The following is a 1,153,433-nucleotide window of genomic DNA, read 5'->3' on the forward strand; positions in this document are numbered from 1 at the left end:
CAATTGGAACTGACAAAGGAGTGAGCTGGCTGCTATAGGAAATATTCAGTGAGGGGTGATGAAGATCTATCATAGTAATGAAGATTCCTTGATTTGGAGAGAATCATGTGTCTCTCAGATTCTTATCAGCTCAATAATTCCAGTATGTCAGATGCAAGTTGGTTAGGGTTTCCTTGCTTATGTACTGGTCTTTTTAAAATGGCTCATATTCACATTTCAACTAGGAAAAGAGCATAAAAATCCATAGCGTCAAAGGTGGCAGTTTATGTTTGGCTTAGGCATTATTGCTAAATTGCTGAGACTTTGTAATTCCATTTTTTTCTAGACTACTGATACAGTAATTTCTTATTTAGTAAACTTTCAGGATCAGACCTATCAAAAGCCATTATAAAATGCATTTAATATGTGTTAAATCTTTTTAAATTAAAATGCACTATGTTTTAGGAGCTTACAAAACAAATTTCATAGTTAATTCATGAGAAGGTTTGTTGAGCACCTATGCAGCATAGGAACAATGATAAGCACATTGTCTGTGCCTTTATGCTGCTCACTGGAAAACTTTACATCTGAATGAGTAATCATCATACTGTCTGGTAGTCTAAGGAGGGATGAGTTAATGGTCCAGAGAAGACTTCCCAGAGGAAATGATAACTTACATGTGTTGAAGAATGAGAAGTTATCCACAAGAATTAGTAGAGATATAGTCATTCAGGTAAAAGGAACATCATGGTCAATATAATTATTATGACATATTTTGAGGGCAGTATGCAATTTGATAATGTTTAAGTAAAAATGTGAAAGGGGAACAGTAGAGATGAGGCAGATAGGAGCCAGATCATGAAGAGCTTTTATGCTATTTTAACAAGATTAAATTTTGTTTTTTAAGTCTATGGGGAACCAAAGGATTACTGATGTTTATGTTACTATCAAGGTTGTTAACAATCAAAAACAAGGAGCTTAGGTAGTTAGGTAACAATGAAGAAGCTCTGTGAAAAGCACACAGGTACTATTGAGAATAAGAAAAGGATGGTGACTTAAAAAAGGGAGGAAGACAGATCCCAAACTGCTGTGTATTGAGGTCAGAGAATATAATTTGCCTATTATAACTTAAAATGTTAACTACCATGGATAATGTCAGAATAGAGCATAACCCACTTCCTTAACTATCCTCAGGTTGGGTTAAAAACAATTTAAGTATAGAATAGGGAAGTATGCCATACAGAGGAATATATTGGAGAATGAATGTTACAGAGAGCCCATATTACAGATTTTTCATGCTAAAAGGAAAGAGATATTTCATTCATGCTGTGAAAAGGGAAGCAAACAATTTTGTTATGGTTTCTATTTAATGAATTTATAGTCTAGAGGGAAAATTAGAGAGATTACTACCAAAATAATTGAATCTTTATATTAAGTTTAAACTTCATAGGAATTATGAAAAAAACTGAAAAAATTGTAATAGGAAATTGGAATTGGCTCTATTTAGAATGTATGTTTGTAAGGCTAGATATGTGTTTTACATTGCATTATGTGAAGTATCAATCCATCAAAAGATAATAGTCAAAATCAGTGATTATTTTGATGGTAGAAATAAAACAGAATATTTTATACAGTTAGTTAATAGGTTATAGAAATAGTGAGCTAGAAATATGGGTCTGTTTTCTTAGGCTAAACATTTACTAAATTTATTAATTAAAATTTTAAAAATCAAGTATGATTATTAGTGGGACAAAAATTCTTAAATAATGTCATTTAAAGATTATTCAATTGAAATAAAATAGCCTCAGAGTTATGATTTTGCATTTGACTGCTCCCAATTTATCAAAAAATCAAACTCTCTTTGTTGTGAACAATTAGAAATTGTGCTTTCATCACTGCTGGAAGATGTGCTTTCATTACTAGCAGCAGGGAATAAAATGGAAAGCTAATTTAGTTGAAAAGTATTTTTACACTGACTCCATTTTAAGCCCAGTGAAAGAATAGTTTATCTTTTAAAAAGAGAAAATAATATTAATAAATTATATATTATTCTTAATTGCAACATGTCAAAGAAATAAAAAATATTTATGTGTCATTTTTTGTAATAACAGAAAGTATTTTGATTGGAAAAACCAACCATGGATTATTTTAAAACGATAATGGCTAACACAAAAGGGAATATGTGAACTAGGGGAGGTATGTGCTAGGTATTTATAGACTCTCAGGTTTTTCTCTTTTTCTTCTAACAAATACCCAACGACATGTTTTTTTTCCTCCTTACCCAGGGTTCTGTGCCAGTCCTGAGTTAGTTTGACCCAGACCCATTCTTCCCGGTTCCTCTGTTCTGCTCCCTGTGTCAGGCAGGCTGAATCATGTAGGCTGTGTACCTCAAGCTCCCTTGTTGAAGGGTTTATGGTCAGTTTGCACATTGGCCAGAAATTGGAAGGCAGCAGGAAGGAGAAGAAAAGGAGGAAAAGCCTCAGGTGTACATATATGTCTGGAGCATAAATGGCTCCAACTCCTTATGGAAAGGAGTGATATAGTTCCAACTTCTGCCAGGTGACACTATCCCTGGGCTTCTCCCACACGTCTCACTCATTTGTCTCTTCTATTTAGGGATTAATAGTGGCACCCTGCTGTTGACAATCTCTGAGTTTCTTTACTGTTCCCTCTATAACCTGTGTAACCAATTTTATGTATTAAATACTTTCTGTTATAATTAGACTCTTTTCTTAGATCCCAACTGAATCAGATACTCAGTTCTTTCCTAAATTTCTTTCCCTTCCCCCAAAGTACATAATGAAGTAAAAGCAAGAGATGATGTCTTTGGAATGGAAAGATAGCATCTCAGCATGTGAGATGAATAGAATTATGATGAGATGGCATTTAAATATTTGAGTATTGTATAACGTTTGACCTAGGAATAGTCTCGTCCTGCACCAAGGAGGTTACAGGTGATCAGAGTACTCCTTTTCATATAGAATGACGGTGGCTCCCAAGCTTCCTCCCTCAGACTGGGGGCCTTTCAGAATTTTATCAGGGCAGAAACCATGTCTTTTTTGGTAACTTTTGCCAGTGAAAGGGGCCTTTGATGCTATTACAGTGGAGGAAGATTTAACTTCTCTTCATCCCTGGGATAATGTTAAAGATAATGATCCATCCTGAGCAATGTTACAGGGGCCAAATGAGGGCAACATATGCCCAAAGCCAAGCTGGGATTAGCACTGTGATTTTACTGAAAGAATGCTGGAGGCTGGGTCACAAAAGGAGATCACCACTGACTTTAAATGAGAGCAAATTATTATATTTCCACATATAAGATCTGTCTCTGAAACAAGACAAAGAAAAGAAAGCAACTCAGGCTACCTTTATTATAACTGAAGTTGATGACAGTGTTTCTGAAAATATGACGGTAATTCTGAAAACATGGAAATACTGTATAAACGTGTTAAGTATGAACAAGATGGGAAGAGGACTCTCTATGAACAAAAGCAGGTAAAATCCAGTTCAGCAGTTTTATTTTTTGTCTGTCTGTGGCTTTTTTGTAAATAAGAAAAGCTGAGCTAAGCAAGACATATGCACAGTGAAACTTTCCATCCCTTAGACAGAGAATCCACACCTTACGCTTGAAATTTGTGGGACTTTTCAGTTTCTAAATGCCATGAAGGGCAAAATGAGAGTGAAGTGGATGGAATTTTGAGGACCAATGGGAAGAAATCAGATTTAGGCATCATCAGATATCATTTAGGGACGATGTTTACATCATATGCGAAAACTTTAACAATTCACACACACAAAATTATATGTACTGAGAAAGTAGATGATTAATGAATATTTTGTACCTCTATTGATGTACTTGTAAAATTAGGCTAAGAATGGACATAATATGAACCAGGGTTAATAACACAGATATAACACAAATAGTAAAACAAGATATATTTGGTTGAGACTTTTAATAAAACATCTTTTTGTAATATTTTAGGTGTACTTTGTGGTGATGATTTCAAATACTGAATCACCTGAGAGTGATTTGTACTTTGATTCATCTGGGTAAGAAGTTCTTAGATATTCATTAGCTATTCTTTCTAAAGCATTGCTTTGCCATATTCTTTCATTTGTCCAATTCCTAAAATAGCATATTCTCTTCTTGTAGTATCATAATATTGTGTTGGAGACTTATGAGGTACTTTATCATACTACCCTATATGCTACCCTATAACACCATAGAGTAAAAAAAATAAATACATAAAGGTAAGATATTGCTATGATTGGTTTAAAACACTCTGAAAGCTTTGGGTCATAGCTGTGTAACTTCAAAACATGAATATTTTATTAATTCTAAATTCACAGTTGTGATTTCACAGTTGCTTAAAAATTTAAGGTACATTATTATTCCACTCAATGAACTACCTATGTAGACATATGAGCTATGATTTGTTGGTTGGAAGGTTTCAATTATAGTAAAGGTAATTATATTTCTTTCTGAAATAAATTTTCATTCTCTGGGTAATTACATTGTGAATGAAAAGAAAATATCAAAACCTTGGGTTACCCTGCAGATCTATTTTTCTCAGTACTTTGTCGTTTTGGCCTCATGATGGCACCAAAGGGTAGGAAATTACTTTCTGAATTCCCATTTACTTACTGAATTGCAATAAAAAAATGAATAAAATTAGCAAACGACAGGCGAGTTTGCTAAACCTTGCATATAAGGAAGGTTGGGGGAACTGGTCTCAGTTTTGGGTATGCCCGCTTTGGTATAGCTGTATATAGTTACTTTCCTACTTTTCTCTACACAAGATGTTTTCTCTCGTTTTTCTCAAATTATTTTGTCCCCTTCCCGTTATCCCTTCTTCCAATTCATATCCTCAGTTGCAGCCAGGAAAAGGTGCTGATGAAAAAAATTTGCTAGATCTTATCATAACAATAGACTTGTGTCTGAATAACTTTGAAAGATACATGATTCGCAAATGGCCAATAAGAAGACTACTGTAAAGGAAATATACATCATAAAATAGAAAAAAAAGTACCCTTTGAGTTGATATCTCACTCATTTTCCAATTTCTTAGATAATCAAAATTTAGAATCTAATTTGACACCATAATAAATCTTACTTAAGATTAATGGCAGCAGTCTCAGCTGTTGTCTTACATTTCTCATTGGTGGATGAGACATATTTAATGTGTGCATTCAAATGAATGCCCTGCTATGTGTGCACCTCCATAGATCAAACCTGTACTCTAGGTTCTGTTACACACTGAGAGGGGATAAAATAAATGTAAGATATGTTTCTTTTCCTTTCAAAGAAACTTGTAACCCAGCTAAAGTGAAGATACCAGTATATCTAAAAATAACTAATGTTAACGGTAGGTAACAACTTGAAGGCCTTGAATATTAGGAAATAAAAATAGTACAAAATGACTTTTGGTTAAGCAAAAACTTAAAGTGTTATATAAGGAATTCTTCTTACTAAATGTAAAACAAAAACACGTTTTAAGATGAGCAAATTATTTAAAAAATGAGCAAATTATGTTTTGTTACACAACATTTATAACCTGCAATTGACTCTTTCAATCTATGGAATATAAAGATTTTTACATGTTAACTCTATTTCCTCAGTTTTCATAATCTTTTGGGTTAGTGCAAAGCATCACAAAAATAGATTATAACACAGCACCCAATCTTTTCTTTCTAGTTCCGGTGGGATTTGGGACCCTCTTGCAGTGTTTTTTTTACCTTCCATCTATAGCATCTCTGTCTTCTGCCCACAGCCAAACTTAGTAAAATGAGGTATTTCCATGCTTCCCCAAAGACCTCTGAGTCTGCTTGCTCAGACAATTCCCTCTGCTTTTATGTAAGGAGTATTGTTCTTCCTTTTTTTACTCCTATAGTCCCCACAGTAAATAGAACATTGATTACTGAAATTAGTGAAAAACAATAGTTCTTTGCTCCTGGCTTCTTATCAAATCTTGCATTTGTAAATTTACATATTCTCTCACTTCCTAAAATCCCTGAGATCCTTGAGTTTGGGTTACAGGATAATCTGAGAAGCATTACCTTGGGTCACTGTTCTGGATGAAGACTATCCCGTAACTAGGTTTTCCTTTTAAGTAAAGTTCCTTCTCTATTCACTGTAGTGACTGGGTAGCTAAGAGAGTAGCTTTGTCCCTCAACAGCCTCAATGAATAACTTCATTTTAGGGGGTTGTGTGGGTTAGCTCTTAGCCTGTAAATCACCATATACATGAGGCTTATAGCAATTCTCTTTAAAATTAATCTTTAGTAGGATCAGCTTGCCCAAGTGTATGTATGTGTGTGTGTGTGTATATATATATATATGCATATATCTGGTTGTTTGAACCCTCTCTCTCTATACACACACACACACACACACACACACACACACAAATCTTCCTCGACTTAGAATGGGGTTACATCCTGATAAACCCATTGTTAAGTTGAAAATATTGTAAGGTGAAAATACATTTAATACACCTAACCTACTGGCCATCAAAGCTTAGCCTAGCCTACCTTTAAGGTGCTCAGAACACTTAACATTAGCCTACGCTTGGGCAAACTCACCTAACACAAAGCCTATTTTATAATAAATTGTTAAGTATCTCATGTAATTTACTGACTAGTGTACTGAAAGTGAAAAATAGAATGGTTGTATGGGTACAGAATGTTTTTAAGTGTATTGGTTGTTTAACCTTGTGATCGCCTCGCTGACTGACAGCTGCGGTTCCCTGTGGCAGCCCAGCATTAGAAGAAGAATATCATATTGCATGATAGCTGAGAAAAGATCAAAATTCAAAATTCAAATTATGGTTTCTAATGAATGTGTATTTCTTTTGTACCATAGTAGTCAAAAAATTTTAAGTTGAATCATCATTAAGTCTGGGGGTGTCTGTGTGTGTGTGTATATATATATATATGTATATATATATATATATTCAAAATTCTAAGAATATAATATATAATGAAATATAATATATCCTACTATATATATTACACTAAGAATATATATGTATGTGCATACATATGTATGTATTTATGTATGCATTATATATATATATATATATATTCTTAGAGTGTTCATCTAGCTTAGACCCTCACTCTGGATTTTCTGTTTCATTGGAAATAATCTATAGTTCCAGATGATTAGTTAATAACACAACACAGAACATTACTAATTTAAAAAATTAGTTCCTTTTTCATAAGTCACTGTTATTTTAACAAAAAATGTAAAAAAGAAAAATGAGTTTGAAGACTTCTTTGCTGTGGGCTGACTTTTGATATAGGCATGGAGATATGTTCTTGCCATCTATTTGTTTCATAACATGTTTTTAACAAATATCTTTCAAATTCAAAGCCACATAATCCAGAAGCATGGAATAATAGCAGTATAAGTATGATTGTATTTGACTGAACTGCACAGAAAGCAATATGTTCACTGTCGGATGTTGAAAAGGCACCTAAAAAAGGTAGAGTATCCATTAGTCCAGAATAAATGTGGGATTTTTCCAAGGATATACTTAGCACCGAGGCAAGCACTTTAAAAGACATTTTCCTGCTTGTCTGCTCTAAATAATTTGCATTATCTTCAGCATGATGTCAATTCAGGAAATATTTACACCTACAAAAGGGTAATGTAGGTATAGATAGATTCCTATAATTTTATTTTAATCACTTCATCTTTATCAGCTTCTGGAAATGGAAATTTTTGATTGGATTACATTAAGTTGTATAACTGTAGAAACTAATGATAGATATGGTTTAAAATCCTTTTGAATAGACTGTCTTCTATATGGACAAAATCATACATGGATTTTGAAATTTGAAATGGAGATAATACTGTTAATTGAACTGGTGCCCCTCACCTCCAGATGAAGAAACCAAGGAACAGAAAGGTTAATACTTAGAGCTAGTTGATGGTGATGCTGGACTAGAATCTAGGAGGACTCTTAGGTAATTGTCAAGTAGTTTTTGTTTGTGTACACATTTTTTTCCTTCAGAGAAATAAAACCAACATGTTTTGTCTGCTGAATAAAAATAAGAGGGTCCTCATTTCAGAAACAAAATCCAATTTTGTATTACTCTAAATATAATATATGGGGTTTTTCCCCTTCTAAAATTTTCATCAAAGATGGAAAATACTAAGATATACTGTGTTTCTTGTTGTTTATCAGTCTGTACCTTTATCTATTATAGAAATGAGAAAAATAACATAAATTCAATAATAAATTTGTAATTATTAACAATTTATTGATGTCTTTTAATAAACTCCTGAATAAATATTGTTTTATTTCAATTTTACAATATGATATTCACATGAGAAAAACAAGATTTAATATGTGTATGTATAAGTATACACACATACATATATACATATATAATCACACATATACATATATAGTACATACATATATGCACATACATATATACATATACCTCACACATATACATACATATATTGTACTTGGGTACACACAAAAATACATATATGCACGTAAAATATCTATTATTAGCTATGTAATATTCGTAAAGTAGTTAGAGCTTTTAATATCTCTAAAGCTCTCAAAACAGTATCTGGCATACTGTAAGCATTACAGATGTGCTTCCTTTTAGTTATGTTGATGTAGTCTATATAAAAGGATAAAAAAAGTCTCTACAATAGCTGCAACAATTCAGAAAATATTACATCTCTACCAGGCAGTAAATAATAAGTAATGAATGAGTGGTATGGAAAATAAGTCTTGTGGAAGTTTAGAAGAAGGAAAAATTGCTTCCAGATGAAATTGTCAGGGAATACTTTACAAGAGAAGCAGGATTTGAGCTGCACTTTGAAAAATGGTCAGGATTTGGATAAACAGAGCAAGAAGGGTTGGGTTGAGAAGTGTTGTAACAGAAGTAAAGTGTAAAGGCAGAGCTTAATTTTCATTCTTCTCTGCCTCAGGGTTGATGAGAGGAGATAAATATATTTAAGCATGAAGCCAACGGGGAAATCTCCTTTCTCTCCTTCCCTGACTTTTGAACTCTCTCCCAGTATCACTATATTTTTCAAAACAAAGAACGCTGGAAAATTCTCCTTTCTATTATACTCCCTGGGACAATGATATGTTCACATCTGTTGCTTTTAAAATAACATATTCCCATTGTTATGATACAATTTTATATTTACATTGTTGAAATGAAAGCAAGTGTGTGTGTGTATGTTCTTTATAACCTGGGTTTCTCTAGTGCATAAAGAAACAAGGAAGCTGTACTTCTTTTTTCTGTCAGAGTAGAGTGAAATGTATCCTCCTTACTCAAGCAAAATAGCAAAGTATAGCTGGGCATCAGAAGCTGCAGAGCATACCGTGTTTAATAAACTTCATGGAAGAGTAATATTCCGTTGTCTATATGTGCCACATCTTCTTTATCCATTCATCTGTCGATGGACACTTAGGTTGCTTCCATGTCCTGGCTATTGTAAATAGAGGAGTGGGAGGGAGATGCAAGAGGGAGGAGATATGGGGATATATGTATATGTATAGCTGACTCACTTTGTTATAAAGCAGAAACTAACACACCATTGTAAAGCAATTATACTCCCATAAAGATATTAAAAAAATAAAATAAAATAAACTTCATGGAAATCTGGCCACAAGAGAGTGGCTACAGAGATATTTCTCTCATCGGAAAACAATATTCTATTCTCCATCTTCAAACAGCTCTGTTACCTATATCATCTTCACTGGCAAGGGACACACTCTTGTATATATTGACTAATGAAAGGTATGTGACAATTTAATCATTAGTAAGGTGTATAATTCACAGAACCTTAATCTAAGGAACATGAAATTAAGAATGGATGTCTGCTGATAAAAATTCTTAAATGCATATCCAAGCTGAAAATAAATGATTCGGGGATTTTCTGCTGTTTAGGATTATCTGCACCAGTGAGCCCCTCTATTACTGTTTGTAACAGAGTGTTGACTTAGTTCGTCTGCTAGAACTACTCCAGCTGCAAGGATATGTAGTAGTTATAGTAGATTGGAGTTATCTGTCAATGTAAATCCCTGAATCAGTTATGTATACAAATAAAAGTACTTTATTTCCTATTATATTTGGTCGAAGTTGCTTTGAAACACACTCAAGGTGAATTTGGGGTTCATACAGGAAAAGAATGCTTTAGAAAATACCAGATTGGTGAAAATCAGCTGGATTTCATTTTCTCTAAATAATGCAGCCTCATCTGTTAATATACACCAGTTCAATCTACAATATTTATTACACCCTTTTTGTGAGCAAAATCTTGTGATTGCATCACCTGAGGAGTTATTTAGATGTGATTAAGTCTAGAATTTCAGCTGGACAGGCCCACAACATTTGTGGCTCCACTTTGCACCTTAAAACTTGCATTTGCACCTGCAAAAGGCTGAAACGAATCACAAGTTGGCACATGTGTGTTCCATTATTCATTTTTTATGAGCAGTTGGGGGTGATGTGGGCAAAGAGCTAAATGCATATTTAAATGAGAAAACCTGTGGAAAAGTTATCCCTAAATCTCTTCTAGGGAATTGACTTAGAACACGACACACCATGATTTGGAAGCTACAAGCCAGACCTAAATGTTGACCAGACAACCTAAACTTGAACGTAGGCTGTCAGAAATGAATATTAAGGACCTTAATCCTCAGATTTTCTTCCTTTCAAAATTTCTCTTTGAATAATGCTGTATCCATTAGGTTTTTCTGTTTTTGTTGTTTTAATGTTCACTTTAAAATAATATAAACCACCAAGATTAAAGACATAAGACCTAGTGGCATTCATTTGTAGAAAAGTATATTGGGTCCCAAACTGATTTTTCCATGCTTCATTAAGTTGTGTAATTTAAAGTTATTTTGCTGCCTTTACACTTAATTAACACATCTGAATATTTATTCTATAGAAGACACTCCTCTAGTTGCTAACAATGAGGAATGGAAGTAAAAATGAATGAGACACAGACCCTGACATAAAGAAAAAAGTATTATAGAAAGCACAGTTTATAAAGCTTGAATATTCTGGAAATAATAATAATGATGAATAATGATGTAGTTCCTGATCAGATCAATTTGCATATGCAATTGAAAATTACATGGATTGCTCCCCAAAACTGCTATACCTATATAAGCCACTGGAAGTGTTAGGTATTAGGGGAATAAGCCCTTAAGGAATTTATAAGTCAATGAAGGAGAACAGAGTGATTAGTACTAGGATAAAGTATGTAAGGGAGTGGTGGAAACCAAAAGGAAAAGCATTTAACTCAGCACTAGGGAATTGGAGACAGAAAATGACATCAACAATGAGACCTGAAAGATGAGGTGGTATTAGACAGTTTGGAGGAGGCTTGGAAAGGAGATCTAGGTAGAGAAAGAAGCATATGAAAGACACATAGATGAGAAAATACGGTGACTCAGAGGAACAGGGAGGAGATTTGTCATATACAAGCATAGAAAGGGAATTAGTAGTGAAGATGAAATTGGACAGACAATAATTACAGCTAGTATTCTTTTCTATTACTATGTGCCAGGAGGTATCCTAAGAACATTAGAGGATTTACCTTATTTAGTCTTCACCATAATCATATGAAGAGATATCCCCATTTCAAAAGTGAGAATTTGGAGACTTAGAGAAATTATGTATCTGCTTAAGACCCCCATCTATTAGATGACAGAATTCAAACTGAAGCTCTAGATTCCATGTTCTTCATCACTATACTGTGTGTCTTCAAAGGAATAGGTTGAGACACGTTGAGAGGTTTGAAATTTACAGGGCATTTGACAACCACTGAGGAGTTTTAGGTCTTGAATTTTAGCAAAGTAAAACCAATAATAAAGAGTGAGTATAAGGGGCTTCCCTGGTGGCGCGGTGGTTGAGAGTCCTCCTGCCGATGCAGGGGACACGGGTTCGTGCTCCGGAATGGGAAGATCCCACATGCCGCGGAGCGGCTGGGCCCGTGAGCCATGGCCGCTGAGCCTGCGCGTCCGGAGTCTGTGCTCCGCAACGGGAGAGGCCACAGCAGTGAGAGGCCCGAGAGGCCCGCATACCGCAAAAAATAGTGAGTACAAGATTGGAGAGAAATGGTTCTGCAATCAGGATGCTATTTTAAGATTCTAGAGAATGACAGGAGTATAACTAAGATAGTGGCAGAGATTCCAGAGAAAGATTGGAGTGTAACTAAGATAGGGAGAAAATTGGAAAATTTTGAATGATATTAAGGAGGCAAGAGGTAGCGTCAAGAGAACTCGTTAAGGGAAATGTTGAGGAAAAAGTTGGAGTGGCTGAGTTCTTGGCTTCCAGTTTAAACACTTTGATAGGTGATAGTACTACCAATTGCAATAGTGGTAGCTCAAGTCTTAAGTACTCTTGGAGGCCTTTTCTCTATCTGCTTCCGCCACACACGTCTTCCACTACAGAATTGAGAAGTAGATGCCTGTTCTGCAGGCATCTACTTTATAGCAACCCAAGGACAACATTATCCACACTAGTCATCATACTTCATGGCCTTTCCCACTTAGGTTCATTGAGATTATCTTTTATATTCAGTATTTCCAGAATACTGGACTATCAAAGACTTGTTTATATACTTGTTGAATGAATACAATGACATATAAAAGTGTAAGGTGAGTAAGGGATCAGGAGATACTAAAGTCTATGTTATATCTGTTACTTCAGGAAATAAGGAAGGAATTGGAAATTGGGGAGGCATTTTTCTCCATTCTTTCTCATTAAGCGTGGGGTTTTGGAAGAGAAGGGAGAATGTGGGAAAAGATGACTGGTTATATATACTTTATTGAAGTATAAATTTTGCCTCTTTTTGATCGTGGCTTAAAATATTGCAAGAGGGGTTTTTTTGTTTGTTTGTTTGTTTTCCTGAGGATGAACTGCATCTTTATCAAGAGATATTTATCCAGACCTTTTCAAAATGAAACTTCAAAATCTGGATGGGGGAAATCTGTAAAATATTTTTATGGAAAACATTGGGAATGACCTGATAAGAGGATTAAAATGGAGGAAGTAGTGAGGATGAGATAGTTACAAAAGGGACCTGGAATAGTGAGACTGGACACGGTATGGGAGCAAAGCGTGGATTTGAGACCAAGAGAGATTGTGCTGGGTACTACAGTGGAACACAAGGAACACCTTACAGGTGAGCTTGATGGTGCAAGACTCAGCATTGTCTCCTTCCATTAGGCATGCTCTTTGAGCTTAAGACCTCAAATATTATTTCTACCTAGAATTGGGGCAACTTCATTGACCAAACTTTCAGTTTGGAACTCTGTAGCTGACTGGCATCTTATTTGAACCCTCATCTCTCATCTTTTAAATCTTAATTATCTCTTTGTATCACTTGAATATATGTCCTTCTACGTCCTATTCACCTGGTTATACATTTATCTGTAAGTGCATTTATAGGTGGAAAGCAACTTTTTAGTGACTGTATGTTAGTTCTTTCTATCTCCCTAATGCTTCACATGAAGTCTTGCACATAAAAGGCATTTGAAAAGTGTTAAATATGTAATAGAAAAAAATGTGATGCAATAATTTTATAGTCATTTTTTAAGGAGGATGGATCAAGATAAATTGGAGGATCTTTTATTTGCTGCCCTTTTGTCGACTTGAAGACAGTATAAATTATGACTGTGGGATGTGATAGATTGGAGGAGATAAATTAATCCACATCTGAAAAAAAAAGTTGTAAAGGGGCCAAGGTAGAACTGGAACATGTTGGAAGATGGGGCAAGAGAAGTATCAAGGGGAGACTTTAAAAGAGAGAGCAACTGGATGCTGTGGACCTAACTTGAAAACAGGAACTTGGAAGTAAAGGTTTATGCCCTGAGTTATGAAAGCCCTTCGACTAATACCTTTAATAATCTTTAATAAAATACCTATATCTGAGAAGAATTTATTAGAGATTTTTTAGAATGGTAGTGAATGAGGAGAAGAACTGAGTCCTGGTCAAGGAGGCAAGAATAGAAACTTCCCATAGGGAAGTGAATCAGTATATTCAAAATGTGAAATTTGAGGTACTGAAAGATTAAATATGTTAACATGTGAAAATATAAAACATAGGTACTTAGACCATAGCAAATACTCAAATAATGTTTACTTCTTTTCCTGAAAATTCAACTTTTCAGATAGCTGCTGCAATTCCTATTCATGTTTAAACAGGGAGAAGTAGAATGATGGGACCCACTGTCAAAATAACTTTTAAAACAAAGGAAAAAAAGTATACATTTTAAAATAAATTGATGTATTTATTTATTTAGTTTTGGCTGTGTTGGGTTTTCATTGCTGCGCGTGGGCTTTTTCTAGTTGCGTCAAGTGGGAGCTACTGTTCGTTGTGGTGTGCAGGCTTCTCATTGCGGTGGCTTCTCTTGTTGTGGAGCACAGGCTCTAGGCATGTGGGCTTCAGTAGTTGTGGCATGTGGGCTCAGTAGTTGTGGCTCACAGTCTCTAGAGCGTAGGATCAGTAGTTGTGGCACATGGGCTCCACAGCATGTGGGATCTTCCCTGACTAAGGCTCGAACCCAGTGTCCCCTGCATTGGCAGGAGGATTCTTAACCACTGCACCACCAGGGAAGTCCGAGAAAATTGTTTTTTAGTATGAGAATAATGGAGACCTTGTGGGAAGGGCTGTGTCACCTTAAAATTTCCAATTGTTAGTGAATGGAAATGCTCGTCATAGTGAGACATGTGCCCAAAATACTATAAAAGGCAAGTTTAAAATATTCGGTGGGAAGTAGTTCCCAGACAACATAAGCCTGGGTAAATGGTCCTGGTACTAGATAATCATTATCATCATCATCATCATCATCATCATCCCATTGCTCTTTGGCAGTATCTTTAAAATGACTACTTCTGGCACCTCTGACTTACCTTTTAGCTTCCAAGGTGGAAGAAGGTTGTTCCAATTCCCTCTAACCTATTTCAATAACACTCGGTGACACTCAGCTACAATTTAAGAAATATACAAAGTGCAGTGCTGTTCCCTTCATCTTTGCTACCACCGCTGAAACTCCCTGACACTAGTTGTTTCTTCACTGACCATAAGGAGGTAGGCATTGTCAGAGGTTGGTGTGCAATCACAATCACAGAACACATCTGTACCACTTTAATGGTCCTTTTTATGTGTATCCCCTGGGACTAATAGGATTAGAAACTAGATTGAACTCTATAGAGCTCATCCTATCTACACAGTCCCTTCCAGGAAACTGTTTTATTTACATTTCCAGACAGCTGGGTTTGTATAAGTTGATTGGACTTAAGTCATATCATCTCCAAGCTTCCACCATAACAGATTTGATCCCACTGCTTGACCCTCTAAAAGGGAGGATGAGTTAAGAAACCTAGGAGCCTCCAAAAAGGAACATCAGACTCCACAATTGCAAATGATTCAAATGAAAAAGAAAATGAAATTTTCTGTGATCTCCAAAGATTCAGGGAAACTAAAAAAAAAAAGAAGAAAAAAGAAGATGCAAGAAGACAAGAGACAGGCACCTACTGTCCCCATTTTTATCGAGGCAAAACTGGAGGCTGGAATGTAAATCAGTAAGTATGCCTTCAGCACTGGGCAAAATTCTACAATGGCTTATCATATAGCTGATTTGCAAGAATATTTAAGATTTAGAACAATGCTAGCCTAAATTCATCATATACTATATTCTAGGTTAGGCTCAATATTTCAATAAATTAGATCAATGGTATTCAAGAAATGTATAGATATAGTTTTCAAATGTTAGTCAGGAATCCGAATGAGTTTTCCATGGCATCCTTTGGAAGAAAATGGAGAAATGAGATCTCTGTGCTAGAAAAGTACATACTTTTGTAAATCTGTACCTTTTTGAAAAATTTACATAGAATGGACTAGGTCACAAGTGTCTTGAAGAAAATGAGTATATTTTATTAATATTGATATACCAGAATGGAGCATATTGTAGATAATCAAAAAAAAAGAGTTAATATTTTACTGAGTGCAAGGTTGAATATTGAATAGATCCATTCAATTTTAGTTGGTTGTCTAAGCACTTCTGAGCAGGGACTGTACTAAAAGAAACATTACAAGGTAGCCTTGGTTAAGGTTCCATGGATACTTCCGGACTGAATACTTGCTGGCAGTGATAAGTGAATCTATTTTTTATTTACAAATATACTCATGATTATTATCAGTTAGACTGAGACATTTGTGTCAAGTTTGTAATTAATTATACCTATAAGGCACAGAAAGTAGAAGCTCAAAGATTGATACTCTCTTAAAATTTTTTGAATGTGCCCAGATCTTTTGCAGAACTACCTTACATCATAAAAAGCTGGAAGTATTGGAGGCATTGTCTCTAGAACCGTAGTTATTTTCTGTATGTGATATGGTGTCTAACTTGAGGTTGTATATTTAACAAGCTCGAAATACTTTTACTTAATACCTAGTTTCATTTGCAATGAGCAAGGAAACTTTGACCTTACAATGAATGGATCAGAGTTGGCAAGAATTGTACATGGGACTTTAGTAATGCAGATTTCAACTAATGGACCATGTAATTAAAATGACCAATTGCAAATGCAGTTGGAGAAATTCCAAGAACTCTGATATGAAGCTTACCAATTACATTGCATTTCCCACTACTATCTAAGGGGATTAATAATTCTTTTCATTGGCTTTATTGAAATTCTTCAACAAATTAAGAATATTTCAATTCATAATGGAAGAAATAGTATTATATCTACTTGTACAGTAAAGTACAGGAAATGAGAGAGGCATAGCTCATCTCTAAGGATCTATAATAGTTCTATCTGGTACTTCTTTGTGCAATAGTACTTTCATCATTGTATTTTATCTCACTAATATTGAATGTATATAAATGAATTCACAATATATTGATTTTTTTTGTCAAGGATTAATAAATAATCCAGATAGAGGTAAAAGACAGGGAATAGCATATATAGATGAATTAATTTTTTTAGACAGTGTCAGTAAGGAATAAAGAAGTTTTCTCATAATTAGAGCATTTTCTTCCCCTTCTTTAATTTCACTGCTAGATTTTTCCTAGGTGTTCAATAAATGTTTATGGAACAAGACTGAATCATCAATAACACAGCCACAGTAAAATTTTATTTTGAAAGGCATACTTCCATTATTGACCTAAACATAAGTGATTTAAATCTCCGTGCTAAGCATTGTATGTGATATTTAATTTTGAGTCAATGTATGTTAATTGAAAGAATGCATAAATAAATCCTCTACTCTTCAGTTAGCTCTAACTGGAAGTTATTTGTTTTGGCAACATTGTATTACTCTAAAAGAAATTGAAGCATGTATACAAGAATATCAACATTTATAATATCCAGGTTGTCAGAACTTGGCTGTTTGTTTTATATCATTCTCTTTATTTTTCTATATGTTTAAAGCATTTAGAAATTTAAAAAATACTTAGTTTGTCCTATTTTTGTTGGTTTTTTGCTTCTATCTGAGCAATTCTATAACATTTATTAAATAAATAGTTTTGTGTTCATGCAGTACAAAATGGTGGGAATATGGCTGTATGTAAAAACATAGTACATAGTTTTATGTCTTTTAAGTTCCTCCTTTGAAAAATGTATAGGCATGAACTAGGCTAAAATATTTTTAAATTCATAGCTGAGTTCTCAAGAAACTAAAGGAAACATTTAAGTATAATACCTCCTTTTTTCCCAATAACACAGAAGGATTTAAAAGCTGAAATCAAAATTGCAAGCCAGTATGAAATCTGGGGCATTTCTTGGGACATAGAGAGGGAAAACATGATAAACAGCAAGCTGGAATTTTAGGGAATAGCTAAATTGGGATGAGGATATTAGGTTTGGGCCTATGGAAGTAGAGAAAGTCAGGCAGAAGAATTTTCTTAAAATTGTTTCTCCAAAGAGATATACCCTTAATGAAAGAGCATGATGAAAAAAAACTACTGACCAGAAATGGAAAAGGTTGTGAAAATCTGTCTGTTTTGGCCACAGCTGCTGACCAGGGGATAAAGTGGATCTTTAGAATGTGTGTCTTTTGCTCACCTTACACCAGTGTAGAGTTCTACTTTATACTACCTGTTTTATACTACCGGTCAGGGAAACCGGAAGAGGCTGAGAGATTAAATCACACTAATCCTAGTTTGTTGAGATGACTTGCAGCAGAAGTCTGTAAAAATCCTCTCTGTAGGGAATCATCCTTATATCAGGTCCCTAATATTCCTCCACAGACTAATTCAATCAAATATGAACATACAACCAAAAACCCCCACAAAATTTCAAATATATACAGGAGAAAAAAAACAACCAACAAATTTAAATCCCAAGAACATCAGGCATTGAAATTATTGCTTACAGAACATAAAATAAGACAGGATAAAATATATATATTTTAAAAAGTTTCCAAAGGATAAGAGGATATAAAAAATAAACAAATACAATTGAAAAAGAATTAATTCAAAATTTGTATTAGGATAAGCCAGGCTGTGTCATGGCAAAATTCAACAGTGACAACTAAGATAACTTTCAAAATTTATTTTATTTTTATTAATTTTTTCTTCTAGTTCATTGAGATATAATTGACATATAGCACTTTATAAGCTTAGGTGTACAGAAAAATTGTTTAACTTACATACATCATGAAATAATTACCACAATAAGTTTAGTGAACATCCATCATCTTATATAGATACAAAATTAAAGAAATAGAAAAAAAATTATTTTTCCTTGTGATGAGAACTCTTAGGATTTACTATCTTAACAACTTTCATATATAACATACAGCAGTATTAAGTATATTTATCATGTTGTACATTACACCCCTAGTACTTATTTATGGTATAAATGGAAGTTTGCACTTTTTGACTGCCTTCTTCCAATTCCCCCTCTCCCCATCCCCTGACTCTGGTAAGCACAGATCTGATCTATTTTTCTATGAGTTTTGTTTGTTTGTTTGTTTGTTTTGAAGTATAATTTACCTACAATAGTATGTTAGTTCCTGTTACATAACACAGTAATTCAATATTTGTGTACATTACAAAATGATCACCAGGACTAGTCTAGTTACCATCTATCACCATACAAAGATATTACATAATTATTAAATATATTTCCCACACTGTAATTTTCAGAGGAGAGGGATTTGGGGGGAAAATACAAACAAGTGAGGGAGATTAAGAGGTACAAACTTTCTTTTGCAAAGTAAATGAGTCACAGGTAACAACTGTTACTTTTAGTCCTTCAAGGTTGACCAAGCACCAGGGACTCTCTGTGGTAACTGTCTTCTATGCAGCAACTTAGATATCCAGGTGGATTAAAGGTCATGGTTCTGTCATCACAATATATGGTCCTCTTTTTGGCTAAGGCTGAGGAACAGCTGAAGGGTAGCAAACAAACTTATCTGATATTCTTCTAGGAAGTGACTTACACCATGGGGATTGGGAAATGTGTGGGAACATAGAGCATAATTTTCTAGAACTGAAAAATTTAATAATTTAAATGAATACCTCAGTTGATGGGTTAAATATAAGATATAGCATAAAAGCTAAATCATAAGCTAAAAGATAGATTATAACTGATGATAATAAATTATTATGCATAAATTAATAATAAAATAAGTAAATGCAGCACAGAGATGCTAGGATATAGGAACCTAGAAAAACAGCTTAAGTGACATACAAAAAGAGAACAAGAAGACTGAACACATGCATAATTGGAGCTCTAAAAGGAGACTAGAGAAAAAGGGGAAGAAACAATGATAACATTTTTTTGTGAGTTCATGAAAGGTACAAATTCAAATTCAAAAACCATCTTATGAGCTAAACAGTTTAAATACATAGAAATCCGTAGTCACAACACAGTGAAAGCACAGAACAGCAAAGACAAGGACTCACTATAAGAGTCGCCAAAAATAAAAGAAACGTCATTTATAAAGGAGTGACAATCAGGCTGAAATTGAACATTAAAAGCCAGTAGAGGAACTTCCCTGGTGGTCCAGTGGTTGGACTTCACCTTCCAATCCATGGGGTGCAGGCTCAATCCCTGGTCGGGGAGCTAAGATCCCACATGACCTATAACCAAAACATAAAACAAAAGCAGTATTGTAACAAATTCAATAAAGACATTAAAAATGGTCCACATCAAAAAAATCTTTTTATAAAAAAATGCCAGTAGAAACTGTATGTTATGGAGAAGTGTTTTCGTCAGAATTCTCTAGTGAAACAGAATCAATAGGACATATAGACATGTATATAAAAGGATGTATTATAGGAATTGACTAACACAGTGACGGAAGTTTAGAAGTCCCATGATCTGCTTGCTGTCTGCAAGCTGGAACCAGAGAAATCAGTGGTGTGATTCAGTCCGAGTCAGAAGACCTGAGAATTGGGACTTCTATGGTATAAGCCCCCATCTGAGTCTGGAAACACGAGAACCAGAAACACATACGTCTGACGGCAGAAGAAGCTGGATGTCCCAGATCAAGCAGAGAGCAAAGTCACCCTTCCCCCACCTTTTTGTTCTATTTAGGCCCTCAAAGGATTGGATTATGCTTGCTCACATTCACGAGAGGGATCTTTACTCAGTCTACTGATTCAAATGCTAAACTCACAAACACAGCCAGAAATAATGTTTTACCAGTTATTTAGGCATCTAGGTCCAGTCAAGTTGACACATAAAATTGACCATCACCAGAGGTTATTGTCAACAAAAATTGTGTACGTTAGGCAACAAACTTTCTAAAAGAAGATCAAAGAAAGATATTTGCAAATAAATAAATTGCTAGCAGAACTTACCTTACCAAAAATCATCTAATTTATGCAATAGGAAAACAAAACAAAATGATACAGGGTAGAGATAAAACAGTGGGAAAAAATAGCACATAAACACTCATGAAATATTGAACATATGAAACATGTGAACCAGTAAACATAAGAAAAGACCCTCAACCTCATTAATAACCGTGGAAACACATATTAAAACTACAATGAGATACTATTTTATCCCTAACCTTGTGACAAAAATTAAGAAGTCTAATAAAACTAAGTATTGGTGGAAAAAGGTCAAGTTTTATACACTTCTGATGAGAATTTGTTTCTTTAAGACTACTTCTGGGAAACAATTTGGCATTGTTTAGTAATGTTAAACATGTGAAATTCATTTGCTAGCTATAATCCTAGGAGAAATTCTTGCACATGTAGCACATGTATGCCAGAAGATATGAATGAGTACATCTGTATTATTTATAAGAGCAAAAAGCCTGGAAACAATCTAAATATCCAAATAGCCATTGACAGAGGAACACATAAAATTATATGTATGAGACTTCATATACATCTACACAAATACTAGTATGCTATGCAGTGTTAAAAATGAGTGATTTCTCTTTGACATAAATCACAGCAAGATCCTTTTTGCTCCTAGAGAAGTGGAAATAAAAACAACAATAAACAAATGGGACCTAATGAAACTTAAAAGCTTTTGCACAGCAAAGGAAACCATAAACAAGCTGAAAAGACAACCCTCAGGATGGGAGAAAATATTTACAAACGAAGCAACTGACAAAGGATTAATCTCCAAAATATACAAACAGCTCATGTAGCTCAATACCAAAAAATCAAACAACCCAGTCCAAAAATGGGCAGAAGACCTAAATAGACATTTCTCTAAAGAAGATATACAGATTGCCAAGAAACACATGAAAGGACGCTCAACATCACTAATCATTAGAGAAATGCAAATCAAAACTGCAATGAGGTATCACCTCACACCAGTCAGAATCGCCATCATCAAAAAATCTAGAAACAATAAATGCTGGAGAGGGTGTGGAGAAAAGGGAACACTCTTGCACTGTTGGTGGGAATGTAAATTGGTACAGCCACTATGGAGAACAGTATGGAGGTTCCTTAAAAAACTACAAATAGAACTACCATACAACCCAGCAATGCCACTACTGGGCATATACCCTGAGAAAACCATAATTCAAAAAGAGTCATGTACCAAAATGTTCATTGCAGCTCTATTTACAATAGCCAGGACACGGCAGCAACCTAAGTGTCCCTTGACAGATGAATGGATACAGAAGATGTGGCACATATATACAATGGAATATTACTCAGCCATAGAAAGAAACGAAATTGAGTTGTTTGTAGTGAGGTGGATGGACCTAGAGTCTGTCATACAGAGTGAAGTAAGTCAGAAAGAGAAAGACAAATACCGTATGCTAACCCATATATATGGAATCTAAAAAGAAAAAGAAAAAAAAAAAAGGTTTTGACGAGCCTAGGGGCAGTACAGGAATAAAGACGCAGAAGTAGAGAATGGACTTGAGGACACGGGGTGGGTGTAGGGTAAGCTGGGACGAAGTGAGAGAGTAGCATGGACATATATACACTACCAAATGTAAAATAGATAGCTAGTGGGAAGCAGCCGCATAGCACAGGGAGATCAGCTCCCTGCTTTGTGACCACCTAGAGGGTTGGGATAGGGAGGGTAGGAGGGAAACGAAAGAGGGAGGAGATATGGGGATATATGTGTATGTATAGCTGATTCACTTTGTTATAAAGCAGAAACTAACACACCATTGTAAAGCAATTATACTCCAATAAAGATGTTAAAAAAATGAGTAGTTTATGTAAAGTCCAATAACATAAAACTAAATACTATTTATTTGCCAATACATGTGTATGTCCTAAAATCACAATGGTAGAAAATAATACCTGTGAACAATAAGTGGTGGGAGAAAGAGGACGCACTGAGTGAGAGGTGTGCATAGGGCTTCAATAAACTAGTAATGTTGTATTTCTTAAGCAGAGTGATAAGATTATTTATTTTTCATATAATATATTCAAATATATATCCTCTTCATGTATAAAATATTTATACTCAAAGAAGTGCAAAAATTGCAGGCAACCTCTGCTCTCTGTGTAGAAACCCACACAAAGTAATGTAAAGTTTCAGCCTTAATAAATACTATTAAGATAGGTACCTGGTGCTACTATTTAAAATAGAGATGTGTGAATTTTGGAGCATAAAGAGACACAGAAGAAATCACCTACATATGGAACGCTTGAAGACTTTCTCCTGCTCTAAAAATCAGCTCTTCTATTCGTTGTTTTATTCTTCCTGCACTGCTCCTGAAACTTCCCTGGTGTTTAGAGTACTTTTTTCAAGGCCCAGGTAAATTCCATCACTATCGTAATCCTAAAGATAAAACAAGTGCCATTTTGCACTTCCCAAATATTAATTCCAAACTTTCCTAGAGCCTCTATCCTTATCATTAGGGAAACTTTTCTACTACTTTGGAGAAGTTTTGAGATACAAATATCTTCCAATACTCAATTAAGTATATATTAATGTATTTATATTTGCATCCACCAATATCCTATACTTTAATCTAAAGGTGAGAAAAAATTTGACATTTCTTTCTGCTATTTGGCTGCTGTGTCAATTCATTGTATTGATGGCCCCAGATAACGGTAACCTATATCCATGCATTGTTTGTAATGTGATTCAGCAGTTTCTCCCATCTAACAGTGGTTGTTCTATTTCTCCACTCCTTGAGCTTGGTTTCATCCTGTGGCTTGTTTTCGGTCCTGTCTCTGCCACAGAACAAGCCCATAGAACAAGGATAGCCTGCAAGAGATTGTGGAGGAGAGCTGAGATACCCAGCTGACAACCAAATAACCAGCTGAAGCAGAGACAACTAGCTGATGTGTAGTTGATTGCAGAAGCACGAATGAAAGAACTACCTCTGAAGATTCCAAGGTAGGGAGAAGCATGAACTCTAGAGAAAATGATGAGAATGCAAATGCTGAGCAGAGTAGAAAAAATTAAGCTGGTAATGTAGGCAAGAGTTCAATCATGTACAACCTCATAGGCCATGTTTATTATTTTGTTCCAGTGTTTTGAAAAAGAGAGTGACATGATTAAATCTACATTTAAACATATTATTCTTATCACTGTATGGAGAATGGATTGTACAGGGCTTAGGCATGAGTATGAGGAGAGAAGTTAATCAAGTATTGCACAAGTCCAGGCTACATAGTGATTGCTCTACTAGATGTTAGCAAAGGAGGTGGAAAGAAGAGTACAGAGCCAAGAGATATGCAATTGCAAAGTCTGTAGATTTGGTGAGGATTGGTTAGGGGAAATGAATAAGATGAGCTTATAAAAGACTCCAAACTGGTTAGAACAACAGATGGATTCATTGAGCTAGAGGGCTGTGGAGAAGAAACAATGGAGACGTGGAAGTAGGGTTCTTGAATTTAGTTTGGGTCATGTCTAATTTAAGAGGAGATATTCAAGGGGAACTATCAAGCAGGTAGCTTGAAACACAAAAGCAAAGTTTTAGCTAAAGATACAAATTTGATAGGCAGTTAGGCAAAGCAGTTTGGTGACTTCGGGAAGAGGTCACTGAAGGCAGGGACATGTTCATTAATTCATTCACTCAATATTCAAGAAACAATCAAGTTTCAAGGTCCCAGGGATACAGCAATGGACAAAACAGATAATGTTCTTTTCCTCATGGGACGTATATCTAGTAAGTGACATTCTATTTATTGCTTATAAGATGTCAAGTCAAAGAGTAAGGAGGTGGTGAGAGAAGGGGACTATATGAAGTAGGAAGGCCGAAAGAGTAGAGTTCACAAGTGAAATGCTGCAGAACTGCTGTTGTAATAAGAGTATGAATAGAGGTGGAGATTGAAAAGGTGTGGGGCAAGACTAAAAGATTAGAACTGCAGAGGTAGCTTATAAGAGATGAAAGAACAATGGGCATGTAATAGACAAAAAAATGGAAAAGAATTGGTAAACCTTGGATACTGGGAGAATAGAAAGTGTCTAATGTAAAAGTCTAACAATTGACCAAGCTAGAGAAAGACAAAAGTTTAGGGGGAAAAGCATAACAGAATAAGGAACAAACAAGGTGAGAGACCATTTGGTATTAGAAGCAAGGGAGAAGAGATATTGAGTGCCTACTAAATACCAGGCATTATATTAAAATTGTATACATGCTTGGGGCTTCCCTGGTGGCGCAGTGGTTGAGAGTCCGCCTGCCGATGCAGGGGACACGGGTTTGTGCCCCGGTCTGGGAAGATCCCACATGCCGCGGAGCGGCTGGGCCCGTGAGCCATGGCCGCTGAGCCTGCGCGTCCGGAGCCTGGGCTCCACAACGGGAGAGGCCACACAGTGAGAGGCCCGCGTACCGCAAAAAAAAAAAAAAAAAAAAAATTGTATACATGCTTATCTTATTTAATCTACATTAACATAGTGAGTTTTTGCTTCCACTTTACAATGAAAGGAACTGAGGTACAGAGGAGCTAATAATTATTCAAGATCATGGTAAGAAGGCAAGTAGGGCACTGATTCAAACCACAAGTAAGACAAGTATTCTGGTATGGGAAGGTTTATCACTTGCATTGTGTTAGCAAGGCAGAAGGTAAGGCATTTTGGGGGTTGAGATGTGGGAGGGAGGTTATCCTGAGAAGTTGAGAAAGTTCCTACCTGACGGTTCCTATATGTTGCATGAAGTGGTTGAGCTTCTTTGTTGAGCATGACGGGGTAATGAAATAAAATTCATATTTTAAAGGAAAACAAGAAAAAGTTAAACATAAAATTTTTCTCTGCCCATTTAGGCCTCATACCTCCCCTCTAGTGTGCATTGTGCATCTGCATTGAGCGTTAACCAGACCTCCCCAATGGCAGAAATACCTGCTCAACCATAAAGATAAATTTTTCTTCTTCTGACAGCAGCCATGTAACTCCTTAGAAGATAACATTCCTTTCTCAATCCTGTAAGGGGGCATGATGACCCACCACTCACCTTGTACATGCAGGTATGTATGGTGAACTTTATGCATGATTCCAACATATCATGTCTCTTAAAGATAGTGATCGGTGCAGAGCAGACTGGATTAGATGATCTGGGGAGATACTGGGCCGCACTCAATGGAAGATTTTCCCTTGAATACTTAACTTATGACCTTATTAATGTTACTAGGTATATTACTTGTAGTCTGCTTATTTTACAGGATTATTGCTTCTTGCATTACCAAATGTGTGACTAAGCCTCTGATAAAAAGAATGATGACTAGGCAAATTGAGACCATTGACCAAATATACAGTTCAATAATATCAATGATTATAACAGTGTAACTCTAGATTTGGGAAGAAGCAATAAGTGGGAACCATTTCCTGGATCATAATAGACTAGTAAGACAGACCGTCCAAGGGCTTTTGGCTACTGTTAACAGAGCCTAGTCCTGTAATAGCACATTGAGTGGCTTACTAATGAAATCCTCTCCTGACCTGGGAATAAGCATTCCTAGTGCCATGGGACAAATCACTCACAAAATGCTTGTCAGACCTCGGTTGAAATTAAGACCAAAAGGGAAGGGATTATAAAATAAAGAATGTTGCCTACCATCCAGTTCTACAAGAATCAAGTCATTAGCCACTGAAGTTGCTGACCTACAATACACCCTAAAAGGAATTCAGAGCAAAGATCAGGATGAAGCACTTTGTGCTCTGAGAAAACTGGCAGAACTGGCCCTCAGATAGATATTTTCCAGAGAAAATCTTGTGAACCCCGTTTCTTGCATCTTCCTATACTTAGAAAACACTAAAACCTTTCACTAATATATCTGTCCCTTGCAAATAGCAGTAACCTTCTACCAATATGTGTGCTCAATTGCATGGACTCCTTCTCTAAAATCACATATATATTGGCTTTCCCCTTTACCTCTTCAGAACAGGCCTCAGAGCTTTCTGAAAGACTGTCTCCCAGGTCATAATTCTCAGGTCAGCTCAGATAAAATTTTCCATTTCTTTCTTAGATGGACTATTGATTAATTTTTTCATCAACAGGGGTAAGGTAGAAAGGATAGGGGCATGAAAAGAAGGAAAGGGATTGAAATAGCTGTGGTAAGGAACGAGTGAAGAACAGTAAAATAAACACATGCACAACCCAAATTCCCCTTTACGTCAAGCCTTTTCCCCAAGTTATGGCTCATCTTTCTTTTTTACTTCAAAATTAAGCTTCTGGAAAGAATAGACCATGCTTTCTCATTGCATTCTCTCCCTTCTCATTCTTTCCTCTTTCATTTCTCCTTCAAACTACTACATTTTGCTCTCTTCCTCAATACCTCACCTTCCTTACTGAGTCACCACTGACCTCTTTATCCAATAATGTTATGGACTCATCAGTTTTTACATTACATGCTATTGTCCCTGCATTTGAAACTGTTAATGACTCTGTCCTTCAAAGTCCTCCTCCACTTTTGTTTGCAAGACTGTGCTCTTCTCTATTTCTCTTGTGTCTTTAGTCACTGATTCTTATTTCTCTTCAGTTACTTGTTTCTTAAATACTGATAGGTGCCAATGTTCTGCTGAGACCTCTCTCTTCCCTTCCATCTTCTGGACCCCACCCTACCCTTCTTCCCCCCTCCCTTCCTCCTCTCCTCTATTCTATTTCTTCCCACTTAAGTTAATTCCATCAACTACCAAGACTTCAAAATACCTGCAACATTTATAATGGCTATAATAAAATAAGTGCTTACTATGTGCTAGGCACTGTAATATCCAGGAACTAGACACACAGTCATACATATTTGATCCTCAGCATAACTTTTAGGAAGAGATTTTGATTTCCCATTTTTCATATGAAGAAACTGTGGCACAGAGATTCTCGGTGAATATCCCCTAAGGTTACTCAGTTAATAAGTGACAGTAAAATTTCCAACTTGATTCCATGTCTTTTTTTTTAATAATCTATTTTTGTTTGTTTGTTTGCTTTTATACACTTATTTACTTATTTATTTATATTTGGCTGTTTTGGGTCTTTTTTGCTGTGCGCGGGCTTTCTCTAGTTGCAGTGAGTGGGGGCTACTTGTTGCGGTGCGCGGGCTTCTCATTGTGGTGACTTCTCTTGTTGCAGAGCACGGGCTCCAGGTGCGCGGGCTTCAGTAGTTGTGACATGCGGGCTCAGTAGCTGTGGCTCGCGGGTTCTAGAGCGCAGGCTCAGTAGTTGTTGCACAGGGGTTAGTTGCTCTGTGGCATGTGGGATCTTCCTGGACCAGGGTACGAACCTGTGTCCCCTGCATTGACAGGCAGATTCCCAACCACTGCGCCACCAGGGAAGTCCTGATTCCATGTCTTCCTAAAGTGAAAGTCTGTGCTTTTTTAAACCACTGTCCCATAGATACACTCAAGGCTCCTAAATGTTTGACTCAAGGTTAGAACATTCTACTTAATCCTAGACCCACCGATTCATTCATTCATTCGCTCACTCATTCTTTCTTTAATTCAAGAAATATTTATTGAGCAATTGTTATGTGTCTGGCAAGCATGTCAGACATTGGTAAACAGCAATGATAAAAGAGATAGGGCCTTTGCTCATGCAACTAGCACTCTAACAGGATAGATGGTAATTGTGGTATGTTGAATAATGCCTCCCTCCAAAGATGTCTATGCCGTAATCCCTGAAACCTATGACAATGTTATGTTACATGGCAAAGGGACTTTGCAGACGTGATAAGGTTACTGACCTTGACAGGGGGACATTACCTTAGACTATATGAGTAAGAACATCTAATCTCATGAAACTTTAAAAGCCAGAGGATATTTCCTGGCTTAAGTGAGAGAGATGAGGAGCAGAAGAAAAGACAGGAGAGATGAAGCATGAAAAGGACTTGATCTGCACTTACTAGATTTAAAGGCAAAGGTGGCATGAGTCAAGGAGTGCAGTGGACTTTAGAAGCTGAGAGTAACAGCCAACAGTCATCAAGAAAATGGGGACCACAGTCCTATAACTGCATGGAACTCAATTCAGCTAACATGAGCCTAGAAGCAGATTCTCCCTTACAGACTCTCCTTAGAGATTTTATAAAGGAACACAGTCCTGTAGACATCTTGATTTCAGCCTTGTGCCACTCTAAGCAGAGACCCAGCCAAGCCCATCTGACTGCTAACCTGTGGAAACTGTGAGATCAAAACATGTATTGCTCTGAGCCACTACGTTTATGGTAATTTATCACATCAGTGACAGAAATTAATATAGTAATAAACATGAAAACTCACAAATAAATACATTATTAACTATTGTGGTAACTGCTTAATGGGAAAGAACAGGACAGTATGAAAGATAATAATATGTTATCTGCTTAAAGACATTTTGAGGAGGTAGACAAAAGGGTGAACTTGCTTTACATTTTGTTTTTATTCACTGCCACTTGTCTCTATAATGCTAGTATTCACTTTGACAGGTACTTACAGAAGCACTCATTAAGTACTGCAGGGGTGGTAAAGATGAGTTTAGGAGATACCTTTTGTTACAAAACCCATAATCTAGAACACAGGTTGGCAAGCCACGGTTTGTGGGCCAAATCTGGTCTGCCACCTGTTTTTGTATGGTCGGTGAGTAAAGGATTTTTACATTTTTATACGATTGAGAATGAAATTAAAAGAAGAATAATACTTGTGGCATGTGAAAATTATATGAAATTCAGATTTCAGTGTCCATAAATAAAGTTTTATTGGAACACAGCCATGCTCCTTCATTTGTGTATTGTCTATGGTTGCTTTCACCTTAAAATAACAGAGTAACTGTGAAAGAGACCAAACGGCCAGTGAAGCCTAAAATATTTAGCCTTCATAGAAAAACTATGCCAACTCCTGATCTAGAATGTAGATAAGTCAAGCATTTAAGTGATCTTGGAGATGAAGTACAAATGGAAAAATACCATCTAGAGAGCGTGTATTTCCTCATGGAGATCAGGAAAGACCACACAAAAGTTTAAAACATTTTAGATGATCTTTAAAGAAAATGGAGTTAGGATTGAGCTGCTCAGAAAGTAGGAAGAGGTTCACTAACAGGCCAGGTGCCAAAAGAAATTTTGCTGAATTTGTTCTTTGTTAGGTATTTTAAGAACTGAATTTACTTATTAAAATGGGAGAAAAGTCCTTTTTTACTTTTCTTGACTCAAAGTCTTCAGGACAAAAAGTTTGATAATAATTTTATGATTTAAATTTTTTATATAAAATGAATTTCTGCTGAAAGTGAATCTCTTGCTGTCTAGAGCTCTTAAGTTGTTCTATATTTCCAGTGTCCTTGTTTTTATCTTGTCTTCTTTTAGTTTTACAAATACCTAATTTAAATTATTAGAATGAATTACTTATCACCTCCATTTTGCTAAACACATTTGACTGTTCCCCTGTCCCCTCCCTTTATTGAAATTATTATGGCCACTTGACTCCACCTCCCCCCAAATATATCTGGCTAGAGGCTGCTTTGCTTAAAGCAACAGTATCCAGCAAGCCTTATGGGCAGCCCAGCTCCTTGCCTTGCAAATGCCCTCTTTAGACTCTAAGCATTTCCTTCTTTGTGTTAGCAAATATCTTTACTAATGTTTTAGCTGTTTATTGATGTAATTGAATCTCAAATTGGTTTTACTGTGCTCTGTAATACTGTGGGGATATTCTGAATACTATAATAGTTATTAATATTAATAACTGGTGCTGTTTCACAGGTCAGTTGCTGAATTAAACTCAGTTATGGGTTCACAAATGTAAAATCATCAAAGCTTGCACAGTGGGAGACTCTGGTTTATTTTCTCTGCCCCTGGTTTAGCAAGTTAACTCATCCTTACATTGTTCCTTGCTAATTGTGAAACAGATGCTTTGCATTTTTTTTAGATCTCAGCTACATCTAAGAAATTGGGTTTCTTGATCAGATTCTCTAAAATTAGACAGGTGTAGAATGATCTAGTAATATATGTCTTAATAATTCAACTTGTCATGGAGACATGCAATTAACATTTTCCTTTGGGACTAAAATGAAAAATTCCAGTTATGTCTAAAGAAATTTAGCCAATACATAATGAGAACAATAATTCAAGTAAATGTGACTGAGTTTCATAGAGAAAAGGAAAATAAAAGCAAAATGTTTAAACAAGGAAATTATTACTGCATTTGATTTTACAGTTTTTATCTCACTTATTAGACCCTCTTTATATTATTCTCAATTAAAGCAGTACAATTATTTTTTATTTGCTAGAAAAAGGAGCATTACATTTCTTTCATGAAGCCACCACCCCAAATTATCCTTTCTTTGTAGAATAAGCATAACTGATACCAAATATTACATTGATTTAAAGGGAATATATAATACCACAATCCTACATTCCACTAATCTAGTGGAAGTATTTTGAACAAAGTTAATCAAAGAACAGGTTTATTTTTATATATTTATATCTATATCCATATCCATTTGGATATTTTTATATCCTTTGTAGCTTATTATCTTATATAAACTTTAAAAATTCCTGTAGTAAGACAAGTCATTTTGTTTTATATAAGCTAGAATGTAAAATATTGAATTATAGCTCATGTAAACAATTTCTTTTCTGTGTTTACTGTTATAACTAAATTGTCTATAGAACATTTACTATATTTCATTGATTCTAAGATGCCCATTTTTTTTTTCATATTTAACATCTCTGAAATAAGGATGCACCTTATAGTAGGTGACTTATCATAGTTAAATTGCTAGCATTTTTTATTTCTAAGTAGTTCAAAATATAATGTAATAATATACCTTTCACAATTAATAGTGACAGATTCAATGACATGCTGAGACCACCTCTCAGAGTGTTGCATAGTTTGGCAGAGACTGCCTGTTGTCCTACAATAATCATTTTCTTTTTTTCAAAATTTTAACTAAACATAGCACAAAAAAACTAAATTTTTCCATACCAACTTAAAGGTTACTGTATTGGTTTGCTAGGGCTACCTTAATAAAATACTACAAACTGAGTGGCTTAAACAACAGAAATATATTGTCTCACAGTTCTAGAGGCTAGCAGTCCAAGATGAAGGTGTCAGCTGAGCCATGCTCCTACTGAAGTTGCCAGGAAAAGATCTGTTCCAGGCCTCTCTCCTAGCATCTGGTACTTCCTCAGCTTATGCAGCTTAATTCCAGTCTTCACATGGTGCCCTTCCTGTGTTCATGCCTGGCTCTGTGCATGGCATTCTTTTTATAAAGACACCAGTCATATTGGACCAGGGGCCCACTCTACTCCAGTATGACCTCATCTTAACTAATTACATCTTCAATGGCTCTAGTTTTAAATGAAGTCATATTCTGAGGTACCGAGGATTAGGACTTGGACATGAATTTTGAAGGACACAATTCAACTCATAATAGTGACTAACTTCTGGTCAAGGAGATTTAAGAAAATGTGTCAATTTCCAGGAGTCTTCCTTAAGACATGGTTGTCAGGTATTCCTTACTACTCTTTTTGATTCTTCCTCCATTTTGCTCCCTGGAAGAGAGATATTGCTTTAGTATCTGAGGATAAAAGACACAGCCCAGGTATGTTAGAGCAGTAATGTGATTGGAATCTTGGTTCCTAAAAATTTTGTAGAGAACAGCTGCCAAACCAGCCTTGGATTCTTTTAATCTCAGCCAAACTTAATTTGACTTGATATTTGAGCTTTTCCAGCAGTGGTTAGAATTTTGGCTTTACCACTGGCTAGCTGTGGGCCATTCACATGTGTCTTAAACTTTATATACCTCATTTCCCCATTTGTAAAAGGAAAATAATTGTATCTACCTCCTCAATACTGGTATTAAAAGTTCTAAATGGGAAAGAAATCCAAAAAAGAGGGTATATATATATATATATATATATATATATATATATATATATATCTGATTCACTTTACTGTACAGCAGAAACTAACATATTGTAAAGCAACTATACTCCAGTAAAAATTAATTTAAAAATATTTCTACTGTATGCATAGCAATTAGCATAGTACTGACACAAAAGAGGTTGCTGTTGCTGTTGTTATGGAGTTTTTCATCTGAGTGAAAAATTGGAATAAATGTTTAGTACGGGGCTTTCAGTTTCTGTTTTTTATTATTTTATTGAAACAATATTATAAGTATTTGAAAGGAATTAGATGTTATCAACTTGTAATAGTATTCACTCATTCATCTGACCATTCAACAAATATTTATTCAGCACCTGCCCTGTACCAAGCACTGTATTAGGTAATGGACATGGAACAGGGAGCCTCTACAAAATAGTCCCTGTTCCTGCCTGCAGGAGGCCTACACTCAAGTTGAGTATAAAAGCTGCAGAAGAAAAATCATGTGGGTGATGGTGGTGATGTTACTCATGTGTCATATGATCTCGTCTACCTTGGAATGTGTTAAATTGTGGAAATGTGGAGCTGTGAGAGAAAAACACCGTGCTTGACAGAATCAACCTGGGCCATGAATGCGGTAGCATGAGAAAGCATCAGATCTGCTGTCAGTCATAATGGAAGTAGCTTGCCAACACACGTGACATTTAACCTAGTGCATTTAAGTTTATATTTGCTCTAATTATTTCTTGATCATATTGATAACACTTATAACAAAGAAACATCCAGTGAAACACAACATGACATCCATATCAGTAAACAGATGTTCCAAGATTTTATTTTGGAAAAGAAGGCTTTTTTATTATCACTGACAATAAATACAGTAATTATGATTTTTCTTGAGTGTTTTATTCTGAATTCTTTTCCACCAATTCTGTGCATACATAGTTGTCTATATCATCTTTTTTTTAAAAACTGATTTTTTAAAAAAATTTATTTATTTTATTTATTTATTTTTGGCTGTGTTGGGTCTTCATTGCTGTGCGTGGGCTTTCACTAGTTGTGGCTAGCGGGGGCTACTCTTCGTTGTGGTGCGCAGACTTCTCATTGTGGTGGTTTCCGTTGTTGCGGAGCATGGGCTCTAGGCACATGGGCTTTGGTAGTTGTGGCACGCAGGTTCAGGAGTTGTGGCTTGCGGGCTCTAGAGTGCAAGTTCAGTAGTTGTGGCGCACGGGCTTAGTTGCTCCACCGCATGTGGGATCTTCCCGGACCAGGGCTCGAACCCGTGTCCCCTGCACTGGAAGGCAGATTCTTAACCACTGTACCACCAGGGAAGCCCTCTATGTCATGTTTGAAGAGAGTTTTTCTCTGTCTCTAACTTTAAAGTTCATTATTTTTGCTATTTGCCTTTTCCTTCCAGTAGAGATTTTTTCTTATGTTCTTGTGTTTTCCCAGCAGTAGTACTGCTTTAAACAGATGGCTCTGTTCATATATTCTGCCTCTGGAATTGGCAGGATTATGTTTGTATCTTAATGGGAGAATTATTGGGAGTAAGGAAGGCTTCAGCTTGATACAGGTAGAACTTGCATTTGAACATTTTGCAATGAGTAATAATGGTTTAGATTGTCACGTATCAGACCCTAACACTTTAAGCAACGTATTTGTCATAAAAGATATATTTTCATAAAGAATTATTCAAATCGTCCATATTAAGTTACTTCCTAGTTAATAAAAATGAAATACGTTTATCTTTTGAATAATGTTATTGTAGAAACAGAAGAGCCAGAAAGACATACTCTCCAGTGAAAGCATAGTGGGAGACGGGACACCTGTGGCTTTATTCATACCTAGTGTCTAAAAGTAAATAAAACATAATGCAATAAAGAAACTGCCTTGCTTATGTTTATGTCTTCCTCAGTTTATTCAGTTCATCAACAGGACTGGGTTTTGCTCTTCTCAGTTACATACTTCGAATGTCAGAGCCTAAATATTTATAGAATGAATGTCTGTCCATACCAATAACAATAGTTAAGCTTGTCTTTCTACCAAGATAGAGGAGGTTTAGTTACTATAAAAGTATATATTTATCTATTGTGCCAAAGGATATTTATGATTCATACCTCTTGTAATAAATATACTTTCAAAATTAACTGATCTTTAATGTAGATCATGGGTTAGAACTATTGCATACTGTTTTTATTATTGTTTATTTGAAATTATATGGTCTGTGATCAACAACAGAAAAAAATCTGTAGGCTAATTTTTAGCCCACAGATATGTTCAGATGTGTTTACTTTTTTTTTCAGTATAAGGAATGTCTAAAATATCTTCTGACACTCTATGCCTTGGGGGAAAAAAGTAAAAGAATTTTAGAGTTGTAGTTTGTGTTGGGTACTAAAGCATTTGCCAGATCTGACTTATAATGACAATGTCCTATCGAATTTCAGCACCTCTTGATCGTCACTCAAAACAGAAGCTGTTTCTGAATCTACATGCAGGTTGTGTAACCACTCACGGGTGCACTTGAACCATTGAAGTGTTCCTTGCTATTGGCCATTGGGATGACTGCATTAATGTGGTATGCAGACTAATTCGTTTCAAACATTTATCATCGTCACGACTGGAAAGAATTTCATGCTTTAATCACATGCTTTACTTCATACAAATTAAAGTTTTCTCTTCATAGTTCAAAAGAAAATTGCATAGGTTTGATGTTCTCCCAGATTGACTATAAACTGCTGATAGAGACGGAATTTGGAGAGAAGGAAATAGCCAGCATCCTCCTATAGCATCGTTCCTTTCTTGAACATTGTCACGTATAGCCCACAAGGCATTTAACAAAGTCTCTAATTGTAGTCCGTGATCAACAATATGTTGGAAGATGGAGTGTTTGTGGGGCTCTCCATCTCATCTTAGGGGCCAGAGAGTCCAAGGGCAGAAGAGGGACAGCAAGGTGGATTCAGAGTAACCTGGGTTCAGGGTCAACTTATAATTTTACTAGAATTGCAAACTTGAGAAATTTATCTACCCTCTCTAAGCCAAAGATTCTTTGCACGGCAATGATGATAGAGACAAGAGACAACAGAGCCTTTTTGTTTGTTTGTTTAATGTGGAAATAGCAAGACACTGTAGAGTGTGGTCTTTAAGAAATGATAATTATTTGATGTCAAAGGGGTGCTAGCTAAAGCTACAATGGCAATCATACTGCAGTATACAAATGTATCAAATCAACATGTCATGCACCTTGACATTACACAGTGTTATATGTCAAATATATTTCAATTTAAAAAATGTTTTTAACAAGAATGTGAGTTCTGGAGGCAGACTAGCCTGGGTTTGAATCCTGGTTCCCTTAACCAGTGTGGGAAAATTACTTAACCTCTCTAGGCTTTACTTTATCCCTTTTAAAATTTATTTTAATGATAATACTTTCTTCTTAGTGTGTTATTATAAGAAATAGATGAGATTATTCAGGTAGAATATTTAGAATGCCACGTGGAACAGAGTAAATCCTCAATAAAATTGATGTTTTAGTTATAATTACCATATTCTCTATATGGCAAAGTTGAGAGTTCACTTTAGAAGGAAGGCGAGGGCTAGATCCTTAAGGAATTATTTTCTTGTTATATGTAGAAGTAGCCTGAAAATTGGCATTTCAGCAAGATCATACTAGCTGTTTGGAGAAGGAGTTGTGTGGAAGAGGGCTTAACTCACTGGCAAAGTTCAACGTCCTCAACTAAGAATGAAGAAGTAGAAATGTAAATAAGAAAAACATGGATGGATTTCATGTTATTTTTTGGGTACGACTGACAGCACTTGGTGACTAAATATGTAGGCAGTGAAAGAAGTTGATAACATTTTTGTGCCTTGAGCAACAAAGCCATATCATGATGGTCATTTATATCATCAAGATAGATGATGGTCCCATTAATAAAGATGAGAAAAGCAGGAGAAGAATAAGGTTTGGAAGGGTAAAGATGATGAAAGTAGTTTTAGAAAATTTAGTACCTATTCTCCAAACCAATACTACATGATAGTGGAAGAAGCAGTAAAAGTTGTTTGAGGAACAGTTACACAGATTTCTCTGGGAATTAGTGAAGATGTTTGGAGAACCAGACAGAGCCTGATTTCCTGCCAACCACAAAATGATTGCTCCTTTACATAACTTAAGATGTACTTGGAAAATCAGGCAGGGAAGAAAATACAAATCTTAATTTCTGCTTCATTATGAATTAATTAAATAACATTCTCTAAAGTACATGGACTACTTGAGTTGAGTAATTATTGAAATAAGTGATTAATTTGGAGAATAAAGTCTGTCTAAAGGGCAAAATACTGGGTAGAATATTACACTAAAAAGCAAGAGGGTATAAGGTATTTATAAGAAAGAAGGGAGGAAGGATAGAGAAATGCAAGTGGCAACAAGACATTTTGCCTCTTTTGCACAGTTACTTAGGGTTGACTGTTAATTCTTCTAAAGGAAGTGGTATAGGTCTTTCATTCATTCTATACACACATATTAGGTAACCACTATGTTCTGAGCTTTGTTAGGAGTTTAAGATATAGGGATGAACAAGAGAGTTAAAGGATCTGCCTCAAAGAGTCGACATGCTCCTTTGAGGAGAAAGATTAAATGAACAAGTTATAAAATGATTATAATATGTTCAGATAGTAATTGGTAAAATAAAGGAAATTAACAATGAGGCATGATAGAAAAGAATGGAGGGTTCTTACTTTGGATACTCAAGGAAAACCTCATCTAAGGAGATATGAAATTGTTTTCTTGTATCCCACAGTGATTGTTAGAAGAGACATTGATTTTATGGACAGAGATTTTAAACAAAGGAAACTTTTTTGGCAGAATGAAAGTTACTAATATATGCTTTAAAAATCAATAAAATGAGAGATATTAGGATATACTTAGGTATTTTGGAGAATAATCAAGCATAAAGGAAGAAATTGATGATGCAGGACAAAACGAGCTAGTTTCAAAAGTGGAATCTTGAGTGGTGAAATGGGATGGGACCCTGAGCACAAAGAGAGCAATAGCCTTTGGTAGGAAATGGACATTTCTTCCCTTTCAGAGAAGGGGAGCTGAGTATACTGGTACAGCTGCAGATAAGTTAATAGCTTTGTTGGTAGGCAAAAGAAGGACCTTCCTCCTGGGTTGAGTATTTTTTTTTCCCCATTTCTTATTTTATTCCAAACCAAGTAGGGAGAGAAACATTTAAATTGTTCACAGTGATGGACATCCTGCTGACTTCCAAACTTTTAAATACACTTAATTAAAGCTTTTCCCATGAGTAAAAAAATCATTTTAATGTAAATGCTGACATACTGAGTAGAGTTTATATTTTGATTTCAACGTTTGAAGAAAAATGTCTCATATAAACTATTAGTTCTATAAGAAGGATTATGCCCAACACTGAGCAATTTCATGAATCATTGGTCTCTGCTATTGCACATAAGGACAATTTTTAGATTATATCTAAAGCACTGCTATATAGCATTCTAGTCATGTTCGTCATGCCTACAGGGAAACTTTACATATTCTTTACAAATAAAATATCAGTATATAAAAAGAAAATATTAGAAAATCACTTTAAGAACACAAAATGTAAAATAAGCAAAAGTTTTCTGTACTGAGGAAACAGTTCTCCAAAATGTCAATCTCATCTTTACCTAAGTACAAAATTTTGTTATAGTGGAAAAGTAAACTCGAATTTCAGTGTAATTCTTCATTTGATTAACATGGTAAATATTCTGAGAGGGCTGCATCTCATATGTCATTTGAATGAATTATGATTAGTCTAGGAATCATAATAATTCAGTATACTGATAAATTCTTAAGTTCTGTTTCTTAAATACTTAAATAGAGAATATAAATTTCTTTTGGTTCTCACTTTTCCTAGGACTCAGGTAACTTGAAATCTACATCTTCAGCTCCCTCTGACATCACTTTTCTCTAATTTTTCTCTAACTAATTTTTGTTAACTCTATTGTATATAACAGTTTGCATGCCAAATTTTAAACAAATTATCACTATATAAAAATTGTGGAAATTCAATTCAAATTTTCCAACTTCCATTCTCTAGTTCAGTTGTCAGCCTGAGAAAGTAGGCTTCTCCATTCATTTATCATTAATTAACTCAGTCATTCAACAAATATTCTTTGGCACCTAATATGATAGTGTAGACCTACAGAAGAAAATAAGACAGCAGAGGTCCCTGGCCTAATGAACCTATTGTTTATTGGAGAAAATAGATATTTAACTAATAATTTCAAGTGTGATAAGTGCTAATAAATGGGGAAACACAGGCCTTGTGGAAGTACAAGCCTAGTCTGTGTTTCATAGAACAGAATAAAGATGGAAACAATCAGATGATAGAAACAGAAGCATCATCCAACCAATCCTTAACCTTGATTTTCAAACATTATTTTTTACATTTTTGGCTGAGAAATACACTTGTATAATTTTGAAGAATGGTGTTTCCTGATGCTTGGTCTGAGTACATTAATAAGTTCACAGAGCAGAAATCATTCTGATTTATTCATAACTACAGCATATTTAGTTCAGTCTGATAATGAAACTTTATCTACAGTTGTCCAAACATCTTGAATTTAGAAATAGCCTTAGGTCTCCAAAGAAATCATTTGTAATTTTTATGTGGTAAATGTGATGACAATTTGAGAACTAGCTTCTAAATGAATGTCAGATACAGATACACTGAATGTATCAGTGTTTCTAATTTGTACTGTTCTTTTTCATTTGGCAGATAAACATTTTCAATGGTAATGATGGAATCAGTGCAGACAACGCCTTTATTTTTTTTTTATTTTATTTTATTTTATTTTTTTTTGCAGTATGCGGGCCTCTCACTGTTACGGCCTCTCCCGTCGCGGAGCACAGGCTCCAGACGCGCAGGCTCAGCGGCCATGGCTTACGGGCCCAGCTGCTCCGCGGCATGTGGGATCCTCACGGACCGGGACACGAACCCGTGTCCCCTGCATAGGCAGGCGGACTCTCAACCACTGCGCCACCAGGGAAGCCCCAGCTTCTCTCTTTTTAACTCTCCTCTTGCCAGAGACTTCAGATTCCGGCATACTACAATTCAGGAAAAAAAAAAAAAAAAAAAAAGCACACGAATTTACCCTAATAAGACGAATTATCCTCTATATAGCACATGTTAATATATGCCTAAACTGCCCCTGAAAAATATAAAAGGAACTGGTAAAAATGATTACCTTTAGGAGGGGGAAATGGGTGGCTTCAGGAAAACTGTATAAAATAATTACTTTTCATTCACAACTGTTACGCGGTACGCGGGCCTTTCACTGTTGTTGCCTCTCCCGTTGCAGATCACAGGCTTTGGACGCGCAGGCTCAGCGGCCATGGCTCACAGGCCCAGCCGCTCCGCAGCATGTTGGCTCTTCCCGGACCGGAGCACGAGCCCGTGTCCCCTGCATCCGAAGGCGGACTCTCAACCACTGTGCCACCAGGGAAGCCCACCACTGTTACTTTTGAATTTTGCACCAAAAGCATGAATTATCTAGACATATGGTGAAATTAAATGATGGCAATAAAATACATTCTCTCTCCAGAAACTTCAGTCTTGTTAAATGTCTCTTTGAGATGTTTAGAAGCTCACCAGTTCCACATATTCCACATAAATAGGGTGATGCTAGGCCCTGCCTAGTCCAGCATGCCAGAACCTAAACTTCCTGGGAGTCAGAAACAGCATCTATGCCTTATTTCTTTGTTACCAGGAAATGAGTTCAGAAGAGGAGGCCTAAACATACCTAAATATAATAAGTGACTAAAGAAAAAATATCACTTAATCAATTTAACTGGGAAAAATGGGGGTGTAGGTAGAGAAAATTATGTGTGCACTGAAACCATTTAAAAGGCTAGAATAGTAATTATTTAGATGATTATCCAAAGCATGCATAATGTTTTATAGATTAGATAACTTATGTAGAAATAAGGCTGAAATTCTCAGAAGTGTGTGTTTTCTTAGTTTTTCAGAAGATGAGCAAACCAAAATTCACTATAAATTTTCTAAATAACATGTATATTGGTACTACATGAAGGAAATAAATATTTCTAAATAGTGTTGTTGTTTTTTTTATTAAATAGAAGGCTAGAATAGCTTCCTGAACATACAATTTGTAAAACATTCATGAATTTTTCAGGGGGTGGGCCAGATTTATTTTTCACAGGAAACACACAGCTCTGTTAATGGACTTTCATCTTCAAAAGTTCTGTTTTGGGTCAGGAATTAATGCAAAACTTACCGTCCTTTCATTTCACTTATGCTAAGTTAAAAGCTAACTAAAAAATACAGGAAAAAATGTGACAGCTGATAATTAACCTTAACCTTATATTATCAGGAAAAAATATCATGACTTGAGGTTCATCTATTTTATCTTGCTACATGGTAGCACTGAATTTGAAATGCCAATATTAGCATTGCCCAAATATGCTCTTGAAATGGTCTCTAAACAAGTAAACCTGTGTCTATAGCTTCATAATCTTTAACACTTTAAATTTTGTACCATATAAGAGTAGACACTAAATGCTCACTTCAGCAACATATCTACTAGAGTTGGTATGATGCCGAGATTACCATGGCTATTGCAGAAGGATGACATGAAAATTTCAATACTTTTATTAAAAACTTAAGAGAATTTTTTCCTATCAGACTTGTGCTACAAGAACTACTAAAGTGAGCCCTTCAGACAAAAATAAAAGCATAAGTCAGTAACTTAAATCCATATGAAGAAATAAAGAACATCAAGAAAGGTAACTGCAGAGGTAAATATAAAAAATAATATAAATGTATTTTATTCTAACTTTTTTTCTATCTGATTTAAAAGGCACCAACATAAAGTAATAATTATAACTGTTTATAGACATATAAGGTATAAAGATGTAATTTTTATATCAGTAACAGCACAAAGGAGGGCAATGTAAAGGAGGAGAAAAGTTTTTTATACTATTGAAATTAAGTTGGTATTAATTAATCAAGCATAGATGCTTATACTTAAGATGCTATTTGTAATCCTTAGAGCAAGCATTAAGAATATAATTCAAAAATATAGTAAAAGATAAGGGGATTGAAATTTTACACTAAAAAAATCTCTTTAACAACAGCAACAACAAATGAGTCAGTAATAGAGGAAGAGGAATTAGGGAAAAAAATGTGACTCTTGGAAAATAAATCTCAAATGTTGGACATAAATCCTACATGAATTACATTTAATATAAAAATTACAAAATTAAATATTAATTACATTTAATATAAAAATGTTAAACATTCCATCTAAAGACAGAAATTTCAGACTGGATAAAAAAATGAAAAACATGATCCAAACATATGCTGCCTACAAGTGACCCACTTTAGAGTCAAGAAAATATATAGGTGAAGTGTAAAAGGGTTGGAATAGATATACCATAACAGTAACAAAAAAACAAAACAACAACAACAAAGCTGGACTGGCTAAGAAAATATCAGAAAAAAATATATTTTAAGACGAAAATTTTTACTAGAGACAAAGACATTTTAAAATGATAAAATGATTATTCCATCTAGAATGCATAATAATTATAAACTTATATGCACCTAAGAACAGAACTTCAAAATATAATGAAGCAAAATCGACACAACGGAAAAGAGAAACAGACAGTTCTACAATAATAGTTGGATACTTGAATACCCTTCTTTCAATAGCAGAACAGACAGAAAATCAACAAGAAAATAAAAACCTAGAACAACACTATCAATCAAGTAGACGTAACAGCCATCTATAAAACATTCCACCCAACAGCATCACAATATACATTCTTTTCAAATGCACATGGATATACTATATGCTAGGCCATAAAACAAATTTCAGTACATTTTAAAGGATATAAACAATACAAAGAGTGCTCTCAAATGACAACAGAATGCAATAAGAAATCGTTAACAGAAAGAAATTTGTTGAAAATCACAAATGGAAATTAAAGAATATATTCCTAAATAATTCATGGGTCAAGTAAGAACTCATAAGGGGAATTAGAAATAATTTGAGATGAATTAAAATGAAAGTATAACATATTAATACTTGATTGGTCCCACATACTCTTCTGAAAAGCAGAGGGGTTAGACAAAGAGATCTAAATTAATTAAAAAATCATTTATTATTCTGGGAATAAAAAGAACTGGGCTTAGTCTCAGTTTTGCCTTTATCTTTGTGTCTGTTGATTATCTTGGAATAGTCATTACATAGTCAAAATACAGTTGCCAGCTCAGGAATCAAATACTGTCATCTCTAGGGCTACCATAACAAGATACCACAAACTTGTTAGCTTAAAAGAACAGAAATTTATTTTATCACAGCTCTAGAGGCCAGAAGTTCAAACTCAAAGTGTTGAGAGGGCCATGTTCTTTCTGACGCCTCAAGGGGAGGATCCTTCTTTGTCTTAACCAGATTCTGGTGGTGGCCATCAATCACTGGTGTTGGCAGTTTTTTGATTTGCAGCTGCATCACTCTGGTCTCTTTCACTGTTGTCACATGGAATTGTCTCTGTGTGTTTCTGTCTCTGGAAACAATTTGAATAGAAATTTCTATTTTTAAAAAACAAACTGTTGATTATTATGCTCTATTTAGATAGTTCCTCTAACCCACACCCACCTCCATTTCCCCATATGTATTTGAGAAGGAAAGAGGAACTCCTCTGAGCTATCATATTGGAAAGAATCAATAATACAATGTTTTACTAGAGATCCCTCTTATCTAAAATATTTGAATTAAATATAAAATCTGGGGAAATTATCGCCCAGTTTCCCTCTTCTAGAGGCATGTTCTAAATGACAGGCAGCAGAATATTTTATACCCATGAGGTTTGCTGACATTATTGATTTGGTCCAGGTTCTGTATTTTCTCTCTAAAGAAAACAGTATTCTCTCTTTACTTTCTTTAATATATAATGTTGGTGTCTTAAGTTTGTCAGAGAGGATGCTTTTAGTTCAAATGATTTGGCTGTATTTCACCAGTATTATTACAAAATAGTCAAACAATGGCTAGGCTCCAGGATAGACCTCGGTCCCTTTGTTCCACTGGGATACTGATCTGAAAGCCACTGTTTTCTTATATTCCAAAGACCAAATAAATAAAACAAATAAATAAACAAAAAAAAACAAGTCAATGAAACTATTTTAAAACCAACTCTCTTTTCTTCCTCATCCATGTTAATTCTCTTCTACCTAAAATTGCTTCCTGGAAGTGATTTTTATGTTTCTTAGACCTTCTTTATGTATATATCCACACTAATGCATATAAAACTGCCTTGTAGATCTTATACTTTTTCCATTTGAATAACTATTTTCACATGTCATATAGAGTTTATCCATTGTCCTAGATATGCATTTTTCCTGTGTATTTGAGCATCATAGGAAGATAAATTCTACTCTTGAAAATGTTAACTGGTCACTGAGACACAGAAAGCTATTATTCTTACCAGTTTTCAATAGTGAGTAGATTCTGTAGGGGTGGAATTTTAAGATGTAAGTATACTGTTTTTCTACACTCAAATTCCGTTCCCCTTATCATAGAAATTGACCAGTGAAGTGTGCTGCTGACTTTTCAGAATCCATGTACATATAATCCATTAGGGTATTAGATATAACATTGGTCAGAAAAGCATACTGTGAAATGTTGCTTTTATTTAAACTCCCACTATTTTCACTACATGGTTTCAAGATTTTACTTCATTATTGTCCTCTGGTGGTGGGCTCTGTGAACTGCATATTTACGGGTCTGGAGCACATATCTTCCCGGAGGTATACAACTCCTCAGGTACCAGCTAAAGAGTAGATGATAAGAAGCATTCAGATTTATTAAAACTCATTAAGAATATCAGTAGCCTGACTGTTGTTTCTAAAAATATAAAATATTTATCCTTCTGTTGTCAAACAACCATATTTCATGAAAAGAAGTATAAATCCTTTTTTGCTTGCAATAGAAGAACAATAATCGAAGATATTCTTCATTTGGACCAAATACCTTCTCTGAAAATATAAGTTAAAATAGGAGTTGAAATTTCCAAAATATTCTTTAGGAAATAAAACTCCACATATAATTTCAAATTATAATTTAATCTTACCTTAAATTTAAATATCTATATTGAATTTAATTTAAGGAAGGAAGGAAGGAAGGAAGGAAGAAAGAAAGAAGAAAAGAAGGAAAGAAGGAAAGGAAGAAAGAAAGAAAGGAGGGAGGGAGGGAGGGAGGGACGGGAGGGATGGTGGGAGGAAGGAAGGAAGGAGGGAAGGAAGGAAAAAAGAAATAAAGAAAGAAGATAAAGTAAAATAAATATAATAAAGTTATTAAATTAAAAAATAATTATTAAGAAAAAAATTAAGAAAAAAACGGACGGATAGAACGTTAGGACAAATGGTGGAAGCAAAGCTATGCAGACAAAATCTCATACAGAAGCATACACATACACACTCACAAAAAGAGGAAAAGGGGAAAAAATCATAAATCTTGCTCTCAAAGTCCACCTCCTCAATTTGGGATGATTCTTTGTCTAAATGAGGGAAGGCAGGGAGGGAGGGAGGGAGGGAGGGAGGGAGGAAGGAAGGAAGGAAGGAAGGAAGGAAGGAAGGAAGGAAGGAAAGAAAGAAAGAAAGAAGATAAGGTAAAATAAAATAAAGTTATTAAAATAAAAAATAATTATTAAGGAAAAAAAAAACGGACAGATAGAACCCTAGGACAAATGGTGGAAGCAAAGCTATACAGGCAAAATCTCACACAGAATCATACACATACACACTCACAAAAAGAGGTAAAGGGGAAAAAAATCATAAATCTTGCTCTCAAAGTCCACCTCCTCAATTTGGGATGATTCACTGTCTATTCATGTATTCCACAGATGCAGGGTACATCAAGTTGATTGTGGAGCTTTAATCCGCTGCTTCTGAGGCTGCTGGGAGAGATTTCCCTTTTTCTTCTTTGTTCTCACAGCTCCCAGGGGCTCAGCTTTGGATTTGGCCCCGCCTCTGCGTGTAGGTCGCTGGAGGGCGTCTGTTTTTCACTCAAACAAGATGGGGTTAAAGGAGCCGCTGATTCGGGGGCTCTGGCTCACTCAGGCCGCGGCGGGGGAGGGGCACGGAGTGCGGGTCAAGCCTGCGGCGGCAAAGGCCGGCGTGACTTTGCACCAGCCTGAGGCTCACCGTGCGTTCTCCCGGGGAAGTTGTCCCTGGATCCCGGGAACCTGGCAGTGGTGGGCTGCACAGGCTCCCCGGAAGTGGGGTGTGGATAGTGACCTGTGCTCGCACACAGGCTTCTTGGTTGAGGCAGCAGCAGCCTTAGCGTCTCATGCCCGTCTCTGGGGTCCACGCTTTCAGCCGCGCCTCGCGCCCGTCTCTGGAGCTCCTTTAAGCAGCGCTCTTAATTCCCTCTCCTCGCGCAGCAGGAAACAAAGAGGGAAGAAAAAGTCTCTAGCCTCTTCGGCAGCTCCAGACATTTTCCCGGTCTCCCTCCCGGCTAGCCGTGGTGCACTAACCCCTTCAGGAGGTGTTCACGCCGCCAGCCCCAGTCCTTTCCCTGTGCTCTGACCGAACCCCGAGCCTCAGCTCGCAGCCCCGCCCGCCCCGGCGGGTGAGCAGACAAGCCTCTCGTGCTGGTGAGTTCCGGTCGGCACCGATCCTCTTTGCGGGAATCTCCCCGCTTTGCCCTCCGCACCCCTGTGGCTCCGCTCTCCTCCGCGGCTCCGAAGCTTCCCCCTCCGCCACCCCCAGTCTCCGCCCGCGAAGGGGCTTCCTAGTGTGGAAACCTTTCCTCCTTCACAGCTCCCTCCCACTGGTGCAGGTCCCCTCCCTATTCTTTTGTCTGTTTTTTCTTTTTTTCTTTTGCCCTACCCAGGTATGTGGGGAGTTTCTTGCCTTTTGGGAGGTCTGAGGTCTTCTGCCAGCGTTGAGTAGGTGTTCTGTAGGAGTTGTTCCACGTGTAGATGTATTTCTGGTGTATCTGTGGGGAGGAATGTGATCTCCACGTGTTACCCTTCCGCCATCTTCCCCTCCCAGGTATCCGTTTTTTCTAGACTTTTCTTTCTTCAGCTCACAAAGGGGCCCTTGAGGATTAAGCAGAGGAACGTCAGGGTTTCTTCCAGGCCAGCTTCAGCCCTGGGATGTTCAGGGCAGACTCTCATTACAAACCTCAGTTTCTGAGGCTCCTGGCTTATGGCCATTTAGTATAGAAGGAGGCTCCTGGCTGGGGAAGGCTCAGACAAAAAGATGCAGGTTCTAATCTGTGGCAGTGGGCAGTGGTGGTGGGGAGTGGCGGTCAGTGCAGGAAGAGGCATTCGCTGCCTCAGGCATTTAAACCATTGCCTTCTCTTCAGGATGGATCACCTGCAAGATTCTGTGGGGTCCGCCTCCTGGCACCATGCTACAATCGCCGGATTTTGGGTCCGCAGCAACCCAGGTCTTCGTCCGACATTTCCGGACAGTGCTTTCTCTTCGGAGCACGTCTGGGGACTGGCTTCTCTGCTTCCACCTTAGCTGGCGTGGCCAAAGGAACATCCCCGTAGGCCCGGAAGCCACCAACCAGGCAGTATGTCTCCCCATGCCGGCCCAACTGCGTTTCTCCACACCCGCGGTAGACGACATGGTAGTGACCAGGTGTAGGACGAGAAACGGGAGCCACTGCTGCTGCTAAGAAAATCAGAACTGATCAGTCACTTCTGCTGTGCACAGCCTCCTGCCAGAATTTCCCTCTCTCAGGTCTCTCCCAGTTTCTGGCTGAAGACCTTTAATCTACTTGACGTCCAAAACACAGCCTTGGCCCATCACCTCTATGAGTCCCTAGAGAAGGGACACTGGCTGCAAAAGCAATCCCTAGAGCCTAGGGCTGCAGCACATGAGGAAGTCTCTTCACCGTTTCCAGGGAAAACAGTAGAACCCGAAAGTAATTGCAATCATGATCCTCTCCATCTCTCCCTTCCACAACAGAGAAAACATTTCTTGCAGTCTGTCACTTCTGAGGCTTTCATGGAAATGTCTTTCAAGTTTTGGAAAAATATAATCTAATAAAATTGGTTAAGAACACCGCCCACCTTGGCAACTCCTCTTGGGCCCAATTTATACTGCCTGTTTCAAACACACTGAACTCTAGCCTTCTGATGCTTTTTTTTTTTTTTTGTGGTACGCGGGCCTCTCACTGTTTTGGCCTCTCCTGTTGCGGAGCACAGGCTCCGGACGCACAGGCTTAGCGGCCATGTCTCACGGGCCTAGCCGCTCCACGGCATGTGGGATCTTCCCGGACCAGGGCACGAACCCGTGTCCCCTGCATCGGCAGGCGGACTCTCAACCACTGCGCCACCAGGGAAGCCCCGTCTGATACTTTTATGTTGATTAGAACAAGGCCAAATACTGAGGCAGACTGATCAGGAGACTCAGAACCAGGTTCTGGGTACCAAGTCTAGGCTCACATCAACACAGGCTCCTGGGACACCATCTTCTCAGCCCTCTAGTCTCATTAGCACTTCATCACCCCCGCTTTATTCTTCCGGTCTTCCCATCAATACGGCACCACCCTCTCCCCTAGTACTCAGCAAGTCAGTAAGGGATGTGTCTGAGGGGACCGATAGAGACGCCTACATGATAGCACAGTGGTGCCTGGGTTTGAAGGTGTGGTTCAAGAGTGGCCCTCTTCCTCAAACTGCTCCATTTACCATTTGCCAACAAAAATGCACTTGTCATTTGCTAAGAGGCCAATCAGGAAAGGGTCTGAATGGAATCATCCTGTAGCCCAAAGGGGAAGGCTATATTTATAAAGCTCATAACCGTCCTGCACACTAATCCAGGAATGACCTTTCACTTGTCTTCAGCAGTGAGCACTGTGGGTCACTGAAGGTGTCCCAGGTCAATGGTATTACTTAGAGCTGGGAAAGTGCTCATGTGTGTGTGGTGGCAAGCCCCATAGGAACATGTGGCAGCCAGGGGAGGTTGTGTGTACACCATGCCTCTTGTACAGATGCCCGGTCTCAGTGTACCTGCTGCACTGCCCTCCCAGGGAACAGAGGACAGGTTAGAGTAAATAGAGAAGATCTGGTCAAACATTTTCTCTCAAACAACCAAGGAGATTGGTATCTCGTGGAGAACTTTCTCCAGGGAAAGAAGTTTCCTCCAGGGTAGGGAAGTTTCTCTGAGGGTAGCACATTTGCATAGTTACCCTGCTATGGAAACTCTGAGAAGACCTGTGAGGTCATCACTACCCAGTGAGGTCATATAAGGAACCTGTGATTTGCGGGGCAGTCTTCAGGAGGAGGGGCAGTTTTGTGGAGGAGAGCAGGGTGGAGGAGGAGGTACTCTGCCTGGCCCCTCACATATGGGCTTTCCCACACATGCCCTAGTATAGTAGATACTCCACGTGGGGCGTGCCGGTGGGCTGGCACAGCCCCAGGGGCCCCAGGAGGGAAAGAGAGACAAACATTCTGAGATTGGCTTGAGAGGCAAGATTAACGTAAAGGACAGCTAGGTTGTATAGCACTGACCGTAAGAGGCAGAGATTTGTGTGGACTGGGTAATCAGGGAAGGCTCCTTGCCAGTGGGCCTGAAGGACAAGTGAGATTTGGACCCATGGGGAAGAGAGGGAAGACATTCTGGTTTGGAAGAATAAAAGCAAAGACACACTCTCCTCAAACCTGTCCTGCCCCAAATATAAATTCATAGCACCTTCATATTTTTACAGCTGAGAACTTAAAAATACCAAGAGGTTAAGGGGCCTACCCAGTGTTACACAGGTAGTGGAGAGGTGTTCTGTTCAATGGTTAGGTTCGTGTTCGGGCTCCAGATTTATAGCTGATAGGGATGTGAGGACAAGCTCATGCCATTTCAAACATTTCCAAGTGATACTAAGAGAGATGTTAAAGGTGCAAAATGAGGGTGCTGAATGACCTCACAAAGTGGGAATGGTGGGCCCATTTTAACATGAAATTGAAAACAAATTCATGACAAAAGGACATAATACAAAATGATAACATAATTATTACACTCCCCTCTCCCCTGGAAGTAAAATTCATTAGAATCCGCTCTCTCTCTGCCATGAAAGGATGAGATAAAGGCTCAGCAGCAGCCCCAGTGAAAAACATGGTCAACAGGGTGAAGAGGTGTTACTAAGACGATTTGGTGCTACTCAGGGGAGCAAAGAGAGAACTCTGCCCTTAGCCTGATCAGGCTACGGGAAGGAACCACATCTGGGGCAGCCTTGGATAGTGTGGCAATGTGAGAGAAACTTCTTTAGGAGGGGACTCCCTGCTGCCGACCTTGAGAAAGAAAATATGGGACATTCGTTTACTGTGGCTCTTGCAGAGGCGATGTGCCCAGAGGTTGGGCCACACTGCTTGAGAATCAAAGCACCTTGTATTCCTGTGCTGCTTGAAAGCTCCAATCGCCGGATTTTGGGTCTGGGGCAACACAGGTCTTCGTCCGACCATTCCGGTGAGTGCTTTCTCTTCAGAGCACGTCTGGGCACTGGCTTCTCTGCTTCCACCTTAGCTGGCGTGGCCAAAGGAACATCCCCGTAGAGCCGGTAGCCACCAACCAGGCAGTATGTCTCCCCATGCCAGCCCAACTGCGTTTCTCCACACCCACGGTACAGGACATGGTAGTGACCAGGTGTAGGACGAGAAACGGGAGCCACTGCTGCTGCTAAGAAAATCAGAACTGATCAGTCACTTCTGCTGTGCACAGTCTCCTGCCAGAATTTCCCTCTCTAATGCCTCTCCCAGTTTCTGGCTGAAGACCTTTAATCTACTTGACGTCCAAAACACAGCCTTGGCCCATCATCTCTATGATTCCCTAGAGAAGGGACACTGGGTGAGAAAGCAATCCCGAGAGCCTAGGGCTGCAGCACATGAGGAAGTCTCTTCACCGTTTCCAGGGAAAACAGTAGAACCCGAAAGTAACTGCAATCATGATCCTCTCCATCTCTCCCTTCCACAACAGAGAAAACATTTCTTGCAGTCTGTCACTTCTGAGGCTTTCATGGAAATGTCTTTCAAGTTTTGGAAAAAAATAATCTAATATAAATTGGTTAAGAACCCCGCCCACCTTGGCAACCCTTTTTGGGCCCCATTTATACTGCCTGTTTCAACCACACTGAACTCTAGCTGTCTAATTCTTTTATGTAGATTAGAACAAGGCCAAATACTGAGGCAGAGTGATCAGGAGACTCAGAACCGGGTTCTGGGTCCCAAGTCTAGGCTCATATCAACCCAGCCTCCAATGACACCATCTCCTCAGCCCTCCAGGCTCATTAGCGCTTCATCACCCCCTGTTCGTTCTTCCGGTCTTCCCATCAATATGGCAACACCCTCTCCCTTAGTACTCAGCAACTCTGTAAGGGATGTGTCTGAGGGGACCGATATAGACGTCTACATGACAGCACAGTGGTGCCTGGGTTTGAAGGTGTGTTTCAAGAGTGACCTTTCACTTTTTCTCAGCAGTGAGAACTGTGCGTCCCTGAAGGCGTCGCAGGTCACTGGTATTACTTACATCTGGGAAAGTGCTCAGCTGTTCGTAGTTGGCAACCCCCACAGGAACATGTGCCAGCCAGGTGAGGTTGTGTGTATATCATACCTCCTGTAGAGTTGCCCGGTCTGGGTGTACCTGCTGCACTGCCCACCCAGGAAACAGAGCACAGGTTAGAGTACATATACAGTATCCGGTCACACATTGTCACACAGACATCCAAAGAGATTGGTATCTGGTGGAGAACTGGTAGGGAAGTTTCTCTGAGTGCAGCCCGTTTCTACAGTTATGCTACCATGGAAACGCTGAGAACTCCTGTGAGGGCATCACTACCCAGTGAGGTCATATATGGAATCTTTGACTTGAGGGGCAGGCTTGAGGAGGAGGGGCAGTTTTGTGGAGGAGAACAGGGTAGAGGCAGAGGTACTCTGCTTCGCCCCTCACCCCTGGGCCTCCTCACCCATGCCCTAGTGTAGTAGACACCCCAGATGGGGCATGCCGGTGGGCTGGCACAGCACCAGGGGCCACAGGAGGGCAAGAGAGACCCATATTCTGAGTTTGGCTTGAGAGGCAAGATTAACGTAAGAGACAGCTAGGTTGTATGCCACTGACCCTAAGAGGCAGAGATTTGTGTGGACTGGGGAGTCAGGGAAGGCTCCTTGGCAGTGGGCCTGAAGGACAAGTGAGATTTGGACCCATGGGGAAGAGAGGGAAGAGATTCCAGTTTAAAAGAATAAAAGAAAAGACACATTCTTCTCGACCTTATCCTGCCCCAAATATAAATTCATAGCACCCTAACATTTTTACAACTGTGGACTTACAAAATCCAAGAAGTTAAGGGGCCTACCCAGTGTTACACAGGTAGTGGAGAGGTGTTCTGCTCAATGGTTAGGTTCATGTCGGGGCTCCGGATTTACAGCTGATAGGAATGTGAGAACAACCTCATGCCATTTCAAACATTTCCAAGTGATACTGAGAGAGATGTTAAAGGTGCAGAATGAGGGTACTGAAAGACCTCACAAAGTGGGAATGGTGGGCTCATTTTAACACGAAATTGAAAAATTCATGACAAAAGGACATAATACAAAATGACAACATAATCATTACACTCCCCTCACCCCTAGAAGTAAAAATCATTAGAATCCTCTCTCTCTCCATAATGAAAGGACGAGATGAAGGCTCAGCAGCAGCCCCCGTGAACAACATGGTCAATAGTGTGAAGATGTGTTACTAAGACGATTTGGTACGACTCAGAGAAGGAAAGAGACAACTCTGCCCTTAGCCTGATGAGGCCAACAGGAATGAACCACATTTGGGGCAGCCTTTGATAATGTGGCAATGAGAGAGAACCTTCTTTAAGAGGGGACTCCCTGTTGCCAACCTTGAAAACATAAAGATGGGACATTCGTTTACTGGGGCTGTTGCAGAGGGCATGTGCCCAGAGGTTGGGCCACCCTGCTTGAGAATTAAAGCACCTTGTTCTCCTGAGCTGTTTGAATGCTCCAATCACCGGATTTGGGCTCTGGGGCAACGCAGGTCTCTGTCTGACCTTTCCGGAGAGCGCTTTCTTTTGGGGGCACGTCTGGGGACTGGCTTCTCTGCTTCCACTACTGGCATGACCAAAGGAACATACCCATAGGCCCGGAAGCCATCAACCAGGTAGTATGTCTCTCCATGCCAGCCCAACTGCGTTTCTCCACGCCATCGGTAGAGGACATGGTAGTGACCAGGTGTAGGACGAGAAACGGGAGCCACTGCTGCTGCAAAGAAAATCAGAACTGATCAGTCACTTCTGCTGTGCACAGTCTCCTGCCAGTATTTCCCTCTCTAATGCCTCTCCCAGTTTCTGGCTGAAGACCTTTAGTCTACTTGACGTCCAAAACACAGCCTTGGCCCATCACCTCTATGAGTCCCTAGAAGAGGGACACTGGCTGCAAAAGCAATTCCTAGAGCCTAGGGCTGCAGCAGATGAGGAAGTCTCTTCACCGTTTCCAGGGAAAACAGTAGAACCCGAAAGTAATTTCAATCATGATCTTCTCCATCTCTCCCTTCCACAACAGAGAAGACATTTCTTGCAGTCTGTCACTTCTGAGGCTTTCATGGAAATGTCTTTCAAGATTTGGAAAAAAATAATCTAATATAAATTGGTTAAGAACCCCGCCCACCTTGGAAACCCCTCTTGGGCTCAATTTATACTGCCTGTTTCAACCACACTGAACTCTAGCCCTCTGATACTTTTATGTTGATTAGAACAAGGCCAAATCCTGAGGCAGAGTGATCAGGAGACTTAGAACCGGGTTCTGGGTCCCAAGTCTAGGCTCACATCAACCCAGCCTCCTGGGACAGCATCTCCTCAGCCCTCCAGTCTCATTAGTACTGCATCAACCCCCCTTCGTTCTTTTGGTCTTCCCATCAATATGGCAACACCCTCTCCCCTAGTACTCAGCAACTCAGTATGGGATGTGTCTGAGGGGACCGATAGAGATGCCTACATGACAGCACAGATGTGCCTGCATTGGCAGGTGCGGTTCAAGGTGGCCCTCTTCCTCAAACTGCTCCTTTTACCATTTGCCAACAAAAATGCACTTGTCTTTTGCTAAGAGGCCAATCAGGAAAGGGTCTGAATGGAAGCATCCTTTAGCCCAAAGGAGAAGGCTACATTTATAAAACTCAGAACCATCCTGCACACTTGCCCAGGGATGACATTTCACTTCTCCTCAGCAGTGAACACTGTGGGTCAGTGAAGGTGTCCCAGGTCACTGGTATTACTTAGTGCTGGGAAAATGCTCAGGGGTACGTAGTTGGCTAGCACCACAGGAATATGTGCCAGCCAGGTGAGGTTGTGTGTACACCTTACCTCCTGTAGAGATGCCCGGTCTGAGTGTACCTGCTGCACTGTCTACCCAGGGAACAGAGCAGAGGTTAGAGTACATAACGACTATCCATTCAGACATTCTCTCTCACACAACCAAAGAGATTGGTATCTGGTGGAGAACTGGTAGGGAAGATTCTCTGAGGGCACCCCTTTCCACAGTTACCCTGCCATGGAAACTGTGATAAGGCTTGTGAGGGCATCACTACCCAGTGAGGTCATATGAGGAACCTGTGACTTGCAGGGCAGGCTTCAGGAGGAGGGGCAATTTTGTGGAGGAGAGCAGGGTGGAGGCAGAGGTACTCTGCCTCGCCCCTCACACCTGGGCATTCTCCCCCATGCCCTAATCTAGTAGACACCCCAGATGCGGGGTGCCGGTGGTCTGGCACAGCCACTGGGGCCCCAGGGTGGGCAAGAGAGACCCACATTCTGAAATTGGCTTCAGAGGCAAGATTAATATAAGAGACAGCTAGGTTGTATGGCACTGACGCTAAGAGGCAGAGATTTGTGTGGACTGGGGAATCAGGGAAAGCTCCTTGCCAGTGGGCCTGAAGGACAAGTAAGATTTTGACCCATGGGGAAGAGAGGAAAGACATTCCAGTTTAGAAGAATAAAAGCAAAAACACATTCTTCTCGACCTTGTCCTGCCCCAAATATAATTCATAGCACCCTCACATTTTTACAATTGAGGACTGAAAAAAAAACAGGAGGTTAAGTGGCCTACCCAGTGTTACACAGGAAGTGCAGAGGTGTTCTGCTCAATGGTTAGGTTCATGTTGGGGCTCTGAATTTACAGCTGACAGGAATGTGAGAACAACCTCATGCCATTTCAAACATTTCCACGTGATACTGAGAGAGATGTCTAAGGTGCAAAATGAGGGTGCTGAATGGTCTCACAAAGTGGGAATTGTGGGACCATTTTAACATGAAATCGAAAATAAATTCATGACTAAAGGACATAATACAAAACGACAACATCATCATTACACTCCCCTCTCCCCTAGAAGTAAAAATCATTAGAATCCTCTATCTCTCCACCATGAAAGGATGAGATAAAGGCTCAGCAGCAGCCCCCGTGAAAAACATGGTCAACAGGGTGAAGAGGTGTTACTAAGACGACTTGGTGCGACTCAGACAAGGTAAGAGACAACTCTGCCGTTAGCCTGATCAGACCCACAGGAAGGAACTACATTTGGGGCAGCCTTTGATAATGTGGCAATGAGAGAGAACTTACTTTAGGAGGGGACTCCCTGTTGCCGACCTTGAAAAAGTAGAGATGGGACATTTGTTTACTGGGGCTGTTGCAGAGGGCATGTGCCCAGAGGTTGGGCCACCCTGCTTGACAATCAAAGCACCTTGTATTTCTGAGCTGCTTGAATGCTGCAATCGCCGGATTTTGGGTCTGGGGCAACACAGGTCTTTGTCCGACCTTTCTGGACAGCGCTTTCTCTTGGGAGCACGTCTGGGGACTGGCTTCTCTGTTTCCACCTTTGCTGGCGTGGCCAAAGGAACATCTCCGTAGGCCCGGTAGCCATCAACCAAGCAGTATGTCTACCCATGCCGGCCCAAGAGTGTTTATGCACACCCTCGGTAGACGACATGGTAGTGACCAGGTGTAGGACGAGAAACGGGAGCCACTGCTGCTGCAAAGAAAATCAGAACTGATCAGTCACTTCTGCTGTGCACAGTCTCCTGCCAGAATTTCCCTCTCTCATGTCTCTCCCAGTTTCTGGCTGAAAACATTTAAGCTACTTGACATCCAAAACACAGCCTTGGCCCATCACCTCTATGATTCCCTAGAGAAGGGACACTGGGTGAGAAAGCAATCCCGAGAGCCTAGGGCTGCAGCACATGAGGAAGTCTCTTCACCATTTCCAGGGAAAACAGTAGAACCCAAAAGTAATTGCAATCATGATCCTCTCCATCTCTCCCTTCCACCACAGAGAAAACATTTCTTGCAGTCTGTCACTTCTGAGGCTTTCATGGAAATGTCTTTCAAGTTTTGGAAAAGAATAATCAAATATAAATTGCTTAAGAACCCCGGCCACCTTGGCAACCCTTTTTGGGTCCCATTTATACTGCCTGTTTCAAACACACTGAACTCTAGGCCTCTCATACTTTTACGTCGATTAGAACAAGGCAAAATCCTGAGGCAGAGTGATCAGGAGACTCAGAACCGGGTTCTGGGTACCAAGTCTCGGCTCACATCAACCCAGCCTCCTGGGACACAATCTCTTCAGCCCTCCAATCTCATTAGCACTTCATCAACCCCCCTTCGTTCTTTTGGTCTTCCCATCAATATGGCATCACCCTCTCCCCTAGTACTCTGCATCTCTTTATGGGATGTTTCTGAGGGCACCGATATAGACATCTACATGACAGCACAGAGGTGCCTGCGTTTGAAGGTGAGGTTCAAGAGTGGCCCCCTTCCTCAAACTGCTCCATTTACCATTTGCCAACAAAAATGCACTTGTCTTTTTCTAAGAGGCCAATCAGGAAAGGGTCTGAATGGAAGCATCCTGTAGCCCAAAGGGGAAGGCTACATTTATAAAGCTCAGAACCGTCCTGCACACTTGTCCAGGGATGACCTTTCACTTCTCCTCAACAGTGAGCACTGTGGGTCACTGAAAGTGTCCCAGGTCACTGGTATTACTTAGAGCTGGGAAAGTGTTCAGGTGTATGTGCCACAGGAACATGTGGCAGCCAAGGGAGTTTGTGTGTACACCATGCCTCTTGTACACATGCCCGGTCTCAGTGTACCTGCTTCCCTGCCCTCCCAGGGAATAGAGGACAGGTTAGAGTAAATATAGAAGATGTGGTCAGATATTCTCTCTCAGACAAAAAAAGAGATTGGTATCTGGTGGAGAACTTTCTCCAAGGAAAGAAGTACCCACCAAGGTAGGGAAGTTTCTCTGAGGGAAGCACGTTTGCATAGTTACCTTGCCATGGAAACTGTAAAAAGGCCTGTGACGGCATCACTACCCAGTGAGTTCATATGAGGAAACTGTGACTTGAGGGGCAGGCTTCAGGAGGAGGTGCACTTTTGTGGAGGAGAGCAGGGTGGAGGGAGATGTACTCTAACTGGCCCCTCACATCTGGGCCTACCCACCCATGCTCTCGTCTAGTAGACACACTAGGTGTCGTGCGGCAGTGGGGCTGGCACAACCCCAGGGGTGCCAGGAGGGTAAGAGAGTCCCACATTCTGAGTTTGGCTTGAGAGGCAAGATTAACGTAAGAGATAGCTAGGTTGTATGCCACTGACCCTAAGAGGCAGAGATTTGTGTGGCCTGGGGAATCAGGGAAGGCTCCTTGGCAGTGGGCCTGAAGGACAAGTGAGATTTGGACCCATGGGGAAGAGAGGGAAGAGATTCCAGTTTAAAAGAATAAAAGAAAAGACACACTCTTCTCGACCATGTCCTTTCCCAAATATAAATTCATAGCACCCTCACATTTTTACAACTGAGGACTTAAAAATACCAAGAGGTTAAGGGGCCTACCCAGTGTTACACAGGTAGTGGAGAGGTGTTCTGTTCAATGGTTAGGTTCATGTCGGGGCTCCAGATTTACAGCTGATAGGAATGTGAGGACAAGCTCATGCCATTTCAAACATTTCCAAGTGATACTAAGAGAGATGTTAAAGGTGCAAAATGAGGGTGCTGAATGACCTCACAAAGTGGAAATGGTGGGCCCATTTTAACATGAAATTGAAAACAAATTCATGACAAAAGGACATAATACAAAATGACAACATAATCATTACAGTCCCCTCACCCCTAGAAGTAAAAATCATTAGATTTCTCTCTCTCTCCACCATGAAAGGATGAGATAAAGGCTCAGCAGCAGCCCCTGTGAAAAACATGGTCAACACTGTGAAGAGGTGTTACTAAGATGATTTGGTCCAACTCAGAGAAGGAAAGAGACAACTCTGCCCTTAGCCTGATCAGGCCCACAGGAAGGAACATTTGGGGCAGCCTTTGATAGTGTGGCAATGAGAGACAACCTTCTTTAGGAGGGGACTCCTTGTTGCTGACCTTGAAAAAGCAAAGATGGGACATTCGTTTAATGGCAGTGTTGCAAAGGCGATGTGCCCAGGAGGTAGAGACTGCTTCAACTACCATTTTAGAGGTTGGACCACCCTGGTTGAAAACCACAGCACCTTCTATTCCTAAACTGCTTGAATCAGCGGGTGCACGTTAGGACACGCGAAGTCAGGCCCCATTGGAGCAGACTGCCTTTGGGAGTGGTAGAATGTAAACTGTGAAGGGGAATGCTCTGGAGGAGCTTTGTCATGGCAGGTGGGCCAGCATGAGACCATTCAGATGCTCCAAGGCTCCAGAGATTACTTGGCTGGGAGCATCCCTCTGATGTGGTGGGGGGACTTCTACCTTAATAGGACCTGGCTGGGCATCTGGCGGAGGCAGAATAAATGGTTTATTAACTTACAAGAGTGAGAGACTCACCTGTGGGGTTCCACAAAAGCACTTAAAAAGACTTGTACCTGGATTCTTGGGCCAACCCTAAGAAAACTTATCTAGATGTGGAGTAGGGCTCAGGAAGCTGCACTTTTAATAAGCTTCCTGGGCAGTCCCACCATAGTGGTCCATGGATAGAGTGACCAAATTATTGTGTATTCTCAGTTGCTTTTGGGAATCAAAGTGGGCGATATGAGAAACTGCAGCAGCCCTATGTATAAACAGGGAACATTCAAGGCAAACAGAGGTGTTTAGTTATTCTATGCATGAATCAGATTTCAGAAAAGCTAGCCTGGGTGTTAAAGAGCACAACCCTTATGACAGTCAGACCAGATTCTGTCCTACTTACGTGTGTGATTTTGACCAAGTTCTTTTATCCTTCTGACTGTTTCTTCATATGGAAAAGAGCTATGGCTGTACATTTAGCACAATATTCTCTTTTGGCAAAAGTTGCTCTGGGTCCATTTGTGTTCTCTGCAACTTAATCCTTTCCAGTGTGCAAGTATTTTTAAGTTGTTTGGTGAAGTATTACATTTGACTTTCAACTGTTCATTACTTTGGGCAAAGCTTATGTGGTGCTGCAGAGACTAGAACCTATGCAGAGATAGTGAGAGGATATTATAAGCTTATTCTGCCAGTTTATAAGAAAAGTTTAACTTTTTCTCCTCTTCCTCCACCTGCCACCAAGAGATGAGAAAGCAGGCAGAGCCTGGAAATGCACACCAAGCAATACTTCTGGGGAGCTAGTTGGAGCGCGAGGGCTGCCGCCTGAGCGCAGCTCCGCTGAGCGGGGCGGGTCGGCGGCATGTCCAGCAGCTACTGGCGGAGCCCGAGGGTGTGGGGCGCGGCCCCGGGTGGCGGCTGCACTGGAGCGGCGAGTGAGGGCCAGGGGCCGTTCTGGCGCGGCCGCCCCATTACCAGACTGGCCGAAAGCCCTCCTGGTTCCTTCGCCATTCCCCGCTGCCGGGAGCCGGGAGCAGCCCGGAACCGGGCACCTGCGGCCGCAGCCCGGAGATACACCAGAAATACATCTACACGTGGAACAACTCCTACAGAACACCTACTGAACGCTGGCAGAAGACCTCAGACCTTCCAAAAGACAAGAAAGTCCCCACGTACCTGGACGTGTGGATGAAAGGCTCTTGGTGCTGCAGCCAAGAGTCAGTTCTGTGCCTCTGAGGTGGGAGGGCCAACTTCAGGACACTGGTCCACAAGAGACCTCCCAGGTCCACATAATATCAAATGGCGAAAATCTCCCAGAGATCTCCATCTCAACACCAGTACCCAGCTTCACTCAATGACCAGCAAGCTAGAGTGCTGGACACGCTATGCCAAACAACAAGCAAGACAGAAACACAAACCCACTCATTTTAGGAGAGAGACTGCCCTAAAATCATAATAACTCCACAGACACCCCAAAACACACCACCAGACGTGGACCTGCCTACCAGAAAGACAAGATCCAGCCTCATCCACCAGAACACAGGCACTAGTCCCCTCCACCAGGAAGTCTACACAACCCTCTGAAACAACTTTAGCCACTGGGGACAGACACCAAAAACAACGGGAACTATGAACCGGCAGCCTGCAAAAAGGAGACCCCAAACACAGTAAGATAAGCAAAATGAGAAGACAGAAAAATACACATCAGATGAAGGAGCAAGATAAAAACACACCAGACCTAACAAATGAAGAGGAAATAGGCAGTGTTACTGAAAAAGAATTCAGAATAATGATAGTAAAGATGATCCAAAATCTTGTAAATAGAATAAACTAAATGCAAGAAACATTTAACAAGGACCTAGAAGAACTAAAGATGAAACAAACAATGATGAACAACACCATAAATGAAATGAAAAATACTCTAGATGGGATCAATAGCAGAATAACAGGCAGAAGAACGAATAAGTGACCTGGAAGATAAAATAGTGGAAATAACTACTGCAGAGAAGAATAAAGAAAAAAGAATGAAAAGAACTGAGGACACTCTCAGAGACCTCTGGGACAACATTAAACGCACCAACATTCGAATGATAGGGGTTCCAGAAGAAGAAGAGAAAAAGAAAGGGAATGAGAAAATATTTGAAGAGATTATAGTTGAAAACTTCCCTAATATGGGAAAGGAAATAGTTAATCAACTCCAGGAAGCACAGAGAGTCCCATACAGGATAAATCCAAGGAGAAATATGCCAAGACACATATTAATCAAACTGTCAAAAATTAAATACAAAGAAAACATATTAAAAGCAGTAAGGGAAAAACAACAAATGACACACAAGGGAATCCCCATAAGGTTAACAGCTGATCTTTCAGCAGAAACTCTGCAAGCCAGAAGGGACTGGCAGGACATATTTAAAGTGATGAAGGAGAAAAACCTGCAACAAGGATTACTCTACCCAGCAAGGATCTCATTCAGATTTGGTGGAGAAATTAAAACCTTTACAGACAAGCAAAAGCTGAGAGAGTTCAGCACCACCAAACCAGCTTTACAACAAATGCTAAAGGAACTTCTCTAGGCAAGAAACACAAGAGATGGAAAAGACCTACAATAACGAACCTAAAAAAATTAAGAAACTGGGAATAGGAACATACATATCGATGATTACCTTAAATGTAAATGGACTAAATGCTCCCCCCAAAAGACACAGATTGGCTGAATGGATACGAAAACAAGACCCATATATATGCTGTCTACAATAGACCCACTTCAGACCTAGAGACACATACAGACTAAAAGTAAGGGGATGGAAAAAGTTATTCCATGCAAATGGAAACCAAAAGAAAGCTGGAGTAGCACTTCTCATATCAGACAAAATAGACGTTAAAATAAAGACTATTAGAAGAGACAAAGAAGGACACTACATAATGATCAAGGGATCGAATCAAGACGAAGATATAACAATTGTAAATATTTATGCACCCAACATAGGAGCACCTCAATACATAAGGCAAATACTAACAGCCATAAAAGGGGAAATCGACAGTAACACATTCATAGTAGGGGACTTTAACACCCCACTTTCACCAATGAACAGATCATCCAAAATGAAAATAAATAAGGAAACACAAGCTTTAAATGATACATTAAATAAGATGGACTTAATTGATATTTATAGGACACTCCATCCAAAAACAACAGAATACACCTTTTTCTCAAGTGCTCATGGAACATTCTCCAGGATAGATCATATCTTGGGTCACAAATCAAGCCTTGGTAAATTTAAGAAAATTGAAATTGTATCAGCTATCTTTTCCGACCACAATGCTAGGAGACTAGACATAAATTACAGGAAACGATCTGTAAAAAATACAAACACATGGAGGCTAAACAATACACTATTTAATAACGAAGTGATCACTGAAGAAATCAAAGAGGAAATAAAAAAATACCTACAAAAAAATTACAATGGAGACACGACGACCAAAAACCTATGGGATGCAGTTTTAAGAGGGAAGTTTATAGCAATACAATCCTACCTTAAGAAACAGGAAACATCTCGAATAAACAACCTAAACCTGCAACTAAAGCAATTAGAGAAAGAAGAAGCACAACAACAAAAAAAAACCCAAAATTAGCAGAAGGAAAGAAATCCTAAAGATCAGATCAGAAGTAAATGAAAAAGAAATGAAGGAAACGAGAGCAAAGATCAATAAAACTAAAAGCTGGTTCTTTGAGAACATAAACAAAATTTATAAACTATTAGCCAGACTCACGAAGAAAAAAAGGGAGAAGACTCAAATCAATAGAATTAGAAATGAAAAAGGAGAAGTAACAACAGACACTGCAGAAATACAAAAGATCATGAGAGATTACTACAAGCAGCTCTATGCCAATAAAATGGACAACCTAGAAGAAATGGGCAAATTCTAGGAAACGCACAACCTGCCAAGACTGAATTAGGAAGAAATAGAAAATATGAACAGACCAATCACAAGCACTGAAATTGAAACTGTGATTTAAAATCTTCCAACAAACAAAAGCCCAGGACCAGGTGGCTTCAGAGGCGGATTCTATCAAACATTTAGAGAAGAGCTAACACCTATCCTTCTCAAACTCTTCCAAAATATAGCAGAGGGAGGAACACTCCCAAATTCATTCTACGAGGCCACCATCAACTTGATACCAAAACCAGACAAGGATGTCACAAAGAAAGAAAACTACAGGCCAATATCACTGTTGAACACAGATGCAAAAAACCTCAACAAAATACTAGCAAACAGAATCCAACAGCACATTTAAAGGATCATACACCATGATCAAGTGGGGTTTATTCCAGGAATGCAAGGATTCTTCAATATACACAAATCAATCAATGTGATAAACCATATTAACAAATTGAAGGAGAAAAACCATATGATTATCTCAATAGATGCAGAGAAAGTTTTGACAAAATTCAACACCCATTTATGACAAAAACCTTGCAGAAAGTAGGCATAGAGGGAACTTTCCTCAACATAATAAAGGCCATATATGACAAACCCACAGCCAACACCATCCTCAATGGTGAAAAACTGAAAGCATTTCCACTAAGATCAAGAACAAGACAAGGCTGCCCACTCTCACCACTCTTATTCAACATAGTTTTGGAAGTTTTAGCCACAGAAATCAGAGAAGAAAAGGAAATAAAAGGAATCCAAATCGGAAAAGAAGAAGTAAAGCTGTCACTGTTTGCAGATGACATGATACTATACATAGAGAAACCTAAAGATGCTATCAGAAAACTACTAGAGCTAATCAATGAATTTGGTAAAGTTGCAGGGTACAAAATTAATGCACAGAAATCTCTGGCATTCCTATACACTAATGATGAAAAATCTGAAAGTGAAATCAAGAAAACACTCCCATTTACCATTGCAACAAAAAGAATAAAATACCTAGGAATAAACCTACCTAAGGAGACAAAAGACCTGTATGCAGAAAATTATAGGATACTGATGAAAGTAATTAAAGATGATACAAATAGATGGAGAGATATACCATGTTCTTGGATTGGAAGAATCAACATTGTGAAAATGACTCTACTACCCAAAGCAATCTACTGATTCAATGCAATCCCTATCAAACTACCACTGGCATTTTTCACAGAACTAGAACAAAAAATTTCACAATTTGTATGGAAACACAAAAGACCCCGAATACCCGAAGCAATCTTGAGAACGAAAAACGGAGCTGGAGGAATCAGGCTCCCTGACTTCAGACTATATTACAAAGCCACAGTAATCAAGACAGTATGGTACTGGCACAAAAACAGAAAGAGAGGTCAATGGAACAGGATAGAAAGCCCAGAGATAAACCCACGCACATATGGTCACCTTATCTTTGATAAAGGAGGCAGGAATGTACAGTGGAAAAAGGACAGCCTCTTCAATAAGTGGTGCTGGGAAAACTGGACAGGTACATGTCGAAGTATGAGATGAGATCACTCCCTAACATCATCTACAAAAATAAGCTCAGAATGGATTAAAGACCTAAATGTAAGGTCAGAAATTATCAAACTCTTAGAGTAAAACATAGGCAGAATACTCTATGACATAAATCACAGCAAGATCCTTTTTGACCCACCTCCTACAGAAATGGAAATAAAAACAAAAATAAACAAATGGGACCTAATGAAACTTAAAAGCTTTTGCACAACAAAGGAAACCATAAACAAGACCAAAAGACAACCCTCAGAATGGGAGAAAATATTTGCAAATGAAGCAACTGACAAAGAATTAATCTCCAAAATTTACAAGCAGCTCATGCAGCTCAATAACAAAAAAACAAACAACCCAATCCAAAAATGGGCAGAAGACCTAAACAGACATTTCTCCAAAGAAAATATACAGACTGCCAACAAACACATGAAAGAATGCTCAACATCATTAATCATTAGAGAAATGCAAATCAAAACTGCAATGAGATATCATCTCACACCAGTCAGAATGGCCATCATCAAAAAATCTAGAAACAATAAATGCTGGACAGGGTGTGGAGAAAAGGGAACACTCCTGCATTGCTGGTGGGAATGTGAGTTGGTACAGCCACTATGGAGAACAGTATGGAGGTTCCTTAAAAAACTACAAATAGAACTACCATATGACCCAGCAATCCCACTACTGGGCATATACCCTGAAAAAACCATAATTCAAAGAGAGTCAAACCATAACTCAAAAACAGTCATGTACCAAAATGTTCATTGCAGCTCTATTTACAATAGCCCAGAGGTGGAAACAACCTAAGTGCCCATCATCAGATGAATGGATAAAGAAGATGTGGCACATATATACAATGGAATATTACTCAGCCATATAAAGAAATGAAATTGAGCTATTTGTAATGAGGTGGATAGACCTAGAGTCTGTCATACAGAGTGAAGTAAGTCACAAAGAGAAAGACAAATACCATATGCTAACACATATATATGGAATTTAAGAAAAAAAATGTCATGAAGAACCTAGGAGTAAGACAGGAATAAAGACAAAGAACTACTGGAGAATGGACTTGAGGATATGGGGAGGGGGAAGGGTGAGCTGTGACAAAATGAGAGAGAGGCATGGACATATATACACTACCAAACGTAAGTTAGATTGCTAGTGAGAAGCAGCCGCATAGCACAGGGATATCAGCTTGGGCCTTTGTGACCACCTGGAGGGATGGGATAGGGAGAGTGGGAGGGAGGGAGTTGCAAGAGGGAAGAGATATGGGAACATATGTATATATATAACTGATTCACTTTGTTATAAAGCAGAAACTAACACACCATTGTAAAGCAATTATACCCCAATAAAGATGTAAAAGAAAAAAAAATAACAATACTTCTGTGTCAGTTTGCCTTTTATTCCTCTCCCAGTACTTCACAGAGAGATTTCACCAAAAGTGCCTAAGCTTGCCATGGCCATTGTTGTGAAGAAAGTTTCTCTCTATTGCTAGTTACATCCCCTTTTCCTTCTCCTGGGTGCTTAATGGATGTTTGTGGGCAGGGAATAAAATTTAAACTAAAACATCAAAACAAAAAACAAGAAAACAATTGTTCAAGTGTTATTATTTTTTTTACATCTTTATTGGATTTCCTCCTTTACCTGATTCCTTTTAGATGTAAACATTTATACGGTGATCCTATGGTAAAGTTTTTTGTGAGTCACCAGTTTGTTCTATATGTCAAACAACCTAGTGCCTTCCACATATTCTTCTCCTGTAACTCAGAGCAGAACAAGACAGGAAACCTGTACTCTCTCAGAGACAAGACTCTGCCAACATAGGCCAACTTCCTGAGAAGATGAGGGTTCCCATATTTTTAATTTGCTGGTAACTTATTGTAAAGGCAGACTTATTTTGTTCTTTGTTTGTTTTGACGGGACACCTAAGTTAGCTTGAAATTACCTTTGATTTCAAACTCAAGACTAAACTTTATCAGACAGAACAGGAATCTGCCCAGTTCTGCCACTTGCTAACCAGGTAACATTGGGAAAGTAACAGTAACTGAGTGTTTGCTACTAAAGCACCCTTCAAACTGCTTTACTTAGATTCATCCATTTAATCCTCAGAAAAAACCTTTGAGGTGAGACCCAAGGAGACAAAGTAACTGTGTGAGAGAACAAGTAACCCACTCAAGATCACAGAGCTGGTAAGACAAAGAACTAGGATTAAACCAAGTAACCTTTTTGCCAGACCCTGTACTCTTAACCACTTTACTGGTGGGTTTAAAATTTTTTTAATGTAACCCACTATAAGAAATATGTTCTACAGGGCTTCCCTGGTGGCACAGTGGTTGAGAGTCCGCCTGCCGATGCAGGGGACACGGGTCTGGGAAGATCCCACATGCTGCACAGCAGCTGGGCCCGTGAGCCATGGCCGCTGAGCCTGCGCGTCCAGAGCCTGTGCTCCGCAACGGGCAACGGGAGAGGCCACAAGGGGGAGAGGCCCGCGTACCGCAAAAAAAAAAAAAAAAGAAATATGTTCTACAACACAACCCAATACATATATATTTTATCAATGAAGACTCACCTATAACTTGAGAGTCTTTGTTATATGTATAATTGAAACCAAATTTTATGAAAATATACTTATTCATTTCATGCAGTACACTGGTATTTTTCTACTGTATTTTATTGTTTACAATTGCTTGTCAATCCTCACCAAACTGATTTCAATTTCCACTGAGACTCATGACCTGAACTTTGAAAAACAAGGTACTACATTTCTTTTTACCACCATGGGAATTTTGTGAGGATTAAATATGATAATGTGTACAAAACCTTTAGCACAATGCCTGACACAGACTGTGCACCCAGTGCATGATAGTGATTATTACTGATCTTGTAAATTAGCAGTAAGTAAGGGAGGCAAGGACACTTAGGGGGAAAACCTGACTGGAGTATAGGTGAATTTATGGCCTGTTGGCATCTTTCCCGGGCAGTGAGATAGGGAATTTCCCCGGTATTTTAAATTAATATTGTAATGGAAATCCACATTTAGAAAGAGACCTGGCTTGTAGCTAACTCTGATTTCCTCTTCTTCACTATAAAGGGCAATTTACAAGTTGCTATGCCTCTCTGCTGGAACCCTCAGTAAACCCAATTTTTTCATTTATGTTCCCATCCCACACTACTCTGGACACTATGAGCTTTACGAAATTGGTCTTCAGCTGGGGAGGTACACTCATTTCCTATTGATGCTTTATTAATTACCACTACCTTAGTGGCTTAAAACAACACAAACTTATTATCTTACAATTCTAGGGCTCACAAATCTGAACCAGATCTTACTGGGCTAAAAGCCTTTCTGCTGGCTCTGGGAGACAATCCCTTTATGTTTTCCAGCTTCTTTTTAGATGCCAGTATTCCTTGGCTCTTCTTCCATCTTCATAGCCTGAACAGCACATTGACTCCTTCTCACATCAAATCACTCTAACTCTGACACGGATTCTTCTTCCCTGAATCTTCTGCCTTCGTCTTCCATCTATAAAGGATCCTTGTGATTATACTGGGTCTACCTGATAATCCAGAATAAGTTCCCTATTTTAATATCTTTGATTTAATCACATCGGCAAAGTCCCTTTTGCCATGTAAGGTAACATTCAGAGGCTCTGGTGATTAGGATGTGGACATTTGGAGGGGCAAGAGGGTCAACTATTCTGCCCAGCACAGGAGACAAACCTTACAAAATAGCAAATAAGATTTAACAACAACAACAATAACACATAACATTTATTGAACATTTACCATACAGTAGGCGTTGTGCTGAGTGCTTTACTTGCTAACTCATTTCCTTGTTGAGAAACCAAGGTTCCAAAAGATCAGAGAGTGTCAAACCTAGGTGTGCCTGACTTCAAAGGTCATGCTCTCAACCACTTGACTACATAGTTAGGTACTAGATGTGTGTACAGTTAGTGGTTTGCAACTTCTCCCCAGCAAGTACTCCTTTTTGTCTTTCCCCACAAGAACCATATTTTGAAAAATTCTGTATGTTAATTTTTTTCCTTAACCAAAGATAATTGTAACAGCTGATAGCTTTGAGCTAACCTCTTTGCCTCTTTGGATTTATATAGTTCCAGCCAAATAATGCAACTTAATATTTTATTTAACATATTTTGGCATCATTTTGGGATACTGAAGCATAACCCACTTTGTAGATGCCTAGGAGTTCAGAGAAGAAGGAGATCAATGGGGGTGGGTGGAGCAGTCAGAAGAAATAGGGTCTGACTTCAGTCTCAAAGAAGCAGAAATTTCAGATAGACTAGAGAAGAGAGAAGATCATGAATGAGAAGTGAGAACAAGTACATGTAGGAATGAGACATAGGGAGCTTGTTAGGAGAACTGGAAAAAAGAAATTAAAGAAGAATAAATAAAACATTGAGGCTTTGAAAGATAGGTAAATAAAGTTAAATTTAACCAGACAGGAAAATGCAGAAGCTGGAAAATTTCTGAGCAGGAGCCCTTGGGCTTGGGGAGATTAATCGGCTAGAACAAAGAGCATGAAAGGAGGAAGTGAGAGACTGGCAATTGTAATTCACCTTCCAGGAGGGAAATTGGTGGCTGGGAGGCATAGAGAGGGGTAGAGACTAACTTTTCACTATACCCCTTTTGATTCTCCTAAATTTTATACAATCTACATGTATGAACTAATGTAATATATAGATACACATGTAATACATACACACATGTAATATATATAATGTATAAGTAACATATAGAAGCAGACATGTATGTAAGACTATCATTACTGACCCAAAATACCATATAATAAAACTACACATCTACTTTTAGCACACTTAAGAATTAAGGATAAACCACTCCTCAGTTGTACTCTGCACCCCGCAACGCCTGCCCTGAGTAGAGCAACTTCAGCGATTTTCTCATTGGTTTAAAAAATTGATCCTTTAGTCTCTGTCTACCTACCTCATCCTAAGCATCAACTCCAGGTTGGGCTGCTGCCCAAGCAATTATATATTGCTCTTACATGTTTGCCCAACTTGAACGAGAACCTACTTCAGAACTGACTCAGAAATCTCACAGGATGTTGTCATTCACCCCCAGGATCAATGATCAATAAGAGAGTTATAAGGTCTATTCCTCCTGACCCAGCTCAACGTCCTGACTCAGACAATGCCTGCTAGCTGGCCTCATCCCCACACCCTAGGCTCCACTTCATCACCAGTGTATTGGCATCAATATTTATCTTTTCAAAGGAAATTTTTTATCTCATAAATCAATAGGTATGCTGTTGTTATCAGTTGTTTTGTTTTTAAGAGCTAATTAATGAAATAACTTCATCAACGATTTTGTGGGAAGATGTTGAACCTTTGTACTTTCTGAATAATCTATGTTTTATTCGTAGTGTTAGAAAGCTCAGCAGTGAAAGCAAGTACCCCATAATGCCCAGGCACACAACCTGCTGCATTAGTGCTCTGAGCAGTAACTGAGACAAATGGAGGACTATAGAATTATTCTAATGTTTTGAGGTTTAGGGAGAGTTGCATTAGAAAACAATTCCTTAGTCATACTGTGACTTCATTACATTCAAAGCCATAGTGGCTAGCTCTTATAGTTTAGAAGTTATACATTAAGATTACATAAATAAATACAAGATACAGCAGGCAGAGGAGAGAGATAATAAACCAAAACTGACTGACACAGCTAGATCCTAAAAGCCAGTTTGGTTACTCTTTGAACATTTTTTTGCAATTTTCATGTGTAAGATAACATGCTATATTGTACGAATGAAAGTGTTACATCTAATTATTTGATCTGCCTGTCTTATGTTAGTCAGTGGAGAAATATTTATTGAGCTCCACACAGATGAGTAATTTTAGAAACCATGTTAGTAGGGAAACATCCAAGGGTGGAATAAGTGCTAAGCCTCTAAAAACTGTTCTCTCTTTTCTTAAAACTCCTGGGAGGCAGGAAATACCCTGTGTTTTTCTATATGTGCCTTGTCCAGTGTTCACCCTCAAATGACACTAAACTAGAACAAAGAAAACCTTAAAGAAGAGCCATGATTCAAAACTAAAATTAATTAGTATGTCACAGTTCATAAAGTACTTCCCTTACGGATGAGGAAAGCAAGTTTCAGTAAGGATAAGCAATGCAGGTACTAAAATACAGACTGGGGTTAAAACCAAACATGATCCTGTTAACGTGTTTTTATATGTGTGATTAAGGCCAAGCCTTTGCCCATCTACCCACAAATTATAGATAAGATGTTACAAACTCATATTATGGAACCTGACTCTTAAAACATTTTATTGCCCAGAGTGTAGTGAGGTACAGACTTCATTCACCATGCTATTGCTTCTTTGCAACATACACACCCACCAGTTGTCCTGGTGGGACATGGTTCTCATTCTTGGATTTTGTAGCCCTCTCTAAAATGTAACAAAAACTCTCTGGAAACAGCTAAAAATGATTCTCTCCTTTGAACTGACCTTCAGGTCACCTCTTTCTGTAAGTTTTTCTCAATCATTTACACTCTACAAAATAATAGTGATTAAATTCCTCATTCACTAACTCTCTGGTAACCTCCATACTGCAGCATGAATATAATTGAACCTCTTTACTGTGTTTCTGTTAAATATTTGTGTGCATAAACATATGTACACTCTGCTACGTTTCCAATGATAGCTTCTTAATAACAGATATTTCAGGCATTTAATTCAGATGTATGCACCATTTGAGTACTCACTAAATAAAAATATATACAATGCTTTTATTCTAATAAGTTCATTACCTCATCACAAAGCAAATATAAAGAAAGCTGCAAATTTATGATAGTCGGCTCTGACTTTTACATGTATAGGTCCTGGTTTTACTGTGATTCTAGGATACTATATCGTGTACCTCATTAATAAGGGCCCTCTGATAAACCTGAAATAAACCATCTGGTTTACTCCCAGTTCTATCACCTTTTACTTGTAATACTTGAAGCTAGTCAATCTACTCTTAGACTTAGTTTTCCCATCTTTAAAATGGGAATTGTTGGGGAGAACACTTACCACCATCCCCTCATTCCAGGTATTTTCTTCCAGGAGGAGTTCTTTCACTGGAATAACGTACCCAGGCTCTCGCTGTACCATCCATTCCCCTTCCCTCATCAGGCCAGTACTCCTTCCTAGGGGAAGAGAAGTATCTTACCTGACTTGTAGGTTTGGTAACATAGTACCTCATCTTTTTTTCTTTGGAATCTTCCTGCCTTTATAATAGCATTTATTAGCCCCATCATATCTTTGGAATCTTCCTGCCTTTATAATAGCATTTATTAGCCCCATCATATCTCAATAGGGGTAATAGTTACAACACAAGCTTGTCTTAATGATATTGTATTTGGTAGAATGTAAAACATTTTTATGTGTGAGAAGTTAGTATTTCAATTTTAATACTTCTTTCATCTATTTCATAATAAGTTTTTAAAGAAGATTGATATATTCATTCAATCAGATGACTAAGTTTTCACTAAATCTACTAAAAGGAATAAACTTAATACCTAATTATGCTTGAAATAAAATATCTTCCATCCAACATATTCAGTTGTACATGGTTTCTTTAATAATATTTTAATTTTCTAAATAGGTGAAAGAAAATACTACTGCTACTTAGACTACAGTCTAAGAGTTTAGAGATACAGTTTTAGATTTAGAGAGTTATCAGAATATTGGCTGCAAAGATTTTTAAAAATCTGGTACTTTTGTCATAATTTTACCTTTGTGTTGGTGTATTAAGTGAGTTACTCTATGGAAATTGCTTAGAAGAGTCCCTGACACGTAGCAAGCATTATATAAGTGTTAGGTTGTTGTTTGTTTTTTTTTAATTAATTAATTTATTTATTTATTGGCTGCATTGTGTCTTCGTTGCTGTGCGCGGTCTTTCTCTAGTTGCGGTGAGAGGCAGCTACTCTTTGTTGCGGTGTGTGGGCTTCTCATTGCGGTGGCTTCTCTTTGCTGTGGAGCACAGGTACTAGGCACGTGGGCTGCAGTAGTTGTGACTTGCAGGCTCTAGAGAGCTGGCTCAGTAGTTGTAGTGCACGAGCTTAGTTGCTCCACAGCATATGGGATCTTCCCACACCAGGGCTTGAACCCGTACCCCCTGCATTCGCAGGCGGATTCTTAACCTATAAGTCTTAGTTATTATTGCTGTTGTCGATATTGTTGTTGTTGTTGCTGTTTTAGAAATTCAGTACCTCATGTCCATATCCCCATAATCCACAAAGGACTTGAAGGGTGATATTATGGTCAACCAGAATCTCTTCCTCAGGAGTTCTGGGCTATGAAAAAGAAACTACACCATAGCTAAGTCCCTAGAGAAGTTAGAGGAGCCAGTTCTTTAACTGAAATGCAGACAGTGAGGGCTCCAGGCTGGGTAATAACTGCTCTATGAATCTGCCAATGTCTTCCATCCAAAGATCACCAGGAACACATCTGCAGTTCTATAAATCTGGGTTTACTGACTCATTGCAAGCAGGAGTTATGTGTACCATGAGGAATCAGGACATCTCAGTAAGAGGATGTTAGAAATAATTTATTATAGGATTTGGACTTCTTGTAGGTGATTCTGAGGAGCATTCAAGGAAACGGGTATCTTCCCTGCATTGGATGCTGTCTGGAAGCAGGAGTGATCCTCTGATCAGGTATCTCAATAATTTATATCTAGACAGTGAGAATAATGAAATTGAGATAAAGCTATAATTGGTAAAGAAGAAGCAGGCACTTATTATTAGCCAGGAAAGGGCAATGTTTGCTCATTTTTGTGGTTTGAACAATGTTTTTACCTCTGTCTGTTCAAACATGATAATGAAGTGGTCTTATTTTTTCTTGCTCCACTACAGTGACAAAATAGTCCTATCTGAGGTTGGTGTTCTATGAAAGTGTTTATATTGAACAGGAGAATGCCACAGATTCACTGGGAGTGCCAGGCCAGCTCCCAGCTAATAAGGGCTGCTTTTCTCTTTCTTAAACTAGGTAAGAATGTTGCTTGAAGGGCAGAGATGGCCAGGATAATAACTATTATTATTATTATTTACATAGATTGACAGGTTTATAACTTATAAAGTTCTTTTATATTCATTGTATAACTTGAGTCTCTCAGAACAATCCTGGGAGACAGGTAGGCTATAGGGCCTCCACATCGCACAACTCTCGGGGGCCCATTCATAATGTATTCCACGTGAATGGCACCTCCCCAGTGTGAACAGTGTCCTTGGCAGGAGTTGTGCAACAAGGTTTCCCTGGCAGGGCAGACATTTCTATTCCTTTTTACAATTATAAAAATTAAGTCAAAGAAGCTTCCTGAGTGTTCCTTAGTTCCCAATAAACCTTAGAGTTCTCTCTGGCAACCTGTTCAGCTGCTGACATTGGATCCCTGCTTCAGTCATGTTTCTGATTCCAAATTGCACCAGCTGGCGCTGTTATGACCTAGACCAGTGGTCCCCAACCTTTTTGGCACCAGGGACCGGTTTTGTGAAACACAATTTTTCCCCGGACTGGGTGGGGGGGATGGCGAGCAATGGGGAGCAGCAGATGAAGCTCCGCTCGCTTGCCAGCCGCTCACCTCCTGCTGCGCGGCCCAGGTCCTAACAGGCCTGTGCTCCTGTACCAGTCTGCGGCCCGGGGGTTGGGGACTCCTGAACTAGACTACTGGCTACTACAATAAGAAAAGCTCTGCCTTCTTCCACAACTTTGTCTATGCTTGCCCAAAAAAGGATACTAAAAATGGTACTGAACTTATTATCTCTTTCATATAGCCACTGCCTAAAGCAGAAAAAAAAAAGTGTGTCTTTGTCTGTGTGTGTGTGTGTGTGTGTGTGTGTGTGTGTGTGTGTGTGTATTGCCTAAAAACTATATCTTAGTATATTTTGCCTACAAGCTAGGAGTGACAGATGGAGAAAATGATTTTGAGTTCTGAAGACATTTGAAAAAGCAATATCCTGTTTAATTCAGGAGCTAAAATTTTTAAATGCAGACTGAGCTACTGGTAACACATCTTTCCACACTCTTGGAAACCTGCCAAGTAAAATGTCAAAAGAAAATGGAATTTCCCACAAAATGTCCATTAATAATAAATTTTTGTCCATCACTGTCTTTTTGTAGCTGGGAAATTCCCTCTTGCTACTAAATTCCTCTCCTGAGACATCATATAAAGTGAAACTGAAAATGTAATACCCTAGTGATACAGCAAGCACTTCCCGGAAAGAATATGAGCTTTAATTCAAATAGATTTGTGCAGGAATCATGTCTCTGTAGTTCAAAAACTCTATGACTTTGGGCAGTTTGCCTTACCTCTCTTCATTAAATTACCATGCAGTCTTCTTTCCCCTAATTTCTGAGTGTGCCCTGGACTTCTCTATCAGAACATTTATCACACTCTACTGTAATTGTATGCTTAGGTTCTCTCTCCCTTAGAACATTAAAAGCATTTTAAGGACAGAGACCATGTGTCTTTTGTTATCCCTGTATTTCCAGCACCTAGCATTATGGCACATAATATTTGTTAAATTTATTTATTGTCTTAGGGAAGGTGAACTGGAGATCTGAAGAATCAGGAAGCCTTACTTCTCATTTACATACCTTTTTATAATTCTTGTGGTTCTTTGTTATGGCAGTCCCTGGAAACTAATACACCCAGGTACAGCTTTTTAAAACTTTTTATTTGGAGATAATAATAGACTCACAGGAAGTTGTAAAAATAATACAGAGAGGTCCCACATATCCTTCACCCATTTTCCCCCAATGGTTACCAGATGCTTTCAGACCAAAGAATAGAAAAAACTAGAATATGAGATGTTTTAAATTCTTGCATTTGTACTTTTTTAAGTGGTTTATTTTTCAACTTTTCTGTCTTGTTTCTAATTTAAAAGACTATGAGATATATCCCTTCTTTTTTTGGATTTCCTTCCCATTTAGGTCACCACAGAGCATTGAGTAGAGTTCCTTGAGCTATATACAGTAGGTTCTCATTAGTTATCTATTTTATACATAGTAGTAATAGTGTATATATGTCAATCCCAATCTCCCAATTCATCCCACCCCCCCCACTTCCTCCCTTGGTGTCAATACATTTGTCCTCTACATCTGTGTCTCTATTTCTGCTTTGCAAATAAGATCATCTATACCATTTTTCTAGATTCCACATATAAACGTTAATATATGATATCTGTTTTTCTCTTTCTGACTTACTTCACTCTTTATGACAGTCTCTGGCTCCATCCACGTCTCTACAAATGACCCAATTTCATTCCTTTTTATGGCTGAATAATATTCCATTGTATATATATACCACATCTGTTTTATCCATTCCTCTGTCCATGGACATTATATGTATACATATATCTGATTCACTTTGCTGTACAGTAGAAATTAACACAACATTGTAAAGCAACTATACTCCAATAAAAATTAATTTTTTAAAAATTAGAAAAATAAATAAATAAAAAGAACTTACAGGAATAAAAGGCATTGAAGTTAAAAAAAACAAGCAAAACAAAAAAACAGACTATGAGAGATTTCAAGCATGCCATTTCAAGCTACCATGTCCCTAAAACAGCACATGCAGATATAAATAACCTTTATTCTCAGTAAATGGAAAATATGACTTAATATGATTCTACAGAATTTTGAATAGATGAATTCAACATATAGGTGTGAGGCTTGTTTTTTAGCCTGATTTGCATAATTATTCTCATGGTTTTTGTTTCTCATTTAGTTGATGTAGTTTAGCATCAGTAATCTTTAGGTTTCCTGTCATTAGCCATTCATTATGGGCATTAATTAAACAATGTACATATCACTAAGAATACATATTTTTTAAGCTGTATAATGGTGAAACTATCATGAAAGCTAAAGTTTGAGGTTGTGATAAAAAAATTGAAGCCAGATATTTAGAAGGTCTGCAATAAAAAGAATCTTAGCATTTAAATGAGTTTAGAAGCACTGAAATACAGGAATCAGCAGATCAATATTATACTATCTATCTCGAAAAGAAATGAAAGAAGGTGTGTGGAAAAACAGCACTCTCATTTGTCTGCAGAAAAAGAAAACTGGAACAACCTCAGTGAAGGTCAATTCAACAATACAAACCAAAATTACAAATGAACATAACTCTTTTGTCCAGCAGTTCAGCTTCTAGGGCATATATATGGATACACTTACACATGTATGAAATGACATATGTAATGATTACTTATTGCAGCATAATTTGTAACAGTAAATATGTGGAAACCAGCTAAGTGTCCACCAATGAGGGGTAAATTATGGCATATCCATCATTTAAAAAAAAAAAAGTTGAGAAAGCTTTTTATGCATTTGTATGGAAAGATATCTGAAATAGATTACTAAGTGAAAGACAAGCAAGGTGAACAGGTATATACTGTAATACTAATTAAATAAAAGTAAGAGACATAATATACACCCACATGTATTATTTATTTTGTATTTAAACCTATTAACCTTTTATTGAAGTATAACATATATATATATATACAGAAAAGTGCACATTGTGTAACCTCAAAGAAGTTTCATAACTGAACATACCCATGCAACTGGCACCAAGAGTCTAGGTCCTAGATCAAGAAACAGAACATTTCTATCACCCCAGAGGCCTCATCCTGTCCCTTCTAGTCACTATGACCACTCTACAAGAGTAGACATTATCCGGATTTCTAAAAGCATAGGCTAGTTTTGCTTGTTTTTGTACTTAATAGGAATTGACTCATAAAATGTATACTCTTCTGTGTCTAGCTTTTTCATCCAGTATTGTATTTGTGCAATTCATCAATATTGCACACTGCTCAATATCATTGCTGTTTAGTATCCCACTGTGTAAAAAAATGGGCCACAAATCATTTACCCATTCTACTATTTATGGATATTTGGGTAATTTCCAGTTTGAAGCTATTATAAATAGCACTACTATGAACTTTCTAGTATATGCATATGCATGTCCATATACCTAGGCAAGGAATTGCTGAGGATCTGCATATCTGCAATTTTAATAGTACTGCCATACAGTTTGCAAAATTGATTGTACCAATTGACACTCCCACCAGCAATGTGCAAGAGCTCCAATTGTTACAAAACCTCACCCACACTTGCTATATTCTGTCTTTTTAATTTTAATTATTCTTGTATTTGTGTAGTGATATTGCACTGTGGTTTTAACTTGCAGTTCTCTAATGACTGATGAGGTCGAGCACCTTTGCACATTCATTTACTATTTGCTATTTAGATATACCCTTGTGTGAAGTATCTAGGTGTTTTGCCTAATTTTCTATTGAATTATCTGTCTGTTACACTTTTAAATTTTGAACCATGTGAATACTAATTTTCAAAAATTTTAAAGTAATGTAATTAAAAATATATATAAATTTTATAGTGCTCTATGCTGCATGTTCTCTCCTTCGAGATTTATAATATACTAGTATTTCAGAAGCTCTAAAAAGTCTTAAAATTTTCACCACACAACAGTCGGAGAAATGCTGTTTCCATTCTTGTCTAATTTTTAGTTTTCATGGAATTAATAATTGCTTCCTTTTTTTACTTGCTTATATTTTTAAGTTCTCTCGAATTTTATCACGTATTTCATTAGATCTATCAAACATCTATCAATATAACTACCCAAATACTCAAAATTAGTAATCTAAATAAATTCAATTACACTAACCAGTCTTTCTTCTTGGAGTCTGCCATCTTCCTTCTCTGGTGAAAACGACTGCTCTCTAATTCTGCCACATATCTTTCACCCTGGAATTTCCCTTCACATTCTCCTGGTCCTTTTTTCTGGGTCCCACGTCTTTCTCTTTCTTGTCTTGCTCTCATGTTTCGTTGGAGCACATCCTCTAGTAACTTTCCCTTAAAAAAAAAAAAAAGGTGGATGGATGGATGGAAAATAAATGTTTTCATCCTTGTATATGTGAAAATGTTTTTATTCTACTCTTACTCTTGATGGATAGTTTGACTATAGGATTCTAGGTTGGAAGTTATTGTCTTACAAAACTTGAAATTTCACTGTAGTGTTTTAGCATAAAAGTGTTATTGTTGAGAAACCCAATGCCATTCTAATTCTCATCCGTTTATTCCTGCTTCTTCCCTCTGAAAACTTTTAGAATCTTCTCTTTATTCTTAGTGTTCTGATCTTTTTAATGGTGTGCTTTAACATAGGTCCTTTTTCAGTCACTGTGGGTAGCTGGTGGGTCCTTTAAATATGAACATCTTTGTCTTTTGGTCCTGGAAGAAATTCTTGAATTATTATTTTGATCATTTCCTCCCTTCTTAATTTTTGTTCTCTTTCTCTAGAATTCTGTTTGTAAACTGACTGGATGAATGAATGAATGAATGGGAAAAGTTTTCTGAGCACTCTTTGTAGCAAAAAGCTTATTAAGGAATGAACCACAGATTATCAGACTATATCTTTAAAGCTAAGTATTTTATTTTAAATTATCAAATTTTAAAACACACTCTTTCATTACAGCTTCCATTTATTGTAAAATGTAACACTGCTACTCTCATTTCAGGCAATACAAAAATACAGGAAGCACTGATTTTCTGTAGGCAGAAATCCCTGATTGAAGTCAGGCATTCCCTATTACTTTTGCTTTAGAATTCATTAAATGCCTAGCATGGACTTGGTATTGTGTATAATATTTGCACCACACTTTGCAAAATAGCCATTTCAGGTGTAGAAAAGTGTTTGTTTAAGGTAAAAAGATCTTTGCAGTCTTTTTTGGTTGGCATTAAACACCGCATTCTTCCCAGATCTATAAGAAAGAAATGTTTGCAGTCTTACCTGGAATCAAGGGAGGGACTCTCTCAAGGTTACTTTTCAATCTCTGTCTGTAATTATGGACGTCAGGAGAGAAAAAAAAAAGTCAGAAAAATAGGTCCCTAGTAGAGAAGCACTCAACAGGAACTAAACATCTGAACGTTTAGACAGGATTAAACTCTGACAGGGCTTATCAGCCACCCCCACACGACTGAAGTAGTTGGAAGTGAGGTTAGACTGGAGTCCAGATAAGCAAGTGAATCTACACCCCTACCTGACTCACCGGGCTGAGAAGCGCGGAGCCCTAGTAAGTCACCACCGCACGTCCTCAAAGGGCTTTCCGCGCAGGAAATGGCAGCTGCCACACCCACCCCGCTACCTCTGTCTGGTGTTCGGCGACTCCCGGAAGACGCGCCGATGGGACCAGGGGAGATTCCTCCTGGGTGGGAGGGTCCGCTGACTGGGTGTGAAGCTGCGGAGAGGAAATTTCCCCACAAGAAAACCTTTCCAACCTTGTGGGTTGGGGGGAGAGAAGACAAATTGAGCGCCCCTGGCTCACTTCCCCACTCCCAAGCCCCCGCCCGAGCCCCGCCGGTGTGGCACACGTCGTCTGGTCGCCACAAGGCGGAGATCTCGGGCCTCAGGCCGAGGCCGGAGCCTTGCTGGGAGGATCGCGGGCCAGTGGCCCTCATCCCCGCCTCGGCATCCGCCGCTGACGTCGCGTGAGAAGTCTGGGGAGGGAGGAGCTCCGAAAGGCGGGCTCGGGTGGCTGGCAGCGCCTGGGAGGGCCAGGTCGGAGAGAGGAAGCTCCTCCCCTGTGCGCCCCGCCGCCGCAGAGTTGACCAGTCTCTAGAAGAGAAGAGTCCGCTCCGGCTCCGGATAAGCAGCGGTTTGGCGTGGGCTGCGCGGAGAATGGACGGCCTCGTGACCTCATGTCCAGCAGGCTGTAGGGCCTGCCGAGCCGGCTCGCGCAGGGGGTGGAGCCGCGGGAGCGGCGCCGCGGGAGCGGCGGGCACTTCCGGAATCGATCGGCTGCTTGAGTGCCCGCGCCACCCGCTACCATGAACGAGGAGGCCATCTGCAGCGTCCTGCCCACCATCTCGTACCACAAGCTCGCCGACTTGCGCTACCTGAGCCGCGGCGCGTCCGGCACCGTGTCTTCTGCCCGCCACGCAGACTGGCGCGTTCGGGTGGCCGTGAAACACCTGCACATTCACACCCCGCTGCTCGACAGGTAGGGCGCCCTGGCGGCTCCACCGCGGAGCCCCGAAATCTGCGTTCCCCACCCCACTGGCTCTAACCCCCGGCAAGCGGGCTCTGAAGCCCAAGCGACGGTGACCACTTGGGATCGGCCGCACACCTCGTCACCTCTAGGCAGCCGTTCAACGCTTGAGCTAACATGGTGGGGAGAGCAGGCTTCTCTGGAGATGCAGCAATCACGCTTCTTTTCACTGCCCTCTCCTTTTTTTCTTACTCCTGGGTCTCCTTTCTCCAGACACCAAAAATCAGCAATCACAGCCCAACTGTAAACGTCCTCTTTATTGAAGTTGGGTTCTGTTTGCTTTGTTTTTCCCTTTTTTTTTTTTTCTTTTTTGAAGTCGAATTCTAGGGCTGCACTGCCCAATAGGTAGCTCTTAGCCATAGGTGGCTATTAACTTTTTTTTAAAGTGGCTATTAGAAAATTTCAAATTGTATATGTGGTTCCCATTATATTTTTATTGAACAGCACTGCTGTAGAGTCTGGGACGTTTTGGTTTGGGCTTTTTGTTGTTTTTGGTTTACACATGTAGGCATGAAAGTTTAGATATCAAACTCAATTTAGTTTCTCCTCTTACCGTCACAGGGAAGGAAGCCTGTCTCTAGAGGAAACTTGTATTATTTTTGCTAACAATAAACTGAAATCAGAAAGCTGTTAAATGACCAAAACTTTTGAATGTCTCTCCCATCCTGGAACAAGTTTAGTGCAATGTCCAGATTTCAAGGGAAGGCTAGATTAGTTCCTGTTTCCAGAAAAACCTTTCAACCATATATATTAATCAGTGAGTCTAGTCACTAGTCTTGTGTATTTTCATTCCAATAGGAATTTAACTAGGCCCTGCATTCAATTCTTAGTGAGTTAACATCCATGACTGCAACATTCTCCTCTCCTCCGCCTATATCTAAAGTGAAAATACATCATGCTAGATGCCTGATTAGCCAGAGGCTGTCAGTATCCAACAGCAGATAAATTCCTCAGCTTCAGCCCTGCTGATGGTATTGACTTTCATCTGCCTGTGGCTTTTACTTGCTCTCTTGCTATCAGGCTTGGATGGGCTAGATCTCACAGTAAGTTTGAGACACCTCTAGAAATTGTTCCCGCTTCTTGTGTACCATAATCCTGATTTAGTGATATACAGGGTATATTTACCCTGGGTCTTGAATTCTGTGGAGCAATCACTGGGAAATTATGTGTATGTAGTCAACTTTGAAGGGTGGTGGTTGATTAGAGAGGGTAGATGTATTTTAGAATCAACTATTAAAATATGTGGAAATCTAGCACTGATGGACTCCTTAGGTATTTTAAAGGAGATTGATCCTCCCATTTTGGATGCTGCTTCTCAAGATTTTAATTTATCTAGTTTTGTGCCATTTGGGGCCAAGAAATGAAGGGAGTTCCCTCTCGTGCTCATTAACAATTTCATCATCTAAAATTCTTCACTAAATCGGGTAGGAAATTAATTCTGCTGTCAAAGACGCCATAAGGACCAGTGCAACACTCTGGCATTACTGCATCACATTTTTTCTTCCACTTGTTTCCTAGAATGTTAACATTAGCTGTATTTATGTAGTCTGAGCATAGGACTGGGCTCTGCAGTTGACTCACAGGGTGTCTTATGTCCTCACTTAATGAAGTGGGAATAACAGATACATGTATTTCTTGGGCTCTGGTGTGGATAATGTTTGCATTGTTCTTTGAGATCACAAAAGAAAACTAAGTTTATGTGCTGTAACATGTTCTTATTTTAGTGATTGGTGAATTATTCTCTGTAACCTGACTTCTGCCCATGAGAGGACCTTCCCCAGCAATCTCCCAACGCCTCATGAATAGGTGAGTCTGATAGGTTGTTCAAATACCTTGTGTAAACAGTGTAACTGTTTTGTAACTGAAATTTGTTATGGGTAATTTTGGTAATATGTCTGTAAAAGCTGTTTTACATTTTTATTTTTTTAATATAAAAACCTAGTTTTAAAGTGTTCTGGCTTTTTCTGTTTTCCCACTCATTCTTCCTGAAATCTGACTTCAAGAATTTTCCTTCTCTGATTAAGCAGTGAGTGGAAAAAACAAAGGCTTTAGCAGCCCACAATTGCAATTCAAATCTGACTCCAAATCTGCCACTTATTGTTGGCATGACCAATAGAAATTATTAATTTATGTGAGCCTTCGTGCTCTCATATATAAAGTAGGGATAATGAAACCAACTGTAGTAAAGTGGCCAACAAATAATAGGATCACAAGAGAAGGAAGAATGCATCATACTCTTCATGGGAGGGGGAATTAGTACATTAAGTATCAATAAGATATCCCCTAGCATGCCCTCTCTATAATTCTTTCTCAGAGTATCCAGGAACCTTCCCAGCAAAGGTGCTACTCAATAACTGTCTTGTTGACCTACATTTCATGAGGCAAATACAGACCTGTTTCAGCTTAGGAAATATAAATTTAATTAAAGCAGGTCTCACAAACTGGTAAAATGGGATATATATATACAGTTGGGATATTAAGTGGCTGAAGAGCAGGGAGAAGAAGAGAAACTCTTTATGCATTCTTGAAATTCTTGAATTTTGAAACATGTAAGTATATTACCTCTTCAAAACATAGATGACTAAGATGTTTTTGCTTTATTTTGCTTATTGTTTGTTTTTAAAGGAGGCTTCATAGTCTGGTCTGGAATGTCTGTTGCTTTTCTTATTTCAGCAGCCATTCATCAAGAGCTTGGGTGGTTTAAGCACCAACTAATCATCATTGTTTACCTAATAAGCTTCTCCTAGAGACAGTTCTCTTTCTATCACTGCTGCTACCAATACCAAATCATCCATGGAAAAAAATTGGTGACAAATGCAGTTCCCTTCATATATATGTACACACACACATACATACACACACACATACATACACACACATATACACATATATATATGTATATACCTCCCTTAGTCAATCAGGTCAATCAGTCAGCCACCAGAGCCTGGGTATTCTATTCAGCTAGTGTTTTTCTTTCTATTTACACTGCAACCTTTATAGTTTCAGACTCTCATTGCTTCACATCTTAACTAGTATTATAATCTTCTAATACCTGGCTTTCAAACTCTACCTCCTTCTGCTGATCCTACACCTTGCTGCCAAGTTAATCATCCTAAAAGTTTGTTCCACTCCTGTCACTCCTGTGCTCAATAACCTGTAGTCACAACTCAGTGACTACCAAATCAAGTGTAAATGCTCTCACCTGGCTTTAAGGCTCTGAGATGAGGCCCTACCCTACCCTATTCACCTTCACTCCCTTTACACACGCTGTTACACATCCTGATTCATATTAAACAATTTGTCATTTTCCAGATATAGCCTGTACTTTAACTTCCTTGAGTTCATTTGATACACATCTATTAGACAAATTCTGTGTGCCAGGTACTGTTCCAGATCCTGGGGAGACACAGATGAAAAAGAAAGGCAAAATCTCTCCCATCTTGGAGAGGGACCACATATCTTGGATGCCCTTTTTCCAGTGGTTGAAATTCTATCCATCCTTAAGGTACTGTTGACATCTCTCTCTAAAGGCTGTAGCAACTCCCTTAGCCCAGATTTACTAGTTCTCTGAGCTCCCTATATTTATTTATTTATTTGCTTGCTTATTTACTTGTTTTTGATGGCGCTTATCATATTCTGCCTTATATTTTAAGTATTTGGTTTTCTTTTTTTATTTGCTTTTCTTATTTTTTAACTTTATTGAGGAATAATTGACAAATATAATCGTATATATTTAAAGTGCAAAACATGATTATTTGCTATACATATACATCATCATGGAATAATTACCAATATCAATATAATTAACACATCCAAAGACATACAAGTGACCAATAGGTATATGAAAAGGTGCTCAACATCACTAATCATTGGAGAAGTGTAAATCAAGACCACAGTGAGTACTTATTTTTCTTAAAACGATTTCTGGACAGTTTGAGGTCACAGACTATGTGTTTTGTTTTTTGGTTTTTTTAAACTTACTAGTCTCCATAATGCTGAGCACAGTTCTTTATTCATAATAAATGTTCAATATTTATTTGTTTTATGAATGAAAAATCAAATGAACCTGGGATCCAGAGTTAGCCCAGGGATCCATTCTAAGCATTTACCTGTTCCCAGTGTCCTTTTCCTGTGTTCCAGTATATAATTTCTAAGCATTATTGACCCTTATGCAACTATTATCATCTAGTCATTAAAATCTACAACATTTAAGTGTTTTAATATTCAGGATATTTAGAAAATTTTTACATGGTATGCAACCATAAAATTTAATATAATAGTCTAATCAAATGTGATCATTTTAATACAACATAAACTTAATGTAATTAGTTCAAGCACCTATCATTCTAATATAGACTTTATAAACTTAAACATGGTATTCTTTCCCTTTCCTGAGAAGAGTACAATAATAATCTGTATGTAGCACTTTTTTCTGTCAGTGGCTTATACAGGTATTTTGGTCTCTAAACAGACCTATGGAATATATAGGGTAGATATTATCCCAACTTTAAACACGAAGAAACTAAGAGAAGCTGCATAATTTACATGAGGTCAAAAGCTAATGAATGAAAAAATCCAGGATTAACTAATATTTATGGGCTTGATAATTGTGTATTTTTCCTTACTTTGAAATAATTACACATTTTCTTTCTTTAGTGAAAGAAATGATGTCTTAAGAGAAGCTGAAATTTTACACAAAGCTAGATTTAGTTACATTCTTCCAATTTTGGGAATTTGCAATGAGCCTGAATTTTGGGGAATAGTTACTGAATACATGCCAAATGGGTCATTAAATGAACTCCTACATAGGGTAAGTATTATACATTTTCAGTCGTTATAATTCTGTTATTCAACCTATATAGTACTTTCGTTTTACAAATGATCAGATTATTTGGGGATATATAGATGAATCAAAATAAGAATAATGAAAAACTTCACCATTTATGGCTTCTTTTGTGTTGTTAAAAATACTGTGGGGCTTCCCTGGTGGCACAGTGGTTGAGAGTCCGCCTGCGGATGCAGGGGACATGGGTTTGTGCCCCGGTCCGGGAGGATCCCACATGCCGCGGAGCGGCTGGGCCCGTGAGCCATGGCCGCTGAGCCTGCGCGTCCGGAGCCTGTGCTCCGCAACGGGAGAGGCCGCAACGGTGAAAGGCCCGGGTACCGCAAAAAAAAAACAAAAAAAAAAATACTGTGGAGTCAGACCCTGCATTCTAAGTGACCTAGATTATTTTGCTTAGGTTACTGTTCCTGAGGTTTACATTGAATTCGAATATCCACATGTATATATATGTAAGAGAGGAACAGGAGAGAGAAAAGATAAACTCTGCACACCATACAATTTATTGTTAGTTTAAGCCAGATTTCATTTTATGTTAAAGACAATGTAGGGTTCAAATTAAATGTTAATAATACCAGTTCATAAAGTTCTGAATTAATAGACCAAATAAATCTGAGTATCAAATACATGAGCTTTTCCAATAATAGACAATGGCATGAGCCATGTACCTTTTTCCCAAGGTATCAGTTATCTGGCTTTAATTGTGAATCCCATCAGTAAACAGATATGGCCCGGTTGTGGGGGGTGTCCTCATTCTCAAAATATGTGTATCCATCTATTGTTGTTTGCTTGCTCTCATATTACTAAGATTATCTCTAGCCTGCAGTTTCTGTCAAGAAATATTTTTAAAGAACTCGGTCTCTTTTGTGAGGGGTGCTTTAGTTAAAACTGAGTAGTAACATAATCTGTAAAATCTAGTCACTGAACACTCCTAAATTCTGATACATCACAGTGATCTATAAGCAAACAAGAGAGAATGGGTGCCACTGTCACCACTCATGGAGTGACTTCCTCTGTATTTCGGGATACAACACATTCTGTTTGTGACAGGACCATCTGAAACAAGGGCAGAGTAAAGTAACTAGTGTCAGTGTATAAGATTTGTGTAACCAACACAGCAAGTAAGATACAAATACTAATTAAACACAGTTTCCTTTTGTTAAATGAGTATAAGCATAAATTCTAATGTTGTCTTCCCATACCCCAGCACCACAGTAGATGCTCTGGTACCCAAATTTGGAGCCCATTAGAAATTCTAGAGCCTCCTACAGGGGGATTGCTGACTCCTGGAAGGAATCATAAAATACATAGAGAGCACTCATCTACCTTCCTCTCCATGATCAAAAGCTTCCATATAGCACTATACTGCAGAGAGGCCTTGTTACTTCTTTAAACTATATAATTTTCAGAAAAAGTTACCTTTTTAAAGATTAAAAGATTCAGTTACTCAAGGGGATGGGAATCTGTGTATACAAGAGGAAGTAATGTTGAACATTTGTGTTTTGTGTTTCTTTCGGTGTCCTGTATTATTAGGTCAGGATTTATCTTGAAGCACGTTCCCCCAACCTCACAAAAGATTGTTGAAAAAAATCAAAATACTATGTAAAGACAAGTATTTTGAGCCACTCCCCTGCCAAGTTAGTTAATCAATGAACTATAAGCTGACCCATTTGCAGAAAAAAAATTCTTAACAACAGTTTTGAGCTCAGTGGAAGCATACTTTTTCATATTATTTAGTAAAATGTACCCAGTGGCATGGTCCCTGATGATTCATAGTTGGATATTCCCAAATTATCTAATTTTTCTGAGTATGTTCATTCTCCTGGGAAGCTGTATTAACTTTTATGTTCAGAAAACATTTAAGAAAGTTCAGATGACTGTCACTTGTAAGTACCAGGAAATAGAAAACATTACATTTTTAATGTTTCTATGTTATATATACTTAGAAATGAAGATGATTTTTGTCTCCTTCACAAAAGCAAAACTCCCAAATGCTAATTTTTCAAGCTGAAATGCAAGTAAATATATGATTTAAAAATATGAAGTATTAATGCTTAGTAAGTAAATATATTATGGTCATAATTTTAATTGATGCAGTGGTTATCATCGTAATCAAGTATGGTTTTATATTAATAGGAAACTTAAAATATAAATTTTGAATAGAAACAAATTGTGTGTGTGTGTGTGTGTGTGTGTGTGTACACATTCATGGGCACAAGTTATTTGATAAGAAGCCATAGAATGGGAAGATGGGTATGAGTATAAATATATGTCTGGGTATTATACAGATAAAAAATAATTTAAAACTGTCTCAACTGAAGAAAGACCCCATACCATGTAGTTGCATTACCAGTATAAACTAAAAGGAAATATCAGTACTGTAAAGTCATTATTTTCTCTAATAATTGAGGAAAGTAAGATACAAGGATGTTAAATAACGTCAAATTGATAATATAACAAAATGAGTATTTTTTGCCCTGAATTTAATTATACCAGATATTTAGTTTAATACTATATTTCCTCATGGAATATTTCATTTTCTAAGTGGAAATAAATTTGGCCACTAATTTTAGTTTTGTTTCTTTCCACATATATGAAGAAAAATGAATATCCTGATGTTCCTTGGCCATTAAGATTTCGTATTCTGCATGAAATTGCACTAGGTGTAAATGACCTGCACAATATGAATCCTCCTCTACTTCATCATGACCTGAAGACTCAGAATATCTTATTGGATAATGAATTTCACGTTAAGGTAGTTACTTTTTTTTTAAAAAAAAGCTTATCTGCATCCTTGTGTTTAATAGTTTTAAAGACTTTTTAGTTATTTCTTCTATTTTACCAATTTAATATCTCTGCCTTTTCCATAGCCCCTAATTCAGTGCCACTTCTTCCTGCTGCAGTGAGTTAGTTATTCCTAGACTACAGACATTGGTAAAATTATGGTTCAAAATACAGTCATTCTATTCTTAATTTAAATTGTCGATTATACCTTTGTTAACTTTTTATTTTGAAATTATTATAGATTCATAGATGGTTGCAAAGATAATACAAAGGAGTCCCATGTACCCTTCACCCAATTTCTGCCAGTGGTTACATCACATATAATTATAGTACTATTTCAGGACCAGGAATTTGGCATTGGTACAATGCATGTATATAGTTCTGTATCACTTTATCATGTGTAAATTTGTGTAACCACCACAGCAATCAAGATATAGCACTACTCTGTCACAAGAAAGATATCACTTATGCTACCCCTTTATAGTCATACCTTCTCCCCTCCATCATACCTAACTACTGTCAACCACTAACCTGTCTTCCATCTCTATAATTTTGTCATTTCGAGAATACTACATGAATGGAATCATACAGTGTGTGATATTGTGAGACTGCTTTGTTCACTTAGCATAATGCCTTTGAGATCCATTTAAGTTGTTGCTTGTGTCAACAGTTGGTTCCTTTTTCATTGGTGAATAGTATTCCATGGTATGGGTGTACAAAAGTTGTTTAACCATTCAGCTGTTGAGAGATATTTTGGTTATTTTTAGTCTTTGGCAATTACAATAAAGCTCCTATGAACAGTCCTGTGCAACTTTTTGAACAAACGTAAGTTTTCATTCCTCCTAGATGAATGCCCAAGAGTGTAACTGCTTGGTCATATGGTAAGCATATGTTTAGCTTTTTAAGAAACTACCTAGCTACTTTCCACAGTGGCTGTACCGTTGTATATTCCACCAGCAATGTATGAAAGACCCAGCTTTTCTGCACCCTCACCAGCATTTGGTATTATCATAGTTTTTTATTCTAGCATTCTAATAGATGTATAGTGATATAGCACCATGGTCTTAATTTTCATTTTCCTATAATGTTGAATATTGTTATTTATTTATTTGCCATCTCTATATCCTTTTCAGTGAAACATCTCTTCATATCTTAAGACCATTTTCTACTTGGATTCTTTGCTTTTATACTATTGGGTTTTAAGAGTTCTGTATATTTTTTAGATATAAGTCCTTAATCAGATATGTAGTTTGCAAAAATTTTCTGCCAATCCAAAGTTTGTTCTTTTCATCCTTTTAACAGGGTCTTTCACAGAGCAAAAGTTGTAATTTATTTCTTTTATGATCATGCTTCTGCTGTTGTGTCTAAGCACTCTTCACGAAGCCACAGGTATTGCAGATTTACTTCTATGTTATCTTCTAAAAGTTCCATAGATTTATGTTTTACATTTAAATCTGTGATCTGTTTTGAATTAATTTTTTGCATAAAGCATAAGATTTAGATACCTAAAGGCACCAGAGCAGTAGTGATTTCAGTTACCCTATATGTAACTGATGACAGCAAATAAAAAGTAGTTGCTGAGAAATTAATACTAAATGTAACTCACTTTATTTTTACATAGTATTTTGCTACACTTTAAATAATATACATAATTGAAGATTATTATAAGTATCCAAAAATGTTCAAATAAGTAATAAGGAAGTTGGAACAATAGAAAAATAAATATAAAAAGTGTGAGAAAAGTTAAGTGAAAAAATAAACCTTTATTGAAGGCACTCCCTCTGCCTAGAATAAAATGGAAGGTAAAGGAAGAGAGAAGCAAGCTGCTGCCTCAATACTACTTAAAAAAAAGAGACAAATCTATTACATCAGTTATAGAACCATACAGGTAGAAGTGACCTATTCTAGTCCCCTAATCAGCTGGTCCTCTGAATCCTCACTACAACAATCCCTCATCTCCCAAGGCAGTTACCCTGTGACAAGAGAGTGTTTAAGCTCCGTAACTGAATGACTGTGACATTTTTTTATGCGATCAGTCAAAACTCCTTCTCTGTTGCTTCCACTCATCGGTCCTAGTGATAAAGTGAGTTCAAAGTCCAATTTTATTTCCACCTGACAGTCCTTCTGAGATTTGAAGTTAGCTATAATCCCCTTACTTCTCACATACACTTTTCCCTTATACACATCTTTAGTTTCTTCAGCCAATTTCCTTATTACATAGGTTTTAATCCCAGGTGCTATCTAGATGCATCTGTGTTTAAATCTCTCTTAAATTTTGATCCTCAAAACTAATCAAAGTACCCATATATACCTAACACAAGTTTGTGTGGCCAACACATTAGTGAGGTCAAACAAACCAAAATGTCAGAGTTTGGAGCAGAGAAAGGTTTATTGCAGGGCCAAGCAAGGAGAAGAGGTAGCTCATGCTGAAAAAACCCTAACTACCCAAAGGGTTTCAGCAAAGCATTTTTAAAGGCAAGGTGAGGAAGGGACACACCTTGGGTATGTGGTCAGCTCTTGCACAAATTCTCTGATTGGTTGATGGTGGTCAATCCTTAGGTGCTAGAAGGTCTGGGGATTACGTGCCCATGATCATCAAGTAGTTAATTTCTTCCATTTGTTGGTGGTTTTAGCATCTGAAAAACTCAGGAAATATGCATCAGATACTATTATCTAGGTACTTTAGAGAGGAGCTAAAGCAGTAGATATGTGGGGGGAGGTCTGTCCCAGGAAGGCCTCATAGGGTCCTGGTCAGTTACACCCTTGATGTGGTGTGATAAATGTAGAATCGTCCTTAAATACTTTACTTCGTATTCATAGTTCCTTACTAATTCGTCTTTTGGGGGGCAGTCCTATAACAACATTCAAGTTGGGCTCAGTGTCAACAAGAAACACTGAGAGGTTTTCTTTCTTTTTTTTTTTTTAATGTATTGTTAATTAAGTCATGTCTCCTTGTCATGTACTTCACAGGATATTTTCTGGACATCATCAAAGTTTATCTTGTTAGATTTGGGTGATAACTTCAGCTCTTAAGACCTCTTTGAACGTTTTTTCTGTAGCCCAAGGATTTTTAACTTTGTCCTCCAGCTTTGTGTCATCTTCAAATTTAATTAGCTGCTTTTTTGTATCTTCAAGTCATGATTAACTATTAAGCAGTACAGAGCTCAAATCAGAGCTACACAACATGGTCTGAAAACCTCCTTTCAGGTCAATATCAATCCTTTTATTAATTAGGGCTTTTGGAGAATAAGCATTCATTTTGTTTGGAATATTCCTAAAAGAGCTGTTATACAGCCCATATTTCTCCATTTTTTCCCATTAGAATAGTACAAAAGTCCTTGCTTGACTGCTTTCCCAGGTGTCCTTGTTACCAAGTCCAAGTTCATACTGCTCACTGCAGGACAGGGCCAGTAAATCAACAGACGAGGTGTTGGGGCAAGGAATAGCAACTTTATTCAGAAAGCCGGTAGACCAAGAAGATGGTGGACTAGTGTCCCAAAGAACCACCTTACCCCAGCTAGAATTCAGACTAAAAGGGGAGAGGGTGTGGTTGGTTGTTGCAAATTTCTTGGACTCCTTTGTTTTTGCAGCAGTCCATATAGGTCAGATCTTGATGTTCCTGTAAACGTCCAACAAGACAAATGTAATTGTCTGTTCTGAAACTTTTTATCTCTGTATGAATAGAAAAGTGTTATACCCTTAAAGGTCAGAGCCTTGAGAATGGGCTGTCTTGTATATTTCAGGCTGTAGGCAACATTCTTAACTTGTAGCAAAAGCAATAGAATACGAAGGTTAAAGTAAAAGAAACAGATCCAATATGGAGTCAGAATTATTCTTCCTTGTTACATACTCATGACTTACTCCCTTTCCTTTTCTTCCTCATTATCAGAGTGGCTTTCCCTGACAACCTGCCTAGTTCCTCTGTATCCTCATACCTTGATTAATGCTTCTCCATAGTATTTTTCACCATCTTACAGAACATTTTTTATTAATATGTTTATTGACCATCTTCCCCAATTATAATATAATAAGCTTCACAAAGACTAAAATGTAGTCTGTTTTATTCACTGCCACCTGCTTAGCATATGCCGTATAGAAGCATTCAATAAGTAGTTGTTGAATGAACAAATGAATGAATTCCAGATCTTCTATATATACCCGATAGGTCTGATAATTTAATAGTCAAGGATATTATTAAAGTACCTCAGAATGTTTTATAATATACAAACTGTTTTAACGTTTACTCTTTGACAGTAGTACTACTGACAAAAAAGGAAATGAAGTCTGTCATTCCTTTATTAAGTATTTGTGGAGCAACAGTGTTGTGCTAGACATCCCAAGTACTTGGGATATGTCGCATGAGGTCTGAAATTGATCACTGGGCTAATATAATTTTTCATTAGTTCTTTCTGGCTCTTTTATCAATTACTCATAAAGTAACCCTTTCATTAAATTTTTAAACCTGGGATTAAGGGTAGTCTCTGCCAATATATAGATTTGCAAAATCAATATTATTTTCCCTTTTTAAAAATCAGAATGACATTTGCTTTTCTCGTATCCTGTAATACCTTTCCATCACCATGGAGGTATTTGCGAGTATTCTAACTAAACCTGAAATATATGTAAAATGACCTGAGATTTGTACTTTATAAACTTTTCAACCTCCTTGGACTTTATTTTCTTCATCTCAGTCCAGAAACTATTCTTGATACAGAAAACAGAAGCAAAGTAATAGGTGATGATGATCCCTACTTTCTCTTTTTCATTGATCAGTAGGGTACCCATGGTCTTTCTTTGAAATAAATAGAATTTAAAATAGTTTGGCTTTGTGTGTTTTTTTTTAACTTTTATTAGCTTTAACACATACAAAACTGTGACCTTTCTAATACTATTCTTACAAATTATGATACTCTTTTATATGCATCTTGTGTGTCTCTACTTTTTATTTTATAAATGTCCCTTAAAAGTCAAAGTTTATCAGTGATTCATGAAAAAGTAACAGTTACCTGATCTACCTATCTTCTTGGAAGGGCCTTTAAATGAAGTGCAAAAAATCTTTTAAAATACTTAATGAAATTAAATGGAAACACACCTTGCTACAGTTTTTTGAAGTAAATTTTTATACTGGAATGCTAACCAGAAACATAGTATCTAAAAGAAAAACATATACTACCAATTAAGATCAACCAGGACTTTTCTACTTTAAAAAGAATACATTCAATTTGTTTATCTGCTGGTCAGTATCAATTAGTGCACCTTAAATACAAATGAACCTGTGGTAGGCTTATTTGAAATAAATGTTTATATGTACCATGTTTGATTTCTCAGCTATTCTGTCCATCATGTGTGGAACTTCTAAGAATACTTAAAGTTATTCCTCATAGCTTCTTACTGATAACTTTATAAATTTACAGACATGGATAGCATTATATAAATGAAAATAGCTATTCTGGTAGGGTAATAAGATTATGGATGAGTTTTATGAATAGTGTGTTTTAATTTCCTCTAGTTTTTTAATCTTTTTTTAAATTGAAGTATAGTTGATTTACAATATTATGTTAGTTTCAGGTGTACAGCAAAGTGATTCAGTTTTATATTTTTTTCAGATTATTTTCCTTTATAGGTTATTTTGAGATACTAAATATAGTTTCCTGTGCTAATACAGTAAATTCTTGTTGCTTTTATCATCTTTTTTAGCTAAAAAGAACCTTTACCTTTGAAATGCATGTTAATATCTTGTATAGAATAGAAAAGTTCCTATCCTCTGTCTTCATTGCTGAATGATACCAGGACCCTCAAGAAATCGTGGAACTTGTATTCCTCTCATCATATTCTTCACTTTTTTTTCTTCTCTGGAAGATCCAGATTTAATGAATCGTGTCTTTGGTATATGGTGTTTGTAATAGAGAAGGGGGACAAATATGGTTCCATGTGAAAGCCAAACTAAATTAGCTGATAAAGGGAATTCTGATTAAGTTTTCTAGGTGAGATTTAAGAACATAGATGAAGACCTTAGGTGAAGTGAAAGGAGCACATAAGGAAGCAAGCTCAGAATACATTTTCTCCAGCACTGTATTCAAACCAGTATTTAGCCCAGTAGTTTGCAATTTGTGGGTCAGGTATAAGATGGACCACATCCCAGTTTTTTTTTTTTTTTTTAACATTTCTCACTGTGGCACAGAAATAAACTTTGCTTCTCATAGTAATGCTTATTATCCTAGCAGATGTGCAGCTGGAGGACTGTTTTTGCTTTTAGAGAATGAGTGGGAGGAATAAGAGTTTGTAGTGGCAAGTAGAAGTAAGTAGGATATACGGTTCCCCAGAGTCTTAATACCACCTCAAAGTGTATTAAAGGCCCTGAAACTATGTACTGTGCTTATTAGTATTGTATGAATAAGAGCAATCTTTAGAGGCTTATTCCCATGTACAAAACATTAATAATACTAACACACAGGGGTCATTTACTATGTGTCAGATACTGTTCTGAGTGCTTCACTTAGAATAACTAGTTTAATATCCTCAGTACAACCCTGTGTTATGTTATTATCCCCAGTTTAAAGATGGGTAATCTGAGGCACAGAGAAATTAGAAAACTTGTCCAAGGTTGCACAGCTAATTAAGGGGTAGAAGTGGAATGTAAATCTAAGTAATCAAGGCTCTAGAACCCATGTTCCAGAACACATATTATATTGCCTTTAGAAATCAATCCAGCTTATCTTCATGTAGTGGCACCATGTTTCCTCTTGGTCTTTTCTAATTATTTTTCTTAGACTTACCCTTTTATTATGATAATGTATGAAAGATTCATATAGGCTACCACCTCCCTTTTTGGAGTGGGGCCATAATTTTTTTTAATCTCAAATTCATCTAAACACTAAATAACTTATTTCTTCTCTTAAAGCTAGTGAACATTTTAAGAGTTAAATGATTGAACCACAAATGGTGTGCTGGATAGAGCTCGAGCTATTCCACTCTGTTGACTCCTAAATTGTGCCGTGTGAAGGTCTAAGTGATTTAAATGTCTTCAGAGTTTTCCTATACTCTTTTGTTCACTAAATATTGTTTCTGTTCTTACATTTTTGTCTCCCTTTTAAAAAAAATATTGGAACGTTTTAGATACTTAGTTATAAGATATTGTGTATTGATAGCATCTGCACAAAATTTACAAGTGAAGTAAAACTGTAAAGGACATATCAAAAGTACAGAATGTTTGTCACTGATAATGCTTTAGGCACTCCTTGTCATGGACATAAATATGTTTTTTTACTTTTTTTTTTTTTTTTTTTTTTTTTTTGGTGGTACGCCCGCCTCTCACTGTCGTGGCCTCTCCCCTTGCAGAGCACAGGCTCCGGACGCGCAGGCCCAGCAGCCATGGCTCACGTGCCCAGCCGCTCTGCGGCACGTGGGATCCTCCCGGACCGGGGCACAAACCCGCGTCCCCCGCATCAGCAGGAGGACTCTCAACCACTGCGCCACCAGGGAAGCCCATAAATATGTTTTATATGCTAACTATACTATTGTTAACAGATATTCTTTTAGTGGTAGGCATAAATCATATAATAATGAGTTATACTATATTGGAATTTTACTTATTTCAAAATTTAAGGATACTATTTTTAGCACATTATAAATAAGAACATATAAACCTGAGTTGTAAACAATACCCAGTGACAATCGTATTAGATATGACTAGTTTAGCAGTTTTGTGAGGTATAGGTAAATTTTGAAAGCACATGATATAAAGCTACTTGTCACAAAAAGTGAAGTGTATATACTCATTCAGAATAAAAGGCAAAAATACTCCTGTTTAAGTTTTCAAAACTTAGTCTCTTTTAAAATTTGTAATATTATGCTGAACTTCAAGTCAGTTTATATTGCTTTTAGAGTTGTTGGGTTCAGCACTATGGAATCCAATTTGTTAAGAAACTAATAGACTATTATAGAAATAAAATGTTAATATATATAACATTTACTCTGGTCTCATGTCTAAATATAATAAATATAAACAAAAACAATTCTTGAATTTTTTTAAAGAGAAAATTTAAAAATTCAATTACTCTTTTCCCTTCCAGATTGCAGATCTTGGCTTATCAAAATGGCGCATGATGTCCCTCTCACAATCACGAAGTAGTAAATCTGCACCAGAAGGAGGGACAATTATCTATATGCCACCTGAAAACTATGAACCTGGACAAAAATCAAGGGCTACTATCAAGCATGATATATACAGGTACAGCATGTTACTTTTGCTCAGAGTTAACCTTGTCTAAAAAACAAGATTAATCAATCCGAATTTTGAAGTTACATTTTAAAAGTATGATTTTTATGCTTCTCTCATAAGTGTGGTGAAAATAAATTAGAGACAGTGGTTAATGTTTTTCATATTAAAGATGCCTTGCTTTGGGAGTTCCCTGGTGGCCTAGTGGTTAGGATCCCGGTTTTCACTGCCGTGGCCCAGGTTCAGTCCCTGGTCAGGGAACTGAGATCCCACAAGCTGTGTGGTGCAGCCAAAAAAAAAAATTAAAAATTAAAAATGTGAAAATAAAGATGCCTTACTTTTTTTTTTAATATTTATTTACTTATTTATTTGGTTGCGGCGGTGGGCTCCTTAGTTGCAGCACATGGGCTCCTGGGTTGCAGCATGCAGGCTCCTCAGTTGCAGAATGCATGTGGGATCTGGTTCTCTGACCAGGGATCAAACCCGTACCCCCTGCATTGGGAGCATGGAGTCTTAACCACTGCGCCACCAGGGAAGTCCTGATGCCTCGCCTTAAGCTACTTTTACATCCTTAAAAATTATTAAAGCATATCTTGTTGTCCTATCAATTTATAATATTCAAGGGTTTTTATCATATGTGACCTTGATAGGGGGAGGGAAACAGTGCAGTTAACATTTAACACTACCAAAAGAGACAGTACTTACACCAGAAAAATAGTCAATAGAATAGGGCTACATGAGACAGCCTTTTTTATTGCTCTTTATTTTGTGTGAATAATAGAATCATGTAATTAAAGGGCATAGCTTATCTAGGTGTTAAAGAATCATCCACAAGTTATCCTTGCCTATAACTTCAAGTTCTTATTACAGTAATTTCCTAATTTTTCAAATTGAATTAATTCCCTTTCAAAACAAAACTGTATATGAATATTCATCATCTTGGTTCTATATAGTGATTCTTTAAGCAGCATTTCACTACATTATTACTTTAAAAAATGGTATCTCACAGTCAGCTTTTAAAATCAGTACCATTTTAGTTTATTATGAGTAGTTTATAAAGTACTATATGTATATTTTTATCTTAAACAGCTATGCAGTTATCACATGGGAAGTCTTATCTAGAAAACAGCCTTTTGAAGGTAAGTGTACTTTGACTTCCTTATTCTAGGTGACATCATATTGGTAAGTCATACTCAGAACTATCTGAATAAAGATCACTTATTTTAAATCTGCCTAACAGTCATTTTGTGGAAAACACACTAGAAAAACAACAATTTGTCATTGTGAATCCACTGTATGATGGAAAGTACTGGATTAAGGATCAGAAAAATGTGTAGATTCTTCTTGTTCTGATAGTAATTAACTCTATTATAAGCCACTAAATCTCTTAAGTCCTCATTTTTTTTTATCTGCAAAATAAGAATTTTGAATTCTTATTTCTAAGATTCATTCCAGCTATAAAATCGTTTGTATGAAAATTTAACTAGTGCTTCTTCTAAAGACCAGCAAATACTGAAGAATACTTTTAAAATTTTCTGATAATATTGTCTCTTTCTTTATTTTGAGGTTCATTTAGGTCAGTTTGCTGTGTAACAACCTCAGAATCTCAGTAGTTTACAAACTAAATATTTATTTTTCATTCACGTTGGGTTATTAGTTGCTATGGCCCTTCTTGGCTCTGCTAGGTTCTGCTCAGCTCTGCTGAGCTCTGTTTTACTCTGCTCTCTTCATACTCCATTGGCCAAATCAAATCACATGGCCAAGCCCAGAATTAAAGAGGTAAAGATATAAACTCCTCCCACGAGAGGCAGCAAGTCTGGCAATAGCTGGGATCTAAATATTCCTTTGACAGAAAGGGAAGTAATGAATTATTCCTAAGATTTTAAGATTCCCTCATGTTCATTTGGTTGGCTTTAGAATGTATTTAATATATTAAATCATAATATATTTCTAATGAATGAAATATATTTGTTTTGACAGAAGTCACCAATCCTTTGCAGATTATGTATAGTGTGTCACAAGGACATCGACCTGACACTAATGAAGAAAGTTTGCCATTTGATATACCTCATCGAGCACTTATGATCTCTCTAATAGAAAGTGGATGGGCACAAAATCCAGATAAAAGACCGTCTTTCTTAAGTTAGTGTACAGTTTTAATCTGGGCCTTTTGAATTACAAAAATAACAAATACACTGTAAATAAAATATTCCTTGAACAACTACAAAAGTTAGCTGACAAGCTCAAAGTTTTTTTTTTCTAATTCAAAGTTGTTTTTATTTTATGAGATGAGATTGAAGTGGTAAGGAGAGGCTGTTGACTATCATCATAAAAAGGTTAGAAATTTATTCCAAGTACAATGGAAAGCCATTAAAGTGAGTTTTTCAGGGAAATAACATGATTAAATTTAAGTTTAGGAGATATCATTCACTGCTATGTATAAAATTGATTGGAGAAGGGCAAGAGTAGAATTTCCAGACCAATCCTGGAGATCGAAAAATCAGATAGAATTAAGATTTATTTCAGAAGTAGAATGAATCATCACCTAAATGTAAACATAGAAGAAAATCTTCATGATCTTGGGTTAAGCAAAGAGCTCTTATATATGACATCAGAAACAAGACCTATTAAAAAAATTCTTTGATAATTGAACTTCAAAAAAATTGAAAAATTTTACACTTCAGAAGATGCTATAGAAAATGAAAAGACAAGCTGTAGACTGGGAATCTTCTTTCCAACTAAAAAAAGAAAACCAAATATATTTTCCATTCAAAACTTATGTCTAGTGCTCATCAGCATTGTATTTAAAAAAAATCAAAAGTTGCTATAATAATGGATTAACATCTTATCTCTTATCTCCCAGAACCATGTAATAGGGTGTGTGTGTGTGTGTGTGTGTGTGTGTGTGTGTATGTGTATATATATGTACATATATGTGTGTATGTATTGGCTTGGCCAAAAAGTTTGTTTGGCTTCTTCTATAAGATCTTACAAAAACCTGTACGAACTTTTTGGCCATCCCAATACATATCTCCTTTGTCCCCAGTGCCACTTCCAAACTATAATTTCTTCTCCATTCCCTAAAGACTCTAGCTCTTCTGAAGATCATGCCATTAGGCAGTACTTCTCTACAAACTTCCTGGTTTTTCCCTATTGTTCATTGCAGAACAATGGCTTTTGGCTTACTTACTTCTACATCCTGCATTGATCAGTGCTGCTGAATATTTGAGAGGAGCGCTCTGCGGATCTCTGGAGTTCTCTGTCTGTGTACTTCTCCTCTTTGGTGCTCTGTCCTATAAACTCTATCTGCCTCCGTCTACCCTAACTCCCAGCCCTGTCTCTTCAACTCTGAGCTTCCTCTGGGCCCCACCTTACTTCTCTACCCTGTAGTATAGCTGGAAACTCTCCCAAGGCAGTAAGCTTGGGTAGTCAGGCTGTCGTAAGGCTGACCTCAGTTGTTTCCTATCACTTAGAGATCACTGTCCTTTGTTGCCTGATATCTAGTGTCTTGAAAACCACTGTTTCATGCATTTTGTCTGGCTAATGGTTGCTTAAGGCAGGAGGGTGAATTGGTCCTTGTTTCTTCATCTTGGCCAGAAATGGAATTCATTGGTTTCTCTTTAAATTAATGGCTAAAACTAGGCACTAAACTCTACTTAGCAATTCTGTTATGTTTCTCAAATACATCTACTATTCCATTCTCATATATCACCTGTTGTTAAGTTGTGGTGCAGGGACCTCTGGAGGTGGGGTTGGTTCCTGAGACTTTTCTAAGTGGTTCACAAAATCAAAACTTTTCAAAATAATAAATATTAAGGTATTATTTTCCCTTTTTACTCTCATCCTCTGGAAAAATCTTTCCAGAGACTAAATTAAGTATGATGATATCATTGCTCCAACGGATAATGGAATGTGTTTTCATTTACTCTGATGTGTTAAAATTTTCTGTTTTAATCTAATGTAGTAAATATCAATAGATATGACCAACGTATACAACAGCTGTTAATAATTTTGAAGAGTTCTGAGACCCAGAAGTTTGCGAATTACAGACTTAGATGATCATCTTGTACTACTGTAGGAGATGCATAAGTCCCATACTTCATGTTTCCAAAGTGAAGATGAAATTCCATTTCAATCCCTAAGAAGGAAAGCATGGGAGGAACATTTCTAGTCCTATCTGCCCCTCAGCACTCCTCCTCCTCATTTGTTAGTTTTAGAGAAAAAGCAAGCGTACTTATCTAGTCCCTTCTCAGTTTTCTCCTCCTTTTAGAAGTAAGCTTGTCTAAAGGATGCACACATTTTGTGCTTCCCCATATGGAAGCAGGTGAGGCCTGTAGCTGAGTGAGTAAAACTGTCAACTGAAGGGACAAAGTGTTACTAAGCCCATATGCTACAGATCTAAAAAGGGACAGATTCCAATTAGCTTTATCAGTAATAAAGGTGATGTTTTGATCATCATCTCTCATTATTGTGTGGCTTTTCTTAATAGATTCTGAACTTAGGAAGACAAGACAGGGGTAATGCATATTGTACCTTATCTTCCCTTCTTAAACCTCCTACACCCTATGTTCTGTATTTCTTTTGAGCATTGAGAAAGTAGAAACCATGAGAGAGAACTCCCTCGTAGTTCCACTACCAGATCTATAAACTTAGTTGTACTTGACCTGTCTTTCCTGCTTTATCTCTTTTACAGTGGGAAAAAAGTGTTCTTACACAATTGTAAACAGTATTACTTGTGCTCTGGATGCCATTCCCCTACTCTCTTCAGCATTCTGTTCTTTATATTCTCTCTCTGCTCTTGCATTGCCAATCTCTGCCTGTCTACTGGATCGTTCATCTGTCATACAGATCTATGCTATTATTATATCCTGTCTTTATATAGGAAAAAAATTCTTGACCCCATATCATCCTTCAGCTACCACCTCATTTTTCTACTCCCATTTAGATCTAAACACCTTGTAGGAATTGTCCATACTTATTGTCTCTACTTCTTCACCTCTAATTCAATTTTTAACAAACTTACATCAGTCTTCTGTTTTCATATCTCCACTAAAGCTGCATTTGTTCAAGTTACCAAGGATGGCAATTTTGGAAAATACTGCTTATCTTACTTGGCCTCTCAGCAGATTAGATATGGCTGACTCTTCCCTCCTTGAAACGTTCCCTCTGATACCTTCCAAGACACAAGAGACCATACTCCCTATTATCCTCTCTTCCTCTACCTCTTTTTTTCTTCCTCTGCTCAATTTCTAACTGTTGGAATGCCTCAGAGCTCTAATATGGGTCCTTTACTGTTTGCCATCTGTACTTTCCCCCTAGATGATCCAGACCAGATCATGGCTTTTATACCATCTATATGTTAGTGATGCTCAGTTTTATATCTAGAGCCCTGGCCTCTCCCTTAAGCAACAGGTCCATATATTATTGTAGTAATAGTGGTAATTATGATTGTTTCTACTCATTGGCTATTATGAATCATGCTGCTATGACTGTTCATGTGCAAGTCTGTGTGTGAACATATATGTTTTCATTTCTCTCAGGTAACTACCTGAGTGGAATTGCTTGGTTGTATGGTTGTATGGGGACTAGTGCCTGTGTTCTGGTGGATGAGGCTGGATCTTGTCTTTCTGGTGGGCAGGTCCACGTCTGGTGGTGTGTTTTGGCGTGTCTGTGGACTCATTATTATTTGAGGCAGCCTCTGTGCTAATGGGTGGGGTTGTGTTCCTGTCTTGCTAGTTGTTTGGCATAGAATGTCCAGCACTGTAGCTTGGTAGTCATTGAGTGAAGCTGGGTGCTGGTGTTCAGATGGAGATCTCTGGGAGATTTTTGCCATTTGATATTATGTGGAGCTGGGAGGTCCCTTGTGGACCAGTGTCCTGAAGTTGGCTCTCCCACCTCAGAGGCACAGCACTGACTCCTGGCTGCAGCACCAAGAGCCTTTCATCCACACAGCTCACAAGAAAAGGGAGAAAAATTAGAAAGAAAGAATTAGTAGCAGTACAAAGAAAGGAGGGAGGGAGGGAGGGAGGGAGGAAGGAAGGAAGAAAGGAAGAAAAAAGAAAGAAGATAAAGTAAAATGAAATAAAATAAGATAAAATGTAATAAAGTTATTAAAATAAAAAAAATTATTAAGAGAAAAAAAAACGGACGGATACAACCCTAGGACAAATGGTGGAAGCAAAGCTATACAGACAAAATCTCACACAGAAGCATACACATACACACTCACAAAAAGAGGAAAAGTGGAAAAAATCATAAATCATGCTCTCAAAGTCCACCTCCTGAATTTGGGATGATTGGTTGTCTAAAGGAGGGAAGGAAGGAAACAAAGAATGAAGATAAAGTAAAATAAAATAAAGTTATTAAAATAAAAAGTAATTATTAAGAATAAAATTAAAAAAAAAACGGATAGAACCCTAGGACAAATGGTGGAAGCAAAGCTATACAGGCAAAATCTCACAGAGAAGCATACACATACACACTCACAAAAAGAGGTAAAGGGGAAAAAAATGATAAATCTTGCTCTCAAAGTCCACCTCCTCAATTTGGAATGATTCGTTTTCCATTCATGTATTCCACAGATGCAGGGTACATCAAGTTGATTGTGGAGCTTTAATCCGCTGCTTCTGAGGCTGCTGGGAGAGATTTCCATTTCTCTTCTTTGTTCTCACAGCTCCCAGGTGCTCATGTTTGGATTTGGCCCCGCATCTACATGTAGGTCGCCGGAGGACATCTGTTCTTCGCTCAGACAGGACGGGGTTAAAGGAGGAGCTGATTCGGGGGCTCTGGCTCTCTCAGGCCGGGGGGAGGGAGGGGCACCGAGGGCAGGGCGAGCCTGTGGCGCCACAGGCCGACGTGACGTTGCACCAGCCTGAGGCGCGCCGTGCGTTCTCCTGGGAAGTTGTCCCTGGATCCCGGGAACCTGGCAGTGGCGGGCTGCACAGGCTCCCCGGAAGAGGGGTGTGGATAGTGACCTGTGCTTACACACAGGCTTCTTGGTGGCAGCAGCAACAGCCTTAGCGTCTCATGCCCGTCTCTGGGTTCTGCGCTTTCATCTGCGGCTCGCGCCCGTCTCTGGAGCTCCTTTAAGCAGCGCTCTTAATCCCCGCACCAGGAAACAAAGAGGGAAGAAAAAGTCTCTTGCCTCTTCAGCAGCTCCAGACTTTGCCCCAAACTCCCTCCAGGCCAGCCGTGGCATGCTAAATCCCTGCAGGCTGTGTTCACGCAGCCAAACCCAGTCCTCTCCCTGCGCTCCAACCAAAGCCCGAGCCTCAGCTCCCAGCCCCACCCACCCCGGCCGGGGAGAAGAGAAACCTCTCGGGCTGGTTAGTGCCAGTCGGCACCGATCTTCTGTGCGGGAATCTCTCCACTTTGCCCCCCGCACCCCTGTTGCTGTGCTCTCCTCCGTGGCTCCGAAGGTTTCCCCCTCCGCCACCCACAGTCTCTGCCCTCGAAGGGGCTTCCTAGTGTGTGGAAACCTTTCCTCCTTCACAGCTCCCTCCCACTGGTGCAGGTCCCGTTCCTATCCTTTTGTCTCTGTTTATTCTTTTTTCTTGTGCCCTACCCAGGTACGTGGGGGGGTTTCTTGCCTTTTGGGAGGTCTGAGGTCTTCTGCCAGCGTTCAGTAGGTGTTCTGTAGGAGTTGTTCCACGTGTAGATGTATTTCTGGTGTATCTGTGGGGAGGAAGGTGATCTCCCCATCTTACCATTCCACCATATTCCCGGAAGCCCTTTGGCAACTTTTAAAAGTGAAAAAGACAACTGCGGTTGAACACAAAAGGAAAAAATGGGACTTCCCTGTTGGCGCAGTGGTTGAGAGTCCGCCTGCTGATGCAGGGGACATGGGTTCGTGCCCCGGTCTGGGTAGATCCCACATGCCATGGAGTGGCTGGTCCTGTGAGGCATGGCCACTGAGCCTGCGCATTCGATGCCTGTGCTCCACAATGGGAGAGGTCACAACAGTGAGAGGCCCACGTACTGCAAAAAAAAAACAAAAAACAAAAAACTCTAGAATGGATGAATAGCAGAATAACTGAGGCAGAAGAATGGATAAGTGACCTGGAAGATAAAGTAGTGGAAATAACTACTACAGAGCAGAATAAACAATGAAAATAACTTAGGACAGTCTCAGACACCTCTGGGACAACATTAAATTCACTAACATTCGAATTATAGGGGTTCAAGAAGTAGAAGAGAAAAAGAAAGGGACTGAGAAAGTATTTGAAGAGATTATAGTTGAAAACTTCCCTAATGTGGGAAAGGAAATAGTTAATCAACTCTAGGAAGCACAGAGAGTCTCATACAGGATAAATCCAAGGAGAAATACGCCAAGACACGTATTAATCAAACTGCCAAAAATTAAATATAAAGAAAAATTATTGAAAGCAGCAAGGGAAAAGCAAAAATAACATACAAGGGAATCCCAATAAGGTTAACAGCTGATCTTTCAGCAGAAACTCTGCAAGCCAGAAGGGACTGGCAGGACATATTTAAAGTGATGAAGGAGAAAAACCTGCAACCAAGATTACTCTACCCTGCAAGGATCTCATTCAGGTTTGATGGAGAAATGAAAACATTTACAGACAAGCAAAAGCTGAGAGAGTTCAGCACTACCAAACCAGCTTTACAACAAATGCTAAAGGAACTTCTCTAGGCAAGAGAAGGAAAAGACCTATAATACCCAACGCAAAACAATTAAGTAAATGGGAATAGGAACATGCATATCGATAACTACCTTAAATGTAAATGGATTAAATCCTCCAACCAAAAGACACAGACTGGATGAATGGATACAAAAATAAGACCCATATATATGCTGTCTACAAGAGACCCGCTTCAGACCTAGAGACTCACACATACTGAAAGTGAACGGATGAAAAAAGATATTCCATGCAAATGGAAATCCAAAAAAAGCTGGAGTAGCAATTGTCATATCAGACAAAATAGACTTTAAAATAAAGACTATTAGAAGAGACAAAGAAGGACACTACATAATGATCAAGGGATCGATCCAAGAAGAAGATATAACAATTGTAAATATTTATGCACCCAACATAGGAGCACCTCAATACATAAGGCAAATACTAACAGCCATAAAAGGGGAAATCGACAGTAACACATTGATAGTAGGGGACTTCAACACCCCAGTTTCACTAATGGACAGATCATCCAAAATGAAAATAAATAAGGAAACACAAGCTTTAAATGATACATTAAACAAGATGGACTGAATTGATATTTATAGGACATTCCATCCAAAACAACAGAATACACATTTTTCTCAAGTGCTCATGGAACATTCTCCAGGATAGATCATATCTTGGGTCACAAATCAAGCCTAGGTAAATTTAAGGAAATTGAAATTGTGTCAAGTATCTTTTCCGACCACAACGCTATGAGAATAGATATCAATTACAGGAAAAGATCTGTAAAAAATACAAGCACATGGAGGCTAAACAATACACTAATTAATAACGAAGTGATCAATGAAGAAATCAAAGAGGAAATCAAAAAATACTGGAAACAAATGACAATGGAGACACTGTGATCTAAAACCTATGGGATGCAGCAAAGGCAGTTTTAAGAGGGAGAGGGAAGTTTATAGCAATACAATCCTACCTTAAGAAACAGGAAACATCTCGAATAAACAACCTAACCTTGCACCTAATGCAATTAGAGAAAGAAGGACAAAAAATACCCCAAAGTTAGCAGAAGGACAGAAATCATAAAAATCAGATCAGAAATAAATGATAAAGAAATGAAGGAAATGAGAGCAAAGATCAATAAAACTAAAAGCTGGTCCTTTGAGACGATAGACAAAATTGATAAACCATTAGCCAGACTCATCAAGAAAAAAAGGGAGAAGACTCAATAGAATTAGAAATGAAAAAGGAGAAGTAACAACTGACACTGCAGCAATACAAAAGATCATGAGAGATTACTACAAGCAACTCTATGCCAATAAAATGGACAACCTGGAAGACATGGACAAATTCTTAGAAATGCACAACCTGCCAAGAGTGAATCAGGAAGAAATAGAAAATATGAATAGACCAATCACAAGCACTGAAATTGAAACTGTGATTAACAATCTTCCAACAAACCAAAGCCCAGGACCAGATGGCTTCACAGGCGAATTCTATCAAACATTTAGAGAAGAGCTAACACCTATCCTTCTCAAACTCTTCCAAAATATAGCAGAGGGAGGAGCACTCCCAAATTCATTCTACGAGGCCACCATCACCTTGATTCCAATACCAGACAAGGATGTCACAAAGAAAGAAAACTACAGGCCAATATCACTGATGATCATAGATGCACAAATCCTCAACAAAATACTAGCAAACACAATCCGACAGCACATTCAAAGGATCATACACCATGATCAAGTGGGGTTTATTCCAGGAATGCAAGGATTCTTCAATATACACAAATCTATCAATGTGATTAACCATAATAACAAATTGAAGGAGATAAACCATATGATCATTTCAATACATGCAGAGAAAGCTTTTGACAAAATTCAACACACATTTATGATAAAAACCCTGCAGAAAGTAGGCATAGAGGGAACTTTCCTCAACATAATAAAGGCCATATATGACAAACCCACAGCCAACATCATCCTCAATGGTGAAAAATTGAAACCGTTTCCACTAAGATCAGGAACAAGACAAGGTTGCGCACTGTCACCACTCTTACTCAATATAGTTTTGGAAGTTTTAGCCACAGCAATCAGAGAAGAAAAGGAAATAAAAGGAATCCAAATCGGAAAAAAAGAAGTAAAGCTGTCACTGTTTGCAGAGGACATGATACTATACATAGAGAATCCTAAAGATGCTACCAGAAAACTACTAGAACTAATCAATGAATTTGGTAAAGTTGCAGGATACAAAATTAATGCACAGAAATCTCTTGCATACCTATACACTAATGATGAAAAATCTGAAAGTGAAATCAAGAAAACACTCCCATTTACCATTGCAACAAAAAGAATAAAATATCTAGGAATAAACCTACCTAAGGAGACAAAAGACCTGTATGCAGAAAATTATAAGACACTGATGAAAGAAATTAGAGATGATACAAATAGATGGAGAGATATACCATGTTCTTGGATTGGAAAAATCAACATTGTGAAAATGATTCTACTACCCAAAGCAATCTACTGATTCAATGCAATCCCTATCAAACTACCACTGGCATTTTTCACAGAACTAGAACAAAACATTTCACAATTTGTATGGAAACACAAAAGACCCCGAATACCCAAAGCAATCTTGAGAATGAAACACGGAGCTGGAGGAATCAGGCTCCTTGACTTCAGACTATACTACACAGCTACAGTAATCAAGACAGTATGGTACTGGCACAAAAACAGAAAGATAGATGAATGGAACAGGATAGAAAGCCCAGAGATAAACCCACGCACATATGGTCACCTTATCTTTGATAAAGGAGGCAGGAATGTACAGTGGAGAAAGGACAGCCTCTTCAGTAAGTGGTGCTGGGAAAACTGGACAGGTACATGTAAAAGTATGAGATTAGATCACTCCCTAACACCTTACACAAAAATAAGCTTAAAATGGATTAAAGACCTACGTGTAAGCCCAGAAACTATGAAACTCTTAGAGGAAAACATAGGCAGAACACTCTATGACATAAATCACAACAAGATCCTTTTTGACCCACCTCCTAGAGAAATGGAAATAAAAACAAAAATAAACAAATGGGACCTAATGAAACTTCAAAGCTTTTGCACAACAAAGGAAACCATAAACAAGACCAAAAGACAACCCTCAGAATGGGAGAAAATATTTGCAAATGAAGCAACTGACAAAGGATTAATTTCCAAAATTTACAAGCAGCTCATGCAGCTCAATAACAAAAAAAGAAAACAAGCCAATCCAAAAATGGGCAGAAGACCTAAATAGACATTTCTCCAAAGAAAATATACAGACTGCCAACAAACACATGAAAGGATGCTCAACATCATTAATCATTAGAGAAATGCAAATCAAAACTACAATGAGATATTATCTCACACCAGTCAGAATGGCCATCATCAAAAATGTAGAAACAATAAATGCTGGAGAGGGTGTGGAGAAAAGGGAACACTCTTGCACTGCTGGTGGGAATGTGAATTGGTTCAGCCACTATGGAGAACAGTATGGAGGTTCCTTAAAAAACTACAAATAGAACTACTGTACGACCCAGCAATCCCACTACTGGGCATATACCCTGAGAAAACCATAATTTAAAAAGAGTCATGTACCAAAATGTTCATTGCAGCTCTATTTACAATAGCCCGGAGATGGAAACAACCTAAGTGCCCATCGTTGGATGAATGGATAAAGAAGATGTGGCACATATATACAATGGAATATTACTCAGCCATAAAAAGAAACGAAACTGAGCTATTTGTAATGAAGTGGATAGACCTAGAGTCTGTCATACAGAGTGAAGTAAGTCAGAAAGAAAAAGACAAATACCGTATGCTAACACATATATATGGAATTTAAGGGAAAAAAATGTCATGAAGAACCTAGGGGTAAGGCAGGAATAAAGACGCAGACCTCCTAGAGAACGGACTTGAGGTTATGGGGAGGGGGAAGGGTGAGCTGTGACAGGGCAAGAGAGAGTCATGGGCATATACCACTAACAAACGTAGTAAGGTAGCTAGTGGGAAGCAGCCGCATGGCACAGGGATATTGACTCGGTGCTTTGTGACAGCCTGGAGGGGTGGGATAGGGAGGGTGGGAGGGAGGGAGACGCAAGAGGGAAGACATATGGGAACATATGTTTATGTATGACTGATTCACTTTGTTATAAAGCAGAAACTAACACACCATTGTAAAGCAATTATACCCCAATAAAGCTGTTAAAAAAAAAAAAACCTACCAAAAAAAAAAGGCAACAAAAATGTACTGGCTTTAAAATAGAAAGAAAATTGCAAAGTAGGAATTAATAAATGATATTATTATATCTAAAAAAAAAACAAAACAAACAAACCAAAAAACAACAACAACAAAAAAAACTACAAATAGAACTACCATATGACCCAGCAATCCCACTACTGGGCATATACCCTGAGAAAACCAAAATTCAAAAAGAGTCATGTACCAAAATGTTCATTGCAGGCCTATTTACAATAGGCCGAAGATGGAAACAACCTAAGTGCCCATCGTCGGATGAATGGATAAAGAAGATGTGACACATATATACAATGGAATATTACTCAGACATAAAAAGAAACGAAATTGAGCTATTTGTAATGAGGTGGATAGACCTAGAGCCTGTCATAGAGTGAAGTAAGTCAGAAAGAGAAAGACAAATACCGTATGCTAACACATATGTATGGAATTTAAGAAAAAGAAATGTCATGAAGAACCTAGGGGTAAGACAGGAATAAAGACACAGACCTACGGGTGAACGGACTTGAGGATATGGGGAGGGGGAAGGGTGATTTGTGACAAAGCGGGAGAGAGGCATAGACATATATACACTAACACATGTAAGGTAGATAACTAGGGGGAAGCAGCCGCATAGCACAGGGATATCAGCTCGGTGCTTTGTGACCACCTAGAGGGGTGGGATAGGGAGGGTGGGAGGGAGGGAGACGCAAGCGGGAAGAGATATGGGAACATATGTATGTATGTAACTGATTCACTTTGTTATAAAGCGGAAACTAACACACCTTTGTAAAGCAATTATACCCCAATAAAGACGTTACCGAAAAAAAAAAAGAAAATATATAGGTGAAGTGTAAAAGGGTTGGAATAGATATACCATAACAGTAAAAACAAAACAAAACAACAACAACAAAACTGGAGTGGCTAAGAAAATATCAGAAAAAAAATACATTTTAAGACGAAAGTTTTTACTAGCGACAAAGACATTTTAAAATGATAAAATGATTATTCCATTCCACGCTCAGAAAAAGAGGTAAAGGGGAAAAAATGATAAATCTTGCTCTCAAAGTCCACCTCCTCAATTTGGGATGATTCGTTGCCTATTCATGTATTCCACAGATGCAGCGTACATCAAGTTGATTGTGGAGCTTTAATCCGCTGCTTCTGAGGCTGCTGGGAGAGATTTCCCTTTCTCTTCTTTGTTTTCACAGCTCCCAGGGGCTCAGCTTTGGATTTGGCCCCGCCTCTGCATGTAGGTCGCTGGAGGGCGTCTGTTTTTCACTCAGACAAGACGGGGTTAAAGAAGCCGCTGATTCGGGGGCTCTGGCTCACTCAGGCCGGGGGGAGGGAGGGGCACGGAGTGCGGGGCGAGCCTGCGGCGCCAGAGGCTGGTGTGACTTTGCACCAGCCTGTGGCTCACCATGCGTTCTCCCGGGGAAGTTGTCCCTGGATCCCGGGAACCTGGCTGTGGCGGGCTGCACAGGCTCCCCGGAGGCGGGGTGTGGATAGTGACCTGTGCTCGCACACAGGCTTCTTGGTGGCGGCAGCAGCAGCCTTAGCGTCTCATGCCCGTCTCTGGGGTCCGCGCTTTTAGCCACGACTCGCGCCCGTCTCTGGAGCTCCTTTAAGCAGCGCTCTTAATCCCCTCTCCTCGCGCAGCAGGAAACAAAGAGGGAAGTAAAAGTCTCTTGCCTCTTCGGGAGCTCCAGATCTTTTCCCGGATTCCCCCCCCCCCCCCCCCCCCCCCCCCCCGCTAGCCGTGGTGTACTAACCCCTTCAGGCTATGTTCACGCCACCAACCCTAGTCCTCTCCCTGCGCTCCGACTAAAGCCCGATCCTCAGCTTGCAGACCCGCCCGCCCCCGCGGCTGAGCAGACAAACCTCTCGGGCTGGTGAGTGCCACTTGGCACCTATCCTCACGGGCTTAGTTGCTCCACGGCATGTGGGATCTTCCCGGACCAGGGCTCGAACCCGTGTTCCCTGCACTGGCAGGAAGATTCTTAACCACTGCACCACCAGGGAAGTCCCTAAAGCAATTATTTTTTTAACTCTATGGCTTTAAATAATCCTTGGCTCTGAAATTCCCTGTACCCCTCAGCTACGTAACCACAGGCCCCTCTGCCCTAAATCCTTTTCTTACACTTTGTAGCTTTTTAAGCAACGCCCCTCTTTAGGAAGGCATAATCCCTTCTCTGTAGAAAACATGAAAGACTTGAACAAATCAAGATTTCTCCATGGAGAATTCAGCTAGTCCTGTGCTTAGCTCCAAACAAGGAAATCCATGTCTACACCAAGCACGCCATTACCCGGACTAATGCCTGACTTGAATAACAAGCAAATTATTGTGCTTTTAATTGTACCCTGCTCGGTCACAAAGCACGTGTGAGAGAGGAATGTGCCCAGCTTCTCCAGGAGAAACAGGTCAGGCCTCTAATCCTCCTTTTCTGTCACCTTCCCCTCCCCCTTTCCAATCCTTTCTCTTCTCAACAGAGCAGAGGGAAAAAAAAGAGACAGCTAAATTATGTTTAAAATGGAAGAGTCTAAAAGAAGAAAAACGGCGGTCAGTACTGACTTGGGAGAGGATGCATTATCTATCCACAGCCTCTGCAGTGTGGGCCATTTGAGGACAATCAGTGTTCCAACCGGTTTGCTGGAGGGTGATATCTGCGAGCCTAAACCAGGCTTTCTCAGCCTCAGCACGACTGCTGGGTGGGGTTGGATGCTTCTTTGCTGTGGGCCTGTCCTGTGATGGAAGGACTTTTAGCCTCGCGTAAGCTGTGACCATCCAAAGTGTCCCAAGACACTTTCAAATGTCTCCTGGGTGCAAAATTGCCCCTGGTGGAGAACCACGGCCCCAAGCCCTTCCATATTGGGATGTACTTGCTCTCTCTCCCATTCTCTCCCCCCCCCCCACATACACAAAACCCAAGAAAATCATGGTTCCTGTGTTAAAACTGGGGAGATCAACGTGCTCTTCATGTAGGTAGAATGAGCGGAAAGGAAAAAGACACTGACTTGTGTGTAGTCAGGGGACAGAGTGGGAACCCTCTCAACGCCAAGACTGAAAAGAGTCTTAGGATGTGGGTGTGTTTCTGGTTCCCTCTGGGAAGTGGCAATGCCCCTGGTTGAACAAGCCAACTTTCGAACGCCTCTACCCTGTGCACTTTGGAATCGGGCTTGCTGTGGGCGAGATGAGGAGTGATGGCGAGGCTGCAGAGATGAAGGCGTCTGTGAAGGTGCTGACTGTCTCCTCCCACACTACTTGGGACAGGGGAGAACTACCCAGCTTCGGAGAGATACCCATTGCTCAGACAATGACGATCCTGTCTTGGACCTAAACATCGGGATGAAAGAGGGCTACTGACAAGACAGACGTTGTGCAAGCATGGGGTTGCACTTTCATTACAGACATTGAGGCAAACATTTCACTCCTGGTGATATAAGACCTCCCCTATTTTTAGGAACTTACAAGAAGCGTTATTGCTTGTTCTTACCGGCCAGAAGGAAAGGCGGGAGAGCGAGCACACTGCAGTGAGCCCCCATATCCACTAGATGGCGGTGTACATCTTCCTCAGAAGCCAGGCGGGCAGCGCTCTGGGCAGCTCGTTGGCCTAAGCAAGACAAGGGCCACTTTTCTTTCCGGAGACAGGCGTCTCTTCTCATTGTCGGCACAAACAGCCCCAAACAATTGCACTGACCACACAGCTCTAAGCCACGTTCCAGGGCACTGCCGTCTGTTCAGGAGTGAAGGCTGGGAAAATGAACCACGCTGCTAATTTGCTTGATTGGGGGGAAAATAAGATCTCAAGTGACAGTGGGTGTAATTTATTTTTCCAACAAGAATAGGGGCAAAGCCATTTCATCCACCACCCCCCCACACAACTGCTACCATAAATGAAAGCAATCACCTAATTAGTCCTGAATTACTAACTGGCAGGGTAAAGATCTGCTGGAAGTCAAGCTGAAGTGGGGAGTCTGGAGAAAGGGATGTGATTTCTGCAGGGGAAGAGGGGAGGGGTAGGGCGGGGTGGGAGGGGCGGGAGGGGAGGGGAAGGCCTGAAGCCCATTGTGAGGTCCTGCGCCCCTGTGGTCTGAGGGCCGTGCTGGCCCTGACCCTTGGAGAAAAAGAGGCTCGGTGATGTCTTCAGGCCGTTCATTTTGTGCAGGAGAATGACTTTATAAAGTGAAGGAAAAAGAACCTGTTGGAGAAAACCTATCCGAGAGTTTCTCTGAAAATGCTACAGATGGAGATGAACTGGCTTGGGAAGGAGAGCACAGCCCTGTGGCGCCTGGCCACCCCGCTGCTGGTGGACCCCCCCCCCCCCGGGAAGGTTCTGTCACGGAAACGACAGGCAGATCTGAAACCAAGTTGGGCTTTACGTCATTAAGAAATCCTCCAAAGGAATGGAATAAAGGCCTCCTTTCACACTTTGGGTTTTGCATGTGTCCTGAGGAAGCGCCTCTTCCCCAGCTGAGACAGCGCGCTGTCCCCGCGACCCAGTGAGCGGCCCTCGTCCTGCGGGGAAAGCAAAACAGCAGCGGGGTGGGGGCGCGCCCAGAGCTGCCCCTCTGGCAATTGATTTGTTCAGGGATGACTTCTTGCGTTCTAGTTAGATGTGACTTTAATCGAAGTGCTTTCCTAAGGCGATTTATCACAACTGTGAACTGTCAGTTTGCACAGCTGCTGCTCTTTCAGGGAAACGCACAGGCTCGGGAGGCGGAGGGGTCGGCGCGGGCTCCCTTCTTTCAAACGGACCGGCCCGCGTGCCCCTCGCCCACCAGAAATATGTGCGCCGCGTCCTCAGAGGCCGCCGCTTCTGTGCTCTGGCTCCTCTGCTGTTTCTGGCTGCTGAACAGCCATCTCCTCTCTCCTGCGAGGGGCAGCTGGTTTCCTTTTGGGGCGCTCCCCTTCTCCCCGTCTCAGCTCCTGCAGCGGAGACGAAGCTGCCCCTCTCTCCCTGCACGCTGTGGGCTAGGTGTGCAACCCGGCTCGGGCCACAGTCCCCCACCGTCCCCGCCGACCGAGCGCGGCGCCCACCACAGCCGGCAAAGCCCACACGGGGCGCCCAGTTAAAGCTGAACCGCAGATGAAAACCACGACTTTTTAGGGTGTCTTCAACATTGCATGCAACATACTTCTACTAAAAAAATTACTGTTTATCTGAAGTTCAGCTTTAACGAGGCGGGCATCCTGTATTTTGTCTGGCAGCCTTCTTGGTTCTAAAGAAAATGTTTGTCCAGAGCAGGTCAAATTGGAATCAGCCTAGGACTTTTAACTGGAGCTTTGGGGAAAAAATACTTAAAAGGTATCTTTCGGGACTGCTAGGCTGGTAGGATTCATGCTTGCAACTGCTGGGAGCCAGCTTTGCTATCATGTGGGGAGAGCTGCTTGAACTAGAAGCCAACACCACAGAGAGCAGACCTGTTTCATTTGAACACGTGGATCCAGCTGTTCTTGAAGCTGGCCCGGTGGGTGGTAGAGGTCAGGGTGCTGATGGCCAGGAGGGATAATAATTTCCTACCCCTCAAATCTGGGAAGTGAAAACAGCAGGGCTGAATGTGCCCACGGGGCATGGCTTCTGTTCAACTGGAAGAGTGGTGAATGGCTATTGGGTGACCAAAACAGTCGGTCTACTATATTCTTACTTTGTTTGCTAATTGTTTTGCTGCATGTAAACTCTTTGTTGCATTAGCTCTTGTTCATGACATCATGTCTGGAGACAGGGTCTGATAGACTTACATGTGGAATTGGAGACTTCAATTTCAAATCTGCCTCTGCCTGGTTGAGTGGCTTTAGGGTCCTCGTAACCTCTACAAAGTTGAGTTTCTGGGTCTGAAACCTAAGGACAGAGGTGATCGTAATCCATTTGGGCTGCTATAACAAAATACCAGAGCCTGGGTAGCTTATGAACAACAGAAATTTATTTCTCATAGTTCTGGAGGTTGGAAGTCTAAGATCAGGGTGCGAGCAGATTCACAGTCCGGTGAGTATCCTCTTCCTGGGTCACAGTTGGCGTGTTTTCTCTGTAACGTCCCATGGCAGAAAGGTCGAGGGACCTCTGCGGGGTCTCTTTTATGAGGGCACTAATTTTGTTCATGAGGGCTCTACCCTCATGACCTTATCACCTCCCAAATGCCACACCTCCTGATACCATCACTTTGGGGGTTAGGATTTCAACATATGAATTTTGGGGGAGGCAAATGTTAAATCTATAGCAGAGGTACTTTCCCCATAGGATGGGGGAGAGGGAAAGTATGTAAGCACCTGTCATAGGGCCTGGTGTGGAGCAGGTGCCCCATACAGATGTTATTACAAAATATTGAGTATAGTTCCCTGTGCCATAGAGGAGCTCCTTCTATCTATTCTATGCCTTCTTTGAATGACCGTAGCACTTGTTGTCTGTATCATTTTTATGTCTGTTGTTGCTTTGTGACTGAAAATGAAAAATTTCTATTTGTCCATGTCCTGGCCCTTACATAAAAATGTGTTCATTTATCTATTTCATATTTATTGACTACATCTTAGACACCGTGTTAACTGCTGGTTCTAGATGTTAGTAAAATATAGACCTTCCTGCTCAAAGGGTCACGGTATTTGTGGGAAAGCAAAAAATGAACAACCTATGTCTCTAAGAGCTTTGTACTTCCCAAAGAGAACACACCTCGTAGGTACAATAAATCCATGTATCATACGTAAATGTATAAATAGTTAATGGGATTATACACCTGAGATAACTGCTTTTTGATTCTGAGGAAATGATGATTATATTTCACCAGGAGCTCAATACCACTCTGAGAATGAGGGCTTAACCCCCGACTTGACTCACTGCATCGCTTTCCTATATAAAAATACACAAGTCTGTACATGCGCTCTAGAAAAAGGCTTATCTGGCATGAATTTCAGATAGCAAGAAGAAAATTTCAAGAGGTTCAGAGAAGCATCCAGAAGCTCAGATGACTCTGTGGCACTAATACAACTTCCTTGACAGGAAAATAGAGCTGTAAATCTCACAAAATTCGATGATCTTTTAAGAATTTCAAAACCTCCTGCTATTAATTGGAAATCCTAGAAGAATAGCTTCTTCTAAAATGTACCGATAATATGCTTTACAGCTTAATATTCAGAAGCCTATGTTTTGGCTAAGTGAGCTTCAGGAAGGAAGGAAATTTGCGGTTTACCTCCACTTACTTTGGAACCGCTGGTTCCAAACATCTACTTCTATGCACAGTCATCTTATCATCTGTAAAACGGAGGCAACTCTAAGACAACAGAGTTACAGAAATGTTGCACAGCTCCATGTGTCATTGTCTTCATTTGTTTCAGAATACCAATAACATCTAAGCTACTACTGAAAGAGGGCTATATTATTTGGGGTCATCTAGTGCAGCTCTGTCAAAGTAAAGAAAAGGGACCTAGAATGACTATAATTTTCCCAAGAGAACACAATTATTTTATGGTAAATCTGGGACAAGAACCCTGATCTCTTTGATCCCATTCCATTGTTCTTTCATTGCGTTCTGAACAACCCAGAGAAATAAAGAGAAATAAAACTCCTGTGTGCTGTGTCACTGGTACAGGACATGGAAAGATTGGAATTGGAGCACTACATATTAAGAGGTATCTGAGAAATTCTTCAAACTAATTGAGATATATACCAGGTACATAGAAAACAGTATGTTTTATGAAGATGATTCTGTGCAATGAACAGAACTGGTAACACACACTGGAAGGTGAATTCTCATTTTCTGGCACCTTGAAAACGCCACCTCAACATACACATTAAAATAAACATTTGAACTGGGTCATATTTAATTCTGCATGCTCTTGTAAGTCAGCAAAATATTCTGTATATCATTTAAGTTGTCACTCACTTTTTAACTTGACTTTCAATTTCTAAAAGTCTTTCCAAACATAAAACAGAGGTGGGAAAATGGCATATGGGAAGCTGCAGAGATGAAATAAGCTTATTTCATTAGGCATAAAGACGAATATCCAAACAACTTCTTCATGGCTGAAAGTGTCCAAATCTACTGTCTTCATTTTGTAGTCAAGGCTTCCGGAAAAATATGCTAATGGATTCCTTATTACCCAAATGCCCCATATCAGTTTCAGTAGGTATCATTATATATTATGGAAATTTTTCTCAGTGACAGTGAAAGACATCCTGGCTGAACATCCCCCTGCCCATGACACAGAGATGATGGTCTCAAGCTATCTTGAAGGCATTGGAGCCCACACTATCCGTTACTAATATTAACGGAGGATAAAACTTCATAGGCTGTTTGCTCTATATTTGTTCAATCACTTCTTCCCTTCATTAAACTGGATGGCCCATAATTGAGTCTGTAGTGTCTATCATTGGAAACTGAACAAAGTTTTGTTCGTTTTATTAATGCCATACGTTTCTAGGGAGGGTCTACTCAATAACTAAGTCTAGTTTCACAGTTACAAATAAATTATGATGTAACTTTGAATAAATTAAGCTCATCATAAAGGAAGGATACTGAGAGTTGCTACTACCCCTTCCTTGAGGGGCTCTCGTAAAGCACTAAGTAAAGTAACAGAGGTGTATATGTATGCATATATTTTCAATGATATTTGTACAGACTTAAAAAGAACTCTACAGAATGCATTATAAAAACCTTAATGCTGTGTGTCCCTAGTTCCCAGCTCTCTCATTAGAACTACTTAAATGAACACAATCTTATCTGTTAGGATAGCTATCAGAGTACTCCAAATACTACTTCTTGCAGTACCCTGTCCCAACCATTTGCCATCCTCTTCCCATTAGTCCTCAAGTCAGAAGCCCCGAAGATCTGTTCATTAATTTATGAACACATTTCTTCATCCAGCCAAGAAAACTGATTGATCCCTTACCAAATTTCAGGCACCATTCTTCAGTATGATGTATAGGCATGTTCAGGAAACACAGCAGTGATTAACACAGATGAATATAGTCTCTCTTGAGCTGAGGGGGGAGACAAAAGTAAATAAGCAAATATAAAATCATAAGTATAGGGCTTCCCTGGTGGCGCAGTGGTTGAAAGTCCCCCTGCCGATGCAGGGGACACGGGTTCGTGCCCCAGTCCGGGAAGATGCCACATGCCGCGGAGCGGCTGGGCCCGTGAGCCATGGCCGCTGAGCCTGCGCGTCCGGAGCCTGTTCTCCGCATTGGGAGAGGCCACAACAGTGAGAGGCCCGCGTACCGCCAAAAAAAAAAAAAAGGCTATGAAAACAAAACCTATGGATGGAGACCTACATGAAAGATGGAAGAGTATAATAATGGCCAGAGTACATTACTGTGGCAGAAGCAGCAGCCCTTAAGGAGGACAACTTTATAAATTACAAATTGGATTTAAATAGACAGGGAATTGAAAGTGGAGACATTATTTTCTGCAGAAGATGATGGACAGGGGAGAACAAAGAAAATAAAACTGAGATTGTTAGCAAAATACAATGCTAAGCATATAAGTTAGGACTGAGTCCTTAACTTTCATTTTTATTAATGAGTGGGTGAGTACAGATTACTGACTACACAGAACCAAACCTGGGAACACATTTTATATTTATGATCTTTGTGCCTAAAACTAGATTCTCCTGCAATTTAATATGACACTAGGACAATGACTGGCCAAGTTTTAGATTAATCACTCTTACACAAAGATTTTTCATTCATATAATCTCAAACAAATACTGCGTCACCAATTAAGTTCCAGATCCTATGCACTCTGGCTGAAGATATAAATATCTTGCAAGCCCAGCGTCACTTTCCTCTTTCTCTGGTAACAAATCACACTTTCTATTATGACAATGGCCCCAGTTATCGGCCCAGGAATAAACACTTGACTCAGGAAGAGCCAATTAAAGCCCTCCTTTAGAGTCGATCGAGAGCTTTAAGGTTAGAGTATTTCAATCTTACGAAATTTTTGTAAAACAAAATTATTTCAAAATCGACTAATTATTCTTTAAGTTCTAGACACTGCATTCTGTGACTAAGAGGACAATTTATTTGCCGTCGTTTCTGCTCTGCCCACTTTATGTTTCTGTTATTGTGATAAAGGCAGTGGGGAATGGCAAACCAATTCTGATTCATTCAACACATGAGTGCTTCTTAGGTACAAAACACCATTCTGAACATTGTCCGAGGTAAAAAGATAAATAATACCTAGCCCCTTACCCTCAAGTTACCTCCACGTGTATTTTATGTATGTATACCCATACAATTAAGAAGTCTTTGGATGTTTTATCTTCAAGAATAATTCAGATAATGGATTACTTGAATATCAAACATTTAGGGTTTAACAGATTTGTTACTTATAGACGTTGTATCATGGATTTAAAAGACCATAGCAAGCGGGCAGCGGCGGGCGGAGCGACCGAGGGGGCGGCGCGGGCTGGGCGGCGGGTGCGGGGTCCGTGCTTCCTCGCGGTGGAGGGCTGGGGTTCGCCGGGAACGCCGGGTTGCTCCGCGTTGCCAGGTTACCGAGCGCGTGCCCCGCGCCCGCTCTTCCGCCCGGGCCGCCCTCGGCGCCGCCTGAGCCGCGGTGCGGGCTGCGCGGGGCGCCGGTTCCGCGGAAGCCTGGGTCGCGCGCTGCGTGCGGGACTCTCGTCGCTCGTGGACGGGGCGCGAGCGCGCGGGGGACGTAGGGCGACGACCTGGGCCTCCCCGGCGCTCCGGCTCCGCTCAGGGCGCCCGCTCAGGGGCCTCTGGCGCGAGGCCCCCTTCGTGGTCAAGATGGCGGCGCCCAGGCGGGCCGCGGCGAGGTGAGCTGGAGCCGGGCCCGGAGAGGGGCGAGTCTGCCACGCCCAGGACTTGGACCCCGGGCTGGTCTCCCGTCTCTCGGGGAGCGGCGGGTGAGTGGGCGCGGCCGCGCGTAGGTCCCTCTCGTGGGGTGGTCAGCTCTCCGTGCGTCCGCAGACTTCTGTCGTCTGATAGTCAGATCTGGGGTGGCCCAGGTTGGAGGCGAGGGTGCTTGATTGGGGAAACCTGAGGGGTTTAAGGACTCTATTGGGATCGTTTCAGACCCCAGCAAGAAGCTGAGCAAGTTTCCTCCTGACTCTCTTCCCGGCTAAGTTTTCTGCCTTCTCTGAAGGCGCCAGCTTTTCTGAATCACCTTGTTCCCCGGGGGGGATACAGTTGGTGGTTCTGACCGTGGAACGTAGGACCCGGCGCGGGGAAGCCTGAGCTGGTTCTAGTTACTTTGTTTGCAAAGCACTTGTCTTGTCTTTGGAATCTTTGTGTATGTAACCAACGTTGGGAAGAGCCAGCGTTTTCTCCTCCAAAACACTGCGAGGGGTAACTTTATACGTAAGAAACAAGTGGGCGTTCACATCCATCTCTTTTCCAACCACTGAGTTTTGGTTGTGTTTCCTTTAAGTTTGTCTCGTTCTGAAGTTATAACAAAACAAAAACAAAAACAAAAAAAAGGCCATAGCCAATTACACAAAGTATACTCTAGTCTCAGTCCTGCCATTAATTAGCTTAAGTCATTTAATTTTTCTAGGCCTCATTTTTCTCATGTGATGTTTTTTCTTTGAAAAAGTATAGTTTCTGGAAGTCTCTAATCTCTGTGTCATAGTTCAGCTTGGAGAAAACCTGTTCTTATCCAAACTCCATGACATTGTATTTCCAGCTCCAACTTTGGACTTTGAGTGAGTTGGGGGCAACTTTTTAAGGATATTTTCACACCGCTTTTTTAGTTAATATCAGTCTAGCTGACTTGTCATACTCAGACTTTCTCCCATATTCTTTTACCAGTGAGTTCCTTAGTCATATATATAAAGACTGTTGTGGGAAAAATGACCTCCTGGGTCAGCTTACTGCATGGTCATCGACACAGGGCAGGGAGTAAGATTCTGTGGATTTTACAGAAGCAGATACAGGTTTCATTATCCATGTCCTCTCCCCTTTCATCTTACAAAAACAGCAGGCTTTTCTTGGAGCACTGCCAGATAATGCCATCCTGCCTCCTCAAGAGCCCCGGGGATGAGTCGCCCAGGGACTGAACTCCAGTAAAGCAGGTGATTGGCTCATGGGTAGGCATCTGACCTCGGCTAAGTCTGTCAGACTGCTCCCCAGGACTTTTGTCTCAGAGCAAAATGGAAGAATTGTCTTTTCTCTCTGGAATTTCTAAGCTGGGGAGATATGACTCTGGGACTCCCAGTGACCATCCAGCACAAGAAGAGACTTTCTGTAAAATAAAGTCTTGCAGAGGTAAGCAGGGCTAAGCAATGGAGAGAGAGCTGGAACCCTGCTGATACTCTGGAACTTCCAGATCCAGCTGTATCTGAATATGGCTGCATCCCTGAATTTCTAGTACTTGTTTGTTGAGGTTGTTGTTGTTGTTGTTTGGTTTTTGTTTTTAAATTTCCTTTGACTATTTTGAATTTGTTTTCAGCCATGTGCATTTGAAAGCATCATAGCTAAAAGAGCTAATTTCCTACATTAATGTCAGGTTTGCTGACTGGCATTCCTTAAGTGAAAAATAATATCCGCTATTTTCTTTAAATAAAATCCTTCTAGCTCAGGTTTGAGATATTCAAAACTCTGCCTCCTACCCCCCTTTTTCCAACATTTACTGTATCACCTTGAAGCATTTGTGACCACATCTTTCCCATCTAGATGCAGTTGAGAGAGAGAGCATAGACTTCTCATATAAACTGCAACCTATACGCCTCCTACCTGGAAGCTTTAGAACATACTTGATTCTTGTCATTAAAGCAAATCTTTTGTTGTTGTCTCCAGGGCACAGAAGCATTTTCATGGCATAATGGAGTACAAAGTACATTAAGCCTAACTCTACTTCTCATCCTCTTTTACTTTAAATAGGCAGAAAAGAACAACCTCAAACACATTTTCCCAACAAATAAAATACATATACGATTATGTTTAGAAGACGTTTATGCAACATATAGTTAGACTGATTAATTAATGGACCTTTCGCCAATTGGCACAGTAAATATATATGTTCAATGTGCTCAATTAAAAAGAAGACAATAACATATTTTTACAGGTTAATTATCTGAGAAGAGTATTGTGCCAGCACACTTGATACTACAGTATTTCATGCTTGACAGGTAATCTTCTTTCAATTATATTTACTGCTAAATGTTTCTTGGATCAAGCTATTAAATTATAAGGTCAAAAGTAAAATGACATGAAATTACAATGATAAAGGGACACATATCCCACTTTATGAGAATAGAAGTTCTAATTTCTTTTCAGTACTACTAGTCGTGACCACAGTACTAATTTGAGCCCTTACTATGAGCCACTGTGCCCATATACATTTAGTTCTTACAGTAGTTCTGCAAAGGGCATATAATAATCCACAGTGTAAAGCTGAAGAAAGTGATTCTCATAGCTGAAAGTCACATAGCTGGTGAGTGGCAAAGTCTAGATTCAAACTTAGAGTCGTCTGACAATGCCCAGGTTGTTGACCACTATGTACACTGCTCAATTGTTGCACCAATAAAGAAGTGCTTGAAATAATTATAGATTTGCCTACCCTGAAACTGCAGTGATTCAAAGACATCAAAGTTGCCAGTTGCTTAACCACATCTACTTACAGTAAGAAATTACATTTTATTTCATTTCTAAAACAAGATTAATTCTGCAGGCCCATCGAAACTTGAGCCCACAAATCCTACCTCCAAATGAAAGATGCTTGTTTTCCATTATTCAACACATGGCCCTGTACAGAGGCAATAAATATATAGTAGAATTTTCATTCAAATAAATGAGAGGAGAGGTTTCTTCTTGTCCTGATTCAGTGCCCATCATTATGGATTATGATGGCTCTTCCCAAACTTTACTTCATTCACTCCACTCTTTCTACAAAACTCCAGTAATGGAATTCATCATTCAGATATACGTGCAAAGCGAAAGGACTGTATTAATACAGTTGCTGAAAGTCAAGTTGATAGAGCACAGGAAATACATCCTAATAAATGCAACATTAATGTTTGTGTGGGCCTTGGAGTGAGGGGTAGAAGAATTTTCAGTTTAATGGAATATTTTGCCTCTTGCTATGAAAGTGTGGCTTAATAGTCTTGTAATTGGTCATTTACAGAATCCTCCATCTCTGGGTTTCATGCTTTCTTTACTCTGCAGCTGTTGATTCCTTCTCTTGTTCTGGATGGAAGATAGCAACGAAGCCACTTCAAAGGGCTCAGCCTGCCTTTTTGTGTTATTGTTTAGATGGAGATATTTCCATTTATTAAAGCACACTATTTAAACATTTTTATCATGTTTCAAACTTGACTGTGTCCTGAAGGTATGAGCACAGGCAGACATAATGGGGGATGTTTTCCAGGAGAGAACATACCCTTATCAAAGGAATTATCAGAATTTTCATGTATGGATTGAGAATCAAATTCTGGAGTTAGACCTGAATTTAAATTCATACTCACAACTTATTACCAGTCTCATCTTGATCAAACGGTTACCACACTTCTCATCAATTTCCTTATCTTTGAAAGCGGAATAAGAGAAGTATGCCTGGTGGAGTTATACATAAAGCTCATTTGATAGAATATTCATAAGGATTTTGCACAAAATATACATGGAAATATTTTAGCACCGAGTTTAGCATGCGATTCGTCTTCAGTACATTTAAGAGCTATTATTTTATTATTATGCTATCATCAAATATCACTATTACTTAAATGTCATTATTGCTAACATTGCTGTAAAACTACCGCAATAACCCATGATGAATTCCCCTCTTCTGTTTCTTTTGTTTAAATGGAAAATATATATATAAATGTAGACAGAGAAGACTTTAGTGATCCTATTCAGTGGCGTGAGAATTTCCATGGCACTGATTAAAACAAATCCTGAATTGCATGGACTTAAGATAGCAGAGAGGGGCTTCCCTGGTGGCGCAGTGGTTGAGAGTTCGTGACCCGATCCGGGAAGATCCCACATGCCGCGGAGCAGCTGGGCCTGTGAGCCATGGCTGCTGAGCTTGCGCGTCCGGAGCCTATGCTCCACAACGGGAGAGGCTGCAACAGTGAGAAGCCCGCGTACCGCAAAGAAGAAAAAAAAAAAAAAAAAGATAGCAGAGAGGCTAAGAGATTTGAAGTTAGACATCCCCAAGTGTGAATTCTACTGTGACCCTCTTCTAGCTCTACAACCTTGAGGAAGTTACTTAAACTTTCTGAGCTTTACTACTAGTTTCCTCATCTGTATCTTTTTCAGGACTATTTATCAAGCATCTTCCTGTTCTCTATGCTTGGACGTATCAATGAATAAATCAGACAAGAGCCTTTGCCTGCGTGCTCCTTCTTGCATGCTTTCTCCCTCCTTACACTCTCGTGTGGAAACGGATGTTATAAATAAATTCTATGCTTTGTCACAGGTTGATGGGCGCTACGGGATAAGGAAAAGGATGTGAAGCTCACTGAAGAGGCTTGGGTTGGGAGTGCTGGAGGAGTGTACAGGTAGGTTCTGATTTTAAATAGGGTAGTTAGGGTGGATTTTATAAGTTGACATTTGAGCAAAGACTTGAAGTGAGGGAGTTGTCAGAATGTATGATGGGGAGACCACTCCCTGGGAGCAAGAATAACCAGTCCCAAAACTCTAAGGCAGAAATATGCCAGGCAGCTTGGAGGAATATCAAGGAGGCCACCCTGGCTGACTTAGTCAGTGGGGAGGAAGAGACAGCAGGAGGGCTGGAGGTCGGATATGTGATGGGATGGATTGGGTAAGTCCTGGGAGGCCATCACATGCATTGTGTCTTTTACTCTAAATGTAGGCAGTCAGGGGCAGGATTTTAGCCGAGGTGTGGCATGAACTGTCTCTTGTTTGAAAAGCATAACTCTATCTGTGGTCTTGAGGATGTGGGGAGAGAGTGGAGTCAGGGAGAATCTCGGGAGGCGACTACAAGATCCTCGAGGTCTATGTTGGTGGCCTGCACCAGGCTGCTAGCGGCTGGTAATTCTCAGAATTGGCACATTGGGAAGGTTGTGACAGCATTTCGTGGTAGATTGAATGCAAGAATGGAAAGGAAGAGGGGGTCAAGGGTGAATTCGAGATGTAGGGCCTGGGGAACTGGAAAGGTGTGGTTACTGTCACCTAAGATGGAAAAAGTTTGGGGTAGAGCATGTTTGGGGGATTAAAGACCAGTTTTGGAGGTATAAGATTTGAGATGTTTTCGTGACGTCCAAGTAGAGATGCTGAGTACACAGTTGGATACACAAGTCTGCAGTTCTGAAGAAAGGTCTAAACTAGAGATACACTTTAATACAATGGAGATACTAAGAATAATTACATGGAAGTGCTATTTTAAAGATAAAATGAAGTAATGCAATTAGCACTCTGTCTTCTCAAAACATTTAATAACTGTTAGCTAAAATAATTACCTGAAATGAAAAAATACCTATAGTTTGTTTTGTTGTTTGCAGTAAAAGTGAATAAAATGTCACAATTATTTTAATAGTATTTGTGACACAGTAGTTTTAGTTAAGATACCATGACTACAAAACATTTACAATAAACCTTTCAGTCTCCTGCTTTTCACTCTGATAGGGTACTTGGAACCATATTTTGTAAGGTTTAAGTAAGTTGTCATAGGGTACCTCTTTAATTAGAAGTAATTCTGAACTGCCTAGTTCCATGCAGTTTTATATACATATATGTATAATTATTATTTTATGATTTATCAAACTCAGTTGAAAATTTGCATCACTGATATACATTAGAATTTAAGCATTTACCCAGGTATTCAAGGAAAAAAATGTACTTGTCTTGTAATTTCCATAGGGGTACTTACTTTCACATCTCCCCTTCACTTTGCAATTGCAAACATGGCAGGGGAAATATTATCTTACTGGTCTTTGAGTTCCCCTTAGCTATCTGCAAGTCCTTAAACAGCCTTTGTGGCTTAACCAAAATTCTCTTCCATCTTCATTCCGCTAACAGATATTGGTCTAAGCATGTACTTATACTAAAAAATGCATGACCACGTTGTCTCTACACATCTATAATTTTATGTTAACACTATCATTATGTAAGCTATACTTTAATTGTAATTATAACAGATTTTATGTCAACACACATCCATTTCTAGTGTTCATCTGGTGTTCAAGGGGAGAGCAGCATGTCGTAAATTTTATCAAAATATAACATCTGAAGACTAGAACAGAGGGTAATTGTGTAATTCTGTGTTCACTCTAATTAAGTTCAGTGGAGTTGGCATAATAGAATTAAGATGAAAAAAAAAAAAGACATTGAGGTACCATGGCTCCCTCTCCTAACACACCCTTTTCGTATCTGAGAGCAGAGACTCAGCACCTTTCTGTACAGAAATGGAGACAGGAAGAGGCCAGAGGATGAATGACAGGCACGAATGAGGTGGAACTTTGAAGAACAACATGGAAATGAAATACTTCTTTTGTATTTGGTAGGTGGGGAAAATGTACCAGCGTGTATGCCTACTGGGACCACGTTTTCCAGAACAGTTAAGCCCAGTGTCAACTGTGCTGTCCCACCTTCCTCGTAAGTAGGAACATACTGTTACTTGAATCTTTGCTTCCTGTTTCTTGATAGCTGGTTGAGAAGATTATCACAGGAACTGCATCTTGTTGGCAAATACACTGTTTTGAAATGATTGACACTCACTGAAGAGTGGCAACTCCAAGCTTGCTCTCTCTTGATCTTGGACTATTTAAGTCTGGAGTGCAGGAGTGGGTTATGGGGAAAGACCATTGGAATTCTTATGTCTTCAGCATAATGGTTATAGCATAATGGTTAGGAATGTAGGTGCTGGTTCAAATCTCTGCTTTCCACTTGCTAACCATATGAGCTTGGGCAATTTACCTGATTACCTGAACCTCAATACTCCTGCCTATAAAATGATGTTAATAATATTTCATCCCCATAGACTTGTTTTCAATGTTAAAATGAAGTCACTTACACCAAGCACTTAATACAATGCCTAGAGCATAGTAAAGTCTATTATTATTACTATTACTACTACTACTACTATTATTATTATTACTATCACGATGCCAGGTGCTGTTTTTCGTATGTGCCTTATTCCATTATCTTCTGCCCTGTCCCCCCATTTCTGTCTTGTTTCTGTACAAGGGTAGGTTTGTCACAAAGCATTTTCTTTCCCTAGTGTCTGACTCTTAGTCATCAAGGTGACTGATCCACGACCCGGCATTCATTGCTGCTCGTTGAAGCAACCCATTTTGAGAAGGGGAGTTGGATATTGATGCCAAGTTGGGTCAAGGAGAGAGAATTTTCTCTCTTCTGCACTCAGCTAAGTGAAATATTCAGGCCTCAGAAGGAGAATCAGGCAAAGGGCAACATGCTTAATTTCATACCTTAGTGATTAAGAACAAGTCAGACTGGCTGGATTTGAACTCATTTCCGTCATGTACTGACAAGGGGATCTTAGGTGCTTTTGTAACCCGTCTGAGGCTCAGTCAACATCTGAAAGAGACGAATAACATTATCAGGACCTAGCGTATAGCCTCGTTGTAATAAGTGAGTAAATCCTTTTAAAACGTTCAGCACGTTGTTTCGCATATAAACACTTAATAAAATTTAGCTTCTTTGACTACTACCGCTGCTAATATTATTAAGTAGCTGAGCAGATCCAAGGCCCATTTTTTTCTTAGATTGCACATAATCGTTTGGACAACCAGCTCACATTGATCAACCGTTGCTTATATATAAACCCCCATGAACCCAAAGGTGCTTTAACTCTCTCCCAGTCAGAGCCTGTTCTGGGGGCAGAAGCAACACCGGCACTACCCCCGTCATCTTTGCCTTTATTGTCACTACACTCGCCTGCCGTACTGAGCACTTTCTGTGTGCCAGGCACCAAATTTAGCCCTGCGTATGCACTATATCATGTAGTTCTCACACTCAGGTGGGAGACATTATCATCATCCCCAATTTTCAGATAAAGACGCCGAGGTGTTGGAAAGGTAAGAAACTTGACCCACAGCAAGAGATGGAGCCGGAGTATTCAAACCCTTCTCTCTGACCTCAAGAACCCTTAAATATTAGCATACTACTACATCCTGGTAAGAAAATCTGCTTCCAGCCACTCTGGTGAGAGTAGAAATGATTCTCAGTCCCCACATTCCTCTATTGCCCATGCCACCCTAGCCTCAGGACTAGGGGGGAAAGGAAGTGATCTCTTCAAAGAGCAGCCAAAGGGAACCTACTCCCTTCTGCCTTTTCGTAATCAACTAACCAATATTTTATTTCCTTCTTAAGAGTTCCCACGTGTTCCTTTTGGTACTTAGCTTGGCCTTTTAGAATTCTGACATTCTGTACATGACTCATCCACTGTATTTCATGTTAATTTATTGAGGTCAAGTATAGGGTCTTACTCATCCTGAAGTCCAGTTATCCCCTGTCACATCTAACTCTGTTCTTTTCTTCTTGTAGGACATCTGCAGATATTTATTTGAATTTTGTTGAATTGTTCTCATCAATAGTACATTAAAAGTTATACAGAAAGTGCTTTCTTATAAGGAAAACCATCTAAATAGATTTCTAGCTCTTTACTTTTTATAGCACTATTGTAGAGATTATAGATCTCCAGGTAATATTTTTTAGATTGAGTTCTTCATATCATCTTATTTTTACATATAATGATAAATCTGAATTTTCTCTATCAAAGCTCCGAGACTTCACTGGCTTGTAACTTAGCTTGTTGATTATGTGTGGTTGACTTTTCCATTTACAATGATGTTTGATCCTGGTAAGGATGGGGCTGGATAGGAAGGTACATCTTAGGGCCATCAATTGGTTTTGTAGAGAACTAACATAAAGATCTAAAGTCTCATCATATTTCTGCAGAACTCATGAATCATTTTATTATAATTCCATTCATTCAGGGAGTATAAAACCATTTTCAAATTGTTGTTCCTAATTTGTTCATCTTCTCTTCCTTAGTCTTAGTGAGAAGAGAGCAGGCTGAATGGAAGAAAGTCATTATGACCACTGGGGCCACTAGGGTAGGCATCAGTCCCAGAGTTTTGTTTTCATCTCTCCGCTATGAATATTGGCTAATGTCTTGAGTGCTTACTTGGTGCAAATTACTTAGCCGACCACGGCAAATGGATTGTGTCATTTCATCCCCTGATAGTCATACAAGTAATGTATGTATTATTATGATATCCCATAATGCATACATGGAACAGAGCCTCAGAAGTAGTTATTTGCTCACCAAAATATGGTAGATGTGGAATTTGGACTGAGGTCTGATAGACTCCTAAATCACTCCTAGTGATTTTTACCACGAAATTAAAGTTGTATACCTCTGGAGAGTAGATAGTTTCTAAAATTTCCTCAGCTCTAACGTTTTATAATTAAATTTTTGTCTGATGGCAAGCTTAACAGTTAAGATGGGTAGGAAGGAATGCCAGCCTGTTGAATGGAATTTCCCTGAAATAAACCTGTTTTATGACACCAGTTCACTCATTCATTGACTCAACATGTATTGAATGTTTGCTCTGTGCAAAGGCATTTTAGGCATCACAGTGGAGTGAGTGCCCCTTCCATAGACTCTCCTGCAGCACTCAGAGAAGTCTTGGACTGGTTTGCCTGTTATGGAATGGGGCTTGGTGATAGAAGCCTGGTTTGTCCTCCACTGATAAAACTAAGACATACTCATATGAGTTTATAGGCATCTTGAAGCCGTGGGATAGTAACACACATGAATCTTACCATTTTTGCCTGGGATTAATGATATAAAGGCTTTGGATTTGGGTATGGAAATTCGGTGCAATTATGGGTGTGTTGGTTCTACATATATATGGACATCACATGTCATCAACCTGCAGCTACCTGCCATTCTCACTACTCTTTCTTTTCACAAACCAAACAAGTACCTTCTTATCTCTCCTGTGGATAAGCTCTTGACAGTGGCACTAGGGCCTCCCTCAATAAGTACATCATTGGCTAAACCAGTGGTTTCTCAGATATGCTCATTGAACAACCCTTAAGGTGGATTGACATTCCACTGCCTAGAATAGAATATGGTGTTCTTTAGAAATCGGGGGGGGAAAATAGGCCACCAGATGTACTTTCTTTAATTTAAATTGTTTATATATATATGTATGAACAATTGTTATATATGTGTATGTATACTTGTTCATATATATGAATGATTTAAAATTGAAGAGGTAGATATATACACACATATATATATGTATATTTAAATTTTGGCTTCTGTTAGCAAGTAGTAAATTAAATTATTAGCAGATCCATACTGCAGGGAAATAACCAATCAGATTTCATTCAATAGCTTGCTTTTTTGTAGATTTATGGTTGTGATTTTATATCTGCAGGTATGTTTGCTGAAGAAAATATTTCTACCACTTTACACAAAATTAAATTCATTTAATACCATTGCGTCATGTCTCAAATGTCTTAATACAGTTTTAATCTTGAATTGCATCAGAAGTATGAAATTAGAAACATACCCCAAAATCATTTGAAGATACCATTACTTTCATTTCCCTTATACTTTTGAGACTTTTGAAAAATAAGTATTTAGTTGTACTTATCTGTTTCTGTCTCTCTAAGGATAGCAAACACTGAAACACAATTCTTTTTAAAAGTCAATATTAAAACTGTATTGTCCAAGATGATCAAAACTAAGGAAGTGGCAAAGAAATTCAAAAATTTAAACTTTCAAAGGGTGCTTTTTTTGTGAATGTGTAGTACTTGTTCTTCTGAAGGAATTAATCTTTTTAAAAATTTAATTAACTTATTTTTTATTGAAGTATACTTGGTTTACAGCATTGTTAATTACTGCTGTACAGCAAAGTGACTCTGTTATACATATGTATATACATTCTTTTTCATATTCTTTTCCATTATGGTTTATCACAGGATATTGAATATAGTTCCCTGTGCTATATAATAGGACCTTGTTGTTTAGCCAATCTATATATACCAGTTTGCATCTGCTAATCCCAAACTCCCAGTTCATCCCTCTCCCACCTGCTTCCCCCTTGGCAGCCACCAGTCTATTCTCTATGTCTCTGATTCTGTTTCTGTTTCATAGATAGGTTCATTTGTGTCATATTTTAGATTCCACATATAAGTGGTATCATGGTATTTGTCTTTCTCTTTCTGACTTACTTTGCTTAGTATGATAATCTCCAGTTGCATCCATGTTGCTGCTGCAAATGGCATTATTTCATTCTTTTTTTTATGGCTGAGTAGTATTTCATTGTATATATGTACCACATCGTCTTTATCCATTCATCTGTTGATGGACATTTAGGTTGTTTCCATGTCTTGGCTATTGTGAATATTGCTGCTGTGAAGATCAGGGTGAACGTGTCTTTTTGAATTATAGTTTGGTCTGGATATACGCCCAGGAGTGGGATTGCTGGATCATATGGTAGGTCTATTTTTAGTTTTCTGAGGAACCTCCATAGTGTTTCCCACAGTGGCTGCACCAACTTACATTCCCACCAACAGTGTTGTAGGAGGGTTCCCTTTTCTCCACACCCTCTCCAGCATATGTTATTTGTAGACTTTTTAATGATGGCCATTCTGACTGGTGTGAGGTGGTACCTCATGGTAGTTTTGATTTGCATTTCTTTAATAATTGGCAGTGTTGAGCCTCTTTTCATGTGCCTATTGGCCATCTGTATTTCTTCTTTGGAGAAATGTCTCTTTAAGTCTTCTGCCTATTTTTTTTGATTGGGTTGTTTGCTTTTATTGTCATCAAGTTGTATGAGCCGTTTGTATATTTTGGAAATTAAGCCCTTGCTGGTCGCATCATTTGCAAATATTTTCTCCCATTCTGTAGGTTGTCTTTTCATTTTGTTTATGGTTTCCTTTGCTGTGCAAAAGCTTGTAAGTTTGATTTGGTCCCCTATGTTTATTTTCATTTTTATTTCTATTGCCTTGGGAGACTGACCTAAGAAAACATTGGTATGATTTATGTCAGAGAATATTTTACCTATGTTCTCTTCTAGAAGTTTTATGGTGTCATGTCTTATGTTTAAGTCTTTAAGACATTTTGAGTTTATTTTCGTGTATGGTGAAAGGATGTGTTCTAACTTCACTGGTTTATATAAGGCTGTCCAACTTTACCAACACCACTTGCGGAAGAGACTGTCTTTTTTCCATTATATATTCTTGCCTCCTTTGTCAAAGATTAATTGTCAAAGATTAACTGAGGTGTGTGGATTTATTTCTAGGCTCTGTATTCTGTTCCATTGATCCATATGTCTGTTTTTGTGCCAATACCACGCTGTTTTGATTACTGTGACTTTGGAGTACTGTCTGAGTCTGGGGTGGCTATGCCTCCAACGTTGTTCTTTTTCTTCAGGATTGCTTTGGCAATTCTGGGTCTTTTATGGTTCTGTATGAATCTTAGGATTATTTGTTCTAATTGCGTGAAAAATGTCATGGGTAATTTGATAGGGATCGCATTAAATCTGTAGATTGCTTTGGGTAGTATGAGCATTTTAACAATATTAATTCCTCCAACCCAAGAACATGAGATGTCTTTCCATTTCTTTGAATCATCTTCACTTTCCTTTATTAATGTCTTACAGTTCTCAGCATATAAGTCTTTTGCCTTCTTGGTGAGGTTTATTCCTAAGTATTTTATTTTTGGGGTTGTGATTTTAAAAGGCATTGTTTTTTTACATTCCCTTTCCGATATTTCATTGTTGGTATAAAGAAATGCAACCAATTTCTGTATGTTAATCTTGTATTCTGCTACCTTGCTGAATTCGTTTATCAGTTGTAGTAGTTTTCATGTAGAGTCTTTAGAGTTTTCTCTATATAGTATCATATCATCTGCATCTAATGACAATTTTACCTCTTCCTGAAGGAATTAATCTTGAAGTTCTACTAAGACTTTTGGGATACCTGTTTTAATGAGCCACTACTTCCTGCCTGAGATTGCACTATGCACCAGAGATTCTAGAATTAGCATAATAAAACTAATAATGCAAACAACAGCAACAAATCTTCACAAACCTTCCTTGCAAGGAAGTAAAGTCCACTGGAAAAACAGACAAGTGAAACACACATTCAAAATGGCAGTGATTCTCAAACATTTATGTGCTGAAAAATCATGACAAGCATGATAACCAGGGCAATTACTAGACCCCTTCTCCAGCTGGTCAGGTGTAAGGTCCTGTAACTCTATTTTTGGTGAATGCCTCCAGGAGAGTCTGAGACAGATGTTCTCAGTTGTCGTCAACCTTTAGTGTGCATCAGATTTGCCTGAGAATACTGTTAAAACACAGATTGCTGGGCTCCAGTGCCAGAGTTCTAACCAGTTCCCAGGTGTGGCTGATATTGCTGGCCCAGGGACCACATTTTGAGAACAGCCTTTCAAAACTCTGCAGTATGCGGTAATGTGTGTTGTGAATGCAGTATGCAGTTGTGTGTGTTGTGAATGAGACGGGCCCAGAGAACCAAAGGAGGGCAAAGGGACTCTGCCCTAAATTAGCCAAAGGTAACAATAGCAGCTAGAATTGATTGACCCAAGAAAAAATTATAAGAACTTTACCTGCATTTGCTCATTTAATCCTTTCAGTAAGGTACATAGGTGCTACTTAGTGTTCCTCTTTTACAGGGGTGTCCAGAGAAGGTAACTACTTTGCCCACGTCCTAAACTGGTAAGTAACAGATTAAGAATTCAAGTCTAGGAAGTCTGATTCCAGAGCCCACAGCTCTATCCTTTCTGCTTGTAGAGAGGAGTAAAGGGTTGTCAGTGAAGCCTTCCTGGGGGCCCTGGCCTCTGAGTGTAGATAGAAGGATGAGTGGACATAAAGATCATTATTTGTGTGTGGTGGGGGTAGGGGAGGAAGTATGAGGGCTTCCAGAAGAGCCCGCCCTCCCCATACATCTGCTGTAAGCAAGTCTGATGATCAGGAGTCCGGAACATGAGTATGACTATGGGATACTGAGAAGGGTTCTAGAACCCTGAGGTTAGAGTTCTGGATCAGTTAGTAGGTAACAGAAAGTGAATGAGTGATTTACCTTACTTTCCACGGGTAGCAGGAAGTTTGGAGATAGTCCCTCTAGCGTTAGTCCAGCTGCTGAAGGGCATCACCAGGGGACTGGGTTGCTTCGCTCTTCCAGCTTCCACATCTCTAGCACGTCCACATAGCTTCAAAGTGACCCCAGAATCTCCAATAGTGTTCCAACAATTTGGGCAGGAAGAAAGAAAAGGAAAAAAAAAAAAGAAATTAAGTAAGAAAAAAAAGGCAGTGTCTAACTCAGAGAGCAAATTTTTTACCACAGGTGGTCAGCAGACTTGCACTTAGATCTCATCAGCTCGGATTTTAAACTGGCCACCTTAGCCTTAAGGATAATGGGGTCTCCTAAACCAGGGCTCTGATAGTAAGGAATAAGGAGAGAGTGGTACTGATTAGCAGTGCCTGCTGTCCCAAACAAGTATTATCCCCAAACTATTTTTTTTATCCTATATTTTACTTTAAAGAATGGAGGGGAAACATTATGTATCTGTAAATAGCCTTTTAGAAAGGGTACAATTATATAGTTATACAACCCCCTGGAGGGCTCCTTTCTTCTAAAATCTCTTTAAAAACTGTTCAAGGTTAAGGACATTTTTATCTTAATTTAGTCACTTGCAGTCGATTATCTTGGAATGACATCCTCTCTCTGCAGATGTTCTGTAAAGAAAATTCTAGAAATGGACAGAGAAGTGTTATGGTACATGTATTTGCAATATGCACGTCTTTGAAATGAAATCCATTTAGGGACCAAAAGGCATTTCATGTCTTTGCTATACATTTTCACATATTTACCTTTCCAGAATTCATTTGAGCAAATCTGTTAGATGTAACCCATCCGTTTCTCCCATCTGAATTCTTTATTACTAAACATTCTTCAGTATGCTCTCACTCCCCTCTGTCAAAGGCGTTTCTCTGGGTCCTCACCCTTCTCATCTCATACGTGAATGCGTATCTTAAACTGAAGCAACAGTCTGCTATGACTTCTCCATAACTTGAAGAACCCGTCTTTGTGGGAAAAAAAGTAGACTTACTAACTTAAAAGGTAAAATGCGCGCAATGTTTCTGAGAATTAAAAACTAAGATAAAAACATAAGCAATGGAAAAAGCTTACAGTGGATCCTTTTCAAAGACTTTATTTTACAGAGAAGGCAACTGAGGTTTAAAGAAAAAATGCGTTAGTTAAACACTAAATAATAAACCTTAAACCTCAGTGGAGCAACACATGGACAGTTCATTTCTCACTCACTCAGGAGTGTAGTATGGACTTTGGTGGTCTGAGGGTCAGTTTTCTGCTCAGTTATTCAGGGACCCACCACCTTCATCAAGTGGCTCTACGTTTGTCCTAAAAAGGAAAGGAGAGAGGAAGCTGCAAGCTACAATTATCAACTCGTTATCCTTCAGACATAAACTCTTCAGGTCACCTCTGGTCACATTCTTTGGGATAGAACCATACCCAGATGCAAGTGGAGATGGAGAATGTTGTTCCTATCTTGATCCTAGTGATGCCTCTACAGGCTGGAGGAGCTAATTAAAGTGTAGTCAACAGCTCGTTGTTTCTGCCACAATGAGTGATTAGCCTAAGGCTGTGGATTAATTATGTGTGTGTCACATATACATATAATACACACAAACATATATATGTGTGTGTATATATACATTTTTTAGCATGAGTTGACACATGGAGCTTCTGCTGTATCAAAAGAGTACAAACTGCCTCTTGTTGCTTTTTCTTAATTGAAGTTGACTACTACTATCTATTTCCCTTCATTTTGCTACCTCCCCCCCGCCTTTCAGTATTATATGAAAATTCTGAAAGAAATAATTTCAAAGTTTCCAGTGCTTTTAAAGGTAATAGAATACTCAGACCTTAACAATTTTCCTGTGTGAAACTTTTGCCAGACTAAAATAGTTAACTTATGAAAAGTAAATTTAGATTGATACAAAAGAGAAAATAAGCTGATTTTTTTTCTTTTACACAAATACCCTGAGCCAGGGTAGAAAATAAATGGAAAACTGGAGGAATTTAGATCCTTTTGTTGTAAATTTAAATATTTTTAATTGTAAAAATAATACAGGCTCATTGCAGAAACTCCAAAATTGAAAGGATTTAAAGAAAAAAGGAAAAATAACTCAAAATCCCATTTCTGATAAATCATCTCTGTAACATTTTTGAGGGTATCTTTTGAAACTTTTTTGTGACGGGGTGCATATAAATACAATGCAAGTATAAAATACCTTTAATTATTATATCAAACTACAAAACAGTTCTATAACATTTTTATTTAGTAATATAAGTATGATTACTCATCACCTAATAAAAATCTGCAGCATCATTTTTAATGGTTGAACAGCATTCTGTTATTTATTTAACCAGTCCCTACTGTTCAACATTTAGATTATTCCTGTTTTGCTTTGCTAAACAATGAGACAAGCATCCTTGTTCATATGTCTTTGAGCATTTGTTTATTTCCTTAGAATGGACTTCTAGAACTTGAATGGCTGTTTGTCAGTTCTGGTACATACTGACATATTTTCTTCCAGAAAGGTTACCGTGCTTTTTATTTCTACCAAGAATTTAACATCCAGTGTGGTTTCTTACACACACTCATCAGTACCAGTATTATCAATATCAATACCAGTATTATCAAGTTTTTTAAAACTTTGTCATTCTAGCTCAGTAAAATATGACACCTGAATTATTTTATTTGTATTTCTTTGATTAATAATAGCAAGGTTGAACATATTTTCATATCTTTATTGGCTGTTAATACTTTTTAGTTTGTGACTTTATGACATCCATTTTTCATCGATGTATAACAACCTTTTATATATCAATGTGTTTATTTTGTTGTTTGTTGTAAATGCAATTTTTCCTCTTCATTTATTAATTTTTATTTTCTGTGTGTTGAACTTCTTTAATACTGTCAAGTCTATTCAAAAACCCTTTAATGAACACAACAAATGTGGAAAATCAGTCATTCTCCTGCATTTTGTAATCAATGTATTTCCTTTTGGGCAGTATGGAAATGTAGGTTCTTATTTCATCTTATGGTTGGAAAGAATCTATTCCCTTGGAAAGGGATTATAGTCTCCATGATGCAGTAATGGGAGATTTTATAGGGTAGACAGGGTCTACAGAAGAAAAAACCCTAAATCACACTCCATTGGTGGTTGCCTTATTTATAAAAATGGCATTTGAGGTTGTGTGACTGCCATCAGGTAAGCAAAATTAATTTTTAGCATGAAATACTCCTATCAGCAAGAACAGCCTAGGATAGGCTAGCAGTAAGAAGTGAGGGGTTATGGGATTGGGGCATAGCCTCTGTTTCCTCCAATGCAGCTGGAAATTTAAACTCTGGGGCTCCTGCTTGATCCAGTCAGCCCAGCTAGTGTGTGTTGCCAGGTAGGGTGAATAGACTCAGAAGTACAAGAGCTCATCCTTGGTCCCCTCTGGAAATGAGCAGAGAATACTGTGTCAAGCAGAGGTGATCAGTCCATGGTCTGGAGACTTGGATCTCCCCACATAGTCCTTAAAGTCAGGGTGAGACAAAGTGCCAATACAAATTATATTGATGACAGTATCAATGAGGTGACATTGAGTCCTTTGACCCAACGTGTGTCTGCAGTGTGCCATCCATTAGTAAATGGGCAAAGCCATTTGACAGATCTATCTGATACAATGAATGAATCTGACACATTTTGAAAACTGAAACTGTATCCATTTGTCAAGAACAGTGGCTACTTGTTCTGCTTTATTCTCCCTGGTAGATCTAGGTAACATTGCAGGCAGTAAGACGTTCCGGCATTTCACCCTGGAGTAGCCCCAAAACTGAAGAAGCTGTCTTATCAGTAGTTAGCTCCTTGTCACCAAGAATATTAAAGTAGATTTGTATGATTAGCAAATTAAAGAGACTATAGTGCCTACCACTACTGTATTCACTAAGGCACCCAAGTTATTCTAAAGAAATCCTAATAATACATTAGGACCGTTTTGAATATTTTTATTTGATTAGCCATAATCTTCTAGTTATAACATCCATCACCATTTTGACCACTGAAACTTGGCCTTCTTTTCTTACAGCCTAGCCCTGTGGTCTTGGGCTAATCACTAATCTGCTTAGATACAATTTTCTTCTCTATGAAATAGAAACAATATTATATGCTTTGAAGGACTGCAGGAAGATGAGCTGTAATGTTTATCAAGTGCCTAGTAAGTAGCCTGACCCATAATAAATACTTGGCTAATTGTAGATGTTTCATTTTTAGTTTTATTTCCAAACATTGCTCTTTACTTTTGGAACTCTAAAATTTGTTTTGAGAGTGGAGGACTTGTTGTTTGGATTCCTCCAACACACTCTGTATATTCTGTACTTCTATCCCTACATCATTTATATTAATGGAATAAATGATCTTTGGTCTGGTGATTCCAAGGTGACGAGGAGCTAAGTGGAGGTTCAGTATACACCTGGAAGTATGGATTTTCATGCCCAGTGCAAATGTGGGAAAGGCATTATTCCCACATTATAAATGGGGTAAAGACCTCCAACTTGAGGAGACTCTGGGTTGAGAGATGAGAGATTTACAGGTACTGTGTTTATCCTACAGGGTACCACAGGGGCTTTTATGTTCTGTAGCAAGAATTTGCACCTTATACCCTTGTAATTAGAAGTAAAGCATACCACATAAGTAATATCTAGTAAGCATTAGAGTTAGAATAAATACCATTTATTTAACGTTTCCTTTGTGTTAAGCATTTTACAGTTACAACATATGGATGGATACTATATTGTAATGGTTAAGAGTGTAGTTTTTTGAGCTAGATAATCCTGGATTGGAATCTCATCTTTATTACCTCTTTTTTTCCTGTTTTATCGAGGTATAATTGACAAAATTGTAAGATAGTCAAAGAGTATATCATGATGATTTGATATACATATGCGTTGCAAAAGGATCCTTCCCATCTCGTTAATTAATACATCTAACAGCTCATGACACCTTTTTCCTTTTTTTCTTTTTTTGGTGAGAACACTTAAGTTCTATTCTCTCAGAAAATGTTATACAATACAGTGTTATTGACTGTAGTAACTATGTTACACAGTAGATCCTCAGACCTTATTCATCCTGCAGCTGAAAGTTTGTACCCTTTTACCAGTCTTCCCCTCTTTTCCCCACCCACACCCCAGCCCCTGGCAACCAGTTTTCTACTCTCTGTTTCTATGAGTGTGGCTTTTTTTCTTTTTAGATTCCATATATAAATGATATCATTTGTATTTATCTTGTCTGGCTTATTCCATTAGCATAATGCACTCCTGTTTCATCTATATTGTCACAAATGAAAGGATCTCCTTCATTTTTTAAGGCTGAATAATGTTCCATTACCTCTTAAATGAGTGACTTTTGGTACATTGTTTACACTTTCTAAGCCTCACGGTTTCTTTTCTTCTGTAAAAAAAAATATATATATACTAACAGGTTATTTTCTGATATGTGGAATGTTTGTTGAATCAACAAATATTTAGCTGAGATCATAAATGTGACACTTAGCACTGTATTAACATTTATTAATACTCTCCCTGTTAATTTCTACAATAAATTGTATAATAAGTAACAATAATAATGGTACTAGTAGCAGTTTTAGAAAATGCATAGGATGTGCCAGGCATCATATCCTGTACTACCCTCCTTCATTTGTACCACAAGTTACATGTGGACATCATCTTCCATGTTGTTTCCTTTAGAGAAAATTGAAGCTCAGCAAGATTGAGTAGCTTGCTCCAGATGTGAACTCAGGTCTGAATCACTCCACATATAGGTTCTTAATAATTCCATGTCTTTAATTCCACATCTGCATTTGTTTGTTGTTGTTGTTTTTAACTTTCCAAGCATCTGATCTGAAATTCCTTTCTCTTTGGGGAATTTTCCACTTTGTGGGTCTTGGTGAGAAACAGAGCCTTCCTCTCGTTATACAAGCTGAACATGTCAGATACACTGTTTACTCACATGCTCAGTCTCCCTTACAGATGGAAAACAGTCGGGCGACCTCGGGTTGGCCAACTGCACCCCCTCTTGGTTTTTTTTTTTGTTTTTTTTTTTGCGGTACACGGGCCTCACTGTTGCGGCGTCTCCCGTTGCGGAGCACAGGCTCCGGACGCGCAGGCTCAGCAGCCATGGCACATGGGCCTAGCCGCTCCGCGGCATGTGGGATCTTCCTGGACTGGGGCACGAACCCGTGTCCCCTGCATCGGCAGGCGGACTCTCAACCACTGTGCCACCAGGGAAGCCCCTCTCTTGGATTTTGAATTACAAATAAATGATGTAAAGAAGCAAGGCCAGCAGTGTTGGGTCAATCTTCTGTTTCCTGTTCCTGCTTGGTAGCAAGGCCAGCTAGGACTTATAACATCACTTTGGCCTGATCCTATAATTGCAATAGCATAGGCTTGGCTTTCGGTTGTTTAGTCTGCTTCTAGTTACTGAGACCTAACCATAAACTTCCAAAAGTTTCCTTTTCTGCTCAAATTAGCCATATCTGGTTCCTGATGATTACAAATAAGACCTTTCCTGATATACAATGGTGACCTACTTATCCAGGTAGATGTAACATCGTCCTGGCAGGAACAGAGGGCAGGCAAGTTCCTTGAACAGCTGAACAAGAAGAAAAAGACCTAAGAAGGAAGAATTGAAGCCAGTTCTGCTTGTGTTATAATTCTACCAGCAGCTACCTCTGTTTCACAGACCACGTGCTAAGGACTAGACGAGCAAAGTAGACCCAGGCCTTCCAACCCAGAGACCAGCTGAGCTGTACACTGGACAATCTAGGATGTGAAAGACTTCACTCAATGTCTTTGTCACTTGACACATTGTTCCTCTCTTTGGGAAGTAGCTTCTTTGTGTGACAAGAATATGCTAAACCGACACTTAAGTGGACAGAGTTGAAAGATGCCAAAATTAGCTACAGAAAAAAAGGCGTAAAGACTTGTATTTTCTGTTATTTGAAGGTGTTAAGACCCCACATAGAATATGAGTCCTTCAAAGGAAGGTTGTGAATGGCCCAGGCAATGTTGAATTTCCATGTGGCAATATGTCCTTGATCGGTCATGATGATGATGGTAGCATCAGTAGCATTTATCAGTGTTTCCTGGGTGAGAGGCACTTTATCCTAATGACCTTTTATCCCCATGACGACCCTGTGAAGTAGGAAATACTGTTTCAGCATCTTCAGGGTTTTTTGTTTTTTTTTTAAATCAGGAATTTACCCTAGATCACAGTTGGGTGGTAGAACGATCAGAACTGGACACTAGCCTTTCCTGAATTCCCAGGGTGTGATCTTAGCAGTTGTATTGCCTGATGCAGAGCCATGTAAATGTTGCCAAAGCAATGAAACGTGTACCTATTTCTAAGAGATTCTAACTCAGAAGCTCTGGGGTTAAGTGCAGAGCAGTTGAGTGTGATTGTCTTTACAGACAGTAGATAACTTAAGAGAAGGTGTTTAAAAGTATATTTGCATATTACACTACACTGTCATATCTGTGATTGGTTAGCTACTGAGTAACTAACACAAATCCCAGTCCCAACTCTAATCTCATTCATCTCTTGTATGATATTTGACCTAACTGAGGCAGGTTTTTTTTTGTTCTTCCCCACAAACACACATCGAACATCCAAAACATGCTTACCATTTGTGAGCATATTCTCGTAGTTATTTAGGAGTTGAGTAAGAGTGAGAGAGAAGGGCTTCCCTGGTGGTGCAGTGGTTGAGTGTCTGCCTGCCAAGGCAGGGGACGGGGGTTCGTGCCCCGGTCCGGGAAGATCCCACATGGCACGGAGTGGCTGGGCCCGTGAGCCATGGCCGCTGAGCCTGCGCGTCCGGAGCCTGTGCTCCGCAACGGGAGAGGCCACAACAGTGAGAGGCCTGCGTACCGAAAAAAAAAAAGAGTGAGAGAGAAAAAGACACATAAATATGAAATACAGTCATCATTTTTTTAATATCCTTTATGTGTGTTTTTAATATCCTTTATGTTGTTAATCCCTCTTAGTATTTACTGCCATTCACTCATTTGTATTATTTGGGGTGTAGCAGTTTATTCGCACAGCAAGTTTACATATGGCTTATCATTTGTATTCTATTTTAATAACACTAATAATTATTGACAAACTCATCAGACCCTACATATTAATTTCAAAATCATGAAAATAAGGTGTAAAATGAGGTGTAAAGTGGAAAATCTATGTGTACATTTTCATTGGTGGAATGAGGAGCTACCTGAATATCACTCCTTTAGCTTTTCCTTCAAATGGTGCACTTTTTCCTCCATGCATAGGAGTCACTTCCATTAGGTAAACAGTCGTCTTGAGGGCAAACCTCAGAAGTAGAAATGGGAGAACTTTTCAGTTATGGTAAAATCAAACATAGTTTTCTTCAGTAGTGAAAAAAAAATTCATGAGACGTTCAACCACCGTGAGTTCCATGGTGAAAAACTTTCCGCTTATAGATGCAACTTGCCCCAGAATTCTGAGAAATGTCGGTAGTAGAAAGAGGTGTTGCATACACCTGTTTCATTTCCCTCTGACTTTTCCTTCTCCTTTCTCTATTGACATTAAAATCTATAGTGAAAGCACATAGTAAGCAGTCTAGGACAATTGATATGACATTTGATCTAAATCTCCAAAGTCTGTTTTAGATGGGGATGCTGTGAGAGTCACAGGAGGGGGAAAATCTAGAATTATTCTTATGTGATCACATGCACTAAAATAACAAAAGCAAATCTTATTTCTAGCTAATAACATAGCATTCCTTATGTGATGTCATATTATGGCAGAAAAGAAATATATGCGTCTATTTTCTTCTATGTTAAAACTGCTAAGGAGTGGGGACCAATGAACTAAATCAATTGTTTTGGGTTCAAGTTGTAGTTTTTAGTAGCCATCCTTTTTAGCAAGTTTTCAGAAGCAAGTGTAGTTCGTTTACTATCACCACTAAATGTGCAGTTGTGTAGATTTGTGGAAAAAAGTATTATCAAATATATATACTTTAAAATGATTTGTGTAAATTTATCTATTCATATTATTATTCTCCCCAAGTAAATCAAAATATACTATATACTATGTTTTTCTTCTATAGCTTAAAAGGGGAATGTATGTTGAAACTTATTCAAATATTTATTAGGTGTCTACTAAGTGCCAGGCACTCTACTAGGCAGTAGAGATGTTGTATTAGAGGTGGAAAATGTCCTTGACCTCCAGAACTGATACGCTTGTAAGAGAAATACCGGGTCAAACTAAGTCAACAGTTTCTTTGCTACAGGGCTTTTCACGAGTCTTGTGAATTACAAGTCTCTGATAAGGAGATGTAGTGGACAACAGATCCCAAATTTATTTGAAATCTTTTCCTTCATGGACTGTCTCACAGGATTTATGATCCACTGAACACACCTTGAGAGACACTAGTATTCTGCAGTGGTTAGTTAATTGTTTTCTATTAAACAACTATATACTGAATCCATGATATTATTCTGGATGTTTTGGAGGATACAATGATGTACATGGCCACTGTGATGATAAGGGGTCCAGTTTAGTTAAGAAGAGAAACCACAGGAGTTATAACTTAATGTAACAAAGAAATACACACACATATACATATATTTATATGTCAATTACTATTTATATAGTATACAATGTCTTCTGAAGAAGATAGAGTTGTTTGTAACTTGGGATCTCACAGGAGGTTTCACAGAGAAGGTAGACCCTGAGCTGGGCAGAATTTCAGTAAGTTAATTTGGTTCTGACCGTACGATAAAATCAGGTATTTGCACTGGTCAATCTGACCTTGATGGAACAGCATTCCATTTGCAGGGAATGGTGTGATCAAACATGCAGTGCTGGTGATGGCCAGATTGTAATATTCCAATTCCTGGAAAGTGTTGAAACATCTGCTTTCACCACGGTCTAGAAAAGTGAATCTCAAGAGAAATGCACGTATAATGGAGGCCAGTGCTCTTTGCTTTGTACACTGCTTTGATTCTACAGCATGCAACAATGTAGTGATCTGTTTCAGATTGTCATTATTCGAGAGGGTTCTTAGTAACAGGAGTGGAAAAGGAAGACCTCTCTTCCTGTGTTTCTGCCCTATGCTCTTAAGCCAGAAAAGGTACCAACATCACTGACCTGACCTTGTCTCAGGTATCTATCAGGATCTACTAGAATCATTCTAGTGAAAGGTAACTAGACATCCAAAGGACTCAAAAGATACACTATAACCTTTGTATACTTTATATACCTGGTGAAACAAAAATGTCACCTGAGTGGTCCCCTTCCCTAGAAATACCAGTATGTTTTTCCAGTGCATGGCAGAACTTTGCAGGTAAAACTGGGATAAAGGTGAAGAACAGTCTTAAAATTCTAGTCCTTGAACAGCACCTAACACAAAACAGGTTTTCAATAATCTTAGCAACAATATTCACAAATAATGACCATCAGCGTAACTGCTCTTTTGTGCCAAAATACATTACCATATTACTTTTTTTCCTTCAGCTTTACAACTTGGGTTCTATTATTGTTTCCATTTTACAGATTAGGAAGGTGAGGCTCAGAGATGCTAAGTCACTTGGGCAAGGTCACAGAGCTTGTAGGAGATAAACCTGCAGCCTTACTGTTGGATCCTACAAACCAGACCATAATTTAAGTCCTTCAAAATATACCTCAGAACATTTGAGTAAATTAATGAATAAATCCTCCTAGTCAGACTGACCAGATCATTATATTAGGTTCAGCTATAAGTGGAGGAAAGTCATAATCATAGTTGGACAGTTAATACAGTAATTTACTTGCTTTGAATTTTCTAAATGACGTTTAGCTGCTAATTTCATGATGATAACCATCGAATAAAAACAGGTATATTTTGATGTTTGGAATAAGATCTCATATTGAGTAAAATACATATTGATTCCTAGACCTATATGATGTGAGTAACAGATGACATTGAGATGTCATCTAGAAGTACTCCTGTGCAGTTCATCATGTCAACCCAGCTAATAATTTTAGAATCTTCAGAGTGAATAATATATGCAGCCATAAAGCATATTTATAATCAATGCAAATAATGTTTTTCCTATGCTAAACCCAGAGTTAAGTTATAACACACATCGTAAGATTAATGGGCCATTTTTTCTTCATCACTTTGCTAAATTATTTAGTCTGGAAACCATTCAGAAGGTTGCGAATTGGAGCTGAGCAGTAGTAGTGAGACTGTGCCTCTGATGATGAAACTATTTCCACCCCGACCCCTACTGCTCCCTTCTTGGGAAAGAAGGCAACATTTCTCCTAGAAAAAGTCACAGGTTTATAAGCTGGCTTGTATAATACGTTTGGAGGAATATTGTGTCTTTTAAGCAGAGTCTATCTCAGCATATAAAATATTTTTTACCTACCATTTAATGAAATTAACACTCACTTTGAGGCTAGGTCTTTTGCCATTTGACTCCTGGATCACGTCTATGGATATATTTTTTTCTTGAGACGAAGTGTGAACCCAATATAGTATCCATCATTCAGTCTATCTAGCTGATGTACATCCTCTGAAACACAAGCTCCCTGAGGCCAAGCACTTTATCTGCTCTATCAGTGTAGCCCTGATGCCTAGTGTCTAGCTTTTGGAGATTCTTAATAAACATTTGTACTGAATAAGGTATGTACATGGTGAGCAAAAGTTGGCTTCCCATTTTACAGTCAAGAGTATCCCACTCATGTTCTGTGAACACTAGATAGCAGAATCTTACTATGTTATTTTTCTGTTCCCTTTGCAAGTTTCCTGAAAGGGCATTCCTGTCCTTAGAATGTCCATCTCCTCCCATCTTCCTGGAGAATAACTCTTCTTTCTTAAATACTTAGTCCCATTATTGACTCTTTAAGATTGAATTTATTACCTCCTTACAAACAGAAAAATGCAGTGCTGTTTTTTTTTTTTGGACATTTATCACCAGAAAATTATTCTAACACCTGAAATTCTGGACCTAAAATGCCTGGACTAGTGGTTCTCAAAGTCTGGTATCCAGACCAGCACATCAGCTGCACATAGGAATTTTTGGAAATGAAAGTCTTGGGCCCTGCTCCAGACCTACAGACTCAGACACTCTGGGGGTGGGGCCCACTACCTGTTTCAGCAAGCTCTCTTGGTGATGCTGATGCATACTCAAGTTTGAGAGCCACTGCTTAGACCTAGAACTTAAGGTTTAGGCTTTGGACAGATCTGAGTCCTAAACTACTGAGACACTGGAGTGACCATGAGCAAGTTACTTCTGGGAACCTCTTAGCATCTGTGTGCCTTGCTTAGCTAATAGTGATTTTAATTAATTAGAATAATGCACACAGTGTACTCAAGAGAGTAACCAAAGCATACTTTATGTTCCATAAATTCTAGCTGTTTACGATTATCATCAATCAGAGCTTACTGACACATCCTGAAGACATTCTTCTAATAAGTGTAATAATATGATTTGTAAAATTAACAGCTTAGAAGAGCATATTACAAAGTTCATCAGACAGGGTCTCAGCAGGAAATCAGGGGTACATCAATAAGGATAAATTGAGCCCAATGTAGAGAATCAAGAGATAGTGTAGTGCCCTGGGTTCAGTAAAAGTGTGGCTACTTTATAGGAGATGAAAGAGAAAGGAAGCCTTGCTGGAGAGAGAGTCCTCCCCAAAGATGCTGTGATGCCCCACAGAGAAGCACTATATGTTAGTTGGGGGATGCAGCCAACTCCCAGCAATTTGGCAAGAATTAATACCCTAACTTCACTCCCGTCCTTCGTTCCCTACAATCTTCTATTGGTACTCTTCATTGGTGAGCCAAACGGAAGCCAGAGCAAGGACACTTACTAAGATAGGCCATGCAAGCCATCCATATAGAGTTGGGTGGAGAAAGGATGTGGAAGGGCAAATAGGACATATTTCCCACAGGTGGTGAGCGAGCTGTAAAATCACTCGCCCTTCTAACATCATTGCCATTGCAGGAGCACGGAGGAGCAAGTGGTTAGTTCTGACTTGGCAGATCCAGGAGACTGCAGGACAGAACTGGTATATGAGTTGGGCTTTAAAGGTAGATTTGAATTTTAATGGAGAGTATGGAGTAAGAAATGGTGAAGAACCAAGGGAAAGGGAGATTCATTGCAAATGGAGAAAAGAAAAGTGGCATAAAGACAGGAAAAGTCAAGACTTACGGAAGAGATAGCAAATACTCTGCGTGTGACTGGAGCAGAGAATGGGTAGACGAAGGCTGGAAGTTAAGATGAAGTCATCCTTGAATAACGTTAAAGTTTCCTCCTTTAACCTCAATTTCCACCTTCTACTCCCTTCACTAACATTGGAAAATTAAAAGTGAATTTGACTGAGTTGGTGACAATGGCAGTATGAAGCAAAGAGAGGAGAATAAGAGTAAAAAAAATTAGTAGTACCTTGGTGAAGCTGGGTAAATGATGGGTGGTGGTGTCACGTCAAAGCATGGGCAAGTGATTGTGACAAATATAGGCTTATTTCTTGACTATATGACTTCAGTTAAGGTACTTAAGCCCTCTAGGCTGCAGTCTCCCAACCTGTAAAATGGGGATAAAACCTCGCTTCCTCCAAGGTTTCTGTGAGGATCTAGTGAGAAATGGAAGTAAGAGTTGAGTCCAGTAATCAGTTTTTAATACATATAAACTAATGTGAGGATAAGGGTAAGAATACTTGCTATCATTTATTGAATACTTACTATGTGTCCAATATTGTGCTAGTCTATTTACATATCTTTTCTCACTTAGCTTTCTTTTCTCTTATCTGCCTTTCTATAGGCAAGAGATAACTGATGGCTCAGTTATGAGGAAACGCAGTTGTGAGGAAAATGTCAGAGGGAAAATGTACCAGAAAGTTAATTCCTAATGGATCTGTCAGCCTTAAACAGAGCATGTCTGTGCTAAAATGTGTAAAATATCTGTGCTAAACCTACTCAATTGGACAAGTTTTGATAAAGTATTAACTTAATGAATAGGCATAAACAGCTTGGAGCTTTTTGGAGGGTATGTGGTAATATTAGTATTGGTGTGATGACTTTTGAAAGTTCTATGGCGTATAGAAGTCAAAAAGAAGACCCGGAAAGGGGGAAAACTCTCTCTTAAAGTTATTGGGGAAGTCTGGCTAGTAAGACTCCAAAAGGGAGAATCAGTAAGAGGCCAGGTTATTCATAGGCCTTCTAAGAATGTGTCCATGAGAAATATTTACAATGATTGGATGCCGGAATAAAGGAGAACACTGGCTCCACAAATGGTAACTTATTTTACACAAACAGGCTAATGATAAAAATAATGGAAATCTGATGGATTTTTGAGAGTTTCATTGACCAAACTGAGACAAAAGTGCATAACAGCTAGATGCTCATAGTTTTAATCAGTTCCCTTTGGAGTCAAGCAAAGATAGCACCTGAAATGGTAAGGGACGTTTATGCAAGGTCACAAAGATATTTGGTGGTGCATTTGGGATATAAACCCATTTCCGTAAGAATTCTTTCAGAAGTCAAATGTTTTCTTGTCAAAAATAGCATGAACTTACTTCCAAGAAAAGTTCCTAAGAAAAAATAATTTGAGTAATGAAGAACACTGATGTAAGAGTTAATTTAAGAACCCAGAAATAGAGGTAAAGAGTAAAGCAATTATGGGTTAAGAGTCTGCATAGGCAGAAGGAGCGGAGCGGCTGCTGCTCAATGGCAGAAAAGCCGCCGGTGTTCTGACCAATTCGTCCCCCTAGCAGTTGCGGGGGAGTTTCCTGCCGGCGCGGCTGGAGTCTGTTTCTCAGGGTTCGGTGGCTGGAAGATGCTCCAGAGAGACGAGGCTGCGGCGGAGGAGGTGGCGGCGGCCGAATCGGCAACGGCGCTAGGGTGGAGAGAAGGCGGCGGCGGCGGCGGCGGCGTGCGGGGCCCAACGGTGTAAACAGCCCCGGAGGCGGCGGAGGCGGTGGCCAAGACCCCGAGGGGGAAGCGGCGGCTGAGCCAGGGTCGCGCCTCCGTTGGAAGCCTGGGCTGAGTGCAGCAGAGGGGTTCTGCGGCGGGCGCGAGCGGACGTCCTAGACCTCGCCTCCCTCCCTCGCCCCAGGTAAGGCCGCTGGGCGCCCCGCCGCAGGGGGAACGGCCGCGAAGCCCCGGACCGTTTTCGGGGTGCCACCGAGCTGCGGCCGGGACCTCTCCCCGCTTAATCCTCGCCTCTTTCCCTCGGCCGCGGAGCCCAGAGGAGCCCAGAGGAGCGGGACGCCGGGCCTGGCTCCTGGCTACGCCCCTAACCCAGCCGCCGCTTCCGCGCTCGGCCGAGGCTGGGAGAGGCTCGGGGCAGGAAATTTTAGTTTGCTCCAAAGCCTGGAAGTAAACTGCTTGTCCCTGTTCTCTGCGAGCATCTCTTTCACCTGAAAGCACTGGGGCTACTCCAGGCCGTAACTCGTCCCTTCCTGGTGCATGCCTGTTTGAAAACACTACCTTTCCCATTTGTTTCCCCATTAGCTTCTGCCTTCCTCTGCGCTCCATTTCACTTCCTCGTTAAATCTTCTTTCTCGCTCTTCTGTCTACGCCTCTCACCACCTCCTTCCTCCTTAGCGACTTTATTTAAATCGTTTCTCTTTTTCTTCTCAGGAGACTCCGGTCTTCTCTTCCCTGTCTTCCCCAGCAGTCCTTTTCGGATGTCATTCTTTTTACTAGTGAAGTTCTTAAATGAAACTGCTATCGTCAGTATCCCAAATCTACCAGAGGCCCATTAAGAATAGACTCACCAGCTTTAAGTGGCAGATCAGTTTCTGATTTCACCGAGCCTAGCATCCTTTGTAAAAAATTGTATTATTAAATGTAGAGTGTGGAAATAGCCCTGAAGTTATTTTTAAAATGAAGGGCTCAATGAGTGTTGGAAATAGTTATTTCATTTTTCAAGTTGCATGACCTCTAATGTCAGATTGAGCAGATCTAGAACATTTTTGCCCATCCTGTTTGGCAGAATGCTTCTTAAGCGTTTTGATAGCGGCTCACATTCATCACTATTCAAGTTGGCTTAAAAACAGTTTGAAAACTTTAGAAAAAAGACATTATGAGAACAACTAGGAAGCTGTTTTGATGAAGTCACTGTTAAATACCTTTTAAAATAGGCTTCACATGTTTAATGTATCAAAATAAAGTTGGCGGGAGTCTTGTAAAAAGGATTATTTAGGAATTTGAGTAGTCTTAAGAGTTATGTAGCTATTTTGGGAAAAACATTCTTTTTCTGTTAACAAACGTTTACAACTCCTGCGATGTGAGAATTACCGAGGTTTACTGTGGGATTAACACAGGAACTCATTTTATTTGAGCTACTACATGGATGTAGAAGTGGTAAATTGTTCAGGTTAGCGTATATCAGTATGTAGAAGAAAAAAAAAAAAGTCTGCATAAATTCCCCTGGAAGGGGGATATGGTCAGAGATGGCAATTTGAAAACAGTGAGTCACCAAAAGTAAAAGTAAATTACAAGCTGTTTTGGGGGTCTTCAAGAGAGATTTTATAGATTGAACAACAACAGCAGCAAGGATAAAATATAACGCTGTCATGTAGACTGCAGCCTGAAAAGAAAGCATTGCAGAAAAGCCACATCATCCTGAATTTATATTTCCGTGCATTTGAACAGATTGGAGAGCAGTAAAGTTGTTTTAAGAGTGAGTGATTTAAGTCAGCCAGCTTGTGAATAATACGAGATATTTTTGCATTTACATTAACTTATGTCCATAAATAACAAACTTTAACAATGAACAAAATCCATAATCCTGATAATGCTAAGAAAACTGGAAAGATACCTTTACCTTGAAAAGACAGGATAAAGAAGACAGCATAGAAATTTAGGGAGATTGCAGTTTTGGAAAACTTACATTAACATTTATTAGCTGCTACAGCTTTGAAATGTGATGATTTAAAGAAAGAAGTAGACTGTTGATTTCTAAAAGGTAATGTGTTGGCTGAAAGAGAAGAGAATCTTGTTGAGACCTAAAGTGTTCTTTTAAGGATACATTTCAATGTCATTTCAAAAAATAAACACATTTCCCATAACAAAACAGTGAGGTTAATGGAATAATGCAGGTGAAAGCTTTTTGGCCCGAAGGAGTTCCATCCTTTGGAACAAAGTTTTATTGTTGAACACACCATGACCCAGGCCTGTGAGTGCCAGCACAGTGGCTGTTTTTACAAGATCTGGTACAATATTCACAGTAGTTCTGGCCTTAGCACTAGGCAAGGATCATTCTTTTTGTATCTTCCTGATTGCTTCCTCTACAGAAATGGGATAATCCCTCCTCTTCTAAACTGGAAAGTAGTTTCTTCCCTCAATAAAACTAGTTTCTTCTCCAGGTTGAGCCTTTCCAACTCTTAGAGGTCTAAAATGAATGATATGAAACATACTGTATTTGCATCTATTTTTATTTAAGAGTTATCTAAGGAGATTTATCTAATTAAATAGGAATTTCCTAAGAGATGCCAAAATAAACAATCAACAAGTTTTCTTTAAAGATCATATATATTATATAACAAGATCCACCTAAGAGTTAAAATATAAGTAGGTATACAATTTAACTATTTGAAGATAATTTTTCTTCTTACCACTGAAGCAATAAGCAGGTAGTAGTACAATTTGGGGAAAACAATATTTCTGGCTTTTGTTTGTTTTATTTTAATTTGTGATATTCATGAGATCTTTTGTGAAGCCTTTGGGTATATAGTAAAATTCATGGGTTTTTAACTTTGTATTGACTCGTATTTTTGTAGATTTTAAATTTTTCTTCTGGCTTTAATTTATACTATCTCCTTTTACTTTTTCATTTAGAAATAATGTATTTTTCTCAGGATTGCAATCTCAGTGCAGTCCTCTACTTTTCTATTTGTTGGACGTTCTCTTAGACGTCTACATTTTTGTCTAGTTAGTACATTTCTAGTTTTTTATACAATTGATAAGAACTCTTTAATCTTATGAATTCTTTATATTTACTCTTTGGAGACAAGACTTATAGGGATTTCCTTGGGCTTAAACTAGAAAGAAAAACGAATTTGCATATGAAATGTTGAAGGCTTTGTTACAAAGTGGGTTAACATTATATGTATGTTTGAAATAAACTACTTCAACCAGAGCACCTAGCTGTTAACCTCCAGATTAATATCTCTCATAAAATATGTGCATGCTTCCAACACATTGGCATTGCCTCCTATTACTGCATGTCCAGGAGAAATGGTTTTGTCTTGTAGCAAAAGGCATTAGCTCTTTGCACTTTTTTTTTTTTTTTTAATGACAGCTATCCAAAAATCAAGCTGAACCCTTGTATATGAGGACAATTTTTAGACAGGTCTAATATCCAGTTGTACCTTTCAGTCACTTAGAGAGAAGGCTTAGACTCCTGAAGCCCAAAGTCACAGGTTTTTAAGGATTATGGTGGTATATACCTCCAGTTTATAGGAAAAAAATGCGTTGTAGAAAATCCAAGTTAAATTAGGACTAAAATCCAAGTTAAATCTAGAACTAAAGTTTTACTGCCCCCAATACTTGTAAACTCTAGGTTACTGCTCTGTTGTCCATTTCATCAGTTGCAGAATATTCAAGTTAGTCTTTCAGTGCTAACAAGAACATAAAAATGCATTATGTCTAAAAGCAGAACATGATTGCCAAGCCAGATCTGCTCATTACCTGAGAGTTTGGGGGGCCACCCAAGCGGCATCTACTTGTTTGCTACTGACCTTCAGTTAGACTTGCTCAAGAATTCTTACAATGTAATAACATACACCCTTATGTACTCTTGAGTTTATTGAAAAGACACAGCAAATGTGCACACACACACACATACACACCAGCACACCAGCACGCACCTACTCTAGAGCCTAGAATTTTAAGAGTCAGAACTTTTTATTTGCTTCTGGATTAAGATGGACCCTGTATTTCCTCAGCATGCTAATTAGAAACTCTATAAACAATTCAAAACCAGCTTCTTAAAATTCTGTTTTACAAAAATTGATGTTAAATGTTGTCCTCAGAGAGTTCTACTCTGACTTTTCAAATTGTTTTTTTCTCCCTTCATGGGATAAACAGGGTTTTTTTTTGTTTGTTTTTTTATCTCACATGTAAAAAATTCTATCTTAAAAGCTGATTTATTATTTCTTCCTTAGCATGGATGACATGGGAACAAAGATGATATTTCATCAGTCTTGTTTTTATTTAAGTTGAAAGGTTATATATTTCTACTATCTACTGCAATAATGCTAAATATTTTTATAGTGCTTGTAAATCTTATGACATTATTTTTTTAGTTTGTATTTAAGGCATTTACTCAAAAGGGACCATATGCCTCAGTTCATGTCACTCTATCATCAGTGTGTATGGTCACTCTGTTTTCTAATACTTTTAAGATTGGTTTTGGCCCCGACGTTCCTCTGCCAGATTTATTTCCTTTATTTTCCCCTATATAGCACCATTTGGGCCATTTAATAAATAATTTCCCAACTCACCTTTCATAGTTATTTTAAACATGTGTATCTATTTGAAATACCGAATTGTTTTGTATTTTCTAATTTTTGCAAAAGTAGTATCGACTAAAAATCACATCCTATTCTTTTATTTTTTCTACACAAAATTATTGTTTTAAAATTTGTCTGTGTTGCTCCATAGAAATTATTGCTTCTGGCCACTGTCTAATATTCCACTATATGTTAATACCATATTTTGCTTATCCATTACCCTGGTGATACATACTTAGGCTATTTTCAACACTTTATGTCCACCATAGGCATTAATACACTCTTTCCACATGTCCCCTTGAGTAACAGTGCAGAGTAACAGTGCAGCTGTGGAATGGCTGAGGTAGAAGTCATATATATGCCTTATTTCACAGATTTCTCCCTGGAATAGCTGTACCATTTTCCCCTCACCAGCAATACTTGGAATTTCTCTCTTGCCATATCCTTTGTCACCACACGCTGTTAATCTGCATTTTTAAAAATTAATTAATTAATTTTTGGCTGCATTGGGTCTTCGCTGCTACACTCAGGCTCTCTCTAGTTGCAGCGAGCGGGGTCTACTCTTTGTTGTGGTGCGCAGGCTTCTCATTGCAGTGGCTTCTCTTGTTGCGGAGCACAGGCTCTAGGCGCGCGGGCTCAGTAGTGTGGCTCCCAGGCTCTAGAGCGCAGGCTCAGTAGTTGTGGTGCGCAGCCGTAGTTGCTCCACAGCATAATTTGCATTTTAACTTCTGGAAATTTGGCATGTGTGGATTCATATGAAGTAAGGTGTTTTAATTCTGCATTGCTCTGATTCTAGACAAGTTAGGTCTTCATATACTTTCTTGCTATTCATGTTTTCCATTCTGTGAATTGCCTATCATGACTTTGCTCATTTTTCTATTGAGTATTCTGTGTCTTTAGAGATGTAGAAGTTTTTGTATTCAGATGTTGAGTCCTTTGTTGGGTTTTAGATAATGTATATGTCTTCTACCCATCAACTGTTTTTCAGTCTGACTTTGGTATCCTTTATTGTACATAAAATTCTAATTTTTTATTAAAGTATAATTGATTTACAATATTATGTTAATTTCAGGTGTACAACATGGTGATTCAATATTTTTATAGATTATGCTCCATTGAAAGTTACTATAAAATATTGGCTATATTCCCCATGCCCTACAATATATCCTTGTATCTCATTTATTTTATACATAGTTGTCTGTACTTCCTAATTCCCAGTCTGTATCTTGCCCCTCTCGCTTCCCTCTCCCCACTGGTAACCACTAGATTGTTTTCTATATCTGTGAATCTGTTTCTGTTTTGTTGTATTCATTCATCTTATTTTTTAGATTCTACTTATAAGTGATATCATTACAGTATTTGTCTTTGTCTGACTTATTTCACTAAGCATAATACCCTCCAGGTCCATCTATGTTGTTGCAAATGGCACAATTTAACATTTTTTATGGCTGAGCAGTGTTCCATTGTGTACATATGGCACGTACTCTTTGTTCATTCATCTGTTGATGGACACTTAGGTTGCTTCCATATCTTGGCTATTGTAAACAATGCTGTTACAAACACTGGATGTGGGTGCATGCATCTTTTCAAATCAGTGTTTCTGTTTTCTTCAGATATATACCTAGGAGCGGAATTACTGGATTATATGGTTGTTCTGTTTTGTTTTTGTTTTTATTAACATCTTTATTGGAGTATAGTTGCTTTACAATGATGTGTTAGTATCTGCTTTATAACAAAGTGAGTCAGCTATACATATACATATGTCCCCATATCTTCTTCCTCTTGTGTCTCCCTTCCACCCTCCCTATCCCACCCCTCTAGTGGCTACATCAGTTAACATTCCCACCAACAGTGTACCAGGGTTCCCTTTTCTCCACATCCTCGCCAAGGCTTGTTAGTTTTGTTCTTTTTTATGATAGCCATTCTGACATGTGTGAGGTGATCTCTCATTGTGGTTTTGATTTGCATTTCCCTGATGGCTAGTGATGTTGAGCATCTTTTCATGTGCCTGTTGGCCATCTGTATGTTTTCTTTGGAAAAATGTCTATTCAGCTCTTCTGCCTATTCTTTTAAATCAGATTTTTTATATTAATAAATTTATAATTTTAATATAGTTAAATTCATCACTTTTGCTTCATACACTGTATGCTTCTTTATTTTTCAAAGATCTATTTCATCTCTTACCCTGAAATCACAAATATATTACCTTGCAATTTCTTTTATTCTCTCTAGATTTTATTTTTCACATTTAAATATTAAAACTATTGTATTTTAGTTTTGTACATTAGGTGGAATTATATAACATAATGGTTAATAGAATGATTTCTGTGGGGTTTAAGTTCCAGCTCCACCATGTACTTCTTAGGCTAGTCATTTTATCTCTCATACTTCAGTTTTTCCACCTGTAAAATGAGGATAATAGTTTATGCCTTGTGGATTTTTTTGTGAAGATTAGGTGAGCTATATAGGACTGGGTACAACATAAGTGATATCACTAGGTTAAGATCCAGTCTCATCTCTCTTTTGAAAATGAGACTGTTTCCCCAAAAGCTGTAATTCAACTTCCTCCATTGGACTATGATTCCATCTCTTTCATGTGCCAACTTTCTATCTGTATATAGCTCTATTTCTAGGCCACCTGTTTGATTTGTTTTCTTATTTGCTGTTTCTTCCAAGGGCATCACACAGTTCTTATCTATCATGACTTCCCAATATATCTTAATGTGTAGGGCACATTCTCCATTTTGAGCTTATTTTTCAAAACTACCTTAGCTGTATGGAGAACTTTATTCTTCCAGATACACTTTATTTTACTTTATTTTATTTTAATTTTTTTATAGGAGATAGAGCAATCTGCTCTTTTTTTTTCTTTTTTTCTTTTTTTTTGGCTGCATTGGATCTTCATTGCTGCGTGTGAGCTTTGTCTAGTTGCAGCGAGCCGTGGGGCAGGAGGCTACTCTTTGTTGTGGTGCACAGGCTTGTCATTGCAGTGTCTTCCCTTGTTGCAGAGCACAGGCTCCAGGCTCGTGGGCTTCAGTAGTTGTGGCTCGTGGGCTCTAGAGTGCAGGCTCAGCAGTTGTGGTGCACCAGCTTAGTTGCTCTGTGGCATGTGGGATCTTCCTGGACCAGGGATTGAACCCATGTTCCCTCCATTGGCAGGCGGATTCTCAACCACTGCGCCACCAGGGAAGTCCCCCAGATACATTTTAGAATCACTTTTTTATGCTGTCCCTCAAAAAAAAAAAAAAAGAGCTTGGCCTTTTATTACAGTTGCATTTAATTTTATAGATTAATATAAGGACATTTATATTATTATAGTAAGTCATCTCATCCATACCTGTGATATAAATTTCTTTTACTCATGTGTCCTCTAATAAAGTTTTCATTATGAAGATTTTCTGCATAATTTATTAGGTGAAACCCCATACTCTATAGGTTTTGTTACTATGGTAAATTCATCTTGTATTGTATCTAGATACTGATGCTATGGAGGAACACAATTGATCTTGGTGTATTAATTTTTTTCCAGCCCCTATGTTGAGCTCTTTTCTTAGATTTAATAGTTTATTGATTTTCCTGTGTTTCCAATAAAATACATAATCAAAACAATCTATAAATATGACATTTTTATCTATATTCTTCTAAACCTTCTCTCTTTCTATTTCTCTCAATACACAGCTCCAAAAAGGTCGGTTCCAATAGACCAGTAATGTTAGAAATCTTCATCTCAATTCTCTCCTTAAAGGAAATGCTAATTTTTTAAAAAAATTAGTAGTATAATAATTTTTGTTAGTGTATACATGTGCCATGTATTTTTGGTATATAGCCTTTATCAAGGAAAGATAGTTATTATTTGGATCTAGTTTTATAAAATTTACCCAATAGATTTTGAACCTCATGGGATGCTTTTTATCTCTTCTATCTAAAAAGAATGATGATATGATTTTCTCCTTTTATTTAACTAATACAGTGAATCACTTGATTGGCTGATACTGAACCAACCTTGCATTCTCAAGGATAAACCCACTTGACCAAATTGTATTATAGTATAGATTAGCTTTTGCTGTATTACAAACCACCTCAAAACTGAGTGGCTTAGGGAGATCAGCTTGGTGCTTTGTGACCGCCTAGAGGAGTGGGATAGGGAGGGTGGGAGGGAGGGAGACACAAGAGGGAAGAGATATGGGAACATATGTATAACTGATTCACTTTGTTATAAAGCAGAAACTAACAAACCATTGTAAAGAAATTATACTCCAATAAAGATATAAAAAACAAAAAAACAACAAAAAACTTAGTGGCTTAAAATAGCAATTACTTGGCCATTTGGGACTGGATTCATCTGGGTAGTGTTTTACTTTTGGTTTTATCTGGGCTCCTTCATGCAGTTTTAGTCAACTGATGGATCAGCTGAGTGAGAGCTGGTCTGAGACAGCCTCACTCACAGGTTCGGTGGTTGGCTTGGACAGTGGGAGCACCTGGTCCACTTGTCTTCAGAACCTAGTGGGCTAGTCCTCGGCAACTGAGCCATCAAGCTCTTTTGCTATTGTCTCATCATGTGGGTTGAGTATGCCAAAGCCCAGTCCTGCTGAAGTGGTGACTTAGAAATGAGGGTGTCAGAAGGGGATTGTACCATAATTTTTGAAACATCCTATCACAATGTTTTTAATATACCTTAAAACTCTGTGGAATAATAGTGTATTTAGGTTTTTGACTTATATTTTTAATAAGGAAAATTTGATTGTAATGTTTTTTTATATTGCCCCTGTTTGGTATAATATTCTTCTTGCACCTCTAGCCCCATTATTCTAGCTTGGGGTACTTAAAATGTATTGAAGAGGATAGAAATGAGTACTGCATCTTAAATAAAAGTCTTGGACAAGTGGTTCCCACTTATCACTGAGGTTGTTCAAAAGGCTGCACTCTCACGGTGGACTATTGAACCCTTATGTACACCAAGCATTACATCTCACTTATACAATATTTATATCACAGCGCCTATGTATAGCACAATACCCATTGCTAATTCAGATTGTGTTTTAAGATATGAGACAAAATGTAAGACTTTTATTATAGTCATAAACATCTAGCAAACCAACCAGAAAATAAAAGCTAATTTTCAGTTGGTTGGCCGAGAACAAAAAAGCGAAGAATACCTCGTGCAAAACCATATCTCTGCTAGCTACTGTTGGATTTAGAGCACACACATGCTAAAAAATATCTTCTTATCAAAGATTTGAGGTTGGACCTGAAAAAATTATATCAGAAGTGAAAATAATCATGTGGTCTGACCAGCGTGGATCACACAAAGTAAGTGTATACTATATATAAAGTAGATAGACTACGAGGGCCTACTGTATAGCACAGGCAACTATATTCAATACCTTGTAATAACCTATAATGGAAAAGGATCTGAAGAAGAAATACATATATCGGAATCACTTGGCTGTACACCTGAAACACAACATTGTCAATCAACTATACTTCAAGTAAAACAAAACAAAACAAAAAACTAAGTGTAAAGGGAAGTATAGTTTTATAAATTCACCTCTGATATCCAATGGACCAACTGAAAGACAACAGAAACTACAACTATCTAGGAGACAGGACATGGCCAGCAAACCAGCCCGTTACCCTCGGTAACGGTCATACCTGCCAAAAAATATACAGAGTAGCCTGCATTCATGAATACATAGGAATTCTTCATTTATCTGGCATTGTTAGGCAATGAGGTATTGTATGTTAGGAGAAGTTTTTTTAAAATGACAAATTGAAGAGGAGTTATTTTAACCTTCACTCGGTAATTTTTTTCTAAAATTAAGAAATGTATCTACTGGTGTATCTAATGTTTCCTTGATAACTCGGGGTCATCAGTTCAATCAACGTTTGCATGAATAATGCAAATGGAAACAAGACAGGCATGCTTACTGAAACTGAAAATGACATAGCAATGGCTGGAATAACTGATGAGAGAGCAAGAAAAAAGCAAAACTTAAAACAAACCATGATTGGAAACAATCAGTCAAGTTCTGACTTTCTGTACTTAGTTTCAAAAAGAGATACCACAAATCCCAGCAAGAGACTCCAGCATCATTAGCTGTCTTTCTCCTTTGTTTCCACCTTCCTTTCCTTTTCCTTCTACCCTAGATTGTTCCAGGAAGTGTTTATAGCTCCTTCCAAGACAAATTCTAATACTTGCTTTCTCTCACACAAACTTCACAATATGTCCATGTGATAAATAGTGTGGAGGTAAAAGACAATTCATCACAGGCACATCTCCTATGAAAATAAAATTAGAAACTAGCTTCTAAACATGCAGAGAGAAGGGCGTGGTGTCAGGCACTAATTTCCTTGCGAATTCCTCTCCATTTCTAATAGACGTTCTTCTTTACCAAGATCCCTTTTTATTGGTGTCCTATTCCAGACTGCTCCACTCCGCCCATCCTCATCCTGTAAAATACATTCACACTCTTTTGTGACCCTACTTATTTGCCCATTAAATAATCAATCATAGAACTGTCGGAATTAAATACAGAGTGAAATTAAAATACTGGAGTCACTTGGAGGGTTTAAGCAGCTCCACCAGAAAATACTGGGCATGGATTTAAAAGAGGCTGCGTGGGACTTGCTCTTGTCCAACTTCTTTCTCAAGAAGTATCTGAAATAAGCCTAAATTCAGAGTTAATCAGACTGGCCTGCTTTCTCAGGTGGACTGGAATTCTGCTCTTTCCCCTCAACTCCCTGATGTCAGTGGTACTTTCCGGAGAGGACGTGGACTTCTCTGCCTACTGCAGAAGCTCAGTTCCCCCCGGGTCCACTCCCTGTCTGAATCCCACACTTGAGGCCAGATGCCAGCCTTCCCAGAACATTCGTGGCCTCCTTTCAGTTTTTGACCTCAGATTGAGTCCCTCTAGACTCTTTCTGGAAACCTGATCTTCAACCCCTTTCCCTGACCTCGATGGTTACCTGCCTACTTTAGGCCTCAGGTGCTTTAGCTATAAAATGATATAGTTGCCCTTAATTCTAAAGTCTTCTTTCTAAAGCGCTACAATGTGCTGGCTCCTTGAAAATGTTTCTCTTTGCTGGTTTTAATTTTGTAGAGAATTAAAACCCCAGCCACTCTAAAAGACAGTAAGTTACATTGGATAAGGAAAGTGTGCTTTTGTAGTTAGATTAACAGGGATGGAAGACGACTTAGTATGTTTTAAGATACTCATGATCCGTTCTCGTGAGAGTCGGGGAAGAAGGGGAAGAGAGTTAATAAAATACCAAACAATTGTGACAAATTAAGTTCACCAAGATGTAGGTGATTAGTTACTACTTGAATAAGCCACACAAATCCAATTCAAGTTGTCCTTTATTTTTCTAAGAAGGATCCCAGTGAACTGAGTCCCATGTTCAGTGACTCCACGTTCAATGGCTTAGTCTTTAAAAACTGTTATGTTGCTGGAAGCAGAAATATTGCCCATCAGTCCTAATTGATGTTTAGCTATCACGCACATTTGAAATAAATTTATTACTTTGCCTGATCTCAGTGTAATACATTCCAAAGGGGCAAAGAGCACACGAAAAGTTATGGAGTCTCCATCTTCTACACTAAAGTGTGCAATAAATTACATATTATTTGGCCGAGAAATTCACAAGCCATAGAAACCACACCATTAGCAATGTATACAGTGGTAAACAGCAGGTAATGAGAATGATATAAAACCAAACAGACTGTGTAGGTTGGCACTGCTGCCAATAAAGCAATTATTAAATGCATTCGTATCCATCTACGCTAGGTAAGCTCTTTAGGGCAATTGCTATGAGTTCTACATACCTGTCAGGATATTATATATAGCCCAGTTTCTATGCCCTTTATTCAAAGATGCTGAGAAAGGGTTACTCTGGGTAAATTCAGACCTTTTCTCAATATAGAATTTGGTCAACATGCATTCTGAACAGCAAAATTTCACAGTATTTTCATACACTAATTGCCACCTCAGCAAATGCAGGATTAAGTATAATGGATTATAAGAAGTTAGAAAGGAAAGATGGAAGAAAAGAAGGAAGGTAGAAAAAAGGTGGATATGGAGTACTTCAACATTTATGTAGAGTGGACCTAAAACTAACCTGAGGTTTCCCTGAATTATTAGCATACGCTATAGAAACTTAAATGAAAAAATAACAAAACCCAGCAAGGGAAACTCAAAGATTCTTTGCTTTTTCACTTTACTGCATATACACGTCCATCTTAATCTATATGCTTATATCCAACAAGAGAGCATTGTTTTGCAAGGCTATTTGGGTTCTATCAGCATGTAAAGGTCAGACAACTCAACTTTAGCAGAGTCAGCTTTCAGGTGAATAATTGTTTCTTTAAGGTTGCGAGCATTTGAATTCTCCAGAAATGTTTCCCAAAACATGAAAATTAAAAGAGTCCTAGGACAGCGTCCTTTAGTAGTTTTATAGTATCAAGGTTTTTGGAGGAGGAGTATCCTTGTCCATTATCAACACAATGATTCCAAGCAGATCAATTTATGCTGAGAATATTATATAACAGAACCCACTTCACATCCATTATACTGACAATGATCTTCCTTACTTCAACCCTGTGCTTCTTATAAAGTTGAAAATACTGAGCCAAGAACAGACAGTGACAATGCCAGAGACTCAGATGTACCTATAGGTGCCTTCAGACAACATCAGCCACCCAGGCTAAAGTCCTGGTTTAAAACATCCCAACATGAATGAATCTCAAAAACTATATGCTGAGCAAGTGAAGCCAGATCAAAAGGGCACCCACTGTATTATTCAACTTACATGAAATTCTAAACTCGACAAAAGTCATCTCTAAAGATAAAAAACAGATCCGTGGTTGCCTTGGGGTGGGAGATGGGGATACTTTTGCAAAAGCCTGGGAGGAAACTTTCTAGGGTTTTAGAATTGTTATCTATCTTTATGGGGGTGGTAGTTATACAAATGTATACATTAATTAAAAGTCACTGAGCCGTTGACTAAAAATGTCTGCATTTTATTGTATGTAAATGATACCTTAATAAGGTTGATTACAAAATGAACCAAAACAAAGCAGAAGAAAAACCTCTCAAGACCTTAAAGAAAATACACTGTTTTCTTCCAGGGTACCAGATTGGAAATGAGGCATTGGTCTGTTCTACCCTCAGATTATCCCTAGATAGATTATCTAGTCTATTTTAAAGCACTAGAGTCCCCTATCAGGAAAACTCACCCTATGTTTAATTTCTTTGATTTCTTCTGTGCCTCTTCTCCCAACACAGTGAAGCCATTCACGGAAGAAAAACCAGCTTTTTCCAACTTTGCATCACCATATATTCTTTGCAAAGCTATTATTTATAGAATAAAATTTGGCGACACTTTGTAAAAATCTAGCTTTTTGAGCCTTACAAATCTTAACAGTTAACCTATTGCCTCCACTGGAATTTGGAAAAAAAATTATTTTGAAAATGAATAGCTGAGAATTGACATTTTTGCTTTTTGTGATTTTCTCTTCCTCTAAGATAGAAGTGAGTAGGAATGAGAAACACATACATAAAGAAAAAAAATTATCTTGCTGCCTTTGCATGGTTATAATTTAGAGGAGGCCCTTTTCAACAATAATCTATTATCAGAATCAATAAAATACAATCTCCATGAAGGCCAGGCCAGGATATTTGTCTCTTTTTCAGCAGATTGCAATACAAACCACATTCATGGATATGCTTCTTGATGATCTTTGTAATACTGTAACAGTTGACCATTTCCTCATGCCTCTTCACCTTAACTTAAACCTGGTTTTTCACTGATGACCTCACATTTCCTTCTCTATCACTTGGTTGTGGGCCTCTTTTCCAACTCCAACTCCAACTCGCATTTCACTCTGGAACCAAAGGAAGACTCACACCTTCCTGTTTTTTAGTGATACCTCAAGGTCATTTCCATATTGTGATCACCCTGAAGAATAGCCAGACAATTGTTATTTCAGAGCCATCTGACAGTTTGTAGCTCTAAAAATTAACTAAGGACCGCGTTTGTCAAAAATATCCTAGTTTAAGATTTTGGTAATACAGCAACAGTAATCGCGAAGTCACTTATGACAATCAGTGTGGGAAGCACCCTCCTTCAGGAAGATCCTTTGCCATACAATACTCTTTCCCTGTCAGGTAATAAGGAAGCACGGCCGAGGAAAGTAACCTTTTGTGGAAAGAAATACTTGGCTTTGAGAAGGCTTGCAGTTCATACATTTTTCTTGAATTAGATTCCCCATTAATTACTTTATCCACAAAGAGGTAATTATCAGAATTATGTAAGCAATTAAGGAGATGCTACTCCACATTCTTTCAGCTTGTTGACCTTTCTCACTTTATTTCATGTGGCCATCTGAAACATCAGTGATTTACATGCCTTTTTTTTTTAACAGATTTCTGTGTGTGTGTGTGTGTCCCCATGATGAAGACATCATTAAAGTAAAATATCATGAATAGACTCTTAAGAAGCAGAGTCTACTGAAAGTCCTGGAAAATATGAAAGCACTAATATTCATGGACAGCTCTATACTCTGAAAGTTACTCCAAATGTTGTTGATCTCTCTTTTGTCTAGGAGTTTTTCAAATTTTCTACCATGATCATTTGTTAGTTTTATAATTACATAATAAAGGCATTACATCATACAATCTTTTGTTATCCATTGCAGTTTTAAAACTATTCCTTTCCTTGTCCTCAGCAGGTATGTCATAGATTATTAGTACACAAGCAAAGACTTTCAACGTAACAGTACTTTATAGTGAGAAGAACTATACTGAGCTATCTCTATCCTAAGACAATGCACTAGGAAAGCACTAGGAATTCTTAAGCACTAGGAATACAGAGACGATCAAGGGGCAAGTTCCTTGCCTTCGAGTATATATGGTCATTATACCAAATGCTTAAATAGCACTTAGTATATAACTCACCACAGCAGTCTTATTATCCTCCTTTTTAATAGGTGAGCAGAGGAAGCCACAGGGAAGTCATAGGGTAAAGCCAGAATTTGAACCTAGGTAGACTAGTACACTCTCCACGGCTTTAACTACTACATTAAAAAAATATATATATATATGTTATATATATATATATATATATATAAAAAAAACTCCAAGCATTCCAAAGTTACAAAACACTTATCTACCAAAACTCAAAAAGGAGCACACAAACTTGCATAGAAAATAAACATGTGGGCTTCCCTTGTGGCGCAGTGGTTGAGAGTCTGCCTGCCGATGCAGGGGACACGGGTTCGTGCCCCAGTCCGGGAAGATCCCACATGCCGCGGAGTGGCTAGGCCCGTGAGCCATGGCCGCTGAGCCTGCGCGTCCGGAGCCTGTGCTCCTCAACGGGAGAGGCCGCAACAGTGAGAGGCCCGCATACCGCAAAGAAGAAAATAAACATGTAAAAGTTCATAAATAAACCACAATATAACCTGCTCCACATAATATACTGACTGCAGTGTCCTGGGCCTCTCCCATCCTTAGGTAGCTGGAAATTACAACAAAATAATACTTTTCACCTTTGGAAGCCACACCGTCTCTCATACCAACCAACCAATTACTTCCTTAGAGGGAATAGGAAATTAACCTGAATATCATAAAAAAATATATATATATAGCATTACTGATGTAGAATCTTTGTTTAAAGACAATAACTTCAATAGCAGAGGGAACGTTACCATTGCAGGCTTCAGATAACATCTATATTTCTCAGATTTCATGCTAAATCATATAATGCCATATTGTGTCTGAAGCTATTTTTTCAATAGTCCATTTTCTTAAATGGACTAGCAATGCCATAAATACTGAGGAACATTTTGGCTCCCAAATCCTAAAGCCATTCTGATTATGCCTGGGTGATCATGGGGACGTCATCGGAACTACCAGAGGACTGGCTGAAATACCAGTGTTCTGGCCAGCTTACAAATCCGAAATTATAGAGAATCCAATTTTATTTTTTTGTTAAGTAATTCCTATGAGGCTTTTGGGATGTCAATGTAAAGTCCTTTCATGTGTAATCTTTATCCATTAGATAGGGAACAATGCCAATCCCCGTCATAAATACTTTCACAACCTGACACTGAAAATCCATTGCAGGGCATAGGACCTGCAAATAGGATATGAATCACAAACACCCACTCATTCAGACAATCCACAAATATTCATTTTTAAGTCTACTATATGCCAATAATGTACCAGCCTCTCAGATGCTAAACCATGCTAAATGCTGAAACAGATATACTCAGTTCGGGCCCTCCTGGAACTTATTACCTATAGAAGTGCCTTCATTGTAAATGGTCAGGTCTCAGCCAATGCTATTATCATCAGCAGGTGACCAAAGGATAGAGCTTGCTTTCTAAACAAGCTCCACACTCTTTGCTTTCAACATTTTTGTTTTCCTTCAAGGCACATAATCCACTGGTCAGTTTCTCCCAGTTAGTGAGGTTTGGGGAAAAGGTACCCAGTGAACAATTCCTTGTGGCCTCACTCTTTCCTCACACTCTCCTCTGTGCTTTTGAGCTAAAGAGACCTGGATTAAAGTCACTTGTTCTAACCTTATTATTTTAAAATACGGCTGCTCCTGCTTTGAGGATTTCCACTGGACCAACACAGCAGCAAAGCAGCACTGAATCAGAAGCAGGTAAATTTCAAAATGACAGCTCTAAACATATCCACTCTTCTTTTGTTCTCCTCCTATCCCTTTGCTCTGAACACCTCTGCCCTGAGCTTTGCCTTTACCCTTCTCTGATTACTGCTCCAAAAGGGTTTCCAAGAGCAGGGAGTATTTATGGTTTCATTTGCTCCCAAGTCCTTGGTGGAAAAGGATGCTTGCTTCCTGATTCTTACTAATTCCACACTCACATCATCAACACAAAAATCATCATTAAAAAAAAATTGGGCTTCCCCGGTGGCGCAGTGTGTTGAGAGTCCGCCTGCCGATGCAGGGGACGCGGGTTCGAGCCCCGGTCTGGGAAGATCCCACATGCCGCGGAGCGGCTGGGCCCGTGAGCCGTGGCCGCTGAGCTTGCGCGTCCGGAGCCTGTGCTCCGCAATGAAAGAGGCCACAACGGTGAGAGGCCCGCGTACCACAAAAAAAAAAAAAAAAAAAAAAAAATTTCCTCAGCTTCATATTTCTTCTGGGCCAAAACTAAAAGAATATTTTCAAAGAAACAATATCCTCTCTCCTTTGCTCTTCTGAGTTTCACGTTCTTACCTCCCGTCTCATTTTCAACCCTTATTACGGGATGCATCACAAAAACAGAAGAAAGTTCTTTGTGCTTTCCTGTACCAGCTAATTATTCTAATTTGTTCTGTCTCTACCGAACAGAATGCGAAATCAACACAAAGGCTGATTATGCGACCTCTTCCAAGGCAATGGTCTGAGAGTTGTCTATTTACTAATGAAGCTCAGTGTGTATTAAGGGTTGACTGAAGCAATCATCAGGAATTTTCATCCCTTAAATTAGTCTTTTCTACCAGATGCACATCTTTCATTTCGGATAATATAACTTTTAAGTTCAGGATACAACTGGACAAAAGAAAAGAAAAAAAGGTAACCAACACAACATTTGCAGTAATAACACAGTAACAGCTATCATCCTTCCCTGAGGAATTCAGCCTACTTTATGGACACAATTTAGTACAAACTCATAAAAAAGCTAACAAAGCCCCAAACCACTTCACAAGAGCGTAGAGAGGTAAAGGTCAGAAATTATTACTGCCAGACCCAGCAGACAATGGCACCTACCGGAAAGAGCACAGGACAGGAAAACCTGGAAGCCTGTGTTCCAGTTTCGGTTATTCCTGTAAGCATTAGTACGATCTGAGTGAACTCAGCCTGCCCTGCTTTTTCCGTTTATAAAAACCTACATCATCCTCTCAGTAGAATGAAATGCCACATCTGAAAAGTTGCAGATCTCTTTAGGAAAGAAACAAAACTCATGCTTTCCAACCAAAATGGAATAATTCTGTCAATGGAGACTTAATAAAACTCTGCCATAAAGCAATTGTTTACTTGAAATCTATCTTTTGTGGTATATTTATTGGGGTAAGGAGTGTAAGCAAATCATAATTAGAGTTACCGATTATTCCAGAAATCAAGGTCATTGAGTTCAGATTCCAACTTTGACCCTGACCCAGGCTTACAGAGATGTAAGATGTCCCAATACCTCATATCCAGCATACATGGGAGAAACTAGGTATGCAGACAGATCCTCTTATAAATATCCCATATGTCGTGGTTTTAATACAGGGTCTCAGATTCATTGCCATTCTTCGCATCCAGATGTGGGCATTTTCCCTTGAATTTAGGCAGGCTTTCCATGGCTTCAAACAATAGAGCAGGGGTCAGTAAATTATGGCTGGTGGGCCAAGTCTAGGCCTCTACCAGCTTTTATAAATGAAGTTTTATTGGAACACAGCCATGTTCCTTAGTATATGTATTGTTTGTGTCTGTTTTCACATCACAGCAGCAGAGCTAAGTAGTTGCAAAAGAGACTGTATGGCTTGTAAAGCCTAAAATATTGACTGTCTGACACTTTATGGAAAAAGGTCTCCAACGCCTGCAATAGTATATAATGAAAGTGATGCTATGTAACATCTAAGACTAGGTCATAAAAGGTCATGCAGCTTTTGCATGATTCTCGTGGAATGCTTCAACCCTGGACACTCATTCTCTTGGAATACTCTATCTTGTATCCTAACTACCACGTTATGAGAAGTCCAAGCCACCTGGGCAGCCATCTATAGGCACTCCAGTCAACAGTCCTTGTTGGGCCCAGTCTTCAAGGGCCAGACATGTGAATTAAAATTATCTAGATGATTCCAGCCCCAGCCATCTGAATCCTCATGAGCTGAGGTTTCAGATATCAGTCATGGAGTAGAGACAAGCCATCTCCTCTGTGTACTGTTTGAATTGCTGACCCACAGAATCTGGGCACATATTAAAATTTTTGTTTATTTCACCACTAAGTTTGGACTTCTTTATTATGTAGCAATAGATAACTATAGCACTGTGTCTGTACACAGGATATCTACATTTCACAGAGCACAGATTTTTAGATGTGAATGTTGACTGCTCAATTTCTAAGAAGAACGTATACACACACATAGGTACAAAATGTTTATGTATATGTAAATATTAGACCTATATAAACTAATCTGTATTATCCATAAAATGAGGGGGCCTTGATAATGGCTAACATCATTTTTCGGTACTTATTGTGTTCCAAGAACTGATAAATTCTTGCATTGTATGAATTTTCTCTTTCACCCTCATAGCAACTCCCTGAGAGAAGTAATGGTATCTCTATTTTATAGATGAGAAAACTGAGGCAAAAACAGATAACATGCTCAAGAGTACTCAACAAGTAAATTTTAGAGTCAAGATTTGAACCCAGGTTCTCAAGTTTTAGATCCCTTACTCATGCTCACCAAGCTATATACTGAGGAAGGGGATGAAAGCTGACGCCATTACCTCATGCTCAAGAAGTTAGACAGAAACTTAGCAGGTATGGTTGAAAGAAGACAGGACTTGGAGTCGTAAGTCCAGAGCCTGAGTTATGAGATGAATTCTCCTCTCATCTAGATATAGGTTTGTTTTTAGAAAATGAAGAAGATCACTGCATATTTTGATTGTTAATTTCTGTACTTAATGATTACCAAAGAATGGAATTTTAGCAGGGAGCTATTTTGCAATGACATAAATTATTGATTCAAACTCAAACCTTTATTATAAATTATTGATTCAAAATCAAATCTTTATTAAGTCTCCCTTGCATCAGAAGTTTTTCCCACTCTTCATTTCTTTGAAACCCTTTCCTGTCTACTCTTGGCCAAAGCTTGAAGCCTAATTTAACACTTGGAAATAAAATAATGAAATAGTCATAACACAGCAATTCCAATGCCTACTGAAATGGAAGCTCTAAATAATTTTTCAGATAATTTAGGAAGTTAAAAATATTTACATCATAGATGCAAAGACAGAAGTTACTTGTGTAATAAATGGTGAGACATAAAGTTTCTGGTCAAGTAGATTTGTTTACATATGATCACTAATCTGAGTTCTACCCCTGTGCTAAAACCCAGTGACAGGTTGCGTACAGCTTCTAAAGGGATAGTTCAGTGCATTGGGTCAAATTCATGCCATAAAATGTGGTATTAGTAGTAGTACTAGAAGACAGAGTGACTGTCTTCTTTGGGACATAGATGAAGACCCCAAGATAGACAATATCAAGGACAAATTGTGTAGAATAAGATATTATCTCAGTCCTTGGAACATGTCATCCAGGATAGAACAAGAAGTAGATTTATTATCAAGTACATGAAGCCAGAGACAGTAAGCAATGAGTGGTAGTTGCTTAAAATAGACAGGTTTTAGAAGTAGAGGCACGGATGTAGAAAACAAACAGGGTTACCAGGGGATTGTGGCAGGGAGGCTAAATTGGGAGATTGGGACTGAAATATACACACTACTATACATAAAATAGATAACTAATAAGAACCTGCTCTTCTTATTAGCCCAGGGAACTCCATTCAGTACTCTGTAATGGGCTATTTGGAAAAGACTCCAAAAAAAAAAAAATAAAAGTGGGGCTTCCCTGGTGGCACAGTGGTTGAGAGTCTGCCTGCTGATGCAGGGGACACGGGTTCGTGCCCCGGTCCGCGAAGATCCCACGTGCCGCGGAGCGGCTGGGCCCGTGAGCCATGGCTGCTGAGCCTGCGCGTCTGGAGCCTGTGCTCCACAACGGGAAAGGCCACAACAGTGAGAGGCCCGTGTACTGAAAAAAGAAAAAAAAAAAAGTGGATATATGTACATGTATAACTGATTCACTTTGCTGTACACCTGAAACTAACACAACACTGTAAATCAACTATGCTCCAATAAAAATTTAAAAAAAAAAAATAGGTTTTAAGAACCATAGTCAGGGAGCAGTGTGGATTGGAAAGACCTGGCAAGAAAAATTTCTGCATCCTCAGACAATGCTCCCCAAGCTGGCTATTGCAAGGGTAAGCATTTAAGAGATCTTTGACCTAAGGAGGACATGAGATTAACAATCTATCCCAATGTGCATGAATTATTCTCCTCGGTGCTATCAGAAATCAGATGGCATCCTAGAGCAGGGGTCAGCAGATCTTTTTTGTAAAGGGTCAGATAGTAAATATTTTGGATTTTCTGTACCATACGTCTCCATTGCAACTGCCCATCTGCTGCTGTAGCACAGGAACAGCCATGCACAATATTAAGGAATGGATGCGGCTGTGTTCAAGCAAAACGTTATGTACAAAACCAGGAGTCAAGCGAGATCTGATCAGTGGGCCAGAGTGTGCGGACACCAGTTCTGGGTCAGTGTTCACAGCTGAATGAGTCATGAGGCCTTAAGTTCCAGTTCTCATTGTACTACTTTCTACCTGGGTGAACTTGGGTTCGTCCTTTTATTTATATGGGCCACTGTATTAGTCAAGGTTCTCCAGAAAAACAGAACCAACAGCATGTGTATACAATGTGCCCATATATACTGACAGATATAGATCTAGATATCCATATCTATATAAAGATAGAGAAAGAGAGAGAGATTTTAAACAACTGGTTCACACAATAATAGAGCCTTGGTAAATTCAAAATCTGCAGGTTAGGCTGTCTAGAGACTCTCGGAAGAGTCGCAGTTCAATTTCTGTAAGTCTTCTGGCAGAATTCCTTTTTGCGACAGGGAGGTCAGTCTTTATTAAGAGCTTCACCTGATTGGATGAGGCCCATGCATATTATGGAGGATAATCTGCTTTACTCAAAGTCCACCTCAAATTTAATTATGAATTTCATCCAAAAACACCATCACAGGGACTACCCTGGTGGCACAGTGGTTAAGAATCCGCCTGCCAATGCAGGGGACACGGGTTTGAGCCCTGGTCTGGGAAGATCTCACATGCCGTGGAGCAACTAAGCCCATGCACCACAGCTACTGAGCCCGTGCACCTAGCGCCCATGCTCTGCAACAAGAGAAGCCACCGCAATGAGAAGCCCGCACACCACAACAAAGAGTAGCCCTCGCTTGCTGCAAATAGAGAAAGCCCACGTGCAGCAACGAAGACCCAATGCAGCCAAAAATTATAAATAAATAAAACATAAAAATTTTAAAAAACACAAAAACACAATCACAGAAATATCCAGAATAATATTTGACCAAATAACTGGGCATGGTGGCCCAGACAAATTGACATGGAAAATTCACCACCTAAGCCATAGTTGTGTCACCTTTTACTGAGAAATATGACTTATCTGAACTATTTTGATACCTAGAAGATACCTTCTAGAGGTAACACCCTCAGTATTTTACATGGTAGGCAGTAGAGGGAATGAGCCCATTTGCCCAGTCATATGACACCTGAAGGATAAAATTCTGTCTTCACTCTCCAACCCACAAGGATGAATGCCAAAAATACATCACTTATATCTGCTTTAGCTAACATAGGATAGGTCTGGAACAGACCTATGCTCCCAGTAAGTCTCATGAAATGCTGTTTCATTAAGGAGAGACTTTACTTGCTAAGATTAGAAGCAAAAGAGGGTGGTGGATAAAAAACTGTCCAAGGATATAAGCTCATGCAAGGAAGCAGGCGAGAGAATGGGTATCCGAAGATGTGCGCTCTGAGCCAACACTAATTCAACAGCATCAGGTTACAATTCAGGGAGCCCAACCGCTGGGTTTTTTTTCCCCCTTCTTCTTTTCCCCCAAAGAGGGACAAGCATACTGACAAAGGAAGAGCATTAGTCACCACAGATAAATTCCTTTTTAGAGGTGATCTCGCAAATGGTTTGGCTCAGTGTAGACTATGATTTGGCTCCCCAAACCATAAGCTAGAGCATTTCATTCCAGGTCCCTCCTCAAATATCCATGATAGGTAAAACTCTGGCATCAAGTAGGTCTTGAAATCTCCCCAGGTGATTATAATATGCAACCAGGGCTGAGAATCTGGAGATGTAGAGCAAACTTAAATTGAACTTTAGTTAAACAGTAAAACAAGCTCTGACTCTACTGGCTGGAGCTAGACAAGGGATATGGATTTAGTGGGATGAGAAGATAGAGGACACCAGGGAGTAAATCAAATGCTTTACACCTGTGCTTAGCTAATTGTTACTCAGATAATTCAGACAATCTTACAGCACCTGAACCCTGAAATTCCTTAGTTCTGTTTAAAAAAAAGTAACTCTTCAAGTAACTGAACTCTGAGAATCATGCCAATCATAAAAAGAAGAACTCTTATTTTTTGAATTAGTTGATTTCATATATACTGTTTCACTTTCATGATATTAATTAGTTATCTTTCTTTCCATTTTATGTTTGAGGAAAGTAAGGCTTTAAAGTCTCAGTAATTTTCTCAAGGTCACTTGTTAAGGGTGTGGTAGGCAGCATAATGGCTCCTAAAAATGCCCTCACCCTAATCCCTAGAACCCAATAATATGTTACCTTACATGGTAAAGAGGACTTTGCAGATATGACTGAAGTTATAGGCCTTGAGATAGAAAGATTATCCTGGATTACCTCATGGAACAAATCTAATTGCATGAGTCCTTAAAAGCAGAAAACCATTCCCAACTGTAGAAAGAGAAAGAGAGAGATGTCCTAATAGAAGCAGAATCAGAGAGATGCAACATTTTGGGGTTTGTAGGTGGAGAAAGGGGACTCTGAATCAAGGACTACAAGTGACCGCTGGAAGCGGATAAAGTCCAGGGAACAGAAACACCCCTAAGAGCCTCCAGAAAAGAATGTAGCTCTGCCAACACTTTTTTTTCTTTTTTAACCATCTTTATTGGAGTATAATTGCTTTACAATGGTGTGTTAGTTTCTGCTTCATAACAAAGTGAATCAGCTATACATATACATATATCTCCATATCTCCTCCCTCTTGCATCTCCCTACCACCCTCCCTTCCCTATCCCACACATCTAGGTGGACATAAAGCACAGAGATGATCTCCCTGTGCTTTGTGGCTGCTTCCCACTAGCTAGCTATTTTACATTTGGTAGTGTATATATGTCCATGCCACTCTCTCACTTCATCCCAGATTACACTTCCCCGTCCCTGTGTCCTCAAGTCCACTCTCTATGGCTGCGTCTTTATTCCTGCCCTGCCCCTAGGTTCTTCATAACCATTTTTTCTTTTTTTTTAGATTCCATATATATGTGTTAGTATATGGTATTTGTTTTTCTCTTTCTGATTTACTTCACTCTGTATGACAGTCTCTAGATCAATCCACCTCACTACAAATAACTCAATTTCATTTCTTTTTATGGCTGAGTAATATTCCATTGTATATATGTGCCACATCTTTATCCATTCATCTGTCGATCCTGCCAACACTTTTACTTTACTCAATTGAGACCAATGTCAGACTTGTAAGGTCATAAATTTACGTTGCTTTGAGTCACTAAATTTGGGATAATTTGTATGAAAGCAATAAAAAAAAATACAGAGGTCCTACAAGAGCCAGGCTATATATTTATACTTAAGTATTTCTGAAATGAATTTAACCTTGTGATTGACAGCAGCAGCAGCAGCAGCTTCCAAGGGATCCCACCACACACCTGAGGCAAAAGGAGCCTAATACAAAGCAGTGACAGCAGCAGGTCACTGCCCCACACTTGGGGTAGAGGGGGACTTGATCTACTGTAGCAGCAGCATAGCCTGAATGGGAACCCATCCTCCTGTGGCACTAGTCCCATCAACATTAGTCTAATCTGCTAGCATCTGCTGTGCCAACAGGCCCAACATATACAAACCCCCCAACTCAGTAGCATTAAGTGAGCCAGGCTCAGTGTTTCCTGAAACTCATATCCAGTTGCACTGGAAATCCAAGATATCACCTACTGTTATGAAAACATAAACAATAACAGAAGACTGGGAACTTCAGAAAGAAAAGGGGAACAATGGAATGGGTGAAAACAAATGGGGTAAATATAAGAGACTATCATTAGCCTCATGAGTTTCTTAAATTCTATATGATGGTCAAAGCAAAAGTGATGACACCATCTGATGGGGTTCTCAATGTAGAGAAAGGAAATACTACAGAAAATCATACTTTAAAACTGGGGAATATTAAGAGACCTAAATGGAAGTAAAATTTTGAAACTTCACTTGAAGTAATGGAACACTGATTCCAGTAGGCTATGATAAATTACATATGTATACTGTAATGCCAAAAGCAACCAGTAAGAAAACTATACAAACAGTATACACAAATGATTATAAATGAATTAAATTAAAATGGACTTATTAAAAAATGTTTAAGTAACCCACAAGAAGGAAAAATAAGGGAAACACAGGATTGAGAAACTAAGGTAAAAGACAAAACAAAAAATAACATGGTAGATGAAATCTTTGACATGGTAATAATTACATTAACAGTAAATGGTCTAAATAACCAAGTCAAAGACAGAGATTGGAAGAGTAGATTAAAAAATCGCAAGCATGATCCAACTATATACTGTCTATAAGAAGCTTACTTTAAACATCATGATATAGGTAGTTCAAAGTAAAAGGATGAAAATGATATATCATGTGAACATTAATCAGAAAAAGCAGGAATGGCTATATTAATATCAGATAAAGTACACTTCAGAGCAAAGGAAATTATTAGGGGCAAAGAGGGTCATTACATAAAGATAATAGGAATAATCCACCTAGATGACCTAGTGATACTAAATGTGTGTGCACCAAACAACAGAACTTCAAAATACATGAAGCAAACACTGAAAAAGGTAAAAGGAGAAAGTTTTAAATCCACAATTATTATTTGAGACTTCAACACAGCAATTTATACAACTACCAGAGAGAAAAATCAGCAAGGATATGGAAGAACTGAAAACATCATCAATCAACAGGATATAACTGACATTTAAAGAACACACTCAGTAAGAGCAGAATACATATTCAAGTGTCCATGGAACATTCACTCATATACCATATACTGGGCGATAAAAAAACATTAGGAGATTTAAAAGAATTAAAATCATAGAGAGTATGTTCTCTAGCCATAATGGAATCAGACTAGAAATCAATAAGAGAAAGACAACAGGAAAATCTTCAATCACATGAAAACTAAACATCACACTTCCAAATAACTCATGGGTAAAAAAGACAGCATCAAGGAAAAAATTTTAAATGCATAGAATAAAAGAAAATGGAGATACAACAGATCAAAGTTTGTGGAATGAAGTGAAAGCAATGCTGAAAGGGAAGTTTATAGCACTAAATTGGGAAAGAAAATATTTCAAAGCAATAATCTAATTTTCTATATTAAAATAGTAAAAAAAGGAAGAAGAAAAAACACTAAACAAGCAGAAAGAAGGAAATAATAAAGATGAAACATAAATCCATGAAACTGAAAACAGGAAAATGGGGGGGAAATCAATGAAACAAAAGGCTGGTTCTTTGAAATAAACAATCTAACCAATAAAGATCTAGCAATACTGATAAAGATAAACAGAGAGATGGCACAAATCACAGATATCAGAAATGCAACCAGGGATACCATGACATATCCTGCAGGTTAATGAGGGACAAGTTACTATGAACAAGTCTACATTATAAATTCAAAAATGTAGATGAAATGGGCCAATGTTTCTACACCCAAAACTACCAAAACTCAGCCAAGATGAAATAGATAATCTCAATTTTCCTGTAACCATTAGAAACACTGGTTTTTCATTTAAAAACTCCCAAAAGAAATGTTCAGGCTTAGATGTTTCACTTTTACCCAAGACTTAAAGAATTAACACCAATTTTACATGATTTGATAAGAAATAGAAGTAGAGGGAACAGTTTCTAATTAATTTTATGAAGCCAGTATTACCTTGATATCAAAACCAGACAGGGATAGTATAGAAAGAAACCTACAGACCAATATTTTTTATGAAATTGGCTGAAAAACCCTCAGCCAAATATTAGCAAATTAAATCCAGAAATATACGAAAAGAATAATATACCATGACCAAGTGGGATTTATTCCAGTTATGCAAAGTTGGTTAAATATTGGAAAATTAAACAGTGTAATCCACCATATCCAATAGATTAAGGGGGAAAAGTCATGTGATCCTATCCATTAATGCAGAGAAAGCATTTGACAAAATCCAATCCCATTCATGATTTTAAAAAAAGAAGAAAAAAAACTCCAAGCAAACTAGGAATAGAAAAGGAGCATACTGAAACTCATAAAGATGATCTACAAACAACCTATACCGACATGATATTTAACTGTGAAAGACTGGATGCTTTCTCTGTAAGATCAGAAAAAAGGCACTGATATCTGCTCTCACCACTTTTATTAAATATATCACTGGAGGTTCTAGTAAGAAAATAAAGCAAAAATAAATAAATACATAAATTTAAAAGTTAAATTTTTAAAAAGTTTATTTAAAAGATAAAAGGACTATTCCTACTACGTTGCATAGGAAGGAACATATCCTACTGAATGTTGAATAGTAATATATCCTATTATACTGAATAAGGAAAAGTAAAACTGTCTGTATCTGAAGATGAGATGATAATCTAAATGGAGAAAATACCAAGGAATCCACAAAAAGCTTGAGAAATAATATTAGTTTGTAAATGATTTAGAGTACAAGATCACCACAATTTTATCAAATTATATATTAATAACAAATGTGTAGAAGCTTAAATAAAAATATGTGATGCCATTTACAACTGACCTAAACAAATACTTAAATATAAGCCCAATAAGACATTTATAGGACCTCTATACTGAAAATTACAAAATGCTGATGAAGAAAAATTTTTAAGTCGCAAACAAATAGGGAGACATACCTTGTTCATGGATTAGAAAACACAACATGATAAAGATGTCAATTCTCCCCAAGTTAAGAGGCTTAACACAATTACTCTTAAAATGCCCTCAAGGTTTTTGTGGATCTAGACAAGCTTATTCTAAGATTTATATGGTAAGAAGAGGCTGAAGAATAGCTAAAACAACTTGTAAAGGAAGATGAAAATGGGAGGAATTAATCTACCCAATTTCAAGATTTTGCAGTAATGATGGAGGGTAGATACATAGATCAATGGAATGGAATAGAGAACCCAGAAATAGACTGACATAAATACATATAACTTGTTTTTGACAGCAGTGCAAAAGCTATCAAGGAAGAATAGACTTTTCAAAAAATGGTACTGAAACAGTTGGACATCCCTCGACAAAAACAAACAAACAAAAAATGAACCTTAACCTCCACACCTTACACAAAAATTAAATCAAAGTGGATCATAATCTTAAATGTAAAAGCAGGACATTTTTAGAAAAAAAAATAGGAGAAAATGTTTGGCATCTAGAACTAGGGGAATAATTCTTAGATTTGACACCAAAAGTATGATCAATAAAGGCAAAAGCTGATAAATTGGATCTCATCAAAATGAATTAAAAATGCTTCATAGAAGAGCCTTTTAAGTGGATGAAAACTCAAATTACACAGTAGGAAAACATATTTGAAAATCCCATATGAGACAAATGACTTGTATCTATAATATACAAAGAACTCTCCAAACAACTTAAAAAAATCCAACTAGAAAATAGGCAGAAGACAGGAACAGACATTTCATGGAAGAGAATATACACACGGCAAACGAGCACATGAAAAGATGCTCAGCATCATTAGCCATTAGGGAAATGCCAATTAAGACCATAATGAGATGTCAGAGAGTAACTAAAATTAAAGTATAGTGACAACATCAAATGCTGGCGAGTACATAGAAAAATTATATCACATCACTGGTGGGAAAATAAAATGGTTTAGCCACTCTGATCAACAGCTTGACAGTCTCTTTTAATCCTAAAAGTAGATTCACCCTACAATGCAGTAATTGTACTCTTGAGCATTTATCCAAAAGAAACAAAAACTTAATTAAGTTCCCACAGAAACTTACACATAAATGTTCATAGCAGTTTTATTTATAATAGCCAAAAACTGGCAACTACCCAAATATCTTTCAGTGGATGAATGTTGAAACAAATTGTGATAAAATCTTATGATAGAATACTACCGAGCAACAAAAAGGAACAAATTATTAATATACGCAAAAATTGAAATGAACTTCAGGGGAATGATGCCGAGGGAAAAATTTTGAAAAGCCGATCTCCGAAGATTAAGTAATTCATGATTATGTTTACATATTATTCTTAAAATAACAAAACCGTGGAGATGGAGAACAGATTAGAAGTTGCCAAGGGTTAGAGATGGGGGTAGAAGGTACAGCGGGGGAACTCTGTGAGGTTTTTGTGGTTCCAGTACAAATAATACAGCAATCTTGGTTTTAATTCCTAAAGATTTCTAAAAGCAATTCCTAATAAGAGGTGTCCAGATATTTAGCAATGGCAGATTAGAGGTATAGCTCCCCAACATAACAACTTCAAAAGAGAACATACTAATTCAATGCATATGTTAATTTCAAAAAGGCCAGTCACAATACTTAAATGGTATATATCTTAACGATATTATTCTAAGTATCCAGCTATACCAGATGGACTAGCAAGATTTTCTGTACATTCAACCTTATTTAAGACAGTAAATCTTATAATAAGACAGTTAAAAAAAGAAAAAGAAAAAAAAAACAAACCTCAACTACAGTTGGATATTCTCATAGGAAGATGAGGTGAAAATATGCAGCAGCGGTTCAAAAGCTTAAGCAGTGGCACCTAAATTTGGTTGTGCATTAGAATCATCTGAAGCACTTTTTAAAAACCCTCACACTGACGGTTGGTCATCGTAGACCAATAAAATCATTTTAAATCTCCTCAGACGATGCCAATGTCTAGCCAGAACTGAGAACCAGCGGACTAAGCAGAAGGGGATGTTTCTACAAAGATCTCTTAACAGTAAGTCCTTTCACCCAATCAGATTTACCTCCCCGCAAAGGGCTAAAGAACGCTAGTGTTGTCCATACTTGCTTAGCTTTAATTAGCACTTGTGACTTGCCCAAAACCTAGATCATGTTTCCCCTAAATTTCATGTTATTCCCTATGTTTTTCAAACCCAGGGCTAAGGGGTTTGCCAGGATGAGATTTTAAGTGCTCACACAGGGGAAGTCCCTGGCAAACCAGGACAGCGGTCCCTCTACATTGAAATGTAAAGCATCCTAAATAACCCTGCCACTGCTCCCAGATCCTAGTCTGTGCCAACCAGTGGAGAAAAGGCATTCTCCATTACTACCACGGCAAATGCTGCTGTACTTGCCTTGGCTGGTCCCTATCTTTTCCAGGCACCACTCCCCTTCACCTGCTGGTGGACGCTTTGGCCAGCTGACAATGCAGATATTTTCAAACTTTAAGGTGAATAAAAATCATCTGGAGGGCCTGTTATAACAGAGATCACTGAGCCCCACCAGAGCTGCTGATTCCATAGGGCTGGGACAGGGCCCTAAAACTTGAATATCTGACACATTATCAGGGGACGCTGGTAAAACTGGTCAGGTTGTTACCGAATGCAGGTTCGTGTGTCTGAAGCACAGTGAGGCCAAACAAACCTAAAGGTTGGAGTCTGGAGCAGAGAAAGGTTTATTGCAGGATCGAGCAAGGAGAGGGGTGGCCCGAGTTCCAAAACACCCTGAAATCTCCAAAGGATTTCAGCAAAGCATTTTTAAAGGCCAGGTGAGGGAGGGACGTCCCAGGGAATGTGATCAGCTCGTGCACAATCCTCTGATTGGTTATGTTGAGGCCACAGGGCAGGTAACATTATCCATCCTTAGGTGCCAGAAGGTCTGGGGGCTACGTGCTCATGATCATCAAGGAGTTAATTTCTTCCACTGGGTGGTGGTTTTGAGCATCTGAAAACTCAAGAAATATGCCTGAGATACTATTATCTGAGTACTTCAGAGAGGAACTACAGCAGAGGTTATGGGGGATGGGTCTGTCCTAGGAAGGCCCCATAGGGTACTGCTTGGTTACAAGGTGACCATACTTTGAGAACCACTGCTCTAGTGGCCTGGAATGTTCAGAAAGTAATGGAAGAATCCCTTCCCAGGTCTAGATTCTAGTATCGCCAGCTATTTTGGTGGGGGGAAGGGTAAGTTTTGTCCTTGCTTGGACTTCTTGTTCATTTATATCAAAGCCTATTTGAGGCAGTGCGCTCGGCAGTCCTGCAGTTCTGTCTTTTGCTTCAACAGTGTTTGGAATGAACAGACCCAGGGACGCTCCTTGCTCCAGCCCCCGACCACCCTCCAACCTTTCTTCCTGTCGCAGCCTTTGGAATCAGCCACTCAGCTATCCTCAGCCTCCAGGACAGGCCAGCACCGTTTTTTGAGCTTAGCTCCTTATCACTGATCAACCACGAGTTCCCAGGTTCGTCAGAATTATTCCATCGAGGTGGAGGCCGCCGTCCACCGCCTGTTCAACATGCATCTGGGGACACTTACCTCTCTCTGAGCTTCTATTTCGACAGCAACAATGGGACTCTGGACAGTGTGGGCCACATTTTTCGCCAACTGGCTGAGGAGAAGTGTGAGGGCGCCCAGCATCTCTTGAAAATGCAAAACCAGTGCTGTGGCCGCGCCCTCTTCCAGGATGTGAGGAAGCCTTCTCAAGATGAGTGGGGTAAAACCCAGGACGCGGTGGAAGCCGCCATTCTTAGGGACAAGAGCCTGCACCAGGCACTATCAGATCTGCGCGCCCTGGGTTCCGCCCGCGCAGACTCCCACCTCTGTGACTTCCTGGAGAGCCGCTTCCTGGAGGAGCAGGTGAAACTCATCAAGAAGATGGGCGACCACCTGACCAACCTCCGCAGGCTGGCTGGTCCGCAGGCTGTGCTGGGCGAGTATCTCTTTGAAAGGCTCACCCTCGAGCACAAACAGGAGTCTCTGAAGTCCAGCGGCCTCCGAGGAGGCCCTCTGGCATCAGAGCTTCTGCCTGAAGCCCTGCTCTGCAGCTACTAGGCAGCTTTGTAACCGCCCTGGAGCCCTCTCCCAAGCCTTGGACCAAATGGAAACAATAACGCTTTTTGCAGAAGGAAAAAAAAAAAAAAGCCTATTTGAAACACAAACAGAATAAAGAGGAAAAAAAGAAATATATGTATATATATATATTCATGTTCTTTTTTTTCCTTTTTTTAAAAATTTATTTTACTGAAGTATAGTTGATATACAATGTTGTGTTTATGCTGTACAACAAAGTGATTCAGTTATACGTATATATAATTTTTCATATTCTTTTCCATTATGGTTAATTACAGGACATTGAATATAGTTCCCTGTACTATGCAGTAGGACCTTGTTGTTTATCCATCATATATATAATAGGTTACCTCTGCTAATCCCAAACTCCTAATCCATCACTCCCCCACCTCCCCCTTCCCCTCGGGAACCACAAGTTTGTGTGCTATGTCTGTGAGTCTGTTTGTTTCATGGATAAGTTCATTTGTATCATATTCTAGATTCCACATATAAGTGATATCATATGGTATTTGTCTTTCTCCTTCTCACTTACTTCATTTAGTATAATAGTCTCTAGGTCCAGCCATGTTGCTGCAAATGGCATTATTTCATTCTTTTTTATAGCTGAGTAGTATTCCATTTTATATATATCACATCTTCTTTATCCATTCATCTGTGAGTGGACATTTAGGTTGTTTTCATGTCTTGGCTATTATAAATAGTGCTGCTGTGAACATAGGGGTGCATGTATGTTTTCGAATTATAGTTTTGTCCAGATATATGCCCAGGAGTAAGATTGCTGGATCACATGGTAGCTCTATTTTTAGCTTTTTGAGGAACTGCCATAGTGTTTTCCATAGTGGTTGCACCAATTTACATCCCCACCAACAGTGTAGAAGTAAGTCAGAAAGAGAGAGACAAATACCGTATGCTAACACATATATATAGAATTTGAGAAAAAAAATGTCATGAAGAACCTAGGGGTAAAACAGGAATAAAGACACAGACTTACTAGAGAACGGACTTGAGGATATGGGGAGGGGGAAGGGTAAACTGTGACAAAGCGTGAGAGAGGCATGGACATATATTCATGTTCTTTTAACATATGAATTGCCCCACTTTATCTGTGTGAAGTAAGTTTGTTCCCGTTATTGGGCTGCTTCTCAAGCTTTGCTGCTCATTTGAATGACCTAAAGAGCTTTTAAGAAAAACATTGGTGTCTGGGTCCCAGCCCCAGAGATTTTGATTCAGTAGGTCTAGGGAGGAGCCTGGGCACAGGGAGGGCTCAGAGTTCCCCAGGTGATTCTAATGTGCAGCAACTTTGGGAACCACCTCTTGGCTTCAATCCAGCTAGTGATCAGATATTAAATCTAAGACACATGGGCTAGTGCGTGAGCTCTAGGAAGATTCGTGCCAGGGAAAATGATCGATAGTTGTGTTACTTCTCTGAAATGGATTGAAATTTCCAATTAGCATGAACAGGGGAGGGTGAATGGGTGAATGCAATAAGGTGTATCATTTACGTATTGCCCTATGTGTATGGCTAGAAGCTTTTGCAACTGAGGTCTGCCCTGCTTTTCATGCTAATGGTAATGCTTGTCCTCCTAATGCAGCTGTAAACTTTATAAGCCCATAGGTAGACAGCATCACAAAATATTTACCCCTCCCCACTGGCCCACTCTCAAGCTTCTCTCCCCTTCCCCAATACACAAATGTACATCAATGCTCTTGAGACCAATATCAACATATTGACCTTCAATTCTTCTACTTTGCAGCTTCCCTCTTATCAGGAGATGTCAGCATTTAGTGCAAGGACAAGTGCTTGCCTCTTGGTGAGTAATGTAGGCAATGCCTCCAAGAGACAAATAGCCCTTAGGGAGGGGGAAAAAGTCTTTCAAAAAGGTTGATGCCCAGAGGAGGCATTTTCAGTCATCTCAGCTTAGAGGTCAAATATCCAAAATTAAAAAGGTTAAAAAAAAGAAAAAGAAGCAAGGAAGAAAAGAAGGAAACAATTTTCTTATCTCATAGTAATAAGGCAGTTTTCCTTAAAAAAAAAAAAGACTTAAGCCATAAATTCTCTTTCCTAATCAAAATGTGCTTTTCCGTCTTTAGACTATTCCTCTTATATCCTGTATTATTCATGACGTTTAATTCTTGAAATAGCACATGGCTGAAAACAGAAGCTAACCTCTTGTCCACTATGAATTAAATCTTCTTTTCCTAGGACCTGTCTACAATGTACAATTTGGGGTTTGCCAACATAATTATTTTCTCTGAAATAAGTTACAGCATTTTGCCTTTTCAATATATAGTTATACAATATATTCTTAACACAGCATAGTTAATATAGTCAATATAGTAAATACAACTATAACACACGTGATATGATGCCACTTTGGTGATTTTCTTCATCCATGTAATTCTGAAATTTGACAGTATAGTTTTCATATTCTAATGAGCTGAGTATTACCTTTGCAAGGATAGAAAAATACAATAAATTCATAATATTCTTGTGTGGTTTGCCCCTGGGGTGGATTACCATAATGGGGGGATATTTGAGCCTTTCCCCAAGTCATTAAAAAACCTCCAGCGAGCAGCCAGCCCCTTGTCCTCTCCAGGGAGTGGGGGAAAGGATCTTTAATCATAATAATCCTGGGGGGAGAAATCTCAGAAATAAGACATCTGCTTCTGTGCCTTGTTGTTTTGCAGAATAGCAATGATTGCTTTAGCAGCTTCTATTGCCATGTGTGTACAATAAGCAAATGAACATAAAATTGAATGAACGCATAAAAGAAGGATAAACCCACCCAGCTTAACAAATCCACTCTCTCACCTGCTGTGCCCTGAAACATGAAAGAAAGAATCATGGGATCATAAGGATTAATAAAATAACAGTCTCTGTTAACAATATTGACAGAAGGTATAGGAAAATTTGTCTGATGTGGGACCAACAGCTTAACTGCTTAATCCTTTTTTTTTTTTAAGGGCAACTCATTCATTTATTGTTTAAAGATTGCAAGACAACTTCTGAATTTCTGTAGCACAATTTAAATGTTTTACTTTTTTGATAAATCAGAGTATAATAGAAAAAACAATTAGTTTCCAGTAATATCTATATCTCTATTCAGAATTAAGTCTTCCACAGACATGTAACCTGGAAACAAAAGCCTGTTACAATAAGCAAAGCTTCAACAGAGCTGCTACTTTTCGGGCCAGGGAAAGGTTCATCCCTATAGGAGGAGGATGTGCTATGTAAAATGGCTGCAAGGTCGCAGTCTTGAGGGCGCTGGAAGTCTATTATCCTATCCCACATTAAGTAGTTTGGTGAACTTCAAACGTCCGTTCATCTGCAACCAAGCTGGCAAACTTTAACTGATATTTCAAGCAGGTAAAAAATAAATTAAAAGAAATCCTTACACTGATGTTCCTTGATTCACACTGTTAAATGGTTCATTAACATGTAATTCTGGCTAAGAATTACTTTTGAGACTCCTTGCTCAGATTTTGGTTAACAGTACAAATCTTTGAGAAATTCAAGTTCTTATTAATCAATAATTTGTCAGCTAGGCTACATTCAGGCATCAGCTGCAACTACAGAATAGGTGCACTGCCTCAGCGCTTTGGAAAGACATAATCTAGAACACTACTAGCAGACAAAATATCTGTTACTAGACAGCACAGGTGCAGTACAGCAAGACAAAAACATATATTCATGTGTGCCGCGGACCAGCCGGAGAAAGAGGATCTCACCGCCCAGGGTCAGAAGGGAAGGGGTAAGGAACTGAAGTGGCACCGACGAATGGGGTCAGAAGGACCAAGACAACTGATGGTTGCAAGGCAAATTTTATTGCGCTACAGTTGCAGATTATCTAGACTAGAAAAAGGAAGGTTGCCAGATGGTGGTTTACATTATCTACAGACTGTCTCGGCTCAAGGTTAACTTCCCTGGGAGGAAACCCATAAACCCAGAAGCATCAAAAATAACCTGCTGGGCTTCCCTGGTGGTGCAGTGGTTGAGAGTCCGCCTGCCGATGCAGGGGACACGGGTTCGTGCCCCGGTCCGGGAAGATCCCACATGCGGCAGAGTGGCTGGGCCCGTGAGCCATGGCCGCTGAGCCTGCGTGTCCGGAGCCTGTGCTCCGCAACGGGAGAGGCCACAACAGTGAGAGGCCCGCGTACCGCAAAAAAAAATAAATAAATAAAAAATAACCTGCATGTGCAGGGGGGAGACAGCTTTGCTTGTCTCATTTTACATTCTTTCTGATCTCTGGGCCCTGGTGATTTATCTCCCATGGAATGGAACAAGGAAGGGAACAAGTAGGGACAGTCCCTTCGAGCAGCGGCGGCATGCCTAGCATGTCCTTACCTGCTCTCAAGGCTGACTGCTTCCCACAGGTCCCCCATTTTTATTTTTTAACTTTTGCTGCAAAATAATTCCATGAAGTTTAGTGCCGAGAGTAGTGTACTGTTGCATGAGGATACGAAACAGACATGAGAAGATTATCATCAATAATAGGCAAATTATGGCCAGGGTAATAAATCCTGACAACCTTCCAGTAATCCAAGACTGAGGGTTTAACCACTTTAAATGATCCAGTAAAGTTTGAATTACATCTTCTGGCGAAACATCATCAAGATGTGTATTTTGTATATCCTGAATTTCAGCATTTAATTTCTTAAGATCAAGACTAATATTATTATCTGACCAAACACTCAGCAGATGCATTTTTACTTTTTCCCATTCCCAAATACAGTCACTGTACTTTTAAGGAGTAACACACATCCATGTATACGTTGCATGACAAGCTAAACACATCCTCAATTTTAATGCTGCCATCTGATCTCCAATCCCCAAAATTGCGTTTTTAAATTCATCTAACTTGTTATTAATCCGTAAATATATGTGACTTTGTAAAGATAAAGCAAGACTGCTATGTTGAGATAACTGATTAGCAAAGTGAGCATGATGAATACTCTGTGAAAGAGCAAGACCGGCAGTAGCCACGGTAGCAGACACAGCAGCTGAGGCAAGTAAGCTTACTATTAGCCACCCAAGAAAACGTCTCCTTCTCTGCAAGGCTTTAGAGAGTTCCATCCATGCCTGTACTGCAGTATCTTCATACCAAGGTTCTCTCAGATGTACAGGCACCATAACATACATGGGTTGCTTTAGTATAAGCACAGATTGTGTTCCTGCAGAAGGGAACATACAACTGCTAAAAATACAATTAACACAGCTAATATTATATCCTCCTTTGGAAGAATTACCAATGTTAATAGAGCCACACAAACGTGTATATGGAGGAGCAACACAAGTTATAACAGGTGTATTGGAATAAGTTAGAGCTAGTTTCCATATATCGCAGTTCTTTTGAAATGTGATAAACCTATCTATGATGGGAAAAGAAGAGATAAGAATTGACACCTTGGTATAATCTATAGTACACCATATTTGGTTATTATTCCAAGATGCATTGCAACGTTCAAAAGTGGATGCAGGAAAGTTAACGGTCATAAGGAGAGGCAATTGATTTTTTGATTTTCTGTTAAGCATAGTAACCTTATGTCCAGCTATAAGTATCCCTTGTCCTCCAAGTAAACGCTTCATACAGAAATAATTTCCTGAATCTTCACCTGTAACCTTGGCTATAGTAATAGCGGAATCCCTAAGTGGTGAGGCGTATGAGATTTGACCTCTAATATTAATAGCTTGCCCATTTTATACCAAATGATGGTATCCTTAAGATCCTCTCGTCGGCTGGTAGCCGGGCATGTAAGAGTAATGTTGGTTCCTGTAAAACGAAGGATGCCTAGAGAGCCTGACAAACTGATTGATCCGTTCCCTCATAAACATCTGTATGCTCATAACTAATAGCCTTTACACATCCAGTTTCCAGATTCAGTGGGCTAAGACAGACAGGATGGGTACTAAACCAGTTAGTATAATTTACAGACATATTGATTTGTTTTATATTCCCAATAAGAGGCCCATAAACACTTATCATTGTAAAATACAGGAAACTCTGCTTCAGACCAAGATATGGGTTGTAATAGTGGAGGATCAGGTACATAGGCCCAGTAAGTTGCTGCATTAACAGAGGGAACACATGAAATGGTTGCCAACATAGCCAAAAATAAAGTTACAGGTGTAACAGGATTATTCTGTTGTTTCACTGACTCTTGAGCTCATGAAACCAGTTGTTTAATTTTTCCCCAAGTTGGAACATCACTCCTTTGAGTCATCCTGGCAAGTGGTCTCCTCTTCTTCTTCTTTTTCTCAATCAACACTGTCAAATTTTCCGGAGAGGTGCAGAGCTTCTTCATCTTCTGAACTAGGTGAGCTGTGGCGAGCCATCTATTTGCTTGACTAAGCGCTCAGGAAGCCAGCAAGGTCCAGGCGCTGATCTGGGAAAGATACACACGTGACCACGTCCCCAAATCAACACAGGATCAGGACCACGCCAAGTGCTGGTTAACGGATCTTTCCAGAGGACCTCCGGAGATTGAGAGGCCAGTCTTGGCTCAGCCACCAACCTTCCCCCTGCAGAGCAGCCAAATTTGTCAACAGTGAGAACATTTAAAATAAACAGAGCATCATTTATAAGGTTATGTGGCGTTGTTCTATACAATTCCCCCCTTTTTATTTTTTCAATAGTTAGCTTTAAAGATCTATTTGCACGTTCTATAATACCTTGTCCTTGAGGGTTATATGGAATGCCTGTAATATGGGTAATTTTGTAATGAATTACAAAATGTTGCAAAAGCAGCGGGCCCATTATCTGTTTTAATAATTTTGGGAAGGTTCATGAAAGCAAAACAGTGTAATAAATGAGTGATAACATGTTTAGTCGCTTCTCCGGTCTGTGCTGTAGCACAGAGGAAACCAGAATAAGTATCGATAGTGACATGAACAAACTGTAATTTCCCAAAAGATGGGATATGAGTAACATCCATTTGCCATAAATGTCTAGGTAATAATCCACGAGGATTAACAACATAATGTGGAACAGGAAGGTGAGGTAAGCATTGTGGGCACTGCTTAACAATTTGTGGGGCGGCTTCACCAGTAAGGGAAAATTGTGTGTGTAATGTAGCCGCTGACTGACGGTGTAAAGCGTGCAACTGCTGTGCTGCTTGTGAAGCAGTTTGATCATAACTTACCATAATATGAGGGTGCCTAGGACATGGACCATGAGTATCAAGAGTATGAAGATAATGAATGCAGTATATTAGCCATTCTTGAGAGCATGACGAACGGAAAGGAGGAGTACGGTAAATTGGGACATGTCCTGCTTTAGGGAAAAGAGATTGAGGAGGAGGAGTAACTTCAACTCTATTCTTGGGAGGAAAATGTACAGGATAAAGATCACGTTTAGATCGAGTTAAAACATCTGCAGTCGCATTAAGTTTAGTCAATGGACCAGGCAAGTTAGAATGAGCACGGATATACAGACCTGCAACAGGACCATCATGGGAACGAATAAGCTGTTGGAGCAAACGAAAAGAGGATGATAATTCAGGGTCATTAGTATGTCCTATGCTCGCAGTCTCCAGAAGAAATCACAAGCTAATAAGATATTTACTATCAGAAAACAAATTAAAAGATATAGAAGGCAAATGTTTAAAAGACATAATGACAGCATACAGTTCAACACGTTGAGCTGAAGTCAAGGAAGTTTCTTTAACGAGGTTTGTTCCGTCGTCAATGATTACAGTAGCCACTCCTGAAGAAGAACCGTCCGTAAAAACCAAAGGTACATGAGGAACAGGCTGTTGCCTAATTATAGAAGGAAAGATATGAGTTAAGTTTGCCGAATTGGATCAATTTATCAGCAGGGTAATGGCATTCCAAGGTACCTGAAAATCCTGCAAGAGCAAGACCCCATTCATTACTATGTTGAAAAAGCCAATTTTGTTGACTAACTGAATAAGGGATAATAATTTGAGAAGGTTCTATACTTATAGGTTGTAAGCATCTAGTTCTACCTTGCATTATTAAATTACTAATGAGTTCATAATAAGGATTAATAACTTTAGAGGGTGTAGATTTCATATGAATCTATTCAATAATTCCAACAGTTTGCCATAAGACGGCAGTAGGCACATGAGGAGTTGGACAAATTATTAAGAAAATTGGAAGGTGAGTATGAATTCTAGTTAATTGTGTAGAACTGATAGATCTATTGACTATTTGTAAAGCTTGAAATCCTTCTGGAGTCATAGAGCGTGAAGAAGAAGGATCTGAGTCACCTTTAAGAATATCAAACAAAGGCTGTAATTGAGCAGTAGTAAGTTTTAAGGCAGGCCTTAGCCAATTAATATCTCCAAGTAATTTTTGAAAAGCATTTAATGTTTTTAAATTATCAACTCGAATTTGCAGTTTTTGAGGCCTAATAGTAGTGTTATCAATATATTTTCCCAAATATAAAAATGGAGATTGTCTTTGAATTTTTCTTGAGGCAATGACCAAGCCAAATGATTGTAAGGACTGTTGTAAAAATTGAAAAGCAGTCTCTAATAAAGAAATATTATCAGTGGCTAAAAGTATATCATCCATATAATGTATGCGATATAACGATGGAAACCTTTTTCTCACAGGAGTCAAGGCCTGAGCCACATATTTTTGGCATAATGTAGGACTATTTGCCATGCCCTGAGGCAATACTTTCCATTGAAATCTCCTCATGGGTTCCTTAAAAATTAAGGCAGGCAAGCTAAAAGCAAAATGTTTTCTATCTTCAGGAAACAAAGGAATAGTGAAAAAACAATCTTTTAAATCTACAACTAAAAGATGATAATTGTGTGGTATGGCTGTTGGAGAGGGTAGGCCTGGTTGAAGAGCTCCCATTATTAGCATAGTTTTATTAACAGCTCTTAGATCCTGTAATAACCTATATTTTCCAGATTTTTTCTTGATAATAAAAATAGGAGTATTCCAAGGACTACTGGAAATTTCTAAATGCCCTAATTGTTCCAGTACTAATTGTTCTGCAGCTTCTCATTTCTCCTTTGTGAGGGGCCATCGGTCCACCCATACAGGGTCATCAGTCAGCCAAGTAATTGGATCAGCAGTGAGTGGAGAATCCAAGGCCCCTAAGAAAAACCCAAACCTTGTCTATCATTTTTTATTTTCACATCAATAGGATAGACAGTTCCTTGTTGATTTGTTCCCAGCCCTTTTGTGGGAAGAAATCCTTGATCCAACATCATATTAGAGACTTGAGAGTTTGGACTATAAAGTAATACTCCCATTTCTTTTAATATATCTCGGCCCCAGAGGTTTAAAGGCAGCCCAGGCAAAACATAAGGCTGGAAATATCCTGAATGGCCCTCACTATCTTGCCATAAAAAAAACTGACTACTTTGCATAGGAGAAGAACTTTGTCCTATTCCATGAAGTTCTGTAATAGTAGGACTAATGGGCCAACGTTTAGGCCAGTGTATCTGCGTCATAACAGAGACATCAGCTCCAGTGTCTAACAAACCTGAAAAAACCTTTCCATTAATGGTTCATTTCATTTCTGGACGTTCTTTCCCTATCTTCTGAATCCAGTAGGCAGCATTAGACGATCCAAAAGCCTTTGTTTCTCTCTTTTGATGTTGTAAAATTTGTCCATGAGGTAGAAAGGGCAAAAGTAGCAATTGTACAATTTTATCACCAGGAGAAATAGTTATTATATTTTTAATAGTTTGTGCCATGACTTTTATTTCTCCTTCGTAGTCAGAATCTATGACTCCTGGCATAACAGTTAAACCTTTCATGGTGACACTACTTCTTCCCAATAATAGTCCCATCAAACCCTTGGGTAAAGGTCCACAGATGCCCGTAGAGAGGGCCTGAGGACCCATTTCAGGAGTTAATACATATCGGGCGGAGGTACTGAGCTCCAGTCCTGCGCTTCCTGGTGTTGCTCTGGAGAGCGAGGATATTGTATGTTTTTGTTTTTGGTTAATGTCTGATTGATAATTTGAGGAGGATACACAGACATTGCCCTTATTATTTGTTGGGGCCGGGGAAGGCCCTGGGAAGAGTTTCCCGACAGTGGTGGCCCATCCTTGTGGGCCACTGAGCAACAATCTTGTGCCCAATGTTTTCCCCTATTGCATTTAGGGCATAAACCAGGGATTTTCTGACCATCTGGAGGTTTCTGAGTAGGGAAGGAAGGACTAGGGTTAGAATTAAAAGACCTACATTCTCTAGCAAAAGGACCTGCCTTTCCGCATTTAAAACAAGTCTTTGTTTTCTTTTGATTGTTTTTAAACCCCACTTTAGTTAATGCTGCAGCCACAGCAGCACCCTGTATATAAGTAGGCCCAATGTCTGCACAAAGGTGAATATAATCCTCCAATGTTCCCCGTTTTCTCCAAGGTCGAATCGCAGCCTGACACTCATTATTAGCATTTTCAAAAGCAAGTTGCTTAACTACAATCGTACCAGTGAGTCCGTCCACAATGAGTCTCCCCACCGCCTGTGACAACCTATCTACAAAATCAGCATATGGTTCATCAGGTCCCTGTCTAAGTTTTGAAAGATCTTCAGTTTTGTGTGTAGAAGGTCATTTCCTCCAGGCTTGTAATGCCAAATGATTTATTTGAGGATAAGCAACAAAGGGATAAGTTAATTGATCTTGTAAAGAAAGATATTGTCCTTCCCCAATCAGCATATGATAATCAACTGGAATATTATGGGCAGCATTCTTTTCTGCTTGTTCAGCAGCCCGTTCATAAAAATCAAACTTCCATATTAAATAATCTCCACCATTTAAACAAGCTGGTGCAATAGACTTCCAATCAGCGGGGGGAAGAGCTTCTCCTGTCAACCATAGCAGTAGTAAAAGGAGCAGTGGGCCCGTATTGAGCACAGGCAGATTTTCAATCTTTCAAAACTTTCAAAGGGAGAGCCTGATGCTCCCTAGTAGCTTGTTGAGGATTATTAGGATCAGGTCTTTCTATGACGGGACAACAGAAAATAGGATCTTCTCCTCGTTTTATTGCTCCTTGTACAGCGCGCTGCAAGGGACTGAGCATTTTTACAGATGTGGATTTTTGAGGAAGACAGTCCTTATTAACCTGCAGCTTTTTCACTGACTTACCTATCACAGCCATTAGAAAATCATCCTCAGGATATTTCTCTCTTTTATGTTTACAAGCCTCATCTGTTAAGTCAAAATGTTCCTCTTCATCTAAACTATTTAAATTAATTAGCTCTTTCGGTTTAGGAAGTGGCGACACAGTAGCTGATAATACAGTCTCTCCTTCTGTCAGAGGCTTATGTTTTTCTGACTTTACATTCAAATCAACACTATCATGAGAAGAATCTAAACATATTTTTATCAGATTCCACAAACTATATGTAACAACAGGAGTATGAGTAGGCCCTCGAGACTCGTAATAATTTTTTAAATCTTCTCCAACTTTCTGCCAGATTTCTATGTCAACAGAGCCGCCATCAGGAAACCAGGGAGATACACCATGGATATGCTGTAAAAATTCAGTCAACAATAAAGTTCAGAAACTTTATTACCCCGAGCTCTAAGCATCAAAAGTAAAACCTGAGCAAATAATTCATACATCTTTGAGCCCTTTTGCCCCATCTTATTTTACTTCTGACTATTGCCTTATGCCTCTATTCGTTTCACTTTTACTGGTGGCCACACATATTTTGCATAAGGGTTCTCTTACCTGCACTTTCTTTTTCTTTCAATTGCCTTCACGCTTCAGGTCCCTGTTCGAGTGCCACTTGCCGCGGACCAGCCGGAGAAAGAGGATCTCACCGCCCAGGGTCAGAAGGGAAGGGGTAAGGAACTGAAGTAGCACCGACGGATGGGGTCAGAAGGACCAAGACAACTGATGGTTGCAAGGCAAATTTTATTATGCTACAGTTGCAGATTATATAGACTAGAAATCGGAAGGTTGCCAGATGGTGGTTTACATTATCTACAGACTGTCTCGGCTCAAGGTTAACTTCCCTGGGAGGAAACCCATAAACCCAGAAGCATCAAAAATAACCTGCATGTGCAGGGGGGAGACAGCTTTGCTTGTCTCATTTTACATTCTTTCTGATCTCTGGGCCCTGGTGATTTATCTCCCATGGAATGGAACAAGGAGGGGAACAAGTAGGGACAGTCCCTTCGAGCAGCGGCCGCATGCCTGGCATGTCCTTACCTGCCCTCAAGGCTGACTGCTTCCCACACGTATGTTGCCTTGTTTAAGCCTCAAGCCCTCGATCCTTTGTTGAAATACAATAATTTCATTCCTATGGTTTTCAATACCAAAAACTCAACCTCCAGGAGGGCTAAAGTCTAATTTGTACTCCAAACCAAGTAGCAGTGCAGTTCGCTACTACTGAGACTGAATCCATAAAGACTTCAAGACCACGTCCAGAAGACAAGTTATTATATATAATACCCTAGAAGGTCTGAAACATAATTATCATATACATAGCTGGTCCTTCAGAGCTTTTTACCTATAACATGTTTTTTGATGAAAGTTATTTAATGTACTGGAGATAACTGTGACTTACTGATCAAATATTTGAATACTTATACTTACCTGGGATTTCATTTCTGCTGAAAGAAAAAGGTAGAACAGGACTCACTAAAAAAAACAAACAAACATTAGAAATGAAAGTAAAAATCTTAACACACACTATGACTTTTGGAAGCAGCATAGAGGGGCAGCCAACGGTAAAACACTGGTGAAATAGGTCAAAACTCTAGGCCAAAAATCCATTATTATTATCATCAGTGACAGTACCACAACTGTGCCCTTCAGAATTAATAATCACTCCTAAGAATCTTCATTTGGCACCAGATGATGCGGTTAAGAGAAACACTCTGGGAGGTTTTGAATCAGACTTGGTTTTTTGTTAGCCAAGTTACAGGAGAATTTTTAAAGTGGGGGGAAGGGAAGAAGGAAACGGACCAGGAAAAGAATTTAAGCCATCATCTATAAACCAACAAAGCACTGATAGTTCCGAACATTATGTCAGACACTAAAATGACTGATATAGGCTCAAGTGGTTTACAAAACTATAAAAAGACTATACCAGCAAAGTCCCCATTTATCTGTCGAGTTCAGAAACTAAAACAAGGAATATTTTAGCTTAAAAGCTTATCTCAAGAGAATCGTACACACTTCACATGAATAAAAATACCTGAAACCAAACATTTTTAAAAGCTCCAATACCCAAAATATAAAGAAAAATATTAATTCAGAAGACTCAATCAATCCATGATAATCACAAAACGGCTGGGCAATCTCTATCTCCCTTCCACACTAACCATCCATCCCATGGAAGACCAAGGGAGATCAGACCTTCCAGACTTACCTTCCAGACACCTGGCTGCTGCACAATTCTATGGAGACTCCTTGTGGAACAGCAGTTTCCCATCTCTTGTGTCTCTCCCTATCGTGATCATGATCATGCAGGAAGCAAGTCTGGCTGTGCTATTTCTTATCATTGTCTGTCACCCATCTGCAGCATGGTATTGTACAGATAAGGAAAAAGTAGTTCCCTTTCCCCCAGAAGGTTGAGGCTCAGGTACAGGGTAATTCTCCTGTGCACACAGTCATTATTTAGGCCGACTCAGTGACTTCAACAGGCTTAATCATGTGATCAGGTTTGTTGCCAGCTGCGTAATGCTCCCACATCTGTAGATAGAGCCGCTCTAGGTCCATTGTGTATTGTTTGGTGTTGAACAGAGGGCTAGATGTTCTCTGCTTCCAGACTTTGCCACGAATTTTCTTCAGGTATTCTAGATCAGTTCCCAGTTTCACAGCTATGTCTTCATATTCTTGTCTATTTTGAGCAATAAGCTCAAGACAGCCTAAACAAGTGAGCTGGGAAGCTGCAACTCGGGAAGCAAGAGTCTCTCCTGGCATAGTCACCACGGGTGTCCCTGACCAAAGGACATCCATCCCTGTGGTGTGTCCATTACAGAGTGGAGTGTCCAAGCAGACATCAGCCAGCTGGCCTCTCCGAACATGTTCCTCTTTAGGAGCAACAGGTGAAAAAATGATACGCTTCTGGGGAAGGCCCATATTTTGTGCATACTGTTGAATATTAGGTTCTCCTACTGCTGGAAAACGCAACAGCCACAGTACACTATTGGGAACACGCTTCAGAATATTTGCCCACATCTGCAAAGTAGATGGGTCAATTTTATATAACTGATTGAAGTTACAGTACACAATGGCATCTTCCGGTAACCCGTACTGAGAACGTGTGGTTACAATAATGGTACGGGGAACCTCCTCTCCAGCGGCAGCCTTAATGTTGATCTGGGTAGTTGCCAGTCCATTGCTAAGACTGAATCCATTAATTGTTATCTGAATTTGTCCTCTGTTAATCATTTCAATAACTGCCTCTGCAATAGCATTCATAGGAATGACAGGCATATTAAGAGCCGTATTACTGCTGTCTGCGTTGTCTCCTCCATCAGGACATTTCATCTTGACAATCTGCACATCTGGGAGACTATCAAGAAATGCTTTGAGGTCGATGCCATTCAGCACAACCCGATTGTCATAAATGTGCCCATTGGACTTAAAATCGATGACTGCCTTCTTCTTCAGGTGAGGGAACATATTAGCATGATCACCAATAAAGAAAGTATGGGGCATATAAGCCAGTTTCTCAGAATACTGCTCAGCAACTTCAGCAGGTGAAGTTTCCTGATCAGTGATGATATAATCCATGAAAAGCATGCCACTGGTCCCAGGGTAGCCCAGCCACATTGCCTGAATAGGAGCTGGCCTGAGAGCAAAGAGTTCATTTCGAGCACCCCTGGTATAACCATTCATATTTACAAGGATGTGTATACCATCTTGATGGATGCGATCAGCTGCTTTCCCATTGCATGGAATCTGAGAAAGATCAATGAAATGATGGGCTTCTGCCATCACCTTTGCTCGGAAGTTTGTGCCATCATCTGGGCTCAGGGCATAACAGAATACCTCAAATTTATCAGGATTGTGCATGCCTGGAATAGACTGCATAAGATGAGAAGTAGGATGATTCCCAAAGTCAGAACTCACGTATCCTACACGCAGTCGACCATCACTGAGCTTCAAGTCTTCTGGATGTTCGTACGGTGGTTTATGAAGGACACTGATCTCATCCAAGCAGAGGTTCCCATGGCTCTCAGCAATAGCCTTCCTGAAGCCATGAGAAAGAGGATAGAGCATACTATGATGAGGCTGCACAGAAGGCAACCTATTCTTCTCCAGCTGGTCAGCCACAATGCTGACCAACTTCTTCATTCGCTCATCATAGTCTGTCCAATCACAGACAATCTGCAGGCAATGAGCCAAATCACAATAAGCGTCAGGAAAATCAGGTTCAAGCTTCAGAGCAGTGCGATAAGAAGCAATTGCTTCTGGAATATTCCCTGAATACTTGTGAATGGAAGCCAGATTGCTGTGGGCATCCGCAAGTGCAGGGTTAATCTGAATGGCACGAGTATAACACTGCAAGGCTCCCTGAACATGCTGCATCTCCTTTAGAGTGTCTCCCATGTTACAGTAGGCATCAGCAAAGGTAGGACTGATTCGAACAGCCTCCTTATAATGCATCAGAGCTTCCTGCAGTTTTCCCTGCTGCTGCAATACACTTGCTAAATTTGAATGAGCAACAGCAAACTCTGGGAAGACTTCTAATGCTTTACAATACAAGCGAACTGCCTCTTCAAAGTTTCCCTGGTCTCCTTTGATATTGGCTAGGTTATTCAGAGAGTCTGCATGGGTGGGACACAGCCGCAGAGCTGTATTATAACACTCTTCTGCTTCGGCAACACTGCCCTTCTCTTCCAGAGCGTTGGCTAGGTTGCAGTAAGCATCAGGGAAATGTGGTTGCAATTCAATAGCTCGCCTGTAGGTGTCTAGTGCCAGATCCATCAGGCCTTGCTCATAGTATACACAAGCCAGGTTGGCATGTACCACTGCATGATTTGGGCTCAAGCTTAGGGCACAAAGGTAAGCTGCCACAGCTCTGTCAAAAATCCGTGCCTCTTTCAAGACATTTCCTAAATTGATATAAGCATCCAGAAAATTGGGGTCAAGCGTGACAGCCTTTTCAAAGTGATGAATGGCAAGCCAAATCTCCCCTTGTGCATTGAAAACACAGCCAAGATTACTCCAAGCTACTGCAAAGTTCGGTTGCGTCTCCATTGCTTTCAAATAACATGCCTTGGCTCCTTCCAAGCGACCCAGGGCTTTGAGCAGGTTCCCCAGGTCACTGCGAACACAGTACAAATCAGGATTGCACTGAAGAGCAGAGACGTAAGCTTGTACTGCCCCTTCCATGTCGCCTGCTGCTACCAAAGCGGCTGCCAGGTTAATATAACCATCGATGAAATCTGGTTTGAGATGCAATGCATGCCGGTAATGCTCAATTGCTTCCTGCAACTGCCCTCTTTCCTTGTACACATTCCCCAAATTCGAATAGGCTTCTGCCAGAAGAGGGTTCTGTTTAATTGCCAGAGTACTAAAGTGGGCAGATCTGTCCAGCCTTTGACACTGGAAGTGTAGAGATGAAAGTAATAAAAGTACTCCAGTATTGTCTGGCTCTTGTCTCCACAGCTGCATGCAGTGTCTCTCAGCTGCCTCAAAATCTCCTGCCTGATACTCTCGATGTACCAACTCAGCTAACCCTTGGAAGGAAAGCATACGTTTCGTTGGTTCTGTGCTGTTGGCCACGTTGCCCACAGAAGACGCCATCTGGAGCTTCTGGAGAGAGTGAGAAAAGGGGGTAATTGAGTCCCGCTGCTGCCACTACTGGCAAGAATGTTTCTAGAGGTAGCAAATACGAGGGCAGCAGCCATACCACTGCTTTGGCAGGCTTAAGCGGCAGCAACAGTTACACGCACTGAAACTTAGGAACTCTGGTTGGCCATCTACCTCTCACGCTCTTGAAATCTTAATTCTTAACCCTGCCCTCTTCCACCATTTTTCTCCTAATCAGGGAATAAAAATTACCTATACACTTGCCTTAGAAGAAATCAAAAGTCAGTAGTCCAAACACTTTTTAAAATTTTGTTTTCTGTCCAGTTGGAAAGGAAATACATGATTGACTTTACTTCATCATTCACATAGTCAATGTGGAAAACATTAGGGCCGTGAATTTCAATACAGTAAGATCAGAAAATTTTAAATTGGCCTTCCCAAACCACTAATAAGTAACCAATGTTGTATATAATGCTAAAATCTTAGAGACTGAGTTTGATATTTTAAAAGTTCTGAAAGGATTAGCTAATTTCTCCTCATCATACTTCTCATGCCTCAAACCTGAGTATTACTTTTTTAAAATTAAATTTATCTTTATTTATTTATTTTTATTTTGGCTGCGTTGGGTTTTCAATGCTGCGTGCAGACTTTCTCTAGTTGTGGCGAGCGGGGGCTACTCTTTGTTGCGGTGCCTGGGCTTCTCATCACAGCAGCTTCTATTGTTGTTCCACAACTCTATGGGTTCCTTTTTAGGTCCTATGAAGAACCCTAGAAATTAGTTCATGGAATTATAAGTTTTTGCAAAATTGTCAAAAGTGAGACATTTTAACTTCCATCAGGTAAGACCAGCGTCTCTTTCTTTGCCAATTTTCCTTCTATCATATTCCGCTATGTTGGATCATATTGGAATGGCCACAGGCTTTTTTGAAATCTGGCTAAGGAGATTTTCTTTTTTCTGTGGTACGCGGGCCTCTCACTGTTGTGGCCTCTCCCGTTGTGGAGCACAGGCTCTGGACGCACAGGCTCAGCGGCCATGGCTCACGGGCCTAGCCGCTCCGCGGCATGTGGGATCTTCCCGGACCGGGACACGAACCTGTGTCCCCTGCGTCGGCAGGTGGACTCTCAACAACTGCGCCACCAGGGAAGCCCTAAGGAGATGTTTTAAGTGAGGCTATTATGTGATTTTCAGACACCGCCATATGTAATTGACTATATACTATCGCATTACAGGAATAACTTCCAGTACTCATACTGACTACTCTACTGACTTAACCTAGCACAAGACACAGAAGCATAAGGACAAAAACCACCTTACAATATAGCCATGTCTTGCACTTCACAGCTCGCAAAGCATGTGCGTTTGAAGAAGAAAAAAAGAACTGAAAAGTACAAAACCAGAAGCTAATCTGTGGAAAATTATTTCAATCATCAGGCATGTGAAAGATAAGTCAAAGATTCAGTTCTCATCAATGCTTAGTCAAAACGGAAATTTTCTTCTGTCAAGAATATACTCCAGGGGCTTCCCTGATGGCGCAGTGGTTAAGAAGCCACCTGCCAATGCAGGGGACAAGGGTTCGAATCCTGGTCCGGGAAGATCCCACATGTCACGGAGCAACTAAGCCGGTGTGCCACAACTACGGAACCTGCGCTCTAGAGCCCGTGAGCCACGACTATTGAGCCTGCGAGCCACAACTACTGAAGCCTCCGTGCCTAGCGCCCGTGCTCTGCAACAAGAGAAGCCACCGCAATGAGAAGTCTGTGCACCGCAACAAAGAGTAGCCCCCAGTCCCTGCAAGTAGAGAAAGCCTGCGCACAGCAACGAAGACCCAACACAGCCAAAAATAAATAAATAAATGAATGAATGAATGAATGAATATACTCCATCAACAATGTGTGTAATGGAATGGTATGAATGAGTATTTTATCAGAATCCCTGTAATGCACAAACCTATAGCAGTACTGAAATCAGTAATGCATTTATAATAGTAAATACTTATGAGGAAGTAATCCATAGAGGTTTTCTCAAAGTTAACAATGAAAATTAATGTGACATTATCAATAATAAATTGTGAAGCTGAAATAAACTTTTCTAAACTATTAATAACTAGAAGCAAATTCTAATCAACCATGCTACAAGAAATCTATGTCTAAAAACTACAAAGTTTATTTCTTAAAATTTTATTTCGAAAATACATAAACTGTCATATGAGGAGGCAGTCAAAGAATATATAGCTAAAAGAGTGGGGGAAAAGGTTTATAGAGACACATCTGGCAGTAGTTCATTTTTAAATGTCATTTTTCTAGATTTTGTGACACCTATAGTATTGATATTTGAAAGCATTTAAAAAATTGTAATTTGAAGATTTGCTACTTCCAGGTAGAATAAAATATTTTGAAGCAAAACAACATTTGCACTGAGAAAAACAAAAAAAGCCAAATAAAATAGCCAGCATCCAATCAAAAAGTTCTAGACAAACCAAGAGATAGAATCATATGGCTAAAATTCTAAGAAAAGAACAGATAATACAAAAATATTTATATAAGATATTGTGTGTCTTTATCAGGAAAAGTCTTTATCAAGAAAAGACTTTAAAATCATCAGAATTAATATTATATTTTATTTATTTGTATATTATATTTATATAGAGATATTTATATATTTATATAAAGAACTTAAAGATAAAGCCCTAGTTAAGGCAGTGACAATAGCAGTAGCAGTGGGAGTGAAAAGAAATGGTTATATTCAAGCATATTTTGTCAGGAAAAGTCCAAGATCAAATGTCTGACTGCATACATGGGATGGATAGACGGAGTGGGAAAAATCAAAGTTAACTATAGAGGTTCTAGTGAAGATGGGGTTGCCGTCACCCAACCCAGGGGCTGCGATCATCCCCAAGGTCTAGGAGACTCAAAGGGAAGGTCATGGTCAGAGGCAAAGTTAATTGGTGGGAAAATAAGACTCCCAGTCTCTCCATCTCCTTATACCAGTTTTTTTGGTAACATCTTTATCGGAGTATAATTGCTTTACAATGGTGTGTTAGTTTCTGCTTTATAACAAAGTAAATCAGTTATACATATGTCCCCATATCTCCTCCCTCTTGCATCTCCCTCCCTCCCACCCTCCCTATCCCACCCCTCTAGGTGGTCACAAAGCACCGAGCGCATCTCCCTGTGCTATGCGGAAGCTTCCCACTAGCTATCTATTCCTTATACCAGTTTTGTTTTTCTGCTCATATACGTAGCAGCATTTCATTCAAGGGGAAAGTCATTGATCTGACTGGTCAAATTAAACAACATAGTTCAAGGCACATTTACAGTGGTTAGTTCCTCCACAATTTAGAAAGTCACATTCATAATTTCCCTCTTCCTACGCCGCGGAACACATTGGCCATTCCTCCAAAGTTTCCACTCCACAGAGTGGACAAGAGATGACGTTAGCCCAGAACTGAGAGCTTGGCATGAGATGGTGTCAGCCCCACGTAGAGCTCTGGCATAAGTTATAACCCAACCCAGCTCTACAGAGAGCTCTGCATGGAATCCTGGGAGTAAACTCAGCCATAATAATGGGATTCTGTTTTTCATTTGCTTTTCTTCCTTGCTTAACTTTCCCTGGCCACTCTGACAAACAAACTTTCAGGCATTCCTGGGCCACTCACTAACTTTATTCCATTTTATGTCATCCAGATTCCCAAGAAAATTACTAACTATAAGGAGGGAAATTTGGAACATGGTGAGTTTTAGATGCCTGAAATATACAGGTCATTGAAACCAGTGAAGTAGCAAATTATCTGGATCTCAAATATGCCAGTAGAATAGCAGACTAAGCTCAATTTAATGTACTCTTACTGGAGACACACGTAAATTCTGGGTCAATTTTGAAAAAGTTAAAAGCACATAGCAGAGATTAAAAGAAAGAAAGGAACACCTGCATGTTTCAGAAAGTAACAGAGAAATTAAATCCAGAGAAAGAAGAGCGGACTGATGTCTGTGGGTTCCGTTCCTTAGTATAGGCCTTATGTAAATAGGGGCTGGAGCTAGAAATCTAACATTACCTTGAGGCCAGGAATTTATAGACTCAGGATGGAACAATATTGAGAAGTTGGTACAGATATCCTACAGAAATTTCACGAGGAACTGCTTAGTCCATTAAGAGGGCCAAGGGCGGTGGTGAGGAAGATTGATATCTCTTGAAAACCTTCAGGTACAGAAAACATCAACACCTCTGAAAAGTAGGCCTCTCCTTCCCAGCGTTGTGATGGCCAGGTTGTCACTAACCTGTAAGGCCCTGTATGAATCAGAAACTGCAAGGAGAGTAATTCAAAGAAAAACAGATGCAGGATGGGTGTGGCAATAAATCCTAGGACCCTATCAGAAACAAAATTAAAACCACTCTAAAGGGAAATTTTAACAAACCAGAGCAGATAGTATCCTAACCAGAATAGAATAATAATTCTGAGGAAGTTACTTTAGTTATTTAAGTAATATTCAACATCCAGAGCAAAATTCACTTAAGTACTGTACTGGTGGAAACTAGGCAGCACTATGGAGACAATAAAAAGGTGTTTACCATCAAAAAACATCAAGGTAAGAAAGATAATGTCTAATTTTTAATTATCCTGTGGTTTATTGAAATCTTTTGGAAACCCAAAATAGAGAAAACCTAGCAGGCAATGAAGACTTAAATCTTTAGAGATTTATCAACTCATCTATAAAAGCTTTATTAATCTCTTCTTTTAATACCACTCCTGAGAGGTATAAATGTGTCCAGTGATAGGGTTGAAGAAGCCTGAGAGAATTTCAATTGTTTACTATTCTTGGTCAGCTATTAAGACCTTTCAGGAGCATCTTGATTTTCATGGCATCATCCAACAAAAAGCAGGATATTTTACAGAAAGTCCTGGTCCACTTTTTGGCTTGCCTTTGTGTTTATGTTTTTGGTTTTCTCACATTGGGCGGTACATTAGGCTACCTATTGCACACTCCCTCATTCATGCATGCATTCATTCAAACAATATTTACTGAGTTGAGATATTTAATTAACACCCAATAAATGATGTTTAGATGAATGAATGCGCTTTTTATCAAAGTAAGTGTAAGTACTGAGAAAAATTACAGAATGTATGATCCCAGCCCCACAAAAGCGTATAATTGTGTTGAGGATATAACATATGCTGGTGAAATAACTAATATATCATATTGGACAGTTTCTAAGTTCAAAAATGAGTTTTTGTAAATAATCAGAGCCTAAGGAGGACAAAGAAGGGACAGTTCATTATGGGTTGAATCTATCAATAAATGTACATTTCAGATGAGATTTGAGATTGACCTTAAAGAAAGAAGAGGACTTAGATATATGAACAGAGAACAAAAAAGGCATGGTGATAGCATGTGCATAGATAGTGTGGCCAACATTTATGTTCTTCATTAAAGACAGTCAGAGATAACCCAAATGTAACTGTTTCCATGGGTCCATTCTCAGTATCCAAACAAAACGGCAAATCCTATCTTAGTAAAACTAATGAAAAACACAGTCTTTAACAAAGACATTGTGAAGGAAAGGGGGAGAGAAAGGCTTGCGTCCCACACCACACAACAAAACTTATTTAATTATTTGTTTCATTTTCTCCCTCTGAAAATTTCCTCTCCCCCTCTCTGTACGTCTCTCTTCTCCCACATCTGGCCACACACTACCAGCCACCTTTCCAGATCTTTCCAGAACTCTCCATCCTAGTTTCATTATGCCACAAGTTGAACATCTCACAGGTCTCCAGGATGCATCCTCATCACTTATTCCACAAAGACAAACAAAGGACACTTCTCAGGATCACGTTTCTTGGAAGGAAGAGGTCACGAGGAGTGATTATAAATAACATAAGGTGGAGAGCAGTGACTTAAAATACCATTTTTCCTCTTAGAATGTGAATACAGGGAACTTTGGGAAACTAGAAAATCTAGAAAGGATTCATTGATAATTATTTATTTTCAATGAATAAAATAAAATGTAATAATACGGCTAAACTCTGACAGATTAACTTTTTCAAAAGTTGCTTTCACACACCTTCACTATTGGGATGTTTGATAAACACATCTTTCTTCTTTCTTTGCAGATACTGGCACCAAACTTTCAAACAATAAGAACCTTCCCATAAGTCCCTTGCCAGGCAAGATTAAGGTATAACAATCCAAACAGATTTTTGAAGAAGATGACTGGTTGAAAGCACAGGAAAAGAGCTGGGTTTCTCTTTTTCAACAGTCACATAATGAGTCATGTGGGAATTGGTTTACAAAGTCTCTCTCCATGAGGGGCTAAGGTTACGATTAGAACTTCTGAGGCCAGAAGAGCAAAATAACTACAACAACACACATATTTTCAAGAGCCGCCCTTTGGATGTGAGGGATTGATTTTTCCCACGCTTTTTTCAGCAACCCAACTGGTGTCTTTAGTAAATGACATAAGGGAATACAGTGTGGCCAAGAAGGCTTAGATTTCCTTAGCCCCAAGTCAGATATTCTCAAGTGACTGTCCACTGAAATTAAAAAGAGAGATTTACAAGAGGAAACTGGATACAACTGAGTGTACTTTTATTTCAACCCTTTATCTGAATGTTTTGTTTTGATTTCAGTTCTCCACTGAAGTTGCCTACATTAATATATTTTTAAGAACATTTCCTTAAGTTGAAGTATTCATTCAGTATATTCATTTACTATAATTGAGAAAAGCCAAATGACTTAGGCAAATTCATTTCTATATTGCCACAGCAGTGTATTGTGAACTAAATGACACCTGGCAGTTCTTTACTCAGATACTAACTCAATTAGAAGGCAGAACAAGGATACCTACCCATTCAGGGTAGGAAAGGTCACTTAGCCTCTGTAGCTGTCTTAGGTCTCTTATCATCACAGTAACAAACTGAAGACTAAAAACCATACGATCATCTCAATAGATGCAGAAAAAGTTTTGAAAAACTTCACTATCCATTCATGGTAAAAACTCTCCAGAAAGTGGGCATACAGGGATATACCTCAACATAATAAAGGCCATATATGACAAGCCCATAGCTAACATACTCAATGGTGAAAAGCTGAAAGCATTTCCCCTAAGATCAGGAACAAGACAAGGATGCCCACTCTCACCACTTTTATTGAACAGAGTTTTGGAAGTCCTAGCCACAGCAATCAGACAAGAAAAAATAAATAAATAAAAGGACTCCAAAATGGAAAGGAAAAAGTAAAACTGTCACTGTTTGCAGATGGCATGATACATAGAAAATCTGAAAGACACCATCAAAAAACTATTCGAGCTCAAACATGAACTTGGTAAATTTGCAGGATACAATAGATTTCTATATATAAATTTTGTATTTCTATACACTCACAGTGAACTATCAGAAAGAGAAATTAAGGAAACAATCCCATTTACAATCGCATAAAAAAGAATAAAATACATAAGAATAAACCTGCCTAAGGAGGTAAAAGACCTGTACCCAGGAAACTATATGACTCTCATAAAAGAAATGAAAGATGACACAAACAGCTGGAAAGATATACCATGGTCACGGATTGGAAGAATTAATATTGTTAAAATGACCATCATACCCAAGGACATCTACGCATTCAATGCAGTCTGTATCAACATATCAAGGACATTTTCCACAGACCTAGAACAAATAATTTTAAACTCTGTATGGAAACACAAAAGATCCTGAATAGCTAAAACAGTCTTGAGAAAGAAGAACACAACTGGAGGAATCATGCTCCCTGGCTTCAGACTGTGCTACAAACCTACAGTAATCAAAACAGTATGGTACCGGCACAAAAACATCCATCACTGGAACAGAATAGAGAGCCCAGAAAGAAACCCATGCACTTATGGTCAATGAATCTATGACAAAGGAGGCAAGAATATGCAATGGAGAAAAGTCTGGGCTTCCTTAGGGATGGTTTCATCAATTAATTTGTTTTCTTAAATGGACCATACTTTTCCATGTCTTTGTATACCTTGTGAGTTTTTTGGTTGAACATTTGGCTTTCAAATATTATAATGTGGTGTCTATGGAAATCAGATTCTCCCACTTTCCCAGGGTTTTCTGGGCTTTGGATTGTTGAAGGCTGTAGTAGTCTGTTTGTTTAGGGACCTTTCCAAACTAGTTTTGCAATGAGTGTACTCCTTATCATATGTAGGCACTGAAGTCTCTGTTCCTTTAGTTCATGTTTAGCTAATGTTTTGACAGAGATGTCCTTGAATTCCCGCACCTAAGACAAACAAAAACAAATATACACAAGCACATCCACATGCACACTCAAAACCACACACCTCTCCCCATTGTGCAGATTGCTGGATCACTCCTTCAACATTTAGCTGACCTGCACTGAGTTCAGGGCTCAGCCCATGGTAAAAGCTTAGAGACTCCTCTGGTGTTTTCAGAGCATGCATCTTATCTTGAGTATGCATGTGGCTTTCTTAATTTCTCTGGACACATGTGTACTTTTTGTATGTTCTAAGTTCCCAAAGAATCTCCCCCAACTTTTGCTCCTGCATCTTATGTGGTCTATTGTATTTCAATGCACAGTCTTCTGCCCCAGCCATCTGTGCTTTGTCAGTTCACCTTGCACTTTTTTTGAGCAATGACCGCTGCTTTTCCAGACTGTGTTCCAGGTTAGCTAAGACAGAGATAAGCATCTTGTGTCAGTCCTTCAGGTAGCTCCCAGACAGGTTAGAACAGATACACATAATAATCCGAGAGTATGGTCTCTTCTGCTCCCTCCTGAAGCAGGATTGAGGGCCCCATACTAGGAATGGTCTGCTGCTACTTTAAGACTATCACTGCATTAAGACCCCACCACTTTAAGACCATCACTACACTAAGAGTAGATGGGGCAAGGGCAAGTAAAAATGCCACAAAGCTTTCCTGCCATTTTCAAATTGCCTCTTCCCTGGTTCAGTATGTGTTTGCTTGCTGTAAATCTTTGCCTGATTTCAGGACTAAGAGAAACTCAAGGAACACCACAACAAGAAACAGTATAATCAAACTCTCAGATGCCAAAAGACAGAGAAAGAATCTTTACTCCCAAAGGAGAAAGAAAAAACAAATTTGTTACAAAGCAGGGATCCTCAAAAAGGTTCATAGCTAATTTCCTATCTGAAACCACGGAAGCAAGAGGCCAGACATATTTAAAGTGCTGAAAGAAAAAAACTGTCCACCAAGAATTCTATATTTGGCCAAACTGGTTTCAAAACTTAGGGAGAAATTAACACATTCCCAGATGAACAAAGGCTGAGGGCGTTTGTTTTACAACTTCCTAACACTGCCCTATGACAAATGCTAAATTGAACCTTCAGGTTGAAATGAAAGGACACTAGACAGCAACTCGAAGCTGTATAAAGAAATAGAAATCTCCAGTAAAGAGAAATACATGGGCAGATACTAAAGCCAGTATTGTGCTACTGGCTTGTAACTCTACTTTTTATTTCTTACATGATTGAAAAAACAAATGCATAAAATAATCATAAATCCATGTTATTGGGCTCACAAAGTATAAAGGTGTAATTTGTGACAACAATGATGTAAGGAGGAGGAATGGAACTGTAGAGGAACAGAGTTTCTGTGTGCTATTGAAGTTGGTTTCAATTCAAATGATACTGGTTGAACTTTAGAAGGGTAAATGTAATCTTCTTGATAACCACAAAGAAAATATCAATAGACTATATGCAAAAAGAAATGAAAAAGGAATCAAGAGTTCACTACAACAAAATCGACTGAGCACAGAAGAAGTCAGTAATGGAGTAAATGAGGGGCAAAAAATGCATAAGACATACAGAAAACAACCAGGAAACAGACAGAATTAAGTTCTTCCTCATCAGTAATTTTTGAAAAAGTAAGTGGATTAAGCTCTCCAATAAAAAGATAAAAATTGGCGGGCTTCCCTGGTGGCGCAGTGGTTGAGAGTCCGCCTGCTGATGCAGGGGACACGGGTTCGTGGAGGATCCCACATGCCGCGGAGCGGCTGGGCCCGTGAGCCATGGCCGCTGAGCCTGCGCTTCCGGAGCCTGTGCTCCGCAACGGGAGAGGCCACAACAGTGAGAGGCCCGCGTACCACAAAAAAAAAAAAAAAGATAAATATTGGCAGAATGGACTTTAAAAACATCCATAATCCAAGTATATGCTGCCCGCAAAAAACTCACTTGATTTCAAGAGACACAAGTTAGTTGAAAGTTAAAGCACAGAATAAAATATCCCATGCAAATAGTAACAAAAAGAAAGAAAGAGAGAGAGAGAAAAAGAAAGGAAGGAAGGCAGGAAGATAGATCTGGGATGGCTACGTTAATATCACACAAAATAAACTTTAAATCAAAAACTATCGCAAGAGGAAAAGGAGGCCACTATATGTTGATAACAAGTTCAATCTATCAAGAAGATATAACAACTATAAACATATATGTACCAAACATCCCCCAAATATGTGAAGCAGACATTGACAGAATTGAAGGAAGAAATAGATAGTTCTAAAATAATAGTTGGAGATCAATACCTTGCTTTCAATAATGGATAACACATCTAGACAGAAGATCAGTAGAGAGGCAGGGGGACTGAATAACACATTTAACCAACTAAACCTAACAGCCATATATAGATCACTCCACTCAACAACAGCAGAATACACATTTTTCTCAAGTACACATGGAACATTCTCCAGGAAAGACCATATGTTACGCCACAATACAAGTACCAATACATTTTTAAGAAACTGAAATCATACAAAGTATCTTCTTTAGCCACAGTGAAAGGAAGGTAGAAATCAATAACAGAACCATTGGTAGCCATCTCCCATCATGCCTGCCACACATGATATAAAGCAATGAAGGGAAAAACATAATTGACCATTTAGAAAAGTGGGAAAGAGGACATACCATTGACACAGAGTGTGTGCTGTTTCCCGTTCTCAGGGATAGAAATAAATTAGCATCATTTATTCATTAGTATGTTAATTTCTTGGTCAATCATTGCACAGCCAGTGTTTCTGCCTGATGGGAAGATTTCCTATACTCAGTGTTGAGTGGAGACAACCTTGAAAGGGACATTTAAAAGGATTATACTGTGATGGGCTTAGCAGTACCCTTCCTCCTATGCCAGTATTTAGGCTGGGGTATTTCCATGCAGTGTGTACAACCGTAGGCCCCAGGTCACCAGAATTTAGTTGGATTCGTTTTCTTAATACATTCCCTCAGTACTTTGTCTTTTATTTGACTGTTGCATTTACTTCATTCTTTATTATCACTGCGAAACAACTTTGTTTCCTGTTCAGATGCCAAAAAGTGGATATCAATACCTCCTGAGTTTTACACATCACAGGTCTGTTTTACATATCAGAGACAGAGACAGCAACTATTTCCAATGACTTTGAGACATGCTTTGAACATGTGATTAACATGTGGAGTGTTGAAATGTGTGTCGAGCTCATTATACTTGCTCTAAAAGGTTTCAAACTGCAAAGATTTAAAAATCTTTATCTTTGAATAGTTTTCCTGTGCTGTCCCTTTGTGTCAGACTGTTAATGTGCAGTCTGGCACCTTCAAATAATGTGGCTTTGTAACCAATTATTTACATGTTGTTTTATCCACAGAGAATCTTTTCTTTTTAAAAATAAATTTATTTATTTTTGGCTGTGTTGGGTCTTTGTTGCTGCACATGGGCTTTCTCTAGTTGGGGCGAGTGGGGGCTACTCTATATTGTGGTGTGCGGGCTCCTCATTGCTGTGGCTTCTCTCGTTGCAGAGCACGGGCTCTAGGCGCTGGGGTTTCAGTAGTTGTGGCACGCGGCTTCAGTAGTTGTGGCTCATTGGCCCTAGAGCACAGGCTCAGTAGTTGTGGCGCACGGGCTTAGTTGCTCCGCGGCATGTGGGATCTTCCCAGACCAGGGCCCGAACCCATGTCCCCTGCACTGGCAGGAGGATTCCCAACCACTGTGCCACCAGGGAAGTCCCCACACAGAGAATCTTAAGGTCAAAACATACAACTCGATTAACTACACTTCCTCCTGTTCACATTTCCCTCATCTTTTCTTCATCTTCTGTCTATGTTTCCTTGGCCCTGTTTATATTAAGTGCTTTTGCCATTATATTTGATTGTCTGTATTCAGGTGAGTTACCACAATGCTTTATGAGACACAGTAGGATATAAATGCATTTAAGATATATATATATATATATGTAGTTTGCTTGAGTGCAGTGTTTTTTGTTTTCTGTACTGAATTCATTAGCATGGGTCGGTATAAAATTTAGCATAGGTCAATATGTAATTTGTAAACTAATAAGGTCTTAAAAGTGAGGAATTAAGTCTTTTAAATTTAATTATTTATTGTAAAGAGCAGAATAGCATACATAAACAGGTGCCTAAGGAAAACTTGTATTCTAATATGGAACTCTCATGAACACTTTTTTTTTCTTCTAATGGTATGATAGTAGGCCATTTGATTATTTCTATTTTTATGGCTTTAACTTTAGAACAATGAAATATTCATATATTTTAAAAAAGTATTTTTCTTTATTTGATGCGGGTGGGATACTGGAGAAATGAAAGGTCAAACACCTATTGAGGAATCCATACTTGTCTATATATTGTGTACTTTTATTTCAAGAACTGATTTAAAATTCCTAAAAGGATGCTATAATAAGTTATTATGCCATTTTACAGACTGAATTAAGTGAATTTCAGGGAGGTATGAAACCTGCCTAAGGCTATCCAGCTACCAAGCAGTAGAAGTGAGAATTAAATCCAGGTATACCTATCGCCAAAGTTTCTGCTCATCTCTTTACATCATCCACTTTTAATAGCCAATGCTTTCCTGCTTACAAATATGACTGAGGTTTCCAGACAGTCAACAGTCCTCTTTAATCAGATAGAAAAATTACTGTTGACTCTCTAAAGACATATTCCTTTTCCATTAAGTGACTTTAGTTGTTCAAATGATACTTCCAGACAGTAGTAATCATACAGCTGGGGACTAAGAACAGAACTCAGGGATGTGTCTAGCAGTCAGTAAAGACCAACTGGGCTCACTGATGATATGTACGGTCATTTCCTCTAGACTAACATAATCTTATTAATAAGACCCTAATAATTCACAGTACTGCCCTTGCCTGATTGTTTGTTCTTCTCCCTCTATCACTCTCTCTTTCCCCATATTATTATTATTTTTGGCAATTTTTGGTGAATTAAATTCAGGGATTAGTATTCAGGAGTACTCGTCACAAAAGCAGAGAATCTTAGCTCACCCCAAATGAAGAAAATAGAGAAAAAGTATAAATTACATGAATACACACACATACACACATGTGCCAACTATATGCTGCACTTCTCCAAAATCTATTCGGTATCTGCACATTTACTGTATATTAGCAGTAAGAGCAGAAATGAGCGTAACGCTCTGTTTACAAGGCACGGAAAACAGACCCAAATATGGAAATTACTAGCAATGAGAATGGGGAAGAAAGACTACAACAAGGAATGTAGATGATATTTTGGTTTCCTAGCTATGATGCCAAATATTGAACTTTCAACTTGAGACAAGGAGGCCATAAAAAGTTGTATTAGTTTCCTAGAGCTGCCATGACAAAGTACCAGAGACTGAGGAGGTTAAACAACAGAAATTTACTCACTCACAGGTCTAGAGGCTAGAAATCTGAGATAAGGTGTCAGCAGGATTGATTTCTTCTCAAGTATCCCTTCTTGGTTTGTAGATGCCATGTTTTCCTTTTGTCTTCACATGGTCTTCTCTCTGTGCATGTCTGTGTCCTAATATTTTCTTTTTATAAGGACACCAGTCATAGTGGATTAGAGCCCACCCATTTGACCTCATTTGACCTCAGTTACCTACTTAAGGGCCTTATCTCCAAATACAGTCATATTACGAGGTATTGGGGGTTAAGACTTCCACATATTAACTTGAGCAGGACACAATTCAGCTGATAATAGAAGATAAGAGTAATTTAAGCAAGTAAGTAACTATTGTTTACAGTGAGTTGCTTAAGGATATGAATTTACTCAAGAAAAACAAAAAATTACATAACACTGTGCGTTATACAAAGATATTAAATTAATCATCATAACATCCTGTGAGATGGGCATTAAATTAGACTAAGCAAGATGAAGCAACTTATCCAGAATTGTATAGTTGGTACTTTCCAGAATTTAAACCAGGTATTTTCCCAGTTCCACTCTACGTTATATATTCATTTCATTATTTGAAATGAATTTTGAGTCTTCATTTTGCTTAGTTTCTGAAGTTACATGGGGATAGAATGGAGTTGGATCTTTTCAGTGACATTCACACATGGGGAAGGAAATTGAGTCCAGAAGCTTCAGCAATGTTTCCATGGAGAACACTAACAACAGAACCAGAAACACCGTTATCCTTTTGGTTCAGTGATCTTTCCCGAAGCACTACAAGAATCAATCTTAAGAAGCCCAGTGCTTTCCAAACTTTCACCAATGGGCTCTGTAGGGTCCTCTAACAGTATCTAAGAGACTAACTAGTTTCACATCCCAAGCCACTTAAGACAAGGAGTTCTGATTGTTCTCTGTGAGGAAATCAAGTGACAATCATAACTGGTGATTTAGGATAGTTTCTTCAGGGCCCAGGCAAAACCTAATACACAGTAATAATCATTGTTAACTGCATCTTTGACAAGGATTAATCAGGTATCAGAGAGGTCTATAAACTGGGAGAAATTATGATCAAAGAGAAACATAGACCACAGATATTTAATTAATGCTCAATTATTTATGAGTTTAACTTTGGTTAACCTAATTTTCCTTCTTCTAGACAATTTCCAATTCGTCTCCACAAAGAGACCAGAATAAGCACCTTCCAATACAAGATTTATTGTGTTGCTTTAATTTAAAGCATACAGTGACTTCTACATTCACTCCACCAAGTTTTGCCAGGAGAGAAAAGGAGACGTGATATTTTGTCTTGAATTAGATATGCCACCATACGTGACTTAGCTCATCCTACTGGAAGCACTTTGAGGGCAGGTTCTACAGTCTTGTCTTACATCCTCTACGGAATCAAGCCAAGGGAATCACACACAGTTACAGCTGGGAAAACATTTGTTCTGGGTTAATACTTTTAGCCTTTACCACCAAGACTTTATCACCAAGACCTACCTTTACAGTCTCGAAACAGGAGACCTTCTTGCCTTCCCTTTTCATATTGACTAGGAAGGTAAAGGGAAGAACTGAGAAGTACCCAAAGTCAGCTAGCAGCCAGCACAGATAAATCATCTGTGGAGATAGTGTTTCTTTCAAAAGATATAAACATAAGAGGAAGTCCTAGTGTTTGAAGCAACTGTGCATAATAAAATTGCATGAAAACCTAGAAATCCAGATGCAGATCAGTAACATATTGGTTCAATAAGCTGTTATGTTCATGCAATGGACAAGTGTACATACATTAAGAAGAACGAGATACTCTTTTCTATGAGATTCTCTTTTCACTGAACTCATCAGTGCTGCAAACACAATGTTACATAATACTTTTTCTTTAACATTATATCAGGCATCCTCATCTTGTCCTGCATTTATTGCCAGTGTTACTAAAGTCTATCACTTACCTCTTTCTCTTTTAGACATATAATTTCTTCTTATTTTGGAAGCATTCATCAATCCTATTTTACTCTTTCTTTTAAATTACAACTGAATATTGAATTTTATAAAATATCTTTTGGGGGATATTTCAAGTGATTGTATACTTTTGCTCTCCTTTGACCTTGTTATATGGTAAATTATATTTTGTTATTTTATATTATGCTATTTATTATATACTGTATTATGTTTACTAATGACATTTATTATATTATAATTACATTATTTTTAAGGTAGCATTTTGTTTTAGATAGACAAAACAACCAGTGGAATAGGAAGCATCTTAAAATTAGATGCAAGAGCATAAGGGAATTGAGATTAAAATAAAATTCACGTTTTGGATCAGCAGCAAAAATTATTCAACAAAAGTGGGAAAATATGGCTATCATAGAATTACTAAATTCTAGACACAGCAACTAGTTAAAAGTGAAAAAATAATGAAAGTGTAAAAGTATCAGAAACCTGGGAGACTTGAAATAAATTATTCATGAGGAATATCTTTCTAAGATACAAAGAAAAAAGGATACATTTAATTATGTAAGAATTAAAATCTTCCTCATGGCAAAATGCACTACAAAGGTCAGAAAACAAGCAAAAGAAATTGGGAAATATATTTAGAAATGGATATGCCTCCTTTACAACTTTTGAGGGAAGCACATGTTTCTTTTTCCTTTAACCTGTTATGTGGGTATTAATCTATAATGTAAGTGCGTGGTTCCTTTCCTTTAACCTGTAATGTGAGATTTAATCTATATGGTAAGTGCATGGTTCCTTTCCTTTCATCTGTAATGTGAGCATCAACATGGGGCACTGTTTCCAAGCATAGACTTTGGATGTTCCTGTACTGGTCCCGTCACTGACCATCCACAAAAACTTACAAATGCTGCTTTACTTTCCTGGGGGTTAGAGTCTTAGCTAAGAAATGGAAGCAAAATAGAACTTTCCCCCAGGGATGATAGAAGGTTTAAAGGAGTAAATATGTAAGTGACTTAGCACAGTGCCTAGTACAAGAGAGATCAATATAAGTACATAGCAATTTTTTAAAGAGACACATGAAAGAAATAAAATGTGGTGATTTCAATCTATTGATATATATTCTTGACATTAAACTACATTGGATGACCTAACTTGCTCGTGCTTTTTCTTACTCTAGTGAACTTGGGTAGCTAATATCATAGTTTAAAATTTTTCCTTTTATATTTACAAGTAAATTTGACCTGTAAATTTCTTTTTCCTTACAGTCCTAATCTATTTTCAGTATTAGGATTATATAGACTTCGTAAGATGAATAAAGGAGCATTCTTCCTTTGCTACTCCCTAGAAGTTTTTCTTTGTTAATATTGATGTTATCTGTTTAACAGAAGTTGGATAGAATTCACCTCCCAAATGATCTGGCCGGGTCTGGTATTTTCTTGGTGAAAGATTGTAAACTATTGACTTAATTCCTTTACTGGTGCAAGAACTCCAGCTACAAATTTCCTCTTGTGTCAGTTTTGGTAAACTTTAGGAGCTAGGAAATTGTCCACTTTACAGAAATGTTCAAATTTACTGGCATTTCATATATTCTCTGTTTGTACTCTCTGCTATAACACTGTCCTGATTCTTTCTGTATATTGTTTACTTACATTTTTGTTTTGCTTAATCAAAGTTTGTTTTTTTAAATCTTTTCAAAGAATATTCTTTTGACTTACTAAATCACCTCAATTTTATACTTTTTTCTGTTTTATTAAGTTCTGCTCATATCTTTATTGTCTATTTTTCTATGTTCTCAGGGTTTATTGTTTTACTCTTCTGATGTCAATTAAAACACTTGGTTATTAATTTTAATAAATCTTTTTACTTATAAACAGTTGAACTTTTTGAAGGTTCCAGCTTAGTTGTACGTATCTAAGGGTCAGCTCCTCCTCACAGTTGCTGGCCTAAGGCTTAGCTCACCCTATAGCAATGTATATACTGACATTTTTTCCCCTCGACTTTCTGTGTTTTGCTACTTCTCACTTCTCTTTGCAGAGAAGCCCTTTGAAATACCCTTAACTTATTTTACAGCCAATAAGTCTTTAAAATACTGTGTATTTTTTAAGATAAATCAACTTATATAATTAGGCAGGAAATCTGATCTGCCACATTTTTAAAAACAGCATAATTTCACTCTTCTCCACGATTAATCTGCTGTATTACACGACCTTCGAGTTTTTAGCTTTATCAATGACATGTACTTTAAAAATGTTTGAAAGATCCTACCCAGTCTTTTAAAACATCCTCGCTCCTTGTTTCAGTTCTAGTTTTATGTATATTTTCTGCCTGGCACCTGATTATTCCAACATCTGATGGATGGCCTTGGGAATCTAATTCTGGTATTGATTGTTTTTGCTGATTCTCTCCACTTGTAGCTGATTTCTTCATTATTGTGTAAATTTAGATCATGAGCTCACGTTTAGCTAAACTTTATCTGTGGGAACGCTATAGGCCTGTGTTGAAGGTCTACCTCTCCAGAAAGGGTTTAGTTTTGTGTTTGGAATACCACCGATTTGGGAGCATTTTAAGTTAATTTCTTAGCTTCTGTTTGCAAGACCGCAAATAAATTTGCAACCCAAACACTGTGAACACAGATCTGCGGTTCAGAATTCTCAAGATTTCCTACCTGTTTCCTACCCAGAGCAGAGGCCAAGAGAATTTGCTCTTAGTCTCCCTTTGCCAGCAGATATTTTTTTCTCCTGGCACACCCTTTCATTAAAGGTGAAGCCAGGGATAGGTAGGTTTAGTTCTAACTTCCCATCTAGTAGGGATGGAGTCTTACCTCCTGCCTCCCATGTGGTCATGGCCATTTAAAAACAAGTCTCTATACCAGGTGTGTCATTCAACTACGGCCTGTATTCCAAATCCAGACAGCTGCCTATTTTTTATGGCCTATGAGCTATGAATAATTTTCACGTTTTAACTGGTAGCATTTTAAATGGTTACCTAAGTACCTAAATAATATCCTCAATTTTGCCTCTTTGGTCTACAAAGCCTAAAATATTTGCCATTTGGCTCCATAAAAACAGGATTTCCAGCTTCTGTTCTAAGCTAGCAAGATCTTCAATCCACTCTTAATAGAGCTATCACTCTCACACATGGACCACCCTTCCTTCATGGGTCCTGGAAATTTCGACTGCACACTTCCAAAATCAACCACGCACTTAAAAATAAGTTGTGTACATTTAACCTAGCATACCTAACCCTTTTCTTTTAGGAGAGTTTTTCAAGTAATCTTGCCCGCCGTATTCTTCAGAACTTCATTAATAATGGCAAAAAACTGGGCTTACCTGGTGGCACGGTGGTTGAGAGTCCGCCTGCCGATGCAGGGGACACGGGTTCGTGCCCCGGTCCGGGAAGGTCCCATATGCCGCGGAGCGGCTCGGCCTGTGAGCCATGGCCGCTGAGCCTGTGCGTCCGGAGCCTGTGCTCCGCAACGGGAGAGGCCGCAACAGCGAGAGGCCTACGTACCAAAAAAAAAACAAACAAAAAACAAACAAAGGCAAAAAATTAAAACAACATTCAACAAAAATGCGAAATGTTCATAACAATTATAGAAGCACATACAGTAGAAAACTATAAACTGTTACTGAAACAGTGAGACATAACTGTTTATTCTTAAAGAACTATATTTAGGTCCCTTTTGTTTAAATAAGTATATTTCTGTGTATGTATGTATACAGTCATGTATTTATATACACATACATTATTTGTATATTTATACAAACATATGAAATACATACCTATACACATACCTTTGATTTATATTTGTATACATACACAGGAATATAATTAGATATTATATATTTATATACATTCAACTGAAAACTGGTAGTATACATATATATCGTGTATAAATGTGTGTCTACGTGCATGTGTAGAAAAGCGGGTTGAGAGATATGGAAGCATGAGTTAGACAGGGTTCAAGATTTTAAAAGTACTTATGTGTAGGTAGTGAGGTTAAGGCCCATTTGATTGAAAATATTGCATATTTTTACATCAATTGTTATGATGACCAGATTCCTATGTCAATAAAATTATAAATAGCTATACATACTCGTATGTGTAATGTATAACTAAAAGATATATAGTTTTATATATGTATTATATTTATATTATATAATACAATTATACTAATACATTATATATTGTTATATAGAATATATTAACTATAGTGTATTATATCCGATAATAATAATTATATATTTATATATTATGATATAATTGTTTTATAATCAATATTACAGGATATATCATATTAATATTATGAACATATTAACCATAGAAATACATTTCATTACTCATATATTTTGTATATAATATATGCCAGGCAAAAATATATATTAATATAATACATAATTGTTATACACTAATATAAATATTAGTATATTACACTTATACATCAATATAATATTTAATATTGGTATATTTATATTATTTTTAATATATACATAGCTAATACTCTTTAAAGCCATCTGCTACAAGTAGAATAAGACCAGGAGTATGGCCAAAGCAAATTGTAAAAATATTAGATTACTTATATTCATTTATATGTCATTTTCCTGGAATCTGCATCTGGCTACTAGAGAGGACACACAGCAAAATCAACAAAAAGTGCCCAGGACATAGGATCCTTTATTCATTGGAACCTCAAAGGAAACACAGTGCTATTCAGTCCCCCTTCAAAGAGCCAAGAGCAAACCTTGAAGCACCCAGTAAAAGCCAATTCAAACAAAAAAGCTTTTCCACTTAAACTGGAAAAAGTTAAGTTCCCAAGAGACCCCCTACATCAACCCCTGAAGCTCATTTGGCAGTAAAAACAATAATGTTCACCGAACAACAAGAAACGCAAAACAATAGGTGTTTTGCCAAAAACACAAAAAAGCAGCTAATTAGTGTCTTTCCTGTTTGAAAGAAGGGGGTGGGAAGTGGGCAGAAGACCTGATAGGAAAGATAAAAAGAAAAGGAAAAGGAAAATAACAGTTTCCAGTTTGACACTCAAGCTGTCTTCTGCATCCATTTCGTCAAGACCACCAAGTCAATGTGGAGGCGTTTTCCTCCTTCCCTTTTCTTTTCATGAGACCGATCACAACCAGCACTGCAGATTCCATCGAATTAAGGAATGCTGTTGCCTACATGTGTGAATGAGCTGTGAGTAAAGTACTGAAGTAGAGGACACCTAAAGTGAAACGTCTTCATGAATGTCCACGTGGCTGAGCAGCAAGTTAACCTTTCATAGATGTGCTAAAGAAGAAGAGTTGGGTTTTATTTTATTTACTTTTCCCTGGACTGTGTTGAATGACTATCATCGACAAGTTCAGGCTACTTTTTGCTGAGGATCAATGCACTGGGAGAGCTGAGAGAACACTGAACAGTAGAGCTGTCTTTTTCTTGACCAGTTCACCTTAGTTTCCCAAACTCTAAGTCTTTCCCTAATTCTTTCTCCTTTTTATTGTAGTAAAATGAACATAACACAAAATTCACCATTTTGATCATTTTACAACTCACTGTACCATTCAGTGGAATTTACTACTGTCACAATGTTGTGCAACTATCACCACTGTCCAACTACAAAACATTTTCATCACCCCAAGAGGAAACATACACCCACTTTGAGGAGTCATTCCCTATTTCCCTCTCTTCCAAACCCCTGGAAACCACTAATGTATAGTATTTTCCGTGTGTATGGATTTGCCACTGCTGGACATTTCATATAAATGGAACCATACAATATAGAGCCTTTCGCGCCTGACTTCTTTCACCTAGTTGCATCCATGATGTAGCATGTGTCAGTAATCCATTCACTTCTATGGCTGAATTCCCTGATCCTGTTTTCTTCATACCGTTTGAATACAAAATTTAAAATAAGTTGAGAGTGAAGCTCTGTTTTAAGGGCACATCTACGAGGCCAATTCTTTTAAAAAAGGTGAAAAGGGAGATATTGTTGAGAAATTGATAATCGTTGAGAAGCCTCAGCCAATTTGATAATGAAAAGTTTGGGAAATGTTGCAAAAAATTATCTGCTTTATATTAAAAGCCTTTTAAGCAAGGATTCAGGAGATTGTCTTTTTCTTGCAGGTAACTTAAATGAGTCAGAAGGAAATAACTGCGCTTTAAAACAGATTTTGAAAGGATTCTATTTATTCTTAATAGACGAATGGGAGTACAAGTAGTTCACATCCAGTATGGACTCCCTGTCCAAACACTGTTTATTGTTTTAGCCACCACTATCGAATTATATTTCTTGAGAGTAAGGCAGCTCAATTCCTGCATATTACTATTTTTTTTCCTGCATATTACTTTTTAAAATTCATCTATCAAATCCATTAATACAGTATAAACAAGAGATGTTCATGTTTCAGTGCAGTTCAAATATCAGGTATAAAGAACCACCAGCAAGAAAAAGAATCCTATATCTCTTGCCAGAATGTGGTCAGCTCTGGGGTGCTTTGCTAGCTGAAACACACTTTCATTGTTAAGAGGATAGAGGCTGTTTAAGAGGGATGAGAGCCAAAAAATGTTAACTACGTGTATGTGTTAAGAACAGTGCTAGGTTATCTCATATTCTATATCAGCCAAGGCTCACCATTTTACATATGTGAAAAGTGAAGTTAAAAGTGTTTTAGTAGGGCTTCCCTGGTGGCGCAGTGGTTAAGAATCTGCCTGCCAGTGCAGGGGACGCGGGTTTGAGCCCTGGTCTGGGAAGCTCCCACATGCCACGGAGCAACTAAGAGCATGCGCCACAACTACTGAGCCTGCACTCTAGAGCCCGTGAACCACAACTACTGAAGCCCACACACCTAGACCCCGCGCTCAGCAACAAAGAGAAGCCACCACAATGAGAAGCCCGCGCACCGTAACAAAGAGTAGCCCCCGCTCACCGCAACTAGACAAAGCCCGCGCATAGCAAGGAAGAGCCAACGCAGCCAAAAATAAATAAATAAATCTTTTTTTTTAAAAGTGTTTTAGTAACTTACTAAAAGGCACGCAATCAGTAAATCTGAGCAAGAATTCAATCCCAAATCTGTCACACTGAAGTTTAAGCTAATACATGAGATTAATAAAAACAGCACTAAATTAAAAGTTCAGAGATATTTTTAATTTCATACTCTTTCACTAACGCTCTTTGGAGATAAATCATTTCTTTTATATGGGCCTTAGTTTTCACAACTATAATAGTTGGAAGCTTGACTAGATGATCTGTATGTAGTCTTCCAATTCTAAAATGTTCCACTCATTTGGATTCCTACAATAATTGCCCTTGCAATACATGCATGCTGCCACCAAGCAGCCGCAGAGACTGTTAGTTCCTTTTAGATCCCTAGTGGGGAGTGCATTTTGACATCAGACTTACCGGTCAATAGTACAAACTGTTAATATAACTATAAAATAACAAAATAATAAAAAGTATTATTTCCTGTAAAGCAGAAGCTTTACATTGTCTGTGAATCATATCAGAATCACCTGTAGGTTTGTTTGGTTGTGTTTTAACATATTTATTGGAGTATAATTGCTTTACAATGGTGTGTTAGTTTCTGCTTTATAACACCTGTAGGTTTTTAAACATAAGAGGAAATCCATAACCCATTGAATGAGAATCTTCAGAGACAGGACATGGGCATCTGGATTTTTGGGCTCCCATCATCCGTATATTTTATTTTATTTTATTTTTTGCCTATGTACAATATTTGTCACATCCTCTTGAATCTTTAAATGTTTCTTTTTGTTTTAAAATTTTAGCATATTCCATAATCTTCACCTACTTTTCATAAGGTGTTATCTGTTATGTTTATTCGATCTTGTGCTTCTCCTGGTTGTCTTCTTTTTTTTCTTTTTTATTTGGGAGGTGGGGGCGCTGCCTCATGGCTTGCAGGATCTTAGTTCCCTGACCAGGAATTGGACCCTAGGGCCCCAGCAGTGAAAGCGCCAAGTTCTAACCACTGGACCACCAGGGAAGTCCCAAGACTTCTGTTTTAAATGACTTTTTTCCCCACTCTAATTCATTCCTGGGATCAGTTTCATGTTTGAACATTAAACCAACCTTGCACTACTAGAATAAAGCTACTTTGATTGTGATATATGATTGTTTTACATACCATGGATACAGTTTGTGCTTCTGTTTACACATTTTGCATGCATGTTCAAAAGAGAAACTGGCCTGTGATTCTATTCTTGTAATATTCTTTTTAGTTTTGATCTGAAGCTTATGTTGGCCTTATAAATATTTTGAGCAATATATACTTTTCTGTTTCCTGGAAGATTTTTATGTAAGATTACCAATATTTCTTCCCTAAATATTTGGAACAATTTACTTGGAAAGCCATTTATCCCTGGAAATCATTTTCTGTAAAGGTACTTAATTATACAAACAACTTTTGCAGTAGATATAGGTTTTTGAGATATGTTTTCTTTCTTGGGTTAGTCTTGTTAGCTTGCATTTTTAAAGAACTTGTCATTTTCGATGAATTTTCAAATTTATAAATATAAAATTATCATAATTTTAACAGCTTTATTGGGATGTAATTTACATACCGTAATTTCAACACTTTAATGTATACAATTCAGTGGTTCTCAGTGTAACCACTAAAAGACTTGTGTAAGCATCACAACAATCCAATTTTAGATTCCTGTCCCCCCACAAAAAACCCATTACACATTAACAAGCTTTTTTCAATCTCCTCAACCCTCTCAGCCCTAGGCAACCACTCATCTACTTCCTGTATCTACAGATTTGCTATTCTGGGCATTTCATATAAATGGGACCGTACAATATGTGATGTTTTGTGAGTGGCTGCTTTTACTTTACATAATGCTTTCATGGTTCATCCATGTTGTAACATGGATCAATAGATCATTCCTTTCTATAGCTGAATGCTATTCTATTGTATGGATATTCCACATTTTGTTTATTCATTTATCCAGTTGTCATTCGAATTATTTCCACCTTTTGTTTTTAGAAATACGCTTCTATGAACATGCACGTACAAGCTTTTGTGCAGACATAAGTTTTTATTTCTCTTAGGTATATATTTAGTAGTGGAACTGCTGGGTCATAGGGTAACTCTATGTTTAACACTTGCAGGAACTCTCAAGCTGTTTTGTAAAATGGCCGCACCATTTTACATTCCCACCAGCAATGTATGTGGGGTTCAATCTCTTCTCTTACAGCCTAGCATGTCATCTATGCTGGAAAACGTTTCACATGTAGTTGAGCAGGATGAGTATTTTACTGTTTGGCTGAGTGTTCTGTAAACATTTATTAGGTCTTGTTAATTCATAGTCTTGTCCAAGTCTTCTATATCGTTGTTGATCTTCTGCCTAACTGTTCTATCCATTATTGACTGTGGAGTACTGAAGCCTCTACCCAATGTTGTGCAATTATCTATTTCTTCCTTCAATTCTTCATGGATTTTGGTATTTTCTGCTTCGTGTACTTTGGTTTTACCTTTTTCAGGGCAAATAGGGTAAAGATTTTTGTATCTTCCTTTTTTTTTTTTTTTTTTTTTTGCGGTACGCGGGCCTCTCACTGTTGTGGCCTCTCCGGTTGCAGAGCACAGGCTCCGGACACGCAGGCTCAGCGACCATGGCTCACAGGCCTAGCCGCTCCACGGCATGTCGGATCTTCCCGGACTGGGGCACGAACCCGTGTCCCCTGCATTGGCAGGCAGACTCCCAACCACTGCGCCACCAGGGAAGCCCTATCTTCCCTTTCTTTATCATAAAATGTCCCTTTTCATATCTAGTAACTTTTTTGTTTGTTTTAAAGTCTATCTTTTCTGGTATTAGTATAGCCACTTCAGCAATGCTTACGGTTGCTATTTGCATGAGGTATATTTTTTCATCCTTTTACTTTGTACACATTAGACTTTTGAATCCAAGCAGTGTCTCCTATAGAAAACATTTTTTAATACGCAGTTCGACAATATCTGCCTTTTGATTGTACTGTTTAATTCATTTACATTTAGTTTTTATTATTGATATGGTAGGATTTATTTATGTCTATCATTTTACCTTTCGTTTTCTACATGTCTCATGTTTTTGCTTTTTTGTTATTGTTCCTCCAGTTTCCTTTTATAGTAAGTAGATATTTTCTACTGTAACATGTAATTCCTTTAATGATTTTTAACATTGTTTGAGTAATGGCTGCACTAGGGCTTATGTAATACATCTAAGAATCTCTTCAGATTTTTACTAGGTTCATTCCAGATAGAAACAGAAACTGTACTTTTATAGAGCTGTATGCTTTCCCCTCTTTTTTGTTTTTATTACATTTATATATGTTACATACTTAACAACATATTATTATAATAATTACTTCTCAGAAGGTTATTTTTTCAAAGAGCTTAGAGAAGAAAGTTGAGCAAATAAATATTTTTGAGTTTGTCGGGTTAATCTATTTACCATTTCTGGTTCTCTTCCTTTCTTCCTGCGGATTCAGCTTATGGTGTACTGTCATTTTTATTCTAACACAGCTTTGTTCTCACTGCCTTCATTGTGCCATATCATCAAATATATGATATTTTTTATGTTATATAGAGAACAATCCAAATATAGTCATATTGTTTAGGTACTTTTTAAATTAGTTAAGAGAAGAAAGGAGAAGAAATTTGAAATTACAGTATCTTTTATAATTCCCTACACAACTGCTCTAGTCAGCATTCTTTGTTTTGTTTGTATGGCTTGAGTTACTGTCTGCTATCATTTGAAGAACTTCCACTAGTATTGCTTGTGAAGCCCGTCTGCTAACAATGAACTCACTCAGTTTCTGTTTCTGAGTTATGGTAAAGTATTGATGATAAGTTCTGGAGTGGTAGGAAAAACTGAAATGCGATGTGCTGTATGATGTATGCTTCACTGAAGTGTCTTGGTCAAATTCTAATGATTTATGATAGAAATCACATAAAGCAAGCATCACAATTCTCCAGGAATGTTCTATAGAATGGTAATGTTAATGATGAACATGTGATCCTAAATCTTTCACTTGTATTGACTTTATCTCAATAATTCTTCTCCCAACAATGCCATAACTAGAGTTGAGTTCTAAAGTGTACCTTCCTCTTTTCCAATAGAAATAGTCCCACAATTTCAGAAAGTTCTCGAAGGTGAAAAAGTGCACACGGTGTTTATCACGTTTGCAAATGCCAATGAAAATGCTAAGGTAACACTGTCCAAAATGCAATATTCTTCTGTGAGGGCACCCAACTTTAAACAAATACACATATTCTAAATACAGCTTAGATCTGTGACATGTTTTGGCCAATGAAGTGTGAGCAGACATGATGGCCTTCAATGAGCAGCAGAGGCCTTAAATGGGCTTGTGCAGTTGGGCTCACCTCTTATGTTTCAGTGAACTTTGTGAGAAGACAGGGCCTGGGAGCTGCGGCCTCATAGTTGGGCTCCAGAGGAACATGTGTGTTACAGACCTCAAACTGACCCAAAACACGGAGCAAAACCAGCCATCTAGAGGACTAAAAGAGAGCCACTGCAGCTAGCCAAGAGGTCCAAGAAAAATAAATTCTTGTTTATGGAACTGAGTTTTGGGTCGATTTGTTCCAAAGCATTATCACAGCAAGAGCTGACTAACACAACATCCTCCGAATCATTGTTATGTAAATGGTGCCACCATGCCTACAAGTAAGGCAATTGTGTACTCAAATTGTGAGAGTCCTTGAACTCTTGGTGCCTCTCCAACACAATGTACATGGCTAAATTTCCACAAATAAGTTCACTAATATACCACAAAGATCTCCCTAAGCTTTTATTAAATGTAATGCAAAGTTATTTCTTTTCATTTTCTGCTTCTACATAGTTAAACTGCTTTTTATCAATGTAAAATGGCTCTTACCTTTTGGCTTCTGTCGTGAGAGTCTTTTGAACTCTGAACCACTGTAGGATATCACCTATAAATGGAATCTAAAACATACAACAATTGAACGAATATAACAAAAAAGAAGGAGAGTCACTGATATAGAGAACAAACTAATGGTTGCCAGTGCGGAGGGGGAGGAGGGGGCAATACAGGGGTGGGGAAGTGAGAGATGTAAACTACTGGGTGTACGACAGGCTCAAGGATGTATTGTACAACACAGGGAATATAGCCAATATTTTGTAATAACTGTAAATGTAAAGTAACCTTTAAAAAGGATATAAAATTTTTTTAAAAAAGAAATCATACTTAAAATTCGAAACAATTTAAATGTCCATCAACAGGAAAATGCACATATAAATTATTGGATTTCCCTACATGGGAATCCTACGTAGCGAGGAAAGTACATGAACTAGACAGATCTTTACGTGTCAGCATGGATGAACCTAGCAAAGATAACACTAAATAAAGCAAGTAACAAGAGAAAACAAAATAGAATACGATATGCAGTTTAAGAATACTTAAACATGTAGCCTACATAGAAAGACATCCATGCCAGTGATGGAGACCAAGTTCAGAGGAGTGGTTACCCAGGGTCAGCTGGGGAGTGGCTGTGCTTGGGAAAGTGGTCACACCAGAGACTCTTCAACAGGAATGGTAATGTTTCACTTCACACGCTGGCTGGAGGACGGAGGAGTGTCTGCGATGTTATAATGTGAGCACGCTGCATGTAAAAGCCATTGCTGACCACACCTAGGGGAACTGATGCGTGGGAGCTCGTAGTGGGTGGAGCCATCCAGAAGGTGGTGGTAGAAGAGGAACGTTGTACACGTAACGCCTAAGGCCTGACCAGAGGACGACCACTGCTCTAGAAACCGGACACAAATCCAACTTCTACGGCCAATCTTAGAAGACAAACTCAGGCATATTTAAAATTTTAACACTTTATGTGCGCAAAAATACATTCAATTCAGGCAGCACAAAGCGGAAGAGGTGAGGAGCACTCCAGCCACAGGAGCTGCAGAGATGTTTATTTTAAAAGGGCAGAAGCAAAGCAAGGAAACGAGTGATTTGCTATGGCTTTAACGCCTAGTTGGTGGTTTGTGACTGGGTGTCTTCAGCAGTGTTCGTCACCCTGAGGCGCTGACAGGCTTAGAATTTGGTTGGTTTAAGTAGGCGGCCGCATCGCTAGAGACACCGCAGGCTAACGGCCTCTTTGCAGGGTTAATTTACTAACACCAATTGTCTGAGTCCTTCCTCTTACTCAGTCACTTCACTTCCTACGCCTCAGTTTCTCTTCTCTAAAGTGGATATTCAGTAGTAAATTCTCTGTGGAGGTGTCAGGACAAAACAAAGTGATTATTCGGAACCACAATCATGTCCTGAATGCACGGAACACGTCACCGCTTGCCAACCACCGTGTCAAGTCAGCAGAAACGACAGAAATTAAGAGCTCTCCGCAGAAATTCACACACCTGTGCACCAGGTAAGGGACCACAGGCAGACGTTCACTCAGCCTTTCCTGCGTCCCTCACGGAGTTCACGCTCTCTCCTGGGCGGGGCGAGCATAGACACTTTGAGGTAGTTTAACTACTTTTAAAATGCGCTGATACAACCATGTCTCACTTTTGTTTGGATCACTCAGCAAACGCTTTTTGGAAACCCCAAATTCTCCACAACTCCTACCTTTCGCGCTGCCGTAGTCTCGAAGCTGCCGACACCGCTCCTCAGGCCGCGTCGTCAGGGGAGGCGGGTCTGCGTGCGGACGCACAGCGAGCGCGCAGAAGTCTTCGAGCCCCGCCCTCACGGGCCCGCCCGGAGGCTTAAACCGCAACCCCGCGGCTCGGGAGGGCGTTAATGCCCGCGGCAACACCAGGCCGCGCGTGGGCTCCGGAGCGCGGCATGGAGGCCCCGGCTTAGCTGGGGCCCGTGGCCCTATGTCTTCTGGCTGCGACGCCGGTCCTGCGCACGATGCGGGGCCACAGCCGCCGGGCGGTGGGCGCCCGAGGGGCCGGGAGGCGAGCCGGGACCCACAGGAGGGTGTGGGCATCCTGTCTGCAGCCAGCGTCCCCGAGGCCGCGCTCAGGCCATGATCACTCGGTGAAGCTGCGCCCGGACAGCGCGGCCGACTCCTTCTCGCGCTCTGAGGACCTGTGCGCGCTGCAGGACTCGGTGCCTCTGCCCTCCGTGCGGGCTTCCCTGAGGGAGGGCCTGCTGGAGTTAACGCCAACCGCCTCCGCGGGGTAGACTGGGCGCCGCTCCTGAGCACCCTCTGCCCCTGATATGTATCCAGAGCTTCTTCCAGCCACGGCTTGTCGAGACAGGTTTGTACTTCCCGCTTCCAGGGGCCCTCGTGTGGGCGCTGAGAAGCGGGGTATTAAATGGTTAAAGGTGGAGGGTGGGCACTAGAACCGGTGCGCAGTGCCCGGGTGTGCGTGCACTAGATGGGGCGTGCGGCCTAGGACTCCTGCCAGCTCGGTGACCCCGGCCGAGTGCCTTAAGGCCTCAAGGTCTCAGTGTTCTCATCTGTAACATGGGCTTAACAGGACCCAGCCTCCGTGGCGGTTACAAGGATGCACTGTGTTAATGCTTCTAGACTCTACAAAGTAGAACACTTAGCACCGTTTGGAGCATCGTTAATTGTTGCATAGATGTTACCTGGTCTGTTGAATGACTTTGCCTGGTACACACCAAAGCGATTAGGAAATGGATATATCCCAGCTTCATTTCCTTTCCATTCAAACAGGGCTCAGGAAAAAAAAAATTTTTTTCAATAGGTGTATCATATATAGTGGAAAGAGCACCGGTGTCAAGGCAGCTTAGGGTTTGAATTCCAGGGCTGATGCTTTCTGTGGCCTGGACAGGTTTCTTTTGCACTATAATCCCCACACTTGTAAAATGACATTAAAAATCACTCTTTCTGTGGGTTCTTAGAATTAATTAAGCAGGTTATGTGTGTGAAGTATCCTGGCACATGAATGAGTTGTCAGAACCAAGGGCTGCTGGAGACCATGCTTCTGCCCTAGGTAATCTTCCCTTCTACTGGGCAGCAAGTAAACACAAGCACAGGAGTCAGTGCTCTGGAAGAACTGAGTTCTGCTGCTACAGAGCACAGAATCTCTCTTTTTCTTTAATTTAATTTTTATTCTATATTGGTGTATAGTTGATTTACAATACTGTGTTGGTTTCAGGTGTACAGTAAAGTGATTCAGTTATACATATATCCATTCCTTTTCAGATTCTTTTCCCGTACACTTTGTTACAGGATATGGAGTAGAGGTCCCTGTGCTATGCAGTAGGTCCTTGTTGATTATTTTATATATAGTCGTGTGTATATGTTAATGCCAAACTCCTAATGTATCCCTCCCCGCCATCTTTCCCCTTTGCAGAGCACAGAAACTTGGAAGGGCAAGTTCAGGGTAGGATTCTTGGAGGAAGTGCCGTCCTTTCTAAGGATATGTAGAAGCTCCTGGGGTGGCAGGAGAGAGCAGTGTGTGTTGAAGTTTGAGAAATGTAGGAAAATATGGCAAAACTAATGTACAGGACTGGAACTCAGGGTTTGGGAAAGAAATGAGAGTTGATACTGAAAACTTAGTGGGGCCCAACAGAAAAGCACTTTGTTTGTCCTGTCAGAAGTTTGGATGTTTATCCTGAAGGCTGCGGGAAACACCAAAGAACAGTGAAATGGAATTCTGGTTTAGAGGCTCACTTGGACCTCCATGTGGAAGGCAGTTGATTGGGTGCAGGGTGAATTGTAATCTAAGGGTCCCACTTAAGTTATAAAAGGTGGGACCGGGTTTTGCAGATCTGAGAGAGATTGGATGAGGCCTGGTGACCAGTTAGAAAAGGGAGGGCAGCAAGCGTGGGTGACAGTTTACAGCTGCATCTTTTTGAGAGATACAGAGCACAGTAGAAAGGGATTGGGGGTGGCGAGAGGATCTTACTTCATCTTCAGTGCTTTAGAGGGGCCTGGTAGACAGGTCTGGGCCCAAGGTACAGATGTGGGCTTTTGGGAGGACAGGTGTTTGAAGGCATGGTAGAGACTTAGGTTATCCACAAGAATATCCAAAGAATCATAGGTCTGAGAGTTTTTTTAAGTGGGTATATTTGAGGATGTTTATAAGCTGAGAGAAAGTAGCCAACAGAGGAAGGGTTTAAAGATCTAGGAGAGGAAGTGATTGTTCATTTGTTTTTGAAAGCTGAACACTTATCGTGTGCCTGGCCCGTTTCTAGGATCTGGGGTTCACACCTTATGTTATCTCTTCTGCAAGGACAGTTCAATTCATCCCCTGGTGAAAAGAAGTCAGATGATTCTTTGCATCCCATTCAGGTGTAAGAACTGTTTTGTACCTCTGAAGGGAAGCAAGCTCTATCCTTTGGTCACCTGCTGATGATAATAGCATTGGCTGAGACCTGACCATTTACAACGAAGGCACTTCTGTAGGTAATAAGTTCCAGGAGGGCCCGAACTGAGTATGTCTGTTTCAGCATTTAGCATGGTTTAGCATCTGAGAGGCCGGTACATTATTGGCATATAGTAGACTTAAAAATGAGTATTTGTGGATTGTCTGAATGAGTGGATGTGTGTGATTCACATCCTATTTGCAGGTCCTATGCCCTGCAATGGATTTTCAGTGTCAGGTTGTGAAAGTATTTATGACGGGGATTGGCATTGTTCCCTATCTAATGGATAAAGATTATACATGAAAGGACTTTACACTGACATCCTAAAAGCCTCATAGGAATTACTTAACAAAAAAATAAAATTGGATTCTGTATAATTTCTAATTTGTAAGCTGACCAGAACACTGGTATTTCAGCCAGTCCTCTGGTAGTTCCGATGACGTCCCCATGATCACCCAGGCATAATGAGGATGGCTTTAGGATTTGGAAGCCAAAATATTCCTCAGTATTTACTGCTTTGCTAGTGCATTTAAGAAAATTGGACTATTGAAAAAATAGCTTCAGACACAATATGGCATTTTATGATTTAGCTTGAAATCTGAGAAATATAGAGGTTATCTGAAGCCTGCAATGGTAAAGTTCCCTCTGCTATTGAAGTTATTGTCTTTAAACAAGGATTCTACATCACTAATGCTATATACATATATTTTATGATATTCAGGTTAGTTTCCTGTTCTCTCTAAGGAAGTAATTGGTTGGTTGGTATGAGAGATGGTGTGGCTTCCAAAGGTGAAAAGTATTATTTTGTTGTAATTTCCAGCTACCTAAGGATGGGAGAGGCCCAGGACACTGCAGTCAGTATATTATGTGGAACAGGTTATATTGTGGTTTATTTATGAACTTTTACTTGTTTATTTTCTTTTTTGCGGTACACGGGCCTCTCACTGTTGCGGACTCTCCCGTTGAGGAGCACAGGCTCCGGACGCGCAGACTCAGCGGCCATGGCTCACGGGCCTAGCCACTCCGCGGCATGTGGGATCTTCCCGGAGTGGGGCACGAACCCATGTCCCCTGCATCGGCAGGCAGACTCTCAACCACTGCGCCACAAGGTAAGCCCACATGTTTATTTTCTATGCAAGTTTGTGTGCTCCTTTTTGAGTTTTGGTAGATAAGTGTTTTGTAACTTTGGAATACTTGGAGTCTTATATATATATATATATATATTTTAATGTAGTAGTTAAAGCCGTGGAGAGTGTACTAGTCTACCTAGGTTCAAATTCTGGCTTTACCCTATGACTTCCCTGTGGCTTCCTCTGCTCACCTATTAAAAAGGAGGATAATAAGACTGCTGTGGTGAGTTATATACTAAGTGCTATTTAAGCATTTGCTATAATGATCATGTATACTCGAAGGCAAGGCACTTGCCCCTTGATCGTCTCTGTATTCCTAGTGCTTAAGAATTCCTAGTGCTTTCCTAGTGCATTGTCTTAGGATAGAGATAGCTCAGTATAGTTCTTCTCACTATAAAGTACTGTTACGTTGAAAGTCTTTGCTTATGTACTAATAATCTATGACATATCTGCTGAGGACAAGGAAAGGAATGGTTTTAAAACTGCAATGGATAACAAAAGATTGTATGATGTAATGCCTTTATTATGTAATTATAAAACTAACAAATGATCATGGTAGAAAATTTGAAAAACTCCTAGACAAAAGAGAGATCAACAACATTTGGAGTAACTTTCAGAGTGTAGAGTTGTCCATGAATATTAGTGCTTTCATATTTTCCAGGACTTTCAGTAGACTCTGCTTCTTAAGAGTCTATTCATGATATTTTACTGTAATGATGTTTTCATCATGGGGACACACACACAGAAATCTGTTAAAAAAAAAAAGAAAGACAGACATGTAAATCACTGATGTTTCAGATGGCCACATGAAATAAAGTGAGAAAGGTCAACAAGCTGAAAGAATGAGAAGTAGCATCTCCTTAATTGATTACATAACTCTGATAATTACCTCTTTGTGGATAAAGTAATTAATGAGGAATCTAATTCAAGAAAAATGTATGAACTTCAAGCCTTCTCAAAGCCAAGTATTTCTTTCCACAAAAGGTTACTTTCCTCGGCCATTCTTCCTTATTACCAGACAGGGAAAGAGTATTGTATGGCAAAGGATCTTCCTGAAGGAGGGTGCTTCCCACACTGGTTGTCATAAATGACTTCGGAATTACTGTTGCTGTATTACCAAAATCTTAAACTAGGATATTTTTGACAAATTTGGTCCTTAGTTAATTTTTAGAACTACAAACTGTCAGATGGCTCTGAAATAACAATTGTCTGGCTATTCTTCAGGGTGATCACAATATGGTAATGACCTCGAGGTATCACTAAAAAGCAGGAAGGTGTGAGTCTTCCTTTGGTGCCAGAGTGAAATGCGAGTTGGAGTTGGAGTTGGAAAAGAGGCCCACAACCAAGTGATAGAGAAGGAAATGTGAGGTCATTGGTGAAAATCCAGGTTGAAGTTAAGGTGAAGAGGCATGAGGAAATGGTCAACTGTTCCAGTATTACAAAGATCATCAAGAAGCATATCCATGAATGTGGTTTGTATTGCAATCTGCTGAAAAAGAGACAAATATCCTGGCCTGGCCTTCATGGAGATTATATTTTATTGATTCTGATAATAGATTATTGTTGAAAAGGGCCTCCTATAAATTATAACCATGCAAAGGCAGCAAGATAATTTATTTTTCTTTATGTATGTGTTTCTCATTCCTAGTCACTTCTCTCTTAGGGGAAGAGAAAATCACACACACAAAAAATGTCAAATCTCAGCTATTCATTTTCAAAATAATTTTTTTCCAAATTCCAGGTGAGACAATAGGTTAACTGTTAAGATTTGTAAGGCTCAAAAAGCTAGATTTTTACAAAGTGTAGCCAAATTTTATTCCATACATAATAGCTTTGGAAAGAATATATGATGATGCAAATTTGGCAAAAGCTGGTTTTCCTTCCGTGCATGACTTCACTGTTTTGGGAGAAGAGGCAGAGAAGAAATCAAAGTAATTAAACATGGGGTGAGTTTTCCTGATAGGGGACTCTAGTGCTTTAAAATAGACTAGATAATCCTAGGGAAAATCTGAGGGTAGAACAGACCAATGCCTCATTTCCAATCTGGTACCCTGGAAGAAAACAGTGTATTTCCTTTGAGGTCTTAAGAGGTTTTTCTTCTGTTTTGTTTTGGTTTTGGTTCATTTTGTAATCAACCTTATTAAGGTATCATTTACATACAATAAAATGCAGACATTTTTAGTCAACGGTTCAGTGACTTTTAATTAATGTATACATTTGTATAACTACCACCCCCATAAAGATAGATAACAATTCTAAAACCCTAGAAAGTTTCCTCCTAGGCTTTTGCAAAAGTATCCCCATCTCCCACCCCAAGGCAACCACGGATCTGTTTTTTATCTTTAGAGATGACTTTTGCCCAGTTTAGAATTTCATGTAAGTTGAATAATACAGTGGGTGCCCTTTGGATCTGGCTTCACTTGCTCAGTATATGATTTTTGAGATGCATTCATGTTGGGATGTTTTAAACCAGGACTTTAGCCTGGGTGGCTGATGTTGTCTGAAGGCTCCTATAGGTACATCTGAGTCTCTGGCATTGTCACTGTCTGTTCTTGGCTCCGTATTTTCAACTTTACTAAGAAGCACAAGGTTGAAGTAAGGAAGATCATTGTCAGTATAATGGAAGTGAAGTGGGTTCTGTTATATAATATTCTCAGCATAAATTGACCTGCTTGGAATCATTGTGTTGATAATCGACAAGGATACTCTTCCTCCAAAAGCCTTGATACTATAAAACTTCTAAAGGACGCTGTCCTAGGACTCTTTTAGTTTTCATATTTTGGGAAACATTTCTGGAGAATTCAAATGCTCACAACCTGAAAGAAGCAATTATTCACCTGAAGGCTGACTCTGCTAAAGTTGAGTTGTCCGACCTTTACATGCTGATAGAACCCAAATAGCCTTGCAAAACAATGCTCTCTTATTGGATATAAGCATATAGATTGTTTAAGATGGACGTGTATATGCAGTAAAGTGAAGAAACAAAGAATCTTTGAGTTTCCCTTGCTGGTTTTGTTTTTATTTTTTCATTTAAGTTTCTATAGCGTATGCTAATAGTTCAGGGAAACCTCAGTTTAGTTTTAGGTCCACTCTACGTAAATGATGAAGTACTCCATACCCACCTTTTTTCTACCTTCCTTCTTTTCTTCCATCTTTTCTTTCTAACTTCTTATAATCCATTATACTTAATCCTGCATTTGTTGAGGTGGCAATTAGTGTAGGAAAATTGAAAGCACTGTGAAATTTTGCTGTTCAGAATGCATGTTGACCAAATTCTATATTGAGAAAAGGTCTGAATTTACCAAGAGTAACCCTTTCTCAGTGTCTTTGAATAAACGCCATAGAAATTGGGCTATATATAATATCCTGACAGGTATATAGAACTCATAGCAATTGCCCTAAAGAGCTTACCTAGCGTAGATGCATATGAATGCATTTAATGATTGTTTTATTGGCAGCAGTGCCAACATACACAGTCTATTTTGTTTTATATCATTCTCGTTACCTGCTGTTTACCACTGTATACATTGCTAATGGTGTGGTTTCTATGGCTTGTGAATTTCACGGCCAAATAATATGTAATTTATTGCACACTTCAGTGTAGAAGATGGAAACTCCATAACTTTTCATGTGCTCTTGGCCCCTTTGGAATGTATTACACTGAGATCAGGCAATGTAATAAATTTATTTGAAATGTGCATGATAGCTAAACATCAATTAGGACTGATGGGCAATGTTTCTTCTTCCAGCCACATAACAGTTTTTAAAGACTAAGCCATTGAACGTGGTGTTACTGAACATGGGACTTAGTTCACTGGGATCCTTCTTAGAAAAATAAAGGACAACTTGAATTGGATTTGTGTGGCTTATTCAAGTAGTAACTAATCACCTACCTCTTGGTGAACTTAGTTTGTCACAATCATTTAGTATTTTATTAACTCTCTTCCCCTTCTTCCCCGACTCTCACGAGAACGGATCATGAGTATCTTAAAACATACTAAGTCGTATTCCATCCCTGTTAATCTAACTACAAAAGCACACTTTCCTTATCCAATGCAACTTACTGTCTTTTAGAGTAGCTGTGGTTTTAATTCTGTACAAAATTAAAACCAGCAAAGAGAAACATTTTCAAGGAGCCACCACATTGTAGAGCTTTAGAAAGAAGACTTTAGAATTAAGGGCCAATATATCAATTTATAGCTAAAGTACCTGAGGCTTAAAGTAGGCAGGTAACCATCGAGGTCAGGGAAAGGGGTGGAAGATCAGGTTTCAAGCTGAGGAAGAATCTACAGGAACTCAATCTGAGCAGGTCAAAAACTGAAAGGAGACCACGAATGTTCTGGGAAGGCTGCCATCTGGCCTCCAGTGTGGGATTCAGATGGGGAGTGGTTCCTGGGGTAACTGAGCTTCTGCAGTAGGCAGAGAAGTCCACCTCATCTCCAGAAAGTGCCACTGACATCAAGGAGTTGAGGGGAAAGAGCAATGAGTTCCACTCCACCTGAGAAAGCAGGCCAATCTGATTAACTCTGAATTTAGGCTTATTTCAGATACTTCTTGAGAAAGAACTCGGACAAGAGCAAGTCCCACGCAGCCTCTTTTAAATCCATGCCCAGTATTTTCTGGTGGAGATGCTTAAACCCTCCAAGTGACTCCAGTATTTTAATTTCACTCTATATTTAATTCCGACAGTTCTATGATTGATTATTTAATGGGCAAATAAGTAGGGTCACAAAAGAGTGTGAATGTATTTTACAGGATGAGGATGGGCGGAGTGGAGCAGTCTGGAATAGGACACCAATAAAAAGGGATCTTGGTAAAGAAGAACATCTATTAGAAATGGAGAGGAATTCGCAAGGAAATTAGTGCCTGACACCACGCCCTTCTCTCTGCATGTGTAGAAGCTAGTTTCTAATTTTATTTTCATTGGAGATGTGCCTGTGATGAATTGTCTTTTATCTCCACACTATTTATCACATGGACATATTGTGAAGTTTGTGTGAGAGAAAGCAAGTATTAGAATTTGTTTTGCAAGGAGCTATAAACACTTCCTGGAACAATCTAGGGTAGAAGGAAAAGGAGAGGAAGGTGGAAACAAAGGAGAAAGACAGCTAATGATGCTGGAGTCTCCCGCTGGTATTTGTGGTATCTCTTTTTGAAACTAAGTACAGAAAGTCAGAACTTGACTGATTGTTTCTTGATCACGGTTTGTTTTCATTTTTGTTTTTTTCTTGCTCTCTCATCAGTTACTCCAGCCAGTGCCATGTCATTTTCAGTTTCAGTAAGCATGCCTGCCTTGTTTCCATTTGCATTATTCATTATTCATGCAAACGTTGATTGAACTGATGACCCCGAGTTATCACGGAAACATTAGATACACCAGTGGATACATTTCTTAATTTTAGAAAAAAATTACTGAGTGAAGGTTAAAATAACTCCTCTTAAATTTGTCATTAAAAAAAAAACTTTTCCTAGCATACAATACTTCATTGCCTAATAATGCCAGATAAATGAAGAATTCCTATGAATTCATGAATGCAGGCTAGTCTGTATATTTTTTGGCAGGTATGACCGTTACCGAGGGTAACGGCCTGGTTTGCTGGCCATGTCCTGTCTCCTAGAAAGTTGTACTTTCTGTTGTCTTTCAGTTGGTCCATTGGATATCAGAGGTGAATTTATAAAACTATACTTCCCTTTACACTTATTTGTTTTGTTTTGTTTTGTTTTACTTGAAGTATAGTTGATTGACAATGTTGTGTTTCAGGTGTACAGCCACGTGATTCAGATATATATATTTCTTTTTTCAGATCCTTTTCCTTTACAGGTTATTACAAAGTGTTGAATATAGTTGCCTGTGCTATACGGTAGGACCTCGTAGTTTATCTACTTTATATATAGTATACACTTACATTGTATGATCCACGCTGGTCAGACCACATAATTATTTTCACTTCTGATATAATATTTTCCAGTCCAACCTCAAATCTTTGATGAGAAGATATTTTAAAGTAAGTTTAGCATGTGTGTGCTCTAAATCCAACAGTAGTTATTAGAGAGATGATTTTGCACTAGGTATTCCTCTCTTTTTTGTTCTTGGCCAACCCACTGAAAATTAGTTTTATTTTCTGGTTGGTTTGCTAGATGTTTATGACTATAATAAAAGTCTTAAATTTTGTCTCATATCTTAAAACACAATCTGAATTAGCAACGGATATTGTGTTATACATAGGGGCTGTGATATAAATATAGTTTCTAACTTCAAAAACATATAGCCTAGAAGGGAACACAGACATATATGCAGCAATTATGGCAACTGCATTTGTTTACTAAGTGAAATAGTACTGAGATGCATAAAGTGCTAGCAAGCCTTGAACAGCCAAATCAGCTTCAAAAACAGATGTGCAGTTCTTTAAAAAACCTTTTTAACATTTTTCCAGCTACATGTAGCATATAACTTAGCATAAAATCGGTATGGGTTTTATTTTAAGTAATTTAGCATTTTGACATCCTCATAATGAAATTAAATCCAAAAGGAGATTTCTCTCCATGATCTCTTGAAATGGTCCTTGATCATCCACAATATTTCCCATCATCACAAAGGTGGTACCAAGGGCAGGGAACTCCAACATTATTAAAGTTTCATAAAGCAAAGTGAATTTTAAGAATATAATGTCCCCAAACTGATAAAGGTCTTGACAGATAATTTCAAGGGAAGCATAACTTATTTTCTGTTTGTCAGAGGGCAAAAATATTTAGGTTGAGTTAATGAATGGTAGAGTTTTTGAGTGGAGAGTGTCCTTAAAATATTATGTAGATCTGTACTGTCAACAGATGCTAGCCACGTGGCATTATTTATATTTAAACAAATTTAAAAATAAGATTAAAAATTCAGTTCCTCATTTGCATTTGCCATATTTCAAAGATGTTTATTAGCTCCATGTAGCTGTTGAATATACTGCTTTACATAGTACAGATATAGAATATTTTCATTATCAACAAAAATTTTATTGAGCAATACTAAAATTATACCCAGATCTGCACAGAGAAGGCAACCAAGTCTCAAGGAAATAATATAACTTCCCCAAGATCACACAGCTGTGTTTTTAAAGAAAAACAAAATGACACAAAGGAAATAGTAAAAGAGGCATTAACGAAACCCAGTAAGTTTCTGGAGCAGTCAAAGTAGGGTTTATAAGTGCATACTTAGCTGTTAGCAGGGTTGAAGCTCTTGACGGTTGGTAAGATCTACCTGCCTGAATTTGGACATTAGCATTTTATGTGATGAATTAAAAGCAAAAAATAATTTCAACGAATGGCTACCAGCTCCATATTTTTAGCCACTGCCGTGCTTCCAGGTTATGTTTATCACTTTCATATACAGGGCACCACTGTGAGATGTGATGGTTTATTTGACCCCAGAGAAATCAAGAAATCTTGTGGGGGTTATGGCTATATTTGAAAAGGTTGATTTTTAAATGCATCATGCAGACTGGCCCTGTTTTAAAAGGGATTCCTGCCATCAAATAATCAAAATGTAAACTGTCTTCTCACCTTGCAAAAGTCGAAGATAGCCCCTGCATCTTTATTATTATTGAAATCCAAATATTATTTTTCCATTCTCCAACTTGTTTTCCTCACAGTGTGATCAACTATTGCCAAGGAAGGAAAGGTTAGATTTATCAATCAAAGTTTGCTAAAGGCCCCCTATGTAACTGAATCCTCAGGAGAAACAATCGTCATGTATTCATTTTCTGTTGTTTCAGTATCTTCGTAAAGAGTCATTTCAATATGTTTGGTTCTGTAGCAGAGGTTCTGTGAAGTGCTTATCTTCCTCAGAGGTCCAGAAAGCCTGCGAGTCTGTGGGTAAAGATGGGTAAGGAGAGAGAGGGAAGGAGGCTAGATAGAGGCTCAGTGCTGAGACAAGGACAGTGTTCTAAAGCCTCCTGGGGGTGAGGCTGGGGTGCACAAACACCCACGACTAATCTAGACAGAAACTGAATCATCAAGGGGACGACCACTGTGAAGTCATGTGGTCACCTTTCCCTCTAGAAATAAACATTGTCCTCAGTAAGTCTCCTCCCGCCCCAGAAGAGCATTAGGAAGGTCTGGGGAGGGGGATTATTGGCAGAAATGGGAAAAGCAGGTTGAAGGGATTAGCCCGGAGCAGAGAGCCCAAGAAACCCAAGCCAGTAGATGGAAGGCAGACTTTTCATGGAAGTCTCCAAGCCCACGTCAAGTTCTGGGACCACCAAATACAAGTCAAAGAGTGCTCATTTAACCCCTTTGGGCCCCCACGGGAGTGGAGGAAGGCTGGACAGAGAGGGAGAAGGGGCCATTGAAGGTACAGTATTTACTATGGGATTTAACTCCTCAAAGGCCTCCCAGTAGCTTCAGATCTGCTCAAGAATCCTTCATGTCCTGCTGGTTTGCAGTGAGTGGCTCACAGCTTCAAGGCCTCCTCTGCCAGATGGAGAACGATTTCAAACATCCTGCCTCTATTTTGTACTGTAGCGATGCAGAGAGCAGACCTGACCCCATTTTCAGGTTCTAAAGAGAAATTCTAAGTACCTGAAAGACTGAAGAACATGGTGGCTTTTATTTAAGATGTGGAGATAGAGAGCACATACCTGGACTTGGGCCTGCAGCAGCACCAAATTGCACCAAGAGTTCCCTTTATTTTCTCTCGCATCTCTGTTCCTCCTTTTCTGTCTGCTGGATTAGCCACGGGGACTCCAAGTTCTTCATTGTGTGGTCCTGGTACCAAGATTCTCCTGGGAATTATAAAGCTATTCACCTTCTACATCGAGCACTTCTTATTTTTTCCCCAGCAACATAAGTCATCCTTAAGAGGGGTCAGGGTGCTAGCTCTTAAATATATTTTAGTCATCCCTTTGTACATTAAATTCTCTTTCTTGGAGACTGCTCCTGACATGGTGTTCACCGTGCTGTCAGCTGGCCTCCTGAAGTTCTGCCCTGCCTTCCCCACCAGGTACAGTTCAGGAGCTGCCTACCTCAGGGTGATAGGTTATCTTCTAGTTACTTTATTCCTTTCCATTTTACATTTAGAGAGTATAATTGGAATACATAAACTTCTCTGTGACCACAGCTTTATTTGCAACCCACAGGTTTTGTTATGGCATATTTTCATTATCATTGAATTAATAAAATTCTAATTCCCATTGCAACTTTATCTTTGACCTACATAATGATCAGAAGTATGTTTTTAATATCCAACTATTTGGTAAAATATTGGTTATATAGGTTTAAATTTCTTGCTTATTTGGAGTCTTGTTTTATAACCAGAATATAGTCAATTTTATAAATGTGCCATGTGCACCTAAAAATTTCTGCATAATATATATATTCCATCATGGTTGGTGCAGTGTTTTATGTAAATTTAGGCCAAAGTTTTTAATGGTGGTATTCAGATCTTCTATAATCTGCTGATTTGTTGTTGTGGTTCTATGTTACTGATCTAGGTAATTTAGATTTTTCTATTTCTACTTAGATTTTTGGAATTTTCCTTCATATATTGCATTGAAGTTTAGATTTATAATATATTCCTTGTAAAGTAACAGTGGGTTTTATTATCCTGCCTTATCGCCAGTGATACTTTTTGCTTTCAAATCTATGTTAACATTAAAAAATCTTCTTCACTTTTACTTATTGTTGTTATGACATAACCTTTGAATCCTTTCATTTTCAATCTGACTCTTGTCTCTTGTAGGTGGCATAGAATTAGGTTTTTTGTTTGTTTCAATAATCCTTGTCCTTTAATTTGAGTATTTACAGTTAATGTATTTTCTTATAGACCGTTTACTCCTTGTTTACTCTTTGTCCCACCTTGTTATGTTCCTTTTGCTCTTCTTTCTTCCTTTGAGATTTCTTCAAATTCCATTTTCCCTTGTATTAGCTTGTTACTTTTACACAAGTAGCAGTTACACATGTACCATGACTTATTAGCTCTTTTACTGCTTCTCAAGCAATGCTGAGATCTTAAATTTCTTTTACTACTTTTTCTTCTTCCATTTGTTTTAATGCATTCTAATTTTTGATATATTTTATTATTACTCTTTTGTGCTGTTAGATTTTATTTAGGTGTATCCACTTATTTCCGTGATAACTCGGGGTCATCAGTTCAATCAACGTTTGCATGAAAGATCAGAGTGATGTGAGGTGAGAACTCCACCAACCCTAAAAGGTCTCTCCCCTAGAATCTCCAGAAAGGAACACAGCCCCTCTAGTACCTTGGATTTAGCCCAGGAAAAGTCCAAGCTACAGAAAGGTAAGAAAGTTTGTGTTCTTTTAATCCACTAAATATGTGGTAATTTGTTACAGCAGCCCTAGAAAACTAGAACAGTGAGTTTAAACCAAATTTTTGCTTTATGCTTTTATTTCTTTGCTTCTTTTTCTCTGTATTCAGTGAGGGGGTGTTTATGGGGAAAAAAAATCAACTCAGTTATAGAGTACTAGAAAGAAATGTGTTAAAAAGTAATCATTCTTTTCAAAAATCTTCATGTTAATTCATAGATTTTACACTGCAGTCAAACAGAAACATATATATACATACATAAATATATGTATGTATATTTGAAATGTCAGAATAACCCAGAACAGTACCCAGTAGGCAAACTACATTATTCTTTATTGTTAAAATATTGGTTTCCTACTTAATAACATATTTAAGGTTCTTACTTAATCCCTCAAATAATTTTAAGTGAGTGTATTTATTTGTTCTGATGGTTTTATAAATATGATAATTTAAACCAATACATTTCTTCTTTTTGCATTAAAATGTCATTTATTTGTTAAATTTGTCTAACACACTGGTAAAAGTAAGAAATCATTTTGTGTAGCATGCTGGTAAAAGTAAGAAAAGTTTGAAAGAATTATGTTATTTCACATTAATGTTTTTAAGAAGCTAAGCCTTGCAACTATACTACTTGTGGCAGATTGATTCATCTTTCTTTAAAGAGCATAGTTAGATATTACAAGCACTCCTTTTTTGTTTTTCCTTTTTTTAAACATTTTTATTGGAGTATAATTGCTTTACAATGGTGTGTTAGTTTCTGCTTTATAACAAAGTGAATCAGTTATACATATACATATATCCCCATATCTCTTCCCTCTTCTGTCTCCCTCCCTCCCACCCTCCCTATCCCACCCTTCTAGCTGGTCACAAAGCACGGAGCTGATCTTCCTGTGCTATGTGACTGCTTCCCACTAGCTATCTATTTTACATTTGGTAGTGTATATGTCCATATATACGCTACCACTCTCTCACTTTGTCCCAGCTTACCCTTCCCCCTCCCCGTGTCCTCAAGTCCATTCTCTAGTAGGTCTGCGTCTTTATTCCTGTCTTGCCCCTAGGTTCTTCATGACATTTTATATATATGTGTTAGCATACGGTATTTGTTTTTCTCTTTCTGACTTTCTTCAGTCTATATGACAGACTCTAGGTCCATCCAGCTCACTACAAATAACTCAATTTTGTTTCTTTTTATGGCTGAGTAATATTCCATTGTATATATGTGCCACATCTTCTTTATCCATTCATCTGTTGATGGACACTTAGGTTGCTTCCATGTCCTGGCTATTGTAAATAGAGCTGCGATGAACATTTTGGTACATGACTCTTTTTGAATTATAGTTTTCTCAGGGTATAGGCGCAGTAGTGGGATTGCTGGGTCGTATGGTAGTTCTATTTGTAGTTTTTTGTTTGTTTGTTTTTTGTTTTTTTGCGGTACACGGACCTCTCACTGTTGTGGCCTCTCCTGTTGCGGAGCACAGGCTCCGGATGCGCAGGCTCAGTGGCCATGGCTCATGGGCCCGGCCGCTCCACGGCATGTGGGATATTCCCAGACCGGGGCACGAACCCGTGTCCCCGGCATTGGCAGGCGGACTCTCAACCACTGTGCCACCAGGGAAGCCCTATGTGTAGTTTTTTAAGGAACTTCCATACTGTTCTCCATAGTGGCTGTATCAATTTACATTCCCACCTACAGTGTATGAAGGTTCCCTTTTCTCCACACCCTCTCCAGCATTTATAGTTTGTAGATTTTTTGATGTTGGCCATTCTGACCAGTGTGAGATGATATCGCATTGTAGTTTTGACTTGCATTTCTCTAATGATTAATGATGTTGAGTATTCTTGCCTGTGTTTGTTGGCAATCTGTATATCTTCTTTGGAGAAATGTCTATTTAGGTCTTCTGCCCATTTTTGGATTGGGTTTTTTGTTTTCTTGATACTGAGCTGCATGGGCTGCTTGTAAATTTTGGAGATTAATCCTGTGTCATTTCCTTCATCTGCAAATATTTTCTCCCATTCTGAGGGATGTCTTTTGGTCTTGATTATCGTTTCGTTTGCTGTGCAAAAGCTTTTAAGTTTCATTAGGTCTCATTTGTTTATTTTTGTTTTTATTTCCATTTCTCTAGGAGGTGGATCAAAAAGGATCTTGCTGTGATTTATGTCATAGAGTGTTCTGCCTATGTTTTCCTCTAAGAGTTTGATAGTGTCTGGCCTTACATTAAGGTCTTTAATCCATTTTGAGTTTATTTTTGTGTATGGTGTTAGGGAGTGTTTTGATTTCATTCTTTTACATGTAGCTGTCCAGTTTTCCCAGCACCACTTATTGAAGAGGCTGTCTTTTCTCCATTGTATATTCTTGCCTCCTTTATCAAACATAAGCTGACCATATGTGCGTGGGTTTATCTCTGGGCTTTCTGTCCTGTTCCATTGATCTATATATTTTTTTGCAAGCACTCCTTTTAAGAAAAGCAAGATAAGTTAGCTTATGTCTCATATATATCACATACCTAACAGTGATTTATTATTCTAAATGTATTTGAGTACTGAAATTTAGACAATCCTAACATGATGTAGATTTATGGTAAATTTTACGCTATTGGCACCCAGGTGTGGGTAAAATCTTTGAGGAGAAATAGCCAGAGGGTATAGAAGTATAACTCCTCAGGATGTCAAAGAGAGGAATGGTCAGTTGGAAATAAACAAAAATTTATTTTACCAGCGGTGTGTCTTTGTTATACATTGAGTTGATTTCAAAACTGGAGAATTCTAATTATTGAATGGAAACTTAAAAGAGTAACAGGACTGTATATAAAAAATCTTACTTAGCTCTGAAGTAACTCAATATTAATCAAAATTATTAAAAATTATGAGAAGTATAGATTTCAACAAATATATTTGGGTATTGCTTTCAAATTTTAAAGCATAAATATGAATCAAAATAATATTTGAACAAAATAAGAGAATAACAGATGCCTATAAAATAAAAACACTGGGTACAAATACTAGACTATATTAAATATTATAAATTTTAAATTCTGTGTAAAGTATTAATTGGCTGTATTTTAGCCATTTAAAGAGTAGAAAAATGCTATAAAATTTTACTATAAATATCTAGAATAAGCATTAATACAAATCAAAAAAAGCTAAGAATGAGCATTAATGCTTTTATATTCTACCAAGGTAACAAATTGTTCTATTAGATGTTTGGGTTACTCTGAATTCTGACATAATAGGAAATGCCAGACAAGCGTGTAAGTGTATGGGCACGTGCACACACACACACACACACACACACAGACCTACACACAGATTCATGCACAGGGACCTAAGTACAATATATTTTTTTGTAAAATCTTAATGGGCATTTTTCAAGTCATTTTTTCATACCTAAATGCAACGCCCTCTCATATGTAGCATAAACACATGGCACAAGAAAACAATTCAACAATTGGCATTCCAAATTTCTCAATAATTTAGTTAAATATTTCTTCATAATGGAGTTCAATGTTATACTATTTGAATATTATGATTAATTCAATATCACATTATATTAATTCAAATGATCATATGTGTTTACATTTAGCCTTGATATTGGTCATCTATCTCCATCTCTATCTGAAAGACAACATATTACTATGTTTATGTTTTAATGGATATTTTTGTGATTTTATTCATGATTTCAAGTCCAATGTCTCAGATTTTTTTAAATAAATTAATCACTTGTTTTTTGTTTTTTTGGCAGTACGCGGGCCTCTCACTGTTGTGGCCTCTCCTGTTGCGGAGCACAGGCTCCGTGGCCATGGCTCACGGGCCCAGCCGCTCTGCGGCATGTGGGATCTTCCCAGACCGGGGCACGAACCCGTGTCCCCTGCATCAGCAGGCAGACTCTCAACCACTGCGCCACCAGGGAAGCCCTAATCATTTGTTTTTATATGTAGTCTGGAACTTTTCCACAAGTAAATCATGTATATTAGAATATTTCTGTCCCCATTGGCATAAAGTAAAGGGCATGCTTTATGATATTTGGCTACCCTTTTCAGTGTTTCACAAAGGTATTGGAATCTATGATATCTTCTCTGTGTCTTGCATCCTTACAAATTTTAGGTGGATTCTGTCTGTCTGGATAACTATATAACAGTGATGGTGATGACAGCAGTTATGAATGCCAATCCTCTTAACAAACATAATTTACTTTTTCTCAATTTATTCATACTTTGCTTTCAGATTTATCCAATATGCATATATGAAAGATAATAGCACATGGACAAAATAATATGAGCACTGTGCATTCTAGGTGGCTTACTCTGGGAGGAAAGAATTATGACCAGAAATGAGTTTTCTCAAATCTGTACAAAAAGAGCATTTCAGAACAATACAATTTAATGTAATGTAATGGACATATATGGTTATAGAATTTTAAAATTAGTATTTGTATTGAAAAAGATTGAGTAAATAATGCAAGAAGGGCTTCCCTAGTGGTGCAGTGGTTGAGAGTCCGCCTGCCGATGCAGGGAATGTGGGTTCGTGCCCCGGTCCGGGAGGGTCCCGCCTGCCGTGGAGCGGCTGAGCCCGTGGGCCGTGGCCACTGGGCCTGTGCGTCCGGAGCCTGTGCTCCGCAACGGGAGAGGCCACAGTGGTGAGAGGCCTGCGTACCGAAAAAAAAATATATATATATATATAATGCATTAAAAGGACTCAATGAGTTAATTACTGACATTAAAAATAAATGTATATATGCAAGTCTTACTATACAAGGCATAAAAGAAAATACACTATAAAATTCTGATTATAAGTATTCAGATATAAATCTAAATTCCATTTTCCCCAAAGGCTTGTGGTTTTGATGGCATTATTTTGGATAGCACATTAATTGTAATCAACATGTATGTCAGGTTTTAGCAAAGCTGGATGTAATTGTTATGAATTTGCTGAAATGAAGTGATAAATGAAAGAAATAGAGGAAGAGAGGATGAAGCAGAATGGAAGACAGGAGAGAGGAATGGAGAGAAATGTAGAAAGAAAGTTCCAGGCACTGTGGTAGGGAACTTAGCATGTATTAGTTTATAGAGGTGGAGGGACAAATAACTTAAGTATTGATGGATATATATTAGCTAGGTAGAGAGTAATGTGGAGGGTGTTAGTGGTGGGATGAGCATCATGATCAATATTTGGGAGTTGAAATGAGTACTGTGGAAAGATCAGCTCTCTAATCAGTGCTCCTTTACTCCCAGAGCATGGGATTTATCTAAGAGCAGTTATTAAGCTTTGAGAATACTGTTGATTTAGTTCTGTCTTCCTGTTGAATATCAGCTTTCCGAAGGAGTAACACATTTATCTGAATTTCTGTCTTCAGTGTGTAACATTTCAGTGTCTTGTAAAATCAGTGTCTGATGTATAGAATATCAATAGATTGATAGTGAGCAAATTAATGGAAAAGTCAACATAGGAAAGCAATGTTGAATAATTTTGAAATGCAAACTGACTTCTAGTTTTGGAAGCCTTTAATGTAACATTAAATGTTTAGCTCCATTAATCTATAACGATTGACCAGCTGACATATATTGAGACTCTGATGTGCCAAGCAGCTAGCTACTAGGCAAAGTTAAAAGAGAAAACAAGATTCCTCCTAGAGTAGTGGGAAAAAAACATACAAATAGAAAAGTTCAATAAATTCCCATATGGGCTATGAATCATTTATGTAGTTGCCATATTAGGACACTCTTATGGGTTGAATTATGTTTCCCTAAAATCCATATGTTGAAGTCCTAAACTCCAGTATCTCAGAATGTGACTTGATCTGGAGATAGGATCTTTATAGACTTAATAAAGTTAAAATGAGGTCATTAGGATGGGCCCTAATCCAATACAGAAGGGAAAAGTTGGACATACACACACAGAGGGAAGATAATGTGAAGAGACATAGGAAGAAGACAGCCATCTACAGGTCAAGGAGAAAGCTGTAGAACAGAAACTTCCCTCACAGCTCTCAGAAAGAACTAATCGTGCCGACACTTCGGTTTTGAAAGTTTGGTCTTCAGAATGGTGAGAAAATAAATTTCTGTTGTTTAAGGCCATACAGTCTGTAATACTTTGTAACAACAGCCCTAGACAATTAGTGCAGGCACTCTGACAGATATTGTATATTGGTCCCAAGTTCTGTTCCCATCCTCCTTAGCTCTCCACAGTTTCACACGGGACCTAAAACCCACACTGCCTAGACTCCCTCAACAGCTGTTTTCTACTCAGTTGCTGTTATTGGGATTCCCTGATAGGAAATAAGGGAATATAAAAGAGAAAGGGTCATTTCTCACTCTGACTGCAGTAGAAGAATCAGCAGATTTGGGTACCTCCAGGAAACTGTGGGCTGCAACACCATTGGCAGTACAACAGGGGAGGCTCCAGCTAGGATGGTAGCATCTTCCACATTTCTATGAAATCTTCGTTTTTCCTTTTTGCAATTTTAGGCCATCTAAAGAAATTTGTGACTAAATGTTTATGTGCTTGAAACATCCAGAAGATGTTTTAGTTCTCCTGTCTGTACACTGACTGATACAGAATAGGCTACAGAAATGAGTAGAAGAGAGATAAATTCAGATGAAGAAACACCTTCAATGGGGAAATAGGAGTACAGGCTAGAAGGTGTGAAAGTTTCCAACTGGTTGTGGTAACAGTACATAATACAATAAAATTACAATAGCCTACTTTGTTGAATAGAATGTGTTTGGAGGTGAGGATGGTAATATAGGGGTAGGCCAAATCAAAAAGGGCAGCACAGATGGATTAAGGAGGTTTGATTTCTCCATAGTAGTTTATATTTTCATATTTGTCAACAGCTTTGATGTTGTAAAATTTTTGTGAGGAAGGACAGGCAGGCATTATTATTTCCATGTTACAAAAAAGCAAATTACAGGTCAGTTGAAGTTAGGCAGTTGTATGGCTAATTTAATATTCGAGTTTTACTATTTCTTTTTTCACAATTTTTAAAAAAATTAACAGAAACATATTTTTGAGACATTACAACTGTCTTACATTGATTTGGTTCTGAATATCATTCCCTGTAATGTTATCCAACATGTTTTAGGCTGTTTCTCAATATTATTTTTTAAGAAGATATTACAGCTTCTTTCTTATTCAACTACTTTAAAAAGTAGTTGAAACGTGTTAATCTTAAATCTCAATTCTCTATGTTTTCTTCAAATTTTATTTAAAAAATCTTATTTACACAGATGTTATAAAGTAAATTCAAATGCAAACTATCAGTAGAGAATATACAAGAGAAGGATGGAGAGTCTCTTTTATGCTAAAAATGAATGTCTAGATATTAGTCCGTTCAAGAAATATTTAACTCTATTACAAACTAATTTATGGTAGCATTCAAGAAATGATGTGGAAGCTGAAAGTCATTCTGCTTTACAAACTTCAATCCACATAAGTAAACTTACTTGAGACGATATAGTTTGACAAAGAACATCCTTGAATATCAGAGACCATAAACTATATACCTGGGGAAAAGCCAACCTCAAAAGAATTTCAGAGCATAAGAAGTGTATAAAAATGAGCAGGAATTAATTACATTTCTGTAATTGTGTGTGTGACTGCCAGCACAGACTGCCCTGCATTTGATCTCTTCTTTATAAATTATGTCAGTGTACATAAAAACACATTTGATTTCCTGGGAAGCAATTAAATCAATAGAAAAAGTAATAATTATATTAGACTTAGGCTAATATTTTAAAACATTTAGGAAAATGGACATTGTGAAATGACACTAGCCACAGTAATAAATATTCTTAGGTTAACTGATATGTACACATGGGTTTTCATTTCTCAGTAATGAGAATGGGCGGGAGAAATTTGGGGATGTCAGTGGGCAATGAGCTCATTCTCTAGTGGAAGAAAATATTGAATTTATATTCTGGATAAGTCACTTAGTAACTGGATAAACTTCAGTGAGACATTTAAACTCTGTAAATTGAATTACTTATTTATAAAAATATGGGATAAAAAACCTCAAACATTTGTGATGACTGATATCTTATTTAACATATTAAGATTTAGGAAGTGCTCCATAAATATTTGTTAATAGCCTATTTTCAAAATGCTTTCATCTTTTATGAAAGGAATTATATATGGTAAAAATTGTTTGGAGGAGAAATAACAGTGAGCCTGATAATGGTAATAAAAATGTCAATTGTTAATGTTCATTATATTTAGTTTATTTTGTCGCTAAAGTCAGCCTTAAAAAATTGGAAATTTCTACCTCAGTCTATCCTTAGCTTTGCAGTACAAATTCAAGTGTTTTCACTTATCACAATTTAGAATTCTTAGTAAATATTTCACAGTAAACTCGAGGAAAAGGCTACCCATAAATTAAAGAGTGATTAAGATACATAAAATTTAACTTTTATTATTTCCTAAATTAGTAATTTTATTTTCCTCTCTGTTTTTTTCTACATGACACCAAACTAAACTAAGTGCAACTAATTAGAGGGTGATAGGTTTATGGACAAAACCTATGGTGATAGGTTTTGTGTGGATCTATAGTGGTGTAAGGCCAGGGGAGGGGGATGTTGAAATTTTCAATAAAGGCAAGATAGGTCTGAGTGAGAAGGCAACATTTGAGTGAAGTTATGTAATAAGAGTGTGATCCAAATGAATTTCTGGTACAGGAAAGCTCTAGTAGGAGGGAAGAGCCAGTGCAGGAGGAGGGCCTGATGCAGAATTATGCCTGGAATCTTTGGGGAATATCAAGTTCAGTTTGAACAAATGGGAAACTAAAAGGAGAATGAAGTAAGAGAAGTCAGTGGGAAGTAGGGAGAGAATGGGTGCAAACATTTAGGGCTTCTTAGGTACCTGCTACCGAGAGAGAATATATTATCATGGTTGGAAGCATAGACTCTGCAAAAAGACTTCCTGGCCTCAAATCATATACTACCATTATTAGCCAGAGAGTATGGGTCAAGAAAATGACCCTTTTGTGCTTTAGTTACTCCATTTGTAAAATTGTGATAATGCTGCCAACATAATAAGATTGTTCTTAGCTATTATTTTATACTAGAGACATAGGGAGCCATAGACTTTTTAGCAGAGCAGCAATATAATCTGACTTATTAAAAATTTACTCTGGTTCAAGTATTGATAATATGCAGCAGGAGGGAAGCATGAAAAAGTAAAACTAAGAACACTTAGGAAGCTATTACAATAATTCGTGTGAGAGACAATTGAATATCTTGTGCTGATAGTGGGGGTATTGAGAAGTTTTAGATTTTAGACATATGTTGACAAAATGTAAACAGGAGTTAATGACTGATTGGATATGGGACTATGATAAACAAGAGTCAAGGAAAACTTCAGTATTTTTCACCTGAGCAACAGAAAGGATGGGACCACCTGAAATGGAGAAGAGTGGTATAGAACAAAAAATGAGATATAAAGCCAGTAAGTTTTGAAAGTAGAAAATTTGAGCTTTCTATCACATACTGATTGGGCAGTTGGATGTAAATATTGAATAGACAGTTGGATTGTATGAGTGGAGAGGGAATAAGGCTTGAAATATAAATTCTTAAATGTCAGAATATTGATGATATTTAACCCATGAAACTATATGAATTCATGGAGTAAATCGACATGCACACACATGCTATATGTGTATATATATATATATATATATATATATGTAAATTCCTAAGGAGATATATACACACACACTTTCTTGAACATAATTGATGAACTGATGTGTTTTATAATATACACCTGGAAGAAAACCCTTAACAATATAGTGACTTCTGTTGTGAATCAGTCATTAAATTATACAAGTTTCTTCCTGGGCAAACTTGTCTTGTGTATATTATTTGGCAAGTGGTAGATACTTGAAAAACAGAGAAAGCCAGTATATCTTTCTGAATCATGGCTTATAGCATGAAAGGACAAATTGAGTGAAGGGTCAATAGAGCAGAGCTGAGCACAAGATCTCTCGTGCTGTGAACACAGACTTGCCATGGATGTCACATTCAGCTTCTTGAGTAGCTTCAAAGTGTCACTATGAGCCATCCTCACCATCAACTGAAAAAGACAGCCTCACAAATCAACCAGACCTCTAATGCTGAATTCCTAAGGAGGTGCATGAAAGTAGGTAAAGCTAGAAATTGTTTCTCGGTTTATAACAGAGAATCCGCTAAAGGATAAGCTGGGAGCACAATGTCAAGCAAAAAGATATAACTTAAGACGCATTAGAATATTTCCACCTGGTAGATGAGAAGATAGAGAAAAACAGAGTTTCTTTTGAGGACTGAGAAAATCTTTGCCTAGTGCAGCAAACCAATAACCAATGTAAATATAGGTCTAAAGGATTGATTGAGATGTGAACAAATATAGTAGCACTAAAAGCTTAGAGATTTTCATAAAGGATACTGAAAAAGGAAATATACCCCAGTCCTATTTAGTAAGTTCTTTATCTTGATGAACACATATCACTATTAAGAAATATAAATTATGGTTTCTTTATAACATTACTTAAATTGTGTGGTGGACTTCAGTAATAGAATTGCAATTATTTATTTTTATTCTGAAAAACTAGATTATAGATAAAATGATTTAAAAATTTATGCAATAGTTTGCCAAAAAAAAAAAAGGGGGGGGATTCTAAATGCCAGAAGTGAAGAATGCACTGAGCACTAGACAGAGGTAAATAAGATGATACAGCAACAGTTCTGTGAAATTATTGAAATAGTGATGGTTTGAGTACTGTGATTTGAGGCCTACAAAATTCTTATAGAGTAGATTCTGTCAAAGGCCTTTAGTATTAGTGGTAAGGGAACTAACTAAGTCTGCCACCAGAGAAAATTAAGCTTGCCTTTGTCATGACTCTGTGTGGGGCAACAATTCTCACAAGAAATCAAAAGAGTAGCCCTGCAACTTTGATGTGTTTGAACATGAATTTACACTATGCTCATAATATGGGGATATCCTAAGCTGAGAAAATAGCAATTAAAAAATGATCCTGGTGTCATGAAAATCCTAGGGAGTCTAGAAATCAAATGCAGAATTGCTCTGGAGGGACACATTGGTCCATGTAGGATTTATAAAGGGGAAAATCAAAAGAGGCCAGATTAAGATGAGCTCACAAGCTCAAAATCAGAAATTACAAAGTTCATAGTAAGTGAAAGTCATCAGTCACAAGCACTAGGAGAACTCAAGCTATTGGATTTAAAACCTCAAAGTAAAACCCAAGAGCATGAGATCATGGGATGACAGCAAAACTGCACACATATGTATACATACATATAGCCTAAGTGTCTAAAAGGATTAAAGAGATAGCAGTGCCTTCTGCTTACATGCAGTAAGCTTGGGAAGACAGAACCTTAATTTAGCAGTGGGGAAATTTAAGAATGAAGTAAACCTATCCCCATAGAGCTTCCAGAAGCCATACTAATTGGTAGCAGTAAACTCTGAAAGGTAAAGGAAGGTGACCTTTACAGCAGGTGGACTGGCTGAAAGTCTAATTGAGAAGAAAGTATACCCAAGTATCCTCCCCCCATTCCAAGCAGGCAGGAGATTGTAACTTCCCTACTTAAGAGAAGACTCAGAATTATACTCTAGAGTGTGAAATATAAATTATCTTTCTTGGAGGAAAAGTTGAAGCTTGGGAGACGATCACATGAGGATTAAGGAACACCCATGGGCTTTTTCTGCTATTTGGTATTCTAACTGGGACAAAGGTGTTCACACTTAAGGCAGGAGACGGACATTATCTTCTCTACAATATATGGGAAGTCCAAGCAAATGAAAAAAAAAATAAATAAAAAATATTATCACCAGTGTTTTCTACAATAAGTGCCAGCAAGATCAGTCTACAGTAAGGATAGAGAGGCCAAGTATTCCCACACACCTGTTAGTTGACCTTGCTTTTTAGTATCCCTATCTTATACATAAGATGCTTGATCAAGATCACCAGGAAAGAAAATAATATGAAAACCAACCAAAGCAACTTGAGAGAATCAATTTATTTATGGGGAAGAAATACTACTATTATCCTTAAAGATACGAGAGAATACTGCATCCTTCAAAAGTCAGATGTAATATACCTTTATATTAATATATAATACGTATATATGGCATAAATATATATGTGTGTGTGTGTGTGTGTATATCTATATATACTTCTGATACAATGCTGAATAGAAAGCAGTCTTGTCCCTGAGCTCAAGGGGAAAGTATTCGATCTTCCATCGTAAGGAAGATATTTGTTGTAGCCTTATCAAAGATGCTCTATATCAGGATAAGGATGTCTCTGTGGCAGCCAGGGGAGTGCTCCACTCAGAACTCTCTTCAAGAGATAATCTTAGATGCAGAGAAAGCTTTTGACAAAATTCAACACCCATTTATGATAAAAACCCTGCAGAAAGTAGGCATAGAGGGAACTTTCCTCAACATAATAAAGGCCATATATGACAAGCCCACAGCAAACATCATCCTCAATGGTGAAAAACTGAAAGCATTTCCACTAAGATCAGGAACAAGACAAGGTTGCCCACTCTCACCACTCTTATTCAACATAGTTTTGGAAGTTTTAGCCACAGCAATCAGAGAAGAAAAGGAAATAAAAGGAATCCAAATTGGAAAAGAAGAAGTAAAGCTGTCACTGTTTGCAGATGACATGATCCTATACATAGAGAACCCTAAAGATGCTACCAGAAAACTACTAGAGCTAATCAATGAATTTGGTAAAGTGGCAGGATACAAAATTAATGCACAGAAATCTCTGGCATTCCTATATACTAATGATGAAAAATCTGAAAGTGAAATCAAGAAAACACTCCCATTGACCATTGCAACAAAAAGAATAAAATATCTAGGAATAAACCTACCTAAGGAGACAAAAGACCTGTATGCAGAAAATTATAAGACACTGATGAAAGAAATTAAAGATGATACAAACAGATGGAGAGATATACCATGTTCTTGGATTGGAAGAATCAACATTGTGAAAATGACTCTACTACCCAAAGCAATCTATAGATTCAATGCAATCCCTATCAAACTACCACTGGCATTTTTCACAGAACTAGAACAAAAAATTTCACAATTTGTATGGAAACACAAAAGACCCCGAATAGCCAAAGCAATCTTGAGAACGAAAGAAGGAACTGGAGGAATCAGGCTCCCTGACTTCAGACTATACTACAAAGCTACAGTCATCAAGACGGTATGGTACTGGCACAAAAACAGAAAGATAGATCAATGGAACAGGATAGAAAGCCCAGAGATAAACCCATGCACATATGGACACCTTATCTTTGATAAAGGTGGCAGTAATGTACAATGGAGAAAGGACAGCCTCTTCAATAAGTGGTGCTGGGAAAACTGGACAGGTACATGTAAAAGTATGAGATTAGATCACTCCCTAACACCATACACAAAAATAAGCTCAAAATGGATTAAAGACCTAAATGTAAGGCCAGAAACTATCAAACTCTTAGAGGAAAACATAGGCAGAACACTCTATGACATAAATCAAAGCAAGATCCTTTCCGACCCACCTCCTAGAGTAATGGAAATAAAAACAAAAATAAACAAATGGGACCTAATGAAACTTCAAAGCTTTTGCACAGCAAAGGAAACCATAAACAAGACCAAAAGACAACCCTCAGAATGGGAGAAAATATTTGCAAATGAAGCAACCGACAAAGGATTAATCTCCAAAATTTACAAGCAGCTCATGCAGCTCAATAACAAGAAAACAAACAACCCAATCCAAAAATGGGCAGAAGACCTAAATAGACATTTCTCCAAAGAAGATATACAGACTGCCAACAAACACATGAAAGAATGCTCAACATCATTAATCATTAGAGAAATGCAAATCAAAACTACAATGAGATATCATCTCACACCAGTCAGAATGGCCATCATCAAAAAATCTAGAAACAATAAATGCTGGAGAGGGTGTGGAGAAAAGGGAACACTCTTGCACTGCTGGTGGGAATGTGAATTGGTTCAGCCACTATGGAGAACAGTATGGAGGTTCCTTAAAAAACTACAAATAGAACTACCATATGACCCAGCAATCCCATTACTGGGCATATACCCTGAGAAAACCGAAATTCAAAAAGAGTCATGTACCAAAATGTTCATTGCAGCTCTATTTACAATAGCCCGGAGATGGAAACAACCTAAGTGCCCGTCATCAGATGAATGGATAAAGAAGATGTGGCACATATATACAATGGAATATTACTCAGCCATAAAAAGAAACGAAATTGAGCTATTTGTAATGAGGTGGATAGACCTAGAGTCTGTCATACAGAGTGAAGTAAGTCAGAAAGAAAAAGACAAATACCGTATGCTAACACATATATATGGAATTTAAGAAAAAAAATGTCATGAAAAACCTAGGGGTAAAGCAGGAATAAAGACGCAGACCTCCTAGAGAACGGACTTGAGGTTATGGGGAGGGGGATGGGTGAGCTGTGACAGGGCGAGAGAGAGTCATGGACATATACACACTAACAAACGTAGTAAGGTAGATAGCTGGTGGGAAGCAGCCGCATGGCACAGGGATATTGGCTCGGTGCTTTGTGACAGCCTGGAGGGGTGGGATGGGGAGGGTGGGAGGGAGGGAGACGCAACAGGGAGGACATATGGGAACATGTGTTTATGTATGACTGATTCACTTTGTTGTAAAGCGGAAGCTAACACACCATTGTAAAGCAATTATACCCCAATAAAGATGTTAAAAAAAAAATAATAATAAAAAAAAAAAGAGATAATCTGTGTTGGAAAGAGTAAAGTTACTTGAGAGCCTCCAATTGCCATAACTTAAGGATCTTCCAGAACATTTTATCAAACCACACTCTTCCCAGACTACTCCCAGCCAATGACTGAACATGGTTCAGGTACTTGAGCTATGATACATATTCCTGCCTAATATGTGATTCCTTTAAGGGGACATCTTTGTTCTGAGGCTCTGATCATCCTGGCCAATACTTTGTCAGAGCTGCATTACAGGCTGAAGCTCTTTCTATCCCTCCTTTTCTTCTCTCCCTGCATTTAGGTTTGAGGGTCCATTTTTCTCTATGCTCCATTTTTCCACTACTGCTCCATTTTTCTCTATGCTCCCCAGTGTAGAATTCTATACCTAGTTAAATATCATTTAAAATGGAAACAAAATAAATATTTTATAACATGAAATATGAGATAATTATCTCCAGGAGATCCATACTAAAAAATGTTAAATGTTGTTCTTCAGACAAAAAGAAAGTAACAACCAAATGGAAATAGGGATCTACACAAAAGAATAAAGAGTACTTGGAATAAACATGGGTCAGAAAATAGACTCTGCTTAAATTATACTAATTTAGAGTTGTTTTTATGGCCCATCTTATTAATTACCTTAGTTAATGTACTATGTACACTTGAGAGGAATATTTAAGCTTCAGTGGTAAGTTGTATTTGTCCTTTAGATGTCAGTTAGGACAATTAGATCCACAGAACTTAAGTTGGTTGATAGTACTGATCAAATATCTGTATCTTTACTCATTTTTTTACACTTTCTCTATCAATTACTAAGAGTATTATTGAAATATTTAACATTTATTATGGATTTGTCTACTATTTTTAGCTTTGTCAATTTTTCTTCAAGTATCTTATAGCTCTGTTAGTGGGTAAACACTTAGGATTGTTAGATCTTCTTGAATAATTGATCCTCCTTTAATTATAAAATACCCTTTTTAACTCTGGTAATACATTTGACTTGAAATCTACCTTGTCAGGTATTATTATAGCCACTACAGCCTACTTTAGCTTAGTGTTTTCATAGTATGTAATTTTCAACATTTCAGTTTCAGCCACTATGTCTTTTTTTTTTAATGTGTTTCTTATAAGCAACATATAATGTGGTCTTACTTCATCATCTGGTCTGACAATCTTTGCCTTTTCATGAAGAATCTTAATTCAAACATATCAAATTAATAATGGATCTGTCTGGGTTAAGACTCCTGTCTTGGTTTTAATTTATCCCATTTGTTTTTGATTTTTTTTTTGTTCATCCTCTTGACAATTTTATACAAGTTTCCTGGTTAAATATTTTATTCTTCTTCATTAACAGTCTTGTCTCTTATTTTCCTGGCAATACCTTCTTTTTAAAAAAAATTTAATTTTTTATACAATTTTTAAAAGTTACTTTCCATTTACAGTTATTACAAAATATTGGCTATATTCCCCATGTTGTACAATACATCTTTGATCCTATCTTACACCCAATAGTTTGTACCTCCCACTCCCCTACCCCTACATTACCCTTCACCTCTCCCACTGGTAACCACTAGTTTATTCTCTTTATCTATGAGTCTGCTTATTTTTTTAATATTCACCTGTTTATTGTATCTTTTAGATTCCACATATAAGTCATCTCATACCATATTTGTCTCTCTGTCTCACTTGTTTTACTTAGCATAATGCTCTCCAAGTCCATCCATGTTGCTGCAAATGACAAAATTCTGATCATTTTTATGGCTCAGTAGTATTCCATTGTGTGTATATATATATACCATATTTTCTTTATCCATTCATCTGTTGATGGACACTTAGGCTGCTACCATATCTTGGCAATTGTAAATAATGCTGCTATGAACATTGGGGTACATGTATCTTTTCAAATTAGTGTTTTTGTTTTTATTTCTTTGGTTTTTGTCCTCTGCCTATTTGTGGTGAGTGTACCCTTTATTGACTTATTATCTATATATTTTTGAGTTTGCTATGCTAGAGATATTAATACATGATAATACGATATTTCATAATCATTTTACAAAACATCAAACCATATCACAGTAAAATATATTTACTTCCCTTCAAATATTTGTGGACATCTTATATTTTACTTCCTTCTGTATTATAAACCCTCTAACATATTTTACTCTAAAGAGTCACTAGGTTTTTAACAATTTAAAAAATCTAAATATAAAAATACAAATACTAAAACAATGATGTTCTGTTATTTCCCTAGAGATATTCTTTTTCTGGGTCTTCATCACATATATAAATCTGGCTTTTTATCTGTTAGTTTTCCATTCCACTTGAAGAATTTAGTTCAACCATTTATTATAGTGCATTTACTAGATGCAAATACTTTCAGGCTTTGTCTGGAAATGTCCTTTAAAATCCATTTAAATTTAAGCAATATTTTTACTGAATATAAAATTGTAGCTAAAACTTAGTATTTAGTTTCTATTTATTTATGTTTTATTTTTTATTTATTTATGTTTTCCCTGATGGGATGTTGACATCATTAGTCACTCGTTTTGTTGTTCTACTATATGTAATGAGTATTTTTAGCCTTGTCCCTTAAGATTTATCCTTTTTTGGTTTTAAATAATTAATTTATAACATGCTGGGTGTGGTTTTATTTGTATATTATTTGCTTGGAGTTTTGCTGAATTTCTTGCACGTATACAATAACATCTTTCATCAATCTGGAAATCCCCAACTCTTTATTTCTTCAAAAAGTTCTTCTGATTTATCCTATCTTTCCTCTCCTTCTTGGATACTAGTTACATACAAGTTTTTCATTTGCTAATGTAACACATATCAGCCATGCTCTATTCTTCTTTGTTTCTCACTCTTTTTTCTCTTTCTGTTCCACTTTGACTAGTTATTTTCAACCTGTCTTCAAGTTTTCTGGCCTTCCTATTTCAAATCCAGTCTGAAGTTAAGGCTATCTAGTGGAAAATATTCAAAATGAAACACAGAGAGGAAAGAATAAGGCAGCACAGAAAGGAGCATTATAGACAAGTGCAAAGCGGTGAAAAAGTTTAGCCTGCATACAATTTGATTTATAGCGGAAAAGGAGAGAAGAAAATGGAGTAGAAGTAATATCTGAAGATATATTCACCATGAATTTTCTAAAACTGAAGAAAGATACCAAAACACAGATTCATAAAGCATTGTGAACACCAGGTAGTATAAATGAAAATAAAATGGCATCTATAAACATCATAGTAAAATATTTGGGAAAAACAGGGAAAATATTCAAGAAAACAATTTTTTAAAGACAGTATTTTAAATTAAGAACCAGTAAAACTGACATCTGACTTCTCAGCAAAATCAATGGAATCCAGAAGACAGTGGAATTATATCATTAAAGCAGTGCAATAAATATAAAATTCTACAAGTAGTAATCTTCAGAAATTAAGACATTTTATAATACTTTAAAACAAACAAAAATAAAAGTAATGTTTCATCAGCATTCCTATACTACAACACAATTCTGTAGAGTGAAGGAAAAGTGATCCCAGTCAGATATGGGGATTAAGGGGAAAAAAGTGTACTTGACAAGGAATTGAATGTCAGGGTAGACAACTCCGAAATTTTTAAATTAATGTGCCAAGTAGATGAATGGGTTGATAAAATGAATTTAAAGTAGACAAAGATAAATTAACAGAGAACTAATATACAAAGAAGATAGCTGTATAAAGGGAATAGAAACAATTATTCTACCACTTTATATTTTTAACTAGCCCAACTTTAAAAAGTGATGAGGTTATGTGAATTGAAAGGGACCATTCGTTTTCAGGGAAGTGAAATGTTGAGGAGCAATGTCCAGGCTGCCAGTATTTTGTTCCAGGGAAAGTTAATGACAAGTGAAGCAGGTTGAAACCAATCTTATTTTTTTGGTTTTTTGTTTAATTAAAGTGCATTTTAAATAGTTGATAATAAACAAGGGGAAGGGAAGCACAATAGCAAAATAAAAGCAAAACTGTCACAGCTTTCTGAAAATTTTCTTCAAAATATGTCTGGTTTAGTACCTTCTGATTTACTCATATCCAAGATGAGAGATGGGTCTCAAAATTTCAAGTTTGTTTTCTTAAGTCCATTAGTGTCCATTTATTGGATTCTGTTGAAATGTGACACTAGTATTGCCCACCCTTACTTAATTGCACTCTCCATAACTACCAGCTGATCTACTTGACAATCTAAAATCGTCATCATTCTTACGATACTAAAGTTTTGACTGCATTTATCTCTACATTCAGTATTTCTCAGGTGGATCAACCTCCCAGAATGCAGTGTTACATTATTGGCCCCTCTCACTCACATCCTGTCTTGTTTCTTAAAGTGTCACCACACAGGGACATAAAATCAAAGATCTACTAATAAAGGATAGGTACAAAATCCATTTTTGAAGAAAAGTGTGGCTGCCATACAGCAGCAATTGCAAGAGAGGTGTGGCTATTTGGGTTTGTAACCAGCTTGAAGGCAGTAGAAAAGCTTTTTTTTTTCAAGCAGCAAAATTTCTGTATAGATTAATTAGTCAATTATATCCTTTATTTATTGCCTATAAAATGTATTTATCTATGAAACCTTGAAAAATATTTAACACTTTTCATTATATCTGTGCCTTTGTGTGCCTTAATTTATCATTTTTCAAGTGTATTTAAAATATGTCTTTTATCTCATTTGATTCTTACTCAGTGCTCTGAGATAAACTAAGTGTTACTAGCCACATTTTAAACATAAACTGGAGACTAGTGAGATTTTAATAGCTTGCCCTGGTGAAAGAAAGAAAACGGGATTGCAGAGGTTGTTGTCATTTCTATTGGGTTGGCCAAAAAGTTCATTTGGGCTTTTCTGAAACATCTACTCCTGCCTCTCTGTCTTAAGAATAAAATGAGAACAACTGCTTTTTTTTGAAAAATATTTGGATAAAATATAGATCCAGTTTTTAAAGTCTATACTTCTAATTGCATCTATTGATATTGTCATTTAATTTGCTTTTAGTAGGCTACAGTTTGAATATATGGGAGACTTTTTGTGTATTCTTATGTTTCGATTATTTCCCCCAGGATTCCTTCCTTCCAGAGTATGATCTTATTTAATCAAAGAGAAATAGTCCATCATCTCAGTACTTAACCCTAATATAATGTGCATCATCAGCAAACAATATATAAAACATGATGCCAATATAATATATACTGGTTTCTATCATGAGAATAATGTTATGTAGCAACGGCAATGTTTTACTGAGTGCTTACTATGTGTCAGAATATTTCTATGTCTTTGACATACATTAGATCATTTAATTCTAAAAAAAGAGCAAAATAAATTAGAACGGTATTATTGATTGGTATCCATCCTCTAGAGATGAGGAGCCATTGGGAGGAAAGCAAATAATTTGCCCAAGGTCATCCAGCTAGTAAGGACAAGGTTAGGATCAAAACCTAGGCAGTCTGGCCCCTGCTCCTCTACCTTCACACTTATCCACATTTCCATGTCCAGCTCCCAAATCTGCTTCTCCCCAACTTGTCTTATAAGCAGATTGAAAAGGAATTCCTTGATACTCCTATAAAACTCAGCAGTTTCCTCTAGGTTGCAACAAGATGTGTTGTATTTCCTGTTTTTTGGCTTCATCACACTAAGCTCCTTGACCTTATTTATACTTTGCAACCCAAGCACATCCTTAGGTAAGAATTCTTAATAAACTATGGTTGAATAATAAATGATAGGATGAACACATTATCAACTTTTATTGAACATCTGCTATGTACTGGGCATGATCTAGATACAATGAAAGCAGCATTAAACAAAAAACTAGCAAAATATTTTGTTGCCATGGAGATTATAATTGTTCCAAAGGTCTTAAACAGCTTCATATGATCCTGAAAGACTAAATCCTATTTCAAATTATTTGAGTTTCCTGGCATCTGAGGCTGAAATAGACAATATTTACTAGTTTCAAAATGATGCAAATGTCAGTTCATTTAATTTCTTTAAAAGTCTAAACCTGTGAACCAAGCTTGTCAAGATGGTGCAACATAAATCTTTCTCCATACAGTTTAATTAGACTTTGTTAAGTAGAGTCATTTGTGCTTTTACTTACCACTTTTTTTTATCCCACATTAAATAGGGCTACTCTGCTGTCCTTATCTACTTTTTCTTTATGTATTTTGTTTCCACTCTGTATAAACACCTAGTCTTTGACTATTTCAATTCAATCATAAATTTAGTTTAAAAAAATCTTCTTCTGCATGATCAACCTATTTGAAGCGCAGGAATGAGAAATCATCCTGGTTGATCTTATAGTTTTTGTCAGAACTGAATTTACCTCTGAGAAGGGAGCTAAGTGATTCATTGAAATATTATACAGTTGTCTCCTAAAACCCTCAGTATACTTGTGTGATTCAACTCATCACAAAAATCATCTATTATTTAAAAAATATATGTACTTACCAAAGGAAATAATTTATTATATCATCTCTGAATAGATAAGTTCAGTTTTTACTACCTTTAATATCACTTGTATATATATGAACATTTGCTAATTTATTTATAAAAATACATTTTAAAAAATGCTTTAATTTTTCTGTGCTTTGTCATTTTACGTTCTATAGCAATAGGGTGCTACAAACTATGAGCCAAATTATGTGTCTGAATTTACTTAGAGTTTGTGTACTTTCTGTGATACCTTGTGTTTTCTTTCTTTTTAAAGTTATCTAGTTGATTCCCATTGGTGTGTTGGAAGACTTACCATTTCTCAACCATATAATTTTAGGCCTTTTACTTAATATTGTAATGGCTTATTCCCTACTACCACCACTGATGTAGAGATAATAATACTTGCCTCAAAATGTTATGGAAAATGAGTCATAATATTAAACAACTAAATGTGTGAGGTATTGCCTAACATGTAGTTAAGTATTTATTAAATCTAGTTTTATTTTCATATCCTGATTTCATTCATTCATTCATGAAATCTTTTTGGATAACTTTTCATGCCAAGAACTGCATAATGGTTGGAAATTAAAATATATATATATATAATAAAACATTCTCTACTTCATGGTGCTCCCTGGGTATCATAGGTGTTTTAAGATGATGACACATTACAATATGTTGAATGTCAGAAGTGGAATTATCTGCAGTCCCAAAGTATGCCATTCCATGTGTATGGGCACACAAAGAAGGGGCATTGATCCCAGTTAGAGAACTAGAGGGAAAGGAAGGAGAGGAATTGGGATTGGTAGGAAAGAACAAGAAAAACAGGTATGTAGGATGAAAATGTGGTGACCACTAAAATCACTGATGTAAATAGAGAATTCTAGAAAGTTGAGATACATGTCAGAATCTAGAGAATTATTCTAAGCATGAAGTATACTTGGAGATGTAATCAACATCTAGAGTGAATAATAGCATCAGGGGAGGAGGGCAAGTAGAGTGAAACAGCCAGTTAGTGGCTAGCGAAGGGAATGCTAGGGAACCCTAGGCTTTAAGGAGCATGGAGAGGAACTCTTGAAGAGTGAGAGGAGGTAGCCAGAGCTGTCTCAAAACTACATGATGGGGCTTCCCTGGTGGCACAGTGGTTGAGAGTCTGCCTACCGATGCTGGGGACACGGATTCGTGCCCCAGTCCGGGAAGATCCCACATGCCGCGGAGCGGCTGCGGCCGTGAGCCATGGCCGCTGAGCCTGCGCGTCCGGAGCTTGTGCTCCGCGATGGGAGAGGCCACAACAGTGAGAGGCCTGCGTACTGCAAAACAAAAAGCAAAAAACAAAAAAAACAAACAAACAGAAAAACTACATGATGGGTATAAAGTTTGCAAATGCATAAGAACTGAGGAGCAAAACATTTTGCAAAAAGGTCAGTCGATTTATATAAGGATTGAAAACCTTTTCAGATTTAGAATTAGAATTTCGCCAGAGACTTCATTTTTTTTTAGTAGTAATTTTTAAAAATTTTATTGGAGTATAATTAATTTACAGTGTTGTGTTGGTTTCAGGTATACGGCAGAGTGATTCAGTTATATGTATGTTCATTCTTTTTCAAATTCTTTTCTCATATAGGTTATCACAAAATATTGAGTAGAGTTCCTTGTGCTATACAGGAGGTCCTTGTTAGTTATCTATTTTATATTTAGTAGTGTGTGTATGATAATCCCAAGCTCCTGATTTATTCCCTCCCCCCATTTTTCCCCTTTGGTAAACATAAGTCTGTTTTCAATATCTGTAAGTCTGTTTCTGCTTTGTAAATAAGTTATTTTGTGTCATTTTTTGAAAATTAGATTCCTTATATAAGTGATATCACATGATATTTGTCTTTGTCTGACATACTTCACTTAGTATGATAATCTCTAGGTCCATCCATGTTGCTGCAAATGGCATTATTTTGTTCCTTTTTATAGCTGAGCAATATTCCATTGCATACATGTACCACATCTTCTTTATCCATTCCTCTGTCAATGGACATTTAAGTTGCTTCCCTGTCTTGACTAGTGTAAATAGTGCTGCAACGAACACTGAGGTGCATGTATCTTTTCGAATTATGGTTTTCTCCAGATATATGCCCAAGAGTGGGATTGCTGGCTCACACATTAGTTCTATTTTTAGTTTTTTAAGGAACTTGCATACTGTTCTCCATAGTAGTTGTACCAACTTACATTCCCACCAACAATGTAGGAGGATTCCCTTTTCTCCACACCTTCTCCAGCATTTATTGTTTGTAGACTTTTTGGTGATGGCCATTGATTTTACATTTCTCTGATAATTAGTGATGTTGATCATCTTTTCATGTACTTTTTGGCCATCTAATTGTCTTCTTTGGAGAAATTCCATAATGATGAATATAAAAGCATCAAATCTCTTTGGACAAAAAAGTGTAGAGACTGTGAATGGCCTGTGTAGTGGAAAATACAAAACAGTGGAGGAAAGTGTAAGATATGGCATTCACAAAAACTGATCTAATTATATGCATAGAAGGATGGTTTATTATTGCCAAGTAAAGGACCTGACAATTATCATCCTGTTTTTCTTTCTTTTTATCCTCTCTCCAGAGACTTTAAAATTAGAAAAATTCAGTAGATTATTTCAGTAAGATTATTTTATAGATTATTTCAGTAGAGTAAATGTAAACTACTCTCTCAAAACACAAGATAAAAAGAGAACATATAGGTGAATTTTTCCATTTGGATTATCAGTCAATATTATCACGAAATATTGACCACGTGCAATTTAAAAGCCTGTTTCTATATTTTTTCTATTTAATGTTTCTAAATATGAAAATGTATATGTAAATTATAAATGTAAAATGTAAATTTTTAAAAATTGTTATTAAATCTAAATATTTTCTGAAAAATGAAGATATTCCTTTTAAGTTCTTTGCTCAAACTCTCCTATTTGATAAATTCTCTAGTTGGATTTTAATGGAATTTTTCTTCCAAATTGTGCGTTTTTCCTATATAAAATTCAGGTCATTATCATTCATTTCTGCATTAAATTTCTTAATCTTTGAAAAATTTTTCATTAAAAAATTAATAACCTATATTCTGTATAAAATTCATATTCAATTTTTCAGAATAAAGAAAAAATTGAGTATTAGGACTTCAAATTGTAAAAATTTACATATACATTTTAAAATGTTTATCTTTGCTATGATTTTTTCATAATCTATTGTTTTTTTCTTTACATGTACCCACTTACTTCCTGACCTAGTAAGGCAGCTATTCTATTTCATATACAAATGAAGAGAGGAAGGATGAGCAAATCTGAAATTTTAATTGTATGTGCTTTAGAAAGTCAAACAAAAACCGTTAAATGATCTTGGTGCTTAGACTATAAATTCAGTGACCCTATTTTGGTCTTTTTGGTGGTTAGTTTCTTAAAGTCTGAATATCATGTATGCTGAGTTGATAGTTATGGATTTTTTAAAAATCATAAACCACTCAGGTGATTGTGGGCTTCTATACTTTTTCTGCACCTATTATTCCTATATTCTACCCTGGCTTAATTTTTTTTTAAGTTATAAAAGGAATTCTTTGTATCATCTTTTTGTATTCTCTCTCCCACGTCTACCTCTAACTGTAACCCATTCTCTCTCTATTATCACTGAATTTTAGCCTCTAATTATGTCCCTGCTGTCTTTTTATTTCTCCCTCTTTGTCCATATTAGCCTTTTGAACCATAACTTTCTGAGAAAATGGAAATGCCCTCCATCTGCACTGTTCAATATGGTAATGAGTAGCAATGTGTAAATACTGAGCACTTGAAATGAGGCTATCAAGTCTGAGGAAGTGAATTTTTAATTTTATTTCATTTTAATTAATTGAAATTTGAATAACTTCACATGGCTAATGGTTGCCATATAGGACAGGGCAGCTTTATACCGCTTATTCTTTCTCATTTTCTCATTCTTTCTCCTCTGCCTTGGTATATATTTCTTCTTTGTCTCTGTCTCTAATTCTAACTGTAGTTATTTTTTTTTCAGAACTTAGGGTCACTTGCTTAACCCAAATGAAAGGCAGAAGCTATACTTCAAGTGCAACCACAAGGCACTGATCTTGTTCATAACATTAACTCCTCTTCCAGCACCTCCAGGGGCTGCTGACTGGAGCTGTTTGAATCTTTTGCTGGTTCAGTTGTGATAAACTCTGAGGGGGTTTATCATACACTACTTTTTTTTTTTTGGTTATTGTTCTTGAACTCCACAAAACTCAGAAGCCATTAGGACAGTTTCAAGTTTATGATTCTTGAAGTGAGTTGAAGGCAAGGAAATGTTGCAAACGACTTAAAGCTTGAACAATGTAGGCCTTTACTCTCATGATTTTTTACTCTTTCCAACATTGTTCCTCGCATTATTTGCCCTACCTCACTTATCGATCTTATACATTTTGCATCTTCTTTCAGATACTACTCTGTTAAAATATATCTTCAGTCTATTCTTTCAATACTTAAGCCATGGCCAAAATTTGATATATCCCATATTTTAGAGATCAGGTGAAGCCTCAACTGAAGCAAAGACCATTCAGTTTTAACTTTTACAGCATTATTTCTAAAACCACTGTACTATAAAGCTGTTCACTTTTCAAATTCTTAGATCCATGGGAAATTTTATTTTTGCTTATATACATTGTAGAATTTCCTGCTTCATTTAAGAAAAGTTAACTTACTAATCAGGAAAATGAATCAAAAGCCTTTAAGTATTTTGTATAACACTAGTAAGAACAGGCTAAGGATTTTTAAAAAGGGCTAGCTAAGCTTGGTCCCAGAAAACTTGTGAGCACATTACAATTGCATGTTAAATTGTAATCTCTCAGTAAACTGATTCTGTCATTTTAAATTGTGTGAATCTGTGCCTTCCTAATGATTTTATTTTCCTTTGTGATAGAATGCATCCTTTTCCCTTTCTGTCACATATACATGTGCAGACACACACACAAAGGTTTTCAAATTCTTCTGCTGGATTTGAAAAGCTCTGAAAGCCAACCAAACTAGTTTCACTCCCTTTGAAATAAAATAAGCAACCTGTCATCTACTGAGTTTAAAGCACTATTCCAAAAATATGTTCAATAAAATTCATATGTTTTAAAGTTTAACTTTGGATTTTTTTTCTTTTTGTTTTGTTGCTTTTAGGTGTGCTTTTTAAAAATGGAGACATTCATATTTCATGGCTATTTTTTTGGAAGAATTTTCAGAAACATTTTAAAGAAGAAACTTTAAATTTAATTCAAAACTGATTTATTTATACATTAACATTTATAGACAAGTTTTAAGATTCCTGAGAAGCCCCAGTTTCCCAAACAATACTAACGCATTTATATTCACCACAAAATGAAATCGATCCAAAAAAATGACTTTTATGATTCTATAAAACCAATGCTTATCATCTTATCAACAATGACCAAAACTATATTTGCCTCTGAGGGGTGGGATAGGGAGGGTGGGAGGGAGGTGCAAGAGGGAGAAGATACAGGGATATATGTATATGTATAGCTGATTCACTTTGTTATACAGCAGAAACTAACACACCATTGTAAAGCAATCATACTCCAATAAAGATGTTAAAAATAATAAAAATAATAAAAGCTAAAGTGATATACACAGTGTTTCACTGCTCCAGCTTCAGGTAGTGGGTAAATAAGAATGACAATAAAATACAGTGTGTGACAGGATGAAGTCAGGTAACAGGAATCCAGTAGATCTTACTGAAGTCACCATTCATCCTGCTTATACAGGTAACAAAGCTTGGCTGACATGCAGGTGATAGATGGCTGGCTCTATCCACTCACTGAGTGGAACATGTAGATGAATAGTCGTGATTCAGATCTGTGCCTTAGTTATTCAACAAGTTACTCTGTATAGTGAATTTGGGGGGTATCTTGTGGGTATCACAAGAATAAACACAAAAGTAAAATCTGCCAATATTAAACATGTAAATTCTATTTTTTTCTTATCTGGACTATTGTCTCCTGTAAATAAGAAAATTTAAAAACTGTCAATGTTGGCTAAGAGAGTTTCATATATACTGTATCCATACTTTTTGTGGTCTTACTGTTGTTTTAAGATTTTATGATTTTTCTTGTTTCTGTTAACTCAGGCCAATTAAAGCAGTTCCTTTTGTGGGCATTTGGGTCATTGTTTTCAAGTTTATTGATTCAATTGCATTCTGTAAATATTTGTGAAAAATCACTTCTTGTCATACTCCATGCCAGATGCTGGCAAAATAAAGATAAATGAGGCACAATTACTATGGTGAAGGAAGTGACTAGATACCATAGTAGATGATGGGAGTTCTATAACTTGAGTACGGAAGAGGGCTGCAGTCTGTAGTACCTCATTACCCACAGAATTATGAAGACAGAACACATCAAGGTGGAGATTTTGGTGTGTATATTAGATGTCACCTCCAGAAAGAATTGCAGTCTTTTTTTCCAGTTTGCCTGGTGCTATTAAGAAAGTACAAATCCACTGAATTCTGAATACTAATCTTGTGACAAGTACTTTCAAATGTGTGACAACTATAGGTTTCATATCATGGACAGCTTGGCTACAAAACACTAAATAAATGGAGAGCCTAAGTATAGTGACACTAGGTGGGAACACTTAGGCTTTCCTGAGAGTAGAGTGATGAGTATCCACACAGATCTGCATTGGTATCAAGGAGCAAGGCTAACAGTTTGATAGATGTCACTCCCCACTCCTTGATTGCAAGTCTGCTAAATAAAAAAATGTAGGCTGTCTTGGCCACATCATGTGCTATGTAAGATATTAAGTTTCAATTCCTTTTCCCATGAAGTTGACAAGTTCTTATATTATACCATAAAAAATCCTTTGTCTCTAGCAGAAACCAATCAACATATAGGAAAGAGAAGATACTTAATATTATAAAAAGAATGTAAAGTTAAAGGCAATGTAGTAAAGAATTATTGGCAAACAGTTGCTATTTGTGTTGATCTTTCCTTTCTTTCCAAGTTTTGATTTTAGATTTTAAGGATTTTAAGGTTAGCAACATCATATCTAGGTTTTCTCATATTTATGTATATCAGCAAGATTTCACACTTCTTGATATGTTATGATTTTAGACGTTTGTGCTTTAAGAGTTCCCCCAAAATGTATCTTGGGTATTGAAATTCTAGACCTCAAATTCACAGAACAGGAACCATATCTTTTGTTTTTTTGTATCCCTCACAGATTGCTTTGTAAATAACTATTTATTTACTAAGATATAGGGTTTACTAAATAATAAGTAATAAATAATAATATTTATTATAATATTATAAATTATATAATTTTTGACTTATAATAATTTTTTATTATAATAAAAGTTTTTATTATAATAAAAATTGTAAAAATTATATAATTTTGACTTATTATAATAATAAGTCAAAAATCATTAGTTTTTTTTCCTAATTTGTCCAGGCACTTAGGAAAAATTCTCACTAACAATTTATAGCATAACACCAAATGTAACACGTAGGGAACATAATGCATATAAAACACGTAGGGAACAAAATGCATATACATAAAAAAATGTAACACGTAGGGAACGTAATGCATATTTAAATGCTATGTAAGTGGGATTAGACATGAATTATCTGTGGAAAGATCATGTTTTCCTTAATTTACAATCTCTAGGTACATATTATTTATTATATATGAAACATAGTGTTCTAACACACTGTTTTTCCAAATAGTCTGAGACTTGGTAGGTAAATTAAATTTCACTGGTGCTACTTTCACTGGCCTAAGTCATTCCTAGTGATGGCTCACACTCTTGTTTCTTGAATTCAATGCTGCCCACAACCTGGGGTTATGCTTTTGTTATTTGATAAAGCAAGGACCATGTTATTGAGGAATAAACATCTAAGTCCCTAAAATAAGCTCGTATTTTTCTCCACTTACCCCAAACATAACTACTGTGTAATATAGTAGATGCTGAAGAACTGAACATTTCCCACTGACCCTTGCTAAACACTAGCCCCAACTATTCCTCACTACCCCTCTTTTTTAAAATTAATTTTTTATACTGGAGTATAGTTGATTTACAATGTTGCATTAGTCTCAGGTGTATACCTATTCAGTTATACAAATACATATATCCATTCTTTTTCAGATTCTTTTCCCATATAGGTTATTACAGAACATTGAGTAGAGTTCCCTGTGCTATACAGGAGGTCCTTGTTGGTTATCTATTTTATATATAGTAGTGTGTATATGTTAATCCCAAACTCCTAATTTATCCCTACCCCACCATGTTTCTCCTTTGGTAAGCATAAGTTTTCAAAGCCTGTGAGTCTGTTTCTGTTTTGTAAATAAGTTAATTTGTATCATTGTTTTAAGATTCCACATATAAGTGATATCATATGATATTTGTCTTTATCTGACTGACTTCACTTAATATGATAATCTCTAGGTCCATCCATGTTGCTGCAAATGGCATAATTTTGTTCTATTCTATGGCTAATATTCCATTGTATATATATACCACATCTTCTTTATCCATTCCTCTGCCAGTGGACATTTAAGTTGCTTCCATGTCTTGACTATTGTAAATAGTGCTGCAGTGAACACTGGGGTGCATGTATCTTTTCAAATTATGTTTTTCTCCAGATACATGCCCAGGAGTGGGATTGCTGGCTCACACGTTAGTTCTATTTTTACTCTTTTAAGGAACTTCCATACTGTTCTCCATAGTGGTTGTACCAATTTACATTCCCACCAACAGTATAGGAGGATTCCCTTTTCTCCACACCCTCTCCAGCATTTGTTTTTTGTTTGTAGAACTTTCGATGATGGCCATTCTGACCGGTGTGAGGTGATACCTCATTGTAGTTTTCATTTGACCACTCCTCTTGTTATACCCAAATTGACTCACCAACGGAGGCTATGCCCGGCTTCAGACATAATGTCTTTCTATATGATCCTGTATTTGTCATAACCACATACAAATACTCGGAACAAACAAATCTGACTGATCATCTTCAATCTAAGGTATATAGATTTGGCTGAGAATCAGAGCATGGCCAAGGAAGACAGAAGGAGAAACCAGGAAGTAGTTAGCTGAAATACAGGGCAAAGCTGATGAAATTGGAAACTTGAATTTATGTGGTTTTCAAGGTCACATATAATCTTTATCAAAATTGTCTATATTGGTTGCTGAGAAGTTATTAACAAAGATTGAAATCAGATATATATATTAATCTATATTTATCCCCTTTCCTATAAGTTATTTGCATGTTAAAATGACCAAAAATTTTTGTTATATAAAGGAATGATCAGGGTTGAATCTGGAAGCAATTTTAACTTTTATCTTTTGCACTCTCCTATATAGTAATATACACATATGTATATCTTTATTTTAATGTGTATATATTTATATACATATATGTACACATATAAAATGTATCCATATGTGTGTCTATATACACATACATATATGCAAAGACGCACATTTTCTAGAAATATATCCCAAAATTTCTATCCCTGTGCTTCTCCTAAGTGTATAGTACCCCAAGTTAGTTTTCTTTGACTCTTAGAAGCATATCTGTTGGAAGAGAAGATATTGCATTAATAAGTAATTTTTATCTTTAAATATCTAACTTCCTATGGATACTTAGTTTGTATACTCAAAAATAGTTCAAGTCAACAAAACCCAGTAGCAAAAACTACAGTTGATGGCCAGATCTTGTTTCGTAATACCAGTCTCCAAAATGCAACCAGTACTCTTTGGAGAAATGGCTGTTTCTAGGACTGGGACAGAAAATGTGTATGATGATTGTAGAGTATTTTGTAGTGCCAGAAAGTAAGGGAGTGACATACACACACACACACACACACACACACACAATGATGAAGAAATACAAAAGTGATACAGGGGCCAGCCAAAAGACCTGGCACAATTTGAGAAACAAAATAGAATACTTTTAGATTATAAGGTATAAAATATCCATGCATTCATGTTGATATAAAGAAATGATTGAATAAATGAGGAATAATAGACAAATTTCCTGCACAGAAGAATTTAAAACCATTTATGTAGATATGCTACCCTTCAGAAGGTACAGATTAACTCCCCACACCTTAAGTGTGAGCTGTGCATAGTGACTTTTCTCAGGAGTACAGTATGGAAAGGGAAGAAAGTTACTTGACAGTGGAGAAACCTAATAAACACTACCTCAAGTTACATGAACAAGGTTAGCATCAAAAATGGTGTCATATTGACAGTATATACTCATGAAGCAATGTGCTAAGAATGGCATTTTACTTCTGAGATCTTCCTCCAAAAAATATACAACCCCAGTCTAATCATGGGACAAAAATCAGACAAATCCCAATTGAGAGACATTCTACAAAATGGTGAACAGTAATCAAAACTGTTAAGATCATGAAAACCAAGGAATGTCTGAGAAACTGTCATAGACAAGAGGAGTCTAAAGAAATAACACTATTAGATGCAAGATGGTATCCTGGATGAAATCCTGAAACTGAAATGGGGCATTAAGAAAAAAATGAGGAAATCATAATAAAGCATGAACTTCAGTTAATAAAATATATCCATATTAATTGTGACAAATGTATCATACTAATATAAGATTTTAATAATATGGGGGACTGGGCATGGGGTATATGGGAACTCTTTATCTTCACAATAATTCTGTAAATCTAAAATTGTTCTAAGTTTATTAACACAAATAACTCAATTTACCAGAAAAATTATATTTATATCAGTCCTTAAAGCATATTTTTTTTTGAAGATGTTGGGGGTAGGAGTTTATTAATTAATTAATTAATTTTTGCTGTGTTGGGTTTTCGTTTCTGTGCGAAGGCTTTCTCTAGTTGTGGCAAGCGGGGGCCACTCTTCATTGCGGTGTGTGGGCCTCTCACTATCGCGGCCTGTCTTGTTGAGGAGCACAGGCTCCAGACGCGCAGGCTCAGTAGTTGTGGCTCATGGGCCTAGTTGCTCCGCGGCATGTGGGATCCTCCCAGACCAGGGCTTGAACCCGTGTCCCCTGCATTAGCAGGCAGATTCTCAACCACTACGCCACCAGGGAAGCCCCTTAAAGCATATTTTTGTGTATATGTATTTGTATTAGTTCATAATATTTTTTGCTTTCACCCACTATTCCATATCCCTTGGGGTATAGTATGCTTTTCTTCTGCACAGATTATGGATTTGCCTTTGACTTGGTTTGTTCAATGATCTGTGAGTGGTTTTGGTTCTTGTGTGGTTTGGCTTGAACTCTTTTACTCCTGGGTCGACCATGAAAGTAATATCCCTGGGTAGTGCTTGCCCACGGAGAATGTGAACATATGTGGAATATATCTGAACCCTACTCAAATCCCAGAGCCAAGTTGAGCTCACTGAAATATGATGCAATGTCACCCAGTTGTTAAACAGACCATGAGTAGAAGAATAAATGCTTGCTAGATAGGCCACTGAATTTTCTGGTGGTCTGTTAGTTTATTGCAACAATAGCAGAATAATTTAGTGTGTAACACAAATCTTCATGGAGATGACCGTTGCTCTTTGCTGTAATGTATGTGCATCCCTATTAATTGTGTGTGTGTGTGTGTGTTCAGTATGAGCACAAGTCAAATTTCTAAAAAACTTGTTCTACTGGGAAAATGCCAGCTAAGTGTATAATACTATTTTAACTAGTATTCAATAAATCAGTAAAACCATATGTAACTGACATACTTTGATTATAGTCTTTTATTTAGGAAATAATTTTAGTTCATCATAGTTACGTGGTTTTTTTATTCAAGATTTTGTGAAGCAGGCCCAGTCCAATTTCACAGTCATGCCATTTGTAAAATGGTGTAATCCAGTGAATTATGAATGTTGGAATGGGCTCATATATTAGGGGCTCTCTCTCTGTGTGAATGTTGAAATGTATTTTGCTGATATAAGTGATAATTATTTAAAAAGAAATTTAACAGCATCAGCAGTAAATGAAGTACTATTTGAATATATGTATATGTCTTGATTTTTTTAAATACATGGTGCATACTCACGATATGTTTTTGTGCATATATAATGTCATGCATTTAACACACAGAGATATATAAAATCTCATGTACGCCCCCCTCCAAATATGTATAAATGAGTAAATACCTAGGTAGTGAGCTAGATGGCGATATAGCATATAAAAATGTAATTTTACTTTAGAGTCCATGGATTATGACCCCATAGGTCTAGGTCTTGAGAAACTCTAGCAACAATAGTCTGTATGAAATGCATTAAGTATTATTTTTCTCTTATTGAATAGAATTTAATTGTAAATATATGGAATATAATCTTCCTGAGTCACATAAAAATGGCACTGATAGTAAAGGAAAAAGTTTTAGCAAAGAATATTTCTATTATGCTCCTTATATGTTGAAACATTTTTCATAAGAGTTTATATAGTTAACTACTAAACTATCAAAATGTGTTATTTTTGGCAATGTGCTTTGCTGATGAGATAAGCATATGTTTATTTTTTTAATTTATATATTTCACTTTTTATTTTTACAAGCTTCTTTCTTTGAATAATGAAAAATATTTGGGGCATAATATTTAACTTAATGTATGATATTACATTGAATGACAAGTAAAATGTTTAAAAGTTTTTCTTACTGTGGTTATTATATTAGCCATAATTTCAGGTTTCAGGGCCAAAAGAAGGATATCTTAAAAAGCACAGAATGTTTCATAGCTTTTCATCCTTCTTAACCTTCTACATTATCCTCCTGGTAACACATCACATAGCAGGAGATCATTAGGCAAATGCAGATAATTGGCAATTTTGATTAAACGTGAAAAAAACTATTTTGTAAAGAAATAAAAACATGTATGATAGTGGACTAAGTGTCCCTAATAGCTGTGAGTAGGTTGACACATATAGTAATTAGAAAATGACTCTAAAATAAGACATTCTGTACACACACAGACACACACCCATAATTCCATTGATTTTTAAGTTACATGTAGCATCCTGAAGGAAAACTAACAAGAATAGTATAAGTCAATACTTTTTACAAAGGTCTGAAAATTTAAGGGACAAACTTAACAGTAATATCCAACATCAAATGTATGTGTGCAAAGCATTTCCTGAACAGAAAGGAAAGAAAAGGCATGGTGAGAATAGGTTGAGGATGGAATAATAATATTTGTGGACAGGGAAATTATTTGTCCAGTACTGTGTTCGTTTTCTTAATATAGACTATAATTATATCAAAACTTCTTTCATATTTATTTTCTAGCCATTTTTCAAATATGCCACTGAGAATTATTCTATTCCCAAAGTGATTTTCAATGTGTTTATTGAGATGTCAAATACCATAAAATTTGTGGCCCTTGTTTTCTAACAGTCACCATCGTGGAGGGTAAAAGTAGTTGGCTCTGTACTTTCATGATGCTGGATGTCAGCAAGTGGAGGATTCCATGCTTTATAGTAGGAGATATGAACCTCCCTCCCCATTTTTTAAAAACATATTTATTTATTTATTTTTGGCTGCGTTGGGTCTTCATTGCTGCACGCAGGCTTTCTCTACTTGCGGCAAGAGGGGGCTACTGTTCGTTGCGGTGCACGTGCTTCTCATTGCGGTGGCTTCTCTTGTTGTGGAGCACAGGCTGTAGGTGCACAGGCTTCAGTAGTTGTGGTACGTGGGCTCAGTAGTTGTGGCTCGTGGGCTCTAGGGCGCAGGCTCAGCAGTTGTGGTGCACGGGCTTAGTTGCTCTGTGGCATGTGGGATCTTCCTGGACCAGGGCTTGAACCCGTGTCCCCTGCATTGGCAGGTGGATTCTTAACCACTGCGCCACCAGGGAAGCCCTCCCTCCCCATTTTTTTACCCACTCTGTTATCTTATCTCTCTTAGTCTTCAGTTGGCTCTATACTTAGGGCCACATGGAGACAATTCAGGCCTCCCTTTTAAGCCACTAGTTGCACCCTATTAACAGAGCCTACTGAATTGAGAAGTAGGAGTGTGGAGTGTAAGGCCAATTAATAATCAAATGCTTTTGCTTTTTGTTTTTGTTCATATTTGATGTTTTTCTCTGTTGAGAATCTCAGGAGAAGGAGTGTTGTCTTATCTGGTAACAATCCAGTATTCAGTAGTCTTAGGATCATCATATCTTATATTACATTTTGCCTAAAATGTATAATTATGGGCTCTAAAAATAAATCTAAGATTAAAATATGATTGAAGTAAAAAAAATATATAAACAACATTTTTGAATGCTGTCAGACAATTTTCTTACATAATTTTCTCTAAAAGAGAATAATAATGATGGTTGAAAATGTTGTTTCATGATCCAGGCAATGCAGGAAGGCAAAATTTTAGAATTGCTTAGAAAATAATACATTGATTAGAATTAAAACAGTTTTGTTTTCTGCTTTTTAAAAAAATTTTGGGTTTTAGTGTCTTCACTCCTTTATGTCTTGCCTACTTTTGACTTTTTCTTTTTACCTGGATTCATTTGTCATCTCCTAGATGAGCCAATCTTGATTACCTAAACAAGTTATACTTAATTAATTGTAATCTTTGTATTAGTGTTATAAGCTGAGCTGAGTTCCTCCAAATTCATATGTTCAAGTCCTAACCTCCAGTACCTCAGAAAATGACTATATATGGAGGTAGGGTCTTTAAAGAGATAGTTAAGTTAAAAATGAGGCTGGTTTGGTGGGCCCTAATCTATTCTGACTTGTGTCTTTATAAAAAGAGGAGATTATAACATACAGAGAGACACCAGGGGCACATGTGCACAAAGGGAAGACCAGGTGAAGACACAGAGAGAAGGTGGCTATTTGCAAGCCAAGGAAAGAGACCTCAGAAGAAATAAGACCTGACCATATATTGATCATGGACTTCTAGCCTCCAGGATAGTGAAAAAATAAGTCTTCTTTAAGCCACCTAGTCGGTGGTATGTTGTTATGGCAGCCCTTGCAAACTAATACAAATAGTAAGCATTAACCTTAACATTTTGGAATGTTGACTAACACTTTATGCATTTTATGAGTCAATGCTCATGTGAAAAGTAGTTTTTCAATCACATAGCACATTTCTCTTCTTAGGAAATAGTAAGATGGGCTGTTTTGCCCAAGAATCATAGTAATTCAATATTACTGGCATGGTGCACATTTGATCATGCTCTTGAGTTTCCTCCAGTTAAATATTATGAAAATGTAGATGTCCAACATGACTAATGATATCACTAGTTTATTCCTTTTGTATGTCCTGAATTTACATTTTACAATTTGATTGTATTAATCAGTAATAAAAATATATATATATTTTAAAAATTCTCTCTTTCTCTATAGATAGATATAGATAGAGTTTTAATACTTTCAAAGCAAACGAAAACCCTGCCGCCCTCCACATAAAAGAGTTTGTTTCCTTATTGAACAATTTGTTTTCTGCTTTGTTTACTAAGTTCTTAAAATATCACAATAATATAAGGCAGGTCATAGAGGAATTAATTTCTAATATAGCAAAATTAACTTTAGTGTTAAATAAAACCCACCAATATTCATTCATTTATTCAAAAAAATACTCAGCACCTCTTAGGTACTAAGCACTGTGTTTTACATTGCAGGTACAATTTTGAACCAGACAGAAATGGCCCCTAATCCCCTAGAGTACAAACCATATTGACTGAATAGAACGTGTGATTTTCTTTTCCCGACACTGATAAGTAAAAAAGTTTTGAAACAGTGCCATTTATTAATAGTCTTTTATACCTAATGATTATCTAATTTATACTTATACCTCAGAAAACCAAATATTAATAATATAACCTGTTATTATGATTTAATAGAAGAGATTGCAAAATTTGGAACAAAGACATTCCTTAGTTTACAACCTAGCTTTGCTGTGTCATAGTTTTATTATTTTGGGCAAATTACTTAAACTATTCAAACCTGTTTCCTTATGTGTAAACCCTCATTATTAATATTTACTTTGAAGCTTGACTTAAAGTCAGAAATCATAAGAAGTACATGGTGGGCATATAATAATTATTACCTTTATTTTTATATTAAAATTAATAGTATTAGGTTTAATCAGATAAAATTATGTCAGAACACATATGTCAGAATTACTTTCAAAGCAATCTTGGGTTCCAGATCAAGCTACTTGTTTTTTGATGGTCAGGCTTTCAACCATTGTGCATTTTACTTAGCAAATATATAAACTTTTTAAGAGACAAACAAAAAATCCTTTTATTATATTCACCAGAATTAAACACAGTATCCGATATGGCAATATGGTTCCAGTTTTTCATTTCCAAGTGTCATTCTAACAAGATTCAAATATAATATTTGTTAGTGAGGTTCTATATAAATTCACTAATGAGAACAGTTGTGTTGTTTTAGCTTAATTTTTTTTCTGCCTCACACTGTGCCTGAGAATTCTTTTTTATTCTTATGGTGTGTGCGTGTGTGTGTGTGTATGCATGCATGTGTTTGTGTGTGTTTAAAGTGTCCTGTTGTGATTCTATTACCCTAGGGCTTGATTTTCTTTTGTGAGTTTTGAGATTCCATAGAAAGAAGACTGCTTTCAACATGTAAATGCTCTGCCACTTTACATTTAATGAAGCAGGCCGTTTTAGCTTCCTTCCAGCAGTAAGATTCATTATTTTAGTGAGTTTTGACATAGGCTCTGATTGGTTAAAAAACCCATGTTCATCATTTGCAGTTTTACTTTTGTTTTGGTATTAGGAAGAATATAGAACATATTCAGCAGTAAAACCCTAGTCAAGTGATTTAATCTGTAAGAAAAATAAGCCTTACCTTGAAATGCTTTTAAATATGTTTTTTGTTTGTTTAGGGGTTGGAGGAGGGAAAGGTCACTGTTAATAGAGAGCTTTAACCAATTCTGACAAATCTGTAAACTAAAATGATGGTTCATCATAAGATTATGAAAATTCCTAAAAAGGGCACAATGGAAATATTTAAACTTTCTACTTTAGGATAAATGGTATTAAATCATGACCCTCATAGTCATCCTACATAAAGTTATGCTGTGATCACTGATCTTTCCTCAATCTCCTCTGGAAAGTGGTATCAACAACATTGACACATTAAAAAAGGAAAGATAAACCCACTAGCATTTGATGAGTTAATGTGATAATAATTGGCATTATGCTATTCATTTAGAAGTATTTAGAAAAAGAGTGAAAACCTGCAGAAACCTAACACCTTTATGTGAGGCTCCCAAGCTGTCTCTAAGCAGACTGGCTGTACCTCAGTGGTCACATGAAGCCCCCTTTGTCATATGACTTTAGGGGCATGAACATATAACTACCCTCTTGGAAAACTGTATCAGAATTTAAGTTTTAAATGATACTAATTAAAATGGTACTAATTAAATGTAAATGGTACAATTACTCTCACAAGAATAGGTACAAAATATTTTTGAAGTAATCTGCACTTCTCAAATTTAGGACTATGTTTCTAATTATTTTGTATATTTTCTTGAACATTCTTGTTTTTCCTATCTTGCAAATGATGCTCCACTCGTTCTTTTTTTTTTTTTAATCTTTATTTTTGGCTGCATTGGGTCTTTGTTGTTGCACGTGGGCTTTGTCTAGTTGCAGCGAGCGGAGGCTACTCTTTGTTGTGGTCCGCAGGCTTCTCATTGCGGTGGCTTCTCTTGTTGCAGAGCATGGGCTCTAGGCATGCGGGCTCAGTAGTTGTGGCACACGGGCTTAGTTGCTCCGTGGCATGGGAGATCTTCCCGGACCAGGGCTCAAACCCATGTCCCCTGCATTGGCAGGCGGATTCTAAACCACTGTGCCACCAGGGAAGTCCCATTCCACTGGTTCTTGTTTTGGATTTTCATATTACCATTACTCGTTTTAGTGACTCTAATTCTTATTGAAAAAATAAAAAAGGTACATACCCATTCCTAACAAAAACAATTGGACTTCCCAAAAAACATAAATGGACTCCATAGATCAAGAATCCCAACTTTGACAACCGTTAATAAACTTAGAAAATGATAACCCATTTGTCTTAATATATTTATTCTAATATTTTCTACAATATACATTTTTGAGGCTGCTAAATTGTGTGTGTGTGTGTGTGTGTCTGTATACACACACGCACACAGACACACACACATATATATTTCTGAGATTACATTTGACCAGCTTCTAAATCTGAGACTTGGAAGATTTGGATATACTTTTCTCTTTTTTTTTTTTTGTTTTTTTTGCGGTACGCGGGCCTCTCACTGTTGTGGCCTCTCCCGTTGCGGAGCACAGGCTCCGGACGCGCAGGCTCAGCAGCCATGGCTCACGGGCCCAGCCGCTCCGCGGCATGTGGGACCTTCCCGGACCGGGGCACGAACCCGTGTCCCCTGCATCGGCAGGCGGACTCTCAACCACTGCGCCACCAGGGAAGCCCCTACTTTTCTCTTTATGTTAGAAAATGAAAGTCCCTTTGCACGCCGTGGAAAAATACACGATTCCCAGGCTTTTAAAATACTATATCCCATATAGTAGTATTTATTGATTTATTACAATATAACACAATTTCCACCTCATTGAGTGGACATTTATTACTATCTAGCCTTCAAGTTAATTTCAGTGATATTATTAGGTCAGTTTTAACTTATTGCACAAAATGTGAGCCCATATCCATTATTGGATGTCATTAACGTATCTAAAGGTATAATCTGGCCATTGAATGAGAAAATAGGTATGCTTTTTTTTTTTTTTTTAACATCTTTATTGGGGTATAATTGCTTTACAATGGTGTGTTAGTTTCTGCTTTATAACAAAGTGAATCAGTCATACATAAACATATGTTCCCATATGTCTTCCCTGTTGCGTCTCCCTCCCTCCCACCCTCCCCATCCCACCCCTCCAGGCTGTCACAAAGCACCGAGCCAATATCCCTGTGCCATGCGGCTGCTTCCCACTAGCTATCTACCTTACTGCGTTTGTTAGTGTGTATATGCCCATGACTCTCTCTCGCCCTGTCACAGCTCACCCTTCCCCCTCCGCATAACCTCAAGTCTGTTCTCTAAGAGGTCTGCGTCTTTATTCCTGCTTTACCCCTAGGTTCTTCATGACATTTTTTTCTTAAATTCCATATATATGTGTTAGCATACGGTATTTGTCTTTTTCTTTCTGACTTACTTCACTCTGTATGACAGACTCTAGGTCTATCCACCTCATTACAAATAGCTCAATTTCGTTTCTTTTTATGGCTGAGTAATATTCCATTGTATGTATGTGCCACATCTTCTTTATCCATTCATCCGATGACGGGCACTTAGGTTGTTTCCATCTCCGGGCTATTGTAAATAGAGCTGCAATGAACATTTTGGTACATGACTCTTTTTGAATTTTGGTTTTCTCAGGGTATATGCCCAGTAGTGGGATTGCTGGGTCATATGGTAGTTCTATTTGTAGTTTTTTAAGGAACCTCCATACTGTTCTCCATAGTGGCTGAACCAATTCACATTCCCACCAGCAGTGCAAGAGTGTTCCCTTTTCTCCACACCCTCTCCAGCATTTATTGTTTGTAGATTTTTTGATGATGGCCATTCTGACTGGTGTGAGATGATATCTCATTGTAGTTTTGATTTGCATTTCTCTAATGATTAATGATGTTGAGCATTCTTTCATGTGTTTGTTGGCAGTCTGTATATCTTCTTTGGAGAAATGTCTATTTAGGTCTTCTGCCCATTTTTGGATTGGGTTGTTTGTTTTCTTGTTATTGAGCTGCATGAGCTGCTTGTAAATTTTGGAGATTAATCCTTTGTCGGTTGCTTCATTTGCAAATATTTTCTCCCATTCTGAGGGTTGTCTTTTGGTCTTGTTTATGGTTTCCTTTGCTGTGCAAAAGCTTTGAAGTTTCATTAGGTCCCATTTGTTTATTTTTGTTTTTATTTCCATTACTCTAGGAGGTGGGTCGGAAAGGATCTTGCTTTGATTTATGTCATAGAGTGTTCTGCCTATGTTTTCCTCTAAGAGTTTGATAGTTTCTGGCCTTACATTTAGGTCTTTAATCCATTTTGAGCTTATTTTTGTGTATGGTGTTAGGGAGTGATCTAATCTCATACTTTTACATGTACCTGTCCAGTTTTCCCAGCACCACTTATTGAAGAGGCTGTCCTTTCTCCATTGTACATTACTGCCACCTTTATCAAAGATAAGGTGTCCATATGTGCATGGGTTTATCTCTGGGCTTTCTATCCTGTTCCATTGATCTATCTTTCTGTTTTTGTGCCAGTACCATACCGTCTTGATGACTGTAGCTTTGTAGTATAGTCTGAAGTCAGGGAGCCTGATTCCTCCAGTTCCTTCTTTCGTTCTCAAGATTGCTTTGGCTATTCGGGGTCTTTTGTGTTTCCATACAAATTGTGAAATTTTTTGTTCTAGTTCTGTGAAAAATGCCAGTGGTAGTTTGATAGGGATTGCATTGAATCTATAGATTGCTTTGGGTAGTAGAGTCATTTTCACAATGTTGATTCTTCCAATCCAAGAACATGGTATATCTCTCCATCTGTTTGTATCATCTTTAATTTCTTTCATCAGTGTCTTATAATTTTCTGCATACAGGTCTTTTGTCTCCTTAGGTAGGTTTATTCCTAGATATTTTATTCTTTTTGTTGCAATGGTCAATGGGAGTGTTTTCTTGATTTCACTTTCAGATTTTTCATCATTAGTATATAGGAATGCCAGAGATTTCTGTGCATTAATTTTGTATCCTGCCACTTTACCAAATTCATTGATTAGCTCTAGTAGTTTTCTGGTAGCATCTTTAGGGTTCTCTATGTATAGGATCATGTCATCTGCAAACAGTGACAGCTTTGCTTCTTCTTTTCCAATATGGATTCCTTTTATTTCCTTTTCTTCTCTGATTGCTGTGGCTAAAACTTCCAAAACAATGTTGAATAATAGTGGTGAGAGTGGGCAACCTTGTCTTGTTCCTGATCTTAGTGGAAATGCTTTCAGTTTTTCGCCATTGAGGATGATGTTTGCTGTGGGCTTGTCATATATGGCCTTAATAGGTATGCTTTTCATCGCCTGTCTGTGCTATTAAACTACAGTATTTTTCATTTCCATAGTAATTTAACTGTATGTTTTTTATTTGATGTTTCTACTATGATTTTTTTAAAATTGAGCTTCATACTATGTCTGCCATCAAATTTCATCCAAAAACCTATATCTGCCAGACTCAAATGGATACAATTATTTTCCTAGAAAAAATGTGAGCCTGGAATATGTCCACTTTGCTTCCGTTTGAACTAATCTAAGCTTTTACGATTTTAAAGTTCTCCATGGATATTCTCGGGCATGTCAGAGATCTTTTACCTTTGTTCATCAGTATATGTTGCTGTGAGTTGGTTCTGGTTTGTTAAGCACTTTAAAGAAAGGGAAAACTTTAAATTCTGCAGGGTTAAGAAAGGGAATCTTATAGAAGAAAATATGCTTTACTGTTATCCATGAATTTAATCTTTATCTTTTAAATATTATTTATACTAAGTGAATTTAACAATATATGTGATCAATAATGAACTTTTTAAGTATAGAAAGATGTGTGGAGAACAGGAACTGAATGTTTTATGACTATTTGACCAATGTGAAACTATCCCTGGCTAAAGAAATTTCATTTTCTGGCTCCTAAATCTTGAAATAAAGAATGTTTCACATAAAAACATCTTTATAATTGGCTCTAATATAGGCAGAAGGAGACCGAACACACAATTAATACAAAATCTCAATTTAGGAATGATTTCAGAAATTTCTGGAAAAACAAGTGATTTCACAAGAAAAATAATAGTTGTAGAGTATCTTGGTCTGATTTCTCTGACCTTTATTTGCAAAGGAAAGAAGTTATGAATGACTGTTGAAAGAAGGTAAAGTCCTATCTGATCCAAAAAGACTAACCTTCCTGACACACTATTTTTTATAATACAGTCAGGCCACCATCCAGTATGGTGTTAAAATAACAATCTGAACTCTTTTATTTAACTGAATATTCGCAAATAATAGATTTTCCTGTGACCTCACCAAGCTCTACAATGTCAAGGCTACCTCCTTAAGAAAGGAGGCAGAATTAATGCCCAAGCATGCCTTCCAATTATTATCTCACTTTGGCTTTCCTGTGTCCAAGGAAATACATTTCTGTCTCTTGTACCCTGCTTTGAGTGGCATTAATTTCTATTGATTGATTATTCCATTTCTAATTATTTCCATAAATGATACAGGGAAAAACATTAAATACATTTTATCTTCTAATTTGTGTCTGTAAGATATTTAGAGTAATCCACCTATTTGTTATTTGTGTTAAAATTTGACAGGTCAATTTGCCCAAATAAGGGTAACCTGGATGCCTCAGGTTCTGAAAATAATATCAAATGAAAAATGATTTAAGAGTTGGAAAAGGCATTTAATCAAAAATCATGTGACATAAAAACCATGAATTTTTATCATCTGGAATCCTAAATTCCTACTTCCAGCTCCACTATCTAGAGCCAAACCTGGCTAGTTCAAATCAGACAGGTTTAATTTTTCCCGTATTGTGGAAGAGGTACTCATATGCCTAAGAAGTTCAGTAAAAGACTGATGCAAAATAAAATCTTACCACATGGTGAGGGACATGAATATATCCTGATAAATTGTGGGAAGAAGGCAGAGGTTAAGCAAACAGTAAAATAGTGACCCCGTCTGCTCATATTACCTATGTAACTTGGAAGAGAATTAAAAGTTATCAAATGCTTTACAGAACATTGTCTTTAATATCCTATTCAAAATCAGTGCTTCAACTTGTCTTAGTAACAGAATATCTATTCCCATTTCCCAAATCTATGTTAAAGAAAGGCAGCAGGGCTCCATGCACTTAAACACAGCTGTACAATAATACTTATTGGTTTACTATTCAGTATTAGCCACCTGAATAATATTTGGGATTTCTTAGAAGCTCTATTTGGTTTTAGTATATATTACACTAAAGACACAGAGTTAAAATGTTGTATTCTAAAGTCATTTGAAATAATTATCTTTTGTGCATGTATGTTTAGGTCCCCAATATGATATGTGGTTGGATTAATTTATTTTAGTTAGTTTTCAATTAGAGGAAATTGCTTTTGTGATTAATTTGGTTTTTATTTTTTTAATTGAAATACATTTGACATTGTTTAAGATGTACTACATGTTAAATATGTATTGTAATATGACTGACATTGTAGAGATAATTAGTAGCTCTTTCACATCACATAAGTATTTCTTTAGTTGGAATAATTAAGATAAGTTTGACGATTATAATACAGTATTGTTGTCTATATTGACTATACTGTGCACTAGATCTCTAGGGCTTATCTACTACTGGTTGGAAGTTTGTACCTTTCAACAACATCTATCCTATCCCTACCACCTCCACTCTTAGCCCCATCCCCTGGTAACCACCATTTCACTCTCTGTTTTTACAAGTTTGGCTTTTTTAGATTCCACATATAAGTGATATCATATGGTATTTATCTTTGTCTGACTTGTTTCATTTAGCATAACATTCTCAAAGTCTATCCATGTCGCACATGGCAGAATATTCTTATTTCTCATGGCTGAATAATATTTTATATACACACACACACACACACACACACACACACACACACCCCACATCTTCTTTATTCATTCTTCCATCGATGGACACATAGGTAGTTTCTGTATCTTGGCTGTTGTGAATACTGCTGCAATAACGGGAATGCATATATCTCTTCAATGTCATGTTTTTATTTGGGTATTTACCCAGGAGTGGAATTGCTGGATCATATGGTAGATCTATTTAATTTTTGGATAAACCTCCATATTGTTTTCCATAGTGGTTGAACCACTTTATATTCCCACCAACAGTGCAGAAGGGTTTCCTTTTCTCTATATCCTTGCCAACATTTGTTATCTCTTGTCATTTTGATGATCACCATTCTAACAGGTGTGAGATGATATCTTATTGGGTTTTGATTTGCATTTCCCTGATGATTAGTGATGCTGAGCATACTTTCATGTACCTGTTGGTCATTTGGATGTCTTCTTTGGAAAATGTCTATTTAGTTCTTCAGGGCATTAAAAATTTTTTTTTTGTTGTAGAGGTGTATGAGTTCTTTTTATATTTTGGATATTAATTCCTTATTTGATATACAGTTTACAAACATTTTCTTCCATTCTGTATGTTGCCTTTTCATTTTATTAATTGTTTCTTTTGCTGTGCAGAAGTTTTTGGTTTTATATAGTCCCATTTGTTGAATTTTGCTTTTGTTTGTGTTTTTCGTGTCATATCCAAAAACTCATTGCCAAGATCAATTATTTTCTTGTAGGAGTTTTGTGGTATCTGGTGTTACGTTTAAGTTTTTGAAGTTTCAAGTTAATTTTTGTGAGTGGTGTAATACAGGGGTCCAACTTTATTTTTCTGCATGTGTTTATCCAGTTTTCCCAGCACCATTTGAGGAAGAGACTATCCATTCCACAATGGGTGTTCTTGGTTCTCTTGTCATATATGAGTTGACTGTATATATGGGGGTTTAATTCTGGGCTCTCTGCTCTGTTTATTTGTCTATGTCTATTTTTATGTCAGCATCATACTGTTATAATCACTATAGCTTTATAGTATAGTTTGAAATCAGAAAGTGTGATGCCATAATTTGGTTTTTAAATATGTAAAATTATACCATTCCAAAGGCAAAACTATAAAATGATGAATATTTAGGAAAAAACCCCACCATATTTCTCTTCCTATTCTGTCCAATCTATGCCTTTCACTCTTTAAAAGAAACAATTTGTATTATAATTGTGGTTATTTCAGTGTTTCCTTTTTCAAATATATATTTGCATATTTTCCTTCATTTCTTTCATAAAATGCAGCTAATATGTGTACATACACATACAAACTCTCTTGCACCTTTTCCTTGTCGTCTTAAGAATATTTGCATGAAGGTATGACTTCATACCAATGTATAAAAATTTTCCCCATTCATTTTTATGGATTCTTTGTATTCAATTGGGCAGGTATACCAAAACTTATTCATTCAAGCCCTTCCATTAATTTGGGGTTGTTTTAAAATTTTAATGTCATAAATAACGCCAAAATGAACATATTTATGTATAAGTCATTCTTGGAGAAGAGATCAGTATTATCTTTTACAGCTTAAAATTTTTAATTTAGTTTAGGTTTGAGAAGAGAAAATAAAATTTATATATTTGAGGTCAGTCTGTACAGACAAAAATGGTTAACAGGCTGATTTTATCTCTTGCAGCCTAGGTTAAGTTGGAGGTCCAATATTTAGGTGGACACTGTGATAATGCTTTTCTTGCATTAGACTTGTGTCTCCATTGTTATTCTGTAGTATTCATATATTGAGTAGAAGTACCCATATAATATTCATATACTGAGTATAAGTACCAAAGATAGAAGTTATACAGTGTTCAATTGCCAAAGACACTCCAAAAGTAAGCATTAAATGCCCTAACATAAGAAGAATGAGGTCATGTTGTTGAGTACAGAAATTCCCTATGCACTAAATCACTTACAAGATTGTATTTAGTGAATTCTTGATTTTATAAAAGGAAGTTTTCAAGAAAGGATGAAGAAACTGTTACACAAATATATATCTCATTATAAAAAGCAGAATGGGTAGATTCTTAGAATTGAAATTGCTAGGTGAAAGGGTAAATGTATATATTGTTGATATCATCAAAGGAATATAACATTTTTCATTTTATTGTGGAAAAATGCCTATTTTCCCATAGTCTTGTCATTATAGTATATTCTCAGACTTGGATTTTGCCAGTCAGATAGGTAAGTAAATTTAATATTTATATGAGTTTAATATTTTTAAATTCTATATTCAGTTCTAAATATATACTTAATTTACATAGTCTCATTTTCTTTATTGATATTACAGATTGTAAGTGTGTGACATAAATTACAAGTACTTTTCCTTTGTTTCCTATTTGTGATTTCCTTTTGGATTTTTATTTTTAATGCATGTAAAGTCTGATTTGGTTTGTTTGTTTGCTTTTTAAATAAGTTGTATTTATCAATCCCTATTACTATTGCTTTGGAATTTTACAATGGTATTACTCATTCCAAGATTACAAAGGAATTTAACCATTTTTAACATCTGTGTTATTTCACTGTTTACTATTTAGACCACTCATCCGTCTGGAATTTATCCTTTATACAATACCATACAGGTTCAAGTCTATACTCATCTGAATATCTATTAAATAATTTATTTAAAAAGTTAACCTTCTTTCATTGTAATGGGATGCCAAGTTTTTGGCTAGCAAATTTTACTATCTTCTGTGTATATTCCTGGTATTTTAAATTTTGATATGTTGCTCTTATATTTGTGCATTAATACCACACACAATTAATTATAGAGGCTATACATTTAAATAGCTGGAAGAACAACCCCTAATATTGCTTTTCTACTTTTTCTTTGTCTATTTATTTTGCTTACTCATGTTTTCCAAATGAACATCATAATCAAGTTAGCTGGCTCCATGAAAAGCAATTGTTGGAAATTTTATTTTATATGAATTTAATTAAATCTATAAATTAGGTTATGGAAAATTGACAGTTTATGAAGTTACAACTTCCTATTCAAGAGCATAGACATTTCTTTCTGTTTAATAATATATACTCTGTGCATTCCAGTTTTGCACATTACTGTTTAGGTTTGTACTGAGGCACTTTTCTGTAACTGTTTTTTGTTGTTAACTCAAATTGAATCTTCTCTCTCATTATATCCCGTATTTACTGTTTTACTTTTATTGTCACATTTCTGGTAGTTATTGTGTTGATATTGGTTTTATCCTAATATTCAGTCATATACTCTGATGATGAATGTAGTTTTATTTCCTTTCTAATTATTTAGATTAGAACTGAATTTTCTTACCTAATTGCATTAGTTAATACCTCGAATGCTGAGTAAAACTGTACTAGTCATAGTGAACATCTTTGTCTTATTCTTTAGTGAGGTAAGGGTTTTGTTTCTGACACTTGAAAAACAAAACAAGTATTTTCCTTTTCTCTTGACAAAAATAGTAATTACATTTTTATTGACATGTTGGAAGGAGCAAAGCAAAAGGCTTTATTAAAGAAACCAGTGAGCTTTACCCAAGGAATTTTATTATATACAGGAATTTATCTCTCCCTATCAGAATCCATTTCAAATGGCAGAACAAATATAAAAATATTAAATCCGCAATAGTTCTAGAATTAAAAATCAGAACCCATTAGTTCTCACTTTTAGTAGTATTTCATTTCTGTTAAGTTCTACAGCAAATTGGATCAGAAGGTGTTCAAATCCAAAGACCTATAAAATCTACCACTCAACACCAATAAGAATAAGTCCATCAAAAAAATACTCTTAGTATAATTCCTCATTATTAGCAAAATATATGTGGGAGAGTTGAGAGCTGGGCGATGGAATGAGCCTTGGATTTTCATTCCCAAACAATTGACTAAAGAACAATGAAACCACTCTGATATAATGAATGTGAGAGTAGAATTAAAAAGTAGTTCCTCCTCTTTAAACGAAAGGGAGAGAGAATTCAATGGAAGAACCTGTTCAAATGTGAGTCCTCTCAACTCTCATGTAGAATCATGGAGCAAAGACATTTTATTTCTTATCAGAATTGTCTCCATACTCAGGAAAACATCCCTCCTTTAACTAAGGAAACTAACTAGAGTGATATCCCTCTAAATATCTGTGCTGATCAAGCAAAGGTCTGGATTACAATAAGAAAAACATATATCTGAGGTAGCATAACTATCAAAGAAACAAAGTATCATACTTAAAGACATGAGCAATACTCAAAATATCTTTTAGAGAAAAGAATTTTTGAAAAGTACATACAGTATTATTATCTATATTGTATTATAAACAGAAAAGCAAAAATAGATGAATAAGCATTTATTTTGGAAAGAGGCAAGTAGAGGTTTCAGATGATAAAGCCAAATGTTTTTTGATGTGGACCAGTTTTAAAGTCTTTTATTGAATTTGTTACAGCATTGCTTCTGTTTTATGGTTTTTTGGTTTGTTTATTTTTTGTTTTTGGCCACGAGGCATGTGGTATCTTAGCTCCCTGACAGGGGATTGAACCCACACCCCCTGCATTGGAAGGCAAAGTCTTAATCACTGAACTGCCAGGGAAATCCTAACAAAGACAAAAATGAAAAAAAAAAATCTATATGTAGTGTGAATAACAGAATGCACAATCCAGAAAAAGAATTAGAAAGCCAGAAGGTAGTCAAGACTTATTTCTCTAACATACCACAGAAACAAATAAACACACAATATAGGATAAATAATTATGGTAGAAAATAAATTCAGAGTTCTTCATATATACTTGGTAGGAAATACAGCAAAATATATCAGACATAGAGGAAAGTAATATTTAATGTAATAGAATGCCAAAAAACATTCATTTTTGTTGGAACTTTTTACAACAATCAAGTGGTCAAATGTTCCAGTAAAAATTTTACAATGTAAGCTTGTACCCCTGTGGTACTTGAATGGTATCAAAAGTAGATTATGCTGCTTCCTGACACTATAGATATAATCCTTCTAGAAAAGGAACATTAGCCTCTCAAACTCCTACATTACAAAGGGCTTAACAAAAGAGTTTGTTATATATGGGATACTGCTTAAAAATAATTTTTAAAATGAATAAATTCTAAATATTTTAAAAATCTTAGAAATAGTATCTCAATAAATTTCCACGTATGTTGTAGTTCACACTACTTTTGATGTTTCATTTTTTTGTTGTTATTTATCACTATATGAAACATGCCCTCATCCTTTAGCACAGCCTAAGGCTTTCTCTGGAAAAAAAGTGTTACAAGCAGCTTCTTCACAAACAGGAAAAATACTGCAAATTTGTGATTGATATTCTTAAAACGGTATGTATTAGCTAGTGTGCTATATAGTATTAAAAATGTACCTTTAGGGCTTCCCTGGTGGCGCAGTGGTTGAGAGTCCACCTGCCGATGCAGGGGACACGGGTTCGTGCCCAGGTCCAGGAAGATCCCACATGCCGCGGAGCAGCTGGGCCCGTGAGCCATGGCCGCTGAGCCAGCGCGTCCGGAGCCTGTGCTCCACAACGTGAGAGGCCACAGCAGTGAGAGGCCCGCGTACCGCAAATAAATAAATAAAATAGTACCTTTATTACTAAATTAAGATGATTATTTTGTCAGTAATATTTATTGGGCCCAGAATTTTGAAGATTTTGCTTAGCTATGATTGATAAAGATAATTTAGAAATACATGAATTGATTGTAAAAAAAAATCATTTGATCTTTCCTAATTCTGAAACCATAATATTTTAGACATCTTTAAAGCATGATAAGGAAATAATTTATAACTAACTGTAAAAAGAATCATACATGACAATTACTTCTCTTAAACAGCCACATCACTAGTGATAAAAATACAATATATCTTACATTTAATAAGTATGTACTGAAGCTACTACTCTTAGCTTATTTATTGCTTTTATTATTTGACAAACATATCCATTACTATCACTTAAGTTCATTTATCATTTTAATAGAGAAAAATGTGCCAGTCTACCCAATTTCTAAGGAACTAGAAATCATGAAGTGTGATATAAATACATTGATTATCATCAAAAACAGTAACAAGTTGTTCACCATCTAAATTATAATTTTTTCTTAATTTGTACAAATAATTTTATAATTTTTGCATTCTTCTTTTCCCGAGACTAAATAACTTTTATTATCATTGTATCGTTACATGATGAAGCAAAAAACAAAGGGGGAGGTAGGTCAATGTAACTCATTTTTTCTCATTTTAAAGGCAGGATTATTGTGATTTAATATACCTAAAGTAGATTTCATCCTTTAAAGATGTACATTTCTATGAACATGTAGATACTTTTCTCTTACTAATGTTTCAGATATATCACAAAAACTTAAAAGGCCCAAAAGACAAAACTACCTCAATTTCCTACCCTCAATCCCCACAGCACATGCTCTTGTTTTTTCTTTATTACTTATTGAACAGGAGGGGATGTCTGTCTTCTTACCAAACACTTTCCTGTCTTCCCCTCCACTTCCACTCCCTGGCTGTGGATCCCATTGTACCTGACATCTCAACAAAGTTATGCCATTATTTTTTCTTTCTTTTCTTTGGTATTGCTACCTTTTCCTTCTCTACCATTTCCATTAGCATGTATACAGGCATACCTTGTTTTCTTGTGCTTCGGTTTATTGCCCTTTGCAGATATTGCATTTTTTACAAATTGAAGGTTTGTGGCAAGCCTCCATCAAGCAAGTCTACTGGCACCATTTTTCAACAGTATTTGCTCACTTTGAGCCTCTGCGTCACATTTTGGCAATTCTTGCAATATTTCAAAATGTTTTATTATTTGTTATGGTGATCTGCGAATAGTGATCTTTGACGTTACTATTGTAATTGTTTTGAGGTGCCACAAACCACACCTATATGACAGCAAATTTAATCAATAAATGTGTGTGTTCTGACTGCTCCACCCATGGGCCATTCTCCATCTCTCCCTCTCCTTGGGCCTCCCTATTCCTTGAGACACAACAATATTGAAATTAGGTCAGTAAATAACCCTTCAATGGCCTCTAGGTTTTCAAGTGAAAGGAAGAGTTGCATGTCTCTTACTTTAAATCAAACTCTAGAAATGATGCAGCTGGGTGAGGAAGGCACGTTAAAAGCAGATAGACTGAAAACTAGGCCGCTTGTGCTGCCAGTTAATCAACTTGTGAATGCAAAGGGAAAGTTCTTGGAAGAAACTACAAATGCTACTCCAGTGGACACAAGAATGATAGAAAGCAAAGCAGCCTTATTGTTGATATGGAAAAAGTTTTAGTGGTCTGCATCAAAAAATCAAACCAGTCACAACATTCCCTTAAGCTAAAGACTAATCCAGAGGAAGGCCCTAAATCTCTTCAATTCCATGAAGGTTGAGAGAGGTGAGGAAGCTGCAGAAGGAAAGTTTGAAGCTAGAAGAGACTGGTTCATGAGGCTTAAGGAAATAAGTTGTCTCCATTAATGTTAAGTGCATGCAAGATGAAGCAGCAAGTGCTGATTTAGAAGCTGCAGCAAGTTATCAAGAAGATCTAGCTGAGGTCCTTAATGAAGGTGGCTACCCTAAACAACAGATTTCCAATGTAGACAAAACAACCTTATACTGGAAGAAGATGCCATCTAGGACTTTCATAGCTAAAGAGGAGAAGTCAATGCCTGGTTTCAAAGAACAGGCTGACTATCTAGCTAGGGTCTAAGGCAGCTGGTGACTTGAAGTTGAAGCCAATAATTTACCATTCTGAAAATCCTAGGGTCCTTAAGAATTATGCTCAATCTACTCTGCCTGTGCTCTATAAATAGAATACCAGAGCTTGGATGACAGCACATCTGTTTATAGCATGGTTTGCTGAATATTTTAAGCTCACCTTTGAAGCCTATTGCTCAGAAAAAGATTCTTTTCAAAATACTACTGTTCATTGACAATGCATCTGGTCACCAAAGAGCTCTGATGGAGATATACAATGAGATTCATGTTGTTTTCATGCCTGCTAACACAACATCTATTCTGTAGCCAATGGATTAAAGAGAAGTTTTGACTTTCAAGTCCTATTTAAGAAATACACTTCATAAAACTATAGCTGACATAGATAGTGATTCCTTTTATGGACCTGGGCAAAATAAATTGAAAACCTTCTGGAAAAAATTCACCACATTCTAGATGCCATTAAGAACATTTGTGATTTATGAGAAAAGGTCAAAATATCAACATGGGTTTGAAAGAAGTTGATCCCAACCCTAGTGGGTGACTTTGAAAGTAGCAGGAGAACTGGAATTAGAAGTGGAGCCTGAAGATGTGACTGAATTGCTGTAATCTCAGGATAAATCTTTAACAGATAAGGAGTTGCTTCTTATGGATGAGCAATGATAGTGTTTTCTTGAGGTGGAATCTCCTCCTGGTGAAGATGCTCTGAAGATTGTTCAAATGACAACAAAGGATTTAGAATATTAGATAAATTTAGTTGATAAAGCAGTGGCAGGGTTTGAGAGGATTGCCTCCAATTTTGAAAGAAGTCTACTGTTGGTAAAATGCTGTCAAACAGCATTGCATGCTATCGAGAAATTGTTCATGAAAGGAAGAGTCAGTTGATATGGGAAACTTCATTGTTGTCTTATTTTAAGGAACGCCACAGCCATCCCAACCTTCAACAACCACCACCCTGGTCAGTTGGTAGCCATCAACATCAAGGCAAGACCCTCCACTAGCAAAAAGATTACAACTTGTTGAAGGCTCAGATTATGTTTAGCATTTCTTAGCAATAAAGTATTTTTCAATTAAGGTATGTACATTGTCTTTTTAGACATAATGCTACTGCAACTTAACAGATTATAGTGTAAAAATAACTTTTATATGAACTGGGAAATTTTTAAAAATTTGGGATTCACTTTATTGTGATATTTTCTTTATTGCAGTGGTCTGGAACCAAACCACAATACCTCCGAGGTATGCCTGTACATGTTCCATTCTCTTTGATCTAAAGACAAGCAATCACAAACTCTAAACCACAGAACCACATATACATCTTTAGCTCAAATCTAACTTGCTGAAAGCATTGTTTCCATTTAGGGTTCTGACTGCTGACTGCCTAACCTCCCATTTAGTAGTTCCACCCTCCTCTCCATTTTTCCCCGTCTCTCCAATTAAAATATCTACATCCCTTCCTTCAAATAATTGCTCCCTCTTTCAATCCTTTCTTCCCTTGGCTTATATAGCACTAGAGTCTCTCACTTCTCCTACAAATGTTTTGTCTGAACTTTCTATCTGATAGATTTCTTCTCCATGATCTTATTTTGTAAATTGAGATTCTCATCTCACCAAAAATAGTTCAATGATGACAGAATGCCCAGATATTATGTACAGCATCTGGCAGAGTATAGATGAGAAATATTTGTTGAAAGAGTAAAAGAAAAAAGAAGGAAGGCAGGCAGACAGGTGAAGGAGAGGAAGAATTAATGAAGCTAATTTCCTAATTTTCCCATCAAAAGAATAAAGTTTATTTCCTTTTCTTTTAAGAAAAAGTAAGTCTCTTTTTCTATTAATTACTGTGACTGAATGTGCATATTGTCATTGCATTGAACCAAGCACTAGTTAGGACACAAGATTTTGTTTCCTAACATTGACAAATGGAAAATTTTACCTATTAGTGGCATATTTACTAAAGTCAGACATACAGAGTTCACAGATTGTATATTTTCACAAGGAAGGACACCCATCTAGCTATCAGTAGATGGAGAAATTGGTCATAACTAGCATACCAGATTCTTTTCATATGAACCCTCCTGTGAACTAAACCTCATTCTCTTTAAAATAATTACTCCTACCAACAAAAAATCCTTTAAATTTATATAAGTGTACTCATGCCTTATGTGTTCTTTTTTCTCTAGCTTCTTTGGCCGACATTTAATTGGCTGTGGTGGTGAGATAGATCTATATTACTGTGTTTTGATAATTTGGCTTATGAATTGGCAGTTACCTAAGTGAAAAAGTGGTGCAGAGTATCAGACTCACAATGATGCATTTCCTTCTTTTAGGACTTAGTCCATCAAATCTACTCTAGCTTTGTATCTCTCTGATGCCCACAAATAATATTCTTTTAATTTAACGAACTTACCTATTTTTTTTCAGCAGTTGAATTAATCTGTTACAAGCTATTCCAGTATTGTAAAAAGCAGAAAATACCTAAATCCATTCTTACCTCCACAATTTTGCTATGTATCTTCCTCCCTGAAATGTTTCTTATGCAAGTCTTCAAATGCTTTCTGAAGTGACATCATTCAGTATGAGTAAAGGAAAGGCTGGTGTCAGATTTAATATAAAAGACATTCTTAGAAATAATACAGTGATGTATTCTTGCCCTTTGAGAAAGAACAGCACAGCTCATACCAAAGAGGATTCAAACTTGCAGTAGGTTTAAGTCTAGAAAACACAATATATCAGAGGCAGCTTGCCCAGTGAAATGTTGTGAGTTTTATCATTGTCATAAATATTTCTAAGAAACACTGAAGGATTTGAACCAAAAAGGATAAGCTCTCTATTTATAATAGTAATATGATAAAGTTAAAGAGGATATTGTATTGAAAACCTGGCTTTGCTCCAGTCATTGGAAAAAGAAGTTGCAGACAGAAATACAGAATGACTAAGAGAACCCCCACGAATATTATTGTTTTCTTTTTACTTTTATTGAGCATGCCGCTCAGTCTTATAAGGATATTACTTGTATTAACACCTTTGCATGCATTAACCTTCTACAGTAGTTGTCCCCATTTTGCAGATAGAAAAAAATGGCACAGAGACAAAGTCAGAGCTGGGGTTAAAACCAATCTCAGGGATTGTAACAGCTCTGACATACTAAAGCTGGCATTGCATTGAGACAAAACTCAACCAGTAAACTGACCTTTTGAGAGCAGATCTAACAAATGAAGTAATGAAACTAGAAAAGTAATGACCCAGTGGGGCCATAACACCAACATACACCCACCTCCAGTAATGTCAATCCTAAGGGAGAATTCAGGAAGCATGAAGATTATCTACCTTGTCATCAAGTGGAAAAGGGGTTCCACTTATTTGCTGAATTTAATAATATCTTTATTTACTAGCTCTTCAGTGCCAAGTTTTAGACTACTAATTCAGTTGAAACATTTCAAAGGCTAGAAGGAAATAAAATAATATTTCTTAGTTTATGTTGCATTAAACTCCCTTCCCCAACAGTTATCAACTTGCAAGTCAAGTTCAAAGTAATTCTTTCTCAAAATGTCTCCCCTCCTTGCATTGGCCTCCGTGGAACTCGCTCTATAAAAATCTATGTCTACACATTTTTTTGTTTCCATTTTAATGTTAATTCCAATCTTATAAAATAATATTCAAATAAATAAAAGGTATGGCTGGTAACTTTCAGGCACATACCAACTATGAGATTTTAAAAATTATTGGCATTTGTATGCCTGTAAAAAAAAAAAAAAGGAAGAAAAATTAGAGTTAGCAATTACAGTTCCTTTCACTCTCATAGATTTTAGATAACTACTCCTACTCCTCTACAATTCCCCTCATTTCTATAAATTTCCATGTTTTTCATCTTCTTGGGAATTCACCCAGACCATTTATATATTGTTATTACTATAAATATATATAAATGTATATAAAATTAATAAAGAGTAACTTGAACTCATAATAAATAATGTTGATTAAAATACATAGTAGGCTTCTATTAATTTATAAACTTCATATGAATAATATTGTTGATATCCTTCTGGAACATGGGGTTTTTTTTGGTATTTTAATGTCCAGATGTGTATGTTTTATTTTTTTTAAAGGAATCTCATTATCTTTATTTTTTTAATTTTTATTTATATTGGAGTATCATTGATTAACAATGTTGTGTTAGTTTCAGGTGTACAGCAAAGTGACTCAGTTATACATATACATGTATAAGTTCTTATTCAAATTCCTTTCTGATTTAGGTTATTACAGAATATTGAGCAGAGTTCCCTGTGGTGTACAGTAGGTCCTTGTTAGTTATGTATTTTAAATATAGCAGTGTGTAGGTGTCAATCTCAAACTCCCTATCTATCCCTCCCCCCACCCCTCCCTCCCCAGTAACCAAAAGTTCATGCTCTGAGTCTGTCAGTCTGTTTCTGTTTTGTAAATAAGTTCATTTGTATCATTATTTTAAGATTCCACATATAAGCAATATCATATTATATTTGACTTTGTCTGACTTACTTCATTTAGTATGATAATGTACAGATCCATCTATGTTGCTGCAAATGGCATTATTTCATTCTTTTTTATGGCTGGGTAATATACCATTGTATATATGTACCACTTCATCTTTATCCATTCCTCTTTTGGTGGACATTTAGGTTGCTTCCATGTCTTGGATATTGGGGACAGTGCTGCCAGGAACATTGGGTGCATGTATAATTTCTAACCATGTTTTTCTCCAGACATGCGCCCAGGAGTGGGATTGCTGGATCATATGGTAGCTCTATTTTTAGTTTCTTAAGGAACCTCCATACTGTTCTCCATAGTGGCTGTACCAATTTACATTCCCACCAACAGTGTAGAAGGTTCCCTTTTCTTCACACCCTCTCCAGCATTTATTGTTTGCAGATTTTTTGATGATGGCCTTTCTGACTGGTGTGAGGTGATATCTCATTGTAGTTTGCTTTGCCTTTTTCTAGTACTTAGCAATGTTGAGCAAATTTCATGTGACTCTTGGCATCTGCATGTCTTCTTTGCAGAAATGTCAATTTAGGTCTTCTGCCCAGTTTTTGATTGGGTTGTTTGCTTTTTGATATTGAGCCACATGAGCTGCTTGTAAATTCTGGAGATTAATCCCTTGTTGGTCACAGTGTTTGCAAATATTTTCTCCCATTCTATGGGTTGTCTATTCATTTTGTTTATGGTTTCCATTGATGTGCAAAAGCTTTTGAGTCTAATTAGGCCCCATTTGTTTATTTTTGTTTGTATTTCCATTACTCTAGGAGATAAGGAAAAATACTACTGAAATTTATGTCGCAAAGCATTCTGCCTATGTTTTCCCCTAAGAGTTATATAGTATCTGGTCCTACATTTAGGTCTTTTATCCATGTTGAGTTTTTTTTTTAATTTACATGAAGCTGTCCAGTTTTCCCAGCACCATTTATTGAAGAGACTGTCTTTTCTCCATTGTATAGTCTTGCCTTCTTTGTCATAGATTAGGTGACCATAGGTGTGTGGGTTTATCTCTGGACTTTCTATCCTGTTCCATTGATCTATATTTCTGTTTTTGTGCCACTACCATACTGTTTTGATGACTGTGGCTTTGTAGTATAGTTAGAAATCAGGGAGCCTGATTGCTCCATCTCTATTTCTCTTTCTCAAGATTGCTTGGGTTATTCAGGATCTTTTGTGTCTCCATACAGATTTTAAGACTTTTTTGTTCTAGCTCTGTGAAAAGTGCCATTGGTAATTTGATAGGGATTACATTGAATCTGCAGATTGCCTTGGGTAATATAGTCATTTTGATAATATTCTTCCAATCCAAGAACATGGAATATCTTTCCATCCGTTTGTGTCACCTTTGATTTCTTTCATCAGTGTCTTATAGTTTTTGGACTACAGGTCTTTTGTCTCCTTAGGTAGGTTTATTCCTAGGTATTTTATTCTTTTTGAGGTGATGGTAAATGGGATTGTTTCTTTAATTTCTCTTTTCAATCTTTCATTGTTAGTATATAGAAATGCAACAGACTTCTGGGTATCCTGCAACTTTACTGATTCATTGATAAGCTCTAGTAGTTTTCTGGTAGCATCTTTAGGATTTTCTATGTATAGTATCATGTCATCTGCAAACAGTGATAGTTTTACTTCTTCTTTTATAATTTGGGTCCATTTATTTGTTTTTTTTTTCTGATTGCTGTGGCTAGGACTTCCAAAACTATGTTGCATAAAAGTGGCAAGAGTGGACATCCTTGTCTTGTTCCTGATCTTAGAGGAAATGATTTCAGCTTTTCACCATTGATTATGATTTTAGCTCTTGGTTTGTCATATATGGCCTTTATTATGTTGAGGTGTGTTCCCTCTATGCCCACTTTCTAGAGAGTTTTTATTATAAATTGTTGAATTTTGTCAAAAGCTTTTTCTACATCTATTGAGATGATAATGTGGTTTTTATTCTTCAATTTATTGATGTGATGTATCACACTGATTGATTTGTGGATATTGAAAAATCATTGCATCCCTGGGATAAATCCCACTTGCTCATAGCGTATGATCCTTTTAATGTGTTGTTGGATTCGGTTTGCTAGTATTTTGCTGAGGATTTTTGCATCTCTTTTCATCAGTGATATTGGCCTATAATTTTATCTTTTGTGGTACTTTTGTCTGGTTTTGGTATCAGGGTGATTGTGCCCTCACAGAATGAGTTTAGGAGTGTTCCTTCATCTGCAATTTTTGGGAATAGTTTGAGAAGGATAGGTTTTAGCTCTTCTCTAAATGTTTGATAGAATTTGCCAGTGAAGCTATTTGATACTGGACTTTTGTTTGTTGGGAGTTTTAAAGTCAGTTTCAATTTCAGTACTTCTGATTGGTCTGTTCATATTTTCCATTTCTTCCTGCTCAGTCTTGGAAGGCTGTATGTTTCTAAGAATTTGTCCATTTCTTCTAGGTTGTCCATTTTATTCCGTATAGCTCCTTGTAGTGATCTCTTATGATCCTTTGTATTTCTGTGGTGTCCATTGTAACTTCTTTTTCATTTCTAATTTTATTGACTTGAGCCCTCTCCCTTTTTTTCTTGATGAATCTGGCTCAAGATTTATCAATTTTGTTTATGTTTTCAAAGAACTAGCTTTTAGTTTCATTGATCTTTTCTGTTGTTTCCTTCATCTCTATCTCATTTATTTCTGCTCTGGTCTTTATGATTTCTTTCCTTCTACGAACTTTGGGTTTTGTTTGTTCTTCTTTCTCTAGTTGCTTTAGGTGTAAGTTTAGGTTGTTTGAGATTTTTCTTATTTCCTGAGGTAAGATTGTATTGCTATAAACTTCCCTGTTAGGACTACTTTTGCTGCATCCCATAGGATTTGAGATCATTGTGCTTTCATTGTCATTTGTCTCTAGGTATTATTTTAATTATCTCTTTGATTTCTTCAGTGATCCGCTGGTTGTTTAGTAGCATATTGTTTAGCCTCCTCGTGTTTGTGTTTTCACAGATTTTTTCTTGATGTTTATTTCTAATCTCATAGCATTGTGGTTGGAAAAGATAAGCTTGGTATGATTTCAATTTTCTTAAATTTACTGAGGCTTGCTTTGTGGCCCAGCATGTGATCAAACCTGGAAGATGTTCCATGGGCACTTGAGAATAATGTGTATTCTGCTGCTTTTGGATGGAATGCTCTACAAATATCAATGAAGTCTACCTGGTCTAATGTGTTATTTAAGGCCTGTGTTTCCTTGGTTGTCTTCTGTCTGGATGATCTGTCCATTGATGAAAGTGGGTTATTAAAGTGCCCCACTATTATTGTGTTAGCATCGATTTCTCTTTATGGCTGTTAGTATTTGCCTTATATATTGAGGTGCTCCTATATTGGGTAAGCATATATTTACAATTGTTATATCTTCTTGGATTGATCATTTGATCATTATGTAGTGTCCTTCTTTGTCTCTTGTAAAAGACTTTATTTTAAAGCCTAGTTTGTCTGATATGAGTATTGCTACTCCAGCTCCCTTTTGATTTCCATTTGCATGGAATACATTTTTCCATTCCCTCACTTTCAGTCTGTATGTGTCCCTAGATCTGAAGTGGTCTCTTGTAGACAGCATATACATGGGTCTTGTTTTTGTAACCATTCAGCCAGTCTATGTCTTTTGGTTGGAACATTTACATTTAAGGTAATTATCAATATGTATATTCTTATTGCCATTTTGTTAATTGTTTTGGATTTGTTTTTGGAGGTCTGCTTTCCCCTTCCTCTTTTGTACTCTTCTCTTGTGATTTGATGACTGACTTTAATGTTGTGTTTGGGTTCCTTTTCCTTTTGTGTGTGTATCTATTGTAGAATTTCAGTTTGCAGTTACCATGAGGTTTTGATATAGCAGTCTATGTATAAACAAGATTGTTTTATGTTGCTGGTCTTTTAATTTGAAATGCATTTGCAATATTTTCTATTTGTGCTCTCCTCTTGTCACAATTGCTGGTTTTGATATCATATTTATGCGTGGATGATTTCCTACCTTTACTGTATGTTTGCCTTTACTGGTGAGCTTTTCCATTAATAATTTTCTTGTTTCTAGTTGTGGGCTTTTACTTTCCACTTAGAGAAGTTCCTTTAGCATTTGTTGCAAAGTTGGTCTGGTGGTGCTGAATTCTCTTAGCTTTTGCTCATCTGTAAACCTTTTGATTTCTCCATTGAATCGGAATGAGAGCCTTGCTGGGTAGAATATTCTTGGTTGTAGGTTATTCCCTTTCATCATTTTAAAAATATTGTGTCACTCCCTTCTGGCCTGCAGAGTTTCTGCTGAGAAATCAGCTGATACCTTATGTGAAATCCCTTGTATGTTATTTGTTGCTTTTCCCTTGTTGCTTTTCATATTTTTTCTTTGTCATTAATTTTTGTCAGTTTGATTACTATGTGTCTCAGTGTGTTCCTCCCTGGGTTTATCCTGCCTGGGACTCTCTGCACTTCCTGGACTTGGGTGGCTGTTTCCTTTTCCATGTCAGGGAAATCTTCAGCTATTATCTCTTTCAGTATTTTCTCAGGTCCTTTCTCTCTGTCTTCCCATCTGGGACCTCTGTAATGCAGATGTTGGTGTGTTTAGTGTTGTCCCAGAGATCTCTGAAACTGTATTCTTTTCATTCTTTTTTTTTTTATTCTGTTCTGCAGTAGTGATTTCCACCATTCTGTCTTCCAGGTCACTTATCTGTTCTTTTGGTTCAGTTATTCTGCTATTGATTCCTTCTAGTATATTTTTTCATTTCAGTTACTGTATCGCTCATCTCTGTTTGTTTGTTCTTTAGTTCTTCTAGGTCTTTGTTAAACATTTCTTGTATCTTCTTGATCTCTGCCTCCGTTCTTTTTCCAAGACCTCAGATCATCTTTACTGTCATTACTCTGAATTCTTTTGGGGGCAGGTTTTCTATCTCCACTTCATTTAGTTGTTATTCTGGGGTTTTACCTTGCACCTTCATCAGGGACATATTTCTCTGCTATCTCATTTGATCTAACTTGCTATGATTGCGGTTTCCATTCCACAGGCTGCAGAATTGTAGTTCTTCTTGCTTCTGCTGTCTGGCCCCTGGTGGATAAGGCTGTCTAAGAGGCTTGTGCAGGCTTCCTGGTGGCAGAGTCTGGTACCTGCTCACTGGTGGGTGGAGCTGCATATTGTCCCTCTGGTGGGCAGCGCTATGCTCAGGAAGACTTTAAGCAGCCTGTCTGATGAGGGGGTCTGTGTTCCTGCGTTGTTTGTGGTTTGACTTGAGGCATCTTAGCACTGGAGCCTACAGCCTGTTGGGTGGGGCCAGGTCTTGGGGAGACATTGGTGGCCTCTGGAGGGCTCATGCCAATGAGTACTCCCTAGGACTGCCACTACCTGTGTCTTCATCTCTGCAGTGAGCCACAGCTGCCCCTCACCTCTGCAGGAGACCCTCCAATACTAGCATGTAGGTCTGGTGCAGTCTCTTATGAGGTCACTGTTTTTTTCCCTAGGTGCTGGTGTACATGAGACCTTTTTGTGCACCCTCCAAGAGTGGAGTTTCTGTTTCCCCCAGTCCTGTGGAATTCCTGCTGGCCTTCAAAGCCAGATTCTCTGGGGCTCCTCCTCCCGTTGCCAGATGCCCAGTCTGAGGAGCCTGATGTGGATCTCAGAATTTTCACCCCTATGGGAGAACTTCTGTGGTATAATTAGTTTCCAGTTTGCGGGTTGCCCACCAGCAGGTATGGGATTTGATTTTATCACAATTGCGTCCCTCCTACCATCTCATTGTGGCTTGTCTTTGGATGTAGGATATCTTTTTTTTTGGTAGATTCCAGTGCTTTTTTGTCAATGGCTGTTCAGCAGTTAATTGTGATTTTGATATTTTTGTAAGAAAAGGTAAGCTCACATCCTTCTACTCTGCCAACTTGTCTCTGTCTGTGAGACTCATATACATGAGCATATTTTGATTTACTTATTTATCTTTCTACAAAGGGATATTGAAGTTTGGGCCATTATTTTAAAAATGTGTCTCAATAATTTCATCATATATGGTTCTTCGGACTCATATGCACATTTCACTATGTACTTATAATTGTAACTGTTCTGCCATAAGCCTGTGAATTTTCAAGTAAACTCTTTTACCAAGTTATTCTCCAACATATTAAGTGATCTATGAGTGCCCCTGTTTCTTTCTCTGTGTCAGTACTTTGTATTGGTGAGACTGTTGGCATATTGCGGTATTATATATACATATATATATATACACACACATACATCTACTAATGGGTGTGACATGGTTATTTTTTATCTTGCATTTAACAAATTTAGTTTTTGTATGTTTAGTTAGCCAATAAGTTTTCGTATTATACAATTTGCATTTACAAGATATTCTTCACTTGTTCTTCTGTTGGATTTTGAATTGTCATCTATGAACTTCTGTAAATTCTTCATATTGCTGGATAGTAATCTGTTGTCACATTATGAGCTATTTGCACTTCTTTCTATTTGTTGCTAGTCTTTCAAGAGAAGGTTTTTTTTGGTCAGAAAATTCTTAAGTCTCTTAATAACATATTTTTCTACATTCTGTCTAAATTATTTTGCTATTCATAATCAAGTATTTAAAGAAAAATATATTTAACATGAGAAGGATATTTAATTATATTTATTTGCCATATGGATAACCAATTATCCTATTACGGTTTATCAAAAAAAATCTTTTTTCCTACTGATTCACAATGCCCAATATGCTGTATATCACACATACCATCTGCAGTGTACGTCTGTTTTTCAGCTACACATTCTTTTCCATGGGTATCACTGCACACCAGGACAGTTTTACTATTCTAGCTTTAAAAATCCTACTTATCATTTTATGTTATTTATTCTTGATAATTTATTTTAATAAAAATTTTATTACCACCTTGTCAACTTATAAATAATGCACTGTTAGAATTTTAAAAAGACCGGTATTGCATAATGACCTAAAGGACAAACTCCTTTGTATGTTTCTATCTTTAAGGAGATGATTTCACACATACAAACTTACCTGTGCTTTCTGTCTTGTTTCCAGGTAAGAAAGTTCCTAGATATAAAAGTTTATTCTTCAAAATGTGTCTAATATATATATATAAACTTCAACTAAATATTAAAAAAACAACAGTACCAAATTTTTCAAAAAATGAGCAAAAATTTGAAGAGACAGCTCACAAGAATGATAAACAAATGAACAAAAACCACATAATTGGATTCTCAACATTATTCTTCAATAACACAATTTAAATCCACACTAAGGTATTAATACATATCTTTTATAATAACAAAACAAACAATGCCCAGAATTTACAAGGATTTAGAGCAACTAGAACTCTCATACAGTCTTGCCAGGGATGTAAAAGGGTAAAACCACTTTGAAGAATTGTTTGGCAATTTTTGAAAAGAGTAAAACACAGTTATCTTGTGACACAATCATTCCACTCTTAAGTATATAAACAAATGAACTGACAAGGTATGATTTAACAAAGACTTGTACACGCATTTCTGTAGCAGCTTTGGCTGCAACAACCAAAATTTAAAACCACTGAAATACCTATCAAAAGATGAATGGATGAAAAAAATGTATATCTGACAATGGGATAATACTGACCAATAAAAAGAAATGAATTACTTACATACTTGAAGACACCGATAAGTTATATTAGTGAAAGACATAAATAAATACATATTGTATACTTCCATTTATATAAAATTCTAGTAAGTACAAATTAACCTCTAGTCAAAAGCAGAACAGTTGTTGTTCCAGACATGGAGGGTGGTAGGGATGGTCTACAAAATGTAACATTCTATATGTGATTGTGTCAGAGATTTCAGTGGACATTTGTAAAACTAAAAGAATTACTGAACATAAATTATACTTTGTTGAAATTTATTTTTAAAAATTACATATTTTCTACCCCAAAATAAATAATTTTAAAATAAATCTATTACATATAAGTTTTACAAGTCTATTATCATAACATAAGCTTTAATAATGAAAACACGTGAAAGATTATAACATCATTACTCTTGAGGAAAAGCAAGTAAAAACATGAGATGCCACTTTTCGCTGTTAGTGTCAAAAACACGTGCTTTTATATACAGAAAGTCATCTGTTATTTTAAATATATAATAAAACTATATATAGTATAGTATATATAATATACTATATAGTATAGTATATATAATATAATATATTATATAATATATTATATAATATAATATAATATATTATAGTATATATAATATAATATAATATATAGTATAGTATATATAATATAATATAAAAGTATAATAAAACTAATTTTTGAAATGGCTGAAGCAATGTAACATTCAATTCCACAAAACCATAATTTACAATAAAAGATATAATTGTTAATATCTTTTTGAGTTTACATTCAATATATTTGAAGAGTTTTACATAATTTTTTTCTGAATTTTCAAAATTTAAGGTAAGATTAAATTTATTCTCTACAGGATGAATATTTTCCTACTAGAAAATTTGGCTGATCTGAAATATGAGGTAAAAAATTAATAAAAATACGACTCTATGTAAAACTCTCATAATATTAATGAAAACCAACCCTTTCTACAAAAAAGGCCATCTGTGTAACATTCCATACAAAAAATTAAATTTTATTTTTTAATTGTCCTTCTAGACACAATGATTTTTTTCAGTATTTCATTGTTTTCAGGATTTTCAGTTATACTTTATATATGTGTTTTAATAAGAATAATTTTTAATCTAAAATCTGGCCATTTTAATTTCCCTGCTTCATCAAAAAGATTACATTTTAATATAAAGTTTGGGATTCAATATATAAGTGAGAACATGGAAAACAATAAATTGTGATGCTCCCGAATTGTGTTTTTTCAAATAAACAGACAATAATGCTGTTAAATTCTGAAGTGACCCAGAATTTAAATGGTGCAGAGTGCTTTTTCATTAAGATTGAAATCACTATGATCAATCTAATAACTAATAAGACCAAAGTTAAAATTTTAAATATTCCATTCCATTTCTAAAATATTTGTTAGAAATTCTAATTCTAAAGTTTTGGCTGAAGTAAATTTAAAAACTGGGAAAGAGCTTTAATTAAGATAAAGTGTATTAATTCCAATATATGATTGCTAGCAGTTCTGGCTGTTGACCTAAACAAAAAGGTAAAATGAGGCACGTTCAAAATTGTCAAAACAAAAATGTGTTTATTTGGGAATAGCGGAGGAATTGTAATTCAGGACATGCAAATAGCAAGATACAGGTGAGTCAGCTGAGGGTTTGGGGTAGGCTGTAAATATATGCAGAGAATGTAAAGAGGGGAGAGTTAAATGAGAGTTGGTTGAAATAAAAAACAAATGGAGAACTGCTTTGAAAATTCCCCGAGCAGACAAAACCAGTCCAGTCACACAAACAAAGCTCAATTCAGCTTATTTTCTGAGACCAACCTGATTGGGTCATCTCATGCCTCTGGTAAGCATAAGCAAAGCTTCTCAAGGTTGATATGAGGTAATCCCTGACCAACTGACCAAGTCCCTGTCATTTAACAAAGTTAGGTAATCAGGTAATCCCTGACCAACTCCCTGTCATTTAAGAAAGTTCCAATATTATCAGTTTTCTGTAAATCAAGCATTTACAGGAAGTCAATCTCTCTGTCCTTAAGGTTTGTTTTCCTGAGGGTACATGTGTGAGACTTTCCATTTTATATTCTCTGGTTCCATTCTTTCACATTTTCCCCTTTCGTTCAAGATCTTTTGCGAAAAGCATCTCTGATCAAGTATCATTCAGCTGTTAATTGTTGTCAAAGGTATAGTTTTTTATAGGTGGATTGCATTATATGTCCCATGGATCTGAGGAGAGCTGTCCTCAGGTATCTTTCTCATGAAGCTGAGGAGCATCATGCTCAGGTGTCTTGTCCCACAGAGGAGGAAAATGATGGGGAGTTTCATTGGCTTCATTTGAAAGGATTGAAAAACGAAGAATCTCAGTTATGTCTTTCTATGGTGGATGGTTTAGTTTCCATGGTCAGTCGAGTTTCAGGAAAAGCCTTTGAAAGGAAAAGAATTTAAATTTGTACATACATTTGTGAGGAAGGTATTTGTTTACTATTACAAAATAGTGGAAATAAACTGATGACCAGAAGCCCAATGATAGCTGTTGATTGAAATATGCTTCTCAACCAGTTTCCCTAACTGTTTATGTTTAATAGATCAAAAATGTCCCAAGGTTCAGGAGCTTGGTCAACTTCTGCTTGGTACTGTCCTTTGTTATTTTTAGTTCTTGTGTATTTTCCTGACCTATTGACAAATAACATTCTTGGTGAAGTAGGGCACAAGTTCCCCCTTGCTGAGCAATGAGGAGATATTCAGTCTCTGAGGTTTTTTAGTACTGCTTTTGAAAGGCTATTTATTTGGGTTTGTTGATATTTAAAAACTTGGACAGAAGCATTGAAAGTGGTAGACATAACTATAAAACGATTGTGAATTCGTTTTTCAAATTCTGCTGTTTCAACCTAAGGAAAAAGTTTTTGGTGAATGCATGCCCAAGTCCTTTCTATCTACTGTATTGTTATTTGTAGTCATTCACCCAAACTATAACCTTCCCAGCTCTGATGTATCTTTTTAAGTTAATAAGAGAAAAATCCCAGATTAGGTATATAAGAAGTAGAAGGAAGAGTTTTTCTAATTTTGGAATCATGGGTGAGGGCAACAATCACACAGTGTACCTTCCAATTAAGAGGAAGGGTAGAGTATACATTTTTTTCCACATGAAAAAAAAATGCCCAATGTTTTGTAAGGATAAGGCATAATTGGGTCCCTTTGCTTAGATTCCTTTTCTGGAATGAAAGGCGGCATCTTATGATCATAAATATACTTATTATACAGAGCACATGATAATCTGGTCCATTCACATTATGAGAATGTTTATTCGAGCACCTTAAATTTCTATAGATCTGAAGTAACAAGTGAACTGATCTAGTATAAGTAAGATTTTGGGGGAGGTCTGGAAGATCTTTAGGGGAGAAGCAAGTTTAATTAAGTTTCCACCATTCACCAGATTTTTGGTCAATTCCCAGTGACATACCATTGAGTGGGAGAACATCAGCTTCTCTTTTCCCAGTATTATTATTGTTTTCATTTCCATTATGGAGTTACATTAAGGGAGGAGATGATATAAGCTTGTATATTCCAATGGGGAGTGAGTTCATGTTCCCAAAGATATATAAAATATTACAGTTACAATTTTTCAGTGGGAGATCCCTAGAGTTTTGCCATGCTCATCATTGTTTTTGAAACATAAAGAAAAGTTTGGGATAAGAGTCCAGACCTGAGTGAGGGGCATTCCTTTACGAGTTGGGGGTACCCAATGGAAAGCCGTAGTATCTGGTGCCAATCTTCTGGAAGGGAGGACATGTGCGGTTTCAAAGCTACCAAAGGAAAATCCTACATCTTTACCACATGTTTTACTGTCCTTCTAAAGACAGAAGCTAGGCCACCAGTCCATGTTCATCATGAGTATTGTTTGCTCTGGCACAAATCTAACAATCAGTAAGTTTAGTAGAATCAGAGAATTTTTGTAAGGTGTGGATACAAGGATGTGCTAAAGCTAAAGTAAAGGGCAGTAGGAAAACAAGGGAAAGAACAATTGAAGGCCTGAATGACATGATTTAACCAGATATAGAGTGAGAAGAAAAAAAATAAGTTATGCAGGCCTGGTCCATATATCTTAGGCAAGCTGTCTACTTCACATGCCATCTACTTCAGTCCCTAGAAATTTTCATCTTTAGGTCACAAGTTAGTATACATGTCTCTTCAGATTTGGGGGCTTCTTTAGTTGTGACACATGAATCCTTGAAGTTTGGCTGCACCAGGATTAGTTAATATCACCTAAGGCAGGGTCCCTTCCAGGTTAAAGAAGAGTCTTTTGGGAAATGTCTTTTCTGATAGATGAAACCTCTGGGCTGTAAGGTGTGATGTTTGACATCTTTGTCTCCTGGAAGTGCACTGTGGAAAGATTGCTCTATCAGAGCATGGTTATTTTCTATGGGCTTGATTAAGCCTTTGCAAAATTGAAAGATATCCTTCTTTATTAACTGTGGGTCAAAAGAAGTGGGAGGCTAAGTGCATCAGCTGTCTTGTAATTATTTTAAAAGACATAAGTTTTTGCATCCTGAAGGAAGTAAATCTAAGATTTAGAAGAACCAACAGTAATACTCTTGGCCAGGGTATTTGGAGGGTTTCCACTAATTCAGCTAACTGAATCTTAATAATTAGATCTGTATGCTTGGCCAGTCCTGAAGACTAAGCATGATAAGCACAATGAAGGTGCTACAGAACTGGCCAGACAATACAGACTTGTCAAAATATTTGATAAGTAAAGTGCATTCTCCAATCACTATGAAGTTCAAGGGGGGGTCCCCAACTAGAAGTAACCTTTTCTAATGGGATTTAGCTACAGAAGAAGCAGTCACATATCTTCATGAAAAACTTCAGTCCAATGTGAAAATATACAAACCATTAGCAGAACATTCATGAGTGGGGGTGATTGCATGAAATCCGCTTCCCAAATCTTAGATGGTTCATTGGGTAAATGAAAATATCCAGGAATAGTTTGGATAGGTTTCCCTGGGTTAAATTTAGAACACATGGAACAAGCGAGATAAGCGCTTTCTGCAGCCTTATCAATGTTTCCCCACCAATATTGATTCATGAACATTATCATTTTATCTGTAGGCCAATGATTTAATTTAGGTATGATAGTAATAGAAATGTTAAATTTTCTAGAGGGACCAGTTTGTTACTGGGTCTGAACCAGAGTTTCTTTTCTTCATGATACCAGCAGACCTTAGATCTCCAATTTTCTTTTTCTTCTTCAAGGGCCAGTTGTTGTATTTCCCTGGTGAATTCTCTTAGGTTGTCACTAGGGGAAGTAGTTTTCTGGACCATGAGAAAGGTTTGGTCTGTGGATCCTATAAGAGCAGCATTTTTGCAGAGATATCAGTGAGGTGCTTTACTTTGGATTCCAGAGAGAATGCCCAGGGACTTTAATAATAGCCAAAGCTGCATGCCAGAGTATGGCATCTCAATTTTGGGACATAAGGACCATTTTAAAATTTGTCTCCACTGGAAGTAAAGAAATCATGTTTCTATAATATTCCAAAATCATGGGGTACTCCAAAGGCATGACAAATACCAGTATAGTCGTTTGCAATTTTACCTTCTGCTAGAATACATGCTTGAATAAAAGCGTATCATTCAGCTTGTTGGGCTGAAGTGGACAAAGGTAGGGGTGCAGCCACAAGGACCTCAAAAGGAGTTGATATTCCATATCCAGCACAATATTTGCCGTTTTCATTTTTCAAGTAAGAGCCATCAGTAAACCATGAACAATTGACATTTGTCAAGTGGGTTTCTTATAACTCATTACAAGGGGTTGATAGGTGATTCATCAAACTCAAATAGATATGGGAGGTTTTGTCCATGGAAGGAGGAAAAGGAGTAACTGGATTGAAGTTGTTATGGTGAATGAGAGTGACATGAAGGTTGGTTAGCAAGAGAATATTTTTTATACATTTTTATTGATATATAAATGCTTTACAATGTTGTGTTAGTTTCTGCTGTACAACAAAGTGAATCAGCTATATGCATACATATATTCACATATCCCCTCCCTCTTGAGCCTTCCCTCTACCCTCCCTATTTCACTCCTCTAGGTTTTCACAAAGCACTGAGCTGATCTCCCTGTGCTATGCAGCAGCTTCCCACTACCTAGCTATTTTACATTTGGTAGTGTATATATGTCAATGTTACTTTCTCACTATGTCCCAGCCTCCCTTTCCCCCACTGTGTCCTCAAGTCCATTCTCAACGTCTGCATCTTTATTCCTGCCCTACCACTAGGTTCATCAGTACCATTTTTCTAGATTCCATATATATGTGTTAGCATACAGTATTTGTTTTCCTCTTTCTGACTTACTTCACTCTGTATGACAGATGCTAGGTCTATCCACCTCACTACAAATAACTCAATTTTGCTTTTTTTATGGCTGAGTAATATTTCATTGTATATATGTGCCACATTTTCTTTATCCATTCATCTGTCGATGGACATTTAGGTTGTTTCTATGTCCTGGCTATTGTAAATAGTGCTGCGATGAACACTGTGCTACATGTATCTTTTTGAATTACGGTTTTCTCAGGGTATATGCCCAGTAGTGGGATTGCTGGGTCATATGGTAGTTCTATTTATAGTTTTTTTAAGGAACCTCCATACTGTTCTCCATAGTGGCTATATCAATTTATATTCCCACCAACAGTGCAGGAGGGTTCCCATTTCTCCACACCCTCTCCAGCATTGTTTGTAGGTTGTTTGTAGATTTTTTGATGATGGCCATTCTGACCAGTGTGAGATGATACCTCATTATAGTTTTGATTTGCATTTCTCTAATGGTTAGTGATGTTGATCATCTTTTCATGTGTTTGTTGGCCATCTGTATGTCTTCTTTGGAGAAATGTCTATATAGGTCTTCTGCCCATTTTTGGATTGGGTTGTTTGTCTTTTTGATATTGAGCTGCATGAGCTACTTGTGTATTTTGGAGATTAATCCTTTGTCAGTTGCTTCATTTGCAAATATTTTTTCCCATTCTAGGGTTGCCTTTTTGTCTTGTTTATGTTTTCCTTTGCTGTGTAAAAGCTTTTAAGTTTCACTAGGTCCGATTTGTTTATTTTTGTTTTTATTTCCATTTCTCTAGGAGGTGGGTCAAAAGGATCTTTTGTGATTCATGTCATAGAGTGTTCTGCCTATGTTTTCCTCTAAGTTTTATAGTGTCTGGCATTACATTTAGATCTTTAATCCATTTTGAGTTTACTTTTGTGTATGGTGTTAGGGAGTGTTCTAATTTCATTCTTTAACATGTGGCTGTTTGGTTTTCCCAGCACCAATTATTGAAGAGGCTGTCTTTTCTCCATTGTATATTCTTGCCTCCTTTGTCAAAGATAAGGTGACCATGAGTGCATGGGTTTATCTCTGGGTTTTCTATCCTGTTTCATTGATCTATATTTCTGTTTTTGTGCCAGCACCATACAGTCTTGATTACCATAGCTTTGTAGTATAGTCTGAAGTCAAGGAGCCTGATTCCTCCAGCTCCATTTTTCTTTCTCAAGATTGCTTTGGCTATTCGGGGTCTTTTGTGTTTCCATACAAATTGTAAAATATTTTGCTCTAGTTCTGTGAAAAATGCCAGTGGTAATTTGATTGGGATTGCATTGAATCTGTTGATTGCTTTGGGTAGTATAGTCATTTTCACAATGTTGATTCTTCCAATCCAAGCACATGGTATATCTCTCCATCTGTTTGTATCATCTTTGATTTCTGTCATTAATGTCTTATAGTGTTCTGCATACAGTCTTCTGCTCCTTAGGTAGGTTTATTCCTAGGTATTTTATTCTTTTTGTTGCAGTGGTAAATGGGAGTGTTTCCTTAATTTCTCTTCCTGATTTTTCATTGTTAGTACATAGGAATGCCAGAGATTTCTGTGCATTAATTTTGTATCCTGCTACTTTACCAAATTCACTGATGAGCTCTAGTAGTTTTCTGGTGGCATCTTTAGGATTCTCTATGTATAGTATCATGTCATCTGCAGACAGTGACACTTTTACTTCTTCTTTTCCAGTTTGGATTCCTTTTATTTCTTTTTCTTTTCTGATGGTCGTGGCTAAAATTTCCAAAACTATGTTGAATAATAGTGGTGAGAGTGGGCAACCTTCTCTTGTTCCTGATCTTAAAGGAAATGCTTTTAGTTTTTCACCATTGAAAGTGATGTTGGATGTGGGTTTGTCATATATGGCCTTTATTATGTTGAGGTAGGTTCCCTCTATGCACACTTCTGGAGAGTTTTTATCATAAATGGGTGTTGAATTTTATCGAAAGCTTTTTCTGCATCTATTGAGGTGATCATATGGTTTTTATCCTTCAGTTTGTTAACTTCGTGTATCACGTTGATTGATTTGCCTGTATTGAAGAATACTTGTCTTCCTGGGATACACCCCACTTGATCATGGTGAATGATCATTTTAATGTGTTGTCGGATTCTGTTTGCTAGTATTTTGTTGAGGACTTTTTCATCTATGTTCATCAGTTATACTGGCCTGTCATTTTCTTTTTTTTGACATCTTTGTCTGGTTTTGGTATCAGGGTGATGGTGGCCTCTAGAATGAGTTTGGGAGTGTTCCTCCTTCTGTTATATTTTTGAAGAGTTTGAGAAGGATAGGTGTTAGCTCTTCTCTAAAGGTTTGATAGAATTAGCCTGTGAAGGCTTCTGGCCCTGGGCTTTTGTTTGTTGGAAGATTTTTAATCACAGTTTCAATTTCACTGCTTGTGACTGGTCTGTTCATATTTTCTATTTCTTCCTGGCTCAGTCTTGGAAGGTTGTAGTTTTCTTAGAATTTGTCCATTTCTTCCAGTTGTCCATTTTATTAGCATATAGTTGCTTGTAGTAGTCTCTCATGATCCTTTGTATTTCTTCAGTGTTAGTTGTTACTTCTTTTTTGTTTCTAGTTCTGTTGATTTGTGTCTTTCCCTTTTTTTTCCTGATGAGTCTGGCTAATAGTTTATCAATTTTGTTTATCTTTTCAAATTAGTCTATAGTTTTATTGATCATTGCCATTGTTTCCTTCATTTCTTTTACACTTATTTCTGATCTGATCTTTATGATTTCTTTCCTTCTGCTAACTTTGGGGTATTTTTTTTCCTTCTTTCTCTGATTGCTTTAGGTGTAAGGTTAGGTTGTTTATTTGAGATTTTTCTTGCTTCTTGAGGTAGGATTGTATTGCTATAAACTTCCCTCTTAGAACTGCTTTTGCTGCATCCCACAGATTTTGGGTCATCCTGTTTCCATTGTCATTTTTTTCTAGGTATTTTTTGATTTCATCTTTGATTCCTTAAGTGATCTCTTGGTTATTGAGTAGTGTGTTGTTTAGCCTCCATGTGTTTGTGTTTTTTACAGATTTTTTCCTGTAATTTATATCTAGTCTCATAGTGTTGTGGTCAGAAAAGATGCTTGATATGATTTCAATTTTTTAAAATTTACCTAGGCTTAACTTGTGACCCAAGATGTGAACTATCCTGGTGAATGTTCCATGTGCACTTGAGAAGAAAGTGTATTCTGTTGTTTTTGGATGAAATGTCCTATAAGTATCAGTTAAGTCCGTCTGCTAATGTGTCACTTAAAGCTTGTGTTTCCTTATTTATTTTCTGTTTGGATGGTATGTCCATTGGTGTGAGTGGGGTGTTAAGGTTCCATACTATTATCATGTTACTGTCGACTTCCCCTTTTATGGCTGTTAGCATTTGCCTTATGTATTCAGGTGCTTCTATATTGGGTGCATAAATATTTACAATTGTTATTTCTTCTTCTTGGATTGATCACTTGATCAATATGTAGTATCCTTCATTATCTCTTGTAATAGTCTTTATTTTAAAGTCTATTTTGTCTGATTTGTGTATTGCTACTCCAGCTTTCTTTTGAGGTCCATTTGCGTGGAATATCTTTTTCCATCCCCTCATTTTCAGTCTGTATGTGTCCCTAGGTCGGAAGTGGGTCTCTTGCAGACAGAATATATACACGTCTTGTTTTTGTATCCATTCAGCCAGTCTGTGTCCTTTGGTTGGAGCATTTAATCCATTCACATTTAAGGTAATTATCCATATGTATGTTCCTATTACCATTTTCTTAATTGTTTTGGGTTTGTTTTTGTAGGTCCTTTTCTTCTCTCATATTTCCCCACTTAGAGAAGTTCCTTTAATGTTTGTTGTAGAACTGGTTTGATGGGGCTGAATTCTCTTAGCTTCTGTTTCTCTGTAAAGGTTTTAATTTCTCCATTGAATCTGAATGAGATCCTTGCTGGTTAGAGTAATCTTGGTTGTAGGTTTTTCTCTTTTGTCATTTTAAATATATCCTGCCACTCCCATCTGGCCTGCAGAGTTTCTGCTGCAAAATCAGCTGATAACCTTATGGGGATTCCTTTGTATGTTATTAATTGCTTTTCCCTTGCTGCTTTTAATGTTTTTTCTTTGCATTTAATTTTTGACAGTTTGATTAGTACGTGTCTTGGTGTACTTCTCCTTGTGTTTACCGTGTACGGGAATATGTGCTAATGTTTTTTCTTTGCATTTAATTTTTGATAGTTTGATTAATATGTGTCTTGGTGTGCTTCTCCGTGTGTTTACCATGTACGGGAATGTGTGCTTCCTGGACTTGGGTGGCTATTTCCTTTTCATGTTAGGGAAGTTTTCGACTATAAGCTCTTCAAATATTTTCTCAGACCCTTGCTTTTTCTCTTCTTCTGGGGCCCCTATAATTCGAATTTGGGTGCATTTAATGTTATCTCAGAGGTCTCTGAGACTGTCCTCAATTTTTTTTTTTAATTGGAGTAAAATTGCTTTACAATTTTGTGTTAGTTTCTGCTGTACAATGAAGTGAATCAGCTATATGTATACCTACATCCACTCCCTCTTGGACCACGCTTCCCTCCTCCTCCCACCCATCTAGGTCATCACAGAGCACTGATCTGAGCTCCCTGTGCTCTACAGCAGGTTTCCACTAGCTATCTATTTTACACATGGTTGTGTATTTATGTCAAACCTAATCTCCCAGTTCGTCCCATCCTCTCCTTCCCCTACTGTGTCTACATATCCGTTCTCTTCCTCTACATCTCTATTCCTGCCCTACAAATAGGTTCATCTGTACTCAGCAATCCCATTACTGGGCATATACCCTGAGAAAACCATAATTCAAAAGGACACATGTACCCCAGTGTTCATTGCAGCACTATTTACAATAGCCAGGACATGGAAACAATCTAAATGTCCAATGATAGATGTCCTCAATTCTTTTCATTCTTTTTTCTTTATTCAGCTTCATGGCAGTTATTTCCACCATTCTATCTTTCAGCTCACTTCTCCGTTCTTCTGCCTCAGTTAGTCTCCCATTGATTCCTTCTAGAGAATTTTTAATTTCATTTATTGTGTTGTTCAACAGTGTTTGTTCTTTAGATTTTCTAGGTCCTTGTTAAATGTCTCTTGTATTTTCTCCATTCTCTTTCCGAGATTTTGGATCATCTTTATTATCATTACTCTGGATTCCTTTTCAGGTAGACTGCCTGTCTCCTCTTCATTTGTTTGGTCTGGTGGGTTTTTACCTTGCTCTTTCATCTGCTGCATATTTCTCTGTCTTCTCATTTTGTTTAATTTACTGTGTTTGGGGTCTCCTTTCTGCAGGCTGCAGGGTCGTAGTTCCTTTCACTTCTGTTGTCTGTCCCCACTGGCTTGTGTAGGCTTCTTGGTTGGGGGCACTGGTGCCTGCGTTCTGTGATTGGAGGTAGATCTTGTTCTTCTGATGGGCAGGGCCGCTTCTGGTGGTGTGCTTTATGGTGTCTGTGAGCTTAGTATTACTTTAGGCAGGCTGTCTGGTAATGGGTGGGGTTGTGTTCCTGTCTTGCTAGTTGTTTGTCATGAGGCATCCAGCACTGGAGCTTGCTGGCCATTGGGTGGAGCCAGGTCTTTGTGTTAAGATGGAGACTGCTGGGTGAGCTCTCACCGATTAATATTCCATGCGGCTGGGAGTTCTCTGGTGGTCCAAAATCCTGAACTCAGCTCTCCCTCCTTGGAGGTTCAGGCCCAACCCCCGGCTGGAGCACCAAGACCCTACAAGCCACACGGTGTGGAAGAAAAGGAAGAAGAAAACAAACAAACAAACAAAAAGCCCAAACAAACGAACACACAAAACCCCAAGACAAGTGGTAAAAGCAAAACTAAACAGACAAATTACACAAAGAAACATTCACACACGCACTCACAATAAGAAAAGAAAAGAAAAAAAAGCAAAAACAAAGAAGAGAGCAACGAAATCAATAAACAAACCCAAAAATGAAAACAAACACTAAAAACTACAAAACACATAAAACCAGAAACACATCAAATGCAGAAAGCAAACTAAAAAAAGGCAATGAAAGCATAAAACTAACCCACAAAAATCAAAAAAATGCAAAGATGAAAACAAAAAGAAAAAATATAAAACAACAAAGTAGTAAAGTAAAAATAGAAAAATGTAAAATATAGTTAAAAATAAAATGAAAACAAAGCAAAAGAAAGGAAAAAACAAACAAGGAAAAAGCAGTGTAATGAAAAATTACAATAGAAATAGGAAAAAATAGAATAAAAATATATTAAAATAAAACCATAAAAAAGAAAAAGTAAAAAATTAAAAGAATATTAAAAAAAGAACAACTGAACAACAACAACAAGAAAAGTAGTGATATTTTCCTGTGGCCTTAGCTGTCAGCGTCCTTGCCCCCATAGTGAGCCACAGCCAATCCCTGCCTCCACAGGAAGTCCTCCAGTACTTGTAGGTAGGTCTCTGGACCTACTGTGGGCACTGTGGGGCAAGCTCAGACTGATCTGACCTTACTCCCACATGTACTTTTCCCCAAAGCCCACAGCCTCAATTGTGGGAAAGCTTGTTGTCTATTCAGGTATTCTACAGACGCAGGGTTTGCCAAGCCGATTGCAGGGATTTAATCCACTGCTTCTGCAGTTGCACGGGGAGATTGGATGTGCAGGGAGTGCCTGCTGTGGCAGAGGCCAGCATGAAGCTGCAAGAGCCTGAGCCGTGCTGTGCGTTCTCCTGGGGAAGTTGGCCCCAATCGCAGCACCCTCGGCAGTGGTGGGCTCCACAGGCTGCTGGGAAGGTGTGGGCAGTGACCTGCCTTGCACACAGGACTCTTGGTAGCAGCGGTGGACGGCAGCCTCTGGGGTCAGATATAACAGCCACGGCTTGTGCTTGTGCTCACATAGGTGTTGCCCTGCTGTCTGTGAGTGTGTGAAGCAGGAAGCTCCTATGGCGGGCCACTCCTCAAGCACCCCGCAACAAAGGTCTCTTGCCTCTCTGGCAGGCCCAGCTTTTTCCCAGACTCTCTGCCAACTAGCTCTGGCGCACTAGCCGCCCCCTGGCTGTCCTCATGCAGTCAACCCCAGTCCTCTCCCTGGGTTCTGACCTCTGAAGACCAAGCCTCAGCACCCAGCCCCCACCCGCCCCGGCGAGTGAGCAGACAAGCATCTCAGGCTGGTGAGTGCTGGTCTGCACCGATCCTCTGTGTGGGAATCTCTCCGCTCTGCCTCTGCACCTCTGTTGCTGCCCTCTCCTCTGAGGTTCCAGAGCTATCCCGCAGTCCCCGCCAGGGAATGGTCTTCCTAGTTTGTGGAAACTTTTCCTCCTTCACAGCTCCCTTCCAGAGGGGCAGATCCCATCCCAATTCCTTTCCTTTTTCTTTTTTTCTTTTGCCCTACTAGTTACGTGGGGATTTTCTTGCCTTTTTGGAAGTCTGAGGTTCCCTACCAGCATTCAGTAGTTGTTCTGTAGGCGCTGTTCCACATGTAGATGTATTCTTGATGTATTTGTGGGGAGGAAGGTAGTTTCCACATCTTACTCCTCTGTCATCTTGCCGGTCCTGCAAGAGAATTTCATGAGAAGTAAGACAGCTAGCTGAAAAATGTTGGGAATGATATGAGTTCAAGAGAGCTTTGACAGCATGAGGTACAAAGATGGTCAAAGAAGATCTTAAGACTATTTCTTCAGTGGCTTTTACCAGAAAGGCAGTAGCAGGTGTAGCCCTAAGTCATAAGCGTAACGTTGGGTCATGGGATCTAATTGTTGGCTGTAATAACCTAGATGTTGTGGTAGCCCCCATGTTTTGAGTAAGTACTCTGAGGGTATTACCCTCTTTTTCATAAACTAAAAGGAAAAAAGGGTAGTATATAGTTTGTATATCCAAGGGCAAGAGGATTTATTCAGCTTTCCTTTAAGATTTTAAAGGCTAGATCATCTTGGTTTTTCCAGATAACAGGGTCAGGCTTAGTAGTTTTTAGTAAGATATACAAGCCTAGGCCATTAAAGAGAAGTTTGGAATCCAATTGTGACAATAACCAGCTAGCCCAAGAAAACCTGATAATTGACATTTGGTTTTAGATTTTGGGAAGCTCAAGATGCCATGAAACCTATCAGCATCTAGGTATTATCCTTGTTCTGAGATTAAATATCCTAAATATTGGATAGAGCTGTAATGGTGAAATCTGTCTTCTTGTGAGGAGGCTTGAGAGGGTGAGTAGAGAAGTAAATCATCTACATACTGTAGTATGGTAGAGCCTCCAGAAAATTTTGTATCATCGAGGTCAGCATTTAAATTTTGTGAGAAGTAAGAAGGACCTTTAGAAAAACTGTGGGCCATTTCTGTCCAGATATATTGTTGTCCTTCCAAGGTAAAAGCAAGAATATATTGGCCAGCCTCATCAACTATAATACTGAACAATGCCTTGCATAAATTGATCACGATGAAAAATTTGCTTTCAGTAGGGAATAATGCTAATAATGTATGGGGATAAGGAACAACAGGATGGTGAGAAATAACAATGTTATGTGTTGCATGGAGATCTTGAACAAATCTTTATTCTTGACCATTACGTTTTCTTATAGGTAAAATGGGTTTTACAAGGACTACTGCAAGGGATAATAAGTTCCTGTGCTTTATAGTCATCTATGATAAGTCTTATGCCCTGTAAAGCTTCTTTGTTTATAGGGTATTGATTAATTTTGGAGAGAGGTTTTGAGGGATTGACTTGGATCTTAACATAGTGAAAAGCAATATGAATTCTGTCTATGTCTGTGGAAGATTTTGCTCATAGACTAGGAGACACTAAATTTAATAACAGAGATGTACCTGAAATTTGTTCTTCTATGGCTTGTAAAGTACATGTGAGAGAGAAAAGGTTTGGATTTTCTTGGGGCTTAGATTCAAGGGACTTAAATTCAAGAGATTTTAACAAGATTTATTTCTCTCTTTCAAGAGAAAGAAATGGCAGCATGATATTTTTCTAGGAAATCTCATCCTAATAAATGAACAGGAGCCTAATCACTGAGGAAAAACAGGTGTTTATCTTTCAAAGGTCCCAAACAAAAGGGTATAGATTGAGAAATAAAGACACATTGTGGTTAATTTGAACTCCCCACTATTTGAAGGGACTGTTTATTTGTAGTAGGGTTGAGAACTGATAGAGTAGCTCCTGTGTCAATTGATATGTAAGGGATTTTTACCGGATCTGGAGAGTAGTTTCCCCAGTCTATTTAATGGTAGAATGGGAACAGTCTATGTGCTTCTTTGGAGTCCCATCACTGGGATGAGTTTGACCCTTGGGTCTTGGAAAGCTGTAATTGTCTAGACTTTTAAAAAAAATTTGTGGCAGTCTTTCTTCCAATTGCCAGGTTTTTTTGTTTTGTTTTGTTTTGTTTTTTTTAACCATAATGACAAAATCAGGAAGAGTCTGCTTGGGAGATTCCATCTGTTGAAGTCGGAGATGTAAAATTTTAGTTGCCCTTTTTCTGGAATCATCTTCTGGGGTGCGGGTTAACTGGTTAGCTACATTGACAAGTTCAGGGTGGACATTATTTTTCCTTCTGTGTGGGTTCTCTTGACTAACAGATATAGATCTCTGCTTTAACTAAAACATTGAATTAAAGGCCACCCTGCTAGATGCAATGTATATAGGGAGTCCATATTTTCCTTAAAAACAATTTGGATTCTGCTGTAGTAATCATGAATAGATTCAACAGGCTTTTGGGTGCATGCGTTAATTTTGTTCCCAGGTACTGGCTTATGGAAAGCCCTCAGGATGACAAGATGTAGCCTTGGGTTATGGCAGGAGCTTGGTCATATAAAAGAGCTATTGGCTGACTGACTTGGAATTTCAAAGATTGTTTGGGGCTTTCCCAATAAGCAGTTTTCATTCAATGCTGGGCTTGACCTCCTCCAATAAGCATGTGGATTAACTGATAAAGATCAGAGAAATCAGGTTAAGTTTGAATTATAATACTGATTTGGCAAATCTATGAGGATCCCCAGTTACCTTGGGAAAATAGTTTACTATAGCTCCAAATTCCACTTTCGTCCGTGGAACAAAATTAATTAATGGTTTAGCAGGATCCTCAGAAGACTTAATTTTTTTTAAGATTTATTTATTATTTATTTATTTCTATTTATTTTGGGCTGCATCAGGTCTTTAGTTGCAGCACGAAGGATCTTCGTTGAGTCACGCGGAATCTTTTGTTGTAGCATGCGGGCTTCTCTCTAGTTGTGGCATGTGGGTTTTCTCTCTCTAGTTGCAGCATGTGGGTTTTCTCTCTCTAGTTGTGGCATGCAGGCTCCAGGGCACGTGGGCTCTTAGTTGTGGTGCATGGGCTCCAGAGCACATAGGCTCTGTAGTTAGCAGCACGCAGGCTCTCTAGTTGAGGTGCGAGAGCTCAGTAGTTGTGGCACACGGGCTTAGTTGCCACATGGCATGTGGGATCTTAGTTCCCTGACCGGGGATCGAACCCGCATCCCCTGCATTGTAAGGTGGATTCTTTACCACTGGACCACCAGGGAAGTCCCCAGAAGACCTAATTTTAAAAGGGAAAGTTTTAATTGGCTCAGTTGGTAAAGTTTACTCACTAGAGAAGAAGGGGAGTCTAGATAAAGAAAGGGGGTTTGAAGAAGGCAAAGGTGGATATAGAGAGGGGAGAGTAATGGGTTTAGGGGAACCTTGGCTCATGTCACCAAGGAAGAGGCCTTAGCTGCCTGTTTATCTCCTTTGTTTATTTCTTTCAGCTAACTTAGAAATAATATTTTACAAAGAGGTAATTTTAAAATCCTGAATATATTTAGAAGCCTCTAGGTACCAATTAAAATAGTTATCCCACTCAGATTGTTTAATTCTATTGCCTCAGTCTTTCTAGTCTGGAGGAAATCATGTTCGGGCAGACTGAAAGTTCTTCATAACAGCCATTGGAGTTCTACGTTATCTTTAGTAAGACTGGACCATCTAGTCAAAAATGCGCGTGAGGAGAGACCATAATTTTTTAACATAAAATCAGTTAGGATCCCTGAAGAGCACTGGGATGACTGGAATCTCATATCTCAGAGGTTTTCTTGAGAGCAAAAGAAGAATTCCTAAATAGCCTAATGGGTGTGCTCAGGGTTGGGAGTTATGTTTTGTTTTACAGTGTGCCTTTTATGGGATACATACTGTCTTTCTCTTTTTTTCTCCTGGAAGACAGCATTTGCCCTAGTTGTTCGACCTGTGACCAGTTGTCCCTTGTTACATGTAAATTGTCTTGCAGTTGGCAGATGACCTAATGTCAGTCTGGCCTGATATTTGTGACCAGTGTCTGTGACCAATTTGTGCTCTCACATAAGTCTTTGCCTTAGAGACCAAAGTCTCTAAAAGGAGGTGGCAAGCACTCTAACAGCATTTACTTGCTCAACCTGTGCCCACTGACAGAATTTTTAATTTTTGCTCTCTAGCATTCCAAAGGAATTACACTGAAATTCTAGTATGTTTCCTACAAGAAAACAAACAAGGACTCACAAAAAAGGATAAAACCTTTAAACAGACCCTTAACAAAGTCAGAAAGCTCAACCGAATGGGGAGAGACCATGAATCTGAAAGGAGAATCACCAAGCCAAAAGTAGACAATGGCTCACAGAAGCAACGAGCTCAAGGGCTTTTGTGCGGGTACTTCACACAATTCTGAGGATCATTGTCCTTTGGGGCGTCATCTCCTTTGGATCCCACTTCCAGTGCCAAGGAATGCCTACCTAAAGGAAAAGATAAAATGAGGCAAGCTCAAAATTGTCGAAAAGGCGAGTTTCATTTAGGATTAGCAGAAGAATTGCAGTTCAGAACACATAAACTGTAGCAAGCTGCAGATGAGTCGTTGAGGATTTGGGATATGCTGTATTTATGGACAGGGAGTATAAAGAAGTGAGAGTTCAGTTAGAGTCTGCTAAAATAAAAAAAACAAGTGGAGACCATTTCTGAAAATTTCTGAGGAGACAAAACCAGCCCAGTCCACAAACAAAGCTCAGTTCAGCTTAATTTATGAGACCAACTCACCCAGAGTCATTTCTTGTTCATGCCTCTGGAAACCATAAGCAAAATTTCCCAAGGTTCCCTGACCAACTTCCTATCATTTAAGAACATTCCAATACTATCAGTTTTCTGTAAATCAGACATTTATGGGAAATCAGTACCTCAGTTCTTAAGTTTTGTTTTCCTGAGGGCACGTGTAGAAGATTTTCCATTTTATATTCTCTGGTTCCATTTTAGATTGAAATCCTTTCACATGGCATATGTAGGACTTGGGGGTATTAAAAATGGAAAATAATTTTGGAAGATTATTAAAACTTCTTTTTAAGAACAATGGGGAAAAAATGAGTCAAATTATAACACACATACCATAAAAATGTTTTTAAGCTCACATTTTTTCCTGTGGTATTGTTTTTGATATTGCTTTAAAAAGGTGAAAAATATGCTCTAAAGTTTTTCAAACGGAGAGTTTTAGTCATTTATTTTAATTGCAATCACATAAAAAAAGAAAATAGACAAAATGACCTTACCATGCATTCCAGCTTTATGCTTCTTTATAGCTTCAGAATAAATATGTTTTGATTATTATCCCTTTACAAATAGCAAGTGGGAGTATGAGTATTGACATTCCATGCATAGTAATCAAGGTAATATCTATTTTATGAGGGTACAATTCTTAATTAAGGTTGGTCCAAGTGGGTCACCTTAGGAAAATAATGAAAAGCCAAAGTGCCAGTGCTCAAGGTTGTACTACCTTATAAATAGTTTCTTATTGGTTCCTGCTCTTTATATTACTAGTATGGCTATCTTTACATGATAACAAAAATTTTATTCTCATTTTCAAGTGAGGTTTTTGTTGTTGTTCAACCCTTATAAAAATACCTAATTATTTAATAGATATTCAGAATAACATTGGATTCTATCAAGGAAAGAAAAACAGTGGACAAGGCAAAAACTACGTATGATTTTCCAATATCTCCTAATTTCCACTTTTCTATTAGATAATCTCAAACTCTGGACATATTCTCTTAGAGTAGATGTATTCCTTTATGAATTATGTGTCGGGTGATAAGTTCAGTGCTTTTGCTTGGACTATGGCTTGGTTACCTTGGGACCACTTATTTTTAATGCCTATTTGTTGGAAGATAAGGAATGAAGTTAGGTGTCACACTATCACGCAACCAGTAGGCCATTCCGCCCAGTGTTAAGACTGGGGCTCAGTACTCTCCCATCATCTACTCTTCCTAATAAATAAGTCATTGTTTTGAAGGTTAGATTTTGTAGGTTTATTTGATCAGTTTCTATTTAACTATATTGGTTTATTTGATGTAGTTAAATAGAAAAGGCTATGAAAATGTTTTTTTCCAATGCCCCTCATCAGACCCTGTACCTTTAATTGGCTTAGGGTTTATCTAGAACTGAAAGCTATTAATATCTTCATTTTGTTAACAAGCGAACTGTTTAGGAATATTAAATAATTGCCAAATAAGTAACTAAATCAACCAGCCTAGGATTATTTGTCTCAAAGATGTCAATGTCTACATTCAGTAAGTGAGTAAATCATGAACAGCTATTAGTCCAAAATACTATTATAAGAAAGAAAGATGAGAGAGATATAAGATTAATGAACCCTCTGCAAAAGATTCAAATGCATGGATATATTAGAAGTAGTCTTGTTTCATCACTGTGTATAAGCCACTTTAGACAACTTTTATTGCTTTACCTTAAAGTGATTTAAATCTTAAAGGGTAGAAGAAAAGAAGTAGAACATTTATCTCCCTTCCCCCCATCTCTTCTTGTACCTATGATCAGAAACTTTGACAGAAGTTTGATATGATAATATGATAGAAATAATACATAATAGTTTCACAAAACTTGCTTCATATGTCCTGTTTTGAATTCCAATTTTGATGATTATTGCAAAACAGGAAAGTTTGGATTGTGTGTTTCTACAGTAAGTCTGAAGAAAGAATGTGATGTCATTGATGTTTTATGTTTTCATCTTTATGATTTTAATTTGCTTTCAATTTTTAAGATTTTAACTTTAAAAACCTTTGCTCAAGGGGGAAATTCTATAACTGCTTTCTTGGCTCTCATGTTGTTCTACAACTTTTAGATGCATGGAGGAAGAGCAGGGGAGAGTATGAGGAAACAATCAACTTGCTCACACAATCAATAGAAGGCAGATGGAAGCAGGTTATGAAAAAAGGAAATGCATTGGATATAGAGATAGTAATTGTCAGCCCAGCCATTGATGGCTAGCACTTTATGTATTTTTTGCCTGGATAGGATGAAATGTAGTTGGCATACGTTTTATATACATATCATTTATATGCATTTAGTACTTCTGCAGATAAAATTAACTTATTTGAGTCTCTTCACACACTGAATTATATATCAGTGTTTCCATTTTCTTGTTGTGGAAACAGAAGTTCAGAGAAATTTAGCTACTTACCCTAGGAAGCATAGCTGGGAAAATATGGAGTTCACCTCATTCCAAGTATCTCTTTTTCTAATTCCTGAAGGCAACCGTTCATTCATGAACGGTACCTGAAAACTTATTGTTTCATAGAATAATGTTGTTGGAAAGAGGGCAAATGCTGTTGTATAATTTTATTTTATAAATACCTGGGAAGGATAGAAGAAACTATGTATCACAAATATTAACTTCCCAAAGAAAAAGAAAGTACAATGTTTTCTTTCAAGTATAGGAATAAACACAAGAAAGACCCTATCTCCAGAAGAACCCAACTTTGTGCCAAATGTGCTTTACACTTATCAGAAACAGTTCGTCATTCACAATGTAAAAATGATGTTGTTATTTTAGTTTATATATAACAGATGACATAAGGAGTGATTTTGTGACTAATTCAGGCCTCATGGTTCTTTTTCCCACCCAAACAAATTCATATGTTAGGCCATTTAATTTCTGCAGATCTACTGTTTCAAATTTTACAGTTCATTTTCAAGTTAGAAAACATACTGTTGTGTTTCCTTTCTATTTCTTCCTGAATATATTTGTGTTAAATTTTTGTGCAATAATGAATCATTTTTTGACACATTCCAATATTTCTTTCTCACATGCCTTTCTGTTTTTCAGCTCCAAATAATGAAATCATCACTGACCCCATTGGCATTCATTTCTACTCTGATTTGTGTGAAGAACTCTTAGATTGAAGTTTTACACTGTCAACAAGTAGAGGGGTTTGCTATGATCTTGTCACAGTCTATTTGTTTTGCACAGTTTCTCTTCCCTCCATGCGTTCCATCAATGTAATTTCATGTGAAAATATGGTTAGTGGTATGCTTTACTTATTTTTATAGATCATCAATGGAAATATTAACTCTGACAGGAATAAATATAGGGCTCGGTACCACCCTACAAGGTACTTGCTATCTTGAGTTTATTATACATCATTCATTTTCAAAATCTGCCAGTTGCTTTTATGAAGTGTGTGTGTACATTTTAGTCTAAGACCCTCCCATTAAGTTTGCTATTAAAATGTAAGCTCATCTGTAATTTGACACATTTATAAAAAGGGAAGAAAGTAGCTGAGTCTCTTCATAATCAGACTCAACTTCTAGGGCTGAGAAGCAGGTTTTTATTTTTACCAGGTGATACAGGTTTGGCTGGGTAATTTTAGAAAGGCACAAATAGTTGTTTCTTGTATTGAAAATGTTGTTGTATGCCTACTATAATATTCCATTTTCATGCTTAGGTATTATTGACTTTAAAGAAAACTCAAGCTTTTAAGCACTTAAAAATCTAAGATTAATATAAAACACCAGTAGGTTTTTCTTTACAAAAAGATCTTCAGAAGTCATTGTTGGCAAACTTCCAAATACAAATTAAATAATGGATTTGTATGACATTTTTATCATATTAATTATATATTTATTCTTTTGGTGCACACTGTTTTGTACATTATATGTCTGTTGCCAATGTCTGTGGATGGTATAAAGTTGCAGAAAAGTTTAAGTGCCAAGTTTTAATATGGCTCTGAAAGTTGTAGAAAATGACCGTTGAGAATCATTCTCTGAATATTTACCAATTGAACAATAATAGAATGTTGGACTTGGAGATAATCATAAAGATTTAATTTAGGCCAGAGTGTTTTGTTTTTGTTTTGCAGAAGAAGAAAGTGATCTACAACAGGGAAGTGCATAGATTAAAAAATATTTAAACACTACATCTCAGACTAGAACTCAGGTCTGTAGAACTCTGATGCGCACCATTCAAACTGTTTAATTGAAAAAGCCTTTTTATTATTTTTCTGTTGCTCTGTTACATGTGAGCACCAACTTGGTGATTTTAAACAATCTGCATTTATTATCTCTCAGTATTTGTGAGTCAGGAGTCCAAACATGGCTTCCCTGGCTACTCTGTTCAGGGTTTCAAAAGGTTACCATCAGGTTATTAGCCAGATAACATCCTCATCTGGAGGCTCAACTAGGGAAGAATCCACTTCCAAGATCGTTCACGTTGTTGGTAAGAGTCATTTTCTTGTGACTGTGTAACTGAGGGCATTGGCTTTCTGCTAGTCCTAGGCTGGAGGCCACTCTTAAGTCTTAGAAGATGCTTAACGTTCCTAGAGGCCATCCACAGTTCTTTGGCAAGTGGGCATCCTCCGCATGACAGCCTACTTCATCAATCCAGCAAGGGCAATATCTCACCTCAAGGAGGTCCCAGCGCTTCTTTTAAGGGTGTTCATCTGATTAATTCTAATAGAATTTATTGGCGATCTTCATTACATTGGCAAAATCTCAACTTTGTCATCATACTCTGTTGTCTAGAAGCAAGTCACAAATCCCACCCACACCTAAAGGAAATTATAAAAGGCGTGAATACTAAGGCATGGGAGTCATGAGGGGCCACCCTAGTATATGTCCACCACAGCTTGCATCTTGGATCCAAACCACATTAAAGCAATCTACTGAAACACTGGCACAAATATCACACACAGAAAGCATACATATACCTTTGACTTTCCCCCAATAATTCAAGAAGCCTTCCTGTATCTATATGCATTCCCTACCTTCTCTAAAGGATCAAATCCAGGGCTTCCCTGGTAGCGCAGTGGTTGAGAGTCTGCCTGCCAATGCAGGGGACACGGGTTTGTGCCCCGGTCCGGGAAGATCCCACATGTCGTGGAGAGGCTGGGCCCGTGAGCCATGGCTGCTGAGCCTGCGCGTCCGGAGCCTGTGCTCCGCAGCGGGAGAGGCCACAACAGTGAGAGGCCCACGTAACGCAAAAAAAAAAAAAAAAGATCAAATCCAGTCTACCTTGTTCACAATCTCATCTTCTCTTTGTCTTGAGAATTTGAGAGAATATTTTCATCTTCCTTTCTTCTTTCTCCTTCAACTGAGTTAGGCATTCAAATATATTATACATCAGCCCTGTCCAATAGAGATATCATGCAAGCCACATATATAAGTACATTAAAAAGTAAAAACAAACATAAAAAACTAATTTTCATAATATATTTTATTTAATTCAACATATTAAAAATGTTATCACCTTGATATGCACTGAAGATATGTGTAAGAAACAATCTGCTTTATTTTCTTCTTACCAAGTCTGCAAAATCTGGTATGTGTTTTACATTTATGGCACATCTCAATTTGGACTTTTTCCAGTTCTCAGGAGGCACTGTGAACAGTTTCTACCTTACTGACCAGTGTAGCTCTTTTTTATTAAAAGCATCATTATAAAAAATCTTCCTCCAGCCATGGCCATATTGATTGGCTCTCTATTACTATTCTCGAAAATGTTTTCTACAAACAACTTCTACTTCCTAATCTATCAGTTACTCTTTTACCCTTTCTCAGCTGGCTTCCACCCTTACAAATCCATCATCACTACTGTTGCTAATATCTCCATGTTGCTAAACCAAATGGAAAGTTTTCTAACTAGAATTCTCATCATCTTGTTGCACAGTTAATGTCTTATTTCCTTAAAATTTCTTTCTCTTTAAATAATGTGTCAGCACTCATGTCTAGTTTTATCCCTCTATCACTGATATCTTCTTAACCCTGTCCTTAGTAATACTTAAACCAGGTTCAAAACAAAACTCTTACTCTTCCCTAAAACCTGGCCCTCTTCTAATCCTAACCAACAAATGGCATAGCTATTGGCCCAGGTGTTTATATAATTGTATCATTCTCTGTCTCTCTCTTGCTATCTCTTTGTCTCTCTCTCTCTACATATATATGTGCACTGTTTAATTCAAGAAATATTTGAGTTTGTACTTTTGTACTATTTGTCAAACATCATTCTAAACGGTAAAAAGACAGATAAGGACTGCTAAGGATTGATTTCATGTGCATATGCTATAAAGAGCAAGAGAAAATAATTATATATGTGATATAATGATTAATATATCATAATGGTATAGACATAATATTGTAATTATATAATTTCACATAGAAAAAAATAAATAGAACAAGATATCAGTATGAGAATGATTATGAATTAGAATTACAATGTATGGTTTGGTAAAATAGTCCAAATTATCTGTGTGTGTGTGTGTGTGTGTGTGTGTGTGTGTGTGTGTGTGTATACCACAGACAACAGATAACATATTTGTATATAAATATTCATGTGTGAATAGACATATCTTCTCAAGTATATAAATACTCAAATGAATATTTATATTCATATATATGTGTATGTACGTACTAACTTAGTTCTCACACTAATCATATGAGAAAAAACTTCCCCACTTACAGAAAGTTAAGTAATCTCTCTCCTACAGTCATATTGTTGTAAATGATAGGGCCTGGATTTGAGTCTCCCTTCTACTCAGTGGCATAATAAAGGCAAGGTAATGGGGCAAAGGTCCTATAATGGGAGTAGTACTGCTCTGGGTGCAGAAATGAAGGGCATGCATTGTCTGCATGTAAAAACAATAATAAAACCAAATAACACTAGTCTATTTTTTGTTATCAGCACTACTGATAAATCTAAACAAAATTATTGTCAGTGATAAAATACTATCACCTGCAAAAAAAACTTTTGCTCTGCTAATTTCTAAATGATTGTTGTCAGTAATGTTGATTTTAGTAATATACAGGCAGGTTATATTTATGCATTTTACTTATTCCTTAATAAACATTATAATTTACATGAAAACTGATTTAGAGAATCCCCAGTTATAAGCCTCTCCCACACATTGCCACTTTCAGCCATAGACCTTTGTTTTCAGAGCCAGTACATAATAATTTGAAACTGTTCCACTTGGTTTCAGTCACTTGCAGTTCCTGTCCCCACACCCTATAGTCTGATATTTTAGTGTGCTTAAGCAGTAGTTTTCAAAGAAAGGATAATAGCTCAGTGTTCATAAAGATGAAGAAACAATTTGATTTGCACTAAAGCTGTCAGTATATGTGCAAATCATTCTCTGAGCTTTGTGGAGGTTATTCTTTTGGAAACACTTCTTTACATTTGTTTAAACCACATTATTAAGGTTTCATTTATATATATGAAAGCTGTTCATATTCAATGTATACAGCTTGATGAGTTTAGAGATAAATATTCATCTGTAGAACCATAACCACAATATGTGACCTAAACAAACCATTATCTCCAAAAGTTTCCTCATGATCTCTTTATTATTACTGTCATTGTTCTGTGGTAAGAACATTTAACATAAGATTTACCCTCTGAGAAATTTTGAAGTGTATAATATGTATTGTTAACTATAGGCTCTATAGTGTGCAGTGAATCTCTAGTACTTATTCATATAATTGAAACTTTGTATCCTTTAACTAATGCTTCCCCATTCACCCCTACCTGTAGCTCTTGGGAACAATTATTCTACTCTCTGCTTCTGAGTTGACTATTTTAGATTCCTAATCTAAGTATAAGGTAGTACTTGTCCTTCTGTTTCTGGCTTATTTTCATTTAGCATAATGTCCTCCAAGATTATCCACATTGTTGTGAATGACAGGACTTCCTTCTTTGTTAAAGCTGATTAATATTCTATCATATGTACATACTCTCTTTTCTTTATACATTCATCCACATATAGGCACTTAGATTGTTTCCATATCTTGGCTATTGTGAATAATGATGAAATGATCAAGGGAGTTCATATATCTCTTCAAAATCCTGGTTTCAGTTCCTTTGGATATATAACCAAAAGTGAGATTCGTATATTAGATGGTAATTCCAATGCATGCACAGAGAATAACTTTCCATTTATTAGTGTCTACTTGAATTTCTTTCATCAGATAGTTTGCTTTTAGTGTATAGAAATGCAATTGGATTTTCTATATTGATTTTGTATAATACAACTTTACTGAATTTGTTTATTCTAGCAGTATTTTTTGGTGGAATTCTTTAGGGTTTTCTATATATAAGATCATGCCACGTGCCAACAGAAATAATTTTACTTCTTTCCAATTTGGATATTTTTATTTCTTTTTCTCATCTAATTGCTCTGGCTAGTTATTCTAGTACTATGTTGAATAGAAGTGGTGAGAATGAATATAATTCTATGGTTCTAGATCTTAAAGGAAAAGCCTTCAGTTTCTCACCATTGAGTATAATTTAGCTGTAAGCTTATTATAAATGGCCTTTATTTTGTTGAGATAAGTTCCTTCTATACCTAATTTGCTGAGACTTTTTTTTATCATAAGTGTGTTGAATTTTTTCAAATGTCCTTTCTGTATCTGTCAAGATGATTATCTGATTTTTATCCCTCATTCTGTTAATGTGGCATATCACATTGACTGTTTTGTGTATATTGAATCATCTTTGCACCCTAGGGATAAATCCCACTTGGTTATAGTGTATGATCCTGTATGTTTATGTGGTGTTGAATTCCGTTTGCTAGTATTCTGTTGAAAATTTTTGCCTACATGTGTATCAGGGATATTGGTCTATAGTTTTGTCTTCTTGTGGTATGCATTAGTATCAGGGTGATATTGGCCTTCCAGAATGAGTTTGGAAGTGTTTGTTTTTCTATATTTTGGAAGAGTTTAAGAGGAATTGGTATTAACTCTTCTTTAAATGTTTGGTAGAATTCACCTGGGAAGTCATCTTATCCTGGGCTTTTCTTTGTTGGGAAGTTTTTGATTACTAATTCCATCTCCTATGTTGCTGTTGGTCTTTTTAAACTTTTTATTTCTGCTGGATTCAGTCTTTGGTAGGTCATCCTATGTGTTGGCATATAATTAATTATAATAATTTGCCTTGATCTTTTTAAAATTTCTGTGACATCTGTTGTAACGTCTCCTCTTTCATTTCTGATTTTTTTTTTTTTTTTTTTTTTTTGCGGTACGCAGGCCTCTCACTGCTGTGGCCACTCCTGTTGTGGAGCACAGGCTCCAGACACGCAGGGTCAGTGGCCATGGCTCACCGGCCTAGCTGCTCCGTGGCATGTGGGATCTTCCCAGACCGGGGCATGAACCCATGTCCCCTGCATCGGCAGGCGGACTCTCAACCGCTGCACCGCCAGGGAAGCCCTCATTTCTGATTTTATTTATTTGAGTCTTTTCTCTTTTTTTACGTGGTTAGTCTAGCTAAGTTTCTATTAATTATTTTTATGTTTTCAAAAGTTCAACTCAGTTTTGGCAGTTTTTTCTATTTTTCTATTTTCTATTTCCTTTATTTCTTTATTTTTAAATATTTCCTCCCTTTTGCCAACTTTGACCTTATATTGTTCTTTTTCTAGTTTCTTTACATGTTGAGGTGCAGTTAAATTGTTTATTTGAAATTAGTCTTTTTTAAATGTATGTGTTTATTACTATAAACAATCCCTTTTAGTGCTGCTTTTGCTGTATCCCGTAAGTTTTGATACATTGTATTTTCATTTGCCTCAAGATTTATTTCTGTTTTGATTTCTTCTTTGATCCAATGGTTATTCACGAGTATACTGTTTAATTTTCATGTATTTTTGAATTTTTCTGTTTCCTCCAGTTTGATTTCTAGTTTCATTCCATTGTGGTTGGAAAAAGATATGTGAAATGTTTTCAATCTTATTAAATTTGTTAAGACTTGTTTTGTGACCTAGTATGTGATTTATCCTGGAGAATGTTTTGTGTGCTCTTGAGAAGAATGCATATTCTGCTGTTGTTGAGTGAAATATTCTGTGTACATCTATTAGGTAAATTTGGTCTATAGTATTGTTCAAGCCTGCTGTTTCCTTATTGACTTTTCTCTCTGGATGATCTATTATTGAAAGTGGGGTACTGAAGTCTACTATTGGTGTATTACTGTGTATTTCTCAATTCAGATCTTTCAATATTTACTTTCTATATTTAGGGGCTCTGATGTTGGATGTGCAATTGACCTTTGAGCAATGTGGGGTTAAGGGCACTAACCCCCCACACAGCTGAAAATCTGCATACTGCTATCTCTGCCTCAAAAGCAAAGGTTGATAAATGACTGACCCAAGGCCAGGAAGCTGAAGCAGTTTGGATATAATCAGGACTCAAATTCTAATTTCTTTTGATTCTGCATATTGTGATCTTTTATCAAACACAAACTATTCCCACACACTAAAAGATCTGTAAACATAAAAATGCAAGTACTATATTTATTGAAAAAAATCTGTGTATAAGTGGACCCACACAGTTCAAACTCATGTTGTTCAAGGGTCAACTATATATATATATATATATATATATATATATATATATATATACACACACACACACACATATATATGTATATATGTTTTTTATCTTCTTGTCGATTTGACCTTTTATCATTATGTGATGACCTTCTTTGTCTCTTGGTGAGAGTTTTAAACTTAAAGTTTATTTTGTCTTAATATTATTACAGTCATTGCTACTCTCTTTTGATTACCATTTACATGGAATATCTTTTTCCATCTATTTATTTTCTGCCCATTTGTGTCATTTAATCTAAATTGAGTTTCTGGTAAACAGTATACAGTTGGATCTTATTTATTTTTAGTACTTTAAGCCACTCTTTATCTTTTGTTTGAGTTTAATCCTCTTATGTTTGAAGTAATTATTGACAGATAATTGAAAGGACTTACTATTGTCATTTTGTTGTTTTCTGTCTGATTTGTAGTTCTGTTGTTCGTCTCTTACTGTCTTCCTTTGTGATTCTTTTTGGTAATGATATATATTGATTTTTTTTTTTGTATCTACTGTAGGTTTTTTCTTTGTGGTTACCATGAAGTCTGAATAAAACTTCTTATAGTTATATAAATAGTTAAAATAAAGCTGGTAACAACTATAATCACATGCAAAAAAATCAACAATTTTACTCCTCCTCCCCCACTTTATTATTGATGTCAAAATTTACTTCTTTTTATATTGTATATTCATTAACAAATTTTTGGATTATAGGTATTCTTAATAGTTTTGTCTTTTAACTTTTATACTAGGGATAAGAGGGATTTACTCACCACCATTACAATGTTAGAGTATTCTGAATTTGACTATATATTTACTTTAATTGGGAGCTTTCAAATGCTTTCTTGTTGCTGTTTAGCTTTCTTTTGTTTCAATTTGAAAAAGTCCCCTTAGCACTTCTTGTAAGTCAAGTCTAGTGACCAGTTCCCTCAGTTTTTGTTCTTTGGGCTTCATGAAGCTGGTTGCTCACCATAGATTCGGGAAAATTTCATCCAATATTACTTTAAATAACTCTTCTGCCCCTTTCTCTTTCTCTTCTCCTGGAACTCATCTGATGAATATATTGGTTCACTTGATCATGTCCCGTAAGTTCCATAGACTGTCTTCCTTATTTTTTTAATTCTTTTTTCTTTTTCTTCCTCTAACTAGATAATTTTAAATGATCTGGCATCAACTTCACTGATTCTTTCTTCTGGTTGACCAAGTCTGCTCTTGAAGCCTTCTGTTGAATTTTTTATGTCAGACACTTTATTCTTCAGTTCCAGAATTTGTTTGGTTCTTTTTTTTTTTATGGTTTCTATATCTTTGTTGAACTTTTCATTTGTTTATGTATTATTTTCCTGCTTTCATTAATTTTTTTATCTAATGGATGACTGAACTTCTTTAAGATGATTGTTCGTTTTTTGTTTTTCAGACAGTTCAATAACATTTCTTTGGTGCTTTATGTAATTTGCTCTTTTGGTAGAATCATGCTTTCCTAATTCTATTGATCTTTGTATCCTTTTATTGATGCTTGCACATTTGAAGAAATAGTCTCCAATTCTGATCTTTGCAGATTGTCCTTGAAAGGGAAAGCCCTTCACAGTCAGCCCAGGCCAGAGATTCTGGTGGGCCAAGTGGCAGGGACCATGGATGGACCAGCTGCTAAGGGATCTGTGGGCAAGCAGGCAGGCCTGGTGTTTCAGTCAACAGGTAAATTGGTCATGATGCTGGCTTCCATGAGCACGGCTGCTGTCTTCATTTTTTTTCCTTCTTTTTTCAGGAACTGCATATTTGTAACTAAAGAATATTAATCCATTTCTTATTTTCTTTTTTATATTGAAATTATTATTTTATTATTTATTTTAAATTCTAATTTAGTACATGATTATAGATATGAAGTTCAGTAAAGAAAGTATTCACTGCCTACATTTGTTTTCTGGCCACTATCATTATTTATTTCATCCCATGATTATTACCAAAAAAATAAAGTTAAATTAAAAATGCCAAATGGAGAAAGGGGAATGTTACATATGACCTCTAGGTGTCAAATTTATGAGATATGAGAATGGTCTGGTGGTAGACCAGTGGTCCTAGCCTTTACATTACACCCAAGCCAGATAAACAGAGACATGAAGGAAGAACGGGTCAGTCAGAAGGACAAAAGGAGCCAAGTAACTATAAACTGGCTGTATCAAGGCATAAAGAGCATGTCAGTGTGGTTAGCAAGTGGTTATTGAGGGAGACTGACTCAAGGTCCAAAGAAATTAGATCATATAGAGTTTTAAAGACCATAGTGAGCCAGTAGGTTTGCTCTAATTAAAAATGAGAAGCAAGTGGTGATTGGAGATTTTTAAGAAAGAAAGTTATAGGTTCTGATTTTCATTGTCAGAAACTTTGGAATCATCCTCTAAGCCAAGTCCTGCCAGTTTTTACTTCTAAAATTCAGGTAGATGATGTGACACAGTGCACAGAGATGTTTCAGAGAAGCACTGGTATTTCTGTTTTCAAATGTTTACTGAACTCATGACAACAATGAAGTTTTTTTTTTTAACAAAGTGTTATTGGAACACAGCCATGCTTACTCATTTATGTGTTTTATGATGGTTTTCATGCTAAAATGGCAGATTTGAGTAGTTGCAATAAAGACTGTATGGTCAACGAAGCCCCAAACATTTCCTATCTAACCATTTACAGGAAAAGAAAAGACAACTCTTGATATAGAAAAAAATTTTAAAGCCAAAATTTGTTTACTTGAAAGAATTGCTACAGTAACTACACCCGAGAAAGACTGATCACAGACAAAATAGAAAACACAAATTAAAAATATTAGGAATGAAAAAGTGGAGTTACCTGTACAAATACAAATATTAGAAAATAATATGTTAATATCACTTTTTGGGAAGACAATTGACATATGGGATGAAATGAACAAATTTGTCAAAAAAAAAAAACCTGCCAAGAAAGAAAAAATATTTCTGAATATCTATATTTCTACTTAGAAATAAATGTTATTGATTACCCTGCATTAAATAAAAAGAGAACAAACAAAAAAATCAGGTCCAGATAGCTTTGGAAAATAAAAATAGAGGGTGTACTTCCAAAGTCATTTTATGAAGCCAAGATAAAAATAAAATTTTGTAGCAATTTTATTGTGTGGTAACTGAGCACAGGAACATAATGTTTGCCAGATGTCTTAGTTCATCAACATCTGGGTATACTGCCTACTATTTTTCAATATCTATTTGCAAAATGCTGACTTAGGTTTTCATTAAACTGACTTGAAAAACAACCTTTCTCAAATATGATTTTAACCTCTAATAAATCTCTGTTACATTATTCAATTCTGGACAAGGCATTGCTAACACTAGATAGTCTAGAATTCTCTCCTCTCTGAATTAAACAAATAGTCCTTGGTTGAGAGTGGATTTATTATATGTTTATTAGCAGACTTTATAGAATGCAGCCTGCTTTTGAAAGGGGAATTATTACTTCTTAAGCTTTTCAGAATATCACTTAAAGTAACTCATCCTTACTGAAAATTTATGAATCTAATGCAATATTGTCAATGGATTTAATAAATGCTCAAATTTTACATGCTTAAAAATTAACACCAAGAAACAAAGAGGATATGGTAACTCTTTTACTATTTTGTTATTAAGAGGTTCTTGTTACTGATAGTTATACTGACCTCTCTGACAGGAATGTCATGGGAAATGTTTTATTAATGATTGAAGATCATTGTGAAGATATGAAGTGCCACATAAATACTGAATTCTTCCCGACATAAGGAACTAGACTATATTAGCTGTCCTAGCAATAAATGTCAGATCATGGGATTATTTCTGGAAAGTAGCTATTGTCTAATCTCTGTCCCTTTAGCCTTTTGAAGAAGCTAAGGGTACATGAGTTACTGTTAGTAAAACTGAATAAACTCTATGGGTTTTCTTTTACCTTACAGTACTTAATAGAATCACAGAAATATTAGATTAACAATCAATCAGGGAAGAAAGACCGCCAGGGTTAGAAAACAATGATGTGAAATTCCAAAAGTAGAACAAAAATGTCTGTACAATATAAACAGACCAAGGAATTCTGTTCAAAGAAATGCATACTTAATTATGAAAAGGATAAGGGGAAGATGGGCATTTTGGTTCCACTTGACATGTCTCACAGGTGGATATCTCCAGAAATAAAAAGGATTCTATGCAATAGGTATAATGATGAAACTTATAAACATGAGAATGTGTAAAAGGCATACTATTCATATTTCCATTAGCAGAGAGGGCAAATAAACCTCCATAAATAACAAAAACAATCAACCAAATAAAAAATGAACATAAATCACTGCATTATAATTTAGAATGGTTTTAAGAAATTAGTTGAATGTAAGAAAAGTAAATCCACTTTTTGGTGACACTAAAAACATTCTCTTTGAATATTCTGGAGCTACTTTTAAAATACTCATAGGGAAAGAAAGAAAACAATAGGACATGACAAAGTTACTATAAATCTGATTAAATCAGCTTTATGGTTTTCTAGTATTTTTAGGAAACTTAGAAAAGTGATAAGTATTATAATTTCAGTACAGGATATAAGTGTTAGTGTAAAGTTAAGAATGTTGCTAATTTGAGTAACATGGATGATAAGGCAAAAATGAAAGGAAATACACAAATATTGTATCATATTAAAGTTTAAAATGTTACAGGAGACATCTTCATGTCAGACAGCACTTAACCTCCACAAACTCACAAAACCTTCCAATTGAGTAAGTTTTAAGGACTAAATTAAAAAGGAAACAGGGGAGGAAAAATCAGGAACAATGTTCTGGAAACTGTATAGTGTGCCGAGGAGCAATCTGACTTGTGGGTTTGAACTCCCATAAGTTTCTGGAATTGGCTGTAACAAACATGTAAGTGGAGGTGAACTTGATATGAAAACAGGAAGATTGATTGACAGTATATCTAAAAGGAAATTATACCCATGTTTCACTTGCCTCATTCCATGCAACCTGGGGATGATTCCACTTCTATATAGCAGAAACTAAGCATTATTCTCTGAAGAGGGTAATTAAAGGCCCTGGACTGACAGATAACAGGTATGGTTGTTTAAAGGAAAGTTTACATACCAATATTATAAATGTTGGGACCCACTAATATCTTTTCCTGCTACAATTGTACAACTTTTGAGAGCACTTAGCCAGGCATATATTCTTCCAAGCTAGAAAACCTTATTAGCTCAAAGAATGACTAAAAGTTCTGACATAGAGGATTCCCTACTGAAATGGCTCAGCTAGGTGATACCTCAGTAATGACCACAGAAAAGAAACCCCATCTGTAAGTGCAGAATTTTCAAACAATGTTTTTATAACTTTGCTTTTAAAGATAAGAAAACAACCAGGGATCACTAGAACTTTGCTTTAAAAAACAAACAATGAAACCAAAAAGCCTCTATTGTAATAGATTGAGACTGCAATAAACAAAAAAGGATATAATAAAAACAGTTGGTAAAGATCAGAAACTGTTCAGGAAGATAAAACGGCCAGCTTCTGGGCATTAAAAAAAAGTTACAGCATTAGTCAAGTGGATGCCATTAAAAGCAATATTCAGAGGACAAAAAATAATTTGAGACATTAAATAAAAGAACAAGAAATCTCTAATAAAATAGAAAACATGAAATGGAAATTATTAGAAAGTAACAAAACCATCAAACAATCCATCTGCAAAGTATACACAGAAATAAAAGAAGTTTTAGAAGAGAGAACATTGAGAGGAGTTCGCAGAGCCAAAGAAAGGAAGATTGACAGGCCTAGAGTGCCAACAAATGAATCAATGAAGACCTACGGCAAAGCGTATCAACATAACATTTCAGAAAACTAGGAACATAATTTGATAGTTTATCACTCTCTTCATCCATACATGTCCCTCTTCTGCTTCCAAGACAGCTCACACTCCTTCAGTTTTTCTTATTCTCTGGAAACTCATTCTTAGTCTCTTTTTCTTTTTCTTTTCTTTTCTTTAATTTTATATTGGTGCATAGTTGATTAACAATGTTGTATTAGTTTCAGGTGTACAGCAAAATGATTCAGTCATACATATACTTGTATCTATTAATTTTCAAATTATTTTCCCATTTAGGTTATTACAAAATATTGACCAGAGTTCCCTGTGCTATACAGATCCTTGTTGGTTATCTATTTTAACTACAGTAGTATGTACTTGTTAATCCCAAACTCCCAATCTTTGTACCCCTCACCCTTCTCCCCTGCTAACCATAAGTTCGTTCTCCAAGTCTGTGAGTCTGTTTCTGCCTTGTAAATAAGTTCATTTGTATCCTTTTTTTTTTTGATTCCCCATATAAGCTATATCATGTGATATTTGCCTTTCTCTGTCTGATTTACTTCATTTACTTTACCTGGAGTAGGATAATCTCCAGGTCCATCCATGTTGCTGCAAATGGCATTATTACATTGTTTTTAATTGCTGAGTAATATTCCATTGTATAAATGTACCACATCTTCTTTTTCCATTCCTCTGTTGATGAACATTTAGGGTGCCTCCATGTCTTGGCTATTGTAATCAGCTCTGCAATAAACATTGAGGTGCATGTATCCTTTCGAACCATGTTATTCTCTGGATATATGCCCAGGAGTGGGATTGCTGGATCATATGGTAGCTCTATTTTTAGTTTCTTAAGGAAGCTACATACTGTTCTCCATAGTGGCTATACCAATTTACATTACCACCAACAGTGTAGGAGGGTTCCCTTTTCTCCACACACTCTCCAGCATTTATTGTTTATAGACTTTTTGATGATGGCCATTCTGACTGGTGTGTGGTGATATCTTGCAGTTTTGATTTGCATTTCTTTAATATTTAGCGATGTTGAGCATCTTTTCATGTGCCTCTTGGCCATCTGTATGTCTTCTTTGCAGAAATGTCTATTTAGGTCTTCTGCCCATTTTTTGCCTTGGTTGTTTGTTTTTTTGATATTGAGCAGCATGAGCTGCTTGTATATTTTGGAGATTAATCCCTTGTCGGTCACATCATTTACAAATATTTTCTCCCATTCTGTGGGTTGTCTTTTCATTTTGTTTATGGTTTCCTTTGATGTGCAAAAGATTTGAGTCTAATTAGGCCCCAGTTTTTTTGTTTTGTTTTTATTTCTATTACTGTAGGAGACAGAAAAAGATACTGCTGCAACTTGTGTCAAGGAGCGTTCTGCCTATGTTTCTCTCTAAGAGTTTTATAGTATCTGGTCTTACATTTGGATCTTTAATCCATTTCGAGTTTACTTTTGTGTATGGTGTTAAAGGATGTTCTAATTTCATTTTTTTACATGTAGCTGTCCAGTTTTCCCAGCACTATTTATTAAAGAGACTGTCTTTCCTCCATTGTATAGTCTTGCCTCCTCTGTCATAGATTAACAGACCATAGGTGCATGGGTTTATTTCTGGACTTTCTATCCTGTTCCATTGATCTATATTTCTCTTTTTGTGCCAGTATCATACTGTTTTGATGACTGTAACTTTTTAGTATTGTCTGAAGTCAGGGAGCCTGATTCCTCAAGCTCTGTTTTTCTTTCTCAAGATTGCTTTGGCTACTCAGGGTCTTTTGTGTCTTCATACAGATTTTTAATATTCTTTGTTCTAGTTCTGTGAAAAATGCCATTGGTAATTTATAGGGATTGCACTGAATCTGTAGATTGCTTTGGGTAGGATAGTCATTTTGACACTTGATTTTTCCAATCCAAGAACATGGTATATCTTTCCATCTGTTTGTTTCATCTTTGATTTCTTTCATCAGCGTCTTATAGTTTTTGGAGTACAGGTCTTTTGTCTCCTTAGGTAGGTTTATTCCTAGGTATTTTATTCCTTTTGATGCGATGGTAAATGGGATTGTTTCTTTAATTTCTCTTTCTCATCTTTTGTTGTTAGTGTATAGAAGTGCAACAGATTTCTGTGTGCTAATTTTGTATCCTGCAACTTTACTGAATTCACTGATGAGCTCTAGCAGTTTTCTGGTAGCATCTTTAGGATTTTCTATGTATAGTATCATGTCATCTGAAAACAGTGACAGTTTTACTTGTTTTTTTCCAATTTGAACTCCTTTTATTTGTTTTTCTTCTCTGATTACTGTGGCTAGGACTTCCAAAACTATGTTGAATAAAAGTGGTGAGAGTGGACATCCTTGTCTTGTTCCTGATCTTAGAGGAAATGCTTTCAGCTTTTCACCATTGAGTATGATGTTAGCTGTAGGTTTGTCATCTATGCTGATTCTTCCTTCTTTCTCCATTTTGTTTTTAATGTTGAAGTGTCCCAGGGCTTAATACTCAGAACTTTTCTTTCTATTTTCATTTCCTTGGTGTTCTCTTCCAGTCTCATGCATTTCATCTATATTCTGAGTTCCATGATTCCACTGGTAATACTGGCCTTTGTCTCAGCTTCAGCTTGCAAGTTTATCTGTCCAGCATCTCAACTCAACATGTGTAAAGATGAATTGCTAATTTTCTTTTTCACCTCAGTCTGCTCCTCCTGAAGCCATGCCTCTTATTTTATGGCAACTCCATCTTTCCAAGTGTTCATCACAAAAACTGTGATGTCATGCTTGAATCCTCATTTTTTTTTTTAATGTCCAATCACTTAGAAAATCCTGTTTGCTCACATTTAAAATGCATCTAGATCCGAGCACCTCTCACCATCTCAGCTGCTATCTCTGAGTCTGTTCTACCATCATTTTTTATTTGCTGTGAGCTTATCACTGTTCTTTCCACTCCTTCAGCTGCTGCCCAGTGTTCCATTTTCAACAGAGCAGCCAGGTTGATTTTTTTTTTTTTTTTTTTTAAGTATGAGCATTTACCTGCTCACAGTATTGCAACGGTTTCTCATTCCCCTCATAGATAAAACCAAAGTTTGGACAATAGTTCACAAGGCCTTTCATGATCTAGCCATTTATTTTCTCCCACACCACATCCACTACTAACCTGTTAGCTAAATCCCTGGATTTAATCTAGATGTGTTCCAGCCAAAGGAGCCTTAACGCTCACCATTTTTTCTGCCTGGAATGATTTGACCAATGTATTTGCATGGCTGATCCTTTTATTTCATTCACTTCTTTGCTCAAGTGTCACTTTCACTGCCTGGCTCCCTATTTACATTGTATCCTACATTTCCTACAGGCAATTCCAGATATCCTTTTTTCTGCTCCACTTTTTACTTTGGCCATAGTATTTATCACCTTCCAATACTCTCTTAAATTTACTTATTGTGTTTATTGTTTATATTCTCTTTAATGTAAACTCCATAAGGTAAAGCATTTTAATATATTTTTACTCACCAATGTATCTTAAATGCTTAGAAGATTGTCTAGCACATAATAGGCACTTACTGAATATTGTTAAATGAAAGAATGAAGCATTGCTGGACATTTTCATGTGGTAATAACATTATAATGACTGAATAGTGATCTAACAAAATTTACAATATATCAGCTTTGAGAGGCTTGGAAGATGAAAAGTCAGAGAAATGGAAAAGGTAGAATAAACTCATGTATCTCACAGATTAATGTAATTAGTGATTAAAACATACAAAAAAGAGTAGCAAGATAAGCATGCAATTTAGAGATAGGGGGAAAAATGCCAAAAGGATCAGCTAAAACTGTTGAAAGCTATAGCTTGTAGGCAATGGAAAGTAATTTGATTCTGGGTCAGGCTGATTTTTTTTAGAACTAAATAATTAACTCTGTGCAAAGGTAACTTAGACAGAAAAGAACATTAATTTTAAGATATTTCCATTAAATACAAGAATGGAAATTAATATTATAACTTTCAAACATATTTGAGGTCAGCAATGGAGAGATGCCAAGTGAGTTAGAATTTCCATCTTCCATAGTAGGGATCAATACTCTCTTATAAAATAAAAAAGTAGTGGTATTATACCATATAAAGGTATGGAGCTAATTCTCAAACAAACTAAAGTAGAAATTTAAAAAGAAAATATACCTTGAGAAATATGTGGAGAACTGGGTTGTCACATGTGCTATTGATTGTTATTCCTAAACTGCTCTATACTATTTGATACTAATATATTAAAAAATATGGACTCTGTTAAAATAGAAGTGTCTTTATATGTCACTTCATCATTTTTTCAGCCATTTTATATCAAGTCACCCTTCTTATATTTTAAATTTCAAGTATAAGAAAAATCTTATTTTCATTATTCATATTCAACAGAGTCATAGGAAAAGTCAAAGGACTCACCACTCCAATGATTTCCCTTTATCAGTGAATTCCAGTCTTCTGATTATATAGATTATCCAGTCTCTTCTGATTATATAGATAGGATGGGGTGAAGAAAGTGATGTTAAGGAGTTAGTGTATTTCTCAGCAAGGCTTGAGGGTGAGTGACACTGTCAGCTTCTGGGTTACTCTTTTTCAAGAGTTCCTATTGTCCTCAAATTTCAGAGTTGAGTCAAAAATCTCAGAAAAAAAATAAAATTTCTATGACTTCTGCTATACATGTGTAATATATGTAACATACATTAGGAGGGACAGAATAAAGAGATACTGTGACCCACATCCTTTACTCTGGGTTCTAATATGTATCTTTTTACCTATGCACATTTAGGGGGAAAAGGTGAGAAGTGCTAATAAAAATTGACCAGTATCATGAGTTTATATTCTAGGACACACCTTCTATACCATTTATTTCATTTTTACAGAAGCTGCTCCCATAAAATTCCTCCTTTTATGAAAATGTATGCTTTCAAAAATTTTCCTAGCTCTGGAGATGACTTTGAAGTCCTGTCCAGTATACTCTTATGCTTTGATGGAGCAACTTGATATCTATATACTATGATTTTTTGAAGCAGACCTAGATTTCCTAATCTATATGCTTTGCTTTTTTCCATGTATTTCATAAATCTCATGACATCTATGAAAACTGTTAGAGATTTCAAATGCTTATCAAGCATTCATATTCTAAAGGGATATAGGTGTGCAGTAGGTCCAAATTATTTAACCTCTGTGGAATAATAATAGTACCTACCTAATAAAAATATTGTGATGATTAAATGAGTAAAAATATGTAGGATGTTTAGAACAGTATCTGTCATTGTTAATATTACCTAAGGATTTCTTCTTACTATTTTTTTAATGTGGCTTTATTCCTGCAAAGACATGTATTGGCTCTCTGAATCTTAGTTAGTCCCGAAGTCTGAACCTTCAGAGATCTGTCCAGTGCAACTTCTACCCGGCATCTTGCAGACTGAGGGAAAAAAATGTTTTCTACAATGAATCAACTAAGTGTAGTAATGGCGTTATTACGTTTTGCTTCCGGAAAAATAGTCCAAGGAACTATGTAGAAGATAAATTGGTAAGTGGAAAATTGGACAGAGAAACTCTGGATATGAAACACTTTAATCAATATATGGTAATAGAAAGAGGTTAGATTCCAAAAACGTTTCAAGCAAAAAGTAACAGAATTTCAGAGTCACATATCCTCTAAAGATCTATTTCCATTAACCTGAGAAAGTAATATAGGAAGAAATGGACATGGTGAAGGAAGGTAAAATTTACTTAATTTTGAACTGCCTGCAGAAGTTCTTCATAGAGAAATCCAAAATAGTTGAGGCACATCAAGATACTGATTGAGGGTCAAGTTATGACAGGATCCTGGGTAACAAGTTTTAAACAGATGCCAGAGTTGGGCCATGCCAGGTGCAGGTATATTTTAGCTGGTATAAAGCATTACACTTGCTGTGTTGGATAGATAACTGGGTGTATGATAACCTGCTCCAGTTGTCTCTTGCTATTTGAGACAGCACAAAATGTAATGGCTTAAAGCAAAAAAATGTATTATTTTCTATCATGTTTCTCTGAGTTGACTAGGATCAGCTGGGCAGTTCTTGCTTGATGCCTTTCATTGTGAATGCAGTTGGAGAGTAGTTGGGAACAGAGCCATTTTAAGTCCAACATGGCAGGATATCCAAGATGTCTCACTCACATTGCTGAGAACCACTCCTGGTTGTTGGTTGTGAGCTCAGCTAGAGTTGCAGAATGCACTGTCCTGCATGGCTCCTAGTGTATCTTGGGCTTCCCACTGCATGATAGTTGGGTTCTAAAGATGTGTGTCATAAGAGACAGAAAGTGAAAGCAGTCTGGGCCCAGAAGATGGAACTACATCATTTCCTCCATATACAATGGGTGAAAGCAGTCACACAGTTTGCCCATATTCAAGGGGAGAGGTCTCTTCACTGTAAGCATGTCAAATAATTCATAATATTTTAATTCATCAGCCAACTTTAGAATTAAAATGATTACAAAACACTTAGCTTGGGCTTACCCTCTTTTCCCATGTTTTCAAAGATTTTTTTTTCATAGATTCACTGTTACCTTCTTTTTTCCTTGTGTAAATAAAGATAGCTAAGATGGCTTTGACTATTGTGGATGGAGCAGGGGGTGATCCCATGACCTCTCTAGTAGGCACCAGAGTGAATGGCCCTGGCCAGTAAGAGATAAAGAGAGTTAGGTCACTTCTGGGAAAGGAAGAAAGTGGAATATTTGAGATGACTTATTCATTTTGAGTTTTCTTTACCTCCACTACTTGACCCCTAAATTATCAGTTTGGAGCAAATATAATGTTGTGTAAAAAGTTAAGCTTGTGGCTTATGTATGACATCCAATGGCCTGGTATTAAATCCTTATCCTCCCAATTACTAACTTGTACTGAATACTGTATTTCTTTAAGCCTCTTTTCCCATCTGTTAATAGTACCTAACTGGGCTTCCCTGGTGGCGCAGTGGTTGAGAGTCCGCCTGCCGATGCAGGGCACACGGGTTCGTGCCCTGGTCTGGGAAGATCCCACATGCCGCGGAGCGGCTGGGCCCGTGAGCCATGGCCGCTGAGCCTGCGCGTCCGGAGCCTGTGCTCCACAACGGGAGAGGCCACAACAGTGAGAGGCCCACGTACTGCAAAAAAAAAAAAAAAAAAAGTACCTAACTATATTTGCATTTTATAGTAGGTCCTATACTTTCTCATTTCATATTAAATCAAAATCTCTGTAAATAAATTCTGGAAGGTAAATGTATTTCTCCCCAAAGTTTCAAAGTATAGAACATGGCCTAGTTCTGGGTCTTCTGATTCCTAGGTTGGGTTACTGCCTACACTTGCATTTATTCAGACTTTTAAAAAATTCATATTGTCACCTTTAATTTGCTAATTCACCTGCAAAATCTGTGGCTTAAAGACATTGTCTCCAGCCAAGTTCTTTTGGTGATCAGTATCAAGACTCAAGTTAAAGCCTTGGCTTTCACTGACACTCCCCTGACCGACACCACTGAAATTCATAAGTAAATGCTGTGACTTTGGCAAAAGTTCTGCATGTATTTAGATATCAGGCAGTATGTTTACTACTTCAAGACAGTATAATCAGGTTACCATGGAGCTGGAAGAGGACAGTAGCATTAAATCACTGAAAGATTTCAAACTTACAGGCCTATAATCCTGGGTGTAGTGTATTACCATCTTGGATAAATGGCTAAATAAAATTTTATAATCGTTCTCATTTTCAACAGAAAGAGAAATTCATTGCAAATTATAAACTCTTTCCTCACGGCTTCCACAGTTTATGAAATTACTGGCAATGACACATGGCAAAAAAACAGGAAGAACAATTGTCAGAGAAGTTTAAATTAACATACCAATCTTCCAAAGCTTAATTATTTAAATTACTAACAGCACACTATGGAGGTGACAAAACAGTGTCTGAGACCTCAAATAAAACAGAATGGTTTAATGGCAGTTATTTTGCCTTTTAAAATGCATTCTCAGTGACTATTTAAATGGAGAATCTAATTATTTGAGGAGGTCAATAGGTGACATTTTAGTCATCAATGCCTAGCCCTGTAAACTGACCTTGAGTTTATCCTAATTAAGTCAGTTTTCTCTGTTGTTTGACAGCTGCATGGAAGTACATAATGTTTATCTCTTTTTTTCAAAAGCAAAACACTTATTGACTCAGGGTTTTTTTTCCCCTTTTTTCCCTCTATTGCTTTGGGCTACATTATAGCAAAGAAATCTTACAATCACAGGTAAGAGTGAGGGTCCCTTGTGTTTACTAGTATTTCCCAATTTAATAAACGTGAGTTACTTCTTTTTCTTAATTCATTTTACAAGCATATGAGATTAGAGAATTTAGGGTCTGTATAACTGAAACAGGAAAGTAATGAGCATAAAATTATGGATTTTGTGATAGTTTTACATATACCTTGGAACTGGAAGTGCACATTCATGCTTCCTTCTGGAGGGGGGTCAAAGACAAACTCGGGATGGAATATTAAAGTAATTGTGAATAAAGGTCAATTCAAAGAAAGGTAAGCAAGATGGCAGGGAGCTCATCACCTATTTGTGCATTTGAGAAGCCAAGAAGAGAGAACTTGCAGGTTACTCTCTGGATTAGCCTTCCTTGTGCGTGTATTTTGCTATTCCTGCATCTTGACAGGAGGTCAGTAAAATTTCCTTTAACCTGACAACACTTGTGTGGGACATTGCTGGGACACGTAATCCACCACCACTGCAGCATCTTTTGTTATACAAGAATATATTGGACTGAGAAAGAGATGATTGGGAAATAATCTTTCTTTTAGTTAGCTATGATCTCTTCTTCCCTAACTGCAAATGATTAAAAGGCCCAGTTTTGTTCACTTAATAAATTTACTCAGGTATTTCAAGATTACTTGGCTCTTAATAGTATAATATTCATCTACCAAATATGAAAACTATGAATCCGTAATTTTTTAGTTGAAGAAAACTAAACTAAACCAAGTTTTTTAAATGTACATTGAGTGTTTACTTAAAGCAATAATATGACACATCTCTGTACTTGAAGGGTGCAGATCACTTAATAAATGTATGAGATATCTTTAAAAATAATTTATACTTTTCCTATCTTTGCCTTTATACATTTCCTAAGGAAAAAACAGGTGAAATAAGAAAAGTAGGGACTTCCCTTGTGGCGCAGTGATTAAGAATCTGCCTGCCAATGCAGGGGATATGGGTTCGAGCCCTGGTCCAGGAAGATCCCACTTGCTGCGGAGCAACTAAGCCCATGCACCTAGATCCCGTGCTCCTCAACAAGAGAAGCCACCACAATGAGAAGCCCGCGCACCGCAACGAAGAGTAGCCCCCACTCACTGCAACTAGAGAAAGCCTGTGCGCAGCAACGAAGACCCAACACGGCCAAATATATATATATATATATATATATATATATATATATATATATATATATATATACACACACCTATATAAATAAATGATTTTTCTAAAAATCATAAAAGGTAAAGAAAGTAAACAACTTTCATATTCCTCCAATAATAATTCTATCTTTAAAAGAATGTTCAAGCTGATAGCTATTCAGGAAATTAGAAAATAAACATAATAGAAATGAACACCGACCACATTCCAGCCAGGCCTGTTATGAACAGAAGACTAGTCCATGCTAGTGTTTTCTCCATGACAAACTTACTTCCTTTTCCTACTGTCATTTTCAATATTACTGCCTAACTCTGGGCCTGTTTTTAATATAATCATTTCTCAGATATGCTACGAAAAAGGACACGGAATAGGCAAATACACTAACTTTTTCCTGTAAAGGCTGGTGATAGTTTATTGATACTCTTCTATTTTGATGGGCTTGGTTCTTTAGATCTCTTGTAGAAAGACAAATAAAATTAAGGCAGACAGAAATTCATGACTGGATGTACAAGAATACAATGAGAAAACGTAATTCTTGAGAAAAAAGGCTGAAAACAGTGGTAAAAAGGAGTGTGAACAAGATAGCATTATTTCTGTTATGAACGAAAGCAAAGAAAGTTTTCTTTATGTTTTCAAATTTAGTGCCAAAATATAAGATATTATTTGAGATTATACTTTTTAAGAGTAAAACTGTAGCAAACATTAATTAAAACGGACAAACCAAAATTTACACAAATGGCAAATAAGCACTTTAGAGTATCTATATTGTCCATATGTATCAAAATTCTAATAAAAATTTTCTCTAGGTTTTTGAGTTAAACAAGACACTGATTTCCTTGATCTTCCAATATTTCTCCAATAAGCTTATAAAAGTTTGGAATTCTGAAATATTATCTTTATTTAAACATATACATTTTTAGTTTTAGTAGGATATTTGCACACTATCGATTTACCAAAGTGTTTGTTTCTTCCTGTCTTCAATCTACTCACATACTGATAAAAGAATATATTCATCTCTGTGGGAAACTGTCTATTCCTCATTTTTAGCTCACTCAGTTTGGATGGACTTAACCTGTTCTCAATTTCACAAGCAGGCAATTTTTTTTTTCTAATCCTATCCCCTTGACCACAGTTCATCCTGTTATCATTAGTGTAAGAGAAAGACAGACTCAGGACACCTACTTATTCTTCCTACTAGATAGGAGGTTAAAGTGACATTACGCTTGACATTGCTGTAGCTACCCTAGGGCTAAGGGAAGAAGCTTGCTGAAAATAAGATCGACACAAGGAAAAGAACATAAGCTATGAGATGTAAAATTGCTTAGGAATGGAGTGGCCTCACTGTTAATGAGCTACTTGAGCATATCATAGAGTAAAATGATGTGATGTAGTACTCTAAGTAGATATCAGAAGATAATTCCAGGCAGAGGAAGCAGAACTGGTGTAGGTGGGAATGGGCTTATTGTCAAATTTGGCCTAATGTCCAAAAAATAAAGGTTACTGTATATCTAAAATAGCGGGAAGGTAATAAAATCAGAATCATGAGGAGGTGCAGATAACATCCATGCTTGTAGGCCATCGAAAGATTTTGATTTTATTCGAAAATAGGTAGTGACTAGAAGATTTTGAGTAGTGGAATGACATGATCCCATTTACATCTTTAACTTGATAGTCAGAACCCTAAATGGAGAAGAGTTCTGGGGTGGAGTAGGGAGAGTTGCAAGACAAACATGGAAGCAGGAAATCAGTTCAGAGGTTAGTGCAGCTTTCCTATTGAGAGAAAGGGTGCTGTTATAGAAATAAATAAATATTCAGAATAAGATGTGAATTGTGAAGAGTCTAGAAATGTGATGGCAATTATGAGGTCTTGTTTTATTTCCCCTGCCATCACATCCAAATATTAGCTGCATTAATGTGAAAACACAGAGGTACTGTTTAGGAACTAATGAACACTTTATGTTGTATAAGCTGTGGGGGGGTGCAAGATATTTAATAAAGAAAAAATGTCCATCACTGTACTCTGATTACACTTGCAACATTTTGATTAAATTGCTTGTATTAAATATGAGCTAGAAAATTGCTGATATAATATGAAACTTGAAAGTATGATCTAAAATGCAATTAACCTGCAGAAAACTAATGAAGCAATTGATAATCAGATGGAATAATTTGGTATTTACATAGTTGCAAGTGGGCAGCTGCCAGACACTAAATTAGGAGAATTAGAACACTAAGTGCTATTTTTAAAACAGATTTTCTAACATGGGAAATCTAAGCAGTGTAAAGAAATTCAGACTGAATTATTTTTTTAGAAATCACATAAGGACATGGTTATTGACACTATGTCTCTCTAAAATCAACTTGTTAAATGCATGCTTATATATTTATTAGGTTATAAACTTTATAAATTGTATCTCTGGAATGAAATCAAAACATTGTATTTGTGTAGGTGCAATACTTAAAAAAAATTTTAAGAAAATGTTTAAGGAGATGCAGTAAAATTAATTTTCCTCTAGTGGACTCGGGGAATATTTGTTTTTAGGATTAAAAGAAAAATATTCTCCTCTAATCCATTTTAATCTCAGAGAAAGATGATTAATGGGTACTTGTGCATTTTTGAACAAGGAAATTGATCTTTTATACCTTCCCTCACTTAAGAACATCACCAGCTCCAAAGCATGTACATCAGCTTTGTAAGGATATAAAGCCAATCATACCTCACATCCTGACATCTCAGAATGGCAATCATTCTCATACCTATTTAGTTAACACAGAATACAGAACACAAAGATTCTCATGGTTAGGACAATCTTCATGATGTAGGATTAAGCATTAGTGGCCATTCTGGATATGCAACCTCTCTCTCAACTTTATGGAGGGGTAAAACATATCAATTGTCAGTTTTAGTTTTGTTTCATATATATGTGTATATATATGAAAATATATACAGATTGTTTCATACATACTTTATTTACATATATATAAGGTGAGATGTAATTCCCATAGCATAAACTTTACCTTTTTAAAGTGTAAAATTTAATGGTTTTTAGTACCTTCACAAAGTTGTGTAACCATCACCACTATCTAATTCTCCATTTCTAACACCCCAGAAGGAATGAGGTACCCATTAGCACCTATTCCATATACCCCTCTTCTGCCTGGCAACTGATAATTTACTTTCTATCCCTATAGACTTGCCTATTCTGGACATTTTTTATAAACAGAATCCTGCAATGTCTGGCCTTTCATGTCTAGCTTCTTTCACTTAACATGATATTTTCAAGATTCATTGTTGCTGTAGCATCTATCAATAATCCCTATATTTTTATGACTGAATAACATTATTATATGGATATACCATATTTTATTTATAGATTCATCAATTGACAGATATTTGGATTGTTTCTACCTTTTGGCTATTACGAAAAGGACTGCTGTAAAAATTTGTACACAAGTTTTCGCGTGGACCTATGTGTTCAGTGTTTTTTGGTGGACTTTCTGGGAATTGCTGGACCATTAAGTAACTTTATGATAAACATTTTGAGGAATTTTCAAATCGATTTTCTAAACAGCTGTAACATTTTATATTCCCACAAGCAATAAATGAGGGTTCCAATGTTTCCACATCCTTGCCAAAACTTTTTAATTTGAATTAAAAAAAATTATAGCTATCCTAGTAGGTCTGAAGTGCTATCTCATTGTGGTTTACATTTGCATTTCCCTAATAACTAATGGTGTTGAATATCTTTTATGTGCTTATTGGCCATTTGTATATCTTCTTTGGATAATGTTTAACCCAAGGGCTTTGTCCCTTTTTTAATAGGATTGTGTCAAGAGTTGAGTTAAACTACTCCATGGTATTACTGCTTTGGTGTCCATTTTGTTTGGCCAAGAAACCTGCAGTGACTTTAAACTGACACTAGCCCCCTCATTCAAGCACATGCCCTAAACAGCAGCCTGCAGAGTCACAAGCAAATGTAAGTTCCTTATATGATTTCCCAGCAGCTCTTGTGATTAAACAGTCTCTTCTGCCTTCCACTGCGATTTGTTTATGTCCCCCTAGGTAAGACCTCCATATAACTTACGAAAACCCTGCCCTTTTAGTTTGAATTAACCAATCCAGCCCTAGCCCAGGAACCCCAAAGCACTCTATCCATGGACTCTAATAAACGCATGTGCTCCAGGTCCTGCCTCTCTCTTTCTGTACTCTGTCTTGATCTCCCCTTCAGGTCCCTCAGATTATACCAGATACTCCCTCCAGGACTTGTGAGTAATAAACTTCTCTATTTCAGTTCCTCTTGTGGTCTTTTGTTGAATGGTGACGTACCATCTGGCACCTTCTCCTCCCCTTGATAAAGGTTAACTTGACAAATTCATAATAGGTTGCTAGTCTTACAACCTCTGTCTGTTTTCATATCTAAAACAGAGTTTCTTATAGACAGTATATAGAGGGATCTTATTTTTTAATCCATTCCTAAATCTCTTCCTTTTAATTGAAAAAATTATTACATTTACTTTTAAAGTAATTACTGTTAAGGACTTCTTTCCGCCTTAGCTATTTGATTATTGTATGTTGTATATTTTTTTGTTTCTCAGTGTCTCCATCACTGTCTTTTTGTAATAGTTAATTTTTTGTTGTGTAAAATTTTGATCCCCCTCTACTTTCCTTTTATGTGTGTGTGTGTTAACAACACAGTTTGAATTCTACCAACTAAATTTCAATAGTATACAAACATTTTGTTCCTATACATCTCCTTCTTACCTCCTTTATATTGTTATTCTCACAGATTAATGCTATATATGTGTGAATATTAATCTAGATTTATAATTATTATTTTATGTATTTGCCTTTCAGTCATATAGGAAATAAAGAGGAGTTATAAACTAAATGTAAAATAATACTAACATTCATATTTACATATACAGTAAGTCTGCTACATGAGTTCCATTCTGAGAGCACGTTCGTAAGTCCAATTTGTTCGTTAAGTCCAAAAAAGTTAGCCTAGGTACTCAACTAACACAATCAACTATATAGTACTGAACCATGATAGGTTTATAATACTTTTCACACAGAAGTAAAGTACGCAAAAGCACAACCACTTGTAGAGGATGCACGCATGTGACAATGTACTCCAGACATGTGAACTAACTTACGTGATTGGACATCTGAATGCACATTCGCATCTTTGAAAGTTCACGACTTGAAGGTTCGTATGTAGGGGACTTACTGTACAGTAACCTTTATTAAAGTCCTTTATTTCTTAATATGACTTCAGATTACTGGCTAGTGTCATTCCATTTCTGTGTGAATGGCTGCCTCTAGCATTTAATATATGAGAGGTCTACTAATAATAAAATTTCTTAGCTTTTGATTATCTGAGAATGTTTTAATTTTTCTCTCATTCTTGAAGGATGGTTTTCCAGATACAGAGTACTTGTTTGTCTTTTGTTTGTTTTTGTTTTAAACTTAAAACACTTTATGTCATCCCATTTCTTCTGGTCTCCATGATTCCTGGTGATAAATCAACTCTTAATCATACTGATGGCCCCTGGATGTATGATTCACTTTTCTCTTGCTGCTTTAAAAATTCTCCTTGTTTTTGTCTTGTGGTGATTTGGCTATAACATGTCTATGTATCAGACTCTTTGAGTTTTTCATGTATGGAGTTCATTGAGCTTCTTGGATGTGTGTATTCATAGATTTCATCCAAGTTGGAATGTCTCCTTCCACTATTTTGTCAAATTTTTTTCTGCCACTTTTTCTCTTCTCCTTCTGGAACTCCAGTGATCCATATATTGGTGCACTGTGTGGTACCCAACAGGTTCTGTGGTTCTGTTCATTTTTTCTTAATTTCTTTGCCTGCTCTTTGGAGTGTCTTATTATCTTCAATTTTCCTGATTCTTTATTCTGCCTGCTCAAATCTGTTGAATCCCTCTAGTGAACTTTTAATTTTAATTATTTTACTTTCAGTTCCAGAATTCTATACTTTAAGGCCCAGAAATTCTATTTAGCTCTTTTTACAATTTCTCTTTGTTAACGTTCTCTATCTGTACATACATCTGTTCCCTAAGTTTCTTTCTTTTCCCATTTTTCTTTCCTAGCACACTGAGCATATTTAAGATAGTTGATATAGGTTCTTTGACTAGTAATGTCAATGTCAGAGCTTCCTAAGGGGTGGTTTGTGTCTTTTCCTGTGAGTGATTTATATTTTCCTATTTCTTTGTATACTTTGTGATTTTTAAATAACTGGATGTTTTGAGTATCATTAATGTGGTAACTCTGGAAATCAGATTCACCCCCTCATCAGGGACTGCTTTTTTTTCACTTGTTGAGGGATGCAGTCACCCATTTGTATAGTGGCTTTCCAAACTAATTTTGCCTAGTCTGTATATATTGTTGTGATGGATCACTGATGTTTCTGTTCCATTATCTCTTCAGTCAGGCTGTTACCTACAAGGGATGTCCTTAAATGTCTGGAGCCATAAACAAATGTATAAATAATTTAATTACAAGTGTGTTGGTTTCTTTGAATCTTACAGGAGATAGTGTCGGGGAAGCTGCTGCCAGCAGAGGAGGCCAAAACAAAAGCACGAGCCTACACTGATGCACTGAAAATGACAAATTCACCAAAACACACAACCCCAATTTTGGAGGACAGGTTTTTACTCTCCATTCTTTTCTTTCTTTAAATTGAAACATTGTTGATTTACAATGTTGTGTTAGTTGCACGTGTACAGCAAAGTGATTCAGTTATACATATATTCATTCTTTTTCAGATTCTTTACCCATATAGGTTATTACAGAATATTGAGTAGAGTTCCCTGTTCTATAAAGTAGGTCCTTGTTGGTTATCTATTTTATATATAGTACTGTGTGTATTTTAATCCCAAGCTCCTTATTTATTCCTCCCTACTACATTTCCCCTTTGGTAACCATAAGTCTGTTTTTGAAATCAGTGAACCTGTTTCTGTTTTGTAAATAAGTTCATTAATATCATTTTCTAAAATTAGATTCCACATATGAGTAATATATGATGTTTGTCTTCCTCTGTCTTACTTATTTCACCTAGTATGATAATCTCTAGGTCTATTCATGTTGCTGCAAATGGCATTGTTTTGTTCCTTTTTATGGCTGAGTAATATTCCATTGAACTATGTACTACATCTTTTTTATCCATTTATCTGTCAATGGGCATTTAGTTGTTTCCATGTCTTGGCTATTGTAAATAGTGCTGCAATGAACATTGGGGTGCATGTGTCTTTTTGAATAATGCTTTTCTGCAGATATATGCCCAGGAGTGGGATTGCTGGATCATATGGTAGCTCTATTTTTAGTTTCTTAAGGAACCTCCATACTGTTCTCCATAGTGGTTGTACCAATTTACATTCCCACCAACAGTGTAGGAGGGTTCTCTTTTCTCCACACCCTTTCCAGCATTTATTGTCTGCAGACTTTTTGATGATGGCCATTCTGACCGGTGTGAGGTGATAACCTCATTGTAGTTTTGATTTGCATTTCTCTCATAATTAGTGATGTTGACATGATCTTTTCATGTGCTTTTTGGCCATCTGTATGTCATCTTTGGAGAAATGTCTATTTAGATCTTTTGCCCATTTTTGATTGGGTGCATTTCTCTAATAATTAGTGATGTTGAGCATCTTTTCATGTGCCTGTTGGCCATCTGTATGTCTTCTTTGGAGAAATTTTGGTCTTGTGCCCATTTTTGATTGGTTTTCTTTTTTTTTTTTTTTGATACTGAGCTGTGTGAGCTGTTTGTATATTAGTATATTTTGGGAATTAAGCTCTTGTCGGTCAAATCATTTGCAAATATTTTCTCCCAGTCTGTAGGTTGTCTTTTTACTCTCCATTCTGACACCAGCCATTCTAAGAATGTAGGCCACCATCCTTATGGCCAGAGTAAACCTGAGAAATGGTGAATGGTAGCAGGTTTGCACATTCTTCTCTCTTACCAGAGTTATGCAGACTCTCCCTTCATCAAGCACTCCCCTGGTTGCTCTAAGTGTCTGATCAGGCTCTGGAGCTCCAAAATAGTTGATTCTTATAATTTTTACAACTTAATTGCTGTTTTGGTGTTAAGACCAACTCCTGGAACTTCGTAATCTGCCATTGTTTGTGATGTCACACCCACATTTTAGTTTTTATTTTGCCAATGACTAAAGATGTTGAGCTTTCTTTCATGTGATTATTGATCATTTATAAATTTTCCTTGGAAGAATGTCTCTTCAAACTTTTTGCTCAATTTCAATTAGTTGTCTTTTTATTGTTGATTTGTAAGATATCTTTATATAGTTTGAACACTAGCCTCTTATCAGACATGTAATTTTCAAATATCATCTTCTATTCTGTGGATTATGTTTTCACATCCTTGATTATGTCTTTGAAGCACACTTTAAAAATTTATTTTTAATTTATTTAGTTTTTTTTTTTGCGGTACACGGGCCTCTCACTGTTGTGGCCTCTGCCATCGTGGAGCACAGGCTCCGGATGCGCAGGCTCAGCAGCCATGGCTCACAGGCCCAGCTGCTCCGCGGCATGTGGGATCTTCCCAGACTGGGGCACGAACCCGTGTCCCCTGCATCGGCAGGCAGACTCTCAACCACTGTGCCACCAGGGAAGCCCTATTTTTAATTGAATTATATTTGATGTACAATATTGTAACTTTCAGGTGTACAACATAGTAATTCACAATTTTAATGGTTATATTCCATTTATAGTTATAATAAAATATTGGCTATATTCCCTGTGTTGTACTATATATCCTTGTAGCTTATTTATTTTACACATAGTAGTTTGTACTTCTTAACACCCTTCTCCCATCATGCTCTTCCCACTTCCTACTACCTACCGGTAACCACTAGTTTGTTCTCTATATCTGTGGGTCTGTTTCCTTTTTGTTATATTCACTAGTTTTATTTTTTAGATCCCACATATAAGTGATATTATACAGTTTTTGTCTTTGACTTATTTCATTTAGCATAATACCTTCCAAGTCCATCTATGTTGTTCCAAATGGCAAAATTTTATTATTTTTTATGGCTGAGTAGTAGCCCATGGTATGTATGTGTATGTGTGTGTGTGTGTGTGTGTGTGTGTATATGTGTGTGTATATATATATATATATATACACACATATACACACACACACACACACACACATACACATAATACCACATTTTCATTATCCATTCATCTGTTGATGCACACTTTGGTTACTTTCATATCTTGGCTAGTGTAAATAATACTGCAATGAACACTGGATTGCATGTATTCTTTTGAATAGTGTTGTCATTTTGGGGCGATATATACCCAGGAGTGGAATTACTGGGTCATATGGTAGTTCTTTTCTCAGTTGTTTGAGAAACCTCTATTCTGTTTCCCATAGTGGCTGCACCAGCTTACATGCCCACCGACAGTGTATGAGGGTTCCTTTTTCTCCACATCCTCGCCGACATTTGTTATTTGTAGTCTTTTTGATGATAGCCATTCTGTCAGGCGTGAGGTGATATCTTATTGTGGTTTTGATTTGCATTCCTCTGATGTCTAATGATGTTGAGCATCTTTTCATGTACCTGTTGGCCATCTGTTTATCTTCTTTGAAAAACTGTTTATTCAGGGCTTCTGCCCATTTTTAAATCAAGCTGTTTTTTTGATGAGTTGTGTGAATGCTTTATATATTTGGATATTAATCCCTTATCAGTCATATTTGCAAATATTTTCTCCCATTCCTTAGGTTGTCTTTTTGTTTTGTTCATGGCTTCCTTTGCTGTGCAAAAGCTTGTACATTTATTTTTGCTTTATTTACTTTGCTTTAAGGGACATATTTTTAAAAAATTGATTATGTCAAAGAAGGTTCTGCCTATGTTCCCTTCTAGTCCCTTGCCAGCCTTAAATTTAGATCTTTCATCCATTTTGAGTTATTATTGTATACAGTGTTAGGAATGTCGTAATTTCATTCTTTTACATGTTGCTGTCCAGTTTTCCTAACACCAGTTATTGAACTGCCTGTCTTCTACATAGTATATTCTTGCCTCCTCTGTTGTAGTTAACTGACCATAAGTTTGTGGATTTATTTCTGGGTCTCAATTCTGTTTCATTGTTCTATGTGTCTGTTTTGGTGCCAGTACCATACTGTTTTGATTTCTGTAGCTTTGTAGTATAGTCTAAGTTAGGGAGCATGATTCCTCTAGTTCTATTCTTCTTTCTCAAGATTGTTTGGACCATTTGGAGTCTCTTGTGTGTCCATACAAAATTTTAAATTATTTTTTCTATTTCTGTGAAAAATACCCCTGGTATTTTGATAGGAACTGCATTGAATCTGTAGATTGCCTTGGGTGGTATGGACATTTTAACAGTATTAATTCTTCCAATCCATGAACACAGTATATCTTTGCATCTGTTTGTGTCATCTTCAATTACTTTCACCAGTGTCTTATAGTTTCCAAATACAAGTGTTTTACCTCCTTAGGTAGGTTATTCCTAGGTATTTTATTGTTTTTGATGTTATTGTAATGGGATTGTTTCCTTAATTTCTCTTTCTGATAGTTCATTGTTAGTGTGCATAAAAGGAAAATAGATTTCTGTGTATTAATTTTGTATCCTGCAACTGTACCAAATTCAGCGATGAGATCTACTAGTTTTTTGGTGGCATCTTTAGGGTTTTCTCTGTATAGTATCATGACAGCTGTGAACAGTGATAGTTTTACTGATACTTCTACCTTTCCAATTTGGATTCATTTTGTTTCTTTTTCTTGTCTGATTGCTATGGCTAGGACTTCTAATATTATGTTGAATAAAAGTGGTGAGAGTGGGCATCCTTGTCTTGTTCCTGATCTCAGAGGAAATGCTTTCAGATTTTCACCTTTGAGTATGATGTTAGCTGTGGGCTTGAATATATGGGCTTTATTATGTTGAAATATGTTCCCTCTATGCCCACTTTCTAGAGAGTTTTTATCATAAATGGATATTGAGCTTTATCAAAAGCTTTTTCTGTATCTATTGAGATGATTATATAGCTTTTAATCTTCAACTTGTTAATGTGGTGTATCAGACGGATTGATTTGCAGATATTAGAAAGAAATTTTTTTGATGCAGCTGAGTTTATTAATTTTTCTTTTGTTGATTGTGTTTTGATGTTGCATAAAAGAAAGCATCATGTAATCCAACAACAGAAAGATTCAGGTGTATATTTTCTAAGGATTTTTATAATTTTAGTTCTTATAATTTGATTCATCTAGAGGTTTATTTTGTATATTGTGTAAGGTAAGGATTCAGCATCATCATTTGCAATTATACAATATGTATATCCAGTTTCTCAGAAACATTTATTAAAAACTATTATTTCCCTATTGAATTGTCTTGATACCCTAGGAAAAATTAATTAAACATAAATGAATGACTTTATTTTTACACTCTAAATTTTATTTAATTGTTGTATGTCTATCCTTATGCTAATCCATGAAACCTTGATTTCTGTTGCTTTGCCTTAGGTTTTAAAATCAGGAAGTGAGACTTCTAAATATTTTTATTTGGCTTTTTAATTTGTTTTTCAAGTTTGTTCTGACTATTCTGTGTATTCTGCAATTCTATATGAATTTTAGTAACAGATTAGAAATTTCTGCAAAAAATCACCTGGAGTTTTGATACAGTCTGTGTTAACTCTGTAGATTAATTAAGGGATTTGCTATCTTAACAATGCTAAGTCTTCCAATCCATGAACACAATATGCCCTTACATTCATTTTAGTTTTTAATGTCTTTTAACAGTGTTCTGTAGTTTTCCACATGAAAATCATGTACTACTTTTATTCAATTTACTTCTAAATATTTTATTTTTTGATGCTATTATAGATGAAAATGTTAACTTGGTTTTATTTTCTGACAGTTTTTGCCAGTGTATATAAATGCAATTTATTTGTTTATTAATCTTGTATTCTGAAGTTTTGATAAATTTCTTTATAGGTCTAATTATTTTTTGAGGATCCTTATGATTTCCCATACACAATATCATGTTATCTGTGAATAGAGATAGTTTTAGTTCTTTCTTTTCAATTTAGTTGCCTTTTATTCCTATTCTTTTTAATGGCTAGAACCTATATTACAAGACTTGATAAAATAGATGCACTGAGAGCAGACATTGTTGTCTTGTTCTTGACCTTAGGGGAAACAAATCCAATCCTATTAAGTGTGATTTTAGCAATGTGTTTTTTAGAAATGTGTTTTCTTTATTTTCTCCTCTCTAATTTTTTGGGTTGGAACCTACAGAATAATTTTGAATTGAAGTAGCAAGAGAGGACATTCTTGTCTCGTTCCTGATTTTAGGAAGAAAACTTTTGTTTTTTTACTGTTAATTATCAAGTTTGCTGTGAGTTTGTCAAAATTTGTTCATTGTTTATTAAGACCATTTTCATGTCTTTTGTTCTATTTTCATGGTATTTTACATTTATATATTTTCATGTGTTGAAACAATGTTGTATTTCTTGGACAAATCCCACTTGGTCATAGTGTATAATCCTTTTAATATTGTTCTGGATTTGGCTTGTACATTTTATTGAGGATTGTTACATCTATATCATAGAGATACTGTTCTATAACTTTCTGTTCTTGTCATATCTTTGGTTTTGTTATCAAGGGAATAGGGGACCCATAGAATGAGATAAGAAATGTTTCTTCCTCTTCTGTTTTTTGGAAAAGATTAAGTATCAGCATTAATTCATCTTAAATATTTTGTATAGTTTTACAGTAATCTTCTTGTCTAAGGGTTTTCTTTGTAGAATATTTTTTGATTACTAATTCAATCTCATTACTTACAGGCATATTCAGATTGTCTTTTTCTTGTTGAGTTAGTTTTTGTTGTTTGTGTTCATCTAGAAATTTCCCCATTTCATTTAGATTTTCTATTATTTTTGGAATACAATTATTCATAGTGTTCCCATATAATCCCTTTTATTTCTATAATGTCAGTAGCAGTGTCCCCTCTTTCATGTCTGATTATAAAATTAGAGTCTTCACCCTTTTTATCTTGGTTAGTTCATCTAAATATTTGTCAGTTTAGGTGATCTTCTCAAAGAACTAACATTTAGTTCTGTTGAATTCATCTTTTATTTATATAACACCTATTCTGTTATCTCTGCTCTTGTTTTATATCCTTTCTTCTGTTTGCTTTGGGATTAGTTTACCCTTATTTTTCTAGTTCTTAATTGAGAACATTAGGTTATTGATTTAAGAAAGAATTTTAACAATAACATTTATAACAATAAATTTCTCATAAACAATGCTTTATTAGCATCCAATAAGTTTTGATGTGCTGTATTTTCCTTTCCATTCCTCTCAAATTATTTTATGATTTCACTTGTGATTTCTTATTTTACCCAGCAGTTATTTTGGAAAACATTATTCAGGTTCTCATAATTTCTTCTATTATTAGAAGAACATATATGATTTTAATTTATTTGAAATTTATTGAGACATTTTATGACCTGACATATAATCTAAGAGAATATTCTGTGTGCACTTGAGATGAATGTGTATTCTCCTGATGTTGCTAGAGTATTCTGTGGATATGTATATGTCTATCTGGTCTGTAGTGTAGTTCAAGTCTTCCAAACCTTTATTGATCCTTTTCCTATTTAATTAATCCATTATTGACAATGAGGAATTATGTGTTCAGATGTGACTGTTAAATTATTTCCCTTTAAGTTTATATTTCTGGTTTATGTACTATGGAAATCTATTATTAGGTGCATATATGTTTACAGGTCTTACATAATTTAATGAAATGACCCCATTAACATTAAAACCCCATGTATCTAGGGACCCCATTTGTCCCTAGTTACAATTTCTGTGCTAAAGTCTATTTTTTTCTGATATTAGTCACTCCTGGTTTTTTTGATTACTGTTGCATGAAATATTTTTTCTATCATTTTATTTTCATTCTGTTTGTGTTTTTGAGTCTAGAATGTGTCTCCTGAAAGCAACATATTGTTAGATTTTGTATTTTTATTCATCCTGCAGGTCTTTTCTGTTTGACTGTAAAGTTTAATCCATTAAAATTTAACATGATTACTAATGAGGTAGGATTTATATCCTCTATTTTGTTATTTGCTTTCTACCTGTTTTATGTCCCATTTCTCCCTCTGTCCTTCAATTACTGCTTTCTCTTGTATCACAAGGGTGTTTTTCTAGTTTGCCATTTTCACTCACCTGTTATTTAATTCACTATGTTTTTTCAGGTATTTTCTTAATGGTTGTCCTAGCTCTTACAATTTACATCTTAAATTATAACAGTCTTCTTCAATTAATACTAACATTTTCCATAGTATACAAAATGTTTTTCCTTTATATTCATTGTTTCTTTCTTATTTGTGTGGCTATTGCCATACAAATTACATGTTTATACACTACAATGCAATCAACAAAGATTTATAAATATTGCTTTTTTGTAGCTGTCATTTAATTCATATAGGAGAAAAAAGAGCTGCAAAATCTATGTATATAGTTACCTTTATTGGTAACTTTGTCTTCCAGTGGATTCTATGAATTGTCTAGTGTCATTTATTTCAGTGTGAAGGATTCTTAATGTTATCAATTGATATCAATTATCAATTGATAATTATCAATTATCAATGCTAGCAAGTCTGCTAGCAATGAAATTCTCAGTTTTTCTTTATCTGAGAATCCCTAAATCTCTCCTCTGATGGATAGGTGTTCTGGATATAAAATTATTGAATTACAGACTTTTGTTCCATTACATTGACTATGTCATCCCACTGCCTGCTGGCTTTTATAGTTTCTGTCATTTTTCGTCAAACTTGTGAACTTTGGGTCCATTATTTCTTCAAATATTCTTTCTATGCACTTTTCTCTCTCCTTTCCTTCTGTTCATCACAATAAGTCTATGTTGGTGCATGTCATAGTTCACCACAGATCTCAGAGACTCTTATATTTTTCTTAATTCTTTTTTCTTTCCATTTTTTGGACTAAAATAATTGAGACTATCTGAGTAACATAATCTGTTATTGATTAACTGAGATAATTGAGATTATCTCTGTTGAGCTCTCATCAAGTATGCTGTTTCTTTCCTTTGCCAAGTAAAAATTACTCTGGAGGGCTTCTAATGAATTTTATGTGCTAGTTATTGTGCTTTTAACTTCTTGAATTTCTATCTGGTTCTTTTTTATGATTTCTAATGCTTTATTGATATTCTATATTTGATAAACATAATTCTTTGCTTTAGTATTAGGTATGTTTTCTGTAAGTTCTTTGAACATGTTTAACTGATTCACTATCTTTGTCTAGTAAGTCCAACATCTGGCTTCCTAAGGGACAGTTTTTATTGACTGTTTATTTTCCTTTTATGGGCCACGCTTTCTTGTTTCTTTTTATATTTTGTGTTTTAAAATATATTTGTTAAATAATATAATATGGCAATTCTGGAAATCAGATATTTCCCCCTCTAGCATTTGTTGTTTTTTGCTGTTTGTTTAGTGACTTTTCTGAATTATGTAAATTTTTGTAATTGCATTGCCACTTAAATTTCTGCTTGTTTACCTTATTGGGCAGCTAATGATTTTATGGAGAATCCCTTAAATGTCTGTGATTAATTAGGCTTCCATTCTTTGCTGAGGATTTCTGCACATGGACTATGTCTTGCATGCAACCCTCAGCCAAGCACTCAGAACTTCACAGGTGCATACCCTTCTAGGAATATGTCAAAGCTATTCAAAGCCCTGTATGGACATCTCATTTTCCCAGCTTTTCCATTTAAGTCTTTTTGTTAGTCTATTGTTTGTCCCAGTTGTTACTGCCTCAGGCATCGGTAATGTTAAACAATTGCCATTGATCGTTTTCAACAAATGCCCACCAAGAAAATTTATCTTGCAATTGGTTAACTCGGATTTAGGTCAAATAAATACAAGCCTTTTAAGTGCATCTTTTAGGGAATTACCAGACAGGTCAAATATTGACGAGAATGAGGCTTTGAAAGAGCTCTATCCCATTTGCAGGTTTAATGCTGTCATGCTGCTGCTTTTCACTGTAATTTTAGGCTGTTGGTTTTTTACTCTAGAACATAGAGAGAGGGATGATAGTAGGACAAGATAAAATACACAATGCTGAATGCCCGGTGCATTCATACCTAGGTTTCTTTACCTGGGGTCCTCAGCCAAGGTCTTCCTCAGGCACCTCCTTATCAGGGGAGCAGGGGGATATACCTTGAAGACACGTTTCCTGAATCTGTCTCAATACTCAGTACTTTTCTACCTGTAGCCCTCTCCTTTCTTCCTACTATCTTATCTCCCCCTACCCCCAGCCTCAGGGTTCATAAATCTGCAAAAAACTTTTTGTTTAAGGATCCATCCACAGTGAGAGGATTCCTTCATGTCTCTGCTGAGCCATCTGACCCTTGACTGGCAAACCATTTGTTGGGGGAAAACGAAATGGGGGTGCTTGTACTTTCTCCTGTTTAGATTCTTGCTTTTTTCATGGCAGTAAGTGATTAAAGCCTTAACTTTCATATTGGCTTTTTGTTTTTAATCAATTACTCCAATATTTGGCAGCTCAGATCTTTCTCCAGCTCAACTGTGTGCTAAACAATACAATTCTATGTATGTAGAGATCTATATATATTTCTAAATGGTATTCACATCAAGTTAAGCATGAGTTGATTAGAGTCAGAGACATCAGTATTCATTACCACATGTATCATTTTAGCATCTTTCTCTATCTGTAAGTTCCTATTCCCAAAGTGAGGAAACTGATTCCTACCATTGTCCACCCATTTACTTAATTCTTGAATGCTAGTATATGTGTATTTTAGTATCAGAATTATTAACCCACACCCCACTTGATAGTCATTTCTAGTTGATAGAAATGACTATCATCTAGATATAGTTCTTATGTGCAGTTTTCTTTACCTTTAGTCTTATGGATTACACTCATTTCCAAAGTCACTTGGATTGCTAATCTCTTGTACACTTTCCAGTGAAGTTATTTAATGCATTTCTAATACAGTTATTGATTTTAATATTCTGCATTCTATCCTGGAATCCCCTGATCTTCTATAGGACTTTAACATTTTTTCATACATTAAAGTTCAATTTTTATGCTCTAAAATTCTGAGTATTGACAAATCTGTAGTTTCATGTAATCACCATTACTGTCTTATGCACATAGTCTCACCATAGTAAATTCTTCTGCATTTCCCCTATTCAACCTATTCCCACATACTCATGGGGACCCCATGCAGCCACTGATCTGTTTACCATCTTTATAGTTTTACCTTTTCCAGAATATCATGTAATTAGAATAATAAATAGTTCTTACTACTCCACATGCTTATCAGCAACTGGTATTGCTAGTTTTTGGATTTTAGCAGTTGTAATAGGTATCTTTGTAATAGGTACATGTGTTATATTATTGCTGTATTGTGCAAATCCCTCACGAGAAATAATTTTGAGTATAATTTCATGATTAGTTACCATTGAATATCTGTTTTGGAGAGGTGTCTATTAACATATTTTGCATGTTTGAATTGAAGTTTTTGGTTTCTTACTGGTGAGTTTTAAGAGTTCTTTGTATATAGGTACAAGTTCTCTATCAGATATGTTTTGCAAACAGTTTCTCTCGATATGTGGCTAGTCTTTTCAACTTCTTAATAGTGCCTTTGCAAATAGTAGATTTTAAGTTAATAAAGTGAAACTTACTAATTTTTCTTCCATGTTTTATAATTTTGGTGTTGCATCTAAGAACTTATTTAAAAGAGTCAGTGTCTCACAGATTTTTCTCTTTATTTTTTTCTGGAAGTTTTATAGTTTTGCATTTAACTTTTGGGTCTATGATCCATTTTGAGTTAGTTTCTGTGAATGGTGTAAAATCTGTTCCTAGATTTATTTATTTTTTTTGCTTATGGACATCCAATTTTTCTAGAATTACTTGTTGAAAAAACCATCCCTGCTCCATTGAATTGCCTTTGCTACTTTTCAAAGACTAGTTCACTGTATTTGTGTGAGTCTGTTGCCATGGGTCTATGTGTCAATTCACTCATGTTGATTACTATAGCTTTATAATCACTCTTGAAACTGGAGAACGTGAGTACTCCAAATTTGTTCTTCTTGAGCATTGTGTTGACACTTCTAAACCTTCTGCCTTTTAGTGTCAACTTTAAAATCATTCTGCCTACAATAATAATTACTGGCCTATTCAGATTATCTATTCCTCCTTTTGTGTGTGTTAGTAATATATCTCTTTTAAGGAATAAGTACATTTTATCTAAGTTATCAAATAAGCTTGCATACACTGTACATAGCGTTCTATGTCTTTCCTTTTAATACCTGTGGAACCAGCAGTGACGCCCCCATTTCATTATTTTAATTTTGATACAGGTAATCTGTTCTCTCTCTCTGGCTAGAGGTTATCTATCAATTTTACTGAACTTTTCAAAGAGCCAACTTCTGGTTTCCTTGATTTATTGTTTTCTGTTTTCAGTTTCATTAATTTCTCCTTCAATTTTTATTACTTCTTTTCTTCTTCTTGATTTAGACTTAAATTTCTGTTCTTTTCCTAGCTTCCTAAGATGATCACTAAGATTACTGATTAGTTCTTTCTTGTTTTCTAATATATGTATTTAATGGTAAAATTTTTCCTCTTAGCACCACTTTTACTACATCCCATAATTTTGATGTTCTATCTTCATTTTAATTTAGTTCACATTTTAAAAATTTCTTTTGAGATTTCTACTTTGTAGTGTCAAGTTTTATTTAGACATGCTTTATTTAAATCATATGTATATATAATGTTTTAAATTCACTTGTAGTGCAGATATAGCATATTATTCTCTCTCCCTTATCTCCTTTACTACATTGCTGTCATTTGTTTCACATATTTTATGATATAATCACCTAATAAATGATTATTATAATTACATTAAAATTATCTTTTAGATCAGTTAAGAATAAGAAAAAAATAATTCATTTTCTCTTCATTTATTCCCCTTGTACACTATTTCTTTTTAATATAGATCTGAATTTCTGACCTAATTATTTTCAATCCTGGAGAATTTTTTAAAATATTTCTTCCATATAAGTCTGCTGGCAATGAGTTTCTTCAGTAATTTATTTACTTATGCTTTTTTCTAATAAAGTCTTTATTTCTCCTTCAATTTTGTAGGATAATTTTACTGGTTATAGAATTCTAGGTTTTTTTCAGTACTTTGAATATTTCATTTTATTCTCTTCTTGATTGTATGGTTTTGGGGGGAAGCCCCATGAGTTTCTTATCCATGTTACTCTAAATGTATGTATTTGTTTTGAGTGTATTTGTTTTCTCTAATTCCTTTCAAGATTTTCTTTACATCTGGTTTCCTACATTTTGAGTATGATAATCCTAGATGTACTTTATTGTTGTTTAATTATTTGGATTCTCTTTTTTTTTTTTTTTAGGTTCACTGTCTTATGGTCCTTGCTTTTGGAATATTCTCAATCAGCATTAATTCAAATAATTCTATGTTCTTTTTTCTCCTTATAGTACACCAATTATGATTATGTTCCACCTCTGTAATTGTCCCACTGTTTTGGACATTGCATCCTTTTATTTAAATTTTCTTCTATTTGCATTTCAGTTTGGGAAGTTTCTATTGACCAAGCTCACTGATTATTCCTTTAACCATGTCCATCCTACGGATGAGTCCTTCAAAGTTATGGGTATGATACACCGCTTTTTATTTCTAACATTTATTTTTGATTCTTTTTTAGAGTTTTCATGTTTCTGTTTATAGTATTCATCTCTTCTTGCATTTGATCTACTTTTTCATTAGATCCTTAAACACATTGAACATTGTCATTTTATCTAGCTGATAATTTCAACATTTATATCATGTGTAAGTCTGGTCCTTCTTGTTTCTCCTTGCAGACTAATTTTTCTGGCATTTTAGAATGTCTTTTAATTTTTTATTGAAAGTAGGACATATATCAGGCAATAGGAACTAAGTTACATAGGCCACTAAAGTGAGGATTTATGTTAATACAGATAGAATTTGGACCCCTTAATATTTTCTGTAACTAGAGATTCCAGAGCCTTCATTTTGTGTCCTTGTTTTTATCTTAGTTTTGGGCTTCTCTAATTACTCCTCCTCAGTGAGTCTGCATCTTGGAATGTTTCAGCTATAATCCACTGCTACTATACTAGAGCAATGTTGGTGTGGTGGTATGGTATGAGGGAAGGAACAAGTTCTGTAATCTTATAATTAAATCTCAGTGTTTCCAAAGGCCTGTGTCTCTGAGCTGTGACCTTTACAAGTGTTTCTTTATTTGAATAGTTTTTTCTTCTTCCCATTTATGTGAGACAGGAAAACTAAATGGGGCTGTTTTGGGATAAATGTTCTTCCCCAGGTGGGATAAGACTATAGTTAAGTCTTTTCTTATGGATTAGCTCATTGTTATAGAGACTATTCTGTGCATATTTCAAAATGCTTAGTGTTGTAATGGAATAATGGCCTCCCAAAGATATCAGGTCTTAATTCATGGAATCTGTAAATGTTATCTTATAAGGAAAAGGGCTTTTTGCAGATATGACTAAGTTAATTTATTGACATCAAGAAGATTATCATGGATTTTCCAGATGGGTCTTAAATTCAATTATATGTGTCATTATAAGAGAGGCGTATAAAAGAGGAGGCAATGTGGCCACAGAAGCAGAGATTGGAATGATGTGGTCACAGTTAAGGAATGTAGCAGCTACCAGAAGCTGGAAGAGGGAAGAAATGGATTCTCCTCTCATGTCTCCTGAAGGAGCATGGCCCAGGTAACCCTTTAATTTTAGGTCAGTGAAACTGATTTTCAGCTTCAGTACTTCAGAATTGCAAGAGAGTAAATTTCTACTGTTTTAAGCCATCACATTTGTAATGATTTGTTATAGCAGCCCTAAGGACTTACTTTTCCCACTCCCACTCCTAACACCAGGAGGAAATTTTTCCTGACTCTTTATTGTGAGAACTTGTGTGTATTTCTGTAGGTTAAAGCCCACAAAATTTTGGGATTCCCTTAAAACTGTAGCACCCGGGAGTTTCTCACTCACACTGGTTCCATACTCATCTAGCAGTTCAGCAATATTATGATTAAAGGGGCGCTACCATTTTATGGCTCCTGTAACTTTTTTCTCCAGATAAGCAGATCTTTGCTGTGACTACGTGGGTTCACCTGTGTTTCTAGACTTTGGAGTGGTGATTTGCCCTGTAAGCTCTAGTCCATGTTGAGTCCAAAAAGATACATTGGTTTTCAGGGTTTTTGTTGTTGTTGTTGTGAGTATTAAAGGTTTGATTTCCATATTCTTTATGTGTTAGGACTGAAACCAGAAGTCCGGTTAGATATATATTTTAAATTGTAATTGAAGTAAGTAATGAGGTAAAAGCAAAAATGGTAGCATTCATAAAATAGAAAAAATTTTAGTAATAGATTGTCTGAATTCAATCTAAAGCAAAAGGAATGGAGCTGAGAAATGATTTATTTTGTGAAAATTATTATATCATGCTTTATAATTACATACTTATTTAATTTACAAATTTTATCAAATTTCAGTCCAGTAAATTATCTTCCTTTTGCCATTTGATAATCTATTGTTTGATTTTAAAACTCTAATAGAGTTTTACATTTCTCCTGAAATTGTTTTGTAAGTTTATTGATATTTTTGAGTTATCTTAGCTGATACTGTATAATTAAAATGTGGGTTTGCACTCTTTAAGCATTTTATGTGTGACTGCACTGTGTGATGCTCTTCTATAAACTGTGAAGAAAATGAGCATTTAAATATTTGCAAATTTCAAGTTTTATTTCTGCAAAGAGAATATAAAACAGTTAAAAATAATTAAGAAAATAATGGAGTGAGTCTGTCTTTAATGAGCTTGTTTTTATTTTGCATATTTATCTTTCACAATCAATTAATACTGAGATGCAAATTGTTAGCCAAATAGCAAACACATTTCATTTGCAAAGTGATCTCCATTAATACTAGTCAAAATGTATTATAAATTGCAGTTAGTACAAGCCTTTTCTATTTTAATGATCAAGTTAATATTAATATTTCATATTATTTTGATATGTACTTTATATCATTGCCAGTGTTATTCTTGTCACAAGTAAGGACACCAGTGGACAAAAATCATTCTACTTTCACTGAAAAATTATAAAGATTTGTTTCATCAAAACTATAAAATGTTTTACTCAGTCAGACAGTGTGGTGTCTTGATTACATAACCCTTTGCTGAGTTTTGACATATGAATGTACCTGTTGAAGGGTACACTTCATATGTTTACAGATTGTTGCATGGTGACTGTACCGTAACCAAATAGTTATCCTCTGTAGTTTTTTTTCTTTTTTTTAACTTTGTTCTAGTGACAGGAAATTTCCTAGGTGCTAGTGTTGCAAGGAGCAATAAGATAATTGTCACCTTGAGGCACACTAGAGTAAGTAGATACACTCATTAACAGATCTTTCATATAATATATTCAGTGCTATGAATGACAATGCAAAGGGAAAAGTGAGAAGTACTATGGACAGGCACTTAGCTTTGTGACTATTAGAGAAGGCTCATAGAGGCTATTCAATGTCAGTTGAAACCAGAGGGATGAACAGTGCATTAGTTTCCTAGAGCTGCCATAACAGTTTGCCACAAACTAGATGACTTCAAACAACGGAAGTTTGTCCTCTCACAGTTCTGGAGGCTAGAAGGCTGAAATGAGAGTGTCAGCAGCACTATATTCTTTCTGAAGTTTCCAGGGAAGAATCCTTCCTTGCCTCTTCTTAGCTTCTGGTGGTTTGCTAACAGTCCTTGTCATTCCTTGGCTCATAGCTACATCGTTACTATTTTTGCCTCCATCTTCACATGACCGTCTTTTCTCTGTATGATTCTATTCTTTGCATTCACATATCCTTCTCCCTTATCTTACAAAGATACTAGTCATTGGATTTATGGTCCATTCTTATCAAACATGACCTCATCATAACTTGATTACATCTGCAAAGATCCTATTCCAAATAATGCCACGTGTGCACATTTAGGATGGTTTGAATTTGGGGGAGAATTATTCAACCCAGTACAGTTCTTCCATTGTTCCCTCCAAATTTTCATTATTTCTATATACAAAATATATTCATACTATTCCATCGTCACCAAGTCTTAATCCATTCCAGTATCAACTCTAAGTTCAAAATACCATCTCAATATAATTAATTCAAAAGTCTCAAATTGTATATCTTCTAAATAATTTATCAGACATGGGTGAAGCTCTGATATGGTTCATTGTGGGGAAAAATTGTTTTCTACTCATGGACCTGCCAACCTAGAAAAACGTTATCTGCTTTCAAGTTATAATGGGGGATATGTATAGGGTAGATATTCCTACCTTAAAAGGGATGAATAGGAAGGAAAAAAAAGTCAAGGGTCTCAAGGAAGTCCAAAACTCAGTATAGCAATTTCTGTTAGGTGCCAAGAACAGAGAATAACACTCTGTGGCTTAATGCTTGGTCTCCTTACCCCACTAGGGCAGTGGGTCCACCCTCTTGACCCTATCCAGTGGTAGTCCTACTCACTCAAATATTTTCATAAAGATTAATATTTTACAGGTCAGATTTATTATAATATTGATTCCTTATTTCCATTTTATATGCTAGGAATTGGCAATAGGCAGCTCTAGGAACCTTGCAAGAAGACTATTTTTCTCACATTGCTTATTTCACTTTTACTAGTTTTATTTCAGGAACAGTTAGTCTACTCATGTTTTGTAATTATTTTCTCCTTTCCTGAATTAAGGTCTGTGATGTGAAATTTTGTTACATGTATTATAGGAGAAAAACATTCTATTGTCAAATAGATGTAGAAAATGTGGAATAATAATAAACTAATCTACCTTCTCTTCCCTTGGCCTTTGTGTATGGTAAACAACAAATCAGTTTTACAAGAAGTATTTTCTTTATAAAGCTACTTTAAAAATCACATACATCGGGCTTCCCTGGTGGCACAGTGGTTGAGAGTCCGCCTGCCGATGCAGGGGACACAGGTTCGTGCCCCGGTCCAGGAAGATCCCACATGCCGCGGAGCGGCTGGGCCCGTGAGCCATGGCTGCTGAGCCTGCGCGTCCGGAGCCTGTGCTCCTCAATGGGAGAGGCCACAACTGTGAGAGGCCCGTGTACCACAAAAAAAAAAAAAAAAAAAAAAAAAAAATCACATACATCACTGTTTTGTGAGATATTATTTTTAACCACTTTCTTGTTTCCAACATGATTATATCTGATTTATACTAATATATTTATCATAAAGTGGAAAATATCAAATTACAATTGTTAAACAGTACATTTTTTCTTTTTGCAAAATAGTAGTCACTAAAAAAGTTTTATCCAAAATTGTCTTCAGTCTCCTATTTTTACTAAATATGCAATGCATACTGACTTATAGATAATTTATGTGCTAAGTATTGTTAAAATAAAAAAGAGACCAAACTTGAAAATTCCCTGAAAAGACAAAACCAATTTAGCCATACAAACAAAGCTTAATTACTAGCTTGACCTGACTCATTTCTTGTTTCTGCTTCTGCAAATCATAAGCAAGACTTAAACTTCTTCTCAAGCTTGATAAGAGGTAACAACTAACCAATTCCCTATCACTTAACTTCTAATATTATAACCAATCACTGAAGAATAAGCAGTCACTGTCTTCTCACTAAACTGCTTTATAACAATTACCTATGAGCCTCTATGTTTTGCTTTGAGTGTGCTTGGTTTGCAAACTATCTTTTTGGTGTGTGCACAACAAACTTTTACTAATTACTACTTCAGTGATTCATTGGTTTTACTTCTGTTATCTCTGAGCTTTTGACAGTATACTTATGAATTATTTTAATTCTCATAGGATCCTCTTGGTAAGTCATACAAGGGAGTGTGGCGTTGTTACTCCATAACCAGCTTGTTATTGTTACTTTTAATTTTTAAGGTAAGACCTATTAACAATAACACTAAATCAGGGGTTTGGCATAGAGATATTTAAAAGGTCTACACTGGATAATATTCCTAAACTATATCTCCTTTATAAAGAAACAAAATCTCCTTTATAAAGTAAGAATAAAATAAATTATTGATTAATATGTTAAAATAGTGACTGGTTTCCTTAAATTCTCTTTCTGATCTTTTGTTGTTAGGAATGCAAGAGATTTCTGTGTATGGTTTTTATATTCTGCAACTTTACCAAATTCATTAATGAGCTCTAGTAATTTTCTGGTAGCATCTTCAGGATTTTCTATGGATAGTATTATGTCATCTGCAAATAGTGACAGTTTTACTACTTCTTTTCCAATTTGGATCATTTTATTTCTTTTTCTTCTCTGATTGCTGTGGCTAAGACTTCCAAAACTATGTTGAATAATACTGGCAAGAATGGACATCCTTGTCTTCTTGTTCCTGATCTTAGAGGAAATGCTTTCAGCTTTTCACCACAGAGATTGATGTTTGCTCTGGGTTTATCGACTATGACTTTATTATGCTGTGGTAGGTTCCCTCTATGCCTACTTTCTGGAGAATTTTTATCATAAATGGGTTTTGAATTCTGTCAAAAGCTTTTTCTGCATCTATTGAGATGATCATGTGATTTTTATTCTTCAGATTATTGATGTGATGTATCACACTCGTTGATTTGTGGATAATGAAAAATCATTTCATCCCTGGGCTAAATCCCGCCTGATCATAGTGTATGATCCCTTTAATGTGTTGCTGGATTCTGTTTGCTAGTATTTTGTTGAGGATTTTTGTGTCTATGTGCATCAGTGATGTTGGCCTGTAATTTTCTTTTTTGTGCTATCTATCTTGTCTGGTTTTGGTATCAGGGTGATGGTGGCCTCATAGAATGAGCTTGGGAGTCTTCCTTCCTCTGCAATTTTTTGAAAGAGTTTGAGAAGAAAAGTTTTCCTGTAATTGATTTCTAATCTCATAGCATTGTGGTCAGAAAAGATGCTTGATATGATTTCAATTTTCTTAAATTCGCCAAAAGAAATTAAGAAAATAATACCATTTACCATTGCATCAAAAAGAATAAAATACCTAGGAATAACCCTACCTAAGGAGGCAAAAGACCTGCACAGAGAAAACTATAAGATACTGAGATACAGATGTAGAGAACAGACTTGTAGACACAGGGGGAGGGAAGGGGAGGGTGAGATGAACTAAGAGAGTAACACTGAAATATATACACTGCCATGTGTAAAAGGGATAGCTAGTAGGAAGCTGCTGTATAGCACAGAGAGCTCAGCTCGGTGCTCTGTGATGAACTAGAGGGGTGGGGTGGGGATATATGTATAAATATAGCTGATTCACTTTGTTCTAGAGCAGAAACTAACCCAATATTGTAAAACAATTATACTCCAATAAAAAGAAAAAATATACTGATGAAAAAAATCACAGATGACACAAACAGATGGAGAGATATACCATGTTCTTGGACTGGAAGAATCCATATTGTCCAAATGACTGTACTGCCCAAAGCAATCTACAGATTCAATTCAATCCCTATCAAATTACCAATAGCATTTTTCACAGAATTAGAACAAAATTTTTTAAAATTTGTACAGAAACACAGAAGACCCCGAATAGATAAAGCAATCTTGAGAAACAAAAACGGAGCTGGAGGAATCAGGCTCCCTGACTTCAAACTATACCACAAAGCTACAGTCATCAAAACAGTATGGTACTGGCACAAAAAGAGAAATATAGATCAATGGAACAGGATAGCAAGTCCAGAGATATATCCAAGCACGTATGGTCCCCTAATCTACTACAAAGGAGGCAAGAATATGCAATGGAGAAAAGACATCCTCTTTAATAAGTGGTGCTGGGAAAACAGGACAGCTACATATAAAAGAATGAAATTAGAACACTCCCTAACACCATACACAAAATAAACTCAAAATGGATTAAAGACCTAAATGTAAGGCCGGATACTATAAAACTCTTAGAGGAAAACATAGGCAGAACACTTTCTGACATAAATTGCAGCAAGATCTTTTTTGACCCACTTCTTAGAGTAATGAAAACAAAAATAAACAAATGGGACCTAATTCAAAGATTTTTCACGGGGACTTGGCCGGTGGTCCAGTGGTTAAGACTGCACTTCCACTGCAGGAGGCATGAGTTCGATCCATGGTCAGGGAACTAAATTCCTGTATGCTGTGCAGCACAGCCCAGAATCCCAAAACCAAAACAAAAAAACTTTTGCACAGCAATGGAAACCATAAACAAAACGAAAAGACACCAAACTGGAGAAAATATTTGCAAATGAAGTGACAAAGGACTAATCTCCAAAATATACAAACAAACAAACAGCTTATGCAGCTCAATATATATATATATAAACCCAATCAAAAAATGGGTGGAAACTCTAAATAGACATTTCTCCAAAGAAGACAAACAGATGGACAAAAAGCAAATGAAAAGATACTTAACACTAATTATTAGAGAAATACAAATCAAAACTACAATGAGGTATCACCTCACACTGGTCAGAATGGCCATCATCAAAATAGCTACAAACAATAAATGCTAGGGAGGGTGTGGAGAAAAGGGAACCCTCCTCCACTGTTGGTGGGAATGTAAATTGGTACAGCCACTATGGAGGACAGTATGGAGTTTGCTTAAGAAACTAAAAATAGAGATACCATATGATCCAGCAATCCCACTCCTGGGCATATATCCAGAGAAAACCATAATTCGAAAAGATACATTGCACCCCAATGTTCACTGCAGCCATAAAAGTAGTATGAAATAATATCATTTGCAGTGACATGAATGGGCCTAGAAATTGTCATACTGAGTGAAGACAGAGAAAGACAAATATCATAAGATATCACGTACCTGTGGAATCTAAAAAAATGGTACAAATGAACTTATTTACAAAACAGAAATAGAGTCACAGATGCAGAAAACAAACTCATGGTTACTGGGGTCGGGGGGGATAAATTGGGAGACTGACATATACACACTACTATATATATATATATAATAGCTAACTAATAAGGACTTACTCTATAGCACAGGGAACTCGTCTTAATACTCTCGAATGACCTGTACAGGAAAAGATTCTAAATAGGAGTGGATATATGTATACGTACAACTGATTCACTCTGCTATACAGCAAAAACTAATACAACACTTTAAATCAACTACACTGCAATAGAAATTTTTTAAAAATCACAAGTATGAGAATGGCAAAGTGTTATACTTTTAATAAATGATTAGGAACCATAAAAAATACATTATGGAACACAGTTTGAGGTCAATTTCAGTTAAAATAAACAGGGACAACACACATATTCTACTTGCAGTAAAAGATAGTGAATGGCTACATGAAGTCAAAGCAGTGATATTTCCTAATTAATGCAGCTGCAGTTAAGAAATCTCCCAAACCTTCAATTCATTAATTTATTTATTTTTCCAAATAAATTTACTATTTAAAGTTTTACTCCATTCGAGTAAGAAAGGGAGGGAGTGGGGGAGAGAGGGAGAGAGACAGAAAGTTCCATTAGCTTTCAAGTCTACCAAATATTGCTTTAAAAATCATAAAAAGTAGTACTAAAGTATCGTATTAATGCATCCCTCTGTTTTCACAACCTTGCAACTTTAGTCTAATCAAATTTTAATGATAAGGTATAAGATATAGCCTGATCTAAGTTCTGCCTTACTTTCCTTGTTTTATTTAGTCCTGGATGAAAGTTATTCTCATTTTAATAATGTTTCTTAGTATTCTGTTTTGAAGATATTTAACCACTTTTCTTCTCATGATGGACTGACAAATAGATTAATGTAGACACTTGGTGCCCAGGGGTCTTGATTTTATATCAATTAAAGGAATTTGGGATAGAGAATAGAAAAGATAGAGGAAACACAAATCAGTGGTGAAGATAAAACAGGCTAGTTGGAGGCACAAGGACGTGAGATTTCAGATGTTTCATGTTAAAGTAATATTACTCCTCATATCTTAAGCCAAGTTGTTGTAATTGAAAATGTGTTCTCCCCCCAACAAATGTTGGAGTCCTAATCCCCAGTGCTTCAGAGTGTGACCTTATTTGGAGATAGTTTTTACAGAGGTAATTAAGTTAAAATGTGGTGGGTAGGGTAAGCCCTAATCTAATATGGGTGGTATCCTTATGAAAAGGAAAAAAGTTTGGACAGAGAGAAAATAATGTGAAAAGACACAGAGAGACAATGGCTGTCTTTAATGTAAGGAGAGAGGTCCTTAGAAGTTACTAACCCTGTTGACACCTTTATCTTGAACTTCCAGGCTCCAGAACTGTGAGACAATAAACTTCAGTTGTTCAAGCCACCCATTCCTGATATTTTGTTATGGCAGCTCTAGCAAACTATTACACAAGTGATCCATCTTTCAGACAGACAAGAAAGAAAATTTCCTTTTGAGGCTACTTTACTTTTTTTCTTTTTTATAGGGACACAGGGAAAACAAACCACACTTAGCCTCTAAGGTCAGCTGATTAGTGACTTACAAGCTCTGTTGTCATTAGAGTCCTTTACAAATTATGTCATAACATCCAACACAGAATTAATTAAACAAAGATAACAGCCAAAGTCATGGTATGAAAAAAGTTGAAGCCAAGGAGGATAAGTTTTTATTACCAAATTTCTTCTAATTATTTTTATTGTGAGAACAAAAATGAGTTAATTCATGTAATATTATTAGAATAAGTGGCCAAAACATGGTAAGTGCAATGTAGGCATTTGCTGTTATTACCTAATTGGGATCCTGAATTTTCTTATGCTAATGTATTGGTCAGAGCGATCGAACTAAAATTTGAAATTATTGTGGAGATGAAGATGGTAGAGTAGGAAGATGCAAAACTCACCTCCTCTTACAAAAACATCCAAAATATATCTACATGTGGAATGATTCTCACTGAAAACTAACTGTAGACTGGCAGAAAGACTCCTGTACAGCCAAGGCTGTAAGAAAGATCCACACAGGATTAGGTAAGGAAGGGAAGAGAACTGATCAGATTTGGACCTGTGCACCTGGGAGGGGACTCAGAAGAGGAGGGAGGTTACACAAGTGGAGATCTCCCATAGAGAGTGATTGGCTCAAGTCACATACTGGGTGCCCCAGGGCTGGGGTCTGACACCTGGAAAACAAGTCCCCTTGGCTGGTTGGAGGACTGGTGGGACTAACAGGAGAGCTGTGGGAAGCCTGGACTCTGCTCATGAGAGTGCACACATGCTTGCTTACTTCTGAAACAGGGTGGAGAGAGTGTATTGAAACTGCACAGGATGCAGGCTGGTTTCCTAAGACCACCCTGGTGTGCACCCCAGCCTGAGATGAGTGTCCACTCATGCCCCACCTGCTCATGATGTAGGTTCACATTGGGGCAAGGGCTGCCACTGCTGCAGGGAAAGCTCAGCTGTGAGGGACAAAGGCAGCTCAGACCAGGAGCTGCATCTGAGCAGGGTAAGGGCAACAATTACTGGTGCTTACTCAGGCAGTGCATCATAAGTGATCCAGGTCTCTGACTGTGTCTGGGACTGCCCTCAGCCTTCTCAACAATCCATGCTAAGCACCTGCACCAGCCCCACCTACTCCACAGCACAGCTCCACACTAGGGTGAGGGATACAGTGGCCAAGAAGAGAGCTCAGCTGTTAGGGACAAAGGCAGCACAGACCCAGAGAAGAGAGAAAAAAGGGGGTAGAAGATGTATTTGATAAAATTATTGCTGGAAACTTCCCAAACGTGAAGAAGGAAACATATCCAGGTATGGGAAGCACAGAAGATCCCAAACAAGATGAACCCAAACAGATCCTCACCAAGAAATACCATAATTAAAATGGCAAAAGTTAAAGAGAGAATTTTAAAGGCAGCAAGAGAAAAACTGTTATATACAAGGGAGTCCCCCAAAGGTTATCAGCTGATTTCTCTGCAGAAACTTCTCAGGCCAGAATGGAGTGGCTTGATATAGTCAAAGAGCTTAAAGGAAAAAACCTGCAACCTAGGATACTACACCCAGCAAGATTATCATTTAGAATTGAAAGAGAGAGAAAGAAATTCTGAGACAAGCAAAAGCTAAAAGAGTTCATGAATACTAAACCTACCCTAAAAGAAATGTTACAGGGTTTTCTCTGACTGGAAATGAAAAGGCTATAATAAGAAGTAAGTATATATAGGAAATGAAAAATCCCACTAGCAAAGGTAAATATATAGTAAAGGCTGAGGATCAGCCAGTTAAATTGCGCAAAGAATAAAATGCAAAAATTTGTAAAATCATCTAGAATAATCAGTAAAGAGATGAAGACGTGACATTAAAAACACAAAATGTGGAGGATGGGAGTTAAAAATGTAAATCTTTTAGAATGTGTTTGAACTGAAATGATTACCTGATTAAAACATATAGTTATAGATCAACATATATGAATCCCATGGTAACCACAAATCAAAAACCTACAATAGATACACAAAAACTAGAGAGTAAGGAACACAAATATACTACTTAAAATTATCAAACCAAAAGGAAGAAACTAGAAAAAGAATTAAAAACAGAACTACAAAAAAGAACCAGAAAACAAGTTTTTTAAAAAATGACAATAAATACACACCTATCAATAATCACTTTAAATATCAGTGGGCTAAATTGTTTTCAATGGACAAAAGGTGGTTATTGGGGAAAAAAATAGGACCCATCTATAATGCTGCTTACAAGAGACTTACTTCAGAGCTAAAGATACACACAGACTGAAAGTTGAGGGGATGGAAAAAGATATTTCATGTAAACGGAAACAACAAAAAGCATGGTAGCAATACTCATATCAGACAAAGTAGACTTTAAAACAGAGGCTATAACAAAAGACAAAGAAGGATATTACATAATGATAAAAGGATCAATAAAAGAAGAGGGTATAACACTTTATATATGAACCTAATACAGGAACACCTAACTAAAAGCAAATATTAACAGACATAAAGGGAGAAATTGACAATAATATTAGCAGGGGACTTCAGTACACCACATACATCAATGGACAGATCATCCAGATAGAAAATCAATAAGGAAAGAGTGGTCTTAAATGACACGTTAGACCAGTTGGATTTAATACATACCTATAGGAAATTCCATACAAAAACAGCAGAAGAAACATTCTTTTCAAGCATGCATGGAATGTTCTCCAGGATAGACAACATGTTGGCCAAAAAACAAGTCTTAACAAATTTAAGTGGATAGAAATTATATCAAAGCATCCTTTCTGATCAAAATGATATAAAAATGGAAATCAGTTACAGGAAGAAAAATGGGAAAAGAACATACACATGGAGACTAAACAGTATGCTACTAAAAAACCAGTGGGTCAATGAAGAATTCATTGAGGAAATCAGAAAATATCTTGAGACAAATGAGAATGGAAATACAACTTTCCAAAATTCATGTGATGCAGCAAAAGCAGTTCTAAGATGGAAGTTTATAGTGACACAGGCCTACCTCAAGAAACAAGAAAACACGTCCTAAAAACAAGATGAAGTACCATCTAAATGAATCAGAAAAAGAAGAACAAAGTCCAAAATCAGTAGAGAAAAGGAAATAATAAAGATCAGAAGGGAAATGAATAAAATAGAGACAAAAAAAAAGAAATCAGTAAAACAAAGAGCTGATTTTTTTTTAAGATAAACAAAATTGAGAAAAATTTAGCCAGACTCATCAGGAAAAAAGAGGATTCATATAAACAAAATAAGAAATGAAAGAGGAGAAATAACAACCAATATCACAGAGATACAAAATAAAATCATGAGAGAATACTATGAACAGCTATATGCCAACAAATTGGACAAACTAGAAGAAATGGACAAATTTCTAGAAAGATACAATCTTCCAAGACTGTATCAGGAAGAAATAGACAATGTAAACAGACCGATCACTAGTAGTGAAATTGAATTTGTAATAAAAAAACAAAAACAAAACTTCCCAGTAAACAGAAGTCCAGGACTGGACGTCTTCACAGGGGACTTCTACCAAATATATAAAGAAAAGCTAATACCTATCTGTCTCAAACTATTCTAAAAAATTATAAAAGGATGGAATACTCCCAAATTCATTCTACAAGGTCACCATCACTCTGATATCAAAACCAAAGAAAGACACTACAAAAAAGAAAATTATAGGCAAATATATCTGATGAATATAAATGCAGAAATTCTCAACACAATATTAGAAAAACAAATTCAATAATATATAAAAAGGATATATATGCCATGATGAAGTGGAGTTTATTCTAGGGTCACAAAGATGGTTCAACACTTGCAAATCAATTAATGTGATGTACCACATTAACAAAAGGAAGGAGAATATTCACATGATCATCTCAATAGACAAAGGAAAAGCATGTGAGAAAATTCAACATCCATTCATGATAAAAACTCTCATCATAATTGGTATAGAGGAAACATGTCTCAACATAATAAAGACTATTTACAACAAACTCACGACTAACATATTTAATGGTGAAAAGCTGAAAACGTTTCCCCTAAAATCAGGAACAAGACAAGGATGCCCACTCTTGCCACTTCTATTTAACATACATAGTACTGGTAGTCCTAGCCATAGCAATCAGACAATAAAAAGAAATAAAAGGCATCCAAACTGTAAAGAAAGAAGTAAAATCCTATTTGCAGGTGGCATTATACTATATGTGGAAAACCCTAAAGTCTCTATCCAAAAACTATTAGAACTAATAAAGGAATTCAGTAAAGTTGCAGAATACAAAATTAATATACAGAAATCTGTTGCTTTTTTATACACTAATAATGAACTATCAAAAAGAGAAAGCAGAACAAAATCATGTTTAAAATTGGATCAGAAAGAATAAAATACCTAGGAATAAACTTAACCAAGGAGGAGAAAAACCTAAACTCTGAAAATTATTAAACACTGATGAAGGAAATTGAAGATGATACAAAGAAATGGAAAGATATCCTGTGTTCTTAGATTGGAAGAATTAATAGTTAAATGTGTCCATACTACACAAAGCAATCTACACATTTGATGGAATCCCTGACAAAATAACCATGACACTTTTCACCAAATTAGACCAAATAATCCTAAAATTTATATGGAATTAACCACAAAAGACCTCAAGTTGCCACAGCAATCTTGAGAAAAAAAGTAGATGGCTCAAATTATCATGCTCCCTGATTTCAGGCTATACTACAAGTCTACAATAATCAAAACAGCATGGCACTGGCACAAAAACAGACACACGGATCAATGGAAGAGAACTGAGACCCAGAAATAAACCCACACATCTATGGTCAATTAATCTACGAAAGGAGCCAAGAATATACGGCAGGAAAAGAAAGTCTCTTCAATAAATAGTGCTGGGAAAACTGGTCAGTTACATGAAAAAGAATGAAATCAGAACATTTTCTCACACCACATACAAAAATAAAATGGATTAAAGACCTACCTAAATATAAGACCAGAAACTATAAATCTCCTAGGAGAGAACAAAGGCAGAACACTCTTTGACATAGATCCAAAAAATATATATTGCAACGATTTATCTCCTAAGGCAAAAGAAACAAGAGCAAAAATAAACAAATGGGGACTAATTAAACTTAAAAGTTTTTGCACAACAAAGGAAGACATTGACAAAATATCTGAATGGAAGAAAATATCTGCATATGATATGACCAATAAGGGATTAATATCTAAAATACATAAACATCTCATACAACTCATTATCACAAAAACAACCAGAGGGCTCCAATCAAGACGGAAGAATAGAAGGATGTGGAGCTCACCTCTTCCCAGAAATACTTCAAAAATACATCTACATGCAGAACAATTCTCACAGAATACCTACTGAATCCTGGCAGATCTCAGACACACAAAAGTGAAAGAAAGATCTCCATGTATCCAGGTAGGATGAAAGAAAATAAAAGGAAGCAGGACAGGACCTGAACCCCTGGAAGGGAGCTGTGAAACAGGAAAGATTCCTGCAACCTGGGAAGCCCCCTCGCTGGCAGCAAGATCAGCTGGGACAGGAAGAGAACTTCAGAAGCTCAGAGGAAAGTGCAGCAACCAGTTTCGGCAGGCAGAACAGAGAGAGACCTGCACAGATGGTCCGTGCCACCACCCTGCACTCCCTAGCCTGATAAGTGCCTCCACTGGTGTGGGTGGGGGCTGGGTGCTGAAACTCGGGTATTAGAGGACAGACCTGGGGACAGGACTGGGATTGGCTGCACAGAGACAGCCTGAAGGGGCTGGAGTTTGGCACAGGCTGCAATCACGGGTGTATGCAGAAGAAGACTGGGCCTGCCATAGAAGTGAAATACCATTTTTAAGCGGCCTGTGAAGGGAGGGGCAGGGCCTGCCATAACAGCCTCTTTCTCAGTGAGCTCTCAGCCAGCTTGGTCCCACCTCTACAAGCTCTGGGAGCACACAGGTGCAAGTGCCAGCATGTTGCCCACAGGCAGAGGTGGGGCTGAAATCAGAGCTGATCTCCAGGGGCCATTCAACTTAGGAAGCAGGGCTGAAATCTGAGCCCTTTCCCCATGGCTATGCAATCCACAGATTTAAACTGTCACCACCAGCTCTGTAAAATCTGCACCTGCAGGACATCCAAGTGGACAATGGGTACTCCCACAGCTGGGACAGGTCTGGCTTTAGAATCTGTGGGCTTATAGGGCGTGCATATGTGGAGGCATGGCCAGGGTCTGGGCTGTTTCCATAGCTCCCATGGTGGGTCCAAGTGTGCAACAACTGTGGCCCTGTTACCTGATTTCAGTGGATCTGTGCCTATGGATCTGCATTGATGGTTTTGTGAAAGCAACACCTGAGGGACACCAGGGCCGATTTCTGGCATTCTCACAGTTGAGGCAGGTCTGAGGGAAGTGCCAACAACAGTGTACTTTGTGAGGCGGGTGGTAGGTGACACCACAGAGCACACTCCCCAGTGGACAGCTCCAGCAGAGGAATACTTAGTGGCTTCTCTCTCAGTGGGAGTGCTCCAATCCTGCCTACCTCAAACCACAGCTCACAAACAGATATGGGGGCTTCCAGTCCAACAACTAGGGAGCAGATCCTGCCCCCAACAGGGCTGTGACAACCATAGAGCAAAGAGGAGGCCCCATTCAACATTCAGTGCAAGCTCTAGCTAGACACCACAACAGTCACATCCCTGAATGAGGGGATAACAGCCAGCACACACTGAGAAAAGAGGTCACAGGCATCCATACTAAAAACAGCCCTCACACCAAAAAACATTAAACCCATGCAGGCTACACAGGGATGTTCCCATGCAAAAATAGCCCTCCAAGACCACAATAGATAACTGTTTCTCCTAAACTCATAGAGTAAGAGAAATAAAAGTAAAGTGAAGAAGATGAGGAACCACTCCCAATGAAAAGATCAAGAGAATGCCCCTGAAAGAACAAACTGACTTCTTCAGTCTAATAGAAACTGAGTTCAAAAAGGAGATAATGAAAATATTGAAGGAATTAAGAGAAGCTATCGACAGAAATGTGGATTACTATAAAAAGGAACTAGAAACTATAAGGAGGAGCCAAGAAAAATTAGAAAATTCATTTGCAGAGATGAAATCTGAACTAAAGGCAATGAATAGCAGAATGAATAATGCAGAAGAAGGAATAAGTGATCTGGAAGATAGAATAATGGAAATCAGCCAATCAGAACAGCAGACAGAAAGCCAAATTAAAAAAAAATGAAAGCAATATAAGAGACCTATGGGATAATATAAAGCATGCCAGTCTATGCATAATAGGGATTCCAGAAGGAGAAGAAAGATAAAAGGGGATCAAAAATGTAGTTGAAGAAATTATGGCTGAAAACTTCCCAAACCTAAAGAAGGAAACAGATATCCAGGTACAGGAAGCACAGAGGGACCCATACAAGATAAACCCAAACAGACCTACACCAAGACATATTATAATTAAAATGGCAAAAGTTAAAGAGAGGATTCAAAAAACAGCAAGAGAAAAACAAAGAGTTTATTACAAGGAAACCCCCTCAAGGCTATCAGCCGATTTCTCTACAGAAATGTTGCATGCCAGAAGGGAGGGGGAAAATATATCCAAAGTCTTGAAAGGGAAAATTCTGCAATCTAAAATACTCTACCCAGGAAGATTAACATTTAGAATAGAAGGAGAGATAAAGAATTTCTCAAACAAAAGCTAAAGGAATACAGCAATACTAAACCTATCCTTAAAAGAAATATTGAAATGTCTTTTCTAAATAGAAAAGAAGCAAGAACCTATAGGAATGAGAAAATCACAATTGGAAAGTATATCACTTAAATTAAGCTAGTATACAGATTAAAAAAAGAAAAAATCAAAAAAAATTTGTGAAAGCAATGGTAACCACAATGAACAGCAAGATGATAAACATGAAGATTTAAAAGAGGACATCAAAATCATAAAATGTTGGGGAGGAGAGTAAGAAAATGTAGGGTTTTTTTTCAGAATGTGTTTGAGCCTATATGACTATCAGTCTAAAGCAAGTAGATATAGCAAGGGGTTAACATTTTTGAAAAACAGGTAGCCACAAATCAAAAACATGCAATAGGTTCACAGAAACCAAAAAAGAACACAAACATAATACAAAAGGAAGGCATCAAAGTACAAAAGAAAAAACAAAAAGAAACAAAGAAATACAGAATCAACTGGAAAGCAAGGTTTAAAATGGCAATAAATACATATCTATCAATAATCACCTTAGATGTCAATGGACTAAACACTCCAATCAAAAGACATAGAGTAACAGATTGCATTAAAAAAAATAAGAGCCTACAATAGTCTCCCTACAAGAGATCCACTTTAGGTCAAAGATCACACATAGATTGAAAGTGAGGGGATGGAAAAAGATACTTCATGCAAATGGAAACGATAAATTGGGGGTTGAAATACTCATATGATACAAAATAAACTTCGAAACAAAGGCCATTAAGAAAGAAAAAGAAGGACACTATATAGTGATAAAAGGATCAGTACAAGAAGAGGATATTACACTTGTCAACATATATATATGCACCCAATATAGGAGCACCCAAATACATAAAACAAATACTAACTGATATAAAGGGAGAAATTGATGGAAATACAATAATAGTAGGAGACTTTAACACCCCACTCACATCAGTGGCAGAACTTCTAGACAGAAAATCAATATGGCAACAGAGATCCTAAATGATGCAATAGAACAATTAGACTTAACTGATATTTTTGGAACATTACATCCCCCAAAAAGCAGAATACACATTGTTTTCAAGTGCACATGGAACATTTTCTAGGACTGACCACATACTAGGGTACAGAAAAAACCTCAGCCAATTTAAGAGTATAGAAATTATTTCAAGCATTTTTTTTTACCACAGTGGCATGAAGCTAGAAATCAACCACAGAAAAGTAAATGAGAAAACAAAACAAAATGATTACATGGAAACTAAACAACATGCTACTAAAAGACCAAAGGGCCAACGATGAAACCAAAGAATAAATTTAACAATACCTTGAGATAAATGACAGTGAATACACAACCATACAAAAATTTACGGAATGCAGCAAACGCAGTTCTTAGATGGATGTTCATAGTGATACAGGTCTTCCTCAGAAAACAAGCAAAATCTCAAATAAACAACCTAACCTACCTCCTAAAATAATTACAAAAAGAAGAACAAACAAAACCTAAATTTAGCAGAAAGAAGGAAATAATAAAAATCAGAGGAAATAAAAGATATTTAAAAAGCAATAGAAAGAGAAATCAATAAAACCAATAGCTGTTTCTTTGAAAGGGTAAACAAAATTGACCAACTTCTGAGCAGGCTCACCAAGAAGAAAAGATAAATAATCCAAATAAACAAAATAAAAAATGAAAAAGCAGAAATAATAACCAATACCACAGAACTACATAAACCATAAGAGAATACTATGAACAATTGTATGCCAACAATTGGACAGCCTTGAAGAAATGGACAAAATTCTAAACATTTACAGTCCACCAAAACTGAATCAGGAAGAAATAGATTATTTGAACAGACTGATCACTCACATATACACACACATATATGTATATATGTGTCTCTATATAAACACACAGAGTATATATGTAAGTAATTATATATATACATATATACATATGCACATAATATTTTGAGCTATTTTAGGGTAAGTTACACATGTATAATAGTTTGACCCTTTATCCCTAAATATGTCAGTGTGTGTTTCCTAAGAATAGGGTTTTCCTCTTACATTTTCACATCATAGTACAGTTATCAACTTCATAAATTTACATGAATATAATCCTTTAACCTACAGTGCATCTTTCAATTTTGTCAGTTTCTTAATAATGTCTTTATAGAATAACCCCAACCAACTCCTCCAGGAGACAGTCAACTGGGTCTGTGACTAAGCTCCAGTTAAAAGTCTAGAAACCAAAGCTTAGGTGAGCTTTCCTGAATGCAAATTCTTCATGTCTATTAGCACACGTCATTGATGAGAGGAGTTAACACTGTCCATGACTTCACCAGGAAAGGACAGCTGGATGATCCGTGTTTGGAGACCTTCTAAAGTCTACCAATTGCATTTTTTCCTTTGTCTGATTTTAATTGGTATTCTTTCATTGTAATAGGCTATAGCCATGAGTATAATAGCTTTCAGTGATATTTGTCAGTTTTTCTAGAAAATTATCAAACTTGCGGGTGGTCTTGGGGATCTCTGAACTTGTAATTTGTGTCAAAAGTGAGAGTGATTAGGGAAATGCCCAGACTCTTTAGATGGTGTCAGAAGAAAGGGCGGTATTGTGGACAGTTCTCTAGCATCACAGTATTACATTGACCTGCCCCAACTATCAGAAGTGCCCTGTGGTACCTCAGACACCTGGAAAAGGTCACCAAACTTAAGTTTGCTTACACTGAAATTGCCTTTACTGGGTGGGTTCTGTAATTTAATCTCAAACAAAAGATTGCTCTCAAAACACAAGCCTATTGCTTTTGTTCTGAGGGTATTTTAATAGTTGTCTCCAAAAGATGTGAGGACATGTACCATATGACCTTCTCTACTAGATAGCCTAATGACAGTTTTGGGAGAAAGCTTTCTGGGTGCAGCTCTTGTTACCTCATTGCTGATTTTATGAGTTAGTGGGAGGTAAGGAAGAGCAATTTGATAGGATAAGACATGCTGGGTTTAAACCAATTTCTACCCCCCAAAACACCTTTGGAGACTTTTCATACTATAATATAGCACGTACTTGAGAAATAGTTAATATTTTTCCATAGTGAATCTTGCTAGTGAGGGAGGGAAATACTACTAAAAGGAATAGCAGTCTAAAAATTGATTCAAACAAATGTGCCATTAGAAGCATGCAGTTAAAGTAGTGAGTAAAGATGTGATGCTTTATTTCTTACAATTCTTTCTATGAACATCCATATTTTAGGACCCATAAAAAGGATCAATGGATGTTCTTTCTTTTTTATTAAATTTGTAAATCATTGGAAAATATACAAGCCCACACTTCTTTGCTCATATCCCGTTCATCTGCGAGAGAGGGTGAAAATAATGGCTGAAGATGGTTCCCATCTTTGTCAGAGTCATATATCCTATTGATGGCTTGTTTCCAACAAATGGTGATGAGCCATAAACTCTAAAGCCCTCCATGCCCCATCTCCTTAACATTCTCCTCATAACAACCAGAATCAGGTCCATTCTATCTGCTTTTGTGATTTTAATCATTAGTTTGTAACTTTAATACCATCCATTTTGCTATCAACACGATATGTAAGAGTTTTTTTGGATGAAGAAAAATGAACATTTTGCATTTTAAAATTGCATTTAATAATTTAGAACCACCATGGGTTTCTGTTCTTAGAAACTGCAACCAGATCTCATATCAGCAGATTTGATTATTGAAAGCACAGAGTAAAAGTTGCATTATAATGTATAAAAATGCTGATGAAGAGCAATGGAGTGCTGTGTGGTACAGCTTTGATTTACAGATCAACTAGGGTGGCCAGTTATTGATCATTACCTGTGAATTATTGATACCCTGAGATCAGTGAAATGGTTTCTTTTCAGCTTGTCTCAATTTACACTTCCTTCAAAGAATGCAGGTTTTGTTTGTAGGACTGTCTTTGTTTGACTTCCCTGAAACCTAATGGTTCACAGTACTTGTTAGAAGAGGATTCTATTGCATCTTGATATTTTAGGTAATAAAAGTGTCTCCTTGGAAGGAAAGTCTTTCCGTTCAGTGTAGTAGTATTACCCCTTTGTATCAGATTCTTGTAGGGTCCTGGTTCTTTTAATATGAATTTGCCTTAATCATGTAACAACCTTTCCCACTTTTCTTGACCAAGTGACATTAGAGGTATTTTTTTCTTTTCTTCCTTCCTTCCTTCATTCCTTCCTTCCTTCCTTCCTTCCTTCCTTCCTTCCCCCCTCCCTCCCTCCCTCCCTCCCTTCTTTCTTTTTTCTTTCTTTCTTTCTTTCTTTCTTTCTTTTTCTTTCTTTCTTTCTTTCCCTTTCTTCCTCCCTCCCTTCCTTCCTCCTCCCCTCCCTCCCTTCCTTCCACCCTTCCTTCCTTTTCCTGTCTCTCTTTCTTTCTATCTTCTTTCTGATGTGAAAAAGTTGTCAAGTGACAATTAAAACCATCATTATTTCACCCCAAATCAGAACCTTGAAACCACTTTTAAGTATACACTCCCCTTTACTCTTCTTGTGCAATTAGTTATCAAGCTGTATTGATAGTTTTCCTTGATATCTCATCAGTCTTTTCCCCCTTATTCTAATTGTTGCTACCATAATTAAGCACTTGCAATAATCAGCTATTTTCACTATCTGGAGTCCTGGCTCTCTATAATACATGATGTTCTCCACTTATAAATTTCAAAGGTTCAGCCCCTGACGTTGAATGCAAAATACTACAATCAGATTTTGATCTGATTTTTAGAGGAAATCTATGATTAGAGAAAAGTTAAAGATTCCTTCTGTAAATCATCTTCTGGCACATTGCTTTAAATTTTTAACACTATTCTATACAAGTCTGTATGGATGTTCAGAGTGGACAGCTCATCTGTGCAATAGGATGTTTTATTCTAGATCAAAGAACAATTACCACTCTTAGTATGTGAGATATTTTAATGGTTATATTTAAACAGTTTCTTTTCTTTAAAGTTTTTGTTGTCTATTCAAAATCATCAGTGAACTCAAATGCCAATCAACAGGGGCTTGGTTGAATCAATAATGCTGTATCTGCAAAGTAGAAAACTATGTAACTATTAAAAGAGATAAATCTACCTGGCTTAACAGAGAAAAATCCCCAAGATGGATTGTCAAATAAGAAAGCAAGCTATGAGGGATTTTAGAGTAGATACACAATTTAGTTGAGAAAATAAGTATGTGTTTACATATGTACATATGTATGTACAGACAAAGTTTGGAAGGCTATACCCTATTTTATTAAAACAGTTACCTCTTAGAAATAAATGTAAATAGATTTTTAAAAATTTATACATTTAATTACTGATTGAAATTTTCATTAGGAGCTTGTATCGCTTTTATATGCAACATTGAAAGAAAAAAATGACATATACCATGAACGTTTGTAACTATATAAGCAAGTCTAAAGTTAATATTCAAAGCTCCTCATAATTTAGCCTCTGCTGATATTTCCACCATTACTGTTCACTTTGTTAGGATCAGTTGCAGTTTGCTTCTGGTTTACTAACTCTGTTTTGGCCAAAGCAATCTCCCTTTTCCTGAATATGCCTCATGTGAGTGTATAGTAATGTCTCTGAACACCTCCATTCACAGGGAGGAATCCTGGACTCCTTTACATGCTAGCATGTGTTCTTCCATCATGTTTTCACATACCTAACACTCCTGCCTACCGATACCAAGAGCAGAATTGTCTGAACGACAGGGATTGTGTACCACTGCCATTGTTTTCTCCAGATCCCTGTGCAACCTGTAATTTACATAATTTATTTAGATTGCCCCATGTTTTCTTTTCTTTTCACATGTTTGTTGGAGTATAAATGCTTTACAATGTTGTGTTAGTTTCTGCTGTACAACAAAGTGAATCAGCTATATATCCGCATATCCCCTCCCTCTTGAGCCTCCCTCCCACCCTCCCTATCCCACCCCTCTAGGTCGTCACAAAGCACCAAGCTGACCGCCTTGTGCTATGCAGCAGCTTCCTACTAGCCATCCATTTTACGTTTGGTAGTGTATATATGTCAGTGCTACTCTTTCACTTCATCCCAGCATCGCCTGCCCCCTCCCCTGTGCCCTCAAATCCATTCTGTATGTCTACGTGTTTATTCCTGCCCTGCCACTAGGTTCATCAGTACGGCTTTTTAAAATTCTATATATATGTGTTAGCGTACGGTATTTGTTTTTCTCTTTCTGACTTGCTTCACTCTGCATGACGGATTCTAGGTCCATCCACCTCACTACAAATAACTCAATTTCATTCCTTTTTATGGTGGAGTAATATTCCGTGTATATATATATGCGCCACATCTTCTTTATCCATTTATCTGTTGATGGACACTTAGGTTGCTTCCATATCCTCACTATTGTAAATAGAGCTGCAATGAACATTTTGGTACATGACTCTTTTTGAATTATGGTTTTCTCAGGGTATATACCCAGTAGTGGGATTGCTGGGTCGTATGGTAGTTCTATTTTTAGTTTTTTAAGGAACCTCCATACTGTTCTCCATAGTGGCTGTATCAATTTACATTCCCACCAATAGTACAAGAGGATTCCCTTTTCTGCACACCCTCTCCAGCATTTATTGTTTGTAGATTTTTTGATGATGGCCATTCTGACCAGTGTGATGTGATACTCCTTGTGGTTTTGATTTGCATTTCTCTAATGATTAGTGATGTTGAGCATCCTTTCATGTGTTTGTTGTCAATCTGTATATCTTCTTTGGAGAAATGTCTATTTAGGTCTTCTGCCTATTTTTGGATTGGGTTGCTTGTTTTTTTGATATTGAGCTGCGTGAGTTGTTTGTATGATTTGGAGATTAATCCTTTGTCAGTTGCTTCATTTGCAAATATTTTCTCCCATTCTGAGGGTTGTCTTTTGGTCTTGTTTATGTTTTCCTTTGCTGTGCAAAAGCTTTGAAGTTTCATTAGGTCCCACTGGTTTATTTTTGTTTTTGTTTCCATTTCTCTAGGAGGTGGGTCAAAAGGGATCTTGCTGTGATTTATGTCATAGAGTGTTCTGCCTATGTTTTCCTCTAAGAGTTTGATGGTGTCTGGCCTTACATTTAGGTCTTTAATCCATTTTGAGTTTATTTTTGTGTATGGTTTTAGGGAGTGTTCTAATTTCATTCATTTACATGTAGGTTGTTTATTTGAGATGTTTCTTGTTTTTTAAGGTAGGATTGTATTGATAGAAACTTCCCTCTTAGAACTGATTTTGCTGCATCCCATAGGTTTTTGTGTCATCATGTTTTCATTGTCATTTCTTTCAAGGTATTTTTTTATTTCCTCTTTGATTTCTTCAATGATATCTTGGTTATTTAGTAGTGTATTGTTTAGCGTCCATGTGTCTCTATTTTTTGCACATTTTTTCCTGCATTTGATATTTAGTCTCATAGCGTTGTAGTTGGAAAAGATACTTGATACAATCTGAATGTTCTTAAATTTACCAAGGCTCGATTTGTGACCCAAGATATGATCTACCCTGGAGAATGTTCCATGAGCACTTGAGAAGAATGTTTATTCTCTTGTTTTTGAATGGAATGTCCTATAAATACCAATTAAGTCCATCTTGTTTAATGTATCATTTAAAGCTTGTGTTTCGTTATTTATTTTCATTTTGGATGATCTGTCCATTGGTGAAAGTGGAGTGTTAAAGTCCCCTACTATGATTGTGTTACTGTTGATTTCCCCTTTTATGGCTGTTAGTATTTGTTTTATGTATTGAGGTGCTCCTTTGTTGGGTGCATAAATATTTACAATTGTTATATATTTTACTTGGATTGATCCCTTGATCATTATGTAGTGTCCTTCTTTGTCTCTTGTCTTTGTTTTAAAGTCTCTTTTGTCTGATATGAGAATTGCTACTCCAGCTTTCTTTTGATTTCCATTTGCATGGAATATCTTTTTCCATTCCCTCACTTTCAGTCGGTATGTGTCCCTAGGTCTGAAGTGGGTCTCTTGTAGACAGCATAAATATGGGTCTTGTTTTTGTATCCATTCAGCCAGTCTGTGTCTTTTTGTTGGAGCTTTTAATCCATTTACATTTATGGTAATTATTGATATATATGTTCCTATTACCATTTTCTTAATTGTTTTGGGTTTATTATTGTAGGTCTTTTCCTTCTCTTGTGTTTCCTGCCTAGAGAAATTCCTTTATCATTTGTTGTAAAGCTGGTTTGATGGTGCTAAATTCTCTTAGCTTTTGCTTGTCTGTAAAGGTTTTAATTTCTCTGTCAAATCTGAATGAGATCCTTGCTGGGTAGAGTCATGTTGGTTGTAGGTTTTTCCCTTTCATCACTTTAAATATGTCCTGCCATTCGCTTCTGGCTTGCAGAGCTTCTGCTGAAAGATCAGCTGTTAACCTTATGGGGATTCCCTTGTGTGTTATTTGTTGCTTTTCCATCACTGCTTTTAATATTTTTCTTTGTATTTAATTTTTGATAGTTTGATTAATATGTGTCTTGGTGTGTTTCTCTTTGGGTTTTTCCTATATGGAACTCTCTGCACTTCCTGGACTTGATCGACTATTTCCTTTCCCTTGTTAGGGAAGTTTTTGACTCTAATCTCTTCAAATATTTTCTCAGATCCTTTCTTTTTCTCTTTTTCTTCTGGGACCACTATAATTCGAATGTTGGTGTGTTTGATGTTGTCCCAGAAGTCTCTGAGACTGTTCTCAGTTCTTTTCATTTTTTTTTCTTTATTCTGCTCCCTGGCAGTTGTTTTCACCATTTTATCTTCCAGCTCATTCATCCATTCTTCTGCCTCAGTTATTCTGCTATTGATTCCTTCTATAGTATTTTTAATATCAGTTATTACATTGTTCATCACTGTTTGTTTGCTCTTTAGTTCCTTTAGATCCTTGTTAAATGTTTGTGTTTTTCTCCATTCTGTTTCTGAGATTTTGGATCATCTTTACTGTCCTTACTCTGAATTCCTTTTCAGGTAGGTTGCATATTTTGTCTTCATTTATTTGGTCTTGTAGGTTTTTACCTTGCTCCTTCATCTGTAACATATTTTTTTGTTGTTTCATTTTTTTTTTGATGGGAGGGGCTGTATTCCTGTCTTACTGGTTGTTTGGCCTGAGGCTTCCTTCAATGGAGTTTGCAGGAAGTTAGGTAGAGCCGGACCTTGGTGCCGAGATGAGGACCTCCAGGAGGCCTCACCTCAATTAATATTTCCTGGCATCTGAGGTTCTTTGTTAGTCCAGCAGCTTGGACTTGGTGCTCCCACCACAGGAGCTCGGGCCTGACCTCTGGCCTGGGAACCAAGAACCCGCAAGCTGCATGGCATCATTAAAAAAAAAAGAATAAAAAAGAATAAAAGGAGCAGTACAATAACAAAGAATAAATATAAAATTAGAACAATAAAAAATGTATTAGGAAAAATAAATATATAATTGAAACAACTGCAACTGCAACAAGGGAAAACAAAACCACACCAGAAAAAAGAAAAAAAAGTGGTGGCGGGGAACAACCCAAAAGGAGCAGAACAATAACAAAGTATAGAGAATAAAATAAAATTAGAAAAATAAAAGGTTTATTAGAAAAAATAATTATATTAATGAATTAACAAGAAGAAGGTAAAACAGCACCCTGACCTAAAAGAAGAGAAAAGGAAAAAAAAAAAAATAAAGGCCTTGGCTATTGGGGGTGGAGTTTAGGTGGGGGGGGTGGAACTTAGGCAGGGGCAGGGTTTAGGGTTGGGTGGGTCCTAGCCAGGGTGGTGAAGTTTGAGTGTGGGACTGGGCCTCTGCCTAGGACCTACACAGAATGGGAGAGGCAGCACATCCAAAGGGGTTCTCAGGAGTGTGGTTTCGGGAGTTTGGAGGTAGGGCCATGGGTGAGGGTGTGTGTGCGGGGTTTAGGCCCAGGGTGTTTGGAGGGGGTCTCAGAAGGGGTCTCCGAGTGTAGAGGTGGGGCCCTGGGTGGGGGTGTAGGGGCAGCGCTTGGGCTCTACCTGGTAGGAGGGAGGCTCCCAGGCCAGAGGATTAAGCCTGGGAGCCCAGCAGGCTCCCCGATGCCTAAGTGGGCAGGGAAAGCGCTGGCCATGTTCCTTTCTGTTCCTCTACGTCCTCCCCCATGGTCTCCCCCAGGGTCTCCACAGTCGCCGCTGGACCCCTAACTGTGGGCTGGTCCCACTGAGTGTAGGAACTCCTCCCCCCACCCATTTGCCCCTCAGGGGTGCAGGTCCCAGAGGTCTGGCCTTTACTTTTGCTCCCCCTTTCCTCCCTCCCACTCCCTCAGGACCCACGCAGCTGGAGGGGTTTAGGTGGGCAGAGGATCAGGTCCGGGATTTCATCAGGCTTCTGGGGCCCAAGAGGGTAGGGGAAACCTAGCCACCCTCCCTTTTGATCCTCTGCCCTCTCAGTGGTCCCCCAATTTCCCCCTCCAGGTGTGGGATCTCTTCCTCTCCCCCAGCTGCCCCTCAGGGGCGCCAGTCCAGTCCCACCTCCACTTCTCCTCCCCACTCACTCTCCCCATGCCCCATGTCGTACTCGGTTGCTGGGGGTTCCTCCCGTCCCCTTAGGCGTCCGTGGTCCCCTACCGGTGCCTGGTAGGTGCCCTAGTTGTGCCAAGATGCGAATTCCATGCCCTCCTAGTCTGCCATCTTGACTCCCCCATATTTTCTTTAGTGCTTTATAAGGGTAACTGTGTAATTAAGTAAGAAAAGTGAAACCACTGATATAAGTCAGTTCTGTATTCACTTTAATAACTGTTAGAACAAAATAGCTGTTAAAATATCTTACACACTGAAAGTGGTAATTGTTTTTTGATCTATGATTATGTATCTTTTGGCACAGAGAAGCTGTCCACTCTGACCATTCATGTAGCCCTGTTTGGAATAACTTTAAAATGCTTATCTTAGATTTCTAAGTGCTTAAGGCCAATGTCCCGTTTAAAAAACATTCTTCCATACAGGTCCAGTGACCCCTTTTCAGCACCTTACTTATCTTTCTATGCCTTAGTTCTTCATTTGGTGATAACAGTAGTTCCTACCTGATAGAGTTGTTATGTGATTATATGAGGTAATGATATTTCGAATGTGCTTAAAATAGTTGTTTGGCATGTATTAGTGATGTTTCATTTAATCCTCACTTGGGACTTATCTTGAGAGCTTAGTAAAACACCATTCAAATATAGCACTTAAAACAGTGCCTGGCACACAGTAAGTATTCAGAATAATTTATGGAAATGATTCTTCTTAATTTTTTTCTCCTCGTCTGAATCCTCCCCAGCCACATTTCACAAAAGTATCTTAGCACCTTTTGTGCTCTTTTGTCTCAGGGCAGGCTTGTATTTCAGTGCTAACTTGCAGAAATTTCCTGGAAGATATATTCCTCTCCTGGGTTTTGATCTTTAGAGGCTGAGCATCCTGAAAAGATGATACTAAGTGCCTATGTTTAGGATTGGAATTTTGGAGGATGCACATTGATGGTGACAGGATTTGGGAAGGAATGGGAAGCAGTTTGAAGGTGAGATTCTAGAGGCTCCTAGTCTCAGTGTACATCCCCAGGTACATTCATGGCGTAAAATCAAATAGCTTTTAGATTATAGACTTGCATAATGAGGATTTCTGCTGTGGCCGCAGAAGACTGCAAGATGAAGCCCTTTCTCTAGAATGTCCTAAATTATGGGTGAACCCTGAAGGTGATACACCCAGCAATGGCAGAGATCAGAATTTCCTAGCAGCCCAATAGGCTTTTGAGGCTGAATATAATTTGATTAAATGAAAATAAAATCATTGATCATTCTTGCATACCCTATAAAATAAGATTCACAGCCCTTAACCAGAGAAATTGGGTCCTTTTATAGGCTAACTTTGTCCCTGTCAAACTGGGGTATGCACCTCCTGATGATCCAGAAGAACAGTTGAATATTTAATAATCTGAGCTCCAGGATCCATTACCCATCTAATAGCTGCTCTTTGGAGGAAATGCAAATGACTTTTTCCTAATCTTTATTCAAGGATGAGTCTTAAAAAGCTCTGGAAACATAAACAGCATGAGCTCCATCGAGAATAGTGCAGAAAAAGCACACATTAAATAGTAAACTAGAAGTAATCTGAAAGAGTGAACGGTGGTCATTTTGAAGTAAAAATTCTAAACCCAGTGGTGGGTGGTAGGACAGATAATGACATATCTAGTCACTACAGACTCCCTAATAAAGCATAAACCTTAGCTTTGTTGCAAGGATGATAATCTCCCTTAATGGGAGCAGCAGACCAGAGGTGTTTAATCACCTAAAATCACTGATGGTAAAATCACCTCATCATGCTTATGGAGGCAAGGATCATTTACACACACTTCAAGTCACCCTTGACAAACAGGCTCTTTGTTGATTTCATTAAGTGCCGAACTTTTCTCACCCAGCTTACCTCAGGATGCACACATTTCATTTCCATGCGTGTTCTGGGAGGACAGTCCATGTCATTTGCCAGCATTTCGGCCAACATATACATAATCAAATGCAGCCACCATGGAACATGGGCTGAGAAACAATCCATCCAGGGTTTAATGAGTAACATTAGCATGCTCTTAAAAGCACTAATAGCAAGTTTCATTACTGTTCATTTTAGTGTCGATGGCAGCTATCCAAAACCTAACTATGTACTAAATTCATTTTAATAAAAGCAGAAAATAATAAATAAAATAAATGATTGTAATTACAAGTTACTTCTAGAAGTTAGACTTATATTAACATGACATTAACACAGAAAAGAAACACTTTCTTCTTTTTTTTTTCCAGATTACAATTTTCTTTTAGGGAACCCTTTCTCTCCTACAGTGACTTTCAATCTAATATTGTCTTCAAATTAATTTTCATTATTTTATTATAAAAGTGATGTTATTATACTTTTTGGGATTTTGATCCTGAGGATCAGAAATTGTTCAGAAGGCATTTGGAGTTTTCTATAAATTTGTTTATATTGACTTTTGCAGTATCCACTCCAACTGCTTTCTTGTGTGCCTTCCTATACTTCTTCCCTTTCCAGTCTCTTCAGGATGTTCCCCAGCTCCTTTACAGCTATGGTTCTGGATGTGATTTTAGTTCTGCAAGTCACACATTCTCACGGGGACATGGATTTGGAATTTTCTGGTGCAGATGGTGGCAGAGGTTCTCAGTTGCTGGAGTCACCAGCTTCAGCGGTATTTCCTGATTTGAGAATCTGCTCCCTCACCATTGCAGAGGCAGTAGCTGTTGTGGCAGCCTGGTGCGGCCAGAACCTCAGTCTAGGGTCTGTTGCTTCCCTTCTCTCTAATTATAAGCTTTTCTACTTCAGGTATCTAGGAAAGATTCTATGCTCTACAGCTGAACCCTGAGTAAGTCTGCCTTGGTGCCTACTTCATAGATTGCAAACATTTTGGTGATTAAATGGGATACTTGCATATAGTTTCCTTAGCCAAATGCCTGGCACAGAGTGAATAATAAATATTAGCTTCTATTTTTCCCCTCATAATGCCTAGGGTGGTTCAATGTGAACCTACCTGATAGAAAAATTAAATCCTCAGTATACTTTTTAGTTACATGGTGGCTACATATGACACAGTAGAGAAAGACATAGAGACAATGTGTTATAATGGTAGGGCCAGAGAGTGGTGAACAATATTTAGAGTAAAATGATCTAGGTTCAACTCTCAGACCTACTTATTGTTTGGCCTTGAGCAAAGTTTTCTGGGGTTTATTTGTTCCAGCTACAGTGGGAGATGAACTGCGTTTTCTTTAATGTTTCTCAAGTTTTTAAAATTCTGAGACTTATATTCTAGCTTCATTTGCTTCTAATTTTCAGTAATGATTTGAAATAACAAGAATGTTCACTTCTTTAGATGACTCATTGTTTAAGGCATATGAGAGCAAACGATGAAGTTGTTTTTTGTTTTTTTTTAAGACTTGCCTGATGCTTGCCATCATAAAAGGTGAATTAAGCAATGCAAGGAAGAAAAAAAATAGAGGTGAGGATAGTACATTTAACGCATTTGGGAGGGTAAAGAAAAAAGTCCTCTTAGTTTAGTTTGTCTTATCAGTGACAAACTGAAACTGGTTTTTCATAGTAATACCTGGTCATTGTTCTAAAAATATGAAACTTGAGGCCTGTTTGTTGTTGTTGTGTTTTTGTTTTTTTACAGTTAGAAACCTTGATTACAGTGCTACATTTAGAAAATTTAGAAAAGGCACTCTGAGGAACTGAAAAATGTAGAAGAAAATAGAATCTCTTAAGGGTGTAGGAAGTAGATACAATCTCTGGCAGAGAAAAGCAGTTTTCACAAAAATATAATAGAGAAAGATAACTGAACTTATTATAAATGCACCTAACTAAAAGGGAAAAATCAGTAGAGGAAAGGAAGTTATCTCCTAGTCTTAAGCTGTTTAAGGTCTTGGTGGATGCCAGGAAAGATGCAAAATGCCATGTATTCTTTTTCTTTCTCTCTCAAAACTGCTTTAAAAATCCACGGAAAAGGGCTTCCCTGGTGGCGCAGTGGTTGGGAGTCTGCCTCCCGATGCAGGGGACGCGGGTTCGTGCCCCGGTCCGGGAGGATCCCACATGCCGCGGAGCGGCTGGGCCCGTGAGCCGTGACCGCTGAGCCTGCACGTTCGGAGCCTTTGTTCCGCAACGGGAGAGGCCACAGCAGTGAGAGGCCCGCGTACCGCCAAAAAAAAAAAAAAAAAAAAAAAATCCACGAAGACATCAAGCCTGCCTTTTAGCTATTAAAATTGAATTTTAAAAAAATGACATGGGTTCAGATTTGGAATGACATTATTGACTAGTTACTCTTCTTTTCATACAAATGATAGCAGTATCAGCAGGCAAGCATGATTGGTTGGTTGACCTGGGCCTTCCTTTGCTTGGAGAGCCCAGGTAGGGAAACTTAGATAAATTTTGGTTTGCTGATGTGGGGCTTAGCATGAGTGATTCCATCTTGGACCTAATCTGGTTACTTTGACAGAGTCCTTGGCCTATCACATAGTCTTTACTATGCAAATAGGGCCAGTCACTTCAGAATTTTGAGAATTGATCTCAGTATCTTTCTACTGAAGACAATAACTGCTTTCCAGCATTGTGGCAAGACATTTAAGAGCTTCCATCACAGCTCCAGCGCAACTTAACCACTTAACCAGTTCTGTGAATGCTGTCATGTTCTGGAATATTATCGTGCCTCACTTTTCTGTTTTGTAAATTTGGGAAGATTGTATCTGCTTCACAGGGTTTTTTGAGAAAGAAATGAGTTACTAATAATGACTGCAAAGCACTTGTGACAGTGTCTGTCTCAAATGTTATTATCATTGTTAATGCACATTGAGCTTTTAGCTCAGTGCTTGAAAACCTGGCAATCATTCAGTCAATGGTAGCTAGTTTTTACACAATGCCCCGTATTATTATTGCTAGAAACAAAGAAAAATAACAATTTATGGCAAGGGAGAATCCAGTAAATGATCTATGAAGGTCTGTTATTGCCTAAACCAACATATGCTTTGTGATAGTGATTAGGCTGGGTGGGAGCCATCAGTCAAGCCGGAAGGATGAGGCAAATGAGGAAACCTTTTCAGAAGACATGTGGATGATTCTAGGGAACTGGATGACGTTTTGGTTGGGGGCATAACTTCACAGTAATTGAACGCTCCCAAAATATCATTTTTAAAGTAAACTTACCTTATTACTGTTAGTTGGAGGCATAAATTTCCACTCTGTGAATGCCCTGTGCATTTGTGGATCCGATTGCAGGGTTAAACAAAATCAACAGAGTCCTTCCATCCCATTCATTTCTAATGCAACCTGTATTGCTACCATAAGCAGCAAAATAAAATCTTTTCCATTTACCTCTGACTCAAAAAGCAGAGGGAGAGGTATTCTGAGATAGTTTAAATAGGGAAATGGAGATTTAGAGGTTAAATGATGGGTTTAATGACAGTGGTACTTCATGTTAGTACAGTATTTCATTTTTCAAAGTATATCCTCATAAATAATCTCCTTGGATCTATACAACTAAATAGAATAGCAACAAGAATATAAGACTGTTATCTCCGTATAACAAATTAGAAAGCTGATGTTTCTCTCTCAGATGTATACTCAGGCTAAACTGGAAACACTGATTCCAGCTCTCACTGTTATGTAGGGGAGCTTTTCTTGCTATCATTGTAAAGCCTACAGCATTTCCCCAGCATTGACTTTATTCTGATTTCTTTAAAAATAAACTCCTGGGCTTCCCCGGTGGCTCAGTGGTTAAGAGTCCGCCTGCTGATGCGGGGAACATGGGTTCGTGCCCAGGTCCGGGAAGATCCCACATGCCGTGGAGCAGCTGGGTCCGTGAGCCACGGCCGCTGAGCCTGTGCGTCTGGAGCCTGTGCTCTGCAACAGGAGAGGCCACAACAGTGAGAGGCCCGCGTATCACAAAAAATAAATAAATAAATAAACTCCTGCTAGTCTTTCTTGAATTAGATGCTGATAGACCTAAGAAAATGAGTCTAATTCCTCTTCCTCATTAGCCCTAAAGCTAACATACCTGCAGATCTTCTAAGTTACTCTTTTCTCTAAATCAGACTTCCCTCAGTAGTCTGAACTTATCTATCACAAATTCTAGAACTTTCATCATACTTCAGAAAAATGTACTTTATCCACTTCCCTGAGGAAAGAAAAAAAGTATAATTCACTCAGCTAATATTGACTGATGGCCAACAGTATTAGAATCTTATTGTGTGTTTATGTACAGTCATGAACAAAAAAGATACAGTCCTTGAAATTAGGTAATTTGCTTATTAGGGCAGGGACATAGGTGATATTCATGAAATAATTTAAAATTTTATTCAGCAGTAAGTTGCCATGAAAAAAATAAAATAAAAAACAGTGTTCTTGAGCATTATATTATATTGAATGGAGCAAGAAGTTATCCCTGAGGAAATTGCCTTTGAAAGACAAAAAAGGAGGCAGGCATTCAAAAATCTGGGACAAGAGAGAGCCAAATAAAGGAAAATGTTAGTGCAAAGATGGGAGCCAGGCTGGTGTGATCAAAGGATCAAGAGGATTCCAATAAATAAGGACTAAGTTGAATAAGGGGGCAAATGAGAAAAATTGAAGTTAGGGACATAGGCAGGGACAGATATTCTGGGGCCTTAGGATGCCCCATAAAAGGGATTTGGATTTTATTCTAAATCCTAGTGCTATCTATTGGTTTTGAGTGTGGAGAGACTTGATCTGATATCATTTTTAAAAGAGTACGCTGGCTGTTTTAAGAAAAATGAATTGTGGGGAGGCAAGAGTAGAGTCTGGGGACTAGTGAGAGGCTTCCAGTAAACCACAAGAGATTATCATGTTCAAACAAGGACTTGATGATGCATTGTCTTGTCTTAGAGTTGGGGCGGATGGTGATTGAAAGGGAAGAATTGGACACTTCCTAGTTGGGGATTTGAGTAGCTGGGTGGACAACGCTGTCCTCACTTGAAGTAGGAAAGACTTAGGGTGAGAGAAAAGGTCTTGGGGCTGGGGACAAATGGGTAGTTCTGGTTTTAAAAAAATTATGTCTGGAATTTATATTTTGTTTTAGATGTGTTCTCACTTATATGCAGTACAGGGTAACAGTAGTTTCCCCTGAATTTGAGCTGTTATTTCTATTATATCAGCCTCAGGTTGTAGTTGTTTATTAAGCAGTCATGTGTAGAAAAAAATGTATTCAGTGAAAAACTATGCATCCTTTCTCTCTCTCTCTCTCTCTCTCTCTCTCTCTCTCTCTCTCTATCTCTCTCTATATATATATATATATATATATATACACATACACACACACACACGTACTTTTTTTTAATGCAGGCTTCTTAGATTTCCCTTCTTGGTTATCAGATTCTAGCTCTGTTTATTGTCTCTGAGCTATTTTGCAACTCTTTGTAAGTTGCAGGTAACTAATAGATATATAAACTCTTCTCTGTGCAGTAGTGATTTTAATTGAGTACCTTTTTTCTGTGGAAAACTGGTTTTGTCCACATTTGCAATTAATTTCAACATTCCTTTACTCCATATGAATTTTTCTTCCTTTTCCCTTCATTCAGTTACAACATCCGCTTAATTTCCTCATCTAAGTAAAGTAAAATCTTTAATGTGCATTCCTTTTTATATCTGTATGAGAATCATAGCTTTACTTTTTCCTAAAAATGATCTTTTAGCACAGTTCTCACCAATGGCTCATATTGCTCTCCTGGGCAGATGAACACCCATATGTTTTCACACAAACTACTGTAAAGTTGTGCTCCCGAATTCTGCATTTAATAATGTGACATTAACACATTTCATTTCATATGATGCCAATTTCCCAGAAAAATTCTGGACTCTCATGTGAAATACCCAGAATCAATTTTGCCAGTACAATTATGAATTCAAATGTCAAATGATTCATTTTATACCTCAGCCCGAAGAACGTTACATCCTCCTAGTGGAAGGGAGAATTTCTAATGATCAGTCTTTGAGCTTCCACAAGCCATTTAGTAAAATTTTAGACACTTTGTGTACAACAGAATTAGTTTGTCAATAATGAAAGATATCATTGAGTGTTTCTAAGCAAATTCATACATTGCCTCTATTCTCAGAAGTGTATACTTCAGTGACTAAGGTTCTGAGAGATTGTAATTCATTAATTCTTAGAGGAAACTTACTTGAAGTTATATTCTAAAACTGTCTTTTAAAAAAGATTAGCTCATGACTCATAAATTGGAGTGGTTCATTTTTTGTCTTGTCAAGGAAGAAGAAAACGTACTTCACTGACAAGGAAAAATAAACATTGCATCTTTGGCAAAGGTGCAGTTTAAATATTTAGAAAATTGTGATTCATAAGTCAAAAAAGGTAACGATATAATATCATTTCCAGAGCTGTATCTGTGCAAGCACTTTTTGTACTCATATAACATTAATTGATTTTAGGGTATCATTTGTATAAGTTATTATTAACATCGAAAATATAAATCATGAAGATTAAATGACACAATTAATTTACAAAAAATAAGTTCATCTAACGTTTATTTTGTAAGACTTTTTAAAAAATATTATGCCAGGCCTGGCAAACTTTAACAAATGTTTTAATTTCTTATAAATCATTTTTTGAATGTGACTATTTTAGAGGAATTATAGATGAAAACAGAGTTTTGGTTGACAAATTGAAAACTTCACAAAGAAAGAAGCATAGATTTATTGATTGATATAACTAATATGTTTATGGCATCTGTGAGAGCCACGTATACAGGTAGACTGTGAGATGGGTTGATGATTACCAATTTTGTTCTGACGTTATGAAAATAAAAACTCAAATGTTACACAAAACTTATTCTTTGAGTTGGGGTGGATGGTTATTGAAAAAGAATAATTAGATGCTTTCTATTTTGGGGATTTCAGTAGCTGGGTGGACACTGTTGTCCTGACCTGAAATAGGAAAGACTTATGGTGAGGGGGAAGGTCTTGGGGCTGGGGTAAGAATGGATAGTTCTGTTTGTAACAAACTTACTTCTAGAATTCACATTTTATTGTAGATGTGTTTTTACTTGCATGCAGTAGAGGGTGACTGTAGTCTTCCTGGGACTTGAGCCTTTATTTCTGTTATATCAGTCTCAGGTTCAGTTGTTTGTTTAGCAGTCATGTGTGGAAAAGAAAGATGTGTTGCATGGAAAACTATGCATCTTCCTTAGATTACCATCTGTAAAATGCTTACTTTAAAAATCTGAGTTGAACTTACTTTTATCCATACTGGGTTGACATTTTTGGTATATTTTTAACAGTTCTAAGACAAAATATTTCACTTGTAATTGAGAGATTATACACTAGACTTGGAGAAATGTGGGGGCTACCCTGATGAGGCCTCTCATTTACGTTTCCTCATTTGTGAAAGAGAAAGTATTTAGTTTCGGGAAACTTGGGGCTGCCTCCCCCCTCTTTATGTTAGACTACATTTTGAATTGGCCTTAGAGTTCCTTCAAATAAAGCAACAAGCAATAAATGGATATTTTCATACTTCTATAAGCTCTCTTCTTGAAGGAGAGATCCCTTGTAGTATTCACCATTTTAGCTCCAGAACCTACATTGTTGATGGTTGAGGGTAGATCTCATAGAGGTGTCTTTGCCTTACTGGGGAGTCTTTGTATGGCTTATAAGGTACAATTCTAAGGTCAAAAGGAAAGTGATTGACTCTATCCCTAACATTTCTCAAGGACCCGTGATGATAGAGAATCACAACTCTCTTACCACATTTGGTACCCTAAGAGGTAGATTTCTGTTTATTCTGTATAAGAAATATTTTTATTTATTACTTTATTTTATTTTATTTTATTTTTGCGGTACACGACCTCTCACTGTTGTGGCCTCTCCCGTTGCGGAGCACAGGCTCTGGACGCGCAGGCCCAGCGGCCATGGCTTACAGGCCCAGCTGCTCCGCGGCATATGGGATCCTCCTGGACCGGAGCACGAACCCGTGTCTCCTGCATCGGCAGGCGGACTCTCATCCACTGCAGCACCAGGGAAGCCCAAGAAATATTTTGAAAAGAAGCAAACATCATTTCTAATCAAAGAGATGTTTTTCAAAGGAATTCTTCAAAATGTACATGTTCTTTTCCTTTGGGGTAGTACATAAGATCTACCTTCTGGAAAGGTACACACATATCAAATCATGTGCTTCTTCCTTAAAAGGAAAAATTCATGTTTGGTCAATCCTCTTTACTTCCCATAAGGAAAAATTAACTCATTTCTTAGAGTGTCCAGAGAGTCTCAAGCTCATGATGAGTATTTTATGGAAATTTTCTCATAATTGAAGATTAATGTTTAGTTTATGATTTTATTTCAATAATCTCTACCATATTTATTTTTAACCCATTGCACAAATAGGGGTAACATAAGTTGACTAAAGCAGTATAACAAAGATTTTATGTTTGATGGATTTGGGAAGAGGGAGGAATAAGAAGTTTTTACACCCTTTTTCTCACTTGTTCCCCGCAGTGATCTCAAGTTTCAGGACAGTCTGGATGGCAAATAGGCGAGTAGAGAAAAGTATGCTTTGTTTCTGTGGCAGTCTCAGAGCCAATGACTTCTCTGGGAGAGAGGTAGCTTATCCAGCCTAAAATTTTGAGACTGAAAACTTGGAGGGAAGCTGGTCCAAGATTTCTGCAGGATAAAACCCTTGGTGCTACTGCCAGAATAGAATAGATGTCTGGTTTGTGATATTAGTTATCTATTACATTCTTGGAAAGGCTAGATATCAGCTTCCCTGGTACCCAGCAAATGGCGATAGGTCAATTACTGCTGCTCTAAATGAATATTTTTAAGCAATTTTTTCCCTTGGCATTATTTAAAGCATAAGTGGTTAGATTTATTATTTTTTTTTCACCAGTGTATACATGTCAATCCCAGTCGCCCAATTCATCACACCACCACCCCCACACCCCCGCTGCTTTCCCCCCTTGATGTCCATACGTTTGTTCTCTACATCTTTGTCTCAGCTTCTGCCCTGCAAACCAGTTCAAGTCTACCATTTTTCTAGGTTCCACATATATGCATTAATATACGATATTTGTTTTTCTCTTTCTGACTTACTTCACTCTGTATGACAGTCTCTAGATCATCCATGTCTCAACAAATGACCCAATTACGTTCCATTTTATGGCTGAGTAATATATATGTACCACATCTTCTTTATCCATTCGTCTGTCGATGGGCATTTAGGTTGCTTCCATGACCTGCCTATTGTAAATAGTGCTGCAATGAACATTGGGGTACATGTGTCTTTTTGAATAATGGTTTTCTCTGGGTATATGCCCAGTAGTGGGATTGCTGCATCATATGGTAATTCTATTTTTAGTTTTTTAAGGAACCTCCATACTGTTCTCCATAGTGGCTGTATCAATTTACATTCCCACCAAAAGTGTAAGAGGGTTCCCTTTTCTCCACACCCTCTCCAGCATTTGTTGTTTGTAGATTTTCTGATGCTGCCCATTCTAACTGGTGTGAGGTGATACCTCATTGTAGTTTTAATTTGCATTTCTCTAATAGTGATGTTGAGAAGCTTTTCATGTGCTTCTTAGCCATGTGTATGTCTTCTTCGGAGAAATGTCTATTTAGGTCTTCTGCCCATTTTTGGATTGGGTTGTTTGTTTTTTTAATATTGAGCTGCATGAGCTGTTTATATATTTTGGAGATTAATCCTTTGTCCGTTGATTTGTTTGCAAATATTTTCTCCCATTCTGACGGTTGTCTTTTCGTCTTGTTTATGGTTTGCTTTGCTGGGCAAAAGCATTTAAGTTTCATTAGGTCCCATTTGTTTATTTATTTTTTTTAATTTCCATTACTCTAGGAGGTGGATCAAAAAAGATCTTGCTGTCAAAGAGTGTTCTTCCTATGTTTTCCTCTAAGAGTTTTATAGTGTGTAGTTTTACATTTAGGTCTCTAATCCATTTTGAGGTTTTTTTTGTGTATGGTGTTAGGGAGTGTTCTAATTTCATTCTTTTACATGTAGCGGTCCAGTTTTCCCAGCACCACTTATTGAAGAGACTGTCTTTTCTCCATTGTATATCCTTGTCTCCTTTGTCATAGATTAGTTTACCATAGGAACGTGGGTTTATCTCTGGGCTTTCTATCCCGTTCCATTGATCTATATTTCTGTTTTTGTGCCAGTACCATATTGTCTTGATTACTGTAGGTTTGTAGTATTGTCTGAAGTCAGGGAGTCTGTTTCTTCCAGCTCTGTTTTTTTCCCTCAAGATTGCTTTGGCTATTCGGGGTCCTTTGTGTCTCCATACAAATTTTAAGATTTTTTGTTCTAGTTCTGTAAAAAATGCCATTGGTAATTTGATAGGGATTGCATTGAATCTGTAGATTGCTTTGGGTAGGATAGTCATTTTCACAATATTGATTCTTCCAATCCAAGAACAGGGTATATCTTTCCATCTGTTGGTATCATCTTTAATTTCTGTCATCAGTGTCTTATAGTTTTCTGCATACAGGTCTTTCCTCTCCCTAAGTAGGTTTATTCCTAGGTATTTTATTCTTTTTGTTGCAATGGTAAATGGGAGTGTTTCCTTAATTTCTCTTTCAGATTTTTCATCATTAGTATATAGGAATGCAAGAGATTTCTGTGCATTAATTTTGTATCCTGCAACTTTACCAAATTCATTGATTACCTCTAGTAGTTTTCTGGTGGCATCTTTAGGGTTCTCTATGTATAGTATCATGTCGTCTGTAAACAGTGACAGTGTTACTTCTTCTTTTCCAGTTTGTATTCCTTTTATTTCTTTTTCTTCTCTGATTGCTGTGGCTAAAACTTCCAAAACTATGTTGAATAATAGTGGTGAGAGTGGACACGCTTGTCTTGTTCCTGATCTTACTGGAAATGCTTTCAGTTTTTCACCATTGAGAATGATGTTTGCTGTGGGTTTGTCATATATGGCCTTTAATATGTTGAGGTACATATATAAACTTCACTTTTAGAACTGCTTTTGCTGCATCCGATAGGTTTTGGATCATCTTGTTTTCGTTGTCATTTGTGTCTAGGTATTTTTTGATTTCCGCTTTGATTTCTTCAGTGATCTCTTATTTAGTAACGTATTGTTTAACCTCCATGTGTTTGTTTTTCCCTGTACTTCATTTCTAATCTCATAGCATTGTGGTTAGAAAAGATGCTTGATATGATTTCAATTTTCTTAACTTTACTGAGACTTGATATGTGACCCAAGATGTGATCTATCCTGGAGAATGTTCCGTGTGCACTTGAGAAGAAAGTGTAATCTGCTGTTTTTGGATAGAACATCCTATAAATATCAATTAAATCTATCTTGTCTATTGTGTCATTTAAAGCTTCTGTTTCCTTATTTATTTTCATTTTGGATGATCTGTCCATTGGTGTAAGTGAGGTGTTAAAGTCCCCCACTAGTGTGTTACTGTTGATTTCCTCTTTTATGGCTGTTAGCAGTTGCCTGATGTATTGTGGTGCTCCTTTGTTGGGTGCATATATATTTATAATTGTTGTATCTTCCTCTTGGATTGATCCCTTGATCATTATGTAGTGTCCTTCCTTGTCTCTTGTAACATGCTTTATTTTAAAGTCTATTTTATCTGATATGAGTATTGCTACTCCAGCTTTCTTTGATTTCCATTTGCATGGAATATCTTTTCCATCCCCTCACTTTCAGTCTGTATGTGTCCCTATGTCTGAAGTGGGTCTCTTGTAGACAACGTATATATGGGTCTTGTTTTTGTATCCATTCAGCAAGGCTGTGTGTTTTGGTTGGAGCATTTAATCCATTCACGTTTAAGGTAATTATCAATATGTATGTTCCTATGACCATTTTCTTAATTGTTTTAGGTTTGTTTCTGTAGGTCCTTTTCTTCTCTTGTGTTTCCCACTTAGAGAAGTTCCTGTAGCATTTGTTGTAGAGCTGGTTTGGTGGTGCTGAATTCTCTTGGCTTTTGCTTGTCTGTAAAGCTTTTGATTTCTCCATTGAATCTGAATTAGATCCTTGCCAGGTAGAGTAATCTTGGTTGTAGGTTCTTCCCTTTCATCACTTTAAGTATATCATGTCACTCCCTTGTGGCTGGTAGAGTTTCTGATGAGAAATCAGATGTTCACCTTATGGGAGTTCCCTTGTATGTTATTTGTTGTTTTTCCCTTGTTGCTTTCAGTAAGTTTTCTATGTCTTTAATTTTTGCCAATTTGATTACTATGTGTCTCAGCGTGTTTCTCCTTGGGTTTATCCTGTATGGGACTCTCTGCTCTTCCTGGACTTGGGTGGCTATTTCCTTTCCTATGTTAGGGAAGTGTTCGATTATAATCTCTTCAAATATTTTCTCGGGTCCTTTCTGTCTCTCTTCTCCTTCTGGGACCCCTATAATGCGAGTGTTGTTGCGTTTAATGTTGTCCCAGAGGTATCTTAGGCTGTCTTCATTTCTTTTCATTCTTTTTTCTTTATTCTGTTCCGCAGCAGTGAATTCCACCATTCGATCTTCCAGGTCACTTATCCATTCTTCTGCCTCGGTTATTCTGCTATTGATTCCTTCTAGTGTAGTTTGCATTTCAGTTATTGTATTGTTCATCTCTGTTTGTTTGTTCTTTAATTCTTTTAGGTTTTTGTTAAACATTTCTTGCATCTTCTCGATCTTTGCCTCCATTTTTTTCCAAGGTCCTGGATCATCTTCACTATCATTATTCTGAATTCTTTTTGTGGAAGGTTGCCTATCTCTCCTTCATTTAGTTTTTTTTCTGGGGTTTTAACTTGTTCCTTCATCTGGTACATAGCCCTCTGCCTTTTCATCTTGTCTCCCTTTCTGTGAATGTGGTTTTTTTTCCCACAGGCTGCAGGATTGTAGTTCTTCTTGCTTCCGCTGTGTGCCCTCTGGTGGATGAGGCTATCTGAGTGGCTTGTGCTAGTTTCCTGATGGGAGGGACTGGTGGTGGGTAGAGCTGGCTGTTGCTCTGGTGGGCAGAGCTCAGTAAAACTTTAACCTGCTTTTCTGCTGATGGGTGTGGCTGGGTTCCCTCCCTGTTGGTTGTTTGGCCTGAGGCAACCCAACACTGGAGCCCACCTGGACTCTTTGGTGGGGCTAATGGCGGACTCTGGGAGGGCTCACGCCAAGGAGTACTTCTGCTGCCAGTGTCCTTCTCCTCACGGTGAGCCACAGCCACCCCATGCCTCTGCAGGAGAGCCCCCAACACTAGCAGGTAGGTCTGGTTCAGTCTCCTCTGGGGTCACTGCTCCTTCCCCTGGGTCCCGATGTGCACACTACTTTGTGTGTGCCCTCCAAGAGTGGAGTCTCTGTTTCCCCCAGTCCTGTCGAAGTCCTCTAATCAAATCCCGCTAGCCTTGAAAATCTGATTCTCTAGGAATTTCTCCTCCCATTGCTGGACCCCCAGTTTGGGAAGCCTGACGTGGGGCTCAGAACCTTCACTCCATTGCGTGGACTTTTGTGGTATAGTTCTCCAGTTTGTGAGTCATCCACCCAGCAGTTATGGGATTTGATTTTATTGTGATTGCACCCCTCCTACCATCTCATTGTGGTTTCTCCTTTATCTGTGGTAGTGGCGTATCCTTTTTGGTCAGTTCCAGTGTCTTCCTGTCGATGATTGTTCAGCAATTAGTTGTGATTCTGGTGTTCTGGCAAGAGGGAGTCCTGATCCCTTACTTGAAACACCTATCTTTCCAAAGATTATGACAAGAAGAAGGTTCAAATAAATAATAACGTTTCTTCACTTTAATGATAACTTAGAAACTCCACTTCCTTTTGCACCACCCTGGTCTCGCAGCTCCCGCCCCTGCTCCTCGGACCAGGTCCCCTATTTATTTTTTTAATACATCTTATTTGGAGTATAATTGCTTTACAATGCTATGTTAGTTTCTGTTGTACAACAAACTGAATCAGCCATATGCATACATATATCCCCACATCCCCTCCCTCTTGAGTCTCCCTCCCACCCTCCCTGTCCCACCCCTCTAGGTCTTCGAAAAGCACCGAGCTGATCTCCCTGTGCTATGTGGCTGCTTCCGACTAGCTAGCTATTTTACATTTGGTAGTGTATATATGTCCATGCCACTCTCTCACTTCATCCCACCTTACCCTTCCCCCTCCCCATGTCCTCAAGTCCATTCACTATGTCTGCATTTTTATTCCTGCCCAGCCACTAGGTTCATCAGTACCACTTTTTTTTTAGATTCCATATATATGTGTTAGCATACGATATTTGTTTTTCTCTTTCTGACTTACTTCACTCTGTATGACAGACTCTAGGTCTATCCTCCTCACTACAAATAACTCAATTTCATTTCTTTTCATGGCTGAGTAATATTCCATTGTATATATGTGCCACATCTTCTTTATCCATTCATCTGTCAGTGGACATTTAGGTTGCTTACATGTCCTGGCTATTATAAATAGTGCTGCAATGAATATTGTGGTACATATCTCTTTTTGAATTTTTTCAAAATGGTTTTCTCAGGGTATATGCCCAATAGTGGGATTGCTGGGTCATATGGTAGTTCTAATTTTAGTTTTTTAAGGAAACTCCATACTCTTGTCCATAGTGGTTGTATCAATTTACATTCCCACCAACAGTGTAGGAGGGTTCCCTTTGCACCGCACCCTTTCCAGCATTTATTGTTTCTAGATACTCTGATGGTGGCCATTCTGACTGGTGTGAGGTGATACCTCATTGTAGTTTTGATTTGCATTTCTCTAATAATTAGTGATATTGAGCATCTTTTCATGTGCCTCTTGGCTATCTGTATGTCTTCTTTGGTGAAATGTCTATTTAGGTCTTCCACCCATTTTTTAATTGAGTTGTTTGTTTTTTGATATTGATCTCCATGAGCTCTTTGTATATTTTGGAGATTAATCATTTAGATTTATAACTAGAACCAATATATACTTAAGGACAACTTGTAAATATGAAAAATAATGATTTTGACTATCCTAAATATAGAAAATACCTAATGAATATATTTAAAAGTAATTTTAATCTTCATAGCAGTGATGTGGCCCAGGGTTATTTTTAGCAAGGAGAAAATTAGACAACAAGTTGTATACAAAGAGTATTGAAGAAATTGTAGAATATCAGTTTTTCCTTTAAGATCGGTATACTTTTAATCAGCTTGTGTTAGCATAGGAGACAGAGACCCCAAAAAAAGCAAAGAATAATTATCAAAAGTATATATACCTAGTCTTCAAATTTCAACTGGATTGAGAAAAATTATATTCTTCTAATAATTTCCCAAATGGCAACTCCAGAAGTTTTTGGAAAATCCCAGTGTATTATAGGCACAATTATTTTTCAGAGTAAATTAAATCTAGAAACCTTGGCTTATTAAACCCAGACTTTTCAGATTTTGTAACCTGTTATTTTACTGATTTTTTGGAGCAGGGGAAATAGAAAGACTCTCATACCAAAATTCACCAAAATTTCTTGACCAGCTAAACTGGTATTGAAAGTAAAATCATGTATTTTTAGAAGTATTTTTTTAATCTTTAAAAAACAGTTTCAATGGAACTTCACTATTATTTAAAGAAGAAAAAATCAGTATGATTTTTGGCATTATTGGCTGGAATTTGTTGCTATAATTCCATAAAAGGACATCAGTTGATCATGCTTTTCTTCTGAGGTTGGGGAAAATTTACCTCTTCTACTTTATACTCCTGTGATAGGAGCATTTAACATTTAAATGCTCTTTTAACTGATCTGGCATATTACAGGTTACAGGGTATGAGAGGAAAATTAAGTTTACATATATACCATATATAAAGCAGATTTTCATTAATAATACATATTTATTTCAAAAGTAATAGTAATGGTAATAGTAAGTAATAATAAGGAATTGATGATCAGACAAGAGTATGATAACCATGAAGCAATCTCAAAATGATTTTTTGGTAAATAATATGGTTTGACGTATGAGAAGTGGTATGTGTTGAAACACGAAATTCTTCAAGCATTCTTTGATGATGATAGCATTCCTTAGGAATTTTTTAAAAATATTTTATGTACACCAAAAATACCAGTTTCATATTTTATCACTGTTAGAAAAAAAGGCTTTCCAGTAGTTTTCCTTTGGGTTGTAATTTTTTCCAGGGGCAGAAACTATGACAGATTATCCATTTCCACAAAAGTGAAGCTAGTCCACCATTCTGTGTTCAATCAAAGGTACAGTTCATCTATAAAGTGTTGTCATTGTGTGTTTCAGGTAGAGAAAGAAACTAGTATGTCATAAATGCGCTGCAGTTATTTTCCATTTCTTGTTTCAGCAGCAATAAAAGGAGAGAGAGAGTTACACATTTATTTACTTGTCAGACTGGACAAAGTTCTTCAGAAAGAAAAATCGTATGCTACCTTAACCACTTTAGCAATTTTTGCAATCTAAAAGGAAAAAAAAAAGATTGATTTCTGTTTAGCCTGTTTTTTTTTTATTCTGTGGGTAACACTATTTTTTTTTTTCCTAGACATTTCTCTCCCTCAAAATTAAGGGGTTATTTTAGAACCATTTTACCGTGTTTCTTGAAAAACTAAAGTTCTCTAGGAGACTGTCTGTTCTGTACTTGAATATGTAAGTACTAACCATGTCTGAAGGTATTGAGATAATAGATACATTCTGTTTACGTGCTTTGTAGTGAGTTATTGTTCTTAAGCCTGTAAGATGCAGCTACAAAGAAGATGTAAATGGAGAATTCACTCAATAAGCCAGAAAGAGTGTTACCAAACTAGACCTTTGGGTCCACTTGCCCACACACAGTAAAGCCAAGCTCTTGTGAAGGAAAGTGCAGCCTTTATTGAAAGGCCAAGTAAGGACCTGAACTCTCCCATGGATTTCAGGGAAGGGTTTTTAAAGGCAAGATGAGGGAGATAGTTGCAGGGTGCCTGGTAAGCTCCTGCATAATTCTCTGATTGGTTGATGGTGAGTTAACAGGATGGCGTCAAGGGATTAACATCATCAGTCCTCAGACCCCAGCTGGTCTGGGACCTACGTGCTTATAGTCATCATGCAGTTAGCTTCTTCTGTCTAGTGGGGGTTTTAGTATATGCAAAACAACTCAAGAGTATGTGTCAGATGCTGTTATCTATGTCCTTCAGGGAGGAACTAAAGATTCTGTGACTGTAAATTGTTACCATTTCTCCTGGTCCAACTACTATTTTTTGTTACTACGTGTTCACATTCTTTCAATCATTAATTCTTGAGCCAGGCTTTTATGACTCAGTGGAGGCCTGGGGGAATAAATATTTTCTACAAACAAGAGACAGGCGGAGGACATGTGGCCGGGGTGGGGGTGGTGGGGACGTTTGTCCTGGGAAGGCCCCACAAGGTCCTGCTCAGTTATAAGAAGAGAGAGAATTCTCTTTTTAGGCATTTAGTAAGTATAACACTGTGTTCACTTTTTAAAATCTAATAATTGGCATCATTTGGAGAATAATACACTAGTTCTAGAGGCAGAACAAAGAAAAGGTACATTGCCTCCCTTTTAAAATATTTACTTCTCTGATTAAGTAAAATCCAAAGAAAAACACAATGTAGATATGGGATACAATATCTTTCATAACCAGCAATGGTGATAAGACTTTCCAAAGAAGGATTCATCTAGTTCAGTGAAGCTCCATGAGCCTATGGGGAAGAGCCCTTTTCTGCAACTTGCATTTTTAGATATTTTCAACATCCTATGGAGTGTGGGTTCCTGGTGTTATCATATGTCAGGCCTTATTAATCAGACCATTTTATACAGATTGCCATCTGCAAACACATCTGTAACTGGGTCAACGTTGTTCTGATTAAATTACCATGACTATTTTTCTTTCTTTATCTTTCCTTTTTAAACATGGGATGTGAAGCCTCAGATTCGTACTAACGTAACATTTATCATCCATATGTGGCAATTTTCTTCTTTGAGGCAAAGCATGACAAATCATTTAAGTGTTCACATTAGGAGTGCTAATCCTCTATGTCAGGAGTAGTCAAACTATAATCTGTCAGCCAAATGAAGGCTGCAGTTTATTTTTCTATAACCTGTAGGCTAAGAATTGTTTTTACATTTTTACAAGGTGGTTACCCCCCAAAAAAAGAATCTGTGATGGCGACCTTATGCCATGCAAAGCGTAAAATATTTACTATTTACTATCTGGCCATTTAAGAAAAAAAAATTGGCAGATCCCTGTTATACCTGACGGCATTTATATATGCAAACATACAACATGTTCCTCTTTTGTTAAATCTCTCATTTTCAGCTCTTACATTTTTTCCTTAGGCTTGCAGCCTATTACCCTCCTCTTGTTTCATATGCCATAGGCACTAGAGAAGAGTGTGTTGTTGCTCATGTGTGTAATCAAATGAATTTAAATACAATTAACAGGGCTTCCCTGGTGGTGCAGTGGTTGAGAGTCCGCCTGCCGATGCAGGGGACACGGGTTCATGCCCCAGTCCGGGAAGATCCCACATGCCGCGGAGTGGCTGGGCCCGTGAGCCATGGCTGCTGAGCCTGTGCGTCTGGAGCCTGTGCTCCACAACGGGAGAGGCCACAACAGTGAGAGGCCCGTGTACTGCAAAAAAAAAATAATAATAATACAATTAACATAGGTCCTTTGTTTTTCACCCCTCTGGTGATGTAGTTAATTTAGTAATATTTGATTTATTTCATTCATTTTACCCAGAAAATATTAATAAACTATATATGTGTACAGCAAATAAGGTACAGCCCCTGACCTCACATGCTTATAGTTTGTGAAGACAGAAAATTAAATAGGCATCACAATCCCTTATCAAAATATTCAGTACTACTACATAACGTAGAGCAGGTCATAGTAGAGAGACAAAATCAAATGGTGAATACTATGGAAGGCATTTGGAGAACTTGAACTCTGCATTCTGAAGGCCTACTTGAAATTGTCCAAATGTAGGAGAAATATAGGGAGAGGAAGTTTATGTAAGGTTCCAGGGTTGTAGAGAAATGGTCCATTCTAGAGTGAAAATGATACAGTGCATGATTGGAAAGCTGGACATTTATAACCAAATTTCTAGCTTCATAGAGCCATAAACAGGGACACTGTGATTGTCCCAATATTTTCAAGAAAAAGTAAATAATTTTCTAGTAGTTGTAGCCTATTATTGACTTAAAAAATAAAGAAAAGAGAAAGATGGTGACAAAACATATATTTTCATGACAGCAAATCATTAGACCTTTTGAGAAACCCGTTTAACTAGAAAGCAGTTGTTCCATTAGAAAATAAAGCTCACTGGCAGTGTCATTTGGAACTTATAAGCAGTGTCAGTTTTCTTCTCTTAGGGAGTAAATGGTCAGCCATGCAGGTGTTATCAGCAGTAACGAGGCACTTCAGACTAGGGGACGTAGAGACCGAAGAGTGGGGTTTCATTTTATTTTCTCCAGTACATACAATCTTATTAACTTGAATATTAAAGCTAAATAGTTGGTTTCACATTGCTTACTCTTAGCTGTGCTGTAGCCACTTGCCAAATATGACTATTAAAATTCAATTAACTTAAATTGATTTGAAAACTCAGTTTCTTAGTCATACCAGCCACACTTCAGATGCTCAACAGCTACATGTGGCTAGTGGCTACTGTATTGGGCAATGGAGATTTGGACATTTCCATCATCATAGAGTGTTATCTTGGAAAGGACTAGCAGTTGCATTAATTACAGTAAAGTCATTTCTGTTAAGTTCTCTAAATAGATGTTATTTGTCATATACCCATTCAGACAAGTTTTTCTTTTGCTATTGTACTTAAAGGGTTCAATCTTTGAATTTCAATTCTTTTTGTCTTAGCTAGATATGAATTCCTTCCAAGTTTTCTTCTTCGCATGGGATCCACAACATACAAAGCATTTGCAGCCATATTTACTTCTCAAGACTTAAATTTTAAATGTTTTCGTTGAAGTTAACATAAAGAAAACATATGAAGTTAACATAAAGAAAAGCGCCTATATAGCTCAGTAAATCATGTCAAAGTGAACCCATACATGGACCCTAACTAAAGTCAAGAAACAGAATATCCTTTGCTATAATTGTATTTATTGAGTAATTAATGTTTTTAAAAGAGAAGATTTTTAGGTTCTTTCTGTTTTTTTAATGTGATTAAATCTAAAGTTTCACTGAGTAAATTTTGGTTTATTCAAGAAATATTTAGACAGTTTTTTTAATTGTCAGTTTTTCTCTTATTTTCTTCCTTCATGATTCTCATAGTGTTGGCCTCCTTTGTTAATTATATTAATTCTCACTTCCTTAGCCATAGTTTAGAGATGTATATGGAGCTGAGGGGAGTGTAGACAAAGGCCAAATAATAAAATATTGAAGTTATCATATTCTACAGTTTAATTCTTTGACTGTTGGTTTTTACTAGCATTCCATATTCTGAAAATCTGAACCACACATCTAAATGATAAAACCACATACTAAGTGAGAATGGCCAGATATATTATTAATTTTTTTAGAGTAACCTTTTCTTTGAAGTATAACAGTCATGCAGAAATGTAATCCAACATTAGAGACGTTGCATGTCATTAAAAATATTCTTCCACAATTTAAAAAGCTGCAAGGTATTCCATCCCACAGATGTACCATGATTTAGCTTTCTAACTCCTGTTGCAGGTTTCTGGCTTTTTATCTAGTCATCTTACCCCTCTTTCCATAATTCTGCAAAAATGAATTTATCTGTGTTTAATATCTTTGTGCCAATTTCCAATTTTTCCTTAGAATAAAATTCCTAGAGGCGGAATTTCTGGGTCAAAAGGCGTGTGCATTTTTTGTTTGTTTGTTTGTTTGTTTTTTGCGATACGCGGGCCTCTCACTGTTGTGGCCTCTCCCGTTGCAGAGCACAGGCTCTGGACGCTCAGGCTCAGCAGCCATGGCTCACGGGCCCAGCCGCTCCGCGGCATGTGGGATCTTCCCGGACCGGGGCACAAATCCGTGTCCCCTGCATCGGCAGGCGGACTCTCAACCACTGCACCACCAGGGAAACCCCCTAATAAACCATATCTAAAATAAAACTTCACTGAATCAGTTTGAGAAGTAGGCCAGTCTTCATTGTAGGTGTTTAACAGCAATGGTAGTTTGATAATTTGAAGTGAAAATTAATTTCCACAGGTATTCATCACAGTTTTACTTATTATAGATGAAGCATTCTTAATTGAGTATTCGTAGACACTTAGGATGAGCTTTAAATTATTTGACTCCCTGAAATAGTATGCAAATCCTGAGGTTGTGTGTATATTGGGATGGTCCATACCTTGATCATATAGATTAATCTACTTAATTTCTGAATTTGTTCTTCCTTCTCTATCCCTGCCACCACTTCCCTAATTCAAGGCTTCAGCATGTCTTACACAAATTGGTTTGTTGTACTTGGGCGGGGGGACATGGCTTGTCCCACTAAAGCCATCTTTTATATAACCATTGGAGAGCTCTAGCAGCTATGGAAAATACATGGTAAAGATGAATATAAGCATTAATTTGATTATCTTGTCAATTCCCTGTAGTGGTTCGCATCTGAACTATAACTGGTGAACAAGTTTTGCTGTCATCTGCTCCAGGTGGAAAAATTCATCCTTTGTCTCTCTTTGCTTTGAACTCAGTGTTTTCCAGCTCTTTGGCATGTTCTTTCTTATCCCTGTCCCCCTAGATATCTCTATTAATACTATATAATTTGACTAAGGCATTCCCTTCTTTTCTTCAGGAATCCTTTACAGGCTGTTACTTTTCTTCATGCCTCTCTAACTCATACCTGGGACTATCCCTATCATTATAATTACCATAGCATGTGTGTGCAACTTTAGTGTGTGTGTATATCATGTTTCACTTGACATTGATCTTCTTGAAAGTAGGGCCTATGTTATTAATTTTTATATTCCTGGAGTCAGGCACAAGACCTGGGACACCAAAGGTGCTCAATAAATATATGGCAAATGAGTGAATGAATGACTGAATGAAAATGGATTTTCAGGTCTGCTCATTAATTTAAAATAATTCATTTCAACTAGAACTTGTTCTTATAATATACACATTAAAGACCTGATAATTCTAATTCTAATAATATGACTTCTGAAATTATAATACGTTTAACTTGGTGAACTTTTTATAGTAAGAACATGCAAGTCTCACAGTCATATGTGTCTGGACCCCTTTACACCAGCATTTGAAGAGATCAGAAAGGTCATCATTTCACAACTGAGGAATGGGTGGGGGGTGTTAACTTCAGTGGGTAGGTGTGAAGCAGCATGGTATTATATCACCCCAATTTACCAGTACTGTATACCAGGGTCAAAGACATTGGACCACTTTGATCCTTACATTTCCCCTCTTTAAAGTGAAATAAGGATGACCAGTTCACAGAGAACTCCTTTCATCGTTTTGGTATATTCCCTACCACACTTTCTCCAATGTAATTTTTCGTTTGAATTAATGGGGAAGAAAAGGAAAGGAAAGTAAGAGAGAGAAAAAAAGGAGAGAATGAGTTAAAACTACAAAACTTATGAAAGTAGTAGAATCTAATATTTATTGTTATCTTTTACTGTTTGTGCTTTTTAAGTGTGGTCTTTGGTGACTACATAGTATTCCTTAACGAGAATGCACCATATGTGTTTAACAGCATCCCCATTTTGGGACAGTAGGAAAGTTTCCATTTTTAGCCACGTACGTGTAATACGGCCTTGAGGGTGGAGCGTTGCCTGTGTGTTTGGAATCACTGCCATACTGTTGGCTCTGAGGAATGGAAGGCTCTCCTGTAGATACTCCAAAACTCTGCACCTGTGTGCCTTGCCACAGCAGTGTGTCGGTCCCTCTTCACCAGCAACTCTCTGACCATCCATTACAGTTGAGATTAGCCATCTTTCAAGAGAATGGAAACTGTCTCATTCCCCTTCACACACTACTTGGACCTTCTTCTTGTGCTCATGAGGCACTTTTGAGAACTTGACTCTCTCTTGATCCCTTCAAGGGGATCCAGTATGTGTGGTGGCATTTCTGACATCTGAGAGGGAAACAGCTGTATTTGAAAATATGAAGTTAGTAGATGAGCAAGATGCTCTTTGGGAAAGAAGAAGAACGAATGTTTTCTTTGAGAAGTTGAGCAGTCACTGTAACATACAGTAGACGATTCATGTCTCTGTGTAAATTGAATTGTGATTATCTTTCCCATACACTCAAAGCCTTATTTATTTTGAGTACATTATATAGATGCTGCTATCCACAGGATGCAGAGAGGATCCTATGTAATGTGTCACCCTCGACACTGCAATAGAAAGAACTCATTTGCTTACCATGTTATACATATTGGTCTGCATTTCCCCAGGCTGTGAATTACTCCCTTCCAAGGAATTTCTGCCTTGGAAGGATCATTAACTCTTTGAGGGTACCAGCAAATCAGGTAGCAGATTCACCTTTTGTGAACTAAAATTCTAAATCCAGAAAAGACGATGAGAGTTCTGAAGTCCATCTCCCTATCTTTGTAAGAGGATCGTCTCAGTAAGGAATGATTAAGATTGTGATTTTTAAGGAGGCATTCCTAGATTCAATTCCTTCCTCCATAAGGTTTAAAATTCCTCTATGCCTCAGTTTTCTCATAGGTAAATAATATCTACCATATAGTTTATTATGAGGATTAAATGATAGATAGAACTTAGATACTAATAAGAACTCAATAGGGAATTCCCTGTCAGTCCAGTGGTTAGGACTCTGTGCTTCTACTGCAAGGGCCACAGGTTCAATCCCTGGTCTGGGAACTAAGATCCCGCATGCTGTGTGGTGTGGCCAAAAAAAAAAAAACCCACAAACTCAATAAAAGCTAGCTATCATATTATTAGTCTTATTATTATTGTCATTATTAATTTGATGAGCTTCAGAAAAAATTGTGCACCTTTCTTCATGCCGTTGAGACCTGACTGTCCCTTTAAAACCTGCTACTCTGAAATAATAACCAACCCCAAGTAAACCTAGTCAGTGGAGAAGAATTACGGCCATTTTCTTTCCTTTTTTTTTTTAACTTTAAAAAAAGAGCATTACAGATAACCCCAGTTATACAGATTTTTTCTTGTTTCATTCCATTTAAGCTCTTAGGAGCACAAAGTTTTAGGTCTCTAGTCTCTTAAAGTAGTAAATTGTTTAAGCAAGAAAATAGCTGCATTGATAGGATCCTGATTAGCTTATTGGCATTTGGCTTTGTGGATGCAAATGCTGAGCGAAGATTTAGGATGCAAAGATCTAGGAAAGCGGTGTTTAAGACCAGCTCTGCCTCTTAGCGTTGTGACTGTGGACTACTCAGTGCCTCTACTTTTCAGATTCTTATCCAAATTATGGGACTTGGTAATCTCTGAGATACCTAGAAGAGCTAATATCCTGTGATTGATTCAGAAAGGAATCATGCTTTAAAGAATGGGGAATGAATTCTGCTCCTAGTTCCTCAGGTAAACTATTATTATGGTATAATAAATTGTTGGGAAAATTATTCTAATTTTCCTTGCCATTGGATAGATACAGCCATTGAAGCATTTCAGGTGAGAATAGGTTGTCTGGACAGCACCACAAAACCACTGCTGGGCTGGATTAAGTTCCTGACATAACAAGCTGATATAAAAGGTTATCAGAAGTGAGTTAGCCACACAGAGAATTGGCAGGTGTAGCCACTATCAGCAAAGCTTTGTCTGTCAACAGTGTTCCTAAAGGAATCACCTTCTCAGCAATGCCACTGTCCCTGCAAAGTCATTCTCTCTGTAGCTTTGAGAAACTCACTTCTTGGTACAGCCAAACCCTTTTCTATTCAATGTGTCTGCCATCTTTTGAGAAGAGCTTCCACCATAACGTGTCATGTTCATTTCTGTGACTTCATAGTATTTGGCACTTTCTGGGTCTTGAAACAAACACAGTGTCAGCAAACTCATTTCTTCATCCAGGAGGAAAGGGCCAGGTTGTTGTTGCCCAGTTGTTGCTGGTGGACAGAGGCTCTGTTTCCAGGTTTTCAGGGTCCTGGTATACCTGTGTTTACCTTGGAAACTAAGACATGCTGGGGTTTTTTGTTTTTATTTTTGTTTTTTAATCAGGGGTATAGTTGCTTTACAATGTTGTGCTAGCTCCTGCGGCACAGTGAAGTGAACCCGCCACATGTATACACATATTCCCCTCCTTTTTGGATTTCCCTCCCATCCAGGTCACCAGAGAGCACCAAGTAGAGTTCCCCTTGCTATACAGCACATCCTCACTAGTTTTCTATTTCATGCTGCCTTTATCTCAGAAATCACTCTTATCCCTGCACGTCTTGGTTCACCTGTGAGTGAAGACTAGAAACTTCTCTTTTTATCTGACCTCTTGTTTAAAGAAGAGTATTTTGATGTTCTGTTGACACACTGATTACGGTGGAGCAGTGTCTGACTCAGCAATTAGGGTTTAGTCAGCACTTAGGGCAAAAACCATGTATAGTAAAAAAATGCCTTTAGAAATCCGTTAAGTTTGACATAAAGTGCAGCGTAAGTAGATTTGTGTACAATTCTATGAAGTAAAATACGTATGTGAAAAATGCATATCTTCAAACTAGAACCACACTGCACACACTGCAAGCTGATTACTCTGAGAGAGGTTCCCAGGGACCGACACCCCTTGTAGGCACAGTTAATTTGTGTCTCCCTGTTCACTACCCTCCTGGTTATATTTAGTGCATGGAAGGGCAGGCAGACTCACTCAGGCTACTTAAATTCTTGTTCCTCTCCTTCTCTCTTTGTCTCCCTAGATGTGTACAATTAGAATATTATAAGCTAAATACCCAAATGATGTGGCTCCTCTATAGCTAGGGTTAGCTCTATATTCATAGAGGGGAAAGATGATTTAAAAGATGTTTCAGTAATAGGCTGCTGCAGAGAATCAGTTTAAATTACTTTTTTTTTTTTTTTTGCGGTACTAGGGCCTCTCACTGTTGTGGCCTCTCCCGTTGTGGAGCACAGGCTCAGTGGCCATGGCTCACAGGCCCAGCCGCTCCGCGGCATGTGGGATCTTCCTGGACCAGGGCACGAACCCGTGTCCCCTGCATCGGCAGGCAGACTCTCAACCACTGCGCCACCAGGGAAGCCCTAAATTACTTTTTGATGCATCAAAGAACACTTATTGAGCACCTATGTTACGGACTCAGTGTTTTGTGTGCCCCCTCGAAATGCATATATTGAAACCCTAACCCCCAGTGTGATGGTTGGAGGGCCTTTGGGATGTAGTTAGGTTTAGGGTGATGCCCTCATGATGAGATTCGTGTCCTCATAAGAAGAAGAGACAGGAGAGTCAACTCCCTCCCCACAAGCACACATGGAGGAAAGGCTATGTACGCACAAGCTGGAAGGAGGCCCTCTGTAGCCAGGAATCAGCTCTCACCAGACACTGAATCTGCTGGCACTTTGATCTTGGACTTCCCAGCCTTCAGAACTGTGAGAAATAAATGTCTGTTGTTTAAGACACCTGGCCTGTGGCATTTTGTTATGGCAGGCTGAGCTGACTAAAACAACTTACTGTCCTCTTGATCTGGATTTTTTAAACCAGGGAAAGAATGCTGTTGCCTGCATGTGAATGTAAACGTGATACATAATAGAGATGACATTACAGATCACTGAAGAAAAAAATGGACTGGTAAATAACTAACCTGGAAGTACTATGTTATCCATATAGAAAAAAAAAATCTATACCATTCAAATATAAAAAAAATCTGTTGCATTTAGGTTAAATACCTAATTATGTAAATAAAATTTAAAAAATAAAATGTAAGATGATTTCTTATAAACTTAAAATAAGAATGAGTTTCTTTAATGAAATGTAAAATTCGAACCTTGAATAAAAGAGTTGACATATTGATCCACATAAAAATATCCTGTTCAATAAAAATCACTATAAACAGCCAAGTCACAAACTGGGAGTAGATGTTTGCAACACATGTAAACAATGTAGGATCAATATTTCATAGTTATAAAGCATTTCTATAAATTAGCAGGACAGTAACTAATAGGAAAATGGACAAATGAGGATCGAAGCAGGCAATTTCTAGAAGGGACCATACTGGACTGATGGATAAAGAATTGATAAGATGTTCAACTTCACTAGAAATTGGTGAAATATATGAGAAACAAGGAGATCTAGGAAATCGGTAAAATATTTTAAATTCTTACAATACCAAATGTTGGTAAGGGTGTTTAGAAAGGGACATTTTTAGACCCTATTGTCTTTTGCATAGCTTGATAAGCCTAATTTGCAGAACAATTGTGTAGTATCTAGTAAGTAAAATTGTACCCATTTTTAACCTAGCAGTTCTGTTACTAGCTGTGATTTTAGAAAAACTCCCTAGTATATGAGCAGGGAAACATATACAGACTTAATTATGGAATCATTTGCATTAAAAAATTAAATACAGTACATAATGTTTATTACAAGGTCTTTCTTTTACTTGTTTTTTCATGTATTTATTTATTCAGTTTACATGGTCTATACATAAAATCACTTTAAAACCTCTAAATTATCTCATGTCCATTAAATGGAAACAGTAATGCTAGGCCTGTTTAAATTACAAGAAAAAATCACTCTATACCAACAAAGTGTTTTAAAAAACCAAGGTCAAAGGAAGTAGTCTTGGGGGAGAGGCATTCCTGAGCTGGTGGCTGGATCCCAGGAGCTGCTGGGCGAAAGAAGGAAAAAGATGCTTTCAGACAGGAGTGGTTTGATTAGAGCCCAGTGACACAGCTAAAGGGAGTTAATCATAATTCCATGTCTATGTCCAACATAGTAAATCTCAAATGCAGTGTCAAGAGAAAAATAAAAAAAAGCATATGCCATGGCAAAAAGACAAAAAGACTAACAGCATTTATCGGGTGTTATTCTATGTTGAGCATGTTGTAAATACAGTTTATATAAAGTTTAAAGTAACAGGGAAAATATTGCAAATATTGTTTAGGGAGAAATATTTTGTAAAAGAATAATATGGACAGTAATGATAATCACCAAAGTCATTAGAGGGAGTGCCTGGGAAAGGGCTGGTGGGGGAGGATGTGGGAGATTGAGCAGCAGTTCACAGAAAGCTTTAGCTATATCTCTATATCTGTGAAGACCTAGTCCATTAAAAACAAAAAGTTTTGAGGCAAATTTGGCAAACTGAATCTGTGGTGTGGTGAATATATGAATATACATTACTTTTTCCCCTAGGTAAGTTTTAGTCTATTTGAAATATTCTAAATGTTTAGAAATTTTAAAATTGCCATTGCAGTTATTTTTGCAGTGTGTTTAACTTAGCAGCTTTGTGAAATGTATGGCAACACAGGGTAAATTGCCCTATACTTAATATCTCCAGTGGTAACAAGGCATTATTTAGAAATTTCACCCAGAATTCACCTCTGTAAACTCTGCAGTAATGAAGTAGTTAAGTTCAGGACTTCTATATTGATCAGCATTGCTTTGAATATAATTCAACGATTAGTGCTAGAGGAATACACACCTGTGGGAAGGCAGAATGAACTAAGAGGACTCAGATCATCTATGGATTCACTGCATATTTACATTTTTATATGTTTACAGTGGAAAAAAGTTAAGTTGCACAATGAAAGCATTAAGAAATATGCTTAAAACTTCCTGCTCAACAAAAAATGCTATAAACAAATTTAGTCAACTCACACACTGATTTTAAAATCATTAAATCTGAAGACATTGCCTCCATTTTCTTGAGTTTAGTTAGGACACTTCTGGCTGCTTAATATGAATTTTCAGATTTAAATTGGAGTAAAGAGAATGAATGAAGAATATGTATAAAAAATTAATAGGTATCTTTAAAATTTTTTCTATTAGTTTTCTTTGGTTACATTTAGATATCATGCCAAAAAAAAAGCAAGTACTAAGAATGGAAAACAAAGATTTTTCAGCTGAGAGGATTTATGACTTTATTATCAAATATGTAGTCAGTCATTCAAGCAACAGTTAGTTATTGAGTATGTGCTCTGTGCCAGGTACAGTTGTGCTGAGGAAGGAGCAGAGAACAAAGTAAATGAGAAACCCCTGCCCTCATTTTATTTGTGCTCGAAGGAGGAAGGGGTAGAACTTACTTTCTCATTATCTAGTGCCCATATACAAGGAAACCTACTAAATGGTAATTGAGAATCTTTGTGGTTTGGGGAAGGAAAGGGGTGGGGGGAGTGCACTGAATGGGATTTCTTGGATAACCGTAATTACAGAAGGAAAACACGCACTGGCTTCTCCTATTATATAAATGAGAACGTTTATAGTAATTTTCTGAGAATGGCATTCTCAAATGTTTTAAGTGCAGAAGAAGAATAAATGGTCGAGTCTGCTTTTCAGCTGTGCTATGACTGCCTGTTTTACTCTTTTTCCTTCCCAACTCTACTGAGCTTATTACTTGATTGATGGGTTTTTCGTTTTCTTTTTTTTTCCCTGAAGAGTAAATTATTGTCTTTATTCAGTAAGGAGTTCAAGTGAAATGTAAAGTACTCTTTTATTCAACTAGCTCTTTACTTTCTTGTTAAGACCTTCTGTGTGTGTCAGGCACGGTCCCAGGCTCTGTGTGTTCAGAAATGCACAGCTCCTCCTCCAGGGGGTCTGTGGTCTAACAGGCCAAATGCCAGTGCCAGTTGTCATGCAGCATGGCAGGTGATCTTAAGGAGGGCTAGACATAGTTCTGAGTGAGCAGTCCTGCCTGAGGTTCAGAAGCTGTGTAGCTGGAAGATTTTTTTCGTTGTTGGGGCTTCAAAAATGAGTGATGGTTTGCCAGATGTGAAGTGTGAGGTGGGCTTCCCAGCAACTTCACAACTCCGTGACTCCCGTCTGTCACTCAGTGCATTCATTGCCTCAACGTGCCGTAGCTTCTGTATGTCATTCATTCGGTCATTCATTTATCCATTGATCTATGCCATCAAATTTAGTATATGTATTATACTCCTTTTGTGGGCCATTTGCTAAGCAGTAGTGAAATGTGTAAGAAAGATGCTGCATTTACCTTCATTTTATATGTCAACACCAATGGCTAGAGTTATTGGCACGTAGGCATTCTAATCCAAAGATTTTTGAATTCAAAATATTGGGTTGGCCAGAAAGTTCCTTTGGATTTTTTGTAACATCCACGGAAAAACCCGAAGGAACTTTTGGCCAACCCAGTGTGTGAGTTATTATAGTCAGATGGGTAACATGACTTGGTTTTGAATAGAAGTACTTAGTTATATTCTACAGTGAACAAGAGCATTTAGAGGTTATATAATGCATCTGATCATAGTATCGAACCTGATCAGAAAAACAAAGAAAACGGAATTCTTCTGGAGCTTGCTTTATATACTTGTTTCCACACAATCCAAATAATTCCCATTCACTACAATTCTGGGAGAACACAAGAGCACACAGCAATTTTAGGTAGGTTATCTTGTTGGTTCTGACAGCATCCCTATGGATCATGAATATAGACTCCATGACTTTTCCAGAAACATAGGAATAGTATGTGGTAGAACTCTAACTTGATTCTAGTGTTCACTTCACCATGCCCATGAGAAAACTCTGAAATTCCTAGATGCCTCTCATACTTTTTTTTCTTCTGATATATCTTTTTATAGTTTTAAAGTAACTTTTTTTTCCTTACTTAGCTTTCCTTTAACAAGAAGGCAAATATTTTCTTTTTTTTTAAGTAAAATAAGTAAAACAGTGGGGTAATGTAGCTACCAATATAAAAATGTTTACATTTCTAAAATATGGTAGATTTAGGGAACTGTGAACATAGCCATTTGTGTGTGTGTGTGTGTGTGTGTATAGAAATATAATTTCAATAAATTAGATTTCGTCACAAATACAAAATTATATTTTTAAACATATTGATATTTCACTTCATCATATGATATAACCACGTGCTGAAAATGAAGATGAATTTGGAATTTCAAAGTCACACGCAAAAGTATAATCCATCAATGGTCCTCATTCTTCTTGGTGAATCCTTCCCTTTTAGGGTATTTCCTTTCACTGAAATGACTGGACATAAGGCATGTCAATGCAAAACATAAGTGAAGAATTTAGAGAAGCTAAATTTTACCAGGGGAATAGATGGGAAGTAGAGATTAAGGAAGCAGGGAGCCATGGAAAAATGTTGGGTGGAATTGAGAGGGGCTTAATGTAGCGTAAGGGAGATGGGCTTTCAAGAGAGCTCCGAAGTCGGACGAGTGGAAACAAGAAAGTGATAGAGAGCTATAAGGAAGGGTCAGCAACTGTTTAGTAACTGTGCGCCTCTGCAAGACCCCAGTGCCTGGTGTTGTGGACTCAGTGGAGTTCTCAATATTCTTGAGGTCTGGAAAAACATGTTCTCGTCAGATGAGAAGAAAAGATCTAAAAAAGATAAAGCAAGTCTGAGAGGTGGAGTAGAAATTGAAATTTAGGACTATTGTCAGTGGCACACTATGAGCAACTTTTAAAAGGCTTGTTAGGGTAAAAATGCACTTTTTGGCTTTTTAAGAAAGCATACCATGAAGAAAGAAATAATTGATCATATACTCAGAGCTAAGCATAACTATTGGCTTGCTGTCCCTACCATAACAACCAAAAATTGAGGGGAAGGGAGAGCAAAGATGCTGATCTTGGGAGCTTCAGATTGCCACAGCAGCCAGCAAACAACGATTGGACCGTGGATCAGTATTTCAAGCAAACAGTCTTGACTGTTTTACCAGCATAATCCCAGGACCTTCACTTTAAGCCAATGTTCTTTGCCCTAAGAAAGCGTCACACAAAACATTTGTTTCTTTGTGACTGAAGAACAATTAATTTAGTTCAACTCACTTTGTTGAGCATGTACTATATGAAAAAACCGTACCTAGTCCATAAATCCTAGTTCTCCATGACCATAACCACTGGAGGCTGCTGTTTCAACATACCAACAGAGGCAGTGAATCTCTAGAAGCAAAACAATCTAGGCCAAAACAAATTAGTAAAGGATGTCTGAGGGTAAGTGGTTTTTTTTAATTGATATAAAATTTATATCCAGTGAAATGCACAGTTGAGTACTCTCTTCTACATGATTTTTTTTCCACCTTGAATTCTGTGAAACCAGTTTGCCCTGGTCTTTCTCCTACACCTTTGGCTATTCCACCCCTCTCTCATCATAGTTACCTATCGCTTCACTAAATGTTGATATTCCAATGTCTGACTTCTTCTCTTCTCAGGTTACATATTCTCTTTATACTGTGTTGCTTTCAATAACCTCATCAACATCACATCTACAAATCTAGACCCTATTTCCCATCTGCTCCATTCGTATATATCCAGCAAGCAATGGGACCTCTTTGCTTAGTGGTCCCATAAGAACTTTAAATTTGTCATGTGCAAAAATGAACTTATTGCCTCTCACTACAAACATGCTTTTAATTATGTTTTCATTATTAGCACTAAGGAAAACATACTATTCAAAACAATTCAAGCAATCGAGCACTTTTGTGTGATAAGGGATGTGTCAAACATTATAAATCAGGTAACCCTCTTTTGGGAGAACTGATAGTTTAGCCATTTATTCACGCCAAACCTGGCCATCATTCTGGAGCTTTCCTCCTTCCTCATTGCACCCACCCAGAATCCCCCCAAAATTTCACCTCCCCCTCGTCATCGTGGTCCTTGCTTCTTTCTCTGGAATCTCTCAAATCTGTTTCTTTCTTCAATCACTGTCCTTGTCAAAAATCTTTCTACTTTCTTTCCAGACTTCCACACAGGGAGTATTGTTACAACAGATTCAGACTCCGTTCCTTAGGCATAGAGGTAACGGAGGGATGAATTCTGATTGGAGATTTACTCATCAACCATGTATTGAGTTTCTGTTAGGCATAAAATAAGTCTATTAAAGTAGCAGAACAGAATTAGTCCGAGTGGAGCAAACGAGCTGAGTGGTTGAGTAGTCGAGTCCCGGAGACCGGTAGCGCTTGCAGCATGGCTGACCAGCTGACTGAAGAGCAGATTGCAGAATTCAAAGAAGCTTTTTCACTATTTGACAAGGATGGTGATGGAACTATAACAACAAAGGAGTTGGGAACTGTAATGAGGTCTCTTGGGCAGAATCCCACAGAAGCAGAGTTACAGGACATGATTAATGAGGTGGATGCTGATGGTAACGGCACAATTGACTTCCCGGAATTTCTGACAATGATGGCAAGAAAAATGAAAGACACAGACAGTGAAGAAGAAATTAGAGAAGCATTCCTTGTGTTTGATAAGGATGGTAATGGCTATATTAGTGCAGCAGAGCTCCGCCATGTGATGACAAACCTTGGAGAGAAGTTAACAGATGAAGAGGTTGATGAAATCATCAGGGAAGCAGATATTGATGGTGATGATCAAGTAAACTATGAAGAGTTTGTACAAATGATGACAGCAAAGTGAAGACATTGTACAGAACGTGTTAAATTTCTTGTACAAAATTGTTTATTTGACTTTTCTTTGTAACTTATCTGTAAAAGGTTTCCCCCTATTGTCAAAAAAATATGCATGTATAGTAATTAGGACTTCATTCCTCCATGTTTTCTTCCCTTATCTTACTGTCATTGTCCTGAAACCTTATTTTAGAAAAATTGATCAAGTAACATGTTGCATGTGGCTTACTCTGGATATCTCTAATAGGCCCTTCTGCACATCTAAACTTAGATGGAGTTGGTCAAATGAGGGAACATCTGGGTTATGCCTTTTTTTTTAAGTAGTTTTCTTTAGGAACTGTCAGCATGTTGTTGTTGAAGTGTGGAGTTGTAACTCCGCGTAGACTGTGGACAGTCAACAATATGTACTTAAAAGTTGCACTATTGCAAAACGGGTGTTTTATCCAGGTACTCGTACACTATTTTTTTGTACTGCTGGTCCTGTACCGGAAACATTTTCTTTTATTGTTACTTGCTTTTTACTTTGTTTTAGCCACTTAAAGAAAATCTGCTTCTGGCACAATTTGCCTCAAATCCATTCCAAGTTGTATATTGCTTTATTATCTTCATGGTGCTATGTCCCTCTCTAAATCATCTAGTTTATTATTTGGTTTCCTACTTTATAGTCTTTCTCCACTCTCGTATGTAAGCTTGCTAAGGACAGGGGTGTGTTCTAACTTGTTCATTACTCCATCCTTATTGTGTAGATACAGTGGTAAACACACAGTAGGTGTTCAGGAAATATTTGTTGCATGTTAACAAGTAATCTTCCCTCCAGCCTTAAATGAGAGTTTTTGACTGGCGCAGTGATTCATATTCACCTCTGCGGATTTGTATAATACCATTATGAAATGTTGCTGGGTGTGTTATCTGCCTCATAGGGATATAAGGATATTATAAGGATTAAATGAGATAATGTATATGAAAGTTACTTTGTTAGAGAAAAAAAAACTTATAATAGTATTTATGATCACTCTCCTGATCTCACAGATGAGCAGATGAGAAACCTGGAGCCCCAGTGGGTACATAATCACCCAAGGGCACAGATATCAGCTCTTATATCTTCTGCCAACCATCACAAAGATGCTTTTACATATTTTTTCCCCTTTATGCTGAATGTCCCTCACTGAAAGGTCATAAGGATGACAAAGATGTTTCTGAAAATTAGAAAGGGAGGAGTAAAGCCACTTTTTGTTGAGAAAGGGCATGCAGATCAGTAAAAACAGCCACAGGGAATATAGGAATGAAAAATTCAGGGTAGAATTTGGCCTACTGGCCCAGATGGTAAGGGAATAAACTAGTTGCGATGTTTAATGTGAAGCTATAGAAAGGATAATAGGTTTGTGAACAAATGTTCCAAACTCTCAGCTCAGGGTATGATTTCCCAATTCAAGAAACTTCTCCCCTGAGGGTAACAAGTTTTACTCAGCTTTTGTGCAAAGAAACTGCCACTATTTCATATTTTCTTTTCTTTTTCTGTTTCCTTAATAAAAGTATTCAGTATTACTTGGTGGAGTTCTGCCCTATTGTTTGATATCATGACACTTTCTTCCAGGCAGTGCAGTGTCCTGTCATTGGGAGCCATTGGTGCTAACCAGAATGGTGTACAGTACCAGGGAGTATGCTAGTATATTGAGTTATATCTCATATTCTTATGTAATTCACAAACCAGCCCTTTAAAAGAACTCAATTTCGGACCTGTGTGATGTCATTTGTGGTATACTTAAGCCACACTTTATTTTTAATTTGATATATGCTCATTAAAAAACATTATCTTACTTGCTTTAGGGTCACACAACTAGTAAGTGAAGGAACTAGTCTTCCAAACTCCATTATTTGCATCTTTAAAAATTGTTTAGCATTTATATGAAGGCAAAAATTAACCTTCCAGCTCTGTTATCAATTTCTATATCCCAGTGGATATACCAATGTCCTCTGAAGTTGCGTAGCTCTGATTTGTCATGAGGTGGCAATGTAACAACACCTTGAATTGGATCTATGATGAATTCCCCCACCTTGATGAATTTCTGAGGGAGCTGTCCAGAGCTGAGTTTGCTATGGAATGGCCACTGAGTGAGGAGGCATGAGAACAGACTTCTAGGGCTTGAATATTTGATTTTATGCATATCCAGTCTTAGCTTCTAGCTGAAGAATCCTAATGTGGAACCCTAGGAGAATTTGCTTTCTGGATTTCAAATACAAAAGTTCAAAGCGGTCAGGTTCTATTTAAAAAGCCCACATGCAAAAGTAAGTGAAGTACCTTGAAATTGCCAGTGAAGAGGTCATCGTGAAATCTACAGAGTAAAAAAATGAGTTTTAGAGGAGGAAAATATGTTTTCAAATAAGGGAATGTATATTATAGCTTTTCAAATTCCATTCATTCAGAGAAAGTGAATAAACAGGGATAAAAGACCTTGAACAAGACTCCTTTTCATGTCTATTTAAATAAGAACTTTATTCAATTTGTGGTACTATTAAATAGGAATACAATATTAAATAGCTTAAAATTTATAGTGGTATTTCTTATATCCAAATATGTGAAAAGAATTTTATATAATTTATTATGGCTCATCCTGAGGTGGCTCTGAAATTATGAATTGTGAACACTGTCTAATACTTTTCCCTAAAATATTAATAAATTTATACGTATATATTCTTAAAAATTCAAATATTATATTAAAATAATGTTCATATTATCATTTAAAGATCTAGAATGTAATTTCCCAGTCTTGATTTTAATTCGATTATATGAAAGCTGAAAATATAAGATTGTAACATGTTTTTTTAGATTGTGGTTGTTTTTTAAAAAGTCATTCACCTGTTGAATCATTCCGTAGATATATAGTGGCACATTCCAAGTTGTGGTCACGTGGTTCCAGCCTCCATTAGACTTATAGTCTAGTGCAGGAAAGGTTAAGTAAACTGAAGCTTAAAATGCACGATAATAAGTGCTATGATGGGGTTGGTACAGCGTATTATAATCACACACCGCAGGATCCTCTTATTTGAATTTGGTGGGGGGGCTGGTCAGAGAGAGTTCCCAGGGAAAGTGATATGGAAGGTGATACCTGAAGTATTAGTAGAATTCAGCCAAGCAAAGAGATGGAGAAGAATCTTTCAGTCACAGTGAGCATAATATGTGAAAGTATGGAGACAAAAGAGGATGTGGTGTTCTTCGAAGAAGAGAAGTTAAATTTAACTAAAAGGTAGAATTCTTAAAAGATAAAACAGGAACTGGGGATAATAAATAAGACTGAGACAGTAAGCTGAGGTTGTACCATGGAAGCATGACCATCCTTCTAAGAGCATTGGGATTCTGTAGTAAGGTTTTAAATAAGGAAGCTGCCTGGTCAGGTTCACATTTTAGAAAAGTCATTTCAGTGTGAAGAAAAGATCACGGTTAGGTGAGAGCCTAAGTCTAGAGGCTGAGGGACTCTTTTGGAATCTGCTATAGTGGTTCCAGATGATACATGATGCTGGCCTCAACTAGAATAGCACTAAGTGTTGATGGAGAGAAGTAGCTGGAATCATCATTTTTTAGAAGATTAAATTGAGAGAGCTTCGCAGCTGTTTGGAAGTAGAGGAGGGTGAGGATATGAGGTCAGGGAAGCTAATTAGATTTCTGGAATCTGCAGCAGTGGTGGCTGGTTCCACTTCCAAAGATAGAAAACACAGAAGTTTGCAAGTGAAGGTAGTGAGATCATTTGGGGCATAGAAAGTTTTATGTTTCTGTAGGACTCTAAATGAAATGGCTAGCAGAAATTTGGGCCTGTGGATTTTGAAGCTCAGGAATGAGATGTGACCTAGAGATATAAAGTTTAGAACTTTTATCAGGTGGATGGTAATTGAGCATTTAGGAATGGACGATATTACCCAGGGAAGATGTTGAAGAGATTCTCAAACTTTGGGGTCAGATGAATTACCCAGGAGGTGTGATAAAATTCAGAATCCTGGGCACCAACTCCAGAGTCTTACTGAGTAGGTATAGGATGTAGCTCACAAATCTATACGCTTGACAAATAGAGTCCCTTACCATGATTTTGATGCAGATGATCCTCTGACCCCACTTTAAAGTAAAAGGAAAAGTGGATCTTGCATAGGAGCCTAAGTAGTATCAGCACATAAAAGATGGACAGAGGAGGAGGAACCCGGAAATAAGGCTGGTGAAGAAGTAACTATAGGTGTGGAAGGAAAATTAAAAGTATAAAATATCACTAATTACATGGAAAGAGAATCAGTATAAGAGAAGGAATCATCGACAGGGCCAGAAGTGTTGAGACAGGAAGTAAAGATGAAGGCTGGAATACACCTACTACATGTAACAAAAGGGAGGTCATAACAAAGTTGGCAAGAATAGTTTTAGTAGAATAATGTGGGCTGAAGCCAGATTGCAGTGGATTGAGGGTTGAATATGATATGAGGATGAAGAGACATGAAGCAGAGACAAAATCTTTTAAAAGAAGTTAGAAGGGATGGAGGAGGTTGCTACAGCAGGATATGGGTAGGGGTGAATGTTTTAGGAAGGAAACAGCGTGAGTCAAAGTCTTATCTCACCCTTGGCCTGCTCTTATCTCTAATTTTTGTGGAGCTTTTCATCTTATCAACTTATGAATCGTTATATTATACAATTCAGCAATAAAAAGAATGGGTTGTGTGTTAAGTTTATGTCGAAATTTCTAAGAAACTACCAAATACTTTTCCAAAGAGCTGTTCTGTTTTACATTTGGATATTGGGGAGCAAATTAAGGTGCTGCTTTGTGTTTTGTGCATTATGGTTATGCCAAAAAATACTGAAATATGCCTGAATATTAGCCTGACCCCTAGTGGTGATCCACATCCATGGGGCTAAACGTGGAACTGAGTTTTTCTACCCTTTCCATCACATGAGCTGCCACTCCACCTCCATCGTTTCTTGCAAACACATAACAGTAGAGAGATGGTGTAAATATGCCCAAACAAATTTAGATGGTGTACTGTGGGGTCCAGTGGGGCAGAAGGATGGAAGTCCTTACATCCTGCTACCTGCTTGAGATCAATATCTGCTATCATAGCTTAAGCATCACCACCATCCGGGGGACTTTGAGAACAATATTGAACTTCATTTAAGCTCAATTTCCTCATATTTACAATGAGGATTATAGTAATGCCTACCTTAGAGTGATGTTAGGATGATTAAATGAGATTGTGTATGTAAAGCACCTAACACAGTTCAACCCAGAGTTGACATTCACGAAAGAGCAGGTGTTCATATTTCATAACGATAAAAACAATCAATAATGTAGTCAAATACTACAATGAAATTTTATTCATGATATTTTTTTTCTGGTTCTCATTTGCTTGCATTCCATGTTAATGTTCTCTATTTCAATTGGAACCTCTTTAAATTTAGGACTAGGTTTTATTTGATAAAGATAAAAGCCACAACCATACCAACAATAACATCCTCTATTATTTTAGAGTAACTGTATATCAAGACATTGCTAAAATATTTCTTATGTAAAATTTAATGCTGAAACAGTTTTATGAGGTAGGCAAAGATCTCAGATGGTCTATGTTAAAGATTTTCATCTGTATCTTTTTCACCCAGACCCCACATCTTGACTCCTTGATGTGCTGGCCCTGCCAGTGGCAATGATAATATCGGTTACAGCTGGTTGATACAAGAAATACAAAGATTATGTACAAAGTATTGATATTGATACTGATATTGATAAAGCTAGCTTTCTTCTCTTAGAGCTTTTCCGTTCTAGATAGCTAGCTCTCACCGAGAAAAAAAAGCTACCTCTTATTTAACCCTTGAGAAACAAAAACAGAATGAACAAAAATCTATTTGCTTCTTTTATTACCCCAACGATACTAGGACTGACTGTTGTTATTTTTAATTATTATGTTTCCAGGTATTTTTCCCCCGCACTCAACCGACTGATTAATAACCACATAATTTCTCTTTAACAATGACTTCTTCAGCTTATGTCAGAACAAATAATGAACATCCAGAACTATAAAGGACAAACCAGAACACTAATCCTTATGTCCCTTATTCATTGGCCAACAAACTTACTAGGCCTCTTACTGAACTCATTTGCGTCCCTACGCAACTTTCAATAACCTTAGGCACAGTGGTCCCTTTATGAGCAGGCACTGTGATCACTGGCTTCTGCCATAAAGCAAAAGCATCTGTAGGCCGCTTTCTATCACCTGGGGCACCAATCCCTCTTATCCCGATACTAGTAATTATTGAAACTATTAGCTTATTTATCCAACCAATAGCCCTAGCCCTACGACTAACAGACAGTATCACAGCCAGTCACCTGTTAATTCACCTAATCAGAGGAGCATCCCTTTCCCTATTAAGCATGAATCCTCCCACAGCCCTCATTATATTTATTAGTCTTGTTCTTCTCACTTTTCTCGAGTATGCAGTAGCCCTTATTCAAGCTAACGTGCTCACCCTGTGAGTGAGCCTCTACCTACACAATGACACCTAATGACTCACCAAACCCATGCGTATCATATAGTAAATCCTCGTCCCTGACCTCTTACAGGAGCCCTCTTAGCCCTTCTCTTAACATCTCATCTAGTCATATGATTCCATTTTAACTCAACTTTTTTATTATCCTCGGGCTGATTAACTAGTATGTTAACAATATGTCAATGATGATGAGACATCACCAGGGAAAGCACTTTTCAAGGCCATGACACACCAGTTTCATTCAAAAAGGATGTTGATATGGCATAATTCTGTTTATTATTTCAGAGGTTCTCTTTTTTATAGGCTTCTTCTGAGGTTTTCATCACTCAAGTCTTGCCCTTACACTTGAACTAGGTGGTTGCTAACCACCAACAGGCATTCACCCCCTAAATCCATTAGAAGTACCACTTTTCAACACCTGTCTTACTGGCCTCTGGAGTACCTATTACCCAAGCTCACGACAGCTTGATAGAAGGAAATTGTAAGCATATTCCTCAAGCTCTTTTTATTACAATCTCCCTAGTTTACTTTACACTACTGCAAGCCTCAGAATATTATGAAACAGCTTTTACAATCTCAGATGGAGTACACAGGTCAACAGTCTTCATAACCAAAGGTTTCCATGGCCTACACGTGATCATTGGCTCTACTTTTCCTCATTGTCTGCTGCCTGTGCCAACTACAGTTTCAAATCATTTCAGATTTGAAGCCACTGCCTGATACACTTTGTAGACATAGTATGGCTGTTTCTCTACATCCCCATTTATTGATGAGGGTCTATTCTGTTTTTTCTTTTATTGGGGTATAGTTGTTTTACAATGTTGTGTTAGTTTCTACTGTACAGTGAAATGGAGTTGAGGGTGTGTTCTTTTAGTATCAATTAGTTGTCTTCCAGTCAATTAGTACAATCTGAAAAGAATAATACACCTTATAGCATTAACCACAAACATAGTACTAGCTTCACTACTTGTACTTAGCGAATTCTGACTTCCCCTAGTAAAGACAGATACAGAAGAATCAAGTCCTTACAAATGCGGATCTGACCCCATAGGATTTTCCATAAAGATTTTCCTGGTAGCCGTTACATTTCTCCCCTTGATCGAGAGAAATTGCCCCCCTTCGGCCCCCGCCCTGAGCAGTCCAAACTAGCAACCTAAAAACAATACTCATCATAGCACTAATCCTGATCTCACTACTAGCAATAAGTATAGCCTGTGAGTGAACTCAAAAGTGATCAGAATGACACAAATATGATAATTAGTTTAAATGAAAACAAATGATTTTGTCTCATTAAACTATGATTAAATTCATAATTACTGAGTATCTTTTGTCTACATAAATATTATTCCAGCATTCACAGTTTCCCTTATAGGGCTCTTAATTTATTGATCTCACTTAATATCTTCTCTACTATGTCAGGAAGAAATAATATTATCAGTATTCATTATAGCAACCCTAATAATTCTAAATGTCCATTTCACTCTAGCTAGCATAATACTCGTCATCTGACTAACATTCATAACCTGAAAAGCTGCACTAGGTTATCCCTGCTAGGAATATTATCAAACACCTATGGCATTGATTGCATACAAAATACACACCTTCTCCAGTGTTAAAAATTACTGTTCTAACTATTATATTCATGCCACTAACATGTTTATCAAAAAGCAATATAATTTGAATTCACACCACAACCTACAGCATACTAATTAGTTTTGTTAGTCTTTACCTTTCTAACAACAGCCTTAACTTTATTCTTCTCTGACCCTCTGTCAGCACCTTTACCAACTCGAACTACATGACTCTTACCACTAACACTCAGAGCTAGGCAATTCCAGCTACCTAAAGAATCACTGGCTTGGGAAAAAAGCAAACAAACTGTCTATTACTATATTAATCATACTACATATATTCTTAATCTTAACATTCAAGGCCACGGAAATGATTCCATTCTACAACTTATTTGAAGCAACACAAGTCCCAACATTAGTTATTATAACTTGATGAGGAAACCCAACAGAACGGCTTAATGCAGGACTCTCTTTTTTTATTTTACTCACTAGTGGCATCCCTTCCACTTCTAGTTGCACTAATGTCTATCCAAAATACTACAGGCTCACTAAACTTTAACAATGAAGTACTGAGCCCAAACAATATCTAACTTTTGATCCCATATTTTCACACGATTAGTGTGTAAAGTGGCTTTTATAGTAAAAATACCCCTTTATGGGTTACACCTGTGATGTCAAAAATGCACGTAGAAGCCCTTATCGCCTGATCTATGATTCTTGCAGCCCTACTACACAAACTTGGTGGCTACGAATCACAGTAATCCTGAAACCCATAGCAAAGTATGTGGGGTACCCATTCCTTATATTGTCCTTCTAAGGAGTAATTATAATGAGCTCAATCTGCTTGCACCAAACAGACTTAAAATAGCTCATCACATGCACCTCCGTTAAGCACGTGTCACTTGTCATAGTAGCTCTTCTTACCCAAACACCTTCAAGTTCTATAGGAACTAGGGCCCTAATAATCACCCACAGCCTCACATCATCTATATTATTTTGCCTGGCAAATTCAAATTATCAGCGTATTCATAGCCGAAACATAATTTTAGTCCGTGGTCTACAAACATTTCTTCCACTAATGGCAACATAATGACTACTAGTAAATCTTACAGACCTAGCCCTGCCCCCCACAATCAACTTAATCAGAGAACTATTTGTAGTAATATCTTTCTTCTAGTCCAATATCACCATTATCCTCATAGGGGCTAAGACAGTATTACTGCCCTATACACTCTTTCTGTATTAATCATAACACAATGAGGTAAATATATGTATCATATCAACAATATCAAACCACCATTTACATGAGAAAACACCCTCATAACTCTGGACCTATTACCCCTTCTGCTCCTATAACTCAACCCAAAATTATTTTGGGACCTAGGTACTGTAATAGAGTTTAACAAAAACATTAGGCTGTGAAGTAAAAGAAGCTTAATCTCCTTTTTACTGAAAAGCTTAGCCTTTTCTCGGGTGAGCCTCCTCACTCTGGAAAGCTAGCTCTTACCCAAAGCCAGCTACCGCTTATTTACCCGTGAGAAACAGAAACAGAATGAGCGAAAATCTGTTTGCCTCTTTCATTTCCGCAAAGATAATAGGGCGCCTGTTGTTATTTTATTTTATTTTTTAAAATTAATTAATTTAGCTATTTATCTTTGGCTAAATTAATTAATTTAGCTATTTATCTTTGGCTAAAGCATTGCTGCACGCAGGCTTTCTCTAGTTGTGGCGAGCCAGGGTTACTCTTCGTTGCGATTGTGTGGGTTTCTCATTGCGGTGGCTTCTCTTGTTGTGGAGCACGGGCTTCAGGCTTGTGGGCTTCAGTAGTTGTGGCACGCGGGCTCTAGAGCGCAGGCTCAGTAGTTGTGGTATACGGGCTTAGTTGCTCTGCGGCATGTGGGATCTTCCCGGACCAGGGCTCGAACCCCTGCATTGGCAGGTGCATTCTGCCAATGCAGAATTGGCAGGTGGATTCTTAACCATTGCACCACCAGGGAAGTCTTGTTATTGTTTTAATTATTCTGTTTCTGAGCATTTTATTCACATCCAACCAACTCAGCTACCTCCTCAATGAGGAGAAATGCGGGCATCTGTGACCTCCTCAGACTCAGTATCTCACGAGCATTTGTTACTCTGCAGAAGAGAAGACACAACACCAGGAATGACCAGTACCTGATGATTATTCCAATCAGCCATTTGGCAAGTTAAGATAGTTGCATTCTTTTTCCCACCCCACCCTAAGCACATTTGTTTCCTTTTTTTTTTTTCACTGTAATAGCTGAGTTTCACCCTAAAATAGTCAAAGGATTCTATTCACATTTTGTCCTTGTAGATTAATGATAGTGTTAAGACACACAGTTCCTTCATGGCAAATAAGAAAGCGTCTTCTTGGCCACATGTGATTAGCACCATCCAGACTCCTGCCTCACATGCCTGGTGAGGCGTGCATTCTCTTCAGTATCCAGTTGTTTTTCAAGAGAGATGTGTAAATTAAAGTAGTGACAATGATGTTAACATATGTGTTAGGCAACAAAATAGATGGCGCTGATGCAGATGGTGTTACAAGTTGTATTTTCAACTTGGGTCTGCATTTGGAAAATATTTCTATTTCCTTCCTTCAATGTCATCAATTTTAATGGCTTCTATTCCATCTAATTTTTAAGCTGTAAATATATTCTAGTATTTGAGAAGGAAATCAAAACGATCCTTTGTAACAGAGGCTGAACCTAGTTTGTTTTCTCAGCAAAATTAGTCTTCAGTTTATATGTATCTAAATGCTGGATTATGAGTTCCCAAATCCATAATTTATCCTAGAATTCTTCAGTTAATAAAAACCGATGTGAGAATAAGTTTGTCTCATATGATTATTAAGAAACCTCTGAGCAAGCATTTAAATATTAGGAGATTTCATATAAAAATCTTCATTTGGGCTTCTCTGACAAATCAATGGTTTCGAAATGCTTTCAGAGACCTGAGTAGGACCCTGGACAAGTAATACGCACTAACACTCTCCTATCAGCCTGAGAGCCCCTGGACAGTTTTGACTTTTGCTTAATATCAGTGGATATTTAGTCTACTGAAATATTTTAATCCATCTTTCCCTGTAGAAATTTGAACCTAAATTTAAAGGGGCTTTTCTAATGCAGTTCAAGCCAACAGGTATAATTCATTTTAAAGATAATTTTTAGGACTAGCTTAAAAGTGTCTAGGCAAACATTTATTTAATTTCCTATGTTTCTGTAGAAGTGATAATACCTAACAAATATTACTTACTCTTTGTCACATGCTGTGGTTTACATATCTCATATTTTAATTCTTACAACAAGCCATAAGGTAGGTGCTAAATGCTATTATTAGTTTAACAAGGACAACCTGAACCTTCAAGAGGTATGTACGTTGCCCAAGGTCTCAAAGCTTGCAAGGGGTTGAGCTGGGAAAATCTTTTCTCTAAAATTCATGTTCTTAACCACTCACTGTCTTACTCTGACATATATATTCTAAACTAGTTTTAAATGTATCTTTAAAAATAATTTAAATATGGATACTTTAAAACACATAAATATATAAATAGGGATAGTTATATAAAGAAACATTTATCCTCGTTCTGAATTAAAGGCTCCAGATACTCTCTGCTCCCTATGCCCCCTTTTAGGTCACAAAGGGACCTCTTTTTATGAATTGTCCACCAAAGGGGTCAGGGTTTGAATTCTCCCCTAGTCTTTTCCTTTTTTTCCCTGTTGTAAATGAATTATGTATATGCCCTGAAGTAATTAGCAAAGACACTGTTGTTCAGGTGAATTTTAAACTAATTAATCTGACCTAATTCCTGTCAAGAATAATTAGGAGAAAATATGTCCTCCCTGAGCAGCTCTTTCAAGCTAAGATGCTAAAGCACGATGTCTCCTGTGTGTGCACTGCACGTGCACTGCGTGGGCACTGTGCTAAAAGTGAGAGGGCTATTTACTTAATGGTTTTAGAGGAAATGCTAAAATGATACCTCTTCAATTGCCACCTGGGCATCAGCTCTTCAGTTTCTATATCTGAATGAAAACAAGAAGCTGAACTAATGACAGGGATTCTGACACGAGTGATATCAGTGACTCCTTAAGACATTGTGGTTTGCAATTAAAACTTAAAAACTAGTCCCTCCTCTTCCAAAAGGCTCTTGAATGAAGTCGCATGCCCCATTTCACAGCCTGTTAATTTTCTTATCATAAAAGCTACTCAACTGTCTTCTAACTCTCTCTCCCATCCCCTACCTGTCCTTTTTTAAATGTTTAGCATCCTTAGTAATCTAACTAACTGGTGAAATTTCTCATGTAATAACCAAGTCCTAAGCGGTATGTTTCGAGAAAGATATTTTAGGAAAAATCAATAAGCAAGCTTTACCCACAGATGCAGTTTGTCAAGAAGGGGAGATAATCTCTGGTTGCAATGACGGCAGGTTTGAATATGATGACGTTTGCTGTCCATGATTGCCTGGAGCCCTAACCACTGCTCTGTCATTGTATAGCAACCTCTCTGCATGCCCCCTAACCTTGCCTTCTAATATATTAAGGGGCTTGTGGAAGAGGAGACCACTGGAGAACTTATATCTCACATCGCCACACAGTTCAGAGTTAATAATTTCCTTATTAAACCTATGAACCCTTCATGTTTTGTAGTCCTGCCTGCCCAACCCCCTTCTAAGTTAGTTTCTAGGCAACCAATAAACATTGAATTACATTAAGCTCCTTATTTCAAGGCTGCAGTTCAGGATTTTGCTGCATATTTGTTGGCTCATTTATGGAGACTGCAGCATAATATTCATTAATTCTGTTTAATCTTCAGTACTTCAGTGATTTGATTCTCAACCACATTACCTATACCAGTTTGTCCATGTTTAAACCACCCCAGTGCTGTGATGCTGTTCTATACGTTGATTACCCAAAGGTTCTGTGAGCTCTATTCTGGGATCACAGAGGCAGATTATCCACCATTTCCAGTTCTTGGTGATCACTCAGCACTTGAAGGTAACCTATTAGAAAATTAAAAATTTCAGCATCTGTCTTGAATGGCCAACATATCTATAGCTGAATTTTAATAAGAAAGAACGTGCAGTTTAGGAATAGTCTGAAAAGGTAATAAGCATTTGCAAAAAGAAGGACATTGTTTGCTTTGACAAATTAATGTTTTGATGTGAAAAAGAGGTTCTTGGAAGTATCCCTTTATTGATATGAATCAAGGAATTGAGGTTTTAATTTCAAATTTACCCAGCACTATGTGAGAATGAATATTAATCTTCCAGCAGAACTGTTCTCTGTTTTGAATGTTGAATGTTTTGAGACATTCTCTAAAACACTTGCAAGTACTCTCTCACTCTGTCTTTCTCTTTCTCTTTCTCTTTGTGTGTGTGTATGTGTGTGTGTGTACATCTACGTCTTCACAACCAAACAAAAACGTAAAATAAATGTTTACTCTCTAGTTTCATAACATAATCACTGATATTGGTCACACTGAAGGGTGGCTTGGAAAGGAGAGAAGTGAAATCCTTTCAAATGCCGATTCAGTATCTTTCCTTCACCTGCTTTCTGGTGGGGAAGGGTGTATAAGGCTGGGTGAAAAAAGTCAATTGATAGTTTTTGCAGGCTCAACAGAACTGTAATAGTTAATAATAGTTTTACTGGCAGGGTCTGGAACGGGGGTGCTCCTGTGTGTCGCTGGTGATGGAGGCTCTGCCAGGATTTCTCACTGTGCCCCCATCACTAGTGACACAGGAGCACCACTGTTCCAGACCCTGCCAGTAAAGCTACTATCCATCACTGAGAATTTGCGTGCATCTGTTCTAACAGCTAGTATTAATTTTCACTTCTAAAAGTACCGTGAGCCCTGTGATAGGATAACTTCAATCAGTAGAACCACAGAACACTCTTCACTGCCCGCCGTGTGCCACATAGTACTGCAGATTCCAAGGATTCTACAGTCATTAAAACAAGAAAGGGCCCTACCTCCATTCAGTTGTTAAAGTAGCAGGGAAAACAGGCATAAACTATTGCAATGAGTCTATTAGTTATGCACATGTAAAGAAAGGCAAAATAGAAATTCAATGGCTATGGAACACACAGTAAGATCTAAACTACTCTAGCAATGATGAATGTATTTTTTTATTTATTAATGCTTATTTCCAAATGTTAGTTTGTATAAGCATAAATCTGGATTTCATGTTACACCGGGGGAACTGAGTACAGAGTAGGCTAGTTCAGTAGGTTAAACTGTTTCTTTCTTTTATATATATATATGTATATTTATGTATTTATGTATGTATGTGTGGCTGCATTGGGTCTTCATTGCTACGCGCAGGCTTTCTCTAGCTGCAGCGAGCAGGGGCTACTCTTCGTTGCGGTGTGCGTGCTTCTCATTGCGGTGGCTTCTCTTGTTGTGCAGCACGGGCTCTAGGTGCACGGGCTTCAGTAGTTGTGGCTCACGGGCTCTAGGGCGCAGGCTCGGTAGTTGTGGTGCATGGGCTTAGTTGCTCCACGGCATGTGGGATCTTCCTGGACCAGGGATGGAACCCATGTCCCCTGCATTAGCAGGCAGATTCTTAACCTCTATGCCACAAGGGAAGTCCCTAAACTGTTTCTTAAAATAGGTGGGTTTTTTTTTTCCTTTGAGCTATCAGGGTATTTAGAAAACATTTCACCTAATACTTCTCCAGGTAAGGAGAAATGTCTTATCCAAACTAATAATACCATCGTTTTTAATGAATGGAATATTTAGTGTATGCTAGGAACTATGTTATTCTCTACTTTTAACCAATTTTTATTGTGAAATTTAGTATCCTTAAGGATGAGTCTATAATAAAAGATATGTAGGTCACTGATTAATCAAAAAAAAAAAAAGAAAAAAGACACGTATATAATGCCACTCAGGTCAAGAAATGGATAATTGCTTGCTTCCCAGATTTGCTGAGCAGCCCAGCCCACTTCTGACTCCATTCCTTCCCCCCTCCCTACTGCCCTTCTTCTGAGGGTCATGATTATTATTTAGTTTTTCTTTATAGTTTTACCACATTCACATGCATTCAAAAATGATGTTTTTAGGGCTTCCCTGGTGGCGCAGTGGTTGGGGGTCCGTCTGCTGATGCGGGGGGCGCGGGTTCGTTCCCCGGTCCGGGGGGATCCCGCGTGCCACAGAGCGGCTGAGCCCGTGAGCCACGGCTGCTGAGCCTGCACGTCCAGAGCCTGTGCTCCGTGGCAGGAGAGGCCACGGCAGTGAGAGGCCCGCGTACCGCAAAAACAAACAAACAAAAATGATGTTTTTAAATGTGCTTTTAACTTCAGATAAACTGAATTGTAGTAGTGTATATGCCTTTATGTGTGTCTTCTTTCACACAACTCAACATTTGTGATAGTAATTCATGTTCTTTTTTGTAGCATTACCTTGGTCATTTTCATTCTATTGTATGAATGTATCACAATTTATTCTACTGTAAGTATTCTAAAATTAATCCATTTTAGAATAAATGGCATTTGTTCGTCTGACTGATATGAATAGCATAACTCTAAATAGTCTTGTGCTTGTTTCTTGGAACACATGTGCATATATTTCTATCTCCTAATTCTCAAAATTTGGTGTTATGCTATATCCCACCCTCATGTTTCTGTAGAATTCAAAGATATATTCTTATGAAAGAAAGTTGGAAAGGAAGGACAGGCTGAGGTAACATAATAGAACCAGATGTACTGAATTGGTTGCCTGATTGCAGTCTCACAGATTTTTGGTTCAGTATCTAATGGGTTAAGCTGAGTTCCTTCACGTGTCACTGAAACAAATGAATAGAAGAAGTAAATGATCAGTGTCATCTTTATCGTTACTAATTCTTTGTTTAACCTTTGGTAATATGGGTGAGATGCAATGCCTTCCTGCTCTTATGCTTGGTTCAACCATTTTTATTGCATTATTTCCGTTCTTTTGTCTAGCTAAGTTTTTCCCATCACAGAATATGCTGTTCCCTTTGCCTGAAATATGTTCTTATTGTAAAACTTTGGTCGCATGACTAACTCCTTTTGTTATTGAGGTAAAGCTGACATACAGTGTTAGTTGCAAGTGTATGACCTAATAGTTCAGTATTTGTATACACCTCTAAGTGATCACTACAATAAGTCTAGTTACCCTCTGTCACCTTACACAGTTACAAACAATTTTTTTTTCTTGTGATAAGAACTTCTAAGATTTACTATCTTAGCTTCTTTCAAATATGGAACTCCTCCCTTCCTTCTCAGGATCATTTCATCTGAACTCGGAAATCTTCTTTGATAGTCCTACTGCCCCCAGTCACTCTCTATTACATTTACCCCTTATAATTGCTGTTAGTTAATTCATCTCGTCAATGGTTATCTTGTTTATAGTTTATTCTTTTTTCTGGTCCCTCCTTTCCCTGCCTTCCAGAAATATAAGCACCAGGAATCTCATTTCTTTTGTAGAACAAGTTAGCTACAGTATGTGGAACAATACCAGTTCATAATAGGTGCTCAATAAATGTCTAATGAATAAATGGAAGAAAGGAAGGTAGAGGTTTGGAAGGAGGCCAAGCAGTAAAGAGACTATTTGCATGTTTTAAAAATGCTGTAATTCTTCATGACAGGTGTAAAAGAGGAGATTTGTGGATTCAGATCTTATAAGGAGACTAAGCAATCAAAGATACCAAACCATTGAAGGTTAGAAGGAAGCAGGGAGCTCAGTGTTTCCACACAGGGAGGCAGACTGAAAGCAATAAGGGAAACCAAAAGCCCAGGACAGTGTATGACTGTCATTCCAATGTTCTATATATCTCTTTGCCAAGCTATACATACATGAATTCCTAACAGTCTGACTAATGTTCATCTCAAAGAAAGAATCTGAGTCAAAGTGACCTCAGGGTTACTAGCCATGGAAACAGAGGAGGGAGAGTGTGGTCATTAGATGCTGTTGTCAAAGAACAAAGGAGGGACAAAAAATAGAAGTTTGGTGCTCTCCCACATTGATTTGGAGGAAATTGGCCAACATCCAATGTGAGCAAGGCAGTTGGGTAACCCTGGGAGAATGAGTCGTCTTGGCAGGCTCTGCAGAAGTGCTTGCTTGTGTCAATCATCACTGTAATGACAGATACCAAGGGTCAATATTTACAAGGGTCCACTAGGATGAGTAGTAAGATGAGTCTAGGAGTGGTCCCCAGGAAATCACAGAGCAGTGAGGCTCATAGAAGAGATATAAATTCCAGGAGTTGACCAAACTGTTAGCTATAAAGGAAATGTATATTTAACACAGGAAGAAAAGAGAGCCAAGTACTACGTAGGCAGATCCAATAGGAATGTAATATAATACTTGTGGTTACAGACAGGGAAAATGTTTAAATATCTGTAGTGTCAAACTGCCATATATTAACCCTTTAGTCAAACACGGTTCCTACCCATTTAGACTATTTTCCTTCCCTGCCAAAGATGGCAACTTTCATTTTACCATGTTAGTGAGTAAGGGAAATGACTCATTTTACAGACAACTTGGCAAGACTATAAGTAAGAAAAGGAGGGCATGACTGTGTCCTGTAGGTAACAAAATGTTTTTCTAAAGTCATTGCTGGGGAACTAGTAAAACATTACAACCCAGGAAGTCCAGGTAAATTATATGAGAGAGTAGTCAGTAGATGTCACAGGGGAAAAATACAAGCATTTCTGAGAGGAAAAATAAAAGGCTTTGATGTGATGTCTCTGACACCTAAGTGGAGCCGAGAATCTGAGGCAGAGATCCATGCCTCTCATTTGTGAGAGCTCGAATGGGGAGGGTTGTGCTGAGTAATTTTGCTTGGCAATGAACTTAATACCTCCCTCCTCTTACCCCAATTAAAAAGAAACAGCAAAATTAAACTAGGTAACAGAGCTGGATCATCTCCCTCCTAAAGCCGACTCAGCATTCCACAGCATTTATATATCAAATTCCAAGAACTAGGCTATAAAATGTGGAGTTCATTTTGCCACCTTGCAAAAGGAGCTTCAGCTTCTCATTTCTCTTACCTTGTGATGAGGAGGCCTTGAATGGGTCGTTCCTGAGGACCAAAGAGACCCAAAGAGTGATAATGGCATCCCAACCTTGACCTCTGTCTCCCCTAAGAACTGCCAAGCCCTGTGGGCCTTGAGGATTTTTCTGTTTCTCCCCCAATCTCTAGGAACAAAGGTGTGACTGACTCTTTCAACTGAGACTCTCAAGGATCTGTAGAGAATGAACTCTTTCATTAAAGTTGCACAGGAAATCCCAATGCTAAGAGGAGAAGCCAGTCTCAGTACAACCCTATGAAACATATTATTTTCTAGTCTAGGGGTAAGGCAAAGAAAATTCTCAGTTCCTGCCTCACTTAAAGGTAGTACAGGTCAGGACTTCCGTGGTGGTGCAGTGGTTAAGAATCCGCCTACCCATGCAGGGGACATGGATTCGGTCCCTGGTCCGGGAAGATCCCACATGCTGTGGAGCAACTAAGCCCGTGCACCACAACTACTGAGCCTGTGCTCTAGAGCCCATGAGCCACAACTACTGAGCCCACGTGCCACAACTGCTGAAGCCCACATACCTAGAGCCCATGCTCCTCAACAAGAGAAGCCACTGCAATGAGCAGCCCGTGCACTGCAAGGCAGAGTAACTCCCACTCGCCCCAACTAGGGAAAGCCCACCCACAGCAACGAAGACCCAACACAGCCAAAAATAAATAAAATAAATTTCAAAAAATGTTAAGGGTGAAGGGTTGTTTTTTTAAAAAAAAAAAAAAAAAAAAGGTAGTACAGGTCAGAGAATAATTGAATTTCAGAGCTGAAACGGATATTTCTGACTACCTACTATAATCACCTCACCTTCCTGTTAAGGATATTACCAGGAAGGAGAAGTGACTTATACAGTTCATCCCATCATGCGTTTACGTAATGTCTCTACATAGCACCAAACATACTTGTACCAGGCACTTCATTATTGGTTATACAGATAAAATGTGACTAAGACTTGATTCTTGCCCTCAGGAACTTGCTATCAATTGGGCAGTTAAGATGAGTAAACTGAGAAAGGCATTGCCGTAGTACAAGAGAGGACAGTGTACACAGTGGTTAAGAGTACAGGCTGTGGGCTGAAGCTATCTGAGTTCAAACACAATACCACTGCTCACATGTTGGGTGGCCTTGGGCAACTGAGCTCACTTTACTATGCTCCAATTTCCTTTTCCATGAAATGTTGATAGCATTAGCATTTATCTTATAGGGTTACTTGATGATTAAGTGAGAAAATATATACTCAATGCTTAGTAAAATATTTAGTAGTAGTAATGGATCAATAAATGTATTATTATCAGTAGTAGGTGCAATAGAGTAGTAGCATCATCATTATCATTAGATTCCAGGTGTGGTAGTTTAAAAAGAAAGCTTTCCAGCAGTGGGATTAATAGTCCATGATTATATTAAGGTTTAGGAAGAGTGTTCTGGCAAAAGGGGTTAAATTATTTTCTGGTTTCCTGGACTTTGACTTTGTGGAGCTTTCTGAATGTCAAGGTTTTGGCTAGAGCTGTAACTGAATTGCAAGCATAACTCTCATGCTCGTGATGATCCTGGGTTTATATGCCATGTGTTCCAGAAAATGGCAGTGAAGTTTATGAGGAAGAAACAGCTCTTTCTCTTTCATACAAAGGTGAAGTTTCAGTTGGAAGTGTGGCTTCCTAGGGTGTTTGTTCTTACCCCACTGACCCAAACAGAGTGAACTATATGACAACAGGGTGTATATCACAGTATGTCATAGAGATGTAAGTTGGTAACATTTTGTATCTTCCACTGTAGGCTGTAAGTATTCTGAGGTCTGGGATGTAGCAGTTATCTATTGCTGAGTAACAAACCACTCCAAAACGTAGTGACTGTTTTAGTGACTGAAACAACAGTAGTTATGGAATTTGCATTTCGGGCAGGGCTCTGTGGGGATGACTTGTTCTGCTCCATGCTTGACTTGAGGCTGAGATCCACTTTCTAGATGGCTCACTCATGTGGCTGGCAAGGTGGTGATGACTTTCGGTAGTGAACTCAATCAAAACTGGAGTATTCATTTCTTGCTGGCTGCTTATTTGTGTCTCCTTACAGCATGGCTACCACCTCAGAGCAGTCAGACTACTTACATAGTAACTTATTGCCACTCGTGAGTGGCAATAGTACCAGGCAGAGACTGTGTGGCTTTGTAAATCTAGCTTCAGGAGTCAAATAACGTTACTTCTGCCATAGTTGCAAGTGCATCCACATTCAGGGGGAAAGAACATAGGCCCTCATCCCTCTATGGTGGAAATGTCAAAGTTACATGATGAGAGGTACATGTGGGTATGACTCTGTTGAGAAACACAATCTGCCAAAAATGCCATTTCCGTTTTGCCCACCAGAGTGTCCAGAACAGTGGTGACACAACACGGGTACTTAATAAATATAGCTCTGAATGAATTATAGCACTGAATACATTGAGTGAATGAAAATAAATGAATAAATTAGTATTGTTACCCTAGTTCCTGAGCCTTTCTGAATGACACGGATATTAGTATCAAACTTGGCTCCTGGCTTGAAATCTTGCTCTTTAATCTGGGCACTTACTTTTGTATGTCTATAGTTGATGTTGGAGTCTTAAACTCCTTTGGGGAATAAGGAAATGATTACAAAGACAGAGGGGTAGTGCCTTTGAAGAAAAGTAATTTGAATAAGTGAGGTGGAATTTGGTTGTAAAGATTTATCAAGTCGTCAAAGAGAGGAAAATAGTTCTGAAGGAGGAAAATAATTGATGATGAACCAGCGTGGTTGCGATGAAGGAAACAATATGATGACAAGAGATCGGGCAGCTTCTAGGGGAACAGCAGCCAAAAGAATCATCAGCAAAACTCTGTTTAATTAATGAACGGCAGCAGAAGAGGGTGCTCTAAAAAGATTAGAGATAGCACTCGAGGCTGTGCCTCCTGGGAAATATTGGATGCCTGAAGTACTTCTGTGTGTGATGTGATTAAAATAATCAACTAGAATGTTGAACATTGAATCATGAATTTAAAAGATTTTGTCTGCCTGTGTAAAGCAAACATAAGACAGTCATTTTTGATTAATCTTGGGGAATAGGGAAGACCACCAATATAATGGTTGTTTCCAGAAGCCATAGTGGAAATGTCTTATTCTTTGTCCATAGCAACCTGATATATTATTGTCCATCAAGATTTTAACTCTGTGCCCTTATTATAAAATATATTTGGAGCTGACAGTTGCAACTTGAACTGTGTAACTTAGGATAAAAGGTACAGATTGTAAATTTCTCCTCTGTAACATCCATGATTATTTTTATTTTTTTAATGAAAACGAAAGAGTGTGTAATCTTGTTAGTAAGTGCAACTCCTCAAACTTCAGAACAGAAAAAAAAATAGAATTTTGTTGATTATGTCACTCTTGATCATTTTGCCATTGTCAAGTGTTTCTTGGATTCTTCTGGAATGTTGACATTTACCCAACTTTGATTGAAGTTAAGGGAAAACTGTATTCCCTTTTTATTTCCTTTTTATCATCCTTTTCTAAAATTTTGTTATAGGAAAAGAGGCACACAGGGATTTAGCTATCAGGCTTCTGAGTGTTATGAATTAACAAGAGAGCAGTATTATTCCCATATCTCTGATTCCTACTGTCGTGGTGGGAATGACCAATAATTACGTTTTTTTTCTTATTTCACTGTACTACAATAAATGCATGTTGCAGCTGAACGGGTTTGACAGAAAACATACTTCAAGTATGTGACTACATTTACAGTTATTTACATATTAATGGTATAGGATTTGGACATCATAATGTCATCACTGGCTTTAAAAAACACTTAGAATATTCTTTTAATTAAGTTTAGATTTGCTATGAGTTTTAAAATATAATTTGTGCTGAATTCTAAAGCTGAGTAGTCAAAGACATTATTTAAAAGTTCTCATAAACTTTAAATTATGCTTGAGTTGATGTGTCTTGCTAAGCAGAACATTAATTTGGTTTTGCTGTGTATAAATATATCAAAATTAAAAAGTAAATATTTTCATCGGCTCTTTAGACACTCGGATTAAGGTATCTGAAGCAGGCTGGTCAGGAACCTTTGACCTAGTAGTGGAGTTTACAGATATGGCAAAACCCTACGGCAGATTAAAACATTGCATACAAAGACACCAGCTATGCCTTCAAAACACACCAAACGTCACTGCATAGTTTGTTAAGGTGATCATATAAGAGGGAGAAAAAATTCAGGTGGGGCTTTGGCTACACAGTGAGACACTGCCGCCCCAAGCTACAGTACTTCCACTTCTTTGTTCTCACTAGCTCCTCACTTCCCACCAGCACCTTTCAGTAGAGTCCTAATGGCCACCTATAATTAGATTTTTATTTGTGCCTTAACATGCTTACTGTCTGCCTCCCTCAGACAGGGGATACCCTTGATGGAAAGACTATGGGTAATTTGTGTTTCCCTCTGAATCCCTGGTACTTAGTATAGGACATCACGTATAGTAGGCACTTCAGTTAATTTTTATTAAATGTTAAAAGATGCCATTTTGGGAAAGAGATTTCTCATTTAACCTTAATCAGAGCAGCATCACGATTGGTCCCAGGCATAGAGTTTAGAGTCTCAGTTTACATTCATATATATGTGAAATCATCAGCACTGCCTTCTCTCAGGCAACAGAGTCACATGCGTTTAATTCAGGATCTGTTTTCTTTTTTTTTTTTTTTAACATCTTTATTGGAGCATAATTGCTTTACAATGGTGTGTTAGTTTCCGCTTTACAACAAAATGAATCAGTTATATATATACATATGTTCCCATATCTCTTCCCTCTTGCGTCTCCCTCCCTCCCACCCTCCCTGTTCCACCACTCCAGGCGGTCACAAAGCACCGAGCTGATCTCCCTGTGCTGTGCGGCTGCTTCCCACTAGCTATTTTACGTTTGGTAGTGTATATACGTCCATGCCACTCTCTCACTTTGTCACAGCTTACCCTTCCCCCTCCCCATATCCTCAAGTCCATTCTCTAGTAGGTCTGTGTCTTTATTCCTGTCTTACCCCTAGGTTCTTCATGACATTTTTTTCCCTTAAATTCCATATATATGTGTTAGCATACGGTATTTGTCTCTCTCTTTCTGACTGACTTCACTCTGTATGACAGACTCTAGGTCTATCCACCTCATTATAAATAGCTCAATTTTGTTTCTTTTTATGGCTGAGTAATATTCCATTGTATATATGTGCCACATCTTCTTTATCCATTCATCCGATGATGGACACTTAGGTTGTTTCCATCTCCGGGCTATTGTAAATAGAGCTGCAATGAACATTTTGGTATGTGACTCTTTTTGAATTATGGTTTTCTCAGGGTATATGCCCAGTAGTGGGATTGCTGGGTCATATGGTAGTGCTATTTGTAGTTTTTTAAGGAGCCTCCATACTGTTCTCCACAGTGGCTGTATCAATTTACATTCCCACTGACAGTGCAAGAGGGTTCCCTTTTCTCCACACTCTCTCCAGCATTTATTGTTTCTAGATTTTTTGATGATGGCCATTCTGACTGGTGTGAGATGATATCTCATTGTAGTTTTGATTTGCATTTCTCTAATGATTTGTTATGTTGAGCATTCTTTCATGTGTTTGTTGGCAGTCTGTATATCTTCTTTGGAGAAATGTCTATTTAGGTCTTCTGCCCATTTTTGGATTGGGTTGTTTGTTTTTTTGTTATTGAGCTGCATGAGCTGCTTATAAATTTTGGAGATTAATTCTTTGTCAGTTGCTTCATTTGCAAATGTTTTCTCCCATTCTGAGGGTTGTCTTTTGGTCTTGTTTATGGTTTCCTTTGCTGTGCAAAAGCTTTGAAGTTTCATTAGGTTCCATTTGTTTATTTTTTTTTCCATTTCTCTAGGAGGTGGGTCAAAAAGGATCTTGCTGTGATTTATGTCATAGAGTGTCCCGCCTATGTTTTCCTCTAAGAGTTTGATAGTTTCTGGCCTTACATTTAGGTCTTTAATCCATTTTGAGCTTATTTTTGTGTATGGTGTTAGGGAGTGATCTAATCTCATACTTTTACATGTACCTGTCCCGTTTTCCCAGCACCATTTATTGAAGAGGCTGTCCTTTCTCCACTGTACATTCCTGCCTCCTTTATCAAAGATAAGGTGACCGTATGTGCGTGGGTTTATCTCTGGGCTTTCTATCCTGTTCCATTGATCTATCTTTCTGTTTTTGTGCCAGTACCATACTGTCTTGATTAGTTGTAGCTTTGTAGTATAGTCTGAAGTCAGGTAGCCTGATTCCTCCAGCTCCGTTTTTCGTTCTCAAGATTGCTTTGGCTATTCGGGGTCTTTTGTGTTTCCTTTCCATCTTATTTTTACATATGCCATAGAGCTGTTACTCCTCTAGATATTTTAAGGTGACTAGCATGCTGTAAATTCCTTGATAGAGTCTTGAGGCATCTGGTGGAAAGATATGACTAAAATCTTGCAAAAAAATAAATAAAATCTAGCAAACCACCTCATCTTTCAGTTAGTGGAATATCCCTCCAGGGTAAAGAGTAAACATTGGCTGGACCAGGTTGTCAGTCAAAAAAGAAGGAAAATGGCTTTTTCTGTCCACTTCATTTTTCTTTCTTTAGAGACTTTTGACTACAGTGGGTTTCTTTTTAATCCCTCTGTGCATGCCCTACAGCATCTGGTCTTGCAGTTTGTCCATTAAAGGCCTTCAGCAGTATTTGTGGACTTGAACTCAGTCCCTCTGTGTAGTCATTTGGTGGCAGGGCATGGTAGAGGTGGACAAAACAAGAAGTAATGCAGTTAGAACTTTGTGCTCTCCAACCTTGAGGATTTAGTGCTGACAGCAGCACTTTTGAGCTATGTAACCTTGGTCAAGTTGCTTGAACTCTCAAAGTCTTAGTTTCTTCATTTATAAAATAAGATTGCTGTGTTTGTCAAAATGATATAATCTTTGCAAAGCTCTTGGAAGAATGCCAGCACAGTGTATGAGGATATATGCATACCCTCCCACAGATAATAAATGGATATTTAGTAGCAAATGCAAAATAAAATTTAACCCTTCAAAATAATCCCCTAAGCCTTCACAAACTTCAAAAACCAAAATAGTTATAGTATGTTAACCCCCCATGGACTTTAGCATAAAAAGGTAAAAGATCAGATCTGGTTTGAACCAAGTCACAGAGGATTTAACAATGACATCAAAAGAAGGATCCAAATCAGAAACCTTTGTTTCCTAAGATGTGGTCTTACCCTGAACAGATTACGGAAAGACACTAGCATATTTGTACCTCTCAGGAGTTTTTAAAAGGGTGCTTTAAAAGTGTCTTTTTCACAACATCTGTAACAGGAGAGAAGGTGAAACTCTCACAAGCTTAACAGGACAAATAGATCAGAAACTTTTTTTTTTCTAAATAAAGATTTATTTTCACGGTGCCTGGTCTCTCTGACCTAAATTGCAGTAATTCAGTGTGTGTGAAATTACCTTTTCTAGGACAGGAAGATCACAGCAAAAAAAGAGGAAAAAAATGGCAAGAGGAAAAGAATATACAGTACAGATAAGCGTTCAGCTTGCCTGACAAAGACCCTGGGACTAATAAGAAACTAGTTATAACAAAGACAACTCAGAAAGGTAACTACTAATATGAAGGACTAGCAATTATCTTCACTGGGCAGCCATGTTCAGGGGAGTCAGGAGGTCTTTTAAGAACTAAAATAAAACAGTATTGAGGCCAAAGAATGGCATCTAATTGAGTTCTCTGTTTCTGGGGCTTATTTTATTTTATTAAACTTTCTTATCACTTTCAAGTTCATGGTGATGGCATAGCAGATTTATTTCTGTAATTAAATTGATTATTATTTACCAGCAGTAGTAAAGCTGGCATAAAAAGACACACAGTCAGTAACATAGTTCAGAGTTTATGAATTATTACTTAGGACTGATGAATGGGATCATTATTTCTTTCCGTTCAGGTTAGCGCATTGTGTCTCAGGTCTGAAGGCTGGAAGCAAATCAGAAAAGGCTAGTTACTAGCAATTTGTGACCATCCATGGTTTTTTTTTTGCTCCTCCTCCTGGGCTTCAAAATAAGTCATAAAAATATCACAAACTAAAATCTTCTCTTTGTGCTGTGGTCAGCACTTGAACAATGTGAGTTACAGTCATAATATTATCACTGGCAGGTGTTATATTGTGGGTTGGATTTTGTTAACCAGGATTTGATGTGTGAGAGCCTCCAGCTTGGTGTTGGAGTTCCACATGTTAGGGGTGGGTGCTATACGTACAGACAGGTTCTGAATGACTCAGCCTGATACAGGCTTGGCATTTTCACATGGCTGAAGAAACTTCTGGAAGATAATGACTTGATAACTCTAACACTCAAGGACCTTAGGATTATTACATCTAGAAGGATCTCTAATTGGGCTGAAAAGTATTATGAAGAGGTAATGTAGTCTTCATGGCAGGAAAAGGGAATCAAAACAGGAATGCTAGGTCCAGCATCTACAATTAATCTCTGCTGAGTTTTTACAATCCATGTTACATCCTTTGAGTAAGTATGTTTAAGTGATACTGCTCACAAAATTTACCCAAATCAACCAAATTTAGTATAAGAGTGAAGGATAAAAGAACATTCAGTTTTCAGTTTGAAAATCTTAATAAGCCCCTAGCAAACTGTGTATAGAATATGATCAAATATCTCTCTCCCTTTTTGGTAATAGCCATAAATTGGTGAGAGTAAACATTTTGAGCTTTATATAGGAAGAAGAATGAAGACAAGAACAGACCTATTGGCAATGCAGTCATTTTGCTAATACAGTCCCCATATCAGTTAGGATGGGTACAGTTATGTTGTGTTAACAAAATTCCCCAAAGCTCAGTGGCTGAAAACAACAAAGATCTTACCTGGGCCATAATCCATCTTGGGTCTCTGCTTCTCATTGTCTTCACTCAGGGATACAGGTTGGTGAACCCTCCATTACTTGGAATATCGTTTATCACCTTATCAGGGGCAAGGAAAAATAATGAATTGTGTGCCAACTCATAAAGGTTCCTGCTCACATATTATAGGCCTAAGCAAGTCACCTGCAGGCCCAACTTCAAGTGCATCTTTTTTAATTAAAGTATAATTGGCTTATAATATTATTTGAATTTCAGGTGTACAATATAGTGATTTGATATTTTTATAGACTATACACTATACAAAGTTATTATAAAATACTGACTATATTCCTTGTGCGCTACATGATATCCATGAGACTTATTTATTTTATAACTGCTAGTTTGTATCTCTTAATCCCCTTCATGTCTTTTGCCCCTACCTACCCCTCCCCCCTGTGGTAACCAGTATTTCTCTGTAATTATCTGTATTTCTGTTTCTGTTCTGTTGTATTCATTCAGTTGTTGGAATGGATACATATATGTTTATATATACATATATATATATAAAATGGAATATTACTCAGCCATAAAAAAGAATTAGATCTTGCCATTTTTGACAACATGGTTGGACCTGGGTTGTTACGTATCTGGCACATAGAAGGTATAAGATAAATATTTGTCAGTTTTTCATTTGTTTGTTTGTTTTTTACATGTCCATCTACCCTGGTATCTAGTGAGTTTAAGAGGTGAGAGAGTTCTGTTCTGTTTGTGTTGTATTGGTGCTAAGCAATATGCCTCAGCAGTAGCATGCAGATAAATATCTGATGAATGAGTAACTGAAAGGAATAGTAGGTTTTCACTAACTTGAGCTAACTTGAGTATGAAGAATACAGGGCAGAAGGAGCGTCAGCGACGGCCACTTCGGGAAGAGTGTGGCCTAGGCGGAACACAGAGGCTTGACGTGAAAATGTGGGACTCAGTCGGTGCGTAGCCGCTCGTAAAGGCAAGACAGGCTTGGTCGAGACTGCGGGAGAGGTGGACAGAAACGAGCGTGGCCCAGAGGATAAAAGGAATGTGAAAGGACTCGGATCAGGGGCGTGGACGCCGATGAAGAAGCGGGGCCACGGAGTAGCGTATGGGACGCAAGTGACGTTCCTGCAAGTTACTTGGGAGCTGATCAAGACTTCAAGCTAAAGATGGTGATGATGAGTCGCCTGAGGGTCATTCTTCAAGCCTCTCCATGCAAGGCACAGTGGAGAAGTTTCCAGATTCCGAGGTCCATGCTAGCAAGGCCCTTCAGCCTCTACACCTGCACTTACAGAACCTGGAACCGAGCCTGTGAGTACATGGCTGCCTGGAGAGAACAGAAGCCTGGTTGTTTCCTAACAGTCACATGTGTCTGCAGCTCTGATGTCAGTGGCATTCCAGACTGGGATTAGATGCCTTGAGAACTGAGAGCATAACCCATTATTTCTCTGTTTGTTCAAATATGGAAAGCCTTTTTCTCCCCTAGATTTATTGAGATATAACTGACCCAAGTCTAAGGTGTACATGATGATGATTTGATACACGTACATACTGTGAAATGATTACCACAGTACTGTGTGGAAAGGTGTGTTCTTCATCGATTTTGACTTGTTAAAATGATGTCATGCAGAAATAGGTCAAAGAACTCCCAAGTTTCAAATACTTTGAACCTGTTCTTTATTGTTTTTTGTCAGCAACTGTCTTTTTACTAAAATTGATCCACGGACTGCGAATTATTTCTGTGAGTCTGAACATTCTGGAATTTTCATATTCATGTCTGCAAGCAGTTCAGTAGCTTCATACTCTGGAATATTCCATCCCTCGTTACAAATTGCAGAAGAGGTGCTTCTAGCTGACCAGCTTGCCAGTGTGTGCTCCGCTGTGAACCCAGCAGATCAAGTGAGGCAGCAGATGGTCCTCCCTGACACCATGGTGCTACTGCCATGGGCGTGGGTCGTCCTGTGCTGTTGGGGTGGACTGTGCACTGCAGATGCTGCATGGCATCCCTAAGTGTCCCCTGTGGGGCCAAGTAACCTTGGTACAGAACTCCTGAGATGATCGGAGAGGATAATGTGTGTGTTGGTGGAGACATGAGTTTAATGAAATGGTTAAGCGTATCTTTTAAGTAGTTATGTATTTTCCACCATTCACAGTGAATTCACACAGAGTTTTCCAGTGTTGGTTTGCTTACCGATTCTAGCTTTCTCAACTTTTCCTCCTTGGGTTTACTCTCTTTGACCCTATTTTGCACATTAAACAAGGAATTTATTAGTAATGCTAATCTAGCTAAATCTGTTGCCTTGAAACTGCTTCATAAATATATTTTTACTGTAAGTTTAATTTGTTTCCTCCGATATTGACTGTATTCTCCTTAAACTGAACTGGTCTGAGTCATAATAAATTTCTGGTTTCTGGGTGCACTTGAGAAGATAATGTATTCTGCTGTTTTTGGATGGAATGTCCTATAATTATCAATTAAATGTATCTTGCCTAAAAAAAAAAAAAAAAAAAGAATACAGGGCAAATCTGAATAACTGAAAAGGTTGAACTGAAATATGTTTTTCAAATAAATCATTTTATTTAAGTTCGCATAAATGTAACAAAGCTAACACTATCACCCAAAAGATATTCTTTCTCGAAATGAATACTTTACGTGCAGAAATTTGCCTGTCCATTTGTGAAATGGAGTGAAGCTCTCAGAGATTATCCAATAAATCTGCTATTAAAACCTTATTATCCTTATCTTGGACCTTAAATAACTGTCATCCATCCTATTTTAGACGTTTTTATAAATTTATTTATTTATTTGTTTATTTTTGGCTGTGTTGGGTCTTCTTTGCCGTGCATGGGCTTTCTCTAGTTGCGGTGAGCGAGGGCTACTCTTTGTTGCGGTGCATGGGCTTCTCATTGTGGTGGCTTATCTTGTTGCAGAGCACAGGCTTTAGGTGCACGGGCTTCAGTAGTTGTGGCATGTGGGCTCAGCAGTTGTGGCTTGCAGGCTCTAGATCACAGTCTCAGTAGTTGTGGCACATGGGCTTAGCTGCTCCGCAGCATGTGGGATCTTCCCGAGCTAGGGCTCGAACCCATACCCCCTGCATTGGCAGGTGGACTCACAACCACTGCACCACCAGGGAAGTCCCTAGATGTTTTTAAACAGTTCAGAATGCTTAACGACATTGACCATCAGCTAGCAACTATACAGGTGGACTTGATTTGAATTTATTGTAGTTATCATATTTACATTTTGTCTTTAAGCTGCTGATTCACACATGCTTAAATGTAGTACTCAAATATTTATTACAATTCTCTTTTCAGTATACTTTTATTTTCAAAGTGTGTAAACTACTCATCCCTTCTTCAGCAAAACATTCAGATTCCAAGTCAAATAGTTATAATATTTTGTTGAGACGTGCACAAAAGCTTAAAATATAAGTGCAAATCTCAAAGCAAACACTCCCTTCAGATGATTCTCTTCCACCTCCACCTCATTTTATTTAAAGTTTCTTTGACATTCAGCAGATTTTAGGTGAAAACTCTGATTGTGGTATCTGACCAGCCTGGACCCTCTAGGGATGCATTGGTTTAGTATTATGGTGTGCTGAGATTTGTGTGTGTGGAATGGGAGAGGTGGGTGCGGGGAGGGAGGTTAATTTAGTACTTTTTATTTCCCTGTTGAAGAGCATTAAAAATCAAAAAAGCTGATATAAAAGGCATGTGAACTTGGTTTCTGTGGGATTGCCTGAAGCAAATAGTGCTGTTAGAATCCATAACCAGAATGTGACAACCTTTGCTCTCACCACCTTCAGAGAAGCAAACCTCAGCATTTTGACATATCTTAGGAACACCCAACTCTACATTATATTAAAGAGGAATTGATATTTTTACTGACTATCTCATGAAGACCCATGAAAGACAATCTATATCAGACACCATATGGCTAGACTTTATGAAGTTATCCAGATTTTCTTCCAGTTTCCTTTCTCTGTTTACCTCACGTCCACACAAAGAGTCCTTTTCTTTTTCCCTTCTCTGCAGCCTTTGCAGTCAGTGTAGCTGGTTGCAGTTTTCTTTACCCTCCCATCTCTCTCCTCCCCAACATACACACCTAAATTAACATATTCACTCATTTACTCAACTATTATTTATTGAGTGACTACAAGTGCCAGGCATTTTCCGCAAGATGAACTATGTATTTAACAATGACTCTCCCATTCATGGTTTGACTAAAAAGCATTCCTGTCATTCTCAGTAAATATTTACTGAGTGGTGGTCACAGAGAATTACCAGAGGTGGTGCTGGGAGGAGGAAGAAATGTTTATGATGCTAAGAAAAGGCAGCTTTCTTGGAGCTATGCAACTGATAGAAGGAAGTTTAGCATTATAAAAATAAAACCCAAATGGCCACTTTCGGCATTGGATACTTGTTTCTGGCCTGAGCGTAAAATTATACAGATTCAAGGGGTCAAAGGTAGATGAACTAAAGCCTAAGACTAAATAGGAATAATAGGAGGTCAGAGTTGGAATGGACCTAGAAGTTATAATGTCTCAAGACTTATTACATGTTTGAGAGACCTAAAAGGCACACACAGAGAGGACAATATTCCAAGTCTTCATAAGTCTTTCCAGGTTTGGGACATGCAATCATGGCTTCTTTTTGATTATTTCAAAATCTGTTAACAATTTTTTCAGTCACCTTTCCAAGGTTGAGCCCAAATATCAATTTTCTTTTTTCCGTAGAGCCTTGCCTAGTCTTTCCCATCTCTCACAAAGCATTTTGAATGTGATGGTACTTGAATTATTATATTTATTATACATTTGTTGGCTGAAAACAAAAATTCATGGTCCTGTTTGGCTTTATTCTTTTAAGCTTCCAAATTTTGAACACTTTATGTACTAAGTATTGGGGCATTGTAATTTTATCCTTATACCTATCTTTGATGTATGCATTTACACCCCCATTTTACAGATGGAAACTGAGTCTCAGAGAGATCTAGTAACCTGAACAAGACCACAGAGCAAGTAGAGGTGTCACTTCTCAAACCTAAGTTCTTCAAATGCCAAAATTTGTTTGCTTTGTCATAATCTATACAGATTTAACCAGTAACTGGGAAATGACTGGACATTGATATTTTATACATATATACACGTATACATATATACACAGGAATAAGCACACACATACATATAGTTATTGTATATAATTGACTTTTAATACTTAAATGTAGAAGGAGAGTTTATTAATGTAAACATCTAGCATTAATTTGTTTCATCTTTGCAGATACTCTTCATTTCAAACAGGATATATGGTGCATCTTATCATTCTTTTTAGACGTTCAATATCTATACCTCCTTCCTAGACTTAGGGATACCACCTCCCTTATGAGGCAGAGCCTGCCCTTCACTATTGCAGCTAAAATATCCAAACGCTAGCTTTCCCAACTTACTTTTCAGCCAGAGGGAGGGAAGCCTGACTTTAGATATCATTCCTGGCCTGGATTGCCAACATCCTAGAAGTCCTGGAAGACACCTAACAACCTCTTAATAAATCATGCCCCACTTATTTAACCAGAAAAGGTTTCTGTGGCATGAGCTTCAGAATCCTGGATATATGGGATAGCGGAAAGGGCTTAAATTTGGTGGCAGAAAGTCGCTTTGCTTTGCTGAATCTCAGTTTTTTAAATTATGAAAATTGGGATAATAATAATTATCTCACATGTTAAGAGCGAGAATGAAGTGGTGTGATAATCATCAGGTTGGAAGTGCTATATCTGGTAGGAGAAATAGAGCTGCATACAGTCCCTACAACCTAAGAACGTCCTGAAAAAATCAAAATAAGAGAGTCATACCAATTTTCAGAGAAAATAAAAAGTAAACCAACTTTATTTCATAAGCAGTGGATTACAAATCTCTTTCTTTCTGACAAAAATCTGCTTCTGGGAAAAGGTCTACCTTGGAACATTATCTTCTACCTCCAATGTAGTTTTCTCTACTCCTAAAAGGTAATTTCTTAGTCAATGGAATCCTAGGGTAGAAATCACCATTAGGAAACACTTGCTCAATTTTGGTCAGCTGGGGCCTGAGCTCTGACACCTGTTTTAGGGACGAGAGAAGCAACGAGATGGCAGGCTTGGATTTCCCCTCACAAACTCCTGTGAATCCAGAAAAGGGAGTTTAAACACAGCAAAGTGAGTTATGGGAAGAGCCCTTAAAGGATGCCTAGCCGCCTTCCGGGCTTTGACAGTGTCAATAGGGAGTTGAAGGGAAGGAAGACCCAAACCGATGGGGCTGCTGGGGGATGAACACCTCTCCGGCCGAGCTTAGCGCCTGCTGCCCTGGGTTCTCCTGACACCAAACTCCCCTCTTTCCCACTTCGATCCCCCCCACCCCCTTGCATGCCAGAGCCTGCAGAGTCCAGGTCCTTGGGAAGTTCCTGGGAGTCATCTCCGGAGCCGCTGAGACAGGGCACCCCACTGAGGACAGAGCAAAAAGATGACGTTCTACAAGCCAGGAAGAGAGATCAACAGGAACAGAATCAGCTGACTCCTGGATCTTGGACTTCCAGCCTTCAGAACTCTGTGTGGCTGACAGGGTCTTGGTGCTCTGGCTGGGTATCAGGACTTAACCTCTGAGGTGGGAGAGCTGAGTTCAGGATATTGGTCCACCAGAGACCACCCGGCCCCTCATAAATTGGCCAGAGCTCTCCCAGAGATCTGAGGTCTCCATCACAACGCTAAGACCCAGCTCCACTCAACGACCGGCAAGCTACAGTGCTGGACACCCCCTGCCAAACCACTAGCAATACAGGAACACAACCCCACCCATTAGCAGAGAGGCTGCCTAAAATCATAATAAGGTCACAGACACCCCAAAACACACCACAGGTTGCGGTCCTGCCCACTAGTAAGACAAGATGCAGCCTCATCCACCAGAATACAGTCACCAGTCCCATCCACCAGGAAGCCTACACAACCCACTGAACCTACCTTAGCCACTGGGGGCAGACACCAAAAACAACGGGAAGTACAAACCTGCAGCCTGTGAAAAGGAGACCCCAGACACAGTAAGTTAAGCAAAATGAGAAGACAGAGAAATACACAGCAGATGAAGGAACAAGGTAAAAACCCACCAGACCAAACAAATGAAGAGGAAATAGGCAGTCCACCTGAAAAAGAATTCAGAGTAATGATAGTAAAGATGAGCCAAAAGCTTGGAAATAGAATGGAGAAAATACAATAAACGTTTAACAAGGACCTAGAAGAACTAAAGAGCAAACAAACAATGATGAAGAACACAATAATGAAATTAAAAATTCTCTGTAAGGAATCAATAGCAGAATAACTGAGGCAGAAGAACAGAAAAGTGACCTGGAAGATAAAATAGTGGAAATAACTAAGGCAGAACAGAATAAAGAAAAAAGAATGAAAAGAATTGAGCACAGTCTCAGAGACCTCTGGGACAACATTAAACACACCAACAGTAGAATTATAGTGGTCCCAAAAGAAGAACAGAAAAAGAAAGGGACTGAGAAAATATTTGAAGTGATTATACTGGAAAACTTCCCTAACATGGGAAAGGAAATAGTCAATCAAGTCCAGGAAGCACAGAGAGTCCCATACAGGATAATGCCAAGGAGAAACACGCCAAGACACGTATTAATCAAACTACCAAAAATTAAATACATATTAAAAATAATAAAAGCAGCAAGGGAAAAGCAACAAATAACATACAAGGGAATCCCCATAAGGTTAGCAGCTGATCTTTCAGCAGAAACTCTGCAATCCAGAAGGCAGTGGCATGACATATTTAAAGTGATGAAAGGGAAAAACATATAACTGAGATTACTCTACCCAGCAAGGATCTCATTCAGATTCAACGGAGAAATTAAAACCTTTACAGACAAGCAAAAGCTAAGAGAATTCAGCACCACCAAACCAGCTTTACAACAAATTCTAAGGGAACTTCTCTAGGCAGGGAGCACAAGAGAAGGAAAACACCTCCAATAACAAACCCCAAACAATTAAGAAAATGGTAATATACATATTGATAATTACCTTAAATGTAGATAGATTAAATGCTCCCACCAAAAGACATAGACTGGCTGAATGGATACAAAAACAAGACCCATATGTATGCTGTCTACAAGAGACCCACTTCAGACCTAGGGACACTTACAGACTGAAAGTGAGGGAATGGAAAAAGATATTCCATGCAAATGGAAATCAAAAGAAAGCTGGAGTAGCAACTCTCATATCAGACAAAATAGACTTTAAAATAAAGACTATTACAAGAGAAAAAGAAGGACACTGCACAATGATCAAGGGATCAATCCAAGAAGAAGATATAACAATTGTAAATATTTATGCACCCATCCAACCTAGGAGCACCTCAGTACATGAGGCAAATGCTAACAGCCATAAAACGGGATATCGACAGCACCCTGCTTTCACCAATGGACAGATCATCCAAAATAAAAATAAGTAAGGAAACACAAAGCTATAAATGACACATTAGGCAAGATGGACTTAATTGATATTTATAGGACATTCCATCCTAAACCAACAAAAGACACATTCCTCTCAAGTGCTCATGGAACATTCTCCAGGATAGATCATATCTTGGGTCACAGATCAAGCCTTGGTAAATTTAAGAAAATTGAACTCATATCAAGTATCTTTTCTGACCACAACACTATAAGGTTAGATATCAATTACAGGGAAAGAAACTGTAAAAAATCAAAACACATGGAGGCTAAACAATACACTACTAAATAACCATGAGATCACTGAAGAAATCAAAGAGGAACTCAAAAAATACCTGGAAACAAATGAGAATGAAAACATGATGACCCAAAACCTATGAGATGTAGCAAAAGCAGTTCTAAGAGGGACGTTTATAGCAATACAATCCTACCTCAAGAAACAAGAAACATCTCAAATAAACAATCTAATCTTACACCTAAAGCAATTAGAGAGAGAAGAACAACAACAACAACAAAAATAAAGTTAGCAGATGGAAAGAAATCATAAAGATCAGATCAGAAATAAATGAAAAATAAGTGAAAGAAACGAGAGCAAAGATCAATAACACTAAAAGCTGGTTCTTTGAGAAGATAAACAAAATTGATAAACCATTAGCCAGACTCATCAAGAAAAAAAGGGAGAAGACTCAAATCAATAGAATTAGAAATGAAGAAGAAGTAACAACTGACACTGCAGAAACACAAAGGATCATGAGAGATTACTACAAGCAACTAAATGTCAATAAAATGGGCAACCTGGAAGAAAGGGACAAATTCGTAGAAAAGCACAACCTTCTGAGACTGAACCTGGAAGAAATAGACAATATAAACAGTCAAATCCCAAGCACTGAAATTGAAACTGTAATTAAAAATCTTCCAACAAACAAAGGGCCAGGACCAGATGGCTTCACAGGCGAATTCTATCAAACATTTAGAGAAGAGCTAACACCTATCTTTCTCAAACTCTTCCAAAATATAGCAGAGGGAGGAACACTCCCAAACTCATTCTACAAGGCTACCATTACCCTGATACCAAAACCAGACAAAGATGTCACAAAGAAAGAAAACTACAGGCCAATATCACTGATAAAAATAGATGCAAAAATCTTCAACAAAATACTAGCACACAGAATCCAACAGCACATTAAAAGGTTCCTACACCATGATCAAGTGGGGTTTATCCCAGGAATGCAAGGATTCTTCAATATATGCAAATCAATCAATGCGATAAACCATATTAACAAACTGAAGGAGAAAAACCGTATGATCATCTCAATAGATGCAGAAAAAGCTTTCAACAAAATTCAACAACCATTTATGATAAAAACCCTCCAGAAAGTAGGCATAGAGGGAAGTTCACCTCAACATAATAAAGGCCATATATGACAAACCCACAGCCAACACCATTCTCAATGGTGAACAACTGAAACCATTTCCACTGAGATCAGGAACAAGGCAAGGTTGCCCACTCTTACCACTCTTATTCAAAATAGTTTTGGAAGTTTTAGCCACAGCAATCAGAGAAGAAAAGGAAATAAAAGGAAACCAAATCAGAAAAGAAGAAGTAAAACTATCACTGTTTGCAGATGGCATGATACTATACATTGAGAATCCTAAAGAAGCTACCAGATAACTACTATAGCTGTTGAACAAATTTGGTAAAGTAGCAGGGTACAAAATGAATGTGCAGAAATCTCTTGCATTCCTATACACTAATGATGAAAAATCTGAAACACAAATTAAGGAAACACTCCCATTTACCACTGGAACTAAAAGAATAAAATACCTAGGGATAAACCTACCTAAGGAGACAAAAGACCTGTATGCAGAAAATTATAAGACACTGATGAAAGTAATTAAAGATGATACAAAGAGATGGAGAGATATACCATCTTCTTGGATTGGAAGAATCAACATTTTGAAAATGACTATACTACCCAAAGCAATCTACAGATTCAATACAATCCCTATCAAACTACCAATGGCATTTTTCAGACAACTAGAACAAAAAATTTCACAATTTGTATGGAAACACAAAAGACCCCAAATAGCCAAAGAAATGTTGAGAAACAAAAACAGAGCTGGAGGAATCAGGTTCCCTGACTTCAGACTATACTACAAAGCTACAGTAATCAAGACAGTATGGTACTGGCACAAAAACAGAAATATACATCAATGGAACAGGATAGAAAGCCGAGAGATAAATCCACACACATATGGTCACCTTATCTTTGATAAAGGAGGTGAGAATATACAATGGAGAAAAGACAGCCTCTTGAATAAGTGCTGCTGGGAAAACTGGACGGCTACATGTAAAAGAAAGAAATTAGAACACTTCCTAACACCATACACAAAAATAAACTCAAAATGGATTAAAGAAACTAAATGTAAGGCCAGATAGTATAAAACTCTTAGAGGAAAACATAGGCAGAATACTCTATGACATAAATCACAGCAAGATCCTTTTTGACCCTTCTCTCGAGCAAGGGAAATAAAAACAAAAATAGACAAATGGGACCTAATGAAACTTACAAGCTTTTGCACAGCAAAGGAAACCCTAAACAAGATGAAAAGGCAACCCGCAGAATGGAAGAAAGTATTTGCAAATGAAGCAACTGCCAAAGGATTAATCTCCAAAATATACAAGCTTCTCATGCAGCTCAATATCAAAAAAACAAAGAACCCAATCCAAAAATGGGCAGAAGACATAAATAGACATTTCTCCAAAGAAGATATACAGATTGACGACAAATCCATGAAAGGATGCTCAACATCACTAATCATTAGAGAAATGTAAGTGAAAACTACAATGAGGTATCACCTCACACCAGTTAAGAATGGGCATCATCAAAATATCTACAAACAAGAAATGCTGGAGAGGGTGTGGAGAAAGGGGACCCTCTTGCACTGCTGATGGGAATGTAAATTGATATGGCCACTATGGAGAACAGTATGGAGGTTCCTTAAAAAACTAAAAATAGAACTACCATACAACCCAGCAATCCCACTACTGGGCATATACCTGGAGAAAACCACAATTCAGAAAAAGTCATGTACCACAATGTTCACTGCAGCACGATTTACAATAGGTAGGGCATGCAAGCAAACCTAAGTGTTGATCAACAGATGAAGGGAGAAAGAAGATGTGGCACATATATACAATGGAATATTACTCAGCCATAAAAAAACCGAAATTGAGTTATTTGAAGTGAGGTGGCTGGACCTAGAGTCTGACAGAGTGAAGTTAGTCAGAAAGAGAGTAACAAATACCATATGCTAACACATATATATGGAATCTAAAAACAATAATGATTCTGATTAACCTAGGGGCAGGACAGGAATAAAGACACAGATGTAGAGAATGGGCTTGAGGACATGGGGAAGGGGAAGGGGAAGCTGGGACGAAGTGAGAGATTGGCATGGACATATATACAGTACCAAAGGTAACATAGCGAGTGGGAAGCAGCCTCAAAGCACAGGGAGATCAGCTCAGTGTTTTGTGATCTCCTAGAAAGGTGGGATGGGGAGATTGGGAGGGAGACGCAAGAGCGAGGGGATATGAGGATATATGTATACGTATAGCTGATTCACTTTGTGATGCAGCAGAAACTAACACACCATTGTAAAGTAATTATACTCCAATAAAGATTAAAAAAAAAAAAAAAACACTTGCTGAACATGAGCTCTGTTACCAGAAATTTTGTATATGTTATTTCAACCAGTACCCAAATCTGGTAGAAATGTGCTTAAAACCTCCATGTATGAGACTCAAAGAAATAAAAGTGTCTTGCTGAAGTGCGGAAATCTGGCAAACAAGGGTGTCCAAAGCCATAGCATTGATTTCAAGTCCAGAGAACTTTCTATCTTTCGTTACAATGATGAAATTGGTGTTTTTCTCCCACCTCTTTCCCCTGTGTAATAGTTTAAGATTTCAGCCTTGTCGAATTTCTAAGTTAAAAATAAGCAATGGTGTTGTTTCCCTCATTCTTGAAATACAGTGCACCTCTATCAGTTGTTGTTGTTGTTGTTGTTGTTGCTATTTAGTAGTGCAGTGAACTCACTATAAGCCAAGAGGCAAAGGGTAGGCCCTATTCATTTCAATTTAAAGTGAACCTTAAGTGGAAATGTTTCTGATTTGTGGAGTTTTCCTCTTTTACTATAACTCCTTGCATTTTATTGACAGTTTATTAGGTCCATATAAACACTCTTTTACTCCTAATAGCTAAGCAGTTTGGCTTAAATCTAAGCTCCTCCAGTATCAAGCTGTGTAAGCCTAGGCAAGTCATTTAAACTTTCTGTGCATTGGTGTCCTCATCTGTAAAATGAGGATAATTTTAGCACAGACCTTAGAAGGCTGTTTAAGAATTAAATACTGCAAACATTTATATATAGTACAAAATATTTATAAAGCACATAATGCTTAGATCATGTTAACTTGTATTCTAAAAAGAAGGCATTACCTGCTTTCAACAAATATATTTAATATGAATATATTATAAATGTATTAAATATTTATAAATATGCACATATATTACATATAAATGAAGTATATTTATAAATAAATGTATTAACATGTTTATACTATATAAAATATTTTATAATAGATATATATTTACTGTACTTATTACATATATATACATATATACTTTACAATAAGTAAGATATATATAAAAGTAAGATATAGATACTGATATACAGATAAGGATATAGATACGGATATTGATGTCTTACAAGAGGAAAATCCTCTGTGGAGTAAACTGTATAGGGCACCCATGGCAACTTTCTAGGGTCCACGACAAATTTGCTTCTCTGCTTCATAAACTATAAACTGTGACTTTGGTGGCAGGGCCATTTGTCTCAGCGTGCAGTCTGTAGTCCATCACCATCAGAAACAGTTGAATCTTGTTAAATAAGCAGATTCCTAGGCCCCAAGCAAAACTATCAAATTGGAATCCCTGGGGATAAGGCTTGGCAAGTTGTATTTTTCAATAGAACCCAGTGATTGTTACACACACTTAAGTTTGAAACCTGCAGATTTTTTCCTTGTTCCTGCTCTGCCAGTTGCCTTGAGCAAGTCATATAACCTTTTTGTGCTTTGTTATTTGATGAAAACAAAACAAAAAAACCCAAAACCTTTGTTCTTGGAGATGGGGAGATCCACAATCTAAATGTGAATCTGCCAATTTCTCATGTGCCTTTGAGAACAGCATACAAAGTTAGCCTTGTTTTTATCTGTACAAGGTGGAAATATTAACACCTGTTCAACCTAGTGCGTGGATGTTATGAAGATAAAATTAGATTATAGAAGTGAGGAAAATTTGCAAATCTAAGGGTTATAAAGATGAGAGCATTTCTCTTCTCTGTAAAATAGAAAAATTTCACAGGTGTGTTATGAAGGCAAATAAGATTATTTAGAAAATGCTTTGAATTTGTTTTCAAGTTAGGTGTTTCTAAAATGAGAATATGACTTAGATGAATTACTTATAATCCTTTTAAGTTGTATTGTTTTACATTGGACAATAGCAATAATTTATCATGTGCTTCAGAATTCTCAAATGACAAACATTATAAATATCATTATGTTTCCCTTATAATTATATCCATAATTTCTAAATGCATAATAGTAAAACTCAATGGTGTTTTTTGGTATAATTGCCTGTTAATAGCACTGCAGTTTTTATGCAGACTGAAATCAAGGACAACCTAAAATGTTATTATAATTAATAATAGCTTGTGCTGATTAAATGATAAATCTTATTTGCACATTTTTCCACCCCCTTCTTGCTTGAGGTTGGCACAGGGCTGGAGGATAGTGGGTTCATTTATCAGCACGAGATCCAACCCAGCAACTAATTCTAATGTTTTCTAGAACTAAAAAGGACTCCTTGTTCTATTGTGCTAGTGATTAAAGCAGATTAGGTCAATATTCTAAGTCTCTCGTTTATGCCAGGAATTGACTCTTGATTCACAAAAGTCTTTTCTCTGAAAGTTAGTGTTTGCACAATGGAATCAAAAAAGTACTAGGAAGCTCAAAAATAGCAGTTGATGTCCTACCTACCTTGATATTATCAGCTGAGTCTCTAATTCCATATATTTTGCTGATGCAAATGTTGAAGGATCCCAAGGCAACAAGACAATTCAGGGTAGAAGTCTCAGGACACTCTCAGAATTCATCTGAGATAACGACTGCAGCTGGGGAACTAAAGGGCATTAGGACCTTGAAAGTTAATAGCACCACACTTGCCACTGATTTCATGTTCAAAAAACAAATTGTTTTTCTTATCCTGAGTTCCGTTTACCCTCCCACCCCACCCTATTCCTTCTCTTTTTTTCTATTTCCTTTTTACATTTTACTTCATCTTTTCCATTCTCTGTGGTTTCCTCATTAGAAGACAAATTCTTAAATGCATTCTCAATACAAGCATGTATTCCCTTGGCTGGAAAGATATGATGACTTTAATTCACTATAAGGTGTAAATGGCTGCTAGCAAATCATTTTCAGAGGGAAGCATTTTCAGGGTATTTAACAGGAGATGGGGCGTTACAACCTGATTAAAAAGAAACACAGAATCTTCTAGGCACCTTTCTTGCAAGAAGAAAAAAAATTTTTTTCACATCTTTATTGGAGTACAACTGTTTTACACTGATGTGTTAGCTTCTGCTGTATAACAAAGGGAATCAGCTATACATATACATATATCCCCATATCTCCTCCCTCTTGCATCTCCGTCCCACCCTCCCTTTCCCACCCCTCTAGGTAGACACAAAGCATCGAGCTGATCTCCCTGTGCTCTGTGGCTGCTTCCTACTGGCTATCTATTTTACATTTGGTAGTGTATATATGTCCATGCCACTCTCTCACTTTTTCCCAGCTTACCCTTCACCCTTCCTATGTCCTCAAGTCCATTCGCTATGTCTGTGTCTTTATTCCTGTCCTGCCCCTAGGTTCTTCAGAACAATTTTTTGTTTTTTTTTTTTAGATTCCATATATATGTGTTAGCGTACAGTATTTGTTTCTCTCTTTCTGACTTCACTCTGTATGACAGTCTCTAGGTCCATCCACCTCGCTACAAATAACTCAATTTTGTTTCTTTTTATGGCTGAGTAATATTCCATTGTATATATGTGCCACATCTTATTTATCCATTCTTCTGTCAGTGGACATTTAGGTTGCTTCCATGTCCTGGCTATTGTAAATAGAGCTGAAATGAACATTGTGGTACATGACTCTTTTTGAATTATGGTTTTCTCAGGGTATATGCCCAGTAGTGGGATTGCTGGGTCGTATGGTAGTTCTATTTTTAGTTTTTTAAGGAACCTCCATACTGTTCTCCATAGTGGCTGTATCAATTTACATTCCCACCAACAGTGCAAGAGGGTCCCCTTTCTCCACACCCTCTCCAGCATTTCTTGTTTGTAGATATTTTGATGATGGCCATTCTGACCGGTGTGAGGTGATACCTCATTGTAGTTTTGATTTGCATTTTTCTAATGATTAGTGATGTTGAGCATCCTTTCATGTGTTTGTTGGCAATCTGTATATCTTCTTTGGAGAAATGTCTATTTAGGTCTTCTGCCCATTTTTGGATTGGGTTCTTTGTTTCATTGATATTAAGCTGCATGAGCTGCTTGTATATTTTGGAGATTAATCCTTTGTCAGTTGCTTTGTTTGCAAATGTTTTCTCCCATTCTGAGGGTTGTCTTTTTCTCTTGTTTATCGTTTCCTTTGCTGTGCAAAAGCTTTTAAGTTTCATTAGGTCCCATTTGGTTGTTTTTATTTCCATTTCTCTAGGAGGTGGGTCAAAAAGGATCTTGCTGTGATTTATGTCATGGAGCATTCTGCCTATATTTTCCTCTAAGAGTTTTATAGCGTCTGGTCTTACATTTAGGTCTTTAATCTATTTTGAGTTTATTTTTGTGTATGGTGTTAAGGAGTGCTCTAATTTCATTCTTTTACATGTAGCTGTTCAGTTTTCCCAGCAGCACTTATTGAAGAGGCTGTCTTTTCTCCATTGTATATTCTCACCTCCTTTATCAAAGATAAGGTGACCATATGTGGGTGGGTTTATCTCTGGGCTTTCTGTCCTGTTCCATTGATGTATATTCCTGTTTTTGTGCGAGTACCATACTGTCTTGATTACTGTAGCTTTGTAGTATAGTCTGAAGGAAAATATTTTTGATGTTTTTCTATTAGTGATTATGAGCCCTCTTAAATACACTTGAATTTATACTTTTTGATCGAAATTATCATTACTTTTGGATCACCCCAGGTAGAAGTTCCAATGATATTGTCCAAGTTAATTTATCTTATAGAAAATTTAGGATGGCTGCCCATTTCTGGTGTAGTGAATTTTCCAGTTCCTAACAGAATATCACCCACAGAGACTTGGCTGCTCCTTTCAACAAATGAAAGGGAACACACTAATTTCTTAGCTCATCCCAGGATACAAGACAGCACCATGAATCAAAGATCAGAGTTTTGCTTGATTCAGCCACCAAATGCCACTTTCTTCTCAGTGTCATATAGCCATGACACTTGGATCTCTGCTCATCCTGACTCTAGCCAAGAGATAATTGCTTAGACTCAAGCCTAGGCATGCAGTACACATTGGCTTCCTGTTGGGAACCACACTCAGAGAGAGAGAGAGAGTGTGTCAACCTTCGGTTCTTACGTAGCTTTTTCAAAGAATTCTTGACATCGATGATTCCTCCTTGCAATTTTTGGAATACTAAGACAATATAACAATGTATTAGGAGCCTCTTTAGCGACACCTAAAGACTGTGGGAAAGATGAAAAGAATGCACACAAAGGACAGGTGGACTTGCTGGGGCTCAGCGTGCTGTTTGCTCTGTTTGTATGTCATTTACTGCTGCTGGCAATTTTAAGAATATATTCTTCATTGGATATCTGAAATGAAATACGTTTGTCTCAACTTACCCTAATTCAGGCTTTGAAAAAGTTGATCTTACTTTGGAAAAATAGTTTAAGCAAAGCACTTGAGGGAAAACGGATTAGAGAAAATGTCTCCAAAAACTCAATGTCTTCATTAGTAGAAGTTACAGCTACCGCACTCATCTTTTAGATACTGAAATCTGACCTAACAAAATGAAAAATAAATAATCTAATTAAATATCAGGGAACTCCAGTGGTTATTAAGTATAAATACAATTAATGAATACAAAGGGACTTTCATAGTACATTATATTTTATAATTATTTATAATAGAAATAAAATAAAGATAAAAAAAACCTTGGAACCTTTATTAATTGTAAGAGTTTATAGTGCTTGCAGTTACTATGTTTTGTTTTGTTTTATTTTCCTCAGAAAACAGGTTGAAACCTCTGAAACCTCAGAAAACAGGTTTCCTCAGAAAACAGATTGAAACAACCTGAAACCTCTAATTTATTTTATGAACTGCCAAATTTTGCAAAAGAGTCTAGGAACTCATCATGATTTGCCCCCTTCCAGAAATTCGTGTATTCCTCAGAAATAAATTCTACTTAAAACTTTCTGATTAATTCAATCATTTCTGAGTGTTCTGGGAAATTATTTAATAATCTCTGCTTTGGCAAAGATATTTGGAAAAATGAAAAAAGAAAGAATCATTAATAGAGTATGAAATAGGTTTGTTAGTTGACCCCAAGGAGGGTAGGGGATTAGACTGTGGACTCAGAGTTTGTAAGAGAAGAGGAAGAAATATGGAAGCAGTCGTTATAAGTACAGGAGGAAATCACATCTGTTAGAACTCATGGCCTGTGGCTATTCTGGACCACAGTTAGGAGAATGGTAAAGTAGATCTAGGTGGTAGACCAGGCGTATGACCCAAAGTAAATCCGTTGAACTGTGTGTGCCTAGACTCTTGAGCCTCAAAACATTCTCGTTCCTATTGGAAAAAAAAAACACTATTATTTTCTGAAACCACACACACACACACTGTACAGTGCTCGTACACTGGGCATCTTTGCATTATTAGGAATTGATGGTAGGAAGAGCATCGTAGCTCGACAGAGTGGAGAAGTGTTTGTGAGAAGTGTTTGTGATAGAAAGGATTTTAGTACTTTAGAAGGCAAGTGTGATCACAGAATTCTTAAATCATGGCAAAGAACTCATTTCTTTTTTCCCTGTCAGACATTTGATATTTCAAAAATGAACAGCTCTTACATTTTTGCAGTTACAGCAAGGCCTTCTCATGACTGCCATGTCCTGGCTGCTGACCTTTGCTCCAGCGTCATCTGGTGTCACTTTCCACCTTGCTCGTCTCACTGCAGCTACTCTGTTCTTATTTTAGTTCTGTGCTCCGATCTCTTTTCCAACACCTAGCCTCACACTTTCCCCCAGAGGGAGAATCTTTCTCTTTCTTTCTTTCCCTTTCTTTCCTTCCTTTCCTTTCTTTAACCTGCATGCCTTCCTATCAGCCTTTCTGTCTTCCTTTCTCTTTTCTTTTTCTTTATTCTGTCTCTCAGCTCCTTTTGTAATTAGTCCCTTCTCATGTTTCTGTCCTGCCTGACATGTTTCTTACTTGGAGATACTTTTCCTGTGCACCTCATCTAAGATGGGTTCCCCCATATTACCCTCAGCTGTTAACTGCCTCAATATCTCATTTTCACTTAAGAAGTATTAAAATAAGAATTTTTTTATTCTGCACTCCTTTGATATTGATATTTACATCTATCAGAATAATTTAACTCTGGGACATGAATTCTTATGACTGTCTGAAAACATTCTGAGGGTGTATACTAAAGTGTTTCTATTTTTCAAAACTGTTCATGAATCATTTTAATAAGTAAAACGAAGACAAGAACTACACATTTTCATTCATTCCAATTTCCATAGAATCAATCGAACAAATGTTTTTTTCTCTGCAGAGAGATCAAGATGGTTTCCCTCCCAGGGTTAAGCAGGTTTGTAACCTGCTTAAGTATTTTTGAAACCATTAATTTTCTATTCTTAGATTTGTATGTATATATCTTTGAGTGTGTATGTGTGTGTGTGTATATATATATACATATATATATATATATATATATATGTAAAAACTGTATTTGCTCCCACTCAAATGTGGAAAGAATAAAATATGATGCTTTATTCCTCCATAAGTGTACTTCAGAAAAACTTAAACTTCCTAAGGGAATGTAATTCATTATGAGGTGAATACTCAGTGAAGTCATAGTTCACACTTACTATCAAGGTTATTCATCCCATCTCAAAGGGTGTTCCATCGTTTCCTTCCCAATGTAGGCCCCCTCTAGGTGCACAGGGATACCTATCTGTGCCCAGAGATTTGACAAAGGGGCCTATGGTCTGCATGTTCTTCTCTTCCTAACTTATAATAAATTCTAGATTACCCATAAGTGATCTTAACTAGACTCTGAGTCATGGTTTCACATCTTGCTCTACCTGCCGCTGAAGTAGCTTAAAGCTGGTATAATTCATGGTCTTTTCAGAGTACAGTGGTTCCCTTTCTGCAGTAACTTGGCTCCATCTTGATTTTCTTTGCTTCAGATGCTCTGAGAGCATCTGAAATGCCTGCTTTCCAGGTCCTGGCATAGACTATTCATGTCAAGGCATCCATCCCATGGCTACATATTCCCTTACCATGGTGGTCTCAGCCTCCCCAGGAAGTTTAGCTCTCAATCCTCAGCAATTCCACTGGGGGTGTACCAGGCCTTCTAGATCCCTCTCCAATCCTGTGCAGACCTGACAGTATCTCATGTCTACTCTCTTCTTAAACATATCAAGCCGCTCTCTTTCCTTAGCTATAAACAACAGCTAGCAAATCCTTTTCAGAGGGAAGAACTTTCAGGGTATTTAGCAAGTGAAGAGGCATCACCATGCAATTTAAAAAGCAGACCTTCAAAGCAAAATAATTTTCTAGGTACCTCTCTTGCAAGAAGAGGTTTTTTAAAAGTTATATATAAATGACTGTGAGACCACTAACTAAAATACACATCTAATTAATATATTTTTTTTAATCCAACACTGCCTTCTACCTTGTTAGGTACAAGATCCCTTGGAATTTTGAGATTCTGATATTGTTGTTGACATAGGGTATTAGATAAGTTTTTTCTAATAGGAAAAAAAATAAGTCAGCATTGAGACTTGAAGCTGAATAGTGACTGTGTTATTCTGTGCTGAACTTGCTCTATTTTTACCTGAGGTAACAAACTTCATGACCAAGCCTTCATGGTAGAATGGGCACAAAGAAAGAAATTGGCTTACCAGTAAGAAGAGGTACTAGGAAAGTGTTTTAAATTTTGACATCTGGTATCATATATTATGTTTAGTTTGGACAGAGTAGTCTTTTTTTATTCACTATGACTGGCCTCACTGGTCAATTAATGACAGAAATAATTTAAAGAGGGGACTCATTTAAAAATGTTTGATGTAGATGTACTATTTTAACTGTCATTCACTTTATAATAATTTGAAGCAGGGCTACATTTACTGTTATTTGGTTTTTATTTTGTTTCTTAACATGAATTTACTTATCTTGTATAAACTGTATTTATAATGCATTGTCTTTTATTTCCATGTTGTTTGTCTTTTTTAAGTGAAATGAGAACGTAAATGTATTTGTAAAATGATCCAAGACTATAATCCTCATAGATTTTATATTCCTCTGCCTAATTTTTTAAATTTATGTTTTTCTATACATAATTCAAGACTTTGTTTGTAACCTGCTTAAGTATTTTTGAAACCATTAAGCACAGACTTCAAAAGAACTGCTCTTTCCATGCTCATATTCCATTAGGTTATATAAATAACAAAGAAGTAATAAAAAGGACACTGGGGGAAAAAAAAAATTGAGAGAAAGCACAAATTATTCTTGATAAACATGCAGTTTATGTGGTGGTGGCAGAAATGGGAGAGTATTAGACCATAATTTAGTATCCTGGTGCAGTCCTTTGTTGATGAACCTATGTTTTAAGTCTTGCAAAGAAAATTGGGATTCTTAGTTAACCCAATAGGTTAGTTAAATTGAGACCAGTTAAAAGGGCTTCTCCCATGTTTACACACATTTTATATAATCATATCAATCATGCATGTATTTTGTATTTCTTTTCTTTTGTCTTTTAGCTTGGTTGAATTCAGTAGCCTTCTGGAGCCCCTTCTCCTGGACACCTACTCAACTATGTGTTGGGAAGACCAAGGTGAATAAGGACTGGACTCTGAATGCAGTGAGGGTCTAAAAGGGAGATAACAAACACTCATCCATGTTTTACGTAGTAAATCCCACCAAGCACAAAAACTAAAAGTACATCGTTTCACATATTAAAAATAGGCCCCTATGTCATTTATTCTTATGCCAGTTTTTCTTCAGTATTTTATGTAAAATTTTACTTGATAATTTAGATCAAGTTTTAAAGATGTAAAAATATCTGGATAAAAGTATGTGCCCTTATCACTAATTGTCAGTCTACATCAGCTACTATTTATTTTAAAGTACTTCATTCCAGTGTGAGGAGGGTTACATTTAAATATTTCTCAGTCTCCTGTGATTTCTGATTCATATATGTAGCTCTGAAATACTGTGAGCAGGGTGCCATTCAATGCTTTTATGGAGTTTTTTTTTTTTTTTTTTTGCTCGTGAACTGCTATGTGCCAGATGCCCCATTCATAACATCTCTTAACTCTGATAATGAGTAGATGTCATTATTTTGCCTTCCAGCACTTCTGATCAATATCAGGCTAATATTATTTTCTCTCTGATTTTCCTTCATATTTTCAAAATTTATAGCAAACACAAAATGAAGTAATTATTTAATGTTTAACACAGTACAGTTTTTTTTTTGACTGCCCTCTAAGTCCTTGCAACTAGGATCGACTTTATTACAAGTTTAAAAAATTATGAAAATATTTTAGCATAAATATTTATTTAGTGGTACCCTTAACAGTGAATTTATGAGTTTTTTAGGCCACTTTTCAAACTCATTTTAGTTTCAATTAAGATTTGGTGGAATATTTTTTAAACTCATATAGGAAAATATAAGGCTTAAAAAGGAAATGTAAGTCACATTCTTTAGAATTATCTTTCTGTTTATACCTAGTATTTCTTAGTTATCAGAATAAAATTGTGAGCCCAGTGCCTAACACATATTTGGCACTCAGAAAAGTGTATTAAATGAATGCATTCAAACTGAAATAACGTAACTGCTTAGTTAAGGCTTCTCTTGTTTTAGGTGTTTTTTTACAAGATTCTTTTCATTTTAAAAGAGATAATAGAGACTTTAGAAACTGAAAGGTAATGTTAATAGGAATCATAGCAATTATCTCGTCTATCTTCTCCAATTTTCAGATGGAGCTGACAAAGCAATTAAGTGATTTAACCAATGGTAAGTTAAATAGACTTCAAACTTTCAGATGTATTATTAAGCCATGTAGTTAATTTGGTTCAAAGTTTTGATTTTACCAACATGTATTAAGTATGTGTAATGATGAAGGCACTCTAATGAGCGCCAAGCTTAAAAAAAAAAAAAAGAAACACGAAATTCCTACCCAAAGTTTGTAAACTACGGACTAGTATTTGGGAACCACTGAAATTTGATTCTTAGGCTCAGGACTGGAGTCTGGGCGGGAGTTACTGATTTGAGAGTCATTAGTATACACTTGTAATTGAACGCATGCAGTGAATGAGATCACACAAGAAGAGGAAATAAAACAAAAGAAATAGTAGAACTAGTGGATTCCTGGTGAAGACGTATTTATAAGATGATACAAAGAGAATCAAGGGGGAAAAGAGACATGTAAAAGGAGTGAGAATCAGATGATAAATGGTTCCTTGAAAATCAAGGGACAAAGAGAACCAGGTAGTAAATGATGGGAGGTTTCTTGTACCTTGCAGAAAACTCAATTATGATGAAGACTTAAAAGACACTATTAAAATCAGACATTCAGCATCACTGGGGATTCTTGCAAAAGTGCTTTGCTACAAAGGGAGTAACATATGAGCCACAATGAAGATTGCAAATTCTTGGAAAGAAGGAAAGAGGAGGAAAGAAATAACACAAATAAAAGACCAGCATTTTCCAGAATGAGTTCTGCTATCTTCACAGGTTTTAGTAGCTATTACTTGAAAAATATAAAGGAGAGCGTTGGGGTAGAGAGTTCACTTGTGAGATATCTTGAGGAAACAATTTAAAAAGTTAATTTTGCTGCAGGATTTCAGAAAATTTATTTGGCAAATGGGAATGGAGAATATCCAAAAGAGGGTATATTTGGTCATCTATTTTCTTTAAAAAAAAAAAACACTTTTTGGGATTACTATTCTATATTAGTCACTTGGGAAATTTTGCTTTGGAATAAAAAGAAAAAGCCAAGATATTTAACACTAATAGAAAAAGAAAGAAGGGAAAGAAACAACAGGAATTCAAAAAAAATTCTCCAGCTTTATTAAGATATAATTGACATATAACATTGTGTAAGTTTAAGGTATACAATATGTTGATATGATACATTTATATATTGCAAAATGATCACTACCATAGTACTAGCTGACACCTCCATCATGTCACATAACTACCATTTCTTTTTTGTGGTGAGAACATTTAAGGTCTACTCTTAGCAACTTTCAAGTATATTAAACAGTTTTATTAGCTAAAATCACCATAAAGTAATTAGACCCAGAGAACTTATTCATCTTAAAACTGGAAGTTTGTACTCTTTGGCTGACATCTCCTGATTACCCCCAACCCCCTGCCTCTAGTAACCACCATTCTAGTCTCTGTTTCTATGAATTTGACTTCTTAAAAATTCCACATATAAGTGATATCCTACAGAATTTGTCTTTCTCCAACTTACTTCAGTTAGCATGATGCCCTCAAAGTCCACCGATGTGACAGGTTGAAAGAAACCTTGTTTGTGTTGAGGTGTGAATCCCTTCTACTCCAGGATAAGTTTGATTAGATTTGAAAGCCCAAATATTGGAATTTCAATATGTTTAAAGGTTCAGTGCAAATAAAGACCTTCTGAAGTCAAGTGTACACTCAGATAGTGACAGAGCCATGCAACAGAATTTCTATTTGTTTGGGTTTTCTTCACAAAGACATCCAGGAAAGATGCATCAAAGGGAAAACCTAGCAGAAAATCTTAAACCAAAATAATTGGTAAGGCTGATTAAGAGAGGAGAAAGCATGAAGCAAAGAAACTTAGTACTTTTTTCCAGCTTTATTTCGATATAAATGATATATAACATTGGGTAAATTTAGGGTGTACAACATGTTGATTTGATACACGTATATATTGCAAAGTAATTACTACCATAACATTAGCTAATACCTGAATCATGTAGCATGATTTCGATTTATTTTTTGTGGTGAGAATATTTAAGATATACTCTCTTAGCAACTTTCAAGTATATAATACAGTATTATTAACGTAAATTACTATACTGTACATTAGATTCCCCAGAACCTATTTATCTTATAACAAGAAGTTTATAACCTTTGACCAACATATCACTTCTCTGCCACCTCCCAGCTCCTGGTAACCACCCTTTTTTTCTCTGTTTCTACAAGTTTTATGAATTTTGGGTTTTGTTTGTTTGGTTTTTTTAAGATTCCATATGTAAATGAGATCATACAATATTTGTCTTTCAGTGTCAGGCTTATTTCATTTAGCATAGTGCCCTCAAGTTCTATCCATGTTGTCACAAATGGCAAGGTGTCTTTCTCATGGCTGAATAATATGTACGTATGTATATACACCCCCCCACCTCATCTTTATTCATTCATCTGCTGAGGAACACTTAGGTTGTTTCCATATCTTGGTTATTGTGAATAATGCTGCAATGAACATGAGAGTGCAGATATCTCTCCCACGATCCTGTTCTCATTTCCTTTGTATGTATAGCCAGAAATGGGATTGCTGGATCGTGTAGTAGTTTTATTTTTAATGTTTTGAGGAACCCTCTTAATTTTCCATAGTGGCTGCACCAAGTTACATTCTCACCAATGGTGCAGGAGAGTTCCTTTTCTCTACATCTTCGCCAACACTTGTTGTTTCTCGTCTTTCTGATAATAGTCATTTTGACAGGTATGAGATGGTATCTCATTGTGGTTTTGCATTTTTCCGGTGATTACTGATGTTGAGGACTTTTTCAGGTGCCTGTTTGACTGTCTTCTTTGAAAAAAATAAAGAAGATTGAAATCATATCAAAAGCCTTTTCGCACCACAGTTGCATAAAACTAAAAGTTTTCCTAGTTTCCTAGTTTCTCCTAGTTTACCAGGAGAAAACTGAAAAATTAACCAATATGCGGAGATTAAACAGCATGCTACTGAACAACCAGTGGGTCAAGGAAGAAATCAAAACCATTTCTTGAGACAAATAAAAATGAACATACAATATACCAAAACTTATCAAATGCATCTAAAGCAGTTCTAAGAGGGAAGTTTTTCGTGATAAACACCTACATGAAGAAAAAAGAAAGATCTCAAATAAACAACCTAATTTTACAACTCAAAGAGCTAGAAAAAGAAGAACAAACTATGACCAAAGTTAGTGGGAGGAAAGAAATAAAGATCAGAGCAGAAATGAATGAATGAGAGACTAAAAAGAAAATAGAAAAGATCCCTGAAACTTGAGTTTTTTTGAAAAGATAAACAAAACACACAGACCTTTAGCTAGACTTATCAAGAAAATAAAAGAGGATTCAAATAAACAAAATTATAAATGAAAGAGGGTACATTACACCTAGATACCACACAAATGGAAAGGAATATGAGAAACTACTATGAACAATTATGCACCAACAAATGGACAAACTAGAAGAGATGAACACATTCTTAGTAAGTACTTCTACTGGTCTTACATTCCTGCTCATTTTCTGGCATTCCAAAATCTTATTTGAAATTTTGGACATAAACATTCTTAGAAGAATCCACTGGTTAACAAAGAAAATTTTGTTTCATACTTAAAATTTTCTTTTCAATTCATAACTGGTTTTCTGTATGTGAGACATACTGTTTTCTTATACCAAGTGAATGCTGTCGGGAGTGATCTTCCATCACTTGTTCCTGTTTCTGGAACGTGGCTTGCTCTGTGGCTTGGCATTTTGGAGCTGTCCCTTTTAGACAAGTCTTGAATAAACCATCTTCTCACATAATTTGGCAGAAGCAAAATGGCATCCTCATGTAAAATGTCACCTGCTCTAGATTGGCATTATTCTTGAGATTATAAGTATTCGAATAATGCTCTAAGATTCCTCTCTGTTTATCTCAGAAATATTACTCCCTGATGGTTTCTAAGAGGATAGATTTGGTTATTTTATTAGGTCAAACTTTAATCCTTGATAGAGAGCAAAATATTTTAAAAACGGAGCCTAGGACAGATAAAGTTTGATTTAGTAATTAAACATTAGAGCTGGAAAGGAAAATAGAGTTCATTGAATTCAGTGATTAGTGAGATGACTCTAGAAGAATTTCTGTTTCAGTACCATTGTGGAGAAAGAAGGTAAGCTAAATTAGGGTTTTTGGTTCCTTGGTTTTCTCCCCTCATAGCATTTCTTTGAGTTTCTTTTTACATTGTGTTCTTCTTTAGTAGATTAACATTTTATTTTAAAACAATAATTTAATATAAATATTTCATATTGAAAAGTTGGAAAATTAGTTTTTAAGGGATTAAATGATTTTCCCAGGTCATAACTCTACTAAAAGATACAATGGGAACTAGGACCATGGTTTCTTGTGTTTTAGTGCTTTTTGATTTTTATTTCATGTTTTTGTTCTATTAAAGATCTAAGAACCCAATTGGAATTCCATAATAGGACATGATGGCTTAAAAAAAATAGAAAGAATGAAAGAAAAGAGTTATAAAGAGAATTAAAATCATCGATAATTATTCTTGCCTACTGCATTTTTCCTTCAAATAATTATTTCTTCACCTGTTTATATTCTTCATACTGTATGTGATAAAGAATTTAAATAATAAAATAAAAATTTCCCCAAAATGTATTCATCTCGATCAGGGTTTCTCAACCTCAGCACTAAAATTTTGGAGTGACACATTTTTTTGTTGTTTGCTGTCCTATGCATTGTATAACGTTTAGCAGCATCCTTGGCCTCAACCCACCAGATACATGGAGATATGACAGTCTTTTACTCAGTCATGATAATCAGAAATGTCTCAGAGAATGCCAAATATCCACCAGAGACAATACTACCCCTGGTTGAGAACGATTGATCTAAATAATGTACAGTCTAGATCCAAACTGAGACACCAAACTGAAGATAATCTTACCATATGTTAGCTATTGTGAGTAGACATTTGTTCCAAGATTTTAAGCAGTCCATTGTGATATTTTAGAAATTCTAAGGAAAACAATCATGGCTGTAAGAAGTGAGGCAGGTGTGGGAGTCAAGCCTTAATGCAAGCAGGTGAAGTGGGCTGCATGAGCTTTGACTATGTGCTTGGTGGGTGTGGAGAGTCCACAAAAATATTTAATATTCTAATATAATTGAACTCAGTTCTTGTTAACTTTTTGTATTATGTGACCCTACATGTAATAGGCAAAAAGAGTTAAATATTTGTCTTTGATGGCTGGACAAGGCAGTCAGACTCTAGAGTAGAGTATGGTGATGGTGATGGGGATTTTAAGCTTGCCACTTTGATGTCCAGATGTGTCTTAGAATGGAAGATGGAAAAAGTCATGAAGAAAGGGCTATCTTGAGGACTAGCTTTCCCTAGTTACAATACAAGGGAATTATTTTTTGTTTTTTTGTTGTTTTTTTTACTTTGTATTAGTGAACAGCTATTAATCCCAGTGTGGAATTGTTCCTCTATCACCCACATAGTTCTCTTGAGTCTCTCAGCACAGTGTCTGATCACTTCCTGGTGTAAAGCATGACTCAGCTTTGCCCAACTAGATTACTTTCATGCTATTTTCTGTACTTGTTCTATGGTCATTGGCATAGAGGTAACTATTACTTTAGCATTTTGACCTGTAATGATTTTATAAAGTAGCTGGGACAGTGATTATCTTGCCTGTCAATGCAAAGAGCCTAGCCACAACAGGAGAGAACTAAGCCACCAAGCAAAAAGATACAAAGGCAAAGAGACCCTGAACAATAAAGCACCTCAAGACTTCTTTAATCACCTGGATCCAGCCGTATCTGAAGCTCAGTTGCCCCTTGGACATCGAGCTACATGAGTCAACAAAGTAACTTTTTTTTTTTTTTTTTGGCTTCATCTAGTTTGTGTTAGGTTTCCATCACTTACAGTTGAAAGAGGTCTGCTGAGTATGGAGAATATTCCCATTGAGCAAATGTGAGCAAGGAATTGCAAATGCATAGAAATAAAATGACAGCTATACAGATGAAAGACTAACACGAAACAACAAGAAAAGCCCCTTGAACTTTAATGCAGGAATAATGAACAAATAAAGAGTATGTGTGAGCTATCTCACAAAAACCTGTTCTTCAAGGAGAAGCAAGGCATCAGAGAAAAATGACCTCATAACAGATTGAAATAGAGATGATAATGGAGGAAGAAAATGTCCAGCATCAAACCAGAGAGTGTGTCCTTCTATTCACATACTGTTTGCAAATTCTAATGATGGAGGACCAGTAATTGAGCTCACCTGTGTAAGAACTGTATAATTCATTTATTCAGCCAACATTTACAAATTATCAACCAAGAGGGAAGGATTCCAAGTTGTTAAACACCAAGTCTCTGAACTTCAGTCTTTATCCGAGATGTAAGTCTAGGGAGGGGAAAAAAAATTCAAGAAACCATGAATAGTATAAAAGCTATTGTAGGCAAGTGCAGAGTGAGACAGACAATTCACTCTATTACTTATGGCTTCTTCAATTGTAAGTGACAGAAAAAGGAATTCAAACTAGCTTAAGTAGGAAAAAAAATTTGCATGAGGTTGCATTCAGGGTTGAACTCCTGAGTCCATGCACAGCTGGACTCAGGAGTTCAAACCATGGCACCTGAATTCTATCTCCTTCTCTACCTCTTAATTTTGTTTGCTTCTGAGTTGTCTTTCCACATTGTTGCAAAGAAGACAATTAGCAGATCTGGGTTAATGTCATTAGAGGTCATGACTCCAAAGGTAAAGTTACCTCTTTTCCTCACATGACATTTATTGACTCTACTTTAGTCTTAGGCCCATTTCTGGAGCAATCTCTGTATCTAAGAGGATGTGCCTCAGCCTTGTCCATGTACCACTTCTGCAGCTGGGTGCTGGGACCATGATACTGACAGACCCACCAAGATAAGGTGAAGTGAGAATTACTGAAAGGAAAAGAAGCTATGTAGTCAGTATCATTTATGATGATGATGGTTATGATGATAACCTTCATCATCATTATTCTAGACGACATTCAGTCTCCTAACACATCCTGGGTGGGACCTAGAAGTTGTCATGTCACATCTGAGCTAACTATTAAAGAGTAAGTATTTGTATGACTACTGTTGGTTAGGATGAAAAACAAGAGGATGCATTAGTGTAGAGGATTCAGTGTAATTATGCAGGCATGCTTTAGCAAAATTCACTAATGTCCAAATATACACAAATTGTCATCTACCATTTATTGAGTACTGATTATGTGCCAGGCATTTGCTAAGTAAGCTCTTTAATTTGATCATCTCATTTAATTCTCCCAAATTTTACAAGGTGAATATTACTCTCTTTCTCAAATTGCAAATAATGCTCAGCGAGGTGAAATAATTTACTTAATTAGCAAGTGGTAGAGTTTGGATTGAAACACAGGAAGTGTGAAACAAGAGCTTGGATATTTAATACGACTTTGTACTTAGGGGGACCATACATCTCAGTTTATGCCTCTTGTCCTGATACAATTGTTAATTGCATCCCCTTCTACTTCAAAACATGTTCAGATTTTGACAATAAATTATATAACATGAACACTGCCTCCTTCATGGATATGTTTGAACTCCCATGTATTTTATATACTTGTCTTTCATTCAGAATGATTTTAATAATCTTTTATTTTAGGAGAAGAGCTTCATATTTACAAAGAAGGTGCAAAGATAGTACAGAGAGTTCTGATATCCCCACACCCACTTTCCCTTATTATTAGCACCTTATATTAATTTGTCACAATTAATGACAATATTGATACATTATTATTAACTAAAGTTCATACTTTATTCATATTTCCTTAGTTTTCACTTAGTGTATTTTTTCTGTTACAGGATCCCATCCAGGATATCACATTATGTTTAGTCATCATGTCTCCTTAGGCTCCTCTTAACTGTGACAGTTTCTCAGGCTTTCCTTGTTTTTGATGACATTGGCCCTTTTGCGAAGTACTGGCCAGGTGTTTTGTAGAATGTCTCCCAACTGGGATTTCTCTGATGTTTTCCTCACAATTATAATGGGGTTATGGGTTTGGGGGAGGAGATCACAGAGGTAAAGTGCCAATTTTATCACATAACATCAAGGGTATATACTATCAATGTGGCTTATCATTGTTGATATTAACCTGGATCTCCTGGCTGAGGTAGTGTTTGACGTGTTTCTCCATTGTAAAGTTACTCTTGTAAAATGGTTGTTAACCTTTTCAAATTATGTTTATATGGAGAACATGCACACATTTTAAGTGTGTGAATCCATGACTTTTGACAGATATATTTACCCGTGTAACCACTATCTCTTTCAAGATGTAGAACATTTCTGTCGGCCTTCTAAAGTTGTTTTAACTTGTCTTAATTTAATCTTTTGATTTCATAGAGTCCCTAAAGAATCCTTTCAGTTATGATTGAGTCAGAAGTGCCCCAACTCTTAGCAGACATATCACAATTTTGAGCTGCTCTCAAAATAAATAACCAGATTCTTAACTATGTTTGACTCTATCAGGTTACCTTTTATAGACTGGCCATCTCTCCATATATCTTTCCTGACTGGAATAACTAGGTAATGCAGACTTACCATCCCATGGACTTGAAACCTTGTCCTATAGGTAAGAACACCAGGATGAACAAGCCTCAGAAAGGGAGACTTAACGAAAAATCACAAGGAACCAATCTTTATAACTGCTAAAGTGTGACAGGATGTGAAGAAGGCTGACATGACTGTGACAAATCTGGCTTAAAGAAGACTATTGTGGATAATATCATGGGATACCACCGCATTTTATATTCAGAGATTTCTAAGAGTGGACCTGAAGTAGGAGCAAGACAGGTATGGTCTTAACATCCTAAGTAAGACATTATCAGTATTCGAAAGAGGTTTCTAAAGCACTTTTATCAATTCCTTTTTTAAAGTATTAGTTATAATATTAATCACTGTTGGATTTATAGGGAAATAATGTTTTACAAGAAGCAACATAAATATAAGTGTAAAAGTTCATGAGGCGGCATCATGCAAGTTATTTTATCAAAACTTATATAAAAATCATGGCATATAATTAGAGCTGAAAGAAATGTTAAATCTCAGAGAGCCACAAAAAAAAAAAACTCTTCAGTTTATAGATAATAAAAATGGATGAGTTGAAAAATTTGCCCAGATAATTGGATCTTAACCTTATATATAAACTTTATTGTGGTATAGTTTACATAAACAAAAGTATATGCATATTAAATATATGATTGATGAGCTTATAAAATATAAACTAAGCATAAAACTTTATATACTAAAAACCACCACAAATTAGATATATAACATTTTCATCACCCTGGAAAGGTACCTTATACCCCTGTTTACTCAATCCATCCCCTATTCTCAGACCCAGGCTGATCTGCTCTCACTACATATTAACTTTGACTTTTCTAGAATTTCATATAAAAGATGTCATATTGCATACACTGTCTTTTGTCTTTCTTCCTTTACTTCCTATAACATTTTTGAGATATATCTGTTTAGTGTATATTAGTTGTTCCCTTTTATAGCTGAGTTGTATTCCATTGTATGGATATACCACTTGTATTTATCCTTTTGATGGGCATTTGGGTTGTTTCCATTTTATAGTTATTTTGAATAACACCACTATAAACATTTATACAGAAATACCTGTGGATTGTTATTTCCTTGGGTAGAAGTGGAAATGTTGGGTTGAATGGTAAGTGTATGTTTACCTTTATGAGAGACTGAGAAAGACTTTTCTAAAGTGGTTGCACCATTTTGCATTCTGACCAGCAGTGTATAAAAGTACTAGTTCTGCTGTATCCTTTCTAACACTCACAATGGTCAGTCTTTTTCATTTTAACCTTTGTAATAGGTAGTGGGATCTCATTTTGGTTTTAATTTGCTTATCCCTGAAAACTAATGGTGCTGAACATCTCTTCACGTGCCTACTGCCTTTTGTGTATCTTCTTTAGTGAACATATACTTTTTCTGTATGTGTGTGTAGTATATAACCTTCCTTATGTACAAGTTCTTTGTAAAATATATGTTTTGTGAAATTTTCACCATTTCTGCTTCCTTCTCCCCTATTTTCTGAACGAGTCTCTGTAAGATTGACATTTTTCCTTAGATTGTTGATCACATTCACCAAGGAATGCCATCTGGACCTAGAATTTTCTTTGTGGGAAGGATTTTTTATAGTTACTTTGTTTATCTTATTCAAACAGCTTTGTTGAGATGAATTTTACTTATAAAATCCACTAATTTCAAGGATACAATTTAGTCATTTTTAGTAACTACCAAATTATACAACCATCAACATGAATCAGTTTTAGAACATTTTTATTACCCTAATAAGATCTCTCATGCCCATTTCCAGTTTATCCCCATTCCCACCACCAGCCCCAGGCATGGGAAGGTTTTTCACTGTAAAGGAAATGTAACAAACATAAAGCTTTTAGATTTTTTTCTTTCTTTTTGAGTCAGTTTTGGTAAGTTGTGCCTTTCAATGAATTTGTCCATTTCACTTAGTTATCAATTTTTTGATATAAAATTTTCATGACATTTCCTTATTTTCCTTTCCATGAGTCTAGGGTCTAGAGTGATGCTTTTTCTTTTTATATTGGTCATTTCTCTCTTCTTTCTTTTTTTCTTAATCTGTCCAGCTTAGACATTTTCAGTTTTACTGGTCTTTACAAGGAACAGCTTTTGGTATTATTGGGTTTTATCTCTTTTTGCTCTTTTCTATTTTATTGATTTATACTTTTTATTCTTTCTTTTTACTTTGAGTTTAATGTATTTTACCTTTTTAGTTTCGAATGCAAAGTTTAGATGATTGAATTAAATGTATATTTTCTTTTCTACTATATGGCTTTAAGCTATAAATCTCTCCCTAAGAACTGCTTTAGATAGAGTCAACAGATTTTGACAGGCTGTTATTGTTATCAGTCATTAAAAATATATTCTAATTTATCTGGATTTTTTTTTTTTTTTTTTCTTGCGGTACGCGGGCCTCTCCCTGTTGTGGCCTCTCCCGTTGCGGAGCACGGGCTCCGGACGCGCAGGCTCAGGGGCCATGGCTCATGGGTCTAGCCACTCCGTGGCATGTGGGATCTCCCTGGACCGGGGCATGAACCTGTGTCCCCTGCATTGGCAGGTGGACTCTCAACCACCGCGCCACCAGGGAAGCCCCTACCTGGATTTTTTTAAAAATTGTGAGTTAAGTGTGTTTAAATATCAAATATTAGGGGATTTTCTAGATATTTTGTTATTGATTTTCAAGTTAATACCATTGTTATCAGAATGAGTTCAATAATTTTAAGTGTATTGAAACTTGTTTATGGAACAATATGTGGTCTATCTTGAACAATGTTCAAGTTTGTCTTCTGCAGTATGCGACTGCTGTTACACAGATACAGTGAATTTCAAACAATGTATTTTTCAGCCCTACACATTCCATTTATTTTTATATTTTTCACTTCTCTCCTCATTGGGTTCATGTTTCCCTCAAATTCTTGAACATATTTACACTAGCTGTTTATATTTATTTCCTATTGCTGTGACACAACTACCACACATTTAGTGACTTAAAACAATACTCATTTATCTCACAGATCTTTAGGTACTCAAGTATGGGCGGCTTGGCTGGGATCTCTCCTGAGGCTCTTCTTACAGAACTGAAGTCAGAGTGTCAGCCAGGCTGAGCTGTTATCTGGAAGCTCTGGGAAAAATCCATGTCCAAGGTTATTTACCTTGTCAGTAGAATTCAGTTACTTACAACTGTAGGGACGACGTCCTTGTCTTCTCTTGCCGTTATCCAGGGGCCAGACAGCTTCTAGGGCCACTTTCAGACCCTTCCAGATGGCTCCTTCCCTCTCAGCAATAGAGAACCTCCTTCATGTTGAATCCTTCTCACACTTAGGATCTCTCTGACATACTCTTTTGTGACCAGCCAAAGAAAAGTCTTATTTTAAGGACTTACATGATTAGGTTAGGCTCACCTGGAGAATCTCTCTCAAAGCCAACCGATTAATAACCTCAACTACACCTACAAAATCCCATTCACTATATAATTATGGGGGCTATTTTAGAATTCTGTCACACTGGTTTTTTTTTGTATTTGTGCTGATTCTAAAATCTGTCATTTCTAGATCTGTTTTTATTGACTAGTTTTTCCTCCGGCCTTTTCACATGCCTTATAATTTTTATTGGATTCTGTACAGTGTAAAAATAATGTGGTTGTGTCTTCATTTCACTCTCTTCCTTTAAAAAGCATTGAATCTTGTTTTAGCAGATGTTAGGTTACTTGCAGGTCAGCTAGATCCTTTCCAGGTTGGTTTTTAAGACTTTTTCCAGTGGGTATTTAGCCCTGCTATTAAAGTGTAACCTTTCTGGGTCTCTACTAATTTGTCCGAGTCTTCAGAAAGATTTCTCCCCTCCAGAGGGTTAGCACTTCAGTGTCTCCCAGTGCTGTGTGAGCTGTTACAGTTCCCTAATAGTTGTTATTTTCCTAGGGTCCCATATCCTCATCCTATGTTTTCCCAGTTTAGTGTTGAGCCAAAATTCGAGGGACTACCATACATATTTCTAGCCCTCTTTCTCTGTGTGCCTCCTGTCTATCTTGTACTCTTGCCTGCAAGTTGCAGCTTCCTGAGTCTCTCTGAACTCTGATCTCTGTTTTCTCAAATTAGCCCATTGACCATGCTCAGCTTGGGTCTGAAAAGTGGCACCAGGCAGGAACATTCATAGGTCTTGCCTCATTTGTTGCCCCTCCTTTGGGGAACACAGTCCTGAGCTCTTAGCTGCCCAGTGTCTTAAAAGTGTTGTTTAAGTTATTCTAATTTTCTAATGATTAGCTTTGAGAGGAAAATTCTGGGGCCAATTACTCCATAATGGCTAGAAGCAGGAGTCCTCAACTGAGATTGATTGACTGAATGAATGTCTACAAGCGCTTACCTGCTACCTTCTCCCCACAGAAATGAGACTTGATCCCACTTCTGATTTTATTTTAATGGGGTGGAGGGTTGAGGAACTGAAGAATCAAAATCATTATAGGATAGGGACTTCCCTGGTGGCGCAGTGGTTAAGAATCCACCTGCCAATGCAGGGGACACTGGTTCGATCCCTGGTCCAGGAAGATCCCACATGCCCTGGAGCAACTAAGCCCGTGCGCTGCAACTACTGAGCCTGTGCTCTAGAGCCCGTGAGCCGCAACTACTGAAGCCCGCACACGTAGAGCCCGTGCTCCACAACAAAAGAAGCCACCGCAGTGAGAAGCCAGCACACTGCAATGGAGAGTAGCCCCTGCTTGCCGTAACTAGAGAAAGCCTGCACACAGCAACGAAGACCCAACACAGTCAAAAATAAATAAAATAAAAAATAATTTTTAAAATGCTGTGAATTCACAACACAATGATAAAAAAAATTTTTTTAATCATTGTAAGATAAATAACTTGCATGGGGAAGATACTAGTATCAACTTACGTTAAATAATTTCAAAGCAGATACGATCATGAGAAATGGGCCCACATCACAAAGAATCAAGATATGCAAAGAATATACGTAATTACCCTAAGGAATATTGTTTGAATATTAAATGAGATGTGAATATTAAAAAATGATAGATGGTCTAAAATTCCATTTAATTCGATTAGTGGAATTAAGCATGGTAGATGGTCTCGTAAGACATTCCCCAGAGAGAACTTTCCAATAATTTAAACATTTTATGTTCAGTTGTTCACTGGACATACCCAGAACGTGATTCATCCAAGAGGAATAGTTCTGGAAACACTGCTGATAGGGATTAGTGTCTAATACATAGACAGACAACAGAGTACAATAGTTAAAAGTGTTGTTGCTGAGATTAGACATGGGTATGAGCTCTGTTTCTGCACCCAAGAGCTAGGTGGCAGAGCGGTTGAAACAGAGATTTTGAAGATAGAGTTCCTGACTTCAAATTGAGCTCTGTGCTTCCTAGCTTTATGTCCTTGGCAAGTCTCTTAAGAACACTGTACCTCAATTTCTTCATCTGAAAAATAGGGGTGATGAATAATAATACCTGCCTTTTATATGTTGGGGATGAGATAAATCCTTAGTTTATTATGAGGATTAAATAAATCAACATGTGTAAACCATTCAAGCAGTACCTGGGGCATAGTAAGTTCCAGATAAGTGTTGGCTATTACAATAATTTCTTGTCTACAATTAGGATAATAATAAAAATAGTAACTTTCATAAATACAGATGTCAGTGTCATTTGGAATAGTCTCTATAACAATTTCTGTCTCCACATTTACTGTGTTTCAGCAAATTTACCTAACAGATGGTGAGTGGGCAATTTTTAAAGGGGCATTTTTTAAAAGAGCGGAGAGGGAAGGAATAGAGACAGGCACATACTATATTTGAAGTTACCTCCACGTGTATTTTATGTATGTATACCCATACAATTAAGAAGTCTTTGGATGTTTTATCTTCAAGAATAATTCAGATACTGGATTACTTGAATATCATAAACATTTAGGGTTTAACAGATTTGTTACATATAGACGTTGTATCATGGATTTAAAAGACGATAGCCAGCGGGCAGCGGCGGGCGGAGCGACCGAGCGGCGGCGAGGGCTGGGCGGCGGGTGCGGGGCTCCGTGCTTCCTCGCGGTGGAAGGCTGGGGTTCGCCAGAGACGCCGGGTTGCTCCGCGTTGCCAGGTTACCGAGCGCGTGCCCCGCGCCCGCTCTTCCGCCCGGGCCGCCCTCGGCGCCGCCTGAGCCGCGGTGCGGGCTGCTCGGGCCCCGGGTCCACGGAAGCCTGGGTCGGGGGCTGCGTGCGGGACTCTCGTCGTGAGTGGACGCTGCGCGAGCGCGCAGGGGACGTAAGGCGCCGACCTGGGGCTCCCCGGCGCTCCGGCTCCGCTCAGGGCGCCCGCTCAGGGGCCTCCGGCGCGAGGCCCCCTTCGTGGTCAAGATGGCGGAGCCCAGGCGGGCCGAACTGAGGTGAGCTGGAGCTGGGCCCGGAGAGGGGTCAGTCAGCCACGCCCAGGACTTGGACCCCGGGCTGGTCTCCCGTCTCCCGGGGAGCGGCGGGTGAGTGGGCGCGGCCGCGCGTAGGTCCCTCTCGTGGGGTGGTCAGTTCTTCGTGCGTACGCAGACTTCTGTCGTCTGATAGTCAGATCTGGGGTGGCCCAGGTTGGAGGCGAGGGTGCTTGATTGGGGAAACCTGAGGGGTTTAAGGACTCTGTTGGGATCGTTTCAGACCCCAGCAAGAAGCTGAACAAGTTTTCTCCTCTCTTCCCGGCTAAGTTTTCTCCCTTCTCTGAAGACGCCAGCTTTTCTGAATCACCTTGTTCCCCGGGGGGATACAGTTGGTGGTTCTGACCGTGGAACGTAGGACCCGGCGCGGGGAAGCCTGAGCTGGTTCTAGTTACTTTGTTTGCAAAGCACTTGTCTTGTCTTTGGAATTTTTGTGTATGTAACCAACGTTGGGAGGAGCCAGCGTTTTCGCCTCCAAAACACTGCGAGGGGTAACTTTATATGTAAGAAACAAGTGGGCGTTCACATCCATCTCTTTTCCAACCACTGAGTTTTGGTTGTGTTTCCTTTCTTTAAGTTTGTCTCGTTTTGAAGTGATAACAAAACAAACAAAAAAACCATAGCCAGTTACACAAAGTATATAGTCTCAGTCCTGCCATTAATTAGCTATGTTACCTTAAGTCATTTAATTTTTCTAGGCCTCATTTTTCTCACGTGATGTTTTTTCTTTGGAAAAGTATAGTTTCTAGAAGTCGCTAATCTCTGTGTCATAGTTCAGCTTGGAGAAAACCTGTTCTTATCCAAACTCCATGACATTGTATTTCCAGCTCCAACTTTGGACTTTGAGTGAGTTGGGGGCAACTTTTAAGGATATTTTCACACAGCTTTTTTAGTTAATATCAGTCTAGCTGACTTGTCATACTCAGACTTTCTCCCATATTCTTTTACCAGTGTGTTCCTTAGTCATATATATAAAGACTGTTGTGGGGAAAATGACCTCCTGGGTCAGCTTACTGCATGGTCATCGACACAGGGCAGGGAGTAAGATTCAGTGGATTTTACAGAAGCAGATACAGGTTTCATTATCCATGTCCTCTCCCCTTTCGTGTTACCAAAAAAACAGCAGGGTTTTCTTGGAGAACTGCCAGATAATGCCATCCTGCCTCCTGAGGGGCCCCGGGGATGAGTCGCCCAGGGACTGAACTCCAGTAAAGCAGGTGATTGGCTCATGGGTAGGCATCTGACCTCGGCTAAGTCTATCAGACTGCTCCCCAGGACTTTTGTCTCAGAGCAAAATGGAAGAATTGTCTTTTCTCTCTGGAATTTCTAAGCTGGGGAGATATGACTCTGGGACTCCCAGTAACCATCCAGCACAAGGAGAGACTTTCTGTAAAATAAAGTCTTGCAGAGGTAAGCAGGGCTGAGGGATGGAGAGAGAGCTGGAACCCTGCTGATACTCTGGAACGTCCAGATCCAACTGTGTCTGAATATGGCTGCATCCCTGAATTTCTAGTACTTGTTTGTTGAGGTTGTTGTTGTTGTTTGGTTTTTGTTTTTAAATTTCCTTTGACTATTTTGAATTTGTTTTGAGCCATGTGCATTTGAAAGCATCATAGCTAAAAGAGCTAATTTCCTACATTAATGTCAGGTTTGCTGACTGGCATTCCTTAAGTGAAAAATCATATCCGCTATTTTCTTTAAATAAAATCCTTCTAGCTCAGGTTTGAGATATTCAAAACTCTGCCTCCTACCCCCCTTTTTCCAACATTTACTGTATCACCTTGAAGCATTTGTGACCACATCTTTCCCATCTAGATGCAGTTGAGAGAGAGAGCAAAGACTTCTGACATAAACTGCAACCTATACGCCTCCTACCTGGAAGCTTTAGAACATACTTGATTCTTGTCATTAAAGCAAATCTTTTGTTGTTGTCTCCAGGGCACAGAAGCATTTTCATGGCATAATGGAGTACAAAGTACATTAAGCCTAACTCTACTTCTCATCCTCTTTTACTTTAAATAGGCAGAAAAGAACAATCTCAAACACATTTTCCCAACAAATAAAATACATATACGATTATGTTTAGAAGACATTTATGCAACATATAGTTAGACTGATTAATTAATGGACCTTTCGCCAATTGGCACAGTAAATATATATGTTCAATGTGCTTAATTAAAAAGAAGACAATAACATATTTTTACAGGTTAATTATCTGAGAAGAGTATTGTGCCAGCACACTTGATACTACAGTATTTCATGCTTGACAAGTAACCTTCTTTCAATTATATTTACTGCTAAATGTTTCTTGGATCAAGCTATTAAATTATAAGGTCAAAAGTAAAATGATATGAAATTACAATGATAAAGGGACACATATCCCACTTTATGAGAATAGAAGTTGTAATTTCCTTTCAGTACTACTAGTAGTGACCACAGTACTAATTTGAGCCCTTACTATGAGCCACTGTGCCCATATACATTTAGTTCTTACAGTAGTTCTGCAAAGGGCATATAATAATCCACACTGTAAAGCTGAAGAAAGTGATTCTCATAGCTGAAAGTCACATAGCTGGTGAGTGGCAAAGTCTAGATTCAAACTTAGAGTCGTCTGGCAATGCCCAGGTTGTTGACCACTATGTACACTGCTCAATTGTTGCACCAATAAAGAAGTGCTTGAAATAATTATAGATTTGCCTAACCTGAAACTGCAGTGATTTAAAGACATCAAAGTTGCCAGTTGTTTAACCACATCTACTTACAGTAAGAAATTACATTTTATTTCATTTCTAAAACAAGATTAATTCTGCAGGCCCATCGAAACTTGAGCCCACAAATCCTACCTCCAAATGAAAGATGCTTGTTTTCCATTATTCAACACATGGCCCTGTACAGAGGCAATAAATATATAGTCGAATTTTCATTCAAATAAGTGAGAAGAGAGGTTTCTTCTTGTCCTGATTCAGTGCCCATCATTATGGATTATGATGGCTCTTCCCAAACTTTACTTCATTCACTCCACTCTTTCTACAAAACTCCAGTAATGGAATTCATCATTCAGATATATGTGCAAAGCGAAAGGACTGTATTAATACAGTTGCTGAAAGTCAAGTTGATAGAGCACAGGAAATACATCCTAATAAATGCAACATTAATGTTTGTGTGGGCCTTGGAGTGAGGGGTAGAAGAATTTTCAGTTTAATGGAATATTTTGCCTCTTGCTATGAAAGTGCGGCTTAATAGTCTTGTAATTGGTCATTTACAGAATCCTCCATCTCTGGGTTTCATGCTTTCTTTACTCTGCAGCTGTTGATTCCTTCTCTTGTTCTGGATGGAAGAGAGCAACGAAGCCACTTCAAAGGGCTCAGCCTGCCTTTTTGTGTTATTGTTTAGATGAAGATATTTCCATTTATTAAAGCACACTATTTAAACATTTTTATCATGTTTTAAACTTGACTGTGTTCTGAAGGTATGAGCACAGGCAGACATAATGGGGGTGTTTTCCAGGAGAGAACATACCCTTATCAAAGGAATTATCAGAATTTTCATGTATGGATTGAGAATCAAATTCTGGAGTTAGACCTGAATATAAATTCATACTCACAACTTATTACCAGTCTCATCTTGATCAAACGGTTACCACACTTCTCATCAATTTCCTTATCTTTGAAAGCAGAATAAGAGAAGTATGCCTGGTGGAGTTACACATCAAGCTCATCTGATAGAATATTCATAAGGATTTTGCACAAAATATACATGGAAATATTTTAGCACCGAGTTTAGCATGCGATTCGTCTTCAATACATTTAAGAGCTATTATTTTATTATTATTATGCTATCATTAAATATCACTATTACTTAAATGTCATTATTGCTAAAATTGCTGTAAAACTACCGCAATAACCCATGATGAATTCCCCTCTTCTGTTTCCTTTGTTTAAATGCAAAAAATATATATAAATCTAGACAGAGAACACTTTAGTGATCTTATTCAGTGGAGTGAGAATTTCCATGGCACTGATTAAAACAAATCCTGAATTGCATGGACTTAAGATAGCAGAGAGGGGCTTCCCCGGTGGCGCAGTGGTTGAGAGTCCACCGGCCGATGCAGGGGACACGGGTTCGTGCCCCGGTCCGGGAAGATCCCACATGCCGCGGAGCGGCTGGGCCCGTGAGCCATGGCTGCTGAGCCTGCGCCTCCGGAGCCTGTGCTCCGCAACGGAAGAGGCCGCAACAGTGAGAGGCCCGAGTACCGCAAAGAAAAAAAAAAAAAAAAAGATAGCAGAGAGGCTAAGAGATTTGAAGTTAGACATCCCCAAGTGTGAATTCTACTGTGACCCTCTTCTAGCTCTAAAACCTTGAGGAAGTTACTTAAACTTTCTGAGCTTTACTACTAGTTTCCTCATCTGTATCTTTTTCAGGACTATTTATCAAGCATCTTCCTGTTCTCTATGCTTGGATGTATCAATGAATAAATTAGACAAGAGCCTTTGCCTGCGTGCTCCTTCTTGCATGCTCTCTCCCTCCTTACACTCTCGTGTGGAAACGGATGTTATAAATAAATTCTATGCTTTGTCACAAGTTGATGGGTGCTACGGGATAAGGAAAAGGATGTGAAGCTCACTGAAGAGGCTTGGGTTGGGAGTGCTGGAGGAGTGTACAGGTAGGTTCTGTTTTTAAATAGGGTAGTCAGGGTGGATTTTATAAGTTGACATTTGAGCAAAGACTTGAAGTGAGGGAGTTGTCAGAATGTATGATGGGGAGACCACTCCCTAGGAGCAAGAATAACCAGTCTCAACACTCTAAGGCAGAAATATGCCGGGCAGCTTGGAGGAATATCAAGGAGGCCACCCTGGCTGACTTAGTCAGTGGGGAGGAAGAGACAGCAGGAGGGCTGGAGGTCGGATATGTGATGGGATGGATTGGGTAAGTCCTGGGAGGCCATCACATGCATTGTGTCTTTTACTCTAAATGTAGGCAGCCAGGGACAGGATTTTAGCCGAGGTGTGGCATGAACTGTCTCTTGTTTGAAAAGCATAACTCTATCTGTGGTCTTGAGGATGTGGGGAGAGAGTGGAGTCAGGGAGAATCTCAGGAGGCGACTACAGGATCCTCAAGGTCTATGTTGTTGGCCTGCACCAGGCTGCTAGTGGCTGGTAATTCTCAGAAGTGGCACATTGGGAAGGTTGTGACAGCATTTCGTGGTAGATTGAATGCAAGAATGGAAAGGAAGAGGGGGTCAAGGGTGAATTCGAGATGTAGGGCCTGGGGAACTGGAAAGGTGTGGTTACTGTCACCTAAGATGGAAAAAGTTTGGGGTAGAGCATGTTTGGGGGATTAAAGACCAGTTTTGGAGGTATAAGATTTGAGATGTTTTCGTGACGTCCAAGTAGAGATGCTGAGTACACAGTTGGATACACAAGTCTGCAGTTCTGAAGAAAGGTCTAAACTAGAGATACACTTTAATACAATGGAGATATTAAGAATAATTACATGGAAGCGCTATTTTAAAGATAAAATGAAGTAATGCAATTAGCACTCTGTCTTCTCAAAACATTTAATAACTGTTAGCTAAAATAATTACCTGAAATGAAAAAATACCTATAGTTTGTTTTGTTGTTTGCGGTAAAAGTGAATAAAATGTCACAATTATTTTAATAGTATTTGTGACACAGTAGTTTTAGTTAAGATAACATGACTACAAACATTTACAATAAACCTTTCAGTCTCCTGCTTTTCACTCTGATAGGGTACTTAGAACCATATTTTGTAAGGTTTAAGTAAGTTGTCATAGGGTACCTCTTTAATTAGAAGTAATTCTGAACTGCCTAGTTCCATGCAGTTTTATATACATATATGTATAATTATTATTTTATGATTTATCAAACTCAGTTGAAAATTTGCATCACTGATATACATTAGAATTTAAGCATTTACCCAGGTATTCAAGGAAAAAAATGTACTTGTGTTGTAATTTCCATAGGGGTACTTACTTTCACATCTCCCCTTCACTTCGCAATTGCAAACATGGCAGGGGAAATATTATCTTACTGGTCTTTGAGTTCCCCTTAGCTATCTGCAAGTCCTTAAACAGCCTTTGTGGCTTAACCAAAATTCTCTTCCATCTTCATTCCGCTAACAGATATTGGTCTAAGCATGTACTTATACTAAAAAATGCATGACCACGTTGTCTCTACACATCTATAATTTTATGTTAACACTATCATTATGTAAGCTATACTTGAATTGTACTTATAACAGATTTTATGTCAACACACATCCATTTCTAGTGTTCATCTGGTGTTCAAGGGGAGAGCAGCATGTCGTAAATTTTATCAAAATATAACATCTGAAGACTAGAACAGAGGGTAATTGTGTAATTCTGTATTCACTCTAATTAAGTTCAGTGGAGTTGGCATAATAGAATTAAGATGAAAAAAAAAAGACATCGAGGTACCATGGCTCCCTCTCCTAACACACCCTTTTCGTATCCGAGAGCAGAGACTCAGCACCTTTCTGTACAGAAATGGAGACAGGAAGAGGCCAGAGGATGAATGACAGGCACGAATGAGGTGGAACTTTGAAGAGCAACATGGAAATGAAATACTTCTTTTGTATTTGGTAGGTGGGGAAAATGTACCAGCGTGTATGCCTACTGGGACCACGTTTTCAGAACAGTTAAGCCCAGTGTCAACTGTGCTGTCCCACCTTCCTCGTAAGTAGGAATCTACTGTTACTTGAATCTTTGCTTCCTGTTTCTTGATAGCTGGTTGAGAAGATTATCACAGGAACTGCATCTTGTTAGCAAACACACTGTTTTGAAATGATTGACACTCACTGAAGAGTGGCAACTCCAAGCTTGCTCTCTCTTGATCTTGGACTATTTAAGTCTGGAGTGCAGGAGTGGGTTATGGGGAAAAACCATTGGAATTCTTATATCTTCAGCATAATGGTTATAGCATAATGGTTAGGAGTGTAGGTGCTGGTTCAAATCTCTGTTTTCCACTTGCTAACCATATGAGCTTGGGCAATTTACCTGATTACCTAACCTCAATACTCCTGCCTATAAAATGATGTTAATAATATTTCATCCCCGTAGACTTGTTTTCAATGTTAAAATGAAGTCACTTACACCAAGCACTTAATACAATGCCTAGAGCACAATAAAGTCTATTATTATTACTACTACTACTACTACTACTATTATTATTACTGTCACGATGCCAGTTGCTATTTTTCCTATGCCTTATTCCATTATCTTCTGGCTTGTCCCCCCATTTCTGTCTTGTTTCTGTACAAGGGTAGGTTTGTCACAGAGCATTTTCTTTCCCTAGTGTCTGACTCTTAGTCATCAAGGTGACTGGTCCACAACCCGGCATTCATTGCTGCTCGTTGAAGCAACCCATTTTGAGAAGGGGAGTTGGATATTGATGCCAAGTTGGGTCAAGGAGAGAGAATTTTCTCTCTTCTGCACTCAGCTAAGTGAAATATTCAGGCCTCAGAAGGAGAATCAGGCAAAGGGCAACATGCATAATCTCATACCTTAGTGATTAAGAACAAGTCAGGCAGGCTGGATTTGAACTCATTTCCGTCATGTACTGACAACGGGATCTTAGGTGCTTTTGTAACCCCTCTGAGGCTCAGTCAACATCTGAAAGAGACGAATAACGTTATCAGGACCTAGCGTATAGCCTCCTTGTAATAAGTGAGTAAATCCTTTTAAAACGTTCAGCACGTTGTTTGGCATATAAAGACGTAATAAAATTTAGCTTCTTTGACTACTACCGCTGCTAATATTATTAAGTAGCTGAGCAGATCCGAGGCCCATTTTTTTCTTAGATTGCACATAATCATTTGGACAACCAGCTCACATTGATCAACCGTTGCTTATATATAAACCCCCATGAACCCAAAGGTGCTTTAACTCTCTCCCAGTCAGAGCCTGTTCTGGGGGCAGAAGCAACACCGGCACTACCCCCGTCATCTTTGCCTTTATTGTCACTACACTCGCCTGCCGTACTGAGCACTTTCTGTTTGCCAGGCACCAAATTTAGCCCTGCGTATGCACTATATCATGTAGTTCTCACACTCAGCTGGGAGACATTATCATCATCCCCAATTTTCAGATAAAGACACTGAGGTGTTGGAAAGGTAAGAAACTTGACCCACAGCAAGAGATGGAGCTGGAGTATTCAAACCCTTCTCTCTGACCTCAAGAACCCTTAAATATTAGCATACTACTACATCCTGGTAAGAAAATCTGCTTCTAGCCACTCTGGTGGGAGGAGAAATGATTCTCAGTCCCCACATTCCTCTATTGCCCATGCCACCCTAGCCTCAGGACTAGGTGGGAAAGGAAGTGATCTCTTCAAAGAGCAGCCAAAGGGAACCTACTCCCTTCTGCCTTTTCGTAATCAACTAACCAATATTTTATTTCCTTCTTAAGAGTCCCCACATGTTCCTTTTGGTACTTAGCTTGGCCTTTTAGAATTCTGACATTCTGTACATGACTCATCCACTGTATTTCATGTTAATTTATTGAGGTCAAGTATAGGGTCTTACTCATCCTGAAGTCCAGTTATCCCCTGTCACATCTAACTCTGTTCTTTTCTTCTTGTACGACATCTGCAGATATTTATTTGAATTTTTTGAATTGTTCTCATCAATAGTAAGTACATTAAAAGTTATACAGAAAGTGCTTTCTTATAAGGAAAACCATCTAAATAGATTTCTAGCTCTTTACTTTTTATAGCACTATTGTAGAGATTATAGATCTCCAGATAATATTTTTTAGATTGAGTTCTTCATATCATCTTATTTTTACATATAATGATAAATCTGAATTTTCTCTATCAAAGCTCCGAGACTTCACTGGCTTGTAACTTAGCTTGTTGATTATGTGTTATTGACTTTTCCATTTACAATGATGTTTGATCCTGGTAAGGATGGGGCTGGGTGGGAAGGTACATCTTAGGGCCATCAATTGGTTTTGTAGAGAACTAACATAAAGATCTAAAGTCTCATCATATTTCTGCAGAACTCATGAATCATTTTATTATAATTCCATTCATTCAGGGAGTATAAAACCATTTTCAAATTGTTATTCCTAATTTGTTCATCTTCTCTTCCTTAGTGAGAAGAGAGCAGGCTGAATGGAAGACAGTCATTATGACCACTGGGGCCACTAGGGTAGGCATCAGTCCCAGAGTTTTGTTTTCATCTCTCCGCTATTAATATTGGCTAATGCCTTGAGTGCTTACTTGGTGCAAATTACTTAGCTGACCATGGCAAATGGGTTGTGTCATTTCATCCCCTGATAGTCATACAATTAATGTATGTATTATTATGATATCCCATAATGCATACATGGAACAGAGCCTCAGAAGTAGTTATTTGCTCACCAAATTATGGTAGATGTGGAATTTGGACTCAGGTCTGATAGACTCCTAAATCACTCCTAGTGATTTTTACCACTGAATTAAAGTTGTATACCTCTGGAGAGTAGATAGTTTCTAAAATTTCCTCAGCTCTAACATTTTATAATTAAATTTTTGTCTGATGGCAAGCTTAACAGTTAAGATGGGTAGGAAGGAATGCCAGCCTGTTGAATGGAATTTCCCTGAAATAAGCCTGTTTTATGACACCAGTTCACTCATTCATTCACTCAGCATGTATTGAATGTTTGCTCTGTGCAAAGGCATTTTAGGCATCACAGTGGAGTGAGCGCCCCTTCCATAGACTCTCCTGCAGCACTCAGAGAAGTCTTGGACTGGTTTGCCTGTTATGGAATGGGGCTTGGTGATAGAAGCCTGGTTTGTCCTCCACTGATAGAACTAAGACATACTCATATGAGTTTAGAGGCATCTTGAAGCCGTGGGATAGTAACACACATGAATCTTACCGTTTTTGCCTGGGATTAATGATATAAAGGCTTTGGATTTGGGTATGAAAAATGGGTGCAATTATGGGTGTGTTGGTTCTACATATATACGGACATCACGTGTCATCAGCCTGCAGCTACCTGCCATTCCTCACTACTCCTTCTTTTCACAAACCAAACAAGTACCTTCTTATCTCTCCTGTGGATAAGCTCTTGACAGTGGCACTAGGGCCTCCCTCAATAAGTACATCATTGGCTAAACCAGTGGTTTCTCAGATATGCTCATTGAACAACCCTTAAGGTGAATTGACGTTCCACTGCCAAGAATAGAATATGGTGTTCTTTAGAAATGGGGGGAAAAGATAGGCCACCAGATGTACTTTCTTTAATTTAAATTGTTTATATATATGAACAATTGTTATATATGTGTATGTATACTTGTTCATATATATGAATGATTTAAAATTGAAGAGATAGATATATACACACACATATATATATATGTATATTTAAATTTTGGCTTCTGTTAGCAAGTAGTAAATTAAATTATTAGCAGATCCATACTGCAGGGAAATAACCAATCAGATTTCATTCAATAGCTTGCTTTTTTGTAGATTTATGGTTGTGATTTTATATCTGCAGGTATGTTTGCTGAAGAAAATATTTCTGCCACTTTACACAAAATTAAATTCATTTAATACCAATGCGGCATGTCTCAAATGTCTTAATACAGTTTTAATCTTGAATCGCATCAGAAGTATGAAATTAGAAACAGACCCCAAAATCATTTGAAGATATAATTACTTTCATTTCCCTTATACTTTTGAGACTTTTGAAAAACAAGTATTTAGTTGTGTTTATCTGTTTCTGTCTCTCTAAGGATAGCAAACACTGAAACACAATTCTTTTTAAAAGTCCGTATTGAAAATATATTGTCCAAGATGATCAAAACTAAGGAAGTGGCAAAGAAATTCAAAAATTTAAACTTTCAAAGGGTGCTTTTTTTGTGAATGTGTAGTACTTGTTCTTCTGAAGGAATTAATCTTTTTAAAAATTTAATTAACTTATTTTTTATTGAAGTATACTTGGTTTACAGCGTTGTGTTAATTACTGCTGTACAGCAAAGTGACTCTGTTATACATATGTATATACATTCTTTTTCATATTCTTTTCCATTATGGTTTATCACAGGATATTGAATATAGTTCCCTGTGCTATATAGTAGGACGTTGTTGTTTAGCCAATCTATATATACCAGTTTGCATCTGCTAATCCCAAACTCCCAGTTCATCCCTCTCCCACCTGCTTCCCCCTTGGCAGCCACCAGTCTATTCTCTATGTCTCTGATTCTGTTTCTGTTTCACAGATAGGTTCATTTGTGTCATATTTTAGATCCCACATATAAGTGGTATCATGGTACCTGTCTTTCTCTTTCTGACTTACTTTGCTTAGTATGATAATCTCTAGTTGCATCCATGTTGCTGCTGCAAATGGCATTATTTCATTCTTTTTTTTAATGGCTGGGTAGTATTTCATTGTATATATGTACCACATCGTCTTTATCCATTCATCTGTTGATGGACATTTAGGTTGTTTCCATGTCTTGGCTGTTGTGAATATTGCTGCTGTGAAGATCAGGGTGAATGTGTCTTTTTGAATTATAGTTTGGTCTGGATATACGCCCAGGAGTGGGATTGCTGGATCATATGGTAGGTCTATTTTTAGTTTTCTGAGGAACCTCCATACTGTTTTCCACAGTGGCTGCACCAACTTACATTCCCACCAACAGTGTTGTAGGAGGGTTCCCTTTTCTCCACACCCTCTCCAGCATATGTTATTTGTAGACTTTTTAATGATGGCCATTCTGACTGGTGTGAGGTGGTACCTCATGGTAGTTTTGATTTGCATTTCTTTAATAATTGGCAGTGTTGAGCATCTTTTCATGTGCCTATTGGCCATCTGTATTTCTTCTTTGGAGAAATGTCTCTTTAAGTCTTCTGCCTATTTTTTTGATTGGGTTGTTTGCTTTTATTGTCATCAAGTTGTATGAGCTGTTTGTATGTTTTGGAAATTAAGCCCTTGCTGGTCGCATCATTTGCAAATATTTTCTCCCATTCTGTAGGTTGTCTTTTCATTTTGTTTATGGTTTCCTTTGCTGTGCAAAAGCTTGTAAGTTTGATTCGGTCCCCTTTGTTTATTTTCATTTTTATTTCTATTGCCTTGGGAGACTGACCTAAGAAAACATTGGTATGATTTATGTCAGAGAATATTTTGCCTGTGTTCTCTTCTCGAAGTTTTATGGTGTCATGTCTTATGTTTAAGTCTTTAAGACATTTTGAGTTTATTTTCGTGTATGGTGAAAGGATGTGTTCTAACTTCACTGGTTTATATAAGGCTGTCCAACTTTACCAACACCACTTGCGGAAGAGACTGTCTCTTTCCCATTATATATTCTTGCCTCCTTTGTCAAAGAGTAATTGTCAAAGATTAACTGAGGTGTGTGGGTTTATTTCTGGGCTCTGTATTCTGTTCCATTGATCCATATGTCTGTTTTTGTGCCAATACCACGCTGTTTTGATTACTGTGACTTTGGAGTACTGTCTGAGTCTGGGGTGGCTATGCCTCCAACGTTGTTCTTTTTCTTCAGGATTGCTTTGGCAATTCTGGGTCTTTTATGGTTCTGTATGAATTTTAGGATTATTTGTTCTAATTGCGTGAAAAATGTCATGGGTAATTTGATAGGGATCGCATTAAATCTGTAGATTGCTTTGGGTAGTATGAGCATTTTAACAATATTAATTCCTCCAGCCCAAGAACATGAGATGTCTTTCCATTTCTTTGAATCATCTTCACTTTCCTTTATTAATGTCTTACAGTTCTCAATGTATAAGTCTTTTGCCTTCTTGGTGAGGTTTATTCCTAAGTATTTTATTTTTGGGGTTGTGATTTTAAAAGGCATTGTTTTTTTACATTCCCTTTCCGATATTTCATTGTTGGTATAAAGAAATGCAACCAATTTCTGTATGTTAATCTTGTATTCTGCTACCTTGCTGAATTCGTTTATCAGTTGTAGTAGTTTTCATGTAGAGTCTTTAGGGTTTTCTCTATATAGTATCATATCATCTGCATCTAATGACAATTTTACCTCTTCTTGAAGGAATTAATCTTGAAGTTCTACTAAGACTTTTGGGATACCTGTTTTAATGAGCCACTACTTCCTGCCTGAGATTGCACTACGCACCAGAGATTCTAGAATTAGCATAATAAAACTAATAATGCAAACAACAGCAACAAATCTTCACAAACCTTCCTTGCAAGGAAGTAAAGTCCACTGGAAAAACAGACAAGTGAAACACACATTCAAAATGGCAGTGATTCTCAAACATTTATGTGCTGAAAAATCATGACAAGCATGATAACCAGGGCAATTACTAGACCCCTTCTCCAACTGGTAAGGTGTAAGGTCCTGTAACTCTATTTTTGGTGAATGCCTCCAGGAGAGTGTGAGACAGATGTTCTCAGTTGTCGTCAACCTTTAGTGTGCATCAGATTTGCCTGAGAATATTGTTAAAACACAGATTGCTGGGCTCCAGTGCCAGAGTTCTAACCAGTTCCCAGGTGTGGCTGATATTGCTGGCCCAGGGACCACATTTTGAGAACCACCTTTCAAAACTCTGCAGTATGCGGTTGTGTGTGTTGTGAATGCAGTATGCGGTTGTGTGTGTTGTGAATGAGACGGGCCCAGAGAACCAAAGGAGGGCAAAGGGACTCTGCCCTAAATTAGCCAAAGGTAACAATAGCAGCTACAATTGATTGACCCAAGAAAAAATTATAAGAACCTTACCTGCATTTGCTCATTTAATCCTTTCAGTAAGGTACGTAGGTGCTACTTAGTGTTGCTCTTTTACAGGGGTGTCCAGAGAAGGTAACTACTTTGCCCACATCCTAAACTGGTAAGTAACAGATTAAGAATTCAAGTCTAGGAAGTCTGATTCCAGAGCCCACACCTCTACCCTTTCTGCTTGTAGAGAGGAGTAAAGGGTTGTCAGTGAAGCCTTCCTGGGGGCCCTGGCCTCTGAGTGTAGATAGGATGAGTGGACATAAAGATCATTATTTGTGTGTGGTGGGGGTAGGGGAGGAAGTATGAGGGCTTCCAGAAGAGCCTGCCCTCCCCATACATCTGCTATAAGCAAGTCTGATGATCAGGAGTCTGGAACATGAGTATGACTATGGGATACTGAGAAGGGTTCTAGAACCCTGGGGTTAGAGTTCTGGATCAGTTAGTAGGTAACAGAAAGTGAATGAGTGATTTACCTTACTTTCCACGGGTAGCAGGAAGTTTGGAGATAGTCCCTCTAGCGTTAGTCCAGCTGCTGAAGGGCATCACCAGGGGACTGGGTTGCTTCGCTCTTCCAGCTTCCACATCTCTAGCACATCCACATAGCTTCAAAGTGACCCCACAATCTCCAATAGTGTTCCAACAATTTGGGCAGGAAGAAAGAAAATGAAAAAAAAAAGAAATTAAGTACGAAAAACCAGGCAGTGTCTAACTCAGAGAGCAAATTTTTTTACCACAGGTGGTCAGCAGACTTGCACTTAGATCTCATCAGCTCGGATTTTAAACTGGCCACCTTAGCCTTAAGGATAATGGGGTCTCCTAAACCAGGGCTCTGATAGTAAGGAATAAGGAGAGAGTGGTACTGATTAGCAGTGCCTGCTGTCCCAAACAAATATTATCCCAAACTATTTTTTTTATCCTATATTTTACTTTAAAGAATGGAGGGGAAACATTATGTATCTGTAAATAGCCTTTTAGAAAGGGTACAATTATATAGTTATACAACCCCCTGGAGGGCTCCTTTCTTCTAAAATCTCTTTAAAAACTGTTCAAGGTTAAGGACATTTTTATCTTAATTTAGTCACTTGCAGTCGATTATCTTGGAATGACATCCTCTCTCTGCAGATGTTCTGTCAGGCTTTAGAAAATTCTAGAAGTGGACAGAGAAGTGTTATGGTACATGTATTTGCAATATGCACGTCTTTGAAATGAAATCCATTTAGGGACCAAAAGGCATTTCATGTCTTTGCTATCCATTTTCACATATTTGCCTTTCCAGAATTCCTTTGAGCAAATCTGTTAGATGTAACCCATCCGTTTCTCCCATCTGAATTCTTTATTGCTAAACATTCTTCAGTATGCTCTCACTCCCCTCTGTCAAAGGCGTTTCTCTGGGTCCTCACCCTTCTCATCTCATATGTGAATGCGTATCTTAAACTGAAGCAACAGTCTGCTATGACTTCTCCATAACTTGAAGAACCCGTCTTTGTGGGAAAAAAAGTAGACTTACTAACTTAAAAGGTAAAATGCGTGCAATGTTTCTGAGAATTAAAAACTAAGATAAAAACATAAGCAATGGAAAAAACTTACAGTGGATCCTTTTCAAAGACTTTATTTTACAGAGAAGGCAACTGAGGTTTAAAGAAAAAATGCGTTAGTTAAACACTAAATAATAAACCTTAAACCTCAGTGGAGCAACACATGGACAGTTCATTTCTCACTCACTCAGGAGTGTAGTATGGACTTTGGTGGTCTGAGGGTCAGTTTTCTGCTCAGTTATTCAGGGACCCACCACCTTCATCAAGTGGCTCTACGTTTGTCCTATAAAGGAAAGGAGAGAGGAAGCTGCAAGCTACAATTATCAACTCGTTATCCTTCAGACATAAACTCTTCAGGTCACCTCTGGTCACATTCTTTGGGATAGAACCATACCCAGATGCAAGCGGAGATGGAGAATGTTGTTCCTATCTTGATCCTAGTGATGCCTCTGCAGGCTGGAGGAGCTAATTAAAGTGTAGTCAACAGCTCGTTGTTTCTGCCACAATGAGTGATTAGCTTAAGACTGGATTAATTATGTGTGTGTGTCACATATACATATAATACACACAAACATATATATGTGTGTGTATATATACATTTTTTAGCATGAGTTGACACATGGAGCTTCTGCCGTATCAAAAGAGTACAAACTGCCTCTTGTTGCTTTTTCTTAATTGAAGTTGGCTACTACTATCTATTTCCCTTCATTTTGCTACCTCCCCCCCGCCTTTCAGTATTACATGAAAATTCTGAAAGAAATAATTTCAAAGTTTCCAGTGCTTTTAAAGGTAATAGAATACTCAGACCTTAACAATTTTCCTGTGTGAAACTTTTGCCAGACTAAAATAGTTAACTTATGAAAAGTAAATTTACATTGATACAAAAGAGAAAATAAGCTGATTTTTTTTTTTTACACAAATACCCTGAGCCAGGGTAGAAAATAAATGGAAAACTGGAGGAATTTAGATCCTTTTGTTGTAAATTTAAATATTTTTAATTGTAAAAATAATACAGGCTCATTGCAGAAACTCCAAAATTGAAAGGATTTAAAGAAAAAAGGAAAAATAACTCAAAATCCCATTTCTGATAAATCATCTCTGTAACATTTTTGAGGGTATCTTTTGAAACTTTTTTGTGACGGGGTGCATATAAATACAATGCAAGTATAAAATACCTTTAATTATTATATCAAACTACAAAAGAGTTCTATAACATTTTTATTTAGTAATATAAGTATGATTACTCATCACCTAATAAAAATCTGCAGCATCATTTTTAATGGTTGAACAGCATTCTATTATTTATTTAACCAGTCCCTACTGTTCAACATTTAGATCATTCCTGTTTTGCTTTGCTAAACAATGAGACAAGCATCCTTGTTCATATGTCTTTGAGCATTTGTTTATTTCCTTAGAATGGACTTCTAGAACTTGAATGGCTGGTTGTCAGTTCTGGTACATACTGACATATTTTCTTCCAGAAAGGTTACCGTGCTTCTTATTTCTACCAAGAATTTAACATCCAATGTGGTTTCTTACACACACTCATCAGTACCAGTATTATCAATGTCAATACCAGTATTATCAAGTTTTTTAAAACTTTGTCATTCTAGCTCAGTAAAATATGACACCTGAATTATATTATTTGTATTTCTTTGATTAATAATAGCAAGGTTGAACATATTTTCATATCTTTATTGGCTGTTAATACTTTTTAGTTTGTGACTTTATGACATCCATTTTTCATCGATGTATAACAACCTTTTATATATCAATGTGTTTATTTTGTTGTTTGTTGTAAATGCAATTTTTTTCTCTTCATTTATTAATTTTTATTTTGTGTGTGTTGAACTTCTTTAATACTGTCAAGTCTATTCAAAAACCCTTTAATGAACACAACAAATGTGGAAAATCAGTCATTCTCCTGCATTTTGTAATCAATGTATTTCCTTTTGGGCAGTATGGAAATGTAGGTTCTTATTTCATCCTATGGTTGGAAAGAATCTGTTCCCTCGGAAAGGGATTATAGTCTCCATGATGCAGTAATGGGAGATTTTATAGGGTAGGCAGGGTCTACAGAAGAAAAAACCCTAAATCACACTCCATTGGTGGTTGCCTTGTTTATAAAAATGGCATTTGAGGTTGTGTGACTGCCATCAGGTAAGCAAAATTAATTTTTAGCATGAAATACTCCTATCAGCAAGAACAGCCTAGGATAGGCTAGCAGTAAGAAGTGAGGGGTTATGGGATTGGGGCATAGCCTCTGTTTCCTCCAATGCAGCTGGAAATTTAAACTCTGGGGCTCCTGCTTGATCCAATCAGCCCAGCTAGTATTTGTTGCCAGGTAGGGTGAATAGACTCAGAAGTACAAGAGCTCATCCTTGGTCCCCTCTGGAAATGAGCAGAGAATACTGTGTCAAGCAGAGGTGATCAGTCCATGGTCTGGAGACTTGGATCTCCCCACATAGTCCTTAAAGTCAGGGTGAGACAAAATGCCAATACAAATTATATTGATGACAGTATCAATGAGGTGACATTGAGTCCTTTGACCCAACGTGTGTCTGCAGTGTGCCATCCATTAGTAAATGGGCAAAGCCATTTGACAGATCTATGTGATATAGTGAATGAATCTGACACTCACATTTTGAAAAACTGAAACTGTATCCATTTGTCAAGAACAGTGGCTACTTGTTCTGCTTTATTCCCCCTGGTAGAACTAGGTAACATTGCAGGCAGTAAGACGTTCTGGCATTTCACCCTGGAGTAGCCCCCAAATTGAAGAAGCTGTCTTATCAGTAGTTAGCTCCTTGTCACCAAGAATACTAAAGTAGATTTGTATGATTAGCAAATTAAAGAGACTATAGTGCCTACCACTACTGTATTCACTAAGGCACCCAAGTTATTCTAAAGAAATCCCAATAATACATTAGGACCGTTTTGAATATTTTTATTTGATTAACCATAATCTTCTAGTTATAACATCCATCACCATTTTGACCACTGAAACTTGGCCTTCTTTTCTTACAGCCTAGCCCTGTGGTCTTGGGCTAATCACTAACCTGCTTAGATACAATTTTCTTCTGTATGAAATAGAAACAATATTATATGCTTTGAAGGACTGCAGGAAGATGAGCTGTAATGTTTATCAAGTGCCTAGTAAGTAGCCTGGCCCATAATAAATACTTGGCTAATTGTAGATGTTTCATTTTTAGTTTTATTTCCAAACATTGCTCTTTACTTTTGGAACTCTAAAATTTGTTTTGAGAGTGGAGGACTTGTTGTTTGGATTCCTCCAACACTCTCTGTATATTCTGTACTTCTATCCCTACATCATTTATATTAATGGAATAAATGATCTTTGGTCTGGTGATTCCAAGGTGACGAGGAGCTAAGTGGAGGTTCAGTATACACCTGAAAGTATGGATTTTCATGCCCAGTGCAAATGTGGGAAAGGCATTATTCCCACATTATAAAGGGGGTAAAGACCTCCAACTTGAGGAGACTCTGGGTTGAGAGATGAGAGATTTACAGGTACTGTGTTTATCCTACAGGGTACCACAGGGGCTTTTATGTTCTGTAGCAAGAATTTGCACCTTATACCCTTGTAGTTAGAAGTAAAACATACCACATAACATATCTAGTAAGCATTAGAGTTAGAATAAATACCATTTATTTAACGTTTCCTTTGTGTTAAGCATTTTACAGTTACAACATATGGATGGATACTATATTTTAATGGTTAAGAGTGTAGTTTTTTGAGCTAGATAATCCTGGATTGGAATCTCATCTTTATTACCTCTTTTTTCCCTGTTTTATCGAGGTATAATTGACAAAATTGTAAGATAGTCAAAGAGTATATCATGATGATTTGATATACATATGCGTTGCAAAAGGATCCTTCCCATCACGTTAATTAATACATCTAACAGCTCATGACACCTTTTTCCTTTTTTTCTTTTTTTGGTAAGAACACTTAAGTTCTATTCTCTCAGAAAATGTTAGTTATACAATACAGTGTTATTGACTGTAGTAACTATGTTATACAGTAGATCCTCAGACCTTATTCATCCTGCAGCTGAAAGTTTGTACCCTTTTACCAGTCTTCCCCTCTTTTCCCCACCCACACCCCAGCCCCTGGCAACCAGTTTTCTACTCTCTGTTTCTATGAGTGTGGCTTTTTTTCTTTTTAGATTCCATATATAAATGATATCATTTGTATTTATCTTGTCTGGCTTATTTCATTAGCATAATGCACTCCTGTTTCATCTATATTGTCACAAATGAAAGGATCTCCTTCATTTTTTTAAGGCTGAATAATATTCCATTACCTCTTAAATGAGTGACTTTTGGTACATTGTTTACACTTTCTAAGCCTCAGGGTTTCTTTTCTTCTGTAAAAAAAATATATATATATATACTAACAGGTTATTTTCTGATATGTGGAATGTTTGTTGAATCAACAAATAATTAGTTGAGATCATAAATGTGACACTTAGCACTGTATTAACATTTATTAATACTCTCCCTGTTAATTTCTACAATAAATTGTATAATAAGTAACAATAATAATAGTACTACTAGTAGTTTTAGCAAATGCATAGGATGTGCCAGGCATCATATCCTGTACTACCCTCCTTCATTTGTACCACAAGTTACATGTGGACATCATCTTCCATGCTGTTTCCTTTAGAGAAAATTGAAGCTCAGCAAGATTGAGTAGCTTGCTCCAGATGTGAACTCAGGTCTGAATCACTCCACATATAGGTTCTTAATTATTCCATGTCTTTAATTCCACATCTGCATTTGTTTGTTGTTGTTGTTTTTAACTTTCCAAGCATCTGATCTGAAATTCCTTTCTCTTTGGGGAATTTTCCACTTTGTGGGTCTTGGTGAGAAACAGAGCCTTCCTCTTGTTATACAAGCTGAACATGTCAGATACACTGTTTACTCACATGCTCAGTCTCCCTTACAGATGGAAAACAGTCGGGCGACCTCGGGTTGGCCAACTGCACCCCCTCTTGGTTTTTTTTTTTTTTTTTTTTGCGGTACACGGGCCTCACTGTTGCGGCCTCTCCCATTGCGGAGCACAGGCTCCGGACGTGCAGGCTCAGCGGCCATGGCTCATGGGCCTAGCCGCTCCGCGGCATGTGGGATCTTCCTGGACTGGGGCACGAACCCGTGTCCCCTGCATCGGCAGGCAGACACTCAACCACTGCGCCACCAGGGAATCCCCTCTCTTGGATTTTGAATTACAAATAAATGATGTAAAGAAGCAAGGCCAGCAGTGTTGGGTCAACCTCCTGTTTCCTGTTCCTGCTTGGTAGCAAGGCCAGCTAGGACTTATAACATCACTTTGGCCTGATCCTATAATTGCAATAGCATAGGCTTGGCTTTCGGTTGTTTAGTCTGCTTCTAGTTACTGAGACCTAACCATAAACTTCCAAAAGTTTCCTTTTCTGCTCAAATTAGCCATATCTGGTTCCTGATGATTACAAATAAGACCTTTCCTGATATACAATGGTGACCTACTTATCCAGGCAGACGTAACATCGTCCTGGCAGGGACAGAGGGCAGGCAAGTTCCTTGAACAGCTGAACAAGAAGAAAAAGACCTAAGAAGGAAGAATTGAAGCCAGTTCTGCTTGTGTTATAATTCTACCCGCAGCTGCCTCTGTTTCACAGACCACGTGCTAAGGACCAGACAAGCAAAGTAGACCCAGGGCTTCCAACCCAGAGACCAGCTGAGCTGTACACTGGACAATCTAGGATGTGAAAGACTTCACTCAATGTCTTTGTCACTTGACACATTGTTCCTCTCTTTGGGAAGTAGCTTCTTTGTGTGACAAGAATATGCTAAACCGACACTTAAGTGGACAGAGTTGAAAGATGCCAAAATTAGCTACAGAAAAAAAGGCGTAAAGACTTGTATTTTCTGTTATTTGAAGGTGTTAAGACCCCACATAGAATATGAGTCCTTTAAAGGAAAGTTGTGAATGGCCCAGGCAATGTTGAATTTCCATGTGGCAATATGTCCTTGATCGGTCATGATGATGATGGTAGCATCAGTAGCATTTATCAGTGTTTCCTGGGTGAGAGGCACTTTATCCTAATGACCTTTTATCCCCATGACGACCCTGTGAAGTAGGAAATACTGTTTCAGCATCTTCAGGGTTTTTTGTCTTTTTTTTTTAATCAGGAATTTACCCTAGATCACAGTTGGGTGGTAGAACGATCAGAACTGGACACTAGCCTTTCCTGAATTCCCAGAGTGTGGTCTTAGCAGTTGTATTGCCTGATGCAGAGCCATGTAAATGTTGCCAAAGCAATGAAACGTGTACCTATTTCTAAGAGATTCTAACTCAGAAGCTCTGGGGTTAAGTGCAGAGCAGTTGAGTGTGATTGTCTTTACAGACAGTAGATAACTTAAGAGAAGTTGTTTAAAAGTATATTTGCATATTACACTACACTGTCATATCTGTGATTGGTTAGCTATTGAGTAACTAACACAAATCCCAGTCCCAACTCTAATCTCATTCATCTCTTGTATGATATTTGACCTAATTGAGGCAGTTTTTTTTTGTTCTTTCCCACAAACACACATCGAACATCCAAAACATGCTTACCATTTGTGAGCATATTCTCTTAGTTATTTAGGAGTGGAGTAAGAGTGAGAGAGAAGGGCTTCCCTGGTGGCGCAGTGGTTGAGTGTCTGCCTGCCGATGCAGGGGACGGGGGTTCGTGCCCCGGTCCGGGAAGATCCCACATGCCACGGAGTGGCTGGGCCCGTGAGCCATGGCCGCTGAGCCTGCGCGTCCGGAGCCTGTGCTCCGCAACGGGAGAGGCCACAACAGTGAGAGGCCCGCGTACCGCAAAAAAAAAAACAGTGAGAGAGAAAAAGACACATAAATATGAAATACAGTCATCATTTTATTAATATCCTTTATGTGTGTTTTTAATATCCTTTATGTTGTTAATCCCTCTTAGTATTTACTGCCATTCACTCATTTGTATTATTTGGGGTATAGCAGTTTATTCGCACAGCATTTTTACATATGGCTTATCATTTGTATTCTATTTTAATAACACTAATAATTATAGACTATTGACAAACTCATCAGACCCTACATGTTCATTTCAAAATCTTGAAAATAAGGTGGAAAATGAGGTGTAAAGTGGAAAATCTATGTGTATGTTTTCATTGGTGGAATGAGGAGCTACCTGAATATCACTCCTTTAGCTTTTCCTTCAAATGGTGCACTTTTTCCTCCATGCATAGGAGTCACTTCCATTAGGTAAACAGTAGTCTTGAGGGCAAACCTCAGAAGTAGAAACAGGAGAACTTTTCAGTTATGGTAAAATCAAACATAGTTTTCTTCAGTAGTGAAAAAAAAATTCTTCATGAGAAGTTCAACCACCGTGAGTTCCATGGTGAAAAACTTTCCCCTTATAGATGCAACTTGCCCCAGAATTCTGAGAAATGTCGGTAGTAGAGAGGGGTGTTGCATACACCTGTTTCATTTCCCTCTGACTTTTCCTTCTCCTTTCTCTATTGACATTAAAATCTATAGTGAAAGCACATAGTAAGCAGTCTAGGACAATTGATATGACATTTGATCTAAATCTCCAAAGTCTGTTTTAGATGGGGATGCTGTGAGAGTCACAGGAGGGGGAAAATCTAGAATTATTCTTATGTGATCACATGCACTAAAATAACAAAAGCAAATCTTATTTCTAGCTAATAACATAGCATTCCTTATGTGATGTCATATTATGGCAGAAAAGAAATATATGCGTCTATTTTCTTCTATATTAAAACTGCTAAGGAGTGGGGACCAATGAACTAAATCAATTGTTTTGGGTTCAAGTTGTAGATTTTAGTAGCCATCCTTCTTAGCAAGTTTTCCGAAGCAAATGTAGTTCGTTTACTATCACCACTAAATGTGCAGTTGTGTAGATTTGTGGAAAAAAGTATTATCAAATATATATACTTTAAAATGATTTGTGTAAATTTATCTATTCATATTATTCTCCCCAAGTAAATCAAAATATACTATATACTATGTTTTTCTTCTATAGCTTAAAAGGGGAATGTATGTTGAAACTTATTCAAATATTTATTAGGTGTCTACTAAGTGCCAGGCACTCTACTAGGCAGTAGAGATGTTGTATTAGAGGTGGAAAATGTCCTTGACCTCCAGAACTGATACTCTTGTAAGAGAAATACCGGGTCAAACTAAGTCAACAGTTTCTTTGCTACAGAGCTTTTCACGAGTCTTGTGAATTATGAGTCTCTGATAAGGAGATGTAGTGGACAACAGATCCCAAATTTATTTGAAATCTTTTCCTTCATGGACTGTCTCATAGGATTTATGATCCACTGAACACACCTTGAGAGACACTAGTATTCTGCAGTGGTTAGTTAATTGTTTTCTATTAAACAACTATATACTGAATCCATGATATTATTATCTGGATTTTTTGGAGGATACAATGATGTACATGGCCACTGTGATGATAAGGGGGTCCAGTTTAATTAAGAAGAGAAACCACAGGAGCTGTAACTTAATGTAACAAAGAAATACACACACATATACATATATTTATATGTAAATTACTATTTATATAGTATACAATGTCTTCTGAAGAAGATAGAGTTGTTTGTAACTTGGGATCTCACAGGAGGTTTCACAGAGAAGGTAGACCCTGAGCTGGGCAGAATTTCAGTAAGTTAATTTGGTTCTCACCGTACGATAAAATCAGGTATTTGCACTGGTCAATCTGACCTTGATGGAACAGCATTCCATTTGCAGGGATTAGTGTGATCAAACATGCAGTGGTGGAGATGGCCAGATTGTAATATTCCAGTACCTGGAAAGTGTTGAAACATCTGCTTTCTCCACGGTCTAGAAAAGTGAATCTCAAGTGAAATGCAAGTATAATGGAGGCCAGTGCTCTTTGCTTTGTACACTGCTTTGATTCTACAGCATGCAACAATGTAGTGATCTGTTTCAGATTGTCATTATTCTAGAGGGTTCTTAGTAACAGGAGTGGAAAAGGAAGACCTCTCTTCCTGTGTTTCTGCCCTATGCTCTTAAGCCAGAAAAGGTACCAACATCACTGACCTGACCTTGTCTCAGGTATCTATCAGGATCTACTAGAATCATTCTAGTGAAAGGTAACTAGACGTCCAAAGGACTCAAAAGATACACTATAACCTTTGTATACTTTATATACCTGGTGAAACAAAAATGTCACCTGAGTGGTCCCCCTCCCTGGAAATACCAGTATGTTTTTCCAGTGCATGGCAGAACTTTGCAGGTAAAACTGGGATAAAGGTGAAGAACAGTCTTAAAATTCTAGTCCTTGAACAGCACCTAACACAAAACAGGTTTTCAATAATCTTAGCAACAATATTCACAAATAATGACCATCAGCGTAACTGCTCTTTTGTGCCAAAATACATTACCATATTACTTTTTTTCCTTCAGCTTTACAACTTGGGTTCTATTATTGTTTCCATTTTACAGATTAGGAAGGTGAGGCTCAGAGATGCTAAGTCACTTGGGCAAGGTCACAGAGCTTGTAGGAGATAAACCTGCAGCCTTACTGTTGGATCCTACAAACCAGACCATAATTTAAGTCCTTCAAAATATACCTCAGAACATTTGAGTAAATTAATGAATAAATCCTCCTAGTCAGACTGACCAGATCATTATATTAGGTTCAGCTATAAGTGGAGGAAAGTCATAATCATAGTTGGACAGTTAATACTGTAATTTACTTGCTTTGAATTTTCTAAATGACGTTTAGCTGCTAATTTCATGATGATAACCATCGAATAAAAACAGGTATATTTTGATGTTTGGAATAAGATCTCATATTGAGTAAAATATATGTTGATTCCTAGACCTATATGATGTGAGTAACAGATGACATTGAGATGCCATCTAGAAGTACTCCTGTGCAGTTCATCATGTCAACCCAGCTAATAATTTTAGAATCTTCAGAGTGAATAATATATGCAGCCATAAAGCATATTTCTAATCAATGCAAATAATATTTTTCCTATGCTAAACCCAGAGTGAAGTTATAACACGCATCATAAGATTAATGGGCCATGTTTTCTTTATCACTTTGCTAAATTACTTAGTCTGGAACCATTCAGAAGGTTGCGGATTGGAGCTGAGCAGTAGTAGTGAGACTGTGCCTCTGATGATGAAACTATTTCCACCCCGACCCTTACTGCTCCCTTCTTGGGAAAGAAGGCAACATTTCTCCTAGAAAAAGTCACAGGTTTATATGCTGGCTTGAATAATACGTTTGGAGGAATAGTGTGTCTTTTAAGCAGAGCCTATCTCGGCATATAAAATAATTTTTACCTACCATTTAATGAAATTAACACTCACTTTGAGGCTAGGTCTTTTGCCATTTGACTCCTGGATCACGTCTATGGATATATTTTTTTCTTGAGACGAAGTGTGAACCCAATATAGTATCCATCATTCAGTCTATCTAGCTGATGTACATCCTCTGAAGCACAAGCTCCCTGAGGCCAGGCACTTTATCTGCTCTATCAGTGTAGCCCTGATGCCTAGTGTCTAGCTTTTGGAGATTCTTAATAAACATTTGTACTGAATAAGGTATGTATATGGTGAGCAAAAGTTGGCTTCCCATTTTACAGTCAAGAGTATCCCACTCATGTTCTGTGAACACTGGATAGCAGAACCTTACTATGTTATTTTTCTGTTCCCTTTGCAAGTTTCCTGAAAGGGCATTCCTGTCCTTAGAATGTCCATCTCCTCCCATCTTCCTGGAGAATAACTCTTCTTTCTTAAATAGTTAGCCCCCTTATTGACTCTTTAAGATAGAATGTATTACCTCCTTACAAACAGAAAAATGCAGTGCTTTTTTTTTTATTGGACATTTATCACCAGAAAATTATTCTAACACCTGAAATTCTGGACCTAAAATGCCTGGACTAGTGGTTCTCAAAGTCTGGTACCCATCAGCTGCACGTAGGAATTTTTAGAAATGAAAGTCTTGGGCCCTGCTCCAGACCTACAGACTCGGACACTCTGGGGGTGGGGCCCACTACCTGTTTCAGCAAGCTCTCTTGGTGATGCTGATGCATACTCAAGTTTGAGAGCCACTGCTTAGACCTAGAACTTAAGGTTTAGGCTTTGGACAGATCTGAGTCCTAAACTACTGAGACACTGGAGTGACCATGAGCAAGTTACTTCTGGGAACCTCTTAGCATCTGTGTGCCTTGCTTAGCTAATAGTGATTTTAATTAATTAGAATAATGCACACGATGTACTCAAGCATACTTTATGTTCCATAAATTCTAGCTGTTTACCATTATCATCAATCAGAGCTTACTGACACATCCTGAAGACATTCTTCTAATAAGTGTAATAATGTGGTTTGTAAAATTAACAGCTTAGAAGAGCATATTACGAAGTTCATCAGACAGGGTCTCAGCAGGAAATCAGGGGTACATCAATAAGGGTAAATTGAGCCCAATGTAGAGAATCAAGAGATAGTGTAGTGCCCTGGGTTCAGTAAAAGTGTGGTTACTTTATAGGAGATGGAAGAGAAAGGAAGCCTTGCTGGAGAGAGAGTCCTCCCCAAAGACGCTGTGATGCCCCACGGAGAAGCACTATACATTAGTTGGGGGATGCAATTTGGCAAGAATTAATACCCTAACTTCACTCCCCTCCTTCATTCCCTACAGTCTTCTATTGGTACTCTTCATTGGTGAGCCAAACAGAAGCTAGAGCAAGGACACTTACTAAGATAGGCTATGCAAGCCATCCATATAGAGTTGGGTGGAGAAAGGATGTGGAAGGGCAAAGAGGACATATTTCCCGCAGGTGTTGAGCGAGCTGTAAAATCACTCGCCCTTCTAACATCATTGCTATTGCAGGAGCACGGAGGAGCAAGTGGTTAGTTCTGACCTGGCAGATCCAGGAGACTGCAGGACAGAACTGGTATATGAGTTGGACTTTAAAGGTAGATTTGAATTTTAATGGAGAGTATGGAGTAAGAAATGGTGAAGAACCAAGGGAAAGGGAGATTCATTGCAAATGGAGAAAAGAAAAGTGGCATAAAGACAAGAAAAGTCAAGACTTATGGAAGAGATAGCAAATACTCTGCGTGTGACTGGAGCAGAGAATGGGTAGACGAAGGCTGGAAGTTAAGATGAAGTCATCCTTGAATAACATTAAAGTTTCCTCCTTTAACCTCAATTTCCACCTTCTACTCCCCTCACTAACATTGGAAAATTAAAAGTGAATTTGACTGGGCTGGTGACAATGGCAGTATGAAGCAAAGAGAGGAGAATAAGAGTAAAAAATTTAGTAGTACCTTGGTGAAGCTGGGTAAATGATGGGTGGTGGTGTCACGTCAAAGCATGGGCAAGTGATTGTGACAAATATAGGCTTATTTCTTGACTATATGACTTCAGTTAAGGTACTTAAGCCCTCTAGGCTGCAGTCTCCCAACCTGTAAAATGGGGATAAAACCTCGCTTCCTCCAAGGTTTCTGTGAGGATCTAATGAGCAATGGAAGTAAGAGTTGAGTCCAGTAATCAGTTTTTAATACATATAAACTAATGTGAGGATAAGGGTAAGAATACTTGCTATCATTATTGAATACTTATTATGTGTCCAATATTGTGCTAGTCTATTTACATATCTTTTCTCACTTAGCTTTCTTTTCTCTTATCTGCCTTTCTATAGGCAAGAGATAACTGATGGCTCAGTTATGAGGAAACGCAGTTGTGAGGAAAATGTCAGAGGGAAAATGTACCAGAAAGTTAATTCCTAATGGATCTGTCAGCCTTAAACAGAGCATGTCTGTGCTAAACTGTGTAAAATATCTGTGCTAAAACTACTCAATTGGACAAGTTTTGATAAAGTATTAATGTAATGAATAGGCATAAACAGCTTGGAGATTTTTGGAGGGTATGTGGTAATATTAGTATTGGTGTGATGACTTTTGAAAGTTCTATGGCGTATAGAATTCAAAAAGAAGACCCGGAAAGGGGGAAAACTCTCTCTGAAAGTTATTGGGGAAGTCTGGCTAGTAAGACTCCAAAAGGGAGAATCAGTAAGAGGCCAGGTTATTCATAGGCCTTCTAAGAATGTGTCCATGAGAAATATTTACAATGATGGATGCCGGAATAAAGGAGAACACTGGCTCCATAAATGGTAACTTATTTTACACAAACAGGCTAATGATAAAAATAATGAAAATCTGATGGATTTTTGAGAGTTTCATTGACCAAACTGAGACAAAATTGCATAACAGCTAGATGCTCATAGGTTTAATCAGTTCACTTTGGAGTCAAGCAAAGATAGCACCTGAAATGGTAAGGGACGTTTATGCAAGGTCACAAAGATTTTTGGTGGTGCATTTGGGATATAAACCCATTACCATAAGAATTCCTTCAGAGGTCAAATGTTTGCTTGTCAAAAATAGCATGAACTTACTTCCAGGAAAAGTTCTTAAGAAAAAATAATTTGAGTAATGAAGAACACTGATGTAAGAGTTAATTTAAGAACCCAGAAATAGAGGTAAAGAGTAAAGCAATTATGGGTTAAGAGTCTGCATAAATTCCCCTGGAAGGGGGATATGGTCAGAGATGGCAGTTTGAAAACAGTGAGTCACCAAAAGTAAAAGTTTAAATTACAAGCTGTTTTGGGGGTCTTCAAGAGAGATTTTATAGATTGAACAACAACAGCAGCAAGATTAAGGTATAACGCTGTCATGTAGACTGCAGCCTGAAAAGAAAGCATTGCAGAAAAGCCACATCATCCTGAATTTATATTTCCGTGCATTTGAACAGATTGGAGAGCAGTAAAGTTGCTTTAAGAGCGAGTGATTTAAGTCAGCCAGCTTGTGAATAATACGAGATATTTTTGCATTTACATTAACTTATGTCCATAAATAATGAACTTTAACAATGAACAAAATCCATAATCCTGATAATGCTAAGAAAACTGGAAAGATACCTTTACCTTGAAAAGGCAGGATAAAGAAGACAGCATAGAAATTTAGGGAGATTGCAGTTTTGGAAAAATTTTATTAACATTTATTAGCTGCTACAGCTTTGAAATGTGATGATCTAAAGAAAGAAGTAGACTGTTGATTTCTAAAAGGTAATGTGTTGGCTGAAAGAGAAGAGAATCTTGTTGAGACCTAAAGTGTTCTTTTAAGGATATATTTCAATGTCATTTCAAAAAATAAACACATTTCCCATAACAAAACAGTGAGGTTAATGGAATAATGCAGGTGAAAGCTTTTTGGCCCGAAGGAGTTCCATCCTTTGGAACAAAGTTTTATTGTTGAACACACCATGACCCAGGCCTGTGAGTGCCAGCACAGTGACTGTTTTTACAAGATCTGGTACAATATGCACAGTAGTTCTGGCCTTAGCAGTAGGCAAGGATCATTCTTTTTGTATCTTCCTGATTGCTTCCTCTACAGAAATGGGATAATCCCTCCTCTTCTAAACTGGAAAGTAGTTTCTTCCCTCAATAAAACTAGTTTCTTCTCCAGGTTGAGCTTTTCCAACTCTTAGAGGTCTAAAATGAATGATATGAAACATACTGTATTTGCATCTATTTTTATTTAAGAGTTATCTAAGGAGATTTATCTAATTAAATAGGAATTTCCTAAGAGATGCCAAAATAAACAATCAACAAGTTTTCTTTAAAGATCATATATATTATATAACAAGATCCACCTAAGAGTTAAAATATAAGTAGGTATACAATTTAACTATTTGAAGATAATTTTTCTTCTTACCACTGAAGCAATAAGCAGGTAGTAGTACAATTTGGGGAAAACAATATTTCTGGGTTTTGTTTGTTTTATTTTAATTTGTGATATTCATGAGATCTTTTGTGAAGCCTTTGGGTATATACTAAAATTCATGGGTTTTTAACTTTGTATTGACTCGTATTTTTGTAGATTTTAAATTTTTCTTCTGGCTTTAATTTATACTATCTCCTTTTACTTTTTCATTTAGAAATAATGTATTTTTCTCAGGATTGCAATCTCAGTGCAGTCCTCTACTTTTCTATTTGTTGGACGTTCTCTTAGACGTCTACATTTTTGTCTAGTTAGTACATTTCTAGTTTTTTATACAATTGATAAGAACTCTTTAATCTTATGAATTCTTTATATTTACTCTTTGGAGACAAGACTTATAGGGATTTCCTTGGGCTTAAACTAGAAAGAAAAACGAATTTGCTTATGAAATGTTGAAGGCTTTGTTACAAAGTGGGTTAACATTATATGTATGTTTGAAATAAACTACTTCAACCAGAGCATCTAGCTGTTAACCTCCAGATTAATATCTATCATAAAATATGTGCATGCTTCCAACACATGGCATTGCCTCCTATTACTGCATGTCCAGGAGAAATTGTTTTGTCTTGTAGCAAAAGGCATTAGCTCTTTGCACTTTTTTTTTTTTTTTTTTTTAATGACAGCTATCCAAAAATCAAGCTGAACCCTTGTATGTGAGGACAGAAAAGGACAATTTTTAGACAGGTCTAATATCCAGTTGTACCTTTCAGTCACTTAGAAGGCTTAGACCCCTGAAGCCCAAAGTCACAGGCTTTTTAGGATTATGGTGGTATATACCTCCAGTGTATAGAAAAAAAATGCGTTGTAGAAAATCCAAGTTAAATTAGGACTAAAATCCAAGTTAAATCTAGAACTAAAGTTTTACTGCCCCCAATACGTGTAAACTCTAGGTTACTGCTCTGTTGTCCATTTCATCAGTTGCAGAATATTCAAGTTAGTCTTTCAATGCTAACAAGAACATAAAAATGCATTATGTCTAAAAGCAGAACATGATTCCCGAGCCAGATCTGGTCATTACCTGAGAGTTTGGGGGGCCACCCAAGCGGCATCTACTTGTTTGCTACTGACCTTCAGTTAGACTTGCTCAAGAATTGTTACAATGTAATAACATACACCCTTATGTACTCTTGAGTTTATTGAAAACACACAGCAAATGTACACACACATACACACCAGCACACCAGCACGCACCTACTCTAGAGCCTAGAATTTTAAGAGTCAGAACTTTTTATTTGCTTCTGGATTAAGATGGAGCCTGTATTTCCTCAGCATGCTAATTAGAAACTCTATAAACAATTCAAAACCAGCTTCTTAAAATTCTGTTTTACAAAAATTGATGTTAAATATTGTCCTTAGAGAGTTCTACTCTGACTTTTCAAATTGTTTTTTTCTCCCTTCATGGGATAAACAGTTAGGGTTTCTTTTTGTTTTTTATCTCTCACTGTAAAAAATTCTATCTTAAAAGCTGATTTATTATTTCTTCCTTAGCATGGACGACATGGGAACAAAGATGATATTTCATCAGTCTTGTTTTTATTTAAGTTGAAAGGTTATATATTTCTACTGTCTACTGCAATACTGCTAAGTATTTTTATAGTGCTTGTAAATCTTATGACATTATTTTTTTAGTTTGTATTTAAGGCATTTACTCAAAAGGGACCATATGCCTCAGTTCATGTCACTCTATCATCAGTGTGTATGGTCACTCTATTTTCTAATACTTTTAAGATTGGTTTTGGCCCCGACGTTCCTCTGCCAGATTTATTTCCTTTATTTTCCCCTATATAGCACCATTTGGGCCATTTAATATGTAATTTCCCAACTCACCTTTCATAGTTATTTTAAACATATGTATATATTTGAAATACCGAATTGTTTTGTATTTTCTAATTTTTGCAAAAGTAGTATCGACTAAAAATCACATCGTATTCTTTTATTTTTTCTACACAAAATTATTGTTTTAAAATTTGTGTTGCTCCATAGAAATTATTGCTTCTGGCCACTGTCTAATATTCCACCATATGTTAATACCATGTTTTACTTATCCATTACCCTGGTGATACATACTTAGGCTATTTTCAACACTTTATGTCCACCATAAAGCATTAATACACTCTTTCCACATGTCCCCTTGAGTAACAGTGCAGAGTAACAGTGCAGCCGTGGAATGGCTGAGGTAGAGTCATATATATGCCTTATTTCACAGATTCCTCCCCAGAAATGCTGTACCATTTTCCCCTCACCAGCAATACTTGGAATTTCTCTCTTGCCATATCCTTTGTCACCACATGCTGTTAATCTGCATTTTTAAAAATTAATTAATTAATTAATTTTTGGCTGCATTGGGTCTTCGTTGCTACACTCAGGCTCTCTCTAGTTGCAGCGAGCGGGGTCTACTCTTCGTTGCGGTGCGCAGGCTTCTCATTGCAGTGGCTTCTCTTGTTGCGGAGCACAGGCTCTAGGCGCGCGGGCTCAGTAGTTGTGGCTCCCAGGCTCTAGAGCGCAGGCTCAGTAGTTGTGATGCGCAGGCGTAGTTGCTCCACGGCATAATTTGCATTTTAACTTCTGGAAATTTGGCATGTGTGGATTCATATGAAGTAAGGTGTTTTAATTCTGCATTGCTCTGATTCTAGAAAAGTTAGGTCTTCATATACTTTCTTGCTATTCATGTTTTCCATTCTATGAATTGCCTATCATGACCTTCTCTCATTTTTCTATTGAGTATTGTGTGTCTTTAGAGATGTAGAAGTTTTTGTATTCAGATGTTGAGTCCTTTATTGGGTTTTAGATAATGTATATGTCTTCTACCCATCAACTGTTTTTCAGTCTGACTTTGGTATCCTTTATTGTACATAAAATTCTAATTTTTTATTACAGTATAATTGATTTACAATATTATGTTAATTTCAGGTGTACAACATGGTGATTCAATATTTTTATAGATTATGCTCCATTGAAAGTTACTATAAAATATTGGCTATATTCCCCATGCCCTACAATATATCCTTGTATCTCGTTTATTTTATACATAGTTGTCTGCACTTCCTAATTCCCAGTCTGTATCTTGCCCCTTTCGCTTCCCTCTCCCCACTGGTAACCACTAGATTGTTTTCTATATCTGTGAATCTGTTTCTGTTTTGTTGTATTCATTCATTCGTCTTATTTTTTAGATTCTACTTATAAGTGATATCATTACAGTATTTGTCTTTGTCTGACTTATTTCACTAAGCATAATACCCTCCAGGTCCATCTATGTTGTTGCAAATGGCAAAATTTAACATTTTTTATGGCTGAGCAGTGTTCCATTGTGTACATATGGCACGTATTCTTTATTCATTCATCTCTTGACGGACACTTAGGTTGCTTCCATATCTTGGCTATTGTAAACAATGCTGTTACAAACACTGGATGTGGGTGCATGCATCTTTTCAAATCAGTGTTTCTGTTTTCTTCAGATATATACCTAGGAATGGAATTACTGGATTATATGGTTGTTCTGTTTTGTTTTTGTTTTTATTAACATCTTTATTGGAGTATAGTTGCTTTACAGTGGTGTGTTAGTTTCTGCTTTATAACAAAGTGAGTCAGCTATACATATACATATGTCCCCATATCTTCTTCCTCTTGTGTCTGCCTCCCACCCTCCCTATCCCACCCCTCTAGTGGCTACATCAGTTAACATTCCCACCAACAGTGTACCAGGGTTCCCTTTTCTCCACATCCTCGCCAAGGCTTGTTAGTTTTGTTCTTTTTTATGATAGCCATTCTGACATGTGTGAGGTGATCTCTCATTGTGGTTTTGATTTGCATTTCCCTGATGGCTAGTGATGTTGAGCATCTTTTCATGTGCCTGTTAGCCATCTGTATGTTTTCTCTGGAAAAATGTCTATTCAGCTCTTCTGCCCACTTTTTTAAATCAGATGTTTTATATTAATAAATTTATAATTTTAATATAGTTAAATTCATCACTTTTGCTTCATACAATGTATGCTTCTTTATTTTTCAAAGATCTATTTCATCTCTTACCCTGAAATCACAAATATATTACCTTGCAATTTCTTTTATTCTCTCTAGATTTTATTTTTCACATTTAGATATTAAAACTATTGTATTTTAGTTTTGTACATTAGGTGGAATTATATAACATAATGGTTAATAGAATGATTTCTGTGGGGTTTAAGTTCCAGCTCCACCATGTACTTCTTAGGCTAGTCATTTTATCTCTCATACCTCAGTTTTTCCACCTGTAAAATGAGGATAATAGTTTATGCCTTGTGGATTTTTTTGTGAAGATTAGGTGAGCTATATAGGACTGGGTACAACATAAGTGATGTCACTAGGTTAAGATCCAGTCTCATATCTCTTTTTAAAATGAGACTGTTTCCCCAAAAGCTGTAATTCAGCTTCCTCCATTGGACTATGATTCCATCTCTTTCATGTGCCAACTTCCTATCTGTATATAGCTGTATTTCTAGGCCACCTGTTTGATTTGTTTTCTTGTTTGCTGTTTCTTCCAAGGGCATCACACAGTTCTTATCTATCATGACTTCCCAATAGATTTTAATGTATAGGGCACATTCTCCACTTTGAGCTTATTTTTCAAAACTACCTTAGCTGTATGGAGAACTTTATTCTTCCAGATACATTTTATTTTATTTTATTTTAATGTTTTTATAGGAGATAGAGCAATCTGCTCTTTTTTTTTTTTTTTTTTTTTTTTGGCTGCGTTGGGTCTTCATTGCTGCGTGTGAGCTTTGTCTAGTTGCAGCGAGGCGTGGGGCAGGAGGCTACTCTTTGTTGTGGTGCACAGTCTCCTCATTGCAGTGGCTTCCCTTGTTGCGGAGCACAGGCTCCAGGCTCGTGGGCTTCAGTAGTTGTGGCTCGTGGGCTCTAGAGTGCAGGCTCAGCAGTTGTGGTGCACCAGCTTAGTTGCTCCGTGGCATGTGGGATCTTCCTGGACCAGGGATTGAACCCATGTTCCCTCCATTGGCAGGCGGATTCTCAACCACTGCACCACCAGGGAAGTCCCCCAGATACATTTTAGAATCACTTTTTTATGCTGTCCCTCAAAAAAAAAAGCTTGGCCTTTTATTACAGTTGCATTTAATTTTATAGATTAATATAAGGACATTTATATTATTATAGTAAGTCATCTCATCCATACCTGTGATATATATTTCTTTTACTCATGTGTCCTCTAATAAAGTTTTCATTATGAAGATTTTCTGCATAATTTATTAGGTGAAACCCCATACTCTCTATAGGTTTTGTTACTGTGGTAAATTCATGTTGTATTGTATCTAGATATTGATGCTATGGAGGAACGCAAGTGATTTTGGTGTATTAATTTTTTTCCAGCCCCTATGTTGAGCTCTTTTCTTAGATTTAATAGCTTATTGATTTTCCTGTGTTTCCAATGAAATACATAATCAAAGCAATCTATAAATATGACATTTTTATCTGTATTCTTCTAAATCTTCTCTCTCTTTCTATTTCTCTCAATACACAGCTCCAAAAAGGTTGGTTCCAATAGATCAGTAATGTTAGAAATCTTTATCTCAATTCTCTCCTTAAAGGAAATGCTAATTTTTTAAAAAAATTAGTAGTATAATAATTTTTGTTAGTGTATACATGTGCCATGTATTTTTGGTATATAGCCTTTATCAAGGAAAGATAGTTATTATTTGGATCTAGTTTTATAAAATTTACCCTACCCAATAGATTTTGAACCTCATGGGATGCTTTTTATCTCTTCTATCTAAAAAGAATGATGATATGATTTTCTCCTTTTATTTAACTAATATAGTGAATCACATGATTTGACTGGCTGATACTGAACCAACCTTGCATTCTCAAGGATAAACCCACTTGACCAAATCGTATTATAGTATAGATTAGCTTTTGCTATATTACAAACCACCTCAAAACTTAGTGGCTTAGAGAGATCAGCTTGGTGCTTTGTGACCACCTAGAGGGGTGGGATAGGGAGGGTGGGAGGGAGGGAGACACAAGAGGGAAGAGATATGGGAACATATGTATATGTATAACTGATTCACTTTGTTATAAAGCAGAAACTAACAAACCAGTGTAAAGAAATTATACTCCCATAAAGATATAAAAAACAAAACAACAACAACAAAAAACTTAGTGGCTTAAAATAGCAATTACTTGGCAATTTGGGACTGGCTTCATCTGGGTAGTGGTTTACTTTTGGTTTTATCTGGGCTCCTTCATGCAGTTTTAGTCAACTGATGGATCAGCTGAGTGAGAGCTGGTCTGAGACAGCCTCACTCACAGGTTTGGTGGTTGGCATGGACAGTGGGAGCACCTGGTCCACTTGTCTTCAGAACCTAGTGGGCTAGTCCTCGGCAACTGAGCCATCAAGCTCTTTTGCTATTGTCTCATCATGTGGGTTGAGTATGCCAAAGCCCAGTCCTGCTGAAGTGGTGACTCAGGAATGAGGGTGTCAGAAGGGGATTGTACCATAATTTTTGAAACATCCTATCACAATGTTTTTAATATACCTTAAAACTCTGTGGAATAATAGTGTATTTAGGTTTTTCACTTATATTTTTAATAAGGAAAATTTGATTGTAATTTTTTTTATATTGCCCCTGTTTTGTATAATATTCTTCTTGCACCTCTAGCCCCATTATTCTAGCTTGGGGTACTTAAAATGTATTGAAGGGGATAGAAATGAGTATTGCATCTTAAATAAAATAGTCTTGGACAAGTGGTTCCCACTTATCACTGAGGTTGTTCAACAGGCTGCACTCTCACAGTGGACTGTTGAACCCTTATGCACACCAAGCATTACATCTCACTTATACCTTACTAGCATTCTTGTGCTGGTTCCTTGATTTTAATTTAAAAAGTAATAAGTACTTGAAAAAATACAAAGTAAGAAGCAAAAACCCTGCATCACCCTAGTCTCTTTCCCTCACAGGGGAAGCAACTATAAAGTTAAGATGTCAATTAAAAAATATTTACAAGATGAAAATGATTCTTAAAAGTCCTTGGGGGCATTTAATCATTGAAGGGTATGCTGAAGAAGGTAAGTGACAGTTTGACCTCCAATCCAGAGTCTATTGGCAATAAGTGTGAACAGTGCTCTAACAACATGGCCTAATAGAACTATAGAACTAAAGAAAAAGCTACGATTAGGATTATTGGGCCCAAATTCACATTGTTCCTAATGAAGAACCTTAAAATCATGAAATATTGACTGCTCTCTAATTCTAAGTCATTCCAGAATGCTATTTTCTATGTCGAAGAGTGGAGTTTGAGAGAGAAATAAGAAGGAATAAAGTCCAATTTGGTTTTAAAGAATCATGGAGAAATGAAGATTATTTCTTTCATAATTTCCCTGTAGATAGAGCTCTTCTATGACTGACTGTTTCACTAAAGCACGGAAATACAGGGTGTTATCCAGCAAATCATATCAGTTTACTTCAAGTCAGTCCTCTTCTGGGCAAACACATCTTTAACTTCATTTGTATTATATAGTATTTTAAATTATGAATTGTTTTGTCTTCTCAGGTCAGCTTCTTTTAGCCACGTGGGTTTGTTCTCTGTTTATTCCTTCCTCCTTCCCTCTCTTCCTTCTTCTCTCCTGTACTCCCTTTTTTATTAGTGAATTGGAAAGACGATTTCCTTATATACGCTCAACTGTGCAATAGCAAACCCCCAAAATATAACTAACGTTTGATGAAGAAGACAATAACGAAAAAAAATTATAGTGGAAAAATCTTAGGAAACTGGAAGGAATTTGGGGGTCTTTCTGTCTCGAAGTAGATGTGGAATGTGCATTTCAGGTTCTCTTTTTTAATGCAGGGTTGCTAGTTGAGCCTTTATTTTGTTTCCAGAAAAACAATCAGCTTACATATTTTTTTTTACAAGGTTTTCTTCACCTTTGGAAATTAGTAATGATTAAAAAGAATATTATATAGTTAAGTGATGTCTAATTTTTTTCCTCATGGGTTCACCGTAGTTCAGGTTATAGCCCTGATCTGTTTAATCCTCCAAGAATCCTGAGAGGGAGCAAAGGGGCAGATGTTCTTTCCTCATTTCACAGATGAGAAAACTGAGGTTCAAAGATTCAAAGTGAGGTTAAGTGCTTCTGCCAAGGTCATTCTCTGAGGTGAAGCCGGAGCCAGGAATAGCACCTCATCCTCTTGTTTTCTCTCATGTGATTCTCCATCCGCTGACCCACTCTGACTATAAAAACACACTGTACCAAGCCTCACACAATCCCTGAAACGTCCTTTTAGTAGGACACTATGGTAGTGACAAGATTGAACAGATATAAAGAATGCTGTAAAAAAGGACCTGTCTTTTTTGTTGACTCCATCCCATAAACTTCCACAGCCACACTGCATGAGAAACATGAGACATCCATTAAGATCATATTCCCATTAGTGCCCAAAATCTAGCTAGAACTAGATTTTGCAGAAATTGAAGACACATCTTGTGGCCTGACTGCTGAAAATGAGTGTCTCAGGAGTCAGAGAGGCATTGCTGCTCAACGAAGTCAAGAATGCCCTTTGCTAATTGTTTCTCCTCCATTTCTGAGGGAATTTAAATTCATGATCGGCACCATATATTATACTTCAATACTATTCACCATCCATCTTGTACGTATTTGCAGGAAAGAATGTTGCCCAAGTCATTATATCCCGCCATGATTCACAGTCGTATGACCTTAGGTGGCAGCTCAGCAGGAGCTTACCGGTGCCTTAAATCATCCCTGTTGTGGACATACAAGAGCGTGACCTCCGACTTCCCAAGCTGTCTCTTCATGAAATGAAAATGGAACTGCAAGTTTAGGGGAAAGTTTTGAAAGTGTCTGGCTCTTGTAGTCATCTAATGAGGTCCTCATTTCTAGCTGCTAAGCATGCCCTTTAATTGGTGGTCACTCGAAAATCAATGATAATGTCCAACTCTTTGGAGCTATTTTTCTCTCTGCTTTCTATCCTGCAAGTGCACGATAAAAGAAACCACCCATTCAGCCATTATCTTGTGTCACTTACTATTCAGAGATCAGTCTTCCTTTATGTGCTCTTTCAGGAAAGACCTGGGTTGTATTTTTCACTTGCATTTCAGGCAGAGAGTAGAGTCCTTGGCACAGGTTAAGTCCTCAAAAATGTTAGATGGGTGGATGGGTGGGCAGTGGATTGCAGCACATGAGCAACTACAGTAGCGTTGTGATACATGACAAGGAAATGACCTCAGTTGGGGAAATAAATGCCTAGCACATATGCCACCACTTTTCCCTTCCATCTTCCTTACAGTCCTTACTAATCTATTATGACATTTTTTCCCATTGGTTCTAGACGTGACCTCAGGATCCTTGTGGAATATAAACAGTCCTGTGCAATGTAAACCTTGTATAATGTAAACAATGCTTTACTGTTTGATTTGAGTTGGGACACGAGAAGAATCCTATTTTCCGTCCATAACATAGACGTTGGGAATAATAGCTAATGCTTATGTAAACATATAGATTCATAGGATAGAAAAAATAATTTTTAAGAAATGACCTAGTACAGACTCAGGGGGAAAATATATGTTACCTTGATTATAGAAATTTGGTTCAGCCACTCAGCTTCAGCCTTCAAAAATCATGTCACTTTTTATTTTAAACCAACATATGAATCCAAGGTATAGCAAAATAAACCATAAACCTTGCAGAACAGGGCCCTTCTAGATACGCTCTCGTTAGGACCTGATCCTCCATGGTTGTATCTACACAGAGGGGTAATGCCAGGTCCCCTACTGGGAAGTTGAATTGGAGGAAGAGATAGACATAGAGGTACTATGGATAATTCTAGACTGACATGGTCATCAGGAAGTCCTATGAAAAATAATTTCTGGTGAGTATAGAGTAAATCAGCAATGAGAAATGGAGAGGATGGGAATTAAGTAGACTCATCACTAGTCCGTGGTTATTACCGGTCTACCAGTTTAGCAATGAATTACTCAAGGTAATTGATGCTAGGTAGTCTAACAAACACTCCTGAAAGCCAAGTGTCTTAACTTAATAAATGTTTATTTCTCTTGTCAGAGACCAGTGTGAATTAGGTGGTTCATTCTTAGCAGATTGCTTTCAAGTAGTGAATCAGGAACCCATGCCCCCTCCACCTTGAGGTGTTGTCTTAAATGCATGACTACCTAAACTACAGCAGAAGGGAACATGGCAATCATGCATAATATCTCCTGGCCAGGCCTGAAAGTGGTAGACCCATACCCTTTCAACAAGAATGCAAAAACTTGACCTCTGCCTGGCTCCAAGGGAGGTTAGAAAAGGTCATTGTTCTGTGTGTCCAGGAAGAGGAGAATGAAATGCATCTCACTGTCTCATCCATAGCTGAAGGCAGGTAATCTGTGAGAGAGAGCAATGTTTGCAGATGGTGATACATGAAGATTGAGGAAGATTGACTTCTCAATCATTGAGGAGTACTGTTCCATCTAACTGAGTTCTGAATGGTAATAAAGTCATCCACTGAAAACTTACCAATCTAGTTTGTGTGCAAGATATTATGAATTATAGTCTTACCGTTAATTTAGCAGACCCACAAATATTTACATCTACCAAGCACCGTGCTGGCAACTGCAGCTTACCAGTACTTCTTTACTGGGCCCTGGATAATTTCCAGTAGTTGGTATCGGGATCTAAGCTATCCACTTCATGTGGACACTAGTCCCCTTGTAGCCCTCTCACAGGAGCCTTTAACCATTTGTGGCCAAAAACAAAGGAAATGGGCAAGAGTTACTGCTCTGCTTATCAGAAAGTGTCTCCTAAAGTCTCGTCTCCTAAATCATTTTTCTGGCCCCTTTATAGTAATTCTTTCTTTATTCACATTTCTTGGCCTACTGAACGCTATAATCAAATCCTCCCTCAATTTTCTTTTTTCTGAAGTATATAAAACTACATTTTCTTCAGCCTTTTTTTAAACAAATGATAATTATCTTGTTTATTTGTATTTGGAAAATCTAATGAGATCACATATTTAAAAATCACATACTATCAAAAGGTAAATAGTAGTAGTAATTCCTTCTGGAATATTTTTGCCCCTCATCCAACCAACGTTAGGTCCCTTACCCCCTTTCTTAGCAACTGTTATTAATTTCTTATGTGTCTATCAGAAGTTTTTTGTGGCAGAGGTACATGTGTATGTTTCAGAGGTTACTGTTGTCATGAATTCACAGAAGCCAGAGCCTGGAAAGCATTAAGTGGTCCTGAGCACCCCATTTCCACTGAGAGAGCGTAGCAGTGCTCAAACGGCTGGGTGTCCTATAATTCAACTCAATTCTGGCACTATCTACCTGTAGATAGCATCAGATCTCACATGTGAAGGAAGGGCTCAGTCCAGCAGGAATGCACACACACACTTCAGGTGCCAGTCACCAAGTATATGTTGTCACCTGTGCTTCTGACCCTTGTACCACAGATCAGAGGTTCCAACGACCCCCTTCTTAGCTTTAATTAATTTGCCCAAGTGACTCATAGAACTCACAGAAATATTCTATTAACTAGATTAACCGGTGTATTATAAAATGATAAAACTCAGCAACAGCCAGATAGAAAACATGTATAGGACGAGGTATGGGGAGAAAGCATGGAGCCCACTCTCCCTAAATCTCCATGTGCTCACCAACTGGGAAGCTCCCTGAACCCTGTCCTTGGGGGTTTATGGAGGCTTCAGTACACAGGCGTGTCTGAATAACTCATTGGCCATGGGCGATTGAGCTCAATCTTGAGTGGCTCTTCCCTGCCCTGAGGGCAAGGGGGTGGGACTGAAAGTTCCAACCTCTAATCACAAGGTTGGCTCCACAGGCTGCCTGCTCCCATCCTTAGGTGCTTTCCAAAGATCACCTTGTTAACATAACAAAAGACATCATTATCATCTCATCTCTTCGGAAATCCCAAGGGTTTTAAAAACTCTGGCAGAAACTGGGACAGAGACCAAAAATATAATTCTTATTACTCCTAAAGCACAGTTATCTAGGTAAATGTTTGTATCACCCCAAACAGGCAGTAGTCACCAGGGAAAATAAGTTAATTGCCAGTCTTTTCTATTAATTTTTAAAAATCAGATTTAAGAAGAGAATTGTTTTAATGGCCAGTGAAAATGTCTCTTACTTTAGCTCTTGCCCTTTTCTACTTATTATTTATTTTTTCAATTTTTAATTTAGTTTTGAAAAGTGTCTTTAAGTTATTTCAAGGTTAGAAACGAACCTTCCAGGGTTAAAAAAATATTGCGTCTCTTGAAAGAGATTATTTTAGACTTAGTGAAATGGATTTGATGCTAGAGAACATGTGACATCATACATTTGACCTTTTTGAAATGATTTACATTATATCAGCTACATTTTAAGTCCAGCAACTGTAACCAAAAACAAGAAAAAAAAACCCTACTAATTAAGGCAACTTTGCAGATTGATGGCATTAGATTATCAATTAAGATCTCAGTTTTAAACCAGATTTTTCCTCTAAATAGTGATCCAAAGAACACTAGTTTTACGGTCATTCTAATTAGTCAGACAGCCTTCTGATTGTTTAGTGCCTTCACTTGAAGTTTGTTAAATATTTTGAATATCACCTATGCTCCCATGGGACATTAGTGAATGTGAAGTCAACAAAAAAGAAAAAAAAGTAAGAAAAAGGATTTTGTAGTAAAATAAAGTTGAGAAATCCTGGGTTCAGGAAATTTAAACATGTTTCTTGACTGGAGGACTTTTGAGATGTGGAATGAGCTATAATGTGCTCTGTGAATTTCACTGTTAAGTAGAGTTTGGTCTGAAGTGTTTTTAAACTTTATTTGGCTCTACAACCCTTTGTCAGTGGAACATTTTAAAGGACTCTTTGTTTCTAGCAACTTTGGAAAATGCTGTTCTGGTCTCAGTTAAGCCCTTGAAATCTTAGCATTTGGAAGGAGATCCACACACAAGCTCATCCAATTTCTGGTACAGAAATCTACCATGTATCCATGCTATAGGCTCACTCAGCTGTGGATGAGTATTTTGATAACAAAATGCTCACTACCCATAAATCAGCTGATTCTATAGTCGGAATGCTGGTCTGTTAGGAGGCTTTAACTTTTTAAGTGCCTTTTACTCTCAGAAAATTTTAAGTTTTAAAATTTTGTCTATTGGACCTAGATCTGATCTCTGGATTAAGATAAGTCCTACTCAAGTAAAAGAATCCTTATTTTTCAAGGATGATTTGTACATAAAAAAAAAAATCCATATACTTCAAATCATCTGTAAATAGTGACTGAAGAGTAATTGAAAATACATTTGAAAATAATTTTCATTTGAAATTTATGTCAAAATATGTTATTATATAAACGAATCCAGTATATTTTCTCTTATAGCTAGTAAAATTTAGGTTAAATTTTAATTAAGCACAAGTGCTACAATTAAAAAAAAGAATTACATTCTGTTTCGAGTGATTATTTCAGCAAAACTGGTTTATGGGACAGTAAACTCTCCTTCCCTGCATGTTCAATGTTAGCAGCTCAAACAGGCTAATTCTGGTAAAAATTCAACGGTTTTCCAAGGCCTTCTCTTAATTATTTGATACTCAATTGTTTTTTCTTTTACTTCTATTGTATCTCTTCTTTAAATTGTTAACTACACATCCTCATTTATCAATGGCTTTGTATGTTTAACCCAGCAGATCTCTGGTATTATTTACAATGGCTTCATGATACTATATCTTTAAAATTCAGAATTTCACTTTAAAGTTGATTTGAATTTTATTTCTATTATACGGTATTATGTTTATGTTATGAATCCATCAGTGAGTAATTTTCTGAAACAGGATGAGCAGTTTGCTGACTTAGAAGGGCTGGAATCTATAGACACCTTAACATTAGGATGTAGATAACAAATAGTTGGATGACAAGAAACCCTGTTATATGAAAACAGGAATAATAATGAGTGTTCCAAATCTTATCTTTTCTGTTCTTACTTTTCTCCAAAGGTTAGTTCTAGAGTCCTTAATTCTCCATTCAGTATTAAATGATTGACTATTTGCAGCCTTCCCACCATTCTCCCCACTTCTAGGTCTGAGTTGGATAAACCTTTTGGTTTCATCCTTTCTTTGTGAAGTAGTGTTCCTAGTCAAGCCAGAAGGCTGTTCCATTAAAGGTTTAGCATTTTAGTGATTTTAGTAGTAATGGTAAGGATAAGTGGTCTTCAGCCCGTCACAGTCTTCCACCCAACCTTTCTTCAGATGAATTTCCTGCAGTAGAAAAATTAGACAACCAGGCTGAATGATTGAGTCCCTGACTATGACTAGCAATGAACTACTCAGCCCTGGCTTCCTGAGCATGCCATCCTTCAAAAACAGCCTGCCAGATGGAATCTCAATCCCCTAGCTTGGCATTCAAGATACTCATACTCTAATCCACCAAAATCCACTTCCAGTAGTTCTCCCCACTTCTTTCATACAGCAAATATCCATTCACCCAACTGCATTCACTCATCTGGAGTACAAGTTCTTTTCCTTATATTCCAATATATCCCTATTTCACCTGCCTAGGAAGTCTTTCAAATTCTTCACAATCTTAAATCCTACATGGTCTTTACTTTCCTACCTTTACAACTTGACCTTAAGAAAATTTTTGCTTTCCAAGATCTATAAGTCAATCAATCAATAAACCATTAATAAGTTCATAGGCTGCTTCAATACAGTTCTCCTCAATACAAATATAGTTGTCAATCCTTAATAATAACCGCTTATATTTGATCACATAGAAATGTATTTTAACTCACATATTTGTTATCTAAAATGATAGTATAGCACTCTTCATTTTGTTGGTTATTTTCACATGTTTTAATGTCAGTATCACCTCTTTGAAGACTTAAAGTATATGTTGTCCATTTTTTCAGTATTTTAGTATCCTGCCCTGTTTTACACTTAGTGGGTGTTCAATAAATGACTTCAACACTTCACAGAATGGAGAAAATTTTCCCAAATCCTACAACCGTTGACCCTCTCTGACTTTGCACATCACTTGTTAATGGCAGCTGGGTAGTTGTGTTTGATAGAAATTCAAGAAAAAATTTCTCCATGTTTCAAGACCAAAGCCACAGTCATATGAGGACCTTAGTCAGCATCATGAATATATTCTTAAACATATACAATGGAGAATTGCACTTTTATGATTTTGTGATGAACCACATGTAAAACAGTCATTCACATTTTATTTATTTATTTATTATTATTTTAAAATATCTTTATTGGAGTATAATTGCTTTACAATGGTGTGTTAGTTTCTACTTTATAACAAAGTGAATCAGCTATACATATACATATATCCCCACATCTCCTCCCTCTTGCATCTCCCTCCCACCCTCCCTATCCCACCCCTCTAGGTGGTCACAAAGCACTGAGCTGATCTCCCTGTGCTATGTGGCTACTTCCCACTAGCTGTCTATTTTACATTTGGTAGTGTATATATGTCCATGCCACTCTCTCTTTGTCCCAGCTTACCCTTCCCCCTTCCTATGTCCTCAAGTCCATTCTCTATGTCTGCGTATTTATTCCTGTCCTGCCCCTAGGTTCTTCAGAACCATTTTTTCTTTCTTTCTTTCTTTCTTTTTTGGATTCCATATATATGTGTTAGCATATGGGATTTGTTTTTCTCTTTCTGACTTACTTCACTTTGTATGACAGACTCTAGGTCCATCCACCTCACTATGAATAACTCAATTTCGTTTCTCTTTACAGCTGAGTAATATTCCATTGTATATATGTGCCACATCTTCATTAGCCGTTCATCTGTCGCTGCACACTTAGGATGCTTCCATGTTCTGGCTATTGTAAATAGAGCTTCAAAGAACATTCTGGTACATGTCTCTTTTTGAATGATGATTTTTCAGGGTATATGCCCAGCAGTGGGATTGCTGGGTCGTATGGTAGTCCTATTTTTAGTTTTTTAAGGACCCGACATACCGTTCTCCATAGTGACTGTATCAATTTACATTCCCACCAACAGTACAAGAGTGTTCCCTTTTCTCCACACCCTCTCCAGCATTTATTGTTTGTAGATTTTTTTGATGATGGCCATTCTGACCGGTGTGAGGTGATACCTCATTGCACTTTTGATTTGCATTTCTCTGATGATTAGTGATGTTGAACATCCTTTCATGGGTTTGTTGTCAATCTGTATATTTTCTTTGGAGAAATGTCTGTTTAGGGCTTCTGCCCATTTTGGGATTGGCTTGTTTGTTTTTTTGATGTTGAGCTGCATGAGCTGCTTGTATATTTTGAGATTAATCCTTTGTCAGTTTCTTCATTTGCAAATATTTTCTCCCATTCTCAGGATTGTCTTTTCATCTTGTTTATGGTTTCCTTTGCTGTGCAAAAGCTGTTAAGTTTCATTAGGTCCCATTTGTTTATTTTTGTTTTTATTTCCATTTCTCTAGGAGGTGGGTCAAAAAGGATCTTGCTGTGATTTATGTCATAGAGTATTCTGCCTATGTTTTCCTCTAAGAGTTTTATAGCGTCTGGTCTTACATTTAGGTCTTTAATCCATTTTGAGTTTATTTTTGTGTATGGTGTTAGGGAGTGTTCTAATTTCATTCTTTTAAATGTAGCTGTCCAGTTTTCCCAGCACCATTATTGAAGAGGCTGTCTTTTCTCCATTGTATATTCTTGCCTCCTTTATGAAAAATAAGGTGACCATATGTGCGTGGGTTTCTCTCTGGGCTTTCTATCCTGATGCATTGATGTATATTTCTGTCTTTGTGCCAGTACCATACTGTCTTGGTTACTGTACCTTTGTAACATAGTCTGAGGCCTGGGAGCGTAATTCCTCTAGCTCTGTTTTTCTTTCTCAAGATTGCTTTTGGTATTCAGGGTCTTTTGTGTTTCCATACAAATTGTGAAATTTTTTGTTCTAATTCTGTGAAAAATGCCGTTGGTAGTTGGATAGGTATTGCATTGAATCTGTAGATTGCCGTGGGTAGTACTGTCATTTTCACAATGTTGATTCTTCCAATCCAAGAACATGGTATATCTCTCCATCTGTTTGTATCATGTTTAATTTCTGTCCTCAGTGCCTTACTGTTTTCTGCATAAAGGTCTTTTGTCTCCTTAGGTAGGTTTATTCCTAGGTATTTTATTCTTTTTGTTGCAGTGGTAAATGGGAGTGTTTCCTTAATTTGTGTTTCAGATTTTTCATTATTAGTGTATAGGAATGCAAGAGATTTCTGTTCATTTATTTTGTATCCTCTGCTATATAACCAAATTCATTGATTAGCTCTAGTAGTGTTCTGGTAGCATCTTTAGGATTCTCTATGTATAGTATCATGTCATCTGCAGACAGTGACAGCTTTACTTCTTCTTTTCCAATTCGGATTCCTTTTATTTCTTTTTCTTTTCTGATTTCTGTGGCTAGAACTTCCAAAACTATGTTGAATAATAGTGGTGAGAGTGAACAACCTTGTCTTGTTCCTCATCTTAGAGGAAATGGTTTCAGTTTTTCACCATTGAAAACTGTGTCGGCTGTGGGTTTGTCATATATGGCCTTTATTATGTTGAGGCAAGTTCCCTCTATGCCTACTTTCTGGAGGGTTTTTAGCGTAAATGGGTGTTGAATTTTGTGGAAAGCTTTTCCTGCATCTATTGAGATGATCATATGGTTTTTCTCCTTCTATTTGTTAGTATGGTTTATCACATTGATTGATTTGCATATATTGAAGAATGCCTTCATTCCTGGGATAAACCCCACTTGATCATGGTGTATGATCCTTTTAATGTGCTGTTGGATTTTGTTTGCTAGTATTTTGTTGAGGATTTTTGCATCTATGTTCATCAGTGATATTGGCCTGTAGTTTTCTTTCTTTGTGACATCTTTGTCTGGTTTTGGTATCAGGGTGATGGTGGCCTCGTAGAATGAGTTTGGGAATGTTTCCCCCCTGCTATATTTTGGAAGAGTTTGAGAAGGATAGGTGTTAGCTCTTCTCTAAATGTTTGCTAGAACTCGCCTGTGAAACCATCTGGTCCTGGGCTTTTGTTTGTTGGAAGATTTTTAATCACGGTCTCTATTTCAGTGCTTCTGATTGGTGTCTTTATATTTTCTGTTTCGTCCTGGTTCAGTCTCAGAAGGTTGTGCATTTCTAAGAATTTGTGTGTTTCTTCCAGGTTGTCCATTTTATTGGCATAGAGTTGCTTGTAGTGATCTCTCATGATCCATTGTATTTCTGCAGTGTCTGTTGTTACTTCTCCTTTTTCATTTCTAATTCTATTGATTTGAGTCTTCTTCCTTTTTTTCTTGATGAGTCTGGCTAATGGTTTATCAATTTTGTTTATCTTCTCAAAGAACCAGCTTTTAGTTTTATTGATTTTTGCTCTTGTTTCCTTCATTTGTTTTTCATTTATTTCTGATCTGATTTTTATGATTTCTTTCCTTCTGCTAACTTTGGGGGTTTTTTGGTTCTTCTTTCCCTATTTGCTTTAAGTGTAAGGTTAGATTGTGTATTTGAGTTGTTTCTTCCTTCTTGAGGTAGGCTTGTATTGCTACAAACTGCCCTCTTACAACTGCTTTTGCAGCATCCCGTAGGTTTTGCGCCATCGTGTTTTCATTGTCATTCGTTTCTAGGTATTTTTTGATTTCTTCAGTGATCTCTTGGTAATTTAGTAACATATTGTTTAGCCTCCATGTTTTTGTATTTTTTACAGTATTTTTCCTGTAATTGATATCTAGTCTTGTAGCATTATGGTCAGAATAGGTACTTGGTACGATTTTAATTTTCTTACATGTACCAGGGCTTGACTTGTGACAAGTCAATATATGATCTGTCCTGGAGAATGTTCCATGAGCACTTGAGAAGAAAGTGTATTCTGTTCTTTATGATGGAATGTTCTATAAATATCAATTAAGTCCATCTTGTTTAATGTGTCATTTAAAGCTTGTGTTTCCTTATTTATTTTCATTTTGGATGATCTGTCCTTTGGTGAAAGTGGGGTGTTAAAGTCCCCTCCTATGATTGTGTTACTGTTGATTTCCCCTTCTATGGCTGTTAGCATTTGCCTTATGTATTGAGGTGCTCCTATTTTAGGTGCATAAATATTTACAATTGTTATATCTTCTTCTTGGATTGATCCCTTGATCCTTATGTAGTGTCCTTCTTTGTCTCTTGTAATAGTCTTTATTTTAAAGTCTATTTTGTCTGATATGAGAATTGCTATTCCAGCTTTCTTTTGATATCCATTTGCATGGAATGTCTTTTTCCATCCCCTCACTTTCAGTCTGTCTGGGTCCCCAGTATGTGTCTGAAGTGGTTCCTTTGTAGACAGCATATATAGGAGTCTTGTTTTTGTATCCATTCAGCCAGTCTGTGTCCTTTGGTTGGAGCATTTAATTCATTTACATTTAAGGTAGTTATTGATATGTATGTTCCTATTCCCATTTTCTTAATTCTTTTGGGTTTGTTATTGGAGGTTTTTTTCCTTCTCTTGTGTTTCCTATCTAGAGAATTTCCTTTAGCATTTGTAATAAAGCTGGTTTTGTGGTGCTGAATTCTGTTAGCCTTGGCTTGTCTGTAAAGGTTTTAATTTCTCCGTCGAATCTGAATGAGATCCTTGCTGGGTAGAATTATCTTGGTTGTAGGTTTTTCCCTTTCATCACTTTGAATATGTCTTGCCACTCTCTTCTGGCTTGCAGAGTTTCTGCTGAAAGGTCAGTTGTTAACCTTATGGGGATTCCCTTGTATGTTATTTGTTGTTTTCCCTTGCTGCTTTTAATATTTTTTCTTTGTATGTAATTTTTGATAGTTTGATTAATATGTGTCTTGGCATGTTTCTCCTTGGATATTTCCTGTATGGCACTGTCTGCGCTTCCTGGACTTGATTGCCTATTTCTTTTCCCATATAAGGGAAGTTTCCAACTGTATTCTCCTCAAATATTTTCTCAGTTCCTTTCTTTTTCTCTTCTTCTTCTGCGACCCCTATAATTCGAATGTTGGTGTGTTTAATGTTGTCCCAGAGGTCTCTGAGACTGTCCTCAATTCTTTTTATTCTTTTTTCTTTATTCTGCTCTGCAGTAGGTATTTCTACTATTTTATCTTCCAGGTCACTTTTCTGTTCTTCTGCCTCAGTTATTCTGCTATTGATTCCTTACAGAGAATTTTAAATTTCATTTATTGTGTTCTTCATCATTGTTTGTTTGCTCTTTAGTTCTTCTAGGTCCTTGTTAAACGTTTATTGTATTTTCTCCATTCTATTTCCAAGCTCTTGGCTCATCTTTACTATGATTACTCTGAGTTCTTTTTCAGGTGGACTGCCTATTTCCTCCTCATTTGTTTGGTCTGGTGGGTTTTTTCCTTGTTCCTTCATCTGCTGTGTATTTCTCTGTCTTCTCATTTTGCTTAACTTACTGTGTTTGGGGTCTCCTTTTTGCAGGCTGCAGGTTCGTAGTTCCTGCTGTTTTTGGTGTCTGCCCCCAATGGCTAAGGTAGGTTCAGTGGGTTGTGTAGGCTTCCTGGTGGATGGGAGTGGTGCCTGTGTTCTGGTGGATGAGGCTGCATCTTGTCTTTCAGGTGTGCAGGACCGCATCCTGTGGTGTGTTTTGGGGTGTCTGTGACCTTATTATGATTTTAGGCAGCCTGTGTGCTAATGGGTGGGGTTATGTTCCTCTCTTGCTAGTTGTTTGGCCTAGGGTTTCCAGCACTGTAGCTTGCTGGTCGTTGAATGGAGCTGGGTGTTAGCGTTTAGATGGAGATCTCTGGGAGAGCTTTCGCCTTTTGATATTACGTGATGCTGGGGGGGTCTCTCGTGGACCAGTGTCCTGAAGTTGGCTCTCCTGCCTCAGAGGCACAGGCCTGACACCCTTCAGAGCACCAAGACCCTGTCAGCCACACGGCTCAGAACAAAAGGGAGAAAAAAAGAAAGAAAGTAAAAAATAAAATAAAGTTATTAAAATTAAAAAAATTAAAATTTTTTAAAAATTAAAAAGTAATTTAAAAAAAGAAAGAAAGAAGAGAGCAACCAAACCAAAAAAGAAATCCACCAATGATAACAAGCCCTATAAACTGTACTAAAAAGCAAAGAAACAAAAGACGTACAGACAGAACCATAGGACAAATGGTATAAGCAAAGCTATACAGACAAAAATCACAGAAAGTCCACCGCCTCAATTTTGGGATGATTCATTGTCTATTCAGGTATTCCACTGCTGGGATAGATTTCCCTTTTTCTTCTTTGTTTGCACAGCTCCTGGGGCTCAGCTTTGGATTTGGCCCCGCCTCTGCGTGTAGGTCACCTGAGGGCGTCTTTTCTTCACCCAGACAGTATAGGGTTAAAGGAGCAGCTGCTTCGGGGGCTCTGGCTCACTCAGGCCGGGGGGAGGTTGGGGTACGGAGTGCGGGGCAAGCGAGCCTGCCGCAGCAGAGGCCAGCATGATGTTGCACCAGCCTGAGGCGTGCTGTGGGTTCGCCCGCGGAAGTTGTCCCTGGAATTCGGGACCCTGGCAATGGCGGGCTGCAAAGGCTCCCGGGAGGGGAAGTGTGGACAGTGGCTTGTGCTTTCACACAGGATTCTTGGTGGCTGCAGCAGCAGCCTTAGCATCTTATGCCTGTTTCTGGGGTCCGCGCTGATAGCCGCGGCTCACGCCCATCTCTGGAGCTCGTTTCGGCAGTGCTTTATTAATCCCCTCTTCTTGTGCACCCCGAAACAGTGGTGTCTTGCCTCTTAGGCAGATCCAGACATTTTCCTGGACTCCCTCCCAGCTAGCTGTGGCACACTAGTCCCCTTCAGGCTGTGTTCACGCAGCCAACCCCAGTCCTCTCCCTGGGATCTCACCTCTGAAGCCCGAGCCTCAGCTCCCAGCCCCCACCTGCCCTGGCAGGTGAGCAGAGAAGCCTCTGAGGCTGGTGAGTGCTGGTCAGCACCGATCTGTGCGGGATGCTCTCCGCTTTGCCCTTCGCACCCCTGTTGCCGTGCTCTCCTCCGTGTCTCCAAAGCTTCCCCCCACCCACTGCTCCCTGTCTCTACCAGTGAAGGGGCTTCATAGTGTGTGGAAACTTTTCCTCCTTCACAGCTCCGTCCCAGAGGTGCAGGTCCCATCCCTATTCTTTTGTCTCTGTTTTTTCTTTTTTCTTTTGCCCTACCCAAGTACGTGGGGAGTTTTTTGCCTTTTGGGAAGTCTGAGGTCTTCTGCCAGTGTTTAGTAGGTGTTCTGTAGTTGTTCCACATGTAGATGTATTTCTGATGTATTTGTGGAGAGGAAGGTGATCTCCACGTCTTACTCCTCTGCCATCTTGAAGGTTCATTCCTATTTTAAATACTCTTCAGAGCACAATGTTTTAACTTTTATTTCTCTAAACATAATTATTTAATAATTAAGAGGTGTCAAAATATTACAGTTGGTTTTTCTTGTCATTCTGTTTGTTTGTTTGATCCCATATTGTATCTTGGAGATTTGGGGGCAACTTATATTCTGTAGCAGTATACAGTATATATGCACCATGTTTTAAAAATCTGATGTATAAATATTGAGTTTTACTGTCACCTAGATGGCAGATATGCAAAAAATAAATTCATTAAAATATTTCTAATGTCCTGGTTTTAAAATAGGGAGCATTTTCTCAATGTTCATGTCCTCACATAGTCATAAAGTTTCCTACTTTAACAAAAGTCACTTGGTTCTCTAAGCGCCAGTGAACTTGAATGTTAAATTTACAAGTTCATGCTAATGTGTTCTCTGCTAAATTTGGGAAATTTTCTTTCTGTGTATCCATTGATATTTCACTATTTATCATGGTGGTGTAAATGCTTGGGTTAGCTTGACCTAATGGCATCCAAATTCATGGAAATGAATGTGGAAATGGGACAATATAATTAAATATCTCAATTAATGGGCTTGATGCTCCTATTTCATTCTTCACACAATCATATTAAAAGTAGGGGTTTTTTTAATAACGTAAGACTTGGTTCTATATATAGTTCAGCCAGAAGTAAAATTATTCCTAAATCACCCTGTCTCTCAACCTAATGCATCAGCTTCAGCCTGTACACATGACAGTCAGACCTTGATTGGCTTTTTTCTCTTCCAACTGGTGGTGTAGACAGCAAACAGGAACCCTGTCTGAGAAGAGTTTGTGTATAGACCCAGAGAAAACTTTTAACATGGCACTGTTGTTTATGTTATGATCAACCAAATTTATTGATGCAGTCATTTATTTATTTGTTCTTACAAAGTCCTGTATTCATCCATCCATCACATTTCCTGAATACTTACCATGCACCAAATACTGAAAGTACAGTAATAAGCAAAACAGACATAGCCCACGTAGTCCCGGATTTCATAATTTGGAAAGCACAGCTGGACTAGAGTTACCCTTAGGAAAAATACGTTCAAATATAATTAGATAATCACACAAATATGTGAAATGAATAATAAACATATGATGCTGTAAAAGCAACGAGACCCAGTATTTTCAGGAGGTCAAAGAAAGGCTTTTTTGTGTCAGTGCCATTTGAACTGAGATGGGAAGGACGCATTAACTAAACAATGGCGGTGATGGGGAAAGTAATCACTAGCTATCTGACCTCAGACAGGTTACTTAACCAGTTTATGCATCAGTTTTCTCATCTATCAAATGACAGGGTTAATAGTACCTACTTTATAGGGTCTGGTGAGGATTTGGTAAGAGTTTAGGACTATGTTCACTCCATGGGCTCTATGTAAATATTACATATTATTTTTACATGGCATTTTTACCCATAGCTTGCTAAGTTAGAAACATACTGAAGAAAATAAAAATAAATAATCCTGAATGTTGATTTCAGATTTATTCAAAGTAAGATGCAAGTGATAAATAAAACTTTCCATACAAAAAGTCACAATTCAGGTAGGGAGACAACATGGAAAATGTTGAAAGCGATGAAAATGATGATGTGAACTGCATACAATATATGCATTATGAAATGACACCTAGAAAAACTGGAAATCAATGAAGTTGTGTTAATTGCTATTTTTTCTGGAAAGGGAAGATGGATGCTTGCACTAAACTTAAATGAAAGATTTTTTAAAATGGTGCCCTGGGAACAGAGAGGCACAAAAGCATGCTCATAATTTTGTGGCTTGGGCTGAAGCATTTCTCAAATGTCCTTGAAAGTTTCCAAAGACAGTCTTTCCTCAGGAAAGTATTTCTTCTGTGAGTAAATAATGTTCTTGCCTAGAAATGAAATGCAGTAATATATTACATTGCAAGTGAACTGTTAGCAAGACTGGCAGCAGAAGTTCAGAAACAAATGTCACATTGCAATCTAGAGTTTGAGGCTCTGTATCTGAACTTCCATAACTTCTAAAGGGATGCCCTTTGATTGAAATCAGAATAGTCCAGAGAAGAATTTTGACTACTCTTTACTTAACTATTAGAAGGATTTATTTGGAATTATTATTGTGTCATGCATGTTCCGCCTTAAATTTTCTGTGGTTGAGTTGCACAATTGATAAGCTAAGGTTTCTTTTCACCATAAAAAGGCTCCTTTTAAGGAGTCCTATAATAATGACATTTAAAGTACTTGCTTGCTTTTGAAGAAAGCTTCATGCTTGGGCTTTCCTGGTGGTGCAGTGGTTGAGAGTCCGCCTGCCGATGCAGGGGACACAGGGTCGTGCCCCGGTCCGGGAAGATCCCACATGCCATGGAGCGGCTGGGCCCGTGAGCCATGGCTGCTGAGCCTGCGCATCCGGAGCCTGTGCTCCGCAACAGGAGAGGCCACAGCAGTGAGAGGCCCACGTACCGAGAAAAAAAAAAGAAAGCTTCATGCTTTCCAAAGTGCTTTATAAACGCATTTCTATGAGGCAGGTGGAACATGTCCTGTCAACAGTATTTTACAGAAAAGAAAATGGAGGCTGTAAAGGAAAGCTGCTTGGTCAAGGTCATTCAGTGCGTTAGGCAAGTTTTCAGCACAGGAGTACTCACAGATGAGCAGGGAATCCAGCAGGGAAAGCTTAAGGCTTTAGTCTATCTTTACACAAGTATTTTTGCATAAATGAAAAATTTGCCCAAAATGAAGTGCATTAGGTGCCTAGTACTGCCTTCTTTTCCTTTGAGTCTAGTGAGGGATATAGACTGAGCACATCCTATCCCAATGAAGATAACTTAGATTATTCTGAGGATGATCACTTGGGCTTCAGAATCTGAATTCCAGCTTGACCCCTTACATGAAGGAAGTTACTTAATCTTTCAGAGCCTGTTTCTCCATCCCTTAAATGGTAATTTTAATGTTTTCTTATATGTTTATCAACTCATTCACTTAACAAAGCACCTGCTAGATCTCAAGTACTCTGCTAAGAATGGTGAAGCTTTTCTAGGAAGCCAGAAGGCATCCTTCAGTGGATAGCGGAGGTCCAGAGAGGTTAGAGTTAACACTTGAATTTGACAGTGGGAGAAGATGAAAGATTCACACGGCAAGGAAAAGAGAAAAAGACTATTATACAGGTTAAAGAGCTAGACCTGGATATATTTGGAGTGACAAACTTTCTGAATTTTGATGTACCATACTTCCTGCCTCAGTTCCCACATCTTGGAAATGGGAATAATGATTAAACATGTTTCACAGTATTCATTTGGTAGAGATTAAATGAGGATTAAATAAGCATGGAAAGTGGCATAGGACAAATTTGATAAATTATTATGTATGAAAGTGTGTATAAGTAAAATCAATTGCCATGACCCCTCTTCGTACCTAGTGATCACAGCACGCTTTAATTTTCTAGCTGAGTCTGGATATGGATTCGTAACTTTATTCAAACAGTGTATCAGGCACCACTTAACCTTTGGATTGGCTGGAAATTTTTGCTCCTCTGCTCTAATACAATTTAATTTTAATTTTGGTTTTTAAGGTACATGGGTATAAATAAGAAGAGTGTTAAAGAAATGTATTTCAGATTTTAAATTCAAAAATGTAGAAGAACTTTCTTTTACTATTTTTCATTTTACCTTTGGGTGCACTGATCAGCTACTTTTTCTTCTGCACCCAGGCAAAAGGGATTCTGAAGAAAACACTTTAAAATTTTGATTTCATATATAAGATAGTGGGAGCCTCTGCCTGCTTGATTTACATTTGTGCTCACCTTCCACTTTATGCGGGAGGGGGCATACGAGTAAAGGAAATTTTTATATGATTTCAAGTTATTTAATTCCTGATATTATATTTAGCCATGATAGAGTGTTATGATTTGCCTACAACATCCATCCTTCCTTTTCTTGTACCTTACCTTGTCCAGAGAGGACTTGTGCCTGTTCTGCTTTGAATTTCTCAACCAGTTCAGCTGCTAAAATCACAGGTGAAGCTTAGTTTCTGCTGATTTAATCCACCCAATCGAGATAGAGTTTCTCATTTTATTCAGCAAATATTTACGATGCCTTAAAAAAAGATTTTTAAAAAAATGCATGGTCTTATTTGCTAATGCTGCTGGGAATTAATTAAGTTTTAGGTTCACAGTAAAACTGAGCACAAGGTACAGAGATTCCCACACATTCCTCTGGTGGGAATGTAATAAATTGGTACAGCCACTGTGGAAAACAGTACGGAGGTCCCTCAAAAGCTAAAAATAGAATTACCATATGATCCAGCAATCCCACTCCTGGGCATATATCCAGACAAAACTATAATTCAAAAAGATACATGCACCCCAATGTTCGCAGCATCATAGAGGCGTTATTTATGATTGCCAAGACATGGAAACAACCTGAGTGTCCATCAACAGATCAATGGATAAAGAAGATTTTATATATATATATATATATATATATATATATATATGTATGTGTATATATATATAATTTAAATTTATATATTTGCATACATGTATATATATATATACTACTCAGCTATAAAAAAACATGAAATTAATTTTGCCATTTGCAGCAACATGGATGGACTTGGAGGGCATTATTCTAAGAGAAACAAGTCAGACAGAGAAAGATAAATACTGTATGATAGCGCTTATATGTGGAATCTAAGAAATAAAACAAACTGGTGAATATAACATAAAAGAAGCAGACTCACAGATATAGAGAACAAACTAGTAATTGCCAGTGGGGGAGGGGGGAAAGGCAATTTAAGAGTTGGAATTGGGAAGTGGGAAGTACAAACTATTTGGTGTAAAGTAGGCTCCAGGATGTATTATACAACAGGGGGAATATAGCCAATATTTTGTAATAAATGGAAAGTAGTCTTTAAAATTGTATAAAAATATTTTCTTTTTTAAAAAAGATACTTCTTAGCTGATAGAAGCTTTAGAAGTCTACAAAGGCAGATAATTTTAAAATTGCAGCATATAACTTCTGGAGCCTGGCTGACATTCTCATAGGAAGCCGCATGAAAATTACTTTCAAAGGCATTCATCACCTTAGCTTACAGGAGTCTGTTCCTTCAGTGTGTATTAGTCCATGGTGCATCCTTACTTTGACTTATCTGTGAGGTTCACCTCTCGCCCCCAGGAACAAAGCCTGCAGAGGGGCAACTTGTTTGGCTTGGGAGCCTGCCCAATATGAAAAGTTTGCAGGCAAAATCAGAAAGAACAGCTGCAGGAGGAGAGATGAGGGTTGCCGACAGCTAATGATTCAGAAAGCAATTTGCATGAGAGCCTTCTGCTTAACAGGAGGCAGCATGTGCTGGGCAATGGTTTACCATCCACTGCCAAGCTGGTTTCTACACCCTGAGTCCTCATTCCATCAAAACACGTGTCCTGAGGGAACGCCCAGCCACCAGCTTCTACTTACCTGAGTTAGCATGACCTGCCATCTAGAATTTCAGAGAACTTTTCATTTATTAACTCACATGAATCTACTTTATCCTGAGGCTCTGGATACTAGTCCCATGCAAACTGATTTAATAACAAACATTTAAGTGCAAATCCAAGGTCATCTAGATAATATTCTTTGACAGCTTATTGCATATGAGGCACTGCACTGTGCACTTTTTATAGCATATCGGACTTCATAACAGACCTCTGAAGTGGGTGGTTAAGTTTCCTGCCAAGGGATCCATACACAAGAAACGATCATCAGAAAAGACCAAAGTATTACTTATTACTAGTGAGCTAGCCGCTGTTACTTCATTTTGGAATTCTAATTGAGGCTTTCCTTCTCTCTCTCTCTTGCCCCCAAATCACAGATGACTAGGTCATGGGACAAGCTTAAGCTAACATGCCTTATTCTGTGAATCATAAGCTGAGCTACTGGGACAGAACCATGTGACACGTTTGTCCCTTTCAAATGTAATAATTCTACCCATTGCTCCGTAGATGTTCTGGTTACTGACCAATAACATTAACAATTCCTCTTCCCAGAATAGGATGGAGGGGAAAGGCACTGGATCTCCTATGCCTCCCAAACATGTGAAGGCCAAAGCATGGTGGGAGGAGAAGCATATCTCTTTGTAATATGTTTTATTCCCTGTTTTATAGATGTGCATATGGAAGATTAGAAAGGCTGAGTAACTTGTCCATGTCATGTAGCCCATGCTTTTAACTTTTTTATTATACCACTTACCCTTCTCACCTATCAATTTGCCTTTTATACTGATGTCCTGAGAAACAGACCACTGTATGGTATAGAAATGAACAACCATAAATAAGCTGGAAATGCATTTCTATTTACATTAACTAAGATAGTCACTTGTTTCTTTTAAGTGAGGTCCTCCGCCTTTTTAGGGACCTGAGTAAACTAACGATGTGCTTCCATTGATTAAACAAGAATTCTCCAATATTCCATAGAAGAATCATACATTTCTTTAAGCCCTGTGTATGCTTCTAGGGTTTAGATTCTAAATCAAATAGGTTTCTGTTTTTCATTAAAAAAAACAAACACAGGATTTCATTTGTAAATTTATTAACTTTTTTTTTCTGTCTAGCAACAAGCAGTGACTGTTGTTGGGTTGGTGGACATAGTAGAGATGGCCATTCAGAAAATCACAAATTTTAGGAACTCTAGCGTTCATGTAGCTCAGAACTGTAAGAAGAGACCAGAGGAAGATCAACATGCTTTAAAGTATATTACAAATCAATATTGAAATAGAGCTTAACATATAATTCATCTGGAAAGAAGCTCAGAACATGATTGCCAGTTATTTAATATTCTGGTCAAAGATAATGGAAGCACTATTAAAGTATGGCATTTTGACTGCCATTGGAAAGGTCAGGTTTCAAACAGCAGTGCACTAGTTGTGCTCAAAATGACTAAAGAATGATGAATAATTAAGTGAAGAGGAAATGGGAGACCTGCATTCTAATCTTGTTTTGGCCACTGATGGGAATCATGTGGACTTTAAGGCCATCACACAGTCATTTACCACCTTGGTTTTCTCACCTGTAAAATGAGGGAGTGACTATAGTTCTTTAATAATCCTTGATGATCTTTAGCGCTATGATTCTAGAAGCATCTTGATTTAATACAGTTTGAGGATTTATGTCTAAACTCTAGCAAGCAGAAAAATGTTCTTTTATTTCTAAAATGGACTTGACATTGCGTTAACAGAACAAATGAAATCTTTTGAAGATTGTTCAAAGAATCACCAACTTAAAATTCATCTCCATTGTTGGTTTTTATTGTCTGTTTAACTCTTACTAGATCTATAATAGTTTTATTTATTTTCCTTTGCACCTGGACTGGCAGCCTGTGTGGTTGGAGAAACACATCACCACTTATTTTAGATACTTTGTTATCAGAGCCAACTCTGTAATCTTCGCTCTGCCTGTGAATTTTTTATTTAATTTGATGTGTTTTTTCCTGGATTCATAGAATTTCCTTTTGTCATGATGCTTCTTTCCATTTATGGGACTGTAAATACAGCTGACTAAACCTCTCTAGTGGCCGAATACGTATCAGGTCTTTTGTGTGAAGGATGCTAGCTAATCTTCCCGTTCATAGGCTGACTACATTTTTATTCATTTGCTTTTTTTCTACTCACCCCTGACAGTAGTATCTGTGGAATAAATAAAATAATGATACCTACTACTTATTTAACTCGGATCAGAAAACTTGACCTTTTCCTAATTTTTTACATTTGCTAGCTTTGTGGCAATATGCACCCCTATTTTTCTCTGAATCTCAGTTCACCCTCTACATGGGAATAATTATGCCTACCATACAACGTGGTGATCATAAAAGAAATTCTACCCATCTACTACCATATTGGGGAAAAATATTTGGATTGACTTTTACCAGACTTGGAGGCACATGTTTGCAGTGGCCTGTTTGAAAATACTGACTACAATGGGGTACAGTGGGATACTCTGAAGGCACCTTACAGAGGTAGATAATATCTCTCCCAGGGCATCAACGCTAAAAGTGAGAAGCATTTTGATTTCTCATCAAGAAAGAAATATTCTATGATGTTAATGGTTCTTAACTTTTGGTGATTCATTAAAATCTCCTGGGGAGAGTTTGATAATCTTAAAGCCCAGCCTGTAATTTATACCAATTAAATATGAATTTCTGGGGGTTGGACTGAGGCATTGGTATATTTTAAGGTTTGCAGAATGTAATGGTTAATTTTTAAGTGTCAATTCAACTATATCCTGAGATACACAGATACTTTGCTAAACATTATTTCTGGATGGGTCTGTTCCCAGATGAGATTAGCATTTGAATTGGTAGATGGAGTAAAGCAGATTTCCCTCCCCAGTGTAGGTGGGCCTCATCCAATCTCTTGAGGGCCCCAAAAGAATAAAAAGTCAGAGGAAAGGAGAATTTGCTCTCTCTGCCTGAGTGTTTGATCTGATCCCCTGCCCTCTGACTGTGGCTTACATCAGTTCTGAAAACTACACCCCTGGATTTCCTAGTTTCCAGCTTATATTTAATATACAATATATTTAATATTTAATATGTTTAATAGCAATTACATATGTTAAAGCAATTACATATATTACATTATATTTATTATATATCTCCTATTGGTTCTGTTTCTCTGGAGTACCCTAATATGGTGCTTCCAATACACTGTAAATATTGAGAACTACTATATATGTTAAAATACTATGGCTAAGGTATTACAAAAGTGGATGCTCTGACAGTGTAGTTCTGCTTCTTAAATGGGCAACTCAATGAGGATAAGTAGCAATGTAAATTATTTTTTTCATTTTAAATGGTGGCCAGTCATATATATATATATATATATATATATATATATATGTAAACACTTTGGGAGGCTATAAGACACTAATTAAAAGAACTTATAGGATATAAGCACTAAAACCACATCGACTCACCACTCAGTAGAAGGAATTCTAGGCCCAAGATATAGAAACCTCCATACCTGAATCATTGGAAAAGATGTAGAAAAGACACTAAAACTATTGAAAGTTTCAGAGATCCCTTGTGACCCTTTTGGAGGTCATGATATCAGGACTCACTGGCCCCTGAGTCTTGTTTTGTAATACAGAGAGGGACCCACAGTTACATAGTAAATTGACACCTGAGACTTTTTTTTTTCAGCTAGAAGTGGAAAGGAGAAATATCTTTCACTGAAGCAGAGAGTAGAGGTATAAGTGGGGAAGACAAGGTAAAGAAAGAGAAAAGAAAATAATCCATTTAGAGAAGACTTGCTCTTGGGGCAAGCCCTGGACATATAGTCATTTATATATCCTATTTCAGGATACATTGCATGCTTTACTGTAAGTAAGCATTTAATGATTTGTCTTCCACATACTTTGTTTCATTAAAGAGATTCACTTCTGCTGGCATTTTGTTTCATGGGATCCCAGGCCCTTAGCATAGTCGCTTAGTAAAGTATTTGTGGAATGAATCAGTCAATATGTCCTCAAACTCAGTACCCTTCTCAAATCAGTTACCTGCTTTATACCATAACTGAGATTATATTATCATAGTGTTAGGACTCAAAGGGAAATATGATCTCGATTTTAGGGTGAGCGGCGAAGCTGCCGAGCGCCCGCGTCGCTGCCGCGGCCGCAAGACAGACGACCCCCAAAGCCCCTCGCCTGGCTCGGACCAACGGAGCCGGCAGCCCAGCACTCCGGTGAGTGGCGCCTCCTCCCCAGCCCTAGACCCCCGCTGGGGACGGGCCGGCCGGGCTCTTTTGTGCAGCGCACCGGGGGTGCTCTGCGCCCCCTCCGCGCGCCCGGGTCCGGTCCGCCGGACCCCGTGGCTGCGGTGCCCGCGGTGCGATCGGTCTTTGTTTCCACCGGGGCCCGCGGCTCCGCTGGGCTGGGCTCGAAGCCTGGCAGGCAGCGCCGGGAAGGGGGAGGGGGAGGTGGACGAGAAGGGGGCGCGGGGAGGGGGGGTTCCCGGGTTTCCTGGCCGCCCCGCGGCTCCCCCGGCTCGGGGGCGAGGTGCGCGCCCAGCGCTGCTGCGCGCCCCCTCCTCCTTCCCCCTCCCTCCGTCTTTGGATTTAAAACTGCAATTTGCTCTCCAGCTTGCTGAGTGTGTGGCGTGGGTGGCTGAAGGGGGGGACCGTGGGACCGGAGAACAAGGCTGGATTTTAGGAACGGCCCTGGGAAAGGGGGAGACTGCGGAAGGAGGAGCCCTTCCCCTTCAACCCCCAAATCCCAAGGTTCTGCTGGTGCTCTGGGAGTTGAGAGGCGGGGACCTAATGACCAGGAGCGGGTGTGGGGCGGAGGAGGGATTTGGGGGGGCCAGGGCCGTAGGGGTTGGGCCGCGTGCCCGGTTACCTGGTGAACAAAGTCGGCTCACTTTTGCATAAATAAATAAATAATCGCCTATCAATGCGTTTCCTCTGAGGCTCTGATGGAATCGGCCCCCTCTTCCCCAGGGGGTGGGGTGCTGAGTGACAGCTGTCAGCCCCCTGGGCCGGTAGCTGGGAGTGAATTGCAGAATCCCTCTGCTTTCTGGCTAAGGGCACATTCCCCTGCTGGGTCCTGGTCCCCAGGCAGAGCCAGAGGGGCAGAGGGCTGGCTCTGAGTCTAGGAAATAACCTTGTTTCCTGTTCTACAGGAAAAGGGACAGCAACCCAGAGTTTGGGGGCTGGGGATGAAGACTTATGGGAGCTGGAGGGGTTCCCCAGCAGCCTGGCCCCCCAGCCTCCTGCCAGGCGAAGGGGCCAGCTGAGGGAGGAAGGATGTGGGCCTTGCTGGCCTGAGGCGGGAGCTGGGGCCGTCCCTGAGACGGGCAGCGGGCACTGAGAGGGAGGAGGTAGAGAGAGAAGCGGGGGCGGGAATTCTCTACTGCAGACCCTGGGGGCCAGGGCCAGATGTGGAGGGGTGAGGAGTCCCCCCTCCCTCCTAGCTTGGGGGCCCTGGGGCTGGGCGGGGCTGAGCCTGGTGCCCTCCGTTCTGCACCAGTGCCTGACTGGCAGGGCCAGCTGAATTTGGGCCCAGGCGTCACCCTGGGAGGTAGGGCCAGGCTGCACCAGCCTGGCCCCTGAGCACAAGGAGGGACCCTTGGGGGGCCTGTGCCTGTCTGGCTGGGCAGGCGTTTCCCGCTGGACCAGTTGGTGTCGGGCGGGACTTGGCCCCAGTTCCCTGGGCAGAGCTCAGGATGTGAGGACAAGTTTGCCTCCGGGTCAGGGTGGCCACATTTCGTCCGCTGCTGCCGCCGGCGGGGCGGGGACATGCACCCGGGCCTGGGCAGAGTCCTGCCAGGAGCATTTGGGGTGTTTCTATTGTTGGCTTGTTCCTGTTCCGTGTGGTCCGGTGTGTGTAGCTGTGTGAGCTGGGGCTGTAGGTGACAGATTACCAGTTGGTCGTCCCCCACCCACACACAGCCCCCACCCCTGCCGCCTGGAGGGGCAGGCTGGGTTGTGGTGGTGAGCTGCAGGGGGACCCCCCCAGGTGGCATGTGCCTGCAGCTTGCCATCTCCCTCCTTTGAGCAGATGTATATTTTTATAGTAATGGAAAATCAAACTGGATAGTAAGTTGAATTCATTTTTTTCTTCTGCTGTGTCAATAGTTGGAATAACCCCTAGAGACTAGTGAACTTCTTGCCCCAGAGCTCCTACCCTCCAGAGGTTGCAAAGATCAGTGAGGGCATGAGCTTTGGGGGACCAGTTCAAACCAGTGACTCTTGTCCCTCTTGGTCTGGCATTGGGGCAGGTGCCCAGGTGGGCGGGCATTGCCCCCTCCCCAGGCATTCCCCCCACACCCCACCCCACCCCAGGTGTAGTCTGTCCTCTCAGCCACCTCCTTGGTCAGTGCCTAAGCTGTGCCCAAGCCCTCAGGGACCTTCTCCTGGTGGGCTCTCTCCCCCTGCCTGGGCTCCCGGCCCACGTGTTGATATTTATTTTCTGTAGTAAAATCCATTTTTAATGCCGTTACTTTTGAAATAATATAGAGAGAAACAAATGTGATGTGTTTAAGTTGCCCTCCGTGAGTTTTTAATGTGATCTATGGCTGAGGTAGCGATGGAAGGAGCTGTTCGGCTTGGAGGAATTTGGTGTCATAAAGAAAAAGAGCTTGCTGTTTATTATGGTTGCTGGGCTGGGGGGTCTGGAACAGGGTCGTGGGGGCAGGGAGCCCCAGCACCCCCAGGTGCTGTGGATGGACAGGGTTGCTTCTCAGTTTGAAGGTGCGTGGGTTCCAGGATTGTTTTGCATTGCTCCCCAGCCCTTGATGGGGCCTTTGGTGAGGGGGCTTGGGAGCTGGGGGGCTTTGTCCCCTCCCATTCTACCTGGTTAGATTGGGGCAAGGGAGGCTTATGGAACCCCCTGCTGAGCTAAGTGGAGGTGTACTGTAGGGAGGATGGATTTGGATTCTACAGGAGATTAAGAGACAGAGACGGGATCTTTACCTGCTTGGTGTGGCTGTGCTGGAGGCTTGCGGGGCAAACTGTCCCTGGCAGAAGACCTTTTTTTATAGGGGGAGCTGATCTGGACCGGCAGAGCCCCAGAGGGACATTGCTTGTTCTCTATCAGCCTGGAGCGCTGGCTCGAGCCACTACCTCCTCTTGCCTCTGTTCCCCATTGGACAGGGGCTTCCTCCAGGCAAACCTGATCCCCCTCACTTCCCCTCTTCTCTGCTCTGCCCCACCCCAAGTCAACTTCTTTTTTTTTGGTTTGTGGAATACAGAGCTCTGTGCCTCAGGCCAGCCACCCAAGACCACAGGGTGCCATGCCTTCATACCAGATGCCCAGGCACTTCTGGTATGATTAGTGAGGTCAAGCAGACTCACCATTATGGGATGGAGCCCAGCTCTGCCTCTGGGTCCCCTGGGTCTCTTGGGACAGAGCCGGGGAGGGGGAAGCCAGGATGGGGTGGAGCTGGGAACTGAATGGGGGGAGCAATGGTAACATTGTTGCTAATGTCAGCAGATGGGCCCCCCAGGGAGAGAGCTGGGGGAGGTGGGGAGGAAAGAGACCCAGAGAGCCCGACATGAGGTGGAAAGAGGAAAAGATGGTGACAGAAGCCAGTGATGAGGGGGTGAGAGAGAAAACGGTCAAGGAGAAGAGCCAGGATCACAGCCCCTGGAGATGGCATCCAGGGGACCAAGAAGGCCTAGGCATGTGCCACTCCCCACCCCACAGCCCAAAATGAGCGGGCACTGAGAGCCTCTCACCCAAGATCAATTGCTGCTAGGATAGTATCTGAAGGAGAGACAAGCAAACGTCTCTGGGAAAAGGGAGGAGGACAGGTGGGAGAGAGAGAGAAGGAAGCTCTCCCACAGGAGGAGGGAGAACGGGGAGACAGGGGGATTCCAGGGGTCACTTGACTAATGCTCCTGCCCCAGGGCAGTGTCTCCCCACTCCCCAAATGTCTGGGAACAGAGCCGACCTCTTCTTTGGACCTGGGGGCGGAGCCTGAGGCAGGTACAGCACCCCACAGGTTGTGGGCCCTCTGTCAGGAGGCACCGGACTTTTAAAAGCGGGGAACATTAGGACTGTTAGAGACACCAGGGGTGTCATCCGGTTGGATCCCCCCCACCTTGTTTGACAGGAGGAAATCCAGTCTAGAGGGGCCCCCTCCCCTTGCTTGCCTGGGACCTAGGCTCTTTCCGTCCACTCTGTATAGTTAGAGAGCTGGAACAGCTGCGGGGGGACTCCTGGCTGCGGAGGGGGCCAGAGCCTGGGGAGAGGAGCAGGCGGGCACCCTTGTGGCCAGAGCCCCCCCAGGGAAGGGGGAGGCGCTGCTGCCGGGAGAGAGGGAGGGAGGGGAGAGAGGAGGGGAAACAGTGAGTCAGGCTTCCAAGAGCTGAGGATGAGAGAGCCAGAGCTGGGAGGGAGAGGGCAGGGAGGGCTGCTCAGAAGTGAGGAGAGGGAGGGAGCCAGCCCCTGGCCCTGGCCCAGCGGTAGGGCTGTGCAGGGCTGTGCAGCCAACATGGACTTTGCCCGTGGCAGGTCAGGAAGGAGCCAGATTCTGCCCCTGCGGCATCCTTTTCATTCCCTAGTCCTCATTTATGATCCCACCCCAGGGTCTCAGGAAGAATGACTGACTGTGTCATCCCATCCCTTCCTCAGTTTCCCCATCTATTGTGGGATTTGGACTGTGAGCTCTTCTTAGAGAGGGAGGAACAGAGCTTCCTGGGAAGTGTTGGGGGTACTTCCTCCAGCTGCTGGCTTTGTGCCGGGGGCCCTGCTGGAGGCTGCCACCAGTCAGTGTAGGGTGCAGGTCTCCGCGGTAGGGCTCCTCTTGAGCCCTCAGAGTTGCTGGGCCAGGGAGTGGCGGTGGTGGGCCACGAGTGCTGGGGTGCAGTGTGTGTGTGTGTGGTGCCGGGCTGGCAATGGTAGGTGGACTGCCTGGGGCCTCTCGGGATGGCCAGGGCGTAGACAGGGCCACGAACTCCAGATGTCCAGAGCCAACCTCCATTTGGGGAGGGAGGAGACACCCTTGTGATCCACCCCCCTCCGCCTTATCCCTGTGGGTCAGAGGTTCTGGGGCAGCTGGGAGGTAGGAATGGTCCCTGTGGGAGCTGGTGAGAACTGCCTATGGGGCCCCTCGTGTCCGGAGCTGGGACCAGCACTGGAGGGATCCCCAGGGACTGCCTGGGAGGGAGGAGGGAAGGAGCCCCCCTCCCACCCATCTGACAGGAAGCTATGGCTTCGTCCAAGGCCTGGCATCCCCCAGCCCTTCCCTCCTGGATCCCCAGCATCTCTTCCATTGGTGAGGGGATGAGGGAGGTGGGCACTGAAGCTTCCTCTCCTACAGGGCCTGGCTTTGGGGGGAACGGTGAAGTGAAGGCAAAGTGAGGCCCCCTGCCTCCCCCTACGCGCGCACACACAGACTGAGCTGCAGTGAGGCCCTGCTTTCTCCTCTCTCTGCTCTGGCTTGGGAGCCCAGGGGAGGGGCCATTTCTGCAGCTGGCTGGCCCCGAACTCCCAGCTCAGCCAGCTGCTACTGAAGCTTCCAGAAGCTGCAGCTCTGCACCCCCTCCCCGCCCCCTGAGCCAGGAGAGGCCTTTGCTGACCTGGGGGAGGGTGTCTTGGTGAGCGAGTGGGCACCCTTAGAAGGACTAGCACAGACAACCAGACAGATGGGTGGCGGAGCAGATGGACAGAGACACCCACGCACAGGCAGACGGAGAGAGACAGACAGATGGACCAGGACTGGGAGAGACGGACATACAGAGGTGCTGGCAGAGACAGGAGTCAGAAAAATGGAAGGGCCTGGGGAGAGAGTAACAGACAGGCAGAGACAGAGACTTGGAGACAGGGAGATCCAAGGGGGGAGACAAGGTGACTGAGATGGGAGAAGGAGAGATATGGGGGAGAGAGGGAGGGGCAGGAAGAGATAAAGAAAGGGGGAAACCCAGACCGAGAGAAAGAGAGAGGAGAGACTGAAGGCTACAAACCACAAACAAGGATTTGATGAGAATCTGGAAGGTGTTTTCTCCTGCTTCCCTCCCCAAACCCCCAGGCCAGCCAAGTCTCCATTCCTTCCACCCTCGGCTCAGTTTCCAGCTGCTAAAGAGGTCAGGGAGAAAGAGAGAGAGGAAGACACACACAGACACACACACACACAGACACACACAGACACACACACACACAGACACACACACACACAGACACACACACACACACACAGACACACACACACACACACACACACACACACACACACTCTCCCCCCAGATCCTAGAGACCCCTTTCCCCTGATCTCTTTGTAGGGGGAGGGAGTTGCGGAGGGTGCCTCTCCTAGCCCTGACCCCTACTCACAAATGTACATACCCCTTGTCTGAGAAAATATCCCAGAATACTTCCCACTCACTCCCCACTCACACTCACTGTGTGTCTCCTTGTGTAAGTGCACCCCCCCATACTCACGCCTGTCCACAGGGGCCTGGCCTCACACACACTCACAAATACACATTTTGTGGCATACATGTCTCTGCTCTCACACTCATCTTGAATCTCACAAACATAACCGGTGAACCTGTCCCTATGCTTTCTTACCCATACAGGCAGTGACACACAGGCCTCATCGTGGCTTCTCAAAACATGTTGATACACACACATACACAGTCACACTCTCACACAACAGTGGCAGTCACCCCAGAGCCGAGAGAGGACTCTTTCTCTCTGGAGGGGAAGATCAGGGTTCCCAGGGAGCCATGGTGTCATGGTGGGGGGGTATGCCCCCCACTCTGACCTAGCTGGCAGGGCAGGGAGGCAGGAGACACTTTCAGCCGGTGGCAGCCTTCCTGCAGGGCCTGGCCTGGACACAGAGAAACTGGCTGGTGTGAAAGAGCTGAGAGCTGGTGAGAGTGGGTATGCACGTGTACAAACATGTGCGCGTATGTACAGGTATAAGGGATGGTGAGTGTCTGTTACAATGTATATGAGAGAGACTGAGTGCATATGAGGTGGGATATGGGTGTGACAGGGAGATCCACTCCCCAAGGTGTGTGGAGTGTGTGGGTGTGGGTGTGACAGCTACTTGTCGGGTATGTCTGTGTGGAGGCATGTATATGTGACAGGTGCATGTGGCTGTACCTGGCTTTGCAGTGTGCGGGTGTGTGTCATGGGCGTACACATGTGAAGGACTGGGACTCTGGGGCTGAGGGCATGTGTACCAGGGTGCAGTGTTCTGCAGATGTGAAGGTGTGGGGGATGTTTGCGTGTGAGTGTAGTGTAGGCAGGGGTGCATGGATGAGGGGGTAGCTGCCTGTGTGAGGCTGTGAGCTCGTAGCCTGGGTTGGAGGGCTGTTTTCCAAGGCAAGGATGCTGCTTGAACAGAGGCCACCGGCATGAACACATGCGAAGGGGCTCCAAGGCACACAGTTGGGCGCTGACCCGCACAGACGTACAAGGACAGACATACCCGCCCCTGTCCTCCTTCTTGGTCTCTCCTGGCGTCAGTGGTTTTCAAAGGAGCCTCCACAAGGACTGTGTGCTGTGCAGTTCCCCCCACCCCCCAGCCCGTGCCTCTTCAAACACAGGGATGCCCTCCAGGCAACTTTGTGGAGGCTCCTGCCTCGACCATCTGAAGGCAGATGGGTGGGCTGGGATCTGCTGCCGCCCCCCCAGGGAGCGAGGAGGCGGCACTGCTCCTTCAGCCTGGGCACAGGAAGAGACAGATGGGCTGTCTGTCTCGACACCCGGACGTGGGGTCTGGGGGTAGGCGGGCACCACCGGCAGAGGGGCTCTAGCGGGCAGCCCCCAGGTGGGCCCCTGAGCAAAGGCCAGGACTCTGCCCTTCACCTCCTCAGAGGGGCACCCGCCCTCACCCCGCAGCCCCATCACCTGTCTGGGCACAGGGGCCCAACTCCAGCCCCTTGTACCTCCTAAATACACAACCACTTCCCCACTCACAGCTCCAGCACCCCTAAACACACAGCCCCAGCACGCCCCCAAACACACAACCACCACATGCCTACCCACCCAAACACATATTACAGCCCTAGTACTTAACCAAAACCCAGATGTTTATGACCCCCAATATACCCCCAGACACCCCAACACACACACAAGGCTTCTACCACATCCTGAAACAGATCAACTCTTCCTCCAATCCCAGCACCTCCCCAGATACACCCAGGACCCTACTGTAGCCCTAATACCTTCCACACACTCAGGTTCTCAGAGTCCCAGCACCTAACCAGACACCCACAGGCTCTCCCGACGGCCCCAGCGTTTCCCTCCGCTGCAGCTCATCACGTCCCCAGACACATTGATACAGCCCCCTACACCTTTCCAAACTCTCCCTGCGACATACACGTACACACACCGCCTCAACACCCACGCAGAGGAGGACACCCCTGTAGCCACACCATTTACCTCAAACACACAGACACGGTGCATCTTTGAACAGTAATGTCCCCTCAGCTTCTCGTACCTTCCAGGCCGTGCACGTGCATGCGCATCCCGCACACGCACACCCCCCCCCCCCAGATCCCAGCACCTCCGCAAACAAGCAGTCCTCTGTGTGTTCCCCAGCAAGCTGCAGCTCCAGTACTTTCCTCAGCCATCCAAGGGCCCAGGGACAGCCCCACCCCTCTCCAAACACCAGTCCCGCACTCATACACAAACACACAGGGCCCCAGCCCAGTCACCCCTCAGAGCAGCTCCGCCCTGCGCCCACACCTCACCCTGCAGCCGCACTCCCACCATCACACGTTCCAGCACAGCCTCCCTCCTCAGCGCTCTCCATCACCGCTCCCCCACCCCACCTTGTCCTCCCCAGCCTCCCTCCCCCAACCTCCCCCCAGATAGCCTCAGCCTTGCAGACACACTGGCCCACTCTTCCGTGCTCTCTCTCATTCTCAGCTGCCTGGTCCTCCCCCACTTCCCAGAGCCTCCTCTGCCTGGGGAGGCATCTCCACCCCCCCTCATTGCCCCAGGCCTTTCATTCCTGGACAGTGAGGCTGTACATCTGGTTCAAAGCTGCCCCACCCAAGACCCTGTGCTCTGGGCACCCTGGCCTGGGCTTTGGGGGTTTGGGGCCTCTTTGGGGGCTCTTGGCACCTGGTCATCCTGGTGTGTCAGCCAAGAACTCTGAGTACCCAGCCATGCCCTGACTCTGTCATGTATGGGTGGGGGTGGGGGGGTCTGGGCAGGGGGATTTACCCCCAGCCTGCACATTCTCAGGTGCTTGCCAAATCCCCCTCTTCTTGGACTCACCTGAGGGGGACATTGGGTCTGGAGCTTCAGGAAAAAAAGATGGAGAAGGTGCTGGCTTGATATGCTTCCCCTCCCACCCCACCCCACCCCCAGATCCCGGCTTGGGGCTTGGTCTCCCTGGGAGTCAGTTCCAACAGTGAAGGTTACTTTACTAGATGCATGATTTTAAATGGAATCTCCACCATCTGTTCCACCCCCTAATTACAGATGCACAGAATCCGCCTCAGAGGGCAGCGTGAGGGGAGTGATTTAGAGGCTGAGCTGCTTCTGCCTGCATTAGGGCTGGGGAGACTGGGGGGGCCTCTGGGTATTGCTCACAGCCCCCCAATCCCATCTCTTTCCCAGGGGCCCCTCGTGCCTCTTCTCTTGCTGGGGGAAAGGCTCCTAGAAAGGTGCCCCAACCCCCTAGACCTGAAAGAGGAAGCAACTGCAATGCTGAGGGAGGGGTCCCTGAGAGATCGCCTGTGTCCCAGGCCCCAAGTCTGGGGAGGCAGGCTCATTAGAGCCTTAAAAAATTCAGTGGATCGATCTCTTGCCTGCTTCTTGTGCCCTGGGGAGCCACAGGCGCTGGTCTGGCCCAGCTGTCTGCCCACCCCAGGGGTAGCAAGGGTTAGGGAGGGGGCGGTTAGAGCAGAGGTGGGGACATCCAGGTTTTGGCAGCAGAGGATGTGGCCAGGCACGCCAGGACCCACCAGGTGTGTTTGCACGTATGTGCCGGTCCTCCTTGGCGCAGCTGGCAGGCCCGACCCCAGCTTGAGCCTTGCCCTGTGGGGCTGGACGGGCACCAGGGGCCGGAGGGGATGGGCCAGGGCCTGGGCCTCAGAGGGTTCCGAGGGACACCCCGAGGATGGGCCTACCTTTGCCCGTGGCTCCGGGGACCTGGGGGCCTGGCCAGCTCGCTGGTGGTGGTGGCAGCCGCGGGCACGCTGTGGTAGAAGCTGGAGCATTCACTGTGGGGAGAAGGGGAGAGAGGCCGGGCTACAGGAATTTTAGATTGCTGCAGGCAGGAGGGTCTCTGAAACCCTGTGGAGCGGGCAGTCATGCAGAAGTAATCCTATCGCCGCCTGCCTGCCTGGAGGAGAGGAGAGGAGAGGGGGCTGGGAGCGGAAGGATGGCGCAGCCGCCCCTTTCCCACCTCAGCCCCTGCCCCAGCCAGCTGTGGAGGGAGCCCGGGACCCCAGGGGGCTCCCCCGGGGAGGCACCACCCTTCCACCGCTGCCTGTGCCCCCTGGAGGGGCGGCACCGCAGCTGTTGCTCGGCTAGGAGCTCTGGGTTTTATAAATAATGCAGCTTGGAGGTGGGTCACCTTGGGTCACCCACTGTGGCATCATCTCCAGCTGGCAGTCCTGTGGCAGAGCCCCTCTGCCTTCCAGCCTGCTGCTCCTCTTTTGCTATGTGAGTTTGGGCCAGAGGCCCAGCCTGTGTGAGCTGGGCCAGGGCAAAGGAGTATGGAAGAACCCAGAACCCCCTGTCCTTTTGTACCCCGCCCCCACCAGCCTTCACAGGTTAACTGGCCACTGGCTCAGCAAATCCAGGCTGGGAAGGGATGACCCACTGTACAGGGGCCTCCCGAGTTCCAGCCCCTCCATTTTGCAGATGGAGTAACCAAGTCCAGAGAGGGCAGGGATGGCCAAGGCCAGCCAGCTGATGAGCAGCTCCTTCCTGTCCCATTCTGCTGTCAGTCAAGGCTCTTCTCAGCCTCAGCTCAGCTAAGAGCAGGGCCTGGGGGGCAGGGGGGATGTTTGGGAAAGTGGTTGCGGCTGAGACGTTGCCATGGCGATGCTGCAGGATGCCGAGCTGAAGTGGGGATCTTACAGGGTCTCTGGGGCCCCCAGCTCCACACCCCTGTGGTCTTCTCCTCCCCATCTCCTGTCCCCCACCCAGAGGCCTGTCAGGCAGCTCCGGTGACAGGCTGGGTGGGTGACAGGTGGTGCAGGTGATGGGCTGGGTGGGTGACGAGCTGGGTGGGTGACAGGTGGTGCGGGTGCGAGGCAGGCAGGTGACAAGCTGGGTGGTGACGGGCCCTGCTGATGACAGGCAGGGGGTGTGGTTGGCGGGGATGCTGTCTCCTGGCTGGTGGCCTGTCGCAGCCCCCCCACCCTCACGCGTGTGCACATGCACAGACTCTGGGCTCAGAGCTTGGGGCTAAGATACTAATGAGGCTTATTACGTGTTGGGGGGCAGGTGCCCAGGCTCACTAATGAGAGGCCTTTAACGAAGAGGGGAGACAGCTGGGGGGCTTTGAGGAATTTGGCTGGCCCTCCTGGTCTGGAGGATGAGCCAGGTCGGGACCCCACCTACCCTTTCCCCCGGCCACTTGGCTTTGTGTTAATACTACCCACAGTCATGATAGTTAACCATTGTCCAAGCGTTGGCTACACTGGCCGAGCCCTTTACATGCGTTTTCTTATTTCAACTCAGCAGTCGTAGGAGGGAGGCACTATTGCCCATTTTATGGATGAGGAATCTGAGGCTGAGAAGGCAAGGGACTTCACGTAACAAGTTTCTGTTGCAGCTGACATTTTAATCTTAAGTCTTTCTGTCCCCAGAGCCCGTGCTCTTAACCATCCCACCAGTAACACTCAGGTCTTGGCGCAGACCCCGACCTTCTCTCAGGGCCTCAGTTTCACTCTTCTGGAAAATGGATGTGCGGTGGAGGAGTGAGCACCATACGTTCTTCAGCTCTGACTTGGGTGGCTTCAGGGGCTCCTCCAGTTAACTGCCAAAGCCTCACCCCATCTGGCCCAGATTCTAGGTGACACCCCTGGACTGGAGAGAGGGCAGGGCTTAGCACTGAGGCAGCGGAGCTGAAGGGGGATGCCTGGGGTATCCAGACCACTTCCTGCATTGTGTGGTGGGGAGGCTGAGGCCTGGAGAGGAGCAACAAGGGCCCAAGGCCACACACCCTGTAAGCTGTAGGGCCCCGTGGGATCCCAGGTCTCCTGGCCTGTTGGAAGGGCGAGGCTGGGAGTGGTGCCAGAGCTGGGAGGTCACCTCCTCCTGGACCCACCCACCAGCCTAGCTTCTGCCCTGGAGGTTGTGAGCCCCTACATCCTGGGAGGGGGCAGGGGGCTGTTGGCCACCTCTTTAGGGCCATGCCCCTTCCCCGTCAGTCTGGGCCCGTAGTGTCAGTTGATCTCCTCCCTTTGGGACCCATTGGGGTGGAAACTCCCTGGCAACAACTGATGGATGCGTTAAGGCCTTGACATTGGCCTGGGGCCACAGCATGACCCTGGAGGGACCAGGCTAGGGCTGGGGGGCTTGGAGGGGAATTTAAGGGAGAAGAATTAGGGTCATAAATCTTGGAGCGTCTGGGTTCTCTTCTCCTCGACCTTAATCTCTTACCAAACCTGCTCTCCGGCTGCTCATCCAAGTCTGAGGGTTGAGGGGGGTCCACCTGCCCATTCCCCTCTCCCTCCAACTGATGCCTCCCGCCCCCGAAATTGCACCCCCTATGGGGAAGAACAAGTTGCAGCCACTGCCGCTGGACAGAATTAAGAACTTGTGTGTCTAGACTACTGGATTTGGCCTCTGATTCATAACAGTAGGCAGGGCAGAGAGCTTCACTGCCTCAGTTTCCCCAGCCTTGGGTTTGAAATCCTCTCCTGGTGCCTGACTGCTCAGTCAGGAAGGAGTGCTAAGACCAAGAGGGATTTCACAGCTGCGGGACACATGGCCCTGTCCTCAGAAGCCCCATTCTGAGATAAGCAGCACAGTCCTGGCCTTGAGAGCCCTCAAACCCAGAGGTGAGGTCTTGAACTCAGGCTGCGTGTGCGCTGAGGCTCAGGTAGGGAGTGGGTGGTGCTGGGTGGCTGGTCTGCTTTGTGAAGCAAAGGCTGAGGCTGGGGAGAGGCCAGAAGAAGGGTGGCGGTTTGCCTGGGGGGCTGAGGAGCCGTCTGTGGTTGGGGGTGGGAGCCTGGAAGGGTCTGGCTTTCCCATAGTCCCGGGCAGCTGTAGCCTGAAGTTCTGGGGCCCTCCTAGCTCCCCAGGGAACCCGCTGCTGCCCGGCCCTGGGGACCCAGGCGTCCTGGCGGGTGAGGGTGGTTCTCCGGCAGGCGCCCTGCCAAGCCTTGCAGCCTGCTCACCAGGAATCTTGTTGCTGAGAGATGGAAGATCCAGGTCGGGCCTGCAGCTCATCCCTCCCCTCCGGGAGGAGGAGGGGCCCAAAGATTCCTTCCTGCACCCGCCCTCCCATCTGGGGCAGGGCCCTCCTCAGCAGTGGGTGGGGCTGTGGGGCCCAGGACAGGCCTCTAAGGCTCCGTCACATGTCCTGGAGCCTAGCCCAGCCAGCAGTGGGCACCGGGGCACTCTGGAGGCAGAATGAGCCTGGTGTGGCAGAGGAGAGGCGGGGGTAGGGTGCTGAGGCCACAGGGGGCCCTGCATAGGGGCCTAAGCCTGGCCCTGGCCCCCACTGACTCCCCCAGGGCAGAGGGTGAAGAGTTGGTTCTCTTCCATTATGGGAGCGTGATTTTATTCCACGTGTCACGGAGTCTGAGATTAACTTGCTCACCAGTCTGTGACAAACCCCTCACACCCAACACACACATACACACACAGAGGCACAGAGACACACGGAGATCCTTGGTCTCACAAACGCACCTTCCACAGACACACATAAGCATTTCCATGCTACAACGCATGGCAGACTCTCACATGCAGATACACAAGCACACACTCACACTTAAAGATACACTGAGATCTAGATCCACAGTCTCCAAAGCACAACGTTCTCCCACTCACACTAAGGCCACACAGACAGAGATACAAACAGGCGGTCCAGGGGGACGCTCGCAGCCTTACCTAGACATGCACAGATCAAGGACGCCCGGTGCCCCACAGGCACAGATACACGTAGACACACACAACCCCAGACACAGTCTTGTGGGCAAGCCTAGACCAACCGCCACACACACTGAGACAAAGGCCCAGATACATACAGAGACAAAGAGAGGCACAGACACACAGCCGGCAGCACGCACACAAGCACAGGCGTGCACACCCGGACACAGACAAAGACAAATGCCCAGAGGTTTTGCTGTGGACAAAATGTGAGGCGCACACACACATCTGGGCCTCCTGCTCGACCTCTCTACCTGGGGACGTGGTGATCTGGCGCCCGTGGCTCCAGGGAGAACTCTGAGGAACCTTCTGCTCGGTCAGAGCCCCCCACCCTGGGCCCAGGGCCAGTCCCCACCTCTGGCTCCCGGCCCGTGGCCGAGGCCATGCAGCCACACCCTCAGCAGCGCCCTGACATCCTACCTTACCCTCCGCGTCATGCACACTCACGGTCACACCGTCTCCTCCTGCACGTGCTCACGACACCCTCCACGCCCGCACACTTACGGTTTCTCCCTCACACCCCCCTCAGGTGTCCCCTCCTTGTTGTCTTTCTCAATCACTGTCCCCACCCCCTCGCCCCGCAGACATGCACAACCTCCGGCACAGCCTTCGTGGCCCACACCCTCGCCTTCTCACGCAGACCCCCATGCACAAATAGAACGCACGGGCTCTCCGCCACAGACCCACAAGCCACGTACACGTGCTCCTTCACATACTTCCTCAGCACCATTCTCACAGACTGATTCACAAATGCAGCACACTCACACACGCACACTCCCCCGCATACATCCCCACCGCCTTCTCACATGCACGTGTGCGTGCACACACACACATACTTTCAGAGCCTCCCTCACACCATCACTTTCCTTCCTTTGTCTCTCACAAACACTCCCTCTGCCAAGAGCGTGGCTCTGCTGCAGAGCAGCCCCTGAAGTACTTGTCACTGTACTCCACCACGTCCTTGGCCTTCCTGGCCTCAGTGTCTTCCCTTCCACCTCCAGCCCTGCATACTGTGGCCTTGTATTCTTTTGCCATTTCTCCGTGTAGTCAACAAGAATATGTAGAGTATTCATTTATTCATTCAACAAATGTTGACTGAGCACTGATTATGGGTTAAGCATTGGGGATACTATGATGACACAGGTCCTTCCCTCGTAGAGCTCTCAATTTTGTGTCCAATTCATTTGCTGCTTGTCTCATCTGACTAGAATGGAAGGTAACCCTTGATCTTGGATGTTGAGAGATGTGTAGGAGTTCACAGGAGGAAAAGTAGGGGAAGGGTGTTCTAGGCAGAGGGCAGAGCATGTGCAGAGCCTACAAGTAAATCAAGGTACAGTAGGCTGGAAACTGAGATGATGCTCAGAGACTACAGGAGAAGCTGCAAAGAGGGAAGAAGCCAGATGTCACAGAGTTTAGATGCCATGCTCAGGGGTTTAGATTTTGTCTAGTGGGCCACAAGGAGTCATGGGAAGTCTTTAGTGACAGGACAGGGTGAGGAAATGATGGTGGTCTGACCTAGAAGAGGTGAGTGGGAAGGAAAGGAGACTCATATAGGCACAAGAACCAGTGGGGTTCCAGTTCCAGAGCTGTGACCTCAGGAAAGTCACACAACCTCTGTGACCTGGGTCCATCACATGAGGATGGGAGACAGTACCAGAGCCGGGCTTATGGTATATGCTCGATAAACAATAGCCATCATTGTCAGTTATCGGTAGGACATGGCAGGGCATCAGATGAGGAGGAGATTTTACTGAGCACCTACTGAGTGCTGGGTACTGCGCCAGGTGCTGGGGCCCAGAGGGGAGGTGGTCTGCGGCTTCAGGAAGCTCACACACCGTAACCACAGCTCACGTGGACAACAGAGTGCGGGGTGTGCGGGTGGAGGCAAAGCACCTCGGAAGGTTAGAGGCGCATGAGGGCTCTGGGTGGCTCACGAAGGAGCTGGCATTGAGCCGGACTCTAAAGAGGCTGGTTGAACTTGGGCAGGCAGAGGTGGGAGAAGGAGCTTCGGGGAGAAGGAGCCCTGTGAACGACAGCCTGAGGGCAAGGGGTCTAATCTGGCTGTTGTGTGGGACACAGGAAGGGGGTGTCATGGGATGGGATTATGGAGGCGAGACCTTGGTGGCCAGGCTAAGAGGGGGGGTCAGCACGGGCTGAGCTGCACTCTAGAAATCCCATGTTTTGGTGGTAACATGGAATGTGTCCATTAGAGACTCTGCTCCAGGCTCCGCCAGTAAGCCGTTGCCCTCTTCGACCTCAGTTTCCCCATCTGTGTGATGAGTTCAGTCTTGTTTAGGAGGGAGTTCCGGTATCATGTCCTGGGGCTGGCCTAGCCTACTTTGTTGGGCATCTTCTGGCCTGGGATTCTGGGTCTCAGCAGTGCTTCCTTCCTGAGCACCCTCAGCCAAAGAAAGCAAAATGAGGGGTTCCCCAGAGGCAGGTTTTGGGCGCTGCAAATGAGGGGCCAGGAGCTCCACACGGAAGGGAGGGGTCTTTGCCTGGATCTGACTCCAAGCCCCAGAGGGAAACCAGAAGAGAATGTCAAGGTCCCTCTTCCCTCTCGCCCTGACCCGTGTGGTGGCAGATGTGGGCCATGTGCCCAGTCCCTGGTCCAGGGGGTATCAGGATTATTCTGCCCACTGACAGAGGAGCAGGGCTTGGGTTCAAGAATGTGGCCCAGGGCTTAGAGTCCCCTGGGGTTAAGGAGCCAGGAGGCCAATCTTAGGGTGGCAGAGCCAAGTAAACGCCCATGGGTAACAGGGTTCATTTATATTTGGTGTTGCCAGGAGTTGTGGTCTAAGGCAACTCCTGGTGACACCCAAAAAAATAAAAAAAATAAGAAAAAAAATGCTGATTTTATAAAGACTGCTTTCTTCCATAGTTGACAAACTTATGATGGTACCGATGGTTGGATACTACTCTTAGAGATGAAAAAGGTCTTAAGGATTCTTCCATGTTCCATTCACCAATCTGTGTTCTTGTTCAAAGCAAAATTAATTCCTTTCAAAATTAACATATTAGCTTAATAATAATTTTTAATCTTAAAATAATCTATCTGTGAGAATGGGAATTTTGGGTAGGAAAAAGTGACAGAAGATGGGACAAAAAGAGAATTCATAGAAAGACAAAACAGGATTTTTTAAATGGTGGGTACCAACTTCTGTTTCCAACTATATCAGTTTACCTTAGGAAAACATACTAGAAAGGCCAGATAAATCATAAGCAACATTTGACTGTCAGCGTTAGAAAGCTACTGAGGTAGCCATGACCTAGAAAAGTAAAATAGAGGAAGAAACTCACTGAAGTGAGAACAATATTCTGCACATGCGATTCTAGCCCAGTCATTTAGGAACTACTGATGAAGAGCAAAAGTCTGAGAAACCAAATGTGGCTCCTAAGAGGTAGAAAAGCCAGTAGAACTTAGGACAATGTCATAGGACTAAGGAAACCAGAGTTGGAATTGAGAAATAACAAGGCAGCTAGAATTTTAAGGACCAAAATCACAGAGAGAGTAAAGATTCAGAGAACGGAGCTGGATTCAGCAACAGTGTTCCCTTGCAGTATTTTCCATGTATAATAGGTAGACAAGACAAGATGCTAAGAAGTCAAACAAAAGCTAACTGAAGTCAAAGCAAAGACTTAGTTGGCTCATAATGCTGAAGAGACAAAATTGGGGTTCAGAACCTATGAAAGATTTGTGGCCCAATGGAAAACTAATGATATGAATTAGGACATTGGAAGTCTCTACGTGTGTGTGTGTGTGTGTGTGTGTGTGTCTGTGTGTCTGTGTGTCTGTGTGTCTGTGTGTCTGTGTGTTAGGAAGGTTGATGCAACATCTACATTGAACCTTATAAAGAAGAAAAATGAGTATGAAGTTGGTCCAGGTGACTGAGGTGATCTTCCCCTCTGCTCCCTACCTAAGAATAGGAAATTCTCTCCTCAAGAAAATACAGTTGACCCTGGAACAATGTAGGAGTTAGAGACACTGACTCCCTGTGCAGTCAAAAATCCACATATAACTTTATGGTCGGCCCTTCTTATCTGTGTTTCTGAATCTGAGGATTCAACCAACCACAGCTCATGTAGTACTGTATTACTTATTGAAAAAAAAATCCATGTATAAGTGGATCTGTGCAGTTCAAACCCAGGTTGTCCAAAGGGCAACTGTAATGTCATTCAGATTCTCTACAACTTGTCATATCCCAAGTCTGGTATTCACTGAAGAACCACCAAGACTACCAAGAAAAGGAGAATTAGAATAAAAAACAAAACAGAATCAGAATCATAGATGACTTAAACATTAAAGATCTTACATATTTTGGTAAATATTATCAAGTTCAAGAAAATAGATGACAAGGTGAAGAATTTAACTTGACAACTAGAAACTATAAACTGATTGAAGTTGAACTGATAGAATTAAAAATTATATGAAATTTAAAACTTGGTAATGGATTGGACACAGGTAAAGAGAGGTAAGTGAACTGGAAGATAGAGTAGTAACAATATTAACACTAAAGCACGGGAAACGAAAAGAATAAAAAGTACACATAAGCGCATTTGAGACATATGGGCCACAGTAAACATTTTTATCATATGTATAAACTGGAGTCCAAAGAAAAAAGGAGACAGATTGGGATGAAAACACTATTTCAGAAATATCAACAGCTGAGAGTTCTCTAAAACTAAAAGGAATATATGGAGCCATAAATTCAATAAGCACTAAAAAAGCGCAACAAGAACAAATACAAAGAAAACCACACCTAAGATCACCACAGTACAATTCATGAATAGCAAAGAAAAACATGACATCTTAAAAGCAGCCCAACGAAAAAGAGAGATTACTTTCAAAGGAACAATAGGATTAAGATTACAGCTTACTTCTCAGTGAAACTGAATGGATACTAGAAAATAATGGAATAACATTTTTAAGTGCTAAAGAAAAGAACTGCCCATTGGGAATTGTAGAGGCAGAGAAAATGTTGTTTGGAAGGAAAGATGCAATAAGGAAATTTGCAGACAAACAAAATTTAGAAAATATTTTCTCATCAGAACTGACTGAATTAAATTATAAAGGGAGACCTGCAGGCAGAAGGAAGATTATCACAGATGAAAATAAGGACTTTATAAAGAATTATGTGTAACAGAAAGGATAAGTGGATAAACCTAAATAAAATCTAACAACACAAAAGGGTAATAATAAAATATATCAAAAATTAGAATGCATTAAAACAAATGGAAGAGGAAAAAGTAGTAAAAGAAATTTAAGATCTCAGCATTGCTTGAGAAGCAGTAAAAGAGCTAATAAGTCATGGTACATGTGTAACTGCTATTTATGTAAAAGTAACAAGCTAATATAAGGGAAAATGGAATTTGAAGAAATCTCGAAGAAAGAAGAGCAAAAGGAACATAACAAGGTGGGACAAATAGTAAACAAGGAGTAAACGGTCTGTAAGAAAATACATTAACTGTAAATACTCAAATTAAAGGACAAGGATTATTGAAACAAACAAAAAACCTAATTCTATGCCACCTACAAGAGACAAGAGTCAGATTGAAAATGAAAGGATTCAACAATTATGGCATAACAACCATAAGCAAAATTGAAGAAGATTTTTTAATGTTAACATAGATTTGAAAGCAAAAAGTATCACTGGCGATAAGGCAGGATAATAAAACCCACTGTTACTTTACAAGGAATATATTATAAATCTAAACTTCAATGCAACATATGAAGGGAAATTCCAAAAATCTAAGTAGAAATAGAAAAATCTAAATTACCTAGATCAGTAACATAGAACCACAACAACAAATCAGCAGATTATAGAAGATCTGAATACCATCATTAAAAACTTTGGCCTAAATTTACATAAAACACCGCACCAACAATGATGGAATATATATATCACGCAGAAATTTTTAGGTGCACATGGCACATTTATAAAATTGACTATATTCTGGTTATAAAACAAGACTCCGAATAAGCAAGAAATTTAAACCTATATAACCAATATTTTACCAAATAGTTGGATATTAAAAACATACTTCTGATCATTATGTAGGTCAAAGATAAAGTCGCAATGGGAATTAGAATTTTATTAATTGAATGATAATGAAAATATGCCATAACAAAACCTGTGGGTTGCAAATAAAGCTGTGGTCACAGAGAAGTTTATGTATTCCAATTATACTCTCTAAATGTAAAACGGAAAGGAATAAAGCAACTGGAAGATAACCTATCACCCTGAGGTAGCCAGCTCCTGAACTGTACCTGGTGGGGAAGGCAGGGCAGAACTTCAGGAGGCCAGCTGGGAGCACGGTGAACACCATCTCAGGAGCAGTCTCCAAGAAAGAGAATTTAATGTACAAAGGGATGACTAAAATATATTTAAGAGCTAGCACCCTGACCCTTCTTAAGAATGACTTACGTTGTTGGGGAAAAAATAAGAAGTGCTCGATGTAGAAGGTGAATAGCTTTATAATTCCCAGGAGAATCTTGGTACCAGGACCACACAATGAAGAACTTGGAGTCCCCATGGCTAATCCAGCAGAGAGAAAAGGAGGAACAGAGATGCGAGAGAAAATAAAGGGAACTCTTGGTGCAATTCGGTGCTGCTGCAGGGCCAAGTCCAGGTATGTGCTCTCTATCTCCACATCTTAAATAAAAGCCACCATGTTCCTCAGTCTTTCAGGTACTTAGAATTTCTCTTTAGAATCTGAAAATGGGGTCAGGTTTCCTGTCTGCGTTGCTACAGTACAAAATAGAGGCAGGATGTTTGAAATAGTTCTCCATCTGGCAGAGGAGGCCTTGAAGCTGTGAGCCACTCGCTGCACACCAGCAGGACATGAAGGATTCTTGAGCAGATCTGAAGCTACTGGGAGGCCTTTGAGGAGTTAAATCCCATAGTAAATACTGTACCTTCAATGGCCCCTTCTCCCTCTCTGTCCAGCCTTCCTCCACTCCCGTGGGGGCCCAAAGGGGTTAAATGAGCACTCTTTGACTTGTACTTGGTGGTCCCAGAACTTGACGTGGGCTTGGAGACTTCCATGAAAAAGTCTGCCTTCCATCTACTGGCTTGGGTTTCTTGGGCTCTCTGCTCCAGGCTAATCCCTTCAACCTGCTTTTCCCATTTCTGCCAATAATCCCCCTCTCCAGACCTTCCTAATGCTCTTCTGGGGCAGGGGGGAGACTTACTGAGGGCAATGTTTATTTCTAGAGGGAAAGGTGACCACATGACTTCCCAGTGGTCGTCCCCTTGATGATTCAGTTTCTGTCTAGATTAGTCGTGGGTGTTTGTGCACCCCAGCCTCACCCCCAGGAGGCTTTAGAACACTGTCCTTATCTCAGCACTGAGCCTCTATCTAGCCTCCTTCCCTCTCTCTCCTTACCCATCTTTACCCATAGACTCACAGGCTTTCTGGACCTCTGAGGAAGATAAGCAGTTCACTGGAACCTCTGCTACAGAACCAAACATATTGAAATGACTCTTTACGAAGATACTGAAACAACAGAAAAAGAATACATGACGATTGTTTCTCCTGAGGGTTCAGTTACCTAGGGGGCCTTTAGCAAACTTTGACTGATAAATGTAACCTTTCCGTCCTTGGCAATAGTTGATCACACTGTGAGGAAAACAAGTTAGAGAATGGAAAAATAATATTTGGATTTCAACGAAATAATAAAGATGCAGGGACTATCTTTGACTTTTGCAAGGTGAGAAGAGAGTTTACATTTTGATTATTTGATGGCAGGAATCCCTTTTAAAACAGGGCCAGTCTGCATGATGCATTTAAAAATCAACCTTTTCAAATATAGCCATAACCCCCACAAGATTTCTTGATTTCTCTGGGGTCAGATAAACCATCACATCTCACAGTGGTGCCCTGTATATGAAAGTGATAAACATAACCTGGAAGCACGGCAGTGGCTAAAAATATGGAGCTGGTAGCCATTCCCTGAAAGGATTTTTTGCTTTTAATTCATTGCATAAAATGCTAATGTCCAAATTCAGGCAGGTAGATCTTACCAACCATCAAGAGCTTCAGCCCTGCTAACAGCTAAGTATGCACTTTTAAACCCTACTTTGACTGCTCCAGAAACTTACTGGGTTTCTTTAATGCCTCTGTTACTATTTCCTTTGTGTCTTTTTCTTTAAAAACATAGCTGTGTGATCTTGGGGAAGTTATATTATTTCCTTGAGACTTGGTTGCCTTCTCTGTGAATATCTGGGTATAATTTTAGTATTGCTCAATAGAATTTTTGGTGATAATGAAAATATTCTATATCTGTATCATGCAATGCAGTATTCAATAGCTACATGGAGCTAATAAACATCTTTGGAATATGGCAAATGCAACTGAGGAACTGATTTTTTAATCTTATTTTTAAATTTGTTTAAATATAAATAATGCCACGTGGCTAGCATCTGTTGACAGTACAGATCTACATAATATTTTAAGGACACTCTCCACTCAAAACCTCTACCATTCATTAACTCAACCTAAATATTTTTGCCCTCTGACAAACAAAAAATAATTTATGCTTCCCTTGAAATTATCTGTCAAGACCTTTATCAGTTTGGGGACATTATATTCTTAAAATTCACTTTGCTTTATGAAACTTTAATAATGCTGGACTTTCCTGCCCTCGGTACCACCTTTGTGATGATGGGAAATATTGTGGATGATCAAGGACCATTTCAAGAGATCATGGAGAGAAACCTCCTTCTGGATTTAATTTCATTATGAGGATGTCAGAATGCTAAATTACTTAAAATAAAACCCATACCATTTTTATGCTAAGTTATATTCTACATGTAGCTGGAAAAACGTTAAAAAGATTTTTAAAGAACTGTGCATCTATTTTTGAAGCTGATTTGGCTGTTCAAGCCTTGTTAGCACTTTATCCATCTCAGTGCTCTTTCACTTAGTAAACAAATGCAGTTGCCATAATTGCTGCATATGTGTCTGTGTTCCCTTCTAGGCTATATGTTTTTGAAGTTAGAAACTATATTTATATCACAGCGCCTATGTATAGCACAATACCCATTGCTAATTCAGATTGTGTTTTAAGATATGAGGCAAAATGTAAGACTTTTGTTATAGTCATAAACGTCTAGCAAACCAACCAGAAAATAAAAGCTAACTTTCAGTTGGTTGGCCGAGAACAAAAGAACGAAGAATACCTAGTGCAAAACCATATCTCTAATAGCTACTGTTGAATTTAGAGCACACACATGCTAAAAAATATCTTATCAAAGATTTGAGGTTGGACCAGAAAAAATTATATCAGAAGTGAAAATAATCATGTGGTCTGACCAGGGTGGATCACACAAAGTAAGAGTATACTATATATAAAGTAGATAGACTACGAGGTCCTACTGTATAGCACAGGCAACTATATTCAATACCTTGTAATAACCTATAATGGAAAAGGATCTGAAAAAGCAATACATATATCTGAATCACTTGGCTGTACACCTGAAACACAACATTGTCAATCAACTATACTTCAAGTAAAACAAAACAAAAGAAAACACTAAGTGTAAAGGGAAGTATAGTTTTATAAATTCACCTCTGATACCCAATGGACCAACTGAAAGACAACAGAAAGTACAACTTTCTAGGAGACAGGACATGGCCAGCAAACCAGGCCGTTACCCTCGGTAACGGTCATACCTGCCAAAACATATAGACACTAGCCTGCATTCATGAATACATAGGAATTCTTCATTTATCTGGCATTGTTAGGCAATGAGGTATTGTATGTTAGGAGAAGTATTTTTAAAATGACAAATTTAAGAGGAGTTATTTTAACCTTCACTCGGTAATTTTTTTCTAAAATTAAGAAATGTATCTACTGGTGTATCTAATGTTTCCTTGATAACTCGGGGTCATCAGTTCAATCAACGTTTGCATGAATAATGTGAATGGAAACAAGACAGGCATGCTTACTGAAACTGAAAATGACATGGCACTGGCTGGAGTAACTGATGAGAGAGCAAGAAGAAAGCAAAACTGAAAACAAACTGTGATCAAGAAACAGTCAGTCAAGTTCTGACTTTCTGTACTTAGTTTCAAAAAGAGATACCACAAATCCCAGCGAGAGACTCCAGCATCATTAGCTGTCTTTCTCCTTTGTTTCCACCTTCCTTTCCTTTTCCTTCTACCCTAGATTGTTCCAGGAAGTGTTTATAGCTCCTTGCAAGACACATTCTAATACTTGCTTTCTCTCACACAAACTTCACAGTATGTCCATGTGATAAATGGTGTGGAGGTAAAAGAGAATTCATCACAGGGACATCTCCTATGAAAATAAAATTAGAAACTAGCTTCTAAACATGAAGAGAGAAGGGCGTGGTATCAGGCACTAATTTCCTTGCGAATTCCTCTCCATTTCTAGTAGACGTTTTTCTTTACCAAGATCCCTTTTTAGTTGTGTGCCATTCCAGACTGCTCCACTCCGCCCACCATCATCTTGTAAAATACATTCACACTCTTTTGTGACCCTACTTATTTGCCCATTAAATAATCAGTCATAGAACTGTCAGAATTAAATATAGAGTGAAATTAAAATACTGGAGTCACTTGGAGGGTTTAGCAGCTCCACCAGAAAATACTGGGCATGGATTTAAAAGAGGCTGCGTGGGACTTGCTCTTGTCCAAGTTCTTTCTCAAGAAGTATCTGAAATAAGCCTAAATTCAGAGTTAATCAGACTGGCCTGCTTTCTCAGGTGGACTGGAATTCATTGCTCTTTCCCCTCAACTCCCTGATGTCAGTGGCACTTTCCGGAGACGAGGTGGACTTCTCTGCCTACTGAAGAAGCTCAGTTCCCCCCGGGTCCACTCCCTGTCTGAATCCCACACTTGAGGCCAGATGGCAGCCTTCCCAGAACATTCGTGGCCTCCTTTCAGTTTCCGACCTGCTCAGATTGAGTCCCTCTAGACTCTTTCTCAGCTGGAAACGTGATCTTCACCCCTTTCCCTAACCTGGATGGTTAACTTCCCTCTTTAGGCCTCAGGTCCTTTAGCTATAAAATGATACAGTTGCCCTTAATTCTAAAGTCTTCTTTCTAAAGCGCTACAATGTGGTGGCTCCTTGAAAATGTTTCTCTTTGCTGGTTTTAATTTTGTAGAGAATTAAAAGCACAGCTACTCTGGGCTTCCCTGGTGGCGCAGTGGTTGAGAGTCCGCCTGCCGATGCAGGGGACACAGGTTTGTGCCCCGGTCCGGGAAGATACCACATGCCGCGGAGCGGCTGGGCCCGTGAGCCATGGCCACTGGGCCTGCGCGTCCGGAGCCTGTGCTCCGCAACGGATAAGGAAAATGTGCTTTTGTAGTTTGATTAACAGGGATGGAAGATGACTTAGTATGTTTTAAGATACTCATGATCCATTCTCGTGAGAGTCGGGGGAAGAAGGGGAAGAGAGTTAATAAATACCAAACGATTATGACAAATTAAGTTCACCAAGATGTAGCTGATTAGTTAACTTGAATAAGCCACACAAATCCAATTCAAGTTTTGCTTTATTTTTCTAAGAAGGGATCCCACTGAACTGAGTCCCATGTTCAGTAACTCCACATTCAATGACTTAGTCTTTAAACACTGTTATGTTGCTGGAAGCAGAAATATTGCCCATCAGTCCTAATTGATGTTTAGCTATCACGCACATTTGAAATAAATTTATTACTTTGACTGATCTCAGTGTAATACATTCCAGAGGGGCAAAGAGCTCACGAAAAGTTATGGAGTCTCCATCTTCTACACTAAAGTGTGCAATAGATTACATATTATTTGGCCGTGAAATTCACAAGCCATAGAAACCACGCCATTAGCAATGTATACAGTGGTAAACAGCAGGTAATGAGAATGATATAAAACCAAACAGACTGCGTATGTTGGCACTGCTGCCAATAAAACAATCATTAAATGCATTCATATGCATCTACGCTAGGTAAGCTCTTTAGGGCAATTGCTATGAATTCTACATACCTGTCAGGATACTATATATAGCCCACTTTCTATGCCCTTTATTCAAAGACGCTGAGAAAGGGTTACTCTGGGTAAATCCAGACCTTTTCTCAATATAGAATTTGGTCAACATGCATTCTGAACAGCAAAATTTCACAGTATTTTCCTACACTAATTGCCACCTCAGCAAATGCAGGATTAAGTATAATGGATTATAAGAAGTTAGAAAGGAAAGATGGAAGAAAAGAAGGAAGGTAGAAAAAAGGTGGATATGGAGTACTTCAACATTTATGTAGAGTGGACCTAAAACTAACCTGAGGTTTCCCTGAATTATTAGCATATGCTATAGAAACTTAAATGAAAAAATAAAAAAACCCAGCAAGGGAAACTCAAAGATTCTCTGTTTTTTCACTTTACTGCATATACACGTCCATCTTAATCTATATGCTTATATCCAATAAGAGAGCATTGTTTTGCAAGGCTATTTGGGTTCTATCAGCATGTAAAGGTCAGACAACTCAACTTAAGCAGAGTCAGCTTTCAGGTGAATAATTGTTTCTTTCAGGTTGCGAGCATTTGAATTCTCCAGAAATGTTTCCCAAAATATGAAAACTAAAAGAAGGGTCCTAGGACAGCGTCCTTTAGAAGTTTTATAGTATCAAGGTTTTTGGAGGAAGAGTATCCTTGTCCATTATCAACACAATGATTCCAAGCAGGTCAATTTATGCTGAGAATATTATATAACAGAACCCACTTCACCTCCATTATACTGACAGTGATCTTCCTTACTTCAACCTTGTGCTTCTTAGTAAAGTTGAAAATACTGAGCCAAGAACAGACAGTGACAATGCCAGAGACTCAGATGTACCTATAGGTGCCTTCAGACAACATCAGCCACCCAGGCTAAAGTCCTGGTTTAAAACATCCCAACATGAATGCATCTCAAAAACCATATGCTGAGCAAGTGAAACCAGATCAGAAGGGCACCCACTGTATTATTCAACTTACATGAAATTCTAAACTGGGCAAAAGTCATCTCTAAAGATAAAAAACAGATCCGTGGTAGCCTTGGGGTGGGAGATGGGGATACTTTTGCAAAAGCCTAGGAGGAAACTTTCTAGGGTTTTAGAATTGTTATCTATCTTTATGGGGGTGGTAGTTATACAAATGTATACATTAATTAAAAGTCACTGAACCGTTGACTAAAAATGTCTGCATTTTATTGTATGTAAATGATACCTTAATAAGGTTGATTACAAAATGAACCAAAACCAAAACAAAGCAGAAGAAAAACCTCTCAAGACCTCAAAGGAAATACACTGTTTTCTTCCAGGGTACCAGATTGGAAATGAGGCATTGGTCTGTTCTACCCTCAGATTATCCCTAGGATTATCTAGTCGATTTTAAAGCACTAGAGTCCCCTATCAGGAAAACTCACCCCATGTTTAATTACTTGGATTTCTTCTCTGCCTCTTCTCCCAACACAGTGAAGCCATTCACGGAAGAAAAACCATCTTTTTCCAACTTTGCATCACCACATATTCTTTCCAAAGCTATTAATTATGTAATAAAATTTGGCTACACTTTGTAAAAATCTAGCTTTTTGAGGCTTACAAATCTTAACAGTTAACCTATTGCCTCCACTGGAATTTGCAAAAAAAATTATTTTGAAAAGGAATAGCTGAGAATTGACATTTTTGCTTTTTGTGATTTTCTCTTCCCCTAAGAGAGAAGTGAGTAGGAATGAGAAACACATACATAAAGAAAAATAAATTATCTTGCTGCCTTTGCATGGTTATAATTTATAGGAGGCCCTTTTCAACAATAATCTATTATCAGAATCAATAAAATATAATCTCCATGAAGGCCAGGCCAGGATATTTGTCCCTTTTTCAGCAGATTGCAATACAAACCACATTCATGGATATGCTTCTTGATGATCTTTGTAATACTGTAACAGTTGCCCATTTCCTCATGCCTCTTCACCTTAACTTCAACCTGGTTTTTCACCAATGACCTCACGTTTCCTTCTCTGTCACTTGGTTGTGGGCCTCTTTTCCAACTCCAACTCCAACTCGCATTTCACTCTGGCACGAAAGGAAGACTCACACCTTCCTGGTTTTTAGTGATACTTCAAGGTCATTACCATATTGTGATCACCCTGAAGAATAGCCAGACAATTGTTATTTCAGAGCCATCTGACAGTTTGTAGTTCTAACAATTAACTAAGGACCGCATTTGTCAAAAATATCCTAGTTTAAGATTTTGGTAATACAGCAACAGTAATTCCGAAGTCATTTATGACAATCAGTGTGGGAAGCACCCTCCTTCAGGAAGATCCTTTGCCATACAATACTCTTTCCCTGTCTGGTAATAAGGAAGCATGGCCGTGGAAAGTAACCTTTTGTGGAAAGAAATACTTGGCTTTGAGAAGGCTTGAAGTTCATATCTTTTTCTTGAATTAGATTCCCCATTAATTACTTTATCCACAAAGAGGTAATTATCAGAGTTATGTAAGCAATTAAGGAGATGCTACTCCACATTCTTTCAGCTTGTTGACCTTTCTCACTTTATTTCATGTGGCTATCTGAAACATCAGTGATTTACATGTCTTTTTTTTTTTTAACAGATTTCTGTGTGTGTGTGTGTCCCCATGATGAAAACATCATTAAAGTAAAATATCATGAATACACTCTTAAGAAGCAGAGTCTAAAGTCCTGGAAAATATGAAAGCACTAATATTCATGGACAGCTCTACACTACACTCTGAAAGTTACTCCAAATTTTGTTGATCTCTCTTTTGTCTAGGAGTTTTTCAAATTTTCTACCATGATCATTTGTTAGTTTTATAATTACATAATAAAGGCATTACATCATACAATCTTTTGTTATCCATTGCAGTTTTAAAACTATTCCTTTCCTTGTCCTCAGCAGATATGTCATAGATTTTTCGTACACAAGCAAAGACTTTCAACGTAACAGTACTTTATAGTGAGAAGAACTATACTGAGCTATCTCTATCCTAAGACAATGCACTAGGAAAGCACTAGGAATTCTTAAGCACTAGGAATACAGAGACGATCAAGGGGCAAGTTCCTTGCCTTCGAGTATACATAATCATTATAGCAAATGCTTAAATAGTGCTTAGTATATAACTCACCACAGCAGTCTTATTATCCTCCTTTTTAATAGGTGAGCAGAGGAAGCCACAGGGAAGTCATAGGGTAAAGCCAGAATTTGAACCTAGGTAGACTAGTACACTCTCCACGGGTTTAACTACTACATTAAAAAATATATATATATATAAGTTATATATATAACTCCAAGTATTCCAAAGTTACAAAACACTTATCTACCAAAACTCAAAAAGGAGCACACAAACTTGCATAGAAAATACACATGTAAAAGTTCATAAATAAACCACAATATAACCTGCTCCACATAATATACTGACTGCAGTGTCCTTGGCCTCTCCCATCCTTAGGTAGCTGGAAATTACAACAAAATAATACTTTTCACCTTTGGAAGCCACACCATCTCTCATACCCACCAACCAATTACTTCCTTAGAGAGAATAGGAAATTAACCTGAATATCATAAAAAATATGTATATATATATATATATAGCATTAGTGATGTAGAATCTTGTTTAAAGACAATAACTTCAATAGCAGAGGGAACGTTACCATTGCAGGCTTCAGATAACCTCTATATTTCTCAGATTTCATGCTAAATCATAAAATGCCATATTGTGTCTGAAGCTATTTTTTCAATAGTCCATTTTCTTAAATGCACTAGCAAAGCAGTAAATACTGAGGAACACTTTGGCTCCCAAATCCTAAAGCCATTCTGATTATGCCTGGGTGATCATGGGGACGTCATCGGAACTACCAGAGGACTGGCTGAAATACCTGTGTTCTGGCCAGCTTACAAATTAGAAATTATACAGAATCCAATTTTATTTTTTGTTATGTAATTCCTATGAGGCTTTTGGTATGTCAATGTAAAGTCCTTTCATGTGTAATCTTTATCCATTAGATAGGGAACAATGCCAATCCCCGTCATAAATACTTTCACAACCTGACACTGAAAATCCACTGTAGGGCATAGGACCTGCAAATAGGATATGAATCACACACATCCACTCGTTCAGATAATCCACAAGTATTCATTTTTAAGTCTACTATATGCCAATAATGTACCGCCCTCTCAGATGCTAGACCATGCTAAATGCTGAAACAGACATACTCAGTTCGGGCCCTCCTGGAACTTATTACCTACAGAAGTGCCTTCATTGTAAACGGTCAGGTCTCAGCCAATGCTATTATCATCAGCAGGTGACCAAATGATACAGCTTGCTTTCTAAATAAGCTCCACACTCCTTGCTTTCAACATTTTTGCTTTCCTTCAAGGCACATAATCCAGTGGTCAGTTTCTCCCAGTTAGTGAGGTTTGGGGAAAATTATCCAGTGAACAATTCCTTGTGGCCTCACTCCTTCCTCATACTCTCCTCTGTGCTCTTGAGCTAAAGAGACCTGGATTACAGTCACTTGCTCTAACCTTATTATTTTAAAATACGGCTGCTCCTGCTTTGAGGATTTCCACTGGACCAACACAGAAGCAAAGCAGCACTGAATCAGAAGCAGGTAAATTTCAAAATGACAGCTCTAAACATATCCACTCTCCTTTTGTTTTCCTCCTATCCCTTTGCTCTGAACACCTCTGCCCTGAGGCTTTGCCTTTACCCTTCTCTGATTACTGCTCCAAAAGGGTTTCCAAGAGCGGGGAGTATTTATGGTTTCATTTGCTCCCAAGTCCTTGGTGGAAAAGGATGCTTGCTTCCTGATTCTTACTAATTCTACGCTCATATCATTAACACAAAAATCATCATTTAAAAAAAAAATTTCCTCAGCTTCATACTTCTTCTGGGCCAACACTGAAAGACTATTTTCAAAGAAACAATATCCTCTCTCCTTTGCTCTTTTGAGTTTCACGTTCTTACCTCCAGTCTCATTTTCAACCCTTATTACGGGATGCATCACAAACACAGAAGAAAGTTCTTTGTGCTTTCCTGTACCAGCTAATTATTCTAATTTGTTCTGTCTCTACAGAACAGAATGCGAAATCAACACAAAGGCTGATTATGCGACCTCTTCCAAGGGAATGGTCTGAGAGTTGTCTATTTACTAATGAAGCTCGGTGTGTATTAAGGGTTGACTGAAGCAATCATCAGGAATTTTCATCCCTTAAATTAGTCTTTTCTACCAGATGCACATCTTTCATTTTGGATAATATAACTTTTAAGGTCAGGATACAACTGGACAAAAGAAAAGAAAAAAAGGTAACCAACACAACATTTGCAGTAATAACACAGTAACAGCTATCATCCTTCCCTGAGGAATTCAGCCTACTTTATGGACACAATTTAGTACAAACTCATAGGAAAGTTAACAAAACCCAAAACCACTTCAAAATAGCGTAGAGAGGTAAAGGTCAGAAATTATTACTGCCAGACCCAGCAGACAATGGCACCTACAGGAAAGAGCACAGGATAGGAAAACCTGGAAGCCTGTGTTCCAGTTTTGGTTATTCCTGTAAGCATTAGTACGATCTGAGTGAACTCAGCCTGCCCTGCTTTTTCCGTTTATAAAAACCTACATCATCCTCTCAGTAGAATGAAATGCCACATCTGAAAAGTTGCAGATCTCTTTAGGAAAGAAACAAAACTCATGCTTTCCAACCAAAATGGAATAATTCAGTCAATGGAGACTTAATAAAACTCTGCCATAAAGCAATTGTTTACTTGAAATCTATCTTTTGTGGTATATTTATTGGGGTAAGGAGTGTAAGCAAATCATAATTAGAGTTACCAGTTATTCCAGAAATCAAGGTCATTGAGTTCAGATTCCAACTTTGACCATGACCCAGGCTTACAGAGATGTAAGATGTCCCAATACCTCATATCCAGCATACATGGGAGAAACAAGGTATGCAGACAGATCCTCTTATAAATATCCCATATGTAGTGGTTTTAATACAGGGTCTCAGATTCATTGCCATTCTTCGCATCCAGATGTGGGCATTTTCCCTTGAATTTAGGCAGGCTTTCCATGGCTTCAAACAATAGAGCAGGGGTCAGTAAATTATGGCTGGTGAGCCAAGTCTAGGCCTCTACCAGCTTTTATAAATGAAGCTTTATTGGAACACAGCCATGTTCCTTAGTATATGTATTGTTTGTGTCTGTTTTCACATCACAGCAGCAGAGCTAAGTAGTTGCAAAAGAGGCTGTATGGCTTGTAAAGCCTAAAATATTGACTGTCTGACACTTTATGGAAAAAGGTCTCCAACGCCTGCAATAGTATATAATGAAAGTGATGCTATGTAACATCTAAGACTAGGTCATAAAAGGTCATGCAGCTTTTGCATGATTCTCGTGGAATGCTTCAACCCTGGACACTCATTCTCTTGGAATACTCTATCTTGAATCCTAACTACCACGTTATGAGAAGTCCAAGCCACCTGGGCAGCCATCTATAGGCACTCCAGTCAACAGTCCTTGTTGGGCCCAGTCTTCAAGGGCCAGACGTGTGAATTAAAATTATCTAGATGATTCCAGCCCCAGCCATCTGAATCCTCATGAGCTGAGATTCCAGACATCAGTCATGGAGTAGAGACAAGCCATCTCCTCTGTGTACTGTTTGAATTGCTGACCCACAAAATCTGGGCACATATTAAAATTTTTGTTTATTTCACCACTAAGTTTGGACTTCTTTATTATGTAGCAATAGATAACTATAGCACTGTGTCTGTACACAGGAGATCTACATTTCACAGAGCACAGATTTTTAGATGTGAATGTTGACTGCTCAATTTCTAAGAAGAACGTATACACACACATAGGTACAAAATGTTTATGCATATGTAAATATTAGACCTATATAAACTAATCTATATTATCCATAAAATGAGGGGGCCTTTGATAAAGGCTAACATTATTTTTCGGTACTTATTGTGTTCCAAGAACTGATAAATTCTTGCATTGTATGAATTTTCTCTTTCACCCTCATAGCAACTCCCTGAGAGAAGTAATGTTATCTCTATTTTATAGATGAGAAAACTGAGGCAAAAACAGATAACATGCTCAAGAGTACTCAACAAGTAAATTTTTAGAGTCAAGATTTGAACCCAGGTTCTCAAGTTTTAGATCCCTTACTTATACTTACCACGCTATATACTGAGGAAGGGGATGAAAGCTGATGCCATTACCTCATGCTCAAGAAGTTAGACAGAAACTTAGCAGGTACGGTTGAAAGAAGACAGGACTTGGAGTCGTAAGTCCAGAGCCTGAGTTATGAGATGAATTCTCCTCTCATCTAGATATAGGTTTGTTTTTAGAAAATGAAGAAGATCACTGCATATTTTGATTGTTAATTTCTGTACTTAATGATTACCAAAGAATGGAATTTTACCAGGGAGCTATTTTGCAATGACATAAATTATTGATTCAAACTCAAACCTTTATTATAAATTATTGATTCAAAATCAAATCTTTATTAAGTCTCCCTTGCATCAGAAGTCTTTCCCACTCTTCATTTCTTTGAAACCCTTTCCTGTCTACTCTTGGCCAAAGCTTGAAGCCTAATTTAACATTTGGAAATAAAATAATGAAATAGTCATAACACAGCAATTCCAATGCCTACTGAAACGGAAGCTCTAAATAATTTTTCAGATAATTTAGGAAATTAAAAATATTTACATCATAGATGCAAAGACAGAAGTTACTTGTGTAATAAATGGTGAGACAAAAAGTTTCTGGTCAAGTAGATTTGTTTACATATGATCACTAATCTGAGTTCTACCCCTGTGCTAAAACCCAGTGACAGGTTGCGTACAGCTTCTAAAGGGATAGTTCAGTGCATTGGGTCAAATTCATGCCATAAAATGTGGTATTAGTAGCAGTACTAGAAGACAGAGCGACTGTCTTCTTTGGGACATAGATGAAGACCCCAAGATAGACAATATCAAGGACAAATTATGTAGAAAAGATATTATCTCAGTCCTTGGAACATGTCATCCAGGATAGAACAAGAAGTAGATTTATTATCAAGTACATGAAGCCAGAGACAGTAAGCAATGAGTGGTAGTTGGTTAAAATAGACAGGTTTTAGAAGTAGAGGCACGGATGTAGAAAACAAACTTAGGGTTACCAGGGGATTGTGGCGGGGAGGCTAAATTGGGAGATTGGGACTGAAATATACACACTACTATACATAAAATAGATAACTAATAAGAACCTGCTCTTCTTATTAGCACAGGGAACTCCATTCAGTACTCTGTAATGGGCTATTTGGAAAAGACTCTAAAAAAAAAATAAAAGTGGGGCTTCCCTGGTGGCACAGTGGTTGAGAGTCTGCCTGCTGATGCAGGGGACACGGGTTCGTGCCCCGGTCCGCGAAGATCCCACATACCGCGGAGTGGCTGGGCCCGTGAGCCATGGCCGCTGAGCCTGCGCGTCTGGAGCCTGTGCTCCACAACAGGAGAGGCCACAACAGTGAGAGGCCCGCGTACCGAAAAAAGAAGAAAAAAAAAAAAAGTGGATATATGTATATGTATAACTGATTCACTTTGCTGTACACCTGAAACTAACACAACACTGTAAATCAACTATACTCCAATAAAAATTTACCAAAAAAATAGGTTTTAAGAACCATAGTCAGGGAGCAGTGTGGATTGGAAAGACCTGGCAAGAAATATTTCTTCATCCTCAGACAGTGCTCCCCAAGCTGGCTATTCCTAGGGTGAGCATTTAAGAGATCTTTGACCTAAGGAGGACATGAGATTAACAATCTATCCCAATGTGCATGAATTATTCTACTCGGTGCTATCAGAAATCAGATGGCATCCTAGAGCAGGGATCAGCAGATCTTTTTTGTAAAGGGTCAGATAGTAAATATTTTGGATTTTCTGTACCATACGTCTCCATTGCAACTGCCCATCTGCTGCTGTAGCACAGAAACAGCCATGCACAATACGTTAATGAATGGATGCGGCTGTGTTCAAGCCAAACGTTATGTACAAAACCAGGAGTCAAGCGAGATCTGATCAGTGGGCCAGAGTGTGCGGACGCCAGTTCTGGGTCAGTGTTCACAGCTGAATGAGTCATGAGGCCTTAAGTTCCAGTTCTCATCGTACTACTTTCTACCTGGGTGAACTTGGGTTCATCCTTTTATTTATATGGGCCACTGTATTAGTCAAGGTTCTCCAGAAAAACAGAACCAACAGCACGTGTATACAATGTGCCCATATATACTGACAGATATAGATCTAGATATCAATATTGATACCTAGATCTATATCCATATCTATATAAAGATAGAGAAAGAGAGAGAGATTTTAAACAATTGGTTCACACAATAATAGAGGCTTGGTAAATTCAAAATCTGCAGGTTAGGCTTCTAGAGACTCTCGGAAGAGTCGCAGTTCAATTTCTGTAAGTCTTCTGGCAGAATTCCTTTTTGCGACAGGGAGGTCAGTCTTTATTAAGAGCTTCACCTGATTGGATGAGGCCCATGCATATTATGGAGGATAATCTGCTTTACTCAAAGTCCACCACAAATTTAATTATGAATTTCATCCAAAAACACCATCACAGGGACTACCCTGGTGGCACAGTGGTTAAGAATCCGCCTGCCAATGCAGGGGACACGGGTTTGAGCCCTGGTCTGGGAAGATCTCACATGCCGTGGAGCAACTAAGCCCATGCACCACAGCTACTGAGCCCGTGCACCTAGAGCCCATGCTCTGCAACAAGAGAAGCCACCGCAATGAGAAGCCCGCACACCACAACAAAGAGTTGCCCTCGCTTGCTGCAAATAGAGAAAGCCCACGTGCAGGAATGAAGACCACATGCAGCCAAAAATTATAAATAAATAAAACATAAAAATTAAAAAAAACACAAAAACACCATCACAGAAATATCCAGAATAATATTTGACCAAATAACTGGGCATGGTGGCCCAGACAAATTGACATGGAAAATTCACCACCTAAGCCATAGTTTTGTCACCTGTTACTGAGAAATATGACTTATCTGAACTATTTTGATACCTAGAACATACCTTCTAGAGGTAACGCCTTCAGTATTTTACATGGTAGGCAGTAGAGGGAATGAGCCCATTTGCCCAGTCAGATGACACCTAAAGGATAAAATTCTGTCTTCTCTCTCCAACCCACAAGGATGAATGCCAAAAATACATCACTTATATCTGCTTTAGCTAACATAGGATAGGTCTGGAACAGACCTATGCTCCCAGTAAGTCTCATGAAATGCTTTTTCATTAAGGGGAGACTTTACATGCTAAGATTAGAAGCAAAAGAGGGTGGTGGATGAAAAACTGCCCAAGGATATAAGCTCATGCAAGGAAGCAGGCGAGAGAATGGGTATCCGAAGATGTGCGCTCTGAGCCAACACTAATTCCACAGCATCAGGTTATAATTCAGGGAGCCCAACCGCTGGGGTTTTTTTCCCCTTCTTCTTTTCCCCCAAAGAGGGACAAGCATACTGACAAAGGAAGAGCATCAGTCACCACAGATAAATTGCTTTTTAGAGGTGATCTCGCAAATGATTTGGCTCAGTGTAGACTATGATTTGGCTCCCCAAACCATAAGCTAGAGCATTTCATTCCAGGTCCCTCTTCAAATATCCATGATAGGTAAAACTCTGGCATCAAGTAGGTCTTGAAATCTCCCCAGGTGATTATAATATGCAACCAGGGCTGAGAATCTGGAGATGTAGAGCAAATTTAAATTGAACTTTAGTTAAACAGTAAAACAAGCTCTGACTCTACTGGCTGGAGCTAGACAAGGGATATGGATTTAGTGGGATGAGAAGATAAAGGACACCAGGGAGTAAATCAAATGCTTTACACCTGTGCTTAGCTAATTGTTACTCAGATAATTCAGACAATCTTACAGCACCTGAACCCTGAAATTCCTTAGTTCTATTTAAGAAAAAGGAACTCTTCAAGTAACTGAACTCTGAGAATCATGCCAATCATAAAGAAAAAGAAGAAATCTTATTTTTTGAATTAGTTGATTTCATATATACTGTTTCACTTTCATGATATTAACTAGTTATCTTTCTTTCCATTTTATGTTTGAGGAAAGTAAGGCTTTAAAAATCTCAGTAATTTTCTCAAGGTCACTTGTTAAGGGTGTGGTAGGCAGCATAATGGCTCCTAAAAATGCCCTCACCCTAATCCCTAGAACCTAATAATATGTTACCTTACATGGTAAAGAGGACTTTGCAGATATGACTGAAGTTATAGGCCTTGAGATAGAAAGATTATCCTGGATTACCTCATGGAACAAATCTAATTGAATGAGTCCTTAAAAGCAGAAAACCATTCCCAACTGTAGAAAGAGAAAGAGAGAGATGTCCTAATAGAAGCAGAATCAGAGAGATGCAACATTTTGGGGTTTGTAGGTGGAGAAAGGGGACTCTGAGTCAAGGACTACAAGTGACCGCTGGAAGCGGATAAAGTCCAGGGAACAGAAACACCCCTAAGAGCCTCCAGAAAAGAATGTAGCTCTGCCAACACTTTTTTTTCTTTTTTAACCATCTTTATTGGAGTATAATTGCTTTACAATGGTGTGTTAGTTTCTGCTTCATAACAAAGTGAATCAGCTATACATATACATATATCCCCATATCTCCTCCCTCTTGCATCTGCCTACCACCCTCCCTTCCCTATCCCACACATCTAGGTGGACACAAAGCACAGAGCTGATCTCCCTGTGCTTTGTGGCTGCTTCCCACTAGCTAGCTATTTTACATTTGGTAGTGTATATATGTCCATGCCACTCTCTCACTTCATCCCAGATTACCCTTCCCTGTCCCTGTGTCCTCAAGTCCACTCTCTATGTCTGCGTCTTTATTCCTGCCCTGCCCCTAGGTTCTTCATAACCATTTTTTCTTGTTTTTTTAGATTCCATATATATGTGTTAGCATATGGTATTTGTTTTTCTCTTTCTGACTTACTTCACTCTGTATGACAGTCTCTAGGTCAATCCACCTCACTACAAATAACACAATTTCATTTCTTTTTATGGCTGAGTAATATTCCATTGTATATATGTGCCACATCTTTATCCATTCATCTGTCGATCCTGCAAACACTTTTACTTTACTCAATTGAGACCAAAGTCAGACTTGTAAGGTAATAAATTTACGTTGTTTTGAGTCACTAAATTTGGGATAATTTGTATGAAAGCAATTAAAAAAAATACAGAGGTCCTACAAGAGCCAGGCTATATATTTATACTTAAGTATTTCTGAAATGAATTTAACCTTGTGATTGACAGCAGCAGCAGCAGCTTCCAAGGGATCCCACCACACACCTGAGGCAAAAGGAGCCTAATACAAAGCAGTGACAGCAGCAGGTCACTGGCCCACACTTGGGGTAGAGGGGGACTTGATCTACTGTAGCAGCAGCATAGCCTGAATGGGAACCCATCCTCCTGTGGCACTAGTCCCATCAACATTAGTCTAATCTGCTAGCATCTGCTGTGCCAACAGGCCCAACATATACAAACCCGCCAACTCAGTAGCATTAAGTGAGCCAGGCTCAGTGTTTCCTGAAACTCATATCCAGTTGCACTGGAAATCCAAGATATCACCTACTGTTATGAAAACATAAACAATAACAGAAGACTGGGAACTTCAGAAAGAAAAGGGGAACAATGGAATGGGTGAAAACAAATGGGGTAAATATAAGAGACTATGATTAGCCTCATGAGTTTCTTAAATTCTATATGATGGTCAAAGCAAAAATGATGACACCGTCTGATGGGGTTCTCAATGTAGAGAAAGGAAATACTACAGAAAATCATACTTTAAAACTGGGGAATATTAAGAGACCTAAATGGAAGTAAAATTTTGAAACTACACTTGAAGTAATAAAACAGTGATTCCAGTAGGCTATGATAAGTTACATATGTATACTGTAATGCCAAAAGCAACCACTAAGAAAACTATACAAACAGTATACACAAATGATTATAAATGAATTAAATTAAAATGGACTTATTAAAAAATGTTTAAGTAACCCACAAGAAGGCAAAATAAGAGAAACACAGGATTGAGAAACTAAGGTAAAAGACAAAACAAAAAATAACATGGTAGACCAAATCTTTGACATGGCAATAATTACGTTAACGGTAAATGATCTAAATAACCAAGTCAAAGACAGAGATTGGAAGAGTAGATTAAAAAATCGCAAGCATGATCCAACTATATACTGTCTATAAGAAGCTTACTTTAAACATCATGATATAGGTAGTTCAAAGTAAAAGGATGAAAATGATATATCATGTGAACATTAATCAGAAAAAGCAGGAATGGCTATATTACTATCACATAAAGTAGACTTCAGAGCAAAGGAAATTATTAGGGGCAAAGAGGGTCATTACATAAAGATAACAGGACTAATCCACCTAGATGACCTAGTGATACTAAATGTGTGCGCACCAAACAACAGAACTTCAAAATACATGAAGCAAACACTGAAAAAGGTAAAAGGAGAAAGTTTTAAATCCACAATTATTATTTGAGACTTCAACACAGCAATTTATACAACTACCAGAGAGAAAAATCAGCAAGGATATGGAAGAACTGAAAACATCATCAATCAACAGGATATAACTGACATTTAAAGAACACACTCAGTAAGAGCAGAATACATATTCAAGTGTCCATGGAACATTCACTCATATACCATATACTGGGCGATAAGAAAACATTAGCAGATTTAAAAGAATTAAAATCATAGAGAGTATGTTCTCTAGCCATAATGGAATCAGACTAGAAATCAATAAGAGAAAGACAACAGGAAAATCTTCAATCACATGAAAACTAAACATCACAATTCCAAATAACTCATGGGTAAAAAAGACAGCATCAAGGAAAAATTTTTAAATGCATAGAATAAAAGAAAATGGAGATATAACAGATCAAAGTTTGCGGAATGAAGTGAAAGCAATGCTGAAAGGGAAGTTTATAGCACTAAATTGGGAAAGAAAATATTTCAAAGCAATAATCTAATTTTCTATATTAAAATAGTAAAAAAGGAAGAGGAAAAAACACTAAACAAGCAGAAAGAAGGAAATAATAAAGATGAAACAGAAATCCATGAAACTGAAAACAGGAAAATAGGGGGGGAAATCAATGAAACAAAAGGCTGGTTCTTTGAAATAAACAATCTAACCAATAAAGATCTAGAAAGACTGATAAAGATAAACAGAGAGATGGCACAAATCACAGATATCAGAAATGCAACCAGGGATACCATGACATATCCTGCAGGTTAATGAGGGACAAGTTACTATGAACAAGTCTACACTATAAATTCAAAAATGTAGATGAAATGGGCCAATGTTTCTACACCCAAAACTACCAAAACTCAGCCAAGATGAAATAGATAATCTCAATTTTCCTGTAACCATTAGAAACACTGGTTTTTCATTTAAAAACTCCCAAAAGAAATATTCAGGCTTAGATGTTTCACTTTTACCCAAGACTTAAAGAATTAACACCAATTTTACATGATTTGATAAGAAATACAAGTAGAGGGAACAGTTTCTAATTAATTTTATGAAGCCAGTATTACCTTGATACCAAAACCAGACAGGGATAGTATAGAAAGAAGAAACCTACAGACCAATATTTTTTATGAAATTGGCTGAAAAACCCTCAGCCAAATATTAGCAAATTAAATCCAGAAATATATGAAAAGAATAATATACCATGACCAAGTGGGATTTATTCCAGTTATGCAAAGTTGGTTAAATATTTGAAAATTAAACAGTGTAATCCACCATATCCAATAGATTAAGGGGGAAAAGTCATGTGATCCTATCCATTAATGCAGAGAAAGCATCTGACAAAATCCAATCCCATTCATGATTTTAAAAAAAGAAGAAAAAAAACTCCAAGCAAACTAGGAATAGAAAAGGAACATACTGAAACTCATAAAGATGATCTACAAACAACCTATACCGACATGATATTTAACTGTGAAAGACTGGATGCTTTCTCTGTAAGATCAGAAACAAGGCACCGATATCTGCTCTCACCACTTTTATTAAATATATCACTGGAGGTTCTAGTAAGAAAATAAAGCAAAAATAAATAAATACATAAATTTAAAAGTTAAATTTTTAAAAAGTTTATTTAAAAGATAAAAGGACTATTCCTTCTACGTTGCATAGGAAGGAACATGTCCTACTGAATGTTGAATAGTAATATATCCTATTATACTGAATAAGGAAAAGTAAAACTGTCTGTATCTGAAGATGAGATGATAATCTAAATGGAGAAAATACCAAGGAATCCACAAAAAGCTTGAGAAATAATATTAGTTTGTAAATGATTTAGAGTACAAGATCACCACAATTTTATCAAATTATATATTAATAACAAATGTGTAGAAGCTTAAATAAAAATATGTGATGCCATTTACAACTGACCTAAATAAATACTTAAATATAAGCCCAATAAGACATTTATAGGACCTCTAGACTGAGAATTACAAAATGCTGATGAAGAAAAATTTTTAAGTCCCAAACAAATAGGGAGACATACCTTGTTCATGGATTAGAAAACACAACATGATAAAGATGTCAATTCTCCCCAAGTTAAGAGGCTTATTAACACAATTACTCTTAAAATGCCCTCAAGGTTTTTGTGGATCTAGACAAGCTTATTCTAAGATTTATATGGTAAGAAGAGGCTGAAGAATAGCTAAAACAACTTGCAAAGGAAGAAGAAAATGGAGGAATTAATCTACCAATTTCAAGATTTTGCAGTAATGATGGAGTGTAGATACATAGATCAATGGAATGGAATAGAGAACCCAGAAATAGACTGACATAAATACATATAACTTGTTTTTGACAGCAGTGCAAAAGCTATCAAGGAAGAATAGACTTTTCAAAAAATGGTACTGAAACAGTTGGACATCCCTCGACAAAAACAAACAAACAAAAAATGAACCTTAACCTCCACACCTTACACAAAAATTAAATCAAAGTGGATCATAATCTTAAATGTAAAAGCAGGACATTTTTAGAAAAAAAAATAGGAGAAAATGTTTGGCATCTAGAACTAGGGGAATAATTCTTAGACTTGACACCAAAAGTATGATCAATAAAGGCAAAAGCTGATAAATTGGATCTCATCAAAATGAGTTAAAAATGCTTCATAGAAGATCCTTTTAAGTGGATGAAAACTCAAATTACACAGTAGGAAAACATATTTGAAAATCCCATATGAGACAAATGACTTGTATCTATAATATACAAAGAACTCTCCAAACAACTTAAAAAAATCCAACTAGAAAATAGGCAGAAGACAGGAACAGACATTTCATGGAAGAGAATATACACATGGCAAAGGAGCACGTGAAAAGATGCTCAGCATCATTAGCCATTAGGGAAATGCAAACTAAGACCATAATGAGATGTCAGAGAATAACTAAAATTAAAGTATAGTGACAACATCAAATGCTGGCGAGTACATAGAAAAATTATATCACATCACTGGTGGGAAAATAAAATGGTTTAGCCACTCTGATCAACAGCTTGACAGTCTCTTTTAATCCTAAAAGTTGATTCACCCTACAACGCAGTAATTGTACTCTTGAGCATTTATCCAAAAGAAACAAAAACTTAATTAAGTTCCCACAGAAACTTACACATAAATGTTCATAGCAGTTTTATTTATAATAGCCAAAAACTGGCAACTACCCAAATGTCTTTCAGTGGATGAATGTTGAAACAAATTGTGATAAAATCTTATGATAGAATACTACCGAGCAACAAAAAGGAGCAAATTATTAATATATGCAAAAATTGAAATGAACTTCAAGGGAATGATGCCGAGGGAAAAATTCTGAAAAGCCGATCTCCGAAGATTAAGTAATTCATGATTATGTTTACATATTATTCTTAAAATAACAAAACCGTGGAGATGGAGAACAGATTAGAAGTTGCCAAGGGTTAGAGATGGGGGTAGAAGGTAGAGCGGGGGAACTCTGTGAGGTTTTTGTGGTTCCAGTGCAAATAATACAGCAATCTTGGTTTTAATCCCTAAAGATTTCTAAAAGCAATTCCTAATAAGAGGTGTCCAGATATTTAGCAATGGCAGATTAGAGGTATAGCTCCCCAACATAACAACTTCAAAAGAGAACATACTAATTCAATGCATATGTTAATTTCAAAAAGGCCAGTCACAATACTTAAATGGTATATATCTTAACATATTATTCTAAGTACCCAGCTATACCAGATGGACTAGCAAGATTTTCTGTACATTCAACCTTATTTAAGACAGTAAATCTTATAGTAAGACAGTTAAAAAAAGAAAAAGAAAAAAAAACAAACCTCAACTACAGTTGGATATTCTCATAGGAAGATGAGGTGAAAATATGCAGCAGTGGTTCAAAAGCTTAAGCAGTGGCACCTAAATTTGGTTGTGCATTAGAATCATCTGAAGCACTTTTTAAAAACCCTCACACTGACGGTTGGTCATCGTAGACCAATAAAATCATTTTAAATCTCCTCAGACGATGCCAATGTCTAGCCAGAACTGAGAACCAGCGGACTAAGCAGAAGGGGATGTTTCTACAAAGATCTCTTAACAGTAAGTCCTTTCACCCAATCAGATTTACCTCCCCGCAAAGGGCTAAAGAACGCTAGATGTTGTCCATACTTGCTTAGCTTTAATTAGCACTTGTGACTTGCCCAAAACCTAGATCATGTTTTCCCTAAATTTCATGTTATTCCCTACGTTTTTCAAACCCAGGGCTAAGGGGTTTGCCAGGATGAGATTTAAAGTGCTCACACAGGGGAAGTCCCTGGCAAACCAGGACAGCGGTCCCTCTACATTGAAATGTAAAGCATCCTAAATAACCCTGCCACTGCTCCCAGATCTTAGTCTGTGCCAACCAGTGGAGAAAAGGCATTCTCCATTACTACCACGGCAAATGCTGCTGTACTTGCCTTGGCTGGTCCCTATCTTTTCCAGGCACCACTCCCCTTCACCTGCTGGTGGACGCTTTGGCCAGCTGACAATGCAGATATTTTCAAACTTTAAGGTGAATGAAAATCATCTGGAGGGCCTGTTATAACAGAGATCACTGAGCCCCACCAGAGTTGCTGATTCCATAGGGCTGGGACAGGGCCCTAAAACTTGAATATCTGACACATTATCAGGGGACACTGGTAAAACTGGTCAGGTTGTTACCGAATGCAGGTTCGTGTGTCTGAAGCACAGAGAGGCCAAACAAACCTAAAGGTTGGAGTCTGGAGCAGAGAAAGATTTATTGCAGGATCGAGCAAGGAGAGGGGGTGGCCCGAGTTCCAAAACACCCTGAAATCTCCAAAGGATTTCAGCAAAGCATTTTTAAAGGCCAGGTGAGGGAGGGACGTCCCAGGGAATGTGATCAGCTCGTGCACAATCCTCTGATCGGTTGATGTGGAGGCCACAGGGCAGGTAACATTATCCATCCTTAGGTGCCAGAAGGTCTGGGGGCTACGTGCTCATGATCATCAAGGAGTTAATTTCTTCCACTGGGCGGTGGTTTTTAGCATCTGAAAACTCAAGAAATATGCCTGAGATACTATTATCTGAGTACTTCAGAGAGGAACTACAGCAGAGGATATGGGGGATGCGTCTGTCCTAGGAAGGCCCCATAGGGTACTGCTTGGTTACAAGGTGACCATACTTTGAGAACCACTGCTCTAGTGGCCTGGAATGTTCAGAAAGTAATGGAAGAATCCCTTCCCAGGTCTAGATTCTAGTATCGCCAGCTATTTTGGTGGGGGGAAGGGTAAGTTTTGTCCTTGTTTGGACTTCTTGTTCATTTATATCAAAGCCTATTTGAGGCAGTGCGCTTGGCAGTCCTGCAGTTCTGTCTTTTGCTTCAACAGTGTTTGGAATGAACAGACCCAGGGACGCTCCTTGCTCCAGCCCCCGACCACCCTCCAACCTTTCTTCCTGTCGCACCCTTTGGAATCAGCCACTCAGCTATCCTCAGCCTCCAGGACAGGCCAACACCGTTTTTTGAGCTTAGCTCCTTATCACTGATCAACCACGAGTTCCCAGGTTCGTCAGAATTATTCCATCGAGGTGGAGGCCGCCGTCCACCACCTGTTCAACATGCATCTGGGGACACTTACCTCTCTCTGAGCTTCTATTTCGACAGCAACAATGGGACTCTGGACAGTGTGGGCCACATTTTTCGCCAACTGGCTGAGGAGAAGTGTGAGGGCGCCCAGCATCTCTTGAAAATGCAAAACCAATGCTGTGGCCGCGCCCTCTTCGAGGATGCGCGGAAGCCTTCTCAAGATGAGTGGGGTAAAACCCAGGACGCTGTGGAAGCCGCCATTCTTAGGGAGAAGAGCCTGCACCAGGCACTATCAGATCTGCGCGCCCTGGGTTCCGCCCGCGCAGACTCCCACCTCTGTGACTTCCTGGAGAGCCGCTTCCTGGAGGAGCAGGTGAAACTCATCAAGAAGATGGGCGACCACCTGACCAACCTCCGCAGGCTGGCTGGTCCGCAGGCTGTGCTGGGCGAGTATCTCTTTGAAAGGCTCACCCTCGAGCACAAACAGGAGTCTCTGAAGTCCAGCGGCCTCTGAGGAGCCCCTCTGGCATCAGAGCTTCTGCCTGAAGCCCTGCTCTGCAGCTACTAGGCAGCTTTGTAACCGCCCTCGAGCCCTCTCCCAAGCCTTGGACCAAATGGAAACAATAAGGCTTTTTGCAGAAGGAAAAAAAAAAGCCTATTTGAAACACAAACAGAATAAAGAGGAAAAAAAGAAATATATATATATATATATGTATATATATATATTCATTTTTTTTTCTTTTTTTAAAAATTTATTTTACTGAAGTATAGTTGATATACAATGTTGTGTTAGTTTATGCTGTACAACAAAGTGATTCAGTTATACATATATACAATTTTTCATATTCTTTTCCATTAGGTTAATTACAGGACATTGACTATAGTTCCCTGTACTATACAGTAGGACCTTGTTGTTTATCCATCATATATATAATAGGTTACCTCTGCTAATCCCAAACTCCCAATCCATCACTCCCCCACCTCCCCCTTCCCCTCGGGAACCACAAGTTTGTGTGCTATGTCTGTGAGTCTGTTTCTGTTTCATGGATAAGTTTATTTGTATATTTTAGATTCCACATATAAGTGATATCATATGGTATTTGTCTTTCTCCTTCTCACTTACTTCATTTAGTATAATAGTCTCTAGGTCCAGCCATGTTGCTGCAAATGGCATTATTTCATTCTTTTTTATAGCTGAGTAGTATTCCATTTTATATATATCACATCTTCTTTATCCATTCATCTGTGAGTGGACATTTAGGTTGTTTGCATGTCTTGGCTATTATAAATAGTGCTGCTATGAACATAGGGGTGCATGTATGTTTTCGAATTATAGTTTTGTCCACATATATGCCCAGGAGTAAGATTGCTGGATCATATGGTAGCTCTATTTTTAGCTTTTTGAGGAACTGCCATAGTGTTTTCCATAGTGGTTGCACCAATTTACATCCCCACCAACAGTGTAGAAGTAAGTCAGAAAGAGAGAGACAAATACCGTATGCTAACACATATATATGGAATTTAAGAAAAAAAAATGTCATGAAGAACCTCGGGGTAAAACAGGAATAAAGACACAGACTTACTAGAGAACGGACTTGAGGATATGGGGAGGGGGAAGGGTAAACTGTGACAAAGCGTGAGAGAGGCATGGACATATATTCATGTTCTTTTAACATATGAATTGCCCCACTTTATCTGTGTGAAATAAGTTTGTTCCCGTTATTGGGCTGCTTCTCAAGCTTTGCTGCTCATTTGAATGACCTAAAGAGCTTTTAAGAAAAACATTGGTGTCTGGGTCCCAGCCCCAGAGATTTTGATTCAGTAGGTCTAGGGAGGAGCCTGGGCACAGGGAGGGCTCAGAGTTCCCCAGGTGATTCTAATGTGCAGCAACTTTGGGAACCACCTCTTGGCTTCAATCCAGCTAGTGAGCAGATATTAAATCTAAGACACATGGGCTAGTGCGTGAGCTCTAGGAAGATTCGTGCCAGGGAAAATGATCGATAGTTGTGTTACTTCTCTGAAATGGATTGAAATTTCCAATTAGCATGAACAGGGGAGGGTGAATGGGTGAATGCAATAAGGTGTATCGTTTACGTATTGCCCTATGTGTATGGCTAGAAGCTTTCGCAACTGAGGTCTGCCCTACTTTTCATGCTAATGGTAATGCTTGTCCTCCTAATGCAGCTGTAAACTTTATAAGCCCATAGGTAGACAGCATCACAAAATATTTACCCCTCCCCACTGGCCCACTCTCAAGCTTCTCTCCCCTTCCCCAATACACAAATGTACATCAATGCTCTTGAGACCACTATCAACATATTGACCTTCAATTCTTCTACTTTGCAGCTTCCCTCTTATCAGGAGATGTCAGCATTTAGTGCAAGGACAAGTGCTTGCCTCTTGGTGAGTAATGTAGACAATGCCTCCAAGAGACAAATAGCCCTTAGGGAGGGGGAAAAAGTCTTTCAAAAAGGTTGATGCCCAGAGGAGGCATTTTCAGTCATCTCAGCTTAGAGGTCAAATATCCAAAATTAAAAAGGTTAAAAAAAAGAAAAAGAAGAAAGCAAGGAAGAAAAGAAGGAAACAATTTTCTTATCTCATAGTAATAAGGCAGTTTTCCTTAAAAAAAAAGACAAGCCTTAAATTCTCTTTCCTAATCAAAATGTGCTTTTCTGTCTTTAGACTATTCCTCTTATATCCTGTATTATTCATGACGTTTAATTCTTGAAATAGCACATGGCTGAAAACAGAAGCTAACCTCTTGTCCACTATGAATTAAATCTTCTTTTCCTAGGACCTGTCTACAATGTACAATTTGGGGTTTGCCAATATAATTATTTTCTCTGAAATAAGTTACAGCATTTTGCCTTTTCAATATATAGTTATACAATATATTGTTAACACAACATAGTTAATATAGTCAATATAGTAAATACGATTATAACACACGTGATACGATGCCACTTTGGTGATTTTCTTCATCCATGTAATTCTGAAATTTGACAGTATAGTTTTCATATTCTAATGAGCTGAGTATTACCTCTGCAAGGATAGAAAAATAAAATAAATTCATAATATTCTTGTGTGGTTTGCCCCTGGGGTGGATTACCATAATGGGGGGATATTTGAGCCTTTCCCCAAGTCATTAAAAAACCTCCAGCGAGCAGCCCCTTATCCTCTCCAGGGAGTGGGGGAAAGGATCTTTAATCATAATAATCCTGGGGGGAGAAATCTCAGAAATAAGACATCTGCTTCTGTGCCTTGTTTTGCAGAATAGCAATGATTGCTTTAGCAGCTTCTATTGCCATGTGTGTACAATAAGTAAATGAACATAAAATTGAATGAACGCATAAAAGAAGGATAAACCCACCCAGCTTAACAAATCCACTCTCTCACCTGCTGTGCCCTGAAACATGAAAGAAAGAATCATGGGATCATAAGGATTAATAAAATAACAGTCTCTGTTAACAATATTGACAGAAGGTATAGGAAAATTTGTCTGATGTGGGACCAACAGCTTAACTGCTTAATCCTTTTTTTTTTTTAAGGGCAACTCATTCATTTATTGTTTAAAGATTGCAAGACAACTTCTGAATTTCTGTAGCACAATTTAAATGTTTTACTTTTTTGATAAATCAGAGTATAATAGAAAAAACAATTAGTTTCCAGTAATATCTATATCTCTATTCAGAATTAAGTCTTCCACAGACATGTAACCTGGAAACAAAAGCCTGTTACAATATGCAAAGCTTCAACAGAGCTGCTACTTTTCGGGCCAGGGAAAGGAGGAGGATGTGCTATGTAAAATGGCTGCAAGGTCACAGCCTTGAGGGCGCTGGAAGTCTATTATCCTATCCCACATTAAGTAGTTTGGTGAACTTCAAACGTCCATTCATCTGCAACCAAGCTGGCAAACTTTAACTGATATCTCAAGCAGGTAAAAAATAAATTAAAAGAAATCCTTACACTGATGTTCCTTCATTTACACTGTTCAATAGTTCATTAACATGTAATTCTGGCTAAGAATTACATTTGAGACTCCTTGCTCAGATTTTGGTTAACAGTACAAATCTTTGAGAAATTCAAGTTCTTATTAATCAATAATTTGTCAGCTAGGCTACATTCAGGCATCAGCTGCAACTACAGACTAGGTGCACTGCCTCAGCGCTTTGGAAAGACATAATCTAGAACACTACTAGCAGACAAAATATCTGTTACTAGACAGCACAGGTGCAGTACAGCAAGACAAAAACATATATTCATGTGTGCCGCGGACCAGCCGGAGAAAGAGGATCTCACCGCCCAGGGTCAGAAGGGAAGGGGTAAGGAACTGAAGTGGCACCGACGAATGGGGTCAGAAGGACCAAGACAACTGATGGTTGCAAGGCAAATTTTATTGCGCTACAGTTGCAGATTATCTAGACTAGAAAAAGGAAGGTTGACAGATGGTGGATTACATTATCTACAGACTGTCTCGGCTCAAGGTTAACTTCCCTGGGAGGAAACCCATAAACCCAGAAGCATCAAAAATAACCTGCATGTGCAGGGGGGAGACAGCTTTGCTTGTCTCATTTTACATTCTTTCTGATCTCTGGGCCCTGGTGATTTATCTCCCATGGAATGGAACAAGGAGGGGAACAAGTAGGGACAGTCCCTTCGAGCAGCGGCCGCATGCCTGGCATGTCCTTACCTGCTCTCAAGGCTGACTGCTTCCCACAGGTCCCCCATTTTTATTTTTTAACTTTTGCTGCAAAATAATTCCATGAAGTTTAGTGCCGAGAGTAGTATACTGTTGCATGAGGATACGAAACAGACATGAGAAGATTAATATCAATAATAGGCAAATTATGGCCAGGGTAATAAAGCCTGACAACCTTCCGGTAATCCAAGACTGAGGATTTAACCACTTTAAATGGTCCAGTAAAGTTTGAATTACATCTTCTGGCGAAACATCATCAAGATGTGTATTTTGTATATCCTGAATTTCAGCATTTAATTTCTTAAGATCAAGACTAATATTATTATCTGACCAAACACTCAGCAGATGCATTTTTACTTTTTCCCATTCCCAAATACAGTCACTGTACTTTTAAGGAGTAACACACATCCATGTATACTTTGCATGACAAGCTAGACGCATCCTCAATTTTAATGCTGCCATCTGATCTCCAATCCCCAAAATTGCGTTTTTAAATTCATCTAACTTGTTATTAATCCGTAAATATATGTGACTTTGTAAAGATAAAGCAAGACTGCTATGTTGAGATAACTGATTAGCAAAGTGAGCATGATGAATACTCTGTGAAAGAGCAAGACCGGCAGTAGCCACAGTAGCAGACAGAGCAGCCAAGGCAAGTAAACTTACTATTAGCCACCCAAGAAATTGTCTCCTCTCTGCAAGGCTTTAGAGAGTTCCACCCATGCCTGTACTCCAGTATCTTCATACCAAGGTTCTCTCAGATGCACAGGCACCATAACATACATGGGTTGCTTTAGTATAAGCACAGATTGCGTTCCTGCAGAAGGGAACATACAACTGCTAAAAATACAATTAACACAGCTAATATTATATCCTCCTTTGGAAGAATTACCAATGTTAATAGAACCACACAAACGTGTATATGGAGGAGCAACACAAGTTATAACAGGTGTATTGGAATAAGTTAGAGCTAGTTTCCATATATCCCAGTTCTTTTGAAATGTGATAAACCTATCTATGATGGGAAAAGAAGAGATAAGAATTGACACCTTGGTATAATCTATAGTACAGCATATTTGGTTATTATTCCAAGATGCATTGCAACGTTCAAAAGTGGATCCAGGAAAGTTAACGGTCATAAAGGGAGGAAATTGATTTTTTGATTTTCTGTTAAGCATAGTAACCTTATGTCCAGCTATAAGTATCCCTTGTCCTCCAAGTAAACGCTTCATACAGAAATAATTTCCTGAATCTTCACCTGTAACCTTGGCTATAGTAATAGCGGAATCCCTAAGTGGTGAGGCGTATGAGATTTGACCTCTAATATTAATAGGTTGCCCATTTTATACCAAATGATGGTATCCTTAAGATACTCTCGTCAGCTGGTAGCCGGGCATGTAAGAGTAATGTTGGTTCCTGTAAAACGAAGGATGCCTGGAGAGCCTGACAAACTAATTGATTGATCCGTTCCCTCATAAACATCTGTATGCTCATAACTAATAGCCTTTACACGTCCAGTTTCCAGATTCAGTGGGCTAAGACAGACAGGATGGGTACTAAGCCAGTTAGTATAATTTACAGACATATTGATTTGTTTTATATTCCCAATAAGAGGCCCATAAACACTTATCATTGTAAAATACAGGAAACTCTGCCTCAGACCAAGATATGGGTTGTAATAGTGGAGGATCAGGTACATAGGCCCAGTAAGTTGCTGCATTAACAGAGGGAACACATGAAATGGTTGCCAACATAACCAAAAATAAAGTTACAGGTGTAACAGGGTTATTCTGTTGTTTCACTGACTCTTGAGCTCATGAAACCAGTTGTTTAATTTGTCCCCAAGTTGGAACATCACTCCTTTGAGTCGTCCTGGCAAGTGGTCTCTTCTTCTTCTTTTTCTGAATCAACACTGTCAAATTTTCGGGAGAGATGCAGAGCTTCTTCATCTTCTGAACTAGGTGAGCTGTGGCGAGCCATCTATTTGCTTGACTAAGCGCTCAGGAAGCCAGCAAGGTCCAGGCGCTGATCTGGGAAAGATACACACGTGACCACGTCCCCAAATCAACACAGGATCAGGACCACTCCAAGTGCTGGTTAACGGATCTTTCCAGAGGACCTCCGGAGATTGAGAGGCCAATCTTGGCTCAGCCACCAACCTTCCCCCTGCAGAGCAGCCAAATTTGTCAACAGTGAGAACATTTAAAATAAACAGAGCATCATTTATAAGGTTATGTGGCGTTGTTCTATACAATTCCCCCCTTTTTATTTTTTCAATAGTTAGCTTTAAAGATCTATTTGCACGTTCTATAATACCTTGTCCTTGAGGGTTATATGGAATGCCTGTAATATGGGTAATTTTGTAATGAATTACAAAATGTTGCAAAAGCAGCGGGCCCATTATCGGTTTTAATAATTTTGGGAAGGTTCATGAAAGCAAAACAGTGTAATAAATGAGTGATAACATGTTTAGTAGCTTCTCCGGTCTGTGCTGTAGCACAGAGGAAACCAGAATAAGTATCGATAGTGACATGAACAAACTGTAATTTCCCAAAAGACGGGATATGAGTAACATCCATTTGCCATAAATGTCTAGGTAATAATCCACGAGGATTAACAACATAATGTGGAACAGGAAGGTGAGGTAAGCATTGTGGGCATTGCTTAACAATTTGTGGGGCGGCTTCACGAGTAAGGGAAAATTGTGTGTGTAATGTAGCCGCTGACTGACGGTGTAAAGCGTGCAACTGCTGTGCTGCTTGTGAAGCAGTTTGATCATAACTTACCATAATATGAGGGTGTCCAGGACATGGACCATGAGTATCAAGAGTATGGAGATAATGAATGCAGTATATTAGCCATTCTTGACAGCATGACGAACGGAAAGGAGGAGTACGGTAAATTGGGACATGTCCTGCTTTAGGGAAAAGAGATTGCGGAGGAGGAGTAACTTCAACTCTATTCTTGGGAGGAAAATGTACAGGATAAAGATCACGTTTAGATCGAGTTAAAACATCTGCAGTCGCATTAAGTTTAGTCAATGGACCAGGCAAGTTAGAATGAGCACGGATATACAGACCTGCAACAGGACCATCATGGGAACGAATAAGCTGTTGAAGCAAACGAAAAGAGGATGATAATTCAGGGTCATTAGTATGTCCTATGCTCGCAGTCTCCAGAAGAAATCACAAGCTAATAAGATATTTACTATCAGAAAACAAATTAAAAGATATAGAAGGCAAATGTTTAAAAGACATAATGACAGCATACAGTTCAACACGTTGAGCTGAAGTCAAGGAAGTTTCTTTAACGAGGTTTGTTCCGTCGTCAATGATTACAGTGGCCACTCCTGAAGAAGAACCGTCCGTAAAAACCAAAGGTACATGAGGGACAGGCTGTTGCCTAATTATAGAAGGAAAGATATGAGTTAAGTTTGCTGAATTGGATCAATTTATCAGCAGGGTAATGGCATTCCGAGGTACCTGAAAATCCTGCAAGAGCAAGACCCCATTCATTACTATGTTGAAAAAGCCAATTTTGTTGACTAACTGAATCAGGCATAATAATTTGAGAAGGTTCTATACTTATAGGTTGTAAGCATCTAGTTCTACCTTGCATTATTAAATTACTAATAAGTTCATAATAAGGGTTAATAACTTTAGAGGGTGTAGATTTCATATGAATCTATTCAATAATTCCAACAGTTTGCCATAAGACGGCAGTAGGCACATGAGGAGTTGGACAAATTATTAAGAAAATAGGAAGGTGAGTATGAATTCTAGTTAATTGTGTAGAACTGATAGATCTATTGACTATTTGTAAAGCTTGAAATCCTTCTGGAGTCATAGAGCGTGAAGAAGAAGGATCTGAGTCACCTTTAAGAATATCAAACAAAGGCTGTAATTGAGCAGTAGTAAGTTTTAAGGCAGGCCTTAGCCAATTAATATCTCCAAGTAATTTTTGAAAAGCATTTAATGTTTTTAAATTATCAACTCGAATTTGCAGTTTTTGAGGCCTAATAGTAGTGTTATCAATATATTTTCCCAAATATAAAAATGGAGATTGTCTTTGAAGTTTTCTTGAGGCAATGACCAAGCCAAATGATTGTAAGGACTGTTGTAAAAATTGAAAAGCAGTCTCTAATAAAGAAATATTATCAGTGGCTAAAAGTATATCATCCATATAATGTATGCGATATAACGATGGAAACCTTTTTCTCACAGGAGTCAAGGCCTGAGCCACATATTTTTGGCATAATGTAGGACTATTTGCCATGCCCTGAGGCAATACTTTCCATTGAAATCTCCTCATGGGTTCCTTAAAAATTAAGGCAGGCAAGCTAAAAGCAAAATGTTTTCTATCTTCAGGAAACAAAGGAATAGTGAAAAAACAATCTTTTAAATCTATAACTAAAAGATGATAATTGTGTGGTATGGCTGTTGGAGAGGGTAGGCCTGGTTGAAGAGCTCCCATTATTAGCATAGTTTTATTAACAGCTCTTAGATCCTGTAATAACCTATATTTTCCAGATTTTTTCTTGATAATAAAAATAGGAGTATTCCAAGGACTACTGGAAATTTCTAAATGCCCTAATTGTTCCAGTACTAATTGTTCTGCAGCTTCTCATTTCTCCTTTGTGAGGGGCCATCGGTCCACCCATACAGGGTCATCAGTCAGCCAAGTAATTGGATCAGCAGTGAGTGGAGAATCCAAGGCCCCTAAGAAAAACCCAAACCTTGTCTATCATTTTTTATTTTCACATCAATAGGATAGACAGTTCCTTGTTGATTTGTTCCCAGCGCTTTTGTGGGAAGAAATCCTTGATCCAACATCATATTAGAGACTTGAGAGTTTGGACTATAAAGTAATACTCCCATTTCTTTTAATATATCTCGGCCCCAGAGGTTTAAAGGCAGCCCAGGCAAAACATAAGGCTGGAAATATCCTGAATGGCCCTCACTATCTTGCCATAAAAAAAACTGACTACTTTGCATAGGAGAAGAACTTTGTCCTATTCCGTGAAGTTCTGTAATAGTAGGACTAATGGGCCAACGTTTAGGCCAGTGTACCTGCGTCATAACAGAGACATCAGCTCCAGTGTCTAACAAACCTGAAAAAACCTTTCCATTAATGGTTCATTTCATTTCTGGACGTTCTTTCCCTATCTTCTGAATCCAGTAGGCAGCATCAGACGATCCAAAAGCCTTTGTTTCTCTCTTTTGATGTTGTAAAATTTGTCCATGAGGTACAAAGGGCAAAAGTAGCAATTGTGCAATTTTATCACCAGGAGAAATAGTTATTATATTTTTAATAGTTTGTGCCATGACTTTTATTTCTCCTTCGTAGTCAGAATCTATGACTCCTGGCATAACAGTTAAACCTTTCATGGTGACACTACTTCTTCCCAATAATAGTCCCATCAAACCCTTGGGTAAAGGTCCACAGATGCCCGTAGAGAGGGCCTGAGGACCCATTTCAGGAGTTAATACATATCGGGCGGAGGTACTGAGCTCCAGTCCTGCGCTTCCTGGTGTTGCTCTGGAGAGCGAGGATATTGTATGTTTTTGTTTTTGGTTAATGTCTGATTGATAATTTGAGGAGGATACACAGACATTGCGCTTATTATTTGTTGGGGCCGGGGAAGGCCCTGGGAAGAGTTTCCCGACAGTGGTGGCCCATCCTTGTGGGCCACTGAGCAACAATCTTGTGCCCAATGTTTTCCCCTATTGCATTTAGGGCATAAACCAGGGATTTTCTGACCATCTGGAGGTTTTTGAGTAGGGAAGGAAGGACTAGGGTTAGAATTAAAAGATCTACATTCTCTAGCAAAAGGACCTGCCTTTCCGCATTTAAAACAAGTCTTTGTTTTCTTTTGATTGTTTTTAAACCCCACTTTAGTTAATGCTGCAGCCACAGCAGCACCCTGTATATAAGTAGGCCCAATGTCTGCACAAGGGTGAATATAATCCTCCAATGTTCCCCGTTTTCTCCAAGGTCGAATCGCAGCCTGACACTCATTATTAGCATTTTCAAAAGCAAGTTGCTTAACTACAATTGTACCAGTGAGTCCGTCCACAATGAGTCTCCCCACCGCCTGTGACAACCTATCTACAAAATCAGCATATGGTTCATCAGGTCCCTGTCTAAGTTTTGAAAGATCTTCAGTTTTGTGTGTAGAAGGTCATTTCCTCCAGGCTTGTAATGCCAAATGATTTATTTGAGGATAAGCAACAAAGGGATAAGTTAATTGATCTTGTAAAGAAAGATATTGTCCTTCCCCAATCAGCATATGATAATCAACTGGAATATTATGGGCAGCATTCTTTTCTGCTTGTTCAGCAGCCCGTTCATAAAAATCAAACTTCCATATTAAATAATCTCCACCATTTAAACAAGCTCGTGCAATAGACTTCCAATCAGCGGGGGGAAGAGCTTCTCCTGTCAACCATAGCAGTAGTAAAAGGAGCAGTGGGCCCATATTGAGCACAGGCAGATTTTCAGTCTTTCAAAACTTTCAAAGGGAGAGCCTGATGCTCCCTAGTAGCTTGTTGAGGATTATTAGGATCAGGTCTTTCTATGACGGGACAACAGAAAATAGGATCTTCTCCTCGTTTTATTGCTCCTTGTACAGCGCGCTGCAAGGGACTCAGCATTTTTACAGATGTGGATTTTTGAGGAAGACAGTCCTTATTAACCTGCAGCTTTTTCACTGACTTCTCTATCACAGCCATTAGAAAATCATCCTCAGGATATTTCTCTCTTTTATGTTTACAAGCCTCATCTGTTAAGTCAAAATGTTCCTCTTCATCTAAAATATTTAAATTAATTAGCTCTTTCGGTTTAGGAAGTGGCGACACAGTAGCTGATAATACAGTCTCTCCTTCTGTCAGAGGCTTATGTTTTTCTGACTTTACATTCAAATCAACACTATCATGAGAAGAATCTAAACATATTTTTATCAGAGTCCACAAACTATATGTAACAACAGGAGTATGAGTAGGCCCTCGAGACTCGTAATAATTTTTTAAATCTTCTCCAACTTTCTGCCAGATTTCTATGTCAACAGAGCCGCCATCAGGAAACCAGGGAGATACACCATGGATTTGCTGTAAAAATTCAGTCAACTGTGAGGTAGAAACTTTATTACCCCGAGCTTTAAGCATCGAAAGTAAAACCTGAGCAAATAATTCACACTCCTTTGAGCCCTTTTGCCCCATCTTATTTTACTTCTGACTATTGCCTTATGCCTCTATTCGTTTCACTTTTACTGGTGGCCACACATATTTTGCATAAGGGTTCTCTTACCTGCACTTTCTTTTTCTTTTAATTGCCTTCGCACTTCAGGTCCCTGTTCGAGTGCCACTTGCCGCGGACCAGCCGAAGAAAGAGGATCTCACCGCCCAGGGTCAGAAGGGAAGGGGTAAGGAACTGAAGTGGCACTGACGGATGGGGTCAGAAGGACCAAGACAATTGATGGTTGCAAGGCAAATTTTATTGCGCTACAGTTGCAGATTATCTAGACTAGAAAAAGGAAGGTTGCCAGATGGTGGTTTACATTATCTACAGACTGTCTCGGCTTGAGGTTAACTTCCCTGGGAGGAAACCCATAAACCCAGAAGCATCAAAAATAACCTGCATGTGCAGGGGGGAGACAGCTTTGCTTGTCTCATTTTACATTCTTTCTGATCTCTGGGCCCTGGTGATTTATCTCCCATGGAATGGAACAAGGAGGGGAACAAGTAGGGACAGTCCCTTCGAGCAGCGGCCGCATGCCTGGCATGTCCTTACCTGCCCTCAAGGCTGACTGCTTCCCACACGTATGTTGCCTTGTTTAAGCCTCAAGCCCTCGATCCTTTGCTGAAATACAATAATTTCATTCCTATGGTTTTCAATACCAAAAACTCAACCTCCAGGAGGGCTAAAGTCTAATTTGTACTCCAAACCAAGTAGCAGTGCAGTTCGCTACTACTGAGACTGAATCCATAAAGACTTCAAGACCACGTCCAGAAGACAAGTTATTATATATAATACCCTAGAAGGTCTGAAACATAATTATCATATACATAGCTGGTCCTTCAGAGCTTTTTACCTATAACATGTTTTTTGATGAAAGTTATTTAATGTACTGGAGATAACTGTGACTTACTGATCAAATATTTGAATACTTATACTTACCTGGGATTTCATTTCTGCTGAAAGAAAAAGGTAGAACAGGACTCACTAAAAAAAACAAACAAACATTAGAAATGAAAGTAAAAATCTTAACACACACTATGACTTTTGGAAGCAGCATAGAGGGGCAGTCAACGGTAAAACACTGGTGAAATAGGTCAAAACTCTAGGCCAAAAATCCATTATTATTATCATCAGTGACAGTACCACAACTGTGCCCTTCAGAATTAATAATCACTCCTAAGAATCTTCATTTGGCACCAGATGATGCGGTTAAGAGAAACACTCTGGGAGGTTTTGAATCAGACTTGGTTTTTTGTTAGCCAAGTTACAGGAGAATCTTTAAAGTGGGGGGAAGGGAAGAAGGAAACGGACCAGGAAAAGAATTTAAGCCATCATCTATAAACCAACAAAGCACTGATAGTTCCGAACATTATGTCAGACACTAAAATGACTGATATAGGCTCAAGTGGTTTATAAAACCTATAAAAAGACTACACCAGCAAAGTCCCCATTTATCTGTCGAGTTCAGAAACTAAAACAAGGAATATTTTAGCTTAAAAGTTTATCTCAAGAGAATCATACACACTTCACATGAATACAAATACCTGAAACCAAACATTTTTAAAAGCTCCAATACCCAAAATATAAAGAAAAATATTAATTCAGAAGACTCAATCAATCCATGATAATCACAAAACGGCTGGGCAATCTCTATCTCCCTTCCACACTAACCATCCATCCCATGGAAGACCAAGGGAGATCAGACCTTCCAGACTTACCTTCCAGACCTTCCAGACACCTGGCTGCTGCAAAATTCTATGGAGACTCCTTGTGGAACAGCAGTTTCCCATCTCTTGTGTCTCTCCCTATCGTGATCATGATCATGCAGGAAGCAAGTCTGGCTGTGCTATTTCTTATCATTGTCTGTCACCCATCTGCAGCATGGTATTGTACAGATAAGGAAAAAGTAGTTCCCTTTCCCCCAGAAGGTTGAGGCTCAGGTACAGGGTAATTCTCCTGTGCACACAGTCATTATTTAGGCCGACTCAGTGACTTCAACAGGCTTAATCATGTGATCAGGTTTGTTGCCAGCTGCGTAATGCTCCCACATCTGTAGATAGAGCCGCTCTAGGTCCATTGTGTATTGTTTGGTGTTGAACAGAGGGCTAGATGTTCTCTGCTTCCAGACTTTGCCACGAATTTTCTTCAGGTATTCTAGATCAGTTCCCAGTTTCACAGCTATGTCTTCATATTCTTGTCTATTTTGAGCAATAAGCTCAAGACAGCCTAAACAAGTGAGCTGGGAAGCTGCAACTCGGGAAGCAAGAGTCTCTCCTGGCATAGTCACCACGGGTGTCCCTGACCAAAGGACATCCATCCCTGTGGTGTGTCCATTACAGAGTGGAGTGTCCAAGCAGACATCAGCCAGCTGGCCTCTCCGAACATGTTCCTCCTTAGGAGCAACAGGTGAAAAAATGATACGCTTCTGGGGAAGGCCCATATTTTGTGCATACTGTTGAATATTAGGTTCTCCTACTGCTGGAAAACGCAACAGCCACAGCACACTATTGGGAACACGCTTCAGAATATTTGCCCACATCTGCAAAGTAGATGGGTCAATTTTATATAACTGATTGAAGTTACAGTACACAATGGCATCTTCCGGTAACCCGTACTGAGAACGTGTGGTTACAATAATGGTACGGGGAACCTCCTCTCCAGTGGCAGCCTTGATGTTGATCTGGGTAGTTGCCAGTCCATTGCTAAGACTGAATCCATTAATTGTTATCTGAATTTGTCCTCTGTTAATCATTTCAATAACTGCCTCTGCAATAGTATTCATAGGAGTGACAGGCATATTAAGAGCCGTATTACTGCTGTCTGCATTGTCTCCTCCATCAGGACATTTCATCTTGACAATCTGCACATCTGGGAGACTATCAAGAAATGCTTTGAGGTCGATGCCATTCAGCACAACCCGATTGTCACAAATGTGCCCATTGGACTTAAAATCGATGACTGCCTTCTTCTTCAGGTGAGGGAACATATTAGCATGATCACCAATAAAGAAAGTATGGGGCATATAAGCCACTTTCTCAGAATACTGCTCAGCAACTTCAGCAGGTGAAGTTTCCTGATCAGTGATGATATAATCCATGAAAAGCATGCCACTGGTCCCAGGGTAGCCCAGCCACATTGCCTGAATAGGAGCTGGCCTGAGAGCAAAGAGTTCATTTCGAGCACCCCTGGTATAACCATTCATATTTACAAGGCTGTGTATACCGTCTTGATGGATGCGATCAGCTGCTTTCCCATTGCATGGAATCTGAGAAAGATCAATGAAATGATGGGCTTCTGCCATCACCTTCGCTCGGAAGTTTGTGCCATCATCTGGGCTCAGGGCATAACAGAATACCTCAAATTTATCAGGATTGTGCATGCCTGGAATAGACTGCATAAGATGAGAAGTAGGATGATTCCCGAAGTCAGAACTCACATATCCTACATGCAGTCGACCATCACTGAGCTTCAAGTCTTTTGGATGTTCGTATGGTGGTTTATGAAAGACACTGATCTCATCCAAGCAGAGGTTCCCATGGCTCTCAGCAATAGCCTTCCTGAAGCCATGAGAAAGAGGATAGAGCATACTATGATGAGGCTGCACAGAAGGCAACCTATTCTTCTCCAGCTGGTCAGCCACAATGCTGACCAACTTCTTCATTCGCTCATCATAGTCTGTCCAATCACAGACAATCTGCAGGCAATGAGCCAAATCACAATAAGCGTCAGGAAAATCAGGTTCAAGCTTCAGAGCAGTGCGATAAGAAGCAATTGCTTCTGGAATATTCCCTGAATACTTGTGAATGGAAGCCAGATTGCTGTGGGCATCCGCAAGTGCAGGGTTAATCTGAATGGCACGAGTATAACACTGCAAGGCTCCCTGAACATCCTGCATCTCCTTTAGAGTGTCTCCCATGTTACAGTAGGCATCAGCAAAGGTAGGACTGATTCGAACAGCCTCCTTATAATGCATCAGAGCTTCCTGCAGTTTTCCCTGCTGCTGCAATACACTTGCTAAATTTGAATGGGCAACAGCAAACTCTGGGAAGACTTCTAATGCTTTACAATACAAGCGAACTGCCTCTTCAAAGTTTCCCTGGTCTCCTTTGATATTGGCTAGGTTATTCAGAGAGTCTGCATGGGTGGGACACAGCCGCAGAGCTGTATTATAACACTCTTCTGCTTCGGCAACACTGCCCTTCTCTTCCAGAGCGTTGGCTAGGTTGCAGTAAGCATCAGGGAAATGTGGTTGCAATTCAATAGCTCGCCTGTAGGTGTCTACTGCCAGATCCATCAGGCCTTGCTCATAATATACACAAGCCAGGTTGGCATGTACCACTGCATGATTTGGGCTCAAGCTTAGGGCACAAAGGTAAGCTGCCACAGCTCTGTCAAAAATCCGTGCCTCTTGCAAGACATTTCCTAAATTGATATAAGCATCCAGAAAATTGGGGTCAAGGGTGACAGCCTTTTCAAAGTGATGAATTGCAAGCCAAATCTCCCCTTGTGCATTGAAAACACAGCCAAGATTACTCCAAGCTACTGCAAAGTTCGGTTGCGTCTCCATTGCTTTCAAATAACATGCCTTGGCTCCTTCCAAGCGACCCAGGGCTTTGAGCAGGTTCCCCAGGTCACTGCGAACACAGTACAAATCAGGATTGTACTGAAGAGCAGAGACGTAAGCTTGTACTGCCCCTTCCATGTCGCCTGCTGCTACCAAAGCGGCTGCCAGGTTAATATAACCATTGATGAAATCTGGTTTGAGACGCAATGCATGCCGGTAATGCTCAACTGCTTCCTGCAACTGCCCTCTTTCCTTGTACACATTCCCCAATTCGAATAGGCTTCTGCCAGAAGAGGGTTCTGTTTAACTGCCAGAGTACTAAAGTGGGCAGATCTGTCCAGCCTTCGACACTGGAAGTGTAGAGATGAAAGTAATAAAAGTACTCCAGTATTGTCTGGCTCTTGTCTCCACAGCTGCATGCAGTGTCTCTCAGCTGCCTCAAAATCTCCTGCCTGATATTCTCGATGTGCCAACTCAGCTAACCCTTGGAAGGAAAGCATACGTTTCGTTGGTTCTGTGCTGTCGGCCACGTTGCCCACAGAAGACGCCATCTGGAGCTTCTGGAGAGAGAAAAGGGGGTAATTGAGTCCCGCTGCCGCCACTACTGGCAAGAATGTTTCTAGAGGTAGCAAATACGAGGGCAGCAGCCGTACCACTGCTTTGGCAGGCTTAAGCGGCAGCAACAGTTCCAGGCACCAAACCTTAGGAACTCTGGTTGGCCATCTACCTCTCACGCTCTTGAAATCTTAATTCTTAACCCTGCCCTCTTCCACCTAATTATTATTCTCCTAATCAGGGAATAAAAATTACCTATACACTCGCCTTAGAAGAAATCAAAAGTCAGTAGTCCAAACACTTTTCAAAATTTTGTTTTCTGTCCAGTTGGAAAGGAAATACATGATTGACTTTACTTCATCATTCATATAGTCAATGTGGAAAACATTAGGGCCGTGAATTTCAATACAGTAAGTTCAGAAAATTTTAAATTGGCCTTCCCAAACCACTAATAAGTAACCGATGTTGTATATAATGCTTAGAGACTGAGTTTGATATTTTAAAAGTTCTGAAAGGATTAGCTAATTTCTCATCATATTTCTCATGCCTCAAACCTGAGTATTATTTTTTAAAAAATAAATTTATTTATCTTTATTTATTTATTTTTATTTTGGCTGCGTTGGGTCTTCAATGCTACGTGCAGACTTTCTCTAGTTGCGGCGAGCGGGGGCTACTCTTTGTTGCGGTGCCCGGGCTTCTCATCACAGCAGCTTCTATTGTTGTTCCACAACTCTATGGGTTCCTTTTTAGGTCCTATGAAGAACCCTAGAAATTAGTTCATGGAATTATAGGTTTTTGCAAAATTGTCAAAAGTGAGATATTTTAACTTCCATCAGGTAAGACCAGCGTCTCTTTCTTTGCCAATTTTCCTTCTATCATATTCCGCTATGTTGGATCATACTGGAATGGCCACAGGCTTTTTTGAAATCTGGCTAAGGAGATTTTCTTTTTTCTGTGGTACGCGGGCCTCTCACTGTTGTGGCCTCTCCCGTTGTGGAGCACAGGCTCTGGACGCACAGGCTCAGCGGCCATGGCTCACGGGCCTAGCCGCTCCGCGGCATTGGGATCTTCCCGGACCGGGACACGAACCTGTGTCCCCTGCGTCGGCAGGTGGACTCTCAACCACTGCGCCACCAGGGAAGCCCTAAGGAGATGTTTTAAGTGAGGCTATTATGTGATTTTCAGACACCGCCATATGTAATTGACTATATACTATCCCATTACAGGAATAACTTCCAGTACTCATACTGACTACTCTACTGACTTAACCTAGCACAAGACACAGAAGCATAAGGACAAAAACCACCTTACAATATAGCCATGTCTTGCACTTCACAGCTCTCAAAGCATGTGCGTTTGAAGAAGAAAAAAAGAACTGAAAAGTACAAAACCAGAAGCTATTCTGTGGAAAATTATTTCAATCATCAGGCATGTGAAAGATAAGTCAAAGATTCAGTTCCCATCAAGCTTAGTCAAAACGGAAATTTTCTTGTGTCAAGAATATACTCCGGGGGCTTCCCTGATGGCGCAGTGGTTAAGAAGCCACCTGCCAATGCAGGGGACAAGGGTTCGAGCCCTGGTCCGGGAAGATCCCACATGCCACAGAGCAACTAAGCCGGTGTGCCACAACTACGGAACCTGCGCTCTAGAGCCCGTGAGCCACGACTATTGAGCCTGCGAGCCACAACCACTGAAACCTCCATGCCTAGCACCTGGGCTCTGCAACAAGAGAAGCCACCGCAATGAGAAGCTTGTGCACCGCAACAAAGAGTAGCCCCCAGTCCCTGCAAGTAGAGAAAGCCTGCCTGCGCACAGCAACGAAGACCCAACACAGCCAAAAATACATAAATACATAAATAAATAAATAAATAAATAAATGAATGAATGAATATACTCCATCAAAAATGTGTGTAATAGAATGGTGTGAATGAGTATTTTATCAGAATCCCTGTAATGCACAAACCTATAGCAGTACTGAAATCAGTAATGCATTTATAATAGTAAATATTTATGAGGAAGTAATCCATAGAGGTTTTCTCAAAGTTAACAATGAAAATTAATGTGACATTATCAATAATAAATTGTGAAGCTGAAATAAACTTTTCTAAACTATTAATAACTGGAAGCAAATTCTAATCAACCATGTTACAAGAAATCTATGTCTAAAAACTACAAAGTTTATTTCTTAAAATTTTATTTCGAAAATACATAAACTGTCGTATGAGGAGGCAGTTAAAGAATATATAGCTAAAAGAGTGGGGGAAAAGTTTTATAGAGACACATCTGGCAGTAGTTCATTTTTAAATGTCATTTTTCTAGATTTTGTGACACCTATAGTATTGATATTTGAAAGCATTTAAAAAATTGTACTTTGAAGATTTGCTACTTCCAGGTAGAATAAAATATTTTGAAGCAAAACAACGTTTGCACTGAGAAAAACAAAAAAAGCCAAATAAAATAGCCAGCATTCAATCAAAAAGTTCTAGACAAACCAAGAGATAGAATCATATGGCTAAAATTCTAAGAACAGATAATACAAAAATATTTATATAAGATATTGTGTGTCTTTATCAGGAAAAGTCTTTATCAAGAAAAGACTTTAAAATCATCAGAATTAATATTATATTTTATTTATTTGTATATTATATTTATATATAGATATTTATATATTTATATAAAGAACTTAAAGATAAAGCCCTAGTTAAGGCAGTGACAATAGCAGTAGCAGTGGGAGTGAAAAGAAATGGTTATATTCAAGCATATTTTGTCAGGAAAAGTCCATGATCAAATGTCTGACTGCACACATGGGATGGATAGACGGAGTGGGAAAAATCAAAGTTAACTATAGAGGTTCTAGTGAAGATGGGGTTGCCGTCACCCAACCCAGGGGCTGCGATCATCCCCAAGGTCTAGGAGACTCAAAGGGAAGGTCATGGTCAGAGGCAAAGTTAATTGGTGGGAAAATAAGACTCCCAGTCTCTCCATCTCCTTATACCAGTTTTTTTTGTAACATCTTTATCGGAGTATAATTGCTTTACAATGGTGTGTTAGTTTCTGCTTTATAACAAAGTAAATCAGTTATACATATGTCCCCATATCTCCTCCCTCTTGCATCTCCCTCCCTCCCACCCTCCCTATCCCACCCCTCTAGGTGGTCACAAAGCACCGAGCGCATCTCCCTGTGCTATGCGGAAGCTTCCCACTAGCTATCTATTCCTTATACCAGTTTTGTTTTTCTGCTCATATACGTAGCAGCATTTCATTCAAGGGGAAAGTCATTGATCTGACTGGTCAAATTAAACAACATAGTTCAAGGCATATTTACAGTGGTTAGTTCCTCCACAATTTAGAAAGTCACATTCACAAGTTCCCTCTTCCTACGCCGCGGAACACATTGGCCATTCCTCCAAAGTTTCCACTCCACAGAGTGGACCAGAGATGACGTGAGCCCAGAACTGACAGCTTGGCATGAGATGGTGTCAGCCCCACGTAGAGCTCTGGCATAAGTTATAACCCAACCCAGCTCTACAGAGAGCTCTGCATGGAATCCTGGGAGTAAACTCAGCCATAATAATGGGATTCTGTTTTTCATTTGCTTTTCTTCCTTGCTTAACTTTCCCTGGCCACTCTGACAGACAAACTTTCAGGCATTCCTGGGCCACTCACTAACTTTATTCCATTTGATCTCATCCAGATTCCCAGGAAAATTACTAACTATAAGGAGGGAAATTTGGAACATGGTGAGTTTTAGATGCCTGAAATATACAGGTCATTGAATCCAGTTAAGTAGCAAATTATCTGGATCTCAAATATGCCAGTAGAATAGCAGACTAAGCTCAATTTAATATACTCTTACTGGAGACACATGTAAATTCTGGGTCAATTTTGAAAAAGTTAAGAGCACATAGCTGAGATTAAAAGAAAGAAAGGAACACCTGCATGTTTCAGAAAGTAACAGAGAAATTAAATCCAGAGAAAGAAGAGCGGACTGATGTCTGTGGGTTCCGTTCCTTAGTATAGGCCTTATGTAAATAGGGGCTGGAGCTAGAAATCTAACATTACCTTGAGGCCAGGAATTTAGACTCAGGATGGAACAATATTGAGAAGTTGGTACAGATATCCTACAGAAATTTCATGAGGAACTGCTTAGTCCATTAAGAGGGCCAAGGGCGGTGGTGAGGAAGATTGATATCTCTTGAAAATCTTCAGGTACAGAAAACATCAACACCTCTGAAAAGTAGGCCTGTCCTTCCCAGCGTTGTGATGGCCAGGTTGTCACTAACCTGTAAGGCCCTGTATGAATCAGAAACTGCAAGGAGAGTAATTCAAAGAAAAACAGATGCAGGATGGGTGTGGCAATAAATCCTAGGACCCTATCAGAAACAAAATTAAAACCACTCTAAAGGGAAATTTTAACAAACCAGAGCAGAGAGTATCCTAACCAGAATAGAATAATAATTCTCAGGAAGTTACTTTAGTTATTTAAGTAATATTCAATGCATTTCTATGGCCAGGCCCTTGTGAAGAATTCTAAAACATATACAAACAATTCGTTTACATCTTATATATCCCACCATCCAGAGCAAAATTCACTTAACTACTGTACTGGTGGTGTATTGTCTCTATGGAGACAATAAAAAGGTGTTTACCATCAAAAAATGTCAAGGTAAGAAAGATAATGTCTAATTTTTAATTATCCTGTGGTTTATTGAAATCTTTTGGAAACCCAAAATAGAGAAAACCTAGCAGGCAATGAAGACTTAAATATTTAGAGATTTATCAACTCATCTATAAAAGCTTTATTAATCTCTTCTTTTAATACCATTCCGGAGAGGTATAAATGTGTCCAGTGATAGGGTTGAAGAAGCCTGAGAGAATTTCAATTGTTTACTATTCTTGGTCAGCTATTAAGACCTTTCAGGAGCATCTTGATTTTCATGGCATCATCCAACAAAAAGCAGGATATTTCACAGAAAGTCCTGGTCCACTTTTTGGCTTGCTTTTGTGTTTATGTTTTTGGTTTTCTCACATTGGGCGGTACATTAGGCTACCTATTGCACACTCCCTCATTCATGCATGCATTCATTCAAACAATATTTACTGAGTTGTGATATTTAATTAACACCCAATAAATGATGTTTAGATGAATGAATGCGCTTTTTATCAAAGTAAGTGTAAGTACTGAGAAAAATTACAGAATGTATGATCCCAGCCACACAAAAGCGTATAATTGTGTTGAGGATATAACATATGCTGATGAAATAACTAATATATCATATTGGACAGTCTCTAAGTTCAAAAATGAGTTTTTATAAATAATCAGAGCCTAAGGAGGACAAAGAAGGGACAGTTCATTATGGGTTGAATCTATCAATAAATGTACATTTCAGATGAGATTTGAGATTGATCTTAAAGAAAGAAGAGGACTTAGATACATGAACAGAGAAAAAAAAGGCATGGTGATAGCATGTGCATAGATAGTGTGGCCTATATTTATGTTCTTCATTAAAGATAGTCAGAGATAACCCAAATGTAACTGTTCCCATGGGTCCATTCTCAGTATCCAAACAAAATGGCAAATCCTATCCTAGTAAAACTAATGAAAAACACAGTCTTTAACAAAGACATTGTGAAGGAAAGGGGGAGAGAAAGGCTTGCATCCCACACCACACAACAAAACTTATTTAATTATGTTTCATTTTCTCCCTCTGAAAATTTCCTCTCCCTCTCTCTGTACGTCTCTCTTCTCCCACATCTGGCCACACTCTACCAGTCACCTTTCCAGATCTTTCCAGAACTCTCCATCCTAGTTTCATTATGCCAGAAGTTGAACATCTCACAGGTCTCCAGGATGCATCCTCATCACTTATTCCACAAAGACAAACAAAGGACACTTCTCAGGATCACGTTTCTTGGAAGGAAGAAGTCATGAGGAGTGATTATAAATAATATAAGGTGAAGAGCAGTGACTTAAAATACCATTTTTCCTCTTAGAATGTGAATTCAGGGAACTTTGGGAAACTAGAAAATCTAGAAAGGATTCATTGATAATTGTTTATTTTCAATGAATAAAATAAAATGTAATAATACGGCTAAACTCTGACAGATTAACTTTTTCAAAAGTTGCTTTCACACACCTTCACTATTGGGATGTTTGATAAACACATCTTTCTTCTTTCTTTGCAGATACTGGCACCAAACTTTCAAACAATAAGAACCTTCCCATAAGTCCCTTGCCAGGCAAGATTAAGGTATAACAATCCAAACAGATTTTTGAAGAAGATGACTGGTTGAAAGCACAGGAAAAGAGCTGGGTTTCTCTTTTTCAACAGTCACATAATGAGTCATGTGGGAATTGGTTTACAAAGTCTCTCTCCATGAGGGGCTAAGGTTAAGATTAGAACTTCTGAGGCCAGAAGAGCAAAATAACTACAACAACACACATATTTTCAAGAGCCGCCCTTTGGATGTGAGGGATTGATTTTTCCCACGCTTTTTTCAGCAACCCAACTGGTGTCTTTAGTAAATGACATAAGGGAATACAGTGTGGCCAAGAAGGCTTAGATTTCCTTAGCTGCAAGTCAGATATTCTCAAGTGACTGTCCACTGAAATTAAAAAGAGAGATTTACAAGAGGAAACTGGATACAACTGAGTGTACTTTTATTTCAGCCCTTTACCTGAATGTTTTGTTTTGTTTTCAGTTCTCCACTGAAGTTGCCTACATTAATATATTTTTAAGAACATTTCCTTAAGTTGAAGTATTCATTCAGTATATTCATTTACTATAATTGAGAAAAGCCAAATGACTTAGGCAAATTCATTTCTATATTGCCACAGCAGTGTATTGTGAACTAAATGACACCTGGCAGTTCTTTACTCAGATACTAACTCAATTAGAAGGCAGAACAATGATAGCTACCCATTGAGGGAAGGAAAGGACACTTAGCCTCTGTAGCTGTCTTAGGTCTCTTATCATCACAGTAACAAATTGAAGACTAAAAACCATACGATCATCTCAATAGATGCAGAAAAAGCTTTTGAAAAAATTCAATATCCATTCATGGTAAAAACTCTCCAGAAAGTGGGCACAGAGGGAACATACCTCAACATAATAAAGGCCATATATGACAAGCCCATAGCTAACATACTCAATGGTGAAAAGCTGAAAGCATTTCCCCTAAGATTAGGAACAAGACAAGGATGCCCACTCTAACCACTTTTATTGAACAGAGTTTTGGAAGTCCTAGCCACAGCAATCAGACAAGAAAAAATAAATAAATAAAAGGACTCCAAAATGGAAAGGAAAAAGTAAAACTGTCCCTGTTTGCAGATGGCATGATACATAGAAAATCTGAAAGACACCATCAAAAAACTATTCGAGCTCAAACATGAACTTGGTAAATTTGCAGGATACAATAGATTTCTATATATAAATTTTGTATTTCTATACACTCACAGTGAACTATCAGAAAGAGAAATTAAGGAAACAATCCCATTTACAATCGCATAAAAAAGAATAAAATACATAAGAATAAACCTGCCTAAGGAGGTAAAAGACCTGTACCCAGGAAACTATATGACACTCATAAAAGAAATGAAAGATGACACAAACAGCTGGAAAGATATACCATGGTCACGGATTGGAAGAATTAATATTGTTAAAATGACCATCATACCCAAGGAAATCTACGGATTCAGTGTGGTCTGTATCAACATATCAAGGGCATTTTCCACAGACCTAGAATAAATAATTTTAAAGTTTGTGTGGAAACACAAAAGATCCTGAATAGCTAAAACAGTCTTGAGAAAGAAGAACACAACTGGAGGAATCATGCTCCCTGGCTTCAGACTGTGCTACAAACCTACAGTAATCAAAACAGTATGGTACCGGCACAAAAACATCCATCACTGGAACAGAATAGAGAGCCCAGAAAGAAACCTATGCACTTATGGTCAATGAATCTATGACAAAGGAGGCAAGAATATGTAATGGAGAAAAGTCTGGGCTTCCTTAGGGATGGTTTCATCAATTAATTTGTTTTCTTAAATGGACCATACTTTTCCATGTCTTTGTATACCTTGTGAGTTTTTTGGTTGAACATTTGGCTTTCAAATATTGTAATGTGGTGTCTATGGAAATCAGATTCTCCCACTTTCCCAGGGTTTTCTGGGCTTTTGATTGTTGAAGGCTGTAGTAGTCTGTTTGTTTAGGGACCTTTCCAAACTAGTTTTGCAATGACTGTACCCTTATCGTATGTAGGCACTGAAATCTCTGTTCCTTTAGTTCATGTTTAGCTAATGTTTTGACAGAGATGTCCTTGAATTCCTGCACCTAAGACAAACAAAAACAAATATACACAAGCACATCCACATGCACACTCAAAACCACACACCTCTCCCCATTGTGCAGATTGCTGGATCACTCCTTAACATTTAGCTGACCTGCACTGAGTTCAGGGCTCAGCCCATGGTAAAAGCTTAGAGACTCCTCTGGTGTTTTCAGAACATGCATCTTATCTTGAGTATGCATGTGGCTTTCTTAATTTCTCTGGACACATGTGTACTTTTTGTATGTTCTAAGTTCCCAAAGAATCTCCCCCAACTTTTGCTCCTGCATCTTATGTGGTCTATTGTATTTCAATGCACAGTCTTCTGCCCCAGCCATCTGTGCTTTGTTAGTTCACCTTGCACTTTTTTTGAGCAATGACCGCTGCTTTTCCAGACTGTGTTCCAGGTTAGCTAAGACAGAGATAAGCGTCTTGTGTCAGTCCTTCAGGTAGCTCCCAGACAGGTTAGAACAGATACACATAATAATCCGAGAGTACGGTCTCTTCTGCTCCCTCCTGAAGCAGGATTGAGGGTCCCATACTAGGAATGGTCTGCTGCTACTTTAAGACTATCACTGCATTAAAACCCCACCACTTTAAGACCACCACTACACTAACAGTAGATGGGGCAAGGGCAAGTAAAAATGCCACAAAGCTTTCCTGCCATTTTCAAATTGCCCCTTCCCTGGTTCAGTATGTGTTTGGTTGCTGTAAATCTTTGCCTGATTTCAGGACTAAGAGAAACTCAAGGAACGCCACAACAAGAAACAGTATAATCAAACTCTCAGATGCCAAAAGACAGAGAAAGAATCTTTACTCCCAAAGGAGAAAGAAAAAACAAACTTGTTACAAAGCAGGGATCCTCAAAAAGGTTCATAGCTAATTTCCTATCTGAAACCACAGAAGAGGCCAGACATATTTAAAGTGCTGAAAGAAAAAAATTGTCCACCAAGAATTCTATATTTAGCCAAACTGGTTTCAAAACTTAGGGAGAAATTAACACATTCCCAGATGAACAAAGGCTGAGGGCGTTTGTTTTACAACTTCCTAACACTGCCCTATGACAAATGCTAAATTGAACCTTCAGGTTGAAATGAAAGGACACTAGACAGCAACTCGAAGCTGTATAAAGAAATAGAAATCTCCAGTAAAGATAAATACATGGGCAGATACTAAAGCCAGTATTGTGCTACTGGCTTGTAATTCTACTTTTTATTTCTTACATGATTGAAAAAACAAATGCATAAAATAATCATAAATCCATGTTATTGGGCTCACAAAGTATAAAGGTGTAATTTGTGACAACAATAATGTAAGGAGGATGAATGGAACTGTAGAGGAACAGAGTTTCTGTGTGCTATTGAAGTTGGTTACAATTCAAATGATACTGGTTGAACTTTAGAAGGGTAAATGTAATCTTCTTGATAACCACAAAGAAAATATCAATAGACTATATGCAAAAAGAAATGAAAAAGGAATCAAGAGTTCACTACAACAAAATCGGCTAAGCACAGAAGAAGTCAGTAATGGAGTAAATGAGGGGCAAAAAATGCGTAAGACATACAGAAAACAGCCAGGAAACAGACAGAATTAAGTTCTTCCTCATCAGTAATTTTTGAAGAAGTGGATTAAGCTCTCCAATAAAAAGATAAATATTGGCAGAGTGGACCTTAAAAACATCCATAATCCAAGTATATGCTGTCCGCAAAAAACTCACTTGATTTCAAGAGACACAAGTTGGTTGAAAGTTAAAGCACAGAATAAAATATCCCATGCAAATAGTAACAAAAAGAAAGAAAGAGAGAGAAAGAAAAAGGAAGGAAGGAAGGAAGGAAGGAAGGAAGGAAGGAAGGAAGATAGATCTGGGATGGCTACGTTAATATCACACAAAATAAACTTTAAATCAAAAACTATCACAAGAGGAAAATGAGGACACTATATGTTGATAACAAGTTCAATCTATCAAGAAGATATAACAACTATAAACATATATGTACCAAACATCCCCCAAATATGTGAAGCAGACATTGACAGAATTGAAGGAAGAAATAGATAGTTCTAAAATAATAGTTGGAGATGAATACCTTGCTTTCAATAATGGATAACACATCTAGACAGAAGATCAGTAGAGAGGTTAGGGGACTGAATAACACATTTAACCAACTAAACCTAACAGCCATATATAGATCACTCCACTCAACAACAGCAGAATACACATTTTTCTCAAGTACACATGGAACATTCTCCAGGAAAGACCATATGTTATGCCACAATACAAGTACCAAAACATTTTTAAGAAACTGAAATCATACAAAGTATCTTCTTTAGCCACAGTGAAATGAAGGTAGAAATCAATAACAGAACGATTGGTAGCCATTTCCCATCATGCCTGCCACACATGATATAAAGCAATGAAGGGGAAAACATACTTGACCATTTAGAAAAGTGGCAAAGAGGACATACCATTGACACAGAGTGTGTGCTGTTTCCCGTTGTCAGAGATAGAAATAAATTAGCATCATTTATTCATTAGTGTGTTAATTTCTTGGTCAATCATTGCGCAGCCAGTGTTTCTGCCTGATGGGAAGTTTTCCTATACTCAGTGTTGAGTGGAGACAACCTTGAAAGGGACATTTAAAAGGATTATACTGTGATGGGCTTAGCAGTACCCTTCCTCCTATGCCAGTATTTAGGCTGGGGTATTTCCATGTAGTGTGTATAATCGTAGGCCCCAGGTCACCAGAATTTAGTTGGATTCGTTTTGTTAATACATTCCCTCAGTACTTTGTCTTTTATTTGACTGTTGCATTTACTTCATTCTTTATTACCACTGCAAAACAACTTTGTTTCCTGTTCAGATGCCAAAAAATGGATATCAATACCTCCTGAGTTTTACACATCACAGGTCTGTTTTACATATCAGAGACAGAGACAGCAACTATTTCCAATGACTTTGAGACATGCTTTGAAAATGTGATTAACATGTGGAGTGTTGAAATGTGTGTCGAGCTCATTATACTTGCTCTAAAAGGTTTCAAACTGCAAAGATTTAAAAATCTTTATCTTTGAATAGTTTTCCTGTGCTGTCCCTTTGTGTCAGACTGTTAATGTGCAGTCTGGCACCTTCAAATAATATGGCTTTGTAACCAATTATTTACATGTTGTTTTATCCACAGAGAATCTTTTTTTAATAAATTTATTTATTTTTGGCTGTGTTGGGTGTTTGTTGCTGCACATGGGCTTTCTCTAGTTGGGGCGAGTGGGGGTTACTCTACATTGTGGTGTGCGGGCTCCTCATTGCTGTGCCTTCTCTCGTTGCGGAGCACGGGCTCTAGGCGCTAGGGTTTCAGTAGTTGTGGCAAGCGGGCTTCAGTAGTTGTGGCTCAGTGGCCCTAGAGCACAGGCTCAGTAGTTGTGGCGCACGGGCTTAGTTGCTCCGCGGCATGTGGGATCTTCCCAGACCAGGGCCCGAACCAGTCCCCTGCACTGGCAGGAGGATTCCCACCTACTGTGCCACCAGGGAAGTCCCCACACAGAGAATCTTAAGGTCAAAACATACAACTCGATTAACTACACTTCCTCCTGTTTACATTTCCCTCACCTTTTCTTCATCTTCTGTCTATGTTTCCTTGGCCCTGTTTATATTAAGTGCTTTTGCCATTATATTTGATTGTCTGTATTCCGGTGAGTTACCACAATGCTTTATGAGACATGGTAGGATATAAATGCATTTTTTATATATATATATATATATATATATATATATATATGTAGTTTGCTTGAATGCAGTGTTTTTTGTTTTCTGTACTGAATTCATTAACATGGGTCGGTATAAAATTTAGCATAGGTCAATATGTAATTTGTAAACTACTAAGGTCTTAAAAGTGAGGAATTAAGTCTTTTAAATTTAATTATTTATTGTAAAGAGCAGAATAGCATACATAAACAGGTGCCTAAGGAAAATTTGTATTCTAATATGGAACTCTCATGAACACTTTTTTTTTCTTCTAATGGTATGATAGTAGGCCATTTGATTATTTCTATTTTTATGGCTTTAACTTTAGAACAATGAAATATTTGTAAATTTTAAAAAGTATTTTTCTTTATTTGATGCGGGTGGGATACTGGAGAAATGAAAGGTCAAACACCTATTGAGGAATCCATACTTGTCTATATATTGTGTACTTTTATTTCAATAACTGATTTAAAATTCCTAAAAGGATGCTATAATAAGTTATTATGCCATTTTACAGACTGAATTAAGTGAATTTCAGGGAGGTATGAAACTTGCCTAAGGTTATCCAGCTGCCAAGCGGTTGGAGTGAGAATTAAATCCAGGTATACCTATCGCCAAAGTTTCTGCTCATCTCTTTATATCATCCACTTTTAATAGCCAATGCTTTCCTGCTTACAAATATGACTGAGGTTTCCAGATAGTCAACATTCCTTTGTAATCAGATAGAAAACTTACTGTTGATTCTCTAAAGACATATTCCTTTTCCATTAAGTGCCTTTAGTTGTTCAAATAATACTTCCAGACAGTAGTAATCACACAGTTGGAGACTAAGAACAGAACTCAGGGATGTGTCTAGCAGTCAGTAAAGACCAACTGGGCTCACTGATGATATTTACGGTCATTTCCTCTAGACTAACATAATCTTATTAATAAGACCCTAATAATTCACAGTATTGCCCTTGCCTGATTGTTTGTTCTTCTCCCTCTATCACTCTCTCTTTCCCCATATTATTATTATTTTTGGCAATTTTTGGTGAATTAAATTCAGGGATTAGTATTCAGGAGTACTAGTCACAAAAGCAGAGAATCTTAGCTCACCAAAGGAAGAAAATAGAGAAAAAGTATAAATTATATGAATACACACACATACACACATGTGCCAACTATATGCTGCACTTCTCCAAAATCTATTCAGTATCTGCACATTTAGTGTATATTAGCAGTAAGACCAGAAATGAGCGTAATGCTCTGTTTACAAGGCACAGAAAAGAGACCCAAATATGGAAATTACTAGCAATGAGAATGGGGAAGAAAGACTACAACAAGGAATGTAGATGATATTTTTGTTTCCTAGCTATGATGCCAAATATTGAACTTTCAACTTGAGACAAGGAGGCCATAAAAAGTTGTATTAGTTTCCTAGAGCTGCCATGACAAAGTACCAGAGACTGAGGAGGTTAAACAACAGAAATTTACTCACTCACAGGTCTAGAGGCTAGAAATCTGAGATAAGGTGTCAGCAGGATTGATTTCTTCTCAAGTATCTCTTCTTGGTTTGTAGATGCCATGTTTTCCTTTTGTCTTCACATGGTCTTCTCTCTGTGCATGTCTGTGTCCTAATATTTTCTTTTTATAAGGACACCAGTCATATTGGATTAGAGCCCACCCATTTGACCTCATTTGACCTCAGTTACCTATTTAAGGGCCTTATCTCCAAATACAGTCATATTACGAGGTATTGGGGGTTAAGACTTCCACATATTAACTTGAGCAGGACACAATTCAGCTGATAATAGAAGATAAGAGTAATTTAAGCAAGTAAGTAACTATTGTTTACAGTGAGTTGCTTAAGGATATGAATTTACTCAAGAAAAACAAGAAGAAATTACATAACACTGTACGTTATACAAAGATATTAAATTAATCATCATAACATCCTGTGAGATGGGCATTAAATTAGACTAAGCAAGATGAAGCAACTTATCCAGAATTGTATAGTTGGTACTTTCCAGAATTTAAACCAGGTATTTTCCCAGTTCCTTTCTACGTTATATATTCATTTCATTATTTGAAATGAATTTTGAGTCTTCATTTTGCTTAGTTTCTGAAGTTACATGGGGATAGAATGGAGTTGGATATTTTCAGTGACATTCACACATGGGGAAGGAAATTGAGTCCAGAAGCTTCAGCAATCTTTCCATGGAGAACACTAACAACAGAACCAGAAACACCATTATCCTTTTGGTTCAGTTATCTTTCCTGAAGCACTACAAGAATCAATTTTAAGAAGCCCAGTGTTTTCCAAACTTTCACCAATGGGCTCTGTAGGGTCCTCTAACAGTATCTAAGACACTAACTAGTTTCACGTCCCAAGCCACTTAAGACAAGGAGTTCTGATTGTTCTCTGTGAGGAAATCAAGTGACAATCATAGCTGGTGATTTAGGATAGTTTCTTCAGGGCCCAGGCAAAACCTAATACACAGTAATAATCATTGTTAACCGCATCTTTGACAAGGATTAATCAGGTATCAAAGAGGTCTATAAATTGGGAGAAATTATGATCAAAGAGAAACACAGACCACAAATATTTAATTAATGCTCAATTTTTTATGAGTTTAACTTTGGTTAACCTAATTTTCCTTCTTCTAGACAATTTCCAATTCGTCTCCACAAAGAGACCAGAATAATCACCTTCCAATACACGATTTATTGTGTTGCTTTAATTTAAAGCATACAGTGACTTCTACATTCACTCCACCAAGTTTTGCCAGGAGAGAAAAGGAGACGTGATATTTTGTCTTGAATTAGATATGCCACCATACTTGACTTAGCTCATCCTACTGGAAGCACTTTGAGGGCAGATTCTACAGTCTTGTCTTACATCCTCTACGGAATCAAGCCAAGGGAATCACACACAGTTACAGCTGGAAAAACATTTGTTCTGGGTTAATACTTTTAGCCTTTACCACCAAGACTTTATCACCAAGACCTATCTTTACAGTCTCTAAACAGGAGACCTTCTTGCCTTCCGTTTTCATATTGACTAGGAAGGTAAAGGGAAGAACTGAGAAGTACCCAAAGTCAGCTAGCAGCCAGCACAGATAAATCATCTGTGGAGATAGTGTTTCTTTCAAAAGATATAAACATAAGAGGAAGTCCTAGTGTTTGAAACAACTGTGCATAATAAAATTCCATGAAAACCTAGAAATCCAGATGCAGATCAGTAACATATTGGTTAAATAAGCTGTCATGTTCATGCAATGGACAAGTGTACATACATTAAGAAGAACGAGATACTCTTTTCTACGAGATTCTCTTTTCACTGAACTCATCAGTGCTGCAAACACAATGTTACATAATACTTTTTCTTTAACATTATATCAGGCATCCTCATCTTGTCCTGCATTTATTGCCAGTGTTACTAAAGTCTATCACTTACCTCTTTCTCTTTTAGACATATAATTTCTTCTTATTTTGGAAACATTCACCAATCCCTATTTTACTCTTTCTTTTAAATTACAAATGAATATTGAATTTTATAAAATATCTTTTGGGGGATATTTCAAGTGATTATATACTTTTGCTCTCCTTTGACCTTGTTATATGGTAAATTATATTTTGTTATTTTATATTATGCTATTTATTATATATTGTATTATGTTTACTAATGACATTTATTATATTATAATTACATTATTTTTAAGGTAGCATTTTGCTTTAGATAGACAAAACAACCAGTGGAATAGGAAGCATCTTAAAATTAGATGCGAGAGCATAAGGGAATTGAGATTAAAATAAAATTCACATTTTGGATCAGTAGCAAAAATTATTCAACAAAAGTGTGAAAATATGGCTATCATAGAATTACTAAATTCTAGATACAGCAACCAGTTAAAAGTTAAAAAATAATGAAAGTGTAAAAGTATCAGAAACCTGGGAGACTCAAAATAAATTATTCATGAGGAATACCTTTCTAAGATACAAAGAAAAATGGATACATTTAATTATATAAGAATTAAAATCTTCCTCATGGCAAAATGCACTACAAAGGTCAGAAAACAAGCAAAAGAAATTGGGAAATATATTTAGAAATGGATATGCCTCCTTTACAACTTTTGAGAGAAGCACATGTTTCTTTTTCCTTTAACCTGTTATGTGGGTATTAATCTATAATGTAAGTGCATGGTTCCTTTCCTTTAACCTGTAATGTGAGATTTAATCTATATGGTAAGTGCATGGTTCCTTTCCTTTCATCTGTAATGTGAGCGTCAACATGGGACACTGTTTCCAAGCATAGACTTTGGATGTTCCTGTACTGGTCCCGTCACTGACCATCCACAAAAACTTACAAATGCTGCTTTACTTTCCTGGGGGTTAGAGTCTTAGCTAAGAAATGGAAGCAAAATAGAACTTTCCCCCAGGTATGATAGAAGGTTTAAAGGAGTAAATATGTAAGTGACTTAGCACAGTGCCTAGTACAAGAGAGATCAATATAAGTACTTACCAATTTTTTAAAGAGACACATGAAAGAAATAAAATGTGGTGATTTCAATCTATTGATATATATTCTTGACATTAAACTACATTGGATGACCTAACTTGCTCGTGATTTTTCTTACTCTAGTGAACTTGGGTAGCTAATATCATAGTTTAAAATTTTTCCTTTTATATTTACAAGTAAATTTGACCTGTAAATTTCTTTTTCCTTACAGTCCTAATCTATTTTCAGTATTAGGATTATATAGACTTCGTAAGATGAATAAAGGAGCATTCTTCCTTTGCTACTCCCTAGAAGTTTTTCTTTGTTAATATTGATGTTATCTGTTTAACAGAAGTTGGATAGAATTCACCTCCCAAATGATCTGGCCGGGTCTGGTATTTTCTTGGTGAAAGCTTGTAAACTATTGACTTAATTCCTTTACTGGTGCAAGAACTCCAGCTACAAATTTCCTCTTGTGTCAGTTTTGGTAAACTTTAGGAGCTAGGAAATTGTCCACTTTACAGAAATGTTCAAATTTACTGGCATTTCATATATTCTCTGTTTGTACTCTCTGCTATAACATTGTCCTGATTCTTTCTGTATATTGTTTACTTACATTTTTGTTTTGCTTAATCAAATTTTTTTTTAAATCTTTTCAAAGAATATTCGACTTACTAAATCACCTCAATTTTATACTTCTTTCTGTTTTATTAAGTTCTGCTCATATCTTTATTGTCTATTTTTCTATGTTCTCAGGGTTTATTGTTTTACTCTTCTGATGTCAATTAAAACACTTGGTTATTAATTTTAATAAATCTTTTTACTTATAAATAGTTGAACTTTTTGAAGGTTCCAGCTTAGTTGTACGTATCTAAGGGTCAGCTCCTCCTCACAGTTGCTGGCCTAAGGCTTAGTTCACCCTATAGCAATGTATATATTGACATTTTTTCCCCTCGACTTTCTGTGTTTTGCTACTTCTCACATCTCTTTGCAGAGAAGCCCTTTGAAATACCCTTAACTTAATTTACAGCCAATAAGTCTTTAAAATACTGTGTATTTTTTAAGATAAATCAACTTATATAATTAGGCAGGAAATCTGATCTGCCATATTTTTAAAAACAGCATAATTTCACTCTTCTCCACGATTAATCTGCTGTATTACACGACCTTCGAGTTTTTAGCTTTATCAATGACATGTACTTTAAAAATGTTTGAAAGATCCTACCCAGTCTTTTAAAACATCCTTGCTCCTTGTTTCAGTTCTAGTTTTATGTATATTTTCTGCCTGGCACCTGATTATTCCAACATCTGATGGATGGCCTTGCGAATCTAATTCTGCTATTGATTGTTTTTGCTGATTCTCTCCACTTGTAGCTGATTTCTTCATTATTGTGTAAATTTAGATCATGAGCTCACGTTTAGCTAAACTTTATCTGTGGGAACGCTATAGGCCTGTGTTGAAGGTCTACCTCTCCAGAAAGGGTTTAGTTTTGTGTTTGGAATACCACCGATTTGGGAGCATTTTAAGTTAATTTCTTAGCTTCTGTTTGCAAGACCGCAAATAAATTTGCAACCCAAACACTGTGAACACAGATCTGCGGTTCAGAATTCTCAAGATTTCCTACCTGTTTCCTACCCAGAGCAGAGGCCAAGAGAATTTGCTCTTAGTCTCCCTTTGCCAGCAGATATTTTTTTCTCCTGGCACACCCTTTCATTAAAGGTGAAGCCAGGGATAGATAGGTTTAGTTCTAACTTCCCATCTAGCAGGGATGGAGTCTTACCTCCTGCCTCCCATGTGGTCATGGCCATTTAAAAACAAGTCTCTATACCAGGTGTGTCATTCAACTACGGCCTGTATTCCAAATCCAGACAGCTGCCTATTTTTTATGGCCTATGAGCTATGAATAATTTTCACGTTTTAACTGGTAACATTTTAAATTTTAAATGGTTACCTAAGTACCTAAATAATATCCTCAATTTTGCCTCTTTGGTCTACAAAGCCTAAAATATTTGCCATTTGGCTCCATAAAAACAGGATTTCCAGCTTCTGTTCTAAGCTATCAAGATCTTCAATCCACTCTTAATATAGCTATAACTCTCACACATGTACCACCCTTCCTTCATGGGTCCTGGACATTTCGACTGCACACTTCCAAAATAAACCACGCACTTAAAAATAAGTTGTGTACATTTAACCTAGCATACCTAACCCTTTTCTTTTAGGAGAGTTTTTCAAGTAATCTTGCCCACCGTATTCTTCAGAACTTCATTAATAATGGCAAAAAAACTGGGCTTACCTGGTGGCGCAGTGGTTGAGAGTCCGCCTGCCAATGCAGAGGACACGGGTTCGTGCCCCGGTCCGGGAAGGTCCCACATGCCGTGGCGCGGCTGGGCCCGTGAGCCATGGCCGCTGAGCCTGTGCGTCCGGAGCCTGTGCTCCGCAACGGGAGAGGCCACAACAGTGAGAGGCTTACGTACCAAAAAAACAAACAAACAAAAAACAAAAAAAGGCAAAAAATTAAAACAACTTAACATTCAACAAAAATGGGAAATGTTCATAACAATTATAGAAGCACATATAGTAGAAAACTATAAACTGTTATTGAAAGAGTGAGACATAACCTTTTATTCTTAGAGAACTATGTTTATTTAGGTCCCTTTTGTTTAAATAAGTGTATTTCTGTGTATGTATGTATACAGTCATGTATTTATATACACATACATTATTTGTATGATATATTTATATAAACATATGAAATACATACCTATATACATACTTTTGATTTATATTTGTATACAAACACAGGAATATAATTATATATTATATATTTATATACATTGAACTGAAAACTGATAGTATACATATATATCGTGTATAAATGTGTGTCTACGTGCATGTGTAGAAAAGCAGGTTGAGAGATATGGAAGCATGAGTTAGACAGGGTTCAAGATTTTAAAAGTAGTTATGTGTAGGTAGTGAGGTTAAGGCCCATTTGATTGAAAATATTGCATATCTTTACATCAATTGTTATGATGACCAGATTCCTATGTAAATAAAATTATAAATAGCTATACATACTCGTATATGTAATGTATAACTAAAAGATATATGTTTTATATATGTATTATATTTATACTATATAATACAATTATACTAATACATTATATATTGTGTTATATAGAATATATTAACTATAGTGTATTATATCACATAATAATTATTATATATTTATATATTATGATATAATTGTTTTATAATCAATATTACAGGATATATCATATTAATATTATGAACATATTAACCATAGAAATACATTTCATTACTCATATATTTTGTATATAATATATGCTAGGCAAAAATATATATTAATATAATACATAATTGTTATACACTAATATAAATATCAGTATATTACATTTATACATCAATATAATATTTAATATTGGTATATTTATATTATTTTTAATATATACATAGCTAATGCTCTTTAAAGCCATCTGCTACAAGTAGAATAAGACCAGGAGTATGGCCAAAGCAAATTGTAAAAATATTAGATTACTTATATTCATTTATATGTCATTTTCCTGGAATCTGCCTCTGGCTATTAGAGAGGACACACAGCAAAATCAACAAAAAGTGCCCAGGACATAGGATCCTTTATTCATTGGAACCTCAAAGGAAACACAGTGCTATTCAGTCTCCCTTCAAAGAGCCAAGAGGAAACCTTGAAGCACCCAGTAAAAGCCAATTCAAACAGAAAAGCTTTTCCACTTAAACTGGAAAAAGTTAAGTTCCCAAGAGACCCCCTACATCAACCCCTGAAGCTCATCTGGCAGTAAAAACAATAATGTTCACCGAACAACAAGAAACGCAAAACAATAGTTGTTTTACCAAAAACACAAAAAAGCAGCTAATTAGTGTCTTTCCTGTTTGAGAGAAGGGGGTGGGAAGTGGGCAGAAGACCTGATAGGAAAGATAAAAAGAAAAGGAAAAGGAAATAACAGTTTCCAGTTTGACACTCAAGCTGTCTTCTGCATCCATTTCGTCAAGGCCACCAAGTCAATGTGGAGGCTTTTTCCTCCTTCCCTTTTCTTTTCATGAGACCCATCACAACCAGCACTGCAGATTCCATCCAATTAAGGAATGCTGTTGCCTACATGTGTGAATGAGCTGTGAGTAAAGTACTGAAGTAGAGGACACCTAAAGTGAAACGTCTTCATGAATGTCCACGTGGCTGAGCAGCAAGTTAACGGTTCATAGATGTGCTAAAGAAGAAGAGTTGGGTTTTATTTTATTTACTTTTCCCTGGACTGTGTTGAATGACTATCATCGACAAGTTCAGGCTACTTTTCGCTGAGGATTAATGCACTGGGAGAGCTGAGAGAACACTGAACAGTAGAGCTGTCTTTTTCTTGACCAGTTCACCTTAGTTTCCCAAACACTAAGTCTTTCCCTAATTCTTTCTCCTTTTTATTGTAGTAAAATGAACATAACACAAAATTCACCATTTTGATCATTTTACAATTCACTGTACCATTCAGTGGAATTTACTACTGTCACAATGTTGTGCAACTATCACCACTGTCCAACTACAAAACATTTTCATCACCCCAAGAGGAAACATACACCCCCTTTGAGGAGTCATTCCCTATTTCCCTCTCTTCCAAACCCCTGGAAACCACTAATGTATAGTATTTTCCGTGTGTATGGATCTGCCACTGCTGGACATTTCATATAAATGGAACCATACAATATAGAGCCTTTCGCGCCTGACTTCTTTCACCTAGTTGCATCCATGATGTAGCATGTGTCAGTAATCCATTCACTTCTATGGCTGAATTCCCTGATCCTGTTTTCTTCATACTGTTTGAATACAAAATTTAAAATAAGTTGAGAGTGAAGCTCTGTTTTAAGGGCACATCTACGAGGCCAATTCTTTTAAAAAAGGTGAAAATGGAGATATTGTTGAGAAATTGATAATCGTTGAGAAGCCTCAGCCAATTTGATAATGAAAAGTTTGGGAAATGTTGCAAAAAATTATCTGCTTTATATTAAAAGCCTTTTAAGCAAGGATTCAGGAGATTGTCTTTTTCTTGCAGGTAACTTAAATGAGTCAGAAGGAAATAACTGCGCTTTAAAACAGATTTTGAAAGGATTCTATTTATTCTTAATAGACGAATGGGAGTACACGTAGTTCACATCCAATATGGACTCTCTGTCCAAACACTGTTTATCGTTTTAGCCACCACTATCGAATTATATTTCTTGAGAGTAAGGCAGTTCAACTCCTGCATATTACTTTTTTTTCCCTGCATATTACTTTTTAAAATTCATCTATCAAATTATCAAATTCATCAATTCATTAATACAGTATAAACAAGAGATGTTCATGTTTCAGTGCAGTTCAAATATCAGGTATAAAGAACCACCAGCAAGAAAAAGAATCCTACATCTCTTGCCAGAATGTGGTCAGCTCTGGGGTGCTTTGCTAGCTGAAACACACTTTCATTGTTAAGAGGATAGAGGCTGTTTAAGAGGGATGAGAGCCAAAAAATGTTAACTACGTGTATGTGTTAAGAACAGGGCTAGGTTATCTCATATTCTATATCAGCCAAGGCTCACCATTTTACATATGTGAAAAGCGAAGTTAAAAGTGTTTTAGTGGTGGTGCAGTGGTTAAGAATCTGCCTGCCAGTGCAGGGGACGCGGGTTTGAGCCCTGGGCCGGGAAGGTCCCACATGCCACGGAGCAACTAAGAGCGTGCGCCACAACTACTGAGCCTGCACTCTAGAGCCCGTGAACCACAACTACTGAAGCCCACACACCTAGAACCCGTGCTCAGCAACAAAGACAAGCCACCACAATGAGAAGCCCGCGCACCATAACAAAGAGTAGCCCCCGCTCACCGCAACTAGACAAAGCCCGCGCATAGCAAGGAAGAGCCAACGCAGCCAAAAATAAATAAATAAATCTATTTTTCTTAAAAAAAGTGTTTTAGTAACTTACTAAAAGGCACGCAATCAGTAAATCTGAGCAAGAATTCAATCCCAAATCTGTCACACTGAAGTTTAAGCTAATACATGAGATTAACAAAAACAGCACTAAATTAAAAGTTCAGAGATATTTTTAATTTCATACTCTTTCACTAACGCTCTTTGGAGATAAATCATTTCTTTTATATGGGCCTTAGTTTTCACAACTATAATAGTTGGAAGCTTTTCTAGATGATCTCTATGTAGTCTTCCAATTCTAAAATGTTCTACTCATTTGGATTCCTACAATAATTGCCCTAGCAATACATGCACGCTGCCACCAAGTAGCCGCAGAGACTATTAGTTCCTTTTATATCCCTAGTGGGGAGTGCATTTTGACATCAGACTTACCGGTCAATAGTACAACCTGTTACTATAACTATAAAATAACAAAATAATCTGGTATTATTTCCTGTAAAGCAGAAGCTTTACATTGTCTGTGAATCATATCAGAATCACCTGTAGGTTTGATTGGTTGTGTTTTAACATCTTTATTGGAGTATAATTGCTTTACAATGGTGTGTTAGTTTCTGCTTTATAACACCTGTAGGTTTTTAAACATAGAGGAAATCCATAACCCATTGAATGAGAATCTTCAGAGACAGGACATGGGCATCTGGATTTTTGGGCTCCCATCATCCGTATATTTTATTTTATTTTATTTTTTGCCTATGTACAATATTTGTCACATCCTCTTGAATCTTTAAATGTTTCTTTTTGTTTTAAAATTTTAGCATATTCCATAATCTTCACCTACTTTTCATAAGGTGTTATCTGTTATGTTTATTCGATCTTGTGCTTCTCCTGCTTAAGTCTTCTTTTTTTCCTTTTTTTTTGGGGGGGGGGGCCGCCTCATGGCTTGCAGGATCTTAGTTCCCTGACCGGAAATTGGACCCCAGGGCCCCAGCAGTGAAAGCGCCAAGTTCTAACCACTGGACCACCAGGGAAGTCCCAAGACTTCTGTTTTAAATGACTTTTTTCCCACTCTAATTCATTCCTGGGATCAGTTTCATGTTTGAACATTAAACCAACCTTGCATTACTAGAATAAAGCTACTTTGATTGTGATATATGATTGTTTTACATACCATGGATACAGTTTGTGCTTCTGTTTACACATTTTGCATACATGTTCAAAAGAGAAACTGGCCTGTGATTCTATTCTTGTAATATTCTTTTTAGTTTATGTTGGCCTTATAAAGATTTTGAGCAATATATACTTTTCTGTTTCCTGGAAGATTTTTATGTAAGATTACCAATATTTCTTCCCTAAATATTTGGAACAATTTACTTGGAAAGCCATTTATCCCTGGAAATCATTTTCTGTAAAGGTACTTAATTATACAAACAACTTTTGCAGTAGATATAGGTTTTTGAGATATGTTTTCTTTCTTGAGTTAGTCTTGTTAGCTTGCATTTTTAAAGAATTTGTCATTTTCGATGAATTTTCAAATTTATAAATATGAAATTATCATAATTTTAACAGCTTTATTGAGATGTAATTTACATACCATAATTTCAACACTTTAATGTATACAATTCAGTGGTTCTCAGTGTAACCACTAAAAGACTTGTGTAACCATCACAACAATCCAATTTTAGATTCCTGTCCCCCCACAAAAAACCCATTACACATGAACAAGCTTTATTCAATCTCCTCAACCCTCTCAGCCCTAGGCAACCACTCATCTACTTCCTGTCTCTACAGATTTGCTATTCTGGGCATTTCATATAAATGGGACCATACAATATGTGATCTTTTGTGAGTGGCTGCTTTTACTTTACATAATGCTTTCATGGTTCATCCATGTTGTAACATGGATCAATAGATCATTCCTTTCTATAGCTGAATGCTATTCTATTGTATGGATATTCCACATTTTGGTTATTCATTTGTCATTTGAATTATTTCCACCTTTTGTTTTTAGAAATATGCTTCTATGAACATTCACGTACAAGCTTTCGAGCAGACATAAGTTTTTATTTCTCTTAGGTATATATTTAGTAGTGGAACTGCTGGGTCATAGGGTAACTCTATGTTTAACACTTGCAGGAACTCTCAAGCTGTTTTGTAAAATGGCCGCACCATTTTACATTCCCACCAGCAATGTATGTGGGGTTCAATCTCTTCTCTTACAGCCTAGCATGTCATCTATGCTGGAAAACGTTTCACATGTAGTTGAGCAGGATGAGTATTTTACTGTTTGGCTGAGTGTTCTGTAAACATTTATTAGGTCTTGTTAATTCATAGTCTTGTCCAAGTCTTCTATATCGTTGTTGATCTTCTGCCTAACTGTTCTATCCATTATTGACTGTGGAGTACTGAAGCCTCTACCCAATGTTGTGCAATTATCTATTTCTTCCTTCAATTCTTCATGGATTTTGGTATTTTCTTCTTCGTGTACTTTGGTTTTACCTTTTTCAGGGCAAATAGGGTAAAGATTTTTGTATCTTCCTTTTTTTTTTTTTTTTTTTGCGGTACGCGGGCCTCTCACTGTTGTGGCCTCTCCGGTTGCAGAGCACAGGCTCCGGACACGCAGGCTCAGCGACCATGGCTCACAGGCCTAGCCGCTCCACGGCATGTCGGATCTTCCCGGACTGGGGCACGAACCCGTGTCCCCTGCATTGGCAGGCAGACTCCCAACCACTGCGCCACCAGGGAAGCCCTATCTTCCCTTTCTTTATCATAAAATGTCCCTTTTCATATCTAGTAACTTTTTTGTTTGTTTTAAAGTCTATTTTTTCTGGTATTAGTATAGCCACTTCAGCAATGCTTACGGTTGCTATTTGCATGAGGTATATTTTTTCATCCTTTTACTTTGTACACATTAGACTTTTGAATCCAAGCAGTGTCTCCTATAGAAAACATTTTTTAATACGCAGTTCGACAATATCTGCCTTTTGATTGTACTGTTTAATTCATTTACATTTAGTTTTTATTATTGATATGGTAGGATTTATTTATGTCTATCATTTTACCTTTCGTTTTCTACATGTCTCATGTTTTTGCTTTTTTGTTATTGTTCCTCCAGTTTCCTTTTATAGTAAGTAGATATTTTCTACTGTAACATGTAATTCCTTTAATGATTTTTAACCACATTGTTTGAGTAATGGCTGCACTAGGGCTTATGTAATACATCTAAGAATCTCTTCAGATTTTTACTAGGTTCATTCCAGATAGAAACAGAAACTGTACTTTTATAGAGCTGTATGCTTTCCCCTCTTTTTTGTTTTTATTACATTTATATATGTTACATACTTAACAACATATTATTATAATAATTACTTCTCACAAACTTATTTTTTCAAAGAGCTTAGAGAAGAAAGTTGAGCAAATAAATATTTTTGAGTTTGTCGGGTTAATCTATTTACCATTTCTGGTTCTCTTCCTTTCTTCCTGCGGATTCAGCTTATGGTGTACTGTCATTTTTATTCTAACACAGCTTTGTTCTCACTGCGTTCATTGTGCCATATCATCAAATATATGATATTTTTTATGTTATATAGAGAACAATCCAAATATAGTCATATTGTTTAGGTACTTTTTAAATTAGTTAAGAGAAGAAAGGAGAAGAAATTTGAAATTATAGTATCTTTTATAATTCCCTACACAACTGCTCTAGTCAGCATTCTTTGTTTTGTTTGTATGGCTTGAGTTACTGTCTGCTATCATTTGAAGAACTTCCACTAGTATTGCTTGTGAAGCCCGTCTGCTAACAATGAACTCACTCAGTTTCTGTTTCTGAGTTATGGTAAAGTATTGATGATAAGTTCTGGAGTGGTAGGAAAAACTAAAATGCGATGTGCTGTATGATGTATGCTTCACTGAAGTGTCTTGGTCAAATTCTAATGATTTATGATAGAAATCACATAAAGCAAGCATCACAATTCTCCAGGAATGTTCTGTAGAATGCTAATGTTAATGATGAACATGTGATCCTAAATCTTTCACTTGTATTGACCTTATCTCAATAATTCTTCTCCCAACAATGCCATAACTAGAGTTGAGTTCTAAAGTGTACCTTCCTCTTTTCCAATAGAAATAGTCCCACAATTTCAGAAAGTTCTCGAAGGTGAAAAAGTGCACACGGTGTTTATCACGTTTGCAAATGCCAATGAAAATGCTAAGGTAACACTGTCCAAAAGGCAATATTCTTCTGTGAGGGCACCCAACTTTAAACAAATACACATATTCTAAATACAGCTTAGATCTGTGACATGTTTTGGCCAATGAAGTGTGAGCAGACATGATGGCCTTCAATGAGCAGCAGAGGCCTTAAATGGGCTTGTGCAGTTGGGCTCACCTCTTATGTTTCAGTGAACTTTGTGAGAAGACAGGGCCTGGGAGCTGCGGCCTCATAGTTGGGCTCCAGAGGAACATGTGTGTTACAGACCTCAAACTGACCCAAAACACGGAGCAAAACCAGCCATCTAGAGGACTAAAAGAGAGCCACTGCAGCTAGCCAAGAGGTCCAAGAAAAATAAATTCTTGTTTATGGAACTGAGTTTTGGGTCGATTTGTTCCAAAGCATTATCACAGCAAGAGCTGACTAACACAACATCCTCCAAATCATTGTTATGTAAATGGTGCCACCATGCCTACAAGTAAGGCAATTGTGTACTCAAATTGTGAGAGTCCTTGAACTCTTGGTGCCTCTCCAACACAATGTACATGGCTAAATTTCCACAAATAAGTTCACTAATATACCACAAAGATCTCCCTAAGCTTTTATTAAATGTAATGCAAAGTTATTTCTTTTCATTTTCTGCTTCTACATAGTTAAACTGCTTTTTATCAATGTAAAATGGCTCTTACCTTTTGGCTTCTGTCGTGAGAGTCTTTTGAACTCTGAACCACTGTAGGATATCACCTATAAATGGAATCTAAAACATACAACAATTGAACGAATATAACAAAAAAGAAGGAGAGTCACTGATATAGAGAACAAACTAATGGTTGCCAGTGCGGAGGGGGAGGAGGGGGCAATACAGGGGTGGGGAAGTGAGAGATATAAACTACTGGGTGTACGACAGGCTCAAGGATGTATTGTACAACACAGGGAATATAGCCAATATTTTGTAATAACTGTAAATGTAAAGTAACCTTTAAAAAGGATATAAAATTTTTTTTAAAAAGAAATCATACTTAAAATTCGAAACAATTTAAATGTCCATCAACAGGAAAATGCACATATAAATTATTGGATTTCCCTACATGGGAATCCTACGTAGCGAGGAAAGTACATGAACTAGACAGATCTTTACGTGTCAGCATGGATGAACCTAGCAAAGATAACACTAAATAAAGCAAGTAACAAGAGAAAACAAAATAGAATACGATATGCAGTTTAAGAATACTTAAACATGTAGCCTACATAGAAAGACATCCATGCCAGTGATGGAGACCAAGTTCAGAGGAGTGGTTACCCAGGGTCAGCTGGGGAGTGGCTGTGCTTGGGAAAGTGGTCACACCAGAGACTCTTCAACAGGAATGGTAATGTTTCACTTCACACGCTGGCTGGAGGACGGAGGAGTGTCTGCGATGTTATAATGTGAGCACGCTGCATGTAAAATCCATTGCTGACCACATCTAGGGGAACTGATGCGTGGGAGCTGGTAGTGGGTGGAGGCATCCAGAAGGTGGTGGTAGAAGAGGAACATTGTACACGTAACGCCTAAGGCCTGACCAGAGGACTACCACTGCTCTAGAAACTGGACACAAATCCAACTTCTACGGCCAATCTTAGAAGACAAACTGAGGCATATTTAAAATTTTAACACTTTATGTGCGCAAAAATACATTCAATTCAGGCAGCACAAAGCGGAAGAGGTGAGGAGCACTCCAGCCACAGGAGCTGCAGAGATGTTTATTTTAAAAGGGCAGAAGCAAAGCAAGGAAACGAGTGATTTGCTATGGCTTTAACGCCTAGTTGGTGGTTTGTGACTGGGTGTCTTCAGCAGTGTTCGTCACCCTGAGGCGCTGACAGGCTTAGAATTTGGTTGGTTTAAGTAGGCGGCCGCATCGCTAGAGACACCGCAGGCTAACGGCCTCCTTGCAGGGTTAATTTACTAACACCAATTGTCTGAGTCCTTCCTCTTACTCAGTCACTTCACTTCCTACGCCTCAGTTTCTCCTCTCTAAAGTGGATATTCAGTAGTAAATTCTCTGTGGAGGTGTCAGGACAAAACAAAGTGATTATTAGGAACCACAATCATGTCCTGAATGCACGGAACACGTCACCGCTTGCCAACCACCGTGTCAAGTCAGCAGAAACGACAGAAATTAAGAGCTCTCCGCAGAAATTCACACACCTGTGCACCAGGTAAGGGACCACAGGCAGACGTTCACTCAGCCTTTCCTGCGTGCCTCAAGGAGTTCACGCTCTCTCCTGGGCGGGGCGAGCATAGACACTTTGAGGGAGTTTAACTACTTTTAAAATGCGCTGATACAACCATGTCTCACTTTTGTTTGGATCACTCAGCAAACGCTTTTTGGAAACCCCAAATTCTCCACAACTCCTACCTTTCGCGCTGCCGTAGTCTCGAAGCTGCCGACACCGCTCCTCAAGCCGCGTCGTCAGGGGAGGCGGGTCTGCGTGCGGACGCACAGCGAGCGCGCAGAAGTCTTCGAGCCCCGCCCCCACGGGCCCGCCCGGAGGCTTAAACCGCAGCCCCGCGGCTCGGGAGAGCGTTAATGCTCGCGCCAACACCAGGCCGCGCGTGGGCTCCGGAGCGCGGCATGGAGGCCCCGGCTTAGCTGGGGCCCGTGGCCCTATGTCTTCTGGCTGCGACGCCGGTCCTGCGCACGATGCGGGGCCACAGCCGCCGGGCGGTGGGCGCCCGAGGGGCCGGGAGGCGAGCCGGGACCCACAGGAGGGTGTGGGCATCCTGTCTGCAGCCAGCGTCCCCGAGGCCGCGCTCAGGCCCTGATCACTCGGTGAAGCTGCGCCCGGACAGCGCGGCCGACTCCTTCTCGCGCTCTGAGGACCTGTGCGCGCTGCAGGACTCGGTGCCTCTGCCCTCCGTGCGGGCTTCCCTGAGGGAGGGCCTGCTGGAGTTAACGCCAGCCGCCTGCGCGGGGTAGACTGGGCGCCGCTCCTGAGCACCCTCTGCCCCTGATATGTATCCAGAGCTTCTTCCAGCCACGGCTTGTCGAGACAGGTTTGTACTTCCCGCTTCCAGGGGCCCTCGTGTGGGCGCTGAGAAGCGGGGTATTAAATGGTTAAAGGTGGAGGGTGGGCACTAGAACCGGTGCGCAGTGCCCGGGTGTGCGTGCACTAGATGGGGCGTGCGGCCTAGGACTCCTGCCAGCTCGGTGACCCCGGCCGAGTGCCTTAAGGCCTCAAGGTCTCAGTGTTCTCATCTGTAGCATGGGCTTAACAGGACCCAGCCTCCGTGGCGGTTACAAGGATGCACTGTGTTAATGCTTCTAGACTCTACAAAGTAGAACACTTAGCACAGTTTGGAGCATCGTTAATTGTTGCATAGATGTTACCTGGTCTGTTGAATGACTTTGCCTGGTACACACCAAAGCGATTAGGAAATGGATATATCCCAGCTTCATTTCCTTTCCATTCAAACAGGGCTCAGGAAAAAAAAATTTTTTTTCAATAGGTGTATCGTATATAGTGGAAAGAGCACCGGTGTCAAGGCAGCTTAGGGTTTGAATTCCAGGGCTGATGCTTTCTGTGGCCTGGACAGGTTTCTTTTGCACTATAATCCCCACACTTGTAAAATGACATTAAAAATCACTCTTTCTGTGGGTTCTTAGAATTAATTAAGCAGGTTATGTGTGTGAAGTATCCTGGCACATGAATGAGTTGTCAGAACCAAGGGCTGCTGGAGACCATGCTTCTGCCCCTTCTACTGGGCAGCAAGTAAACACAAGCACAGGAGTCAGTGCTCTGGAAGAACTGAGTTCTGCTGCTACAGAGCACAGAATCTCTCTTTTTCTTTAATTTAATTTTTATTCTATATTGGTGTATAGTTGATTTACAATACTGTGTTGGTTTCAGGTGTACAGTAAAGTGATTCAGTTATACATATATCCATTCCTTTTCAGATTCTTTTCCCGTACACTTTGTTACAGGATATGGAGTAGAGGTCCCTGTGCTATGCAGTAGGTCCTTGTTGATTATTTTATATATAGTCGTGTGTATATGTTAATGCCAAACTCCTAATGGATCCCTCCCCGCCATCTTTCCCCTTTGCAGAGCACAGAAACTTGGAAGGGCAAGTTCAGGGTAGGATTCTTGGAGGAAGTGCCGTCCTTTCTAAGGATATGTAGAAGCTCCTGGGGTGGCAGGAGAGAGCAGTGTGTGTTGAAGTTTGAGAAATATAGGAAAATATGGCAAAACTAATGTACAGGACTGGAACTCAGGGTTTGGGAAAGAAATGAGAGTTGATACTGAAAACTTAGTGGGGCCCAACAGAAAAGCACCTTGTTTGTCCTGTCAGAAGTTTGGATGTTTATCCTGAAGGCTGCGGGAAACACCAAAGAACAGTGAAATGGAATTCTGGTTTACAGGCTCACTTGGACCTCCATGTGGAAGGCAGTTGATTGGGTGCAGGGTGAATTGTAATCTAAGGGTCCCACTTAAGTTATAAAAGGTGGGACCGGGTTTTGCAGATCTGAGAGAGAATGGATGAGGCCTGGTGACCAGTTAGAAAAGGGAGGGCAGCAAGCGTGGGTGACAGTTTACAGCTGCATCTTTTTGAGAGATACAGAGCACAGTAGAAAGGGATTGGGGGTGGCGAGAGGATCTTACTTCATCTTCAGTGCTTTAGAGGGGCCTGGTAGACAGGTCTGGGCCCAAGGTACAGATGTGGGCTTTTGGGAGGACAGGTGTTTGAAGGCATGGTAGAGACTTAGGTTATCCACAAGAATATCCAAAGAATCATAGGTCTGAGAGTTTTTTTAAGTGGGTATATTTGAGGATGTTTATAAGCTGAGAGAAAGTAGCCAACAGAGGAAGGGTTTAAAGATCTAGGAGAGGAAGTGATTGTTCATTTGTTTTTGAAAGCTGAATACTTATCGTGTGCCTGGCCCTTTTCTTAGATCTGGGGTTCACACCATCTGTTATCTCTTCTGCAAGGACAGTTGAATTCATGCCCCGGTGAACAGAAGTCAGATTATTCTTTGCATCCCATTCAGGTGTAAGAACTGTTTTGTACCTCTGAAGGGAAGCAAGCTCTATCCTTTGGTCACCTGCTGATGATAATAGCATTGGCTGAGACCTGACCATTTACAACGAAGGCACTTCTGTAGGTAATAAGTTCCAGGAGGGCCCGAACTGAGTATGTCTGTTTCAGCATTTAGCATGGTTTAGCATCTGAGAGGCCGGTACATTATTGGCATATAGTAGACTTAAAAATGAGTATTTGTGGATTGTCTGAATGAGTGGATGTGTGTGATTCACATCCTATTTGCAGGTCCTATGCCCTGCAATGGATTTTCAGTGTCAGGTTGTGAAAGTATTTATGACGGGGATTGGCATTGTTCCCTATCTAATGGATAAAGATTATACATGAAAGGACTTTACACTGACATCCTAAAAGCCTCATAGGAATTACTTAACAAAAAAATAAAATTGTATTCTGTATAATTTCTAATTTGTAAGCTGACCAGAACACTGGTATTTCAGCCAGTCCTCTGGTAGTTCCGATGACGTCCCCATGATCACCCAGGCATAATGAGGATGGCTTTAGGATTTGGAAGCCAAAATGTTCCTCAGTATTTACTGCTTTGCTAGTGCATTTAAGAAAATTGGACTATTGAAAAAATAGCTTCAGACACAATATGGCATTTTATGATTTAGCTTGAAATCTGAGAAATATAGAGGTTATCTGAAGCCTGCAATGGTAAAGTTCCCTCTGCTATTGAAGTTATTGTCTTTAAACAAGGATTCTACATCACTAATGCTATATACATATATTTTATGATATTCAGGTTAGTTTCCTGTTCTCTCTAAGGAAGTAATTGGTTGGTTGGTATGAGAGATGGTGTGGCTTCCAAAGGTGAAAAGTATTATTTTGTTGTAATTTCCAGCTACCTAAGGATGGGAGAGGCCCAGGACACTGCAGTCAGTATATTATGTGGAGCAGGTTATATTGTGGTTTATTTATGAACTTTTACTTGTTTATTTTCTTTTTGCGGTACACGGGCCTCTCACTGTTGCGGACTCTCCTGTTGAGGAGCACAGGCTCCGGGCGCGCAGGCTCAGCGGCCATGGCTCACGGGCCTAGCCACTCGGCGGCATGTGGGATCTTCCCGGAGTGGGGCACGAACCCATGTCCCCTGCATCGGCAGGCAGACTCTCAACCACTGCGCCACAAGGTAAGCCCACATGTTTATTTTCTTTGCAAGTTTGTGTGCTCCTTTTTGAGTTTTGGTAGATAAGTGTTTTGTAACTTTGGAATACTTGGAGTCTTATATATATATATATATATATATATATAACTTATATATATATATTTTTTAATGTAGTAGTTAAAGCCGTGGAGAGTGTACTAGTCTACCTAGGTTCAAATTCTGGCTTTACCCTATGACTTCCCTGTGGCTTCCTCTGCTCACCTATTAAAAAGGAGGATAATAAGACTGCTGTGGTGAGTTATATACTAAGTGCTATTTAAGCATTTGCTATAATGATCATGTATACTCGAAGGCAAGGCACTTGCCCGTTGATCGTCTCTGTATTCCTAGTGCTTAAGAATTCCTAGTGCTTTCCTAGTGCATTGTCTTAGGATAGAGATAGCTCAGTATAGTTCTTCTCACTATAAAGTACTGTTACGTTGAAAGTCTTTGCTTATGTACTAATAATCTATGACATATCTGCTGAGGACAAGGAAAGGAATAGTTTTAAAACTGCAATGGATAACAAAAGATTGTATGATGTAATGCCTTTATTATGTAATTATAAAACTAACAAATGATCATGGTAGAAAATTTGAAAAACTCCTAGACAAAAGAGAGATCAACAACATTTGGAGTAACTTTCAGAGTGTAGAGTTGTCCATGAATATTAGTGCTTTCATATTTTCCAGGACTTTCAGTAGACTCTGCTTCTTAAGAGTCTATTCATGATATTTTACTGTAATGATGTTTTCATCATGGGGACACACACACAGAAATCTGTTAAAAAAAAAAAGACAGACAGACATGTAAATCACTGATGTTTCAGATGGCCACATGAAATAAAGTGAGAAAGGTCAACAAGCTGAAAGAATGAGAAGTAGCATCTCCTTAATTGCTTACATAACTCTGATAATTACCTCTTTGTGGATAAAGTAATTAATGAGGAATCTAATTCAAGAAAAATGTATGAACTTCAAGCCTTCTCAAAGCCAAGTATTTCTTTCCACAAAAGGTTACTTTCCTCGGCCATTCTTCCTTATTACCAGACAGGGAAAGAGTATTGTATGGCAAAGGATCTTCCTGAAGGAGGGTGCTTCCCACACTGGTTGTCATAAATGACTTCGGAATTACTGTTGCTGTATTACCAAAATCTTAAACTAGGATATTTTTGACAAATTTGGTCCTTAGTTAATTTTTAGAGCTACAGACTGTCAGATGGCTCTGAAATAACAATTGTCTGGCTATTCTTCAGGGTGATCACAATATGGTAATGACCTCGAGGTATCACTAAAAAGCAGGAAGGTGTGAGTCTTCCTTTGGTGCCAGAGTGAAATGCGAGTTGGAGTTGGAGTTGGAAAAGAGGCCCACAACCAAGTGATAGAGAAGGAAATGTGAGGTCATTGGTGAAAATCCAGGTTGAAGTTAAGGTGAAGAGGCATGAGGAAATGGGCAACTGTTCCAGTATTACAAAGATCATCAAGAAGCATATCCATGAATGTGGTTTGTATTGCAATCTGCTGAAAAAGAGACAAATATCCTGGCCTGGCCTTCATGGAGATTATATTTTATTGATTCTGATAATAGATTATTGTTGAAAAGGGCCTCCTATAAATTATAACCATGCAAAGGCAGCAAGATAATTTATTTTTCTTTATGTATGTGTTTCTCATTCCTACTCACTTCTCTCTTAGGGGAAGAGAAAATCACACACACAAAAAATGTCAAATCTCAGCTATTCATTTTCAAAATAATTTTTTTCCAAATTCCAGGTGAGACAATAGGTTAACTGTTAAGATTTGTAAGGCTCAAAAAGCTAGATTTTTACAAAGTGTAGCCAAATTTTATTCCATACATAATAGCTTTGGAAAGAATATGTGATGATGCAAATTTGGCAAAAGCTGGTTTTCCTTCCGTGCATGACTTCACTGTTTTGGGAGAAGAGGCAGAGAAGAAATCAAAGTAATTAAACATGGGGTGAGTTTTCCTGATAGGGGACTCTAGTGCTTTAAAATAGACTAGATAATCCTAGGGAAAATCTGAGGGTAGAACAGACCAATGCCTCATTTCCAATCTGGTACCCTGGAAGAAAACAGTGTATTTCCTTTGAGGTCTTGAGAGGTTTTTCTTCTGTTTTGTTTTGGTTTTGGTTCATTTTGTAATCAACCTTATTAAGGTATCATTTACATACAATAAAATGCAGACATTTTTAGTCAACGGTTCAGTGACTTTTAATTAATGTATACATTTGTATAACTACCACCCCCATAAAGATAGATAACAATTCTAAAACCCTAGAAAGTTTCCTCCTAGGCTTTTGCAAAAGTATCCCCATCTCCCACCCCAAGGCAACCACGGATCTGTTTTTTATCTTTAGAGATGACTTTTGCCCAGTTTAGAATTTCATGTAAGTTGAATAATACAGTGGGTGCCCTTTGGATCTGGCTTCACTTGCTCAGTATATGATTTTTGAGATGCATTCATGTTGGGATGTTTTAAACCAGGACTTTAGCCTGGGTGGCTGATGTTGTCTGAAGGCTCCTATAGGTACATCTGAGTCTCTGGCATTGTCACTGTCTGTTCTTGGCTCCGTATTTTCAACTTTACTAAGAAGCACAAGGTTGAAGTAAGGAAGATCATTGTCAGTATAATGGAAGTGAAGTGGGTTCTGTTATATAATATTCTCAGCATAAATTGACCTGCTTGGAATCATTGTGTTGATAATCGACAAGGATACTCTTCCTCCAAAAGCCTTGATACTATAAAACTTCTAAAGGACGCTGTCCTAGGACTCTTTTAGTTTTCATATTTTGGGAAACATTTCTGGAGAATTCAAATGCTCACAACCTGAAAGAAGCAATTATTCACCTGAAGGCTGACTCTGCTAAAGTTGAGTTGTCTGACCTTTACATGCTGATAGAACCCAAATAGCCTTGCAAAACAATGCTCTCTTATTGGATATAAGCATATAGATTGTTTAAGATGGACGTGTTTATGCAGTAAAGTGAAGAAACAAAGAATCTTTGAGTTTCCCTTGCTGGTTTTGTTTTTATTTTTTCATTTAAGTTTCTATAGCGTATGCTAATAGTTCAGGGAAACCTCAGTTTAGTTTTAGGTCCACTCTACGTAAATGATGAAGTACTCCATACCCACCTTTTTTCTACCTTCCTTCTTTTCTTCCATCTTTTCTTTCTAACTTCTTATAATCCATTATACTTAATCCTGCATTTGTTGAGGTGGCAATTAGTGTAGGAAAATTGAAAGCACTGTGAAATTTTGCTGTTCAGAATGCATGTTGACCGAATTCTATATTGAGAAAAGGTCTGAATTTACCAAGAGTAACCCTTTCTCAGTGTCTTTGAATAAACGCCATAGAAATTGGGCTATATATAATATCCTGACAGGTATGTAGAACTCATAGCAATTGCCCTAAAGAGCTTACCTAGCGTAGATGCATATGAATGCATTTAATGATTGTTTTATTGGCAGCAGTGCCAACATACACAGTCTATTTTGTTTTATATCATTCTCGTTACCTGCTGTTTACCACTGTATACATTGCTAATGGCGTGGTTTCTATGGCTTGTGAATTTCACGGCCAAATAATATGTAATTTATTGCACACTTCAGTGTAGAAGATGGAAACTCCATAACTTTTCATGTGCTCTTGGCCCCTTTGGAATGTATTACACTGAGATCAGGCAAAGTAATAAATTTATTTGAAATGTGCATGATAGCTAAACATCAATTAGGACTGATGGGCAATATTTCTTCTTCCAGCCACATAACAGTTTTTAAAGACTAAGCCATTGAACGTGGTGTTACTGAACATGGGACTTAGTTCACTGGGATCCTTCTTAGAAAAATAAAGGACAACTTGAATTGGATTTGTGTGGCTTATTCAAGTAGTAACTAATCACCTACCTCTTGGTGAACTTAGTTTGTCACAATCGTTTGGTATTTTATTAACTCTCTTCCCCTTCTTCCCCGACTCTCACGAGAACGGATCATGAGTATCTTAAAACATACTAAGTCGTATTCCATCCCTGTTAATCTAACTACAAAAGCACACTTTCCTTATCCAATGCAACTTACTGTCTTTTAGAGTAGCTGTGGTTTTAATTCTGTACAAAATTAAAACCAGCAAAGAGAAACATTTTCAAGGAGCCACCACATTGTAGAGCTTTAGAAAGAAGACTTTAGAATTAAGGGCCAATATATCAATTTATAGCTAAAGTACCTGAGGCTTAAAGTAGGCAGGTAACCGTCGAGGTCAGGGAAAGGGGTGGAAGATCAGGTTTCAAGCTGAGGAAGAGTCTACAGGAACTCAATCTGAGCAGGTCAAAAACTGAAAGGAGACCACGAATGTTCTGGGAAGGCTGCCATCTGGCCTCCAGTGTGGGATTCAGATGGGGAGTGGTTCCTGGGGTAACTGAGCTTCTGCAGTAGGCAGAGAAGTCCACCTCATCTCCAGAAAGTGCCACTGACATCAAGGAGTTGAGGGGAAAGAGCAATGAGTTCCACTCCACCTGAGAAAGCAGGCCAATCTGATTAACTCTGAATTTAGGCTTATTTCAGATACTTCTTGAGAAAGAACTCGGACAAGAGCAAGTCCCACGCAGCCTCTTTTAAATCCATGCCCAGTATTTTCTGGTGGAGCTGCTTAAACCCTCCAAGTGACTCCAGTATTTTAATTTCACTCTATATTTAATTCCGACAGTTCTATGATTGATTATTTAATGGGCAAATAAGTAGGGTCACAAAAGAGTGTGAATGTATTTTACAGGATGAGGATGGGCGGAGTGGAGCAGTCTGGAATAGGACACCAATAAAAAGGGATCTTGGTAAAGAAGAACGTCTATTAGAAATGGAGAGGAATTCGCAAGGAAATTAGTGCCTGACACCACGCCCTTCTCTCTGCATGTGTAGAAGCTAGTTTCTAATTTTATTTTCATTGGACATGTGCCTGTGATGAATTGTCTTTTATCTCCACACTATTTATCACATGGACATATTGTGAAGTTTGTGTGAGAGAAAGCAAGTATTAGAATTTGTTTTGCAAGGAGCTATAAACACTTCCTGGAACAATCTAGGGTAGAAGGAAAAGGAGAGGAAGGTGGAAACAAAGGAGAAAGACAGCTAATGATGCTGGAGTCTCCCGCTGGGATTTGTGGTATCTCTTTTTGAAACTAAGTATAGAAAGTCAGAACTTGACTGATTGTTTCTTGATCACGGTTTGTTTTCATTTTTGTTTTTTTCTTGCTCTCTCATCAGTTACTCCAGCCAGTGCCATGTCATTTTCAGTTTCAGTAAGCATGCCTGCCTTGTTTCCATTTGCATTATTCATTATTCATGCAAACGTTGATTGAACTGATGACCCCGAGTTATCACGGAAACATTAGATACACCAGTGGATACATTTCTTAATTTTAGAAAAAAATTACTGAGTGAAGGTTAAAATAACTCCTCTTAAATTTGTCATTAAAAAAAAAACTTTTCCTAGCATACAATACTTCATTGCCTAATAATGCCAGATAAATGAAGAATTCCTATGAATTCATGAATGCAGGCTAGTCTGTATATTTTTTGGCAGGTATGACCGTTACCGAGGGTAACGGCCTGGTTTGCTGGCCATGTCCTGTCTCCTAGAAAGTTGTACTTTCTGTTGTCTTTCAGTTGGTCCATTGGATATCAGAGGTGAATTTATAAAACTATACTTCCCTTTACACTTATTTGTTTTGTTTTGTTTTGTTTTACTTGAAGTATAGTTGATTGACAATGTTGTGTTACAGGTGTACAGCCACGTGATTCAGATATATATATTTCTTTTTTCAGATCCTTTTCCTTTACAGGTTATTACAAAGTGTTGAATATAGTTGCCTGTGCTATACGGTAGGACCTCGTAGTTTATCTACTTTATATATAGTATACACTTACATTGTATGATCCACGCTGGTCAGACCACATAATTATTTTCACTTCTGATATAATATTTTCCAGTCCAACCTCAAATCTTTGATGAGAAGATATTTTAAAGTAAGTTTAGCATGTGTGTGCTCTAAATCCAACAGTAGTTATTAGAGATATGATTTTGCACTAGGTATTCCTCTCTTTTTTGTTCTTGGCCAACCCACTGAAAATTAGTTTTTATTTTCTGGTTGGTTTGCTAGATGTTTATGACTATAATAAAAGTCTTAAATTTTGTCTCATATCTTAAAACACAATCTGAATTAGCAACGGATATTGTGTTATACATAGGGGCTGTGATATAAATATAGTTTCTAACTTCAAAAACATATAGCCTAGAAGGGAACACAGACACATATGCAGCAATTATGGCAACTGCATTTGTTTACTAAGTGAAATAGTACTGAGATGCATAAAGTGCTAGCAAGCCTTGAACAGCCAAATCAGCTTCAAAAACAGATGTGCAGTTCTTTAAAAAACCTTTTTAACATTTTTCCAGCTACATGTAGCATATAACTTAGCATAAAATCGGTATGGGTTTTATTTTAAGTAATTTAGCATTTTGACGTCCTCATAATGAAATTAAATCCAAAAGGAGATTTCTCTCCATGATCTCTTGAAATGGTCCTTGATCATCCACAATATTTCCCATCATCACAAAGGTGGTACCAAGGGCAGGGAACTCCAACATTATTAAAGTTTCATAAAGCAAAGTGAATTTTAAGAATATAATGTCCCCAAACTGATAAAGGTCTTGACAGATAATTTCAAGGGAAGCATAACTTATTTTCTGTTTGTCAGAGGGCAAAAATATTTAGGTTGAGTTAATGAATGGTAGAGTTTTTGAGTGGAGAGTGTCCTTAAAATATTATGTAGATCTGTACTGTCAACAGATGCTAGCCACGTGGCATTATTTATATTTAAACAAATTTAAAAATAAGATTAAAAATTCAGTTCCTCATTTGCATTTGCCATATTTCAAAGATGTTTATTAGCTCCATGTAGCTGTTGAATATACTGCTTTACATAGTACAGATATAGAATATTTTCATTATCAACAAAAATTTTATTGAGCAATACTAAAATTATACCCAGATCTGCACAGAGAAGGCAACCAAGTCTCAAGGAAATAATATAACTTCCCCAAGATCACACAGCTGTGTTTTTAAAGAAAAACAAAATGACACAAAGGAAATAGTAAAAGAGGCATTAACGAAACCCAGTAAGTTTCTGGAGCAGTCAAAGTAGGGTTTATAAGTGCATACTTAGCTGTTAGCAGGGTTGAAGCTCTTGACGGTTGGTAAGATCTACCTGCCTGAATTTGGACATTAGCATTTTATGTGATGAATTAAAAGCAAAAAATAATTTCAACGAATGGCTACCAGCTCCATATTTTTAGCCACTGCCGTGCTTCCAGGTTATGTTTATCACTTTCATATACAGGGCACCACTGTGAGATGTGATGGTTTATTTGACCCCAGAGAAATCAAGAAATCTTGTGGGGGTTATGGCTATATTTGAAAAGGTTGATTTTTAAATGCATCATGCAGACTGGCCCTGTTTTAAAAGGGATTCCTGCCATCAAATAATCAAAATGTAAACTGTCTTCTCACCTTGCAAAAGTCAAAGATAGCCCCTGCATCTGTATTATTATTGAAATCCAAATATTATTTTTCCATTCTCCAACTTGTTTTCCTCACAGTGTGATCAACTATTGCCAAGGAAGGAAAGGTTAGATTTATCAATCAAAGTTTGCTAAAGGCCCCCTATGTAACTGAATCCTCAGGAGAAACAATCGTCATGTATTCATTTTCTGTTGTTTCAGTATCTTCGTAAAGAGTCATTTCAATATGTTTGGTTCTGTAGCAGAGGTTCTGTGAAGTGCTTATCTTCCTCAGAGGTCCAGAAAGCCTGCGAGTCTGTGGGTAAAGATGGGTAAGGAGAGAGAGGGAAGGAGGCTAGATAGAGGCTCAGTGCTGAGACAAGGACAGTGTTCTAAAGCCTCCTGGGGGTGAGGCTGGGGTGCACAAACACCCACGACTAATCTAGACAGAACCTGAATCATCAAGGGGACGACCACTGTGAAGTCATGTGGTCACCTTTCCCTCTAGAAATAAACATTGTCCTCAGTAAGTCTCCTCCCGCCCCAGAAGAGCATTAGGAAGGTCTGGGGAGGGGGATTATTGGCAGAAATGGGAAAAGCAGGTTGAAGGGATTAGCCCGGAGCAGAGAGCCCAAGAAACCCAAGCCAGTAGATGGAAGGCAGACTTTTCATGGAAGTCTCCAAGCCCACGTCAAGTTCTGGGACCACCAAATACAAGTCAAAGAGTGCTCATTTAACCCCTTTGGGCCCCCACGGGAGTGGAGGAAGGCTGGACAGAGAGGGAGAAGGGGCCATTGAAGGTACAGTATTTACTATGGGATTTAACTCCTCAAAGGCCTCCCAGTAGCTTCAGATCTGCTCAAGAATCCTTCATGTCCTGCTGGTTTGCAGTGAGTGGCTCACAGCTTCAAGGCCTCCTCTGCCAGATGGAGAACGATTTCAAACATCCTGCCTCTATTTTGTACTGTAGCGATGCAGAGAGCAGACCTGACCCCATTTTCAGGTTCTAAAGAGAAATTCTAAGTACCTGAAAGACTGAAGAACATGGTGGCTTTTATTTAAGATGTGGAGATAGAGAGCACATACCTGGACTTGGGCCTGCAGCAGCACCAAATTGCACCAAGAGTTCCCTTTATTTTCTCTCGCATCTCTGTTCCTCCTTTTCTGTCTGCTGGATTAGCCACGGGGACTCCAAGTTCTTCATTGTGTGGTCCTGGTACCAAGATTCTCCTGGGAATTATAAAGCTATTCACCTTCTACATCGAGCACTTCTTATTTTTTCCCCAGCAACATAAGTCATCCTTAAGAGGGGTCAGGGTGCTAGCTCTTAAATATATTTTAGTCATCCCTTTGTACATTAAATTCTCTTTCTTGGAGACTGCTCCTGACATGGTGTTCACCGTGCTGTCAGCTGGCCTCCTGAAGTTCTGCCCTGCCTTCCCCACCAGGTACAGTTCAGGAGCTGCCTACCTCAGGGTGATAGGTTATCTTCTAGTTACTTTATTCCTTTCCCTTTTACATTTAGAGAGTATAATTGGAATACATAAACTTCTCTGTGACCACAGCTTTATTTGCAACCCACAGGTTTTGTTATGGCATATTTTCATTATCATTGAATTAATAAAATTCTAATTCCCATTGCAACTTTATCTTTGACCTACATAATGATCAGAAGTATGTTTTTAATATCCAACTATTTGGTAAAATATTGGTTATATAGGTTTAAATTTCTTGCTTATTTGGAGTCTTGTTTTATAACCAGAATATAGTCAATTTTATAAATGTGCCATGTGCACCTAAAAATTTCTGCATAATATATATATTCCATCATGGTTGGTGCAGTGTTTTATGTAAATTTAGGCCGAAGTTTTTAATGATGGTATTCAGATCTTCTATAATCTGCTGATTTGTTGTTGTGGTTCTATGTTACTGATCTAGGTAATTTAGATTTTTCTATTTCTACTTAGATTTTTGGAATTTTCCTTCATATATTGCATTGAAGTTTAGATTTATAATATATTCCTTGTAAAGTAACAGTGGGTTTTATTATCCTGCCTTATCGCCAGTGATACTTTTTGCTTTCAAATCTATGTTAACATTAAAAAATCTTCTTCACTTTTACTTATTGTTGTTATGACATAACCTTTGAATCCTTTCATTTTCAATCTGACTCTTGTCTCTTGTAGGTGGCATAGAATTAGGTTTTTTGTTTGTTTCAATAATCCTTGTCCTTTAATTTGAGTATTTACAGTTAATGTATTTTCTTATAGACCGTTTACTCCTTGTTTACTCTTTGTCCCACCTTGTTATGTTCCTTTTGCTCTTCTTTCTTCCTTTGAGATTTCTTCAAATTCCATTTTCCCTTGTATTAGCGTGTTACTTTTACACAAGTAGCAGTTACACATGTACCATGACTTATTAGCTCTTTTACTGCTTCTCAAGCAATGCTGAGATCTTAAATTTCTTTTACTACTTTTTCTTCTTCCATTTGTTTTAATGCATTCTAATTTTTGATATATTTTATTATTACTCTTTTGTGCTGTTAGATTTTATTTAGGTGTATCCACTTATTTCCGTGATAACTCGGGGTCATCAGTTCAATCAACGTTTGCATGAAAGATCAGAGTGATGTGAGGTGAGAACTCCACCAACCCTAAAAGGTCTCTCCCCTAGAATCTCCAGAAAGGAACACAGCCCCTCTAGTACCTTGGATTTAGCCCAGGAAAAGTCCAAGCTACAGAAAGGTAAGAAAGTTTGTGTTCTTTTAATCCACTAAATATGTGGTAATTTGTTACAGCAGCCCTAGAAAACTAGAACAGTGAGTTTAAACCAAATTTTTGCTTTATGCTTTTATTTCTTTGCTTCTTTTTCTCTGTATTCAGTGAGGGGGTGTTTATGGGGGAAAAAAATCAACTCAGTTATAGAGTACTAGAAAGAAATGTGTTAAAAAGTAATCATTCTTTTCAAAAATCTTCATGTTAATTCATAGATTTTACACTGCAGTCAAACAGAAACATATATATACATACATAAATATATGTATGTATATTTGAAATGTCAGAATAACCCAGAACAGTACCCAGTAGGCAAACTACATTATTCTTTATTGTTAAAATATTGGTTTCCTACTTAATAACATATTTAAGGTTCTTACTTAATCCCTCAAATAATTTTAAGTGAGTGTATTTATTTGTTCTGATGGTTTTATAAATATGATAATTTAAACCAATACATTTCTTCTTTTTGCATTAAAATGTCATTTATTTGTTAAATTTGTCTAACACACTGGTAAAAGTAAGAAATCATTTTGTGTAGCATGCTGGTAAAAGTAAGAAAAGTTTGAAAGAATTATGTTATTTCACATTAATGTTTTTAAGAAGCTAAGCCTTGCAACTATACTACTTGTGGCAGATTGATTCATCTTTCTTTAAAGAGCATAGTTAGATATTACAAGCACTCCTTTTTTGTTTTTCCTTTTTTTAAACATTTTTATTGGAGTATAATTGCTTTACAATGGTGTGTTAGTTTCTGCTTTATAACAAAGTGAATCAGTTATACATATACATATATCCCCATATCTCTTCCCTCTTCTGTCTCCCTCCCTCCCACCCTCCCTATCCCACCCTTCTAGCTGGTCACAAAGCACGGAGCTGATCTTCCTGTGCTATGTGACTGCTTCCCACTAGCTATCTATTTTACATTTGGTAGTGTATATGTCCATATATACGCTACCACTCTCTCACTTTGTCCCAGCTTACCCTTCCCCCTCCCCGTGTCCTCAAGTCCATTCTCTAGTAGGTCTGCGTCTTTATTCCTGTCTTGCCCCTAGGTTCTTCATGACATTTTATATATATGTGTTAGCATACGGTATTTGTTTTTCTCTTTCTGACTTACTTCAGTCTATATGACAGACTCTAGGTCCATCCAGCTCACTACAAATAACTCAATTTTGTTTCTTTTTATGGCTGAGTAATATTCCATTGTATATATGTGCCACATCTTCTTTATCCATTCATCTGTTGATGGACACTTAGGTTGCTTCCATGTCCTGGCTATTGTAAATAGAGCTGCGATGAACATTTTGGTACATGACTCTTTTTGAATTATAGTTTTCTCAGGGTATAGGCGCAGTAGTGGGATTGCTGGGTCGTATGGTAGTTCTATTTGTAGTTTTTTGTTTGTTTGTTTTTTGTTTTTTTGCGGTACACGGACCTCTCACTGTTGTGGCCTCTCCTGTTGCGGAGCACAGGCTCCGGATGCGCAGGCTCAGTGGCCATGGCTCATGGGCCCGGCCGCTCCACGGCATGTGGGATATTCCCAGACCGGGGCACGAACCCGTGTCCCCGGCATTGGCAGGCGGACTCTCAACCACTGTGCCACCAGGGAAGCCCTATGTGTAGTTTTTTAAGGAACTTCCATACTGTTCTCCATAGTGGCTGTATCAATTTACATTCCCACCTACAGTGTATGAAGGTTCCCTTTTCTCCACACCCTCTCCAGCATTTATAGTTTGTAGATTTTTTGATGTTGGCCATTCTGACCAGTGTGAGATGATATCGCATTGTAGTTTTGACTTGCATTTCTCTAATGATTAATGATGTTGAGTATTCTTGCCTGTGTTTGTTGGCAATCTGTATATCTTCTTTGGAGAAATGTCTATTTAGGTCTTCTGCCCATTTTTGGATTGGGTTTTTTGTTTTCTTGATACTGAGCTGCATGGGCTGCTTGTAAATTTTGGAGATTAATCCTGTGTCAGTTCCTTCATCTGCAAATATTTTCTCCCATTCTGAGGGATGTCTTTTGGTCTTGATTATCGTTTCGTTTGCTGTGCAAAAGCTTTTAAGTTTCATTAGGTCTCATTTGTTTATTTTTGTTTTTATTTCCATTTCTCTAGGAGGTGGATCAAAAAGGATCTTGCTGTGATTTATGTCATAGAGTGTTCTGCCTATGTTTTCCTCTAAGAGTTTGATAGTGTCTGGCCTTACATTAAGGTCTTTAATCCATTTTGAGTTTACTTTTGTGTATGGTGTTAGGGAGTGTTTTGATTTCATTCTTTTACATGTAGCTGTCCAGTTTTCCCAGCACCACTTATTGAAGAGGCTGTCTTTTCTCCATTGTATATTCTTGCCTCCTTTATCAAACATAAGGTGTCCATATGTGCGTGGGTTTATCTCTGGGCTTTCTGTCCTGTTCCATTGATCTATATATTTTTTTGCAAGCACTCCTTTTAAGAAAAGCAAGATAAGTTAGCTTATGTCTCATATATATCACATACCTAACAGTGATTTATTATTCTAAATGTATTTGAGTACTGAAATTTAGACAATCCTAACATGATGTAGATTTATGGTAAATTTTACGCTATTGGCACCCAGGTGTGGGTAAAATCTTTGAGGAGAAATAGCCAGAGGGTATAGAAGTATAACTCCTCAGGATGTCAAAGAGAGGAATGGTCAGTTGGAAATAAACAAAAATTTATTTTACCAGCGGTGTGTCTTTGTTATACATTGAGTTGATTTCAAAACTGGAGAATTCTAATTATTGAATGGAAACTTAAAAGAGTAACAGGACTGTATATAAAAAATCTTACTTAGCTCTGAAGTAACTCAATATTAATCAAAATTATTAAAAATTATGAGAAGTATAGATTTCAACAAATGTATTTGGGTATTGCTTTCAAATTTTAAAGCATAAATATGAATCAAAATAATATTTGAACAAAATAAGAGAATAACAGATGCCTATAAAATAAAAACACTGGGTACAAATACTAGACTATATTAAATATTATAAATTTTAAATTCTGTGTAAAGTATTAATTGGCTGTATTTTAGCCATTTAAAGAGTAGAAAAATGCTATAAAATTTTACTATAAATATCTAGAATAAGCATTAATACAAATCAAAAAAAGCTAAGAATGAGCATTAATGCTTTTATATTCTACCAAGGTAACAAATTGTTCTATTAGATGTTTGGGTTACTCTGAATTCTGACATAATAGGAAAGGCCAGACAAGTGTGTAAGTGTATGGGCACGTGCACACACACACACACACACACACAGACCTACACACAGATTCATGCACAGGGACCTAAGTACAATATATTTTTTTGTAAAATCTTAATGGGCATTTTTCAAGTCATTTTTTCATACCTAAATGCAACGCCCTCTCATATGTAGCATAAACACATGGCACAAGAAAACAATTCAACAATTGGCATTCCAAATTTCTCAATAATTTAGTTAAATATTTCTTCATAATGGAGTTCAATGTTATACTATTTGAATATTATGATTAATTCAATATCACATTATATTAATTCAAATGATCATATGTGTTTACATTTAGCCTTGATATTGGTCATCTATCTCCATCTCTATCTGAAAGACAACATATTACTATGTTTATGTTTTAATGGATATTTTTGTGATTTTATTCATGATTTCAAGTCCAATGTCTCAGATTTTTTTAAATAAATTAATCACTTGTTTTTTGTTTTTTTGGCAGTACGCGGGCCTCTCACTGTTGTGGCCTCTCCTGTTGCGGAGCACAGGCTCCGTGGCCATGGCTCACGGGCCCAGCCGCTCTGCGGCATGTGGGATCTTCCCAGACCGGGGCACGAACCCGTGTCCCCTGCATCAGCAGGCAGACTCTCAACCACTGCGCCACCAGGGAAGCCCTAATCATTTGTTTTTATATGTAGTCTGGAACTTTTCCACAAGTAAATCATGTATATTAGAATATTTCTGTCCCCATTGGCATAAAGTAAAGGGCATGCTTTATGATATTTGGCTACCCTTTTCAGTGTTTCACAAAGGTATTGGAATCTATGATATCTTCTCTGTGTCTTGCATCCTTACAAATTTTAGGTGGATTCTGTCTGTCTGGATAACTATATAACAGTGATGGTGATGACAGCAGTTATGAATGCCAATCCTCTTAACAAACATAATTTACTTTTTCTCAATTTATTCATACTTTGCTTTCAGATTTATCCAATATGCATATATGAAAGATAATAGCACATGGACAAAATAATATGAGCACTGTGCATTCTAGGTGGCTTACTCTGGGAGGAAAGAATTATGACCAGAAATGAGTTTTCTCAAATCTGTACAAAAAGAGCATTTCAGAACAATACAATTTAATGTAATGTAATGGACATATATGGTTATAGAATTTTAAAATTAGTATTTGTATTGAAAAAGATTGAGTAAATAATGCAAGAAGGGCTTCCCTAGTGGTGCAGTGGTTGAGAGTCCGCCTGCCGATGCAGGGAATGTGGGTTCGTGCTCCGGTCCGGGAGGGTCCCGCCTGCCGTGGAGCGGCTGAGCCCGTGGGCCGTGGCCACTGGGCCTGTGCGTCCGGAGCCTGTGCTCCGCAACGGGAGAGGCCACAGTGGTGAGAGGCCTGCGTACCGAAAAAAAAAAATATATATATATATAATGCATTAAAAGGACTCAATGAGTTAATTACTGACATTAAAAATAAATGTATATATGCAAGTCTTACTATACAAGGCATAAAAGAAAATACACTATAAAATTCTGATTATAAGTATTCAGATATAAATCTAAATTCCATTTTCCCCAAAGGCTTGTGGTTTTGATGGCATTATTTTGGATAGCACATTAATTGTAATCAACATGTATGTCAGGTTTTAGCAAAGCTGGATGTAATTGTTATGAATTTGCTGAAATGAAGTGATAAATGAAAGAAATAGAGGAAGAGAGGATGAAGCAGAATGGAAGACAGGAGAGAGGAATGGAGAGAAATGTAGAAAGAAAGTTCCAGGCACTGTGGTAGGGAACTTAGCATGTATTAGTTTATAGAGGTGGAGGGACAAATAACTTAAGTATTGATGGATATATATTAGCTAGGTAGAGAGTAATGTGGAGGGTGTTAGTGGTGGGATGAGCATCATGATCAATATTTGGGAGTTGAAATGAGTACTGTGGAAAGATCAGCTCTCTAATCAGTGCTCCTTTACTCCCAGAGCATGGGATTTATCTAAGAGCAGTTATTAAGCTTTGAGAATACTGTTGATTTAGTTCTGTCTTCCTGTTGAATATCAGCTTTCCGAAGGAGTAACACATTATCTGAATTTCTGTCTTCAGTGTGTAACATTTCAGTGTCTTGTAAAATCAGTGTCTGATGTATAGAATATCAATAGATTGATAGTGAGCAAATTAATGGAAAAGTCAACATAGGAAAGCAATGTTGAATAATTTTGAAATGCAAACTGACTTCTAGTTTTGGAAGCCTTTAATGTAACATTAAATGTTTAGCTCCATTAATCTATAACGATTGACCAGCTGACATATATTGAGACTCTGATGTGCCAAGCAGCTAGCTACTAGGCAAAGTTAAAAGAGAAAACAAGATTCCTCCTAGAGTAGTGGGAAAAAAACATACAAATAGAAAAGTTCAATAAATTCCCATATGGGCTATGAATCATTTATGTAGTTGCCATATTAGGACACTCTTATGGGTTGAATTATGTTTCCCTAAAATTCATATGTTGAAGTCCTAAACTCCAGTATCTCAGAATGTGACTTGATCTGGAGATAGGATCTTTATAGACTTAATAAAGTTAAAATGAGGTCATTAGGATGGGCCCTAATCCAATATAGAAGGGAAAAGTTGGACATACACACACAGAGGGAAGATAATGTGAAGAGACATAGGAAGAAGACAGCCATCTACAGGTCAAGGAGAAAGCTGTAGAACAGAAACTTCCCTCACAGCTCTCAGAAAGAACTAATCGTGCCGACACTTCGGTTTTGAAAGTTTGGTCTTCAGAATGGTGAGAAAATAAATTTCTGTTGTTTAAGGCCATACAGTCTGTAATACTTTGTAACAACAGCCCTAGACAATTAGTGCAGGCACTCTGACAGATATTGTATATTGGTCCCAAGTTCTGTTCCCATCCTCCTTAGCTCTCCACAGTTTCACACGGGACCTAAAACCCACACTGCCTAGACTCCCTCAACAGCTGTTTTCTACTCAGTTGCTGTTATTGGGATTCCCTGATAGGAAATAAGGGAATATAAAAGAGAAAGGGTCATTTCTCACTCTGACTGCAGTAGAAGAATCAGCAGATTTGGGTACCTCCAGGAAACTGTGGGCTGCAACACCATTGGCAGTACAACAGGGGAGGCTCCAGCTAGGATGGTAGCATCTTCCACATTTCTATGAAATCTTCGTTTTTCCTTTTTGCAATTTTAGGCCATCTAAAGAAATTTGTGACTAAATGTTTATGTGCTTGAAACATCCAGAAGATGTTTTAGTTCTCCTGTCTGTACACTGACTGATACAGAATAGGCTACAGAAATGAGTAGAAGAGAGATAAATTCAGATGAAGAAACACCTTCAATGGGGAAATAGGAGTACAGGCTAGAAGGTGTGAAAGTTTCCAACTGGTTGTGGTAACAGTACCTAATACAATAAAATTACAATAGCCTACTTTGTTGAATAGAATGTGTTTGGAGGTGAGGATGGTAATATAGGGGTAGGCCAAATCAAAAAGGGCAGCACAGATGGATTAAGGAGGTTTGATTTCTCCATAGTAGTTTATATTTTCATATTTGTCAACAGCTTTGATGTTGTAAAATTTTTGTGAGGAAGGACAGGCAGGCATTATTATTTCCATGTTACAAAAAAGCAAATTACAGGTCAGTTGAAGTTAGGCAGTTGTATGGCTAATTTAATATTCGAGTTTTACTATTTCTTTTTTCACAATTTTTAAAAAAATTAACAGAAACATATTTTTGAGACATTACAACTGTCTTATATTGATTTGGTTCTGAATATCATTCCCTGTAATGTTATCCAACATGTTTTAGGCTGTTTCTCAATATTATTTTTTAAGAAGATATTACAGCTTCTTTCTTATTCAACTACTTTAAAAAGTAGTTGAAACGTGTTAATCTTAAATCTCAATTCTCTATGTTTTCTTCAAATTTTATTTAAAAAATCTTATTTACACAGATGTTATAAAGTAAATTCAAATGCAAACTATCAGTAGAGAATATACAAGAGAAGGATGGAGAGTCTCTTTTATGCTAAAAATGAATGTCTAGATATTAGTCCGTTCAAGAAATATTTAACTCTATTACAAACTAATTTATGGTAGCATTCAAGAAATGATGTGGAAGCTGAAAGTCATTCTGCTTTACAAACTTCAATCCACATAAGTAAACTTACTTGAGACGATATAGTTTGACAAAGAACATCCTTGAATATCAGAGACCATAAACTATATACCTGGGGAAAAGCCAACCTCAAAAGAATTTCAGAGCATAAGAAGTGTATAAAAATGAGCAGGAATTAATTACATTTCTGTAATTGTGTGTGTGACTGCCAGCACAGACTGCCCTGCATTTGATCTCTTCTTTATAAATTATGTCAGTGTACATAAAAACACATTTGATTTCCTGGGAAGCAATTAAATCAATAGAAAAAGTAATAATTATATTAGACTTAGGCTAATATTTTAAAACATTTAGGAAAATGGACATTGTGAAATGACACTAGCCACAGTAATAAATATTCTTAGGTTAACTGATATGTACACATGGGTTTTCATTTCTCAGTAATGAGAATGGGCGGGAGAAATTTGGGGATGTCAGTGGGCAATGAGCTCATTCTCTAGTGGAAGAAAATATTGAATTTATATTCTGGATAAGTCACTTAGTAACTGGATAAACTTCAGTGAGACATTTAAACTCTGTAAATTGAATTACTTATTTATAAAAATATGGGATAAAAAACCTCAAACATTTGTGATGACTGATATCTTATTTAACATATTAAGATTTAGGAAGTGCTCCATAAATATTTGTTAATAGCCTATTTTCAAAATGCTTTCATCTTTTATGAAAGGAATTATATATGGTAAAAATTGTTTGGAGGAGAAATAACAGTGAGCCTGATAATGGTAATAAAAATGTCAATTGTTAATGTTCATTATATTTAGTTTATTTTGTCGCTAAAGTCAGCCTTAAAAAATTGGAAATTTCTACCTCAGTCTATCCTTAGCTTTGCAGTACAAATTCAAGTGTTTTCACTTATCACAATTTAGAATTCTTAGTAAATATTTCACAGTAAACTCGAGGAAAAGGCTACCCATAAATTAAAGAGTGATTAAGATACATAAAATTTAACTTTTATTATTTCCTAAATTAGTAATTTTATTTTCCTCTCTGTTTTTTTCTACATGACACCAAACTAAACTAAGTGCAACTAATTAGAGGGTGATAGGTTTATGGACAAAACCTATGGTGATAGGTTTTGTGTGGATCTATAGTGGTGTAAGGCCAGGGGAGGGGGATGTTGAAATTTTCAATAAAGGCAAGATAGGTCTGAGTGAGAAGGCAACATTTGAGTGAAGTTATGTAATAAGAGTGTGATCCAAATGAATTTCTGGTACAGGAAAGCTCTAGTAGGAGGGAAGAGCCAGTGCAGGAGGAGGGCCTGATGCAGAATTATGCCTGGAATCTTTGGGGAATATCAAGTTCAGTTTGAACAAATGGGAAACTAAAAGGAGAATGAAGTAAGAGAAGTCAGTGGGAAGTAGGGAGAGAATGGGTGCAAACATTTAGGGCTTCTTAGGTACCTGCTACTGAGAGATAATATATTATCATGGTTGGAAGCATAGACTCTGCAAAAAGACTTCCTGGCCTCAAATCATATACTACCATTATTAGCCAGAGAGTATGGGTCAAGAAAATGACCCTTTTGTGCTTTAGTTACTCCATTTGTAAAATTGTGATAATGCTGCCAACATAATAAGATTGTTCTTAGCTATTATTTTATACTAGAGACATAGGGAGCCATAGACTTTTTAGCAGAGCAGCAATATAATCTGACTTATTAAAAATTTACTCTGGTTCAAGTATTGATAATATGCAGCAGGAGGGAAGCATGAAAAAGTAAAACTAAGAACACTTAGGAAGCTATTACAATAATTCGTGTGAGAGACAATTGAATATCTTGTGCTGATAGTGGGGGTATTGAGAAGTTTTAGATTTTAGACATATGTTGACAAAATGTAAACAGGAGTTAATGACTGATTGGATATGGGACTATGATAAACAAGAGTCAAGGAAAACTTCAGTATTTTTCACCTGAGCAACAGAAAGGATGGGACCACCTGAAATGGAGAAGAGTGGTATAGAACAAAAAATGAGATATAAAGCCAGTAAGTTTTGAAAGTAGAAAATTTGAGCTTTCTATCACATACTGATTGGGCAGTTGGATGTAAATATTGAATAGACAGTTGGATTGTATGAGTGGAGAGGGAATAAGGCTTGAAATATAAATTCTTAAATGTCAGAATATTGATGATATTTAACCCATGAAACTATATGAATTCATGGAGTAAATCGACACGCACACACATGCTATATGTATATATATATATATGTAAATTCCTAAGGAGATATATACACACACACTTTCTTGAACATAATTGATGAACTGATGTGTTTTATAATATACACCTGGAAGAAAACCCTTAACAATATAGTGACTTCTGTTGTGAATCAGTCATTAAATTATACAAGTTTCTTCCTGGGCAAACTTGTCTTGTGTATATTATTTGGCAAGTGGTAGATACTTGAAAAACAGAGAAAGCCAGTATCTCTTTCTGAATCATGGCTTATAGCATGAAAGGACAAATTGAGTGAAGGGTCAATAGAGCAGAGCTGAGCACAAGATCTCTCGTGCTGTGAACACAGACTTGCCATGGATGTCACATTCAGCTTCTTGAGTAGCTTCAAAGTGTCACTATGAGCCATCCTCACCATCAACTGAAAAAGACAGCCTCACAAATCAACCAGACCTCTAATGCTGAATTCCTAAGGAGGTGCATGAAAGTAGGTAAAGCTAGAAATTGTTTCTCGGTTTATTACAGAGAATCCGCTAAAGGATAAGCTGGGAGCACAATGTCAAGCAAAAAGATATAACTTAAGACGCATTAGAATATTTCCACCTGGTAGATGAGAAGATAGAGAAAAACAGAGTTTCTTTTGAGGACTGAGAAAATCTTTGCCTAGTGCAGCAAACCAATAACCAATGTAAATATAGGTCTAAAGGATTGATTGAGATGTGAACAAATATAGTAGCACTAAAAGCTTAGAGATTTTCATAAAGGATACTGAAAAAGGAAATATACCCCAGTCCTATTTAGTAAGTTCTTTATCTTGATGAACACATATCACTATTAAGAAATATAAATTATGGTTTCTTTATAACATTACTTAAATTGTGTGGTGGACTTCAGTAATAGAATTGCAATTATTTATTTTTATTCTGAAAAACTAGATTATAGATAAAATGATTTAAAAATTTATGCAATAGTTTGCCAAAAAAAAAAAAGGGGGGGGATTCTAAATGCCAGAAGTGAAGAATGCACTGAGCACTAGACAGAGGTAAATAAGATGATACAGCAACAGTTCTGTGAAATTATTGAAATAGTGATGGTTTGAGTACTGTGATTTGAGGCCTACAAAATTCTTATAGAGTAGATTCTGTCAAAGGCCTTTAGTATTAGTGGTAAGGGAACTAACTAAGTCTGCCACCAGAGAAAATTAAGCTTGCCTTTGTCATGACTCTGTGTGGGGCAACAATTCTCACAAGAAATCAAAAGAGTAGCCCTGCAACTTTAATGTGTTTGAACATGAATTTACACTATGCTCATAATATGGGGATATCCTAAGCTGAGAAAATAGCAATTAAAAAATGATCCTGGTGTCATGAAAATCCTAGGGAGTCTAGAAATCAAATGCAGAATTGCTCTGGAGGGACACATTGGTCCATGTAGGATTTATAAAGGGGAAAATCAAAAGAGGCCAGATTAAGATGAGCTCACAAGCTCAAAATCAGAAATTACAAAGTTCATAGTAAGTGAAAGTCATCAGTCACAAGCACTAGGAGAACTCAAGCTATTGGATTTAAAACCTCAAAGTAAAACCCAAGAGCATGAGATCATGGGATAACAGCAAAACTGCACACATATGTATACATACATATAGCCTAAGTGTCTAAAAGGATTAAAGAGATAGCAGTGCCTTCTGCTTACATGCAGTAAGCTTGGGAAGACAGAACCTTAATTTAGCAGTGGGGAAATTTAAGAATGAAGTAAACCTATCCCCATAGAGCTTCCAGAAGCCATACTAATTGGTAGCAGTAAACTCTGAAAGGTAAAGGAAGGTGACCTTTACAGCAGGTGGACTGGCTGAAAGTCTAATTGAGAAGAAAGTATACCCAAGTATCCTCCCCCCATTCCAAGCAGGCAGGAGATTGTAACTTCCCTACTTAAGAGAAGACTCAGAATTATACTCTAGAGTGTGAAATATAAATTATCTTTCTTGGAGGAAAAGTTGAAGCTTGGGAGACGATCACATGAGGATTAAGGAACACCCATGGGCTTTTTCTGCTATTTGGTATTCTAACTGGGACAAAGGTGTTCACACTTAAGGCAGGAGACGGACATTATCTTCTCTACAATATATGGGAAGTCCAAGCAAATGAAAAAATAAATAAATAAAAAATATTATCACCAGCGTTTTCTACAATAAGTGCCAGCAAGATCAGTCTACAGTAAGGATAGAGAGGCCAAGTATTCCCACACACCTGTTAGTTGACCTTGCTTTTTAGTATCCCTATCTTATACATAAGATGCTTGATCAAGATCACCAGGAAAGAAAATAATATGAAAACCAACCAAAGCAACTTGAGAGAATCAATTTATTTATGGGGAAGAAATACTACTATTATCCTTAAAGATACGAGAGAATACTGCATCCTTCAAAAGTCAGATGTAATATACCTTTATATTAATATATAATACGTATATATGGCATAAATATATATATGTGTGTGTGTGTGTGTGTATATCTATTACTTCTGATACAATGCTGAATAGAAAGCAGTCTTGTCCCTGAGCTCAAGGGGAAAGTATTCGATCTTCCATCGTAAGGAAGATATTTGTTGTAGCCTTATCAAAGATGCTCTATATCAGGATAAGGATGTCTCTGTGGCAGCCAGGGGAGTGCTCCACTCAGAACTCTCTTCAAGAGATAATCTTAGATGCAGAGAAAGCTTTTGACAAAATTCAACACCCATTTATGATAAAAACCCTGCAGAAAGTAGGCATAGAGGGAACTTTCCTCAACATAATAAAGGCCATATATGACAAGCCCACAGCAAACATCATCCTCAATGGTGAAAAACTGAAAGCATTTCCACTAAGATCAGGAACAAGACAAGGTTGCCCACTCTCACCACTCTTATTCAACATAGTTTTGGAAGTTTTAGCCACAGCAATCAGAAAAGAAAAGGAAATAAAAGGAATCCAAATTGGAAAAGAAGAAGTAAAGCTGTCACTGTTTGCAGATGACATGATCCTATATATAGAGAACCCTAAAGATGCTACCAGAAAACTACTAGAGCTAATCAATGAATTTGGTAAAGTGGCAGGATACAAAATTAATGCACAGAAATCTCTGGCATTCCTATATACTAATGATGAAAAATCTGAAAGTGAAATCAAGAAAACACTCCCATTGACCATTGCAACAAAAAGAATAAAATATCTAGGAATAAACCTACCTAAGGAGACAAAAGACCTGTATGCAGAAAATTATAAGACACTGATGAAAGAAATTAAAGATGATACAAACAGATGGAGAGATATACCATGTTCTTGGATTGGAAGAATCAACATTGTGAAAATGACTCTACTACCCAAAGCAATCTATAGATTCAATGCAATCCCTATCAAACTACCACTGGCATTTTTCACAGAACTAGAACAAAAAATTTCACAATTTGTATGGAAACACAAAAGACCCCGAATAGCCAAAGCAATCTTGAGAACGAAAGAAGGAACGGGAGGAATCAGGCTCCCTGACTTCAGACTATACTACAAAGCTACAGTCATCAATACGGTATGGTACTGGCACAAAAACAGAAAGATAGATCAATGGAACAGGATAGAAAGCCCAGAGATAAACCCATGCACATATGGACACCTTATCTTTGATAAAGGTGGCAGTAATGTACAATGGAGAAAGGACAGCCTCTTCAATAAGTGGTGCTGGGAAAACTGGACAGGTACATGTAAAAGTATGAGATTAGATCACTCCCTAACACCATACACAAAAATAAGCTCAAAATGGATTAAAGACCTAAATGTAAGGCCAGAAACTATCAAACTCTTAGAGGAAAACATAGGCAGAACACTCTATGACATAAATCAAAGCAAGATCCTTTCCGACCCACCTCCTAGAGTAATGGAAATAAAAACAAAAATAAACAAATGGGACCTAATGAAACTTCAAAGCTTTTGCACAGCAAAGGAAACCATAAACAAGACCAAAAGACAACCCTCAGAATGGGAGAAAATATTTGCAAATGAAGCAACCGACAAAGGATTAATCTCCAAAATTTACAAGCAGCTCATGCAGCTCAATAACAAGAAAACAAACAACCCAATCCAAAAATGGGCAGAAGACCTAAATAGACATTTCTCCAAAGAAGATATACAGACTGCCAACAAACACATGAAAGAATGCTCAACATCATTAATCATTAGAGAAATGCAAATCAAAACTACAATGAGATATCATCTCACACCAGTCAGAATGGCCATCATCAAAAAATCTAGAAACAATAAATGCTGGAGAGGATGTGGAGAAAAGGGAACACTCTTGCACTGCTGGTGGGAATGTGAATTGGTTCAGCCACTATGGAGAACAGTATGGAGGTTCCTTAAAAAACTACAAATAGAACTACCATATGACCCAGCAATCCCATTACTGGGCATATACCCTGAGAAAACCGAAATTCAAAAAGAGTCATGTACCAAAATGTTCATTGCAGCTCTATTTACAATAGCCCGGAGATGGAAACAACCTAAGTGCCCGTCATCGGATGAATGGATAAAGAAGATGTGGCACATATATACAATGGAATATTACTCAGCCATAAAAAGAAACGAAATTGAGCTATTTGTAATGAGGTGGATAGACCTAGAGTCTGTCATACAGAGTGAAGTAAGTCAGAAAGAAAAAGACAAATACCGTATGCTAACACATATATATGGAATTTAAGAAAAAAAATGTCATGAAAAACCTAGGGGTAAAGCAGGAATAAAGATGCAGACCTCCTAGAGAACGGACTTGAGGTTATGGGGAGGGGGATGGGTGAGCTGTGACAGGGCGAGAGAGAGTCATGGACATATACACACTAACAAACGTAGTAAGGTAGATAGCTGGTGGGAAGCAGCCGCATGGCACAGGGATATTGGCTCGGTGCTTTGTGACAGCCTGGAGGGGTGGGATGGGGAGGGTGGGAGGGAGGGAGACGCAACAGGGAGGACATATGGGAACATGTGTTTATGTATGACTGATTCACTTTGTTGTAAAGCGGAAGCTAACACACCATTGTAAAGCAATTATACCCCAATAAAGATGTTAAAAAAAAAAATAATAATAAAAAAAAAAAAGAGGTAATCTGTGTTGGAAAGAGTAAAGTTACTTGAGAGCCTCCAATTGCCATAACTTAAGGATCTTCCAGAACATTTTATCAAACCACACTCTTCCCAGAATACTCCCAGCCAATGACTGAACATGGTTCAGGTACTTGAGCTATGATACATATTCCTGCCTAATATGTGATTCCTTTAAGGGGACATCTTTGTTCTGAGGCTCTGATCATCCTGGCCAATACTTTGTCAGAGCTGCATTACAGGCTGAAGCTCTTTCTATCCCTCCTTTTCTTCTCTCCCTGCATTTAGGTTTGAGGGTCCATTTTTCTCTATGCTCCATTTTTCCACTACTGCTCCATTTTTCTCTATGCTCCCCAGTGTAGAATTCTATACCTAGTTAAATATCATTTAAAATGGAAACAAAATAAATATTTTATAACATGAAATATGAGATAATTATCTCCAGGAGATCCATACTAAAAAATGTTAAATGTTGTTCTTCAGACAAAAAGAAAGTAACAACCAAATGGAAATAGGGATCTACACAAAAGAATAAAGAGTACTTGGAATAAACATGGGTCAGAAAATAGACTCTGCTTAAATTATACTAATTTAGAGTTGTTTTTATGGCCCATCTTATTAATTACCTTAGTTAATGTACTATGTACACTTGAGAGGAATATTTAAGCTTCAGTGGTAAGTTGTATTTGTCCTTTAGATGTCAGTTAGGACAATTAGATCCACAGAACTTAAGTTGGTTGATAGTACTGATCAAATATCTGTATCTTTACTCATTTTTTTACACTTTCTCTATCAATTACTAAGAGTATTATTGAAATATTTAACATTTATTATGGATTTGTCTACTATTTTTAGCTTTGTCAATTTTTCTTCAAGTATCTTATAGCTCTGTTAGTGGGTAAACACTTAGGATTGTTAGATCTTCTTGAATAATTGATCCTCCTTTAATTATAAAATACCCTTTTTAACTCTGGTAATACATTTGACTTGAAATCTACCTTGTCAGGTATTATTATAGCCACTACAGCCTACTTTAGCTTAGTGTTTTCATAGTATGTAATTTTCAACATTTCAGTTTCAGCCACTATGTCTTTTTTTTTTAATGTGTTTCTTATAAGCAACATATAATGTGGTCTTACTTCATCATCTGGTCTGACAATCTTTGCCTTTTCATGAAGAATCTTAATTCAAACATATCAAATTAATAATGGATCTGTCTGGGTTAAGACTCCTGTCTTGGTTTTAATTTATCCCATTTGTTTTTGATTTTTTTTTTGTTCATCCTCTTGACAATTTTATACAAGTTTCCTGGTTAAATATTTTATTCTTCTTCATTAACAGTCTTGTCTCTTATTTTCCTGGCAATACCTTCTTTTTAAAAAAAATTTAATTTTTTATACAATTTTTAAAAGTTACTTTCCATTTACAGTTATTACAAAATATTGGCTATATTCCCCATGTTGTACAATACATCTTTGATCCTATCTTACACCCAATAGTTTGTACCTCCCACTCCCCTACCCCTACATTACCCTTCACCTCTCCCACTGGTAACCACTAGTTTATTCTCTTTATCTATGAGTCTGCTTATTTTTTTAATATTCACCTGTTTATTGTATCTTTTAGATTCCACATATAAGTCATCTCATACCATATTTGTCTCTCTGTCTCACTTGTTTTACTTAGCATAATGCTCTCCAAGTCCATCCATGTTGCTGCAAATGACAAAATTCTGATCATTTTTATGGCTCAGTAGTATTCCATTGTGTGTATATATATATACCATATTTTCTTTATCCATTCATCTGTTGATGGACACTTAGGCTGCTACCATATCTTGGCAATTGTAAATAATGCTGCTATGAACATTGGGGTACATGTATCTTTTCAAATTAGTGTTTTTGTTTTTATTTCTTTGGTTTTTGTCCTCTGCCTATTTGTGGTGAGTGTACCCTTTATTGACTTATTATCTATATATTTTTGAGTTTGCTATGCTAGAGATATTAATACATGATAATACGATATTTCATAATCATTTTACAAAACATCAAACCATATCACAGTAAAATATATTTACTTCCCTTCAAATATTTGTGGACATCTTATATTTTACTTCCTTCTGTATTATAAACCCTCTAACATATTTTACTCTAAAGAGTCACTAGGTTTTTAACAATTTAAAAAATCTAAATATAAAAATACAAATACTAAAACAATGATGTTCTGTTATTTCCCTAGAGATATTCTTTTTCTGGGTCTTCATCACATATATAAATCTGGCTTTTTATCTGTTAGTTTTCCATTCCACTTGAAGAATTTAGTTCAACCATTTATTATAGTGCATTTACTAGATGCAAATACTTTCAGGCTTTGTCTGGAAATGTCCTTTAAAATCCATTTAAATTTAAGCAATATTTTTACTGAATATAAAATTGTAGCTAAAACTTAGTATTTAGTTTCTATTTATTTATGTTTTATTTTTTATTTATTTATGTTTTCCCTGATGGGATGTTGACATCATTAGTCACTCGTTTTGTTGTTCTACTATATGTAATGAGTATTTTTAGCCTTGTCCCTTAAGATTTATCCTTTTTTGGTTTTAAATAATTAATTTATAACATGCTGGGTGTGGTTTTATTTGTATATTATTTGCTTGGAGTTTTGCTGAATTTCTTGCACGTATACAATAACATCTTTCATCAATCTGGAAATCCCCAACTCTTTATTTCTTCAAAAAGTTCTTCTGATTTATCCTATCTTTCCTCTCCTTCTTGGATACTAGTTACATACAAGTTTTTCATTTGCTAATGTAACACATATCAGCCATGCTCTATTCTTCTTTGTTTCTCACTCTTTTTTCTCTTTCTGTTCCACTTTGACTAGTTATTTTCAACCTGTCTTCAAGTTTTCTGGCCTTCCTATTTCAAATCCAGTCTGAAGTTAAGGCTATCTAGTGGAAAATATTCAAAATGAAACACAGAGAGGAAAGAATAAGGCAGCACAGAAAGGAGCATTATAGACAAGTGCAAAGCGGTGAAAAAGTTTAGCCTGCATACAATTTGATTTATAGCGGAAAAGGAGAGAAGAAAATGGAGTAGAAGTAATATCTGAAGATATATTCACCATGAATTTTCTAAAACTGAAGAAAGATACCAAAACACAGATTCATAAAGCATTGTGAACACCAGGTAGTATAAATGAAAATAAAATGGCATCTATAAACATCATAGTAAAATATTTGGGAAAAACAGGGAAAATATTCAAGAAAACAATTTTTTAAAGACAGTATTTTAAATTAAGAACCAGTAAAACTGACATCTGACTTCTCAGCAAAATCAATGGAATCCAGAAGACAGTGGAATTATATCATTAAAGCAGTGCAATAAATATAAAATTCTACAAGTAGTAATCTTCAGAAATTAAGACATTTTATAATACTTTAAAACAAACAAAAATAAAAGTAATGTTTCATCAGCATTCCTATACTACAACACAATTCTGTAGAGTGAAGGAAAAGTGATCCCAGTCAGATATGGGGATTAAGGGGAAAAAAGTGTGCTTGACAAGGAATTGAATGTCAGGGTAGACAACTCCGAAATTTTTAAATTAATGTGCCAAGTAGATGAATGGGTTGATAAAATGAATTTAAAGTAGACAAAGATAAATTAACAGAGAACTAATATACAAAGAAGATAGCTGTATAAAGGGAATAGAAACAATTATTCTACCACTTTATATTTTTAACTAGCCCAACTTTAAAAAGTGATGAGGTTATGTGAATTGAAAGGGACCATTCGTTTTCAGGGAAGTGAAATGTTGAGGAGCAATGTCCAGGCTGCCAGTATTTTGTTCCAGGGAAAGTTAATGAAAAGTGAAGCAGGTTGAAACCAATCTTATTTTTTTGGTTTTTTGTTTAATTAAAGTGCATTTTAAATAGTTGATAATAAACAAGGGGAAGGGAAGCACAATAGCAAAATAAAAGCAAAACTGTCACAGCTTTCTGAAAATTTTCTTCAAAATATGTCTGGTTTAGTACCTTCTGATTTACTCATATCCAAGATGAGAGATGGGTCTCAAAATTTCAAGTTTGTTTTCTTAAGTCCATTAGTGTCCATTTATTGGATTCTGTTGAAATGTGACACTAGTATTGCCCACCCTTACTTAATTGCACTCTCCATAACTACCAGCTGATCTACTTGACAATCTAAAATCGTCATCATTCTTACGATACTAAAGTTTTGACTGCATTTATCTCTACATTCAGTATTTCTCAGGTGGATCAACCTCCCAGAATGCAGTGTTACATTATTGGCCCCTCTCACTCACATCCTGTCTTGTTTCTTAAAGTGTCACCACACAGGGACATAAAATCAAAGATCTACTAATAAAGGATAGGTACAAAATCCATTTTTGAAGAAAAGTGTGGCTGCCATACAGCAGCAATTGCAAGAGAGGTGTGGCTATTTGGGTTTGTAACCAGCTTGAAGGCAGTAGAAAAGCTTTTTTTCTTCAAGCAGCAAAATTTCTGTATAGATTAATTAGTCAATTATATCCTTTATTTATTGCCTATAAAATGTATTTATCTATGAAACCTTGAAAAATATTTAACACTTTTCATTATATCTGTGCCTTTGTGTGCCTTAATTTATCATTTTTCAAGTGTATTTAAAATATGTCTTTTATCTCATTTGATTCTTACTCAGTGCTCTGAGATAAACTAAGTGTTACTAGCCACATTTTAAACATAAACTGGAGACTAGTGAGATTTTAATAGCTTGCCCTGGTGAAAGAAAGAAAACGGGATTGCAGAGGTTGTTGTCATTTCTATTGGGTTGGCCAAAAAGTTCATTTGGGCTTTTCTGAAACATCTACTCCTGCCTCTCTGTCTTAAGAATAAAATGAGAACAACTGCTTTTTTTTGAAAAATATTTGGATAAAATATAGATCCAGTTTTTAAAGTCTATACTTCTAATTGCATCTATTGATATTGTCATTTAATTTGCTTTTAGTAGGCTACAGTTTGAATATATGGGAGACTTTTTGTGTATTCTTATGTTTCGATTATTTCCCCCAGGATTCCTTCCTTCCAGAGTATGATCTTATTTAATCAAAGAGAAATAGTCCATCATCTCAGTACTTAACCCTAATATAATGTGCATCATCAGCAAACAATATATAAAACATGATGCCAATATAATATATACTGGTTTCTATCATGAGAATAATGTTATGTAGCAACGGCAATGTTTTACTGAGTGCTTACTATGTGTCAGAATATTTCTATGTCTTTGACATACATTAGATCATTTAATTCTAAAAAAAGAGCAAAATAAATTAGAACGGTATTATTGATTGGTATCCATCCTCTAGAGATGAGGAGCCATTGGGAGGAAAGCAAATAATTTGCCCAAGGTCATCCAGCTAGTAAGGACAAGGTTAGGATCAAAACCTAGGCAGTCTGGCCCCTGCTCCTCTACCTTCACACTTATCCACATTTCCATGTCCAGCTCCCAAATCTGCTTCTCCCCAACTTGTCTTATAAGCAGATTGAAAAGGAATTCCTTGATACTCCTATAAAACTCAGCAGTTTCCTCTAGGTTGCAACAAGATGTGTTGTATTTCCTGTTTTTTGGCTTCATCACACTAAGCTCCTTGACCTTATTTATACTTTGCAACCCAAGCACATCCTTAGGTAAGAATTCTTAATAAACTATGGTTGAATAATAAATGATAGGATGAACACATTATCAACTTTTATTGAACATCTGCTATGTACTGGGCATGATCTAGATACAATGAAAGCAGCATTAAACAAAAAACTAGCAAAATATTTTGTTGCCATGGAGATTATAATTGTTCCAAAGGTCTTAAACAGCTTCATATGATCCTGAAAGACTAAATCCTATTTCAAATTATTTGAGTTTCCTGGCATCTGAGGCTGAAATAGACAATATTTACTAGTTTCAAAATGATGCAAATGTCAGTTCATTTAATTTCTTTAAAAGTCTAAACCTGTGAACCAAGCTTGTCAAGATGGTGCAACATAAATCTTTCTCCATACAGTTTAATTAGACTTTGTTAAGTAGAGTCATTTGTGCTTTTACTTACCACTTTTTTTTATCCCACATTAAATAGGGCTACTCTGCTGTCCTTATCTACTTTTTCTTTCTGTATTTTGTTTCCACTCTGTATAAACACCTAGTCTTTGACTATTTCAATTCAATCATAAATTTAGTTTAAAAAAATCTTCTTCTGCATGATCAACCTATTTGAAGCGCAGGAATGAGAAATCATCCTGGTTGATCTTATAGTTTTTGTCAGAACTGAATTTACCTCTGAGAAGGGAGCTAAGTGATTCATTGAAATATTATAGAGTTGTCTCCTAAAACCCTCAGTATACTTGTGTGATTCAACTCATCACAAAAATCATCTATTATTTAAAAAATATATGTACTTACCAAAGGAAATAATTTATTATATCATCTCTGAATAGATAAGTTCAGTTTTTACTACCTTTAATATCACTTGTATATATATGAACATTTGCTAATTTATTTATAAAAATACATTTTAAAAAATGCTTTAATTTTTCTGTGCTTTGTCATTTTACGTTCTATAGCAATAGGGTGCTACAAACTATGAGCCAAATTATGTGTCTGAATTTACTTAGAGTTTGTGTACTTTCTGTGATACCTTGTGTTTTCTTTCTTTTTAAAGTTATCTAGTTGATTCCCATTGGTGTGTTGGAAGACTTACCATTTCTCAACCATATAATTTTAGGCCTTTTACTTAATATTGTAATGGCTTATTCCCTACTACCACCACTGATGTAGAGATAATAATACTTGCCTCAAAATGTTATGGAAAATGAGTCATAATATTAAACAACTAAATGTGTGAGGTATTGCCTAACATGTAGTTAAGTATTTATTAAATCTAGTTTTATTTTCATATCCTGATTTCATTCATTCATTCATGAAATCTTTTTGGATAACTTTTCATGCCAAGAACTGCATAATGGTTGGAAATTAAAATATATATATATATATAATAAAACATTCTCTACTTCATGGTGCTCCCTGGGTATCATAGGTGTTTTAAGATGATGACACATTACAATATGTTGAATGTCAGAAGTGGAATTATCTGCAGTCCCAAAGTATGCCATTCCATGTGTATGGGCACACAAAGAAGGGGCATTGATCCCAGTTAGAGAACTAGAGGGAAAGGAAGGAGAGGAATTGGGATTGGTAGGAAAGAACAAGAAAAACAGGTATGTAGGATGAAAATGTGGTGACCACTAAAATCACTGATGTAAATAGAGAAATCTAGAAAGTTGAGATACATGTCAGAATCTAGAGAATTATTCTAAGCATGAAGTATACTTGGAGATGTAATCAACATCTAGAGTGAATAATAGCATCAGGGGAGGAGGGCAAGTAGAGTGAAACAGCCAGTTAGTGGCTAGCGAAGGGAATGCTAGGGAACCCTAGGCTTTAAGGAGCATGGAGAGGAACTCTTGAAGAGTGAGAGGAGGTAGCCAGAGCTGTCTCAAAACTACATGATGGGGCTTCCCTGGTGGCACAGTGGTTGAGAGTCTGCCTACCGATGCTGGGGACACGGATTCGTGCCCCAGTCCGGGAAGATCCCACATGCCGCGGAGCGGCTGCGGCCGTGAGCCATGGCCGCTGAGCCTGCGCGTCCGGAGCTTGTGCTCCGCGATGGGAGAGGCCACAACAGTGAGAGGCCTGCGTACTGCAAAACAAAAAGCAAAAAACAAAAAAAACAAACAAACAGAAAAACTACATGATGGGTATAAAGTTTCCAAATGCATAAGAACTGAGGAGCAAAACATTTTGCAAAAAGGTCAGTCGATTTATATAAGGATTGAAAACCTTTTCAGATTTAGAATTAGAATTTCGCCAGAGACTTCATTTTTTTTTAGTAGTAATTTTTAAAAATTTTATTGGAGTATAATTAATTTACAGTGTTGTGTTGGTTTCAGGTATACGGCAGAGTGATTCAGTTATATGTATGTTCATTCTTTTTCAAATTCTTTTCTCATATAGGTTATCACAAAATATTGAGTAGAGTTCCTTGTGCTATACAGGAGGTCCTTGTTAGTTATCTATTTTATATTTAGTAGTGTGTGTATGATAATCCCAAGCTCCTGATTTATTCCCTCCCCCCATTTTTCCCCTTTGGTAAACATAAGTCTGTTTTCAATATCTGTAAGTCTGTTTCTGCTTTGTAAATAAGTTATTTTGTGTCATTTTTTGAAAATTAGATTCCTTATATAAGTGATATCACATGATACTTGTCTTTGTCTGACATACTTCACTTAGTATGATAATCTCTAGGTCCATCCATGTTGCTGCAAATGGCATTATTTTGTTCCTTTTTATAGCTGAGCAATATTCCATTGCATACATGTACCACATCTTCTTTATCCATTCCTCTGTCAATGGACATTTAAGTTGCTTCCCTGTCTTGACTAGTGTAAATAGTGCTGCAACGAACACTGAGGTGCATGTATCTTTTCGAATTATGGTTTTCTCCAGATATATGCCCAAGAGTGGGATTGCTGGCTCACACATTAGTTCTATTTTTAGTTTTTTAAGGAACTTGCATACTGTTCTCCATAGTAGTTGTACCAACTTACATTCCCACCAACAATGTAGGAGGATTCCCTTTTCTCCACACCTTCTCCAGCATTTATTGTTTGTAGACTTTTTGGTGATGGCCATTGATTTTACATTTCTCTGATAATTAGTGATGTTGATCATCTTTTCATGTACTTTTTGGCCATCTAATTGTCTTCTTTGGAGAAATTCCATAATGATGAATATAAAAGCATCAAATCTCTTTGGACAAAAAAGTGTAGAGACTGTGAATGGCCTGTGTAGTGGAAAATACAAAACAGTGGAGGAAAGTGTAAGATATGGCATTCACAAAAACTGATCTAATTATATGCATAGAAGGATGGTTTATTATTGCCAAGTAAAGGACCTGACAATTATCATCCTGTTTTTCTTTCTTTTTATCCTCTCTCCAGAGACTTTAAAATTAGAAAAATTCAGTAGATTATTTCAGTAAGATTATTTTATAGATTATTTCAGTAGAGTAAATGTAAACTACTCTCTCAAAACACAAGATAAAAAGAGAACATATAGGTGAATTTTTCCATTTGGATTATCAGTCAATATTATCACGAAATATTGACCACGTGCAATTTAAAAGCCTGTTTCTATATTTTTTCTATTTAATGTTTCTAAATATGAAAATGTATATGTAAATTATAAATGTAAAATGTAAATTTTTAAAAATTGTTATTAAATCTAAATATTTTCTGAAAAATGAAGATATTCCTTTTAAGTTCTTTGCTCAAACTCTCCTATTTGATAAATTCTCTAGTTGGATTTTAATGGAATTTTTCTTCCAAATTGTGCGTTTTTCCTATATAAAATTCAGGTCATTATCATTCATTTCTGCATTAAATTTCTTAATCTTTGAAAAATTTTTCATTAAAAAATTAATAACCTATATTCTGTATAAAATTCATATTCAATTTTTCAGAATAAAGAAAAAATTGAGTATTAGGACTTCAAATTGTAAAAATTTACATATACATTTTAAAATGTTTATCTTTGCTATGATTTTTTCATAATCTATTGTTTTTTTCTTTACATGTACCCACTTACTTCCTGACCTAGTAAGGCAGCTATTCTATTTCATATACAAATGAAGAGAGGAAGGATGAGCAAATCTGAAATTTTAATTGTATGTGCTTTAGAAAGTCAAACAAAAACCGTTAAATGATCTTGGTGCTTAGACTATAAATTCAGTGACCCTATTTTGGTCTTTTTGGTGGTTAGTTTCTTAAAGTCTGAATATCATGTATGCTGAGTTGATAGTTATGGATTTTTTAAAAATCATAAACCACTCAGGTGATTGTGGGCTTCTATACTTTTTCTGCACCTATTATTCCTATATTCTACCCTGGCTTAATTTTTTTTTAAGTTATAAAAGGAATTCTTTGTATCATCTTTTTGTATTCTCTCTCCCACGTCTACCTCTAACTGTAACCCATTCTCTCTCTATTATCACTGAATTTTAGCCTCTAATTATGTCCCTGCTGTCTTTTTATTTCTCCCTCTTTGTCCATATTAGCCTTTTGAACCATAACTTTCTGAGAAAATGGAAATGCCCTCCATCTGCACTGTTCAATATGGTAATGAGTAGCAATGTGTAAATACTGAGCACTTGAAATGAGGCTATCAAGTCTGAGGAAGTGAATTTTTAATTTTATTTCATTTTAATTAATTGAAATTTGAATAACTTCACATGGCTAATGGTTGCCATATAGGACAGGGCAGCTTTATACCGCTTATTCTTTCTCATTTTCTCATTCTTTCTCCTCTGCCTTGGTATATATTTCTTCTTCGTCTCTGTCTCTAATTCTAACTGTAGTTATTTTTTTTTCAGAACTTAGGGTCACTTGCTTAACCCAAATGAAAGGCAGAAGCTATACTTCAAGTGCAACCACAAGGCACTGATCTTGTTCATAACATTAACTCCTCTTCCAGCACCTCCAGGGGCTGCTGACTGGAGCTGTTTGAATCTTTTGCTGGTTCAGTTGTGATAAACTCTGAGGGGGTTTATCATACACTACTTTTTTTTTTTTGGTTATTGTTCTTGAACTCCACAAAACTCAGAAGCCATTAGGACAGTTTCAAGTTTATGATTCTTGAAGTGAGTTGAAGGCAAGGAAATGTTGCAAACGACTTAAAGCTTGAACAATGTAGGCCTTTACTCTCATGATTTTTTACTCTTTCCAACATTGTTCCTCGCATTATTTGCCCTACCTCACTTATCGATCTTATACATTTTGCATCTTCTTTCAGATACTACTCTGTTAAAATATATCTTCAGTCTATTCTTTCCATACTTAAGCCATGTCCAAAATTTGATATATCCCATATTTTAGAGATCAGGTGAAGCCTCAACTGAAGCAAAGACCATTCAGTTTTAACTTTTACAGCATTATTTCTAAAACCACTGTACTATAAAGCTGTTCACTTTTCAAATTCTTAGATCCATGGGAAATTTTATTTTTGCTTATATACATTGTAGAATTTCCTGCTTCATTTAAGAAAAGTTAACTTACTAATCAGGAAAATGAATCAAAAGCCTTTAAGTATTTTGTATAACACTAGTAAGAACAGGCTAAGGATTTTTAAAAAGGGCTAGCTAAGCTTGGTCCCAGAAAACTTGTGAGCACATTACAATTGCATGTTAAATTGTAATCTCTCAGTAAACTGATTCTGTCATTTTAAATTGTGTGAATCTGTGCCTTCCTAATGATTTTATTTTCCTTTGTGATAGAATGCATCCTTTTCCCTTTCTGTCACATATACATGTGCAGACACACACACAAAGGTTTTCAAATTCTTCTGCTGGATTTGAAAAGCTCTGAAAGCCAACCAAACTAGTTTCACTCCCTTTGAAATAAAATAAGCAACCTGTCATCTACTGAGTTTAAAGCACTATTCCAAAAATATGTTCAATAAAATTCATATGTTTTAAAGTTTAACTTTGGATTTTTTTTCTTTTTGTTTTGTTGCTTTTAGATGTGCTTTTTAAAAATGGAGACATTCATATTTCATGGCTATTTTTTTGGAAGAATTTTCAGAAACATTTTAAAGAAGAAACTTTAAATTTAATTCAAAACTGATTTATTTATACATTAACATTTATAGACAAGTTTTAAGATTCCTGAGAAGCCCCAGTTTCCCAAACAATACTAACGCATTTATATTCACCACAAAATGAAATCGATCCAAAAAAATGACTTTTATGATTCTATAAAACCAATGCTTATCATCTTATCAACAATGACCAAAACTATATTTGCCTCTGAGGGGTGGGATAGGGAGGGTGGGAGGGAGGTGCAAGAGGGAGAAGATACAGGGATATATGTATATGTATAGCTGATTCACTTTGTTATACAGCAGAAACTAACACACCATTGTAAAGCAATCATACTCCAATAAAGATGTTAAAAATAATAAAAATAATAAAAGCTAAAGTGATATACACAGTGTTTCACTGCTCCAGCTTCAGGTAGTGGGTAAATAAGAATGACAATAAAATACAGTGAGTGACAGGATGAAGTCAGGTAACAGGAATCCAGTAGATCTTACTGAAGTCACCATTCATCCTGCTTATACAGGTAACAAAGCTTGGCTGACATGCAGGTGATAGATGGCTGGCTCTATCCACTCACTGAGTGGAACATGTAGATGAATAGTCGTGATTCAGATCTGTGCCTTAGTTATTCAACAAGTTACTCTGTATAGTGAATTTGGGGGGTATCTTGTGGGTATCACAAGAATAAACACAAAAGTAAAATCTGCCAATATTAAACATGTAAATTCTATTTTTTTCTTATCTGGACTATTGTCTCCTGTAAATAAGAAAATTTAAAAACTGTCAATGTTGGCTAAGAGAGTTTCATATATACTGTATCCATACTTTTTGTGGTCTTACTGTTGTTTTAAGATTTTATGATTTTTCTTGTTTCTGTTAACTCAGGCCAATTAAAGCAGTTCCTTTTGTGGGCATTTGGGTCATTGTTTTCAAGTTTATTGATTCAATTGCATTCTGTAAATATTTGTGAAAAATCACTTCTTGTCATACTCCATGCCAGATGCTGGCAAAATAAAGATAAATGAGGCACAATTACTATGGTGAAGGAAGTGACTAGATACCATAGTAGATGATGGGAGTTCTATAACTTGAGTACGGAAGAGGGCTGCAGTCTGTAGTACCTCATTACCCACAGAATTATGAAGACAGAACACATCAAGGTGGAGATTTTGGTGTGTATATTAGATGTCACCTCCAGAAAGAATTGCAGTCTTTTTTTCCAGTTTGCCTGGTGCTATTAAGAAAGTACAAATCCACTGAATTCTGAATACTAATCTTGTGACAAGTACTTTCAAATGTGTGACAACTATAGGTTTCATATCATGGACAGCTTGGCTACAAAACACTAAATAAATGGAGAGCCTAAGTATAGTGACACTAGGTGGGAACACTTAGGCTTTCCTGAGAGTAGAGTGATGAGTATCCACACAGATCTGCATTGGTATCAAGGAGCAAGGCTAACAGTTTGATAGATGTCACTCCCCACTCCTTGATTGCAAGTCTGCTAAATAAAAAAATGTAGGCTGTCTTGGCCACATCATGTGCTATGTAAGATATTAAGTTTCAATTCCTTTTCCCATGAAGTTGACAAGTTCTTATATTATACCATAAAAAATCCTTTGTCTCTAGCAGAAACCAATCAACATATAGGAAAGAGAAGATACTTAATATTATAAAAAGAATGTCAAGTTAAAGGCAATGTAGTAAAGAATTATTGGCAAACAGTTGCTATTTGTGTTGATCTTTCCTTTCTTTCCAAGTTTTGATTTTAGATTTTAAGGATTTTAAGGTTAGCAACATCATATCTAGGTTTTCTCATATTTATGTATATCAGCAAGATTTCACACTTCTTGATATGTTATGATTTTAGACGTTTGTGCTTTAAGAGTTCCCCCAAAATGTATCTTGGGTATTGAAATTCTAGACCTCAAATTCACAGAACAGGAACCATATCTTTTGTTTTTTTGTATCCCTCACAGATTGCTTTGTAAATAACTATTTATTTACTAAGATATAGGGTTTACTAAATAATAAGTAATAAATAATAATATTTATTATAATATTATAAATTATATAATTTTTGACTTATAATAATTTTTTATTATAATAAAAGTTTTTATTATAATAAAAATTGTAAAAATTATATAATTTTGACTTATTATAATAATAAGTCAAAAATCATTAGTTTTTTTTCCTAATTTGTCCAGGCACTTAGGAAAAATTCTCACTAACAATTTATAGCATAACACCAAATGTAACACGTAGGGAATATAATGCATATAAAACACGTAGGGAACAAAATGCATATACATAAAAAAATGTAACACGTAGGGAACGTAATGCATATTTAAATGCTATGTAAGTGGGATTAGACATGAATTATCTGTGGAAAGATCATGTTTTCCTTAATTTACAATCTCTAGGTACATATTATTTATTATATATGAAACATAGTGTTCTAACACTGTTTTTCCAAATAGTCTGAGACTTGGTAGGTAAATTAAATTTCACTGGTGCTACTTTCACTGGCCTAAGTCATTCCTAGTGATGGCTCACACTCTTGTTTCTTGAATTCAATGCTGCCCACAACCTGGGGTTATGCTTTTGTTATTTGATAAAGCAAGGACCATGTTATTGAGGAATAAACATCTAAGTCCCTAAAATAAGCTCGTATTTTTCTCCACTTACCCCAAACATAACTACTGTGTAATATAGTAGATGCTGAAGAACTGAACATTTCCCACTGACCCTTGCTAAACACTAGCCCCAACTATTCCTCACTACCCCTCTTTTTTAAAATTAATTTTTTATACTGGAGTATAGTTGATTTACAATGTTGCATTAGTCTCAGGTGTATACCTATTCAGTTATACAAATACATATATCCATTCTTTTTCAGATTCTTTTCCCATATAGGTTATTACAGAACATTGAGTAGAGTTCCCTGTGCTATACAGGAGGTCCTTGTTGGTTATCTATTTTATATATAGTAGTGTGTATATGTTAATCCCAAACTCCTAATTTATCCCTACCCCACCATGTTTCTCCTTTGGTAAGCATAAGTTTTCAAAGCCTGTGAGTCTGTTTCTGTTTTGTAAATAAGTTAATTTGTATCATTGTTTTAAGATTCCACATATAAGTGATATCATATGATATTTGTCTTTATCTGACTGACTTCACTTAATATGATAATCTCTAGGTCCATCCATGTTGCTGCAAATGGCATAATTTTGTTCTATTCTATGGCTAATATTCCATTGTATATATATACCACATCTTCTTTATCCATTCCTCTGCCAGTGGACATTTAAGTTGCTTCCATGTCTTGACTATTGTAAATAGTGCTGCAGTGAACACTGGGGTGCATGTATCTTTTCAAATTATGTTTTTCTCCAGATACATGCCCAGGAGTGGGATTGCTGGCTCACACGTTAGTTCTATTTTTACTCTTTTAAGGAACTTCCATACTGTTCTCCATAGTGGTTGTACCAATTTACATTCCCACCAACAGTATAGGAGGATTCCCTTTTCTCCACACCCTCTCCAGCATTTGTTTTTTGTTTGTAGAACTTTTGATGATGGCCATTCTGACCGGTGTGAGGTGATACCTCATTGTAGTTTTCATTTGACCACTCCTCCTGTTATACCCAAATTGACTCACCAACGGAGGCTATGCCCGGCTTGAGACATAATGTCTTTCTATATGATCCTGTATTTGTCATAACCACATACAAATACTCGGAACAAACAAATCTGACTGATCATCTTCAATCTAAGGTATATAGATTTGGCTGAGAATCAGAGCATGGCCAAGGAAGACAGAAGGAGAAACCAGGAAGTAGTTAGCTGAAATACAGGGCAAAGCTGATGAAATTGGAAACTTGAATTTATGTGGTTTTCAAGGTCACATATAATCTTTATCAAAATTGTCTATATTGGTTGCTGAGAAGTTATTAACAAAGATTGAAATCAGATATATATATTAATCTATATTTATCCCCTTTCCTATAAGTTATTTGCATGTTAAAATGACCAAAAATTTTTGTTATATAAAGGAATGATCAGGGTTGAATCTGGAAGCAATTTTAACTTTTATCTTTTGCACTCTCCTATATAGTAATATACACATATGTATATCTTTATTTTAATGTGTATATATTTATATACATATATGTACACATATAAAATGTATCCATATGTGTGTCTATATACACATACATATATGCAAAGACGCACATTTTCTAGAAATATATCCCAAAATTTCTATCCCTGTGCTTCTCCTAAGTGTATAGTACCCCAAGTTAGTTTTCTTTGACTCTTAGAAGCATATCTGTTGGAAGAGAAGATATTGCATTAATAAGTAATTTTTATCTTTAAATGTCTAACTTCCTATGGATACTTAGTTTGTATACTCAAAAATAGTTCAAGTCAACAAAACCCAGTAGCAAAAACTACAGTTGATGGCCAGATCTTGTTTCGTAATACCAGTCTCCAAAATGCAACCAGTACTCTTTGGAGAAATGGCTGTTTCTAGGACTGGGACAGAAAATGTGTATGATGATTGTAGAGTATTTTGTAGTGCCAGAAAGTAAGGGAGTGACATACACACACACACACACACACACACACAATGATGAAGAAATACAAAAGTGATACAGGGGCCAGCCAAAAGACCTGGCACAATTTGAGAAACAAAATAGAATACTTTTAGATTATAAGGTATAAAATATCCATGCATTCATGTTGATATAAAGAAATGATTGAATAAATGAGGAATAATAGACAAATTTCCTGCACAGAAGAATTTAAAACCATTTATGTAGATATGCTACCCTTCAGAAGGTACAGATTAACTCCCCACACCTTAAGTGTGAGCTGTGCATAGTGACTTTTCTCAGGAGTACAGTATGGAAAGGGAAGAAAGTTACTTGACAGTGGAGAAACCTAATAAACACTACCTCAAGTTACATGAACAAGGTTAGCATCAAAAATGGTGTCATATTGACAGTATATACTCATGAAGCAATGTGCTAAGAATGGCATTTTACTTCTGAGATCTTCCTCCAAAAAATATACAACCCCAGTCTAATCATGGGACAAAAATCAGACAAATCCCAATTGAGAGACATTCTACAAAATGGTGAACAGTAATCAAAACTGTTAAGATCATGAAAACCAAGGAATGTCTGAGAAACTGTCATAGACAAGAGGAGTCTAAAGAAATAACACTATTAGATGCAAGATGGTATCCTGGATGAAATCCTGAAACTGAAATGGGGCATTAAGAAAAAAATGAGGAAATCATAATAAAGCATGAACTTCAGTTAATAAAATATATCCATATTAATTGTGACAAATGTATCATACTAATATAAGATTTTAATAATATGGGGGACTGGGCATGGGGTATATGGGAACTCTTTATCTTCATAATAATTCTGTAAATCTAAAATTGTTCTAAGTTTATTAACACAAATAACTCAATTTACCAGAAAAATTATATTTATATCAGTCCTTAAAGCATATATTTTTTTGAAGATGTTGGGGGTAGGAGTTTATTAATTAATTAATTAATTTTTGCTGTGTTGGGTTTTCGTTTCTGTGCGAAGGCTTTCTCTAGTTGTGGCAAGCGGGGGCCACTCTTCATTGCGGTGTGTGGGCCTCTCACTATCGCGGCCTGTCTTGTTGAGGAGCACAGGCTCCAGACGCGCAGGCTCAGTAGTTGTGGCTCATGGGCCTAGTTGCTCCGCGGCATGTGGGATCCTCCCAGACCAGGGCTTGAACCCGTGTCCCCTGCATTAGCAGGCAGATTCTCAACCACTACGCCACCAGGGAAGCCCCTTAAAGCATATTTTTGTGTATATGTATTTGTATTAGTTCATAATATTTTTTGCTTTCACCCACTATTCCATATCCCTTGGGGTATAGTATGCTTTTCTTCTGCACAGATTATGGATTTGCCTTTGACTTGGTTTGTTCAATGATCTGTGAGTGGTTTTGGTTCTTGTGTGGTTTGGCTTGAACTCTTTTACTCCTGGGTCGACCATGAAAGTAATATCCCTGGGTAGTGCTTGCCCACGGAGAATGTGAACATATGTGGAATATATCTGAACCCTACTCAAATCCCAGAGCCAAGTTGAGCTCACTGAAATATGATGCAGTGTCACCCAGTTGTTAAACAGACCATGAGTAGAAGAATAAATGCTTGCTAGATAGGCCACTGAATTTTCTGGTGGTCTGTTAGTTTATTGCAACAATAGCAGAATAATTTAGTGTGTAACACAAATCTTCATGGAGATGACCGTTGCTCTTTGCTGTAATGTATGTGCATCCCTATTAATTGTGTGTGTGTGTGTTCAGTATGAGCACAAGTCAAATTTCTAAAAAACTTGTTCTACTGGGAAAATGCCAGCTAAGTGTATAATACTATTTTAACTAGTATTCAATAAATCAGTAAAACCATATGTAACTGACATACTTTGATTATAGTCTTTTATTTAGGAAATAATTTTAGTTCATCATAGTTACGTGGTTTTTTTATTCAAGATTTTGTGAAGCAGGCCCAGTCCAATTTCACAGTCATGCCATTTGTAAAATGGTGTAATCCAGTGAATTATGAATGTTGGAATGGGCTCATATATTAGGGGCTCTCTCTCTGTGTGAATATTGAAATGTATTTTGCTGATATAAGTGATAATTATTTAAAAAGAAATTTAACAGCATCAGCAGTAAATGAAGTACTATTTGAATATATGTATATGTCTTGATTTTTTTAAATACATGGTGCATACTCACGATATGTTTTTGTGCATATATAACGTCATGCATTTAACACACAGAGATATATAAAATCTCATGTACGCCCCCCTCCAAATATGTATAAATGAGTAAATACCTAGGTAGTGAGCTAGATGGCGATATAGCATATAAAAATGTAATTTTACTTTAGAGTCCATGGATTATGACCCCATAGGTCTAGGTCTTGAGAAACTCTAGCAACAATAGTCTGTATGAAATGCATTAAGTATTATTTTTCTCTTATTGAATAGAATTTAATTGTAAATATATGGAATATAATCTTCCTGAGTCACATAAAAATGGCACTGATAGTAAAGGAAAAAGTTTTAGCAAAGAATATTTCTATTATGCTCCTTATATGTTGAAACATTTTTCATAAGAGTTTATATAGTTAACTACTAAACTATCAAAATGTGTTATTTTTGGCAATGTGCTTTGCTGACGAGATAAGCATATGTTTATTTTTTTAATTTATATATTTCACTTTTTATTTTTACAAGCTTCTTTCTTTGAATAATGAAAAATATTTGGGGCATAATATTTAACTTAATGTATGATATTACATTGAATGACAAGTAAAATGTTTAAAAGTTTTTCTTACTGTGGTTATTATATTAGCCATAATTTCAGGTTTCAGGGCCAAAAGAAGGATATCCTAAAAAGCACAGAATGTTTCATAGCTTTTCATCCTTCTTAACCTTCTACATTATCCTCCTGGTAACACATCACATGGCAGGAGATCATTAGGCAAATGCAGATAATTGGCAATTTTGATTAAACGTGAAAAAAACTATTTTGTAAAGAAATAAAAACATGTATGATAGTGGACTAAGTGTCCCTAATAGCTGTGAGTAGGTTGACACATATAGTAATTAGAAAATGACTCTAAAATAAGACATTCTGTACACACACAGACACACACCCATAATTCCATTGATTTTTAAGTTACATGTAGCATCCTGAAGGAAAACTAACAAGAATAGTATAAGTCAATACTTTTTACAAAGGTCTGAAAATTTAAGGGACAAACTTAACAGTAATATCCAACATCAAATGTATGTGTGCAAAGCATTTCCTGAACAGAAAGGAAAGAAAAGGCATGGTGAGAATAGGTTGAGGATGGAATAATAATATTTGTGGACAGGGAAATTATTTGTCCAGTACTGTGTTCGTTTTCTTAATATAGACTATAATTATATCAAAACTTCTTTCATATTTATTTTCTAGCCATTTTTCAAATATGCCACTGAGAATTATTCTATTCCCAAAGTGATTTTCAATGTGTTTATTGAGATGTCAAATACCATAAAACTTGTGGCCCTTGTTTTCTAACAGTCACCATCGTGGAGGGTAAAAGTAGTTGGCTCTGTACTTTCATGATGCTGGATGTCAGCAAGTGGAGGATTCCATGCTTTATAGTAGGAGATATGAACCTCCCTCCCCATTTTTTAAAAGCATATTTATTTATTTATTTTTGGCTGCGTTGGGTCTTCATTGCTGCACGCAGGCTTTCTCTACTTGCGGCAAGAGGGGGCTACTGTTCGTTGCGGTGCACGTGCTTCTCATTGTGGTGGCTTCTCTTGTTGTGGAGCACAGGCTGTAGGTGCACAGGCTTCAGTAGTTGTGGTACGTGGGCTCAGTAGTTGTGGCTCGTGGGCTCTAGGGCGCAGGCTCAGCAGTTGTGGTGCACGGGCTTAGTTGCTCTGTGGCATGTGGGATCTTCCTGGACCAGGGCTTGAACCCGTGTCCCCTGCATTGGCAGGTGGATTCTTAACCACTGCGCCACCAGGGAAGCCCTCCCTCCCCATTTTTTTACCCACTCTGTTATCTTATCTCTCTTAGTCTTCAGTTGGCTCTATACTTAGGGCCACATGGAGACAATTCAGGCCTCCCTTTTAAGCCACTAGTTGCACCCTATTAACAGAGCCTACTGAATTGAGAAGTAGGAGTGTGGAGTGTAAGGCCAATTAATAATCAAATGCTTTTGCTTTTTGTTTTTGTTCATATTTGATGTTTTTCTCTGTTGAGAATCTCAGGAGAAGGAGTGTTGTCTTATCTGGTAACAATCCAGTATTCAGTAGTCTTAGGATCATCATATCTTATATTACATTTTGCCTAAAATGTATAATTATGGGCTCTAAAAATAAATCTAAGATTAAAATATGATTGAAGTAAAAAAAATATATAAACAACATTTTTGAATGCTGTCAGACAATTTTCTTACATAATTTTCTCTAAAAGAGAATAATAATGATGGTTGAAAATGTTGTTTCATGATCCAGGCAATGCAGGAAAGCAAAATTTTAGAATTGCTTAGAAAATAATACATTGATTAGAATTAAAACAGTTTTGTTTTCTGCTTTTTAAAAAAATTTTGGGTTTTAGTGTCTTCACTCCTTTATGTCTTGCCTACTTTTGACTTTTTCTTTTTACCTGGATTCATTTGTCATCTCCTAGATGAGCCAATCTTGATGACCTAAACAAGTTATACTTAATTAATTGTAATCTTTGTATTAGTGTTATAAGCTGAGCTGAGTTCCTCCAAATTCATATGTTCAAGTCCTAACCTCCAGTACCTCAGAAAATGACTATATATGGAGGTAGGGTCTTTAAAGAGATAGTTAAGTTAAAAATGAGGCTGGTTTGGTGGGCCCTAATCTATTCTGACTTGTGTCTTTATAAAAAGAGGAGATTATAACATACAGAGAGACACCAGGGGCACATGTGCACAAAGGGAAGACCAGGTGAAGACACAGAGAGAAGGTGGCTATTTGCAAGCCAAGGAAAGAGACCTCAGAAGAAATAAGACCTGACCATATATTGATCATGGACTTCTAGCCTCCAGGATAGTGAAAAAATAAGTCTTCTTTAAGCCACCTAGTCGGTGGTATGTTGTTATGGCAGCCCTTGCAAACTAATACAAATAGTAAGCATTAACCTTAACATTTTGGAATGTTGACTAACACTTTATGCATTTTATGAGTCAATGCTCATGTGAAAAGTAGTTTTTCAATCACATAGCACATTTCTCTTCTTAGGAAATAGTAAGATGGGCTGTTTTGCCCAAGAATCATAGTAATTCAATATTACTGGCATGGTGCACATTTGATCATGCTCTTGAGTTTCCTCCAGTTAAATATTATGAAAATGTAGATGTCCAACATGACTAATGATATCACTAGTTTATTCCTTTTGTATGTCCTGAATTTACATTTTACAATTTGATTGTATTAATCAGTAATAAAAATATATATATATTTTAAAAATTCTCTCTTTCTCTATAGATAGATATAGATAGAGTTTTAATACTTTCAAAGCAAACGAAAACCCTGCCGCCCTCCACATAAAAGAGTTTGTTTCCTTATTGAACAATTTGTTTTCTGCTTTGTTTACTAAGTTCTTAAAATATCACAATAATATAAGGCAGGTCATAGAGGAATTAATTTCTAATATAGCAAAATTAACTTTAGTGTTAAATAAAACCCACCAATATTCATTCATTTATTCAAAAAAATACTCAGCACCTCTTAGGTACTAAGCACTGTGTTTTACATTGCAGGTACAATTTTGAACCAGACAGAAATGGCCCCTAATCCCCTAGAGTACAAACCATATTGACTGAATAGAGCGTGTGATTTTCTTTTCCCGACACTGATAAGTAAAAAAGTTTTGAAACAGTGCCATTTATTAATAGTCTTTTATACCTAATGATTATCTAATTTATACTTATACCTCAGAAAACCAAATATTAATAATATAACCTGTTATTATGATTTAATAGAAGAGATTGCAAAATTTGGAACAAAGACATTCCTTAGTTTACAACCTAGCTTTGCTGTGTCATAGTTTTATTATTTTGGGCAAATTACTTAAACTATTCAAACCTGTTTCCTTATGTGTAAACCCTCATTATTAATATTTACTTTGAAGCTTGACTTAAAGTCAGAAATCATAAGAAGTACATGGTGGGCATATAATAATTATTACCTTTATTTTTATATTAAAATTAATAGTATTAGGTTTAATCAGATAAAATTATGTCAGAACACATATGTCAGAATTACTTTCAAAGCAATCTTGGGTTCCAGATCAAGCTACTTGTTTTTTGATGGTCAGGCTTTTAACCATTGTGCATTTTACTTAGCAAATATATAAACTTTTTAAGAGACAAACAAAAAATCCTTTTATTATATTCACCAGAATTAAACACAGTATCCGATATGGCAATATGGTTCCAGTTTTTCATTTCCAAGTGTCATTCTAACAAGATTCAAATATAATATTTGTTAGTGAGGTTCTATATAAATTCACTAATGAGAACAGTTGTGTTGTTTTAGCTTAATTTTTTTTCTGCCTCACACTGTGCCTGAGAATTCTTTTTTATTCTTATGGTGTGTGCGTGTGTGTGTGTGTATGCATGCATGTGTTTGTGTGTGTTTAAAATGTCCTGTTGTGATTCTATTACCCTAGGGCTTGATTTTCTTTTGTGAGTTTCGAGGTTCCATAGAAAGAAGACTGCTTTCAACATGTAAATGCTCTGCCACTTTACATTTAATGAAGCAGGCCGTTTTAGCTTCCTTCCAGCAGTAAGATTCATTATTTTAGTGAGTTTTGACATAGGCCCTGATTGGTTAAAAAACCCATGTTCATCATTTGCAGTTTTACTTTTGTTTTGGTATTAGGAAGAATATAGAACATATTCAGCAGTAAAACCCTAGTCAAGTGATTTAATCTGTAAGAAAAATAAGCCTTACCTTGAAATGCTTTTAAATATGTTTTTTGTTTGTTTAGGGGTTGGAGGAGGGAAAGGTCACTGTTAATAGAGAGCTTTAACCAATTCTGACAAATCTGTAAACTAAAATGATGGTTCATCATAAGATTATGAAAATTCCTAAAAAGGGCACAATGGAAATATTTAAACTTTCTACTTTAGGATAAATGGTATTAAATCATGACCCTCATAGTCATCCTACATAAAGTTATGCTGTGATCACTGATCTTTCCTCAATCTCCTCTGGAAAGTGGTATCAACAACATTGACACATTAAAAAAGGAAAGATAAACCCACTAGCATTTGATGAGTTAATGTGATAATAATTGGCATTATGCTATTCATTTAGAAGTATTTAGAAAAAGAGTGAAAACCTGCAGAAACCTAACACCTTTATGTGAGGCTCCCAAGCTGTCTCTAAGCAGACTGGCTGTACCTCAGTGGTCACATGAAGCCCCCTTTGTCATATGACTTTGGGGGCATGAACATATAACTACCCTCTTGGAAAACTGTATCAGAATTTAAGTTTTAAATGATACTAATTAAAATGGTACTAATTAAATGTAAATGGTACAATTACTCTCACAAGAATAGGTACAAAATATTTTTGAAGTAATCTGCACTTCTCAAATTTAGGACTATGTTTCTAATTATTTTGTATATTTTCTTGAACATTCTTGTTTTTCCTATCTTGCAAATGATGCTCCACTCGTTCTTTTTTTTTTTTTAATCTTTATTTTTGGCTGCATTGGGTCTTTGTTGTTGCACGTGGGCTTTGTCTAGTTGCAGCGAGCGGAGGCTACTCTTTGTTGTGGTCCGCAGGCTTCTCATTGCGGTGGCTTCTCTTGTTGCAGAGCATGGGCTCTAGGCATGCGGGCTCAGTAGTTGTGGCACACGGGCTTAGTTGCTCCGTGGCATGGGAGATCTTCCCGGACCAGGGCTCAAACCCATGTCCCCTGCATTGGCAGGCGGATTCTAAACCACTGTGCCACCAGGGAAGTCCCATTCCACTGGTTCTTGTTTTGGATTTTCATATTACCATTACTCGTTTTAGTGACTCTAATTCTTATTGAAAAAATAAAAAAGGTACATACCCATTCCTAACAAAAACAATTGGACTTCCCAAAAAACATAAATGGACTCCATAGATCAAGAATCCCAACTTTGACAACCTTTAATAAACTTAGAAAATGATAACCCATTTGTCTTAATATATTTATTCTAATATTTTCTACAATATACATTTTTGAGGCTGCTAAATTGTGTGTGTGTGTGTGTGTGTCTGTATACACACACGCACACAGACACACACACATATATATTTCTGAGATTACATTTGACCAGCTTCTAAATCTGAGACTTGGAAGATTTGGATATACTTTTCTCTTTTTTTTTTTTGTTTTTTTTGCGGTACGCAGGCGTCTCTCTGTTGTGGCCTCTCCCGTTGCGGAGCACAGGCTCCGGACGCGCAGGCTCAGCAGCCATGGCTCACGGGCCCAGCCGCTCCGCGGCATGTGGGACCTTCCCGGACCGGGGCACGAACCCGTGTCCCCTGCATCGGCAGGCGGACTCTCAACCACTGCGCCACCAGGGAAGCCCCTACTTTTCTCTTTATGTTAGAAAATGAAAGTCCCTTTGCACGCCGTGGAAAAATACACGATTCCCAGGCTTTTAAAATACTATATCCCATATAGTAGTATTTATTGATTTATTACAATATAACACAATTTCCACCTCATTGAGTGGACATTTATTATTATCTAGCCTTCAAGTTAATTTCAGTGATATTATTAGGTCAGTTTTATTGCACAAAATGTGAGCCCATATCCATTATTGGATGTCATTAACGTATCTAAAGGTATAATCTGGCCATTGAATGAGAAAATAGGTATGCTTTTTTTTTTTTTTTAACATCTTTATTGGGGTATAATTGCTTTACAATGGTGTGTTAGTTTCTGCTTTATAACAAAGTGAATCAGTCATACATAAACATATGTTCCCATATGTCTTCCCTGTTGCGTCTCCCTCCCTCCCACCCTCCCCATCCCACCCCTCCAGGCTGTCACAAAGCACCGAGCCAATATCCCTGTGCCATGCGGCTGCTTCCCACTAGCTATCTACCTTACTGCGTTTGTTAGTGTGTATATGCCCATGACTCTCTCTCGCCCTGTCACAGCTCACCCTTCCCCCTCCCCATAACCTCAAGTCTGTTCTCTAAGAGGTCTGCGTCTTTATTCCTGCTTTACCCCTAGGTTCTTCATGACATTTTTTTCTTAAATTCCATATATATGTGTTAGCATACGGTATTTGTCTTTTTCTTTCTGACTTACTTCACTCTGTATGACAGACTCTAGGTCTATCCACCTCATTACAAATAGCTCAATTTCGTTTCTTTTTATGGCTGAGTAATATTCCATTGTATATATGTGCCACATCTTCTTTATCCATTCATCCGATGACGGGCACTTAGGTTGTTTCCATCTCCGGGCTATTGTAAATAGAGCTGCAATGAACATTTTGGTACATGACTCTTTTTGAATTTTGGTTTTCTCAGGGTATATGCCCAGTAGTGGGATTGCTGGGTCATATGGTAGTTCTATTTGTAGTTTTTTAAGGAACCTCCATACTGTTCTCCATAGTCGCTGAACCAATTCACATTCCCACCAGCAGTGCAAGAGTGTTCCCTTTTCTCCACATCCTCTCCAGCATTTATTGTTTCTAGATTTTTTGATGATGGCCATTCTGACTGGTGTGAGATGATATCTCATTGTAGTTTTGATTTGCATTTCTCTAATGATTAATGATGTTGAGCATTCTTTCATGTGTTTGTTGGCAGTCTGTATATCTTCTTTGGAGAAATGTCTATTTAGGTCTTCTGCCCATTTTTGGATTGGGTTGTTTGTTTTCTTGTTATTGAGCTGCATGAGCTGCTTGTAAATTTTGGAGATTAATCCTTTGTCGGTTGCTTCATTTGCAAATATTTTCTCCCATTCTGAGGGTTGTCTTTTGGTCTTGTTTATGGTTTCCTTTGCTGTGCAAAAGCTTTGAAGTTTCATTAGGTCCCATTTGTTTATTTTTGTTTTTATTTCCATTACTCTAGGAGGTGGGTCGGAAAGGATCTTGCTTTGATTTATGTCATAGAGTGTTCTGCCTATGTTTTCCTCTAAGAGTTTGATAGTTTCTGGCCTTACATTTAGGTCTTTAATCCATTTTGAGCTTATTTTTGTGTATGGTGTTAGGGAGTGATCTAATCTCATACTTTTACATGTACCTGTCCAGTTTTCCCAGCACCACTTATTGAAGAGGCTGTCCTTTCTCCATTGTACATTACTGCCACCTTTATCAAAGATAAGGTGTCCATATGTGCATGGGTTTATCTCTGGGCTTTCTATCCTGTTCCATTGATCTATCTTTCTGTTTTTGTGCCAGTACCATACCGTATTGATGACTGTAGCTTTGTAGTATAGTCTGAAGTCAGGGAGCCTGATTCCTCCAGTTCCTTCTTTCGTTCTCAAGATTGCTTTGGCTATTCGGGGTCTTTTGTGTTTCCATACAAATTGTGAAATTTTTTGTTCTAGTTCTGTGAAAAATGCCAGTGGTAGTTTGATAGGGATTGCATTGAATCTATAGATTGCTTTGGGTAGTAGAGTCATTTTCACAATGTTGATTCTTCCAATCCAAGAACATGGTATATCTCTCCATCTGTTTGTATCATCTTTAATTTCTTTCATCAGTGTCTTATAATTTTCTGCATACAGGTCTTTTGTCTCCTTAGGTAGGTTTATTCCTAGATATTTTATTCTTTTTGTTGCAATGGTCAATGGGAGTGTTTTCTTGATTTCACTTTCAGATTTTTCATCATTAGTATATAGGAATGCCAGAGATTTCTGTGCATTAATTTTGTATCCTGCCACTTTACCAAATTCATTGATTAGCTCTAGTAGTTTTCTGGTAGCATCTTTAGGGTTCTCTATGTATAGGATCATGTCATCTGCAAACAGTGACAGCTTTACTTCTTCTTTTCCAATTTGGATTCCTTTTATTTCCTTTTCTTCTCTGATTGCTGTGGCTAAAACTTCCAAAACAATGTTGAATAATAGTGGTGAGAGTGGGCAACCTTGTCTTGTTCCTGATCTTAGTGGAAATGCTTTCAGTTTTTCGCCATTGAGGATGATGTTTGCTGTGGGCTTGTCATATATGGCCTTAATAGGTATGCTTTTCATCGCCTGTCAGTGCTATTAAACTACAGTATTTTTCATTTCCATAGTAATTTAACTGTATGTTTTTTATTTGATGTTTCTACTATGATTTTTTTAAAATTGAGCTTCATACTATGTCTGCCATCAAATTTCATCCAAAAACCTATCTCTGCCAGACTCAAATGGATACAATTATTTTCCTAGAAAAAATGTGAGCCTGGAATATGTCCACTTTGCTTCCGTTTGAACTAATCTAAGCTTTTACGATTTTAAAGTTCTCCATGGATATTCTCGGGCATGTCAGAGATCTTTTACCTTTGTTCATCAGTATATGTTGCTGTGAGTTGGTTCTGGTTTGTTAAGCACTTTAAAGAAAGGGAAAACTTTAAATTCTGCAGGGTTAAGAAAGGGAATCTTATAGAAGAAAATATGCTTTACTGTTATCCATGAATTTAATCTTTATCTTTTAAATATTATTTATACTAAGTGAATTTAACAATATATGTGATCAATAATGAACTTTTTAAGTATAGAAAGATGTGTGGAGAACATGAACTGAATGTTTTATGACTGTTTGACCAATGTGAAACTATCCCTGGCTAAAGAAATTTCATTTTCTGGCTCCTAAATCTTGAAATAAAGAATGTTTCACATAAAAACATCTTTATAATTGGCTCTAATATAGGCAGAAGGAGACCGAACACACAATTAATACAAAATCTCAATTTAGGAATGATTTCAGAAATTTCTGGAAAAACAAGTGATTTCACAAGAAAAATAATAGTTGTAGAGTATCTTGGTCTGATTTCTCTGACCTTTATTTGCAAAGGAAAGAAGTTATGAATGACTGTTGAAAGAAGGTAAAGTCCTATCTGATCCAAAAAGACTAACCTTCCTGACACACTATTTTTTATAATACAGTCAGGCCACCATCCAGTATGGTGTTAAAATAACAATCTGAACTCTTTTATTTAACTGAATATTCGCAAATAATAGATTTTCCTGTGACCTCACCAAGCTCTACAATGTCAAGGCTACCTCCTTAAGAAAGGAGGCAGAATTAATGCCCAAGCATGCCTTCCAATTATTATCTCACTTTGGCTTTCCTGTGTCCAAGGAAATACATTTCTGTCTCTTGTACCCTGCTTTGAGTGGCATTAATTTCTATTGATTGATTATTCCATTTCTAATTATTTCCATAAATGATACAGGGAAAAACATTAAATACATTTTATCTTCTAATTTGTGTCTGTAAGATATTTAGAGTAATCCACCTATTTGTTATTTGTGTTAAAATTTGACAGGTCAATTTGCCCAAATAAGGGTAACCTGGATGCCTCAGGTTCTGAAAATAATATCAAATGAAAAATGATTTAAGAGTTGGAAAAGGCATTTAATCAAAAATCATGTGACATAAAAACCATGAATTTTTATCATCTGGAATCCTAAATTCCTACTTCCAGCTCCACTATCTAGAGCCAAACCTGGCTAGTTCAAATCAGACAGGTTTAATTTTTCCCGTATTGTGGAAGAGGTACTCATATGCCTAAGAAGTTCAGTAAAAGACTGATGCAAAATAAAATCTTACCACATGGTGAGGGACATGAATATATCCTGATAAATTGTGGGAAGAAGGCAGAGGTTAAGCAAACAGTAAAATAGTGACCCCGTCTGCTCATATTACCTATGTAACTTGGAAGAGAATTAAAAGTTATCAAATGCTTTACAGAACATTGTCTTTAATATCCTATTCAAAATCAGTGCTTCAACTTGTCTTAGTAACAGAATATCTATTCCCATTTCCCAAATCTATGTTAAAGAAAGGCAGCAGGGCTCCATGCACTTAAACACAGCTGTACAATAATACTTATTGGTTTACTATTCAGTATTAGCCACCTGAATAATATTTGGGATTTCTTAGAAGCTCTATTTGGTTTTAGTATATATTACACTAAAGACACAGAGTTAAAATGTTGTATTCTAAAGTCATTTGAAATAATTATCTTTTGTGCATGTATGTTTAGGTCCCCAATATGATATGTGGTTGGATTAATTTATTTTAGTTAGTTTTCAATTAGAGGAAATTGCTTTTGTGATTAATTTGGTTTTTATTTTTTTAATTGAAATACATTTGACATTGTTTAAGATGTACTACATGTTAAATATGTATTGTAATATGACTGACATTGTAGAGATAATTAGTAGCTCTTTCACATCACATAAGTATTTCTTTAGTTGGAATAATTAAGATAAGTTTGACGATTATAATACAGTATTGTTGTCTATATTGACTATACTGTGCACTAGATCTCTAGGGCTTATCTACTACTGGTTGGAAGTTTGTACCTTTCAACAACATCTATCCTATCCCTACCACCTCCACTCTTAGCCCCATCCCCTGGTAACCACCATTTCACTCTCTGTTTTTACAAGTTTGGCTTTTTTAGATTCCACATATAAGTGATATCATATGGTATTTATCTTTGTCTGACTTGTTTCATTTAGCATAACATTCTCAAAGTCTATCCATGTCGCACATGGCAGAATATTCTTATTTCTCATGGCTGAATAATATTTTATACACACACACACACACACACACACACACACACACACACACACACACACCCCACATCTTCTTTATTCATTCTTCCATCGATGGACACATAGGTAGTTTCTGTATCTTGGCTATTGTGAATACTGCTGCAATAACAGGGGAATGCATATATCTCTTCAATGTCATGTTTTTATCTGGGTATTTACCCAGGAGTGGAATTGCTGGATCATATGGTAGATCTATTTAATTTTTGGATAAACCTCCATATTGTTTTCCATAGTGGTTGAACCACTTTATATTCCCACCAACAGTGCAGAAGGGTTTCCTTTTCTCTATATCCTTGCCAACATTTGTTATCTCTTGTCATTTTGATGATCACCATTCTCACAGGTGTGAGATGATATCTTATTGGGTTTTGATTTGCATTTCCCTGATGATTAGTGATGCTGAGCATACTTTCATGTACCTGTTGGTCATTTGGATGTCTTCTTTGGAAAATGTCTATTTAGTTCTTCAGGGCATTAAAAATTTTTTTTTTGTTGTAGAGGTGTATGAGTTCTTTTTATATTTTGGATATTAATTCCTTATTCGATATACAGTTTACAAACATTTTCTTCCATTCTGTATGTTGCCTTTTCATTTTATTGTTTCTTTTGCTGTGCAGAAGTTTTTGGTTTTATATAGTCCCATTTGTTGAATTTTGCTTTTGTTTGTGTTTTTCGTGTCATATCCAAAAACTCATTGCCAAGATCAATTATTTTCTTGTAGGCGTTTTGTGGTATCTGGTGTTACGTTTAAGTTTTTGAAGTTTCAAGTTAATTTTTGTGAGTGGTGTAATACAGGGGTCCAACTTTATTTTTCTGCATGTGTTTATCCAGTTTTCCCAGCACCATTTGAGGAAGAGACTATCCATTCCACAATGGGTGTTCTTGGTTCTCTTGTCATATATGAGTTGACTGTATATATGGGGGTTTAATTCTGGGCTCTCTGCTCTGTTTATTTGTCTATGTCTATTTTTATGTCAGCATCATACTGTTATAATCACTATAGCTTTATAGTATAGTTTGAAATCAGAAAGTGTGATGCCATAATTTGGTTTTTAAATATGTAAAATTATACCATTCCAAAGGCAAAACTATAAAATGATGAATATTTAGGAAAAAAACCCACCATATTTCTCTTCCTATTCTGTCCAATCTATGCCTTTCACTCTTTAAAAGAAACAATTTGTATTATAATTGTGGTTATTTCAGTGTTTCCTTTTTCAAATATATATTTGCATATTTTCCTTCATTTCTTTCATAAAATGCAGCTAATATGTGTACATACACATACAAACTCTCTTGCACCTTTTCCTTGTCGTCTTAAGAATATTTGCATGAAGGTATGACTTCATACCAATGTATAAAAATTTTCCCCATTCATTTTTATGGATTCTTTGTATTCAATTGGGCAGGTATACCAAAACTTATTCATTCAAGCCCTTCCATTAATTTGGGGTTGTTTTAAAATTTTAATGTCATAAATAACGCCAAAATGAACATATTTATGTATAAGTCATTCTTGGAGAAGAGATCAGTATTATCTTTTACAGCTTAAAATTTTTAATTTAGTTTAGGTTTGAGAAGAGAAAATAAAATTTATATATTTGAGGTCAGTCTGTACAGACAAAAATGGTTAACAGGCTGATTTTATCTCTTGCAGCCTAGGTTAAGTTGGAGGTCCAATATTTAGGTGGACACTGTGATAATGCTTTTCTTGCATTAGACTTGTGTCTCCATTGTTATTCTGTAGTATTCATATATTGAGTAGAAGTACCCATATAATATTCATATACTGAGTATAAGTACCAAAGATAGAAGTTATACAGTGTTCAATTGCCAAAGACACTCCAAAAGTAAGCATTAAATGCCCTAACATAAGAAGAATGAGGTCATGTTGTTGAGTACAGAAATTCCCTATGCACTAAATCACTTACAAGATTGTATTTAGTGAATTCTTGATTTTATAAAAGGAAGTTTTCAAGAAAGGATGAAGAAACTGTTGCACAAATATATATCTCATTATAAAAAGCAGAATGGGTAGATTCTTAGAATTGAAATTGCTAGGTGAAAGGGTAAATGTATATATTGTTGATATCATCAAAGGAATATAACATTTTTCATTTTATTGTGGAAAAATGCCTATTTTCCCGTAGTCTTGTCATTATAGTATATTCTCAGACTTGGATTTTGCCAGTCAGATAGGTAAGTAAATTTAATATTTATATGAGTTTAATATTTTTAAATTCTATATTCAGTTCTAAATATATACTTAATTTACATAGTCTCATTTTCTTTATTGATATTACAGATTGTAAGTGTGTGACATAAATTACAAGTACTTTTCCTTTGTTTCCTATTTGTGATTTCCTTTTGGATTTTTATTTTTAATGCATGTAAAGTCTGATTTGGTTTGTTTGTTTGCTTTTTAAATAAGTTGTATTTATCAATCCCTATTACTATTGCTTTGGAATTTTACAATGGTATTACTCATTCCAAGATTACAAAGGAATTTAACCATTTTTAACATCTGTGTTATTTCACTGTTTACTATTTAGACCACTCATCTGTCTGGAATTTATCCTTTATACAATACCATACAGGTTCAATTCTATACTCATCTGAATATCTATTAAATAATTTATTTAAAAAGTTAACCTTCTTTCATTGTAATGGGATGCCAAGTTTATCAGCTAGCAAATTTTACTATCTTCTGTGTATATTCCTGGTATTTTAAATTTTGATATGTTGCTCTTATATTTGTGCATTAATACCACACACAATTAATTATAGAGGCTATACATTTAAATAGCTGGAAGAACAACCCCTAATATTGCTTTTCTACTTTTTCTTTGTCTATTTATTTTGCTTACTCATGTTTTCCAAATGAACATCATAATCAAGTTAGCTGGCTCCATGAAAAGCAATTGTTGGAAATTTTATTTTATATGAATTTAATTAAATCTATCAATTAGGTTATGGAAAATTGACAGTTTATGAAGTTACAACTTCCTATTCAAGAGCATAGACATTTCTTTCTGTTTAATAATATATACTCTGTGCATTCCAGTTTTGCACATTACTGTTTAGGTTTGTACTGAGGCACTTTTCTGTAACTGTTTTTTGTTGTTAACTCAAATTGAATCTTCTCTCTCATTATATCCCGTATTTACTGTTTTACTTTTATTGTCACATTTCTGGTAGTTATTGTGTTGATATTAGTTTTATCCTAATATTCAGTCATATACTCTGATGATGAATGTAGTTTTATTTCCTTTCTAATTATTTAGATTAGAACTGAATTTTCTTACCTAATTGCATTAGTTAATACCTCGAATGCTGAGTAAAACTGTACTAGTCATAGTGAACATCTTTGTCTTATTCTTTAGTGAGGTAAGGGTTTTGTTTCTGACACTTGAAAAACAAAACAAGTATTTTCCTTTTCTCTTGACAAAAATAGTAATTACATTTTTATTGACATGTTGGAAGGAGCAAAGCAAAAGGCTTTATTAAAGAAACCAGTGAGCTTTACCCAAGGAATTTTATTATATACAGGAATTTATCTCTCCCTATCAGAATCCATTTCAAATGGCAGAACAAATATAAAAATATTAAATCCGCAATAGTTCTAGAATTAAAAATCAGAACCCATTAGTTCTTACTTTTAGTAGTATTTCATTTCTGTTAAGTTCTACAGCAAATTGGATCAGAAGGTGTTCAAATCCAAAGACCTATAAAATCTACCACTGAACACCAATAAGAATAAGTCCATCAAAAAAATACTCTTAGTATAATTCCTCATTATTAGCAAAATATATGTGGGAGAGTTGAGAGCTGGGCGATGGAATGAGCCTTGGATTTTCATTCCCAAACAATTGACTAAAGAACAATGAAACCACTCTGATATAATGAATGTGAGAGTAGAATTAAAAAGTAGTTCCTCCTCTTTAAACGAAAGGGAGAGAGAATTCAATGGAAGAACCTGTTCAAATGTGAGTCCTCTCAACTCTCATGTAGAATCATGGAGCAAAGACATTTTATTTCTTATCAGAATTGTCTCCATACTCAGGAAAACATCCCTCCTTTAACTAAGGAAACTAACTAGAGTGATATCCCTCTAAATATCTGTGCTGATCAAGCAAAGGTCTGGATTACAATAAGAAAAACATATATCTGAGGTAGCATAACTATCAAAGAAACAAAGTATCATACTTAAAGACATGAGCAATACTCAAAATATCTTTTAGAGAAAAGAATTTTTGAAAAGTACATACAGTATTATTATCTATATTGTATTATAAACAGAAAAGCAAAAATAGATGAATAAGCATTTATTTTGGAAAGAGGCAAGTAGAGGTTTCAGATGATAAAGCCAAATGTTTTTTGATGTGGACCAGTTTTAAAGTCTTTTATTGAATTTGTTACAGCATTGCTTCTGTTTTATGGTTTTTTGGTTTGTTTATTTTTTGTTTTTGGCCACGAGGCATGTGGTATCTTAGCTCCCTGACAGGGGATTGAACCCACACCCCCTGCATTGGAAGGCAAAGTCTTAATCACTGAACTGCCAGGGAAATCCTAACAAAGACAAAAATGAAAAAAAAAATCTATATGTAGTGTGAATAACAGAATGCACAATCCAGAAAAAGAATTAGAAAGCCAGAAGGTAGTCAAGACTTATTTCTCTAACATACCACAGAAACAAATAAACACACAATATAGGATAAATAATTATGGTAGAAAATAAATTCAGAGTTCTTCATATATACTTGGTAGGAAATACAGCAAAATATATCAGACATAGAGGAAAGTAATATTTAATGTAATAGAATGCCAAAAAACATTCATTTTTGTTGGAACTTTTTACAACAATCAAGTGGTCAAATGTTCCAGTAAAAATTTTACAATGTAAGCTTGTACCCCTGTGGTACTTGAATGGTATCAAAAGTAGATTATGCTGCTTCCTGACACTATAGATATAATCCTTCTAGAAAAGGAACATTAGCCTCTCAAACTCCTACATTACAAAGGGCTTAACAAAAGAGTTTGTTACATATGGGATACTGCTTAAAAATAATTTTTAAAATGAATAAATTCTAAATATTTTAAAAATCTTAGAAATAGTATCTCAATAAATTTCCACGTATGTTGTAGTTCACACTACTTTTGATGTTTCTTTTTTTTGTTGTTATTTATCACTATATGAAACATGCCCTCATCCTTTAGCACAGCCTAAGGCTTTCTCTGGAAAAAAAGTGTTACAAGCAGCTTCTTCACAAACAGGAAAAATACTGCAAATTTGTGATTGATATTCTTAAAACGGTATGTATTAGCTAGTGTGCTATATAGTATTAAAAATGTACCTTTAGGGCTTCCCTGGTGGCGCAGTGGTTGAGAGTCCACCTGCCGATGCAGGGGACACGGGTTCGTGCCCAGGTCCAGGAAGATCCCACATGCCGCGGAGCAGCTGGGCCCGTGAGCCATGGCCGCTGAGCCAGCGCGTCCGGAGCCTGTGCTCCACAACGTGAGAGGCCACAGCAGTGAGAGGCCCGCGTACCGCAAATAAATAAATAAAATAGTACCTTTATTACTAAATTAAGATGATTATTTTGTCAGTAATATTTATTGGGCCCAGAATTTTGAAGATTTTGCTTAGCTATGATTGATAAAGATAATTTAGAAATACATGAATTGATTGTAAAAAAAAATCATTTGATCTTTCCTAATTCTGAAACCATAATATTTTAGACATCTTTAAAGCATGATAAGGAAATAATTTATAACTAACTGTAAAAAGAATCATACATGACAATTACTTCTCTTAAACTGCCACATCACTAGTGATAAAAATACAGTATATCTTACATTTAATAAGTATGTACTGAAGCTACTACTCTTAGCTTATTTATTGCTTTTATTATTTGACAAACATATCCATTACTATCACTTAAGTTCATCTATCATTTTAATAGAGAAAAATGTGCCAGTCTACCCAATTTCTAAGGAACTAGAAATCATGAAGTGTGATATAAATACATTGATTATCATCAAAAACAGTAACAAGTTGTTCACCATCTAAATTATAATTTTTTCTTAATTTGTACAAATAATTTTATAATTTTTGCATTCTTCTTTTCCCGAGACTAAATAACTTTTATTATCATTGTATCGTTACATGATGAAGCAAAAAACAAAGGGGGAGGTAGGTCAATGTAACTCATTTTTTCTCATTTTAAAGGCAGGATTATTGTGATTTAATATACCTAAAGTAGATTTCATCCTTTAAAGATGTACATTTCTATGAACATGTAGATACTTTTCTCTTACTAATGTTTCAGATATATCACAAAAACTTAAAAGGCCCAAAAGACAAAACTACCTCAATTTCCTACCCTCAATCCCCACAGCACATGCTCTTGTTTTTTCTTTATTACTTATTGAACAGGAGGGGATGTCTGTCTTCTTACCAAACACTTTCCTGTCTTCCCCTCCACTTCCACTCCCTGGCTGTGGATCCCATTGTACCTGACATCTCAACAAAGTTATGCCATTATTTTTTCTTTCTTTTCTTTGGTATTGCTACCTTTTCCTTCTCTACCATTTCCATTAGCATGTATACAGGCATACCTTGTTTTCTTGTGCTTCGGTTTATTGCCCTTTGCAGATATTGCATTTTTTACAAATTGAAGGTTTGTGGCAAGCCTCCATCAAGCAAGTCTACTGGCACCATTTTTCAACAGTATTTGCTCACTTTGAGCCTCTGCGTCACATTTTGGCAATTCTTGCAATATTTCAAAATGTTTTATTATTTGTTATGGTGATCTGCGAATAGTGATCTTTGACGTTACTATTGTAATTGTTTTGAGGTGCCACAAACCACACCTATATGACAGCAAATTTAATCAATAAATGTGTGTGTTCTGACTGCTCCACCCATGGGCCATTCTCCATCTCTCCCTCTCCTTGGGCCTCCCTATTCCTTGAGACACAACAATATTGAAATTAGGTCAGTAAATAACCCTTCAATGGCCTCTAGGTTTTCAAGTGAAAGGAAGAGTTGCATGTCTCTTACTTTAAATCAAACTCTAGAAATGATGCAGCTGGGTGAGGAAGGCACGTTAAAAGCAGATAGACTGAAAACTAGGCCGCTTGTGCTGCCAGTTAATCAACTTGTGAATGCAAAGGGAAAGTTCTTGGAAGAAACTACAAATGCTACTCCAGTGGACACAAGAATGATAGAAAGCAAAGCAGCCTTATTGTTGATATGGAAAAAGTTTTAGTGGTCTGCATCAAAAAATCAAACCAGTCACAACATTCCCTTAAGCTAAAGACTAATCCAGAGGAAGGCCCTAAATCTCTTCAATTCCATGAAGGTTGAGAGAGGTGAGGAAGCTGCAGAAGGAAAGTTTGAAGCTAGAAGAGACTGGTTCATGAGGCTTAAGGAAATAAGTTGTCTCCATTAATGTTAAGTGCATGCAAGATGAAGCAGCAAGTGCTGATTTAGAAGCTGCAGCAAGTTATCAAGAAGATCTAGCTGAGGTCCTTAATGAAGGTGGCTACCCTAAACAACAGATTTCCAATGTAGACAAAACAACCTTATACTGGAAGAAGATGCCATCTAGGACTTTCATAGCTAAAGAGGAGAAGTCAATGCCTGGTTTCAAAGAACAGGCTGACTATCTAGCTAGGGTCTAAGGCAGCTGGTGACTTGAAGTTGAAGCCAATAATTTACCATTCTGAAAATCCTAGGGTCCTTAAGAATTATGCTCAATCTACTCTGCCTGTGCTCTATAAATAGAATACCAGAGCTTGGATGACAGCACATCTGTTTATAGCATGGTTTGCTGAATATTTTAAGCCCACCTTTGAAGCCTATTGCTCAGAAAAAGATTCTTTTCAAAATACTACTGTTCATTGACAATGCATCTGGTCACCAAAGAGCTCTGATGGAGATATACAATGAGATTCATGTTGTTTTCATGCCTGCTAACACAACATCTATTCTGTAGCCAATGGATTAAAGAGAAGTTTTGACTTTCAAGTCCTATTTAAGAAATACACTTCATAAAACTATAGCTGACATAGATAGTGATTCCTTTTATGGACCTGGGCAAAATAAATTGAAAACCTTCTGGAAAAAATTCACCACATTCTAGATGCCATTAAGAACATTTGTGATTTATGAGAAAAGGTCAAAATATCAACATGGGTTTGAAAGAAGTTGATCCCAACCCTAGTGGGTGACTTTGAAAGTAGCAGGAGAACTGGAAGTAGAAGTGGAGCCTGAAGGTGTGACTGAATTGCTGTAATCTCAGGATAAATCTTTAACAGATAAGGAGTTGCTTCTTATGGATGAGCAATGATAGTGTTTTCTTGAGGTGGAATCTCCTCCTGGTGAAGATGCTCTGAAGATTGTTCAAATGACAACAAAGGATTTAGAATATTAGATAAATTTAGTTGATAAAGCAGTGGCAGGGTTTGAGAGGATTGCCTCCAATTTTGAAAGAAGTCTACTGTCGGTAAAATGCTGTCAAACAGCATTGCATGCTATCGAGAAATTGTTCATGAAAGGAAGAGTCACTTGATATGGGAAACTTCATTGTTGTCTTATTTTAAGGAACGCCACAGCCATCCCAACCTTCAACAACCACCACCCTGGTCAGTTGGTAGCCATCAACATCAAGGCAAGACCCTCCACTAGCAAAAAGATTACAACTTGTTGAAGGCTCAGATTATGTTTAGCATTTCTTAGCGATAAAGTATTTTTCAATTAAGGTATGTACATTGTCTTTTTAGACATAATGCTACTGCAACTTAACAGATTATAGTGTAAAAATAACTTTTATATGAACTGGGAAATTTTTAAAAATTTGGGATTCACTTTATTGTGATATTTTCTTTATTGCAGTGGTCTGGAACCAAACCACAATACCTCCGAGGTATGCCTGTACATGTTCCATTCTCTTTGATCTAAAGACAAGCAATCACAAACTCTAAACCACAGAACCACATATACATCTTTAGCTCAACTCTAACTTGCTGAAAGCATTGTTTCCATTTAGGGTTCTGACTGCTGACTGCCTAACCTCCCATTTAGTAGTTCCACCCTCCTCTCCATTTTTCCCCGTCTCTCCAATTAAAATATCTACATCCCTTCCTTCAAATAATTGCTCCCTCTTTCAATCCTTTCTTCCCTTGGCTTATATAGCACTAGAGTCTCTCACTTCTCCTACAAATGTTTTGTCTGAACTTTCTATCTGATAGATTTCTTCTCCATGATCTTATTTTGTAAATTGAGATTCTCATCTCACCAAAAATAGTTCAATGATGACAGAATGCCCAGATATTATGTACAGCATCTGGCAGAGTATAGATGAGAAATATTTGTTGAAAGAGTAAAAGAAAAAAGAAGGAAGGCAGGCAGACAGGTGAAGGAGAGGAAGAATTAATGAAGCTAATTTCCTAATTTTCCCATCAAAAGAATAAAGTTTATTTCCTTTTCTTTTAAGAAAAAGTAAGTCTCTTTTTCTATTAATTACTGTGACTGAATGTGCATATTGTCATTGCATTGAACCAAGCACTAGTTAGGACACAAGATTTTGTTTCCTAACATTGACAAATGGAAAATTTTACCTATTAGTGGCATATTTACTAAAGTCAGACATACAGAGTTCACAGATTGTATATTTTCACAAGGAAGGACACCCATCTAGCTATCAGTAGATGGAGAAATTGGTCATAACTAGCATACCAGATTCTTTTCATATGAACCCTCCTGTGAACTAAACCTCATTCTCTTTAAAATAATTACTCCTACCAACCAAAAATCCTTTAAATTTATATAAGTGTACTCATGCCTTATGTGTTCTTTTTTCTCTAGCTTCTTTGGCCGACATTTAATTGGCTGTGGTGGTGAGATAGATCTATATTACTGTGTTTTGATAATTTGGCTTATGAATTGGCAGTTACCTAAGTGAAAAAGTGGTGCAGAGTATCAGACTCACAATGATGCATTTCCTTCTTTTAGGACTTAGTCCATCAAATCTACTCTAGCTTTGTATCTCTCTGATGCCCACAAATAATATTCTTTTAATTTAACGAACTTACCTATTTTTTTTCAGCAGTTGAATTAATCTGTTACAAGCTATTCCAGTATTGTAAAAAGCAGAAAATACCTAAATCCATTCTTACCTCCACAATTTTGCTATGTATCTTCCTCCCTGAAATGTTTCTTATGCAAGTCTTCAAATGCTTTCTGAAGTGACATCATTCAGTATGAGTAAAGGAAAGGCTGGTGTCAGATTTAATATAAAAGACATTCTTAGAAATAATACAGTGATGTATTCTTGCCCTTTGAGAAAGAACAGCACAGCTCATACCAAAGAGGATTCAAACTTGCAGTAGGTTTAAGTCTAGAAAACACAATATATCAGAGGCAGCTTGCCCAGTGAAATGTTGTGAGTTTTATCATTGTCATAAATATTTCTAAGAAACACTGAAGGATTTGAACCAAAAAGGATAAGCTCTCTATTTATAATAGTAATATGATAAAGTTAAAGAGGATATTGTATTGAAAACCTGGCTTTGCTCCAGTCATTGGAAAAAGAAGTTGCAGACAGAAATACAGAATGACTAAGAGAACCCCCACGAATATTATTGTTTTCTTTTTACTTTTATTGAGCATGCCGCTCAGTCTTATAAGGATATTACTTGTATTAACACCTTTGCATGCATTAACCTTCTACAGTAGTTGTCCCCATTTTGCAGATAGAAAAAAATGGCACAGAGACAAAGTCAGAGCTGGGGTTAAAACCAATCTCAGGGATTGTAACAGCTCTGACATACTAAAGCTGGCATTGCATTGAGACAAAACTCAACCAGTAAACTGACCTTTTGAGAGCAGATCTAACAAATGAAGTAATGAAACTAGAAAAGTAATGACCCAGTGGGGCCATAACACCAACATACACCCACCTCCAGTAATGTCAATCCTAAGGGAGAATTCAGGAAGCATGAAGATTATCTACCTTGTCATCAAGTGGAAAAGGGGTTCCACTTATTTGCTGAATTTAATAATATCTTTATTTACTAGCTCTTCAGTGCCAAGTTTTAGACTACTAATTCAGTTGAAACATTTCAAAGGCTAGAAGGAAATAAAATAATATTTCTTAGTTTATGTTGCATTAAACTCCCTTCCCCAACAGTTATCAACTTGCAAGTCAAGTTCAAAGTAATTCTTTCTCAAAATGTCTCCCCTCCTTGCATTGGCCTCCGTGGAACTCGCTCTATAAAAATCTATGTCTACACATTTTTTTGTTTCCATTTTAATGTTAATTCCAATCTTATAAAATAATATTCAAATAAATAAAAGGTATGGCTGGTAACTTTCAGGCACATACCAACTATGAGATTTTAAAAATTATTGGCATTTGTATGCCTGTAAAAAAAAAAAAAAGGAAGAAAAATTAGAGTTAGCAATTACAGTTCCTTTCACTCTCATAGATTTTAGATAACTACTCCTACTCCTCTACAATTCCCCTCATTTCTATAAATTTCCATGTTTTTCATCTTCTTGGGAATTCACCCAGACCATTTATATATTGTTATTACTATAAATATATATAAATGTATATAAAATTAATAAAGAGTAACTTGAACTCATAATAAATAATGTTGATTAAAATACATAGTAGGCTTCTATTAATTTATAAACTTCATATGAATAATATTGTTGATATCCTTCTGGAACATGGGGTTTTTTTTGGTATTTTAATGTCCAGATGTGTATGTTTTATTTTTTTTAAAGGAATCTCATTATCTTTATTTTTTTAATTTTTATTTATATTGGAGTATCATTGATTAACAATGTTGTGTTAGTTTCAGGTGTACAGCAAAGTGACTCAGTTATACATATACATGTATAAGTTCTTATTCAAATTCCTTTCTGATTTAGGTTATTACAGAATATTGAGCAGAGTTCCCTGTGGTGTACAGTAGGTCCTTGTTAGTTATGTATTTTAAATATAGCAGTGTGTAGGTGTCAATCTCAAACTCCCTATCTATCCCTCCCCCACCCCTCCCTCCCCAGTAACCAAAAGTTCATGCTCTGAGTCTGTCAGTCTGTTTCTGTTTTGTAAATAAGTTCATTTGTATCATTATTTTAAGATTCCACATATAAGCAATATCATATTATATTTGACTTTGTCTGACTTACTTCATTTAGTATGATAATGTACAGATCCATCTATGTTGCTGCAAATGGCATTATTTCATTCTTTTTTATGGCTGGGTAATATACCATTGTATATATGTACCACTTCATCTTTATCCATTCCTCTTTTGGTGGACATTTAGGTTGCTTCCATGTCTTGGATATTGGGGACAGTGCTGCCAGGAACATTGGGTGCATGTATAATTTCTAACCATGTTTTTCTCCAGACATGCGCCCAGGAGTGGGATTGCTGGATCATATGGTAGCTCTATTTTTAGTTTCTTAAGGAACCTCCATACTGTTCTCCATAGTGGCTGTACCAATTTACATTCCCACCAACAGTGTAGAAGGTTCCCTTTTCTTCACACCCTCTCCAGCATTTATTGTTTGCAGATTTTTTGATGATGGCCTTTCTGACTGGTGTGAGGTGATATCTCATTGTAGTTTGCTTTGCCTTTTTCTAGTACTTAGCAATGTTGAGCAAATTTCATGTGACTCTTGGCATCTGCATGTCTTCTTTGCAGAAATGTCAATTTAGGTCTTCTGCCCAGTTTTTGATTGGGTTGTTTGCTTTTTGATATTGAGCCACATGAGCTGCTTGTAAATTCTGGAGATTAATCCCTTGTTGGTCACAGTGTTTGCAAATATTTTCTCCCATTCTATGGGTTGTCTATTCATTTTGTTTATGGTTTCCATTGATGTGCAAAAGCTTTTGAGTCTAATTAGGCCCCATTTGTTTATTTTTGTTTGTATTTCCATTACTCTAGGAGATAAGGAAAAATATTACTGAAATTTATGTCGCAAAGCATTCTGCCTATGTTTTCCCCTAAGAGTTATATAGTATCTGGTCCTACATTTAGGTCTTTTATCCATGTTGAGTTTTTTTTTTAATTTACATGAAGCTGTCCAGTTTTCCCAGCACCATTTATTGAAGAGACTGTCTTTTCTCCATTGTATAGTCTTGCCTTCTTTGTCATAGATTAGGTGACCATAGGTGTGTGGGTTTATCTCTGGACTTTCTATCCTGTTCCATTGATCTATATTTCTGTTTTTGTGCCACTACCATACTGTTTTGATGACTGTGGCTTTGTAGTATAGTTAGAAATCAGGGAGCCTGATTGCTCCATCTCTGTTTCTCTTTCTCAAGATTGCTTGGGTTATTCAGGATCTTTTGTGTCTCCATACAGATTTTAAGACTTTTTTGTTCTAGCTCTGTGAAAAGTGCCATTGGTAATTTGATAGGGATTACATTGAATCTGCAGATTGCCTTGGGTAATATAGTCATTTTGATAATATTCTTCCAATCCAAGAACATGGAATATCTTTCCATCCGTTTGTGTCACCTTTGATTTCTTTCATCAGTGTCTTATAGTTTTTGGACTACAGGTCTTTTGTCTCCTTAGGTAGGTTTATTCCTAGGTATTTTATTCTTTTTGAGGTGATGGTAAATGGGATTGTTTCTTTAATTTCTCTTTTCAATCTTTCATTGTTAGTATATAGAAATGCAACAGACTTCTGGGTATCCTGCAACTTTACTGATTCATTGATAAGCTCTAGTAGTTTTCTGGTAGCATCTTTAGGATTTTCTATGTATAGTATCATGTCATCTGCAAACAGTGATAGTTTTACTTCTTCTTTTATAATTTGGGTCCATTTATTTGTTTTTTTTTTCTGATTGCTGTGGCTAGGACTTCCAAAACTATGTTGCATAAAAGTGGCAAGAGTGGACATCCTTGTCTTGTTCCTGATCTTAGAGGAAATGATTTCAGCTTTTCACCATTGATTATGATTTTAGCTCTTGGTTTGTCATATATGGCCTTTATTATGTTGAGGTGTGTTCCCTCTATGCCCACTTTCTGGAGAGTTTTTATTATAAATTGTTGAATTTTGTCAAAAGCTTTTTCTACATCTATTGAGATGATAATGTGGTTTTTATTCTTCAATTTATTGATGTGATGTATCACACTGATTGATTTGTGGATATTGAAAAATCATTGCATCCCTGGGATAAATCCCACTTGCTCATAGCGTATGATCCTTTTAATGTGTTGTTGGATTCGGTTTGCTAGTATTTTGCTGAGGATTTTTGCATCTCTTTTCATCAGTGATATTGGCCTATAATTTTATCTTTTGTGGTACTTTTGTCTGGTTTTGGTATCAGGGTGATTGTGCCCTCACAGAATGAGTTTAGGAGTGTTCCTTCATCTGCAATTTTTGGGAATAGTTTGAGAAGGATAGGTTTTAGCTCTTCTCTAAATGTTTGATAGAATTTGCCAGTGAAGCTATTTGATACTGGACTTTTGTTTGTTGGGAGTTTTAAAGTCAGTTTCAATTTCAGTACTTCTGATTGGTCTGTTCATATTTTCCATTTCTTCCTGCTCAGTCTTGGAAGGCTGTATGTTTCTAAGAATTTGTCCATTTCTTCTAGGTTGTCCATTTTATTCCGTATAGCTCCTTGTAGTGATCTCTTATGATCCTTTGTATTTCTGTGGTGTCCATTGTAACTTCTTTTTCATTTCTAATTTTATTGACTTGAGCCCTCTCCCTTTTTTTCTTGATGAATCTGGCTCAAGATTTATCAATTTTGTTTATGTTTTCAAAGAACTAGCTTTTAGTTTCATTGATCTTTTCTGTTGTTTCCTTCATCTCTATCTCATTTATTTCTGCTCTGGTCTTTATGATTTCTTTCCTTCTACGAACTTTGGGTTTTGTTTGTTCTTCTTTCTCTAGTTGCTTTAGGTGTAAGTTTAGGTTGTTTGAGATTTTTCTTATTTCCTGAGGTAAGATTGTATTGCTATAAACTTCCCTGTTAGGACTACTTTTGCTGCATCCCATAGGATTTGAGATCATTGTGCTTTCATTGTCATTTGTCTCTAGGTATTATTTTAATTATCTCTTTGATTTCTTCAGTGATCCGCTGGTTGTTTAGTAGCATATTGTTTAGCCTCCTCGTGTTTGTGTTTTCACAGATTTTTTCTTGATGTTTATTTCTAATCTCATAGCATTGTGGTTGGAAAAGATAAGCTTGGTATGATTTCAATTTTCTTAAATTTACTGAGGCTTGCTTTGTGGCCCAGCATGTGATCAAACCTGGAAGATGTTCCATGGGCACTTGAGAATAATGTGTATTCTGCTGCTTTTGGATGGAATGCTCTACAAATATCAATGAAGTCTACCTGGTCTAATGTGTTATTTAAGGCCTGTGTTTCCTTGGTTGTCTTCTGTCTGGATGATCTGTCCATTGATGAAAGTGGGTTATTAAAGTGCCCCACTATTATTGTGTTAGCATCGATTTCTCTTTATGGCTGTTAGTATTTGCCTTATATATTGAGGTGCTCCTATATTGGGTAAGCATATATTTACAATTGTTATATCTTCTTGGATTGATCATTTGATCATTATGTAGTGTCCTTCTTTGTCTCTTGTAAAAGACTTTATTTTAAAGCCTAGTTTGTCTGATATGAGTATTGCTACTCCAGCTTCCTTTTGATTTCCATTTGCATGGAATACATTTTTCCATTCCCTCACTTTCAGTCTGTATGTGTCCCTAGATCTGAAGTGGTCTCTTGTAGACAGCATATACATGGGTCTTGTTTTTGTAACCATTCAGCCAGTCTATGTCTTTTGGTTGGAACATTTACATTTAAGGTAATTATCAATATGTATATTCTTATTGCCATTTTGTTAATTGTTTTGGATTTGTTTTTGGAGGTCTGTTTTCCCCTTCCTCTTTTGTACTCTTCTCTTGTGATTTGATGACTGACTTTAATGTTGTGTTTGGGTTCCTTTTCCTTTTGTGTGTGTATCTATTGTAGAATTTCAGTTTGCAGTTACCATGAGGTTTTGATATAGCAGTCTATGTATAAACAAGATTGTTTTATGTTGCTGGTCTTTTAATTTGAAATGCATTTGCAATATTTTCTATTTGTGCTCTCCTCTTGTCACAATTGCTGGTTTTGATATCATATTTATGCGTGGATGATTTCCTACCTTTACTGTATGTTTGCCTTTACTGGTGAGCTTTTCCATTAATAATTTTCTTGTTTCTAGTTGTGGGCTTTTACTTTCCACTTAGAGAAGTTCCTTTAGCATTTGTTGCAAAGTTGGTCTGGTGGTGCTGAATTCTCTTAGCTTTTGCTCATCTGTAAACCTTTTGATTTCTCCATTGAATCGGAATGAGAGCCTTGCTGGGTAGAATATTCTTGGTTGTAGGTTATTCCCTTTCATCATTTTAAAAATATTGTGTCACTCCCTTCTGGCCTGCAGAGTTTCTGCTGAGAAATCAGCTGATACCTTATGTGAAATCCCTTGTATGTTATTTGTTGCTTTTCCCTTGTTGCTTTTCATATTTTTTCTTTGTCATTAATTTTTGTCAGTTTGATTACTATGTGTCTCAGTGTGTTCCTCCCTGGGTTTATCCTGCCTGGGACTCTCTGCACTTCCTGGACTTGGGTGGCTGTTTCCTTTTCCATGTCAGGGAAATCTTCAGCTATTATCTCTTTCAGTATTTTCTCAGGTCCTTTCTCTCTGTCTTCCCCTCTGGGACCTCTGTAATGCAGATGTTGGTGTGTTTAGTGTTGTCCCAGAGATCTCTGAAACTGTATTCTTTTCATTCTTTTTTTTTTTATTCTGTTCTGCAGTAGTGATTTCCACCATTCTGTCTTCCAGGTCACTTATCTGTTCTTTTGGTTCAGTTATTCTGCTATTGATTCCTTCTAGTATATTTTTTCATTTCAGTTACTGTATCGCTCATCTCTGTTTGTTTGTTCTTTAGTTCTTCTAGGTCTTTGTTAAACATTTCTTGTATCTTCTTGATCTCTGCCTCCGTTCTTTTTCCAAGACCTCAGATCATCTTTACTGTCATTACTCTGAATTCTTTTGGGGGCAGGTTTTCTATCTCCACTTCATTTAGTTGTTATTCTGGGGTTTTACCTTGCACCTTCATCAGGGACATATTTCTCTGCTATCTCATTTGATCTAACTTGCTATGATTGCGGTTTCCATTCCACAGGCTGCAGAATTGTAGTTCTTCTTGCTTCTGCTGTCTGGCCCCTGGTGGATAAGGCTGTCTAAGAGGCTTGTGCAGGCTTCCTGGTGGCAGAGTCTGGTACCTGCTCACTGGTGGGTGGAGCTGCATATTGTCCCTCTGGTGGGCAGCGCTATGCTCAGGAAGACTTTAAGCAGCCTGTCTGATGAGGGGGTCTGTGTTCCTGCGTTGTTTGTGGTTTGACTTGAGGCATCTTAGCACTGGAGCCTACAGCCTGTTGGGTGGGGCCAGGTCTTGGGGAGACATTGGTGGCCTCTGGAGGGCTCATGCCAATGAGTACTCCCTAGGACTGCCACTACCTGTGTCTTCATCTCTGCAGTGAGCCACAGCTGCCCCTCACCTCTGCAGGAGACCCTCCAATACTAGCATGTAGGTCTGGTGCAGTCTCTTATGAGGTCACTGTTTTTTTCCCTAGGTGCTGGTGTACATGAGACCTTTTTGTGCACCCTCCAAGAGTGGAGTTTCTGTTTCCCCCAGTCCTGTGGAATTCCTGCTGGCCTTCAAAGCCAGATTCTCTGGGGCTCCTCCTCCCGTTGCCAGATGCCCAGTCTGAGGAGCCTGATGTGGATCTCAGAATTTTCACCCCTATGGGAGAACTTCTGTGGTATAATTAGTTTCCAGTTTGCGGGTTGCCCACCAGCAGGTATGGGATTTGATTTTATCACAATTGCGTCCCTCCTACCATCTCATTGTGGCTTGTCTTTGGATGTAGGATATCTTTTTTTTTGGTAGATTCCAGTGCTTTTTTGTCAATGGCTGTTCAGCAGTTAATTGTGATTTTGATATTTTTGTAAGAAAAGGTAAGCTCACATCCTTCTACTCTGCCAACGTGTCTCTGTCTGTGAGACTCATATACATGAGCATATTTTGATTTACTTATTTATCTTTCTACAAAGGGATATTGAAGTTTGGGCCATTATTTTAAAAATGTGTCTCAATAATTTCATCATATATGGTTCTTCGGACTCATATGCACATTTCACTATGTACTTATAATTGTAACTGTTCTGCCATAAGCCTGTGAATTTTCAAGTAAACTCTTTTACCAAGTTATTCTCCAACATATTAAGTGATCTATGAGTGCCCCTGTTTCTTTCTCTGTGTCAGTACTTTGTATTGGTGAGACTGTTGGCATATTGCGGTATTATATATACATATATATATATACACACACATACATCTACTAATGGGTGTGACATGGTTATTTTTTATCTTGCATTTAACAAATTTAGTTTTTGTATGTTTAGTTAGCCAATAAGTTTTCGTATTATACAATTTGCATTTACAAGATATTCTTCACTTGTTCTTCTGTTGGATTTTGAATTGTCATCTATGAACTTCTGTAAATTCTTCATATTGCTGGATAGTAATCTGTTGTCACATTATGAGCTATTTGCACTTCTTTCTATTTGTTGCTAGTCTTTCAAGAGAAGGTTTTTTTTGGTCAGAAAATTCTTAAGTCTCTTAATAACATATTTTTCTACATTCTGTCTAAATTATTTTGCTATTCATAATCAAGTATTTAAAGAAAAATATATTTAACATGAGAAGGATATTTAATTATATTTATTTGCCATATGGATAACCAATTATCCTATTACGGTTTATCAAAAAAAATCTTTTTTCCTACTGATTCGCAATGCCCAATATGCTGTATATCACACATACCATCTGCAGTGTACGTCTGTTTTTCAGCTACACATTCTTTTCCATGGGTATCACTGCACACCAGGACAGTTTTACTATTCTAGCTTTAAAAATCCTACTTATCATTTTATGTTATTTATTCTTGATAATTTATTTTAATAAAAATTTTATTACCACCTTGTCAACTTATAAATAATGCACTGTTAGAATTTTAAAAAGACCGGTATTGCATAATGACCTAAAGGACAAACTCCTTTGTATGTTTCTATCTTTAAGGAGACGATTTCACACATACAAACTTACCTGTGCTTTCTGTCTTGTTTCCAGGTAAGAAAGTTCCTAGATATAAAAGTTTATTCTTCAAAATGTGTCTAATATATATATATAAACTTCAACTAAATATTAAAAAAACAACAGTACCAAATTTTTCAAAAAATGAGCAAAAATTTGAAGAGACAGCTCACAAGAATGATAAACAAATGAACAAAAACCACATAATTGGATTCTCAACATTATTCTTCAATAACACAATTTAAATCCACACTAAGGTATTAATACATATCTTTTATAATAACAAAACAAACAATGCCCAGAATTTACAAGGATTTAGAGCAACTAGAACTCTCATACAGTCTTGCCAGGGATGTAAAAGGGTAAAACCACTTTGAAGAATTGTTTGGCAATTTTTGAAAAGAGTAAAACACAGTTATCTTGTGACACAATCATTCCACTCTTAAGTATATAAACAAATGAACTGACAAGGTATGATTTAACAAAGACTTGTACACGCATTTCTGTAGCAGCTTTGGCTGCAACAACCAAAATTTAAAACCACTGAAATACCTATCAAAAGATGAATGGATGAACAAAATGTATATCTGACAATGGGATAATACTGACCAATAAAAAGAAATGAATTACTTACATACTTGAAGACACCGATAAGTTATATTAGTGAAAGACATAAATAAATACATATTGTATACTTCCATTTATATAAAATTCTAGTAAGTACAAATTAACCTCTAGTCAAAAGCAGAACAGTTGTTGTTCCAGACATGGAGGGTGGTAGGGATGGTCTACAAAATGTAACATTCTATATGTGATTGTGTCAGAGATTTCAGTGGACATTTGTAAAACTAAAAGAATTACTGAACATAAATTATACTTTGTTGAAATTTATTTTTAAAAATTACATATTTTCTACCCCAAAATAAATAATTTTAAAATAAATCTATTACATATAAGTTTTACAAGTCTATTATCATAACATAAGCTTTAATAATGAAAACACGTGAAAGATTATAACATCATTACTCTTGAGGAAAAGCAAGTAAAAACATGAGATGCCACTTTTCGCTGTTAGTGTCAAAAACACGTGCTTTTATATACAGAAAGTCATCTGTTATTTTAAATATACTGTATAATAAAACTAATTTTTGAAATGGCTGAAGCAATGTAACATTCAATTCCACAAAACCATAATTTACAATAAAAGATATAATTGTTAATATCTTTTTGAGTTTACATTCAATATATTTGAAGAGTTTTACATAATTTTTTTCTGAATTTTCAACATTTAAGGTAAGATTAAATTTATTCTCTACAGGATGAGTATTTTCCTACTAGAAAATTTGGCTGATCTGAAATATGAGGTAAAAAATTAATAAAAATACGACTCTATGTAAAACTCTCATAATATTAATGAAAACCAACCCTTTCTACAAAAAAGGCCATCTGTGTAACATTCCATACAAAAAATTAAATTTTATTTTTTAATTGTCCTTCTAGACACAATGATTTTTTTCAGTATTTCATTGTTTTCAGGATTTTCAGTTATACTTTATATATGTGTTTTAATAAGAATAATTTTTAATCTAAAATCTGGCCATTTTAATTTCCCTGCTTCATCAAAAAGATTACATTTTAATATAAAGTTTGGGATTCAATATATAAGTGAGAACATGGAAAACAATAAATTGTGATGCTCCCGAATTGTGTTTTTTCAAATAAACAGACAATAATGCTGTTAAATTCTGAAGTGACCCAGAATTTAAATGGTGCAGAGTGCTTTTTCATTAAGATTGAAATCACTATGATCAATCTAATAACTAATAAGACCAAAGTTAAAATTTTAAATATTCCATTCCATTTCTAAAATATTTGTTAGAAATTCTAATTCTAAAGTTTTGGCTGAAGTAAATTTAAAAACTGGGAAAGAGCTTTAATTAAGATAAAGTGTATTAATTCCAATATATGATTGCTAGCAGTTCTGGCTGTTGACCTAAACAAAAAGGTAAAATGAGGCACGTTCAAAATTGTCAAAACAAAAATGTGTTTATTTGGGAATAGCGGAGGAATTGTAATTCAGGACATGCAAATAGCAAGATACAGGTGAGTCAGCTGAGGGTTTGGGGTAGGCTGTAAATATATGCAGAGAATGTAAAGAGGGGAGAGTTAAATGAGAGTTGGTTGAAATAAAAAACAAATGGAGAACTGCTTTGAAAATTCCCCGAGCAGACAAAACCAGTCCAGTCACACAAACAAAGCTCAATTCAGCTTATTTTCTGAGACCAACCTGATTGGGTCATCTCATGCCTCTGGTAAGCATAAGCAAAGCTTCTCAAGGTTGATATGAGGTAATCCCTGACCAACTGACCAAGTCCCTGTCATTTAACAAAGTTAGGTAATCAGGTAATCCCTGACCAACTCCCTGTCATTTAAGAAAGTTCCAATATTATCAGTTTTCTGTAAATCAAGCATTTACAGGAAGTCAATCTCTCTGTCCTTAAGGTTTGTTTTCCTGAGGGTACATGTGTGAGACTTTCCATTTTATATTCTCTGGTTCCATTCTTTCACATTTTCCCCTTTCGTTCAAGATCTTTTGCGAAAAGCATCTCTGATCAAGTATCATTCAGCTGTTAATTGTTGTCAAAGGTATAGTTTTTTATAGGTGGATTGCATTATATGTCCCATGGATCTGAGGAGAGCTGTCCTCAGGTATCTTTCTCATGAAGCTGAGGAGCATCATGCTCAGGTGTCTTGTCCCACAGAGGAGGAAAATGATGGGGAGTTTCATTGGCTTCATTTGAAAGGATTGAAAAACGAAGAATCTCAGTTATGTCTTTCTATGGTGGATGGTTTAGTTTCCATGGTCAGTCGAGTTTCAGGAAAAGCCTTTGAAAGGAAAAGAATTTAAATTTGTACATACATTTGTGAGGAAGGTATTTGTTTACTATTACAAAATAGTGGAAATAAACTGATGACCAGAAGCCCAATGATAGCTGTTGATTGAAATATGCTTCTCAACCAGTTTCCCTAACTGTTTATGTTTAATAGATCAAAAATGTCCCAAGGTTCAGGAGCTTGGTCAACTTCTGCTTGGTACTGTCCTTTGTTATTTTTAGTTCTTGTGTATTTTCCTGACCTATTGACAAATAACATTCTTGGTGAAGTAGGGCACAAGTTCCCCCTTGCTGAGCAATGAGGAGATATTCAGTCTCTGAGGTTTTTTAGTACTGCTTTTGAAAGGCTATTTATTTGGGTTTGTTGATATTTAAAAACTTGGACAGAAGCATTGAAAGTGGTAGACATAACTATAAAACGATTGTGAATTCGTTTTTCAAATTCTGCTGTTTCAACCTAAGGAAAAAGTTTTTGGTGAATGCATGCCCAAGTCCTTTCTATCTACTGTATTGTTATTTGTAGTCATTCACCCAAACTATAACCTTCCCAGCTCTGATGTATCTTTTTAAGTTAATAAGAGAAAAATCCCAGATTAGGTATATAAGAAGTAGAAGGAAGAGTTTTTCTAATTTTGGAATCATGGGTGAGGGCAACAATCACACAGTGTACCTTCCAATTAAGAGGAAGGATAGAGTATACATTTTTTTCCACATGAAAAAAAAATGCCCAATGTCTTGTAAGGATAAGGCATAATTGGGTCCCTTTGCTTAGATTCCTTTTCTGGAATGAAAGGCGGCATCTTATGATCATAAATATACTTATTATACAGAGCACATGATAATCTGGTCCATTCACATTATGAGAATGTTTATTCGAGCACCTTAAATTTCTATAGATCTGAAGTAACAAGTGAACCGATCTAGTATAAGTAAGATTTTGGGGGAGGTCTGGAAGATCTTTAGGGGAGAAGCAAGTTTAATTAAGTTTCCACCATTCACCAGATTTTTGGTCAATTCCCAGTGACATACCATTGAGTGGGAGAACATCAGCTTCTCTTTTCCCAGTATTATTATTGTTTTCATTTCCATTATGGAGTTACATTAAGGGAGGAGATGATATAAGCTTGTATATTCCAATGGGGAGTGAGTTCATGTTCCCAAAGATATATAAAATATTACAGTTACAATTTTTCAGTGGGAGATACCCTAGAGTTTTGCCATGCTCAACATTGTTTTGAAACATAAAGAAAAGTTTGGGATAAGAGTCCAGACCTGAGTGAGGGGCATTCCTTTACGAGTTGGGGGTACCCAATGGAAAGCCGTAGTATCTGGTGCCAATCTTCTGGAAGGGAGGACATGTGCGGTTTCAAAGCTACCAAAGGAAAATCCTACATCTTTACCACATGTTTTACTGTCCTTCTAAAGACAGAAGCTAGGCCACCAGTCCATGTTCATCATGAGTATTGTTTGCTCTGGCACAAATCTAACAATCAATAAGTTTAGTAGAATCAGAGAATTTTTGTAAGGTGTGGATACAAGGATGTGCTAAAGCTAAAGTAAAGGGCAGTAGGAAAACAAGGGAAAGAACAATTGAAGGCCTGAATGACATGATTTAACCAGATATAGAGTGAGAAGAAAAAAAATAAGTTATGCAGGCCTGGTCCATATATCTTAGGCAAGCTGTCTACTTCACATGCCATCTACTTCAGTCCCTAGAAATTTTCATCTTTAGGTCACAAGTTAGTATACATGTCTCTTCAGATTTGGGGGCTTCTTTAGTTGTGACACATGAATCCTTGAAGTTTGGCTGCACCAGGATTAGTTAATATCACCTAAGGCAGGGTCCCTTCCAGCAAGGTTAAAGAAGAGTCTTTTGGGAAATGTCTTTTCTGATAGATGAAACCTCTGGGCTGTAAGGTGTGATGTTTGACATCTTTGTCTCCTGGAAGTGCACTGTGGAAAGATTGCTCTATCAGAGCATGGTTATTTTCTATGGGCTTGATTAAGCCTTTGCAAAATTGAAAGATATCCTTCTTTATTAGCTGTGGGTCAAAAGAAGTGGGAGGCTAAGTGCATCAGCTGTCTTGTAATTATTTTAAAAGACATAAGTTTTTGCATCCTGAAGGTAGTAAATCTAAGATTTAGAAGAACCAACAGTAATACTCTTGGCCAGGGTATTTGGAGGGTTTCCACTAATTCAGCTAACTGAATCTTAATAATTAGATCTGTATGCTTGGCCAGTCCTGAAGACTAAGCATGATAAGCACAATGAAGGTGCTACAGAACTGGCCAGACAATACAGACTTGTCAAAATATTTGATAAGTAAAGTGCATTCTCCAATCACTATGAAGTTCAAGGGGGGGGTCCCCAACTAGAAGTAACCTTTTCTAATGGGATTTAGCTACAGAAGAAGCAGTCACATATCTTCATGAAAAACTTCAGTCCAATGTGAAAATATACAAACCATTAGCAGAACATTCATGAGTGGGGGTGATTGCATGAAATCCGCTTCCCAAATCTTAGATGGTTCATTGGGTAAATGAAAATATCCAGGAATAGTTTGGATAGGTTTCCCTGGGTTAAATTTAGAACACATGGAACAAGCGAGATAAGCGCTTTCTGCAGCCTTATCAATGTTTCCCCACCAATATTGATTCATGAACATTATCATTTTATCTGTAGGCCAATGATTTAATTTAGGTATGATAGTAATAGAAATGTTAAATTTTCTAGAGGGACCAGTTTGTTACTGGGTCTGAACCAGAGTTTCTTTTCTTCATGATACCAGCAGACCTTAGATCTCCAATTTTCTTTTTCTTCTTCAAGGGCCAGTTGTTGTATTTCCCTGGTGAATTCTCTTAGGTTGTCACTAGGGGAAGTAGTTTTCTGGACCATGAGAAAGGTTTGGTCTGTGGATCCTATAAGAGCAGCATTTTTGCAGAGATATCAGTGAGGTGCTTTACTTTGGATTCCAGAGAGAATGCCCAGGGACTTTAATAATAGCCAAAGCTGCATGCCAGAGTATGGCATCTCAATTTTGGGACATAAGGACCATTTTAAAATTTGTCTCCACTGGAAGTAAAGAAATCATGTTTCTATAATATTCCAAAATCATGGGGTACTCCAAAGGCATGACAAATACCAGTATAGTCGTTTGCAATTTTACCTTCTGCTAGAATACATGCTTGAATAAAAGCGTATCATTCAGCTTGTTGGGCTGAAGTGGACAAAGGTAGGGGTGCAGCCACAAGGACCTCAAAAGGAGTTGATATTCCATATCCAGCACAATATTTGCCGTTTTCATTTTTCAAGTAAGAGCCATCAGTAAACCATGAACAATTGACATTTGTCAAGTGGGTTTCTTATAACTCATTACAAGGGGTTGATAGGTGATTCATCAAACTCAAATAGATATGGGAGGTTTTGTCCATGGAAGGAGGAAAAGGAGTAACTGGATTGAGGTTGTTATGGTGAATGAGAGTGACATGAAGGTTGGTTAGCAAGAGAATATTTTTTATACATTTTTATTGATATATAAATGCTTTACAATGTTGTGTTAGTTTCTGCTGTACAACAAAGTGAATCAGCTATATGCATACATATATTCACATATCCCCTCCCTCTTGAGCCTTCCCTCTACCCTCCCTATTTCACTCCTCTAGGTTTTCACAAAGCACTGAGCTGATCTCCCTGTGCTATGCAGCAGCTTCCCACTACCTAGCTATTTTACATTTGGTAGTGTATATATGTCAATGTTACTTTCTCACTATGTCCCAGCCTCCCTTTCCCCCACTGTGTCCTCAAGTCCATTCTCAACGTCTGCATCTTTATTCCTGCCCTACCACTAGGTTCATCAGTACCATTTTTCTAGATTCCATATATATGTGTTAGCATACAGTATTTGTTTTCCTCTTTCTGACTTACTTCACTCTGTATGACAGATGCTAGGTCTATCCACCTCACTACAAATAACTCAATTTTGCTTTTTTTATGGCTGAGTAATATTTCATTGTATATATGTGCCACATTTTCTTTATCCATTCATCTGTCGATGGACATTTAGGTTGTTTCTATGTCCTGGCTATTGTAAATAGTGCTGCGATGAACACTGTGCTACATGTATCTTTTTGAATTACGGTTTTCTCAGGGTATATGCCCAGTAGTGGGATTGCTGGGTCATATGGTAGTTCTATTTATAGTTTTTTTAAGGAACCTCCATACTGTTCTCCATAGTGGCTATATCAATTTATATTCCCACCAACAGTGCAGGAGGGTTCCCATTTCTCCACACCCTCTCCAGCATTGTTTGTAGGTTGTTTGTAGATTTTTTGATGATGGCCATTCTGACCAGTGTGAGATGATACCTCATTATAGTTTTGATTTGCATTTCTCTAATGGTTAGTGATGTTGATCATCTTTTCATGTGTTTGTTGGCCATCTGTATGTCTTCTTTGGAGAAATGTCTATATAGGTCTTCTGCCCATTTTTGGATTGGGTTGTTTGTCTTTTTGATATTGAGCTGCATGAGCTACTTGTGTATTTTGGAGATTAATCCTTTGTCAGTTGCTTCATTTGCAAATATTTTTTCCCATTCTAGGGTTGCCTTTTTGTCTTGTTTATGTTTTCCTTTGCTGTGTAAAAGCTTTTAAGTTTCACTAGGTCCGATTTGTTTATTTTTGTTTTTATTTCCATTTCTCTAGGAGGTGGGTCAAAAGGATCTTTTGTGATTCATGTCATAGAGTGTTCTGCCTATGTTTTCCTCTAAGTTTTATAGTGTCTGGCATTACATTTAGATCTTTAATCCATTTTGAGTTTACTTTTGTGTATGGTGTTAGGGAGTGTTCTAATTTCATTCTTTAACATGTGGCTGTTTGGTTTTCCCAGCACCAATTATTGAAGAGGCTGTCTTTTCTCCATTGTATATTCTTGCCTCCTTTGTCAAAGATAAGGTGACCATGAGTGCATGGGTTTATCTCTGGGTTTTCTATCCTGTTTCATTGATCTATATTTCTGTTTTTGTGCCAGCACCATACAGTCTTGATTACCGTAGCTTTGTAGTATAGTCTGAAGTCAAGGAGCCTGATTCCTCCAGCTCCATTTTTCTTTCTCAAGATTGCTTTGGCTATTCGGGGTCTTTTGTGTTTCCATACAAATTGTAAAATATTTTGCTCTAGTTCTGTGAAAAATGCCAGTGGTAATTTGATTGGGATTGCATTGAATCTGTTGATTGCTTTGGGTAGTATAGTCATTTTCACAATGTTGATTCTTCCAATCCAAGCACATGGTATATCTCTCCATCTGTTTGTATCATCTTTGATTTCTGTCATTAATGTCTTATAGTGTTCTGCATACAGTCTTCTGCTCCTTAGGTAGGTTTATTCCTAGGTATTTTATTCTTTTTGTTGCAGTGGTAAATGGGAGTGTTTCCTTAATTTCTCTTCCTGATTTTTCATTGTTAGTACATAGGAATGCCAGAGATTTCTGTGCATTAATTTTGTATCCTGCTGCTTTACCAAATTCACTGATGAGCTCTAGTAGTTTTCTGGTGGCACCTTTAGGATTCTCTATGTATAGTATCATGTCATCTGCAGACAGTGACACTTTTACTTCTTCTTTTCCAGTTTGGATTCCTTTTATTTCTTTTTCTTTTCTGATGGTCATGGCTAAAATTTCCAAAACTATGTTGAATAATAGTGGTGAGAGTGGGCAACCTTCTCTTGTTCCTGATCTTAAAGGAAATGCTTTTAGTTTTTCACCATTGAAAGTGATGTTGGATGTGGGTTTGTCATATATGGCCTTTATTATGTTGAGGTAGGTTCCCTCTATGCACACTTCTGGAGAGTTTTTATCATAAATGGGTGTTGAATTTTATCGAAAGCTTTTTCTGCATCTATTGAGGTGATCATATGGTTTTTATCCTTCAGTTTGTTAACTTCGTGTATCACGTTGATTGATTTGCCTGTATTGAAGAATACTTGTCTTCCTGGGATACACCCCACTTGATCATGGTGAATGATCATTTTAATGTGTTGTCGGATTCTGTTTGCTAGTATTTTGTTGAGGACTTTTTCATCTATGTTCATCAGTTATACTGGCCTGTCATTTTCTTTTTTTTGACATCTTTGTCTGGTTTTGGTATCAGGGTGATGGTGGCCTCTAGAATGAGTTTGGGAGTGTTCCTCCTTCTGTTATATTTTTGAAGAGTTTGAGAAGGATAGGTGTTAGCTCTTCTCTAAAGGTTTGATAGAATTAGCCTGTGAAGGCTTCTGGCCCTGGGCTTTTGTTTGTTGGAAGATTTTTAATCACAGTTTCAATTTCACTGCTTGTGACTGGTCTGTTCATATTTTCTATTTCTTCCTGGCTCAGTCTTGGAAGGTTGTAGTTTTCTTAGAATTTGTCCATTTCTTCCAGTTGTCCATTTTATTAGCATATAGTTGCTTGTAGTAGTCTCTCATGATCCTTTGTATTTCTTCAGTGTTAGTTGTTACTTCTTTTTTGTTTCTAGTTCTGTTGATTTGTGTCTTTCCCTTTTTTTTCCTGATGAGTCTGGCTAATAGTTTATCAATTTTGTTTATCTTTTCAAATTAGTCTATAGTTTTATTGATCATTGCCATTGTTTCCTTCATTTCTTTTACACTTATTTCTGATCTGATCTTTATGATTTCTTTCCTTCTGCTAACTTTGGGGTATTTTTTTTCCTTCTTTCTCTGATTGCTTTAGGTGTAAGGTTAGGTTGTTTATTTGAGATTTTTCTTGCTTCTTGAGGTAGGATTGTATTGCTATAAACTTCCCTCTTAGAACTGCTTTTGCTGCATCCCACAGATTTTGGGTCATCCTGTTTCCATTGTCATTTTTTTCTAGGTATTTTTTGATTTCATCTTTGATTCCTTAAGTGATCTCTTGGTTATTGAGTAGTGTGTTGTTTAGCCTCCATGTGTTTGTGTTTTTTACAGATTTTTTCCTGTAATTTATATCTAGTCTCATAGTGTTGTGGTCAGAAAAGATGCTTGATATGATTTCAATTTTTTAAAATTTACCTAGGCTTAACTTGTGACCCAAGATGTGAACTATCCTGGTGAATGTTCCATGTGCACTTGAGAAGAAAGTGTATTCTGTTGTTTTTGGATGAAATGTCCTATAAGTATCAGTTAAGTCCGTCTGGTCTAATGTGTCACTTAAAGCTTGTGTTTCCTTATTTATTTTCTGTTTGGATGATATGTCCATTGGTGTGAGTGGGGTGTTAAGGTTCCATACTATTATCATGTTACTGTCGACTTCCCCTTTTATGGCTGTTAGCATTTGCCTTATGTATTCAGGTGCTTCTATATTGGGTGCATAAATATTTACAATTGTTATTTCTTCTTCTTGGATTGATCACTTGATCGATATGTAGTATCCTTCATTATCTCTTGTAATAGTCTTTATTTTAAAGTCTATTTTGTCTGATTTGTGTATTGCTACTCCAGCTTTCTTTTGAGGTCCATTTGCGTGGAATATCTTTTTCCATCCCCTCATTTTCAGTCTGTATGTGTCCCTAGGTCGGAAGTGGGTCTCTTGCAGACAGAATATATACACGTCTTGTTTTTGTATCCATTCAGCCAGTCTGTGTCCTTTGGTTGGAGCATTTAATCCATTCACATTTAAGGTAATTATCCATATGTATGTTCCTATTACCATTTTCTTAATTGTTTTGGGTTTGTTTTTGTAGGTCCTTTTCTTCTCTCATATTTCCCCACTTAGAGAAGTTCCTTTAATGTTTGTTGTAGAACTGGTTTGATGGGGCTGAATTCTCTTAGCTTCTGTTTCTCTGTAAAGGTTTTAATTTCTCCATTGAATCTGAATGAGATCCTTGCTGGTTAGAGTAATCTTGGTTGTAGGTTTTTCTCTTTTGTCATTTTAAATATATCCTGCCACTCCCATCTGGCCTGCAGAGTTTCTGCTGCAAAATCAGCTGATAACCTTATGGGGATTCCTTTGTATGTTATTAATTGCTTTTCCCTTGCTGCTTTTAATGTTTTTTCTTTGCATTTAATTTTTGACAGTTTGATTAGTACGTGTCTTGGTGTACTTCTCCTTGTGTTTACCGTGTACGGGAATATGTGCTAATGTTTTTTCTTTGCATTTAATTTTTGATAGTTTGATTAATATGTGTCTTGGTGTGCTTCTCCGTGTGTTTACCATGTACGGGAATGTGTGCTTCCTGGACTTGGGTGGCTATTTCCTTTTCATGTTAGGGAAGTTTTCGACTATAAGCTCTTCAAATATTTTCTCAGACCCTTGCTTTTTCTCTTCTTCTGGGGCCCCTATAATTCGAATGTGGGTGCATTTAATGTTATCTCAGAGGTCTCTGAGACTGTCCTCAATTTTTTTTTTTAATTGGAGTAAAATTGCTTTACAATTTTGTGTTAGTTTCTGCTGTACAATGAAGTGAATCAGCTATATGTATACCTACATCCACTCCCTCTTGGACCACGCTTCCCTCCTCCTCCCACCCATCTAGGTCATCACAGAGCACTGATCTGAGCTCCCTGTGCTCTACAGCAGGTTTCCACTAGCTATCTATTTTACACATGGTTGTGTATTTATGTCAAACCTAATCTCCCAGTTCGTCCCATCCTCTCCTTCCCCTACTGTGTCTACATATCCGTTCTCTTCCTCTACATCTCTATTCCTGCCCTACAAATAGGTTCATCTGTACTCAGCAATCCCATTACTGGGCATATACCCTGAGAAAACCATAATTCAAAAGGACACATGTACCCCAGTGTTCATTGCAGCACTATTTACAATAGCCAGGACATGGAAACAATCTAAATGTCCAATGATAGATGTCCTCAATTCTTTTCATTCTTTTTTCTTTATTCAGCTTCATGGCAGTTATTTCCACCATTCTATCTTTCAGCTCACTTCTCCGTTCTTCTGCCTCAGTTAGTCTCCTATTGATTCCTTCTAGAGAATTTTTAATTTCATTTATTGTGTTGTTCAACAGTGTTTGTTTGTTCTTTAGATTTTCTAGGTCCTTGTTAAATGTCTCTTGTATTTTCTCCATTCTCTTTCCGAGATTTTGGATCATCTTTATTATCATTACTCTGGATTCCTTTTCAGGTAGACTGCCTGTCTCCTCTTCATTTGTTTGGACTGGTGGGTTTTTACCTTGCTCTTTCATCTGCTGCATATTTCTCTGTCTTCTCATTTTGTTTAATTTACTGTGTTTGGGGTCTCCTTTCTGCAGGCTGCAGGGTCGTAGTTCCTTTCACTTCTGTTGTCTGTCCCCACCGGCTTTTGTAGGCTTCCTGGTTGGGGGCACTGGTGCCTGCGTTCTGTGATTGGAGGTAGATCTTGTTCTTCTGATGGGCAGGGCCGCTTCTGGTGGTGTGCTTTATGGTGTCTGTGAGCTTAGTATTACTTTAGGCAGGCTGTCTGGTAATGGGTGGGGTTGTGTTCCTGTCTTGCTAGTTGTTTGTCATGAGGCATCCAGCACTGGAGCTTGCTGGCCATTGGGTGGAGCCAGGTCTTTGTGTTAAGATGGAGACTGCTGGGTGAGCTCTCACCGATTAATATTCCATGCGGCTGGGAGTTCTCTGGTGGTCCAAAATCCTGAACTCAGCTCTCCCTCCTTGGAGGTTCAGGCCCAACCCCCGGCTGGAGCACCAAGACCCTACAAGCCACACGGTGTGGAAGAAAAGGAAGAAGAAAACAAACAAACAAACAAAAAGCCCAAACAAACGAACACACAAAACCCCAAGACAAGTGGTAAAAGCAAAACTAAACAGACAAATTACACAAAGAAACATTCACACACGCACTCACAATAAGAAAAGAAAAGAAAAAAAAGCAAAAACAAAGAAGAGAGCAACGAAATCAATAAACAAACCCAAAAATGAAAACAAACACTAAAAACTACAAAACACATAAAACCAGAAACGCATCAAATGCAGAAAGCAAACTAAAAAAAGGCAATGAAAGCATAAAACTAACCCACAAAAATCAAAAAAATGCAAAGATGAAAACAAAAAGAAAAAATATAAAACAACAAAGTAGTAAAGTAAAAATAGAAAAATGTAAAATATAGTTAAAAATAAAATGAAAACAAAGCAAAAGAAAGGAAAAAACAAACAAGGAAAAAGCAGTGTAATGAAAAATTACAATAGAAATAGGAAAAAATAGAATAAAAATATATTAAAATAAAACCATAAAAAAGAAAAAGTAAAAAATTAAAAGAATATTAAAAAAAGAACAACTGAACAACAAGAAAAGTAGTGATATTTTCCTGTGGCCTTAGCTGTCAGCGTCCTTGCCCCCATAGTGAGCCACAGCCAATCCCTGCCTCCACAGGAAGTCCTCCAGTACTTGTAGGTAGGTCTCTGGACCTACTGTGGGCACTGTGGGGCAAGCTCAGACTGATCTGACCTTACTCCCACATGTACTTTTCCCCAAAGCCCACAGCCTCAATTGTGGGAAAGCTTGTTGTCTATTCAGGTATTCTACAGACGCAGGGTTTGCCAAGCCGATTGCAGGGATTTAATCCACTGCTTCTGCAGTTGCACGGGGAGATTGGATGTGCAGGGAGTGCCTGCTGTGGCAGAGGCCAGCATGAAGCTGCAAGAGCCTGAGCCGTGCTGTGCGTTCTCCTGGGGAAGTTGGCCCCAATCGCAGCACCCTCGGCAGTGGTGGGCTCCACAGGCTGCTGGGAAGGTGTGGGCAGTGACCTGCCTTGCACACAGGACTCTTGGTAGCAGCGGTGGACGGCAGCCTCTGGGGTCAGATATAACAGCCACGGCTTGTGCTTGTGCTCACGTAGGTGTTGCCCTGCTGTCTGTGAGTGTGTGAAGCAGGAAGCTCCTATGGCGGGCCGCTCCTCAAGCACCCCGCAACAAAGGTCTCTTGCCTCTCTGGCAGGCCCAGCTTTTTCCCAGACTCTCTGCCAACTAGCTCTGGCGCACTAGCCGCCCCCTGGCTGTCCTCATGCAGTCAACCCCAGTCCTCTCCCTGGGTTCTGACCTCTGAAGACCAAGCCTCAGCACCCAGCCCCCACCCGCCCCGGCGAGTGAGCAGACAAGCATCTCAGGCTGGTGAGTGCTGGTCTGCACCGATCCTCTGTGTGGGAATCTCTCCGCTCTGCCTCTGCACCTCTGTTGCTGCCCTCTCCTCTGAGGTTCCAGAGCTATCCCGCAGTCCCCGCCAGGGAATGGTCTTCCTAGTGTGTGGAAACTTTTCCTCCTTCACAGCTCCCTTCCAGAGGGGCAGATCCCATCCCAATTCCTTTCCTTTTTCTTTTTTTCTTTTGCCCTACTAGTTACGTGGGGATTTTCTTGCCTTTTTGGAAGTCTGAGGTTCCCTACCAGCATTCAGTAGTTGTTCTGTAGGCGCTGTTCCACATGTAGATGTATTCTTGATGTATTTGTGGGGAGGAAGGTAGTTTCCACATCTTACTCCTCTGTCATCTTGCCGGTCCTGCAAGAGAATTTCATGAGAAGTAAGACAGCTAGCTGAAAAATGTTGGGAATGATATGAGTTCAAGAGAGCTTTGACAGCATGAGGTACAAAGATGGTCAAAGAAGATCTTAAGACTATTTCTTCAGTGGCTTTTACCAGAAAGGCAGTAGCAGGTGTAGCCCTAAGTCATAAGCGTAACGTTGGGTCATGGGATCTAATTGTTGGCTGTAATAACCTAGATGTTGTGGTAGCCCCCATGTTTTGAGTAAGTACTCTGAGGGTATTACCCTCTTTTTCATAAACTAAAAGGAAGAAAGGGTAGTATATAGTTTGTATATCCAAGGGCAAGAGGATTTATTCAGCTTTCCTTTAAGATTTTAAAGGCTAGATCATCTTGGTTTTTCCAGATAACAGGGTCAGGCTTAGTAGTTTTTAGTAAGATATACAAGCCTAGGCCATTAAAGAGAAGTTTGGAATCCAATTGTGACAATAACCAGCTAGCCCAAGAAAACCTGATAATTGACATTTGGTTTTAGATTTTGGGAAGCTCAAGATGCCATGAAACCTATCAGCATCTAGGTATTATCCTTGTTCTGAGATTAAATATCCTAAATATTGGATAGAGCTGTAATGGTGAAATCTGTCTTCTTGTGAGGAGGCTTGAGAGGGTGAGTAGAGAAGTAAATCATCTACATACTGTAGTATGGTAGAGCCTCCAGAAAATTTTGTATCATCGAGGTCAGCATTTAAATTTTGTGAGAAGTAAGAAGGACCTTTAGAAAAACTGTGGGCCATTTCTGTCCAGATATATTGTTGTCCTTCCAAGGTAAAAGCAAGAATATATTGGCCAGCCTCATCAACTATAATACTGAACAATGCCTTGCATAAATTGATCACGATGAAAAATTTGCTTTCAGTAGGGAATAATGCTAATAATGTATGGGGATAAGGAACAACAGGATGGTGAGAAATAACAATGTTATGTGTTGCATGGAGATCTTGAACAAATCTTTATTCTTGACCATTACGTTTTCTTATAGGTAAAATGGGTTTTACAAGGACTACTGCAAGGGATAATAAGTTCCTGTGCTTTATAGTCATCTATGATAAGTCTTATGCCCTGTAAAGCTTCTTTGTTTATAGGGTATTGATTAATTTTGGAGAGAGGTTTTGAGGGATTGACTTGGATCTTAACATAGTGAAAAGCAATATGAATTCTGTCTATGTCTGTGGAAGATTTTGCTCATAGACTAGGAGACACTAAATTTAATAACAGAGATGTACCTGAAATTTGTTCTTCTATGGCTTGTAAAGTACATGTGAGAGAGAAAAGGTTTGGATTTTCTTGGGGCTTAGATTCAAGGGACTTAAATTCAAGAGATTTTAACAAGATTTATTTCTCTCTTTCAAGAGAAAGAAATGGCAGCATGATATTTTTCTAGGAAATCTCATCCTAATAAATGAACAGGAGCCTAATCACTGAGGAAAAACAGGTGTTTATCTTTCAAAGGTCCCAAACAAAAGGGTATAGATTGAGAAATAAAGACACATTGTGGTTAATTTGAACTCCCCACTATTTGAAGGGACTGTTTATTTGTAGTAGGGTTGAGAACTGATAGAGTAGCTCCTGTGTCAATTGATATGTAAGGGATTTTTACCGGATCTGGAGAGTAGTTTCCCCAGTCTATTTAATGGTAGAATGGGAACAGTCTATGTGCTTCTTTGGAGTCCCATCACTGGGATGAGTTTGACCCTTGGGTCTTGGAAAGCTGTAATTGTCTAGACTTTTAAAAAAAATTTGTGGCAGTCTCTCTTCCAATTGCCAGGTTTTTTGTTTTGTTTTGTTTTGTTTTTTTTAACCATAATGACAAAATCAGGAAGAGTCTGCTTGGGAGATTCCATCTGTTGAAGTCGGAGATGTAAAATTTTAGTTGCCCTTTTTCTGGAATCATCTTCTGGGGTGCGGGTTAACTGGTTAGCTACATTGACAAGTTCAGGGTGGACATTATTTTTCCTTCTGTGTGGGTTCTCTTGACTAACAGATATAGATCTCTGCTTTAACTAAAACATTGAATTAAAGGCCACCCTGCTAGATGCAATGTATATAGGGAGTCCATATTTTCCTTAAAAACAATTTGGATTCTGCTGTAGTAATCATGAATAGATTCAACAGGCTTTTGGGTGCATGCGTTAATTTTGTTCCCAGGTACTGGCTTATGGAAAGCCCTCAGGATGACAAGATGTAGCCTTGGGTTATGGCAGGAGCTTGGTCATATAAAAGAGCTATTGGCTGACTGACTTGGAATTTCAAAGATTGTTTGGGGCTTTCCCAATAAGCAGTTTTCATTCAATGCTGGGCTTGACCTCCTCCAATAAGCATGTGGATTAACTGATAAAGATCAGAGAAATCAGGTTAAGTTTGAATTATAATACTGATTTGGCAAATCTATGAGGATCCCCAGTTACCTTGGGAAAATAGTTTACTATAGCTCCAAGTTCCACTTTCGTCCGTGGAACAAAATTAATTAATGGTTTAGCAGGATCCTCAGAAGACTTAATTTTTTTTAAGATTTATTTATTATTTATTTATTTCTATTTATTTTGGGCTGCATCAGGTCTTTAGTTGCAGCACGCAGGATCTTCGTTGAGTCACGCGGAATCTTTTGTTGTAGCATGCGGGCTTCTCTCTAGTTGTGGCATGTGGGTGGGTTTTCTCTCTCTAGTTGCAGCATGTGGGTTTTCTCTCTCTAGTTGTGGCATGCAGGCTCCAGGGCACGTGGGCTCTTAGTTGTGGTGCATGGGCTCCAGAGCACATAGGCTCTGTAGTTAGCAGCACGCAGGCTCTCTAGTTGAGGTGCGAGAGCTCAGTAGTTGTGGCACACGGGCTTAGTTGCCACATGGCATGTGGGATCTTAGTTCCCTGACCGGGGATCGAACCCGCATCCCCTGCATTGTAAGGTGGATTCTTTACCACTGGACCACCAGGGAAGTCCCCAGAAGACCTAATTTTAAAAGGGAAAGTTTTAATTGGCTCAGTTGGTAAAGTTTACTCACTAGAGAAGAAGGGGAGTCTAGATAAAGAAAGGGGGTTTGAAGAAGGCAAAGGTGGATATAGAGAGGGGAGAGTAATGGGTTTAGGGGAACCTTGGCTCATGTCACCAAGGAAGAGGCCTTAGCTGCCTGTTTATCTCCTTTGTTTATTTCTTTCAGCTAACTTAGAAATAATATTTTACAAAGAGGTAATTTTAAAATCCTGAATATATTTAGAAGCCTCTAGGTACCGATTAAAATAGTTATCCCACTCAGATTGTTTAATTCTATTGCCTCAGTCTTTCTAGTCTGGAGGAAATCATGTTCGGGCAGACTGAAAGTTCTTCATAACAGCCATTGGAGTTCTACGTTATCTTTAGTAAGACTGGACCATCTAGTCAAAAATGCGCGTGAGGAGAGACCATAATTTTTTAACATAAAATCAGTTAGGATCCCTGAAGAGCACTGGGATGACTGGAATCTCATATCTCAGAGGTTTTCTTGAGAGCAAAAGAAGAATTCCTAAATAGCCTAATGGGTGTGCTCAGGGTTGGGAGTTATGTTTTGTTTTACAGTGTGCCTTTTATGGGATACATACTGTCTTTCTCTTTTTTTCTCCTGGAAGACAGCATTTGCCCTAGTTGTTCGACCTGTGACCAGTTGTCCCTTGTTACATGTAAATTGTCTTGCAGTTGGCAGATGACCTAATGTCAGTCTGGCCTGACATTTGTGACCAGTGTCTGTGACCAATTTGTGCTCTCACATAAGTCTTTGCCTTAGAGACCAAAGTCTCTAAAAGGAGGTGGCAAGCACTCTAACAGCATTTACTTGCTCAACCTGTGCCCACTGACAGAATTTTTAATTTTTGCTCTCTAGCATTCCAAAGGAATTACACTGAAATTCTAGTATGTTTCCTACAAGAAAACAAACAAGGACTCACAAAAAAGGATAAAACCTTTAAACAGACCCTTAACAAAGTCAGAAAGCTCAACCGAATGGGGAGAGACCATGAATCTGAAAGGAGAATCACCAAGCCAAAAGTAGACAATGGCTCACAGAAGCAATGAGCTCAAGGGCTTTTGTGCGGGTACTTCACACAATTCTGAGGATCATTGTCCTTTGGGGCGTCATCTCCTTTGGATCCCACTTCCAGTGCCAAGGAATGCCTACCTAAAGGAAAAGATAAAATGAGGCAAGCTCAAAATTGTCGAAAAGGCGAGTTTCATTTAGGATTAGCAGAAGAATTGCAGTTCAGAACACATAAACTGTAGCAAGCTGCAGATGAGTCGTTGAGGATTTGGGATATGCTGTATTTATGGACAGGGAGTATAAAGAAGTGAGAGTTCAGTTAGAGTCTGCTAAAATAAAAAAAACAAGTGGAGACCATTTCTGAAAATTTCTGAGGAGACAAAACCAGCCCAGTCCACAAACAAAGCTCAGTTCAGCTTAATTTATGAGACCAACTCACCCAGAGTCATTTCTTGTTCATGCCTCTGGAAACCATAAGCAAAATTTCCCAAGGTTCCCTGACCAACTTCCTATCATTTAAGAACATTCCAATACTATCAGTTTTCTGTAAATCAGACATTTATGGGAAATCAGTACCTCAGTTCTTAAGTTTTGTTTTCCTGAGGGCACGTGTAGAAGATTTTCCATTTTATATTCTCTGGTTCCATTTTAGATTGAAATCCTTTCACATGGCATATGTAGGACTTGGGGGTATTAAAAATGGAAAATAATTTTGGAAGATTATTAAAACTTCTTTTTAAGAACAATGGGGAAAAAATGAGTCAAATTATAACACACATACCATAAAAATGTTTTTAAGCTCACATTTTTTCCTGTGGTATTGTTTTTGATATTGCTTTAAAAAGGTGAAAAATATGCTCTAAAGTTTTTCAAACGGAGAGTTTTAGTCATTTATTTTAATTGCAATCACATAAAAAAAGAAAATAGACAAAATGACCTTACCATGCATTCCAGCTTTATGCTTCTTTATAGCTTCAGAATAAATATGTTTTGATTATTATCCCTTTACAAATAGCAAGTGGGAGTATGAGTATTGACATTCCATGCATAGTAATCAAGGTAATATCTATTTTATGAGGGTACAATTCTTAATTAAGGTTGGTCCAAGTGGGTCACCTTAGGAAAATAATGAAAAGCCAAAGTGCCAGTGCTCAAGGTTGTACTACCTTATAAATAGTTTCTTATTGGTTCCTGCTCTTTATATTACTAGTATGGCTATCTTTACATGATAACAAAAATTTTATTCTCATTTTCAAGTGAGGTTTTTGTTGTTGTTCAACCCTTATAAAAATACCTAATTATTTAATAGATATTCAGAATAACATTGGATTCTATCAAGGAAAGAAAAACAGTGGACAAGGCAAAAACTACGTATGATTTTCCAATATCTCCTAATTTCCACTTTTCTATTAGATAATCTCAAACTCTGGACATATTCTCTTAGAGTAGATGTATTCCTTTATGAATTATGTGTCGGGTGATAAGTTCAGTGCTTTTGCTTGGACTATGGCTTGGTTACCTTGGGACCACTTATTTTTAATGCCTATTTGTTGGAAGATAAGGAATGAAGTTAGGTGTCACACTATCACGCAACCAGTAGGCCATTCCGCCCAGTGTTAAGACTGGGGCTCAGTACTCTCCCATCATCTACTCTTCCTAATAAATAAGTCATTGTTTTGAAGGTTAGATTTTGTAGGTTTATTTGATCAGTTTCTATTTAACTATATTGGTTTATTTGATGTAGTTAAATAGAAAAGGCTATGAAAATGTTTTTTTCCAATGCCCCTCATCAGACCCTGTACCTTTAATTGGCTTAGGGTTTATCTAGAACTGAAAGCTATTAATATCTTCATTTTGTTAACAAGCGAACTGTTTAGGAATATTAAATAATTGCCAAATAAGTAACTAAATCAACCAGCCTAGGATTATTTGTCTCAAAGATGTCAATGTCTACATTCAGTAAGTGAGTAAATCATGAACAGCTATTAGTCCAAAATACTATTATAAGAAAGAAAGATGAGAGAGATATAAGATTAATGAACCCTCTGCAAAAGATTCAAATGCATGGATATATTAGAAGTAGTCTTGTTTCATCACTGTGTATAAGCCACTTTAGACAACTTTTATTGCTTTACCTTAAAGTGATTTAAATCTTAAAGGGTAGAAGAAAAGAAGTAGAACATTTATCTCCCTTCCCCCCATCTCTTCTTGTACCTATGATCAGAAACTTTGACAGAAGTTTGATATGATAATATGATAGAAATAATACATAATAGTTTCACAAAACTTGCTTCATATGTCCTGTTTTGAATTCCAATTTTGATGATTATTGCAAAACAGGAAAGTTTGGATTGTGTGTTTCTACAGTAAGTCTGAAGAAAGAATGTGATGTCATTGATGTTTTATGTTTTCATCTTTATGATTTTAATTTGCTTTCAATTTTTAAGATTTTAACTTTAAAAACCTTTGCTCAAGGGGGAAATTCTATAACTGCTTTCTTGGCTCTCATGTTGTTCTACAACTTTTAGATGCATGGAGGAAGAGCAGGGGAGAGTATGAGGAAACAATCAACTTGCTCACACAATCAATAGAAGGCAGATGGAAGCAGGTTATGAAAAAAGGAAATGCATTGGATATAGAGATAGTAATTGTCAGCCCAGCCATTGATGGCTAGCACTTTATGTATTTTTTGCCTGGATAGGATGAAATGTAGTTGGCATACGTTTTATATACATATCATTTATATGCATTTAGTACTTCTGCAGATAAAATTAACTTATTTGAGTCTCTTCACACACTGAATTATATATCAGTGTTTCCATTTTCTTGTTGTGGAAACAGAAGTTCAGAGAAATTTAGCTACTTACCCTAGGAAGCATAGCTGGGAAAATATGGAGTTCACCTCATTCCAAGTATCTCTTTTTCTAATTCCTGAAGGCAACCGTTCATTCATGAACGGTACCTGAAAACTTATTGTTTCATAGAATAATGTTGTTGGAAAGAGGGCAAATGCTGTTGTATAATTTTATTTTATAAATACCTGGGAAGGATAGAAGAAACTATGTATCACAAATATTAACTTCCCAAAGAAAAAGAAAGTACAATGTTTTCTTTCAAGTATAGGAATAAACACAAGAAAGACCCTATCTCCAGAAGAACCCAACTTTGTGCCAAATGTGCTTTACACTTATCAGAAACAGTTCGTCATTCACAATGTAAAAATGATGTTGTTATTTTAGTTTATATATAACAGATGACATAAGGAGTGATTTTGTGACTAATTCAGGCCTCATGGTTCTTTTTCCCACCCAAACAAATTCATATGTTAGGCCATTTAATTTCTGCAGATCTACTGTTTCAAATTTTACAGTTCATTTTCAAGTTAGAAAACATACTGTTGTGTTTCCTTTCTATTTCTTCCTGAATATATTTGTGTTAAATTTTTGTGCAATAATGAATCATTTTTTGACACATTCCAATATTTCTTTCTCACATGCCTTTCTGTTTTTCAGCTCCAAATAATGAAATCATCACTGACCCCATTGGCATTCATTTCTACTCTGATTTGTGTGAAGAACTCTTAGATTGAAGTTTTACACTGTCAACAAGTAGAGGGGTTTGCTATGATTTTGTCACAGTCTATTTGTTTTGCACAGTTTCTCTTCCCTCCATGCGTTCCATCAATGTAATTTCATGTGAAAATATGGTTAGTGGTATGCTTTACTTATTTTTATAGATCATCAATGGAAATATTAACTCTGACAGGAATAAATATAGGGCTCGGTACCACCCTACAAGGTACTTGCTATCTTGAGTTTATTATACATCATTCATTTTCAAAATCTGCCAGTTGCTTTTATGAAGTGTTTGTGTACATTTTAGTCTAAGACCCTCCCATTAAGTTTGCTATTAAAATGTAAGCTCATCTGTAATTTGACACATTTATAAAAAGGGAAGAAAGTAGCTGAGTCTCTTCATAATCAGACTCAACTTCTAGGGCTGAGAAGCAGGTTTTTATTTTTACCAGGTGATACAGGTTTGGCTGGGTAATTTTAGAAAGGCACAAATAGTTGTTTCTTGTATTGAAAATGTTGTTGTATGCCTACTATAATATTCCATTTTCATGCTTAGGTATTATTGACTTTAAAGAAAACTCAAGCTTTTAAGCACTTAAAAATCTAAGATTAATATAAAACACCAGTAGGTTTTTCTTTACAAAAAGATCTTCAGAAGTCATTGTTGGCAAACTTCCAAATACAAATTAAATAATGGATTTGTATGACATTTTTATCATATTAATTATATATTTATTCTTTTGGTGCACACTGTTTTGTACATTATATGTCTGTTGCCAATGTCTGTGGATGGTATAAAGTTGCAGAAAAGTTTAAGTGCCAAGTTTTAATATGGCTCTGAAAGTTGTAGAAAATGACCGTTGAGAATCATTCTCTGAATATTTACCAATTGAACAATAATAGAATGTTGGACTTGGAGATAATCATAAAGATTTAATTTAGGCCAGAGTGTTTTGTTTTTGTTTTGCAGAAGAAGAAAGTGATCTACAACAGGGAAGTGCATAGATTAAAAAATATTTAAACACTACATCTCAGACTAGAACTCAGGTCTGTAGAACTCTGATGCGCACCATTCAAACTGTTTAATTGAAAAAGCCTTTTTATTATTTTTCTGTTGCTCTGTTACATGTGAGCACCAACTTGGTGATTTTAAACAATCTGCATTTATTATCTCTCAGTATTTGTGAGTCAGGAGTCCAAACATGGCTTCCCTGGCTACTCTGTTCAGGGTTTCAAAAGGTTACCATCAGGTTATTAGCCAGATAACATCCTCATCTGGAGGCTCAACTAGGGAAGAATCCACTTCCAAGATCGTTCACGTTGTTGGTAAGAGTCATTTTCTTGTGACTGTGTAACTGAGGGCATTGGCTTTCTGCTAGTCCTAGGCTGGAGGCCACTCTTAAGTCTTAGAAGATGCTTAACGTTCCTAGAGGCCATCCACAGTTCTTTGGCAAGTGGGCATCCTCCGCATGACAGCCTACTTCATCAATCCAGCAAGGGCAATATCTCACCTCAAGGAGGTCCCAGCGCTTCTTTTAAGGGTGTTCATCTGATTAATTCTAATAGAATTTATTGGCGATCTTCATTACATTGGCAAAATCTCAACTTTGTCATCATACTCTGTTAGCTAGAAGCAAGTCACAAATCCCACCCACACCTAAAGGAAATTATAAAAGGCGTGAATACTAAGGCATGGGAATCATGAGGGGCCACCCTAGTATATGTCCACCACAGCTTGCATCTTGGATCCAAACCACATTAAAGCAATCTACTGAAACACTGGCACAAATATCACACACAGAAAGCATACATATACCTTTGACTTTCCCCCAATAATTCAAGAAGCCTTCCTGTATCTATATGCATTCCCTACCTTCTCTAAAGGATCAAATCCAGGGCTTCCCTGGTAGCGCAGTGGTTGAGAGTCTGCCTGCCAATGCAGGGGACACGGGTTTGTGCCCCGGTCCGGGAAGATCCCACATGTCGTGGAGAGGCTGGGCCCGTGAGCCATGGCTGCTGAGCCTGCGCGTCCGGAGCCTGTGCTCCGCAGCGGGAGAGGCCACCACAGTGAGAGGCCCACGTAACGCAAAAAAAAAAAAGATCAAATCCAGTCTACCTTGTTCACAATCTCATCTTCTCTTTGTCTTGAGAATTTGAGAGAATATTTTCATCTTCCTTTCTTCTTTCTCCTTCAACTGAGTTAGGCATTCAAATATATTATACATCAGCCCTGTCCAATAGAGATATCATGCAAGCCACATATATAAGTACATTAAAAAGTAAAAACAAACATAAAAAACTAATTTTCATAATATATTTTATTTAATTCAACATATTAAAAATGTTATCACCTTGATATGCACTGAAGATATGTGTAAGAAACAATCTGCTTTATTTTCTTCTTACCAAGTCTGCAAAATCTGGTATGTGTTTTACATTTATGGCACATCTCAATTTGGACTTTTTCCAGTTCTCAGGAGGCACTGTGAACAGTTTCTACCTTACTGACCAGTGTAGCTCTTTTTTATTAAAAGCATCATTATAAAAAATCTTCCTCCAGCCATGGCCATATTGATTGGCTCTCTATTACTATTCTCGAAAATGTTTTCTACAAACAACTTCTACTTCCTAATCTATCAGTTACTCTTTTACCCTTTCTCAGCTGGCTTCCACCCTTACAAATCCATCATCACTATTGTTGCTAATATCTCCATGTTGCTAAACCAAATGGAAAGTTTTCTAACTAGAATTCTCATCATCTTGTTGCACAGTTAATGTCTTATTTCCTTAAAATTTCTTTCTCTTTAAATAATGTGTCAGCACTCATGTCTAGTTTTATCCCTCTATCACTGATATCTTCTTAACCCTGTCCTTAGTAATACTTAAACCAGGTTCAAAACAAAACTCTTACTCTTCCCTAAAACCTGGCCCTCTTCTAATCCTAACCAACAAATGGCATAGCTATTGGCCCAGGTGTTTATATAATTGTATCATTCTCTGTCTCTCTCTTGCTATCTCTTTGTCTCTCTCTCTCTACATATATATGTGCACTGTTTAATTCAAGAAATATTTGAGTTTGTACTTTTGTACTATTTGTCAAACATCATTCTAAACGGTAAAAAGACAGATAAGGACTGCTAAGGATTGATTTCATGTGCATATGCTATAAAGAGCAAGAGAAAATAATTATATATGTGATATAATGATTAATATATCATAATGGCATAGACATAATATTGTAATTATATAATTTCATATAGAAAAAAATAAATAGAACAAGATATCAGTATGAGAATGATTATGAATTAGAATTACAATGTATGGTTTGGTAAAATAGTCCAAATTATCTGTGTGTGTGTGTGTGTGTGTGTGTGTGTGTGTGTGTGTGTGTGTATACCACAGACAACAGATAACATATTTGTATATAAATATTCATGTGTGAATAGACATATCTTCTCAAGTATATAAATACTCAAATGAATATTTATATTCATATATATGTGTATGTACGTACTAACTTAGTTCTCACACTAATCATATGAGAAAAAACTTCCCCACTTACAGAAAGTTAAGTAATCTCTCTCCTACAGTCATATTGTTGTAAATGATAGGGCCTGGATTTGAGTCTCCCTTCTACTCAGTGGCATAATAAAGGCAAGGTAATGGGGCAAAGGTCCTATAATGGGAGTAGTACTGCTCTGGGTGCAGAAATGAAGGGCATGCATTGTCTGCATGTAAAAACAATAATAAAACCAAATAACACTAGTCTATTTTTTGTTATCAGCACTACTGATAAATCTAAACAAAATTATTGTCAGTGATAAAATACTATCACCTGCAAAAAAAACTTTTGCTCTGCTAATTTCTAAATGATTGTTGTCAGTAATGTTGATTTTAGTAATATACAGGCAGGTTATATTTATACATTTTACTTATTCCTTAATAAACATTATAATTTACATGAAAACTGATTTAGAGAATCCCCAGTTATAAGCCTCTCCCACACATTACCACTTTCAGCCATAGACCTTTGTTTTCAGAGCCAGTACATAATAATTTGAAACTGTTCCACTTGGTTTCAGTCACTTGCAGTTCCTGTCCCCACACCCTATAGTCTGATATTTTAGTGTGCTTAAGCAGTAGTTTTCAAAGAAAGGATAATAGCTCAGTGTTCATAAAGATGAAGAAACAATTTGATTTGCACTAAAGCTGTCAGTATATGTGCAAATCATTCTCTGAGCTTTGTGGAGGTTATTCTTTTGGAAACACTTCTTTACATTTGTTTAAACCACATTATTAAGGTTTCATTTATATATATGAAAGCTGTTCATATTCAATGTATACAGCTTGATGAGTTTAGAGATAAATATTCATCTGTAGAACCATAACCACAATATGTGACCTAAACAAACCATTATCTCCAAAAGTTTCCTCATGATCTCTTTATTATTACTGTCATTGTTCTGTGGTAAGAACATTTAACATAAGATTTACCCTCTGAGAAATTTTGAAGTGTATAATATGTATTGTTAACTATAGGCTCTATAGTGTGCAGTGAATCTCTAGTACTTATTCATATAATTGAAACTTTGTATCCTTTAACTAATGCTTCCCCATTCACCCCTACCTGTAGCTCTTGGGAACAATTATTCTACTCTCTGCTTCTGAGTTGACTATTTTAGATTCCTAATCTAAGTATAAGGTAGTACTTGTCCTTCTGTTTCTGGCTTATTTTCATTTAGCATAATGTCCTCCAAGATTATCCACATTGTTGTGAATGACAGGACTTCCTTCTTTGTTAAAGCTGATTAATATTCTATCATATGTACATACTCTCTTTTCTTTATACATTCATCCACATATAGGCACTTAGATTGTTTCCATATCTTGGCTATTGTGAATAATGATGAAATGATCAAGGGAGTTCATATATCTCTTCAAAATCCTGGTTTCAGTTCCTTTGGATATATAACCAAAAGTGAGATTCGTATATTAGATGGTAATTCCAATGCATGCACAGAGAATAACTTTCCATTTATTAGTGTCTACTTGAATTTCTTTCATCAGATAGTTTGCTTTTAGTGTATAGAAATGCAATTGGATTTTCTATATTGATTTTGTATAATACAACTTTACTGAATTTGTTTATTCTAGCAGTATTTTTTGGTGGAATTCTTTAGGGTTTTCTATATATAAGATCATGCCACGTGCCAACAGAAATAATTTTACTTCTTTCCAATTTGGATATTTTTATTTCTTTTTCTCATCTAATTGCTCTGGCTAGTTATTCTAGTACTATGTTGAATAGAAGTGGTGAGAATGGGTATAATTCTATGGTTCTAGATCTTAAAGGAAAAGCCTTCAGTTTCTCACCATTGAGTATAATTTAGCTGTAAGCTTATTATAAATGGCCTTTATTTTGTTGAGATAAGTTCCTTCTATACCTAATTTGCTGAGACATTTTTTTATCATAAGTGTGTTGAATTTTTTCAAATGTCCTTTCTGTATCTGTCAAGATGATTATCTGATTTTTATCCCTCATTCTGTTAATGTGGCATATCACATTGACTGTTTTGTGTATATTGAATCATCTTTGCACCCTAGGGATAAATCCCACTTGGTTATAGTGTATGATCCTGTATGTTTATGTGGTGTTGAATTCCGTTTGCTAGTATTCTGTTGAAAATTTTTGCCTACATGTGTATCAGGGATATTGGTCTATAGTTTTGTCTTCTTGTGGTATGCATTAGTATCAGGGTGATATTGGCCTTCCAGAATGAGTTTGGAAGTGTTTGTTTTTCTATATTTTGGAAGAGTTTAAGAGGAATTGGTATTAACTCTTCTTTAAATGTTTGGTAGAATTCACCTGGGAAGTCATCTTATCCTGGGCTTTTCTTTGTTGGGAAGTTTTTGATTACTAATTCCATCTCCTATGTTGCTGTTGGTCTTTTTAAACTTTTTATTTCTGCTGGATTCAGTCTTTGGTAGGTCATCCTATGTGTTGGCATATAATTAATTATAATAATTTGCCTTGATCTTTTTAAAATTTCTGTGACATCTGTTGTAACGTCTCCTCTTTCATTTCTGATTTTTTTTTTTTTTTTTTTTTTTTTGCGGTACGCAGGCCTCTCACTGCTGTGGCCACTCCTGTTGTGGAGCACAGGCTCCAGACACGCAGGGTCAGTGGCCATGGCTCACCGGCCTAGCTGCTCCGTGGCATGTGGGATCTTCCCAGACCGGGGCATGAACCCATGTCCCCTGCATCGGCAGGCGGACTCTCAACCGCTGCACCGCCAGGGAAGCCCTCATTTCTGATTTTATTTATTTGAGTCTTTTCTCTTTTTTTACGTGGTTAGTCTAGCTAAGTTTCTATTAATTATTTTTATGTTTTCAAAAGTTCAACTCAGTTTTGGCAGTTTTTTCTATTTTTCTATTTTCTATTTCCTTTATTTCTTTATTTTTAAATATTTCCTCCCTTTTGCCAACTTTGACCTTATATTGTTCTTTTTCTAGTTTCTTTACATGTTGAGGTGCAGTTAAATTGTTTATTTGAAATTAGTCTTTTTTAAATGTATGTGTTTATTACTATAAACAATCCCTTTTAGTGCTGCTTTTGCTGTATCCCGTAAGTTTTGATACATTGTATTTTCATTTGCCTCAAGATTTATTTCTGTTTTGATTTCTTCTTTGATCCAATGGTTATTCACGAGTATACTGTTTAATTTTCATGTATTTTTGAATTTTTCTGTTTCCTCCAGTTTGATTTCTAGTTTCATTCCATTGTGGTTGGAAAAAGATATGTGAAATGTTTTCAATCTTATTAAATTTGTTAAGACTTGTTTTGTGACCTAGTATGTGATTTATCCTGGAGAATGTTTTGTGTGCTCTTGAGAAGAATGCATATTCTGCTGTTGTTGAGTGAAATATTCTGTGTACATCTATTAGGTAAATTTGGTCTATAGTATTGTTCAAGCCTGCTGTTTCCTTATTGACTTTTCTCTCTGGATGATCTATTATTGAAAGTGGGGTACTGAAGTCTACTATTGGTGTATTACTGTGTATTTCTCAATTCAGATCTTTCAATATTTGCTTTCTATATTTAGGGGCTCTGATGTTGGATGTGCAATTGACCTTTGAGCAATGTGGGGTTAAGGGCACTAACCCCCCACACAGCTGAAAATCTGCATACTGCTATCTCTGCCTCAAAAGCAAAGGTTGATAAATGACTGACCCAAGGCCAGGAAGCTGAAGCAGTTTGGATATAATCAGGACTCAAATTCTAATTTCTTTTGATTCTGCATATTGTGATCTTTTATCAAACACAAACTATTCCCACACACTAAAAGATCTGTAAACATAAAAATGCAAGTACTATATTTATTGAAAAAAATCTGTGTATAAGTGGACCCACACAGTTCAAACTCATGTTGTTCAAGGGTCAACTATATATATATATATATATATATATATATATATATATATATATACACACACACACATATATATGTATATATGTTTTTTATCTTCTTGTCGATTTGACCTTTTATCATTATGTGATGACCTTCTTTGTCTCTTGGTGAGAGTTTTAAACTTAAAGTTTATTTTGTCTTAATATTATTACAGTCATTGCTACTCTCTTTTGATTACCATTTACATGGAATATCTTTTTCCATCTATTTGTTTTCTGCCCATTTGTGTCATTTAATCTAAATTGAGTTTCTGGTAAACAGTATACAGTTGGATCTTATTTATTTTTAGTACTTTAAGCCACTCTTTATCTTTTGTTTGAGTTTAATCCTCTTATGTTTGAAGTAATTATTGACAGATAATTGAAAGGACTTACTATTGTCATTTTGTTGTTTTCTGTCTGATTTGTAGTTCTGTTGTTCGTCTCTTACTGTCTTCCTTTGTGATTCTTTTTGGTAATGATATATATTGATTTTTTTTTTGTATCTACTGTAGGTTTTTTCTTTGTGGTTACCATGAAGTCTGAATAAAACTTCTTATAGTTATATAAATAGTTAAAATAAAGCTGGTAACAACTATAATCACATGCAAAAAAATCAACAATTTTACTCCTCCTCCCCCACTTTATTATTGATGTCAAAATTTACTTCTTTTTATATTGTATATTCATTAACAAATTTTTGGATTATAGGTATTCTTAATACTTTTGTCTTTTAACTTTTATACTAGGGATAAGAGGGATTTACTCACCACCATTACAATGTTAGAGTATTCTGAATTTGACTATATATTTACTTTAATTGGGAGCTTTCAAATGCTTTCTTGTTGCTGTTTAGCTTTCTTTTGTTTCAATTTGAAAAAGTCCCCTTAGCACTTCTTGTAAGTCAAGTCTAGTGACCAGTTCCCTCAGTTTTTGTTCTTTGGGCTTCATGAAGCTGGTTGCTCACCATAGATTCGGGAAAATTTCATCCAATATTACTTTAAATAACTCTTCTGCCCCTTTCTCTTTCTCTTCTCCTGGAACTCATCTGATGAATATATTGGTTCACTTGATCATGTCCCGTAAGTTCCATAGACTGTCTTCCTTATTTTTTTAATTCTTTTTTCTTTTTCTTCCTCTAACTAGATAATTTTAAATGATCTGGCATCAACTTCACTGATTCTTTCTTCTGGTTGACCAAGTCTGCTCTTGAAGCCTTCTGTTGAATTTTTTATGTCAGACACTTTATTCTTCAGTTCCAGAATTTGTTTGGTTCTTTTTTTTTTTATGGTTTCTATATCTTTGTTGAACTTTTCATTTGTTTATGTATTATTTTCCTGCTTTCATTAATTTTTTTATCTAATGGATGACTGAACTTCTTTAAGATGATTGTTCGTTTTTTGTTTTTCAGGCAGTTCAATAACATTTCTTTGGTGCTTTATGTAATTTGCTCTTTTGGTAGAATCATGCTTTCCTAATTCTATTGATCTTTGTATCCTTTTATTGATGCTTGCACATTTGAAGAAATAGTCACCAATTCTGATCTTTGCAGATTGTCCTTGAAAGGGAAAGCCCTTCACAGTCAGCCCAGGCCAGAGATTCTGGTGGGCCAAGTGGCAGGGACCATGGATGGACCAGCTGCTAAGGGATCTGTGGGCAAGCAGGCAGGCCTGGTGTTTCAGTCAACAGGTAAATTGGTCATGATGCTGGCTTCCATGAGCACGGCTGCTGTCTTCATTTTTTTTCCTTCTTTTTTCAGGAACTGCATATTTGTAACTAAAGAATATTAATCCATTTCTTATTTTCTTTTTTATATTGAAATTATTATTTTATTATTTATTTTAAATTCTAATTTAGTACATGATTATAGATATGAAGTTCAGTAAAGAAAGTATTCACTGCCTACATTTGTTTTCTGGCCACTATCATTATTTATTTCATTCCATGATTATTACCAAAAAAATAAAGTTAAATTAAAAATGCCAAATGGAGAAAGGGGAATGTTACATATGACCTCTAGGTGTCAAATTTATGAGATATGAGAATGGTCTGGTGGTAGACCAGTGGTCCTAGCCTTTACATTACACCCAAGCCAGATAAACAGAGCCATGAAGGAAGAACGGGTCAGTCAGAAGGACAAAAGGAGCCAAGTAACTATAAACTGGCTGTATCAAGGCATAAAGAGCATGTCAGTGTGGTTAGCAAGTGGTTATTGAGGGAGACTGACTCAAGGTCCAAAGAAATTAGATCATGTAGAGTTTTAAAGACCATAGTGAGCCAGTAGGTTTGCTCTAATTAAAAATGAGAAGCAAGTGGTGATTGGAGATTTTTAAGAAAGAAAGTTATAGGTTCTGATTTTCATTGTCAGAAACTTTGGAATCATCCTCTAAGCCAAGTCCTGCCAGTTTTTACTTCTAAAATTCAGGTAGATGATGTGACACAGTGCACAGAGATGTTTCAGAGAAGCACTGGTATTTCTGTTTTCAAATGTTTACTGAACTCATGACAACAATGAAGTTTTTTTTTTTAACAAAGTGTTATTGGAACACAGCCATGCTTACTCATTTATGTGTTTTATGATGGTTTTCATGCTAAAATGGCAGATTTGAGTAGTTGCAATAAAGACTGTATGGTCAACGAAGCCCCAAACATTTCCTATCTAACCATTTACAGGAAAAGAAAAGACAACTCTTGATATAGAAAAAAATTTTAAAGCCAAAATTTGTTTACTTGAAAGAATTGCTACAGTAACTACACCCGAGAAAGACTGATCACAGACAAAATAGAAAACACAAATTAAAAATATTAGGAATGAAAAAGTGGAGTTACCTGTACAAATACAAATATTAGAAAATAATATGTTAATATCACTTTTTGGGAAGACAATTGACATATGGGATGAAATGAACAAATTTGTCAAAAAAAAAAAACCTGCCAAGAAAGAAAAAATATTTCTGAATATCTATATTTCTACTTAGAAATAAATGTTATTATTGATTACCCTGCATTAAATAAAAAGAGAACAAACAAAAAAATCAGGTCCAGATAGCTTTGGAAAATAAAAATAGAGGGTGTACTTCCAAAGTCATTTTATGAAGCCAAGATAAAAATAAAATTTTGTAGCAATTTTATTGTGTGGTAACTGAGCACAGGAACATAATGTTTGCCAGATGTCTTAGTTCATCAACATCTGGGTATACTGCCTACTATTTTTCAATATCTATTTGCAAAATGCTGACTTAGGTTTTCATTAAACTGACTTGAAAAACAACCTTTCTCAAATATGATTTTAACCTCTAATAAATCTCTGTTACATTATTCAGTTCTGGACAAGGCATTGCTAACACTAGATAGTCTAGAATTCTCTCCTCTCTGAATTAAACAAATAGTCCTTAGTTGAGAGTGGATTTATTATATGTTTATTAGCAGACTTTATAGAATGCAGCCTGCTTTTGAAAGGGGAATTATTACTTCTTAAGCTTTTCAGAATATCACTTAAAGTAACTCATCCTTACTGAAAATTTATGAATCTAATGCAATATTGTCAATGGATTTAATAAATGCTCAAATTTTACATGCTTAAAAATTAACACCAAGAAACAAAGAGGATATGGTAACTCTTTTACTATTTTGTTATTAAGAGGTTCTTGTTACTGATAGTTATACTGACCTCTCTGACAGGAATGTCATGGGAAATGTTTTATTAATGATTGAAGATCATTGTGAAGATATGAAGTGCCACATAAATACTGAATTCTTCCCGACATAAGGAACTAGACTATATTAGCTGTCCTAGCAATAAATGTCAGATCATGGGATTATTTCTGGAAAGTAGCTATTGTCTAATCTCTGTCCCTTTAGCCTTTTGAAGAAGCTAAGGGTACATGAGTTACTGTTAGTAAAACTGAATAAACTCTATGGGTTTTCTTTTACCTTACAGTACTTAATAGAATCACAGAAATATTAGATTAACAATCAATCAGGGAAGAAAGACCGCCAGGGTTAGAAAACAATGATGTGAAATTCCAAAAGTAGAACAAAAATGTCTGTACAATATAAACAGACCAAGGAATTCTGTTCAAAGAAATGCATACTTAATTATGAAAAGGATAAGGGGAAGATGGGCATTTTGGTTCCACTTGACATGTCTCACAGGTGGATATCTCCAGAAATAAAAAGGATTCTATGCAATAGGTATAATGATGAAACTTATAAACATGAGAATGTGTAAAAGGCATACTATTCATATTTCCATTAGCAGAGAGGGCAAATAAACCTCCATAAATAACAAAAACAATCAACCAAATAAAAAATGAACATAAATCACTGCATTATAATTTAGAATGGTTTTAAGAAATTAGTTGAATGTAAGAAAAGTAAATCCACTTTTTGGTGACACTAAAAACATTCTCTTTGAATATTCTGGAGCTACTTTTAAAATACTCATAGGGAAAGAAAGAAAACAATAGGACATGACAAAGTTACTATAAATCTGATTAAATCAGCTTTATGGTTTTCTAGTATTTTTAGGAAACTTAGAAAAGTGATAAGTATTATAATTTCAGTACAGGATATAAGTGTTAGTGTAAAGTTAAGAATGTTGCTAATTTGAATAACATGGATGATAAGGCAAAAATGAAAGGAAATACACAAATATTGTATCATATTAAAGTTTAAAATGTTACAGGAGACATCTTCATGTCAGACAGCACTTAACCTCCACAAACTCACAAAACCTTCCTAATATACCAATTGAGTAAGTTTTAAGGACTAAATTAAAAAGGAAACAGGGGAGGAAAAATCAGGAACAATGTTCTGGAAACTGTATAGTGTGCCGAGGAGCAATCTGACTTGTGGGTTTGAACTCCCATAAGTTTCTGGAATTGGCTGTAACAAACATGTAAGTGGAGGTGAACTTGATATGAAAACAGGAAGATTGATTGACAGTATATCTAAAAGGAAATTATACCCATGTTTCACTTGCCTCATTCCATGCAACCTGGGGATGATTCCACTTCTATATAGCAGAAACTAAGCATTATTCTCTGAAGAGGGTAATTAAAGGCCCTGGACTGACAGATAACAGGTATGGTTGTTTAAAGGAAAGTTTACATACCAATATTATAAATGTTGGGACCCACTAATATCTTTTCCTGCTACAATTGTACAACTTTTGAGAGCACTTAGCCAGGCATATATTCTTCCAAGCTAGAAAACCTTATTAGCTCAAAGAATGACTAAAAGTTCTGACATAGAGGATTCCCTACTGAAATGGCTCAGCTAGGTGATACCTCAGTAATGACCACAGAAAAGAAACCCCATCTGTAAGTGCAGAATTTTCAAACAATGTTTTTATAACTTTGCTTTTAAAGATAAGAAAACAACCAGGGATCACTAGAACTTTGCTTTAAAAAACAATGAAACCAAAAAGCCTCTATTGTAATAGATTGAGACTGCAATAAACAAAAAAGGATATAATAAAAACAGTTGGTAAAGATCAGAAACTGTTCAGGAAGATAAAACGGCCAGCTTCTGGGCATTAAAAAAAAGTTACAGCATTAGTCAAGTGGATGCCATTAAAAGCAATATTCAGAGGACAAAAAATAATTTGAGACATTAAATAAAAGAACAAGAAATCTCTAATAAAATAGAAAACATGAAATGGAAATTATTAGAAAGTAACAAAACCATCAAACAATCCATCTGCAAAGTATACACAGAAATAAAAGAAGTTTTAGAAGAGAGAACATTGAGAGGAGTTCGCAGAGCCAAAGAAAGGAAGATTGACAGGCCTAGAGTGCCAACAAATGAATCAATGAAGACCTACGGCAAAGCGTATCAACATAACATTTCAGAAAACTAGGAACATAATTTGATAGTTTATCACTCTCTTCATCCATACATGTCCCTCTTCTGCTTCCAAGACAGCTCACACTCCTTCAGTTTTTCTTATTCTCTGGAAACTCATTCTTAGTCTCTTTTTCTTTTTCTTTTCTTTTCTTTAATTTTATATTGGTGCATAGTTGATTAACAATGTTGTATTAGTTTCAGGTGTACAGCAAAATGATTCAGTCATACATATACTTGTATCTATTAATTTTCAAATTATTTTCCCATTTAGGTTATTACAAAATATTGACCAGAGTTCCCTGTGCTATACAGATCCTTGTTGGTTATCTATTTTAACTACAGTAGTATGTACTTGTTAATCCCAAACTCCCAATCTTTGTACCCCTCACCCTTCTCCCCTGCTAACCATAAGTTCGTTCTCCAAGTCTGTGAGTCTGTTTCTGCCTTGTAAATAAGTTCATTTGTATCCTTTTTTTTTTTGATTCCCCATATAAGCTATATCATGTGATATTTGCCTTTCTCTGTCTGATTTACTTCATTTACTTTACCTGGAGTAGGATAATCTCCAGGTCCATCCATGTTGCTGCAAATGGCATTATTACATTGTTTTTAATTGCTGAGTAATATTCCATTGTATAAATGTACCACATCTTCTTTTTCCATTCCTCTGTTGATGAACATTTAGGGTGCCTCCATGTCTTGGCTATTGTAATCAGCTCTGCAATAAACATTGAGGTGCATGTATCCTTTCGAACCATGTTATTCTCTGGATATATGCCCAGGAGTGGGATTGCTGGATCACATGGTAGCTCTATTTTTAGTTTCTTAAGGAAGCTACATACTGTTCTCCATAGTGGCTATACCAATTTACATTACCACCAACAGTGTAGGAGGGTTCCCTTTTCTCCACACACTCTCCAGCATTTATTGTTTATAGACTTTTTGATGATGGCCATTCTGACTGGTGTGTGGTGATATCTTGCAGTTTTGATTTGCGTTTCTTTAATATTTAGCGACGTTGAGCATCTTTTCATGTGCCTCTTGGCCATCTGTATGTCTTCTTTGCAGAAATGTCTATTTAGGTCTTCTGCCCATTTTTTGCCTTGGTTGTTTGTTTTTTTGATATTGAGCAGCATGAGCTGCTTGTATATTTTGGAGATTAATCCCTTGTCGGTCACATCATTTACAAATATTTTCTCCCATTCTGTGGGTTGTCTTTTCATTTTGTTTATGGTTTCCTTTGATGTGCAAAAGATTTGAGTCTAATTAGGCCCCAGTTTTTTTGTTTTGTTTTTATTTCTATTACTGTAGGAGACAGAAAAAGATACTGCTGCAACTTGTGTCAAGGAGCGTTCTGCCTATGTTTCTCTCTAAGAGTTTTATAGTATCTGGTCTTACATTTGGATCTTTAATCCATTTCGAGTTTACTTTTGTGTATGGTGTTAAAGGATGTTCTAATTTCATTTTTTTACATGTAGCTGTCCAGTTTTCCCAGCACTATTTATTAAAGAGACTGTCTTTCCTCCATTGTATAGTCTTGCCTCCTCTGTCATAGATTAACAGACCATAGGTGCATGGGTTTATTTCTGGACTTTCTATCCTGTTCCATTGATCTATATTTCTCTTTTTGTGCCAGTACCATACTGTTTTGATGACTGTAACTTTTTAGTATTGTCTGAAGTCAGGGAGCCTGATTCCTCAAGCTCTGTTTTTCTTTCTCAAGATTGCTTTGGCTACTCAGGGTCTTTTGTGTCTTCATACAGATTTTTAATATTCTTTGTTCTAGTTCTGTGAAAAATGCCATTGGTAATTTATAGGGATTGCACTGAATCTGTAGATTGCTTTGGGTAGGATAGTCATTTTGACACTTGATTTTTCCAATCCAAGAACATGGTATATCTTTCCATCTGTTTGTTTCATCTTTGATTTCTTTCATCAGCGTCTTATAGTTTTTGGAGTACAGGTCTTTTGTCTCCTTAGGTAGGTTTATTCCTAGGTATTTTATTCCTTTTGATGCGATGGTAAATGGGATTGTTTCTTTAATTTCTCTTTCTCATCTTTTGTTGTTAGTGTATAGAAGTGCAACAGATTTCTGTGTGCTAATTTTGTATCCTGCAACTTTACTGAATTCACTGATGAGCTCTAGCAGTTTTCTGGTAGCATCTTTAGGATTTTCTATGTATAGTATCATGTCATCTGAAAACAGTGACAGTTTTACTTGTTTTTTTCCAATTTGAACTCCTTTTATTTGTTTTTCTTCTCTGATTACTGTGGCTAGGACTTCCAAAACTATGTTGAATAAAAGTGGTGAGAGTGGACATCCTTGTCTTGTTCCTGATCTTAGAGGAAATGCTTTCAGCTTTTCACCATTGAGTATGATGTTAGCTGTAGGTTTGTCATCTATGCTGATTCTTCCTTCTTTCTCCATTTTGTTTTTAATGTTGAAGTGTCCCAGGGCTTAATACTCAGAACTTTTCTTTCTATTTTCATTTCCTTGGTGTTCTCTTCCAGTCTCATGCATTTCATCTATATTCTAAGTTCCATGATTCCACTGGTAATACTGGCCTTTGTCTCAGCTTCAGCTTGCAAGTTTATCTGTCCAGCATCTCAACTCAACATGTGTAAAGATGAATTGCTAATTTTCTTTTTCACCTCAGTCTGCTCCTCCTGAAGCCATGCCTCTTATTTTATGGCAACTCCATCTTTCCAAGTGTTCATCACAAAAACTGTGATGTCATGCTTGAATCCTCTTTTTTTTTTTTAATGTCCAATCACTTAGAAAATCCTGTTTGCTCACATTTAAAATGCATCTAGATCCGAGCACCTCTCACCATCTCAGCTGCTATCTCTGAGTCTGTTCTACCATCATTTTTTATTTGCTGTGAGCTTATCACTGTTCTTTCCACTCCTTCAGCTGCTGCCCAGCGTTCCATTTTCAACAGAGCAGCCAGGTTGATTTTTTTTTTTTTTAAGTATGAGCATTTACCTGCTCACAGTATTGCAACGGTTTCTCATTCCCCTCATAGATAAAACCAAAGTTTGGACAATAGTTCACAAGGCCTTTCATGATCTAGCCATTTATTTTCTCCCACACCACATCCACTACTAACCTGTTAGCTAAATCCCTGGATTTAATCTAGATGTGTTCCAGCCAAAGGAGCCTTAACGCTCACCATTTTTTCTGCCTGGAATGATTTGACCAATGTATTTGCATGGCTGATCCTTTTATTTCATTCACTTCTTTGCTCAAGTGTCACTTTCACTGCCTGGCTCCCTATTTACATTGTATCCTACATTTCCTACAGGCAATTCCAGATATCCTTTTTTCTGCTCCACTTTTTACTTTGGCCATAGTATTTATCACCTTCCACTACTCTCTTAAATTTACTTATTGTGTTTATTGTTTATATTCTCTTTAATGTAAACTCCATAAGGTAAGCATTTTAATATATTTTTACTCACCAATGTATCTTAAATGCTTAGAAGATTGTCTAGCACATAATAGGCACTTACTGAATATTGTTAAATGAAAGAATGAAGCATTGCTGGACATTTTCATGTGGTAATAACATTATAATGACTGAATAGTGATCTAACAAAATTTACAATATATCAGCTTTGAGAGGCTTGGAAGATGAAAAGTCAGAGAAATGGAAAAGGTAGAATAAACTCATGTATCTCACAGATTAATGTAATTAGTGATTAAAACATACAAAAAAGAGTAGCAAGATAAGCATGCAATTTAGAGATAGGGGGAAAAATGCCAAAAGGATCAGCTAAAACTGTTGAAAGCTATAGCTTGTAGGCAATGGAAAGTAATTTGATTCTGGGTCAGGCTGATTTTTTTTTAGAACTAAATAATTAACTCTGTGCAAAGGTAACTTAGACAGAAAAGAACATTAATTTTAAGATATTTCCATTAAATACAAGAATGGAAATTAATATTATAACTTTCAAACATATTTGAGGTCAGCAATGGAGAGATGCCAAGTGAGTTAGAATTTCTATCTTCCATAGTAGGGATCAATACTCTCTTATAAAATAAAAAAGTAGTGGTATTATACCATATAAAGGTATGGAGCTAATTCTCAAACAAACTAAAGTAGAAATTTAAAAAGAAAATATACCTTGAGAAATATGTGGAGAACTGGGTTGTCACATGTGCTATTAATTGTTATTCCTAAACTGCTCTATACTATTTGATACTAATATATTAAAAAATATGGACTCTGTTAAAATAGAAGTGTCTTTATATGTCACTTCATCATTTTTTCAGCCATTTTATATCAAGTCACCCTTCTTATATTTTAAATTTCAAGTATAAGAAAAATCTTATTTTCATTATTCATATTCAACAGAGTCATAGGAAAAGTCAAAGGACTCACCACTCCAATGATTTCCCTTTATCAGTGAATGCCAGTCTTCTGATTATATAGATTATCCAGTCTCTTCTGATTATATAGATAGGATGGGGTGAAGAAAGTGATGTTAAGGAGTTAGTGTATTTCTCAGCAAGGCTTGAGGGTGAGTGACACTGTCAGCTTCTGGGTTACTCTTTTTCAAGAGTTCCTATTGTCCTCAAATTTCAGAGTTGAGTCCAAAATCTCAGAAAAAAAATAAAATTTCTATGACTTCTGCTATACATGTGTAATATATGTAACATACATTAGGAGGGACAGAATAAAGAGATACTGTGACCCACATCCTTTACTCTGGGTTCTAATATGTATCTTTTTACCTATGCACATTTAGGGGGAAAAGGTGAGAAGTGCTAATAAAAATTGACCAGTATCATGAGTTTATATTCTAGGACACACCTTCTATACCATTTATTTCATTTTTACAGAAGCTGCTCCCATAAAATTCCTCCTTTTATGAAAATGTATGCTTTCAAAAATTTTCCTAGCTCTGGAGATGACTTTGAAGTCCTGTCCAGTATACTCTTATGCTTTGATGGAGCAACTTGATATCTATATACTATGATTTTTTGAAGCAGACCTAGATTTCCTAATCTATATGCTTTGCTTTTTTCCATGTATTTCATAAATCTCATGACATCTATGAAAACTGTTAGAGATTTCAAATGCTTATCAAGCATTCATATTCTAAAGGGATATAGGTGTGCAGTAGGTCCAAATTATTTAACCTCTGTGGAATAATAATAGTACCTACCTAATAAAAATATTGTGATGATTAAATGAGTAAAAATATGTAGGATGTTTAGAACAGTATCTGTCATTGTTAATATTACCTAAGGATTTCTTCTTACTATTTTTTTAATGTGGCTTTATTCCTGCAAAGACATGTATTGGCTCTCTGAATCTTAGTTAGTCCCGAAGTCTGAACCTTCAGAGATCTGTCCAGTGCAACTTCTACCCGGCATCTTGCAGACTGAGGGAAAAAAATGTTTTCTACAATGAATCAACTAAGTGTAGTAATGGCGTTATTACGTTTTGCTTCCGGAAAAATAGTCCAAGGAACTATGTAGAAGATAAATTGGTAAGTGGAAAATTGGACAGAGAAACTCTGGATATGAAACACTTTAATCAATATATGGTAATAGAAAGAGGTTAGATTCCAAAAACGTTTCAAGCAAAAAGTAACAGAATTTCAGAGTCACATATCCTCTAAAGATCTATTTCCATTAACCTGAGAAAGTAATATAGGAAGAAATGGACATGGTGAAGGAAGGTAAAATTTACTTAATTTTGAACTGCCTGCAGAAGTTCTTCATAGAGAAATCCAAAATAGTTGAGGCACATCAAGATACTGATTAAGGGTCAAGTTATGACAGGATCCTGGGTAACAAGTTTTAAACAGATGCCAGAGTTGGGCCATGCCAGGTGCAGGTATATTTTAGCTGGTATAAAGCATTACACTTGCTGTGTTGGATAGATAACTGGGTGTATGATAACCTGCTCCAGTTGTCTCTTGCTATTTGAGACAGCACAAAATGTAATGGCTTAAAGCAAAAAAATGTATTATTTTCTATCATGTTTCTCTGAGTTGACTAGGATCAGCTGGGCAGTTCTTGCTTGATGCCTTTCATTGTGAATGCAGTTGGAGAGTAGTTGGGAACAGAGCCATTTTAAGTCCAACATGGCAGGATATCCAAGATGTCTCACTCACATTGCTGAGAACCACTCCTGGTTGTTGGTTGTGAGCTCAGCTAGAGTTGCAGAATGCACTGTCCTGCATGGCTCCTAGTGTATCTTGGGCTTCCCACTGCATGATAGTTGGGTTCTAAAGATGTGTGTCATAAGAGACAGAAAGTGAAAGCAGTCTGGGCCCAGAAGATGGAACTACATCATTTCCTCCATATACAATGGGTGAAAGCAGTCACACAGTTTGCCCATATTCAAGGGGAGAGGTCTCTTCACTGTAAGCATGTCAAATAATTCATAATATTTTAATTCATCAGCCAACTTTAGAATTAAAATGATTACAAAACACTTAGCTTGGGCTTACCCTCTTTTCCCATGTTTTCAAAGATTTTTTTTTTCATAGATTCACTGTTACCTTCTTTTTTCCTTGTGTAAATAAAGATAGCTAAGATGGCTTTGACTATTGTGGATGGAGCAGGGGGTGATCCCATGACCTCTCTAGTAGGCACCAGAGTGAATGGCCCTGGCCAGTAAGAGATAAAGAGAGTTAGGTCACTTCTGGGAAAGGAAGAAAGTGGAATATTTGAGATGACTTATTCATTTTGAGTTTTCTTTACCTCCACTACTTGACCCCTAAATTATCAGTTTGGAGCAAATATAATGTTGTGTAAAAAGTTAAGCTTGTGGCTTATGTATGACATCCAATGGCCTGGTATTAAATCCTTATCCTCCCAATTACTAACTTGTACTGAATACTGTATTTCTTTAAGCCTCTTTTCCCATCTGTTAATAGTACCTAACTGGGCTTCCCTGGTGGCGCAGTGGTTGAGAGTCCGCCTGCCGATGCAGGGCACACGGGTTCGTGCCCTGGTCTGGGAAGATCCCACATTGCCGCGGAGCGGCTGGGCCCGTGAGCCATGGCCGCTGAGCCTGCGCGTCCGGAGCCTGTGCTCCACAACGGGAGAGGCCACAACAGTGAGAGGCCCACGTACTGCAAAAAAAAAAAAAAAAAAAGTACCTAACTATATTTGCATTTTATAGTAGGTCCTATACTTTCTCATTTCATATTAAATCAAAATCTCTGTAAATAAATTCTGGAAGGTAAATGTATTTCTCCCCAAAGTTTCAAAGTATAGAACATGGCCTAGTTCTGGGTCTTCTGATTCCTAGGTTGGGTTACTGCCTACACTTGCATTTATTCAGACTTTTAAAAAATTCATATTGTCACCTTTAATTTGCTAATTCACCTGCAAAATCTGTGGCTTAAAGACATTGTCTCCAGCCAAGTTCTTTTGGTGATCAGTATCAAGACTCAAGTTAAAGCCTTGGCTTTCACTGACACTCCCCTGACCGACACCACTGAAATTCATAAGTAAATGCTGTGACTTTGGCAAAAGTTCTGCATGTATTTAGATATCAGGCAGTATGTTTACTACTTCAAGACAGTATAATCAGGTTACCATGGAGCTGGAAGAGGACAGTAGCATTAAATCACTGAAAGATTTCAAACTTACAGGCCTATAATCCTGGGTGTAGTGTATTACCATCTTGGATAAATGGCTAAATAAAATTTTATAATCGTTCTCATTTTCAACAGAAAGAGAAATTCATTGCAAATTATAAACTCTTTCCTCACGGCTTCCACAGTTTATGAAATTACTGGCAATGACACATGGCAAAAAAACAGGAAGAACAATTGTCAGAGAAGTTTAAATTAACATACCAATCTTCCAAAGCTTAATTATTTAAATTACTAACAGCACACTATGGAGGTGACAAAACAGTGTCTGAGACCTCAAATAAAACAGAATGGTTTAATGGCAGTTATTTTGCCTTTTAAAATGCATTCTCAGTGACTATTTAAATGGAGAATCTAATTATTTGAGGAGGTCAATAGGTGACATTTTAGTCATCAATGCCTAGCCCTGTAAACTGACCTTGAGTTTATCCTAATTAAGTCAGTTTTCTCTGTTGTTTGACAGCTGCATGGAAGTACATAATGTTTATCTCTTTTTTTCAAAAGCAAAACACTTATTGACTCAGGGTTTTTTTTCCCCTTTTTTCCCTCTATTGCTTTGGGCTACATTATAGCAAAGAAATCTTACAATCACAGGTAAGAGTGAGGGTCCCTTGTGTTTACTAGTATTTCCCAATTTAATAAACGTGAGTTACTTCTTTTTCTTAATTCATTTTACAAGCATATGAGATTAGAGAATTTAGGGTCTGTATAACTGAAACAGGAAAGTAATGAGCATAAAATTATGGATTTTGTGATAGTTTTACATATACCTTGGAACTGGAAGTGCACATTCATGCTTCCTTCTGGAGGGGGGTCAAAGACAAACTCGGAATGGAATATTAAAGTAATTGTGAATAAAGGTCAATTCAAAGAAAGGTAAGCAAGATGGCAGGGAGCTCATCACCTATTTGTGCATTTGAGAAGCCAAGAAGAGAGAACTTGCAGGTTACTCTCTGGATTAGCCTTCCTTGTGCGTGTATTTTGCTATTCCTGCATCTTGACAGGAGGTCAGTAAAATTTCCTTTAACCTGACAACACTTGTGTGGGACATTGCTGGGACACGTAATCCACCACCACTGCAGCATCTTTTGTTATACAAGAATATATTGGACTGAGAAAGAGATGATTGGGAAATAATCTTTCTTTTAGTTAGCTATGATCTCCTCTTCTTCCCTAACTGCAAATGATTAAAAGGCCCAGTTTTGTTCACTTAATAAATTTACTCAGGTATTTCAAGATTACTTGGCTCTTAATAGTATAATATTCATCTACCAAATATGAAAACTATGAATCCGTAATTTTTTAGTTGAAGAAAACTAAACTAAACCAAGTTTTTTAAATGTACATTGAGTGTTTACTTAAAGCAATAATATGACACATCTCTGTACTTGAAGGGTGCAGATCACTTAATAAATGTATGAGATATCTTTAAAAATAATTTATACTTTTCCTATCTTTGCCTTTATACATTTCCTAAGGAAAAAACAGGTGAAATAAGAAAAGTAGGGACTTCCCTTGTGGCGCAGTGATTAAGAATCTGCCTGCCAATGCAGGGGATATGGGTTCGAGCCCTGGTCCAGGAAGATCCCACTTGCTGCGGAGCAACTAAGCCCATGCACCTAGATCCCGTGCTCCTCAACAAGAGAAGCCACCACAATGAGAAGCCCGCGCACCGCAACGAAGAGTAGCCCCCACTCACTGCAACTAGAGAAAGCCTGTGCGCAGCAACGAAGACCCAACACGGCCAAATATATATATATATATATATATATATATATATACACACACCTATATAAATAAATGATTTTTCTAAAAATCATAAAAGGTAAAGAAAGTAAACAACTTTCATATTCCTCCAATAATAATTCTATCTTTAAAAGAATGTTCAAGCTGATAGCTATTCAGGAAATTAGAAAATAAACATAATAGAAATGAACACCGACCACATTCCAGCCAGGCCTGTTATGAACAGAAGACTAGTCCATGCTAGTGTTTTCTCCATGACAAACTTACTTCCTTTTCCTACTGTCATTTTCAATATTACTGCCTAACTCTGGGCCTGTTTTTAATATAATCATTTCTCAGATATGCTACGAAAAAGGACACGGAATAGGCAAATACACTAACTTTTTCCTGTAAAGGCTGGTGATAGTTTATTGATACTCTTCTATTTTGATGGGCTTGGTTCTTTAGATCTCTTGTAGAAAGACAAATAAAATTAAGGCAGACAGAAATTCATGACTGGATGTACAAGAATACAATGAGAAAACGTAATTCTTGAGAAAAAAGGCTGAAAACAGTGGTAAAAAGGAGTGTGAACAAGATAGCATTATTTCTGTTATGAACGAAAGCAAAGAAAGTTTTCTTTATGTTTTCAAATTTAGTGCCAAAATATAAGATATTATTTGAGATTATACTTTTTAAGAGTAAAACTGTAGCAAACATTAATTAAAACGGACAAACCAAAATTTACACAAATGGCAAATAAGCACTTTAGAGTATCTATATTGTCCATATGTATCAAAATTCTAATAAAAATTTTCTCTAGGTTTTTGAGTTAAACAAGACACTGATTTCCTTGATCTTCCAATATTTCTCCAATAAGCTTATAAAAGTTTGGAATTCTGAAATATTATCTTTATTTAAACATATACATTTTTAGTTTTAGTAGGATATTTGCACACTACCGATTTACCAAAGTGTTTGTTTCTTCCTGTCTTCAATCTACTCACATACTGATAAAAGAATATATTCATCTCTGTGGGAAACTGTCTATTCCTCATTTTTAGCTCACTCAGTTTGGATGGACTTAACCTGTTCTCAATTTCACAAGCAGGCAATTTTTTTTTTCTAATCCTATCCCCTTGACCACAGTTCATCCTGTTATCATTAGTGTAAGAGAAAGACAGACTCAGGACACCTACTTATTCTTCCTACTAGATAGGAGGTTAAAGTGACATTACGCTTGACATTGCTGTAGCTACCCTAGGGCTAAGGGAAGAAGCTTGCTGAAAATAAGATCGACACAGGGAAAAGAACATAAGCTATGAGATGTAAAATTGCTTAGGAATGGAGTGGCCTCACTGTTAATGAGCTACTTGAGCATATCATGGAGTAAAATGATGTGATGTAGTACTCTAAGTAGATATCAGAAGATAATTCCAGGCAGAGGAAGCAGAACTGGTGTAGGTGGGAATGGGCTTATTGTCAAATTTGGCCTAATGTCCAAAAAATAAAGGTTACTGTATATCTAAAATAGCGGGAAGGTAATAAAATCAGAATCATGAGGAGGTGCAGATAACATCCATGCTTGTAGGCCATCGAAAGATTTTGATTTTATTCGAAAATAGGTAGTGACTAGAAGATTTTGAGTAGTGGAATGACATGATCCCATTTACATCTTTAACTTGATAGTCAGAACCCTAAATGGAGAAGAGTTCTGGGGTGGAGTAGGGAGAGTTGCAAGACAAACATGGAAGCAGGAAATCAGTTCAGAGGTTAGTGCAGCTTTCCTATTGAGAGAAAGGGTGCTGTTATAGAAATAAATAAATATTCAGAATAAGATGTGAATTGTGAAGAGTCTAGAAATGTGATGGCAATTATGAGGTCTTGTTTTATTTCCCCTGCCATCACATCCAAATATTAGCTGCATTAATGTGAAAACACAGAGGTACTGTTTAGGAACTAATGAACACTTTATGTTGTATAAGCTGTGGGGGGGTGCAAGATATTTAATAAAGAAAAAATGTCCATCACTGTACTCTGATTACACTTGCAACATTTTGATTAAATTGCTTGTATTAAATATGAGCTAGAAAATTGCTGATATAATATGAAACTTGAAAGTATGATCTAAAATGCAATTAACCTGCAGAAAACTAATGAAGCAATTGATAATCAGATGGAATAATTTGGTATTTACATAGTTGCAAGTGGGCAGCTGCCAGACACTAAATTAGGAGAATTAGAACACTAAGTGCTATTTTTAAAACAGATTTTCTAGCATGGGAAATCTAAGCAGTGTAAAGAAATTCAGACTGAATTATTTTTTTAGAAATCACATAAGGACATGGTTATTGACACTATGTCTCTCTAAAATCAACTTGTTAAATGCATGCTTATATATTTATTAGGTTATAAACTTTATAAATTGTATCTCTGGAATGAAATCAAAACATTGTATTTGTGTAGGTGCAATACTTAAAAAAATTTTTAAGAAAATGTTTAAGGAGATGCAGTAAAATTAATTTTCCTCTAGTGGACTCGGGGAATATTTGTTTTTAGGATTAAAAGAAAAATATTCTCCTCTAATCCATTTTAATCTCAGAGAAAGATGATTAATGGGTACTTGTGCATTTTTGAACAAGGAAATTGATCTTTTATACCTTCCCTCACTTAAGAACATCACCAGCTCCAAAGCATGTACATCAGCTTTGTAAGGATATAAAGCCAATCATACCTCACATCCTGACATCTCAGAATGGCAATCATTCTCATACCTATTTAGTTAACACAGAATACAGAACACAAAGATTCTCATGGTTAGGACCATCTTCATGATGTAGGATTAAGCATTAGTGGCCATTCTGGATATGCAACCTCTCTCTCAACTTTATGGAGGGGTAAAACATATCAATTGTCAGTTTTAGTTTTGTTTCATATATATGTGTATATATATGAAAATATATACAGATTGTTTCATACATACTTTATTTACATATATATAAGGTGAGATGTAATTCCCATAGCATAAACTTTACCTTTTTAAAGTGTAAAATTTAATGGTTTTTAGTACCTTCACAAAGTTGTGTAACCATCACCACTATCTAATTCTCCATTTCTAACACCCCAGAAGGAATGAGGTACCCATTAGCACCTATTCCATATACCCCTCTTCTGCCTGGCAACTGATAATTTACTTTCTATCCCTATAGACTTGCCTATTCTGGACATTTTTTATAAACAGAATCCTGCAATGTCTGGCCTTTCATGTCTAGCTTCTTTCACTTAACATGATATTTTCAAGATTCATTGTTGCTGTAGCATCTATCAATAATCCCTATATTTTTATGACTGAATAACATTATTATATGGATATACCATATTTTATTTATAGATTCATCAATTGACAGATATTTGGATTGTTTCTACCTTTTGGCTATTACGAAAAGGACTGCTGTAAAAATTTGTACACAAGTTTTCGCGTGGACCTATGTGTTCAGTGTTTTTTGGTGGACTTTCTGGGAATTGCTGGACCATTAAGTAACTTTATGATAAACATTTTGAGGAATTTTCAAATCGATTTTCTAAACAGCTGTAACATTTTATATTCCCACAAGCAATAAATGAGGGTTCCAATGTTTCCACATCCTTGCCAAAACTTTTTAATTTGAATTAAAAAAAATTATAGCTATCCTAGTAGGTCTGAAGTGCTATCTCATTGTGGTTTACATTTGCATTTCCCTAATAACTAATGGTGTTGAATATCTTTTATGTGCTTATTGGCCATTTGTATATCTTCTTTGGATAATGTTTAACCCAAGGGCTTTGTCCCTTTTTTAATAGGATTGTGTCAAGAGTTGAGTTAAACTACTCCATGGTATTACTGCTTTGGTGTCCATTTTGTTTGGCCAAGAAACCTGCAGTGACTTTAAACTGACACTAGCCCCCTCATTCAAGCACATGCCCTAAACAGCAGCCTGCAGAGTCACAAGCAAATGTAAGTTCCTTATATGATTTCCCAGCAGCTCTTGTGATTAAACAGTCTCTTCTGCCTTCCACTGCGATTTGTTTATGTCCCCCTAGGTAAGACCTCCATATAACTTACGAAAACCCTGCCCTTTTAGTTTGAATTAACCAATCCAGCCCTAGCCCAGGAACCCCAAAGCACTCTATCCATGGACTCTAATAAACGCATGTGCTCCAGGTCCTGCCTCTCTCTTTCTGTACTCTGTCTTGATCTCCCCTTCAGGTCCCTCAGATTATACCAGATACTCCCTCCAGGACTTGTGAGTAATAAACTTCTCTATTTCAGTTCCTCTTGTGGTCTTTTGTTGAATGGTGACGTACCATCTGGCACCTTCTCCTCCCCTTGATAAAGGTTAACTTGACAAATTCATAATAGGTTGCTAGTCTTACAACCTCTGTCTGTTTTCATATCTAAAACAGAGTTTCTTATAGACAGTATATAGAGGGATCTTATTTTTTAATCCATTCCTAAATCTCTTCCTTTTAATTGAAAAAATTATTACATTTACTTTTAAAGTAATTACTGTTAAGGACTTCTTTCCGCCTTAGCTATTTGATTATTGTATGTTGTATATTTTTTTGTTTCTCAGTGTCTCCATCACTGTCTTTTTGTAATAGTTAATTTTTTGTTGTGTAAAATTTTGATCCCCCTCTACTTTCCTTTTATGTGTGTGTGTGTTAACAACACAGTTTGAATTCTACCAACTAAATTTCAATAGTATACAAACATTTTGTTCCTATACATCTCCTTCTTACCTCCTTTATATTGTTATTCTCACAGATTAATGCTATATATGTGTGAATATTAATCTAGATTTATAATTATTATTTTATGTATTTGCCTTTCAGTCATATAGGAAATAAAGAGGAGTTATAAACTAAATGTAAAATAATACTAACATTCATATTTACATATACAGTAAGTCTGCTACATGAGTTCCATTCTGAGAGCACGTTCGTAAGTCCAATTTGTTCGTTAAGTCCAAAAAAGTTAGCCTAGGTACTCAACTAACACAATCAACTATATAGTACTGAACCATGATAGGTTTATAATACTTTTCACACAGAAGTAAAGTACGCAAAAGCACAACCACTTGTAGAGGATGCACGCATGTGACAATGTACTCCAGACATGTGAACTAACTTACGTGATTGGACATCTGAATGCACATTCGCATCTTTGAAAGTTCACGACTTGAAGGTTCGTATGTAGGGGACTTACTGTACAGTAACCTTTATTAAAGTCCTTTATTTCTTAATATGACTTCAGATTACTGGCTAGTGTCATTCCATTTCTGTGTGAATGGCTGCCTCTAGCATTTAATATATGAGAGGTCTACTAATAATAAAATTTCTTAGCTTTTGATTATCTGAGAATGTTTTAATTTTTCTCTCATTCTTGAAGGATGGTTTTCCAGATACAGAGTACTTGTTTGTCTTTTGTTTGTTTTTGTTTTAAACCTAAAACACTTTATGTCATCCCATTTCTTCTGGTCTCCATGATTCCTGGTGATAAATCAACTCTTAATCATACTGATGGCCCCTGGATGTATGATTCACTTTTCTCTTGCTGCTTTAAAAATTCTCCTTGTTTTTGTCTTGTGGTGATTTGGCTATAACATGTCTATGTATCAGACTCTTTGAGTTTTTCATGTATGGAGTTCATTGAGCTTCTTGGATGTGTGTATTCATAGATTTCATCCAAGTTGGAATGTCTCCTTCCACTATTTTGTCAAATTTTTTTCTGCCACTTTTTCTCTTCTCCTTCTGGAACTCCAGTGATCCATATATTGGTGCACTGTGTGGTACCCAACAGGTTCTGTGGTTCTGTTCATTTTTTCTTAATTTCTTTGCCTGCTCTTTGGAGTGTCTTATTATCTTCAATTTTCCTGATTCTTTATTCTGCCTGCTCAAATCTGTTGAATCCCTCTAGTGAACTTTTAATTTTAATTATTTTACTTTCAGTTCCAGAATTCTATACTTTAAGGCCCAGAAATTCTATTTAGCTCTTTTTACAATTTCTCTTTGTTAACGTTCTCTATCTGTACATACATCTGTTCCCTAAGTTTCTTTCTTTTCCCATTTTTCTTTCCTAGCACACTGAGCATATTTAAGATAGTTGATATAGGTTCTTTGACTAGTAATGTCAATGTCAGAGCTTCCTAAGGGGTGGTTTGTGTCTTTTCCTGTGAGTGATTTATATTTTCCTATTTCTTTGTATACTTTGTGATTTTTAAATAACTGGATGTTTTGAGTATCATTAATGTGGTAACTCTGGAAATCAGATTCACCCCCTCATCAGGGACTGCTTTTTTTTCACTTGTTGAGGGATGCAGTCACCCATTTGTATAGTGGCTTTCCAAACTAATTTTGCCTAGTCTGTATATATTGTTGTGATGGATCACTGATGTTTCTGTTCCATTATCTCTTCAGTCAGGCTGTTACCTACAAGGGATGTCCTTAAATGTCTGGAGCCATAAACAAATGTATAAATAATTTAATTACAAGTGTGTTGGTTTCTTTGAATCTTACAGGAGATAGTGTCGGGGAAGCTGCTGCCAGCAGAGGAGGCCAAAACAAAAGCACGAGCCTACACTGATGCACTGAAAATGACAAATTCACCAAAACACACAACCCCAATTTTGGAGGACAGGTTTTTACTCTCCATTCTTTTCTTTCTTTAAATTGAAACATTGTTGATTTACAATGTTGTGTTAGTTGCACGTGTACAGCAAAGTGATTCAGTTATACATATATTCATTCTTTTTCAGATTCTTTACCCATATAGGTTATTACAGAATATTGAGTAGAGTTCCCTGTTCTATAAAGTAGGTCCTTGTTGGTTATCTATTTTATATATAGTACTGTGTGTATTTTAATCCCAAGCTCCTTATTTATTCCTCCCTACTACATTTCCCCTTTGGTAACCATAAGTCTGTTTTTGAAATCAGTGAACCTGTTTCTGTTTTGTAAATAAGTTCATTAATATCATTTTCTAAAATTAGATTCCACATATGAGTAATATATGATGTTTGTCTTCCTCTGTCTTACTTATTTCACCTAGTATGATAATCTCTAGGTCTATTCATGTTGCTGCAAATGGCATTGTTTTGTTCCTTTTTATGGCTGAGTAATATTCCATTGAACTATGTACTACATCTTTTTTATCCATTTATCTGTCAATGGGCATTTAGTTGTTTCCATGTCTTGGCTATTGTAAATAGTGCTGCAATGAACATTGGGGTGCATGTGTCTTTTTGAATAATGCTTTTCTGCAGATATATGCCCAGGAGTGGGATTGCTGGATCATATGGTAGCTCTATTTTTAGTTTCTTAAGGAACCTCCATACTGTTCTCCATAGTGGTTGTACCAATTTACATTCCCACCAACAGTGTAGGAGGGTTCTCTTTTCTCCACACCCTTTCCAGCATTTATTGTCTGCAGACTTTTTGATGATGGCCATTCTGACCGGTGTGAGGTGATAACCTCATTGTAGTTTTGATTTGCATTTCTCTCATAATTAGTGATGTTGACATGATCTTTTCATGTGCTTTTTGGCCATCTGTATGTCATCTTTGGAGAAATGTCTATTTAGATCTTTTGCCCATTTTTGATTGGGTGCATTTCTCTAATAATTAGTGATGTTGAGCATCTTTTCATGTGCCTGTTGGCCATCTGTATGTCTTCTTTGGAGAAATTTTGGTCTTGTGCCCATTTTTGATTGGTTTTCTTTTTTTTTTTTTTTGATACTGAGCTGTGTGAGCTGTTTGTATATTAGTATATTTTGGGAATTAAGCTCTTGTCGGTCAAATCATTTGCAAATATTTTCTCCCAGTCTGTAGGTTGTCTTTTTACTCTCCATTCTGACACCAGCCATTCTAAGAATGTAGGCCACCATCCTTATGGCCAGAGTAAACCTGAGAAATGGTGAATGGTAGCAGGTTTGCACATTCTTCTCTCTTACCAGAGTTATGCAGACTCTCCCTTCATCAAGCACTCCCCTGGTTGCTCTAAGTGTCTGATCAGGCTCTGGAGCTCCAAAATAGTTGATTCTTATAATTTTTACAACTTAATTGCTGTTTTGGTGTTAAGACCAACTCCTGGAACTTCATAATCTGCCATTGTTTGTGATGTCACACCCACATTTTAGTTTTTATTTTGCCAATGACTAAAGATGTTGAGCTTTCTTTCATGTGATTATTGATCATTTATAAATTTTCCTTGGAAGAATGTCTCTTCAAACTTTTTGCTCAATTTCAATTAGTTGTCTTTTTATTGTTGATTTGTAAGATATCTTTATATAGTTTGAACACTAGCCTCTTATCAGACATGTAATTTTCAAATATCATCTTCTATTCTGTGGATTATGTTTTCACATCCTTGATTGTGTCTTTGAAGCACACTTTAAAAATTTATTTTTAATTTATTTAGTTTTTTTTTTTGCGGTACACGGACCTCTCACTGTTGTGGCCTCTGCCATCGTGGAGCACAGGCTCCGGATGCGCAGGCTCAGCAGCCATGGCTCACAGGCCCAGCTGCTCCGCGGCATGTGGGATCTTCCCAGACTGGGGCACGAACCCGTGTCCCCTGCATCGGCAGGCAGACTCTCAACCACTGTGCCACCAGGGAAGCCCTATTTTTAATTGAATTATATTTGATGTACAATATTGTAACTTTCAGGTGTACAACATAGTAATTCACAATTTTAATGGTTATATTCCATTTATAGTTATAATAAAATATTGGCTGTATTCCCTGTGTTGTACTATATATCCTTGTAGCTTATTTATTTTACACATAGTAGTTTGTACTTCTTAACACCCTTCTCCCATCATGCTCTTCCCACTTCCTACTACCTACCGGTAACCACTAGTTTGTTCTCTATATCTGTGGGTCTGTTTCCTTTTTGTTATATTCACTAGTTTTATTTTTTAGATCCCACATATAAGTGATATTATACAGTTTTTGTCTTTGACTTATTTCATTTAGCATAATACCTTCCAAGTCCATCTATGTTGTTCCAAATGGCAAAATTTTATTATTTTTTATGGCTGAGTAGTAGCCCATGGTATGTATGTGTATGTGTGTGTGTGTGTGTGTGTGTGTGTGTATATGTGTGTATATATATATATATATATATACACATATACACACACACACACACACACACACACACACACACACATACACATAATACCACATTTTCATTATCCATTCATCTGTTGATGCACACTTTGGTTACTTTCATATCTTGGCTAGTGTAAATAATACTGCAATGAACACTGGATTGCATGTATTCTTTTGAATAGTGTTGTCATTTTGGGGCGATATATACCCAGGAGTGGAATTACTGGGTCATATGGTAGTTCTTTTCTCAGTTGTTTGAGAAACCTCTATTCTGTTTCCCATAGTGGCTGCACCAGCTTACATTCCCACCGACAGTGTATGAGGGTTCCTTTTTCTCCACATCCTCGCCGACATTTGTTATTTGTAGTCTTTTTGATGATAGCCATTCTGTCAGGCGTGAGGTGATATCTTATTGTGGTTTTGATTTGCATTCCTCTGATGTCTAATGATGTTGAGCATCTTTTCATGTACCTGTTGGCCATCTGTTTATCTTCTTTGAAAAACTGTTTATTCAGGGCTTCTGCCCATTTTTAAATCAAGCTGTTTTTTTGATGAGTTGTGTGAATGCTTTATATATTTGGATATTAATCCCTTATCAGTCATATTTGCAAATATTTTCTCCCATTCCTTAGGTTGTCTTTTTGTTTTGTTCATGGCTTCCTTTGCTGTGCAAAAGCTTGTACATTTATTTTTGCTTTATTTACTTTGCTTTAAGGGACATATTTTTAAAAAATTGATTATGTCAAAGAAGGTTCTGCCTATGTTCCCTTCTAGTCCCTTGCCAGCCTTAAATTTAGATCTTTCATCCATTTTGAGTTATTATTGTATACAGTGTTAGGAATGTCGTAATTTCATTCTTTTACATGTTGCTGTCCAGTTTTCCTAACACCAGTTATTGAACTGCCTGTCTTCTACATAGTATATTCTTGCCTCCTCTGTTGTAGTTAACTGACCATAAGTTTGTGGATTTATTTCTGGGTCTCAATTCTGTTTCATTGTTCTATGTGTCTGTTTTGGTGCCAGTACCATACTGTTTTGATTTCTGTAGCTTTGTAGTATAGTCTAAGTTAGGGAGCATGATTCCTCTAGTTCTATTCTTCTTTCTCAAGATTGTTTGGACCATTTGGAGTCTCTTGTGTGTCCATACAAAATTTTAAATTATTTTTTCTATTTCTGTGAAAAATACCCCTGGTATTTTGATAGGAACTGCATTGAATCTGTAGATTGCCTTGGGTGGTATGGACATTTTAACAGTATTAATTCTTCCAATCCATGAACACAGTATATCTTTGCATCTGTTTGTGTCATCTTCAATTACTTTCACCAGTGTCTTATAGTTTCCAAATACAAGTGTTTTACCTCCTTAGGTAGGTTATTCCTAGGTATTTTATTGTTTTTGATGTTATTGTAATGGGATTGTTTCCTTAATTTCTCTTTCTGATAGTTCATTGTTAGTGTGCATAAAAGGAAAATAGATTTCTGTGTATTAATTTTGTATCCTGCAACTGTACCAAATTCAGCGATGAGATCTACTAGTTTTTTGGTGGCATCTTTAGGGTTTTCTCTGTATAGTATCATGACAGCTGTGAACAGTGATAGTTTTACTGATACTTCTACCTTTCCAATTTGGATTCATTTTGTTTCTTTTTCTTGTCTGATTGCTATGGCTAGGACTTCTAATATTATGTTGAATAAAAGTGGTGAGAGTGGGCATCCTTGTCTTGTTCCTGATCTCAGAGGAAATGCTTTCAGATTTTCACCTTTGAGTATGATGTTAGCTGTGGGCTTGAATATATGGGCTTTATTATGTGGAAATATGTTCCCTCTATGCCCACTTTCTAGAGAGTTTTTATCATAAATGGATATTGAGCTTTATCAAAAGCTTTTTCTGTATCTATTGGGATGATCATATAGCTTTTAATCTTCAACTTGTTAATGTGGTGTATCAGACGGATTGATTTGCAGATATTAGAAAGAAATTTTTTTGATGCAGCTGAGTTTATTAATTTTTCTTTTGTTGATTGTGTTTTGATGTTGCATAAAAGAAAGCATCATGTAATCCAACAACAGAAAGATTCAGGTGTATATTTTCTAAGGATTTTTATAATTTTAGTTCTTATAATTTGATTCATCTAGAGGTTTATTTTGTATATTGTGTAAGGTAAGGATTCAGCATCATCATTTGCATATATACAATATGTATATCCAGTTTCTCAGAAACATTTATTAAAAACTATTATTTCCCTATTGAATTGTCTTGATACCCTAGGAAAAATTAATTAAACATAAATGAATGACTTTATTTTTACACTCTAAATTTTATTTAATTGTTGTATGTCTATCCTTATGCTAATCCATGAAACCTTGATTTCTGTTGCTTTGCCTTAGGTTTTAAAATCAGGAAGTGAGACTTCTAAATATTTTTATTTGGCTTTTTAATTTGTTTTTCAAGTTTGTTCTGACTATTCTGTGTATTCTGCAATTCTATATGAATTTTAGTAACAGATTAGAAATTTCTGCAAAAAATCACCTGGAGTTTTGATACAGTCTGTGTTAACTCTGTAGATTAATTAAGGGATTTGCTATCTTAACAATGCTAAGTCTTCCAATCCATGAACACAATATGCCCTTACATTCATTTTAGTTTTTAATGTCTTTTAACAGTGTTCTGTAGTTTTCCACATGAAAATCATGTACTACTTTTATTCAATTTACTTCTAAATATTTTATTTTTTGATGCTATTATAGATGAAAATGTTAACTTGGTTTTATTTTCTGACAGTTTTTGCCAGTGTATATAAATGCAATTTATTTGTTTATTAATCTTGTATTCTGAAGTTTTGATAAATTTCTTTATAGGTCTAATTATTTTTTGAGGATCCTTATGATTTCCCATACACAATATCATGTTATCTGTGAATAGAGATAGTTTTAGTTCTTTCTTTTCAATTTAGTTGCCTTTTATTCCTATTCTTTTTAATGGCTAGAACCTATATTACAAGACTTGATAAAATAGATGCACTGAGAGCAGACATTGTTGTCTTGTTCTTGACCTTAGGGGAAACAAATCCAATCCTATTAAGTGTGATTTTAGCAATGTGTTTTTTAGAAATGTGTTTTCTTTATTTTCTCCTCTCTAATTTTTTGGGTTGGAACCTACAGAATAATTTTGAATTGAAGTAGCCAGAGAGGACATTCTTGTCTCGTTCCTGATTTTAGGAAGAAAACTTTTGTTTTTTTACTGTTAATTATCAAGTTTGCTGTGAGTTTGTCAAAATTTGTTCATTGTTTATTAAGACCATTTTCATGTCTTTTGTTCTATTTTCATGGTATTTTACATTTATATATTTTCATGTGTTGAAACAATGTTGTATTTCTTGGACAAATCCCACTTGGTCATAGTGTATAATCCTTTTAATATTGTTCTGGATTTGGCTTGTACATTTTATTGAGGATTGTTACATCTATATCATAGAGATACTGTTCTATAACTTTCTGTTCTTGTCATATCTTTGGTTTTGTTATCAAGGGAATAGGGGACCCATAGAATGAGATAAGAAATGTTTCTTCCTCTTCTGTTTTTTGGAAAAGATTAAGTATCAGCATTAATTCATCTTAAATATTTTGTATAGTTTTACAGTAATCTTCTTGTCTAAGGGTTTTCTTTGTAGAATATTTTTTTTTTTTTTTTTTTTTTTTTTTTTTGCGGTACGCGGGCCTCTCACTGTTGTGGCCTCTCCCGTTGCGGAGCACAGGCTCCGGACGCGCAGGCTCAGCGGCCATGGCTCACGGGCCCAGCCGCTCCGCGGCATGTGGGATCTTCCCTGACCGGGGCACGAACCCGTGTCCCCTAGCACTGGCAGGCGGACTCTCAACCACCGCGCCACCAGGGAAGCCCTGTAGAATATTTTTTGATTACTAATTCAATCTCATTACTTACAGGCATATTCAGATTGTCTTTTTCTTGTTGATTTAGTTTTTGTTGTTTGTGTTCATCTAGAAATTTCCCCATTTCATTTAGATTTTCTATTATTTTTGGAATACAATTATTCATAGTGTTCCCATATAATCCCTTTTATTTCTATAATGTCAGTAGCAGTGTCCCCTCTTTCATGTCTGATTATAAAATTAGAGTCTTCACCCTTTTTATCTTGGTTAGTTCATCTAAATATTTGTCAGTTTAGGTGATCTTCTCAAAGAACTAACATTTAGTTCTGTTGAATTCATCTTTTATTTATATAACACCTATTCTGTTATCTCTGCTCTTGTTTTATATCCTTTCTTCTGTTTGCTTTGGGATTAGTTTACCCTTATTTTTCTAGTTCTTAATTGAGAACATTAGGTTATTGATTTAAGAAAGAATTTTAACAATAACATTTATAACAATAAATTTCTCATAAACAATGCTTTATTAGCATCCAATAAGTTTTGATGTGCTGTATTTTCCTTTCCATTCCTCTCAAATTATTTTATGATTTCACTTGTGATTTCTTATTTTACCCAGCAGTTATTTTGGAAAACATTATTCAGGTTCTCATAATTTCTTCTATTATTAGAAGAACATATATGATTTTAATTTATTTGAAATTTATTGAGACATTTTATGACCTGACATATAATCTAAGAGAATATTCTGTGTGCACTTGAGATGAATGTGTATTCTCCTGATGTTGCTAGAGTATTCTGTGGATATGTATATGTCTATCTGGTCTGTAGTGTAGTTCAAGTCTTCCAAACCTTTATTGATCCTTTTCCTATATAATTAATCCATTATTGACAATGAGGAATTATGTGTTCAGATGTGACTGTTAAATTATTTCCCTTTAAGTTTATATTTCTGGTTTATGTACTATGGAAATCTATTATTAGGTGCATATATGTTTACAGGTCTTACATAATTTAATGAAATGACCCCATTAACATTAAAACCCCATGTATCTAGGGACCCCATTTGTCCCTAGTTACAATTTCTGTGCTAAAGTCTATTTTTTTCTGATACTAGTCACTCCTGGTTTTTTTGATTACTGTTGCATGAAATATTTTTTCTATCATTTTATTTTCATTCTGTTTGTGTTTTTGAGTCTAGAATGTGTCTCCTGAAAGCAACATATTGTTAGATTTTGTATTTTTATTCATCCTGCAGGTCTTTTCTGTTTGACTGTAAAGTTTAATCCATTAAAATTTAACATGATTACTAATGAGGTAGGATTTATATCCTCTATTTTGTTATTTGCTTTCTACCTGTTTTATGTCCCATTTCTCCCTCTGTCCTTCAATTACTGCTTTCTCTTGTATCACAAGGGTGTTTTTCTAGTTTGCCATTTTCACTCACCTGTTATTTAATTCACTATGTTTTTTCAGGTATTTTCTTAATGGTTGTCCTAGCTCTTACAATTTACATCTTAAATTATAACAGTCTTCTTCAATTAATACTAACATTTTCCATAGTATACAAAATGTTTTTCCTTTATATTCATTGTTTCTTTCTTATTTGTGTGGCTATTGCCATACAAATTACATGTTTATACACTACAATGCAATCAACAAAGATTTATAAATATTGCTTTTTTGTAGCTGTCATTTAATTCATATAGGAGAAAAAAGAGCTGCAAAATCTATGTATATAGTTACCTTTATTGGTAACTTTGTCTTCCAGTGGATTCTATGAATTGTCTAGTGTCATTTATTTCAGTGTGAAGGATTCTTAATGTTATCAATTGATATCAATTATCAATTGACAATTATCAATTATCAATGCTAGCAAGTCTGCTAGCAATGAAATTCTCAGTTTTTCTTTATCTGAGAATCCCTAAATCTCTCCTCTGATGGATAGGTGTTCTGGATATAAAATTATTGAATTACAGACTTTTGTTCCATTACATTGACTATGTCATCCCACTGCCTGCTGGCTTTTATAGTTTCTGTCATTTTTCGTCAAACTTGTGAACTTTGGGTCCATTATTTCTTCAAATATTCTTTCTATGCACTTTTCTCTCTCCTTTCCTTCTGTTCATCACAATAAGTCTATGTTGGTGCATGTCATAGTTCACCACAGATCTCAGAGACTCTTATATTTTTCTTAATTCTTTTTTCTTTCCATTTTTTGGACTAAAATAATTGAGACTATCTGAGTAACATAATCTGTTATTGATTAACTGAGATAATTGAGATTATCTCTGTTGAGCTCTCATCAAGTATGCTGTTTCTTTCCTTTGCCAAGTAAAAATTACTCTGGAGGGCTTCTAATGAATTTTATGTGCTAGTTATTGTGCTTTTAACTTCTTGAATTTCTATCTGGTTCTTTTTTATGATTTCTAATGCTTTATTGATATTCTATATTTGATAAACATAATTCTTTGCTTTAGTATTAGGTATGTTTTCTGTAAGTTCTTTGAACATGTTTAACTGATTCACTATCTTTGTCTAGTAAGTCCAACATCTGGCTTCCTAAGGGACAGTTTTTATTGACTGTTTATTTTCCTTTTATGGGCCACGCTTTCTTGTTTCTTTTTATATTTTGTGTTTTAAAATATATTTGTTAAATAATATAATATGGCAATTCTGGAAATCAGATATTTCCCCCTCTAGCATTTGTTGTTTTTTGCTGTTTGTTTAGTGACTTTTCTGAATTATGTAAATTTTTGTAATTGCATTGCCACTTAAATTTCTGCTTGTTTACCTTATTGGGCAGCTAATGATTTTATGGAGAATCCCTTAAATGTCTGTGATTAATTAGGCTTCCATTCTTTGCTGAGGATTTCTGCACATGGACTATGTCTTGCATGCAACCCTCAGCCAAGCACTCAGAACTTCACAGGTGCATACCCTTCTAGGAATATGTCAAAGCTATTCAAAGCCCTGTATGGACATCTCATTTTCCCAGCTTTTCCATTTAAGTCTTTTTGTTAGTCTATTGTTTGTCCCAGTTGTTACTGCCTCAGGCATCGGTAATGTTAAACAATTGCCATTGATCGTTTTCAACAAATGCCCACCAAGAAAATTTATCTTGCAATTGGTTAACTCGGATTTAGGTCAAATAAATACAAGCCTTTTAAGTGCATCTTTTAGGGAATTACCAGACAGGTCAAATATTGACGAGAATGAGGCTTTGAAAGAGCTCTATCCCATTTGCAGGTTTAATGCTGTCATGCTGCTGCTTTTCACTGTAATTTTAGGCTGTTGGTTTTTTACTCTAGAACATAGAGAGAGGGATGATAGTAGGACAAGATAAAATACACAATGCTGAATGCCCGGTGCATTCATACCTAGGTTTCTTTACCTGGGGTCCTCAGCCAAGGTCTTCCTCAGGCACCTCCTTATCAGGGGAGCAGGGGGATATACCTTGAAGACACGTTTCCTGAATCTGTCTCAATACTCAGTACTTTTCTACCTGTAGCCCTCTCCTTTCTTCCTACTATCTTATCTCCCCCTACCCCCAGCCTCAGGGTTCATAAATCTGCAAAAAACTTTTTGTTTAAGGATCCATCCACAGTGAGAGGATTCCTTCATGTCTCTGCTGAGCCATCTGACCCTTGACTGGCAAACCATTTGTTGGGGGAAAACGAAATGGGGGTGCTTGTACTTTCTCCTGTTTAGATTCTTGCTTTTTTCATGGCAGTAAGTGATTAAAGCCTTAACTTTCATATTGGCTTTTTGTTTTTAATCAATTACTCCAATATTTGGCAGCTCAGATCTTTCTCCAGCTCAACTGTGTGCTAAACAATACAATTCTATGTATGTAGAGATCTATATATATTTCTAAATGGTATTCACATCAAGTTAAGCATGAGTTGATTAGAGTCAGAGACATCAGTATTCATTACCACATGTATCATTTTAGCATCTTTCTCTATCTGTAAGTTCCTATTCCCAAAGTGAGGAAACTGATTCCTACCATTGTCCACCCATTTACTTAATTCTTGAATGCTAGTATATGTGTATTTTAGTATCAGAATTATTAACCCACACCCCACTTGATAGTCATTTCTAGTTGATAGAAATGACTATCATCTAGATATAGTTCTTATGTGCAGTTTTCTTTACCTTTAGTCTTATGGATTACACTCATTTCCAAAGTCACTTGGATTGCTAATCTCTTGTACACTTTCCAGTGAAGTTATTTAATGCATTTCTAATACAGTTATTGATTTTAATATTCTGCATTCTATCCTGGAATCCCCTGATCTTCTATAGGACTTTAACATTTTTTCATACATTAAAGTTCAATTTTTATGCTCTAAAATTCTGAGTATTGACAAATCTGTAGTTTCATGTAATCACCATTACTGTCTTATGCACATAGTCTCACCATAGTAAAATTCTTCTGCATTTCCCCTATTCAACCTATTCCCACATACTCATGGGGACCCCATGCAGCCACTGATCTGTTTACCATCTTTATAGTTTTACCTTTTCCAGAATATCATGTAATTAGAATAATAAATAGTTCTTACTACTCCACATGCTTATCAGCAACTGGTATTGCTAGTTTTTGGATTTTAGCAGTTGTAATAGGTATCTTTGTAATAGGTACATGTGTTATATTATTGCTGTATTGTGCAAATCCCTCACGAGAAATAATTTTGAGTATAATTTCATGATTAGTTACCATTGAATATCTGTTTTGGAGAGGTGTCTATTAACATATTTTGCATGTTTGAATTGAAGTTTTTGGTTTCTTACTGGTGAGTTTTAAGAGTTCTTTGTATATAGGTACAAGTTCTCTATCAGATATGTTTTGCAAACAGTTTCTCTCGATATGTGGCTAGTCTTTTCAACTTCTTAATAGTGCCTTTGCAAATAGTAGATTTTAAGTTAATAAAGTGAAACTTACTAATTTTTCTTCCATGTTTTATAATTTTGGTGTTGCATCTAAGAACTTATTTAAAAGAGTCAGTGTCTCACAGATTTTTCTCTTTACTTTTTTCTGGAAGTTTTATAGTTTTGCATTTAACTTTTGGGTCTATGATCCATTTTGAGTTAGTTTCTGTGAATGGTGTAAAATCTGTTCCTAGATTTATTTATTGTTTTTGCTTATGGACATCCAATTTTTCTAGAATTACTTGTTGAAAAAACCATCCCTGCTCCATTGAATTGCCTTTGCTACTTTTCAAAGACTAGTTCACTGTATTTGTGTGAGTCTGTTGCCATGGGTCTATGTGTCAATTCACTCATGTTGATTACTATAGCTTTATAATCACTCTTGAAACTGGAGAACGTGAGTACTCCAAATTTGTTCTTCTTGAGCATTGTGTTGACACTTCTAAACCTTCTGCCTTTTAGTGTCAACTTTAAAATCATTCTGCCTACAATAATAATTACTGGCCTATTCAGATTATCTATTCCTCCTTTTGTGTGTGTTAGTAATATATCTCTTTTAAGGAATAAGTACATTTTATCTAAGTTATCAAATAAGCTTGCATACACTGTACATAGCGTTCTATGTCTTTCCTTTTAATACCTGTGGAACCAGCAGTGACGCCCCCATTTCATTATTTTAATTTTGATACAGGTAATCTGTTCTCTCTCCCTGGCTAGAGGTTATCTATCAATTTTACTGAACTTTTCAAAGAGCCAACTTCTGGTTTCCTTGATTTATTGTTTTCTGTTTTCAGTTTCATTAATTTCTCCTTCAATTTTTATTACTTCTTTTCTTCTTCTTGATTTAGACTTAAATTTCTGTTCTTTTCCTAGCTTCCTAAGATGATCACTAAGATTACTGATTAGTTCTTTCTTGTTTTCTAATATATGTATTTAATGGTAAAATTTTTCCTCTTAGCACCACTTTTACTACATCCCATAATTTTGATGTTCTATCTTCATTTTAATTTAGTTCACATTTTAAAAATTTCTTTTGAGATTTCTACTTTGTAGTGTCAAGTTTTATTTAGACATGCTTTATTTAAATCATATGTATATATAATGTTTTAAATTCACTTGTAGTGTAGATATAGCATATTATTCTCTCTCCCTTATCTCCTTTACTACATTGCTGTCATTTGTTTCACATATTTTATGATATAATCACCTAATAAATGATTATTATAATTACATTAAAATTATCTTTTAGATCAGTTAAGAATAAGAAAAAAATAATTCATTTTCTCTTCATTTATTCCCCTTGTACACTATTTCTTTTTAATATAGATCTGAATTTCTGACCTAATTATTTTCAATCCTGGAGAATTTTTTAAAATATTTCTTCCATATAAGTCTGCTGGCAATGAGTTTCTTCAGTAATTTATTTACTTATGCTTTTTTCTAATAAAGTCTTTATTTCTCCTTCAATTTTGTAGGATAATTTTACTGGTTATAGAATTCTAGGTTTTTTTCAGTACTTTGAATATTTCATTTTATTCTCTTCTTGATTATATGGTTTTGGGGGGAAGCCCCATGAGTTTCTTATCCATGTTACTCTAAATGTATGTATTTGTTTTGAGTGTATTTGTTTTCTCTAATTCCTTTCAAGATTTTCTTTACATCTGGTTTCCTACATTTTGAGTATGATAATCCTAGATGTACTTTATTGTTGTTTAATTATTTGGATTCTCTTTTTTTTTTTTTTAGGTTCACTGTCTTATGGTCCTTGCTTTTGGAATATTCTCAATCAGCATTAATTCAAATAATTCTATGTTCTTTTTTCTCCTTATAGTACACCAATTATGATTATGTTCCACCTCTGTAATTGTCCCACTGTTTTGGACATTGCATCCTTTTATTTAAATTTTCTTCTATTTGCATTTCAGTTTGGGAAGTTTCTATTGACCAAGCTCACTGATTATTCCTTTAACCATGTCCATCCTACAGATGAGTCCTTCAAAGTTATGGGTATGATACACCGCTTTTTATTTCTAACATTTATTTTTGATTCTTTTTTAGAGTTTTCATGTTTCTGTTTATAGTATTCATCTCTTCTTGCATTTGATCTACTTTTTCATTAGATCCTTAAACACATTGAACATTGTCATTTTATCTAGCTGATAATTTCAACATTTATATCATGTATAAGTCTGGTCCTTCTTGTTTCTCCTTGCAGACTAATTTTTCTGGCATTTTAGAATGTCTTTTAATTTTTTATTGAAAGTAGGACATATATCAGGCAATAGGAACTAAGTTACATAGGCCACTAAAGTGAGGATTTATGTTAATACAGATAGAATTTGGACCCCTTAATATTTTCTGTAACTAGAGATTCCAGAGCCTTCATTTTGTGTCCTTGTTTTTATCTTAGTTTTGGGCTTCTCTAATTACTCCTCCTCAGTGAGTCTGCATCTTGGAATGTTTCAGCTATAATCCACTGCTACTATACTAGAGCAATGTTGGTGTGGTGGTATGGTATGAGGGAAGGAACAAGTTCTGTAATCTTATAATTAAATCTCAGTGTTTCCAAAGGCCTGTGTCTCTGAGCTGTGACCTTTACAAGTGTTTCTTTATTTGAATAGTTTTTTCTTCTTCCCATTTATGTGAGACAGGAAAACTAAATGGGGCTGTTTTGGGATAAATGTTCTTCCCCAGGTGGGATAAGACTATAGTTAAGTCTTTTCTTATGGATTAGCTCATTGTTATAGAGACTATTCTGTGCATATTTCAAAATGCTTAGTGTTGTAATGGAATAATGGCCTCCCAAAGATATCAGGTCTTAATTCATGGAATCTGTAAATGTTATCTTATAAGGAAAAGGGCTTTTTGCAGATATGACTAAGTTAATTTATTGACATCAAGAAGAGTATCATGGATTTTCCAGATGGGTCTTAAATTCAATTATATGTGTCATTATAAGAGAGGCGTATAAAAGAGGAGGCAATGTGGCCACAGAAGCAGAGATTGGAATGATGTGGTCACAGTTAAGGAATGTAGCAGCTACCAGAAGCTGGAAGAGGGAAGAAATGGATTCTCCTCTCATGTCTCCTGAAGGAGCATGGCCCAGGTAACCCTTTAATTTTAGGTCAGTGAAACTGATTTTCAGCTTCAGTACTTCAGAATTGCAAGAGAGTAAATTTCTACTGTTTTAAGCCATCACATTTGTAATGATTTGTTATAGCAGCCCTAAGGACTTACTTTTCCCACTCCCACTCCTAACACCAGGAGGAAATTTTTCCTGACTCTTTATTGTGAGAACTTGTGTGTATTTCTGTAGGTTAAAGCCCACAAAATTTTGGGATTCCCTTAAAACTGTAGCACCCGGGAGTTTCTCACTCACACTGGTTCCATACTCATCTAGCAGTTCAGCAATATTATGATTAAAGGGGCACTACCATTTTATGGCTCCTGTAACTTTTTTCTCCAGATAAGCAGATCTTTGCTGTGACTACGTGGGTTCACCTGTGTTTCTAGACTTTGGAGTGGTGATTTGCCCTGTAAGCTCTAGTCCATGTTGAGTCCAAAAAGATACATTGGTTTTCAGGGTTTTTGTTGTTGTTGTTGTGAGTATTAAAGGTTTGATTTCCATATTCTTTATGTGTTAGGACTGAAACCAGAAGTCCGGTTAGATATATATTTTAAATTGTAATTGAAGTAAGTAATGAGGTAAAAGCAAAAATGGTAGCATTCATAAAATAGAAAAAATTTTAGTAATAGATTGTCTGAATTCAATCTAAAGCAAAAGGAATGGAGCTGAGAAATGATTTATTTTGTGAAAATTATTATATCATGCTTTATAATTACATACTTATTTAATTTACAAATTTTATCAAATTTCAGTCCAGTAAATTATCTTCCTTTTGCCATTTGATAATCTATTGTTTGATTTTAAAACTCTAATAGAGTTTTACATTTCTCCTGAAATTGTTTTGTAAGTTTATTGATATTTTTGAGTTATCTTAGCTGATACTGTATAATTAAAATGTGGGTTTGCACTCTTTAAGCATTTTATGTGTGACTGCACTGTGTGATGCTCTTCTATAAACTGTGAAGAAAATGAGCATTTAAATATTTGCAAATTTCAAGTTTTATTTCTGCAAAGAGAATATAAAACAGTTAAAAATAATTAAGAAAATAATGGAGTGAGTCTGTCTTTAATGAGCTTGTTTTTATTTTGCATATTTATCTTTCACAATCAATTAATACTGAGATGCAAATTGTTAGCCAAATAGCAAACACATTTCATTTGCAAAGTGATCTCCATTAATACTAGTCAAAATGTATTATAAATTGCAGTTAGTACAAGCCTTTTCTATTTTAATGATCAAGTTAATATTAATATTTCATATTATTTTGATATGTACTTTATATCATTGCCAGTGTTATTCTTGTCACAAGTAAGGACACCAGTGGACAAAAATCATTCTACTTTCACTGAAAAATTATAAAGATTTGTTTCATCAAAACTATAAAATGTTTTACTCAGTCAGACAGTGTGGTGTCTTGATTACATAACCCTTTGCTGAGTTTTGACATATGAATGTACCTGTTGAAGGGTACACTTCATATGTTTACAGATTGTTGCATGGTGACTGTACCGTAACCAAATAGTTATCCTCTGTAGTTTTTTTTCTTTTTTTTAACTTTGTTCTAGTGACAGGAAATTTCCTAGGTGCTAGTGTTGCAAGGAGCAATAAGATAATTGTCACCTTGAGGCACACTAGAGTAAGTAGATACACTCATTAACAGATCTTTCATATAATATATTCAGTGCTATGAATGACAATGCAAAGGGAAAAGTGAGAAGTACTATGGACAGGCACTTAGCTTTGTGACTATTAGAGAAGGCTCATAGAGGATATTCAATGTCAGTTGAAACCAGAGGGATGAACAGTGCATTAGTTTCCTAGAGCTGCCATAACAGTTTGCCACAAACTAGATGACTTCAAACAACGGAAGTTTGTCCTCTCACAGTTCTGGAGGCTAGAAGGCTGAAATGAGAGTGTCAGCAGCACTATATTCTTTCTGAAGTTTCCAGGGAAGAATCCTTCCTTGCCTCTTCTTAGCTTCTGGTGGTTTGCTAACAGTCCTTGTCATTCCTTGGCTCATAGCTACATCGTTACTATTTTTGCCTCCATCTTCACATGACCGTCTTTTCTCTGTATGATTCTATTCTTTGCATTCACATATCCTTCTCCCTTATCTTACAAAGATACTAGTCATTGGATTTATGGTCCATTCTTATCAAACATGACCTCATCATAACTTGATTACATCTGCAAAGATCCTATTCCAAATAATGCCACGTGTGCACATTTAGGATGGTTTGAATTTGGGGGAGAATTATTCAACCCAGTACAGTTCTTCCATTGTTCCCTCCAAATTTTCATTATTTCTATATACAAAATATATTCATACTATTCCATCGTCACCAAGTCTTAATCCATTCCAGTATCAACTCTAAGTTCAAAATACCATCTCAATATAATTAATTCAAAAGTCTCAAATTGTATATCTTCTAAATAATTTATCAGACATGGGTGAAGCTCTGATATGGTTCATTGTGGGGAAAAATTGTTTTCTACTCATGGACCTGCCAACCTAGAAAAACGTTATCTGCTTTCAAGTTATAATGGGGGATATGTATAGGGTAGATATTCCTACCTTAAAAGGGATGAATAGGAAGGAAAAAAAAGTCAAGGGTCTCAAGGAAGTCCAAAACTCAGTATAGCAATTTCTGTTAGGTGCCAAGAACAGAGAATAACACTCTGTGGCTTAATGCTTGGTCTCCTTACCCCACTAGGGCAGTGGGTCCACCCTCTTGACCCTATCCAGTGGTAGTCCTACTCACTCAAATATTTTCATAAAGATTAATATTTTACAGGTCAGATTTATTATAATATTGATTCCTTATTTCCATTTTATATGCTAGGAATTGGCAATAGGCAGCTCTAGGAACCTTGCAAGAAGACTATTTTTCTCACATTGCTTATTTCACTTTTACTAGTTTTATTTCAGGAACAGTTAGTCTACTCATGTTTTGTAATTATTTTCTCCTTTCCTGAATTAAGGTCTGTGATGTGAAATTTTGTTACATGTATTATAGGAGAAAAACATTCTATTGTCAAATAGATGTAGAAAATGTGGAATAATAATAAACTAATCTACCTTCTCTTCCCTTGGCCTTTGTGTATGGTAAACAACAAATCAGTTTTACAAGAAGTATTTTCTTTATAAAGCTACTTTAAAAATCACATACATCGGGCTTCCCTGGTGGCACAGTGGTTGAGAGTCCGCCTGCCGATGCAGGGGACACAGGTTCGTGCCCCGGTCCGGGAAGATCCCACATGCCGCGGAGCGGCTGGGCCCGTGAGCCATGGCTGCTGAGCCTGCGCGTCCGGAGCCTGTGCTCCTCAATGGGAGAGGCCACAACTGTGAGAGGCCCGTGTACCACAAAAAAAAAAAAAAAAAAAAAAAAAAAAAAAATCACATACATCACTGTTTTGTGAGATATTATTTTTAACCACTTTCTTGTTTCCAACATGATTATATCTGATTTATACTAATATATTTATCATAAAGTGGACAATATCAAATTACAATTGTTAAACAGTACATTTTTTCTTTTTGCAAAATAGTAGTCACTAAAAAAGTTTTATCCAAAATTGTCTTCAGTCTCCTATTTTTACTAAATATGCAATGCATACTGACTTATAGATAATTTATGTGCTAAGTATTGTTAAAATAAAAAAGAGACCAAACTTGAAAATTCCCTGAAAAGACAAAACCAATTTAGCCATACAAACAAAGCTTAATTACTAGCTTGACCTGACTCATTTCTTGTTTCTGCTTCTGCAAATCATAAGCAAGACTTAAACTTCTTCTCAAGCTTGATAAGAGGTAACAACTAACCAATTCCCTATCACTTAACTTCTAATATTATAACCAATCACTGAAGAATAAGCAGTCACTGTCTTCTCACTAAACTGCTTTATAACAATTACCTATGAGCCTCTATGTTTTGCTTTGAGTGTGCTTGGTTTGCAAACTATCTTTTTGGTGTGTGCACAACAAACTTTTACTAATTACTACTTCAGTGATTCATTGGTTTTACTTCTGTTATCTCTGAGCTTTTGACAGTATACTTATGAATTATTTTAATTCTCATAGGATCCTCTTGGTAAGTCATACAAGGGAGTGTGGCGTTGTTACTCCATAACCAGCTTGTTATTGTTACTTTTAATTTTTAAGGTAAGACCTATTAACAATAACACTAAATCAGGGGTTTGGCATAGAGATATTTAAAAGGTCTACACTGGATAATATTCCTAAACTATATCTCCTTTATAAAGAAACAAAATCTCCTTTATAAAGTAAGAATAAAATAAATTATTGATTAATATGTTAAAATAGTGACTGGTTTCCTTAAATTCTCTTTCTGATCTTTTGTTGTTAGGAATGCAAGAGATTTCTGTGTATGGTTTTTATATCCTGCAACTTTACCAAATTCATTAATGAGCTCTAGTAATTTTCTGGTAGCATCTTCAGGATTTTCTATGGATAGTATTATGTCATCTGCAAATAGTGACAGTTTTACTACTTCTTTTCCAATTTGGATCATTTTATTTCTTTTTCTTCTCTGATTGCTGTGGCTAAGACTTCCAAAACTATGTTGAATAATACTGGCAAGAATGGACATCCTTGTCTTCTTGTTCCTGATCTTAGAGGAAATGCTTTCAGCTTTTCACCACAGAGATTGATGTTTGCTCTGGGTTTATCGACTATGACTTTATTATGCTGTGGTAGGTTCCCTCTATGCCTACTTTCTGGAGAATTTTTATCATAAATGGGTTTTGAATTCTGTCAAAAGCTTTTTCTGCATCTATTGAGATGATCATGTGATTTTTATTCTTCAGATTATTGATGTGATGTATCACACTCGTTGATTTGTGGATAATGAAAAATCATTTCATCCCTGGGCTAAATCCCGCCTGATCATAGTGTATGATCCCTTTAATGTGTTGCTGGATTCTGTTTGCTAGTATTTTGTTGAGGATTTTTGTGTCTATGTGCATCAGTGATGTTGGCCTGTAATTTTCTTTTTTGTGCTATCTATCTTTGTCTGGTTTTGGTATCAGGGTGATGGTGGCCTCATAGAATGAGCTTGGGAGTCTTCCTTCCTCTGCAATTTTTTGAAAGAGTTTGAGAAGAAAAGTTTTCCTGTAATTGATTTCTAATCTCATAGCATTGTGGTCAGAAAAGATGCTTGATATGATTTCAATTTTCTTAAATTTGCCAAAAGAAATTAAGAAAATAATACCATTTACCATTGCATCAAAAAGAATAAAATACCTAGGAATAACCCTACCTAAGGAGGCAAAAGACCTGCACAGAGAAAACTATAAGATACTGAGATACAGATGTAGAGAACAGACTTGTAGACACAGGGGGAGGGAAGGGGAGGGTGAGATGAACTAAGAGAGTAACACTGAAATATATACACTGCCATGTGTAAAAGGGATAGCTAGTAGGAAGCTGCTGTATAGCACAGAGAGCTCAGCTCGGTGCTCTGTGATGAACTAGAGGGGTGGGGTGGGGATATATGTATAAATATAGCTGATTCACTTTGTTTTAGAGCAGAAACTAACCCAATATTGTAAAACAATTATACTCCAATAAAAAGAAAAAATATACTGATGAAAAAAATCACAGATGACACAAACAGATGGAGAGATATACCATGTTCTTGGACTGGAAGAATCCATATTGTCCAAATGACTGTACTGCCCAAAGCAATCTACAGATTCAATTCAATCCCTATCAAATTACCAATAGCATTTTTCACAGAATTAGAACAAAATTTTTTAAAATTTGTACAGAAACACAGAAGACCCCGAATAGATAAAGCAATCTTGAGAAACAAAAATGGAGCTGGAGGAATCAGGCTCCCTGACTTCAAACTATACCACAAAGCTACAGTCATCAAAACAGTATGGTACTGGCACAAAAAGAGAAATATAGATCAATGGAACAGGATAGCAAGTCCAGAGATATATCCAAGCACGTATGGTCCCCTAATCTACTACAAAGGAGGCAAGAATATGCAATGGAGAAAAGACATCCTCTTTAATAAGTGGTGCTGGGAAAACAGGACAGCTACATATAAAAGAATGAAATTAGAACACTCCCTAACACCATACACAAAATAAACTCAAAATGGATTAAAGACCTAAATGTAAGGCCGGATACTATAAAACTCTTAGAGGAAAACATAGGCAGAACACTTTCTGACATAAATTGCAGCAAGATCTTTTTTGACCCACTTCTTAGAGTAATGAAAACAAAAATAAACAAATGGGACCTAATTCAAAGATTTTTCACGGGGACTTGGCCGGTGGTCCAGTGGTTAAGACTGCACTTCCACTGCAGGAGGCATGAGTTCGATCCATGGTCAGGGAACTAAATTCCTGTATGCTGTGCAGCACAGCCCAAAATCCCAAAACCAAAACAAAAAAACTTTTGCACAGCAATGGAAACCATAAACAAAACGAAAAGACACCAAACTGGAGAAAATATTTGCAAATGAAGTGACAAAGGACTAATCTCCAAAATATACAAACAAACAAACAGCTTATGCAGCTCAATATATATATATATATATATATATATATAAACCCAATCAAAAAATGGGTGGAAACTCTAAATAGACATTTCTCCAAAGAAGACAAACAGATGGACAAAAAGCAAATGAAAAGATACTTAACACTAATTATTAGAGAAATACAAATCAAAACTACAATGAGGTATCACCTCACACTGGTCAGAATGGCCATCATCAAAATAGCTACAAACAATAAATGCTAGGGAGGGTGTGGAGAAAAGGGAACCCTCCTCCACTGTTGGTGGGAATGTAAATTGGTACAGCCACTATGGAGGACAGTATGGAGTTTGCTTAAGAAACTAAAAATAGAGATACCATATGATCCAGCAATCCCACTCCTGGGCATATATCCAGAGAAAACCATAATTCGAAAAGATACATTGCACCCCAATGTTCACTGCAGCCATAAAAGTAGTATGAAATAATATCATTTGCAGTGACATGAATGGGCCTAGAAATTGTCATACTGAGTGAAGACAGAGAAAGACAAATATCATAAGATATCACGTACCTGTGGAATCTAAAAAAATGGTACAAATGAACTTATTTACAAAACAGAAATAGAGTCACAGATGCAGAAAACAAACTCATGGTTACTGGGGTCGGGGGGGATAAATTGGGAGACTGACATATACACACTACTATATATATATATATAATAGCTAACTAATAAGGACTTACTCTATAGCACAGGGAACTCGTCTTAATACTCTCGAATGACCTGTACAGGAAAAGATTCTAAATAGGAGTGGATATATGTATACGTACAACTGATTCACTCTGCTATACAGCAAAAACTAATACAACACTTTAAATCAACTACACTGCAATAGAAATTTTTTAAAAATCACAAGTATGAGAATGGCAAAGTGTTATACTTTTAATAAATGATTAGGAACCATAAAAAATACATTATGGAACACAGTTTGAGGTCAATTTCAGTTAAAATAAACAGGGACAACACACATATTCTACTTGCAGTAAAAGATAGTGAATGGCTACATGAAGTCAAAGCAGTGATATTTCCTAATTAATGCAGCTGCAGTTAAGAAATCTCCCAAACCTTCAATTCATTAATTTATTTATTTTTCCAAATAAATTTACTATTTAAAGTTTTACTCCATTCGAGTAAGAAAGGGAGGGAGTGGGGGAGAGAGGGAGAGAGGCAGAAAGTTCCATTAGCTTTCAAGTCTACCAAATATTGCTTTAAAAATCATAAAAAGTAGTACTAAAGTATCGTATTAATGCATCCCTCTGTTTTCACAACCTTGCAACTTTAGTCTAATCAAATTTTAATGATAAGGTATAAGATATAGCCTGATCTAAGTTCTGCCTTACTTTCCTTGTTTTATTTAGTCCTGGATGAAAGTTATTCTCATTTTAATAATGTTTCTTAGTATGCTGTTTTGAAGATATTTAACCACTTTTCTTCTCATGATGGACTGACAAATAGATTAATGTAGACACTTGGTGCCCAGGGGTCTTGATTTTATATCAATTAAAGGAATTTGGGATAGAGAATAGAAAAGATAGAGGAAACACAAATCAGTGGTGAAGATAAAACAGGCTAGTTGGAGGCACAAGGACGCGAGATTTCAGATGTTTCATGTTAAAGTAATATTACTCCTCATATCTTAAGCCAAGTTGTTGTAATTGAAAATGTGTTCTCCCCCCAACAAATGTTGGAGTCCTAATCCCCAGTGCTTCAGAGTGTGACCTTATTTGGAGATAGTTTTTACAGAGGTAATTAAGTTAAAATGTGGTGGGTAGGGTAAGCCCTAATCTAATATGGGTGGTATCCTTATGAAAAGGAAAAAAGTTTGGACAGAGAGACAAGTACAGAGAGAAAATAATGTGAAAAGACACAGAGAGACAATGGCTGTCTTTAATGTAAGGAGAGAGGTCCTTAGAAGTTACTAACCCTGTTGACACCTTTATCTTGAACTTCCAGGCTCCAGAACTGTGAGACAATAAACTTCAGTTGTTCAAGCCACCCATTCCTGATATTTTGTTATGGCAGCTCTAGCAAACTATTACACAAGTGATCCATCTTTCAGACAGACAAGAAAGAAAATTTCCTTTTGAGGCTACTTTACTTTTTTTCTTTTTTATAGGGACACAGGGAAAACAAACCACACTTAGCCTCTAAGGTCAGCTGATTAGTGACTTACAAGCTCTGTTGTCATTAGAGTCCTTTACAAATTATGTCATAACATCCAACACAGAATTAATTAAACAAAGATAACAGCCAAAGTCATGGTATGAAAAAAGTTGAAGCCAAGGAGGATAAGTTTTTATTACCAAATTTCTTCTAATTATTTTTATTGTGAGAACAAAAATGAGTTAATTCATGTAATATTATTAGAATAAGTGGCCAAAACATGGTAAGTGCAATGTAGGCATTTGCTGTTATTACCTAATTGGGATCCTGAATTTTCTTATGCTAATGTATTGGTCAGAGCGATCGAACTAAAATTTGAAATTATTGTGGAGATGAAGATGGTAGAGTAGGAAGATGCAAAACTCACCTCCTCTTACAAAAACATCCAAAATATATCTACATGTGGAATGATTCTCACTGAAAACTAACTGTAGACTGGCAGAAAGACTCCTGTACAGCCAAGGCTGTAAGAAAGATCCACACAGGATTAGGTAAGGAAGGGAAGAGAACTGATCAGATTTGGACCTGTGCACCTGGGAGGGGACTCAGAAGAGGAGGGAGGTTACACAAGTGGAGATCTCCCATAGAGAGTGATTGGCTCAAGTCACATACTGGGTGCCCCAGGGCTGGGGTCTGACACCTGGAAAACAAGTCCCCTTGGCTGGTTGGAGGACTGGTGGGACTAACAGGAGAGCTGTGGGAAGCCTGGACTCTGCTCATGAGAGTGCACACATGCTTGCTTACTTCTGAAACAGGGTGGAGAGAGTGTATTGAAACTGCACAGGATGCAGGCTGGTTTCCTAAGACCACCCTGGTGTGCACCCCAGCCTGAGATGAGTGTCCACTCATGCCCCACCTGCTCATGATGTAGGTTCACATTGGGGCAAGGGCTGCCACTGCTGCAGGGAAAGCTCAGCTGTGAGGGACAAAGGCAGCTCAGACCAGGAGCTGCATCTGAGCAGGGTAAGGGCAACAATTACTGGTGCTTACTCAGGCAGTGCATCATAAGTGATCCAGGTCTCTGACTGTGTCTGGGACTGCCCTCAGCCTTCTCAACAATCCATGCTAAGCACCTGCACCAGCCCCACCTACTCCACAGCACAGCTCCACACTAGGGTGAGGGATACAGTGGCCAAGAGGAGAGCTCAGCTGTTAGGGACAAAGGCAGCACAGACCCAGAGAAGAGAGAAAAAAGGGGGTAGAAGATGTATTTGATAAAATTATTGCTGGAAACTTCCCAAACGTGAAGAAGGAAACATATCCAGGTATGGGAAGCACAGAAGATCCCAAACAAGATGAACCCAAACAGATCCTCACCAAGAAATACCATAATTAAAATGGCAAAAGTTAAAGAGAGAATTTTAAAGGCAGCAAGAGAAAAACTGTTATATACAAGGGAGTCCCCCAAAGGTTATCAGCTGATTTCTCTGCAGAAACTTCTCAGGCCAGAATGGAGTGGCTTGATATAGTCAAAGAGCTTAAAGGAAAAAACCTGCAACCTAGGATACTACACCCAGCAAGATTATCATTTAGAATTGAAAGAGAGAGAAAGAAATTCTGAGACAAGCAAAAGCTAAAAGAGTTCATGAATACTAAACCTACCCTAAAAGAAATGTTACAGGGTTTTCTCTGACTGGAAATGAAAAGGCTATAATAAGAAGTAAGTATATATAGGAAATGAAAAATCCCACTAGCAAAGGTAAATATATAGTAAAGGCTGAGGATCAGCCAGTTAAATTGCGCAAAGAATAAAATGCAAAAATTTGTAAAATCATCTAGAATAATCAGTAAAGAGATGAAGACGTGACATTAAAAACACAAAATGTGGAGGATGGGAGTTAAAAATGTAAATCTTTTAGAATGTGTTTGAACTGAAATGATTACCTGATTAAAACATATAGTTATAGATCAACATATATGAATCCCATGGTAACCACAAATCAAAAACCTACAATAGATACACAAAAACTAGAGAGTAAGGAACACAAATATACTACTTAAAATTATCAAACCAAAAGGAAGAAACTAGAAAAAGAATTAAAAACAGAACTACAAAAAAGAACCAGAAAACAAGTTTTTAAAAAAATGACAATAAATACACACCTATCAATAATCACTTTAAATATCAGTGGGCTAAATTGTTTTCAATGGACAAAAGGTGGTTATTGGGGAAAAAAATAGGACCCATCTATAATGCTGCTTACAAGAGACTTACTTCAGAGCTAAAGATACACACAGACTGAAAGTTGAGGGGATGGAAAAAGATATTTCATGTAAACGGAAACAACAAAAAGCATGGTAGCAATACTCATATCAGACAAAGTAGACTTTAAAACAGAGGCTATAACAAAAGACAAAGAAGGATATTACATAATGATAAAAGGATCAATAAAAGAAGAGGGTATAACACTTGTTATATATGAACCTAATACAGGAACACCTAACTAAAAGCAAATATTAACAGACATAAAGGGAGAAATTGACAATAATATTAGCAGGGGGCTTCAGTACACCACATACATCAATGGACAGATCATCCAGATAGAAAATCAATAAGGAAAGAGTGGTCTTAAATGACACGTTAGACCAGTTGGATTTAATACATACCTATAGGAAATTCCATACAAAAACAGCAGAAGAAACATTCTTTTCAAGCATGCATGGAATGTTCTCCAGGATAGACAACATGTTGGCCAAAAAACAAGTCTTAACAAATTTAAGTGGATAGAAATTATATCAAAGCATCCTTTCTGATCAAAATGATATAAAAATGGAAATCAGTTACAGGAAGAAAAATGGGAAAAGAACATACACATGGAGACTAAACAGTATGCTACTAAAAAACCAGTGGGTCAATGAAGAATTCATTGAGGAAATCAGAAAATACCTTGAGACAAATGAGAATGGAAATACAACTTTCCAAAATTCATGTGATGCAGCAAAAGCAGTTCTAAGATGGAAGTTTATAGTGACACAGGCCTACCTCAAGAAACAAGAAAACACGTCCTAAAAACAAGATGAAGTACCATCTAAATGAATCAGAAAAAGAAGAACAAAGTCCAAAGTCAGTAGAGAAAAGGAAATAATAAAGATCAGAAGGGAAATGAATAAAATAGAGACAAAAAAAAAGAAATGATCAGTAAAACAAAGAGCTGATTTTTTTTTAAGATAAACAAAATTGAGAAAAATTTAGCCAGACTCATCAGGAAAAAAGAGGATTCATGTAAACAAAATAAGAAATGAAAGAGGAGAAATAACAACCAATATCACAGAGATACAAAATAAAATCATGAGAGAATACTATGAACAGCTATATGCCAACAAATTGGACAAACTAGAAGAAATGGACAAATTTCTAGAAAGATACAATCTTCCAAGACTGTATCAGGAAGAAATAGACAATGTAAACAGACCGATCACTAGTAGTGAAATTGAATTTGTAATAAAAAAACAAAAACAAAAACAAAACTTCCCAGTAAACAGAAGTCCAGGACTGGACGTCTTCACAGGGGACTTCTACCAAATATATAAAGAAAAGCTAATACCTATCTGTCTCAAACTATTCTAAAAAATTATAAAAGGATGGAATACTCCCAAATTCATTCTACAAGGTCACCATCACTCTGATATCAAAACCAAAGAAAGACACTACAAAAAAGAAAATTGTAGGCAAATATATCTGATGAATATAAATGCAGAAATTCTCAACACAATATTAGAAAAACAAATTCAATAATATATAAAAAGGATATATATGCCATGATGAAGTGGAGTTTATTCTAGGGTCACAAAGATGGTTCAACACTTGCAAATCAATTAATGTGATGTACCACATTAACAAAAGGAAGGAGAATATTCACATGATCATCTCAATAGACAAAGGAAAAGCATGTGAGAAAATTCAACATCCATTCATGATAAAAACTCTCATCATAATTGGTATAGAGGAAACATGTCTCAACATAATAAAGACTATTTACAACAAACTCACGACTAACATATTTAATGGTGAAAAGCTGAAAACGTTTCCCCTAAAATCAGGAACAAGACAAGGATGCCCACTCTTGCCACTTCTATTTAACATACATAGTACTGGTAGTCCTAGCCATAGCAATCAGACAATAAAAAGAAATAAAAGGCATCCAAACTGTAAAGAAAGAAGTAAAATCCTATTTGCAGGTGGCATTATACTATATGTGGAAAACCCTAAAGTCTCTATCCAAAAACTATTAGAACTAATAAAGGAATTCAGTAAAGTTGCAGAATACAAAATTAATATACAGAAATCTGTTGCTTTTTTATACACTAATAATGAACTATCAAAAAGAGAAAGCAGAACAAAATCATGTTTAAAATTGGATCAGAAAGAATAAAATACCTAGGAATAAACTTAACCAAGGAGGAGAAAAACCTAAACTCTGAAAATTATTAAACACTGATGAAGGAAATTGAAGATGATACAAAGAAATGGAAAGATATCCTGTGTTCTTAGATTGGAAGAATTAATAGTTAAATGTGTCCATACTACACAAAGCAATCTACACATTTGATGGAATCCCTGACAAAATAACCATGACACTTTTCACCAAATTAGACCAAATAATCCTAAAATTTATATGGAATTAACCACAAAAGACCTCAAGTTGCCACAGCAATCTTGAGAAAAAAAGTAGATAGCTCAAATTATCATGCTCCCTGATTTCAGGCTATACTACAAGTCTACAATAATCAAAACAGCATGGCACTGGCACAAAAACAGACACACGGATCAATGGAAGAGAACTGAGACCCAGAAATAAACCCACACATCTATGGTCAATTAATCTACGAAAGGAGCCAAGAATATACGGCAGGAAAAGAAAGTCTCTTCAATAAATAGTGCTGGGAAAACTGGTCAGTTACATGAAAAAGAATGAAATCAGAACATTTTCTCACACCACATACAAAAATAAAATGGATTAAAGACCTACCTAAATATAAGACCAGAAACTATAAATCTCCTAGGAGAGAACAAAGGCAGAACACTCTTTGACATAGATCCAAAAAATATGTATTGCAACAATTTATCTCCTAAGGCAAAAGAAACAAGAGCAAAAATAAACAAATGGGGACTAATTAAACTTAAAAGTTTTTGCACAACAAAGGAAGACATTGACAAAATATCTGAATGGAAGAAAATATCTGCATATGATATGACCAATAAGGGATTAATATCTAAAATATATAAACATCTCATACAACTCATTATCACAAAAACAACCAGAGGGCTCCAATCAAGACGGAAGAATAGAAGGATGTGGAGCTCACCTCTTCCCAGAAATACTTCAAAAATACATCTACATGCAGAACAATTCTCACAGAATACCTACTGAATCCTGGCAGATCTCAGACACACAAAAGTGAAAGAAAGATCTCCATGTATCCAGGTAGGATGAAAGAAAATAAAAGGAAGCAGGACAGGACCTGAACCCCTGGAAGGGAGCTGTGAAACAGGAAAGATTCCTGCAACCTGGGAAGCCCCCTCGCTGGCAGCAAGATCAGCTGGGACAGGAAGAGAACTTCAGAAGCTCAGAGGAAAGTGCAGCAACCAGTTTCGGCAGGCAGAACAGAGAGAGACCTGCACAGATGGTCCGTGCCACCACCCTGCACTCCCTAGCCTGATAAGTGCCTCCACTGGTGTGGGTGGGGGCTGGGTGCTGAAACTCGGGTATTAGAGGACAGACCTGGGGACAGGACTGGGATTGGCTGCACAGAGACAGCCTGAAGGGGCTGGAGTTTGGCACAGGCTGCAATCACGGGTGTATGCAGAAGAAGACTGGGCCTGCCATAGAAGTGAAATACCATTTTTAAGCGGCCTGTGAAGGGAGGGGCAGGGCCTGCCATAACAGCCTCTTTCTCAGTGAGCTCTCAGCCAGCTTGGTCCCACCTCTACAAGCTCTGGGAGCACACAGGTGCAAGTGCCAGCATGTTGCCCACAGGCAGAGGTGGGGCTGAAATCAGAGCTGATCTCCAGGGGCCATTCAACTTAGGAAGCAGGGCTGAAATCTGAGCCCTTTCCCCATGGCTATGCAATCCACAGATTTAAACTGTCACCACCAGCTCTGTAAAATCTGCACCTGCAGGACATCCAAGTGGACAATGGGTACTCCCACAGCTGGGACAGGTCTGGCTTTAGAATCTGTGGGCTTATAGGGCGTGCATATGTGGAGGCATGGCCAGGGTCTGGGCTGTTTCCATAGCTCCCATGGTGGGTCCAAGTGTGCAACAACTGTGGCCCTGTTACCTGATTTCAGTGGATCTGTGCCTATGGATCTGCATTGATGGTTTTGTGAAAGCAACACCTGAGGGACACCAGGGCCGATTTCTGGCATTCTCACAGTTGAGGCAGGTCTGAGGGAAGTGCCAACAACAGTGTACTTTGTGAGGCGGGTGGTAGGTGACACCACAGAGCACACTCCCCAGTGGACAGCTCCAGCAGAGGAATACTTAGTGGCTTCTCTCTCAGTGGGAGTGCTCCAATCCTGCCTACCTCAAACCACAGCTCACAAACAGATATGGGGGCTTCCAGTCCAACAACTAGGGAGCAGATCCTGCCCCCAACAGGGCTGTGACAACCATAGAGCAAAGAGGAGGCCCCATTCAACATTCAGTGCAAGCTCTAGCTAGACACCACAACAGTCACATCCCCGAATGAGGGGATAACAGCCAGCACACACTGAGAAAAGAGGTCACAGGCATCCATACTAAAAACAGCCCTCACACCAAAAAACATTAAACCCATGCAGGCTACACAGGGATGTTCCCATGCAAAAATAGCCCTCCAAGACCACAATAGATAACTGTTTCTCCTAAACTCATAGAGTAAGAGAAATAAAAGTAAAGTGAAGAAGATGAGGAACCACTCCCAATGAAAAGATCAAGAGAATTCCCCTGAAAGAACAAACAAACTGACTTCTTCAGTCTAATAGAAACTGAGTTCAAAAAGGAGATAATGAAAATATTGAAGGAATTAAGAGAAGCTATCGACAGAAATGTGGATTACTATAAAAAGGAACTAGAAACTATAAGGAGGAGCCAAGAAAAATTAGAAAATTCATTTGCAGAGATGAAATCTGAACTAAAGGCAATGAATAGCAGAATGAATAATGCAGAAGAAGGAATAAGTGATCTGGAAGATAGAATAATGGAAATCAGCCAATCAGAACAGCAGACAGAAAGCCAAATTAAAAAAAAATGAAAGCAATATAAGAGACCTATGGGATAATATAAAGCATGCCAGTCTATGCATAATAGGGATTCCAGAAGGAGAAGAAAGATAAAAGGGGATCAAAAATGTAGTTGAAGAAATTATGGCTGAAAACTTCCCAAACCTAAAGAAGGAAACAGATATCCAGGTACAGGAAGCACAGAGGGACCCATACAAGATAAACCCAAACAGACCTACACCAAGACATATTATAATTAAAATGGCAAAAGTTAAAGAGAGGATTCAAAAAACAGCAAGAGAAAAACAAAGAGTTTATTACAAGGAAACCCCCTCAAGCTATCAGCCGATTTCTCTACAGAAATGTTGCATGCCAGAAGGGAGGGGGAAAATATATCCAAAGTCTTGAAAGGGAAAATTCTGCAATCTAAAATACTCTACCCAGGAAGATTAACATTTAGAGTAGAAGGAGAGATAAAGAATTTCTCAAACAAAAGCTAAAGGAATACAGCAATACTAAACCTATCCTTAAAAGAAATATTGAAATGTCTTTTCTAAATAGAAAAGAAGCAAGAACCTATAGGAATGAGAAAATCACAATTGGAAAGTATATCACTTAAATTAAGCTAGTATACAGATTAAAAAAAGAAAAAATCAAAAAAAATTTGTGAAAGCAATGGTAACCACAATGAACAGCAAGATGATAAACATGAAGATTTAAAAGAGGACATCAAAATCATAAAATGTTGGGGAGGAGAGTAAGAAAATGTAGGGGTTTTTTTCAGAATGTGTTTGAGCCTATATGACTATCAGTCTAAAGCAAGTAGATATAGCAAGGGGTTAACATTTTTGAAAAACAGGTAGCCACAAATCAAAAACATGCAATAGGTTCACAGAAACCAAAAAAGAACACAAACATAATACAAAAGGAAGGCATCAAAGTACAAAAGAAAAAACAAAAAGAAACAAAGAAATACAGAATCAACTGGAAAGCAAGGTTTAAAATGGCAATAAATACATATCTATCAATAATCACCTTAGATGTCAATGGACTAAACACTCCAATCAAAAGACATAGAGTAACAGATTGCATTAAAAAAAATAAGAGCCTACAATAGTCTCCCTACAAGAGATCCACTTTAGGTCAAAGATCACACATAGATTGAAAGTGAGGGGATGGAAAAAGATACTTCATGCAAATGGAAACGATAAATTGGGGGTTGAAATACTCATATGATACAAAATAAACTTCGAAACAAAGGCCATTAAGAAAGAAAAAGAAGGACACTATATAGTGATAAAAGGATCAGTACAAGAAGAGGATATTACACTTGTCAACATATATATATGCACCCAATATAGGAGCACCCAAATACATAAAACAAATACTAACTGATATAAAGGGAGAAATTGATGGAAATACAATAATAGTAGGAGACTTTAACACCCCACTCACATCAGTGGCAGAACTTCTAGACAGAAAATCAATATGGCAACAGAGATCCTAAATGATGCAATAGAACAATTAGACTTAACTGATATTTTTGGAACATTACATCCCCCAAAAAGCAGAATACACATTGTTTTCAAGTGCACATGGAACATTTTCTAGGACTGACCACATACTAGGGTACAGAAAAAACCTCAGCCAATTTAAGAGTATAGAAATTATTTCAAGCATTTTTTTTTACCACAGTGGCATGAAGCTAGAAATCAACCACAGAAAAGTAAATGAGAAAACAAAACAAAATGATTACATGGAAACTAAACAACATGCTACTAAAAGACCAAAGGGCCAACGATGAAACCAAAGAATAAATTTAACAATACCTTGAGATAAATGACAGTGAATACACAACCATACAAAAATGTACGGAATGCAGCAAACGCAGTTCTTAGATGGATGTTCATAGTGATACAGGTCTTCCTCAGAAAACAAGCAAAATCTCAAATAAACAACCTAACCTACCTCCTAAAATAATTACAAAAAGAAGAACAAACAAAACCTAAATTTAGCAGAAAGAAGGAAATAATAAAAATCAGAGGAAATAAAAGATATTTAAAAAGCAATAGAAAGAGAAATCAATAAAACCAATAGCTGTTTCTTTGAAAGGGTAAACAAAATTGACCAACTTCTGAGCAGGCTCACCAAGAAGAAAAGATAAATAATCCAAATAAACAAAATAAAAAATGAAAAAGCAGAAATAATAACCAATACCACAGAACTACATAAACCATAAGAGAATACTATGAACAATTGTATGCCAACAATTGGACAGCCTTGAAGAAATGGACAAAATTCTAAACATTTACAGTCCACCAAAACTGAATCAGGAAGAAATAGATTATTTGAACAGACTGATCACTCACATATACACACACATATATGTATATATGTGTCTCTATATAAACACACAGAGTATATATGTAAGTAATTATATATATACATATGCACATAATATTTTGAGCTATTTTAGGGTAAGTTACACATGTATAATAGTTTGACCCTTTATCCCTAAATATGTCAGTGTGTGTTTCCTAAGAATAGGGTTTTCCTCTTACATTTTCACATCATAGTACAGTTATCAACTTCATAAATTTACATGAATATAATCCTTTAACCTACAGTGCATCTTTCAATTTTGTCAGTTTCTTAATAATGTCTTTATAGAATAACCCCAACCAACTCCTCCAGGAGACAGTCAACTGGGTCTGTGACTAAGCTCCAGTTAAAAGTCTAGAAACCAAAGCTTAGGTGAGCTTTCCTGAATGCAAATTCTTCATGTCTATTAGCACACGTCATTGATGAGAGGAGTTAACACTGTCCATGACTTCACCAGGAAAGGACAGCTGGATGATCCGTGTTTGGAGACCTTCTAAAGTCTACCAATTGCATTTTTTCCTTTGTCTGATTTTAATTGGTATTCTTTCATTGTAATAGGCTATAGCCATGAGTATAATAGCTTTCAGTGATATTTGTCAGTTTTTCTAGAAAATTATCAAACTTGCGGGTGGTCTTGGGGATCTCTGAACTTGTAATTTGTGTCAAAAGTGAGAGTGATTAGGGAAATGCCCAGACTCTTTAGATGGTGTCAGAAGAAAGGGCGGTATTGTGGACAGTTCTCTAGCATCACAGTATTACATTGACCTGCCCCAACTATCAGAAGTGCCCTGTGGTACCTCAGACACCTGGAAAAGGTCACCAAACTTAAGTTTGCTTACACTGAAATTGCCTTTACTGGGTGGGTTCTGTAATTTAATCTCAAACAAAAGATTGCTCTCAAAACACAAGCCTATTGCTTTTGTTCTGAGGGTATTTTAATAGTTGTCTCCAAAAGATGTGAGGACATGTACCATATGACCTTCTCTACTAGATAGCCTAATGACAGTTTTGGGAGAAAGCTTTCTGGGTGCAGCTCTTGTTACCTCATTGCTGATTTTATGAGTTAGTGGGAGGTAAGGAAGAGCAATTTGATAGGATAAGACATGCTGGGTTTAAACCAATTTCTACCCCCCAAAACACCTTTGGAGACTTTTCATACTATAATATAGCACGTACTTGAGAAATAGTTAATATTTTTCCATAGTGAATCTTGCTAGTGAGGGAGGGAAATACTACTAAAAGGAATAGCAGTCTAAAAATTGATTCAAACAAATGTGCCATTAGAAGCATGCAGTTAAAGTAGTGAGTAAAGATGTGATGCTTTATTTCTTACAATTCTTTCTATGAACATCCATATTTTAGGACCCATAAAAAGGATCAATGGATGTTCTTTCTTTTTTATTAAATTTGTAAATCATTGGAAAATATACAAGCCCACACTTCTTTGCTCATATCCCGTTCATCTGCGAGAGAGGGTGAAAATAATGGCTGAAGATGGTTCCCATCTTTGTCAGAGTCATATATCCTATTGATGGCTTGTTTCCAACAAATGGTGATGAGCCATAAACTCTAAAGCCCTCCATGCCCCATCTCCTTAACATTCTCCTCATAACAACCAGAATCAGGTCCATTCTATCTGCTTTTGTGATTTTAATCATTAGTTTGTAACTTTAATACCATCCATTTTGCTATCAACACGATATGTAAGAGTTTTTTTGGACGAAGAAAAATGAACATTTTGCATTTTAAAATTGCATTTAATAATTTAGAACCACCATGGGTTTCTGTTCTTAGAAACTGCAACCAGATCTCATATCAGCAGATTTGATTATTGAAAGCACAGAGTAAAATTTGCATTATAATGTATAAAAATGCTGATGAAGAGCAATGGAGTGCTGTGTGGTACAGCTTTGATTTACAGATCAACTAGGGTGGCCAGTTATTGATCATTACCTGTGAATTATTGATACCCTGAGATCAGTGAAATGGTTTCTTTTCAGCTTGTCTCAATTTACACTTCCTTCAAAGAATGCAGGTTTTGTTTGTAGGACTGTCTTTGTTTAACTTCCCTGAAACCTAATGGTTCACAGTACTTGTTAGAAGAGGATTCTATTGCATCTTGATATTTTAGGTAATAAAAGTGTCTCCTTGGAAGGAAAGTCTTTCCGTTCAGTGTAGTAGTGTTACCCCTTTGTATCAGATTCTTGTAGGGTCCTGGTTCTTTTAATATGAATTTGCCTTAATCATGTAACAACCTTTCCCACTTTTCTTGACCAAGTGACATTAGAGGTATTTTTTTCTTTTCTTCCTTCCTTCCTTCCTTCCTTCCTTCCTTCCTTCCTTCCTTCCTTCCTTCCCCCCTCCCTCCCTCCCTCCCTCCCTCCCTTCTTTCTTTTTTCTTTCTTTCTTTCTTTCTTTCTTTCTTTCTTTTTCTTTCTTTCTTTCTTTCTTTCCCTTTCTTCCTCCCTCCCTTCCTTCCTCCTCCCCTCCCTCCCTTCCTTCCACCCTTCCTTCCTTTTCCTGTCTCTCTTTCTTTCTATCTTCTTTCTGATGTGAAAAAGTTGTCAAGTGACAATTAAAACCATCATTATTTCACCCCAAATCAGAACCTTGAAACCACTTTTAAGTATACACTCCCCTTTACTCTTCTTGTGCAATTAGTTATCAAGCTGTATTGATAGTTTTCCTTGATATCTCATCAGTCTTTTCCCCCTTATTCTAATTGTTGCTACCATAATTAAGCACTTGCAATAATCAGCTATTTTCACTATCTGGAGTCCTGGCTCTCTATAATACATGATGTTCTCCACTTATAAATTTCAAAGGTTCAGCCCCTGACGTTGAATGCAAAATACTACAATCAGATTTTGATCTGATTTTTAGAGGAAATCTATGATTAGAGAAAAGTTAAAGATTCCTTCTGTAAATCATCTTCTGGCACATTGCTTTAAATTTTTAACACTATTCTATACAAGTCTGTATGGATGTTCAGAGTGGACAGCTCATCTGTGCAATAGGATGTTTTATTCTAGATCAAAGAACAATTACCACTCTTAGTATGTGAGATATTTTAATGGTTATATTTAAACAGTTTCTTTTCTTTAAAGTTTTTGTTGTCTATTCAAAATCATCAGTGAACTCAAATGCCAATCAACAGGGGCTTGGTTGAATCAATAATGCTGTATCTGCAAAGTAGAAAACTATGTAACTATTAAAAGAGATAAATCTACCTGGCTTAACAGAGAAAAATCCCCAAGATGGATTGTCAAATAAGAAAGCAAGCTATGAGGGATTTTAGAGTAGATACACAATTTAGTTGAGAAAATAAGTATGTGTTTACATATGTACATATGTATGTACAGACAAAGTTTGGAAGGCTATACCCTATTTTATTAAAACAGTTACCTCTTAGAAATAAATGTAAATAGATTTTTTAAAATTTATACATTTAATTACTGATTGAAATTTTCATTAGGAGCTTGTATCACTTTTATATGCAACATTGAAAGAAAAAAATGACATATACCATGAACGTTTGTAACTATATAAGCAAGTCTAAAGTTAATATTCAAAGCTCCTCATAATTTAGCCTCTGCTGATATTTCCACCATTACTGTTCACTTTGTTAGGATCAGTTGCAGTTTGCTTCTGGTTTACTAACTCTGTTTTGGCCAAAGCAATCTCCCTTTTCCTGAATATGCCTCATGTGAGTGTATAGTAATGTCTCTGAACACCTCCATTCACAGGGAGGAATCCTGGACTCCTTTACATGCTAGCATGTGTTCTTCCATCATGTTTTCACATACCTAACACTCCTGCCTACCGATACCAAGAGCAGAATTGTCTGAACGACAGGGATTGTGTACCACTGCCATTGTTTTCTCCAGATCCCTGTGCAACCTGTAATTTACATAATTTATTTAGATTGCCCCATGTTTTCTTTTCTTTTCACATGTTTGTTGGAGTATAAATGCTTTACAATGTTGTGTTAGTTTCTGCTGTACAACAAAGTGAATCAGCTATATATCCGCATATCCCCTCCCTCTTGAGCCTCCCTCCCACCCTCCCTATCCCACCCCTCTAGGTCGTCACAAAGCACCAAGCTGACCGCCTTGTGCTATGCAGCAGCTTCCTACTAGCCATCCATTTTACGTTTGGTAGTGTATATATGTCAGTGCTACTCTTTCACTTCATCCCAGCATCGCCTGCCCCCTCCCCTGTGCCCTCAAATCCATTCTCTATGTCTACGTGTTTATTCCTGCCCTGCCACTAGGTTCATCAGTACGGCTTTTTAAAATTCTATATATATGTGTTAGCGTACGGTATTTGTTTTTCTCTTTCTGACTTGCTTCACTCTGCATGACGGATTCTAGGTCCATCCACCTCACTACAAATAACTCAATTTCATTCCTTTTTATGGTGGAGTAATATTCCGTGTATATATATATGCGCCACATCTTCTTTATCCATTTATCTGTTGATGGACACTTAGGTTGCTTCCATATCCTCACTATTGTAAATAGAGCTGCAATGAACATTTTGGTACATGACTCTTTTTGAATTATGGTTTTCTCAGGGTATATACCCAGTAGTGGGATGCTGGGTCGTATGGTAGTTCTATTTTTAGTTTTTTAAGGAACCTCCATACTGTTCTCCATAGTGGCTGTATCAATTTACATTCCCACCAATAGTACAAGAGGATTCCCTTTTCTGCACACCCTCTCCAGCATTTATTGTTTGTAGATTTTTTGATGATGGCCATTCTGACCAGTGTGATGTGATACTCCTTGTGGTTTTGATTTGCATTTCTCTAATGATTAGTGATGTTGAGCATCCTTTCATGTGTTTGTTGTCAATCTGTATATCTTCTTTGGAGAAATGTCTATTTAGGTCTTCTGCCTATTTTTGGATTGGGTTGCTTGTTTTTTTGATATTGAGCTGCATGAGTTGTTTGTATGATTTGGAGATTAATCCTTTGTCAGTTGCTTCATTTGCAAATATTTTCTCCCATTCTGAGGGTTGTCTTTTCGTCTTGTTTATATTTTCCTTTGCTGTGCAAAAGCTTTGAAGTTTCATTAGGTCCCACTGGTTTATTTTTGTTTTTGTTTCCATTTCTCTAGGAGGTGGGTCAAAAGGGATCTTGCTGTGATTTATGTCATAGAGTGTTCTGCCTATGTTTTCCTCTAAGAGTTTGATGGTGTCTGGCCTTACATTTAGGTCTTTAATCCATTTTGAGTTTATTTTTGTGTATGGTTTTAGGGAGTGTTCTAATTTCATTCATTTACATGTAGGTTGTTTATTTGAGATGTTTCTTGTTTTTTAAGGTAGGATTGTATTGATAGAAACTTCCCTCTTAGAACTGATTTTGCTGCATCCCATAGGTTTTTGTGTCATCATGTTTTCATTGTCATTTCTTTCAAGGTATTTTTTTATTTCCTCTTTGATTTCTTCAATGATATCTTGGTTATTTAGTAGTGTATTGTTTAGCGTCCATGTGTCTCTATTTTTTGCACATTTTTTCCTGCATTTGATATTTAGTCTCATAGCGTTGTAGTTGGAAAAGATACTTGATACAATCTGAATGTTCTTAAATTTACCAAGGCTCGATTTGTGACCCAAGATATGATCTACCCTGGAGAATGTTCCATGAGCACTTGAGAAGAATGTTTATTCTCTTGTTTTTGAATGGAATGTCCTATAAATACCAATTAAGTCCATCTTGTTTAATGTATCATTTAAAGCTTGTGTTTCGTTATTTATTTTCATTTTGGATGATCTGTCCATTGGTGAAAGTGGAGTGTTAAAGTCCCCTACTATGATTGTGTTACTGTTGATTTCCCCTTTTATGGCTGTTAGTATTTGTTTTATGTATTGAGGTGCTCCTTTGTTGGGTGCATAAATATTTACAATTGTTATATATTTTACTTGGGTTGATCCCTTGATCATTATGTAGTGTCCTTCTTTGTCTCTTGTCTTTGTTTTAAAGTCTCTTTTGTCTGATATGAGAATTGCTACTCCAGCTTTCTTTTGATTTCCATTTGCATGGAATATCTTTTTCCATTCCCTCACTTTCAGTCGGTATGTGTCCCTAGGTCTGAAGTGGGTCTCTTGTAGACAGCATAAATATGGGTCTTGTTTTTGTATCCATTCAGCCAGTCTGTGTCTTTTTGTTGGAGCTTTTAATCCATTTACATTTATGGTAATTATTGATATATATGTTCCTATTACCATTTTCTTAATTGTTTTGGGTTTATTATTGTAGGTCTTTTCCTTCTCTTGTGTTTCCTGCCTAGAGAAATTCCTTTATCATTTGTTGTAAAGCTGGTTTGATGGTGCTAAATTCTCTTAGCTTTTGCTTGTCTGTAAAGGTTTTAATTTCTCTGTCAAATCTGAATGAGATCCTTGCTGGGTAGAGTCATGTTGGTTGTAGGTTTTTCCCTTTCATCACTTTAAATATGTCCTGCCATTCGCTTCTGGCTTGCAGAGCTTCTGCTGAAAGATCAGCTGTTAACCTTATGGGGATTCCCTTGTGTGTTATTTGTTGCTTTTCCATCACTGCTTTTAATATTTTTCTTTGTATTTAATTTTTGATAGTTTGATTAATATGTGTCTTGGTGTGTTTCTCTTTGGGTTTTTCCTATATGGAACTCTCTGCACTTCCTGGACTTGATCGACTATTTCCTTTCCCTTGTTAGGGAAGTTTTTGACTCTAATCTCTTCAAATATTTTCTCAGATCCTTTCTTTTTCTCTTTTTCTTCTGGGACCACTATAATTCGAATGTTGGTGTGTTTGATGTTGTCCCAGAAGTCTCTGAGACTGTTCTCAGTTCTTTTCATTTTTTTTTCTTTATTCTGCTCCCTGGCAGTTGTTTTCACCATTTTATCTTCCAGCTCATTCATCCATTCTTCTGCCTCAGTTATTCTGCTATTGATTCCTTCTATAGTATTTTTAATATCAGTTATTACATTGTTCATCACTGTTTGTTTGCTCTTTAGTTCCTTTAGATCCTTGTTAAATGTTTGTGTTTTTCTCCATTCTGTTTCTGAGATTTTGGATCATCTTTACTGTCCTTACTCTGAATTCCTTTTCAGGTAGGTTGCATATTTTGTCTTCATTTATTTGGTCTTGTAGGTTTTTACCTTGCTCCTTCATCTGTAACATATTTTTTTGTTGTTTCATTTTTTTTTTGATGGGAGGGGCTGTATTCCTGTCTTACTGGTTGTTTGGCCTGAGGCTTCCTTCAATGGAGTTTGCAGGAAGTTAGGTAGAGCCGGACCTTGGTGCCGAGATGAGGACCTCCAGGAGGCCTCACCTCAATTAATATTTCCTGGCATCTGAGGTTCTTTGTTAGTCCAGCAGCTTGGACTTGGTGCTCCCACCACAGGAGCTCGGGCCTGACCTCTGGCCTGGGAACCAAGAACCCGCAAGCTGCATGGCATCATTAAAAAAAAAAGAATAAAAAAGAATAAAAGGAGCAGTACAATAACAAAGAATAAATATAAAATTAGAACAATAAAAAATGTATTAGGAAAAATAAATATATAATTGAAACAACTGCAACTGCAACAAGGGAAAACAAAACCACACCAGAAAAAAGAAAAAAAAGTGGTGGCGGGGAACAACCCAAAAGGAGCAGAACAATAACAAAGTATAGAGAATAAAATAAAATTAGAAAAATAAAATGTTTATTAGAAAAAATAATTATATTAATGAATTAACAAGAAGAAGGTAAAACAGCACCCTGACCTAAAAGAAGAGAAAAAGAAAAAAAAAAAAAATAAAGGCCTTGGCTATTGGGGGTGGAGTTTAGGTGGGGGGGGGGTGGAACTTAGGCAGGGGCAGGGTTTAGGGTTGGGTGGGTCCTAGCCAGGGTGGTGAAGTTTGAGTGTGGGACTGGGCCTCTGCCTAGGACCTACACAGAATGGGAGAGGCAGCACATCCAAAGGGGTTCTCAGGAGTGTGGTTTCGGGAGTTTGGAGGTAGGGCCATGGGTGAGGGTGTGTGTGCGGGGTTTAGGCCCAGGGTGTTTGGAGGGGGTCTCAGAAGGGGTCTCCGAGTGTAGAGCTGGGGCCCTGGGTGGGGGTGTAGGGGCAGCGCTTGGGCTCTACCTGGTAGGAGGGAGGCTCCCAGGCCAGAGGATTAAGCCTGGGAGCCCAGCAGGCTCCCCGATGCCTAAGTGGGCAGGGAAAGCGCTGGCCGTGTTCCTTTCTGTTCCTCTACGTCCTCCCCCATGGTCTCCCCCAGGGTCTCCACAGTCGCCGCTGGACCCCTAACTGTGGGCTGGTCCCACTGAGTGTAGGAACTCCTCCCCCCACCCATTTGCCCCTCAGGGGTGCAGGTCCCAGAGGTCTGGCCTTTACTTTTGCTCCCCCTTTCCTCCCTCCCACTCCCTCAGGACCCACGCAGCTGGAGGGGTTTAGGTGGGCAGAGGATCAGGTCCGGGATTTCATCAGGCTTCTGGGGCCCAAGAGGGTAGGGGAAACCTAGCCACCCTCCCTTTTGATCCTCTGCCCTCTCAGTGGTCCCCCAATTTCCCCCTCCAGGTGTGGGATCTCTTCCTCTCCCCCAGCTGCCCCTCAGGGGCGCCAGTCCAGTCCCACCTCCACTTCTCCTCCCCACTCACTCTCCCCACGCCCCATGTCGTACTCGGTTGCTGGGGGTTCCTCCCGTCCCCTTAGGCGTCCGTGGTCCCCTACCGGTGCCTGGTAGGTGCCCTAGTTGTGCCAAGATGCGAATTCCATGCCCTCCTAGTCTGCCATCTTGACTCCCCCATATTTTCTTTAGTGCTTTATAAGGGTAACTGTGTAATTAAGTAAGAAAAGTGAAACCACTGATATAAGTCAGTTCTGTATTCACTTTAATAACTGTTAGAACAAAATAGCTGTTAAAATATCTTACACACTGAAAGTGGTAATTGTTTTTTGATCTATGATTATGTATCTTTTGGCACAGAGAAGCTGTCCACTCTGACCATTCATGTAGCCCTGTTTGGAATAACTTTAAAATGCTTATCTTAGATTTCTAAGTGCTTAAGGCCAATGTCCCGTTTAAAAAACATTCTTCCATACAGGTCCAGTGACCCCTTTTCAGCACCTTACTTATCTTTCTATGCCTTAGTTCTTCATTTGGTGATAACAGTAGTTCCTACCTGATAGAGTTGTTATGTGATTATATGAGGTAATGATATTTCGAATGTGCTTAAAATAGTTGTTTGGCATGTATTAGTGATGTTTCATTTAATCCTCACTTGGGACTTATCTTGAGAGCTTAGTAAAACACCATTCAAATATAGCACTTAAAACAGTGCCTGGCACACAGTAAGTATTCAGAATAATTTATGGAAATGATTCTTCTTAATTTTTTTCTCCTCATCTGAATCCTCCCCAGCCACATTTCACAAAAGTATCTTAGCACCTTTTGTGCTCTTTTGTCTCAGGGCAGGCTTGTATTTCAGTGCTAACTTGCAGAAATTTCCTGGAAGATATATTCCTCTCCTGGGTTTTGATCTTTAGAGGCTGAGCATCCTGAAAAGATGATACTAAGTGCCTATGTTTAGGATTGGAATTTTGGAGGATGCACATTGATGGTGACAGGATTTGGGAAGGAATGGGAAGCAGTTTGAAGGTGAGATTCTAGAGGCTCCTAGTCTCAGTGTACATCCCCAGGTACATACATGGCGTAAAATCAAATAGCTTTTAGATTATAGACTTGCATAATGAGGATTTCTGCTGTGGCCGCAGAAGACTGCAAGATGAAGCCCTTTCTCTAGAATGTCCTAAATTATGGGTGAACCCTGAAGGTGATACACCCAGCAATGGCAGAGATCAGAATTTCCTAGCAGCCCAATAGACTTTTGAGGCTGAATATAATTTGATTAAATGAAAATAAAATCATTGATCATTCTTGCATACCCTATAAAATAAGATTCACAGCCCTTAACCAGAGAAATTGGGTCCTTTTATAGGCTAACTTTGTCCCTGTCAAACTGGGGTATGCACCTCCTGAGATGATCCAGAAGAACAGTTGAATATTTAATAATCTGAGCTCCAGGATCCATTACCCATCTAATAGCTGCTCTTTGGAGGAAATGCAAATGACTTTTTCCTAATCTTTATTCAAGGATGAGTCTTAAAAAGCTCTGGAAACATAAACAGCATGAGCTCCATCGAGAATAGTGCAGAAAAAGCACACATTAAATAGTAAACTAGAAGTAATCTGAAAGAGTGAACGGTGGTCATTTTGAAGTAAAAATTCTAAACCCAGTGGTGGGTGGTAGGACAGATAATGACATATCTAGTCACTACAGACTCCCTAATAAAGCATAAACCTTAGCTTTGTTGCAAGGATGATAATCTCCCTTAATGGGAGCAGCAGACCAGAGGTGTTTAATCACCTAAAATCACTGATGGTAAAATCACCTCATCATGCTTATGGAGGCAAGGATCATTTACACACACTTCAAGTCACCCTTGACAAACAGGCTCTTTGTTGATTTCATTAAGTGCCGAACTTTTCTCACCCAGCTTACCTCAGGATGCACACATTTCATTTCCATGCGTGTTCTGGGAGGACAGTCCATGTCATTTGCCAGCATTTCGGCCAACATATACATAATCAAATGCAGCCACCATGGAACATGGGCTGAGAAACAATCCATCCAGGGTTTAATGAGTAACATTAGCATGCTCTTAAAAGCACTAATAGCAAGTTTCATTACTGTTCATTTTAGTGTCGATGGCAGCTATCCAAAACCTAACTATGTACTAAATTCATTTTAATAAAAGCAGAAAATAATAAATAAAATAAATGATTGTAATTACAAGTTACTTCTAGAAGTTAGACTTATATTAACATGACATTAACACAGAAAAGAAACACTTTCTTCTTTTTTTTTTCCAGATTACAATTTTCTTTTAGGGAACCCTTTCTCTCCTACAGTGACTTTCAATCTAATATTGTCTTCAAATTAATTTTCATTATTTTATTATAAAAGTGATGTTATTATACTTTTTGGGATTTTGATCCTGAGGATCAGAAATTGTTCAGAAGGCATTTGGAGTTTTCTATAAATTTGTTTATATTGACTTTTGCAGTATCCACTCCAACTGCTTTCTTGTGTGCCTTCCTATACTTCTTCCCTTTCCAGTCTCTTCAGGATGTTCCCCAGCTCCTTTACAGCTATGGTTCTGGATGTGATTTTAGTTCTGCAAGTCACACATTCTCACGGGGACATGGATTTGGAATTTTCTGGTGCAGATGGTGGCAGAGGTTCTCAGTTGCTGGAGTCACCAGCTTCAGCGGTATTTCCTGATTTGAGAATCTGCTCCCTCACCATTGCAGAGGCAGTAGCTGTTGTGGCAGCCTGGTGCGGCCAGAACCTCAGTCTAGGGTCTGTTGCTTCCCTTCTCTCTAATTACAAGCTTTTCTACTTCAGGTATCTAGGAAAGATTCTATGCTCTACAGCTGAACCCTGAGTAAGTCTGCCTTGGTGCCTACTTCATAGATTGCAAACATTTTGGTGATTAAATGGGATACTTGCATATAGTTTCCTTAGCCAAATGCCTGGCACAGAGTGAATAATAAATATTAGCTTCTATTTTTCCCCTCATAATGCCTAGGGTGGTTCAATGTGAACCTACCTGATAGAAAAATTAAATCCTCAGTATACTTTTTAGTTACATGGTGGCTACATATGACACAGTAGAGAAAGACATAGAGACAATGTGTTATAATGGTAGGGCCAGAGAGTGGTGAACAATATTTAGAGTAAAATGATCTAGGTTCAACTCTCAGACCTACTTATTGTTTGGCCTTGAGCAAAGTTTTCTGGGGTTTATTTGTTCCAGCTACAGTGGGAGATGAACTGCGTTTTCTTTAATGTTTCTCAAGTTTTTAAAATTCTGAGACTTATATTCTAGCTTCATTTGCTTCTAATTTTCAGTAATGATTTGAAATAACAAGAATGTTCACTTCTTTAGATGACTCATTGTTTAAGGCATATGAGAGCAAACGATGAAGTTGTTTTTTGTTTTTTTTTAAGACTTGCCTGATGCTTGCCATCATAAAAGGTGAATTAAGCAATGCAAGGAAGAAAAAAAATAGAGGTGAGGATAGTACATTTAACGCATTTGGGAGGGTAAAGAAAAAAGTCCTCTTAGTTTAGTTTGTCTTATCAGTGACAAACTGAAACTGGTTTTTCATAGTAATACCTGGTCATTGTTCTAAAAATATGAAACTTGAGGCCTGTTTGTTGTTGTTGTGTTTTTGTTTTTTTACAGTTAGAAACCTTGATTACAGTGCTACATTTAGAAAATTTAGAAAAGGCACTCTGAGGAACTGAAAAATGTAGAAGAAAATAGAATCTCTTAAGGGTGTAGGAAGTAGATACAATCTCTGGCAGAGAAAAGCAGTTTTCACAAAAATATAATAGAGAAAGATAACTGAACTTATTATAAATGCACCTAACTAAAAGGGAAAAATCAGTAGAGGAAAGGAAGTTATCTCCTAGTCTTAAGCTGTTTAAGGTCTTGGTGGATGCCAGGAAAGATGCAAAATGCCATGTATTCTTTTTCTTTCTCTCTCAAAACTGCTTTAAAAATCCACGGAAAAGGGCTTCCCTGGTGGCGCAGTGGTTGGGAGTCTGCCTCCCGATGCAGGGGACGCGGGTTCGTGCCCCGGTCCGGGAGGATCCCACATGCCGCGGAGCGGCTGGGCCCGTGAGCCGTGACCGCTGAGCCTGCACGTTCGGAGCCTTTGTTCCGCAACGGGAGAGGCCACAGCAGTGAGAGGCCCGCGTACCGCCAAAAAAAAAAAAAAAAAAAAAAAATCCACGAAGACATCAAGCCTGCCTTTTAGCTATTAAAATTGAATTTTAAAAAAATGACATGGGTTCAGATTTGGAATGACATTATTGACTAGTTACTCTTCTTTTCATACAAATGATAGCAGTATCAGCAGGCAAGCATGATTGGTTGGTTGACCTGGGCCTTCCTTTGCTTGGAGAGCCCAGGTAGGGAAACTTAGATAAATTTTGGTTTGCTGATGTGGGGCTTAGCATGAGTGATTCCATCTTGGACCTAATCTGGTTACTTTGACAGAGTCCTTGGCCTATCACATAGTCTTTACTATGCAAATAGGGCCAGTCACTTCAGAATTTTGAGAATTGATCTCAGTATCTTTCTACTGAAGACAATAACTGCTTTCCAGCATTGTGGCAAGACATTTAAGAGCTTCCATCACAGCTCCAGCGCAACTTAACCACTTAACCAGTTCTGTGAATGCTGTCATGTTCTGGAATATTATCGTGCCTCACTTTTCTGTTTTGTAAATTTGGGAAGATTGTATCTGCTTCACAGGGTTTTTTGAGAAAGAAATGAGTTACTAATAATGACTGCAAAGCACTTGTGACAGTGTCTGTCTCAAATGTTATTATCATTGTTAATGCACATTGAGCTTTTAGCTCAGTGCTTGAAAACCTGGCAATCATTCAGTCAATGGTAGCTAGTTTTTACACAATGCCCCGTATTATTATTGCTAGAAACAAAGAAAAATAACAATTTATGGCAAGGGAGAATCCAGTAAATGATCTATGAAGGTCTGTTATTGCCTAAACCAACATATGCTTTGTGATAGTGATTAGGCTGGGTGGGAGCCATCAGTCAAGCCGGAAGGATGAGGCAAATGAGGAAACCTTTTCAGAAGACATGTGGATGATTCTAGGGAACTGGATGACGTTTTGGTTGGGGGCATAACTTCACAGTAATTGAACGCTCCCAAAATATCATTTTTAAAGTAAACTTACCTTATTACTGTTAGTTGGAGGCATAAATTTCCACTCTGTGAATGCCCTGTGCATTTGTGGATCCGATTGCAGGGTTAAACAAAATCAACAGAGTCCTTCCATCCCATTCATTTCTAATGCAACCTGTATTGCTACCATAAGCAGCAAAATAAAATCTTTTCCATTTACCTCTGACTCAAAAAGCAGAGGGAGAGGTATTCTGAGATAGTTTAAATAGGGAAATGGAGATTTAGAGGTTAAATGATGGGTTTAATGACAGTGGTACTTCATGTTAGTACAGTATTTCATTTTTCAAAGTATATCCTCATAAATAATCTCCTTGGATCTATACAACTAAATAGAATAGCAACAAGAATATAAGACTGTTATCTCCGTATAACAAATTAGAAAGCTGATGTTTCTCTCTCAGATGTATACTCAGGCTAAACTGGAAACACTGATTCCAGCTCTCACTGTTATGTAGGGGAGCTTTTCTTGCTATCATTGTAAAGCCTACAGCATTTCCCCAGCATTGACTTTATTCTGATTTCTTTAAAAATAAACTCCTGGGCTTCCCCGGTGGCTCAGTGGTTAAGAGTCCGCCTGCTGATGCGGGGAACATGGGTTCGTGCCCAGGTCCGGGAAGATCCCACATGCCGTGGAGCAGCTGGGTCCGTGAGCCACGGCCGCTGAGCCTGCGCGTCTGGAGCCTGTGCTCTGCAACAGGAGAGGCCACAACAGTGAGAGGCCCGCGTATCACAAAAAATAAATAAATAAATAAACTCCTGCTAGTCTTTCTTGAATTAGATGCTGATAGACCTAAGAAAATGAGTCTAATTCCTCTTCCCCATTAGCCCTAAAGCTAACATACCTGCAGATCTTCTAAGTTACTCTTTTCTCTAAATCAGACTTCCCTCAGTAGTCTGAACTTATCTATCACAAATTCTAGAACTTTCATCATACTTCAGAAAAATGTACTTTATCCACTTCCCTGAGGAAAGAAAAAAAGTATAATTCACTCAGCTAATATTGACTGATGGCCAACAGTATTAGAATCTTATTGTGTGTTTATGTACAGTCATGAACAAAAAAGATACAGTCCTTGAAATTAGGTAATTTGCTTATTAGGGCAGGGACATAGGTGATATTCATGAAATAATTTAAAATTTTATTCAGCAGTAAGTTGCCATGAAAAAAATAAAATAAAAAACAGTGTTCTTGAGCATTATATTATATTGAATGGAGCAAGAAGTTATCCCTGAGGAAATTGCCTTTGAAAGACAAAAAAGGAGGCAGGCATTCAAAAATCTGGGACAAGAGAGAGCCAAATAAAGGAAAATGTTAGTGCAAAGATGGGAGCCAGGCTGGTGTGATCAAAGGATCAAGAGGATTCCAATAAATAAGGACTAAGTTGAATAAGGGGGCAAATGAGAAAAATTGAAGTTAGGGACATAGGCAGGGACAGATATTCTGGGGCCTTAGGATGCCCCATAAAAGGGATTTGGATTTTATTCTAAATCCTAGTGCTATCTATTGGTTTTGAGTGTGGAGAGACTTGATCTGATATCATTTTTAAAAGAGTACGCTGGCTGTTTTAAGAAAAATGAATTGTGGGGAGGCAAGAGTAGAGTCTGGGGACTAGTGAGAGGCTTCCAGTAAACCACAAGAGATTATCATGTTCAAACAAGGACTTGATGATGCATTGTCTTGTCTTAGAGTTGGGGCGGATGGTGATTGAAAGGGAAGAATTGGACACTTCCTAGTTGGGGATTTGAGTAGCTGGGTGGACAACGCTGTCCTCACTTGAAGTAGGAAAGACTTAGGGTGAGAGAAAAGGTCTTGGGGCTGGGGACAAATGGGTAGTTCTGGTTTTAAAAAAATTATGTCTGGAATTTATATTTTGTTTTAGATGTGTTCTCACTTATATGCAGTACAGGGTAACAGTAGTTTCCCCTGAATTTGAGCTGTTATTTCTATTATATCAGCCTCAGGTTGTAGTTGTTTATTAAGCAGTCATGTGTAGAAAAAAATGTATTCAGTGAAAAACTATGCATCCTTTCTCTCTCTCTCTCTCTCTCTCTCTCTCTCTCTCTCTCTCTCTCTCTCTCTATATATATATATATATATATATATACACATACACACACACACACGTACTTTTTTTTAATGCAGGCTTCTTAGATTTCCCTTCTTGGTTATCAGATTCTAGCTCTGTTTATTGTCTCTGAGCTATTTTGCAACTCTTTGTAAGTTGCAGGTAACTAATAGATATATAAACTCTTCTCTGTGCAGTAGTGATTTTAATTGAGTACCTTTTTTCTGTGGAAAACTGGTTTTGTCCACATTTGCAATTAATTTCAACATTCCTTTACTCCATATGAATTTTTCTTCCTTTTCCCTTCATTCAGTTACAACATCCGCTTAATTTCCTCATCTAAGTAAAGTAAAATCTTTAATGTGCATTCCTTTTTATATCTGTATGAGAATCATAGCTTTACTTTTTCCTAAAAATGATCTTTTAGCACAGTTCTCACCAATGGCTCATATTGCTCTCCTGGGCAGATGAACACCCATATGTTTTCACACAAACTACTGTAAAGTTGTGCTCCCGAATTCTGCATTTAATAATGTGACATTAACACATTTCATTTCATATGATGCCAATTTCCCAGAAAAATTCTGGACTCTCATGTGAAATACCCAGAATCAATTTTGCCAGTACAATTATGAATTCAAATGTCAAATGATTCATTTTATACCTCAGCCCGAAGAACGTTACATCCTCCTAGTGGAAGGGAGAATTTCTAATGATCAGTCTTTGAGCTTCCACAAGCCATTTAGTAAAATTTTAGACACTTTGTGTACAACAGAATTAGTTTGTCAATAATGAAAGATATCATTGAGTGTTTCTAAGCAAATTCATACATTGCCTCTATTCTCAGAAGTGTATACTTCAGTGACTAAGGTTCTGAGAGATTGTAATTCATTAATTCTTAGAGGAAACTTACTTGAAGTTATATTCTAAAACTGTCTTTTAAAAAAGATTAGCTCATGACTCATAAATTGGAGTGGTTCATTTTTTGTCTTGTCAAGGAAGAAGAAAACGTACTTCACTGACAAGGAAAAATAAACATTGCATCTTTGGCAAAGGTGCAGTTTAAATATTTAGAAAATTGTGATTCATAAGTCAAAAAAGGTAACGATATAATATCATTTCCAGAGCTGTATCTGTGCAAGCACTTTTTGTACTCATATAACATTAATTGATTTTAGGGTATCATTTGTATAAGTTATTATTAACATCGAAAATATAAATCATGAAGATTAAATGACACAATTAATTTACAAAAAATAAGTTCATCTAACGTTTATTTTGTAAGACTTTTTAAAAAATATTATGCCAGGCCTGGCAAACTTTAACAAATGTTTTAATTTCTTATAAATCATTTTTTGAATGTGACTATTTTAGAGGAATTATAGATGAAAACAGAGTTTTGGTTGACAAATTGAAAACTTCACAAAGAAAGAAGCATAGATTTATTGATTGATATAACTAATATGTTTATGGCATCTGTGAGAGCCACGTATACAGGTAGACTGTGAGATGGGTTGATGATTACCAATTTTGTTCTGACGTTATGAAAATAAAAACTCAAATGTTACACAAAACTTATTCTTTGAGTTGGGGTGGATGGTTATTGAAAAAGAATAATTAGATGCTTTCTATTTTGGGGATTTCAGTAGCTGGGTGGACACTGTTGTCCTGACCTGAAATAGGAAAGACTTATGGTGAGGGGGAAGGTCTTGGGGCTGGGGTAAGAATGGATAGTTCTGTTTGTAACAAACTTACTTCTAGAATTCACATTTTATTGTAGATGTGTTTTTACTTGCATGCAGTAGAGGGTGACTGTAGTCTTCCTGGGACTTGAGCCTTTATTTCTGTTATATCAGTCTCAGGTTCAGTTGTTTGTTTAGCAGTCATGTGTGGAAAAGAAAGATGTGTTGCATGGAAAACTATGCATCTTCCTTAGATTACCATCTGTAAAATGCTTACTTTAAAAATCTGAGTTGAACTTACTTTTATCCATACTGGGTTGACATTTTTGGTATATTTTTAACAGTTCTAAGACAAAATATTTCACTTGTAATTGAGAGATTATACACTAGACTTGGAGAAATGTGGGGGCTACCCTGATGAGGCCTCTCATTTACGTTTCCTCATTTGTGAAAGAGAAAGTATTTAGTTTCGGGAAACTTGGGGCTGCCTCCCCCCTCTTTATGTTAGACTACATTTTGAATTGGCCTTAGAGTTCCTTCAAATAAAGCAACAAGCAATAAATGGATATTTTCATACTTCTATAAGCTCTCTTCTTGAAGGAGGGATCCCTTGTAGTATTCACCATTTTAGCTCCAGAACCTACATTGTTGATGGTTGAGGGTAGATCTCATAGAGGTGTCTTTGCCTTACTGGGGAGTCTTTGTATGGCTTATAAGGTACAATTCTAAGGTCAAAAGGAAAGTGATTGACTCTATCCCTAACATTTCTCAAGGACCCGTGATGATAGAGAATCACAACTCTCTTACCACATTTGGTACCCTAAGAGGTAGATTTCTGTTTATTCTGTATAAGAAATATTTTTATTTATTACTTTATTTTATTTTATTTTATTTTTGCGGTACACGACCTCTCACTGTTGTGGCCTCTCCCGTTGCGGAGCACAGGCTCTGGACGCGCAGGCCCAGCGGCCATGGCTTACAGGCCCAGCTGCTCCGCGGCATATGGGATCCTCCTGGACCGGAGCACGAACCCGTGTCTCCTGCATCGGCAGGCGGACTCTCATCCACTGCAGCACCAGGGAAGCCCAAGAAATATTTTGAAAAGAAGCAAACATCATTTCTAATCAAAGAGATGTTTTTCAAAGGAATTCTTCAAAATGTACATGTTCTTTTCCTTTGGGGTAGTACATAAGATCTACCTTCTGGAAAGGTACACACATATCAAATCATGTGCTTCTTCCTTAAAAGGAAAAATTCATGTTTGGTCAATCCTCTTTACTTCCCATAAGGAAAAATTAACTCATTTCTTAGAGTGTCCAGAGAGTCTCAAGCTCATGATGAGTATTTTATGGAAATTTTCTCATAATTGAAGATTAATGTTTAGTTTATGATTTTATTTCAATAATCTCTACCATATTTATTTTTAACCCATTGCACAAATAGGGGTAACATAAGTTGACTAAAGCAGTATAACAAAGATTTTATGTTTGATGGATTTGGGAAGAGGGAGGAATAAGAAGTTTTTACACCCTTTTTCTCACTTGTTCCCCGCAGTGATCTCAAGTTTCAGGACAGTCTGGATGGCAAATAGGCGAGTAGAGAAAAGTATGCTTTGTTTCTGTGGCAGTCTCAGAGCCAATGACTTCTCTGGGAGAGAGGTAGCTTATCCAGCCTAAAATTTTGAGACTGAAAACTTGGAGGGAAGCTGGTCCAAGATTTCTGCAGGATAAAACCCTTGGTGCTACTGCCAGAATAGAATAGATGTCTGGTTTGTGATATTAGTTATCTATTACATTCTTGGAAAGGCTAGATATCAGCTTCCCTGGTACCCAGCAAATGGCGATAGGTCAATTACTGCTGCTCTAAATGAATATTTTTAAGCAATTTTTTCCCTTGGCATTATTTAAAGCATAAGTGGTTAGATTTATTATTTTTTTTTCACCAGTGTATACATGTCAATCCCAGTCGCCCAATTCATCACACCACCACCCCCACACCCCCGCTGCTTTCCCCCCTTGATGTCCATACGTTTGTTCTCTACATCTTTGTCTCAGCTTCTGCCCTGCAAACCAGTTCAAGTCTACCATTTTTCTAGGTTCCACATATATGCATTAATATACGATATTTGTTTTTCTCTTTCTGACTTACTTCACTCTGTATGACAGTCTCTAGATCATCCATGTCTCAACAAATGACCCAATTACGTTCCATTTTATGGCTGAGTAATATATATGTACCACATCTTCTTTATCCATTCGTCTGTCGATGGGCATTTAGGTTGCTTCCATGACCTGCCTATTGTAAATAGTGCTGCAATGAACATTGGGGTACATGTGTCTTTTTGAATAATGGTTTTCTCTGGGTATATGCCCAGTAGTGGGATTGCTGCATCATATGGTAATTCTATTTTTAGTTTTTTAAGGAACCTCCATACTGTTCTCCATAGTGGCTGTATCAATTTACATTCCCACCAAAAGTGTAAGAGGGTTCCCTTTTCTCCACACCCTCTCCAGCATTTGTTGTTTGTAGATTTTCTGATGCTGCCCATTCTAACTGGTGTGAGGTGATACCTCATTGTAGTTTTAATTTGCATTTCTCTAATAGTGATGTTGAGAAGCTTTTCATGTGCTTCTTAGCCATGTGTATGTCTTCTTCGGAGAAATGTCTATTTAGGTCTTCTGCCCATTTTTGGATTGGGTTGTTTGTTTTTTTAATATTGAGCTGCATGAGCTGTTTATATATTTTGGAGATTAATCCTTTGTCCGTTGATTTGTTTGCAAATATTTTCTCCCATTCTGACGGTTGTCTTTTCGTCTTGTTTATGGTTTGCTTTGCTGGGCAAAAGCATTTAAGTTTCATTAGGTCCCATTTGTTTATTTATTTTTTTTAATTTCCATTACTCTAGGAGGTGGATCAAAAAAGATCTTGCTGTCAAAGAGTGTTCTTCCTATGTTTTCCTCTAAGAGTTTTATAGTGTGTAGTTTTACATTTAGGTCTCTAATCCATTTTGAGGTTTTTTTTGTGTATGGTGTTAGGGAGTGTTCTAATTTCATTCTTTTACATGTAGCGGTCCAGTTTTCCCAGCACCACTTATTGAAGAGACTGTCTTTTCTCCATTGTATATCCTTGTCTCCTTTGTCATAGATTAGTTTACCATAGGAACGTGGGTTTATCTCTGGGCTTTCTATCCCGTTCCATTGATCTATATTTCTGTTTTTGTGCCAGTACCATATTGTCTTGATTACTGTAGGTTTGTAGTATTGTCTGAAGTCAGGGAGTCTGTTTCTTCCAGCTCTGTTTTTTTCCCTCAAGATTGCTTTGGCTATTCGGGGTCCTTTGTGTCTCCATACAAATTTTAAGATTTTTTGTTCTAGTTCTGTAAAAAATGCCATTGGTAATTTGATAGGGATTGCATTGAATCTGTAGATTGCTTTGGGTAGGATAGTCATTTTCACAATATTGATTCTTCCAATCCAAGAACAGGGTATATCTTTCCATCTGTTGGTATCATCTTTAATTTCTGTCATCAGTGTCTTATAGTTTTCTGCATACAGGTCTTTCCTCTCCCTAAGTAGGTTTATTCCTAGGTATTTTATTCTTTTTGTTGCAATGGTAAATGGGAGTGTTTCCTTAATTTCTCTTTCAGATTTTTCATCATTAGTATATAGGAATGCAAGAGATTTCTGTGCATTAATTTTGTATCCTGCAACTTTACCAAATTCATTGATTACCTCTAGTAGTTTTCTGGTGGCATCTTTAGGGTTCTCTATGTATAGTATCATGTCGTCTGTAAACAGTGACAGTGTTACTTCTTCTTTTCCAGTTTGTATTCCTTTTATTTCTTTTTCTTCTCTGATTGCTGTGGCTAAAACTTCCAAAACTATGTTGAATAATAGTGGTGAGAGTGGACACGCTTGTCTTGTTCCTGATCTTACTGGAAATGCTTTCAGTTTTTCACCATTGAGAATGATGTTTGCTGTGGGTTTGTCATATATGGCCTTTAATATGTTGAGGTACATATATAAACTTCACTTTTAGAACTGCTTTTGCTGCATCCGATAGGTTTTGGATCATCTTGTTTTCGTTGTCATTTGTGTCTAGGTATTTTTTGATTTCCGCTTTGATTTCTTCAGTGATCTCTTATTTAGTAACGTATTGTTTAACCTCCATGTGTTTGTTTTTCCCTGTACTTCATTTCTAATCTCATAGCATTGTGGTTAGAAAAGATGCTTGATATGATTTCAATTTTCTTAACTTTACTGAGACTTGATATGTGACCCAAGATGTGATCTATCCTGGAGAATGTTCCGTGTGCACTTGAGAAGAAAGTGTAATCTGCTGTTTTTGGATAGAACATCCTATAAATATCAATTAAATCTATCTTGTCTATTGTGTCATTTAAAGCTTCTGTTTCCTTATTTATTTTCATTTTGGATGATCTGTCCATTGGTGTAAGTGAGGTGTTAAAGTCCCCCACTAGTGTGTTACTGTTGATTTCCTCTTTTATGGCTGTTAGCAGTTGCCTGATGTATTGCGGTGCTCCTTTGTTGGGTGCATATATATTTATAATTGTTGTATCTTCCTCTTGGATTGATCCCTTGATCATTATGTAGTGTCCTTCCTTGTCTCTTGTAACATGCTTTATTTTAAAGTCTATTTTATCTGATATGAGTATTGCTACTCCAGCTTTCTTTGATTTCCATTTGCATGGAATATCTTTTCCATCCCCTCACTTTCAGTCTGTATGTGTCCCTATGTCTGAAGTGGGTCTCTTGTAGACAACGTATATATGGGTCTTGTTTTTGTATCCATTCAGCAAGGCTGTGTGTTTTGGTTGGAGCATTTAATCCATTCACGTTTAAGGTAATTATCAATATGTATGTTCCTATGACCATTTTCTTAATTGTTTTAGGTTTGTTTCTGTAGGTCCTTTTCTTCTCTTGTGTTTCCCACTTAGAGAAGTTCCTGTAGCATTTGTTGTAGAGCTGGTTTGGTGGTGCTGAATTCTCTTGGCTTTTGCTTGTCTGTAAAGCTTTTGATTTCTCCATTGAATCTGAATTAGATCCTTGCCAGGTAGAGTAATCTTGGTTGTAGGTTCTTCCCTTTCATCACTTTAAGTATATCATGTCACTCCCTTGTGGCTGGTAGAGTTTCTGATGAGAAATCAGATGTTCACCTTATGGGAGTTCCCTTGTATGTTATTTGTTGTTTTTCCCTTGTTGCTTTCAGTAAGTTTTCTATGTCTTTAATTTTTGCCAATTTGATTACTATGTGTCTCAGCGTGTTTCTCCTTGGGTTTATCCTGTATGGGACTCTCTGCTCTTCCTGGACTTGGGTGGCTATTTCCTTTCCTATGTTAGGGAAGTGTTCGACTATAATCTCTTCAAATATTTTCTCGGGTCCTTTCTGTCTCTCTTCTCCTTCTGGGACCCCTATAATGCGAGTGTTGTTGCGTTTAATGTTGTCCCAGAGGTATCTTAGGCTGTCTTCATTTCTTTTCATTCTTTTTTCTTTATTCTGTTCCGCAGCAGTGAATTCCACCATTCGATCTTCCAGGTCACTTATCCATTCTTCTGCCTCGGTTATTCTGCTATTGATTCCTTCTAGTGTAGTTTGCATTTCAGTTATTGTATTGTTCATCTCTGTTTGTTTGTTCTTTAATTCTTTTAGGTTTTTGTTAAACATTTCTTGCATCTTCTCGATCTTTGCCTCCATTTTTTTCCAAGGTCCTGGATCATCTTCACTATCATTATTCTGAATTCTTTTTGTGGAAGGTTGCCTATCTCTCCTTCATTTAGTTTTTTTTCTGGGGTTTTAACTTGTTCCTTCATCTGGTACATAGCCCTCTGCCTTTTCATCTTGTCTCCCTTTCTGTGAATGTGGTTTTTTTTCCCACAGGCTGCAGGATTGTAGTTCTTCTTGCTTCCGCTGTGTGCCCTCTGGTGGATGAGGCTATCTGAGTGGCTTGTGCTAGTTTCCTGATGGGAGGGACTGGTGGTGGGTAGAGCTGGCTGTTGCTCTGGTGGGCAGAGCTCAGTAAAACTTTAACCTGCTTTTCTGCTGATGGGTGTGGCTGGGTTCCCTCCCTGTTGGTTGTTTGGCCTGAGGCAACCCAACACTGGAGCCCACCTGGACTCTTTGGTGGGGCTAATGGCGGACTCTGGGAGGGCTCACGCCAAGGAGTACTTCTGCTGCCAGTGTCCTTCTCCTCACGGTGAGCCACAGCCACCCCATGCCTCTGCAGGAGAGCCCCCAACACTAGCAGGTAGGTCTGGTTCAGTCTCCTCTGGGGTCACTGCTCCTTCCCCTGGGTCCCGATGTGCACACTACTTTGTGTGTGCCCTCCAAGAGTGGAGTCTCTGTTTCCCCCAGTCCTGTCGAAGTCCTCTAATCAAATCCCGCTAGCCTTGAAAATCTGATTCTCTAGGAATTTCTCCTCCCATTGCTGGACCCCCAGTTTGGGAAGCCTGACGTGGGGCTCAGAACCTTCACTCCATTGCGTGGACTTTTGTGGTATAGTTCTCCAGTTTGTGAGTCATCCACCCAGCAGTTATGGGATTTGATTTTATTGTGATTGCACCCCTCCTACCATCTCATTGTGGTTTCTCCTTTATCTGTGGTAGTGGCGTATCCTTTTTGGTCAGTTCCAGTGTCTTCCTGTCGATGATTGTTCAGCAATTAGTTGTGATTCTGGTGTTCTGGCAAGAGGGAGTCCTGATCCCTTACTTGAAACACCTATCTTTCCAAAGATTATGACAAGAAGAAGGTTCAAATAAATAATAACGTTTCTTCACTTTAATGATAACTTAGAAACTCCACTTCCTTTTGCACCACCCTGGTCTCGCAGCTCCCGCCCCTGCTCCTCGGACCAGGTCTCCTATTTATTTTTTTAATACATCTTATTTGGAGTATAATTGCTTTACAATGCTATGTTAGTTTCTGTTGTACAACAAACTGAATCAGCCATATGCATACATATATCCCCACATCCCCTCCCTCTTGAGTCTCCCTCCCACCCTCCCTGTCCCACCCCTCTAGGTCTTCGAAAAGCACCGAGCTGATCTCCCTGTGCTATGTGGCTGCTTCCGACTAGCTAGCTATTTTACATTTGGTAGTGTATATATGTCCATGCCACTCTCTCACTTCATCCCACCTTACCCTTCCCCCTCCCCATGTCCTCAAGTCCATTCACTATGTCTGCATTTTTATTCCTGCCCAGCCACTAGGTTCATCAGTACCACTTTTTTTTTAGATTCCATATATATGTGTTAGCATACGATATTTGTTTTTCTCTTTCTGACTTACTTCACTCTGTATGACAGACTCTAGGTCTATCCTCCTCACTACAAATAACTCAATTTCATTTCTTTTCATGGCTGAGTAATATTCCATTGTATATATGTGCCACATCTTCTTTATCCATTCATCTGTCAGTGGACATTTAGGTTGCTTACATGTCCTGGCTATTATAAATAGTGCTGCAATGAATATTGTGGTACATATCTCTTTTTGAATTTTTTCAAAATGGTTTTCTCAGGGTATATGCCCAATAGTGGGATTGCTGGGTCATATGGTAGTTCTAATTTTAGTTTTTTAAGGAAACTCCATACTCTTGTCCATAGTGGTTGTATCAATTTACATTCCCACCAACAGTGTAGGAGGGTTCCCTTTGCACCGCACCCTTTCCAGCATTTATTGTTTCTAGATACTCTGATGGTGGCCATTCTGACTGGTGTGAGGTGATACCTCACTGTAGTTTTGATTTGCATTTCTCTAATAATTAGTGATATTGAGCATCTTTTCATGTGCCTCTTGGCTATCTGTATGTCTTCTTTGGTGAAATGTCTATTTAGGTCTTCCACCCATTTTTTAATTGAGTTGTTTGTTTTTTGATATTGATCTCCATGAGCTCTTTGTATATTTTGGAGATTAATCATTTAGATTTATAACTAGAACCAATATATACTTAAGGACAACTTGTAAATATGAAAAATAATGATTTTGACTATCCTAAATATAGAAAATACCTAATGAATATATTTAAAAGTAATTTTAATCTTCATAGCAGTGATGTGGCCCAGGGTTATTTTTAGCAAGGAGAAAATTAGACAACAAGTTGTATACAAAGAGTATTGAAGAAATTGTAGAATATCAGTTTTTCCTTTAAGATCGGTATACTTTTAATCAGCTTGTGTTAGCATAGGAGACAGAGACCCCAAAAAAAGCAAAGAATAATTATCAAAAGTATATATACCTAGTCTTCAAATTTCAACTGGATTGAGAAAAATTATATTCTTCTAATAATTTCCCAAATGGCAACTCCAGAAGTTTTTGGAAAATCCCAGTGTATTATAGGCACAATTATTTTTCAGAGTAAATTAAATCTAGAAACCTTGGCTTATTAAACCCAGACTTTTCAGATTTTGTAACCTGTTATTTTACTGATTTTTTGGAGCAGGGGAAATAGAAAGACTCTCATACCAAAATTCACCAAAATTTCTTGACCAGCTAAACTGGTATTGAAAGTAAAATCATGTATTTTTAGAAGTATTTTTTTAATCTTTAAAAAACAGTTTCAATGGAACTTCACTATTATTTAAAGAAGAAAAAATCAGTATGATTTTTGGCATTATTGGCTGGAATTTGTTGCTATAATTCCATAAAAGGACATCAGTTGATCATGCTTTTCTTCTGAGGTTGGGGAAAATTTACCTCTTCTACTTTATACTCCTGTGATAGGAGCATTTAACATTTAAATGCTCTTTTAACTGATCTGGCATATTACAGGTTACAGGGTATGAGAGGAAAATTAAGTTTACATATATACCATATATAAAGCAGATTTTCATTAATAATACATATTTATTTCAAAAGTAATAGTAATGGTAATAGTAAGTAATAATAAGGAATTGATGATCAGACAAGAGTATGATAACCATGAAGCAATCTCAAAATGATTTTTTGGTAAATAATATGGTTTGACGTATGAGAAGTGGTATGTGTTGAAACACGAAATTCTTCAAGCATTCTTTGATGATGATAGCATTCCTTAGGAATTTTTTAAAAATATTTTATGTACACCAAAAATACCAGTTTCATATTTTATCACTGTTAGAAAAAAAGGCTTTCCAGTAGTTTTCCTTTGGGTTGTAATTTTTTCCAGGGGCAGAAACTATGACAGATTATCCATTTCCACAAAAGTGAAGCTAGTCCACCATTCTGTGTTCAATCAAAGGTACAGTTCATCTATAAAGTGTTGTCATTGTGTGTTTCATGTAGAGAAAGAAACTAGTATGTCATAAATGCGCTGCAGTTATTTTCCATTTCTTGTTTCAGCAGCAATAAAAGGAGAGAGAGAGTTACACATTTATTTACTTGTCAGACTGGACAAAGTTCTTCAGAAAGAAAAATCGTATGCTACCTTAACCACTTTAGCAATTTTTGCAATCTAAAAGGAAAAAAAAAAGATTGATTTCTGTTTAGCCTGTTTTTTTTTTATTCTGTGGGTAACACTATTTTTTTTTTCCTAGACATTTCTCTCCCTCAAAATTAAGGGGTTATTTTAGAACCATTTTACCGTGTTTCTTGAAAAACTAAAGTTCTCTAGGAGACTGTCTGTTCTGTACTTGAATATGTAAGTACTAACCATGTCTGAAGGTATTGAGATAATAGATACATTCTGTTTACGTGCTTTGTGGTGAGTTATTGTTCTTAAGCCGGTAAGATGCAGCTACAAAGAAGATGTAAATGGAGAATTCACTCAATAAGCCAGAAAGAGTGTTACCAAACTAGACCTTTGGGTCCACTTGCCCACACACAGTAAAGCCAAGCTCTTGTGAAGGAAAGTGCAGCCTTTATTGAAAGGCCAAGTAAGGACCTGAACTCTCCCATGGATTTCAGGGAAGGGTTTTTAAAGGCAAGATGAGGGAGATAGTTGCAGGGTGCCTGGTAAGCTCCTGCATAATTCTCTGATTGGTTGATGGTGAGTTAACAGGATGGCGTCAAGGGATTAACATCATCAGTCCTCAGACCCCAGCTGGTCTGGGACCTACGTGCTTATAGTCATCATGCAGTTAGCTTCTTCTGTCTAGTGGGGGTTTTAGTATATGCAAAACAACTCAAGAGTATGTGTCAGATGCTGTTATCTATGTCCTTCAGGGAGGAACTAAAGATTCTGTGACTGTAAATTGTTACCATTTCTCCTGGTCCAACTACTATTTTTTGTTACTACGTGTTCACATTCTTTCAATCATTAATTCTTGAGCCAGGCTTTTATGACTCAGTGGAGGCCTGGGGGAATAAATATTTTCTACAAACAAGAGACAGGCGGAGGACATGTGGCCGGGGTGGGGGTGGTGGGGACGTTTGTCCTGGGAAGGCCCCACAAGGTCCTGCTCAGTTATAAGAAGAGAGAGAATTCTCTTTTTAGGCATTTAGTAAGTATAACACTGTGTTCACTTTTTAAAATCTAATAATTGGCATCATTTGGAGAATAATACACTAGTTCTAGAGGCAGAACAAAGAAAAGGTACATTGCCTCCCTTTTAAAATATTTACTTCTCTGATTAAGTAAAATCCAAAGAAAAACGCAATGTAGATATGGGATACAATATCTTTCATAACCAGCAATGGTGATAAGACTTTCCAAAGAAGGATTCATCTAGTTCAGTGAAGCTCCATGAGCCTATGGGGAAGAGCCCTTTTCTGCAACTTGCATTTTTAGATATTTTCAACATCCTATGGAGTGTGGGTTCCTGGTGTTATCATATGTCAGGCCTTATTAATCAGACCATTTTATACAGATTGCCATCTGCAAACACATCTGTAACTGGGTCAACGTTGTTCTGATTAAATTACCATGACTATTTTTCTTTCTTTATCTTTCCTTTTTAAACATGGGATGTGAAGCCTCAGATTCGTACTAACGTAACATTTATCATCCATATGTGGCAATTTTCTTCTTTGAGGCAAAGCATGACAAATCATTTAAGTGTTCACATTAGGAGTGCTAATCCTCTATGTCAGGAGTAGTCAAACTATAATCTGTCAGCCAAATGAAGGCTGCAGTTTATTTTTCTATAACCTGTAGGCTAAGAATTGTTTTTACATTTTTACAAGGTGGTTACCCCCCAAAAAAAGAATCTGTGATGGCGACCTTATGCCATGCAAAGCGTAAAATATTTACTATTTACTATCTGGCCATTTAAGAAAAAAAAATTGGCAGATCCCTGTTATACCTGACGGCATTTATATATGCAAACATACAACATGTTCCTCTTTTGTTAAATCTCTCATTTTCAGCTCTTACATTTTTTCCTTAGGCTTGCAGCCTATTACCCTCCTCTTGTTTCATATGCCATAGGCACTAGAGAAGAGTGTGTTGTTGCTCATGTGTGTAATCAAATGAATTTAAATACAATTAACAGGGCTTCCCTGGTGGTGCAGTGGTTGAGAGTCCGCCTGCCGATGCAGGGGACACGGGTTCATGCCCCAGTCCGGGAAGATCCCACATGCCGCGGAGTGGCTGGGCCCGTGAGCCATGGCTGCTGAGCCTGTGCGTCTGGAGCCTGTGCTCCACAACGGGAGAGGCCACAACAGTGAGAGGCCCGTGTACTGCAAAAAAAAAATAATAATAATACAATTAACATAGGTCCTTTGTTTTTCACCCCTCTGGTGATGTAGTTAATTTAGTAATATTTGATTTATTTCATTCATTTTACCCAGAAAATATTAATAAACTATATATGTGTACAGCAAATAAGGTACAGCCCCTGACCTCACATGCTTATAGTTTGTGAAGACAGAAAATTAAATAGGCATCACAATCCCTTATCAAAATATTCAGTACTACTACATAACGTAGAGCAGGTCATAGTAGAGAGACAAAATCAAATGGTGAATACTATGGAAGGCATTTGGAGAACTTGAACTCTGCATTCTGAAGGCCTACTTGAAATTGTCCAAATGTAGGAGAAATATAGGGAGAGGAAGTTTATGTAAGGTTCCAGGGTTGTAGAGAAATGGTCCATTCTAGAGTGAAAATGATACAGTGCATGATTGGAAAGCTGGACATTTATAACCAAATTTCTAGCTTCATAGAGCCATAAACAGGGACACTGTGATTGTCCCAATATTTTCAAGAAAAAGTAAATAATTTTCTAGTAGTTGTAGCCTATTATTGACTTAAAAAATAAAGAAAAGAGAAAGATGGTGACAAAACATATATTTTCATGACAGCAAATCATTAGACCTTTTGAGAAACCCGTTTAACTAGAAAGCAGTTGTTCCATTAGAAAATAAAGCTCACTGGCAGTGTCATTTGGAACTTATAAGCAGTGTCAGTTTTCTTCTCTTAGGGAGTAAATGGTCAGCCATGCAGGTGTTATCAGCAGTAACGAGGCACTTCAGACTAGGGGACGTAGAGACCGAAGAGTGGGGTTTCATTTTATTTTCTCCAGTACATACAATCTTATTAACTTGAATATTAAAGCTAAATAGTTGGTTTCACATTGCTTACTCTTAGCTGTGCTGTAGCCACTTGCCAAATATGACTATTAAAATTCAATTAACTTAAATTGATTTGAAAACTCAGTTTCTTAGTCATACCAGCCACACTTCAGATGCTCAACAGCTACATGTGGCTAGTGGCTACTGTATTGGGCAATGGAGATTTGGACATTTCCATCATCATAGAGTGTTATCTTGGAAAGGACTAGCAGTTGCATTAATTACAGTAAAGTCATTTCTGTTAAGTTCTCTAAATAGATGTTATTTGTCATATACCCATTCAGACAAGTTTTTCTTTTGCTATTGTACTTAAAGGGTTCAATCTTTGAATTTCAATTCTTTTTGTCTTAGCTAGATATGAATTCCTTCCAAGTTTTCTTCTTCGCATGGGATCCACAACATACAAAGCATTTGCAGCCATATTTACTTCTCAAGACTTAGATTTTAAATGTTTTCGTTGAAGTTAACATAAAGAAAACATATGAAGTTAACATAAAGAAAAGCGCCTATATAGCTCAGTAAATCATGTCAAAGTGAACCCATACATGGACCCTAACTAAAGTCAAGAAACAGAATATCCTTTGCTATAATTGTATTTATTGAGTAATTAATGTTTTTAAAAGAGTAGATTTTTAGGTTCTTTCTGTTTTTTTAATGTGATTAAATCTAAAGTTTCCCTGAGTAAATTTTGGTTTATTCAAGAAATATTTAGACAGTTTTTTTAATTGTCAGTTTTTCTCTTATTTTCTTCCTTCATGATTCTCATAGTGTTGGCCTCCTTTGTTAATTATATTAATTCTCACTTCCTTAGCCATAGTTTAGAGATGTATATGGAGCTGAGGGGAGTGTAGACAAAGGCCAAATAATAAAATATTGAAGTTATCATATTCTACAGTTTAATTCTTTGACTGTTGGTTTTTACTAGCATTCCATATTCTGAAAATCTGAACCACACATCTAAATGATAAAACCACATACTAAGTGAGAATGGCCAGATATATTATTAATTTTTTTAGAGTAACCTTTTCTTTGAAGTATAACAGTCATGCAGAAATGTAATCCAACATTAGAGACGTTGCATGTCATTAAAAATATTCTTCCACAATTTAAAAAGCTGCAAGGTATTCCATCCCACAGATGTACCATGATTTAGCTTTCTAACTCCTGTTGCAGGTTTCTGGCTTTTTATCTAGTCATCTTACCCCTCTTTCCATAATTCTGCAAAAATGAATTTATCTGTGTTTAATATCTTTGTGCCAATTTCCAATTTTTCCTTAGAATAAAATTCCTAGAGGCGGAATTTCTGAGTCAAAAGGCGTGTGCATTTTTTGTTTGTTTGTTTGTTTGTTTTTTGCGATACGCGGGCCTCTCACTGTTGTGGCCTCTCCCGTTGCAGAGCACAGGCTCTGGACGCGCAGGCTCAGCAGCCATGGCTCACGGGCCCAGCCGCTCCGCGGCATGTGGGATCTTCCCGGACCGGGGCACAAATCCGTGTCCCCTGCATCGGCAGGCGGACTCTCAACCACTGCACCACCAGGGAAACCCCCTAATAAACCATATCTAAAATAAAACTTCACTGAATCAGTTTGAGAAGTAGGCCAGTCTTCATTGTAGGTGTTTAACAGCAATGGTAGTTTGATAATTTGAAGTGAAAATTAATTTCCACAGGTATTCATCACAGTTTTACTTATTATAGATGAAGCATTCTTAATTGAGTATTCGTAGACACTTAGGATGAGCTTTAAATTATTTGACTCCCTGAAATAGTATGCAAATCCTGAGGTTGTGTGTATATTGGGATGGTCCATACCTTGATCATATAGATTAATCTACTTAATTTCTGAATTTGTTCTTCCTTCTCTATCCCTGCCACCACTTCCCTAATTCAAGGCTTCAGCATGTCTTACACAAATTGGTTTGTTGTACTTGGGCGGGGGGACATGGCTTGTCCCACTAAAGCCATCTTTTATATAACCATTGGAGAGCTCTAGCAGCTATGGAAAATACATGGTAAAGATGAATATAAGCATTAATTTGATTATCTTGTCAATTCCCTGTAGTGGTTCGCATCTGAACTATAACTGGTGAACAAGTTTTGCTGTCATCTGCTCCAGGTGGAAAAATTCATCCTTTGTCTCTCTTTGCTTTGAACTCAGTGTTTTCCAGCTCTTTGGCATGTTCTTTCTTATCCCTGTCCCCCTAGATATCTCTATTAATACTATATAATTTGACTAAGGCATTCCCTTCTTTTCTTCAGGAATCCTTTACAGGCTGTTACTTTTCTTCATGCCTCTCTAACTCATACCTGGGACTATCCCTATCATTATAATTACCATAGCATGTGTGTGCAACTTTAGTGTGTGTGTATATCATGTTTCACTTGACATTGATCTTCTTGAAAGTAGGGCCTATGTTATTAATTTTTATATTCCTGGAGTCAGGCACAAGACCTGGGACACCAAAGGTGCTCAATAAATATATGGCAAATGAGTGAATGAATGACTGAATGAAAATGGATTTTCAGGTCTGCTCATTAATTTAAAATAATTCATTTCAACTAGAACTTGTTCTTATAATATACACATTAAAGACCTGATAATTCTAATTCTAATAATATGACTTCTGAAATTATAATACGTTTAACTTGGTGAACTTTTTATAGTAAGAACATGCAAGTCTCACAGTCATATGTGTCTGGACCCCTTTACACCAGCATTTGAAGAGATCAGAAAGGTCATCATTTCACAACTGAGGAATGGGTGGGGGGTGTTAACTTCAGTGGGTAGGTGTGAAGCAGCATGGTATTATATCACCCCAATTTACCAGTACTGTATACCAGGGTCAAAGACATTGGACCACTTTGATCCTTACATTTCCCCTCTTTAAAGTGAAATAAGGATGACCAGTTCACAGAGAACTCCTTTCATCGTTTTGGTATATTCCCTACCACACTTTCTCCAATGTAGTTTTTCGTTTGAATTAATGGGGAAGAAAAGGAAAGGAAAGTAAGAGAGAGAAAAAAAGGAGAGAATGAGTTAAAACTACAAAACTTATGAAAGTAGTAGAATCTAATATTTATTGTTATCTTTTACTGTTTGTGCTTTTTAAGTGTGGTCTTTGGTGACTACATAGTATTCCTTAACGAGAATGCACCATATGTGTTTAACAGCATCCCCATTTTGGGACAGTAGGAAAGTTTCCATTTTTAGCCACGTACGTGTAATACGGCCTTGAGGGTGGAGCGTTGCCTGTGTGTTTGGAATCACTGCCATACTGTTGGCTCTGAGGAATGGAAGGCTCTCCTGTAGATACTCCAAAACTCTGCACCTGTGTGCCTTGCCACAGCAGTGTGTCGGTCCCTCTTCACCAGCAACTCTCTGACCATCCATTACAGTTGAGATTAGCCATCTTTCAAGAGAATGGAAACTGTCTCATTCCCCTTCACACACTACTTGGACCTTCTTCTTGTGCTCATGAGGCACTTTTGAGAACTTGACTCTCTCTTGATCCCTTCAAGGGGATCCAGTATGTGTGGTGGCATTTCTGACATCTGAGAGGGAAACAGCTGTATTTGAAAATATGAAGTTAGTAGATGAGCAAGATGCTCTTTGGGAAAGAAGAAGAACGAATGTTTTCTTTGAGAAGTTGAGCAGTCACTGTAACATACAGTAGACGATTCATGTCTCTGTGTAAATTGAATTGTGATTATCTTTCCCATACACTCAAAGCCTTATTTATTTTGAGTACATTATATAGATGCCGCTATCCACAGGATGCAGAGAGGATCCTATGTAATGTGTCACCCTCGACACTGCAATAGAAAGAACTCATTTGCTTACCATGTTATACATATTGGTCTGCATTTCCCCAGGCTGTGAATTACTCCCTTCCAAGGAATTTCTGCCTTGGAAGGATCATTAACTCTTTGAGGGTACCAGCAAATCAGGTAGCAGATTCACCTTTTGTGAACTAAAATTCTAAATCCAGAAAAGACGATGAGAGTTCTGAAGTCCATCTCCCTATCTTTGTAAGAGGATCGTCTCAGTAAGGAATGATTAAGATTGTGATTTTTAAGGAGGCATTCCTAGATTCAATTCCTTCCTCCATAAGGTTTAAAATTCCTCTATGCCTCAGTTTTCTCATAGGTAAATAATATCTACCATATAGTTTATTATGAGGATTAAATGATAGATAGAACTTAGATACTAATAAGAACTCAATAGGGAATTCCCTGTCAGTCCAGTGGTTAGGACTCTGTGCTTCTACTGCAAGGGCCACAGGTTCAATCCCTGGTCTGGGAACTAAGATCCCGCATGCTGTGTGGTGTGGCCAAAAAAAAAAAAACCCACAAACTCAATAAAAGCTAGCTATCATATTATTAGTCTTATTATTATTGTCATTATTAATTTGATGAGCTTCAGAAAAAATTGTGCACCTTTCTTCATGCCGTTGAGACCTGACTGTCCCTTTAAAACCTGCTACTCTGAAATAATAACCAACCCCAAGTAAACCTAGTCAGTGGAGAAGAATTACGGCCATTTTCTTTCCTTTTTTTTTTTAACTTTAAAAAAAGAGCATTACAGATAACCCCAGTTATACAGATTTTTTCTTGTTTCATTCCATTTAAGCTCTTAGGAGCACAAAGTTTTAGGTCTCTAGTCTCTTAAAGTAGTAAATTGTTTAAGCAAGAAAATAGCTGCATTGATAGGATCCTGATTAGCTTATTGGCATTTGGCTTTGTGGATGCAAATGCTGAGTGAAGATTTAGGATGCAAAGATCTAGGAAAGCGGTGTTTAAGACCAGCTCTGCCTCTTAGCGTTGTGACTGTGGACTACTCAGTGCCTCTACTTTTCAGATTCTTATCCAAATTATGGGACTTGGTAATCTCTGAGATACCTAGAAGAGCTAATATCCTGTGATTGATTCAGAAAGGAATCATGCTTTAAAGAATGGGGAATGAATTCTGCTCCTAGTTCCTCAGGTAAACTATTATTATGGTATAATAAATTGTTGGGAAAATTATTCTAATTTTCCTTGCCATTGGATAGATACAGCCATTGAAGCATTTCAGGTGAGAATAGGTTGTCTGGACAGCACCACAAAACCACTGCTGGGCTGGATTAAGTTCCTGACATAACAAGCTGATATAAAAGGTTATCAGAAGTGAGTTAGCCACACAGAGAATTGGCAGGTGTAGCCACTATCAGCAAAGCTTTGTCTGTCAACAGTGTTCCTAAAGGAATCACCTTCTCAGCAATGCCACTGTCCCTGCAAAGTCATTCTCTCTGTAGCTTTGAGAAACTCACTTCTTGGTACAGCCAAACCCTTTTCTATTCAATGTGTCTGCCATCTTTTGAGAAGAGCTTCCACCATAACGTGTCATGTTCATTTCTGTGACTTCATAGTATTTGGCACTTTCTGGGTCTTGAAACAAACACAGTGTCAGCAAACTCATTTCTTCATCCAGGAGGAAAGGGCCAGGTTGTTGTTGCCCAGTTGTTGCTGGTGGACAGAGGCTCTGTTTCCAGGTTTTCAGGGTCCTGGTATACCTGTGTTTACCTTGGAAACTAAGACATGCTGGGGTTTTTTGTTTTTATTTTTGTTTTTTAATCAGGGGTATAGTTGCTTTACAATGTTGTGCTAGCTCCTGCGGCACAGTGAAGTGAACCCGCCACATGTATACACATATTCCCCTCCTTTTTGGATTTCCCTCCCATCCAGGTCACCAGAGAGCACCAAGTAGAGTTCCCCTTGCTATACAGCACATCCTCACTAGTTTTCTATTTCATGCTGCCTTTATCTCAGAAATCACTCTTATCCCTGCACGTCTTGGTTCACCTGTGAGTGAAGACTAGAAACTTCTCTTTTTATCTGACCTCTTGTTTAAAGAAGAGTATTTTGATGTTCTGTTGACACACTGATTACGGTGGAGCAGTGTCTGACTCAGCAATTAGGGTTTAGTCAGCACTTAGGGCAAAAACCATGTATAGTAAAAAAATGCCTTTAGAAATCCGTTAAGTTTGACATAAAGTGCAGCGTAAGTAGATTTGTGTACAATTCTATGAAGTAAAATACGTATGTGAAAAATGCGTATCTTCAAACTAGAACCACACTGCACACACTGCAAGCTGATTACTCTGAGAGAGGTTCCCAGGGACCGACACCCCTTGTAGGCACAGTTAATTTGTGTCTCCCTGTTCACTACCCTCCTGGTTATATTTAGTGCATGGAAGGGCAGGCAGACTCACTCAGGCTACTTAAATTCTTGTTCCTCTCCTTCTCTCTTTGTCTCCCTAGATGTGTACAATTAGAATATTATAAGCTAAATACCCAAATGATGTGGCTCCTCTATAGCTAGGGTTAGCTCTATATTCATAGAGGGGAAAGATGATTTAAAAGATGTTTCAGTAATAGGCTGCTGCAGAGAATCAGTTTAAATTACTTTTTTTTTTTTTTTTGCGGTACTAGGGCCTCTCACTGTTGTGGCCTCTCCCGTTGTGGAGCACAGGCTCAGTGGCCATGGCTCACAGGCCCAGCCGCTCCGCGGCATGTGGGATCTTCCTGGACCAGGGCACGAACCCGTGTCCCCTGCATCGGCAGGCAGACTCTCAACCACTGCGCCACCAGGGAAGCCCTAAATTACTTTTTGATGCATCAAAGAACACTTATTGAGCACCTATGTTACGGACTCAGTGTTTTGTGTGCCCCCTCGAAATGCATATATTGAAACCCTAACCCCCAGTGTGATGGTTGGAGGGCCTTTGGGATGTAGTTAGGTTTAGGGTGATGCCCTCATGATGAGATTCGTGTCCTCATAAGAAGAAGAGACAGGAGAGTCAACTCCCTCCCCACAAGCACACATGGAGGAAAGGCTATGTACGCACAAGCTGGAAGGAGGCCCTCTGTAGCCAGGAATCAGCTCTCACCAGACACTGAATCTGCTGGCACTTTGATCTTGGACTTCCCAGCCTTCAGAACTGTGAGAAATAAATGTCTGTTGTTTAAGACACCTGGCCTGTGGCATTTTGTTATGGCAGGCTGAGCTGACTAAAACAACTTACTGTCCTCTTGATCTGGATTTTTTAAACCAGGGAAAGAATGCTGTTGCCTGCATGTGAATGTAAACGTGATACATAATAGAGATGACATTACAGATCACTGAAGAAAAAAATGGACTGGTAAATAACTAACCTGGAAGTACTATGTTATCCATATAGAAAAAAAAAATCTATACCATTCAAATATAAAAAAAATCTGTTGCATTTAGGTTAAATACCTAATTATGTAAATAAAATTTAAAAAATAAAATGTAAGATGATTTCTTATAAACTTAAAATAAGAATGAGTTTCTTTAATGAAATGTAAAATTCGAACCTTGAATAAAAGAGTTGACATATTGATCCACATAAAAATATCCTGTTCAATAAAAATCACTATAAACAGCCAAGTCACAAACTGGGAGTAGATGTTTGCAACACATGTAAACAATGTAGGATCAATATTTCATAGTTATAAAGCATTTCTATAAATTAGCAGGACAGTAACTAATAGGAAAATGGACAAATGAGGATCGAAGCAGGCAATTTCTAGAAGGGACCATACTGGACTGATGGATAAAGAATTGATAAGATGTTCAACTTCACTAGAAATTGGTGAAATATATGAGAAACAAGGAGATCTAGGAAATCGGTAAAATATTTTAAATTCTTACAATACCAAATGTTGGTAAGGGTGTTTAGAAAGGGACATTTTTAGACCCTATTGTCTTTTGCATAGCTTGATAAGCCTAATTTGCAGAACAATTGTGTAGTATCTAGTAAGTAAAATTGTACCCATTTTTAACCTAGCAGTTCTGTTACTAGCTGTGATTTTAGAAAAACTCCCTAGTATATGAGCAGGGAAACATATACAGACTTAATTATGGAATCATTTGCATTAAAAAATTAAATACAGTACATAATGTTTATTACAAGGTCTTTCTTTTACTTGTTTTTTCATGTATTTATTTATTCAGTTTACATGGTCTATACATAAAATCACTTTAAAACCTCTAAATTATCTCATGTCCATTAAATGGAAACAGTAATGCTAGGCCTGTTTAAATTACAAGAAAAAATCACTCTATACCAACAAAGTGTTTTAAAAAACCAAGGTCAAAGGAAGTAGTCTTGGGGGAGAGGCATTCCTGAGCTGGTGGCTGGATCCCAGGAGCTGCTGGGCGAAAGAAGGAAAAAGATGCTTTCAGACAGGAGTGGTTTGATTAGAGCCCAGTGACACAGCTAAAGGGAGTTAATCATAATTCCATGTCTATGTCCAACATAGTAAATCTCAAATGCAGTGTCAAGAGAAAAATAAAAAAAAGCATATGCCATGGCAAAAAGACAAAAAGACTAACAGCATTTATCGGGTGTTATTCTATGTTGAGCATGTTGTAAATACAGTTTATATAAAGTTTAAAGTAACAGGGAAAATATTGCAAATATTGTTTAGGGAGAAATATTTTGTAAAAGAATAATATGGACAGTAATGATAATCACCAAAGTCATTAGAGGGAGTGCCTGGGAAAGGGCTGGTGGGGGAGGATGTGGGAGATTGAGCAGCAGTTCACAGAAAGCTTAGCTATATCTCTATATCTGTGAAGACCTAGTCCATTAAAAACAAAAAGTTTTGAGGCAAATTTGGCAAACTGAATCTGTGGTGTGGTGAATATATGAATATACATTACTTTTTCCCCTAGGTAAGTTTTAGTCTATTTGAAATATTCTAAATGTTTAGAAATTTTAAAATTGCCATTGCAGTTATTTTTGCAGTGTGTTTAACTTAGCAGCTTTGTGAAATGTATGGCAACACAGGGTAAATTGCCCTATACTTAATATCTCCAGTGGTAACAAGGCATTATTTAGAAATTTCACCCAGAATTCACCTCTGTAAACTCTGCAGTAATGAAGTAGTTAAGTTCAGGACTTCTATATTGATCAGCATTGCTTTGAATATAATTCAACGATTAGTGCTAGAGGAATACACACCTGTGGGAAGGCAGAATGAACTAAGAGGACTCAGATCATCTATGGATTCACTGCATATTTACATTTTTATATGTTTACAGTGGAAAAAAGTTAAGTTGCACAATGAAAGCATTAAGAAATATGCTTAAAACTTCCTGCTCAACAAAAAATGCTATAAACAAATTTAGTCAACTCACACACTGATTTTAAAATCATTAAATCTGAAGACATTGCCTCCATTTTCTTGAGTTTAGTTAGGACACTTCTGGCTGCTTAATATGAATTTTCAGATTTAAATTGGAGTAAAGAGAATGAATGAAGAATATGTATAAAAAATTAATAGGTATCTTTAAAATTTTTTCTATTAGTTTTCTTTGGTTACATTTAGATATCATGCCAAAAAAAAAGCAAGTACTAAGAATGGAAAACAAAGATTTTTCAGCTGAGAGGATTTATGACTTTATTATCAAATATGTAGTCAGTCATTCAAGCAACAGTTAGTTATTGAGTATGTGCTCTGTGCCAGGTACAGTTGTGCTGAGGAAGGAGCAGAGAACAAAGTAAATGAGAAACCCCTGCCCTCATTTTATTTGTGCTCGAAGGAGGAAGGGGTAGAACTTACTTTCTCATCATCTAGTGCCCATATACAAGGAAACCTACTAAATGGTAATTGAGAATCTTTGTGGTTTGGGGAAGGAAAGGGGTGGGGGGAGTGCACTGAATGGGATTTCTTGGATAACCGTAATTACAGAAGGAAAACACGCACTGGCTTCTCCTATTATATAAATGAGAACGTTTATAGTAATTTTCTGAGAATGGCATTCTCAAATGTTTTAAGTGCAGAAGAAGAATAAATGGTCGAGTCTGCTTTTCAGCTGTGCTATGACTGCCTGTTTTACTCTTTTTCCTTCCCAACTCTACTGAGCTTATTACTTGATTGATGGGTTTTTCGTTTTCTTTTTTTTTCCCTGAAGAGTAAATTATTGTCTTTATTCAGTAAGGAGTTCAAGTGAAATGTAAAGTACTCTTTTATTCAACTAGCTCTTTACTTTCTTGTTAAGACCTTCTGTGTGTGTCAGGCACGGTCCCAGGCTCTGTGTGTTCAGAAATGCACAGCTCCTCCTCCAGGGGGTCTGTGGCCTAACAGGCCAAATGCCAGTGCCAGTTGTCATGCAGCATGGCAGGTGATCTTAAGGAGGGCTAGACATAGTTCTGAGTGAGCAGTCCTGCCTGAGGTTCAGAAGCTGTGTAGCTGGAAGATTTTTTTCGTTGTTGGGGCTTCAAAAATGAGTGATGGTTTGCCAGATGTGAAGTGTGAGGTGGGCTTCCCAGCAACTTCACAACTCCGTGACTCCCGTCTGTCACTCAGTGCATTCATTGCCTCAACGTGCCGTAGCTTCTGTATGTCATTCATTCGGTCATTCATTTATCCATTGATCTATGCCATCAAATTTAGTATATGTATTATACTCCTTTTGTGGGCCATTTGCTAAGCAGTAGTGAAATGTGTAAGAAAGATGCTGCATTTACCTTCATTTTATATGTCAACACCAATGGCTAGAGTTATTGGCACGTAGGCATTCTAATCCAAAGATTTTTGAATTCAAAATATTGGGTTGGCCAGAAAGTTCCTTTGGATTTTTTGTAACATCCACGGAAAAACCCGAAGGAACTTTTGGCCAACCCAGTGTGTGAGTTATTATAGTCAGATGGGTAACATGACTTGGTTTTGAATAGAAGTACTTAGTTATATTCTACAGTGAACAAGAGCATTTAGAGGTTATATAATGCATCTGATCATAGTATCGAACCTGATCAGAAAAACAAAGAAAACGGAATTCTTCTGGAGCTTGCTTTATATACTTGTTTCCACACAATCCAAATAATTCCCATTCACTACAATTCTGGGAGAACACAAGAGCACACAGCAATTTTAGGTAGGTTATCTTGTTGGTTCTGACAGCATCCCTATGGATCATGAATATAGACTCCATGACTTTTCCAGAAACATAGGAATAGTATGTGGTAGAACTCTAACTTGATTCTAGTGTTCACTTCACCATGCCCATGAGAAAACTCTGAAATTCCTAGATGCCTCTCATACTTTTTTTTCTTCTGATATATCTTTTTATAGTTTTAAAGTAACTTTTTTTTCCTTACTTAGCTTTCCTTTAACAAGAAGGCAAATATTTTCTTTTTTTTTAAGTAAAATAAGTAAAACAGTGGGGTAATGTAGCTACCAATATAAAAATGTTTACATTTCTAAAATATGGTAGATTTAGGGAACTGTGAACATAGCCATTTGTGTGTGTGTGTGTGTGTGTGTGTATAGAAATATAATTTCAATAAATTAGATTTCGTCACAAATACAAAATTATATTTTTAAACATATTGATATTTCACTTCATCATATGATATAACCACGTGCTGAAAATGAAGATGAATTTGGAATTTCAAAGTCACACGCAAAAGTATAATCCATCAATGGTCCTCATTCTTCTTGGTGAATCCTTCCCTTTTAGGGTATTTCCTTTCACTGAAATGACTGGACATAAGGCATGTCAATGCAAAACATAAGTGAAGAATTTAGAGAAGCTAAATTTTACCAGGGGAATAGATGGGAAGTAGAGATTAAGGAAGCAGGGAGCCATGGAAAAATGTTGGGTGGAATTGAGAGGGGCTTAATGTAGCGTAAGGGAGATGGGCTTTCAAGAGAGCTCCGAAGTCGGACGAGTGGAAACAAGAAAGTGATAGAGAGCTATAAGGAAGGGTCAGCAACTGTTTAGTAACTGTGCGCCTCTGCAAGACCCCAGTGCCTGGTGTTGTGGACTCAGTGGAGTTCTCAATATTCTTGAGGTCTGGAAAAACATGTTCTCGTCAGATGAGAAGAAAAGATCTAAAAAAGATAAAGCAAGTCTGAGAGGTGGAGTAGAAATTGAAATTTAGGACTATTGTTGTCAGTGGCACACTATGAGCAACTTTTAAAAGGCTTGTTAGGGTAAAAATGCACTTTTTGGCTTTTTAAGAAAGCATACCATGAAGAAAGAAATAATTGATCATATACTCAGAGCTAAGCATAACTATTGGCTTGCTGTCCCTACCATAACAACCAAAAATTGAGGGGAAGGGAGAGCAAAGATGCTGATCTTGGGAGCTTCAGATTGCCACAGCAGCCAGCAAACAACGATTGGACCGTGGATCAGTATTTCAAGCAAACAGTCTTGACTGTTTTACCAGCATAATCCCAGGACCTTCACTTTAAGCCAATGTTCTTTGCCCTAAGAAAGCGTCACACAAAACATTTGTTTCTTTGTGACTGAAGAACAATTAATTTAGTTCAACTCACTTTGTTGAGCATGTACTATATGAAAAAACCGTACCTAGTCCATAAATCCTAGTTCTCCATGACCATAACCACTGGAGGCTGCTGTTTCAACATACCAACAGAGGCAGTGAATCTCTAGAAGCAAAACAATCTAGGCCAAAACAAATTAGTAAAGGATGTCTGAGGGTAAGTGGTTTTTTTTAATTGATATAAAATTTATATCCAGTGAAATGCACAGTTGAGTACTCTCTTCTACATGATTTTTTTTCCACCTTGAATTCTGTGAAACCAGTTTGCCCTGGTCTTTCTCCTACACCTTTGGCTATTCCACCCCTCTCTCATCATAGTTACCTATCGCTTCACTAAATGTTGATATTCCAATGTCTGACTTCTTCTCTTCTCAGGTTACATATTCTCTTTATACTGTGTTGCTTTCAATAACCTCATCAACATCACATCTACAAATCTAGACCCTATTTCCCATCTGCTCCATTCGTATATATCCAGCAAGCAATGGGACCTCTTTGCTTAGTGGTCCCATAAGAACTTTAAATTTGTCATGTGCAAAAATGAACTTATTGCCTCTCACTACAAACATGCTTTTAATTATGTTTTCATTATTAGCACTAAGGAAAACATACTATTCAAAACAATTCAAGCAATCGAGCACTTTTGTGTGATAAGGGATGTGTCAAACATTATAAATCAGGTAACCCTCTTTTGGGAGAACTGATAGTTTAGCCATTTATTCACGCCAAACCTGGCCATCATTCTGGAGCTTTCCTCCTTCCTCATTGCACCCACCCAGAATCCCCCCAAAATTTCACCTCCCCCTCGTCATCGTGGTCCTTGCTTCTTTCTCTGGAATCTCTCAAATCTGTTTCTTTCTTCAATCACTGTCCTTGTCAAAAATCTTTCTACTTTCTTTCCAGACTTCCACACAGGGAGTATTGTTACAACAGATTCAGACTCCGTTCCTTAGGCATAGAGGTAACGGAGGGATGAATTCTGATTGGAGATTTACTCATCAACCATGTATTGAGTTTCTGTTAGGCATAAAATAAGTCTATTAAAGTAGCAGAACAGAATTAGTCCGAGTGGAGCAAACGAGCTGAGTGGTTGAGTAGTCGAGTCCCGGAGACCGGTAGCGCTTGCAGCATGGCTGACCAGCTGACTGAAGAGCAGATTGCAGAATTCAAAGAAGCTTTTTCACTATTTGACAAGGATGGTGATGGAACTATAACAACAAAGGAGTTGGGAACTGTAATGAGGTCTCTTGGGCAGAATCCCACAGAAGCAGAGTTACAGGACATGATTAATGAGGTGGATGCTGATGGTAACGGCACAATTGACTTCCCGGAATTTCTGACAATGATGGCAAGAAAAATGAAAGACACAGACAGTGAAGAAGAAATTAGAGAAGCATTCCTTGTGTTTGATAAGGATGGTAATGGCTATATTAGTGCAGCAGAGCTCCGCCATGTGATGACAAACCTTGGAGAGAAGTTAACAGATGAAGAGGTTGATGAAATCATCAGGGAAGCAGATATTGATGGTGATGATCAAGTAAACTATGAAGAGTTTGTACAAATGATGACAGCAAAGTGAAGACATTGTACAGAACGTGTTAAATTTCTTGTACAAAATTGTTTATTTGACTTTTCTTTGTAACTTATCTGTAAAAGGTTTCCCCCTATTGTCAAAAAAATATGCATGTATAGTAATTAGGACTTCATTCCTCCATGTTTTCTTCCCTTATCTTACTGTCATTGTCCTGAAACCTTATTTTAGAAAAATTGATCAAGTAACATGTTGCATGTGGCTTACTCTGGATATCTCTAATAGGCCCTTCTGCACATCTAAACTTAGATGGAGTTGGTCAAATGAGGGAACATCTGGGTTATGCCTTTTTTTTTAAGTAGTTTTCTTTAGGAACTGTCAGCATGTTGTTGTTGAAGTGTGGAGTTGTAACTCTGCGTAGACTGTGGACAGTCAACAATATGTACTTAAAAGTTGCACTATTGCAAAACGGGTGTTTTATCCAGGTACTCGTACACTATTTTTTTGTACTGCTGGTCCTGTACCGGAAACATTTTCTTTTATTGTTACTTGCTTTTTACTTTGTTTTAGCCACTTAAAGAAAATCTGCTTCTGGCACAATTTGCCTCAAATCCATTCCAAGTTGTATATTGCTTTATTATCTTCATGGTGCTATGTCCCTCTCTAAATCATCTAGTTTATTATTTGGTTTCCTACTTTATAGTCTTTCTCCACTCTCGTATGTAAGCTTGCTAAGGACAGGGGTGTGTTCTAACTTGTTCATTACTCCATCCTTATTGTGTAGATACAGTGGTAAACACACAGTAGGTGTTCAGGAAATATTTGTTGCATGTTAACAAGTAATCTTCCCTCCGGCCTTAAATGAGAGTTTTTGACTGGCGCAGTGATTCATATTCACCTCTGCGGATTTGTATAATACCATTATGAAATGTTGCTGGGTGTGTTATCTGCCTCATAGGGATATAAGGATATTATAAGGATTAAATGAGATAATGTATATGAAAGTTACTTTGTTAGAGAAAAAAAAACTTATAATAGTATTTATGATCACTCTCCTGATCTCACAGATGAGCAGATGAGAAACCTGGAGCCCCAGTGGGTACATAATCACCCAAGGGCACAGATATCAGCTCTTATATCTTCTGCCAACCATCACAAAGATGCTTTTACATATTTTTTCCCCTTTATGCTGAATGTCCCTCACTGAAAGGTCATAAGGATGACAAAGATGTTTCTGAAAATTAGAAAGGGAGGAGTAAAGCCACTTTTTGTTGAGAAAGGGCATGCAGATCAGTAAAAACAGCCACAGGGAATATAGGAATGAAAAATTCAGGGTAGAATTTGGCCTACTGGCCCAGATGGTAAGGGAATAAACTAGTTGCGATGTTTAATGTGAAGCTATAGAAAGGATAATAGGTTTGTGAACAAATGTTCCAAACTCTCAGCTCAGGGTATGATTTCCCAATTCAAGAAACTTCTCCCCTGAGGGTAACAAGTTTTACTCAGCTTTTGTGCAAAGAAACTGCCACTATTTCATATTTTCTTTTCTTTTTCTGTTTCCTTAATAAAAGTATTCAGTATTACTTGGTGGAGTTCTGCCCTATTGTTTGATATCATGACACTTTCTTCCAGGCAGTGCAGTGTCCTGTCATTGGGAGCCATTGGTGCTAACCAGAATGGTGTACAGTACCAGGGAGTATGCTAGTATATTGAGTTATATCTCATATTCTTATGTAATTCACAAACCAGCCCTTTAAAAGAACTCAATTTCGGACCTGTGTGATGCCATTTGTGGTATACTTAAGCCACACTTTATTTTTAATTTGATATATGCTCATTAAAAAACATTATCTTACTTGCTTTAGGGTCACACAACTAGTAAGTGAAGGAACTAGTCTTCCAAACTCCATTATTTGCATCTTTAAAAATTGTTTAGCATTTATATGAAGGCAAAAATTAACCTTCCAGCTCTGTTATCAATTTCTATATCCCAGTGGATATACCAATGTCCTCTGAAGTTGCGTAGCTCTGATTTGTCATGAGGTGGCAATGTAACAACACCTTGAATCGGATCTATGATGAATTCCCCCACCTTGATGAATTTCTGAGGGAGCTGTCCAGAGCTGAGTTTGCTATGGAATGGCCACTGAGTGAGGAGGCATGAGAACAGACTTCTAGGGCTTGAATATTTGATTTTATGCATATCCAGTCTTAGCTTCTAGCTGAAGAATCCTAATGTGGAACCCTAGGAGAATTTGCTTTCTGGATTTCAAATACAAAAGTTCAAAGCGGTCAGGTTCTATTTAAAAAGCCCACATGCAAAAGTAAGTGAAGTACCTTGAAATTGCCAGTGAAGAGGTCATCGTGAAATCTACAGAGTAAAAAAATGAGTTTTAGAGGAGGAAAATATGTTTTCAAATAAGGGAATGTATATTATAGCTTTTCAAATTCCATTCATTCAGAGAAAGTGAATAAACAGGGATAAAAGACCTTGAACAAGACTCCTTTTCATGTCTATTTAAATAAGAACTTTATTCAATTTGTGGTACTATTAAATAGGAATACAATATTAAATAGCTTAAAATTTATAGTGGTATTTCTTATATCCAAATATGTGAAAAGAATTTTATATAATTTATTATGGCTCATCCTGAGGTGGCTCTGAAATTATGAATTGTGAACACTGTCTAATACTTTTCCCTAAAATATTAATAAATTTATACGTATATATTCTTAAAAATTCAAATATTATATTAAAATAATGTTCATATTATCATTTAAAGATCTAGAATGTAATTTCCCAGTCTTGATTTTAATTCGATTATATGAAAGCTGAAAATATAAGATTGTAACATGTTTTTTTAGATTGTGGTTGTTTTTTAAAAAGTCATTCACCTGTTGAATCATTCCGTAGATATATAGTGGCACATTCCAAGTTGTGGTCACGTGGTTCCAGCCTCCATTAGACTTATAGTCTAGTGCAGGAAAGGTTAAGTAAACTGAAGCTTAAAATGCACGATAATAAGTGCTATGATGGGGTTGGTACAGCGTATTATAATCACACACCGCAGGATCCTCTTATTTGAATTTGGTGGGGGGGCTGGTCAGAGAGAGTTCCCAGGGAAAGTGATATGGAAGGTGATACCTGAAGTATTAGTAGAATTCAGCCAAGCAAAGAGATGGAGAAGAATCTTTCAGTCACAGTGAGCATAATATGTGAAAGTATGGAGACAAAAGAGGATGTGGTGTTCTTCGAAGAAGAGAAGTTAAATTTAACTAAAAGGTAGAATTCTTAAAAGATAAAACAGGAACTGGGGATAATAAATAAGACTGAGACAGTAAGCTGAGGTTGTACCATGGAAGCATGACCATCCTTCTAAGAGCATTGGGATTCTGTAGTAAGGTTTTAAATAAGGAAGCTGCCTGGTCAGGTTCACATTTTAGAAAAGTCATTTCAGTGTGAAGAAAAGATCACGGTTAGGTGAGAGCCTAAGTCTAGAGGCTGAGGGACTCTTTTGGAATCTGCTATAGTGGTTCCAGATGATACATGATGCTGGCCTCAACTAGAATAGCACTAAGTGTTGATGGAGAGAAGTAGCTGGAATCATCATTTTTTAGAAGATTAAATTGAGAGAGCTTCGCAGCTGTTTGGAAGTAGAGGAGGGTGAGGATATGAGGTCAGGGAAGCTAATTAGATTTCTGGAATCTGCAGCAGTGGTGGCTGGTTCCACTTCCAAAGATAGAAAACACAGAAGTTTGCAAGTGAAGGTAGTGAGATCATTTGGGGCATAGAAAGTTTTATGTTTCTGTAGGACTCTAAATGAAATGGCTAGCAGAAATTTGGGCCTGTGGATTTTGAAGCTCAGGAATGAGATGTGACCTAGAGATATAAAGTTTAGAACTTTTATCAGGTGGATGGTAATTGAGCATTTAGGAATGGACGATATTACCCAGGGAAGATGTTGAAGAGATTCTCAAACTTTGGGGTCAGATGAATTACCCAGGAGGTGTGATAAAATTCAGAATCCTGGGCACCAACTCCAGAGTCTTACTGAGTAGGTATAGGATGTAGCTCACAAATCTATACGCTTGACAAATAGAGTCCCTTACCATGATTTTGATGCAGATGATCCTCTGACCCCACTTTAAAGTAAAAGGAAAAGTGGATCTTGCATAGGAGCCTAAGTAGTATCAGCACATAAAAGATGGACAGAGGAGGAGGAACCCGGAAATAAGGCTGGTGAAGAAGTAACTATAGGTGTGGAAGGAAAATTAAAAGTATAAAATATCACTAATTACATGGAAAGAGAATCAGTATAAGAGAAGGAATCATCGACAGGGCCAGAAGTGTTGAGACAGGAAGTAAAGATGAAGGCTGGAATACACCTACTACATGTAACAAAAGGGAGGTCATAACAAAGTTGGCAAGAATAGTTTTAGTAGAATAATGTGGGCTGAAGCCAGATTGCAGTGGATTGAGGGTTGAATATGATATGAGGATGAAGAGACATGAAGCAGAGACAAAATCTTTTAAAAGAAGTTAGAAGGGATGGAGGAGGTTGCTACAGCAGGATATGGGTAGGGGTGAATGTTTTAGGAAGGAAACAGCGTGAGTCAAAGTCTTATCTCACCCTTGGCCTGCTCTTATCTCTAATTTTTGTGGAGCTTTTCATCTTATCAACTTATGAATCGTTATATTATACAATTCAGCAATAAAAAGAATGGGTTGTGTGTTAAGTTTATGTCGAAATTTCTAAGAAACTACCAAATACTTTTCCAAAGAGCTGTTCTGTTTTACATTTGGATGTTGGGGAGCAAATTAAGGTGCTGCTTTGTGTTTTGTGCATTATGGTTATGCCAAAAAATACTGAAATATGCCTGAATATTAGCCTGACCCCTAGTGGTGATCCACATCCATGGGGCTAAACGTGGAACTGAGTTTTTCTACCCTTTCCATCACATGAGCTGCCACTCCACCTCCATCGTTTCTTGCAAACACATAACAGTAGAGAGATGGTGTAAATATGCCCAAACAAATTTAGATGGTGTACTGTGGGGTCCAGTGGGGCAGAAGGATGGAAGTCCTTACATCCTGCTACCTGCTTGAGATCAATATCTGCTATCATAGCTTAAGCATCACCACCATCCGGGGGACTTTGAGAACAATATTGAACTTCATTTAAGCTCAATTTCCTCATATTTACAACGAGGATTATAGTAATGCCTACCTTAGAGTGATGTTAGGATGATTAAATGAGATTGTGTATGTAAAGCACCTAACACAGTTCAACCCAGAGTTGACATTCACGAAAGAGCAGGTGTTCATATTTCATAACGATAAAAACAATCAATAATGTAGTCAAATACTACAATGAAATTTTATTCATGATATTTTTTTTCTGGTTCTCATTTGCTTGCATTCCATGTTAATGTTCTCTATTTCAATTGGAACCTCTTTAAATTTAGGACTAGGTTTTATTTGATAAAGATAAAAGCCACAACCATACCAACAATAACATCCTCTATTATTTTAGAGTAACTGTATATCAAGACATTGCTAAAATATTTCTTATGTAAAATTTAATGCTGAAACAGTTTTATGAGGTAGGCAAAGATCTCAGATGGTCTATGTTAAAGATTTTCATCTGTATCTTTTTCACCCAGACCCCACATCTTGACTCCTTGATGTGCTGGCCCTGCCAGTGGCAATGATAATATCGGTTACAGCTGGTTGATACAAGAAATACAAAGATTATGTACAAAGTATTGATATTGATACTGATATTGATAAAGCTAGCTTTCTTCTCTTAGAGCTTTTCCGTTCTAGATAGCTAGCTCTCACCGAGAAAAAAAAGCTACCTCTTATTTAACCCTTGAGAAACAAAAACAGAATGAACAAAAATCTATTTGCTTCTTTTATTACCCCAGCGATACTAGGACTGACTGTTGTTATTTTTAATTATTATGTTTCCAGGTATTTTTCCCCCGCACTCAACCGACTGATTAATAACCACATAATTTCTCTTTAACAATGACTTCTTCAGCTTATGTCAGAACAAATAATGAACATCCAGAACTATAAAGGACAAACCAGAACACTAATCCTTATGTCCCTTATTCATTGGCCAACAAACTTACTAGGCCTCTTACTGAACTCATTTGCGTCCCTACGCAACTTTCAATAACCTTAGGCACAGTGGTCCCTTTATGAGCAGGCACTGTGATCACTGGCTTCTGCCATAAAGCAAAAGCATCTGTAGGCTGCTTTCTATCACCTGGGGCACCAATCCCTCTTATCCCGATGCTAGTAATTATTGAAACTATTAGCTTATTTATCCAACCAATAGCCCTAGCCCTACGACTAACAGACAGTATCACAGCCAGTCACCTGTTAATTCACCTAATCAGAGGAGCATCCCTTTCCCTATTAAGCATGAATCCTCCCACAGCCCTCATTATATTTATTAGTCTTGTTCTTCTCACTTTTCTCGAGTATGCAGTAGCCCTTATTCAAGCTAACGTGCTCACCCTGTGAGTGAGCCTCTACCTACACAATGACACCTAATGACTCACCAAACCCATGCGTATCATATAGTAAATCCTCGTCCCTGACCTCTTACAGGAGCCCTCTTAGCCCTTCTCTTAACATCTCATCTAGTCATATGATTCCATTTTAACTCAACTTTTTTATTATCCTCGGGCTGATTAACTAGTATGTTAACAATATGTCAATGATGATGAGACATCACCAGGGAAAGCACTTTTCAAGGCCATGACACACCAGTTTCATTCAAAAAGGATGTTGATATGGCATAATTCTGTTTATTATTTCAGAGGTTCTCTTTTTTATAGGCTTCTTCTGAGGTTTTCATCACTCAAGTCTTGCCCTTACACTTGAACTAGGTGGTTGCTAACCACCAACAGGCATTCACCCCCTAAATCCATTAGAAGTACCACTTTTCAACACCTGTCTTACTGGCCTCTGGAGTACCTATTACCCAAGCTCACGACAGCTTGATAGAAGGAAATTGTAAGCATATTCCTCAAGCTCTTTTTATTACAATCTCCCTAGTTTACTTTACACTACTGCAAGCCTCAGAATATTATGAAACAGCTTTTACAATCTCAGATGGAGTACACAGGTCAACAGTCTTCATAACCAAAGGTTTCCATGGCCTACACGTGATCATTGGCTCTACTTTTCCTCATTGTCTGCTGCCTGTGCCAACTACAGTTTCAAATCATTTCAGATTTGAAGCCACTGCCTGATACACTTTGTAGACATAGTATGGCTGTTTCTCTACATCCCCATTTATTGATGAGGGTCTATTCTGTTTTTTCTTTTATTGGGGTATAGTTGTTTTACAATGTTGTGTTAGTTTCTACTGTACAGTGAAATGGAGTTGAGGGTGTGTTCTTTTAGTATCAATTAGTTGTCTTCCAGTCAATTAGTACAATCTGAAAAGAATAATACACCTTATAGCATTAACCACAAACATAGTACTAGCTTCACTACTTGTACTTAGCGAATTCTGACTTCCCCTAGTAAAGACAGATACAGAAGAATCAAGTCCTTACAAATGCGGATCTGACCCCATAGGATTTTCCATAAAGATTTTCCTGGTAGCCGTTACATTTCTCCCCTTGATCGAGAGAAATTGCCCCCCTTCGGCCCCCGCCCTGAGCAGTCCAAACTAGCAACCTAAAAACAATACTCATCATAGCACTAATCCTGATCTCACTACTAGCAATAAGTATAGCCTGTGAGTGAACTCAAAAGTGATCAGAATGACACAAATATGATAATTAGTTTAAATGAAAACAAATGATTTTGTCTCATTAAACTATGATTAAATTCATAATTACTGAGTATCTTTTGTCTACATAAATATTATTCCAGCATTTACAGTTTCCCTTATAGGGCTCTTAATTTATTGATCTCACTTAATATCTTCTCTACTATGTCAGGAAGAAATAATATTATCAGTATTCATTATAGCAACCCTAATAATTCTAAATGTCCATTTCACTCTAGCTAGCATAATACTCGTCATCTGACTAACATTCATAACCTGAAAAGCTGCACTAGGTTATCCCTGCTAGGAATATTATCAAACACCTATGGCATTGATTGCATACAAAATACACACCTTCTCCAGTGTTAAAAATTACTGTTCTAACTATTATATTCATGCCACTAACATGTTTATCAAAAAGCAATATAATTTGAATTCACACCACAACCTACAGCATACTAATTAGTTTTGTTAGTCTTTACCTTTCTAACAACAGCCTTAACTTTATTCTTCTCTGACCCTCTGTCAGCACCTTTACCAACTCGAACTACATGACTCTTACCACTAACACTCAGAGCTAGGCAATTCCAGCTACCTAAAGAATCACTGGCTTGGGAAAAAAGCAAACAAACTGTCTATTACTATATTAATCATACTACATATATTCTTAATCTTAACATTCAAGGCCACGGAAATGATTCCATTCTACAACTTATTTGAAGCAACACAAGTCCCAACATTAGTTATTATAACTTGATGAGGAAACCCAACAGAACGGCTTAATGCAGGACTCTATTTTTTTATTTTACTCACTAGTGGCATCCCTTCCACTTCTAGTTGCACTAATGTCTATCCAAAATACTACAGGCTCACTAAACTTTAACAATGCAGTACTGAGCCCAAACAATATCTAACTTTTGATCCCATATTTTCACACGATTAGTGTGTAAAGTGGCTTTTATAGTAAAAATACCCCTTTATGGGTTACACCTGTGATGTCAAAAATGCACGTAGAAGCCCTTATCGCCTGATCTATGATTCTTGCAGCCCTACTACACAAACTTGGTGGCTACGAATCACAGTAATCCTGAAACCCATAGCAAAGTATGTGGGGTACCCATTCCTTATATTGTCCTTCTAAGGAGTAATTATAATGAGCTCAATCTGCTTGCACCAAACAGACTTAAAATAACTCATCACATGCACCTCCGTTAAGCACGTGTCACTTGTCATAGTAGCTCTTCTTACCCAAACACCTTCAAGTTCTATAGGAACTAGGGCCCTAATAATCACCCACAGCCTCACATCATCTATATTATTTTGCCTGGCAAATTCAAATTATCAGCGTATTCATAGCCGAAACATAATTTTAGTCCGTGGTCTACAAACATTTCTTCCACTAATGGCAACATAATGACTACTAGTAAATCTTACAGACCTAGCCCTGCCCCCCACAATCAACTTAATCAGAGAACTATTTGTAGTAATATCTTTCTTCTAGTCCAATATCACCATTATCCTCATAGGGGCTAAGACAGTATTACTGCCCTATACACTCTTTCTGTATTAATCATAACACAATGAGGTAAATATATGTATCATATCAACAATATCAAACCACCATTTACATGAGAAAACACCCTCATAACTCTGGACCTATTACCCCTTCTGCTCCTATAACTCAACCCAAAATTATTTTGGGACCTAGGTACTGTAATAGAGTTTAACAAAAACATTAGGCTGTGAAGTAAAAGAAGCTTAATCTCCTTTTTACTGAAAAGCTTAGCCTTTTCTCGGGTGAGCCTCCTCACTCTGGAAAGCTAGCTCTTACCCAAAGCCAGCTACCGCTTATTTACCCGTGAGAAACAGAAACAGAATGAGCGAAAATCTGTTTGCCTCTTTCATTTCCGCAAAGATAATAGGGCGCCTGTTGTTATTTTATTTTATTTTTTAAAATTAATTAATTTAGCTATTTATCTTTGGCTGCGTTGGGTCTGCATTGCTGCACGCAGGCTTTCTCTAGTTGTGGCGAGCCAGGGTTACTCTTCGTTGCGATTGTGTGGGTTTCTCATTGCGGTGGCTTCTCTTGTTGTGGAGCACGGGCTTCAGGCTTGTGGGCTTCAGTAGTTGTGGCTCGCGGGCTCTAGAGCGCAGGCTCAGTAGTTGTGGTATACGGGCTTAGTTGCTCTGCGGCATGTGGGATCTTCCCGGACCAGGGCTCGAACCCCTGCATTGGCAGGTGCATTCTGCCAATGCAGAATTGGCAGGTGGATTCTTAACCATTGCACCACCAGGGAAGTCTTGTTATTGTTTTAATTATTCTGTTTCTGAGCATTTTATTCACATCCAACCAACTCAGCTACCTCCTCAATGAGGAGAAATGCGGGCATCTGTGACCTCCTCAGACTCAGTATCTCACGAGCATTTGTTACTCTGCAGAAGAGAAGACACAACACCAGGAATGACCAGTACCTGATGATTATTCCAATCAGCCATTTGGCAATTTAAGATAGTTGCATTCTTTTTCCCACCCCACCCTAAGCACATTTGTTTCCTTTTTTTTTTTTCACTGTAATAGCTGAGTTTCACCCTAAAATAGTCAAAGGATTCTATTCACATTTTGTCCTTGTAGATTAATGATAGTGTTAAGACACACAGTTCCTTCATGGCAAATAAGAAAGCGTCTTCTTGGCCACATGTGATTAGCACCATCCAGACTCCTGCCTCACATGCCTGGTGAGGCGTGCATTCTCTTCAGTATCCAGTTGTTTTTCAAGAGAGATGTGTAAATTAAAGTAGTGACAATGATGTTAACATATGTGTTAGGCAACAAAATAGATGGCACTGATGCAGATGGTGTTACAAGTTGTATTTTCAACTTGGGTCTGCATTTGGAAAATATTTCTATTTCCTTCCTTCAATGTCATCAATTTTAATGGCTTCTATTCCATCTAATTTTTAAGCTGTAAATATATTCTAGTATTTGAGAAGGAAATCAAAACGATCCTTTGTAACAGAGGCTGAACCTAGTTTGTTTTCTCAGCAAAATTAGTCTTCAGTTTATATGTATCTAAATGCTGGATTATGAGTTCCCAAATCCATAATTTATCCTAGAATTCTTCAGTTAATAAAAACCGATGTGAGAATAAGTTTGTCTCATATGATTATTAAGAAACCTCTGAGCAAGCATTTAAATATTAGGAGATTTCATATAAAAATCTTCATTTGGGCTTCTCTGACAAATCAATGGTTTCGAAATGCTTTCAGAGACCTGAGTAGGACCCTGGACAAGTAATACGCACTAACACTCTCCTATCAGCCTGAGAGCCCCTGGACAGTTTTGACTTTTGCTTAATATCAGTGGATATTTAGTCTACTGAAATATTTTAATCCATCTTTCCCTGTAGAAATTTGAACCTAAATTTAAAGGGGCTTTTCTAATGCAGTTCAAGCCAACAGGTATAATTCATTTTAAAGATAATTTTTAGGACTAGCTTAAAAGTGTCTAGGCAAACATTTATTTAATTTCCTATGTTTCTGTAGAAGTGATAATACCTAACAAATATTACTTACTCTTTGTCACATGCTGTGGTTTACATATCTCATATTTTAATTCTTACAACAAGCCATAAGGTAGGTGCTAAATGCTATTATTAGTTTAACAAGGACAACCTGAACCTTCAAGAGGTATGTACGTTGCCCAAGGTCTCAAAGCTTGCAAGGGGTTGAGCTGGGAAAATCTTTTCTCTAAAATTCATGTTCTTAACCACTCACTGTCTTACTCTGACATATATATTCTAAACTAGTTTTAAATGTATCTTTAAAAATAATTTAAATATGGATACTTTAAAACACATAAATATATAAATAGGGATAGTTATATAAAGAAACATTTATCCTCGTTCTGAATTAAAGGCTCCAGATACTCTCTGCTCCCTATGCCCCCTTTTAGGTCACAAAGGGACCTCTTTTTATGAATTGTCCACCAAAGGGGTCAGGGTTTGAATTCTCCCCTAGTCTTTTCCTTTTTTTCCCTGTTGTAAATGAATTATGTATATGCCCTGAAGTAATTAGCAAAGACACTGTTGTTCAGGTGAATTTTAAACTAATTAATCTGACCTAATTCCTGTCAAGAATAATTAGGAGAAAATATGTCCTCCCTGAGCAGCTCTTTCAAGCTAAGATGCTAAAGCACGATGTCTCCTGTGTGTGCACTGCACGTGCACTGCGTGGGCACTGTGCTAAAAGTGAGACGGCTATTTACTTAATGGTTTTAGAGGAAATGCTAAAATGATACCTCTTCAATTGCCACCTGGGCATCAGCTCTTCAGTTTCTATATCTGAATGAAAACAAGAAGCTGAACTGATGACAGGGATTCTGACACGAGTGATATCAGTGACTCCTTAAGACATTGTGGTTTGCAATTAAAACTTAAAAACTAGTCCCTCCTCTTCCAAAAGGCTCTTGAATGAAGTCGCATGCCCCATTTCACAGCCTGTTAATTTTCTTATCATAAAAGCCATTCAACTGTCTTCTAACTCTCTCTCCCATCCCCTACCTGTCCTTTTTTAAATGTTTAGCATCCTTAGTAATCTAACTAACTGGTGAAATTTCTCATGTAATAACCAAGTCCTAAGCGGTATGTTTCGAGAAAGATATTTTAGGAAAAATCAATAAGCAAGCTTTACCCACAGATGCAGTTTGTCAAGAAGGGGAGATAATCTCTGGTTGCAATGACGGCAGGTTTGAATATGATGACGTTTGCTGTCCATGATTGCCTGGAGCCCTAACCACTGCTCTGTCATTGTATAGCAACCTCTCTGCATGCCCCCTAACCTTGCCTTCTAATATATTAAGGGGCTTGTGGAAGAGGAGACCACTGGAGAACTTATATCTCACATCGCCACACAGTTCAGAGTTAATAATTTCCTTATTAAACCTATGAACCCTTCATGTTTTGTAGTCCTGCCTGCCCAACCCCCTTCTAAGTTAGTTTCTAGGCAACCAATAAACATTGAATTACATTAAGCTCCTTATTTCAAGGCTGCAGTTCAGGATTTTGCTGCATATTTGTTGGCTCATTTATGGAGACTGCAGCATAATATTCATTAATTCTGTTTAATCTTCAGTACTTCAGTGATTTGATTCTCAACCACATTACCTATACCAGTTTGTCCATGTTTAAACCACCCCAGTGCTGTGATGCTGTTCTATACGTTGATTACCCAAAGGTTCTGTGAGCTCTATTCTGGGATCACAGAGGCAGATTATCCACCATTTCCAGTTCTTGGTGATCACTCAGCACTTGAAGGTAACCTATTAGAAAATTAAAAATTTCAGCATCTGTCTTGAATGGCCAACATATCTATAGCTGAATTTTAATAAGAAAGAACGTGCAGTTTAGGAATAGTCTGAAAAGGTAATAAGCATTTGCAAAAAGAAGGACATTGTTTGCTTTGACAAATTAATGTTTTGATGTGAAAAAGAGGTTCTTGGAAATATCCCTTTATTGATATGAATCAAGGAATTGAGGTTTTAATTTCAAATTTACCCAGCACTATGTGAGAATGAATATTAATCTTCCAGCAGAACTGTTCTCTGTTTTGAATGTTGACTGTTTTGAGACATTCTCTAAAACACTTGCAAGTACTCTCTCACTCTGTCTTTCTCTTTCTCTTTCTCTTTGTGTGTGTGTATGTGTGTGTGTGTGTACATCTACGTCTTCACAACCAAACAAAAACGTAAATTAAATGTTTACTCTCTAGTTTCATAACATAATCACTGATATTGGTCACACTGAAGGGTGGCTTGGAAAGGAGAGAAGTGAAATCCTTTCAAATGCCGATTCAGTATCTTTCCTTCACCTGCTTTCTGGTGGGGAAGGGTGTGTAAGGCTGGGTGAAAAAAGTCAATTGATAGTTTTTGCAGGCTCAACAGAACTGTAATAGTTAATAATAGTTTTACTGGCAGGGTCTGGAACGGGGGTGCTCCTGTGTGTCGCTGGTGATGGAGGCTCTGCCAGGATTTCTCACTGTGCCCCCATCACTAGTGACACAGGAGCACCACTGTTCCAGACCCTGCCAGTAAAGCTACTATCCATCTCTGAGAATTTGCGTGCATCTGTTCTAACAGCTAGTATTAATTTTCACTTCTAAAAGTACCGTGAGCCCTGTGATAGGATAACTTCAATCAGTAGAACCACAGAACACTCTTCACTGCCCGCCGTGTGCCACATAGTACTGCAGATTCCAAGGATTCTACAGTCATTAAAACAAGAAAGGGCCCTACCTCCGTTCAGTTGTTAAAGTAGCAGGGAAAACAGGCATAAACTATTGCAATGAGTCTATTAGTTATGCACATGTAAAGAAAGGCAAAATAGAAATTCAATGGCTATGGAACACACAGTAAGATCTAAACTACTCTAGCAATGATGAATGTATTTTTTTATTTATTAATGCTTATTTCCAAATGTTAGTTTGTATAAGCATAAATCTGGATTTCATGTTACACCGGGGGAACTGAGTACAGAGTAGGCTAGTAGACTCAGTAGGTTAAACTGTTTCTTTCTTTTATATATATATATGTATATTTATGTATTTATGTATGTATGTGTGGCTGCATTGGGTCTTCATTGCTACGCGCAGGCTTTCTCCAGCTGCAGCGAGCAGGGGCTACTCTTCGTTGCGGTGTGCGTGCTTCTCATTGCGGTGGCTTCTCTTGTTGTGCAGCACGGGCTCTAGGTGCACGGGCTTCAGTAGTTGTGGCTCACGGGCTCTAGGGCGCAGGCTCGGTAGTTGTGGTGCATGGGCTTAGTTGCTCCACGGCATGTGGGATCTTCCTGGACCAGGGATGGAACCCATGTCCCCTGCATTAGCAGGCAGATTCTTAACCTCTATGCCACAAGGGAAGTCCCTAAACTGTTTCTTAAAATAGGTGGGTTTTTTTTTTCCTTTGAGCTATCAGGGTATTTAGAAAACATTTCACCTAATACTTCTCCAGGTAAGGAGAAATGTCTTATCCAAACTAATAATACCATCGTTTTTAATGAATGGAATATTTAGTGTATGCTAGGAACTATGTTATTCTCTACTTTTAACCAATTTTTATTGTGAAATTTAGTATCCTTAAGGATGAGTCTATAATAAAAGATATGTAGGTCACTGATTAATCAAAAAAAAAAAAAGAAAAAAGACACGTATATAATGCCACTCAGGTCAAGAAATGGATAATTGCTTGCTTCCCAGATTTGCTGAGCAGCCCAGCCCACTTCTGACTCCATTCCTTCCCCCCTCCCTACTGCCCTTCTTCTGAGGGTCATGATTATTATTTAGTTTTTCTTTATAGTTTTACCACATTCACATGCATTCAAAAATGATGTTTTTAGGGCTTCCCTGGTGGCGCAGTGGTTGGGGGTCCGTCTGCTGATGCGGGGGGCGCGGGTTCGTTCCCCGGTCCGGGGGGATCCCGCGTGCCACAGAGCGGCTGAGCCCGTGAGCCACGGCTGCTGAGCCTGCACGTCCAGAGCCTGTGCTCCGTGGCAGGAGAGGCCACGGCAGTGAGAGGCCCGCGTACCGCAAAAACAAACAAAAATGATGTTTTTAAATGTGCTTTTAACTTCAGATAAACTGAATTGTAGTAGTGTATATGCCTTTATGTGTGTCTTCTTTCACACAACTCAACATTTGTGATAGTAATTCATGTTCGTTTTTGTAGCATTACCTTGGTCATTTTCATTCTATTGTATGAATGTATCACAATTTATTCTACTGTAAGTATTCTAAAATTAATCCATTTTAGAATAAATGGCATTTGTTCGTCTGACTGATATGAATAGCATAACTCTAAATAGTCTTGTGCTTGTTTCTTGGAACACATGTGCATATATTTCTATCTCCTAATTCTCAAAATTTGGTGTTATGCTATATCCCACCCTCATGTTTCTGTAGAATTCAAAGATATATTCTTATGAAAGAAAGTTGGAAAGGAAGGACAGGCTGAGGTAACATAATAGAACCAGATGTACTGAATTGGTTGCCTGATTGCAGTCTCACAGATTTTTGGTTCAGTATCTAATGGGTTAAGCTGAGTTCCTTCACGTGTCACTGAAACAAATGAATAGAAGAAGTAAATGATCAGTGTCATCTTTATCGTTACTAATTCTTTGTTTAACCTTTGGTAATATGGGTGAGATGCAATGCCTTCCTGCTCTTATGCTTGGTTCAACCATTTTTATTGCATTATTTCCGTTCTTTTGTCTAGCTAAGTTTTTCCCATCACAGAATATGCTGTTCCCTTTGCCTGAAATATGTTTTTATTGTAAAACTTTGGTCGCATGACTAACTCCTTTTGTTATTGAGGTAAAGCTGACATACAGTGTTAGTTGCAAGTGTATGACCTAATAGTTCAGTATTTGTATACACCTCTAAGTGATCACTACAATAAGTCTAGTTACCCTCTGTCACCTTACACAGTTACAAACAATTTTTTTTTCTTGTGATAAGAACTTCTAAGATTTACTATCTTAGCTTCTTTCAAATATGGAACTCCTCCCTTCCTTCTCAGGATCATTTCATCTGAACTCGGAAATCTTCTTTGATAGTCCTACTGCCCCCAGTCACTCTCTATTACATTTACCCCTTATAATTGCTGTTAGTTAATTCATCTCGTCAATGGTTATCTTGTTTATAGTTTATTCTTTTTTCTGGTCCCTCCTTTCCCTGCCTTCCAGAAATATAAGCACCAGGAATCTCATTTCTTTTGTAGAACAAGTTAGCTACAGTATGTGGAACAATACCAGTTCATAATAGGTGCTCAATAAATGTCTAATGAATAAATGGAAGAAAGGAAGGTAGAGGTTTGGAAGGAGGCCAAGCAGTAAAGAGACTATTTGCATGTTTTAAAAATGCTGTAATTCTTCATGACAGGTGTAAAAGAGGAGATTTGTGGATTCAGATCTTATAAGGAGACTAAGCAATCAAAGATACCAAACCATTGAAGGTTAGAAGGAAGCAGGGAGCTCAGTGTTTCCACACAGGGAGGCAGACTGAAAGCAATAAGGGAAACCAAAAGCCCAGGACGGTGTATGACTGTCATTCCAATGTTCTATATATCTCTTTGCCAAGCTATACATACATGAATTCCTAACAGTCTGACTAATGTTCATCTCAAAGAAAGAATCTGAGTCAAAGTGACCTCAGGGTTACTAGCCATGGAAACAGAGGAGGGAGAGTGTGGTCATTAGATGCTGTTGTCAAAGAACAAAGGAGGGACAAAAAATAGAAGTTTGGTGCTCTCCCACATTGATTTGGAGGAAATTGGCCAACATCCAATGTGAGCAAGGCAGTTGGGTAACCCTGGGAGAATGAGTCGTCTTGGCAGGCTCTGCAGAAGTGCTTGCTTGTGTCAATCATCACTGTAATGACAGATACCAAGGGTCAATATTTACAAGGGTCCACTAGGATGAGTAGTAAGATGAGTCTAGGAGTGGTCCCCAGGAAATCACAGAGCAGTGAGGCTCATAGAAGAGATATAAATTCCAGGAGTTGACCAAACTGTTAGCTATAAAGGAAATGTATATTTAACACAGGAAGAAAAGAGAGCCAAGTACTACGTAGGCAGATCCAATAGGAATGTAATATAATACTTGTGGTTACAGACAGGGAAAATGTTTAAATATCTGTAGTGTCAAACTGCCATATATTAACCCTTTAGTCAAACACGGTTCCTACCCATTTAGACTATTTTCCTTCCCTGCCAAAGATGGCAACTTTCATTTTACCATGTTAGTGAGTAAGGGAAATGACTCATTTTACAGACAACTTGGCAGGACTATAAGTAAGAAAAGGAGGGCATGACTGTGTCCTGTAGGTAACAAAATGTTTTTCTAAAGTCATTGCTGGGGAACTAGTAAAACATTACAACCCAGGAAGTCCAGGTAAATTATATGAGAGAGTAGTCAGTAGATGTCACAGGGGAAAAATACAAGCATTTCTGAGAGGAAAAATAAAAGGCTTTGATGTGATGTCTCTGACACCTAAGTGGAGCCGAGAATCTGAGGCAGAGATCCATGCCTCTCATTTGTGAGAGCTCGAATGGGGAGGGTTGTGCTGAGTAATTTTGCTTGGCAATGAACTTAATACCTCCCTCCTCTTACCCCAATTAAAAAGAAACAGCAAAATTAAACTAGGTAACAGAGCTGGATCATCTCCCTCCTAAAGCCGACTCAGCATTCCACAGCATTTATATATCAAATTCCAAGAACTAGGCTATAAAATGTGGAGTTCATTTTGCCACCTTGCAAAAGGAGCTTCAGCTTCTCATTTCTCTTACCTTGTGATGAGGAGGCCTTGAATGGGTCGTTCCTGAGGACCAAAGAGACCCAAAGAGTGATAATGGCATCCCAACCTTGACCTCTGTCTCGCCTAAGAACTGCCAAGCCCTGTGGGCCTTGAGGATTTTTCTGTTTCTCCCCCAATCTCTAGGAACAAAGGTGTGACTGACTCTTTCAACTGAGACTCTCAAGGATCTGTAGAGAATGAACTCTTTCATTAAAGTTGCACAGGAAATCCCAATGCTAAGAGGAGAAGCCAGTCTCAGTACAACCCTATGAAACATATTATTTTCTAGTCTAGGGGTAAGGCAAAGAAAATTCTCAGTTCCTGCCTCACTTAAAGGTAGTACAGGTCAGGACTTCCGTGGTGGTGCAGTGGTTAAGAATCCGCCTACCCATGCAGGGGACATGGATTCGGTCCCTGGTCCGGGAAGATCCCACATGCTGTGGAGCAACTAAGCCCGTGCACCACAACTACTGAGCCTGTGCTCTAGAGCCCATGAGCCACAACTACTGAGCCCACGTGCCACAACTGCTGAAGCCCACATACCTAGAGCCCATGCTCCTCAACAAGAGAAGCCACTGCAATGAGCAGCCCGTGCACTGCAAGGCAGAGTAACTCCCACTCGCCCCAACTAGGGAAAGCCCACCCACAGCAACGAAGACCCAACACAGCCAAAAATAAATAAAATAAATTTCAAAAAATGTTAAGGGTGAAGGGTTGTTTTTTTAAAAAAAAAAAAAAAAAAAGGTAGTACAGGTCAGAGAATAATTGAATTTCAGAGCTGAAACGGATATTTCTGACTACCTACTATAATCACCTCACCTTCCTGTTAAGGATATTACCAGGAAGGAGAAGTGACTTATACAGTTCATCCCATCATGCGTTTACGTAATGTCTCTACATAGCACCAAACATACTTGTACCAGGCACTTCATTATTGGTTATACAGATAAAATGTGACTAAGACTTGATTCTTGCCCTCAGGAACTTGCTATCAATTGGGCAGTTAAGATGAGTAAACTGAGAAAGGCATTGCCGTAGTACAAAAGAGGACAGTGTACACAGTGGTTAAGAGTACAGGCTGTGGGCTGAAGCTATCTGAGTTCAAACACAATACCACTGCTCACATGTTGGGTGGCCTTGGGCAACTGAGTTCACTTTACTATGCTCCAATTTCCTTTTCCATGAAATGTTGATAGCATTAGCATTTATCTTATAGGGTTACTTGATGATTAAGTGAGAAAATATATACTCAATGCTTAGTAAAATATTTAGTAGTAGTAATGGATCAATAAATGTATTATTATCAGTAGTAGGTGCAATAGAGTAGTAACATCATCATTATCATTAGATTCCAGGTGTGGTAGTTTAAAAAGAAAGCTTTCCAGCAGTGGGATTAATAGTCCATGATTATATTAAGGTTTAGGAAGAGTGTTCTGGCAAAAGGGGTTAAATTATTTTCTGGTTTTCTGGACTTTGACTTTGTGGAGCTTTCTGAATGTCAAGGTTTTGGCTAGAGCTGTAACTGAATTGCAAGCATAACTCTCATGCTCGTGATGATCCTGGGTTTATATGCCATGTGTTCCAGAAAATGGCAGTGAAGTTTATGAGGAAGAAACAGCTCTTTCTCTTTCATACAAAGGTGAAGTTTCAGTTGGAAGTGTGGCTTCCTAGGGTGTTTGTTCTTACCCCACTGACCCAAACAGAGTGAACTATATGACAACAGGGTGTATATCACAGTATGTCATAGAGATGTAAGTTGGTAACATTTTGTATCTTCCACTGTAGGCTGTAAGTATTCTGAGGTCTGGGATGTAGCAGTTATCTATTGCTGAGTAACAAACCACTCCAAAACGTAGTGACTGTTTTAGTGACTGAAACAACAGTAGTTATGGAATTTGCATTTCGGGCAGGGCTCTGTGGGGATGACTTGTTCTGCTCCATGCTTGACTTGAGGCTGAGATCCACTTTCTAGATGGCTCACTCATGTGGCTGGCAAGGTGGTGATGACTTTCGGTAGTGAACTCAATCAAAACTGGAGTATTCATTTCTTGCTGGCTGCTTATTTGTGTCTCCTTACAGCATGGCTACCACCTCAGAGCAGTCAGACTACTTACATAGTAACTTATTGCCACTCGTGAGTGGCAATAGTACCAGGCAGAGACTGTGTGGCTTTGTAAATCTAGCTTCAGGAGTCAAATAACGTTACTTCTGCCATAGTTGCAAGTGCATCCACATTCAGGGGGAAAGAACATAGGCCCTCATCCCTCTATGGTGGAAATGTCAAAGTTACATGATGAGAGGTACATGTGGGTATGACTCTGTTGAGAAACACAATCTGCCAAAAATGCCATTTCCGTTTTGCCCACCAGAGTGTCCAGAACAGTGGTGACACAACACGGGTACTTAATAAATATAGCTCTGAATGAATTATAGCACTGAATACATTGAGTGAATGAAAATAAATGAATAAATTAGTATTGTTACCCTAGTTCCTGAGCCTTTCTGAATGACACGGATATTAGTATCAAACTTGGCTCCTGGCTTGAAATCTTGCTCTTTAATCTGGGCACTTACTTTTGTATGTCTATAGTTGATGTTGGAGTCTTAAACTCCTTTGGGGAATAAGGAAATGATTACAAAGACAGAGGGGTAGTGCCTTTGAAGAAAAGTAATTTGAATAAGTGAGGTGGAATTTGGTTGTAAAGATTTATCAAGTCGTCAAAGAGAGGAAAATAGTTCTGAAGGAGGAAAATAATTGATGATGAACCAGCGTGGTTGCAATGAAGGAAACAATATGATGACAAGAGATCGGGCAGCTTCTAGGGGAACAGCAGCCAAAAGAATCATCAGCAAAACTCTGTTTAATTAATGAACGGCAGCAGAAGAGGGTGCTCTAAAAAGATTAGAGATAGCACTCGAGGCTGTGCCTCCTGGGAAATATTGGATGCCTGAAGTACTTCTGTGTGTGATGTGATTAAAATAATCAACTAGAATGTTGAACATTGAATCATGAATTTAAAAGATTTTGTCTGCCTGTGTAAAGCAAACATAAGACAGTCATTTTTGATTAATCTTGGGGAATAGGGAAGACCACCAATATAATGGTTGTTTCCAGAAGCCATAGTGGAAATGTCTTATTCTTTGTCCATAGCAACCTGATATATTATTGTCCATCAAGATTTTAACTCTGTGCCCTTATTATAAAATATATTTGGAGCTGACAGTTGCAACTTGAACTGTGTAACTTAGGATAAAAGGTACAGATTGTAAATTTCTCCTCTGTAACATCCATGATTATTTTTATTTTTTTAATGAAAACGAAAGAGTGTGTAATCTTGTTAGTAAGTGCAACTCCTCAAACTTCAGAACAGAAAAAAAAATAGAATTTTGTTGATTATGTCACTCTTGATCATTTTGCCATTGTCAAGTGTTTCTTGGATTCTTCTGGAATGTTGACATTTACCCAACTTTGATTGAAGTTAAGGGAAAACTGTATTCCCTTTTTATTTCCTTTTTATCATCCTTTTCTAAAATTTTGTTATAGGAAAAGAGGCACACAGGGATTTAGCTATGAGGCTTCTGAGTGTTATGAATTAACAAGAGAGCAGTATTATTCCCATATCTCTGATTCCTACTGTCGTGGTGGGAATGACCAATAATTACGTTTTTTTTCTTATTTCACTGTACTACAATAAATGCATGTTGCAGCTGAACGGGTTTGACAGAAAACATACTTCAAGTATGTGACTACATTTACAGTTATTTACATATTAATGGTATAGGATTTGGACATCATAATGTCATCACTGGCTTTAAAAAACACTTAGAATATTCTTTTAATTAAGTTTAGATTTGCTATGAGTTTTAAAATATAATTTGTGCTGAATTCTAAAGCTGAGTAGTCAAAGACATTATTTAAAAGTTCTCATAAACTTTAAATTATGCTTGAGTTGATGTGTCTTGCTAAGCAGAACATTAATTTGGTTTTGCTGTGTATAAATATATCAAAATTAAAAAGTAAATATTTTCATCGGCTCTTTAGACACTCGGATTAAGGTATCTGAAGCAGGCTGGTCAGGAACCTTTGACCTAGTAGTGGAGTTTACAGATATGGCAAAACCCTACGGCAGATTAAAACATTGCATACAAAGACACCAGCTATGCCTTCAAAACACACCAAACGTCACTGCATAGTTTGTTAAGGTGATCATATAAGAGGGAGAAAAAATTCAGGTGGGGCTTTGGCTACACAGTGAGACACTGCCGCCCCAAGCTACAGTACTTCCACTTCTTTGTTCTCACTAGCTCCTCACTTCCCACCAGCACCTTTCAGTAGAGTCCTAATGGCCACCTATAATTAGATTTTTATTTGTGCCTTAACATGCTTACTGTCTGCCTCCCTCAGACAGGGGATACCCTTGATGGAAAGACTATGGGTAATTTGTGTTTCCCTCTGAATCCCTGGTACTTAGTATAGGACATCACGTATAGTAGGCACTTCAGTTAATTTTTATTAAATGTTAAAAGATGCCATTTTGGGAAAGAGATTTCTCATTTAACCTTAATCAGAGCAGCATCAGGATTGGTCCCAGGCATAGAGTTTAGAGTCTCAGTTTACATTCATATATATGTGAAATCATCAGCACTGCCTTCTCTCAGGCAACAGAGTCACATGCGTTTAATTCAGGATCTGTTTTCTTTTTTTTTTTTTTAACATCTTTATTGGAGCATAATTGCTTTACAATGGTGTGTTAGTTTCCGCTTTACAACAAAATGAATCAGTTATATATATACATATGTTCCCATATCTCTTCCCTCTTGCGTCTCCCTCCCTCCCACCCTCCCTGTTCCACCACTCCAGGCGGTCACAAAGCACCGAGCTGATCTCCCTGTGCTGTGCGGCTGCTTCCCACTAGCTATTTTACGTTTGGTAGTGTATATACGTCCATGCCACTCTCTCACTTTGTCACAGCTTACCCTTCCCCCTCCCCATATCCTCAAGTCCATTCTCTAGTAGGTCTGTGTCTTTATTCCTGTCTTACCCCTAGGTTCTTCATGACATTTTTTTCCCTTAAATTCCATATATATGTGTTAGCATACGGTATTTGTCTCTCTCTTTCTGACTGACTTCACTCTGTATGACAGACTCTAGGTCTATCCACCTCATTATAAATAGCTCAATTTTGTTTCTTTTTATGGCTGAGTAATATTCCATTGTATATATGTGCCACATCTTCTTTATCCATTCATCCGATGATGGACACTTAGGTTGTTTCCATCTCCGGGCTATTGTAAATAGAGCTGCAATGAACATTTTGGTATGTGACTCTTTTTGAATTATGGTTTTCTCAGGGTATATGCCCAGTAGTGGGATTGCTGGGTCATATGGTAGTGCTATTTGTAGTTTTTTAAGGAGCCTCCATACTGTTCTCCACAGTGGCTGTATCAATTTACATTCCCACTGACAGTGCAAGAGGGTTCCCTTTTCTCCACACTCTCTCCAGCATTTATTGTTTCTAGATTTTTTGATGATGGCCATTCTGACTGGTGTGAGATGATATCTCATTGTAGTTTTGATTTGCATTTCTCTAATGATTTGTTATGTTGAGCATTCTTTCATGTGTTTGTTGGCAGTCTGTATATCTTCTTTGGAGAAATGTCTATTTAGGTCTTCTGCCCATTTTTGGATTGGGTTGTTTGTTTTTTTGTTATTGAGCTGCATGAGCTGCTTATAAATTTTGGAGATTAATTCTTTGTCAGTTGCTTCATTTGCAAATGTTTTCTCCCATTCTGAGGGTTGTCTTTTGGTCTTGTTTATGGTTTCCTTTGCTGTGCAAAAGCTTTGAAGTTTCATTAGGTTCCATTTGTTTATTTTTTTTTCCATTTCTCTAGGAGGTGGGTCAAAAAGGATCTTGCTGTGATTTATGTCATAGAGTGTCCCGCCTATGTTTTCCTCTAAGAGTTTGATAGTTTCTGGCCTTACATTTAGGTCTTTAATCCATTTTGAGCTTATTTTTGTGTATGGTGTTAGGGAGTGATCTAATCTCATACTTTTACATGTACCTGTCCAGTTTTCCCAGCACCATTTATTGAAGAGGCTGTCCTTTCTCCACTGTACATTCCTGCCTCCTTTATCAAAGATAAGGTGACCATATGTGCATGGGTTTATCTCTGGGCTTTCTATCCTGTTCCATTGATCTATCTTTCTGTTTTTGTGCCAGTACCATACTGTCTTGATTAGTTGTAGCTTTGTAGTATAGTCTGAAGTCAGGTAGCCTGATTCCTCCAGCTCCGTTTTTCGTTCTCAAGATTGCTTTGGCTATTCGGGGTCTTTTGTGTTTCCTTTCCATCTTATTTTTACATATGCCATAGAGCTGTTACTCCTCTAGATATTTTAAGGTGACTAGCATGCTGTAAATTCCTTGATAGAGTCTTGAGGCATCTGGTGGAAAGATATGACTAAAATCTTGCAAAAAAATAAATAAAATCTAGCAAACCACCTCATCTTTCAGTTAGTGGAATATCCCTCCAGGGTAAAGAGTAAACATTGGCTGGACCAGGTTGTCAGTCAAAAAAGAAGGAAAATGGCTTTTTCTGTCCACTTCATTTTTCTTTCTTTAGAGACTTTTGACTACAGTGGGTTTCTTTTTAATCCCTCTGTGCATGCCCTACAGCATCTGGTCTTGCAGTTTGTCCATTAAAGGCCTTCAGCAGTATTTGTGGACTTGAACTCAGTCCCTCTGTGTAGTCATTTGGTGGCAGGGCATGGTAGAGGTGGACAAAACAAGAAGTAATGCAGTTAGAACTTTGTGCTCTCCAACCTTGAGGATTTAGTGCTGACAGCAGCACTTTTGAGCTATGTAACCTTGGTCAAGTTGCTTGAACTCTCAAAGTCTTAGTTTCTTCATTTATAAAATAAGATTGCTGTGTTTGTCAAAATGATATAATCTTTGCAAAGCTCTTGGAAGAATGCCAGCACAGTGTATGAGGATATATGCATACCCTCCCACAGATAATAAATGGATATTTAGTAGCAAATGCAAAATAAAATTTAACCCTTCAAAATAATCCCCTAAGCCTTCACAAACTTCAAAAACCAAAATAGTTATAGTATGTTAACCCCCCATGGACTTTAGCATAAAAAGGTAAAAGATCAGATCTGGTTTGAACCAAGTCACAGAGGATTTAACAATGACATCAAAAGAAGGATCCAAATCAGAAACCTTTGTTTCCTAAGATGTGGTCTTACCCTGAACAGATTACGGAAAGACACTAGCATATTTGTACCTCTCAGGAGTTTTTAAAAGGGTGCTTTAAAAGTGTCTTTTTCACAACATCTGTAACAGGAGAGAAGGTGAAACTCTCACAAGCTTAACAGGAGAAATAGATCAGAAACTTTTTTTTTTCCTAAATAAAGATTTATTTTCACGGTGCCTGGTCTCTCTGACCTAAATTGCAGTAATTCAGTGTGTGTGAAATTACCTTTTCTAGGACAGGAAGATCACAGCAAAAAAAGAGGAAAAAAATGGCAAGAGGAAAAGAATATACAGTACAGATAAGCGTTCAGCTTGCCTGACAAAGACCCTGGGACTAATAAGAAACTAGTTATAACAAAGACAACTCAGAAAGGTAACTACTAATATGAAGGACTAGCAATTATCTTCACTGGGCAGCCATGTTCAGGGGAGTCAGGAGGTCTTTTAAGAACTAAAATAAAACAGTATTGAGGCCAAAGAATGGCATCTAATTGAGTTCTCTGTTTCTGGGGCTTATTTTATTTTATTAAACTTTCTTATCACTTTCAAGTTCATGGTGATGGCATAGCAGATTTATTTCTGTAATTAAATTGATTATTATTTACCAGCAGTAGTAAAGCTGGCATAAAAAGACACACAGTCAGTAACATAGTTCAGAGTTTATGAATTATTACTTAGGACTGATGAATGGGATCATTATTTCTTTCCGTTCAGGTTAGCGCATTGTGTCTCAGGTCTGAAGGCTGGAAGCAAATCAGAAAAGGCTAGTTACTAGCAATTTGTGACCATCCATGGTTTTTTTTTTGCTCCTCCTCCTGGGCTTCAAAATAAGTCATAAAAATATCACAAACTAAAATCTTCTCTTTGTGCTGTGGTCAGCACTTGAACAATGTGAGTTACAGTCATAATATTATCACTGGCAGGTGTTATATTGTGGGTTGGATTTTGTTAACCAGGATTTGATGTGTGAGAGCCTCCAGCTTGGTGTTGGAGTTCCACATGTTAGGGGTGGGTGATATACGTACAGACAGGTTCTGAATGACTCAGCCTGATACAGGCTTGGCATTTTCACATGGCTGAAGAAACTTCTGGAAGATAATGACTTGATAACTCTAACACTCAAGGACCTTAGGATTATTACATCTAGAAGGATCTCTAATTGGGCTGAAAAGTATTATGAAGAGGTAATGTAGTCTTCATGGCAGGAAAAGGGAATCAAAACAGGAATGCTAGGTCCAGCATCTACAATTAATCTCTGCTGAGTTTTTACAATCCATGTTACATCCTTTGAGTAAGTATGTTTAAGTGATACTGCTCACAAAATTTACCCAAATCAACCAAATTTAGTATAAGAGTGAAGGATAAAAGAACATTCAGTTTTCAGTTTGAAAATCTTAATAAGCCCCTAGCAAACTGTGTATAGAATATGATCAAATATCTCTCTCCCTTTTTGGTAATAGCCATAAATTGGTGAGAGTAAACATTTTGAGCTTTATATAGGAAGAAGAATGAAGACAAGAACAGACCTATTGGCAATGCAGTCATTTTGCTAATACAGTCCCCATATCAGTTAGGATGGGTACAGTTATGTTGTGTTAACAAAATTCCCCAAAGCTCAGTGGCTGAAAACAACAAAGATCTTACCTGGGCCATAATCCATCTTGGGTCTCTGCTTCTCATTGTCTTCACTCAGGGATACAGGTTGGTGAACCCTCCATTACTTGGAATATCGTTTATCACCTTATCAGGGGCAAGGAAAAATAATGAATTGTGTGCCAACTCATAAAGGTTCCTGCTCACATATTATAGGCCTAAGCAAGTCACCTGCAGGCCCAACTTCAAGTGCATCTTTTTTAATTAAAGTATAATTGGCTTATAATATTATTTGAATTTCAGGTGTACAATATAGTGATTTGATATTTTTATAGACTATACACATACAAAGTTATTATAAAATACTGACTATATTCCTTGTGCGCTACATGATATCCATGAGACTTATTTATTTTATAACTGCTAGTTTGTATCTCTTAATCCCCTTCATGTCTTTTGCCCCTACCTACCCCTCCCCCCTGTGGTAACCAGTATTTCTCTGTAATTATCTGTATTTCTGTTTCTGTTCTGTTGTATTCATTCAGTTGTTGGAATGGATACATATATGTTTATATATACATATATATATATAAAATGGAATATTACTCAGCCATAAAAAAGAATTAGATCTTGCCATTTTTGACAACATGGATGGACCTGGGTTGTTACGTATCTGGCACATAGAAGGTATAAGATAAATATTTGTCAGTTTTTCATTTGTTTGTTTGTTTTTTACATGTCCATCTACCCTGGTATCTAGTGAGTTTAAGAGGTGAGAGAGTTCTGTTCTGTTTGTGTTGTATTGGTGCTAAGCAATATGCCTCAGCAGTAGCATGCAGATAAATATTTGATGAATGAGTAACTGAAAGGAATAGTAGGTTTTCACTAACTTGAGCTAATTATGAAGAATACAGGGCAGAAGGAGCGTCAGCGACGGCCACTTCGGGAAGAGCGTGGCCTAGGCGGAACACAGAGGCTTGACGTGAAAATGTGGGACTCAGTCGATGCGTAGCCGCTCGTAAAGGCAAGACAGGCTTGGTCGAGACTGCGGGAGAGGTGGACAGAAACGAGCGTGGCCCAGAGGATAAAAGGAATGTGAAAGGACTCGGATCAGAGGCGTGGACGCCGATGAAGAAGCGGGGCCATGGAGTAGCGTATGGGACACAAGTGACGTTCCTGCAAGTTACTTGGGAGCTGATCAAGACTTCAAGCTAAAGATGGTGATGATGAGTCGCCTGAGGGTCATTCTTCAAGCCTCTCCATGCAAGGCACAGTGGAGAAGGTTCCAGATTCCGAGGTCCATGCTAGCAAGGCCCTTCAGCCTCTACACCTGCACTTACAGAACCTGGAACCGAGCCTGTGAGTACATGGCTGCCTGGAGAGAACAGAAGCCTGGTTGTTTCCTAACAGTCACATGTGTCTGCAGCTCTGATGTCAGTGGCATTCCAGACTGGGATTAGATGCCTTGAGAACTGAGAGCATAACCCATTATTTCTCTGTTTGTTCAAATATGGAAAGCCTTTTTCTCCCCTAGATTTATTGAGATATAACTGACCCAAGTCTAAGGTGTACATGATGATGATTTGATACACGTACATACTGTGAAATGATTACCACAGTACTGTGTGGAAAGGTGTGTTCTTCATCGATTTTGACTTGTTAAAATGATGTCATGCAGAAATAGGTCAAAGAACTCCCAAGTTTCAAATACTTTGAACCTGTTCTTTATTGTTTTTTGTCAGCAACTGTCTTTTTACTAAAATTGATCCACGGACTGCGAATTATTTCTGTGAGTCTGAACATTCTGGAATTTTCATATTCATGTCTGCAAGCAATTCAGTAGCTTCATACTCTGGAATATTCCATCCCTCGTTACAAATTGCAGAAGAGGTGCTTCTAGCTGACCAGCTTGCCAGTGTGTGCTCCGCTGTGAACCCAGCAGATCAAGTGAGGCAGCAGATGGTCCTCCCTGACACCATGGTGCTACTGCCATGGGCGTGGGTCGTCCTGTGCTGTTGGGGTGGACTGTGCACTGCAGATGCTGCATGGCATCCCTAAGTGTCCCCTGTGGGGCCAAGTAACCTTGGTACAGAACTCCTGAGATGATCGGAGAGGATAATGTGTGTGTTGGTGGAGACATGAGTTTAATGAAATGGTTAAGCGTATCTTTTAAGTAGTTATGTATTTTCCACCATTCACAGTGAATTCACACAGAGTTTTCCAGTATTGGTTTGCTTACCGATTCTAGCTTTCTCAACTTTTCCTCCTTGGGTTTACTCTCTTTGACCCTATTTTGCACATTAAACAAGGAATTTATTAGTAATGCTAATCTAGCTAAATCTGTTGCCTTGAAACTGCTTCATAAATATATTTTTACTGTAAGTTTAATTTGTTTCCTCCGATATTGACTGTATTCTCCTTAAACTGAACTGGTCTGAGTCATAATAAATTTCTGGTTTCTGGGTGCACTTGAGAAGATAATGTATTCTGCTGTTTTTGGATGGAATGTCCTATAATTATCAATTAAATGTATCTTGCCTAAAAAAAAAAAAAAAAAAGAATACAGGGCAAATCTGAATAACTGAAAAGGTTGAACTGAAATATGTTTTTCAAATAAATCATTTTATTTAAGTTCGCATAAATGTAACAAAGCTAACACTATCACCCAAAAGATATTCTTTCTCGAAATGAATACTTTACGTGCAGAAATTTGCCTGTCCATTTGTGAAATGGAGTGAAGCTCTCAGAGATTATCCAATAAATCTGCTATTAAAACCTTATTATCCTTATCTTGGACCTTAAATAACTGTCATCCATCCTATTTTAGACGTTTTTATAAATTTATTTATTTATTTGTTTATTTTTGGCTGTGTTGGGTCTTCTTTGCCGTGCATGGGCTTTCTCTAGTTGCGGTGAGCGAGGGCTACTCTTTGTTGCGGTGCATGGGCTTCTCATTGTGGTGGCTTATCTTGTTGCAGAGCACAGGCTTTAGGTGCACGGGCTTCAGTAGTTGTGGCATGTGGGCTCAGCAGTTGTGGCTTGCAGGCTCTAGATCACAGTCTCAGTAGTTGTGGCACATGGGCTTAGCTGCTCCGCAGCATGTGGGATCTTCCCGAGCTAGGGCTCGAACCCATACCCCCTGCATTGGCAGGTGGACTCACAACCACTGCACCACCAGGGAAGTCCCTAGATGTTTTTAAACAGTTCAGAATGCTTAACGACATTGACCATCAGCTAGCAACTATACAGGTGGACTTGATTTGAATTTATTGTAGTTATCATATTTACATTTTGTCTTTAAGCTGCTGATTCACACATGCTTAAATGTAGTACTCAAATATTTATTACAATTCTCTTTTCAGTATACTTTTATTTTCAAAGTGTGTAAACTACTCATCCCTTCTTCAGCAAAACATTCAGATTCCAAGTCAAATAGTTATATTTTGTTGAGACGTGCACAAAAGCTTAAAATATAAGTGCAAATCTCAAAGCAAACACTCCCTTCAGATGATTCTCTTCCACCTCCACCTCATTTTATTTAAAGTTTCTTTGACATTCAGCAGATTTTAGGTGAAAACTCTGATTGTGGTATCTGACCAGCCTGGACCCTCTAGGGATGCATTGGTTTAGTATTATGGTGTGCTGAGATTTGTGTGTGTGGAATGGGAGAGGTGGGTGCGGGGAGGGAGGTTAATTTAGTACTTTTTATTTCCCTGTTGAAGAGCATTAAAAATCAAAAAAGCTGATATAAAAGGCATGTGAACTTGGTTTCTGTGGGATTGCCTGAAGCAAATAGTGCTGTTAGAATCCATAACCAGAATGTGACAACCTTTGCTCTCACCACCTTCAGAGAAGCAAACCTCAGCATTTTGACATATCTTAGGAACACCCAACTCTACATTATATTAAAGAGGAATTGATATTTTTACTGACTATCTCATGAAGACCCATGAAAGACAATCTATATCAGACACCATATGGCTAGACTTTATGAAGTTATCCAGATTTTCTTCCAGTTTCCTTTCTCTGTTTACCTCACGTCCACACAAAGAGTCCTTTTCTTTTTCCCTTCTCTGCAGCCTTTGCAGTCAGTGTAGCTGGTTGCAGTTTTCTTTACCCTCCCATCTCTCTCCTCCCCAACATACACACCTAAATTAACATATTCACTCATTTACTCAACTATTATTTATTGAGTGACTACAAGTGCCAGGCATTTTCCGCAAGATGAACTATGTATTTAACAATGACTCTCCCATTCATGGTTTGACTAAAAAGCATTCCTGTCATTCTCAGTAAATATTTACTGAGTGGTGGTCACAGAGAATTACCAGAGGTGGTGCTGGGAGGAGGAAGAAATGTTTATGATGCTAAGAAAAGGCAGCTTTCTTGGAGCTATGCAACTGATAGAAGGAAGTTTAGCATTATAAAAATAAAACCCAAATGGCCACTTTCGGCATTGGATACTTGTTTCTGGCCTGAGCGTAAAATTATACAGATTCAAGGGGTCAAAGGTAGATGAACTAAAGCCTAAGACTAAATAGGAATAATAGGAGGTCAGAGTTGGAATGGACCTAGAAGTTATAATGTCTCAAGACTTATTACATGTTTGAGAGACCTAAAAGGCACACACAGAGAGGACAATATTCCAAGTCTTCATAAGTCTTTCCAGGTTTGGGACATGCAATCATGGCTTCTTTTTGATTATTTCAAAATCTGTTAACAATTTTTTCAGTCACCTTTCCAAGGTTGAGCCCAAATATCAATTTTCTTTTTTCCGTAGAGCCTTGCCTAGTCTTTCCCATCTCTCACAAAGCATTTTGAATGTGATGGTACTTGAATTATTATATTTATTATACATTTGTTGGCTGAAAACAAAAATTCATGGTCCTGTTTGGCTTTATTCTTTTAAGCTTCCAAATTTTGAACACTTTATGTACTAAGTATTGGGGCATTGTAATTTTATCCTTATACCTATCTTTGATGTATGCATTTACACCCCCATTTTACAGATGGAAACTGAGTCTCAGAGAGATCTAGTAACCTGAACAAGACCACAGAGCAAGTAGAGGTGTCACTTCTCAAACCTAAGTTCTTCAAATGCCAAAATTTGTTTGCTTTGTCATAATCTATACAGATTTAACCAGTAACTGGGAAATGACTGGACATTGATATTTTATACATATATACACATATACATATATACACAGGAATAAGCACACACATACATATAGTTATTGTATATAATTGACTTTTAATACTTAAATGTAGAAGGAGAGTTTATTAATGTAAACATCTAGCATTAATTTGTTTCATCTTTGCAGATACTCTTCATTTCAAACAGGATATATGGTGCATCTTATCATTCTTTTTAGACGTTCAATATCTATACCTCCTTCCTAGACTTAGGGATACCACCTCCCTTATGAGGCAGAGCCTGCCCTTCACTATTGCAGCTAAAATATCCAAACGCTAGCTTTCCCAACTTACTTTTCAGCCAGAGGGAGGGAAGCCTGACTTTAGATATCATTCCTGGCCTGGATTGCCAACATCCTAGAAGTCCTGGAAGACACCTAACAACCTCTTAATAAATCATGCCCCACTTATTTAACCAGAAAAGGTTTCTGTGGCATGAGCTTCAGAATCCTGGATATATGGGATAGCGGAAAGGGCTTAAATTTGGTGGCAGAAAGTCGCTTTGCTTTGCTGAATCTCAGTTTTTTAAATTATGAAAATTGGGATAATAATAATTATCTCACATGTTAAGAGCGAGAATGAAGTGGTGTGATAATCATCAGGTTGGAAGTGCTATATCTGGTAGGAGAAATAGAGCTGCATACAGTCCCTACAACCTAAGAACGTCCTGAAAAAATCAAAATAAGAGAGTCATACCAATTTTCAGAGAAAATAAAAAGTAAACCAACTTTATTTCATAAGCAGTGGATTACAAATCTCTTTCTTTCTGACAAAAATCTGCTTCTGGGAAAAGGTCTACCTTGGAACATTATCTTCTACCTCCAATGTAGTTTTCTCTACTCCTAAAAGGTAATTTCTTAGTCAATGGAATCCTAGGGTAGAAATCACCATTAGGAAACACTTGCTCAATTTTGGTCAGCTGGGGCCTGAGCTCTGACACCTGTTTTAGGGACGAGAGAAGCAACGAGATGGCAGGCTTGGATTTCCCCTCACAAACTCCTGTGAATCCAGAAAAGGGAGTTTAAACACAGCAAAGTGAGTTATGGGAAGAGCCCTTAAAGGATGCCTAGCCGCCTTCCGGGCTTTGACAGTGTCAATAGGGAGTTGAAGGGAAGGAAGACCCAAACCGATGGGGCTGCTGGGGGATGAACACCTCTCCGGCCGAGCTTAGCGCCTGCTGCCCTGGGTTCTCCTGACACCAAACTCCCCTCTTTCCCACTTCGATCCCCCCACCCCCTTGCATGCCAGAGCCTGCAGAGTCCAGGTCCTTGGGAAGTTCCTGGGAGTCATCTCCGGAGCCGCTGAGACAGGGCACCCCACTGAGGACAGAGCAAAAAGATGACGTTCTACAAGCCAGGAAGAGAGATCAACAGGAACAGAATCAGCTGACTCCTGGATCTTGGACTTCCAGCCTTCAGAACTCTGTGTGGCTGACAGGGTCTTGGTGCTCTGGCTGGGTATCAGGACTTAACCTCTGAGGTGGGAGAGCTGAGTTCAGGATATTGGTCCACCAGAGACCACCCGGCCCCTCATAAATTGGCCAGAGCTCTCCCAGAGATCTGAGGTCTCCATCACAACGCTAAGACCCAGCTCCACTCAACGACCGGCAAGCTACAGTGCTGGACACCCCCTGCCAAACCACTAGCAATACAGGAACACAACCCCACCCATTAGCAGAGAGGCTGCCTAAAATCATAATAAGGTCACAGACACCCCAAAACACACCACAGGTTGCGGTCCTGCCCACTAGTAAGACAAGATGCAGCCTCATCCACCAGAATACAGTCACCAGTCCCATCCACCAGGAAGCCTACACAACCCACTGAACCTACCTTAGCCACTGGGGGCAGACACCAAAAACAACGGGAAGTACAAACCTGCAGCCTGTGAAAAGGAGACCCCAGACACAGTAAGTTAAGCAAAATGAGAAGACAGAGAAATACACAGCAGATGAAGGAACAAGGTAAAAACCCACCAGACCAAACAAATGAAGAGGAAATAGGCAGTCCACCTGAAAAAGAATTCAGAGTAATGATAGTAAAGATGAGCCAAAAGCTTGGAAATAGAATGGAGAAAATACAATAAACGTTTAACAAGGACCTAGAAGAACTAAAGAGCAAACAAACAATGATGAAGAACACAATAATGAAATTAAAAATTCTCTGTAAGGAATCAATAGCAGAATAACTGAGGCAGAAGAACAGAAAAGTGACCTGGAAGATAAAATAGTGGAAATAACTAAGGCAGAACAGAATAAAGAAAAAAGAATGAAAAGAATTGAGCACAGTCTCAGAGACCTCTGGGACAACATTAAACACACCAACAGTAGAATTATAGTGGTCCCAAAAGAAGAACAGAAAAAGAAAGGGACTGAGAAAATATTTGAAGTGATTATACTGGAAAACTTCCCTAACATGGGAAAGGAAATAGTCAATCAAGTCCAGGAAGCACAGAGAGTCCCATACAGGATAATGCCAAGGAGAAACACGCCAAGACACGTATTAATCAAACTACCAAAAATTAAATACATATTAAAAATAATAAAAGCAGCAAGGGAAAAGCAACAAATAACATACAAGGGAATCCCCATAAGGTTAGCAGCTGATCTTTCAGCAGAAACTCTGCAATCCAGAAGGCAGTGGCATGACATATTTAAAGTGATGAAAGGGAAAAACATATAACTGAGATTACTCTACCCAGCAAGGATCTCATTCAGATTCAACGGAGAAATTAAAACCTTTACAGACAAGCAAAAGCTAAGAGAATTCAGCACCACCAAACCAGCTTTACAACAAATTCTAAGGGAACTTCTCTAGGCAGGGAGCACAAGAGAAGGAAAACACCTCCAATAACAAACCCCAAACAATTAAGAAAATGGTAATATACATATTGATAATTACCTTAAATGTAGATAGATTAAATGCTCCCACCAAAAGACATAGACTGGCTGAATGGATACAAAAACAAGACCCATATGTATGCTGTCTACAAGAGACCCACTTCAGACCTAGGGACACTTACAGACTGAAAGTGAGGGAATGGAAAAAGATATTCCATGCAAATGGAAATCAAAAGAAAGCTGGAGTAGCAACTCTCATATCAGACAAAATAGACTTTAAAATAAAGACTATTACAAGAGAAAAAGAAGGACACTGCACAATGATCAAGGGATCAATCCAAGAAGAAGATATAACAATTGTAAATATTTATGCACCCATCCAACCTAGGAGCACCTCAGTACATGAGGCAAATGCTAACAGCCATAAAACGGGATATCGACAGCACCCTGCTTTCACCAATGGACAGATCATCCAAAATAAAAATAAGTAAGGAAACACAAAGCTATAAATGACACATTAGGCAAGATGGACTTAATTGATATTTATAGGACATTCCATCCTAAACCAACAAAAGACACATTCCTCTCAAGTGCTCATGGAACATTCTCCAGGATAGATCATATCTTGGGTCACAGATCAAGCCTTGGTAAATTTAAGAAAATTGAACTCATATCAAGTATCTTTTCTGACCACAACACTATAAGGTTAGATATCAATTACAGGGAAAGAAACTGTAAAAAATCAAAACACATGGAGGCTAAACAATACACTACTAAATAACCATGAGATCACTGAAGAAATCAAAGAGGAACTCAAAAAATACCTGGAAACAAATGAGAATGAAAACATGATGACCCAAAACCTATGAGATGTAGCAAAAGCAGTTCTAAGAGGGACGTTTATAGCAATACAATCCTACCTCAAGAAACAAGAAACATCTCAAATAAACAATCTAATCTTACACCTAAAGCAATTAGAGAGAGAAGAACAACAACAACAACAAAAATAAAGTTAGCAGATGGAAAGAAATCATAAAGATCAGATCAGAAATAAATGAAAAATAAGTGAAAGAAACGAGAGCAAAGATCAATAACACTAAAAGCTGGTTCTTTGAGAAGATAAACAAAATTGATAAACCATTAGCCAGACTCATCAAGAAAAAAAGGGAGAAGACTCAAATCAATAGAATTAGAAATGAAGAAGAAGTAACAACTGACACTGCAGAAACACAAAGGATCATGAGAGATTACTACAAGCAACTAAATGTCAATAAAATGGGCAACCTGGAAGAAAGGGACAAATTCGTAGAAAAGCACAACCTTCTGAGACTGAACCTGGAAGAAATAGACAATATAAACAGTCAAATCCCAAGCACTGAAATTGAAACTGTAATTAAAAATCTTCCAACAAACAAAGGGCCAGGACCAGATGGCTTCACAGGCGAATTCTATCAAACATTTAGAGAAGAGCTAACACCTATCTTTCTCAAACTCTTCCAAAATATAGCAGAGGGAGGAACACTCCCAAACTCATTCTACGAGGCTACCATTACCCTGATACCAAAACCAGACAAAGATGTCACAAAGAAAGAAAACTACAGGCCAATATCACTGATAAAAATAGATGCAAAAATCTTCAACAAAATACTAGCACACAGAATCCAACAGCACATTAAAAGGTTCCTACACCATGATCAAGTGGGGTTTATCCCAGGAATGCAAGGATTCTTCAATATATGCAAATCAATCAATGCGATAAACCATATTAACAAACTGAAGGAGAAAAACCGTATGATCATCTCAATAGATGCAGAAAAAGCTTTCAACAAAATTCAACAACCATTTATGATAAAAACCCTCCAGAAAGTAGGCATAGAGGGAAGTTCACCTCAACATAATAAAGGCCATATATGACAAACCCACAGCCAACACCATTCTCAATGGTGAACAACTGAAACCATTTCCACTGAGATCAGGAACAAGGCAAGGTTGCCCACTCTTACCACTCTTATTCAAAATAGTTTTGGAAGTTTTAGCCACAGCAATCAGAGAAGAAAAGGAAATAAAAGGAAACCAAATCAGAAAAGAAGAAGTAAAACTATCACTGTTTGCAGATGGCATGATACTATACATTGAGAATCCTAAAGAAGCTACCAGATAACTACTATAGCTGTTGAACAAATTTGGTAAAGTAGCAGGGTACAAAATGAATGTGCAGAAATCTCTTGCATTCCTATACACTAATGATGAAAAATCTGAAACACAAATTAAGGAAACACTCCCATTTACCACTGGAACTAAAAGAATAAAATACCTAGGGATAAACCTACCTAAGGAGACAAAAGACCTGTATGCAGAAAATTATAAGACACTGATGAAAGTAATTAAAGATGATACAAAGAGATGGAGAGATATACCATCTTCTTGGATTGGAAGAATCAACATTTTGAAAATGACTATACTACCCAAAGCAATCTACAGATTCAATACAATCCCTATCAAACTACCAATGGCATTTTTCAGACAACTAGAACAAAAAATTTCACAATTTGTATGGAAACACAAAAGACCCCAAATAGCCAAAGAAATGTTGAGAAACAAAAACAGAGCTGGAGGAATCAGGTTCCCTGACTTCAGACTATACTACAAAGCTACAGTAATCAAGACAGTATGGTACTGGCACAAAAACAGAAATATACATCAATGGAACAGGATAGAAAGCCGAGAGATAAATCCACACACATATGGTCACCTTATCTTTGATAAAGGAGGTGAGAATATACAATGGAGAAAAGACAGCCTCTTCAATAAGTGCTGCTGGGAAAACTGGACGGCTACATGTAAAAGAAAGAAATTAGAACACTTCCTAACACCATACACAAAAATAAACTCAAAATGGATTAAAGAAACTAAATGTAAGGCCAGATAGTATAAAACTCTTAGAGGAAAACATAGGCAGAATACTCTATGACATAAATCACAGCAAGATCCTTTTTGACCCTTCTCTCGAGCAAGGGAAATAAAAACAAAAATAGACAAATGGGACCTAATGAAACTTACAAGCTTTTGCACAGCAAAGGAAACCCTAAACAAGATGAAAAGGCAACCCGCAGAATGGAAGAAAGTATTTGCAAATGAAGCAACTGCCAAAGGATTAATCTCCAAAATATACAAGCTTCTCATGCAGCTCAATATCAAAAAAACAAAGAACCCAATCCAAAAATGGGCAGAAGACATAAATAGACATTTCTCCAAAGAAGATATACAGATTGACGACAAATCCATGAAAGGATGCTCAACATCACTAATCATTAGAGAAATGTAAGTGAAAACTACAATGAGGTATCACCTCACACCAGTTAAGAATGGGCATCATCAAAATATCTACAAACAAGAAATGCTGGAGAGGGTGTGGAGAAAGGGGACCCTCTTGCACTGCTGATGGGAATGTAAATTGATATGGCCACTATGGAGAACAGTATGGAGGTTCCTTAAAAAACTAAAAATAGAACTACCATACAACCCAGCAATCCCACTACTGGGCATATACCTGGAGAAAACCACAATTCAGAAAAAGTCATGTACCACAATGTTCACTGCAGCACGATTTACAATAGGTAGGGCATGCAAGCAAACCTAAGTGTTGATCAACAGATGAAGGGAGAAAGAAGATGTGGCACATATATACAATGGAATATTACTCAGCCATAAAAAAACCGAAATTGAGTTATTTGAAGTGAGGTGGCTGGACCTAGAGTCTGACAGAGTGAAGTTAGTCAGAAAGAGAGTAACAAATACCATATGCTAACACATATATATGGAATCTAAAAACAATAATGATTCTGATTAACCTAGGGGCAGGACAGGAATAAAGACACAGATGTAGAGAATGGGCTTGAGGACATGGGGAAGGGGAAGGGGAAGCTGGGACGAAGTGAGAGATTGGCATGGACATATATACAGTACCAAAGGTAACATAGCGAGTGGGAAGCAGCCTCAAAGCACAGGGAGATCAGCTCAGTGTTTTGTGATCTCCTAGAAAGGTGGGATGGGGAGATTGGGAGGGAGATGCAAGAGCGAGGGGATATGAGGATATATGTATACGTATAGCTGATTCACTTTGTGATGCAGCAGAAACTAACACACCATTGTAAAGTAATTATACTCCAATAAAGATTAAAAAAAAAAAAAAAACACTTGCTGAACATGAGCTCTGTTACCAGAAATTTTGTATATGTTATTTCAACCAGTACCCAAATCTGGTAGAAATGTGCTTAAAACCTCCATGTATGAGACTCAAAGAAATAAAAGTGTCTTGCTGAAGTGCGGAAATCTGGCAAACAAGGGTGTCCAAAGCCATAGCATTGATTTCAAGTCCAGAGAACTTTCTATCTTTCGTTACAATGATGAAATTGGTGTTTTTCTCCCACCTCTTTCCCCTGTGTAATAGTTTAAGATTTCAGCCTTGTCGAATTTCTAAGTTAAAAATAAGCAATGGTGTTGTTTCCCTCATTCTTGAAATACAGTGCACCTCTATCAGTTGTTGTTGTTGTTGTTGTTGTTGCTATTTAGTAGTGCAGTGAACTCACTATAAGCCAAGAGGCAAAGGGTAGGCCCTATTCATTTCAATTTAAAGTGAACCTTAAGTGGAAATGTTTCTGATTTGTGGAGTTTTCCTCTTTTACTATAACTCCTTGCATTTTATTGACAGTTTATTAGGTCCATATAAACACTCTTTTACTCCTAATAGCTAAGCAGTTTGGCTTAAATCTAAGCTCCTCCAGTATCAAGCTGTGTAAGCCTAGGCAAGTCATTTAAACTTTCTGTGCATTGGTGTCCTCATCTGTAAAATGAGGATAATTTTAGCACAGACCTTAGAAGGCTGTTTAAGAATTAAATACTGCAAACATTTATATATAGTACAAAATATTTATAAAGCACATAATGCTTAGATCATGTTAACTTGTATTCTAAAAAGAAGGCATTACCTGCTTTCAACAAATATATTTAATATGAATATATTATAAATGTATTAAATATTTATAAATATGCACATATATTACATATAAATGAAGTATATTTATAAATAAATGTATTAACATGTTTATACTATATAAAATATTTTATAATAGATATATATTTACTGTACTTATTACATATATACTTTACAATAAGTAAGATATATATAAAAGTAAGATATAGATACTGATATACAGATAAGGATATAGATACGGATATTGATGTCTTACAAGAGGAAAATCCTCTGTGGAGTAAACTGTATAGGGCACCCATGGCAACTTTCTAGGGTCCACGACAAATTTGCTTCTCTGCTTCATAAACTATAAACTGTGACTTTGGTGGCAGGGCCATTTGTCTCAGCGTGCAGTCTGTAGTCCATCACCATCAGAAACAGTTGAATCTTGTTAAATAAGCAGATTCCTAGGCCCCAAGCAAAACTATCAAATTGGAATCCCTGGGGATAAGGCTTGGCAAGTTGTATTTTTCAATAGAACCCAGTGATTGTTACACACACTTAAGTTTGAAACCTGCAGATTTTTTCCTTGTTCCTGCTCTGCCAGTTGCCTTGAGCAAGTCATATAACCTTTTTGTGCTTTGTTATTTGATGAAAACAAAACAAAAAAACCCAAAACCTTTGTTCTTGGAGATGGGGAGATCCACAATCTAAATGTGAATCTGCCAATTTCTCATGTGCCTTTGAGAACAGCATACAAAGTTAGCCTTGTTTTTATCTATACAAGGTGGAAATATTAACACCTGTTCAACCTAGTGCGTGGATGTTATGAAGATAAAATTAGATTATAGAAGTGAGGAAAATTTGCAAATCTAAGGGTTATAAAGATGAGAGCATTTCTCTTCTCTGTAAAATAGAAAAATTTCACAGGTGTGTTATGAAGGCAAATAAGATTATTTAGAAAATGCTTTGAATTTGTTTTCAAGTTAGGTGTTTCTAAAATGAGAATATGACTTAGATGAATTACTTATAATCCTTTTAAGTTGTATTGTTTTACATTGGACAATAGCAATAATTTATCATGTGCTTCAGAATTCTCAAATGAAAAACATTATAAATATCATTATGTTTCCCTTATAATTATATCCATAATTTCTAAATGCATAATAGTAAAACTCAATGGTGTTTTTTGGTATAATTGCCTGTTAATAGCACTGCAGTTTTTTTGCAGACTGAAATCAAGGACAACCTAAAATGTTATTATAATTAATAATAGCTTGTGCTGATTAAATGATAAATCTTATTTGCACATTTTTCCACCCCCTTCTTGCTTGAGGTTGGCACAGGGCTGGAGGATAGTGGGTTCATTTATCAGCACGAGATCCAACCCAGCAACTAATTCTAATGTTTTCTAGAACTAAAAAGGACTCCTTGTTCTATTGTGCTAGTGATTAAAGCAGATTAGGTCAATATTCTAAGTCTCTTGTTTATGCCAGGAATTGACTCTTGATTCACAAAAGTCTTTTCTCTGAAAGTTAGTGTTTGCACAATGGAATCAAAAAAGTACTAGGAAGCTCAAAAATAGCAGTTGATGTCCTACCTACCTTGATATTATCAGCTGAGTCTCTAATTCCATATATTTTGCTGATGCAAATGTTGAAGGATCCCAAGGCAACAAGACAATTCAGGGTAGAAGTCTCAGGACACTCTCAGAATTCATCTGAGATAACGACTGCAGCTGGGGAACTAAAGGGCATTAGGACCTTGAAAGTTAATAGCACCACACTTGCCACTGATTTCATGTTCAAAAAACAAATTGTTTTTCTTATCCTGAGTTCCGTTTACCCTCCCACCCCACCCTATTCCTTCTCTTTTTTTCTATTTCGTTTTTACATTTTACTTCATCTTTTCCATTCTCTGTGGTTTCCTCATTAGAAGACAAATTCTTAAATGCATTCTCAATACAAGCATGTATTCCCTTGGCTGGAAAGATATGATGACTTTAATTCACTATAAGGTGTAAATGGCTGCTAGCAAATCATTTTCAGAGGGAAGCATTTTCAGGGTATTTAACAGGAGATGGGGCGTTACAACCTGATTAAAAAGAAACACAGAATCTTCTAGGCACCTTTCTTGCAAGAAGAAAAAAAATTTTTTTCACATCTTTATTGGAGTACAACTGTTTTACACTGATGTGTTAGCTTCTGCTGTATAACAAAGGGAATCAGCTATACATATACATATATCCCCATATCTCCTCCCTCTTGCATCTCCGTCCCACCCTCCCTTTCCCACCCCTCTAGGTAGACACAAAGCATCGAGCTGATCTCCCTGTGCTCTGTGGCTGCTTCCTACTGGCTATCTATTTTACATTTGGTAGTGTATATATGTCCATGCCACTCTCTCACTTTTTCCCAGCTTACCCTTCACCCTTCCTATGTCCTCAAGTCCATTCGCTATGTCTGTGTCTTTATTCCTGTCCTGCCCCTAGGTTCTTCAGAACAATTTTTTGTTTTTTTTTTTTTAGATTCCATATATATGTGTTAGCGTACAGTATTTGTTTCTCTCTTTCTGACTTCACTCTGTATGACAGTCTCTAGGTCCATCCACCTCGCTACAAATAACTCAATTTTGTTTCTTTTTATGGCTGAGTAATATTCCATTGTATATATGTGCCACATCTTATTTATCCATTCTTCTGTCAGTGGACATTTAGGTTGCTTCCATGTCCTGGCTATTGTAAATAGAGCTGAAATGAACATTGTGGTACATGACTCTTTTTGAATTATGGTTTTCTCAGGGTATATGCCCAGTAGTGGGATTGCTGGGTCATATGGTAGTTCTATTTTTAGTTTTTTAAGGAACCTCCATACTGTTCTCCATAGTGGCTGTATCAATTTACATTCCCACCAACAGTGCAAGAGGGTCCCCTTTCTCCACACCCTCTCCAGCATTTCTTGTTTGTAGATATTTTGATGATGGCCATTCTGACCGGTGTGAGGTGATACCTCATTGTAGTTTTGATTTGCATTTCTCTAATGATTAGTGATGTTGAGCATCCTTTCATGTGTTTGTTGGCAATCTGTATATCTTCTTTGGAGAAATGTCTATTTAGGTCTTCTGCCCATTTTTGGATTGGGTTCTTTGTTTCATTGATATTGAGCTGCATGAGCTGCTTGTATATTTTGGAGATTAATCCTTTGTCAGTTGCTTTGTTGGCAAATGTTTTCTCCCTTTCTGAGGGTTGTCTTTTTCTCTTGTTTATCGTTTCCTTTGCTGTGCAAAAGCTTTTAAGTTTCATTAGGTCCCATTTGGTTGTTTTTATTTCCATTTCTCTAGGAGGTGGGTCAAAAAGGATCTTGCTGTGATTTATGTCATGGAGCGTTCTGCCTATATTTTCCTCTAAGAGTTTTATAGCGTCTGGTCTTACATTTAGGTCTTTAATCTATTTTGAGTTTATTTTTGTGTATGGTGTTAAGGAGTGCTCTAATTTCATTCTTTTACATGTAGCTGTTCAGTTTTCCCAGCAGCACTTATTGAAGAGGCTGTCTTTTCTCCATTGTATATTCTCACCTCCTTTATCAAAGATAAGGTGACCATATGTGGGTGGGTTTATCTCTGGGCTTTCTGTCCTGTTCCATTGATGTATATTCCTGTTTTTGTGCGAGTACCATACTGTCTTGATTACTGTAGCTTTGTAGTATAGTCTGAAGGAAAATATTTTTGATGTTTTTCTATTAGTGATTATGAGCCCTCTTAACTCAAATACACTTGAATTTATACTTTTTGATCGAAATTATCATTACTTTTGGATCACCCCAGGTAGAAGTTCCAATGATATTGTCCAAGTTAATTTATCTTATAGAAAATTTAGGATGGCTGCCCATTTCTGGTGTAGTGAATTTTCCAGTTCCTAACAGAATATCACCCACAGAGACTTGGCTGCTCCTTTCAACAAATGAAAGGGAACACACTAATTTCTTAGCTCATCCCAGGATACAAGACAGCACCATGAATCAAAGATCAGAGTTTTGCTTGATTCAGCCACCAAATGCCACTTTCTTCTCAGTGTCATATAGCCATGACACTTGGATCTCTGCTCATCCTGACTCTAGCCAAGAGATAATTGCTTAGACTCAAGCCTAGGCATGCAGTACACATTGGCTTCCTGTTGGGAACCACACTCAGAGAGAGAGAGAGAGTGTGTCAACCTTCGGTTCTTACGTAGCTTTTTCAAAGAATTCTTGACATCGATGATTCCTCCTTGCAATTTTTGGAATACTAAGACTATATAACAATGTATTAGGAGCCTCTTTAGCGACACCTAAAGACTGTGGGAAAGATGAAAAGAATGCACACAAAGGACAGGTGGACTTGCTGGGGCTCAGCGTGCTGTTTGCTCTGTTTGTATGTCATTTACTGCTGCTGGCAATTTTAAGAATATATTCTTCATTGGATATCTGAAATGAAATACGTTTGTCTCAACTTACCCTAATTCAGGCTTTGAAAAAGTTGATCTTACTTTGGAAAAATAGTTTAAGCAAAGCACTTGAGGGAAAACGGATTAGAGAAAATGTCTCCAAAAACTCAATGTCTTCATTAGTAGAAGTTACAGCTACCGCACTCATCTTTTAGATACTGAAATCTGACCTAACAAAATGAAAAATAAATAATCTAATTAAATATCAGGGAACTCCAGTGGTTATTAAGTATAAATACAATTAATGAATACAAAAGGACTTTCATAGTACATTATATTTTATAATTATTTATAATAGAAATAAAATAAAGATAAAAAAAACCTTGGAACCTTTATTAATTGTAAGAGTTTATAGTGCTTGCAGTTACTATGTTTTGTTTTGTTTTATTTTCCTCAGAAAACAGGTTGAAACCTCTGAAACCTCAGAAAACAGGTTTCCTCAGAAAACAGATTGAAACAACCTGAAACCTCTAATTTATTTTATGAACTGCCAAATTTTGCAAAAGAGTCTAGGAACTCATCATGATTTGCCCCCTTCCAGAAATTCGTGTATTCCTCAGAAATGAATTCTACTTAAAACTTTCTGATTAATTCAATCATTTCTGAGTGTTCTGGGAAATTATTTAATAATCTCTGCTTTGGAAAAGATATTTGGAAAAATGAAAAAAGAAAGAATCATTAATAGAGTATGAAATAGGTTTGTTAGTTGACCCCAAGGAGGGTAGGGGATTAGACTGTGGACTCAGAGTTTGTAAGAGAAGAGGAAGAAATATGGAAGCAGTCGTTATAAGTACAGGAGGAAATCACATCTGTTAGAACTCATGGCCTGTGGCTATTCTGGACCACAGTTAGGAGAATGGTAAAGTAGATCTAGGTGGTAGACCAGGCGTATGACCCAAAGTAAATCCGTTGAACTGTGTGTGCCTAGACTCTTGAGCCTCAAAACATTCTCGTTCCTATTGGAAAAAAAAAAACACTATTATTTTCTGAAACCACACACACACACACTGTACAGTGCTCGTACACTGGGCATCTTTGCATTATTAGGAATTGATGGTAGGAAGAGCATCGTAGCTCGACAGAGTGGAGAAGTGTTTGTGAGAAGTGTTTGTGATAGAAAGGATTTTAGTACTTTAGAAGGCAAGTGTGATCACAGAATTCTTAAATCATGGCAAAGAACTCATTTCTTTTTTCCCTGTCAGACATTTGATATTTCAAAAATGAACAGCTCTTACATTTTTGCAGTTACAGCAAGGCCTTCTCATGACTGCCATGTCCTGGCTGCTGACCTTTGCTCCAGCGTCATCTGGTGTCACTTTCCACCTTGCTCGTCTCACTGCAGCTACTCTGTTCTTATTTTAGTTCTGTGCTCCGATCTCTTTTCCAACACCTAGCCTCACACTTTCCCCCAGAGGGAGAATCTTTCTCTTTCTTTCTTTCCCTTTCTTTCCTTCCTTTCCTTTCTTTAACCTGCATGCCTTCCTATCAGCCTTTCTGTCTTCCTTTCTCTTTTCTTTTTCTTTATTCTGTCTCTCAGCTCCTTTTGTAATTAGTCCCTTCTCATGTTTCTGTCCTGCCTGACATGTTTCTTACTTGGAGATACTTTTCCTGTGCACCTCATCTAAGATGGGTTCCCCCATATTACCCTCAGCTGTTAACTGCCTCAATATCTCATTTTCACTTAAGAAGTATTAAAATAAGAATTTTTTTATTCTGCACTCCTTTGATATTGATATTTACATCTATCAGAATAATTTAACTCTGGGACATGAATTCTTATGACTGTCTGAAAACATTCTGAGGGTGTATACTAAAGAGTTTCTATTTTTCAAAACTGTTCATGAATCATTTTAATAAGTAAAACGAAGACAAGAACTACACATTTTCATTCATTCCAATTTCCATAGAATCAATCGAACAAATGTTTTTTTCTCTGCAGAGAGATCAAGATGGTTTCCCTCCCAGATACTTTAATTTTCTATTCTTAGATTTGTATGTATATATCTTTGAGTGTGTATGTGTGTGTGTATATATATATATACATATATATATATATATATATGTAAAAACTGTATTTGCTCCCACTCAAATGTGGAAAGAATAAAATATGATGCTTTATTCCTCCATAAGTGTACTTCAGAAAAACTTAAACTTCCTAAGGGAATGTAATTCATTATGAGGTGAATACTCAGTGAAGTCATAGTTCACACTTACTATCAAGGTTATTCATCCCATCTCAAAGGGTGTTCCATCGTTTCCTTCCCAATGTAGGCCCCCTCTAGGTGCACAGGGATACCTATCTGTGCCCAGAGATTTGACAAAGGGGCCTATGGTCTGCATGTTCTTCTCTTCCTAACTTATAATAAATTCTAGATTACCCATAAGTGATCTTAACTAGACTCTGAGTCATGGTTTCACATCTTGCTCTACCTGCTGCTGAAGTAGCTTAAAGCTGGTATAATTCATGGTCTTTTCAGAGTACAGTGGTTCCCTTTCTGCAGTAACTTGGCTCCATCTTGATTTTCTTTGCTTCAGATGCTCTGAGAGCATCTGAAATGCCTGCTTTCCAGGTCCTGGCATAGACTATTCATGTCAAGGCATCCATCCCATGGCTACATATTCCCTTACCATGGTGGTCTCAGCCTCCCCAGGAAGTTTAGCTCTCAATCCTCAGCAATTCCACTGGGGGTGTACCAGGCCTTCTAGATCCCTCTCCAATCCTGTGCAGACCTGACAGTATCTCATGTCTACTCTCTTCTTAAACATATCAAGCCGCTCTCTTTCCTTAGCTATAAACAACAGCTAGCAAATCCTTTTCAGAGGGAAGAACTTTCAGGGTATTTAGCAAGTGAAGAGGCATCACCATGCAATTTAAAAAGCAGACCTTCAAAGCAAAATAATTTTCTAGGTACCTCTCTTGCAAGAAGAGGTTTTTTAAAAGTTATATATAAATGACTGTGAGACCACTAACTAAAATACACATCTAATTAATATATATTTTTTAATCCAACACTGCCTTCTACCTTGTTAGGTACAAGATCCCTTGGAATTTTGAGATTCTGATATTGTTGTTGACATAGGGTATTAGATAAGTTTTTTCTAATAGGAAAAAAAATAAGTCAGCATTGAGACTTGAAGCTGAATAGTGACTGTGTTATTCTGTGCTGAACTTGCTCTATTTTTACCTGAGGTAACAAACTTCATGACCAAGCCTTCATGGTAGAATGGGCACAAAGAAAGAAATTGGCTTACCAGTAAGAAGAGGTACTAGGAAAGTGTTTTAAATTTTGACATCTGGTATCATATATTATGTTTAGTTTGGACAGAGTAGTCTTTTTTTATTCACTATGACTGGCCTCACTGGTCAATTAATGACAGAAATAATTTAAAGAGGGGACTCATTTAAAAATGTTTGATGTAGATGTACTATTTTAACTGTCATTCACTTTATAATAATTTGAAGCAGGGCTACATTTACTGTTATTTGGTTTTTGTTTTATTTTGTTTCTTAACATGAATTTACTTATCTTGTATAAACTGTATTTATAATGCATTGTCTTTTATTTCCATGTTGTTTGTCTTTTTTAAGTGAAATGAGAACGTAAATGTATTTGTAAAATGATCCAAGACTATAATCCTCATAGATTTTATATTCCTCTGCCTAATTTTTTAAATTTATGTTTTTCTATACATGATTCAAGACTTTGTTTGTAACCTGCTTAAGTATTTTTGAAACCATTAAGCACAGACTTCAAAAGAACTGCTCTTTCCATGCTCATATTCCATTAGGTTATATAAATAACAAAGAAGTAATAAAAAGGACACTGGGGGAAAAAAAAATTGAGAGAAAGCACAAATTATTCTTGATAAACATGCAGTTTATGTGGTGGTGGCAGAAATGGGAGAGTATTAGACCATAATTTAGTATCCTGGTGCAGTCCTTTGTTGATGAACCTATGTTTTAAGTCTTGCAAAGAAAATTGGGATTCTTAGTTAACCCAATAGGTTAGTTAAATTGAGACCAGTTAAAAGGGCTTCTCCCATGTTTACACACATTTTATATAATCATATCAATCATGCATGTATTTTGTATTTCTTTTCTTTTGTCTTTTAGCTTGGTTGAATTCAGTAGCCTTCTGGAGCCCCTTCTCCTGGACACCTACTCAACTATGTGTTGGGAAGACCAAGGTGAATAAGGACTGGACTCTGAATGCAGTGAGGGTCTAAAAGGGAGATAACAAACACTCATCCATGTTTTACGTAGTAAATCCCACCAAGCACAAAAACTAAAAGTACATCGTTTCACATATTAAAAATAGGCCCCTATGTCATTTATTCTTATGCCAGTTTTTCTTCAGTATTTTATGTAAAATTTTACTTGATAATTTAGATCAAGTTTTAAAGATGTAAAAATATCTGGATAAAAGTATGTGCCCTTATCACTAATTGTCAGTCTACATCAGCTACTATTTATTTTAAAGTACTTCATTCCAGTGTGAGGAGGGTTACATTTAAATATTTCTCAGTCTCCTGTGATTTCTGATTCATATATGTAGCTCTGAAATGCTGTGAGCAGGGTGCCATTCAATGCTTTTATGGAGTTTTTTTTTTTTTTTTTTTGCTCGTGAACTGCTATGTGCCAGATGCCCCATTCATAACATCTCTTAACTCTGATAATGAGTAGATGTCATTATTTTGCCTTCCAGCACTTCTGATCAATATCAGGCTAATATTATTTTCTCTCTGATTTTCCTTCATATTTTCAAAATTTATAGCAAACACAAAATGAAGTAATTATTTAATGTTTAACACAGTACAGTTTTTTTTTTGACTGCCCTCTAAGTCCTTGCAACTAGGATCGACTTTATTACAAGTTTAAAAAATTATGAAAATATTTTAGCATAAATATTTATTTAGTGGTACCCTTAACAGTGAATTTATGAGTTTTTTAGGCCACTTTTCAAACTCATTTTAGTTTCAATTAAGATTTGGTGGAATATTTTTTAAACTCATATAGGAAAATATAAGGCTTAAAAAGGAAATGTAAGTCACATTCTTTAGAATTATCTTTCTGTTTATACCTAGTATTTCTTAGTTATCAGAATAAAATTGTGAGCCCAGTGCCTAACACATATTTGGCACTCAGAAAAGTGTATTAAATGAATGCATTCAAACTGAAATAACGTAACTGCTTAGTTAAGGCTTCTCTTGTTTTAGGTGTTTTTTTACAAGATTCTTTTCATTTTAAAAGAGATAATAGAGACTTTAGAAACTGAAAGGTAATGTTAATAGGAATCATAGCAATTATCTCGTCTATCTTCTCCAATTTTCAGATGGAGCTGACAAAGCAATTAAGTGATTTAACCAATGGTAAGTTAAATAGACTTCAAACTTTCAGATGTATTATTAAGCCATGTAGTTAATTTGGTTCAAAGTTTTGATTTTACCAACATGTATTAAGTATGTGTAATGATGAAGGCACTCTAATGAGCGCCAAGCTTAAAAAAAAAAAAAAGAAACACGAAATTCCTACCCAAAGTTTGTAAACTACGGACTAGTATTTGGGAACCACTGAAATTTGATTCTTAGGCTCAGGACTGGAGTCTGGGCGGGAGTTACTGATTTGAGAGTCATTAGTATACACTTGTAATTGAACGCATGCAGTGAATGAGATCACACAAGAAGAGGAAATAAAACAAAAGAAATAGTAGAACTAGTGGATTCCTGGTGAAGACGTATTTATAAGATGATACAAAGAGAATCAAGGGGGAAAAGAGACATGTAAAAGGAGTGAGAATCAGATGATAAATGGTTCCTTGAAAATCAAGGGACAAAGAGAACCAGGTAGTAAATGATGGGAGGTTTCTTGTACCTTGCAGAAAACTCAATTATGATGAAGACTTAAAAGACACTATTAAAATCAGACATTCAGCATCACTGGGGATTCTTGCAAAAGTGCTTTGCTACAAAGGGAGTAACATATGAGCCACAATGAAGATTGCAAATTCTTGGAAAGAAGGAAAGAGGAGGAAAGAAATAACACAAATAAAAGACCAGCATTTTCCAGAATGAGTTCTGCTATCTTCACAGGTTTTAGTAGCTATTACTTGAAAAATATAAAGGAGAGCGTTGGGGTAGAGAGTTCACTTGTGAGATATCTTGAGGAAACAATTTAAAAAGTTAATTTTGCTGCAGGATTTCAGAAAATTTATTTGGCAAATGGGAATGGAGAATATCCAAAAGAAGGTATATTTGGTCATCTATTTTCTTTAAAAAAAAAAAACACTTTTTGGGATTACTATTCTATATTAGTCACTTGGGAAATTTTGCTTTGGAATAAAAAGAAAAAGCCAAGATATTTAACACTAATAGAAAAAGAAAGAAGGGAAAGAAACAACAGGAATTCAAAAAAAATTCTCCAGCTTTATTAAGATATAATTGACATATAACATTGTGTAAGTTTAAGGTATACAATATGTTGATATGATACATTTATATATTGCAAAATGATCACTACCATAGTACTAGCTGACACCTCCATCATGTCACGTAACTACCATTTCTTTTTTGTGGTGAGAACATTTAAGGTCTACTCTTAGCAACTTTCAAGTATATTAAACAGTTTTATTAGCTAAAATCACCATAAAGTAATTAGACCCAGAGAACTTATTCATCTTAAAACTGGAAGTTTGTACTCTTTGGCTGACATCTCCTGATTACCCCCAACCCCCTGCCTCTAGTAACCACCATTCTAGTCTCTGTTTCTATGAATTTGACTTCTTAAAAATTCCACATATAAGTGATATCCTACAGAATTTGTCTTTCTCCAACTTACTTCAGTTAGCATGATGCCCTCAAAGTCCACCCATGTGACAGGTTGAAAGAAACCTTGTTTGTGTTGAGGTGTGAATCCCTTCTACTCCAGGATAAGTTTGATTAGATTTGAAAGCCCAAATATTGGAATTTCAATATGTTTAAAGGTTCAGTGCAAATAAAGACCTTCTGAAGTCAAGTGTACACTCAGATAGTGACAGAGCCATGCAACAGAATTTCTATTTGTTTGGGTTTTCTTCACAAAGACATCCAGGAAAGATGCATCAAAGGGAAAACCTAGCAGAAAATCTTAAACCAAAATAATTGGTAAGGCTGATTAAGAGAGGAGAAAGCATGAAGCAAAGAAACTTAGTACTTTTTTCCAGCTTTATTTCGATATAAATGATATATAACATTGGGTAAATTTAGGGTGTACAACATGTTGATTTGATACACGTATATATTGCAAAGTAATTACTACCATAACATTAGCTAATACCTGAATCATGTAGCATGATTTCGATTTATTTTTTGTGGTGAGAATATTTAAGATATACTCTCTTAGCAACTTTCAAGTATATAATACAGTATTATTAACGTAAATTACTATACTGTACATTAGATTCCCCAGAACCTATTTATCTTATAACAAGAAGTTTATAACCTTTGACCAACATATCACTTCTCTGCCACCTCCCAGCTCCTGGTAACCACCCTTTTTTTCTCTGTTTCTACAAGTTTTATGAATTTTGGGTTTTGTTTGTTTGGTTTTTTTAAGATTCCATATGTAAATGAGATCATACAATATTTGTCTTTCAGTGTCAGGCTTATTTCATTTAGCATAGTGCCCTCAAGTTCTATCCATGTTGTCACAAATGGCAAGGTGTCTTTCTCATGGCTGAATAATATGTACGTATGTATATACACCCCCCCACCTCATCTTTATTCATTCATCTGCTGAGGAACACTTAGGTTGTTTCCATATCTTGGTTATTGTGAATAATGCTGCAATGAACATGAGAGTGCAGATATCTCTCCCACGATCCTGTTCTCATTTCCTTTGTATGTATAGCCAGAAATGGGATTGCTGGATCGTGTAGTAGTTTTATTTTTAATGTTTTGAGGAACCCTCTTAATTTTCCATAGTGGCTGCACCAAGTTACATTCTCACCAATGGTGCAGGAGAGTTCCTTTTCTCTACATCTTCGCCAACACTTGTTGTTTCTCGTCTTTCTGATAATAGTCATTTTGACAGGTATGAGATGGTATCTCATTGTGGTTTTGCATTTTTCCGGTGATTACTGATGTTGAGGACTTTTTCAGGTACCTGTTTGACTGTCTTCTTTGAAAAAAATAAAGAAGATTGAAATCATATCAAAAGCCTTTTCGCACCACAGTTGCATAAAACTAAAAGTTTTCCTAGTTTCCTAGTTTCTCCTAGTTTACCAGGAGAAAACTGAAAAATTAACCAATATGCGGAGATTAAACAGCATGCTACTGAACAACCAGTGGGTCAAGGAAGAAATCAAAACCATTTCTTGAGACAAATAAAAATGAACATACAATATACCAAAACTTATCAAATGCATCTAAAGCAGTTCTAAGAGGGAAGTTTTTCGTGATAAATACCTACATGAAGAAAAAAGAAAGATCTCAAATAAACAACCTAATTTTACAACTCAAAGAGCTAGAAAAAGAAGAACAAACTATGACCAAAGTTAGTGGGAGGAAAGAAATAAAGATCAGAGCAGAAATGAATGAATGAGAGACTAAAAAGAAAATAGAAAAGATCCCTGAAACTTGAGTTTTTTTGAAAAGATAAACAAAACACACAGACCTTTAGCTAGACTTATCAAGAAAATAAAAGAGGATTCAAATAAACAAAATTATAAATGAAAGAGGGTACATTACACCTAGATACCACACAAATGGAAAGGAATATGAGAAACTACTATGAACAATTATGCACCAACAAATGGACAAACTAGAAGAGATGAACACATTCTTAGTAAGTACTTCTACTGGTCTTACATTCCTGCTCATTTTCTGGCATTCCAAAATCTTATTTGAAATTTTGGACATAAACATTCTTAGAAGAATCCACTGGTTAACAAAGAAAATTTTGTTTCATACTTAAAATTTTCTTTTCAATTCATAACTGGTTTTCTGTATGTGAGACATATTGTTTTCTTATACCAAGTGAATGCTGTCGGGAGTGATCTTCCATCACTTGTTCCTGTTTCTGGAACGTGGCTTGCTCTGTGGCTTGGCATTTTGGAGCTGTCCCTTTTAGACAAGTCTTGAATAAACCATCTTCTCACATAATTTGGCAGAAGCAAAATGGCATCCTCATGTAAAATGTCACCTGCTCTAGATTGGCATTATTCTTGAGATTATAAGTATTCGAATAATGCTCTAAGATTCCTCTCTGTTTATCTCAGAAATATTACTCCCTGATGGTTTCTAAGAGGATAGATTTGGTTATTTTATTAGGTCAAACTTTAATCCTTGATAGAGAGCAAAATATTTTAAAAACGGAGCCTAGGACAGATAAAGTTTGATTTAGTAATTAAACATTAGAGCTGGAAAGGAAAATAGAGTTCATTGAATTCAGTGATTAGTGAGATGACTCTAGAAGAATTTCTGTTTCAGTACCATTGTGGAGAAAGAAGGTAAGCTAAATTAGGGTTTTTGGTTCCTTGGTTTTCTCCCCTCATAGCATTTCTTTGAGTTTCTTTTTACATTGTGTTCTTCTTTAGTAGATTAACATTTTATTTTAAAACAATAATTTAATATAAATATTTCATATTGAAAAGTTGGAAAATTAGTTTTTAAGGGATTAAATGATTTTCCCAGGTCATAACTCTACTAAAAGATACAATGGGAACTAGGACCATGGTTTCTTGTGTTTTAGTGCTTTTTGATTTTTATTTCATGTTTTTGTTCTATTAAAGATCTAAGAACCCAATTGGAATTCCATAATAGGACATGATGGCTTAAAAAAAATAGAAAGAATGAAAGAAAAGAGTTATAAAGAGAATTAAAATCATCGATAATTATTCTTGCCTACTGCATTTTTCCTTCAAATAATTATTTCTTCACCTGTTTATATTCTTCATACTGTATGTGATAAAGAATTTAAATAATAAAATAAAAATTTCCCCAAAATGTATTCATCTCGATCAGGGTTTCTCAACCTCAGCACTAAAATTTTGGAGTGACACATTTTTTTGTTGTTTGCTGTCCTATGCATTGTATAACGTTTAGCAGCATCCTTGGCCTCAACCCACCAGATACATGGAGATATGACAGTCTTTTACTCAGTCATGATAATCAGAAATGTCTCAGAGAATGCCAAATATCCACCAGAGACAATACTACCCCTGGTTGAGAACGATTGATCTAAATAATGTACAGTCTAGATCCAAACTGAGACACCAAACTGAAGATAATCTTACCATATGTTAGCTATTGTGAGTAGACATTTGTTCCAAGATTTTAAGCAGTCCATTGTGATATTTTAGAAATTCTAAGGAAAACAATCATGGCTGTAAGAAGTGAGGCAGGTGTGGGAGTCAAGCCTTAATGCAAGCAGGTGAAGTGGGCTGCATGAGCTTTGACTATGTGCTTGGTGGGTGTGGAGAGTCCACAAAAATATTTAATATTCTAATATAATTGAACTCAGTTCTTGTTAACTTTTTGTATTATGTGACCCTACATGTAATAGGCAAAAAGAGTTGTCTTTGATGGCTGGACAAGGCAGTCAGACTCTAGAGTAGAGTATGGTGATGGTGATGGGGATTTTAAGCTTGCCACTTTGATGTCCAGATGTGTCTTAGAATGGAAGATGGAAAAAGTCATGAAGAAAGGGCTATCTTGAGGACTAGCTTTCCCTAGTTACAATACAAGGGAATTATTTTTTGTTTTTTTGTTGTTTTTTTTACTTTGTATTAGTGAACAGCTATTAATCCCAGTGTGGAATTGTTCCTCTATCACCCACATAGTTCTCTTGAGTCTCTCAGCACAGTGTCTGATCACTTCCTGGTGTAAAGCATGACTCAGCTTTGCCCAACTAGATTACTTTCATGCTATTTTCTGTACTTGTTCTATGGTCATTGGCATAGAGGTAACTATTACTTTAGCATTTTGACCTGTAATGATTTTATAAAGTAGCTGGGACAGTGATTATCTTGCCTGTCAATGCAAAGAGCCTAGCCACAACAGGAGAGAACTAAGCCACCAAGCAAAAAGATACAAAGGCAAACAGACCCTGAACAATAAAGCACCTCAAGACTTCTTTAATCACCTGGATCCAGCCGTATCTGAAGCTCAGTTGCCCCTTGGACATCGAGCTACATGAGTCAACAAAGTAACTTTTTTTTTTTTTTTTTGGCTTCATCTAGTTTGTGTTAGGTTTCCATCACTTACAGTTGAAAGAGGTCTGCTGAGTATGGAGAATATTCCCATTGAGCAAATGTGAGCAAGGAATTGCAAATGCATAGAAATAAAATGACAGCTATACAGATGAAAGACTAACACGAAACAACAAGAAAAGCCCCTTGAACTTTAATGCAGGAATAATGAACAAATAAAGAGTATGTGTGAGCTATCTCACAAAAACCTGTTCTTCAAGGAGAAGCAAGGCATCAGAGAAAAATGACCTCATAACAGATTGAAATAGAGATGATAATGGAGGAAGAAAATGTCCAGCATCAAACCAGAGAGTGTGTCCTTCTATTCACATACTGTTTGCAAATTCTAATGATGGAGGACCAGTAATTGAGCTCACCTGTGTAAGAACTGTATAATTCATTTATTCAGCCAACATTTACAAATTATCAACCAAGAGGGAAGGATTCCAAGTTGTTAAACACCAAGTCTCTGAACTTCAGTCTTTATCCGAGATGTAAGTCTAGGGAGGGGAAAAAAAATTCAAGAAACCATGAATAGTATAAAAGCTATTGTAGGCAAGTGCAGAGTGAGACAGACAATTCACTCTATTACTTATGGCTTCTTCAATTGTAAGTGACAGAAAAAGGAATTCAAACTAGCTTAAGTAGGAAAAAAAATTTGCATGAGGTTGCATTCAGGGTTGAACTCCTGAGTCCATGCACAGCTGGACTCAGGAGTTCAAACCATGGCACCTGAATTCTATCTCCTTCTCTACCTCTTAATTTTGTTTGCTTCTGAGTTGTCTTTCCACATTGTTGCAAAGAAGACAATTAGCAGATCTGGGTTAATGTCATTAGAGGTCATGACTCCAAAGGTAAAGTTACCTCTTTTCCTCACATGACATTTATTGACTCTACTTTAGTCTTAGGCCCATTTGTGGAGCAATCTCTGTATCTAAGAGGATGTGCCTCAGCCTTGTCCATGTACCACTTCTGCAGCTGGGTGCTGGGACCATGATACTGACAGACCCACCAAGATAAGGTGAAGTGAGAATTACTGAAAGGAAAAGAAGCTATGTAGTCAGTATCATTTATGATGATGATGGTTATGATGATAACCTTCATCATCATTATTCTAGACGACATTCAGTCTCCTAACACATCCTGGGTGGGACCTAGAAGTTGTCATGTCACATCTGAGCTAACTATTAAAGAGTAAGTATTTGTATGACTACTGTTGGTTAGGATGAAAAACAAGAGGATGCATTAGTGTAGAGGATTCAGTGTAATTATGCAGGCATGCTTTAGCAAAATTCACTAATGTCCAAATATACACAAATTGTCATCTACCATTTATTGAGTACTGATTATGTGCCAGGCATTTGCTAAGTAAGCTCTTTAATTTGATCATCTCATTTAATTCTCCCAAATTTTACAAGGTGAATATTACTCTCTTTCTCAAATTGCAAATAATGCTCAGCGAGGTGAAATAATTTACTTAATTAGCAAGTGGTAGAGTTTGGATTGAAACACAGGAAGTGTGAAACAAGAGCTTGGATATTTAATACGACTTTGTACTTAGGGGGACCATACATCTCAGTTTATGCCTCTTGTCCTGATACAATTGTTAATTGCATCCCCTTCTACTTCAAAACATGTTCAGATTTTGACAATAAATTATATAACATGAACACTGCCTCCTTCATGGATATGTTTGAACTCCCATGTATTTTATATACTTGTCTTTCATTCAGAATGATTTTAATAATCTTTTATTTTAGGAGAAGAGCTTCATATTTACAAAGAAGGTGCAAAGATAGTACAGAGAGTTCTGATATCCCCACACCCACTTTCCCTTATTATTAGCACCTTATATTAATTTGTCACAATTAATGACAATATTGATACATTATTATTAACTAAAGTTCATACTTTATTCATATTTCCTTAGTTTTCACTTAGTGTATTTTTTCTGTTACAGGATCCCATCCAGGATATCACATTATGTTTAGTCATCATGTCTCCTTAGGCTCCTCTTAACTGTGACAGTTTCTCAAGCTTTCCTTGTTTTTGATGACATTGGCCCTTTTGCGAAGTACTGGCCAGGTGTTTTGTAGAATGTCTCCCAACTGGGATTTCTCTGATGTTTTCCTCACAATTATAATGGGGTTATGGGTTTGGGGGAGGAGATCACAGAGGTAAAGTGCCAATTTTATCACATAACATCATGGGTATATACTATCAATGTGGCTTATCATTGTTGATATTAACCTGGATCTCCTGGCTGAGGTAGTGTTTGACGTGTTTCTCCATTGTAAAGTTACTCTTGTAAAATGGTTGTTAACCTTTTCAAATTATGTTTATATGGAGAACATGCACACATTTTAAGTGTGTGAATCCATGACTTTTGACAGATATATTTACCCGTGTAACCACTATCTCTTTCAAGATGTAGAACATTTCTGTCGGCCTTCTAAAGTTGTTTTAACTTGTCTTAATTTAATCTTTTGATTTCATAGAGTCCCTAAAGAATCCTTTCAGTTATGATTGAGTCAGAAGTGCCCCAACTCTTAGCAGACATATCACAATTTTGAGCTGCTCTCAAAATAAATAACCAGATTCTTAACTATGTTTGACTCTATCAGGTTACCTTTTATAGACTGGCCATCTCTCCATATATCTTTCCTGACTGGAATAACTAGGTAATGCAGACTTACCATCCCATGGACTTGAAACCTTGTCCTATAGGTAAGAACACCAGGATGAACAAGCCTCAGAAAGGGAGACTTAACGAAAAATCACAAGGAACCAATCTTTATAACTGCTAAAGTGTGACAGGATGTGAAGAAGGCTGACATGACTGTGACAAATCTGGCTTAAAGAAGACTATTGTGGATAATATCATGGGATACCACCGCATTTTATATTCAGAGATTTCTAAGAGTGGACCTGAAGTAGGAGCAAGACAGGTATGGTCTTAACATCCTAAGTAAGACATTATCAGTATTCGAAAGAGGTTTCTAAAGCACTTTTATCAATTCCTTTTTTAAAGTATTAGTTATAATATTAATCACTGTTGGATTTATAGGGAAATAATGTTTTACAAGAAGCAACATAAATATAAGTGTAAAAGTTCATGAGGCGGCATCATGCAAGTTATTTTATCAAAACTTATATAAAAATCATGGCATATAATTAGAGCTGAAAGAAATGTTAAATCTCAGAGAGCCACAAAAAAAAAAAACTCTTCAGTTTATAGATAATAAAAATGGATGAGTTGAAAAATTTGCCCAGATAATTGGATCTTAACCTTATATATAAACTTTATTGTGGTATAGTTTACATAAACAAAAGTATATGCATATTAAATATATGATTGATGAGCTTATAAAATATAAACTAAGCATAAAACTTTATATACTAAAAACCACCACAAATTAGATATATAACATTTTCATCACCCTGGAAAGGTACCTTATACCCCTGTTTACTCAATCCATCCCCTATTCTCAGACCCAGGCTGATCTGCTCTCACTACATATTAACTTTGACTTTTCTAGAATTTCATATAAAAGATGTCATATTGCATACACTGTCTTTTGTCTTTCTTCCTTTACTTCCTATAACATTTTTGAGATATATCTGTTTAGTGTATATTAGTTGTTCCCTTTTATAGCTGAGTTGTATTCCATTGTATGGATATACCACTTGTATTTATCCTTTTGATGGGCATTTGGGTTGTTTCCATTTTATAGTTATTTTGAATAACACCACTATAAACATTTATACAGAAATACCTGTGGATTGTTATTTCCTTGGGTAGAAGTGGAAATGTTGGGTTGAATGGTAAGTGTATGTTTACCTTTATGAGAGACTGAGAAAGACTTTTCTAAAGTGGTTGCACCATTTTGCATTCTGACCAGCAGTGTATAAAAGTACTAGTTCTGCTGTATCCTTTCTAACACTCACAATGGTCAGTCTTTTTCATTTTAACCTTTGTAATAGGTAGTGGGATCTCATTTTGGTTTTAATTTGCTTATCCCTGAAAACTAATGGTGCTGAACATCTCTTCACGTGCCTACTGCCTTTTGTGTATCTTCTTTAGTGAACATATACTTTTTCTGTATGTGTGTGTAGTATATAACCTTCCTTATGTACAAGTTCTTTGTAAAATATATGTTTTGTGAAATTTTCACCATTTCTGCTTCCTTCTCCCCTATTTTCTGAACGAGTCTCTGTAAGATTGACATTTTTCCTTAGATTGTTGATCACATTCACCAAGGAATGCCATCTGGACCTAGAATTTTCTTTGTGGGAAGGATTTTTTATAGTTACTTTGTTTATCTTATTCAAACAGCTTTGTTGAGATGAATTTTACTTATAAAATCCACTAATTTCAAGGATACAATTTAGTCATTTTTAGTAACTACCAAATTATACAACCATCAACATGAATCAGTTTTAGAACATTTTTATTACCCTAATAAGATCTCTCATGCCCATTTCCAGTTTATCCCCATTCCCACCACCAGCCCCAGGCATGGGAAGGTTTTTCACTGTAAAGGAAATGTAACAAACATAAAGCTTTTAGATTTTTTTCTTTCTTTTTGAGTCAGTTTTGGTAAGTTGTGCCTTTCAATGAATTTGTCCATTTCACTTAGTTATCAATTTTTTGATATAAAATTTTCATGACATTTCCTTATTTTCCTTTCCATGAGTCTAGGGTCTAGAGTGATGCTTTTTCTTTTTATATTGGTCATTTCTCTCTTCTTTCTTTTTTTCTTAATCTGTCCAGCTTAGACATTTTCAGTTTTACTGGTCTTTACAAGGAACAGCTTTTGGTATTATTGGGTTTTATCTCTTTTTGCTCTTTTCTATTTTATTGATTTATACTTTTTATTCTTTCTTTTTACTTTGAGTTTAATGTATTTTACTTTTTTAGTTTCGAATGCAAAGTTTAGATGATTGAATTAAATGTATATTTTCTTTTCTACTATATGGCTTTAAGCTATAAATCTCTCCCTAAGAACTGCTTTAGATAGAGTCAACAGATTTTGACAGGCTGTTATTGTTATCAGTCATTAAAAATATATTCTAATTTATCTGGATTTTTTTTTTTTTTTTTTTCTTGCGGTACGCGGGCCTCTCCCTGTTGTGGCCTCTCCCGTTGCGGAGCACGGGCTCCGGACGCGCAGGCTCAGGGGCCATGGCTCATGGGTCTAGCCACTCCGTGGCATGTGGGATCTCCCTGGACCGGGGCATGAACCTGTGTCCCCTGCATTGGCAGGTGGACTCTCAACCACCGCGCCACCAGGGAAGCCCCTACCTGGATTTTTTTTAAAATTGTGAGTTAAGTGTGTTTAAATATCAAATATTAGGGGATTTTCTAGATATTTTGTTATTGATTTTCAAGTTAATACCATTGTTATCAGAATGAGTTCAATAATTTTAAGTGTATTGAAACTTGTTTATGGAACAATATGTGGTCTATCTTGAACAATGTTCAAGTTTGTCTTCTGCAGTATGCGACTGCTGTTACACAGATACAGTGAATTTCAAACAATGTATTTTTCAGCCCTACACATTCCATTTATTTTTATATTTTTCACTTCTCTCCTCATTGGGTTCATGTTTCCCTCAAATTCTTGAACATATTTACACTAGCTGTTTATATTTATTTCCTATTGCTGTGACACAACTACCACACATTTAGTGACTTAAAACAATACTCATTTATCTCACAGATCTTTAGGTACTCAAGTATGGGCGGCTTGGCTGGGATCTCTCCTGAGGCTCTTCTTACAGAACTGAAGTCAGAGTGTCAGCCAGGCTGAGCTGTTATCTGGAAGCTCTGGGAAAAATCCATGTCCAAGGTTATTTACCTTGTCAGTAGAATTCAGTTACTTACAACTGTAGGGACGACGTCCTTGTCTTCTCTTGCCGTTATCCAGGGGCCAGACAGCTTCTAGGGCCACTTTCAGACCCTTCCAGATGGCTCCTTCCCTCTCAGCAATAGAGAACCTCCTTCATGTTGAATCCTTCTCACACTTAGGATCTCTCTGACATACTCTTTTGTGACCAGCCAAAGAAAAGTCTTATTTTAAGGACTTACATGATTAGGTTAGGCTCACCTGGAGAATCTCTCTCAAAGCCAACCGATTAATAACCTCAACTACACCTACAAAATCCCATTCACTATATAATTATGGGGGCTATTTTAGAATTCTGTCACACTGGTTTTTTTTTGTATTTGTGCTGATTCTAAAATCTGTCATTTCTAGATCTGTTTTTATTGACTAGTTTTTCCTCCGGCCTTTTCACATGCCTTATAATTTTTATTGGATTCTGTACAGTGTAAAAATAATGTGGTTGTGTCTTCATTTCACTCTCTTCCTTTAAAAAGCATTGAATCTTGTTTTAGCAGATGTTAGGTTACTTGCAGGTCAGCTAGATCCTTTCCAGGTTGGTTTTTAAGACTTTTTCCAGTGGGTATTTAGCCCTGCTATTAAAGTGTAACCTTTCTGGGTCTCTACTAATTTGTCCGAGTCTTCAGAAAGATTTCTCCCCTCCAGAGGGTTAGCACTTCAGTGTCTCCCAGTGCTGTGTGAGCTGTTACAGTTCCCTAATAGTTGTTATTTTCCTAGGGTCCCATATCCTCATCCTATGTTTTCCCAGTTTAGTGTTGAGCCAAAATTCGAGGGACTACCATACATATTTCTAGCCCTCTTTCTCTGTGTGCCTCCTATCTTGTACTCTTGCCTGCAAGTTGCAGCTTCCTGAGTCTCTCTGAACTCTGATCTCTGTTTTCTCAAATTAGCCCATTGACCATGCTCAGCTTGGGTCTGAAAAGTGGCACCAGGCAGGAACATTCATAGGTCTTGCCTCATTTGTTGCCCCTCCTTTGGGGAACACAGTCCTGAGCTCTTAGCTGCCCAGTGTCTTAAAAGTGTTGTTTAAGTTATTCTAATTTTCTAATGATTAGCTTTGAGAGGAAAATTCTGGGGCCAATTACTCCATAATGGCTAGAAGCAGGAGTCCTCAACTGAGATTGATTGACTGAATGAATGTCTACAAGCGCTTACCTGCTACCTTCTCCCCACAGAAATGAGACTTGATCCCACTTCTGATTTTATTTTAATGGGGTGGAGGGTTGAGGAACTGAAGAATCAAAATCATTATAGGATAGGGACTTCCCTGGTGGCGCAGTGGTTAAGAATCCACCTGCCAATGCAGGGGACACTGGTTCGATCCCTGGTCGCACTAAGCCCGTGCGCCGCAACTACTGAGCCTGTGCTCTAGAGCCCGTGAGCCGCAACTACTGAAGCCCGCACACGTAGAGCCCGTGCTCCACAACAAAAGAAGCCACCGCAGTGAGAAGCCAGCACACTGCAATGGAGAGTAGCCCCTGCTTGCCGTAACTAGAGAAAGCCTGCACACAGCAACGAAGACCCAACACAGTCAAAAATAAATAAAATAAAAAATAATTTTTAAAATGCTGTGAATTCACAACACAATGATAAAAAAAATTTTTTTAATCATTGTAAGATAAATAACTTGCATGGGGAAGATACTAGTATCAACTTACGTTAAATAATTTCAAAGCAGATACGATCATGAGAAATGGGCCCACATCACAAAGAATCAAGATATGCAAAGAATATACGTAATTACCCTAAGGAATATTGTTTGAATATTAAATGAGATGTGAATATTAAAAAATGATAGATGGTCTAAAATTCCATTTAATTCGATTAGTGGAATTAAGCATGGTAGATGGTCTCGTAAGACATTCCCCAGAGAGAACTTTCCAATAATTTAAACATTTTATGTTCAGTTGTTCACTGGACATACCCAGAACGTGATTCATCCAAGAGGAATAGTTCTGGAAACACTGCTGATAGGGATTAGTGTCTAATACATAGACAGACAACAGAGTACAATAGTTAAAAGTGTTGTTGCTGAGATTAGACATGGGTATGAGCTCTGTTTCTGCACCCAAGAGCTAGGTGGCAGAGCGGTTGAAACAGAGATTTTGAAGATAGAGTTCCTGACTTCAAATTGAGCTCTGTGCTTCCTAGCTTTATGTCCTTGGCAAGTCTCTTAAGAACACTGTACCTCAATTTCTTCATCTGAAAAATAGGGGTGATGAATAATAATACCTGCCTTTTATATGTTGGGGATGAGATAAATCCTTAGTTTATTATGAGGATTAAATAAATCAACATGTGTAAACCATTCAAGCAGTACCTGGGGCATAGTAAGTTCCAGATAAGTGTTGGCTATTACAATAATTTCTTGTCTACAATTAGGATAATAATAAAAATAGTAACTTTCATAAATACAGATGTCAGTGTCATTTGGAATAGTCTCTATAACAATTTCTGTCTCCACATTTACTGTGTTTCAGCAAATTTACCTAACAGATGGTGAGTGGGCAATTTTTAAAGGGGCATTTTTTAAAAGAGCGGAGAGGGAAGGAATAGAGACAGGCACATACTATATTTGAAGTTACCTCCACGTGTATTTTATGTATGTATACCCATACAATTAAGAAGTCTTTGGATGTTTTATCTTCAAGAATAATTCAGATACTGGATTACTTGAATATCATAAACATTTAGGGTTTAACAGATTTGTTACATATAGACGTTGTATCATGGATTTAAAAGACGATAGCCAGCGGGCAGCGGCGGGCGGAGCGACCGAGCGGCGGCGAGGGCTGGGCGGCGGGTGCGGGGCTCCGTGCTTCCTCGCGGTGGAAGGCTGGGGTTCGCCAGAGACGCCGGGTTGCTCCGCGTTGCCAGGTTACCGAGCGCGTGCCCCGCGCCCGCTCTTCCGCCCGGGCCGCCCTCGGCGCCGCCTGAGCCGCGGTGCGGGCTGCTCGGGCCCCGGGTCCACGGAAGCCTGGGTCGGGGGCTGCGTGCGGGACTCTCGTCGTGAGTGGACGCTGCGCGAGCGCGCAGGGGACGTAAGGCGCCGACCTGGGGCTCCCCGGCGCTCCGGCTCCGCTCAGGGCGCCCGCTCAGGGGCCTCCGGCGCGAGGCGCCCTTCGTGGTCAAGATGGCGGAGCCCAGGCGGGCCGCACTGAGGTGAGCTGGAGCTGGGCCCGGAGAGGGGTCAGTCAGCCACGCCCAGGACTTGGACCCCGGGCTGGTCTCCCGTCTCCCGGGGAGCGGCGGGTGAGTGGGCGCGGCCGCGCGTAGGTCCCTCTCGTGGGGTGGTCAGTTCTTCGTGCGTCCGCAGACTTCTGTCGTCTGATAGTCAGATCTGGGGTGGCCCAGGTTGGAGGCGAGGGTGCTTGATTGGGGAAACCTGAGGGGTTTAAGGACTCTGTTGGGATCGTTTCAGACCCCAGCAAGAAGCTGAACAAGTTTTCTCCTCTCTTCCCGGCTAAGTTTTCTCCCTTCTCTGAAGACGCCAGCTTTTCTGAATCACCTTGTTCCCCGGGGGGATACAGTTGGTGGTTCTGACCGTGGAACGTAGGACCCGGCGCGGGGAAGCCTGAGCTGGTTCTAGTTACTTTGTTTGCAAAGCACTTGTCTTGTCTTTGGAATTTTTGTGTATGTAACCAACGTTGGGAGGAGCCAGCGTTTTCGCCTCCAAAACACTGCGAGGGGTAACTTTATATGTAAGAAACAAGTGGGCGTTCACATCCATCTCTTTTCCAACCACTGAGTTTTGGTTGTGTTTCCTTTCTTTAAGTTTGTCTCGTTTTGAAGTGATAACAAAACAAACAAAAAAACCATAGCCAGTTACACAAAGTATATAGTCTCAGTCCTGCCATTAATTAGCTATGTTACCTTAAGTCATTTAATTTTTCTAGGCCTCATTTTTCTCACGTGATGTTTTTTCTTTGGAAAAGTATAGTTTCTAGAAGTCGCTAATCTCTGTGTCATAGTTCAGCTTGGAGAAAACCTGTTCTTATCCAAACTCCATGACATTGTATTTCCAGCTCCAACTTTGGACTTTGAGTGAGTTGGGGGCAACTTTTAAGGATATTTTCACACAGCTTTTTTAGTTAATATCAGTCTAGCTGACTTGTCATACTCAGACTTTCTCCCATATTCTTTTACCAGTGTGTTCCTTAGTCATATATATAAAGACTGTTGTGGGAAAAATGACCTCCTGGGTCAGCTTACTGCATGGTCATCGACACAGGGCAGGGAGTAAGATTCAGTGGATTTTACAGAAGCAGATACAGGTTTCATTATCCATGTCCTCTCCCCTTTCGTGTTACCAAAAAAACAGCAGGGTTTTCTTGGAGAACTGCCAGATAATGCCATCCTGCCTCCTGAGGGGCCCCGGGGATGAGTCGCCCAGGGACTGAACTCCAGTAAAGCAGGTGATTGGCTCATGGGTAGGCATCTGACCTCGGCTAAGTCTATCAGACTGCTCCCCAGGACTTTTGTCTCAGAGCAAAATGGAAGAATTGTCTTTTCTCTCTGGAATTTCTAAGCTGGGGAGATATGACTCTGGGACTCCCAGTAACCATCCAGCACAAGGAGAGACTTTCTGTAAAATAAAGTCTTGCAGAGGTAAGCAGGGCTGAGGGATGGAGAGAGAGCTGGAACCCTGCTGATACTCTGGAACGTCCAGATCCAACTGTGTCTGAATATGGCTGCATCCCTGAATTTCTAGTACTTGTTTGTTGAGGTTGTTGTTGTTGTTTGGTTTTTGTTTTTAAATTTCCTTTGACTATTTTGAATTTGTTTTGAGCCATGTGCATTTGAAAGCATCATAGCTAAAAGAGCTAATTTCCTACATTAATGTCAGGTTTGCTGACTGGCATTCCTTAAGTGAAAAATCATATCCGCTATTTTCTTTAAATAAAATCCTTCTAGCTCAGGTTTGAGATATTCAAAACTCTGCCTCCTACCCCCCTTTTTCCAACATTTACTGTATCACCTTGAAGCATTTGTGACCACATCTTTCCCATCTAGATGCAGTTGAGAGAGAGAGCAAAGACTTCTGACATAAACTGCAACCTATACGCCTCCTACCTGGAAGCTTTAGAACATACTTGATTCTTGTCATTAAAGCAAATCTTTTGTTGTTGTCTCCAGGGCACAGAAGCATTTTCATGGCATAATGGAGTACAAAGTACATTAAGCCTAACTCTACTTCTCATCCTCTTTTACTTTAAATAGGCAGAAAAGAACAATCTCAAACACATTTTCCCAACAAATAAAATACATATACGATTATGTTTAGAAGACATTTATGCAACATATAGTTAGACTGATTAATTAATGGACCTTTCGCCAATTGGCACAGTAAATATATATGTTCAATGTGCTTAATTAAAAAGAAGACAATAACATATTTTTACAGGTTAATTATCTGAGAAGAGTATTGTGCCAGCACACTTGATACTACAGTATTTCATGCTTGACAAGTAACCTTCTTTCAATTATATTTACTGCTAAATGTTTCTTGGATCAAGCTATTAAATTATAAGGTCAAAAGTAAAATGATATGAAATTACAATGATAAAGGGACACATATCCCACTTTATGAGAATAGAAGTTGTAATTTCTTTTCAGTACTACTAGTAGTGACCACAGTACTAATTTGAGCCCTTACTATGAGCCACTGTGCCCATATACATTTAGTTCTTACAGTAGTTCTGCAAAGGGCATATAATAATCCACAGTGTAAAGCTGAAGAAAGTGATTCTCATAGCTGAAAGTCACATAGCTGGTGAGTGGCAAAGTCTAGATTCAAACTTAGAGTCGTCTGGCAATGCCCAGGTTGTTGACCACTATGTACACTGCTCAATTGTTGCACCAATAAAGAAGTGCTTGAAATAATTATAGATTTGCCTACCCTGAAACTGCAGTGATTTAAAGACATCAAAGTTGCCAGTTGCTTAACCACATCTACTTACAGTAAGAAATTACATTTTATTTCATTTCTAAAACAAGATTAATTCTGCAGGCCCATCGAAACTTGAGCCCACAAATCCTACCTCCAAATGAAAGATGCTTGTTTTCCATTATTCAACACATGGCCCTGTACAGAGGCAATAAATATATAGTCGAATTTTCATTCAAATAAGTGAGAAGAGAGGTTTCTTCTTGTCCTGATTCAGTGCCCATCATTATGGATTATGATGGCTCTTCCCAAACTTTACTTCATTCACTCCACTCTTTCTACAAAACTCCAGTAATGGAATTCATCATTCAGATATATGTGCAAAGCGAAAGGACTGTATTAATACAGTTGCTGAAAGTCAAGTTGATAGAGCACAGGAAATACATCCTAATAAATGCAACATTAATGTTTGTGTGGGCCTTGGAGTGAGGGGTAGAAGAATTTTCAGTTTAATGGAATATTTTGCCTCTTGCTATGAAAGTGCGGCTTAATAGTCTTGTAATTGGTCATTTACAGAATCCTCCATCTCTGGGTTTCATGCTTTCTTTACTCTGCAGCTGTTGATTCCTTCTCTTGTTCTGGATGGAAGAGAGCAACGAAGCCACTTCAAAGGGCTCAGCCTGCCTTTTTGTGTTATTGTTTAGATGAAGATATTTCCATTTATTAAAGCACACTATTTAAACATTTTTATCATGTTTTAAACTTGACTGTGTTCTGAAGGTATGAGCACAGGCAGACATAATGGGGGTGTTTTCCAGGAGAGAACATACCCTTATCAAAGGAATTATCAGAATTTTCATGTATGGATTGAGAATCAAATTCTGGAGTTAGACCTGAATATAAATTCATACTCACAACTTATTACCAGTCTCATCTTGATCAAACGGTTACCACACTTCTCATCAATTTCCTTATCTTTGAAAGCAGAATAAGAGAAGTATGCCTGGTGGAGTTACACATCAAGCTCATCTGATAGAATATTCATAAGGATTTTGCACAAAATATACATGGAAATATTTTAGCACCGAGTTTAGCATGCAATTCGTCTTCAATACATTTAAGAGCTATTATTTTATTATTATTATGCTATCATTAAATATCACTATTACTTAAATGTCATTATTGCTAAAATTGCTGTAAAACTACCGCAATAACCCATGATGAATTCCCCTCTTCTGTTTCCTTTGTTTAAATGCAAAAAATATATATAAATCTAGACAGAGAACACTTTAGTGATCTTATTCAGTGGAGTGAGAATTTCCATGGCACTGATTAAAACAAATCCTGAATTGCATGGACTTAAGATAGCAGAGAGGGGCTTCCCCGGTGGCGCAGTGGTTGAGAGTCCACCGGCCGATGCAGGGGACACGGGTTCGTGCCCCGGTCCGGGAAGATCCCACATGCCGCGGAGCGGCTGGGCCCGTGAGCCATGGCTGCTGAGCCTGCGCCTCCGGAGCCTGTGCTCCGCAACGGAAGAGGCCGCAACAGTGAGAGGCCCGCGTACCGCAAAGAAAAAAAAAAAAAAAAAAGATAGCAGAGAGGCTAAGAGATTTGAAGTTAGACATCCCCAAGTGTGAATTCTACTGTGACCCTCTTCTAGCTCTAAAACCTTGAGGAAGTTACTTAAACTTTCTGAGCTTTACTACTAGTTTCCTCATCTGTATCTTTTTCAGGACTATTTATCAAGCATCTTCCTGTTCTCTATGCTTGGATGTATCAATGAATAAATTAGACAAGAGCCTTTGCCTGCGTGCTCCTTCTTGCATGCTCTCTCCCTCCTTACACTCTCGTGTGGAAACGGATGTTATAAATAAATTCTATGCTTTGTCACAAGTTGATGGGTGCTACGGGATAAGGAAAAGGATGTGAAGCTCACTGAAGAGGCTTGGGTTGGGAGTGCTGGAGGAGTGTACAGGTAGGTTCTGTTTTTAAATAGGGTAGTCAGGGTGGATTTTATAAGTTGACATTTGAGCAAAGACTTGAAGTGAGGGAGTTGTCAGAATGTATGATGGGGAGACCACTCCCTAGGAGCAAGAATAACCAGTCTCAACACTCTAAGGCAGAAATATGCCGGGCAGCTTGGAGGAATATCAAGGAGGCCACCCTGGCTGACTTAGTCAGTGGGGAGGAAGAGACAGCAGGAGGGCTGGAGGTCGGATATGTGATGGGATGGATTGGGTAAGTCCTGGGAGGCCATCACATGCATTGTGTCTTTTACTCTAAATGTAGGCAGCCAGGGACAGGATTTTAGCCGAGGTGTGGCATGAACTGTCTCTTGTTTGAAAAGCATAACTCTATCTGTGGTCTTGAGGATGTGGGGAGAGAGTGGAGTCAGGGAGAATCTCAGGAGGCGACTACAGGATCCTCAAGGTCTATGTTGTTGGCCTGCACCAGGCTGCTAGTGGCTGGTAATTCTCAGAAGTGGCACATTGGGAAGGTTGTGACAGCATTTCGTGGTAGATTGAATGCAAGAATGGAAAGGAAGAGGGGGTCAAGGGTGAATTCGAGATGTAGGGCCTGGGGAACTGGAAAGGTGTGGTTACTGTCACCTAAGATGGAAAAAGTTTGGGGTAGAGCATGTTTGGGGGATTAAAGACCAGTTTTGGAGGTATAAGATTTGAGATGTTTTCGTGACGTCCAAGTAGAGATGCTGAGTACACAGTTGGATACACAAGTCTGCAGTTCTGAAGAAAGGTCTAAACTAGAGATACACTTTAATACAATGGAGATATTAAGAATAATTACATGGAAGCGCTATTTTAAAGATAAAATGAAGTAATGCAATTAGCACTCTGTCTTCTCAAAACATTTAATAACTGTTAGCTAAAATAATTACCTGAAATGAAAAAATACCTATAGTTTGTTTTGTTGTTTGCAGTAAAAGTGAATAAAATGTCACAATTATTTTAATAGTATTTGTGACACAGTAGTTTTAGTTAAGATACCATGACTACAAACATTTACAATAAACCTTTCAGTCTCCTGCTTTTCACTCTGATAGGGTACTTAGAACCATATTTTGTAAGGTTTAAGTAAGTTGTCATAGGGTACCTCTTTAATTAGAAGTAATTCTGAACTGCCTAGTTCCATGCAGTTTTATATACATATATGTATAATTATTATTTTATGATTTATCAAACTCAGTTGAAAATTTGCATCACTGATATACATTAGAATTTAAGCATTTACCCAGGTATTCAAGGAAAAAAATGTACTTGTGTTGTAATTTCCATAGGGGTACTTACTTTCACATCTCCCCTTCACTTTGCAATTGCAAACATGGCAGGGGAAATATTATCTTACTGGTCTTTGAGTTCCCCTTAGCTATCTGCAAGTCCTTAAACAGCCTTTGTGGCTTAACCAAAATTCTCTTCCATCTTCATTCCGCTAACAGATATTGGTCTAAGCATGTACTTATACTAAAAAATGCATGACCACGTTGTCTCTACACATCTATAATTTTATGTTAACACTATCATTATGTAAGCTATACTTGAATTGTACTTATAACAGATTTTATGTCAACACACATCCATTTCTAGTGTTCATCTGGTGTTCAAGGGGAGAGCAGCATGTCGTAAATTTTATCAAAATATAACATCTGAAGACTAGAACAGAGGGTAATTGTGTAATTCTGTATTCACTCTAATTAAGTTCAGTGGAGTTGGCATAATAGAATTAAGATGAAAAAAAAAAGACATCGAGGTACCATGGCTCCCTCTCCTAACACACCCTTTTCGTATCCGAGAGCAGAGACTCAGCACCTTTCTGTACAGAAATGGAGACAGGAAGAGGCCAGAGGATGAATGACAGGCACGAATGAGGTGGAACTTTGAAGAGCAACATGGAAATGAAATACTTCTTTTGTATTTGGTAGGTGGGGAAAATGTACCAGCGTGTATGCCTACTGGGACCACGTTTTCCAGAACAGTTAAGCCCAGTGTCAACTATGCTGTCCCACCTTCCTCGTAAGTAGGAATCTACTGTTACTTGAATCTTTGCTTCCTGTTTCTTGATAGCTGGTTGAGAAGATTATCACAGGAACTGCATCTTGTTAGCAAATACACTGTTTTGAAATGATTGACACTCACTGAAGAGTGGCAACTCCAAGCTTGCTCTCTCTTGATCTTGGACTATTTAAGTCTGGAGTGCAGGAGTGGGTTATGGGGAAAAACCATTGGAATTCTTATATCTTCAGCATAATGGTTATAGCATAATGGTTAGGAGTGTAGGTGCTGGTTCAAATCTCTGTTTTCCACTTGCTAACCATATGAGCTTGGGCAATTTACCTGATTACCTAACCTCAATACTCCTGCCTATAAAATGATGTTAATAATATTTCATCCCCGTAGACTTGTTTTCAATGTTAAAATGAAGTCACTTACACCAAGCACTTAATACAATGCCTAGAGCACAATAAAGTCTATTATTATTACTACTACTACTACTACTACTATTATTATTACTGTCACGATGCCAGTTGCTATTTTTCCTATGCCTTATTCCATTATCTTCTGGCTTGTCCCCCCATTTCTGTCTTGTTTCTGTACAAGGGTAGGTTTGTCACAGAGCATTTTCTTTCCCTAGTGTCTGACTCTTAGTCATCAAGGTGACTGGTCCACAACCCGGCATTCATTGCTGCTCGTTGAAGCAACCCATTTTGAGAAGGGGAGTTGGATATTGATGCCAAGTTGGGTCAAGGAGAGAGAATTTTCTCTCTTCTGCACTCAGCTAAGTGAAATATTCAGGCCTCAGAAGGAGAATCAGGCAAAGGGCAACATGCTTAATCTCATACCTTAGTGATTAAGAACAAGTCAGGCAGGCTAGATTTGAACTCATTTCCGTCATGTACTGACAACGGGATCTTAGGTGCTTTTGTAACCCCTCTGAGGCTCAGTCAACATCTGAAAGAGACGAATAACGTTATCAGGACCTAGCGTATAGCCTCCTTGTAATAAGTGAGTAAATCCTTTTAAAACGTTCAGCACGTTGTTTGGCATATAAAGACGTAATAAAATTTAGCTTCTTTGACTACTACCGCTGCTAATATTATTAAGTAGCTGAGCAGATCCGAGGCCCATTTTTTTCTTAGATTGCACATAATCATTTGGACAACCAGCTCACATTGATCAACCGTTGCTTATATATAAACCCCCATGAACCCAAAGGTGCTTTAACTCTCTCCCAGTCAGAGCCTGTTCTGGGGGCAGAAGCAACACCGGCACTACCCCCGTCATCTTTGCCTTTATTGTCACTACACTCGCCTGCCGTACTGAGCACTTTCTGTTTGCCAGGCACCAAATTTAGCCCTGCGTATGCACTATATCATGTAGTTCTCACACTCAGGTGGGAGACATTATCATCATCCCCAATTTTCAGATAAAGACACTGAGGCGTTGGAAAGGTAAGAAACTTGACCCACAGCAAGAGATGGAGCTGGAGTATTCAAACCCTTCTCTCTGACCTCAAGAACCCTTAAATATTAGCATACTACTACATCCTGGTAAGAAAATCTGCTTCTAGCCACTCTGGTGGGAGGAGAAATGATTCTCAGTCCCCACATTCCTCTATTGCCCATGCCACCCTAGCCTCAGGACTAGGTGGGAAAGGAAGTGATCTCTTCAAAGAGCAGCCAAAGGGAACCTACTCCCTTCTGCCTTTTCGTAATCAACTAACCAATATTTTATTTCCTTCTTAAGAGTCCCCACATGTTCCTTTTGGTACTTAGCTTGGCCTTTTAGAATTCTGACATTCTGTACATGACTCATCCACTGTATTTCATGTTAATTTATTGAGGTCAAGTATAGGGTCTTACTCATCCTGAAGTCCAGTTATCCCCTGTCACATCTAACTCTGTTCTTTTCTTCTTGTAGGACATCTGCAGATATTTATTTGAATTTTTTGAATTGTTCTCATCAATAGTAAGTACATTAAAAGTTATACAGAAAGTGCTTTCTTATAAGGAAAACCATCTAAATAGATTTCTAGCTCTTTACTTTTTATAGCACTATTGTAGAGATTATAGATCTCCAGATAATATTTTTTAGATTGAGTTCTTCATATCATCTTATTTTTACATATAATGATAAATCTGAATTTTCTCTATCAAAGCTCCGAGACTTCACTGGCTTGTAACTTAGCTTGTTGATTATGTGTTATTGACTTTTCCATTTACAATGATGTTTGATCCTGGTAAGGATGGGGCTGGGTGGGAAGGTACATCTTAGGGCCATCAATTGGTTTTGTAGAGAACTAACATAAAGATCTAAAGTCTCATCATATTTCTGCAGAACTCATGAATCATTTTATTATAATTCCATTCATTCAGGGAGTATAAAACCATTTTCAAATTGTTATTCCTAATTTGTTCATCTTCTCTTCCTTAGTGAGAAGAGAGCAGGCTGAATGGAAGACAGTCATTATGACCACTGGGGCCACTAGGGTAGGCATCAGTCCCAGAGTTTTGTTTTCATCTCTCCGCTATTAATATTGGCTAATGCCTTGAGTGCTTACTTGGTGCAAATTACTTAGCTGACCATGGCAAATGGGTTGTGTCATTTCATCCCCTGATAGTCATACAATTAATGTATGTATTATTATGATATCCCATAATGCATACATGGAACAGAGCCTCAGAAGTAGTTATTTGCTCACCAAATTATGGTAGATGTGGAATTTGGACTCAGGTCTGATAGACTCCTAAATCACTCCTAGTGATTTTTACCACTGAATTAAAGTTGTATACCTCTGGAGAGTAGATAGTTTCTAAAATTTCCTCAGCTCTAACATTTTATAATTAAATTTTTGTCTGATGGCAAGCTTAACAGTTAAGATGGGTAGGAAGGAATGCCAGCCTGTTGAATGGAATTTCCCTGAAATAAGCCTGTTTTATGACACCAGTTCACTCATTCATTCACTCAGCATGTATTGAATGTTTGCTCTGTGCAAAGGCATTTTAGGCATCACAGTGGAGTGAGCGCTCCTTCCATAGACTCTCCTGCAGCACTCAGAGAAGTCTTGGACTGGTTTGCCTGTTATGGAATGGGGCTTGGTGATAGAAGCCTGGTTTGTCCTCCACTGATAGAACTAAGACATACTCATATGAGTTTAGAGGCATCTTGAAGCCGTGGGATAGTAACACACATGAATCTTACCGTTTTTGCCTGGGATTAATGATATAAAGGCTTTGGATTTGGGTATGGAAAATGGGTGCAATTATGGGTGTGTTGGTTCTACATATATACGGACATCACGTGTCATCAGCCTGCAGCTACCTGCCATTCCTCACTACTCCTTCTTTTCACAAACCAAACAAGTACCTTCTTATCTCTCCTGTGGATAAGCTCTTGACAGTGGCACTAGGGCCTCCCTCAATAAGTACATCATTGGCTAAACCAGTGGTTTCTCAGATATGCTCATTGAACAACCCTTAAGGTGAATTGACGTTCCACTGCCAAGAATAGAATATGGTGTTCTTTAGAAATGGGGGGAAAAGATAGGCCACCAGATGTACTTTCTTTAATTTAAATTGTTTATATATATGAACAATTGTTATATATGTGTATGTATACTTGTTCATATATATGAATGATTTAAAATTGAAGAGATAGATATATACACACACATATATATATATGTATATTTAAATTTTGGCTTCTGTTAGCAAGTAGTAAATTAAATTATTAGCAGATCCATACTGCAGGGAAATAACCAATCAGATTTCATTCAATAGCTTGCTTTTTTGTAGATTTATGGTTGTGATTTTATATCTGCAGGTATGTTTGCTGAAGAAAATATTTCTGCCACTTTACACAAAATTAAATTCATTTAATACCAATGCGGCATGTCTCAAATGTCTTAATACAGTTTTAATCTTGAATCGTATCAGAAGTATGAAATTAGAAACATACCCCAAAATCATTTGAAGATATAATTACTTTCATTTCCCTTATACTTTTGAGACTTTTGAAAAACAAGTATTTAGTTGTACTTATCTGTTTCTGTCTCTCTAAGGATAGCAAACACTGAAACACAATTCTTTTTAAAAGTCCGTATTGAAAATATATTGTCCAAGATGATCAAAACTAAGGAAGTGGCAAAGAAATTCAAAAATTTAAACTTTCAAAGGGTGCTTTTTTTGTGAATGTGTAGTACTTGTTCTTCTGAAGGAATTAATCTTTTTAAAAATTTAATTAACTTATTTTTTATTGAAGTATACTTGGTTTACAGCGTTGTGTTAATTACTGCTGTACAGCAAAGTGACTCTGTTATACATATGTATATACATTCTTTTTCATATTCTTTTCCATTATGGTTTATCACAGGATATTGAATATAGTTCCCTGTGCTATATAGTAGGACGTTGTTGTTTAGCCAATCTATATATACCAGTTTGCATCTGCTAATCCCAAACTCCCAGTTCATCCCTCTCCCACCTGCTTCCCCCTTGGCAGCCACCAGTCTATTCTCTATGTCTCTGATTCTGTTTCTGTTTCACAGATAGGTTCATTTGTGTCATATTTTAGATCCCACATATAAGTGGTATCATGGTACCTGTCTTTCTCTTTCTGACTTACTTTGCTTAGTATGATAATCTCTAGTTGCATCCATGTTGCTGCTGCAAATGGCATTATTTCATTCTTTTTTTTAATGGCTGGGTAGTATTTCATTGTATATATGTACCACATCGTCTTTATCCATTCATCTGTTGATGGACATTTAGGTTGTTTCCATGTCTTGGCTGTTGTGAATATTGCTGCTGTGAAGATCAGGGTGAATGTGTCTTTTTGAATTATAGTTTGGTCTGGATATACGCCCAGGAGTGGGATTGCTGGATCATATGGTAGGTCTATTTTTAGTTTTCTGAGGAACCTCCATACTGTTTTCCACAGTGGCTGCACCAACTTACATTCCCACCAACAGTGTTGTAGGAGGGTTCCCTTTTCTCCACACCCTCTCCAGCATATGTTATTTGTAGACTTTTTAATGATGGCCATTCTGACTGGTGTGAGGTGGTACCTCATGGTAGTTTTGATTTGCATTTCTTTAATAATTGGCAGTGTTGAGCATCTTTTCATGTGCCTATTTGCCATCTGTATTTCTTCTTTGGAGAAATGTCTCTTTAAGTCTTCTGCCTATTTTTTTGATTGGGTTGTTTGCTTTTATTGTCATCAAGTTGTATGAGCTGTTTGTATGTTTTGGAAATTAAGCCCTTGCTGGTCGCATCATTTGCAAATATTTTCTCCCATTCTGTAGGTTGTCTTTTCATTTTGTTTATGGTTTCCTTTGCTGTGCAAAAGCTTGTAAGTTTGATTCGGTCCCCTTTGTTTATTTTCATTTTTATTTCTATTGCCTTGGGAGACTGACCTAAGAAAACATTGGTATGATTTATGTCAGAGAATATTTTTCCTGTGTTCTCTTCTAGAAGTTTTATGGTGTCATGTCTTATGTTTAAGTCTTTAAGACATTTTGAGTTTATTTTCGTGTATGGTGAAAGGATGTGTTCTAACTTCACTGGTTTATATAAGGCTGTCCAACTTTACCAACACCACTTGCGGAAGAGACTGTCTCTTTCCCATTATATATTCTTGCCTCCTTTGTCAAAGAGTAATTGTCAAAGATTAACTGAGGTGTGTGGGTTTATTTCTGGGCTCTGTATTCTGTTCCATTGATCCATATGTCTGTTTTTGTGCCAATACCACGCTGTTTTGATTACTGTGACTTTGGAGTACTGTCTGAGTCTGGGGTGGCTATGCCTCCAACGTTGTTCTTTTTCTTCAGGATTGCTTTGGCAATTCTGGGTCTTTTATGGTTCTGTATGAATTTTAGGATTATTTGTTCTAATTGCGTGAAAAATGTCATGGGTAATTTGATAGGGATCGCATTAAATCTGTAGATTGCTTTGGGTAGTATGAGCATTTTAACAATATTAATTCCTCCAGCCCAAGAACATGAGATGTCTTTCCATTTCTTTGAATCATCTTCACTTTCCTTTATTAATGTCTTACAGTTCTCAGTGTATAAGTCTTTTGCCTTCTTGGTGAGGTTTATTCCTAAGTATTTTATTTTGAGGGTTGTGATTTTAAAAGGCATTGTTTTTTTACATTCCCTTTCCGATATTTCATTGTTGGTATAAAGAAATGCAACCAATTTCTGTATGTTAATCTTGTATTCTGCTACCTTGCTGAATTCGTTTATCAGTTGTAGTAGTTTTCATGTAGAGTCTTTAGGGTTTTCTCTATATAGTATCATATCATCTGCATCTAATGACAATTTTACCTCTTCTTGAAGGAATTAATCTTGAAGTTCTACTAAGACTTTTGGGATACCTGTTTTAATGAGCCACTACTTCCTGCCTGAGATTGCACTACGCACCAGAGATTCTAGAATTAGCATAATAAAACTAATAATGCAAACAACAGCAACAAATCTTCACAAACCTTCCTTGCAAGGAAGTAAAGTCCACTGGAAAAACAGACAAGTGAAACACACATTCAAAATGGCAGTGATTCTCAAACATTTATGTGCTGAAAAATCATGACAAGCCTGATAACCAGGGCAATTACTAGACCCCTTCTCCAACTGGTAAGGTGTAAGGTCCTGTAACTCTATTTTTGGTGAATGCCTCCAGGAGAGTGTGAGACAGATGTTCTCAGTTGTCGTCAACCTTTAGTGTGCATCAGATTTGCCTGAGAATATTGTTAAAACACAGATTGCTGGGCTCCAGTGCCAGAGTTCTAACCAGTTCCCAGGTGTGGCTGATATTGCTGGCCCAGGGACCACATTTTGAGAACCACCTTTCAAAACTCTGCAGTATGCGGTTGTGTGTGTTGTGAATGCAGTATGCGGTTGTGTGTGTTGTGAATGAGACGGGCCCAGAGAACCAAAGGAGGGCAAAGGGACTCTGCCCTAAATTAGCCAAAGGTAACAATAGCAGCTACAATTGATTGACCCAAGAAAAAATTATAAGAACCTTACCTGCATTTGCTCATTTAATCCTTTCAGTAAGGTACGTAGGTGCTACTTAGTGTTGCTCTTTTACAGGGGTGTCCAGAGAAGGTAACTACTTTGCCCACATCCTAAACTGGTAAGTAACAGATTAAGAATTCAAGTCTAGGAAGTCTGATTCCAGAGCCCACACCTCTACCCTTTCTGCTTGTAGAGAGGAGTAAAGGGTTGTCAGTGAAGCCTTCCTGGGGGCCCTGGCCTCTGAGTGTAGATAGGATGAGTGGACATAAAGATCATTATTTGTGTGTGGTGGGGGTAGGGGAGGAAGTATGAGGGCTTCCAGAAGAGCCTGCCCTCCCCATACATCTGCTATAAGCAAGTCTGATGATCAGGAGTCTGGAACATGAGTATGACTATGGGATACTGAGAAGGGTTCTAGAACCCTGGGGTTAGAGTTCTGGATCAGTTAGTAGGTAACAGAAAGTGAATGAGTGATTTACCTTACTTTCCACGGGTAGCAGGAAGTTTGGAGATAGTCCCTCTAGCGTTAGTCCAGCTGCTGAAGGGCATCACCAGGGGACTGGGTTGCTTCGCTCTTCCAGCTTCCACATCTCTAGCACATCCACATAGCTTCAAAGTGACCCCAGAATCTCCAATAGTGTTCCAACAATTTGGGCAGGAAGAAAGAAAATGAAAAAAAAAAGAAATTAAGTACGAAAAACCAGGCAGTGTCTAACTCAGAGAGCAAATTTTTTTTACCACAGATGGTCAGCAGACTTGCACTTAGATCTCATCAGCTCGGATTTTAAACTGGCCACCTTAGCCTTAAGGATAATGGGGTCTCCTAAACCAGGGCTCTGATAGTAAGGAATAAGGAGAGAGTGGTACTGATTAGCAGTGCCTGCTGTCCCAAACAAATATTATCCCAAACTATTCTTTTTATCCTATATTTTACTTTAAAGAATGGAGGGGAAACATTATGTATCTGTAAATAGCCTTTTAGAAAGGGTACAATTATATAGTTATACAACCCCCTGGAGGGCTCCTTTCTTCTAAAATCTCTTTAAAAACTGTTCAAGGTTAAGGACATTTTTATCTTAATTTAGTCACTTGCAGTCGATTATCTTGGAATGACATCCTCTCTCTGCAGATGTTCTGTCAGGCTTTACAAAATTCTAGAAGTGGACAGAGAAGTGTTATGGTACATGTATTTGCAATATGCACGTCTTTGAAATGAAATCCATTTAGGGACCAAAAGGCATTTCATGTCTTTGCTATCCATTTTCACATATTTGCCTTTCCAGAATTCCTTTGAGCAAATCTGTTAGATGTAACCCATCCGTTTCTCCCATCTGAATTCTTTATTGCTAAACATTCTTCAGTATGCTCTCACTCCCCTCTGTCAAAGGCGTTTCTCTGGGTCCTCACCCTTCTCATCTCATATGTGAATGCGTATCTTAAACTGAAGCAACAGTCTGCTATGACTTCTCCATAACTTGAAGAACCCGTCTTTGTGGGAAAAAAAGTAGACTTACTAACTTAAAAGGTAAAATGCGTGCAATGTTTCTGAGAATTAAAAACTAAGATAAAAACATAAGCAATGGAAAAAACTTACAGTGGATCCTTTTCAAAGACTTTATTTTACAGAGAAGGCAACTGAGGTTTAAAGAAAAAATGCGTTAGTTAAACACTAAATAATAAACCTTAAACCTCAGTGGAGCAACACATGGACAGTTCATTTCTCACTCACTCAGGAGTGTAGTATGGACTTTGGTGGTCTGAGGGTCAGTTTTCTGCTCAGTTATTCAGGGACCCACCACCTTCATCAAGTGGCTCTACGTTTGTCCTATAAAGGAAAGGAGAGAGGAAGCTGCAAGCTACAGTTATCAACTCGTTATCCTTCAGACATAAACTCTTCAGGTCACCTCTGGTCACATTCTTTGGGATAGAACCATACCCAGATGCAAGCGGAGATGGAGAATGTTGTTCCTATCTTGATCCTAGTGATGCCTCTGCAGGCTGGAGGAGCTAATTAAAGTGTAGTCAACAGCTCGTTGTTTCTGCCACAATGAGTGATTAGCCTAAGACTGGATTAATTATGTGTGTGTGTCACATATACATATAATACACACAAACATATATATGTGTGTGTATATATACATTTTTTAGCATGAGTTGACACATGGAGCTTCTGCCGTATCAAAAGAGTACAAACTGCCTCTTGTTGCTTTTTCTTAATTGAAGTTGGCTACTACTATGTATTTCCCTTCATTTTGCTACCTCCCCCCCGCCTTTCAGTATTATATGAAAATTCTGAAAGAAATAATTTCAAAGTTTCCAGTGCTTTTAAAGGTAATAGAATACTCAGACCTTAACAATTTTCCTGTGTGAAACTTTTGCCAGACTAAAATAGTTAACTTATGAAAAGTAAATTTACATTGATACAAAAGAGAAAATAAGCTGATTTTTTTTTTTACACAAATACCCTGAGCCAGGGTAGAAAATAAATGGAAAACTGGAGGAATTTAGATCCTTTTGTTGTAAATTTAAATATTTTTAATTGTAAAAATAATACAGGCTCATTGCAGAAACTCCAAAATTGAAAGGATTTAAAGAAAAAAGGAAAAATAACTCAAAATCCCATTTCTGATAAATCATCTCTGTAACATTTTTGAGGGTATCTTTTGAAACTTTTTTGTGACGGGGTGCATATAAATACAATGCAAGTATAAAATACCTTTAATTATTATATCAAACTACAAAAGAGTTCTATAACATTTTTATTTAGTAATATAAGTATGATTACTCATCACCTAATAAAAATCTGCAGCATCATTTTTAATGGTTGAACAGCATTCTATTATTTATTTAACCAGTCCCTACTGTTCAACATTTAGATTATTCCTGTTTTGCTTTGCTAAACAATGAGACAAGCATCCTTGTTCATATGTCTTTGAGCATTTGTTTATTTCCTTAGAATGGACTTCTAGAACTTGAATGGCTGGTTGTCAGTTCTGGTACATACTGACATATTTTCTTCCAGAAAGGTTACCGTGCTTCTTATTTCTACCAAGAATTTAACATCCAATGTGGTTTCTTACACACACTCATCAGTACCAGTATTATCAATGTCAATACCAGTATTATCAAGTTTTTTAAAACTTTGTCATTCTAGCTCAGTAAAATATGACACCTGAATTATATTATTTGTATTTCTTTGATTAATAATAGCAAGGTTGAACATATTTTCATATCTTTATTGGCTGTTAATACTTTTTAGTTTGTGACTTTATGACATCCATTTTTCATCGATGTATAACAACCTTTTATATATCAATGTGTTTATTTTGTTGTTTGTTGTAAATGCAATTTTTTTCTCTTCATTTATTAATTTTTATTTTGTGTGTGTTGAACTTCTTTAATACTGTCAAGTCTATTCAAAAACCCTTTAATGAACACAACAAATGTGGAAAATCAGTCATTCTCCTGCATTTTGTAATCAATGTATTTCCTTTTGGGCAGTATGGAAATGTAGGTTCTTATTTCATCCTATGGTTGGAAAGAATCTGTTCCCTCGGAAAGGGATTATAGTCTCCATGATGCAGTAATGGGAGATTTTATAGGGTAGGCAGGGTCTACAGAAGAAAAAACCCTAAATCATACTCCATTGGTGGTTGCCTTGTTTGTAAAAATGGCATTTGAGGTTGTGTGACTGCCATCAGGTAAGCAAAATTAATTTTTAGCATGAAATACTCCTATCAGCAAGAACAGCCTAGGATAGGCTAGCAGTAAGAAGTGAGGGGTTATGGGATTGGGGCATAGCCTCTGTTTCCTCCAATGCAGCTGGAAATTTAAACTCTGGGGCTCCTGCTTGATCCAATCAGCCCAGCTAGTATGTGTTGCCAGGTAGGGTGAATAGACTCAGAAGTACAAGAGCTCATCCTTGGTCCCCTCTGGAAATGAGCAGAGAATACTGTGTCAAGCAGAGGTGATCAGTCCATGGTCTGGAGACTTGGATCTCCCCACATAGTCCTTAAAGTCAGGGTGAGACAAAATGCCAATACAAATTATATTGATGACAGTATCAATGAGGTGACATTGAGTCCTTTGACCCAACGTGTGTCTGCAGTGTGCCATCCATTAGTAAATGGGCAAAGCCATTTGACAGATCTATGTGATATAGTGAATGAATCTGACACTCACATTTTGAAAAACTGAAACTGTATCCATTTGTCAAGAACAGTGGCTACTTGTTCTGCTTTATTCCCCCTGGTAGAACTAGGTAACATTGCAGGCAGTAAGACGTTCTGGCATTTCACCCTGGAGTAGCCCCCAAATTGAAGAAGCTGTCTTATCAGTAGTTAGCTCCTTGTCACCAAGAATACTAAAGTAGATTTGTATGATTAGCAAATTAAAGAGACTATAGTGCCTACCACTACTGTATTCACTAAGGCACCCAAGTTATTCTAAAGAAATCCCAATAATACATTAGGACCGTTTTGAATATTTTTATTTGATTAACCATAATCTTCTAGTTATAACATCCATCACCATTTTGACCACTGAAACTTGGCCGCCTTTTCTTACAGCCTAGCCCTGTGGTCTTGGGCTAATCACTAACCTGCTTAGATACAATTTTCTTCTGTATGAAATAGAAACAATATTATATGCTTTGAAGGACTGCAGGAAGATGAGCTGTAATGTTTATCAAGTGCCTAGTAAGTAGCCTGGCCCATAATAAATACTTGGCTAATTGTAGATGTTTCATTTTTAGTTTTATTTCCAAACATTGCTCTTTACTTTTGGAACTCTAAAATTTGTTTTGAGAGTGGAGGACTTGTTGTTTGGATTCCTCCAACACTCTCTGTATATTCTGTACTTCTATCCCTACATCATTTATATTAATGGAATAAATGATCTTTGGTCTGGTGATTCCAAGGTGACGAGGAGCTAAGTGGAGGTTCAGTATACACCTGAAAGTATGGATTTTCATGCCCAGTGCAAATGTGGGAAAGGCATTATTCCCACATTATAAAGGGGGTAAAGACCTCCAACTTGAGGAGACTCTGGGTTGAGAGATGAGAGATTTACAGGTACTGTGTTTATCCTACAGGGTACCACAGGGGCTTTTATGTTCTGTAGCAAGAATTTGCACCTTATACCCTTGTAGTTAGAAGTAAAACATACCACATAACATATCTAGTAAGCATTAGAGTTAGAATAAATACCATTTATTTAACGTTTCCTTTGTGTTAAGCATTTTACAGTTACAACATATGGATGGATACTATATTTTAATGGTTAAGAGTGTAGTTTTTTGAGCTAGATAATCCTGGATTGGAATCTCATCTTTATTACCTCTTTTTTCCCTGTTTTATCGAGGTATAATTGACAAAATTGTAAGATAGTCAAAGAGTATATCATGATGATTTGATATACATATGCGTTGCAAAAGGATCCTTCCCATCACGTTAATTAATACATCTAACAGCTCATGACACCTTTTTCCTTTTTTTCTTTTTTTTGGTAAGAACACTTAAGTTCTATTCTCTCAGAAAATGTTAGTTATACAATACAGTGTTATTGACTGTAGTAACTATGTTATACAGTAGATCCTCAGACCTTATTCATCCTGCAGCTGAAAGTTTGTACCCTTTTACCAGTCTTCCCCTCTTTTCGCCACCCACACCCCAGCCCCTGGCAACCAGTTTTCTACTCTCTGTTTCTATGAGTGTGGCTTTTTTTCTTTTTAGATTCCATATATAAATGATATCGTTCGTATTTATCCTGTCTGGCTTATTTCATCAGCATAATGCACTCCTGTTTCATCTATATTGTCACAAATGAAAGGATCTCCTTCATTTTTTTAAGGCTGAATAATATTCCATTACCTCTTAAATGAGTGACTTTTGGTACATTGTTTACACTTTCTAAGCCTCAGGGTTTCTTTTCTTCTGTAAAAAAAAAATATATATATATACTAACAGGTTATTTTCTGATATGTGGAATGTTTGTTGAATCAACAAATAATTAGTTGAGATCATAAATGTGACACTTAGCACTGTATTAACATTTATTAATACTCTCCCTGTTAATTTCTACAATAAATTGTATAATAAGTAACAATAATAATAGTACTACTAGTAGTTTTAGCAAATGCATAGGATGTGCCAGGCATCATATCCTGTACTACCCTCCTTCATTTGTACCACAAGTTACATGTGGACATCATCTTCCATGCTGTTTCCTTTAGAGAAAATTGAAGCTCAGCAAGATTGAGTAGCTTGCTCCAGATGTGAACTCAGGTCTGAATCACTCCACATATAGGTTCTTAATTATTCCATGTCTTTAATTCCACATCTGCATTTGTTTGTTGTTGTTGTTTTTAACTTTCCAAGCATCTGATCTGAAATTCCTTTCTCTTTGGGGAATTTTCCACTTTGTGGGTCTTGGTGAGAAACAGAGCCTTCCTCTTGTTATACAAGCTGAACATGTCAGATACACTGTTTACTCACATGCTCAGTCTCCCTTACAGATGGAAAACAGTCGGGCGACCTCGGGTTGGCCAACTGCACCCCCTCTTGGTTTTTTTTTTTTTTTTTTTTTGCGGTACACGGGCCTCACTGTTGCGGCCTCTCCCATTGCGGAGCACAGGCTCCGGACGTGCAGGCTCAGCGGCCATGGCTCATGGTCCTAGCCGCTCCGCGGCATGTGGGATCTTCCTGGACTGGGGCACGAACCCGTGTCCCCTGCATCGGCAGGCGGACTCTCAACCACTGCGCCACCAGGGAAGCCCCTCTCTTGGATTTTGAATTACAAATAAATGATGTAAAGAAGCAAGGCCAGCAGTGTTGGGTCAATCTCCTGTTTCCTGTTCCTGCTTGGTAGCAAGGCCAGCTAGGACTTATAACATCACTTTGGCCTGATCCTATAATTGCAATAGCATAGGCTTGGCTTTCGGTTGTTTAGTCTGCTTCTAGTTACTGAGACCTAACCATAAACTTCCAAAAGTTTCCTTTTCTGCTCAAATTAGCCATATCTGGTTCCTGATGATTACAAATAAGACCTTTCCTGATATACAATGGTGACCTACTTATCCAGGCAGACGTAACATCGTCCTGGCAGGGACAGAGGGCAGGCAAGTTCCTTGAACAGCTGAACAAGAAGAAAAAGACCTAAGAAGGAAGAATTGAAGCCAGTTCTGCTTGTGTTATAATTCTACCCGCAGCTGCCTCTGTTTCACAGACCACGTGCTAAGGACCAGACAAGCAAAGTAGACCCAGGGCTTCCAACCCAGAGACCAGCTGAGCTGTACACTGGACAATCTAGGATGTGAAAGACTTCACTCAATGTCTTTGTCACTTGACACATTGTTCCTCTCTTTGGGAAGTAGCTTCTTTGTGTGACAAGAATATGCTAAACCGACACTTAAGTGGACAGAGTTGAAAGATGCCAAAATTAGCTACAGAAAAAAAGGCGTAAAGACTTGTATTTTCTGTTATTTGAAGGTGTTAAGACCCCACATAGAATATGAGTCCTTTAAAGGAAAGTTGTGAATGGCCCAGGCAATGTTGAATTTCCATGTGGCAATATGTCCTTGATCGGTCATGATGATGATGGTAGCATCAGTAGCATTTATCAGTGTTTCCTGGGTGAGAGGCACTTTATCCTAATGACCTTTTATCCCCATGACGACCCTGTGAAGTAGGAAATACTGTTTCAGCATCTTCAGGGTTTTTTGTCTTTTTTTTTTAATCAGGAATTTACCCTAGATCACAGTTGGGTGGTAGAACGATCAGAACTGGACACTAGCCTTTCCTGAATTCCCAGAGTGTGGTCTTAGCAGTTGTATTGCCTGATGCAGAGCCATGTAAATGTTGCCAAAGCAATGAAACGTGTACCTATTTCTAAGAGATTCTAACTCAGAAGCTCTGGGGTTAAGTGCAGAGCAGTTGAGTGTGATTGTCTTTACAGACAGTAGATAACTTAAGAGAAGTTGTTTAAAAGTATATTTGCATATTACACTACACTGTCATATCTGTGATTGGTTAGCTATTGAGTAACTAACACAAATCCCAGTCCCAACTCTAATCTCATTCATCTCTTGTATGATATTTGACCTAACTGAGGCAGGTTTTTTTTGTTCTTTCCCACAAACACACATCAAACATCCAAAACATGCTTACCATTTGTGAGCATATTCTCTTAGTTATTTAGGAGTGGAGTAAGAGTGAGAGAGAAGGGCTTCCCTGGTGGCGCAGTGGTTGAGTGTCTGCCTGCCGATGCAGGGGACGGGGGTTCGTGCCCCGGTCCGGGAAGATCCCACATGCCACGGAGTGGCTGGGCCCGTGAGCCATGGCCGCTGAGCCTGCGCGTCCGGAGCCTGTGCTCCGCAACGGGAGAGGCCACAACAGTGAGAGGCCCGCGTACCGCAAAAAAAAAAACAGTGAGAGAGAAAAAGACACATAAATATGAAATACAGTCATCATTTTATTAATATCCTTTATGTGTGTTTTTAATATCCTTTATGTTGTTAATCCCTCTTAGTATTTACTGCCATTCACTCATTTGTATTATTTGGGGTATAGCAGTTTATTCGCACAGCATTTTTACATATGGCTTATCATTTGTATTCTATTTTAATAACACTAATAATTATAGACTATTGACAAACTCATCAGACCCTACATGTTCATTTCAAAATCTTGAAAATAAGGTGGAAAATGAGGTGTAAAGTGGAAAATCTATGTGTATGTTTTCATTGGTGGAATGAGGAGCTAACTGAATATCACTCCTTTAGCTTTTCCTTCAAATGGTGCACTTTTTCCTCCATGCATAGGAGTCACTTCCATTAGGTAAACAGTAGTCTTGAGGGCAAACCTCAGAAGTAGAAACAGGAGAACTTTTCAGTTATGGTAAAATCAAACATAGTTTTCTTCAGTAGTGAAAAAAAAATTCTTCATGAGAAGTTCAACCACCGTGAGTTCCATGGTGAAAAACTTTCCCCTTATAGATGCAACTTGCCCCAGAATTCTGAGAAATGTCGGTAGTAGAGAGGGGTGTTGCATACACCTGTTTCATTTCCCTCTGACTTTTCCTTCTCCTTTCTCTATTGCCATTAAAATCTATAGTGAAAGCACATAGTAAGCAGTCTAGGACAATTGATATGACATTTGATCTAAATCTCCAAAGTCTGTTTTAGATGGGGATGCTGTGAGAGTCACAGGAGGGGGAAAATCTAGAATTATTCTTATGTGATCACATGCACTAAAATAACAAAAGCAAATCTTATTTCTAGCTAATAACATAGCATTCCTTATGTGATGTCATATTATGGCAGAAAAGAAATATATGCATCTATTTTCTTCTATATTAAAACTGCTAAGGAGTGGGGACCAATGAACTAAATCAATTGTTTTGGGTTCAAGTTGTAGATTTTAGTAGCCATCCTTCTTAGCAAGTTTTCCGAAGCAAATGTAGTTCGTTTACTATCACCACTAAATGTGCAGTTGTGTAGATTTGTGGAAAAAAGTATTATCAAATATATATACTTTAAAATGATTTGTGTAAATTTATCTATTCATATTATTCTCCCCAAGTAAATCAAAATCTACTATATACTGTGTTTTTCTTCTATAGCTTAAAAGGGGAATGTATGTTGAAACTTATTCAAATATTTATTAGGTGTCTACTAAGTGCCAGGCACTCTACTAGGCAGTAGAGATGTTGTATTAGAGGTGGAAAATGTCCTTGACCTCCAGAACTGATACTCTTGTAAGAGAAATACCGGGTCAAACTAAGTCAACAGTTTCTTTGCTACAGAGCTTTTCACGAGTCTTGTGAATTATGAGTCTCTGATAAGGAGATGTAGTGGACAACAGATCCCAAATTTATTTGAAATCTTTTCCTTCATGGACTGTCTCATAGGATTTATGATCCACTGAACACACCTTGAGAGACACTAGTATTCTGCAGTGGTTAGTTAATTGTTTTCTATTAAACAACTATATACTGAATCCATGATATTATTATCTGGATTTTTTGGAGGATACAATGATGTACATGGCCACTGTGATGATAAGGGGGTCCAGTTTAATTAAGAAGAGAAACCACAGGAGCTGTAACTTAATGTAACAAAGAAATACACACACATATACATATATTTATATGTAAATTACTATTTATATAGTATACAATGTCTTCTGAAGAAGATAGAGTTGTTTGTAACTTGGGATCTCACAGGAGGTTTCACAGAGAAGGTAGACCCTGAGCTGGGCAGAATTTCAGTAAGTTAATTTGGTTCTCACCGTACGATAAAATCAGGTATTTGCACTGGTCAATCTGACCTTGATGGAACAGCATTCCATTTGCAGGGAATAGTGTGATCAAACATGCAGTGGTGGAGATGGCCAGATTGTAATATTCCAGTACCTGGAAAGTGTTGAAACATCTGCTTTCTCCACGGTCTAGAAAAGTGAATCTCAAGTGAAATGCAAGTATAATGGAGGCCAGTGCTCTTTGCTTTGTACACTGCTTTGATTCTACAGCATGCAACAATGTAGTGATCTGTTTCAGATTGTCATTATTCTAGAGGGTTCTTAGTAACAGGAGTGGAAAAGGAAGACCTCTCTTCCTGTGTTTCTGCCCTATGCTCTTAAGCCAGAAAAGGTACCAACATCACTGACCTGACCTTGTCTCAGGTATCTATCAGGATCTACTAGAATCATTCTAGTGAAAGGTAACTAGACGTCCAAAGGACTCAAAAGATACACTATAACCTTTGTATACTTTATATACCTGGTGAAACAAAAATGTCACCTGAGTGGTCCCCCTCCCTAGAAATACCAGTATGTTTTTCCAGTGCATGGCAGAACTTTGCAGGTAAAACTGGGATAAAGGTGAAGAACAGTCTTAAAATTCTAGTCCTTGAACAGCACCTAACACAAAACAGGTTTTCAATAATCTTAGCAACAATATTCACAAATAATGACCATCAGCGTAACTGCTCTTTTGTGCCAAAATACATTACCATATTACTTTTTTTCCTTCAGCTTTACAACTTGGGTTCTATTATTGTTTCCATTTTACAGATTAGGAAGGTGAGGCTCAGAGATGCTAAGTCACTTGGGCAAGGTCCCAGAGCTTGTAGGAGATAAACCTGCAGCCTTACTGTTGGATCCTACAAACCAGACCATAATTTAAGTCCTTCAAAATATACCTCAGAACATTTGAGTAAATTAATGAATAAATCCTCCTAGTCAGACTGACCAGATCATTATATTAGGTTCAGCTATAAGTGGAGGAAAGTCATAATCATAGTTGGACAGTTAATACTGTAATTTACTTGCTTTGAATTTTCTAAATGACGTTTAGCTGCTAATTTCATGATAACCATCGAATAAAAACAGGTATATTTTGATGTTTGGAATAAGATCTCATATTGAGTAAAATATATGTTGATTCCTAGACCTATATGATATGAGTAACAGATGACATTGAGATGCCATCTAGAAGTACTCCTGTGCAGTTCATCATGTCAACCCAGCTAATAATTTTAGAATCTTCAGAGTGAATAATATATGCAGCCATAAAGCATATTTCTAATCAATGCAAATAATATTTTTCCTATGCTAAACCCAGAGTGAAGTTATAACACGCATCATAAGATTAATGGGCCCTGTTTTCTTTATCACTTTGCTAAATTACTTAGTCTGGAACCATTCAGAAGGTTGCGGATTGGAGCTGAGCAGTAGTAGTGAGACTGTGCCTCTGATGATGAAACTATTTCCACCCCGACCCTTACTGCTCCCTTCTTGGGAAAGAAGGCAACATTTCTCCTAGAAAAAGTCACAGGTTTATATGCTGGCTTGAATAATACGTTTGGAGGAATAGTGTGTCTTTTAAGCAGAGCCTATCTCGGCATATAAAATAATTTTTACCTACCATTTAATGAAATTAACACTCACTTTGAGGCTAGGTCTTTTGCCATTTGACTCCTGGATCACGTCTATGGATATATTTTTTTCTTGAGACGAAGTGTGAACCCAATATAGTATCCATCATTCAGTCTATCTAGCTGATGTACATCCTCTGAAGCACAAGCTCCCTGAGGCCAGGCACTTTATCTGCTCTATCAGTGTAGCCCTGATGCCTAGTGTCTAGCTTTTGGAGATTCTTAATAAACATTTGTACTGAATAAGGTATGTATATGGTGAGCAAAAGTTGGCTTCCCATTTTACAGTCAAGAGTATCCCACTCATGTTCTGTGAACACTGGATAGCAGAACCTTACTATGTTATTTTTCTGTTCCCTTTGCAAGTTTCCTGAAAGGGCATTCCTGTCCTTAGAATGTCCATCTCCTCCCATCTTCCTGGAGAATAACTCTTCTTTCTTAAATAGTTAGCCCCCTTATTGACTCTTTAAGATAGAATGTATTACCTCCTTACAAACAGAAAAATGCAGTGCTTTTTTTTTTATTGGACATTTATCACCAGAAAATTATTCTAACACCTGAAATTCTGGACCTAAAATGCCTGGACTAGTGGTTCTCAAAGTCTGGTACCCAGACCAGCACATCAGCTGCACGTAGGAATTTTTAGAAATGAAAGTCTTGGGCCCTGCTCCAGACCTACAGACTCGGACACTCTGGGGGTGGGGCCCACTACCTGTTTCAGCAAGCTCTCTTGGTGATGCTGATGCATACTCAAGTTTGAGAGCCACTGCTTAGACCTAGAACTTAAGGTTTAGGCTTTGGACAGATCTGAGTCCTAAACACTACTGAGACACTGGGGTGACCATGAGCAAGTTACTTCTGGGAACCTCTTAGCATCTGTGTGCCTTGCTTAGCTAATAGTGATTTTAATTAATTAGAATAATGCACACGATGTACTCAAGAGAGTAACCAAAGCATACTTTATGTTCCATAAATTCTAGCTGTTTACCATTATCATCAATCAGAGCTTACTGACATATCCTGAAGACATTCTTCTAATAAGTGTAATAATGTGGTTTGTAAAATTAACAGCTTAGAAGAGCATATTACGAAGTTCATCAGACAGGGTCTCAGCAGGAAATCAGGGGTACATCAATAAGGATAAATTGAGCCCAATGTAGAGAATCAAGAGATAGTGTAGTGCCCTGGGTTCAGTAAAAGTGTGGCTACTGTATAGGAGATGAAAGAGAAAGGAAGCCTTGCTGGAGAGAGAGTCCTCCCCAAAGATGCTGTGATGCCCCACAGAGAAGCACTATATGTTAGTTGGGGGATGCAGCCAACTCCCAGCAATTTGGCAAGAATTAATACCCTAACTCCCCTCCTTCATTCCCTACAATCTTCTATTGGTACTCTTCATTGCTGAGCCAAACAGAAGCCAGAGCAAGGACACTTACTAAGATAGGCCATGCAAGCCATCCATATAGAGTTGGGTGGAGAAAGGATGTGGAAGGGCAAATAGGACATATTTCCCATAGGTGGTGAGCGAGCTGTAAAATCACTCACCCTTCTAACATCATTGCCATTGCAGGAGCACGGAGGAGCAAGTGGTTAGTTCTGACTTGGCAGATCCGGGAGACTGCAGGACAGAACTGGTATATGAGTTGGGCTTTAAAGGTAGATTTGAATTTTAATGGAGAGTATGGAGTAAGAAATGGTGAAGAACCAAGGGAAAGGGAGATTCATTGCAAATGGAGAAAAGAAAAGTGGCATAAAGACAGGAAAAGTCAAGACTTATGGAAGAGATAGCAAATACTCTGCGTGTGACTGGAGCAGAGAATGGGTAGACGAAGGCTGGAAGTTAAGATGAAGTCATCCTTGAGTAACATTAAAGTTTCCTCCTTTAACCTCAATTTCCACCTTCTACTCCCCTCACTAACATTGGAAAATTAAAAGTGAATTTGACTGGGCTGGTGACAATGGCAGTATGAAGCAAAGAGAGGAGAATAAGAGTAAAAAATTTAGTAGTACCTTGGTGAAGCTGGGTAAATGATGGGTGGTGGTGTCACGTCAAAGCATGGGCAAGTGATTGTGACAAATATAGGCTTATTTCTTGACTATATGACTTCAGTTAAGGTACTTAAGCCCTCTAGGCTGCAGTCTCCCAACCTGTAAAATGGGGATAAAACCTCGCTTCCTCCAAGGTTTCTGTGAGGATCTAATGAGCAATGGAAGTAAGAGTTGAGTCCAGTAATCAGTTTTTAATACATATAAACTAATGTGAGGATAAGGGTAAGAATACTTGCTATCATTTATTGAATACTTATTATGTGTCCAATATTGTGCTAGTCTATTTACATATCTTTTCTCACTTAGCTTTCTTTTCTCTTATCTGCCTTTCTATAGGCAAGAGATAACTGATGGCTCAGTTATGAGGAAACGCAGTTGTGAGGAAAATGTCAGAGGGAAAATGTACCAGAAAGTTAATTCCTAATGGATCTGTCAGCCTTAAACAGAGCATGTCTGTGCTAAACTGTGTAAAATATCTGTGCTAAAACTACTCAATTGGACAAGTTTTGATAAAGTATTAATGTAATGAATAGGCATAAACAGCTTGGAGATTTTTGGAGGGTATGTGGTAATATTAGTATTGGTGTGATGACTTTTGAAAGTTCTATGGCGTATAGAATTCAAAAAGAAGACCCGGAAAGGGGGAAAACTCTCTCTGAAAGTTATTGGGGAAGTCTGGCTAGTAAGACTCCAAAAGGGAGAATGAGTAAGAGGCCAGGTTATTCATAGGCCTTCTAAGAATGTGTCCATGAGAAATATTTACAATGATTGGATGCCGGAATAAAGGAGAACACTGGCTCCATAAATGGTAACTTATTTTACACAAACAGGCTAATGATAAAAATAATGAAAATCTGATGGATTTTTGAGAGTTTCATTGACCAAACTGAGACAAAATTGCATAACAGCTAGATGCTCATAGGTTTAATCAGTTCACTTTGGAGTCAAGCAAAGATAGCACCTGAAATGGTAAGGGACGTTTATGCAAGGTCACAAAGATTTTTGGTGGTGCATTTGGGATATAAACCCATTACCATAAGAATTCCTTCAGAGGTCAAATGTTTGCTTGTCAAAAATAGCATGAACTTACTTCCAGGAAAAGTTCTTAAGAAAAAATAATTTGAGTAATGAAGAACACTGATGTAAGAGTTAATTTAAGAACCCAGAAATAGAGGTAAAGAGTAAAGCAATTATGGGTTAAGAGTCTGCATAAATTCCCCTGGAAGGGGGATATGGTCAGAGATGGCAGTTTGAAAACAGTGAGTCACCAAAAGTAAAAGTTTAAATTACAAGCTGTTTTGGGGGTCTTCAAGAGAGATTTTATAGATTGAACAACAACAGCAGCAAGATTAAGGTATAACGCTGTCATGTAGACTGCAGCCTGAAAAGAAAGCATTGCAGAAAAGCCACATCATCCTGAATTTATATTTCCGTGCATTTGAACAGATTGGAGAGCAGTAAAGTTGCTTTAAGAGCGAGTGATTTAAGTCAGCCAGCTTGTGAATAATACGAGATATTTTTGCATTTACATTAACTTATGTCCATAAATAATGAACTTTAACAATGAACAAAATCCATAATCCTGATAATGCTAAGAAAACTGGAAAGATACCTTTACCTTGAAAAGGCAGGATAAAGAAGACAGCATAGAAATTTAGGGAGATTGCAGTTTTGGAAAAATTATATTAACATTTATTAGCTGCTACAGCTTTGAAATGTGATGATTTAAAGAAAGAAGTAGACTGTTGATTTCTAAAAGGTAATGTGTTGGCTGAAAGAGAAGAGAATCTTGTTGAGACCTAAAGTGTTCTTTTAAGGATATATTTCAATGTCATTTCAAAAAATAAACACATTTCCCATAACAAAACAGTGAGGTTAATGGAATAATGCAGGTGAAAGCTTTTTGGCCCGAAGGAGTTCCATCCTTTGGAACAAAGTTTTATTGTTGAACACACCATGACCCAGGCCTGTGAGTGCCAGCACAGTGACTGTTTTTACAAGATCTGGTACAATATGCACAGTAGTTCTGGCCTTAGCAGTAGGCAAGGATCATTCTTTTTGTATCTTCCTGATTGCTTCCTCTACAGAAATGGGATAATCCCTCCTCTTCTAAACTGGAAAGTAGTTTCTTCCCTCAATAAAACTAGTTTCTTCTCCAGGTTGAGCTTTTCCAACTCTTAGAGGTCTAAAATGAATGATATGAAACATACTGTATTTGCATCTATTTTTATTTAAGAGTTATCTAAGGAGATTTATCTAATTAAATAGGAATTTCCTAAGAGATGCCAAAATAAACAATCAACAAGTTTTCTTTAAAGATCATATATATTATATAACAAGATCCACCTAAGAGTTAAAATATAAGTAGGTATACAATTTAACTATTTGAAGATAATTTTTCTTCTTACCACTGAAGCAATAAGCAGGTAGTAGTACAATTTGGGGAAAACAATATTTCTGGCTTTTGTTTGTTTTATTTTAATTTGTGATATTCATGAGATCTTTTGTGAAGCCTTTGGGTATATAGTAAAATTCATGGGTTTTTAACTTTGTATTGACTCGTATTTTTGTAGATTTTAAATTTTTCTTCTGGCTTTAATTTATACTATCTCCTTTTACTTTTTCATTTAGAAATAATGTATTTTTCTCAGGATTGCAATCTCAGTGCAGTCCTCTACTTTTCTATTTGTTGGACGTTCTCTTAGACGTCTACATTTTTGTCTAGTTAGTACATTTCTAGTTTTTTATACAATTGATAAGAACTCTTTAATCTTATGAATTCTTTATATTTACTCTTTGGAGACAAGACTTATAGGGATTTCCTTGGGCTTAAACTAGAAAGAAAAACGAATTTGCTTATGAAATGTTGAAGGCTTTGTTACAAAGTGGGTTAACATTATATGTATGTTTGAAATAAACTACTTCAACCAGAGCATCTAGCTGTTAACCTCCAGATTAATATCTATCATAAAATATGTGCATGCTTCCAACACATGGCATTGCCTCCTATTACTGCATGTCCAGGAGAAATTGTTTTGTCTTGTAGCAAAAGGCATTAGCTCTTTGCACTTTTTTTTTTTTTTTTTTTAATGACAGCTATCCAAAAATCAAGCTGAACCCTTGTATGTGAGGACAGAAAAGGACAATTTTTAGACAGGTCTAATATCCAGTTGTACCTTTCAGTCACTTAGAAGGCTTAGACCCCTGAAGCCCAAAGTCACAGGTTTTTTAGGATTATGGTGGTATATACCTCCAGTGTATAGAAAAAAAATGCGTTGTAGAAAATCCAAGTTAAATTAGGACTAAAATCCAAGTTAAATCTAGAACTAAAGTTTTACTGCCCCCAATACGTGTAAACTCTAGGTTACTGCTCTGTTGTCCATTTCATCAGTTGCAGAATATTCAAGTTAGTCTTTCAATGCTAACAAGAACATAAAAATGCATTATGTCTAAAAGCAGAACATGATTCCCGAGCCAGATCTGCTCATTACCTGAGAGTTTGGGGGGCCACCCAAGCGGCATCTACTTGTTTGCTACTGACCTTCAGTTAGACTTGCTCAAGAATTGTTACAATGTAATAACATACACCCTTATGTACTCTTGAGTTTATTGAAAACACACAGCAAATGTACACACACATACACACCAGCACACCAGCACGCACCTACTCTAGAGCCTAGAATTTTAAGAGTCAGAACTTTTTATTTGCTTCTGGATTAAGATGGAGCCTGTATTTCCTCAGCATGCTAATTAGAAACTCTATAAACAATTCAAAACCAGCTTCTTAAAATTCTGTTTTACAAAAATTGATGTTAAATATTGTCCTTAGAGAGTTCTACTCTGACTTTTCAAATTGTTTTTTTCTCCCTTCATGGGATAAACAGTTAGGGTTTCTTTTTGTTTTTTATCTCTCACTGTAAAAAATTCTATCTTAAAAGCTGATTTATTATTTCTTCCTTAGCATGGACGACATGGGAACAAAGATGATATTTCATCAGTCTTGTTTTTATTTAAGTTGAAAGGTTATATATTTCTACTGTCTACTGCAATACTGCTAAGTATTTTTATAGTGCTTGTAAATCTTATGACATTATTTTTTTAGTTTGTATTTAAGGCATTTACTCAAAAGGGACCATATGCCTCAGTTCATGTCACTCGATCATCAGTGTGTATGGTCACTCTATTTTCTAATACTTTTAAGATTGGTTTTGGCCCCGACGTTCCTCTGCCAGATTTATTTCCTTTATTTTCCCCTATATAGCACCATTTGGGCCATTTAATATGTAATTTCCCAACTCACCTTTCATAGTTATTTTAAACATATGTATATATTTGAAATACCGAATTGTTTTGTATTTTCTAATTTTTGCAAAAGTAGTATCGACTAAAAATCACATCCTATTCTTTTATTTTTTCTACACAAAGTTATTGTTTTAAAATTTGTGTTGCTCCATAGAAATTATTGCTTCTGGCCACTGTCTAATATTCCACCATATGTTAATACCATGTTTTACTTATCCATTACCCTGGTGATACATACTTAGGCTATTTTCAACACTTTATGTCCACCATAAAGCATTAATACACTCTTTCCACATGTCCCCTTGAGTAACAGTGCAGAGTAACAGTGCAGCCGTGGAATGGCTGAGGTAGAGTCATATATATGCCTTATTTCACAGATTCCTCCCCAGAAATGCTGTACCATTTTCCCCTCACCAGCAATACTTGGAATTTCTCTCTTGCCATATCCTTTGTCACCACATGCTGTTAATCTGCATTTTTAAAAATTAATTAATTAATTAATTTTTGGCTGCATTGGGTCTTCGTTGCTACACTCAGGCTCTCTCTAGTTGCAGCGAGCGGGGTCTACTCTTCGTTGCGGTGCGCAGGCTTCTCATTGCAGTGGCTTCTCTTGTTGCGGAGCACAGGCTCTAGGCGCGCGGGCTCAGTAGTTGTGGCTCCCAGGCTCTAGAGCGCAGGCTCAGTAGTTGTGATGCGCAGGCGTAGTTGCTCCACGGCATAATTTGCATTTTAACTTCTGGAAATTTGGCATGTGTGGATTCATATGAAGTAAGGTGTTTTAATTCTGCATTGCTCTGATTCTAGAAAAGTTAGGTCTTCATATACTTTCTTGCTATTCATGTTTTCCATTCTATGAATTGCCTATCATGACCTTCTCTCATTTTTCTATTGAGTATTGTGTGTCTTTAGAGATGTAGAAGTTTTTGTATTCAGATGTTGAGTCCTTTCTTGGGTTTTAGATAATGTATATGTCTTCTACCCATCAACTGTTTTTCAGTCTGACTTTGGTATCCTTTATTGTACATAAAATTCTAATTTTTTATTACAGTATAATTGATTTACAATATTATGTTAATTTCAGGTGTACAACATGGTGATTCAATATTTTTATAGATTATGCTCCATTGAAAGTTACTATAAAATATTGGCTATATTCCCCATGCCCTACAATATATCCTTGTATCTCGTTTATTTTATACATAAGTTGTCTGCACTTCCTAATTCCCAGTCTGTATCTTGCCCCTCTCGCTTCCCTCTCCCCACTGGTAACCACTAGATTGTTTTCTATATCTGTGAATCTGTTTCTGTTTTGTTGTATCCATTCATTTGTCTTATTTTTTAGATTCTACTTATAAGTGATATCATTACAGTATTTGTCTTTGTCTGACTTATTTCACTAAGCATAATACCCTCCAGGTCCATCTATGTTGTTGCAAATGGCAAAATTTAACATTTTTTATGGCTGAGCAGTGTTCCATTGTGTACATATGGCACGTATTCTTTATTCATTCATCTCTTGACGGACACTTAGGTTGCTTCCATATCTTGGCTATTGTAAACAATGCTGTTACAAACACTGGATGTGGGTGCATGCATCTTTTCAAATCAGTGTTTCTGTTTTCTTCAGATATATACCTAGGAATGGAATTACTGGATTATATGGTTGTTCTGTTTTGTTTTTGTTTTTATTAACATCTTTATTGGAGTATAGTTGCTTTACAGTGGTGTGTTAGTTTCTGCTTTATAACAAAGTGAGTCAGCTATACATATACATATGTCCCCATATCTTCTTCCTCTTGTGTCTGCCTCCCACCCTCCCTATCCCACCCCTCTAGTGGCTACATCAGTTAACATTCCCACCAACAGTGTACCAGGGTTCCCTTTTCTCCACATCCTCGCCAAGGCTTGTTAGTTTTGTTCTTTTTTATGATAGCCATTCTGACATGTGTGAGGTGATCTCTCATTGTGGTTTTGATTTGCATTTCCCTGATGGCTAGTGATGTTGAGCATCTTTTCATGTGCCTGTTAGCCATCTGTATGTTTTCTCTGGAAAAATGTCTATTCAGCTCTTCTGCCCACTTTTTTAAATCAGATGTTTTATATTAATAAATTTATAATTTTAATATAGTTAAATTCATCACTTTTGCTTCATACAATGTATGCTTCTTTATTTTTCAAAGATCTATTTCATCTCTTACCCTGAAATCACAAATATATTACCTTGCAATTTCTTTTATTCTCTCTAGATTTTATTTTTCACATTTAGATATTAAAACTATTGTATTTTAGTTTTGTACATTAGGTGGAATTATATAACATAATGGTTAATAGAATGATTTCTGTGGGGTTTAAGTTCCAGCTCCACCATGTACTTCTTAGGCTAGTCATTTTATCTCTCATACCTCAGTTTTTCCACCTGTAAAATGAGGATAATAGTTTATGCCTTGTGGATTTTCTTGTGAAGATTAGGTGAGCTATATAGGACTGGGTACAACATAAGTGATGTCACTAGGTTAAGATCCAGTCTCATATCTCTTTTGAAAATGAGACTGTTTCCCCAAAAGCTGTAATTCAGCTTCCTCCATTGGACTATGATTCCATCTCTTTCATGTGCCAACTTCCTATCTGTATATAGCTGTATTTCTAGGCCACCTGTTTGATTTGTTTTCTTGTTTGCTGTTTCTTCCAAGGGCATCACACAGTTCTTATCTATCATGACTTCCCAATAGATTTTAATGTATAGGGCACATTCTCCACTTTGAGCTTATTTTTCAAAACTACCTTAGCTGTATGGAGAACTTTATTCTTCCAGATACATTTTATTTTATTTTACTTTAATGTTTTTATAGGAGATAGAGCAATCTGCTCTTTTTTTTTTTTTTTTTTTTTTTTGGCTGCGTTGGGTCTTCATTGCTGCGTGTGAGCTTTGTCTAGTTGCAGCGAGGCGTGGGGCAGGAGGCTACTCTTTGTTGTGATGCACAGTCTCCTCATTGCAGTGGCTTCCCTTGTTGCGCAGCACAGGCTCCAGGCTCGTGGGCTTCAGTAGTTGTGGCTCGTGGGCTCTAGAGTGCAGGCTCAGCAGTTGTGGTGCACCAGCTTAGTTGCTCCGTGGCATGTGGGATCTTCCTGGACCAGGGATTGAACCCATGTTCCCTCCATTGGCAGGCGGATTCTCAACCACTGCACCACCAGGGAAGTCCCCCAGATACATTTTAGAATCACTTTTTTATGCTGTCCCTCAAAAAAAAAAGCTTGGCCTTTTATTACAGTTGCATTTAATTTTATAGATTAATATAAGGACATTTATATTATTATAGTAAGTCATCTCATCCATACCTGTGATATATATTTCTTTTACTCATGTGTCCTCTAATAAAGTTTTCATTATGAAGATTTTCTGCATAATTTATTAGGTGAAACCCCATACTCTCTATAGGTTTTGTTACTGTGGTAAATTCATGTTGTATTGTATCTAGATATTGATGCTATGGAGGAACGCAAGTGATTTTGGTGTATTAATTTTTTTCCAGCCCCTATGTTGAGCTCTTTTCTTAGATTTAATAGCTTATTGATTTTCCTGTGTTTCCAATGAAATACATAATCAAAGCAATCTATAAATATGACATTTTTATCTGTATTCTTCTAAATCTTCTCTTTCTATTTCTCTCAATACACAGCTCCAAAAAGGTTGGTTCCAATAGATCAGTAATGTTAGAAATCTTTATCTCAATTCTCTCCTTAAAGGAAATGCTAATTTTTTAAAAAAATTAGTAGTATAATAATTTTTGTTAGTGTATACATGTGCCATGTATTTTTGGTATATAGCCTTTATCAAGGAAAGATAGTTATTATTTGGATCTAGTTTTATAAAATTTACCCTACCCAATAGATTTTGAACCTCATGGGATGCTTTTTATCTCTTCTATCTAAAAAGAATGATGATATGATTTTCTCCTTTTATTTAACTAATATAGTGAATCACATGATTTGACTGGCTGATACTGAACCAACCTTGCATTCTCAAGGATAAACCCACTTGACCAAATCGTATTATAGTATAGATTAGCTTTTGCTATATTACAAACCACCTCAAAACTTAGTGGCTTAGAGAGATCAGCTTGGTGCTTTGTGACCACCTAGAGGGGTGGGATAGGGAGGGTGGGAGGGAGGGAGACACAAGAGGGAAGAGATATGGGAACATATGTATATGTATAACTGATTCACTTTGTTATAAAGCAGAAACTAACAAACCAGTGTAAAGAAATTATACTCCCATAAAGATATAAAAAACAAAACAACAACAACAAAAAACTTAGTGGCTTAAAATAGCAATTACTTGGCAATTTGGGACTGGCTTCATCTGGGTAGTGTTTTACTTTTGGTTTTATCTGGGCTCCTTCATGCAGTTTTAGTCAACTGATGGATCAGCTGAGTGAGAGCTGGTCTGAGACAGCCTCACTCACAGGTTTGGTGGTTGGCATGGACAGTGGGAGCACCTGGTCCACTTGTCTTCAGAACCTAGTGGGCTAGTCCTCGGCAACTGAGCCATCAAGCTCTTTTGCTATTGTCTCATCATGTGGGTTGAGTATGCCAAAGCCCAGTCCTGCTGAAGTGGTGACTCAGGAATGAGGGTGTCAGAAGGGGATTGTACCATAATTTTTGAAACATCCTATCACAATGTTTTTAATATACCTTAAAACTCTGTGGAATAATAGTGTATTTAGGTTTTTCACTTATATTTTTAATAAGGAAAATTTGATTGTAATTTTTTTTATATTGCCCCTGTTTTGTATAATATTCTTCTTGCACCTCTAGCCCCATTATTCTAGCTTGGGGTACTTAAAATGTATTGAAGGGGATAGAAATGAGTATTGCATCTTAAATAAAATAGTCTTGGACAAGTGGTTCCCACTTATCACTGAGGTTGTTCAACAGGCTGCACTCTCACAGTGGACTGTTGAACCCTTATGCACACCAAGCATTACATCTCACTTATACCTTACTAGCATTCTTGTGCTGGTTCCTTGATTTTAATTTAAAAAGTAATAAGTACTTGAAAAAATACAAAGTAAGAAGCAAAAACCCTGCATCACCCTAGTCTCTTTCCCTCACAGGGGAAGCAACTATAAAGTTAAGATGTCAATTTAAAAATATTTACAAGATGAAAATGATTCTTAAAAGTCCTTGGGGGCATTTAATCATTGAAGGGTATGCTGAAGAAGGTAAGTAACAGTTTGACCTCCAATCCAGAGACTATTGGCAATAAGTGTGAACAGTGCTCTAACAACATGGCCTAATAGAACTATAGAACTAAAGAAAAAGCTACGATTAGGATTATTGGGCCCAAATTCACATTGTTCCTAATGAAGAACCTTAAAATCATGAAATATTGACTGATCTCTAATTCTAAGTCATTCCAGAATGCTATTTTCTATGTCGAGGAGTGGAGTTTGAGAGAGAAATAAGAAGGAATAAAGTCCAATTTGGTTTTAAAGAATCATGGAGAAATGAAGATTATTTCTTTCATAATTTCCCTGTAGATAGAGCTCTTCTATGACTGACTGTTTCACTAAAGCAGGGAAATACAGGGTGTTATCCAGCAAATCATATCAGTTTACTTCAAGTCAGTCCTCTTCTGGGCAAACACATCTTTAACTTCATTTGTATTATATAGTATTTTAAATTATGAATTGTTTTGTCTTCTCAGGTCAGCTTCTTTTAGCCACGTGGGTTTGTTCTCTGTTTATTCCTTCCTCCTTCCCTCTCTTCCTTCTTCTCTCCTGTCCTCCCTTTTTTATTAGTGAATTGGAAAGACGATTTCCTTATATACGCTCAACTGTGCAATAGCAAACCCCCAAAATATAACTAACGTTTGATGAAGAAGACAATAACGAAAAAAAATTATAGTGGAAAAATCTTAGGAAACTGGAAGGAATTTGGGGGTCTTTCTGTCTCGAAGTAGATGTGGAATGTGCATTTCAGGTTCTCTTTTTTAATGCAGGGTTGCTAGTTGAGCCTTTATTTTGTTTCCAGAAAAACAATCAGCTTACATATTTTTTTTTACAAGGTTTTCTTCACCTTTGGAAATTAGTAATGATTAAAAAGAATATTATATAGTTAAGTGATGTCTAATTTTTTTCCTCATGGGTTCACCGTAGTTCAGGTTATAGCCCTGATCTGTTTAATCCTCCAAGAATCCTGAGAGGGAGCAAAGGGGCAGATGTTGTTTCCTCATTTCACAGATGAGAAAACTGAGGTTCAAAGATTCAAAGTGAGGTTAAGTGCTTCTGCCAAGGTCATTCTCTGAGGTGAAGCCGGAGCCAGGAATAGCACCTCATCCTCTTGTTTTCTCTCATGTGATTCTCCATCCGCTGACCCACTCTGACTATAAAAACACACTGTACCAAGCCTCACACAATCCCTGAAACGTCCTTTTAGTAGGACACGATGGTAGTGACAAGATTGAACAGATATAAAGAATGCTGTAAAAAAGGACCTGTCTTTTTTGTTGACTCCATCCCATAAACTTCCACAGCCACACTGCATGAGAAACATGAGACATCCATTAAGATCATATTCCCATTAGTTCCCAAAATCTAGCTAGAACTAGATTTTGCAGAAATTGAAGACACATCTTGTGGCCTGACTGCTGAAAATGAGTGTCTCAGGAGTCAGAGAGGCATTGCTGCTCAACGAAGTCAAGAATGCCCTTTGCTAATTGTTTCTCCTCCATTTCTGAGGGAATTTAAATTCATGATCGGCACCATATATTATACTTCAATAACTATTCACCATCCATCTTGTACGTATTTGCAGGAAAGAATGTTGCCCAAGTCATTATATCCCGCCATGATTCACAGTCGTATGACCTTAGGTGGCAGCTCAGCAGGAGCTTACCGGTGCCTTAAATCATCCCTGTTGTGGACATACAAGAGCGTGACCTCCGACTTCCCAAGCTGTCTCTTCATGAAATGAAAATGGAACTGCAAGTTTAGGGGAAAGTTTTGAAAGTGTCTGGCTCTTGTAGTCATCTAATGAGGTCCTCATTTCTAGCTGCTAAGCATGCCCTTTAATTGGTGGTCACTCGAAAATCAATGATAATGTCCAACTCTTTGGAGCTATTTTTCTCTCTGCTTTCTATCCTGCAAGTGCACGATAAAAGAAACCACCCATTCAGCCATTATCTTGTGTCACTTACTATTCAGAGATCAGTCTTCCTTTATGTGCTCTTTCAGGAAAGACCTGGGTTGTATTTTTCACTTGCATTTCAGGCAGAGAGTAGAGTCCTTGGCACAGGTTAAGTCCTCAAAAATGTTAGATGGGTGGATGGGTGGGCAGTGGATTGCAGCACATGAGCAACTACAGTAGCGTTGTGATACATGACAAGGAAATGACCTCAGTTGGGGAAATAAATGCCTAGCACATATGCCACCACTTTTCCCTTCCATCTTCCTTACAGTCCTTACTAATCTATTATGACATTTTTTCCCATTGGTTCTAGACGTGACCTCAGGATCCTTGTGGAATATAAACAGTCCTGTGCAATGTAAACCTTGTATAATGTAAACAATGCTTTACTGTTTGATTTGAGTTGGGACACGAGAAGAATCCTATTTTCCGTCCATAACATAGACGTTGGGAATAATAGCTAATGCTTATGTAAACATATAGATTCATAGGATAGAAAAAATAATTTTTAAGAAATGACCTAGTACAGACTCAGGGGGAAAATATATGTTACCTTGATTATAGAAATTTGGTTCAGCCACTCAGCTTCAGCCTTCAAAAATCATGTCACTTTTTATTTTAAACCAACATATGAATCCAAGGTATAGCAAAATAAACCATAAACCTTGCAGAACAGGGCCCTTCTAGATACGCTCTCGTTAGGACCTGATCCTCCATGGTTGTATCTACACAGAGGGGTAATGCCAGGTCCCCTACTGGGAAGTTGAATTGGAGGAAGAGATAGACATAGAGGTACTATGGATAATTCTAGACTGACATGGTCATCAGGAAGTCCTATGAAAAATAATTTCTGGTGAGTATAGAGTAAATCAGCAATGAGAAATGGAGAGGATGGGAATTAAGTAGACTCATCACTAGTCCGTGGTTATTACCGGTCTACCAGTTTAGCAATGAATTACTCAAGGTAATTGATGCTAGGTAGTCTAACAAACACTCCTGAAAGCCAAGTGTCTTAACTTAATAAATGTTTATTTCTCTTGTCAGAGACCAGTGTGAATTAGGTGGTTCATTCTTAGCAGATTGCTTTCAAGTAGTGAATCAGGAACCCATGCCCCCTCCACCTTGAGGTGTTGTCTTAAATGCATGACTACCTAAACTACAGCAGAAGGGAACATGGGCAATCATGCATAATATCTCCTGGCCAGGCCTGAAAGTGGTAGACCCATACCCTTTCAACAAGAATGCAAAAACTTGACCTCTGCCTGGCTCCAAGGGAGGTTAGAAAAGGTCATTGTTCTGTGTGCCCAGGAAGAGGAGAATGAAATGCATCTCACTGTCTCATCCATAGCTGAAGGCAGGTAATCTGTGAGAGAGAGCAATGTTTGCAGATGGTGATACATGAAGATTGAGGAAGATTGACTTCTCAATCATTGAGGAGTACTGTTCCATCTAACTGAGTTCTGAATGGTAATAAAGTCATCCACTGAAAACTTACCAATCTAGTTTGTGTGCAAGATATTATGAATTACAGTCTTACCGTTAATTTAGCAGACCCACAAATATTTACATCTACCAAGCACCGTGCTGGCAACTGCAGCTTACCAGTACTTCTTTACTGGGCCCTGGATAATTTCCAGTAGTTGGTATCGGGATCTAAGCTATCCACTTCATGTGGACACTAGTCCCCTTGTAGCCCTCTCACAGGAGCCTTTAACCATTTGTGGCCAAAAACAAAGGAAATGGGCAAGAGTTACTGCTCTGCTTATCAGAAAGTGTCTCCTAAAGTCTCGTCTCCTAAATCATTTTTCTGGCCCCTTTATAGTAATTCTTTCTTTATTCACATTTCTTGGCCTACTGAACGCTATAATCAAATCCTCCCTCAATTTTCTTTTTTCTGAAGTATATAAAACTACATTTTCTTCAGCCTTTTTTTAAACAAATGATAATTATCTTGTTTATTTGTATTTGGAAAATCTAATGAGATCACATATTTAAAAATCACATACTATCAAAAGGTAAATAGTAGTAGTAATTCCTTCTGGAATATTTTTGCCCCTCATCCAACCAACGTTAGGTCCCTTACCCCCTTTCTTAGCAACTGTTATTAATTTCTTATGTGTCTATCAGAAGTTTTTTGTGGCAGAGGTACATGTGTATGTTTCAGAGGTTACTGTTGTCATGAATTCACAGAAGCCAGAGCCTGGAAAGCATTAAGTGGTCCTGAGCACCCCATTTCCAATGAGAGAGCGTAGCAGTGCTCAAACGGCTGGGTGTCCTATAATTCAACTCAATTCTGGCACTATCTACCTGTAGATAGCATCAGATCTCACATGTGAAGGAAGGGCTCAGTCCAGCAGGAATGCACACACACACTTCAGGTGCCAGTCACCAAGTATATGTTGTCACCTGTGCTTCTGACCCTTGTACCACAGATCAGAGGTTCCAACGACCCCCTTCTTAGCTTTAATTAATTTGCCCAAGTGACTCATAGAACTCACAGAAATATTCTATTAACTAGATTAACCGGTGTATTATAAAATGATAAAACTCAGCAACAGCCAGATAGAAAACATGTATAGGACGAGGTATGGGGAGAAAGCATGGAGCCCACTCTCCCTAAATCTCCATGTGCTCACCAACTGGGAAGCTCCCTGAACCCTGTCCTTGGGGGTTTATGGAGGCTTCAGTACACAGGCGTGTCTGAATAACTCATTGGCCATGGGCGATTGAGCTCAATCTTGAGTGGCTCTTCCCTGCCCTGAGGGCAAGGGGGTGGGACTGAAAGTTCCAACCTCTAATCACAAGGTTGGCTCCACAGGCTGCCTGCTCCCATCCTTAGGTGCTTTCCAAAGATCACCTTCTTAACATAACAAAAGACATCATTATCATCTCATCTCTTAGGAAATCCCAAGGGTTTTAAAAACTCTGGCAGAAACTGGGACAGAGACCAAAAATATAATTCTTATTACTCCTAAAGCACAGTTATCTAGGTAAATGTTTGTATCACCCCAAACAGGCAGTAGTCACCAGGGAAAATAAGTTAATTGCCAGTCTTTTCTATTAATTTTTAAAAATCAGATTTAAGAAGAGAATTGTTTTAATGGCCAGTGAAAATGTCTCTTACTTTAGCTCTTGCCCTTTTCTACTTATTATTTATTTTTTCAATTTTTAGTTTAGTTTTGAAAAGTGTCTTTAAGTTATTTCAAGGTTAGAAACGAACCTTCCAGGGTTAAAAAAATATTGCGTCTCTTGAAAGAGATTATTTTAGACTTAGTGAAATGGATTTGATGCTAGAGAACATGTGACATCATACATTTGACCTTTTTGAAATGATTTACATTATATCAGCTACATTTTAAGTCCAGCAACTGTAACCAAAAACAAGAAAAAAAACCCCTACTAATTAAGGCAACTTTGCAGATTGATGGCATTAGATTATCAATTAAGATCTCAGTTTTAAACCAGATTTTTCCTCTAAATAGTGATCCAAAGAACACTAGTTTTACAGTCATTCTAATTAGTCAGACAGCCTTCTGATTGTTTAGTGCCTTCACTTGAAGTTTGTTAAATATTTTGAATATCACCTATGCTCCCATGGGACATTAGTGAATGTGAAGTCAACAAAAAAGAAAAAAAAGTAAGAAAAAGGATTTTGTAGTAAAATAAAGTTGAGAAATCCTGGGTTCAGGAAATTTAAACATGTTTCTTGACTGGAGGACTTTTGAGATGTGGAATGAGCTATAATGTGCTCTGTGAATTTCACTGTTAAGTAGAGTTTGGTCTGAAGTGTTTTTAAACTTTATTTGGCTCTACAACCCTTTGTCAGTGGAACATTTTAAAGGACTCTTTGTTTCTAGCGACTTTGGAAAATGCTGTTCTGGTCTCAGTTAAGCCCTTGAAATCTTAGCATTTGGAAGGAGATCCACACACAAGCTCATCCAATTTCTGGTACAGAAATCTACCATGTATCCATGCTATAGGCTCACTCAGCTGTGGATGAGTATTTTGATAACAAAATGCTCACTACCCATAAATCAGCTGATTCTATAGTCGGAATGCTGGTCTGTTAGGAGGTTTTAACTTTTTAAGTGCCTTTTACTCTCAGAAAATTTTAAGTTTTAAAATTTTGTCTATTGGACCTAGATCTGATCTCTGGATTAAGATAAGTCCTACTCAAGTAAAAGAATCCTTATTTTTCAAGGATGATTTGTACATAAAAAAAAAAATCCATATACTTCAAATCATCTGTAAATAGTGACTGAAGAGTAATTGAAAATACATTTGAAAATAATTTTCATTTGAAATTTATGTCAAAATATGTTATTATATAAACGAATCCAGTATATTTTCTCTTATAGCTAGTAAAATTTAGGTTAAATTTTAATTAAGCACAAGTGCTACAATTAAAAAAAAGAATTACATTCTGTTTCGAGTGATTATTTCAGCAAAACTGGTTTATGGGACAGTAAACTCTCCTTCCCTGCATGTTCAATGTTAGCAGCTCAAACAGGCTAATTCTGGTAAAAATTCAACGGTTTTCCAAGGCCTTCTCTTAATTATTTGATACTCAATTGTTTTTTCTTTTACTTCTATTGTATCTCTTCTTTAAATTGTTAACTACACATCCTCATTTATCAATGGCTTTGTATGTTTAACCCAGCAGATCTCTGGTATTATTTACAATGGCTTCATGATACTATATCTTTAAAATTCAGAATTTCACTTTAAAGTTGATTTGAATTTTATTTCTATTATACGGTATTATGTTTATGTTATGAATCCATCAGTGAGTAATTTTCTGAAACAGGATGAGCAGTTTGCTGACTTAGAAGGGCTGGAATCTATAGACACCTTAACATTAGGATGTAGATAACAAATAGTTGGATGACAAGAAACCCTGTTATATGAAAACAGGAATAATAATGAGTGTTCCAAATCTTATCTTTTCTGTTCTTACTTTTCTCCAAAGGTTAGTTCTAGAGTCCTTAATTCTCCATTCAGTATTAAATGATTGACTATTTGCAGCCTTCCCACCATTCTCCCCACTTCTAGGTCTGAGTTGGATAAACCTTTTGGTTTCATCCTTTCTTTGTGAAGTAGTGTTCCTAGTCAAGCCAGAAGCCTGTTCCATTAAAGGTTTAGCATTTTAGTCATTTTAGTAGTAATGGTAAGGATAAGTGGTCTTCAGCCCGTCACAGTCTTCCACCCAACCTTTCTTCAGATGAATTTCCTGCAGTAGAAAAATTAGACAACCAGGCTGAATGATTGAGTCCCTGACTATGACTAGCAATGAACTACTCAGCCCTGGCTTCCTGAGCATGCCATCCTTCAAAAACAGCCTGCCAGATGGAATCTCAATCCCCTAGCTTGGCATTCAAGATACTCATACTCTAATCCACCAAAATCCACTTCCAGTAGTTCTCCCCACTTCTTTCATACAGCAAATATCCATTCACCCAACTGCATTCACTCATCTGGAGTACAAGTTCTTTTCCTTATATTCCAATATATCCCTATTTCACCTGCCTAGGAAGTCTTTCAAATTCTTCACAATCTTAAATCCTACATGGTCTTTACTTTCCTACCTTTACAACTTGACCTTAAGAAAATTTTTGCTTTCCAAGATCTATAAGTCAATCAATCAATAAACCATTAATAAGTTCATAGGCTGCTTCAATACAGTTCTCCTCAATACAAATATAGTTGTCAATCCTTAATAATAACCGCTTATATTTGATCACATAGAAATGTATTTTAACTCACATATTTGTTATCTAAAATGATAGTATAGCACTCTTCATTTTGTTGGTTATTTTCACATGTTTTAATGTCAGTATCACCTCTTTGAAGACTTAAAGTATATGTTGTCCATTTTTTCAGTATTTTAGTATCCTGCCCTGTTTTACACTTAGTGGGTGTTCAATAAATGACTTCAACACTTCACAGAATGGAGAAAATTTTCCCAAATCCTACAACCGTTGACCCTCTCTGACTTTGCACATCACTTGTTAATGGCAGCTGGGTAGTTGTGTTTGATAGAAATTCAAGAAAAAATTTCTCCATGTTTCAAGACCAAAGCCACAGTCATATGAGGACCTTAGTCAGCATCATGAATATATTCTTAAACATATACAATGGAGAATTGCACTTTTATGATTTTGTGATGAACCACATGTAAAACAGTCATTCACATTTTATTTATTTATTATTATTTTAAAATATCTTTATTGGAGTATAATTGCTTTACAATGGTGTGTTAGTTTCTACTTTATAACAAAGTGAATCAGCTATACATATACATATATCCCCACATCTCCTCCCTCTTGCATCTCCCTCCCACCCTCCCTATCCCACCCCTCTAGGTGGTCACAAAGCACTGAGCTGATCTCCCTGTGCTATGTGGCTACTTCCCACTAGCTGTCTATTTTACATTTGGTAGTGTATATATGTCCATGCCACTCTCTCTTTGTCCCAGCTTACCCTTCCCCCTTCCTATGTCCTCAAGTCCATTCTCTATGTCTGCGTATTTATTCCTGTCCTGCCCCTAGGTTCTTCAGAACCATTTTTTCTTTCTTTCTTTCTTTCTTTTTTGGATTCCATATATATGTGTTAGCATATGGGATTTGTTTTTCTCTTTCTGACTTACTTCACTTTGTATGACAGACTCTAGGTCCATCCACCTCACTATGAATAACTCAATTTCGTTTCTCTTTACAGCTGAGTAATATTCCATTGTATATATGTGCCACATCTTCATTAGCCGTTCATCTGTCGCTGCACACTTAGGATGCTTCCATGTTCTGGCTATTGTAAATAGAGCTTCAAAGAACATTCTGGTACATGTCTCTTTTTGAATGATGATTTTTCAGGGTATATGCCCAGCAGTGGGATTGCTGGGTCGTATGGTAGTCCTATTTTTAGTTTTTTAAGGACCCGACATACCGTTCTCCATAGTGACTGTATCAATTTACATTCCCACCAACAGTACAAGAGTGTTCCCTTTTCTCCACACCCTCTCCAGCATTTATTGTTTGTAGATTTTTTTGATGATGGCCATTCTGACTGGTGTGAGGTGATACCTCATTGCACTTTTGATTTGCATTTCTCTGATGATTAGTGATGTTGAACATCCTTTCATGGGTTTGTTGTCAATCTGTATATTTTCTTTGGAGAAATGTCTGTTTAGGGCTTCTGCCCATTTTGGGATTGGCTTGTTTGTTTTTTTGATGTTGAGCTGCATGAGCTGCTTGTATATTTTGAGATTAATCCTTTGTCAGTTTCTTCATTTGCAAATATTTTCTCCCATTCTCAGGATTGTCTTTTCATCTTGTTTATGGTTTCCTTTGCTGTGCAAAAGCTGTTAAGTTTCATTAGGTCCCATTTGTTTATTTTTGTTTTTATTTCCATTTCTCTAGGAGGTGGGTCAAAAAGGATCTTGCTGTGATTTATGTCATAGAGTATTCTGCCTATGTTTTCCTCTAAGAGTTTTATAGCGTCTGGTCTTACATTTAGGTCTTTAATCCATTTTGAGTTTATTTTTGTGTATGGTGTTAGGGAGTGTTCTAATTTCATTCTTTTAAATGTAGCTGTCCAGTTTTCCCAGCACCATTATTGAAGAGGCTGTCTTTTCTCCATTGTATATTCTTGCCTCCTTTATGAAAAATAAGGTGACCATATGTGCGTGGGTTTCTCTCTGGGCTTTCTATCCTGATCCATTGATGTATATTTCTGTCTTTGTGCCAGTACCATACTGTCTTGGTTACTGTACCTTTGTAACATAGTCTGAGGCCTGGGAGCGTAATTCCTCTAGCTCTGTTTTTCTTTCTCAAGATTGCTTTTGGTATTCAGGGTCTTTTGTGTTTCCATACAAATTGTGAAATTTTTTGTTCTAATTCTGTGAAAAATGCCGTTGGTAGTTGGATAGGTATTGCATTGAATCTGTAGATTGCCGTGGGTAGTACTGTCATTTTCACAATGTTGATTCTTCCAATCCAAGAACATGGTATATCTCTCCATCTGTTTGTATCATGTTTAATTTCTGTCCTCAGTGCCTTACTGTTTTCTGCATAAAGGTCTTTTGTCTCCTTAGGTAGGTTTATTCCTAGGTATTTTATTCTTTTTGTTGCAGTGTTAAATGGGAGTGTTTCCTTAATTTGTGTTTCAGATTTTTCATTATTAGTGTATAGGAATGCAAGAGATTTCTGTTCATTTATTTTGTATCCTCTGCTATATAACCAAATTCATTGATTAGCTCTAGTAGTGTTCTGGTAGCATCTTTAGGATTCTCTATGTATAGTATCATGTCATCTGCAGACAGTGACAGCTTTACTTCTTCTTTTCCAATTCGGATTCCTTTTATTTCTTTTTCTTTTCTGATTTCTGTGGCTAGAACTTCCAAAACTATGTTGAATAATAGTGGTGAGAGTGAACAACCTTGTCTTGTTCCTCATCTTAGAGGAAATGGTTTCAGTTTTTCACCATTGAAAACTGTGTCGGCTGTGGGTTTGTCATATATGGCCTTTATTATGTTGAGGCAAGTTCCCTCTATGCCTACTTTCTGGAGGGTTTTTAGCGTAAATGGGTGTTGAATTTTGTGGAAAGCTTTTCCTGCATCTATTGAGATGATCATATGGTTTTTCTCCTTCTATTTGTTAGTATGGTTTATCACATTGATTGATTTGCATATATTGAAGAATGCCTTCATTCCTGGGATAAACCCCACTTGATCATGGTGTATGATCCTTTTAATGTGCTGTTGGATTTTGTTTGCTAGTATTTTGTTGAGGATTTTTGCATCTATGTTCATCAGTGATATTGGCCTGTAGTTTTCTTTCTTTGTGACATCTTTGTCTGGTTTTGGTATCAGGGTGATGGTGGCCTCGTAGAATGAGTTTGGGAATGTTTCCCCCCTGCTATATTTTGGAAGAGTTTGAGAAGGATAGGTGTTAGCTCTTCTCTAAATGTTTGCTAGAACTCGCCTGTGAAACCATCTGGTCCTGGGCTTTTGTTTGTTGGAAGATTTTTAATCACGGTCTCTATTTCAGTGCTTCTGATTGGTGTCTTTATATTTTGTTTCGTCCTGGTTCAGTCTCAGAAGGTTGTGCATTTCTAAGAATTTGTGTGTTTCTTCCAGGTTGTCCATTTTATTGGCATCGAGTTGCTTGTAGTGATCTCTCATGATCCATTGTATTTCTGCAGTGTCTGTTGTTACTTCTCCTTTTTCATTTCTAATTCTATTGATTTGAGTCTTCTTCCTTTTTTTCTTGATGAGTCTGGCTAATGGTTTATCAATTTTGTTTATCTTCTCAAAGAACCAGCTTTTAGTTTTATTGATTTTTGCTCTTGTTTCCTTCATTTGTTTTTCATTTATTTCTGATCTGATTTTTATGATTTCTTTCCTTCTGCTAACTTTGGGGGTTTTTTGGTTCTTCTTTCCCTATTTGCTTTAAGTGTAAGGTTAGATTGTGTATTTGAGTTGTTTCTTCCTTCTTGAGGTAGGCTTGTATTGCTACAAACTGCCCTCTTACAACTGCTTTTGCAGCATCCCGTAGGTTTTGCGCCATCGTGTTTTCATTGTCATTCGTTTCTAGGTATTTTTTGATTTCTTCAGTGATCTCTTGGTAATTTAGTAACATATTGTTTAGCCTCCATGTTTTTGTATTTTTTACAGTTTTTTTCCTGTAATTGATATCTAGTCTTGTAGCATTATGGTCAGAATAGGTACTTGGTACGATTTTAATTTTCTTACATTTACCAGGGCTTGACTTGTGACAAGTCAATATATGATCTGTCCTGGAGAATGTTCCATGAGCACTTGAGAAGAAAGTGTATTCTGTTCTTTATGATGGAATGTTCTATAAATATCAATTAAGTCCATCTTGTTTAATGTGTCATTTAAAGCTTGTGTTTCCTTATTTATTTTCATTTTGGATGATCTGTCCTTTGGTGAAAGTGGGGTGTTAAAGTCCCCTCCTATGATTGTGTTACTGTTGATTTCCCCTTCTATGGCTGTTAGCATTTGCCTTATGTATTGAGGTGCTCCTATTTTAGGTGCATAAATATTTACAATTGTTATATCTTCTTCTTGGATTGATCCCTTGATCCTTATGTAGTGTCCTTCTTTGTCTCTTGTAATAGTCTTTATTTTAAAGTCTATTTTGTCTGATATGAGAATTGCTATTCCAGCTTTCTTTTGATATCCATTTGCATGGAATGTCTTTTTCCATCCCCTCACTTTCAGTCTGTCTGGGTCCCCAGTATGTGTCTGAAGTGGTTCCTTTGTAGACAGCATATATAGGAGTCTTGTTTTTGTATCCATTCAGCCAGTCTGTGTCCTTTGGTTGGAGCATTTAATTCATTTACATTTAAGGTAGTTATTGATATGTATGTTCCTATTCCCATTTTCTTAATTCTTTTGGGTTTGTTATTGGAGGTTTTTTTCCTTCTCTTGTGTTTCCTATCTAGAGAATTTCCTTTAGCATTTGTAATAAAGCTGGTTTTGTGGTGCTGAATTCTGTTAGCCTTGGCTTGTCTGTAAAGGTTTTAATTTCTCCGTCGAATCTGAATGAGATCCTTGCTGGGTAGAATTATCTTGGTTGTAGGTTTTTGCCTTTCATCACTTTGAATATGTCTTGCTACTCCCTTCTGGCTTGCAGAGTTTCTGCTGAAAGGTCAGTTGTTAACCTTATGGGGATTCCCTTGTATGTTATTTGTTGTTTTCCCTTGCTGCTTTTAATATTTTTTTCTTTGTATTTAATTTTTGATAGTTTGATTAATATGTGTCTTGGCATGTTTCTCCTTGGATGTTTCCTGTATGGCACTGTCTGCGCTTCCTGGACTTGATTGCCTATTACCTTTCCCATATAAGGGAAGTTTCCAACTGTATTCTCCTCAAATATTTTCTCAGTTCCTTTCTTTTTCTCTTCTTCTTCTGCGACCCCTATAATTCGAATGTTGGTGTGTTTAATGTTGTCCCAGAGGTCTCTGAGACTGTCCTCAATTCTTTTTATTCTTTTTTCTTTATTCTGCTCTGCAGTAGGTATTTCTACTATTTTATCTTCCAGGTCACTTTTCTGTTCTTCTGCCTCAGTTATTCTGCTATTGATTCCTTACAGAGAATTTTAAATTTCATTTATTGTGTTCTTCATCATTGTTTGTTTGCTCTTTAGTTCTTCTAGGTCCTTGTTAAACGTTTATTGTATTTTCTCCATTCTATTTCCAAGCTCTTGGCTCATCTTTACTATGATTACTCTGAGTTCTTTTTCAGGTGGACTGCCTATTTCCTCCTCATTTGTTTGGTCTGGTGGGTTTTTTCCTTGTTCCTTCATCTGCTGTGTATTTCTCTGTCTTCTCATTTTGCTTAACTTACTGTGTTTGGGGTCTCCTTTTTGCAGGCTGCAGGTTCGTAGTTCCTGCTGTTTTTGGTGTCTGCCCCCAATGGCTAAGGTAGGTTCAGTGGGTTGTGTAGGCTTCCTGGTGGATGGGAGTGGTGCCTGTGTTCTGGTGGATGAGGCTGCATCTTGTCTTTCAGGTGGGCAGGACCGCATCCTGTGGTGTGTTTTGGGGTGTCTGTGACCTTATTATGATTTTAGGCAGCCTGTGTGCTAATGGGTGGGGTTATGTTCCTCTCTTGCTAGTTGTTTGGCCTAGGGTTTCCAGCACTGTAGCTTGCTGGTCGTTGAATGGAGCTGGGTGTTAGCGTTTAGATGGAGATCTCTGGGAGAGCTTTCGCCTTTTGATATTACGTGATGCTGGGGGGGTCTCTCGTGGACCAGTGTCCTGAACTTGGCTCTCCTGCCTCAGAGGCACAGGCCTGACACCCTTCAGAGCACCAAGACCCTGTCAGCCACACGGCTCAGAACAAAAGGGAGAAAAAAGAAAGAAAGTAAAAAATAAAATAAAGTTATTAAAATTAAAAAAATTAAAATTTTTTAAAAATTAAAAAGTAATTTAAAAAAAGAAAGAAAGAAGAGAGCAACCAAACCAAAAAAGAAATCCACCAATGATAACAAGCCCTATAAACTGTACTAAAAAGCAAAGAAACAAAAGACGTACAGACAGAACCATAGGACAAATGGTATAAGCAAAGCTATACAGACAAAAATCACAGAAAGTCCACCGCCTCAATTTTGGGATGATTCACTGTCTATTCAGGTATTCCACTGCTGGGATAGATTTCCCTTTTTCTTCTTTGTTTGCACAGCTCCTGGGGCTCAGCTTTGGATTTGGCCCCGCCTCTGCGTGTAGGTCACCTGAGGGCGTCTTTTCTTCACCCAGACAGTACAGGGTTAAAGGAGCAGCTGCTTCGGGGGCTCTGGCTCACTCAGGCCGGGGGGAGGTTGGGGTACGGAGTGCGGGGCAAGCGAGCCTGCCGCAGCAGAGGCCAGCATGATGTTGCACCAGCCTGAGGCGTGCTGTGGGTTCGCCCGCGGAAGTTGTCCCTGGAATTCGGGACCCTGGCAATGGCGGGCTGCAAAGGCTCCCGGGAGGGGAAGTGTGGACAGTGGCTTGTGCTTTCACACAGGATTCTTGGTGGCTGCAGCAGCAGCCTTAGCATCTTATGCCTGTTTCTGGGGTCCGCGCTGATAGCCGCGGCTCACGCCCATCTCTGGAGCTCGTTTCGGCAGTGCTTTATTAATCCCCTCTTCTTGTGCACCCCGAAACAGTGGTGTCTTGCCTCTTAGGCAGATCCAGACATTTTCCTGGACTCCCTCCCAGCTAGCTGTGGCACACTAGCCCCCTTCAGGCTGTGTTCACGCAGCCAACCCCAGTCCTCTCCCTGGGATCTCACCTCTGAAGCCCGAGCCTCAGCTCCCAGCCCCCACCTGCCCTGGCAGGTGAGCAGAGAAGCCTCTGAGGCTGGTGAGTGCTGGTCAGCACCGATCTGTGCGGGATGCTCTCCGCTTTGCCCTTCGCACCCCTGTTGCCGTGCTCTCCTCCGTGTCTCCAAAGCTTCCCCCCACCCACTGCTCCCTGTCTCTACCAGTGAAGGGGCTTCATAGTGTGTGGAAACTTTTCCTCCTTCACAGCTCCGTCCCAGAGGTGCAGGTCCCATCCCTATTCTTTTGTCTCTGTTTTTTCTTTTTTCTTTTGCCCTACCCAAGTACGTGGGGAGTTTTTTGCCTTTTGGGAAGTCTGAGGTCTTCTGCCAGTGTTTAGTAGGTGTTCTGTAGTTGTTCCACATGTAAATGTATTTCTGATGTATTTGTGGAGAGGAAGGTGATCTCCACGTCTTACTCCTCTGCCATCTTGAAGGTTCATTCCTATTTTAAATACTCTTCAGAGCACAATGTTTTAACTTTTATTTCTCTAAACATAATTATTTAATAATTAAGAGGTGTCAAAATATTACAGTTGGTTTTTCTTGTCATTCTGTTTGTTTGTTTGATCCCATATTGTATCTTGGAGATTTGGGGGCAACTTATATTCTGTAGCAGTATACAGTATATATGCACCATGTTTTAAAAATCTGATGTATAAATATTGAGTTTTACTGTCACCTAGATGGCAGATATGCAAAAAATAAATTCATTAAAATATTTCTAATGTCCTGGTTTTAAAATAGGGAGCATTTTCTCAATGTTCATGTCCTCACATAGTCATAAAGTTTCCTACTTTAACAAAAGTCACTTGGTTCTCTAAGCGCCAGTGAACTTGAATGTTAAATTTACAAGTTCATGCTAATGTGTTCTCTGCTAAATTTGGGAAATTTTCTTTCTGTGTATCCATTGATATTTCACTATTTATCATGGTGGTGTAAATGCTTGGGTTAGCTTGACCTAATGGCATCCAAATTCATGGAAATGAATGTGGAAATGGGACAATATAATTAAATATCTCAATTAATGGGCTTGATGCTCCTATTTCATTCTTCACACAATCATATTAAAAGTAGGGGTTTTTTTAATAACGTAAGACTTGGTTCTATATATAGTTCAGCCAGAAGTAAAATTATTCCTAAATCACCCTGTCTCTCAACCTAATGCATCAGCTTCAGCCTGTACACATGACAGTCAGACCTTGATTGGCTTTTTTCTCTTCCAACTGGTGGTGTAGACAGCAAACAGGAACCCTGTCTGAGAAGAGTTTGTGTATAGACCCAGAGAAAACTTTTAACATGGCACTGTTGTTTATGTTATGATCAACCAAATTTATTGATCCAGTCATTTATTTATTTGTTCTTACAAAGTCCTGTATTCATCCATCCATCACATTTCCTGAATACTTACCATGCACCAAATACTGAAAGTACAGTAATAAGCAAAACAGACATAGCCCACGTAGTCCCGGATTTCATAATTTGGAAAGCACAGCTGGACTAGAGTTACCCTTAGGAAAAATACGTTCAAATATAATTAGATAATCACACAAATATGTGAAATGAATAATAAACATATGATGCTGTAAAAGCAACGAGACCCAGTATTTTCAGGAGGTCAAAGAAAGGCTTTTTTGTGTCAGTGCCATTTGAACTGAGATGGGAAGGACGCATTAACTAAACAATGGCGGTGATGGGGAAAGTAATCACTAGCTATCTGACCTCAGACAGGTTACTTAACCAGTTTATGCATCAGTTTTCTCATCTATCAAATGACAGGGTTAATAGTACCTACTTTATAGGGTCTGGTGAGGGTTTGGTAAGAGTTTAGGACTATGTTCACTCCATGGGCTCTATGTAAATATTACATATTATTTTTACATGGCATTTTTACCCATAGCTTGCTAAGTTAGAAACATACTGAAGAAAATAAAAATAAATAATCCTGAATGTTGATTTCAGATTTATTCAAAGTAAGATGCAAGTGATAAATAAAACTTTCCATACAAAAAGTCACAATTCAGGTAGGGAGACAACATGGAAAATGTTGAAAGCGATGAAAATGATGATGTGAACTGCATACAATATATGCATTATGAAATGACACCTAGAAAAACTGGAAATCAATGAAGTTGTGTTAATTGCTATTTTTTCTGGAAAGGGAAGATGGATGCTTGCAATAAACTTAAATGAAAGATTTTTTAAAATGGTGCCCTGGGAACAGAGAGGCACAAAAGCATGCTCATAATTTTGTGGCTTGGGCTGAAGCATTTCTCAAATGTCCTTGAAAGTTTCCAAAGACAGTCTTTCCTCAGGAAAGTATTTCTTCTGTGAGTAAATAATGTTCTTGCCTAGAAATGAAATGCAGTAATATATTACATTGCAAGTGAACTGTTAGCAAGACTGGCAGCAGAAGTTCAGAAACAAATGTCACATTGCAATCTAGAGTTTGAGGCTCTGTATCTGAACTTCCATAACTTCTAAAGGGATGCCCTTTGTATGAAATCAGAATAGTCCAGAGAAGAATTTTGACTTCTCTTTACTTAACTATTAGAAGGATTTATTTGGAATTATTATTGTGTCATGCATGTTCCGCCTTAAATTTTCTGTGGTTGAGTTGCACAATTGATAAGCTAAGGTTTCTTTTCACCATAAAAAGTCTCCTTTTAAGGAGTCCTATAATAATGACATTTAAAGTACTTGCTTGCTTTTGAAGAAAGCTTCATGCTTGGGCTTTCCTGGTGGTGCAGTGGTTGAGAGTCCGCCTGCCGATGCAGGGGACACAGGGTCGTGCCCCGGTCCGGGAAGATCCCACATGCCATGGAGCGGCTGGGCCCGTGAGCCATGGCTGCTGAGCCTGCGCATCCGGAGCCTGTGCTCCGCAACAGGAGAGGCCACAGCAGTGAGAGGCCCACGTACCGAGAAAAAAAAAAGAAAGCTTCATGCTTTCCAAAGTGCTTTATAAACGCATTTCTATGAGGCAGGTGGAACATGTCCTGTCAACAGTATTTTACAGAAAAGAAAATGGAGGCTGTAAAGGAAAGCTGCTTGGTCAAGGTCATTCAGTGCGTTAGGCAAGTTTTCAGCACAGGAGTACTCACAGATGAGCAGGGAATCCAGCAGGGAAAGCTTAAGGCTTTAGTCTTATCTTTACACAAGTATTTTTGCATAAATGAAAAATTTGCCCAAAATGAAGTGCATTAGGTGCCTAGTACTGCCTTCTTTTCCTTTGAGTCTAGTGAGGGATATAGACTGAGCACATCCTATCCCAATGAAGATAACTTAGATTATTCTGAGGATGATCACTTGGGCTTCAGAATCTGAATTCCAGCTTGACCCCTTACATGAAGGAAGTTACTTAATCTTTCAGAGCCTGTTTCTCCATCCCTTAAATGGTAATTTTAATGTTTTCTTATATGTTTATCAACTCATTCACTTAACAAAGCACCTGCTAGATCTCAAGTACTCTGCTAAGAATGGTGAAGCTTTTCTAGGAAGCCAGAAGGCATCCTTCAGTGGATAGCGGAGGTCCAGAGAGGTTAGAGTTAACACTTGAATTTGACAGTGGGAGAAGATGAAAGATTCACACGGCAAGGAAAAGAGAAAAAGACTATTATACAGGTTAAAGAGCTAGACCTGGATATATTTGGAGTGACAAACTTTCTGAATTTTGATGTACCATACTTCCTGCCTCAGTTCCCACATCTTGGAAATGGGAATAATGATTAAACATGTTTCACAGTATTCATTTGGTAGAGATTAAATGAGGATTAAATAAGCATGGAAAGTGGCATAGGACAAATTTGATAAATTATTATGTATGAAAGTGTGTATAAATAAAATCAATTGCCATGACCCCTCTTCGTACCGAGTGATCACAGCACGCTTTAATTTTCTAGCTGAGTCTGGATATGGATTCGTAACTTTATTCAAACAGTGTATCAGGCACCACTTAACCTTTGGATTGGCTGGAAATTTTTGCTCCTCTGCTCTAATACAATTTAATTTTAATTTTGGTTTTTAAGGTACATGGGTATAAATAAGAAGAGTGTTAAAGAAATGTATTTCAGATTTTAAATTCAAAAATGTAGAAGAACTTTCTTTTACTATTTTTCATTTTACCTTTGGGTGCACTGATCAGCTACTTTTTCTTCTGCACCCAGGCAAAAGGGATTCTGAAGAAAACACTTTAAAATTTTGATTTCATATATAAGATAGTGGGAGCCTCTGCCTGCTTGATTTACATTTGTGCTCACCTTCCACTTTATGCGGGAGGGGGCATACGAGTAAAGGAAATTTTTATATGATTTCAAGTTATTTAATTCCTGATATTATATTTAGCCATGATAGAGTGTTATGATTTGCCTACAACATCCATCCTTCCTTTTCTTGTACCTTACCTTGTCCAGAGAGGACTTGTGCCTGTTCTGCTTTGAATTTCTCAACCAGTTCAGCTGCTAAAATCACAGGTGAAGCTTAGTTTCTGCTGATTTAATCCACCCAATCGAGATAGAGTTTCTCATTTTATTCAGCAAATATTTACGATGCCTTAAAAAAAGATTTTTAAAAAAATGCATGGTCTTATTTGCTAATGCTGCTGGGAATTAATTTTTAGGTTCACAGTAAAACTGAGCACAAGGTACAGAGATTCCCACACATTCCTCTGGTGGGAATGTAATAAATTGGTACAGCCACTGTGGAAAACAGTACGGAGGTCCCTCAAAAGCTAAAAATAGAATTACCATATGATCCAGCAATCCCACTCCTGGGCATATATCCAGACAAAACTATAATTCAAAAAGATACATGCACCCCAATGTTCGCAGCATCATAGAGGCGTTATTTATGATTGCCAAGACATGGAAACAACCTGAGTGTCCATCAACAGATCAATGGATAAAGAAGATTTTATATATATATATATATATATATATATATATATATATGTATGTATGTATATATATATAATTTAAATTTATATATTTGCATACATGTATATATATATATACTACTCAGCTATAAAAAAACATGAAATTAATTTTGCCATTTGCAGCAACATGGATGGACTTGGAGGGCATTATTCTAAGAGAAACAAGTCAGACAGAGAAAGATAAATACTGTATGATACCGCTTATATGTGGAATCTAAGAAATAAAACAAACTGGTGAATATAACATAAAAGAAGCAGACTCACAGATATAGAGAACAAACTAGTAATTGCCAGTGGGGGAGGGGGGAAAGGCAATTTAAGAGTTGGAATTGGGGAGTGGGAAGTACAAACTATTGGGTGTAAAGTAGGCTCCAGGATGTATTATACAACAGGGGGAATATAGCCAATATTTTGTAATAAATGGAAAGTAGTCTTTAAAATTGTATAAAAATATTTTCTTTTTTAAAAAAGATACTTCTTAGCTGATAGAAGCTTTAGAAGTCTACAAAGGCAGATAATTTTAAAATTGCAGCATATAACTTCTGGAGCCTGGCTGACATTCTCATAGGAAGCCGCATGAAAATTACTTTCAAAGGCATTCATCACCTTAGCTTACAGGAGTCTGTTCCTTCAGTGTGTATTAGTCCATGGTGCATCCTTACTTTGACTTATCTGTGAGGTTCACCTCTTGCCCCCAGGAACAAAGCCTGCAGAGGGGCAACTTGTTTGGCTTGGGAGCCTGCCCAATATGAAAAGTTTGCAGGCAAAATCAGAAAGAACAGCTGCAGGAGGAGAGATGAGGGTTGCCGACAGCTAACGATTCAGAAAGCAATTTGCATGAGAGCCTTCTGCTTAACAGGAGGCAGCATGTGCTGGGCAATGGTTTACCATCCACTGCCAAGCTGGTTTCTACACCCTGAGTCCTCATTCCATCAAAACACGTGTCCTGAGGGAACGCCCAGCCACCAGCTTCTACTTACCTGAGTTAGCATGACCTGCCATCTAGAATTTCAGAGAACTTTTCATTTATTAACTCACATGAATCTACTTTATCCTGAGGCTCTGGATACTAGTCCCATGCAAACTGATTTAATAACAAACATTTAAGTGCAAATCCAAGGTCATCTAGATAATATTCTTTGACAGCTTATTGCATATGAGGCACTGCACTGTGCACTTTTTATAGCATATCGGACTTCATAACAGACCTCTGAAGTGGGTGGTTAAGTTTCCTGCCAAGGGATCCATACACAAGAAACGATCATCAGAAAAGACCAAAGTATTACTTATTACTAGTGAGCTAGCCGCTGTTACTTCATTTTGGAATTCTAATTGAGGCTTTCCTTCTCTCTCTCTCTTGCCCCCAAATCACAGATGACTAGGTCATGGGACAAGCTTAAGCTAACATGCCTTATTCTGTGAATCATAAGCTGAGCTACTGGGACAGAACCATGTGACACGTTTGTCCCTTTCAAATGTAATAATTCTACCCATTGCTCCGTAGATGTTCTGGTTACTGACCAATAACATTAACAATTCCTCTTCCCAGAATAGGATGGAGGGGAAAGGCACTGGATCTCCTATGCCTCCCAAACATGTGAAGGCCAAAGCATGGTGGGAGGAGAAGCATATCTCTTTGTAATATGTTTTATTCCCTGTTTTATAGATGTGCATATGGAAGATTAGAAAGGCTGAGTAACTTGTCCATGTCATGTAGCCCATGCTTTTAACTTTTTTATTATACCACTTACCCTTCTCACCTATCAATTTGCCTTTTATACTGATGTCCTGAGAAACAGACCACTGTATGGTATAGAAATGAACAACCATAAATAAGCTGGAAATGCATTTCTATTTACATTAACTAAGATAGTCACTTGTTTCTTTTAAGTGAGGTCCTCCGCCTTTTTAGGGACCTGAGTAAACTAACGATGTGCTTCCATTGATTAAACAAGAATTCTCCAATATTCCGTAGAAGAATCATACATTTCTTTAAGCCCTGTGTATGCTTCTAGGGTTTAGATTCTAAATCAAATAGGTTTCTGTTTTTCATTAAAAAAAACAAACACAGGATTTCATTTGTAAATTTATTAACTTTTTTTTTCTGTCTAGCAACAAGCAGTGACTGTTGTTGGGTTGGTGGACATAGTAGAGATGGCCATTCAGAAAATCACAAATTTTAGGAACTCTAGCGTTCATGTAGCTCAGAACTGTAAGAAGAGACCAGAGGAAGATCAACATGCTTTAAAGTATATTACAAATCAATATTGAAATAGAGCTTAACATATAATTCATCTGGAAAGAAGCTCAGAACATGATTGCCAGTTATTTAATATTCTGGTCAAAGATAGTGGAAGCACTATTAAAGTATGGCATTTTGACTGCCATTGGAAAGGTCAGGTTTCAAACAGCAGTGCACTAGTTGTGCTCAAAATGACTAAAGAATGATGAATAATTAAGTGAAGAGGAAATGGGAGACCTGCATTCTAATCTTGTTTTGGCCACTGATGGGAATCATGTGGACTTTAAGGCCATCACACAGTCATTTACCACCTTGGTTTTCTCACCTGTAAAATGAGGGAGTGACTATAGTTCTTTAATAATCCTTGATGATCTTTAGCGCTATGATTCTAGAAGCATCTTGATTTAATACAGTTTGAGGATTTATGTCTAAACTCTAGCAAGCAGAAAAATGTTCTTTTATTTCTAAAATGGACTTGACATTGCGTTAACAGAGCAAATGAAATCTTTTGAAGATTGTTCAAAGAATCACCAACTTAAAATTCATCGCCATTGTTGGTTTTTATTGTCTGTTTAACTCTTACTAGATCTATAATAGTTTTATTTATTTTCCTTTGCACCTGGACTGGCAGCCTGTGTGGTTGGAGAAACACATCACCACTTATTTTAGATACTTTGTTATCAGAGCCAACTCTGTAATCTTCGCTCTGCCTGTGAATTTTTTATTTAATTTGATGTGTTTTTTCCTGGATTCATAGAATTTCCTTTTGTCATGATGCTTCTTTCCATTTATGGGACTGTAAATACAGCTGACTAAACCTCTCTAGTGGCCGAATACGTATCAGGTCTTTTGTGTGAAGGATGCTAGCTAATCTTCCCGTTCATAGGCTGACTACATTTTTATTCATTTGCTTTTTTTCTACTCACCCCTGACAGTAGTATCTGTGGAATAAATAAAATAATGATACCTACTACTTATTTAACTCGGATCAGAAAACTTGACCTTTTCCTAATTTTTTACATTTGCTAGCTTTGTGGCAATATGCACCCCTATTTTTCTCTGAATCTCAGTTCACCCTCTACATGGGAATAATTATGCCTACCATACAACGTGGTGATCATAAAAGAAATTCTACCCATCTACTACCATATTGGGGAAAAATATTTGGATTGACTTTTACCAGACTTGGAGGCACATGTTTGCAGTGGCCTGTTTGAAAATACTGACTACAATGGGGTACAGTGGGATACTCTGAAGGCACCTTACAGAGGTAGATAATATCTCTCCCAGGGCATCAACGCTAAAAGTGAGAAGCATTTTGATTTCTCATCAAGAAAGAAATATTCTATGATGTTAATGGTTCTTAACTTTTGGTGATTCATTAAAATCTCCTGGGGAGAGTTTGATAATCTTAAAGCCCAGCCTGTAATTTATACCAATTAAATATGAATTTCTGGGGGTTGGACTGAGGCATTGGTATATTTTAAGGTTTGCAGAATGTAATGGTTAATTTTTAAGTGTCAATTCAACTATATCCTGAGATACACAGATACTTTGCTAAACATTATTTCTGGATGGGTCTGTTCCCAGATGAGATTAGCATTTGAATTGGTAGATGGAGTAAAGCAGATTTCCCTCCCCAGTGTAGGTGGGCCTCATCCAATCTCTTGAGGGCCCCAAAAGAATAAAAAGTCAGAGGAAAGGAGAATTTGCTCTCTCTGCCTGAGTGTTTGATCTGATCCCCTGCCCTCTGACTGTGGCTTACATCAGTTCTGAAAACTACACCCCTGGATTTCCTAGTTTCCAGCTTATATTTAATATACAATATATTTAATATTTAATATGTTTAATAGCAATTACATATGTTAAAGCAATTACATATATTACATTATATTTATTATATATCTCCTATTGGTTCTGTTTCTCTGGAGTACCCTAATATGGTGCTTCCAATACACTGTAAATATTGAGAACTACTATATATGTTAAAATACTATGGCTAAGGTATTACAAAAGTGGATGCTCTGACAGTGTAGTTCTGCTTCTTAAATGGGCAACTCAATGAGGATAAGTAGCAATGTAAATTATTTTTTTCATTTTAAATGGTGGCCAGTCATATATATATATATATATATATATATATATATATATATATGTAAACACTTTGGGAGGCTATAAGACACTAGTTAAAAGAACTTATAGGATATAAGCACTAAAACCACATCGACTCACCACTCAGTAGAAGGAATTCTAGGCCCAAGATATAGAAACCTCCATACCTGAATCATTGGAAAAGATGTAGAAAAGACACTAAAACTATTGAAAGTTTCAGAGATCCCTTGTGACCCTTTTGGAGGTCATGATATCAGGACTCACTGGCCCCTGAGTCTTGTTTTGTAATACAGAGAGGGACCCACAGTTACATAGTAAATTGACACCTGAGACTTTTTTTTTTTCAGCTAGAAGTGGAAAGGAGAAATATCTTTCACTGAAGCAGAGAGTAGAGGTATAAGTGGGGAAGACAAGGTAAAGAAAGAGAAAAGAAAATAATCCATTTAGAGAAGACTTGCTCTTGGGGCAAGCCCTGGACATATAGTCATTTATATATCCTATTTCAGGATACATTGCATGCTTTACTGTAAGTAAGCATTTAATGATTTGTCTTCCACATACTTTGTTTCATTAAAGAGATTCACTTCTGCTGGCATTTTGTTTCATGGGATCCCAGGCCCTTAGCATAGTCGCTTAGTAAAGTATTTGTGGAATGAATCAGTCAATATGTCCTCAAACTCAGTACCCTTCTCAAATCAGTTACCTGCTTTATACCATAACTGAGATTATATTATCATAGTGTTAGGACTCAAAGGGAAATATGATCTCGATTTTAGGGTGAGCGGCGAAGCTGCCGAGCGCCCGCGTCGCTGCCGCGGCCGCAAGACAGACGACCCCCAAAGCCCCTCGCCTGGCTCGGACCAACGGAGCCGGCAGCCCAGCACTCCGGTGAGTGGCGCCTCCTCCCCAGCCCTAGACCCCCGCTGGGGACGGGCCGGCCGGGCTCTTTTGTGCAGCGAACCGGGGGTGCTCTGCGCCCCCTCCGCGCGCCCGGGTCCGGTCCGCCGGACCCCGTGGCTGCGGTGCCCGCGGTGCGATCGGTCTTTGTTTCCACCGGGGCCCGCGGCTCCGCTGGGCTGGGCTCGAAGCCTGGCAGGCAGCGCCGGGAAGGGGGAGGGGGAGGTGGACGAGAAGGGGGCGCGGGGAGGGGGGGTTCCCGGGTTTCCTGGCCGCCCCGCGGCTCCCCCGGCTCGGGGGCGAGGTGCGCGCCCAGCGCTGCTGCGCGCCCCCTCCTCCTTCCCCCTCCCTCCGTCTTTGGATTTAAAACTGCAATTTGCTCTCCAGCTTGCTGAGTGTGTGGCGTGGGTGGCTGAAGCGGGGGACCGTGGGACCGGAGAACAAGGCTGGATTTTAGGAACGGCCCTGGGAAAGGGGGAGACTGCGGAAGGAGGAGCCCTTCCCCTTCAACCCCCAAATCCCAAGGTTCTGCTGGTGCTCTGGGAGTTGAGAGGCGGGGACCTAATGACCAGGAGCGGGTGTGGGGCGGAGGAGGGATTTGGGGGGGCCAGGGCCGTAGGGGTTGGGCCGCGTGCCCGGTTACCTGGTGAACAAAGTCGGCTCACTTTTGCATAAATAAATAAATAATCGCCTATCAATGCGTTTCCTCTGAGGCTCTGATGGAATCGGCCCCCTCTTCCCCAGGGGGTGGGGTGCTGAGTGACAGCTGTCAGCCCCCTGGGCCGGTAGCTGGGAGTGAATTGCAGAATCCCTCTGCTTTCTGGCTAAGGGCACATTCCCCTGCTGGGTCCTGGTCCCCAGGCAGAGCCAGAGGGGCAGAGGGCTGGCTCTGAGTCTAGGAAATAACCTTGTTTCCTGTTCTACAGGAAAAGGGACAGCAACCCAGAGTTTGGGGGCTGGGGATGAAGACTTATGGGAGCTGGAGGGGTTCCCCAGCAGCCTGGCCCCCCAGCCTCCTGCCAGGCGAAGGGGCCAGCTGAGGGAGGAAGGATGTGGGCCTTGCTGGCCGGAGGCGGGAGCTGGGGCCGTCCCTGAGACGGGCAGCGGGCACTGAGAGGGAGGAGGTAGAGAGAGAAGCGGGGGCGGGAATTCTCTACTGCAGACCCTGGGGGCCAGGGCCAGATGTGGAGGGGTGAGGAGTCCCCCCTCCCTCCTAGCTTGGGGGCCCTGGGGCTGGGCGGGGCTGAGCCTGGTGCCCTCCGTTCTGCACCAGTGCCTGACTGGCAGGGCCAGCTGAATTTGGGCCCAGGCGTCACCCTGGGAGGTAGGGCCAGGCTGCACCAGCCTGGCCCCTGAGCACAAGGAGGGACCCTTGGGGGGCCTGTGCCTGTCTGGCTGGGCAGGCGTTTCCCGCTGGACCAGTTGGTGTCGGGCGGGACTTGGCCCCAGTTCCCTGGGCAGAGCTCAGGATGTGAGGACAAGTTTGCCTCCGGGTCAGGGTGGCCACATTTCGTCCGCTGCTGCCGCCGGCGGGGTGGGGACATGCACCCGGGCCTGGGCAGAGTCCTGCCAGGAGCATTTGGGGTGTTTCTATTGTTGGCTTGTTCCTGTTCCGTGTGGTCCGGTGTGTGTAGCTGTGTGAACTGGGGCTGTAGGTGACAGATTACCAGTTGGTCGTCCCCCACCCACACACAGCCCCCACCCCTGCCGCCTGGAGGGGCAGGCTGGGTTGTGGTGGTGAGCTGCAGGGGGACCCCCCAGGTGGCATGTGCCTGCAGCTTGCCATCTCCCTCCTTTGAGCAGATGTATATTTTTATAGTAATGGAAAATCAAACTGGATAGTAAGTTGAATTCATTTTTTTCTTCTGCTGTGTCAATACTTGGAATAACCCCTAGAGACTAGTGAACTTCTTGCCCCAGAGCTCCTACCCTCCAGAGGTTGCAAAGATCAGTGAGGGCATGAGCTTTGGGGGACCAGTTCAAACCAGTGACTCTTGTCCCTCTTGGTCTGGCATTGGGGCAGGTGCCCAGGTGGGCGGGCATTGCCCCCTCCCCAGGCATTCCCCCCACACCCCACCCCACCCCAGGTGTAGTCTGTCCTCTCAGCCACCTCCTTGGTCAGTGCCTAAGCTGTGCCCAAGCCCTCAGGGACCTTCTCCTGGTGGGCTCTCTCCCCCTGCCTAGGCTCCCGGCCCACGTGTTGATATTTATTTTCTGTAGTAAAATCCATTTTTAATGCCGTTACTTTTGAAATAATATAGAGAGAAACAAATGTGATGTGTTTAAGTTGCCCTCCGTGAGTTTTTAATGTGATCTATGGCTGAGGTAGCGATGGAAGGAGCTGTTCGGCTTGGAGGAATTTGGTGTCATAAAGAAAAAGAGCTTGCTGTTTATTATGGTTGCTGGGCTGGGGGGTCTGGAACAGGGTCGTGGGGGCAGGGAGCCCCAGCACCCCCAGGTGCTGTGGATGGACAGGGTTGCTTCTCAGTTTGAAGGTGCGTGGGTTCCAGGATTGTTTTGCATTGCTCCCCAGCCCTTGATGGGGCCTTTGGTGAGGGGGCTTGGGAGCTGGGGGGCTTTGTCCCCTCCCATTCTACCTGGTTAGATTGGGGCAAGGGAGGCTTATGGAACCCCCTGCTGAGCTAAGTGGAGGTGTACTGTAGGGAGGATGGATTTGGATTCTACAGGAGATTAAGAGACAGAGACGGGATCTTTACCTGCTTGGTGTGGCTGTGCTGGACGCTTGCGGGGCAAACTGTCCCTGGCAGAAGACCTTTTTTTATAGGGGGAGCTGATCTGGACCGGCAGAGCCCCAGAGGGACATTGCTTGTTCTCTATCAGCCTGGAGCGCTGGCTCGAGCCACTACCTCCTCTTGCCTCTGTTCCCCATTGGACAGGGGCTTCCTCCAGGCAAACCTGATCCCCCTCACTTCCCCTCTTCTCTGCTCTGCCCCACCCCAAGTCAACTTCTTTTTTTTTGGTTTGTGGAATACAGAGCTCTGTGCCTCAGGCCAGCCACCCAAGACCACAGGGTGCCATGCCTTCATACCAGATGCCCAGGCACTTCTGGTATGATTAGTGAGGTCAAGCAGACTCACCATTATGGGATGGAGCCCAGCTCTGCCTCTGGGTCCCCTGGGTCTCTTGGGACAGAGCCGGGGAGGGGGAAGCCAGGATGGGGTGGAGCTGGGAACTGAATGGGGGGAGCAATGGTAACATTGTTGCTAATGTCAGCAGATGGGCCCCCCAGGGAGAGAGCTGGGGGAGGTGGGGAGGAAAGAGACCCAGAGAGCCCGACATGAGGTGGAAAGAGGAAAAGATGGTGACAGAAGCCAGTGATGAGGGGGTGAGAGAGAAAACGGTCAAGGAGAAGAGCCAGGATCACAGCCCCTGGAGATGGCATCCAGGGGACCAAGAAGGCCTAGGCATGTGCCACTCCCCACCCCACAGCCCAAAATGAGCGGGCACTGAGAGCCTCTCACCCAAGATCAATTGCTGCTAGGATAGTATCTGAAGGAGAGACAAGCAAACGTCTCTGGGAAAAGGGAGGAGGACAGGTGGGAGAGAGAGAGAAGGAAGCTCTCCCACAGGAGGAGGGAGAACGGGGAGACAGGGGGATTCCAGGGGTCACTTGACTAATGCTCCTGCCCCAGGGCAGTGTCTCCCCACTCCCCAAATGTCTGGGAACAGAGCCGACCTCTTCTTTGGACCTGGGGGCGGAGCCTGAGGCAGGTACAGCACCCCACAGGTTGTGGGCCCTCTGTCAGGAGGCACCGGACTTTTAAAAGCGGGGAACATTAGGACTGTTAGAGACACCAGGGGTGTCATCCGGTTGGATCCCCCCCACCTTGTTTGACAGGAGGAAATCCAGTCTAGAGGGGCCCCCTCCCCTTGCTTGCCTGGGACCTAGGCTCTTTCCGTCCACTCTGTATAGTTAGAGAGCTGGAACAGCTGCGGGGGGACTCCTGGCTGCGGAGGGGGCCAGAGCCTGGGGAGAGGAGCAGGCGGGCACCCTTGTGGCCAGAGCCCCCCCAGGGAAGGGGGAGGCGCTGCTGCCGGGAGAGAGGGAGGGAGGGGAGAGAGGAGGGGAAACAGTGAGTCAGGCTTCCAAGAGCTGAGGATGAGAGAGCCAGAGCTGGGAGGGAGAGGGCAGGGAGGGCTGCTCAGAAGTGAGGAGAGGGAGGGAGCCAGCCCCTGGCCCTGGCCCTGGCCCAGCGGTAGGGCTGTGCAGGGCTGTGCAGCCAACATGGACTTTGCCCGTGGCAGGTCAGGAAGGAGCCAGATTCTGCCCCTGCGGCATCCTTTTCATTCCCTATTCCTCATTTATGATCCCACCCCAGGGTCTCAGGAAGAATGACTGTGTCATCCCATCCCTTCCTCAGTTTCCCCATCTATTGTGGGATTTGGACTGTGAGCTCTTCTTAGAGAGGGAGGAACAGAGCTTCCTGGGAAGTGTTGGGGGTACTTCCTCCAGCTGCTGGCTTTGTGCCGGGGGCCCTGCTGGAGGCTGCCACCAGTCAGTGTAGGGTGCAGGTCTCCGCGGTAGGGCTCCTCTTGAGCCCTCAGAGTTGCTGGGCCAGGGAGTGGCGGTGGTGGGCCACGAGTGCTGGGGTGCAGTGTGTGTGTGTGTGGTGCCGGGCTGGCAATGGTAGGTGGACTGCCTGGGGCCTCTCGGGATGGCCAGGGCGTAGACAGGGCCACGAACTCCAGATGTCCAGAGCCAACCTCCATTTGGGGAGGGAGGAGACACCCTTGTGATCCACCCCCCTCCGCCTTATCCCTGTGGGTCAGAGGTTCTGGGGCAGCTGGGAGGTAGGAATGGTCCCTGTGGGAGCTGGTGAGAACTGCCTATGGGGCCCCTCGTGTCCGGAGCTGGGACCAGCACTGGAGGGATCCCCAGGGACTGCCTGGGAGGGAGGAGGGAAGGAGCCCCCCTCCCACCCATCTGACAGGAAGCTATGGCTTCGTCCAAGGCCTGGCATCCCCCAGCCCTTCCCTCCTGGATCCCCAGCATCTCTTCCATTGGTGAGGGGATGAGGGAGGTGGGCACTGAAGCTTCCTCTCCTACAGGGCCTGGCTTTGGGGGGAACGGTGAAGTGAAGGCAAAGTGAGGCCCCCTGCCTCCCCCTACGCGCGCACACACAGACTGAGCTGCAGTGAGGCCCTGCTTTCTCCTCTCTCTGCTCTGGCTTGGGAGCCCAGGGGAGGGGCCATTTCTGCAGCTGGCTGGCCCCGAACTCCCAGCTCAGCCAGCTGCTACTGAAGCTTCCAGAAGCTGCAGCTCTGCACCCCCTCCCCGCCCCCTGAGCCAGGAGAGGCCTTTGCTGACCTGGGGGAGGGTGTCTTGGTGAGCGAGTGGGCACCCTTAGAAGGACTAGCACAGACAACCAGACAGATGGGTGGCGGAGCAGATGGACAGAGACACCCACGCACAGGCAGACGGAGAGAGACAGACAGATGGACCAGGACTGGGAGAGACGGACATACAGAGGTGCTGGCAGAGACAGGAGTCAGAAAAATGGAAGGGCCTGGGGAGAGAGTAACAGACAGGCAGAGACAGAGACTTGGAGACAGGGAGATCCAAGGGGGGAGACAAGGTGACTGAGATGGGAGAAGGAGAGATATGGGGGAGAGAGGGAGGGGCAGGAAGAGACAAAGAAAGGGGGAAACCCAGACCGAGAGAAAGAGAGAGGAGAGACTGAAGGCTACAAACCACAAACAAGGATTTGATGAGAATCTGGAAGGTGTTTTCTCCTGCTTCCCTCCCCAAACCCCCAGGCCAGCCAAGTCTCCATTCCTTCCACCCTCGGCTCAGTTTCCAGCTGCTAAAGAGGTCAGGGAGAAAGAGAGAGAGGAAGACACACACAGACACACACACACACAGACACACACAGACACACACACACACAGACACACACACACACAGACACACACACACACACACACACACACACACACACACACACACTCTCCCCCCAGATCCTAGAGACCCCTTTCCCCTGATCTCTTTGTAGGGGGAGGGAGTTGCGGAGGGTGCCTCTCCTAGCCCTGACCCCTACTCACAAATGTACATACCCCTTGTCTGAGAAAATATCCCAGAATACTTCCCACTCACTCCCCACTCACACTCACTGTGTGTCTCCTTGTGTAAGTGCACCCCCCCATACTCACGCCTGTCCACAGGGGCCTGGCCTCACACACACTCACAAATACACATTTTGTGGCATACATGTCTCTGCTCTCACACTCATCTTGAATCTCACAAACATAACCGGTGAACCTGTCCCTATGCTTTCTTACCCATACAGGCAGTGACACACAGGCCTCATCGTGGCTTCTCAAAACATGTTGATACACACACATACACAGTCACACTCTCACACAACAGTGGCAGTCACCCCAGAGCCGAGAGAGGACTCTCTCTCTCTGGAGGGGAAGATCAGGGTTCCCAGGGAGCCATGGTGTCATGGTGGGGGGGTATGCCCCCCACTCTGACCTAGCTGGCAGGGCAGGGAGGCAGGAGACACTTTCAGCCGGTGGCAGCCTTCCTGCAGGGCCTGGCCTGGACACAGAGAAACTGGCTGGTGTGAAAGAGCTGAGAGCTGGTGAGAGTGGGTATGCACGTGTACAAACATGTGCGCGTATGTACAGGTATAAGGGATGGTGAGTGTCTGTTACAATGTATATGAGAGAGACTGAGTGCATATGAGGTGGGATATGGGTGTGACAGGGAGATCCACTCCCCAAGGTGTGTGGAGTGTGTGGGTGTGGGTGTGACAGCTACTTGTCGGGTATGTCTGTGTGGAGGCATGTATATGTGACAGGTGCATGTGGCTGTACCTGGCTTTGCAGTGTGCGGGTGTGTGTCATGGGCGTACACATGTGAAGGACTGGGACTCTGGGGCTGAGGGCATGTGTACCAGGGTGCAGTGTTCTGCAGATGTGAAGGTGTGGGGGATGTTTGCGTGTGAGTGTAGTGTAGGCAGGGGTGCATGGATGAGGGGGTAGCTGCCTGTGTGAGGCTGTGAGCTCGTAGCCTGGGTTGGAGGGCTGTTTTCCAAGGCAAGGATGCTGCTTGAACAGAGGCCACCGGCATGAACACATGCGAAGGGGCTCCAAGGCACACAGTTGGGCGCTGACCCGCACAGACGTACAAGGACAGACATACCCGCCCCTGTCCTCCTTCTTGGTCTCTCCTGGCGTCAGTGGTTTTCAAAGGAGCCTCCACAAGGACTGTGTGCTGTGCAGTTCCCCCCACCCCCCAGCCCGTGCCTCTTCAAACACAGGGATGCCCTCCAGGCAACTTTGTGGAGGCTCCTGCCTCGACCATCTGAAGGCAGATGGGTGGGCTGGGATCTGCTGCCGCCCCCCCAGGGAGCGAGGAGGCGGCACTGCTCCTTCAGCCTGGGCACAGGAAGAGACAGATGGGCTGTCTGTCTCGACACCCGGACGTGGGGTCTGGGGGTAGGCGGGCACCACCGGCAGAGGGGCTCTAGCGGGCAGCCCCCAGGTGGGCCCCTGAGCAAAGGCCAGGACTCTGCCCTTCACCTCCTCAGAGGGGCACCCGCCCTCACCCCGCAGCCCCATCACCTGTCTGGGCACAGGGGCCCAACTCCAGCCCCTTGTACCTCCTAAATACACAACCACTTCCCCACTCACAGCTCCAGCACCCCTAAACACACAGCCCCAGCACGCCCCCAAACACACAACCACCACATGCCTACCCACCCAAACACATATTACAGCCCTAGTACTTAACCAAAACCCAGATGTTTATGACCCCCAATATACCCCCAGACACCCCAACACACACACAAGGCTTCTACCACATCCTGAAACAGATCAACTCTTCCTCCAATCCCAGCACCTCCCCAGATACACCCAGGACCCTACTGTAGCCCTAATACCTTCCACACACTCAGGTTCTCAGAGTCCCAGCACCTAACCAGACACCCACAGGCTCTCCCGACGGCCCCAGCGTTTCCCTCCGCTGCAGCTCATCACGTCCCCAGACACACTGATACAGCCCCCTACACCTTTCCAAACTCTCCCTGCGACATACACGTACACACACCGCCTCAACACCCACGCAGAGGAGGACACCCCTGTAGCCACACCATTTACCTCAAACACACAGACACGGTGCATCTTTGAACAGTAATGTCCCCTCAGCTTCTCGTACCTTCCAGGCCGTGCACGTGCATGCGCATCCCGCACACGCACACCCCCCCCCCAGATCCCAGCACCTCCGCAAACAAGCAGTCCTCTGTGTGTTCCCCAGCAAGCTGCAGCTCCAGTACTTTCCTCAGCCATCCAAGGGCCCAGGGACAGCCCCACCCCTCTCCAAACACCAGTCCCGCACTCATACACAAACACACAGGGCCCCAGCCCAGTCACCCCTCAGAGCAGCTCCGCCCTGCGCCCACACCTCACCCTGCAGCCGCACTCCCACCATCACACGTTCCAGCACAGCCTCCCTCCTCAGCGCTCTCCATCACCGCTCCCCCACCCCACCTTGTCCTCCCCAGCCTCCCTCCCCCAAACTCCCCCCAGATAGCCTCAGCCTTGCAGACACACTGGCCCACTCTTCCGTGCTCTCTCTCATTCTCAGCTGCCTGGTCCTCCCCCACTTCCCAGAGCCTCCTCTGCCTGGGGAGGCATCTCCAACCCCCTCATTGCCCCAGGCCTTTCATTCCTGGACAGTGAGGCTGTACATCTGGTTCAAAGCTGCCCCACCCAAGACCCTGTGCTCTGGGCACCCTGGCCTGGGCTTTGGGGGTTTGGGGCCTCTTTGGGGGCTCTTGGCACCTGGTCATCCTGGTGTGTCAGCCAAGAACTCTGAGTACCCAGCCATGCCCTGACTCTGTCGTGTATGGGTGGGGGTGGGGGGGTCTGGGCAGGGGGATTTACCCCCAGCCTGCACATTCTCAGGTGCTTGCCAAATCCCCCTCTTCTTGGACTCACCTGAGGGGGACATTGGGTCTGGAGCTTCAGGAAAAAAAGATGGAGAAGGTGCTGGCTTGATATGCTTCCCCTCCCACCCCACCCCACCCCCAGATCCGGGCTTGGGGCTTGGTCTCCCTGGGAGTCAGTTCCAACAGTGAAGGTTACTTTACTAGATGCATGATTTTAAATGGAATCTCCACCATCTGTTCCACCCCCTAATTACAGATGCACAGAATCCGCCTCAGAGGGCAGCGTGAGGGGAGTGATTTAGAGGCTGAGCTGCTTCTGCCTGCATTAGGGCTGGGGAGACTGGGGGGGCCTCTGGGTATTGCTCACAGCCCCCCAATCCCATCTCTTTCCCAGGGGCCCCTCGTGCCTCTTCTCTTGCTGGGGGAAAGGCTCCTAGAAAGGTGCCCCAACCCCCTAGACCTGAAAGAGGAAGCAACTGCAATGCTGAGGGAGGGGTCCCTGAGAGATCGCCTGTGTCCCAGGCCCCAAGTCTGGGGAGGCAGGCTCATTAGAGCCTTAAAAAATTCAGTGGATCGATCTCTTGCCTGCTTCTTGTGCCCTGGGGAGCCACAGGCGCTGGTCTGGCCCAGCTGTCTGCCCACCCCAGGGGTAGCAAGGGTTAGGGAGGGGGCGGTTAGAGCAGAGGTGGGGACATCCAGGTTTTGGCAGCAGAGGATGTGGCCAGGCACGCCAGGACCCACCAGGTGTGTTTGCACGTATGTGCCGGTCCTCCTTGGCGCAGCTGGCAGGCCCGACCCCAGCTTGAGCCTTGCCCTGTGGGGCTGGACGGGCACCAGGGGCCGGAGGGGATGGGCCAGGGCCTGGGCCTCAGAGGGTTCCGAGGGACACCCCGAGGATGGGCCTACCTTTGCCCGTGGCTCCGGGGACCTGGGGGCCCGGCCAGCTCGCTGGTGGTGGTGGCAGCCGCGGGCACGCTGTGGTAGAAGCTGGAGCATTCACTGTGGGGAGAAGGGGAGAGAGGCCGGGCTACAGGAATTTTAGATTGCTGCAGGCAGGAGGGTCTCTGAAACCCTGTGGAGCGGGCAGTCATGCAGAAGTAATCCTATCGCCGCCTGCCTGCCTGGAGGAGAGGAGAGGAGAGGGGGCTGGGAGCGGAAGGATGGCGCAGCCGCCCCTTTCCCACCTCAGCCTCTGCCCCAGCCAGCTGTGGAGGGAGCCCGGGACCCCAGGGGGCTCCCCCGGGGAGGCACCACCCTTCCACCGCTGCCTGTGCCCCCTGGAGGGGCGGCACCGCAGCTGTTGCTCGGCTAGGAGCTCTGGGTTTTATAAATAATGCAGCTTGGAGGTGGGTCACCTTGGGTCACCCACTGTGGCATCATCTCCAGCTGGCAGTCCTGTGGCAGAGCCCCTCTGCCTTCCAGCCTGCTCCTCCTCTTTTGCTATGTGAGTTTGGGCCAGAGGCCCAGCCTGTGTGAGCTGGGCCAGGGCAAAGGAGTATGGAAGAACCCAGAACCCCCTGTCCTTTTGTACCCCGCCCCCACCAGCCTTCACAGGTTAACTGGCCACTGGCTCAGCAAATCCAGGCTGGGAAGGGATGACCCACTGTACAGGGGCCTCCCCAGTTCCAGCCCCTCCATTTTGCAGATGGAGTAACCAAGTCCAGAGAGGGCAGGGATGGCCAAGGCCAGCCAGCTGATGAGCAGCTCCTTCCTGTCCCATTCTGCTGTCAGTCAAGGCTCTTCTCAGCCTCAGCTCAGCTAAGAGCAGGGCCTGGGGGGCAGGGGGGATGTTTGGGAAAGTGGTTGCGGCTGAGACGTTGCCATGGCGATGCTGCAGGATGCCGAGCTGAAGTGGGGATCTTACAGGGTCTCTGGGGCCCCCAGCTCCACACCCCTGTGGTCTTCTCCTCCCCATCTACTGTCCCCCACCCAGAGGCCTGTCAGGCAGCTCCGGTGACAGGCTGGGTGGGTGACAGGTGGTGCAGGTGATGGGCTGGGTGGGTGACGAGCTGGGTGGGTGACAGGTGGTGCGGGTGCGAGGCAGGCAGGTGACAAGCTGGGTGGTGACGGGCCCTGCTGATGACAGGCAGGGGGTGTGGTTGGCGGGGATGCTGTCTCCTGGCTGGTGGCCTGTCGCAGCCCCCCCACCCTCACGCGTGTGCACATGCACAGACTCTGGGCTCAGAGCTTGGGGCTAAGATACTAATGAGGCTTATTACGTGTTGGGGGGCAGGTGCCCAGGCTCACTAATGAGAGGCCTTTAACGAAGAGGGGAGACAGCTGGGGGGCTTTGAGGAATTTGGCTGGCCCTCCTGGTCTGGAGGATGAGCCAGGTCGGGACCCCACCTACCCTTTCCCCCGGCCACTTGGCTTTGTGTTAATACTACCCACAGTCATGATAGTTAACCATTGTCCAAGCGTTGGCTACACTGGCCGAGCCCTTTACATGCGTTTTCTTATTTCAACTCAGCAGTCGTAGGAGGGAGGCACTATTGCCCATTTTATGGATGAGGAATCTGAGGCTGAGAAGGCAAGGGACTTCACATAACAAGTTTCTGTTGCAGCTGACATTTTAATCTTAAGTCTTTCTGTCCCCAGAGCCCGTGCTCTTAACCATCCCACCAGTAACACTCAGGTCTTGGCGCAGACCCCGACCTTCTCTCAGGGCCTCAGTTTCACTCTTCTGGAAAATGGATGTGCGGTGGAGGAGTGAGCACCATACGTTCTTCAGCTCTGACTTGGGTGGCTTCAGGGGCTCCTCCAGTTAACTGCCAAAGCCTCACCCCATCTGGCCCAGATTCTAGGTGACACCCCTGGACTGGAGAGAGGGCAGGGCCTAGCACTGAGGCAGCGGAGCTGAAGGGGGATGCCTGGGGTATCCAGACCACTTCCTGCATTGTGTGGTGGGGAGGCTGAGGCCTGGAGAGGAGCAACAAGGGCCCAAGGCCACACACCCTGTAAGCTGTAGGGCCCCGTGGGATCCCAGGTCTCCTGGCCTGTTGGAAGGGCGGGGCTGGGAGTGGTGCCAGAGCTGGGAGGTCACCTCCTCCTGGACCCACCCACCAGCCTAGCTTCTGCCCTGGAGGTTGTGAGCCCCTACATCCTGGGAGGGGGCAGGGGGCTGTTGGCCACCTCTTTAGGGCCATGCCCCTTCCCCGTCAGTCTGGGCCCGTAGTGTCAGTTGATCTCCTCCCTTTGGGACCCATTGGGGTGGAAACTCCCTGGCAACAACTGATAGATGCGTTAAGGCCTTGACATTGGCCTGGGGCCACAGCATGACCCTGGAGGGACCAGGCTAGGGCTGGGGGGCTTGGAGGGGAATTTAAGGGAGAAGAATTAGGGTCATAAATCTTGGAGCGTCTGGGTTCTCTTCTCCTCGACCTTAATCTCTTACCAAACCTGCTCTCCGGCTGCTCATCCAAGTCTGAGGGTTGAGGGGGGTCCACCTGCCCATTCCCCTCTCCCTCCAACTGATGCCTCCCGCCCCCGAAATTGCACCCCCTATGGGGAAGAACAAGTTGCAGCCACTGCCGCTGGACAGAATTAAGAACTTGTGTGTCTAGACTACTGGATTTGGCCTCTGATTCATAACAGTAGGCAGGGCAGAGAGCTTCACTGCCTCAGTTTCCCCAGCCTTGGGTTTGAAATCCTCTCCTGGTGCCTGACTGCTCAGTCAGGAAGGAGTGCTAAGACCAAGAGGGATTTCACAGCTGCGGGACACATGGCCCTGTCCTCAGAAGCCCCATTCTGAGATAAGCAGCACAGTCCTGGCCTTGAGAGCCCTCAAACCCAGAGGTGAGGTCTTGAACTCAGGCTGGGTGTGCGCTGAGGCTCAGGTAGGGAGTGGGTGGTGCTGGGTGGCTGGTCTGCTTTGTGAAGCAAAGGCTGAGGCTGGGGAGAGGCCAGAAGAAGGGTGGCGGTTTGCCTGGGGGGCTGAGGAGCCGTCTGTGGTTGGGGGTGGGAGCCTGGAAGGGTCTGGCTTTCCCATAGTCCCGGGCAGCTGTAGCCTGAAGTTCTGGGGCCCTCCTAGCTCACCAGGGAACCCGCTGCTGCCCGGCCCTGGGGACCCAGGCGTCCTGGCGGGTGAGGGTGGTTCTCCGGCAGGCGCCCTGCCAAGCCTTGCAGCCTGCTCACCAGGAATCTTGTTGCTGAGAGATGGAAGATCCAGGTCGGGCCTGCAGCTCATCCCTCCCCTCCGGGAGGAGGAGGGGCCCAAAGATTCCTTCCTGCACCCGCCCTCCCATCTGGGGCAGGGCCCTCCTCAGCAGTGGGTGGGGCTGTGGGGCCCAGGACAGGCCTCTAAGGCTCCGTCACATGTCCTGGAGCCTAGCCCAGCCAGCAGTGGGCACCGGGGCACTCTGGAGGCAGAATGAGCCTGGTGTGGCAGAGGAGAGGTGGGGGTAGGGTGCTGAGGCCACAGGGGGCCCTGCATAGGGGCCTAAGCCTGGCCCTGGCCCCCACTGACTCCCCCAGGGCAGAGGGTGAAGAGTTGGTTCTCTTCCATTATGGGAGCGTGATTTTATTCCACGTGTCACGGAGTCTGAGATTAACTTGCTCACCAGTCTGTGACAAACCCCTCACACCCAACACACACATACACACACAGAGGCACAGAGACACACGGAGATCCTTGGTCTCACAAACGCACCTTCCACAGACACACATAAGCATTTCCATGCTACAACGCATGGCAGACTCTCACATGCAGATACACAAGCACACACTCACACTTAAAGATACACCGAGATCTAGATCCACAGTCTCCAAAGCACAACGTTCTCCCACTCACACTAAGGCCACACAGACAGAGATACAAACAGGCGGTCCAGGGGGACGCTCGCAGCCTTACCTAGACATGCACAGATCAAGGACGCCCGGTGCCCCACAGGCACAGATACACGTAGACACACACAACCCCAGACACAGTCTTGTGGGCAAGCCTAGACCAACCGCCACACACACTGAGACAAAGGCCCAGATACATACAGAGACAAAGAGAGGCACAGACACACAGCCGGCAGCACGCACACAAGCACAGGCGTGCACACCCGGACACAGACAAAGACAAATGCCCAGAGGTTTTGCTGTGGACAAAATGTGAGGCGCACACACACATCTGGGCCTCCTGCTCGACCTCTCTACCTGGGGACGTGGTGATCTGGCGCCCGTGGCTCCAGGGAGAACTCTGAGGAACCTTCTGCTCGGTCAGAGCCCCCCACCCTGGGCCCAGGGCCAGTCCCCACCTCTGGCTCCCGGCCCGTGGCCGAGGCCATGCAGCCACACCCTCAGCAGCGCCCTGACATCCTACCTTACCCTCCGCGTCATGCACACTCACGGTCACACCGTCTCCTCCTGCACGTGCTCACGACACCCTCCACGCCCGCACACTTACGGTTTCTCCCTCACACCCCCCTCAGGTGTCCCCTCCTTGTTGTCTTTCTCAATCACTGTCCCCACCCCCTCGCCCCGCAGACATGCACAACCTCCGGCACAGCCTTCGTGGCCCACACCCTCGCCTTCTCACGCAGACCCCCATGCACAAATAGAACGCACGGGCTCTCCGCCACAGACCCACAAGCCACGTACACGTGCTCCTTCACATACTTCCTCAGCACCATTCTCACAGACTGATTCACAAATGCAGCACACTCACACACGCACACTCCCCCGCATACATCCCCACCGCCTTCTCACATGCACGTGTGCGTGCACACACACACATACTTTCAGAGCCTCCCTCACACCATCACTTTCCTTCCTTTGTCTCTCACAAACACTCCCTCTGCCAAGAGCGTGGCTCTGCTGCAGAGCAGCCCCTGAAGTACTTGTCACTGTACTCCACCACGTCCTTGGCCTTCCTGGCCTCAGTGTCTTCCCTTCCACCTCCAGCCCTGCATACTGTGGCCTTGTATTCTTTTGCCATTTCTCCGTGTAGTCAACAAGAATATGTAGAGTATTCATTTATTCATTCAACAAATGTTGACTGAGCACTGATTATGGGTTAAGCATTGGGGATACTATGATGACACAGGTCCTTCCCTCGTAGAGCTCTCAATTTTGTGTCCAATTCATTTGCTGCTTGTCTCATCTGACTAGAATGGAAGGTAACCCTTGATCTTGGATGTTGAGAGATGTGTAGGAGTTCACAGGAGGAAAAGTAGGGGAAGGGTGTTCTAGGCAGAGGGCAGAGCATGTGCAGAGCCTACAAGTAAATCAAGGTACAGTAGGCTGGAAACTGAGATGATGCTCAGAGACTACAGGAGAAGCTGCAAAGAGGGAAGAAGCCAGATGTCACAGAGTTTAGATGCCATGCTCAGGGGTTTAGATTTTGTCTAGTGGGCCACAAGGAGTCATGGGAAGTCTTTAGTGACAGGACAGGGTGAGGAAATGATGGTGGTCTGACCTAGAAGAGGTGAGTGGCAAGGAAAGGAGACTCATATAGGCACAAGAACCAGTGGGGTTCCAGTTCCAGAGCTGTGACCTCAGGAAAGTCACACAACCTCTGTGACCTGGGTCCATCACATGAGGATGGGAGACAGAACCAGAGCCGGGCTTATGGTATATGCTCGATAAACAATAGGCATCATTGTCAGTTATCGGTAGGACATGGCAGGGCATCAGATGAGGAGGAGATTTTACTGAGCACCTACTGAGTGCTGGGTACTGCGCCAGGTGCTGGGGCCCAGAGGGGAGGTGGTCTGCGGCTTCAGGAAGCTCACACACCGTAACCACAGCTCACGTGGACAACAGAGTGCGGGGTGTGCGGGTGGAGGCAAAGCACCTCGGAAGGTTAGAGGCGCATGAGGGCTCTGGGTGGCTCACGAAGGAGCTGGCATTGAGCCGGACTCTAAAGAGGCTGGTTGAACTTGGGCAGGCAGAGGTGGGAGAAGGAGCTTCGGGGAGAAGGAGCCCTGTGAACGACAGCCTGAGGGCAAGGGGTCTAATCTGGCTGTTGTGTGGGACACAGGAAGGGGGTGTCATGGGATGGGATTATGGAGGCGAGACCTTGGTGGCCAGGCTAAGAGGGGGGGTCAGCACGGGCTGAGCTGCACTCTAGAAATCCCATGTTTTGGTGGTAACATGGAATGTGTCCATTAGAGACTCTGCTCCAGGCTCCGCCAGTAAGCCGTTGCCCTCTTCGACCTCAGTTTCCCCATCTGTGTGATGAGTTCAGTCTTGTTTAGGAGGGAGTTCCGGTATCATGTCCTGGGGCTGGCCTAGCCTACTTTGTTGGGCATCTTCTGGCCTGGGATTCTGGGTCTCAGCAGTGCTTCCTTCCTGAGCACCCTCAGCCAAAGAAAGCAAAATGAGGGGTTCCCCAGAGGCAGGTTTTGGGCGCTGCAAATGAGGGGCCAGGAGCTCCACACGGAAGGGAGGGGTCTTTGCCTGGATCTGACTCCAAGCCCCAGAGGGAAACCAGAAGAGAATGTCAAGGTCCCTCTTCCCTCTCGCCCTGACCCGTGTGGTGGCAGATGTGGGCCATGTGCCCAGTCCCTGGTCCAGGGGGTATCAGGATTATTCTGCCCACTGACAGAGGAGCAGGGCTTGGGTTCAAGAATGTGGCCCAGGGCTTAGAGTCCCCTGGGGTTAAGGAGCCAGGAGGCCAATCTTAGGGTGGCAGAGCCAACTAAACGCCCATGGGTAACAGGGTTCATTTATATTTGGTGTTGCCAGGAGTTGTGGTCTAAGGCAACTCCTGGTGACACCCAAAAAAATAAAAAAAATAAGAAAAAAAATGCTGATTTTATAAAGACTGCTTTCTTCCATAGTTGACAAACTTATGATGGTACCGATGGTTGGATACTACTCTTAGAGATGAAAAAGGTCTTAAGGATTCTTCCATGTTCCATTCACCAATCTGTGTTCTTGTTCAAAGCAAAATTAATTCCTTTCAAAATTAACATATTAGCTTAATAATAATTTTTAATCTTAAAATAATCTATCTGTGAGAATGGGAATTTTGGGTAGGAAAAAGTGACAGAAGATGGGACAAAAAGAGAATTCATAGAAAGACAAAACAGGATTTTTTAAATGGTGGGTACCAACTTCTGTTTCCAACTATATCAGTTTACCTTAGGAAAACATACTAGAAAGGCCAGATAAATCATAAGCAACATTTGACTGTCAGCGTTAGAAAGCTACTGAGGTAGCCATGACCTAGAAAAGTAAAATAGAGGAAGAAACTCACTGAAGTGAGAACAATATTCTGCACATGCGATTCTAGCCCAGTCATTTAGGAACTACTGATGAAGAGCAAAAGTCTGAGAAACCAAATGTGGCTCCTAAGAGGTAGAAAAGCCAGTAGAACTTAGGACAATGTCATAGGACTAAGGAAACCAGAGTTGGAATTGAGAAATAACAAGGCAGCTAGAATTTTAAGGACCAAAATCACAGAGAGAGTAAAGATTCAGAGAACGGAGCTGGATTCAGCAACAGTGTTCCCTTGCAGTATTTTCCATGTATAATAGGTAGACAAGACAAGATGCTAAGAAGTCAAACAAAAGCTAACTGAAGTCAAAGCAAAGACTTAGTTGGCTCATAATGCTGAAGAGACAAAATTGGGGTTCAGAACCTATGAAAGATTTGTGGCCCAATGGAAAACTAATGATATGAATTAGGACATTGGAAGTCTCTACGTGTGTGTGTGTGTGTGTGTGTGTGTGTGTGTGTGTGTGTGTGTGTGTCTATGTGTCTGTGTGTGTGTGTGTCTGTGTGTCTGTGTGTTAGGAAGGTTGATGCAACATCTACATTGAACCTTATAAAGAAGAAAAATGAGTATGAAGTTGGTCCAGGTGACTGAGGTGATCTTCCCCTCTGCTCCCTACCTAAGAATAGGAAATTCTCTCCTCAAGAAAATACAGTTGACCCTGGAACAATGTAGGAGTTAGAGACACTGACTCCCTGTGCAGTCAAAAATCCACATATAACTTTATGGTCGGCCCTTCTTATCTGTGTTTCTGAATCTGAGGATTCAACCAACCACAGCTCATGTAGTACTGTATTACTTATTGAAAAAAAAATCCATGTATAAGTGGATCTGTGCAGTTCAAACCCAGGTTGTCCAAAGGGCAACTGTAATGTCATTCAGATTCTCTACAACTTGTCATATCCCAAGTCTGGTATTCACTGAAGAACCACCAAGACTACCAAGAAAAGGAGAATTAGAATAAAAAACAAAACAGAATCAGAATCATAGATGACCTAAACATTAAAGATCTTACATATTTTGGTAAATATTATCAAGTTCAAGAAAATAGATGACAAGGTGAAGAATTTAACTTGACAACTAGAAACTATAAACTGATTGAAGTTGAACTGATAGAATTAAAAATTATATGAAATTTAAAACTTGGTAATGGATTGGACACAGGTAAAGAGAGGTAAGTGAACTGGAAGATAGAGTAGTAACAATATTAACACTAAAGCACGGGAAACGAAAAGAATAAAAAGTACACATAAGCGCATTTGAGACATATGGGCCACAGTAAACATTTTTATCATATGTATAAACTGGAGTCCAAAGAAAAAAGGAGACAGATTGGGATGAAAACACTATTTCAGAAATATTAACAGCTGAGAGTTCTCTAAAACTAAAAGGAATATATGGAGCCATAAATTCAATAAGCACTAAAAAAGCTCAACAAGAACAAATACAAAGAAAACCACACCTAAGATCACCACAGTACAATTCATGAATAGCAAAGAAAAACATGACATCTTAAAAGCAGCCCAACGAAAAAGAGAGATTACTTTCAAAGGAACAATAGGATTAAGATTACAGCTTACTTCTCAGTGAAACTGAATGGATACTAGAAAATAATGGAATAACATTTTTAAGTGCTAAAGAAAAGAACTGCCCATTGGGAATTGTAGAGGCAGAGAAAATGTTGTTTGGAAGGAAAGATGCAATAAGGAAATTTGCAGACAAACAAAATTTAGAAAATATTTTCTCATCAGAACTGACTGAATTAAATTATAAAGGGAGACCTGCAGGCAGAAGGAAGATTATCACAGATGAAAATAAGGACTTTATAAAGAATTATGTGTAACAGAAAGGATAAGTGGATAAACCTAAATAAAATCTAACAACACAAAAGGGTAATAATAAAATATATCAAAAATTAGAATGCATTAAAACAAATGGAAGAGGAAAAAGTAGTAAAAGAAATTTAAGATCTCAGCATTGCTTGAGAAGCAGTAAAAGAGCTAATAAGTCATGGTACATGTGTAACTGCTATTTATGTAAAAGTAACAAGCTAATATAAGGGAAAATGGAATTTGAAGAAATCTCGAAGAAAGAAGAGCAAAAGGAACATAACAAGGTGGGACAAATAGTAAACAAGGAGTAAACGGTCTGTAAGAAAATACATCAACTGTAAATACTCAAATTAAAGGACAAGGATTATTGAAACAAACAAAAAACCTAATTCTATGCCACCTACAAGAGACAAGAGTCAGATTGAAAATGAAAGGATTCAACAATTATGGCATAACAACCATAAGCAAAATTGAAGAAGATTTTTTAATGTTAACATAGATTTGAAAGCAAAAAGTATCACTGGCGATAAGGCAGGATAATAAAACCCACTGTTACTTTACAAGGAATATATTATAAATCTAAACTTCAATGCAACATATGAAGGGAAATTCCAAAAATCTAAGTAGAAATAGAAAAATCTGAATTACCTAGATCAGTAACATAGAACCACAACAATAAATCAGCAGATTATAGAAGATCTGAATACCATCATTAAAAACTTTGGCCTAAATTTACATAAAACACTGTACCAACAATGATGGAATATATATATCACGCAGAAATTTTTAGGTGCACATGGCACATTTATAAAATTGACTATATTCTGGTTATAAAACAAGACTCCGAATAAGCAAGAAATTTAAAACTATATAACCAATATTTTACCAAATAGTTGGATATTAAAAACATACTTCTGATCATTATGTAGGTCAAAGATAAAGTCGCAATGGGAATTAGAATTTTATTAATTGAATGATAATGAAAATATGCCATAACAAAACCTGTGGGTTGCAAATAAAGCTGTGGTCACAGAGAAGTTTATGTATTCCAAGTATACTCTCTAAATGTAAAACGGAAAGGAATAAAGCAACTAGAAGATAACCTATCACCCTGAAGTAGCCAGCTCCTGAACTGTACCTGGTGGGGAAGGCAGGGCAGAACTTCAGGAGGCCAGCTGGGAGCACGGTGAACACCATCTCAGGAGCAGTCTCCAAGAAAGAGAATTTAATGTACAAAGGGATGACTAAAATATATTTAAGAGCTAGCACCCTGACCCTTCTTAAGGATGACTTACGTTGTTGGGGAAAAAATAAGAAGTGCTCGATGTAGAAGGTGAATAGCTTTATAATTCCCAGGAGAATCTTGGTACCAGGACCACACAATGAAGAACTTGGAGTCCCCATGGCTAATCCAGCAGAGAGAAAAGGAGGAACAGAGATGCGAGAGAAAATAAAGGGAACTCTTGGTGCAATTCGGTGCTGCTGCAGGGCCAAGTCCAGGTATGTGCTCTCTATCTCCACATCTTAAATAAAAGCCACCATGTTCCTCAGTCTTTCAGGTACTTAGAATTTCTCTTTAGAATCTGAAAATGGGGTCAGGTTTCCTGTCTGCGTTGCTACAGTACAAAATAGAGGCAGGATGTTTGAAATAGTTCTCCATCTGGCAGAGGAGGCCTTGAAGCTGTGAGCCACTCGCTGCACACCAGCAGGACATGAAGGATTCTTGAGCAGATCTGAAGCTACTGGGAGGCCTTTGAGGAGTTAAATCCCATAGTAAATACTGTACCTTCAATGGCCCCTTCTCCCTCTCTGTCCAGCCTTCCTCCACTCCCGTGGGGGCCCAAAGGGGTTAAATGAGCACTCTTTGACTTGTACTTGGTGGTCCCAGAACTTGACGTGGGCTTGGAGACTTCCATGAAAAAGTCTGCCTTCCATCTACTGGCTTGGGTTTCTTGGGCTCTCTGCTCCAGGCTAATCCCTTCAACCTGCTTTTCCCATTTCTGCCAATAATCCCCCTCTCCAGACCTTCCTAATGCTCTTCTGGGGCAGGGGGGAGACTTACTCAGGGCAATGTTTATTTCTAGAGGGAAAGGTGACCACATGACTTCCCAGTGGTCGTCCCCTTGATTATTCAGTTTCTGTCTAGATTAGTCGTGGGTGTTTGTGCACCCCAGCCTCACCCCCAGGAGGCTTTAGAACACTGTCCTTATCTCAGCACTGAGCCTCTATCTAGCCTCCTTCCCTCTCTCTCCTTACCCATCTTTACCCATAGACTCACAGGCTTTCTGGACCTCTGAGGAAGATAAGCAGTTCACTGGAACCTCTGCTACAGAACCAAACATATTGAAATGACTCTTTACGAAGATACTGAAACAACAGAAAAAGAATACATGACGATTGTTTCTCCTGAGGGTTCAGTTACCTAGGGGGCCTTTAGCAAACTTTGACTGATAAATGTAACCTTTCCGTCCTTGGCAATAGTTGATCACACTGTGAGGAAAACAAGTTAGAGAATGGAAAAATAATATTTGGATTTCAACGAAATAATAAAGATGCAGGGACTATCTTTGACTTTTGCAAGGTGAGAAGACAGTTTACATTTTGATTATTTGATGGCAGGAATCCCTTTTAAAACAGGGCCAGTCTGCATGATGCATTTAAAAATCAACCTTTTCAAATATAGCCATAACCCCCACAAGATTTCTTGATTTCTCTGGGGTCAGATAAACCATCACATCTCACAGTGGTGCCCTGTATATGAAAGTGATAAACATAACCTGGAAGCACGGCAGTGGCTAAAAATATGGAGCTGGTAGCCATTCCCTGAAAGGATTTTTTGCTTTTAATTCATTGCATAAAATGCTAATGTCCAAATTCAGGCAGGTAGATCTTACCAACCGTCAAGAGCTTCAGCCCTGCTAACAGCTAAGTATGCACTTTTAAACCCTACTTTGACTGCTCCAGAAACTTACTGGGTTTCTTTAATGCCTCTGTTACTATTTCCTTTGTGTCTTTTTCTTTAAAAACATAGCTGTGTGATCTTGGGGAAGTTATATTATTTCCTTGAGACTTGGTTGCCTTCTCTGTGAATATCTGGGTATAATTTTAGTATTGCTCAATAGAATTTTTGGTGATAATGAAAATATTCTATATCTGTATCATGCAATGCAGTATTCAATAGCTACATGGAGCTAATAAACATCTTTGGAATATGGCAAATGCAACTGAGGAACTAATTTTTTAATCTTATTTTTAAATTTGTTTAAATATAAATAATGCCACGTGGCTAGCATCTGTTGACAGTACAGATCTACATAATATTTTAAGGACACTCTCCACTCAAAAACTCTACCATTCATTAACTCAACCTAAATATTTTTGCCCTCTGACAAACAAAAAATAATTTATGCTTCCCTTGAAATTATCTGTCAAGACCTTTATCAGTTTGGGGACATTATATTCTTAAAATTGACTTCGCTTTATGAAACTTTAATAATGCTGGACTTTCCTGCCCTCGGTACCACCTTTGTGATGATGGGAAATATTGTGGATGATCAAGGACCATTTCAAGAGATCATGGAGAGAAATCTCCTTTTGGATTTAATTTCATTATGAGGATGTCAGAATGCTAAATTACTTAAAATAAAACCCATACCATTTTTATGCTAAGTTATATTCTACATGTAGCTGGAAAAACGTTAAAAAGATTTTTAAAGAACTGTGCATCTATTTTTGAAGCTGATTTGGCTGTTCAAGCCTTGTTAGCACTTTATCCATCTCAGTGCTCTTTCACTTAGTAAACAAATGCAGTTGCCATAATTGCTGCATATGTGTCTGTGTTCCCTTCTAGGCTATATGTTTTTGAAGTTAGAAACTATATTTATATCACAGCGCCTATGTATAGCACAATACCCATTGCTAATTCAGATTGTGTTTTAAGATATGAGGCAAAATGTAAGACTTTTATTATAGTCATAAACGTCTAGCAAACCAACCAGAAAATAAAAGCTAACTTTCAGTTGGTTGGCCGAGAACAAAAGAACGAAGAATACCTAGTGCAAAACCATATCTCTAATAGCTACTGTTGAATTTAGAGCACACACATGCTAAAAAATATCTTATCAAAGATTTGAGGTTGGACCAGAAAAAATTATATCAGAAGTGAAAATAATCATGTGGTCTGACCAGGGTGGATCACACAAAGTAAGAGTATACTATATATAAAGTAGATAGACTACGAGGTCCTACTGTATAGCACAGGCAACTATATTCAATACCTTGTAATAACCTATAATGGAAAAGGATCTGAAAAAGCAATACATATATCTGAATCACTTGGCTGTACACCTGAAACACAACATTGTCAATCAACTATACTTCAAGTAAAACAAAACAAAAGAAAACACTAAGTGTAAAGGGAAGTATAGTTTTATAAATTCACCTCTGATACCCAATGGACCAACTGAAAGACAACAGAAAGTACAACTTTCTAGGAGACAGGACATGGCCAGCAAACCAGGCCGTTACCCTCGGTAACGGTCATACCTGCCAAAACATATAGACACTAGCCTGCATTCATGAATACATAGGAATTCTTCATTTATCTGGCATTGTTAGGCAATGAGGTATTGTATGTTAGGAGAAGTATTTTTAAAATGACAAATTTAAGAGGAGTTATTTTAACCTTCACTCGGTAATTTTTTTCTAAAATTAAGAAATGTATCTACTTGTGTATCTAATGTTTCCTTGATAACTCGGGGTCATCAGTTCAATCAACGTTTGCATGAATAATGTGAATGGAAACAAGACAGGCATGCTTACTGAAACTGAAAATGACATGGCACTGGCTGGAGTAACTGATGAGAGAGCAAGAAGAAAGCAAAACTGAAAACAAACTGTGATCAAGAAACAATCAGTCAAGTTCTGACTTTCTGTACTTAGTTTCAAAAAGAGATACCACAAATCCCAGCGAGAGACTCCAGCATCATTAGCTGTCTTTCTCCTTTGTTTCCACCTTCCTTTCCTTTTCCTTCTACCCTAGATTGTTCCAGGAAGTGTTTATAGCTCCTTGCAAGACAAATTCTAATACTTGCTTTCTCTCACACAAACTTCACAGTATGTCCATGTGATAAATGGTGTGGAGGTAAAAGAGAATTCATCACAGGGACATCTCCTATGAAAATAAAATTAGAAACTAGCTTCTAAACATGAAGAGAGAAGGGCGTGGTATCAGGCACTAATTTCCTTGCGAATTCCTCTCCATTTCTAATAGACGTTTTTCTTTACCAAGATCCCTTTTTAGTTGTGTGCCATTCCAGACTGCTCCACTCCGCCCACCATCATCTTGTAAAATACATTCACACTCTTTTGTGACCCTACTTATTTGCCCATTAAATAATCAGTCATAGAACTGTCAGAATTAAATATAGAGTGAAATTAAAATACTGGAGTCACTTGGAGGGTTTAGCAGCTCCACCAGAAAATACTGGGCATGGATTTAAAAGAGGCTGCGTGGGACTTGCTCTTGTCCAAGTTCTTTCTCAAGAAGTATCTGAAATAAGCCTAAATTCAGAGTTAATCAGACTGGCCTGCTTTCTCAGGTGGACTGGAATTCATTGCTCTTTCCCCTCAACTCCCTGATGTCAGTGGCACTTTCCGGAGACGAGGTGGACTTCTCTGCCTACTGAAGAAGCTCAGTTCCCCCCGGGTCCACTCCCTGTCTGAATCCCACACTTGAGGCCAGATGGCAGCCTTCCCAGAACATTCGTGGCCTCCTTTCAGTTTCCGACCTGCTCAGATTGAGTCCCTCTAGACTCTATCTCAGCTGGAAACGTGATCTTCACCCCTTTCCCTAACCTGGATGGTTAACTTCCCTCTTTAGGCCTCAGGTCCTTTAGCTATAAAATGATACAGTTGCCCTTAATTCTAAAGTCTTCTTTCTAAAGCGCTACAATGTGGTGGCTCCTTGAAAATGTTTCTCTTTGCTGGTTTTAATTTTGTAGAGAATTAAAAGCACAGCTACTCTGGGCTTCCCTGGTGGCGCAGTGGTTGAGAGTCCGCCTGCCGATGCAGGGGACACAGGTTTGTGCCCCGGTCCGGGAAGATAACACATGCCGCGGAGCGGCTGGGCCCGTGAGCCATGGCCACTGGGCCTGCGCGTCCGGAGCCTGTGCTCCGCAACGGATAAGGAAAATGTGCTTTTGTAGTTTGATTAACAGGGATGGAAGATGACTTAGTATGTTTTAAGATACTCATGATCCATTCTCGTGAGAGTCGGGGGAAGAAGGGGAAGAGAGTTAATAAATACCAAACGATTATGACAAATTAAGTTCACCAAGATGTAGCTGATTAGTTAACTTGAATAAGCCACACAAATCCAATTCAAGTTTTGCTTTATTTTTCTAAGAAGGGATCCCACTGAACTGAGTCCCATGTTCAGTAACTCCACATTCAATGACTTAGTCTTTAAACACTGTTATGTTGCTGGAAGCAGAAATATTGCCCATCAGTCCTAATTGATGTTTAGCTATCACGCACATTTGAAATAAATTTATTACTTTGACTGATCTCAGTGTAATACATTCCAGAGGGGCAAAGAGCACACGAAAAGTTATGGAGTCTCCATCTTCTACACTAAAGTGTGCAATAGATTACATATTATTTGGCCGTGAAATTCACAAGCCATAGAAACCACGCCATTAGCAATGTATACAGTGGTAAACAGCAGGTAATGAGAATGATATAAAACCAAACAGACTGCGTATGTTGGCACTGCTGCCAATAAAACAATCATTAAATGCATTCATATGCATCTACGCTAGGTAAGCTCTTTAGGGCAATTGCTATGAATTCTACATACCTGTCAGGATACTATATATAGCCCACTTTCTATGCCCTTTATTCAAAGACGCTGAGAAAGGGTTACTCTGGGTAAATCCAGACCTTTTCTCAATATAGAATTTGGTCAACATGCATTCTGAACAGCAAAATTTCACAGTATTTTCCTACACTAATTGCCACCTCAGCAAATGCAGGATTAAGTATAATGGATTATAAGAAGTTACAAAGGAAAGATGGAAGAAAAAAGAAGGAAGGTAGAAAAAAGGTGGGTATGGAGTACTTCAACATTTATGTAAAGAGTGGACCTAAAACTAACCTGAGGTTACCCTGAATTATTAGCATATGCTATAGAAACTTAAATGAAAAAATTAAAAAACCCAGCAAGGGAAACTCAAAGATTCTCTGTTTTTTCACTTTACTGCATATACACGTCCATCTTAATCTATATGCTTATATCCAATAAGAGAGCATTGTTTTGCAAGGCTATTTGGGTTCTATTAGCATGTAAAGGTCGGACAACTCAACTTTAGCAGAGTCAGCTTTCAGGTGAATAATTGCTTCTTTCAGGTTGCGAGCATTTGATTTTTCCAGAAATGTTTCCCAAAACATGAAAACTAAAAGAAGGGTCCTAGGACAGCGTCCTTTAGAAGTTTTATAGTATCAAGGTTTTTGGAGGAAGAGTATCCTTGTCCATTATCAACACAATGATTCCAAGCAGATCAGTTTATGCTGAGAATATTATATAACAGAACCCACTTCACCTCCATTATACTGACAATGATCTTCCTTACTTCAACCTTGTGCTTCTTATAAAGTTGAAAATACTGAGCCAAGAACAGACAGTGACAATACCAGAGACTCAGATGTACCTATAGGTGCCTTCAGACAACATCAGCCACCCAGGCTAAAGTCCTGGTTTAAAACATCCCAACATGAATGAATCTCAAAAACCATATGCTGAGCAAGTGAAACCAGATCAGAAGGGCACCCACTGTATTATTCAACTTACATGAAATTCTAAACTGGGCAAAAGTCATCTCTAAAGATAAAAAACAGATCCGTGGTGGCCTTGGGGTGGGAGATGGGGATACTTTTGCAAAAGCCTAGGAGGAAACTTTCTAGGGTTTTAGAATTGTTATCTATCTTTATGGGGGTGGTAGTTATACAAATGTATACATTAATTAAAAGTCACTGAACCGTTGACTAAAAATGTCTGCATTTTATTGTATGTAAATGATACCTTAATAAGGTTGATTACAAAATGAACCAAAACCAAAACAAAGCAGAAGAAAAACCTCTCAAGACCTCAAAGGAAATACACTGTTTTCTTCCAGGGTACCAGATTGGAAATGAGGCATTGGTCTGTTCTACCCTCAGATTATCCCTAGGATTATCTAGTCTATTTTAAAGCACTAGAGTCCCCTATCAGGAAAACTCACCCCATGTTTAATTACTTTGATTTCTTCTGTGCCTCTTCTCCCAACACAGTGAAGCCATTCACGGAAGAAAAACCATCTTTTTCCAACTTTGCATCACCACATATTCTTTCCAAAGCTATTATTTATGTAATAAAATTTGGCTACACTTTGTAAAAATCTAGCTTTTTGAGGCTTACAAATCTTAACAGTTAACCTATTGCTTCCACTGGAATTTGCAAAAAAAATTATTTTGAAAAGGAATAGCTGAGAATTGACATTTTTGCTTTTTGTGATTTTCTCTTCCCCTAAGAGAGAAGTGAGTAGGAATGAGAAACACATACATAAAGAAAAATAAATTATCTTGCTGCCTTTGCATGGTTATAATTTATAGGAGGCCCTTTTCAACAATAATCTATTATCAGAATCAATAAAATATAATCTCCATGAAGGCCAGGCCAGGATATTTGTCTCTTTTTTAGCAGATTGCAATACAAACCACATTCATGGATATGCTTCTTGATGATCTTTGTAATACTGGAACAGTTGCCCATTTCCTCATGCCTCTTCACCTTAACTTCAACCTGGTTTTTCACCAATGACCTCACGTTTCCTTCTCTGTCACTTGGTTGTGGGCCTCTTTTCCAACTCCAACTCGCATTTCACTCTGGCACGAAAGGAAGACTCACACCTTCCTGGTTTTTAGTGATACTTCAAGGTCATTACCATATTGTGATCACCCTGAAGAATAGCCAGACAATTGTTATTTCAGAGCCATCTGACAGTTTGTAGTTCTAACAATTAACTAAGGACCGTATTTGTCAAAAATATCCTAGTTTAAGATTTTGGTAATACAGCAACAGTAATTCCGAAGTCATTTATGACAATCAGTGTGGGAAGCACCCTCCTTCAGGAAGATCCTTTGCCATACAATACACTTTCCCTGTCTGGTAATAAGGAAGAATGGCCGTGGAAAGTAACCTTTTGTGGAAAGAAATACTTGACTTTGAGAAGGCTTGAAGTTCATATCTTTTTCTTGAATTAGATTCCCCATTAATTACTTTATCCACAAAGAGGTAATTATCAGAGTTATGTAAGCAATTAAGGAGATGCTACTCCACATTCTTTCAGCTTGTTGACCTTTCTCACTTTATTTCATGTGGCTATCTGAAACATCAGTGATTTACATGTCTTTTTTTTTTTTAACAGATTTCTGTGTGTGTGTGTCCCCATGATGAAAACATCATTAAAGTAAAATATCATGAATACACTCTTAAGCAGAGTCTAAAGTCCTGGAAAATATGAAAGCACTAATATTCATGGACAGCTCTACACTACACTCTGAAAGTTACTCCAAATTTTGTTGATCTCTCTTTTGTCTAGGAGTTTTTCAAATTTTCTACCATGATCATTTGTTAGTTTTATAATTACATAATAAAGGCATTATATCATACAATCTTCTGTTATCCATTGCACTTTTAAAACCATTCCTTTCCTTGTCCTCAGCAGATATGTCATAGATTATTAGTACACAAGCAAAGACTTTCAACGTAACAGTACTTTATAGTGAGAAGAACTATACTGAACTATCTCTATCCTAAGACAATGCACTAGGAAAGCACTAGGAATTCTTAAGCACTAGGAATACAGAGACGATCAAGGGGCAAGTTCCTTGCCTTCGAGTATACATAATCATTATAGCAAATGCTTAAATAGTGCTTAGTATATAACTCACCACAGCAGTCTTATTATCCTCCTTTTTAATAGGTGAGCAGAGGAAGCCACAGGGAAGTCATAGGGTAAAGCCAGAATTTGAACCTAGGTAGACTAGTACACTCTCCACGGGTTTAACTACTACATTAAAAAATATATATATATATAAGTTATATATATAACTCCAAGTATTCCAAAGTTACAAAACACTTATCTACCAAAACTCAAAAAGGAGCACACAAACTTGCATAGAAAATAAACATGTAAAAGTTCATAAATAAACCACAATATAACCTGCTCCACATAATATACTGACTGCAGTGTCCTTGGCCTCTCCCATCCTTAGGTAGCTGGAAATTACAACAAAATAATACTTTTCACCTTTGGAAGCCACACCATCTCTCATACCCACCAACCAATTACTTCCTTAGAGAGAATAGGAAATTAACCTGAATATCATAAAAAATATGTATATATATATATATATATATAGCATTAGTGATGTAGAATCTTGTTTAAAGACAATAACTTCAATAGCAGAGGGAACGTTACCATTGCAGGCTTCAGATAACCTCTATATTTCTCAGATTTCATGCTAAATCATAAAATGCCATATTGTGTCTGAAGCTATTTTTTCAATAGTCCATTTTCTTAAATGCACTAGCAAAGCAGTAAATACTGAGGAACACTTTGGCTCCCAAATCCTAAAGCCATTCTGATTATGCCTGGGTGATCATGGGGACGTCATCGGAACTACCAGAGGACTGGCTGAAATACCTGTGTTCTGGCCAGCTTACAAATTAGAAATTATACAGAATCCAATTTTATTTTTTGTTATGTAATTCCTATGAGGCTTTTGGTATGTCAATGTAAAGTCCTTTCATGTGTAATCTTTATCCATTAGATAGGGAACAATGCCAATCCCCGTCATAAATACTTTCACAACCTGACACTGAAAATCCACTGTAGGGCATAGGACCTGCAAATAGGATATGAATCACACACATCCATCCACTCGTTCAGATAACCCACAAGTATTCATTTTTAAGTCTACTATATGCCAATAATGTACCGCCCTCTCAGATGCTAGACCATGCTAAATGCTGAAACAGACATACTCAGTTCGGGCCCTCCTGGAAATTATTACCTACAGAAGTGCCTTCATTGTAAACGGTCAGGTCTCAGCCAATGCTATTATCATCAGCAGGTGACCAAATGATACAGCTTGCTTTCTAAATAAGCTCCACACTCCTTGCTTTCAACATTTTTGCTTTCCTTCAAGGCACATAATCCAGTGGTCAGTTTCTCCCAGTTAGTGAGGTTTGGGGAAAATTATCCAGTGAACAATTCCTTGTGGCCTCACTCCTTCCTCATACTCTCCTCTGTGCTCTTGAGCTAAAGAGACCTGGATTACAGTCACTTGCTCTAACCTTATTATTTTAAAATACGGCTGCTCCTGCTTTGAGGATTTCCACTGGACCAACACAGAAGCAAAGCAGCACTGAATCTGAAGCAGGTAAATTTCAAAATGACAGCTCTAAACATATCCACTCTCCTTTTGTTTTCCTCCTATCCCTTTGCTCTGAACACCTCTGCCCTGAGGCTTTGCCTTTACCCTTCTCTGATTACTCCTCCAAAAGGGTTTCCAAGAGCGGGGAGTATTTATGGTTTCATTTGCTCCCAAGTCCTTGGTGGAAAAGGATGCTTGCTTCCTGATTCTTACTAATTCTACGCTCATATCATTAACACAAAAATCATCATTTAAAAAAAAAATTTCCTCAGCTTCATACTTCTTCTGGGCCAACACTGAAAGACTATTTTCAAAGAAACAATATCCTCTCTCCTTTGCTCTTTTGAGTTTCACGTTCTTACCTCCAGTCTCATTTTCAACCCTTATTACGGGATGCATCACAAACACAGAAGAAAGTTCTTTGTGCTTTCCTCTACCAGCTAATTATTCTAATTTGTTCTGTCTCTACAGAACAGAATGCGAAATCAACACAAAGGCTGATTATGCGACCTCTTCCAAGGGAATGGTCTGAGAGTTGTCTATTTACTAATGAAGCTCGGTGTGTATTAAGGGTTGACTGAAGCAATCATCAGGAATTTTCATCCCTTAAATTAGTCTTTTCTACCAGATGCACATCTTTCATTTTGGATAATATAACTTTTAAGTTCAGGATACAACTGGACAAAAGAAAAGAAAAAAAGGTAACCAACACAACATTTGCAGTAATAACACAGTAACAGCTATCATCCTTCCCTGAGGAATTCAGCCTACTTTATGGACACAATTTAGTACAAACTCATAGGAAAGTTAACAAAACCCAAAACCACTTCAAAATAGCGTAGAGAGGTAAAGGTCAGAAATTATTACTGCCAGACCCAGCAGACAATGGCACCTACAGGAAAGAGCACAGGACAGGAAAACCTGGAAGCCTGTGTTCCAGTTTCGGTTATTCCTGTAAGCATTAGTACGATCTGAGTGAACTCAGCCTGCCCTGCTTTTTCCGTTTATAAAAACCTACATCATCCTCTCAGTAGAATGAAATGCCACATCTGAAAAGTTGCAGATCTCTTTAGGAAAGAAACAAAACTCATGCTTTCCAACCAAAATGGAATAATTCAGTCAATGGAGACTTAATAAAACTCTGCCATAAAGCAATTGTTTACTTGAAATCTATCTTTTGTGGTATATTTATTGGGGTAAGGAGTGTAAGCAAATCATAATTAGAGTTACCAGTTATTCCAGAAATCAAGGTCATTGAGTTCAGATTCCAACTTTGACCATGACCCAGGCTTACAGAGATGTAAGATGTCCCAATACCTCATATCCAGCATACATGGGAGAAACAAGGTATGCAGACAGATCCTCTTATAAATATCCCATATGTAGTGGTTTTAATACAGGGTCTCAGATTCATTGCCATTCTTCGCATCCAGATGTGGGCATTTTCCCTTGAATTTAGGCAGGCTTTCCATGGCTTCAAACAATAGAGCAGGGGTCAGTAAATTATGGCTGGTGAGCCAAGTCTAGGCCTCTACCAGCTTTTATAAATGAAGCTTTATTGGAACACAGCCATGTTCCTTAGTATATGTATTGTTTGTGTCTGTTTTCACATCACAGCAGCAGAGCTAAGTAGTTGCAAAAGAGGCTGTATGGCTTGTAAAGCCTAAAATATTGACTGTCTGACACTTTATGGAAAAAGGTCTCCAACGCCTGCAATAGTATATAATGAAAGTGATGCTATGTAACATCTAAGACTAGGTCATAAAAGGTCATGCAGCTTTTGCATGATTCTCGTGGAATGCTTCAACCCTGGACACTCATTCTCTTGGAATACTCTATCTTGAATCCTAACTACCACGTTATGAGAAGTCCAAGCCACCTGGGCAGCCATCTATAGGCACTCCAGTCAACAGTCCTTGTTGGGCCCAGTCTTCAAGGGCCAGACGTGTGAATTAAAATTATCTAGATGATTCCAGCCCCAGCCATCTGAATCTTCATGAGCTGAGATTCCAGACATCAGTCATGGAGTAGAGACAAGCCATCTCCTCTGTGTACTGTTTGAATTGCTGACCCACAAAATCTGGGCACATATTAAAATTTTTGTTTATTTCACCACTAAGTTTGGACTTCTTTATTATGTAGCAATAGATAACTATAGCACTGTGTCTGTACACAGGAGATCTACATTTCACAGAGCACAGATTTTTAGATGTGAACGTTGACTGCTCAATTTCTAAGAAGAACGTATACACACACATAGGTACAAAATGTTTATGCATATGTAAATATTAGACCTATATAAACTAATCTATATTATCCATAAAATGAGGGGGCCTTTGATAAAGGCTAACATTATTTTTCGGTACTTATTGTGTTCCAAGAACTGATAAATTCTTGCATTGTATGAATTTTCTCTTTCACCCTCATAGCAACTCCCTGAGAGAAGTAATGTTATCTCTATTTTATAGATGAGAAAACTGAGGCAAAAACAGATAACATGCTCAAGAGTACTCAACAAGTAAATTTTTAGAGTCAAGATTTGAACCCAGGTTCTCAAGTTTTAGATCCCTTACTTATACTTACCAAGCTATATACTGAGGAAGGGGATGAAAGCTGATGCCATTACCTCATGCTCAAGAAGTTAGACAGAAACTTAGCAGGTACGGTTGAAAGAAGACAGGACTTGGAGTCGTAAGTCCAGAGCCTGAGTTATGAGATGAATTCTCCTCTCATCTAGATATAGGTTTGTTTTTAGAAAATGAAGAAGATCACTGCATATTTTGATTGTTAATTTCTGTACTTAATGATTACCAAAGAATGGAATTTTACCAGGGAGCTATTTTGCAATGACATAAATTATTGATTCAAACTCAAACCTTTATTATAAATTATTGATTCAAAATCAAATCTTTATTAAGTCTCCCTTGCATCAGAAGTCTTTCCCACTCTTCATTTCTTTGAAACCCTTTCCTGTCTACTCTTGGCCAAAGCTTGAAGCCTAATTTAACATTTGGAAATAAAATAATGAAATAGTCATAACACAGCAATTCCAATGCCTACTGAAACGGAAGCTCTAAATAATTTTTCAGATAATTTAGGAAATTAAAAATATTTACATCATAGATGCAAAGACAGAAGTTACTTGTGTAATAAATGGTGAGACAAAAAGTTTCTGGTCAAGTAGATTTGTTTAAATATGATCACTAATCTGAGTTCTACCCCTGTGCTAAAACCCAGTGACAGGTTGCGTACAGCTTCTAAAGGGATAGTTCAGTGCATTGGGTCAAATTCATGCCATAAAATGTGGTATTAGTAGTAGTACTAGAAGACAGAGTGACTGTCTTCTTTGGGACATAGATGAAGACCCCAAGATAGACAATATCAAGGACAAATTATGTAGAAAAGATATTATCTCAGTCCTTGGAACATGTCATCCAGGATAGAACAAGAAGTAGATTTATTATCAAGTACATGAAGCCAGAGACAGTAAGCAATGAGTGGTAGTTGGTTAAAATAGACAGGTTTTAGAAGTAGAGGCACGGATGTAGAAAACAAACTTAGGGTTACCAGGGGATTGTGGCGGGGAGGCTAAATTGGGAGATTGGGACTGAAATATACACACTACTATACATAAAATAGATAACTAATAAGAACCTGCTCTTCTTATTAGCACAGGGAACTCCATTCAGTACTCTGTAATGGGCTATTTGGAAAAGACTCTAAAAAAAAAATAAAAGTGGGGCTTCCCTGGTGGCACAGTGGTTGAGAGTCTGCCTGCTGATGCAGGGGACACGGGTTCGTGCCCCGGTCCGCGAAGATCCCACATACCGCGGAGTGGCTGGGCCCGTGAGCCATGGCCGCTGAGCCTGCGCGTCTGGAGCCTGTGCTCCACAACAGGAGAGGCCACAACAGTGAGAGGCCCGCGTACCGAAAAAAGAAGAAAAAAAAAAAAAGTGGATATATGTATATGTATAACTGATTCACTTTGCTGTACACCTGAAACTAACACAACACTGTAAATCAACTATACTCCAATAAAAATTTACCAAAAAAATAGGTTTTAAGAACCATAGTCAGGGAGCAGTGTGGATTGGAAAGACCTGGCAAGAAATATTTCTTCATCCTCAGACAGTGCTCCCCAAGCTGGCTATTCCTAGGGTGAGCATTTAAGAGATCTTTGACCTAAGGAGGACATGAGATTAACAATCTATCCCAATGTGCATGAATTATTCTACTCGGTGCTATCAGAAATCAGATGGCATCCTAGAGCAGGGATCAGCAGATCTTTTTTGTAAAGGGTCAGATAGTAAATATTTTGGATTTTCTGTACCATACGTCTCCATTGCAACTGCCCATCTGCTGCTGTAGCACAGAAACAGCCATGCACAATACGTTAATGAATGGATGCGGCTGTGTTCAAGCCAAACGTTATGTACAAAACCAGGAGTCAAGCGAGATCTGATCAGTGGGCCAGAGTGTGCGGACGCCAGTTCTGGGTCAGTGTTCACAGCTGAATGAGTCATGAGGCCTTAAGTTCCAGTTCTCATCGTACTACTTTCTACCTGGGTGAACTTGGGTTCATCCTTTTATTTATATGGGCCACTGTATTAGTCAAGGTTCTCCAGAAAAACAGAACCAACAGCACGTGTATACAATGTGCCCATATATACTGACAGATATAGATCTAGATATCAATATTGATACCTAGATCTATATCCATATCTATATAAAGATAGAGAAAGAGAGAGAGATTTTAAACAATTGGTTCACACAATAATAGAGGCTTGGTAAATTCAAAATCTGCAGGTTAGGCTTCTAGAGACTCTCGGAAGAGTCGCAGTTCAATTTCTGTAAGTCTTCTGGCAGAATTCCTTTTTGCGACAGGGAGGTCAGTCTTTATTAAGAGCTTCACCTGATTGGATGAGGCCCATGCATATTATGGAGGATAATCTGCTTTACTCAAAGTCCACCACAAATTTAATTATGAATTTCATCCAAAAACACCATCACAGGGACTACCCTGGTGGCACAGTGGTTAAGAATCCGCCTGCCAATGCAGGGGACACGGGTTTGAGCCCTGGTCTGGGAAGATCTCACATGCCGTGGAGCAACTAAGCCCATGCACCACAGCTACTGAGCCCGTGCACCTAGAGCCCATGCTCTGCAACAAGAGAAGCCACCTCAATGAGAAGCCCGCACACCACAACAAAGAGTTGCCCTCGCTTGCTGCAAATAGAGAAAGCCCACGTGCAGGAATGAAGACCACATGCAGCCAAAAATTATAAATAAATAAAACATAAAAATTAAAAAAAACACAAAAACACCATCACAGAAATATCCAGAATAATATTTGACCAAATAACTGGGCATGGTGGCCCAGACAAATTGACATGGAAAATTCACCACCTAAGCCATAGTTTTGTCACCTGTTACTGAGAAATATGACTTATCTGAACTATTTTGATACCTAGAACATACCTTCTAGAGGTAACGCCTTCAGTATTTTACATGGTAGGCAGTAGAGGGAATGAGCCCATTTGCCCAGTCAGATGACACCTAAAGGATAAAATTCTGTCTTCTCTCTCCAACCCACAAGGATGAATGCCAAAAATACATCACTTATATCTGCTTTAGCTAACATAGGATAGGTCTGGAACAGACCTATGCTCCCAGTAAGTCTCATGAAATGCTTTTTCATTAAGGGGAGACTTTACATGCTAAGATTAGAAGCAAAAGAGGGTGGTGGATGAAAAACTGCCCAAGGATATAAGCTCATGCAAGGAAGCAGGAGAGAGAATGGGTATCCGAAGATGTGCGCTCTGAGCCAACACTAATTCCACAGCATCAGGTTATAATTCAGGGAGCCCAACCGCTGGGGTTTTTTTCCCCTTCTTCTTTTCCCCCAAAGAGGGACAAGCATACTGACAAAGGAAGAGCATCAGTCACCACAGATAAATTGCTTTTTAGAGGTGATCTCGCAAATGATTTGGCTCAGTGTAGACTATGATTTGGCTCCCCAAACCATAAGCTAGAGCATTTCATTCCAGGTCCCTCTTCAAATATCCATGATAGGTAAAACTCTGGCATCAAGTAGGTCTTGAAATCTCCCCAGGTGATTATAATATGCAACCAGGGCTGAGAATCTGGAGATGTAGAGCAAATTTAAATTGAACTTTAGTTAAACAGTAAAACAAGCTCTGACTCTACTGGCTGGAGCTAGACAAGGGATATGGATTTAGTGGGATGAGAAGATAAAGGACACCAGGGAGTAAATCAAATGCTTTACACCTGTGCTTAGCTAATTGTTACTCAGATAATTCAGACAATCTTACAGCACCTGAACCCTGAAATTCCTTAGTTCTATTTAAGAAAAAGGAACTCTTCAAGTAACTGAACTCTGAGAATCATGCAAATCATAAAGAAAAAGAAGAAATCTTATTTTTTGAATTAGTTGATTTCATATATACTGTTTCACTTTCATGATATTAACTAGTTATCTTTCTTTCCATTTTATGTTTGAGGAAAGTAAGGCTTTAAAAATCTCAGTAATTTTCTCAAGGTCACTTGTTAAGGGTGTGGTAGGCAGCATAATGGCTCCTAAAAATGCCCTCACCCTAATCCCTAGAACCTAATAATATGTTACCTTACATGGTAAAGAGGACTTTGCAGATATGACTGAAGTTATAGGCCTTGAGATAGAAAGATTATCCTGGATTACCTCATGGAACAAATCTAATTGAATGAGTCCTTAAAAGCAGAAAACCATTCCCAACTGTAGAAAGAGAAAGAGAGAGATGTCCTAATAGAAGCAGAATCAGAGAGATGCAACATTTTGGGGTTTGTAGGTGGAGAAAGGGGACTCTGAGTCAAGGACTACAAGTGACCGCTGGAAGCGGATAAAGTCCAGGGAACAGAAACACCCCTAAGAGCCTCCAGAAAAGAATGTAGCTCTGCCAACACTTTTTTTTCTTTTTTAACCATCTTTATTGGAGTATAATTGCTTTACAATGGTGTGTTAGTTTCTGCTTCATAACAAAGTGAATCAGCTATACATATACATATATCCCCATATCTCCTCCCTCTTGCATCTGCCTACCACCCTCCCTTCCCTATCCCACACATCTAGGTGGACACAAAGCACAGAGCTGATCTCCCTGTGCTTTGTGGCTGCTTCCCACTAGCTAGCTATTTTACATTTGGTAGTGTATATATGTCCATGCCACTCTCTCACTTCATCCCAGATTACCCTTCCCCGTCCCTGTGTCCTCAAGTCCACTCTCTATGTCTGCGTCTTTATTCCTGCCCTGCCCCTAGGTTCTTCATAACCATTTTTTCTTTTTTTTAAATTCCATATATATGTGTTAGCATATGGTATTTGTTTTTCTCTTTCTGACTTACTTCACTCTGTATGACAGTCTCTAGGTCAATCCACCTCACTACAAATAACACAATTTCATTTCTTTTTATGGCTGAGTAATATTCCATTGTATATATGTGCCACATCTTTATCCATTCATCTGTCGATCCTGCAAACACTTTTACTTTACTCAATTGAGACCAAAGTCAGACTTGTAAGGTAATAAATTTACGTTGTTTTGAGTCACTAAATTTGGGATAATTTGTATGAAAGCAATTAAAAAAAATACAGAGGTCCTACAAGAGCCAGGCTATATATTTATACTTAAGTATTTCTGAAATGAATTTAACCTTGTGATTGACAGCAGCAGCAGCAGCTTCCAAGGGATCCCACCACACACCTGAGGCAAAAGGAGCCTAATACAAAGCAGTGACAGCAGCAGGTCACTGGCCCACACTTGGGGTAGAGGGGGACTTGATCTACTGTAGCAGCAGCATAGCCTGAATGGGAACCCATCCTCCTGTGGCACTAGTCCCATCAACATTAGTCTAATCTGCTAGCATCTGCTGTGCCAACAGGCCCAACATATACAAACCCGCCAACTCAGTAGCATTAAGTGAGCCAGGCTCAGTGTTTCCTGAAACTCATATCCAGTTGCACTGGAAATCCAAGATATCACCTACTGTTATGAAAACATAAACAATAACAGAAGACTGGGAACTTCAGAAAGAAAAGGGGAACAATGGAATGGGTGAAAACAAATGGGGTAAATATAAGAGACTATGATTAGCCTCATGAGTTTCTTAAATTCTATATGATGGTCAAAGCAAAAATGATGACACCGTCTGATGGGGTTCTCAATGTAGAGAAAGGAAATACTACAGAAAATCATACTTTAAAACTGGGGAATATTAAGAGACCTAAATGGAAGTAAAATTTTGAAACTACACTTGAAGTAATAAAACAGTGATTCCAGTAGGCTATGATAAGTTACATATGTATACTGTAATGCCAAAAGCAACCACTAAGAAAACTATACAAACAGTATACACAAATGATTATAAATGAATTAAATTAAAATGGACTTATTAAAAAATGTTTAAGTAACCCACAAGAAGGCAAAATAAGAGAAACACAGGATTGAGAAACTAAGGTAAAAGACAAAACAAAAAATAACATGGTAGACCAAATCTTTGACATGGCAATAATTACGTTAACGGTAAATGATCTAAATAACCAAGTCAAAGACAGAGATTGGAAGAGTAGATTAAAAAATCGCAAGCATGATCCAACTATATACTGTCTATAAGAAGCTTACTTTAAACATCATGATATAGGTAGTTCAAAGTAAAAGGATGAAAATGATATATCATGTGAACATTAATCAGAAAAAGCAGGAATGGCTATATTACTATCAGATAAAGTAGACTTCAGAGCAAAGGAAATTATTAGGGGCAAAGAGGGTCATTACATAAAGATAACAGGAATAATCCACCTAGATGACCTAGTGATACTAAATGTGTGCACACCAAACAACAGAACTTCAAAATACATGAAGCAAACACTGAAAAAGGTAAAAGGAGAAAGTTTTAAATCCACAATTATTATTTGAGACTTCAACACAGCAATTTATACAACTACCAGAGAGAAAAATCAGCAAGGATATGGAAGAACTGAAAACATCATCAATCAACAGGATATAACTGACATTTAAAGAACACACTCAGTAAGAGCAGAATACATATTCAAGTGTCCATGGAACATTCACTCATATACCATATACTGGGCGATAAGAAAACATTAGCAGATTTAAAAGAATTAAAATCATAGAGAGTATGTTCTCTAGCCATAATGGAATCAGACTAGAAATCAATAAGAGAAAGACAACAGGAAAATCTTCAATCACATGAAAACTAAACATCACAATTCCAAATAACTCATGGGTAAAAAAGACAGCATCAAGGAAAAATTTTTAAATGCATAGAATAAAAGAAAATGGAGATATAACAGATCAAAGTTTGCGGAATGAAGTGAAAGCAATGCTGAAAGGGAAGTTTATAGCACTAAATTGGGAAAGAAAATATTTCAAAGCAATAATCTAATTTTCTATATTAAAATAGTAAAAAAGGAAGAGGAAAAAACACTAAACAAGCAGAAAGAAGGAAATAATAAAGATGAAACAGAAATCCATGAAACTGAAAACAGGAAAATAGGGGGGGAAATCAATGAAACAAAAGGCTGGTTCTTTGAAATAAACAATCTAACCAATAAAGATCTAGAAAGACTGATAAAGATAAACAGAGAGATGGCACAAATCACAGATATCAGAAATGCAACCAGGGATACCATGACATATCCTGCAGGTTAATGAGGGACAAGTTACTATGAACAAGTCTACACTATAAATTCAAAAATGTAGATGAAATGGGCCAATGTTTCTACACCCAAAACTACCAAAACTCAGCCAAGATGAAATAGATAATCTCAATTTTCCTGTAACCATTAGAAACACTGGTTTTTCATTTAAAAACTCCCAAAAGAAATATTCAGGCTTAGATGTTTCACTTTTACCCAAGACTTAAAGAATTAACACCAATTTTACATGATTTGATAAGAAATACAAGTAGAGGGAACAGTTTCTAATTAATTTTATGAAGCCAGTATTACCTTGATACCAAAACCAGACAGGGATAGTATAGAAAGAAGAAACCTACAGACCAATATTTTTTATGAAATTGGCTGAAAAACCCTCAGCCAAATATTAGCAAATTAAATCCAGAAATATATGAAAAGAATAATATACCATGACCAAGTGGGATTTATTCCAGTTATGCAAAGTTGGTTAAATATTGGAAAATTAAACAGTGTAATCCACCATATCCAATAGATTAAGGGGGAAAAGTCATGTGATCCTATCCATTAATGCAGAGAAAGCATCTGACAAAATCCAATCCCATTCATGATTTTAAAAAAAGAAGAAAAAAAACTCCAAGCAAACTAGGAATAGAAAAGGAACATACTGAAACTCATAAAGATGATCTACAAACAACCTATACCGACATGATATTTAACTGTGAAAGACTGGATGCTTTCTCTGTAAGATCAGAAACAAGGCACCGATATCTGCTCTCACCACTTTTATTAAATATATCACTGGAGGTTCTAGTAAGAAAATAAAGCAAAAATAAATAAATACATAAATTTAAAAGTTAAATTTTTAAAAAGTTTATTTAAAAGATAAAAGGACTATTCCTTCTACGTTGCATAGGAAGGAACATGTCCTACTGAATGTTGAATAGTAATATATCCTATTATACTGAATAAGGAAAAGTAAAACTGTCTGTATCTGAAGATGAGATGATAATCTAAATGGAGAAAATACCAAGGAATCCACAAAAAGCTTGAGAAATAATATTAGTTTGTAAATGATTTAGAGTACAAGATCACCACAATTTTATCAAATTATATATTAATAACAAATGTGTAGAAGCTTAAATAAAAATATGTGATGCCATTTACAACTGACCTAAATAAATACTTAAATATAAGCCCAATAAGACATTTATAGGACCTCTAGACTGAAAATTACAAAATGCTGATGAAGAAAAATTTTTAAGTCCCAAACAAATAGGGAGACATACCTTGTTCATGGATTAGAAAACACAACATGATAAAGATGTCAATTCTCCCCAAGTTAAGAGGCTTATTAACACAATTACTCTTAAAATGCCCTCAAGGTTTTTGTGGATCTAGACAAGCTTATTCTAAGATTTATATGGTAAGAAGAGGCTGAAGAATAGCTAAAACAACTTGCAAAGGAAGAAGAAAATGGAGGAATTAATCTACCAATTTCAAGATTTTGCAGTAATGATGGAGTGTAGATACATAGATCAATGGAATGGAATAGAGAACCCAGAAATAGACTGACATAAATACATATAACTTGTTTTTGACAGCAGTGCAAAAGCTATCAAGGAAGAATAGACTTTTCAAAAAATGGTACTGAAACAGTTGGACATCCCTCGACAAAAACAAACAAACAAAAAATGAACCTTAACCTCCACACCTTACACAAAAATTAAATCAAAGTGGATCATAATCTTAAATGTAAAAGCAGGACATTTTTAGAAAAAAAAATAGGAGAAAATGTTTGGCATCTAGAACTAGGGGAATAATTCTTAGACTTGACACCAAAAGTATGATCAATAAAGGCAAAAGCTGATAAATTGGATCTCATCAAAATGAGTTAAAAATGCTTCATAGAAGATCCTTTTAAGTGGATGAAAACTCAAATTACACAGTAGGAAAACATATTTGAAAATCCCATATGAGACAAATGACTTGTATCTATAATATACAAAGAACTCTCCAAACAACTTAAAAAAATCCAACTAGAAAATAGGCAGAAGACAGGAACAGACATTTCATGGAAGAGAATATACACATGGCAAAGGAGCACGTGAAAAGATGCTCAGCATCATTAGCCATTAGGGAAATGCAAACTAAGACCATAATGAGATGTCAGAGAATAACTAAAATTAAAGTATAGTGACAACATCAAATGCTGGCGAGTACATAGAAAAATTATATCACATCACTGGTGGGAAAATAAAATGGTTTAGCCACTCTGATCAACAGCTTGACAGTCTCTTTTAATCCTAAAAGTTGATTCACCCTACAACGCAGTAATTGTACTCTTGAGCATTTATCCAAAAGAAACAAAAACTTAATTAAGTTCCCACAGAAACTTACACATAAATGTTCATAGCAGTTTTATTTATAATAGCCAAAAACTGGCAACTACCCAAATGTCTTTCAGTGGATGAATGTTGAAACAAATTGTGATAAAATCTTATGATAGAATACTACCGAGCAACAAAAAGGAGCAAATTATTAATATATGCAAAAATTGAAATGAACTTCAAGGGAATGATGCCGAGGGAAAAATTCTGAAAAGCCGATCTCCGAAGATTAAGTAATTCATGATTATGTTTACATATTATTCTTAAAATAACAAAACCGTGGAGATGGAGAACAGATTAGAAGTTGCCAAGGGTTAGAGATGGGGGTAGAAGGTACAGCGGGGGAACTCTGTGAGGTTTTTGTGGTTCCAGTGCAAATAATACAGCAATCTTGGTTTTAATCCCTAAAGATTTCTAAAAGCAATTCCTAATAAGAGGTGTCCAGATATTTAGCAATGGCAGATTAGAGGTATAGCTCCCCAACATAACAACTTCAAAAGAGAACATACTAATTCAATGCATATGTTAATTTCAAAAAGGCCAGTCACAATACTTAAATGGTATATATCTTAACATATTATTCTAAGTACCCAGCTATACCAGATGGACTAGCAAGATTTTCTGTACATTCAACCTTATTTAAGACAGTAAATCTTATAGTAAGACAGTTAAAAAAAGAAAAAGAAAAAAAAACAAACCTCAACTACAGTTGGATATTCTCATAGGAAGATGAGGTGAAAATATGCAGCAGTGGTTCAAAAGCTTAAGCAGTGGCACCTAAATTTGGTTGTGCATTAGAATCATCTGAAGCACTTTTTAAAAACCCTCACACTGACGGTTGGTCATCGTAGACCAATAAAATCATTTTAAATCTCCTCAGACGATGCCAATGTCTAGCCAGAACTGAGAACCAGCGGACTAAGCAGAAGGGGATGTTTCTACAAAGATCTCTTAACAGTAAGTCCTTTCACCCAATCAGATTTACCTCCCCGCAAAGGGCTAAAGAACGCTAGATGTTGTCCATACTTGCTTAGCTTTAATTAGCACTTGTGACTTGCCCAAAACCTAGATCATGTTTTCCCTAAATTTCATGTTATTCCCTACGTTTTTCAAACCCAGGGCTAAGGGGTTTGCCAGGATGAGATTTAAAGTGCTCACACAGGGGAAGTCCCTGGCAAACCAGGACAGCGGTCCCTCTACATTGAAATGTAAAGCATCCTAAATAACCCTGCCACTGCTCCCAGATCTTAGTCTGTGCCAACCAGTGGAGAAAAGGCATTCTCCATTACTACCACGGCAAATGCTGCTGTACTTGCCTTGGCTGGTCCCTATCTTTTCCAGGCACCACTCCCCTTCACCTGCTGGTGGACGCTTTGGCCAGCTGACAATGCAGATATTTTCAAACTTTAAGGTGAATGAAAATCATCTGGAGGGCCTGTTATAACAGAGATCACTGAGCCCCACCAGAGTTGCTGATTCCATAGGGCTGGGACAGGGCCCTAAAACTTGAATATCTGACACATTATCAGGGGACACTGGTAAAACTGGTCAGGTTGTTACCGAATGCAGGTTCGTGTGTCTGAAGCACAGAGAGGCCAAACAAACCTAAAGGTTGGAGTCTGGAGCAGAGAAAGATTTATTGCAGGATCGAGCAAGGAGAGGGGGTGGCCCGAGTTCCAAAACACCCTGAAATCTCCAAAGGATTTCAGCAAAGCATTTTTAAAGGCCAGGTGAGGGAGGGACGTCCCAGGGAATGTGATCAGCTCGTGCACAATCCTCTGATCGGTTGATGTGGAGGCCACAGGGCAGGTAACATTATCCATCCTTAGGTGCCAGAAGGTCTGGGGGCTACGTGCTCATGATCATCAAGGAGTTAATTTCTTCCACTGGGCGGTGGTTTTTAGCATCTGAAAACTCAAGAAATATGCCTGAGATACTATTATCTGAGTACTTCAGAGAGGAACTACAGCAGAGGATATGGGGGATGCGTCTGTCCTAGGAAGGCCCCATAGGGTACTGCTTGGTTACAAGGTGACCATACTTTGAGAACCACTGCTCTAGTGGCCTGGAATGTTCAGAAAGTAATGGAAGAATCCCTTCCCAGGTCTAGATTCTAGTATCGCCAGCTATTTTGGTGGGGGGAAGGGTAAGTTTTGTCCTTGTTTGGACTTCTTGTTCATTTATATCAAAGCCTATTTGAGGCAGTGCGCTTGGCAGTCCTGCAGTTCTGTCTTTTGCTTCAACAGTGTTTGGAATGAACAGACCCAGGGACGCTCCTTGCTCCAGCCCCCGACCACCCTCCAACCTTTCTTCCTGTCGCAACCTTTGGAATCAGCCACTCAGCTATCCTCAGCCTCCAGGACAGGCCAACACCGTTTTTTGAGCTTAGCTCCTTATCACTGATCAACCACGAGTTCCCAGGTTCGTCAGAATTATTCCATCGAGGTGGAGGCCGCCGTCCACCACCTGTTCAACATGCATCTGGGGACACTTACCTCTCTCTGAGCTTCTATTTCGACAGCAACAATGGGACTCTGGACAGTGTGGGCCACATTTTTCGCCAACTGGCTGAGGAGAAGTGTGAGGGCGCCCAGCATCTCTTGAAAATGCAAAACCAATGCTGTGGCCGCGCCCTCTTCGAGGATGCGCGGAAGCCTTCTCAAGATGAGTGGGGTAAAACCCAGGACGCTGTGGAAGCCGCCATTCTTAGGGAGAAGAGCCTGCACCAGGCACTATCAGATCTGCGCGCCCTGGGTTCCGCCCGCGCAGACTCCCACCTCTGTGACTTCCTGGAGAGCCGCTTCCTGGAGGAGCAGGTGAAACTCATCAAGAAGATGGGCGACCACCTGACCAACCTCCGCAGGCTGGCTGGTCCGCAGGCTGTGCTGGGCGAGTATCTCTTTGAAAGGCTCACCCTCGAGCACAAACAGGAGTCTCTGAAGTCCAGCGGCCTCTGAGGAGCCCCTCTGGCATCAGAGCTTCTGCCTGAAGCCCTGCTCTGCAGCTACTAGGCAGCTTTGTAACCGCCCTCGAGCCCTCTCCCAAGCCTTGGACCAAATGGAAACAATAAGGCTTTTTGCAGAAGGAAAAAAAAAGCCTATTTGAAACACAAACAGAATAAAGAGGAAAAAAAGAAATATATATATATATTCATTTTTTTTCTTTTTTTAAAAATTTATTTTACTGAAGTATAGTTGATATACAATGTTGTGTTAGTTTATGCTGTACAACAAAGTGATTCAGTTATACATATATACAATTTTTCATATTCTTTTCCATTAGGTTAATTACAGGACATTGACTATAGTTCCCTGTACTATACAGTAGGACCTTGTTGTTTATCCATCATATATATAATAGGTTACCTCTGCTAATCCCAAACTCCCAATCCATCACTCCCCCACCTCCCCCTTCCCCTCGGGAACCACAAGTTTGTGTGCTATGTCTGTGAGTCTGTTTCTGTTTCATGGATAAGTTTATTTGTATATTTTAGATTCCACATATAAGTGATATCATATGGTATTTGTCTTTCTCCTTCTCACTTACTTCATTTAGTATAATAGTGTCTAGGTCCAGCCATGTTGCTGCAAATGGCATTATTTCATTCTTTTTTATAGCTGAGTAGTATTCCATTTTATATATATCACATCTTCTTTATCCATTCATCTGTGAGTGGACATTTAGGTTGTTTTCATGTCTTGGCTATTATAAATAGTGCTGCTGTGAACATAGGGGTGCATGTATGTTTTCGAATTATAGTTTTGTCCACATATATGCCCAGGAGTAAGATTGCTGGATCATATGGTAGCTCTATTTTTAGCTTTTTGAGGAACTGCCATAGTGTTTTCCATAGTGGTTGCACCAATTTACATCCCCACCAACAGTGTAGAAGTAAGTCAGAAAGAGAGAGACAAATACCGTATGCTAACACATATATATGGAATTTAAGAAAAAAAAATGTAATGAAGAACCTCGGGGTAAAACAGGAATAAAGACACAGACTTACTAGAGAACGGACTTGAGGATATGGGGAGGGGGAAGGGTAAACTGTGACAAAGCGTGAGAGAGGCATGGACATATATTCATGTTCTTTTAACATATGAATTGCCCCACTTTATCTGTGTGAAATAAGTTTGTTCCCGTTATTGGGCTGCTTCTCAAGCTTTGCTGCTCATTTGAATGACCTAAAGAGCTTTTAAGAAAAACATTGGTGTCTGGGTCCCAGCCCCAGAGATTTTGATTCAGTAGGTCTAGGGAGGAGCCTGGGCACAGGGAGGGCTCAGAGTTCCCCAGGTGATTCTAATGTGCAGCAACTTTGGGAACCACCTCTTGGCTTCAATCCAGCTAGTGAGCAGATATTAAATCTAAGACACATGGGCTAGTGCGTGAGCTCTAGGAAGATTCGTGCCAGGGAAAATGATCGATAGTTGTGTTACTTCTCTGAAATGGATTGAAATTTCCAATTAGCATGAACAGGGGAGGGTGAATGGGTGAATGCAATAAGGTGTATCGTTTACGTATTGCCCTATGTGTATGGCTAGAAGCTTTCGCAACTGAGGTCTGCCCTACTTTTCATGCTAATGGTAATGCTTGTCCTCCTAATGCAGCTGTAAACTTTATAAGCCCATAGGTAGACAGCATCACAAAATATTTACCCCTCCCCACTGGCCCACTCTCAAGCTTCTCTCCCCTTCCCCAATACACAAATGTACATCAATGCTCTTGAGACCACTATCAACATATTGACCTTCAATTCTTCTACTTTGCAGCTTCCCTCTTATCAGGAGATGTCAGCATTTAGTGCAAGGACAAGTGCTTGCCTCTTGGTGAGTAATGTAGACAATGCCTCCAAGAGACAAATAGCCCTTAGGGAGGGGGAAAAAGTCTTTCAAAAAGGTTGATGCCCAGAGGAGGCATTTTCAGTCATCTCAGCTTAGAGGTCAAATATCCAAAATTAAAAAGGTTAAAAAAAAGAAAAAGAAGAAAGCAAGGAAGAAAAGAAGGAAACAATTTTCTTATCTCATAGTAATAAGGCAGTTTTCCTTAAAAAAAAAGACAAGCCTTAAATTCTCTTTCCTAATCAAAATGTGCTTTTCTGTCTTTAGACTATTCCTCTTATATCCTGTATTATTCATGACGTTTAATTCTTGAAATAGCACATGGCTGAAAACAGAAGCTAACCTCTTGTCCACTATGAATTAAATCTTCTTTTCCTAGGACCTGTCTACAATGTACAATTTGGGGTTTGCCAATATAATTATTTTCTCTGAAATAAGTTACAGCATTTTGCCTTTTCAATATATAGTTATACAATATATTGTTAACACAACATAGTTAATATAGTCAATATAGTAAATACGATTATAACACACGTGATATGATGCCACTTTGGTGATTTTCTTCATCCATGTAATTCTGAAATTTGACAGTATAGTTTTCATATTCTAATGAGCTGAGTATTACCTCTGCAAGGATAGAAAAATAAAATAAATTCATAATATTCTTGTGTGGTTTGCCCCTGGGGTGGATTACCATAATGGGGGGATATTTGAGCCTTTCCCCAAGTCATTAAAAAACCTCCAGCGAGCAGCCCCTTATCCTCTCCAGGGAGTGGGGGAAAGGATCTTTAATCATAATAATCCTGGGGGGAGAAATCTCAGAAATAAGACATCTGCTTCTGTGCCTTGTTTTGCAGAATAGCAATGATTGCTTTAGCAGCTTCTATTGCCATGTGTGTACAATAAGTAAATGAACATAAAATTGAATGAACGCATAAAAGAAGGATAAACCCACCCAGCTTAACAAATCCACTCTCTCACCTGCTGTGCCCTGAAACATGAAAGAAAGAATCATGGGATCATAAGGATTAATAAAATAACAGTCTCTGTTAACAATATTGACAGAAGGTATAGGAAAATTTGTCTGATGTGGGACCAACAGCTTAACTGCTTAATCCTTTTTTTTTTTTAAGGGCAACTCATTCATTTATTGTTTAAAGATTGCAAGACAACTTCTGAATTTCTGTAGCACAATTTAAATGTTTTACTTTTTTGATAAATCAGAGTATAATAGAAAAAACAATTAGTTTCCAGTAATATCTATATCTCTATTCAGAATTAAGTCTTCCACAGACATGTAACCTGGAAACAAAAGCCTGTTACAATATGCAAAGCTTCAACAGAGCTGCTACTTTTCGGGCCAGGGAAAGGAGGAGGATGTGCTATGTAAAATGGCTGCAAGGTCACAGCCTTGAGGGCGCTGGAAGTCTATTATCCTATCCCACATTAAGTAGTTTGGTGAACTTCAAACGTCCATTCATCTGCAACCAAGCTGGCAAACTTTAACTGATATCTCAAGCAGGTAAAAAATAAATTAAAAGAAATCCTTACACTGATGTTCCTTCATTTACACTGTTCAATAGTTCATTAACATGTAATTCTGGCTAAGAATTACATTTGAGACTCCTTGCTCAGATTTTGGTTAACAGTACAAATCTTTCAGAAATTCAAGTTCTTATTAATCAATAATTTGTCAGCTAGGCTACATTCAGGCATCAGCTGCAACTACAGACTAGGTGCACTGCCTCAGCGCTTTGGAAAGACATAATCTAGAACACTACTAGCAGACAAAATATCTGTTACTAGACAGCACAGGTGCAGTACAGCAAGACAAAAACATATATTCATGTGTGCCGCGGACCAGCCGGAGAAAGAGGATTTCACCGCCCAGGGTCAGAAGGGAAGGGGTAAGGAACTGAAGTGGCACCGACGAATGGGTGAAGGACCAAGACAACTGATGGTTGCAAGGCAAATTTTATTGCGCTACAGTTGCAGATTATCTAGACTAGAAAAAGGAAGGTTGACAGATGGTGGATTACATTATCTACAGACTGTCTCGGCTCAAGGTTAACTTCCCTGGGAGGAAACCCATAAACCCAGAAGCATCAAAAATAACCTGCATGTGCAGGGGGGAGACAGCTTTGCTTGTCTCATTTTACATTCTTTCTGATCTCTGGGCCCTGGTGATTTATCTCCCATGGAATGGAACAAGGAGGGGAACAAGTAGGGACAGTCCCTTCGAGCAGCGGCCGCATGCCTGGCATGTCCTTACCTGCTCTCAAGGCTGACTGCTTCCCACAGGTCCCCCATTTTTATTTTTTAACTTTTGCTGCAAAATAATTCCATGAAGTTTAGTGCCGAGAGTAGTATACTGTTGCATGAGGATACGAAACAGACATGAGAAGATTAATATCAATAATAGGCAAATTATGGCCAGGGTAATAAAGCCTGACAACCTTCCGGTAATCCAAGACTGAGGATTTAACCACTTTAAATGGTCCAGTAAAGTTTGAATTATATCTTCTGGCGAAACATCATCAAGATGTGTATTTTGTATATCCTGAATTTCAGCATTTAATTTCTTAAGATCAAGACTAATATTATTATCTGACCAAACACTCAGCAGATGCATTTTTACTTTTTCCCATTCCCAAATACAGTCACTGTACTTTTAAGGAGTAACACACATCCATGTATACTTTGCATGACAAGCTAGACGCATCCTCAATTTTAATGCTGCCATCTGATCTCCAATCCCCAAAATTGCGTTTTTAAATTCATCTAACTTGTTATTAATCTGTAAATATATGTGACTTTGTAAAGATAAAGCAAGACTGCTATGTTGAGATAACTGATTAGCAAAGTGAGCATGATGAATACTCTGTGAAAGAGCAAGACCGGCAGTAGCCACGGTAGCAGACAGAGCAGCCGACGCAAGTAAACTTACTATTAGCCACCCAAGAAATTGTCTCCTCTCTGCAAGGCTTTAGAGAGTTCCACCCATGCCTGTACTCCAGTATCTTCATACCAAGGTTCTCTCAGATGCACAGGCACCATAACATACATGGGTTGCTTTAGTATAAGCACAGATTGCGTTCCTGCAGAAGGGAACATACAACTGCTAAAAATACAATTAACACAGCTAATATTATATCCTCCTTTGGAAGAATTACCAATGTTAATAGAACCACACAAACGTGTATATGGAGGAGCAACACAAGTTATAACAGGTGTATTGGAATAAGTTAGAGCTAGTTTCCATATATCCCAGTTCTTTTGAAATGTGATAAACCTATCTATGATGGGAAAAGAAGAGATAAGAATTGACACCTTGGTATAATCTATAGTACAGCATATTTGGTTATTATTCCAAGATGCATTGCAACGTTCAAAAGTGGATCCAGGAAAGTTAACGGTCATAAAGGGAGGAAATTGATTTTTTGATTTTCTGTTAAGCATAGTAACCTTATGTCCAGCTATAAGTATCCCTTGTCCTCCAAGTAAACGCTTCATACAGAAATAATTTCCTGAATCTTCACCTGTAACCTTGGCTATAGTAATAGCGGAATCCCTAAGTGGTGAGGCGTATGAGATTTGACCTCTAATATTAATAGGTTGCCCATTTTATACCAAATGATGGTATCCTTAAGATACTCTCGTCAGCTGGTAGCCGGGCATGTAAGAGTAATGTTGGTTCCTGTAAAACGAAGGATGCCTGGAGAGCCTGACAAACTAATTGATTGATCCGTTCCCTCATAAACATCTGTATGCTCATAACTAATAGCCTTTACACGTCCAGTTTCCAGATTCAGTGGGCTAAGACAGACAGGATGGGTACTAAGCCAGTTAGTATAATTTACAGACATATTGATTTGTTTTATATTCCCAATAAGAGGCCCATAAACACTTATCATTGTAAAATACAGGAAACTCTGCCTCAGACCAAGATATGGGTTGTAATAGTGGAGGATCAGGTACATAGGCCCAGTAAGTTGCTGCATTAACAGAGGGAACACATGAAATGGTTGCCAACATAACCAAAAATAAAGTTACAGGTGTAACAGGGTTATTCTGTTGTTTCACTGACTCTTGAGCTCATGAAACCAGTTGTTTAATTTGTCCCCAAGTTGGAACATCACTCCTTTGAGTCGTCCTGGCAAGTGGTCTCTTCTTCTTCTTTTTCTGAATCAACACTGTCAAATTTTCGGGAGAGATGCAGAGCTTCTTCATCTTCTGAACTAGGTGAGCTGTGGCGAGCCATCTATTTGCTTGACTAAGCGCTCAGGAAGCCAGCAAGGTCCAGGCGCTGATCTGGGAAAGATACACACGTGACCACGTCCCCAAATCAACACAGGATCAGGACCACTCCAAGTGCTGGTTAACGGATCTTTCCAGAGGACCTCCGGAGATTGAGAGGCCAATCTTGGCTCAGCCACCAACCTTCCCCCTGCAGAGCAGCCAAATTTGTCAACAGTGAGAACATTTAAAATAAACAGAGCATCATTTATAAGGTTATGTGGCGTTGTTCTATACAATTCCCCCCTTTTTATTTTTTCAATAGTTAGCTTTAAAGATCTATTTGCACGTTCTATAATACCTTGTCCTTGAGGGTTATATGGAATGCCTGTAATATGGGTAATTTTGTAATGAATTACAAAATGTTGCAAAAGCAGCGGGCCCATTATCGGTTTTAATAATTTTGGGAAGGTTCATGAAAGCAAAACAGTGTAATAAATGAGTGATAACATGTTTAGTCGCTTCTCCGGTCTGTGCTGTAGCACAGAGGAAACCAGAATAAGTATCGATAGTGACATGAACAAACTGTAATTTCCCAAAAGACGGGATATGAGTAACATCCATTTGCCATAAATGTCTAGGTAATAATCCACGAGGATTAACAACATAATGTGGAATAGGAAGGTGAGGTAAGCATTGTGGGCATTGCTTAACAATTTGTGGGGCGGCTTAACGAGTAAGGGAAAATTGTGTGTGTAATGTAGCCGCTGACTGACGGTGTAAAGCGTGCAACTGCTGTGCTGCTTGTGAAGCAGTTTGATCATAACTTACCATAATATGAGGGTGTCCAGGACATGGACCATGAGTATCAAGAGTATGGAGATAATGAATGCAGTATATTAGCCATTCTTGACAGCATGACGAACGGAAAGGAGGAGTACGGTAAATTGGGACATGTCCTGCTTTAGGGAAGAGATTGAGGAGGAGGAGTAACTTCAACTCTATTCTTGGGAGGAAAATGTACAGGATAAAGATCACGTTTAGATCGAGTTAAAACATCTGCAGTCGCATTAAGTTTAGTCAATGGACCAGGCAAGTTAGAATGAGCACGGATATACAGACCTGCAACAGGACCATCATGGGAACGAATAAGCTGTTGAAGGAAACGAAAAGAGGATGATAATTCAGGGTCATTAGTATGTCCTATGCTCGCAGTCTCCAGAAGAAATCACAAGCTAATAAGATATTTACTATCAGAAAACAAATTAAAAGATATAGAAGGCAAATGTTTAAAAGACATAATGACAGCATACAGTTCAACACGTTGAGCTGAAGTCAAGGAAGTTTCTTTAACGAGGTTTGTTCCGTCGTCAATGATTACAGTGGCCACTCCTGAAGAAGAACCGTCCGTAAAAACCAAAGGTACATGAGGGACAGGCTGTTGCCTAATTATAGAAGGAAAGATATGAGTTAAGTTTGCTGAATTGGATCAATTTATCAGCAGGGTAATGGCATTCCAAGGTACCTGAAAATCCTGCAAGAGCAAGACCCCATTCATTACTATGTTGAAAAAGCCAATTTTGTTGACTAACTGAATCAGGGATAATAATTTGAGAAGGTTCTATACTTATAGGTTGTAAGCATCTAGTTCTACCTTGCATTATTAAATTACTAATAAGTTCATAATAAGGGTTAATAACTTTAGAGGGTGTAGATTTCATATGAATCTATTCAATAATTCCAACAGTTTGCCATAAGACGGCAGTAGGCACATGAGGAGTTGGACAAATTATTAAGAAAATAGGAAGGTGAGTATGAATTCTAGTTAATTGTGTAGAACTGATAGATCTATTGACTATTTGTAAAGCTTGAAATCCTTCTGGAGTCATAGAGCGTGAAGAAGAAGGATCTGAGTCACCTTTAAGAATATCAAACAAAGGCTGTAATTGAGCAGTAGTAAGTTTTAAGGCAGGCCTTAGCCAATTAATATCTCCAAGTAATTTTTGAAAAGCATTTAATGTTTTTAAATTATCAACTCGAATTTGCAGTTTTTGAGGCCTAATAGTAGTGTTATCAATATATTTTCCCAAATATAAAAATGGAGATTGTCTTTGAAGTTTTCTTGAGGCAATGACCAAGCCAAATGATTGTAAGGACTGTTGCAAAAATTGAAAAGCAGTCTCTAATAAAGAAATATTATCAGTGGCTAAAAGTATATCATCCATATAATGTATGCGATATAACGATGGAAACCTTTTTCTCACAGGAGTCAAGGCCTGAGCCACATATTTTTGGCATAATGTAGGACTATTTGCCATGCCCTGAGGCAATACTTTCCATTGAAATCTCCTCATGGGTTCCTTAAAAATTAAGGCAGGCAAGCTAAAAGCAAAATGTTTTCTATCTTCAGGAAACAAAGGAATAGTGAAAAAACAATCTTTTAAATCTATAACTAAAAGATGATAATTGTGTGGTATGGCTGTTGGAGAGGGTAGGCCTGGTTGAAGAGCTCCCATTATTAGCATAGTTTTATTAACAGCTCTTAGATCCTGTAATAACCTATATTTTCCAGATTTTTTCTTGATAATAAAAATAGGAGTATTCCAAGGACTACTGGAAATTTCTAAATGCCCTAATTGTTCCAGTACTAATTGTTCTGCAGCTTCTCATTTCTCCTTTGTGAGGGGCCATCGGTCCACCCATACAGGGTCATCAGTCAGCCAAGTAATTGGATCAGCAGTGAGTGGAGAATCCAAGGCCCCTAAGAAAAACCCAAACCTTGTCTATCATTTTTTATTTTCACATCAATAGGATAGACAGTTCCTTGTTGATTTGTTCCCAGCGCTTTTGTGGGAAGAAATCCTTGATCCAACATCATATTAGAGACTTGAGAGTTTGGACTATAAAGTAATACTCCCATTTCTTTTAATATATCTCGGCCCCAGAGGTTTAAAGGCAGCCCAGGCAAAACATAAGGCTGGAAATATCCTGAATGGCCCTCACTATCTTGCCATAAAAAAAACTGACTACTTTGCATAGGAGAAGAACTTTGTCCTATTCCGTGAAGTTCTGTAATAGTAGGACTAATGGGCCAACGTTTAGGCCAGTGTACCTGCGTCATAACAGAGACATCAGCTCCAGTGTCTAACAAACCTGAAAAAACCTTTCCATTAATGGTTCATTTCATTTCTGGACGTTCTTTCCCTATCTTCTGAATCCAGTAGGCAGCATCAGACGATCCAAAAGCCTTTGTTTCTCTCTTTTGATGTTGTAAAATTTGTCCATGAGGTACAAAGGGCAAAAGTAGCAATTGTGCAATTTTATCACCAGGAGAAATAGTTATTATATTTTTAATAGTTTGTGCCATGACTTTTATTTCTCCTTCGTAGTCAGAATCTATGACTCCTGGCATAACAGTTAAACCTTTCATGGTGACACTACTTCTTCCCAATAATAGTCCCATCAAACCCTTGGGTAAAGGTCCACAGATGCCCGTAGAGAGGGCCTGAGGACCCATTTCAGGAGTTAATACATATCGGGCGGAGGTACTGAGCTCCAGTCCTGCGCTTCCTGGTGTTGCTCTGGAGAGCGAGGATATTGTATGTTTTTGTTTTTGGTTAATGTCTGATTGATAATTTGAGGAGGATACACAGACATTGCGCTTATTATTTGTTGGGGCCGGGGAAGGCCCTGGGAAGAGTTTCCCGACAGTGGTGGCCCATCCTTGTGGGCCACTGAGCAACAATCTTGTGCCCAATGTTTTCCCCTATTGCATTTAGGGCATAAACCAGGGATTTTCTGACCATCTGGAGGTTTTTGAGTAGGGAAGGAAGGACTAGGGTTAGAATTAAAAGATCTACATTCTCTAGCAAAAGGACCTGCCTTTCCGCATTTAAAACAAGTCTTTGTTTTCTTTTGATTGTTTTTAAACCCCACTTTAGTTAATGCTGCAGCCACAGCAGCACCCTGTATATAAGTAGGCCCAATGTCTGCACAAAGGTGAATATAATCCTCCAATGTTCCCCGTTTTCTCCAAGGTCGAATCGCAGCCTGACACTCATTATTAGCATTTTCAAAAGCAAGTTGCTTAACTACAATCGTACCAGTGAGTCCGTCCACAATGAGTCTCCCCACCGCCTGTGACAACCTATCTACAAAATCAGCATATGGTTCATCAGGTCCCTGTCTAAGTTTTGAAAGATCTTCAGTTTTGTGTGTAGAAGGTCATTTCCTCCAGGCTTGTAATGCCAAATGATTTATTTGAGGATAAGCAACAAAGGGATAAGTTAATTGATCTTGTAAAGAAAGATATTGTCCTTCCCCAATCAGCATATGATAATCAACTGGAATATTATGGGCAGCATTCTTTTCTGCTTGTTCAGCAGCCCGTTCATAAAAATCAAACTTCCATATTAAATAATCTCCACCATTTAAACAAGCTCGTGCAATAGACTTCCAATCAGCGGGGGGAAGAGCTTCTCCTGTCAACCATAGCAGTAGTAAAAGGAGCAGTGGGCCCATATTGAGCACAGGCAGATTTTCAATCTTTCAAAACTTTCAAAGGGAGAGCCTGATGCTCCCTAGTAGCTTGTTGAGGATTATTAGGATCAGGTCTTTCTATGACGGGACAACAGAAAATAGGATCTTCTCCTCGTTTTATTGCTCCTTGTACAGCGCGCTGCAAGGGACTGAGCATTTTTACAGATGTGGATTTTTGAGGAAGACAGTCCTTATTAACCTGCAGCTTTTTCACTGACTTCTCTATCACAGCCATTAGAAAATCATCCTCAGGATATTTCTCTCTTTTATGTTTACAAGCCTCATCTGTTAAGTCAAAATGTTCCTCTTCATCTAAAATATTTAAATTAATTAGCTCTTTCGGTTTAGGAAGTGGCGACACAGTAGCTGATAATACAGTCTCTCCTTCTGTCAGAGGCTTATGTTTTTCTGACTTTACATTCAAATCAACACTATCATGAGAAGAATCTAAACATATTTTTATCAGATTCCACAAACTATATGTAACAACAGGAGTATGAGTAGGCCCTCGAGACTCGTAATAATTTTTTAAATCTTCTCCAACTTTCTGCCAGATTTCTATGTCAACAGAGCCGCCATCAGGAAACCAGGGAGATACACCATGGATATGCTGTAAAAATTCAGTCAACAATAAAGTTCAGAAACTTTATTACCCCGAGCTCTAAGCATCAAAAGTAAAACCTGAGCAAATAATTCATACATCTTTGAGCCCTTTTGCCCCATCTTATTTTACTTCTGACTATTGCCTTATGCCTCTATTCGTTTCACTTTTACTGGTGGCCACACATATTTTGCATAAGGGTTCTCTTACCTGCACTTTCTTTTTCTTTCAATTGCCTTCACGCTTCAGGTCCCTGTTCGAGTGCCACTTGCCGCGGACCAGCCGGAGAAAGAGGATCTCACCGCCCAGGGTCAGAAGGGAAGGGGTAAGGAACTGAAGTAGCACCGACGGATGGGGTCAGAAGGACCAAGACAACTGATGGTTGCAAGGCAAATTTTATTATGCTACAGTTGCAGATTATATAGACTAGAAATCGGAAGGTTGCCAGATGGTGGTTTACATTATCTACAGACTGTCTCGGCTCAAGGTTAACTTCCCTGGGAGGAAACCCATAAACCCAGAAGCATCAAAAATAACCTGCATGTGCAGGGGGGAGACAGCTTTGCTTGTCTCATTTTACATTCTTTCTGATCTCTGGGCTCTGGTGATTTATCTCCCATGGAATGGAACAAGGAGGGGAACAAGTAGGGACAGTCCCTTCGAGCAGCGGCCGCATGCCTGGCATGTCCTTACCTGCCCTCAAGGCTGACTGCTTCCCACACGTATGTTGCCTTGTTTAAGCCTCAAGCCCTCGATCCTTTGTTGAAATACAATAATTTCATTCCTATGGTTTTCAATACCAAAAACTCAACCTCCAGGAGGGCTAAAATCTAATTTGTACTCCAAACCAAGTAGCAGTGCAGTTCGCTACTACTGAGACTGAATCCATAAAGACTTCAAGACCACGTCCAGAAGACAAGTTATTATATATAATACCCTAGAAGGTCTGAAACATAATTATCATATACATAGCTGGTCCTTCAGAGCTTTTTACCTATAACATGTTTTTTGATGAAAGTTATTTAATGTACTGGAGATAACTGTGACTTACTGATCAAATATTTGAATACTTATACTTACCTGGGATTTCATTTCTGCTGAAAGAAAAAGGTAGAACAGGACTCACTAAAACAAACAAACAAACATTAGAAATGAAAGTAAAAATCTTAACACACACTATGACTTTTGGAAGCAGCATAGAGGGGCAGTCAACGGTAAAACACTGGTGAAATAGGTCAAAACTCTAGGCCAAAAATCCATTATTATTATCATCAGTGACAGTACCACAACTGTGCCCTTCAGAATTAATAATCACTCCTAAGAATCTTCATTTGGCACCAGATGATGCGGTTAAGAGAAACACTCTGGGAGGTTTTGAATCAGACTTGGTTTTTTGTTAGCCAAGTTACAGGAGAATTTTTAAAGTAGGGGGAAGGGAAGAAGGAAACGGACCAGGAAAAGAATTTAAGCCATCATCTATAAACCAACAAAGCACTGATAGTTCCGAACATTATGTCAGACACTAAAATGACTGATATAGGCTCAAGTGGTTTACAAAACCTATAAAAATACTATACCAGCAAAGTCCCCATTTATCTGTCGAGTTCAGAAACTAAAACAAGGAATATTTTAGCTTAAAAGCTTATCTCAAGAGAATCGTACACACTTCACATGAATAAAAATACCTGAAACCAAACATTTTTAAAAGCTCCAATACCCAAAATATAAAGAAAAATATTAATTCAGAAGACTCAATCAATCCATGATAATCACAAAACGGCTGGGCAATCTCTATCTCCCTTCCACACTAACCATCCATCCCATGGAAGACCAAGGGAGATCAGACCTTCCAGACTTACCTTCCAGACCTTCCAGACACCTGGCTGCTGCAAAATTCTATGGAGACTCCTTGTGGAACAGCAGTTTCCCATCTCTTGTGTCTCTCCCTATCGTGATCATGATCATGCAGGAAGCAAGTCTGGCTGTGCTATTTCTTATCATTGTCTGTCACCCATCTGCAGCATGGTATTGTACAGATAAGGAAAAAGTAGTTCCCTTTCCCCCAGAAGGTTGAGGCTCAGGTACAGGGTAATTCTCCTGTGCACACAGTCATTATTTAGGCCGACTCAGTGACTTCAACAGGCTTAATCATGTGATCAGGTTTGTTGCCAGCTGCGTAATGCTCCCACATCTGTAGATAGAGCCGCTCTAGGTCCATTGTGTATTGTTTGGTGTTGAACAGAGGGCTAGATGTTCTCTGCTTCCAGACTTTGCCACGAATTTTCTTCAGGTATTCTAGATCAGTTCCCAGTTTCACAGCTATGTCTTCATATTCTTGTCTATTTTGAGCAATAAGCTCAAGACAGCCTAAACAAGTGAGCTGGGAAGCTGCAACTCGGGAAGCAAGAGTCTCTCCTGGCATAGTCACCACGGGTGTCCCTGACCAAAGGACATCCATCCCTGTGGTGTGTCCATTACAGAGTGGAGTGTCCAAGCAGACATCAGCCAGCTGGCCTCTCCGAACATGTTCCTCTTTAGGAGCAACAGGTGAAAAAATGATACGCTTCTGGGGAAGGCCCATATTTTGTGCATACTGTTGAATATTAGGTTCTCCTACTGCTGGAAAACGCAACAGCCACAGCACACTATTGGGAACACGCTTCAGAATATTTGCCCACATCTGCAAAGTAGATGGGTCAATTTTATATAACTGATTGAAGTTACAGTACACAATGGCATCTTCCGGTAACCCGTACTGAGAACGTGTGGTTACAATAATGGTACGGGGAACCTCCTCTCCAGTGGCAGCCTTAATGTTGATCTGGGTAGTTGCCAGTCCATTGCTAAGACTGAATCCATTAATTGTTATCTGAATTTGTCCTCTGTTAATCATTTCAATAACTGCCTCTGCAATAGTATTCATAGGAATGACAGGCATATTAAGAGCCGTATTACTGCTGTCTGCGTTGTCTCCTCCATCAGGACATTTCATCTTGACAATCTGCACATCTGGGAGACTATCAAGAAATGCTTTGAGGTCGATGCCATTCAGCACAACCCGATTGTCATAAATGTGCCCATTGGACTTAAAATCGATGACTGCCTTCTTCTTCAGGTGAGGGAACATATTAGCATGATCACCAATAAAGAAAGTATGGGGCATATAAGCCAGTTTCTCAGAATACTGCTCAGCAACTTCAGCAGGTGAAGTTTCCTGATCAGTGATGATATAATCCATGAAAAGCACGCCACTGGTCCCAGGGTAGCCCAGCCACATTGCCTGAATAGGAGCTGGCCTGAGAGCAAAGAGTTCATTTCGAGCACCCCTGGTATAACCATTCATATTTACAAGGATGTGTATACCGTCTTGATGGATGCGATCAGCTGCTTTCCCATTGCATGGAATCTGAGAAAGATCAATGAAATGATGGGCTTCTGCCATCACCTTCGCTCGGAAGTTTGTGCCATCATCTGGGCTCAGGGCATAACAGAATACCTCAAATTTATCAGGATTGTGCATGCCTGGAATAGACTGCATAAGATGAGAAGTAGGATGATTCCCGAAGTCAGAACTCACGTATCCTACACGCAGTCGACCATTACTGAGCTTCAAGTCTTTTGGATGTTCGTACGGTGGTTTATGAAGGACACTGATCTCATCCAAGCAGAGGTTCCCATGGCTCTCAGCAATAGCCTTCCTGAAGCCATGAGAAAGAGGATAGAGCATACTATGATGAGGCTGCACAGAAGGCAACCTATTCTTCTCCAGCTGGTCAGCCACAATGCTGACCAACTTCTTCATTCGCTCATCATAGTCTGTCCAATCACAGACAATCTGCAGGCAATGAGCCAAATCACAATAAGCGTCAGGAAAATCAGGTTCAAGCTTCAGAACAGTGCGATAAGAAGCAATTGCTTCTGGAATATTCCCTGAATACTTGTGAATGGAAGCCAGATTGCTGTGGGCATCCGCAAGTGCAGGGTTAATCTGAATGGCACGAGTATAACACTGCAAGGCTCCCTGAACATCCTGCATCTCCTTTAGAGTGTCTCCCATGTTACAGTAGGCATCAGCAAAGGTAGGACTGATTCGAACAGCCTCCTTATAATGCATCAGAGCTTCCTGCAGTTTTCCCTGCTGCTGCAATACACTTGCTAAATTTGAATGGGCAACAGCAAACTCTGGGAAGACTTCTAATGCTTTACAATACAAGCGAACTGCCTCTTCAAAGTTTCCCTGGTCTCCTTTGATATTGGCTAGGTTATTCAGAGAGTCTGCATGGGTGGGACACAGCCGCAGAGCTGTATTATAACACTCTTCTGCTTCGGCAACACTGCCCTTCTCTTCCAGGGCGTTGGCTAGGTTGCAGTAAGCATCAGGGAAATGTGGTTGCAATTCAATAGCTCGCCTGTAGGTGTCTACTGCCAGATCCATCAGGCCTTGCTCATAGTATACACAAGCCAGGTTGGCATGTACCACTGCATGATTTGGGCTCAAGCTTAGGGCACAAAGGTAAGCTGCCACAGCTCTGTCAAAAATCCGTGCCTCTTTCAAGACATTTCCTAAATTGATATAAGCATCCAGAAAATTGGGGTCAAGCGTGACAGCCTTTTCAAAGTGATGAATGGCAAGCCAAATCTCCCCTTGTGCATTGAAAACACAGCCAAGATTACTCCAAGCTACTGCAAAGTTCGGTTGCGTCTCCATTGCTTTCAAATAACATGCCTTGGCTCCTTCCAAGCGACCCAGGGCTTTGAGCAGGTTCCCCAGGTCACTGTGAACACAGTACAAATCAGGATTGCACTGAAGAGCAGAGACGTAAGCTTGTACTGCCCCTTCCATGTCGCCTGCTGCTACCAAAGCGGCTGCCAGGTTAATATAACCATCGATGAAATCTGGTTTGAGATGCAATGCATGCTGGTAATGCTCAATTGCCTCCTGCAACTGCCCTCTTTCCTTGTACACATTCCCCAAATTCGAATAGGCTTCTGCCAGAAGAGGGTTCTGTTTAATTGCCAGAGTACTAAAGTGGGCAGATCTGTCCAGCCTTCGACACTGGAAGTGTAGAGATGAAAGTAATAAAAGTACTCCAGTATTGTCTGGCTCTTGTCTCCACAGCTGCATGCAGTGTCTCTCAGCTGCCTCAAAATCTCCTGCCTGATACTCTCGATGTACCAACTCAGCTAACCCTTGGAAGGAAAGCATACGTTTCGTTGGTTCTGTGCTGTCGGCCACGTTGCCCACAGAAGACGCCATCTGGAGCTTCTGGAGAGAGTGAGAAAAGGGGGTAATTGAGTCCCGCTGCTGCCACTACTGGCAAGAATGTTTCTAGAGGTAGCAAATACGAGGGCAGCAGCCATACCACTGCTTTGGCAGGCTTAAGCGGCGGCAACAGTTACACGCACTGAAACTTAGGAACTCTGGTTGGCCATCTACCTCTCACGCTCTTGAAATCTTAATTCTTAACCCTGCCCTCTTCCACCATTTTTCTCCTAATCAGGGAATAAAAATTACCTATACACTTGCCTTAGAAGAAATCAAGTCAGTAGTCCAAACACTTTTTAAAATTTTGTTTTCTGTCCAGTTGGAAAGGAAATACATGATTGACTTTACTTCATCATTCATATAGTCAATGTGGAAAACATTAGGGCCATGAATTTCAATACAGTAAGATCAGAAAATCTTAAATTGGCCTTCCCAAACCACTAATAAGTAACCAATCCCTGTAATGCACAAACCTATAGCAGTACTGAAATCAGTAATGCATTTATAATAGTAAATACTTATGAGGAAGTAATCCATAGAGGTTTTCTCAAAGTTAACAATGAAAATTAATGTGACATTATCAATAATAAATTGTGAAGCTGAAATAAACTTTTCTAAACTATCAATAACTAGAAGCAAATTCTAATCAACCATGCTACAAGAAATCTATGTCTAAAAACTACAAAGTTTATTTCTTAAAATTTTATTTCGAAAATACATAAACTGTCGTATGAGGAGGCAGTTAAAGAATATATAGCGAAAAGAGTGGGGGAAAAGTTTTATAGAGACACATCTGGCAGTAGTTCATTTTTAAATGTCATTTTTCTAGGTTTTGTGACACCTATAGTATTGATATTTGAAAGCATTTAAAAAATTGTAATTTGAAGATTTGCTACTTCCAGGTAGAATAAAATATTTTGAAGCAAAACAACGTTTGCACTGAGAAAAACAAAAAAAGCCAAATAAAATAGCCAGCATTCAATCAAAAAGTTCTAGACAAACCAAGAGATAGAATCATATGGCGAAAATTCTAAGAAAAGAACAGATAATACAAAAATATTTATATAAGCTATTGTGTGTCTTTATCAGGAAGTCTTTATCAAGAAAAGACTTTAAAATCATCAGAATTAATATTATATTTTATTTATTTGTATATTATATTTATATATAGATATTTATATATTTATATAAAGAACTTAAAGATAAAGCCCTAGTTAAGGCAGTGACAATAGCAGTAGCAGTGGGAGTGAAAAGAAATGGTTATATTCAAGCATACTTTGTCAGGAAAAGTCCATGATCAAATGTCTGACTGCACACATGGGATGGATAGACGGAGTGGGAAAAATCAAAGTTAACTATAGAGGTTCTAGTGAAGATGGGGTTGCCGTCACCCAACCCAAGGGGCTGCGATCATCCCCAAGGTCTAGGAGACTCAAAGGGAAGGTCATGGTCAGAGGCAAAGTTAATTGGTGGGAAAATAAGACTCCCAGTCTCTCCATCTCCTTATACCAGTTTTTTTTTTTAACATCTTTATTGGAGTATAATTGCTTTACAATGGTGTGTTAGTTTCTGCTTTATAACAAAGTAAATCAGTTATACATATGTCCCCATATCTCCTCCCTCTTGCATCTCCCTCCCTCCCACCCTCCCTATCCCACCCCTCTAGGTGGTCACAAAGCACCGAGCGCATCTCCCTGTGCTATGCGGAAGCTTCTCACTAGCTATCTATTCCTTATACCAGTTTTGTTTTTCTGCTCATATACGTAGCAGCATTTCATTCAAGGGGAAGTCATTGATCTGACTGGTCAAATTAAACAACATAGTTCAAGGCACATTTACAGTGGTTAGTTCCTCCACAATTTAGAAAGTCACATTCATAATTTCCCTCTTCCTACACCGCGGAACACATTGGCCATTCCTCCAAAGTTTCCACTCCACAGAGTGGACAAGAGATGACGTTAGCCCAGAACTGAGAGCTTGGCATGAGATGGTGTCAGCCCCACGTACAGCTCTGGCATAAGTTATAACCCAACCCAGCTCTACAGAGAGCTCTGCATGGAATCCTGGGAGTAAACTCAGCCATAATAATGGGATTCTGTTTTTCATTTGCTTTTCTTCCTTGCTTAACTTTCCCTGGCCACTCTGACAAACAAACTTTCAGGCATTCCTGGGCCACTCACTAACTTTATTCCATTTTATGTCATCCAGATTCCCAAGAAAATTACTAACTATAAGGAGGGAAATTTGGAACATGGTGAGTTTTAGATGCCTGAAATATACAGGTCATTGAATCCAGTTAAGTAGCAAATTATCTGGATCTCAAATATGCCAGTAGAATAGCAGACTAAGCTCAATTTAATGTACTCTTACTGAAGACACATGTAAATTCTGGGTCAATTTTGAAAAAGTTAAAAGGACATAGCTGAGATTAAAAGAAAGAAAGGAACACCTGCATGTTTCAGAAAGTAACAGAGAAATTAAATCCAGAGAAAGAAGAGCGGACTGATGTCTGTGGGTTCCGTTCCTTAGTATAGGCCTTATGTAAATAGGGGCTGGAGCTAGAAATCTAACATTACCTTGAGGCCAGGAATTTATAGACTCAGGATGGAACAATATTGAGAAGTTGGTACAGATATCCTACAGAAATTTCATGAGGAACTGCTTAGTCCATTAAGAGGGCCAAGGGCGGTGGTGAGGAAGATTGATATCTCTTGAAAACCTTCAGGTACAGAAAACATCAACACCTCTGAAAAGTAGGCCTCTCCTTCCCAGCGTTGTAATGGCCAGGTTGTCACTAACCTGTAAGGCCCTGTATGAATCAGAAACTGCAAGGAGAGTAATTCAAAGAAAAACAGATGCAGGATGGGTGTGGCAATAAATCCTAGGACCCTATCAGAAACAAAATTAAAACCACTCTAAAGGGAAATTTTAACAAACCAGAGCAGATAGTATCCTAACCAGAATAGAATAATAATTCTGAGGAAGTTACTTTAGTTATTTAAGTAATATTCAATGCATTTCCATGGCCAGGCCCTTTTGAAGAATTCTAAAACATATACAAACAATTCGTTTACATCTTCTATAACCCACCATCCAGAGCAAAATTCACTTAAGTACTGTACTGGTGGAAATTGGGCAGCACTATGGAAACAATAAAAAGGTGTTTACCATCAAAAAACGTCAAGGTAAGAAAGATAATGTCTAATTTTTAATTATCCTGTGGTTTATTGAAATCTTTTGGAAACCCAAAATAGAGAAAACCTAGCAGGCAATGAAGACTTAAATATTTAGAGATTTATCAACTCATCTATAAAAGCTTTATTAATCTCTTTTAATACCATTCTGAGAGGTATAAATGTGTCCAGTGATAGGGTTGAAGAAGCCTGAGAGAATTTCAATTGTTTACTATTCTTGGTCAGCTATTAAGACCTTTCAGGAGCATCTTGATTTTCATGGCATCATCCAACAAAAAGCAGGATATTTTACAGAAAGTCCTGGTCCACTTTTTGGCTTGCTTTTGTGTTTATGTTTTTGGTTTTCTCACATTGGGTGGTACATTAGGCTACCTATTGCACACTCCCTCATTCATGCATGCATTCATTCAAACAATATTTACTGAGTTGAGATATTTAATTAACACCCAATAAATGATGTTTAGATGAATGAATGCGCTTTTTATCAAAGTAAGTGTAAGTACTGAGAAAAATTACAGAATGTATGATCCCAGCCCCACAAAAGCGTATAATTGTGTTGAGGATATAACATATGCTGGTGAAATAACTAATATATCATATTGGACAGTCTCTAAGTTCAAAAATGAGTTTTTGTAAATAATCAGAGCCTAAGGAGGACAAAGAAGGGACAGTTCATTATGGGTTGAATCTATCAATAAATGTACATTTCAGATGAGATTTGAGATTGACCTTAAAGAAAGAAGAGGACTTAGATATATGAACAGAGAACAAAAAAGGCATGGTGATAGCATGTGCATAGATAGTGTGGCCAATATTTATGTTCTTCATTAAAGACAGTCAGAGATAACCCAAATGTAACTGTTTCCATGGGTCCATTCTCAGTATCCAAACAAAACGGCAAATCCTATCTTAGTAAAACTAATGAAAAACACAGTCTTTAACAAAGACATTGTGAAGGAAAGGGGGAGAGAAAGGCTTGCGTCCCACACCACACAACAAAACTTATTTAATTATTTGTTTCATTTTCTCCCTCTGAAAATTTCCTCTCCCCCTCTCTGTACGTCTCTCTTCTCCCACATCTGGCCACACACTACCAGCCACCTTTCCAGATCTTTCCAGAACTCTCCATCCTAGTTTCATTATGCCACAAGTTGAACATCTCACAGGTCTCCAGGATGCATCCTCATCACTTATTCCACAAAGACAAACAAAGGACACTTCTCAGGATCAAGTTTCTTGGAAGGAAGAGGTCACGAGGAGTGATTATAAATAACATAAGGTGGAGAGCAGTGACTTAAAATACCATTTTTCCTCTTAGAATGTGAATACAGGGAACTTTGGGAAACTAGAAAATCTAGAAAGGATTCATTGATAATTATTTATTTTCAATGAATAAAATAAAATGTAATAATAGGGCTAAACTCTGACAGATTAACTTTTTCAAAAGTTGCTTTCACACACCTTCACTATTGGGATGTTTGATAAACACATCTTTCTTCTTTCTTTGCAGATACTGGCACCAAACTTTCAAACAATAAGAACCTTCCCATAAGTCCCTTGCCAGGCAAGATTAAGGTATAACAATCCAAACAGATTTTTGAAGAAGATGACTGGTTGAAAGCACAGGAAAAGAGCTGGGTTGCTCTTTTTCAACAGTCACATAATGAGTCATGTGGGAATTGGTTTACAAAGTCTCTCTCCATGAGGGGCTAAGGTTAAGATTAGAACTTCTGAGGCCAGAAGAGCAAAATAACTACAACAACACACATATTTTCAAGAGCCGCCCTTTGGATGTGAGGGATTGATTTTTCCCACGCTTTTTTCAGCAACCCAACTGGTGTCTTTAGTAAATGACATAAGGGAATACAGTGTGGCCAAGAAGGCTTAGATTTCCTTAGCTGCAAGTCAGATATTCTCAAGTGACTGTCCACTGAAATTAAAAAGAGAGATTTACAAGAGGAAACTGGATACAACTGAGTGTACTTTTATTTCAACCCTTTATCTGAATGTTTTGTTTTGATTTCAGTTCTCCACTGAAGTTGCCTACATTAATATATTTTTAAGAACATTTCCTTAAGTTGAAGTATTCATTCAGTATATTCATTTACTATAATTGAGAAAAGCCAAATGACTTAGGCAAATTCATTTCTATATTGCCACAGCAGTGTATTGTGAACTAAATGACACCTGGCAGTTCTTTACTCAGATACTAACTCAATTAGAAGGCAGAACAAGGATACCTACCCATTCAGGGAAGGAAAGGTCACTTAGCCTCTGTAGCTGTCTTAGGTCTCCTATCATCACAGTAACAAATTGAAGACTAAAAACCATACGGTCATCTCAATAGATGCAGAAAAAGCTTTTGAAAAACTTCACTATCCATTCATGGTAAAAGCTCTCCAGAAAGTGGGCATAGAGGGAACATACCTCAACATAATAAAGGCCATATATGACAAGCCCATAGCTAACATACTCAATGGTGAAAAGCTGAAAGCACTTCCCCTAAGATCAGGAACAAGACAAGGATGCCCACTCTCACCACTTTTATTGAACAGAGTTTTGGAAGTCCTAGCCACAGCAATCAGACAAGAAAAAATAAATAAATAAAAGGACTCCAAAATGGAAAGGAAAAAGTAAAACTGTCACTGTTTGTAGATGGCATGATACATAGAAAATCTGAAAGACACCATCAAAAAACTATTCGAGCTCAAACATGAACTTGGTAAATTTGCAGGATACAATAGATTTCTATATATAAATTTTGTATTTCTATACACTCACAGTGAACTATCAGAAAGAGAAATTAAGGAAACAATCCCATTTACAATCGCATAAAAAAGAATAAAATACATAAGAATAAACCTGCCTAAGGAGGTAAAAGACCTGTACCCAGGAAACTATATGACTCTCATAAAAGAAATGAAAGATGACACAAACAGCTGGAAAGATATACCATGGTCACGGATTGGAAGAATTAATATTGTTAAAATGACCATCATACCCAAGGAAATCTACGCATTCAATGCAGTCTGTATCAACATATCAAGGGCATTTTCCACAGACCTAGAACAAATAATTTTAAAGTTTGTATGGAAACACAAAAGATCCTGAATAGCTAAAACAGTCTTGAGAAAGAAGAACACAACTGGAGGAATCATGCTCCCTGGCTTCAGACTGTGCTACAAACCTACAGTAATCAAAACAGTATGGTACCGGCACAAAAACATCCATCACTGGAACAGAATAGAGAGCCCAGAAAGAAACCCATGCACTTATGGTCAATGAATCTATGACAGAGGAGGCAAGAATAGGCAATGGAGAAAAGTCTGGGCTTCCTTAGGGATGGTTTCATCAATTAATTTGTTTTCTTAAATGGACCATACTTTTCCATGTCTTTGTATACCTTGTGAGTTTTTTGGTTGAACATTTGGCTTTCAAATATTGTAATGTGGTGTCTATGGAAATCAGATTCTCCCACTTTCCCAGGGTTTTCTGGGCTTTGGATTGTTGAAGGCTGTAGTAGTCTGTTTGTTTAGGGACCTTTCCAAACTAGTTTTGCAATGACTGTACCCCTTATCGTATGTAGGCACTGAAGTCTCTGTTCCTTTAGTTCATGTTTAGCTAATGTTTTGACAGAGATGTCCTTGAATTCCTGCACCTAAGACAAACAAAAACAAATATACACAAGCACATCCACATGCACACTCAAAACCACACACCTCTCCCCATTGTGCAGATTGCTGGATCACTCCTTCAACATTTAGCTGACCTGCACTGAGTTCAGGGCTCAGCCCATGGTAAAAGCTTAGAGACTCCTCTGGTGTTTTCAGAGCATGCATCTTATCTTGAGTATGCATGTGGCTTTCTTAATTTCTCTGGACACATGTGTACTTTTTGTATGTTCTAAGTTCCCAAAGAATCTCCCCCAACTTTTGCTCCTGCATCTTATGTGGTCTATTGTATTTCAATGCACAGTCTTCTGCCCCAGCCATCTGTGCTTTGTCAGTTCACCTTGCACTTTTTTTGAGCAATGACCGCTGCTTTTCCAGACTGTGTTCCAGGTTAGCTAAGACAGAGATAAGCATCTTGTGTCAGTCCTTCAGGTAGCTCCCAGACAGGTTAGAACAGATACACATAATAATCCGAGAGTATGGGCTCTTCTGCTCCCTCCTGAAGCAGGATTGAGGGCCCCATACTACGAATGGTCTGCTGCTACTTTAAGACTATCACTGCATTAAGACCCCACCACTTTAAGACCATCACTACACTAAGAGTAGATGGGGCAAGGGCAAGTAAAAATGCCACAAAGCTTTCCTGCCATTTTCAAATTGCCTCTTCCCTGGTTCAGTATGTGTTTGCTTGCTGTAAATCTTTGCCTGATTTCAGGACTAAGAGAAACTCAAGGAACACCACAACAAGAAACAGTATAATCAAACTCTCAGATGCCAAAAGACAGAGAAAGAATCTTTACTCCCAAAGGAGAAAGAAAAAACAAATTTGTTACAAAGCAGGGATCCTCAAAAAGGTTCATAGCTAATTTCCTATCTGAAACCACGGAAGCAAGAGGCCAGACATATTTAAAGTGCTGAAAGAAAAAAACTGTCCACCAAGAATTCTATATTTGGCCAAACTGGTTTCAAAACTTAGGGAGAAATTAACACATTCCCAGATGAACAAAGGCTGAGGGCGTTTGTTTTACAACTTCCTAACACTGCCCTATGACAAATGCTAAATTGAACCTTCAGGTTGAAATGAAAGGACACTAGACAGCAACTCGAAGCTGTATAAAGAAATAGAAATCTCCAGTAAAGATAAATACATGGGCAGATACTAAAGCCAGTATTGTGCTACTGGTTTGTAACTCTACTTTTTATTTCTTACATGATTGAAAAAACAAATGCATAAAATAATCATAAATCCATGTTATTGGGCTCACAAAGTATAAAGGTGTAATTTGTGACAACAATGATGTAAGGAGGAGGAATGGAACTGTAGAGGAACAGAGTTTCTGTGTGCTATTGAAGTTGGTTTCAATTCAAATGATATTGGTTGAACTTTAGAAGGGTAAATGTAATCTTCTTGATAACCACAAAGAAAATATCAATAGACTATATGCAAAAAGAAATGAAAAAGGAATCAAGAGTTCACTACAAAAAAATCGGCTAAGCACAGAAGAAGTCAGTAATGGAGTAAATGAGGGGCAAAAAATGCATAAGACATACAGAAAACAACCAGGAAACAGACAGAATTAAGTTCTTCCTCATCAGTAATTTTTGAAAAAGTAAGTGGATTAAGCTCTCCAATAAAAAGATAAAAATTGGCGGGCTTCCCTGGTGGCGCAGTGGTTGAGAGTCCGCCTGCTGATGCAGGGGACACGGGTTCGTGGAGGATCCCACATGCCGCGGAGCGGCTGGGCCCGTGAGCCATGGCCGCTGAGCCTGCGCTTCCGGAGCCTGTGCTCCGCAACGGGAGAGGCCACAACAGTGAGAGGCCCGCGTACCACAAAAAAAAAAAAAAAGATAAATATTGGCAGAATGGACTTTAAAAACATCCATAATCCAAGTATATGCTGCCCGCAAAAAACTCACTTGATTTCAAGAGACACAAGTTAGTTGAAAGTTAAAGCACAGAATAAAATATCCCATGCAAATAGTAACAAAAAGACAGAAAGAGAGAGAGAGAAAAAGAAAGGAAGGAAGGAAGGAAGATAGATCTGGGATGGCTACGTTAATATCACACAAAATAAACTTTAAATCAAAAACTATCACAAGAGGAAAAGGAGGCCACTATATGTTGATAACAAGTTCAATCTATCAAGAAGATATAACAACTATAAACATATATGTACCAAACATCCCCCAAATATGTGAAGCAGACATTGACAGAATTGAAGGAAGAAATAGATAGTTCTAAAATAATAGTTGGAGATCAATACCTTGCTTTCAATAATGGATAACACATCTAGACAGAAGATCAGTAGAGAGGCAGGGGGACTGAATAACACATTTAACCAACTAAACCTAACAGCCATATATAGATCACTCCACTCAACAACAGCAGAATACACATTTTTCTCAAGTACACATGGAACATTCTCCAGGAAAGACCATATGTTACGCCACAATACAAGTACCAATACATTTTTAAGAAACTGAAATCATACAAAGTATCTTCTTTAGCCACAGTGAAAGGAAGGTAGAAATCAATAACAGAACCATTGGTAGCCATCTCCCATCATGCCTGCCACACATGATATAAAGCAATGAAGGGAAAAACATAATTGACCATTTAGAAAAGTGGGAAAGAGGACATACCATTGACACAGAGTGTGTGCTGTTTCCCGTTCTCAGGGATAGAAATAAATTAGCATCATTTATTCATTAGTGTGTTAATTTCTTGGTCAATCATTGCACAGCCAGTGTTTCTGCCTGATGGGAAGATTTCCTATACTCAGTGTTGAGTGGAGACAACCTTGAAAGGGACATTTAAAAGGATTATACTGTGATGGGCTTAGCAGTACCCTTCCTCCTATGCCAGTATTTAGGCTGGGGTATTTCCATGCAGTGTGTACAACCGTAGGCCCCAGGTCACCAGAATTTAGTTGGATTCGTTTTCTTAATACATTCCCTCAGTACTTTGTCTTTTATTTGACTGTTGCATTTACTTCATTCTTTATTATCACTGTGAAACAACTTTGTTTCCTGTTCAGATGCCAAAAAGTGGATATCAATACCTCCTGAGTTTTACACATCACAGATCTGTTTTACATATCGGAGACAGAGACAGCAACTATTTCCAATGACTTTGAGACATGCTTTGAACATGTGATTAACATGTGGAGTGTTGAAATGTGTGTCGAGCTCATTACACTTGCTCTAAAAGGTTTCAAACTGCAAAGATTTAAAAATCTTTGTCTTTGAATAGTTTTCCTGTGCTGTCCCTTTGTGTCAGACTGTTAATGTGCAGTCTGGCACCTTCAAATAACGTGGCTTTGTAACCAATTATTTACATGTTGTTTTATCCACAGAGAATCTTTTTTTTTTTAAAATAAATTTATTTATTTTTGGCTGTGTTGGGTCTTTGTTGCTGCACATGGGCTTTCTCTAGTTGGGGCGAGTGGGGGCTACTCTACATTGTGGTGTGCGGGCTCCTCATTGCTGTGGCTTCTCTCGTTGCAGAGCACGGGCTCTAGGCGCTGGGGTTTCAGTAGTTGTGGCACGCGGCTTCAGTAGTTGTGGCTCATTGGCCCTAGAGCACAGGCTCAGTAGTTGTGGCGCACGGGCTTAGTTGCTCCGCGGCATGTGGGATCTTCCCAGACCAGGGCCCGAACCCATGTCCCCTGCACTGGCAGGAGGATTCCCAACCACTGTGCCACCAGGGAAGTCCCCACACAGAGAATCTTAAGGTCAAAACATACAACTCGATTAACTACACTTCCTCCTGTTCAAATTTCCCTCATCTTTTCTTCATCTTCTGTCTATGTTTCCTTGGCCCTGTTTATATTAAGTGCTTTTGCCATTATATTTGATTGTCTGTATTCAGGTGAGTTACCACAATGCTTTATGAGACATGGTAGGATATAAATGCATTTAAGTTATATATATATATATATGTAGTTTGCTTGAGTGCAGTGTTTTTTGTTTTCTGTACTGAATTCATTAGCATGGGTCGGTATAAAATTTAGCATAGGTCAATATGTAATTTGTAAACTAATAAGGTCTTAAAAGTGAAGAATTAAGTCTTTTAAATTTAATTATTTATTGTAAAGAGCAGAATAGCATACATAAACAGGTCCCTAAGGAAAATTTGTATTCTAATATGGAACTCTGATGAACACTTTTTTTTTCTTCTAATGGTATGATAGTAGGCCATTTGATTATTTCTATTTTTATGGCTTTAACTTTAGAACAATGAAATATTCATATATTTTTAAAAAGTATTTTTCTTTATTTGATGCGGGTGGGATACTGGAGAAATGAAAGGTCAAACACCTATTGAGGAATCCATACTTGTCTATATATTGTGTACTTTTATTTCAAGAACTGATTTAAAATTCCTAAAAGGATGCTATAATAAGTTATTATGCCATTTTACAGACTGAATTAAGTGAATTTCAGGGAGGTATGAAACTTGCCTAAGGCTATCCAGCTACCAAGCGGTAGAAGTGAGAATTAAATCCAGGTATACCTATCGCCAAAGTTTCTGCTCATCTCTTTACATCATCCACTTTTAATAGCCAATGCTTTCCTGCTTACAAATATGACTGAGGTTTCCAGACAGTCAACAGTCCTCTTTCATCAGATAGAAAAATTACTGTTGACTCTCTAAAGACATATTCCTTTTCCATTAAGTGACTTTAGTTGTTCAAATGATACTTCCAGACAGTAGTAATCATACAGTTGGGGACTAAGAACAGAACTCAGGGATGTGTCTAGCAGTCAGTAAAGACCAACTGGGCTCACTGATGATATTTACGGTCATTTCCTCTAGACTAACATAATCTTATTAATAAGACCCTAATAATTCACAGTACCGCCCTTGCCTGATTGTTTGTTCTTCTCCCTCTATCACTCTCTCTTTCCCCATATTATTATTATTTTTGGCAATTTTTGGTGAATTAAATTCAGGGATTAGTATTCAGGAGTACTCGTCACAAAAGCAGAGAATCTTAGCTCACCCCAAATGAAGAAAATAGAGAAAAAGTATAAATTACATGAATACACACACATACACACATGTGCCAACTATATGCTGCACTTCTCCAAAATCTATTCGGTATCTGCACATTTACTGTATATTAGCAGTAAGAGCAGAAATGAGCGTAACGCTCTGTTTACAAGGCACGGAAAACAGACCCAAATATGGAAATTACTAGGAATGAGAATGGGGAAGAAAGACTACAACAAGGAATGTAGATGATATTTTGGTTTCCTAGCTATGATGCCAAATATTGAACTTTCAACTTGAGACAAGGAGGCCATAAAAAGTTGTATTAGTTTCCTAGAGCTGCCATGACAAAGTACCAGAGACTGAGGAGGTTAAACAACAGAAATTTACTCACTCACAGGTCTAGAGGCTAGAAATCTGAGATAAGGTGTCAGCAGGATTGATTTCTTCTCAAGTATCCCTTCTTGGTTTGTAGATGCCATGTTTTCCTTTTGTCTTCACATGGTCTTCTCTCTGTGCATGTCTGTGTCCTAATATTTTCTTTTTATAAGGACACCAGTCATAGTGGATTAGAGCCCACCCATTTGACCTCATTTGACCTCAGTTACCTACTTAAGGGCCTTATCTCCAAATACAGTCATATTACGAGGTATTGGGGGTTAAGACTTCCACATATTAACTTGAGCAGGACACAATTCAGCTGATAATAGAAGATAAGAGTAATTTAAGCAAGTAAGTAACTATTGTTTACAGTGAGTTGCTTAAGGATATGAATTTACTCAAGAAAAACAAAAAATTACATAACACTGTGCGTTATACAAAGATATTAAATTAATCATCATAACATCCTGTGAGATGGGCATTAAATTAGACTAAGCAAGATGAAGCAACTTATCCAGAATTGTATAGTTGGTACTTTCCAGAATTTAAACCAGGTATTTTCCCAGTTCCACTCTACGTTATATATTCATTTCATTATTTGAAATGAATTTTGAGTCTTCATTTTGCTTAGTTTCTGAAGTTACATGGGGATAGAATGGAGTTGGATCTTTTCAGTGACATTCACACATGGGGAAGGAAATTGAGTCCAGAAGCTTCAGCAATGTTTCCATGGAGAACACTAACAACAGAACCAGAAACACCGTTATCCTTTTGGTTCAGTGATCTTTCCCGAAGCACTACAAGAATCAATCTTAAGAAGCCCAGTGCTTTCCAAACTTTCACCAATGGGCTCTGTAGGGTCCTCTAACAGTATCTAAGAGACTAACTAGTTTCACATCCCAAGCCACTTAAGACAAGGAGTTCTGATTGTTCTCTGTGAGGAAATCAAGTGACAATCATAGCTGGTGATTTAGGATAGTTTCTTCAGGGCCCAGGCAAAACCTAATACACAGTAATAATCATTGTTAACTGCATCTTTGACAAGGATTAATCAGGTATCAGAGAGGTCTATAAATTGGGAGAAATTATGATCAAAGAGAAACACAGACCACAGATATTTAATTAATGCTCAATTATTTATGAGTTTAACTTTGGTTAACCTAATTTTCCTTCTTCTAGACAATTTCCAATTCGTCTCCACAAAGAGACCAGAATAAGCACCTTCCAATACAAGATTTATTGTGTTGCTTTAATTTAAAGCATACAGTGACTTCTACATTCACTCCACCAAGTTTTGCCAGGAGAGAAAAGGAGACGTTATAGTTTGTCTTGAATTAGATATGCCACCATACGTGAATTAGCTCATCCTACTGGAAGCACTTTGAGGGCAGATTCTACAGTCTTGTCTTACATCCTCTACGGAATCAAGCCAAGGGAATCACACACAGTTACAGCTGGAAAAACATTTGTTCTGGGTTAATACTTTTAGCCTTTACCACCAAGACTTATCACCAAGACCTATCTTTACAGTCTCTAAACAGGAGACCTTCTTGCCTTCCGTTTTCATATTGACTAGGAAGGTAAAGGGAAGAACTGAGAAGTACCCAAAGTCAGCTAGCAGCCAGCACAGATAAATCATCTGTGGAGATATTGTTTCTTTCAAAAGATATAAACATAAGAGGAAGTCCTAGTGTTTGAAGCAACTGTGCATAATAAAATTCCATGAAAACCTAGAAATCCAGATGCAGATCAGTAACATATTGGTTCAATAAGCTGTTATGTTCATGCAATGGACAAGTGTACATACATTAAGAAGAACGAGATATTCTTTTCTATGAGATTCTCTTTTCACTGAACTCATCAGTGCTGCAAACACAATGTTACATAATACTTTTTCTTTAACATTATATCAGGCATCCTCATCTTGTCCTGCATTTATTGCCAGTGTTACTAAAGTCTATCACTTACCTCTTTCTCTTTTAGACATATAATTTCTTCTAATTTTGGAAGCATTCATCAATCCTATTTTACTCTTTCTTTTAAATTACAAATGAATATTGAATTTTATAAAATATCTTTTGGGGGATATTTCAAGTGATTGTATACTTTTGCTCTCCTTTGACCTTGTTATATGGTAAATTATATTTTGTTATTTTATATTATGCTATTTATTATATATTGTATTATGTTTACTAATGACATTTATTATATTATAATTACATTATTTTTAAGGTAGCATTTTGTTTTAGATAGACAAGACAACCAGTGGAATAGGAAGCATCTTAAAATTAGATGCAAGAGCATAAGGGAATTGAGATTAAAATAAAATTCACGTTTTGGATCAGCAGCAAAAATTATTCAACAAAAGTGGGAAAATATGGCTATCATAGAATTACTAAATTCTAGACACAGCAACTACTTAAAAGTGAAAAAATAATGAAAGTGTAAAAGTATCAGAAACCTGGGAGACTTGAAATAAATTATTCATGAGGAATATCTTTCTAAGATACAAAGAAAAAAGGATACATTTAATTATGTAAGAATTAAAATCTTCCTCATGGCAAAATGCACTACAAAGGTCAGAAAACAAGCAAAAGAAATTGGGAAATATATTTAGAAATGGATATGCCTCCTTTACAACTTTTGAGGGAAGCACATGTTTCTTTTTCCTTTAACCTGTTATGTGGGTATTAATCTATAATTTAAGTGCGTGGTTCCTTTCCTTTAACCTGTAATGTGAGATTTAATCTATATGGTAAGTGCATGGTTCCTTTCCTTTCATCTGTAATGTGAGCGTCAACATGGGGCACTGTTTCCAAGCATAGACTTTGGATGTTCCTGTACTGGTCCCGTCACTGACCATCCACAAAAACTTACAAATGCTGCTTTACTTTCCTGGGGGTTAGAGTCTTAGCTAAGAAATGGAAGCAAAATAGAACTTTCCCCCAGGGATGATAGAAGGTTTAAAGGAGTAAATATGTAAGTGACTTAGCACAGTGCCTAGTACAAGAGAGATCAATATAAGTACATAGCAATTTTTTAAAGAGACAGATGAAAGAAATAAAATGTGGTGATTTCAATCTATTGATATATATTCTTGACATTAAACTACATTGGATGACCTAACTTGCTCGTGCTTTTTCTTACTCTAGTGAACTTGGGTAGCTAATAGCATAGTTTAAAATTTTTCCTTTTATATTTACAAGTAAATTTGACCTGTAAATTTCTTTTTCCTTACAGTCCTAATCTATTTTCAGTATTAGGGTTATATAGACTTCGTAAGATGAATAAAGGAGCATTCTTCCTTTGCTACTCCCTAGAAGTTTTTCTTTGTTAATATTGATGTTATCTGTTTAACAGAAGTTGGATAGAATTCACCTCCCAAATGATCTGGCCGGGTCTGGTATTTTCTTGGTGAAAGATTGTAAACTATTGACTTAATTCCTTTACTGGTGCAAGAACTCCAGCTACAAATTTCCTCTTGTGTCAGTTTTGGTAAACTTTAGGAGCTAGGAAATTGTCCACTTTACAGAAATGTTCAAATTTACTGGCATTTCATATATTCTCTGTTTGTACTCTCTGCTATAACACTGTCCTGATTCTTTCTGTATATTGTTTACTTACATTTTTGTTTTGCTTAATCAAAGTTTGTTTTTTTAAATCTTTTCAAAGAATATTCTTTTGACTTACTAAATCACCTCAATTTTATACTTTTTTCTGTTTTATTAAGTTCTGCTCATATCTTTATTGTCTATTTTTCTATGTTCTCAGGGTTTATTGTTTTACTCTTCTGATGTCAATTAAAACACTTGGTTACTAATTTTAATAAATCTTTTTACTTATAAACAGTTGAACTTTTTGAAGATTCCAGCTTAGTTGTACGTATCTAAGGGTCAGCTCCTCCTCACAGTTGCTGGCCTAAGGCTTAGCTCACCCTATAGCAATGTATATACTGACATTTTTTCCCCTCGACTTTCTGTGTTTTGCTACTTCTCACTTCTCTTTGCAGAGAAGCCCTTTGAAATACCCTTAACTTATTTTACAGCCAATAAGTCTTTAAAATACTGTGTATTTTTTAAGATAAATCAACTTATATAATTAGGCAGGAAATCTGATCTGCCATATTTTTAAAAACAGCATAATTTCACTCTTCTCCACGATTAATCTGCTGTATTACACGACCTTCAAGTTTTTAGCTTTATCAATGACATGTACTTTAAAAATGTTTGAAAGATCCTACCCAGTCTTTTAAAACATCCTCGCTCCTTGTTTCAGTTCTAGTTTTATGTATATTTTCTGCCTGGCACCTGATTATTCCAACATCTGATGGATGGCCTTGGGAATCTAATTCTGGTATTGATTGTTTTTGCTGATTCTCTCCACTTGTAGCTGATTTCTTCATTATTGTGTAAATTTAGATCATGAGCTCACGTTTAGCTAAACTTTATCTGTGGGAACGCTATAGGCCTGTGTTGAAGGTCTACCTCTCCAGAAAGGGTTTAGTTTTGTGTTTGGAATACCACCGATTTGGGAGCATTTTAAGTTAATTTCTTAGCTTCTGTTTGCAAGACCGCAAATAAATTTGCAACCCAAACACTGTGAACACAGATCTGCGGTTCAGAATTCTCAAGATTTCCTACCTGTTTCCTACCCAGAGCAGAGGCCAAGAGAATTTGCTCTTAGTCTCCCTTTGCCAGCAGATATTTTTTTCTCCTGGCACACCCTTTCATTACAGGTGAAGCCAGGGATAGGTAGGTTTAGTTCTAACTTCCCATCTAGTAGGGATGGAGTCTTACCTCCTGCCTCCCATGTGGTCATGGCCATTTAAAAACAAGTCTCTATACCAGGTGTGTCATTCAACTACGGCCTGTATTCCAAATCCAGACAGCTGCCTATTTTTTATGGCCTATGAGCTATGAATAATTTTCACGTTTTAACTGGTAACATTTTAAATGGTTACCTAAGTACCTAAATAATATCCTCAATTTTGCCTCTTTGGTCTACAAAGCCTAAAATATTTGCCATTTGGCTCCATAAAAACAGGATTTCCAGCTTCTGTTCTAAGCTAGCAAGATCTTCAATCCACTCTTAATAGAGCTATCACTCTCACACATGGACCACCCTTCCTTCATGGGTCCTGGAAATTTCGACTGCACACTTCCAAAATCAACCACGCACTTAAAAATAAGTTGTGTACATTTAACCTAGCATACCTAACCCTTTTCTTTTAGGAGAGTTTTTCAAGTAATCTTGCCCACCGTATTCTTCAGAACTTCATTATAATGGCAAAAAACTGGGCTTACCTGGTGGCACGGTGGTTGAGAGTCCGCCTGCCGATGCAGGGGACACGGGTTCGTGCCCCGGTCCGGGAAGGTCCCATATGCCGCGGAGCGGCTCGGCCTGTGAGCCATGGCCGCTGAGCCTGTGCGTCCGGAGCCTGTGCTCCGCAACGGGAGAGGCCACAACAGCGAGAGGCCTACGTACCAAAAAAAAAACAAACAAAAAACAAAAAAAGGCAAAAAATTAAAACAACATTCAACAAAAATGCGAAATGTTCATAACAATTATAGAAGCACATACAGTAGAAAACTATAAACTGTTACTGAAACAGTGAGACATAACTTTTTATTCTTAAAGAACTATATTTAGGTCCCTTTTGTTTAAATAAGTATATTTCTGTGTATGTATGTATACAGTCATGTATTTATATACACATACATTATTTGTATATTTATAGAAACATATGAAATACATACCTATACACATACCTTTGATTTATATTTGTATACATACACAGGAATATAATTATATATTATATATTTATATACATTGAACTGAAAACTGGTAGTATACATACATATCGTGTATAAATGTGTGTCTACGTGCATGTGTAGGAAAGCGGGTTGAGCGATATGGAAGCATGAGTTAGACAGGGTTCAAATTTTAAAAGTACTTATGTGTAGGCAGTGAGGTTAAGGCCCATTTGATTGAAAATATTGCATATTTTTACATCAATTGTTATGATGACCAGATTCCTATGTCAATAAAATTATAAATAGCTATACATACTCGTATGTGTAATGTATAACTAAAAGATATATAGTTTTATATATGTATTATATTTATATTATATAATACAATTATACTAATACATTATATATTGTTATATAGAATATATTAACTATAGTGTATTATATCAGATAATAATAATTATATATTTATATATTATATAATTATTTTATAATCAATATTACAGGATATATCATATTAATATTATGAACATATTAACCATAGAAATACATTTCATTACTCATATATTTTGTATATAATATATGCCAGGCAAAAATATATATTAATATAATACATAATATATTATAATATATATAATAATAATATAATATTAATATAATATTATATTATAATATAATAATAATAATATAATACATAATATAAATATTAGTATATTACACTTATACATCAATATAATATTTAATATTGGTATATTTATATTATTTTTAATATATACATAGCTAATACTCTTTAAAGCCATCTGCTACAAGTAGAGTAAGAGCAGGAGTATGGCCAAAGCAAATTGTAAAAATATTAGATTACTTATATTCATTTATATGTCATTTTCCTGGAATCTGCATCTGGCTACTAGAGAGGACACACAGCAAAATCAACAAAAAGTGCCCAGGACATAGGATCCTTTATTCATTGGAACCTCAAAGGAAACACAGTGCTATTCAGTCCCCCTTGAAAGAGCCAAGAGCAAACCTTGAAGCACCCAGTAAAAGCCAATTCAAACAAAAAAGCTTTTCCACTTAAACTGGAAAAAGTTAAGTTCCCAAGAGACCCCCTACATCAACCACTGAAGCTCATTTGGCAGTAAAAACAATAATGTTCACTGAACAACAAGAAACGCAAAACAATAGGTGTTTTGCCAAAAACACAAAAAAGCAGCTGATTAGTGTCTTTCCTGTTTGAAAGAAGGGGGTGGGAAGTGGGCAGAAGACCTGATAGGAAAGATAAAAAGAAAAGGAAAAGGAAAATAACAGTTTCCAGTTTGACACTCAAGCTGTCTTCTGCATCCATTTCGTCAAGACCACCAAGTCAATGTGGAGGCTTTTTCCTCCTTCCCTTTTCTTTTCATGAGACCGATCACAACCAGCACTGCAGATTCCATCGAATTAAGGAATGCTGTTGCCTACATGTGTGAATGAGCTGTGAGTAAAGTACTGAAGTAGAGGACACCTAAAGTGAAACGTCTTCATGAATGTCCACGTGGCTGAGCAGCAAGTTAACGTTTCATAGATGTGCTAAAGAAGAAGAGTTGGGTTTTATTTTATTTACTTTTCCCTGGACTGTGTTGAATGACTATCATCCACAAGTTCAGGCTACTTTTTGCTGAGGATCAATGCACTGGGAGAGCTGAGAGAACACTGAACAGTAGAGCTGTCTTTTTCTTGACCAGTTCACCTTAGTTTCCCAAACTCTAAGTCTTTCCCTAATTCTTTCTCCTTTTTATTGTAGTAAAATGAACATAACACAAAATTCACCATTTTGATCATTTTACAATTCACTGTACCATTCAGTGGAATTTACTACTGTCACAATGTTGTGCAACTATCACCACTGTCCAACTACAAAACATTTTCATCACCCCAAGAGGAAACATACACCCACTTTGAGGAGTCATTCCCTATTTCCCTCTCTTCCAAACCCCTGGAAACCACTAATGTATAGTATTTTCCGTGTGTATGGATCTGCCACTGCTGGACATTTCATATAAATGGAACCATACAATATAGAGCCTTTCGCGCCTGACTTCTTTCACCTAGTTGCATCCATGATGTAGCATGTGTCAGTAATCCATTCACTTCTATGGCTGAATTCCCTGATCCTGTTTTCTTCATACCGTTTGAATACAAAATTTAAAATAAGTTGAGAGTGAAGCTCTGTTTTAAGGGCACATCTACGAGGCCAACTCTTTTAAAAAAGGTGAAAAGGGAGATATTGTTGTGAAATGATAATCGTTGAGAAGCCTCAGCCAATTTGATAATGAAAAGTTTGGGAAATGTTGCAAAAAATTATCTGCTTTATATTAAAAGCCTTTTAAGCAAGGATTCAGGAGATTGTCTTTTTCTTGCAGGTAACTTAAATGAGTCAGAAGGAAATAACTGCACTTTAAAACAGATTTTGAAAGGATTCTATTTATTCTTAATAGACGAATGGGAGTACAAGTAGTTCACATCCAATATGGACTCCCTGTCCAAACACTGTTTATCGTTTTAGCCACCACTATCGAATTATATTTCTTGAGAGTAAGGCAGCTCCATTCCTGCATATTACTTTTTTTTCCTGCATATTACTTTTTAAAATTCATCTATCAAATCCATTAATACAGTATAAACAAGAGATGTTCATGTTTCAGTGCAGTTCAAATATCAGGTATAAAGAACCACCAGCAAGAAAAAGAATCCTATATCTCTTGGCAGAATGTGGTCAGCTCTGGGGTGCTTTGCTAGCTGAAACACACTTTCATTGTTAAGAGGATAGAGGCTGTTTAAGAGGGATGAGAGCCAAAAAATGTTAACTACGTGTATGTGTTAAGAACAGTGCTAGGTTATCTCATATTCTATATCAGCCAAGGCTCACCATTTTACATATGTGAAAAGTGAAGTTAAAAGTGTTTTAGTAGGGCTTCCCTGGTGGTGCAGTGGTTAAGAATCTGCCTGCCAGTGCAGGGGACGCGGGTTTGAGCCCTGGTCCGGGAAGCTCCCACATGCCACGGAGCAACTAAGAGCATGCGCCACAACTACTGAGCCTGCACTCTAGAGCCCGTGAACCACAACTACTGAAGCCCACACACCTAGACCCCGCGCTCAGCGACAAAGAGAAGCCACCACAATGAGAAGCCCGCGCACCGTAACAAAGAGTAGCCCCCGCTCACCGCAACTAGAGAAAGCCCGCGCATAGCAAGGAAGAGCCAACGCAGCCAAAAATAAATAAATAAATCTTTTTTTTTAAAAGTGTTTTAGTAACTTACTAAAAGGCACGCAATCAGTAAATCTGAGCAAGAATTCAATCCCAAATCTGTCACACTGAAGTTTAAGCTAATACATGAGATTAATAAAAACAGCACTAAATTAAAAGTTCAGAGATATTTTTAATTTCATACTCTTTCACTAACGCTCTTTGGAGATAAATCATTTCTTTTATATGGGCCTTAGTTTTCACAACTATAATAGTTGGAAGCTTGACTAGATGATCTGTATGTAGTCTTCCAATTCTAAAATGTTCCACTCATTTGGATTCCTACAATAATTGCCCTGGCAATACATGCATGCTGCCACCAAGCAGCCGCAGAGACTATTAGTTCCTTTTATATCCCTAGTGGGGAGTGCATTTTGACATCAGACTTACCGGTCAATAGTACAAACTGTTAATATAACTATAAAATAACAAAATAATAAAAAGTATTATTTCCTGTAAAGCAGAAGCTTTACATTGTCTATGAATCATATCAGAATCACCTGTAGGTTTGTTTGGTTGTGTTTTAACCTATTTATTGGAGTATAATTGCTTTACAATGGCGTTTAGTTTCTGCTTTATAACACCGGTAGGTTTTTAAACATAGAGGAAATCCATAACCCATTGAATGAGAATCTTCAGAGACAGGACATGGGCATCTGGATTTTTGGGCTCCCATCATCCGTATATTTTATTTTATTTTATTTTTTGCCTATGTACAATATTTGTCACATCCTCTTGAATCTTTAAATGTTTCTTTTTGTTTTAAAATTTTAGCATATTCCATAATCTTCACCTACTTTTCATAAGGTGTTATCTGTTATGTTTATTCGATCTTGTGCTTCTCCTGGTTGTCTTCTTTTTTTTCTTTTTTTTGGGGGGTGGGGGCTGCCTCATGGCTTGCAGGATCTTAGTTCCCTGACCAGGAATTGGACCCTAGGGCCCCAGCAGTGAAAGCGCCAAGTTCTAACCACTGCACCACCAGGGAAGTCCCAAGACTTCTGTTTTAAATGACTTTTTTCCCACTCTAATTCATTCCTGGGATCAGTTTCATGTTTGAACATTAAACCAACCTTGCATTACTAGAATAAAGCTACTTTGATTGTGATATATGATTGTTTTACATACCATGGATACAGTTTGTGCTTCTGTTTACACATTTTGCATGCATGTTCAAAAGAGAAACTGGCCTGTGATTCTATTCTTGTAATATTCTTTTCAGTTTGGAGCTGAAGCTTATGTTGCCCTTATAAATATTTTGAGCAATATATACTTTTCTGTTTCCTGGAAGATTTTTATGTAAGATTACCAATATTTCTTCCCTAAATATTTGGAACAATTTACTTGGAAAGCCATTTATCCCTGGAAATCATTTTCTGTAAAGGTACTTAATTATACAAACAACTTTTGCAGTAGATACAGGTTTTTGAGATATTTTTTCTTTCTTGGGTTAGTCTTGTTAGCTTGCATTTTTAAAGAATTTGTCATTTTCGATGAATTTTCAAATTTATAAATATGAAATTATCATAATTTTAACAGCTTTATTGGGATGTAATTTACATACCATAATTTCAACACTTTAATGTATACAGTTCAGTGGTTCTCAGTGTAACCACTAAAAGACTTGTGTAAGCATCACAACAATCCAATTTTAGATTTCTGTCCCCCCACAAAAAACCCATTACACATGAACAAGCTTTTTTCAATCTCCTCAACCCTCTCAGCCCTAGGCAACCACTCATCTACTTCCTGTCTCTACAGATTTGCTATTCTGGGCATTTCATATAAATGGGACCGTACAATATGTGATCTTTTGTGAGTGGCTGCTTTTCCTTTACATAATGCTTTCATGGTTCATCCATGTTGTAACATGGATCAATAGATCATTCCTTTCTATAGCTGAATGCTATTCTATTGTATGGATATTCCACATTTTGGTTATTCATTTATCCGGTTGTCATTCGAATTATTTCCACCTTTTGTTTTTAGAAATAGGCTTCTATGAACATTCACGTACAAGCTTTTGTGCAGACATAAGTTTTTATTTCTCTTAGGTATATATTTAGTAGTGGAACTGCTGGGTCATAGGGTAACTCTATGTTTAACACTTGCAGGAACTCTCAAGCTGTTTTGTAAAATGGCCGCACCATTTTACATTCCCACCAGCAATGTATGTGGGGTTCAATCTCTTCTCTTACAGCCTAGCATGTCATCTATGCTGGAAAACGTTTCACATGTAGTTGAGCAGGATGAGTACTTTACTGTTTGGTTGAGTGTTCTGTAAACATTTATTAGGTCTTGTTAATTCATAGTCTCGTCCAACTCTTCTATATCGTTGTTGATCTTCTGCCTAACTGTTCTATCCATTATTGACTGTGGAGTACTGAAGCCTCTACCTAATGTTGTGCAATTATCTATTTCTTCCTTCAATTCTTCATGGATTTTGGTATTTTCTTCTTCGTGTATTTTGGTTTTACCTTATTCAGGGCAAATATGTTAAAGATTTTTGTATCTTCCCTCTCTTTATCATAAAATGTCCCTTTTCATATCTAGTAACTTTTTTGTTTGTTTTAAAGTCTATTTTTTCTGGTATTAGTATAGCCACTTCAGCAATGTTTACAGTTGCTATTTGCATGATGTATATTTTTTCATCCTTTTACTTTGTACACATTAGACTTTTGAATCCAAGCAGTGTCTCCTATAGAAAACATTCCTTAATACCCAGTTCGACAATATCTGCCTTTTGATTGTATTGTTTAATTCATTTACATTTAGTTTTTATTATTGATATGGTAGGATTTATTTATGTCTATCATTTTACCTTTGGTTTTCTACACGTCTCATGTTTTTGCTTTTTTGTTATTGTTCCTCCATTTTCCTTTTATAGTAAGTAGATATTTCCTACTGTAACATGTAATTCCTTTAATGATTTTTAACCACATTGTTTGAGTAATGGCTGCACTAGGGCTTATGGAATACATCTCAGAATCTCTTCAGATTTTTACTAGGTTCATTCCAGATAGAAACAGAAACTGTACTTTTATAGAGCTGTATGCCTTCCCCTCTTTTTTGTTTTTATTACATTTATATATGTTACATACTTAACAACATATTATTATAATAATTACTTCTCACAAACTTATTTTTTCAAAGAGCTTAGAGAAGAAAGTTGAGCAAATAAATATTTTTGAGTTTGTCGGGTTAATCTATTTACCATTTCTGGTTCTCTTCCTTTCTTCCTGCAGATTCAGCTTATGATCTACTGTCATTTTTATTCTAACACAGCTTTGTTCTCACTGCCTTCGTTGTGCCATATCATCAAATATATGATTTTTTTTATGTTATATAGAGAACAATCCAAATATAGTCATATTGTTTAGGCACTTACTTTTTAAATTAGTTAAGAGAAGAAAGGAGAAGAAATTTGAAATTACAGTATCTTTTATAATTCCCTACACAACTGCTCTAGTCAGCATTCTTTGTTTTGTTTGTATGGCTTGAGTTACTGTCTGCTATCATTTGAAGAACTTCCACTAGTATTGCTTGTGAAGCCCGTCTGCTAACAATGAACTCACTCAGTTTCTGTTTCTGAGTTATGGTGAAGTATTGATGATAAGTTGTGGAGTGGTAGGAAAAACTAAAATGCGATGTGCTGTATGATGTATGTTTCACTGAAGTGTCTTGGTCAAATTCTAATGATTTATGATAGAAATCACATAAAGCAAGCATCACAATTCTCCAGGAATGTTCTGTGGAATGCTAATGTTAATGATGAATATGTGATCCCAAATCTTTCACTTGTATTGACCTTATCTCAATAATTCTTCTCCCAACAATGCCATAACTAGAGTTGAGTTCTAAAGTGTACCTTCCTCTTTTCCAATAGAAATGGTCCCACAATTTCAGAAAGTTCTCAAAGGTGAAAAAGTGCACACGGCGTTTATCACGTTTGCAAATGCCAATGAAAATGCTAAGGTAACACTGTCCAAAAGGCAATATTCTTCTGTGAGGGCACCCAACTTTAAACAAATACACATATTCTAAATACAGCTTAGATCTGTGACACGTTTTGGCCAATGAAGTGTGAGCAGACATGATGGCCTTCAATGAGCAGCAGAGGCCTTAAATGGGCTTGTGCAGTTGGGCTCACCTCTTATGTTTCAGTGAACTTTGTGAGAAGACAGGGCCTGGGAGCTGCGGCCTCACAGTTGGGCTCCAGAGGAACATGTGTGTTACAGACCTCAAACTGACCCAAAACACGGAGCAAAACCAGCCATCTAGAGGTCTAAAAGAGAGCCACTGCAGCTAGCCAATAGGTCCAAGAAAAATAAATTCTTGTTTATGGAACTGAGTTTTGGGTCGATTTGTTCCAAAGCATTATCAGAGCAAGAGCTGACTAACACAACATCCTCCAAATCATTGTTATGTAAATGGATGCTACCATGCCTACAAGTAAGGCAATTGTGTACTCAAAATGTGAGAGTCCTTGAACTCTTGGTGCCTCTCCAACACAATGTACATGGCTAAATTTCCACAAATAAGTTCACTAATATACCACAAAGATCTCCCTAAGCTTTTATTAAATGTAATGCAAAGTTCTTTCTTTTCATTTTCTGCTTCTACATAGTTAAAATGCTTTTATCAATGTAAAATGGCTCTTACCTTTTGGCTTCTGTCGTGAGAGTCTTTTGAACTCTGAAACACTGTAGGATATCACCTATAAATGGAATCTAAAACATACAACAATTGAACGAATATAACAAAAAAGAAGGAGAGTCACCGATATAGAGAACAAACTAATGGTTGCCAGTGCGGAGGGGGAGGAGGGGGCAATACAGGGGTGGGGAAGTGAGAGATGTAAACTACTGGGTGTACGACAGGCTCAAGGATGTATTGTACAACACAGGGAATATAGCCAATATTTTGTAATAACTGTAAATGTAAAGTAACCTTTAAAAAGGATATAAAATTTTTTTAAAAAAGAAATTCATACTTAAAATTCGAAACAATTTAAATGTCCATCAACAGGAAAATGCACATATAAATTATTGGATTTCCCTACATGGGAATCCTACGTAGCGAGGAAAGTACATGAACTAGACAGATCTTTACGTGTCAGCATGGATGAACCTAGCAAAGATAACACTAAATAAAGCAAGTAACAAGAGAAAACAAAATAGAATACGATATGCAGTTTAAGAGTACTTAAACATGTAGCCTACATAGAAAGACATCCATGCCAGTGATGGAGACCAAGTTCAGAAGAGTGGTTACCCAGGGTCAGCTGGGGAGTGGCTGTGCTGGGGAAAGTGGTCACACCAGAGACTCTTCAACAGGAATGGTAATGTTTCACTTCACACGCTGGCTGGAGGACGGAGGAGTGTCTGCGATGTTATAATGTGAGCACGCTGCATGTAAAACCCATTGCTGACCACACCTAGGGGAACTGATGCGTGGGAGCTGGTAGTGGGTGGAGCCATCCAGAAGGTGGTGGTAGAAGAGGAACGTTGTACACGTAACGCCTAAGGCCTGACCAGAGGACGATCACTGCTCTAGAAACTGGACACAAATCCAACTTCTACGGCCAATCTTAGAAGACAAACTGAGGCATATTTAAAATTTTAACACTTTATGTGCGCAAAAATACATTCAATTCAGGCAGCACAAAGCGGAAGAGGTGAGGAGCACTCCAGCCACAGGAGCTGCAGAGATGTTTATTTTAAAAGGGCAGAAGCAAAGCAAGGAAACGAGTGATTTGCTATGGCTTTAACGCCTAGTTGGTGGTTTGTGACTGGGTGTCCTCAGCGGTGTTCGTCACCCTGAGGCGCTGACAGGCTTAGATTTTGGTTGGTTTAAGTAGGCGGCCGCATCGCTAGAGCCACCGCAGGCTAACGGCCTCCTTGCAGGGTTAATTTACTAACACCAATTGTCTGAGTCCTTCCTCTTACTCAGTCACTTCACTTCCTACGCCTCACTTTCTCTTCTCTAAAGTGGATATTCAGTAGTAAATTCTCTGTGGAGGTGTCAGGACAAAACAAAGTGATTATTAGGAACCACGATCATGTCCTGAATGCACGGAACACGTCACCGTTTGCCAACCACTGTGTCAAGTCAGCAGAAACGACAGAAATTAAGAGCTCTCCGCAGAAATTCACACACCCGTGCACCAGGTAAGGGACCACAGGCAGACGTTCACTCAGCCTTTCCTGCGTGCCTCAAGGAGTTCACGCTCTCTCCTGGGCGGGGCGAGCAGAGACACTTTGAGGGAGTTTAACTACTTTTAAAATGCGCTGATACAACCATGTCTCACTTTTGTTTGGATCAGTCAGCAAACGCTTTTTGGAAACCCCAAATTCTCCACACCTCCTACCTTTTGCGCTGCCGTAGTCTCGAAGCTGCCGACACCGCTCCTCAAGCCGCGTCGTCAGGGGAGGCGGGTCTGCGTGCGGACGCACGGCGAGCGCGCAGAAGTCTTCGAGCCCCGCCCCCACGGGCCCGCCCGGAGGCTTAAACCGCAACCCCGCGGCTCGGGAGGCAGTTGATGCCCGCGCCAACACCAGGCCGCGTGTGGGCTCCGGACCGCGGCATGGAGGGCCCGGCCTAGCTGGGGCCCGTGGCACTATGTCTTCGGGCCGCGGCCGCCGGGCGGTGGGCGCCCGAGGGGCCGGGAGGCGAGCCGGAACCCACAGGCGTGTGTGGGCATCCTGTCTGCAGCCAGCGTCCCCGAGGCCGCGCTCAGGCCATGATCACTCGGTGAAGCTGCGCCCGGACAGCACGGCCGACTCCTTCTCGCGCTCTGAGGACCTGTGCGCGCTGCAGGACTCAGTGCCTCTGCTCTCCGTGTGGGCTTCCCTGAGGGAGGGCCTGCTGGACTTAACGCCGACTGCCTCCGCGGGTAGACTGGGCGCCGCTCCTGAGCACCCTCTGCCCCTGATCTGTATCCAGAGCTTCTTCCAGCCACGGCTTGTCGAGACAGGTTTGTACTTCCCGCTTCCAGGGGCCCTCGTGTGGGCGCTGAGAAGCGGGGTTTTAAATGGTTAAAGGTGGAGGGTGGGCACTAGAACCGGTGCCCAGTGCCCGGGTGTGCGTGCACTAGACGGGGCGTGCGGCCTAGGACTCCTGCCAGCTCGGTGACCCTGGCCGAGTGCCTTAAGGCTTCAAGGTCTCAGTGTTCTCATCTGTAGCATGGGCGTAACAGGACCCAGCCTCCGTGGCGGTTACAAGGATGCACTGTGTTAATGCTTCTAGACTCTACAAAGTAGAACACTTAGCACAGTTTGGAGCATTGTTAATTGTTGCACAGATGTTACCTGGTCTGTTGAATGACTTTGCCTGGTACACACCAAAGCGATTAGGAAATGGATATATCCCAGCTTCATTTCCTTTCCATTCAAACAGGGCTCAGGAAAACAAAAATTTTTTTCAATAGGTGTATCATATATAGTGGAAAGAGCACCGGTGTGAAGGCAGCTTAGGGTTTGCATTCCAGAGCTTATGCTCTCTGTGGCCTGGACAGGTTTCTTTTGCACTACAATCCACACACTTGTAAAATGACATTAAAAACCACTCTTTCTGTGGGTTCTTAGAATTTAGCAGGTTATGTGTGTAAAGTATCCTGGCACTTGAATGAGTTGTCAGAACCAAGGGCTGCTGGAGACCATGCTTCTGCCCCTTCTTCTGGGCAGCAAGTAAACACAAGCACAGGAGTCAGTGCTCTGGAAGAAGTGAGTTCTGCTGCTACAGAGCACAGAATCTCTTTTTTCTTTGATTTAATTTTTATTCTATATTGGAGGATAGTTGATTTACAATATTGTGTTAGTTTCAGGTGTACAGTAAAGTGATTCAGTTATACATATATCCATTCCTTTTCAGATTCTTTCAGATTCCCGTACACTTTGTTACAGGATATGGAGTAGAGGTCCCTGTGCTACGCAGTAGGTCCTTGTTGATTATTTTATATATAGTCGTGTGTATATGTTAATGCAAACTCCTAATGTATCCCTCCCCGCCATCTTTCCCCTTTGCAGAGCACAGAAACTTGGAAGGGCAAGTTCAGGGTAGGATTCCTGGAGGAAGTGCCGTCCTTTCTAAGGATATGTAGAAGCTCCTGGGGTGGCAGGAGAGAGCAGTGTGTGTTGAAGTTTGAGAAATGTAAGAAAATATGGCAAAACTAATGTACAGGACTGGAACTCAGGGTTTGGGAAAGAAATGAGAGTCGATACTGAAAACTTAGTGGGGCCCAACAGAAAGGCGCCTTGTTTGTCCTGTCAGAAGTTTGGATGTTTATCCTGAAGGCTGCGGGAAACACCAAAGAACAGTGAAATGGAATTCTGGTTTAGAGGCTCACTTGGACCTCCATGTGGAAGGCAGTTGATTGGGTGCAGGGTGAATTGTAATCTAAGGGTCCCACTTAAGTTATAAAAGGTGGGACCGGGTTTTGCAGATCTGAGAGAGAATGGGTGAGGCCTGGTGACCAGTTAGAAAAGGGAGGGCAGCAAGCGTGGGTGACAGTTTACAGCTGCATCTTTTTGAGAGATACAGAGCACAGTAGAAAGGGATTGGGGGTGGCGAGAGGATCTTACTTCATCTTCAGTGCTTTAGAGGGGCCTGGTAGATAGGTCTGGGCCCAAGGTACAGATGTGGGCTTTTGGGAGGACAGGTGTTTGAAGGCATGGTAGAGACTTAGGTTATCCACAAGAATATCCAAAGAATCATAGGTCTGAGAGTTTTTTTAAGTGGGTATATTTGAGGATGTTTATAAGCTGAGAGAAAGTAGCCAACAGAGGAAGGGTGTAAAGATCTAGGAGAGGAAGTGATTGTTCATTTGTTTTTGAAAGCTGAATACTTATCGTGTGCCTGGCCCTTTTCTTAGATCTGGGGTTCACACCATCTGTTATCTCTTCTGCAAGGACAGTTGAATTCATGCCCCGGTGAACAGAAGTCAGATATTCTTTGCATCCCATTCAGGTGTAAGAACTGTTTTGTACCTCTGAAGGGAAGCAAGCTCTATCCTTTGGTCACCTGCTGATGATAATAGCATTGGCTGAGACCTGACCATTTACAACGAAGGCACTTGTGTAGGTAATAAGTTCCAGGAGGGCCCAAACTGAGTATGTCTGTTTCAGCATTTAGCATGGTTTAGCATCTGAGAGGCCGGTACATTATTGGCATATAGTAGACTTAAAAATGAATATTTGTGGATTGTCTGAATGAGTGGATGTGTGTGATTCACATCCTATTTGCAGGTCCTATGCCCTGCAATGGATTTTCAGTGTCAGGTTGTGAAAGTATTTATGACGGGGATTGGCATTGTTCCCTATCTAATGGATAAAGATTACACATGAAAGGACTTTACACTGACATCCTAAAAGCCTCATAGGAATTACTTAACAAAAAAATAAAATTGGATTCTGTATAATTTCTAATTTGTAAGCTGGCCAGAACACTGGTATTTCAGCCAGTCCTCTGGTAGTTCCGATGACGTCCCCATGATCACCCAGGCATAATCAGAATGGCTTTAGGATTTGGGAGCCAAAATGTTCCTCAGTATTTACGGCTTTGCTCGTCCATTTAAGAAAATGGACTATTGAAAAAATAGCTTCAGACACAATATGGCATTTTATGATTTAGCATGAAATCTGAGAAATATAGAGGTTATCGGAAGCCTGCAGTGGTAACGTTCCCTCTGCTATTGAAGTTATTGTCTTTAAACAAAGATTCTACATCACTAATGCTATATATATATATTTTATGATATTCAGGTTAATTTCCAATTCTAAGGAAGTAACTGGTTGGTTGGTATGAGAGATGGTGTGGCTTCCAAAGGTGAAAAGTATTATTTTGTTGTACTTTCTGGCTACCTAAGGATGGGAGAGGCCCAGGACACTGCAGTCAGTATATTATGTGGAGCAGGTTATATTGTGGTTTATTTATGAACTTTTACATGTTTATTTTCTTCTTTGCGGTATGCGGGCCTCTCACTGTTGCGGCCTCTCCCGTTGAGGAGCACAGGCTCCGGACGCGCAGGCTCAGCGGCCATGGCTCACGGGCCTAGCCACTCCGCGGCATGTGGGATCTTCCCGGACTGGGGCACGAACCCGTGTCCCCTGCATAGGCAGGCAGACTCTCAACCACTGTGCCACAAGGGAAGCCCACATGTTTATTTTCTATGCAAGTTTGTGTGCTCCTTTTTGAGTTTTGGTAGATAAGTGTTTTGTAACTTTGGAATACTTGGAGTTATATACATATATATATATAACTTATATATATATATTTTTTTTTTTAATGTAGTAAAGCCGTGGAGAGTGTACTAGTCTACCTAGGTTCAAATTCTGGCTTTACCCTATGACTTCCCTGTGGCTTCCTCTGCTCACCTATTAAAAAGGAGGATAATAAGACTGCTGTGGTGAGTTATATACTAAGTGTTATTTAAGCATTTGCTATAATGATCATGTATACTCGAAGGCAAGGAACTTACCCCTTGATCGTCTCTGTATTCCTAGTGCTTAAGAATTCCTAGTGCTTTCCTAGTGTATTGTCTTAGGATACAGATAGCTCAGTATAGTTCTTCTCACTATAAAGTACTGTTACGTTGAAAGTCTTTGCTTGTGTACTAAAAATCTATGACATATCTGCTGAGGACAAGGAAAGGAATAGTTTTAAAACTGCAATGGATAACAAAAGATTGTATGATGTAATGCCTTTATTATGTAATTATAAAACTAACAAATGACCATGGTAGAAAATTTGAAAAACTCCTAGACAAAAGAGACATCAACAAAATTTGGAGTAACTTTCAGAGTGTAGAGTTGTCCATGAATATTAGTGCTTTCATATTTTCCAGGACTTTAAGTAGACTCTGCTTCTTAAGAGTCTATTCATGATATTTTACTTTAATGATGTTTTCATCATGGGGACACACACACACAGAAATCTGTCAAAAAAAAAGGCATGTAAATCACTGATGTTTCAGATAGCCACATGAAATAAAGTGAGAAAGGTCAACAAGCTGAAAGAATGTGGAGTAGCATCTCCTTAATTGCTTACATAACTCTGATAATTACCTCTTTGTGGATAAAGTAATTAATGGGGAATCTAATTCAAGAAAAATGTATGAACTGCAAGCCTTCTCAAAGCCAAGTATTTCTTTCCACAAAAGGTTACTTTCCACGGCCATTCTTCCTTATTACCAGACAGGGAAAGAGTATTGTATGGCAAAGGATCTTCCTGAAGGAGGGTGCTTCCCACACTGATTGTCATAAATGACTTCGGAATTACTGTTGCTGTATTACCAAAATCTTAAACTACGATATTTTTGTCAAATGGGGTTCTTAGTTAATTTTTAGAGCTACAAACTGTCAGATGGCTCTGAAATAACAATTGTCTGGCTATTCTTCAGGGTGATCACAATATGGAAATGACCTTGAGGTATCACTAAAAAGCAGGAAGGTGTGAGTCTTCCTTTCGTGCCAGAGTGAAATGCGAGTTGGAGTTGGAGTTGGAAAAGAGGCCCACAACCAAGTGATAGAGAAGGAAATATGAGGTCATTGGTGAAAAACCAGGTTGAAGTTAAGGTGAAGAGGCATGAGGAAATGGGCAACTGTTCCAGTATTACAAAGATCATCAAGAAGCATATCCATGAATGTGGTTTGTATTGCAATCTGCTGAAAAAGAGACAAATATCCTGGCCTGGCCTTCATGGAGATTATATTTTATTGATTCTGATAATAGATTATTGTTGAAAAGGGCCTCCTATAAATTATAACCATGCAAAGGCAGCAAGATAATTTATTTTTCTTTATGTATGTGTTTCTCATTCCTATCACTTCTCTCTTAGGGGAAGAGAAAATCACAAAAAAAAATGTCGAGTCTCAGCTATTCCTTTTCAAAATAATTTTTTTCCAAATTCCAGTGGAGGCAATAGGTTAACTGTTAAGATTTGTAAGCCTCAAAAAGCTAGATTTTTACAAAGTGTAGCCAAATTCCATTCCATAAATAATAGCTTTGGAAAGAATATGTGGTGATGCAAAGTTGGAAAAAGCTGGTTTTCCTTCCGTGAATGGCTTCACTGTGTTGGGAGAAGAGGCAGAGAAGAAATCCAAGTAATTAAACATGGGGTGAGTTTTCCCGATAGGGGACTCTAGTGCTTTAAAATAGACTAGATAATCCTAGGGATAATCTGAGGGTAGAACAGACCAATGCCTCATTTCCAATCTGGTACCCTGGAAGAAAACAGTGTATTTCCTTTGAGGCCTTGAGAGGTTTTTCTTCTGCTTTGTTTTGGTTTTGGTTCATTTTGTAATCAACCTTATTAAGGTATCATTTACATACAATAAAATGCAGACATTTTTAGTCAACGGTTCAGTGACTTTTAATTAATGTATACATTTGTTTAACTACCACCCCCATAAAGATAGATAACAATTCTAAAACCCTAGAAAGTTTCCTCCTAGGCTTTTGCAAAAGTATCCCCATCTCCCACCCCAAGGCAACCACGGATCTGTTTTTTATCTTTAGAGATGACTTTTGCCCAGTTTACAATTTCATGTAAGTTGAATAATACAGTAGGTGCCCTTCTGATCTGGCTTCACTTGCTCAGCATATGGTTTTTGAGATGCATTCATGTTGGGATGTTTTAAACCAGGACTTTAGCCTGGGTGGCTGATGTTGTCTGAAGGCACCTATAGGTACAGCTGAGTCTCTGGCATTGTCACTGTCTGTTCTTGGCTCAGTATTTTCAACTTTACTAAGAAGCACAAGGTTGAAGTAAGGAAGATCATTGTCAGTATAATGGAGGTGAAGTGGGTTCTGTTATATAATATTCTCAGCAAAAATTGACCTGCTTGGAATCATTGTGTTGATAATCGACAAGGATTCTCTTCCTCCAAAAGCCTTGATACTATATAAAACTTCTAAAGGACGCTGTCCTAGGACCCTTCTTTTAGTTTTCATATTTTGGGAAACATTTCTGGAAAATTCAAATGCTCGCAACCTGAAAGAAGCAATTATTCACCTGAAGCCTAACTCTGCTAAAGTTGAGTTGTCCGACCGTTACATGCTGATAGAACCCAAATAGCCTTGCAAAACAATGCTCTCTTATTGGATATAAGCATATAGATTGTTTAAGGTGTAGGTGTGTATGCAGTAAAGTGAAAAAACAAAGAATCTTTGAGTTTCCCTTGCTGTTTTTTTTTATTTTGTCATTTAAGTTTCTATAGCGTATGCTAATAGTTCAGGGAAACCTCAGGTTAGTTTTAGGTCCACTCTTTACATAAATGTTGAAGTACTCCATACCCACCTTTTTTCTACCTTCCTTCTTTTCTTCCATCTTTCCTTTCTAACTTCTTATAATCCATTATACTTAATCCTGCATTTGCTGAGGTGGCAATTAGTGTAGGAAAATACTGTGAAATTTTGCTGTTCAGAATGCATGTTGACCAAATTCTATATTGAGAAAAGGTCTGAATTTACCCAGAGTAACCCTTTCTCAGAGTCTTTGAATAAACGCCATAGAAAGTGGGCTATATATAATATCCTGACAGGTATGTAGAACTCATAGCAATTGCCCTAAAGAGCTTACCTAGCGTAGATGCATATGAATGCATTTAATGATTGTTTTATTGGCAGCAGTGCCAACATACACAGTCTGTTTTGTTTTATATCATTCTCATTACCTGCTGTTTACCACTGTATACATTGCTAATGGCGTGGTTTCTATGGCTTGTGAATTTCATGGCCAAATAATATGTAATTTATTGCACAATTCAGTGTAGAAGATGGACACTCCATAGCTTTTCGTGTGCTCTTTGCCCTTTGGAATGTATTACACTGAGATCAGGCAAAGTAATAAATTTATTTCAAATGTGCGTGATAGCTAAACATCAATTAGGACTGATGGGCAATATTTCTTCTTCCAGCAACATAACAGTTTTTAAAGACTAAGCCATTGAACGTGGAGTCACTGAACATGGGACTCAGTTCACTGGGATCCTTCTTAGAAAAATAAAGGACAACTTGAATTGGATTTGTGTGGCTTATTCAAGTAGTAACTAATCAGCTACATCTTGGTGAACTTAATTTGTCACAGTCGTTTGGTATTTTATTAACTCTCTTCCCCTTCTTCCCCCGACTCTCACGAGAATGGATCATGAATATCTTAAAACATATTACGTCATCTTCCATCCCTGTTAATCTAACTACAAACGCACACTTTCCTTATCCAATGTAACTTACTGTCTTTTAGAGTGGCTGGGGTTTTAATTCTCTACAAAATTAAAACCAGCAAAGAGAAACATTTTCAAGGAGTCACCACATTGTAGCGCTTTAGAAAGAAAACTTTAGAATTAAGGGCAACTATATCATTTTATAGCTAAAGCACCTGAGGCCTAAAGTAGGAAGGTAACCATCAAGGTCAGGGAAGGGGTAGAAGATCAGGTTTCAAGCTGAGGAAGAGTCTACAGGGACTCAATCTGAGCAGGTCGGAAACTGAAAGGAGACCACAAATGTTCTGGGAATGCTGGCATCTGCCTCATGTGTGGGATTCAGACAGGGAGTGGGCCCGGGGGGAACTGCGCTTCTGCAGTAGGCAGAGAAGTCCACCTCCCCTCCAGAAAGTGCCACTGACATCAGGGAGTTGAGGGGAAAGAGCAATGAATTCCAGTCCACCTGAGAAAGAAGGCCAGTCTGATTAACTCTGAATTTAGGCTTATTTCAGATACTTCTTGAGAAAGAACTTGGACAAGAGCAAGTCCCATGCAGCCTCTTTTAAATCCATGCCCAGTATTTTCTGGTGGAGCTGCTTAAACCCTCCAAGTGACTCCAGTATTTTAATTTCACTCTGTATTTAATTCCGACAGTTCTATGACTGATTATTTAATGGGCAAATGAGTAGGGTCACAAAAGAGTGTGAATGTATTTTACAGGATGAGGATGGGTGGAGTGGAGCAGTCTGGAACAGGACACCAATAAAAAAGGATCTTGGTAAAGAACGTCTATTAGAAATGGAGAGGAATTCGCAAGGAAATTAGTGCCTGACACCACGCCCTTCTCTCTGCAGGTTTAGAAGCTAGTTTCTAATTTTATTTTCATAGGAGATGTGCCTGTGATGAATTGTCTTTTACCTCCACACTATTTATCACATGGACATATTGTGAAGTTTGTGTGAGAGAAAGCAAGTATTAGAATGTGTCTTGCAAGGAGCTATAAACACTTCCTGGAACAATCTAGGGTAGAAGGAAAAGGAAAGGAAGGTGGAAACAAAGGAGAAATACAGCTAATGATGCTGGAGTCTCTCGCTGGGATTTGTGGTATCTCTTTTTGAAACTAAGTATAGAAAGTCAGACCTTGACTGATTGTTTCTTGATCACAGTTTGTTTTCATTTTTGTTTTTTTCTTGCTCTCTCATCAGTTACTCCAGCCAGTGCCATGTCATTTTCAGTTTCAGTAAGCATGCCTGTCTTGTTTCCATTTGCATTATTCATGCAAACGTTGATTGAACTGATGACCCCGAGTTATCACGGAAACATTAGATACACCAGTGGATACATTTCTTAATTTTAGAAAAAAATTACCGAGTGAAGGTTAAAATAAATCCTCTTAAATTTGTCATTTAAAAAAAACTTTTCCTAACATACAATACTTCATTGCCTAATAATGCCAGATAAATGAAGAATTCCTATGAATTCATGAATGCAGGCTAGTCTGTATATTTTTTTGGCAGGTATGACCGTTACCGAGGGTAACGGCCTGGTTTGCCGGCCATGTCCTGTCTCCTAGAAAGTTGTACTTTCTGTTGTCTTTCAGTTGGTTCATTGGATATCAGAGGTGAATTTATAAAACTATACTTCCCTTTACACTTTGTTTTGTTTTGTTTTACTTGAAGTATAGTTGATTGACAATGTTGTGTTTCAAGTGTACAGCCAAGTGATTCAGATATATATATTTATTTTTTCAGATCCTTTTCCTTTACAGGTTATTACAAGGTGTTGAATATAGTTGCCTGTGCTATACAGTAGGCCCTCGTAGTTTATCTACTTTATATATAGTATACACTTACTTTGTATGATCCATGCTGGTCAGACCACATAATTATTTTCACTTCTGATATAATATTTTCAGGTCCAACCTCAAATCTTTGATGAGAAGATATTTTAAAATAAGTTTAGCATGTGTGTGCTCTAAATCCAACAGTAGTTAGCAGAGATATGATTTTGCACTAGGTATTCCTCTCTTTTTTGTTCTTGGACAACCTATTGAAAATTAGTTTTTATTTTCTGGTTGGTTTGCTAGATGTTTATGACTATAATAAAAGTCTTACATTTTGTCTCATATCTTAAAACACAATCTGAATTAGCAATGGATATTGTGCTATACATAGGGGCTGTGATATAAATATAGTTTCTAACTTCAAAAACATATAGCCTAGAAGGGAACACAGACACATATGCAGCAATTATGGCAACTGCATTTGTTTACTAAGTGAAATAGCACTGAGATGGATAAAGTGCTAACAAGGCTTGAACAGCCAAATCAGCTTCAAAAATAGATGCACAGTTCTTTAAAAATCTTTTTAACATTTTTCCAGCTACATGTAGAATATAACTTAGCATAAAAACGGTATGGGTTTTATTTTAAGTAATTTAGCATTTTGACATCCTCATAATGAAATTAAATCCAAAAGGAGATTTCTCTCCATGATCTCTTGAAATGGCCCTTGATCATCCACAATATTTCCCATCATCACAAAGGTGGTACCAAGGGCAGGGAACTCCAACATTATTAAAGTTTCATAAAGCAAAGTGAATTTTAAGAATATAATGTCCCCAAACTGATAAAGGACTTGACAGATAATTTCAAGGGAAGCATAAATTATTTTCTGTTTGTCAGGGGGCAAAAATATTTAGGTTGAGTTAATGAATGGTAGAGTTTTTGAGTGGAGAGTGTCCTTAAAATATTATGTAGATTTGTACTGTCAACAGATGCTAGCCACGTGGCGTTATTTATATTTAAACAAATTTAAAAATAAGATTAAAAATTCAGTTCCTCAGTTGCATTTGCCATATTTCAAAGATGTTTATTAGCTCCATGTAGCTGTAGAATACTGCTTTACATAGTACAGATATAGAATATTATCATTATCAACAAAAATTTTATTGAGCAATACTAAAATTATACCCAGATATGCACAGAGAAGGCAACCAAGTCTCAAGGAAATAATATAACTTCCCCAAGATCACACAGCTGTGTTTTTAAAGAAAAACAAAATGACACAAAGGAAATAGTAAAAGAGGCATTAAAGAAACCCAGTAAGTTTCTGGAGCAGTTAAAGTAGGGTTTAAAAGTGCATACTTAGCTGTTAGCAGGGTTGAAGCTCTTGACGGTTGGTAAGATGTACCTGCCTTAATTTGGACATTAGCATTTTATGCAATGAATTAAAAGCAAAAAATAATTTCAACGAATGGCTACCAGCTCCATATTTTTAGCCACTGCTGTGCTTCCAGGTTATGTTTATCACTTTCATGTACAGGGCACCACTGTGAAATGTGACGGTTTATCTGACCCCAGAGAAATCAAGAAATCTTGTGGGGGTTATGGCTATATTTGAAAAGGTTGATTTTTAAAGGCATCATGCAGACTGGCCCTGTTTTAAAAGGGATTCCTGCCATCAAATAATCAAAATGTAAACTGTCTTCTCACCTTGCAAAAGTCAAAGATAGCCCCTGCATCTTTATTATTTCGTTGAAATCCAAATATTATTTTTCCATTCTCTAACTTGTTTTCCTCACAGTGTGATCAACTATTGCCAAGGAAGGAAAGGTTAGATTTATCAAAGTTTGCTAAAGGCCCCCTAGGTAACTGAACCCTCAGGAGAAACAATCGTCATGTATTCTTTTTCTGTTGTTTCAGTATCTTCGTAAAGAGTCATTTCAATATGTTTGGTTCTGTAGCAGAGGTTCTGTGAAGTACTTATCTTCATCAGAAGTGCAGAAAGCCTCGAGTCTATGGGTAAAGATGGGTAAGGAGAGAGAGGGAAGGAGGCTAGAGAGAGGCTCAGTGCTGAGATAAGGACAGTGTTCTAAAGCCTCCTGGGGGTGAGGCTGGGGTGCACAAACACCCACGACTAATCTAGACAGAAACTGAATAATCAAGGGGACGACCACTGTGAAGTCATGTGGTCACCTCTCCCTCTAGAAATAAACATTGCCCTCAGTAAGTCTCCTCCCGCCCCAGAAGAGCATTAGGAAGGTCTGGAGAGGGGGATTATTGGCAGAAATGGAAAAAGCAGGTTGAAGGGATTAGCCTGGAGCAGAGAGCCCAAGAAACCCAAGCCAGTAGATGGAAGGCAGACTTTTCATGGAAGTCTCCAAGCCCACGTCAAGTTCTGGGACCACCAAGTACAAGTCAAAGAGTGCTCATTAAACCCCTTTGGGCCCCACGGGAGTGGAGGAAGACTGGACAGAGAGGGAGAAGGGGCCATTGAAGGTACAGTATTTACTATGGGATTTAACTCCTCAAAGGCCTCCCAGTAGCTCCCAGAAGCTTCAGATCTGCTCAAGAATCCTTCATGTCCTGCTGGTGTGCAGTGAGTGGCTCACAGCTTCAAGGCCTCCTCTGCCAGATGGAGAACTATTTCAAACATCCTGCCTCTATTTTGTACTGTAGCAATGCAGACAGGAAACCTGACCCCATTTTCAGGTTCTAAAGAGAAATTCTAAGTACCTGAAAGACTGAGGAACATGGTGGCTTTTATTTAAGATGTGGAGATAGAGAGCACATACCTGGACTTGGGCCTGCAGCAGCACCGAATTGCACCAAGAGTTCCCTTTATTTTCTCTCGCATCTCTGTTCCTCCTTTTCTCTCTGCTGGATTAGCCATGGGGACTCCAAGTTCTTTCTTGTGTGGTCCTGGTACCAAGATTCTCCTGGGAATTATAAAGCTATTCACCTTCTACATCGAGCACTTCTTATTTTTTCCCCAGCAACACAAGTCATCCTTAAGAGGGGTCAGGGTGCTAGCTCTTAAATATATTTTAGGCATCCCTTTGTACATTAAATTCTGTTTCTTGGAGACTGCTCCTGACATGGTGTTCACCGTGCTCCCAGCTGGCCTCCTGAAGTTCTGCCCTGCCTTCCCCAACAGGTACAGTTCAGGAGCTGCCTACCTCAGGGTGATAGGTTATCTTCTAGTTGCTTTATTCCTTTCCCTTTTACATTTAGAGAGTATAACTGGAATACATAAACTTCTCTATGACCACAGCTTTATTTGCAACCCACAGGTTTTGTTATGGCGTATTTTCATTATCATTGAATTAATAAAATTCTAATTCCCATTGCGACTTTATCTTTGACCTACATAATGATCAGAAGTATGTTTTTAATATCCAACTATTTGGTAAAATATTGGTTATATAGGTTTAAATTTCTTGCTTATTCAGAGTCTTGTGTTATAACCAGAATATAGTCAATTTTATAAATGTGCCATGTGCACCTAAAAATTTCTGCGTAATATATATATTCCATCATTGTTGGTGCGGTGTTTTATGTAAATTTAGGCCAAAGTTTTTCATGATGGTATTCAGATCTCCTATAATCTGCTGATTTGTTGTTGTGGTTCTATGTTTCTGATCTAGGTAATTTAGATTTTTCTATTTCTACTTAGATTTTTGGAATTTCCCTTCATATATTGCATTGAAGTTTAGATTTATAATATATTCCTTGTAAAGTAACAGTGGGTTTTATTATCCTGCCTTATCGCCAGTGATACTTTTTGCTTTGAAATCTATGTTAACATTAAAAAATCTTCTTCAATTTTACTTATTGTTGTTATGACATAACTTTTGAATCCTTTCCTTTTCAATCTGACTCTTGTCTTTTGTAGGTGGCATAGAATTATGTTTTTTGTTTGTTTCAATAATCCTTGTCCTTTAATTTGAGTATTTACAGTTAATGTATTTTCTTACAGACCGTTTACTCCTTGTTTACTGTTTGTCCCACCTTGTTATGTTCCTTTTGCTCTTATTTCTTCCTTTGAGATTTGTTCAAATTCCATTTTCCCTTACATTAGCTTGTTAATTTCACACAAGTAGCAGTTACACATGTACCATGACTTATTAGCTCTTTTACTGCTTCTCAAGCAATGCTGAGATCTTAAATTTCTTTTACTACTTTTTCTTCTTCCATTTGTTTTAATGCATTCTAATTTTTGATATATTTTATTATTACTCTTTTGTGCTGTTAGATTTTATTTAGGTTTATCCACTTATTTCCGTGATAACTCGGGGTCATCAGTTCAATCAACGTTTGCATGAATAATGCAAATGGAAACAAGACAGGCATGCTTACTGAAACTGAAAATGACTTGGCACTGGCTGGAATAACTGATGAGAGAGCAAGAAAAAAACAAAACTGAAAACAAACCGTGATCAAGAAACAATCAGTCAAGTTCTGACTTTCTGTAGTTAGTTTCAAAACGAGATACAACAAATCCCAGCGAGAGACTCCAGCATCACTAGCTGTCTTTCTCCTTTGTTTCCACCTTCCTTTCCTTTTCCTTTTCCTTCTATCCTAGATTGTTCCAGGAAGTGTTTATAGCTCCTTGCAAGACACATTCTAATACTTGCTTTCTCTCACACAAACTTCACAATATGTCCATGTGATAAATAGTGTGGAGGTAAAAGACAATTCATCACAGGCACATCTCCTATGAAAATAAAATTAGAAACTAGCTTCTAAACCTGCAGAGAGACGGGCGTGGTGTCAGGCACTAATTTCCTTGCGAATTCCTCTCCATTTCTAATAGACGTTCTTCTTTACCAAGATCCGTTTTTATTGGTATCCTATTCCAGACTGCTCCACTCCGCCCATCCTCATCCTGTAAAATACATTCACACTCTTTTGTGACCCTACTCATTTGACCATTAAATAGTCAATCATAGAACTGTCCGGATTAAATACAGAGTGAAATTAAAATACTAGAGTCACTTGGAGCATTTAAGCAGCTCCACCAGAAAATACTGGGCATGGATTTAAAAGAGGCTGCATGGGACTTGCTCTTGTCCAAGTTCTTTCTCAAGAAGTATCTGAAATAAGCCTAAATTCAGAGTTAATCAAACTGGCCTTCTTTCTCAGGTGGACTGGAATTCATTGCTCTTTCCCCTCAACTCCCTGATGTCAGTGGCACTTTCCGGAGAGGAAGTGGAGTTCTCTGCCTACTGCAGAAGCGCAGTTCCCCCCGGGCCCACTCCCTGTCTGAATCCCACACATGAGGCAGATGCCAGCATTCCCAGAACATTTGTGGTCTCCTTTCAGTTTCCGACCTGCTCAGATTGAGTCCCTGTAGACTCTTCCTCAGCTTGAAACCTGATCTTCTACCCCTTCCCTGACCTTGATGGTTACCTTCCTACTTTAGGCCTCAGGTGCTTTAGCTATAAAATGATATAGTTGCCCTTAATTCTAAAGTTTTCTTTCTAAAGCGCTACAATGTGGTGACTCCTTGAAAATGTTTCTCTTTGCTGGTTTTAATTTTGTAGAGAATTAAAACCCCAGCCACTCTAAAAGACAGTAAGTTACATTGGATAAGGAAAGTGTGCGTTTGTAGTTAGATTAACAGGGATGGAAGATGACGTAATATGTTTTAAGATATTCATGATCCATTCTCGTGAGAGTCGGGGGAAGAAGGGGAAGAGAGTTAATAAAATACCAAACGACTGTGACAAATTAAGTTCACCAAGATGTAGCTGATTAGTTACTACTTGAATAAGCCACACAAATCCAATTCAAGTTGTCCTTTATTTTTCTAAGAAGGATCCCAGTGAACTGAGTCCCATGTTCAGTGACTCCACGTTCAATGGCTTAGTCTTTAAAAACTGTTATGTTGCTGGAAGAAGAAATATTGCCCATCAGTCCTAATTGATGTTTAGCTATCATGCACATTTGAAATAAATTTATTACTTTGCCTGATCTCAGTGTAATACATTCCAAAGGGGCAAAGAGCTCACGAAAAGTTATGGAATCTCCATCTTCTACACTGAATTGTGCAATAAATTACATATTATTTGGCCGTGAAATTCACAAGCCATAGAAACCACGCCATTAGCAATGTATACAGTGGTAAACAGCAGGTAATGAGAATGATATAAAACAAAACAGACTGTGTATGTTGGCACTGCTGCCAATAAAACAATCATTAAATGCATTCATATGCATCTACGCTAGGTAAGCTCTTTAGGGCAATTGCTATGAGTTCTACATACCTGTCAGGATATTATATATAGCCCACTTTCTATGGCGTTTATTCAAAGACTCTGAGAAAGGGTTACTCTGGGTAAATTCAGACCTTTTCTCAATATAGAATTTGGTCAACATGCATCCTGAACAGCAAAATTTCACAGTATTTTCCTACACTAATTGCCACCTCAGCAAATGCAGGATTAAGTATAATGGATTATAAGAAGTTAGAAAGGAAAGATGGAAGAAAAGAAGGAAGGTAGAAAAAAGGTGGGTATGGAGTACTTCAACATTTATGTAAAGAGTGGACCTAAAACTAACCTGAGGTTTCCCTGAACTATTAGCATACGCTATAGAAACTTAAATGACAAAATAAAAAAAAAACAGCAAGGGAAACTCAAAGATTCTTTGTTTTTTCACTTTACTGCATACACACCTACACCTTAAACAATCTATATGCTTATATCCAATAAGAGAGCATTGTTTTGCAAGGCTATTTGGGTTCTATCAGCATGTAACGGTCGGACAACTCAACTTTAGCAGAGTTAGGCTTCAGGTGAATAATTGCTTCTTTCAGGTTGCGAGCATTTGAATTTTCCAGAAATGTTTCCCAAAATATGAAAACTAAAAGAAGGGTCCTAGGACAGCGTCCTTTAGAAGTTTTATATAGTATCAAGGCTTTTGGAGGAAGAGAATCCTTGTCGATTATCAACACAATGATTCCAAGCAGGTCAATTTTTGCTGAGAATATTATATAACAGAACCCACTTCACCTCCATTATACTGACAATGATCTTCCTTACTTCAACCTTGTGCTTCTTAGTAAAGTTGAAAATACTGAGCCAAGAACAGACAGTGACAATGCCAGAGACTCAGCTGTACCTATAGGTGCCTTCAGACAACATCAGCCACCCAGGCTAAAGTCCTGGTTTAAAACATCCCAACATGAATGCATCTCAAAAACCATATGCTGAGCAAGTAAAGCCAGATCAAAAGGGCACCCACTGTATTATTCAACTTACATGAGATTCTAAACTGGGCAAAAGTCATCTCTAAAGATAAAAAACAGATCCGTGGTTGCCTTGGGGTGGGAGATGGGGATACTTTTGCAAAAGCCTAGGAGGAAACTTTCTAGGGTTTTAGAATTGTTATCTATCTTTATGGGGGTGGTAGTTAAACAAATGTATACATTAATTAAAAGTCACTGAACCGTTGACTAAAAATGTCTGCATTTTATTGTATGTAAATGATACCTTAATAAGGTTGATTACAAAATGAACCAAAACCAAAACAAAGCAGAAGAAAAACCTCTCAAGACCTCAAAGGAAATACACTGTTTTCTTCCAGGGTACCAGATTGGAAATGAGGCATTGGTCTGTTCTACCCTCAGATTATCCCTAGGATTATCTAGTCTATTTTAAAGCACTAGAGTCCCCTATCGGGAAAACTCACCCCATGTTTAATTACTTTGATTTCTTCTCTGCCTCTTCTCCCAACACAGTGAAGCCATTCACGGAAGGAAAACCAGCTTTTTCCAACTTTGCATCACCACATATTCTTTCCAAAGCTATTATTTATGGAATGGAATTTGGCTACACTTTGTAAAAATCTAGTTTTTCGGCCTTACAAATCTTAACAGTTAACCTATTGCCTCCACTGGAATTTGCAAAAAAACTTATTTTGAAAAGGAATAGCTGAGACTTGACAATTTTTTGTGTGTGTGATTTTCTCTTCCCCTAAGAGAGAAGTGAGTAGGAATGAGAAACACGTATATAAAGAAAAATAAATTATCTTGCTGCCTTTGCATGGTTATAATTTATAGGAGGCCCTTTTCAACAATAATCTATTATCAGAATCAATAAAATATAATCTCCATGAAGACTAGGCCAGGATATTTGTCTCTTTTTCAGCAGATTGCAATACAAACCACATTCATGGATATGCTTCTTGATGATCTTTGTAATACTGGAACAGTTGCCCATTTCCTCATGCCTCTTCACCTTAACTTCAACCTGGTTTTTCACCAATGGCCTCACATTTCCTTCTCTATCACTTGGTTGTGGGCCTCTTTTCCAACTCCAACTCCAACTCGCATTTCACTCTGGCACGAAAGGAAGACTCACACCTTCCTGCTTTTTAGTGATACCTCAAGGTCATTTCCATATTGTGATCACCCTGAAGAATAGCCAGACAATTGTTATTTCAGAGCCATCTGACAGTTTGTAGCTCTAAAAATTAACTAAGGACCGCATTTGTCAAAAATATCCTAGTTTAAGATTTTGGTAATACAGCAACAGTAATTCCGAAGTCATTTATGACAATCAGTGTGGGAAGCACCCTCCTTCAGGAAGATCCTTTGCCATACAATACTCTTTCCCTGTCTGGTAATAAGGAAGCATGGCCGTGGAAAGTAACCTTTTGTGGAAAGAAATACTTGGCTTTGAGAAGGCTTGCAGTTCATACATTTTTCTTGAATTAGATTCCCCATTAATTACTTTATCCACAAAGAGGTAATTATCAGAGTTATGTAAGCAATTAAGGAGAAGCTACTCCACATTCTTTCAGCTTGTTGACCTTTCTCACTTTATTTCATGTGGCTATCTGAAACATCAGTGATTTACATGCCTTTCTTTTTTTTTTTAACAGATTTCTGTGTGTGTGTGTCCCCATGATGAAAACATCATTAAAGTAAAATATCATGAATAGACTCTTAAGAAGCAGAGTCTACTTAAAGTCCTGGAAAATATGAAAGCACTAATATTCATGGACAACTCTACACTCTGAAAGTTACTCCAAATTTTGTTGATCTCTCTTTTGTCTAGGAGTTTTTCAAATTTTCTACCATGATCATTTGTTAGTTTTATAATTACATAATAAAGGCATTACATCATACAATCTTTTGTTATCCATTGCAGTTTTAAAACTATTCCTTTCCTTGTCCTCAGCAGATATGTCATAGATTTTTCGTACACAAGCAAAGACTTTCAACATAACAGTACTTTATAGTGAGAAGAACTATACTGAGCTATCTCTATCCTAAGACAATGCACTAGGAAAGCACTAGGAATTCTTAAGCACTAGGAATACAGAGACGATCAAGGGGTAAGTTCCTTGCCTTCGAGTATACATGATCATTATAGCAAATGCTTAAATAGCACTTAGTATATAACTCACCACAGCAGTCTTATTATCCTCCTTTTTAATAGGTGAGCAGAGGAAGCCACAGGGAAGTCATAGGGTAAAGCCAGAATTTGAACCTAGGTAGACTAGTACACTCTCCACGGCTTTAACTACTACATTAAAATATATATATATATAACTCCAAGTATTCCAAAGTTACAAAACACTTATCTACCAAAACTCAAAAAGGAGCACACAAACTTGCATAGAAAATAAACATGTGGGCTTCCCTTGTGGCACAGTGGTTGAGAGTCTGCCTGCCTATGCAGGGGACACGGGTTCGTGCCCCAGTCCGGGAAGATCCCACATGCCGCGGAGTGGCTAGGCCCGTGAGCCATGGCCGCTGAGCCTGCGCATCCGGAGCCTGTGCTCCTCAACGGGAGAGGCCGCAACAGTGAGAGGCCCGCATACCGCAAAGAAGAAAATAAACATGTAAAAGTTCATAAATAAACCACAATATAACCTGCTCCACATAATATACTGACTGCAGTGTCCTGGGCCTCTCCCATCCTTAGGTAGCCAGAAAGTACAACAAAATAATACTTTTCACCTTTGGAAGCCACACCATCTCTCATACCAACCAACCAGTTACTTCCCTAGAATTGGAAATTAACCTGAATATCATAAAATATATATATATAGCATTAGTGATGTAGAATCTTTGTTTAAAGACAATAACTTCAATAGCAGAGGGAACGTTACCACTGCAGGCTTCCGATAACCTCTATATTTCTCAGATTTCATGCTAAATCATAAAATGCCATATTGTGTCTGAAGCTATTTTTTCAATAGTCCATTTTCTTAAATGGACGAGCAAAGCCGTAAATACTGAGGAACATTTTGGCTCCCAAATCCTAAAGCCATTCTGATTATGCCTGGGTGATCATGGGGACGTCATCGGAACTACCAGAGGACTGGCTGAAATACCAGTGTTCTGGCCAGCTTACAAATTAGAAATTATACAGAATCCAATTTTATTTTTTTGTTAAGTAATTCCTATGAGGCTTTTAGGATGTCAGTGTAAAGTCCTTTCATGTGTAATCTTTATCCATTAGATAGGGAACAATGCCAATCCCCGTCATAAATACTTTCACAACCTGACACTGAAAATCCATTGCAGGGCATAGGACCTGCAAATAGGATGTGAATCACACACATCCACTCATTCAGACAATCCACAAATATTCATTTTTAAGTCTACTATATGCCAATAATGTACCGGCCTCTCAGATGCTAAACCATGCTAAATGCTGAAACAGACATACTCAGTTTGGGCCCTCCTGGAACTTATTACCTACACAAGTGCCTTCGTTGTAAATGGTCAGGTCTCAGCCAATGCTATTATCATCAGCAGGTGACCAAAGGATAGAGCTTGCTTCCCTTCAGAGGTACAAAACAGTTCTTACACCTGAATGGGATGCAAAGAATATCTGACTTCTGTTCACCGGGGCATGAATTCAACTGTCCTTGCAGAAGAGATAACAGATGGTGTGAACCCCAGATCTAAGAAAAGGGCCAGGCACACGATAAGTATTCAGCTTTCAAAAACAAATGAACAATCACTTCCTCTCCTAGATCTTTACACCCTTCCTCTGTTGGCTACTTTCTCTCAGCTTATAAACATCCTCAAATATACCCACTTAAAAAAACTCTCAGACCTATGATTCTTTGGATATTCTTGTGGATAACCTAAGTCTCTACCATGCCTTCAAACACCTGTCCTCCCAAAAGCCCACATCTGTACCTTGGGCCCAGACCTATCTACCAGGCCCCTCTAAAGCACTGAAGATGAAGTAAGATCCTCTCGCCACCCCCAATCCCTTTCTACTGTGCTCTGTATCTCTCAAAAAGATGCAGCTGTAAACTGTCACCCACGCTTGCTGCCCTCCCTTTTCTAACTGGTCACCAGGCCTCACCCATTCTCTCTCAGATCTGCAAAACCCGGTCCCACCTTTTATAACTTAAGTGGGACCCTTAGATTACAATTCACCCTGCACCCAATCAACTGCCTTCCACATGGAGGTCCAAGTGAGCCTCTAAACCAGAATTCCATTTCACTGTTCTTTGGTGTTTCCCGCAGCCTTCAGGATAAACATCCAAACTTCTGACAGGACAAACAAGGCGCCTTTCTGTTGGGCCCCACTAAGTTTTCAGTATCGACTCTCATTTCTTTCCCAAACCCTGAGTTCCAGTCCTGTACATTAGTTTTGCCATATTTTCTTACATTTCTCAAACTTCAACACACACTGCTCTCTCCTGCCACCCCAGGAGCTTCTACATATCCTTAGAAAGGACGGCACTTCCTCCAGGAATCCTACCCTGAACTTGCCCTTCCAAGTTTCTGTGCTCTGCAAAGGGGAAAGATGGCGGGGAGGGATACATTAGGAGTTTGCATTAACATATACACACGACTATATATAAAATAATCAACAAGGACCTACTGCGTAGCACAGGGACCTCTACTCCATATCCTGTAACAAAGTGTACGGGAATCTGAAAGAATCTGAAAAGGAATGGATATATGTATAACTGAATCACTTTACTGTACACCTGAAACTAACACAATATTGTAAATCAACTATCCTCCAATATAGAATAAAAATTAAATCAAAGAAAAAAGAGATTCTGTGCTCTGTAGCAGCAGAACTCACTTCTTCCAGAGCACTGACTCCTGTGCTTGTGTTTACTTGCTGCCCAGAAGAAGGGGCAGAAGCATGGTCTCCAGCAGCCCTTGGTTCTGACAACTCATTCAAGTGCCAGGATACTTTACACACATAACCTGCTAAATTCTAAGAACCCACAGAAAGAGTGGTTTTTAATGTCATTTTACAAGTGTGTGGATTGTAGTGCAAAAGAAACCTGTCCAGGCCACAGAGAGCATAAGCTCTGGAATTCACACCCTAAGCTGCCTTCACACCGGTGCTCTTTCCACTATATATGATACACCTATTGAAAAAAATTTTTGTTTTCCTGAGCCCTGTTTGAATGGAAAGGAAATGAAGCTGGGATATATCCATTTCCTAACCGCTTTGGTGTGTACCAGGCAAAGTCATTCAACAGACCAGGTAACATCTGTGCAACAATTAACAATGCTCCAAACTGTGCTAAGTGTTCTACTTTGTAGAGTCTAGAAGCATTAACACAGTGCATCCTTGTAACCGCCACGGAGGCTGGGTCCTGTTACGCCCATGCTACAGATGAGAACACTGAGACCTTGAAGCCTTAAGGCACTCGGCCAGGGTCACCGAGCTGGCAGGAGTCCTAGGCCGCACGCCCCGTCTAGTGCACGCACACCCGGGCACTGGGCACCGATTCTAGTGCCCACCCTCCACCTTTAACCATTTAAAACCCCGCTTCTCAGCGCCCACACGAGGGCCCCTGGAAGCGGGAAGTACAAACCTGTCTCGACAAGCCGTGGCTGGAAGAAGCTCTGGATACAGATCAGGGGCAGAGGGTGCTCAGGAGCGGCGCCCAGTCTACCCGCGGAGGCAGTCGGCGTTAAGTCCAGCAGGCCCTCCCTCAGGGAAGCCCACACGGAGGGCAGAGGCACTGAGTCCTGCAGCGCGCACAGGTCCTCAGAGCGCGAGAAGGAGTCGGCCGTGCTGTCCGGGCGCAGCTTCACCGAGTGATCATGGCCTGAGCGCGGCCTCGGGGACGCTGGCTGCAGACAGGATGCCCACACACGCCTGTGGGTTCCGGCTCGCCTCCCGGCCCCTCGGGCGCCCACCGCCCGGCGGCCGCGGCCCGAAGACATAGTGCCACGGGCCCCAGCTAGGCCGGGCCCTCCATGCCGCGGTCCGGAGCCCACACGCGGCCTGGTGTTGGCGCGGGCATCAACTGCCTCCCGAGCCGCGGGGTTGCGGTTTAAGCCTCCGGGCGGGCCCGTGGGGGCGGGGCTCGAAGACTTCTGCGCGCTCGCCGTGCGTCCGCACGCAGACCCGCCTCCCCTGACGACGCGGCTTGAGGAGCGGTGTCGGCAGCTTCGAGACTACGGCAGCGCAAAAGGTAGGAGGTGTGGAGAATTTGGGGTTTCCAAAAAGCGTTTGCTGACTGATCCAAACAAAAGTGAGACATGGTTGTATCAGCGCATTTTAAAAGTAGTTAAACTCCCTCAAAGTGTCTCTGCTCGCCCCGCCCAGGAGAGAGCGTGAACTCCTTGAGGCACGCAGGAAAGGCTGAGTGAACGTCTGCCTGTGGTCCCTTACCTGGTGCACGGGTGTGTGAATTTCTGCGGAGAGCTCTTAATTTCTGTCGTTTCTGCTGACTTGACACAGTGGTTGGCAAACGGTGACGTGTTCCGTGCATTCAGGACATGATCGTGGTTCCTAATAATCACTTTGTTTTGTCCTGACACCTCCACAGAGAATTTACTACTGAATATCCACTTTAGAGAAGAGAAAGTGAGGCGTAGGAAGTGAAGTGACTGAGTAAGAGGAAGGACTCAGACAATTGGTGTTAGTAAATTAACCCTGCAAGGAGGCCGTTAGCCTGCGGTGGCTCTAGCGATGCGGCCGCCTACTTAAACCAACCAAAATCTAAGCCTGTCAGCGCCTCAGGGTGACGAACACCGCTGAGGACACCCAGTCACAAACCACCAACTAGGCGTTAAAGCCATAGCAAATCACTCGTTTCCTTGCTTTGCTTCTGCCCTTTTAAAATAAACATCTCTGCAGCTCCTGTGGCTGGAGTGCTCCTCACCTCTTCCGCTTTGTGCTGCCTGAATTGAATGTATTTTTGCGCACATAAAGTGTTAAAATTTTAAATATGCCTCAGTTTGTCTTCTAAGATTGGCCGTAGAAGTTGGATTTGTGTCCAGTTTCTAGAGCAGTGATCGTCCTCTGGTCAGGCCTTAGGCGTTACGTGTACAACGTTCCTCTTCTACCACCACCTTCTGGATGGCTCCACCCACTACCAGCTCCCACGCATCAGTTCCCCTAGGTGTGGTCAGCAATGGGTTTTACATGCAGCGTGCTCACATTATAACATCGCAGACACTCCTCCGTCCTCCAGCCAGCGTGTGAAGTGAAACATTACCATTCCTGTTGAAGAGTCTCTGGTGTGACCACTTTCCCCAGCACAGCCACTCCCCAGCTGACCCTGGGTAACCACTCTTCTGAACTTGGTCTCCATCACTGGCATGGATGTCTTTCTATGTAGGCTACATGTTTAAGTACTCTTAAACTGCATATCGTATTCTATTTTGTTTTCTCTTGTTACTTGCTTTATTTAGTGTTATCTTTGCTAGGTTCATCCATGCTGACACGTAAAGATCTGTCTAGTTCATGTACTTTCCTCGCTACGTAGGATTCCCATGTAGGGAAATCCAATAATTTATATGTGCATTTTCCTGTTGATGGACATTTAAATTGTTTCGAATTTTAAGTATGAATTTCTTTTTTAAAAAAATTTTATATCCTTTTTAAAGGTTACTTTACATTTACAGTTATTACAAAATATTGGCTATATTCCCTGTGTTGTACAATACATCCTTGAGCCTGTCGTACACCCAGTAGTTTACATCTCTCACTTCCCCACCCCTGTATTGCCCCCTCCTCCCCCTCCGCACTGGCAACCATTAGTTTGTTCTCTATATCGGTGACTCTCCTTCTTTTTTGTTATATTCGTTCAATTGTTGTATGTTTTAGATTCCATTTATAGGTGATATCCTACAGTGTTTCAGAGTTCAAAAGACTCTCACGACAGAAGCCAAAAGGTAAGAGCCATTTTACATTGATAAAAGCATTTTAACTATGTAGAAGCAGAAAATGAAAAGAAAGAACTTTGCATTACATTTAATAAAAGCTTAGGGAGATCTTTGTGGTATATTAGTGAACTTATTTGTGGAAATTTAGCCATGTACATTGTGTTGGAGAGGCACCAAGAGTTCAAGGACTCTCACATTTTGAGTACACAATTGCCTTACTTGTAGGCATGGTGGCATCCATTTACATAACAATGATTTGGAGGATGTTGTGTTAGTCAGCTCTTGCTCTGATAATGCTTTGGAACAAATCGACCCAAAACTCAGTTCCATAAACAAGAATTTATTTTTCTTGGACCTATTGGCTAGCTGCAGTGGCTCTCTTTTAGACCTCTAGATGGCTGGTTTTGCTCCGTGTTTTGGGTCAGTTTGAGGTCTGTAACACACATGTTCCTCTGGAGCCCAACTGTGAGGCCGCAGCTCCCAGGCCCTGTCTTCTCACAAAGTTCACTGAAACATAAGAGGTGAGCCCAACTGCACAAGCCCATTTAAGGCCTCTGCTGCTCATTGAAGGCCATCATGTCTGCTCACACTTCATTGGCCAAAACGTGTCACAGATCTAAGCTGTATTTAGAATATGTGTATTTGTTTAAAGTTGGGTGCCCTCACAGAAGAATATTGCCTTTTGGACAGTGTTACCTTAGCATTTTCATTGGCATTTGCAAACGTGATAAACGCCGTGTGCACTTTTTCACCTTTGAGAACTTTCTGAAATTGTGGGACCATTTCTATTGGAAAAGAGGAAGGTACACTTTAGAACTCAACTCTAGTTATGGCATTGTTGGGAGAAGAATTATTGAGATAAGGTCAATACAAGTGAAAGATTTGGGATCACATATTCATCATTAACATTAGCATTCTACAGAACATTCCTGGAGAATTGTGATGCTTGCTTTATGTGATTTCTATCATAAATCATTAGAATTTGACCAAGACACTTCAGTGAAACATACATCATACAGCACATCGCATTTTAGTTTTTCCTACCACTCCACAACTTATCATCAATACTTCACCATAACTCAGAAACAGAAACAGAAACTGAGTGAGTTCATTGTTAGCAGACGGGCTTCACAAGCAATACTAGTGGAAGTTCTTCAAATGATAGCAGACAGTAACTCAAGCCATACAAACAAAACAAAGAATGCTGACTAGAGCAGTTGTGTAGGGAATTATAAAAGATACTGTAATTTCAAATTTCTTCTCCTTTCTTCTCTTAACTAATTTAAAAAGTAAGTGCCTAAACAATATGACTATATTTGGATTGTTCTCTATATAACATAAAAAAAATCATATATTTGATGATATGGCACAACGAAGGCAGTGAGAACAAAGCTGTGTTAGAATAAAAATGACAGTAGATCATAAGCTGAATCTGCAGGAAGAAAGGAAGAGAACCAGAAATGGTAAATAGATTAACCCGACAAACTCAAAAATATTTATTTGCTCAACTTTCTTCTCTAAGCTCTTTGAAAAAATAAGTTTGTGAGAAGTAATTATTATAATAATATGTTGTTAAGTATGTAACATATATAAATGTAATAAAAACAAAAAAGAGGGGAAGGCATACAGCTCTATAAAAGTACAGTTTCTGTTTCTATCTGGAATGAACCTAGTAAAAATCTGAAGAGATTCTGAGATGTATTCCATAAGCCCTAGTGCAGCCATTACTCAAACAATGTGGTTAAAAATCATTAAAGGAATTACATGTTAGAGTAGGAAATATCTACTTACTATAAAAGGAAAATGGAGGAACAATAACAAAAAAGCAAAAACATGAGACGTGTAGAAAACCAAAGGTAAAATGATAGACATAAATAAATCCTACCATATCAATAATAAAAACTAAATGTAAATGAATTAAACAATACAATCAAAAGGCAGATATTGTCGAACTGGGTATTAAGGAATGTTTTCTATAGGAGACACTGCTTGGATTCAAAAGTCTAATGTGTACAAAGTAAAAGGATGAAAAAATATACATCATGCAAATAGCAACTGTAAACATTGCTGAAGTGGCTATACTAATACCAGAAAAAATAGACTTTAAAACAAACAAAAAAGTTACTAGATATGAAAAGGGACATTTTATGATAAAGAGAGGGAAGATACAAAAATCTTTAACATATTTGCCCTGAATAAGGTAAAACCAAAATACACGAAGAAGAAAATACCAAAATCCATGAAGAATTGAAGGAAGAAATAGATAATTGCACAACATTAGGTAGAGGCTTCAGTACTCCACAGTCAATAATGGATAGAACAGTTAGGCAGAAGATCAACAACGATATAGAAGAGTTGGACGAGACTATGAATTAACAAGACCTAATAAATGTTTACAGAACACTCAACCAAACAGTAAAGTACTCATCCTGCTCAACTACATGTGAAACGTTTTCCAGCATAGATGACATGCTAGGCTGTAAGAGAAGAGATTGAACCCCACATACATTGCTGGTGGGAATGTAAAATGGTGCGGCCATTTTACAAAACAGCTTGAGAGTTCCTGCAAGTGTTAAACATAGAGTTACCCTATGACCCAGCAGTTCCACTACTAAATATATACCTAAGAGAAATAAAAACTTATGTCTGCACAAAAGCTTGTACGTGAATGTTCATAGAAGCCTATTTCTAAAAACAAAAGGTGGAAATAATTCGAATGACAACCGGATAAATGAATAACCAAAATGTGGAATATCCATACAATAGAATAGCATTCAGCTATAGAAAGGAATGATCTATTGATCCATGTTACAACATGGATGAACCATGAAAGCATTATGTAAAGGAAAAGCAGCCACTCACAAAAGATCACATATTGTACGGTCCCATTTATATGAAATGCCCAGAATAGCAAATCTGTAGAGACAGGAAGTAGATGAGTGGTTGCCTAGGGCTGAGAGGGTTGAGGAGATTGAAAAAAGCTTGTTCATGTGTAATGGGTTTTTTGTGGGGGGACAGAAATCTAAAATTGGATTGTTGTGATGCTTACACAAGTCTTTTAGTGGTTACACTGAGAACCACTGAACTGTATACATTAAAGTGTTGAAATTATGGTATGTAAATTACATCCCAATAAAGCTGTTAAAATTATGATAATTTCATATTTATAAATTTGAAAATTCATCGAAAATGACAAATTCTTTAAAAATGCAAGCTAACAAGACTAACCCAAGAAAGAAAAAATATCTCAAAAACCTGTATCTACTGCAAAAGTTGTTTGTATAATTAAGTACCTTTACAGAAAATGATTTCCAGGGATAAATGGCTTTCCAAGTAAATTGTTCCAAATATTTAGGGAAGAAATATTGGTAATCTTACATAAAAATCTTCCAGGAAACAGAAAAGTATATATTGCTCAAAATATTTATAAGGGCAACATAAGCTTCAGCTCCAAACTGAAAAGAATATTACAAGAATAGAATCACAGGCCAGTTTCTCTTTTGAACATGCATGCAAAATGTGTAAACAGAAGCACAAACTGTATCCATGGTATGTAAAACAATCATATATCACAATCAAAGTAGCTTTATTCTAGTAATGCAAGGTTGGTTTAATGTTCAAACATGAAACTGATCCCAGGAATGAATTAGAGTGGGAAAAAAGTCATTTAAAACAGAAGTCTTGGGACTTCCCTGGTGGTGCAGTGGTTAGAACTTGGCGCTTTCACTGCTGGGGCCCTAGGGTCCAATTCCTGGTCAGGGAACTAAGATCCTGCAAGCCATGAGGCAGGCCCCCCCCCACCACCAAAAAGAAAGAAAAAAAAGAAGACAACCAGGAGAAGCACAAGATTGAATAAACATAACAGATAACACCTTATGAAAAGTAGGTGAAGATTATGGAATATGCTAAAATTTTAAAACAAAAAGAAACATTTAAAGATTCAAGAGGATGTGACAAATATTGTACACAGGCAAAAAATAAAATAAAATAAAATATACGGATGATGGGAGCCCAAAAATCCAGATGCCCATGTCCTGTCTTTGAAGATTCTCATTCAATGGGTTATGGATTTCCTCTATGTTTAAAAACCTACAGGTGTTAATAAAGCAGAAACTAACACACCATTGTAAAGCAATTATACTCCAATAAATATATTAAAACACAACCAAACAAACCTACAGGTGATTCTGATATGATGCACAGACAATGTAAAGCTTCTGCTTTACAGAAAATAATACCAGATTATTTTGTTATTTTATAGTTATAGTAACAGTTTGTACTATTGACCGGTAAGTCTGATGTCAAAATGCACTCCCCACTAGGGATATAAAAGGAACTAATAGTCTCTGCGGCTACTTGGTGGCAGCATGCATGTATTGCAAGGGCAATTATTGTAGGAATCCAAATGAGTAGAACATTTTAGAATTGGAAGACTACATACAGATCATCTAGTCAAGCTTCTAACTATTATAGTTGTGAAAACTAAGGCCCATATAAAAGAAATGATTTATCTCCAAAGAGCGTTAGTGAAAGAGTATGAAATTAAAAATATCTCTGAACTTTTAATTTAGTGCTGTTTTTATTAATCTCATGTATTAGCTTAAACTTCAGTGTGACAGATTTGGGATTGAATTCTTGCTCAGATTTACTGATTGCGTGCCTTTTAGTAAGTTACTAAAACACTTTTTAAAAAAAAAAAAAGATTTATTTATTTATTTTTGGCTGCGTTGGCTCTTCCTTGCCATGCGCGGGCTTTCTCTAGTTGCGGTGAGCGGGGGCTACTCTTTGTTACGGTGCGCGGGCTTCTCATTGTGGTGGCTTCTCTTTGTCGCTGAGCGCGGGGTCTAGGTGTGTGGGCTTCAGTAGTTGTGGTTCACGGGCTCTAGAGTGCAGGCTCAGTAGTTGTGGCGCATGCTCTTAGTTGCTCCGTGGCATGTGGGAGCTTCCCGGACCAGGGCTCAAACCCGCGTCCCCTGCACTGGCAGGCAGATTCTTAACCACTGCACCACCAGGGAAGCCCTACTAAAACACTTTTAACTTCGCTTTTCACATATGTAAAATGGTGAGTCTTGGCTGATACAGAATATGAGATAACTTAGCACTGTTCTTAACACATACACGTAGTTAACATTTTTTGGCTCTCATCCCTCTTAAACAGCCTCTATCCTCTTAACAATGAAAGTGTGTTTCAGCTAGCAAAGCACCCCAGAGCTGACCACATTCTGGCAAGAGATATAGTATTCTTTTTCTTGCTGGTGGTTCTTTATACCTGATATTTGAACTGCACTGAAACATGAACATCTCTTGTTTATACTGTATCAATGGATTGATGAATTTGATAGATGAATTTTTAAAAGTAATATGCAGGAAAAAAAAGTAATATGCAGGAATTGAGCTGCCTTACTCTCAAGAAATATAATTCGATAGTGGTGGCTAAAACGATAAACAGTGTTTGGACAGGGAGTCCATATTGAATGTGAACTACCTGTACTCCCATTCGTCTATTAAGAATAAATAGAATCCTTTCAAAATCTGTTTTAAAGCGCAGTTATTTCCTTCTGACTCATTTAAGTTACCTGCAAGAAAAAGACAATCTCCTGAATCCTTGCTTAAAAGGCTTTTAATATAAAGCAGATAATTTTTTGCAACATTTCCCAAACTTTTCATTATCAAATTGGCTGAGGCTTCTCAACGATTATCATTTCACAACAATATCTCCCTTTTCACCTTTTTTAAAAGAATTGGCCTCGTAGATGTGCCCTTAAAACAGAGCTTCACTCTCAACTTATTTTAAATTTTGTATTCAAACGGTATGAAGAAAACAGGATCAGGGAATTCAGCCATAGAAGTGAATGGATTACTGACACATGCTACATCATGGATGCAACTAGGTGAAAGAAGTCAGGCGCGAAAGGCTCTATATTGTATGGTTCCATTTATATGAAATGTCCAGCAGTGGCAGATCCATACACACGGAAAATACTATACATTAGTGGTTTCCAGGGGTTTGGAAGAGAGGGAAATAGGGAATGACTCCTCAAAGTGGGTGTATGTTTCCTCTTGGGGTGATGAAAATGTTTTGTAGTTGGACAGTGGTGATAGTTGCACAACATTGTGACAGTAGTAAATTCCACTGAATGGTACAGTGAATTGTAAAATGATCAAAATGGTGAATTTTGTGTTATGTTCATTTTACTACAATAAAAAGGAGAAAGAATTAGGGAAAGACTTAGAGTTTGGGAAACTAAGGTGAACTGGTCAAGAAAAAGACAGCTCTACTGTTCAGTGTTCTCTCAGCTCTCCCAGTGCATTAATCCTCAGCAAAAAGTAGCCTGAACTTGTGGATGATAGTCATTCAACACAGTCCAGGGAAAAGTAAATAAAATAAAACCCAACTCTTCTTCTTTAGCACATCTATGAAACGTTAACTTGCTGCTCAGCCACGTGGACATTCATGAAGACGTTTCACTTTAGATGTCCTCTACTTCAGTACTTTACTCACAGCTCATTCACACATGTAGGCAACAGCATTCCTTAATTCGATGGAATCTGCAGTGCTGGTTGTGTTCGGTCTCATGAAAAGAAAAGGGAAGGAGGAAAACGCCTCCACATTGACTTGGTGGTCTTGACGAAATGGATGCAGAAGACAGCTTGAGTGTCAAACTGGAAACTGTTATTTTCCTTTTCCTTTTCTTTTTATCTTTCCTATCAGGTCTTCTGCCCACTTCCCACCCCCTTCTTTCAAACAGGAAAGACACTAATCAGCTGCTTTTTTGTGTTTTTGGCAAAACACCTATTGTTTTGCGTTTCTTGTTGTTCGGTGAACATTATTGTTTTTACTGCCAAATGAGCTTCAGTGGTTGATGTAGGGGGTCTCTTGGGAACTTAACTTTTTCCAGTTTAAGTGGAAAAGCTTTTTTGTTTGAATTGGCTTTTACTGGGTGCTTCAAGGTTTGCTCTTGGCTCTTTCAAGGGGGACTGAATAGCACTGTGTTTCCTTTGAGGTTCCAATGAATAAAGGATCCTATGTCCTGGGCACTTTTTGTTGATTTTGCTGTGTGTCCTCTCTAGTAGCCAGATGCAGATTCCAGGAAAATGACATATAAATGAATATAAGTAATCTAATATTTTTACAATTTGCTTTGGCCATACTCCTGCTCTTACTCTACTTGTAGCAGATGGCTTTAAAGAGTATTAGCTATGTATATATTAAAAATAATATAAATATACCAATATTAAATATTATATTGATGTATAAGTGTAATATACTAATATTTATATTAGTGTATAACAATTATGTATTATATTAATATATATTTTTGCCTGGCATATATTATATACAAAATATATGAGTAATGAAATGTATTTCTATGGTTAATATGTTCATAATATTAATATGATATATCCTGTAATATTGATTATAAAATAATTATATAATATATAAATATATAATTATTATTATCTGATATAATACACTAGTTAATATATTCTATATAACAATATATAATGTATTAGTATAATTGTATTATATAATATAAATATAATACATATATAAAACTATATATCTTTTAGTTATACATTACACATACGAGTATGTATAGCTATTTATAATTTTATTGACATAGGAATCTGGTCATCATAACAATTGATGTAAAAATATGCAATATTTTCAAACAATTGATGTAAAAATATGCAATATTTTCAATCAAATGGGCCTTAACCTCACTACCTACACATAAGTACTTTTAAAATTTGAACCCTGTCTAACTCATGCTTCCATATCTCTCAACCCGCTTTTCTACACATGCACGTAGACACACATTTATACACGATATGTATGTATACTACCAGTTTTCAGTTCAATGTATATAAATATATAATATATAATTATATTCCTGTGTATGTATACAAATATAAATCAAAGGTATGTGTATAGGTATGTATTTCATATGTTTCTATAAATATACAAATAATGTATGTGTATATAAATACATGACTGTATACATACATACACAGAAATATACTTATTTAAACAAAAGGGACCTAAATATAGTTCTTTAAGAATAAAAAGTTATGTCTCACTGTTTCAGTAACAGTTTATAGTTTTCTACTGTATGTGCTTCTATAATTGTTATGAACATTTCGCATTTTTGTTGAATGTTGTTTTAATTTTTTGCCTTTTTTTGTTTTTTGGTTTTTTTTTGGTACGTAGGCCTCTCGCTGTTGCAGCCTCTCCCGTTGCGGAGCACAGGCCCCGGACGCACAGGCTCAGTGGCCATGGCTCACAGGCCGAGCCGCTCCGCGGCATATGGGACCTTCCCGGACCGGGGCACGAACCCGTGTCCCCTGCATCGGCAGGCGGACTCTCAACCACCGTGCCACCAGGTAAGCCCAGTTTTTTGCCATTATTAATGAAGTTCTGAAGAATACGGTGGGCAAGATTACTTGAAAAACTCTCCTAAAAGAAAAGGGTTAGGTATGCTAGGTTAAATGTACACAACTTATTTTTAAGTGCGTGGTTGATTTTGGAAGTGTGCAGTCGAAATTTCCAGGACCCATGAAGGAAGGGTGGTACATGTGTGAGAGTTATAGCTCTATTAAGAGTGCATTGAAGATCTTCATAGCTTAGAACAGAAGCTGGAAATCCTGTTTTTATGGAGCCAAATGGCAAATATTTTAGGCTTTGTAGACCAAAGAGGCAAAATTGAGGATATTATTTAGGTACTTAGGTAACCATTTAAAATGCTACCAGTTAAAACGTGAAAATTATTCATAGCTCATAGGCCATAAAAAATAGGCAGCTGTCTGGATTTGGAATACAGGCCGTAGTTGAATGACACACCTGGTATAGAGACTTGTTTTTAAATGGCCATGACCACATGGGAGGCAGGAGGTAAGACTCCATCCCTACTAGATGGGAAGTTAGAACTAAACCTACCTATCCCTGGCTTCACCTGTAATGAAAGGGTGTGCCAGGAGAAAAAAATATCTGCTGGCAAAGGGAGACTAAGAGCAAATTCTCTTGGCCTCTGCTCTGGGTAGGAAACAGGTAGGAAATCTTGAGAATTCTGAACCGCAGATCTGTGTTCACAGTGTTTGGGTTGCAAATTTATTTGCGGTCTTGCAAACAGAAGCTAAGAAATTAACTTAAAATGCTCCCAAATCGGTGGTATTCCAAACACAAAACTAAACCCTTTCTGGAGAGGTAGACCTTCAACACAGGCCTATAGCGTTCCCACAGATAAAGTTTAGCTAAACGTGAGCTCATGATCTAAATTTACACAATAATGAAGAAATCAGCTACAAGTGGAGAGAATCAGCAAAAACAATCAATACCAGAATTAGATTCCCAAGGCCATCCATCAGATGTTGGAATAATCAGGTGCCAGGCAGAAAATATACATAAAACTAGAACTGAAACAAGGAGCGAGGATGTTTTAAAAGACTGGGTAGGATCTTTCAAACATTTTTAAAGTACATGTCATTGATAAAGCTAAAAACTCGAAGGTCGTGTAATACAGCAGATTAATCGTGGAGAAGAGTGAAATTATGCTGTTTTTAAAAATATGGCAGATCAGATTTCCTGCCTAATTATATAAGTTGATTTATCTTAAAAAATACACAGTATTTTAAAGACTTATTGGCTGTAAAATAAGTTAAGGGTATTTCAAAGGGCTTCTCTGCAAAGAGAAGTGAGAAGTAGCAAAACACAGAAAGTCGAGGGGAAAAAATGTCAGTATATACATTGCTATAGGGTCAACTAAGCCTTAGGCCAGCAACTGTGAGGAGGAGCTGACCCTTAGATACGTACAACTAAGCTGGAACCTTCAAAAAGTTCAACTATTTATAAGTAAAAAGATTTATTAAAATTAATAACCAAGTGTTTTAATTGACATCAGAAGAGTAAAACAATAAACCCTGAGAACATAGAAAAATAGACAATAAAGATATGAGCAGAACTTAATAAAACAGAAAAAAGTATAAAATTGAGGTGATTTAGTAAGTCAAAAGAATATTCTTTGAAAAGATTTAAAAAAACAAACTTTGATTAAGCAAAACAAAAATGTAAGTAAACAATATACAGAAAGAATCAGGACAGTGTTATAGCAGAGAGTACAAACAGAGAATATATGAAATGCCAGTAAATTTGAACATTTCTGTAAAGTGGACAATTTCCTAGCTCCTAAAGTTTACCAAAACTGACACAAGAGGAAATTTGTAGCTGGAGTTCTTGCACCAGTAAAGGAATTAAGTCAATAGTTTACAATCTTTCACCAAGAAAATACCAGACCCGGCCAGATCATTTGGGAGGTGAATTCTATCCAACTTCTGTTAAATAGATAACATCAATATTAACAAAGAAAAACTTCTAGGGAGTAGCAAAGGAAGAATGCTCCTTTATTCATCTTACGAAGTCTATATAATCCTAATACTGAAAATAGATTAGGACTGTAAGGAAAAAGAAATTTACAGGTCAAATTTACTTGTAAATATAAAAGGAAAAATTTTAAACTATGATATTAGCGACCCAAGTTCACTAGAGTAAGAAAAAGCACGAGCAAGTTAGGTCATCCAATGTAGTTTAATGTCAAGAATATATATCAATAGATTGAAATCACCACATTTTATTTCTTTCATCTGTCTCTTTAAAAAATTGCTATGTACTTATATTGATCTCTCTTGTACTAGGCACTGTGCTAAGTCACTTACATATTTACTCCTTTAAACCTTCTATCATCCCTGGGGGAAAGTTCTATTTTGCTTCCATTTCTTAGCTAAGACTCTAACCCCCAGGAAAGTAAAGCAGCATTTGTAAGTTTTTGTGGATGGTCATGACGGGACCAGTACAGGAACATCCAAAGTCTATGCTTGGAATCAGTGCCCCATGTTGATGCTCACATTACAGATGAAAGGAAAGGAACCATGCACTTACATTATAGATTAATACCCACATAACCGGTTAAAGGAAAAAGAAACATGTGCTTCTCTCAAAAGTTGTAAAGGAGGCATATCCATTTCTAAATATATTTCCCAATTTCTTTTGCTTGTTTTCTGACCTTTGTAGTGCATTTTGCCATGAGGAAGATTTTAATTCTTACATAATTAAATGTATCCTTTTTTCTTTGTATCTTAGAAAGATATGCCTCATGAATAATTTATTTCAAGTCTCCCAGGTTTCTGATACTTTTACACTTTCATTATTTTTTCACTTTTAACTAGTTGCTGTGTCTAGAATTTAGTAATTCTATGATAGCCATATTTTCCCACTTTTGTTGAATAATTTTTGCTGCTGATCCAAAACGTGAATTTTATTTTAATCTCAATTCCCTTATGCTCTTGCATCTAATTTTAAGATGCTTCCTATTCCACTGGTTGTCTTGTCTATCTAAAACAAAATGCTACCTTAAAAATAATGTAATTATAATATAATAAATGTCATTAGTAAACATAATACAATATATAATAAATAGCATAATATAAAATAACAAAATATAATTTACCATATAACAGGGTCAAAGGAGAGCAAAAGTATACAATCACTTGAAATATCCCCCAAAAGATATTTTATAAAATTCAATATTCATTTGTAATTTAAAAGAAAGAGTAAAATAGGATTGATGACTGCTTCCAAAATAAGAAGAAATTATATGTCTAAAAGAGAAAGAGGTAAGTGATAGACTTTAGTAACACTGGCAATAAATGCAGGACAAGATGAGGATGCCTGATATAATGTTAAAGAAAAAGTATTATGTAACATTGTGTTTGCAGCACTGATGAATTCAGTGAAAAGAGAATCTCATAGAAAAGAATATCTCGTTCTTCTTAATGTATGTACACTTGTCCATTGCATGAACATAACAGCTTATTTAACCAATATGTTACTGATCTGCATCTGGATTTCTAGGTTTTCATGGAATTTTATTATGCACAGTTGTTTCAAACACTAGGACTTCCTCTTATGTTTATATCTTTTGAAAGAAACAATATCTCCACAGATGATTTATCTGTGCTGGCTGCTAGCTGACTTTGGGTACTTCTCAGTTCTTCCCTTTACCTTCCTAGTCAATATGAAAAGGGAAGGCAAGAAGGTCTCCTGTTTAGAGACTGTAAAGATAGGTCTTGGTGATAAAGTCTTGGTGGTAAAGGCTAAAAGTATTAACCCAGAACAGATGTTTTTCCAGCTGTAACTGTGTGTGATTCCCTTGGCTTGATTCCATAGAGGATGTAAGACAAGACTGTAGAATCTGCCCTCAAAGTGCTTCCAGTAGGATGAGCTAATTCACGTATGGTGGCATATCTAATTCAAGACAAAATATCACGTCTCCTTTTCTCTCCTGGCAAAACTTGGTGGAGTGAATGTAGAAGTCACTGTATTCTTTAAATTAAAGCAACACAATAAATCGTGTATTGGAAGGTGATTATTCTGGTCTCTTTGTGGAGACGAATTGGAAATTGTCTAGAAGAAGGAAAATTAGGTTAACCAAAGTTAAACTCATAAATAATTGAGCATTAATTAAATATCTGTGGTCTATGTTTCTCTTTGATCATAATTTCTCCCAGTTTATAGACCTCTCTGATACCTGATTAATCCTTGTCAAAGATGCAGTTAACAATGATTATTACTGTGTATTAGGTTTTGCCTGGGCCCTGAAGAAACTATCCTAAATCACCAGCTATGATTGTCACTTGATTTCCTCACAGAGAACAATCAGAACTCCTTGTCTTAAGTGGCTTGGGATGAGAAACTAGTTAGTCTCTTAGATACTGTTAGAGGACCCTACAGAGCCCATTGGTGAAAGTTTGGAAAGCACTGGGCTTCTTAAAATTGATTCTTGTAGTGCTTCAGGAAAGATCACTGAACCAAAAGGATAACGGTATTTCTGGTTCTGTTGTTAGTGTTCTCCATGGAAACATTGCTGAAGCTTCTGGACTCAATTTCCTTCCCCATGTGTTAATGTCACTGAAAATATCCAACTCCATTCTATCCCCATATAACTTCAGAAACTAAGCAAAATGAAGACTCAAAATTCATTTCAAATAATGAAATGAATATATAACGTAGAGTGGAACTGGGAAAATACCTGGTTTAAATTCTGGAAAGTACCAACTATACAATTCTGGATAAGTTGCTTCATCTTGCTTAGTCTAATTTAATGCCCATCTCACAGGATGTTATGATGATTAATTTAATATCTTTGTATAACATACAGTGTTATGTAATTTTTTGTTTTTCTTGAGTAAATTCATATCCTTAAGCAACTCACTGTAAACAATAGTTACTTACTTGCTTAAATTACTCTTATCTTCTATTATCAGCTGAATTGTGTCCTGCTCAAGTTAATATGTGGAAGTCTTAACCCCCAATACCTCGTAATATGACTGTATTTGGAGATAAGGCCCTTAAGTAGGTAACTGAGGTCAAATGAGGTCAAATGGGTGGGCTCTAATCCACTATGACTGGTGTCCTTATAAAAAGAAAATATTAGGACACAGACATGCACAGAGAGAAGACCATGTGAAGACAAAAGGAAAACATGGCATCTACAAACCAAGAAGGGATACTTGAGAAGAAATCAATCCTGCTGACACCTTATCTCATATTTCTAGCCTCTAGACCTGTGAGTGAGTAAATTTCTGTTGTTTAACCTCCTCAGTCTCTGGTACTTTGTCATGGCAGCTCTAGGAAACTAATACAACTTTTTATGGCCTCCTTGTCTCAAGTTGAAAGTTCAATATTTGGCATCATAGCTAGGAAACAAAAATATCATCTACATTCCTTGTTGTAGTCTTTCTTCCCCATTCTCATTGCTAGTAATTTCCATATTTGGGTCTATTTTCTGTGCCTTGTAAACAGAGCGTTACGCTCATTTCTGCTCTTACTGCTAATATACAGTAAATGTGCAGATACCGAATAGATTTTGGAGAAGTGCAGCATATAGTTGGCACATGTGTGTATGTGTGTGTATTCATGTAATTTATACTTTTTCTCTATTTTCTTCATTTGGGGTGAGCTAAGATTCTCTGCTTTTGTGACGAGTACTCCTGAATACTAATCCCTGAATTTAATTCACCAAAAATTGCCAAAAATAATAATAATATGGGGAAAGAGAGAGTGATAGAGGGAGAAGAACAAACAATCAGGCAAGGGCAGTACTATGAATTATTAGGGTCTTATTAATAAGATTATGTTAGTCTAGAGGAAATGACCGTAAATATCATCAGTGAGCCCAGTTGGTCTTTACTGACTGCTAGACACATCCCTGAGTTCTGTTCTTAGTCTCCAACTGTATGATTACTACTGTCTGGAAGTATTATTTGAACAACTAAAGTCACTTAATGGAAAAGGAATATGTCTTTAGAGAATCAACAGTAATTTTTCTATCTGATTAAAAAGGACTGTTGACTGTCTGGAAACCTCAGTCATATTTGTAAGCAGGAAAGCATTGGCTATTAAAAGTGGATGATGTAAAGAGATGAGCAGAAACTTTGGCGATATCCAGGTATACCTGGATTTAATTCTCACTTCTACCGCTTGGTAGCTGGATAGCCTTAGGCAGGTTTCATACCTCCCTGAAATTCACTTAATTCAGTCTGTAAAATGGCATAATAACTTATTATAGCATCCTTTTAGGAATTTTAAATCAGTTCTTGAAATAAAAGTATACAATATATAGACAAGTATGGATTCCTCAATAGGTGTTTGACCTTTCATTTCGCCAGTATCCCACCCGCATCAAATAAAGAAAAATACTTTTTAAAATTTATGAATATTTCATTGTTGTAAAGTTAAAGCCATAAAAATAATACAATGGCCTACTGTCATACCGTTAGAAGAAAAAAAAAAAAAGGTGTTCATGAGAGTTCCATATTAGAATACAAGTTTTCCTTAGGCACCTGTTTATGTATGCTATTCTGCTCTTTACAATAAATAATTAAATTTAAAAGACTTAATTCCTCACTTTTAAGACCTTATTAGTTTACAAATTACATATTGACCTATGCTAAATTTTATACCGACCCATGCTAATGAATTCAGTACAGAAAACAAAAAACACTGCACTAAAGCAAATTATATATATATTATATATATATATATAAAAAATATATATATCGTAAATGCATTTATATCCTACCGTGTCTCATAAAGCATTGTGGTAACTCACTGGAATACAGACAATCAAATATAATGGCAAAAGCACTTAATACAAACAGTGCCAAGGAAACATAGAAGATGAAGAAAAGATGAGGGAAATGTGAACAGGAGGAAGTGTAGTTAATCGAGTTGTATGTTTTGACCTTAAGCTTCTCTGTGTGGGGACTTCCCTGGTGGCACAGTGGTTGGGAATCCTCCTGCCAGTGCAGGGGACATGGGTTCGGGCCCTGGTCTGGGAAGATCCCACATGCCGTGGAGCAACTAAGCCCGTGCGCCACAATTATTGAGCCTGTGCTCTAGGGCCAATGAGCCACAACTACTGAAGCCGCGTGCCACAACTACTGAAACCCCAGCTCCTAGAGCCCATGCTCTGCAACGAGAGAAGCCACAGCAATGAGGAGCCCGCACACCACAATGTAGAGTAGCCCCCACTCGCCCCAACTAGAGAAAGCCCATGTGCAGCAACAAAGACCCAACACAGCCAAAAATAAATAAATTTATTTAAAAAAAAACGATTCTCTGTGGATAAAACAACATGTAAATAATTGGTTACAAAGCCACATTATTTGAAGGTGCCAGACTGCACATTAACAATCTGATACAAAGGGACAGCACAGGAAAACTATTCAAAGACAAAGATTTTTAAATCTTTGCAGTTTGAAACCTTTTAGAGCAAGTATAATGAGCTCGACACACATTTCAACACTCAACATGTTAATCGCATGTTCAAAGCATGTCTCAAAGTCATTGGAAATAGTTGCTGTCTCTGTCTCCGATATGTAAAACAGATCTGTGATGTGTAAAACTCAGGAGGTATTGATATCCACTTTTTGGCATCTGAACAGGAAACAAAGTTGTTTCGCAGTGATAATAAAGAATGAAGTAAATGCAACAGTGAAATAAAAGACAAAGTACTGAGGGAATGTATTAAGAAAACGAATCCAACTAAATTCTGGTGACCTGGGGCCTACGGTTGTACACACTGCATGGAAATACCCCAGCCTAAATACTGGCATAGGAGGAAGGGTACTGCTAAGCCCATCACAGTATAATCCTTTTAAATGTCCCTTTCAAGGTTGTCTCCACTCAACACTGAGTATAGGAAATCTTCCCATCAGGCAGAAACACTGGCTGAGCAATGATTGACCAAGAAATTAACACACTAATGAATAAATGATGCTAATTTATTTCTATCTCTGAAAACGGGAAACAGCACACACTCTGTGTCAATGATATGTCCTCTTTCCCACTTTTCTAAATGGTCAATTATGTTTTTCCCTTCATTGCTTTATATCATGTGTGGCAGGCATGATGGGAGATGGCTACCAATGGTTCTGTTATTGATTTCTACCTTCCTTTCACTGTGGCTAAAGAAGATACTTTGTATGATTTCAGTTTCTTAAAAATGTATTGGTACTTGTATTGTGGCGTAACATATGGTCTTTCCTGGAGAATGTTCCATGTGTACTTGAGAAAAATGTGTATTCTGCTGTTGTTGAGTGGAGTGATCTATATATGGCTGTTAGGTTTAGTTGGTTAAATGTGTTATTCAGTCCCCCTGCCTCTCTACTGATCTTCTGTCTAGATGTGTTATCCATTATTGAAAGCAAGGTATTGATCTCCAACTATTATTTTAGAACTATCTATTTCTTCCTTCAATTCTGTCAATGTCTGCTTCACATATTTGGGGGATGTTTGGTACATATATGTTTATAGTTGTTATATCTTCTTGATAGATTGAACTTGTTATCAACATATAGTGGCCTCCTTTTCCTCTTGTGATAGTTTTTGATTTAAAGTTTATTTTGTGTGATATTAACGTAGCCATCCCAGATCTATCTTCCTTCCTTCCTTCCTTTCTTTTTCTCTCTCTCTCTTTCTGTCTTTTTGTTACTATTTGCATGGGATATTTTATTCTGTGCTTTAACTTTCAACTAACTTGTGTCTCTTGAAATCAAGTGAGTTTTTTGCGGGCAGCATATACTTGGATTATGGATGTTTTTAAAGTCCATTCTGCCAATATTTATCTTTTTTTTTTTTTTTTTTGTGGTACGCGGGCCTCTCACTGTTGTGGCCTCTCCCGTTGCGGAGCACAGGCTCCGGAAGCGCAGGCTCAGCGGCCATGGCTCACGGGCCCAGCCGCTCCGCGGCATGTGGGATCCTCCACGAACCCGTGTCCCCTGCATCAGCAGGCGGACTCTCAACCACTGCGCCACCAGGGAAGCCCGCCAATTTTTATCTTTTTATTGGAGAGCTTAATCCACTTACTTTTTCAAAAATTACTGATGAGGAAGAACTTAATTCTGTCTGTTTCCTGGTTGTTTTCTGTATGTCTTATGCATTTTTTGCCCCTCATTTACTCCATTACTGACTTCTTCTGTGCTTAGCTGATTTTGTTGTAGTGAACTCTTGATTCCTTTTTCATTTCTTTTTGCATATAGTCTATTGATATTTTCTTTGTGGTTATCAAGAAGATTACATTTACCCTTCTAAAGTTCAACCAGTATCATTTGAATTGAAACCAACTTCAATAGCACACAGAAACTCTGTTCCTCTACAGTTCCATTCCTCCTCCTTACATCATTGTTGTCACAAATTATACCTTTATGCTTTGTGAGCCCAGTAACATGGATTTATGATTATTTTATGCATTTGTTTTTTCAATCATGTAAGAAATAAAAAGTAGAGTTACAAGCCAGTAGCACAATACTGGCTTTAGTATCTGCCCATATATTTATCTTTACTGGAGATTTCTATTTCTTTATACAGCTTCGAGTTGCTGTCTAGTGTCCTTTCATTTCAACCTGAAGGTTCAATTTAGCATTTGTCATAGGGCAGTGTTAGGAAGTTGTAAAACAAACGCCCTCAGCCTTTGTTCATCTGGGAATGTGTTAATTTCTCCCTAAGTTTTGAAACCAGTTTGGCCAAATATAGAATTCTTGGTGGACAGTTTTTTTCTTTCAGCACTTTAAATATGTCTGGCCTCTTGCCTCCATGGTTTCAGATAGGAAATTAGCTATGAATCTTTTTGAGGATCCCTGCTTTGTAACCAATTTGTTTTTTCTTTCTCCTTTGGGAGTAAAGATTCTTTCTCTGTCTTTTGGCATCTGAGAGTTTGATTATACTGTTTCTTGTTGTGGCGTTCCTTGAGTTTCTCTTAGTCCTGAAATCAGGCAAAGATTTACAGCAAGCAAACACATACTGAACCAGGGAAGAGGCAATTTGAAAATGGCAGGAAAGCTTTGTGGCATTTTTACTTGCCCTTGCCCCATCTACTCTTAGTGTAGTGATGGTCTTAAAGTGGTGGGGTCTTAATGCAGTGATAGTCTTAAAGTAGCAGCAGACCATTCGTAGTATGGGGCCCTCAATCCTGCTTCAGGAGGGAGCAGAAGAGCCCATACTCTCGGATTATTATGTGTATCTGTTCTAACCTGTCTGGGAGCTACCTGAAGGACTGACACAAGATGCTTATCTCTGTCTTAGCTAACCTGGAACACAGTCTGGAAAAGCAGCGGTCATTGCTCAAAAAAAGTGCAAGGTGAACTGACAAAGCACAGATGGCTGGGGCAGAAGACTGTGCATTGAAATACAATAGACCACATAAGATGCAGGAGCAAAAGTTGGGGGAGATTCTTTGGGAACTTAGAACATACAAAAAGTACACATGTGTCCAGAGAAATTAAGAAAGCCACATGCATACTCAAGATAAGATGCATGCTCTGAAAACACCAGAGGAGTCTCTAAGCTTTTACCATGGGCTGAGCCCTGAACTCAGTGCAGGTCAGCTAAATGTTGAAGGAGTGATCCAGCAATCTGCACAATGGGGAGAGGTGTGTGGTTTTGAGTGTGCATGTGGATGTGCTTGTGTATATTTGTTTTTGTTTGTCTTAGGTGCAGGAATTCAAGGACATCTCTGTCAAAACATTAGCTAAACATGAACTAAAGGAACAGAGACTTCAGTGCCTACATACGATAAGGGGTACAGTCATTGCAAAACTAGTTTGGAAAGGTCCCTAAACAAACAGACTACTACAGCCTTCAACAATCCAAAGCCCAGAAAACCCTGGGAAAGTGGGAGAATCTGATTTCCATAGACACCACATTACAATATTTGAAAGCCAAATGTTCAACCAAAAAACTCACAAGGTATACAAAGACATGGAAAAGTATGGTCCATTTAAGAAAACAAATTAATTGATGAAACCATCCCTAAGGAAGCCCAGACTTTTCTCCATTGCCTATTCTTGCCTCCTCTGTCATAGATTCATTGACCATAAGTGCATGGGTTTCTTTCTGGGCTCTCTATTCTGTTCCAGTGATGGATGTTTTTGTGCCGGTACCATACTGTTTTGATTACTGTAGGTTTGTAGCACAGTCTGAAGCCAGGGAGCATGATTCCTCCAGTTGTGTTCTTCTTTCTCAAGACTGTTTTAGCTATTCAGGATCTTTTGTGTTTCCATACAAACTTTAAAATTATTTGTTCTAGGTCTGTGGAAAATGCCCTTGATATGTTGATACAGACTGCATTGAATGCGTAGATTTCCTTGGGTATGATGGTCATTTTAACAATATTAATTCTTCCAATCCGTGACCATGGTATATCTTTCCAGCTGTTTGTGTCATCTTTCATTTCTTTTATGAGAGTCATATAGTTTCCTGGGTACAGGTCTTTTACCTCCTTAGGCAGGTTTATTCTTATGTATTTTATTCTTTTTTATGCGATTGTAAATGGGATTGTTTCCTTAATTTCTCTTTCTGATAGTTCACTGTGAGTGTATAGAAATACAAAATTTATATATAGAAATCTATTGTATCCTGCAAATTTACCAAGTTCATGTTTGAGCTCGAATAGTTTTTTGATGGTGTCTTTCAGATTTTCTATGTATCATGCCATCTACAAACAGTGACAGTTTTACTTTTTCCTTTCCATTTTGGAGTCCTTTTATTTATTTATTTTTTCTTGTCTGATTGCTGTGGCTAGGACTTCCAAAACTCTGTTCAATAAAAGTGGTGAGAGTGGGCATCCTTGTCTTGTTCCTGATCTTAGGGGAAGTGCTTTCAGCTTTTCACCATTGAGTATGTTAGCTATGGGCTTGTCATATATGGCCTTTATTATGTTGAGGTATGTTCCCTCTATGCCCACTTTCTGGAGAGCTTTTACCATGAATGGATAGTGAAGTTTTTCAAAAGCTTTTTCTGCATCTATTGAGATGACCGTATGGTTTTTAGTCTTCAATTTGTTACTGTGATGATAGGAGACCTAAGACAGCTACAGAGGCTAAGTGACCTTTCCTTCCCTGAATGGGTAGGTATCCTTGTTCTGCCTTCTAATTGAGTTAGTATCTGAGTAAAGAACTGCCAGGTGTCATTTAGTTCACAATACACTGCTGTGGCAATATAGAAATGAATTTGCCTAAGTCATTTGGCTTTTCTCAATTATAGTAAATGAATATACTGAATGAATACTTCAACTTAAGGAAATGTTCTTAAAAATATATTAATGTAGGCAACTTCAGTGGAGAACTGAAATCAAAACAAAACATTCAGATAAAGGGTTGAAATAAAAGTACACTCAGTTGTATCCAGTTTCCTCTTGTAAATCTCTCTTTTTAATTTCAGTGGACAGTCACTTGAGAATATCTGACTTGCAGCTAAGGAAATCTAAGCCTTCTTGGCCACACTGTATTCCCTTATGTCATTTACTAAAGACACCAGTTGGGTTGCTGAAAAAAGCGTGGGAAAAATCAATCCCTCACATCCAAAGGGCGGCTCTTGAAAATATGTGTGTTGTTGTAGTTATTTTGCTCTTCTGGCCTCAGAAGTTCTAATCTTAACCTTAGCCCCTCATGGAGAGAGACTTTGTAAACCAATTCCCACATGACTCATTATGTGACTGTTGAAAAAGAGAAACCCAGCTCTTTTCCTGTGCTTTCAACCAGTCATCTTCTTCAAAAATCTGTTTGGATTGTTATACCTTAATCTTGCCTGGCAAGGGACTTATGGGAAGGTTCTTATTGTTTGAAAGTTTGGTGCCAGTATCTGCAAAGAAAGAAGAAAGATGTGTTTATCAAACATCCCAATAGTGAAGGTGTGTGAAAGCAACTTTTGAAAAAGTTAATCTGTCAGAGTTTAGCCCTATTATTACATTTTATTTTATTCATTGAAAATAAATAATTATCAATGAATCCTTTCTAGATTTTCTAGTTTCCCAAAGTTCCCTGTATTCACATTCTAAGAGGAAAAATGGTATTTTAAGTCACTGCTCTCCACCTTATGTTATTTATAATCACTCCTCGTGACCTCTTCCTTCCAAGAAACTTGATCCTGAGAAGTGTCCTTTGTTTGTCTTTGTGGAATAAGTGATGAGGATGCATCCTGGAGACCTGTGAGATGTTCAACTTGTGGCATAATGAAACTAGGATGGAGAGTTCTGGAAAGATCTGGAAAGGTGGCTGGTAGTGTGTGGCCAGATGTGGGAGAAGAGAGACGTACAGAGAGGGGGAGAGGAAATTTTCAGAGGGAGAAAATGAAACAAATAATTAAATAAGTTTTGTTGTGTGGTGTGGGACGCAAGCCTTTCTCTCCCCCTTTCCTTCACAATGTCTTTGTTAAAGACTGTGTTTTTCATTAGTTTTACTAAGATAGGATTTGCCGTTTTGTTTGGATACTGAGAATGGACCCATGGAAACAGTTACATTTGGGTTATCTCTGACTGTCTTTAATGAAGAACATAAATATTGGCCACACTATCTATGCACATGCTATCACCATGCCTTTTTTGTTCTCTGTTCATATATCTAAGTCCTCTTCTTTCTTTAAGGTCAATCTCAAATCTCATCTGAAATGTACATTTATTGATAGATTCAACCCATAATGAACTGTCCCTTCTTTGTCCTCCTTAGGCTCTGATTATTTACAAAAACTCATTTTTGAACTTAGAGACTGTCCAATATGATATATTAGTTATTTCACCAGCATATGTTATATCCTCAACACAATTATACGCTTTTGTGGGGCTGGGATCATACATTCTGTAATTTTTCTCAGTACTTACACTTACTTTGATAAAAAGCGCATTCATTCATCTAAACATCATTTATTGGGTGTTAATTAAATATCTCAACTCAGTAAATATTGTTTGAATGAATGCATGCATGAATGAGGGAGTGTGCAATAGGTAGCCTAATGTACCACCCAATGTGAGAAAACCAAAAACATAAACACAAAAGCAAGCCAAAAAGTGGACCAGGACTTTCTGTAAAATATCCTGCTTTTTGTTGGATGATGCCATGAAAATCAAGATGCTCCTGAAAGGTCTTAATAGCTGACCAAGAATAGTAAACAATTGAAATTCTCTCAGGCTTCTTCAACCCTATCACTGGACACATTTATACCTCTCAGAATGGTATTAAAAGAGATTAATAAAGCTTTTATAGATGAGTTGATAAATCTCTAAATATTTAAGTCTTCATTGCCTGCTAGGTTTTCTCTATTTTGGGTTTCCAAAAGATTTCAATAAACCACAGGATAATTAAAAATTAGACATTATCTTTCTTACCTTGACGTTTTTTGATGGTAAACACCTTTTTATTGTTTCCATAGTGCTGCCCAATTTCCACCAGTACAGTACTTAAGTGAATTTTGCTCTGGATGGTGGGTTATAGAAGATGTAAACGAATTGTTTGTATATGTTTTAGAATTCTTCAAAAGGGCCTGGCCATGGAAATGCATTGAATATTACTTAAATAACTAAAGTAACTTCCTCAGAATTATTATTCTATTCTGGTTAGGATACTATCTGCTCTGGTTTGTTAAAATTTCCCTTTAGAGTGGTTTTAATTTTGTTTCTGATAGGGTCCTAGGATTTATTGCCACACCCATCCTGCATCTGTTTTTCTTTGAATTACTCTCCTTGCAGTTTCTGATTCATACAGGGCCTTACAGGTTAGTGACAACCTGGCCATTACAACGCTGGGAAGGAGAGGCCTACTTTTCAGAGGTGTTGATGTTTTCTGTACCTGAAGGTTTTCAAGAGATATCAATCTTCCTCACCACCGCCCTTGGCCCTCTTAATGGACTAAGCAGTTCCTCATGAAATTTCTGTAGGATATCTGTACCAACTTCTCAATATTGTTCCATCCTGAGTCTATAAATTCCTGGCCTCAAGGTAATGTTAGATTTCTAGCTCCAGCCCCTATTTACATAAGGCCTATACTAAGGAACGGAACCCACAGACATCAGTCCGCTCTTCTTTCTCTGGATTTAATTTCTCTGTTACTTTCTGAAACATGCAGGTGTTCCTTTCTTTCTTTTAATCTCAGCTATGTCCTTTTAACTTTTTCAAAATTGACCCAGAATTTACATGTGTCTTCAGTAAGAGTACATTAAATTGAGCTTAGTCTGCTATTCTACTGGCATATTTGAGATCCAGATAATTTGCTACTTAACTGGATTCAATGACCTGTATATTTCAGGCATCTAAAACTCACCATGTTCCAAATTTCCCTCCTTATAGTTAGTAATTTTCTTGGGAATCTGGATGACATAAAATGGAATAAAGTTAGTGAGTGGCCCAGGAATGCCTGAAAGTTTGTTTGTCAGAGTGGCCAGGGAAAGTTAAGCAAGGAAGAAAAGCAAATGAAAAACAGAATCCCATTATTATGGCTGAGTTTACTCCCAGGATTCCATGCAGAGCTCTCTGTAGAGCTGGGTTGGGTTATAACTTATGCCAGAGCTGTACGTGGGGCTGACACCATCTCATGCCAAGCTCTCAGTTCTGGGCTAACGTCATCTCTTGTCCACTCTGTGGAGTGGAAACTTTGGAGGAATGGCCAATGTGTTCCGCGGTGTAGGAAGAGGGAAATTATGAATGTGACTTTCTAAATTGTGGAGGAACTAACCACTGTAAATGTGCCTTGAACTATGTTGTTTAATTTGACCAGTCAGATCAATGACTTCCCCTTGAATGAAATGCTGCTACGTATATGAGCAGAAAAACAAAACTGGTATAAGGAATAGATAGCTAGTGAGAAGCTTCCGCATAGCACAGGGAGATGCGCTCGGTGCTTTGTGACCACCTAGAGGGGTGGGATAGGGAGGGTGGGAGGGAGGGAGATGCAAGAGGGAGGAGATATGGGGACATATGTATAACTGATTTACTTTGTTATAAAGCAGAAACTAACACACCATTGTAAAGCAATTATACTCCAATAAAGATGTTAAAAAAAAAAACTGGTATAAGGAGATGGAGAGACTGGGAGTCTTATTTTCCCACCAATTAACTTTGCCTCTGACCATGACCTTCCCTTTGAGTCTCCTAGACCTTGGGGATGATCGCAGCCCCTTGGGTTGGGTGACGGCAACCCCATCTTCACTAGAACCTCTATAGTTAACTTTGATTTTTCCCACTCCGTCTATCCATCCCATGTATGCAGTCAGACATTTGATCATGGACTTTTCCTGACAAAATATGCTTGAATATAACCATTTCTTTTCACTCCCACTGCTACTGCTATTGTCACTGCCTTAACTAGGGCTTTATCTTTAAGTTCTTTATATAAATATATAAATATCTATATATAAATATAATATACAAATAAATAAAATATAATATTAATTCTGATGATTTTAAAGTCTTTTCTTGATAAAGACTTTTCCTGATAAAGACACACAATATCTTATATAAATATTTTTGTATTATCTGTTCTTTTCTTAGAATTTTAGCCATATGATTCTATCTCTTGGTTTGTCTAGAACTTTTTGATTGGATGCTGGCTATTTTATTTGGCTTTTTTTGTTTTTCTCAGTGCAAACGTTGTTTTGCTTCAAAATATTTTATTCTACCTGGAAGTAGCAAATCTTCAAATTACAATATTTTAAATGCTTTCAAATATCAATACTATAGGTGTCACAAAACCTAGAAAAATGACATTTAAAAATGAACTACTGCCAGATGTGTCTCTATAAAACTTTTCCCCCACTCTTTTAGCTATATATTCTTTAACTGCCTCCTCATACGACAGTTTATGTATTTTCGAAATAAAATTTTAAGAAATAAACTTTGTAGTTTTTAGACATAGATTTCTTGTAGCATGGTTCATTAGAATTTGCTTCTAGTTATTGATAGTTTAGAAAAGTTTATTTCAGCTTCACAATTTATTATTGATAATGTCACATTAATTTTCATTGTTAACTTTGAGAAAACCTCTATGGATTACTTCCTCATAAGTATTTACTATTATAAATGCATTACTGATTTCAGTACTGCTATAGGTTTGTGCATTACAGGGATTCTGATAAAATACTCATTCATACCATTCCATTGCACACATTGTTGATGGAGTATATTCATTCATTCATTCATTCATTCATTCATTCATTTATTTATTTATTTTTGGCTGTGTTGGGTCTTCGTTGCTGTGCGCAGGCTTTCTCTACTTGCAGGGACTGGGGGCTACTCTTCGTTGCGGTGCACAGGCTTCTCATTGCGGTGGCTTCTCTTGTTGCAGAGCACGGGCGCTAGGCACGGAGGCTTCAGTAGTTGTGGCTCGCAGGCTCGATAGTCGTGGCTCACAGGCTCTAGAGCGCAGGTTCCGTAGTTGTGGAACACCGGCTTAGTTGCTCCGTGACATGTGGGATCTTCCCGGACCAGGACTCGAACCCTTGTCCCCTGCATTGGCAGGTGGCTTCTTAACCACTGCGCCATCAGGGAAGCCCCTGGAGTATATTCTTGACAGAAGAAAATTTCCGTTTTGACTAAGCATTGATGAGAACTGAATCTTTGACTTATCTTTCACATGCCTGATGATTGAAATAATTTTCCACAGATTAGCTTCTGGTTTTGTACTTTTCAGTTCTTTTTTTCTTCTTCAAACGCACATGCTTTGAGAGCTGTGAAGTGCAAGACATGGCTATATTGTAAGGTGGTTTTTGTCCTTATGCTTCTGTGTCTTGTGCTAGGTTAAGTCAGTAGAGTAGTCAGTATGAGTACTGGAAGTTATTCCTGTAATGCGATAGTATATAGTCAATTACATATGGCGGTGTCTGAAAATCACATAATAGCCTCACTTAAAACATCTCCTTAGGGCTTCCCTGGTGGCGCAGTGGTTGAGAGTCCACCTGCCGATGAAGGGGACACGGGTTCGTGTCCCAGTCCGGGAAGATCCCACATGCCGCGGAGCGGCTAGGCCCGTGAGCCATGGCCGCTGAGCCTGTGCGTCCAGAGCCTGTGCTCCACAACGGGAGAGGCCACAACAGTGAGAGGCCCGCGTACCACAGAATAAAGAAAATCTCCTTAGCCAGATTTCAAGAAAGCCTGTGGCCATTCCAATATGATCCAACATAGCGGAATATGATAGAAGGAAAATTGGCAAAGAAAGAGATGCTGGTCTTACCTGATGGAAGTTAAAATATCTCACTTTTGACAATTTTGCAAAAACTTATAATTCCATGAACTAATTTCTAGGGTTCTTCATAGGACCTAAAAAGGAACCCATAGAGTTGTGGAACAACAATAGAAGCTGCTGTGATAAGAAGCCCAGGCACCGCAACAAAGAGTAGCCCCTGCTCGCCACAACTAGAGAAAGTCTGCACGCAGCATTGAAGACCCAACGCAGCCAAAATAAAAATAAATAAATAAAGATAAATTTAATTTTAAAAAAGTAATACTCAGGTTTGAGGCATGAGAAGTATGATGAGGAGAAATTAGCTAATCCTTTCAGAACTTTTAAAATATCAAACTCAGTCTCTAAGATTTTAGCATTATATACAACATTGGTTACTTATTAGTGGTTTGGGAAGGCCAATTTAAGATTTTCTGATCTTACTGTATTGAAATTCACGGCCCTAATGTTTTCCACATTGACTATATGAATGATGAAGTAAAGTCAATCATGTATTTCCTTTCCAACTGGACAGAAAACAAAATTTTAAAAAGTGTTTGGACTACTGACTTTTGATTTCTTCTAAGGCAAGTGTATAGGTAATTTTTATTCCCTGATTAGGAGAAAAATGGTGGAAGAGGGCAGGGTTAAGAATTAAGATTTCAAGAGCGTGAGAGGTAGATGGCCAACCAGAGTTCCTAAGTTTCAGTGCGTGTAACTGTTGCCGCCGCTTAAGCCTGCCAAAGCAGTGGTATGGCTGCTGCCCTCGTATTTGCTACCTCTAGAAACATTCTTGCCAGTAGTGGCAGCAGCGGGACTCAATTACCCCCTTTTCTCACTCTCTCCAGAAGCTCCAGATGGCGTCTTCTGTGGGCAACGTGGCCGACAGCACAGAACCAACGAAACGTATGCTTTCCTTCCAAGGGTTAGCTGAGTTGGTACCTCGAGAGTATCAGGCAGGAGATTTTGAGGCAGCTGAGAGACACTGCATGCAGCTGTGGAGACAAGAGCCAGACAATACTGGAGTACTTTTATTACTTTCATCTCTACACTTCCAGTGTCGAAGGCTGGACAGATCTGCCCACTTTAGTACTCTGGCAATTAAACAGAACCCTCTTCTGGCAGAAGCCTATTCGAATTTGGGGAATGTGTACAAGGAAAGAGGGCAGTTGCAGGAGGCAATTGAGCATTACCGGCATGCATTGCATCTCAAACCAGATTTCATCGATGGTTATATTAACCTGGCAGCCGCTTTGGTAGCAGCAGGCGACATGGAAGGGGCAGTACAAGCTTACGTCTCTGCTCTTCAGTGCAATCCTGATTTGTACTGTGTTCGCAGTGACCTGGGGAACCTGCTCAAAGCCCTGGGTCGCTTGGAAGGAGCCAAGGCATGTTATTTGAAAGCAATGGAGATGCAACCGAACTTTGCAGTAGCTTGGAGTAATCTTGGCTGTGTTTTCAATGCACAAGGGGAGATTTGGCTTGCCATTCATCACTTTGAAAAGGCTGTCACGCTTGACCCCAATTTTCTGGATGCTTATATCAATTTAGGAAATGTCTTGAAAGAGGCACGGATTTTTGACAGAGCTGTGGCAGCTTACCTTTGTGCCCTAAGCTTGAGCCCAAATCATGCAGTGGTACATGCCAACCTGGCTTGTGTATACTATGAGCAAGGCCTGATGGATCTGGCAGTAGACACCTACAGGCGAGCTATTGAATTGCAACCACATTTCCCTGATGCTTACTGCAACCTAGCCAACGCCCTGGAAGAGAAGGGCAGTGTTGCCGAAGCAGAAGAGTGTTATAATACAGCTCTGCGGCTGTGTCCCACCCATGCAGACTCTCTGAATAACCTAGCCAATATCAAAGGAGACCAGGGAAACTTTGAAGAGGCAGTTCGCTTGTATTGTAAAGCATTAGAAGTCTTCCCAGAGTTTGCTGTTGCCCATTCAAATTTAGCAAGTGTATTGCAGCAGCAGGGAAAACTGCAGGAAGCTCTGATGCATTATAAGGAGGCTGTTCGAATCAGTCCTACCTTTGCTGATGCCTACTGTAACATGGGAGACACTCTAAAGGAGATGCAGGATGTTCAGGGAGCCTTGCAGTGTTATACTCGTGCCATTCAGATTAACCCTGCACTTGCGGATGCCCACAGCAATCTGGCTTCCATTCACAAGTATTCAGGGAATATTCCAGAAGCAATTGCTTCTTATCGCACTGCTCTGAAGCTTGAACCTGATTTTCCTGACGCTTATTGTGATTTGGCTCATTGCCTGCAGATTGTCTGTGATTGGACAGACTATGATGAGCGAATGAAGAAGTTGGTCAGCATTGTGGCTGACCAGCTGGAGAAGAATAGGTTGCCTTCTGTGCAGCCTCATCATAGTATGCTCTATCCTCTTTCTCATGGCTTCAGGAAGGCTATTGCTGAGAGCCATGGGAACCTCTGCTTGGATGAGATCAGTGTCCTTCATAAACCACCGTACGAACATCCAAAAGACTTGAAGCTCAGTGATGGTCGACTGCGTGTAGGATACGTGAGTTCTGACTTCGGGAATCATCCTACTTCTCATCTTATGCAGTCTATTCCAGGCATGCACAATCCTGATAAATTTGAGGTATTCTGTTATGCCCTGAGCCCAGATGATGGCACAAACTTCCGAGCGAAGGTGATGGCAGAAGCCCATCATTTCATTGATCTTTCTCAGATTCCATGCAATGGGAAAGCAGCTGATCGCATCCATCAAGACGGTATACACATCCTTGTAAATATGAATGGTTATACCAGGGGTGCTCGAAATGAACTCTTTGCTCTCAGGCCAGCTCCTATTCAGGCAATGTGGCTGGGCTACCCTGGGACCAGTGGCGTGCTTTTCATGGATTATATCATCACTGATCAGGAAACTTCACCTGCTGAAGTTGCTGAGCAGTATTCTGAGAAACTGGCTTATATGCCCCATACTTTCTTTATTGGTGATCATGCTAATATGTTCCCTCACCTGAAGAAGAAGGCAGTCATCGATTTTAAGTCCAATGGGCACATTTATGACAATCGGGTTGTGCTGAATGGCATCGACCTCAAAGCATTTCTTGATAGTCTCCCAGATGTGCAGATTGTCAAGATGAAATGTCCTGATGGAGGAGACAACGCAGACAGCAGTAATACGGCTCTTAATATGCCTGTCATTCCTATGAATACTATTGCAGAGGCAGTTATTGAAATGATTAACAGAGGACAAATTCAGATAACAATTAATGGATTCAGTCTTAGCAATGGACTGGCAACTACCCAGATCAACATTAAGGCTGCCACTGGAGAGGAGGTTCCCCGTACCATTATTGTAACCACACGTTCTCAGTACGGGTTACCGGAAGATGCCATTGTGTACTGTAACTTCAATCAGTTATATAAAATTGACCCATCTACTTTGCAGATGTGGGCAAATATTCTGAAGCGTGTTCCCAATAGTGTGCTGTGGCTGTTGCGTTTTCCAGCAGTAGGAGAACCTAATATTCAACAGTATGCACAAAATATGGGCCTTCCCCAGAAGCGTATCATTTTTTCACCTGTTGCTCCTAAAGAGGAACATGTTCGGAGAGGCCAGCTGGCTGATGTCTGCTTGGACACTCCACTCTGTAATGGACACACCACAGGGATGGATGTCCTTTGGTCAGGGACACCCGTGGTGACTATGCCAGGAGAGACTCTTGCTTCCCGAGTTGCAGCTTCCCAGCTCACTTGTTTAGGCTGTCTTGAGCTTATTGCTCAAAATAGACAAGAATATGAAGACATAGCTGTGAAACTGGGAACTGATCTAGAATACCTGAAGAAAATTCGTGGCAAAGTCTGGAAGCAGAGAACATCTAGCCCTCTGTTCAACACCAAACAATACACAATGGACCTAGAGCGGCTCTATCTACAGATGTGGGAGCATTACGCAGCTGGCAACAAACCTGATCACATGATTAAGCCTGTTGAAGTCACTGAGTCGGCCTAAATAATGACTGTGTGCACAGGAGAATTACCCTGTACCTGAGCCTCAACCTTCTGGGGGAAAGGGAACTACTTTTTCCTTATCTGTACAATACCATGCTGCAGATGGGTGACAGACAATGATAAGAAATAGCACAGCCAGACTTGCTTCCTGCATGATCATGATCACGATAGGGAGAGACACAAGAGATGGGAAACTGCTGTTCCACAAGGAGTCTCCATAGAATTTTGCAGCAGCCAGGTGTCTGGAAGGTCTGGAAGGTAAGTCTGGAAGGTCTGATCTCCCTTGGTCTTCCATGGGATGGATGGTTAGTGTGGAAGGGAGATAGAGATTGCCCAGCCGTTTTGTGATTATCATGGATTGATTGAGTCTTCTGAATTAATATTTTTCTTTACATTTTGGGTATTGGAGCTTTTAAAAATGTTTGGTTTCAGGTATTTTTATTCATGTGAAGTGTGTATGATTCTCTTGAGATAAGCTTTTAAGCTAAAATATTCCTTGTTTTAGTTTCTGAACTCGACAGATAAATGGGGACTTTTCTGGTGTAGTCTTTTTATAGGTTTTGTAAACCACTTGAGCCTATATCAGTCATTTTAGTGTCTGACATAATGTTCGGAACTATCAGTGCTTTGTTGGTTTATAGATGATGGCTTAAATTCTTTTCCTGGTCCGTTTCCTACTTCCCTTCCGCCCACTTTAAAAATTCTCCTGTAACTTGGCTAACAAAAAACCAAGTCTGATTCAAAACCTCCCAGAGTGTTTCTCTTAAACGCATCATCTGGTGCCAAATGAAGATTCTTAGGAGTGATTATTAATTCTGAAGGGCACAGTTGTGGTACTGTCACTGATGATAATAATAATGGATTTTTGGCCTAGAGTTTTGACCTATTTCACCAGTGTTTTACCGTTGACTGCCCCTCTATGCTGCTTCCAAAAGTCATAGTGTGTGTTAAGATTTTTACTTTCATTTCTAATGTTTGTTTGTTTTTTTTAGTGAGTCCTGTTCTACCTTTTTCTTTCAGCAGAAATGAAATCCCAGGTAAGTATAAGTATTCAAATATTTGATCAGTAAGTCACAGTTATCTCCAGTACATTAAATAACTTTCATCAAAAAACATGTTATAGGTAAAAAGCTCTGAAGGACCAGCTATGTATATGATAATTATGTTTCAGACCTTCTAGGGTATTATATATAATAACTTGTCTTCTGGACGTGGTCTTGAAGTCTTTATGGATTCAGTCTCAGTAGTAGCGAACTGCACTGCTACTTGGTTTGGAGTACAAATTAGACTTTAGCCCTCCTGGAGGTTGAGTTTTTGGTATTGAAAACCATAGGAATGAAACTATTGTATTTCAACAAAGGATCGAGGGCTTGAGGCTTAAACAAGGCAACATACGTGTGGGAAGCAGTCAGCCTTGAGGGCAGGTAAGGACATGCCAGGCATGCGGCCGCTGCTCGAAGGGACTGTCCCTACTTGTTCCCCTCCTTGTTCCATTCCATGGGAGATAAATCACCAGGGCCCAGAGATCAGAAAGAATGTAAAATGAGACAAGCAAAGCTGTCTCCCCCCTGCACATGCAGGTTATTTTTGATGCTTCTGGGTTTATGGGTTTCCTCCCAGGGAAGTTAACCTTGAGCCGAGACAGTCTGTAGATAATGTAAACCACCATCTGGCAACCTTCCGATTTCTAGTCTATATAATCTGCAACTGTAGCATAATAAAATTTGCCTTGCAACCATCAGTTGTCTTGGTCCTTCTGACCCCATCCGTCGGTGCTACTTCAGTTCCTTACCCCTTCCCTTCTGACCCTGGGCGGTGAGATCCTCTTTCTCCGGCTGGTCCGCGGCAAGTGGCACTCGAACAGGGACCTGAAGCGTGAAGGCAATTGAAAGAAAAAGAAAGTGCAGGTAAGAGAACCCTTATGCAAAATATGTGTGGCCACCAGTAAAAGTGAAACGAATAGAGGCATAAGGCAATAGTCAGAAGTAAAATAAGATGGGGCAAAAGGGCTCAAAGATGTATGAATTATTTGCTCAGGTTTTACTTTTGATGCTTAGAGCTCGGGGTAATAAAGTTTCTGAACTTTATTGTTGACTGAATTTTTACAGCATATCCATGGTGTATCTCCCTGGTTTCCTGATGGCGGCTCTGTTGACATAGAAATCTGGCAGAAAGTTGGAGAAGATTTAAAAAATTATTACGAGTCTCGAGGGCCTACTCATACTCCTGTTGTTACATATAGTTTGTGGAATCTGATAAAAATATGTTTAGATTCTTCTCATGATAGTGTTGATTTGAATGTAAAGTCAGAAAAACATAAGCCTCTGACAGAAGGAGAGACTGTATTATCAGCTACTGTGTCGCCACTTCCTAAACCGAAAGAGCTAATTAATTTAAATAGTTTAGATGAAGAGGAACATTTTGACTTAACAGATGAGGCTTGTAAACATAAAAGAGAGAAATATCCTGAGGATGATTTTCTAATGGCTGTGATAGAGAAGTCAGTGAAAAAGCTGCAGGTTAATAAGGACTGTCTTCCTCAAAAATCCACATCTGTAAAAATGCTGAGTCCCTTGCAGCGCACTGTACAAGGAGCAATAAAACGAGGAGAAGATCCTATTTTCTGTTGTCCCGTCATAGAAAGACCTGATCCTAATAATCCTCAACAAGCTACTAGGGAGCATCAGGCTCTCCCTTTGAAAGTTTTGAAAGATTGAAAATCTGCCTGTGCTCAATATGGGCCCACTGCTCCTTTTACTACTGCTATGGTTGACAGGAGAAGCTCTTCCCCCCGCTGATTGGAAGTCTATTGCACGAGCTTGTTTAAATGGTGGAGATTATTTAATATGGAAGTTTGATTTTTATGAACGGGCTGCTGAACAAGCAGAAAAGAATGCTGCCCATAATATTCCAGTTGATTATCATATGCTGATTGGGGAAGGACAATATCTTTCTTTACAAGATCAATTAACTTATCCCTTTGTTGCTTATCCTCAAATAAATCATTTGGCATTACAAGCCTGGAGGAAATGACCTTCTACACACAAAACTGAAGATCTTTCAAAACTTAGACAGGGACCTGATGAACCATATGCTGATTTTGTAGATAGGTTGTCACAGGCGGTGGGGAGACTCATTGTGGACGGACTCACTGGTACGATTGTAGTTAAGCAACTTGCTTTTGAAAATGCTAATAATGAGTGTCAGGCTGCGATTCGACCTTGGAGAAAACGGGGAACATTGGAGGATTATATTCACCTTTGTGCAGACATTGGGCCTACTTATATACAGGGTACTGCTGTGGCTGCAGCATTAACTAAAGTGGGGTTTAAAAACAATCAAAAGAAAACAAAGACTTGTTTTAAATGCGGAAAGGCAGGTCCTTTTGCTAGAGAATGTAGATCTTTTAATTCTAACCCTAGTCCTTCCTTCCCTACTCAAAAACCTCCAGATGGTCAGAAAATCCCTGGTTTATGCCCTAAATGCAATAGGGGAAAACATTGGGCACAAGATTGTTGCTCAGTGGCCCACAAGGATGGGCCACCACTGTCGGGAAACTCTTCCCAGGGCCTTCCCCGGCCCCAACAAATAATAAGCGCAATGTCTGTGTATCCTCCTCAAATTATCAATCAGACATTAACCAAAAACAAAAACATACAATATCCTCGCTCTCCAGAGCAACACCAGGAAGCGCAGGACTGGAGCTCAGTACCTCCGCCCGATATGTATTAACTCCTGAAATGGGTCCTCAGGCCCTCTCTACGGGCATCTGTGGACCTTTACCCAAGGGTTTGATGGGACTATTATTGGGAAGAAGTAGTGTCACCATGAAAGGTTTAACTGTTATGCCAGGAGTCATAGATTCTGACTACGAAGGAGAAATAAAAGTCATGGCACAAACTATTAAAAATATAATAACTATTTCTCCTGGTGATAAAATTGCACAATTGCTACTTTTGCCCTTTGTACCTCATGGACAAATTTTACATCAAAAGAGAGAAACAAAGGCTTTTGGATCGTCTGATGCTGCCTACTGGATTCAGAAGATAGGGAAAGAACGTCCAGAAATGAAATGAACCATTAATGGAAAGGTTTTTTCAGGTTTGTTAGACACTGGAGCTGATGTCTCTGTTATGACGCAGGTACACTGGCCTAAACGTTGGCCCATTAGTCCTACTATTACAGAACTTCACGGAACAGGACAAAGTTCTTCTCCTATGCAAAGTAGTCAGTTTTTTTTATGGCAAGATAGTGAGGGCCATTCAGGATATTTCCAGCCTTATGTTTTGCCTGGGCTGCCTTTAAACCTCTGGGGCCGAGATATATTAAAAGAAATGGGAGTATTACTTTATAGTCCAAACTCTCAAGTCTCTAATATGATGTTGGATCAAGGATTTCTTCCCACAAAAGCGCTGGGAACAAATCAACAAGGAACTGTCTATCCTATTGATGTGAAAATAAAAAATGATAGACAAGGTTTGGGTTTTTCTTAGGGGCCTTGGATTCTCCACTCACTGCTGATCCAATTACTTGGCTGACTGATGACCCTGTATGGGTGGACCGATGGCCCCTCACAAAGAAGAAATGAGAAGCTGCAGAACAATTAGTACTGGAACAATTAGGGCATTTAGAAATTTCCAGTAGTCCTTGGAATACTCCTATTTTTATTATCAAGAAAAAATCTGGAAAATATAGGTTATTACAGGATCTAAGAGCTGTTAATAAAACTATGCTAATAATGGGAGCTCTTCAACCAGGCCTACCCTCTCCAACAGCCATACCGCACAATTATCATCTTTTAGTTATAGATTTAAAAGATTGTTTTTTCACTATTCCTTTGTTTCCTGAAGATAGAAAACATTTTGCTTTTAGCTTGCCTGCCTTAAATTTTAAGGAACCCATGAGGAGATTTCAATGGAAAGTATTGCCTCAGGGCATGGCAAATAGTCCTACATTATGCCAAAAATATGTGGCTCAGGCCTTGACTCCTGTGAGAAAAAGGTTTCCATCGTTATATCGCATACATTATATGGATGATATACTTTTAGCCACTGATAATATTTCTTTATTAGAGACTGCTTTTCAATTTTTACAACAGTCCTTACAATCATTTGGCTTGGTCATTGCCTCAAGAAAACTTCAAAGACAATCTCCATTTTTATATTTGGGAAAATATATTGATAACACTACTATTAGGCCTCAAAAACTACAAATTCGAGTTGATAATTTAAAAACATTAAATGCTTTTCAAAAATTACTTGGAGATATTAATTGGCTAAGGCCTGCCTTAAAACTTACTACTGCTCAATTACAGCCTTTGTTTGATATTCTTAAAGGTGACTCAGATCCTTCTTCTTCACGCTCTATGACTCCAGAAGGATTTCAAGCTTTACAAATAGTCAATAGATCTATCAGTTCTACACAATTAACTAGAATTCATACTCACCTTCCAATTTTCTTAATAATTTGTCCAACTCCTCATGTGCCTACTGCCGTCTTATGGCAAACTGTTGGAATTATTGAATAGATTCATATGAAATCTACACTCTCTAAAGTTATTAACCCTTATTATGAACTTATTAGTAATTTAATAATGCAAGGTAGAACTAGATGCTTACAACCTATAAGTATAGAACCTTCTCAAATTATTATCCCTGATTCAGTTAGTCAACAAAATTGGCTTTTTCAACATAGTAATGAATGGGGTCTTGCTCTTGCAGGATTTTCAGGTACCTTGGAATGCCATTACCCTGCTGATAAATTGATCCAATTCAGCAAACTTAACTCATATCTTTCCTTCTATAATTAGGCAACAGCCTGTCCCTCATGTACCTTTGGTTTTTACGGACGGTTCTTCTTCAGGAGTGGCTACTGTAATCATTGACGACGGAACAAACCTCGTTAAAGAAACTTCCTTGACTTCAGCTCAACGTGTTGAACTGTATGCTGTCATTATGTCTTTTAAACATTTGCCTTCTATATCTTTTAATTTGTTTTCTGATAGTAAATATCTTATTAGCTTGTGATTTCTTCTGGAGACTGCGAGCATAGGACATACTAATGACCCTGAATTATCATCCTCTTTTCGTTTGCTTCAACAGCTTATTCGTTCCCATGATGGTCCTGTTGCAGGTCTGTATATCCGTGCTCATTCTAACTTGCCTGGTCCATTGACTAAACTTAATGCGACTGCAGATGTTTTAACTCGATCTAAACGTGATCTTTATCCTGTACATTTTCCTCCCAAGAATAGAGTTGAAGTTACTCCTCCTCCTCAATCTCTTTTCCCTAAAGCAGGACATGTCCCAATTTACCGTACTCCTCCTTTCCGTTCGTCATGCTGTCAAGAATGGCTAATATACTGCATTCATTATCTCCATACTCTTGATACTCATGGTCCATGTCCTGGACACCCTCATATTATGGTAAGTTATGATCAAACTGCTTCACAAGCAGCACAGCAGTTGCACGCTTTACACCGTCAGTCAGCGGCTACATTACACACACAATTTTCCCTTACTCGTGAAGCCGCCCCACAAATTGTTAAGCAGTGCCCACAATGCTTACCTCACCTTCCTGTTCCACATTATGTTGTTAATCCTCGTGGATTATTACCTAGACATTTATGGCAAATGGATGTTACTCATATCCCGTCTTTTGGGAAATTACAGTTTGTTCATGTCACTATCGACACTTATTCTGGTTTCCTCTGTGCTACAGCACAGACCGGAGAAGCGACTAAACATGTTATCACTCATTTATTACACTGTTTTGCTTTCATGAACCTTCCCAAAATTATTAAAACCGATAATGGGCCCGCTGCTTTTGCAACATTTTGTAATTCATTACAAAATTACCCATATTACAGGCATTCCATATAACCCTCAAGGACAAGGTATTATAGAACGTGCAAATAGATCTTTAAAGCTAACTATTGAAAAAATAAAATGGGGGGAATTGTATAGAACAACGCCACATAACCTTATAAATGATGCTCTGTTTATTTTAAATGTTCTCACTGTTGACAAATTTGGCTGCTCTGCAGGGGGAAGGTTGGTGGCTGAGCCAAGATTGGCCTCTCAATCTCCGGAGGTCCTCTGGAAAGATCCGTTAACCAGCACTTGGCGTGGTCCTGATCCTGTGTTGATTTGGGGACGTGGTCACATGTGTATCTTTCCCAGATCAGCGCCTGGACCTCGCTGGCTTCCTGAACGCTTAGTCAAGCAAATAGATGGCTCGCCACAGCTCACCTAGTTCAGAAGATGAAGAAGCTCTGCATCTCTCCCGAAAATTTGACAGTGTTGATTCAGAAAAAGAAGAAGAGGAGACCACTTGCCAGGACGACTCAAAGGAGTGATGTTCCAACTTGGGGACAAATTAAACAACTGGTTTCATGAGCTCAAGAGTCAGTGAAACAACAGAATAATCCTGTTACACCTGTAACTTTATTGTTGGCTATGTTGGCAACCATTTCATGTGTTCCCTCTGTTAATGCAGCAACTTACTGGGCCTATGTACCTGATCCTCCACTATTACAACCCATATCTTGGTCTGAGGCAGAGTTTCCTGTATTTTACAATGATAAATGTTTATGGGCCTCTTATTGGGAATATAAAACAAATCAATATGTCTGTAAATTATACTAACTGGCTTAGTACCCATCCTGTCTGTCTTAGCCCATTGAATCTGGAAACTGGACGTGTAAAGGCTATTAGTTATGAGCATACAGATGTTTATGAGGGAACGGATCAATCAATTAGTTTGTCAGGCTCTCCAGGCATCCTTCGTTTTACAGGAACCAACATTACTCTTACATGCCACGCTACCAGCCGACGAGAGGATCTTAAGGATACCATCATTTGGTATAAAATGGGCAAGCTATTGATATTAGAGGTCAAATCTCATACGCCTCACCACTTAGGGATTCCGCTATTACTATAGCCAAGGTTACAGGTGAAGATTCAGGAAATTATTTCTGTATGAAGCGTTTACTTGGAGGACAAGGGATACTTATAGCTGAACATAAGGTTACTATGCTTAACAGAAAATCAAAAAATCAATTTCCTCCCCTTATGACCGTTAACTTTCCTGGATCCAATTTTGAACGTTGCAATGCATCTTGGAATAATAACCAAATATGCTGTACTATAGATTATACCAAGGTGTCAATTCTTATCTCTTCTTTTCCCATCATAGATAGGTTTATCACATTTCAAAAGAACTGGGATATATGGAAACTAGCTCTAACTTATTCCAATACACCTGTTATAACTTGTGTTGCTCCTCCATATACACGTTTGTGTGGTTCTATTAACATTGGTAATTCTTCCAAAGGAGGATATAATATTAGCTGTGTTAATTGTATTTTTAGCAGTTGTATGTTCCCTTCTGCAGGAACGCAATCTGTGCTTATACTAAAGCAACCCATGTATGTTATGGTGCCTGTACATCTGAGAGAACCTTGGTATGAAGATACTGGAGTACAGGCATGGGTGGAACTCTCTAAAGCCTTGCAGAGAGGAGACACTTTCTTGGGTGGCTAATAGTAAGTTTACTTGCGTCGGCTGCTCTGTCTGCTACCGTGGCTACTGCGGGTCTTGCTCTTTCACAGAGTATTCATCATGCTCACTTTGCTAATCAGTTATCTCAACATAGCAGTCTTGCTTTATCTTTACAAAGTCACATAGATTTACAGATTAATAACAAGTTAGATGAATTTAAAAACGCAATTTTGGGGATTGGAGATCAGATGGCAGCATTAAAATTGAGGATGCGTTTAGCTTGTCATGCAAAGTATACATGGATGTGTGTTGCTCCTTAAAAGTACAATGACTGTATTTGGGAATGGGAAAAAGTAAAAATGCATCTGCTGAGTGTTTGGTCAGATAATAATATTAGTCTTGATCTTAAGAAATTAAATGCTGAAATTCAGGATATACAAAATGCACATATTGATGATATTTCGCCAGAAGATGTAATTCAAACTTTACTGAACCATTTAAAGTGGTTAAATCCTCAGTCTTGGATTACCGGAAGGTTGTCAGGATTTATTACCCTGGCCATAATTTGCCTATTATTGATATTAATCTTCTCATGTCTGTTTCGTATCCTCATGCAACAGTATACTACTCTCAGCACTAAACTTCATGGAATTATTTTGCAGCAAAAGTTAAAAAATAAAAAAGGGGGACCTGTGGGAAGCAGTCAGCCTTGAGAGCAGGTAAGGACATGCCAGGCATGCGGCCGCTGCTCGAAGGGACTGTCCCTACTTGTTCCCCTCCTTGTTCCTTTCCATGGGAGATAAATCACCAGGGCCCAGAGATCAGAAAGAATGTAAAATGAGACAAGCAAAGCTGTCTCCCCCCTGCACATGCAGGTTATTTTTGATGCTTCTGGGTTTATGGGTTTTCTCCCAGGGAAGTTAACCTTGAGCCGAGACAGTCTGTAGATAATGTAAACCACCATCTGGCAGCCTTCCTTTTTCTAGTCTATATAATCTGCAACTGTAGCATAATAAAATTTGCCTTGCAGCCATCAGTTGTCTTGGTCCTTCTGACCCCATCCGTCGGTGCTACTTCAGTTCCTTACTCCTTCCCTTCTGACCCTGGGCAGTGAAATCCTCTTTCTCCGGCTGGTCCGCGGCACACATAAATATATGTTTTTGTCTTGCTGTACTGCACCTGTGCTGTCTAGTAACAGATATTTTGTCTGCTAGTAGTGTTCTAGATTATGTCTTTCCAAAGCGCTGAGGCAGTGCACCTATTCTGTAGTTGCAGCTGATGCCTGAATGTAGCCTAGCTGACAAATTATTGATTAATAAGGACTTGAATTTCTGAAAGATTTGTACTGTTAACCAAAATCTGAGCAAGGAGTCTCAAATGTAATTCTTAGCCAGAATTACATGTTAATGAACTATTTAACAGTGTAAATCAAGGAACATCAGTGTAAGGATTTCTTTTAATTTATTTTTTACCTGCTTGAGATATCAGTTAAAGTTTGCCAGCTTGGTTGCAGATGAACGGACGTTTGAAGTTCACCAAACTACTTAATGTGGGATAGGATAATAGACTTCCAGCGCCCTCAAGGCTGTGACCTTGCAGCCATTTTACATAGCACATCCTCCTCCTATAGGGATGAACCTTTCCCTGGCCCGAAAAGTAGCAGCTCTGTTGAAGCTTTGCTTATTGTAACAGGATTTTGTTTCCAGGTTACATGTCTGTGGAAGACTTAATTCTAATAGAGATATAGATATTACTGGAAACTAATTGTTTTTTCTATTATACTCTGATTTATCAAAAAAGTAAAACATTTAAACTGTGCTACAGAAATTCAGAAGTTGTCTTGCAATCTTTAAACAATAAATGAATGAGTTGCCCTTAAAAAAAAAAAAGGATTAAGCAGTTAAGCTGTTGGTCCCACATCAGACAAATTTTCCTATACCTTCCGTCAATATTGTTAACAGAGACTGTTATTTTATTAATCCTAAGATCCCGTGATTCTTTCTTTCATGTTTCAGGGCACAGCAGGTGAGAGTGTGGATTTGTTAAGCTGGGTGGGTTTATCCTTCTTTTATGCGTTCATTCAATTTTATGTTCATTTACTTATTGTACACACATGGTAATAGAAGCTGCTAAAGCAATCATTGCTATTCTGCAAAACAACAAGGCACAGAAGCAGATGTCTTATTTCTGAGATTTCTCCCCCCAGGATTATTATGATTAAAGATCCTTTCCCCCCACTCCCTGGAGAGGACAAGGGGCTGCTCGCCGGAGGTTTTTTAATGACTTGGGGAAAGGCTCAAATATCCCCCCATTATGGTAATCCACCCCAGGGGCAAACCACACAAGAATATTATGAATTTATTTTATTTTTCTATCCTTGCAAAGGTAATACTCAGCTCATTAGAATATGAAAACTATACTGTCAAATTTCAGAATTACATGGATGAAGAAAATCACCAAAGTGGCATCATATCACGTGTGTTATAGTTGTATTTACTATATTGACTATATTAACTATGTTGTGTTAACAATATATTGTATAACTATATATTGAAAGGCAAAATGCTGTAACTTATTTCAGAAAAAATAATTATGTTGGCAAACCCCAAATTGTACACTGTAGACAGGTCCTAGGAAAAGAAGATTTAATTCATAGTGGACAAGAGGTTAGCTTCTGTTTTCAGCCATGTGCTATTTCAAGAATTAAACGTCATGAATAATACAGGATATAAGAGGAATAGTCTAAAGACGGAAAAGCACATTTTGATTAGGAAAGAGAATTTAAGGCTTAAGTCTTTTTTTTTTTAAGGAAAACTGCCTTATTACTATGAGATAAGAAAATTGTTTCCTTCTTTTCTTCCTTGCTTTCTTCTTTTTCTTTTTTTTAACCTTTTTAATTTTGGATATTTGACCTCTAAGCTGAGATGACTGAAAATGCCTCCTCTGGGCATCAACCTTTTTGAAAGACTTTTTCCCCCTCCCTAAGGGCTATTTGTCTCTTGGAGGCAATGCCTGCATTACTCACCAAGAGGCAAGCATTTGTCCTTGCACTAAATGCTGACATCTCCTGATAAGAGGGAAGCTGCAAAGTAGAAGAATTGAAGGTCAATATGTTGATAGTGGTCTCAAGAGCATTGATGTACATTTGTGTATTGGGGAAGGGGAGAGAAGCTTGAGAGTGGGCCAGTGGGGAGGGGTAAATATTTTGTGATGCTGTCTACCTATGGGCTTATAAAGTTTACAGCTGCATTAGGAGGACAAGCATTACCATTAGCATGAAAAGTAGGGCAGACCTCAGTTGCAAAAGCTTCTAGCCATACACATAGGGCAATACGTAAACGATACACCTTATTGCATTCACCCATTCACCCTCCCCTGTTCATGCTAATTGGAAATTTCAGTCCATTTCAGAGAAGTAACACAACTATCGATCATTTTCCCTGGCACGAATCTTCCTAGAGCTCACGCACTAGCCCATGTGTCTTAGATTTACTATCTGCTCACTAGCTGGATTGAAGCCAAGAGGTGGTTCCCAAAGTTGCTGCACATTAGAATCACCTGGGGAACTCTGAGACCTCCCTGTGCCCAGGCTCCTCCCTAGACCTACTGAATCAAAATCTCTGGGGCTGGGACCCAGACACCAATGTTTTTCTTAAAAGCTCTTTAGGTCATTCAAATGAGCAGCAAAGCTTGAGAAGCAGCCCAATAACGGGAACAAACTTACTTCACACAGATAAAGTGGGGCAGTTCATATGTTAAAAGAACATGAATATATGTCCATGCCTCTCTCACGCTTTGTCACAGTTTACCCTTCCCCCTCCCCATATCCTCAAGTCCGTTCTCTAGTAAGTCTGTGTCTTTATTCCTGTTTTACCCCTAGGTTCTTCATGACATTTTTTTTCTTAAATTCCATATATATGTGTTAGCATACGGTATTTGTCTCTCTCTTTCTGACTTACTTCTACACTGTTGGTGGGGATGTAAATTGGTGCAACCACTATGGAAAACACTATGGCAGTTCCTCAAAAAGCTAAAAATAGAGCTACCATGTGATCCAGCAATCTTACTCCTGGGCATATATCTGGACAAAACTATAATTCGAAAACATACATGCACCCCTATGTTCACAGCAGCACTATTTATAATAGCCAAGACATGAAAACAACCTAAATGTCCACTCACAGATGAATGGATAAAGAAGATGTGATATATATAAAATGGAATACTACTCAGCTATAAAAAAGAATGAAATAATGCCATTTGCAGCAACATGGCTGGACCTAGAGACTATTATACTAAATGAAGTAAGTGAGAAGGAGAAAGACAAATACCATATGATATCACTTATATATGGAATCTAGAATATGATACAAATGAACTTATCCATGAAACAGAAACAGACTCACAGACATAGCACACAAACTTGTGGTTCCCGAGGGGAAGGGGGAGGTGGGGGAGTGATGGATTGGGAGTTTGGGATTAGCAGAGGTAACCTATTATATATATGATGGATAAACAACAAGGTCCTACTGTATAGTACAGGGAACTATAGTCAATGTCCTGTAATTAACCATAATGGAAAAGAATATGAAAAATTGTATATATGTATAACTGAATCACTTAGTTGTACAGCATAAACTAACACAACATTGTATATCAACTATACTTCAGTAAAATAAATTTTTAAAAAAGAAAAAAAACATGAATATATATATATACATATATATATATATATTTCTTTTTTTCCTCTTTATTCTGTTTGTGTTTCAAATAGGCTTTTATTTTTCCTTCTGCAAAAAGCGTTATTGTTTCCATTTGGTCCAAGGCTTGGGAGAGGGCTCCAGGGCGGTTACAAAGCTGCCTAGTAGCTGCAGAGCAGGGCTTCAGGCAGAAGCTCTGATGCCAGAGGGGCTCCTCAGAGGCCGCTGGACTTCAGAGACTCCTGTTTGTGCTCGAGGGTGAGCCTTTCAAAGAGATACTCGCACAGCACAGCCTGCGGACCAGCCAGCCTGCGGAGGTTGGTCAGGTGGTCGCCCATCTTGATGAGTTTCACCTGCTCCTCCAGGAAGCGGCTCTCCAGGAAGTCACAGAGGTGGGAGTCTGCGCGGGCGGAACCCAGGGCACGCAGATCTTATAGTGCCTGGTGCAGGCTCTTCTCCCTAAGAATGGCGGCTTCCACAGCGTCCTGGGTTTTACCCCACTCATCTTGAGAAGGCTTCCGCGCATCCTGGAAGAGGGCGCGGCCACAGCACTGGTTTTGCATTTTCAAGAGATGCTGGGCGCCCTCACACTTCTCCTCAGCCAGTTGGCGAAAAATGTGGCCTGCACTGTCCAGAGTCCCATTGTTGCTGTCAAAATAGAAGCTCAGAGAGAGGTAAGTGTCCCCAGATGCATGTTGAACAGGCGGTGGACGGCGGCCTCCACCTCGATGGAATAATTCTGACGCACCTGGGAACTCGTGGTTGATCAGAGATAAGGAGCTAAGCTCAAAAAACGGTGTTGGCCTGTCCTGGAGGCTGAGGATAGCTGAGTGGCTGATTCCAAAGGTTGCGACAGGAAGAAAGATTGGAGGGTGGTCGGGGGCTGGAGCAAGGAGCGTCCCTGGGTCTGTTCATTCCAAACACTGTTGAAGCAAAAGACAGAACTGCAGGACTGCCGAGCGCACTGCCTCAAATAGGCTTTGATATAAATGAACAAGAAGTCCAAGCAAGGACAAAACTTACCCTTCCCCCCACCAAAATAGCTGGCGATACTAGAATCTAGACCTGGGAAGGGATTCTTCCATTACTTTCTGAACATTCCAAGCCACTAGAGCAGTGGTTCTCAAAGTATGGTCACCTTGTAACCAAGCAGTACCCTATGGGGCCTTCCTAGGACAGACCCATCCCCCATATCCTCTGCTGTAGTTCCTCTCTGAAGTACTCAGATAATAGTATCTCAGGCATATTTCTTGAGTTTTCAGATGCTCAAAACCACCACCCAATGGAAGAAATTAACTCCTTGATGATCATGAGCACGTAGCCCCCAGACCTTCTGGCACCTAAGGATGGATAATGTTACCTGCCCTGTGGCCTCCACATCAACCAGAGGATTGTGCACGAGCTGATCACATTCCCTGGGACGTCCCTCCCTCACCTGGCCTTTAAACATGCTTTGCTGAAATCCTTTGGAGATTTCAGGGTGTTTTGGAACTCGGGCCACCCCTCTCCTTGCTCGATCCTGCAATAAACCTTTCTCTGCTCCAGACTCCAACCTTTAGGTTTGTTTGGCTTCACTGTGCTTCAGACACACGAACCTGCATTCGGTAACAACCTGACCAGTTTTACCAGCGTCCCCTGATAATGTGTCAGATATTCAAGTTTTAGGGCCCTGTCCCAGCCCTATGGAATCAGCAGCTCTGGTGGGGCTCAGTGATCTCTGTTATAACAGGCCCTCCAGATGATTTTTATTCACCTTAAAGTTTGAAAATATCTGCATTGTCAGCTGGCCAAAGCGTCCACCAGCAGGTGAAGGGGAGTGGTGCCTGGAAAAGATAGGGACCAGCCAAGGCAAGTACAGCGGCATTTGCCGTGGTAGTAATGGAGAATGCCTTTTCTCCACTGGTTGGCACAGACTAGGATCTGGGAGCAGTGGCAGGGTTATTTAGGATGCTTTACATTTCAATGTAGAGGGACCGCTGTCCTGGTTTGCCAGGGACTTCCCCTGTGTGAGCACTTAAAATCTCATCCTGGCAAACCCCTTAGCCCTGGGTTTGAAAAACGTAGGGAATAACATGAAATTTAGGGGAAACATGATCTAGGTTTTGGGCGAGTCACAAGTGCTAATTAAAGCTAAGCAAGTATGGACAACACTAGCGTTCTTTAGCCCTTTGCGGGGAGGTAAATCTGATTGGGTGAAAGGACTTATTGTTAAGAGATCTTTGTAGAAACATCCCCTTCTGCTTAGTCCGCTGGTTCTCAGTTCTGGCTAGACATTGGCATCGTCTGAGGAGATTTAAAATGATTTTATTGGTCTACGATGACCAACCGTCAGTGTGAGGGTTTTTAAAAAGTGCTTCAGATGATTCTAATGCACAACCAAATTTAGGTGCCACTGCTTAAGCTTTTGAACCGCTGCTGCATATTTTCACCTCATCTTCCTATGAGAATATCCAACTGTACTTGAGGTGTGTTTTTTTTTTCTTTTTCTTTTTTTAACTGTCTTATAAGATTTACTGTCTTAAATAAGGTTGAATGTACAGAAAATCTTGCTAGTCCATCTGGTATAGCTGGATACTTAGAATAATATAGTTAAGATATATACCATCTAAGTATTGTGACTGGCCTTTTTTTTGAAATTAACATATGCATTGAATTAGTATGTTCTCTTTTGAAGTTGTTATGTTGGGGAGCTATACCTCTAATCTGCCATTGCTAAATATCTGGACACCTCTTATTAGGAATTGCTTTTAGAAATCTTTAGGGATTAAAACCAAGATTGCTGTATTATTTGTACTGGAACCACAAAAACCTCACAGAGTTCCCCCGCTGTACCTTCTACCCCCATCTCTAACCCTTGGCAACTTCTAATCTGTTCTCCATCTCCACGGTTTTGTTATTTTAAGAATAATATGTAAACATAATCATGAATTACTTAATCTTCGGAGATCGGCTTTTCAAAATTTTTCCCTCGGCATCATTCCCTTGAAGTTCATTTCAATTTTTGCATATATTAATAATTTGCTCCTTTTTGTTGCTCGGTAGTATTCTATCATAAGATTTTATCACAATTTGTTTCAACATTCATCCACTGAAAGACATTTGGGTAGTTGCCAGTTTTTGGCTATTATAAATAAAACTGCTATGAACATTTATGTGTAAGTTTCTGTGGGAACTTAATTAAGTTTTTGTTTCTTTTGGATAAATGCTCAAGAGTACAATTACTGCGTTGTAGGGTGAATCTACTTTTAGGATTAAAAGAGACTGTCAAGCTGTTGATCAGAGTGGCTAAACCATTTTATTTTCCCACCAGTGATGTGATATAATTTTTCTATGTACTCGCCAGCATTTGATGTTGTCACTATACTTTAATTTTAGTTACTCTCTGACATCTCATTATGGTCTTAATTGGCATTTCCCTAATGGCTAATGATGCTGAGCATCTTTTCTTGTGCTCCTTTGCCGTGTGTATATTCTCTTCCATGAAATGTGTGTTCCTGTCTTCTGCCTATTTTCTAGTTGGATTTTTTTAAGTTGTTTGGAGAGTTCTTTGTATATTATAGATACAAGTCATTTGTCTCATATGGGATTTTCAAATATGTTTTCCTACTGTGTAATTTGAGTTTTCATCCACTTAAAAGGATCTTCTATGAAGCATTTTTAACTCATTTTGATGAGATCCAATTTATCAGCTTTTGCCTTTATTGATCATACTTTTGGTGTCAAGTCTAAGAATTATTCCCCTAGTTCTAGATGCCAAACATTTTCTCCTATTTTTTTTCTAAAAATGCCCTGCTTTTACATTTAAGATTATGATCCACTTTGATTTAATTTTTGTGTAAGGTGTGGAGGTTAAGGTTCATTTTTTGTTTGTTTTTGTCGAGGGATGTCCAACTGTTTCAGTACCATTTTTTGAAAAGTCTATTCTTCCTTGATAGCTTTTGCACTGCTGTCAAAAACAAGTTATATGTATTTATGTCAGTCTACATATAACTTGTTTTTGACAGCAGTGCAATTAATTCCTCCCATTTTCACCTTCCTTTACAAGTTGTTTTAGCTATTCTTCAGCCTCTTCTTACCATATAAATCTTAGAATAAGCTTGTCTATATCCACAAAAACCTTGAGGGCATTTTAAGAGTAATTGTGTTAAGCCTCTTAACTTGGGGAGAATTGACATCTTTATCATGTTGTGTTTTCTAATCCATGAACAAGGTGTGTCTCCCTATTTGTTTGGGACTTAAAAATTTTTCTTCATCAGCATTTTGTAATTTTCAGTCTAGAGGTCCTATAAATGTCTTATTGGGCTTATATTTAAGTATTTATTTAGGTCAGTTGTAAATGGCATCACATATTTTTATTTAAGCTTCTACACATTTGTTATTAATATATAATTTGATAAAATTGTGGTGATCTTGTACTCTAAATCATTTACAAACTAATATTATTTCTCAAGCTTTTTGTGGATTCCTTGGTATTTTCTCCATTTAGATTATCATCTCATCTTCAGATACAGACAGTTTTACTTTTCCTTATTCAGTATAATAGGATATATTACTATTCAACATTCAGTAGGACATGTTCCTTCCTATGCAACGTAGTAGGAATAGTCCTTTTATCTTTTAAATAAACTTTTTAAAAATTTAACTTTTAAATTTATGTATTTATTTATTTTTGCTTTATTTTCTTACTAGAACCTCCAGTGATATATTTAATAAAAGTGGTGAGAGCACATATCGGTGCCTTGTTTCTGAGCTTACAGAGAAAGCATCCAGTCTTTCACAGTTAAATATCATGTCGGTATAGGTTGTTTGTAGATCATCTTTATGAGTTTCAATATGCTCCTTTTCTATTCCTAGTTTGCTTGGAGTTTTTTTTCTTCTTTTTTTAAAATCATGAATGGGATTGGATTTTGTCAGATGCTTTCTCTGCATTAATGGATAGGATCACATGACTTTTCCCCCTTAATCTATTGGATATGGTGGATTACACTGTTTAATTTTCCAATATTTAACCAACTTTGCATAACTGGAATAAATCCCACTTGGTCATGGTATATTATTCTTTTCATATATTTCTGGATTTAATTTGCTAATATTTGGCTGAGGGTTTTTCAGCCAATTTCATAAAAAATATTGGTCTGTAGGTTTCTTCTTTCTATACTATCCCTGTCTGGTTTTGGTATCAAGGTAATACTGGCTTCATAAAATTAATTAGAAACTGTTCCCTCTACTTGTATTTCTTATCAAATCATGTAAAATTGGTGTTAATTCTTTAAGTCTTGGGTAAAAGTGAAACATCTAAGCCTGAACATTTCTTTTGGGAGTTTTTAAATGAAAAACCAGTATTTCTAATGGTTACAGGAAAGTTGAGATTATCTATTTCATCTTGGCTGAGTTTTGGTAGTTTTGGGTGTAGAAACATTGGCCCATTTCATCTACATTTTTGAATTTATAGTGTAGACTTGTTCATAGTAACTTGTCCCTCATTAACCTGCAGGATATGTCATGGTATCCCTGGTTGCATTTCTGATATCTGTGATTTGTGCCATCTCTCTGTTTAATCTTTGTCAGTCTTTCTAGATCTTTATTGGTTAGATTGCTTATTTCAAAGAACCAGCCTTTTGTTTCATTGATTTCCCCCCCTATTTTCCTGTTTTCAGTTTCATGGATTTCTGTTTCATCTTTATTATTTCCTTCTTTCTGCTTGTTTAGTGTTTTTTCCTCTTCCTTTTTTACTATTTTAATATAGAAAATTAGATTATTGCTTTGAAATATTTTCTTTCCCAATTTAGTGCTATAAACTTCCCTTTCAGCATTGCTTTCACTTCATTCCGCAAACTTTGATCTGTTATATCTCCATTTTCTTTTATTCTATACATTTAAAATTTTTTCCCTTGATGCTGTCTTTTTTACCCATGAGTTATTTGGAAGTGTGATGTTTAGTTTTCATGTGATTGAAGATTTTCCTGTTGTCTTTCTCTTATTGATTTCTAGTCTGATTCCATTATGGCTAGAGAACATACTCTCTATGATTTTAATTCTTTTAAATCTGCTAATGTTTTTTTATCGCCCAGTATATGGTATATGAGTGAATGTTCCATGGACACTTGAATATGTATTCTGCTCTTACTGAGTGTGTTCTTTAAATGTCAGTTATATCCTGTTGATTGATGATGTTTTCAGTTCTTCCATATCCTTGCTGATTTTTCTGTCTGGTAGTTGTATAAATTGCTGTGTTGAAGTCTCAAATAATAATTGTGGATTTAAAACTTTCTCCTTTTACCTTTTTCAGTGTTTGCTTCATGCATTTTGAAGTTCTGTTGTTTGGTGCACACACATTTAGTATCACGAGGTCATCTAGGTGGATTATTCCTGTTATCTTTATGTAATGACCCTCTTTGCCCCTAATAATTTCCTTTGGTCTGAAGTCTACTTTATCTGATATTAATATAGCCATTCCTGCTTTTTCTGATTAATGTTCACATGATATATCATTTTCATCCTTTTACTTTGAACTACCTATATCATGATGTTTAAAGTAAGCTTCTTATAGACAGTATATAGTTGGATCATGCTTGTGATTTTTTAATCTCCTCTTCCAATCTCTGTCTTTGACTTGGTTATTTAGATCATTTACCGTTAATGTAATTATTGCCATGTCAAAGATTTGGTCTACCATGTTATTTTTTGTTTTGTCTTTTACCTTAGTTTCTCAATCCTGTGTTTCCCTTATTTTTCCTTCTTGTGGGTTACTTAAACATTTTTTAATAAGTCCATTTTAATTTAATTCATTTATAATCATTTGTGTATACTGTTTGTATAGTTTTCTTAGTGGTTGCTTTTGGCATTACAGTATACATATGTAACTTATCATAGCCTACTGGAATCAGTGTTTCATTACTTCAAGTGAAGTTTCAAAATTTTACTTCCATTTAGGTCTCTTAATATTCCCCAGTTTTAAAGTATGATTTTCTGTAGTATTTCCTTTCTCTACATTGAGAACCCCATCAGATGGTGTCATCATTTTTGCTTTGACCATCATATAGAATTTAAGAAACTCATGAGGCTAATGATAGTCTCTTATATTTACCCCATTTGTTTTCACCCATTCCATTGTTCCCCTTTTCTTTCTGAAGTTCCCAGTCTTCTGTTATTGTTTATGTTTTCATAACAGTAGGTGATATCTTGGATTTCCAGTGCAGCTGGATATGAGTTTCAGGAAACACTGAGCCTGGCTCACTTAATGCTACTGAGTTGGGGGATTTGTATATGTTGGGCCTGTTGGCACAGCAGATGCTAGCAGATTAGACTAATGTTGATGGGACTAGTGCCACAGGAGGATGGGTTCCCATTCAGGCTATGCTGCTGCTACAGTAGATCAAGTCCCCCTCTACCCCAAGTGTGGGGCAGTGACCTGCTGCTGTCACTGCTTTGTATTAGGCTCCTTTTGCCTCAGGTGTGTCGTGCGATCCCTTGGAAGCTGCTACTGCTGCTGCTGTCAATCACAAGGTTAAATTCATTTCAGAAATACTTAAGTATAAATATATAGCCTGGCTCTTGTAGGACCTCTGTATTTTTTTTTATTGCTTTCATACAAATTATCCCAAATTTAGTGACTCAAAGCAATGTAAATTTATTACAAGTCTGACATTGGTCTCAATTGAGTAAAGTAAAAGTGTTTGCAGGATCGACAGATGAATGGATAAAGATGTGGCACATATATACAATGGAATATTACTCAGCCATAAAAAGAAATGAAATTGAGTTATTTGTAGTGAGGTGGATTGACCTAGAGACTGTCATACAGAGTGAAGTAAGTCAGAAAGAGAAAAACAAATACCATATGCTAACACATATATATGGAATCTAAAAAAAAAAGAAAAAATGGTTATGAAGAACCTAGGGGCAGGGCAGGAATAAAGACACAGCCATAGAGAGTGGACTTGAGGACACAGGGATGGGGAAGGGTAATCTGGGATGAAGTGAGAGAGTGGCATGGACATATATACACTACCAAATGTAAAAGAGCTAGCTAGTGGGAAGCAGCCACAAAGCACAGGGAGATCAGCTCTGTGCTTTGTGTCCACCTAGATGTGTGGGATAGGGAAGGGAGGGTGGGAGGGAGATGCAAGAGGGAGGAGATATGGGGATATATGTATATGTATAGCTGATTCACTTTGTTATGAAGCAGAAACTAACACGCCATTGTAAAGCAATTATACTCCAATAAAGATGGTTAAAAAAGAAAAAAAAGTGTTGGCAGAGCTACATTCTTTTCTGGAGGCTCTTAGGGGTGTTTCTGTTCCCTGGACTTTATCCGCTTCCAGCGGTCACTTGTAGTCCTTGACTCAGAGTCCCCTTTCTCCACCTACAAACCCCAAAATGTTGCATCTCTCTGATTCTGCTTCTATTAGGACATCTCTCTCTTTCTCTTTCTACAGTTGGGAATGGTTTTCTGCTTTTAAGGACTCATGCAATTAGATTTGTTCCATGAGGTAATCCAGGATAATCTTTCTATCTCAAGGCCTATAACTTCAGTCATATCTGCAAAGTCCTCTTTACCATGTAAGGTAACATATTATTGGGTTCTAGGGATTAGGGTGAGGGCATTTTTAGGAGCCATTATGCTGCCTACCACACCCTTAACAAGTGACCTTGAGAAAATTACTGAGACTTTAAAGCCTTACTTTCCTCAAACATAAAATGGAAAGAAAGATAACTAGTTAATATCATGAAAGTGAAACAGTATATATGAAATCAACTAATTCAAAAAATAAGATTTCTTCTTTTTCTTTATGATTGGCATGATTCTCAGAGTTCAGCTACTTGAAGAGTTCCCTTTTTTTAAACAGAACTAAGGAATTTCAGGGTTCAGGTGCTGTAAGATTGTCTGAATTATCTGAGTAACAATTAGCTAAGCACAGGTGTAAAGCATTTGATTTACTCCCTGGTGTCCTTTATCTTCTCATCCCACTAAATCCATATCCCTGTCTAGCTCCAGCCAGTAGAGTCAGAGCTTGTTTTACTGTTTAACTAAAGTTCAATTTAAGTTTGCTCTACATCTCCAGATTCTCAGCCCTGGTTGCATATTATAATCACCTGGGGAGACTTCAAGACCTACTTGATGCCAGAGTTTTACCTATCATGGATATTTGAGGAGGGACCTGGAATGAAATGCTCTAGCTTATGGTTTGGGGAGCCAAATCATAGTCTACACTGAGCCAAATCATTTGCGAGATTACCTCTGAAAAGGAATTTATCTGTGGTGACTGATGCTCTTCCTTTGTCAGTATGCTTGTCCCTCTTTGGGGGAAAAAAGAAGGGGAAAAAACCCCCAGCGGTTGGGCTCCCTGAATTATAACCTGATGCTGTGGAATTAGTGTTGGCTCAGAGCGCACATCTTCGGATACCCATTCTCTCTCCTGCTTCCTTGCATGAGCTTATATCCTTGGGCAGTTTTTCATCCACCACCCTCTTTTGCTTCTAATCTTAGCAAGTAAAGTCTCTCCTTAATGAAACAGCATTTCATGAGACTTACTGGGAGCATAGGTCTGTTCCAGACCTATCCTATGTTAGCTAAAGCAGATATAAGTGATGTATTTTTGGCATTCATCCTTGTGGATTGGAGAGAGAAGACAGAATTTTATCCTTCAGGTGTCATATGACTGGGCAAATGGGCTCATTCCCTCTACTGCCTACCATGTAAAATACTGAGGGTGTTACCTCTACAAGGTATCTTCTAGGTATCAAAATAGCTCAGATAAGTCATATTTCTCAGTAAAAGGTGACAAAACTATGGCTTAGGTGGTGAATTTTCCATGTCAATTTGTCTGGGCCACCATGCCCAGTTATTTGGTCAAATATTATTCTGGATATTTCTGTGATGGTGTTTTTGTGTTTTTTTAAATTTTTATGTTTTATTTATTTATATTTTTGGCTGCATTGGGTCTTCGTTGCTGCACGTGGGCTTTCTCTATTTGCAGCAAGCGAGGGCTACTCTTTGTTGTGGTGTGCGGGCTTCTCATTGCGGTGGCTTCTCTTGTTGCAGAGCATGGGCGCTAGGTGCACGGGCTCAGTAGCTGTGGTGCATGGGCTTAGTTGCTCCACGGCATGTGAGATCTTCCCAGACCAGGGCTCAATCCCGTGCCCCCTGCATTGGCAGGCGGATTCCTAACCACTGTGCCACCAGGGTAGTCCCTATGATGGTGTTTTGGGATGAAATTCATAACTAAATTTGTGGTGGACTTTGAGTAAAGCAGATTATCCTCCATAATATGCATGGGCTTCATCCAATCAGGTGAAGCTCTTAATAAAGACTGACCTCCCTGTCGCAAAAAGGAATTCTGCCGGAAGACTTACAGAAATTGAACTGCAACTCTTCCTAGAGTTTCTAGACAGCCTAATCTGCAGCTTTTGAATTTACAAAGCCTCTATTATTGTGTGAACCAATTGTTTAAAATCTCTCTCTCTCTTTCTCTATCTTTATATAGATATGGATATAGATCTAGATATCAATATCGATATCTAGATCTATATCTGTCAGTATATATGGGCACATTGTATACACATGCTGTTGGTTCTGTTTTTCTGGAGAACCTTGACTAATACAGTGGCCCATATAAATAAAAGGATGAACCCAAGTTCACCCAGGTAGAAAGTAGTACAATGAGAACTGGAACTTAAGGCCTCATGACTCATTCAGCTGTGAACACTGACCCAGAACTGGCGTCCGCACACTCTGGCCCACTGATCAGATCTTGCTTGACTCCTGGTTTTGTACATAACGTTTGG

General features: G+C 38.1%; 9 protein-coding genes, 3 long non-coding RNA genes and 1 pseudogene across 63 annotated transcripts; 9 read left to right on the plus strand and 4 right to left on the minus strand.

Annotated features, from left to right (window-relative positions):
- Nucleotides 1-41,883: 41,883 nt before the first annotated feature.
- On the minus strand, nt 41,884-79,166 carry LOC117199119 (uncharacterized). 5 transcript variants are annotated; one of them, XM_049700396.1, is made up of 11 exons: nt 78,755-79,166; nt 77,633-77,820; nt 75,151-75,316; nt 70,978-71,093; nt 55,388-55,675; nt 52,794-52,920; nt 51,185-51,301; nt 50,048-50,338; nt 45,953-47,341; nt 44,392-44,487; nt 41,884-43,224 (listed from the first exon to the last, which is right to left on the minus strand). In XM_049700396.1, exons 4-9 carry the CDS (start codon nt 71,074-71,076, stop codon nt 47,076-47,078), a joined length of 1,188 nt encoding a protein of 395 aa, XP_049556353.1. In that variant the 5' UTR covers nt 71,077-71,093; nt 75,151-75,316; nt 77,633-77,820; nt 78,755-79,166; the 3' UTR covers nt 41,884-43,224; nt 44,392-44,487; nt 45,953-47,075. The 5 variants fall into 5 exon arrangements, with proteins under 5 accessions (XP_049556353.1, XP_049556355.1, XP_049556357.1 ...); XM_049700398.1 differs by lacking the exon at nt 75,151-75,316; XM_049700400.1 differs by lacking the exons at nt 70,978-71,093; nt 75,151-75,316 and having other exon boundaries at nt 55,388-55,672.
- A 547-nt stretch (nt 79,167-79,713) lies between these two features.
- On the plus strand, nt 79,714-108,902 carry LOC117199120 (receptor-interacting serine/threonine-protein kinase 2-like). Of its 8 annotated transcripts, XM_049700406.1 has the most exons (8): nt 79,824-79,964; nt 81,737-81,818; nt 83,394-83,517; nt 84,669-84,822; nt 87,452-87,607; nt 88,483-88,517; nt 88,939-89,025; nt 94,975-95,606. In XM_049700406.1, exons 3-8 carry the CDS (start codon nt 83,423-83,425, stop codon nt 95,264-95,266), a joined length of 819 nt encoding a protein of 272 aa, XP_049556363.1. In that variant the 5' UTR covers nt 79,824-79,964; nt 81,737-81,818; nt 83,394-83,422; the 3' UTR covers nt 95,267-95,606. The 8 variants fall into 8 exon arrangements, 7 of the variants coding, with proteins under 7 accessions (XP_049556365.1, XP_049556361.1, XP_049556366.1 ...); XR_007472569.1 differs by lacking the exons at nt 81,737-81,818; nt 83,394-83,517; nt 94,975-95,606 and adding exons at nt 95,709-95,866; nt 96,944-97,086 and having other exon boundaries at nt 79,755-79,964; XM_049700407.1 differs by lacking the exon at nt 83,394-83,517 and having other exon boundaries at nt 94,975-95,604.
- Nucleotides 108,903-119,012: 10,110 nt separating this feature from the next.
- LOC125961821 (AT-rich interactive domain-containing protein 1A-like) lies at nt 119,013-588,917 on the plus strand. 39 transcript variants are annotated; one of them, XR_007472868.1, is made up of 9 exons: nt 119,370-119,620; nt 124,129-124,210; nt 126,176-126,266; nt 128,178-128,226; nt 128,694-128,749; nt 133,351-133,393; nt 137,838-137,966; nt 148,574-148,869; nt 163,695-163,947. XR_007472868.1 is itself a non-coding variant. In XM_049700846.1 (6 exons), exons 3-5 carry the CDS (start codon nt 126,185-126,187, stop codon nt 148,842-148,844), a joined length of 441 nt encoding a protein of 146 aa, XP_049556803.1. In that variant the 5' UTR covers nt 119,370-119,620; nt 124,129-124,210; nt 126,176-126,184; the 3' UTR covers nt 148,845-148,869; nt 588,666-588,917. The 39 variants fall into 39 exon arrangements, 9 of the variants coding, with proteins under 9 accessions (XP_049556803.1, XP_049556806.1, XP_049556805.1 ...); XR_007472875.1 differs by lacking the exon at nt 133,351-133,393 and having other exon boundaries at nt 119,371-119,620; nt 128,688-128,749; XR_007472870.1 differs by lacking the exon at nt 133,351-133,393 and having other exon boundaries at nt 119,371-119,620.
- LOC125961664 (ferritin light chain-like) lies at nt 170,528-609,342 on the plus strand (annotated as a pseudogene).
- Nucleotides 186,642-198,006, minus strand: LOC101273060 (UDP-N-acetylglucosamine--peptide N-acetylglucosaminyltransferase 110 kDa subunit-like). 2 transcript variants are annotated; one of them, XM_049700812.1, is made up of 2 exons: nt 188,869-198,006; nt 186,642-188,708 (listed from the first exon to the last, which is right to left on the minus strand). In XM_049700812.1, exon 1 carries the CDS (start codon nt 197,940-197,942, stop codon nt 194,802-194,804), a length of 3,141 nt encoding a protein of 1,046 aa, XP_049556769.1. In that variant the 5' UTR covers nt 197,943-198,006; the 3' UTR covers nt 186,642-188,708; nt 188,869-194,801. The 2 variants fall into 2 exon arrangements, with proteins under 2 accessions (XP_049556769.1, XP_049556768.1); XM_049700811.1 differs by having other exon boundaries at nt 188,807-198,006.
- Nucleotides 432,728-433,306, plus strand: LOC125961827 (calmodulin-1-like). Its single transcript, XM_049700859.1, has one exon. The coding sequence runs from the start codon at nt 432,796-432,798 to the stop codon at nt 433,243-433,245; it is 450 nt and encodes a 149-aa protein (XP_049556816.1). The 5' UTR covers nt 432,728-432,795; the 3' UTR covers nt 433,246-433,306.
- A 4,142-nt stretch (nt 609,343-613,484) lies between the features above and the next one.
- On the minus strand, nt 613,485-621,999 carry LOC125961810 (UDP-N-acetylglucosamine--peptide N-acetylglucosaminyltransferase 110 kDa subunit-like). The gene is made up of 2 exons (XM_049700836.1): nt 618,874-621,999; nt 613,485-618,139 (listed from the first exon to the last, which is right to left on the minus strand). Exon 1 carries the CDS (start codon nt 621,855-621,857, stop codon nt 619,131-619,133), a length of 2,727 nt encoding a protein of 908 aa, XP_049556793.1. The 5' UTR covers nt 621,858-621,999; the 3' UTR covers nt 613,485-618,139; nt 618,874-619,130.
- A 5,728-nt stretch (nt 622,000-627,727) lies between these two features.
- Nucleotides 627,728-633,817, plus strand: LOC125961844 (uncharacterized). The gene is made up of 2 exons (XR_007472920.1): nt 627,728-632,014; nt 632,295-633,817. It is a non-coding gene; the product is annotated as an uncharacterized LOC125961844 (long non-coding RNA).
- A 136,303-nt stretch (nt 633,818-770,120) lies between these two features.
- Nucleotides 770,121-781,642, plus strand: LOC125961854 (uncharacterized). Its single transcript, XR_007472930.1, has 3 exons — nt 770,121-770,316; nt 778,006-778,159; nt 780,723-781,642. It is a non-coding gene; the product is annotated as an uncharacterized LOC125961854 (long non-coding RNA).
- A 75,428-nt stretch (nt 781,643-857,070) lies between these two features.
- Nucleotides 857,071-857,649, plus strand: LOC125961826 (calmodulin-1-like). Its single transcript, XM_049700858.1, has one exon. The coding sequence runs from the start codon at nt 857,139-857,141 to the stop codon at nt 857,586-857,588; it is 450 nt and encodes a 149-aa protein (XP_049556815.1). The 5' UTR covers nt 857,071-857,138; the 3' UTR covers nt 857,589-857,649.
- Nucleotides 857,650-922,046: 64,397 nt separating this feature from the next.
- On the plus strand, nt 922,047-1,092,923 carry LOC125961836 (uncharacterized). Its single transcript, XR_007472906.1, has 3 exons — nt 922,047-922,390; nt 928,963-929,053; nt 1,092,675-1,092,923. It is a non-coding gene; the product is annotated as an uncharacterized LOC125961836 (long non-coding RNA).
- On the minus strand, nt 1,033,846-1,046,520 carry LOC125961789 (UDP-N-acetylglucosamine--peptide N-acetylglucosaminyltransferase 110 kDa subunit-like). Of its 2 annotated transcripts, XM_049700791.1 has the most exons (4): nt 1,043,123-1,046,520; nt 1,042,344-1,042,388; nt 1,037,375-1,041,638; nt 1,033,846-1,037,276 (listed from the first exon to the last, which is right to left on the minus strand). In XM_049700791.1, exon 1 carries the CDS (start codon nt 1,046,518-1,046,520, stop codon nt 1,043,380-1,043,382), a length of 3,141 nt encoding a protein of 1,046 aa, XP_049556748.1. In that variant the 3' UTR covers nt 1,033,846-1,037,276; nt 1,037,375-1,041,638; nt 1,042,344-1,042,388; nt 1,043,123-1,043,379. The 2 variants fall into 2 exon arrangements, with proteins under 2 accessions (XP_049556748.1, XP_049556746.1); XM_049700789.1 differs by having other exon boundaries at nt 1,037,437-1,042,388.
- Nucleotides 1,092,924-1,126,304: 33,381 nt separating the features above from the next.
- Nucleotides 1,126,305-1,133,435, plus strand: LOC125961801 (UDP-N-acetylglucosamine--peptide N-acetylglucosaminyltransferase 110 kDa subunit-like). The gene is made up of 2 exons (XM_049700823.1): nt 1,126,305-1,129,702; nt 1,130,437-1,133,435. The coding sequence occupies exon 1, from the start codon at nt 1,126,305-1,126,307 to the stop codon at nt 1,129,443-1,129,445; it is 3,141 nt and encodes a 1,046-aa protein (XP_049556780.1). The 3' UTR covers nt 1,129,446-1,129,702; nt 1,130,437-1,133,435.
- The last annotated feature ends 19,998 nt before the right edge of the window (nt 1,133,436-1,153,433 follow it).

This window comes from Orcinus orca, chromosome 17, assembly GCF_937001465.1.
Source record: "Orcinus orca chromosome 17, mOrcOrc1.1, whole genome shotgun sequence".
Taxonomy (NCBI): Eukaryota; Metazoa; Chordata; class Mammalia; order Artiodactyla; family Delphinidae; genus Orcinus; species Orcinus orca.

Coding starts and splice junctions, on each gene's coding strand:
- LOC117199119 (XM_049700398.1), bottom strand. CDS start 71,076: ATGAGGGAAGGGGAATGGATGGTACAGCGAGAGCCTGGGTACGTTATT. Junction 55,676..70,977: donor CCTGGAATGAGGGGATGGTG/GTAAGTGTTCTC, acceptor TTTTCTTTGCAG/CAGCAGTGGCTCCCGTTTCT. Junction 50,339..51,184: donor AGCTGAGCACTTTCCCAGAT/GTAAGTAATACC, acceptor TGATTTTCTTAG/CAGCAGCAGTGGCTCCCGTT.
- LOC117199120 (XM_049700404.1), top strand. CDS start 79,792: ATGAACGAGGAGGCCATCTGCAGCGTCCTGCCCACCATCTCGTACCAC. Junction 84,823..87,451: donor TAAATGAACTCCTACATAGG/GTAAGTATTATA, acceptor ACATATATGAAG/AAAAATGAATATCCTGATGT. Junction 88,518..88,938: donor TGTAACTGCTTGGTCATATG/GTAAGCATATGT, acceptor TCCTTTTAACAG/GGTCTTTCACAGAGCAAAAG.
- LOC125961821 (XM_049700846.1), top strand. CDS start 126,185: ATGTACCAGCGTGTATGCCTACTGGGACCACGTTTTCCAGAACAGTTA. Junction 126,267..133,350: donor TGTGCTGTCCCACCTTCCTC/GTAAGTAGGAAC, acceptor CCTCTTTTACAG/GGGTGTCCAGAGAAGGTAAC. Junction 133,394..148,528: donor TTTGCCCACGTCCTAAACTG/GTAAGTAACAGA, acceptor TCCCCCTAGCAG/TTGCGGGGGAGTTTCCTGCC.
- LOC101273060 (XM_049700812.1), bottom strand. CDS start 197,942: ATGGCGTCTTCTGTGGGCAACGTGGCCAACAGCACAGAACCAACGAAA.
- LOC125961827 (XM_049700859.1), top strand. CDS start 432,796: ATGGCTGACCAGCTGACTGAAGAGCAGATTGCAGAATTCAAAGAAGCT.
- LOC125961810 (XM_049700836.1), bottom strand. CDS start 621,857: ATGGAAGGGGCAGTACAAGCTTACGTCTCTGCTCTTCAGTACAATCCT.
- LOC125961826 (XM_049700858.1), top strand. CDS start 857,139: ATGGCTGACCAGCTGACTGAAGAGCAGATTGCAGAATTCAAAGAAGCT.
- LOC125961789 (XM_049700791.1), bottom strand. CDS start 1,046,520: ATGGCGTCTTCTGTGGGCAACGTGGCCGACAGCACAGAACCAACGAAA.
- LOC125961801 (XM_049700823.1), top strand. CDS start 1,126,305: ATGGCGTCTTCTGTGGGCAACGTGGCCGACAGCACAGAACCAACGAAA.